The following is a 1,001,455-nucleotide window of genomic DNA, read 5'->3' as shown; positions in this document are numbered from 1 at the left end:
AGTGGCACCAGGCTCATAAATGTGCCCAGTCCCAGCGCTGAAAGCGCCGGGCTCATAATGCTTGGGTGGACTTACCTGCAGCAGACCATGCTGCTTACTTGCCTGCCAGCTGAGCCTCTGATCCTCTTCTGTTTGGAACTACTTTTCCTGTTGGGTGGCGCAGGAGCCACTCCCTAGATTCAGAACACTGGAACTCTTCTGGAAAGCAGGAACTCTTTTCTTACCTAGGCGTGGCTGTGGAAGGAGACACCTAAGCACTACAGGAGGCTATTTAAACCACACCCAGTGGATGAATCTTGCTTTGCGTTATTCTGCATCCTCTGCAGCAGAACGCTCATCGTGTCTTCTGCATCGGATCCTGGGCCTAAGGAAAAAGGCTTACCATCCTGAATCCAGTCTTCAGCAACACCTATAAAGATAAGAAAGAACAGGTTAGCATTCCGGCATCTGAAAGACAAAGGCTTACCTACTCTTCGTGCGCTCCGGAGGTCTTCACACTGCATTCCGGCATCTGAAAGACAAAAGCTTACCGACTCTTCGCACGCTCCGGAGGCCTTCGGCGCTGCATCCTGCATCTGAAAGACAAAACAAGGTGCGTTTAAAGACATTGGGGAACTTTGATACTCACGTGCCATTACTCCTTTCCACATCAACCCCAGTGGGTATTCCGGCACCCTGCAGCCGCTCCGAACTCGTACCTGCAAAATAAAAGACAGTTAGAGCGCATCGTGAAGCAGGCAACAAGCGCTTACTTACGTGCTTCCAAGCGCTTCTATTCATCATACGGACTCCATCTTCAACTCACTTCAGCCCGTCATCCGCCATCGCCGGAACCTGCAAAACAAGAGACATCATTGCTAAAGACTTTAAAGACAATAGAATTACTCGAAACTTACCGTTCGTGCAGTAAACGACGGACAGCAGTCCTCTGAAGTCAAGAGGCCTGCGCTACCGATCCAGTGAAGAAACTGGTTACAGCACCCTGCCCCGAGGCAGATGGAGAGCTCGGCATTCACTTACCTAAGGTGAGAGTGTTAACCTTTGGGGGTCTACAGGAGAGCAAAAAAGGGAAGAGATAGGGACACCCCAATAACCCCAGTTCATTAATCCCATATTTTCTGTCTGCAGACATCTTACTCTTGAAGTCAGGCATACAGTGCACAGAGGTCCAGCCCAAAGAGCCAACCGGGTGCTACACATCACCTTTGAAGATACGGTAGTCGCCCAGTCAAGACCGGCGCCTCTGCGAGAATCAGGTGAGCGTTACAGAACGCAAAGCCTACCGCAAAACTCTCGCCCAGGCGCTATGGAAACCTCGGATACTGACCATCTAGCCCGGTTACTTGGGGAACTAAGGGCAGAAGTGCATGCAGCTCGTCAGGAAACGAATGCTCTAAGAAGGGAACTAATTATTTCCAAGGAGGGAACAGACGGTCTTGCTAGACAATTGCTACAGTCACAAGCCGGACAAACCCCGTTACCCGCATCAGGGGCAAATCTTCCTTCAACATCCTCTATGAATCCAGTGCAGATCAACCTACCTGGGAATGTACCTCTGGCTCCGCCCGAACGATTTTCTGGTGACCCAAAGAGGTTTGCAGTATTTATCAATCAGTGCCGGTTGCACTTCTTATGCCGGCCAGCAGCCTTTCCAACTGATCAAGCTAAAGTAGCTTTTGTACTTTCGTACCTTAGTGGCAATGCGGCAGACTGGTCGATCCCTCTAGTTAATCAAGATGATCCGGTTCTCCATGATTTTCAAGCCTTTCAGCTTAGTATGGAAAAACTGTTCGCAAGACATTCACAGGGGCAGGCCTTGGACAATGAGCTTCTTTCGTTGCGACAGGGTAATCAAGACGTTTTGGCTTATATCGCATCTTTCAATAGACTAATAGTGGAAACTCAATGGCCTGAGGACAAAAGGATTACGCTGTTTTACAGAGGTCTACGTGGAGAGCTCAAAGACGTTTTAGCCCAAGTAGTGAATCCCCCACAAGACTGTTCGGATTATATAGACTTGGTCGTTCAAATAGATCATAGACTGCAGAACAGGAAGGCCGACCGTTCCAAGTTTGATGCTCGAGTATTTTCCAAACCGCCAACTCCTTCCAAAGGAGTAGACTCCGGGGAACCCATGCAAATCGGGGGTCTGAAAGGTCCTCTAACACAAAAGGAGCGGGAAAGGAGAAAACAGTTGCAATTATGCTTATATTGCGGAAACTCAGGGCACTTTCTTCGAGACTGTCCGGTGAAACCTGCCAAGAAGGCAGTAGGAGCTGCAGTTACCAAAGTTACAAACTCTGAGCAGGGAAACGACCTCGCCCAACAAGAATAGAGGTCCTCTTGCCGAGCGTGAAAACCAGTTCCGTGACCTCGCATTTCGTGATACCTATGGTCCTCATTAGCCCTGATAATCCGGATCGATTACATGCAATTGAAGCTTACGTCGACAGCGGTGCCATCGGCAATTATGTGGATCATGAAATGGTTTTGAGGATGAATCTAACTCTTTGTCCCAAGGCTGTAAAGGACGTCATTACTACAGTGGATGGTACGGAGATAGCCTCCGGGCCAGTAACGTATACCACTCAAGAGGTGACGCTAGTAAGTCAAGATGGACACCATGAGAAGATCGTGTTCGATGTGATCAAGGCCCCTCAGTTTCAGATTATTCTAGGAATACCATGGTTAGAGAAACACAATCCTCTGATCGATTGGCGAGCAAGAACGGTCCAGTTTCCAGAATGTGTCTCTACTTGTCACCCTCCACCTGGTGTTGCACTGGCAGCAATTTCTTCAGAGACTCCCCAGTTACCTCCCGAATACCTTGAATACCAAGATGTTTTCTGGAAGGATCAGGCTAACACTCTACCTCCTCATAGGTCTTATGACTGCCAGATAGACCTGATACCTGGATCTACTCCTCCTTGTAGTAGAATTTATGCCCTCACCGAGTCTGAGAACCTTCACCTTCGACAATACCTGGATCAATACCTGGCGAATGGGTTTATTCGTCCTTCCAAGTCCCCTGCATCTTCAGCTTTGTTCTTCGTTCCAAAAAAGGAAGGAGACCTTAGAACTTGTATCGATTATCGCTCCCTGAACCAGATCACCGTTAAGAATAGATATCCGTTACCTTTGATCCCTGAACTCCTGGACCAAGTCAGAAAAGCATGCATATATACAAAGCTGGATCTTAGAGGAGCTTACCACTTGGTACGAGTAAAAGAGGGCGATGAATGGAAGACGGCCTTCCGCACCAAGTATGGGCTATTTGAATATCAGGTCATGCCCTTCGGACTTTGCAATGCCCCGGCCGCCTTTCAATATTTTATGAACGATGTCCTCAGAGAGCTCATAGATGTGTGTGTTGTTGTTTACATTGACGACATCCTCGTTTATTCTTCATCGGAATCTGAACATCGGAAACACGTGAAAATGGTCCTCGAAAGATTGCGTCAACACAAACTTTTCGCTAAGTTGGAAAAATGTGTTTTCAACGTGACTGAAGTTGAATTCTTGGGATTCATATTATCACCTGGCGGAGTACGTATGGATTCAAAGAAGGTCGATGCAGTTCTCAAATGGCCACCACCATCCTCCGTAAAAGGTGTGCAAAGCATGTTAGGCTTCGCTAACTTTTACCGCAGGTTTATCCCCGAATTCTCTCGAATAGTCCAGCCCATCACTGCCTTGTTAAAGAAAAACAAACGTTTTGAATGGTCTACCGAGGCGGAACAAGCTTTCCAGGATTTGAAGACTAAATTTATCTCTGCACCAATCTTAAAACACCCTCGCCCCGAACTCCCCTACATCGTGGAAACTGATGCTTCAAGCCTTGCCATGGGGGCAGTTCTATCACAAAAGGACCCGGTAACCAATCAGTTGCATCCCGTGGCATTTTGGTCCCGCAAATTCTCGCCTCCTGAAATCAATTACACGATTACTGACAAGGAACTTCTGGCTATCAAGTCTGCCTTTAAGGCTTGGCGGCATTATCTGCTGGGGGCCCGACACACCGTTACTGTGATTACGGATCACCGAAACCTGCAATATTTGAAAACCGCAAAAGCCCAATCCTCTAGACAACTCCGTTGGGCATTATTCTTTGCCGAGTTTGACTTCATAATTACCTATCGACCTGGTACAAAGAACGGTAAAGCTGATGCCCTTTCTCGGATGGGAGTGGAAGAACACTTGATCAACCCTAAACCTGTACCAATCATTCCCGAACAAAGAATTCTGGGTGTAATCGCCACAGAATCCATAGAGGAAGTTAAGGATAAAGCCAGGCAACTTGTAACTCCAGCAGACATACAAAATTGGCATCTGCAGGGAAAGGACTTTGCAGTAAAGGACAACTTATTGTATTTCCAAGAACGATTATACCTACCCAGCACAGATTTACAGAAAAAGTAATCTCCTGTTATCACGATTCTTTAATGGAAGGTCATCCCGGTATGGCCAAGACCTCAGAAAAGATCAAGCGCTACTTCTGGTGGCCGTCTTGGAAAAAAGATATTAGAGACTTTATAATGTCTTGTGGAGTATGCGCCCAAAACAAGAGTCAAAAGGAAAGACCAGCAGGCCTCTTACGCCCTATTGACATCCCACCTCGCCCTTGGCATACGCTTTCTATGGACTTCATCACCGATCTACCTCCATGCTCCGGATACAATACGATTCTAGTAATCGTGGACTTATTCTCCAAGATGGCGCATTTCATTCCGCTCAAAGGCTTGCCAATAGCAGCAACTCTGGCCCGAGAATTTCTCGAAAACATCGTCCGACTACACGGTTTTCCTTCGGTTCTAATTTCGGATCGAGGTAGTCAATTTATTTCTCATTTTTGGCGAAGTTGCTGTCGGTCGGCTCAAATTGATGTGAGACTATCGACCAGTCACCACCCTCAGACCGACGGACAAACCGAGAGGACCAATCAAACTCTGGAACAGTATTTACGCTGCATGCTGCAACAAACTGAAAAAACTTGGAAAGACATCCTTTGGATAGCCGAATATGCCTACAATAACTCTGTCCATTCGGGAACTGGGAAAACACGTTTTTTTCTTTTGTACGGCAGTCACCCTCGAACCTCGGAGTTGGATCCCCTCCAAGATCTTGAAACACCAGCAGTAGACTACCTGCATTCTACAATCACCCACGCCTTTAAGGAAGCTGTTTCTCACCTTCAAAGGGCTAAAGAACAATACAAGAAAGGAGCAGATCAACATCGGAAGGAAGCCCCTCAATATCAAGTAGGGGACCAAGTCTGGTTATCCACCAAATATCTACCTCTAAAAGGGCCACGCACATTCAACCCAAGATACCTTGGTCCCTATTCCATCACTACCATAATAAACCCAGTAGCGGTCAAGTTGGACTTGCCCCCTCACATGAAGATACATCCGGTCTTCCACGTCTCTCTATTAAAACCCGTGCAACCTCAAACCCGACTAACTAAATCTCCAAAACCCATCCTAGTTGATGGAGAACTCGAGTTTGAAGTCAAAAGCATTCTGGACTCCAAGATCTCCAAATCTAAACTATTTTACCTAATTGACTGGAAAGGCTACGGCCCCCAAGAGAGATCCTGGGAACCTGCTGAATATGTCCACGCTCCTCGCCTAATCAAAAGATTTCACCGAACATTTCCTGACAAGCCAAAACCCCCGGAGAAGCCCGGTTTGGGAGGGGCCTTGAGGGGAGGTACTGTCATGATCTCTGCTTCCAAAAGGTCAGGGTTTTCCCAACTCCCTTGGAAGCAGATCCATAACCCAGGTTCCGAGGGCCAACCAGTCCCAATTGGGACCTTTTGGACCCAGTCCTGGCGCCAGTGGCACCAGGCTCATAAATGTGCCCAGTCCCAGCGCTGGAAGCGCCGGGCTCATGATGCTTGGGTGGACTTACCTGCAGCAGACCATGCTGCTTACTTGCCTGCCAGCTGAGCCTCTGATCCTCTTCTGTTTGGAACTACTTTTCCTGTTGGGTGGGGCAGGAGCCACTCCCTAGATTCAGAACACTGGAACTCTTCTGGAAAGCAGGAACTCTTTTCTTACCTAGGCGTGGCTGTGGAAGGAGACACCTAAGCACTACAGGAGGCTATTTAAACCACACCCGGTGGATGAATCTTGCTTTGCGTTATTCTGCATCCTCTGCAGCAGAACGCTCATCGTGTCTTCTGCATCGGATCCTGGGCCTAAGGAAAAAGGCTTACCATCCTGAATCCAGTCTTCAGCAACACCTATAAAGACAAGAAAGAACAGGTTAGCATTCCGGCATCTGAAAGACAAAGGCTTACCTACTCCTTGTGCGCTCTGGAGGTCTTCACACTGCATTCCGGCATCTGAAAGACAAAAGCTTACCGACTCTTTGCACGCTCCGGAGGCCTTCGGCGCTGCATCCTGCATCTGAAAGACAAAACAAGGTGCGTTTAAAGACATTGGGGAACTTTGATACTCACGTGCCATTACTCCTTTCCACATCAACCCCAGTGGGTATTCCGGCACCCTGCAGCCGCTCCGAACTCGTACCTGCAAAATAAAAGACAGTTAGAGCGCATCGTGAAGCAGGCAACAAGCGCTTACTTACGTGCTTCCAAGCGCTTCTATTCATCATACGGACTCCATCTTCAACTCACTTCAGCCCGTCATCCGCCATCGCCGGAACCTGCAAAACAAGAGACATCATTGCTAAAGACTTTAAAGACAATAGAATTACTCGAAACTTACCGTTCGTGCAGTAAACGACGGACAGCAGTCCTCTGAAGTCAAGAGGCCTGCGCTACCGATCCAGTGAAGAAACTGGTTACAGCACCCTGCCCCGAGGCAGATGGAGAGCTCGGCATTCACTTACCTAAGGTGAGAGCGTTAACCTTTGGGGGTCTTCAGGAGAGCAAAAAAGGGAAGAGATAGGGACACCCCAATAACCCCAGTTCATTAATCCCATATTTTCTGTCTGCAGACATCTTACTCTTGAAGTCAGGCATACAGTGCACAGAGGTCCAGCCCAAAGAGCCAACCGGGTGCTACACATCACCTTTGAAGATACGGTAGTCGCCCAGTCAAGTCCGGCGCCTCTGCGAGAATCAGGTGAGCGTTACAGAACGCAAAGCCTACCGCAAAACTCTCGCCCAGGCGCTATGGAAACCTCGGATACTGACCATCTAGCCCGGTTACTTGGGGAACTAAGGGCAGAAGTGCATGCAGCTCGTCAGGAAACAAATGCTCTAAGAAGGGAACTAATTATTTCCAAGGAGAGAACAGACGGTCTTGCTAGACAATTGCTACAGTCACAAGCCGGACAAACCCCGTTACCCGCATCAGGGGCAAATCTTCCTTCAACATCCTCTATGAATCCAGTGCAGATCAACCTACCTGGGAATGTACCTCTGGCTCCGCCCGAACGATTTTCTGGTGACCCAAAGAGGTTTGCAGTATTTATCAATCAGTGCCGGTTGCACTTCTTATGCCGGCCAGCAGCCTTTCCAACTGATCAAGCTAAAGTAGCTTTTGTACTTTCGTACCTTAGTGGCAATGCGGCAGACTGGTCGATCCCTCTAGTTAATCAAGATGATCCGGTTCTCCATGATTTTCAAGCCTTTCAGCTTAGTATGGAAAAACTGTTCGCAAGACATTCACAGGGGCAGGCCTTGGACAATGAGCTTCTTTCGTTGCGACAGGGTAATCAAGACGTTTTGGCTTATATCGCATCTTTCAATAGACTAATAGTGGAAACTCAATGGCCTGAGGACAAAAGGATTACGCTGTTTTACAGAGGTCTACGTGGAGAGCTCAAAGACGTTTTAGCCCAAGTAGTGAATCCCCCACAAGACTGTTCGGATTATATAGACTTGGTCGTTCAAATAGATCATAGACTGCAGAACAGGAAGGCCGACCGTTCCAAGTTTGATGCTCGAGTATTTTCCAAACCGCCAACTCCTTCCAAAGGAGTAGACTCCGGGGAACCCATGCAAATCGGGGGTCTGAAAGGTCCTCTAACACAAAAGGAGCGGGAAAGGAGAAAACAGTTGCAATTATGCTTATATTGCGGAAACTCAGGGCACTTTCTTCGAGACTGTCCGGTGAAACCTGCCAAGAAGGCAGTAGGAGCTGCAGTTACCAAAGTTACAAACTCTGAGCAGGGAAACGACCTCGCCCAACAAGAATAGAGGTCCTCTTGCTGAGCGTGAAAACCAGTTCCGTGACCTCGCATTTCGTGATACCTATGGTCCTCATTAGCCCTGATAATCCGGATCGATTACATGCAATTGAAGCTTACGTCGACAGCAGTGCCATCGGCAATTATGTGGATCATGAAATGGTTTTGAGGATGAATCTAACTCTTTGTCCCAAGGCTGTAAAGGACGTCATTACTACAGTGGATGGTACGGAGATAGCCTCCGGGTCAGTAACGCATACCACTCAAGAGGTGACGCTAGTAAGTCAAGATGGACACCATGAGAAGATCGTGTTCGATGTGATCAAGGCCCCTCAGTTTCAGATTATTCTAGGAATACCTTGGTTAGAGAAACACAATCCTCTGATCGATTGGCGAGCAAGAACGGTCCAGTTTCCAGAATGTGTCTCTACTTGTCACCCTCCACCTGGTGTTGCACTGGCAGCAATTTCTTCAGAGACTCCCCAGTTACCTCCCGAATACCTTGAATACCAAGATGTTTTCCGGAAGGATCAGGCTAACACTCTACCTCCTCATAGGTCTTATGACTGCCAGATAGACCTGATACCTGGATCTACTCCTCCTTGTAGTAGAATTTATGCCCTCACCGAGCCTGAGAACCTTCACCTTCGACAATACCTGGATCAATACCTGGCGAATGGGTTTATTCGTCCTTCCAAGTCCCCTGCTTCTTCAGCTTTGTTCTTCGTTCCAAAAAAGGAAGGAGACCTTAGAACTTGTATCGATTATCGCTACCTGAACCAGATCACCGTTAAGAATAGATATCCGTTACCTTTGATCCCTGAACTCCTGGACCAAGTCAGAAAAGCATGCATATATACAAAGCTGGATCTTAGAGGAGCTTACCACTTGGTACGAGTAAAAGAGGGCGATGAATGGAAGACGGCCTTCCGCACCAAGTATGGGCTATTTGAATATCAGGTCATGCCCTTCGGACTTTGCAATGCCCCGGCCGCCTTTCAATATTTTATGAACGATGTCCTCAGAGAGCTCATAGATGTGTGTGTTGTTGTTTACATTGACGACATCCTTGTTTATTCTTCATCGGAATCTGAACATCGGAAACACGTGAAAATGGTCCTCGAAAGATTGCGTCAACACAAACTTTTCGCTAAGTTGGAAAAATGTGTTTTCAACGTGACTGAAGTTGAATTCTTGGGATTCATATTATCACCTGGCGGAGTACGTATGGATTCAAAGAAGGTCGATGCAGTTCTCAAATGGCCATCACCATCCTCCGTAAAAGGTGTGCAAAGCATGTTAGGCTTCGCTAACTTTTACCACAGGTTTATCCCCGAATTCTCTCGAATAGTCCAGCCCATCACTGCCTTGTTAAAGAAAAACAAACGTTTTGAATGGTCTACCGAGGCGGAACAAGCTTTCCAGGATTTGAAGACTAAATTTATCTCTGCACCAATCTTAAAACACCCTCGCCCCAAACTCCCCTACATCGTGGAAACTGATGCTTCAAGCCTTGCCATGGGGGCAGTTCTATCACAAAAGGACCCGGTAACCAATCAGTTGCATCCCGTGGCATTTTGGTCCCGCAAATTCTCGCCTCCTGAAATCAATTACACGATTACTGACAAGGAACTTCTGGCTATCAAGTCTGCCTTTAAGGCTTGGCGGCATTATCTGCTGGGGGCCCGACACACCGTTACTGTGATTACGGATCACCGAAACCTGCAATATTTGAAAACCGCAAAAGCCCAATCCTCTAGACAACTCCGTTGGGCATTATTCTTTGCCGAGTTTGACTTCATAATTACCTATCGACCTGGTACAAAGAACGGTAAAGCTGATGCCCTTTCTCGGATGGGAGTGGAAGAACACTTGATCAACCCTAAACCTGTACCAATCATTCCCGAACAAAGAATTCTGGGTGTAATCGCCACAGAATCCATAGAGGAAGTTAAGGATAAAGCCAGGCAACTTGTAACTCCAGCAGACATACAAAATTGGCATCTGCAGGGAAAGGACTTTGCAGTAAAGGACAACTTATTGTATTTCCAAGAACGATTATACCTACCCAGCACAGATTTACAGAAAAAGTAATCTCCTGTTATCACGATTCTTTAATGGAAGGTCATCCCGGTATGGCCAAGACCTCAGAAAAGATCAAGCACTACTTCTGGTGGCCGTCTTGGAAAAAAGATATTAGAGACTTTATAATGTCTTGTGGAGTATGCGCCCAAAACAAGAGTCAAAAGGAAAGACCAGCAGGCCTCTTACGCCCTATTGACATCCCACCTCGCCCTTGGCATACGCTTTCTATGGACTTCATCACCGATCTACCTCCATGCTCCGGATACAATACGATTCTAGTAATCGTGGACTTATTCTCCAAGATGGCGCATTTCATTCCGCTCAAAGGCTTGCCAACAGCAGCAACTCTGGCCCGAGAATTTCTCGAAAACATCGTCCGACTACACGGTTTTCCTTCGGTTCTAATTTCGGATCGAGGTAGTCAATTTATTTCTCATTTTTGGCGAAGTTGCTGTCGGTCGGCTCAAATTGATGTGAGACTATCGACCAGTCACCACCCTCAGACCGACGGACAAACCGAGAGGACCAATCAAACTCTGGAACAGTATTTACGCTGCATGCTGCAACAAACTGAAAAAACTTGGAAAGACATCCTTTGGATAGCCGAATATGCCTACAATAACTCTGTCCATTCGGGAACTGGGAAAACACGTTTTTTTCTTTTGTACGGCAGTCACCCTCGAACCTCGGAGTTGGATCCCCTCCAAGATCTTGAAACACCAGCAGTAGACTACCTGCATTCTACAATCACCCAAGCCTTTAAGGAAGCTGTTTCTCACCTTCAAAGGGCTAAAGAACAATACAAGAAAGGAGCAGATCAACATCGGAAGGAAGCCCCTCAATATCAAGTAGGGGACCAAGTCTGGTTATCCACCAAATATCTACCTCTAAAAGGGCCACGCACATTCAACCCAAGATACCTTGGTCCCTATTCCATCACTACCATAATAAACCCAGTAGCGGTCAAGTTGGACTTGCCCCCTCACATGAAGATACATCCGGTCTTCCACGTCTCTCTATTAAAACCCGTGCAACCTCAAACCCGACTAACTAAATCTCCAAAACCCATCCTAGTTGATGGAGAACTCGAGTTTGAAGTCAAAAGCATTCTGGACTCCAAGATCTCCAAATCTAAACTATTTTACCTAATTGACTGGAAAGGCTACGGCCCCCAAGAGAGATCCTGGGAACCTGCTGAATATGTCCACGCTCCTCGCCTAATCAAAAGATTTCACCGAACATTTCCTGACAAGCCAAAACCCCCGGAGAAGCCCGGTTTGGGAGGGGCCTTGAGGGGAGGTACTGTCATGATCTCTGCTTCCAAAAGGTCAGGGTTTTCCCAACTCCCTTGGAAGCAGATCCATAACCCAGGTTCCGAGGGCCAACCAGTCCCAATTGGGACCTTTTGGACCGAGTCCTGGCGCCAGTGGCACCAGGCTCATAAATGTGCCCAGTCCCAGCGCTGGAAGCGCCGGGCTCATGATGCTTGGGTGGACTTACCTGCAGCAGACCATGCTGCTTACTTGCCTGCCAGCTGAGCCTCTGATCCTCTTCTGTTTGGAACTACTTTTCCTGTTGGGTGGGGCAGGAGCCACTCCCTAGATTCAGAACACTGAAACTCTTCTGGAAAGCAGGAACTCTTTTCTTACCTAGGCGTGGCTGTGGAAGGAGACACCTAAGCACTACAGGAGGCTATTTAAACCACACCCGGTGGATGAATCTTGCTTTGCGTTATTCTGCATCCTCTGCAGCAGAACGCTCATCGTGTCTTCTGCATCGGATCCTGGGCCTAAGGAAAAAGGCTTACCATCCTGAATCCAGTCTTCAGCAACACCTATAAAGACAAGAAAGAACAGGTTAGCATTCCGGCATCTGAAAGACAAAGGCTTACCTACTCCTTGTGCGCTCCGGAGGTCTTCACACTGCATTCCGGCATCTGAAAGACAAAAGCTTACCGACTCTTTGCACGCTCCGGAGGCCTTCGGCGCTGCATCCTGCATCTGAAAGACAAAACAAGGTGCGTTTAAAGACATTGGGGAACTTTGATACTCACGTGCCATTACTCCTTTCCACATCAACCCCAGTGGGTATTCCGGCACCCTGCAGCCGCTCCGAACTCGTACCTGCAAAATAAAAGACAGTTAGAGCGCATCGTGAAGCAGGCAACAAGCGCTTACTTACGTGCTTCCAAGCGCTTCTATTCATCATACGGACTCCATCTTCAACTCACTTCAGCCCGTCATCCGCCATCGCCGGAACCTGCAAAACAAGAGACATCATTGCTAAAGACTTTAAAGACAATAGAATTACTCGAAACTTACCGTTCGTGCAGTAAACGACGGACAGCAGTCCTCTGAAGTCAAGAGGCCTGCGCTACCGATCCAGTGAAGAAACTGGTTACAGCACCCTGCCCCGAGGCAGATGGAGAGCTCGGCATTCACTTACCTAAGGTGAGAGCGTTAACCTTTGGGGGTCTTCAGGAGAGCAAAAAAGGGAAGAGATAGGGACACCCCAATAACCCCAGTTCATTAATCCCATATTTTCTGTCTGCAGACATCTTACTCTTGAAGTCAGGCATACAGTGCACAGAGGTCCAGCCCAAAGAGCCAACCGGGTGCTACACATCACCTTTGAAGATACGGTAGTCGCCCAGTCAAGACCGGCGCCTCTGCGAGAATCAGGTGAGCGTTACACCTGTGTACCTGCAGCCTATGCACTGTACCCTGGGATACACATGGCCAGATACATATCTATGTACTCTCTGCACCTGTGTACCTGCAGCCTGTATACTGTACCCTGGGATACACATGGCCAGATACATATCTATGTACTCTCTGCATCTGTGTACCTGCAGCCTGCATACTGTACCCTGGGATACACATGGCCAGATACATATCTATGTACTCTCTGCACCTGTGTCCCTGCAGCCTATATACTGTACCCTGGGATACACATGGCCAGATACTTATCTATGTACTCTCTGCACCTGTGTCCCTGCAGCCTATATACTCTACCCTGGGATACTCATGGCCAGATACATATCTATGTACTCTCTGCACCTGTGTCCCTGCACCCTATATGCTGTACTCTGGGATACACATGGCCAGATACATATATATATATATATATATATATATATATATATATATATATATATATATATATATATATATATATATATATATATATACATACATACTCTGCACCTGTGTCCCTGCAGCCTATATACTGTACCCTGGGATACACATGGCCAGATACATATCTATGCCTACTCTGCACCTGTGTACCTTGAGCCATTAGCAGCATGGCCTAGTCGAAACAAAACACTGCTGCATGTTATTTGTTCTTTCCCCCTGGATGAAACCCCTTGTGTGTTCACGGCAGCACGAGAGGTGGTGTCTTAGATCACCTTTATGTGCACTAGTATTGATGATCCAGTCCTCTAATTCAGGACAGCTCAGTATGTGCATAGAGACTATGCTTTAAGTGTGCTGCAACCGGCCATTATAGAGTGGAGTGACAGCCGCATTACAGGGGGTACCCAGAGCTGGAAACCCAGGGGTAACATGCTGCAACCTGCCAGTATACAGTGGAGTGACAGCCGCAGTATATGGGGTACCCAGATAGAGCCAGAAGGCATGGGGTAACATGCTGCAACCTGCCATTATAGAGAGGAGTGACACCTGCCCTATAGGGGGTACCCAGCTAGAGCTGGCAGCCCAGGGGTAACATGCAGCAACCTGCCTGTATAGAGTAGAGTGACAGTGCATTATGGGGGGCACCCAGCTACGACCGGAAGCCTGGGGGTAACAGGCTGTAACCTGCCAGTATAGGGTGGATTGACAGCCGCATTGGGGGTGTGCCCAGCTAGAGCTGGAAGCCTGGGGGTAACATGCTGCAACCTGCCTGTATAGAGTAGAGTGACAGTGCATTATGGGGGGCACCCAGCTAGAACCGGAAGCCTGGGGGTAACAGGCTGTAACCTGCCAGCATAGGGTGGATTGACAGCCGCATTGGGGGTGTGCCCAGCTAGAGCTGGAAGCCTGGGGGTAACAGGCTGCAACCTGCCAGTATAGAGTGGAGTGACAGCCGCATTATAAGGGTACCCAGCTCGAGCCATTCGCCCGGGGGTAACATGCTGCAACCTGCCTGTATAGAGTAGAGTGACAGTGCATTATGGGGGGTACCCAGCTAGAACCGGAAGCCTGGGGGTAACAGGCTGCAACCTGCCAGTATAGAGTGGAGTGACAGCCGCATTTAGGGGTACCCAGCTGGAGCTGGAAGCCTGGGGTAACATGCTGCAACCTGCCAGTATAGAGTGGAGTGACAGCCACAATATGGGGGGTACCCAGCTGGAGCTGGAAGCCTGGGGTAACATGCTGCAACCTGCCAGTATAGAGTGGAGTGACAGCCGTATTTTGGTGGCCAGCTCAAGACGGAAGCCCGGGGGTAAAATGGAAAGCTTAGAGTTCATTGCATTCAGGGGATAATTCATTATTAATTCATCACGCTGGGAATAGGAAGAAGCTGTTGGATTAAATTATATAACAAGGGGGAAAATTAAATGTATTGTTTGCTTGTTTGCCGTGGAGATCAGATCTTTATGTACCAGAATCTACATTAATCTAGCATTTACAGAATCATAGGGCCACAACTCGCATATCACTCTGATGCTTTAGTACACATCATACAGAATCAGTGTGCAACTTCTCGCCTATCACTCTGATGCTTTAGCGTACACCATACAGAATCATATGGCCACAACTCGCGTATCACTCTGATGCTTTAGTACCCATCATATAGAATCAGCGGGCCACTCTCACATATCACTCTGATGCTTCATCATACAATAACATAGGGCCACACCTCATATATCACTCTTATTCTTTAGAGCACATCATACACAATCAAAGAGCTACATCTCACGTATCACTCTGATGCTTTCAAGCACATCATACAGAATCAGTGGGCTACTTCTCACATATCACTCTGATGCTTCATCATACAGCAACATAGGGTGACACCTCATTTATCACTCTAATGCTTATTCATACATCATACGTAATCATATGGCCACAACTCGCATATCACTCTGATGCTTGTGTATACATTATACAGAATCAGTGGGACACTTCTCACATATCACTCTGATGCTTCATCTTACAGAAACATAGGATGACACCTCATGTATCACTCTAATGCTTATTCATACATCATGCAGAATCATAGGGCCACAACTCGCATATCACTCTGATGCTTCTGTGCACATCATACAGAATCATTGAGTTGCATCTCACTCATAACTTTGATGCTTTAGGGTACATAATACAGAATCAGTGGACCACGTCTCGCATATCACTCTGATGCATCTGTGCACATCATACAGAATCATTGAGTTGCATCTCACTCATCACTCTGATGCTTTAGTACACATCATACAGAATCAGTGGACCACGTCTTGCATATCACTCTGATGCTTTAGCATACATCATACAGAATCATAGAGCCACATCTCACTCATCACTCTGATGCGTTATGGTACATAAGGCACAATCAGTGGACCACGTCTTGCATATCACTCTGATGCTTTAGTACACATCATACAGAATCAGTGGACCACATCTTGCATATCACTCTGATGCTTTAGCATACATCATACAGAATCATAGACCCACATCTCGAGGATCACTCTGATGCTTTTGCATACATCACACAGAATCACACAGACACGTCTTGCACATCACTCTGTTGCGTTTGCATCATCATACAGAATCAGAGGTCGGCATCTCGTATATCACTCTGATGTTTGATCATACATCACACAGATTCATTGGGCTGCCACATATTGCATATCACTCTGCTGCTTTACCATACATCATACAGAATCATAGAGCCACATCTCACGTATCACTCTGATCCTTAATCATGCAGAATCATAGTTCTCCATCTCACATCACTCTGATGCTTTAACATACATCGTACAGACTAATAAGGCCACATCTTGTGTATCACTCGATTTAGCATACATCACACTTAATTATAGGGCCACATCTCACACATCACGTATCACGCTGATGCTTTAACATTCATCATGCTGAATAATACAGCCACATCTCACACACCACTCTGATGCTTAATCATACATCATACAGACTCATAGGGCTGCATCTCACGTATCACTCTGATGCTTTAATATACATCGTACAGACTAATAAGGCCACATCTCGAGTATCACTCTGATGCTTGATCATACATCAGACAGAATCATAAGGCCACATCTCACAAATCACTCTGATGCGTTAGCATACATCAGACAAAATCATAGGGCTACATCTCACACATCACTCTGATGCTATAGCATACATCACACGTAATTATAGGGTCACATCTCACACATCACGTATCACGCTGATGCTTTAACATTCATCATGCTGAATAACACAGCCACATATCACACACCACTCTGATGCTTAATCATACATCATACAGACTCATAGGGCTGCATCTCAAGTATCACTCTGATGCTTAATCATACATCATACAGAATCATAGGGCTGCATCTCATGTATCACGCTGATGCTTAATCATACGTCATACAGAATCATAGGGCCACATCTCATGTATCACGCTGATGCTGAATCGTATGTCATACAGAATCATAGGGCAGCATCTCACGCATCACTCTGATGCTTTATCATACATCATAAGGAATCATAGTACCGCCATCCCACATATATTGTAGCTGAACTCATTTGTTTAGGGCAACATGGCAAATACTTTATATGTAATACAACCTTTTTTTAAATGTTTCCTTCAAGGGAACTGTTTTGAATATTAATGAAGTCATATATTGCCTTTATTCATTTTAACCCCATTTTATGTATTGTTATGACCGACCGATGTAATGAAATGGACATGGGTTTCTTGATGTTATATAGACTTTATCCAAATAAACTTGATTGATTGAAATGTTTCCTTTATACTGACTGTTTTTGGCTTGGTTCCATCCTTTACCTATGGCACAAGTAAGGACATTCCTGAGACCCTTAGCTGGCAAGGGGACATCATACCCACCCCCCGACCCGTTGACACACTGCTCTTTACCAGCCTGCAGCTGTCTCACCCTGTCCCCCTTTTTTAGGCCAAGGTGATACATATTTTGCGTGTAATCCACACATACTTATTCTGCTCCCGATTTCTTCATGAAGAATGTATTGCAGTGTTGGAGCATCACTCTGATACCTGCATGCCTGTTGTTGCATCCACCATCAAAACAAGGTGCGTTGTGGCTGTTGGTGATGGGGAGATGTCATTTTGGACTGTGTGAGAAGAGTTGCTGGCTTGTGTGAGTGAGCAGGGTAGACCTCTGGGCCACTTGAGCAGGGATTCTGGCTCCTGCCCTGACCACTGTCTGATGGACATCTGACAAATGCCTTGCCCTGCATCGAGGGGCCAGGCCCTCGAAATGCAAAAATTCCAGCAGGCCACTGAGAAAAGCACCTGAGCGTGTTAGTGATGTTGGAGGTATCGTTCAGCCTAGTAACCAATCTCTCAGCATCTCTCAGCCTGCTAACCAATATACTAAGGAAGATGACATGGGTGACTTTGGTCTTCAAATTTCAAGCTGCACTTCCACTGAACCTTAAATTATTGCCTCCCATAACCCTGTGAAGGTGGCTCATGGTAATGTCTGAGATTTCACACCTCCCCTTTCTCTCATCTGCCAATTCACAGATGCGTATTCTGTTCCTCATGGGGTACCATGTATCTAAGAGAGAGAGGGAGGGAGACAGAGAGTGAGGGAGGTGGAGGCCATTGGGAGCTAGAGAAAAAGGATATTTCAACAAATGGTCATGGAGGTTTACTTTCAAGGCCTCCCCCGACTAACTGACTCACCTCTAAGATCTTCTAGCGCCTTGCACTGCGTACACAAAACCCCCACGGATGCCCACACTAGGCCCAGACATAAGTATATCAACACAAACTGAGCCACGACTAAGCTCTCCCCTTTAGCCCAATCACACTCTCCCACATCAACACTAACTGAGTCACAACTAAGCTATCCTCTTTAGCCCTATCACACTCTCCCACATCAACACAAACTGAGCCACGACTAAGCTGTCCTATTTAGCCCTATCACACTCTCCCACATCAACACTACCTGAGTCACGACTAAGCTGTCCTATTTAGCCCTATCACACTATCCCACATCAACACTAACTGAGTCACGACTAAGCTCTCCCCTTTAGCCCTATCACACTCTCCCACATCAACACTAACTGAGCCATGACTAAGCTGTCCTATTTAGCCCTATCACACTCTCCCATATCAACACTAACTGAGCCACGACTAAGCTGTCCTATTTAGCCCTATCACACTCTCCCACATCAACACTAACTAAGCAACGACTAAGCTTTCCTCTTTAGCCCTATCACACTCTCCCACATCAATACTAACTGAGCCACGACTAAGCTGTCCTATTTAGCCCTATCACACTCTCCACATCAACACTAACTAAGCAACGACTAAGCTGTCCTATTTAGCCCTATCACACTCTCCCACATCAACACTAACTGAGCCACGACTAAGCTGTCCTATTTAGCCCTATCACACTCTCCCACATCAACACTAACTAAGCAACGACTAAGCTTTCCTCTTTAGCCCTATCACACTCTCCCACATAAATACTAACTGAGCCACGACTAAGCTCTCCTCTTTGGCCCTATCACATGCTTGCGCCTAGAAGCACTTGTGTACAGGTGCATTATAAATGACTTATCACATCAGTGGCTAAGTGATGTAAAGCACTGCAGTCTATCAGATATTGGGCCCTTCCCTATGGATAACATACTGCCATGTACACATATTAAGCAGAGTTGTACTCAGGGACAAGTTGCTCAGCCCCCTATTTTCATGCAGTCACGCGCAGCGAGGCCGCCAATAGCGCTGGAATGGCTCTATACAAAACAACTTACATTACATAGAAAAAGCCAATGGCCAGTTGTATCTGCTGCTGCACTGCTGAGGTCAAAGAGACGTGTGAGAAGGGAGAGCATTGGTGGGAACAGGAATACTGGGCCTCATTACGACCCAGGCGGTAAGTTACCGCCTGGGCCGTGACTTTACCACCATGGCGTAAACTACGTTTACGCCATGGTGGTTGGCGGACTTACCGCCCCATTCTGACCTTGGCGGGGCGGTAAGTCCCCAATCCCCATTTACCCTTCCCCATTCCCATTTTTGCCCCATAGGGTATAATGGGAGTGGGGAAGGCGTTAATTACGCCACCGTAAATTACGGTGGCGTAATTAACTCCATGGTCCCTTAGCGCCATGGATTTTAACACCTGCTAAAAGCAGGTGTTAAAAGCCATGGCGCTAAGGGACCTCGTACTCAGGCGGTAAGGGCGGCGCTGTTAACGCTGCCGTTAACCCCTTACCGCCTGGGTCGTAATGAGGGCCACTGTGAGGCCCTTTCCATTGAGTAAGTGCACAGATAATCGGCAATTACTGTGTAATTAAAGCACTGCCATCCTTTTTATTCTTTTTTTAAAATGTTGTTTAATGTTAGCAAACCGTTCACAAAAAGAAAAGAATAAAATACACACGTACCATACCATACCATACCCTACAATAGCATAAATTAATAACAGCATACAGCTTATGGCCCTGATTCAAAGAGCGTTTTCCTATGGGGTTTTGTCATTATAAAACGCTTCTGTGAATTAGGCCCTATATCTAAAATGTAAACAGTCATCAAATTGCAGTAACATGCATTTTGTTTAAAAACCTACAAATATGTACAATCAATGATGCTCTTCCAAAATCAAGCTATTCCATAAACTTTCACCGGCGTCCTCACAACTCATTTAAATGAATTCTGTGAAGTTATCTATTTTTTTATTTTTTTTTATTTTATTGGTTTCAATTCAAACCTTTAAAATATTACACAGAACAAATCAAAATCATCGACCGGATTACAAACCCCAAACACCTCCTCCCTCCCATCATCCATTGTCATAAAGCTCCAGCCTATTCAGCGTCCATAGTTCCACATAGCTTTATTTGGGGTTGATCGGTCTGCTGCTGGCCACTCAAATTGAACCTCTCTTCAATTAAACCCAAAAAAGATGTTAGTGGCATGGTTAGTTTCGAGTCCACCATTCTTCTGCACTCACAAACTGATGCTCATCGTTCCAACGGCCCAGGTGGATTGAACGAGCATCTTTTAGCTCCGGGCAGAACAGCACAAGATGTTTAAGTGATTCCACTTCTTTATCACAAAACCGGCAAGAAAGATTCAGTCCTGCGTTGCAGGCCCAGTGGCTGTACCGCTCTTTGGTTTTAAAGGCGTTTAAGCGGAACAGCATAAAAAGTCTACAGGCTTTTGGACTTTGAAATAAGTGCAGGTATTTTTGTAGCACGTTAAAGCCTCTTGCTTGTGCAGGTGCGTTTGTCATTGTTCCAGCAGCAAGGCACTCACTACACATTGCTTCCCAATCTACACGCCAAATCTTTACTTTTGCTGCCGTGGGATTTGAATGCAGGGTGTACAGGCTGATGTTGTATGCAAGTAGGAGCTCTTCACAATGTTTTATCCATGAGGAGACAATGGGCCTCATTACGACCCTGGCGTTGGACCATGGTGCTATTAGCACCATGGTCCATGCCGGATTCCGCCATGGTGGATGGCGGAATTACCGCCCCATTACAAGGTTGGCGGGGTGGTAATTCCCCATTCACCATGTCCCCTTCCCCATTCCCATTTTTGGCCCATAGGGCACAATGGGAATGGGGAAGGCGCTTAGCGCCTTGGACTTTAACGCCTGCAAAAAGCAGGCGTTAAAGTGTGAAACTGGCGTTAAGGGGTTAACGGCACCTCAGCCTTTTACGGCGCCGTTAACCCCTTAACGCCAGGGTTGTAATGAGGCCCAATGTTAGTTCCACTCGAAGACGCGTTGTGAAATATTAGAAATTGCAGAATTCTTTCCTGAGCTCTTGTTTTCCGATATAAGGCCAATTGGTTCCAGGTAATCCGAGCATGCAACGAAATTAGCGCCAGTTCTTACCTTATACAGGCGGTCGAAATTCCAATTGGCAAGCTTAGGGCTTTTGTCCAGAACATGTGCTCAAGTGATGCCCAATGGTTTGACGAGCAAGGGTCGTATAGAGAATCAGCTGAATTTTCTGTGTAGCAAGAGGCCCTGACATGCTAACTGGCCTCATTTCCTCTTTGATTCACAGGTCCATGGTTCATCGCAGATGCTTGAATTTAATATCATGCCCAAGTACTTCACGCTTTTTGATACACGTAATTTGTCTTGCCCAAGTTTCCACACACATTTTGACTCCATTGAGCTCTGTGTTACCCATAAGTTATGAAACAGTAATATTTCGCTCTTTGCTGCATTGATTTTCAGGTTGTTTAAGTTTACATACCTTTGCACGGCCTCGAGTTTGCAGTGTAGACCAATCGGGGTTACATCCAAAATAACAAGGTCATCAGCATACAACATCCAATTTATTGGAGATGAGTGGAGCTTAGGTGGAAAGGCCCGCACCTCAGCTATCTATTCAATAAAATATGAACAGTAGATGACCAGATGCTCTAAAGATGTTATTGTGCAATAATGACTGCAATGCTGTGTGGCTTCACACCTGAAAGCTAATGGCTTCACATGTAATGTGTGCAGTGCTCATCTGTGTATGCATGACCCAATACATATGGGGCAAGAAAGCCTGAATATTGGTAAGTATGTTGGCCGCATACTTGTATGTCTTCTCCAATGTCTCGCACCTCTCCTCCTCCCCCTCTCCCCTGGCACTTTCCCCTTCCCTCTCCCCTGCACTTGCGCAATCTCAATGTCACTGGGCCTAGTAACATCGTCGTCTTGTCCTCCCTTGTTTCCCCCCTCGCCTTGTCACACCTTGAAACACTTGTGTATAAGCGCGCTATAAATAAAATATCATATCATATCAATTGCTGTGCCATGGTTGGGGGCATCATCTCACCGCCTTACATGCAATCCTAAATGATGTGCCCAGATGTCAATAAAAGTTGTTGGGGTTTTCCACTGACGGTCAAGATGGAGAGGTCACTGTGTTTGGAAGGTGTGAAAGGGGATGTTTGGGAAGTGCACGGGTGCAGCTCTACCAGATTGTCACCATTTCATCACATGAGTACTTGTGACCAAGATGTACCTAATATTAGATTCTTCTGTATGCCAGGTTTGGTAGGTCAGTGTGACAGCATGGGTCTAGATACCCTCTGTGAATATGAGAGGCATCGACAAATGGAGGAAAACCAGGAAGAGTGTTGCCTAAGCTGGGCATCACATACTAAGCCTTTGGAGGAAAACCAGGAAGAGTGTCGCCTAAGCTGGGCGTCACATACTCAGCCTATGGAGGGAAACCAGGAAGAGTGTCGCCTGAACTGGGCATCACACACTCAGCCTATGGACGAAAACCAGGAAGAGTGTCGCCTAAGCTGGGCGTCACATACTCAGCCTATGGAGGAAAACCAGGAACAGTGTCGCCTAAGCGGGGCGTCACATACTCAGCCTATGGAGGGAAACCAGGAAGAGTGTCGCCTAAGCTGGGCATCACATACTCAGCCTATGGAGGGAAACCAGGAAGAGTGTCGCCTAAGCTGGGCATCACATACTCAGCCTATGGAGGGAAACCAGGAAGAGTGTCGCCTAAGCTGGGCATCACATACTCAGCCAATGTAGGGAAACCAGGAAGAGTGTCGCCTAAGCTGGGCATCACATACTCAGCCTAAGCTGGGCATCACATACTCAGCCTATGGAGGAAAACCAGGAAGAGTGTCGCCTAAGCTGGGCATCACATACTCAGCCTATGGAGGAAAACCAGGAAGAGTGTCGCCTAAGCTGGGCGTCACATACTCAGCCTATGGAGGGAACCAGGAAGAATGTCGCCTAAACTGGGCGTCACATACTCAGCCTATGGACGAAAACCAGGAAGAGTGTTGCCTAAGCTGGGCGTCACATACTCAGCCTATGGAGGAAAATCAGGAACAGTGTTGCCTAAGCTGGGCGTCACATACTCAGCCTATGGAGGGAAACCAGGAAGAGTGTCGCCTAAGCTGGGCATCACATACTCAGCCTATGGAGGGAAACCAGGAAGAGTGTCACCTAAGCTGGGCATCACATACTCAGCCTATGGAGGGAAACCAGGAAGAGTGTCGCCTAAGCTGGGCATCACATACTCAGCCTATGGAGGGAAACCAGGAAGAGTGCCGCCTAAGCTGGGCATCACATACTCAGCCTAAGCTGGGCATCACATACTCAGCCTATGGAGGGAAACCAGGAAGAGTGTCGCCTAAGCTGGGCATCACATACTCAGCCTATGGAGGAAAACCAGGAAGAGTGTCGCCTAAGCTGGGCGTCACATACTCAGTCTATGGAGGAAAACCAGGAAGAGTGTCGCCTAAACTGGGCGTCACATACTCAGCCTATGGACGAAAACCAGGAAGAGTGTCGCCTAAGCTGGGCGTCACATACTCAGCCTATCGGAAATGCAACTCTGGAGAAGGGGCCAGGAACCAGTCACATTAGGGTGGATTTTATTTACTTATTGCAATATAAATAAGCATATTTGTAAAACTGACCTTGTGGAAAATCTATTGCTTGACAACCATTCAGTGTGTTACCTGTGCTTTGCATCCATTCTCTGATCTCCTTAGTCTAAGCCTTGCTGCTCTGCCTCACTACCCGTGAGAGCTTGTGTAGCCCATTGTAATCCTTGTAGACCCACTAAATGTGGCTTCCCAGACCCCGACACTGAAACACCTTGTGATCAGCTACTGTGTCCCCACAATATCTCTGTGCATTTAACAGCATACCGTGCACAGAATTGCACAAACATGTCCTTGTAAAACTGGAGCATTTTCATTCAAAATAAGTGTACATTTGCAAAGTGTTCCTGTTACCCACGAACACACCTATTATGCAAAGAATGTGTGCAGTTCAATTCAGGGAGATACTCATCACAGCAAGAGTCTGGGGGTAATTCTGAAGTAAGATGCCAACCTCCTGTGAAGCACCTGGGTATCACAAATTTAGCTGTGCACCCCTTTAGATGGCGACCCAAGGCATTTATTAAACATATTGGAGGAGATAAAACAGACCTTAAAAGGGTGCCTACCCAGAGCAGAGCCAGAACATCACTAGCAAAATGGAACTTCCGGCTGCAAATAGCAAGTCCTTTCTTAATCCTGCAAACCCAATTCCATGGAGCTGCAGAACATGCCATGGCCAATCTATTGTCACTGCAGGTCCTTTTTTAATCCTGCAAACCCAATTCCATTGAGCAGCAGAACGTGCCATGGACAATCTATGGTCTCTGCAAGTCCTTTCTTAACCCTGCACAGCTACACCCTACTGATGAGGTTCAACCAGACCGAAACACGTGTCTGGGGTTGCTGTTGGTACTCTTGTTCAGAGGAGAATTACCTAGCATTTCGGTGCTGGACTGCCCCAGGGCAGGACAAAGACTGATATGTTTGGGATATTTCTTCTCTGTGAAAGATAGTGAGCTAAAGACTCTGGGTAAGGCTCTTGTAACCAGCACTCATGTCTGGCAGAGAGTCTCCCAGAACCCCCCTTGTTATTTGCATATTTCAAGTAACTTTGGGTCTCGCCCTAAGTTACTAGGGGAATCCAGACGTGGACCCCTTGCTCACTATTCTTAGAGAGGCACAGTTATACCCAACCAGACCGAAACACGTGTCTGGGGTTGCTGTTGGTACTCTTGTTCAGAGGAGAATTACCTAGCATTTCGGTGCTGGACTGCCCCAGGGCAGGACAAAGACTGATATGTTTGGGATATTTCTTCTCTGTGAAAGATAGTGAGCTAAAGACTCTGGGTAAGGCTCTTGGAACCAGGACTCATGTCTGGCAGAGAGTCTCCCAGGACCCCCCTTGTTATTTGGATATTTCAAGTAACTTTGGGTCTCACCCTAAGTTACTAGGGGAATCCAGACGTGGACCCCTTGCTCACTATTCTTAGAGAGGCACAGCTACACCCTACTGATGAGGTTCAACCAGACCGAAACACGTGTCTGGGGTTGCTGTTGGTACTCTTGTTCAGAGGAGAATTGCCTAGCATTTCGGAGCTGGACTGCCCCAGGACAAGACAAACACTGATATGTTTGGGATATTTCTTCTCTGTGAAAGATAGTGAGCTAAAGACTCTGGGTAAGGCTCTTGTAACCAGCACTCATGTCTGGCAGAGAGTCTCCCAGGACCCCCTCTTGTTATTTGCATATTTCAAGTAACTTTGGGTCTCGCCCTAAATTACTAGGGGAATCCAGAGGTGGACCCCTTGCTCACTATTCATAGAGAGGCACAGCTACACCTTACTGATGAGGATCTACCAGACCGAAACACGTGTCTGGGGTTGCTGTTGGTACTCTTGTTCAGAGGAGAATTGCCTAGCATTTCGGAGCTGGTCTGCCCCAGGACAAGACAAACACTGATATGTTTGGGATATTTCTTCTCTGTGAAAGATAGTGAGCTAAAAACTCTGGGTAAGGCTCTTGTAACCAGCACTCATGTCTGGCAGAGAGTCTCCCAGGACCCCCCCTTGTTATTTGCATATTTCAAGTAACTTTGGGTCTCGCCCTAAGTTACTAGGGGAATCCAGAGGTGGACCCCTTGCTCACTATTCTTAGAGAGGCACAGCTACACCCTACTGATGAGGTTCAACCAGACCGAAACACGTGTCTGGGGTTGCTGTTGGTACTCTTGTTCAGAGGAGAATTGCCTAGCATTTCGGAGCTGGACTGCCCCAGGACAAGACAAACACTGATATGTTTTGGATATTTCTTCTCTGTGAAAGATAGTGAGCTAAAGACTCTGGGTAAGGCTCTTGTAACCAGCACTCATGTCTGGCAGAGAGTCTCCCAGAACCCCCCTTGTTATTTGCATATTTCAAGTAACTTTGGGTCTCGCCCTAAGTTACTAGGGGAATCCAGACGTGGACCCCTTGCTCACTATTCTTAGAGAGGCACAGCTATACCCTACTGATGAGGTTCAACCAGACCGAAACACGTGTCTGGGGTTGCTGTTAGTACTCTTGTTCAGTGGAGAATTGCCTAGCATTTCGCTGCTGGACTGCCCCAGGGCAGGACAAAGACTGATATGTTTGGAATATTTCTTCTCTGTGAAAGATAGTGAGCTAAAGACTCTGGGTAAGGCTCTTGTAACCAGGACTCATGTCTGGCAGAGAGTCTCCCAGGACCCCCCTTGTTATTTGCATATGTCAAGTAACTTTGGGTCTCACCCTACGTTACTAAGGGAATCCAGACGTGGACCCCTTGCTCACTATTCTTAGAGAGGCACAGCTACACCCTACCGATGAGGTTCAACCAGACCGAAACACGTGTCTGGGGTTGCTGTTGGTACTCTTGTTCAGAGGAGAATTGCCTAGCATTTCGGTGCTGGGCTGCCCCAGGGCATGACAAATACTGATATGTTTGGGATATTTCTTCTTTGTGAAAGATAGTGAGCTAAAGACTCTGGGTAAGGCTCTTGTAACCAGGACTCATGTCTGGCAGAGAGTCTCCCAGGACCCCCCTTGTTGTTTGCCTATTTCAAGTAACTTTGGGTCTCACTCTAAGTTACTAGGGGAATCCAGACGTGGACCCCTGGCTCACTATTCTTAGAGAGGCACAGCTACACCCTACTGATGAGGTTCAACCAGTCCGAAACACGTCTCTGGGGTTGCTGTTGGTACTCTTGTTCAGAGGAGAATTGCCTAGCATTTCGGTGCTGGACTGCCCCAGGGCAGGACAAAGACTGATATGTTTGGGATATTTCTTCTCTGTGAAAGATAGTGAGCTAAAGACTATGGGTAAGGCTCTTGTAACCAGGACTCCTGTCTGGCAGAGAGTCTCCCAGGACTCCCCTGGTTATTTGCATATTTCAAGTAACTTTGGGTCTCACCCTAAATTACTATGGGAATCCAGACGTGGACCCCTTGCTCACTATTCTTAGAGAGGCACAGCTACACCCTACTGATGAGGTTCAACCAGACCGAATCACGTGTCTGGGGTTGCTGTTGGTACTCTTGTTCAGAGGAGAATTGCCTAGCATTTCGGAGCTGGACTGCCCCAGGACAAGACAAACACTGATATGTTTGGGATATTACTTCTCTGTGAAAGATAGTGAGCTAAAGACTCTGGGTAAGGCTCTTGTAACCAGCACTCATGTCTGGCAGAGAGTCTCCCAGGACCCCCCCTTGTTATTTGCATATTTCAAGTAACTTTGGGTCTTGCCCTAAGTTACTAGGGGAATCCAGACGTGGACCCCTTGCTCACTATTCTTAGAGAGGCACAGCTACACCTTACTGATGAGGTTCAACCAGACCAAAACACGTGTCTGGGGTTGCTGTTGGTACTCTTGTTCAGAGAAGAATTGCCTAGCATTTCGGAGCTGGACTGCCCCAGGACAAGACAAACACTGATATGTTTGGGATATTTCTTCTCTGTGAAAGATAGTGAGCTAAAGACTCTGGGTAAGGCTCTTGTAACCAGGATTCATGTCTGGCAGAGAGTCTCCCAGGACCCCCCTGTTGTTTGCATATTTCAAGTAACTTTGGGTCCTACCCTAAGTTACTAGGGGAATCCAGACGTAGACCCCTGGCTCACTATTCTTAGAGAGGCACAGCTACACCCTACTGATGAGGTTCAACCAGTCCGAAACACGGCTCTGGGGTTGCTGTTGGTACTCTTTTTCAGAGGAGAATTGCCTAGCATTTCGGAGCTGGACTGCCCCAGGACAAGACAAACACTGATATGTTTGCGATATTTCTTCTCTGTGAAAGATAGTGAGCTAAAGACTCTGGGTAAGGCTCTTGTAACCAGCACTCATGTCTGGCAGAGAGTCTCCCAGGACCCCCCCTTGTTATTTGCATATTTCAAGTAACTGTGGGTCTCTCCCTAAGTTACTAGGGGAATCCAGAGGTGGACCCCTTGCTCACTATTCTTAGAGAGGCACAGCTACACCCTACTGATGAGGTTCAACCAGACCGAAACACGTGTCTGGGGTTGCTGTTGGTACTCTTGTTCAGAGGAGAATTGCCTAGCATTTCAGAGCTGGACTGCCCCAGGACAAGACACACACTGATATGTTTGGGATATTTCTTCTCTGTGAAAGATAGTAAGCTAAATACTCTGGGTAAGGCTCTTGTAACCAGCACTCATGTCTGGCAGAGAGTCTCCCAGGACCCCCCTTGTTATTTTCAAGTAAGTAATCAGGGCAATCTAGAAAAAGAAACTACAGTGAGGAAATCAAATCAAGAGGCCTGGGCCAAAGTCAATGGATCAGAGTCTTTGCAGAGGATCACACAGTTCAGAGTAGTTTGCGGTTAAGTCTTTGCCAAGAGTTCAGAACGAAGTTGGTCAGACGAAAAGTTACTTTAAAGAATAGAAAAGGACAAGCCCTCGGATTGGCAAAAGATTTCAAGCATGTTTACCGCGGTCGGACGGAACGATCGACCAGATGTGAAAAGTACCTTAAATGGAGAAGAAGGCTGTAGCTGATGCAGACGTTCCTGGCAGGTCCTGCAGGCTCACGGTTCCTCAAGCGACTGTCGGACTGACACGAAGTAGGAAGACTGGAGGGTCCTGCACTGCCCAGGGAAGAAACCAGCAGCAGAGCAAAGCAACGAATAAAAGGTGCGCTCCTTAAAACCCAAGCAGGGTCCGATCCTTCTGGCTATCCGGTTGTGCACATCAAATTCGACTAGAGGAGGGAGGCCTGGGTTGCAGTTTGGTGAACTGGTTGTTCCCACCAGCTCAAGGGGAGAAGATTCCTTGCAGATCTTCCCTGTCGTTGAAGTTTGGACATTCTGACCCGCAGCAGGGCTTCACCGGGAGGTTCAGTCATGTTAGAGGTCCTCTTCTGTCAGCTTCTCTTCGGTTCTCTCAATCCACTGGTGACTCTGCCTGCTCAGTCCCAGAGACCTGCTTTTTATACAGTGTTCCCCCATTCACACAGCCTGGCTGTCAATCACACAGCAGGGTGGCTGTCCCGGCGGGACAGTCACCTCAGCCAATCACACAGAGTGCGACATGGGTCTCCAAGGAGACCCTGTGCAGGGAGTCTCAATCCCCTCCCTCACATCCTATACCCCTCAGACATTCAGGCACCTAAGGAGGGCTTCTGTGCAGAAGCCCGCCGAAGGACGGCGAACAAAGGAACCAAACCTGGTTTGGCACGCAGAGTAAAACACGAGAAAGACTTTTACAAAAAGAAATGGCGAATAAACCCAGCCGGAACTGTATAAAAGTAAATATGGTACAGCGGGTTTAAGTTTGAGGCTACTAAAATAGCCTAAAACAATATCAAGGGTATTTAAAATAACCGCTGTAGGAAAAATAGGGTAGATACCACTGCCACCAGCCAAATCTTAATGAAAAGGGAACTAAATAATGTTCCATGAGAAACAGACAAAAGGGGATAACTATTAAACCTTTCCAGAATTCCTTGTAAGATAGTTTGTACTGGGTCTCTGGATTTAGAAAGACTAATAAAGTCAATTGCAACTTTACATGTTCTGGGAGACAGTAGTCAGTCCCAGAAAATGGAGTTTAAAGTGGGAAGTCTGAAAAAGACAACCCTGTGTCACTGCACTGAAGGCGCTGTGACACACACAGTAAAAAGATGATGCCTATGGAGGCTCCACAGTCTATGAACACAAAAATGTTAAACACACACATCAAAACACATGTAAGAGTGGGAAAAAAGGCTCACACTCTTACCAGGTGAAAAAAAGAAATCCTAGAAATCCAGCAAAGCTGCTGAGGGACTCATTAGGTAAGGGAAATTAGCCATTCTGGAGAATTCTCCCTAGCACCAAGGAAAGGAAGAAGGATCTCTATCAAGAGATCTTGACGAAAGCTCAGATGACGCTGTAACAAATGATCATCGAACGCTGTATTTAAGAAGATTAGATCTTGATGATGTGGCGGAGGACAACAGTCATACGAGTTGAGCTATAATAATGTCAAAGAACTAGAAGAAAACGAGAGAGCGCAAAGGGAGGGCTCATGCGGCGTTTCAAAAGAATCGAGCGTAGATAAAGGGCTAAAAAATGTCAGATTTAGAGGACCACAATGAAAGAACACCAGAATCAGCATCACATGCTGATTGATCACAAGGGCGATTGCGCAGTCTAGAGGTATCCTCGCCGTATGTAAGCATATTAAGGGCATTGCCAGGACAAAGACAAACTGGCGGGACTAGCCCTGCTCGAAAAACACAAAGTGTATGCAGGAATGATTATGGGCCTAGATTTTCACAATTCCCATTATTAGAGAAGGGGGCAGGAATACCTCAATATATACCATGGCCACCAATGGATAAGGATAATTTAAGAAGTTAATTTGTGGAGTTTAACTTCCGGTGCCGGTAGGATTTATGAATTAGAGAATATGACATCAGGAATGACGTTAGCTACAGGTGATGTAAAAGGTTTACTAGCAGCTCTCCTAGGGGAAAGAGCTGACGACATTTGGAAAAGAGAAGGATACCCAAGCGTGACTGTGCAAAACATGACACATGATGGAGCGCCATTTAATAATTGCAGAGCAGATGTATGGCGGGCGCTCAGAGTACAATATCACGATACATTGGATATGGGTGTGATTATGACTAAGAAAATGGAAGAGAATGAACACCCTATTGCCTTTATTCAAGCTATTCAAGAGTTAGGGTGTTTGGAGACGTGTGAACTGTGGGATAAAACAGTGGCATTATTTTGCAACATTTGTAATTGTAATTGTTTATTTGTTGAGGTCTTATACACAGGTGCTTCAAAGCGCTTCAAGGCAGGAAGGCAACAAGGGAATACAGTCATCATTATTTGGCCTTGAAGATTCCGAATGATCTAACAACACTAACTAGCATACTAAACCAGAGGAATATCTACTAGTGAAGTGTATGACAAATGGCGCCGGGAGAAAGAGGGGGGGAGAGGGAAAGGAACGTACAGATCAATAAACAACAGTCCTGGTCTGGCGACATTTAAGTTTGCTTGGTGGCTGATCATCCAGTGTACCTATGCACAACTATTTCAAGCATTACCTGGCAAGGGAGCGGAGACAGAGAGAGGACTGGACGGACAGACCTGCTAGGCCTAGCAAGCAAAGTGATGCTTTTAAATGGAAGTCTTTCTTCAAGAATGCTGGCGTGAAGATTCCGGATGCAGGTAAGAAGTTTGAATAAGTTCTTGGTTTTCACCTTTCTCTTCTCTTCTTTCCTTACAGGTGTTCCAGTTTCGAGGCGGGCATGGCTGGAGTCCAGGTGCAGGAGCAGACAGGGTGAGCGTTCAGCTGCTGGGATGCAGAACAACGCGAAGCACGTGTGGCTGTCCGGGCGTGGCTTAAATAGCCTTGGAAGAAGTCCTAGGTAAGTACAGCCCCACCCAAGTAACAAAATAGTCCCTTCAGTAAAATAGTCCCTCCTAAGCCTCATTTGGCTTGGGTCTTCATGCAGCATGGTGTGCTTCAGGTGAGTATGCAGCATGGTCTGCATCAGGTAAGTGCACCAAACACTTTCCTTTATGAGCCTGGCGCCTATGGCGCCAGGATTGATGTCCAACATGACCCTGGTGCCAAAGGCGCCAGGACAGAGTCCAAAGAGCCCCTATAAGGGGCCGCTGGGCTTTTACCCCGGGACATGATGCCTGCTCCCGGGGGTGCTGGGCCTGGCCTGGTTCTCCGGGGGTAGGCATCATGACAGCACTCCCCCCCAAGGCCCCTCCCAAGGTCGTTCCCTCTGGAGGTTTCGGTTTGTTTGGGAAATTCCGATGGAACCTTTTTACTAGCCGAGGTGCATGTACGTGGTCGCTGGGTTCCCAAGACCTTTCCTGAGGCCCGTACCCCTTCCAATCAATTAGATAGAAAAGTTTTGATTTTGAGATCTTAGAATCCAAAATGTTCTTCACCTCGAATTCAGGCTCCCCATCTATCTGGATTGGTTCTGGTGGCTTTATTAATCTGGTTCCTGGTTGCACTGGTTTCAAAAGTGACACATGAAAAATGGGGTGAATCCGCATGTTAGCTAGCTTGACTCCCACTGGGTTAATTATAGCTTTGATCGAGTAAGGGCCTAAATACCTTGGATTAAAAGTCTGAGGTCCCTTGAGCGATAAATGTTTGGTAGCCAACCATACTTGATCCCCTATTTGGTATGGAGGCGCCTCTCTTCAATGCAGATCCGCATTCATTTTGTATTTCCCTTTCGCATGTTGTAAGTGTGCAGTTGCATCCTTGAAGGCTTGAGTAATCGTAGAATGCAAATGGTCCACTGCAGGCATTTCAAGGCTCAAAGGTGAGTCCAAGTCTGAAGTACGAGGGTGATGTCCATATAGGGTATAAAAGGGGCTCTGACCAGTTCCAGAGTGTATCGAGTTATTGTATGCATATTCAGCCACCCATAAAATATCCTTCCAATTACCCTCCGATTGGTGCAACATACATCGTAGATATTGTTCAAGGGTCTGGTTCGTTCTCTCCGTCTGACCATCGGTCTGTGGGTGGTGGCTGGTTGAGAGTATTACGTCGATTTGTGGCAGTTGACAACACTTTTTCCAAAAATGAGAAATAAACTGGCTTCCCCAATCGGAGACTAGTATGGACGGGAATCCATGGAAACGGATGATATTTTCGAGGAATTCCTTGGCAAGAACAAAAGCTGAAGGTAATCCTTTCAACGGAATAAAATGGGCCATCTTGGAAAATAAATCCACCACAACCAGAATAGTATTGTATCCATTACAAGAGGGCAGGTCTGTGATAAAATCTAGTGACAAGGTGTGCCAAGGTGCTGGTGGAATGTCTAAGGGTTGAAGAAGACCGGCGGGTTTTGTTTTTTGACCTTTGTTTTGGGCGCAAACTCCACAGGACATCACGAAAGATTTAATATCCTTTCGCTAGGAAGGCCACCAGAATTGTCAATGAATTTTTTCCTCTGTTTTGGCAATGCCAGGATGTCCTTCCATCAGAGTATCATGATGATGGGAAGTAACCAGTTCTTGCAATTCCTTTTCTGGCAAAAATAAGCGTCCTTGGAAGTAAGGTAAGCCATCGTTGACTGAAATGTAAGACCCCCTTTTGATCCAATCCTGCAAGACTGAAGAGTCCAGGAATTGTTTTACCCGTGCTTGAATGTCTTCAAGGGTTTGTAAAGTGGTTATCCCCAAAATTCTTTGTTCGGGAATTATCGGCACAGGTTCTGAGTTTGTGTCCATTTCTCCCATTCCAATTCGAGATAGCCCGTCCGCTTTGCCATTCTTACAGCCAGGACGGTATGTGATTACAAAATCAAACTCAGCAAAGAACAAAGCCCATCGGAGCTGTCGTGAAGACTGAGCCTTGGCAGTTTTTAAATATTGGACATTTCGGTGATCAGTGATCACGGTGATGGTATGCCTGGTGCCAAGAAGATAATGCCGCCAAGCCTTAAAGGCGGATTTAATGGCTAATAATTCCTTATCAGTGATTGCATAATTTATCTCCGGCGGCGAGAACTTTCTGGACCAAAATGCTACGGGGTGCAGTTGGTTGGTTTCGGGGTCTCTCTGAGACAGGACAGCTCCCATGGCTAAGCTGGACGCGTCGGTTTCGACTATATATGGGAGATCGGGACGCGGGTGTTTCAAAATAGGTGCGGACGTAAATTTAGCTTTCAATTCCTGAAAGGCCTGTTCAGCTTCCTCGGTCCATTCAAAATGTTTATTTTTCCGCAAGAGTGCAGTGATGGGTTGCACCACACGTGAAAATTCCGGGATAAACCTGCGATAAAAATTGGCAAAACCAAGCATGCTTTGGACACCTTTCACCGAACTAGGTGATGGCCATTTGAGGATGGCATCCACTTTCCGTGAGTCCATTCGGACCCCTTTAGGTGTCAGGATGAATCCAAGAAACTCAACCTCGGTGGTATGGAAAACACATTTTTCCAGCTTTGCAAACAGTTTGTGCTGGCGCAATTTCTCTAGGACGGCCCTGACATGTTTTCTGTGATCTGATTCCGAAGAGGAGTACACCAGAATGTCATCGATATACACGACAACACAGACATCGATGAGTTCCCGAAGGACATCGTTCATGAAGAATTGGAAGGCAGCAGGCGCGTTGCACAACCCGAAAGGCATCACCTGGTATTCAAATAGTCCATATTTTGTACGGAAGGCCGTTTTCCATTCGTCGCCTTCTTTTACTCGTACCAGATGATAAGCCCCCCGGAGATCTAACTTGGTGTATACGCAAGCGTCCTTCACCTGGTCAAGGAGTTCAGGGATCAAAGGCAGAGGGTAACGATTTTTAACAGTTATCTGGTTCAATGCGCGGTAATCGATACAAGTTCTAAGGTCGCCTTCTTTTTTTGGCACGAAGAACAAAGCCAAGGATGCCAGAGACTTTGAAGGGCGAATGAAACCATTGGCTAGGTATTGATCTAAATATTGTCTCAAATGCAGATTCTCCGGTTCAGTAAGGGCATAAATCCTGCTACAAGGGGGTTGTGCACCAGGCACCAGATCGATTTGGCAATCGTACGATCTGTGAGGAGGTAACGTGTTGGCCTGTTCCTTTTGGAAGACATCCTGAAAGTCTTGGTATTCCGGAGGTAGTTGCATGGAGACAGAGGTTACTGATGCTAGACTGATCTTCAGATTTTCTGGGTAGTAGGTTTGTGCACAATCCGGGAAGGTTATTCTCTTCGCTCGCCAATCAATTCGAGGATTATGTGTCTCTAACCAAGGGATTCCGAGAATAACCTGAAACTGTGGAGCCTTGATTACATCAAACACAACTGCCTCCCGATGGCCATCCGGACCTACAAGTGTCACCTCAGCTGTGGAATGTGTTACCCCGTCCATAGGCAATTTCGGTTCCATCAACTGTGGTGATGACATCTTTGCTGGTTTTAGGACGCAGAGGGAGGTTAATCCTGGAGACCAATTCACGATCCACATAGTTTCCTATAGCCCCACTATCGATGTATGCCTTTATTGCATGCAACCGCTTAGGCTGTTCCGGATCTACGAGGACCATTGGCACAATGAAATGCGAGGTCTGAGAGTTAGTTTTCAAGCTCGGCAACCGGACCCCTACGCTTGTCAGGCATGGTCGTTTCCCGATACAGAGTTTTCATGGATTTTATCAGCGGCTCCTACCACCTTCTTGGGCGGCTTTGCCGGGCAATCTCGTAGAAAGTGTCCAGAGGACCCACAATAAAGACATAATTGCATCTGCCGTCTTCTTTCACGTTCCTTTTGAGTTAGAGGTCCTTTAACCCCTCCGATTTGCATTGGCTCAGAGGCTTCAGCCCCCTTGAGGTTAGCGTGGGTCTTGACCAACACCCGGGTCTCAAACTTGGACCGATCTGCTTTTCTGTTTTGCAGTCTGTGATCCAATTGGACCACTAAGTCTATATATTCTGAGAATTCTTGGGGCGGATTTACAACTTGGGCCAGGACATCTTTAAGTTCTCTGCGTAGACCTCGATAAAATAACGTGATTCTTTTATCCTCTGGCCACCCAGTTTCCACAATTAGTCTATTAAAGGTTGCAATGTAGGATAGGAGGTCTTGATTGCCCTGTCGCAGAAATAGAAGTTTGTCATCCAGAGCGTGCCAATGGGAGTGACGAGCAAATAACCTTTCCATGCTTGTTTGAAATCCTTGAAAATCACGAAGAATCGGGTCATCTTGAGATACCAGTGGCACTGACCAATCGGCAGCACTGCTGCTGAGATATGACAATACAAAGGGAACCTTGGTCTGGTCATTAGGGAAGGCCCCATGTCTGCATAGGAAATGCAAACGACACTGATTCATGAATACAGCGAATCGTTTGGGGTCCCCAGCAAAGCGTTCGGGTGGGGCCAGCGGCATGTTTCCAGGTAGATTAATCTGCACCGGGTTACTGGAAAGCACAGGAGCGGGGTTCCCCCCGGAACCAGGTAAAGGAGTTTGTCCAGCTTGACCTTGCAAAAGCTGTCTAGCCAGGTCATCAGCTCTTTCCTTTGTTACAATCACTTCCCTCCTGAGAGCATTAGTCTCTTGACGAGCGGCGTGTACTTCGGCCCGTAATTCCCCCAGTAGTTGGGCGAACTGGTCAGTCTCAGAAGTTTCCATAGCGCCTGGGTGGGAATTTGTAGGAAGGCTTCGCATTCTGTAACGCTCACCTGGCTCCCACGGAGGCGCTGGTCTAGTCTGGGTTGCTGTGGCCTCTTCAAGCGTGATGCGCAGAACTCGGACCACCGATTGAACAGGACCCCCAAATCTTGCTTGTCTGGCCCGTAGGAATATCCTTCTGCAGATGAGAAAGGGGATTAACTGTCTGCAGAATAGTGTGCTTGCTTTCCCCTTTCCCCCTTTGTTCTTCTCTGACTTCCTCCAAAACCCCCGGTTTAAGCTCACCTTATGGTTTGGAAGGATGAACTCTCCATCCTGCTTCTGGTGCAGGGGCGCGTGTTCGTCCAGTTACTTCACTGGTTTTCAGAATGGCGCTGGCAAAAACCACTTGACTTTTCTGTGCGATATGCCGTAAGTATGAAGATTCAAAAGTTCAAGTGTGAGCCTCTTTTTATGTGTCTTCCTAACCTGTGATCTGTCCTTTATTTCAGGTGCAGAACGAAGGCGATGTGTTGAGGGGTTAAATTGCCGATGGTAAAATCAGGTGAGTTAGTGATGAGGGCGACCCCTCTAAATGTCTTTATAATTCCCCAGTAATGTCTTTTGTCCTTTCCCCATAGGGGCCAGGGTGAGGTACCTGCCAACGAAGCGGCACCGACCCGAAATGTGGAATGGTTCACCAAGAAAAGCCGGTAAGTATTATGGCTGAAAATTCGGCTTTCCGCCTCTGTTCCCTCTGCTCACCTTTTGTCTCTTCTTCTCTCCCCTAGGTGCAGAGATGTGGCGACCGGTGCTGACAGCCGCGATGGAGCCGGGAGATGTCTCGAGGACAGGCGAGTGAAGCGCGGCGCTGCAGCAAGCAACGCAATGCTTTTAAATGGAAGTCTTTCTTCAAGAATGCTGGCGGGAAGATTCCGGATGCAGGTAAGAAGTTTGAATAAGTTCTTGGTTTTCACCTTTCTCTTCTCTTCTTTCCTTACAGGTGTTCCAGGTTCGAGGCGGGCATGGCTGGAGTCCAGGTGCAGGAGCAGACACGGTGAGCGTTCAGCTGCTGGGATGCAGAACAACGCGAAGCACGTGTGGCTGTCCGGGCGTGGCTTAAATAGCCTTGGAAGAAGTCCTAGGTAAGTATTCTTCCACAGCCCCACCCAAGTAACAAAATAGTCCCTTCAGTAAAATAGTCCCTCCTAAGCCTCATTTGGCTTGGGTCTTCATGCAGCATGGTCTGCATCAGGTGAGTATGCAGCATGGTCTGCATCAGGTAAGTGCACCAAACACTTTCCTTTATGAGCCTGGCGTCTATGGCACCAGGACTGATGTCCAACATGAGCCTGGTGCCAAAGGCGCCAGGACAGAGTCCAAAGAGCCCCTATAAGGGGCCGCTGGGCTTTTACCAGGGGCATGATGCCTGCTCCCGGGGGTGCTGGGCCTGGCCTGGTGCTCCGGGGGTAGGCATCATGACACACTGCCCTGCACTTGCGTTTAAGGACAGCTACATGACAGTCGTACTAAGAGTTGCACTTTTTGGGAAGCTTCAGTTGGACCCTCATGATACGGGCAATGATGTCGAGAGTATTGGAGATGGAAAGGTAAAAGTTCGAGAGGGCTATGTCAGGGTGGTCAGGGTGAGAGTCAGCCGCAAGAGTAGGAGGAGGGGAGTAGATGGAGGCAAAGGCAGCCACTGACACTTTTTGCATGGGCCGGAAGACTGTGTAGGTGGGAGGCAGTGCAGGGTGTGCCAGTGCTAAAGGAGAAGAGAGCTTCAAGTGAGAGGAGAGAAGAGAGTGATCAGTCCATGAAAGCGGAGTAGTGAGAGGGATAGAGAGAGGGATGTCCATGGAGATGAGAGCATCCAGGGTGTGGCCAGTGTTAGGAAGAATTCTCAGAAATGTGCTAATTACCCTTACCTTTTGAGACCCCCAGCAACTTTGCTGGACTTCTAGGAATTTAATTTTCACCTGAAAAGAGTATGAGCCTTTTTATTCCACTCTTTCATGTATTTTTGTGTTCTTTGGATATGGAGATTTAGACAACTCCATAGGCATCATCTTTTTCCTGTGTGTCACACAGCACCCTCAGTGCAGTGGCACATGGATGTCTTTCGGACTTCCCAAGGTTTAAATACCTTCATTGGGACTGACTACTGTCTCCCAGTGAATGTAAAGTTAAATTGGCTTTGCCAGTCTTTTTAAATTGCTAGACCCAGCGCACACTGCCTTACAGCAGCATGCTGGTGGAAATACCTACTCATGTAGCCCTCAAAAGCTACCCTTTCCTCTTAGAATGGCTGGTGGCAGTGGTATTACCATGATTTTCCCAACTGCGACCTGTTTAAACGCTCCCGTAGCTAAAATCCACTGGAGCCATTTTCTTCAAGATGGCGTCTTAACCCCCTCTGTAAAAACAGGTTCCGATCGACTTTTTTCACCATTTCTTTTTGGAAAGGTCCTTCTAGTGTTTGTATATGCGAGCCAAACCAGGTTTGGTCCCTTTGTGTGTTGGCCTTTGGCGGGCTAGAGTGAACGCTACACTGGAATGAATGGGAGAAAACTGTTTAAAAGCAGGTCTCTGGGACTTTAAGTCAGAGTCGACCACTGGAACTAAAGAACGGAAGATGAGCTGAAGGAAGACGACTGCTGCAACTCCTGGACCGTTGGTTTGCCCAGTGAAGCCCTGCTGTAGGTCTGAATTGCCTGAAACTCCCTCGACAGAGAAGCCCTTCAAGGACGACTTCTTCCCTTGAGCTGGTGAGAACAACCAACTCGCAAGCCACTTGGAAACCATCTCCATACTGGTCGAATTTTCATCAGAGCGCTGTTGTAAACCGGATAGCCAGTGAGAAGGATACCAGATTGTGGACTTTAAGGCACTCACACCTTAAACCGACGTTTTGCCAAGCTGGTGTCTTCATCCCTGTGCAGTGCAGGAACCTCCCGACATCCTCCCTCTTGTCCCCACAACTGAGGCTCAGAAACAGTGAGATCTGCAGGAAGTGCCAGGAATAACTGCCTCTGCTACAGCTTTTCTTCATCCAAAAGGTACTGTGTAAATGCGGTAGAGAAATCTTCTTTGCTGCGGTGAAAGTTTGTGAAACCTTCCCAACTTTGGAGTCTTATTTGCTCCTAATCTGACATATAACTTTTCCTTGCAAACTACTTCCAAGAACATTGGCAAAGACTTAACCGTTTACTACCAGAACTGTGCTATCCTGTCCAAGACACTGAACCATTGACTTTGGCCCAGGCCTATTGAATTGAATTGCCTCTTGTAGTGAACTGAAACTATTTGCCCTGCCTATGAAAGTAACCGTGTTTTGATTCATATAACCTTTGTCTTTCTACCCCTTTTGAAAGTTACTGAAGTGCCATTTTGCTCCCACTTCAGGGGAGCCTAACTTGTTCAGGAACGTATTGGTTTAGTACTGTAGTGTATTGTTGTGTGATATTGAGCTGCTTATTACTAGTGGAATGTTTTCTAACTAAATGTGTAAATAAATGTATATTCTTTTACCAAGAAGCCTTGATTAAGCGTTTGTTTGAACAACTGTGATTGCAAGTCGTTTGTGAGACATCTTGTACTGCTCACATCCCTCTTGAGATACGTCTGGCTGCTCAAGCCACTGCTACCACATAACTGTGTAGTACAGGCTTGTCCCAAAGGTGAGATGTAGCCTTAATTGTGTGTTGTGTTCCCAAAGGGTACTGCATGTAATTCTGCTTAACATCCAGCAGTGTGTGTTGGACCAGAGGGTAGAATGGAGAGAGAGAGAGAGAACGAGGTGCATATGTTGTGGATAGCTCCTGAAGAGGCAGGAGAGTAAAGATGGATGTTGAGATTCCCCAGCAGGAGGAGTTGAGAGTCGGAGGACAGGAGAGAGGATGCCAGGTCAGCCAATTCTGAGAGGAAGAGTGTGGAGTTGCCTGGCTGCTGATAGAAGGTTGCTAGAGTATGATAGGTGATGGGGAGAGAGAGAGAGAAATAGGCCTGAATGGGAATGGTAGAAACAGGGATCGACTCTGGAGAGATCAGGGCAACTCCCCCTCCTGGCCTGTTGATCCTGGGCTCACAGAGAATATTGTAGCCTTTAGGGAGAAGTGTGTCAAACCTCGTGACAGAGCTGTCCTTAAACCAGGTCTCAGTGAGAGCAAGAACATCAAGGTCCAAGAGTTCAAGGAGGTGGTAGATGTCAGAGGAGTGCTTGACTGTAGAGCGAGAGTTAAATGTGGCAATGTGGAGCAGATTGCCATTTTTGAAGGATATATGGGAGGGGCGTGTGGGAGAGGCTGCCAAGGTCAGTGATGAGTGTGTGGGCAAGGGAGACAGGATAGTAGAAGATGTCAAAGGAGCCATAGTTAGAAAGGGGGTGTGGCCAGGTGGAAGCACAGAAGCCAAGGTGTGCCACGCGCAGGCAAGGGAGCCTGGGAGGACAAAGGTGCAGTTGGCAAGGCAGCCAGTGAGGAGGAAGGTGGAAAGTTGATAAGGCGAGAGAGGAGTCTATAAAAAAGAAGGAGGTTGACTTGAATCCCTTGTACCACGATGGTACCATTTCAATGGACATTAATGATGACCCTGGAGGTCGAGGAGGAGGCCAGAAAGACCTCCCAATGGGTGCCACCATTGATGTGTAAGAGCAGGGAGAGAGCAGAGCAACCATATTTAGAACCCATAGGTTGGGGGAAGGAACGACGAAGAGGATGTTGGTGAGAGTCTGTCTGGTGGAAGTACAGACGTAGGTGTCAGTGATAGGAAGGCCAGGGTTGGAGCCAAGAGTGTCCTTCTTAAGTTTCTTTCTGCCAGACTTGGTGAGCGCTGAAGGGTAGGAGATAGAGAAACAGATGGCGAAGATAGGAGATATAGAGCGCCATGAGGGTCAAGGGTGTGCTACACTTAAGGCGGCTGAGCAGCTGAGGCACATGGGAGGGAGTTGACAGGTGTGGGGTACATTTAAAGCCCAAAACAGAGCTCCCCTACAGCCAAAAACTGCATTTTCACATTTAACCCAAAAGCAGCTGTGCTTTCTTTCTCTGGTGCAGGGGTGGCAAGCTTTAAACACTCCACTACAAAGAATGGCTGCATTTGCTTCTTTCATCTAAATCAAGCAGAAAAAGACATATGATCACAACAACATCACATGTTGCTGTTCTGTCATGCTGAATACTAAAGCGGCACACATGAAATCCAAGACGGCTTTGCGATTTACTCTTGACTTCATTTTAAAGCATCACAACCTTGTGCCCTTCATGAAAACCCATCCTGGCATATTTTATTTCTGCTGAGTAGCAAGAAGTGGGGCAAAAGCATTCCCAGAGCAGCTGATGTACTGGGAAATCACTTGAAAGGCAAAGAGTTCAGATTCCACAAACCACATTGGTAAACCCAAAATGAACTGAAATAAACACACGTGAGATTTTGCTCTTCTGAAAGTCATGAGAATGCTGTTTAAACGTAAGATGACAAATGACAGTGTTGCTTGCACAGAAACAGTATTGTATATGTGGGGGGTTTGCATTGACATGGCTACCTAAAATGTACATGATATTTATTTCCAAAAGACTTGGATTCTGTTGAAAGAAAGAAAAAAATAAAAGAAACTTGAACCAACAGAGCAAGCTTGGCTCAGGCACTTACTTCAAAGGCGCCCTGCTTCCCATGAGAACAGAATTACCTCCCCAAGTGGACCAGCACCCATGAACATATGAAAGCGCCAAAGTGTGGAAGTTTGTAACCTTGTGAGACTGACTGACATCCCTATAAAGTGGAACAAAAGAACCCAGGTGAACTAGTATTTCACCAAGAGGTGTGGTTTCCTTTGATGCCCCTCCCCAGCTGCCTGGTTTCAAAGGGTGTCATGAAAACCCTTTGTTCAAGCCAAGACAGGTGGAGGACAAGTTGGCAGGGGGTTTTGAGGACCTCCCACATCTTTGGAAAATCCACCTCATTGACAATAAAGGACATTTGTAATTTAAGACATTTTTCCCCGCAATCTGAATAAGCAGCAATCTGATATTATGACAATTGTCATGGGATTTTTAAACAAGCAAAATGAGACCTGGTGCATGCTGCTAGGATCTGGGGAACTGGAATGGCAGGAAAAATGCATTTCTGGGTGAAGTATAAGTGATATATGCATACAACATGGTGAAGATTTGCGAGATAGTAGGGGCCACTTGTGTAGCTATTTGTATAATCTTAGATATTATAGTTCTCCTAAAAATGGTGAAATTGTGCCCAAAAGTGATGCTACCTCACATAGAATTTGCGTTTGGACTGGCAAATTCCTTGTGGAATATGGGATCTGAATATTTGCTTGTTAAGATGGTGACTAGTATAAATATGAGGTTTTATTTCATAACTCCTTTTTGTGGAAAATTAGGTTTGTGAGACAATGGGAGTCATAAAATACACACTCACAAACTGATGCCACTTCCCCTAAACCAATCAGCCCGGAGGGAGGTGGGGGAATCAGTAGCCTGACCTATGCCATTCGAGGGGTAAGTCCACAGTACTTCCGCCCATATTGTAAAAGTCTCTGATGTCACTCTGGCTATATACGCCGGGGGCAGAGAGACACAAGGGACTGAACTGACTGAATCTACTGACTATTTACTTGCTTCATGACTGACAGACTGCTTGATTTCCTGACCTGCTGACTCATACCCAAATCCAGATCCAGAGATAAACCATTGAATCAGATCCAGAAGCAGAACCACCCATCTAGATCCAGGCAGAACCACCCATCTAGATCCAGGCATAACCACCCATCTAGATCCAGGCAGAACCACCCAACCACCCATCTAGTTCCATGCAGAACCACCCATCTAGAACCAGGCAGAACCACCCATCTAGATCCAGGCATACCCAATAATCCAGGGAGAAAAGGGGAGATGCTGCTGACCCCCTTTAGGAGAATCCAGTAACCAGACCCTTTGCCCAGCTGATTCATCCCTCTGTCCACAGTTACCAGACTTTGCCCATCTGTTGCCATCCAGTAGAGCCCCGCCACTGCCCAGTGATCATATCATTGGCCCCGCTGTCCAGCGACCCAGGTGGCTGTCCAAATTACCCAACTGAAGTGTATTTTGTAAGAATCACGTGACCCAGTACCCAAAAAACAGCATTTTTACCTCACATTCTGTTCAAATCCTATAAAAATCCCATAAAACCCTAGTCACATCCCACATTGTCAGTATCCTCTGTTCACCCTTTCCCTAGAAGAATCTGGGTTAGTCTATATCTGTTAGCATCTTTCTTTTCCATTTTCTTCAGTTACCTGTGTAAGTCCCTAGTATCATTTGGAATAATCAATTAATTCCCCATTGAAAATTCACGTTCATTATTTTTGCCCTTCGAAAGTAACAAATTTGTCGAGTGTTTTTACTAATTATACCCTTAAAATATAGTCTCATAGAACTAATTATTGTGCTAACGAAACCGATTTTTGCCCATGTATTTGCTTTCCTTTAAAAGTCCGACATGCATTCCCATAAAATCCCCATACTATCATCCTATAAAAAGTCATCCTTTCCCTTCACTATCCTATCTATTATATGCTTTTGTTCCTCATCACAAAACCGATTTCCGATTTTGACTGCTAAACCCATTTTCTTAGCTGTTAGCCTGTTTAAAGCCTGTGCGAAATAAGAAATTGCAATTCTGCCGCGTGTGATTTCTGCTGCATTGTTTTTGTTCACAAAATCGAGTTTCTCACCTGTGTTCACGTTGCTTTAGTTTCCTGCTCAGAAGCCTGTAAACCTCCTTGTCTCTTCAGCACAGCCACACACATGTTATCCTAGTTATCATACTGCAAGTGTAAACTGATCTAGAAGTAACCAGTAAATCTGAGTGTGCTATTTTGCTCATTTTGAGCGTTTCCATTTTGCGTTTTAGCCTCCCATTCTGGGGTGGTGAGCTGAATTTAAAAAACAGATTTTTCCCTCTTTTTCAGCCTCTTTGCCACTGCCTTCCATCCACACAGAATTTAGCCAGCAGGTGTTTGGGAATGTGTTGCAGGGGGGAGCGCATAACCTATCTGCGATCTGATTGTGAAGAAAAGTGATTTTGTTTCCATTTCTCTTAAAGGTGTATGTGCATTGTGTTAGAAGTGAATTAACTGTATTATCAGATTTAGCCTTTGTATTGCCACACCATGGTGGCTGCTGCCCTAATTTGTGTTTTGCTAAATATTTTATTTTAATTCTAAAAATAAATAAATATTTCATTGTTACACACCGGCCAGTTCATGGTCCATTGCGACACAGGGTGTTCGTTAATGTGGGTGTGAGACGGGTTGGATGCCTTCTCAAAAAGAATCCAGGGTTCAAACAAAAATAAAAGGGTATGTTTTATTGTGCGCCACCTTCATTGTCAGGGGAAGAAGTCTCTGGCTGGTGTTTGCCGTGTCATAAAATCCGTTACACGTTAGGGGCTCATGCCGTGATAGAACTTAGTGCTTCCACCCATGACAGCTAAACACAGCAGGCTAACCCAGAAAAGGTAGTGATACTTTTTCTGGTTAGAAAACTGTGTTACACTGTAAAAGCACCCTCCCAAAACTTATACCCTAGGTATCAGGGCTGTGTGTAAAAATAAAGTTAAATTAACCCTAAACTAGACAAAAGCAACAGAGTACAGATTTGTCCTTACATAAATAATTAAATAAAGGAAAAACACTGTTCTCAATGAGCACCGTAGAGATTAATATGGCTAGGCAGCACCTTCTGTCGAAACTATTCATCAGAGGGGAATGGGCAGAGCAAGATCAGGAGGCTTGGCTATCACACATGATGCAACAGGTCACCTCCATAAGCTTGGAAGTGTGGCGGGACAGTGGCCTATTGCCTCAAGTCCTGACTGAGTTTTATATGACTCTGAATATCAAAGAGAAGCAGATTAAGTTGGTCCAACTCACTGCATACATATATTTCCACATGATAGTCATAGAAGAAAAGTATCGAGAAAGTGTAACATTTGCACAAAACCAGTCTGAGATCTTAAACCTGATTTAAAACCGGTAGAAGAAAAATTGCAAAAGAGCCAGAATTCTGAGGGAGAATTTGAAAACCACAACATGCAGTTAAAAGAGGAATTAGCAGAGCAGCAACTAATTCAGAACAGGAAGCCCATCTAGCTATATTAAAAGAAGAGCGCCAGGAAAAGGTTGATTCCCTGAAAGAGAGCCAACACAAATTAATTCAACAAGTAAAATACAATAGAATTTGCTTAGAGGGCGTGGACGCTCTCCAAAAACAGATTGAGAAATTGGACGACGAGAATAGTAAGTTAATCATTAAAGAAGTCTATTCCCAAACAGAATTTCAATAGGAACGCCAAAAATGAGGTGCTATAAAACAACAAAGAGATGGACTGACTGAACAGGCATCCTTTATCAGGACAAAGAAGAGTGCACATTAAAAACAGACCTACTGTAACGCTCACCTGATTCCCGCAGAGGCGCCGGTCTTGACTGGGTGAATGCCGTATCTTCAAAGGTGATGTGTAACACACGGTTGGCTCTTTGGGCTGGACCTCTGTGCACTGTATGTCTGACTCGAAGAGTAAGATGTCTGCAGATAGAAAATATGGGATTAATGAACTGGGGTTATTGGGTGCCTCTCTCCTCTTCCCTTTCTCTTCTCCTGTAGAACCCCAAAGGTTAACGCCCTCACCTTAGGTAAGTGAACGCCGAGCTCTCCATCTGCCTCGGGGCAGGGTGCCGTAACCAGTTTCTTCACTGGATAAGGGTGCAGGCCTCTTGACCTCAGAGGACTGCTGTCCGTCGTTAACTGCACGAACGGTAAGTTCTGGGCACTTCAAATGTCTTAAAAGTCTTTTGTAATGATATCTCTTGTTTTGCAGGGTTCCGGCGATGGCGGATGGCGGGCTGATGAGAGTTGAGGATCGAACCCGCGTGAGGAATAGAAGCGCCTGGAAGCACGTAAGTTATCGCTTGTAGTCTGCTTCACGATGCGCACTAACTGTCCCTTTTATCTTGCAGGTACAAGTTCGAAGCTTTAGAGAAGCTGAAGGGTGCTGGAATACCCACTGGATTCGGCGTGGGAAGGAGTAATGGCACGTGAGTAATAAAGTTGCCCAATGTCTTTAAACGCACCTTCTTTTTTCTTTCAGATGCGGGATGCAGCGCCGAAGGCCTCCGGAGCGTGCGAAGAGCTGGTAAGCTTTTGTCTTTCAGATGCCGGAATGCAGTGCGAAGACCTCCGGAGCATGCGAAGAGTAGGTAAGCCTTTGTCTTTCAGATGCCGGAATGCAGCGCGAGGCGTTGGTGACAGCCGATGGACCAGGTAAGAGATGCGCTGCCACTGAAGACCGTAGTGCTAACCTGTTCTTTCTTTGTCTTTACAGGTGCTGCTGAAGACTGGATTCCAGGATGGTAAGCCTTTGTTCCCTTAGGCCCAGGATCAGAAGCAGAAGACACGATGAGCGTTCTGCTGCAGAGAATGCAGAATAACGCAAAGCAAGATTCATCCATCGGGTGTGGTTTAAATAGCCTCCTGTAGTGCTTAGGTGTCTCCTTCCACAGCCACGCCTAGGTAAGAAAAGAGTTCCTGCTTTCCAGAAGATTTCCAGTGTTCTGAACCTAGGGAGTGGTTCCTGCCCCACCCAATAGGAAAAGTATTCCCAAACAGAAGAGGATCAGGGTTCAACTGGCAGGTAAGTAAGCAGCATGGTCTGCTGCAGGTAAGTCCACCCAAGCATTATGAGCCCGGCGCTTCCAGCGCTGGGACTGGGCATCTTTATGAGCCTGGTGCCACTGGCGCCAGGACAGGGTCCAAAAGGTCCCAATTAGGACTGGCTGGCACTCGGAACCGGGGTTATGGGTCTGCTTCCAAGGGAGTCGGGCAAGTCCTGATCTTTTGGAAGCAGAGATCATGACACCTACAGAAAAGAGAGTCAGACATTCTGGAACTGACTGACCTAAAAACTGAACATGAAAACTTAATGGCGCACACAAGACAAGTAGAAGGGGATCTAGAAGAGACCACCCAGGCCAAAAATGTGCAGAGACAGGAGATGCAGCTCCTGTAACAAAAATGGTGTGAGTATATCCCAGATAATGCAAGAGGCCCAGAAAATAAATGAGGCCCTTTGTGATGAGAACAGGGGACTCCAGAACCAGGTAGCAGCACAAGGGAAGGTAGTAGAGGCAAGTCAAGCCCTGATAGCAGAGCAAAAAGCTCAGGCCTTTGCCTACCAACAGGAGATAGGGACTGAGAGGGAGACACTTGAGCTGTTAGAAAAATAGTGTGTTAGGTTGTATCAAAACTTGAGAGGCCCTTCATGTCCACCAGTTCACAATAACCGGGTACCATGAGGCAGTCAGACTCAAGTAGGCCCAGCATGATTGATGTAGGGGCATCACTGTACAGGTTCAAAAATATTATGGCTGGTGTATCTGACCATGAAGAATCCTATTGAAAGGGGCCTCTAGGGGTCCCTCATGTCTATGGAAACAAGGCAAGTCACCACACACGATAGATACGCCAGACACGAGGTTGTATTCCCAAAGCTAGGGTTTATTGCAAAGCAAATAGTCTCAGTTGGCCAACTCAGTCTCACGCCCCGCGACGTGTATCTCTAGACCTCGAGGGACGCAAGAGAGCAAATTACGTACATCAGTTACATATATACAAAATGCATATCATACAATCAGCTGTGACATGTTTAACACACCCCTTTATTGGGTTTCTTTGAACTCGGTTTGATCATGGACACTTTCAACGAATATGACACCTTCAAATATCTATTCTAGTAACAATATGCAACTTTGCAAGTGCGAAGACATCTTTTACTTGTTGAACAGAACACAGTGCTTCTGTTCTTGGAAGCAAGCTACATACGGGGGAAGAGACACATTCCAGACCTTGTTATCTATGAGGTGCTATTTGTGTCCTGGGAGCCGACACGCTCTACAGGGTCTCGGTAAAGGGGGGCCGTAAGAAGAGCATAATTCAAGCCTTTAGCTGCTTTATTCTAACATACTCTACCATATAACGAGACTGGCTGGCAGCTGTGAAATGATTAAATGCCCTGCGGCTCTGCCTCAAGGCTACATTCGGAAGGGAGCCGGGCATTCCTTCCCGGCGCTGCCTACGTTGTGTTTCAACAAACTCTCATTAGCCTCGCGGCCCTGCGGCCTTGTCCTTTCACGTACAGACAACAATATTAACAGTCGAGCAGTGTAAGCAGAAAATGTGCTGCGAAGCAATTTGAACAGAAAGCAATGTGCAATTGTTAGAAAACAAAATGGCGATCCTTGTTACATCATAATGGCCGTTCATTGGTAAACTCAGAAACCTGTATTTCTATCGTTTCGTGCATGAGACGGTTGGCCCACGGCCACCAAAATACGTTTGCCGTTAATCATGAGAGGTATCCATTTTTCTAGACTGACACTATGAGGAGAAAATCAGAGAACTTGATTTAAAGAAACATCATCTACAAAGGGACCATTTGGTTTGCTTTGTAGAGAAAAAAGAGCATGAACTGAGGCCCCAAAAGAGTATTCTAAAAACCTCCACCCAATCAGGGCAGTGGGGGGATTCTCCACCAACCCTGGAAGCAGGGAGGAGACAGAAGACTACTCTCTTGTGCGAAAGAGGGCGTCCAAAGGCAGTGACCCAGAGAACCCAAAGTACAACCGGGGAGAAGAAACAAGGCCCCATTGTTCTGATAGAGACTCCCAAGTTCAAAGAATGAGGCAGCACCTAGAGGATAACGAGGGGACCTCAAATAGCAGCAGCTCTGAGTCTGAGGGTGAATATACTCAGGTGCAGTGGCAAAAGAAGGCTAATAAACAAAAGAGGACTCTGATGAAAGACCCCATTAAACAAATTAAAGTTATCAGACGTTTCATGACTTTGTACCACAAGAATGCCAAATATTCTGTGTGGGAGCATCTGGAGCTATATGAACAGATGATGGCCTCTTGTGACATTGAAAACAACTAGAATGCCATAGAATTATCAAAATGGATGTTCTCTCCAGAGTACTCCAGCTTCTTTGCTGGGCTGGAAGACCAGAACCATTCAAAGTGGTCCACCTACAAGGCAGCCATATTGAAGTACTTCTCCACACACAGAAAACCCCAGGAGGCCCGCAAGGCGACCTACAATCTGCAGTGTGGAGAGGATCAGGCCCGAGAGAATTTGTTCAGGAGCTAAAGCAGCATTTGTGCAAACTACTAGGTGGGTGCGCACGAATAGTAGGGAATGTATAAACACCTATTATCATGCACTCCAAAATATATCATGACCCAGTTGGTAAGGGATTTCCATGATAGCAGAACCCTGGGCTGGGTAATCGAGCAAGCTACCCTGATCTCCGAGATCCAGAAGCCTGTAGATAACAAAAAACCCAAACCAACCAACACCCCTGCTACTGCCAAGGTGACGGAGGTGAAGGTTGCCCCCATTTTGGACCTAGAAATGGGGGGGCCTAAAAATACACCTTCCCAAAACCAACCCAATCAGAGGCAAAGAAGACCCTCTCATCAATCACAAGGAGGTGGTAGTCAGGTAGGGTACCCCACAAATGTGCCACCTAACTCTGCCAATTACATCAGCCCTAGGTACAAGAGCAATAGACCCATCTTGGGGTACGTCTGGACTTCCCTGGCTCAAAGGGGGGATCCAATCAGGTCAGTACGGCCCCAGGGAACTTCCCTCTTAACTTCCCTCAGGAGGACAGTTATCTCCAAAATTCTAGAGTATGTTTTTTTCCTTAGGTACTCTCAAAACCCCAACATCCAGGAAAAACCCTCCTTACTATCTCAGCTTTCAGGAGTCCAGACCACCAAATCTGGGAGAGGGGAGGCCAAGGGTGGAGGGCTAACAGGGGAAACCCCAGTATCCAGGTTACTCCAGTAGAAGGGATAGTTACCCTTCCCGAGAGCAACCCCGAGTTGATTCAAGGCCCCCGTACCAGCCGGAGCGGGTGTCCCAACTGGAGAGAGATGAGTCGCATTTTGAGGGCTCAGCAGAACACTCAGATGAACATGGCGGCTCAGAATAACTCAAACCAAGGATCTGGCACCCCGGAACAATGATGGGGAGGTAACCCCCGACAAACAACCGGTTACAGAAGAGGTGGCACAGGAGGAAGGGGGGTGTAAAGCCCTGGAGGAAGCTTTCTTCCTCACCTGTGAAAAGCCCCAAGACACCCCGGAACCGAAACTTAAATCTCCTGCCCCTGAAAATCTCCAACCCAGAGAACAGAGGGTGGGTAGGAGAAACAAAGAGACCAAAAAGCCCCATTTTGTGGAGGAAATCGGTGTCCTCCAATTAGAAGGGGAAGAATCCTTGGAGGATTCTGGGAAGAAAGTCTTCTCCTTCAAGGACGGGGGAGTTCCCCCCAAAGAAAAATGGGTCCCAAAGGACCAGAACCCCGACTGGGTAGAGGTGGGGACTGATTCAGAATCACTCATCCCTGAATGCCAGAAATGTCATCCTGGGAATATTACAGTAACAGAGGTGTCCTCCCCACAAACCGGTTCTAGTCACTGTCTCCAGGAAGAGGGGGGCAGCACAAAATCAAGGGAAAAAGGGGATTCCAAAATCCCACCTATTTCAGGATGCCAAATTCTTTTTATAGATTCCCGAACTCCTACACAGACAACTGTCGGAGTACCCCACAGTGTCAGAGTCCAAAATAAAGAAACTAACTGCCCAGCTTGCCCAAACTGCCCATTTCCTCTGCCCATTGGAGGAGAACAAAGGTAGATTCTACACCCCCATTCGAGTACAAGGGCAATGTGCATTTTTGACACTTGTAGACACTGGATCCCAAGCCACTCTTCTGTCCAAAAGGGCCTTTGAGCAACTAAATTCATGAAGGGGGGAGAGACACCAGATCCCTCTTCCTGGACAACTCCAGAACTTCGGCGGGAATTAAATTCCCATTGAGGGGACTGCAGATCTGGAGATTGAAATTGGGCGCCATAAGGTGAAACACCCGGTAATAGCCATGACTCCAGAGGGGACCCCCTGTCTATTAGGGAATGACCTCCTTCGGAGGTTGTCGCCCCTGATAGACTGTGTGAACAAGGTACTCTGGACTCAGGCTAACCAGCCAATAAAATTAAAACAAAGCATCAACTATGTCAATATAAATGGCTCATGCCACATGGTTTAACAACAATCTGACCAAATTGAGTTCCATTTTCAAAACAATCAAATACCTGACATTACTGTAATTGCTGTAGGACAACAAATCGGTGATGGGAACTCCTCTCCATTCCTGAAAATCAACCTCTCTTCCAGTTTCAAGTGGCATTGCACACTGGAAGGAAAAACCTTGACATTTTATACCGATCCCCAATTTGAAAATCTAAGTTGTGTAGTCAAAAGTGATGAAAAACCAGCTCAAAGCTTGGCTGAGATTCAGAAGAAGAGTGAACAGCTGTTCCTCCCTATTCAGTTAAATGAGGGGGGGCTGCCAAAGTATGCCTGAATAATGGAAAAAGCTTCATCAGCGAAGTGTTCTTCAGGAAACTCCCAAAAGATCAGACCATTCGCGACATTTAAAAAGATTGATAAGTGGGAAATAGGCATGGAAACTCCCAATTCCAAACATCTCCTGCCTAGCAGGTGTATGCTAAAAATGTCCATTGGTGATAAAAGCATAGAGCATTTTTGTTAGGTTGTGCGAGATGTCCCATCTGCATTCTATTTAGGCAGTGGCATTCTCAATCGGTTCTCAATTAATTTGGACCTCATAAATTACAAGGTCTGGTCCCGACTAGGGGGAAATCCTATGGGCTTTGGTGATTCTGAAAAGGCATTTCAGTCAGCCCAATTGCTCCGGTATGCAGTTGAAATTCTAATTGGAGAGGAGATCACCATTACAGGGCGGACCCAACAATTCCGACTTGACTTATAAGAATATAAAACCCTCAATTCTCATCTCCAACAGCAAGGGTTTGGGGTTAAACCCAACACCATTAGTTAACTTAGAACACAACACCATTCCAATATTGGTGGATAACAGCAACCTCAGGAGTATCACTCTGGGTGCAGGCACCATTATTGGATTGGCGGTTGATGACCAGTATTTTTCCATGGATTTAGGAAATTAAAGCATAGGACCAATCCCCAATGACTACTATGACTGTGACAATGACGTACCACCAGAAAGTATCTTCACCCGGCAAGGGGTGAATTTCCTGGTGTACTCTTCCTGCCCTTACTGGGAGGAAGAGGTGACCTGTGACATCAGGAAGGATGAGGTGATCTTCCAGGAACACAATGACTGCCTTGCCTACCTGAAACCCTCTGTACAGGTCAACACCCTCACTGGAGACCTCTCCACACTGCTGGAGGAGGTTGCTGAGATCACGCAACCTGAGGTCTTCTGAGGCTTCAGACAGATGGTTGAAGAACGGGTACACCTCGCTGATGCCTGTGAGACCGAGGAACAAAAGCAAAAGTTGAAACAAGTGTTTTTAGATGTTCAAGATATCTTTGCTGTGGACTTGTACGACTGCGGTCGCACCGAGATACATTGTACCTCAATTCCCACAGACCCTGGAAAGACTTCTGTATTTGTGAAGCAATATCGCTTGCCTCTCACGTCTATGGAGTACCTTACAGAAATTATAGCAAACCAAGGGGGTAATTCATACAATTCAGCGCAGAACCAGCGCAGAGAGGAATTGTGCACCAGCGTGCGCCAGCGTGTGCGCTAAACAGCATTCTGGCGCATCGCGTGTTGATGGATTTCCCAAGTCATTTGGAGCAGTGGTGCAGCAAACATCCCGCAGCGCAAGTTATGCCCCCAAGAACGCCCCTTGCGCAAGGAAAAGCCATCGAAATCCCCAATACGGTGCAAAGGGCCACGTTAACCCTGGACCAGCTGACAGGCCCGCTACACTGTAATTGCGTGAAAAACTACGCATACCCCACTCGCGGCAGCCAAATTGCGGGAAAATGTACTCACGCACCCCCTTGAACACGGCTACCCCGCTCGCGGCAGACAAAACGCCTGAAAATGTACTCGCGCACCCCCTTGAACATGGCTAACCTGCTTGCGGCAGCCAAAACGCATTAAAATCTCCCTGCGCACCCCCTTCAATATAAGTACCCCGCTCATGGCAGCCAAAACATGTGGAAATCAACTCACACACCCCCTTGAATATGCGTACTCCACCTGCGCCAGGCAAATTGCGTGAAAAAAGTCCCCAGTGTGGTGTGGCTGCCTGCGGGTCAGGGTCAGGGGTAATGGGCTGCATGTGGGGCATGGTCAGGGGTGATGGGCTGCCTGCAGGGCATGGTCAGGGGTGATGGGCTGCCTGTGGGCCATGGCCAGGGGTTTAGGGTGGTCCCCTGTGGTGTGGGCTGCCTGCAGGGCATGGTCAGGGGTGATGGGCTGCCTGTGGGTCATGGTCAGGGGTGAAGGGCTGCCTGCAGGGCATGGTCAGGGGTGATGACCATGCCCCGCAGGCAGGCCACATGGCACCGACCCATGTCCCCCCCACCCCACCCCCATTGACGGCAACCTGCCAGCAGGCCCCCGACTGATGTCCCCCCAGCCGACCCCCATTGACGGCAAACTGCCAGCAGGCCCTGAAACATGTCCCCCCCCACCCTCATTGACAGCAACCTGCCAGCAGCCCCTCCTCCAACTCCCTGCGAGTTGCCTCTAGGCACTCAGCCCGCCTCAAAACCCGGTGCATGGAGTTCTCTGTCCTGACCATTGTGAGCCATGCCCTCTCCGCCCGCCGCCGCTCCGCATCTATCTGCTGGCCCAACCGCTGCCACACGGAAGACTGTCCCAATCCTGGGCCCTCCTACTGGCCGGCCAATGCCTGCCCCTGGGATGCCCAGAGCCATGATTGCTCCCACCCTGAGCCTGCTGCTGCCGTGCACGTGACCTGCTTATTGATGCCCACACGTCCTCAATTTTCTGGGGTGCAGTTGGTGGGGTGGCCACCCCTGCTGGACCTCCGACTCCCGACTGTGGCAGGGATGTGTCCTCTACCAGCCTGGCCGCTGGCTCAGGGGCAGCTCCACAGGGGGCCCATGTGATACTTGGGTGGGAAGATGGCACAGAGAACGACTGGCGCATAGGGGGTTCAGTTGAGGAGGGGTTTGCAAGAAGATCCAGCACACGGTTGAACCCCGTGCCGACAACCTGTCCTAGTAGGTCGGCGCAGCCAAACAGGTATACGAAATGATGTGCATTGTCCAGACGAGAACCCTGCACGTCATCCCGAATACCATGTTGGCGCAACGCCACACCAGCTAGGACAGGCTCAATCCAGTCACGGATTGTCCTGGACCTGAAGTCCTCCCAGCGCTTATGGACGTGTTGGAGGTTGCGTTTTGCCACCCCCTCTGGAATTGATAGCACCCACGATGTCCATCCAGATCCTTTTCCGTCCGTCCTTGTCAGCGCATGCTCGTCCGAAGAGGGCATCATAATGCACCAGGACTTGCTCCACCAGGATGCCAACTTCTCCTGCACTGAAGCTGGCAGCCCTCTACCTCTCTGCCCGGGAGTCGCCAGTTGTCCCAGATGGAGTGTGGTCCGAAATGGCAACCCCTGAGGCAGGTGTGGGTGGGCAACTGGGTCCTGCTGCTGGGCTGTGGAGGGATGGAGCTGCAGACGGGAGTCTTCTGTTCCAGCAGGGGTGGTCGCGGCAACTGGACCCCTGCAGAAGGCTGATGTGTAGGCACCAAATAGCAGGGCATGTGGCCAGCAGGCAGGCAGCAGCAGATGGGTCATGGAAGGTGGCTCAGGGCTCTGGGGGAGCAGGAAAATGGCTTTCTGGGCAGGAGCGTGGTCCTCCGTGTGTTGTTGCATGGCCAGCTCTATGCAGAGTGATTTAGCACGTGAAAAAACAGCACATCAGCGTGTAATCCGTGGAAAGGGCCTTAGCGCGTAAGCACGTAAGTGACGTGACGCGCAGGCCTTTCCCTTGGCACGGGAGCATAGTGAATCCGCATGTGCAAAAACAGCACGTCCGAGTGTGACTGCATGTAATTCGAGGAAAGGCCCTTAGCGCGTAAGGGCGTAAGTGATGTGGCACGCATGGGCGTCTCTGTGGGCAGGGGTTAAAGGTCCATGTAGGACGCCATTTTCTTGTACGTGCTTTTTGTGGAGAGTGAGCGGGTGATTCCTGTACTTCTTGTCGGTACACACGCGATTACTTCACAACGGTTGTAGTGCGTACCCCTTGTTTACTGAGACAAAGCTCAATTCTTCTTTTGGCGGGGGTGTTGCCAACGCGCCCACGCACGTTTTTTTCACATTCTTTTTCCAGTCAGACAGTGAGTCGCGCACGTATTTTTCCACTGTGGTTTCCCCCGTGTGTTGCGTACCCATTCAGAGGTCATTGTAGCCTGCGCTTACCACGAGTCCTTCATTCCACGCATGTGACCTACTAAGGGGTCGCGTGCACGTTTTTTTTTTGGGGTGCCTGAACATTGCGTGACCCGTCATTTTCCCCCAGGGGTCACAGACAGCCTTGCAAGAGCACAGGGGTATGTATTCCATCTAATACCCTGCCACCTTCACCCCAATTGCCCAGGACAATTGTTTTCTGCACCTCCCTTTCGCACAAGAACATCAGTACCATGGTTGGGAGGCAACCAAGTAGTAAGCAAGGCAAAGGTGGCTGACCTCCAAGAGGTGGGCGCGGTAGGGGACATGCCCAGGATGAGCAGGGTGGGCAAGGTGGCAGTGGTGGCCAACATGGGCAGGGTGGCACAAGAGGGCAGTGTGTCCAGGACTATTCAGGAACACCTATTCCCCCCCAGTGGGTCAGGGAGATGCAGCTGACACCGTCCCAGCTCAGGCCCTGCTAACCTGGCCCGGATTCGTCACAGAACTGGTACGGGATGACTCACAGGCCGACTTCCATGTCACAAAGTCCAACCCACGTGTGGCGGTGAAAGTTGCTGTCACCAGGCCACGTGGATCTGGGGCAGCAATGTCATCTGCTGCCCCGAGTAGGTAGGGTGAGGCGGCTGCAGGGGCAGCTGCAGCTCAATCCCCCCCAGCTCTGAGTCACCCAACCGGGACAGTGTTGGTGCCAGACCATCACGCCAAGGCAGTTGTGCCTCTTGGTCCTGGCAACAGCACCCAGCAGCCAATGCCTGCATTGAGACCTTTGGTCATCGTGCCATTGCCTGCTTCCAGTGGCCAGTCCACCTGCGCTTCAGCCCCTACAGACCAGAGTGGCATAAACCACTCAGGGGCCATACCACCTCTCAAGAGGAAGAAGCGTGCTCTTGCGGAACAGGCTGGGACACCAGACACGGCTGGCCCCTCCGGCACATCAAGGAAGCAGAGTTTCAATGATGTGGAACTGGACGCACTTGTGGGCTACGTGTCGGCACATGGCCGCGACATGCTGGTGACGGCAGGGTGCAAGACTATGACTGCTCAGCGTAGTGCCCACTGGCAGTGCATCGCGGACCAGATTAGTTCCTTTGGATTTGTGAAGCGCACAGCTGGTGATTGCTCAAAGCGTTGGAATGACCTCAAACGCCGAGCAAAAAACAAGCTGGCTTCCAATTACGCCTCTACTCTGGTGACTGGCAGTGGGTCTCCACCAGAGGAGGATGAACTCACAGAACATGAGGCAATCGCTGGAGGGTTCCTCGCAGTCAGATCCAAGGCGTGGGAGACCTGCCAGATCTTGAGACAATGTCCAGTGAGTGCCCATGGTGTGTGTCCAGACCATGTGTATGTTGCTTGGGTGATGTGTTCTGATTGAGTGCCAGGTCAGGCTATGTGGTCATGACTGCTATATGTGACCCATGCTGTGCCTCCAAACCATCCTCCCCCTTGGGTTTGGGTATCACAGTATCCCTACTGACCGCTGAGAACACTTTGCACATTATGACGGCACTTGCCCTTAAACAGGCATCGTGCCACAACATTCTTAATACAGTTTTTCTCTTCATTCTGCCTGATTGATGGAATCATTTGCATGATGAACGCACATTTGTGTGCCGTTCTGCCCCAAAATCACCATACTTCAGACAGGGATTTTCCCCCACAAAGCCCCACATATGTTCCCTTTTTAAGCAAATGATTTCATCAATCAGGCTGATTGACTGCTGTGCACCTACACATGCACTGCACCCGATCACTTCTAAGCGCTGTTTGGATGTTCAAAATGACAATTGACTTGTGTCATGTCCAAGTGGCCTACCATTGTTGTATCCATGTGCCTACAATCACTGTATTAGTAAACACTGGCATTGTTGCAGCATGTGAAACATGTGAGTTTTGTCACATTCTTTTGCATGTTCTATTTAATGATGTGCGTCTCACATGGATGGGGGACAGTAGTGATTTAGTACCATATGGGTGTCCTTGTCAGTTCTGGAATGGCTATGGTACGTGCCATTTGTGTGCTGGCATGTGTCATGTTTGTGGATTGTCCATGCCACTCACAGGCTAATATGTGATGCAGGTGCTATGCACCATGCAGCTCATGTGTTGCTTTTCTATTTTGGAGTCATCAGGGTCTGCATTCAGGGTCCCCTTCCACTTCATTGCCACTGCATGCATGCCAAAGTTAGTGTCATGTGTGACATGACTCATTAATGTATTGGATGTGTAGATTGTAATGCCTATGTGTGTTGGCTATGCAGTTCATGCGTGTCTTCATTACTTTTCTTTTCTTTTTATGCAGGTGATGAGGCACTAGATGCTGTGGAGGAGGAGGAGATGGCGCAGGGGCTGGAGTACTCAGAGCCCCGACCAGGCATCAGTGGAGGACGTGGGGTAGAGGTGCATGAAAATACATTAGTCCTACAGACCATCCTGTCCACGGGTGTCTCTGGGTACACCTCTGATGACCTCTATGGCTCAGGTGCTGAATCAGACATTGAGACAAATGTCCCGTCGCAGGTGAGTCTTTCTGTCAGGGATGCTGTTCTGTCCAAAGCACCTGCACTGGGGGTAAACCCCTCAATGTCCCATTGAGTGTTAGAATGTCCGCCTGTGGCGGTTACATATGCAGGGTCACACTCCCCAATATTTGCTCCTGTTCCTGGGGCAGCAGATCAAAGGAGGAATGAAGTCCTGCAGCCTCAGGCAGTGCCAGAACAGCAAGGTGCACATCACCTTGGGGCAAACAGGTGTCGTGTCCAGCAACGCGGTGGCCGTGCGCCCCTGGGCTATACTGTGTGGGAGAACTCCATTTATTCAATTGCAGCACAACAGGGGGCATCGTGTGAGATGATGGCTCAGGCTGTGGATAGGGTGGCCACTTCCATTTCCCCCCCAGAAAGGCAGGTGGAGATCCAGCAGCAGGCAATGGAGTCCACCTGCCGCTCACACAGGGAGGACATGTTGGCCGCCAACAGGGACCGACGGACTGAACTGGAGGCTCTGCGCATAGCCATATCTGCAGAGGCACAGGCCCACAGGGATGCCCTGAGGGTAGAAAACAGCTCCTTCAGAGCTACTCTGGGTGCACTTGAGGTGTCTCAGAGTACCTGGTCAGAACAGCAGCTGGAGCGGCAAAAACGCACAATCTCAGCTGAGCTCTTGGCAACCCATGAAGCGATCTGGGCATCACGTGAGGCCTTGCAGGCAGAAATCCGTGATACCTGTGAGGTGCGGTGCTGCATGGGGATCTCCGTACCATCATCCTGCAGAACCAAACCTTTCAGACCTGCATGCTTACTGCCGTGGAGGAGCATGCCAGGGCTTTGCGTGGTCAGCCTCCCATACCACACACACCTTCTAATGTAGCTAATGTAGCACCAGAGGGTGGCGACAGTGACGGCAGTTCTTCCACTATCGGGTAGCCGTGGAGGCCATGAGCCCATGGATGTTTTTTTTTTCTCAACATCCACGCATTTGTGGGTGTTGAGGTGCACCCTTCACCTCCTCCCTCCTGGGTGGTCCCCCGCCCTCCCCTGGTCGACCCATTGGCATTTTTAATTTTCAATTTATTTTTCTTTTTTTTTTCTTCTATTTTTTATTTTTATTTTTTATTTTTTCATTTTTCATTTTTATTTTAAATTTTTCAATTTCATTTTTCATTTTAATTTTTCATTTTTATTAGTCATTTTTTGTTTTATTTTTAATATTTTTTTAAAATTCTGTTGAACATTTTTTGTTTTCTATTGTACATTAATGTTACAGTGTGTTGCTTTGTGTAGCACCCGTAGGCATCCACTGTGTGTTCCAGCTGGGCCCATGCAGGCTTGTCTTGTGTTTGTGTTTGAAGGTTGGGTTCCAGACACATATGCCACTCCTGCTTCCCTTTTCCATGGGCATGCAAGGGTAGCACCGTGTGGCAGTAACTGACACAACTGATGGAAGCATTCGGCTTCCATCAGTTGTGTGTGGCCAGTCTGTAGTCCAAACTGTGTATACACCCCTAGTGGGGATTGCTGATGATTTCTCCACTGCGTGGTTGATTTGTATATTGTATTCCATACTGCCCATTATGCATATTTGCATTAAGCTTCTTCATGTCTTAACTTGCGTGTCTCCTTTGCAGATGCAGTTCATGTTGTATGCAGTACCCTGCCACATTTACCTACCAACAACACACTGGAGATGGAAGGGATCAATGTGCTACCTTTGTCAGGTTGTGACACTTGCACTATTGTGATTGGTTACTGCCAGACGTTGCCACTGTTGGGTCCTGTATTCATGTTTTGTCTTGCTGATAAGTATTTTTTCATGTGTGCTGTTTCTTTTTCATAGGTGAGAGGGAATTGTCTGTGGCCTGTTTCCATTTGTGACGGTGCACTTTGTGACACTTCTGTCATGTGTTGTGCATTCATTTGGTTGCTTTGACATTTCATGCCATGCCATGGTGTCTTGGGCGGCTGAGATGGGGTTTGGGAGGGGTTGGGTGATATACCTGTATTTCGGTGTGCTGTTTTGCAAGGAGGTAGTCCTTCATGCAGCATGAATGTGTGCCTTTTACTGACACAGCATTGGGTCTGTTTAAGTAGCTAGGGATGCACACAATGAAGCACTTCCAGGAAAACAATCTCAGGGTGGTATGGTTGTGACAGTTGACTGTCCCTTTTGTCATCATCAGTTGGTAGCTGGTATGTGCCAGGCTAGTGTGCACTCCTCAGGGGTGGTATTTTAGGTGAAAAAAGTTGCCACAAGCTGGGTACGGGCTGCCTCACCACGTGCCCGTTCCCCTCCCATGCACAGCGGGTGTGCATTTGTTTGGGGTTGTGGGGGTACCACCATGTCCACCGGCACGCCCCGCCGGCTTGCAACGTTGTGCAGGAGACATGCTGCCACTATGATCCTGCACACTACTGGGGCGCATATAGCAGCTGGCCACCAGAGCGGTCAAGGGAGCGGAAACGTGACTTCAGCACTCCGAATGTGCACTCCACTATGCCCCGGGTTGCAATATGCGCTGCGTTGTATCTTACCTGGGCTGGTGTGGTGGGGTTCCAAATTGGCGTCATTATGTAGGTGCTCAGAGGGTAGGCACTGTCCCCTGGGGAGGTGACAATGGTTGTCATTAGTTGGGTTTTGCCATTTGTCAGTGTCTGACATACATGCATGTGCTGTGGCATTTACACTCTCGAAGCAGCCATGTATCGCCATGCCTCCCAGCTTCCAGGTCCCGGTTTAGGGGTGACATTCTGAATATAAAACTATCATGACTGGACTCCGGATAGTTGGTATATACAGAGGTGATGATTCCCTTGCCATCACATACGACCTGCACGTTGATGGAATGCCAAAGCTTGCGGTTTCGATAGATGTGCTCAGTGGCCCTAGGAGGACGTAGAGCCACATGGGTGCAATCAATGGCACCTAGCACTTTGGGGAAGTGTGCCACCGCGTAAAAGTCCTGGACCGCGGCCTGCCTTTCTGCAGGTGTTCTGGGCATGTATATGTGCCTGCGGGCTGAGGGGCGTGCAGACATGATCGCCAACACCTGTTGTAGGCAGCTTGACTGCTTGGCCTGTGAGACGCCCCCAACTATGGCACTTGTCCACTGAAATGACCCAGTGGCCAAGAAATGCAGTAAATTGAGCACCTTTTCCAAAGGGCTCAGTGCTTGGGAGCACAGGGTGGGTGATGTGAGGTCATCCTCTCAGCAACCAGTTCCAGGATGATATGGGGTGGAAACCTGTACCTGCCACAGACCTGGTCATCAGGCATCCCAAAAAGGCTGGTCCTGGGTAAAAAATTGCAGGGCCTGGCTTTCCTCCTCCTGCGGTGTCCCACGACCACTGCTGCGAGGAACGGTATATTCATCGTAGCGTATGAGCTTGTTTGTTGTTTGTGTGCACTTTTATGCTGCGCTGGGCCACATACGCCTGCTTCTGCTTGGCGTACGTGTTTCCGGATTAGCGCGTCTTTTGTAGCGCACAGGTTTCCCCTGTTCGATTCCATGAATATATGTTGTTAGTAGCGCGTGTGGGCGTTGCGAGGATTTAGCAGCAGTACTTCCCCCGTAATGCCCACATTTTCATGTGTTGTTCCCCATTCCGCGTCTTCTGCCCCCTTTTTAGGTGTGCGTGCTGCCCTGTGTGTGCCTTCACTGACCGTCTCGCGCACAGACTTCGGGATGTCGCAAAGACGTGTGCGCCACACTCGGATTCAGCGCAGTTCTCAGGTAAGCCACACGCAGCCCATTCCATGAATCAAGAAACGGCTGCGTGCAAGGCATTCTCACGCATGCGCTGAAATGTTCACGCTTGCGCCCCCCTTTTGAACGCACATAAATTCCATGAATTACCCTGTAAATGTGTATATTTCACCTTGATATGCTAATTTCTGGCGACCTCGCATCCAATTGTGTTTGTTGAGGAGTCCCCCACTTTAATTTTTATGACTTGACCCCTGTCTATAATTCATATCTCAAAGTATAAACCCACAATATGCATTTGTCGAAGGCACAAAACAATAAAAGCAGGAAATTGTGCGTGCATTTGCTGTGTCTTTTAATTACCTCCGACCCTGTCCATGTTGGCAGCCATGTCTGCTGTGCTGGGACCTTTGTGGCACTGCCCCCCCAGGCCATAGCACTGAAATAGTATGGGATGGAGAGGGCTATTGGTGAGGACAGGAGGCGGGTATGAGGGTTATATCCCTCTTCCATTTGGGGAAAAATGCAAAAAAGAAATTGAGAAAGAAACGGGCACGAAATGGAGGGGCATCATAGGGACTTCGAAATGGATTGCATTTGGGAAAACATCACCTAGAACCGAGGGCAGGGGATTTACCCATGGTCGAGGGGCCAAGCTACATATAAAAATCTCCTGGGGCCTGCATGGTCCACTGCATTTTATTGTGATGTACTAAAAGAAGCTGTTTTTATTTTTTGCATGAGCTGTGGCCAGATTGTTTGGCATTGCCTGTTACACACATACACTGCAATAAGAACATTAACCCCTTGAGCTATCTTCCTGGGATGGGGGACTGCCTGGCGTATCTCTGCAGCAGACACTTGAACACCCTGAGCTATCATACGAGGATTGACACAGGCACTGCCATTCTTAGTTAGCTTTTTTTGTTTAAATGTTTTTTTTTACTACATATTACATTTAGCACACTTTTTTTAAACAACTGCTCTCCCTTCCACGCAAGGTATATTTTGCACATGCACACAAGTCCACGAATCTGATTGCACACCTCTCTTAAAGACGCCTTAGTTACACTTCTTGGCACTCGCTGGACTAGCATTCTCCAAACACTCTAACAACCGAGACTGACGGACAGAATTACTGCTCTAAACCGGAACAGCAGCTGTTAGATGCAAAGGGGGAAGGAGGAAGGAAGTGTTGCATTCCGAATTCTAAGCATTCCGTGGCTGCTGCCCAACAGCCACGGCAGCTTACAGCGCCCCCCCTCCCCCTCTGCTTCCGTCATTCTCGGTTGTTAGAGCGTCAGATTCGTGGATTTCTGTCCCCAAGAGAGAGCGTTTGGTGGGGACTGGCTGGTTATCCGCATGCCAGGACGCTTTGCTTGCTGTGATTTCCAGTCTTGCTTTTTACATCTGGCGATGGGTGTAGCAGGTAAAACCACCAGCAACTCTCCAAGCTCCAGGCTCCGTGGCCTGTACCCGCCCCATGGGCAGGAAAGCCGAGCCATGCCACGTTGCCAGCTCATAAATCAAGCTACCCTTGTGTCCAGAGAGACACGAGATCAGCAACATGTGCGCTATGAAATAAATGAGGCTAAACACGTGTCCATGTCCTTCCGAAAATAGCCCAAAACAAACTAACTCCCATCCAACAAAGCTGAAAAAGAAAGCAGCAGAAATGCTGTGGATGGGTTTCAAAAGAAATAAACATAGCACAATATCATAAACATACAGAAAACACACACATATAATATTAGAATAAAAATGAGTTATTAAAAATGCATTTTATTTTTCTGACACTTGGTATGTTCACAGAATGTCACCATTCACCAAAATAGCTTGCGCTTTTGCGGCCCGTTGGCGTCTTGCCTTGTGTTGTGCCACATTGCCTAACAATGTGCAGCTATTTCATCCAATAACCAGCCATATGATAGTAATGTTAGACACTTGTCAATATAATGCCTATAAACAAGCCAAACACTCTAGGCTTTGCCAATACGTGTTTTAACAGGACTTCAGTGCCAGAACATGCAACCTTCTTATAAATCAAGTGGCTGAAGGCACACTTGGCTAAGACATCTTTGTTACACCAGATTAGATTTTACAACTTCGATTAAGCCATTAAATCTCAGAAGACTGTTTTGAAAATGGACTGGCAGGCATTTACAGTGTGAAGTTTGATGTTATTGCTTGATAGAGACATCACAAAGAAATCCATGGAGGATGTGAGTTTGGATGGGGTGGTGCAAGTGGTGGGAGGGAACTGCCATAGAGAGTATTGAGGGCATGGTGTAGAGACATCGCGAGAGCCTGCGCTCTCGCGAGATCTCGCTGAAGGCTCAAGCTCCGCCCCCGCGCGCTTCGCGCGATTACGGGACGAGAGGAGGACGCGATAAGGAGCGTCCTGCTTAGCCCTCCTGCTACGGGGCCCGCTCCTTACAGATCTTGGACAGAGACCCCAGCAATACATTCTCCCAGCCACCTTAGGCCTGTTGGCCCTTAGCATTAAGGCACACACGTTGTGTGCACACTGCATAAAGCTTGTGAGTTAATAAATACAACGTCACAAGATCAGAGGCTCCTGTCTTCATTGAAAGCATTATACTACACATGGGCAGTCAATAGATGGGTAAATAGCCAACAACACCAACAAGCTGTGTTTCCTGCCTCAAATCTCATCTCTCTTCTATGACCCAGTGCAGTTTTGGATTATAGGTGGTGCTAAAGCCAACACTAAAATGTAGTGCAGCTTTCTGGCAAGGGGAGTGCATTTGAGGGTCATTAAGCATTGAATAATGCGGGGTGCTGATCGTCAAACCAATGGGATGGACAAAAGAAGAGGACTCTTGGATATGTATTTTGTTCTTGTCTGTTAAAAACATATTTCAGTCATGGGCACCAACTTCAGATTTTCACAGGGGGGTGCCCGAAAAAAAGTATGCAGAGGGCCTTTCCTGGGAGCATCCAGGCCCCAGAGGACCCGCGTACTCGGCGCCTCTGATTTAAGTTTAGGTGTAATTGCTATGAGCTCCATGAGCAACACGAGTGATGCAGTGTCCATGGCCAGGGCTGGCAAGAAACACTAGTAGGAGGAGGACCTGTCGCCTAAACCTTCAAAAATTAATGATCTCTCATGAACTTATTTATCCAAATAAAATCCCTGTCAAAGAGTGTCTCAGAATCTTGCTGAAACAATTCATGCATACACCTGAGGTGTAAATTAGCAACTCTCAAATTGTATGTTTTTAAGCAGTGCAAGCTCTGCCACTGTGCCCTTCATAGCCACACACATTCGAGAAAGCAGCACTTAAAGGGCTAACACATCAATGAGAACGTATTCTCTTCAAAGAGCCTTTTAAGTAAAATTAAGAGGATGCTTCAACTGCAGAAGGAAGAGATCTGCTATTGGTAAAAATGGTTGCAAAATGTTGTGAACAGTAGAAGTGTTTGCAGAGTCAGTGCATATGGATGCAGGGTATATATATATGCAGGCTTAAGATTCAAGTAGAAATGGACGCAGTGGGGCAAGTAGAAAGGTCAGGAGGACGAAGATGAAGTGGGAGATTGGAAGAGTAATAAGTGTTTTGATGGTCCAAAGAGGCAGGGTCTGGCAGTAAGTTAGCAGTTAGAGCGTTAATATGTGCTTCCAGATGTCCCTGGGTTCTCAGGCAATGCCATTACATGCAAAGCAGGACATGTGCCCACAGATACGTTCTCGCAGCTCAGAGGATGTGCTGGCGCATGCAGAGTAACTCCAGGTGCCCATTAATGTGTCCTAGCTGCCAAAGGCAGTGCATGGGCATCCCAGGTGGCAAGCGTGCCATCAGATGAGCCATAGGTGCTCACAGAGCTAATGTAGGTGTATGCAAAGTGAGAAAAGGGGTTGCAGAAGTTGCTGAGAGTTACACAGAGCAGTGTCAGTGCACACATTGTGGGTACAAGTACCCACCAATGTGGGCTAGGTGTGTACAGAGGCAAAACCTTTGCACAACTAGTGAGTGCAGGTGCCCATAGAAATGCCCACAGATGGGTTCTCTCGGTTAACAGTGCCAGTAGCGGAGAAAGTACAACGTTGGTCTCAGCCTGCTCTGCATCAAACATAACATACTCAGCACATATTCTTGCTGTTTTCTTCAAATTATGATGTTTTAGTCCCTATTTTAAATGCAGGACTACAAGTACCAGAATGCAAAGAAAACCTGAACTGTATGTAGCATTTACAACTGACCTTAAAATCTCTCGCTCAGTGACTACTGGTAGTCACAAGAGTGCCTGTTGCCCAAAGCTCAGTGAAGGAGCTCTGAGTGAATACAGGGCATTGCAGCTAGCACCATGGACAAGGGCAATAGATGGAGGAGTTCAGGTCTCTGCCCGTATTATTTAGGGAATATTCAATTTGCTGCCCCCTCACTCCAGCCAACCGTTTGAATTTTAGCCTATGGCAAGGAGAAGCCTGGACACCGTGTTCAGTAACCAAGTGCTGCTGCTTAGAAACCTTTCTATTGTAAACTGCTTAATCACAAATAAATGCTTCTGTTGTGCTGAGAGCAGTTATTACGAAATTAAACTGTGGGTTCATGGGTGCCAACTTTCGATTTCCACTACAGGTGCAGAAGTACTTCCACCTCTGCCATGAATATAAGCAAGCGACCAGCAGCCCAACCCAAACACATTTTTATAAATATAGTGGGTCATTACCACCCAGGCGGTAAGTACGCCAACTTTACCACCATGGTGTAAACTACGTTTACATCATGGTGGATGGCGGATTTACCGCCCCATTCCAAGGTGAGTGGGGCGGTAAATCCCCATTTCCCATTTACCCTTCCCCATTCCCATTTTTGCCCCATAGGGCATAATGGGAGTGGGGAAGGCGCTAATTACGCCACCGTAAATTACGATGGCGTAATTAGCACCAAGGCGGTTTAGCACCATGGATTTTAGCGGCTGCTAAAAGCAGCCGTTAAAATCGGAATCAGGCGTTAAGGGTTAACGGCGGTGTTAACCCTTAACGCCTGAGTTGTAATGAGGCCCATAGCACTTTTTTTTATAAGGAATTGCAGAAGGTCATACAATTAACAACCCGTTTTTAATATATAATGCCTCAGCAACGCTCTGCAAGGCAAGGCAGGCTGATAAGGTGGGTCCCGTGTTAGTGTTATTATGACTTTGTACCCAGCCGGGAAATGCTGTCAACTTGACAGAGTTTCCCAGCTGAATACAAACTCAAAACGAACAATAGAACATGTATTTGGTGCCAATAATGAGGCAAGGCCTGTGTTCCGCACTAAAATACTTCCAGTATTTTAGTGCGGAAGACATGCCCTCGTTATTGGTACCAAATGGGAAGATTATGGCTCTGCCTGCCTCTGCAGAGCAATGAGGCAGGGTCTCGCCTGAAATAAAAATACAGTCGGGAGAGAGGGGCGGGTCACTGGTTACAGTGGACTTCATTGACAGTGTTCCGTGAAGTCCACTGAACCGTCCCTCTCTCCCGAGTAGTACACTGGCCTCTGCCTCCACCAACACCATTCCCTACCAGCAATGCAACTCCGACCTCCACTGTCAGGGCTCAGCTGGCAGCTCTGCGGCTGCATCCAGTGAGGTATTGCCAGCAACAGTGTTTAGGCTTGGCCGCCGCCTTGGCCCCCGCTTGCGCATAGTGGGGGCACGTGAGGAAATTACGCAACGTCACTGCTCAATGCGCAGGCGTGGGCCAAAGCTATACGAGTGTGATCCAGTCTGCTGCAGCCTGTATCTCTCAGTCAGAGAGTGCAGTGCTGCTGATTGACTTGTCGTCCTAAAACCCTATACTTTTATTTTAAAAAGAAACGCGCCAGAGCCGTTTCTTTTTAAAATAAAAATATAGGAATGGTAACAGTGGAAAAAAAAAGTAGAGGAGCACCGCTCCCACCCGCTCCCCCTCACTTCGATCACTGGTATACAGAGGGGCACAGAAGAGGGGTACAGCTGAACCGGGTGGCAAGCAGGAGACAGGCGGCCACTTTCCAGTGAGTCAGGTGGCACGATGGGAGATGGGATGGCCAAGGTGTTAGCCATTTCTTCTAGCCATTGCTGCAAATTGGTATACCCAGAATGTTAGCGAGTAGGCATTATTTACTGGAGAATTAGTCAAGTGCAGTTGGACTTGTAATTTGCACCAATACAATGCAAAATGATCAAACCTAAACTCTGTGAAATGTTTAATCAGTTTAAAATTCTAAATAACTGCAACCAACTAGTTTGACATTATTTTCCCAACATTTACAGGCCGATTCATGGAATAAATGTGCGCCGAAAATCCCGGCGCAGAGGGGCCAATACGTGCGCTGCGCCGAAAATAAGCGAAAAGCGCAGGGAAACCAGCGCACGTCGATTCATGGAAGTCCGTGCGCAAGAAAAGCAGAGGACGTGCGCTGAAAAAGCGCGCGGCGCAGGCCGGCGCACAGGTCAACCAACGTCGTGCGCCACGGCCACTGCGCTATCACTCCGAGCGCAGCGCACAGCTCTAAAGTAGGCGGAACACAGGGCGGGACACTCGGAATGGGGAATAAAATGGGGCACAACACTCGGAATGGGGAAGAATGTGGGCGGCACGGGGAAAGTATAGGAGGCAAGTGCGCGGAACGCCCACACGCTCGCATACAACACGTATTCATGGAATAGAATAGGGCAAAAAAGCGCACGCTCAAAGCAGCGCACAGGCACAAACAGGCACAAACACGACCGCCACAAGAAAGCAGGCGGTAGCGTCTCTGCGCCTGCAAGAAATGTGCGCTAAAAGGTGCGCCAACAAATAGCACCTATATACAGACATGATCAATGTCCAATACTGTGGCCCTCCAGGACAAATGACGTACAAAGGGGTACCCACAAACACAGACACGCGCTGAGAGAAAAAATAAACGTGTGCGTGCATACCGGGGTGCGCGGGAAGTTGCACACGCGATATGGCCGGGTACGTGGATTACAGGGGTGCGCGGGAAGTTCCACACGCGATTAGTCAGGGTACGTGGATTGCAGGGGTGCGCGGGAAGTACCACACGCGATATGGCAGGGTACGTGGATTGCAGGGGTGCGCGGGAAGTTCCACACGCGATATGGCCGGGTACGTGGATTGCAGGGGTGCGCGGGAAGTTCCACACGCGATATGGCCGTGTACGTGGATTTCAGGGGTGCGCGGGAAGTTCCACACGCGATATGGCCGTGTACGTGGATTTCAGGGGTGCGCGGGAAGTCCCACACGCGATATGGCAGGGTACGTGGATTTCAGGGGTGCGCGGGAAGCCCCACACGCGATATGGCCGGGTACGTGGATTTCAGGGGTGTGCGGGAAGTTCCACACGCGATATGGCCGGGTACGTGGCTTTCAGGGGTGCGCGGGAAGTTCCACACGCGATATGGCCGGGTACGTGGATTGCAGGGGTGCGCGGGAAGTTCCACACGCGATATGGCCGTGTACGTGGATTTCAGGGGTGCGCGGGAAGTTCCACACGCGATATGGCCGTGTACGTGGATTTCAGGGGTGCGCGGGAAGTCCCACACGCGATATGGCAGGGTACGTGGATTTCAGGGGTGCGCGGGAAGTCCCACACGCGATATGGCCGGGTACGTGGATTTCAGGGGTGCGCGGGAAGTTCCACACGCGATATGGCCGGGTACGTGGATTTCAGGGGTGCGCGGGAAGTTCCACACGCGATATGGCCGGGTACGTGGATTGCAGGGGTGCGCGGGAAGTTCCACACGCGATATGGCCGTGTACGTGGATTTCAGGGGTGCGCGGGAAGTTCCACACGCGATATGGCCGTGTACGTGGATTTCAGGGGTGCGCGGGAAGTCCCACACGCGATATGGCAGGGTACGTGGATTTCAGGGGTGCGTGGGAAGTTCCACACGCGATATGGCCGGGTACGTGGATTTCAGGGGTGCGCGGGAAGTTCCACACGCGATATGGCTGTGTGCTCCCAGGCATTACCTGTACACCCTCCACGGCCCCTGCAGGCAGCACACACCACAGGGAACTACCCTGCACACCTGCTCATGTCTCCCACCACCCCCACCCCCCATCCACCAGGGACACCCTCCACCAGGCCCCCACCCATGTCTCCCACCACCCCCACCCCCCATCCACCAGGGACACCCTCCACCAGGCCCCCACCCATGTCTCCCACCACCCCCAGCACTGTGGGGAACCTGCCAGCAGGCCCCCACCCATGTCCAACCCATGTCTCCCACCACCCCCACCCCCAGCACTGTGGGGAACCTGCCAGCAGGCCCCCACCCATGTCCAACCCATGTCTCCCACCACCCCCACCCCCAGCACTGTGGGGAACCTGCCAGCAGGCCCCCACCCATGTCCAACCCATGTCTCCCACCACCCCCACCCCCCATCCACCAGGGACACCCTCCACCAGGCCCCCACCCATGTCTCCCACCACCCCCAGCACTGTGGGGAACCTGCCAGCAGGCCCCCACCCATGTCCAACCCATGTCTCCCACCACCCCCACCCCCAGCACTGTGGGGAACCTGCCAGCAGGCCCCCACCCATGTCCAACCCATGTCTCCCACCACCCCCACCCCCAGCACTGTGGGGAACCTGCCAGCAGGCCCCCACCCATGTCCAACCCATGTCTCCCACCACCCCCAACCCCCATCCACCAGGGACACCCTCCACCAGGCCCCCACCCATGTCTCCCACCACCCCCAGCACTGTGGGGAACCTGCCAGCAGGCCCCCACCCATGTCCAACCCATGTCTCCCACCAGCCCCACCCCCAGCACTGTGGGGAACCTGCCAGCAGGCCCCCACCCATGTCCAACCCATGTCTCCCACCACCCCCACCCCCAGCACTGTGGGGAACCTGCCAGCAGGCCCCCACCCATGTCCAACCCATGTCTCCCACCACCCCCACCCCCCATCCACCAGGGACACCCTCCACCAGGCCCCCACCCATGTCTCCCACCACCCCCAGCACTGTGGGGAACCTGCCAGCAGGCCCCCACCCATGTCCAACCCATGTCTCCCACCACCCCCACCCCCAGCACTGTGGGGAACCTGCCAGCAGGCCCCCACCCATGTCCAACCCATGTCTCCCACCACCCCCAGCACTGTGGGGAACCTGCCAGCAGGCCCCCACCCATGTCCAACCCATGTCTCCCACCACCCCCACCCCCCATCCACCAGGGACACCCTCCACCAGGCCCCCACCCATGTCTCCCACCACCCCCAGCACTGTGGGGAACCTGCCAGCAGGCCCCCACCCATGTCCAACCCATGTCTCCCACCACCCCCACCCCCCATCCACCAGGGACACCCTCCACCAGGCCCCCACCCATGTCTCCCACCACCCCCAGCACTGTGGGGAACCTGCCAGCAGGCCCCCACCCATGTCCCCCTGGCCCCAGGTCCTGACGATACACAATCATGGCAGTAATGGCCAGCATACCCAGCACAAACACCCAGGCAAGGATTGCATGCACCCACATAGTGAATGCAATCACATGACACAACCCCAAAGGCAAGTATGCAAAAGAACACATGTCTGTCACACACACATACACAATGGGTGCAAGTGAATGTCAAAACCCATATCATGACATGTAAGAAACCAAAGAGAAAATAACACAAGTGTAAGATAATATAAAAATGTATTAAAAACACAAATCAAGTAAACCAATAAAACATACAACTATGTGGCAAAGTAAATAAAAGGTCCATGTCCGAGAACAAAAATGATAAACCAAAAAACAAAGGATTAAAAAATCAATATAATTTGTCCAAAGCAAAACCATGTAGTAGGAAATCAAAGAAAAACCATTACGTCATGGTGTAAACAATAAAAAAATTAAAAAATGTATCTCCCAAAATATAACAATATATACAGGAATGTTCCAGGGTCCATGAGCCCAACAGCACAAATGAAACCTAATACTAACTAATAAAATAAATATGTACAAAAAAGTGGCCATTGTCCGAGCGGTCCAAAATAATAAAAATAAATAAAGGAAACCTAGCACTAACTAACTAAAAAACTATATACAAAGGCAGCGGGCTAGTCCTGCGGCTCACTTGGTGATGCTGGCCAGGGCATCCTCGAACTCCATGTCAATGTCCTGGAGGCGGGACTCTGTCCTGGCCCCGAGGTCTCGCAGGGACAACCCCATGTGCTCACCAAAATCCCTGCGAGCCTCCTCGAGGCACTCAGCCCGCCTCAATGCCCGATGCATGGAGATCTCCGCCCTGGCCATGGCGAGCCGCTCCTCTTCCGCCCGCTGCCGCTCCGCACCTATCCGCTGGCCAAACTCCTCCCACACGGAACACACCGCCATGCCAGGGTTGCCCTGCCCTCCGGCCGATGCCTGCCCCTCTGATCTTGATGGCTCTGAGCCATGATGCCTCCCACGTCGAGCCCGCTGCTGCCTCCGACGCCACTGCCTCTGCCAGCACGACGGCATCCAGGCTGATGGTAACCACCGACGCCGTCGTGCACGTGCCCTGCCCGATGATGCCGGCACATCTTCCATCTGCTGGGGTCCACTTGCTGTGTCGTCCACCCCTGCTGGACCTCCGACTCCCAACTGTGGCAGGGATGGGATCCCCACCGAGCTGGCTGCATTGGTCGGGGCAGGTCCACAGGGGGCCATGGTGGCATCTGGGCCGGAAGACGGCAAGGAGAACGACCGTTGGATAGCCTGCACAGAGGAGGAGAGGGCCGTCAGATTGGCCAACACATGCAGGAACCCCCCGAACATGGCCGATCCCAATTGGGCCACGTCGGCACGGTGCACTTCGTGATGACGTGCGTGCTCCTCCCGGGAAGCACGCACGTCATCACGAATCACAGCCGTGCGCATCGCGACCCCAATCAGGACCTGCTCCACGCGGCCAGGGGTTCCCACGGCCGCAGGTGGAGGGGAGTCAGTTGACATGGACATCCCCACTACCTGCGGACGGGCCTGGGACGGGGCATCCCTGCTGGTGCATGGTGGTGCACTCACAGGGTCAGGGACAGCGACATGCACAGGCACCTCCACGGTGACCTGTGCTGCCTCCTGCCCCTGGCCCTGGACTGCACCACTTGCACCAGCAGGGATGCTCCCACCAGGCCCCATGTGTGCACCAGTGTCGGCCTCCTCCTCCTCTGTGCAAACCACCAACCTGGATGGCTCCTCACCGTCTCCCGCCGTAGCAGGCCCCTGTGGGGGCTCACCCACCCCTTCCGCTGCAGCCGTGGGGGCATCCCCGCCGCCTTGCTCCACAGCGCCGTCTCCGCCCTCTTCTTCACTAGCCGCTGCGTAGAGGGAGACAAAGGACACAAGCATCAGGCTACTGTAAAATGGTCCCCTAGACAGGAAGCAATAGCAGATGAGCACCCCTGTCAAAGTACACTTCCATCATGTCCCTCCACAACACATGGGTCAGTCCAGGCAAAACACACACAGTAACAGGCATGGTGCATGCCATGCACATTTCCATGCATGTCCAATTGACTCTTGAAACATTCAATGATATGTGACTCACATGCATCATGGCTCATGCATATCACATGCACACACTTCACCTCAGTCACATCCATCTGGCCCCAAACACAACGAACACAGGCGAAACAAGGGTTAGTTGGGTGCGTCACAGAATCTGTGCATTGTCACACACATGTGTCATGCATCCATGGCATGCACAAGTCACAGACACGCAGGTCAGGCACACAGACATGGCTACCATATATGTACCTGGCATCAGCACCCATCCTTCACCCCCATCCATGTCCAGGTACAGAGACTGGCATGCTCTCATGTCCTAAATCTGCATAGGGCTCCCCATGCCACATTTCAACACATGCAACAACCATGTGGGTCACACATCACTGGTCGCACATGCATTACCATGATGTCCCTGCACACATACATGCATACATGGCCCATGGCACACATACAGGCAAGTATCATAGAACCAGCACACCGCAACATGCCCTGTCTCACACAGTAATGCTTGCACACTTACCGCTCAACTCCAGACGGGCCTCCCTCTCAAGGACCTGGGCGTGGAGCGCTGGGCGTACGCGTTCCAGGACCCTCTTCTGGATGGAACTCATGCGGCCCCGGCCCCCCTCCACGAGGCGCCGGGCCTTCACAAGGGTCCTGGACCTCAAGTCCTCCCAGCGCTTCTTGATCTTCTGGACGTTGCGGGTTGCCACCCCCTCCGCGTTGATGGCAACCACACAGTCGGCCCAGATCCTCTCCCGTCCTTCCTTGCTGGCGCGGGACGATCCAAAGAGGGCATCATACTGCCCCAGGACATGCTCCACCAGGACACCAACTTCGGTGGCAGTGAAGCTGGTGCCCCTCTGCCCCTCTGGCCTGGGGTTGCCACTGGTGCCAGATGTCGAAGTGCCCGACATGGCAACCCCAGAGGCAGGTGTGGGTGGGCAACTGGGTCCTGGGGCTGGGCTGTGGAGCGATGTAATCCCAGTTGGGAGTCTTCAGTTCCAGCAGGGGTGGACACAGCAACTGGACCCCTGCAGATGGCTGATGTGCAGGCACCAAATGGCAGGGCACGGTGGCAGCAGGCAGGCAGGCAGGCAGGCAGCAGCAGATAGCACGTGGGAGGCTGCTCAGGGCACTGGGGGGGCAGTAACTCGGCCTTCTGGGCAGGAGCGTGGTGTTCCGTGTGTTTTCGGGTGGCCAGCTTGATACGGAGTGATTTGGCACGTGAAATTCCTGCACGTCAGCGTGAAATCCGAGGAAAGGGCCTTAGCGCGTAAGTGCATCAGCACGCATACGCGATTCTATTGGACCAGAGTCCCTCACCGCGTAAGCGCGTCTGACGTGATCCGCACGGGCGTTCCCCACTCAGCACGTGATGACGGAGCACACGTGGAAATACTGCACGTCAGAGTGTCATCGCGTGTAATTGGCCAAAAGTGCGCGTACACGCGATTGGCCAATGTACGTGTATTACATCGCGTGTAATTGGCCAAAAGTGCGCGTACACGCGATTGGCCAATGTACGTGTATTACATCGCGTGTAATTGGCCAAAAGTGCGCGTACACGCGATTGGCCTATGTACGTGTATTACAGGGGTGCGCGGGCACTTACACACGCAAGTACGTCAGCGCACCTGTATGCCTGCTGCGTGGGAATTTCCACACGCTATTGGAGTGGGAACTAGATTCCAGGGGTGCGAGGGTCACACGCTCGCCTAGAACACGCGCAAGGCATTAATTTGCGCACTTATCAATAAACAAGCCAGATGCCAGGATGAACATACCGTTCCTAGCAGCAGTGGCAGTGGGCTACCAAAGGAGGAGGAGGAGGAGAGTCAGGGCCAGAATATTCACACCCAGAACCAGCCTATTCGGGATGCCTGATGACCAGGTGTATGGGAGGTACAGGTTTCCAGCACACATCATACTGGACCTGGTCAGTGAGTGGGAGGATGACCTCACATCACCCACCCTGTGCTCCCAAGCACTCAGCCCCCTGCAGAAGGTCCTGAATGTACTGCACTTCTTGGCCACTGGATCCTTTCAGCGGACAAGTGCCATAGTGGGTGGTGTGTCACAGGCCACGCAGTCACGCTGCCTACACCAGGTCTTGAACATCATCACTGCACGGCCATCAGTCCGCAGGCACATATATCTCCCCAGGACTCATGCAGAAAGGCGGACGTGCATCCAGGAATTCTATGGTGTGGCTCAATTCCCCAAAGTGCTTGGTGCAATTGACTGCACACATGTGGCTCTACGTCCACCCAGGGCAACAGAGCACATCTATAGAAACCGCAAGCACTGGCATTCCATCAACGTGCAAGTTGTATGCAATGCCAAGGGAATAATCACATCAGTATATGCCAACTATCCCGGGTCCACCCACGACAGCTTCATCTACAGAATGTCTACACTATGCCGGGACCTGGAGGCTGGCCAGCATGGAGATACATGGCTGCTTGGTGAGCATGAATGCCACTGCACATGCATGCATGTCAGATACTGGGTCATGACACAACACCACTAATGATACCCATCACCACCTCCGCAGGGGACAGTGCATACCTTATCAGCCCCCACATGATGACCCCAATCCGGAACCCCACCACGCCACCCGAGGTAAGGTACAACACAGCCCACATTGCAACACGGGGCATAGTGGAGCGCACATTCGGAGTGCTGAAGTCACGCTTTCGCTCCCTTGACCGTTCTGGCGGGCAGCTGTTATATGCTCCCCGAATAGTGTGCAGGATCATAGTGGCAGCATGTGTCCTGCACAACGTTGCAACACGCCGGGGCCTGCCCGTGGACATGGTGGTGCCCCCACATCCACAACCACATGCACGCCCGCTGCGCATGGGAGGGGAAAGGGCACGGGGGGTGGCAGCCCGTACGCAACTGGTGGCCAACTTCTTCACCTAGGAATCACAGTGCTGGCTAGTGCACACTGCTCTGGCACATACCATCTGACAATCAATGATGACACTACCTGACAATGTCACAAAATAACTCGACAATAAACTGTCAGATACACATCAGTCTGAGATTGTTAACATGGAAGTGTCACTATGTGTGCACCCCTACCTACACATACACCAGCAATGCATCACAACGAGAAGACACAACTCCATCAATCAAATTTGCATTGCCACAGGCGATTCACTACATGACAACATTGCCATGTCACCCATTCCCTTCACAGTCCCGCCACTGAGGACACCATGTCATGGTATGTGAGAGCAAACAAACTGGCCATCACAACATGACACCGGTGTCACAAATAGCAGTGCCCCAAATGGAACATAGCCGCACTTGAACAGCTAACCGCGCTGGAGCCACTACTACACACCTGTGTAAGAGTAATTTCAATCAAATTACACACCAACCCACCTTGAAGCCCACCCAAACAAGACACAATGCATGTAATCAATGGTAGTCTCATTACCTGATTCTGCTGGTATGTCCTCACCGTCCAGATGTACAGTGATGGCGCCACGCAAAAGTGTCAGTGCACATCTACCGACATGTAGTCTGACTCCAGAGAGTATGCCCGTGTGAAGAACTGTGTGAAATACCTGCAAAACATGAGCAACATATGTAAGTAGAGGCACATATCAAACCATCATGCATAGTTAGGTGCAACAACAATGTACACTATGAATGTCTACACAGTATTGACTATGGACTGGCCAACAGCTCATGGGAGTCCAATGTCACCGTGTAATTTGCTGTCACTTGGGCACACCCTTTGCAAGCCCATGGAAACGGAAGCAGGAGGGGTGTGGATGTCTGCTACCCAAGCATCTAAACCAAACTCAGGACAAGCCTGCATGTGCCCAGCCACAATACAGTGTATGCCCAGGTACCCACACAAGGCAACACTCTTGGAAAAGAAAAAAGAAAATTGAGAAAAAATGGCCATGAAAGGGCCGGCGGGGGGGGGGGGGGCACCTATGAGGTCCGAGGACAGGATGCACGCCACAATCCACCTGTGTGGATCATGGGAAACTAAAACACCCCATAGGCTCGTGGCCCACACGGCTACTCTGTTGTGGGAGATGAGTCGCTATCGCTCTGGCCAGACCCTGCAGCTGACTCAGGAGGTGGGGGAGCTGCCTCAGAAGATGGTGTGACAATGGGAGGCAGCCCACGCAAAGCACGAGTTTGCTCCTCCATGGCTGCAAGCAGGCGGGTCTGGTAGTTCTGGTTCTGGGTTATAATCATGCGGAGGTCCCCATGCAGTAACTCCCGGGATGACCTGACCTCCGCACGAGTTGCCTGCATCTCGGCCGAGAGCGTCCGTGTCAGACGCTCCAGCTGCTCCTCTGTCCTTCTATGGGATGAAGCCTCAAGCTCTAACAGGGTCGACCTGAGGTGACGGAATTCTTCCCTCAGGCCTTCCCTGTGGCGCTGGGACTCCATGGAAAGTGATTCCCGCAGAGTCGCCAGTGCCGCCCGCCTGTCCTTGTTGGACGCCAACATATCCTCCCTGTGTGCCTGGCTGATGGACTCTGTAGCCTGCTCCAGTCGCTCCATCAGCCTTTCTGGGGGGACAATGGAAGTGGCCACCCTATCCATGGCCTGTGCAATCATCTCGGATGATGCTGCCTGTTGGTTGGCCATACCGTAGATGGATTGCTCCCAAGCGGTATTGCCAGGTGGCATACGGCCACCACGTTGACGGGCACCACACCTGCCTGGGGCAAGGCGGACTGCGCCTTGCTGTGCCGGCAAGGCCTCAGGCTGCAGGACTGCATTCCCTCTCTGATCTGCAGCCCCAGGAACAGGATCAGAGATTGTGTGGTGTGGCCCTGCATCCGTAACCACCGGAGGCTGAGCTGCCGACACTGACATCCCCATTGAGGGCAATGGCCCGGCTGCAGGTGGGTCGGACAGAGGAGATTCTCTCCCAAGAACACTCACCTGCGACTGCACATAGGTGTCATCCTCCGAGTCTACACCTGAATACTGCTCGGGGGAGGAACCCCCAGAGACACCCCTCGACAGCACGACCTGCAGCACTTGTGGGTTTTCACCCACAAACACACCACGTCCCTCACTTGTGGAAGGTCGGCCCGGGTTGCCCTCCTGGGACGGCTCAACCACCACATCCCCAGCATCAACAAGTGCTTCGTCCCCTGCAAAGACATGAAAGAGAAAAATGGAAACAGGCATTAGCACCATGGCATGCAACAAGGGCTGATGAACAACAGAGGCAGTAGTTCTACGACACATGTCCCACATGACTGTGAGACCTCCTATGCATTCACCATCACTGGGTCTGTAGGGGAGGCTCAGGGCATACAATGTACAGATTGGAGAGCAACGCCTGCTCACCATGCTGCCTAGCACTGCCATCACACATTGGCCGGTGATTGCCATGTCAAAGGCACATGCCATCACACACATGGCATGTGACATAGCCACCAAGTGAAGAGGGAGAGGAGGGCTACTTTTTTGGATTTCTACCACTCTGGTCCTGACATTGCATCATCACATCAATAAGTTGACATGTTGTACATGGATCTGCTAGTCCAAATCGGCCACGATGCACAGTGCCTTGTCTACATCAACAAAATGCAGTGAACAATGAGATTCCACCTCCCCATCACCTGTAAAGGAATCATATAGCATTCGTGAAGCACCGGTCCAGAAATGTATGAAGGTACAGCGGAGCACTGAGGGGTGGTGGGGCAGTAGGGGATGCCAGTCAACAATCCTACTGGTGCTGGTGTCATTCATGTCACGCAAGTGCAGGGGTGGGTGGCACAATGATGTGCAAGGGGAAGTGGCGGCTGGAAGTGCTGTACAAGGTAAGTAGGACTTAACGTCAAGGGCAGATGGTGTTAGGCGCAGACAAGTGCTGGGGGGGGTGGCCTATAGGGGTACAGAGACAATCATGCAGTGCTGTGGGCTCGGAGGGGACAGGGGAGGTACACACTGCATCTGGCTCGGCAAGGTCCTTGCAGATTTCTATCTGTCCTGCAGAGTTGTCACATGCCGCAGATATGTGCCCTTGGATTGGGGATCTCATCTTGGTGAGAAGGGTGAGGCGCTATTGCCTTTGGAGCATGTGGCAGGCCAGTTTGCCAGAGGATGAGCATGATGCAGGACATTCCCTCTCTGCCACCCGGCACCTGTGGTCTGGGTTCACATGATCCGAGTCATGCCAGGACTCTGCATTGGCATGGGGCTTCAGACAGGTGGTCATGACCGTGGCAAAGACATCCAGTGTACCTGACATAGAGTGGAGCATGGAGTGGGCCCTGTCAGGATGGGAGTGAGCCTAAGGGGGAGCTGGATGGGGGGGATATTTTGGCAGCATGAGCCTCGACTGACACACACTTCATGGGTTGGAATACCAAGAAGGTGTGTGACAGTGGTGAGGGTGGCTTTGCCTGTGGTGTGGTGAGGGTGAGCTGGGAGGAGAGGAGAATGTGATCACTCCAGGAAAGAGGAGTGCAGAGATGGACGGAGAGGGGAAAGTCAGATGAGATCAGAGCATCAAGAGTGTGCCCTGCAGAATGAGTAGGGACAGACGGGAGTCTAGAGGGTGAGAGGGAGTTGCTGAGGTCACAGAAAGGTCACGTGGGGGGGTCAACAAGCATGCAGGTGGATGCGTACAGCAACAAGGAAGAGGATTTCTGTGTCTGGGGACATGAGTGAGGAGGAGAGGTGAGGACACTCAGAAAGGAAGTAGTACATTTGACCAGTTTTCCCAGACACAGTACGCACAGTTTGTGAATGTCAAGGTGTGGTAGAGAGAGACGTCACACAAGCCATTCCAGAGTGGAGTAGGTCTAAGTAGGAGTGACAGTGGCAGGAATACCCTCAGGGAAGCCAAGGGCACACCCCCCCTGCACAGTAGTGGCGGGCAAAGGAGAGGGTCTCCTGAACATCAGGTAGGAGTGTGTGAAGGATGCAGACAGAGCTGGCCGTCAGACATGTTTCCATGAGACCAAGGATGTCAAGGTGCATAACCTCATGTAAGTGACAGATATCGGAGGAATGCCTGATGCAGCCGCAGTGAAAGGAGTGTAATTGTGGAGGAGGTTGACAGCCTTGGAGGACTTACGGGGAGTGCTAGAGATCAGAGGTGCAGCATGTGTAGGAGTTGGAGTGGGAGGCGGAGAAGGATCATGGGAGGGTGCAGGGAGGCAGTGCAGGATTGATGAGGAGAGAGGAGGGGGGACAGCAGGAGAGGTAAGGAAGTTGATGTGATGTGGCTAGCATTTCTCAAGGAGAATGAGGTTGGCCTAAGGGCCTTGGACTGAGATGCTCCCATTACCATGCACATCAATTGTGGCCTCTGAGGGTTGGAAGGAGGCCAGGAGTACACCCCAACGGGTCCCACCATTGATGGTGGAAGAGGAGCAAGGAGAGAGGACAGGGACCATGTGAAGGGTCTATGGGACAGGCAAAGGCATGTATGAGCAGATGTCAGTGAGAGTTGGCTTTGAGTAGGCTCAGATGCACTTGTCAGCAATAGGGTGGGTCGCATTGGAGGGCAGGGTGCCCTCATTTGACTGTTAGCAAGCAGGTGTCGTGAGTAGGGCACGATGGTCTGAACTGTAGAAGTCATGGAAGATAGACCATGAAGAGCAGCATGGAGTGTGAGGGAATGGGGCTCGAAACCAGACGGTACCAAAGCACACAGGTAGGAGGTGGATGTCAAGGCAACATCCACAGTATGACAGCATGTTGGTTGGCATTTATATACAGAGGACGCATTAGCATGTGGTATCATTGCATGTCAGGCATGTGAAGATGAAACTTGATTGGCTGGGGGAAAGTATAGGAATGGTATGTAAGACATCAGATGAATAGACAGGGGAGTATGAGCAACAATGTAGTGACAAAATGACAATTCAAGGGCAACTTCCATGGTGTAGGGCCATATGTGCACTGTTGCCAGTTGGGATAGTGCTGTGGGCAGATGGTGTTGCACTGAACATACTGGATGAGGCACATGGGTGCCACTATCTACTCTGCCACACACCCCCTTGACAGGCACCCAACATGAATGCTTCACACACACACCATGCACATGGATAATACACACATGCATGTGCACTCACCGGATGATGCCTCGTAATCAGGGAGATCTCCCACACCTTGGAGTTGTCCCTCGGTGACGTAGGATCCAGCTACGGACTCGTGTGGTGTGAGTTCTATTTCCTGTGCTGGGGACCCACCTCCAGTCACCAAGGTTGCGGCATGACTTGAGGCCAGCTTATCCTTTGCCCTGCGCTTAAGGTCATTCCAGCGCTTCTGGCAATCACTAGCTGTGCGCCTCACTACTCCAAGGGCACTTATTCTGTCAGCAATGGTCTGCCAGTGTGCCTGGCGTCTGGCATGTGTGGTCTTGGACCCTGCAACGATGACCATTTCCCTATCATGATCTGACACATACTGAACAAGTGCATTCAGTTCGGCGTCTGTGAAGCTTGGCTTCCTTGATGGGCCGGACTGTGCAGCCGTGCCTGGGGAATCAGCCTGTGCCGGACGTGCACTCTTCCTCTTGCGCTTGGAAGGGGGTGGGGATCCAGAGTGTCCTACGCCGCTGTGGACACTAGGGGCAGGAGCCGTGGTGGACTCAGTACTGGGTGTGTGGGATTGCACACTCAGCATGGGAGTAGGTGCAGGCATTGGGGGTAGTGGGATGGGGTCAGGCCTGATCTGAGGTGCATGAACTAGGACCGACACAGTCTTGGCAGGGTGTATGAGAGGTGGGGTGGATGGAGCCACACCCTGGCTACGGGGGCCAGCAGATGACCTATCTGGCATAGATGCGCGTGCCCTGATGACACCAATGTGCACCGGTGCACGTGCAGTGGACCTGCTGACCTGGATGTCAGCGATGGGATCACCCTCGGACAGGTCTGCTGCCACAATGGGCTGGTCCAACAAGGGCTGATCAGGGTTGGTATCAGCCACATGACCCTCAACTGGGGGGGGGGGGCATGGGTGTCCCTGACTGGTCCTCCAGACTGGGGGGGACAGGGGCACCCTGCAAGTCACAACCACGTCCCCTAGTGGATCCTCCACGGCCACCACGTGTGGCTCGGCCACCTTTGCCACCCTTACGGCTTGCACGCCTCCCAACCATGGCACTGATGTTATTGTGCGTATGGGAGTCGGTGTGCACAATTGTCCTGGGCAATTGGGTGTCAAAGGGGTTGGGTACCAGATGGTATTCGTACCCTAGTGCAGTGGCAAGGCTATATGACACCCCTGGGGAAAGATGACGGGTCACGCAACGCACAGGCACCCCAGAAAAGTTAAGGAACGTGCACAATACCCCTCCTAGACCACGTGTGCTGATGGAAAACCCTGCACTACGCTGTGGCATCCAGTAACACAATGAACGTATGCGTGTCACACGCAGCCTAGAATGACCTCTGAAGGGGTAGGCTACACACGGGGCAAGCACAGAAGTTAGATACGTGCGTGACTCACCGTCTGCCAGGTAAAAGAGCGTGAAAAATGAGCGCGTTTGGTTGGCAACACCCCCGCCAAAAGAAGATGTGTACGCTGTCTGAGGAGACAGGACAACAGTAGAAGGGGACACTGTTTGAGGGAACAGGCCCAGGTAAACCAGTACAAGAGGAAAAAGAGAAAAAGCTGTCAGAGGTAACAGGGAGTACGAACTGGAAACGCCGTGAAGTAAATCGCGTGTGAAACGACAAGAAGTACAGAATTCACCCACTCGCTCTCCACGAAAAGCACGTACAAGGAAATGGTGTTCAACACTACCTTATATACAGGCCCACACGTACAGTGTCACTTACGGCGTGTACGTGCTTGGCCCATGTTCACCAATCACACGCTTTGTCACTTCTGCGTGTGGATCCTTTTTCACCAATCACACGCTTTGACACTCCTGCGTGTAGCTCACTTTTCACCAATCACACGCTTTGTCACTCCTGCGTGTAGATCCTTTTTCACCAATCACACGCTTTGTCACTCCTGCGTGTAGATCCATTTTCCCCAATCACACGCTTTGACACTGCACGTGCAGGTAACTATAGACGCACATATGCTGGTGACGGGTTTTCGCGCGATTCGCTGAGTGTGGGGTTTTCACGTGCAGATTCACTCCCTATCAGGCTGTCCACGCGTTCAAACACGAAAGACCACGCTCCTGGCCAGGAGGCAAAATTACAGTCCCCCAGAGCCCTGAGCACGCTCCCACCTGCCATCTGCTGCTGCCTGACTGCCTGCTGGCCACGTGCCCCACAGTGCTGGTGGGTGGGGGGGGTGGGAGACATGGGTGGGGGCCTGGTGGAGGGTGCCCCTGGTGGATGGGGGGTGGGGGTGGTGGGAGACATGGGTGGGGGCCTGGTGGAGGGTGCCCCTGGTGGATGGGGGTGCAGGGGGACATGATCAGGTGTGCAGGGTAGCCCCCTGTTTTGTGGGCTGCCTGCAGGGGCCGTGGAGGGTGTACAGGGTACACCTGTGAGGGCCCACACAGCCTAATCGCGTGTGTAACTTCCCACGCACCCCTGTAATACACGTACCAAGCCAATTCGCGTGTGAGAATTCCCACGCACCCCTGAAATACACGTACCCTGCTGAAGTCGCGTGTAAAACTTCCCGCGCACCCCTGTAATACACGCGCCCAGCCTATTCGCGTGTGGAAATTCCCGCGCACCCCTGAAATACACGTGCACAGGCTATTCGCGTGTGATAATTCCCGCGCACCCCTGAAATACACGCGCCCAGGCTATTCGCGTGTGGAAATTCCCGCGCACCCCTGAAATACACGCGCCCAGGCTATTCGCGTGTGGAACTTCCCGCGCACCCCTGAAATACAAGTACCCTGCTGTAATCGCGTGTGGGACTTCCCGCGCACCCCTGAAATACACGCGGACAGGCTATTCGCGTGTGGAACTTCCCGCGCACCCCTGAAATACACGTACCCTGCTGTAATCGAGTGTGGGACTTCCCGCGCACCCCTGAAATACACGCGCCCAGGCTATTCGCGTGTGGGACTTCCCACGCACCCCTGAAATTCACGCGGCCAGGCTATTCGCGTGTGAAACTTCCCGCGCACCCTTGAAAATCGCATGGGCCGCTTGCCGTGATGGTCCAGTGTTAGCGCAGCCCCTTGCGCTGGTTTGTGATTTTTATGAGATTTCCCAGCGCAAGGGGCGTTCCTGGGGGCGTAACTGGCGCTGCAGCGAGTCGCTGCGCCACTGTGCGCCACGGCTGCCTGGGGAAGCTAAAATCCATGAATACGCTGTGCGCCGGATTCGGTTTTGGCGCACGCGGCTGGCGCAGACTATCGCAGGCGCACGCTGTGCGCCAGCCGCGTGCGCTACTTGTGCGCTGGATTCTATGAATTACCCTGTTAATTGCAGTAGAAATGTGTGCCTATGTTGCTGGATTGGTTTTATTGAGAAACAAGTTGGAAAAAATCCAAAATAGATCCTCCAATTTAAGACCAAACAATCCTTGCTTGTCCAAAAATCCAAAATAAATGCTGTAGAAATGTGTGCCTGCCAATTAGTGTTAGTGGATTGTTTTTACTGAGAAAAAAGTCAGTAAAAATCCAAAATAAATCCTCTTACCCAAGACAAAAAAAATCCTTGCTTGGAGAAATCCCCAAACAATCCAAAATAAATGCAAAAAAAAATCTGCAGCTTGAAAACGAGCCAGAAGCAATCCCCAAACAATCCAAAAAGTGGATTTCTTTTTTACTAGGGCATGCCTCATGAAGGTCAAAACCGTCCTGTGTGCGCATTGCACTGGAAGCAACGCACCTCTGACTGCATCGACATCTCGTGTGGGTGGAGGGGGTTAGGAGGCTATCGGTGTTAGATGGGTGTGGCGGAAAGAAGCACATTTGCAAAACAATGCATGTGGAGTAAACAGCATGCATGGACCATTTTATGCATACTGCATGCATGGATCATTACATGCATGGATGCTGCACAATGTTCTACGTGAAGGCCAGTGAAGTATGTAGCCTAAAGTATTGAGCCGGATGTTTTTTTTATTTTTAAGTTGGAATTTTGCCAAACATTTATTGGAATCCGAAGATTAAAGTCATATATCTCTTGGATCTGGCCTGGTGCTGCATGTGAGCATGTGTTCCAGATCCATGCCTCAGGCAGTGTGCTTATATAGTTTTCTACATGCTGCTCCTAAGCTGCCCCAGAGAGCAGTATCTCCGGCTCTGGGCGTTCATGCCCCCAAGAGCAGTGTCTCAGGGTCTGGGCTTGCATGCCTCCAAGAGCAGTGTCTTTTCTCTGGGCTTGTGCTGCTGTGTACATGCTGCTCCTAAGCTGCCCTGGGGAGCGGTGTCACAGTCTCTGGGCTTGCATGCCCCAGAGCAGTGTCTTGGGCTCTGGGCTTGCAGGCCCTGGAGAGCAGTGTCTCAGGGTTTGGGCTTGTGCTGCTGTGCACATACTGCTCCTAAACTGCCCTGGGGTGCAGTGTCTCAGGCTCTGGGCGTTCATGCCCCCAAGAGCAGTGTCTCAGGCTCGAGGCTTTTGTGCTGCTGTGTGCATTCTGCTCCTAAGCTGCCCTGAGGAGCAGTGTCTCAGTCTCTGGGCTTGCCTGCCCCCAAGAGCAGTGTCTCAGGGTCTGGGCTTGCATGCCTCCAAGAGCAGTGTCTTTTCTCTGGGCTTGTGCTGCTGTGTACATGCTGCTCCTAAGCTGCCCTGGGGAGCGGTGTCACAGTCTCTGGGCTTGCAGGCCCTGGAGAGCAGTGTCTCAGGCTCGAGGCTTTTGTGCTGCTGTGTGCATTCTGCTCCTAAGCTGCCCTGAGGAGCAGTGTCTCAGTCTCTGGGCTTGCCTGCCCCCAAGAGCAGTGTCTCAGGCTCGAGGCTTTTGTGCTGCTGTGTGCATTCTGCTCCTAAACTGCCCCCAAGAGCAGTGTCTCAGGGTCTGGGCTTGCATGCCTCCAAGAGCAGTGTCTTTTCTCTGGGCTTGTGCTGCTGTGTACATGCTGCTCCTAAGCTGCCCTGGGGAGCGGTGTCACAGTCTCTGGGCTTGCATGCTCCAGAGCAGTGTCTTGGGCTCTGGGCTTGCAGGCCCTGGAGAGCAGTGTCTCAGGCTTTGGGCTTGTGCTGCTGTGCACATACTGCTCCTAAACTGCCCTGGAGAGCAGTGTCTCAGGCTCTGGGCTTGTGCAGTGCATCAGAAGATGGTGGCCTTAATATGTAGGTGTCTGAACCTGGAGTCTGATGACTGACCCTCACCTTGTGACCAGTTTACAGCAGCAGTGACATCACATCGGAGAGTGTGAGGCCCCAGCAGCATCTTATGAGGTGAGTGAGGGGTGTGCTGCGGTGTACTTGTTGCTCCTAAGCTGCCCTGGGGAGCAGTGTCTCAGCTCTGGGCCTGCAGGCCCTAGAGAGCCCAGTCTCAGCCTCTGGGCATGCATGCCCTGGGGAGCAGTGCCTCAGGCTCTGGGCTTGTGCTGCTGTGTACTTGTTGCTCCTAAACTGCCCTGGGGATCTGTGTCTCAGTCTCTGTTGCTATGCAGCTGTGTACATACTGTTCCTAAACTGCCCTAGGGAGCAGTGTCTCGGGTGCTGGGCTTGTGCAGTGCATCAGAAGGTGGTGGCTGTCAATATGCGGGGGTCTGAATCTGGAGTCTGATGACTGACCCTCATCTAGTAACAAGTTTCAGCCAGAAACTGATATTACAGCAGCAGTGACATCACATCGGAGAGTCGGTGGCCCCAGCAGCTTCTGGTCAGGTGAGTGAGGGGTGTGCAGGAGTGTGATGTGTCATGTGTGTGATATAGTTATCTCATTTTTTTGGATGTCTGTTTGCCATCAGCAATCACACTTTAGGCATGGCTCTGAACTCACACGCTGTTGGCAGTGCCATCCTCCTGGTACACAGCTGACTCCCCATGCCAGGCCTCCTGCTCGCTGATTCCCTTCAATGCCCCCCCACTCCCCTACTCCCCCAAGCTATGCTTGAGGGGCCCTTGGTGCTGACTAGTTTACGGTAGCAGCATTCACCTGCTGAGCTGTCTGCTGATCTGTGGCACCTGCCATGTATCGTGTTGTGGCTGTTTGGGAATGTCAGGCAGCGCTCACCATATACTGTAGATCAGAAGAGAGCCCTACATCGCCAGCACGTGACTCCTTGGTACGGTTTCATGGAATACCATGAGCAGGCCTCCCACCCACGTGATTTACATCATGTGTGTTTCCCAGATGGACAGAACGTGTAAGATAGCCGTGAACATGCTTAGGGCAGAGATTGACATCACAGGACACATGGGCTAACATGTAACCTCTTATCAGGAACTAAAGCGAGAATCAGAATCACGGGCAGGAGCGCTCAGGACAGAGGTTGTTATGGCGAATTATTGCCCGGAGCTCCTGTAGATGCCGGAAAGCAGGACTAATGGGGAAAGCTTGAGCCCACAATCCCCCACAATCCACGGTAAAGGGCATACAGTCCCTTACATGGAACTCGACAGGATATAGGAGCTTTATGAATAATGATTAAACACGCACACAGCGCCTCTAGACCGGGATGACGACTCCAATAACATGTGACAGGTACGCAATTATCCACCAAGATACAATTCCAATCAAGGGCGGTCGATAGCCATGAGAGGATATTAGTTTGGCATTAGAGGGACCCAAACTATATTGCGAGTCTGAGACCCGCACCCACATGAGCCATGAGAGGATATTAGTTTGGCATTAGAGGGACCCAAACTATATTACGAGTCTGAGACCCGCATCCACATGAGCCATGAGAGGATATTAGTTTGGCATTAGAGGGACCCAAGCTATATTGCGAGTCCGAGACCTGCACCCACATGAGCCATGAGAGGATATTAGTTTGGCATTACAGTGACCCAAGCTATATTGCGAGTCTGAGACCCGCATCCACATGAGCCATGAGAGGATATTAGTTTGGCATTAGAGGGACCCAAGCTATATTGCGAGTCTGAGACCCGCACCCACATGAGCCATGAGAGGATATTAGGCTAGCGGTTTTTTGTGGGATCGCTATTCGATTGCATGCGCTATTTACCACTCTTAAAACCTAAAAGGAAGGTCGGCAGCAAGTAATATTCTTCCCTCAAGCTTCCCACAGAGCTTGTAGCAAGTAAATAGAAACGATCGTAATTCGGGAGGATATCTTGCGCTCACACCATACACTTGATCTAAGTTTTAAATTATTACAAGTCCAACATCATTATTCATAAAGTCACTCCAAATGTTTCTTCAGTATGAATGTTTTTAATTCTTTAAGAGAAAAACACAGCCGACACGTGTTTCGACCACCGGTCGTTCTCAAGTCCCATGTACACTCCCTATATCTCTTAGATTTGAGATCTGAATGTCAAATGATCACATTTGATCTTATATTGAAAATTCAGAGATCCAATCACCATTTACTTGGCTTGATCCCAAACAATGTTCATCTAATTGCTTCAAAAGGGGTTTTGAAGCAATTAGATGAACATTGTTTGGGATCAAGCCCAGTAAATGTTGATTTCTGATTTTTGGAGCCTTGAACTTACAATTATAAGACTACAGGAATTTCCAATATTCATCTTATTTGACCCAATAGACTAATTCGTACAGGATTGGATCTCTGAATTTTCAATATAAGATCAAGTGTGATCATTTGACATTGAGATCTCAAATCTAAGAGATATAGGGAGTGTACATGGGCCTTCAGAATGACCGGAGGTCGAAACACGTGTCGGCTGTGTTTTTCTCTTTAAGAATTAAAAACATTCATACTGAAGAAACAATGAGAGGATATTAGTTTGGCATTAGAGGGACCCAAGCTATATTGCGAGTCTGAGACCTGCACCCACATGAGGCCATGAGAGGATATTAGTTTTCCATTAGAGTGACACAAGCTATATTGCGAGTCTGACACCCACACCCACATGAGCCATGAGAGGATATTAGTTTGGCATTAGAGTAACCCAAGCTATATTGCGAGTCTGAGACCCTCACCCACATGAGCCATGAGAGGTTATTAGTTTGGCATTAGAGTGACCCAAGCTATATTGCGAGTCTGAGACCCGCACCCGCATGAGCCATGGGAGGATATTAGTTTGGCATTAGATTGACCCAAGCTATATTGCGAGTCTGAGACATGCACCCACATGAGCCATGGGAGGATATTAAATTGGCATAATAGTGACCCAAGCTATATTGGGAGTCCTGGACCTGCACCCATATGAGCCATGGGAGGATATTAGTTTGGCATTAGAGTGACCCAAGCTATATTGCGAGTCTGAGACCTGCACCCACATGAGTCCATGAGAGGATATTAGTTTGGCGTTAAAGTGACCCAAGCTATATTGCGAGTCTGAGACCGGCACCCACATGAGCCATGAGAGGATATTAGTTTGGCATTAGAGTGACCCAAGCTATATTGCGAGTCTGAGACCTGCACCCACATGAGGCCATGAGAGGATATTAGTTTGGCGTTAGAGGGACCCAAGCTATATTGTGAGTCCTGGACCTGCACCCACATGAGCCATGGAAGGATATTAGTTCGGCATTAAGTGACCCAAGCTATATTGCAAGTCTGAGGCCCGCACCCACATGAGCCATGAGAGGATATTAGTTTGGCATTAGAGGGACCCAAACTATATTGCGAGTCTGAAACCCGCATCCACATGAGCCATGAGAGGATATTAGTTTGGCATTAGAGGGACCCAAGCTATATTGCGAGTCCGAGACCTGCACCCACATGAGGCCATGAGAGGATATTAGTTTGGCATTACAGTGACCCAAGCTATATTGCGAGTCTGAGACCCGCACCCACATGAGCCATGAGAGGATATTAGTTTTCCATTAGAGTGACACAAGCTATATTGCGAGTCTGACACCCACACCCACATGAGCCATGAGAGGATATTAGTTTGGCATTAGAGTAACCCAAGCTATATTGCGAGTCTGAGACCCTCACCCACATGAGCCATGAGAGGTTATTAGTTTGGCATTAGAGTGACCCAAGCTATATTGCGAGTCTGAGACCCGCACCCGCATGAGCCATGGGAGGATATTAGTTTGGCATTAGATTGACCCAAGCTATATTGCGAGTCTGAGACATGCACCCACATGAGCCATGGGAGGATATTAAATTGGCATAAGAGTGACCCAAGCTATATTGGGAGTCCTGGACCTGCACCCATATGAGCCATGGGAGGATATTAGTTTGGCATTAGAGTGACCCAAGCTATATTGCGAGTCTGAGACCTGCACCCACATGAGTCCATGAGAGGATATTAGTTTGGCGTTAAAGTGACCCAAGCTATATTGCGAGTCTGAGACCGGCACCCACATGAGCCATGAGAGGATATTAGTTTGGCATTAGAGTGACCCAAGCTATATTGCGAGTCTGAGACCTGCACCCACATGAGGCCATGAGAGGATATTAGTTTGGCGTTAGAGGGACCCAAGCTATATTGTGAGTCCTGGACCTGCACCCACATGAGCCATGGAAGGATATTAGTTTGGCATTAAGTGACCCAAGCTATATTGCAAGTCTGAGGCCCGCACCCACATGAGCCATGAGAGGATATTAGTTTGGCATTAGAGGGACCCAAACTATATTGCGAGTCTGAAACCCGCATCCACATGAGCCATGAGAGGATATTAGTTTGGCATTAGAGGGACCCAAGCTATATTGCGAGTCCGAGACCTGCACCCACATGAGGCCATGAGAGGATATTAGTTTGGCATTACAGTGACCCAAGCTATATTGCGAGTCTGAGACCCGCACCCACATGAGCCATGAGAGGATATTAGGCTAGCGGTTTTTTGTGGGATCGCTATTCGATTGCATGCGCTATTTACCACTCTTAAAACCTAAAAGGAAGGTCGGCAGCAAGTAATATTCTTCCCTCAAGCTTCCCACAGAGCTTGTAGCAAGTAAATAGAAACGATCGTAATTCGGGAGGATATCTTGCGCTCACACCATACACTTGATCTAAGTTTTAAATTATTACAAGTCCAACATCATTATTCATAAAGTCACTCCAAATGTTTCTTCAGTATGAATGTTTTTAATTCTTTAAGAGAAAAACACAGCCGACACGTGTTTCGACCACCGGTCGTTCTCAAGTCCCATGTACACTCCCTATATCTCTTAGATTTGAGATCTGAATGTCAAATGATCACATTTGATCTTATATTGAAAATTCAGAGATCCAATCACCATTTACTTGGCTTGATCCCAAACAATGTTCATCTAATTGCTTCAAAAGGGGTTTTGAAGCAATTAGATGAACATTGTTTGGGATCAAGCCCAGTAAATGTTGATTTCTGATTTTTGGAGCCTTGAACTTACAATTATAAGACTACAGGAATTTCCAATATTCATCTTATTTGACCCAATAGACTAATTCGTACAGGATTGGATCTCTGAATTTTCAATATAAGATCAAGTGTGATCATTTGACATTGAGATCTCAAATCTAAGAGATATAGGGAGTGTACATGGGCCTTCAGAATGACCGGAGGTCGAAACACGTGTCGGCTGTGTTTTTCTCTTTAAGAATTAAAAACATTCATACTGAAGAAACAATGAGAGGATATTAGTTTGGCATTAGAGGGACCCAAGCTATATTGCGAGTCTGAGACCTGCACCCACATGAGGCCATGAGAGGATATTAGTTTTCCATTAGAGTGACACAAGCTATATTGCGAGTCTGAGACCCACACCCACATGAGCCATGAGAGGATATCAGTTTGGCATTAGAGTAACCCAAGCTATATTGCGAGTCTGAGACCCTCACCCACATGAGCCATGAGAGGTTATTAGTTTGGCATTAGAGTGACCCAAGCTATATTGCGAGTCTGAGACCCGCACCCGCATGAGCCATGGGAGGATATTAGTTTGGCATTAGATTGACCCAAGCTATATTGCGAGTCTGAGACATGCACCCACATGAGCCATGGGAGGATATTAAATTGGCATAAGAGTGACCCAAGCTATATTGGGAGTCCTGGACCTGCACCCATATGAGCCATGGGAGGATATTAGTTTGGCATTAGAGTGACCCAAGCTATATTGCGAGTCTGAGACCTGCACCCACATGAGTCCATGAGAGGATATTAGTTTGGCGTTAGAGTGACCCAAGCTATATTGCAAGTCTGAGACCGGCACCCACATGAGCCATGAGAGGATATTAGTTTGGTATTAGAGTGACCCAAGCTATATTGCGAGTCTGAGACCTGCACCCACATGAGGCCATGAGAGGATATAAGTTTGGCGTTAGAGGGACCCAAGCTATATTGTGAGTCCTGGACCTGCACCCACATGAGCCATGGAAGGATATTAGTTTGGCATTAAGTGACCCAAGCTATATTGCAAGTCTGAGGCCCGCACCCACATGAGCCATGAGAGGATATTAGTTTGGCATTAGAGGGACCCAAACTATATTGCGAGTCTGAGACCCGCATCCACATGAGCCATGAGAGGATATTAGTTTGGCATTAGAGGGACCCAAGCTATATTGCGAGTCCGAGACCTGCACCCACATGAGGCCATGAGAGGATATTAGTTTGGCATTACAGTGACCCAAGCTATATTGCGAGTCTGAGACCCGCACCCACATGAGCCATGAGAGGATATTAGGCTAGCGGTTTTTTGTGGGATCGCTATTCGATTGCATGCGCTATTTACCACTCTTAAAACCTAAAAGGAAGGTCGGCAGCAAGTAATATTCTTCCCTCAAGCTTCCCACAGAGCTTGTAGCAAGTAAATAGAAACGATCGTAATTCGGGAGGATATCTTGCGCTCACACCATACACTTGATCTAAGTTTTAAATTATTACAAGTCCAACATCATTATTCATAAAGTCACTCCAAATGTTTCTTCAGTATGAATGTTTTTAATTCTTTAAGAGAAAAACACAGCCGACACGTGTTTCGACCACCGGTCGTTCTCAAGTCCCATGTACACTCCCTATATCTCTTAGATTTGAGATCTGAATGTCAAATGATCACATTTGATCTTATATTGAAAATTCAGAGATCCAATCACCATTTACTTGGCTTGATCCCAAACAATGTTCATCTAATTGCTTCAAAAGGGGTTTTGAAGCAATTAGATGAACATTGTTTGGGATCAAGCCCAGTAAATGTTGATTTCTGATTTTTGGAGCCTTGAACTTACAATTATAAGACTACAGGAATTTCCAATATTCATCTTATTTGACCCAATAGACTAATTCGTACAGGATTGGATCTCTGAATTTTCAATATAAGATCAAGTGTGATCATTTGACATTGAGATCTCAAATCTAAGAGATATAGGGAGTGTACATGGGCCTTCAGAATGACCGGAGGTCGAAACACGTGTCGGCTGTGTTTTTCTCTTTAAGAATTAAAAACATTCATACTGAAGAAACAATGAGAGGATATTAGTTTGGCATTAGAGGGACCCAAGCTATATTGCGAGTCTGAGACCTGCACCCACATGAGGCCATGAGAGGATATTAGTTTTCCATTAGAGTGACACAAGCTATATTGCGAGTCTGAGACCCACACCCACATGAGCCATGAGAGGATATTAGTTTGGCATTAGAGTAACCCAAGCTATATTGCGAGTCTGAGACCCTCACCCACATGAGCCATGAGAGGTTATTAGTTTGGCATTAGAGTGACCCAAGCTATATTGCGAGTCTGAGACCCGCATCCACATGAGCCATGGGAGGATATTAGTTTGGCATTAGATTGACCCAAGCTATATTGCGAGTCTGAGACATGCACCCACATGAGCCATGGGAGGATATTAAATTGGCATAAGAGTGACCCAAGCTATATTGTGAGTCCTGGACCTACACCCACATGAGCCATGAGAGGATATTAGTTTGGCATTAAGTGACCCAAGCTATATTGCGAGTCTGAGACCCGCACTAACATGATCCATGAGAGGAAATTAGTTTGGTATTAGAGGACCCAAGCTATATTGCGAGTCTGAGACCTGCACCCACATGAGGCCATGAGAGGATATTAGTTTGGCATTAGAGTGACCCATGCTATATTGCGAGTCTGAGACCCGCACCCACATGAGCCATGAGAGGATATTAGTTTGGCATTAGAGAGACCCAAGCTATATTGCGAGTCCTGGACTTGCACCCACATGAGGCCATGAGAGGATATTAGTTTGGCGTTAGAGTGACCAAAGCTATATTGAGAGTTTGAGACCCGCACCCACATGAGCCATGAGAGGATATTAGTTTGGTATTAGAGTGACCCAAGCTATATTGGGAGTCCTGGACCTGCACCCATATGAGCCATGGGAGGATATTAGTTTGGCATTAGAGTGACCCAAGCTATATTGCGAGTCTGAGACATGCACCCACATTAGCCATGAGAGGATAATAGTTTGGCATTAGAGTGACCCAAGCTATATTGTGAGTCCTGGACCTACACCCACATGAGCCATGAGAGGATATTAGTTTGGCATTAAGTGACCCAAGCTATATTGCGAGTCTGAGACCCGCACCGACATGATCCATGAGAGGAAATTAGTTTGGCATTAGAGGACCCAAGCTATATTGCGAGTCTGAGACCTGCACCCACATGATGCCATGAGAGGATATTAGTTTGGCATTAGAGTGACCCATGCTATATTGCGAGTCTGAGACCCGCACCCACATGAGCCATGAGAGGATATTAGTTTGGCATTAGAGAGACCCAAGCTATATTGCGAGTCCTGGACTTGCACCCACATGAGGCCATGGGAGGATATTAGTTTGGCATTAGAGTGACCCAAGCTATATTGCGAGTCTGAGACATGCACCCACATGAGCCATGAGAGGATATTAGTTTGGCGTTAGAGTGACCCAAGCTATATTGGGAGTCCTGGACCTGCACCTATATGAGCCATGAGAGGATATTAGTTTGGCATTAGAATGACCCAAGCTATATTGCGAGTCTGAGACATGCACCCACATGAGCCATGGGAGGATATTAGTTTGGCATTAGAGTGACCCAAGCTATATTGCATGTCTGAGACATGCACCCTCATGAGCCATGGGAGGATATTAGTTTGGCATTAGAGTGACCCAAGCTATATTGGGAGTCCTGGACCTGCACTCATATGAGCCATGGGAGGATATTAGTTTGGCATTAGAGTGACCCAAGCTATATTGCGAGTCTGAGACATGCACCCACATGAGCCATTAGAGGATATTAGTTTGGCATTAGAGTGACCCAAGCTATATTGCGAGTCTGAGACCTGCACCCACATGAGCCATGAGAGGATATTAGTTTGGCATTAGAGGGACCCAAGCTATATTGCAAGTCTGAGGCCCACACCCACATGAGCCATGAGAGGATATTAGTTTGGCATTAGAGTGACCCAAGCTATATTGCGAGTCTGGGACGCGCATCCACATGAGCCATGAGAGGATATTAGTTTGGCGTTAGAATGACCCTAGCTATATTGCGAGTCTGGGACGCCCATCCACATGAGCCATGGGAGGATATTAGTTTGGCATTAGGGTGACCCAAGCTATATTGCAAGTCTGAGGCCCACACCCACATGAGCCATGAGAGGATATTAATTTGGCATTAGAGGGACCCAAGCTATATTGCAAGTCTGAGGCCCGCACCCACATGAGCCATGAGAGGATATTAGTTTGGCATTAGAGGGACCCAAACTATATTGCGAGTCTGAGACATGCACCCACATGAGCCATGAGAGGATATTAGTTTGGCATTAGAGTGACCTAAGCTATATTGCGAGTCTGAGACATGCACCCACATGAGCCATGGGAGGATATTAGTTTGGCATTAGAGTGACCCAAGCTTTATTGCGAGTCTGAGACATGCACCCACATGAGCCATGGGAGGATATTAGTTTGTCATTAGAGTGACCCAAGCTATATTACGAGTCCAAGACCTGCACCCACATGAGGCCATGAGAGGATATTAGTTTGGCATTAGAGTGACCCAAGCTATATTGCGAGTCTGAGACCCGCACCCACATGAGGCCATGAGAGGATATTTGTCATGATCTCTGCTTCCAAAAGGTCAGGGTTTTCCCAACTCCCTTGGAAGCAGATTCATAACCCAGGTTCCGAGTGCCAACCTGTCCCAATTGGGACCTTTTGGACCCAGTCCTGGCGCCAGTGGCACCAGGCTCATAAATATGCCCAGTCCCTGCGCTGGAAGCGCCGGGCTCATAATGCTTGGGTGGACTTACCTGCAGCAGACCATGCTGCTTACTTGCCTGCCAGTTGAGCCTCTGATCCTCTTCTGTTTGGAACTACTTTTCCTGTTGGGTGGGGCAGGAGCCACTCCCTAGGTTCAGAACACTGGAACTCTTCTGGAAAGCAGGAACTCTTTTCTTACCTAGGCGTGGCTGTGGAAGGAGACACCTAAGCTCTACAGGAGGCTATTTAAACCACACCCGATGGATGAATCTTGCTTTGTGTTATTCTGCATCCTCTGCAGCAGAACGCTCATCGTGTCTTCTGCATCTGATCCTGGGCCTAAGGAAAAAGGCTTACCATCCTGAATCCAGTCTTCAGCAACACCTATAAAGACAAGAAAGAACAGGTTAGCATTACGGTCTTCAGTGACAGCTCTTCACTTACCTGGGCCATCGGCTGTCACCAACGCCTCGCGCTGCATTCTGAAAGACAAAGGCTTACCTACTCTTCGTGCGCTCCGGAGGTCTTCACACTGCATTCCGGCATCTGAAAGACAAAAGCTTGCCAACTCTTCGCACGCTCCGGAGGCCTTCGGCGCTGCATCCCGCATCTGAAAGACAAAACAAGGTGCGTTTAAAGACATTGGGGAACTTTAATACTCACGTGCCATTACTCCTTTCCACATCTAACCCAGTGGGTATTCCGGCACCCTGCAGCCGCTCCGAACTTGTACCTGCAAAATAAAAAGACAGTTAGAGCGCATCGTGAAGCAGGCAACAAGCGCTTACTTACGTGCTTCCAGGCGCTTCTATTCATCACACGGGCTCCATCTTCAACTCACTTCAGCCCGTCATCCACCATCGCCGGAACCCTGCAAAACAAGAGACATCATTACTAAAGACTTTAAAGACATTAGAATTACTCGAAACTTACCGTTCGTGCAGTAAATGACGGACAGCAGTCCTCTGAAGTCAAGAGGCCTGCTCCCCTTATCCAGTGAAGAAACTGGTTACAGCACCCTGCCCCGAGGCAGATGGAGAGCACGGCGTTCACTTACCTAAGACATCTTACCCTTCGAGTCAAACATACAGTGCACAGAGGTCCAGCCCAAAGAGCCAGCCGTGTGTTACACATCACCTTTGAAGATACGGTATACGCCCAGTCAAGACCGGCGCCTCTACGGGAATCAGGTGAGCGTTACAGAACACAAAGCCTACCACAAAACTCCCGTCCAGGCGCTATGGAAACCTCGGATACCGACCAACTAGCCCAGTTACTTGGGGAACTAAGGGCAGAAGTGCATGCAGCCCGTCAGGAAACAAACGCTCTAAGAAGGGAACTGATTATTTCCAAGGAGCGAACAGATGATCTCGCTAGACAATTGCTACAGTCACAAGCCGGACAGACCCCGTTACCCGCATCTGGGGGAAATCTTCCTTCTACATCCTCTATGAATCCAGTGCAGATCAACCTACCTGGGAATGTACCTCTGGCTCCGCCCGAACGATTTTCTGGTGACCCAAAGAGGTTTGCAGTATTTATCAATCAGTGCCGGTTGCATTTCTTATGCCGGCCAGCAGCCTTTCCAACTGATCAAGCTAAAGTAGCTTTCGTGCTTTCGTACCTTAGTGGCAATGTGGCAGACTGATCGATCCCTCTAGTAAATCAAGATGATCCGGTCCTCCATGATTTTCAAGCTTTTCAGCTCAGTATGGAAAAACTGTTCGCAAGACATTCACAGGGGCAGGCCTTGGACAATGAGCTTCTTTCGTTGCGACAAGGTAATCAAGACCTTTTGGCTTATATTGCGTCTTTCAACAGACTGATAGTGGAAACTCAATGGCCTGAGGACAAAAGGATTACGCTGTTTTATAGAGGTCTACCTGGAGAGCTCAAAGATGTGTTAGCCCAAGTAGTGAATCCCCCACAAGATTGTTCGGACTATATAGACTTAGTCGTTCAAATAGATCACAGACTGCAAAACAGGAAGGCCGATCGTTCCAAGTTTGATGCTCGAGTATTTTCCAAACCGCCAACTCCTTCCAAAGGAGTAGACTCCGGGGAACCCATGCAAATAGGGGGTCTGAAAGGTCCTCTTACACAAAAGGAGCGGGAAAGGAGAAAACAGTTGCAATTATGCCTCTATTGCGGAAACTCAGGGCACTTTCTTCGAGACTGTCCGGTGAAACCTGCTAAGAAGGCAGTAGGAGCTGCAGTTACCAAAGTTACAAACTCTGAGCAGGGAAACGACCTCGCCCGACAAGAATAGAGGTCCTCTTGCCTAGCGTGAAAACCAGTTCCGTGACCTCGCATTTCGTGATACCTATGGTCCTCATTAGCCCTGATAATCCGGATCGATTACATGCAATTGAAGCTTACGTCGACAGCGGTGCCATCGGCAATTATGTGGATCATGAAATGGTTTTGAGGATGAATCTAACTCTTTGTCCCAAGGCTGTAAAGGACGTCATTACTACGGTGGATGGTACGGAGATAGCCTCCGGGCCAGTAACGCATACCACTCAAGAAGTGACGCTAATAAGTCAAGATGGACACCATGAGAAGATCGTGTTCGATGTGATCAAGGCCCCTCAGTTTCAGATTATTCTAGGAATACCTTGGTTAGAGAAACACAATCCTCTGATCGATTGGCGAGCAAGAACGGTCCAGTTTCCAGAATGTGTCTCTACTTGTCACCCTCCACCTGGTGTTGCACTGGCAGCAATTTCTTCAGAGACTCCCCAGTTACCTCCCGAATACCTAGAATACCAAGATGTTTTCCGGAAGGATCAGGCTAACTCTCTACCTCCTCATAGGTCTTATGACTGCCAGATAGACCTGATACCTGGATCTACTCCTCCTTGTAGTAGAATTTATGCCCTCACCGAGCCTGAGAACCTTGACCTTCGACAATACCTGGATCAATACCTGGCAAATGGGTTTATTCGTCCTTCCAAGTCCCCTGCTTCTTCAGCTTTGTTCTTCGTTCCAAAAAAGGAAGGAGACCTTAGAACTTGTATAGATTATCGCTCCCTGAACCAGATCACCGTTAAGAATAGATATCCGTTACCTTTGATCCCTGAACTCCTGGACCAAGTCAGAAAAGCATGCATATATACAAAGCTGGATCTTAGAGGAGCTTACCACTTGGTACGAGTAAAAGAGGGCGATGAATGGAAGACAGCCTTCCGCACCAAGTATGGACTATTTGAATATCAGGTTATGCCCTTCGGACTTTGCAATGCCCCGGCCGCCTTTCAATATTTTATGAACGATGTCCTCAGAGAGCTCATAGATGTGTGTGTTGTTGTTTACATTGACGACATCCTCGTTTATTCTTCATCGGAATCTGAACATCGGAAACACGTGAAAATGGTCCTCGAAAGATTGCGTCAACACAAACTTTTCGCTAAGTTGGAAAAATGTGTTTTCAATGTGACTGAAGTTGAATTCTTGGGATTCATATTATCACCTGGCGGAGTGCGTATGGATTCAAAGAAGGTCGATGCAGTTCTCAAATGGCCATCACCATCCTCCGTAAAAGGTGTGCAAAGCATGTTAGGCTTCGCTAACTTTTACCGCAGGTTTATCCCCGAATTCTCTCGAATAGTCCAGCCCATCACTGCCTTGTTAAAGAAAAACAAACGTTTTGAATGGTCTACCGAGGCGGAACAAGCTTTCCAGGATTTGAAGACTAAATTTATCTCTGCACCAATCTTAAAACACCCTCGCCTCGAACTCCCCTACATCGTGGAAACTGATGCTTCAAGCCTTGCCATGGGGGCAGTTCTATCACAAAAGGACCCGGTAACCAATCAGTTGCATCCCGTGGCATTTTGGTCCCGCAAATTCTCGCCTCCTGAAATCAATTACACGATTACTGACAAGGAACTTCTGGCTATCAAGTCTGCCTTTAAGGCTTAGCGGCATTATCTGCTGGGGGCCCGACACACCGTTACTGTGATTACGGATCACCGAAACCTGCAATATTTGAAAACCGCAAAAGCCCAATCCTCTAGACAACTCCGTTGGGCATTATTCTTTGCCGAGTTTGACTTCATAATTACCTATCGACCTGGTACAAAAAACGGTAAAGCTGATGCCCTTTCTCGGATGGGAGTGGAGGAACACTTGATCAACCCTAAACCTGTATCAATCATTCCCGAACAAAGAATTCTGGGTGTAATCGCCACACAATCCATAGAGGAAGTTAAGGATAAAGCCAGGCAACTTGTCACTCCAGCAGACATACAGAATTGGCATCTGCAAGGAAAGGACTTTGCAGTAAAGGACAACTTATTGTATTTCCAAGAACGATTATACCTACCCAGCACAGATTTACAGAAAGAAGTAATCTCTTGTTATCACGATTCTTTAATGGAAGGACATCCCGGTATATCCAAGACCTCAGAAAAGATCAAGCGCTACTTCTGGTGGCCGTCTTGGAAAAAAGATATCAGAGACTTTATAATGTCCTGTGGAGTATGCGCCCAAAACAAGAGTCAAAAGGAAAGACCAGCAGGCCTCTTACGCCCTATTGACATCCCACCTCGCCCTTGGCATACGCTTTCTATGGACTTCATCACCGATCTACCTCCATGCTCCGGATACAATACGATTCTAGTAGTCGTGGACTTATTCTCCAAGATGGCGCATTTCATTCCGCTCAAAGGCTTGCCAACAGCAGCAACTCTGGCCCGAGAATTTCTCAAAAACATCGTCCGACTGCACGGTTTTCCTTCGGTTCTAATTTCGGATCGAGGTAGTCAATTTATTTCTCATTTTTGGCGAAGTTGCTGTCGGTCGGCTCAAATTGATGTGAGACTATCGACCAGTCACCACCCTCAGACCGACGGACAAACCGAGAGGACCAATCAAACTCTGGAACAGTATTTACGCTGCATGCTGCAACAAACTGAAAAAACTTGGAAAGACATCCTTTGGATAGCCGAATATGCCTACAATAACTCTGTCCATTCGGGAACTGGGAAAACCCTGTTTTTTCTTTTGTACGGCAGTCACCCTCGAACCTCGGAGTTGGATCCCCTCCAAGATCTTGAAACACCAGCAGTAGACTACCTGCATTCTACAATCACCCAAGCCTTTAAGGAAGCTGTTTCTCACCTTCAAAGGGCTAAAGAACAATACAAGAAAGGAGCAGATCAACATCGGAAGGAAGCCCCTCAATATCGAGTAGGGGATCAAGTCTGGTTATCCACCAAATATCTACCTCTAAAAGGGCCAGGCACATTCAACCCAAGATACCTTGGTCCCTATTCCATCACTACCATAGTAAACCCAGTAGCGGTCAAGTTGGACTTGCCCCCGCACATGAAGATACATCCGGTCTTCCACGTCTCTCTATTAAAACCCGTGCAACCTCAAACCCGACTAACTAAATCTCCAAAACCTATCCTAGTTGATGGGGAACTCGAGTTTGAAGTCAAAAGCATTCTGGACTCTAAGATCTCCAAATCTAAACTATTTTACCTAATTGACTGGAAAGACTACGGCCCCCAAGAGAGATCCTGGGAACCTGCTGAATGTGTCCACGCTCCTCGCCTAATCAAAAGATTTCACCGAACATTTCCTGAAAAGCCAAAACCCCCGGAGAAGCCCGGTTTGGGAGGGGCCTTGAGGGGGGGTACTATCATGATCTCTGCTTCCAAAAGGTCAGGGTTTTCCCAACTCCCTTGGAAGCAGATTCATAACCCAGGTTCCGAGTGCCAACCAGTCCCAATTGGGACCTTTTGGACCCAGTCCTGGCGCCAGTGGCACCAGGTTCATAAATATGCCCAGTCCCAGCGCTGGAAGCGCCGGGCTCATAATGCTTGGGTGGACTTACCTGCAGCAGACCATGCTGCTTACTTGCCTGCCAGTTGAGCCTCTGATCCTCTTCTGTTTGGAACTACTTTTCCTGTTGGGTGGGGCAGGAGCCACTCCCTAGGTTCAGAACACTGGAACTCTTCTGGAAAGCAGGAACTCTTTTCTTACCTAGGCGTGGCTGTGGAAGGAGACACCTAAGCTCTACAGGAGGCTATTTAAACCACACCCGATGGATGAATCTTGCTTTGTGTTATTCTGCATCCTCTGCAGCAGAACGCTCATCGTGTCTTCTGCATCTGATCATGGGCCTAAGGAAAAAGGCTTACCATCCTGAATCCAGTCTTCAGCAACACCTATAAAGACAAGAAAGAACAGGTTAGCATTACGGTCTTCAGTGACAGCTCTTCACTTACCTGGGCCATCGGCTGTCACCAATGCCTCGCGCTGCATTCTGAAAGACAAAGGCTTACCTACTCTTCGTGCACTCCGGAGGTCTTCACACTGCATTCCGGCATCTGAAAGACAAAAGCTTACCAACTCTTTGCACGCTCCGGAGGCCTTCGGCGCTGCATCCCGCACCTGAAAGACAAAACAAGGTGCGTTTAAAGACATTGGGGAACTTTAATACTCACGTGCCATTACTCCTTTCCACATCTAACCCAGTGGGTATTCCGGCACCCTGCAGCCGCTCCGAACTTGTACCTGCAAAATAAAAAGACAGTTAGAGCGCATCGTGAAGCAGGCAACAAGCGCTTACTTACGTGCTTCCAGGCGCTTCTATTCATCACACGGGCTCCATCTTCAACTCACTTCAGCCCGTCATCCACCATCGCTGGAACCCTGCAAAACAAGAGACATCATTACTAAAGACTTTAAAGACATTAGAATTACTCGAAACTTACCGTTCGTGCAGTAAACGACGGACAGCAGTCCTCTGAAGTCAAGAGGCCTGCTCCCCTTATCCAGTGAAGAAACTGGTTACAGCACCCTGCCACGAGGCAGATGGAGAGCACGGCCTTCACTTACCTAAGACATCTTACCCTTCGAGTCAAACATACAGTGCACAGAGGTCCAGCCCAAAGAGCCAGCCGTGTGTTACACATCACCTTTGAAGATACGGTATACGCCCAGTCAAGACCGGCGCCTCTACGGGAATCAGGTGAGCGTTACAATATTAGTTTGGCATTAGAGTGACCCAAGCTATATTGCGAGTCCTGGACCTCACCCACATGAGCCATGGGAGGATATAAGTTTGGCATTAGAGTGACCCAAGCTATATTGCGAGTCCTGGACCTGCACCCACATGAGCCATGGGAGGATATTAGTTTGGCATTAGAGTGCCCAAGCTATATTGGGAGTCTGAGACCCGCACCCGCATGAGCCATGGGAGGATATTAGTTTGACATTAGAGTGACCCAAACTATATTGCGAGTCTGAGACCCGCACCCGCATGAGGCCATGGGAGGATATTAGTTTGGCATTAGAGTGACCCAAGCTATATTGCGGGTCTGAGACCCGCACCCACATGAGCCATGGGAGGATACTAGTTTAGCATTAGAGTGACCCAAGCTATATTGCGAGTCTTGGACCTGCACCCACATGAGCCATGAGAGGATATTAGTTTGGCATTAAGTGACCCAAGCTATATTGCGAGTCTGAGACATGCACCCACATGAGCCATGAGAGGATATTAGTTTGGCATTAGAGTGACCCAAGCTATATAGCGAGTCTGAGACCCGCACCCACATGAGCCATGGGAGGATATTAGTTTGGCATTAGAGTTACCCAAGCTATATTGCGAGTCTAAGACCTGCACCCACATGAGCCATGGGAGGATATTAGTTTGGCGTTAGAATGACCGAAGCTATATTGCGAGTCTGGGACCCGCACCCACATGAGCCATGGGAGGATATTAGTTTGGCGTTAGAATGACCCAAGCTATATTGCGAGTCTTAGACCCGCACCCACATGAGCCATGTGAGGATATAAGTTTGGCATTAGAGTGACCCAAGCTATATTGCGAGTCCTGGACCTGCACCCACATGAGCCATGGGAGGATATTAGTTTGGCATTAGAGTGACCCAAGCTATATTGGGAGTCTGAGACCCGCACCCACATGAGCCATGTAAGGATATTAGTTTGGCATTAGAGTGACCCAAGCTATATTGCGAGTCTGAGACCCGCACCCGCATGAGCCATGGGAGGATATTAGTTTGGCATTAGAGTGACCCAAGCTATATTGGGAGTCTGAGACCCGCATCCACATGAGCCATGGGAGGATATTAGTTTGGCATTAGAGTGACCCAAGCCATATTGCGAGTCTGAGACACGCACCCACATGAGCCATGGGAGGATATTAGTTTGGCATTAGAGTGATCCAAGCTATATTGCGAGTCCTGGACCTGCACCCACATGAGCCATGGGAGGATATTAGTTTTGCATTAGAGTGACCCAAGCTATATTGCGAGTCTGAGACCCGCACCCACATGAGCCATGTTAGGATATTAGTTTGGCATTAGAGTGACCCAAGCTATATTGCGAGTCTGAGACCCACACCCGCATGAGCCATGGGAGGATATTAGTTTGACATTAGAGTGACCCAAATTATATTGCGATGGAGGGGTTCAGGTCTCTGCCCGTATTATTTAGGGAATATTCAATTTGCTGCCCCCTCACTCCAGCCAACCGTTTGAATTTTAGCCTATGGCAAGGAGAAGCCTGGACACCGTGTTCAGTAACCAAGTGCTGCTGCTTAGAAACCTTTCTATTGTAAACTGCTTAATCACAAATAAATGCTTCTGTTGTGCTGAGAGCAGTTATTACGAAATTAAACTGTGGGTTCATGGGTGCCAACTTTCGATTTCCACTACAGGCCCAGAAGTACTTCCACCTCTGCCCTGAATATAAGCAAGCGACCAGCAGCCCAACCCAAACACATTTTTATAAATATAGAGGGTCATTACGACCCAGGCGGTAAGTATGCCAACTTTACCACCATGGTGTCGGGGGGGAAATTCTGCCTGGGTCGGCCGGGCCGTCCGCAGACCTCCGGGCAGGGAGGCCCCAACTCCTCCCGTATATCCCAGATGAGATACAGTATGAGACACACACAAGAAGCAAGGTGACTCTGCTGTTTATTAAACAAAAACGGCAGGGATGGGTCAAGGAGCGTACGCGTCCGTCCTGACACACACACAATCGTGGGCTCGCAGGCCCTTTTTACTTTAGTATGACGCGCTACTTGCGTCACCTCAAAAAGTTAGCAAAAAACCTTTCAATTCACATTGCTTGTTGTGCGTGGCATGCTCACCAAGTTCTCTTGATGCGGGGCCGCTCGACTGCGTGCACCCCTCCAAGCGGCTCGTCACCTCCCCTCGTCTGGACCACGTCTGGACACTCGCCAACCGCGGGCAGGATACTTCTCAACCGGCTCCCGAGGGCCAATATCCGGATTGCGCTGTCCGGTCTTCTCGCAGCTCCGCGATGGCCCTGTAGTCCTCAGAAGGGGGCGACGGCAGAGGGGGCCGCGCCGCCGGGCCTCCTCGCAACCGGAGTCCCTGGAAAAAGTAAAAGATAAAAAAGGCGGATCTAAAACAGATCTCAGCAGTGCCTCCAACTTGTCGGGGGGGAAATTCTGCCGGGGTCGGCCGGGCCGTCCGCAGACCTCCGGGCAGGGAGGCCCCCAACTCCTCCCGTATATCCCAGATGAGATAGAGTATGAGACACACACAAAAAGCAAGGTGACTCTGCTGTTTATTAAACAAAAACGGCAGGGATGGGTCAAGGAGCGTACGCGTCCGTCCTGACACACACACAATCGTGGGCTCGCAGGCCCTTTTTACTTTAGTATGACGCGCTACTTGCGTCACCTCGAAAAGTTAGCAAAAAACCTATCTGTCAAATATCAATAATTGAGACAAATTATATGCATTAACCAATCAAACATTTGGCAGGTTATCCCAAGGACTCACCGTTACCTCTTCCTCTGACAGACCCCCTTTCGGTAGTGAAAAGCTCTTCTTGTTCCAAATGAAGAGACGATAATGAAAGCCTCCCAAGTACCTCTTCCCCCTCCCGGATAAACCAGGTAGAAGAAGAAGTCCCAGGGAAACCCTCTGGGGAAGAAAACCCTGTACCGAAGGTAGCGGTGTGTTGTCCTCCGTTGCAGTCGGGGATTCCGGCGGAGTCAGGAGGGCGTTCGTCTTTGAGAAGAAGAAAGAGACTGGTAAGTATCAGAGTGAAACTGAGGTATAGAATGTAAGGTAAGAGGAAAGTGGATTACCCTTAAACCGGAACAATGGGGGGAAGAAGGTGGTAGTCAGAATCTTCAGAAAACCTCTGAGAGGCAATAGAGGCGGAGCTAAGAACTGTTTTGATGGTGCAGAGTCTTGCCAGTGTGCTCGAAATGCCGGTGTGTGATGTGCCTGTAACTATACGAAGGAGAGGATAATAGTAAGTTTGTGAATGTTAGAAAACGGGATTGGAGGTTATTGGATATACGGAAGTTGGATGAAGCTTACCACGGTCCGGAATAAGACCGGAAGGCAAACTTGGTTGATGAGGAGGGGGAGTCCGTGAAATCGGAAGACAAAGAGGTAGTGGGAGAGGCACTAGAATTGAAAACAGGAAGTTTAGAATGCTGAAGACAGTATTTCGTAAGTAAAATCCGAATACCTAGGAACGAACTTACGTAGCGTTGTTAAAGAGGAGTAGCAACGCAACTCCGTGCTGATCTCCGGGACTGATATACCCACACTCGGGTAGGGAGGCAGTACTTCCGGGAAATCAAGGTGTGCTGAGGCTAGACCCGCAACTCCAGTTACGGCGGCCATCTTGGTAGTAGAAATGGCTGACACCCGCCGTCCTATGGTCCATCGATGCCACAAAGCCCAGCGTCTCCGAAGGGGCGTGACAGTATGCCCCCTCAAAGGTCCCGGGCCTCCCGGTTTGGACGGATGGGACAAAAAGAATCGGCGGACCAAAGCAGGAGCATGAACAGCCGATGCCGGTTCCCAAGAGCGATCTGCCGGAGAATAACCCTTCCAGTCAATCAAGAACTGTAGACGACCCCGGAAAAGGCATGAATCACAAATTCCCGCCACTTCATACTCGGGACCTGTCGGGGTAATGACAGGAGAGGGTACTCCTTTCCGTGCACGGGAGAAACGATCCGCCACGTCTTTCTTTAACTGCGAGACATGAAAAACAGGATGAATCCTGGACCAGGATGAAGGGAGTTTGAGCTTGAAAGCTGACGACCCTATACGCTTCAAGACGTGAAAAGGGCCGAAATATTTCGGGGACAATTTGGACGGTACCAGATGACGAGGTAGAAATCGAGATGCCAACCAAACCAAGTCTCCTGGTTCCAACCGCGGAGCTGGAGTGCGATGCCTGTCAGCAGAGCGTTTGACTCGGATCTGGGCCTCCCGAAGAGAGGTCTTGGCTGTTCGATGTCCCATCTGGATGGCATCAATGAGAAGATCCACATCGGAAATTTTGAAGTGGAGATCGGACTGCTGGGAAAACACTGAGGATGGTATCCGTAGGAGCAAAAAAAAGGGCTGAACCCCAAGGCTGAATGTCGAGAGTTATTATAAGCGAATTCAGCCAAAGGCAACAAGGAACACCAGTTATCTTGTGAGGAGGAGATGTAACAACGCAAGTATCCCTCAAGGGTCTGATTTAGGCGTTCCGTCTGACCATTTGTCTGCGGATGGAATCCTGAACTCAATGCCCGGGAGATATGCAAACTCTTGCAGACTTGCTGCCAATACCGAGATGTATATTGTGAACCTCGATCAGAAACAATGGTCTCAGGTAATCCGTGAAGGGAAAAAATCCGTGAAAGAAAAACTCTTGCCATCTGAGCTGCGGTGGGAATCCGCGGAAGTGGAACGAAATGTGCCAATTTTGTGAAGTAATCGATTGTGACCATGATTACTGTACAACCGTCTGATGGTGGCAAATCGACTATGAAATCTGTGGAAATCATTTGCCAAGGACGGTCAGGGATTGGCATTACTGAGAGGAGTCCTGAAGGGGCGTTTCGAGGGCATTTTGACTGCAAACAGATGACACAAGCGGACACGTAGTCTATGATGTCTCGAGTCATTTCCGGCCACCAGAAGTTACGTTGGATCAACTCTTTAGTATTAGCCACACCTCTGTGACCCGCTAGGTATGAGTCGTGACAAAGATTTAGAACTGTTTTTTGTAGTTCACTCGAAGGGAGGAAGAGCTTCTTGTCCTTATAAGCACATCCTTGGACCATTTTGAGTTTCCAGGTCGCCAGAAACTGTGGATTCAACTGGATAAATTGCAAAGTGGAGTTAGTCACGTTCTGTAAAAACGTGGTAACTACCTGCACGAATGTGGCTCTGGGAAACAGAGGTTCCGATCGAAAAGGCGTAGAAGAGGTATAATCCTTCCTGGACAATGCATCAGCCTTGAGATTGACTCTCCCAGGAATGAAGGTGAAAACAATCTCATACGGTGAAAAGAAGTGTGCCCAACGTGCCTGCCTGCTATTTCGGGTCTGAGCATACTGTAGGACGCGTAAATTACTGTGATCAGTCCTGACCTCAACAGGGTGTCTTGCCCCCAGGAGAAGATGTCTCCACTCTTCGAATGCCTTCTTTATAGCTAACAGTTCTTTTTCTAGTAATGAATAATTTATTTCAGAGGGAGACAGTGTCTTAGAAAGATAGGCTATAGGACATTCTAGTCCTTGATCATTTTCTTGAAGCAGAACGGCCCCAAGGGCCTGATGAGACGCATCCGATTCCACAATGAACTTCTTGGTTTGATCTGGAGTAATCAGTATGGGTCCTGTGAGAAAATGCTTCTTCAGGTTCTCAAAGGCAATTTGTGCCTCCTCGGACCAAAGGAATTTTACATTCTTCTTAAGAAGTGTCGTCAGCGGAAGTATCTCTTGCGAATAGTGTGGGATGAAACGTCTGTAGAAATTGGAAAATCCCAGAAATCTCTGCAGGTCCTTAATGCAGGATGGTATAGGCCAATCTGTAATAGCTGAAACCTTTTTAGGGTCCATGGATACCCCATTAGCAGAGATTATATACCCTCGGTAGGCAACCTGGTTTCTGTGAAACTCACATTTCTCTAGTTTGCAATAAAGGTGGTTATTTAATAGTCTCCGTAATACCTCTTTCACGTGCTGACAGTGTTCTGATGGTGATGAAGAAAATACCAGAATATCATCTAAATAGACAATAACGGTGTGAAGAAGAATGTCTGAAAAAAGGTGGTCCATAAAGCGTTGGAAGACTGCGGGGGCGTTGGATAGGCCGAAAGGCATTACTTTATATTCATAGTGTCCCAAAGGAGTACGGAAAGCTGTCTTCCATTCATCGCCAGCTCGTATACGAATGAGATGATAAGCCCCACGGAGGTCCAGTTTTGTAAAGATGGTAGCTCCTTTAACGGCTTCTAGTATGTCTGGGATGAGAGGCATAGGATAGCGATCCGGGATGGTGATCTTATTTAAGCCTCGGTAATCTATACACGGTCTGAGTTCCGTAGAGTCTTTCTTCGGGATGAAGAACAAAGAAGCCCCAGCTGGTGAGGTGGATTCTTGAATAAGTCCATTGCAGAGATTCTTTTGAAGATATTCTTTAAGAACCTCACGTTCCCGTCCTGATAGGACATACATGCGACCGAAAGGAATCGGTGCATCTGGAACTAGTTCCAGGGCACAGTCATCTCTCCGATGTGGAGGTAGTTCAGCATATTGAGATTCGGAGAACACTGTCTGATACTGTCTGTATTCAAAGGGCAATTCCTGGATATGGTTCAATACAGAGATGGAACCCGGAATTTCCGACATGGAAATAGTGGGACGAAACCCAACTGCTCCGTCCGAAAGACAGTGCGTCAAACAATGTTCAGATCCCAGAAAAACAGTGCCCGCCTTCCAATTGATATATGGATTATGAGCACGAAGCCAGGGTAGTCCTAGAATAACTGGATAGTGGGCTGTACGGATTACATCAAAGACAATGGATTCTTGATGGGAGGAGATATTCATCCGCAAAGGTATAGTTTGTTCCTTTATGGGACCTGATGTTAACGGACTACCATCCACGGATTCAACTGGGATTGCCAAGGTCTTAACTGAACATGGTATATTGTGAGTGGTCTTCCAGAGGGTATCAACAAAGTTCCCTGCGGCCCCACAATCTATTAAGGCCGTGACCGGAATGGGGTCTGTATCTCTCCATTTAATCTGGACATGTAAGGCCAACATAGTAAGATCGGGGATCTCCGTAACTTGGGATGGTATCATATAAGATGAGGAACCGTTTACCGACTCCCTAGCCGCGGTTCCTCTGGCGGTTGGGAGATGGCGTTTCCCTGTCTTTTGGCTGGGATGAGAGGACAATCTTGAATTGCGTGTTCCTTGGAACCACAATACATACACAGGCCCTTGACTCGACGTTTATGACGCTCCTCTGGAGTAAGGCGACCTCTGGTAGTCCCTATCTGCATAGGTTCTTCTGTTTGTGATCTTCCTAAACTAGGAGGGTATGTCATAGGTGGTCTCACGGAGCGGCCACGACGACGTTCCTTCACTCTTTCTTGCAGTCGGTAATCCATCTGCATAACTATGGTGATCATCTCTGCCAAATTTGGAGGTCTGGGTACTCGGGAGATCTCATCTTTTAGCTCTTCGTTTAATCCCCTGCGGAATATTGTGATTAGAGCATCGTCCGCCCATGACGTACCAGCTGCTAACTGCTTGAAGTTGGAGATATAAGACAATAGATCTTGAGATCCTTGTTTGAAATCTAATAACTGCTCTTGGGCTGAAATCGTGATTTCTTGACGGATGAACATGGCTCGAAGACTATTCAAAAAGGCAGGATAAGAATCTAATAAGACATTATTGGTAGTAACAAGAGGCGTGGCCCATGCTAAAGCGGGACCTGTCAAGTTTGCAATCATGTGTCCTACCTTATCACGGTCGCTTTGAAAAAAGGCTGTCTTGAAAGAGAACTGAACGGTACAAGCCTCGATAAAAGCCTTGAGTTTATGAGGATTACCATCGTATAAACCTCCTGGGATCGGGCCAGGCGGCACTTCGGACCAGCTAGGGACTCTACCTGTCTGTTGTCGGAGGTAAGCATTCTCTTGTTTTAAAGACTGTACTTCAGCTGTCAGAGCCTGTACTGCAGTGACTAATTGCTGTTGTTGTGAGGCGTCCATAATTCTTAGTAACCCTGAATCCCTGAGACAACCTGCACAGATATTAATTATCTTTTTTGGGCGTTGCTAACTGTCAAATATCAATAATTGAGACAAATTATATGCATTAACCAATCAAACATTTGGCAGGTTATCCCAAGGACTCACCGTTACCTCTTCCTCTGACAGACCCCCTTTCGGTAGTGAAAAGCTCTTCTTGTTCCAAATGAAGAGACGATAATGAAAGCCTCCCAAGTACCTCTTCCCCCTCCCGGATAAACCAGGTAGAAGAAGAAGTCCCAGGGAAACCCTCTGGGGAAGAAAACCCTGTACCGAAGGTAGCGGTGTGTTGTCCTCCGTTGCAGTCGGGGATTCCGGCGGAGTCAGGAGGGCGTTCGTCTTTGAGAAGAAGAAAGAGACTGGTAAGTATCAGAGTGAAACTGAGGTATAGAATGTAAGGTAAGAGGAAAGTGGATTACCCTTAAACCGGAACAATGGGGGGAAGAAGGTGGTAGTCAGAATCTTCAGAAAACCTCTGAGAGGCAATAGAGGCGGAGCTAAGAACTGTTTTGATGGTGCAGAGTCTTGCCAGTGTGCTCGAAATGCCGGTGTGTGATGTGCCTGTAACTATACGAAGGAGAGGATAATAGTAAGTTTGTGAATGTTAGAAAACGGGATTGGAGGTTATTGGATATACGGAAGTTGGATGAAGCTTACCACGGTCCGGAATAAGACCGGAAGGCAAACTTGGTTGATGAGGAGGGGGAGTCCGTGAAATCGGAAGACAAAGAGGTAGTGGGAGAGGCACTAGAATTGAAAACAGGAAGTTTAGAATGCTGAAGACAGTATTTCGTAAGTAAAATCCGAATACCTAGGAACGAACTTACGTAGCGTTGTTAAAGAGGAGTAGCAACGCAACTCCGTGCTGATCTCCGGGACTGATATACCCACACTCGGGTAGGGAGGCAGTACTTCCGGGAAATCAAGGTGTGCTGAGGCTAGACCCGCAACTCCAGTTACGGCGGCCATCTTGGTAGTAGAAATGGCTGACACCCGCCGTCCTATGGTCCATCGATGCCACAAAGCCCAGCGTCTCCGAAGGGGCGTGACACTATCTCCACTCTGGATTGGTTGCTCGAGTGGTAGGGTTAGTATAGCATACGTATAGAGAACAAAATTAGTGGGCAAGGGAGAGTCAGGTGATATATCTGGGTTGTCCCTACAATTAGATACATGAGAATTGTTACATGAAGACTACTGATGATTGGTCAATGTTAATGGCGTCAGTGATAAGAGCCCCATGTTCTGATTGGTGCGCTCGCGAGCCTCCCAGTCTGGGACCATCGCTGTTCCCAGCTCGCGGTGCACCTGTCATTTGCAACAATGTTTCACTATGAGTATGTGCAGACAATGTGAGGACTTATTCATGAGCTGGAAGGCCGACTACTCCCACTGTCGCAGATGTCCATTGAGCCTTTTAAGTGTATCTGCCTGTGTCTTGTACTGAGGGATCCAGACGCCTTCTTTCTCCTGGACTTGGCATTCTGTCAGGTTCGGCTTGGTCACGTGAGGTGGGACCATGTTTGAGGCAGACTTTGCACCATTAATATTGTTTTTCTACTGTGCGCCTGGTTTAATTTTGCAGGTGTGACTTTATCGTTGGTGCGCGGCGTGCGAGGTTGCAACATCGTGCCCTTGATGGTCTGCTTTCGGAATGTGGGTTTCCAACATTACAACCTTGGCTGTCTGCTCTCGCCGGGCTCATTCTGCAGGATCAGCAACCTGACTCTTGTTCTTTTAACGTCCATGGGAGCTCTTGCTTGCGGCCTACTTAGTCCTGGTGTATAGGTAGAACCATTTGGTGCACAGGCGCTTTAGGTTATAGTAACATATTGTCTTATGACCATTATCATGTCTTCGTTATATTTCTCATTATGGCACCTGGGTTTAAGAGAAGCGTAAGCAAGCTCTTTAGATGAGTTCATGATGCGTCTTGCGTTTCTGCATTTTGAGAGCCTATGTGGAAAATAATAAAGATGCACGTCCGTGAGTATGTCTGTCGCCTACGTCATAGCACTGAGTATATTCTTTGTGTAGATTGGTGCGGGAGTGTCCAGTGTGTATATTTGCACAGGTGTGCTGATCGTTGGCTAGGTCGTCATGGCATCTCTAACGACGTGTTGGTTTTAGTCTAGTTGATCCGTGCCGCAGGTGTCAGCATGGGCAGGCCGTGCTGTTTGGCAGGCAGATGGACACATCTGTATGTTCCTGTACCAGGGTATTTGGTCGTCTGGTAGATGGGCAAACTCTTCTTGTGGCGGGTGCCTGGGCCGTGATCCTTTAGGCCAGGCGCGAGAGGGTAAGGACGGGAGCCTGTTTTTCCATTCTCCCACTTCAGTCACCCCTCTGTTCGACTTGTCGACCACAAACATATCTTTTTCGTTATCACCTCTTACTCTCCATATTTTAGTTATTCCTCCTAGATGTCCATAGTGGTTAACATGATCTTCAAATGACCAATACATATATTCACTGGTTCCTCCAGGAGTACAGTATACCCATTTCCCTATGTAACTCCTGGGGTTTCTTGGGTTCTCGATCTTCACTGAGGGTGGGTCCAGATGGTTGGTGATGATCTGGTTTCGCAGCTTCTCCCTCTCTTGTATTATTATGCCTGCGTGTTGGCCGTCATCTGCTGGCATCAAGGGGTGCATACCGACCATTTCAAGCAACTCGTCAGTGGTGCGTGCCTTCCGGGCCTTCCAAAATCTTATTATGATCAGTGTAGCTCCAGCCAAAATAGTACAACCAACTATAATTTTTAGTCCATCTGACAGCCAAGATGGCATCCATGACCATAATAGTGAAAACCAGCTCTCATCCTTTTTGACACCTTTGCTTTCATCCATCATTTTGGAGTGCATCTGGGCCAATTGTGAAACTGCTTCTGTCAGTGTGCCGTTGTCAGCATCGTTGGCAGGAATGAACGTGCAGCATGATTGTCCTATCTTTGCGCATACTCCTCCTTCCATGGCTGTGAGGAGGTCCAATACATATCTGTTCTGGAGTGCTACCATCCTTACAGCTCGCAACTCCTCTTTTATTGCGTTGAATCCATTTACTGTAGAATTGATGGTCATCATTAATTCCCATCTAGTTATCTGGAGCCATTTTGCGTTTGCGTAAGCCTGCAGTCCTGGATGGATTATTGAAGAGAAGAACATTGCTGCTCTGCTGAATAGTCTGTGTTCTGGCGGAATTGAAGTGAGGGCCGTTTCCGACCTTCCCCATAGGTAATTTCCAGTCAGAGGTTCTCCTTGTCTTTTCCTTCTATTTAGGACGGTATTGTTACCGTTGGTCCTGTTCCCTTGCTCCTCCTGAGGTGGTGCAGATCTCTTCTTTCCCTTGTCCCCTTCATCCATTTTGGGAAAGCTCGCCACATTCACATGCTTCTTGGGTACCACTAGTGACGGTACATTGACGTGCACCATCGTGCATACACCATTCCACAGCGGGGGCAGTGTGTGGTTTGCCTTTTCTCCGCAGGCCCAGTAATGGTCCATTATTACTGCTGTTCCTGCTCCCCCCTCAGGCAACTCCATCACGCTGGCACAATTGGTGTTGTATCCTACGTCCACTTTTCCTTTATGTTGGTAGCATACCTTAGGCGCAGTCAGCGGCAGTATTGTTATTGGGTCTTCATCCGTCTCTACCCATGTGAGCATTGGTACGTACTTGATCCAAGTCGTCCAACATCTGTGGTTGTGTGCCTCGATAGTTGAGATAGTTTCCTTTGTCACCATGTTGCTTCCAATCACTCCTATCTCCCAATTGTTATCCAAGTACACCTTCCCCGTTATCGTCACCAGTGGCCTCTCCCAGCATCCTAGTTTACCAGGAACTTCAGTTGCATACCAATCACATGGCAAATGCTGCAATGTTACTTTCTTTGTTTCCCCTTTTGCAGGACCACTTGTTATGTATCTGAATGCTTCAGCATGTAAACTGCTCTTGTGGTAACTCAAATAGGTCTTGAGGAAGTTGTTTTCGTATGGGTATGAATCTCGTGTTTTCCACACCATGTGCACCACTGTCCCTTGAAACCTTCCTTTAGTTTGGAACAGTGCCAAGTATATAATGCATCGTGCTGTCTTTTCATCTATTTCTGTGGCAACAAATGTTCGGGAAGCGCTCATGGCGTATGGTATTAATGAGCAAACGTAGCAGCTGTCTTCTGTTGTCTGCTTACCAATGCGGGTCATGTGTTGGTACCATATGTTGTTCGAGACGTGTGCTGAATCTTGGATATAATTATCAATACCTTTATTATCTGAGTATGTACTGCGTTGAACTCTATTTTGCTTGTGTATAATTTTACTAGTATCACCTGACGTAACACCTGTTGCAGCTGGGGATGGGGGTGTATTAGGTTTGGGTACAGCAGTAATATTGATAGCACAGCTGTACTGCCATACAGAGGCAGCCAAGAACCCGGTGATCATCAAAATCCCTATTATTTTTATTACATATGCTAATTTCACCGGCATTTTTGCTCTTACCTTGCTGCGGTCCGGCAGCGTATTCTTGCAACGTTAAAGTTGCCCGCCTGAAAATTCTCAATATGCTGATTATTAAATGTTAGTTGTTGTTGTTTAAGCTCTCCCTATCAGGTAGTCATTCAGTGCCCAGGCGAAGAGCTGTTCCCACGCCAATCTAAGCGACCTATCTCTTAGGGCAGGCAGGTATGGGTGGAGGTGGGGCATTGAGTGTTCTATGGCCAAGAGGAATGCTGTGTAGTACACACATACCCTTCTCTTTTTCAGGTACGTTGGCCTTTTTATTTCATATACAAATTGGTGCGACAATTCTTCTGGGTAGTAATCGTCTGGGGGTACCATCTACTCCTGGGCAATGAATTTGTTAGTTATCTATTTCTTAGCAGTACAATAATACGCAGTTCCTGCATGTGCGAGAGAAAAGAAAAGAAAGCATTCACGTGTTTACATGTGTATTTGTGCAATACAATGTCCTTTAGTACAGTTATTACTCGTAGTGGGGGTAGGGGTCAATGGGCAGGGGGTTTGGGCTCAATTGGCGGAAGTAGTTTTACTCTTTGAGCGTGTGACCATGGGGTGGGCAGTATGGGGATCGCCCTTTTCTTCTTCAGTTATTGTCTCTGGGGAATCTGGGGAGTGACAGGGTATGGGAACACTTGGGTCGTTGGCTGTGATAGAACTCTCTTCTTCCGTTGGCGATGTTGTTGTTGTTCTTCCAACAGACCTGTCGGTGGCACTGGGGCGGGTCTGGGGTTTGTAGATCTTTACATCGTGTAGGTGATTCCAGGCGCGCTTATCCTGTAGCTTTACTGCTCTCGTTGATACCTCCTCTACTAGATGGGGGCCAGTAAATCGTGGACTGTTCCACTTCCTATTGAAATTGCAAAGTAGTACGTGGTCACCTTTAGCAACTTTACACAGTCTTTCTTTTTCCAATTCTTTATCCGCGTCTTCTTGTTGATTGCTGTTAGACCCGCCCCGTGTGCGCTCGAGCTGTTGAGACACAAACACCACATTAGTAATCAAAGAAGACACATATTGGTACATTTCATCACCAAAAACACTTGCTGTGCTTTCGTTGTCGGTAAATGCTCTTGATGTTGGCGTTAGGGGAAGGCGCATTTGACGTCCGGTAACCACCTCGTGTGGGGTGAGGTGGTGGTCGGACCCTGGTCTATTCCTTAGCTCGAATAGGGCTAATGGAAGGCAATATAACCAACTCTTGTTTGTTGCTTGCTGTATCTTTGCGATTGCCTCCTTTAATAGGCCATTCAGGCGTTCACATATACCGTTGGCCTGTGGGTGGTATGCACATGCAAATTTATGCTTTATGTTCAGCAAGGATGTAATGTGCTGGAACATTTAATTTGCGAAATGTGGGCCATTGTCTGACCTTAACACCTTGCACACTCCCCATCTTGGGAAGACCTCCCTCACTAGGAATTTAGCTGCTCTAAATGCATCTGGGTGTGAACAGGGCCCTGCTTCAATCCACCTAGAGAATGGACATACTACTACGTTCATATACCTATTTCCTTGACATATATTGATCATATCAACATAATCAATATGGAGATGCCGGAAAGGTCCCTCTGGCCGGGGTATAGTACCTCTTACCACCTTTAGAGTATGGCCGGCCGTAAACTGTTGACATGTGAGACAATTACTGATAAAGTTTGACACATGAGAATTTAGCTTGGGGCAGAACCAGTCTTCCCTAATTCGTGCTGCAATTACTTCCTTGCCTGTGTGGGCTGGATGATGTACTTGGCTCAGGGCAGTGTCCAAAAGTGCCAATGGTATTACAATTTTTCCAGTGCCACCCTGGCGCCATAGTGCATCAGTTGGTGACATTGTGCATCCTCTTTTTACCCATATTTCTTTTTCGGCCATTGGTGCAGCCGCTTGTAGCTCCATAATCTGCGTGGCTGGGAGATGGGTGTACCCTTCTCTTATCAACATCTCCTTAGCTATTCCCCTCCCTCTCCCTCTCTGTGACTCTGGGGAGTTCCATATCTCACCAAAGTATGCAGCATACTTCGCATGTGCGTCTGCTGCTGCATTCCCCTTTGAGACGTGATGTTCACCATTTGTGTGTGTGGTGCATTTTACTAAAGCTAATTCTTGGGGGTCATTTATTACTTCAATTAGTTCAGCCAATAAGAGAGCATGTTGCACTGGAGTGCCATCAGCTCTCCTAAACCCTCTTCTTCTCCATTTCGACAGCCCTGAGTGGACAGTGGATGTAACATATGCTGTCGGAGTATATGGTCACTCGTTTGTGAAAGCTTTCCTTCAACGCCAGGATCAGTGCAACTAGCTCCGCTGCTTGAGCGGAGAAATGCTGTGGTAATCGTACACATTTTATTGCCACACACACCGGTACCTCCATCATTTTTGCCACTGCTGCCCCAGTTCTCCTTATACCATCCCCTTGATCGATAGTTGATGACCCATCAATAAATAAGAGCTCACCACCCTCCAGTGCATTTTCTTCAACCTTTCTAGTACATGAGTACATTTCAGTTATTTCCGTACAGACATGGGCATAATCTCCCTCCTCAATTACTTCTGCTATGAACCTTGCAGGGTTGACCGTGCTACATCTAACAATTGATAGTTCAGCTCTTGACAAAATGATCTCATAACCTGATGCTCTCTGCGTGGTTAGGGTGGACTTAGGTTTATTCAGTATCGCAAATAGTGCATGCTCCACAAACAAGGTAGTTGGGCACCCCATGGTGATTGCTGATGCCTTTTCCACTGCAAAAGCAGCTGCGGCAAGACCTTGTTCGCAAGGGAAGTGACCTAACATCACAGGATCTAAGTGGCCGCTGTAAAATGCTACTGGTTTGTAGCCCATGCTTGTTTTTTGAGCCAACACTGCTTTCATTACTGCTGAGTCGCAGTGTGAGAATATAAAAAATCGTCTCTCATAGTCTGGGGATGCCAGCACTGGAGCAGTTGATATCGCATCTTTCAATTCACCAAAAGCCTCTTTCATTTCCATTGTCCACCCCAGCTTTTTCTCCCCTTTATTAGCTTCCCTCAACGCCTCAAGCAGGGGTCCTATGTACGAGCTGTAATCAAACACCCATGCTCTACAATAGTTGCACAGCCCCAGGAACTGCTGCAGTTCCCTCACAGTTTGTGGCATTGGAGTGTTTGAAATGGCCTGTGCTCTTTGTGGTGCAATCTTTCTTCCATGTTGGGATATAAGTTGACCAATGTAAAGTACCTGTTCTTGACAGTACTGTATCTTTTCCATGTCTACCTTGTAACCTTTTCAGCCAATATTGTCAACATCTTTAAGGAGTCCTCTCTGCATGTTCTTTCGTTCGTGCTGCAAATTATTATGTCATCCACATACTGCAACACTGTGCTTTCCACTTCAATGTTACCCAAATCCATCTGTATCACTCTATTGAAAATTGAGGGTGATTCGCAATACCCTTGTGGCAATCTAGTGTGTTTCCACTTTGTGTTTCTGTAAGTGAAGCTCGTCAGATCTTGTGAGTCTGGGTGTAATGGTATTGAGAAAAAAGCATTTTTAAGGTTGATCACTGTAAATCGTGATGCCTCTGCTGGAATGCCACACAATATCGTGGCCTGGTTTGCTGCTACGGGATATTCCGCTTCTACTATGTTGTTCAAGGGCCTGAGGTCCTGTATGAAGCGCCAAGACCCCCCTTTAGCCTTGCGCACTGGGTACACAGCCGTGTTGCAAGGTGATTCCGAGGGGACCAATATGCCATTATTTACAAGGGGCGTTATGGTTTCATATATACCCTCATCTGCCTCTTTTGATAGTGGGTACTGTTTTACTCTGGGGAGTATTGCACCTTTTTTCAATTTTATCCTTACTCCCCCTATACTTTTTTTGCACCCCACGTCATAGGGGCCAGTAGTCCACAATGATTTGGGTACCTTTGACATATCCTCCTTAAAGAAGGGGACCGGGGTGCATGCGGGTGCCTCAAGTGCCATTGCAATTTTCTGTGCTACCTGTTTGTACGCCACTCTTAGCCATATTTCCACACTCATCATAAACACCATTTCACCTTCTTCCTTTTCATCTGAGAACAGCTCCTCATCTGACACCTGCATGAGCCTACATCCTTCTGCTAATGCTATCACGGCCCTCCATGCTCTTCCTTCTTTGTCTAGGGCATGTACAGCAATGTAGTCAGCTGTTGCAATAATGCTCTCAATGTCCATTAAGATCACCTTTCCTTCTGGTTCATTAACAGGTGTTTCTGGTCTGAACAGATAGGTTGCTGGCCTCCTCCATATTTTCCCTTCTATCCCTGGCATCATGCAATTGCCATATCTGTTCCATACTGGAATAGTTCGCCATCTACTGGCTCCGCCCTAATCGCTGTCTGTCCGCAGTATGCTTGCATAATCTGTCGTGCTGTGAGCATGTTAATCCCTGGAGTAGAGCAAATTATGCCCTCCTCAGTAAAGGAGATCGTCATATTCAACCTGTTCATTATGTCTCTCCCCAGTATATTTACTGGTGAGGCACTGTAATATAAAAGTGGAACTGACAGATCATAATCTCCAATAGATAAGGGAATGTTATCAGTAAAGGGAACCAACCCTCTAGCCCCAGAGAATCCTTGGGTGTTCATGGCTTCGCCTGACATCTTAAATTTACCTTCCCTTATGCAAGACCGGGTTGCCACGGTGTCAACAAGGAATGATAATTTTTTGTCACCTATCGTTACCTCTATGCGTGGCTCCTCCGCACTATTAGGTGTTACTGACAGGATGGGACACACCCAGGCCGTCTGTGGGCTGTCCTATTGAGGGTACAATGATTGGCCATTTCCTGTGTAAGGGTTGTGTCCCAAGACCGTCACCCTACCCAGTTGTGTTTGTTGTGCTTGGGTTTGCTGTGTCATCGCTACCTGTTGTTGTGGCAGCGAATACGTCTGTGGCTGTTGTTGTGTTAATTGTGGTTGTTGTTCATTTCCCTGTTGCAACGTCTGCTGTTGCTGTATGCCCTGCTGTTCCTGTGAGGGCCTTTGTTGTCCCTGTTCACTCCATGATGGTATACCTGGTCTAACTCTACACGTGCGTGACATGTGTCCTAATAGTCCACAACTCCAACACACCGGCGGTTCCCTACTTTGCCATGGAAAGCTCCCTGTGTTGTCCTGGTATACTGGTTGTCCTGTGGGGTAGGGGTTTCTAAATCCTCCCACCTGTTGTTGGGTGTTATATCCGTATCCTCTCCCTCTCATAAATCCTCCTCTCCCCCTTTTATAATTATAATACCCAGCTCCTGCCATTGTATGTCCACCTCCCATGTTTGTCATGTATGGTGTATTGGCGGCGCCTGTTGTGTTACAGTCTGTGAAGGTGGTATTTGGGCGGAATCTTGTGCAGCCACTACTTGTGTGGGGCTTTGGGTCATTGTTGTGGGCGTAGTTATTAGTGCCCCTTCCATTGTATACTTAGTAAGTTTTTTCTGTACTAGTTTAGCCTCTTCTGTTTTCCTGTCCTCTTCCTTTTGTTTCATTTTACCTTGCCATGTTCTGCAATGATGCACTATAGTAAGTTGTATTTCTGGCCATGGTTTTGCTTCCATTCCCACTACTTTCTTTAGTTGTTTCTGAACTCCTTCTGAGAGCCCTTGTACTAGTATATGATAGAATATTGCTGGTGTTTTATCCCATTGCTCCCTCATTTCCATGCGCCACTTCTCTTGGATCTCCTGGATATAATCAACAGGATCTTCATTCTCACGCATCTTACGAGAGGTAATTGCTCCTATGTCTGATGTGTCTGGGTACTGTACCCTCAGTGCCTGCCATAGTGCATGTATGCAGTTTGCGAATGGTGCCCCATCGTGCGATGTGTTTGTTATTGTTACCCCATGGAATCCCGCTCTCTTCCAAATGTCATCCGCTCTATCCCCTAATATTGATATTAACAGGCCCTTTACATCTCCTACTGCTAGTTTCTGTCCTGCGGTGTGTTTTTCCATTTCATATATCCACTTACCCGCACCTCCACTCAATGATGGGAGCCTGCATTTTATATTTTCTTTATCGGTATGCTTCCAAGGGACATACTGTGGTCTAACCCCTCCTCTCTCTAAAAGTGGCATCAAGTTATGTCTCGTTTCACCCATTGTGTTCCATAATACCGAGTCCTCACACCCTTCCTCCTCTTCCCTTTCTTTTACATCTTCAATTTCGTCCGTATTTCCCCTGCTCGTAACTTTTTCTTCTACATTTTTTCCTGTGTTTAATGTGGGCATGTTTATTCGACTTTCTTGCCTGCGACTAGGGAGGTTTCTAAGCCGATATGCATAGGGTGTCAATTCTTCTGTGAAGGGCGCGAGTTTTATTTTGCGTAACGAGCGTGAGGTGGTTGAGCATGTAGGGTGCAATGGGGGAGTGTGTGATGGTGGTGGGGATGGTGCTCCTTCATGTGTTTGTCTTTCCCCTATTCTTCGCTCTCCCTCCTCACTTCTTCCCAGTTCATCCATTCTCCTACTTATCCATGGTGAGTCTACGTTGGTTCGGGTGATGTATAGTTTATCTAGACTTTCCCTTCCACTGTTACTTCCTTCTTTCTCCACTCCTTCTTCTTCCCCACTGCAAAAGTCAGTCATAAACGGCAACCCCCACTCGGTCTTTTTCCCCTTGATCGTTACTGTTTCTAAATCTATGAGGTCCAGTTCTCTTGTTTCTCCTTTATCAACCACTCCCCTTTGTGCTGATGTTGTGGCTACTTCTGTGTTTCTATATACATTCCCCACTCTCCCTACTCCTATCTTCTCTTTCTCCTTCATCTCTCTCCTCCATCTCCCTACTATTTTCCTCCCTTTTCCTTTTTAACTCCTCCATCACTTCACTTCTCATCTTTTCCAATATTCTTTCATCCTCCTTCTTCCTTTTCCATTTCATCCTTTCTCTTTCTACTATACTCTCTATCACCCTCCCTTCTTTGTATTTCTTAGTTGTTTCTGATAGTACTCTCCTCTTCCACATTGCCATTTCTTTTTCTTTTTTTCTTCTTCCCTTTTCTTTTCTCGCAGTACTACTCTTGATACCCTTTCTGCTGCTGCTTTTACCCTTTCGGCTTCTCTCTGTTGCTCCCCCGTTTGTTCCCGTATTTTTTCCAATTCGTTCTTACCTTCTTTCCTTTTCCTCGCTCTCTCTTTCTCCTCCCTTTCAAGCTGCTTAATCAATTCATTCTGCTCATCCCTTAATTTTGCTAGTCGTTCCTCCAAAATCTCTTCCTGTTGTCGTAACAGCTCTTCTCCCCTCATTTCACTATCCCTGGCATTATCCTCATCTGTTTTCTTTACTACCTCCTTCTCTTCTCCTGTTAATGAACCCCGTAATTTTAATAATATCTGTGCAGCCACCCACTCATCGTTTCCTATTTCCACAGTCTGGTTTTCTCCAGTTCCCCCTTCCCCTGCTGGCATCTTCCTATGAGCCACATATGGTGGAGGGCTGTATGCCGGGTTCGAGTATCCCTCAGCCGCCCTTAACTGTCCTCTTTCTATTTCTCCTAGTTCTCTTAAAGGGTACAACCCCCCTCCCTCTGTTTTTACCCCCTTTGTTATGGGTATCTCGTTGCTCTGTTCCTTTTTTATCTCATCTGTTTTATTATTCTCTTCTCCTCCCTCTCTTCGGTTCCCCGTGTTCTTTGGGTCCTCACTCCCCTTTTTCCCATCCTCTCCTCCCTCCTTAATCTCTTTTTCTTCCGGTATTTCCCCCATAGTGAACATTCCATTTGGTCCTGGTCGGGACCCCTGGAACATCCTCCATAAGTTAAACACCTCCACATGGTTTGCCAACTTCTTCCCTTTATATGTATTGTGCAGATGGTTTAATAATGAATGTTGGACATATCGATCGAAGCTACCATTAGGCGGACACGGTGTTAGCATCTTGTTATCCGTCCCCTGGGTCCATTCTATGCTATATTTAATCAGTTTCTCCCTATGGGGTGGCAGTGTTGTGCAGATGTGTTGTAGTGGGGTAGTGAGTGTGTTCCCCCACCCTCCCGATCCTGCCCCGTATGACATAGTAGCGCTCCACTTGTTACCCTTGCCCTATCTGGTAGCAGTTTATCTCACTAGCAGTTTACAATATACAGCCTTATATCGCTTACCTGGCCCCGTAAGTTTGGGGACTTACGATAGTCCGCTAAGAAAAATTATAGAAAATATGGTATGTTACATTTGTATATTTCCTTCTGTCACCCTTACGGCCCTCTGCGGCCGAGGCGCACATAGCCCCCTGCGGCTGCGTACCCCTTATGACGTTCTTATACAGTCATCCTATTTCCACGTGCTCCTCCCCCTTCTACACTGGCCGTGGCCGGCGTTCTCCGTGCGCCGCCACGTTCCCCCTTTTCGCCTTTCCCCGATCAACTCATTGCCGTTTATCTCCGTTTCCACTTCCTTACCACAATTCTCTTCCCCACCAATCTCAGGATGGAAGATGCCTTGTGCTCGGGATATCCTATGAAAGCCCTACTGGTGACGTCACCGATCTCTTCGAGCTACTGATAAGTTCTTCATATATTCTTTAAGTTCAAAATGCACTTTCAATCTACCCCCGTTAACCCTACAGCTGTCTTCCTGTCACTCCTGGAACAAGGTAATCAAATCAATAATATAATCGGACTGCGCACGCTGCGTTGCCTCGCGTGTGATACGCCCCTCGACAGGAGGGCTTAACCAGCCAATTATCTTCCGTATTAGGCAACTACCTAGCTACCGCCTACAGGGAAATGTCATCTACCTATCGAGTTTCTTGCTCGAACAATAGAGATCCTCATCTACTCATTGATCAATAAATGCCAAATCGTAGGAAACCACGCACACCCACACCCTTACACGTAGTCGCGACCTAGGCCAATCAGTCTTTACGAGCGGCCGCATGTGATGTTTTCGTGCTCCGCCTCCTCCCTTCGCGTAACGTAGCCGACTGCCCTCGCACTTGTTCGGCTGCCATTCATTCCATTTCCAACACTAAATTCTCAAACCTTTGCCGCGCACCTGTGTAACACCTCCCGCCTCCCTTATTTAACTCCTCACCCCTCCCTCACAATTTCACATTGCTTGTTGTGCGTGGCCTGCTCACCAAGTTCTCTTGATGCGGGGCCGCTCGACTGCGTGCACCCCTCCAAGCGGCTCGTCACCTCCCCTCGTCTGGACCACGTCTGGACACTCGCCAACCGCGGGCGGGATACTTCTCAACCGGCTCCCGAGGGCCAATATCCGGATTGCGCTGTCCGGTCTTCTCGCAGCACCGCGATGGTCCTGTAGTCCTCAGAAGGGGGCGACGGCAGAGGGGGCCGCGCCGCCGGGCCTCCTCGCAACCGGAGTCCCTGGAAAAAGTAAAAGATAAAAAAGGCGGATCTAAAGCAGATCTCAGCAGTGCCTCCAACTTGTCGGGGGGGAAATTCTGCCGGGGTCGGCCGGGCAGTCCGCAGACCTCCGGGCAGGGAGGCCCCAACTCCTCCCGTATATCCCAGATGAGATAGAGTATGAGACACACACAAGAAGCAAGGTGACTCTGCTGTTTATTAAACAAAAACGGCAGGGATGGGTCAAGGAGCGTACGCGTCCGTCCTGACACACACACAATCGTGGGCTCGCAGGCCCTTTTTACTTTAGTATGACGCGCTACTTGCGTCACCTCGAAAAGTTAGCAAAAAACCACTCTGGATTGGTTGCTCGAGTGGTAGGGTTAGTATAGCATACATATAGAGAACAATATTAGTGGGCAAGGGAGAGTCAGGTGATATATCTGGGTTGTCCCTACAATTAGATACATGAGAATTGTTACATGAAGACTACTGATGATTGGTCAATGTTAATGGCGTCAGTGATAAGAGCCCCATGTTCTGATTGGTGCGCTCGCGAGCCTCCCAGTCTGGGACCATCGCTGTTCCCAGCTCGCGGTGCACCTGTCATTTGCAACAATGTTTCACTATGAGTACGTGCAGACAATGTGATGACTTATTCATGAGCTGGAAGGCCGACTACTCCCACTGTCGCAGATGTCCATTGAGCCTTTTAAGTGTATCTGCCTGTGTCTTGTACTGAGGGATCCAGACGCCTTCTTTCTCCTGGACTTGGCATTCTGTCAGGTTCGGCTTGGTCACGTGAGGTGGGACCGTGTTTGAGGCAGACTTTGCACCATTAATATTGTTTTTCTACTGTGCGCCTGGTTTAATTTTGCAGGTGTGACTTTATCGTTGGTGCGCGGCGTGCAAGGTTGCAACATCGTGCCCTTGATGGTCTGCTTTCGGTATGTGGGTTTGCAACATTACGACCTTGGCTGTCTGCTCTCGCCGGGCTCATTCTGCAGGATCAGCAACCTGACTCTTGTTCTTTTAACGTCCATGGGAGCTCTTGCTTGTGGCCTACTTAGGCCTGGTGTATAGGTAGAACCATTTGGTGCACAGGCGCTTTAGGTTATAGTAACATATTGTCTTATGACCAGTATCATGTCTTCGTTATATTTCTCATTATGGCACCTGGGTTTAAGAGAAGCGTGAGCAAGCCTTTTTAGATAAGTTCCTGATGCGTCCTGCGTTTCTGCATTTTGAGAGCCTATGTGGAAAATAATAAAGATGCACGTCCGTGAGTATGTCTGTCGCCTACGTCATAGCACTGAGTATATTCTTCGTGTAGATTGGTGCGGGAGTGTCCAGTGTGTATATTTGCACAGGTGTGCTGATCGTTGGCTAGGTCGTCATGGCATCTCTAACGACGTGTTGGTTTTAGTCTAGTTGATCCGTGCCGCAGGTGTCAGCATGGGCAGGCCGTGCTGTTGGGCAGGCAGATGGACACATCCGTATGTTCTGTACCAGAGTATTTGGTCGTCTGGTAGATGGGCAAACTCTTCTCGTGGCGGGTGCCTGGGCCGTGATCCTTTAGGCCAGGCGCAAGAGGGTAAGGACGGGAGCCTGTTTTTCCATTCTCCCACTTCAATGGTGTAAACTACGTTTACACCATGGTGGATGGCGGATTTACCGCCCCATTCCAAGGTGAGTGGGGCGGTAAATCCCCATTTCCCATTTTACCCTTCCCCATTCCCATTTTTGCCCCATAGGGCATAATGGGAGTGGGGAAGGCGCTAATTACGCCACCGTAAATTACGGTGGCATAATTAGCACCAAGGCGGTTTAGTGCCATGGATTTTAACGGCTGCTAAAAGCAGCCGTTAAAATCGGAATCAGGCGTTAAGGGTTAACGACGGCGTTAACCCTTAACGCCTGAGTTGTAATGAGGCACATAGCACTTGTTTTTATAAGGAATTGCAGAAGGTCATGCAATTAACAACCCGTTTTTAATATATAATGCCTCAGCAACGCTCTGCAAGGCAAGGCAGGCTGATAAGGTGGGTCCCGTGTTAGTGTTATTATGACTTTGTATTCAGCCGGGAAATGCTGTCAACTTGACAGAATTTCCCAGCTGAATACAAACTCAAAAGGAACAATAGAACATGTATTTGGTGCCAATAATGAGGCAAGGCCTGTGTTCCGCACTAAAATACTTCCAGTATTTTAGTGCGGAAGACATGCCCTCGTTATTGGTACCAAATGGGAAGATTATGGCTCTGCCTGCCTCTGCAGAGCAATGAGGCAGGCTGAAGGTGTCCCGTCTCGCCTGAAATAAAAATACGGTCGGGAGAGAGGGGCGGGTCACTGGTTACAGTGGACTTCATTGACAGTGTTCCGTGAAGTCCACTGAACCGTCCCTCTCTCCCGAGTAGTACACTGGCCTCTGCCTCCACCAACACCATTCCCTACCAGCAATGCAACTCCGACCTCCACTGTCAGGGCTCAGCTGCGGCTCTGCGGCTGCATCCAGTGAGGTATTGCCAGCAACAGTGTTTAGGCTTGGCTGCCGCCTTGGCCTCCGCTTGCGCATAGTGGGGGCACGTGAGGAAATTACGCAACGTCACTGCTCAATGCGCAGGCGTGGGCCAAAGCTATACGAGTGTGATCCAGTCTGCTGCAGCCTGTATCTCTCAGTCAGAGAGTGCAGTGCTGCTGATTGACTTCTCGTCCTAAAACCCTATACTTTTATTTTAAAAAGAAACGCGCCGGAGCCGTTTCTTTTTAAAATAAAAATATAGAAATGGTATCAGTGGAAAAAAAAAGTAGAGGAGCACCGCTCCCACCCGCTCCCCCTCACTTCGATCACTGGTATACAGAGGGGCACAGAAGAGGGGTACAGCTGAACCCGGTGGTAAGCAGGAGACAGGCGGCCACTTTCCAGTGAGTCAGGTGGCACGATGGGAGATGGGATGGCCAAGGTGTTAGCCATTTCTTCTAGCCATTGCTGCAAATTGGTATACCCAGAATGTTAGCGACTAGGCATTATTTACTGGAGAATTAGTCAAGTGCAGTTGGACTTGTAATTTGCACCAATACAATGCAAAATGATCAAACTTAAACTCTGTGAAATGTTTAATCAGTTTAAAATGCTAAATAACTGCAACCAACTAGTTTGACATTATTTTCCCAACATTTAATTGCAGCAAAAATGTGTGCCTATGTTGCTGGATTGGTTTTATTGAGAAACAAGTTGGAAAAAATCCAAAATAGATCCTCCAATTTAAGATCAAACAATCCTTGCTTGTCCAAAAATCCAAAATAAATGCTGTAGAAATGTGTGCCTGCCAATTAGTGTTAGTGGATTGTTTTTACTGAGAAAAAAGTCAGTAAAAATCCAAAATAAATCCTCTTACCCAAGACAAAAAAAATCCTTGCTTGGAGAAATCCCCAAACAATCCAAAATAAATGCAAAAAAAAATCTGCAGCTTGAAAACGAGCCAGAAGCAATCCCCAAACAATCCAAAAAGTGGATTTCTTTTTTACTAGGGCATGCCTCATGAAGGTCAAAACCGTCCTGCGTGCGCATTGCACTGGAAGCAACGCACCTCTGACTGCATCGACATCTCGTGTGGGTGGAGGGGGTTAGGTGGCTATCAGGTGTTAGATGGGTGTGGCGGAAAGAAGCACATTTGCAAAACAATGCATGTGGAGTAAACAGCATGCATGGACCATTTATGCATACTGCATGCATGGATCATTACATGCATGGATGCTGCACAATGTTCTACGTGAAGGCCAGTGAAGTATGTAGCCTAAAGTATTGAGCCAGATGTTTTTTTATTTTTAAGTTGGAATTTTGCCAAACATTTATTGGAATCCGAAGATTAAAGTCATATATCTCGTGGATCTGGCCTGGTGCTGCATGTGACCATGTGTTCAAGATCCATGCCTTAGGCAGTGTGCTTATATAGTTTTCTACATGCTGCTCCTAAACTGCCCCAGAGAGCAGTATCTCAGTCTCTGGGCGTTCATGCCCCCAAGAGCAGTGTCTCAGGCTCGAGGCTTTTGTGCTGCTGTGTGCATTCTGCTCCTAAGCTGCCCTGAGGAGCAGTGTCTCAGTCTCTGGCCTTGCCTGCCCCCAAGAGCAGTGTCTCAGGCTCGAGGCTTTTGTGCTGCTGTGTGCATTCTGCTCCTAAACTGCCCCCAAGAGCAGTGTCTCAGGGTCTGGGCTTGCATGCCTCCAAGAGCAGTGTCTTTTCTCTGGGCTTGTGCTGCTGTGTACATGCTGCTCCTAAGCTGCCCTGGGGAGCGGTGTCACAGTCTCTGGGCTTGCATGCTCCAGAGCAGTGTCTTGGGCTCTGGGCTTGCAGGCCCTGGAGAGCAGTGTCTCAGGCTTTGGGCTTGTGCTGCTGTGCACATACTGCTCCTAAACTGCCCCGGGGAGCAGTGTCTCAGGCTCTGGGCTTGTGCAGTGCATCAGAAGATGGTGGCCTCAATATGTAGGTGTCTGAATCTGGAGTCTGATGACTGACCCTCACCTTGTGACCAGTTTACAGCAGCAGTGACATCACATCGGAGAGTGTGAGGCCCCAGCAGCATCTTATGAGGTGAGTGAGGGGTGTGCTGCTGTGTACTTGTTGCTCCTAAGCTGCCCTGGGGAGCAGTGTCTCAGCTCTGGGACTGCAGGCCCTAGAGAGCCCAGTCTCAGCCTCTGGGCATGCATGCCCTGGGAAGCAGTGTCTCAGGCTCTGGGCTTGTGCTGCTGTGTACTTGTTGCTCCTAAGCTGCCCTGGGGATCAGTGTCTCAGTCTCTGTTGCTATGCAGCTGTGTACATACTGTTCCTAAACTGCCCTAGGGAGCAGTGTCTCGGGTGCTGGGCTTGTGCAGTGCATCAGAAGGTGGTGGCTGTCAATATGCGGGTGTCTGAATCTGGAGTCTGATGACTGACCCTCATCTAGTAACAAGTTTCAGCCAGAAACTGATATTACAGCAGCAGTGACATCACATCGGAGAGTCGGTGGCCCCAGCAGCTTCTGGTCAGGTGAGTGAGGGGTGTGCAGGAGTGTGATGTGTCATGTGTGTGATATAGTTATCTCATTTTTTTGGATGTCTGTTTGCCATCAGCAATCACACTTTAGGCATGGCTCTGAACTCACACGCTGTTGGCAGTGCCATCCTCCTGGTACACAGCTGACTCCCCATGCCAGGCCTCCTGCTCGCTGATTCCCTTCAATGCCCCCCCACTCCCCTACTCCCCCAAGCTATGCTTGAGGGGCCCTTGGTGCTGACTAGTTTACGGTAGCAGCATTCACCTGCTGAGCTGTCTGCTGATCTGTGGCACCTGCCATGTATCGTGTTGTGGCTGTTTGGGAATGTCAGGCAGCGCTCACCATATACTGTAGATCAAAAGAGAGCCCTACATCGCCAGCACGTGACTCCTTGGTACGGTTTCATGGAATACCATGAGCAGGCCTCCCACCCACGTGATTTACATCATGTGTGTTTCCCAGATGGACAGAACATGTAAGATAGCCGTGAACATGCTTAGGACAGAGATTGACATCACAGGACACATGGGCTAACATGTAACCTCTTGTCAGGAACTAAAGCGAGAATCAGAATCACGGGCAGGAGCGCTCAGGACAGAGGTTGTTATGGCGAATTATTGCCCGGAGCTCCTGTAGATGCCGGAAAGCAGGACTAATGGGGAAAGCTTGAGCCCACAATCCCCCACAATCCACGGTAAAGGGCATACAGTCCTTTACATGGAACTCGAGAGGATACAGGAGCTTTCTGAATAATGATTAAACACGCACACAGCGCCTCTAGACCGGGCCGACGACTCCAATAACATGTGACAGGTCCGCAATTATCCACCAAGATACAATTCCAATCAAGGGCGGTCGATAGCCATGAGAGGATATTAGTTTGGCATTAGAGGGACCCAAGCTATATTGCGAGTCTGAGACCCGCATCCACATGAGCCATGAGAGGATATTAGTTTGGCATTAGAGGGACCCAAGCTATATTGCGAGTCCGAGACCCGCACCCACATGAGCCATGAGAGGATATTAGTTTGGCATTAGAGGGACCCAAGCTATATTGCGAGTCCGAGACCTGCACCCACATGAGCCATGAGAGGATATTAGTTTGGCATTACAGTGACCCAAGCTATATTGCGAGTCTGAGACCCGCACCCACATGAGCCATGAGAGGATATCAGTTTGGCATTAGAGTGACCCAAGCTATGTTGGGAGTCCTGGACCTGCACCCACATGAGCCATGAGAGGATATTAGTTTGGCATTAGAGTGACCCAAGCTATATTGCGAGTCTGAGACCTGCACCCACACGAGGCCATGAGAGGATATTAGTTTGGCATTAGAGTGACCCAAGCTATATTGCGAGTCTGAGACCTGCACCCACATGAGGCCATGAGAGGATATTAGTTTGCCATTAGAGTGACACAAGCTATATTGCGAGTCTGAGACCCGCACCCACATGAGCCATGAGAGGATATCAGTTTGGCATTAGAGGGACCCAAGCTATATTGCGAGTCCGAGACCCGCACCCACATGAGCCATGAGAGGATATTAGTTTGGCATTACAGTGACCCAAGCTATATTGCGAGTCTGAGACCCGCACCCACATGAGCCATGAGAGGATATCAGTTTGGCATTAGAGTTACCCAAGCTATATTGCAAGTCTGATACCCGCACCCACATGAGGCCATGAGAGGATATTAGTTTGGCATTAGAGTGACCCAAGCTATATTGCGAGTCTGAGACCTGGACCCACTTGAGCCATGAGAGGATATTAGTTTGGCATTAGAGGGACCCAAGCTATATTGCGAGTCTGAGACCTGCACCCACATGAGGCCATGAGAGGATATTAGTTTGGCATTAGAGGGACCCAAACTATATTGCGAGTCTGAGACCCGCATCCACATGAGCCATGAGAGGATATTAGTTTGGCATTAGAGGGACCCAAGCTATATTGCGAGTCCGAGACCCGCACCCACATGAGCCATGAGAGGATATTAGTTTGGCATTACAGTGACCCAAGCTATATTGCGAGTCTGAGACCCGCACCCACATGAGCCATGAGAGGATATCAGTTTGGCATTAGAGTGACCCAAGCTATGTTGGGAGTCCTGGACCTGCACCCACATGAGCCATGAGAGGATATTAGTTTGGCATTAGAGTGACCCAAGCTATATTGCAAGTCTGATACCCGCACCCACATGAGGCCATGAGAGGATATTAGTTTGGCATTAGAGTGACCCAAGCTATATTGCGAGTCTGAGACCTGGACCCACTTGAGCCATGAGAGGATATTAGTTTGGCATTAGAGGGACCCAAGCTATATTGCGAGTCTGAGACCTGCACCCACATGAGGCCATGAGAGGATATTAGTTTGGCATTAGAGGGACCCAAGCTATATTGCGTGTCTGAGACCCGCACCCACATGAGCGATGAGAGGATATTAGTTTAGCATTAGAGTGAGCCAAGTTATATTGCGAGTCTGAGACCCGCACCCACATGAGCCATGAGAGGATATCAGTTTGGCATTAGAGTGACCCAAGCTATGTTGGGAGTCCTGGACCTGCACCCACATGAGCCATGAGAGGATATTAGTTTGGCATTAGAGTGACCCAAGCTATATTGGGAGTCTGAGACCCGCATCCACATGAGACATGGGAGGATATTAGTTTGGCATTAGAGTGACCCAAGCTATATTGCGAGTCTGAGACCCGCACCCACATGAGCCATGGGAGGATACTAGTTTGGCATTAGAGTGACCCAAGCTATATTGTGAGTCCTGGACCTGCACCCACATGAGCCATGAGAGGATATCAGTTTGGCATTAGAGTGACCCAAGCTATGTTGGGAGTCCTGGACCTGCACCCATATGAGCCATGGGAGGATATTAGTTTGACATTAGAGTGACCCAAGCTATATTGGGAGTCTGAGACCCGCCTCCACATGAGCCATGGGAGGATATTAGTTTGGCATTAGATTGACCCAAGCTATATTGCGAGTCCTGGACCTGCACCCACATGAGCCATGGGAGGATATTAGTTTGGCATTAGATTGACCCAAGCTATATTGTGAGTCTGAGACATGCACCCACATGAGCCATGGGAGGATATTAGTTTGGCATTAGAGTGACCCAAGCTATATTGGGAGTCCTGGACCTGCACCCATATGAGCCATGGGAGGATATTAGTTTGGTATTAGATTGACGCAAGCTATATTGCGAGTCTGAGACATGCACCCACATGCGCCATGGGAGGATATTAGTTTGGCATTAGAGTGACCCAAGCTATATTGGGAGTCCTGGACCTGCACCCATATGAGCCATGGGAGGATATTAGTTTGGTATTAGATTGACCCAAGCTATATTGTGAGTCTGAGACATGCACCCACATGAGCCATGGGAGGATATTAGTTTGGCATTAGAATGACCGAAACTATATTGCGAGTCTGAGACCTGCACCCACATGAGGCCATGAGAGGATATTAGTTTGGCGTTAGAGTGACCCAAGCTATATTGCGAGTCTGAGACCGGCACCCACATGAGCCATGAGAGGATATTAGTTTGGCATTAGAGTGACCCAAGCTATATTGCGAGTCTGAGACCTGCACCCACATGAGGCCATGAGAGGATATTAGTTTGGCGTTAGAGGGACCCAAGCTATATTGTGAGTCCTGGACCTGCACGCACATGAGCCATGGAAGGATATTAGTTTGGCATTAAGTGACCCAAGCTATATTGCAAGTCTGAGGCCCGCATCCACATGAGCCATGAGAGGATATTAGTTTGGCATTAGAGTGACCCAAGCTATATTGCGAGTCTGAAACCCGCACCCACATGAGCCATGAGTGGATATTAGGCTAGCGGTTTTTTGTGTGATCGCTATTCGATTGCATGCGCTATTTACCACTCTTAAAACCTAAAAGGAAGGTCGGCAGCAAGTAATATTCTTCCCTCAAGCTTCCCACAGAGCTTGTAGCAAGTAAATAGAAACGATCGTAATTCGGGAGGATATCTTGCGCTCACACCATACACTTGATCTAAGTTTTAAATTATTACAAGTCCAACATCATTATTCATAAAGTCACTCCAAATGTTTCTTCAGTATGAATGTTTTTAATTCTTCAAGAGAAAAACACAGCCGACACGTGTTTCGACCACCGGTCGTTCTCAAGTCCCATGTACACTCCCTACATCTCTTAGATTTGAGATCTCAATGTCAAATGATCACACTTGATCTTATATTGAAAATTCAGAGATCCAATCACCATTTACTTGGCTTGATCCCAAACAATGTTCATCTAATTGCTTCAAAAGGAGTTTTGAAGCAATTAGATGAACATTGTTTGGGATCAAGCCCAGTAAATGTTGATTTCTGATTTTTGGAGCCTTGAACTTACAATTATAAGACTACAGGAATTTCCAATATTCATCTTATTTGACCCAATAGACTAATTCGTACAGGATTGGAACTCTGAATTTTCAATATAAGATCAAGTGTGATCATTTGACATTGAGATCTCAAATCTAAGAGATATAGGGAGTGTACATGGTCCTTCAGAACGACCGGTGGTCGAAACACATGTCGGCTGTGTTTTTCTATTTAAGAATTAAAAACATTCATACTGAAGAAACAATGAGAGGATATTAGTTTGGCATTAGAGGGACCCAAGCTATATTGCGAGTCTGAGACCCGCACCCACTTGAGCCATGAGAGGATATTAGTTTGGCGTTAGAGTGACCCAAGCTATATTGCGAGTCTGAGACCCGCACCCACTTGAGCCATGAGAGGATATTAGTTTGGCATTAGAGGGACCCAAGCTATATTGTGAGTCTGAGACCCGCACCCACATGAGCCATGGGAGGATATTGGTTTGACATTAGAGGCACCCAAGCTATATTGCGAGTCTGAGACCCGCATCCACATGAGCCATGAGAGGATATTAGTTTGGCATTAGAGGCACCCAAGCTATATTGCGAGTCTGAGACCCGCACCCACATGAGCCATGAGAGGATATTAGTTTGGCATTAGAGGCACCCAAGCTATATTGCGAGTCTGAGACCCGCACCCACATGAGCCATGTTAGGATATTAGTTTGGCATTAGAGTGAGCCAAGCTATATTGCGAGTCTGAGACCCGCACCCACATGAGCCATGGGAGGATATTAGTTTGGCATTTGAGTGACCCAAGCTATATTGCGAGTCTGAGACCCGCACCCACATGAGCCATGTTAGGATATTAGTTTGGCATTAGAGTGACCCAAGCTATATTGCGAGTCTGAGACCCGCACCCACATGAGCCATGGGAGGATATTAGTTTGGCATTTGAGTGACCCAAGCTATATTGCGAGTCTGAAACCCGCACCCACATGAGCCATGGAAGGATATTAGTTTGGCATTTGAGTGACCCAAGCTATATTGCGAGTCCTGGACCTGCACCCACATGAGCCATGGGAGGATATAAGTTTGGCATTAGAGTGACCCAAGCTATATTGCGAGTCCTGGACCTGCACCCACATGAGCCATGGGAGGATATTAGTTTGGCATTAGAGTGCCCAAGCTATATTGGGAGTCTGAGACCAGCACCCACATGAGCCATGGGAGGATATTAGTTTGACATTAGAGTGACCCAAACTATATTGCGAGTCTGAGACCCGCACCCGCATGAGCCATGGGAGGATATTAGTTTGGCATTAGAGTGACCCAAGCTATATTGGGAGTCTGAGACCCGCATCCACATGAGCCATGGGAGGATATTAATTTGGCATTAGAGTGACCCAAGCTATATTGCGAGTCTGAGACCCGCACCCACATGAGCCATGGGAGGATATTAGTTTCGCATTAGAGTGACCCAAGCTAAATTGCGAGTCCTGGACCCGCACCCACATGAGCCATGGGAGGATATTAGTTTGGCATTAGAGTGACCCAAGCTATATTGCGAGTCTGAGACCCGCACCCACATGAGCCATGTTAGGATATTAGTTTGGCATTAGAGTGACCCAAGGTATATTGCAAGTCTGAGACCCGCACCCACATGAGCCATGGGAGGATATTAGTTTGGCATTTGAGTGACCCAAGCTATATTGCGAGTCTGAGACCCACACCCACATGAGCCATGGAAGGATATTAGTTTGGCATTAGAGTGACCCAATCTATATTGTGAGTCCTGGACCTGCACCCACATGAGCCATGAGAGGATATTAGTTTGGCATTAAGTGACCCAAGCTATATTGCGAGTCTGAGACATGCACCCGCATGAGCCATGAGAGGATATTAGTTTGGCATTAGAGTGACCCAAGCTATATAGCGAGTCTGAGACCCGCACCCACATGAGCCATGGGAGGATATTAGTTTGGCATTAGAGTTACCAAGCTATATTGTGAGTCTAAGACCCGCACCCACATGAGCCATGGGAGGATATTAGTTTGGCGTTAGAATGACCCAAGCTATATTGCGAGTCTGGAACCTGCACCCACATGAGTCATGGGAGGATATTATTTTGGCATTAGGGTGACCCAAGCTATATTGCGAGTCTGGGACCTGCACCCACATGAGTCATGGGAGGATGTTAGTTTGGCATTAGAGTAAACCCAGCTATATTGCGAGTCAGGGACCCGCACCCACATGAGGCCATGGGAGGTTATAAGTTTGGCATTAAGTGACCTAAGCTATATTGCGAGTCTGAGACATGCACCCACATGAGCCATGAGAGGATATTAGTTTGGCATTAGAGTGACCCGAGCTATATAGCAAGTCTGAGACCTGCACCCACATGAGGCATGAGAGGATATTAGTTTGGCATTAGAGTGACCTAAGCTATATTGCGAGTCTGAGACCCACAGCCACATGAGGCCATGAGAGGATATTAGTTTGGCGTTAGAGTGACCCAAACTATATTGCGAGTCTGGGACCTGCACCCGCATGAGTCATGGGAGGATATTAATTTGGCATTAGAGTGACCCAAGCTATATTGCGAGTCTGGGACCTGCACCCGCATGAGCCATGGGAGGCTATTAGTTTGGCATTAGAGGGACCCAAGCTATATTGCGAGTCTGAGACCTGCATCCACATGAGCCATGGGAGGATATTAGTTTGGCATTAGAGTGACCCAAGCTATATTGCGAGTCTGAGACCCGCACCCACATGAGCCATGGGAGGATATTAGTTTGGCATTAGAGTGACCCAAGCTATATTGCGAGTCTGAAACCCGCACCCACATGAGCCATGAGAGGATATTAGGCTAGCGGTTTTATGTGTGATCGCTATTCGATTGCATGCGCTATTTACCACTCTTAAAACCTAAAAGGAAGGTCGGCAGCAAGTAATATTCTTCCCTCAAGCTTCCCACAGAGCTTGTAGCAAGTAAATAGAAACGATCGTAATTCGGGAGGATATCTTGCGCTCACACCATACACTTGATCTAAGTTTTAAATTATTACAAGTCCAACATCATTATTCATAAAGTCACTCCAAATGTTTCTTCAGTATGAATGTTTTTAATTCTTCAAGAGAAAAACACAGCCGACACGTGTTTCGACCACCGGTCGTTCTCAAGTCCCGTGTACACTCCCTACATCTCTTAGATTTGAGATCTCAATGTCAAATGATCACCCTTGATCTTATATTGAAAATTCAGAGATCCAATCACCATTTTCTTGGCTTGATCCCAAACAATGTTCATCTAATTGCTTCAAAAGGAGTTTTGAAGCAATTAGATGAACATTGTTTGGGATCAAGCCCAGTAAATGTTGATTTCTGATTTTTGGAGCCTTGAACTTACAATTATAAGACTACAGGAATTTCCAATATTCATCTTATTTGACCCAATAGACTAATTCGTACAGGATTGCAACTCTGAATTTTCAATATAAGATCAAGTGTGATCATTTGACATTGAGATCTCAAATCTAAGAGATATAGGGAGTGTACATGGTCCTTCAGAACGACCGGTGGTCGAAACACATGTCGGCTGTGTTTTTCTCTTTAAGAATTAAAAACATTCATACTGAAGAAACAATGAGAGGATATTAGTTTGGCATTAGAGGGACCCAAGCTATATTGTGAGTCTGAGACCCGCACCCACATGAGCCATGGGAGGATATTGGTTTGACATTAGAGGCACCCAAGCTATATTGCGAGTCTGAGACCCGCATCCACATGAGCCATGAGAGGATATTAGTTTGGCATTAGAGGCACCCAAGCTATATTGCGAGTCTGAGACCCGCACCCACATGAGCCATGAGAGGATATTAGTTTGGCATTAGAGGCACCCAAGCTATATTGCGAGTCTGAGACCCGCACCCACATGAGCCATGTTAGGATATTAGTTTGGCATTAGAGTGACCCAAGCTATATTGCGAGTCTGAGACCCGCACCCACATGAGCCATGGGAGGATATTAGTTTGGCATTTGAGTGACCCAAGCTATATTGCGAGTCTGAGACCCGCACCCACATGAGCCATGGAAGGATATTAGTTTGGCATTAGAGTGACCCAAGCTATATTGTGAGTCCTGGACCTGCACCCACATGAGCCATGAGAGGATATTAGTTTGGCATTAAGTGACCCAAGCTATAATGCGAGTCTGAGACATGCACCCACATGAGCCATGAGAGGATATTAGTTTGGCATTAGAGTGACCCAAGCTATATTGCGAGTCTGAGACCCGCACCCACATGAGCCATGTTAGGATATTAGTTTGGCATTAGAGTGACCCAAGCTATATTGCGAGTCTGAGACCCGCACCCACATGAGCCATGGGAGGATATTAGTTTGGCATTTGAGTGACCCAAGCTATATTGCGAGTCTGAAACCCGCACCCACATGAGCCATGGAAGGATATTAGTTTGGCATTTGAGTGACCCAAGCTATATTGCGAGTCCTGGACCTGCACCCACATGAGCCATGGGAGGATATAAGTTTGGCATTAGAGTGACCCAAGCTATATTGCGAGTCCTGGACCTGCACCCACATGAGCCATGGGAGGATATTAGTTTGGCATTAGAGTGCCCAAGCTATATTGGGAGTCTTAGACCCGCACCCGCATGAGCCATGGGAGGATATTAGTTTGACATTAGAGTGACCCAAACTATATTGCGAGTCTGAGACCCGCACCCGCATGAGCCATGGGAGGATATTAGTTTGGCATTAGAGTGACCCAAGCTATATTGGGAGTCTGAGACCCGCATCCACATGAGCCATCGGAGGATATTAGTTTGACATTAGAGTGACCCAAGCTATATTGCGAGTCTGAGACCCGCACCCACATGAGCCATGGGAGGATATTAGTTTCGCATTAGAGTGACCCAAGCTAAATTGCGAGTCCTGGACCTGCACCCACATGAGCCATGGGAGGATATTAGTTTGGCATTAGAGTGACCCAAGCTATATTGCGAGTCTGAGACCCGCACCCACATGAGCCATGTTAGGATATTAGTTTGGCATTAGAGTGACCCAAGGTATATTGCAAGTCTGAGACCCGCACCCACATGAGCCATGGGAGGATATTGGTTTGGCATTTGAGTGACCCAAGCTATATTGCGAGTCTGAGACCCGCACCCACATGAGCCATGGAAGGATATTAGTTTGGCATTAGAGTGACCCAAGCTATATTGTGAGTCCTGGACCTGCACCCACATGAGCCATGAGAGAATATTAGTTTGGCATTAAGTGACCCAAGCTATATTGCGAGTCTGAGACATGCACCCGCATGAGCCATGAGAGGATATTAGTTTGGCATTAGAGTGACCCAAGCTATATAGCGAGTCTGAGACCCGCACCCACATGAGCCATGGGAGGATATTAGTTTGGCATTAGAGTTACCCAAGCTATATAGCGAGTCTAAGACCCGCACCCACATGAGCCATGGGAGGATATTAGTTTGGCGTTAGAATGACCCAAGCTATATTGCGAGTCTGGGACCCGCACCCACATGAGCCATGGGAGGATATTAGTTTGGCGTTAGAATGACCCAAGCTATATTGCGAGTCATAGACCCGCACCCACATGAGCCATGGGAGGATATTAGTTTGGCGTTAGAATGACCCAAACTATATTGCAAGTCTGGGACGCGCATCCACATGAGCCATGGAAGGATATTAGTTTGGCATTAGAGTGAACCAAGCTATATTGCGAGACTGGGACCTGCATCCACACGAGGGCATGAGAGGATATCAATTTGGCATTAGAGTGAACCAAGCTATACTGCGAGTCTGGGACCCGCACCCACATGAGCCATGAGAGGATATTAGTTTGCCATTAGAGGGACCCAAGCTAGATTGCGAGTCTGAGACCTGCACCCACATGAGCCATGGAAGCATATTAGTTTGGCATTAAGTGACCCAAGCTATATTGCAAGTCTGAGGCCCGCACCCACATGAGCCATGAGAGGATATTAGTTTGGCATTAGAGGGACCCAAACTTATTGCGAATCTAAGACCCCCACCCACATGAGCCATGAGAGGATATTAGTTTGGCATTAGAGGGACCCATGCTATATTGCGAGTCCGAGACCTGCACCCACATGAGGCTATGAGAGGATATTAGTTTGGCATTAGAGTGACCCAAGCTATATTGTGAGTCTGAGACCCGCACCCACATGAGCCATGAGAGGATATTAGTTTGGCATTAGAGGGACCCATGCTATATTGCGAGTCCGAGACCTGCACCCACATGAGGCTATGAGAGGATATTAGTTTGGCATTAGAGTGACCCAAGCTATATTGTGAGTCTGAGACCCGCACCCACATGAGCCATGAGAGGATATTAGGCTAGCATTTTTTTGTGGAATCGCAATCCATTGCATGCGCTATTTACCACTCTTAAAACCTAAAAGGAAGGTCGGCAGCAATTAATATTCTTCCCTCAAGCTTCCCACAGAGCTTGTAGCAAGTAAATAGAAACAATCGTAATTCGGGAGGATATCTTGCGCTCACACCATACACTTGATCTAAGTTTTAAATTATTACAAGTCCAACACCATTATTCATAAAGTCACTCCAAATGTTTCTTCAGTATGAATGTTTTTAATTCTTCAAGAGAAAAACACAGCCGACACGTGTTTCGACCACCGGTCGTTCTCAAGTCCCATGTACACTCCCTATATCTCTTAGATTTGAGATCTCAATGTCAAATGATCACACTTGATCTTATATTGAAAATTCAGAGATCCAATCACCAGTTACTTGGCTTGATCCCAAACAATGTTCATCTAATTGCTTCAAAAGGGGTTTTGAAGCAATTAGATGAACATTGTTTTGGATCAAGCCCAGTAAATGTTGATTTCTGATTTTTGGAGCCTTGAACTTACAATTATAAGACTACAGGAATTTCCAATATTCATCCTATTTGACCCAATAGACTAATTGGTACAGAATTGGAACTCTGAATTTTCAATATAAGATCAAGTGTGATCATTTGACATTGAGATCTCAAATCTAAGAGATATAGGGAGTGTACATGGGCCTTCAGAACGACCGGTGGTCGAAACACGTGTCGGCTGTGTTTTTCTCTTTAAGAATTAAAAACATTCATACTGAATAAACAATGAGAGGATATTAGTTTGGCATTAGAGGGACCCAAGCTATATTGGAAGTCTGAGACCTGCACCCACATGAGGCCATGAGAGGATATTAGTTTGCCATTAGAGTGACACAAGCTATATGTGAGTCTGAGACCCGCACCCACATGAGCCATGAGAGGATATTAGTTTGGCATTAGAGTGACTCAATCTATATTGCGAGTCTGAGACCCACACCCACATGAGCCATGAGAGGATATTAGTTTGGCATTAGAGTAACCCAAGCTATATTGCAAGTCTGAGACCCGCATCCATATGAGCCATGGGAGGATATTAGTTTGGCATTAGAGTGACCCTAGCTATATTGCGAGTCTGAGACCTGCACCCACATTAGCCATGAGAGGATATTAGTTTGGCATTAGAGTGACCCAAGCTATATTGTGAGCCCTGGACCTGCACCCACATGAGCCATGAGAGGATATTAGTTTGGCATTAAGTGACCTAAGCTATATTGCGAGTCTTAGACCCGCACCCACATGAGCCATGAGAGGATATTAGTTTGGCATTAAGTGACCCAAGCTATATTGCGAGTCTGAGACCCGCACCCACATGATCCATGAGAGGAAATTAGTTTGGCATTAGAGTGACCCAAGCTATATTGCGAGTCTGAGACCCGCACCCTCATGAGCTATGAGAGGATATTAGTTTGGCATTAGATTGACCCAAGCTATATTGCGAGTCTGAGACATGCACCCACATGAGCCATGGGAGGATATTAGTTTGGCATTAGAGTGACCCAAGCTATATTGCGAGTCCTGGACCTGCACCCACATGAGGCCATGAAAGGATATTAGTTTGGCGTTAGAGTGACCCAAGCTATATTGCGAGTCTGGGACCCGCACCCACATGAAGCCATGAGAGGATATTAGTTTGGCATTAGAGTGACCTAAGCTATATTGCGAGTCTGAGACCCACACCCACATGAGGCCATGAGAGGATATTAGTTTGACGTTAGAGTGACCCAAGCTATATTGCGAGTCTGGAACCTGCACCCACATGAGTCATGGGAGGATATTATTTTGGCATTGGGGTGACCCAAGCTATATTGCGAGTCTGGGACCTGCACCCACATGAGTCATGGGAGGATGTTAGTTTGGCATTAGAGTAAACCCAGCTATATTGCGAGTCAGGGACCCGCACCCACATGAGGCCATGGGAGGTTATAAGTTTGGCATTAAGTGACCTAAGCTATATTGCGAGTCTGAGACATGCACCCACATGAGCCATGAGAGGATATTAGTTTGGCATTAGAGTGACCCGAGCTATATAGCACGTCTGAGACCTGCACCCACATGAGGCATGAGAGGATATTAGTTTGGCATTAGTGACCTAAGCTATATTGCGAGTCTGAGACCCACAGCCACATGAGGCCATGAGAGGATATTAGTTTGGCGTTAGAGTGACCCAAACTATATTGCGAGTCTGGGACCTGCACCCGCATGAGTCATGGGAGGATATTAATTTGGCATTAGAGTGACCCAAGCTATATTGCGAGTCTGGGACCCGCACCCGCATGAGCCATGGGAGGATATTAGTTTGGCATTAGAGGGACCCAAGCTATATTGCGAGTCTGAGACCCGCATCCACACGAGCCATGGGAGGATATTAGTTTGGCATTAGAGTGACCCAAGCTATATTGCGAGTCTGAGACCCGCACCCACATGAGCCATGGGAGGATATTAGTTTGGCATTAGAGTGACCCAAGCTATATTGCGAGTCTGAGACCCACAGCCACATGAGGCCATGAGAGGATATTAGTTTGGCGTTAGAGTGACCCAAGCTATATTGCGAGTCTGAGACCCACACCCACATGAGCCATGCTAGGATATTAGTTTGGCATTAGAGTGACCCAAGCTATATTGCGAGTCTGAGACTCGCACCCACATGAGCCATGGGAGGATATTAGTTTGGCATTTGAGTGACCCAAGCTATATTGCGAGTCTGAGACCCGCACCCACATGAGCCATGGAAGTATATTAGTTTGGCATTAGAGTGACCCAAGCTATATTGTGTGTCCTGGTGTAACGCTCACCTGGTTCCCACGGGGGCGCTGGTCTAGTCTGGATTGCTGTGGCCTCTTCTAGCGTGATGCGCAGGACCCGGAACACCGATTGGACAGGACCTCAAAATCGTGCTTGCCTGGCCCGTAGGAATATCCTTCTGCAGATGAGAAAGGGGATTAACAGTCTGCAGAATAGTGTGCTTGCTCCCCCCTTTCCCCCTTCGTTCCTCTCTAACTTCCTCCAAACCCCGGTTTAAGCTCACCTTATGGTTTGGAAGGATGAACTCTCCATCCTGCTTCTGGTGCAGGGGCGCGCGTTCGTCCAATTACTTCACTGGTTTTCAGAATGGCGAAGGCAAAATCCACTTGACTTTCCTGAGCGATGCGCCGTAAGTATGAAAGTTCAAAGTTCAAGTGAGGCCCCCTTTATGTTGTCTTTCTAACCTGTGATCTGTCCTTTATTTCAGGTGCAGAATGAAGGCGATGCGTCGAGGTGTTAAACTGCCGAGGTGAGTAGTGATGAGGGAGATCCCTCTAAATGTCCTTATCATTCCCCAGAAATGTCTCTTGTCCCTTCCCCATAGGGGCCGGGGTACGATACCTGCCAACGGGGCTGCGCCGACCCGAAATGTGGAAGAAAAGCCGGTAAGTATTATGGCTGTTAATCAGGCTTTCCTTCTGTGTTCCTTCTGCTCACCTTTTGTTTCTTCCTCTCTCCCCTAGGTGCAGAGATGTGGCGTCCGATGCTGACAGCCGCGATGGAGCCGGGAGATGTCTCGAGGACAGGTGAGTGAAGCGTGGCGCTGCAGCGAGCAACGCGATGCTTTTAAATGGAAGTCTTTCTTCAGGGATGCTGGCGAGAAGATTCCGGATGCAGGTAAGAAGTTTGAAATAGTCCTTGGTTTTCACCTTTCTCTTCTCTTCCTTCCTTGTAGGTCTTCCAGGTGCGAGGCGGGCGTGGCTGGAGTCCAGGAGCAGGAGCAGACACGGTGAGCGTTAAGCTGCAGGAAGCAGAACAACGCGAAGCATGAGCTGCTGTCTGGGCGTGGCTTAAATAGCTTCCAAAGAAGTCCCAGGTATGTATCCTTCCCCAACTAGGCATGTATCCTTCCCTGGCCACGCCCGAGTGAAAAAATAGTCCCTATGAAAAAATAGTCCCTTTCAGGTCTCAGGGAGGCCTGAAGCGTGCAGCATGGTCTGCATCAGGTAAGTGCACAAAACACCTCCCTTTATGAGCCTGGCGCCTATGGCGCCAGGACTGATGTCCAACATGAGCCTGGCGCCAAAGGCGCCAGGACTGAGTCCAAAGAGCCCCTATAAGGGGCAGCTGGGCTTTTACCCGAGGGCATGATGCCTGCTTCCGGGGGTGCTGGGCCTGGCCTGGTGCTCCGGGGGTAGGCATCATGACAGCACTCCCCCCCAAGGCCCCTCCCAAGGTCGTTCCTTCTGGAGTTTTCGGTTTGTTTGGGAAATTCCGATGGAACCTTTTTACCAGCCGAGGTGCATGTACGTGATCACTGGGTTCCCAAGACCTTTCCTGAGGCCCGTACCCTTTCCAATCAATTAGATAGAAAAGTTTTGATTTTGAGATCTTAGAATCCAAAATGTTCTTCACCTCGGATTCAGGCTCCCCATCTATCTGAATCGGTTCTGGTGGCTTTGTTAATCTGGTTCCTGGGTGCACTGGTTTCAAAAGTGACACATGAAAAACGGGGTGAATCCGCATGTTAGCTGGTAGATCGAGCTTGACTGCCACTGGGTTGATTATAGCTTTGATCGAGTAAGGGCCTAAATACCTTGGATTAAAAGTTCGAGGCCCCTTGAGTGATAGGTGTTTGGTAGCCAACCATACTTGATCCCCTATTTGGTATGGAGGCGCCTCTCTTCGATGCAGATTCGCATTCTTTTTGTATTTCCCTTTCACATGTTGCAAATGTGCAGTTGCATCCTTGAAGGCTTGAGTAATCGTAGAATGCAAATGGTCCATTGCGGGCATTTCAAGGCTCAGAGGTGAGTCCAAGTCTGAAGTACGAGGGTGATGTCCATATAGGGTATAAAAGGGGCTCTGACCAGTTCCAGAGTGTATCGAGTTATTGTATGCATATTCAGCCACCCATAAAATGTCCTTCCAATTACCCTCCGATTGGTGCAACATGCATCATAGATATTGTTCAAGGGTCTGGTTCGTTCTCTCCGTCTGACCATCGGTCTGTGGGTGGTGGCTGGTCGAGAGTCTTACGTCGATTTGTGCCAGTTGACAACACTTTTTCCAAAAATGAGAAATAAACTGGCTTCCCCGATCGGAGACTAGTATGGACGGGAATCCATGCAAACGGATGATATTTTCGAGGAATTCCTTGGCAAGAACAAAGGCTGAAGGTATTCCTTTCAACGGAATAAAGTGGGCCATTTTGGAAAATAAATCCACCACGACCAGAATAGTATTGTAACCATTACAAGAGGGCAGGTCCGTGATAAAATCTAGTGACAGGGTGTGCCAAGGTGCTGGTGGAATGTCTAAGGGCTGAAGAAGACCGGCGGGTCTTGTCTTTTGACCTTTGTTTTGGGCACAAACTCCACAGGACATCATGAAAGATTTAATATCCTTTCGCCAGGAAGGCCACCAGAATTGTCGTTTAACCTTTTCCTCTGTTTTGGCAATGCCAGGATGTCCTTCCATCAGGGTATCATGATGACGGGAAATAACCAGTTCTTGAAATTCCTATTCTGGCAAACATAAGCGTCCTTGGAAGTAAGGTAAGCCACCCTTGACTGAAAAGTTAGACCCCCTTTTGATCCAATCCTGCAAGGCTGAAGAGTCCAGGAATTGTTTCACTCGGGCTTGAATGTCTTCAAGGGTTTGTAAAGTGGTTATCCCCAAAATTCTTTGTTCGGGAATTATCGGCACAGGTTCTGAGTTTGTGTCTATTTCTTCCATTCCAATTCGGGATAGAGTGTCAGCCGTACCATTCTTATAGCCGGGGCGGTAGGTGATTACAAAATCGAACTCAGCAAAGAACAAAGCCCATCGGAGCTGTCGAGACGATTGAGCCTTGGCAGTTTTTAAATATTGTTAATTTCGGTGATCAGTGATCACGGTGATGTAATGCCGGGCGCCGAGGAGATAATGCTGCCAAGCCTTAAAGGCAGACTTAATGGATAATAGTTCCTTATCGGTGATCGCATAATTTATCTCCGGAGGCGAGAACTTTCTGGACCAAAATGCTACGGGGTGCAGTTGGTTGGTTTCAGGGTCTCTCTGAGACAGGACAGCTCCCATGGCTAAGCTGGACGTGTCGGTTTCGACTATATATGGGAGAGCGGGACGCGGGTGCTTCAAAATAGGTGCGGACGTGAACTTAGCTTTCAATTCCTGAAAGGCCTGTTCGGCTTCCTCGGTCCATTCAAAACGTTTATTTTTTCGCAAGAGTGCAGTGATGGGTTGCACCACATGTGAAAACTCCCGGATAAACCTGCGATAAAAGTTGGCAAAACCAAGCATGCTTTGGACACCTTTCACGGAACTAGGTGATGGCCATTTGAGGATGGCATCCACTTTCCGTGAATCCATTCGGACCCCTTTAGGTGTCAGGATGAATCCGAGAAACTCAACCTCGGTGGTATGGAAAACACATTTTTACAGCTTGGCAAACAGTTTGTGCTGGCGCAGTTTCTCTAGGACGGCCCTGACATGCTTTCTGTGATCAGATTCCGAAGGGGAGTACACAAGAATGTCATCGATATACACAACAACACAGACATCGATGAGTTCCCGAAGGACATCGTTCATGAAGAATTGGAAGGCTGCAGGCGCGTTGCACAACCCGAAAGGCATCACCTGGTATTCGAATAGTCCATATTTTGTACGGAAGGCCGTTTTCCATTCGTCGCCTTCTTTTACTCGTACCAGATGATAAGCCCCCCGGAGATCTAACTTGGTGTATACGCAAGCGTCCTTCACCTGGTCAAGGAGTTCAGGGATCAGAGGCAGAGAGTAACGATTTTTAACAGTTATCTGGTTCAATGCGCGGTAATCGATACAAGTTCTAAGGTCGCCTTCTTTTTTAGGCACGAAGAACAAAGCTGAGGATGCCGGGGACTTTGACGGGCGAATGAAACCATTGGCGAGGTATTGATCTAAATATTGTCTCAAATGCAGATTCTCTGGTTCAGTAAGGGCGTAAATCCTGCTACAAGGGGGTTGTGCACCGGGCACCAGATCGATTTGGCAATCGTACGATCTGTGGGGAGATAACGTGTTGGCCTGTTCCTTTTGGAAGACGTCCTGAAAGTCTTGGTACTCTGGAGGTAGTTGCACGGGGACAGAGGTTACTGATGCTAGATTAATCTTTGGATTTTCGGGGTAGCAGGTTTGTGCACAATCCGGGAAGGTTATTCTCTTCGCTCGCCAATCAATTCGAGGATTATGTGTCTCTAAACAAGGGATTCCGAGAATAAGCTGAAACTGTGGAGCCTTGATTACATCAAACACAACACCCTCCCGATGGCTGTCCGGACCTACACGTGTCACCTCAGCTGTGGAATGTGTTACCGGTCCATAGGCAATTTCAGTTCCATCTACTGTGGTGATGACATCTTTGTTGGTTTTAGGATGCAGAGGGAGGTTTATCCTAGAGACCAATTCTCGATCCACATAGTTTCCTATAGCCCCGCTATCGATGTATGCCTTTATAGCATGCAACCGTTTAGGCTGTTCCGGATCTACGAGGACCATTGGCACAATGAAATGCAAGGTCTGAGAGTTAGTTTTCAAGCTCGGCAAGCGGACCCCTGCGCTTGCCGGGCGTGGTCGTTTCCCGATACAGAGTTTCCATGGATTTTATCAGCGGCTCCTACCACCTTCTTGGGCGGCTTAACCGGGCAATCTCGTAGAAAGTGTCCAGAGGACCCACAATAAAGGCATAATTGCATCTGTCGTCTTCTTTCCCGTTCTTTTTGAGTTAGGGGTCCTTTAACCCCTCCGATTTGCATAGGCTCCGAGCCATCAGCCCCCTTGGAGTTAGCTTGGGTCTTGGCCAACACCCGGGTTTCAAACTTGGACCGATCTGCTTTTCTGTTTTGCAGCCTGTGATCCAATTGGACCAGTAAGTCTATATATTCAGTGCATTCTTGGGGCGGATTTACAACTTGTGCCAGGATATCTTTAAGTTCTCCGCGTAGACCTCGATAGAATAACGTGATTCTTTTGTCCTCTGGCCAACCAGTTTCCACAATTAGTCTATTGAAGGTTGCAATGTAGGATAGAAGGTCTTGATTGCCCTGTCACAGAGATAGAAGTTCGTCATCCAGAGCCTGTCCCTGGGAGTGTCGAGCAAATAACCTTTCCATGCTTGTTTGAAATCCTTGAAAATCACGAAGAATCGGGTCATCTTGAGTTACCAGTGGTACTGACCAATCGGCAGCACAGCCGCTGAGATATGACAACACAAAGGCTACCTTGGTCTGATCATTAGGGAAGGCCCCAGGTCTGCATAGGAAGTGCAAACGACACTGATTCATGAATACGGAGAATCGTTGGGGGTCCCCAGCAAAGCGTTCAGGTGGGGCCAGCGGCATGTTTCCAGGTAGATTAATCTGCACCGGGTTACTGGAAACCACAGGAGCGGGGTTCCCCCCGGAACCGGGTAAAGGAGTTTGTCCAGCTTGACCTTGGTAAACCTGTCTAGCCAGGTCATCAGCTCTATCCTTTATTACAATCACTTCCCTCCTGAGGGCACTAGTCTCTTGACGAGCGGCGTGTACCTCGGCCCGTAATTCTCCCAGTAATTGGGCCAACTGGTCAGTTTCAGAAGTTTCCATAGCGCCTGGGTGGGAATTTGTAGGAAGGCTTTGCGTTCTGTAACGCTCACCTGGTTCCCACGGGGGCGCTGGTCTAGTCTGGATTGCTGTGGCCTCTTCTAGCGTGATGCGCAGGACCCGGAACACCGATTGGACAGGACCTCCAAATCGTGCTTGCCTGGCCCGTAGGAATATCCTTCTGCAGATGAGAAAGGGGATTAACAGTCTGCAGAATAGTGTGCTAGCTCCCCCCTTTTCCCTTTCGTTCCTCTCTAACTTCCTCCAAACCCCGGTTTAAGCTCACCTTATGGTTTGGAAGGATGAACTCTCCATCCTGCTTCTGGTGCAGGGGCGCGCGTTCGTCCAGTTACTTCACTGATTTTCAGAATGGCGCTGGCAAAATCCACTTGACTTTCCTGAGCGATGCGCCGTAAGTATGAAAGTTCAAAGTTCAAGTGAGGCCCCCTTTATGTTGTCTTTCTAACCTGTGATCTGTCCTTTATTTCAGGTGCAGAATGAAGGCGATGTGTCGAGGGGTTAAACTGCCGAGGTGAGTAGTGATGAGGGCGATCCCTCTAAATGTCCTTATCATTCCCCAGAAATGTCTCTAGTCCTTTCCCCATAGGGGCCGGGGTACGGTACCTGCCAACGGGGCGGCGCCGACCCAAAATGTGGAAGAAAAGCCGGTAAGTATTATGGCTGTTAATCAGGCTTTCCTTCTGTGTTCCTTCTGCTCACATTTTGTTTCTTCCTTTCTCCCCTAGGTGCAGAGATGTGGCGTCCGATGCTGACAGCCGCAATGGAGCCGGGAGATGACTCGAGGACAGGTGAGTGAAGCGTGGCGCTGCAGCGAGCAACGCAATGCTTTTAAATGGAAGTCTTTCTTCAGGGATGCTGGCGAGAAGATTCCGGATGCAGGTAAGAAGTTTCAAATAGTCCTTGGTTTTCACCTTTCTCTTCTCTTCCTTCCTTGCAGGTCTTCCAGGTTTGCGGCGGGCGTGGCTGGAGTCCAGGAGCAGGAGCAGACACGGTGAGCGTTAAGCTGCAGGAAGCAGAACAACGCGAAGAATGAGCTGCTGTCTGGGCGTGGCTTAAATATCCCCCAAAGAAGTCCCAGGTATGTATCCTTCCCCAACTAGGTATGTATCCTTCCCTGGCCACGCCCGAGTGAAAAAATAGTCCCTATGAAAAAATAGTCCCTTTCAGGTCTCAGGGACACTGAAGCGTGCAGCATGGTCTGCATCAGGTAAGTGCACAAAACACCTCCCTTTATGAGCCTGGCACCTATGGCGCCAGGACTGATGTCCAACATGAGCCTGGCGCCAAAGGCGCCAGGACTGAGTCCAAAGAGCCCCTATAAGGGGCCGCTGGGCTTTTACCCAAGGGCATGATGCCTGCTTCCGGGGGTGCTGGGCCTGGCCTGGTACTCCGGGGGTAGGCATCATGACACCTGGACCTGCACCCACATGAGCCATGAGAGGATATTAGTTTGGCATTAAGTGACCCAAGCTATATTGCGAGTCTGAGACCCGCACCCACATGAGCCATGGGAGGATATTAGTTTCGCATTAGAGTGACCCAAGCTATATTGCGAGTCTGAGACCCGCACCCACATGAGCCATGGAAGGATATTAGTTTGGCATTAGAGTGACCCAAGCTATATTGCAAGTCTGAGACCCGCACCCACATGAGCCATGGGAGGATATTAGTTTGGCATTTGAGTGACCCAAGCTATATTGCGAATCTGAGACCCGCACCCACATGAGCCATGGAAGGATATTAGTTTGGCATTAGAGTGACCCAAGCTATATTGTGAGTCCTGGACCTGCACCCACATGAGCCATGAGAGGATATTAGTTTGGCAATAAGTGATCCAAGCTATATTGCGAGTCTGAGACATGCACCCACATGAGCCATGGGAGGATATTAGTTTGGCATTAGAGTGACCCAAGCTATATAGCGAGTCTGAGACCCGCACCCACATGAGCCATGGGAGGATATTAGTTTGGCATTAGAGTTACCCACGCTATATTGCGAGTCTAAGACCCGCACCCACATGAGCCATGGGAGGATATTAGTTTGGCGTTAGAATGACCCAAGCTATATTGCGAGTCTGGGACCCGCACCCACATGAGCCATGGGAGGATATTAGTTTGGCGTTAGAATGACCCAAGCTATATTGCGAGTCATAGACCCGCACCCACATGAGCCATGGGAGGGTATTAGTTTGGCGTTAGAATGACCCTAGCTATATTGCGAGTCTGGGACGCGCATCCACATGAGCCATGGGAGGATATTAGTTTGGCATTAGAGTGACCCAAGCTATATTGCGAGACTGGGACCTGCATCCACACGAGGGCATGAGAGGATATCAGTTTGGCATTAGAGTGAACCAAGCTATACTGCGAGTCTGGGACCCGCACCCACATGAGCCATGAGAGGATATTAGTTTGGCATTAGAGTGGCCCAAGCTATATTGCGAGTCTGGGACCCGCATCCAGATGAGCCATGAGAGGATATTAGTTTGCCATTAGAGGGACCCAAGCTATATTGCGAGTCTGAGACCTGCACCCACATGAGCCATGGAAGGATATTAGTTTGGCATTAAGTGACCCAAGCTATATTGCAAGTCTGAGGCCCGCACCGACATGAGCCATGAGAGGATATTAGTTTGGCATTAGAGGGACCCAAACTTATTGCGAGTCTGAGACCCGCACCCACATGAGCCATGAGAGGATATTAGTTTGGCATTAGAGGGACCCATGCTATATTGCGAGTCCGAGACCTGCACCCACATGAGGCCATGAGAGGATATTAGTTTGGCATTAGAGTGACCCAAGCTATATTGTGAGTCTGAGACCCGCCCCCACATGAGCCATGAGAGGATATTAGGCTAGCGTTTTTTTGTGGGATCGCAATCCATTGCATGCCCTATTTACCACTCTTAAAAATTCAGAGATCCAATCACCAGTTACTTGGCTTGATCCCAAACAATGTTCATCTAATTGCTTCAAAAGGGGTTTTTAAGCAATTAGATGAACATTGTTTTGGGTCAAACCCAGTAAATGTTGATTTCTGATTTTTGGAGCCTTGAACTTACAATTATAAGACTACAGGAATTTCCAATATTCATCTTATTTGACCCAATAGACTAATTCGTACAGGATTGGAACTCTGAATTTTCAATATAAGATCAAGTGTGATCATTTGACATTGAGATCTCAAATCTAAGAGATATAGGGAGTGTACATGGGCCTTCAGAACGACCGGTGGTCGGAACACGTGTCGGCTGTGTTTTTCTCTTTAAGAATTAAAAACATTCATACTGAATAAAAAATGAGAGGATATTAGTTTGGCATTAGAGGGACCCAAGCTATATTGCGAGTCTGAGACCTGCACCCACATGAGGCCATGAGAGGATATTAGTTTGCCATTAGAGTGACACAAGCTATATGTGAGTCTGAGACCCGCACCCACATGAGCCATGAGAGGATATTAGTTTGGCATTAGAGTGACTCAATCTATATTGCGAGTCTGAGACCCACACCCACATGAGCCAAGAGAGGATATTAGTTTGGCATTAGAGTAACCCAAGCTATATTGCAAGTCTGAGACCTGCATCCATATGAGCCATGGGAGGATATTAGTTTGGCATTAGAGTGACCCTAGCTATATTGCGAGTCTGAGACCTGCACCCACATTAGCCATGAGAGGATATTAGTTTGGCATTAGAGTGACCCAAGCTATATTGTGAGCCCTGGACCTGCACCCACATGAGCCATGAGAGGATATTAGTTTGGCATTAAGTGACCTAAGCTATATTGCGAGTCTGAGACCGGCACCCACATGAGCCATGAGAGGATATTAGTTTGGTATTAAGTGACTCAAGCTATATTGCGAGTCTGAGACCCGCACCCACATGATCCATGAGAGGAAATTAGTTTGGCATTAGAGTGACCCAAGCTATATTGCGAGTCTGAGACCTGCACCCACATGAGCTATGAGAGGATATTAGTTTGGCATTAGATTGACCCAAGCTATATTGCGAGTCTGAGACATGCACCCACATGAGCCATGGGAGGATATTAGTTTGGCATTAGAGTGACCCAAGCTATATTGCGAGTCCTGGACCTGCACCCACATGAGGCCATGAAAGGATATTAGTTTGGCGTTAGAGTGACCCAAGCTATATTGCGAGTCTGAGACCCGCACCCACATGATCCATGAGAGGATATTGGTTTGACATTGGAGTGACCCAAGCTATATTGCGAGTCTGAGACCCGCACCCACATGAGGCCAAGAGAGGATATTAGTTTGGCATTAGAGTGACCCAAGCTATATTGCGAGTCCTGGACCTCACCCACATGAGCCATGGGAGGATATAAGTTTGGCATTAGAGTGACCCAAGCTATATTGCGAGTCCTGGACCTGCACCCACATGAGCCATGGGAGGATATTAGTTTGGCATTAGAGTGCCCAAGCTATATTGGGAGTCTGAGACCCGCACCCGCATGAGCCATGGGAGGAAATTAGTTTGGCATTAGAGTGACCCAAGCTATATTGCGAGTCTGAGACCCGCACCCACATGAGCTATGAGAGGATATTAGTTTGGCATTAGATTGACCCAAGCTATATTGCGAGTCTGAGACATGCACCCACATGAGCCATGGGAGGATATTAGTTTGGCATTAGAGTGACCCAAGCTATATTGCGAGTCCTGGACCTGCACCCACATGAGGCCAAGAAAGGATATTAGTTTGGCGTTAGAGTGACCCAAGCTATATTGCGAGTCTGGGACCCGCACCCACATGAAGCCATGAGAGGATATTAGTTTGGCATTAGAGTGACCTAAGCTACATTGCGAGTCTGAGACCCACACCCACATGAGGCCATGAGAGGATATTAGTTTGACGTTAGAGTGACCCAAGCTATATTGCGAGTCTGGAACCTGCACCCACATGAGTCATGGGAGGATATTATTTTGGCATTAGGGTGACCCAAGCTATATTGCGAGTCTGGGACCTGCACCCACATGAGTCATGGGAGGATGTTAGTTTGGCATTAGAGTAAACCCAGCTATCATGCGAGTCAGGGACCCGCACCCACATGAGGCCATGGGAGGTTATAAGTTTGGCATTAAGTGACCTAAGCTATATTGCGAGTCTGAGACATGCACCCACATGAGCCATGAGAGGATATTAGTTTGGCATTAGAGTGACCCGAGCTATATAGCAAGTCTGAGACCTGCACCCACATGAGGCATGAGAGGATATTAGTTTGGCATTAGAGTGACCTAAGCTATATTGCGAGTCTGAGACCCACAGCCACATGAGGCCATGAGAGGATATTAGTTTGGCGTTAGAGTGACCCAAGCTATATTGCGAGTCTGGGACCCGCACCCGCATGAGCCATGGGAGGATATTAGTTTGGCATTAGAGGGACCCAAGCTATATTGCGAGTCTGAGACCCGCATCCACATGAGCCATGGGAGGATATTAGTTTGGCATTAGAGTGACCCAAGCTATATTGCGAGTCTGAGACCCGCACCCACATGAGCCATGGGAGGATATTAGTTTGGCATTAGAGTGACCCAAGCTATATTGCGAGTCTGAGACCCGCACCCACATGAGCCATGAGAGGATATTAGTTTGGCATTAGAGTGGCCCAAGCTATATTGCGAGTCTGGGACCCGCATCCAGATGAGCCATGAGAGGATATTAGTTTGCCATTAGAGGGACCCAAGCTATATTGCGAGTCTGAGACCTGCACCCACATGAGCCATGGAAGGATATTAGTTTGGCATTAAGTGACCCAAGCTATATTGCAAGTCTGAGGCCCGCACCCACATGAGCCATGAGAGGATATTAGTTTGGCATTAGAGGGACCCAAACTTATTGCGAGTCTGAGACCCGCACCCACATGAGCCATGAGAGGATATTAGTTTGGCATTAGAGGGACCCATGCTATATTGCGAGTCCGAGACCTGCACCCACATGCGGCCATGAGAGGATATTAGTTTGGCATTAGAGTGACCCAAGCTATATTGTGAGTCTGAGACCCGCACCCACATGAGCCATGAGAGGATATTAGGCTAGCGTTTTTTTGTGGGATCGCAATCCATTGCATGCCCTATTTACCACTCTTAAAACCTAAAAGGAAGGTCGGCAGCAAGTAATATTCTTCCCTCAAGCTTCCCACAGAGCTTGTAGCAAGTAAATAGAAACGATCGTAATTCGGGAGGATATCTTGCGCTCACACCATACACTTGATCTAAGTTTTAAATTATTACAAGTCCAACATCATTATTCATAAAGTCACTCCAAATGTTTCTTCAGTATGAATGTTTTTAATTCTTCAAGAGAAAAACACAGCCGACACGTGTTTCGACCACCGGTCGTTCTCAAGTCCCATGTACGCTCCCTATATCTCTTAGATTTCAGATCTCAATGTCAAATGATCACACTTGATCTTATATTGAAAATTCAGGGATCCAGTCACCAGTTACTTGGCTTGATCCCAAACAATGTTCATCTAATTGCTTCAAAAGGGGTTTTGAAGCAATTAGATGAACATTGTTTGGGATCAAGCCCAGTAAATGTTGATTTCTGATTTTTGGAGCCTTGAACTTACAATTATAAGACTACAGGAATTTCCAATATTCATCTTATTTGACCCAATAGACTAATTCGTACAGGATTGGAACTCTGAATTTTCAATATAAGATCAAGTGTGATCATTTGACATTGAGATCTCAAATCTAAGAGATATAGGGAGTGTACATGGGCCTTCAGAGCGACCGGTGGTCGAAACACGTGTCGGCTGTGTTTTTCTCTTTAAGAATTAAAAACATTCATACTGAATAAACAATGAGAGGATATTAGTTTGGCATTAGAGGGACCCAAGCTATATTGCCAGTGTGAGACCTGCACCCACATGAGGCCATGAGAGAATATTAGTTTGCCATTAGAGTGACACAAGCTATATGTGAGTCTGAGACCCGCACCCACATGAGCCATGAGAGGATATTAGTTTGGCATTAGAGTGACTCAATCTATATTGCGAGTCTGAGACCCACACCCACATGAGCCATGAGAGGATATTAGTTTGGCATTAGAGTGACCCAAGCTATATTGCGAGTCTGAGACATGCACCCACATGAGCCATGAGAGGATATTAGTTTGGCATTAAGTGACCTAAGCTATATTGCGAGTCTGAGACCGGCACCCACATGAGCCATGAGAGGATATTAGTTTGGTATTAAGTGACTCAAGCTATATTGCGAGTCTGAGACCCGCACCCACATGATCCATGAGAGGAAATTAGTTTGGCATTAGAGTGACCCAAGCTATATTGCGAGTCTGAGACCCGCACCCACATGAGCTATGAGAGGATATTAGTTTGGCATTAGATTGACCCAAGCTATATTGCGAGTCTGGGACATGCACCCACATGAGCCATGGGAGGATATTAGTTTGGCATTAGAGTGACCCAAGCTATATTGCGAGTCCTGGACCTGCACCCACATGAGGCCATGAAAGGATATTAGTTTGGCGTTAGAGTGACCCGAGCTATATTGCGAGTCTGAGACCCGCACCCACATGATCCATGAGATGATATTGGTTTGACATTAGAGTGACCCAAGCTATATTGCGAGTCTGAGACCCGCACCCACATGAGGCCAAGAGAGGATATTAGTTTGGCATTAGAGTGACCCAAGCTATATTGGGAGTCTGAGACCCGCATCCACATGAGCCATGGGAGGATATTAGTTTGGCATTAGAGTGACCCAAGCTATATTGTGAGTCCTGGACCTGCAGCCACATGAGCCATGAGAGGATATTAGTTTGGCATTAAGTGACCCAAGCTATATTGCGAGTCTGAGACATGCACCCACATGAGCCATGAGAGGATATTAGTTTGGCATTAGAGTGACCCAAGCTATATAGCGAGTCTGAGACCCGCACCCACATGAGCCATGGGAGGATATTAGTTTGGCATTAGAGTTACCCAAGCTATATTGCGAGTCTAAGACCCGCACCCACATGAGCCATGGGAGGATATTAGTTTGGCGTTAGAATGACCCAAGCTATATTGCGAGTCTGGGACCCGCACCCACCTGAGCCATGGGAGGAAATTAGTTTGGCGTTAGAATGACCCAAGCTATATTGCGAGTCTTAGACACGCACCCACATGAGCCATGAGAGGATATTAGTTTGGCGTTAGAATGACCCAAGCTATATTGCGAGTCCTGGACCTGCACCCACATGAGCCATGGGAGGATATAAGTTTGGCATTAGAGTGACCCAAGCTATATTGCGAGTCCTGGACCTGCACCCACATGAGCCATGGGAGGATATTAGTTTGGCATTACAGTGACCCAAGCTATATTGCGAGTCTGAGACCCGCACCCACATGAGCCATGGAAGGATATTAGTTTGGCATTAGAGTGACCCAAGCTATATTGCAAGTCTGAGACCCGCACCCACATGAGCCATGGAAGGATATTAGTTTGGCATTTGAGTGACCCAAGCTATATTGCGAATCTGAGACCCGCACCCACATGAGCCATATAAGGATATTAGTTTGGCATTAGAGTGACCCAAGCTATATTGTGAGTCCTGGACCTGCACCCACATGAGCCATGAGAGGATATTAGTTTGGCATTAAGTGACCCAAGCTATATTGCGAGTCTGAGACATGCACCCACATGAGCCATGAGAGGATATTAGTTTGACATTAGCGTGACCCAAGCTATATAGCAAGTCTGAGACCCGCACCCACATAAACCATGGGAGGATATTAGTTTGGCATTAGAGTTACCCAAGCTATATTGCGAGTCTAAGACCCGCACCCACATGAGCCATGGGAGGATATTAGTTTGGCGTTAGAATGACCCAAGCTATATTGCGAGTCTGGGACCCGCACCCACATGAGCCATGGGAGGATATTAGTTTGGCGTTAGAATGACCCAAGCTATATTGCGAGTCATAGACCCGCACCCACATGAGCCATGGGAGGGTATTAGTTTGGCGTTAGAATGACCCAAGCTATATTGCGAGTCTGGGACGCGCATCCACATGAGCCATGGGAGGATATTAGTTTGGCATTAGAGTGACCCAAGCTATATTGCGAGACTGGGACCTGCATCCACACAAGGGCATGAGAGGATATCAGTTTGGCATTAGAGTGAACCAAGCTATACTGCGAGTCTGGGACCCGCACCCACATGAGCCATGAGAGGATATTAGTTTGGCATTAGAGTGGCCCAAGCTATATTGCGAGTCTGGGACCCGCATCCAGATGAGCCATGAGAGGATATTAGTTTGCCATTAGAGGGACCCAAGCTATATTGCGAGTCTGAGACCTGCACCCACATGAGCCATGGAAGGATATTAGTTTGGCATTAAGTGACCCAAGCTATATTGCAAGTCTGAGGCCCGCACCCACATGAGCCATGAGAGGATATTAGTTTGGCATTAGAGGGACCCAAACTTATTGCGAGTCTGAGACCCGCACCCACATGAGCCATGAGAGGATATTAGTTTGGCATTAGAGGGACCCATGCTATATTGCGAGTCCGAGACCTGCACCCACATGAGGCCATGAGAGGATATTAGTTTGGCATTAGAGTGACCCAAGCTATATTGTGAGTCTGAGACCCGCACCCACATGAGCCATGAGAGGATATTAGGCTAGCGTTTTTTTGTGGGATCGCAATCCATTGCATGCGCTATTTACCACTCTTAAAACCTAAAAGGAAGGTCGGCAGCAAATAATATTCTTCCCTCAAGCTTCCCACAGAGCTTGTAGCAAGTAAATAGAAACGATCGTAATTCGGGAGGATATCTTGCGCTCACACCATACACTTGATCTAAGTTTTAAATTATTACAAGTCCAACATCATTATTCATAAAGTCACTCCAAATGTTTCTTCAGTATGAATGTTTTTAATTCTTCAAGAGAAAAACACAGCCGACACGTGTTTCGACCACCGGTCGTTCTCAAGTCCCATGTACACTCCCTATATCTCTTAGATTTGAGATCTCAATGTCAAATGATCACACTTGATCTTATATTGAAAATTAAGGGATCCAATCACCAGTTACTTGGCTTGATCCCAAACAATGTTCATCTAATTGCTTCAAAAGGGGTTTTGAAGCAATTAGATGAACATTGTTTGGGATCAAGCCCAGTAAATGTTGATTTCTGATTTTTGGAGCCTTGAACTTACAATTATAAGACTACAGGAATTTCCAATATTCATCTTATTTGACCCAATAGACTAATTCGTACAGGATTGGAACTCTGAATTTTCAATATAAGATCAAGTGTGATCATTTGACATTGAGATCTCAAATCTAAGAGATATAGGGAGTGTACATGGGCCTTCAGAACGACCGGTGGTCGAAACACGTGTCGGCTGTGTTTTTCTCTTTAAGAATTAAAAACATTCATACTGAATAAACAATGAGAGGATATAAGTTTGGCATTAGAGGGACCCAAGCTATATTGCGAGTCTGAGACCTGCACCCACATGAGCCATGAGAGGATTTTAGTTTGGCATTAGAGTGACTCAATCTATATTGCGAGTCTGAGACCCACACCCACATGAGCCATGAGAGGATATTAGTTTTGCATTAAGTGACCCAAGCTATATTGTGAGTCTGAGACCCGCACCCACATGATCCATGAGAGGATATTAGTTTGGCATTAGAGTGACCCAAGCTATATTGCGAGTCTGAGACCCGCACCCACATGAGCTATGAGAGGATATTAGTTTGGCATTAGATTGACCCAAGCTATATTGCGAGTCTGAGACATGCACCCACATGAGCCATGGGAGGATATTAGTTTGGCATTAGAGTGACCCAAGCTATATTGCGAGTCCTGGACCTGCACCCACATGAGGCTATGAAAGGATATTAGTTTGGCGTTAGAGTGACCCAAGCTATATTGCGAGTCTGAGACCCGCACCCACATGATCCATGAGAGGATATTGGTTTGACATTAGAGTGACCCAAGCTATATTGCGAGTCTGAGACCTGCACCCACATGAGGCCAAGAGAGGATATTAGTTTGGCATTAGAGTGACCGAAGCTATATTGCGAGTCCTGGACCTCACCCACATGAGCCATGGGAGGATATAAGTTTGGCATTAGAGTGAACCAAGCTATATTGCGAGTCCTGGACCTGCACCCACATGAGCCATGGGAGGATATTAGTTTGGCATTAGAGTGCCCAAGCTATATTGGGAGTCTGAGACCCGCACCCGCATGAGCCATGGGAGGATATTAGTTTGACGTTAGAGTGACCCAAACTATATTGCGAGTCTGAGACCCGCACCCGCATGAGGCCATGGGAGGATATTAGTTTGGCATTAGAGTGACCCAAGCTATATTGCGGGTCTGAGACCCGCACCCACATGAGCCATGGGAGGATACTAGTTTGGCATTAGAGTGACCCAAGCTATATTGCGAGTCCTGGACCTGCACCCACATGAGCCATGAGAGGATATTAGTTTGGCATTAAGTGACCCAAGCTATATTGCGAGTCTGAGACATGCACCCACATGAGCCATGAGAGTATATTAGTTTGGCATTAGAGTGACCCAAGCTATATAGCGAGTCTGAGACCCGCACCCACATGAGCCATGGGAGGATATTAGTTTGGCGTTAGAGTTACCCAAGCTATATTGCGAGTCTAAGACCCGCACCCACATGAGCCATGGGAGGATATTAGTTTGGCGTTAGAATGACCCAAGCTATATTGCGAGTCTGGGACCCGCACCCACATGAGCCATGGGAGGATAGTAGTTTGGCGTTAGAATGACCCAAGCTATATTGCGAGTCTTAGACCCGCACCCACATGAGGCCATGAGAGGATATTAGTTTGGCATTAGAGTGACCCAAGCTATATTGCGAGTCCTGGACCTGCACCCACATAAGCCATGGGAGGATATAAGTTTGGCATTAGAGTGACCCAAGCTATATTGCGAGTCCTGGACCTGCACCCACATGAGCCATGGGAGGATATTAGTTTGGCATTAGAGTGCCCAAGCTATATTGGGAGTCTGAGACCCGCACCCACATGAGCCATGTTAGGATATAAGTTTGGCATTAGAGTGACCCAAGCTATATTGCGAGTCTGAGACCCGCACCCGCATGAGCCATGGGAGGATATTAGTTTGGCATTAGAGTGACCCAAGCTATATTGGGAGTCTGAGACCCGCATCCACATGAGCCATGGGAGGATATTAGTTTGGCATTAGAGTGACCCAAGCCATATTGCGAGTCTGAGACCCGCACCCAGATGAGCCATGGGAGGATATTAGTTTGGCATTAGAGTGACCCAAGCTATATTGCGAGTCCTGGACCTGCACCCACATGAGCCATGGGAGGATATTAGTTTGGCATTAGAGTGACCCAAGCTATATTGCGAGTCTGAGACCCGCACCCACATGAGCCATGTTAGGATATTAGTTTGGCATTAGAGTGACCCAAGCTATATTGCGAGTCTGAAACCCGCACCCACATGAGCCATGGAAGGATATTAGTTTGGCATTTGAGTGACCCAAGCTATATTGCGAGTCCTGGACCTGCACCCACATGAGGCCATGAAAGGATATTAGTTTGGCGTTAGAGTGACCCAAGCTATATTGCGAGTCTGGCACCCGCACCCACATGAAGCCATGAGAGGATATTAGTTTGGCATTAGAGTGTCCTAAGCTATATTGCGAGTCTGAGACCCACACCCACATGAGACCATGAGAGGATATTAGTTTGGCGTTAGAGTGACCCAAGCTATATTGCGAGTCTGGGACATGCACCCACATGAGTCATGGGAGGATATTAGTTTGGCATTAGAGTGACCCAAGCTATATTGGGAGTCTGAGACCCGCATCCACATGAGCCATGGGAGGATATTAGTTTGGCATTAGAGTGACCCAAGCCATATTGCGAGTCTGAGACCCGCACCCACATGAGCCATGGGAGGATATTAGTTTGGCATTAGAGTGACCCAAGCTATATTGCGAGTCCTGGACCTGCACCCACATGAGCCATGGGAGGATATTAGTTTGGCATTAGAGTGACCCAAGCTATATTGCGAGTCTGAGACCCGCACCCACATGAGCCATGTTAGGATATTAGTTTGGCATTAGAGTGACCCAAGCTATATTGCGAGTCTGAGACCCACACCCACATGAGCCATGGGAGGATATTAGTTTGGCATTTGAGTGACCCAAGCTATATTGCGAGTCTGAAACCCGCACCCACATGAGCCATGAAAGGATATTAGATTGGCATTTGTGTGACCCAAGCTATATTGTGAGTCCTGGACCTGCACCCACATGAGCCATGGGAGGATATAAGTTTGGCATTAGAGTGACCCAAGCTATATTGCGAGTCCTGGACCTGCACCCACATGAGCCATGGGAGGATATTAGTTTGGCATTAGAGTGCCCAAGCTATATTGGGAGTCTGAGACCCGCATGAGCCATGTGATGATATTAGTTTGACATTAGAGTGACCCAAACTATATTGCGAGTCTGAGTCCGCACCCGCATGAGCCATGGGAGGATATTAGTTTGGCATTAGAGTGACCCAAGCTATATTGGGAGTCTGAGACCCGCATCCACATGAGCCATGGGAGGATATTAGTTTGGCATTAGAGTGACCCAAGCTATATTGCGAGTCTGGGACCCGCACCCCCATGAGCCATGGGAGGATATTAGTTTGGCGTTAGAATGACCCAAGCTATATTGCGAGTCTTAGACCCGCACCCACATGAGCCATGGGAGGATATTAGTTTGGCGTTAGAATGACCCAAGCTATATTGCGAGTCTGGGACGCGCATCCACATGAGCCATGGGAGGATATTCGTTTGGCATTAGAGTGACCCAAGCTATATTGCGAGACTGGGACCTGCATCCACACGAGGGCATGAGAGGATATCAGTTTGGCATTAGAGTGACCCAAGCTATACTGCGAGTCTGGGACTCGCACCCACATGAGCTATGAGAGGATATTAGTTTGGCATTAGAGTGGCCCAAGCTATATTGCGAGTCTGGGACCCGCATCCAGATGAGCCATGAGAGGATATTAGTTTGCCATTAGAGGGACCCAAGCTATATTGCGAGTCTGAGACCTGCACCCACATGAGCCATGGAAGGATATTAGTTTGGCATTAGAGTGACCCAAGCTATATTGGGAGTCTGAGACCCGCATCCGCATGAGCCATGGGAGGATATTAGTTTGGCATTAGAGTGACCCAAGCCATATTGCGAGTCTGAGACCCGCACCCACATGAGCCATGGGAGGATATTAGTTTGGCATTAGAGTGACCCAAGCTATATTGCGAGTCCTGGACCTGCACCCACATGAGCCATGGGAGGATATTAGTTTGGCATTAGAGTGACCCAAGCTATATTGCGAGTCTGAGACCCGCACCCACATGAGCCATGTTAGGATATTAGTTTGGCATTAGAGTGACCCAAGCTATATTGCGAGTCTGAGACCCACACCCACATGAGCCATGGGAGGATATTAGTTCGGCATTTGAGTGACCCAAGCTATATTGCGAGTCTGAAACCCGCACCCACATGAGCCATGGAAGGATATTAGATTGGCATTTGTGTGACCCAAGCTATATTGCGAGTCCTGGACCTGCACCCACATGAGCCATGGGAGGATATACGTTTGGCATTAGAGTGACCTAAGCTATATTGCGAGTCCTGGACCTGCACCCACATGAGCCATGGGAGGATATTAGTTTGGCATTAGAGTGCCCAAGCTATATTGGGAGTCTGAGACCCGCATGAGCCATGTGATGATATTAGTTTGACATTAGAGTGACCCAAACTATATTGCGAGTCTGAGTCCGCACCCGCATGAGCCATGGGAGGATATTAGTTTGGCATTAGAGTGACCCAAGCTATATTGGGAGTCTGAGACCCGCATCCACATGAGCCATGGGAGGATATTAGTTTGGCATTAGAGTGACCCAAGCTATATTGCGAGTCTGGGACCCGCACCCCCATGAGCCATGGGAGGATATTAGTTTGGCGTTAGAATGACTCAAGCTATATTGCGAGTCTTAGACCCGCACCCACATGAGCCATGGGAGGATATTAGTTTGGCGTTAGAATGACCCAAGCTATATTGCGAGTCTGGGACGCGCATCCACATGAGCCATGGGAGGATATTCGTTTGGCATTAGAGTGACCCAAGCTATATTGCGAGACTGGGACCTGCATCCACACGAGGGCATGAGAGGATATCAGTTTGGCATTAGAGTGACCCAAGCTATACTGCGAGTCTGGGACCCGCACCCACATGAGCTATGAGAGGATATTAGTTTGGCATTAGAGTGGCCCAAGTTATATTGCGAGTCTGGGACCCGCATCCAGATGAGCCATGAGAGGATATTAGTTTGCCATTAGAGGGACCCAAGCTATATTGCGAGTCTGAGACCTGCACCCACATGAGCCATGGAAGGATATTAGTTTGGCATTAAGTGACCCAAGCTATATTGCAAGTCTGAGGCCCGCACCCACATGAGCCATGAGAGGATATTAGTTTGGCATTAGAGGGACCCATGCTATATTGTAAGTCCGAGACCTGCACCCACATGAGGCCATGAGAGGATATTAGTTTGGCATTAGAGTGACCCAAGCTATATTGTGAGACTGAGACCCGCACCCACATGAGCCATGAGAGGATATTAGGCTAGCGTTTTTTTGTGGGATCGCTATTCGATTGCATGCGTTATTTACCACTCTTAAAACCTAAAAGGAAGGTCGGCAGCAAGTAATATTCTTCCCACAAGCTTCCCACAGAGCTTGTAGCAAGTAAATAGAAACAATCGTAATTCGGGAGGATATCTTGCGCTCACACCATACACTTGATCTAAGTTTTAAATTATTACAAGTCCAACATCATTATTCATAAAGTCACTCCAAATGTTTCTTCAGTATGAATGTTTTTAATTCTTCAAGAGAAAAACACAGCCGACACGTGTTTCGACCACCGGTCGTTCTCAAGTCCCATGTACACTCCCTATATCTCTTAGATTTGAGATCTCAATGTCAAATGATCACACTTGATCTTATATTGAAAATTCAGGGATCCAATCACCAGTTACTTGGCTTGATCCCAAACAATGTTCATCTAATTGCTTCAAAAGGGGTTTTGAAGCAATTAGATGAACATTGTTTGGGATCAAGCCCAGTAGATGTTGATTTCTGATTTTTGGAGCCTTGAACTTACAATTATAAGACTACAGGAATTTCCAATATTCATCTTATTTGACCCAATAGACTAATTCGTACAGGATTGGAACTCTGAATTTTCAATATAAGATCAAGTGTGATCATTTGACATTGAGATCTCAAATCTAAGAGATATAGGGAGTGTACATGGGCCTTCAGAACGACTTGTGGTCGAAACACGTGTGGGCTGTGTTTTTCTCTTTAAGAATTAAAAACATTCATACTGAATAAACAATGAGAGGATATAAGTTTGGCATTAGAGGGACCCAAGCTATATTGCGAGTCTGAGACCTGCACCCACATGAGGCCATGAGAGGATATTAGTTTGCCATTAGAGTGACACAAGCTATATTGTGAGTCTGAGACCCGCACCCACATGAGCCATGAGAGGATTTTAGTTTGGCATTAGAGTGACTCAATCTATATTGCGAGTCTGAGACCCACACCCACATGAGCCATGAGAGGATATTAGTTTGGCATTAGAGTAACCCAAGCTATATTGCAAGTCTGAGACCCGCATCCATATGAGCCATGGGAGGATATTAGTTTGGCATTAGAGTGACCCTAGCTATATTGCGAGTCTGAGACCTGCACCCACATTAGCCATGAGAGGATATTAGTTTGGCATTAGAGTGACCCAAGCTATATTGTGAGCCCTGGACCTGCACCCACATGAGCCATGAGAGGATATTAGTTTGGCATTAAGTGACCTAAGCTATATTGCGAGTCTGAGACCCGCACCCACATGAGCCATGAGAGGATATTAGTTTGGCATTAAGTGACCCAAGCTATATTGCGAGTCTGAGACTCGCACCCACATGATCCATGAGAGGATATTGGTTTGGCATTAGAGTGACCCAAGCTATATTGCGAGTCCTGGACCTCACCCACATGAGCCATGGGAGGATATAAGTTTGGCATTAGAGTGACCCAAGCTATATTGCGAGTCCTGGACCTGCACCCACATGAGCCATGGGAGGATATTAGTTTGGCATTAGAGTGCCCAAGCTATATTGGGAGTCTGAGACCCGCACCCACATGAGCCATGGGAGGATATTAGTTTGACATTAGAGTGACCCAAACTATATTGCGAGTCTGAGACCCGCACCCGCATGAGGCCATGGGAGGATATTAGTTTGGCATTAGAGTGACCCAAGCTATATTGCGGGTCTGAGACCCGCACCCACATGAGCCATGGGAGGATATTAGGCTAGCGTTTTTTGTGGGATCGCTATTCGATTGCATGCGTTATTTACCACTCTTAAAACCTAAAAGGAAGGTCGGCAGCAAGTAATATTCTTCCCACAAGCTTCCCACAGAGCTTGTAGCAAGTAAATAGAAACAATCGTAATTCGGGAGGATATCTTGCGCTCACACCATACACTTGATCTAAGTTTTAAATTATTACAAGTCCAACATCATTATTCATAAAGTCACTCCAAATGTTTCTTCAGTATGAATGTTTTTAATTCTTCAAGAGAAAAACACAGCCGACACGTGTTTCGACCACCGGTCGTTCTCAAGTCCCATGTACACTCCCTATATCTCTTAGATTTGAGATCTCAATGTCAAATGATCACACTTGATCTTATATTGAAAATTCAGGGATCCAATCATCAGTTACTTGGCTTGATCCCAAACAATGTTCATCTAATTGCTTCAAAAGGGGTTTTGAAGCAATTAGATGAACATTGTTTGGGATCAAGCCCAGTAAATGTTGATTTCTGATTTTTGGAGCCTTGAACTTACAATTATAAGACTACAGGAATTTCCAATATTCATCTTATTTGACCCAATAGACTAATTCGTACAGGATTGGAACTCTGAATTTTCAATATAAGATCAAGTGTGATCATTTGACATTGAGATCTCAAATCTAAGAGATATAGGGAGTGTACATGGGCCTTCAGAACGACCGGTGGTCGAAACACGTGTCGGCTGTGTTTTTCTCTTTAAGAATTAAAAACATTCATACTGAATAAACAATGAGAGGATATAAGTTTGGCATTAGAGGGACCCAAGCTATATTGCGAGTCTGAGACCTGCACCCACATGAGGCCATGAGAGGATATTAGTTTGCCATTAGAGTGACACAAGCTATATTGTGAGTCTGAGACCCGCACCCACATGAGCCATGAGAGGATTTTAGTTTGGCATTAGAGTGACTCAATCTATATTGCGAGTCTGAGACCCACACCCACATGAGCCATGAGAGGATATTAGTTTGGCATTAGAGTAACCCAAGCTATATTGCAAGTCTGAGACCCGCATCCATATGAGCCATGGGAGGATATTAGTTTGGCATTAGAGTGACCCTAGCTATATTGCGAGTCTGAGACCTGCACCCACATTAGCCATGAGAGGATATTAGTTTGGCATTAGAGTGACCCAAGCTATATTGTGAGCCCTGGACCTGCACCCACATGAGCCATGAGAGGATATTAGTTTGGCATTAAGTGACCTAAGCTATATTGCGAGTCTGAGACCCGCACCCACATGAGCCATGAGAGGATATTAGTTTGGCATTAAGTGACCCAAGCTATATTGCGAGTCTGAGACTCGCACCCACATGATCCATGAGAGGATATTGGTTTGGCATTAGAGTGACCCAAGCTATATTGCGAGTCCTGGACCTCACCCACATGAGCCATGGGAGGATATAAGTTTGGCATTAGAGTGACCCAAGCTATATTGCGAGTCCTGGACCTGCACCCACATGAGCCATGGGAGGATATTAGTTTGGCATTAGAGTGCCCAAGGTATATTGGGAGTCTGAGACCCGCACCCACATGAGCCATGGGAGGATATTAGTTTGACATTAGAGTGACCCAAACTATATTGCGAGTCTGAGACCCGCACCCGCATGAGGCCATGGGAGGATATTAGTTTGGCATTAGAGTGACCCAAGCTATATTGCGGGTCTGAGACCCGCACCCACATGAGCCATGGGAGGATACTAGTTTGGCATTAGAGTGACCCAAGCTATATTGCGAGTCCTGGACCTGCACCCACATGAGCCATGAGAGGATATTAGTTTGGCATTAAGTGACCCAAGCTATATTGCGAGTCTGATACATGCACCCACATGAGCCATGAGAGGATATTAGTTTGGCATTAGAGTGACCCAAGCTATATAGCGAGTCTGAGACCCGCACCCACATGAGCCATGGGAGGATATTAGTTTGGCGTTAGAATGACCCAAGCTATATTGCGAGTCTGGGACCTACACCCACATGAGCCATGGGAGGATCTTAGTTTGGCGTAAGAATGACCCAAGCTATATTGCGAGTCCTGGACCTGCACCCACATGAGCCATGAGAGGATATTAGTTTGGCATTAAGTGACCCAAGCTATATTGCGAGTCTGAGACATGCACCCACATGAGCCATGAGAGGATATTAGTTTGGCATTAGAGTGACCCAAGCTATATAGCGAGTCTGAGGCCCGCACCCACATGAGCCATGAGAGGATATTAGTTTGGCATTAGAGTGACCCAAGCTATAATGCGAGTCTGAGACCCGCACCCACATGAGCCATGGGAGGATATAAGTTTGGCGTTAGAATGACCCAAGCTATATTGCGAGTCTGGGAGGCGCATCCACTTGAGCCATGGGAGGATATTCGTTTGGCATTAGAGTGACCCAAGCTATATTGCGAGTCTTAGACCCGCACCCACATGAGGCCATGAGAGGATATTAGTTTGGCATTAGAGGGACCCATGCTATATTGCAAGTCCGAGACCTGCACCCACATGAGGCCATGAGAGGATATTAGTTTGGCATTAGAGTGACCCAAGCTATATTGTGAGACTGAGACCAGCACCCACATGAGCCATGAGAGGATATTAGGCTAGCGTTTTTTTGTGGGATCGCTATTCGATTGCATGCGTTATTTACCACTCTTAAAACCTAAAAGGAAGGTCGGCAGCAAGTAATATTCTTCCCACAAGCTTCCCACAGAGCTTGTAGCAAGTAAATAGAAACGATCGTAATTCGGGAGGATATCTTGCGCTCACACCATACACTTGATCTAAGTTTTAAATTATTACAAGTCCAACATCATTATTCATAAAGTCACTCCAAAAGTTTCTTCAGTATGAATGTTTTTAATTCTTCAAGAGAAAAACACAGCCGACACGTGTTTCGACCACCGGTCGTTCTCAAGTCCCATGTACACTCCCTATATCTCTTAGATTTGAGATCTCAATGTCAAATGATCACACTTGATCTTATATTGAAAATTCAGGGATCCAATCACCAGTTACTTGGCTTGATCCCAAACAATGTTCATCTAATTGCTTCAAAAGGGGTTTTGAAGCAATTAGATGAACATTGTTTGGGATCAAGCCCAGTAAATGTTGATTTCTGATTTTTGGAGCCTTGAACTTACAATTATAAGACTACAGGAATTTCCAATATTCATCTTATTTGACCCAATAGACTAATTCGTACAGGATTGGAACTCTGAATTTTCAATATAAGATCAAGTGTGATCATTTGACATTGAGATCTCAAATCTAAGAGATATAGGGAGTGTACATGGGCCTTTAGAACGACCGGTGGTCGAAACACGTGTCGGCTGTGTTTTTCTCTTTAAGAATTAAAAACATTCATACTGAATAAACAATGAGAGGATATAAGTTTGGCATTAGAGGGACCCAAGTTATATTGCGAGTCTGAGACCTGCACCCACATGAGGCCATGAGAGGATATTAGTTTGCCATTAGAGTGACACAAGCTATATTGTGAGTCTGAGACCCGCACCCACATGAGCCATGAGAGGATTTTAGTTTGGCATTAGAGTGACTCAATCTATATTGCGAGTCTGAGACCCACACCCACATGAGCCATGAGAGGATATTAGTTTGGCATTAGAGTAACCCAAGCTATATTGCAAGTCTGAGACCCGCATCCATATGAGCCATGGGAGGATATTAGTTTGGCATTAGAGTGACGCTAGCTATATTGCGAGTCTGAGACCTGCACCCACATTAGCCATGAGAGGATATTAGTTTGGCATTAGAGTGACCCAAGCTATATTGTGAGCCCTGGACCTGCACCCACATGAGCCATGAGAGGATATTAGTTTGGCATTAAGTGACCTAAGCTATATTGCGAGTCTGAGACCCGCACCCACATGAGCCATGAGAGGATATTAGTTTGGCATTAAGTGACCCAAGCTATATTGCGAGTCTGAGACTCGCACCCACATGATCCATGAGAGGATATTGGTTTGGCATTAGAGTGACCCAAGCTATATTGCGAGTCCTGGACCTCACCCACATGAGCCATGGGAGGATATAAGTTTGGCATTAGAGTGACCCAAGCTATATTGCGAGTCCTGGACCTGCACCCACATGAGCCATGGGAGGATATTAGTTTGGCATTAGAGTGCCCAAGCTATATTGGGAGTCTGAGACCCGCACCCACATGAGCCATGGGAGGATATTAGTTTGACATTAGAGTGACCCAAACTATATTGCGAGTCTGAGACCCGCACCCGCATGAGGCCATGGGAGGATATTAGTTTGGCATTAGAGTGACCCAAGCTATATTGCGGGTCTGAGACCCGCACCCACATGAGCCATGGGAGGATACTAGTTTGGCATTAGAGTGACCCAAGCTATATTGCGAGTCCTGGACCTGCACCCACATGAGCCATGAGAGGATATTAGTTTGGCATTAAGTGACCCAAGCTATATTGCGAGTCTGATACATGCACCCACATGAGCCATGAGAGGATATTAGTTTGGCATTAGAGTGACCCAAGCTATATAGCGAGTCTGAGACCCGCACCCACATGAGCCATGGGAGGATATTAGTTTGGCGTTAGAATGACCCAAGCTATATTGCGAGTCTGGGGCCCACACCCACATGAGCCATGGGAGGATCTTAGTTTGGCGTAAGAATGACCCAAGCTATATTGCGAGTCTTAGACCCGCACCCACATGAGCCATGGTAGGATATTAGTTTGGCGTTAGAATGACCCAAGCTATATTGCGAGTCCTGGACCTGCACCCACATGAGCCATGAGAGGATATTAGTTTGGCATTAAGTGACCCAAGCTATATTGCGAGTCTGAGACATGCACCCACATGAGCCATGAGAGGATATTAGTTTGGCATTAGAGTGACCCAAGCTATATAGCGAGTCTGAGGCCCGCACCCACATGAGCCATGAGAGGATATTAGTTTGGCATTAGAGTGACCCAAGCTATAATGCGAGTCTGAGACCCGCACCCACATGAGCCATGGGAGGATATTAGTTTGGCGTTAGAATGACCCAAGCTATATTGCGAGTCTGGGACGCGCATCCACATGAGCCATGGGAGGATATTCGTTTGGTATTAGAGTGACCCAAGCTATATTGCGAGACTGGGACCTGCATCCACACGAGGGCATGAGAGGATATCAGTTTGGCATTAGAGTGACCCAAGCTATATTGGGAGTCTGAGACCCGCATCCACATGAGCCATGGAAGGATATTAGTTTGGCATTAGAGTGACCCAAGCTATATTGCGAGTCTGGGACCCGCACCCACATGAGCCATGGGAGGATATTAGTTTGGCGTTAGAATGACCCAAGCTATATTGCGAGTCTTAGACCCGCACCCACATGAGCCATGGGAGGATATTAGTTTGGCGTTAGAATGACCCAAGCTATATTGCGAGTCTGGGACGCGCATCCACATGAGCCATGGGAGGATATTCGTTTGGCATTAGAGTGATCCAAGCTATATTGCGAGACTGGGACCTGCATCCACACGAGGGCATGAGAGGATATCAGTTTGGCATTAGAGTGACCCAAGCTATACTGCGAGTCTGGGACCCGCACCCACATGAGCTATGAGAGGATATTAGTTTGGCATTAGAGTGGCCCAAGCTATATTGCGAGTCTGGGACCCGCATCCAGATGAGCCATGAGAGGATATTAGTTTGCCATTAGAGGGACCCAAGCTATATTGCGAGTCTGAGACCTGCACCCACATGAGCCATGGAAGGATATTAGTTTGGCATTAAGTGACCCAAGCTATATTGCAAGTCTGAGGCCCGCACCCACATGAGCCATGAGAGGATATTAGTTTGGCATTAGAGGGACCCATGCTATATTGCAAGTCCGAGACCTGCACCCACATGAGGCCATGAGAGGATATTAGTTTGGCATTAGAGTGACCCAAGCTATATTGTGAGACTGAGACCCGCACCCACATGAGCCATGAGGGGATATTAGGCTAGCGTTTTTTTGTGGGATCGCTATTCGATTGCATGCGTTATTTACCACTCTTACAACCTAAAAGGATGGTAGGCAGCAAGTAATATTCTTCCCACAAGCTTCCCACAGAGCTTGTAGCAAGTAGATAGAAACGATCGTAATTCGGGAGGATATCTTGCGCTCACACCATACACTTGATCTAAGTTTTAAATTATTACAAGTCCAACATCATTATTCATAAAGTCACTCCAAATGTTTCTTCAGTATGAATGTTTTTAATTCTTCAAGAGAAAAACACAGCCGACACGTGTTTCGACCACCGGTCGTTCTCAAGTCCCATGTACACTCCCTATATCTCTTAGATTTGAGATCTCAATGTCAAATGATCACACTTGATCTTATATTGAAAATTCAGGGATCCAATCACCAGTTACTTGGCTTGATCCCAAACAATGTTCATCTAATTGCTTCAAAAGGGGTTTTGAAGCAATTAGATGAACATTGTTTGGGATCAAGCCCAGCTATATTGCGAGTCAAATGTTGATTTCTGATTTTTGGAGCCTTGAACTTACAATTATAAGACTACAGGAATTTCCAATATTCATCTTATTTGACCCAATAGACTAATTCGTACAGGATTGGAACTCTGAATTTTCAATATAAGATCAAGTGTGATCATTTGACATTGAGATCTCAAATCTAAGAGATATAGGGAGTGTACATGGGCCTTCAGAACGACCGGTGGTCGAAACACGTGTCGGCTGTGTTTTTCTCTTTAAGAATTAAAATCATTCATACTGAATAAACAATGAGAGGATATAAGTTTGGCATTAGAGGGACCCAAGCTATATTGCGAGTCTGAGACCTGCACCCACATGAGGCCATGAGAGGATATTAGTTTGCCATTAGAGTGACACAAGCTATATTGTGAGTCTGAGACCCGCACCCACATGAGCCATGAGAGGATTTTAGTTTGGCATTAGAGTGACTCAATCTATATTGCGAGTCTGAGACCCACACCCACATGAGCCATGAGAGGATATTAGTTTGGCATTAGAGTAACCAAAGCTATATTGCAAGTCTGAGACCCGCAAGTCTGAGACCCGCATCCATATGAGCCATGGGAGGATATTAGTTTGGCATTAGAGTGACCCTAGCTATATTGCGAGTCTGAGACCTGCACCCACATTAGCCATGAGAGGATATTAGTTTGGCATTAGAGTGACCCAAGCTATATTGTGAGCCCTGGACCTGCACCCACATGAGCCATGAGAGGATATTAGTTTGGCATTAAGTGACCTAAGCTATATTGCGAGTCTGAGACCCGCACCCACATGAGCCATGAGAGGATATTAGTTTGGCATTAAGTGACCCAAGCTATATTGCGAGTCTGAGACTCGCACCCACATGATCCATGAGAGGATATTGGTTTGGCATTAGAGTGACCCAAGCTATATTGCGAGTCCTGAACCTCACCCACATGAGCCTTTGGGAGGATATAAGTTTGGCATTAGAGTGACCCAAGCTATATTGCGAGTCCTGGACCTGCACCCACATGAGCCATGGGAGGATATTTGTTTGGCATTAGAGTGCCCAAGCTATATTGGGAGTCTGAGACCCGCACCCACATGAGCCATGGGAGGATATTAGTTTGACATTAGAGTGACCCAAACTATATTGCGAGTCTGAGACCCGCACCCGCATGAGGCCATGGGAGGATATTAGTTTGGCATTAGAGTGACCCAAGCTATATTGCGGGTCTGAGACCCGCACCCACATGAGCCATGGGAGGATACTAGTTTGGCATTAGAGTGACCCAAGCTATATTGCGAGTCCTGGACCTGCACCCACATGAGCCATGAGAGGATATTAGTTTGGCATTAAGTGACCCAAGCTATATTGCGAGTCTGAGACATGCACCCACATGAGCCATGAGAGGATATTAGTTTGGCATTAGAGTGACCCAAGCTATATAGCGAGTCTGAGACCCGCACCCACATGAGCCATGGGAGGATATTAGTTTGGCGTTAGAATGACCCAAGCTATATTGCGAGTCTGGGACCCACACCCACATGAGCCATGGGAGGATCTTAGTTTGGTGTAAGAATGACCCAAGCTATATTGCGAGTCTTAGACCCGCACCCACATGAGCCATGGTAGGATATTAGTTTGGCGTTAGAATGACCCAAGCTATATTGCGAGTCCTGGACCTGCACCCACATGAGCCATGAGAGGATATTAGTTTGGCATTAAGTGACCCAAGCTATATTGCGAGTCTGAGACATGCACCCACATGAGCCATGAGAGGATATTAGTTTGGCATTAGAGTGACCCAAGCTATATAGCGAGTCTGAGGCCCGCACCCACATGAGCCATGAGAGGATATTAGTTTGGCATTAGAGTGACCCAAGCTATATTGCGAGTCTGAGACCCGCACCCACATGAGCCATGTTAGGATATTAGTTTGGCATTAGAGTGACCCAAGCTATAATGCGAGTCTGAGACCCGCACCCACATGAGCCATAGGAGGATATTATTTTGGCATTTGAGTGACCCAAGCTATATTGCGAGTCTGAGACCCGCACCCACATGAGCCATGGAAGGATATTAGTTTGGCATTAGAGTGACCCAAGCTATATTGTGAGTCCTGGACCTGCACCCACATGAGCCATGAGAGGATATTAGTTTGGCATTAAGTGACCCAAGCTATATTGCGAGTCTGAGACATGCACCCACATGAGCCATGAGAGGATATTAGTTTGGCATTAGAGTGACCCAAGCTATATAGCGAGTCTGAGACCCGCACCCGCATGAGCCATGGGGGGATATTAGTTTGGCATTAGAGTTACCCAAGCTATATTGCGAGTCTAAGACCCGCACCCACATGAGCCATGGGAGGATATTAGTTTGGCGTTAGAATGACCCAAGCTATATTGCGAGTCTGGGACCCGCACCCACCTGAGCCATGGGAGGATATTAGTTTGGCGTTAGAATGACCCAAGCTATATTGCGAGTCTTAGACCCGCACCCACATGAGCCATGAGAGGATATTAGTTTGGCGTTAGAATGACCCAAGCTATATTGCGAGTCAGGGCCGCGCATCCACATGAACCATGGGAGGATATTCGTTTGGCATTAGAGTGACCCAAGCTATATTGTGAGACTGGGACCTGCATCCACACGAGGGCATGAGAGGATATCAGTTTGGCATTAGAGTGACCCAAGCTATACTGCGAGTCTGGGACCCGCACCCACATGAGCCATGAGAGGATATTAGTTTGGCATTAGAGTGGCCCAAGCTATATTGCGAGTCTGGGACCCGCATCCAGATGAGCCATGAGAGGATATTAGTTTGCCATTAGAGGGACCTAAGCTATATTGCGAGTCTGAGACCTGCACCCACATGAGCCATGGAAGGATATTAGTTTGGCATTAGAGTAACCCAAGCTATATTGCAAGTCTGAGACCCGCATCCATATGAGCCATGGGAGGATATTAGTTTGGCATTAGAGTGACCCTAGCTATATTGCGAGTCTGAGACCTGCACCCACATTAGCCATGAGAGGATATTAGTTTGGCATTAGAGTGACCCAAGCTATATTGTGAGCCCTGGACCTGCACCCACATGAGCCATGAGAGGATATTAGTTTGCCATTAAGTGACCTAAGCTATATTGCGAGTCTGAGACCCGCACCCACATGAGCCATGAGAGGATATTAGTTTGGCATTAAGTGACCCAAGCTATATTGCGAGTCTGAGACTCGCACCCACATGATCCATGAGAGGATATTGGTTTGGCATTAGAGTGACCCAAGCTATATTGCGAGTCCTGAACCTCACCCACATGAGCCTTGGGAGGATATAAGTTTGGCATTAGAGTGACCCAAGCTATATTGCGAGTCCTGGACCTGCACCCACATGAGCCATGGGAGGATATTAGTTTGGCATTAGAGTGCCCAAGCTATATTGGGAGTCTGAGACCCGCACCCACATTAGCCATGGGAGGATATTAGTTTGACATTAGAGTGACCCAAACTATATTGCGAGTCTGAGACCCGCACCCGCATGAGGCCATGGGAGGATTTTAGTTTGGCATTAGAGTGACCCAAGCTATATTGCGGGTCTGAGACCCGCACCCACATGAGCCATGGGAGGATACTAGTTTGGCATTAGAGTGACCCAAGCTATATTGCGAGTCCTGGACCTGCACCCACATGAGCCATGAGAGGATATTAGTTTGGCATTAAGTGACCCAAGCTATATTGCGAGTCTGAGACATGCACCCACATGAGCCATGAGAGGATATTAGTTTGGCATTAGAGTGACCCAAGCTATATAGCGAGTCTGAGACCCGCACCCACATGAGCCATGGGAGGATATTAGTTTGGCGTTAGAATGACCCAAGCTATATTGCGAGTCTGGGACCCACACCCACATGAGCCATGGGAGGATCTTAGTTTGGTGTAAGAATGACCCAAGCTATATTGCGAGTCTTAGACCCGCACCCACATGAGCCATGGTAGGATATTAGTTTGGCGTTAGAATGACCCAAGCTATATTGCGAGTCCTGGACCTGCACCCACATGAGCCATGAGAGGATATTAGTTTGGCATTAAGTGACCCAAGCTATATTGCGAGTCTGAGACATGCACCCACATGAGCCATGAGGGGATATTAGTTTGGCATTAGAGTGACCCAAGCTATATAGCGAGTCTGAGGCCCGCACCCACATGAGCCATGAGAGGATATTAGTTTGGCATTAAGTGACCCAAGCTATATTGCGAGTCTGAGACATGCACCCACATGAGCCATGAGGGGATATTAGTTTGGCATTAGAGTGACCCAAGCTATATAGCGAGTCTGAGGCCCGCACCCACATGAGCCATGAGAGGATATTAGTTTGGCATTAGAGTGACCCAAGCTATATTGCGAGTCTGAGACCCGCACCCACATGAGCCATGTTAGGATATTAGTTTGGCATTAGAGTGACCCAAGCTATAATGCGAGTCTGAGACCCGCACCCACATGAGCCATAGGAGGATATTATTTTGGCATTTGAGTGACCCAAGCTATATTGCGAGTCTGAGACCCGCACCCACATGAGCCATGGAAGGATATTAGTTTGGCATTAGAGTGACCCAAGCTATATTGTGAGTCCTGGACCTGCACCCACATGAGCCATGAGAGGATATTAGTTTGGCATTAAGTGACCCAAGCTATATTGCGAGTCTGAGACATGCACCCACATGAGCCATGAGAGGATATTAGTTTGGCATTAGAGTGACCCAAGCTATATAGCGAGTCTGAGACCCGCACCCGCATGAGCCATGGGGGGATATTAGTTTGGCATTAGAGTTACCCAAGCTATATTGCGAGTCTAAGACCCGCACCCACATGAGCCATGGGAGGATATTAGTTTGGCGTTAGAATGACCCAAGCTATATTGCGAGTCTGGGACCCGCACCCACCTGAGCCATGGGAGGATATTAGTTTGGCGTTAGAATGACCCAAGCTATATTGCGAGTCTTAGACCCGCACCCACATGAGCCATGAGAGGATATTAGTTTGGCGTTAGAATGACCCAAGCTATATTGCGAGTCAGGGCCGCGCATCCACATGAACCATGGGAGGATATTCGTTTGGCATTAGAGTGACCCAAGCTATATTGTGAGACTGGGACCTGCATCCACACGAGGGCATGAGAGGATATCAGTTTGGCATTAGAGTGACCCAAGCTATACTGCGAGTCTGGGACCCGCACCCACATGAGCCATGAGAGGATATTAGTTTGGCATTAGAGTGGCCCAAGCTATATTGCGAGTCTGGGACCCGCATCCAGATGAGCCATGAGAGGATATTAGTTTGCCATTAGAGGGACCTAAGCTATATTGCGAGTCTGAGACCTGCACCCACATGAGCCATGGAAGGATATTAGTTTGGCATTAAGTGACCCAAGCTATATTGCAAGTCTGAGGCCCACACCCACATGAGCCATGAGAGGATATTAGTTTGGCATTAGAGGGACCCAAACTATATTGCGAGTCTGAGACCCGCACCCACATGAGCCATGAGAGGATATTAGTTTGGCATTAGAGGGACCCATGCTATATTGCGAGTCCGAGACCTGCACCCACATGAGGCCATGAGAGGATATTAGTTTGGCATTAGAGTGACCCAAGCTATATTGTGAGTCTGAGACCCGCACCGACATGAGCCATGAGAGGATATTAGGCTAGCATTTTTTTGTGGGATCGCTATACGATTGCATGCGCTATTTACCACTTTTAAAACCAAAAAGGAAGGTCGGCAGCAAGTAATATTCTTCCCTCAAGTTTCCCACAGAGCTTGTAGCAAGTAAATAGAAACGATCGTAATTCGGGAAGATATCTTGCGCTCACACCTTACACTTGATCTAAGTTTTAAATTATTACAAGTCCAACACCATTATTCATAAAGTCACTCCAAATGTTTCTTCAGTATGAATGTTTTTAATTCTTCAAGAGAAAAACACAGCCGACACGTGTTTCGACCACCGGTCGTTCTCAAGTCCCATGTACACTCCCTATATCTCTTAGATTTGAGATCTCAATGTCAAATGATCACACTTGATCTTATATTGAAAATTCAGAGATCCAATCACCATTTACTTGGCTTGATCCCAAACAATGTTCATCTAATTGCTTCAAAAGGGGTTTTGAAGAAATTAGATGAACATTGTTTGGGATCAAGCCCAGTAGATGTTGATTTCTGATTTTTGGAGCCTTGAACTTACAATTATAAGACTACAGGAATTTCCAATATTCATCTTATTTGACCCAATAGACTAATTCGTACAGGATTGGAACTCTGAGTTTTCAATATAAGATCAAGTGTGATCATTTGACATTGAGATCTCAAATCTAAGAGATATAGGGAGTGTACATGGGCCTTCAGAACGACCGGTGGTCGAAACACGTGTCGGCTGTGTTTTTCTCTTTAAGAATGAAAAACATTCATACTGAATAAACAATGAGAGGATATTAGTTTGGCATTAGAGGGACCCAAGCTATATTGCGAGTCTGAGACCTGCACCCACATGAGGCCATGAGAGGATATTAGTTTGCCATTAGAGTGACACAAGCTATATTGTGAGTCTGAGACCCGCACCCACATGAGCCATGAGAGGATATTAGTTTGGCATTAGAGTGACTCAATCTATATTGCGAGTCTGAGACCCACACCCACATGAGCCATGAGAGGATATTAGTTTGGCATTAGAGTAACCCAAGCTATATTGCAAGTCTGAGACCCGCATCCATATGAGCCATGGGAGGATATTAGTTTGGCATTAGAGTGACCCTAGCTATATTGCGAGTCTGAGACCTGCACCCACATTAGCCATGAAAGGATATTAGTTTGGCATTAGAGTGACCCAAGCTATGTTGTGAGCCCTGGACCTGCTCCCAATTGAGCCATGAGAGGATATTAGTTTGGCATTAAGTGACCTAAGCTATATTGCGAGTCTGAGACCCGCACCCACATGAGCCATGAGAGGATATTAGTTTGGCATTAAGTGACCCAAGCTATATTGCGAGTCTGAGACCCGCACCCACATGATCCATGAGAGGAAATAAGTTTGGCATTAGAGTGACCCAAGCTATATTGCGAGTCTGAGACCCGCACCCACATGAGCTAAGGGAGGATATTAATTTGGCATTAGATTGACCCAAGCTATATTGCGAGTCTGAGACATGCACCCACATGAGCCATGGGAGGATATTAGTTTGGCATTAGAGTGACCCAAGCTATATTGCGAGTCCTGGACCTGCACCCACATGAGGCCATGAAAGGATATTAGTTTGGCGTTAGAGTGACCCAAGCTATATTGCGAGTCTGGGACCCGCACCCACATGAAGCCATGAGAGGATATTAGTTTGGCATTAAGTGACCTAAGCTATATTGCGAGTCTGAGACCCGCACCCACATGAGCCATGAGAGGATATTAGTTTGGCATTAAGTGACCCAAGCTATATTGCGAGTCTGAGACTCGCACCCACATGATCCATGAGAGGATATTGGTTTGGCATTAGAGTGACCCAAGCTATATTGCGAGTCCTGGACCTCACCCACATGAGCCATGGGAGGATATAAGTTTGGCATTAGAGTGACCCAAGCTATATTGCGAGTCCTGGACCTGCACCCACATGAGCCATGGGAGGATATTAGTTTGGCATTAGAGTGCCCAAGCTATATTGGGAGTCTGAGACCCGCACCCACATGAGCCATGGGAGGATATTAGTTTGACATTAGAGTGACCCAAACTATATTGCGAGTCTGAGACCCGCACCCGCATGAGGCCATGGGAGGATATTAGTTTGGCATTAGAGTGACCCAAGCTATATTGCGGGTCTGAGACCCGCACCCACATGAGCCATGGGAGGATACTAGTTTGGCATTAGAGTGACCCAAGCTATATTGCGAGTCCTGGACCTGCACCCACATGAGCCATGAGAGGATATTAGTTTGGCATTAAGTGACCCAAGCTATATTGCGAGTCTGATACATGCACCCACATGAGCCATGAGAGGATATTAGTTTGGCATTAGAGTGACCCAAGCTATATAGCGAGTCTGAGACCCGCACCCACATGAGCCATGGGAGGATATTAGTTTGGCGTTAGAATGACCCAAGCTATATTGCGAGTCTGGGACCCACACCCACATGAGCCATGGGAGGATCTTAGTTTGGCGTAAGAATGACCCAAGCTATATTGCGAGTCTTAGACCCGCACCCACATGAGCCATGGTAGGATATTAGTTTGGCGTTAGAATGACCCAAGCTATATTGCGAGTCCTGGACCTGCACCCACATGAGCCATGAGAGGATATTAGTTTGGCATTAAGTGACCCAAGCTATATTGCGAGTCTGAGACATGCACCCACATGAGCCATGAGAGGATATTAGTTTGGCATTAGAGTGACCCAAGCTATATAGCGAGTCTGAGGCCCGCACCCACATGAGCCATGAGAGGATATTAGTTTGGCATTAGAGTGACCCAAGCTATAATGCGAGTCTGAGACCCGCACCCACATGAGCCATGGGAGGATATTAGTTTGGCGTTAGAATGACCCAAGCTATATTGCGAGTCTGGGACGCGCATCCACATGAGCCATGGGAGGATATTCGTTTGGTATTAGAGTGACCCAAGCTATATTGCGAGACTGGGACCTGCATCCACACGAGGGCATGAGAGGATATCAGTTTGGCATTAGAGTGACCCAAGCTATATTGGGAGTCTGAGACCCGCATCCACATGAGCCATGGAAGGATATTAGTTTGGCATTAGAGTGACCCAAGCTATATTGCGAGTCTGGGACCCGCACCCACATGAGCCATGGGAGGATATTAGTTTGGCGTTAGAATGACCCAAGCTATATTGCGAGTCTTAGACCCGCACCCACATGAGCCATGGGAGGATATTAGTTTGGCGTTAGAATGACCCAAGCTATATTGCGAGTCTGGGACGCGCATCCACATGAGCCATGGGAGGATATTCGTTTGGCATTAGAGTGACCCAAGCTATATTGCGAGACTGGGACCTGCATCCACACGAGGGCATGAGAGGATATCAGTTTGGCATTAGAGTGACCCAAGCTATACTGCGAGTCTGGGACCCGCACCCACATGAGCTATGAGAGGATATTAGTTTGGCATTAGAGTGGCCCAAGCTATATTGCGAGTCTGGGACCCGCATCCAGATGAGCCATGAGAGGATATTAGTTTGCCATTAGAGGGACCCAAGCTATATTGCGAGTCTGAGACCTGCACCCACATGAGCCATGGAAGGATATTAGTTTGGCATTAAGTGACCCAAGCTATATTGCAAGTCTGAGGCCCGCACCCACATGAGCCATGAGAGGATATTAGTTTGGCATTAGAGGGACCCATGCTATATTGCAAGTCCGAGACCTGCACCCACATGAGGCCATGAGAGGATATTAGTTTGGCATTAGAGTGACCCAAGCTATATTGTGAGACTGAGACCCGCACCCACATGAGCCATGAGGGGATATTAGGCTAGCGTTTTTTTGTGGGATCGCTATTCGATTGCATGCGTTATTTACCACTCTTACAACCTAAAAGGATGGTAGGCAGCAAGTAATATTCTTCCCACAAGCTTCCCACAGAGCTTGTAGCAAGTAAATAGAAACGATCGTAATTCGGGAGGATATCTTGCGCTCACACCATACACTTGATCTAAGTTTTAAATTATTACAAGTCCAACATCATTATTCATAAAGTCACTCCAAATGTTTCTTCAGTATGAATGTTTTTAATTCTTCAAGAGAAAAACACAGCCGACACGTGTTTCGACCACCGGTCGTTCTCAAGTCCCATGTACACTCCCTATATCTCTTAGATTTGAGATCTCAATGTCAAATGATCACACTTGATCTTATATTGAAAATTCAGGGATCCAATCACCAGTTACTTGGCTTGATCCCAAACAATGTTCATCTAATTGCTTCAAAAGGGGTTTTGAAGCAATTAGATGAACATTGTTTGGGATCAAGCCCAGCTATATTGCGAGTCAAATGTTGATTTCTGATTTTTGGAGCCTTGAACTTACAATTATAAGACTACAGGAATTTCCAATATTCATCTTATTTGACCCAATAGACTAATTCGTACAGGATTGGAACTCTGAATTTTCAATATAAGATCAAGTGTGATCATTTGACATTGAGATCTCAAATCTAAGAGATATAGGGAGTGTACATGGGCCTTCAGAACGACCGGTGGTCGAAACACGTGTCGGCTGTGTTTTTCTCTTTAAGAATTAAAATCATTCATACTGAATAAACAATGAGAGGATATAAGTTTGGCATTAGAGGGACCCAAGCTATATTGCGAGTCTGAGACCTGCACCCACATGAGGCCATGAGAGGATATTAGTTTGCCATTAGAGTGACACAAGCTATATTGTGAGTCTGAGACCCGCACCCACATGAGCCATGAGAGGATTTTAGTTTGGCATTAGAGTGACTCAATCTATATTGCGAGTCTGAGACCCACACCCACATGAGCCATGAGAGGATATTAGTTTGGCATTAGAGTAACCCAAGCTATATTGCAAGTCTGAGACCCGCAAGTCTGAGACCCGCATCCATATGAGCCATGGGAGGATATTAGTTTGGCATTAGAGTGACCCTAGCTATATTGCGAGTCTGAGACCTGCACCCACATTAGCCATGAGAGGATATTAGTTTGGCATTAGAGTGACCCAAGCTATATTGTGAGCCCTGGACCTGCACCCACATGAGCCATGAGAGGATATTAGTTTGGCATTAAGTGACCTAAGCTATATTGCGAGTCTGAGACCCGCACCCACATGAGCCATGAGAGGATATTAGTTTGGCATTAAGTGACCCAAGCTATATTGCGAGTCTGAGACTCGCACCCACATGATCCATGAGAGGATATTGGTTTGGCATTAGAGTGACCCAAGCTATATTGCGAGTCCTGAACCTCACCCACATGAGCCTTGGGAGGATATAAGTTTGGCATTAGAGTGACCCAAGCTATATTGCGAGTCCTGGACCTGCACCCACATGAGCCATGGGAGGATATTAGTTTGGCATTAGAGTGCCCAAGCTATATTGGGAGTCTGAGACCCGCACCCACATGAGCCATGGGAGGATATTAGTTTGACATTAGAGTGACCCAAACTATATTGCGAGTCTGAGACCCGCACCCGCATGAGGCCATGGGAGGATATTAGTTTGGCATTAGAGTGACCCAAGCTATATTGCGGGTCTGAGACCCGCACCCACATGAGCCATGGGAGGATACTAGTTTGGCATTAGAGTGACCCAAGCTATATTGCGAGTCCTGGACCTGCACCCACATGAGCCATGAGAGGATATTAGTTTGGCATTAAGTGACCCAAGCTATATTGCGAGTCTGAGACATGCACCCACATGAGCCATGAGAGGATATTAGTTTGGCATTATAGTGACCCAAGCTATATAGCGAGTCTGAGACCTGCACCCACATGAGCCATGGGAGGATATTAGTTTGGCATTAGAGTGCCCAAGCTATATTGGGAGTCTGAGACCCGCACCCACATGAGCCATGGGAGGATATTAGTTTGACATTAGAGTGACCCAAACTATATTGCGAGTCTGAGACCCGCACCCGCATGAGGCCATGGGAGGATATTAGTTTGGCATTAGAGTGACCCAAGCTATATTGCGGGTCTGAGACCCGCACCCACATGAGCCATGGGAGGATACTAGTTTGGCATTAGAGTGACCCAAGCTATATTGCGAGTCCTGGACCTGCACCCACATGAGCCATGAGAGGATATTAGTTTGGCATTAAGTGACCCAAGCTATATTGCGAGTCTGATACATGCACCCACATGAGCCATGAGAGGATATTAGTTTGGCATTAGAGTGACCCAAGCTATATAGCGAGTCTGAGACCCGCACCCACATGAGCCATGGGAGGATATTAGTTTGGCGTTAGAATGACCCAAGCTATATTGCGAGTCTGGGACCCACACCCACATGAGCCATGGGAGGATCTTAGTTTGGCGTAAGAATGACCCAAGCTATATTGCGAGTCTTAGACCCGCACCCACATGAGCCATGGTAGGATATTAGTTTGGCGTTAGAATGACCCAAGCTATATTGCGAGTCCTGGACCTGCACCCACATGAGCCATGAGAGGATATTAGTTTGGCATTAAGTGACCCAAGCTATATTGCGAGTCTGAGACATGCACCCACATGAGCCATGAGAGGATATTAGTTTGGCATTAGAGTGACCCAAGCTATATAGCGAGTCTGAGGCCCGCACCCACATGAGCCATGAGAGGATATTAGTTTGGCATTAGAGTGACCCAAGCTATAATGCGAGTCTGAGACCCGCACCCACATGAGCCATGGGAGGATATTAGTTTGGCGTTAGAATGACCCAAGCTATATTGCGAGTCTGGGACGCGCATCCACATGAGCCATGGGAGGATATTCGTTTGGTATTAGTGTGACCCAAGCTATATTGCGAGACTGGGACCTGCATCCACACGAGGGCATGAGAGGATATCAGTTTGGCATTAGAGTGACCCAAGCTATATTGGGAGTCTGAGACCCGCATCCACATGAGCCATGGAAGGATATTAGTTTGGCATTAGAGTGACCCAAGCTATATTGCGAGTCTGGGACCCGCACCCACATGAGCCATGGGAGGATATTAGTTTGGCGTTAGAATGACCCAAGCTATATTGCGAGTCTTAGACCCGCACCCACATGAGCCATGGGAGGATATTAGTTTGGCGTTAGAATGACCCAAGCTATATTGCGAGTCTGGGACGCGCATCCACATGAGCCATGGGAGGATATTCGTTTGGCATTAGAGTGACCCAAGCAATATTGCGAGACTGGGACCTGCATCCACACGAGGGCATGAGAGGATATCAGTTTGGCATTAGAGTGACCCAAGCTATACTGCGAGTCTGGGACCCGCACCCACATGAGCTATGAGAGGATATTAGTTTGGCATTAGAGTGGCCCAAGCTATATTGCGAGTCTGGGACCCGCATCCAGATGAGCCATGAGAGGATATTAGTTTGCCATTAGAGGGACCCAAGCTATATTGCGAGTCTGAGACCTGCACCCACATGAGCCATGGAAGGATATTAGTTTGGCATTAAGTGACCCAAGCTATATTGCAAGTCTGAGGCCCGCACCCACATGAGCCATGAGAGGATATTAGTTTGGCATTAGAGGGACCCATGCTATATTGCAAGTCCGAGACCTGCACCCACATGAGGCCATGAGAGGATATTAGTTTGGCATTAGAGTGACCCAAGCTATATTGTGAGACTGAGACCCGCACCCACATGAGCCATGAGGGGATATTAGGCTAGCGTTTTTTTGTGGGATCGCTATTCGATTGCATGCGTTATTTACCACTCTTACAACCTAAAAGGATGGTAGGCAGCAAGTAATATTCTTCCCACAAGCTTCCCACAGAGCTTGTAGTAAGTAAATAGAAACGATCGTAATTCGGGAGGATATCTTGCGCTCACACCATACACTTGATCTAAGTTTTAAATTATTACAAGTCCAACATCATTATTCATAAAGTCACTCCAAATGTTTCTTCAGTATGAATGTTTTTAATTCTTCAAGAGAAAAACACAGCCGACACGTGTTTCGACCACCGGTCGTTCTCAAGTCCCATGTACACTCCCTATATCTCTTAGATTTGAGATCTCAATGTCAAATGATCACACTTGATCTTATATTGAAAATTCAGGGATCCAATCACCAGTTACTTGGCTTGATCCCAAACAATGTTCATCTAATTGCTTCAAAAGGGGTTTTGAAGCAATTAGATGAACATTGTTTGGGATCAAGCCCAGCTATATTGCGAGTCAAATGTTGATTTCTGATTTTTGGAGCCTTGAACTTACAATTATAAGACTACAGGAATTTCCAATATTCATCTTATTTGACCCAATAGACTAATTCGTACAGGATTGGAACTCTGAATTTTCAATATAAGATCAAGTGTGATCATTTGACATTGAGATCTCAAATCTAAGAGATATAGGGAGTGTACATGGGCCTTCAGAACGACCGGTGGTCGAAACACGTGTCGGCTGTGTTTTTCTCTTTAAGAATTAAAATCATTCATACTGAATAAACAATGAGAGGATATAAGTTTGGCATTAGAGGGACCCAAGCTATATTGCGAGTCTGAGACCTGCACCCACATGAGGCCATGAGAGGATATTAGTTTGCCATTAGAGTGACACAAGCTATATTGTGAGTCTGAGACCCGCACCCACATGAGCCATGAGAGGATTTTAGTTTGGCATTAGAGTGACTCAATCTATATTGCGAGTCTGAGACCCACACCCACATGAGCCATGAGAGGATATTAGTTTGGCATTAGAGTAACCCAAGCTATATTGCAAGTCTGAGACCCGCAAGTCTGAGACCCGCATCCATATGAGCCATGGGAGGATATTAGTTTGGCATTAGAGTGACCCTAGCTATATTGCGAGTCTGAGACCTGCACCCACATTAGCCATGAGAGGATATTAGTTTGGCATTAGAGTGACCCAAGCTATATTGTGAGCCCTGGACCTGCACCCACATGAGCCATGAGAGGATATTAGTTTGGCATTAAGTGACCTAAGCTATATTGCGAGTCTGAGACCCGCACCCACATGAGCCATGAGAGGATATTAGTTTGGCATTAAGTGACCCAAGCTATATTGCGAGTCTGAGACTCGCACCCACATGATCCATGAGAGGATATTGGTTTGGCATTAGAGTGACCCAAGCTATATTGCGAGTCCTGAACCTCACCCACATGAGCCTTGGGAGGATATAAGTTTGGCATTAGAGTGACCCAAGCTATATTGCGAGTCCTGGACCTGCACCCACATGAGCCATGGGAGGATATTAGTTTGGCATTAGAGTGCCCAAGCTATATTGGGAGTCTGAGACCCGCACCCACATGAGCCATGGGAGGATATTAGTTTGACATTAGAGTGACCCAAACTATATTGCGAGTCTGAGACCCGCACCCGCATGAGGCCATGGGAGGATATTAGTTTGGCATTAGAGTGACCCAAGATATATTGCGGGTCTGAGACCCGCACCCACATGAGCCATGGGAGGATACTAGTTTGGCATTAGAGTGACCCAAGCTATATTGCGAGTCCTGGACCTGCACCCACATGAGCCATGAGAGGATATTAGTTTGGCATTAAGTGACCCAAGCTATATTGCGAGTCTGAGACATGCACCCACATGAGCCATGAGAGGATATTAGTTTGGCATTAGAGTGACCCAAGCTATATAGCGAGTCTGAGACCCGCACCCACATGAGCCATGGGAGGATATTAGTTTGGCGTTAGAATGACCCAAGCTATATTGCGAGTCTGGGACCCACACCCACATGAGCCATGGGAGGATCTTAGTTTGGTGTAAGAATGACCCAAGCTATATTGCGAGTCTTAGACCCGCACCCACATGAGCCATGGTAGGATATTAGTTTGGCGTTAGAATGACCCAAGCTATATTGCGAGTCCTGGACCTGCACCCACATGAGCCATGAGAGGATATTAGTTTGGCATTAAGTGACCCAAGCTATATTGCGAGTCTGAGACATGCACCCACATGAGCCATGAGAGGATATTAGTTTGGCATTAGAGTGACCCAAGCTATATAGCGAGTCTGAGGCCCGCACCCACATGAGCCATGAGAGGATATTAGTTTGGCATTAGAGTGACCCAAGCTATATTGCGAGTCTGAGACCCGCACCCACATGAGCCATGTTAGGATATTAGTTTGGCATTAGAGTGACCCAAGCTATAATGCGAGTCTGAGACCCGCACCCACATGAGCCATAGGAGGATATTATTTTGGCATTTGAGTGACCCAAGCTATATTGCGAGTCTGAGACCCGCACCCACATGAGCCATGGAAGGATATTAGTTTGGCATTAGAGTGACCCAAGCTATATTGTGAGTCCTGGACCTGCACCCACATGAGCCATGAGAGGATATTAGTTTGGCATTAAGTGACCCAAGCTATATTGCGAGTCTGAGACATGCACCCACATGAGCCATGAGAGGATATTAGTTTGGCATTAGAGTGACCCAAGCTATATAGCGAGTCTGAGACCCGCACCCGCATGAGCCATGGGGGGATATTAGTTTGGCATTAGAGTTACCCAAGCTATATTGCGAGTCTAAGACCCGCACCCACATGAGCCATGGGAGGATATTAGTTTGGCGTTAGAATGACCCAAGCTATATTGCGAGTCTGGGACCCGCACCCACCTGAGCCATGGGAGGATATTAGTTTGGCGTTAGAATGACCCAAGCTATATTGCGAGTCTTAGACCCGCACCCACATGAGCCATGAGAGGATATTAGTTTGGCGTTAGAATGACCCAAGCTATATTGCGAGTCAGGGCCGCGCATCCACATGAACCATGGGAGAATATTCGTTTGGCATTAGAGTGACCCAAGCTATATTGTGAGACTGGGACCTGCATCCACACGAGGGCATGAGAGGATATCAGTTTGGCATTAGAGTGACCCAAGCTATACTGCGAGTCTGGGACCCGCACCCACATGAGCCATGAGAGGATATTAGTTTGGCATTAGAGTGGCCCAAGCTATATTGCGAGTCTGGGACCCGCATCCAGATGAGCCATGAGAGGATATTAGTTTGCCATTAGAGGGACCTAAGCTATATTGCGAGTCTGAGACCTGCACCCACATGAGCCATGGAAGGATATTAGTTTGGCATTAGAGTAACCCAAGCTATATTGCAAGTCTGAGACCCGCATCCATATGAGCCATGGGAGGATATTAGTTTGGCATTAGAGTGACCCTAGCTATATTGCGAGTCTGAGACCTGCACCCACATTAGCCATGAGAGGATATTAGTTTGGCATTAGAGTGACCCAAGCTATATTGTGAGCCCTGGACCTGCACCCACATGAGCCATGAGAGGATATTAGTTTGCCATTAAGTGACCTAAGCTATATTGCGAGTCTGAGACCCGCACCCACATGAGCCATGAGAGGATATTAGTTTGGCATTAAGTGACCTAAGCTATATTGCGAGTCTGAGACTCGCACCCACATGATCCATGAGAGGATATTGGTTTGGCATTAGAGTGACCCAAGCTATATTGCGAGTCCTGAACCTCACCCACATGAGCCTTGGGAGGATATAAGTTTGGCATTAGAGTGACCCAAGCTATATTGCGAGTCCTGGACCTGCACCCACATGAGCCATGGGAGGATATTAGTTTGGCATTAGAGTGCCCAAGCTATATTGGGAGTCTGAGACCCGCACCCACATGAGCCATGGGAGGATATTAGTTTGACATTAGAGTGACCCAAACTATATTGCGAGTCTGAGACCCGCACCCGCATGAGGCCATGGGAGGATTTTAGTTTGGCATTAGAGTGACCCAAGCTATATTGCGGGTCTCAGACCCGCACCCACATGAGCCATGGGAGGATACTAGTTTGGCATTAGAGTGACCCAAGCTATATTGCGAGTCCTGGACCTGCACCCACATGAGCCATGAGAGGATATTAGTTTGGCATTAAGTGACCCAAGCTATATTGCGAGTCTGAGACATGCACCCACATGAGCCATGAGAGGATATTAGTTTGGCATTAGAGTGACCCAAGCTATATAGCGAGTCTGAGACCCGCACCCACATGAGCCATGGGAGGATATTAGTTTGGCGTTAGAATGACCCAAGCTATATTGCGAGTCTGGGACCCACACCCACATGAGCCATGGGAGGATCTTAGTTTGGTGTAAGAATGACCCAAGCTATATTGCGAGTCTTAGACCCGCACCCACATGAGCCATGGTAGGATATTAGTTTGGCGTTAGAATGACCCAAGCTATATTGCGAGTCCTGGACCTGCACCCACATGAGCCATGAGAGGATATTAGTTTGGCATTAAGTGACCCAAGCTATATTGCGAGTCTGAGACATGCACCCACATGAGCCATGAGAGGATATTAGTTTGGCATTAGAGTGACCCAAGCTATATAGCGAGTCTGAGGCCCGCACCCACATGAGCCATGAGAGGATATTAGTTTGGCATTAGAGTGACCCAAGCTATATTGCGAGTCTGAGACCCGCACCCACATGAGCCATGTTAGGATATTAGTTTGGCATTAGAGTGACCCAAGCTATAATGCGAGTCTGAGACCCGCACCCACATGAGCCATAGGAGGATATTATTTTGGCATTTGAGTGACCCAAGCTATATTGCGAGTCTGAGACCCGCACCCACATGAGCCATGGAAGGATATTAGTTTGGCATTAGAGTGACCCAAGCTATATTGTGAGTCCTGGACCTGCACCCACATGAGCCATGAGAGGATATTAGTTTGGCATTAAGTGACCCAAGCTATATTGCGAGTCTGAGACATGCACCCACATGAGCCATGAGAGGATATTAGTTTGGCATTAGAGTGACCCAAGCTATATAGCGAGTCTGAGACCCGCACCCGCATGAGCCATGGGGGGATATTAGTTTGGCATTAGAGTTACCCAAGCTATATTGCGAGTCTAAGACCCGCACCCACATGAGCCATGGGAGGATATTAGTTTGGCGTTAGAATGACCCAAGCTATATTGCGAGTCTGGGACCCGCACCCACCTGAGCCATGGGAGGATATTAGTTTGGCGTTAGAATGACCCAAGCTATATTGCGAGTCTTAGACCCGCACCCACATGAGCCATGAGAGGATATTAGTTTGGCGTTAGAATGACCCAAGCTATATTGCGAGTCAGGGCCGCGCATCCACATGAACCATGGGAGGATATTCGTTTGGCATTAGAGTGACCCAAGCTATATTGTGAGACTGGGACCTGCATCCACACGAGGGCATGAGAGGATATCAGTTTGGCATTAGAGTGACCCAAGCTATACTGCGAGTCTGGGACCCGCACCCACATGAGCCATGAGAGGATATTAGTTTGGCATTAGAGTGGCCCAAGCTATATTGCGAGTCTGGGACCCGCATCCAGATGAGCCATGAGAGGATATTAGTTTGCCATTAGAGGGACCTAAGCTATATTGCGAGTCTGAGACCTGCACCCACATGAGCCATGGAAGGATATTAGTTTGGCATTAAGTGACCCAAGCTATATTGCAAGTCTGAGGCCCACACCCATATGAGCCATGAGAGGATATTAGTTTGGCATTAGAGGGACCCAAACTATATTGCGAGTCTGAGACCCGCACCCACATGAGCCATGAGAGGATATTAGTTTGGCATTAGAGGGACCCATGCTATATTGCGAGTCCGAGACCTGCACCCACATGAGGCCATGAGAGGATATTAGTTTGGCATTAGAGTGACCCAAGCTATATTGTGAGTCTGAGACCCGCACCGACATGAGCCATGAGAGGATATTAGGCTAGCATTTTTTTGTGGGATCGCTATACGATTGCATGCGCTATTTACCACTTTTAAAACCAAAAAGGAAGGTCGGCAGCAAGTAATATTCTTCCCTCAAGTTTCCCACAGAGCTTGTAGCAAGTAAATAGAAACGATCGTAATTCGGGAAGATATCTTGCGCTCACACCTTACACTTGATCTAAGTTTTAAATTATTACAAGTCCAACACCATTATTCATAAAGTCACTCCAAATGTTTCTTCAGTATGAATGTTTTTAATTCTTCAAGAGAAAAACACAGCCGACACGTGTTTCGACCACCGGTCGTTCTCAAGTCCCATGTACACTCCCTATATCTCTTAGATTTGAGATCTCAATGTCAAATGATCACACTTGATCTTATATTGAAAATTCAGAGATCCAATCACCAGTTACTTGGCTTGATCCCAAACAATGTTCATCTAATTGCTTCAAAAGGGGTTTTGAAGAAATTAGATGAACATTGTTTGGGATCAAGCCCAGTAGATGTTGATTTCTGATTTTTGGAGCCTTGAACTTACAATTATAAGACTACAGGAATTTCCAATATTCATCTTATTTGACCCAATAGACTAATTCGTACAGGATTGGAACTCTGAGTTTTCAATATAAGATCAAGTGTGATCATTTGACATTGAGATCTCAAATCTAAGAGATATAGGGAGTGTACATGGGCCTTCAGAACGACCGGTGGTCGAAACACGTGTCGGCTGTGTTTTTCTCTTTAAGAATGAAAAACATTCATACTGAATAAACAATGAGAGGATATTAGTTTGGCATTAGAGGGACCCAAGCTATATTGCGAGTCTGAGACCTGCACCCACATGAGGCCATGAGAGGATATTAGTTTGCCATTAGAGTGACACAAGCTATATTGTGAGTCTGAGACCCGCACCCACATGAGCCATGAGAGGATATTAGTTTGGCATTAGAGTGACTCAATCTATATTGCGAGTCTGAGACCCACACCCACATGAGCCATGAGAGGATATTAGTTTGGCATTAGAGTAACCCAAGCTATATTGCAAGTCTGAGACCCGCATCCATATGAGCCATGGGAGGATATTAGTTTGGCATTAGAGTGACCCAAGCTATGTTGTGAGCCCTGGACCTGCTCCCACATGAGCCATGAGAGGATATTAGTTTGGCATTAAGTGACCTAAGCTATATTGCGAGTCTGAGACCCGCACCCAGTTGAGCCATGAGAGGATATTAGTTTGGCATTAAGTGACCCAAACTATATTGCGAGTCTGAGACCCGCACCCACATGATCCATGAGAGGAAATAAGTTTGGCATTAGAGTGACCCAAGCTATATTGCGAGTCTGAGACCCGCACCCACATGAGCTATGAGAGGATATTAATTTGGCATTAGATTGAACCAAGCTATATTGCGAGTCTGAGACATGCACCCACATGAGCCATGGGAGGATATTAGTTTGGCATTAGAGTGACCCAAGCTATATTGCGAGTCCTGGACCTGCACCCACATGAGGCCATGAAAGGATATTAGTTTGGCGTTAGAGTGACCCAAGCTATATTGCGAGTCTGGGACCCGCACCCACATGAAGCCATGAGAGGATATTAGTTTGGCATTAGAGTGACCTAAGCTATATTGCGAGTCTGAGACCCACACCCACATGAGACCATGAGAGGATATTAGTTTGGCGTTAGAGTGACCCAAGCTATATTGCGAGTCTGGGACATGCACCCACATGAGTCATGGGAGGATATTAGTTTGGCATTAGAGTGACCCAAGCTATATTGGGAGTCTGAGACCCGCATCCACATGAGCCATGGGAGGATATTAGTTTGGCATTAGAGTGACCCAAGCTATATTGCGAGTCTGAGACCCGCACCCACATGAGCCATGGGAGGATATTAGTTTGGCATTTGAGTGACCCAAGCTATATTGCGAGTCTGAAACCCGCACCCACATGAGCCATGGAAGGATATTAGTTTGGCATTTGAGTGACCCAAGTTATATTGCGAGTCCTGGACCTGCACCCACATGAGCCATGGGAGGATATTAGTTTGGCATTAGAGTGACCCAAGCTATATTGCGAGTCCTGGACCTGCACCCACATGAGCCATGGGAGGATATTAGTTTGGCATTAGAGTGCCCAAGCTATATTGGGAGTCTGAGACCCGCATGAGCCATGTGATGATATTAGTTTGACATTAGAGTGACCCAAACTATATTGCGAGTCTGAGACCCGCACCCGCATGAGCCATGGGAGGATATTAGTTTGGCATTAGAGTGACCCAAGCTATATTGGGAGTCTGAGACCCGCATCCACATGAGCCATGGGAGGATATTAGTTTGGCATTAGAGTGACCCAAGCTATATTGCGAGTCTGGGACCCGCACCCACATGAGCCATGGGAGGATATTAGTTTGGCGTTAGAATGACCCAAGCTATATTGCGGGTCTGGGACGCGCATCCACATGAGCCATGGGAGGATATTTGTTTGGCATTAGAGTGACCCAAGCTATATTGCGAGACTGGGACCTGCATCCACACGAGGGCATGAGAGGATATCAGTTTGGCATTAGAGTGACCCAAGCTATACTGCGAGTCTGGGACCCGCACCCACATGAGCCATGAGAGGATATTAGTTTGGCATTAGAGTGGCCCAAGCTATATTGCAAGTCTGGGACCCGCATCCACATGAGCCATGAGAGGATATTAGTTTGCCATTAGAGGGACCCAAGCTATATTGCGAGTCTGAGACCTGCACCCACATGAGCCATGGAAGGATATTAGTTTGGCATTAAGTGACCCAAGCTATATTGCAAGTCTGAGGCCCGCACCCACATGAGCCATGAGAGGATATTAGTTTGGCATTAGAGGGACCCATGCTATATTGCAAGTCCGAGACCTGCACCCACATGAGGCCATGAGAGGATATTAGTTTGGCATTAGAGTGACCCAAGCTATATTGTGAGACTGAGACCCGCACCCACATGAGCCATGAGAGGATATTAGGCTAGCGTTTTTTTGTGGGATCGCTATTCGATTGCATGCGCTATTTACCACTCTTAAAACCTAAAAGGAAGGTCGGCAGCAAGTAATATTCTTCCCTCAAGCTTCCCACAGAGCTTGTAGCAAGTAAATACAAACAATCGTAATTCGGGAGGATATCTTGCGCTCACACCATACACTTGATCTAAGTTTTAAATTATTACAAGTCCAACATCATTATTCATAAAGTCACTCCAAATGTTTCTTCAGTATGAATGTTTTTAATTCTTCAAGAGAAAAACACAGCCGACACGTGTTTCGACCACCGGTCGTTCTCAAGTCCCATGTACACTCCCTATATCTCTTAGATTTGAGATCTCAATGTCAAATGATCACACTTGAACTTATATTGAAAATTCAGGGATCCAATCACCAGTTACTTGGCTTGATCCCAAACAATGTTCATCTAATTGCTTCAAAAGGGGTTTTGAAGCAATTAGATGAACATTGTTTGGGATCAAGCCCAGTAAATGTTGATTTCTGATTTTTGGAGCCTTGAACTTACAATTATAAGACTACAGGAATTTCCAATATTCATCTTATTTGACCCAATAGACTAATTCGTACAGGATTGGAACTCTGAATTTTCAATATAAGATCAAGTGTGATCATTTGACATTGAGATCTCAAATCTAAGAGATATAGGGAATGTACATGGGACTTCAGAACGACCGGTGGTCGAAACACGTGTCGGCTGTGTTTTTCTCTTTAAGAATTAAAAACATTCATACTGAATAAACAATGAGAGGATATAAGTTTGGCATTAGAGGGACCCAAGCTATATTGCGAGTCTGAGACCTGCACCCACATGAGGCCATGAGAGGATATTAGTTTGCCATTAGAGTGACACAAGCTATATTGCGAGTCTGAGACCCACACCCACATGAGCCATGAGAGGATATTAGTTTGGCATTAGAGTTACACAAGCTATATTGTGAGTCTGAGACCCGCACCCACATGAGCCATGAGAGGATTTTAGTTTGGCATTAGAGTGACTCAATCTATATTGCGAGTCTGAGACCCACACCCACATGAGCCATGAGAGGATATTAGTTTGGCATTAGCGTAACCCAAGCTATATTGCAAGTCTGAGACCCGCATCCATATGAGGCATGGGAGGATATTAGTTTGGCATTAGAGTGACCCTAGCTATATTGCAAGTCTGAGACCTGCACCCACATTAGCCATGAGAGGATATTAGTTTGGCATTAGAGTGACCCAAGCTATATTGTGAGCCCTGGACCTGCATCCACATGAGCCATGAGAGGATATTAGTTTGGCATTAAGTGACCTAAGCTATATTGCGAGTCTGAGACCCGCACCCACATGAGCCATGAGAGGATATTAGTTTGGCATTAAGTGACCCAAGCTATATTGCGAGTCTGAGACCCGCACCCACATGATCCATGAGAGGATATTGGTTTGACATTAGAGTGACCCAAGCTATATTGCGAGTCTGAGACCCGCACCCACATGAGGCCAAGAGAGGATATTAGTTTGGCATTAGAGTGACCCAAGCTATATTGCGAGTCCTGGACCTCACCCACATGAGCCATGGGAGGATATAAGTTTGGCATTAGAGTGACCCAAGCTATATAGCGAGTCTGAGACCCGCACCCACATGAGCCATGGGAGGATATTAGTTTGGCGTTAGAATGACCCAAGCTATATTGCGAGTCTGGGACCCACATGAGCCATGGGAGGATCTTAGTTTGGCGTAAGAATGACCCAAGCTATATTGCGAGTCTTAGACCCGCACCCACATGAGCCATGGTAGGGTATTAGTTTGGCGTTAGAATGACCCAAGCTATATTGCGAGTCCTGGACCTGCACCCACATGAGCCATGAGAGGATATTAGTTTGGCATTAAGTGACCCAAGCTATATTGCGAGTCTGAGACATGCACCCACATGAGCCATGAGAGGATATTAGTTTGGCATTAGAGTGACCCAAGCTATATAGCGAGTCTGAGGCCCGCACCCACATGAGCCATGAGAGGATATTAGTTTGGCATTAGAGTGACCCAAGCTATATTGCGAGTCTGAGACCCGCACCCACATGAGCCATGTTAGGATATTAGTTTGGCATTAGAGTGACCCAAGCTATAATGCGAGTCTGAGACCCGCACCCACATGAGCCATAGGAGGATATTATTTTGGAATTTGAGTGACCCAAGCTATATTGCGAGTCTGAGACCCGCACCCACATGAGCCATGGAAGGATATTAGTTTGGCATTAGAGTGACCCAAGCTATATTGTGAGTCCTGGACCTGCACCCACATGAGCCATGAGAGGATATTAGTTTGGCATTAAGTGACCCAAGCTATATTGCGAGTCTGAGACATGCACCCACATGAGCCATGAGAGGATATTAGTTTGGCATTAGAGTGACCAAAGCTATATAGCGAGTCTGAGACCCGCACCCACATGAGCCATGGGAGGATATTAGTTTGGCATTAGAGTGACCCAAGCTATATAGCGAGTCTGAGACCCGCACCCACATGAGCCATGGGAGGATATTAGTTTGGCGTTAGAGTTACCCAAGCTATATTGCGAGTCTAAGACCCGCACCCACATGAGCCATGGGAGGATATTAGTTTGGCGTTAGAATGACCCAATCTATATTGCGAGTCTGGGACCCGCACCACCCTGAGCCATGGAAGGATATTAGTTTGGCGTTAGAATGACCCAAGCTATATTGCGAGTCTTAGACCCGCACCCACATGAGCCATATGAGGATATTGGTTTGGCGTTACAATGAACCAAGCTATATTGCGAGTCTGGGCCGCGCATCCAGATGAACCATGGGAGGATATTCGTTTGGCATTAGAGTGACCCAAGCTATATTGCGAGACTGGGACCTGCATCCACACGAGGGCATGAGAGGATATCAGTTTGGCATTAGAGTGACCCAAGCTATACTGCGAGTCTGGGACCCGCACCCACATGAGCCATGAGAGGATATTAGTTTGGCATTAGAGTGGCCCAAGCTATATTGCGAGTCTGGGACCCGCATCCAGATGAGCCATGAGAGGATATTAGTTTGCCATTAGAGGAACCTAAGCTATATTGCGAGTCTGAGACCTGCACCCACATGAGCCATGGAAGGATATTAGTTTGGCATTAAGTGACCCAAGCTATATTGCAAGTCTGAGGCCCGCACCCACATGAGCCATGAGAGGATATTAGTTTGGCATTAGAGGGACCCAAACTATATTGCGAGTCTGAGACCCGCACCCACATGAGCCATGAGAGGATATTAGTTTGGCATTAGAGGGACCCATGCTATATTGCGAGTCCGAGACCTGCACCCACATGAGGCCATGAGCGGATATTAGTTTGGCATTAGAGTGACCCAAGCTATATTCTGAGTCTGAGACCCGCACCGACATGAGCCATGAGAGGATATTAGGCTAGCGTTTTTTTGTGGGATCGCTATTCGATTGCATGCGCTATTTACCACTCTTAAAACCAAAAAGGAAGGTCGGCAGCAAGTAATATTCTTCCCTCAAGTTTCCCACAGAGCTTGTAGCAAGTAAATAGAAACGATCGTAATTCGGGAGGATATCTTGCGCTCACACCATACACTTGATCTAAGTTTTAAATTATTACAAGTCCAACACCATTATTCATAAAGTCACTACAAATGTTTCTTCAGTATGAATGTTTTTAATTCTTCAAGAGAAAAACACAGCCGACACGTGTTTCGACCACCGGTCGTTCTCAAGTCCCATGTACACTCCCTATATCTCTTAGATTTGAGATCTCAATGTCAAATGATCACACTTGATCTTATATTGAAAATTCAGAGATCCAATCACCAGTTACTTGGCTTGATCCCAAACAATGTTCATCTAATTGCTTCAAAAGGGGTTTTGAAGCAATTAGATGAACATTGTTTGGGATCAAGCCCAGTAGATGTTGATTTCTGATTTTTGGAGCCTTGAACTTACAATTATAAGACTACAGGAATTTCCAATATTCATCTTATTTGACCCAATAGACTAATTCGTACAGGATTGGAACTCTGAATTTTCAATATAAGATCAAGTGTGATCATTTGACATTGAGATCTCAAATCTAAGAGATATAGGGAGTGTACATGGGCCTTCAGAACGACCGGTGGTCGAAACACGTGTCGGCTGTGTTTTTCTCTTTAAGAATTAAAAACATTCATACTGAATAAACAATGAGAGGATATTAGTTTGGCATTAGAGGGACCCAAGCTATATTGCGAGTCTGAGACCTGCACCCACATGAGGCCATGAGAGGATATTAGTTTGCCTTTAGAGTGACACAAGCTATATTGTGAGTCTGAGACCCGCACCCACATGAGCCATGAGAGGATATTAGTTTGGCATTAGAGTAACCCAAGCTATATTGCAAGTCTGAGACCCGCATCCATATGAGCCTTGGGAGGATATTAGTTTGGCATTAGAGTGACCCAAGCTATATTGCGAGTCTGAGACCTGCACCCACATTAGCCATGAGAGGATATTAGTTTGGCATTAGAGTGACCCAAGCTATATTGTGAGCCCTGGACCTGCACCCACATGAGCCATGAGAGGATATTAGTTTGGCATTAGAGTGACCCAAGCTATAATGCGAGTCTGAGACCCGCACCCACATGAGCCATAGGAGGATATTATTTTGGCATTTGAGTGACCCAAGCTATATTGCGAGTCTGAGACCCGCACCCACATGAGCCATGGAAGGATATTAGTTTGGCATTAGAGTGACCCAAGCTATATTGTGAGTCCTGGACCTGCACCCACATGAGCCATGAGAGGATATTAGTTTGGCATTAAGTGACCCAAGCTATATTGCGAGTCTGAAACATGCACCCACATGAGCCATGAGAGGATATTAGTTTGGCATTAGAGTGACCCAAGCTATATTGCGAGTCTGAGACATGCACCCACATGAGCCATGGGAGGATATTAGTTTGGCATTAGAGTGACCCAAGCTATATTGCGAGTCCTGGACCTGCACCCACATGAGGCCATGAAAGGATATTTGTTTGGCGTTAGAGTGACCCAAGCTATATTGCGAGTCTGGGACCCGCACCCACATGAAGCCATGAGAGGATATTAGTTTGGCATTAGAGTGACCTAAGCTAGATTGCGAGTCTGAGACCCACACCCACATGAGACCATGAGAGGATATTAGTTTGGCGTTAGAGTGACCCAAGCTATATTGCGAGTCTGGGACATGCACCCACATGAGTCATGGGAGGATATTAGTTTGGCATTAGAGTGACCCAAGCTATATTGGGAGTCTGAGTCCCGCATCCACATGAGCCATGGGAGGATATTAGTTTGGCATTAGAGTGACCCAAGCCATATTGCGAGTCTGAGACCCGCACCCACATGAGCCATGGGAGGATATTAGTTTGGCATTAGAGTGACCCAAGCTATATTGCGAGTCTGAGACCCGCACCCACATGAGCCATGTTAGGATATTAGTTTGGCATTAGAGTGACCCAAGCTATATTGCGAGTCTGAGACCCGCACCCACATGAGCCATGGGAGGATATTAGTTTGGCATTTGAGTGACCCAAGCTATATTGCGAGTCTGAAACCCGCACCCACATGAGCCATGGAAGGATATTAGTTTGGCATTTGAGTGACCCAAGCTATATTGCGAGTCCTGGACCTGCACCCACATGAGCCATGGGAGGATATTAGTTTGGCATTAGAGTGACCCAAGCTATATTGCGAGTCCTGGACCTGCACCCACATGAGCCATGGGAGGATATTAGTTTGGCATTAGAGTGCCCAAGCTATATTGGGAGTCTGAGACCCGCATGAGCCATGTGATGATATTAGTTTGACATTAGAGTGACCCAAACTATATTGCGAGTCTGAGACCCGCACCCGCATGAGCCATGGGAGGATATTAGTTTGGCATTAGAGTGACCCAAGCTATATTGGGAGTCTGAGACCCGCATCCACATGAGCCATGGGAGGATATTAGTTTGGCATTAGAGTGACCAAAGCTATATTGCGAGTCTGGGACCCGCACCCACATGAGCCATGGGAGGATATTAGTTTGGCGTTAGAATGACCCAAGCTATATTGCGAGTCTTAGACCCGCACCCACATGAGCCATGGGAGGATATTAGTTTGGCGTTAGAATGACCCAAGCTATATTGCGAGTCTGGGACGCGCATCCACATGAGCCATGGGAGGATATTCGTTTGGCATTAGAGTGACCCAAGCTATATTGCGAGACTGGGACCTGCATCCACACGAGGGCATGAGAGGATATCAGTTTGGCATTAGAGTGACCCAAGCTATACTGCGAGTCTGGGACCCTCACCCACATGAGCCATGAGAGGATATTAGTTTGGCATTAGAGTGGCCCAAGCTATATTGCGAGTCTGGGACCCGCATCCAGATGAGCCATGAGAGGATATTAGTTTGCCATTAGAGGGACCCAAGCTATATTGCGAGTCTGAGACCTGCACCCACATGAGCCATGGAAGGATATTAGTTTGGCATTAAGTGACCCAAGCTATATTGCAAGTCTGAGGCCCGCACCCACATGAGCCATGAGAGGATATTAGTTTGGCATTAGAGGGACCCATGCTATATTGCAAGTCCGAGACCTGCACCCACATGAGGCCATGAGAGGATATTAGTTTGGCATTAGAGTGACCCAAGCTATATTGTGAGACTGAGACCCGCACCCACATGAGCCATGAGAGGATATTAGGCTAGCGTTTTTTTGTGGGATCGCTATTCGATTGCATGCGCTATTTACCACTCTTAAAACCTAAAAGGAAGGTCGGCAGCAAGTAATATTCTTCCCTCAAGCTTCCCACAGAGCTTGTAGCAAGTAAATAGAAACAATCGTAATTCGGGAGGATATCTTGCACTCACACCATACACTTGATCTAAGTTTTAAATTATTACAAGTCCAACATCATTATTCATAAAGTCACTCCAAATGTTTCTTCAGTATGAATGTTTTTAATTCTTTAAGAGAAAAACACAGCCGACACGTGTTTCGACCACCGGTCGTTCTCAAGTCCCATGTACACTCCCTATATCTCTTAGATTTGAGATCTCAATGTCAAATGATCACACTTTAACTTATATTGAAAATTCAGGGATCCAATCACCAGTTACTTGGCTTGATCCCAAATAATGTTCATCTAATTGCTTCAAAAGGGGTTTTGAAGCAATTAAATGAACATTGTTTGGGATCAAGCCCAGTAAATGTTGATTTCTGATTTTTGGAGCCTTGAACTTACAATTATAAGACTACAGGAATTTCCAATATTCATCTTATTTGACCCAATAGACTAATTCGTACAGGATTGGAACTCTGAATTTTCAATATAAGATCAAGTGTGATCATTTGACATTGAGATCTCAAATCTAAGAGATATAGGGAGTGTACATGGGCCTTCAGAACGACCGGTGGTCGAAACACGTGTCGGCTGTGTTTTTCTCTTTAAGAATTAAAAACATTCATACTGAATAAACAATGAGAGGATATAAGTTTGGCATTAGAGGGACCCAAGCTATATTGCGAGTCTGAGACCTGCACCCACATGAGGCCATGAGAGGATATTAGTTTGCCATTAGAGTGACACAAGCTATATTGTGAGTCTGAGACCCGCACCCACATGAGCCATGAGAGGATTTTAGTTTGGCATTAGAGTGACTCAATCTATATTGCGAGTCTGAGACCCACACCCACATGAGCCATGAGAGGATATTAGTTTGGCATTAGAGTAACCCAAGCTATATTGCAAGCCTGAGACCCGCATCCATATGAGCCATGGGAGGATATTAGTTTGGCATTAGAGTGACCCTAGCTATATTGCGAGTCTGAGACTTGCACCCACATTAGCCATGAGAGGATATTAGTTTGGCATTAGAGTGACCCAAGCTATATTGTGAGCCCTGGACCTGCATCCACATGAGCCATGAGAGGATATTAGTTTGGCATTAAGTGACCCAAGCTATATTGCGAGTCTGAGACCCGCACCCACATGATCCATGAGAGGATATTGATTTGACATTAGAGTGACCCAAGCTATATTGCGAGTCTGAGACCCGCACCCACATGAGGCCAAGAGAGGATATTAGTTTGGCATTAGAGTGACCCAAGCTATATTGCGAGTCCTGGACCTCACCCACATGAGCCATGGGAGGATATAAGTTTGGCATTAGAGTGACCCAAGCTATATAGCGAGTCTGAGACCCGCATCCATATGAGCCATGGGAGGATATTAGTTTGGCATTAGAGTGACCCTAGCTATATTGCGAGTCTGAGACCTGCACCCACATTAGCCATGAGAGGATATTAGTTTGGCAATAGAGTGACCCAAGCTATATTGTGAGCCCTGGACCTGCATCCACATGAGCCATGAGAGGATATTAGTTTGGCATTAAGTGACCTAAGCTATATTGCGAGTCTGAGACCCGCACCCACATGAGCCATGAGAGGATATTAGTTTGGCATTAAGTGACCCAAGCTATATTGCGAGTCTGAGACCCGCACCCACATGATCCATGAGAGGATATTGGTTTGACATTAGAGTGACCCAAGCTATATTGCGAGTCTGAGACCCGCACCCACATGAGGCCAAGAGAGGATATTAGTTTGGCATTAGAGTGACCCAAGCTATATAGCGAGTCTGAGACCCGCACCCACATGACCCATGGGAGGATATTAGTTTGGCATTAGAATGACCCAAGCTATATTGCGAGTCTGGGACCCACGCCCACATGAGCCATGGGAGGATCTTAGTTTGGCGTAAGAATGACCCAAGCTATATTGCGAGTCTTAGACCCGCACCCACATGAGCCATGGTAGGATATTAGTTTGGCGTTAGAATGACCCAAGCTATATTGCGAGTCCTGGACCTGCACCCACATGAGCCATGAGAGGATATTAGTTTGGCATTAAGTGACCCAAGCTATATTGCGAGTCTGAGACATGCACCCACATGAGCCATGAGAGGATATTAGTTTGGCATTAGAGTGACCCAAGCTATATAGCGAGTCTGAGGCCCGCACCCATATGAGCCATGAGAGGATATTAGTTTGGCATTAGAGTGACCCAAGCTATATTGCGAGTCTGAGACCCGCACCCACATGAGCCATGTTAGGATATTAGTTTGGCATTAGAGTGACCCAAGCTATAATGCGAGTCTGAGACCCGCACCCACATGAGCCATAGGAGGATATTATTTTGGCATTTGAGTGACCCAAGCTATCTTGCGAGTCTGAGACCCGCACCCACATGAACCATGGAAGGATATTAGTTTGGCATTACAGTGACCCAAGCTATATTGTGAGTCCTGGACCTGCACCCACGTGAGCCATGAGAGGATATTAGTTTGGCATTAAGTGACCCAAGCTATATTGCGAGTCTGAGACATGCACCCACATGAGCCATGAGAGGATATTAGTTTGGCATTAGAGTAACCCAAGCTATATAGCGAGTCTGAGACCCGCACCCACATGAGCCATGGGAGGATATTAGTTTGGCATTAGAGTTACCCAAGCTATATTGCGAATCTAAGACCCGCACCCACATGAGCCATGGGAGGATATTAGTTTGGCGTTAGAATGACCCAAGCTATATTGCGAGTCTGGGACCCGCACCCACCTGAGCCATGGGAGGATATTAGTTTGGCGTTAGAATGACCCAAGCTATATTGCGAGTCTTAGACCCGCACCCACATGAGCCATGAGAGGATATTAGTTTGGTGTTAGAATGACCCAAGCTATATTGCGAGTCTGGGCCGCGCATCCACATGAACCATGGGAGGATATTCGTTTGGCATTAGAGTGACCCAAGCTATATTGCGAGACTGGGACCTGCATCCACACGAGGGCATGAGAGGATATCAGTTTGGCATTAGAGTGACCCAAGCTATACTGCGAGTCTGGGACCCGCACCCACATGAGCCATGAGAGGATATTAGTTTGGCATTAGAGTGGCCCAAGCTATATTGCGAGTCTGGGACCCGCATCCAGATGTGCCATGAGAGGATATTAGTTTGCCATTAGAGAGACCTAAGCTATATTGCGAGTCTGAGACCTGCACCCACATGAGCCATGGAAGGATATTAGTTTGGCATTAAGTGACCCAAGCTATATTGCAAGTCTGAGGCCCGCACCCACATGAGCCATGAGAGGATATTAGTTTGGCATTAGAGGGACCCAAACTATATTGCGAGTCTGAGACCCGCACCCACATGAGCCATGAGAGGATATTAGTTTGGCATTAGAGGGACCCATGCTATATTGCGAGTCGGAGACCTGCACCCACATGAGGCCACGAGAGGTTATTAGTTTGGCATTAGAGTGACCCAAGCTATATTGTGAGTCTGAGACCCGCACCGACATGAGCCATGAGAGGATATTAGGCTAGCGTTTTTTTGTGGGATCGCTATTCGATTGCATGCGCTATTTACCACTCTTAAAACCAAAAAGGAAGGTCGGCAGCAAGTAATATTCTTCCCTCAAGTTTCCCACAGAGCTTGTAGCAAGTAAATAGAAACGATCGTAATTCGGGAGGATATCTTGCGCTCACACGATACACTTGATCTAAGTTTTAAATTATTACAAGTCCAACACCATTATTCATAAAGTCACTCCAAATGTTTATTCAGTATGAATGTTTTTGATTCTTCAAGAGAAAAACACAGCCGACACGTGTTTCGACCACCGGTCATTCTCAAGTCCCATGTACACTACCTATATCTCTTAGATTTGAGATCTCAATGTCAAATGATCACACTTGATCTTATATTGAAAATTCAGAGATCCAATCACCAGTTACTTGGCTTGATCCCAAACAATGTTCATGTAATTGCTTCAAAAGGGGTTTTGAAGCAATTAGATGAACATTGTTTGGGATCAAGCCCAGTAGATTTTGATTTCTGATTTTTGGAGCCTTGAACTTACAATTATAAGACTACAGGAATTTCCAATATTCATCTTATTTGACCCAATAGACTAATTCATACAGGATTGGAACCCTGAGTTTTCAATATAAGATCAAGTGTGATCATTTGACATTGAGATCTCAAATCCAAGAGATATAGGGAGTGTACATGGGCCTTCAGAACGACCGGTGGTCGAAACACGTGTCGGCTGTGTTTTTCTCTTTAAGAATTAAAAACATTCATACTGAATAAACAATGAGAGGATATTAGTTTGGCATTAGAGGGACCCAAGCTATATTGCGAGTCTTAGACCTGCACCCACATGAGGCCATGAGAGGATATTAGTTTGCCATTAGAGTGACACAAGCTATATTGTGAGTCTGAGACCCGCACCCACATGAGCCATGAGAGGATATTAGTTTGGCATTAGAGTGACCCTAGCTATATTGCGAGTCTGAGACCTGCACCCACATTAGCCATGAGAGGATATTAGTTTGGCATTAGAGTGACCCAAGCTATGTTGTGAGCCCTGGACCTGCTCCCACATGAGCCATGAGAGGATATTAGTTTGGCATTAAGTGACCTAAGCTATATTGCGAGTCTGAGACCCGCACCCACATGAGCCATGAGAGGATATTAGTTTGGCATTAAGTGACCCAAGCTATATTGCGAGTCTGAGACCCGCACCCACATGATCCATGAGAGGAAATTAGTTTGGCATTAGAGTGACCCAAGCTATATTGCGAGTCTGAGACCCGCACCCACATGAGCTATGAGAGGATATTAATTTGGCATTAGATTGACCCAAGCTACATTGCGAGTCTGAGACATGCACCCACATGAGCCATGGGAGGATATTAGTTTGGCATTAGAGTGACCCAAGCTATATTGCGAGTCCTGGACCTGCACCCACATGAGGCCATGAAAGGATATTAGTTTGGCGTTAGAGTGACCCAAGCTATATTGCGAGTCTGGGACCCGCACCCACATGAAGCCATGAGAGGATATTAGTTTGGCATTAGAGTGACCTAAGCTATATTGCGAGTCTGAGACCCACACCCACATGAGACCATGAGAGAATATTAGTTTGGCGTTAGAGTGATCCAAGCTATATTGCGAGTCTGGGACATGCACCCACATGAGTCATGGGAGGATATTAGTTTGGCATTAGAGTGACCCAAGCTATATTGGGAGTCTGAGACCCGCATCCACATGAGCCATGGGAGGATATTAGTTTGGCATTAGAGTGACCCAAGCCATATTGCGAGTCTGAGACCCGCACCCACATGAGCCATGGGAGGATATTAGTTTGGCATTAGAGTGACCCAAGCTATATTGCGAGTCCTGGACCTGCACCCACATAAGCCACGGGAGGATATTAGTTTGGCATTAGAGTGACCCAAGCTATATTGCGAATCTGAGACCCGCACCCACATGAGCCATGTTAGGATATTAGTTTGGCATTAGAGTGACCCAAGCTATATTGCGAGTCTGAGACCCGCACCCACATGAGCCATGGGAGGATATTAGTTTGGCATTTGAGTGACCCAAGCTATATTGCGAGTCTGAAACCCGCACCCACATGAGCCATGGAAGGATATTAGTTTGGTATTTGAGTGACCCAAGCTATATTGCGAGCCCTGGACCTGCACCCACATGAGCCATGGGAGGATATTAGTTTGGCATTAGAGTGCCCAAGCTATATTGGGAGTCTGAGACCCGCATGAGCCATGTGATGATATTAGTTTGACATTAGAGTGACCCAAACTATATTGCGAGTCTGAGACCCGCACCCGCATGAGCCATGGGAGGATATTAGTTTGGCATTAGAGTGACCCAAGCTATATTGGGAGTCTGAGACCCGCATCCACATGAGCCATGGGAGGATATTAGTTTGGCATTAGAGTGACCCAAGCTATATTGCGAGTCTAGGACCCGCACCCACATGAGCCATGGGAGGATATTAGTTTGGCGTTAGAATGACCCAAGCTATATTGCGAGTCTGGGACGCGCATCCACATGAGCCATGGGAGGATATTTGTTTGGCATTAGAGTGACCCAAGCTATATTGCGAGACTGGGACCTGCATCCACACGAGGGCATGAGAGGATATCAGTTTGGCATTAGAGTGACCCAAGCTATACTGCGAGTCTGGGACCCGCACCCACATGAGCCATGAGAGGATATTAGTTTGGCATTAGAGTGGCCCAAGCTATATTGCGAGTCTGGGACCCGCATCCACATGAGCCATGATAGGATATTAGTTTGCCATTAGAGTGACCCAAGCTATATTGCGAGTCTGAGACCCGCACCCACATGAGCCATGGGAGGATATTAGTTTGGCATTTGAGTGACCCAAGCTATATTGCGAGTCTGAAACCCGCACCCACATGAGCCATGGAAGGATATTAGTTTGGTATTTGAGTGACCCAAGCTATATTGCGAGTCCTGGACCTGCACCCACATGAGCCATGGGAGGATATTAGTTTGGCATTAGAGTGACCCAAGCTATATTGCGAGTCCCGGACCTGCACCCACATGAGCCATGGGAGGATATTAGTTTGGCATTAGAGTGCCCAAGCTATATTGGGAGTCTGAGACCCGCACCCGCATGAGCCATGGGAGGATATTAGTTTGGCATTAGAGTGACCCAAGCTATATTGGGAGTCTGAGACCCGCATCCACATGAGCCATGGGAGGATATTAGTTTGGCATTAGAGTGACCCAAGCTATATTGCGAGTCTGGGACCCGCACCCACATGAGCCATGGGAGGATATTAGTTTGGCGTTAGAATGACCCAAGCTATATTGCGAGTCTGGGACGCGCATCCACATGAGCCATGGGAGGATATTTGTTTGGCATTAGAGTGACCCAAGCTATATTGCGAGACTGGGACCTGCATCCACACGAGGGCATGAGAGGATATCAGTTTGGCATTAGAGTGACCCAAGCTATACTGCGAGTCTGGGGCCCGCACCCACATGAGCCATGAGAGGATATTAGTTTGGCATTAGAGTGGCCCAAGCTATATTGCGAGTCTGGGACCCGCATCCACATGAGCCATGAGAGGATATTAGTTTGCCATTAGAGGGACCCAAGCTATATTGCGAGTCTGAGACCTGCACCCACATGAGCCATGGAAGGATATTAGTTTGGCATTAAGTGACCCAAGCTATATTGCAAGTCTGAGGCCCGCACCCACATGAGCCATGAGAGGATATTAGTTTGGCATTAGGGGGACCCATGCTATATTGCAAGTCCGAGACCTGCACCCACATGAGGCCATGAGAGGATATTAGTTTGGCATTAGAGTGACCCAAGCTATATTGTGAGACTGAGACCCGCACCCACATGAGCCATGAGAGGATATTAGGCTAGCGTTTTTTTGTGGGATCGCTATTCGATTGCATGCGCTATTTACCACTCTTAAAACCTAAAAGGAAGGTCGGCAGCAAGTAATATTCTTCCCTCAAGCTTCCCACAGAGCTTGTAGCAAGTAAATACAAACAATCGTAATTCGGGAGGATATCTTGCGCTCACACCATACACTTGATCTAAGTTTTAAATTATTACAAGTCCAACATCATTATTCATAAAGTCACTCCAAATGTTTCTTCAGTATGAATGTTTTTAATTCTTCAAGAGAAAAACACAGCCGACACGTGTTTCGACCACCGGTCGTTCTCAAGTCCCATGTACACTCCCTATATCTCTTAGATTTGAGATCTCAATGTCAAATGATCACACTTGAACTTATATTGAAAAATCAGGGATCCAATCACCAGTTACTTGGCTTGATCCCAAACAATGTTCATCTAATTGCTTCAAAAGGGGTTTTGAAGCAATTAGATGAACATTGTTTGGGATCAAGCCCAGTAAATGTTGATTTCTGATTTTTGGAGCCTTGAACTTACAATTATAAGACTACAGGAATTTCCAATATTCATCTTATTTGACCCAATAGACTAATTCGTACAGGATTGGAACTCTGAATTTTCAATATAAGATCAAGTGTGATCATTTGACATTGAGATCTCAAATCTAAGAGATATAGGGAATGTACATGGGACTTCAGAACGACCGGTGGTCGAAACACGTGTCGGCTGTGTTTTTCTCTTTAAGAATTAAAAACATTCATACTGAATAAACAATGAGAGGATATAAGTTTGGCATTAGAGGGACCCAAGCTATATTGCGAGTCTGAGACCTGCACCCACATGAGGCCATGAGAGGATATTAGTTTGCCATTAGAGTGACACAAGCTATATTGTGAGTCTGAGACCCGCACCCACATGAGCCATGAGAGGATTTTAGTTTGGCATTAGAGTGACTCAATCTATATTGCGAGTCTGAGACCCACACCCACATGAGCCATGAGAGGATATTAGTTTGGCATTAGCGTAACCCAAGCTATATTGCAAGTCTGAGACCCGCATCCATATGAGCCATGGGAGGATATTAGTTTGGCATTAGAGTGACCCTAGCTATATTGCGAGTCTGAGACCTGCACCCACATTAGCCATGAGAGGATATTAGTTTGGCATTAGAGTGACCCAAGCTATATTGTGAGCCCTGGACCTGCATCCACATGAGCCATGAGAGGATATTAGTTTGGCATTAAGTAACCTAAGCTATATTGCGAGTCTGAGACCCGCACCCACATGAGCCATGAGAGGATATTAGTTTGGCATTAAGTGACCCAAGCTATATTGCGAGTCTGAGACCCGCACCCACATGATCCATGAGAGGATATTGGTTTGACATTAGAGTGACCCAAGCTATATTGCGAGTCTGAGACCCGCACCCACATGAGTCCAAGAGAGGATATTAGTTTGGCATTAGAGTGACCCAAGCTATATTGCGAGTCCTGGACCTCACCCACATGAGCCATGGGAAGATATAAGTTTGGCATTAGAGTGACCCAAGCTATATAGCGAGTCTGAGACCCGCACCCACATGAGCCATGGGAGGATATTAGTTTGGCGTTAGAATGACCCAAGCTATATTGCGAGTCTGGACCCACATGAGCCATGGGAGGATCTTAGTTTGGCGTAAGAATGACCCAAGCTATATTGCGAGTCTTAGACCCGCACCCACATGAGCCATGGTAGGGTATTAGTTTGGCGTTAGAATGACCCAAGCTATATTGCGAGTCCTGGACCTGCACCCACATGAGCCATGAGAGGATATTAGTTTGGCATTAAGTGACCCAAGCTATATTGCGAGTCTGAGACATGCACCCACATGAGCCATGAGAGGATATTAGTTTGGCATTAGAGTGACCCAAGCTATATAGCGAGTCTGAGGCCCGCACCCACATGAGCCATGAGAGGATATTAGTTTGGCATTAGAGTGACCCAAGCTATATTGCGAGTCTGAGACCCGCACCCACATGAGCCATGTTAGGATATTAGTTTGGCATTAGAGTGACCCAAGCTATAATGCGAGTCTGAGACCCGCACCCACATGAGCCATAGGAGGATATTATTTTGGAATTAGAGTGACCCAAGCTATATTGCGAGTCTGAGACCCGCACCCACATGAGCCATGGAAGGATATTAGTTTGGCATTAGAGTGACCCAAGCTATATTGTGAGTCCTGGACCTGCACCCACATGAGCCATGAGAGGATATTAGTTTGGCATTAAGTGACCCAAGCTATATTGCGAGTCTGAGACATGCACCCACATGAGCCATGAGAGGATATTAGTTTGGCATTAGAGTGACCAAAGCTATATAGCGAGTCTGAGACCCGCACCCACATGAGCCATGGGAGGATATTAGTTTGGCATTAGAGTGACCCAAGCTATATAGCGAGTCTGAGACCCACACCCACATGAGCCATGGGAGGATATTAGTTTGGCGTTAGAGTTACCCAAGCTATATTGCGAGTCTAAGACCCGCACCCACATGAGCCATGGGAGGATATTAGTTTGGCGTTAGAATGACCCAAGCTATATTGCGAGTCTGGGACCTGCACCCACCTGAGCCATGGGAGGATATTAGTTTGGCGTTAGAATGACCCAAGCTATATTGCGAGTCTTAGACCCGCACCCACATGAGCCATGAGAGGATATTAGTTTGGCGTTACAATGACCCAAGCTATATTGCGAGTCTGGGCCGCGCATCCAGATGAACCATGGGAGGATATTCGTTTGGCATTAGAGTGACCCAAGCTATATTGCGAGACTGGGACCTGCATCCACACGAGGGCATGAGAGGATATCAGTTTGGCATTAGAGTGACCCAAGCTATACTGCGAGTCTGGGACCCGCACCCACATGAGCCATGAGAGGATATTAGTTTGGCATTAGAGTGGCCCAAGCTATATTGCGAGTCTGGGGCCCGCATCCAGATGAGCCATGAGAGGATATTAGTTTGCCATTAGAGGGACCTAAGCTATATTGCGAGTCTGAGACCTGCACCCACATGAGCCATGGAAGGATATTAGTTTGGCATTAAGTGACCCAAGCTATATTGCAAGTCTGAGGCCCGCACCCACATGAGCCATGAGAGGATATTAGTTTGGCATTAGAGGGACCCAAACTATATTGCGAGTCTGAGACCCGCACCCACATGAGCCATGAGAGGATATTAGTTTGGCATTAGAGGGACCCATGCTATATTGCGAGTCCGAGACCTGCACCCACATGAGGCCATGAGAGGATATTAGTTTGGCATTAGAGTGACCCAAGCTATATTCTGAGTCTGAGACCCGCACCGACATGAGCCATGAGAGGATATTAGGCTAGCGTTTTTTTGTGGGATCGCTATTCGATTGCATGCGCTATTTACCACTCTTAAAACCAAAAAGGAAGGTCGGCAGCAAGTAATATTCTTCCCTCAAGTTTCCCACAGAGCTTGTAGCAAGTAAATAGAAACAATCGTAATTCGGGAGGATATCTTGCGCTCACACCATACACTTGATCTAAGTTTTAAATTATTACAAGTCCAACACCATTATTCATAAAGTCACTACAAATGTTTCTTCAGTATGAATGTTTTTAATTCTTCAAGAGAAAAACACAGCCTACACGTGTTTCGACCACCGGTCGTTCTCAAGTCCCATGTACACTCCCTATATCTCTTAGATTTGAGATCTCAATGTCAAATGATCACACTTGAACTTATATTGAAAATTCAGAGATCCAATCACCAGTTACTTGGCTTGATCCCAAACAATGTTCATCTAATTGCTTCAAAAGGGGTTTTGAAGCAATTAGATGAACATTGTTTGGGATCAAGCCCAGTAGATGTTGATTTCTGATTTTTGGAGCCTTGAACTTACAATTATAAGACTACAGGAATTTCCAATATTCATCTTATTTGACCCAATAGACTAATTCGTACAGGATTGGAACTCTGAATTTTCAATATAAGATCAAGTGTGATCATTTGACATTGAGATCTCAAATCTAAGAGATATAGGGAGTGTACATGGGCCTTCAGAACGACCGGTGGTCGAAACACGTGTCGGCTGTGTTTTTCTCTTTAAGAATTAAAAACATTCATACTGAATAAACAATGAGAGGATATTAGTTTGGCATTAGAGGGACCCAAGCTATATTGCGAGTCTGAGACCTGCACCCACATGAGGCCATGAGAGGATATTAGTTTGCCATTAGAGTGACACAAGCTATATTGTGAGTCTGAGACCCGCACCCACATGAGCCATGAGAGGATATTAGTTTGGCATTAGAGTAACCCAAGCTATATTGCAAGTCTGAGACCCGCATCCATATGAGCCATGGGAGGATATTAGTTTGGCATTAGAGTGACCCAAGCTATATTGCGAGTCTGAGACCTGCACCCACATTAGCCATGAGAGGATATTAGTTTGGCATTAGAGTGACCCAAGCTATATTGTGAGCCCTGGACCTGCACCCACATGAGCCATGAGAGGATATTAGTTTGGCATTAGAGTGACCCAAGCTATAATGCGAGTCTGAGACCCGCACCCACATGAGCCATAGGAGGATATTATTTTGGCATTTGAGTGACCCAAGCTATATTGCGAGTCTGAGACCCGCACCCACATGAGCCATGGAAGGATATTAGTTTGGCATTAGAGTGACCCAAGCTATATTGTGAGTCCTGGACCTGCACCCACATGAGCCATGAGAGGATATTAGTTTGGCATTAAGTGACCCAAGCTATATTGCGAGTCTGAAACATGCACCCACATGAGCCATGAGAGGATATTAGTTTGGCATTAGAGTGACCCAAGCTATAATGCGAGTCTGAGACATGCACCCACATGAGCCATGGGAGGATATTAGTTTGGCATTAGAGTGACCCAAGCTATATTGCGAGTCCTGGACCTGCACCCACATGAGGCCATGAAAGGATATTTGTTTGGCGTTAGAGTGACCCAAGCTATATTGCGAGTCTGGGACCCGCACCCACATGAAGCCATGAGAGGATATTAGTTTGGCATTAGAGTGACCTAAGCTAGATTGCGAGTCTGAGACCCACACCCACATGAGACCATGAGAGGATATTAGTTTGGCGTTAGAGTGACCCAAGCTATATTGCGAGTCTGGGACATGCACCCACATGAGTCATGGGAGGATATTAGTTTGGCATTAGAGTGACCCAAGCTATATTGGGAGTCTGAGACCCGCATCCACATGAGCCATGGGAGGATATTAGTTTGGCATTAGAGTGACCCAAGCTATATTGGGAGTCTGAGACCCGCACCCACATGAGCCATGGGAGGATATTAGTTTGGCATTAGAGTGACCCAAGCTATATTGCGAGTCCTGGACCTGCACCCACATGAGCCATGGGAGGATATTAGTTTGGCATTAGAGTGACCCAAGCTATATTGCGAGTCTGAGACCCGCACCCACATGAGCCATGTTAGGATATTAGTTTGGCATTAGAGTGACCCAAGCTATATTGCGAGTCTGAGACCCGCACCCACATGAGCCATGGGAGGATATTAGTTTGGCATTTGAGTGACCCAAGCTATATTGCGAGTCTGAAACCCGCACCCACATGAGCCATGGAAGGATATTAGTTTGGCATTTGAGTGACCCAAGCTATATTGCGAGTCCTGGACCTGCACCCACATGAGCCATGGGAGGATATTAGTTTGGCATTAGAGTGACCCAAGCTATATTGCGAGTCCTGGACCTGCACCCACATGAGCCATGGGAGGATATTAGTTTGGCATTAGAGTGCCCAAGCTATATTGGGAGTCTGAGACCCGCATGAGCCATGTGATGATATTAGTTTGACATTAGAGTGACCCAAACTATATTGCGAGTCTGAGACCCGCATCCACATGAGCCATGGGAGGATATTAGTTTGGCGTTAGAATGACCCAAGCTATATTGCGAGTCTTAGACCCGCACCCACATGAGCCATGGGAGGATATTAGTTTGGCGTTAGAATGACCCAAGCTATATTGCGAGTCTGGGACGCGCATCCACATGAGCCATGGGAGGATATTCGTTTGCCATTAGAGTGACCCAAGCTATATTGCGAGACTGGGACCTGCATCCACACGAGGGCATGAGAGGATATCAGTTTGGCATTAGAGTGACCCAAGCTATACTGCGAGTCTGGGACCCGCACCCACATGAGCCATGAGAGGATATTAGTTTGGCATTAGAGTGGCCCAAGCTATATTGCGAGTCTGGGACCCGCATCCAGATGAGCCATGAGAGGATATTAGTTTGCCATTAGAGGGACCCAAGCTATATTGCGAGTCTGAGACCCGCACCCACATGAGCCATGGAAGGATATTAGTTTGGCATTAAGTGACCCAAGCTATATTGCAAGTCTGAGGCCCGCACCCACATGAACCATGAGAGGATATTAGTTTGGCATTAGAGGGACCCATGCTATATTGCAAGTCCGAGACCTGCACCCACATGAGGCCATGAGAGGATATTAGTTTGGCATTAGAGTGACCCAAGCTATATTGTGAGACTGAGACCCGCACCCACATGAGCCATGAGAGGATATTAGGCTAGCGTTTTTTTGTGGGATCGCTATTCGATTGCATGCGCTATTTACCACTCTTAAAACCTAAAAGGAAGGTCGGCAGCAAGTAATATTCTTCCCTCAAGCTTCCCACAGAGCTTGTAGCAAGTAAATAGAAACAATCGTAATTCGGGAGGATATCTTGCGCTCACACCATACACTTGATCTAAGTTTTAAATTATTACAAGTCCAACATCATTATTCATAAAGTCACTCCAAATGTTTCTTCAGTATGAATGTTTTTAATTCTTCAAGAGAAAAACACAGCCGACACGTGTTTCGACCACCGGTCGCTCTCAAGTCCCATGTACACTCCCTATATCTCTTAGATTTGAGATCTCAATGTCAAATGATGACACTTGAACTTATATTGAAAATTCAGGGATCCAATCACCAGTTACTTGGCTTGATCCCAAACAATGGTCATCTAATTGCTTCAAAAGGGGTTTTGAAGCAATTAGATGAACATTGTTTGGGATCAAGCCCAGTAAATGTTGATTTCTGATTTTTGGAGCCTTGAACTTACAATTATAAGACTACAGGAATTTCCAATATTCATCTTATTTGACCCAATAGACTAATTCGTACAGGATTGGAACTCTGAATTTTCAATATAAGATCAAGTGTGATCATTTGACATTGAGATCTCAAATCTAAGAGATATAGGGAGTGTACATGGGCCTTCAGAACGACCGGTGGTCGAAACACGTGTCGGCTGTGTTTTTCTCTTTAAGAATTAAAAACATTCATACTGAATAAACAATGAGAGGATATAAGTTTGGCATTAGAGGGACCCAAGCTATATTGCGAGTCTGAGACCTGCACCCACATGAGGCCATGAGAGGATATTAGTTTGCCATTAGAGTGACACAAGCTATATTGTGAGTCTGAGACCCGCACCCACATGAGCCATGAGAGGATTTTAGTTTGGCATTAGAGTGACTCAATCTATATTGCGAGTCTGAGACCCACACCCACATGAGCCATGAGAGGATATTAGTTTGGCATTAGAGTAACCCAAGCTATATTGCAAGCCTGAGACCCGCATCCATATGAGCCATGGGAGGATATTAGTTTGGCATTAGAGTGACCCTAGCTATATTGCGAGTCTGAGACTTGCACCCACATTAGCCATGAGAGGATATTAGTTTGGCATTAGAGTGACCCAAGCTATATTGTGAGCCCTGGACCTGCATCCACATGAGCCATGAGAGGATATTAGTTTGGCATTAAGTGACCTAAGCTATATTGCGAGTCTGAGACCCGCACCCACATGAGCCATGAGAGGATATTAGTTTGGCATTAAGTGACCCAAGCTATATTGCGAGTCTGAGACCCGCACCCACATGATCCATGAGAGGATATTGATTTGACATTAGAGTGACCCAAGCTATATTGCGAGTCTGAGACCCGCACCCACATGCGGCCAAGAGAGGATATTAGTTTGGCATTAGAGTGACCCAAGCTATATTGCGAGTCCTGGACCTCACCCACATGAGCCATGGGAGGATATAAGTTTGGCATTAGAGTGACCCAAGCTATATAGCGAGTCTGAGACCCGCATCCATATGAGCCATGGGAGGATATTAGTTTGGCATTAGAGTGACCCAAGCTATATTGCGAGTCTGAGACCTGCACCCACATGAGGCCATGAGAGGATATTAGTTTGCCATTAGAGTGACACAAGCTATATTGCGAGTCTGAGACCCGCACCCACATGAGCCATGAGAGGATATTAGTTTGGCATTAGAGGGACCCATGCTATATTGCGAGTCCGAGACCTGCACCCACATGAGGCCACGAGAGGTTATTAGTTTGGCATTAGAGTGACCCAAGCTATATTGTGAGTCTGAGACCCGCACCGACATGAGCCATGAGAGGATATTAGGCTAGCGTTTTTTTGTGGGATCGCTATTCGATTGCATGCGCTATTTACCACTCTTAAAACCAAAAAGGAAGGTCGGCAGCAAGTAATATTCTTCCCTCAAGTTTCCCACAGAGCTTGTAGCAAGTAAATAGAAACGATCGTAATTCGGGAGGATATCTTGCGCTCACACCATACACTTGATCTAAGTTTTAAATTATTACAAGTCCAACACCATTATTCATAAAGTCACTCCAAATGTTTATTCAGTATGAATGTTTTTGATTCTTCAAGAGAAAAACACAGCCGACACGTGTTTCGACCACCGGTCATTCTCAAGTCCCATGTACACTACCTATATCTCTTAGATTTGAGATCTCAATGTCAAATGATCACACTTGATCTTATATTGAAAATTCAGAGATCCAATCACCAGTTACTTGGCTTGATCCCAAACAATGTTCATCTAATTGCTTCAAAAGGGGTTTTGAAGCAATTAGATGAACATTGTTTGGGATCAAGCCCAGTAGATTTTGATTTCTGATTTTTGGAGCCTTGAACTTACAATTATAAGACAACAGGAATTTCCAATATTCATCTTATTTGACCCAATAGACTAATTCAAACAGGATTGGAACTCTGAGTTTTCAATATAAGATCAAGTGTGATCATTTGACATTGAGATCTCAAATCCAAGAGATATAGGGAGTGTACATGGGCCTTCAGAACGACCGGTGGTCGAAACACGTGTGGGCTGTGTTTTTCTCTTTAAGAATTAAAAACATTCATACTGAATAAACAATGAGAGGATATTAGTTTGGCATTAGAGGGACCCAAGCTATATTGCGAGTCTTAGACCTGCACCCACATGAGGCCATGAGAGGATATTAGTTTGCCATTAGAGTGACACAAGCTATATTGTGAGTCTGAGACCCGCACCCACATGAGCCATGAGAGGATATTAGTTTGGCATTAGAGTAACCCAAGCTATATTGCAAGTCTGAGACCCGCATCCATATGAGCCATGGGAGGATATTAGTTTGGCATTAGAGTGACCCTAGCTATATTGCGAGTCTGAGACCTGCACCCACATTAGCCATGAGAGGATATTAGTTTGGCATTAGAGTGACCCAAGCTATGTTGTGAGCCCTGGACCTGCTCCCACATGAGCCATGAGAGGATATTAGTTTGGCATTAAGTGACCTAAGCTATATTGCGAGTCTGAGACCCGCACCCACATGAGCCATGAGAGGATATTAGTTTGGCATTAAGTGACCCAAGCTATATTGCGAGTCTGAGACCCGCACCCACATGATCCATGAGAGGAAATTAGTTTGGCATTAGAGTGACCCAAGCTATATTGCGAGTCTGAGACCCGCACCCACATGAGCTATGAGAGGATATTAATTTGGCATTAGATTGACCCAAGCTATATTGCGAGTCTGAGACATGCACCCACATGAGCCATGGGAGGATATTAGTTTGGCATTAGAGTGACCCAAGCTATATTGCGAGTCCTGGACCTGCACCCACATGAGGCCATGAAAGGATATTAGTTTGGCGTTAGAGTGACCCAAGCTATATTGCGAGTCTGGGACCCGCACCCACATGAAGCCATGAGAGGATATTAGTTTGGCATTAGAGTGACCTAAACTATATTGCGAGTCTGAGACCCACACCCACATGAGACCATGAGAGGATATTAGTTTGGCGTTAGAGTGACCCAAGCTATATTGCGAGTCTGGGACATGCACCCACATGAGTCATGGGAGGATATTAGTTTGGCATTAGAGTGACCCAAGCTATATTGGGAGTCTGAGACCCGCATCCACATGAGCCATGGGAGGATATTAGTTTGGCATTAGAGTGACCCAAGCCATATTGCGAGTCTGAGACCCGCACCCACATGAGAAATGGGAGGATATTAGTTTGGCATTAGAGTGACCCAAGCTATATTGCGAGTCCTGGACCTGCACCCACATGAGCCACGGGAGGATATTAGTTTGGCATTAGAGTGACCCAAGCTATATTGCGAGTCTGAGACCCGCACCCACATGAGCCATGTTAGGATATTAGTTTGGCATTAGAGTGACCCAAGCTATATTGCGAGTCTGAGACCCGCACCCACATGAGCCATGGGAGGATATTAGTTTGGCATTTGAGTGACCCAAGCTATATTGCGAGTCTGAAACCCGCACCCACATGAGCCATGGAAGGATATTAGTTTGGCATTTGAGTGACCCAAGCTATATTGCGAGTCCTGGACCTGCACCCACATGAGCCATGGGAGGATATTAGTTTGGCATTAGAGTGACCCAAGCTATATTGCGAGTCCTGGACCTGCACCCACATGAGCCATGGGAGGATATTAGTTTGGCATTAGAGTGCCCAAGCTATATTGGGAGTCTGAGACCCGCATGAGCCATGTGATGATATTAGTTTGACATTAGAGTGACCCAAACTATATTGCGAGTCTGAGACCCGCACCCGCATGAGCCATGGGAGGATATTAGTTTGGCATTAGAGTGACCCAAGCTATATTGGGAGTCTGAGACCCGCATCCACATGAGCCATGGGAGGATATTAGTTTGGCATTAGAGTGACCCAAGCTATATTGCGAGTCTGGGACCCGCACCCACATGAGCCATGGGAGGATATTAGTTTGGCGTTAGAATGACCCAAGCTATATTGCGAGTCTGGGACGCGCATCCACATGAGCCATGGGAGGATATTTGTTTGGCATTAGAGTGACCCAAGCTATATTGCGAGACTGGGACCTGCATCCACACGAGGGCATGAGAGGATATCAGTTTGGCATTAGAGTGACCCAAGCTATACTGCGAGTCTGGGACCCGCACCCACATGAGCCATGAGAGGATATTAGTTTGGCATTAGAGTGGCCCAAGCTATATTGCGAGTCTGGGACCCGCATCCACATGAGCCATGAGAGGATATTAGTTTGCCATTAGAGGGACCCAAGCTATATTGCGAGTCTGAGACCTGCACCCACATGAGCCATGGAAGGATATTAGTTTGGCATTAAGTGACCCAAGCTATATTGCAAGTCTGAGGCCCGCACCCACATGAGCCATGAGAGGATATTAGTTTGGCATTAGGGGGACCCATGCTATATTGCAAGTCCGAGACCTGCACCCACATGAGGCCATGAGAGGATATTAGTTTGGCATTAGAGTGACCCAAGCTATATTGTGAGACTGAGACCCGCACCCACATGAGCCATGAGAGGATATTAGGCTAGCGTTTTTTTGTGGGATCGCAATTCGATTGCATGCGCTATTTACCACTCTTAAAACCTAAAAGGAAGGTCGGCAGCAAGTAATATTCTTCCCTCAAGCTTCCCACAGAGCTTGTAGCAAGTAAATACAAACAATCGTAATTCGGGAGGATATCTTGCGCTCACACCATACACTTGATCTAAGTTTTAAATTATTACAAGTCCAACATCATTATTCATAAAGTCACTCCAAATGTTTCTTCAGTATGAATGTTTTTAATTCTTCAAGAGAAAAACACAGCCGACACCTGTTTCGACCACCGGTCGTTCTCAAGTCCCATGTACACTCCCTATATCTCTTAGATTTGAGATCTCAATGTCAAATGATCACACTTGAACTTATATTGAAAATTCAGGGATCCAATCACCAGTTACTTGGCTTGATCCCAAACAATGTTCATCTAATTGCTTCAAAAGGGGTTTTGAAGCAATTAGATGAACATTGTTTGGGATCAAGCCCAGTAAATGTTGATTTCTGATTTTTGGAGCCTTGAACTTACAATTATAAGACTACAGGAATTTCCAATATTCATCTTATTTGACCCAATAGACTAATTCGTACAGGATTGGAACTCTGAATTTTCAATATAAGATCAAGTGTGATCATTTGACATTGAGATCTCAAATCTAAGAGATATAGGGAATGTACATGGGACTTCAGAACGACCGGTGGTCGAAACACGTGTCGGCTGTGTTTTTCTCTTTAAGAATTAAAAACATTCATACTGAATAAACAATGAGAGGATATAAGTTTGGCATTAGAGGGACCCAAGCTATATTGCGAGTCTGAGACCTGCACCCACATGAGGCCATGAGAGGATATTAGTTTGCCATTAGAGTGACACAAGCTATATTGCGAGTCTGAGACCCGCACCCACATGAGCCATGAGAGGATATTAGTTTGGCATTAGAGGGACCCATGCTATATTGCGAGTCCGAGACCTGCACCCACATGAGGCCACGAGAGGTTATTAGTTTGGCATTAGAGTGACCCAAGCTATATTGTGAGTCTGAGACCCGCACCGACATGAGCCATGAGAGGATATTAGGCTAGCGTTTTTTTGTGGGATCGCTATTCGATTGCATGCGCTATTTACCACTCTTAAAACCAAAAAGGAAGGTCGGCAGCAAGTAATATTCTTCCCTCAAGTTTCCCACAGAGCTTGTAGCAAGTAAATAGAAACAATCGTAATTCGGGAGGATATCTTGCGCTCACACCATACACTTGATCTAAGTTTTAAATTATTACAAGTCCAACACCATTATTCATAAAGTCACTCCAAATGTTTATTCAGTATGAATGTTTTTGATTCTTCAAGAGAAAAACACAGCCGACACGTGTTTCGACCACCGGTCATTCTCAAGTCCCATGTACACTACCTATATCTCTTAGATTTGAGATCTCAATGTCAAATGATCACACTTGATCTTATATTGAAAATTCAGAGATCCAATCACCAGTTACTTGGCTTGATCCCAAACAATGTTCATCTAATTGCTTCAAAAGAGGTTTTGAAGCAATTAGATGAACATTGTTTGGGATCAAGCCCAGTAGATTTTGATTTCTGATTTTTGGAGCCTTGAACTTACAATTATAAGACTACAGGAATTTCCAATATTCATCTTATTTGACCCAATAGACTAATTCATACAGGATTGGAACTCTGAGTTTTCAATATAAGATCAAGTGTGATCATTTGACATTGAGATCTCAAATCCAAGAGATATAGGGAGTGTACATGGGCCTTCAGAACGACCGGTGGTCGAAACACGTGTCGGCTGTGTTTTTCTCTTTAAGAATTAAAAACATTCATACTGAATAAACAATGAGAGGATATTAGTTTGGCATTAGAGGGACCCAAGCTATATTGCGAGTCTTAGACCTGCACCCACATGAGGCCATGAGAGGATATTAGTTTGCCATTAGAGTGACACAAGCTATATTGTGAGTCTGAGACCCGCACCCACATGAGCCATGAGAGGATATTAGTTTGGCATTAGAGTAACCCAAGCTATATTGCAAGTCTGAGACCCGCATCCATATGAGCCATGGGAGGATATTAGTTTGGCATTAGAGTGACCCTAGCTATATTGCGAGTCTGAGACCTGCACCCACATTAGCCATGAGAGGATATTAGTTTGGCATTAGAGTGACCCAAGCTATGTTGTGAGCCCTGGACCTGCTCCCACATGAGCCATGAGAGGATATTAGTTTGGCATTAAGTGACCTAAGCTATATTGCGAGTCTGAGACCCGCACCCACATGGGCCATGAGAGGATATTAGTTTGGCATTAAGTGACCCAAGCTATATTGCGAGTCTGAGACCCGCACCCACATGATCCATGAGAGGAAATTAGTTTGGCATTAGAGTGACCCAAGCTATATTGCGAGTCTGAGACCCGCACCCACATGAGCTATGAGAGGATATTAATTTGGCATTAGATTGACCCAAGCTACATTGCGAGTCTGAGACATGCACCCACATGAGCCATGGGAGGATATTAGTTTGGCATTAGAGTGACCCAAGCTATATTGCGAGTCCTGGACCTGCACCCACATGAGGCCATGAAAGGATATTAGTTTGGCGTTAGAGTGACCCAAGCTATATTGCGAGTCTGGGACCCGCACCCACATGAAGCCATGAGAGGATATTAGTTTGGCATTAGAGTGACCTAAGCTATATTGCGAGTCTGAGACCCACACCCACATGAGACCATGAGAGAATATTAGTTTGGCGTTAGAGTGACCCAAGCTATATTGCGAGTCTGGGACATGCACCCACATGAGTCATGGGAGGATATTAGTTTGGCATTAGAGTGACCCAAGCTATATTGGAAGTCTGAGACCCGCATCCACATGAGCCATGGGAGGATATTAGTTTGGCATTAGAGTGACCCAAGCCATATTGCGAGTCTGAGACCCGCACCCACATGAGCCATGGGAGGATATTAGTTTGGCATTAGAGTGACCCAAGCTATATTGCGAGTCCTGGACCTGCACCCACATGAGCCACGGGAGGATATTAGTTTGGCATTAGAGTGACCCAAGCTATATTGCGAGTCTGAGACCCGCACCCACATGAGCCATGTTAGGATATTAGTTTGGCATTAGAGTGACCCAAGCTATATTGCGAGTCTGAGACCCGCACCCACATGAGCCATGGGAGGATATTAGTTTGGCATTTGAGTGACCCAAGCTATATTGCGAGTCTGAAACCCGCACCCACATGAGCCATGGAAGGATATTAGTTTGGTATTTGAGTGACCCAAGCTATATTGCGAGTCCTGGACCTGCACCCACATGAGCCATGGGAGGATATTAGTTTGGCATTAGAGTGCCCAAGCTATATTGGGAGTCTGAGACCCGCATGAGCCATGTGATGATATTAGTTTGACATTAGAGTGACCCAAACTATATTGCGAGTCTGAGACCCGCACCCGCATGAGCCATGGGAGGATATTAGTTTGGCATTAGAGTGACCCAAGCTATATTGGGAGTCTGAGACCCGCATCCACATGAGCCATGGGAGGATATTAGTTTGGCATTAGAGTGACCCAAGCTATATTGCGAGTCTGGGACCCGCACCCACATGAGCCATGGGAGGATATTAGTTTGGCGTTAGAATGACCCAAGCTATATTGCGAGTCTGGGACGCGCATCCACATGAGCCATGGGAGGATATTTGTTTGGCATTAGAGTGACCCAAGCTATATTGCGAGACTGGGACCTGCATCCACACGAGGGCATGAGAGGATATCAGTTTGGCATTAGAGTGACCCAAGCTATACTGCGAGTCTGGGACCCGCACCCACATGAGCCATGAGAGGATATTAGTTTGGCATTAGAGTGGCCCAAGCTATATTGCGAGTCTGGGACCCGCATCCACATGAGCCATGAGAGGATATTAGTTTGCCATTAGAGTGACCCAAGCTATATTGCGAGTCTGAGACCCGCACCCACATGAGCCATGGGAGGATATTAGTTTGGCATTTGAGTGACCCAAGCTATATTGCGAGTCTGAAACCCGCACCCACATGAGCCATGGAAGGATATTAGTTTGGTATTTGAGTGACCCAAGCTATATTGCGAGTCCTGGACCTGCACCCACATGAGCCATGGGAGGATATTAGTTTGGCATTAGAGTGACCCAAGCTATATTGCGAGTCCTGGACCTGCACCCACATGAGCCATGGGAGGATATTAGTTTGGCATTAGAGTGCCCAAGCTATATTGGGAGTCTGAGACCCGCATGAGCCATGTGATGATATTAGTTTGACATTAGAGTGACCCAAACTATATTGCGAGTCTGAGACCCGCACCCGCATGAGCCATGGGAGGATATTAGTTTGGCATTAGAGTGACCCAAGCTATATTGGGAGTCTGAGACCCGCATCCACATGAGCCATGGGAGGATATTAGTTTGGCATTAGAGTGACCCAAGCTATATTGCGAGTCTGGGACCCGCACCCACATGAGCCATGGGAGGATATTAGTTTGGCGTTAGAATGACCCAAGCTATATTGCGAGTCTGGGACGCGCATCCACATGAGCCATGGGAGGATATTTGTTTGGCATTAGAGTGACCCAAGCTATATTGCGAGACTGGGACCTGCATCCACACGAGGGCATGAGAGGATATCAGTTTGGCATTAGAGTGACCCAAGCTATACTGCAAGTCTGGGGCCCGCACCCACATGAGCCATGAGAGGATATTAGTTTGGCATTAGAGTGGCCCAAGCTATATTGCGAGTCTAGGACCCGCATCCACATGAGCCATGAGAGGATATTAGTTTGCCATTAGAGGGACCCAAGCTATATTGCGAGTCTGAGACCTGCACCCACATGAGCCATGGAAGGATATTAGTTTGGCATTAAGTGACCCAAGCTATATTGCAAGTCTGAGGCCCGCACCCACATGAGCCATGAGAGGATATTAGTTTGGCATTAGGGGGACCCATGCTATATTGCAAGTCCGAGACCTGCACCCACACGAGGCCATGAGAGGATATTAGTTTGGCATTAAGTGACCCAAGCTATATTGTGAGACTGAGACCCGCACCCACATGAGCCATGAGAGGATATTAGGCTAGCGTTTTTTTGTGGGATCGCTATTCGATTGCATGCGCTATTTACCACTCTTAAAACCTAAAAGGAAGGTCGGCAGCAAGTAATATTCTTCCCTCAAGCTTCCCACAGAGCTTGTAGCAAGTAAATACAAACAATCGTAATTCGGGAGGATATCTTGCGCTCACACCATACACTTGATCTAAGTTTTAAATTATTACAAGTCCAACATCATTATTCATAAAGTCACTCCAAATGTTTCTTCAGTATGAATGTTTTTAATTCTTCAAGAGAAAAACACAGCCGACACGTGTTTCGACCACCGGTCGTTCTCAAGTCCCAAGTACACTCCCTATATCTCTTAGATTTGAGATCTCAATGTCAAATGATCACACTTGAACTTATATTGAAAATTCAGGGATCCAATCACCAGTTACTTGGCTTGATCCCAAACAATGTTCATCTAATTGCTTCAAAAGGGGTTTTGAAGCAATTAGATGAACATTGTTTGGGATCAAGCCCAGTAAATGTTGATTTCTGATTTTTGGAGCCTTGAACTTACAATTATAAGACTACAGGAATTTCCAATATTCATCTTATTTGACCCAATAGACTAATTCGTACAGGATTGGAACTCTGAATATTCAATATAAGATCAAGTGTGATCATTTGACATTGAGATCTCAAATCTAAGAGATATAGGGAATGTACATGGGACTTCAGAACGACCGGTGGTCGAAACACGTGTCGGCTGTGTTTTTCTCTTTAAGAATTAAAAACATTCATACTGAATAAACAATGAGAGGATATAAGTTTGGCATTAGAGGGACCCAAGCTATATTGTGAGTCTGAGACCCGCACCCACATGAGCCATGAGAGGATTTTAGTTTGGCATTAGAGTGACTCAATCTATATTGCGAGTCTGAGACCCACACCCACATGAGCCATGAGAGGATATTAGTTTGGCATTAGCGTAACCCAAGCTATATTGCAAGTCTGAGACCCGCATCCATATGAGCCATGAGAGGATATTAGTTTGGCATTAGAGTGACCCAAGCTATATTGTGAGCCCTGGACCTGCATCCACATGAGCCATGAGAGGATATTAGTTTGGCATTAAGTAACCTAAGCTATATTGCGAGTCTGAGACCCGCACCCACATGAGCCATGAGAGGATATTAGTTTGGCATTAAGTGACCCAAGCTATATTGCGAGTCTGAGACCCGCACCCACATGATCCATGAGAGGATATTGGTTTGACATTAGAGTGACCCAAGCTATATTGCGAGTCTGAGACCTGCACCCACATGAGTCCAAGAGAGGATATTAGTTTGGCATTAGAGTGACCCAAGCTATATTGCGAGTCCTGGACCTCACCCACATGAGCCATGGGAAGATATAAGTTTGGCATTAGAGTGACCCAAGCTATATAGCGAGTCTGAGACCCGCACCCACATGAGCCATGGGAGGATATTAGTTTGGCGTTAGAATGACCCAAGCTATATTGCGAGTCTGGACCCACATGAGCCATGGGAGGATCTTAGTTTGGCGTAAGAATGACCCAAGCTATATTGCGAGTCTTAGACCCGCACCCACATGAGCCATGGTAGGGTATTAGTTTGGCGTTAGAATGACCCAAGCTATATTGCGAGTCCTGGACCTGCACCCACATGAGCCATGAGAGGATATTAGTTTGGCATTAAGTGACCCAAGCTATATTGCGAGTCTGAGACATGCACCCACATGAGCCATGAGAGGATATTAGTTTGGCATTAGAGTGACCCAAGCTATATAGCGAGTCTGAGGCCCGCACCCACATGAGCCATGAGAGGATATTAGTTTGGCATTAGAGTGACCCAAGCTATATTGCGAGTCTGAGACCCGCACCCACATGAGCCATGTTAGGATATTAGTTTGGCATTAGAGTGACCCAAGCTATAATGCGAGTCTGAGACCCGCACCCACATGAGCCATAGGAGGATATTATTTTGGAATTAGAGTGACCCAAGCTATATTGCGAGTCTGAGACCCGCACCCACGTGAGCCATGGAAGGATATTAGTTTGGCATTAGAGTGACCCAAGCTATATTGTGAGTCCGGGACCTGCACCCACATGAGCCATGAGAGGATATTAGTTTGGCATTAAGTGACCCAAGCTATATTGCGAGTCTGAGACATGCACCCACATGAGCCATGAGAGGATATTAGTTTGGCATTAGAGTGACCAAAGCTATATAGCGAGTCTGAGACCCGCACCCACATGAGCCATGGGAGGATATTAGTTTGGCATTAGAGTGACCCAAGCTATATAGCGAGTCTGAGACCCACACCCACATGAGCCATGGGAGGATATTAGTTTGGCGTTAGAGTTACCCAAGCTATATTGCGAGTCTAAGACCCGCACCCACATGAGCCATGGGAGGATATTAGTTTGGCGTTAGAATGACCCAAGCTATATTGCGAGTCTGGGACCTGCACCCACCTGAGCCATGGGAGGATATTAGTTTGGCGTTAGAATGACCCAAGCTATATTGCGAGTCTTAGACCCGCACCCACATGAGCCATGAGAGGATATTAGTTTGGCGTTACAATGACCCAAGCTATATTGCGAGTCTGGGCCGCGCATCCAGATGAACCATGGGAGGATATTCGTTTGGCATTAGAGTGACCCAAGCTATATTGCGAGACTGGGACCTGCATCCACACGAGGGCATGAGAGGATATCAGTTTGGCATTAGAGTGACCCAAGCTATACTGCGAGTCTGGGACCCGCACCCACATGAGCCATGAGAGGATATTAGTTTGGCATTAGAGTGGCCCAAGCTATATTGCGAGTCTGGGGCCCGCATCCAGATGAGCCATGAGAGGATATTAGTTTGCCATTAGAGGGACCTAAGCTATATTGCGAGTCTGAGACCTGCACCCACATGAGCCATGGAAGGATATTAGTTTGGCATTAAGTGACCCAAGCTATATTGCAAGTCTGAGGCCCGCACCCACATGAGCCATGAGAGGATATTAGTTTGGCATTAGAGGGACCCAAACTATATTGCGAGTCTGAGACCCGCACCCACATGAGCCATGAGAGGATATTAGTTTGGCATTAGAGGGACCCATGCTATATTGCGAGTCCGAGACCTGCACCCACATGAGGCCATGAGAGGATATTAATTTGGCATTAGAGTGACCCAAGCTATATTCTGAGTCTGAGACCCGCACCGACATGAGCCATGAGAGGATATTAGGCTAGCGTTTTTTTGTGGGATCGCTATTCGATTGCATGCGCTATTTACCACTCTTAAAACCAAAAAGCAAGGTCGGCAGCAAGTAATATTCTTCCCTCAAGTTTCCCACAGAGCTTGTAGCAAGTAAATAGAAACAATCGTAATTCGGGAGGATATCTTGCGCTCACACCATACACTTGATCTAAGTTTTAAATTATTACAAGTCCAACACCATTATTCATAAAGTCACTACAAATGTTTCTTCAGTATGAATGTTTTTAATTCTTCAAGAGAAAAACACAGCCTACACGTGTTTCGACCACCGGTCGTTCTCAAGTCCCATGTACACTCCCTATATCTCTTAGATTTGAGATCTCAATGTCAAATGATCACACTTGATCTTATATTGAAAATTCAGAGATCCAATCACCAGTTACTTGGCTTGATCCCAAACAATGTTCATCTAATTGCTTCAAAAGGGGTTTTGAAGCAATTAGATGAACATTGTTTGGGATCAAGCCCAGTAGATGTTGATTTCTGATTTTTGGAGCCTTGAACTTACAATTATAAGACTACAGGAATTTCCAATATTCATCTTATTTGACCCAATAGACTAATTCGTACAGGATTGGAACTCTGAATTTTCAATATAAGATCAAGTGTGATCATTTGACATTGAGATCTCAAATCTAAGAGATATAGGGAGTGTACATGGGCCTTCAGAACGACCGGTGGTCGAAACACGTGTCGGCTGTGTTTTTCTCTTTAAGAATTAAAAACATTCATACTGAATAAACAATGAGAGGATATTAGTTTGGCATTAGAGGGACCCAAGCTATATTGCGAGTCTGAGACCTGCACCCACATGAGGCCATGAGAGGATATTAGTTTGCCATTAGAGTGACACAAGCTATATTGTGAGTCTGAGACCCGCACCCACATGAGCCATGAGAGGATATTAGTTTGGCATTAGAGTAACCCAAGCTATATTGCAAGTCTGAGACCCGCATCCATATGAGCCATGGGAGGATATTAGTTTGGCATTAGAGTGACCCAAGCTATATTGCGAGTCTGAGACCTGCACCCACATTAGCCATGAGAGGATATTAGTTTGGCATTAGAGTGACCCAAGCTATATTGTGAGCCCTGGACCTGCACCCACATGAGCCATGAGAGGATATTAGTTTATCATTAGAGTGACCCAAGCTATAATGCGAGTCTGAGACCCGCACCCACATGAGCCATAGGAGGATATTATTTTGGCATTTGAGTGACCCAAGCTATATTGCGAGTCTGAGACCCGCACCCACATGAGCCATGGAAGGATATTAGTTTGGCATTAGAGTGACCCAAGCTATATTGTGAGTCCTGGACCTGCACCCACATGAGCCATGAGAGGATATTAGTTTGGCATTAAGTGACCCAAGCTATATTGCGAGTCTGAAACATGCACCCACATGAGCCATGAGAGGATATTAGTTTGGCATTAGAGTGACCCAAGCTATAATGCGAGTCTGAGACATGCACCCACATGAGCCATGGGAGGATATTAGTTTGGCATTAGAGTGACCCAAGCTATATTGCGAGTCCTGGACCTGCACCCACATGAGGCCATGAAAGGATATTTGTTTGGCGTTAGAGTGACCCAAGCTATATTGCGAGTCTGGGACCCGCACCCACATGAAGCCATGAGAGGATATTAGTTTGGCCTTAGAGTGACCTAAGCTAGATTGCGAGTCTGAGACCCACACCCACATGAGACCATGAGAGGATATTAGTTTGGCGTTAGAGTGACCCAAGCTATATTGCGAGTCTGGGACATGCACCCACATGAGTCATGGGAGGATATTAGTTTGGCATTAGAGTGACCCAAGCTATATTGGGAGTCTGAGACCCGCATCCACATGAGCCATGGGAGGATATTAGTTTGGCATTAGAGTGACCCAAGCTATATTGGGAGTCTGAGACCCGCACCCACATGAGCCATGGGAGGATATTAGTTTGGCATTAGAGTGACCCAAGCTATATTGCGAGTCCTGGACCTGCACCCACATGAGCCATGAGAGGATATTAGTTTGGCATTAAGTGACCCAAGCTATATTGCGAGTCTGAGACATGCACCCACATGAGCCATGAGAGGATATTAGTTTGGCATTAGAGTGACCAAAGCTATATAGCGAGTCTGAGACCCGCACCCACATGAGCCATGGGAGGATATTAGTTTGGCATTAGAGTGACCCAAGCTATATAGCGAGTCTGAGACCCACACCCACATGAGCCATGGGAGGATATTAGTTTGGCGTTAGAGTTACCCAAGCTATATTGCGAGTCTAAGACCCGCACCCACATGAGCCATGGGAGGATATTAGTTTGGCGTTAGAATGACCCAAGCTATATTGCGAGTCTGGGACCTGCACCCACCTGAGCCATGGGAGGATATTAGTTTGGCGTTAGAATGACCCAAGCTATATTGCGAGTCTTAGACCCGCACCCACATGAGCCATGAGAGGATATTAGTTTGGCGTTACAATGACCCAAGCTATATTGCGAGTCTGGGCCGCGCATCCAGATGAACCATGGGAGGATATTCGTTTGGCATTAGAGTGACCCAAGCTATATTGCGAGACTGGGACCTGCATCCACACGAGGGCATGAGAGGATATCAGTTTGGCATTAGAGTGACCCAAGCTATACTGCGAGTCTGGGACCCGCACCCACATGAGCCATGAGAGGATATTAGTTTGGCATTAGAGTGGCCCAAGCTATATTGCGAGTCTGGGGCCCGCATCCAGATGAGCCATGAGAGGATATTAGTTTGCCATTAGAGGGACCTAAGCTATATTGCGAGTCTGAGACCTGCACCCACATGAGCCATGGAAGGATATTAGTTTGGCATTAAGTGACCCAAGCTATATTGCAAGTCTGAGGCCCGCACCCACATGAGCCATGAGAGGATATTAGTTTGGCATTAGAGGGACCCAAACTATATTGCGAGTCTGAGACCCGCACCCACATGAGCCATGAGAGGATATTAGTTTGGCATTAGAGGGACCCATGCTATATTGCGAGTCCGAGACCTGCACCCACATGAGGCCATGAGAGGATATTAATTTGGCATTAGAGTGACCCAAGCTATATTCTGAGTCTGAGACCCGCACCGACATGAGCCATGAGAGGATATTAGGCTAGCGTTTTTTTGTGGGATCGCTATTCGATTGCATGCGCTATATACCACTCTTAAAACCAAAAAGGAAGGTCGGCAGCAAGTAATATTCTTCCCTCAAGTTTCCCACAGAGCTTGTAGCAAGTAAATAGAAACAATCGTAATTCGGGAGGATATCTTGCGCTCACACCATACACTTGATCTAAGTTTTAAATTATTACAAGTCCAACACCATTATTCATAAAGTCACTACAAATGTTTCTTCAGTATGAATGTTTTTAATTCTTCAATAGAAAAACACAGCCTACACGTGTTTCGACCACCGGTCGTTCTCAATTCCCATGTACACTCCCTATATCTCTTAGATTTGAGATCTCAATGTCAAATGATCACACTTGATCTTATATTGAAAATTCAGAGATCCAATCACCAGTTACTTGGCTTGATCCCAAACAATGTTCATCTAATTGCTTCAAAAGGGGTTTTGAAGCAATTAGATGAACATTGTTTGGGATCAAGCCCAGTAGATGTTGATTTCTGATTTTTGGAGCCTTGAACTTACAATTATAAGACTACAGGAATTTCCAATATTCATCTTATTTGACCCAATAGACTAATTCGTACAGGATTGGAACTCTGAATTTTCAATATAAGATCAAGTGTGATCATTTGACATTGAGATCTCAAATCTAAGAGATATAGGGAGTGTACATGGGCCTTCAGAACGACCGGTGGTCGAAACACGTGTCGGCTGTGTTTTTCTCTTTAAGAATTAAAAACATTCATACTGAATAAACAATGAGAGGATATTAGTTTGGCATTAGAGGGACCCAAGCTATATTGCGAGTCTGAGACCTGCACCCACATGAGGCCATGAGAGGATATTAGTTTGCCATTAGAGTGACACAAGCTATATTGTGAGTCTGAGACCTGCACCCACATGAGCCATGAGAGGATATTAGTTTGGCATTAGAGTAACCCAAGCTATATTGCAAGTCTGAGACCCGCATCCATATGAGCCATGGGAGGATATTAGTTTGGCATTAGAGTGACCCAAGCTATATTGCGAGTCTGAGACCTGCACCCACATTAGCCATGAGAGGATATTAGTTTGGCATTAGAGTGACCCAAGCTATATTGTGAGCCCTGGACCTGCACCCACATGAGCCATGAGAGGATATTAGTTTGGCATTAGAGTGACCCAAGCTATAATGCGAGTCTGAGACCCGCACCCACATGAGCCATAGGAGGATATTATTTTGGCATTAAGTGACCCAAGCTATATTGCGAGTCTGAAACATGCACCCACATGAGCCATGAGAGGATATTAGTTTGGCATTAGAGTGACCCAAGCTATAATGCGAGTCTGAGACATGCACCCACATGAGCCATGGGAGGATATTAGTTTGGCATTAGAGTGACCCAAGCTATATTGCGAGTCCTGGACCTGCACCCACATGAGGCCATGAAAGGATATTTGTTTGGCGTTAGAGTGACCCAAGCTATATTGCGAGTCTGGGACCCGCACCCACATGAAGCCATGAGAGGATATTAGTTTGGCATTAGAGTGACCTAAGCTAGATTGCGAGTCTGAGACCCACACCCACATGAGACCATGAGAGGATATTAGTTTGGCGTTAGAGTGACCCAAGCTATATTGCGAGTCTGGGACATGCACCCACATGAGTCATGGGAGGATATTAGTTTGGCATTAGAGTGACCCAAGCTATATTGGGAGTCTGAGACCCGCATCCACATGAGCCATGGGAGGATATTAGTTTGGCATTAGAGTGACCCAAGCTATATTGGGAGTCTGAGACCCGCACCCACATGAGCCATGGGAGGATATTAGTTTGGCATTAGAGTGACCCAAGCTATATTGCGAGTCCTGGACCTGCACCCACATGAGCCATGGGAGGATATTAGTTTGGCATTAGAGTGACCCAAGCTATATTGCGAGTCTGAGACCCGCACCCACATGAGCCATGTTAGGATATTAGTTTGGCATTAGAGTGACCCAAGCTATATTGCGAGTCTGAGACCCGCACCCATATGAGCCATGGGAGGATATTAGTTTGGCATTTGAGTGACCCAAGCTATATTGCGAGTCTGAAACCCGCACCCACATGAGCCATGGAAGGATATTAGTTTGGCATTTGAGTGACCCAAGCTATATTGCGAGTCCTGGACCTGCACCCACATGAGCCATGGGAGGATATTAGTTTGGCATTAGAGTGACCCAAGCTATATTGCGAGTCCTGGACCTGCACCCACATGAGCCATGGGAGGATATTAGTTTGGCATTAGAGTGCCCAAGCTATATTGGGAGTCTGAGACCCGCATGAGCCATGTGATGATATTAGTTTGACATTAGAGTGACCCAAACTATATTGCGAGTCTGAGACCCGCATCCACATGAGCCATGGGAGGATATTAGTTTGGCGTTAGAATGACCCAAGCTATATTGCGAGTCTTAGACCCGCACCCACATGAGCCATGGGAGGATATTAGTTTGGCGTTAGAATGACCCAAGCTATATTGCGAGTCTGGGACGCGCATCCACATGAGCCATGGGAGGATATTCGTTTGCCATTAGAGTGACCCAAGCTATATTGCGAGACTGGGACCTGCATCCACACGAGGGCATGAGAGGATATCAGTTTGGCATTAGAGTGACCCAAGCTATACTGCGAGTCTGGGACCCGCACCCACATGAGCCATGAGAGGATATTAGTTTGGCATTAGAGTGGCCCAAGCTATATTGCGAGTCTGGGACCCGCATCCAGATGAGCCATGAGAGGATATTAGTTTGCCATTAGAGGGACCCAAGCTATATTGCGAGTCTGAGACCCGCACCCACATGAGCCATGGAAGGATATTAGTTTGGCATTAAGTGACCCAAGCTATATTGCAAGTCTGAGGCCCGCACCCACATGAACCATGAGAGGATATTAGTTTGGCATTAGAGGGACCCATGCTATATTGCAAGTCCGAGACCTGCACCCACATGAGGCCATGAGAGGATATTAGTTTGGCATTAGAGTGACCCAAGCTATATTGTGAGACTGAGACCCGCACCCACATGAGCCATGAGAGGATATTAGGCTAGCGTTTTTTTGTGGGATCGCTATTCGATTGCATGCGCTATTTACCACTCTTAAAACCTAAAAGGAAGGTCGGCAGCAAGTAATATTCTTCCCTCAAGCTTCCCACAGAGCTTGTAGCAAGTAAATAGAAACAATCGTAATTCGGGAGGATATCTTGCGCTCACACCATACACTTGATCTAAGTTTTAAATTATTACAAGTCCAACATCATTATTCATAAAGTCACTCCAAATGTTTCTTCAGTATGAATGTTTTTAATTCTTCAAGAGAAAAACACAGCCGACACGTGTTTCGACCACCGGTCGCTCTCAAGTCCCATGTACACTCCCTATATCTCTTAGATTTGAGATCTCAATGTCAAATGATGACACTTGAACTTATATTCACCCACATGAGCCATGGGAGGATATTAGTTTGGTATTAGAGTGACCCAAGCTATATTGCGAGTCTGAGACCCGCCCCCACATGAGCCATGGTAGGATATTAGTTTGGCGTTAGAATGACCCAAGCTATTTTGTGAGTCCTGGACCTGCACCCACATGAGCCATGAGAGGATATTAGTTTGGCATTAAGTGACCCAAGCTATATTGCGAGTCTGAGACATGCACCCACATGAGCCATGAGAGGATATTAGTTTGGCATTAGAGTGGCCCTAGCTATATTGCGAGTCTGAGACCTGCACCCACATTAGCCATGAGAGGATATTAGTTTGGCATTAGAGTGACCCAAGCTATATTGTGAGCTCTGGACCTGCACCCACATGAGCCATGAGAGGATATTAGTTTGGCATTAGAGTGACCCAAGCTATATTGTGAGCCCTGGACCTGCACCCACATGAGCCATGAGAGGATATTAGTTTGGCATTAAGTGACCTAAGCTATATTGCGAGTCTGAGACCCGCACCCACATGAGCCATGAGAGGATATTAGTTTGGCATTAAGTGACCCAAACTATATTGCGAGTCTGAGACCCGCACCCGCATGAGGCCATGGGAGGATATTAGTTTGGCATTAGAGTGACCCAAACTATATTGCGAGTCTGAGACCCGCACCCGCATGAGGCCATGGGAGGATACTAGTTTGGCATTAGAGTGACCCAAGCTATATTGTGAGTCCTGGACCTGCACCCACATGAGCCATGAGAGGATATTAGTTTGGCATTAAGTGACCCAAGCTATATAGCGAGTCTGAGACCCGCACCCACATGAGCCATGAGAGGATATTAGTTTGGCATTAGAGTGACCCAAGCTATATTGCGAGTCTGAGACCCGCACCCACATGAGCCATGTTAGGATGTTAGTTTGGCATTAGAGTCACCCAAGCTATATTGCGAGTCTGAGACCCGCACCCACATGAGCCATGGGAGGATATTAGTTTGGTATTAGAGTGACCCAAGCTATATTGCGAGTCTGAGACCCGCCCCCACATGAGCCATGTTAGGATATTAGTTTGGCATTTGAGTGACCCAAGCTATATTGCGAGTCTGAAACCCGCACCCACATGAGCCATGGAAGGATATTAGTTTGGCATTTGAGTGACCCAAGCTATATTGCGAGTCCTGGACCTGCACCCACATGAGACATGGGAGTATATAAGTTTGGCATTAGAGTGACCCAAGCTATATTGCGAGTCCTGGACCTGCACCCACATGAGCCATGGGAGGATATTAGTTTGGCATTAGAGTGCCCAAGCTATATTGGGAGTCTGAGACCCGCACCCGCATGAGCCATGGGAGGATATTAGTTTGACATTAGAGTGACCCAAACTATATTGCGAGTCTGAGACCCGCACCCGCATGAGCCATGGGAGGATATTAGTTTGGCATTAGAGTGACCCAAGCTATATTGCGAGTCTGAGACCCGCACCCAAATGAGCCATGAGAGGATATTAGTTTCGCATTAGAGTGACCCAAGCTATATTGCGAGTCCTGGACCTGCACCCACATGAGCCATGAGAGGATATTAGTTTGGCATTAAGTGACCCAAGCTATATTGCGAGTCCTGGACCTGCACCCACATGAGCCATGAGAGGATATTAGTTTGGCATTAAGTGACCCAAGCTATATTGCGAGTCTGAGACATGCACCCACATGAGCCATGAGAGGATATTAGTTTGGCATTAGAGTGACCCAAGCTATATAGCGAGTCTGAGACCCGCACCCACATGAGCCATGGGAGGATATTAGTTTGGCATTAGAGTTACCCAAGCTATATTGCGAGTCTAAGACCCGCACCCACATGAGCCATGGAAGGATATTAGTTTGGCATTAGAGTGACCCAAGCTATATTGTGAGTCCTGGACCTGCACCCACATGAGCCATGAGAGGATATTAGTTTGGCTTTAAGTGACCCAAGCTATATTGCGAGTCTGAGACATGCACCCACATGAGCCATGAGAGGATATTAGTTTGGCATTAGAGTGACCCAAGCTATATTGCGAGTCTGAGACCCGCACCCACATGAGCCATGTTAGGATATTAGTTTGGCATTAGAGTGACCCAAGCTATATTGCGAGTCTGAGACCCGCACCCACATGAGCCATGGGAGGATATTAGTTTGGCATTAGAGTGACCCAAGCTATATTGCGAGTCTGAAACCCGCACCCACATGAGCCATGGAAGGATATTAGTTTGGCATTTGAGTGACCCAAGCTATATTGCGAGTCCTGGACCTGCACCCACATGAGACATGGGAGGATATAAGTTTGGCATTAGAGTGACCCAAGCTATATTGCGAGTCCTGGACCTGCACCCACATGAGCCATGGGAGGATATTAGTGTGGCATTAGAGTGCCCAAGCTATATTGGGAGTCTGAGACCCGCACCCGCATGAGCCATGGGAGGATATTAGTTTGACATTAGAGTGACCCAAACTATATTGCGAGTCTGAGACCCGCACCCGCATGAGCCATGGGAGGATATTAGTTTGGCATTAGAGTGACTTAAGCTATATTGGGAGTCTGAGACCCGCATCCACATGAGCCATGGGAGGATATTAGTTTGGCATTAGAGTGACCCAAGCTATATTGCGAGTCTGAGACCCGCACCCACATGAGCCATGGGAGGATATTAGTTTCGCATTAGAGTGACCCAAGCTATATTGCGAGTCCTGGACCTGCACCCACATGAGCCATGGGAGGATATTAGTTTGGCATTAAGTGACCCAAGCTATATTGCGAGTCTGAGACCCGCACCCACATGATCCATGAGAGGATATTGGTTTGACATTAGAGTGACCCAAGCTATATTGCGAGTCTGAGACCCGCACCCACATGAGGCCAAGAGAGGATATTAGTTTGGCATTAGAGTGACCCAAGCTATATTGCGAGTCCTGGACCTCACCCACATGAGCCATGGGAGGATATAAGTTTGGCATTAGAGTGACCCAAGCTATATTGCGAGTCCTGGACCTGCACCCACATGAGCCATGGGAGGATATTAGTGTGGCATTAGAGTGCCCAAGCTATATTGGGAGTCTGAGACCCGCACCCGCATGAGCCATGGGAGGATATTAGTTTGACATTAGAGTGACCCAAACTATATTGCGAGTCTGAGACCCGCACCCGCATGAGGCCATGGGAGGATATTAGTTTGGCATTAGAGTGACCCAAGCTATATTGCGGGTCTGAGACCCGCACCCACATGAGCCATGGGAGGATACTAGTTTGGCATTAGAGTGACCCAAGCTATATTGCGAGTCCTGGACCTGCACCCACATGAGCCATGAGAGGATATTAGTTTGGCATTAAGTGACCCAAGCTATATTGCGAGTCTGAGACATGCACCCACACGAGCCATGAGAGGATATTAGTTTGGCATTAGAGTGACCCAAGCTATATAGCGAGTCTGAGACCCGCACCCACATGAGCCATGGGAGGATATTAGTTTGGCGTTACAATGACCCAAGCTATATTGCAAGTCTGGGACCCGCACCCACATGAACCATGTTAGGATATTAGTTTGGCATTAGAGTGACCCAAGCTATATTGCAAGTCTGAGACCCGCATCCATATGAGCCATGGGAGGATATTAGTTTGGCATTAGAGTGACCCTAGCTATATTGCGAGTCTGAGACCTGCACCCACATTAGCCATGAGAGGATATTAGTTTGGCATTAGAGTGACCCAAGCTATATTGTGAGCCCTGGACCTGCACCCACATGAGCCATGAGAGGATATTAGTTTGGCATTAAGTGACCTAAGCTATATTGCGAGTCTGAGACCCGCACCCACATGAGCCATGAGAGGATATTAGTTTGGCATTAAGTCACCCAAGCTATATTGCGAGTCTGAGACCCGCACCCACATGATCCATGAGAGGAAATTAGTTTGGCATTAGAGTGACCCAAGCTATATTGCGAGTCTGAGACCCGCACCCACATGAGCTATGAGAGGATATTAATTTGGCATTAGATTGACCCAAGCTATATTGCGAGTCTGAGACCCACACCCACATGAGCCATGAGAGGATATTAGTTTGGCGTTAGAATGACCCAAGCTATATTGCGAGTCTTAGACCCGCACCCACATGAGCCATGGCAGGATATTAGTTTGGCATTAGAGTGACCCAAGCTATATTGCGAGTCTGAAACCCGCACCCACATGAGCCATGGAAGGATTTTAGTTTGGCATTTGAGTGACCCAAGCTATATTGCGAGTCCTGGACCTGCACCCACATGAGACATGGGAGGATATAAGTTTGGCATTAGAGTGACCCAAGCTATATTGCGAGTCCTGGACCTGCACCCACATGAGCCATGGGAGGATATTAGTGTGGCATTAGAGTGCCCAAGCTATATTGGGAGTCTGAGACCCGCACCCGCATGAGCCATGGGAGGATATTAGTTTGACATTAGAGTGACCCAAACTATATTGCGAGTCTGAGACCCGCACCCGCATGAGCCATGGGAGGATATTAGTTTGGCATTAGAGTGACTTAAGCTATATTGGGAGTCTGAGACCCGCATCCACATGAGCCATGGGAGGATATTAGTTTGGCATTAGAGTGACCCAAGCTATATTGCGAGTCTGAGACCCGCACCCACATGAGCCATGGGAGGATATTAGTTTCGCATTAGAGTGACCCAAGCTATATTGCGAGTCGTGGACCTGCACCCACATGAGCCATGGGAGGATATTAGTTTGGCATTAAGTGACCCAGGCTATATTGCGAGTCTGAGACCCGCACCCACATGATCCATGAGAGGATATTGGTTTGACATTAGAGTGACCCAAGCTATATTGCGAGTCTGAGACCCGCACCCCCAATGAGGCCAAGAGCGGATATTAGTTTGGCATTAGAGTGACCCAAGCTATATTGCGAGTCCTGGACCTCACCCACATGAGCCATGGGAGGATATAAGTTTGGCATTAGAGTGACCCAAGCTATATTGCGAGTCCTGGACCTGCACCCACACGAGCCATGGGAGGATATTAGTGTGGCATTAGAGTGCCCAAGCTATATTGGGAGTCTGAGACCCGCACCCGCATGAGCCATGGGAGGATATTAGTTTGACATTAGAGTGACCCAAACTATATTGCGAGTCTGAGACCCGCACCCGCATGAGGCCATGGGAGGATATTAGTTTGGCATTAGAGTGACCCAAGCTATATTGCGGGTCTGAGACCCGCACCCACATGAGCCATGGGAGGATACTAGTTTGGCATTAGAGTGACCCAAGCTATATTGCGAGTCCTGGACCTGCACCCACATGAGCCATGAGAGGATATTAGTTTGGCATTAAGTGACCCAAGCTATATTGCGAGTCTGAGACATGCACCCACACGAGCCATGAGAGGATATTAGTTTGGCATTAGAGTGACCCAAGCTATATAGCGAGTCTGAGACCCGCACCCACATGAGCCATGGGAGGATATTAGTTTGGCGTTAGAATGACCCAAGCTATATTGCAAGTCTGGGACCCGCACCCACATGAACCATGTTAGGATATTAGTTTGGCATTAGAGTGACCCAAGCTATATTGCAAGTCTGAGACCCGCATCCATATGAGCCATGGGAGGATATTAGTTTGGCATTAGAGTGACCCTAGCTATATTGCGAGTCTGAGACCTGCACCCACATTAGCCATGAGAGGATATTAGTTTGGCATTAGAGTGACCCAAGCTATATTGTGAGCCCTGGACCTGCACCCACATGAGCCATGAGAGGATATTAGTTTGGCATTAAGTGACCTAAGCTATATTGCGAGTCTGAGACCCGCACCCACATGAGCCATGAGAGGATATTAGTTTGGCATTAAGTGACCCAAGCTATATTGCGAGTCTGAGACCCGCACCCACATGATCCATGAGAGGAAATTAGTTTGGCATTAGAGTGACCCAAGCTATATTGCGAGTCTGAGACCCGCACCCACATGAGCTATGAGAGGATATTAATTTGGCATTAGATTGACCCAAGCTATATTGCGAGTCTGAGACATGCACCCACATGAGCCATGGGAGGATATTAGTTTGGCATCAGAGTGACCCAAGCTATATTGCGAGTCCTGGACCAGCACCCACATGAAGCCATGAAAGGATATTAGTTTGGCGTTAGAGTGACCCAAGCTATATTGCGAGTCTGGGACCCGCACCCACATGAAGCCATGAGAGGATATTAGTTTGGCATTAGAGTGACCTAAGCTATATTGCGAGTCTGAGACCCACACCCACATGAGGCCATGAGAGGATATTAGTTTGGCGTTAGAGTGACCCAAGCTATATTGCGAGTCTGGGACATGCACCCACATGAGTCATGGGAGGATATTAGTTTGGCATTATAGTGACCCAAGCTATATTGGGAGTCTGAGACCCGCATCCACATGAGCCATGGGAGGATATTAGTTTGGCATTAGAGTGACCCAAGCCATATTGCGAGTCTGAGACCCGCACCCACATGAGCCATGGGAGGATATTAGTTTGGCATTAGAGTGACCCAAGCTATTTTGCGAGTCCTGGACCTTCACCCACATGAGCCATGGGAGGATATTAGTTTGGCATTAGAGTGACCCAAGCTATATTGCGAGTCTGAGACCCGCACCCACATGAGCCATGTTAGGATATGAGTTTGGCATTAGAGTGACCCAAGCTATATTGCGAGTCTGAGACCCGCACCCACATGAGCCATGGGAGGATATTAGTTTGGCATTTGAGTGACCCAAGCTATATTGCGAGTCCTGGACCTGCACCCACATGAGCCATGGGAGGATATAAGTTTGGCATTAGAGTGACCCAAGCTATATTGCGAGTCCTGGACCTGCACCCACATGAGCCATGGGAGGATATTAGTTTGGCATTAGAGTGCCCAAGCTATATTGCGAGTCTGAGACCCGCACCCACATGAGCCATAGGAGGATATTATTTTGGAATTAGAGTGACCCAAGCTATATTGCGAGTCTGAGACCCGCACCCACATGAGCCATGGAAGGATATTAGTTTGGCATTAGAGTGACCCAAGCTATATTGTGAGTCCTGGACCTGCACCCACATGAGCCATGAGAGGATATTAGTTTGGCATTAAGTGACCCAAGCTATATTGCGAGTCTGAGACATGCACCCACATGAGCCATGAGAGGATATTAGTTTGGCATTAGAGTGACCAAAGCTATATAGCGAGTCTGAGACCCGCACCCACATGAGCCATGGGAGGATATTAGTTTGGCATTAGAGTGACCCAAGCTATATAGCGAGTCTGAGACCCACACCCACATGAGCCATGGGAGGATATTAGTTTGGCGTTAGAGTTACCCAAGCTATATTGCGAGTCTAAGACCCGCACCCACATGAGCCATGGGAGGATATTAGTTTGGCGTTAGAATGACCCAAGCTATATTGCGAGTCTGGGACCTGCACCCACCTGAGCCATGGGAGGATATTAGTTTGGCGTTAGAATGACCCAAGCTATATTGCGAGTCTTAGACCCGCACCCACATGAGCCATGAGAGGATATTAGTTTGGCGTTACAATGACCCAAGCTATATTGCGAGTCTGGGCCGCGCATCCAGATGAACCATGGGAGGATATTCGTTTGGCATTAGAGTGACCCAAGCTATATTGCGAGACTGGGACCTGCATCCACACGAGGGCATGAGAGGATATCAGTTTGGCATTAGAGTGACCCAAGCTATACTGCGAGTCTGGGACCCGCACCCACATGAGCCATGAGAGGATATTAGTTTGGCATTAGTGTGGCCCAAGCTATATTGCGAGTCTGGGGCCCGCATCCAGATGAGCCATGAGAGGATATTAGTTTGCCATTAGAGGGACCTAAGCTATATTGCGAGTCTGAGACCTGCACCCACATGAGCCATGGAAGGATATTAGTTTGGCATTAAGTGACCCAAGCTATATTGCAAGTCTGAGGCCCGCACCCACATGAGCCATGAGAGGATATTAGTTTGGCATTAGAGGGACCCAAACTATATTGCGAGTCTGAGACCCGCACCCACATGAGCCATGAGAGGATATTAGTTTGGCATTAGAGGGACCCATGCTATATTGCGAGTCCGAGACCTGCACCCACATGAGGCCATGAGAGGATATTAGTTTGGCATTAGAGTGACCCAAGCTATATTCTGAGTCTGAGACCCGCACCGACATGAGCCATGAGAGGATATTAGGCTAGCGTTTTTTTGTGGGATCGCTATTCGATTGCATGCGCTATTTACCACTCTTAAAACCAAAAAGGAAGGTCGGCAGCAAGTAATATTCTTCCCTCAAGTTTCCCACAGAGCTTGTAGCAAGTAAATAGAAACAATCGTAATTCGGGAGGATATCTTGCGCTCACACCATACACTTGATCTAAGTTTTAAATTATTACAAGTCCAACACCATTATTCATAAAGTCACTACAAATGTTTCTTCAGTATGAATGTTTTTAATTCTTCAAGAGAAAAACACAGCCTACACGTGTTTCGACCACCGGTCGTTCTCAAGTCCCATGTACACTCCCTATATCTCTTAGATTTGAGATCTCAATGTCAAATGATCACACTTGATCTTATATTGAAAATTCAGAGATCCAATCACCAGTTACTTGGCTTGATCCCAAACAATGTTCATCTAATTGCTTCAAAAGGGGTTTTGAAGCAATTAGATGAACATTGTTTGGGATCAAGCCCAGTAGATGTTGATTTCTGATTTTTGGAGCCTTGAACTTACAATTATAAGACTACAGGAATTTCCAATATTCATCTTATTTGACCCAATAGACTAATTCGTACAGGATTGGAACTCTGAATTTTCAATATAAGATCAAGTGTGATCATTTGACATTGAGATCTCAAATCTAAGAGATATAGGGAGTGTACATGGGCCTTCAGAACGACCGGTGGTCGAAACACGTGTCGGCTGTGTTTTTCTCTTTAAGAATTAAAAACATTCATACTGAATAAACAATGAGAGGATATTAGTTTGGCATTAGAGGGACCCAAGCTATATTGCGAGTCTGAGACCTGCACCCACATGAGGCCATGAGAGGATATTAGTTTGCCATTAGAGTGACACAAGCTATATTGTGAGTCTGAGACCCGCACCCACATGAGCCATGAGAGGATATTAGTTTGGCATTAGAGTAACCCAAGCTATATTGCAAGTCTGAGACCCGCATCCATATGAGCCATGGGAGGATATTAGTTTGGCATTAGAGTGACCCAAGCTATATTGCGAGTCTGAGACCTGCACCCACATTAGCCATGAGAGGATATTATTTTGGCATTAGAGTGACCCAAGCTATATTGTGAGCCCTGGACCTGCACCCACATGAGCCATGAGAGGATATTAGTTTGGCATTAGAGTGACCCAAGCTATAATGCGAGTCTGAGACCCGCACCCACATGAGCCATAGGAGGATATTATTTTGGCATTTGAGTGACCCAAGCTATATTGCGAGTCTGAGACCCGCACCCACATGAGCCATGGAAGGATATTAGTTTGGCATTAGAGTGACCCAAGCTATATTGTGAGTCCTGGACCTGCACCCACATGAGCCATGAGAGGATATTAGTTTGGCATTAAGTGACCCAAGCTATATTGCGAGTCTGAAACATGCACCCACATGAGCCATGAGAGGATATTAGTTTGGCATTAGAGTGACCCAAGCTATAATGCGAGTCTGAGACATGCACCCACATGAGCCATGGGAGGATATTAGTTTGGCATTAGAGTGACCCAAGCTATATTGCGAGTCCTGGACCTGCACCCACATGAGGCCATGAAAGGATATTTGTTTGGCGTTAGAGTGACCCAAGCTATATTGCGAGTCTGGGACCCGCACCCACATGAAGCCATGAGAGGATATTAGTTTGGCATTAGAGTGACCTAAGCTAGATTGCGAGTCTGAGACCCACACCCACATGAGACCATGAGAGGATATTAGTTTGGCGTTAGAGTGACCCAAGCTATATTGCGAGTCTGGGACATGCACCCACATGAGTCATGGGAGGATATTAGTTTGGCATTAGAGTGACCCAAGCTATATTGGGAGTCTGAGACCCGCATCCACATGAGCCATGGGAGGATATTAGTTTGGCATTAGAGTGACCCAAGCTATATTGGGAGTCTGAGACCCGCACCCACATGAGCCATGGGAGGATATTAGTTTGGCATTAGAGTGACCCAAGCTATATTGCGAGTCCTGGACCTGCACCCACATGAGCCATGGGAGGATATTAGTTTGGCATTAGAGTGACCCAAGCTATATTGCGAGTCTGAGACCCGCACCCACATGAGCCATGTTAGGATATTAGTTTGGCATTAGAGTGACCCAAGCTATATTGCGAGTCTGAGACCCGCACCCACATGAGCCATGGGAGGATATTAGTTTGGCATTTGAGTGACCCAAGCTATATTGCGAGTCTGAAACCCGCACCCACATGAGCCATGGAAGGATATTAGTTTGGCATTTGAGTGACCCAAGCTATATTGCGAGTCCTGGACCTGCACCCACATGAGCCATGGGAGGATATTAGTTTGGCATTAGAGTGACCCAAGCTATATTGCGAGTCCTGGACCTGCACCCACATGAGCCATGGGAGGATATTAGTTTGGCATTAGAGTGCCCAAGCTATATTGGGAGTCTGAGACCCGCATGAGCCATGTGATGATATTAGTTTGACATTAGAGTGACCCAAACTATATTGCGAGTCTGAGACCCGCATCCACATGAGCCATGGGAGGATATTAGTTTGGCGTTAGAATGACCCAAGCTATATTGCGAGTCTTAGACCCGCACCCACATGAGCCATGGGAGGATATTAGTTTGGCGTTAGAATGACCCAAGCTATATTGCGAGTCTGGGACGCGCATCCACATGAGCCATGGGAGGATATTCGTTTGCCATTAGAGTGACCCAAGCTATATTGCGAGACTGGGACCTGCATCCACACGAGGGCATAAGAGGATATCAGTTTGGCATTAGAGTGACCCAAGCTATACTGCGAGTCTGGGACCCGCACCCACATGAGCCATGAGAGGATATTAGTTTGGCATTAGAGTGGCCCAAGCTATATTGCGAGTCTGGGACCCGCATCCAGATGAGCCATGAGAGGATATTAGTTTGCCATTAGAGGGACCCAAGCTATATTGCGAGTCTGAGACCCGCACCCACATGAGCCATGGAAGGATATTAGTTTGGCATTAAGTGACCCAAGCTATATTGCAAGTCTGAGGCCCGCACCCACATGAACCATGAGAGGATATTAGTTTGGCATTAGAGGGACCCATGCTATATTGCAAGTCCGAGACCTGCACCCACATGAGGCCATGAGAGGATATTAGTTTGGCATTAGAGTGACCCAAGCTATATTGTGAGACTGAGACCCGCACCCACATGAGCCATGAGAGGATATTAGGCTAGCGTTTTTTTGTGGGATCGCTATTCGATTGCATGCGCTATTTACCACTCTTAAAACCTAAAAGGAAGGTCGGCAGCAAGTAATATTCTTCCCTCAAGCTTCCCACAGAGCTTGTAGCAAGTAAATAGAAACAATCGTAATTCGGGAGGATATCTTGCGCTCACACCATACACTTGATCTAAGTTTTAAATTATTACAAGTCCAACATCATTATTCATAAAGTCACTCCAAATGTTTCTTCAGTATGAATGTTTTTAATTCTTCAAGAGAAAAACACAGCCGACACGTATTTCGACCACCGGTCGCTCTCAAGTCCCATGTACACTCCCTATATCTCTTAGATTTGAGATCTCAATGTCAAATGATGACACTTGAACTTATATTGAAAATTCAGGGATCCAATCACCAGTTACTTGGCTTGATCCCAAACAATGGTCATCTAATTGCTTCAAAACCCCAAAAGGGGTTTTGAAGCAATTAGATGAACATTGTTTGGGATCAAGCCCAGTAAATGTTGATTTCTGATTTTTGGAGCCTTGAACTTACAATTATAAGACTACAGGAATTTCCAATATTCATCTTATTTGACCCAATAGACTAATTCGTACAGGATTGGAACTCTGAATTTTCAATATAAGATCAAGTGTGATCATTTGACATTGAGATCTCAAATCTAAGAGATATAGGGAGTGTACATGGGCCTTCAGAACGACCGGTGGTCGAAACACGTGTCGGCTGTGTTTTTCTCTTTAAGAATTAAAAACATTCATACTGAATAAACAATGAGAGGATATAAGTTTGGCATTAGAGGGACCCAAGCTATATTGCGAGTCTGAGACCTGCACCCACATGAGGCCATGAGAGGATATTAGTTTGCCATTAGAGTGACACAAGCTATATTGTGAGTCTGAGACCCGCACCCACATGAGCCATGAGAGGATTTTAGTTTGGCATTAGAGTGACTCAATCTATATTGCGAGTCTGAGACCCACACCCACATGAGCCATGAGAGGATATTAGTTTGGCATTAGAGTAACCCAAGCTATATTGCAAGCCTGAGACCCGCATCCATATGAGCCATGGGAGGATATTAGTTTGGCATTAGAGTGACCCTAGCTATATTGCGAGTCTGAGACTTGCACCCACATTAGCCATGAGAGGATATTAGTTTGGCATTAGAGTGACCCAAGCTATATTGTGAGCCCTGGACCTGCATCCACATGAGCCATGAGAGGATATTAGTTTGGCATTAAGTGACCTAAGCTATATTGCGAGTCTGAGACCCGCACCCACATGAGCCATGAGAGGATATTAGTTTGGCATTAAGTGACCCAAGCTATATTGTGAGTCTGAGACCCGCACCCACATGATCCATGAGAGGATATTGATTTGACATTAGAGTGACCCAAGCTATATTGCGAGTCTGAGACCCGCACCCACATGCGGCCAAGAGTGGATATTAGTTTGGCATTAGAGTGACCCAAGCTATATTGCGAGTCCTGGACCTCACCCACATGAGCCATGGGAGGATATAAGTTTGGCATTAGAGTGACCCAAGCTATATAGCGAGTCTGAGACCCGCATCCATATGAGCCATGGGAGGATATTAGTTTGGCATTAGAGTGACCCTAGCTATATTGCGAGTCTGAGACCTGCACCCACATTAGCCATGAGAGGATATTAGTTTGGCATTAGAGTGACCCAAGCTATATTGTGAGCCCTGGACCTGCATCCACATGAGCCATGAGAGGATATTAGTTTGGCATTAAGTGACCTAAGCTATATTGCGAGTCTGAGACCCGCACCCACATGAGCCATGAGAGGATATTAGTTTGGCATTAAGTGACCCAAGCTATATTGCGAGTCTGAGACCTGCACCCACATGATCCATGAGAGGATATTGGTTTGACATTAGAGTGACCCAAGCTATATTGCGAGTCTGAGACCCGCACCCACATGAGGCCAAGAGAGGATATTAGTTTGGCATTAGAGTGACCCAAGCTATATTGCGAGTCCTGGACCTCACCCACATGAGCCATGGGAGGATATAAGTTTGGCATTAGAGTGACCCAAGCTATATAGTGAGTCTGAGACCCGCACCCACATGACCCATGGGAGGATATTAGTTTGGCGTTAGAATGACCCAAGCTATATTGCGAGTCTGGGACCCACACCCACAAGAGCCATGGGAGGATCTTAGTTTGGCGTAAGAATGACCCAAGCTATATTGCGAGTCTTAGACCCGCACCCACATGAGCCATGGTAGGATATTAGTTTGGCGTTAGAATGACCCAAGCTATTTTGTGAGTCCTGGACCTGCACCCACATGAGCCATGAGAGGATATTAGTTTGGCATTAAGTGACCCAAGCTATATTGCGAGTCTGAGACATGCACCCACATGAGCCATGAGAGGATATTAGTTTGGCATTAGAGTGGCCCTAGCTATATTGCGAGTCTGAGACCTGCACCCACATTAGCCATGAGAGGATATTAGTTTGGCATTAGAGTGACCCAAGCTATATTGTGAGCTCTGGACCTGCACCCACATGAGCCATGAGAGGATATTAGTTTGGCATTAGAGTGACCCAAGCTATATTGTGAGCCCTGGACCTGCACCCACATGAGCCATGAGAGGATATTAGTTTGGCATTAAGTGACCTAAGCTATATTGCGAGTCTGAGACCCGCACCCACATGAGCCATGAGAGGATATTAGTTTGGCATTAAGTGACCCAAACTATATTGCGAGTCTGAGACCCGCACCCGCATGAGGCCATGGGAGGATATTAGTTTGGCATTAGAGTGACCCAAACTATATTGCGAGTCTGAGACCCGCACCCGCATGAGGCCATGGGAGGATACTAGTTTGGCATTAGAGTGACCCAAGCTATATTGTGAGTCCTGGACCTGCACCCACATGAGCCATGAGAGGATATTAGTTTGGCATTAAGTGCCCAAGCTATATAGCGAGTCTGAGACCCGCACCCACATGAGCCATGAGAGGATATTAGTTTGGCATTAGAGTGACCCAAGCTATATTGCGAGTCTGAGACCCGCACCCACATGAGCCATGTTAGGATGTTAGTTTGGCATTAGAGTCACCCAAGCTATATTGCGAGTCTGAGACCCGCACCCACATGAGCCATGGGAGGATATTAGTTTGGTATTAGAGTGACCCAAGCTATATTGCGAGTCTGAGACCCGCCCCCACATGAGCCATGTTAGGATATTAGTTTGGCATTAGAGTGACCCAAGCTATATTTCGAGTCTGAGACCCGCACCCACATGAGCCATGGGAGGATATTAGTTTGGCATTTGAGTGACCCAAGCTATATTGCGAGTCTGAAACCCGCACCCACATGAGCCATGGAAGGATATTAGTTTGGCATTTGAGTGACCCAAACTATATTGCGAGTCCTGGACCTGCACCCACATGAGACATGGGAGTATATAAGTTTGGCATTAGAGTGACCCAAGCTATATTGCGAGTCCTGCACCTGCACCCACATGAGCCATGGGAGGATATTAGTTTGGCATTAGAGTGCCCAAGCTATATTGGGAGTCTGAGACCCGCACCCGCATGAGCCATGGGAGGATATTAGTTTGACATTAGAGTGACCCAAACTATATTGCGAGTCTGAGACCCGCACCCGCATGAGCCATGGGAGGATATTAGTTTGGCATTAGAGTGACCCAAGCTATATTGCGAGTCTGAGACCCGCACCCACATGAGCCATGAGAGGATATTAGTTTCGCATTAGAGTGACCCAAGCTATATTGCGAGTCCTGGACCTGCACCCACATGAGCCATGAGAGGATATTAGTTTGGCATTAAGTGACCCAAGCTATATTGCGAGTCCTGGACCTGCACCCACATGAGCCATGAGAGGATATTAGTTTGGCATTAAGTGACCCAAGCTATATTGCGAGTCTGAGACATGCACCCACATGAGCCATGAGAGGATATTAGTTTGGCATTAGAGTGACCCAAGCTATATAGCGAGTCTGAGACCCGCACCCACATGAGCCATGGGAGGATATTAGTTTGGCATTAGAGTTACCCACGCTATATTGCGAGTCTAAGACCCGCACCCACATGAGCCATGGAAGGATATTAGTTTGGCATTAGAGTGACCCAAGCTATATTGTGAGTCCTGGACCTGCACCCACATGAGCCATGAGAGGATATTAGTTTGGCTTTAAGTGACCCAAGCTATATTGCGAGTCTGAGACATGCACCCACATGAGCCATGAGAGGATATTAGTTTGGCATTAGAGTGACCCAAGCTATATTGCGAGTCTGAGACCCGCACCCACATGAGCCATGTTAGGATATTAGTTTGGCATTAGAGTGACCCAAGCTATATTGCGAGTCTGAGACCCGCACCCACATGAGCCATGGGAGGATATTAGTTTGGCATTAGAGTGACCCAAGCTATATTGCGAGTCTGAAACCCGCACCCACATGAGCCATGGAAGGATATTAGTTTGGCATTTGAGTGACCCAAGCTATATTGCGAGTCCTGGACCTGCACCCACATGAGACATGGGAGGATATAAGTTTGGCATTAGAGTGACCCAAGCTATATTGCGAGTCCTGGACCTGCACCCACATGAGCCATGGGAGGATATTAGTGTGGCATTAGAGTGCCCAAGCTATATTGGGAGTCTGAGACCCGCACCCGCATGAGCCATGGGAGGATATTAGTTTGACATTAGAGTGACCCAAACTATATTGCGAGTCTGAGACCCGCACCCGCATGAGCCATGGGAGGATATTAGTTTGGCATTAGAGTGACTTAAGCTATATTGGGAGTCTGAGACCCGCATCCACATGAGCCATGGGAGGATATTAGTTTGGCATTAGAGTGACCCAAGCTATATTGCGAGTCTGAGACCCGCACCCACATGAGCCATGGGAGGATATTAGTTTCGCATTAGAGTGACCCAAGCTATATTGCGAGTCCTGGACCTGCACCCACATGAGCCATGGGAGGATATTAGTTTGGCATTAAGTGACCCAAGCTATATTGCGAGTCTGAGACCCGCACCCACATGATCCATGAGAGGATATTGGTTTGACATTAGAGTGACCCAAGCTATATTGCGAGTCTGAGACCCGCACCCACATGAGGCCAAGAGAGGATATTAGTTTGGCATTAGAGTGACCCAAGCTATATTGCGAGTCCTGGACCTCACCCACATGAGCCATGGGAGGATATAAGTTTGGCATTAGAGTGACCCAAGCTATATTGCGAGTCCTGGACCTGCACCCACATGAGCCATGGGAGGATATTAGTGTGGCATTAGAGTGCCCAAGCTATATTGGGAGTCTGAGACCCGCACCCGCATGAGCCATGGGAGGATATTAGTTTGACATTAGAGTGACCCAAACTATATTGCGAGTCTGAGACCCGCACCCGCATGAGGCCATGGGAGGATATTAGTTTGGCATTAGAGTGACCCAAGCTATATTGCGGGTCTGAGACCCGCACCCACATGAGCCATGGGAGGATACTAGTTTGGCATTAGAGTGACCCAAACTATATTGCGAGTCCTGGACCTGCACCCACATGAGCCATGAGAGGATATTAGTTTGGCATTAAGTGACCCAAGCTATATTGCGAGTCTGAGACATGCACCCACACGAGCCATGAGAGGATATTAGTTTGGCATTAGAGTGACCCAAGCTATATAGCGAGTCTGAGACCCGCACCCACATGAGCCAAGGGAGGATATTAGTTTGGCGTTACAATGACCCAAGCTATATTGCAAGTCTGGGACCCGCACCCACATGAACCATGTTTGGATATTAGTTTGGCATTAGAGTGACCCAAGCTATATTGCAAGTCTGAGACCCGCATCCATATGAGCCATGGGAGGATATTAGTTTGGCATTAGAGTGACCCTAGCTATATTGCGAGTCTGAGACCTGCACCCACATTAGCCATGAGAGGATATTAGTTTGGCATTAGAGTGACCCAAGCTATATTGTGAGCCCTGGACCTGCACCCACATGAGCCATGAGAGGATATTAGTTTGGCATTAAGTGACCTAAGCTATATTGCGAGTCTGAGACCCGCACCCACATGAGCCATGAGAGGATATTAGTTTGGCATTAAGTGACCCAAGCTATATTGCGAGTCTGAGACCCGCACCCACATGATCCATGAGAGGAAATTAGTTTGGCATTAGAGTGACCCAAGCTATATTGCGAGTCTGAGACCCGCACCCACATGAGCTATGAGAGGATATTAATTTGGCATTAGATTGACCCAAGCTATATTGCGAGTCTGAGACCCACACCCACATGAGCCATGGGAGGATATTAGTTTGGCATTAGAGTGACCCAAGCTATATTGCGAGTCTGAAACCCGCACCCACATGAGCCATGGAAGGATATTAGTTTGGCATTTGAGTGACCCAAGCTATATTGCGAGTCCTGGACCTGCACCCACATGAGACATGGGAGGATATAAGTTTGGCATTAGAGTGACCCAAGCTATATTGCGAGTCCTGGACCTGCACCCACATGAGCCATGGGAGGATATTAGTGTGGCATTAGAGTGCCCAAGCTATATTGGGAGTCTGAGACCCGCACCCGCATGAGCCATGGGAGGATATTAGTTTGACATTAGAGTGACCCAAACTATATTGCGAGTCTGAGACCCGCACCCGCATGAGCCATGGGAGGATATTAGTTTGGCATTAGAGTGACTTAAGCTATATTGGGAGTCTGAGACCCGCATCCACATGAGCCATGGGAGGATATTAGTTTGGCATTAGAGTGACCCAAGCTATATTGCGAGTCTGAGACCCGCACCCACATGAGCCATGGGAGGATATTAGTTTCGCATTAGAGTGACCCAAGCTATATTGCGAGTCCTGGACCTGCACCCACATGAGCCATGGGAGGATATTAGTTTGGCATTAAGTGACCCAGGCTATATTGCGAGTCTGAGACCCGCACCCACATGATCCATGAGAGGATATTGGTTTGACATTAGAGTGACCCAAGCTATATTGCGAGTCTGAGACCCGCACCCACATGAGGCCAAGAGCGGATATTAGTTTGGCATTAGAGTGACCCAAGCTATATTGCGAGTCCTGGACCTCACCCACATGAGCCATGGGAGGATATAAGTTTGGCATTAGAGTGACCCAAGCTATATTGCGAGTCCTGGACCTGCACCCACACGAGCCATGGGAGGATATTAGTGTGGCATTAGAGTGCCCAAGCTATATTGGGAGTCTGAGAACCGCACCCGCATGAGCCATGGGAGGATATTAGTTTGACATTAGAGTGACCCAAACTATATTGCGAGTCTGAGACCCGCACCCGCATGAGGCCATGGGAGGATATTAGTTTGGCATTAGAGTGACCCAAGCTATATTGCGGGTCTGAGACCCGCACCCACATGAGCCATGGGAGGATACTAGTTTGGCATTAGAGTGACCCAAGCTATATTGCGAGTCCTGGACCTGCACCCACATGAGCCATGAGAGGATATTAGTTTGGCATTAAGTGACCCAAGCTATATTGCGAGTCTGAGACATGCACCCACACGAGCCATGAGAGGATATTAGTTTGGCATTAGAGTGACCCAAGCTATATAGCGAGTCTGAGACCCGAACCCACATGAGCCATGGGAGGATATTAGTTTGGCGTTAGAATGACCCAAGCTATATTGCAAGTCTGGGACCCGCACCCACATGAACCATGTTAGGATATTAGTTTGGCATTAGAGTGACCCAAGCTATATTGCAAGTCTGAGACCCGCATCCATATGAGCCATGGGAGGATATTAGTTTGGCATTAGAGTGACCCTAGCTATATTGCGAGTCTGAGACCTGCACCCACATTAGCCATGAGAGGATATTAGTTTGGCATTAGAGTGACCCAAGCTATATTGTGAGCCCTGGATCTGCACCCACATGAGCCATGAGAGGATATTAGTTTGGCATTAAGTGACCTAAGCTATATTGCGAGTCTGAGACCCGCACCCACATGAGCCATGAGAGGATATTAGTTTGGCATTAAGTGACCCAAGCTATATTGCGAGTCTGAGACCCGCACCCACATGATCCATGAGAGGAAATTAGTTTGGCATTAGAGTGACCCAAGCTATATTGCGAGTCTGAGACCCGCACCCACATGAGCTATGAGAGGATATTAATTTGGCATTAGATTGACCCAAGCTATATTGCGAGTCTGAGACATGCACCCACATGAGCCATGGGAGGATATTAGTTTGGCATCAGAGTGACCCAAGCTATATTGCGAGTCCTGGACCTGCACCCACATGAAGCCATGAAAGGATATTAGTTTGGCGTTAGAGTGACCCAAGCTATATTGCGAGTCTGGGACCCGCACCCACATGAAGCCATGAGAGGATATTAGTTTGGCATTAGAGTGACCTAAGCTATATTGCGAGTCTGAGACCCACACCCACATGAGGCCATGAGAGGATATTAGTTTGGCGTTAGAGTGACCCAAGCTATATTGCGAGTCTGGGACATGCACCCACATGAGTCATGGGAGGATATTAGTTTGGCATTATAGTGACCCAAGCTATATTGGGAGTCTGAGACCCGCATCCACATGAGCCATGGGAGGATATTAGTTTGGCATTAGAGTGACCCAAGCCATATTGCGAGTCTGAGACCCGCACCCACATGAGCCATGGGAGGATATTAGTTTGGCATTAGAGTGACCCAAGCTATTTTGCGAGTCCTGGACCTTCACCCACATGAGCCATGGGAGGATATTAGTTTGGCATTAGAGTGACCCAAGCTATATTGCGAGTCTGAGACCCGCACCCACATGAGCCATGTTAGGATATGAGTTTGGCATTAGAGTGACCCAAGCTATATTGCGAGTCTGAGACCCGCACCCACATGAGCCATGGGAGGATATTAGTTTGGCATTTGAGTGACCCAAGCTATATTGCGAGTCCTGGACCTGCACCCACATGAGCCATGGGAGGATATAAGTTTGGCATTAGAGTGACCCAAGCTATATTGCGAGTCCTGGACCTGCACCCACATGAGCCATGGGAGGATATTAGTTTGGCATTAGAGTGCCCAAGCTATATTGGGAGTCTGAGACTCGCACCCGCATGAGCCATGGGAGGATATTAGTTTGACATTAGATTGACCCAAACTATATTGCGAGTCTGAGACCCGCACCCGCATGAGCCATGGGAGGATATTAGTTTGGCATTAGAGTGACCCAAGCTATATTGGGAGTCTGAGACCCGCATCCACATGAGCCATGGGAGGATATTAGTTTGGCATTAGAGTGACCCAAGCTATATTGCGAGTCTGAGACCCGCACCCACATGAGCCATGGGAGGATATTAGTTTGGCATTAGAGTGACCCAAGCTATATTGTGAGTCCTGGACCTGCACCCACATGAGCCATGGGAGGATATTAGTTTGGCATTAGAGTGACCCAAGCTATATTGCGAGTCTGAGACCCGCACCCACATGAGCCATGTTAGGATATTAGTTTGGCATTAGAGTGACCCAAGCTATATTGCGAGTCTGAGACCCGCACCCACATGAGCCATGGGAGGATATTAGTTTGGCATTTGAGTGACCCAAGCTATATTGCGAGTCTGAGACCCGCACCCACATGAGCCATGGAAGGATATTAGTTTGGCATTAGAGTGACCCAAGCTATATTGGGAGTCTGAGACCCGCATCCACATGAGCCATGGGAGGATATTATTTGGCATTAGAGTGACCCAAGCCATATTGCGAGTCTGAGACCCGCACCCACATGAGCCATGGGAGGATATTAGTTTGGCATTAGAGTGACCCAAGCTATTTTGCGAGTCCTGGACCTTCACCCACATGAGCCATGGGAGGATATTAGTTTGGCATTAGAGTGACCCAAGCTATATTGCGAGTCTGAGACCCGCACCCACATGAGCCATGTTAGGATATTAGTTTGGCATTAGAGTGACCCAAGCTATATTGCGAGTCTGAGACCCGCACCCACATGAGCCATGGGAGGATATTAGTTTGGCATTTGAGTGACCCAAGCTATATTGCGAGTCTGAAACCCGCACCCACATGAGCCATGGAAGGATATTAGTTTGGCATTTGAGTGACCCAAGCTATATTGCGAGTCCTGGACCTGCACCCACATGAGCCATGGGAGGATATAAGTTTGGCATTAGAGTGACCCAAGCTATATTGCGAGTCCTGGACCTGCACCCACATGAGCCATGGGAGGATATTAGTTTGGCATTAGAGTGCCCAAGCTATATTGGGAGTCTGAGACTCGCACCCGCATGAGCCATGGGAGGATATTAGTTTGGCATTAGAGTGACCCAAGCTATATTGGGAGTCTGAGACCCGCATCCACATGAGCCATGGGAGGATATTAGTTTGACATTAGAGTGACCCAAACTATATTGCGAGTCTGAGACCCGCACCCGCATGAGCCATGGGAGGATATTAGTTTGGCATTAGAGTGACCCAAGCTATATTGGGAGTCTGAGACCCGCATCCACATGAGCCATGGGAGGATATTAGTTTGGCATTAGAGTGACCCAAGCTATATTGCGAGTCTGAGACCCGCACCCACATGAGCCATGGGAGGATATTAGTTTGGCATTAGAGTGACCCAAGCTATATTGTGAGTCCTGGACCTGCACCCACATGAGCCATGGGAGGATATTAGTTTGGCATTAGAGTGACCCAAGCTATATTGCGAGTCTGAGACCCGCACCCACATGAGCCATGTTAGGATATTAGTTTGGCATTAGAGTGACCCAAGCTATATTGCGAGTCTGAGACCCGCACCCACATGAGCCATGGGAGGATATTAGTTTGGCATTTGAGTGACCCAAGCTATATTGCGAGTCTGAGACCCGCACCCACATGAGCCATGGAAGGATATTAGTTTGGCATTAGAGTGACCCAAGCTATATTGCGAGTCTGAGACCCGCACCCACATGAGCCATGGGAGGATATTAGTTTGGCATTTGAGTGACCCAAGCTATATTGCGAGTCTGAGACCTGCACCCACATGAGCCATGGAAGGATATTAGTTTGGCATTAGAGTGACCCAAGCTATATTGTGAGTCTGAGACCCGCACCCACATGAGCCATGTTAGGATGTTAGTTTGGCATTAGAGTGACCCAAGCTATATTGCGAGTCTGAGACCCGCACCCACATGAGCCATGGGAGGATATTAGTTTGGCATTTGAGTGACCCAAGCTATATTGCGAGTCCTGGACCTGCACCCACATGAGACATGGGAGGATATAAGTTTGGCATTAGAGTGACCCAAGCTATATTGCGAGTCCTGGACCTGCACCCACATGAGCCATGGGAGGATATAAGTTTGGCATTAGAGTGACCCAAGCTATATTGCGAGTCCTGGACCTGCACCCACATGAGCCATGGGAGGATATTAGTTTGGCATTAGAGTGCCCAAGCTATATTGGGAGTCTGAGACCCGCACCCGCATGAGCCATGGGAGGATATTAGTTTGACATTAGAGTGACCCAAACTATATTGCGAGTCTGAGACCCGCACCCGCATGAGCCATGGGAGGATATTAGTTTGGCATTAGAGTGACCCAAGCTATATTGGGAGTCTGAGACCCGCATCCACATGAGCCATGGGAGGATATTAGTTTGGCATTAGAGTGACCCAAGCTATATTGCGAGTCTGAGACCCGCACCCACATGAGCCATGGGAGGATATTAGTTTGGCATTAGAGTGACCCAAGCTATATTGTGAGTCCTGGACCTGCACCCACATGAGCCATGGGAGGATATTAGTTTGGCATTAGAGTGACCCAAGCTATATTGCGAGTCTGAGACCCACACCCACATGAGCCATGGGAGGATATTAGTTTGGCATTAGAGTGACCCAAGCTATATTGCGAGTCTGAAACCCGCACCCACATGAGCCATGGAAGGATATTAGTTTGGCATTTGAGTGACCCAAGCTATATTGCGAGTCCTGGACCTGCACCCACATGAGACATGGGAGGATATAAGTTTGGCATTAGAGTGACCCAAGCTATATTGCGAGTCCTGGACCTGCACCCACATGAGCCATGGGAGGATATTAGTGTGGCATTAGAGTGCCCAAGCTATATTGGGAGTCTGAGACCCGCACCCGCATGAGCCATGGGAGGATATTAGTTTGACATTAGAGTGACCCAAACTATATTGCGAGTCTGAGACCCGCACCCGCATGAGCCATGGGAGGATATTAGTTTGGCATTAGAGTGACTTAAGCTATATTGGGAGTCTGAGACCCGCATCCACATGAGCCATGGGAGGATATTAGTTTGGCATTAGAGTGACCCAAGCTATATTGCGAGTCTGAGACCCGCACCCACATGAGCCATGGGAGGATATTAGTTTCGCATTAGAGTGACCCAAGCTATATTGCGAGTCCTGGACCTGCACCCACATGAGCCATGGGAGGATATTAGTTTGGCATTAAGTGACCCAGGCTATATTGCGAGTCTGAGACCCGCACCCACATGATCCATGAGAGGATATTGGTTTGACATTAGAGTGACCCAAGCTATATTGCGAGTCTGAGACCCGCACCCACATGAGGCCAAGAGCGGATATTAGTTTGGCATTAGAGTGACCCAAGCTATATTGCGAGTCCTGGACCTCACCCACATGAGCCATGGGAGGATATAAGTTTGGCATTAGAGTGACCCAAGCTATATTGCGAGTCCTGGACCTGCACCCACACGAGCCATGGGAGGATATTAGTGTGGCATTAGAGTGCCCAAGCTATATTGGGAGTCTGAGAACCGCACCCGCATGAGCCATGGGAGGATATTAGTTTGACATTAGAGTGACCCAAACTATATTGCGAGTCTGAGACCCGCACCCGCATGAGGCCATGGGAGGATATTAGTTTGGCATTAGAGTGACCCAAGCTATATTGCGGGTCTGAGACCCGCACCCACATGAGCCATGGGAGGATACTAGTTTGGCATTAGAGTGACCCAAGCTATATTGCGAGTCCTGGACCTGCACCCACATGAGCCATGAGAGGATATTAGTTTGGCATTAAGTGACCCAAGCTATATTGCGAGTCTGAGACATGCACCCACACGAGCCATGAGAGGATATTAGTTTGGCATTAGAGTGACCCAAGCTATATAGCGAGTCTGAGACCCGAACCCACATGAGCCATGGGAGGATATTAGTTTGGCGTTAGAATGACCCAAGCTATATTGCAAGTCTGGGACCCGCACCCACATGAACCATGTTAGGATATTAGTTTGGCATTAGAGTGACCCAAGCTATATTGCAAGTCTGAGACCCGCATCCATATGAGCCATGGGAGGATATTAGTTTGGCATTAGAGTGACCCTAGCTATATTGCGAGTCTGAGACCTGCACCCACATTAGCCATGAGAGGATATTAGTTTGGCATTAGAGTGACCCAAGCTATATTGTGAGCCCTGGACCTGCACCCACATGAGCCATGAGAGGATATTAGTTTGGCATTAAGTGACCTAAGCTATATTGCGAGTCTGAGACCCGCACCCACATGAGCCATGAGAGGATATTAGTTTGGCATTAAGTGACCCAAGCTATATTGCGAGTCTGAGACCCGCACCCACATGATCCATGAGAGGAAATTAGTTTGGCATTAGAGTGACCCAAGCTATATTGCGAGTCTGAGACCCGCACCCACATGAGCTATGAGAGGATATTAATTTGGCATTAGATTGACCCAAGCTATATTGCGAGTCTGAGACATGCACCCACATGAGCCATGGGAGGATATTAGTTTGGCATCAGAGTGACCCAAGCTATATTGCGAGTCCTGGACCTGCACCCACATGAAGCCATGAAAGGATATTAGTTTGGCGTTAGAGTGACCCAAGCTATATTGCGAGTCTGGGACCCGCACCCACATGAAGCCATGAGAGGATATTAGTTTGGCATTAGAGTGACCTAAGCTATATTGCGAGTCTGAGACCCACACCCACATGAGGCCATGAGAGGATATTAGTTTGGCGTTAGAGTGACCCAAGCTATATTGCGAGTCTGGGACATGCACCCACATGAGTCATGGGAGGATATTAGTTTGGCATTATAGTGACCCAAGCTATATTGGGAGTCTGAGACCCGCATCCACATGAGCCATGGGAGGATATTAGTTTGGCATTAGAGTGACCCAAGCCATATTGCGAGTCTGAGACCCGCACCCACATGAGCCATGGGAGGATATTAGTTTGGCATTAGAGTGACCCAAGCTATTTTGCGAGTCCTGGACCTTCACCCACATGAGCCATGGGAGGATATTAGTTTGGCATTAGAGTGACCCAAGCTATATTGCGAGTCTGAGACCCGCACCCACATGAGCCATGTTAGGATATGAGTTTGGCATTAGAGTGACCCAAGCTATATTGCGAGTCTGAGACCCGCACCCACATGAGCCATGGGAGGATATTAGTTTGGCATTTGAGTGACCCAAGCTATATTGCGAGTCCTGGACCTGCACCCACATGAGCCATGGGAGGATATAAGTTTGGCATTAGAGTGACCCAAGCTATATTGCGAGTCCTGGACCTGCACCCACATGAGCCATGGGAGGATATTAGTTTGGCATTAGAGTGCCCAAGCTATATTGGGAGTCTGAGACTCGCACCCGCATGAGCCATGGGAGGATATTAGTTTGACATTAGATTGACCCAAACTATATTGCGAGTCTGAGACCCGCACCCGCATGAGCCATGGGAGGATATTAGTTTGGCATTAGAGTGACCCAAGCTATATTGGGAGTCTGAGACCCGCATCCACATGAGCCATGGGAGGATATTAGTTTGGCATTAGAGTGACCCAAGCTATATTGCGAGTCTGAGACCCGCACCCACATGAGCCATGGGAGGATATTAGTTTGGCATTAGAGTGACCCAAGCTATATTGTGAGTCCTGGACCTGCACCCACATGAGCCATGGGAGGATATTAGTTTGGCATTAGAGTGACCCAAGCTATATTGCGAGTCTGAGACCCGCACCCACATGAGCCATGTTAGGATATTAGTTTGGCATTAGAGTGACCCAAGCTATATTGCGAGTCTGAGACCCGCACCCACATGAGCCATGGGAGGATATTAGTTTGGCATTTGAGTGACCCAAGCTATATTGCGAGTCTGAGACCCGCACCCACATGAGCCATGGAAGGATATTAGTTTGGCATTAGAGTGACCCAAGCTATATTGGGAGTCTGAGACCCGCATCCACATGAGCCATGGGAGGATATTATTTGGCATTAGAGTGACCCAAGCCATATTGCGAGTCTGAGACCCGCACCCACATGAGCCATGGGAGGATATTAGTTTGGCATTAGAGTGACCCAAGCTATTTTGCGAGTCCTGGACCTTCACCCACATGAGCCATGGGAGGATATTAGTTTGGCATTAGAGTGACCCAAGCTATATTGCGAGTCTGAGACCCGCACCCACATGAGCCATGTTAGGATATTAGTTTGGCATTAGAGTGACCCAAGCTATATTGCGAGTCTGAGACCCGCACCCACATGAGCCATGGGAGGATATTAGTTTGGCATTTGAGTGACCCAAGCTATATTGCGAGTCTGAAACCCGCACCCACATGAGCCATGGAAGGATATTAGTTTGGCATTTGAGTGACCCAAGCTATATTGCGAGTCCTGGACCTGCACCCACATGAGCCATGGGAGGATATAAGTTTGGCATTAGAGTGACCCAAGCTATATTGCGAGTCCTGGACCTGCACCCACATGAGCCATGGGAGGATATTAGTTTGGCATTAGAGTGCCCAAGCTATATTGGGAGTCTGAGACTCGCACCCGCATGAGCCATGGGAGGATATTAGTTTGGCATTAGAGTGACCCAAGCTATATTGGGAGTCTGAGACCCGCATCCACATGAGCCATGGGAGGATATTAGTTTGACATTAGAGTGACCCAAACTATATTGCGAGTCTGAGACCCGCACCCGCATGAGCCATGGGAGGATATTAGTTTGGCATTAGAGTGACCCAAGCTATATTGGGAGTCTGAGACCCGCATCCACATGAGCCATGGGAGGATATTAGTTTGGCATTAGAGTGACCCAAGCTATATTGCGAGTCTGAGACCCGCACCCACATGAGCCATGGGAGGATATTAGTTTGGCATTAGAGTGACCCAAGCTATATTGTGAGTCCTGGACCTGCACCCACATGAGCCATGGGAGGATATTAGTTTGGCATTAGAGTGACCCAAGCTATATTGCGAGTCTGAGACCCGCACCCACATGAGCCATGTTAGGATATTAGTTTGGCATTAGAGTGACCCAAGCTATATTGCGAGTCTGAGACCCGCACCCACATGAGCCATGGGAGGATATTAGTTTGGCATTTGAGTGACCCAAGCTATATTGCGAGTCTGAGACCCGCACCCACATGAGCCATGGAAGGATATTAGTTTGGCATTAGAGTGACCCAAGCTATATTGCGAGTCTGAGACCCGCACCCACATGAGCCATGGGAGGATATTAGTTTGGCATTTGAGTGACCCAAGCTATATTGCGAGTCTGAGACCTGCACCCACATGAGCCATGGAAGGATATTAGTTTGGCATTAGAGTGACCCAAGCTATATTGTGAGTCTGAGACCCGCACCCACATGAGCCATGTTAGGATGTTAGTTTGGCATTAGAGTGACCCAAGCTATATTGCGAGTCTGAGACCCGCACCCACATGAGCCATGGGAGGATATTAGTTTGGCATTTGAGTGACCCAAGCTATATTGCGAGTCCTGGACCTGCACCCACATGAGACATGGGAGGATATAAGTTTGGCATTAGAGTGACCCAAGCTATATTGCGAGTCCTGGACCTGCACCCACATGAGCCATGGGAGGATATAAGTTTGGCATTAGAGTGACCCAAGCTATATTGCGAGTCCTGGACCTGCACCCACATGAGCCATGGGAGGATATTAGTTTGGCATTAGAGTGCCCAAGCTATATTGGGAGTCTGAGACCCGCACCCGCATGAGCCATGGGAGGATATTAGTTTGACATTAGAGTGACCCAAACTATATTGCGAGTCTGAGACCCGCACCCGCATGAGCCATGGGAGGATATTAGTTTGGCATTAGAGTGACCCAAGCTATATTGGGAGTCTGAGACCCGCATCCACATGAGCCATGGGAGGATATTAGTTTGGCATTAGAGTGACCCAAGCTATATTGCGAGTCTGAGACCCGCACCCACATGAGCCATGGAAGGATATTAGTTTGGCATTAGAGTGACCCAAGCTATATTGTGAGTCCTGGACCTGCACCCACATGAGCCATGGGAGGATATTAGTTTGGCATTAGAGTGACCCAAGCTATATTGCGAGTCTGAGACCCGCACCCACATGAGCCATGTTAGGATATTAGTTTGGCATTAGAGTGAACCAAGCTATATTGCGAGTCTGAGACCCGCACCCACATGAGCCATGGGAGGATATTAGATTGGCATTTGAGTGACCCAAGCTATATTGCGAGTCTGAGACCCGCACCCACATGAGCCATGGAAGGATATTAGTTTGGCATTAGAGTGACCCAAGCTATATTGCGAGTCTGAGACCCGCACCCACATGAGCCATGGGAGGATATTAGTTTGGCATTTGAGTGACCCAAGCTATATTGCGAGTCTGAGACCCGCCCCCACATGAGCCATGTTAGGATATTAGTTTGGCATTAGAGTGACCCAAGCTATATTTCGAGTCTGATACCCGCACCCACATGAGCCATGGGAGGATATTAGTTTGGCATTTGAGTGACCCAAGCTATATTGCGAGTCTGAAACCCGCACCCACATGAGCCATGGAAGGATATTAGTTTGGCATTTGAGTGACCCAAGCTATATTGCGAGTCCTGGACCTGCACCCACATGAGACATGGGAGGATATTAGTTTGGCATTTGAGTGACCCAAGCTATATTGCGAGTCTGAGACCTGCACCCACATGAGCCATGGAAGGATATTAGTTTGGCATTAGAGTGACCCAAGCTATATTGTGAGTCTGAGACCCGCACCCACATGAGCCATGTTAGGATGTTAGTTTGGCATTAGAGTGACCCAAGCTATATTGCGAGTCTGAGACCCGCACCCACATGAGCCATGGGAGGATATTAGTTTGGCATTTGAGTGACCCAAGCTATATTGCGAGTCCTGGACCTGCACCCACATGAGACATGGGAGGATATAAGTTTGGCATTAGAGTGACCCAAGCTATATTGCGAGTCCTGGACCTGCACCCACATGAGCCATGGGAGGATATAAGTTTGGCATTAGAGTGACCCAAGCTATATTGCGAGTCCTGGACCTGCACCCACATGAGCCATGGGAGGATATTAGTTTGGCATTAGAGTGCCCAAGCTATATTGGGAGTCTGAGACCCGCACCCGCATGAGCCATGGGAGGATATTAGTTTGACATTAGAGTGACCCAAACTATATTGCGAGTCTGAGACCCGCACCCGCATGAGCCATGGGAGGATATTAGTTTGGCATTAGAGTGACCCAAGCTATATTGTGAGTCTGAGACCCGCATCCACATGAGCCATGGGAGGATATTAGTTTGGCATTAGAGTGACCCAAGCTATATTGCGAGTCTGAGACCCGCACCCACATGAGCCATGGGAGGATATTAGTTTGGCATTAGAGTGACCCAAGCTATATTGTGAGTCCTGGACCTGCACCCACATGAGCCATGGGAGGATATTAGTTTGGCATTAGAGTGACCCAAGCTATATTGCGAGTCTGAGACCCGCACCCACATGAGCCATGTTAGGATATTAGTTTGGCATTAGAGTGAACCAAGCTATATTGCGAGTCTGAGACCCGCACCCACATGAGCCATGGGAGGATATTAGTTTGGCATTTGAGTGACCCAAGCTATATTGCGAGTCTGAGACCCGCACCCACATGAGCCATGGAAGGATATTAGTTTGGCATTAGAGTGACCCAAGCTATATTGCGAGTCTGAGACCCGCACCCACATGAGCCATGGGAGGATATTAGTTTGGCATTTGAGTGACCCAAGCTATATTGCGAGTCTGAGACCTGCACACACATGAGCCATGGAAGGATATTAGTTTGGCATTAGAGTGACCCAAGCTATATTGTGAGTCCTGGACCTGCACCCACATGAGCCATGAGAGGATATTAGTTTGGCATTAAGTGACCCAAGCTATATTGCGAGTCTGAGACATGCACCCACATGAGCCATGAGAGGATATTAGTTTGGCATTAGAGTGACCCAAGCTATATTGCGAGTCTGAGACCCGCACCCACATGAGCCATGTTAGGATGTTAGTTTGGCATTAGAGTGCCCAAGCTATATTGGGAGTCTGAGACCCGCACCCGCATGAGCCATGGGAGGATATTAGTTTGGCATTTGAGTGACCCAAGCTATATTGCGAGTCCTGGACCTGCACCCACATGAGACATGGGAGGATATAAGTTTGGCATTAGAGTGACCCAAGCTATATTGCGAGTCCTGGACCTGCACCCACATGAGCCATGGGAGGATATAAGTTTGGCATTAGAGTGACCCAAGCTATATTGCGAGTCCTGGACCTGCACCCACATGAGCCATGGGAGGATATTAGTTTGGCATTAGAGTGCCCAAGCTATATTGGGAGTCTGAGACCCGCACCCGCGTGAGCCATGGGAGGATATTAGTTTGACATTAGAGTGACCCAAACTATATTGCGAGTCTGAGACCCGCACCTGCATGAGCCATGGGAGGATATTAGTTTGGCATTAGAGTGACCCAAGCTATATTGGGAGTCTGAGACCCGCATCCACATGAGCCATGGGAGGATATTAGTTTGGCATTAGAGTGACCCAAGCTATTTTGCGAGTCTGAGACCTGCACCCACATGAGCCATGGGAGGATATTAGTTTGGCATTAGAGTGACCCAAGCTATATTGTGAGTCCTGGACCTGCACCCACATGAGCCATGGGAGGATATTAGTTTGGCATTAGAGTGACCCAAGCTATATTGCGAGTCTGAGACCCGCACCCACATGAGCCATGTTAGGATATTAGTTTGGCATTAGAGTGAACCAAGCTATACTGCGAGTCTGAGACCCGCACCCACATGAGCCATGGGAGGATATTAGTTTGGCATTTGAGTGACCCAAGCTATATTGCGAGTCTGAGACCCGCACCCACATGAGCCATGGAAGGATATTAGTTTGGCATTAGAGTGACCCAAGCTATATTGCGAGTCTGAGACCCGCACCCACATGAGCCATGGGAGGATATTAGTTTGGCATTTGAGTGACCCAAGCTATATTGCGAGTCTGAGACCTGCACCCACATGAGCCATGGAAGGATATTAGTTTGGCATTAGAGTGACCCAAGCTATATTGTGAGTCCTGGACCTGCACCCACATGAGCCATGAGAGGATATTAGTTTGGCATTAAGTGACCCAAGCTATATTGCGAGTCTGAGACATGCACCCACATGAGCCATGAGAGGATATTAGTTTGGCATTAGAGTGACCCAAGCTATATTGCGAGTCTGAGACCCGCACCCACATGAGCCATGTTAGGATGTTAGTTTGGCATTAGAGTGACCCAAGCTATATTGCGAGTCTGAGACCCGCACCCACATGAGCCATGGGAGGATATTAGTTTGGCATTAGAGTGACCCAAGCTATATTGCGAGTCTGAGACCCGCCCCCACATGAGCCATGTTAGGATATTAGTTTGGCATTAGAGTGACCCAAGCTATATTTCGAGTCTGATACCCGCACCCACATGAGCCATGGGAGGATATTAGTTTGGCATTTGAGTGACCCAAGCTATATTGCGAGTCTGAAACCCGCACCCACATGAGCCATGGAAGGATATTGGTTTGGCATTTGAGTGACCCAAGCTATATTGCGAGTCCTGGACCTGCACCCACATGAGCCATGGGAGGATATTAGTTTGGCATTAGAGTGCCCAAGCTATATTGGGAGTCTGAGACCCGCACCCGCATGAGCCATGGGAGGATATTAGTTTGGCATTAGAGTGCCCAAGCTATATTGGGAGTCTGAGACCCGCACCCGCATGAGCCATGGGAGGATATTAGTTTGACATTAGAGTGACCCAAACTATATTGCGAGTCTGAGACCCGCACCCGCATGAGCCATGGGAGGATATTAGTTTGGCATTAGAGTGACCCAAGCTATATTGTGAGTCTGAGACCCGCATCCACATGAGCCATGGGAGGATATTAGTTTGGCATTAGAGTGACCCAAGCTATATTGCGAGTCTGAGACCCGCACCCACATGAGCCATGGGAGGATATTAGTTTGGCATTAGAGTGACCCAAGCTATATTGTGAGTCCTGGACCTGCACCCACATGAGCCATGGGAGGATATTAGTTTGGCATTAGAGTGACCCAAGCTATATTGCGAGTCTGAGACCCGCACCCACATGAGCCATGTTAGGATATTAGTTTGGCATTAGAGTGAACCAAGCTATATTGCGAGTCTGAGACCCGCACCCACATGAGCCATGGGAGGATATTAGTTTGGCATTTGAGTGACCCAAGCTATATTGCGAGTCTGAGACCTGCACACACATGAGCCATGGAAGGATATTAGTTTGGCATTAGAGTGACCCAAGCTATATTGTGAGTCCTGGACCTGCACCCACATGAGCCATGAGAGGATATTAGTTTGGCATTAAGTGACCCAAGCTATATTGCGAGTCTGAGACATGCACCCACATGAGCCATGAGAGGATATTAGTTTGGCATTAGAGTGACCCAAGCTATATTGCGAGTCTGAGACCCGCACCCACATGAGCCATGTTAGGATGTTAGTTTGGCATTAGAGTGCCCAAGCTATATTGGGAGTCTGAGACCCGCACCCGCATGAGCCATGGGAGGATATTAGTTTGGCATTTGAGTGACCCAAGCTATATTGCGAGTCCTGGACCTGCACCCACATGAGACATGGGAGGATATAAGTTTGGCATTAGAGTGACCCAAGCTATATTGCGAGTCCTGGACCTGCACCCACATGAGCCATGGGAGGATATAAGTTTGGCATTAGAGTGACCCAAGCTATATTGCGAGTCCTGGACCTGCACCCACATGAGCCATGGGAGGATATTAGTTTGGCATTAGAGTGCCCAAGCTATATTGGGAGTCTGAGACCCGCACCCGCGTGAGCCATGGGAGGATATTAGTTTGACATTAGAGTGACCCAAACTATATTGCGAGTCTGAGACCCGCACCTGCATGAGCCATGGGAGGATATTAGTTTGGCATTAGAGTGACCCAAGCTATATTGGGAGTCTGAGACCCGCATCCACATGAGCCATGGGAGGATATTAGTTTGGCATTAGAGTGACCCAAGCTATTTTGCGAGTCTGAGACCTGCACCCACATGAGCCATGGGAGGATATTAGTTTGGCATTAGAGTGACCCAAGCTATATTGTGAGTCCTGGACCTGCACCCACATGAGCCATGGGAGGATATTAGTTTGGCATTAGAGTGACCCAAGCTATATTGCGAGTCTGAGACCCGCACCCACATGAGCCATGTTAGGATATTAGTTTGGCATTAGAGTGAACCAAGCTATACTGCGAGTCTGAGACCCGCACCCACATGAGCCATGGGAGGATATTAGTTTGGCATTTGAGTGACCCAAGCTATATTGCGAGTCTGAGACCCGCACCCACATGAGCCATGGAAGGATATTAGTTTGGCATTAGAGTGACCCAAGCTATATTGCGAGTCTGAGACCCGCACCCACATGAGCCATGGGAGGATATTAGTTTGGCATTTGAGTGACCCAAGCTATATTGCGAGTCTGAGACCTGCACCCACATGAGCCATGGAAGGATATTAGTTTGGCATTAGAGTGACCCAAGCTATATTGTGAGTCCTGGACCTGCACCCACATGAGCCATGAGAGGATATTAGTTTGGCATTAAGTGACCCAAGCTATATTGCGAGTCTGAGACATGCACCCACATGAGCCATGAGAGGATATTAGTTTGGCATTAGAGTGACCCAAGCTATATTGCGAGTCTGAGACCCGCACCCACATGAGCCATGTTAGGATGTTAGTTTGGCATTAGAGTGACCCAAGCTATATTGCGAGTCTGAGACCCGCACCCACATGAGCCATGGGAGGATATTAGTTTGGCATTAGAGTGACCCAAGCTATATTGCGAGTCTGAGACCCGCCCCCACATGAGCCATGTTAGGATATTAGTTTGGCATTAGAGTGACCCAAGCTATATTTCGAGTCTGATACCCGCACCCACATGAGCCATGGGAGGATATTAGTTTGGCATTTGAGTGACCCAAGCTATATTGCGAGTCTGAAACCCGCACCCACATGAGCCATGGAAGGATATTGGTTTGGCATTTGAGTGACCCAAGCTATATTGCGAGTCCTGGACCTGCACCCACATGAGCCATGGGAGGATATTAGTTTGGCATTAGAGTGCCCAAGCTATATTGGGAGTCTGAGACCCGCACCCGCATGAGCCATGGGAGGATATTAGTTTGACATTAGAGTGACCCAAACTATATTGCGAGTCTGAGACCCGCACCCGCATGAGCCATGGAAGGATATTAGTTTGGCATTAGAGTGACCCAAGCTATATTGGGAGTCTGAGACCCGCATCCACATGAGCCATGGGAGGATATTAGTTTGGCATTAGAGTGACCCAAGCTATATTGCGAGTCTGAGACCCGCACCCACATGAGCCATGGGAGGATATTAGTTTCGCATTAGAGTGACCCAAGCTATATTGCGAGTCCTGGACCTGCACCCACATGAGCCACGGGAGGATATTAGTTTGGCATTAGAGTGACCCAAGCTATATTGCGAATCTGAGACCCGCACCCACATGAGCCATGTTAGGATATTAGTTTGGCATTAGAGTGACCCAAGCTATATTGCAAGTCTGAGACCCGCACCCACATGAGCCATGGGAGGATATTAGTTTGGCATTTGAGTGACCCAAGCTATATTGCGAATCTGAGACCCGCACCCACATGAGCCATGGAAGGATATTAGTTTGGCATTAGAGTGACCCAAGCTATATTGTGAGTCCTTCACCTGCACCCACATGAGCCATGAGAGGATATTAGTTTGGCATTAAGTGACCCAAGCTATATTGCGAGTCTGAGACATGCACCCACATGAGCCATGAGAGGATATTAGTTTGGCATTAGAGTGACCCAAGCTATATTGTGAGTCCTGGACCTGCACCCACATGAACCATGAGAGGATATTAGTTTGGCATTAAGTGACCCAAGCTATATTGCGAGTCTGAGACATGCATCCACATGAGCCATGAGAGGATAATAGTTTGGCATTATAGTGACCCAAGCTATATTGGGAGTCTGAGACCCGCATCCACATGAGCCATGGGAGGATATTAGTTTGGCATTAGAGTGACCCAAGCCATATTGCGAGTCTGAGACCCGCACCCACATGAGCCATGGGAGGATATTAGTTTGGCATTAGAGTGACCCAAGCTATTTTGCGAGTCCTGGACCTTCACCCACATGAGCCATGGGAGGATATTAGTTTGGCATTAGAGTGACCCAAGCTATATTGCGAGTCTAAGACCCGCACCCACATGAGCCATGTTAGGATATGAGTTTGGCATTAGAGTGACCCAAGCTATATTGCGAGTCTGAGACCCGCACCCACATGAGCCATGGGAGGATATTAGTTTGGCATTTGAGTGACCCAAGCTATATTGCGAGTCCTGGACCTGCACCCACATGAGCCATGGGAGGATATAAGTTTGGCATTAGAGTGACCCAAGCTATATTGCGAGTCCTGGACCTGCACCCACATGAGCCATGGGAGGATATTAGTTTGGCATTAGAGTGCCCAAGCTATATTGGGAGTCTGAGACTCGCACCCGCATGAGCCATGGGAGGATATTAGTTTGACATTAGATTGACCCAAACTATATTGCGAGTCTGAGACCCGCACCCGCATGAGCCATGGGAGGATATTAGTTTGGCATTAGAGTGACCCAAGCTATATTGGGAGTCTGAGACCCGCATCCACATGAGCCATGGGAGGATATTAGTTTGGCATTAGAGTGACCCAAGCTATATTGCGAGTCTGAGACCCGCACCCACATGAGCCATGGGAGGATATTAGTTTGGCATTAGAGTGACCCAAGCTATATTGTGAGTCCTGGACCTGCACCCACATGAGCCATGGGAGGATATTAGTTTGGCATTAGAGTGACCCAAGCTATATTGCGAGTCTGAGACCCGCACCCACATGAGCCATGTTAGGATATTAGTTTGGCATTAGAGTGACCCAAGCTATATTGCGAGTCTGAGACCCGCACCCACATGAGCCATGGGAGGATATTAGTTTGGCATTTGAGTGACCCAAGCTATATTGCGAGTCTGAAACCCGCACCCACATGAGCCATGGAAGGATATTAGTTTGGCATTTGAGTGACCCAAGCTATATTGCGAGTCCTGGACCTGCACCCACATGAGCCATGGGAGTATATAAGTTTGGCATTAGAGTGACCCAAGCTATATTGCGAGTCCTGGACCTGCACCCACATGAGCCATGGGAGGATATTAGTTTGGCATTAGAGTGCCCAAGCTATATTGGGAGTCTGAGACTCGCACCCGCATGAGCCATGGGAGGATATTAGTTTGGCATTAGAGTGACCCAAGCTATATTGGGAGTCTGAGACCCGCATCCACATGAGCCATGGGAGGATATTAGTTTGACATTAGAGTGACCCAAACTATATTGCGAGTCTGAGACCCGCACCCGCATGAGCCATGGGAGGATATTAGTTTGGCATTAGAGTGACCCAAGCTATATTGGGAGTCTGAGACCCGCATCCACATGAGCCATGGGAGGATATTAGTTTGGCATTAGAGTGACCCAAGCTATATTGTGAGTCCTGGACCTGCACCCACATGAGCCATGGGAGGATATTAGTTTGGCATTAGAGTGACCCAAGCTATATTGCGAGTCTGAGACCCGCACCCACATGAGCCATGTTAGGATATTAGTTTGGCATTAGAGTGACCCAAGCTATATTGCGAGTCTGAGACCCGCACCCACATGAGCCATGGGAGGATATTAGTTTGGCATTTGAGTGACCCAAGCTATATTGCGAGTCTGAGACCCGCACCCACATGAGCCATGGAAGGATATTAGTTTGGCATTAGAGTGACCCAAGCTATATTGCGAGTCTGAGACCCGCACCCACATGAGCCATGGGAGGATATTAGTTTGGCATTTGAGTGACCCAAGCTATATTGCGAGTCTGAGACCTGCACCCACATGAGCCATGGAAGGATATTAGTTTGGCATTAGAGTGACCCAAGCTATATTGTGAGTCTGAGACCCGCACCCACATGAGCCATGTTAGGATGTTAGTTTGGCATTAGAGTGACCCAAGCTATATTGCGAGTCTGAGACCCGCACCCACATGAGCCATGGGAGGATATTAGTTTGGCATTTGAGTGACCCAAGCTATATTGCGAGTCCTGGACCTGCACCCACATGAGACATGGGAGGATATAAGTTTGGCATTAGAGTGACCCAAGCTATATTGCGAGTCCTGGACCTGCACCCACATGAGCCATGGGAGGATATAAGTTTGGCATTAGAGTGACCCAAGCTATATTGCGAGTCCTGGACCTGCACCCACATGAGCCATGGGAGGATATTAGTTTGGCATTAGAGTGCCCAAGCTATATTGGGAGTCTGAGACCCGCACCCGCATGAGCCATGGGAGGATATTAGTTTGACATTAGAGTGACCCAAACTATATTGCGAGTCTGAGACCCGCACCCGCATGAGCCATGGGAGGATATTAGTTTGGCATTAGAGTGACCCAAGCTATATTGGGAGTCTGAGACCCGCATCCACATGAGCCATGGGAGGATATTAGTTTGGCATTAGAGTGACCCAAGCTATATTGCGAGTCTGAGACCCGCACCCACATGAGCCATGGGAGGATATTAGTTTGGCATTAGAGTGACCCAAGCTATATTGTGAGTCCTGGACCTGCACCCACATGAGCCATGGGAGGATATTAGTTTGGCATTAGAGTGACCCAAGCTATATTGCGAGTCTGAGACCCGCACCCACATGAGCCATGTTAGGATATTAGTTTGGCATTAGAGTGAACCAAGCTATATTGCGAGTCTGAGACCCGCACCCACATGAGCCATGGGAGGATATTAGTTTGGCATTTGAGTGACCCAAGCTATATTGCGAGTCTGAGACCCGCACCCACATGAGCCATGGAAGGATATTAGTTTGGCATTAGAGTGACCCAAGCTATATTGCGAGTCTGAGACCCGCACCCACATGAGCCATGGGAGGATATTAGTTTGGCATTTGAGTGACCCAAGCTATATTGCGAGTCTGAGACCCGCCCCCACATGAGCCATGTTAGGATATTAGTTTGGCATTAGAGTGACCCAAGCTATATTTCGAGTCTGATACCCGCACCCACATGAGCCATGGGAGGATATTAGTTTGGCATTTGAGTGACCCAAGCTATATTGCGAGTCTGAAACCCGCACCCACATGAGCCATGGAAGGATATTAGTTTGGCATTTGAGTGACCCAAGCTATATTGCGAGTCCTGGACCTGCACCCACATGAGACATGGGAGGATATTAGTTTGGCATTTGAGTGACCCAAGCTATATTGCGAGTCTGAGACCTGCACCCACATGAGCCATGGAAGGATATTAGTTTGGCATTAGAGTGACCCAAGCTATATTGTGAGTCTGAGACCCGCACCCACATGAGCCATGTTAGGATGTTAGTTTGGCATTAGAGTGACCCAAGCTATATTGCGAGTCTGAGACCCGCACCCACATGAGCCATGGGAGGATATTAGTTTAGCATTTGAGTGACCCAAGCTATATTGCGAGTCCTGGACCTGCACCCACATGAGACATGGGAGGATATAAGTTTGGCATTAGAGTGACCCAAGCTATATTGCGAGTCCTGGACCTGCACCCACATGAGCCATGGGAGGATATAAGTTTGGCATTAGAGTGACCCAAGCTATATTGCGAGTCCTGGACCTGCACCCACATGAGCCATGGGAGGATATTAGTTTGGCATTAGAGTGCCCAAGCTATATTGGGAGTCTGAGACCCGCACCCGCATGAGCCATGGGAGGATATTAGTTTGACATTAGAGTGACCCAAACTATATTGCGAGTCTGAGACCCGCACCCGCATGAGCCATGGGAGGATATTAGTTTGGCATTAGAGTGACCCAAGCTATATTGTGAGTCTGAGACCCGCATCCACATGAGCCATGGGAGGATATTAGTTTGGCATTAGAGTGACCCAAGCTATATTGCGAGTCTGAGACCCGCACCCACATGAGCCATGGGAGGATATTAGTTTGGCATTAGAGTGACCCAAGCTATATTGTGAGTCCTGGACCTGCACCCACATGAGCCATGGGAGGATATTAGTTTGGCATTAGAGTGACCCAAGCTATATTGCGAGTCTGAGACCCGCACCCACATGAGCCATGTTAGGATATTAGTTTGGCATTAGAGTGAACCAAGCTATATTGCGAGTCTGAGACCCGCACCCACATGAGCCATGGGAGGATATTAGTTTGGCATTTGAGTGACCCAAGCTATATTGCGAGTCTGAGACCCGCACCCACATGAGCCATGGAAGGATATTAGTTTGGCATTAGAGTGACCCAAGCTATATTGCGAGTCTGAGACCCGCACCCACATGAGCCATGGGAGGATATTAGTTTGGCATTTGAGTGACCCAAGCTATATTGCGAGTCTGAGACCTGCACACACATGAGCCATGGAAGGATATTAGTTTGGCATTAGAGTGACCCAAGCTATATTGTGAGTCCTGGACCTGCACCCACATGAGCCATGAGAGGATATTAGTTTGGCATTAAGTGACCCAAGCTATATTGCGAGTCTGAGACATGCACCCACATGAGCCATGAGAGGATATTAGTTTGGCATTAGAGTGACCCAAGCTATATTGCGAGTCTGAGACCCGCACCCACATGAGCCATGTTAGGATGTTAGTTTGGCATTAGAGTGCCCAAGCTATATTGGGAGTCTGAGACCCGCACCCGCATGAGCCATGGGAGGATATTAGTTTGGCATTTGAGTGACCCAAGCTATATTGCGAGTCCTGGACCTGCACCCACATGAGACATGGGAGGATATAAGTTTGGCATTAGAGTGACCCAAGCTATATTGCGAGTCCTGGACCTGCACCCACATGAGCCATGGGAGGATATAAGTTTGGCATTAGAGTGACCCAAGCTATATTGCGAGTCCTGGACCTGCACCCACATGAGCCATGGGAGGATATTAGTTTGGCATTAGAGTGCCCAAGCTATATTGGGAGTCTGAGACCCGCACCCGCGTGAGCCATGGGAGGATATTAGTTTGACATTAGAGTGACCCAAACTATATTGCGAGTCTGAGACCCGCACCTGCATGAGCCATGGGAGGATATTAGTTTGGCATTAGAGTGACCCAAGCTATATTGGGAGTCTGAGACCCGCATCCACATGAGCCATGGGAGGATATTAGTTTGGCATTAGAGTGACCCAAGCTATTTTGCGAGTCTGAGACCTGCACCCACATGAGCCATGGGAGGATATTAGTTTGGCATTAGAGTGACCCAAGCTATATTGTGAGTCCTGGACCTGCACCCACATGAGCCATGGGAGGATATTAGTTTGGCATTAGAGTGACCCAAGCTATATTGCGAGTCTGAGACCCGCACCCACATGAGCCATGTTAGGATATTAGTTTGGCATTAGAGTGAACCAAGCTATACTGCGAGTCTGAGACCCGCACCCACATGAGCCATGGGAGGATATTAGTTTGGCATTTGAGTGACCCAAGCTATATTGCGAGTCTGAGACCCGCACCCACATGAGCCATGGAAGGATATTAGTTTGGCATTAGAGTGACCCAAGCTATATTGCGAGTCTGAGACCCGCACCCACATGAGCCATGGGAGGATATTAGTTTGGCATTTGAGTGACCCAAGCTATATTGCGAGTCTGAGACCTGCACCCACATGAGCCATGGAAGGATATTAGTTTGGCATTAGAGTGACCCAAGCTATATTGTGAGTCCTGGACCTGCACCCACATGAGCCATGAGAGGATATTAGTTTGGCATTAAGTGACCCAAGCTATATTGCGAGTCTGAGACATGCACCCACATGAGCCATGAGAGGATATTAGTTTGGCATTAGAGTGACCCAAGCTATATTGCGAGTCTGAGACCCGCACCCACATGAGCCATGTTAGGATGTTAGTTTGGCATTAGAGTGACCCAAGCTATATTGCGAGTCTGAGACCCGCACCCACATGAGCCATGGGAGGATATTAGTTTGGCATTAGAGTGACCCAAGCTATATTGCGAGTCTGAGACCCGCCCCCACATGAGCCATGTTAGGATATTAGTTTGGCATTAGAGTCACCCAAGCTATATTTCGAGTCTGATACCCGCACCCACATGAGCCATGGGAGGATATTAGTTTGGCATTTGAGTGACCCAAGCTATATTGCGAGTCTGAAACCTGCACCCACATGAGCCATGGAAGGATATTGGTTTGGCATTTGAGTGACCCAAGCTATATTGCGAGTCCTGGACCTGCACCCACATGAGCCATGGGAGGATATTAGTTTGGCATTAGAGTGCCCAAGCTATATTGGGAGTCTGAGACCCGCACCCGCATGAGCCATGGGAGGATATTAGTTTGGCATTAGAGTGCCCAAGCTATATTGGGAGTCTGAGACCCGCACCCGCATGAGCCATGGGAGGATATTAGTTTGACATTAGAGTGACCCAAACTATATTGCGAGTCTGAGACCCGCACCCGCATGAGCCATGGGAGGATATTAGTTTGGCATTAGAGTGACCCAAGCTATATTGTGAGTCTGAGACCCGCATCCACATGAGCCATGGGAGGATATTAGTTTGGCATTAGAGTGACCCAAGCTATATTGCGAGTCTGAGACCCGCACCCACATGAGCCATGGGAGGATATTAGTTTGGCATTAGAGTGACCCAAGCTATATTGTGAGTCCTGGACCTGCACCCACATGAGCCATGGGAGGATATTAGTTTGGCATTAGAGTGACCCAAGCTATATTGCGAGTCTGAGACCCGCACCCACATGAGCCATGTTAGGATATTAGTTTGGCATTAGAGTGAACCAAGCTATATTGCGAGTCTGAGACCCGCACCCACATGAGCCATGGGAGGATATTAGTTTGGCATTTGAGTGACCCAAGCTATATTGCGAGTCTGAGACCCGCACCCACATGAGCCATGGAAGGATATTAGTTTGGCATTAGAGTGACCCAAGCTATATTGCGAGTCTGAGACCCGCACCCACATGAGCCATGGGAGGATATTAGTTTGGCATTTGAGTGACCCAAGCTATATTGCGAGTCTGAGACCTGCACACACATGAGCCATGGAAGGATATTAGTTTGGCATTAGAGTGACCCAAGCTATATTGTGAGTCCTGGACCTGCACCCACATGAGCCATGAGAGGATATTAGTTTGGCATTAAGTGACCCAAGCTATATTGCGAGTCTGAGACATGCACCCACATGAGCCATGAGAGGATATTAGTTTGGCATTAGAGTGACCCAAGCTATATTGCGAGTCTGAGACCCGCACCCACATGAGCCATGTTAGGATGTTAGTTTGGCATTAGAGTGCCCAAGCTATATTGGGAGTCTGAGACCCGCACCCGCATGAGCCATGGGAGGATATTAGTTTGGCATTTGAGTGACCCAAGCTATATTGCGAGTCCTGGACCTGCACCCACATGAGACATGGGAGGATATAAGTTTGGCATTAGAGTGACCCAAGCTATATTGCGAGTCCTGGACCTGCACCCACATGAGCCATGGGAGGATATAAGTTTGGCATTAGAGTGACCCAAGCTATATTGCGAGTCCTGGACCTGCACCCACATGAGCCATGGGAGGATATTAGTTTGGCATTAGAGTGCCCAAGCTATATTGGGAGTCTGAGACCCGCACCCGCGTGAGCCATGGGAGGATATTAGTTTGACATTAGAGTGACCCAAACTATATTGCGAGTCTGAGACCCGCACCTGCATGAGCCATGGGAGGATATTAGTTTGGCATTAGAGTGACCCAAGCTATATTGGGAGTCTGAGACCCGCATCCACATGAGCCATGGGAGGATATTAGTTTGGCATTAGAGTGACCCAAGCTATTTTGCGAGTCTGAGACCTGCACCCACATGAGCCATGGGAGGATATTAGTTTGGCATTAGAGTGACCCAAGCTATATTGTGAGTCCTGGACCTGCACCCACATGAGCCATGGGAGGATATTAGTTTGGCATTAGAGTGACCCAAGCTATATTGCGAGTCTGAGACCCGCACCCACATGAGCCATGTTAGGATATTAGTTTGGCATTAGAGTGAACCAAGCTATACTGCGAGTCTGAGACCCGCACCCACATGAGCCATGGGAGGATATTAGTTTGGCATTTGAGTGACCCAAGCTATATTGCGAGTCTGAGACCCGCACCCACATGAGCCATGGAAGGATATTAGTTTGGCATTAGAGTGACCCAAGCTATATTGCGAGTCTGAGACCCGCACCCACATGAGCCATGGGAGGATATTAGTTTGGCATTTGAGTGACCCAAGCTATATTGCGAGTCTGAGACCTGCACCCACATGAGCCATGGAAGGATATTAGTTTGGCATTAGAGTGACCCAAGCTATATTGTGAGTCCTGGACCTGCACCCACATGAGCCATGAGAGGATATTAGTTTGGCATTAAGTGACCCAAGCTATATTGCGAGTCTGAGACATGCACCCACATGAGCCATGAGAGGATATTAGTTTGGCATTAGAGTGACCCAAGCTATATTGCGAGTCTGAGACCCGCACCCACATGAGCCATGTTAGGATGTTAGTTTGGCATTAGAGTGACCCAAGCTATATTGCGAGTCTGAGACCCGCACCCACATGAGCCATGGGAGGATATTAGTTTGGCATTAGAGTGACCCAAGCTATATTGCGAGTCTGAGACCCGCCCCCACATGAGCCATGTTAGGATATTAGTTTGGCATTAGAGTGACCCAAGCTATATTTCGAGTCTGATACCCGCACCCACATGAGCCATGGGAGGATATTAGTTTGGCATTTGAGTGACCCAAGCTATATTGCGAGTCTGAAACCCGCACCCACATGAGCCATGGAAGGATATTGGTTTGGCATTTGAGTGACCCAAGCTATATTGCGAGTCCTGGACCTGCACCCACATGAGCCATGGGAGGATATTAGTTTGGCATTAGAGTGCCCAAGCTATATTGGGAGTCTGAGACCCGCACCCGCATGAGCCATGGGAGGATATTAGTTTGACATTAGAGTGACCCAAACTATATTGCGAGTCTGAGACCCGCACCCGCATGAGCCATGGAAGGATATTAGTTTGGCATTAGAGTGACCCAAGCTATATTGGGAGTCTGAGACCCGCATCCACATGAGCCATGGGAGGATATTAGTTTGGCATTAGAGTGACCCAAGCTATATTGCGAGTCTGAGACCCGCACCCACATGAGCCATGGGAGGATATTAGTTTCGCATTAGAGTGACCCAAGCTATATTGCGAGTCCTGGACCTGCACCCACATGAGCCACGGGAGGATATTAGTTTGGCATTAGAGTGACCCAAGCTATATTGCGAGTCTGAGACCCGCACCCACATGAGCCATGTTAGGATATTAGTTTGGCATTAGAGTGACCCAAGCTATATTGCAAGTCTGAGACCCGCACCCACATGAGCCATGGGAGGATATTAGTTTGGCATTTGAGTGACCCAAGCTATATTGCGAATCTGAGACCCGCACCCACATGAGCCATGGAAGGATATTAGTTTGGCATTAGAGTGACCCAAGCTATATTGTGAGTCCTTCACCTGCACCCACATGAGCCATGAGAGGATATTAGTTTGGCATTAAGTGACCCAAGCTATATTGCGAGTCTGAGACATGCACCCACATGAGCCATGAGAGGATATTAGTTTGGCATTAGAGTGACCCAAGCTATATTGTGAGTCCTGGACCTGCACCCACATGAACCATGAGAGGATATTAGTTTGGCATTAAGTGACCCAAGCTATATTGCGAGTCTGAGACATGCATCCACATGAGCCATGAGAGGATAATAGTTTGGCATTATAGTGACCCAAGCTATATTGGGAGTCTGAGACCCGCATCCACATGAGCCATGGGAGGATATTAGTTTGGCATTAGAGTGACCCAAGCCATATTGCGAGTCTGAGACCCGCACCCACATGAGCCATGGGAGGATATTAGTTTGGCATTAGAGTGACCCAAGCTATTTTGCGAGTCCTGGACCTTCACCCACATGAGCCATGGGAGGATATTAGTTTGGCATTAGAGTGACCCAAGCTATATTGCGAGTCTGAGACCCGCACCCACATGAGCCATGTTAGGATATGAGTTTGGCATTAGAGTGACCCAAGCTATATTGCGAGTCTGAGACCCGCACCCACATGAGCCATGGGAGGATATTAGTTTGGCATTTGAGTGACCCAAGCTATATTGCGAGTCCTGGACCTGCACCCACATGAGCCATGGGAGGATATAAGTTTGGCATTAGAGTGACCCAAGCTATATTGCGAGTCCTGGACCTGCACCCACATGAGCCATGGGAGGATATTAGTTTGGCATTAGAGTGCCCAAGCTATATTGGGAGTCTGAGACTCGCACCCGCATGAGCCATGGGAGGATATTAGTTTGACATTAGATTGACCCAAACTATATTGCGAGTCTGAGACCCGCACCCGCATGAGCCATGGGAGGATATTAGTTTGGCATTAGAGTGACCCAAGCTATATTGGGAGTCTGAGACCCGCATCCACATGAGCCATGGGAGGATATTAGTTTGGCATTAGAGTGACCCAAGCTATATTGCGAGTCTGAGACCCGCACCCACATGAGCCATGGGAGGATATTAGTTTGGCATTAGAGTGACCCAAGCTATATTGTGAGTCCTGGACCTGCACCCACATGAGCCATGGGAGGATATTAGTTTGGCATTAGAGTGACCCAAGCTATATTGCGAGTCTGAGACCCGCACCCACATGAGCCATGTTAGGATATTAGTTTGGCATTAGAGTGACCCAAGCTATATTGCGAGTCTGAGACCCGCACCCACATGAGCCATGGGAGGATATTAGTTTGGCATTTGAGTGACCCAAGCTATATTGCGAGTCTGAAACCCGCACCCACATGAGCCATGGAAGGATATTAGTTTGGCATTTGAGTGACCCAAGCTATATTGCGAGTCCTGGACCTGCACCCACATGAGCCATGGGAGGATATAAGTTTGGCATTAGAGTGACCCAAGCTATATTGCGAGTCCTGGACCTGCACCCACATGAGCCATGGGAGGATATTAGTTTGGCATTAGAGTGCCCAAGCTATATTGGGAGTCTGAGACTCGCACCCGCATGAGCCATGGGAGGATATTAGTTTGGCATTAGAGTGACCCAAGCTATATTGGGAGTCTGAGACCCGCATCCACATGAGCCATGGGAGGATATTAGTTTGACATTAGAGTGACCCAAACTATATTGCGAGTCTGAGACCCGCACCCGCATGAGCCATGGGAGGATATTAGTTTGGCATTAGAGTGACCCAAGCTATATTGGGAGTCTGAGACCCGCATCCACATGAGCCATGGGAGGATATTAGTTTGGCATTAGAGTGACCCAAGCTATATTGCGAGTCTGAGACCCGCACCCACATGAGCCATGGGAGGATATTAGTTTGGCATTAGAGTGACCCAAGCTATATTGTGAGTCCTGGACCTGCACCCACATGAGCCATGGGAGGATATTAGTTTGGCATTAGAGTGACCCAAGCTATATTGCGAGTCTGAGACCCGCACCCACATGAGCCATGTTAGGATATTAGTTTGGCATTAGAGTGACCCAAGCTATATTGCGAGTCTGAGACCCGCACCCACATGAGCCATGGGAGGATATTAGTTTGGCATTTGAGTGACCCAAGCTATATTGCGAGTCTGAGACCCGCACCCACATGAGCCATGGAAGGATATTAGTTTGGCATTAGAGTGACCCAAGCTATATTGCGAGTCTGAGACCCGCACCCACATGAGCCATGGGAGGATATTAGTTTGGCATTTGAGTGACCCAAGCTATATTGCGAGTCTGAGACCTGCACCCACATGAGCCATGGAAGGATATTAGTTTGGCATTAGAGTGACCCAAGCTATATTGTGAGTCTGAGACCCGCACCCACATGAGCCATGTTAGGATGTTAGTTTGGCATTAGAGTGACCCAAGCTATATTGCGAGTCTGAGACCCGCACCCACATGAGCCATGGGAGGATATTAGTTTGGCATTTGAGTGACCCAAGCTATATTGCGAGTCCTGGACCTGCACCCACATGAGACATGGGAGGATATAAGTTTGGCATTAGAGTGACCCAAGCTATATTGCGAGTCCTGGACCTGCACCCACATGAGCCATGGGAGGATATAAGTTTGGCATTAGAGTGACCCAAGCTATATTGCGAGTCCTGGACCTGCACCCACATGAGCCATGGGAGGATATTAGTTTGGCATTAGAGTGCCCAAGCTATATTGGGAGTCTGAGACCCGCACCCGCATGAGCCATGGGAGGATATTAGTTTGACATTAGAGTGACCCAAACTATATTGCGAGTCTGAGACCCGCACCCGCATGAGCCATGGGAGGATATTAGTTTGGCATTAGAGTGACCCAAGCTATATTGGGAGTCTGAGACCCGCATCCACATGAGCCATGGGAGGATATTAGTTTGGCATTAGAGTGACCCAAGCTATATTGCGAGTCTGAGACCCGCACCCACATGAGCCATGGGAGGATATTAGTTTGGCATTAGAGTGACCCAAGCTATATTGTGAGTCCTGGACCTGCACCCACATGAGCCATGGGAGGATATTAGTTTGGCATTAGAGTGACCCAAGCTATATTGCGAGTCTGAGACCCGCACCCACATGAGCCATGTTAGGATATTAGTTTGGCATTAGAGTGAACCAAGCTATATTGCGAGTCTGAGACCCGCACCCACATGAGCCATGGGAGGATATTAGTTTGGCATTTGAGTGACCCAAGCTATATTGCGAGTCTGAGACCCGCACCCACATGAGCCATGGAAGGATATTAGTTTGGCATTAGAGTGACCCAAGCTATATTGCGAGTCTGAGACCCACACCCACATGAGCCATGGGAGGATATTAGTTTGGCATTTGAGTGACCCAAGCTATATTGCGAGTCTGAGACCTGCACCCACATGAGCCATGGAAGGATATTAGTTTGGCATTAGAGTGACCCAAGCTATATTGTGAGTCCTGGACCTGCACCCACATGAGCCATGAGAGGATATTAGTTTGGCATTAAGTGACCCAAGCTATATTGCGAGTCTGAGACATGCACCCACATGAGCCATGAGAGGATATTAGTTTGGCATTAGAGTGACCCAAGCTATATTGCGAGTCTGAGACCCGCACCCACATGAGCCATGTTAGGATGTTAGTTTGGCATTAGAGGGACCCAAGCTATATTGCGAGTCTGAGACCCGCACCCACATGAGCCATGGGAGGATATTAGTTTGGCATTAGAGTGACCCAAGCTATATTGTGAGTCTGAGACCCGCCCCCACATGAGCCATGTTAGGATATTAGTTTGGCATTAGAGTGACCCAAGCTATATTTCGAGTCTGATACCCGCACCCACATGAGCCATGGGAGGATATTAGTTTGGCATTTGAGTGACCCAAGCTATATTGCGAGTCCTGGACCTGCACCCACATGAGACATGGGAGGATATTAGTTTGGCATTTGAGTGACCCAAGCTATATTGCGAGTCTGAGACCTGCACCCACATGAGCCATGGAAGGATATTAGTTTGGCATTAGAGTGACCCAAGCTATATTGTGAGTCTGAGACCCGCACCCACATGAGCCATGTTAGGATGTTAGTTTGGCATTAGAGTGACCCAAGCTATATTGCGAGTCTGAGACCCGCACCCACATGAGCCATGGGAGGATATTAGTTTGGCATTTGAGTGACCCAAGCTATATTGCGAGTCCTGGACCTGCACCCACATGAGACATGGGAGGATATAAGTTTGGCATTAGAGTGACCCAAGCTATATTGCGAGTCCTGGACCTGCACCCACATGAGCCATGGGAGGATATAAGTTTGGCATTAGAGTGACCCAAGCTATATTGCGAGTCCTGGACCTGCACCCACATGAGCCATGGGAGGATATTAGTTTGGCATTAGAGTGCCCAAGCTATATTGGGAGTCTGAGACCCGCACCCGCATGAGCCATGGGAGGATATTAGTTTGACATTAGAGTGACCCAAACTATATTGCGAGTCTGAGACCCGCACCCGCATGAGCCATGGGAGGATATTAGTTTGGCATTAGAGTGACCCAAGCTATATTGTGAGTCTGAGACCCGCATCCACATGAGCCATGGGAGGATATTAGTTTGGCATTAGAGTGACCCAAGCTATATTGCGAGTCTGAGACCCGCACCCACATGAGCCATGGGAGGATATTAGTTTGGCATTAGAGTGACCCAAGCTATATTGTGAGTCCTGGACCTGCACCCACATGAGCCATGGGAGGATATTAGTTTGGCATTAGAGTGACCCAAGCTATATTGCGAGTCTGAGACCCGCACCCACATGAGCCATGTTAGGATATTAGTTTGGCATTAGAGTGAACCAAGCTATATTGCGAGTCTGAGACCCGCACCCACATGAGCCATGGGAGGATATTAGTTTGGCATTTGAGTGACCCAAGCTATATTGCGAGTCTGAGACCCGCACCCACATGAGCCATGGAAGGATATTAGTTTGGCATTAGAGTGACCCAAGCTATATTGCGAGTCTGAGACCCGCACCCACATGAGCCATGGGAGGATATTAGTTTGGCATTTGAGTGACCCAAGCTATATTGCGAGTCTGAGACCTGCACACACATGAGCCATGGAAGGATATTAGTTTGGCATTAGAGTGACCCAAGCTATATTGTGAGTCCTGGACCTGCACCCACATGAGCCATGAGAGGATATTAGTTTGGCATTAAGTGACCCAAGCTATATTGCGAGTCTGAGACATGCACCCACATGAGCCATGAGAGGATATTAGTTTGGCATTAGAGTGACCCAAGCTATATTGCGAGTCTGAGACCCGCACCCACATGAGCCATGTTAGGATGTTAGTTTGGCATTAGAGTGCCCAAGCTATATTGGGAGTCTGAGACCCGCACCCGCATGAGCCATGGGAGGATATTAGTTTGGCATTTGAGTGACCCAAGCTATATTGCGAGTCCTGGACCTGCACCCACATGAGACATGGGAGGATATAAGTTTGGCATTAGAGTGACCCAAGCTATATTGCGAGTCCTGGACCTGCACCCACATGAGCCATGGGAGGATATAAGTTTGGCATTAGAGTGACCCAAGCTATATTGCGAGTCCTGGACCTGCACCCACATGAGCCATGGGAGGATATTAGTTTGGCATTAGAGTGCCCAAGCTATATTGGGAGTCTGAGACCCGCACCCGCGTGAGCCATGGGAGGATATTAGTTTGACATTAGAGTGACCCAAACTATATTGCGAGTCTGAGACCCGCACCTGCATGAGCCATGGGAGGATATTAGTTTGGCATTAGAGTGACCCAAGCTATATTGGGAGTCTGAGACCCGCATCCACATGAGCCATGGGAGGATATTAGTTTGGCATTAGAGTGACCCAAGCTATTTTGCGAGTCTGAGACCTGCACCCACATGAGCCATGGGAGGATATTAGTTTGGCATTAGAGTGACCCAAGCTATATTGTGAGTCCTGGACCTGCACCCACATGAGCCATGGGAGGATATTAGTTTGGCATTAGAGTGACCCAAGCTATATTGCGAGTCTGAGACCCGCACCCACATGAGCCATGTTAGGATATTAGTTTGGCATTAGAGTGAACCAAGCTATACTGCGAGTCTGAGACCCGCACCCACATGAGCCATGGGAGGATATTAGTTTGGCATTTGAGTGACCCAAGCTATATTGCGAGTCTGAGACCCGCACCCACATGAGCCATGGAAGGATATTAGTTTGGCATTAGAGTGACCCAAGCTATATTGCGAGTCTGAGACCCGCACCCACATGAGCCATGGGAGGATATTAGTTTGGCATTTGAGTGACCCAAGCTATATTGCGAGTCTGAGACCTGCACCCACATGAGCCATGGAAGGATATTAGTTTGGCATTAGAGTGACCCAAGCTATATTGTGAGTCCTGGACCTGCACCCACATGAGCCATGAGAGGATATTAGTTTGGCATTAAGTGACCCAAGCTATATTGCGAGTCTGAGACATGCACCCACATGAGCCATGAGAGGATATTAGTTTGGCATTAGAGTGACCCAAGCTATATTGCGAGTCTGAGACCCGCACCCACATGAGCCATGTTAGGATGTTAGTTTGGCATTAGAGTGACCCAAGCTATATTGCGAGTCTGAGACCCGCACCCACATGAGCCATGGGAGGATATTAGTTTGGCATTAGAGTGACCCAAGCTATATTGCGAGTCTGAGACCCGCCCCCACATGAGCCATGTTAGGATATTAGTTTGGCATTAGAGTGACCCAAGCTATATTTCGAGTCTGATACCCGCACCCACATGAGCCATGGGAGGATATTAGTTTGGCATTTGAGTGACCCAAGCTATATTGCGAGTCTGAAACCCGCACCCACATGAGCCATGGAAGGATATTGGTTTGGCATTTGAGTGACCCAAGCTATATTGCGAGTCCTGGACCTGCACCCACATGAGCCATGGGAGGATATTAGTTTGGCATTAGAGTGCCCAAGCTATATTGGGAGTCTGAGACCCGCACCCGCATGAGCCATGGGAGGATATTAGTTTGACATTAGAGTGACCCAAACTATATTGCGAGTCTGAGACCCGCACCCGCATGAGCCATGGAAGGATATTAGTTTGGCATTAGAGTGACCCAAGCTATATTGGGAGTCTGAGACCCGCATCCACATGAGCCATGGGAGGATATTAGTTTGGCATTAGAGTGACCCAAGCTATATTGCGAGTCTGAGACCCGCACCCACATGAGCCATGGGAGGATATTAGTTTCGCATTAGAGTGACCCAAGCTATATTGCGAGTCCTGGACCTGCACCCACATGAGCCACGGGAGGATATTAGTTTGGCATTAGAGTGACCCAAGCTATATTGCGAGTCTGAGACCCGCACCCACATGAGCCATGTTAGGATATTAGTTTGGCATTAGAGTGACCCAAGCTATATTGCAAGTCTGAGACCCGCACCCACATGAGCCATGGGAGGATATTAGTTTGGCATTTGAGTGACCCAAGCTATATTGCGAATCTGAGACCCGCACCCACATGAGCCATGGAAGGATATTAGTTTGGCATTAGAGTGACCCAAGCTATATTGTGAGTCCTTCACCTGCACCCACATGAGCCATGAGAGGATATTAGTTTGGCATTAAGTGACCCAAGCTATATTGCGAGTCTGAGACATGCACCCACATGAGCCATGAGAGGATATTAGTTTGGCATTAGAGTGACCCAAGCTATATTGTGAGTCCTGGACCTGCACCCACATGAACCATGAGAGGATATTAGTTTGGCATTAAGTGACCCAAGCTATATTGCGAGTCTGAGACATGCATCCACATGAGCCATGAGAGGATAATAGTTTGGCATTAGAGTGACCCAAGCTATATTGCGAGTCTGAGACCCGCACCCACATGAGCCATGTTAGGATATTAGTTTGGCATTAGAGTGACCCAAGCTATATTGCGAGTCTGAGACCCGCACCCACATGAGCCATGGGAGGATATTAGTTTGGCATTAGAGTGACCCAAGCTATATTGCGAGTCTGAGACCCGCCCCCACATGAGCCATGTTAGGATATTAGTTTGGCATTGGAGTGACCCAAGCTATATTGCGAGTCTGAGACCCGCACCCACATGAGCCATGGGAGGATATTAGTTTGGCATTTGAGTGACCCAAGCTATATTGCAAGTCTGAAACCCGCACCCACATGAGCCATGGAAGGATATTAGTTTGGCATTTGAGTGACCCAAGCTATATTGCGAGTCCTGGACCTGCACCCACATGAGACATGGGAGGATATAAGTTTGGCATTAGAGTGACCCAAGCTATATTGCGAGTCCTGGACCTGTACCCACATGAGCCATGGGAGGATATTAGTTTGGCATTAGAGTGCCCAAGCTATATTGGGAGTCTGAGACCCGCACCCGCAAGAGCCATGGGAGGATATTAGTTTGACATTAGAGTGACCCAAACTATATTGCGAGTCTGAGACCCGCACCCGCATGAGCCATGGGAGGATATTAGTTTGGCATTAGAGTGACCCAAGCTATATTGGGAGTCTGAGACCCGCATCCACATGAGCCATGGGAGGATATTAGTTTGGCATTAGAGTGACCCAAGCTATATTGCGAGTCTGAGACCCGCACCCACATGAGCCATGGGAGGATATTAGTTTCGCATTAGAGTGACCCAAGCTATATTGCGAGTCCTGGACCTGCACCCACATGAGCCATGGGAGGATATTAGTTTGGCATTAGAGTGAACCAAGCTATATTGCGAGTCTGAGACCCGCACCCACATGAGCCATGTTAGGATATTAGTTTGGCATTAGAGTGACCCAAGCTATATTGTGAATCTGAGACCCGCAACCACATTAGCCATGTAAGGATATTAGTTTGGCATTAGAGTGACCCAAGCTATATTGTGAGTCCTGGACCTGCACCCACATGAGCCATGAGAGGATATTAGTTTGGCATTAAGTGACCCAAGCTATATTGCGAGTCTGAGACATGCACCCACATGAGCCATGAGAGGATATTAGTTTAGCATTAGTGTGACCCAAGCTATATAGCGAGTCTGAGACCCGCACCCACATGAGCCATGGGAGGATATTAGTTTGGCATTAGAGTTACCCAAGCTGTATTGCGAGTCTAAGACCCGCACCCACATGAGCCATGTGAGGATATTAGTTTCGCGTTAGAATGACCCAAGCTATATTGCGAGTCTGGGACCCGCACCCACATGAGCCATGGGAGGATATTAGTTTGGCATTTGAGTGAACCAAGCTATATTGCGAATCTGAGACCCGCAACCACATTAGCCATGTAAGGATATTAGTTTGGCATTAGAGTGACCCAAGCTATATTGTGAGTCCTGGACCTGCACCCACATGAGCCATGAGAGGATATTAGTTTGGCATTAAGTGACCCAAGCTATATTGCGAGTCTGAGACCCGCACCCACATGAGCCATGTTAGGATATTAGTTTGGCATTAGAGTGACCCAAGCTATATTGCGAGTCTGAGACCCGCACCCACATGAGCCATGGGAGGATATTAGTTTGGCATTTGAGTGACCCAAGCTATATTGCGAGTCTGAGACCCGCACCCACATGAGCCATGGAAGGATATTAGTTTGGCATTAGAGTGACCCAAGCTATATTGCGAGTCTGAGACCCGCACCCACATGAGCCATGGGAGGATATTAGTTTGGCATTTGAGTGACCCAAGCTATATTGCGAGTCTGAGACCCGCACCCACATGAGCCATGGAAGGATATTAGTTTGGCATTTGAGTGACCCAAGCTATATTGCGAGTCTGAGACCTGCACCCACATGAGCCATGGAAGGATATTAGTTTGGCATTAGAGTGACCCAAGCTATATTGTGAGTCTGAGACCCGCACCCACATGAGCCATGGGAGGATATTAGTTTGGCATTTGAGTGACCCAAGCTATATTGCGAGTCCTGGACCTGCACCCACATGAGACATGGGAGGATATAAGTTTGGCATTAGAGTGACCCAAGCTATATTGCGAGTCCTGGACCTGCACCCACATGAGCCATGGGAGGATATAAGTTTGGCATTAGAGTGACCCAAGCTATATTGCGAGTCCTGGACCTGCACCCACATGAGCCATGGGAGGATATTAGTTTGGCATTAGAGTGCCCAAGCTATATTGGGAGTCTGAGACCCGCACCCGCATGAGCCATGGGAGGATATTAGTTTGACATTAGAGTGACCCAAACTATATTGCGAGTCTGAGACCCGCACCCGCATGAGCCATGGGAGGATATTAGTTTGGCATTAGAGTGACCCAAGCTATATTGGGAGTCTGAGACCCGCATCCACATGAGCCATGGGAGGATATTAGTTTGGCATTAGAGTGACCCAAGCTATATTGCGAGTCCTGGACCTGCACCCACATGAGCCATGAGAGGATATTAGTTTGGCATTAAGTGACCCAAGCTATATTGCGAGTCTGAGACCCGCACCCACATGAGCCATGTTAGGATATTAGTTTGGCATTAGAGTGACCCAAGCTATATTGCGAGTCTGAGACCCGCACCCACATGAGCCATGGGAGGATATTAGTTTGGCATTTGAGTGACCCAAGCTATATTGCGAGTCTGAGACCCGCACCCAGATGAGCCATGGAAGGATATTAGTTTGGCATTAGAGTGACCCAAGCTATATTGCGAGTCTGAGACCCGCACCCACATGAGCCATGGGAGGATATTAGTTTGGCATTTGAGTGACCCAAGCTATATTGCGAGTCTGAGACCCGCACCCACATGAGCCATGGAAGGATATTAGTTTGGCATTTGAGTGACCCAAGCTATATTGCGAGTCTGAGACCTGCACCCACATGAGCCATGGAAGGATATTAGTTTGGCATTAGAGTGACCCAAGCTATATTGTGAGTCTGAGACCCGCACCCACATGAGCCATGGGAGGATATTAGTTTGGCATTTGAGTGACCCAAGCTATATTGCGAGTCCTGGACCTGCACCCACATGAGACATGGGAGGATATAAGTTTGGCATTAGAGTGACCCAAGCTATATTGCGAGTCCTGGACCTGCACCCACATGAGCCATGGGAGGATATAAGTTTGGCATTAGAGTGACCCAAGCTATATTGCGAGTCCTGGACCTGCACCCACATGAGCCATGGGAGGATATTAGTTTGGCATTAGAGTGCCCAAGCTATATTGGGAGTCTGAGACCCGCACCCGCATGAGCCATGGGAGGATATTAGTTTGACATTAGAGTGACCCAAACTATATTGCGAGTCTGAGACCCGCACCCGCATGAGCCATGGGAGGATATTAGTTTGGCATTAGAGTGACCCAAGCTATATTGGGAGTCTGAGACCCGCATCCACATGAGCCATGGGAGGATATTAGTTTGGCATTAGAGTGACCCAAGCTATATTGCGAGTCTGAGACCCGCACCCACATGAGCCATGGGAGGATATTAGTTTGGCATTAGAGTGACCCAAGCTATATTGTGAGTCCTGGACCTGCACCCACATGAGCCATGGGAGGATATTAGTTTGGCATTAGAGTGACCCAAGCTATATTGCGAGTCTGAGACCCGCACCCACATGAGCCATGTTAGGATATTAGTTTGGCATTAGAGTGAACCAAGCTATATTGCGAGTCTGAGACCCGCACCCACATGAGCCATGGGAGGATATTAGTTTGGCATTTGAGTGACCCAAGCTATATTGCGAGTCTGAAACCCGCACCCACATGAGCCATGGAAGGATATTAGTTTGGCATTAGAGTGACCCAAGCTATATTGCGAGTCTGAGACCCGCACCCACATGAGCCATGGGAGGATATTAGTTTGGCATTTGAGTGACCCAAGCTATATTGCGAGTCTGAGACCTGCACCCACATGAGCCATGGAAGGATATTAGTTTGGCATTAGAGTGACCCAAGCTATATTGTGAGTCCTGGACCTGCACCCACATGAGCCATGAGAGGATATTAGTTTGGCATTAAGTGACCCAAGCTATATTGCGAGTCTGAGACATGCACCCACATGAGCCATGAGAGGATATTAGTTTGGCATTAGAGTGACCCAAGCTATATTGCGAGTCTGAGACCCGCACCCACATGAGCCATGTTAGGATGTTAGTTTGGCATTAGAGTGACCCAAGCTATATTGCGAGTCTGAGACCCGCACCCACATGAGCCATGGGAGGATATTAGTTTGGCATTAGAGTGACCCAAGCTATATTGCGAGTCTGAGACCCGCCCCCACATGAGCCATGTTAGGATATTAGTTTGGCATTAGAGTGACCCAAGCTATATTTCGAGTCTGATACCCGCACCCACATGAGCCATGGGAGGATATTAGTTTGGCATTTGAGTGACCCAAGCTATATTGCGAGTCTGAAACCCGCACCCACATGAGCCATGGAAGGATATTAGTTTGGCATTTGAGTGACCCAAGCTATATTGCGAGTCCTGGACCTGCACCCACATGAGACATGGGAGGATATTAGTTTGGCATTTGAGTGACCCAAGCTATATTGCGAGTCTGAGACCTGCACCCACATGAGCCATGGAAGGATATTAGTTTGGCATTAGAGTGACCCAAGCTATATTGTGAGTCTGAGACCCGCACCCACATGAGCCATGTTAGGATGTTAGTTTGGCATTAGAGTGACCCAAGCTATATTGCGAGTCTTAGACCCGCACCCACATGAGCCATGGGAGGATATTAGTTTGGCATTTGAGTGACCCAAGCTATATTGCGAGTCCTGGACCTGCACCCACATGAGACATGGGAGGATATAAGTTTGGCATTAGAGTGACCCAAGCTATATTGCGAGTCCTGGACCTGCACCCACATGAGCCATGGGAGGATATAAGTTTGGCATTAGAGTGACCCAAGCTATATTGCGAGTCCTGGACCTGCACCCACATGAGCCATGGGAGGATATTAGTTTGGCATTAGAGTGCCCAAGCTATATTGGGAGTCTGAGACCCGCACCCGCATGAGCCATGGGAGGATATTAGTTTGACATTAGAGTGACCCAAACTATATTGCGAGTCTGAGACCCGCACCCGCATGAGCCATGGGAGGATATTAGTTTGGCATTAGAGTGACCCAAGCTATATTGGGAGTCTGAGACCCGCATCCACATGAGCCATGGGAGGATATTAGTTTGGCATTAGAGTGACCCAAGCTATATTGCGAGTCTGAGACCCGCACCCACATGAGCCATGGGAGGATATTAGTTTGGCATTAGAGTGACCCAAGCTATATTGTGAGTCCTGGACCTGCACCCACATGAGCCATGGGAGGATATTAGTTTGGCATTAGAGTGACCCAAGCTATATTGCGAGTCTGAGACCCGCACCCACATGAGCCATGTTAGGATATTAGTTTGGCATTAGAGTGAACCAAGCTATATTGCGAGTCTGAGACCAGCACCCACATGAGCCATGGGAGGATATTAGTTTGGCATTTGAATGACCCAAGCTATATTGCGAGTCTGAGACCCGCACCCACATGAGCCATGGAAGGATATTAGTTTGGCATTAGAGTGACCCAAGCTATATTGCAAGTCTGAGACCCGCACCCACATGAGCCATGGGAGGATATTAGTTTGGCATTTGAGTGACCCAAGCTATATTGCGAGTCTGAGACCTGCACCCACATGAGCCATGGAAGGATATTAGTTTGGCATTAGAGTGACCCAAGCTATATTGTGAGTCCTGGACCTGCACCCACATGAGCCATGAGAGGATATTAGTTTGGCATTAAGTGACCCAAGCTATATTGCGAGTCTGAGACATGCACCCACATGAGCCATGAGAGGATATTAGTTTGGCATTAGAGTGACCCAAGCTATATTGCGAGTCTGAGACCCGCACCCACATGAGCCATGTTAGGATGTTAGTTTGGCATTAGAGTGACCCAAGCTATATTGCGAGTCTGAGACCCGCACCCACATGAGCCATGGGAGGATATTAGTTTGGCATTAGAGTGACCCAAGCTATATTGCGAGTCTGAGACCCGCCCCCACATGAGCCATGTTAGGATATTAGTTTGGCATTAGAGTGACCCAAGCTATATTTCGAGTCTGATACCCGCACCCACATGAGCCATGGGAGGATATTAGTTTGGCATTTGAGTGACCCAAGCTATATTGCGAGTCTGAAACCCGCACCCACATGAGCCATGGAAGGATATTAGTTTGGCATTTGAGTGACCCAAGCTATATTGCGAGTCCTGGACCTGCACCCACATGAGACATGGGAGGATATAAGTTTGGCATTAGAGTGACCCAAGCTATATTGCGAGTCCTGGACCTGCACCCACATGAGCCATGGGAGGATATTAGTTTGGCATTAGAGTGCCCAAGCTATATTGGGAGTCTGAGACCCGCACCCGCATGAGCCATGGGAGGATATTAGTTTGGCATTTGAGTGACCCAAGCTATATTGCGAGTCCTGGACCTGCACCCACATGAGACATGGGAGGATATAAGTTTGGCATTAGAGTGACCCAAGCTATATTGCGAGTCCTGGACCTGCACCCACATGAGCCATGGGAGGATATAAGTTTGGCATTAGAGTGACCCAAGCTATATTGCGAGTCCTGGACCTGCACCCACATGAGCCATGGGAGGATATTAGTTTGGCATTAGAGTGCCCAAGCTATATTGGGAGTCTGAGACCCGCACCCGCCTGAGCCATGGGAGGATATTAGTTTGACATTAGAGTGACCCAAACTATATTGCGAGTCTGAGACCCGCACCCGCATGAGCCATGGGAGGATATTAGTTTGGCATTAGAGTGACCCAAGCTATATTGGGAGTCTGAGACCCGCATCCACATGAGCCATGGGAGGATATTAGTTTGGCATTAGAGTGACCCAAGCTATATTGCGAGTCTGAGACCCGCACCCACATGAGCCATGGGAGGATATTAGTTTGGCATTAGAGTGACCCAAGCTATATTGTGAGTCCTGGACCTGCACCCACATGAGCCATGGGAGGATATTAGTTTGGCATTAGAGTGACCCAAGCTATATTGCGAGTCTGAGACCCGCACCCACATGAGCCATGTTAGGATATTAGTTTGGCATTAGAGTGAACCAAGCTATATTGCGAGTCTGAGACCCGCACCCACATGAGCCATGGGAGGATATTAGTTTGGCATTTGAGTGACCCAAGCTATATTGCGAGTCTGAGACCCGCACCCACATGAGCCATGGAAGGATATTAGTTTGGCATTAGAGTGACCCAAGCTATATTGCGAGTCTGAGACCCGCACCCACATGAGCCATGGGAGGATATTAGTTTGGCATTTGAGTGACCCAAGCTATATTGCGAGTCTGAGACCCGCCCCCACATGAGCCATGTTAGGATATTAGTTTGGCATTAGAGTGACCCAAGCTATATTTCGAGTCTGATACCCGCACCCACATGAGCCATGGGAGGATATTAGTTTGGCATTTGAGTGACCCAAGCTATATTGCGAGTCTGAAACCCGCACCCACATGAGCCATGGAAGGATATTAGTTTGGCATTTGAGTGACCCAAGCTATATTGCGAGTCCTGGACCTGCACCCACATGAGACATGGGAGGATATTAGTTTGGCATTTGAGTGACCCAAGCTATATTGCGAGTCTGAGACCTGCACCCACATGAGCCATGGAAGGATATTAGTTTGGCATTAGAGTGACCCAAGCTATATTGTGAGTCTGAGACCCGCACCCACATGAGCCATGTTAGGATGTTAGTTTGGCATTAGAGTGACCCAAGCTATATTGCGAGTCTGAGACCCGCACCCACATGAGCCATGGGAGGATATTAGTTTGGCATTTGAGTGACCCAAGCTATATTGCGAGTCCTGGACCTGCACCCACATGAGACATGGGAGGATATAAGTTTGGCATTAGAGTGACCCAAGCTATATTGCGAGTCCTGGACCTGCACCCACATGAGCCATGGGAGGATATAAGTTTGGCATTAGAGTGACCCAAGCTATATTGCGAGTCCTGGACCTGCACCCACATGAGCCATGGGAGGATATTAGTTTGGCATTAGAGTGCCCAAGCTATATTGGGAGTCTGAGACCCGCACCCGCATGAGCCATGGGAGGATATTAGTTTGACATTAGAGTGACCCAAACTATATTGCGAGTCTGAGACCCGCACCCGCATGAGCCATGGGAGGATATTAGTTTGGCATTAGAGTGACCCAAGCTATATTGTGAGTCTGAGACCCGCATCCACATGAGCCATGGGAGGATATTAGTTTGGCATTAGAGTGACCCAAGCTATATTGCGAGTCTGAGACCCGCACCCACATGAGCCATGGGAGGATATTAGTTTGGCATTAGAGTGACCCAAGCTATATTGTGAGTCCTGGACCTGCACCCACATGAGCCATGGGAGGATATTAGTTTGGCATTAGAGTGACCCAAGCTATATTGCGAGTCTGAGACCCGCACCCACATGAGCCATGTTAGGATATTAGTTTGGCATTAGAGTGAACCAAGCTATATTGCGAGTCTGAGACCCGCACCCACATGAGCCATGGGAGGATATTAGTTTGGCATTTGAGTGACCCAAGCTATATTGCGAGTCTGAGACCCGCACCCACATGAGCCATGGAAGGATATTAGTTTGGCATTAGAGTGACCCAAGCTATATTGCGAGTCTGAGACCCGCACCCACATGAGCCATGGGAGGATATTAGTTTGGCATTTGAGTGACCCAAGCTATATTGCGAGTCTGAGACCTGCACACACATGAGCCATGGAAGGATATTAGTTTGGCATTAGAGTGACCCAAGCTATATTGTGAGTCCTGGACCTGCACCCACATGAGCCATGAGAGGATATTAGTTTGGCATTAAGTGACCCAAGCTATATTGCGAGTCTGAGACATGCACCCACATGAGCCATGAGAGGATATTAGTTTGGCATTAGAGTGACCCAAGCTATATTGCGAGTCTGAGACCCGCACCCACATGAGCCATGTTAGGATGTTAGTTTGGCATTAGAGTGCCCAAGCTATATTGGGAGTCTGAGACCCGCACCCGCATGAGCCATGGGAGGATATTAGTTTGGCATTTGAGTGACCCAAGCTATATTGCGAGTCCTGGACCTGCACCCACATGAGACATGGGAGGATATAAGTTTGGCATTAGAGTGACCCAAGCTATATTGCGAGTCCTGGACCTGCACCCACATGAGCCATGGGAGGATATAAGTTTGGCATTAGAGTGACCCAAGCTATATTGCGAGTCCTGGACCTGCACCCACATGAGCCATGGGAGGATATTAGTTTGGCATTAGAGTGCCCAAGCTATATTGGGAGTCTGAGACCCGCACCCGCGTGAGCCATGGGAGGATATTAGTTTGACATTAGAGTGACCCAAACTATATTGCGAGTCTGAGACCCGCACCTGCATGAGCCATGGGAGGATATTAGTTTGGCATTAGAGTGACCCAAGCTATATTGGGAGTCTGAGACCCGCATCCACATGAGCCATGGGAGGATATTAGTTTGGCATTAGAGTGACCCAAGCTATTTTGCGAGTCTGAGACCTGCACCCACATGAGCCATGGGAGGATATTAGTTTGGCATTAGAGTGACCCAAGCTATATTGTGAGTCCTGGACCTGCACCCACATGAGCCATGGGAGGATATTAGTTTGGCATTAGAGTGACCCAAGCTATATTGCGAGTCTGAGACCCGCACCCACATGAGCCATGTTAGGATATTAGTTTGGCATTAGAGTGAACCAAGCTATACTGCGAGTCTGAGACCCGCACCCACATGAGCCATGGGAGGATATTAGTTTGGCATTTGAGTGACCCAAGCTATATTGCGAGTCTGAGACCCGCACCCACATGAGCCATGGAAGGATATTAGTTTGGCATTAGAGTGACCCAAGCTATATTGCGAGTCTGAGACCCGCACCCACATGAGCCATGGGAGGATATTAGTTTGGCATTTGAGTGACCCAAGCTATATTGCGAGTCTGAGACCTGCACCCACATGAGCCATGGAAGGATATTAGTTTGGCATTAGAGTGACCCAAGCTATATTGTGAGTCCTGGACCTGCACCCACATGAGCCATGAGAGGATATTAGTTTGGCATTAAGTGACCCAAGCTATATTGCGAGTCTGAGACATGCACCCACATGAGCCATGAGAGGATATTAGTTTGGCATTAGAGTGACCCAAGCTATATTGCGAGTCTGAGACCCGCACCCACATGAGCCATGTTAGGATGTTAGTTTGGCATTAGAGTGACCCAAGCTATATTGCGAGTCTGAGACCCGCACCCACATGAGCCATGGGAGGATATTAGTTTGGCATTAGAGTGACCCAAGCTATATTGCGAGTCTGAGACCCGCCCCCACATGAGCCATGTTAGGATATTAGTTTGGCATTAGAGTGACCCAAGCTATATTTCGAGTCTGATACCCGCACCCACATGAGCCATGGGAGGATATTAGTTTGGCATTTGAGTGACCCAAGCTATATTGCGAGTCTGAAACCCGCACCCACATGAGCCATGGAAGGATATTGGTTTGGCATTTGAGTGACCCAAGCTATATTGCGAGTCCTGGACCTGCACCCACATGAGCCATGGGAGGATATTAGTTTGGCATTAGAGTGACCCAAGCTATATTGGGAGTCTGAGACCCGCATCCACATGAGCCATGGGAGGATATTAGTTTGGCATTAGAGTGACCCAAGCTATATTGCGAGTCTGAGACCCGCACCCACATGAGCCATGGGAGGATATTAGTTTCGCATTAGAGTGACCCAAGCTATATTGCGAGTCCTGGACCTGCACCCACATGAGCCACGGGAGGATATTAGTTTGGCATTAGAGTGACCCAAGCTATATTGCGAGTCTGAGACCCGCACCCACATGAGCCATGTTAGGATATTAGTTTGGCATTAGAGTGACCCAAGCTATATTGCAAGTCTGAGACCCGCACCCACATGAGCCATGGGAGGATATTAGTTTGGCATTTGAGTGACCCAAGCTATATTGCGAATCTGAGACCCGCACCCACATGAGCCATGGAAGGATATTAGTTTGGCATTAGAGTGACCCAAGCTATATTGTGAGTCCTTCACCTGCACCCACATGAGCCATGAGAGGATATTAGTTTGGCATTAAGTGACCCAAGCTATATTGCGAGTCTGAGACATGCACCCACATGAGCCATGAGAGGATATTAGTTTGGCATTAGAGTGACCCAAGCTATATTGTGAGTCCTGGACCTGCACCCACATGAACCATGAGAGGATATTAGTTTGGCATTAAGTGACCCAAGCTATATTGCGAGTCTGAGACATGCATCCACATGAGCCATGAGAGGATAATAGTTTGGCATTATAGTGACCCAAGCTATATTGGGAGTCTGAGACCCGCATCCACATGAGCCATGGGAGGATATTAGTTTGGCATTAGAGTGACCCAAGCCATATTGCGAGTCTGAGACCCGCACCCACATGAGCCATGGGAGGATATTAGTTTGGCATTAGAGTGACCCAAGCTATTTTGCGAGTCCTGGACCTTCACCCACATGAGCCATGGGAGGATATTAGTTTGGCATTAGAGTGACCCAAGCTATATTGCGAGTCTGAGACCCGCACCCACATGAGCCATGTTAGGATATGAGTTTGGCATTAGAGTGACCCAAGCTATATTGCGAGTCTGAGACCCGCACCCACATGAGCCATGGGAGGATATTAGTTTGGCATTTGAGTGACCCAAGCTATATTGCGAGTCCTGGACCTGCACCCACATGAGCCATGGGAGGATATAAGTTTGGCATTAGAGTGACCCAAGCTATATTGCGAGTCCTGGACCTGCACCCACATGAGCCATGGGAGGATATTAGTTTGGCATTAGAGTGCCCAAGCTATATTGGGAGTCTGAGACTCGCACCCGCATGAGCCATGGGAGGATATTAGTTTGACATTAGATTGACCCAAACTATATTGCGAGTCTGAGACCCGCACCCGCATGAGCCATGGGAGGATATTAGTTTGGCATTAGAGTGACCCAAGCTATATTGGGAGTCTGAGACCCGCATCCACATGAGCCATGGGAGGATATTAGTTTGGCATTAGAGTGACCCAAGCTATATTGCGAGTCTGAGACCCGCACCCACATGAGCCATGGGAGGATATTAGTTTGGCATTAGAGTGACCCAAGCTATATTGTGAGTCCTGGACCTGCACCCACATGAGCCATGGGAGGATATTAGTTTGGCATTAGAGTGACCCAAGCTATATTGCGAGTCTGAGACCCGCACCCACATGAGCCATGTTAGGATATTAGTTTGGCATTAGAGTGACCCAAGCTATATTGCGAGTCTGAGACCCGCACCCACATGAGCCATGGGAGGATATTAGTTTGGCATTTGAGTGACCCAAGCTATATTGCGAGTCTGAAACCCGCACCCACATGAGCCATGGAAGGATATTAGTTTGGCATTTGAGTGACCCAAGCTATATTGCGAGTCCTGGACCTGCACCCACATGAGCCATGGGAGGATATAAGTTTGGCATTAGAGTGACCCAAGCTATATTGCGAGTCCTGGACCTGCACCCACATGAGCCATGGGAGGATATTAGTTTGGCATTAGAGTGCCCAAGCTATATTGGGAGTCTGAGACTCGCACCCGCATGAGCCATGGGAGGATATTAGTTTGGCATTAGAGTGACCCAAGCTATATTGGGAGTCTGAGACCCGCATCCACATGAGCCATGGGAGGATATTAGTTTGACATTAGAGTGACCCAAACTATATTGCGAGTCTGAGACCCGCACCCGCATGAGCCATGGGAGGATATTAGTTTGGCATTAGAGTGACCCAAGCTATATTGGGAGTCTGAGACCCGCATCCACATGAGCCATGGGAGGATATTAGTTTGGCATTAGAGTGACCCAAGCTATATTGCGAGTCTGAGACCCGCACCCACATGAGCCATGGGAGGATATTAGTTTGGCATTAGAGTGACCCAAGCTATATTGTGAGTCCTGGACCTGCACCCACATGAGCCATGGGAGGATATTAGTTTGGCATTAGAGTGACCCAAGCTATATTGCGAGTCTGAGACCCGCACCCACATGAGCCATGTTAGGATATTAGTTTGGCATTAGAGTGACCCAAGCTATATTGCGAGTCTGAGACCCGCACCCACATGAGCCATGGGAGGATATTAGTTTGGCATTTGAGTGACCCAAGCTATATTGCGAGTCTGAGACCCGCACCCACATGAGCCATGGAAGGATATTAGTTTGGCATTAGAGTGACCCAAGCTATATTGCGAGTCTGAGACCCGCACCCACATGAGCCATGGGAGGATATTAGTTTGGCATTTGAGTGACCCAAGCTATATTGCGAGTCTGAGACCTGCACCCACATGAGCCATGGAAGGATATTAGTTTGGCATTAGAGTGACCCAAGCTATATTGTGAGTCTGAGACCCGCACCCACATGAGCCATGTTAGGATGTTAGTTTGGCATTAGAGTGACCCAAGCTATATTGCGAGTCTGAGACCCGCACCCACATGAGCCATGGGAGGATATTAGTTTGGCATTTGAGTGACCCAAGCTATATTGCGAGTCCTGGACCTGCACCCACATGAGACATGGGAGGATATAAGTTTGGCATTAGAGTGACCCAAGCTATATTGCGAGTCCTGGACCTGCACCCACATGAGCCATGGGAGGATATAAGTTTGGCATTAGAGTGACCCAAGCTATATTGCGAGTCCTGGACCTGCACCCACATGAGCCATGGGAGGATATTAGTTTGGCATTAGAGTGCCCAAGCTATATTGGGAGTCTGAGACCCGCACCCGCATGAGCCATGGGAGGATATTAGTTTGACATTAGAGTGACCCAAACTATATTGCGAGTCTGAGACCCGCACCCGCATGAGCCATGGGAGGATATTAGTTTGGCATTAGAGTGACCCAAGCTATATTGGGAGTCTGAGACCCGCATCCACATGAGCCATGGGAGGATATTAGTTTGGCATTAGAGTGACCCAAGCTATATTGCGAGTCTGAGACCCGCACCCACATGAGCCATGGGAGGATATTAGTTTGGCATTAGAGTGACCCAAGCTATATTGTGAGTCCTGGACCTGCACCCACATGAGCCATGGGAGGATATTAGTTTGGCATTAGAGTGACCCAAGCTATATTGCGAGTCTGAGACCCGCACCCACATGAGCCATGTTAGGATATTAGTTTGGCATTAGAGTGAACCAAGCTATATTGCGAGTCTGAGACCCGCACCCACATGAGCCATGGGAGGATATTAGTTTGGCATTTGAGTGACCCAAGCTATATTGCGAGTCTGAGACCCGCACCCACATGAGCCATGGAAGGATATTAGTTTGGCATTAGAGTGACCCAAGCTATATTGCGAGTCTGAGACCCGCACCCACATGAGCCATGGGAGGATATTAGTTTGGCATTTGAGTGACCCAAGCTATATTGCGAGTCTGAGACCTGCACCCACATGAGCCATGGAAGGATATTAGTTTGGCATTAGAGTGACCCAAGCTATATTGTGAGTCCTGGACCTGCACCCACATGAGCCATGAGAGGATATTAGTTTGGCATTAAGTGACCCAAGCTATATTGCGAGTCTGAGACATGCACCCACATGAGCCATGAGAGGATATTAGTTTGGCATTAGAGTGACCCAAGCTATATTGCGAGTCTGAGACCCGCACCCACATGAGCCATGTTAGGATGTTAGTTTGGCATTAGAGGGACCCAAGCTATATTGCGAGTCTGAGACCCGCACCCACATGAGCCATGGGAGGATATTAGTTTGGCATTAGAGTGACCCAAGCTATATTGTGAGTCTGAGACCCGCCCCCACATGAGCCATGTTAGGATATTAGTTTGGCATTAGAGTGACCCAAGCTATATTTCGAGTCTGATACCCGCACCCACATGAGCCATGGGAGGATATTAGTTTGGCATTTGAGTGACCCAAGCTATATTGCGAGTCCTGGACCTGCACCCACATGAGACATGGGAGGATATTAGTTTGGCATTTGAGTGACCCAAGCTATATTGCGAGTCTGAGACCTGCACCCACATGAGCCATGGAAGGATATTAGTTTGGCATTAGAGTGACCCAAGCTATATTGTGAGTCTGAGACCCGCACCCACATGAGCCATGTTAGGATGTTAGTTTGGCATTAGAGTGACCCAAGCTATATTGCGAGTCTGAGACCCGCACCCACATGAGCCATGGGAGGATATTAGTTTGGCATTTGAGTGACCCAAGCTATATTGCGAGTCCTGGACCTGCACCCACATGAGACATGGGAGGATATAAGTTTGGCATTAGAGTGACCCAAGCTATATTGCGAGTCCTGGACCTGCACCCACATGAGCCATGGGAGGATATAAGTTTGGCATTAGAGTGACCCAAGCTATATTGCGAGTCCTGGACCTGCACCCACATGAGCCATGGGAGGATATTAGTTTGGCATTAGAGTGCCCAAGCTATATTGGGAGTCTGAGACCCGCACCCGCATGAGCCATGGGAGGATATTAGTTTGACATTAGAGTGACCCAAACTATATTGCGAGTCTGAGACCCGCACCCGCATGAGCCATGGGAGGATATTAGTTTGGCATTAGAGTGACCCAAGCTATATTGTGAGTCTGAGACCCGCATCCACATGAGCCATGGGAGGATATTAGTTTGGCATTAGAGTGACCCAAGCTATATTGCGAGTCTGAGACCCGCACCCACATGAGCCATGGGAGGATATTAGTTTGGCATTAGAGTGACCCAAGCTATATTGTGAGTCCTGGACCTGCACCCACATGAGCCATGGGAGGATATTAGTTTGGCATTAGAGTGACCCAAGCTATATTGCGAGTCTGAGACCCGCACCCACATGAGCCATGTTAGGATATTAGTTTGGCATTAGAGTGAACCAAGCTATATTGCGAGTCTGAGACCCGCACCCACATGAGCCATGGGAGGATATTAGTTTGGCATTTGAGTGACCCAAGCTATATTGCGAGTCTGAGACCCGCACCCACATGAGCCATGGGAGGATATTAGTTTGGCATTAGAGTGCCCAAGCTATATTGGGAGTCTGAGACCCGCACCCGCGTGAGCCATGGGAGGATATTAGTTTGACATTAGAGTGACCCAAACTATATTGCGAGTCTGAGACCCGCACCTGCATGAGCCATGGGAGGATATTAGTTTGGCATTAGAGTGACCCAAGCTATATTGGGAGTCTGAGACCCGCATCCACATGAGCCATGGGAGGATATTAGTTTGGCATTAGAGTGACCCAAGCTATTTTGCGAGTCTGAGACCTGCACCCACATGAGCCATGGGAGGATATTAGTTTGGCATTAGAGTGACCCAAGCTATATTGCGAGTCCTGGACCTGCACCCACATGAGCCATGGGAGGATATTAGTTTGGCATTAGAGTGCCCAAGCTATATTGGGAGTCTGAGACCCGCACCCGCATGAGCCATGGGAGGATATTAGTTTGACATTAGAGTGACCCAAACTATATTGCGAGTCTGAGACCCGCACCCGCATGAGCCATGGGAGGATATTAGTTTGGCATTAGAGTGACCCAAGCTATATTGTGAGTCTGAGACCCGCATCCACATGAGCCATGGGAGGATATTAGTTTGGCATTAGAGTGACCCAAGCTATATTGCGAGTCTGAGACCCGCACCCACATGAGCCATGGGAGGATATTAGTTTGGCATTAGAGTGACCCAAGCTATATTGTGAGTCCTGGACCTGCACCCACATGAGCCATGGGAGGATATTAGTTTGGCATTAGAGTGACCCAAGCTATATTGCGAGTCTGAGACCCGCACCCACATGAGCCATGTTAGGATATTAGTTTGGCATTAGAGTGAACCAAGCTATATTGCGAGTCTGAGACCCGCACCCACATGAGCCATGGGAGGATATTAGTTTGGCATTTGAGTGACCCAAGCTATATTGCGAGTCTGAGACCCGCACCCACATGAGCCATGGGAGGATATTAGTTTGGCATTTGAGTGACCCAAGCTATATTGCGAGTCCTGGACCTGCACCCACATGAGACATGGGAGGATATAAGTTTGGCATTAGAGTGACCCAAGCTATATTGCGAGTCCTGGACCTGCACCCACATGAGCCATGGGAGGATATAAGTTTGGCATTAGAGTGACCCAAGCTATATTGCGAGTCCTGGACCTGCACCCACATGAGCCATGGGAGGATATTAGTTTGGCATTAGAGTGCCCAAGCTATATTGGGAGTCTGAGACCCGCACCCGCCTGAGCCATGGGAGGATATTAGTTTGACATTAGAGTGACCCAAACTATATTGCGAGTCTGAGACCCGCACCCGCATGAGCCATGGGAGGATATTAGTTTGGCATTAGAGTGACCCAAGCTATATTGGGAGTCTGAGACCCGCATCCACATGAGCCATGGGAGGATATTAGTTTGGCATTAGAGTGACCCAAGCTATATTGCGAGTCTGAGACCCGCACCCACATGAGCCATGGGAGGATATTAGTTTGGCATTAGAGTGACCCAAGCTATATTGTGAGTCCTGGACCTGCACCCACATGAGCCATGGGAGGATATTAGTTTGGCATTAGAGTGACCCAAGCTATATTGCGAGTCTGAGACCCGCACCCACATGAGCCATGTTAGGATATTAGTTTGGCATTAGAGTGAACCAAGCTATATTGCGAGTCTGAGACCCGCACCCACATGAGCCATGGGAGGATATTAGTTTGGCATTTGAGTGACCCAAGCTATATTGCGAGTCTGAGACCCGCACCCACATGAGCCATGGAAGGATATTAGTTTGGCATTAGAGTGACCCAAGCTATATTGCGAGTCTGAGACCCGCACCCACATGAGCCATGGGAGGATATTAGTTTGGCATTTGAGTGACCCAAGCTATATTGCGAGTCTGAGACCCGCCCCCACATGAGCCATGTTAGGATATTAGTTTGGCATTAGAGTGACCCAAGCTATATTTCGAGTCTGATACCCGCACCCACATGAGCCATGGGAGGATATTAGTTTGGCATTTGAGTGACCCAAGCTATATTGCGAGTCTGAAACCCGCACCCACATGAGCCATGGAAGGATATTAGTTTGGCATTTGAGTGACCCAAGCTATATTGCGAGTCCTGGACCTGCACCCACATGAGACATGGGAGGATATTAGTTTGGCATTTGAGTGACCCAAGCTATATTGCGAGTCTGAGACCTGCACCCACATGAGCCATGGAAGGATATTAGTTTGGCATTAGAGTGACCCAAGCTATATTGTGAGTCTGAGACCCGCACCCACATGAGCCATGTTAGGATGTTAGTTTGGCATTAGAGTGACCCAAGCTATATTGCGAGTCTGAGACCCGCACCCACATGAGCCATGGGAGGATATTAGTTTGGCATTTGAGTGACCCAAGCTATATTGCGAGTCCTGGACCTGCACCCACATGAGACATGGGAGGATATAAGTTTGGCATTAGAGTGACCCAAGCTATATTGCGAGTCCTGGACCTGCACCCACATGAGCCATGGGAGGATATAAGTTTGGCATTAGAGTGACCCAAGCTATATTGCGAGTCCTGGACCTGCACCCACATGAGCCATGGGAGGATATTAGTTTGGCATTAGAGTGCCCAAGCTATATTGGGAGTCTGAGACCCGCACCCGCATGAGCCATGGGAGGATATTAGTTTGACATTAGAGTGACCCAAACTATATTGCGAGTCTGAGACCCGCACCCGCATGAGCCATGGGAGGATATTAGTTTGGCATTAGAGTGACCCAAGCTATATTGTGAGTCTGAGACCCGCATCCACATGAGCCATGGGAGGATATTAGTTTGGCATTAGAGTGACCCAAGCTATATTGCGAGTCTGAGACCCGCACCCACATGAGCCATGGGAGGATATTAGTTTGGCATTAGAGTGACCCAAGCTATATTGTGAGTCCTGGACCTGCACCCACATGAGCCATGGGAGGATATTAGTTTGGCATTAGAGTGACCCAAGCTATATTGCGAGTCTGAGACCCGCACCCACATGAGCCATGTTAGGATATTAGTTTGGCATTAGAGTGAACCAAGCTATATTGCGAGTCTGAGACCCGCACCCACATGAGCCATGGGAGGATATTAGTTTGGCATTTGAGTGACCCAAGCTATATTGCGAGTCTGAGACCCGCACCCACATGAGCCATGGAAGGATATTAGTTTGGCATTAGAGTGACCCAAGCTATATTGCGAGTCTGAGACCCGCACCCACATGAGCCATGGGAGGATATTAGTTTGGCATTTGAGTGACCCAAGCTATATTGCGAGTCTGAGACCTGCACACACATGAGCCATGGAAGGATATTAGTTTGGCATTAGAGTGACCCAAGCTATATTGTGAGTCCTGGACCTGCACCCACATGAGCCATGAGAGGATATTAGTTTGGCATTAAGTGACCCAAGCTATATTGCGAGTCTGAGACATGCACCCACATGAGCCATGAGAGGATATTAGTTTGGCATTAGAGTGACCCAAGCTATATTGCGAGTCTGAGACCCGCACCCACATGAGCCATGTTAGGATGTTAGTTTGGCATTAGAGTGCCCAAGCTATATTGGGAGTCTGAGACCCGCACCCGCATGAGCCATGGGAGGATATTAGTTTGGCATTTGAGTGACCCAAGCTATATTGCGAGTCCTGGACCTGCACCCACATGAGACATGGGAGGATATAAGTTTGGCATTAGAGTGACCCAAGCTATATTGCGAGTCCTGGACCTGCACCCACATGAGCCATGGGAGGATATAAGTTTGGCATTAGAGTGACCCAAGCTATATTGCGAGTCCTGGACCTGCACCCACATGAGCCATGGGAGGATATTAGTTTGGCATTAGAGTGCCCAAGCTATATTGGGAGTCTGAGACCCGCACCCGCGTGAGCCATGGGAGGATATTAGTTTGACATTAGAGTGACCCAAACTATATTGCGAGTCTGAGACCCGCACCTGCATGAGCCATGGGAGGATATTAGTTTGGCATTAGAGTGACCCAAGCTATATTGGGAGTCTGAGACCCGCATCCACATGAGCCATGGGAGGATATTAGTTTGGCATTAGAGTGACCCAAGCTATTTTGCGAGTCTGAGACCTGCACCCACATGAGCCATGGGAGGATATTAGTTTGGCATTAGAGTGACCCAAGCTATATTGTGAGTCCTGGACCTGCACCCACATGAGCCATGGGAGGATATTAGTTTGGCATTAGAGTGACCCAAGCTATATTGCGAGTCTGAGACCCGCACCCACATGAGCCATGTTAGGATATTAGTTTGGCATTAGAGTGAACCAAGCTATACTGCGAGTCTGAGACCCGCACCCACATGAGCCATGGGAGGATATTAGTTTGGCATTTGAGTGACCCAAGCTATATTGCGAGTCTGAGACCCGCACCCACATGAGCCATGGAAGGATATTAGTTTGGCATTAGAGTGACCCAAGCTATATTGCGAGTCTGAGACCCGCACCCACATGAGCCATGGGAGGATATTAGTTTGGCATTTGAGTGACCCAAGCTATATTGCGAGTCTGAGACCTGCACCCACATGAGCCATGGAAGGATATTAGTTTGGCATTAGAGTGACCCAAGCTATATTGTGAGTCCTGGACCTGCACCCACATGAGCCATGAGAGGATATTAGTTTGGCATTAAGTGACCCAAGCTATATTGCGAGTCTGAGACATGAACCCACATGAGCCATGAGAGGATATTAGTTTGGCATTAGAGTGACCCAAGCTATATTGCGAGTCTGAGACCCGCACCCACATGAGCCATGTTAGGATGTTAGTTTGGCATTAGAGTGACCCAAGCTATATTGCGAGTCTGAGACCCGCACCCACATGAGCCATGGGAGGATATTAGTTTGGCATTAGAGTGACCCAAGCTATATTGCGAGTCTGAGACCCGCCCCCACATGAGCCATGTTAGGATATTAGTTTGGCATTAGAGTGACCCAAGCTATATTTCGAGTCTGATACCCGCACCCACATGAGCCATGGGAGGATATTAGTTTGGCATTTGAGTGACCCAAGCTATATTGCGAGTCTGAAACCCGCACCCACATGAGCCATGGAAGGATATTGGTTTGGCATTTGAGTGACCCAAGCTATATTGCGAGTCCTGGACCTGCACCCACATGAGCCATGGGAGGATATTAGTTTGGCATTAGAGTGCCCAAGCTATATTGGGAGTCTGAGACCCGCACCCGCATGAGCCATGGGAGGATATTAGTTTGACATTAGAGTGACCCAAACTATATTGCGAGTCTGAGACCCGCACCCGCATGAGCCATGGAAGGATATTAGTTTGGCATTAGAGTGACCCAAGCTATATTGGGAGTCTGAGACCCGCATCCACATGAGCCATGGGAGGATATTAGTTTGGCATTAGAGTGACCCAAGCTATATTGCGAGTCTGAGACCCGCACCCACATGAGCCATGGGAGGATATTAGTTTCGCATTAGAGTGACCCAAGCTATATTGCGAGTCCTGGACCTGCACCCACATGAGCCACGGGAGGATATTAGTTTGGCATTAGAGTGACCCAAGCTATATTGCGAGTCTGAGACCCGCACCCACATGAGCCATGTTAGGATATTAGTTTGGCATTAGAGTGACCCAAGCTATATTGCAAGTCTGAGACCCGCACCCACATGAGCCATGGGAGGATATTAGTTTGGCATTTGAGTGACCCAAGCTATATTGCGAATCTGAGACCCGCACCCACATGAGCCATGGAAGGATATTAGTTTGGCATTAGAGTGACCCAAGCTATATTGTGAGTCCTTCACCTGCACCCACATGAGCCATGAGAGGATATTAGTTTGGCATTAAGTGACCCAAGCTATATTGCGAGTCTGAGACATGCACCCACATGAGCCATGAGAGGATATTAGTTTGGCATTAGAGTGACCCAAGCTATATTGTGAGTCCTGGACCTGCACCCACATGAACCATGAGAGGATATTAGTTTGGCATTAAGTGACCCAAGCTATATTGCGAGTCTGAGACATGCATCCACATGAGCCATGAGAGGATAATAGTTTGGCATTATAGTGACCCAAGCTATATTGGGAGTCTGAGACCCGCATCCACATGAGCCATGGGAGGATATTAGTTTGGCATTAGAGTGACCCAAGCCATATTGCGAGTCTGAGACCCGCACCCACATGAGCCATGGGAGGATATTAGTTTGGCATTAGAGTGACCCAAGCTATTTTGCGAGTCCTGGACCTTCACCCACATGAGCCATGGGAGGATATTAGTTTGGCATTAGAGTGACCCAAGCTATATTGCGAGTCTGAGACCCGCACCCACATGAGCCATGTTAGGATATGAGTTTGGCATTAGAGTGACCCAAGCTATATTGCGAGTCTGAGACCCGCACCCACATGAGCCATGGGAGGATATTAGTTTGGCATTTGAGTGACCCAAGCTATATTGCGAGTCCTGGACCTGCACCCACATGAGCCATGGGAGGATATAAGTTTGGCATTAGAGTGACCCAAGCTATATTGCGAGTCCTGGACCTGCACCCACATGAGCCATGGGAGGATATTAGTTTGGCATTAGAGTGCCCAAGCTATATTGGGAGTCTGAGACTCGCACCCGCATGAGCCATGGGAGGATATTAGTTTGACATTAGATTGACCCAAACTATATTGCGAGTCTGAGACCCGCACCCGCATGAGCCATGGGAGGATATTAGTTTGGCATTAGAGTGACCCAAGCTATATTGGGAGTCTGAGACCCGCATCCACATGAGCCATGGGAGGATATTAGTTTCGCATTAGAGTGACCCAAGCTATATTGCGAGTCCTGGACCTGCACCCACATGAGCCACGGGAGGATATTAGTTTGGCATTAGAGTGACCCAAGCTATATTGCGAGTCTGAGACCCGCACCCACATGAGCCATGTTAGGATATTAGTTTGGCATTAGAGTGACCCAAGCTATATTGCAAGTCTGAGACCCGCACCCACATGAGCCATGGGAGGATATTAGTTTGGCATTTGAGTGACCCAAGCTATATTGCGAATCTGAGACCCGCACCCACATGAGCCATGGAAGGATATTAGTTTGGCATTAGAGTGACCCAAGCTATATTGTGAGTCCTTCACCTGCACCCACATGAGCCATGAGAGGATATTAGTTTGGCATTAAGTGACCCAAGCTATATTGCGAGTCTGAGACATGCACCCACATGAGCCATGAGAGGATATTAGTTTGGCATTAGAGTGACCCAAGCTATATTGTGAGTCCTGGACCTGCACCCACATGAACCATGAGAGGATATTAGTTTGGCATTAAGTGACCCAAGCTATATTGCGAGTCTGAGACATGCATCCACATGAGCCATGAGAGGATAATAGTTTGGCATTATAGTGACCCAAGCTATATTGGGAGTCTGAGACCCGCATCCACATGAGCCATGGGAGGATATTAGTTTGGCATTAGAGTGACCCAAGCCATATTGCGAGTCTGAGACCCGCACCCACATGAGCCATGGGAGGATATTAGTTTGGCATTAGAGTGACCCAAGCTATTTTGCGAGTCCTGGACCTTCACCCACATGAGCCATGGGAGGATATTAGTTTGGCATTAGAGTGACCCAAGCTATATTGCGAGTCTGAGACCCGCACCCACATGAGCCATGTTAGGATATGAGTTTGGCATTAGAGTGACCCAAGCTATATTGCGAGTCTGAGACCCGCACCCACATGAGCCATGGGAGGATATTAGTTTGGCATTTGAGTGACCCAAGCTATATTGCGAGTCCTGGACCTGCACCCACATGAGCCATGGGAGGATATAAGTTTGGCATTAGAGTGACCCAAGCTATATTGCGAGTCCTGGACCTGCACCCACATGAGCCATGGGAGGATATTAGTTTGGCATTAGAGTGCCCAAGCTATATTGGGAGTCTGAGACTCGCACCCGCATGAGCCATGGGAGGATATTAGTTTGACATTAGATTGACCCAAACTATATTGCGAGTCTGAGACCCGCACCCGCATGAGCCATGGGAGGATATTAGTTTGGCATTAGAGTGACCCAAGCTATATTGGGAGTCTGAGACCCGCATCCACATGAGCCATGGGAGGATATTAGTTTGGCATTAGAGTGACCCAAGCTATATTGCGAGTCTGAGACCCGCACCCACATGAGCCATGGGAGGATATTAGTTTGGCATTAGAGTGACCCAAGCTATATTGTGAGTCCTGGACCTGCACCCACATGAGCCATGGGAGGATATTAGTTTGGCATTAGAGTGACCCAAGCTATATTGCGAGTCTGAGACCCGCACCCACATGAGCCATGTTAGGATATTAGTTTGGCATTAGAGTGACCCAAGCTATATTGCGAGTCTGAGACCCGCACCCACATGAGCCATGGGAGGATATTAGTTTGGCATTTGAGTGACCCAAGCTATATTGCGAGTCTGAAACCCGCACCCACATGAGCCATGGAAGGATATTAGTTTGGCATTTGAGTGACCCAAGCTATATTGCGAGTCCTGGACCTGCACCCACATGAGCCATGGGAGGATATAAGTTTGGCATTAGAGTGACCCAAGCTATATTGCGAGTCCTGGACCTGCACCCACATGAGCCATGGGAGGATATTAGTTTGGCATTAGAGTGCCCAAGCTATATTGGGAGTCTGAGACTCGCACCCGCATGAGCCATGGGAGGATATTAGTTTGGCATTAGAGTGACCCAAGCTATATTGGGAGTCTGAGACCCGCATCCACATGAGCCATGGGAGGATATTAGTTTGACATTAGAGTGACCCAAACTATATTGCGAGTCTGAGACCCGCACCCGCATGAGCCATGGGAGGATATTAGTTTGGCATTAGAGTGACCCAAGCTATATTGGGAGTCTGAGACCCGCATCCACATGAGCCATGGGAGGATATTAGTTTGGCATTAGAGTGACCCAAGCTATATTGCGAGTCTGAGACCCGCACCCACATGAGCCATGGGAGGATATTAGTTTGGCATTAGAGTGACCCAAGCTATATTGTGAGTCCTGGACCTGCACCCACATGAGCCATGGGAGGATATTAGTTTGGCATTAGAGTGACCCAAGCTATATTGCGAGTCTGAGACCCGCACCCACATGAGCCATGTTAGGATATTAGTTTGGCATTAGAGTGACCCAAGCTATATTGCGAGTCTGAGACCCGCACCCACATGAGCCATGGGAGGATATTAGTTTGGCATTTGAGTGACCCAAACTATATTGCGAGTCTGAGACCCGCACCCACATGAGCCATGGAAGGATATTAGTTTGGCATTAGAGTGACCCAAGCTATATTGCGAGTCTGAGACCCGCACCCACATGAGCCATGGGAGGATATTAGTTTGGCATTTGAGTGACCCAAGCTATATTGCGAGTCTGAGACCTGCACCCACATGAGCCATGGAAGGATATTAGTTTGGCATTAGAGTGACCCAAGCTATATTGTGAGTCTGAGACCCGCACCCACATGAGCCATGTTAGGATGTTAGTTTGGCATTAGAGTGACCCAAGCTATATTGCGAGTCTGAGACCCGCACCCACATGAGCCATGGGAGGATATTAGTTTGGCATTTGAGTGACCCAAGCTATATTGCGAGTCCTGGACCTGCACCCACATGAGACATGGGAGGATATAAGTTTGGCATTAGAGTGACCCAAGCTATATTGCGAGTCCTGGACCTGCACCCACATGAGCCATGGGAGGATATAAGTTTGGCATTAGAGTGACCCAAGCTATATTGCGAGTCCTGGACCTGCACCCACATGAGCCATGGGAGGATATTAGTTTGGCATTAGAGTGCCCAAGCTATATTGGGAGTCTGAGACCCGCACCCGCATGAGCCATGGGAGGATATTAGTTTGACATTAGAGTGACCCAAACTATATTGCGAGTCTGAGACCCGCACCCGCATGAGCCATGGGAGGATATTAGTTTGGCATTAGAGTGACCCAAGCTATATTGGGAGTCTGAGACCCGCATCCACATGAGCCATGGGAGGATATTAGTTTGGCATTAGAGTGACCCAAGCTATATTGCGAGTCTGAGACCCGCACCCACATGAGCCATGGGAGGATATTAGTTTGGCATTAGAGTGACCCAAGCTATATTGTGAGTCCTGGACCTGCACCCACATGAGCCATGGGAGGATATTAGTTTGGCATTAGAGTGACCCAAGCTATATTGCGAGTCTGAGACCCGCACCCACATGAGCCATGTTAGGATATTAGTTTGGCATTAGAGTGAACCAAGCTATATTGCGAGTCTGAGACCCGCACCCACATGAGCCATGGGAGGATATTAGTTTGGCATTTGAGTGACCCAAGCTATATTGCGAGTCTGAGACCCGCACCCACATGAGCCATGGAAGGATATTAGTTTGGCATTAGAGTGACCCAAGCTATATTGCGAGTCTGAGACCCGCACCCACATGAGCCATGGGAGGATATTAGTTTGGCATTTGAGTGACCCAAGCTATATTGCGAGTCTGAGACCTGCACCCACATGAGCCATGGAAGGATATTAGTTTGGCATTAGAGTGACCCAAGCTATATTGTGAGTCCTGGACCTGCACCCACATGAGCCATGAGAGGATATTAGTTTGGCATTAAGTGACCCAAGCTATATTGCGAGTCTGAGACATGCACCCACATGAGCCATGAGAGGATATTAGTTTGGCATTAGAGTGACCCAAGCTATATTGCGAGTCTGAGACCCGCACCCACATGAGCCATGTTAGGATGTTAGTTTGGCATTAGAGGGACCCAAGCTATATTGCGAGTCTGAGACCCGCACCCACATGAGCCATGGGAGGATATTAGTTTGGCATTAGAGTGACCCAAGCTATATTGTGAGTCTGAGACCCGCCCCCACATGAGCCATGTTAGGATATTAGTTTGGCATTAGAGTGACCCAAGCTATATTTCGAGTCTGATACCCGCACCCACATGAGCCATGGGAGGATATTAGTTTGGCATTTGAGTGACCCAAGCTATATTGCGAGTCCTGGACCTGCACCCACATGAGACATGGGAGGATATTAGTTTGGCATTTGAGTGACCCAAGCTATATTGCGAGTCTGAGACCTGCACCCACATGAGCCATGGAAGGATATTAGTTTGGCATTAGAGTGACCCAAGCTATATTGTGAGTCTGAGACCCGCACCCACATGAGCCATGTTAGGATGTTAGTTTGGCATTAGAGTGACCCAAGCTATATTGCGAGTCTGAGACCCGCACCCACATGAGCCATGGGAGGATATTAGTTTGGCATTTGAGTGACCCAAGCTATATTGCGAGTCCTGGACCTGCACCCACATGAGACATGGGAGGATATAAGTTTGGCATTAGAGTGACCCAAGCTATATTGCGAGTCCTGGACCTGCACCCACATGAGCCATGGGAGGATATAAGTTTGGCATTAGAGTGACCCAAGCTATATTGCGAGTCCTGGACCTGCACCCACATGAGCCATGGGAGGATATTAGTTTGGCATTAGAGTGCCCAAGCTATATTGGGAGTCTGAGACCCGCACCCGCATGAGCCATGGGAGGATATTAGTTTGACATTAGAGTGACCCAAACTATATTGCGAGTCTGAGACCCGCACCCGCATGAGCCATGGGAGGATATTAGTTTGGCATTAGAGTGACCCAAGCTATATTGTGAGTCTGAGACCCGCATCCACATGAGCCATGGGAGGATATTAGTTTGGCATTAGAGTGACCCAAGCTATATTGCGAGTCTGAGACCCGCACCCACATGAGCCATGGGAGGATATTAGTTTGGCATTAGAGTGACCCAAGCTATATTGTGAGTCCTGGACCTGCACCCACATGAGCCATGGGAGGATATTAGTTTGGCATTAGAGTGACCCAAGCTATATTGCGAGTCTGAGACCCGCACCCACATGAGCCATGTTAGGATATTAGTTTGGCATTAGAGTGAACCAAGCTATATTGCGAGTCTGAGACCCGCACCCACATGAGCCATGGGAGGATATTAGTTTGGCATTTGAGTGACCCAAGCTATATTGCGAGTCTGAGACCCGCACCCACATGAGCCATGGAAGGATATTAGTTTGGCATTAGAGTGACCCAAGCTATATTGCGAGTCTGAGACCCGCACCCACATGAGCCATGGGAGGATATTAGTTTGGCATTTGAGTGACCCAAGCTATATTGCGAGTCTGAGACCTGCACACACATGAGCCATGGAAGGATATTAGTTTGGCATTAGAGTGACCCAAGCTATATTGTGAGTCCTGGACCTGCACCCACATGAGCCATGAGAGGATATTAGTTTGGCATTAAGTGACCCAAGCTATATTGCGAGTCTGAGACATGCACCCACATGAGCCATGAGAGGATATTAGTTTGGCATTAGAGTGACCCAAGCTATATTGCGAGTCTGAGACCCGCACCCACATGAGCCATGTTAGGATGTTAGTTTGGCATTAGAGTGCCCAAGCTATATTGGGAGTCTGAGACCCGCACCCGCATGAGCCATGGGAGGATATTAGTTTGGCATTTGAGTGACCCAAGCTATATTGCGAGTCCTGGACCTGCACCCACATGAGACATGGGAGGATATAAGTTTGGCATTAGAGTGACCCAAGCTATATTGCGAGTCCTGGACCTGCACCCACATGAGCCATGGGAGGATATAAGTTTGGCATTAGAGTGACCCAAGCTATATTGCGAGTCCTGGACCTGCACCCACATGAGCCATGGGAGGATATTAGTTTGGCATTAGAGTGCCCAAGCTATATTGGGAGTCTGAGACCCGCACCCGCGTGAGCCATGGGAGGATATTAGTTTGACATTAGAGTGACCCAAACTATATTGCGAGTCTGAGACCTGCACCTGCATGAGCCATGGGAGGATATTAGTTTGGCATTAGAGTGACCCAAGCTATATTGGGAGTCTGAGACCCGCATCCACATGAGCCATGGGAGGATATTAGTTTGGCATTAGAGTGACCCAAGCTATTTTGCGAGTCTGAGACCTGCACCCACATGAGCCATGGGAGGATATTAGTTTGGCATTAGAGTGACCCAAGCTATATTGTGAGTCCTGGACCTGCACCCACATGAGCCATGGGAGGATATTAGTTTGGCATTAGAGTGACCCAAGCTATATTGCGAGTCTGAGACCCGCACCCACATGAGCCATGTTAGGATATTAGTTTGGCATTAGAGTGAACCAAGCTATACTGCGAGTCTGAGACCCGCACCCACATGAGCCATGGGAGGATATTAGTTTGGCATTTGAGTGACCCAAGCTATATTGCGAGTCTGAGACCCGCACCCACATGAGCCATGGAAGGATATTAGTTTGGCATTAGAGTGACCCAAGCTATATTGCGAGTCTGAGACCCGCACCCACATGAGCCATGGGAGGATATTAGTTTGGCATTTGAGTGACCCAAGCTATATTGCGAGTCTGAGACCTGCACCCACATGAGCCATGGAAGGATATTAGTTTGGCATTAGAGTGACCCAAGCTATATTGTGAGTCCTGGACCTGCACCCACATGAGCCATGAGAGGATATTAGTTTGGCATTAAGTGACCCAAGCTATATTGCGAGTCTGAGACATGCACCCACATGAGCCATGAGAGGATATTAGTTTGGCATTAGAGTGACCCAAGCTATATTGCGAGTCTGAGACCCGCACCCACATGAGCCATGTTAGGATGTTAGTTTGGCATTAGAGTGACCCAAGCTATATTGCGAGTCTGAGACCCGCACCCACATGAGCCATGGGAGGATATTAGTTTGGCATTAGAGTGACCCAAGCTATATTGCGAGTCTGAGACCCGCCCCCACATGAGCCATGTTAGGATATTAGTTTGGCATTAGAGTGACCCAAGCTATATTTCGAGTCTGATACCCGCACCCACATGAGCCATGGGAGGATATTAGTTTGGCATTTGAGTGACCCAAGCTATATTGCGAGTCTGAAACCCGCACCCACATGAGCCATGGAAGGATATTGGTTTGGCATTTGAGTGACCCAAGCTATATTGCGAGTCCTGGACCTGCACCCACATGAGCCATGGGAGGATATTAGTTTGGCATTAGAGTGCCCAAGCTATATTGGGAGTCTGAGACCCGCACCCGCATGAGCCATGGGAGGATATTAGTTTGACATTAGAGTGACCCAAACTATATTGCGAGTCTGAGACCCGCACCCGCATGAGCCATGGAAGGATATTAGTTTGGCATTAGAGTGACCCAAGCTATATTGGGAGTCTGAGACCCGCATCCACATGAGCCATGGGAGGATATTAGTTTGGCATTAGAGTGACCCAAGCTATATTGCGAGTCTGAGACCCGCACCCACATGAGCCATGGGAGGATATTAGTTTCGCATTAGAGTGACCCAAGCTATATTGCGAGTCCTGGACCTGCACCCACATGAGCCACGGGAGGATATTAGTTTGGCATTAGAGTGACCCAAGCTATATTGCGAGTCTGAGACCCGCACCCACATGAGCCATGTTAGGATATTAGTTTGGCATTAGAGTGACCCAAGCTATATTGCAAGTCTGAGACCCGCACCCACATGAGCCATGGGAGGATATTAGTTTGGCATTTGAGTGACCCAAGCTATATTGCGAATCTGAGACCCGCACCCACATGAGCCATGGAAGGATATTAGTTTGGCATTAGAGTGACCCAAGCTATATTGTGAGTCCTTCACCTGCACCCACATGAGCCATGAGAGGATATTAGTTTGGCATTAAGTGACCCAAGCTATATTGCGAGTCTGAGACATGCACCCACATGAGCCATGAGAGGATATTAGTTTGGCATTAGAGTGACCCAAGCTATATTGTGAGTCCTGGACCTGCACCCACATGAACCATGAGAGGATATTAGTTTGGCATTAAGTGACCCAAGCTATATTGCGAGTCTGAGACATGCATCCACATGAGCCATGAGAGGATAATAGTTTGGCATTAGAGTGACCCAAGCTATATTGCGAGTCTGAGACCCGCACCCACATGAGCCATGTTAGGATATTAGTTTGGCATTAGAGTGACCCAAGCTATATTGCGAGTCTGAGACCCGCACCCACATGAGCCATGGGAGGATATTAGTTTGGCATTAGAGTGACCCAAGCTATATTGCGAGTCTGAGACCCGCCCCCACATGAGCCATGTTAGGATATTAGTTTGGCATTGGAGTGACCCAAGCTATATTGCGAGTCTGAGACCCGCACCCACATGAGCCATGGGAGGATATTAGTTTGGCATTTGAGTGACCCAAGCTATATTGCAAGTCTGAAACCCGCACCCACATGAGCCATGGAAGGATATTAGTTTGGCATTTGAGTGACCCAAGCTATATTGCGAGTCCTGGACCTGCACCCACATGAGACATGGGAGGATATAAGTTTGGCATTAGAGTGACCCAAGCTATATTGCGAGTCCTGGACCTGTACCCACATGAGCCATGGGAGGATATTAGTTTGGCATTAGAGTGCCCAAGCTATATTGGGAGTCTGAGACCCGCACCCGCAAGAGCCATGGGAGGATATTAGTTTGACATTAGAGTGACCCAAACTATATTGCGAGTCTGAGACCCGCACCCGCATGAGCCATGGGAGGATATTAGTTTGGCATTAGAGTGACCCAAGCTATATTGGGAGTCTGAGACCCGCATCCACATGAGCCATGGGAGGATATTAGTTTGGCATTAGAGTGACCCAAGCTATATTGCGAGTCTGAGACCCGCACCCACATGAGCCATGGGAGGATATTAGTTTCGCATTAGAGTGACCCAAGCTATATTGCGAGTCCTGGACCTGCACCCACATGAGCCATGGGAGGATATTAGTTTGGCATTAGAGTGAACCAAGCTATATTGCGAGTCTGAGACCCGCACCCACATGAGCCATGTTAGGATATTAGTTTGGCATTAGAGTGACCCAAGCTATATTGTGAATCTGAGACCCGCAACCACATTAGCCATGTAAGGATATTAGTTTGGCATTAGAGTGACCCAAGCTATATTGTGAGTCCTGGACCTGCACCCACATGAGCCATGAGAGGATATTAGTTTAGCATTAGTGTGACCCAAGCTATATAGCGAGTCTGAGACCCGCACCCACATGAGCCATGGGAGGATATTAGTTTGGCATTAGAGTTACCCAAGCTGTATTGCGAGTCTAAGACCCGCACCCACATGAGCCATGTGAGGATATTAGTTTCGCGTTAGAATGACCCAAGCTATATTGCGAGTCTGGGACCCGCACCCACATGAGCCATGGGAGGATATTAGTTTGGCATTTGAGTGAACCAAGCTATATTGCGAATCTGAGACCCGCAACCACATTAGCCATGTAAGGATATTAGTTTGGCATTAGAGTGACCCAAGCTATATTGTGAGTCCTGGACCTGCACCCACATGAGCCATGAGAGGATATTAGTTTGGCATTAAGTGACCCAAGCTATATTGCGAGTCTGAGACCCGCACCCACATGAGCCATGTTAGGATATTAGTTTGGCATTAGAGTGACCCAAGCTATATTGCGAGTCTGAGACCCGCACCCACATGAGCCATGGGAGGATATTAGTTTGGCATTTGAGTGACCCAAGCTATATTGCGAGTCTGAGACCCGCACCCACATGAGCCATGGAAGGATATTAGTTTGGCATTAGAGTGACCCAAGCTATATTGCGAGTCTGAGACCCGCACCCACATGAGCCATGGGAGGATATTAGTTTGGCATTTGAGTGACCCAAGCTATATTGCGAGTCTGAGACCCGCACCCACATGAGCCATGGAAGGATATTAGTTTGGCATTTGAGTGACCCAAGCTATATTGCGAGTCTGAGACCTGCACCCACATGAGCCATGGAAGGATATTAGTTTGGCATTAGAGTGACCCAAGCTATATTGTGAGTCTGAGACCCGCACCCACATGAGCCATGGGAGGATATTAGTTTGGCATTTGAGTGACCCAAGCTATATTGCGAGTCCTGGACCTGCACCCACATGAGACATGGGAGGATATAAGTTTGGCATTAGAGTGACCCAAGCTATATTGCGAGTCCTGGACCTGCACCCACATGAGCCATGGGAGGATATAAGTTTGGCATTAGAGTGACCCAAGCTATATTGCGAGTCCTGGACCTGCACCCACATGAGCCATGGGAGGATATTAGTTTGGCATTAGAGTGCCCAAGCTATATTGGGAGTCTGAGACCCGCACCCGCATGAGCCATGGGAGGATATTAGTTTGACATTAGAGTGACCCAAACTATATTGCGAGTCTGAGACCCGCACCCGCATGAGCCATGGGAGGATATTAGTTTGGCATTAGAGTGACCCAAGCTATATTGGGAGTCTGAGACCCGCATCCACATGAGCCATGGGAGGATATTAGTTTGGCATTAGAGTGACCCAAGCTATATTGCGAGTCCTGGACCTGCACCCACATGAGCCATGAGAGGATATTAGTTTGGCATTAAGTGACCCAAGCTATATTGCGAGTCTGAGACCCGCACCCACATGAGCCATGTTAGGATATTAGTTTGGCATTAGAGTGACCCAAGCTATATTGCGAGTCTGAGACCCGCACCCACATGAGCCATGGGAGGATATTAGTTTGGCATTTGAGTGACCCAAGCTATATTGCGAGTCTGAGACCCGCACCCAGATGAGCCATGGAAGGATATTAGTTTGGCATTAGAGTGACCCAAGCTATATTGCGAGTCTGAGACCCGCACCCACATGAGCCATGGGAGGATATTAGTTTGGCATTTGAGTGACCCAAGCTATATTGCGAGTCTGAGACCCGCACCCACATGAGCCATGGAAGGATATTAGTTTGGCATTTGAGTGACCCAAGCTATATTGCGAGTCTGAGACCTGCACCCACATGAGCCATGGAAGGATATTAGTTTGGCATTAGAGTGACCCAAGCTATATTGTGAGTCTGAGACCCGCACCCACATGAGCCATGGGAGGATATTAGTTTGGCATTTGAGTGACCCAAGCTATATTGCGAGTCCTGGACCTGCACCCACATGAGACATGGGAGGATATAAGTTTGGCATTAGAGTGACCCAAGCTATATTGCGAGTCCTGGACCTGCACCCACATGAGCCATGGGAGGATATAAGTTTGGCATTAGAGTGACCCAAGCTATATTGCGAGTCCTGGACCTGCACCCACATGAGCCATGGGAGGATATTAGTTTGGCATTAGAGTGCCCAAGCTATATTGGGAGTCTGAGACCCGCACCCGCATGAGCCATGGGAGGATATTAGTTTGACATTAGAGTGACCCAAACTATATTGCGAGTCTGAGACCCGCACCCGCATGAGCCATGGGAGGATATTAGTTTGGCATTAGAGTGACCCAAGCTATATTGGGAGTCTGAGACCCGCATCCACATGAGCCATGGGAGGATATTAGTTTGGCATTAGAGTGACCCAAGCTATATTGCGAGTCTGAGACCCGCACCCACATGAGCCATGGGAGGATATTAGTTTGGCATTAGAGTGACCCAAGCTATATTGTGAGTCCTGGACCTGCACCCACATGAGCCATGGGAGGATATTAGTTTGGCATTAGAGTGACCCAAGCTATATTGCGAGTCTGAGACCCGCACCCACATGAGCCATGTTAGGATATTAGTTTGGCATTAGAGTGAACCAAGCTATATTGCGAGTCTGAGACCCGCACCCACATGAGCCATGGGAGGATATTAGTTTGGCATTTGAGTGACCCAAGCTATATTGCGAGTCTGAAACCCGCACCCACATGAGCCATGGAAGGATATTAGTTTGGCATTAGAGTGACCCAAGCTATATTGCGAGTCTGAGACCCGCACCCACATGAGCCATGGGAGGATATTAGTTTGGCATTTGAGTGACCCAAGCTATATTGCGAGTCTGAGACCTGCACCCACATGAGCCATGGAAGGATATTAGTTTGGCATTAGAGTGACCCAAGCTATATTGTGAGTCCTGGACCTGCACCCACATGAGCCATGAGAGGATATTAGTTTGGCATTAAGTGACCCAAGCTATATTGCGAGTCTGAGACATGCACCCACATGAGCCATGAGAGGATATTAGTTTGGCATTAGAGTGACCCAAGCTATATTGCGAGTCTGAGACCCGCACCCACATGAGCCATGTTAGGATGTTAGTTTGGCATTAGAGTGACCCAAGCTATATTGCGAGTCTGAGACCCGCACCCACATGAGCCATGGGAGGATATTAGTTTGGCATTAGAGTGACCCAAGCTATATTGCGAGTCTGAGACCCGCCCCCACATGAGCCATGTTAGGATATTAGTTTGGCATTAGAGTGACCCAAGCTATATTTCGAGTCTGATACCCGCACCCACATGAGCCATGGGAGGATATTAGTTTGGCATTTGAGTGACCCAAGCTATATTGCGAGTCTGAAACCCGCACCCACATGAGCCATGGAAGGATATTAGTTTGGCATTTGAGTGACCCAAGCTATATTGCGAGTCCTGGACCTGCACCCACATGAGACATGGGAGGATATTAGTTTGGCATTTGAGTGACCCAAGCTATATTGCGAGTCTGAGACCTGCACCCACATGAGCCATGGAAGGATATTAGTTTGGCATTAGAGTGACCCAAGCTATATTGTGAGTCTGAGACCCGCACCCACATGAGCCATGTTAGGATGTTAGTTTGGCATTAGAGTGACCCAAGCTATATTGCGAGTCTTAGACCCGCACCCACATGAGCCATGGGAGGATATCAGTTTGGCATTTGAGTGACCCAAGCTATATTGCGAGTCCTGGACCTGCACCCACATGAGACATGGGAGGATATAAGTTTGGCATTAGAGTGACCCAAGCTATATTGCGAGTCCTGGACCTGCACCCACATGAGCCATGGGAGGATATTAGTTTGGCATTAGAGTGCCCAAGCTATATTGGGAGTCTGAGACCCGCACCCGCATGAGCCATGGGAGGATATTAGTTTGACATTAGAGTGACCCAAACTATATTGCGAGTCTGAGACCCGCACCCGCATGAGCCATGGGAGGATATTAGTTTGGCATTAGAGTGACCCAAGCTATATTGGGAGTCTGAGACCCGCATCCACATGAGCCATGGGAGGATATTAGTTTGGCATTAGAGTGACCCAAGCTATATTGCGAGTCTGAGACCCGCACCCACATGAGCCATGGGAGGATATTAGTTTGGCATTAGAGTGACCCAAGCTATATTGTGAGTCCTGGACCTGCACCCACATGAGCCATGGGAGGATATTAGTTTGGCATTAGAGTGACCCAAGCTATATTGCGAGTCTGAGACCCGCACCCACATGAGCCATGTTAGGATATTAGTTTGGCATTAGAGTGAACCAAGCTATATTGCGAGTCTGAGACCAGCACCCACATGAGCCATGGGAGGATATTAGTTTGGCATTTGAATGACCCAAGCTATATTGCGAGTCTGAGACCCGCACCCACATGAGCCATGGAAGGATATTAGTTTGGCATTAGAGTGACCCAAGCTATATTGCAAGTCTGAGACCCGCACCCACATGAGCCATGGGAGGATATTAGTTTGGCATTTGAGTGACCCAAGCTATATTGCGAGTCTGAGACCTGCACCCACATGAGCCATGGAAGGATATTAGTTTGGCATTAGAGTGACCCAAGCTATATTGTGAGTCCTGGACCTGCACCCACATGAGCCATGAGAGGATATTAGTTTGGCATTAAGTGACCCAAGCTATATTGCGAGTCTGAGACATGCACCCACATGAGCCATGAGAGGATATTAGTTTGGCATTAGAGTGACCCAAGCTATATTGCGAGTCTGAGACCCGCACCCACATGAGCCATGTTAGGATGTTAGTTTGGCATTAGAGTGACCCAAGCTATATTGCGAGTCTGAGACCCGCACCCACATGAGCCATGGGAGGATATTAGTTTGGCATTAGAGTGACCCAAGCTATATTGCGAGTCTGAGACCCGCCCCCACATGAGCCATGTTAGGATATTAGTTTGGCATTAGAGTGACCCAAGCTATATTTCGAGTCTGATACCCGCACCCACATGAGCCATGGGAGGATATTAGTTTGGCATTTGAGTGACCCAAGCTATATTGCGAGTCTGAAACCCGCACCCACATGAGCCATGGAAGGATATTAGTTTGGCATTTGAGTGACCCAAGCTATATTGCGAGTCCTGGACCTGCACCCACATGAGACATGGGAGGATATAAGTTTGGCATTAGAGTGACCCAAGCTATATTGCGAGTCCTGGACCTGCACCCACATGAGCCATGGGAGGATATTAGTTTGGCATTAGAGTGCCCAAGCTATATTGGGAGTCTGAGACCCGCACCCGCATGAGCCATGGGAGGATATTAGTTTGGCATTTGAGTGACCCAAGCTATATTGCGAGTCCTGGACCTGCACCCACATGAGACATGGGAGGATATAAGTTTGGCATTAGAGTGACCCAAGCTATATTGCGAGTCCTGGACCTGCACCCACATGAGCCATGGGAGGATATAAGTTTGGCATTAGAGTGACCCAAGCTATATTGCGAGTCCTGGACCTGCACCCACATGAGCCATGGGAGGATATTAGTTTGGCATTAGAGTGCCCAAGCTATATTGGGAGTCTGAGACCCGCACCCGCCTGAGCCATGGGAGGATATTAGTTTGACATTAGAGTGACCCAAACTATATTGCGAGTCTGAGACCCGCACCTGCATGAGCCATGGGAGGATATTAGTTTGGCATTAGAGTGACCCAAGCTATATTGGGAGTCTGAGACCCGCATCCACATGAGCCATGGGAGGATATTAGTTTGGCATTAGAGTGACCCAAGCTATTTTGCGAGTCTGAGACCTGCACCCACATGAGCCATGGGAGGATATTAGTTTGGCATTAGAGTGACCCAAGCTATATTGTGAGTCCTGGACCTGCACCCACATGAGCCATGGGAGGATATTAGTTTGGCATTAGAGTGACCCAAGCTATATTGCGAGTCTGAGACCCGCACCCACATGAGCCATGTTAGGATATTAGTTTGGCATTAGAGTGAACCAAGCTATACTGCGAGTCTGAGACCCGCACCCACATGAGCCATGGGAGGATATTAGTTTGGCATTTGAGTGACCCAAGCTATATTGCGAGTCTGAGACCCGCACCCACATGAGCCATGGAAGGATATTAGTTTGGCATTAGAGTGACTCAAGCTATATTGCGAGTCTGAGACCCGCACCCACATGAGCCATGGGAGGATATTAGTTTGGCATTTGAGTGACCCAAGCTATATTGCGAGACTGAGACCTGCACCCACATGAGCCATGGGAGGATATTAGTTTGGCATTAGAGTGACCCAAGCTATATTGTGAGTCCTGGACCTGCACCCACATGAGCCATGAGAGGATATTAGTTTGGCATTAAGTGACCCAAGCTATATTGCGAGTCTGAGACATGCACCGACATGAGCCATGAGAGGATATTAGTTTGGCATTAGAGTGACCCAAGCTATATTGCGAGTCTGAGACCCGCACCCACATGAGCCATGTTAGGATGTTAGTTTGGCATTAGAGTGACCCAAGCTATATTGCGAATCTGAGACCCGCACCCACATGAGCCATGGGAGGATATTAGTTTGGCATTAGAGTGACCCAAGCTATATTGCGAGTCTGAGACCCGCCCCCACATGAGCCATGTTAGGATATTAGTTTGGCATTAGAGTGACCCAAGCTATACTTCGAGTCTGATACCCGCACCCACATGAGCCATGGGAGGATATTAGTTTGGCATTTGAGTGACCCAAGCTATATTGCGAGTCTGAAACCCGCACCCACATGAGCCATGGAAGGATATTAGTTTGGCATTTGAGTGACCCAAGCTATATTGCGAGTCCTGGACCTGCACCCACATGAGACATGGGAGGATATAAGTTTGGCATTAGAGTGACCCAAGCTATATTGCGAGTCCTGGACCTGCACCCACATGAGCCATGGGAGGATATTAGTTTGGCATTAGAGTGCCCAAGCTATATTGGGAGTCTGAGACCCGCACCCGCATGAGCCATGGGAGGATATTAGTTTGGCATTTGAGTGACCCAAGCTATATTGCGAGTCCTGGACCTGCACCCACATGAGACATGGGAGGATATAAGTTTGGCATTAGAGTGACCCAAGCTATATTGCGAGTCCTGGACCTGCACCCACATGAGCCATGGGAGGATATAAGTTTGGCATTAGAGTGACCCAAGCTATATTGCGAGTCCTGGACCTGCACCCACATGAGCCATGGGAGGATATTAGTTTGGCATTAGAGTGCCCAAGCTATATTGGGAGTCTGAGACCCGCACCCGCGTGAGCCATGGGAGGATATTAGTTTGACATTAGAGTGACCCAAACTATATTGCGAGTCTGAGACCCGCACCTGCATGAGCCATGGGAGGATATTAGTTTGGCATTAGAGTGACCCAAGCTATATTGGGAGTCTGAGACCCGCATCCACATGAGCCATGGGAGGATATTAGTTTGGCATTAGAGTGACCCAAGCTATTTTGCGAGTCTGAGACCTGCACCCACATGAGCCATGGGAGGATATTAGTTTGGCATTAGAGTGACCCAAGCTATATTGTGAGTCCTGGACCTGCACCCACATGAGCCATGGGAGGATATTAGTTTGGCATTAGAGTGACCCAAGCTATATTGCGAGTCTGAGACCCACACCCACATGAGCCATGTTAGGATATTAGTTTGGCATTAGAGTGAACCAAGCTATACTGCGAGTCTGAGACCCGCACCCACATGAGCCATGGGAGGATATTAGTTTGGCATTTGAGTGACCCAAGCTATATTGCGAGTCTGAGACCCGCACCCACATGAGCCATGGAAGGATATTAGTTTGGCATTAGAGTGACCCAAGCTATATTGCGAGTCTGAGACCCGCACCCACATGAGCCATGGGAGGATATTAGTTTGGCATTTGAGTGACCCAAGCTATATTGCGAGTCTGAGACCTGCACCCACATGAGCCATGGAAGGATATTAGTTTGGCATTAGAGTGACCCAAGCTATATTGTGAGTCCTGGACCTGCACCCACATGAGCCATGAGAGAATATTAGTTTGGCATTAAGTGACCCAAGCTATATTGCGAGTCTGAGACATGCACCCACATGAGCCATGAGAGGATATTAGTTTGGCATTAGAGTGACCCAAGCTATATTGCGAGTCTGAGACCCGCACCCACATGAGCCATGTTAGGATGTTAGTTTGGCATTAGAGTGACCCAAGCTATATTGCGAGTCTGAGACCCGCACCCACATGAGCCATGGGAGGATATTAGTTTGGCATTAGAGTGACCCAAGCTATATTGCGAGTCTGAGACCCGCCCCCACATGAGCCATGTTAGGATATTAGTTTGGCATTAGAGTGACCCAAGCTATATTTCGAGTCTGATACCCGCACCCACATGAGCCATGGGAGGATATTAGTTTGGCATTTGAGTGACCCAAGCTATATTGCGAGTCTGAAACCCGCACCCACATGAGCCATGGAAGGATATTAGTTTGGCATTTGAGTGACCCAAGCTATATTGCGAGTCCTGGACCTGCACCCACATGAGACATGGGAGGATATAAGTTTGGCATTAGAGTGACCCAAGCTATATTGCGAGTCCTGGACCTGCACCCACATGAGCCATGGGAGGATATTAGTTTGGCATTAGAGTGCCCAAGCTATATTGGGAGTCTGAGACCCGCACCCGCATGAGCCATGGGAGGATATTAGTTTGACATTAGAGTGACCCAAACTATATTGCGAGTCTGAGACCCGCACCCGCATGAGCCATGGAAGGATATTAGTTTGGCATTAGAGTGACCCAAGCTATATTGGGAGTCTGAGACCCGCATCCACATGAGCCATGGGAGGATATTAGTTTGGCATTAGAGTGACCCAAGCTATATTGCGAGTCTGAGACCCGCACCCACATGAGCCATGGGAGGATATTAGTTTCGCATTAGAGTGACCCAAGCTATATTGCGAGTCCTGGACCTGCACCCACATGAGCCACGGGAGGATATTAGTTTGGCATTAGAGTGACCCAAGCTATATTGCGAGTCTGAGACCCGCACCCACATGAGCCATGTTAGGATATTAGTTTGGCATTAGAGTGACCCAAGCTATATTGCAAGTCTGAGACCCGCACCCACATGAGCCATGGGAGGATATTAGTTTGGCATTTGAGTGACCCAAGCTATATTGCGAATCTGAGACCCGCACCCACATGAGCCATGGAAGGATATTAGTTTGGCATTAGAGTGACCCAAGCTATATTGTGAGTCCTTCACCTGTACCCACATGAGCCATGAGAGGATATTAGTTTGGCATTAAGTGACCCAAGCTATATTGCGAGTCTGAGACATGCACCCACATGAGCCATGAGAGGATATTAGTTTGGCATTAGAGTGACCCAAGCTATATTGTGAGTCCTGGACCTGCACCTACATGAACCATGAGAGGATATTAGTTTGGCATTAAGTGACCCAAGCTATATTGCGAGTCTGAGACATGCATCCACATGAGCCATGAGAGGATAATAGTTTGGCATTAGAGTGACCCAAGCTATATTGCGAGTCTGAGACCCGCACCCACATGAGCCATGTTAGGATATTAGTTTGGCATTAGAGTGACCCAAGCTATATTGCGAGTCTGAGACCCGCACCCACATGAGCCATGGGAGGATATTAGTTTGGCATTAGAGTGACCCAAGCTATATTGCGAGTCTGAGACCCGCCCCCACATGAGCCATGTTAGGATATTAGTTTGGCATTGGAGTGACCCAAGCTATATTGCGAGTCTGAGACCCGCACCCACATGAGCCATGGGAGGATATTAGTTTGGCATTTGAGTGACCCAAGCTATATTGCAAGTCTGAAACCCGCACCCACATGAGCCATGGAAGGATATTAGTTTGGCATTTGAGTGACCCAAGCTATATTGTGAGTCCTGGACCTGCACCCACATGAGACATGGGAGGATATAAGTTTGGCATTAGAGTGACCCAAGCTATATTGCGAGTCCTGGACCTGCACCCACATGAGCCATGGGAGGATATTAGTTTGGCATTAGAGTGACCCAAGCTATATTGCGAGTCTGAGACCCGCACCCACATGAGCCATGTTAGGATATTAGTTTGGCATTAGAGTGAACCAAGCTATATTGCGAGTCTGAGACCAGCACCCACATGAGCCATGGGAGGATATTAGTTTGGCATTTGAATGACCCAAGCTATATTGCGAGTCTGAGACCCGCACCCACATGAGCCATGGAAGGATATTAGTTTGGCATTAGAGTGACCCAAGCTATATTGCAAGTCTGAGACCCGCACCCACATGAGCCATGGGAGGATATTAGTTTGGCATTTGAGTGACCCAAGCTATATTGCGAGTCTGAGACCTGCACCCACATGAGCCATGGAAGGATATTAGTTTGGCATTAGAGTGACCCAAGCTATATTGTGAGTCCTGGACCTGCACCCACATGAGCCATGAGAGGATATTAGTTTGGCATTAAGTGACCCAAGCTATATTGCGAGTCTGAGACATGCACCCACATGAGCCATGAGAGGATATTAGTTTGGCATTAGAGTGACCCAAGCTATATTGCGAGTCTGAGACCCGCACCCACATGAGCCATGTTAGGATGTTAGTTTGGCATTAGAGTGACCCAAGCTATATTGCGAGTCTGAGACCCGCACCCACATGAGCCATGGGAGGATATTAGTTTGGCATTAGAGTGACCCAAGCTATATTGCGAGTCTGAGACCCGCCCCCACATGAGCCATGTTAGGATATTAGTTTGGCATTAGAGTGACCCAAGCTATATTTCGAGTCTGATACCCGCACCCACATGAGCCATGGGAGGATATTAGTTTGGCATTTGAGTGACCCAAGCTATATTGCGAGTCTGAAACCCGCACCCACATGAGCCATGGAAGGATATTAGTTTGGCATTTGAGTGACCCAAGCTATATTGCGAGTCCTGGACCTGCACCCACATGAGACATGGGAGGATATAAGTTTGGCATTAGAGTGACCCAAGCTATATTGCGAGTCCTGGACCTGCACCCACATGAGCCATGGGAGGATATTAGTTTGGCATTAGAGTGCCCAAGCTATATTGGGAGTCTGAGACCCGCACCCGCATGAGCCATGGGAGGATATTAGTTTGGCATTTGAGTGACCCAAGCTATATTGCGAGTCCTGGACCTGCACCCACATGAGACATGGGAGGATATAAGTTTGGCATTAGAGTGACCCAAGCTATATTGCGAGTCCTGGACCTGCACCCACATGAGCCATGGGAGGATATAAGTTTGGCATTAGAGTGACCCAAGCTATATTGCGAGTCCTGGACCTGCACCCACATGAGCCATGGGAGGATATTAGTTTGGCATTAGAGTGCCCAAGCTATATTGGGAGTCTGAGACCCGCACCCGCCTGAGCCATGGGAGGATATTAGTTTGACATTAGAGTGACCCAAACTATATTGCGAGTCTGAGACCCGCACCTGCATGAGCCATGGGAGGATATTAGTTTGGCATTAGAGTGACCCAAGCTATATTGGGAGTCTGAGACCCGCATCCACATGAGCCATGGGAGGATATTAGTTTGGCATTAGAGTGACCCAAGCTATTTTGCGAGTCTGAGACCTGCACCCACATGAGCCATGGGAGGATATTAGTTTGGCATTAGAGTGACCCAAGCTATATTGTGAGTCCTGGACCTGCACCCACATGAGCCATGGGAGGATATTAGTTTGGCATTAGAGTGACCCAAGCTATATTGCGAGTCTGAGACCCGCACCCACATGAGCCATGTTAGGATATTAGTTTGGCATTAGAGTGAACCAAGCTATACTGCGAGTCTGAGACCCGCACCCACATGAGCCATGGGAGGATATTAGTTTGGCATTTGAGTGACCCAAGCTATATTGCGAGTCTGAGACCCGCACCCACATGAGCCATGGAAGGATATTAGTTTGGCATTAGAGTGACTCAAGCTATATTGCGAGTCTGAGACCCGCACCCACATGAGCCATGGGAGGATATTAGTTTGGCATTTGAGTGACCCAAGCTATATTGCGAGACTGAGACCTGCACCCACATGAGCCATGGAAGGATATTAGTTTGGCATTAGAGTGACCCAAGCTATATTGTGAGTCCTGGACCTGCACCCACATGAGCCATGAGAGGATATTAGTTTGGCATTAAGTGACCCAAGCTATATTGCGAGTCTGAGACATGCACCGACATGAGCCATGAGAGGATATTAGTTTGGCATTAGAGTGACCCAAGCTATATTGCGAGTCTGAGACCCGCACCCACATGAGCCATGTTAGGATGTTAGTTTGGCATTAGAGTGACCCAAGCTATATTGCGAATCTGAGACCCGCACCCACATGAGCCATGGGAGGATATTAGTTTGGCATTAGAGTGACCCAAGCTATATTGCGAGTCTGAGACCCGCCCCCACATGAGCCATGTTAGGATATTAGTTTGGCATTAGAGTGACCCAAGCTATACTTCGAGTCTGATACCCGCACCCACATGAGCCATGGGAGGATATTAGTTTGGCATTTGAGTGACCCAAGCTATATTGCGAGTCTGAAACCCGCACCCACATGAGCCATGGAAGGATATTAGTTTGGCATTTGAGTGACCCAAGCTATATTGCGAGTCCTGGACCTGCACCCACATGAGACATGGGAGGATATAAGTTTGGCATTAGAGTGACCCAAGCTATATTGCGAGTCCTGGACCTGCACCCACATGAGCCATGGGAGGATATTAGTTTGGCATTAGAGTGCCCAAGCTATATTGGGAGTCTGAGACCCGCACCCGCATGAGCCATGGGAGGATATTAGTTTGGCATTTGAGTGACCCAAGCTATATTGCGAGTCCTGGACCTGCACCCACATGAGACATGGGAGGATATAAGTTTGGCATTAGAGTGACCCAAGCTATATTGCGAGTCCTGGACCTGCACCCACATGAGCCATGGGAGGATATAAGTTTGGCATTAGAGTGACCCAAGCTATATTGCGAGTCCTGGACCTGCACCCACATGAGCCATGGGAGGATATTAGTTTGGCATTAGAGTGCCCAAGCTATATTGGGAGTCTGAGACCCGCACCCGCGTGAGCCATGGGAGGATATTAGTTTGACATTAGAGTGACCCAAACTATATTGCGAGTCTGAGACCCGCACCTGCATGAGCCATGGGAGGATATTAGTTTGGCATTAGAGTGACCCAAGCTATATTGGGAGTCTGAGACCCGCATCCACATGAGCCATGGGAGGATATTAGTTTGGCATTAGAGTGACCCAAGCTATTTTGCGAGTCTGAGACCTGCACCCACATGAGCCATGGGAGGATATTAGTTTGGCATTAGAGTGACCCAAGCTATATTGTGAGTCCTGGACCTGCACCCACATGAGCCATGGGAGGATATTAGTTTGGCATTAGAGTGACCCAAGCTATATTGCGAGTCTGAGACCCACACCCACATGAGCCATGTTAGGATATTAGTTTGGCATTAGAGTGAACCAAGCTATACTGCGAGTCTGAGACCCGCACCCACATGAGCCATGGGAGGATATTAGTTTGGCATTTGAGTGACCCAAGCTATATTGCGAGTCTGAGACCCGCACCCACATGAGCCATGGAAGGATATTAGTTTGGCATTAGAGTGACCCAAGCTATATTGCGAGTCTGAGACCCGCACCCACATGAGCCATGGGAGGATATTAGTTTGGCATTTGAGTGACCCAAGCTATATTGCGAGTCTGAGACCTGCACCCACATGAGCCATGGAAGGATATTAGTTTGGCATTAGAGTGACCCAAGCTATATTGTGAGTCCTGGACCTGCACCCACATGAGCCATGAGAGAATATTAGTTTGGCATTAAGTGACCCAAGCTATATTGCGAGTCTGAGACATGCACCCACATGAGCCATGAGAGGATATTAGTTTGGCATTAGAGTGACCCAAGCTATATTGCGAGTCTGAGACCCGCACCCACATGAGCCATGTTAGGATGTTAGTTTGGCATTAGAGTGACCCAAGCTATATTGCGAGTCTGAGACCCGCACCCACATGAGCCATGGGAGGATATTAGTTTGGCATTAGAGTGACCCAAGCTATATTGCGAGTCTGAGACCCGCCCCCACATGAGCCATGTTAGGATATTAGTTTGGCATTAGAGTGACCCAAGCTATATTTCGAGTCTGATACCCGCACCCACATGAGCCATGGGAGGATATTAGTTTGGCATTTGAGTGACCCAAGCTATATTGCGAGTCTGAAACCCGCACCCACATGAGCCATGGAAGGATATTAGTTTGGCATTTGAGTGACCCAAGCTATATTGCGAGTCCTGGACCTGCACCCACATGAGACATGGGAGGATATAAGTTTGGCATTAGAGTGACCCAAGCTATATTGCGAGTCCTGGACCTGCACCCACATGAGCCATGGGAGGATATTAGTTTGGCATTAGAGTGCCCAAGCTATATTGGGAGTCTGAGACCCGCACCCGCATGAGCCATGGGAGGATATTAGTTTGACATTAGAGTGACCCAAACTATATTGCGAGTCTGAGACCCGCACCCGCATGAGCCATGGAAGGATATTAGTTTGGCATTAGAGTGACCCAAGCTATATTGGGAGTCTGAGACCCGCATCCACATGAGCCATGGGAGGATATTAGTTTGGCATTAGAGTGACCCAAGCTATATTGCGAGTCTGAGACCCGCACCCACATGAGCCATGGGAGGATATTAGTTTCGCATTAGAGTGACCCAAGCTATATTGCGAGTCCTGGACCTGCACCCACATGAGCCACGGGAGGATATTAGTTTGGCATTAGAGTGACCCAAGCTATATTGCGAGTCTGAGACCCGCACCCACATGAGCCATGTTAGGATATTAGTTTGGCATTAGAGTGACCCAAGCTATATTGCAAGTCTGAGACCCGCACCCACATGAGCCATGGGAGGATATTAGTTTGGCATTTGAGTGACCCAAGCTATATTGCGAATCTGAGACCCGCACCCACATGAGCCATGGAAGGATATTAGTTTGGCATTAGAGTGACCCAAGCTATATTGTGAGTCCTTCACCTGTACCCACATGAGCCATGAGAGGATATTAGTTTGGCATTAAGTGACCCAAGCTATATTGCGAGTCTGAGACATGCACCCACATGAGCCATGAGAGGATATTAGTTTGGCATTAGAGTGACCCAAGCTATATTGTGAGTCCTGGACCTGCACCTACATGAACCATGAGAGGATATTAGTTTGGCATTAAGTGACCCAAGCTATATTGCGAGTCTGAGACATGCATCCACATGAGCCATGAGAGGATAATAGTTTGGCATTAGAGTGACCCAAGCTATATTGCGAGTCTGAGACCCGCACCCACATGAGCCATGTTAGGATATTAGTTTGGCATTAGAGTGACCCAAGCTATATTGCGAGTCTGAGACCCGCACCCACATGAGCCATGGGAGGATATTAGTTTGGCATTAGAGTGACCCAAGCTATATTGCGAGTCTGAGACCCGCCCCCACATGAGCCATGTTAGGATATTAGTTTGGCATTGGAGTGACCCAAGCTATATTGCGAGTCTGAGACCCGCACCCACATGAGCCATGGGAGGATATTAGTTTGGCATTTGAGTGACCCAAGCTATATTGCAAGTCTGAAACCCGCACCCACATGAGCCATGGAAGGATATTAGTTTGGCATTTGAGTGACCCAAGCTATATTGTGAGTCCTGGACCTGCACCCACATGAGACATGGGAGGATATAAGTTTGGCATTAGAGTGACCCAAGCTATATTGCGAGTCCTGGACCTGCACCCACATGAGCCATGGGAGGATATTAGTTTGGCATTAGAGTGCCCAAGCTATATTGGGAGTCTGAGACCCGCACCCGCATGAGCCATGGGAGGATATTAGTTTGGCATTTGAGTGACCCAAGCTATATTGCGAGTCCTGGACCTGCACCCACATGAGACATGGGAGGATATAAGTTTGGCATTAGAGTGACCCAAGCTATATTGCGAGTCCTGGACCTGCACCCACATGAGCCATGGGAGGATATAAGTTTGGCATTAGAGTGACCCAAGCTATATTGCGAGTCCTGGACCTGCACCCACATGAGCCATGGGAGGATATTAGTTTGGCATTAGAGTGCCCAAGCTATATTGGGAGTCTGAGACCCGCACCCGCCTGAGCCATGGGAGGATATTAGTTTGACATTAGAGTGACCCAAACTATATTGCGAGTCTGAGACCCGCACCTGCATGAGCCATGGGAGGATATTAGTTTGGCATTAGAGTGACCCAAGCTATATTGGGAGTCTGAGACCCGCATCCACATGAGCCATGGGAGGATATTAGTTTGGCATTAGAGTGACCCAAGCTATTTTGCGAGTCTGAGACCTGCACCCACATGAGCCATGGGAGGATATTAGTTTGGCATTAGAGTGACCCAAGCTATATTGTGAGTCCTGGACCTGCACCCACATGAGCCATGGGAGGATATTAGTTTGGCATTAGAGTGACCCAAGCTATATTGCGAGTCTGAGACCCGCACCCACATGAGCCATGTTAGGATATTAGTTTGGCATTAGAGTGAACCAAGCTATACTGCGAGTCTGAGACCCGCACCCACATGAGCCATGGGAGGATATTAGTTTGGCATTTGAGTGACCCAAGCTATATTGCGAGTCTGAGACCCGCACCCACATGAGCCATGGAAGGATATTAGTTTGGCATTAGAGTGACTCAAGCTATATTGCGAGTCTGAGACCCGCACCCACATGAGCCATGGGAGGATATTAGTTTGGCATTTGAGTGACCCAAGCTATATTGCGAGACTGAGACCTGCACCCACATGAGCCATGGAAGGATATTAGTTTGGCATTAGAGTGACCCAAGCTATATTGTGAGTCCTGGACCTGCACCCACATGAGCCATGAGAGGATATTAGTTTGGCATTAAGTGACCCAAGCTATATATCGAGTCTGAGACATGCACCGACATGAGCCATGAGAGGATATTAGTTTGGCATTAGAGTGACCCAAGCTATATTGCGAGTCTGAGACCCGCACCCACATGAGCCATGTTAGGATGTTAGTTTGGCATTAGAGTGACCCAAGCTATATTGCGAATCTGAGACCCGCACCCACATGAGCCATGGGAGGATATTAGTTTGGCATTAGAGTGACCCAAGCTATATTGCGAGTCTGAGACCCGCCCCCACATGAGCCATGTTAGGATATTAGTTTGGCATTAGAGTGACCCAAGCTATACTTCGAGTCTGATACCCGCACCCACATGAGCCATGGGAGGATATTAGTTTGGCATTTGAGTGACCCAAGCTATATTGCGAGTCTGAAACCCGCACCCACATGAGCCATGGAAGGATATTAGTTTGGCATTTGAGTGACCCAAGCTATATTGCGAGTCCTGGACCTGCACCCACATGAGACATGGGAGGATATAAGTTTGGCATTAGAGTGACCCAAGCTATATTGCGAGTCCTGGACCTGCACCCACATGAGCCATGGGAGGATATTAGTTTGGCATTAGAGTGCCCAAGCTATATTGGGAGTCTGAGACCCGCACCCGCATGAGCCATGGGAGGATATTAGTTTGGCATTTGAGTGACCCAAGCTATATTGCGAGTCCTGGACCTGCACCCACATGAGACATGGGAGGATATAAGTTTGGCATTAGAGTGACCCAAGCTATATTGCGAGTCCTGGACCTGCACCCACATGAGCCATGGGAGGATATAAGTTTGGCATTAGAGTGACCCAAGCTATATTGCGAGTCCTGGACCTGCACCCACATGAGCCATGGGAGGATATTAGTTTGGCATTAGAGTGCCCAAGCTATATTGGGAGTCTGAGACCCGCACCCGCGTGAGCCATGGGAGGATATTAGTTTGACATTAGAGTGACCCAAACTATATTGCGAGTCTGAGACCCGCACCTGCATGAGCCATGGGAGGATATTAGTTTGGCATTAGAGTGACCCAAGCTATATTGGGAGTCTGAGACCCGCATCCACATGAGCCATGGGAGGATATTAGTTTGGCATTAGAGTGACCCAAGCTATTTTGCGAGTCTGAGACCTGCACCCACATGAGCCATGGGAGGATATTAGTTTGGCATTAGAGTGACCCAAGCTATATTGTGAGTCCTGGACCTGCACCCACATGAGCCATGGGAGGATATTAGTTTGGCATTAGAGTGACCCAAGCTATATTGCGAGTCTGAGACCCACACCCACATGAGCCATGTTAGGATATTAGTTTGGCATTAGAGTGAACCAAGCTATACTGCGAGTCTGAGACCCGCACCCACATGAGCCATGGGAGGATATTAGTTTGGCATTTGAGTGACCCAAGCTATATTGCGAGTCTGAGACCCGCACCCACATGAGCCATGGAAGGATATTAGTTTGGCATTAGAGTGACCCAAGCTATATTGCGAGTCTGAGACCCGCACCCACATGAGCCATGGGAGGATATTAGTTTGGCATTTGAGTGACCCAAGCTATATTGCGAGTCTGAGACCTGCACCCACATGAGCCATGGAAGGATATTAGTTTGGCATTAGAGTGACCCAAGCTATATTGTGAGTCCTGGACCTGCACCCACATGAGCCATGAGAGAATATTAGTTTGGCATTAAGTGACCCAAGCTATATTGCGAGTCTGAGACATGCACCCACATGAGCCATGAGAGGATATTAGTTTGGCATTAGAGTGACCCAAGCTATATTGCGAGTCTGAGACCCGCACCCACATGAGCCATGTTAGGATGTTAGTTTGGCATTAGAGTGACCCAAGCTATATTGCGAGTCTGAGACCCGCACCCACATGAGCCATGGGAGGATATTAGTTTGGCATTAGAGTGACCCAAGCTATATTGCGAGTCTGAGACCCGCCCCCACATGAGCCATGTTAGGATATTAGTTTGGCATTAGAGTGACCCAAGCTATATTTCGAGTCTGATACCCGCAACCACATGAGCCATGGGAGGATATTAGTTTGGCATTTGAGTGACCCAAGCTATATTGCGAGTCTGAAACCCGCACCCACATGAGCCATGGAAGGATATTAGTTTGGCATTTGAGTGACCCAAGCTATATTGCGAGTCCTGGACCTGCACCCACATGAGACATGGGAGGATATAAGTTTGGCATTAGAGTGACCCAAGCTATATTGCGAGTCCTGGACCTGCACCCACATGAGCCATGGGAGGATATTAGTTTGGCATTAGAGTGCCCAAGCTATATTGGGAGTCTGAGACCCGCACCCGCATGAGCCATGGGAGGATATTAGTTTGACATTAGAGTGACCCAAACTATATTGCGAGTCTGAGACCCGCACCCGCATGAGCCATGGAAGGATATTAGTTTGGCATTAGAGTGACCCAAGCTATATTGGGAGTCTGAGACCCGCATCCACATGAGCCATGGGAGGATATTAGTTTGGCATTAGAGTGACCCAAGCTATATTGCGAGTCTGAGACCCGCACCCACATGAGCCATGGGAGGATATTAGTTTCGCATTAGAGTGACCCAAGCTATATTGCGAGTCCTGGACCTGCACCCACATGAGCCACGGGAGGATATTAGTTTGGCATTAGAGTGACCCAAGCTATATTGCGAGTCTGAGACCCGCACCCACATGAGCCATGTTAGGATATTAGTTTGGCATTAGAGTGACCCAAGCTATATTGCAAGTCTGAGACCCGCACCCACATGAGCCATGGGAGGATATTAGTTTGGCATTTGAGTGACCCAAGCTATATTGCGAATCTGAGACCCGCACCCACATGAGCCATGGAAGGATATTAGTTTGGCATTAGAGTGACCCAAGCTATATTGTGAGTCCTTCACCTGTACCCACATGAGCCATGAGAGGATATTAGTTTGGCATTAAGTGACCCAAGCTATATTGCGAGTCTGAGACATGCACCCACATGAGCCATGAGAGGATATTAGTTTGGCATTAGAGTGACCCAAGCTATATTGTGAGTCCTGGACCTGCACCTACATGAACCATGAGAGGATATTAGTTTGGCATTAAGTGACCCAAGCTATATTGCGAGTCTGAGACATGCATCCACATGAGCCATGAGAGGATAATAGTTTGGCATTAGAGTGACCCAAGCTATATTGCGAGTCTGAGACCCGCACCCACATGAGCCATGTTAGGATATTAGTTTGGCATTAGAGTGACCCAAGCTATATTGCGAGTCTGAGACCCGCACCCACATGAGCCATGGGAGGATATTAGTTTGGCATTAGAGTGACCCAAGCTATATTGCGAGTCTGAGACCCGCCCCCACATGAGCCATGTTAGGATATTAGTTTGGCATTGGAGTGACCCAAGCTATATTGCGAGTCTGAGACCCGCACCCACATGAGCCATGGGAGGATATTAGTTTGGCATTTGAGTGACCCAAGCTATATTGCAAGTCTGAAACCCGCACCCACATGAGCCATGGAAGGATATTAGTTTGGCATTTGAGTGACCCAAGCTATATTGTGAGTCCTGGACCTGCACCCACATGAGACATGGGAGGATATAAGTTTGGCATTAGAGTGACCCAAGCTATATTGCGAGTCCTGGACCTGTACCCACATGAGCCATGGGAGGATATTAGTTTGGCATTAGAGTGCCCAAGCTATATTGGGAGTCTGAGACCCGCACCCGCAAGAGCCATGGGAAGATATTAGTTTGACATTAGAGTGACCCAAACTATATTGCTAGTCTGAGACCCGCACCCGCATGAGCCATGGGAGGATATTAGTTTGGCATTAGAGTGACCCAAGCTATATTGGGAGTCTGAGACCCGCATCCACATGAGCCATGGGAGGATATTAGTTTGGCATTAGAGTGACCCAAGCTATATTGCGAGTCTGAGACCCGCACCCACATGAGCCATTGGAGGATATTAGTTTCGCATTAGAGTGACCCAAGCTATATTGTGAGTCCTGGACCTGCACCCACATGAGCCATGGGAGGATATTAGTTTGGCATTAGAGTGAACCAAGCTATATTGCGAGTCTGAGACCCGCACCCACATGAGCCATGTTAGGATATTAGTTTGGCATTAGAGTGACCCACGCTATATTGCGAATCTGAGACCCGCAACCACATTAGCCATGTAAGGATATTAGTTTGGCATTAGAGTGACCCAAGCTATATTGTGAGTCCTGGACCTGCACCCACATGAGCCATGAGAGGATATTAGTTTGGCATTAAGTGACCCAAGCTATATTGCGAGTCTGAGACATGCACCCACATGAGCCATGAGAGGATATTAGTTTAGCATTAGAGTGACCCAAGCTATATAGCGAGTCTGAGACCCGCACCCACATGAGCCATGGGAGGATATTAGTTTGGCATTAGAGTTACCCAAGCTGTATTGCGAGTCTAAGACCCGCACCCACATGAGCCATGTGAGGATATTAGTTTCGCGTTAGAATGACCCAAGCTATATTGCGAGTCTGGGACCCGCACCCACATGAGCCATGGGAGGATATTAGTTTGGCATTTGAGTGACCCAAGCTATATTGCGAATCTGAGACCCGCAACCACATTAGCCATGTAAGGATATTAGTTTGGCATTAGAGTGACCCAAGCTACATTGTGAGTCCTGGACCTGCACCCACATGAGCCATGAGAGGATATTAGTTTGGCATTAAGTGACCCAAGCTATATTGCGAGTCTGAGACATGCACCCACATGAGCCATGAGAGGATATTAGTTTGGCATTAGAGTGACCCAAGCTATATAGTGAGTCTGAGACCCGCACCCACATGAGCCATGGGAGGATATTAGTTTGGCATTAGAGTTACCCAAGCTATATTGCGAGTCTAAGACCCGCACCCACATGAGCCATGTGAGGATATTAGTTTGGCGTTAGAATGACCCAAGCTATATTGCGAGTCTGGGACCCGCACCCACATGAGCCATGGGAGGATATTAGTTTGGCGTTAGAATGACCCAAGCTATATTGCGAGTCTTAGACCCGCACCCACATGAGCCATGGGAGGATATTAGTATGGCGTTAGTATGACCCAAGCTATATTGCGAGTCTGGGACGCGCATCCACATGAGCCATGAGAGGATATTAGTTTGGCATTAGAGTGACCCAAGCTATATTGCGAGACTGGGACCTGCATCCACACGAGGGCATGAGAGGATATCAGTTTGGCATTAGAGTGAACCAAGCTATACTGCGAGTCTGGGACCCGCACCCACATGAGCCATGAGAGGATATTAGTTTGGCATTAGAGTGGCCCAAGCTATATTGCGAGTCTGGGACCCGCATCCAGATGAGCCATGAGAGGATATTAGTTTGCCATTAGAGGGACCCAAGCTATATTGCGAGTCTGAGACCTGCACCCACATGAGCCATGGAAGGATATTAGTTTGGCATTAAGTGACCCAAGCTATATTGCAAGTCTGAGGCCCGCACCCACATGAGCCATGAGAGGATATTAGTTTGGCATTAGAGGGACCCAAACTTATTGCGAGTCTGAGACCCGCACCCACATGAGCCATGAGAGGATATTAGTTTGGCATTAGAGGGACCCATGCTATATTGCGAGTCCGAGACCTGCACCCACATGAGGCCATGAGAGGATATTAGTTTGGCATTAGAGTGACCCAAGCTATATTGTGAGTCTGAGACCCGCACCCACATGAGCCATGAGAGGATATTAGGCTAGCGTTTTTTTGTGGGATCGCTATTCGATTGCATGCGCTAGTTACCACTCTTAAAACCTAAAAGGAAGGTCGGCAGCAAGTAATATTCTTCCCTCAAGCTTCCCACAGAGCTTTTAGCAAGTAAATAGAAACGATCGTAATTCGGGAGGATATCTTGCGCTCACGCCATATACTTGATCTAAGTTTTAAATTATTACAAGTCCAACATCATTATTCATAAAGTCACTCCAAATGTTTCTTCAGTATGAATGTTTTTAATTCTTCAAGAGAAAAACACAGCCGACACGTGTTTCGACCACCGGTCGTTCTCAAGTCCCATGTACACTCCCTATATCTCTTAGATTTGAGATCTCAATGTCAAATGATCACACTTGATCTTATATTGAAAATTCAGAGATCCAATCACCAGTTACTTGGCTTGATCCCAAACAATGTTCATCTAATTGCTTCAAAAGGGGTTTTGAAGCAATTAGATGAACATTGTTTTGGATCAAGCCCAGTAAATGTTGATTTCTGATTTTTGGAGCCTTGAACTTACAATTATAAGACTACAGGAATTTCCAATATTCATCTTATTTGACCCAATAGACTAATTCGTACAGGATTGGAACTCTGAATTTTCAATATAAGATCAAGTGTGATCATTTGACATTGAGATCTCAAATCTAAGAGATATAGGGAGTGTACATGGGCCTTCAGAACGACCGGTGGTCGAAACACGTGTCGGCTGTGTTTTTCTCTTTAAGAATTAAAAACATTCATACTGAATAAACAATGAGAGGATATTAGTTTGGCATTAGAGGGACCCAAGCTATATTGCGAGTCTGAGACCTGCACCCACATGAGGCCATGAGAGGATATTAGTTTGCCATTAGAGTGACACAATCTATATGTGAGTCTGAGACGCGCACCCACATGAGCCATGAGAGGATATTAGTTTGGCATTAGAGTAACCCAAGCTATATTGCAAGTCTGAGACCCGCATCCATATGAGCCATGGGAGGATATTAGTTTGGCATTAGAGTGACCCTAGCTATATTGCGAGTCTGAGACCTGCACCCACATTAGCCATGAGAGGATATTAGTTTGGCATTAGAGTGACCCAAGCTATATTGTGAGCCCTGGACCTGCACCCACATGAGCCATGAGAGGATATTAGTTTGGCATTAAGTGACCTAAGCTATATTGCGAGTCTGAGACCCGCACCCACATGAGCCATGAGAGGATATTAGTTTGGCATTAAGTGACCCAAGCTATATTGCGAGTCTGAGACCCGCACCCACATGATCCATGAGAGGAAATTAGTTTGGCATTAGAGTGACCCAAGCTATATTGCGAGTCTGAGACCCGGACCCACATGAGCTATGAGAGGATATTACTTTGGCATTAGATTGACCCAAGCTATATTGCGAGTCTGAGAGATGCACCCACATGAGCCATGGGAGGATATTAGTTTGGCATTAGAGTGACCCAAGCTATATTGCGAGTCTGAGACCCGCACCCACATGATCCATGAGAGGATATTGGTTTGACATTAGAGTGACCCAAGCTATATTGCGAGTCTGAGACCCGCACCCACATGAGGCCAAGAGAGGATATTAGTTTGGAATTAGAGTGACCCAAGCTATATTGCGAGTCCTGGACCTCACCCACATGAGCCATGGGAGGATATAAGTTTGGCATTAGAGTGACCCAAGCTATATTGCTAGTCCTGGACCTGCACCCACATGAGCCATGGGAGGATATTAGTTTGGCATTAGAGTGCCCAAGCTATATTGGGAGTCTGAGACCCGCACCCGCATGAGCCATGGGAGGATATTAGTTTGACATTAGAGTGACCCAAACTATATTGCGAGTCTGAGACCCGCACCCGCATGAGGCCATGGGAGGATATTAGTTTGGCATTAGAGTGACCCAAGCTATATTGCGGGTCTGAGACCCGCACCCACATGAGCCATGGGAGGATACTAGTTTGGCATTAGAGTGACCCAAGCTATATTGCGAGTCCTGGACCTGCACCCACATGAGCCATGAGAGGATATTAGTTTGGGATTAAGTGACCCAAGCTATATTGCGAGTCTGAGACATGCACCCACATGAGCCATGAGAGGATATTAGTTTGGCATTAGAGTGACCCAAGCTATATAGCGAGTCTGAGACCCGCACCCACATGAGGCCATGAGAGGATCTTAGTTTGGCATTAGAGTGACCCAAGCTATATTGCGAGTCCTGGACCTGCACCCACATGAGCCATGGGAGGATATAAGTTTGGCATTAGAGTGACCCAAGCTATATTGCGAGTCCTGGACCTGCACCCACATGAGCCATGGGAGGATATTAGGTTGGCATTAGAGTGACCCAAGCTATATTGCGAGTCTGAGACCCGCACCCACATGAGCCATGTTAGGATATTAGTTTGGCATTAGAGTGACCCAAGCTATATTGCGAGTCTGAGACCCGCACCCACATGAGCCATGGGAGGATATTAGTTTGGCATTTGAGTGACCCAAGCTATATTGCGAGTCTGAAACCCGCACCCACATGAGCCAGGGAAGGATATTAGTTTGGCATTTGAGTGACCCAAGCTATATTGCGAGTCCTGGACCTGCACCCACATGAGCCATGGGAGGATATAAGTTTGGCATTAGAGTGCCCAAGCTATATTGGGAGTCTGAGACCCGCACCTGCATGAGCCATGGGAGGATATTAGTTTAACATTAGAGTGACCCAAGCTATATTGGGAGTCTGAGACCCGCATCCACATGAGCCATGGGAGGATATTAGTTTGGCATTAGAGTGACCCAAGCTATATTGCGAGTCTGAGACCCGCACCCACATGAGCCATGGGAGGATATTAGTTTGGCATTAGAGTGACCCAAGCTATATTGCGAGTCCTGGACCTGCACCCACATGAGCCATGAGAGGATATTAGTTTGGCATTAGAGTGACCCAAGCTATATTGCGAGTCTGAGACCCGCACCCACATGAGCCATGTTAGGATATTAGTTTGGCATTAGAGTGACCTAAGCTATAATGCGAGTCTGAGACCCGCACCCACATGAGCCATAGGAGGATATTAGTTTGGCATTTGAGTGACCCAAGCTATATTGCGAGTCTGAGACCCGCACCCACATGAGCCATGGAAGGATATTAGTTTGGCATTAGAGTGACCCAAGCTATATTGTGAGTCCTGGACCTGCACCCACATGAGCCATGAGAGGATATTAGTTTGGCATTAAGTGACCCAAGCTATATTGCAAGTCTGAGACATGCACCCACATGAGCCATGAGATGATATTAGTTTGGCATTAGAGTGACCCAAGCTATATAGCGAGTCTGAGACCCGCAACGACATGAGCCATGGGAGGATATTAGTTTGGCATTAGAGTTACCCAAGCTATATTGCGAGTCTAAGACCCGCACCCACATGAGCCATGGGAGGATATTAGTTTGGCGTTAGAATGACCCAAGCTATATTGCGAGTCTGGGACCCGCACCCACATGAGCCATGGCAGGATATTAGTTTGGCGTTAGAATGACCCAAGCTATATTGCGAGTCTTAGACCCGCACCCACATGAGCCATGGGAGGATATTAGTTTGGCGTTAGAATGACCCAAGCTATATTGCGAGTCTGGGACGCGCATCCACATGAGCCATGGGAGGATATTCGTTTGGCATTAGAGTGACCCAAGCTATATTGCGAGTCTGGGACCCGCATCCAGATGAGCCATGAGAGGATATTAGTTTGCCATTAGAGGGACCCAAGCTATATTGCGAGTCTGAGACCTGCACCCACATGAGCAATGGAAGGATATTAGTTTGGCATTAAGTGACCCAAGCTATATTGCAAGTCTGAGGCCCGCACCCACATGAGCCATGAGAGGATATTAGTTTGGCATTAGAGGGACCCAAACTACATTGCGAGTCTGAGACCCGCACGCACATGAGCCATGAGAGGATATTAGTTTGGCATTAGAGGGACCCATGTTATATTGCGAGTCCGAGACCTGCCCCCACATGAGGCCATGAGAGGATATTAGTTTGGCATTAGAGTGACCCAAGCTATATTGCGAGTCTGAGACCCGCACGCACATGAGCCATGAGAGGATATTAGTTTGGCATTAGAGGGACCCATGTTATATTGCGAGTCCGAGACCTGCCCCCACATGAGGCCATGAGAGGATATTAGTTTGGCATTAGAGTGACCCAAGCTATATTGTGAGTCTGAGACCCGCACCCACATGAGCCATGAGAGGATATTAGGCTAGCGTTTTTTTGTGGGATCGCTATTCGATTGCATGCGCTATTTACCACTCTTAAAACCTAAAAGGAAGGTCGGCAGCAAGTAATATTCTTCCCTCAAGCTTCCCACAGAGCTTGTAGCAAGTAAATAGAAACGATCGTAATTCGGGAGGATATCTTGTGCTCACACCATACACTTGATCTAAGTTTTAAATTATTACAAGTCCAACATCATTATGCATAAAGTCACTCCAAATGTTTCTTCAGTATGAATGTTTTTAATTCTTCAAGAGAAAAACACAGCCGACACGTGTTTCGACCACCGGTCGTTCTCAAGTCCCATGTACACTCCCTATATCTCTTAGATTTCAGATCTCAATGTCAAATGATCACACTTGATCTTATATTGAAAATTCAGAGATCCAATCACCAGTTACTTGGCTTGATCCCAAACAATGTTCATCTAATTGCTTCAAAAGGGGTTTTGAAGCAATTAGATGAACATTGTTTGGGATCAAGCCCAGTAAATGTTGATTTCTGATTTTTGGAGCCTTGAACTTACAATTATAAGACTACAGGAATTTCCAATATTCATCTTATTTGACCCAATAGACTAATTCGTACAGGATTGGAACTCTGAATTTTCAATATAAGATCAAGTGTGATCAGTTGACATTGTGATCTCAAATCTAAGAGATATAGGGAGTGTACATGGGCCTTCAGAACGACCGGTGGTCGAAACACGTGTCGGCTGTGTTTTTCTCTTTAAGAATTAAAAACATTCATACTGAATAAACAATGAGAGGATATTAGTTTGGCATTAGAAGGACCCAAGCTATATTGCGAGTCTGAGACCTGCACCCACATGAGGCCATGAGAGGATATTAGTTTGCCATTAGAGTGACACAAGCTATATTGTGAGTCTGAGACCCCCACCCACATGAGCCATGAGAGGATATTAGTTTGGCATTAGAGTAACTCAATCTATATTGTGAGTCTGAGACCCACACCCACATGAGCCATGAGAGGATATTAGTTTGGCATTAGAGTAACCCAAGCTATATTGCAAGTCTGAGACCCGCATCCATATGAGCCATGGGAGAATATTAGTTTGGCATTAGAGTGACCCTAGCTATATTGCGAGTCTGAGACCTGCACCCACATTAGCCATGAGAGGATATTAGTTTGGCATTAGAGTGACCCAAGCTATATTGTGAGCCCTGGACCTGCAGCCACATGAGCCATGAGAGGATATTAGTTTGGTATTAAGTGACCTAAGCTATATTGCGAGTCTGAGACCCGCACCCACATGAGCCATGAGAGGATATTAGTTTGGCATTAAGTGACCCAAGCTATATTGCGAGTCTGAGACCCGCACCCACATGATCCATGAGAGGATATTGGTTTGACATTAGAGTGAGCCAAGCTATATTGCGAGTCTGAGACCCGCACCCACATGAGGCCAAGAGAGGATATTAGTTTGGCATTAGAGTGACCCAAGCTATATTGCGAGTCCTGGACCTCACCCACATGAGCCATGGGAGGATATAAGTTTGGCATTAGAGTGACCCAAGCTATATTGTGAGTCCTGGACCTGCACCCACATGAGCCATGGGAGGATATTAGGTTGGCATTAGAGTGCCCAAGCTATATTGGGAGTCTGAGACCCGCACCCGCATGAGCCATGGGAGGATATTAGTTTGACATTAGAGTGACCCAAACTATATTGCGAGTCTGAGACCCGCACCCGCATGAGGCCATGGGAGGATATTAGTTTGGCATTAGAGTGACCCAAGCTATATTGCGAGTCTGAGACCCGCACCCACATGAGCCATGGGAGGATACTAGTTTGGCATTAGAGTGACCCAAGCTATATTGCGAGTCCTGGACCTGCACCCACATGAGCCATGAGAGGATATTAGTTTGGCATTAGAGTGGCCCAAGCTATATTGCGAGTCTGGGACCCGCATCCAGATGAGCCATGAGAGGATATTAGTTTGCCATTAGAGGGACCCAAGCTATATTGCGAGTCTGAGACCTGCACCCACATGAGCAATGGAAGGATATTAGTTTGGCATTAAGTGACCCAAGCTATATTGCAAGTCTGAGGCCCGCACCCACATGAGCCATGGGAGGATATTAGTTTGACATTAGAGTGACCCAAACTATATTGCGAGTCTGAGACCCGCACCCGCATGAGCCATGGGAGGATATTAGTTTGGCATTAGAGTGACCCAAGCTATATTGGGAGTCTGAGACCCGCATCCACATGAGCCATGGGAGGATATTAGTTTGGCATTAGAGTGACCCAAGCTATATTGCGAGTCTGAGACCCACACCCACATGAGCCATGGGAGGATATTAGTTTGGCATTAGAGTGACCCAAGCTATATTGCGAGTCCTGGACCTGCACCCACATGAGCCATGAGAGGATATTAGTTTGGCATTAGAGTGACCCAAGCTATATTGCGAGTCTGAGACCCGCACCCACATGAGCCATGTTAGGATATTAGTTTGGCATTAGAGTGACCTAAGCTATAATGCGAGTCTGAGACCCGCACCCACATGAGCCATAGGAGGATATTAGTTTGGCATTTGAGTGACCCAAGCTATATTGCGAGTCTGAGACCCGCACCCACATGAGCCATGGAAGGATATTAGTTTGGCATTAGAGTGACCCAAGCTATATTGTGAGTCCTGGACCTGCACCCACATGAGCCATGAGAGGATATTAGTTTGGCATTAAGTGACCCAAGCTATATTGCGAGTCTGAGACATGCACCCACATGAGCCATGAGAGGATATTAGTTTGGCATTAGAGTGACCCAAGCTATATAGCGAGTCTGAGACCCGCACCCACATGAGCCATGGGAGGATATTAGTTTGGCATTAGAGTTACCCAAGCTATATTGCGAGTCTAAGACCCGCACCCACATGAGCCATGGGAGGATATTAGTTTGGCGTTAGAATGACCCAAGCTATATTGCGAGTCTGGGACCCGCACCCACATGAGCCATGGCAGGATATTAGTTTGGCATTAGAATGACCCAAGCTATATTGCGAGTCTTAGACCCGCACCCACATGAGCCATGGGAGGATATTAGTTTGGCGTTAGAATGACCCAAGCTATATTGCGAGTCTGGGACGCGCATCCACATGAGCCATGGGAGGATATTCGTTTGGCATTAGAGTGACCCAAGCTATATTGCAAGACTGGGACCTGCATCCACACGAGGGCATGAGAGGATATCAGTTTGGCATTAGAGTGACCCAAGCTATACTGCGAGTCTGGGACCCGCACCCACATGAGCCATGAGAGGATATTAGTTTGGCATTAGAGTGGCCCAAGCTATATTGCGAGTCTGGGACCCGCATCCAGATGAGCCATGAGAGGATATTAGTTTGCCATTAGAGGGACCCAAGCTATATTGCGAGTCTGAGACCTGCACCCACATGAGCAATGGAAGGATATTAGTTTGGCATTAAGTGACCCAAGCTATATTGCAAGTCTGAGGCCCGCACCCACATGAGCCATGAGAGGATATTAGTTTGGCATTAGAGGGACCCAAACTACATTGCGAGTCTGAGACCCGCACGCACATGAGCCATGAGAGGATATTAGTTTGGCATTAGAGGGACCCATGTTATATTGCGAGTCCGAGACCTGCCCCCACATGAGGCCATGAGAGGATATTAGTTTGGCATTAGAGTGACCCAAGCTATATTGCGAGTCTGAGACCCGCACGCACATGAGCCATGAGAGGATATTAGTTTGGCATTAGAGGGACCCATGTTATATTGCGAGTCCGAGACCTGCCCCCACATGAGGCCATGAGAGGATATTAGTTTGGCATTAGAGTGACCCAAGCTATATTGTGAGTCTGAGACCCGCACCCACATGAGCCATGAGAGGATATTAGGCTAGCGTTTTTTTGTGGGATCGCTATTCGATTGCATGCGCTATTTACCACTCTTAAAACCTAAAAGGAAGGTCGGCAGCAAGTAATATTCTTCCCTCAAGCTTCCCACATAGCTTGTAGCAAGTAAATAGAAACGATCGTAATTCGGGAGGATATCTTGTGCTCACACCATACACTTGATCTAAGTTTTAAATTATTACAAGTCCAACATCATTATGCATAAAGTCACTTCAAATGTTTCTTCAGTATGAATGTTTTTAATTCTTCAAGAGAAAAACACAGCCGACACGTGTTTCGACCATTTGAGATCTCAATGTCAAATGATCACACTTGATCCTATATTGAAAATTCAGAGATCCAATCACCAGTTACATGGCTTGATCCCAAACAATGTTCATCTAATTGCTTCAAAAGGGGTTTTGAAGCAATTAGATGAACATTGTTTGGGATCAAGCCCAGTAAATGTTGATTTCTGATTTTTGGAGCCTTGAACTTACAATTATAAGACTACAGGAATTTCCAATATTCCTCTTATTTGACCCAATAGACTAATTCGTACAGGATTGGAACTCTGAATTTTCAATATAAGATCACGTGTGATCATTTGACATTGAGATCTCAAATCTAAGAGATATAGGGAGTGTACATGGGCCTTCAGAACGACCGGTGGTCGAAACACGTGTCGGCTGTGTTTTTCTCTTTAAGAATTAAAAACATTCATACTGAATAAACAATGAGAGGATATTAGTTTGGCATTAGAAGGACCCAAGCTATATTGCGAGTCTGAGACCTGCACCCACATGAGGCCATTAGAGGATATTAGTTTGCCATTAGAGTGACACAAGCTATATTGTGAGTCTGAGACCCGCACCCACATGAGCCATGAGAGGATATTAGTTTGGCATTAGAGTAACTCAATCTATATTGTGAGTCTGGGACCCACACCCACATGAGCCATGAGAGGATATTAGTTTGGCAATAGAGTAACCCAAGCTATATTGTAAGTCTGAGACCCGCATCCATATGAGCCATGGGATGATATTAGTTTGGCATTAGAGTGACCCTAGCTATATTGCGAGTCTGAGACCTGCACCCACATTAGCCATGAGAGGATATTAGTTTGGCATTAGAGTGACCCAAGCTATATTGTGAGCCCTGGACCTGCAGCCACATGAGCCATGAGAGGATATTAGTTTGGTATTAAGTGACCTAAGCTATATTGCGAGTCTGAGACCCGCACCCACATGAGCCATGAGAGGATATTAGTTTGGCATTAAGTGACCCAAGCTATATTGCGAGTCTGAGACCCGCACCCACATGATCCATGAGAGGATATTGGTTTGACATTAGAGTGACCCAAGCTATATTGCGAGTCTGAGACCCGCACCCACATGAGGCCAAGAGAGGATATTAGTTTGGCATTAGAGTGACCCAAGCTATATTGCGAGTCCTGGACCTCACCCACATGAGCCATGGGAGGATATAAGTTTGGCATTAGAGTGACCCAAGCTATATTGCGAGTCCTGGACCTGCACCCACATGAGCCATGGGAGGATATTAGGTTGGCATTAGAGTGCCCAAGCTATATTGGGAGTCTGAGACCCGCACCCGCATGAGCCATGGGAGGATATTAGTTTGACATTAGAGTGACCCAAACTATATTGCGAGTCTGAGACCCGCACCCGCATGAGGCCATGGGAGGATATTAGTTTGGCATTAGAGTGACCCAAGCTATATTGCGGGTCTGAGACCCGCACCCACATGAGCCATGGGAGGATACTAGTTTGGCATTAGAGTGACCCAAGCTATATTGTGAGTCCTGGCCCTGCAGCCACATGAGGTCATGAGAGGATATTAGTTTGGCATTAAGTGACCCAAGCTATATTGCGAGTCTGAGACATGCACCCACATGAGCCATGAGAGGATATTAGTTTGGCATTAGAGTGACCCAAGCTATATAGCGAGTCTGAGACCCGCACCCACATGAGCCATGGGAGGATATTAGTTTGGCGTTAGAATGACCCAAGCTATATTGCAAGTCTGGGACCCGCACCCACATGAGCCATGTTAGGATATTAGTTTGGCATTAGAGTGACCCAAGCTACAGTGCAAGTCTGAGACCCGCATCCATATGAGCCATGGGAGGATATTAGTTTGGCATTAGAGTGACCCTAGCTATATTGCGAGTCTGAGACCTGCACCCACATTAGCCATGAGAGGATATTAGTTTGGCATTAAGTGACCTAAGCTATATTGCGAGTCTGAGACCCGCACCCACATGAGCCATGTTAGGATTTTAGTTTGGCATTAGAGTGACCCAAGCTATATTGCAAGTCTGAGACCCGCATCCATATGAAACATGGGAGGATATTAGTTTGGCATTAGAGTGACCCAAGCTATATTGTGAGCCCTGGACCTGCACCCACATGAGCCATGAGAGGATATTAGTTTGGCATTAAGTGACCTAAGCTATATTGCGAGTCTGAGACCCGCACCCACATGAGCCATGAGAGGATATTAGTTTGGCATTAAGTGACCCAAGCTATATTGCGAGTCTGAGACCCGCACCCACATGATCCATGAGAGGAAATTAGTTTGGCATTAGAGTGACCCAAGCTATATTGCGAGTCTGAGACCCGCACCCACATGAGCTATGAGAGGATATTAATTTGGCATTAGATTGACCCAAGCTATATTGCGAGTCTGAGACATGCACCCACATGAGCCATGGGAGGATATTAGTTTGGCGTTAGAATGACCCAAGCTATATTGCGAGTCCTGGAACTGCACCCACATGAGGCCATGAAAGGATATTAGTTTGGCGTTAGAGTGACCCAAGCTATATTGTGAGTCTGGGACCCGCACCCACATGAAGCCATGAGAGGATATTAGTTTGGCATTAGAGTGACCTAAGCTATATTGCGAGTCTGAGACCCACACCCACATGAGGCCATGAGAGGATATTAGTTTGGCGTTAGAGTGACCCAAGCTATATTGCGAGTCTGGGACATGCACCCACATGAGTCATGGGAGGATATTAGTTTGGCATTAGAGTAACTCAAGCTATATTGGGAGTCTGAGACCCGCATCCACATGAGCCATGGGAGGATATTAGTTTGGCATTAGAGTGACCCAAGCCATATTGCGAGTCTGAGACCCGCACCCACATGAGCCATGGGAGGATATTAGTTTGGCATTAGAGTGACCCAAGCTATTTTGCGAGTCCTGGACCTGCACCCACATGAGCCATGGGAGGATATTAGTTTGGCATTAGAGTGACCCAAGCTATATTGCGAGTCTGAGACCCGCACCCACATGAGCCATGTTAGGATATTAGTTTGGCATTAGAGTGACCCAAGCTATATTGCGAGTCTGGGACCCGCACCCTCATGAGCCATGGGAGGATATTAGTTTGGAATTTGAGTGACCCAAGCTATATTGTGAGTCTGAAACCCGCACCCACATGAGCCATGGAAGGATATTAGTTTGGCATTTGAGTGACCCAAGCTATATTGCGAGTCCTGGACCTGCACCCACATGAGCCATGGGAGGATATAAGTTTGGCATTAGAGTGACCCAAGCTATATTGCGAGTCCTGGACCTGCACCCACATGAGCCATGGGAGGATATTAGTTTGGCATTAGAGTGACCCAAGCTATATTGGGAGTCTGAGACCCGCACCCGCATGAGCCATGGGAGGATATTAGTTTGACATTAGAGTGACCCAAACTATATTGCGAGTCTGAGACCCGCACCCGCATGAGCCATGGGAGGATATTAGTTTGGCATTAGAGTGACCCAAGCTATATTGGGAGTCTGAGACCCACATCCACATGAGCCATGGGAGGATATTAGTTTGGCATTAGAGTGACCCAAGCTATATTGTGAGTCCTGGACCTGCACCCACATGAGCCATGGGAGGATATTAGTTTGGCATTAGAGTGACCCAAGCTATATTGCGAGTCTGAGACCCGCACCCACATGAGCCATGTTAGGATATTAGTTTGGCATTAGAGTGACCCAAGCTATATTGCGAGTCTGTGACCCGCACCCACATGAGCCATGGGAGGATATTAGTTAGGCATTTGAGTGACCCAAGCTATATTGCGAGTCTGAGACCCGCACCCACATGAGCCATGGAAGGATATTAGTTTGGCATTAGAGTTACCCAAGCTATATTGTGAGTCCTGGACCTGCACCCACATGAGCCATGAGAGGATATTAGTTTGGCATTAAGTGACCCAAGCTATATTGCGAGTCTGAGACATGCACCCACATGAGCCATGAGAGGATATTAGTTTGGCATTAGAGTGACCCAAGATATATTGCGAGTCTGAGACCCGCACCCACATGAGCCATGTTAGGATATTAGTTTGGCATTAGAGTGACCCAAGCTATATTGCGAGTCTGAGACCCGCACCCACATGAGTCATGGGAGGATATTAGTTTGGCATTAGAGTGACCCAAGCTATATTGCGAGTCTGAGACATGTACCTACATGAGCCATGGGAGTATATTAGTTTGGCATTAGAGTGACCCAAGCTATATTGCGAGTCCTGGACCTGCACCCACATGAGGCCATGAGAGGATATTAGTTTGGCGGTAGAGTGACCCAAGCTATATTGCGAGTCTGGGACCCTCACCCACATGAGGCCATGAGAGGATATTAGTTTGGCATTAGAGTGACCCAAGCTATATTGCGAGACTGAGACATGCACCCACATGAGCCATGGGAGGATATTAGTTTGGCATTAGAGTGACCAAAGCTATATTGAGATTTTGAGACCCACACACACATGAGCCATGAGAGGATATTAGTTTGGCATTAGAGGGACCCAAGCTATATTGCGAGTCTGAGACCCGCACCCACATGAGCCATGAGAAGATATTAGTTTGGCATTAGAGTGACCTAAGCTATATTGCGAGTCTGGGAACTGCACCCATATGAGTCATGGGAGAATATTAGTTTGGTGTTAGAATGACCTAAGCTATATTGCGAGTCTGAGATCTGCACCCACATGAGCCATGAGAGGATATTAGTTTGGCATTAGAGTGACTCAAGCTATATTATGAGTCCTGGACCTGCACCCACATGAGCCATGAGAGGATATTCGTTTGGCATTAAGTGACCCAAGCTATATTGCAAGTCTGATACCCGCACCCACATGAGCCATGGGAGGATATTAGTTTGGCATTAGGGTGACCCAAGCTATATTGCGAATCTGGGACCTGTACCCACATGAGTCATGGGGGGATATTGGTTTGGCATTAGAGTAGACACAGCTATATTGCGAGTCAGGGACCTGCACCCACATGAGGCCATGAGAGGATATTAGTTTGGCATTAGAGTGACCCAAGCTATATTGCGAGTCTGAGACCCGCACCCACATGAGCCATGGGAGGATATTAGTTTGGCATTTGAGTGACCCAAGCTATATTGCGAGTCCTGGACCTGCACCCACATGAGCCATGGGAGGATATAAGTTTGGCATTAGAGTGACCCAAGCTATATTGTGGGTCTGGGACCTGCACCCACATGAGTCATGGGAGGATATTAGTTTGGCATTAGAGTAAACCCAGCTATATTGCGAGTCAGGGACCTGCACCCACATGAGCCATGAGATGATGTTAGTTTGGCATCAGAAGGACCAAAGCTATATTGCAAGTCTGAGACCTACACCCACATGAGGCCATGAGAGGATATTAGTTTGGCATTAGAGTGACCTGAGCTATATTGCGAGTCTGAGACCCACACCCACATGAGGCCATGAGAGGATATTAGTTTGGCGTTAGAGTGACCCAAGCTATATTGCGAGTCTGGGACCTGCACCCACATGAGTCATGGGAGGATATTAGTTTGGTGTTAGAATGACCTAAGCTATATTGCGAGTCTGAGATCTGCACCCACATGAGCCATGAGAGGATATTAGTTTGGCATTAAGTGACCCAAGCTAAATTGCGAGTCTTATACACGCACCCACATGAGCCATGGGAGGATATTAGTTTGGCATTAGGGTGACAAAAGCTATATTGCAAGTCTGAGACCTGCACCCACATGAGGCCATGAGAGGATATTAGTTTGGCATTAGAGTTACCCAAGCTATATTGCGAGTCAGTGACCCGCACCCACATGAGCCATGAGAGGATATTATTTTGGCGTTAGAATGACCCAAGCTATATTGCGAGTCTGAGACACGCACCCACATGAGCCATGGGAGGATATTAGTTAGGCATTAGGGTGACAAAAGCTATATTGCAAGTCTGAGACCTGCACCCACATGAGGCCATGAGAGGATATTAGTTTGGCATTAGAGTTACCCAAGCTATATTGCGAGTCAGTGACCGACACCCACATGAGCCATGAGAGGATATTAGTTTGGCATTAGAGGGACCCAAGCTATATTACGAGTCTGGGACCTGCATCCACATGAGGCCATGATAGGATATTAGTTTGGCCTTAGAATGAGCCAAGCTATATTGCGAGTCTGAGACCCGCACCCACATGAGCCATGAGAGGATATTAGTTTGGCATTAGAGGGATCCAGGCTATATTGCGAGTCTGAGACCTGCACCCACACGAGGCCATGAGAGGATATTAGTTTGGCATTAGAGTGACCCAAGCTATATTGCGAGTCTGAGACCAGCACCCACATGAGCCATGAGAGGATATTAGTTTGGCATTAGAGGGACCCAAGCTATATTGCAAGTCTGAGACCCACACCCACATGAGGCCATTAGAGGATATTAGTTTGGCGTTAGAGTGACTCAAGCTATATTGCGAGTCTGGGACCTGCACCCACATGGATCTTGGGAGGATATTAGTTTGGTGTTAGAATGACTAAAGCTATATTGCGAATCTGAGATCTGCACCCACATGAGCCATGAGAGGATATTAGTTTGGCATTAGAGTGACCCAAGCTATATTGTGAGTCCTGGACCTGCATCCACATGAGCCATGAGAGGTTATTAGTTTGGCATTAAGTGACCCAAGCTATATTGCAAGTCTGATACCCGCATCCACATGAGCCATGGGAGGATATTAGTTTGGCATTAAGGTGACCCAAGCTATATTGCGAGTCTGGGACCCTCATCCACATGAGCCATGAGAGGATATTAATTTAGCATTAGAGTGACCCAAGATATATTACGAGTCTGGGACCCGCATCCAGATGAGCCATGAGAGGATATTAGTTTGCCATTAGAGTGACACAACCTATATTGCGAGTCTGAGACCCGCACCCACATGAGCCATGAGAGGATATTATTTTGGCATTAGAGTGACCCAAGCTATATTGCGAGTCTGAGACCTGCTCCCACTTAAACCATGGGAGGATATTAGTTTGGCATAAGTGACCCAAGCTATATTGCGAGTCTGAGACCCGCACCCACATGAGCGATGAGAGGATATTAGTTTAGCATTAGAGTGACCCAAGTTATATTGCGAGTCTGAGACCTGCACCCACATAAGGCCATGAGAGGATATTAGTTTGGCATTAGAGGGACCCAAGCTATATTGCGAGTCTGAGACCTGCACCCACATGAGGTCATGAGAGGATATTAGTTTGGCATTAGAGTGACCCAAGCTATATTGCGAGCCTGGGACGCGCATCCACATGAGCCATAGGAGGATATTAATTTGGCATTAGAGTGACCCAAGCTATATTGCAATAATGGGACCTGCATCCACACGAGGCCATGAGAGGATATCAGTTTGGCATTAGAGAGACCCAAGCTATACTGCGAGTCTGGGACCTGCATCCACATGAGCCATGAGAGGATATTAGTTTGGCATTAGAGAGACCCAACCTATATTGCGAGTCTGAAACCCGCACCCACATGAGCCATGAGAGGATATTAGTTTGGCATTAGAGGGACCCAAGCTATATTGCCAGTCTGAGACCTGCACCCACATGAGGCCATGAGAGGATATTAGTTTGGCATTAGAGAGACGCAAGCTATATTGTGAGTCTGAGACCTGCACCCACATGAGGCCATGCGAGGATATTAGTTTGGCATTAGAGTGACCCAGGCTATATTGCGAGTCTGAGACCCGCACCCACATGAGCCATGAGAGGATATTAGTTTGGCGTTAGAGTGACTCAAGCTATATTGCGAGTCTGGGACCTGCACCCACATGGATCTTGGGAGGATATTAGTTTGGCATTAGAGACCTGCACCCACATGAGGTCATGAGAGGATATTAGTTTGGCATTAGAGTGACCCAAGCTATATTGCGAGCCTGGGACGCGCATCCACATGAACGACTAAAGCTATATTGCGAATCTGAGATCTGCACCCACATGAGCCATGAGAGGATATTAGTTTGGCATTAGAGTGACCCAAGCTATATTGTGTGTCCTGGACCTGCATCCACATGAGCCATGAGAGGTTATTAGTTTGGCATTAAGTGACCCAAGCTATATTGCGAGTCTGATACCCGCATCCACATGAGCCATGGGAGGATATTAGTTTGGCATTAAGGTGACCCAAGCTATATTGCGAGTCTGGGACCCTCATCCACATGAGCCATGAGAGGATATTAATTTGGCATTAGAGTGACCCAAGATATATTACGAGTCTGGGACCCGCATCCAGATGAGCCATGAGAGGATATTAGTTTGCCATTAGAGTGACACAACCTATATTGCGAGTCTGAGACCCGCACCCACATGAGCCATGAGAGGATATTATTTTGGCATTAGAGTGACCCAAGCTATATTGCGAGTCTGAGACCTGCTCCCACTTAAACCATGGGAGGATATTAGTTTGGCATTAAGTGACCCAAGCTATATTGCGAGTCTGAGACCCGCACCCACATGAGCGATGAGATGATATTAGTTTAGCATTAGAGTGACCCAAGTTATATTGCGAGTCTGAGACCTGCACCCACATAAGGCCATGAGAGGATATTAGTTTGGCATTAGAGGGACCCAAGCTATATTGCGAGTCTGAGACCTGCACCCACATGAGGTCATGAGAGGATATTAGTTTGGCATTAGAGTGACCCAAGCTATATTGCGAGCCTGGGACGCGCATCCACATGAGCCATAGGAGGATATTAATTTGGCATTAGAGTGACCCAAGCTATATTGCAATAATGGGACCTGCATCCACACGAGGCCATGAGAGGATATCAGTTTGGCATTAGAGAGACCCAAGCTATACTGCGAGTCTGGGACCTGCATCCACATGAGCCATGAGAGGATATTAGTTTGGCATTAGAGAGACCCAACATATATTGCGAGTCTGAAACCCGCACCCACATGAGCCATGAGAGGATATTAGTTTGGCATTAGAGGGACCCAAGCTATATTGCCAGTCTGAGACCTGCACCCACATGAGGCCATGAGAGGATATTAGTTTGGCATTAGAGGGACGCAAGCTATATTGTGAGTCTGAGACCTGCACCCACATGAGGCCATGCGAGGATATTAGTTTGGCATTAGAGTGACCCAGGCTATATTGCGAGTCTGAGACCCGCACCCACATGAGCCATGAGAGGATATTAGTTAGGCATTAGAAGGACCCAAGGTATATTGCGAGTCTGAGACCTGCACCCACATGAGGCCATGAGAGGATATCAGTTTGGCATTAGAGTGACACAAGCTATATTACGAGTCTTGGACCCTCCTCCAGATGAGCCATGAGAGGATATTAGTTTGCCATTAGAGTGACACAACCTATATTGCGAGTCTGAGACCCGCACCCACATGAGCCATGAGAGGATATTAGTTTGGCATTAGAGTGACCCAAGCTATATGGCGAGTCTGAGACCTGCACCCACATGAGCCATGGGAGGATATTAGTTTGTCATTAAGTGGCCCAAGCTATATTGCGAATCTGAGACCCGCACCCACATGAGCCATTAGAGGATATTAGTTTGGCATTAGAGGGACCCAAGCTATATTGCGAGTCTGAGACCTGCACCCACATGAGGCCATGAGAGGATATTAGTTTGGCATTAGAGTGACCCAAGCTATACTGCGAGTCTGCGACCCGCATCCACATGAGCCATGAGAGGATATTAGTTTGGCATTAGAGTGACCCAAGCTATATTACGAGTCTGGGACCCTCATCCAGATGAGCCATGAGAGGATATTAGTTTGCCATTAGAGTGACACAACCTATGTTGCGAGTCTGAGACCCGCACCCACATGAGCCATGAGAGGATATTAGTTTGGCATTAGAGTGACGCAAGCTATATTACGAGTCTTGGACCCTCATCCAGATGAGCCATGAGAGGATATTAGTTTGCCATTAGAGTGACACAACCTATATTGCGAGTCTGAGACCTGCACCCACATGAGGCCATGAGAGGATATTAGTTTGGCATTAGAGGGACCCAAGCTATATTGCGAGTCTGAGACCTGCACCCACATGAGGCCATGAGAGGATATTAGTTTGGCATTAGAGGGACACAAGCTATATTGCGAGTCTGAGACCCGCACCCACATGAGCCATGAGAGGATATTAGTTTGGCATTAGAGTGACCTAAGCTATATTGCGAGTCTGAGGCCCACACCCACATGAGGCCATGAGAGGATATTAGTTTGGTGTTAGAGTGACCCAAGCTATATTGCGAGTCTGGGACCTGCACCCATATGAGTCATGGGAGGATATTAGTTTGGTGTTAGAATGACCTAAGCTATATTGCGAGTCTGAGATCTGCACCCACATGAGCCATGAGAGGATATTAGTTTGGCATTAGAGTGACTCAAGCTATATTGTGAGTCCTGGACCTGCACCCACATGAGCTATGAGAGGATATTCGTTTAGCATCAAGTGACCCAAGCTATATTGCAAGTCTGATACCCGCAACTACATGAGCCATGGAAGGATATTAGTTTGGCATTAGGGTGACAAAAGCTATATTGCGAGTCTGAGACCCGCACCCACATGAGCCATGAGAGGATATTAGTTTGGCATTAGAGTTACCCAAGCTATATTGCGAATCTGGGACCTGTACCCACATGAGTCATGGGAGGATATTAGTTTGGCATTAGAGTAAACCCAGCTATATTGCGAGTCAGGGACCCGCACCCACATGAGCCATGAGAGGATATTGGTTTGGCATTAGAGTGACCCAAGCTATATTGCAAGTCTGAGACCTACACGCACATGAGGCCATGAGAGGATATTAGTTTGGCATTAGAGTGACCTAAGCTATATTGCGAGTGTGAGACCCACACTCACATGAGGCCATGAGAGGATATTAGTTTGGCGTTAGAGTGACCCAAGCTATATTGCGAGTCTGGGACCTGCACCCACATGAGTCATGGGAGGATATTAGTTTGGTGTTAGAGTGACCCAAGCTATATGGCGAGTCTGAGACCTGCACCCACATGAGCCATGGGAGGATATTAGTTTGTCATTAAGTGGCCCAAGCTATATTGCGAATCTGAGACCCGCACCCACATGAGCCATTAGAGGATATTAGTTTGGCATTAGAGGGACCCAAGCTATATTGCGAGTCTGAGACCTGCACCCACATGAGGCCATGAGAGGATATTAGTTTGGCATTAGAGTGACCCAAGCTATACTGCGAGTCTGCGACCCGCATCCACATGAGCCATGAGAGGATATTAGTTTGGCATTAGAGTGACCCAAGCTATTTTACGAGTCTGGGACCCTCATCCAGATGAGCCATGAGAGGATATTAGTTTGCCATTAGAGTGACACAACCTATGTTGCGAGTCTGAGACCCGCACCCACATGAGCCATGAGAGGATATTAGTTTGGCATTAGAGTGACGCAAGCTATATTACGAGTCTTGGACCCTCATCCAGATGAGCCATGAGAGGATATTAGTTTGCCATTAGAGTGACACAACCTATATTGCGAGTCTGAGACCTGCACCCACATGAGGCCATGAGAGGATATTAGTTTGGCATTAGAGGGACCCAAGCTATATTGCGAGTCTGAGACCTGCACCCACATGAGGCCATGAGAGGATATTAGTTTGGCATTAGAGGGACACAAGCTATATTGCGAGTCTGAGACCCGCACCCACATGAGCCATGAGAGGATATTAGTTTGGCATTAGAGTGACCTAAGCTATATTGCGAGTCTGAGGCCCACACCCACATGAGGCCATGAGAGGATATTAGTTTGGTGTTAGAGTGACCCAAGCTATATTGCGAGTCTGGGACCTGCACCCATATGAGTCATGGGAGGATATTAGTTTGGTGTTAGAATGACCTAAGCTATATTGCGAGTCTGAGATCTGCACCCACATGAGCCATGAGAGGATATTAGTTTGGCATTAGAGTGACTCAAGCTATATTGTGAGTCCTGGACCTGCACCCACATGAGCTATGAGAGGATATTCGTTTAGCATCAAGTGACCCAAGCTATATTGCAAGTCTGATACCCGCAACTACATGAGCCATGGAAGGATATTAGTTTGGCATTAGGGTGACAAAAGCTATATTGCGAGTCTGAGACCCGCACCCACATGAGCCATGAGAGGATATTAGTTTGGCATTAGAGTTACCCAAGCTATATTGCGAATCTGGGACCTGTACCCACATGAGTCATGGGAGGATATTAGTTTGGCATTAGAGTAAACCCAGCTATATTGCGAGTCAGGGACCCGCACCCACATGAGCCATGAGAGGATATTGGTTTGGCATTAGAGTGACCCAAGCTATATTGCAAGTCTGAGACCTACACGCACATGAGGCCATGAGAGGATATTAGTTTGGCATTAGAGTGACCTAAGCTATATTGCGAGTGTGAGACCCACACTCACATGAGGCCATGAGAGGATATTAGTTTGGCGTTAGAGTGACCCAAGCTATATTGCGAGTCTGGGACCTGCACCCACATGAGTCATGGGAGGATATTAGTTTGGTGTTAGAATGACATAAGCTATATTGCGAGTCTGAGATCTGCACCCACATGAGCCATGAGAAGATATTAGTTTGGCATTAAGTGACCCAAGCTATATTGCGAGTCTGATACACGGACCCACATGAGGCATGGGAGGATATTAGTTTGGCATTAGAGGGACCCAAGCTATATTGCGAGTCTGGGACCTGCATCCACATGAGGCCATGAGAGGATATTAGTAGGGCCTTAGAATGAGCCAAGCTATATTGCGAGTCTGAGACCCGCACCCACATGAGCCATGAGAGGATATTAGTTTGGCATTAGAGTGACCCAAGCTATATTGCGAGTCTGAGACCTGCTCCCACATAAACCATGGGAGGATATTAGTTTGGCATTAAGTGACCCAAGCTATATTGCGAGTCTGAGACCCGCACCCATATGAGCCTTGAGAGGATATTAGTTTGGCATTAGAGTGACCCAAGCTATATTGTGAGTCCTGGACCTGCACCCACATGAGCCATGAGAGGATATTAGTTTGGCATTAAGTGACCCAAGCTATATTGCGAGTCTGAGACCCGCACCCACATGAGCCATGAGAGGATATTAGTTTGGCATTAGAGTGACCCAAGTTATATTGCGAGTCTGAGACCTGCACCCACATGAGGCCATGAGAGGATATTAGTTTCGCATTAGAGGGACCCAAGCTATATTGCGAGTCTGAGACCTGCACCCACATGAGGACATGAGAGGATATTAGTTTGGCATTAGAGTGACCCAAGCTATATTGCGAGCCTGGGACGCGCATCCACATGAGCCATAGGAGGATATTAATTTGGCATTAGAGTGACCCAAGCTATATTGCAATAATGGGACCTGCATCCACACGAGGCCATGAGAGGATATCAGTTTGGCATTAGAGAGACCGAAGCTATACTGCGAGTCTGGGACCTGCATCCACATGAGCCATGAGAGGATATTAGTTTGGTATTAGAGAGACCCAACCTATATTGCGAGTCTGAAACCTGCACCCACATGAGCTATGAGAGGATATTAGTTTGGCATTAGAGGGACCCAAGCTATATTGCCAGTCTGAGACCTGCACCCACATGAGGCCATGAGAGGATATTAGTTTGGCATTAGAGGGACCCAAGCTATATTGTGAGTCTGAGACCTGCACCCACATGAGGCCATGCGAGGATATTAGTTTGGCATTAGAGTGACCCAAGCTATATTGCGAGTCTGAGACCCGCACCCATATGAGCCATGAGAGGATATTAGTTTGGCATTAGAGTGACCCAAGCTATATTGCGAGTCTTAGACCCGCACCACATGAGCCATGGGAGGATATTAGTTTGGCGTTAGAATGACCCAAGCTATATTGCCTGTCTGGGACGCGCATCCACATGAGCCATGGGAGGATATTAGTTTGGCATTAGAGGGACCCAATCTATATTGCGAGTCTGAGGCCATGAGAGGATATTAGTTTGGCATTAGAGTGACCCAAGCTATATTGCGAGTCTGAGACCCGCACCCACATGAGCCATGAGAGGATATTAGTTTGGCATTAGAAGGACCCAAGGTATATTGCGAGTCTGAGACCTGCACCCACATGAGGCCATGAGAGGATATCAGTTTGGCATTAGAGTGACACAAGCTATATTACGATTCTTGGACCCTCCTCCAGATGAGCCATGAGAGGATATTAGTTTGCCATTAGAGTGACACAACCTATATTGCGAGTCTGAGACCCGCACCCACATGAGCCATGAGAGGATATTAGTTTGGCATTAGAGTGACCCAAGCTATATAGCGAGTCTGAGACCGGCACCCACATGAGCCATGAGAGGATATTAGTTTGGCATTAGTGGGACCCAAGCTATATTGCGAGTCTGAGACCTGCACCCACATGAGGCCATGAGAGGATATTAGTTTGGCATTAGAGTGACCCAAGCTATATTGCGAATCTGGGACCTGTACCCACATGAGTCATGGGAGGATATTAGTTTGGCATTAGAGTGACCCAAGCTATATTACGAGTCTGGGACCCTCAACCAGATGAGCCATGAGAGGATATTAGTTTGCCATTAGAGTGACACAACCTATGTTGCGATTCTGAGACCCGCACCCACATGAGCCATGAGAGGATATTAGTTTGGCATTAGGATGACCCAAGCTAAATTGCGAGTCTGGGACCCGCATCCACATGAGCCATGAGAGGATATTAGTTTGGCATTAGAGTGACCCAAGCTATATTACGAGTCTTGGACCCTCATCCAGATGAGCCATGAGAGGATATTAGTTTGCCATTAGAGTGACACAACCTATATTGCGAGTCTGAGACCTGCACCCACATGAGGCCATGAGAGGATATTAGTTTGGCATTAGAGGGACCCAAGTTATATGGCTAGTCTGAGACCTGCACCCACATGAGCCATTAGAGGATATTAGTTTGGCATTAGAGGGACCCAAGCTATATTGCGAGTCTGAGACCTGCACCCACATGAGGCCATGAGAGGATATTAGTTTGGCATTAGAGTGACCCAAGCTATATTGCGAATCTGGGACCTGTACCCACATGAGTCATGGGAGGATATTAGTTTGGCATTAGAGTGACCCAAGCTATATTACGAGTCTGGGACCCTCATCCACATGAGCCATGAGAGGATATTAGTTTGCAATTAGAGTGACACAACCTATGTTGCGAGTCTGAGACCCGCACCCACATGAGCCATGAGAGGATATTAGTTTGGCATTAGGATGACCCAAGCTAAATTGCGAGTCTGGGACCCGCATCCACATGAGCCATGAGAGGATATTAGTTTGCCATTAGAGTGACACAACCTATATTGCGAGTCTGAGACCTGCACCCACATGAGGCCATGAGAGGATATTAGTTTGGCATTAGAGGGACCCAAGCTATATTGCGAGTCTGAGACCTGCACCCACATGAGGCCATGAGAGGATATTAGTTTGGCATTAGAGGGACACAAGCTATATTGCGAGTCTGAGACCCGCACCCACATGAGCCATGAGAGGATATTAGTTTGGCATTAGAGTGACCTAAGCTATATTGCGAGTCTGAGACCCACACCCACATGAGGCCATGAGAGGATATTAGTTTGGTGTTAGAGTGACCCAAGCTATATTGCGAGTCTGGCACCTGCACCCATATGAGTCATGGGAGGATATTAGTTTGGTGTTAGAATGACCTAAGCTATATTGCGAGTCTGAGATCTGCACCCACATGAGCCATGAGAGGATATTAGTTTGGCATTAGAGTGACTCAAGCTATATTGTGAGTCCGGGACCTGCACCCACATGAGCTATGAGAGGATATTCGTTTGGCATTAAGTGACCCAAGCTATATTGCAAGTCTGATACCCGCACCTACATGAGCCATGGGAGGATATTAGTTTGGCATTAGGGTGTCCAAAGCTATATTGCGAATCTGGGACCTGTACCCACATGAGTCATGGGAGGATATTAGTTTGGCATTAGAGTAAACCCAGCCATATTGCGAGTCAAGGACCCGCACCCACATGAGCCATGAGAGGATATTGGTTTGGCATTAGAGGGACCCAAGCTATATTGCGAGTCTGAGACCTGCACCCACATGAGGCCATGAGAGGATATTAGTTTGGCATTAGAGTGACCCAAGCTATATTGCGAATCTGGGACCTGTACCCACATGAGTCATGGGAGGATATTAGTTTGGCATTAGAGTGACCCAAGCTATATTACGAGTCTGGGACCCTCATCCAGATGAGCCATGAGAGGATATTAGTTTGCCATTAGAGTGACACAACCTATGTTGCGAGTCTGAGACCTTCACCCACATGAGCCATGAGAGGATATTAGTTTGGCATTAGGATGACCCAAGCTAAATTGCGAGTCTGGGACCCCCATCCACATGAGCCATGAGAGGATATTAGTTTGGCATTAGAGTGACCCAAGCTATATTACGAGTCTTGGACCCTCATCCAAATGAGCCATGAGAGGATATTAGTTTGCCATTAGAGTGACACAACCTATATTGCGAGTCTGAGACCTGCACCCACATGAGGCCATGAGAGGATATTAGTTTGGCATTAGAGGGACCCAAGCTATATTGCGAGTCTGAGACCTGCACCCACATGAGGCCATGAGAGGATATTAGTTTGGCATTAGAGGGACACAAGCTATATTGCGAGTCTGAGACCCGCACCCACATGAGCCATGAGAGGATATTAGTTTGGCATTAGAGTGACCTAAGCTATATTGCGAGTCTGAGACCCACACCCACATGAGGCCATGAGAGGATATTAGTTTGGTGTTAGAGTGACCCAAGCTATATTGCGAGTCTGGGACCTGCACCCATATGAGTCATGGGAGGATATTAGTATGGTGTTAGAATGACCTAAGCTATATTGCAAATCTGAGATCTGCACCCACATGAGCCATGAGAGGATATTAGTTTGGCATTAGAGTGACTCAAGCTATATTGTGAGTCCGGGACCTGCACCCACATGAGCTATGAGAGGATATTCGTTTGGCATTAAGTGACCCAAGCTATATTGCAAGTCTGATACCCGCACCTACATGAGCCATGGGAGGATATTAGTTTGGCATTAGGGTGTCCAAAGCTATATTGCGAATCTGGGACCTGTACCCACATGAGTCTTGGGAGGATATTAGTTTGGCATTAGAGTAAACCCAGCTATATTGCGAGTCAGGGACCCGCACCCATATGAGCCATGAGAGGATATTGGTTTGGCATTAGAGGGACCCAAGCTATATTGCGAGTCTGAGACCTGCACCCACATGAGCCATGGGAGGATATTAGTTTGGCATTAGAGTGGCCCAAGCTATATTGTGAGTATGGGACCTGCACCCACATGAGTCATGGGAGGATATTAGTTTGGCATTAGAGTAAACCCAGCTATATTGCGAGTCAGGGACCTGCACCCACATGAGCCATGAGAGGATGTTAGTTTGGCATCAGAAGGACCAAAGCTATATTGCAAGTCTGAGACCTACACGCACATGAGGCCATGAGAGGATATTAGTTTGGCATTAGAGTGACCTAAGCTATATTGCGAGTCTGAGACCTGCACCCACATGAGGCCATGAGAGGATATTAGTTTGGCGTTAGAGTGACCCAAGCTATATTGCGAGTCTGGGACCTGCACCCACATGAGTCATGGGAGGATATTAGTTTGGTGTTAGAATGACATAAGCTATATTGCGAGTCTGAGATCTGCACCCACATGAGCCATGAGAGGATATTAGTTTAGAATTGGAGTGACCCAAGCTATATTGTGAGTCCTGGACCTGCACCCACATGAGCCATGAGAGGATATTAGTTTGGCATTAAGTGACCCAAGCTATATTGCGAGTCTGATACACGGACCCACATGAGCCATGGGAGGATATTAGTTTGGCATTAGAGGGACCCAAGCTATATTGCGAGTCTGGGACCTGCATCCACATGAGGCCATGAGAGGATATTAGTATGGCCTTAGAATGAGCTAAGCTATATTGCGAGTCTGAGACCCGCACCCACATGAGCCATGAGAGGATATTAGTTTGGCATTAGAGGGATCCAAGCTATATTGCGAGTCTGAGACCTGCACCCACACGAGGCCATGAGAGGATATTAGTTTGGCATTAGAGTGACCCAAGCTATATTGCGAGTCTGGGACCGGCACCCACATGAGCCATGAGAGGATATTAGTTTGGCATTAGAGTGACCCAAGCTATATTGCGAGTCTGAGACCTGGACCCACTTGAGCCATGAGAGGATATTAGTTTGGCATTAGAGGGACCCAAGCTATATTGCAAGTCTGAGACCCACACCCACATGAGGCCATTAGAGGATATTAGTTTGGCGTTAGAGTGACTCAAGCTATATTGCCGGACTGGGACCTGCACCCACATGAATCCTGGGAGGGTATTAGTTTGGTGTTAGAATGACCTAAGCTATATTGCGAATCTGAGATCTGCACCCACATGAGCCATGAGAGGAAATTAGTTTGGCATTAGAGTGACCCAAGCTATATTGTGAGTCCTGGACCTGCACCCACATGAGCCATGAGAGGTTATTAGTTTGGCATTAAGTGACCCAAGCTATATTGCAAGTCTGATACCCGCACCCACATGTGCCATGGGAGGATATTAGTTTGGCATTAGAGTGACCCAAGCTATATTGCGAGTCTGGGACCCACATCCACATGAGCCATGAGAGGATATCAGTTTGGCATTAGAGTGACCCAAGCTATATTGCGAGTCTGGGACCCACATCCACATGAGCCTTGAGAGGATATTAGTTTGGCATTAGAGTGACCCAAGCTATATTGTGAGTCCTGGACCTGCACCCACATGAGCCATGAGAGGATATTAGTTTGGCATTAAGTGACCCAAGCTATATTACGAGTCTGAGACCTGCACCCACATGAGCCATGGGAGGATATTAGTTTGGCGTTAGGGTGACCGAAGCTATATTGCGAGTCTGGGACCTGCACCCACATGTGTCATGGGAGGATATTAGTTTGGCATTAGAGTGACCCAAGCTATATTGCGAGTCTGGGACCCACATCCACATGAGCCATGAGAGGATATTAATTTGGCATTAGAGTGACCCAAGCTATATTACGAGTCTGAGACCCGCACCCACATGAGCCATGAGAGGATATCAGTTTGGCATTAGAGTGACCCAAGCTATATTGCGAGTCTGGGACCCACATCCACATGAATCTTGGGAGGGTATTAGTTTGGTGTTAGAATGACCTAAGCTATATTGCGAATCTGAGATCTGCACCCACATGAGCCATGAGAGGAAATTAGTTTGGCATTAGAGTGACCCAAGCTATATTGTGAGTCCTGGACCTGCACCCACATGAGCCATGAGAGGTTATTAGTTTGGCATTAAGTGACCCAAGCTATATTGCAAGTCTGATACCCGCACCCACATGTGCCATGGGAGGATATTATTTTGGCGTTAGGGTGACCGAAGCTATATTGCGAGTCTGGGACCTGCACCCACATGTGTCATGGGAGGATATTAGTTTGGCATTAGAGTGACCCAAGCTATATTGCGAGTCTGGGACCCACATCCACATGAGCCATGAGAGGATATTAATTTGGCATTAGAGTGACCCAAGCTATATTACGAGTCTGAGACCCGCACCCACATGAGCCATGAGAGGATATCAGTTTGGCATTAGAGTGACCCAAGCTATATTGCGAGTCTGGGACCCACATCCACATGAGCCTTGAGAGGATATTAGTTTGGCATTAGAGTGACCCAAGCTATATTGTGAGTCCTGGACCTGCACCCACATGAGCCATGAGAGGATATTAGTTTGGCATTAAGTGACCAAGCTATATTACGAGTCTGAGACCTGCACCCACATGAGGCCATGAGAGGATATTAGTTTGGCATTAGAGTGACCCAAGCTATATTGTGAGTCCTGGACCTGCACCCACATGAGCCATGAGAGGATATTAGTTTGGCATTAAGTGACCCTAGCTATATTACGAGTCTGAGACCTGCACCCACATGAGGCCATGAGAGGATATTAGTTTGGCATTAGAGTGACCCAAGCTATATTGCGAGTCTGAGACCCGCACCCACATGAGCCATGAGAGGATATTAGTTTGGCGTTAGAGTGACCCAAGCTATATTGTGAGTCTGGGACCTGCACCCACATGAGTCATGGGACGATATTAGTTTGGTGTTAGAGTGACCCAAGCTATATTGCGAGTCTGGGACCTGCACCCATATGAGTCATGGGAGGATATTAGTATGGTGTTAGAATGACCTAAGCTATATTGCGAGTCTGAGATCTGCACCCACATGAGCCATGAGAGGATATTAGTTTGGCATTAGAGTGACTCAAGCTATATTGTGAGTCCGGGACCTGCACCCACATGAGCTATGAGAGGATATTCGTTTGGCATTAAGTGACCCAAGCTATATTGCAAGTCTGATACCCGCACCTACATGAGCCATGGGAGGATATTAGTTTGGCATTAGGGTGTCCAAAGCTATATTGCGAATCTGGGACCTGTACCCACATGAGTCATGGGAGGATATTAGTTTGGCATTAGAGTAAACCCAGCTATATTGCGAGTCAGGGACCCGCACCCACATGAGCCATGAGAGGATATTGGTTTGGCATTAGAGGGACCCAAGCTATATTGCGAGTCTGAGACCTGCACCCACATGAGCCATGGGAGGATATTAGTTTGGCATTAGAGAGGCCCAAGCTATATTGTGAGTCTGGGACCTGCACCCACATGAGTCATGGGAGGATATTAGTTTGGCATCAGAAGGACCAAAGCTATATTGCAAGTCTGAGACCTACACGCACATGAGGCCATGAGAGGATATTAGTTTGGCATTAGAGTGACCTAAGCTATATTGCGAGTCTGAGACCTGCACCTACATGAGGCCATGAGAGGATATTAGTTTGGCGTTAGAGTGACCCAAGCTATATTGCGAGTCTGGGACCTGCACCCACATGAGTCATGGGAGGATATTAGTTTGGTGTTAGAATGACATAAGCTATATTGCGAGTCTGAGATCTGCACCCACATGAGCCATGAGAGGATATTAGTTTAGCATTGGAGTGACCCAAGCTATATTGTGAGTCCTGGACCTGCACCCACATGAGCCATGAGAGGATATTAGTTTGGCATTAAGTGACCCAAGCTATATTGCGAGTCTGATACACGGACCCACATGAGCCATGGGAGGATATTAGTTTGGCATTAGAGTGACCCAAGCTATATTGCGAGTCTGAGACCTGGACCCACTTGAGCCATGAGAGGATATTAGTTTGGCATTAGAGGGACCCAAGCTATATTGCAAGTCTGAGACCCACACCCACATGAGGCCATTAGAGGATATTAGTTTGGCGTTAGAGTGACTCAAGCTATATTGCGGGACTGGGACCTGCACCCACATGAATCTTGGGAGGGTATTAGTTTGGTGTTAGAATGACCTAAGCTATATTGCGAATCTGAGATCTGCACCCACATGAGCCATGAGAGGAAATTAGTTTGGATTAGAGTGACCCAAGCTATATTGTGAGTCCTGGACCTGCACCCACATGAGCCATGAGAGGTTATTAGTTTGGCATTAAGTGACCCAAGCTATATTGCAAGTCTGATACCCGCACCCACATGAGCCATGGGAGGATATTAGTTTGGCGTCAGGGTGACCGAAGCTATATTGCGAGTCTGGGACCTGCACCCACATGTGTCATGGGAGGATATTAGTTTGGCATTAGAGTGACCCAAGCTATATTGCGAGTCTGGGACCCACATCCACATGAGCCATGAGAGGATATTAATTTGGCATTAGAGTGACCCAAGCTATATTACGAGTCTGAGACCCGCACCCACATGAGCCATGAGAGGATATCAGTTTGGCATTAGAGTGACCCAAGCTATATTGCGAGTCTGGGACCCACATCCACATGAGCCTTGAGAGGATATTAGTTTGGCATTAGAGTGACCCAAGCTATATTGTGAGTCCTGGACCTGCACCCACATGAGCCATGAGAGGATATTAGTTTGGCATTAAGTGACCCAAGCTATATTACGAGTCTGAGACCTGCACCCACATGAGGCCATGAGAGGATATTAGTTTGGCATTAGAGTGACCCAAGCTATATTGTGAGTCCTGGACCTGCACCCACATGAGCCATGAGAGGATATTAGTTTGGCATTAAGTGACCCAAGCTATATTACGAGTCTGAGACCTGCACCCACATGAGGCCATGAGAGGATATTAGTTTGGCATTAGAGTGACCCAAGCTATATTGTGAGTCCTGGACCTGCACCCACATGAGCCATGAGAGGATATTAGTTTGGCATTAAGTGACCCAAGCTATATTACGAGTCTGAGACCTGCACCCACATGAGGCCATGAGAGGATATTAGTTTGGCATTAGAGTGACCCAAGCTATATTGCGAGTCTGAGACCCGCACCCACATGAGCCATGAGAGGATATTAGTTTGGCGTTAGAGTGACCAAAGCTATATTGTGAGTCTGGGACCTGCACCCACATGAGTCATGGGAGGATATTAGTTTGGCATTAGAGTAAACCCAGCTATATTGCGAGTCAGGGACCTGCACCCACATGAGCCATGAGAGGATGTTAGTTTGGCATCAGAAGGACCAAAGCTATATTGCAAGTCTGAGACCTACACACACATGAGGCCATGAGAGGAAATTAGTTTGGCATTAGAGTGACCCAAGCTATATTGCGAATCTGGGACCTGTACCCACATGAGTCATGGGAGGATATTAGTTTGGCATTAGAGTGACCCAAGCTATATTACGAGTCTGGGACCCTCATCCAGATGAGCCATGAGAGGATATTAGTTTGCCATTAGAGTGACACAACCTATGTTGCGAGTCTGAGACCCGCACCCACATGAGCCATGAGAGGATATTAGTTTGGCATTAGGATGACCCAAGCTAAATTGCGAGTCTGGGACCCGCATCCACATGAGCCATGAGAGGATATTAGTTTGGCATTAGAGTGACCCAAGCTATATTACGAGTCTTGGACCCTCATCCAGATGAGCCATGAGAGGATATTAGTTTGCCATTAGAGTGACACAACCTATATTGCGAGTCTGAGACCTGCACCCACATGAGGCCATGAGAGGATATTAGTTTGGCATTAGAGGGACCCAAGCTATATGGCGAGTCTGAGACCTGCACCCACATGAGCCATGGGAGGATATTAGTTTGTCATTAAGTGGCCCAAGCTACATTGCGAGTCTGAGACCCGCACCCACATGAGCCATTAGAGGATATTAGTTTGGCATTAGAGGGACCCAAGCTATATTGCGAGTCTGAGACCTGCACCCACATGAGGCCATGAGAGGATATTAGTTTGGCATTAGAGTGACCCAAGCTATATTGCGAATCTGGGACCTGTACCCACATGAGTCATGGGAGGATATTAGTTTGGCATTAGAGTGACCCAAGCTATATTACGAGTCTGGGACCCTCATCCAGATGAGCCATGAGAGGATATTAGTTTGCCATTAGAGTGACACAACCTATGTTGCGAGTCTGAGACCCGCACCCACATGAGCCATGAGAGGATATTAGTTTGGCATTAGGATGACCCAAGCTAAATTGCGAGTCTGGGACCCGCATCCACATGAGCCATGAGAGGATATTAGTTTGCCATTAGAGTGACACAACCTATATTGCGAGTCTGAGACCCGCACACATATGAGGCCATGAGAGGATATTAGTTTGGTGTTAGAGTGACCCAAGCTATATTGCGAGTCTGAGACCTGCACCCACATGAGGCCATGAGAGGATATTAGTTTGGCATTAGAGGGACACAAGCTATATTGCGAGTCTGAGACCCGCACCCACATGAGCCATGAGAGGATATTAGTTTGGCATTAGAGTGACCTAAGCTATATTGCGAGTCTGAGACCCACACCCACATGAGGCCATGAGAGGATATTAGTTTGGTGTTAGAGTGACCCAAGCTATATTGCGAGTCTGGGACCTGCACCCATATGAGTCATGGGAGTATATTAGTTTGGTGTTAGAATGACCTAAGCTATATTGCGAGTCTGAGATCTGCACCCACATGAGCCATGAGAGGATATTAGTTTGGCATTAGAGTGACTCAAGCTATATTGTGAGTCCGGGACCTGCACCCACATGAGCTATGAGAGGATATTCGTTTGGCATTAAGTGACCCAAGCTATATTGCAAGTCTGATACCCGCACCTACATGAGCCATGGGAGGATATTAGTTTGGCATTAGGGTGTCCAAATCTATATTGCGAATCTGGGACCTGTACCCACCTGAGTCATGGGAGGATATTAGTTTGGCATTAGAGTAAACCCAGCTATATTGCGAGTCAAGGTCCCGCACCCACATGAGCCATGAGAGGATATTGGTTTGGCATTAGAGGGACCTAAGCTATATTGCGAGTCTGAGACCTGCACCCACATGAGGCCATGAGAGGATATTAGTTTGGCATTAGAGTGACCCAAGCTATATTGCGAATCTGGGACCTGTACCCACATGAGTCATGGGAGGATATTAGTTTGGCATTAGAGTGACCCAAGCTATATTACGAGTCTGGGACCCTCATCCAGATGAGCCATGAGAGGATATTAGTTTGCCATTAGAGTGACACAACCTATGTTGCGAGTCTGAGACCCGCACCCACATGAGCCATGAGTGGATATTAGTTTGGCATTAGGATGACCCAAGCTAAATTGCGAGTCTGGGACCCGCATCCACATGAGCCATGAGAGGATATTAGTTTGGCATTAGAGTGACCCAAGCTATATTACGAGTCTTGGACCCTCATCCAGATGAGCCATGAGAGGATATTAGTTTGCCATTAGAGTGACACAACCTATATTGCGAGTCTGAGACCTGCACCCACATGAGGCCATGAGAGGATATTAGTTTGGCATTAGAGGGACCCAAGCTATATTGCGAGTCTGAGACCTGCACCCACATGAGGCCATGAGAGGATATTAGTTTGGCATTAGAGGGACACAAGCTATATTGAGAGTCTGGAACCCGCACCCACATGAGCCATGAGAGGATATTAGTTTGGCATTAGAGTGACCTAAGCTATATTGCGAGTCTGAGACCCACACCCACATGAGGCCATGAGAGGATATTAGTTTGGTGTTAGAGTGACCCAAGCTATATTGCGAGTCTGGGACCTGCACCCATATGAGTCATGGGAGGATATTAGTTTGGTGTTAGAATGACCTAAGCTATATTGCGAGTCTGAGATCTGCACCCACATGAGCCATGAGAGGATATTAGTTTGGCATTAGAGTGACTCAAGCTATATTGTGAGTCCGGGACCTGCACCCACATGAGCTATGAGAGGATATTCGTTTGGCATTAAGTGACCCAAGCTATATTGCAAGTCTGATACCCGCACCTACATGAGCCATGGGAGGATATTAGTTTGGCATTAGGGTGTCCAAAGCTATATTGCGAATCTGGGACCTGTACCCACATGAGTCATGGGAGGATATTAGTTTGGCATTAGAGTAAACCCAGCTATATTGCGAGTCAGGGACCCGCACCCACATGAGCCATGAGAGGATATTGGTTTGGCATTAGAGGGACCCAAGCTATATTGCGAGTCTGAGACCTGCATCCACATGAGCCATGGGAGGATATTAGTTTGGCATTAGAGTGGCCCAAGCTATATTTTGAGTCTGGGACCTGCACCCACACGAGTCATGGGAGGATATTAGTTTGGCATTAGAGTAAACCCAGCTATATTGCGAGTCAGGGACCTGCACCCACATGAGCCATGAGAGGATGTTAGTTTGGCATCAGAAGGAACAAAGCTATATTGCAAGTCTGAGACCTACACGCACATGAGGCCATGAGAGGATATTAGTTTGGCGTTAGAGTGACCCAAGCTATATTGCGAGTCTGGGACCTGCACCCACATGAGTCATGGGAGGATATTAGTTTGGTGTTAGAATGACATAAGCTATATTGCGAGTCTGAGATCTGCACCCACATGAGCCATGAGAGGATATTAGTTTAGCATTGGAGTGACCCAAGCTATATTGTGAGTCCTGGACCTGCACCCACATGAGCCATGAGAGGATATTAGTTTGGCATTAAGTGACCCAAGCTATATTGCGAGTCTGATACACGGACCCACATGAGCCATGGGAGGATATTAGTTTGGCATTAGAGGGACCCAAGCTATATTGCGAGTCTGGGACCTGCATCCACATGAGGCCATGAGAGGATATTAGTATGGCCTTAGAATGAGCCAAGCTATATTGCGAGTCTGAGACCCGCACCCACATGAGCCATGAGAGGATATTAGTTTGGCATTAGAGGGATCCAAGCTATATTGCGAGTCTGAGACCTGCACCCACACGAGGCCATGAGAGGATATTAGTTTGGCATTAGAGTGACCCAAGCTATATTGCGAGTCTGGGACCGGCACCCACATGAGCCATGAGAGGATATTAGTTTGGCATTAGAGTGACCCAAGCTATATTGCAAGTCTGAGACCTGGACCCACTTGAGCCATGAGAGGATATTAGTTTGGCATTAGAGGGACCCAAGCTATATTGCAAGTCTGAGACCCACACCCACATGAGGCCATTAGAGGATATTAGTTTGGCGTTAGAGTGACTCAAGCTATATTGCGGGACTGGGACCTGCACCCACATGAATCTTGGGAGGGTATTAGTTTGGTGTTAGAATGACCTAAGCTATATTGCGAATCTGAGATCTGCACCCACATGAGCCATGAGAGGAAATTAGTTTGGATTAGAGTGACCCAAGCTATATTGTGAGTCCTGGACCTGCACCCACATGAGCCATGAGAGGTTATTAGTTTGGCATTAAGTGACCCAAGCTAAATTGCGAGTCTGGGACCCGCATCCACATGAGCCATGAGAGGATATTAGTTTGGCATTAGAGTGACCCAAGCTATATTACGAGTCTTGGACCCTCATCCAGATGAGCCATGAGAGGATATTAGTTTGCCATTAGAGTGACACAACCTATATTGCGAGTCTGAGACCTGCACCCACATGAGGCCATGAGAGGATATTAGTTTGGCATTAGAGGGACCCAAGCTATATTGCGAGTCTGAGACCTGCACCCACATGAGGCCATGAGAGGATATTAGTTTGGCATTAGAGGGACACAAGCTATATTGAGAGTCTGGAACCCGCACCCACATGAGCCATGAGAGGATATTAGTTTGGCATTAGAGTGACCTAAGCTATATTGCGAGTCTGAGACCCACACCCACATGAGGCCATGAGAGGATATTAGTTTGGTGTTAGAGTGACCCAAGCTATATTGCGAGTCTGGGACCTGCACCCATATGAGTCATGGGAGGATATTAGTTTGGTGTTAGAATGACCTAAGCTATATTGCGAGTCTGAGATCTGCACCCACATGAGCCATGAGAGGATATTAGTTTGGCATTAGAGTGACTCAAGCTATATTGTGAGTCCGGGACCTGCACCCACATGAGCTATGAGAGGATATTCGTTTGGCATTAAGTGACCCAAGCTATATTGCAAGTCTGATACCCGCACCTACATGAGCCATGGGAGGATATTAGTTTGGCATTAGGGTGTCCAAAGCTATATTGCGAATCTGGGACCTGTACCCACATGAGTCATGGGAGGATATTAGTTTGGCATTAGAGTAAACCCAGCTATATTGCGAGTCAGGGACCCGCACCCACATGAGCCATGAGAGGATATTGGTTTGGCATTAGAGGGACCCAAGCTATATTGCGAGTCTGAGACCTGCATCCACATGAGCCATGGGAGGATATTAGTTTGGCATTAGAGTGGCCCAAGCTATATTTTGAGTCTGGGACCTGCACCCACACGAGTCATGGGAGGATATTAGTTTGGCATTAGAGTAAACCCAGCTATATTGCGAGTCAGGGACCTGCACCCACATGAGCCATGAGAGGATGTTAGTTTGGCATCAGAAGGAACAAAGCTATATTGCAAGTCTGAGACCTACACGCACATGAGGCCATGAGAGGATATTAGTTTGGCGTTAGAGTGACCCAAGCTATATTGCGAGTCTGGGACCTGCACCCACATGAGTCATGGGAGGATATTAGTTTGGTGTTAGAATGACATAAGCTATATTGCGAGTCTGAGATCTGCACCCACATGAGCCATGAGAGGATATTAGTTTAGCATTGGAGTGACCCAAGCTATATTGTGAGTCCTGGACCTGCACCCACATGAGCCATGAGAGGATATTAGTTTGGCATTAAGTGACCCAAGCTATATTGCGAGTCTGATACACGGACCCACATGAGCCATGGGAGGATATTAGTTTGGCATTAGAGGGACCCAAGCTATATTGCGAGTCTGGGACCTGCATCCACATGAGGCCATGAGAGGATATTAGTATGGCCTTAGAATGAGCCAAGCTATATTGCGAGTCTGAGACCCGCACCCACATGAGCCATGAGAGGATATTAGTTTGGCATTAGAGGGATCCAAGCTATATTGCGAGTCTGAGACCTGCACCCACACGAGGCCATGAGAGGATATTAGTTTGGCATTAGAGTGACCCAAGCTATATTGCGAGTCTGGGACCGGCACCCACATGAGCCATGAGAGGATATTAGTTTGGCATTAGAGTGACCCAAGCTATATTGCAAGTCTGAGACCTGGACCCACTTGAGCCATGAGAGGATATTAGTTTGGCATTAGAGGGACCCAAGCTATATTGCAAGTCTGAGACCCACACCCACATGAGGCCATTAGAGGATATTAGTTTGGCGTTAGAGTGACTCAAGCTATATTGCGGGACTGGGACCTGCACCCACATGAATCTTGGGAGGGTATTAGTTTGGTGTTAGAATGACCTAAGCTATATTGCGAATCTGAGATCTGCACCCACATGAGCCATGAGAGGAAATTAGTTTGGATTAGAGTGACCCAAGCTATATTGTGAGTCCTGGACCTGCACCCACATGAGCCATGAGAGGTTATTAGTTTGGCATTAAGTGACCCAAGCTATATTGCAAGTCTGATACCCGCACCCACATGAGCCATGGGAGGATATTAGTTTGGCGTTAGGGTGACCGAAGCTATATTGCGAGTCTGGGACCTGCACCCACATGTGTCATGGGAGGATATTAGTTTGGCATTAGAGTGACCCAAGCTATATTGCGAGTCTGGGACCCACATCCACATGAGCCATGAGAGGATATTAATTTGGCATTAGAGTGACCCAAGCTATATTACGAGTCTGAGACCCGCACCCACATGAGCCATGAGAGGATATCAGTTTGGCATTAGAGTGACCCAAGCTATATTGCGAGTCTGGGACCCACATCCACATGAGCCTTGAGAGGATATTAGTTTGGCATTAGAGTGACCCAAGCTATATTGTGAGTCCTGGACCTGCACCCACATGAGCCATGAGAGGATATTAGTTTGGCATTAAGTGACCCAAGCTATATTACGAGTCTGAGACCTGCACCCACATGAGGCCATGAGAGGATATTAGTTTGGCATTAGAGTGACCCAAGCTATATTGTGAGTCCTGGACCTGCACCCACATGAGCCATGAGAGGATATTAGTTTGGCATTAAGTGACCCAAGCTATATTACGAGTCTGAGACCTGCACCCACATGAGGCCATGAGAGGATATTAGTTTGGCATTAGAGTGACCCAAGCTATATTGTGAGTCCTGGACCTGCACCCACATGAGCCATGAGAGGATATTAGTTTGGCATTAAGTGACCCAAGCTATATTACGAGTCTGAGACCTGCACCCACATGAGGCCATGAGAGGATATTAGTTTGGCATTAGAGTGACCCAAGCTATATTGCGAGTCTGAGACCCGCACCCACATGAGCCATGAGAGGATATTAGTTTGGCGTTAGAGTGACCAAAGCTATATTGTGAGTCTGGGACCTGCACCCACATGAGTCATGGGAGGATATTAGTTTGGCATTAGAGTAAACCCAGCTATATTGTGAGTCAGGGACCTGCACCCACATGAGCCATGAGAGGATGTTAGTTTGGCATCAGAAGGACCAAAGCTATATTGCAAGTCTGAGACCTACACACACATGAGGCCATGAGAGGAAATTAGTTTGGCATTAGAGTGACCCAAGCTATATTGCGAATCTGGGACCTGTACCCACATGAGTCATGGGAGGATATTAGTTTGGCATTAGAGTGACCCAAGCTATATTACGAGTCTGGGACCCTCATCCAGATGAGCCATGAGAGGATATTAGTTTGCCATTAGAGTGACACAACCTATGTTGCGAGTCTGAGACCCGCACCCACATGAGCCATGAGAGGATATTAGTTTGGCATTAGGATGACCCAAGCTAAATTGCGAGTCTGGGACCCGCATCCACATGAGCCATGAGAGGATATTAGTTTGGCATTAGAGTGACCCAAGCTATATTACGAGTCTTGGACCCTCATCCAGATGAGCCATGAGAGGATATTAGTTTGCCATTAGAGTGACACAACCTATATTGCGAGTCTGAGACCTGCACCCACATGAGCCATGGGAGGATATTAGTTTGTCATTAAGTGGCCCAAGCTACATTGCGAGTCTGAGACCCGCACCCACATGAGCCATTAGAGGATATTAGTTTGGCATTAGAGGGACCCAAGCTATATTGCGAGTCTGAGACCTGCACCCACATGAGGCCATGAGAGGATATTAGTTTGGCATTAGAGTGACCCAAGCTATATTGCGAATCTGGGACCTGTACCCACATGAGTCATGGGAGGATATTAGTTTGGCATTAGAGTGACCCAAGCTATATTACGAGTCTGGGACCCTCATCCAGATGAGCCATGAGAGGATATTAGTTTGCCATTAGAGTGACACAACCTATGTTGCGAGTCTGAGACCCGCACCCACATGAGCCATGAGAGGATATTAGTTTGGCATTAGGATGACCCAAGCTAAATTGCGAGTCTGGGACCCGCATCCACATGAGCCATGAGAGGATATTAGTTTGCCATTAGAGTGACACAACCTATATTGCGAGTCTGAGACCTGCACCCACATGAGGCCATGAGAGGATATTAGTTTGGCATTAGAGGGACCCAAGCTATATTGCGAGTCTGAGACCTGCACCCACATGAGGCCATGAGAGGATATTAGTTTGGCATTAGAGGGACACAAGCTATATTGCGAGTCTGAGACCCGCACCCACATGAGCCATGAGAGGATATTAGTTTGGCATTAGAGTGACCTAAGCTATATTGCGAGTCTGAGACCCACACCCACATGAGGCCATGAGAGGATATTAGTTTGGTGTTAGAGTGACCCAAGCTATATTGCGAGTCTGGGACCTGCACCCATATGAGTCATGGGAGTATATTAGTTTGGTGTTAGAATGACCTAAGCTATATTGCGAGTCTGAGATCTGCACCCACATGAGCCATGAGAGGATATTAGTTTGGCATTAGAGTGACTCAAGCTATATTGTGAGTCCGGGACCTGCACCCACATGAGCTATGAGAGGATATTCGTTTGGCATTAAGTGACCCAAGCTATATTGCAAGTCTGATACCCGCACCTACATGAGCCATGGGAGGATATTAGTTTGGCATTAGGGTGTCCAAATCTATATTGCGAATCTGGGACCTGTACCCACATGAGTCATGGGAGGATATTAGTTTGGCATTAGAGTAAACCCAGCTATATTGCGAGTCAAGGTCCCGCACCCACATGAGCCATGAGAGGATATTGGTTTGGCATTAGAGGGACCTAAGCTATATTGCGAGTCTGAGACCTGCACCCACATGAGGCCATGAGAGGATATTAGTTTGGCATTAGAGTGACCCAAGCTATATTGCGAATCTGGGACCTGTACCCACATGAGTCATGGGAGGATATTAGTTTGGCATTAGAGTGACCCAAGCTATATTACGAGTCTGGGACCCTCATCCAGATGAGCCATGAGAGGATATTAGTTTGCCATTAGAGTGACACAACCTATGTTGCGAGTCTGAGACCCGCACCCACATGAGCCATGAGTGGATATTAGTTTGGCATTAGGATGACCCAAGCTAAATTGCGAGTCTGGGACCCGCATCCACATGAGCCATGAGAGGATATTAGTTTGGCATTAGAGTGACCCAAGCTATATTACGAGTCTTGGACCCTCATCCAGATGAGCCATGAGAGGATATTAGTTTGCCATTAGAGTGACACAACCTATATTGCGAGTCTGAGACCTGCACCCACATGAGGCCATGAGAGGATATTAGTTTGGCATTAGAGGGACCCAAGCTATATTGCGAGTCTGAGACCTGCACCCACATGAGGCCATGAGAGGATATTAGTTTGGCATTAGAGGGACACAAGCTATATTGCGAGTCTGGAACCCGCACCCACATGAGCCATGAGAGGATATTAGTTTGGCATTAGAGTGACCTAAGCTATATTGCGAGTCTGAGACCCACACCCACATGAGGCCATGAGAGGATATTAGTTTGGTGTTAGAGTGACCCAAGCTATATTGCGAGTCTGGGACCTGCACCCATATGAGTCATGGGAGGATATTAGTTTGGTGTTAGAATGACCTAAGCTATATTGCGAGTCTGAGATCTGCACCCACATGAGCCATGAGAGGATATTAGTTTGGCATTAGAGTGACTCAAGCTATATTGTGAGTCCGGGACCTGCACCCACATGAGCTATGAGAGGATATTCGTTTGGCATTAAGTGACCCAAGCTATATTGCAAGTCTGATACCCGCACCTACATGAGCCATGGGAGGATATTAGTTTGGCATTAGGGTGTCCAAAGCTATATTGCGAATCTGGGACCTGTACCCACATGAGTCATGGGAGGATATTAGTTTGGCATTAGAGTAAACCCAGCTATATTGCGAGTCAGGGACCCGCACCCACATGAGCCATGAGAGGATATTGGTTTGGCATTAGAGGGACCCAAGCTATATTGCGAGTCTGAGACCTGCATCCACATGAGCCATGGGAGGATATTAGTTTGGCATTAGAGTGGCCCAAGCTATATTTTGAGTCTGGGACCTGCACCCACACGAGTCATGGGAGGATATTAGTTTGGCATTAGAGTAAACCCAGCTATATTGCGAGTCAGGGACCTGCACCCACATGAGCCATGAGAGGATGTTAGTTTGGCATCAGAAGGACCAAAGCTATATTGCAAGTCTGAGACCTACACGCACATGAGGCCATGAGAGGATATTAGTTTGGCATTAGAGTGACCTAAGCTATATTGCGAGTCTGAGACCTGCACCCACATGAGGCCATGAGAGGATATTAGTTTGGCGTTAGAGTGACCCAAGCTATATTGCGAGTCTGGGACCTGCACCCACATGAGTCATGGGAGGATATTAGTTTGGTGTTAGAATGACATAAGCTATATTGCGAGTCTGAGATCTGCACCCACGAGCCATGAGAGGATATTAGTTTAGCATTGGAGTGACCCAAGCTATATTGTGAGTCCTGGACCTGCACCCACATGAGCCATGAGAGGATATTAGTTTGGCATTAAGTGACCCAAGCTATATTGCGAGTCTGATACACGGACCCACATGAGCCATGGGAGGATATTAGTTTGGCATTAGAGGGACCCAAGCTATATTGCGAGTCTGGGACCTGCATCCACATGAGGCCATGAGAGGATATTAGTATGGCCTTAGAATGAGCCAAGCTATATTGCGAGTCTGAGACCCGCACCCACATGAGCCATGAGAGGATATTAGTTTGGCATTAGAGGGATCCAAGCTATATTGCGAGTCTGAGACCTGCACCCACACGAGGCCATGAGAGGATATTAGTTTGGCATTAGAGTGACCCAAGCTATATTGCGAGTCTGGGACCGGCACCCACATGAGCCATGAGAGGATATTAGTTTGGCATTAGAGTGACCCAAGCTATATTGCAAGTCTGAGACCTGGACCCACTTGAGCCATGAGAGGATATTAGTTTGGCATTAGAGGGACCCAAGCTATATTGCAAGTCTGAGACCCACACCCACATGAGGCCATTAGAGGATATTAGTTTGGCGTTAGAGTGACTCAAGCTATATTGCGGGACTGGGACCTGCACCCACATGAATCTTGCGAGGGTATTAGTTTGGTGTTAGAATGACCTAAGCTATATTGCGAATCTGAGATCTGCACCCACATGAGCCATGAGAGGAAATTAGTTTGGCATTAGAGTGACCCAAGCTATATTGTGAGTCCTGGACCTGGACCCACATGAGCCATGAGAGGTTATTAGTTTGGCATTAAGTGACCCAAGCTATATTGCAAGTCTGATACCCGCACCCACATGAGCCATGGGAGGATATTAGTTTGGCGTTAGGGTGACCGAAGCTATATTGCGAGTCTGGGACCTGCACCCACATGTGTCATGGGAGGATATTAGTTTGGCATTAGAGTGACCCAAGCTATATTGCGAGTCTGGGACCCACATCCACATGAGCCATGAGAGGATATTAATTTGGCATTAGAGTGACCCAAGCTATATTACGAGTCTGAGACCTGCACCCACATGAGCCATGAGAGGATATCAGTTTGGCATTAGAGTGACCCAAGCTATATTGCGAGTCTGGGACCCACATCCACATGAGCCTTGAGAGGATATTAGTTTGGCATTAGAGTGACCCAAGCTATATTGTGAGTCCTGGACCTGCACCCACATGAGCCATGAGAGGATATTAGTTTGGCATTAAGTGACCCAAGCTATATTACGAGTCTGAGACCTGCACCCACATGAGGCCATGAGAGGATATTAGTTTGGCATTAGAGTGACCCAAGCTATATTGTGAGTCCTGGACCTGCACCCACATGAGCCATGAGAGGATATTAGTTTGGCATTAAGTGACCCAAGCTATATTACGAGTCTGAGACCTGCACCCACATGAGGCCATGAGAGGATATTAGTTTGGCATTAGAGTGACCCAAGCTATATTGTGAGTCCTGGACCTGCACCCACATGAGCCATGAGAGGATATTAGTTTGGCATTAAGTGACCCAAGCTATATTACGAGTCTGAGACCTGCACCCACATGAGGCCATGAGAGGATATTAGTTTGGCATTAGAGTGACCCAAGCTATATTGCGAGTCTGAGACCCGCACCCACATGAGTCATGAGAGGATATTAGTTTGGCGTTAGAGTGACCCAAGCTATATTGTGAGTCTGGGACCTGCACCCACATGAGTCATGGGAGGATATTAGTTTGGCATTAGAGTAAACCCAGCTATATTGCGAGTCAGGGACCTGCACCCACATGAGCCATGAGAGGATGTTAGTTTGGCATCAGAAGGACCAAAGCTATATTGCAAGTCTGAGACCTACACGCACATGAGGCCATGAGAGGATATTAGTTTGGCATTAGAGTGACCTAAGCTATATTGCGAGTCTGAGACCCACACCCACATGAGGCCATGAGAGGATATTAGTTTGGCGTTAGAGTGACCCAAGCTATATTGCGAGTCTGGGACCTGCACCCACATGAGTCATGGGAGGATATTAGTTTGGTGTTAGAATGACATAAGCTTTCTCCAGCATGGGGTCTGGCATGGATTCACATGCTCATGAATATTCCCCGTCGTCAGGCTGGGAATCCTCGGTAAAGAAAAAATCAGTATCAGTTTCGTTTCTGATCTGTCTTTCGTAGTAATAACCAATCACTGGTCTCTGTGTCATACTGACTACAGCCAATGACTGCCCTCTACCTAAGCACCGCCTCTGGCAGCCATCTTCAGATTTTTACCGCACGTTCATGTGTTGGGATCCTCGTGCTATTGCTCTCGAGCGTTAGTGCTATTTTTTCACGTTTTTTCTCAAAAACTTCGTTTTTTCGGTCAAAAGAGCCTCAAGCTCCACCGACTCTCCATCCGATCAACGGGGACCCGTGTCGGATTCGTCTGCGCCCCTCAAGGGTGAAGATTTCGTCGAGCTATGCTTTTGGAGGACTCCAGAAGCTTCTCAGGCCTGGACATGGCCCAGGAGAAGGGAAGCTCGACGCCCGGAAAGCTGTTCAGGATCTGCCCTGGATGCCAGCTGCAGAACGTCTTTAAGGAGGACGAACACTCCTTTTGTCTCTACTGCTTACATGAGGACAAGACGCACGTGGAGAAGGACTGTGCGTTTTGCGGCAATATGTCTGAGCGGACCATGAAGGACCGCCATCAACGTCTCGCCAACTGGCTGGAAGGGAAGAGCCCGTCAGGCGAGAAGAAGAGGAAGAAATCCGAGCGGTCTTCTAAGACCTTTGAGGACGCCCCGGCGACGGGGGTCCAACACAAGGCCAAGCACCGCGAGTCCGCTGGCACCGGGAGCGCCGAACGGTCGGGCTCTACGGGCGCCAGGCAGGGCGCACCCTCCCCAGCACCATCAACCACGAGCCAACGCTCTGGGTCGGGTAAGAGGAAAGGCGAGCACCCGACGAAGCTCCTAGAGAGGCCCCGGTCGAGCTCGAAGGCCCCATCGGAGGGGGAGCGAGGCAGTGTCCCCCCCCTTAAGGATAAGGCGGTGAGCGCACCTAAGGTGGTGAAGGCCTTAATCCATCCGGCCAAGCCCTCTATCGATACTGTCGCAGCGGCCCTGGCTCAGCCTGTGGAGGCTACACCAGTGGTGGCGACCTCGGGGCTCAGAGTCTCCCTGCCACCTCGGAGGGAGTCCTCTTTTGTGCCCATCGATAGGACCCCCGTGAAATCCCCGGCGGGGAAGAAAAACGGGGGGCAGGGCGTCGTCGTAGATTCAGCCTCAACCTCGGAGGAAGAGCTGATCGAGGTCTTAAGCCACGGCCTTGGCGTGGAAGAAGACCGGCCCGTCGGGATGGGTCCCGACGCAGGTGACAACAACATCGTCGAGGGTGCCGACGGGGCCCCTGATCGCCCGTCGGATTCCGCTCTGCCAGCGCCGCAAGACAACTCGGCGGCCATTTTGTTGGCTATACAGTCATTATGCTCAGAGATAAGGACGAGACTACCGTTGCCGACGGAGGAACCTCTCCCGTCGGGGGATCCTGAACCGGGACCTTCTGGTGTTCCCCCGCCCAAGAAAAGAAGGATTCACCCTCCACCTCCTTTTCAGCCGTCGCGCCCCGTCCAGCCCTCCTCCCCGTCCACCCAAGGGGATGATACGGGGACTGACACGGCAGCGACGGCTACGGACGACGAGGTATACGACGAGGATCTACCGTCGTCACCTCCCACCAGGGCTTCTCCGCCCGACGAGATTGGATCGTTCCACTCCATGATCGCCAGGGCATCCGAGCTTTTCCAACTCTGCCCTGAGGAGAAGAAAAAGGAAGAGTTCCTTTATCAACGTCGCAAGGCCAAGAGGAAGACGGTCCTCGTGGTGCCCCTACTGGACGACATTTGGGATGAGGGCCTCGCTAGAAGAGACCGGTACGAGAAGAAGTACCGGGTCCCGGACGCGGCCCCCCTGTGCCTCCGGGCGCAGCCTACCCCGGACTCTGTCGTCTCCGCGGCGGCCAGGAAGAAAGCGGGGGGGGGGGTGCGGCCTCCACATCGACTTCCCCACCGGACGGCGAGGGCAAGAAATTGGACGCTATGGGACGCAGGGTCATCTCGTCTGCAGCAACGACGATTAAAGCGGCCAACGCCTTGGCTATCGTGGCCCGCTACGACAGGGAGCTATGGTACAAACTGGCTCCCCTGCTGGACTTCCTACCGGACAAGAGGGCGGATGCCCTGGAGATCCTACAGGAAGGTGAGGTGGCGTCGGACCACGCCATCACTATTGCGACGGACATCGCCGACACTGGGTTCCGCCAGTTGGGCAACGGCGTGTGCCTTAGGCGGCGTGGATGGCTCAAGGCTACGGACTTCCGTCAAGACGTACAGACCAGAGTCCTGGACATGCAGTTCGATGGGAACAACCTGTTTGGGAAAACAGTGGACGATTCCCTTCAGGCCATTAAAGCGGACACTGAGACGGCCCGGGCCCTTGGGGTTCTGCAGCAACGACGGACGCCCTTTCGGAGCAGCGGAGGCAAGGGCGCCTCCAAAGGTTCCGGCGGCGGTTTCTCCACCTACCGTCAAGCGGCCCGCTCGTCGTCTCAGGAGGCCTACAGAGGACGAGGCAAGTCTGGTGCCATCGTCGCCAAGGAGGTCAAGGCGGCAAAGCCTCGTCGAAACAGGATTGAACCGGCCGTGGGGTCGGGCCCCCACCGAAGCACCCCGGTGGGAGACCGGCTGGCGAGCTTCGTCAGCGTGTGGGAGTCCATCTCCACCGACCGTTGGGTGCTGGGTGCCTTAGCCCGGGGCCACGCGCTTGAGTTTCAAAGAAGGTGCCCGCGCGTCCCCCCCGTGGCCAGGAAAGAGCTTCACGTCCCTCAGCTTCTCCTGGAGGTAAAGGCGATGCTCAGGAAGGGCGCCATCGAACTCGTCCCAAAGAGGCTTCGGGGCTCCGGAGTTTACTCGAGATACTTCCTCGTGAACAAGAAGACGGGAGGATGGCGCCCCATCCTAGACCTGCGACGTCTGAACAAGTTCATCAAGGCGCAGAAGTTCCGGATGGTCACCCTCCAGCACGTCCTGGGGCAGCTGGAGGAAGGAGACTTCCTGTCGTCGTTGGATTTGGAGGATGCCTACTTCCATATTGCCATCCTAAAGGGGCACTGAAAATTCCTCAGGTTTGTGGTCCAAGGGCGTCACTACCAGTTCAAAGCCCTCCCCTTCGGACTACGGTCGGCACCCAGGGTATTCACCAAGTGCCTTGCACCGGTGGCGGCGCAGCTGCGCCGCGAGGGGATCCACGTCTACCCCTACCTGGACGACTGGCTCATCCGAGCCAAGACGAGGGAGCTCACCGTGGAGCACACGGCAAGGACCGTCCAACTTCTCACGGATCTGGGATTCTCCGTGAACTACGCCAAGTCCCACCTGGTACCCGCGCAAAACGCACTGTTTCTGGGAGCGAAGCTCGACACAGTGTCCCTTCTGGCCTCCCCGTCGGAGGAAAGGACCAGGTCCATCCTGGGCAAGGTACAGCGGATGTTGGTTTCCGACGCGGCCAAGGTGAGGTCCATCAAGTCCCTCCTCGGAATGATGTCTTCTTTCATCTACCTCATTCCCATGTGCAGGCTCCGGATGCGCCCGTTGCAGGAGTTCCTGGACGCGCGCTGGATCCAAACGACGGGCGGCTTCGAGGAGAGGATCACACTCGACGAGAGTTTCCGCCGAGCGGTCCAGTGGTGGGGCAACCGCGCGCATCTGACGGCGGGCATGGACTTCCAGACCCCAGACCACCAGGAGACAGTGACCACGGATGCCTCCCTGGAAGGGTGGGGAGCGCACACCGAAAACCTGCACGCGAGAGGCCTTTGGCTCCCGACGGAGAAGTCCCTCCATATCAACGTCCTGGAGCTCCGTGCAGTGTTCTGGGCCCTCAGGTCCTTCCTTCCGTCCCTCAAGGGCAAGGTGGTGAGGATCTTCACCGACAACACCACCACCAAGTTTTACATCAGGAAACAGGGCGGAACCAGGTCCCCAGCGCTGTCCAAGGAGGCGCAGGACCTGTGGCATTGGGCCGTCGCCCAAAGGATGTTTCTGGTGCCATTTCATCTGGCAGGGATAAAAAACACCATCGCCGACTCACTCAGCAGGGAGCTGCGCTCGTGCCACGAGTGGGAACTACGGCAGGATCTAGTGGATCGCCTCTTCCGACGGTGGGGCACACCCCAGATCAACCTGTTCGCGACGGCGACGAACTCCAAGTGCCGGAGGTTCGCCAGCAGGTTTCCCCAGGCGAGGAGCATGGGCGATGCTTTCTCGTTCCCCTGGGAGGACCTGTTCCTCTACGCGTTCCCTCCTTTGCCACTGCTAATCCGGCTCGTCAACCAGCTCAAGAGGTCACGGTGCAGGATGATCCTCGTCGCACCTGCGTGGCCGAGGCAGATATGGTTCCCGGACCTTCTCGACTTGTCAGCGTCCCCGCCAATCAAGCTGCCGGTGGACGCGGATCTACTCTCCAGGGAAGGAGGCGCCATCCTCCACCACGACCCAAAATCGCTGAACTTGCGGGCCTGGCTCCTGCAGCGCTAGAGTTTGGAGGATACGACATACCGGCCGACTGCAGAGAGGTTCTTGCAAAGGCCAGGGCGTCCTCGACTCTTAAATGCTACGGACACAAATGGAAGAGGTTCTCTGTCTGGTGCCACGCACAGAAGATTAACCCTCTACGGATTACGGCTCCCCAGGTACTGCCGTACCTGCTGACGCTGGCCAAAGCTGGACTGGCACACGCGTCCATCAAGATTCATCTTGCTGCGATCTCCCGATACACCAGAACCACGGGCCGGACGTCCTTGTGGTCTCATCGCCTGGTGAAAGAGTTCATGAAGGGACTGTTCAGATCGTTCCCGCTGGTGAAGGCTCCGGCCCCGGCGTGGGAGCTCAACGTGGTGCTGACCAAGCTCATGGGACCTCCGTTCAAGCCTCTGCACTCGGCCCCGTTGAAGTTTCTGTCGTGGAAAACAGCGTTTCTTGTGGCCATCACCTCCGCACGACGGGTGGGAGAGATCCAGGCCCTTTCCTGCAAGGCCCCGTACTTGACTTTTCACGACACGAGGGTAGTGCTCAGGACGCACCCCTCCTTCATGCCCAAGGTACCGTCGGACTTCCATCTCAACGAACCCTTGGTGTTGCCTGTGTTCTTCCCGTCGCCTTCGTCTCCGGCTGAGAGGACTTTGCACTCGCTGGATGTGGCTAGAGCGCTGAAGTTCTACGTGGACCGCACAAAGTGTTTTCGGAAGACGTCACAACTCTTTGTGAACTTTGGACCTGTCAATCAGGGGAAGGCTCTCTCGAAGGCTTCCATTTCCAGATGGCTCTCCGGCTGTATCATGTACTGTCATCGGTTGGCAAACCGACCGCTGCCTGGCCGTCCGAGAGCCCATTCCACCAGAGCGATCGCAGCTACCACGGCGTTCCTTTCTGGTGTGCCCCTGCTGGACATATGCAGGGCTGCTACGTGGAGGTCGACGCACACCTTCACGAAATTCTACTGCGTCGACCGGGATTCCAGGGAGGAGTCCAGGGTCGGCCAAGCAGTGCTGCGCAACCTGTTCGCCTGAGGTGAGCCTGGTGAGGAGGTAAGATGCTTAATGTTGAGTTTGATGTACTGCTTAATGTTGAGCCTTTGCCACCTCCCGTGGTTGTGCATGTGTGTACTGCTATGTATTCTTTATTCATGAGCATGTGAATCCATGCCAGACCCCATGCTGGAGAAGGAACAAGTTTCTTACCTGTAACTGTTGTTCTCCAGCATGGGTCTGGCATGGATTCACATGCGAACCCTCCCGCCTACCCCTCTGCGGCTCTTCACTTGGTCATACTGCCACTTCACGTGCTTCCAAATCTGAAGATGGCTGCCAGAGGCGGTGCTTAGGTAGAGGGCAGTCATTGGCTGTGGTCAGTATGACGCAGAGACCAGTGATTGGTTATTACTACGAAAGACAGATCAGAAACGAAACTGATACTGATTTTTTCTTTACCGAGGATTCCCAGCCTGACGACGGGGAATATTCATGAGCATGTGAATCCATGCCAGACCCATGCTGGAGAACAACAGTTACAGGTAAGTAACTTGTTCCATATTGCGAGTCTGAGATCTGCACCCACATGAGCCATGAGAGGATATTAGTTTAGCATTGGAGTGACCCAAGCTATATTGTGAGTCCTGGACCTGCATCCACATGAGGCCATGAGAGGATATTAGTATGGCCTTAGAATGAGCCAAGCTATATTGCGAGTCTGAGACCCGCACCCACATGAGCCATGAGAGGATATTAGTTTGGCATTAGAGGGATCCAAGCTATATTGCGAGTCTGAGACCTGCACCCACACGAGGCCATGAGAGGATATTAGTTTGGCATTAGAGTGACCCAAGCTATATTGCGAGTCTGGGACCGGCACCCACATGAGCCATGAGAGGATATTAGTTTGGCATTAGAGTGACCCAAGCTATATTGCGAGTCTGAGACCTGGACCCACTTGAGCCATGAGAGGATATTAGTTTGGCATTAGAGGGACCCAAGCTATATTGCAAGTCTGAGACCCACACCCACATGAGGCCATTAGAGGATATTAGTTTGGCGTTAGAGTGACTCAAGCTATATTGCGGGACTGGGACCTGCACCCACATGAATCTTGGGAGGGTATTAGTTTGGTGTTAGAATGACCTAAGCTATATTGCAAATCTGAGATCTGCACCCACATGAGCCATGAGAGGATATTAGTTTGGCATTAGAGTGACCCAAGCTATATTGTGAGTCCTGGACCTGCACCCACATGAGCCATGAGAGGATATTCGTTTGGCATTAAGTGACCCAAGCTATATTGCAAGTCTGATACCCGCACCCACATGAGGCCATGAGAGGATATTAGTTTGGCATTAGAGTGACCCAAGCTATATTGCGAGTCTGAGACCTGGACCCACTTGAGCCATGAGAGGATATTAGTTTGGCATTAGAGGGACCCAAGCTATATTGCGAGTCTGAGACCTGCACCCACATGAGGCCATGAGAGGATATTAGTTTGGCATTAGAGGGACCCAAGCTATATTGCGTGTCTGAGACCCGCACCCACATGAGCGATGAGAGGATATTAGTTTAGCATTAGAGTGACCCAAGTTATATTGCGAGTCTGAGACCTGCACCCACATGAGGCCATGAGAGGATATTAGTTTGGCATTAGAGGGACCCAAGCTATATTACGAGTCTGAGACCTGCACCCACACGAGGCCATGAGAGGATATTAGTTTGGCATTAGAGTGACCCAAGCTATATTGCGAGTCTGAGACCTGGACCCACTTGAGCCATGAGAGGATATTAGTTTGGCATTAGAGGGACCCAAGCTATATTGCAAGTCTGAGACCCACACCCACATGAGGCCATTAGAGGATATTAGTTTGGCGTTAGAGTGACTCAAGCTATATTGCGGGACTGGGACCTGCACCCACATGAATCTTGGGAGGGTATTAGTTTGGTGTTAGAATGACCTAAGCTATATTGCGAATCTGAGATCTGCACCCACATGAGCCATGAGAGGATATTAGTTTGGCATTAGAGGGACCCAAGCTATATTGCGAGTCTGGGACCTGCATCCACATGAGGCCATGAGAGGATATTAGTATGGCCTTAGAATGAGCCAAGCTATATTGCGAGTCTGAGACCCGCACCCACATGAGCCATGAGAGGATATTAGTTTGGCATTAGAGGGATCCAAGCTATATTGCGAGTCTGAGACCTGCACCCACACGAGGCCATGAGAGGATATTAGTTTGGCATTAGAGTGACCCAAGCTATATTGCGAGTCTGGGACCGGCACCTACATGAGCCATGAGAGGATATTAGTTTGGCATTAGAGTGACCCAAGCTATATTGCGAGTCTGAGACCTGGACCCACTTGAGCCATGAGATGATATTAGTTTGGCATTAGAGGGACCCAAGCTATATTGCAAGTCTGAGACCCACACCCACATGAGGCCATTAGAGGATATTAGTTTGGCGTTGGAGTGACTCAAGCTATATTGCGGGACTGGGACCTGCACCCACATGAATCTTGGGAGGGTATTAGTTTGGTGTTAGAATGACCTAAGCTATATTGCGAATCTGAGATCTGCACCCACATGAGCCATGAGAGGATATTAGTTTGGCGTTAGAGTGACCCAAGCTATATTGTGAGTCCTAGACCTGCACCCACATGAGCCATGAGAGGTTATTAGTTTGGCATTAAGTGACCCAAGCTATATTGCAAGTCTGATACCCGCACCCACATGAGCCATGGGAGGATATTAGTTTGGCGTTAGGGTGACCGAAGCTATATTGCGAGTCTGGGACCTGCACCCACATGTGTCATGGGAGGATATTAGTTTGGCATTAGAGTAAACCCAGCTATATTGCGAGTCAGGGACCCACATCCACATGAGCCATGAGAGGATATTAATTTGGCATTAGAGTGACCCAAGCTATAGTACGAGTCTGGGACCCGCATCCAGATGAGCCATGCGAGGATATTAGTTTGCCATTAGAGTGACACAACCTATATTGCGAGTCTGAGACCCGCACCCACATGAGCCATGAGAGGATATTAGTTTGGCATTAGAATGACCCAAGCTATATTGAAAGTCTGAGACCTGCACCCACATGAGCCATGAGAGGACATTAGTTTGGCATTAAGTGACCCAAGCTATATTGCGAGTCTGAGACCCGCACCCACATGAGCCTTGAGAGGATATTAGTTTGGCATTAGAGTGACCCAAGCTATATTGTGAGTCCTGGACCTGCACCCACATGAGCCATGAGACGATATTAGTTTGGCATTAAGTGACCCAAGCTATATTGCGAGTCTGGGACGCGCATCCACATGAGCCATGGGAGGATATTAATTTGGCATTAGAGTGACCCAAGCAATATTGCAAGAATGGGACCTGCATCCACACGAGGCCATGAGAGGATATCAGTTTGGCATTAGAAGGACCAAAGCTATATTGCAAGTCTGATACCCGCACCCACATGAGGCCATGAGAGGATATTAGTTTGGCATTAGAGTGACCCAAGCTATATTGCGAGTCTGAGACCTGGACCCACTTGAGCCATGAGAGGATATTAGTTTGGCATTAGAGGGACCCAAGCTATATTGCAAGTCTGAGACCTGCACCCACATGAGGCCATGAGAGGATATTAGTTTGGCATTAGAGGGACCCAAGCTATATTGCGTGTCTGAGACCCGCACCCACATGAGCGATGAGAGGATATTAGTTTAGCATTAGAGTGACCCAAGTTATATTGCGAGTCTGAGACCTGCACCCACATGAGGCCATGAGAGGATATTAGTTTGGCATTAGAGTGACCCAAGCTATATTGCGAGTCTGAGACCTGGACCCACTTGAGCCATGAGAGGATATTAGTTTGGCATTAGAGGGACCCAAGCTATATTGCAAGTCTGAGACCCACACCCACATGAGGCCATTAGAGGATATTAGTTTGGCGTTAGAGTGACTCAAGCTATATTGCGGAACTGGGACCTGCACCCACATGAATCTTGGGAGGGTATTAGTTTGGTGTTAGAATGACCTAAGCTATATTGCGAATCTGAGATCTGCACCCACATGAGCCATGAGAGGATATTAGTTTGGCATTAGAGGGACCCAAGCTATATTGCGAGTCTGGGACCTGCATCCACATGAGGCCATGAGAGGATATTAGTATGGCCTTAGAATGAGCCAAGCTATATTGCGAGTCTGAGACCCGCACCCACATGAGCCATGAGAGGATATTAGTTTGGCATTAGAGGGATCCAAGCTATATTGCGAGTCTGAGACCTGCACCCACACGAGGCCATGAGAGGATATTAGTTTGGCATTAGAGTGACCCAAGCTATATTGCGAGTCTGGGACCGGCACCTACATGAGCCATGAGAGGATATTAGTTTGGCATTAGAGTGACCCAAGCTATATTGCGAGTCTGAGACCTGGACCCACTTGAGCCATGAGAGGATATTAGTTTGGCATTAGAGTGACCCAAGCTATATTGTGAGTCCTGGACCTGCACCCACATGAGCCATGAGAGGATATTCGTTTGGCATTAAGTGACCCAAGCTATATTGCAAGTCTGATACCCGCACCCACATGAGGCCATGAGAGGATATTAGTTTGGCATTAGAGTGACCCAAGCTATATTGCGAGTCTGAGACCTGGACCCACTTGAGCCATGAGAGGATATTAGTTTGGCATTAGAGGGACCCAAGCTATATTGCGAGTCTGAGACCTGCACCCACATGAGGCCATGAGAGGATATTAGTTTGGCATTAGAGGGACCCAAGCTATATTGCGTGTCTGAGACCCGCACCCACATGAGCGATGAGAGGATATTAGTTTAGCATTAGAGTGACCCAAGTTATATTGCGAGTCTGAGACCTGCACCCACATGAGGCCATGAGAGGATATTAGCTTGGCATTAGAGGGACCCAAGCTATATTACGAGTCTGAGACCTGCACCCACATGAGGCCATGAGAGGATATTAGTTTGGCATTAGAGTGACCCAAGCTATATTGCGAGTCTGAGACCTGGACCCACTTGAGCCATGAGAGGATATTAGTTTGGCATTAGAGGGACCCAAGCTATATTGCAAGTCTGAGACCCACACCCACATGAGGCCATTAGAGGATATTAGTTTGGCGTTAGAGTGACTCAAGCTATATTGCGGGACTGGGACCTGCACCCACATGAATCTTGGGAGGGTATTAGTTTGGTGTTAGAATGACCTAAGCTATATTGCGAATCTGAGATCTGCACCCACATGAGCCATGAGAGGATATTAGTTTGGCATTAGAGGGACCCAAGCTATATTGCGAGTCTGGGACCTGCATCCACATGAGGCCATGAGAGGATATTAGTATGGCCTTAGAATGAGCCAAGCTATATTGCGAGTCTGAGACCCGCACCCACATGAGCCATGAGAGGATATTAGTTTGGCATTAGAGGGATCCAAGCTATATTGCGAGTCTGAGACCTGCACCCACACGAGGCCATGAGAGGATATTAGTTTGGCATTAGAGTGACCCAAGCTATATTGCGAGTCTGGGACCGGCACCTACATGAGCCATGAGAGGATATTAGTTTGGCATTAGAGTGACCCAAGCTATATTGCGAGTCTGAGACCTGGACCCACTTGAGCCATGAGAGGATATTAGTTTGGCATTAGAGGGACCCAAGCTATATTGCAAGTCTGAGACCCACACCCACATGAGGCCATTAGAGGATATTAGTTTGGCGTTAGAGTGACTCAAGCTATATTGCGGGACTGGGACCTGCACCCACATGAATCTTGGGAGGGTATTAGTTTGGTGTTAGAATGACCTAAGCTATATTGCGAATCTGAGATCTGCACCCACATGAGCCATGAGAGGATATTAGTTTGGCGTTAGAGTGACCCAAGCTATATTGTGAGTCCTGGACCTGCACCCACATGAGCCATGAGAGGATATTAGTTTGGCATTAAGTGACCCAAGCTATATTGCGAGTCTGAGACCCGCACCCACATGAGCGATGAGAGGATATTAGTTTAGCATTAGAGTGACCCAAGTTATATTGCGAGTCTGAGACCTGCACCCACATGAGGCCATGAGAGGATATTAGTTTGGCATTAGAGGGACCCAAGCTATATTGCGAGTCTGGGACGCGCACCAACATGAGCCATGAGAGGATATTACTTTGGCATTAGAGTGACCCAAGCTATATTGCGAGTCAGGGACCTGCACCCACATGAGCCATGAGAGGATGTTAGTTTGGCATCAGAAGGACCAAAGCTATATTGCAAGTCTGAGACCTACACGCACATGAGGCCATGAGAGGATATTAGTTTGGCATTAGAGTGACCTAAGCTATATTGCGAGTCTGAGACCCACACCCACATGAGGCCATGAGAGGATATTAGTTTGGCGTTAGAGTGACCCAAGCTATATTGCGAGTCTGGGACCTGCACCCACATGAGTCATGGGAGGATATTAGTTTGGTGTTAGAATGAAATAAGCTATATTGCGAGTCTGAGATCTGCACCCACATGAGCCATGAGAGGATATTAGTTTAGCATTGGAGTGACCCAAGCTATATTGTGAGTCCTGGACCTGCACCCACATGAGCCATGAGAGGATATTAGTTTGGCATTAAGTGACCCAAGCTATATTGCGAGTCTGATACACGGACCCACATGAGCCATGGGAGGATATTAGTTTGGCATTAGAGGGACCCAAGCTATATTGCGAGTCTGGGACCTGCATCCACATGAGGCCATGAGAGGATATTAGTATGGCCTTAGAATGAGCCAAGCTATATTGCGAGTCTGAGACCCGCACCCACATGAGCCATGAGAGGATATTAGTTTGGCATTAGAGTGACCCAAGCTATATTGCGAGTCTGAGACATGGACCCACTTGAGCCATGAGAGGATATTAGTTTGGCATTAGAGGGACCCAAGCTATATTGCAAGTCTGAGACCCACACCCACATGAGGCCATTAGAGGATATTAGTTTGGCGTTAGAGTGACTCAAGCTATATTGCGGGACTGGGACCTGCACCCACATGAATCTTGGGAGGGTATTAGTTTGGTGTAAGAATGACCTAAGCTATATTGCGAATCTGAGATCTGCACCCACATGAGCCATGAGAGGATATTAGTTTGGCATTAGAGTGACCCAAGCTATATTGTGAGTCCTAGACCTGCACCCACATGAGCCATGAGAGGTTATTAGTTTGGCATTAAGTGACCCAAGCTATATTGCAAGTCTGATACCCGCACCCATATGAGCCATGGGAGGATATTAGTTTGGCGTTAGGGTGACCGAAGCTATATTGCGAGTCTGGGACCTGCACCCACATGTGTCATGGGAGGATATTAGTTTGGCATTAGAGTAAACCCAGCTATATTGCGAGTCAGGGACCCACATCCACATGAGCCATGAGAGGATATTAATTTGGCATTAGAGTGACCCAAGCTATATTACGAGTCTGGGACCCGCATCCAGATGAGCCATGCGAGGATATTAGTTTGCCATTAGAATGACCCAAGCTATATTGAAAGTCTGAGACCTGCACCCACATGAGCCATGAGAGGACATTAGTTTGGCATTAAGTGACCCAAGCTATATTGCCTGTCTGGGACGCGCATCCACATGAGCCATGGGAGGATATTAGTTTGGCATTAGAGTGACCAAAGCTATATTGCGAGACTGGGACCTGCATCCACACGAGGCCATGAGAGGATTTCAGTTTGGCATTAGAGTGACCCAAGCTATATTGCGAGTCTGAGACCCGCACCCACATGAGCGATGAGAGGATATTAGTTTGGCATTAGAGTGACCCAAGCTATATTGTGAGTCCTGGACCTGCACCCACATGAGGCCATGAGAGGATATTAGTTTGGCATTAGAAGGACCTAAGCTATATTGCGAGTCTGAGACCTGCACCCACATGAGGCCATGAGAGGATATTAGTTTGGCATTAGAGTGACCCAAGCTATATTGCGAGTTTTAGACCCGCACCCACATGAGCCATGGGAGGATATTAGTTTGGCGTTAGAGGGACCCAAGCTATATTGCGAGTCTGAGACCTGCACCCACATGAGGCCATGAGAGGATATTAGTTTGGCATTAGAAGGACCTAAGCTATATTGCGAGTCTGAGACCTGCACCCACATGAGGCCATGAGAGGATATTAGTTTGGCATTAGAGTGACCCAAGCTATATTGCGAGTTTTAGACCCGCACCCACATGAGCCATGGGAGGATATTAGTTTGGCGTTAGAATGACCCAAGCTAAACTGCGAGTCTGGGACCCGCATCCACATGAGCCATGAGAGGATATTAGTTTGGCATTAGAGTGACCCAAGCTAAACTGCGAGTCTGGGACCCGCATCCACATGAGCCATGAGAGGATATTAGTTTGCCATTAGAGTGACACAATCTATATGGCGAGTCTGAGACCTGCACCCACATGAGCCATGGGAGGATATTAGTTTGTCATTAAGTGGCCCAAGCTATATTACGAGTCTGAGACCCGCACCCACATGAGCCATTAGAGGATATTAGTTTGGCATTAGAGGGACCCAAGCTATATTGCGAGTCTGAGACCTGCACCCACATGAGGCCATGAGAGGATATTAGTTTGGCATTAGAGTGACCCAAGCTATATTGCGAGTCTGAGACCCGCACCCACATGAGCCATGAAAGGATATTAGTTTGGCATTAGAGTGACCCAAGCTATATTACGAGTCTGGGACCCTCATCCAGATGAGCCATGAGAGGATATTAGTTTGGCATTAGAGTGACCCAAGCTAAATTGCGAGTCTGAGACCTGCACCCACATGAGCCATGGGAGGATATTAGTTTGGCATTAAGTGACCCAAGCTATATTGCGAGTCTGAGACCCGCACCCACATGAGCCATGAGAGGATATTAGTTTGGCATTAGAGTGACCCAAGCTATATTGTGAGTCCTGGACATGCACCCATATGAGCCATGAGAGGATATTAGTTTGGCATTAAGTGACACAAGCTATATTGCGAGTCTGAGACCCGCACCCACATGAGGCCATGAGAGGATATTAGTTTGGCATTAGAGTGACCAAAGCTATATTGAGATTTTGAGACCCGCACACACATGAGCCATGAGAGGATATTAGTTTGGCATTAGAGTGACCTAAGCTATATTGCGAGTCTGAGACCCACACCCACATGAGGCCATGAGAGGATATTAGTTTGTCGTTAGAGTGACCCAAGCTATATTGCGAGTCTGAGATCTGCACCCACATGAGCCATGAGAGGATAATAGTTTGGCATTAGAGTGACCCAAGCTATATTGTGAGTCCTTGACCTGCACACACATGAGCCACGAGAGGATATTAGTTTGGCATTAAGTGACCCAAGCTATATTGCGAGTCTGATACCCGCACCCATATGAGCCATGGGAGGATATTCGTTTGGCATTTGGCTGACCCAAGCTATATTGCGAGTCTGATACCCGCACCCACATGAGCCATGAGAGGATATTAGTTTGGCATTAGAGTTACCCAAGCTATATTGCGAGTCTGGGACCTGCACCCACATGAGTCATGGGAGGATATTAGTTTGGCATTAAGTGACCCAAGCTATATTGCGAGTCTGAGACTGCACCCACATGAGCCATGAGAGGATATTAGTTTGGCATTAGAGTGACCAAAGCTATATAGCGAGTCTGAGACACGCACCCACATGAGCCATGGGGGAATATTCGTTTGGCATTAGAGTGACCCAAGCTATATTGCGAGTTTAAGACCTGCACCCACATTAGCCATGGGAGGATATTAGTTTGGCGTTAGAATGACCCAAGCTATATTGCGAGACTGGGACCTTCATTCACACGAGGCCATGAGAGGATATCAGTTTGGCATTAGAGTGACCCAAGCTATATTACGAGACTGGGACCTGCATTCACACGAGGCCATGAGAGGATATCAGTTTGGCATTAGAGTTACCCAAGCTATACAGCGAGTATGGGACCCGCACCCACATGAGCCATGAGAGGATATTAGTTTGGCATTAGAGTGACTCAAGCTATATTGCGAGTCTGAGACCCGCACACACATCAGCCATGAAAGGATATTAGTTTGGCATTAGAGTGACCCAAGCTATATTGCGAGTCTTAGACCCGCACCCACATGAGCCATGGGAGGATATTAGTTTGGCATTAGAGTGACCAAAGCTATATTGCGAGACTGGGACCTGCATCCACACGAGGCCATGAGAGGATTTCAGTTTGGCATTAGAGTGACCCAAGCTATATTGCGAGTCTGGGACCCGCACCCACATGAGCGATGAGAGGATATTAGTTTGGCATTAGAGTGACCCAAGCTATATTGTGAGTCCTGGACCTGCACCCACATGAGCCATGAGAGGATATTAGTTTGGCATTAAGTGACCCAAGCTATATTGCGAGTCTGAGACCTGCACCCACATGAGGCCATGAGAGGATATTAGTTTGGCATTAGAGTGACCCAAGCTATATTGCGAGTCTGAGACCCGCACCCACATGAGCCATGAGAGGATATTAGTTTGGCATTAGAAGGACCTAAGCTATATTGCGAGTCTGAGACCTGCACCCACATGAGGCCATGAGAGGATATTAGTTTGGCATTAGAGTGACCCAAGCTATATTGCGAGTTTTAGACCCGCACCCACATGAGCCATGGGAGGATATTAGTTTGGCGTTAGAATGACCCAAGCTATATTGCGAGTCTGGGACCTGCACCCACATGAGCCATGAGAGGATATTAGTTTGGCATTAGAGTGACCCAAGCTAAACTGCGAGTCTGGGACCCGCATCCACATGAGCCATGAGAGGATATTAGTTTGGCATTAGAGTGACCCAAGCTATATTACGAGTCTTGGACCCTCATCCAGATGAGCCATGAGAGGATATTAGTTTGCCATTAGAGTGACACAACCTATATTGCGAGTCTGAGACCCGCACCCACATGAGCCATGAGAGGATATTAGTTTGGCATTAGAGTGACCCAAGCTATATGGCGAGTCTGAGACCTGCACCCACATGAGCCATGGGAGGATATTAGTTTGTCATTAAGTGGCACAAGCTATATTGCGAGTCTGAGACCCGCACCCACATGAGCCATTAGAGGATATTAGTTTGGCATTAGAGGGACCCAAGCTATATTGCGAGTCTGAGACCTGCACCCACATGAGGCCATGAGAGGATATTAGTTTGGCATTAGAGTGACCCAAGCTATATTGCGAGTCTGAGACCCGCACCCACATGAGCCATGAAAGGATATTAGTTTGGCATTAGAGTGACCCAAGCTATATTACGAGTCTGGGACCCTCATCCAGATGAGCCATGAGAGGATATTAGTTTGGCATTAGAGTGACCCAAGCTAAATTGCGAGTCTGAGACCTGCACCCACATGAGCCATGGGAGGATATTAGTTTGGCATTAAGTGACCCAAGCTATATTGCGAGTCTGAGACCCGCACCCACATGAGCCATGAGAGGATATTAGTTTGGCATTAGAGTGACCCAAGCTATATTGTGAGTCCTGGACATGCACCCACATGAGCCATGAGAGGATATTAGTTTGGCATTAAGTGACCCAAGCTATATTGCGAGTCTGAGACCCGCACCCACATGAGGCCATGAGAGGATATTAGTTTGGCATTAGAGTGACCAAAGCTATATTGAGATTTTGAGACCCACACACACATGAGCCATGAGAGGATATTAGTTTGGCATTAGAGTGACCTAAGCTATATTGCGAGTCTGAGACCCACACCCACATGAGGCCATGAGAGGATATTAGTTTGTCGTTAGAGTGACCCAAGCTATATTGCGAGTCTGGGCCTGTAACCACATGAGTCATGGGAGGATATTAGTTTGGTGTTAGAATGACCTAAGCTATATTGCGAGTCTGAGATCTGCACCCACATGAGCCATGAGAGGATAATAGTTTGGCATTAGAGTGACACAAGCTATATTGTGAGTCCTTGACCTGCACACACATGAGCCACGAGAGGATATTAGTTTGGCATTAAGTGACCCAAGCTATATTGCGAGTCTGATACCCGCACCCATATGAGCCATGGGAGGATATTCGTTTGGCATTAGGGTGACCCAAGCTATATTGCGAGTCTGATACCCGCACCCACATGAGCCATGAGAGGATATTAGTTTGGCATTAGAGTTACCCAAGCTATATTGCGAGTCTGGGACCTGCACCCACATGAGTCATGGGAGGATATTAGTTTGGCATTAAGTGACGCAAGCTATATTACGAGTCTGAGACTGCACCCACATGAGCCATGAGAGGATATTAGTTTGGCATTAGAGTGACCAAAGCTATATAGCGAGTCTGAGACACGCACCCACATGAGCCATGGGGGAATATTCGTTTGGCATTAGAGTGACCCAAGCTATATTGCGAGTTTAAGACCTGCACCCACATTAGCCATGGGAGGATATTAGTTTGGCGTTAGAATGACCCAAGCTATATTGCGAGACTGGGACCTTCATTCACACGAGGCCATGAGAGGATATCAGTTTGGCATTAGAGTGACCCAAGCTATATTGCGAGACTGGGACCTGCATTCACACGAGGCCATGAGAGGATATCAGTTTGGCATTAGAGTTACCCAAGCTATACAGCGAGTATGGGACCCGCACCCACATGAGCCATAAGAGGATATTAGTTTGGCATTAGAGTGACCCAAGCTATATTGCGAGTCTGGGACCCGCATCCAGATGAGCCATGAGAGGATATTAGTTTGCCATTAGAGTGACACAAGCTATATTGCGAGTCTGAGACCCGCACCCATATGAGCCATGAGAGGATAATAGTTTGGCATTAGAGGGACCCCAGCTATATTGCGAGTCTGAGACCTGCACCGACATGAGGCCATGAGAGGATATTAGTTTAGCATTAGAGGGACCCAAGCTATATTGCGAGTCTGAGACATACACCCACATGAGCCATGGGAGGATATTAGTTTGGCATTAGAGTGACCCAAGCTATATTGCGATTCATGGACCTGCTCCCACAAGAGGCCATGAGAGGATATTAGTTTGGCATTAGAGTGACCCAAGCTATATTGCGAGTCTGAGACATGTACCCACATGAGCCATGGGAGGATATAAGTTTGGCATTAGAGTGACCTAAGCTATATTGCGAGTCTGAGACCCACACCCACATGAGGCCATGAGAGGATATTAGTTTGGCGTTAGAGTGACCCAAACTATATTGCGAGTCTGGGACCTGCACCCACATGAGTCATGGGAGGATATTAGTTTGGCATTAGAGTGACCCAAGCTAAATTGCGAGTCGAAGACCCGCATTCACATGAGCCATGAGAGGATATTAGTTTGGCGTTAGAGTGACCCAAGCTATATTGCGAGTCTGGGCATGCACCCACATGAGTCATGGGAGGATATTAGTTTGGTGTTAGAATGACCTAAGCTATATTGCGAGTCTGAGATCTGCACCCACATGAGCCATGAGAGGATAATAGTTTGGCATTAGAGTGACCCAAGCTATATTGTGAATCCTGGACCTGCACCCACATGAGCCATGAGAGGATATTAGTTTGGCATTAAGTGACCCAAGCTATATTGCGAGTCTGATACCCGCACCCACATGAGCCATGGGAGGATATTTGTTTGGCACTAGGGTGACCCAAGCTATATTACGAGTCTGAGACCCGCACCCACATGAGCCATGAGAGGATATTAGTTTGGCATCAGAGTTACCCAAGCTATATTGCGAGTCTGGGACCCGCACCCACATGAGTCATGGGAGGATATTAGTTTGGCATTAGAGTAACCCAAGCTAAATTGCGAGTCTGAGACCTGCATCCACATGAGCTATGAGAGGACATTAGTTTGGCATTAGAGTGACCTAAGCTATATTGCAAGTCTGAGACCCACACCCACATGAGGCCATGAGAGGATATTAGTTTGGCGTTAGAGTGACCCAAGCTATATTGCGAGTCTGGGCCTGCACCCACATGAGTCATGGGAGGATATTAGTTTGGTGTTAGAATGACCTAAACTATATTGCGAGTCTGAGATCTGCACCCACATGAGCCATGAGAGGATAATAGTTTGGCATTAAGTGACCCAAGCTATATTGCGAGTCTGATACCCGCACTCACATGAGCCATGGGAGGATATTCGTTTGGCATTAGGGTGACCCAAGCTATATTGCGAGTCTGAGACATGCACCCACATGAGCCATGGGGGAATATTAGTTTGGCATTAGAGTGACCCAAGCTATATTGCGAGTTTAAGAACCTGCACCCACATGAGCCATGGGAGGATATTAGTTTGGCGTTAGAATGACCCAAGCTATATTGCGAGTCTGGGACGCGCATCCACATGCGCCATGGGAGGATATTAGTTTGGCATTAGAGTGACCCAAGCTATATTGCAAGACTGGGACCTGCATTGACACAAGGCCATGAGAGGATATCAGTTTGGCATTAGAGTGACCCAAGCTATACTGTGGGTATGGGACCCGCACCCACATGAGCCATGAGAGGATATTAGTTTGGCATTAGAGTGACCCAAGCTATATTACGAGTCTGGGACCCGCATCCAGATGAGCCATGAGAGGATATTAGTTTGCCATTAAGTGACCCAAGCTATATTGCGAGTCTGAGACCCGCACCCACATGAGCGATGAGAGGATATTAGTTTAGCATTAGAGGGACCCAAGCTATATTACGAGTCTGAGACCTGCACCCACATGAGGCCATGAGAGGATATTAGTTTGGCATTAAAGTGACCCAAGCTATATTGCGAGTCTGGGACGCGCATCCACATGAGCCATGGGAGGATATTAATTTGGCATTAGAGTGACCCAAGCTATATTGCAAGAATGGGACCTGCATCCACACGAGGCCATGAGAGGATATCAGTTTGGCATTAGAGCGACCCAAGCTATACTGCGAGTCTGGGACCCGCATCCACATGAGCGATGAGAGGATATTAGTTTGGCATTAGAGTGACCCAAGCTATATTGTGAGTCCTGGACCTGCACCCACATGAGCCATGAGAGGATATTAGTTTGGCATTAAGTGACCCAAGCTATATTGCGAGTCTGAGACCTGCACCCACATGAGGCCATGAGAGGATATTAGTTTGGCATTAGAGTGACCCAAGCTATATTGCGAGTCTGGGACCCGCATCCAGATGAGCCATGAGAGGATATTAGTTTGCCATTAAGTGACCCAAGCTATATTGCGAGTCTGGGACGTGCATCCACATGAGCCATGGGAGGATATTAATTTGGCATTAGAGTGACCCAAGCTATATTGCAAGAATGGGACCTGCATCCACACGAGGCCATGAGAGGATTTCAGTTTGGCATTAGAGCGACCCAAGCTATACTGCGAGTCTGGGACCCGCATCCACATGAGCCATGAGAGGATATTAGTTTGGCATTAGAGTGACCCAACCTATATTGCGAGTCTGAAACCCGCACCCACATGAGCCATGCGAGGATATTAGTTTGGCGTTAGAATGACCCAAGCTATATTGCCTGTCTGGGACGCGCATCCACATGAGCCATGGGAGGATATTAGTTTGGCATTAGAGTGACCAAAGCTATATTGCGAGTCTGAGACCCGCACCCACATGAGCGATGAGAGGATATTAGTTTGGCATTCGAGTGACCCAAGCTATGTTGTGAGTCCAGGACCTGCACCCACATGAGCCATGAGAGGATATTAGTTTGGCATTAAGTGACCCAAGCTATATTGCGAGTCTGAGACGCGCAACCACATGAGGCCATGAGAGGATATTAGTTTGGCATTAGAGGGACCCAAGCTATATTGCGAGTCTGAGACCTGCACCCACATGAGGCCATGAGAGGATATTAGTTTGGCATTAGAGTGACCCAAGCTATATTGCGAGTCTGAGACCCGCACCCACATGAGCCATGAGAGGATATTAGTTTGGCATTAGAAGGACCTAAGCTATATTGCGAGTCTGAGACCTGCACCCACATGAGGCCATGAGAGGATATTAGTTTGGCATTAGAGTGACCCAAGCTATATTGCGAGTTTTAGACCCGCACCCACATGAGCCATGGGAGGATATTAGTTTGGCGTTAGAATGACCCAAGCTATATTGCGAGTCTGGGACCCGCACCCACATGAGCCATGAGAGGATATTAGTTTGGCATTAGAGTGACCCAAGCTAAAATGCGAGTCTGAGACCCGCACCCACATGAGCCATTAGAGCATATTAGTTTGGCATTAGAGGGACCCAAGCTATATTGCGAGTCTGAGACCTGCACCCACATGAGGCCATGAGAGGATATTAGTTTGGCATTAGAGTGACCCAAGCTATATTGCGAGTCTGAGACCCGCACCCACATGAGCCATGAAAGGATATTAGTTTGGCATTAGAGTGACCCAAGCTATATTACGAGTCTGGGACCCTCATCCAGATGAGCCATGAGAGGATATTAGTTTGCCATTAGAGTGACACAACCTATGTTGCGAGTCTGAGACCCGCACACATATGAGCCATGAGAGGATATTAGTTTGGCATTAGAGTGACCCAAGCTAAATTGCGAGTCTGAGACCTGCACCCACATGAGCCAAGGGAGGATATTAGTTTGGCATTAAGTGACCCAAGCTATATTGCGAGTCTGAGACCCGCACCCACATGAGCCATGAGAGGATATTAGTTTGGCATTAGACTGACCCAAGCTATATTGTGAGTCCTGGACATGCACCCACATGAGCCATGAGAGGATATTAGTTTGGCATTAAGTGACCCAAGCTATATTGCGAGTCTGAGACCCGCACCCACATGAGGCCATGAGAGAATATTAGTTTGGCATTAGAGTGACCAAAGCTATATTGAGATTTTGAGACCCGCACACACATGAGCCATGAGAGGATATTAGTTTGGCATTAGAGTGACCTAAGCTATATTGCGAGTCTGAGACCCACACCCACATGAGGCCAAAAGAGGATATTAGTTTGTCGTTAGAGTGACCCAAGCTATATTGCGAGTCTGGGCCTGTAACCACATGAGTCATGGGAGGATATTAGTTTGGTGTTAGAATGACCTAAGCTATATTGCGAGTCTGAGATCTGCACCCACATGAGCCATGAGAGGATAATAGTTTGGCATTAGAGTGACCCAAGCTATATTGTGAGTCCTGGACCTGCACACACATGAGCCACGAGAGGATATTAGTTTGGCATTAAGTGACCCAAGCTATATTGCGAGTCTGATACCCGCACCCATATGAGCCATGGGAGGATATTCGTTTGGCATTAGGGTGACCCAAGCTATATTGCGAGTCTGATACCCGCACCCACATGAGCCATGAGAGGATATTAGTTTGGCATTAGAGTGACCCAAGCTATATTGCGAGTCTGGGACCTGCACCCACATGAGTCATGGGAGGATATTAGTTTGGCATTAAGTGACCCAAGCTATATTGCGAGTCTGAGACTGCACCCACATGAGCCATGAGAGGATATTAGTTTGGCATTAGAGTGACCCAAGCTATATAGCGAGTCTGAGACACGCACCCACATGAGCCATGGGGGAATATTCGTTTGGCATTAGAGTGACCCAAGCTATATTGCGAGTTTAAGACCTGCACCCACATTAGCCATGGCAGGATATTAGTTTGGCATTAGAATGACCCAAGCTATATTGCGAGACTGGGACCTGCATTCACACGAGGCCATGAGAGGATATCAGTTTGGCATTAGAGTGACCCAAGCTATACAGCGAGTATGGGACCCGCACCCACATGAGCCATAAGAGGATATTAGTTTGGCATTAGAGTGACCCAAGCTATATTGCGAGTCTGGGACCCGCATCCAGATGAGCCATGAGAGGATATTAGTTTGCCATTAGAGTGACACAAGCTATATTGCGAGTCTGAGACCCGCACCCATATGAGCCATGAGAGGATATTAGTTTGGCATTAGGGGGACCCCAGCTATATTGCGAGTCTGAGACCTGCACCGACATGAGGCCATGAGAGGATATTAGTTTAGCATTAGAGGGACCCAAGCTATATTGCGAGTCTGAGACATGCACCCACATGAGCCATGGGAGGATATTAGTTTGGCATTAGAGTGACCCAAGCTATATTGCGAGTTTAAGACCTGCACCCACATTAGCCATGGCAGGATATTAGTTTGGCATTAGAATGACCCAAGCTATATTGCGAGACTGGGACCTGCATTCACACGAGGCCATGAGAGGATATCAGTTTGGCATTAGAGTGACCCAAGCTATACAGCGAGTATGGGACCCGCACCCACATGAGCCATAAGAGGATATTAGTTTGGCATTAGAGTGACCCAAGCTATATTGCGAGTCTGGGACCCGCATCCAGATGAGCCATGAGAGGATATTAGTTTGCCATTAGAGTGACACAAGCTATATTGCGAGTCTGAGACCCGCACCCATATGAGCCATGAGAGGATATTAGTTTGGCATTAGGGGGACCCCAGCTATATTGCGAGTCTGAGACCTGCACCGACATGAGGCCATGAGAGGATATTAGTTTAGCATTAGAGGGACCCAAGCTATATTGCGAGTCTGAGACATGCACCCACATGAGCCATGGGAGGATATTAGTTTGGCATTAGAGTGACCCAAGCTATATTGCGATTCCTGGACCTGCTCCCACAAGAGGCCATGAGAGGATATTAGTTTGGCATTAGAGTGACCCAAGCTACATTGCGAGTCTGAGACATGTACCCACATGAGCCATGGGAGGATATTAGTTTGGCATTAGAGTGACCTAAGCTATATTGCGAGTCTGAGACCCACACCCACATGAGGCCATGAGAGGATATTAGTTTGGCGTTAGAGTGACCCGAACTATATTGCGAGTCTGGGACCTGCACCCACATGAGTCATGGGAGGATATTAGTTTGGCATTAGAGTGACCCAAGCTAAATTGCGAGTCGGAGACCCGCATTCACATGAGCCATGAGAGGATATTAGTTTGGCGTTAGAGTGACCCAAGCTATATTGCGAGTCTGGGCATGCACCCACATGAGTCATGGGAGGATATTAGTTTGGTGTTAGAATGACCTAAGCTATATTGCGAGTCTGAGATCTGCACCCACATGAGCCAGGAGAGGATAATAGTTTGGCATTAGAGTGACCCAAGCTATATTGTGAGTCCTGGACCTGCACCCACATGAGCCATGAGAGGATATTAGTTTGGCATTAAGTGACCCAAGCTATATTGCGAGTCTGATACCCGCACCCACATGACCCATGGGAGGATATTCGTTTGGCATTAGGGTGACCCAAGCTATATTGCGAGTCTGAGACCCGCACCCACATGAGCCTTGAGAGGATATTAGTTTGGCATCAGAGTTACCCAAGCTATATTGCGAGTCTTGGACCCGCACCCACATGAGTCATGGGAGGATATTAGTTTGGCATTAGAGTAACCCAAGCTAAATTGCGAGTCTGAGACCCGCATCCACATGAGCTATGAGAGGACATTAGTTTGGCATTAGAGTGACCTAAGCTATATTGCGAGTCTGAGACCCACACCCACATGAGGCCATGAGAGGATATTAGTTTGGCGTTAGAGTGACCCAAGCTATATTGCGAGTCTGGGCCTGCACCCACATGAGTCATGTGAGGATATTAGTTTGGTGTTAGAATGACCTAAGCTATATTGCGAGTCTGAGATCTGCACCCACATGAGCCATGAGAGGATAATAGTTTGGCATTAAGTGACCCAAGCTATATTGCGAGTCTGATACCCGCACCCACATGAGCCATGGGAGGATATTCGTTTGGCATTAGGGTGACCCAAGCTATATTGCGAGTCTGAGACATGCACCCACATGAGCCATGGGGGAATATTAGTTTGGCATTAGAGCAACCCAAGCTATATTGCGAGTTTAAGACCTGCACCAACATGAGCTATGGGAGGATATTAGTTTGGCGTTAGAATGACCCAAGCTATATTGCGAGTCTGGGACGCGCATCCACATGAGCCATGGGAGGATATTAGTTTGGCATTAGAGTGACCCAAGCTATATTGCGAGACTGGGACCTGCATTCACACGAGCCCATGAGAGGATATCAGTTTGGCATTAGAGTGACCCAAGCTATACTGTGAGTATGGGACCCGCACCCACATGAGCCTATATAGGATATTAGTTTGGCATTAGAGTGACCCAAGCTATATTGCGAGTCTGGGACCTGCATTCACACGAGGCCATGAGAGGATATCAGTTTGGCATTAGAGTGACCCAACCTATATTGCGAGTCTGAAACCCGCACCCACATGAGCCATGCGAGGATATTAGTTTGGCATTAGAGAGACCCAAGCTATATTGCGAGTCTGAGACCTGCACCAACATGAGGCCATGAGAGGATATTAGTTTGGCATTAGACGGACAAAGGCTATATTGCGAGTCTGAGACATGCACCCACATGAGCCATGGGAGGATATTAGTTTGGCATTAGAGTGACCCAAGCTATATTGCGAGACCTGGACCTGCTCCCACATGAGGCCATTAGAGGATATTAGTTTGGCGTTAGAGTGACACAAGCTATATTGCGAGTCTGGGACCCGCACCCACATGAGGCCATGAGAGGATATTAGTTTGGCATTAGAGTCACCCAACTATATTGCGAGTCTGAGACATGCACCCACATGAGCCATGGGAGGATATTAGTTTGGCATTAGAGTGACCAAAGCTATATTGAGAGTTTGAGACCCGCACCCACATGAGCCATGAGAGGATATTAGTTTGGCATTAGAGTGACCTAAGCTATATTGCAAGTCTGAGACCCACACCAACATGAGGCCATGAGAGGATATTAGTTTGGCGTTAGAGTGACCCAAGCTATATTGCGAGTCTGGGACCTGCACCCACATGAGCCATGAGAGGATATTAATTTGGCATTAGAGTGACCCAAGCTATATTAAGAGTCTGGGACCCGCATCCAGATGAGCCATGGGAGGATATTAGTTTGCCATTAGAGTGACACAACCTATATGGCGAGTCTGAGACCCGCACCCACATGAGCCATGAGAGGATATTAGTTTGGCATTAGAGTGACCCAAGCTATATTGCGAGTCTGAGACCTGCACCCACATAAACCATGGGAGGATATTAGTTTGGCATCAAGTGACCCAAGCTATATTGCGAGTCTGAGACCCGCACCCACATGAGCCTTGAGAGGATATTAGTTTAGCATTAAGTGACCCAAGCTATATTGCGAGTCTGATGTCTGCACCCACATGAGCCATGAGAGGATATTAGTTTGGCATTAGAGTGACCCAAGCTATATTGCGAGTCTGATGTCTGCACCCACATGAGCCATGAGAGGATATTAGTTTGGCATTAGAGTGACCCAAGCTATATTGTGAGTCCTGGACCTGCACCCACATGAGCCATGAGAGGATATTAGTTTGGCATTAGAGTGACCAAAGCTATATTGAGATTTTGAGACCCGCACACACATGAGCCATGAGAGGATATTAGTTTGGCATTAGAGTGACCAAAGCTATATTGAGATTTTGAGACCCGCACACACATGAGCCATGAGAGGATATTAGTTTGGCATTAGAGTGACCTAAGCTATATTGCGAGTCTGAGACCCACACCCACATGAGGCCATGAGAGGATATTAGTTTGGCGTTAGAGTGACCCAAGCTATATTGCGAGTCTGGGCCTGCACCCACATGAGTCATGGGAGGATATTAGTTTGGTGTTAGCATGACCTAAGCTATATTGCGAGTCTGAGATCTGCACCCACATGAGCCATGAGAGGATAATAGTTTGGCATTAAGTGACCCAAGCTATATTGCGAGTCTGATACCCGCACTCACATGAGCCATGGGAGGATATTCGTTTGGCATTAGGGTGACCCAAGCTATATTGCGAGTCTGAGACATGCACCCACATGAGCCATGGGGGAATATTAGTTTGGCATTAGAGTGACCCAAGCTATATTGCGAGTTTAAGACCTGCACCCACATGAGCCATGGGAGGATATTAGTTTGGCGTTAGAATGACCCAAGCTATATTGCGAGTCTGGGACGCGCATCCACATGAGCCATGGGAGGATATTAGTTTAGCATTAGAGTGACCCAAGCTATATTGCGAGACTGGGACCTGCATTCACACGAGGCCATGAGAGGATATCAGTTTGGCATTAGAGTGACCCAAGCTATACTGTGAGTATGGGACCCGCACCCACATGAGCCATGAGAGGATATTAGTTTGGCATTAGAGTGACCCAAGCTATATTGCGAGTCTGGGACCCGCATCCAGATGAGCCATGAGAGGATATTAGTTTGCCATTAAGTGACCCAAGCTATATTGCGAGTCTGAGACCCGCACCCACCTGAGCGATGAGAGGATATTAGTTTAGCATTAGAGTGACCCAAGTTATTTTGCGAGTCTGAGACCTGCACCCATATGAGGCCATGAGAGGATATTAGTTTGGCATTAGAGTGACTCAAGCTATATTGCGAGTGTGAGACCCGCACACACATGAGCCATGAGAGGATATTAGTTTGGCATTAGAGTGACCAAAGCTATATTGCGAGACTGGGACCTGCATCCACACGAGGCCATGAGAGGATATCAGTTTGGCATTAGAGCGACCCAAGCTATACTGCGAGTCTGGGACCCGCATCCACATGAGCCATGAGAGGATATTAGTTTGGCATTAGAGTGACCCAACCTATATTGCGGGTCTGAAACCCGCACCCACATGAGCCATGCGAGGATATTAGTTTGGCATTAGAGTGACTCAAGCTATATTGCGAGGCTGAGACCCGCACACACATGAGCCATGAGAGGATATTAGTTTGGCATTAGAGTGACTCAAGCTATATTGCGAGTCTGAGACCCGCACACACATGAGCTATGAGAGGATATTAGTTTGGCATTAGAGTGACCAAAGCTATATTGCGAGACTGGGACCTGCATCCACACGAGGCCATGAGAGGATTTCAGTTTGGCATTAGAGTGACCCAAGCTATATTGCGAGTCTGGGCCTGTAACCACATGAGTCATGGGAGGATATTAGTTTGGTGTTAGAATGACCTAAGCAATATTGCGAGTCTGAGATCTGCACCCACATGAGCCATGAGAGGATAATAGTTTGGCATTAGAGTGACCCAAGCTATATTGTGAGTCCTGGACCTGCACACACATGAGCCACGAGAGGATATTAGTTTGGCATTAAGTGACCCAAGCTATATTGCGAGTCTGATACCCGCGTCCATATGAGCCATGGGAGGATATTCGTTTGGCATTAGGGTGACCCAAGCTATATTGCGAGTCTGATACCCGCACCCACATGAGCCATGAGAGGATATTAGTTTGGCATTAGAGTTACCCAAGCTATATTGTGAGTCTGGGACCTGCACCCACATGAGCCATGTGAGGATATTAGTTTGGCATTAGAGTGACCCAAGCTATATAGCGAGTCTGAGACACGCACCCACATGAGCCATGGGGGAATATTCGTTTGGCATTAGAGTGACCCAAGCTATATTGCGAGTTTAAGACCTGCACCCACATTAGCCATGGCAGGATATTAGTTTGGCGTTAGAATGACCCAAGCCATATTGCGAGACTGGGACCTGCATTCACACAAGGCCATGAGAGGATATCAATTTGGCATTAGAGTGACCCAAGCTATACAGCGAGTATGGGACCCGCACCCACATGAGCCATAAGAGGATATTAGTTTGGCATTAGAGTGACCCAAGCTATATTGCGAGTCTGGGACCCGCATCCAGATGAGCCATGAGAGGATATTAGTTTGCCATTAGAGTGACACAAGCTATATTGCGAGTCTGAGACCCGAACCCATATGAGCCATGAGAGGATATTAGTTTGGCATTAGAGGGACCCCAGCTATATTGCGAGTCTGAGACCTGCACCAACATGAGGCCATGAGAGGATATTAGTTTAGCATTAGAGGGACCCAAGCTATATTGCGAGTCTGAGACATGCACCCACATGAACCATGGGAGGATATTAGTTTGGCATTAGAGTGACCCAAGCTATATTGCGATTCCGGGACCTGCTCCCACAAGAGGCCATGAGAGGATATTAGTTTGGCATTAGAGTGACCCAAGCTATATTGCGAGTCTGAGACATGTACCCACATGAGCCATGGGAGGATATTAGTTTGGTGTTAGAATGACCTAAGCTATATTGCGAGTCTGAGATCTGCACCCACATGAGCCATGAGAGGATAATAGTTTGGCATTAGAGTGACCCAAGCTATATTGTGAGTCCTGGACCTGCACACACATGAGCCACGAGAGGATATTAGTTTGGCATTAAGTGACCCAAGCTATATTGCGAGTCTGATACCCGCACCCATATGAGCCATGGGAGGATATTCGTTTGGCATTAGGGTGACCCAAGCTATATTGCGAGTCTGATACCCGCACCCACATGAGCCATGAGAGGATATTAGTTTGGCATTAGAGTGACCCAAGCTATATTGCGAGTCTGGGACCTGCACCCACATGAGTCATGGGAGGATATTAGTTTGGCATTAAGTGACCCAAGCTATATTGCGAGTCTGAGACTGCACCCACATGAGCCATGAGAGGATATTAGTTTGGCATTAGAGTGACCCAAGCTATATAGCGAGTCTGAGACACGCACCCACATGAGCCATGGGGGAATATTCGTTTGGCATTAGAGTGACCCAAGCTATATTGCGAGTTTAAGACCTGCACCCACATTAGCCATGGCAGGATATTAGTTTGGCATTAGAATGACCCAAGCTATATTGCGAGACTGGGACCTGCATTCACACGAGGCCATGAGAGGATATCAGTTTGGCATTAGAGTGACCCAAGCTATACAGCGAGTATGGGACCCGCACCCACATGAGCCATAAGAGGATATTAGTTTGGCATTAGAGTGACCCAAGCTATATTGCGAGTCTGGGACCCGCATCCAGATGAGCCATGAGAGGATATTAGTTTGCCATTAGAGTGACACAAGCTATATTGCGAGTCTGAGACCCGCACCCATATGAGCCATGAGAGGATATTAGTTTGGCATTAGGGGGACCCCAGCTATATTGCGAGTCTGAGACCTGCACCGACATGAGGCCATGAGAGGATATTAGTTTAGCATTAGAGGGACCCAAGCTATATTGCGAGTCTGAGACATGCACCCACATGAGCCATGGGAGGATATTAGTTTGGCATTAGAGTGACCCAAGCTATATTGCGAGTTTAAGACCTGCACCCACATTAGCCATGGCAGGATATTAGTTTGGCATTAGAATGACCCAAGCTATATTGCGAGACTGGGACCTGCATTCACACGAGGCCATGAGAGGATATCAGTTTGGCATTAGAGTGACCCAAGCTATACAGCGAGTATGGGACCCGCACCCACATGAGCCATAAGAGGATATTAGTTTGGCATTAGAGTGACCCAAGCTATATTGCGAGTCTCGGACCCGCACCCAGATGAGCCATGAGAGGATATTAGTTTGCCATTAGAGTGACACAAGCTATATTGCGAGTCTGAGACCCGCACCCATATGAGCCATGAGAGGATATTAGTTTGGCATTAGGGGGACCCCAGCTATATTGCGAGTCTGAGACCTGCACCGACATGAGGCCATGAGAGGATATTAGTTTAGCATTAGAGGGACCCAAGCTATATTGCGAGTCTGAGACATGCACCCACATGAGCCATGGGAGGATATTAGTTTGGCATTAGAGTGACCCAAGCTATATTGCGATTCCTGGACCTGCTCCCACAAGAGGCCATGAGAGGATATTAGTTTGGCATTAGAGTGACCCAAGCTACATTGCGAGTCTGAGACATGTACCCACATGAGCCATGGGAGGATATTAGTTTGGCATTAGAGTGACCTAAGCTATATTGCGAGTCTGAGACCCACACCCACATGAGGCCATGAGAGGATATTAGTTTGGCGTTAGAGTGACCCGAACTATATTGCGAGTCTGGGACCTGCACCCACATGAGTCATGGGAGGATATTAGTTTGGCATTAGAGTGACCCAAGCTAAATTGCGAGTCGGAGACCCGCATTCACATGAGCCATGAGAGGATATTAGTTTGGCGTTAGAGTGACCCATGCTATATTGCGAGTCTGGGCATGCACCCACATGAGTCATGGGAGGATATTAGTTTGGTGTTAGAATGACCTAAGCTATATTGCGAGTCTGAGATCTGCACCCACATGAGCCAGGAGAGGATAATAGTTTGGCATTAGAGTGACCCAAGCTATATTGTGAGTCCTGGACCTGCACCCACATGAGCCATGAGAGGATATTAGTTTGGCATTAAGTGACCCAAGCTATATTGCGAGTCTGATACCCGCACCCACATGACCCATGGGAGGATATTCGTTTGGCATTAGGGTGACCCAAGCTATATTGCGAGTCTGAGACCCGCACCCACATGAGCCTTGAGAGGATATTAGTTTGGCATCAGAGTTACCCAAGCTATATTGCGAGTCTTGGACCCGCACCCACATGAGTCATGGGAGGATATTAGTTTGGCATTAGAGTAACCCAAGCTAAATTGCGAGTCTGAGACCCGCATCCACATGAGCTATGAGAGGACATTAGTTTGGCATTAGAGTGACCTAAGCTATATTGCGAGTCTGAGACCCACACCCACATGAGGCCATGAGAGGATATTAGTTTGGCGTTAGAGTGACCCAAGCTATATTGCGAGTCTGGGCCTGCACCCACATGAGTCATGTGAGGATATTAGTTTGGTGTTAGAATGACCTAAGCTATATTGCGAGTCTGAGATCTGCACCCACATGAGCCATGAGAGGATAATAGTTTGGCATTAAGTGACCCAAGCTATATTGCGAGTCTGATACCCGCACCCACATGAGCCATGGGAGGATATTCGTTTGGCATTAGGGTGACCCAAGCTATATTGCGAGTCTGAGACATGCACCCACATGAGCCATGGGGGAATATTAGTTTGGCATTAGAGCAACCCAAGCTATATTGCGAGTTTAAGACCTGCACCAACATGAGCTATGGGAGGATATTAGTTTGGCGTTAGAATGACCCAAGCTATATTGCGAGTCTGGGACGCGCATCCACATGAGCCATGGGAGGATATTAGTTTGGCATTAGAGTGACCCAAGCTATATTGCGAGACTGGGACCTGCATTCACACGAGCCCATGAGAGGATATCAGTTTGGCATTAGAGTGACCCAAGCTATACTGTGAGTATGGGACCCGCACCCACATGAGCCTATATAGGATATTAGTTTGGCATTAGAGTGACCCAAGCTATATTGCGAGTCTGGGACCTGCATTCACACGAGGCCATGAGAGGATATCAGTTTGGCATTAGAGTGACCCAACCTATATTGCGAGTCTGAAACCCGCACCCACATGAGCCATGCGAGGATATTAGTTTGGCATTAGAGAGACCCAAGCTATATTGCGAGTCTGAGACCTGCACCAACATGAGGCCATGAGAGGATATTAGTTTGGCATTAGACGGACAAAGGCTATATTGCGAGTCTGAGACATGCACCCACATGAGCCATGGGAGGATATTAGTTTGGCATTAGAGTGACCCAAGCTATATTGCGAGACCTGGACCTGCTCCCACATGAGGCCATTAGAGGATATTAGTTTGGCGTTAGAGTGACACAAGCTATATTGCGAGTCTGGGACCCGCACCCACATGAGGCCATGAGAGGATATTAGTTTGGCATTAGAGTCACCCAACTATATTGCGAGTCTGAGACATGCACCCACATGAGCCATGGAAGGATATTAGTTTGGCATTAGAGTGACCAAAGCTATATTGAGAGTTTGAGACCCGCACCCACATGAGCCATGAGAGGATATTAGTTTGGCATTAGAGTGACCTAAGCTATATTGCAAGTCTGAGACCCACACCAACATGAGGCCATGAGAGGATATTAGTTTGGCGTTAGAGTGACCCAAGCTATATTGCGAGTCTGGGACCTGCACCCACATGAGCCATGAGAGGATATTAATTTGGCATTAGAGTGACCCAAGCTATATTAAGAGTCTGGGACCCGCATCCAGATGAGCCATGGGAGGATATTAGTTTGCCATTAGAGTGACACAACCTATATTGCGAGTCTGAGACCCGCACCCACATGAGCCATGAGAGGATATTAGTTTGGCATTAGAGTGACCCAAGCTATATTGCGAGTCTGAGACCTGCACCCACATAAACCATGGGAGGATATTAGTTTGGCATCAAGTGACCCAAGCTATATTGCGAGTCTGAGACCCGCACCCACATGAGCCTTGAGAGGATATTAGTTTAGCATTAAGTGACCCAAGCTATATTGCGAGTCTGATGTCTGCACCCACATGAGCCATGAGAGGATATTAGTTTGGCATTAGAGTGACCCAAGCTATATTGCGAGTCTGATGTCTGCACCCACATGAGCCATGAGAGGATATTAGTTTGGCATTAGAGTGACCCAAGCTATATTGTGAGTCCTGGACCTGCACCCACATGAGCCATGAGAGGATATTAGTTTGGCATTAGAGTGACCAAAGCTATATTGAGATTTTGAGACCCGCACACACATGAGCCATGAGAGGATATTAGTTTGGCATTAGAGTGACCAAAGCTATATTGAGATTTTGAGACCCGCACACACATGAGCCATGAGAGGATATTAGTTTGGCATTAGAGTGACCTAAGCTATATTGCGAGTCTGAGACCCACACCCACATGAGGCCATGAGAGGATATTAGTTTGGCGTTAGAGTGACCCAAGCTATATTGCGAGTCTGGGCCTGCACCCACATGAGTCATGGGAGGATATTAGTTTGGTGTTAGCATGACCTAAGCTATATTGCGAGTCTGAGATCTGCACCCACATGAGCCATGAGAGGATAATAGTTTGGCATTAAGTGACCCAAGCTATATTGCGAGTCTGATACCCGCACTCACATGAGCCATGGGAGGATATTCGTTTGGCATTAGGGTGACCCAAGCTATATTGCGAGTCTGAGACATGCACCCACATGAGCCATGGGGGAATATTAGTTTGGCATTAGAGTGACCCAAGCTATATTGCGAGTTTAAGACCTGCACCCACATGAGCCATGGGAGGATATTAGTTTGGCGTTAGAATGACCCAAGCTATATTGCGAGTCTGGGACGCGCATCCACATGAGCCATGGGAGGATATTAGTTTAGCATTAGAGTGACCCAAGCTATATTGCGAGACTGGGACCTGCATTCACACGAGGCCATGAGAGGATATCAGTTTGGCATTAGAGTGACCCAAGCTATACTGTGAGTATGGGACCCGCACCCACATGAGCCATGAGAGGATATTAGTTTGGCATTAGAGTGACCCAAGCTATATTGCGAGTCTGGGACCCGCATCCAGATGAGCCATGAGAGGATATTAGTTTGCCATTAAGTGACCCAAGCTATATTGCGAGTCTGAGACCCGCACCCACCTGAGCGATGAGAGGATATTAGTTTAGCATTAGAGTGACCCAAGTTATTTTGCGAGTCTGAGACCTGCACCCATATGAGGCCATGAGAGGATATTAGTTTGGCATTAGAGGGACCCAAGCTATATTACGAGTCTGAGACCTGCACCCACATGAGGCCATGAGAGGATATTAGTTTGGCATTAGAGTGACTCAAGCTATATTGCGAGTGTGAGACCCGCACACACATGAGCCATGAGAGGATATTAGTTTGGCATTAGAGTGACCAAAGCTATATTGCGAGACTGGGACCTGCATCCACACGAGGCCATGAGAGGATATCAGTTTGGCATTAGAGCGACCCAAGCTATACTGCGAGTCTGGGACCCGCATCCACATGAGCCATGAGAGGATATTAGTTTGGCATTAGAGTGACCCAACCTATATTGCGGGTCTGAAACCCGCACCCACATGAGCCATGCGAGGATATTAGTTTGGCATTAGAGTGACTCAAGCTATATTGCGAGGCTGAGACCCGCACACACATGAGCCATGAGAGGATATTAGTTTGGCATTAGAGTGACTCAAGCTATATTGCGAGTCTGAGACCCGCACACACATGAGCTATGAGAGGATATTAGTTTGGCATTAGAGTGACCAAAGCTATATTGCGAGACTGGGACCTGCATCCACACGAGGCCATGAGAGGATTTCAGTTTGGCATTAGAGTGACCCAAGCTATATTGCGAGTCTGGGCCTGTAACCACATGAGTCATGGGAGGATATTAGTTTGGTGTTAGAATGACCTAAGCAATATTGCGAGTCTGAGATCTGCACCCACATGAGCCATGAGAGGATAATAGTTTGGCATTAGAGTGACCCAAGCTATATTGTGAGTCCTGGACCTGCACACACATGAGCCACGAGAGGATATTAGTTTGGCATTAAGTGACCCAAGCTATATTGCGAGTCTGATACCCGCGCCCATATGAGCCATGGGAGGATATTCGTTTGGCATTAGGGTGACCCAAGCTATATTGCGAGTCTGATACCCGCACCCACATGAGCCATGAGAGGATATTAGTTTGGCATTAGAGTTACCCAAGCTATATTGTGAGTCTGGGACCTGCACCCACATGAGCCATGTGAGGATATTAGTTTGGCATTAGAGTGACCCAAGCTATATAGCGAGTCTGAGACACGCACCCACATGAGCCATGGGGGAATATTCGTTTGGCATTAGAGTGACCCAAGCTATATTGCGAGTTTAAGACCTGCACCCACATTAGCCATGGCAGGATATTAGTTTGGCGTTAGAATGACCCAAGCCATATTGCGAGACTGGGACCTGCATTCACACAAGGCCATGAGAGGATATCAATTTGGCATTAGAGTGACCCAAGCTATACAGCGAGTATGGGACCCGCACCCACATGAGCCATAAGAGGATATTAGTTTGGCATTAGAGTGACCCAAGCTATATTGCGAGTCTGGGACCCGCATCCAGATGAGCCATGAGAGGATATTAGTTTGCCATTAGAGTGACACAAGCTATATTGCGAGTCTGAGACCCGAACCCATATGAGCCATGAGAGGATATTAGTTTGGCATTAGAGGGACCCCAGCTATATTGCGAGTCTGAGACCTGCACCAACATGAGGCCATGAGAGGATATTAGTTTAGCATTAGAGGGACCCAAGCTATATTGCGAGTCTGAGACATGCACCCACATGAACCATGGGAGGATATTAGTTTGGCATTAGAGTGACCCAAGCTATATTGCGATTCCGGGACCTGCTCCCACAAGAGGCCATGAGAGGATATTAGTTTGGCATTAGAGTGACCCAAGCTATATTGCGAGTCTGAGACATGTACCCACATGAGCCATGGGAGGATATTAGTTTGGCATTAGAGTGACCTAAGCTATATTGCAAGTCTGAGACCCACACCCACATGAGGCCATGAGAGGATATTAGTTTGGCGTTAGAGTGACCCAAACTATATTGCGAGTCTGGGACCTGCACCCACATGAGTCATGGGAGGATATTAGTTTGGCATTAGAGTGACCCAAGCTAAATTGCGAGTCGGAGACCCGCATTCACATGAGCCATGAGAGGATATTAGTTTGGCGTTAGAGTGACCCAAGCTATATTGCGAGTCTGGGCATGCACCCACATGAGTCATGGGAGGATATTAGTTTGGTGTTAGAATGACTTAAGCTATATTGCGAGTCTGAGATCTGCACCCACATGAGCCATGAGAGGATAATAGTTTGGCATTAGAGTGACCCAAGCTATATTGTGAGTCCTGGACCTGCACCCACATGAGCCATGAGAGTATATTAGTTTGGCATTAAGTGACCCAAGCTATATTGCGAGTCTGATACCCGCACCCACATGAGCCATGGGAGGATATTCGTTTGGCATTAGGGTGACCCAAGCTATATTGCGAGTCTGAGACCCGCACCCACATGAGCCATGAGAGGATATTAGTTTGGCATCAGAGTTACCCAAGCTATATTGCGAGTCTGGGACCCGCACCCACATGAGTCATGGGAGGATATTAGTTTGGCATTAGAGTAACCCAAGCTAAATTGCGAGTCTGAGACCCGCATCCACATGAGCTATGAGAGGACATTAGTTTGGCATTAGAGTGACCTAAGCTATATTGCGAGTCTGAGACCCACACCCACATGAGGCCATGAGAGGATATTAGTTTGGCGTTAGAGTGACCCAAGCTATATTGCGAGTCTGGGCCTGCACCCACATGAGTCATGTGAGGATATTAGTTTGGTGTTAGAATGACCTAAGCTATATTGCGAGTCTGAGATCTGCACCCACATGAGCCATGAGAGGATAATAGTTTGGCATTAAGTGACCCAAGCTATATTGCGAGTCTGATACTCGCACCCACATGAGCCATGGGAGGATATTCGTTTGGCATTAGGGTGACCCAAGCTATATTGCGAGTCTGAGACATGCACCCGCATGAGCCATGGGGGAATATTAGGTAGGCATTAGAGTGACCCAAGCTATATTGCGAGTTTAAGACCTGCACCCACATGAGCCATGAGAGGATATTAGTTTGGCATTAGAGTGACCTAAGCTATATTGCGAGTCTGAGACCCACACCCATATGAGGCCATGAGAGGATATTAGTTTGGCGTTAGAGTGACCCAAGCTATATTGCGAGTCTGGGCCTGCACCCACATGAGTCATGGCAGCATATTAGTTTGGTGTTAGAATGACCTAAGCTATATTGCGAGTCTGAGATCTGCACCCACGTGAGCCATGAGAGGATAATAGTTTGGCATTAAGTGACCCAAGCTATATTGCGAGTCTGATACCCGCACTCACATGAGCCATGGGAGGATATTCGTTTGGCATTAGGGTGACCCAAGCTATATTGCGAGTCTGAGACATGCACCCACATGAGCCATGGGGGAATATTAGTTTGGCATTAGAGTGACCCAAGCTATATTGCGAGTTTAAGACCTGCACCCACATGAGCCATGGGAGGATATTAGTTTGGCGTTAGAATGACCCAAGATATATTGCGATTCTGGGACGCGCATCCACATGAGCCATGGGAGGATATTAGTTTGGCATTAGAGTGACCCAAGCTATATTGCGAGACTGGGACCTGCATTCACACGAGGCCATGAGAGGATATCAGTTTGGCATTAGAGTGACCCAAGCTATACTGTGAGTATGGGACCCGCACCCACATGAGCCATGAGAGGATATTAGTTTGGCATTAGAGTGACCCAAGCTATATTGCGAGTCTGGGAGCCGCATCCAGATGAGCCATGAGAGGATATTAGTTTGCCATTAAGTGACCCAAGCTATATTGCGAGTCTGAGACCCGCACCCACATGAGCGATGAGAGGATATTAGTTTAGCATTAGAGTGACCCAAGTTATTTTGCGAGTCTGAGACCTGCACCCACATGAGGCCATGAGAGGATATTAGTTTGGCATTAGAGGGACCCAAGCTATATTACGAGTCTGAGACCTGCACCCACATGAGCCATAAGAGGATATTAGTTTGGCATTAGAGTGACCCAAGCTATATTGCGAGTCTGGGACCCGCATCCAGATGAGTCATGAGAGGATATTAGTTTGCCATTAGAGTGACACAAGCTATATTGCGAGTCTGAGACCCGAACCCATATGAGCCATGAGAGGATATTAGTTTGGCATTAGAGGGACCCCAGCTATATTGCGAGTCTGAGACCTGCACCGACATGAGGCCATGAGAGGATATTAGTTTGGCATTAGAGTTACCCAAGCTATATTGTGAGTCTGGGACCTGCACCCACATGAGCCATGTGAGGATATTAGTTTGGCATTAGAGTGACCCAAGCTATATAGCGAGTCTGAGACACGCACCCACATGAGCCATGGGGGAATATTCGTTTGGCATTAGAGTGACCCAAGCTATATTGCGAGTTTAAGACCTGCACCCACATTAGCCATGGCAGGATATTAGTTTGGCGTTAGAATGACCCAAGCCATATTGCGAGACTGGGACCTGCATTCACACAAGGCCATGAGAGGATATCAATTTGGCATTAGAGTGACCCAAGCTATACAGCGAGTATGGGACCCGCACCCACATGAGCCATAAGAGGATATTAGTTTGGCATTAGAGTGACCCAAGCTATATTGCGAGTCTGGGACCCGCATCCAGATGAGCCATGAGAGGATATTAGTTTGCCATTAGAGTGACACAAGCTATATTGCGAGTCTGAGACCCGAACCCATATGAGCCATGAGAGGATATTAGTTTGGCATTAGAGGGACCCCAGCTATATTGCGAGTCTGAGACCTGCACCGACATGAGGCCATGAGAGGATATTAGTTTAGCATTAGAGGGACCCAAGCTATATTGCGAGTCTGAGACATGCACCCACATGAACCATGGGAGGATATTAGTTTGGCATTAGAGTGACCCAAGCTATATTGCGATTCCGGGACCTGCTCCCACAAGAGGCCATGAGAGGATATTAGTTTGGCATTAGAGTGACCCAAGCTATATTGCGAGTCTGAGACATGTACCCACATGAGCCATGGGAGGATATTAGTTTGGCATTAGAGTGACCTAAGCTATATTGCAAGTCTGAGACCCACACCCACATGAGGCCATGAGAGGATATTAGTTTGGCGTTAGAGTGACCCAAACTATATTGCGAGTCTGGGACCTGCACCCACATGAGTCATGGGAGGATATTAGTTTGGCATTAGAGTGACCCAAGCTAAATTGCGAGTCGGAGACCCGCATTCACATGAGCCATGAGAGGATATTAGTTTGGCGTTAGAGTGACCCAAGCTATATTGCGAGTCTGGGCATGCACCCACATGAGTCATGGGAGGATATTAGTTTGGTGTTAGAATGACTTAAGCTATATTGCGAGTCTGAGATCTGCACCCACATGAGCCATGAGAGGATAATAGTTTGGCATTAGAGTGACCCAAGCTATATTGTGAGTCCTGGACCTGCACCCACATGAGCCATGAGAGTATATTAGTTTGGCATTAAGTGACCCAAGCTATATTGCGAGTCTGATACCCGCACCCACATGAGCCATGGGAGGATATTCGTTTGGCATTAGGGTGACCCAAGCTATATTGCGAGTCTGAGACCCGCACCCACATGAGCCATGAGAGGATATTAGTTTGGCATCAGAGTTACCCAAGCTATATTGCGAGTCTGGGACCCGCACCCACATGAGTCATGGGAGGATATTAGTTTGGCATTAGAGTAACCCAAGCTAAATTGCGAGTCTGAGACCCGCATCCACATGAGCTATGAGAGGACATTAGTTTGGCATTAGAGTGACCTAAGCTATATTGCGAGTCTGAGACCCACACCCACATGAGGCCATGAGAGGATATTAGTTTGGCGTTAGAGTGACCCAAGCTATATTGCGAGTCTGGGCCTGCACCCATATGAGTCATGTGAGGATATTAGTTTGGTGTTAGAATGACCTAAGCTATATTGCGAGTCTGAGATCTGCACCCACATGAGCCATGAGAGGATAATAGTTTGGCATTAAGTGACCTAAGCTATATTGCGAGTCTGATACCCGCACCCACATGAGCCATGGGAGGATATTCGTTTGGCATTAGGGTGACCCAAGCTATATTGCGAGTCTGAGACATGCACCCGCATGAGCCATGGGGGAATATTAGGTAGGCATTAGAGTGACCCAAGCTATATTGCGAGTTTAAGACCTGCACCCACATGAGCCATGAGAGGATATTAGTTTGGCATTAGAGTGACCTAAGCTATATTGCGAGTCTGAGACCCACACCCACATGAGGCCATGAGAGGATATTAGTTTGGCGTTAGAGTGACCCAAGCTATATTGCGAGTCTGGGCCTGCACCCACATGAGTCATGGCAGCATATTAGTTTGGTGTTAGAATGACCTAAGCTATATTGCGAGTCTGAGATCTGCACCCACATGAGCCATGAGAGGATAATAGTTTGGCATTAAGTGACCCAAGCTATATTGCGAGTCTGATACCCGCACTCACATGAGCCATGGGAGGATATTCGTTTGGCATTAGGGTGACCCAAGCTATATTGCGAGTCTGAGACATGCACCCACATGAGCCATGGGGGAATATTAGTTTGGCATTAGAGTGACCCAAGCTATATTGCGAGTTTAAGACCTGCACCCACATGAGCCATGGGAGGATATTAGTTTGGCGTTAGAATGACCCAAGATATATTGCGATTCTGGGACGCGCATCCACATGAGCCATGGGAGGATATTAGTTTGGCATTAGAGTGACCCAAGCTATATTGCGAGACTGGGACCTGCATTCACACGAGGCCATGAGAGGATATCAGTTTGGCATTAGAGTGACCCAAGCTATACTGTGAGTATGGGACCCGCACCCACATGAGCCATGAGAGGATATTAGTTTGGCATTAGAGTGACCCAAGCTATATTGCGAGTCTGGGAGCCGCATCCAGATGAGCCATGAGAGGATATTAGTTTGCCATTAAGTGACCCAAGCTATATTGCGAGTCTGAGACCCGCACCCACATGAGCGATGAGAGGATATTAGTTTAGCATTAGAGTGACCCAAGTTATTTTGCGAGTCTGAGACCTGCACCCACATGAGGCCATGAGAGGATATTAGTTTGGCATTAGAGGGACCCAAGCTATATTACGAGTCTGAGACCTGCACCCACATGAGCCATAAGAGGATATTAGTTTGGCATTAGAGTGACCCAAGCTATATTGCGAGTCTGGGACCCGCATCCAGATGAGCCATGAGAGGATATTAGTTTGCCATTAGAGTGACACAAGCTATATTGCGAGTCTGAGACCCGAACCCATATGAGCCATGAGAGGATATTAGTTTGGCATTAGAGGGACCCCAGCTATATTGCGAGTCTGAGACCTGCACCGACATGAGGCCATGAGAGGATATTAGTTTAGCATTAGAGGGACCCAAGCTATATTGCGAGTCTGAGACATGCACCCACATGAACCATGGGAGGATATTAGTTTGGCATTAGAGTGACCCAAGCTATATTGCGATTCCGGGACCTGCTCCCACAAGAGGCCATGAGAGGATATTAGTTTGGCATTAGAGTGACCCAAGCTATATTGCGAGTCTGAGACATGTACCCACATGAGCCATGGGAGGATATTAGTTTGGCATTAGAGTGACCTAAGCTATATTGCAAGTCTGAGACCCACACCCACATGAGGCCATGAGAGGATATTAGTTTGGCGTTAGAGTGACCCAAACTATATTGCGAGTCTGGGACCTGCACCCACATGAGTCATGGGAGGATATTAGTTTGGCATTAGAGTGACCCAAGCTAAATTGCGAGTCGGAGACCCGCATTCACATGAGCCATGAGAGGATATTAGTTTGGCGTTAGAGTGACCCAAGCTATATTGCGAGTCTGGGCATGCACCCACATGAGTCATGGGAGGATATTAGTTTGGTGTTAGAATGACTTAAGCTATATTGCGAGTCTGAGATCTGCACCCACATGAGCCATGAGAGGATAATAGTTTGGCATTAGAGTGACCCAAGCTATATTGTGAGTCCTGGACCTGCACCCACATGAGCCATGAGAGTATATTAGTTTGGCATTAAGTGACCCAAGCTATATTGCGAGTCTGATACCCGCACCCACATGAGCCATGGGAGGATATTCGTTTGGCATTAGGGTGACCCAAGCTATATTGCGAGTCTGAGACCCGCACCCACATGAGCCATGAGAGGATATTAGTTTGGCATCAGAGTTACCCAAGCTATATTGCGAGTCTGGGACCCGCACCCACATGAGTCATGGGAGGATATTAGTTTGGCATTAGAGTAACCCAAGCTAAATTGCGAGTCTGAGACCCGCATCCACATGAGCTATGAGAGGACATTAGTTTGGCATTAGAGTGACCTAAGCTATATTGCGAGTCTGAGACCCACACCCACATGAGGCCATGAGAGGATATTAGTTTGGCGTTAGAGTGACCCAAGCTATATTGCGAGTCTGGGCCTGCACCCATATGAGTCATGTGAGGATATTAGTTTGGTGTTAGAATGACCTAAGCTATATTGCGAGTCTGAGATCTGCACCCACATGAGCCATGAGAGGATAATAGTTTGGCATTAAGTGACCTAAGCTATATTGCGAGTCTGATACCCGCACCCACATGAGCCATGGGAGGATATTCGTTTGGCATTAGGGTGACCCAAGCTATATTGCGAGTCTGAGACATGCACCCGCATGAGCCATGGGGGAATATTAGGTAGGCATTAGAGTGACCCAAGCTATATTGCGAGTTTAAGACCTGCACCCACATGAGCCATGAGAGGATATTAGTTTGGCATTAGAGTGACCTAAGCTATATTGCGAGTCTGAGACCCACACCCACATGAGGCCATGAGAGGATATTAGTTTGGCATTAGAGGGACCCAAGCTATATTACGAGTCTGAGACCTGCACCCACATGAGCCATAAGAGGATATTAGTTTGGCATTAGAGTGACCCAAGCTATATTGCGAGTCTGGGACCCGCATCCAGATGAGTCATGAGAGGATATTAGTTTGCCATTAGAGTGACACAAGCTATATTGCGAGTCTGAGACCCGAACCCATATGAGCCATGAGAGGATATTAGTTTGGCATTAGAGGGACCCCAGCTATATTGCGAGTCTGAGACCTGCACCGACATGAGGCCATGAGAGGATATTAGTTTGGCATTAGAGTTACCCAAGCTATATTGTGAGTCTGGGACCTGCACCCACATGAGCCATGTGAGGATATTAGTTTGGCATTAGAGTGACCCAAGCTATATAGCGAGTCTGAGACACGCACCCACATGAGCCATGGGGGAATATTCGTTTGGCATTAGAGTGACCCAAGCTATATTGCGAGTTTAAGACCTGCACCCACATTAGCCATGGCAGGATATTAGTTTGGCGTTAGAATGACCCAAGCCATATTGCGAGACTGGGACCTGCATTCACACAAGGCCATGAGAGGATATCAATTTGGCATTAGAGTGACCCAAGCTATACAGCGAGTATGGGACCCGCACCCACATGAGCCATAAGAGGATATTAGTTTGGCATTAGAGTGACCCAAGCTATATTGCGAGTCTGGGACCCGCATCCAGATGAGCCATGAGAGGATATTAGTTTGCCATTAGAGTGACACAAGCTATATTGCGAGTCTGAGACCCGAACCCATATGAGCCATGAGAGGATATTAGTTTGGCATTAGAGGGACCCAAGCTATACAGCGAGTATGGGACCCGCACCCACATGAGCCATAAGAGGATATTAGTTTGGCATTAGAGTGACCCAAGCTATATTGCGAGTCTGGGACCCGCATCCAGATGAGCCATGAGAGGATATTAGTTTGCCATTAGAGTGACACAAGCTATATTGCGAGTCTGAGACCCGAACCCATATGAGCCATGAGAGGATATTAGTTTGGCATTAGAGGGACCCAAGCTATATTACGAGTCTGAGACCTGCACCCACATGAGCCATAAGAGGATATTAGTTTGGCATTAGAGTGACCCAAGCTATATTGCGAGTCTGGGACCCGCATCCAGATGAGCCATGAGAGGATATTAGTTTGCCATTAGAGTGACACAAGCTATATTGCGAGTCTGAGACCCGAACCCATATGAGCCATGAGAGGATATTAGTTTGGCATTAGAGGGACCCCAGCTATATTGCGAGTCTGAGACCTGCACCGACATGAGGCCATGAGAGGATATTAGTTTAGCATTAGAGGGACCCAAGCTATATTGCGAGTCTGAGACATGCACCCACATGAACCATGGGAGGATATTAGTTTGGCATTAGAGTGACCCAAGCTATATTGCGATTCCGGGACCTGCTCCCACAAGAGGCCATGAGAGGATATTAGTTTGGCATTAGAGTGACCCAAGCTATATTGCGAGTCTGAGACATGTACCCACATGAGCCATGGGAGGATATTAGTTTGGCATTAGAGTGACCTAAGCTATATTGCAAGTCTGAGACCCACACCCACATGAGGCCATGAGAGGATATTAGTTTGGCGTTAGAGTGACCCAAACTATATTGCGAGTCTGGGACCTGCACCCACATGAGTCATGGGAGGATATTAGTTTGGCATTAGAGTGACCCAAGCTAAATTGCGAGTCGGAGACCCGCATTCACATGAGCCATGAGAGGATATTAGTTTGGCGTTAGAGTGACCCAAGCTATATTGCGAGTCTGGGCATGCACCCACATGAGTCATGGGAGGATATTAGTTTGGTGTTAGAATGACTTAAGCTATATTGCGAGTCTGAGATCTGCACCCACATGAGCCATGAGAGGATAATAGTTTGGCATTAGAGTGACCCAAGCTATATTGTGAGTCCTGGACCTGCACCCACATGAGCCATGAGAGTATATTAGTTTGGCATTAAGTGACCCAAGCTATATTGCGAGTCTGATACCCGCACCCACATGAGCCATGGGAGGATATTCGTTTGGCATTAGGGTGACCCAAGCTATATTGCGAGTCTGAGACCCGCACCCACATGAGCCATGAGAGGATATTAGTTTGGCATCAGAGTTACCCAAGCTATATTGCGAGTCTGGGACCCGCACCCACATGAGTCATGGGAGGATATTAGTTTGGCATTAGAGTAACCCAAGCTAAATTGCGAGTCTGAGACCCGCATCCACATGAGCTATGAGAGGACATTAGTTTGGCATTAGAGTGACCTAAGCTATATTGCGAGTCTGAGACCCACACCCACATGAGGCCATGAGAGGATATTAGTTTGGCGTTAGAGTGACCCAAGCTATATTGCGAGTCTGGGCCTGCACCCATATGAGTCATGTGAGGATATTAGTTTGGTGTTAGAATGACCTAAGCTATATTGCGAGTCTGAGATCTGCACCCACATGAGCCATGAGAGGATAATAGTTTGGCATTAAGTGACCTAAGCTATATTGCGAGTCTGATACCCGCACCCACATGAGCCATGGGAGGATATTCGTTTGGCATTAGGGTGACCCAAGCTATATTGCGAGTCTGAGACATGCACCCGCATGAGCCATGGGGGAATATTAGGTAGGCATTAGAGTGACCCAAGCTATATTGCGAGTTTAAGACCTGCACCCACATGAGCCATGAGAGGATATTAGTTTGGCATTAGAGTGACCTAAGCTATATTGCGAGTCTGAGACCCACACCCACATGAGGCCATGAGAGGATATTAGTTTGGCGTTAGAGTGACCCAAGCTATATTGCGAGTCTGGGCCTGCACCCACATGAGTCATGGCAGCATATTAGTTTGGTGTTAGAATGACCTAAGCTATATTGCGAGTCTGAGATCTGCACCCACATGAGCCATGAGAGGATAATAGTTTGGCATTAAGTGACCCAAGCTATATTGCGAGTCTGATACCCGCACTCACATGAGCCATGGGAGGATATTCGTTTGGCATTAGGGTGACCCAAGCTATATTGCGAGTCTGAGACATGCACCCACATGAGCCATGGGGGAATATTAGTTTGGCATTAGAGTGACCCAAGCTATATTGCGAGTTTAAGACCTGCACCCACATGAGCCATGGGAGGATATTAGTTTGGCGTTAGAATGACCCAAGATATATTGCGATTCTGGGACGCGCATCCACATGAGCCATGGGAGGATATTAGTTTGGCATTAGAGTGACCCAAGCTATATTGCGAGACTGGGACCTGCATTCACACGAGGCCATGAGAGGATATCAGTTTGGCATTAGAGTGACCCAAGCTATACTGTGAGTATGGGACCCGCACCCACATGAGCCATGAGAGGATATTAGTTTGGCATTAGAGTGACCCAAGCTATATTGCGAGTCTGGGAGCCGCATCCAGATGAGCCATGAGAGGATATTAGTTTGCCATTAAGTGACCCAAGCTATATTGCGAGTCTGAGACCCGCACCCACATGAGCGATGAGAGGATATTAGTTTAGCATTAGAGTGACCCAAGTTATTTTGCGAGTCTGAGACCTGCACCCACATGAGGCCATGAGAGGATATTAGTTTGGCATTAGAGGGACCCAAGCTATATTACGAGTCTGAGACCTGCACCCACATGAGCCATAAGAGGATATTAGTTTGGCATTAGAGTGACCCAAGCTATATTGCGAGTCTGGGACCCGCATCCAGATGAGCCATGAGAGGATATTAGTTTGCCATTAGAGTGACACAAGCTATATTGCGAGTCTGAGACCCGAACCCATATGAGCCATGAGAGGATATTAGTTTGGCATTAGAGGGACCCCAGCTATATTGCGAGTCTGAGACCTGCACCGACATGAGGCCATGAGAGGATATTAGTTTAGCATTAGAGGGACCCAAGCTATATTGCGAGTCTGAGACATGCACCCACATGAACCATGGGAGGATATTAGTTTGGCATTAGAGTGACCCAAGCTATATTGCGATTCCGGGACCTGCCCCCAATAGAGGCCATGAGAGGATATTAGTTTGGCATTAGAGTGACCCAAGCTATATTGCGAGTCTGAGACATGTACCCACATGAGCCATGGGAGGATATTAGTTTGGCATTAGAGTGACCTAAGCTATATTGCAAGTCTGAGACCCACACCCACATGAGGCCATGAGAGGATATTAGTTTGGCGTTAGAGTGACCCAAACTATATTGCGAGTCTGGGACCTGCACCCACATGAGTCATGGGAGGATATTAGTTTGGCATTAGAGTGACCCAAGCTAAATTGCGAGTCGGAGACCCGCATTCACATGAGCCATGAGAGGATATTAGTTTGGTGTTAGAATGACTTAAGCTATATTGCGAGTCTGAGATCTGCACCCACATGAGCCATGAGAGGATAATAGTTTGGCATTAGAGTGACCCAAGCTATATTGTGAGTCCTGGACCTGCACCCACATGAGCCATGAGAGTATATTAGTTTGGCATTAAGTGACCCAAGCTATATTGCGAGTCTGATACCCGCACCCACATGAGCCATGGGAGGATATTCGTTTGGCATTAGGGTGACCCAAGCTATATTGCGAGTCTGAGACCCGCACCCACATGAGCCATGAGAGGATATTAGTTTGGCATCAGAGTTACCCAAGCTATATTGCGAGTCTGGGACCCGCACCCACATGAGTCATGGGAGGATATTAGTTTGGCATTAGAGTAACCCAAGCTAAATTGCGAGTCTGAGACCCGCATCCACATGAGCTATGAGAGGACATTAGTTTGGCATTAGAGTGACCTAAGCTATATTGCGAGTCTGAGACCCACACCCACATGAGGCCATGAGAGGATATTAGTTTGGCGTTAGAGTGACCCAAGCTATATTGCGAGTCTGGGCCTGCACCCACATGAGTCATGTGAGGATATTAGTTTGGTGTTAGAATGACCTAAGCTATATTGCGAGTCTGAGATCTGCACCCACATGAGCCATGAGAGGATAATAGTTTGGCATTAAGTGACCCAAGCTATATTGCGAGTCTGATACCCGCACCCACATGAGCCATGGGAGGATATTCGTTTGGCATTAGGGTGACCCAAGCTATATTGCGAGTCTGAGACATGCACCCGCATGAGCCATGGGGGAATATTAGGTAGGCATTAGAGTGACCCAAGCTATATTGCGAGTTTAAGACCTGCACCCACATGAGCCATGAGAGGATATTAGTTTGGCATTAGAGTGACCTAAGCTATATTGCGAGTCTGAGACCCACACCCACATGAGGCCATGAGAGGATATTAGTTTGGCGTTAGAGTGACCCAAGCTATATTGCGAGTCTGGGCCTGCACCCACATGAGTCATGGCAGCATATTAGTTTGGTGTTAGAATGACCTAAGCTATATTGCGAGTCTGAGATCTGCACCCACATGAGCCATGAGAGGATAATAGTTTGGCATTAAGTGACCCAAGCTATATTGCGAGTCTGATACCCGCACTCACATGAGCCATGGGAGGATATTCGTTTGGCATTAGGGTGACCCAAGCTATATTGCGAGTCTGAGACATGCACCCACATGAGCCATGGGGGAATATTAGTTTGGCATTAGAGTGACCCAAGCTATATTGCGAGTTTAAGACCTGCACCCACATGAGCCATGGGAGGATATTAGTTTGGCGTTAGAATGACCCAAGATATATTGCGATTCTGGGACGCGCATCCACATGAGCCATGGGAGGATATTAGTTTGGCATTAGAGTGACCCAAGCTATATTGCGAGACTGGGACCTGCATTCACACGAGGCCATGAGAGGATATCAGTTTGGCATTAGAGTGACCCAAGCTATACTGTGAGTATGGGACCCGCACCCACATGAGCCATGAGAGGATATTAGTTTGGCATTAGAGTGACCCAAGCTATATTGCGAGTCTGGGAGCCGCATCCAGATGAGCCATGAGAGGATATTAGTTTGCCATTAAGTGACCCAAGCTATATTGCGAGTCTGAGACCCGCACCCACATGAGCGATGAGAGGATATTAGTTTAGCATTAGAGTGACCCAAGTTATTTTGCGAGTCTGAGACCTGCACCCACATGAGGCCATGAGAGGATATTAGTTTGGCATTAGAGGGACCCAAGCTATATTACGAGTCTGAGACCTGCACCCACATGAGGCCATGAGAGGATATTAGTTTGGCATTAGAGTGACCCAAGCTATATTGCGAGTCTGGGACGCGCATCCACATGAGCCATGGGAGGATATTAATTTGGAATTAGAGTAACCCAAGCTATATTGCAAGAATGGAACCTGCATCCACACGAGGCCATGAGAGGATATCAGTTTGGCATTAGAGCGACCCAAGCTATACTGCGAGTCTGGGACCCGCATCCACATGAGCCATGAGAGGATATTAGTTTGGCATTAGAGTGACCCAACCTATATTGCGAGTCTGAAACCCGCACCCACATGAGCCATGCAAGGATATTAGTTTGGCATTAGAGTGACTCAAGCTATATTGCGAGTCTGAGACCCGCACACACATGAGCCATGAGAGGATATTAGTTTGGCATTAGAGTGACCCAAGCTATATTGCGAGTCTTAGACCCGCACCCACATGAGCCATGGGAGGATATTAGTTTGGCGTTAGAATGACCCAAGCTATATTGCCTGTCTGGGACGCGCATCCACATGAGCCATGGGAGGATATTAGTTTGGCATTAGAGTGACCAAAGCTATATTGCGAGACTGGGACCTGCATCCACACGAGGCCATGAGAGGATTTCAGTTTGGCATTAGAGTGACCCAAGCTATATTGCGAGTCTGAGACCAGCACCCACATGAGCGATGAGAGGATATTAGTTTGGCATTAGAGTGACCCAAGCTATATTGTGAGTCCTGGACCTGCACCCACATGAGCCATGAGAGGATATTAGTTTGGCATTAGAGGGACCCAAGCTATATTGCGAGTCTGAGACCTGCACCCACATGAGTCCATGAGAGGATATTAGTTTGGCATTAGAGTGACCCAAGCTATATTGCAAGTCTGAGACCCGCACCCACATGAGCCATGAGAGGATAAAAGTTTGGCATTAGAGTGACCCAAGCTATATTGTGAGTCCTGGACCTGCACCCACATGAGCCATGAGAGGATATTAGTTTGGCATTAGAGGGACCCAAGCTATATTGCGAGTCTGAGACCTGCACCCACATGAGTCCATGAGAGGATATTAGTTTGGCATTAAAGTGACCCAAGCTATATTGCGAGTCTGAGATCTGCACCCACATGAGCCATGAGAGGATAAAAGTTTGGCATTAGAGTGACCCAAGCTATATTGTGAGTCCTGGACCTGCACACACATGAGCCACAAGAGGATATTAGTTTGGCATTAAGTGACCCAAGCTATATTGCGAGTCTGATACCCGCACCCATATGAGCCATGGGAGGATATTCGTTTGGCATTAGGGTGACCCAAGCTATATTGCGAGTCTGATACCCGCACCCACATGAGCCATGAGAGGATATTAGTTTGGCATTAGAGTTACCCAAGCTATATTGCGAGTCTGGGACCTGCACCCACATGAGTCATGGGAGGATATTAGTTTGGCATTAAGTGACCCAAGCTATATTGCGAGTCTGAGACTGCACCCACATGAGCCATGAGAGGATATTAGTTTGGCATTAGAGTGACCCAAGCTATATAGCGAGTCTGAGACACGCACCCACATGAGCCATGGGGGAATATTTGTTTGGCATTAGAGTGACCCAAGCTATATTGCGAGTTTAAGACCTGCACCCACATTAGCCATGGCAGGATATTAGTTTGGCGTTAGAATGACCCAAGCTATATTGCAAGACTGGGACCTGCATTCACACGAGGCCATGAGAGGATATCAGTTTGGCATTAGAGTGACCCAAGCTATACAGCGAGTATGGGACCCGCACCCACATGAGCCATAAGAGGATATTAGTTTGGCATTAGATTGACCCAAGCTATATTGCGAGTCTGGGACCCGCATCCAAATGAGCCATGAGAGGATATTAGTTTGCCATTAGAGTGACACAAGCTATATTGCGAGTCTGAGACCCGCACCCATATGAGCCATGAGAGGATATTAGTTTGGCATTAGAGGGACCCCAGCTATATTGCGAGTCTGAGACCTGCACCGACATGAGGCCATGAGAGGATATTAGTTTAGCATTAGAGGGACCCAAGCTATATTGCGAGTCTGAGACATGCACCCACATGAGCCATGGGAGGATATTAGTTTGGCATTAGAGTGACCCAAGCTATATTGCGATTCCTGGACCTGCTCCCACAAGAGGCCATGAGAGGATATTAGTTTGGCATTAGAGTGACCCAAGCTTTATTGCGAGTCTGAGACATGTACCCACATGAGCCATGGGAGGATATTAGTTTGGCATTAGACTGACCTAAGCTATATTGCGAGTCTGAGACCCACACCCACATGAGGCCATGAGAGGATATTAGTTTGGCGTTAGAGTGACCCAAACTATATTGCGAGTCTGGGACCTGCACCCACATGAGTCATGGGAGGATATTAGTTTGGCGTTAGAGTGACCCAAGCTATAATGCGAGTCTGGGCATGCACCCACATGAGTCATGGGAGGATATTAGTTTGGCATTAAGTGACCCAAGCTATATTGCGAGTCTGATACCCGCACCCACATGAGCCATGGGAGGATATTCGTTTGGCATTAGGGTGACCCAAGCTATATTGCGAGTCTGAGACCCGCACCCACATGAGCCATGAGAGGATATTAGTTTGGCATCAGAGTTACCCAAGCTATATTGCGAGTCTGGGACCCGCACCCACATGAGTCATGGGAGGATATTAGTTTGGCATTAGAGTAACCCAAGCTAAATTGCGAGTCTGAGACCCGCATCCACATGAGCTATGAGAGGACATTAGTTTGGCATTAGAGTGACCTAAGCTATATTGCGAGTCTGAGACCCACACCCACATGAGGCCATGAGAGGATATTAGTTTGGCGTTAGAGTGACCCAAGCTATATTGCGAGTCTGGGCCTACACCCACATGAGTCATGTGAGAATATTAGTTTGGTGTTAGAATGACCTAAGCTATATTGCGAGTCTGAGATCTGCACCCACATGAGCCATGAGAGGATAATAGTTTGGCATTAAGTGACCCAAGCTATATTGCGAGTCTGATACCCGCACCCACATGAGCCATGGGAGGATATTAGTTTGGCATTAGAGTGACCCAAGCTATATTGCGAGTCTGGGACGCGCATCCACATGAGCCATGGGAGGATATTAATTTGGAATTAGAGTAACCCAAGCTATATTGCAAGAATGGAACCTGCATCCACACGAGGCCATGAGAGGATATCAGTTTGGCATTAGAGCGACCCAAGCTATATTGCGAGACTGGGACCTGCATCCACACGAGGCCATGAGAGGATTTCAGTTTGGCATTAGAGTGACCCAAGCTATATTGCGAGTCTGAGACCAGCACCCACATGAGCGATGAGAGGATATTAGTTTGGCATTAGAGTGACCCAAGCTATATTGTGAGTCCTGGACCTGCACCCACATGGGCCATGAGAGGATATTAGTTTGGCATTAGAGGGACCCAAGCTATATTGCGAGTCTGAGACCTGCACCCACATGAGTCCATGAGAGGATATTAGTTTGGCATTAGAGTGACCCAAGCTATATTGCAAGTCTGAGACCCGCACCCACATGAGCCATGAGAGGATATTAGTTTGGCATTAGAAGGACCTAAGCTATATTGCGAGTCTGAGACCCACACCCACATGAGGCCATGAGAGGATATTAGTTTGTCGTTAGAGTGACCCATGCTATATTGCGAGTCTGGGCCTGTAACCACATGAGTCATGGGAGGATATTAGTTTGGTGTTAGAATGACCTAAGCTATATTGCGAGTCTGAGATCTGCACCCACATGAGCCATGAGAGGATAAAAGTTTGGCATTAGAGTGACCCAAGCTATATTGTGAGTCCTGGACCTGCACACACATGAGCCACGAGAGGATATTAGTTTGGCATTAAGTGACCCAAGCTATATTGCGAGTCTGATACCCGCACCCATATGAGCCATGGGAGGATATTCGTTTGGCATTAGGGTGACCCAAGCTATATTGCGAGTCTGATACCCGCACCCACATGAGCCATGAGAGGATATTAGTTTGGCATTAGAGTTACCCAAGCTATATTGCGAGTCTGGGACCTGCACCCACATGAGTCATGGGAGGATATTAGTTTGGCATTAAGTGACCCAAGCTATATTGCGAGTCTGAGACTGCACCCACATGAGCCATGAGAGGATATTAGTTTGGCATTAGAGTGAACCAAGCTATATAGCGAGTCTGAGACACGCACCCACATGAGCCATGGGGGAATATTTGTTTGGCATTAGAGTGACCCAAGCTATATTGCGAGTTTAAGACCTGCACCCACATGAGCCATGAGAGGATATTAGTTTGCCATTAGAGTGACCTAAGCTATATTGCGAGTCTGAGACCCACACCCACATGAGGCCATGAGAGGATATTAGTTTGGCGTTAGAGTGACCCAAGCTATATTGCGAGTCTGGGCCTGCACCCACATGAGTCATGGCAGCATATTAGTTTGGTGTTAGAATGACCTAAGCTATATTGCGAGTCTGAGATCTGCACCCACATGAGCCATGAGAGGATAATAGTTTGGCATTAAGTGACCCAAGCTATATTGCGAGTCTGATACCCGCACTCACATGAGCCATGGGAGGATATTCGTTTGGCATTAGGGTGACCCAAGCTATATTGCGAGTCTGAGACATGCACCCACATGAGCCATGGGGGAATATTAGTTTGGCATTAGAGTGACCCAAGCTATATTGCGAGTTTAAGACCTGCACCCACATGAGCCATGGGAGGATATTAGTTTGGCGTTAGAATGACCCAAGATATATTGCGATTCTGGGTCGCGCATCCACATGAGCCATGGGAGGATATTAGTTTGGCATTAGAGTGACCCAAGCTATATTGCGAGACTGGGACCTGCATTCACACGAGGCCATGAGAGGATATCAGTTTGGCATTAGAGTGACCCAAGCTATACTGTGAGTATGGGACCCGCACCCACATGAGCCATGAGAGGATATTAGTTTGGCATTAGAGTGACCCAAGCTATATTGCGAGTCTGGGACCCGCATCCAGATGAGCCATGAGAGGATATTAGTTTGCCATTAAGTGACCCAAGCTATATTGCGAGTCTGAGACCCGCACCCACATGAGCGATGAGAGGATATTAGTTTAGCATTAGAGTGACCCAAGTTATTTTGCGAGTCTGAGACCTGCACCCACATGAGGCCATGAGAGGATATTAGTTTGGCATTAGAGGGACCCAAGCTATATTACGAGTCTGAGACCTGCACCCACATGAGGCCATGAGAGGATATTAGTTTGGCATTAGAGTGACCCAAGCTATATTGCGAGTCTGGGACGCGCATCCACATGAGCCATGGGAGGATATTAATTTGGAATTAGAGTAACCCAAGCTATATTGCAAGAATGGAACCTGCATCCACACGAGGCCATGAGAGGATATCAGTTTGGCATTAGAGCGACCCAAGCTATACTGCGAGTCTGGGACCCGCATCCACATGAGCCATGAGAGGATATTAGTTTGGCATTAGAGTGACCCAACCTATATTGCGAGTCTGAAACCCGCACCCACATGAGCCATGCAAGGATATTAGTTTGGCATTAGAGTGACTCAAGTTATATTGCGAGTCTGAGACCCGCACACACATGAGCCATGAGAGGATATTAGTTTGGCATTAGAGTGACCCAAGCTATATTGCGAGTCTTAGACCCGCACCCACATGAGCCATGGGAGGATATTAGTTTGGCGTTAGAATGACCCAAGCTATATTGCCTGTCTGGGACGCGCATCCACATTAGCCATGGGAGGATATTAGTTTGGCATTAGAGTGACCAAAGCTATATTGCGAGACTGGGACCTGCATCCACACGAGGCCATGAGAGGATTTCAGTTTGGCATTAGAGTGACCCAAGCTATATTGCGAGTCTGAGACCAGCACCCACATGAGCGATGAGAGGATATTAGTTTGGCATTAGAGTGACCCAAGCTATATTGTGAGTCCTGGACCTGCACCCACATGAGCCATGAGAGGATATTAGTTTGGCATTAGAGGGACCCAAGCTATATTGCGAGTCTGAGACCTGCACCCACATGAGTCCATGAGAGGATATTAGTTTGGCATTAGAGTGACCCAAGCTATATTGCAAGTCTGAGACCCGCACCCACATGAGCCATGAGAGGATAAAAGTTTGGCATTAGAGTGACCCAAGCTATATTGTGAGTCCTGGACCTGCACCCACATGAGCCATGAGAGGATATTAGTTTGGCATTAGAGGGACCCAAGCTATATTGCGAGTTTGAGACCTGCACCCACATGAGTCCATGAGAGGATATTAGTTTGGCATTAAAGTGACCCAAGCTATATTGCGAGTCTGAGATCTGCACCCACATGAGCCATGAGAGGATAAAAGTTTGGCATTAGAGTGACCCAAGCTATATTGTGAGTCCTGGACCTGCACACACATGAGCCACAAGAGGATATTAGTTTGGCATTAAGTGACCCAAGCTATATTGCGAGTCTGATACCCGCACCCATATGAGCCATGGGAGGATATTCGTTTGGCATTAGGGTGACCCAAGCTATATTGCGAGTCTGATACCCGCACCCACATGAGCCATGAGAGGATATTAGTTTGGCATTAGAGTTACCCAAGCTATATTGCGAGTCTGGGACCTGCACCCACATGAGTCATGGGAGGATATTAGTTTGGCATTAAGTGACCCAAGCTATATTGCGAGTCTGAGACTGCACCCACATGAGCCATGAGAGGATATTAGTTTGGCATTAGAGTGACCCAAGCTATATAGCGAGTCTGAGACACGCACCCACATGAGCCATGGGGGAATATTTGTTTGGCATTAGAGTGACCCAAGCTATATTGCGAGTTTAAGACCTGCACCCACATTAGCCATGGCAGGATATTAGTTTGGCGTTAGAATGACCCAAGCTATATTGCAAGACTGGGACCTGCATTCACACGAGGCCATGAGAGGATATCAGTTTGGCATTAGAGTGACCCAAGCTATACAGCGAGTATGGGACCCGCACCCACATGAGCCATAAGAGGATATTAGTTTGGCATTAGATTGACCCAAGCTATATTGCGAGTCTGGGACCCGCATCCAGATGAGCCATGAGAGGATATTAGTTTGCCATTAGAGTGACACAAGCTATATTGCGAGTCTGAGACCCGCACCCATATGAGCCATGAGAGGATATTAGTTTGGCATGAGAGGGACCCCAGCTATATTGCGAGTCTGAGACCTGCACCGACATGAGGCCATGAGAGGATATTAGTTTAGCATTAGAGGGACCCAAGCTATATTGCGAGTCTGAGACATGCACCCACATGAGCCATGGGAGGATATTAGTTTGGCATTAGAGTGACCCAAGCTATATTGCGATTCCTGGACCTGCTCCCACAAGAGGCCATGAGAGGATATTAGTTTGGCATTAGAGTGACCCAAGCTTTATTGCGAGTCTGAGACATGTACCCACATGAGCCATGGGAGGATATTAGTTTGGCATTAGACTGACCTAAGCTATATTGCGAGTCTGAGACCCACACCCACATGAGGCCATGAGAGGATATTAGTTTGGCGTTAGAGTGACCCAAACTATATTGCGAGTCTGGGACCTGCACCCACATGAGTCATGGGAGGATATTAGTTTGGCGTTAGAGTGACCCAAGCTATAATGCGAGTCTGGGCATGCACCCACATGAGTCATGGGAGGATATTAGTTTGGCATTAAGTGACCCAAGCTATATTGCGAGTCTGATACCCGCACCCACATGAGCCATGGGAGGATATTCGTTTGGCATTAGGGTGACCCAAGCTATATTGCGAGTCTGAGACCCGCACCCACATGAGCCATGAGAGGATATTAGTTTGGCATCAGAGTTACCCAAGCTATATTGCGAGTCTGGGACCCGCACCCACATGAGTCATGGGAGGATATTAGTTTGGCATTAGAGTAACCCAAGCTAAATTGCGAGTCTGAGACCCGCATCCACATGAGCTATGAGAGGACATTAGTTTGGCATTAGAGTGACCTAAGCTATATTGCGAGTCTGAGACCCACACCCACAAGAGGCCATGAGAGGATATTAGTTTGGCGTTAGAGTGACCCAAGCTATATTGCGAGTCTGGGCCTACACCCACATGAGTCATGTGAGAATATTAGTTTGGTGTTAGAATGACCTAAGCTATATTGCGAGTCTGAGTTCTGCACCCACATGAGCCATGAGAGGATAATAGTTTGGCATTAAGTGACCCAAGCTATATTGCGAGTCTGATACCCGCACCCACATGAGCCATGGGAGGATATTAGTTTGGCATTAGAGTGACCCAAGCTATATTGCGAGTCTGGGACGCGCATCCACATGAGCCATGGGAGGATATTAATTTGGAATTAGAGTAACCCAAGCTATATTGCAAGAATGGAACCTGCATCCACACGAGGCCATGAGAGGATATCAGTTTGGCATTAGAGCGACCCAAGCTATATTGCGAGACTGGGACCTGCATCCACACGAGGCCATGAGAGGATTTCAGTTTGGCATTAGAGTGACCCAAGCTATATTGCGAGTCTGAGACCAGCACCCACATGAGCGATGAGAGGATATTAGTTTGGCATTAGAGTGACCCAAGCTATATTGTGAGTCCTGGACCTGCACCCACATGAGCCATGAGAGGATATTAGTTTGGCATTAGAGGGACCCAAGCTATATTGCGAGTCTGAGACCTGCACCCACATGAGTCCATGAGAGGATATTAGTTTGGCATTAGAGTGACCCAAGCTATATTGCAAGTCTGAGACCCGCACCCACATGAGCCATGAGAGGATATTAGTTTGGCATTAGAAGGACCTAAGCTATATTGCGAGTCTGAGACCCACACCCACATGAGGCCATGAGAGGATATTAGTTTGTCGTTAGAGTGACCCATGCTATATTGCGAGTCTGGGCCTGTAACCACATGAGTCATGGGAGGATATTAGTTTGGTGTTAGAATGACCTAAGCTATATTGCGAGTCTGAGATCTGCACCCACATGATCCATGAGAGGATAAAAGTTTGGCATTAGAGTGACCCAAGCTATATTGTGAGTCCTGGACCTGCACACACATGAGCCACGAGAGGATATTAGTTTGGCATTAAGTGACCCAAGCTATATTGCGAGTCTGATACCCGCACCCATATGAGCCATGGGAGGATATTCGTTTGGCATTAGGGTGACCCAAGCTATATTGCGAGTCTGATACCCGCACCCACATGAGCCATGAGAGGATATTAGTTTGGCATTAGAGTTACCCAAGCTATATTGCGAGTCTAGGACCTGCACCCACATGAGTCATGGGAGGATATTAGTTTGGCATTAAGTGACCCAAGCTATATTGCGAGTCTGAGACTGCACCCACATGAGCCATGAGAGGATATTAGTTTGGCATTAGAGTGACCCAAGCTATATAGCGAGTCTGAGACACGCACCCACATGAGCCATGGGGGAATATTTGTTTGGCATTAGAGTGACCCAAGCTATATTGCGAGTTTAAGACCTGCACCCACATTAGCCATGGCAGGATATTAGTTTGGCGTTAGAATGACCCAAGCTATATTGCAAGACTGGGACCTGCATTCACACGAGGCCATGAGAGGATATCAGTTTGGCATTAGAGTGACCCAAGCTATACAGCGAGTATGGGACCCGCACCCACATGAGCCATAAGAGGATATTAGTTTGGCATTAGATTGACCCAAGCTATATTGCGAGTCTGGGACCCGCATCCAGATGAGCCATGAGAGGATATTAGTTTGCCATTAGAGTGACACAAGCTATATTGCGAGTCTGAGACCCGCACCCATATGAGCCATGAGAGGATATTAGTTTGGCATTAGAGGGACCCCAGCTATATTGCAAGTCTGAGACCTGCACCGACATGAGGCCATGAGAGGATATTAGTTTAGCATCAGAGGGACACGAGCTATATTGCGAGTCTGAGACATGCACCCACATGAGCCATGGGAGGATATTAGTTTGGCATTAGAGTGACCCAAGCTATATTGCGATTCCTGGACCTGCTCCCACAAGAGGCCATGAGAGGATATTAGTTTGGCATTAGAGTGACCCAAGCTATATTGCGAGTCTGAGACATGTACCCACATGAGCCATGGGAGGATATTAGTTTGGCATTAGAGTGACCTAAGCTATATTGCGAGTCTGAGACCCACACCCACATGAGGCCATGAGAGGATATTAGTTTGGCGTTAGAGTGACCCAAGCTATATTGCGAGTCTTAGACACGCACCCACATGAGCCATGGGAGGATATTAGTTTGGCGTTAGAGTGACCCAAACTATATTGCGAGTCTGGGACCTGCACCCACATGAGTCATGGGAGGATATTAGTTTGGCGTTAGAGTGACCCAAGCTATATTGCGAGTCTGGGCATGCACCCACATGAGTCATGGGAGGATATTAGTTTGGTGTTAGAATGACCTAAGCTATATTGCGAGTCTGAGACCCGCACCCACATGAGCCATGAGAGGATATTAGTTTGGCATCAGAGTTACCCAAGCTATATTGCGAGTCTGGGACCCGCACCCACATGAGTCATGGGAGGATATTAGTTTGGCATTAGAGTAACCCAAGCTAAATTGCGAGTCTGAGACCCGCATCCACATTAGCTATGAGAGGACATTAGTTTGGCATTAGAGTGACCTAAGCTATATTGCGAGTCTGAGACCCACACCCACATGAGGCCATGAGAGGATATTAGTTTGGCGTTAGAGTGACCCAAGCTATATTGCGAGTCTGGGCCTACACCCACATGAGTCATGTGAGAATATTAGTTTGGTGTTAGAATGACCTAAGCTATATTGCGAGTCTGAGATCTGCACCCACATGAGCCATGGGAGGATATTAGTTTGGCATTAGAGTGACCCAAGCTATATTGCGAGACTGGGACCTGCATTCACACGAGGCCATGAGAGGATATCAGTTTGGCATTAGAGTGACCCAAGCTATACTGTGAGTATGGGACCCGCACCCACATGAGCCATGAGAGGATATTAGTTTGGCATTAGAGTGACCCAAGCTATATTGCGAGTCTGGGACCCGCATCCAGATGAGCCATGAGAGGATATTAGTTTGCCATTAAGTGACCCAAGCTATATTGCGAGTCTGAGACCCGCACCCACATGAGCGATGAGAGGATATTAGTTTAGCATTAGAGTGACCCAAGTTATTTTGCGAGTCTGAGACCTGCACCCACATGAGGCCATGAGAGGATATTAGTTTGGCATTAGAGGGACCCAAGCTATATTACGAGTCTGAGACCTGCACCCACATGAGGCCATGAGAGGATATTAGTTTGGCATTAGAGTGACCCAAGCTATATTGCGAGTCTGGGACGCGCATCCACATGAGCCATGGGAGGATATTAATTTGGAATTAGAGTAACCCAAGCTATATTGCAAGAATGGAACCTGCATCCACACGAGGCCATGAGAGGATATCAGTTTGGCATTAGAGCGACCCAAGCTATACTGCGAGTCTGGGACCCGCATCCACATGAGCCATGAGAGGATATTAGTTTGGCATTAGAGTGACCCAACCTATATTGCGAGTCTGAAACCCGCACCCACATGAGCCATGCAAGGATATTAGTTTGGCATTAGAGTGACTCAAGCTATATTGCGAGTCTGAGACCCGCACACACATGAGCCATGAGAGGATATTAGTTTGGCATTAGAGTGACCCAAGCTATATTGCGAGTCTTAGACCCGCACCCACATGAGCCATGGGAGGATATTAGTTTGGCGTTAGAATGACCCAAGCTATATTGCCTGTCTGGGACGCGCATCCACATGAGCCATGGGAGGATATTAGTTTGGCATTAGAGTGACCAAAGCTATATTGCGAGACTGGGACCTGCATCCACACGAGGCCATGAGAGGATTTCAGTTTGGCATTAGAGTGACCCAAGCTATATTGCGAGTCTGAGACCAGCACCCACATGAGCGATGAGAGGATATTAGTTTGGCATTAGAGTGACCCAAGCTATATTGTGAGTCCTGGACCTGCACCCACATGAGCCATGAGAGGATATTAGTTTGGCATTAGAGGGACCCAAGCTATATTGCGAGTCTGAGACCTGCACCCACATGAGTCCATGAGAGGATATTAGTTTGGCATTAGAGTGACCCAAGCTATATTGCAAGTCTGAGACCCGCACCCACATGAGCCATGAGAGGATAAAAGTTTGGCATTAGAGTGACCCAAGCTATATTGTGAGTCCTGGACCTGCACCCACATGAGCCATGAGAGGATATTAGTTTGGCATTAGAGGGATCCAAGCTATATTGCGAGTTTGAGACCTGCACCCACATGAGTCCATGAGAGGATATTAGTTTGGCATTAAAGTGACCCAAGCTATATTGCGAGTCTGAGATCTGCACCCACATGAGCCATGAGAGGATATTAGTTTGGCATTAGAGTTACCCAAGCTATATTGCGAGTCTGGGACCTGCACCCACATGAGTCATGGGAGGATATTAGTTTGGCATTAAGTGACCCAAGCTATATTGCGAGTCTGAGACTGCACCCACATGAGCCATGAGAGGATATTAGTTTGGCATTAGAGTGACCCAAGCTATATAGCGAGTCTGAGACACGCACCCACATGAGCCATGGGGGAATATTTGTTTGGCATTAGAGTGACCCAAGCTATATTGCGAGTTTAAGACCTGCACCCACATTAGCCATGGCAGGATATTAGTTTGGCGTTAGAATGACCCAAGCTATATTGCAAGACTGGGACCTGCATTCACACGAGGCCATGAGAGGATATCAGTTTGGCATTAGAGTGACCCAAGCTATACAGCGAGTATGGGACCCGCACCCACATGAGCCATAAGAGGATATTAGTTTGGCATTAGATTGACCCAAGCTATATTGCGAGTCTGGGACCCGCATCCAGATGAGCCATGAGAGGATATTAGTTTGCCATTAGAGTGACACAAGCTATATTGCGAGTCTGAGACCCGCACCCATATGAGCCATGAGAGGATATTAGTTTGGCATTAGAGGGACCCCAGCTATATTGCGAGTCTGAGACCTGCACCGACATGAGGCCATGAGAGGATATTAGTTTAGCATTAGAGGGACCCAAGCTATATTGCGAGTCTGAGACATGCACCCACATGAGCCATGGGAGGATATTAGTTTGGCATTAGAGTGACCCAAGCTATATTGCGATTCCTGGACCTGCACCGACATGAGGCCATGAGAGGATATTAGTTTAGCATTAGAGTGACCCAAGCTTTATTGCGAGTCTGAGACATGTACCCACATGAGCCATGGGAGGATATTAGTTTGGCATTAGACTGACCTAAGCTATATTGCGAGTCTGAGACCCACACCCACATGAGGCCATGAGAGGATATTAGTTTGGCGTTAGAGTGACCCAAACTATATTGCGAGTCTGGGACCTGCACCCACATGAGTCATGGGAGGATATTAGTTTGGCGTTAGAGTGACCCAAGCTATAATGCGAGTCTGGGCATGCACCCACATGAGTCATGGGAGGATATTAGTTTGGCATTAAGTGACCCAAGCTATATTGCGAGTCTGATACCCGCACCCACATGAGCCATGGGTGGATATTCGTTTGGCATTAGGGTGACCCAAGCTATATTGCGAGTCTGAGACCCGCACCCACATGAGCCATGAGAGGATATTAGTTTGGCATCAGAGTTACCCAAGCTATATTGCGAGTCTGGGACCCGCACCCACATGAGTCATGGGAGGATATTAGTTTGGCATTAGAGTAACCCAAGCTAAATTGCGAGTCTGAGACCCGCATCCACATGAGCTATGAGAGGACATTAGTTTGGCATTAGAGTGACCTAAGCTATATTGCGAGTCTGAGACCCACACCCACATGAGGCCATGAGAGGATATTAGTTTGGCGTTAGAGTGACCCAAGCTATATTGCGAGTCTGGGCCTACACCCACATGAGTCATGTGAGAATATTAGTTTGGTGTTAGAATGACCTAAGCTATATTGCGAGTCTGAGATCTGCACCCACATGAGCCATGAGAGGATAATAGTTTGGCATTAAGTGACCCAAGCTATATTGCGAGTCTGATACCCGCACCCACATGAGCCATGGGAGGATATTAGTTTGGCATTAGAGTGACCCAAGCTATATTGCGAGTCTGGGACGCGCATCCACATGAGCCATGGGAGGATATTAATTTGGAATTAGAGTAACCCAAGCTATATTGCAAGAATGGAACCTGCATCCACACTAGGCCATGAGAGGATTTCAGTTTGGCATTAGAGTGACCCAAGCTATATTGCGAGTCTGAGACCAGCACCCACATGAGCGATGAGAGGATATTAGTTTGGCATTAGAGTGACCCAAGCTATATTGTGAGTCCTGGACCTGCACCCACATGAGCCATGAGAGGATATTAGTTTGGCATTAGAGTGACCCAAGCTATATTGCAAGTCTGAGACCCGCACCCACATGAGCCATGAGAGGATATTAGTTTGGCATTAGAAGGACCTAAGCTATATTGCGAGTCTGAGACCCACACCCACATGAGGCCATGAGAGGATATTAGTTTGTCGTTAGAGTGACCCATGCTATATTGCGAGTCTGGGCCTGTAACCACATGAGTCATGGGAGGATATTAGTTTGGTGTTAGAATGACCTAAGCTATATTGCGAGTCTGAGATCTGCACCCACATGAGCCATGAGAGGATAAAAGTTTGGCATTAGAGTGACCCAAGCTATATTGTGAGTCCTGGACCTGCACACACATGAGCCACGAGAGGATATTAGTTTGGCATTAAGTGACCCAAGCTATATTGCGAGTCTGATACCCGCACCCATATGAGCCATGGGAGGATATTCGTTTGGCATTAGGGTGACCCAAGCTATATTGCGAGTCTGATACCCGCACCCACATGAGCCATGAGAGGATATTAGTTTGGCATTAGAGTTACCCAAGCTATATTGCGAGTCTAGGACCTGCACCCACATGAGTCATGGGAGGATATTAGTTTGGCATTAAGTGACCCAAGCTATATTGCGAGTCTGAGACTGCACCCACATGAGCCATGAGAGGATATTAGTTTGGCATTAGAGTGACCCAAGCTATATAGCGAGTCTGAGACACGCACCCACATGAGCCATGGGGGAATATTTGTTTGGCATTAGAGTGACCCAAGCTATATTGCGAGTTTAAGACCTGCACCCACATTAGCCATGGCAGGATATTAGTTTGGCGTTAGAATGACCCAAGCTATATTGCAAGACTGGGACCTGCATTCACACGAGGCCATGAGAGGATATCAGTTTGGCATTAGAGTGACCCAAGCTATACAGCGAGTATGGGACCCGCACCCACATGAGCCATAAGAGGATATTAGTTTGGCATTAGATTGACCCAAGCTATATTGCGAGTCTGGGACCCGCATCCAGATGAGCCATGAGAGGATATTAGTTTGCCATTAGAGTGACACAAGCTATATTGCGAGTCTGAGACCCGCACCCATATGAGCCATGAGAGGATATTAGTTTGGCATTAGAGGGACCCCAGCTATATTGCGAGTCTGAGACCTGCACCGACATGAGGCCATGAGAGGATATTAGTTTAGCATCAGAGGGACCCAAGCTATATTGCGAGTCTGAGACATGCACCCACATGAGCCATGGGAGGATATTAGTTTGGCATTAGAGTGACCCAAGCTATATTGCGATTCCTGGACCTGCTCCCACAAGAGGCCATGAGAGGATATTAGTTTGGCATTAGAGTGACCCAAGCTATATTGCGAGTCTGAGACGGTTTATAGTCATAAAACCGAAAACAAAAATCCCGAATACAATAATCTCGAATCCAAAATCTCGAAAAAAAAAAAGTCGAATTTTTTTTTAATGACGTTTTTTGTTCGAAATGGGGGGGTTCCCCCCCCAACCCCCCTTTTTTCTATTTTTTTTTTATTTTAACCCATTTTTTTTACTTACCTGACCCCAAAAAAGCATATAATTAAATAAATAAAAAATTCGACTTTTTTTTTTTCGGGATTTTGGATTCGAGATTATTGTATTTCGAGATTTTTTTTTCGGTCTTTTGACCGACCACCGTCTGAGACATGTACCCACATGAGCCATGGGAGGATATTAGTTTGGCATTAGAGTGACCTAAGCTATATTGCGAGTCTGAGACCCACACCCACATGAGGCCATGAGAGGATATTAGTTTGGCATTAGAGTGACCCAAGCTATACAGCGAGTATGGGACCCGCACCCACATGAGCCATAAGAGGATATTAGTTTGGCATTAGATTGACCCAAGCTATATTGCGAGTCTGGGACCCGCATCCAGATGAGCCATGAGAGGATATTAGTTTGCCATTAGAGTGACACAAGCTATATTGCGAGTCTGAGACCCGCACCCATATGAGCCATGAGAGGATATTAGTTTGGCATTAGAGGGACCCCAGCTATATTGCGAGTCTGAGACCTGCACCGACATGAGGCCATGAGAGGATATTAGTTTAGCATCAGAGGGACCCAAGCTATATTGCGAGTCTGAGACATGCACCCACATGAGCCATGGGAGGATATTAGTTTGGCATTAGAGTGACCCAAGCTATATTGCGATTCCTGGACCTGCTCCCACAAGAGGCCATGAGAGGATATTAGTTTGGCATTAGAGTGACCCAAGCTATATTGCGAGTCTGAGACATGTACCCACATGAGCCATGGGAGGATATTAGTTTGGCATTAGAGTGACCTAAGCTATATTGCGAGTCTGAGACCCACACCCACATGAGGCCATGAGAGGATATTAGTTTGGCGTTAGAGTGACCCAAGCTATATTGCGAGTCTTAGACCCGCACCCACATGAGCCATGGGAGGATATTAGTTTGGCGTTAGAGTGACCCAAACTATATTGCGAGTCTGGGACCTGCACCCACATGAGTCATGGGAGGATATTAGTTTGGCGTTAGAGTGATCCAAGCTATATTGCGAGTCTGGGCATGCACCCACATGAGTCATGGGAGGATATTAGTTTGGTGTTAGAATGACCTAAGCTATATTGCGAGTCTGAGACCCGCACCCACATGAGCCATGAGAGGATATTAGTTTGGCATCAGAGTTACCCAAGCTATATTGCGAGTCTGGGACCCGCACCCACATGAGTCATGGGAGGATATTAGTTTGGCATTAGAGTAACCCAAGCTAAATTGCGAGTCTGAGACCCGCATCCACATTAGCTATGAGAGGACATTAGTTTGGCATTAGAGTGACCTAAGCTATATTGCGAGTCTGAGACCCACACCCACATGAGGCCATGAGAGGATATTAGTTTGGCGTTAGAGTGACCCAAGCTATATTGCGAGTCTGGGCCTACACCCACATGAGTCATGTGAGAATATTAGTTTGGTGTTAGAATGACCTAAGCTATATTGCGAGTCTGAGATCTGCACCCACATGAGCCATGGGAGGATATTAGTTTGGCATTAGAGTGACCCAAGCTATATTGCGAGACTGGGACCTGCATTCACACGAGGCCATCAGAGGATATCAGTTTGGCATTAGAGTGACCCAAGCTATACTGTGAGTATGGGACCCGCACCCACATGAGCCATGAGAGGATATTAGTTTGGCATTAGAGTGACCCAAGCTATATTGCGAGTCTGGGACCCGCATCCAGATGAGCCATGAGAGGATATTAGTTTGCCATTAAGTGACACAAGCTATATTGCGAGTCTGAGACCCGCACCCACATGAGCGATGAGAGGATATTAGTTTAGCATTAGAGTGACCCAAGTTATTTTGCGAGTCTGAGACCTGCACCCACATGAGGCCATGAGAGGATATTAGTTTGGCATTAGAGGGACCCAAGCTATATTACGAGTCTGAGACCTGCACCCACATGAGGCCATGAGAGGATATTAGTTTGGCATTAGAGTGACCCAAGCTATATTGCGAGTCTGGGACGCGCATCCACATGAGCCATGGGAGGATATTAATTTGGAATTAGAGTAACCCAAGCTATATTGCAAGAATGGAACCTGCATCCACACGAGGCCATGAGAGGATATCAGTTTGGCATTAGAGCGACCCAAGCTATACTGCGAGTCTGGGACCCGCATCCACATGAGCCATGAGAGGATATTAGTTTGGCATTAGAGTGACCCAACCTATATTGCGAGTCTGAAACCCGCACCCACATGAGCCATGCAAGGATATTAGTTTGGCATTAGAGTGACTCAAGCTATATTGCGAGTCTGAGACCCGCACACACATGAGCCATGAGAGGATATTAGTTTGGCATTAGAGTGACCCAAGCTATATTGCGAGTCTTAGACCCGCACCCACATGAGCCATGGGAGGATATTAGTTTGGCGTTAGAATGACCCAAGCTATATTGCCTGTCTGGGACGCGCATCCACATGAGCCATGGGAGGATATTAGTTTGGCATTAGAGTGACCAAAGCTATATTGCGAGACTGGGACCTGCATCCACACGAGGCCATGAGAGGATTTCAGTTTGGCATTAGAGTGACCCAAGCTATATTGCGAGTCTGAGACCAGCACCCACATGAGCGATGAGAGGATATTAGTTTGGCATTAGAGTGACCCAAGCTATATTGTGAGTCCTGGACCTGCACCCACATGAGCCATGAGAGGATATTAGTTTGGCATTAGAGGGACCCAAGCTATATTGCGAGTCTGAGACCTGCACCCACATGAGTCCATGAGAGGATATTAGTTTGGCATTAGAGTGACCCAAGCTATATTGCAAGTCTGAGACCCGCACCCACATGAGCCATGAGAGGATAAAAGTTTGGCATTAGAGTGACCCAAGCTATATTGTGAGTCCTGGACCTGCACCCACATGAGCCATGAGAGGATATTAGTTTGGCATTAGAGGGACCCAAGCTATATTGCGAGTTTGAGAACTGCACCCACATGAGTCCATGAGAGGATATTAGTTTGGCATTAAAGTGACCCAAGCTATATTGCGAGTCTGAGATCTGCACCCACATGAGCCATGAGAGGATAAAAGTTTGGCATTAGAGTGACCCAAGCTATATTGTGAGTCCTGGACCTGCACACACATGAGCCACAAGAGGATATTAGTTTGGCATTAAGTGACCCAAGCTATATTGCGAGTCTGATACCCGCACCCATATGAGCCATGGGAGGATATTCGTTTGGCATTAGGGTGACCCAAGCTATATTGCGAGTCTGATACCCGCACCCACATGAGCCATGAGAGGATATTAGTTTGGCATTAGAGTTACCCAAGCTATATTGCGAGTCTGGGACCTGCACCCACATGAGTCATGGGAGGATATTAGTTTGGCATTAAGTGACCCAAGCTATATTGCGAGTCTGAGACTGCACCCACATGAGCCATGAGAGGATATTAGTTTGGCATTAGAGTGACCCAAGCTATATAGCGAGTCTGAGACACGCACCCACATGAGCCATGGGGGAATATTTGTTTGGCATTAGAGTGACCCAAGCTATATTGCGAGTTTAAGACCTGCACCCACATTAGCCATGGCAGGATATTAGTTTGGCATTAGAATGACCCAAGCTATATTGCAAGACTGGGACCTGCATTCACACGAGGCCATGAGAGGATATCAGTTTGGCATTAGAGTGACCCAAGCTATACAGCGAGTATGGGACCCGCACCCACATGAGCCATAAGAGGATATTAGTTTGGCATTAGATTGACCCAAGCTATATTGCGAGTCTGGGACCCGCATCCAGATGAGCCATGAGAGGATATTAGTTTGCCATTAGAGTGACACAAGCTATATTGCGAGTCTGAGACCCGCACCCATATGAGCCATGAGAGGATATTAGTTTGGCATTAGAGGGACCCCAGCTATATTGCGAGTCTGAGACCTGCACCGACATGAGGCCATGAGAGGATATTAGTTTAGCATTAGAGGGACCCAAGCTATATTGCGAGTCTGAGACATGCACCCACATGAGCCATGGGAGGATATTAGTTTGGCATTAGAGTGACCCAAGCTATATTGCGATTCCTGGACCTGCTCCCACAAGAGGCCATGAGAGGATATTAGTTTGGCATTAGAGTGACCCAAGCTTTATTGCGAGTCTGAGACATGTACCCACATGAGCCATGGGAGGATATTAGTTTGGCATTAGAGTGACCTAAGCTATATTGCGAGTTTGAGACCCACACCCACATGAGGCCATGAGAGGATATTAGTTTGGCGTTAGAGTGACCCAAGCTATATTGCGAGTCTTAGACCCGCACCCACATGAGCCATGGGAGGATATTAGTTTGGCGTTAGAGTGACCCAAACTATATTGCGAGTCTGGGACCTGCACCCACATGAGTCATGGGAGGATATTAGTTTGGCGTTAGAGTGACCCAAGCTATATTGCGAGTCTGGGCATGCACCCACATGAGTCATGGGAGGATATTAGTTTGGTGTTAGAATGACCTAAGCTATATTGCGAGTCTGAGACCCGCACCCACATGAGCCATGAGAGGATATTAGTTTGGCATCAGAGTTACCCAAGCTATATTGCGAGTCTGGGACCCGCACCCACATGAGTCATGGGAGGATATTAGTTTGGCATTAGAGTAACCCAAGCTAAATTGCGAGTCTGAGACCCGCATCCACATTAGCTATGAGAGGACATTAGTTTGGCATTAGAGTGACCTAAGCTATATTGCGAGTCTGAGACCCACACCCACATGAGGCCATGAGAGGATATTAGTTTGGCGTTAGAGTGACCCAAGCTATATTGCGAGTCTGGGCCTACACCCACATGAGTCATGTGAGAATATTAGTTTGGTGTTAGAATGACCTAAGCTATATTGCGAGTCTGAGATCTGCACCCACATGAGCCATGGGAGGATATTAGTTTGGCATTAGAGTGACCCAAGCTATATTGCGAGACTGGGACCTGCATTCACACGAGGCCATGAGAGGATATCAGTTTGGCATTAGAGTGACCCAAGCTATACTGTGAGTATGGGACCCGCACCCACATGAGCCATGAGAGGATATTAGTTTGGCATTAGAGTGACCCAAGCTATATTGCGAGTCTGGGACCCGCATCCAGATGAGCCATGAGAGGATATTAGTTTGCCATTAAGTGACCCAAGCTATATTGCGAGTCTGAGACCCGCACCCACATGAGCGATGAGAGGATATTAGTTTAGCATTAGAGTGACCCAAGTTATTTTGCGAGTCTGAGACCTGCACCCACATGAGGCCATGAGAGGATATTAGTTTGGCATTAGAGGGACCCAAGCTATATTACGAGTCTGAGACCTGCACCCACATGAGGCCATGAGAGGATATTAGTTTGGCATTAGAGTGACCCAAGCTATATTGCGAGTCTGGGACGCGCATCCACATGAGCCATGGGAGGATATTAATTTGGAATTAGAGTAACCCAAACTATATTGCAAGAATGGAACCTGCATCCACACGAGGCCATGAGAGGATATCAGTTTGGCATTAGAGCGACCCAAGCTATACTGCGAGTCTGGGACCCGCATCCACATGAGCCATGAGAGGATATTAGTTTGGCATTAGAGTGACCCAACCTATATTGCGAGTCTGAAACCCGCACCCACATGAGCCATGCAAGGATATTAGTTTGGCATTAGAGTGACTCAAGCTATATTGCGAGTCTGAGACCCGCACACACATGAGCCATGAGAGGATATTAGTTTGGCATTAGAGTGACCCAAGCTATATTGCGAGTCTTAGACCCGCACCCACATGAGACATGGGAGGATATTAGTTTGGCGTTAGAATGACCCAAGCTATATTGCCTGTCTGGGACGCGCATCCACATGAGCCATGGGAGGATATTAGTTTGGCATTAGAGTGACCAAAGCTATATTGCGAGACTGGGACCTGCATCCACACGAGGCCATGAGAGGATTTCAGTTTGGCATTAGAGTGACCCAAGCTATATTGCGAGTCTGAGACCAGCACCCACATGAGCGATGAGAGGATATTAGTTTGGCATTAGAGTGACCCAAGCTATATTGTGAGTCCTGGACCTGCACCCACATGAGCCATGAGAGGATATTAGTTTGGCATTAGAGGGACCCAAGCTATATTGCGAGTCTGAGACCTGCACCCACATGAGTCCATGAGAGGATATTAGTTTGGCATTAGAGTGACCCAAGCTATATTGCAAGTCTGAGACCCGCACCCACATGAGCCATGAGAGGATAAAAGTTTGGCATTAGAGTGACCCAAGCTATATTGTGAGTCCTGGACCTGCACCCACATGAGCCATGAGAGGATATTAGTTTGGCATTAGAGGGACCCAAGCTATATTGCGAGTTTGAGACCTGCACCCACATGAGTCCATGAGAGGATATTAGTTTGGCATTAAAGTGACCCAAGCTATATTGCGAGTCTGAGATCTGCACCCACATGAGCCATGAGAGGATAAACGTTTGGCATTAGAGTGACCCAAGCTATATTGTGAGTCCTGGACCTGCACACACATGAGCCACAAGAGGATATTAGTTTGGCATTAAGTGACCCAAGCTATATTGCGAGTCTGATACCCGCACCCATATGAGCCATGGGAGGATATTCGTTTGGCATTAGGGTGACCCAAGCTATATTGCGAGTCTGATACCCGCACCCACATGAGCCATGAGAGGATATTAGTTTGGCATTAGAGTTACCCAAGCTATATTGCGAGTCTGGGACCTGCACCCACATGAGTCATGGGAGGATATTAGTTTGGCATTAAGTGACCCAAGCTATATTGCGAGTCTGAGACTGCACCCACATGAGCCATGAGAGGATATTAGTTTGGCATTAGAGTGACCCAAGCTATATAGCGAGTCTGAGACACGCACCCACATGAGCCATGGGGGAATATTTGTTTGGCATTAGAGTGACCCAAGCTATATTGCGAGTTTAAGACCTGCACCCACATTAGCCATGGCAGGATATTAGTTTGGCGTTAGAATGACCCAAGCTATATTGCAAGACTGGGACCTGCATTCACACGAGGCCATGAGAGGATATCAGTTTGGCATTAGAGTGACCCAAGCTATACAGCGAGTATGGGACCCGCACCCACATGAGCCATAAGAGGATATTAGTTTGGCATTAGATTGACCCAAGCTATATTGCGAGTCTGGGACCCGCATCCAGATGAGCCATGAGAGGATATTAGTTTGCCATTAGAGTGACACAAGCTATATTGCGAGTCTGAGACCCGCACCCATATGAGCCATGAGAGGATATTAGATTGGCATTAGAGGGACCCCAGCTATATTGCGAGTCTGAGACCTGCACCGACATGAGGCCATGAGAGGATATTAGTTTAGCATTAGAGGGACCCAAGCTATATTGCGAGTCTGAGACATGCACCCACATGAGCCATGGGAGGATATTAGTTTGGCATTAGAGTGACCCAAGCTATATTGCGATTCCTGGACCTGCTCCCACAAGAGGCCATGAGAGGATATTAGTTTGGCATTAGAGTGACCCAAGCTTTATTGCGAGTCTGAGACATGTACCCACATGAGCCATGGGAGGATATTAGTTTGGCATTAGAGTGACCTAAGCTATATTGCGAGTCTGAGACCCACACCCACATGAGGCCATGAGAGGATATTAGTTTGGCGTTAGAGTGACCCAAGCTATATTGCGAGTCTTAGACCCGCACCCACATGAGCCATGGGAGGATATTAGTTTGGCGTTAGAGTGACCCAAACTATATTGCGAGTCTGGGACCTGCACCCACATGAGTCATGGGAGGATATTAGTTTGGCGTTAGAGTGACCCAAGCTATATTGCGAGTCTGGGCATGCACCCACATGAGTCATGGGAGGATATTAGTTTGGTGTTAGAATGACCTAAGCTATATTGCGAGTCTGAGACCCGCACCCACATGAGCCATGAGAGGATATTAGTTTGGCATCAGAGTTACCCAAGCTATATTGCGAGTCTGGGACCCGCACCCACATGAGTCATGGGAGGATATTAGTTTGGCATTAGAGTAACCCAAGCTAAATTGCGAGTCTGAGACCCGCATCCACATTAGCTATGAGAGGACATTAGTTTGGCATTAGAGTGACCTAAGCTATATTGCGAGTCTGAGACCCACACCCACATGAGGCCATGAGAGGATATTAGTTTGGCGTTAGAGTGACCCAAGCTATATTGCGAGTCTGGGCCTACACCCACATGAGTCATGTGAGAATATTAGTTTGGTGTTAGAATGACCTAAGCTATATTGCGAGTCTGAGATCTGCACCCACATGAGCCATGGGAGGATATTAGTTTGGCATTAGAGTGACCCAAGCTATATTGCGAGACTGGGACCTGCATTCACACGAGGCCATGAGAGGATATCAGTTTGGCATTAGAGTGACCCAAGCTATACTGTGAGTATGGGACCCGCACCCACATGAGCCATGAGAGGATATTAGTTTGGCATTAGAGTGACCCAAGCTATATTGCGAGTCTGGGACCCGCATCCAGATGAGCCATGAGAGGATATTAGTTTGCCATTAAGTGACCCAAGCTATATTACGAGTCTGAGACCTGCACCCACATGAGGCCATGAGAGGATATTAGTTTGGCATTAGAGTGACCCAAGCTATATTGCGAGTCTGGGACGCGCATCCACATGAGCCATGGGAGGATATTAATTTGGAATTAGAGTAACCCAAGCTATATTGCAAGAATGGAACCTGCATCCACACGAGGCCATGAGAGGATATCAGTTTGGCATTAGAGTGACCCAAGCTATACTGCGAGTCTGGGACCCGCATCCACATGAGCCATGAGAGGATATTAGTTTGGCATTAGAGTGACCCAACCTATATTGCGAGTCTGAAACCCGCACCCACATGAGCCATGCAAGGATATTAGTTTGGCATTAGAGTGACTCAAGCTATATTGCGAGTCTGAGACCCGCACACACATGAGCCATGAGAGGATATTAGTTTGGCATTAGAGTGACCCAAGCTATATTGCGAGTCTTAGACCCGCACCCACATGAGCCATGGGAGGATATTAGTTTGGCGTTAGAATGACCCAAGCTATATTGCCTGTCTGGGACGCGCATCCACATGAGCCATGGGAGGATATTAGTTTGGCATTAGAGTGACCAAAGCTATATTGCGAGACTGGGACCTGCATCCACACGAGGCCATGAGAGGATTTCAGTTTGGCATTAGAGTGACCCAAGCTATATTGCGAGTCTGAGACCAGCACCCACATGAGCGATGAGAGGATATTAGTTTGGCATTAGAGTGACCCAAGCTATATTGTGAGTCCTGGACCTGCACCCACATGAGCCATGAGAGGATATTAGTTTGGCATTAGAGGGACCCAAGCTATATTGCGAGTCTGAGACCTGCACCCACATGAGTCCATGAGAGGATATTAGTTTGGCATTAGAGTGACCCAAGCTATATTGCAAGTCTGAGACCCGCACCCACATGAGCCATGAGAGGATAAAAGTTTGGCATTAGAGTGACCCAAGCTATATTGTGAGTCCTGGACCTGCACCCACATGAGCCATGAGAGGATATTAGTTTGGCATTAGAGGGACCCAAGCTATATTGCGAGTTTGAGACCTGCACCCACATGAGTCCATGAGAGGATATTAGTTTGGCATTAAAGTGACCCAAGCTATATTGCGAGTCTGAGATCTGCACCCACATGAGCCATGAGAGGATAAAAGTTTGGCATTAGAGTGACCCAAGCTATATTGTGAGTCCTGGACCTGCACACACATGAGCCACAAGAGGATATTAGTTTGGCATTAAGTGACCCAAGCTATATTGCGAGTCTGATACCCGCACCCATATGAGCCATGGGAGGATATTCGTTTGGCATTAGGGTGACCCAAGCTATATTGCGAGTCTGATACCCGCACCCACATGAGCCATGAGAGGATATTAGTTTGGCATTAGAGTTACCCAAGCTATATTGCGAGTCTGGGACCTGCACCCACATGAGTCATGGGAGGATATTAGTTTGGCATTAAGTGACCCAAGCTATATTGCGAGTCTGAGACTGCACCCACATGAGCCATGAGAGGATATTAGTTTGGCATTAGAGTGACCCAAGCTATATAGCGAGTCTGAGACACGCACCCACATGAGCCATGGGGGAATATTTGTTTGGCATTAGAGTGACCCAAGCTATATTGCGAGTTTAAGACCTGCACCCACATTAGCCATGGCAGGATATTAGTTTGGCGTTAGAATGACCCAAGCTATATTGCAAGACTGGGACCTGCATTCACACGAGGCCATGAGAGGATATCAGTTTGGCATTAGAGTGACCCAAGCTATACAGCGAGTATGGGACCCGCACCCACATGAGCCATAAGAGGATATTAGTTTGGCATTAGATTGACCCAAGCTATATTGCGAGTCTGGGATCCGCATCCAGATGAGCCATGAGAGGATATTAGTTTGCCATTAGAGTGACACAAGCTATATTGCGAGTCTGAGACCCGCACCCATATGAGCCATGAGAGGATATTAGTTTGGCATTAGAGGGACCCCAGCTATATTGCGAGTCTGAGACCTGCACCGACATGAGGCCATGAGAGGATATTAGTTTAGCATTAGAGGGACCCAAGCTATATTGCGAGTCTGAGACATGCACCCACATGAGCCATGGGAGGATATTAGTTTGGCATTAGAGTGACCCAAGCTATATTGCGATTCCTGGACCTGCTCCCACAAGAGGCCATGAGAGGATATTAGTTTGGCATTAGAGTGACCCAAGCTTTATTGCGAGTCTGAGACATGTACCCACATGAGCCATGGGAGGATATTAGTTTGGCATTAGACTGACCTAAGCTATATTGCGAGTCTGAGACCCACACCCACATGAGGCCATGAGAGGATATTAGTTTGGCGTTAGAGTGACCCAAACTATATTGCGAGTCTGGGACCTGCACCCACATGAGTCATGGGAGGATATTAGTTTGGCGTTAGAGTGACCCAAGCTATAATGCGAGTCTGGGCATGCACCCACATGAGTCATGGGAGGATATTAGTTTGGCATTAAGTGACCCAAGCTATATTGCGAGTCTGATACCCGCACCCACATGAGCCATGGGAGGATATTCGTTTGGCATTAGGGTGACCCAAGCTATATTGCGAGTCTGAGACCCGCACCCACATGAGCCATGAGAGGATATTAGTTTGGCATCAGAGTTACCCAAGCTATATTGCGAGTCTGGGACCCGCACCCACATGAGTCATGGGAGGATATTAGTTTGGCATTAGAGTAACCCAAGCTAAATTGCGAGTCTGAGACCCGCATCCACATGAGCTATGAGAGGACATTAGTTTGGCATTAGAGTGACCTAAGCTATATTGCGAGTCTGAGACCCACACCCACATGAGGCCATGAGAGGATATTAGTTTGGCATTAGAGTGACCCAAGCTATATTGCGAGTCTGGGCCTACACCCACATGAGTCATGTGAGAATATTAGTTTGGTGTTAGAATGACCTAAGCTATATTGCGAGTCTGAGGTCTGCACCCACATGAGCCATGAGAGGATAATAGTTTGGCATTAAGTGACCCAAGCTATATTGCGAGTCTGATACCCGCACCCACATGAGCCATGGGAGGATATTAGTTTGGCATTAGAGTGACCCAAGCTATATTGCGAGTCTGGGACGCGCATCCACATGAGCCATGGGAGGATATTAATTTGGAATTAGAGTAACCCAAGCTATATTGCAAGAATGGAACCTGCATCCACACGAGGCCATGAGAGGATATCAGTTTGGCATTAGAGCGACCCAAGCTATATTGCGAGACTGGGACCTGCATCCACACGAGGCCATGAGAGGATTTCAGTTTGGCATTAGAGTGACCCAAGCTATATTGCGAGTCTGAGACCAGCACCCACATGAGCGATGAGAGGATATTAGTTTGGCATTAGAGTGACCCAAGCTATATTGTGAGTCCTGGACCTGCACCCACATGAGCCATGAGAGGATATTAGTTTGGCATTAGAGGGACCCAAGCTATATTGCGAGTCTGAGACCTGCACCCACATGAGTCCATGAGAGGATATTAGTTTGGCATTAGAGTGACCCAAGCTATATTGCAAGTCTGAGACCCGCACCCACATGAGCCATGAGAGGATATTAGTTTGGCATTAGAAGGACCTAAGCTATATTGCGAGTCTGAGACCCACACCCACATGAGGCCATGAGAGGATATTAGTTTGTCGTTAGAGTGACCCATGCTATATTGCGAGTCTGGGCCTGTAACCACATGAGTCATGGGAGGATATTAGTTTGGTGTTAGAATGACCTAAGCTATATTGTGAGTCTGAGATCTGCACCCACATGAGCCATGAGAGGATAAAAGTTTGGCATTAGAGTGACCCAAGCTATATTGTGAGTCCTGGACCTGCACACACATGAGCCACGAGAGGATATTAGTTTGGCATTAAGTGACCCAAGCTATATTGCGAGTCTGATACCCGCACCCATATGAGCCATGGGAGGATATTCGTTTGGCATTAGGGTGACCCAAGCTATATTGCGAGTCTGATACCCGCACCCACATGAGCCATGAGAGGATATTAGTTTGGCATTAGAGTTACCCAAGCTATATTGCGAGTCTAGGACCTGCACCCACATGAGTCATGGGAGGATATTAGTTTGGCATTAAGTGACCCAAGCTATATTGCGAGTCTGAGACTGCACCCACATGAGCCATGAGAGGATATTAGTTTGGCATTAGAGTGACCCAAGCTATATAGCGAGTCTGAGACACGCACCCACATGAGCCATGGGGGAATATTTGTTTGGCATTAGAGTGACCCAAGCTATATTGCGAGTTTAAGACCTGCACCCACATTAGCCATGGCAGGATATTAGTTTGGCGTTAGAATGACCCAAGCTATATTGCAAGACTGGGACCTGCATTCACACGAGGCCATGAGAGGATATCAGTTTGGCATTAGAGTGACCCAAGCTATACAGCGAGTATGGGACCCGCACCCACATGAGCCATAAGAGGATATTAGTTTGGCATTAGATTGACCCAAGCTATATTGCGAGTCTGGGACCCGCATCCAGATGAGCCATGAGAGGATATTAGTTTGCCATTAGAGTGACACAAGCTATATTGCGAGTCTGAGACCCGCACCCATATGAGCCATGAGAGGATATTAGTTTGGCATTAGAGGGACCCCAGCTATATTGCGAGTCTGAGACCTGCACCGACATGAGGCCATGAGAGGATATTAGTTTAGCATCAGAGGGACCCAAGCTATATTGCGAGTCTGAGACATGCACCCACATGAGCCATGGGAGGATATTAGTTTGGCATTAGAGTGACCCAAGCTATATTGCGATTCCTGGACCTGCTCCCACAAGAGGCCATGAGAGGATATTAGTTTGGCATTAGAGTGACCCAAGCTATATTGCGAGTCTGAGACATGTACCCACATGAGCCATGGGAGGATATTAGTTTGGCATTAGAGTGACCTAAGCTATATTGCGAGTCTGAGACCCACACCCACATGAGGCCATGAGAGGAAATTAGTTTGGCATTAGAGTGACCCAAGCTATACAGCGAGTATGGGACCCGCACCCACATGAGCCATAAGAGGATATTAGTTTGGCATTAGATTGACCCAAGCTATATTGCGAGTCTGGGACCCGCATCCAGATGAGCCATGAGAGGATATTAGTTTGCCATTAGAGTGACACAAGCTATATTGCGAGTCTGAGACCCGCACCCATATGAGCCATGAGAGGATATTAGTTTGGCATTAGAGGGACCCCAGCTATATTGCGAGTCTGAGACCTGCACCGACATGAGGCCATGAGAGGATATTAGTTTAGCATCAGAGGGACCCAAGCTATATTGCGAGTCTGAGACATGCACCCACATGAGCCATGGGAGGATATTAGTTTGGCATTAGAGTGACCCAAGCTATATTGCGATTCCTGGACCTGCTCCCACAAGAGGCCATGAGAGGATATTAGTTTGGCATTAGAGTGACCCAAGCTATATTGCGAGTCTGAGACATGTACCCACATGAGCCATGGGAGGATATTAGTTTGGCATTAGAGTGACCTAAGCTATATTGCGAGTCTGAGACCCACACCCACATGAGGCCATGAGAGGATATTAGTTTGGCGTTAGAGTGACCCAAGCTATATTGCGAGTCTTAGACCCGCACCCACATGAGCCATGGGAGGATATTAGTTTGGCGTTAGAGTGACCCAAACTATATTGCGAGTCTGGGACCTGCACCCACATGAGTCATGGGAGGATATTAGTTTGGCGTTAGAGTGACCCAAGCTATATTGCGAGTCTGGGCATGCACCCACATGAGTCTTGGGAGGATATTAGTTTGGTGTTAGAATGACCTAAGCTATATTGCGAGTCTGAGACCCGCACCCACATGAGCCATGAGAGGATATTAGTTTGGCATCAGAGTTACCCAAGCTATATTGCGAGTCTGGGACCCGCACCCACATGAGTCATGGGAGGATATTAGTTTGGCATTAGAGTAACCCAAGCTAAATTGCGAGTCTGAGACCCGCATCCACATTAGCTATGAGAGGACATTAGTTTGGCATTAGAGTGACCTAAGCTATATTGCGAGTCTGAGACCCACACCCACATGAGGCCATGAGAGGATATTAGTTTGGCGTTAGAGTGACCCAAGCTATATTGCGAGTCTGGGCCTACACCCACATGAGTCATGTGAGAATATTAGTTTGGTGTTAGAATGACCTAAGCTATATTGCGAGTCTGAGATCTGCACCCACATGAGCCATGGGAGGATATTAGTTTGGCATTAGAGTGACCCAAGCTATATTGCGAGACTGGGACCTGCATTCACACGAGGCCATGAGAGGATATCAGTTTGGCATTAGAGTGACCCAAGCTATACTGTGAGTATGGGACCCGCACCCACATGAGCCATGAGAGGATATTAGTTTGGCATTAGAGTGACCCAAGCTATATTGCGAGTCTGGGACCCGCATCCAGATGAGCCATGAGAGGATATTAGTTTGCCATTAAGTGACCCAAGCTATATTGCGAGTCTGAGACCCGCACCCACATGAGCGATGAGAGGATATTAGTTTAGCATTAGAGTGACCCAAGTTATTTAGCGAGTCTGAGACCTGCACCCACATGAGGCCATGAGAGGATATTAGTTTGGCATTAGAGGGACCCAAGCTATATTACGAGTCTGAGACCTGCACCCACATGAGGCCATGAGAGGATATTAGTTTGGCATTAGAGTGACCCAAGCTATATTGCGAGTCTGGGACGCGCATCCACATGAGCCATGGGAGGATATTAATTTGGAATTAGAGTAACCCAAGCTATATTGCAAGAATGGAACCTGCATCCACACGAGGCCATGAGAGGATATCAGTTTGGCATTAGAGCGACCCAAGCTATACTGCGAGTCTGGGACCCGCATCCACATGAGCCATGAGAGGATATTAGTTTGGCATTAGAGTGACCCAACCTATATTGCGAGTCTGAAACCCGCACCCACATGAGCCATGCAAGGATATTAGTTTGGCATTAGAGTGACTCAAGCTATATTGCGAGTCTGAGACCCGCACACACATGAGCCATGAGAGGATATTAGTTTGGCATTAGAGTGACCCAAGCTATATTGCCTGTCTGGGACGCGCATCCACATGAGCCATGGGAGGATATTAGTTTGGCATTAGAGTGACCAAAGCTATATTGCGAGACTGGGACCTGCATCCACACGAGGCCATGAGAGGATTTCAGTTTGGCATTAGAGTGACCCAAGCTATATTGCGAGTCTGAGACCAGCACCCACACGAGGCCATGAGAGGATTTCAGTTTGGCATTAGAGTGACCCAAGCTATATTGCGAGTCTGAGACCAGCACCCACATGAGCGATGAGAGGATATTAGTTTGGCATTAGAGTGACCCAAGCTATATTGTGAGTCCTGGACCTGCACCCACATGAGCCATGAGAGGATATTAGTTTGGCATTAGAGGGACCCAAGCTATATTGCGAGTCTGAGACCTGCACCCACATGAGTCCATGAGAGGATATTAGTTTGGCATTAGAGTGACCCAAGCTATATTGCAAGTCTGAGACCTGCACCCACATGAGCCATGAGAGGATAAAAGTTTGGCATTAGAGTGACCCAAGCTATATTGTGAGTCCTGGACCTGCACCCACATGAGCCATGAGAGGATATTAGTTTGGCATTAGAGGGACCCAAGCTATATTGCGAGTTTGAGACCTGCACCCACATGAGTCCATGAGAGGATATTAGTTTGGCATTAAAGTGATCCAAGCTATATTGCGAGTCTGAGATCTGCACCCACATGAGCCATGAGAGGATAAAAGTTTGGCATTAGAGTGACCCAAGCTATATTGTGAGTCCTGGACCTGCACACACATGAGCCACAAGAGGATATTAGTTTGGCATTAAGTGACCCAAGCTATATTGCGAGTCTGATACCCGCACCCATATGAGCCATGGGAGGATATTCGTTTGGCATTAGGGTGACCCAAGCTATATTGCGAGTCTGATACCCGCACCCACATGAGCCATGAGAGGATATTAGTTTGGCATTAGAGTTACCCAAGCTATATTGCGAGTCTGGGACCTGCACCCACATGAGTCATGGGAGGATATTAGTTTGGCATTAAGTGACCCAAGCTATATTGCGAGTCTGAGACTGCACCCACATGAGCCATGAGAGGATATTTGTTTGGCATTAGAGTGACCCAAGCTATATAGCGAGTCTGAGACACGCACCCACATGAGCCATGGGGGAATATTTGTTTGGCATTAGAGTGACCCAAGCTATATTGCGAGTTTAAGACCTGCACCCACATTAGCCATGGCAGGATATTAGTTTGGCGTTAGAATGACCCAAGCTATATTGCAAGACTGGGACCTGCATTCACACGAGGCCATGAGAGGATATCAGTTTGGCATTAGAGTGACCCAAGCTATACAGCGAGTATGGGACCCGCACCCACATGAGCCATAAGAGGATATTAGTTTGGCATTAGATTGACCCAAGCTATATTGCGAGTCTGGGACCCGCATCCAGATGAGCCATGAGAGGATATTAGTTTGCCATTAGAGTGACACAAGCTATATTGCGAGTCTGAGACCCGCACCCATATGAGCCATGAGAGGATATTAGTTTGGCATTAGAGGGACCCCAGCTATATTGCGAGTCTGAGACCTGCACCGACATGAGGCCATGAGAGGATATTAGTTTAGCATTAGAGGGACCCAAGCTATATTGCGAGTCTGAGACATGCACCCACATGAGCCATGGGAGGATATTAGTTTGGCATTAGAGTGACCCAAGCTATATTGCGATTCCTGGACCTGCTCCCACAAGAGGCCATGAGAGGATATTAGTTTGGCATTAGAGTGACCCAAGCTTTATTGCGAGTCTGAGACATGTACCCACATGAGCCATGGGAGGATATTAGTTTGGCATTAGACTGACCTAAGCTATATTGCGAGTCTGAGACCCACACCCACATGAGGCCATGAGAGGATATTAGTTTGGCGTTAGAGTGACCCAAACTATATTGCGAGTCTGGGACCTGCACCCACATGAGTCATGGGAGGATATTAGTTTGGCGTTAGAGTGACCCAAGCTATAATGCGAGTCTGGGCATGCACCCACATGAGTCATGGGAGGATATTAGTTTGGCATTAAGTGACCCAAGCTATATTGCGAGTCTGATACCCGCACCCACATGAGCCATGGGAGGATATTCGTTTGGCATTAGGGTGACCCAAGCTATATTGCGAGTCTGAGACCCGCACCCACATGAGCCATGAGAGGATATTAGTTTGGCATCAGAGTTACCCAAGCTATATTGCGAGTCTGGGACCCGCACCCACATGAGTTATGGGAGGATATTAGTTTGGCATTAGAGTAACCCAAGCTAAATTGCGAGTCTGAGACCCGCATCCACATGAGCTATGAGAGGACATTAGTTTGGCATTAGAGTGACCTAAGCTATATTGCGAGTCTGAGACCCACACCCACATGAGGCCATGAGAGGATATTAGTTTGGCGTTAGAGTGACCCAAGCTATATTGCGAGTCTGGGCCTACACCCACATGAGTCATGTGAGAATATTAGTTTGGTGTTAGAATGACCTAAGCTATATTGCGAGTCTGAGATCTGCACCCACATGAGCCATGAGAGGATAATAGTTTGGCATTAAGTGACCCAAGCTATATTGCGAGTCTGATACCCGCACCCACATGAGCCATGGGAGGATATTAGTTTGGCATTAGAGTGACCCAAGCTATATTGCGAGTCTGGGACGCGCATCCACATGAGCCATGGGAGGATATTAATTTGGAATTAGAGTAACCCAAGCTATATTGCAAGAATGGAACCTGCATCCACACGAGGCCATGAGAGGATATCAGTTTGGCATTAGAGCGACCCAAGCTATATTGCGAGACTGGGACCTGCATCCACACGAGGCCATGAGAGGATTTCAGTTTGGCATTAGAGTGACCCAAGCTATATTGCGAGTCTGAGACCAGCACCCACATGAGCGATGAGAGGATATTAGTTTGGCATTAGGGTGACCCAAGCTATATTGTGAGTCCTGGACCTGCACCCACATGAGCCATGAGAGGATATTAGCTTGGCATTAGAGGGACCCAAGCTATATTGCGAGTCTGAGACCTGCACCCACATGAGTCCATGAGAGGATATTAGTTTGGCATTAGAGTGACCCAAGCTATATTGCAAGTCTGAGACCCGCACCCACATGAGCCATGAGAGGATATTAGTTTGGCATTAGAAGGACCTAAGCTATATTGCGAGTCTGAGACCCACACCCACATGAGGCCATGAAAGGATATTAGTTTGTCGTTAGAGTGACCCATGCTATATTGCGAGTCTGGGCCTGTAACCACATGAGTCATGGGAGGATATTAGTTTGGTGTTAGAATGACCTAAGCTATATTGCGAGTCTGAGATCTGCAGCCACATGAGCCATGAGAGGATAAAAGTTTGGCATTAGAGTGACCCAAGCTATATTGTGAGTCCTGGACCTGCACACACATGAGCCACGAGAGGATATTAGTTTGGCATTAAGTGACCCAAGCTATATTGCGAGTCTGATACCCGCACCCATATGAGCCATGGGAGGATATTCGTTTGGCATTAGGGTGACTCAAGCTATATTGCGAGTCTGATACCCGCACCCACATGAGCCATGAGAGGATATTAGTTTGGCATTAGAGTTACCCAAGCTATATTGCGAGTCTAGGACCTGCACCCACATGAGTCATGGGAGGATATTAGTTTGGCATTAAGTGACCCAAGCTATATTGCGAGTCTGAGACTGCACCCACATGAGCCATGAGAGGATATTAGTTTGGCATTAGAGTGACCCAAGCTATATAGCGAGTCTGAGACACGCACCCACATGAGCCATGGGGGAATATTTGTTTGGCATTAGAGTGACCCAAGCTATATTGCGAGTTTAAGACCTGCACCCACATTAGCCATGGCAGGATATTAGTTTGGCGTTAGAATGACCCAAGCTATATTGCAAGACTGGGACCTGCATTCACACGAGGCCATGAGAGGATATCAGTTTGGCATTAGAGTGACCCAAGCTATACAGCGAGTATGGGACCCGCACCCACATGAGCCATAAGAGGATATTAGTTTGGCATTAGATTGACCCAAGCTATATTGCGAGTCTGGGACCCGCATCCAGATGAGCCATGAGAGGATATTAGTTTGCCATTAGAGTGACACAAGCTATATTGCGAGTCTGAGACCCGCACCCATATGAGCCATGAGAGGATATTAGTTTGGCATTAGAGGGACCCCAGCTATATTGCGAGTCTGAGACCTGCACCGACATGAGGCCATGAGAGGATATTAGTTTAGCATCAGAGGGACCCAAGCTATATTGCGAGTCTGAGACATGCACCCACATGAGCCATGGGAGGATATTAGTTTGGCATTAGAGTGACCCAAGCTATATTGCGATTCCTGGACCTGCTCCCACAAGAGGCCATGAGAGGATATTAGTTTGGCATTAGAGTGACCCAAGCTATATTGCGAGTCTGAGACATGTACCCACATGAGCCATGGGAGGATATTAGTTTGGCATTAGAGTGACCGAAGCTATATTGCGAGTCTGAGACCCACACCCACATGAGGCCATGAGAGGATATTAGTTTGGCGTTAGAGTGACCCAAGCTATATTGCGAGTCTTAGACCCGCACCCACATGAGCCATGGGAGGATATTAGTTTGGCGTTAGAGTGACCCAAACTATATTGCGAGTCTGGGACCTGCACCCACATGAGTCATGGGAGGATATTAGTTTGGCGTTATAGTGACCCAAGCTATATTGCGAGTCTGGGCATGCACCCACATGAGTCATGGGAGGATATTAGTTTGGTGTTAGAATGACCTAAGCTATATTGCGAGTCTGAGACCCGCACCCACATGAGCCATGAGAGGATATTAGTTTGGCATCAGAGTTACCCAAGCTATATTGCGAGTCTGGGACCCGCACCCACATGAGTCATGGGAGGATATTAGTTTGGCATTAGAGTAACCCAAGCTAAATTGCGAGTCTGAGACCCGCATCCACTTTAGCTATGAGAGGACATTAGTTTGGCATTAGAGTGACCTAAGCTATATTGCGAGTCTGAGACCCACACCCACATGAGGCCATGAGAGGATATTAGTTTGGCGTTAGAGTGACCCAAGCTATATTGCGAGTCTGGGCCTACACCCACATGAGTCATGTGAGAATATTAGTTTGGTGTTAGAATGACCTAAGCTATATTGCGAGTCTGAGATCTGCACCCACATGAGCCATGAGAGGATAATAGTTTGGCATTAAGTGACCCAAGCTATATTGCGAGTCTGATACCCGCACCCACATGAGCCATGGGAGGATATTCGTTTGGCATTAGGGTGACCCAAGCTATATTGCAAGTCTGAGACATGCACCCACATGAGCCATGGGGGAATATTAGTTTGGCATTAGAGTGACCCAAGCTATATTGCGAGTTTAAGACCTGCACCCACATGAGCCATGGGAGGATATTAGTTTGGCGTTAGAATGACCCAAGCTATATTGCGAGTCTGGGACGCGCATCCACATGAGCCATGGGAGGATATTAGTTTGGCATTAGAGTGACCCAAGCTATATTGCGAGACTGGGACCTGCATTCACACGAGGCCATGAGAGGATATCAGTTTGGCATTAGAGTGACCCAAGCTATACTGTGAGTATGGGACCCGCACCCACACGAGCCTATATAGGATATTAGTTTGGCATTAGAGTGACCCAAGCTATATTGCGAGACTGGGACCTGCATTCACACGAGGCCATGAGAGGATATCAGTTTGGCATTAGAGTGACCCAACCTATATTGCGAGTCTGAAACCCGCACCCACATGAGCCATGCGAGGATATTAGTTTGGCATTAGAGAGACCCAAGCTATATTGCGAGTCTGAGACCTGCACCAACATGAGGCCATGAGAGGATATTAGTTTGGCATTAGACTGACAAAGGCTATATTGCGAGTCTGAGACATGCACCCACATGAGCGATGGGAGGATATTAGTTTGGCATTAGAGTGACCCAAGCTATATTGCGAGTCCTGGACCTGCTCCCACATGAGGCCATTAGAGGATATTAGTTTGGCATTAGAGTCACCCAAACTATATTGCGAGTCTGAGACATGCACCCACATGAGCCATGGGAGGATATTAGTTTGGCATTAGAGTGACCAAAGCTATATTGAGAGTTTGAGACCCGCACCCACATGAGCCATGAGAGGATATTAGTTTGGCATTAGAGTGACCTAAGCTATATTGCGAGTCTGAGACCCACACCAACATGAGGCCATGAGAGGATATTAGTTTGGCGTTAGAGTGACCCAAGCTATATTGCGAGTCTGGGACCTGCACCCACATGAGCCATCAGAGGATATTAATTTGGCATTAGAGTGACCCAAGCAATATTACGAGTCTGGGACCCGCATCCAGATGAGCCATGAGAGGATATTAGTTTGCCATTAGAGTGACACAACCTATATTGCGAGTCTGAGACCCGCACCCGCATGAGCCATGAGAGGATATTAGTTTGGCATTAGAGTGACCCAAGCTATATTGCGAGTCTGAGACCTGCACCCACATAAACCATCGGAGGATATTAGTTTGGCATTAAGTGACCCAAGCTATATTGCAAGTCTGAGACCCGCACCCACATGAGCCTTGAGAGGATATTAGTTTGGCATTAGAGTGACCCAAGCTATATTGTGAGTCCTGGACCTGCACCCACATGAGCCATGAGAGGATATTAGTTTGGCATTAAGTGACCCAAGCTATATTGCAGTCTGAGACCCGCACCCACATGAGCCATGAGAGGATATTAGTTTGGCATTAGAGTGACCAAAGCTATATTGAGATTTTGAGACCCGCACACACATGAGCCATGAGAGGATATTAGTTTGGCATTAGAGTGACCTAAGCTATATTGCGAGTCTGAGACCCACACCCACATGAGGCCATGAGAGGATATTAGTTTGGCATTAAGTGACCCAAGCTATATTGCGAGTCTGGGCCTGTACCCACATGAGTCATGGGAGGATATTAGTTTGGTGTTAGAATGACCTAAGCTATATTGCGAGTCTGAGATCTGCACCCACATGACCCATGAGAGGATAATAGTTTGGCATTAAGTGACCCAAGCTATATTGCGAGTCTGATACCCGCACTCACATGAGCCATGGGAGGATATTCGTTTGGCATTAGGGTGACCCAAGCTATATTGCGAGTCTGAGACATGCACCCACATGAGCCATGGGGGAATATTAGTTTGGCATTAGAGTGACCCAAGCTATATTGCGAGTTTAAGACCTGCACCCGCATGAGCCATGGGAGGATATTAGTTTGGCGTTAGAATGACCCAAGCTATATTGCGAGTCTGGGACGCGCATCCACATGAGCCATGGGAGGATATTAATTTGGCATTAGAGTGACCCAAGCTATATTGCGAGACTGGTACCTGCATTCACAGGAGGCCATGAGAGGATATCAGTTTGGCATTAGAGTGACCCAAGCTATACTGTGAGTAAGGGACCCGCACCCACATGAGCCTATATAGGATATTAGTTTGGCATTAGAGTGACCCAAGCTATATTGCGAGACTGGGACCTGCATTCACACGAGGCCATGAGAGGATATCAGTTTGGCATTAGAGTGACCCAACCTATATTGCGAGTCTGAAACCCGCACCCACATGAGCCATGGGAGGATATTAGTTTGGCATTAGAGAGACCCAAGCTATATTGCGAGTCTGAGACCTGCACCAACATGAGGCCATGAGAGGATATTAGTTTGGCATTAGACGGACAAAGGCTATATTGCTAGTCTGAGACATGCACCCACATGAGCCATGGGAGGATATTAGTTTGGCATTAGAGTGACTCAAGCTATATTGCGAGTCCTGGACCTGCTCCCACATGAGGCCATTAGAGGATATTAGTTTGGCGTTAGAGTGACACAAGCTATATTGCGAGTCTGGGACCCGCACCCACATGAGGCCATGAGAGGATATTAGTTTGGCATTAGAGTCACCCAAACTATATTGCGAGTCTGAGACATGCACCCACATGAGCCATGGGAGGATATTAGTTTGGCATTAGAGTGACCAAAGCTATATTGAGAGTTTGAGACCCGCACCCACATGAGCCATGAGAGGATATTAGTTTGGCATTAGAGTGACCTAAGCTATATTGCGAGTCTGAGACCCACACCAACATGAGGCCATGAGAGGATATTAGTTTGGCGTTAGAGTGACCCAAGCTATATTGCGAGTCTGGGACCTGCACCCACATGAGCCATGAGAGGATATTAATTTGGCATTAGAGTGACCCAAGCTATATTACGAGTCTGGGACCCGCATCCAGATGAGCCATGAGAGGATATTAGTTTGCTATTAGAGTGACACAACCTATATTGCGAGTCTGAGACCCGCACCCACATGAGCCATGAGAGGATATTAGTTTGGCATTAGAGTGACCCAAGCTATATTGCGAGTCTGAGACCTGCACCCACATAAACCATGGGATGATATTAGTTTGGCATTAAGTGACCCAAGCTATATTGCGAGTCTGAGACCCGCACCCACATGAGCCTTGAGAGGATATTAGTTTGGCATTAGAGTGACCCAAGCTATATTGTGAGTCCTGGACCTGCACCCACATGAGCCATGAGAGGATATTAGTTTGGCATTAAGTGACCCAAGCTATATTGCGAGTCTGAGACCCGCACCCACATGAGCCATGAGAGGATATTAGTTTGGCATTAGAGTGACCAAAGCTATATTGAGATTTTGAGACCCGCACACACATGAGCCATGAGAGGATATTAGTTTGGCATTAGAGTGACCTAAGCTATATTGCGAGTCTGAGACCCACACCCACATGAGGCCATGAGAGGATATTAGTTTGGCGTTAGAGTGACCCAAGCTATATTGCGAGTCTGAGCCTGCACCTACATGAGTCATGGGAGGATATTAGTTTGGTGTTAGAATGACCTAAGCTATATTGCGAGTCTGAGATCTGCACCCACATGAGCCATGAGAGGATAATAGTTTGGCATTAAGTGACCCAAGCTATATTGCAAGTCTGATACCCGCACTCACATGAGCCATGGGAGGATATTCGTTTGGCATTAGGGTGACCCAAGCTATATTGCGAGTCTGAGACATGCACCCACATGAGCCATGGGGGAATATTAGTTTGGCATTAGAGTGTCCCAAGCTATATTGCGAGTTTAAGACCTGCACCCATATGAGCCATGTAATGATATTAGTTTGGCGTTAGAATGACCCAAGCTATATTGCGAGTCTGGGACGCGCATCCACATGAGCCATGGGAGGATATTAGTTTGGCATTAGAGTGACCCAAGCTATATTGCGAGATTGGGACCTGCATTCACACGAGGCCATGAGAGGATATCAGTTTGGCATTAGAGTGACCCAAGCTATACTGTGAGTATGGGACCCGCACCCACATGAGCCATGAGAGGATATTAGTTTGGCATTAGAGTGACCCAAGCTATATTGCGAGTCTGGGACCCGCATCCAGATGAGCCATGAGAGGATATTAGTTTGCCATTAAGTGACCCAAGCTATATTGAGAGTCTGAGACCCGCGCCCACATGAGCGATGAGAGGATATTAGTTTAGCATTAGAGTGACCCAAGTTATTTTGCGAGTCTGAGACCTGCACCCACATGAGGCCATGAGAGGATATTAGTTTGGCATTAGAGGGACCCAAGCTACATTACGAGTCTGAGACCTGCACCCACATGAGGCCATGAGAGGATATTAGTTTGGCATTAGAGTGACCCAAGCTATATTGCGAGTCTGGGACGCGCATCCACATGAGCCATGGGAGGATATTAATTTGGCATTAGAGTGACCCAAGCTATATTGCAAGAATGGAACCTGCAGCCACACGAGGCCATGAGAGGATATCAGTTTGGCATTAGAGCGACCCAAGCTATACTGCGAGTCTGGGACCCGCATCCACATGAGCCATGAGAGGATATTAGTTTGGCATTAGAGTGACCCAACCTATATTGCGAGTCTGAAACCCGCACCCACATGAGCCATGCGAGGATATTAGTTTGGCATTAGAGTGACTCAAGCTATATTGCGAGTCTGAGACCCGCACACAAATGAGCCATGAGAGGATATTAGTCTGGCATTAGAGTGACCCAAGCTATATTGCGAGTCTTAGACCCGCACCCACATGAGCCATGGGAGGATATTAGTTTGGCGTTAGAATGACCCAAGCTATATTGCCTGTCTGGGACGCGCATCCACATGAGCCATGGGAGGATATTAGTTTGGCATTAGAGTGACCAAAGCTATATTGCGAGACTGGGACGTGCATCCACACGAGGCCATGAGAGGATTTCAGTTTGGCATTAGAGGGACCCAAGCTATATTGCGAGTCTGAGACCTGCACCCACATGAGGCCATGAGAGGATATTAGTTTGGCATTAGAGTGACTCAAGCTATATTGCGAGTCTGAGACCCGCACCCACATGAGCCATGAGAGGATATTAGTTTGGCATTAGAGTGACCCAAGCTAAACTGCGAGTCTGGGACCCGCATCCACATGAGCCATGAGAGGATATTAGTTTGGCATTAGAGTGACCCAAGCTATATTACGAGTCCTGGACATGCACCCACATGAGCCATGAGAGGATATTAGTTTGGCATTAGAGAGACCCAAGCTATATTGCGAGTCTGAGACCTGCACCAACATGAGGCCATGAGAGGATATTAGTTTGGCATTAGACGGACAAAGGCTATATTGCTAGTCTGAGACATGCACCCACATGAGCCATGGGAGGATATTAGTTTGGCATTAGAGTGACTCAAGCTATATTGCGAGTCCTGGACCTGCTCCCACATGAGGCCATTAGAGGATATTAGTTTGGCGTTAGAGTGACACAAGCTATATTGCGAGTCTGGGACCCGCACCCACATGAGGCCATGAGAGGATATTAGTTTGGCATTAGAGTCACCCAAACTATATTGCGAGTCTGAGACATGCACCCACATGAGCCATGGGAGGATATTAGTTTGGCATTAGAGTGACCTAAGCTATATTGCGAGTCTGAGACCCACACCAACATGAGGCCATGAGAGGATATTAGTTTGGCGTTAGAGTGACCCAAGCTATATTGCGAGTCTGGGACCTGCACCCACATGAGCCATGAGAGGATATTAATTTGGCATTAGAGTGACCCAAGCTATATTACGAGTCTGGGACCCGCATCCAGATGAGCCATGAGAGGATATTAGTTTGCTATTAGAGTGACACAACCTATATTGCGAGTCTGAGACCCGCACCCACATGAGCCATGAGAGGATATTAGTTTGGCATTAGAGTGACCCAAGCTATATTGCGAGTCTGAGACCTGCACCCACATAAACCATGGGAGGATATTAGTTTGGCATTAAGTGACCCAAGCTATATTGCGAGTCTGAGACCCGCACCCACATGAGCCTTGAGAGGATATTAGTTTGGCATTAGAGTGACCCAAGCTATATTGTGAGTCCTGGACCTGCACCCACATGAGCCATGAGAGGATATTAGTTTGGCATTAAGTGACCCAAGCTATATTGCGAGTCTGAGACCCGCACCCACATGAGCCATGAGAGGATATTAGTTTGGCATTAGAGTGACCTAAGCTATATTGCGAGTCTGAAACCCGCACCCACATGAGCCATGCGAGGATATTAGTTTGGCATTAGAGTGACTCAAGCTATATTGCGAGTCTGAGACCCGCACACAAATGAGCCATGAGAGGATATTAGTCTGGCATTAGAGTGACCCAAGCTATATTGCGAGTCTTAGACCCGCACCCACATGAGCCATGGGAGGATATTAGTTTGGCGTTAGAATGACCCAAGCTATATTGCCTGTCTGGGACGCGCATCCACATGAGCCATGGGAGGATATTAGTTTGGCATTAGAGTGACCAAAGCTATATTGCGAGACTGGGACGTGCATCCACACGAGGCCATGAGAGGATTTCAGTTTGGCATTAGAGGGACCCAAGCTATATTGCGAGTCTGAGACCTGCACCCACATGAGGCCATGAGAGGATATTAGTTTGGCATTAGAGTGACTCAAGCTATATTGCGAGTCTGAGACCCGCACCCACATGAGCCATGAGAGGATATTAGTTTGGCATTAGAGTGACCCAAGCTAAACTGCGAGTCTGGGACCCGCATCCACATGAGCCATGAGAGGATATTAGTTTGGCATTAGAGTGACCCAAGCTATATTACGAGTCCTGGACATGCACCCACATGAGCCATGAGAGGATATTAGTTTGGCATTAGAGAGACCCAAGCTATATTGCGAGTCTGAGACCTGCACCAACATGAGGCCATGAGAGGATATTAGTTTGGCATTAGACGGACAAAGGCTATATTGCTAGTCTGAGACATGCACCCACATGAGCCATGGGAGGATATTAGTTTGGCATTAGAGTGACTCAAGCTATATTGCGAGTCCTGGACCTGCTCCCACATGAGGCCATTAGAGGATATTAGTTTGGCGTTAGAGTGACACAAGCTATATTGCGAGTCTGGGACCCGCACCCACATGAGGCCATGAGAGGATATTAGTTTGGCATTAGAGTCACCCAAACTATATTGCGAGTCTGAGACATGCACCCACATGAGCCATGGGAGGATATTAGTTTGGCATTAGAGTGACCTAAGCTATATTGCGAGTCTGAGACCCACACCAACATGAGGCCATGAGAGGATATTAGTTTGGCGTTAGAGTGACCCAAGCTATATTGCGAGTCTGGGACCTGCACCCACATGAGCCATGAGAGGATATTAATTTGGCATTAGAGTGACCCAAGCTATATTACGAGTCTGGGACCCGCATCCAGATGAGCCATGAGAGGATATTAGTTTGCTATTAGAGTGACAGAACCTATATTGCGAGTCTGAGACCCGCACCCACATGAGCCATGAGAGGATATTAGTTTGGCATTAGAGTGACCCAAGCTATATTGCGAGTCTGAGACCTGCACCCACATAAACCATGGGAGGATATTAGTTTGGCATTAAGTGACCCAAGCTATATTGCGAGTCTGAGACCCGCACCCACATGAGCCTTGAGAGGATATTAGTTTGGCATTAGAGTGACCCAAGCTATATTGTGAGTCCTGGACCTGCACCCACATGAGCCATGAGAGGATATTAGTTTGGCATTAAGTGACCCAAGCTATATTGCGAGTCTGAGACCCGCACCCACATGAGCCATGAGAGGATATTAGTTTGGCATTAGAGTGACCTAAGCTATATTGCGAGTCTGAGACCCACACCCACATGAGGCCATGAGATGATATTAGTTTGCCGTTAGAGTGACCCAAGCTATATTGCGAGTCTGAGCCTGCACCTACATGAGTCATGGGAGGATATTAGTTTGGTGTTAGAATGACCTAAGCTATATTGCGAGTCTGAGATCTGCACCCACATGAGCCATGAGAGGATAATAGTTTGGCATTAAGTGACCCAAGCTATATTGCAAGTCTGATACCCGCACTCACATTAGCCATGGCAGGACATTCGTTTGGCATTAGGGTGACCCAAGCTATATTGCGAGTCTGAGACATGCACCCACATGAGCCATGGGGGAATATTAGTTTGGCATTAGAGTGACCCAAGCTATATTGCGAGTTTAAGACCTGCACCCATATGAGCCATGTAAGGATATTAGTTTGGCGTTAGAATGACCCAAGCTATATTGCGAGTCTGGGACGCGCATCCACATGAGCCATGGGAGGATATTAGTTTGGCATTAGAGTGACCCAAGCTATATTGCGAGATTGGGACCTGCATTCACACGAGGCCATGAGAGGATATCAGTTTGGCATTAGAGTGACCCAAGCTATACTGTGAGTATGGGACCCGCACCCACATGAGCCATGAGAGGATATTAGTTTGGCATTAGAGTGACCCAAGCTATATTGCGAGTCTGGGACCCGCATCCAGATGAGCCATGAGAGGATATTAGTTTGCCATTAAGTGACCCAAGCTATATTGAGAGTCTGAGACCCGCACCCACATGAGCGATGAGAGGATATTAGTTTAGCATTAGAGTGACCCAAGTTATTTTGCGAGTCTGAGACCTGCACCCACATGAGGCCATGAGAGGATATTAGTTTGGCATTAGAGGGACCCAAGCTACATTACGAGTCTGAGACCTGCACCCACATGAGGCCATGAGAGGATATTAGTTTGGCATTAGAGTGACCCAAGCTATATTGCGAGTCTGGGACGCGCATCCACATGAGCCATGGGAGGATATTAATTTGGCATTAGAGTGACCCAAGCTATATTGCAAGAATGGAACCTGCATCCACACGAGGCCATGAGAGGATATCAGTTTGGCATTAGAGCGACCCAAGCTATACTGCGAGTCTGGGACCCGCATCCACATGAGCCATGAGAGGATATTAGTTTGGCATTAGAGTGACCCAAGCTATATTGCAAATCTGAGACCCGCACCCACATGAGCCATGAGAGGATAAAAGTTTGGCATTAGAGTGACCCAAGCTATATTGTGAGTCCTGGACCTGCACCCACATGAGCCATGAGAGGATATTAGTTTGGCATTAGAGGGACCCAAGCTATATTGCGAGTCTGAGACCTGCACCCACATGAGTCCATGAGAGGATATTAGTTTGGCATTAGAGTGACCCAAGCTATATTGCGAGTCTGAGATCTGCACCCACATGAGCCATGAGAGGATAAAAGTTTGGCATTAGAGTGACCCAAGCTATATTGTGAGTCCTGGACCTGCACACACATGAGCCACAAGAGGATATTAGTTTGGCATTAAGTGACCCAAGCTATATTGCGAGTCTGATACCCGCACCCATATGAGCCATGGGAGGATATTCGTTTGGCATTAGGGTGACCCAAGCTATATTGCGAGTCTGATACCCGCACCCACATGAGCCATGAGAGGATATTAGTTTGGCATTAGAGTTACCCAAGCTATATTGCGAGTCTGGGACCTGCACCGACATGAGTCATGGGAGAATATTAGTTTGGCATTAAGTGACCCAAGCTATATTGCGAGTCTGAGACTGCACCCACATGAGCCATGAGAGGATATTAGTTTGGCATTAGAGTGACCCAAGCTATATAGCGAGTCTGAGACACGCACCCACATGAGCCATGGGGGAATATTTGTTTGGCATTAGAGTGACCCAAGCTATATTGCGAGTTTAAGACCTGCACCCACATTAGCCATGGCAGGATATTAGTTTGGCGTTAGAATGACCCAAGCTATATTGCAAGACTGGGACCTGCATTCACACGAGGCCATGAGAGGATATCAGTTTGGCATTAGAGTGACCCAAGCTATACAGCGAGTATGGGACCCGCACCCACATGAGCCATAAGAGGATATTAGTTTGGCATTAGATTGACCCAAGCTATATTGCGAGTCTGGGACCCGCATCCAGATGAGCCATGAGAGGATATTAGTTTGCCATTAGAGTGACACAAGCTATATTGCGAGTCTGAGACCCGCACCCATATGAGCCATGAGAGGATATTAGTTTGGCATTAGAGGGACCCCAGCTATATTGCGAGTCTGAGACCTGCACCGACATGAGGCCATGAGAGGATATTAGTTTAGCATTAGAGGGACCCAAGCTATATTGCGAGTCTGAGACATGCACCCACATGAGCCATGGGAGGATATTAGTTTGGCATTAGAGTGACCCAAGCTATATTGCGATTCCTGGACCTGCTCCCACAAGAGGCCATGAGAGGATATTAGTTTGGCATTAGAGTGACCCAAGCTTTATTGCGAGTCTGAGACATGTACCCACATGAGCCATGGGAGGATATTAGTTTGGCATTAGACTGACCTAAGCTATATTGCGAGTCTGAGACCCACACCCACATGAGGCCATGAGAGGATATTAGTTTGGCGTTAGAGTGACCCAAACTATATTGCGAGTCTGGGACCTGTACCCACATGAGTCATGGGAGGATATTAGTTTGGCGTTAGAGTGACCCAAGCTATAATGCAAGTCTGGGCATGCACCCACATGAGTCATGGGAGGATATTAGTTTGGCATTAAGTGACCCAAGCTATATTGCGAGTCTGATACCCGCACCCACATGAGCCATGGGAGGATATTCGTTTGGCATTAGGGTGACCCAAGCTATATTGCGAGTCTGAGACCCGCACCCACATTAGCCATGAGAGGATATTAGTTTGGCATCAGAGTTACCCAAGCTATATTGCGAGTCTGGGACCCGCACCCACATGAGTCATGGGAGGATATTAGTTTGGCATTAGAGTGACCTAAGCTATATTGCGAGTCTGAGACCCACACCCACATGAGGCCATGAGAGGATATTAGTTTGGCGTTAGAGTGACCCAAGCTATATTGCGAGTCTTAGACCCGCACCCACATGAGCCATGGGAGGATATTAGTTTGGCGTTAGAGTGACCCAAACTATATTGCGAGTCTGGGACCTGCACCCACATGAGTCATGGGAGGATATTAGTTTGGCGTTAGAGTGACCCAAGCTATATTGCGAGTCTGGGCATGCACCCACATGAGTCATGGGAGGATATTGGTTTGGTGTTAGAATGACCTAAGCTATATTGCGAGTCTGAGACCCGCACCCACATGAGCCATGAGAGGATATTAGTTTGGCATCAGAGTTACCCAAGCTATATTGCGAGTCTGGGACCCGCACCCACATGAGTCATGGGAGGATATTAGTTTGGCATTAGAGTAACCCAAGCTAAATTGCGAGTCTGAGACCCGCATCCACATTAGCTACGAGAGGACATTAGTTTGGCATTAGAGTGACCTAAGCTATATTGCGAGTCTGAGACCCACACCCACATGAGGCCATGAGAGGATATTAGTTTGGCGTTAGAGTGACCCAAGCTATATTGCGAGTCTGGGCCTACACCCACATGAGTCATGTGAGAATATTAGTTTGGTGTTAGAATGACCTAAGCTATATTGCGAGTCTGAGATCTGCACCCACATGAGCCATGAGAGGATAATAGTTTGGCATTAAGTGACCCAAGCTATATTGCGAGTCTGATACCCGCACCCACATGAGCCATGGGAGGATATTCGTTTGGCATTAGGGTGACCCAAGCTATATTGCAAGTCTGAGACATGCACCCACATGAGCCATGGGGGAATATTAGTTTGGCATTAGAGTGACCCAAGCTATATTGCGAGTTTAAGACCTGCACCCACATGAGCCATGGGAGGATATTAGTTTGGCGTTAGAATGACCCAAGCTATATTGCGAGTCTGGGACGCGCATCCACATGAGCCATGGGAGGATATTAGTTTGGCATTAGAGTGACCCAAGCTATATTGCGAGACTGGGACCTGCATTCACACGAGGCCATGAGAGGATATCAGTTTGGCATTAGAGTGACCCAAGCTATACTGTGAGTATGGGACCCGCACCCACACGAGCCTATGTAGGATATTAGTTTGGCATTAGAGTGACCCAAGCTATATTGCGAGACTGGGACCTGCATTCACACGAGGCCATGAGAGGATATCAGTTTGGCATTAGAGTGACCCAACCTATATTGCGAGTCTGAAACCCGCACCCACATGAGCCATGCGAGGATATTAGTTTGGCATTAGAGAGACCCAAGCTATATTGCGAGTCTGAGACCTGCACCAACATGAGGCCATGAGAGGATATTAGTTTGGCATTAGACGGACAAAGGCTATATTGCGAGTCTGAGACATGCACCCACATGAGCCATGGGAGGATATTAGTTTGGCATTAGAGTGACCCAAGCTATATTGCGAGTCCTGGACCTGCTCCCACATGAGGCCATTAGAGGATATTAGTTTGGCATTAGAGTCACCCAAACTATATTGCGAGTCTGAGACATGCACCCACATGAGCCATGGGAGGATATTAGTTTGGCATTAGAGTGACCAAAGCTATATTGAGAGTTTGAGACCCGCACCCACATGAGCCATGAGAGGATATTAGTTTGGCATTAGAGTGACCTAAGCTATATTGCGAGTCTGAGACCCACACCAACATGAGGCCATGAGAGGATATTAGTTTGGCGTTAGAGTGACCCAAGCTATATTGCGAGTCTGGGACCTGCACCCACATGAGCCATGAGAGGATATTAATTTGGCATTAGAGTGACCCAAGCAATATTACGAGTCTGGGACCCGCATCCAGATGAGCCATGAGAGGATATTAGTTTGCCATTAGAGTGACAAAACCTATATTGCGAGTCTGAGACCCGCACCCACATGAGCCATGAGAGGATATTAGTTTGGCATTAGAGTGACCCAAGCTATATTGCGAGTCTGAGACCTGCACCCACATAAACCATCGGAGGATATTAGTTTGGCATTAAGTGACCCAAGCTATATTGCGAGTCTGAGACCCGCACCCACATGAGCCTTGAGAGGATATTAGTTTGGCATTAGAGTGACCCAAGCTATATTGTGAGTCCTGGACCTGCACCCACATGAGCCATGAGAGGATATTAGTTTGGCATTAAGTGACCCAAGCTATATTGCAGTCTGAGACCCGCACCCACATGAGCCATGAGAGGATATTAGTTTGGCATTAGAGTGACCAAAGCTATATTGAGATTTTGAGACCCGCACACACATGAGCCATGAGAGGATATTAGTTTGGCATTAGAGTGACCTAAGCTATATTGCGAGTCTGAGACCCACACCCACATGAGGCCATGAGAGGATATTAGTTTGGCGTTAGAGTGACCCAAGCTATATTGCGAGTCTGGGCCTGTACCTACATGAGTCATGGGAGGATATTAGTTTGGTGTTAGAATGACCTAAGCTATATTGCGAGTCTGAGATCTGCACCCACATGACCCATGAGAGGATAATAGTTTGGCATTAAGTGACCCAAGCTATATTGCGAGTCTGATACCCACACTCACATGAGCCATGGGAGGATATTCGTTTGGCATTAGGGTGACCCAAGCTATATTGCGAGTCTGAGACATGCACCCACATGAGCCATGGGGGAATATTAGTTTGGCATTAGAGTGACCCAAGCTATATTGCGAGTTTAAGACCTGCACCCACATGAGCCATGGGAGGATATTAGTTTGGCGTTAGAATGACCCAAGCTATATTGCGAGTCTGGGACGCGCATCCACATGAGCCATGGGAGGATATTAGTTTGGCATTAGAGTGACCCAAGCTATATTGCGAGACTGGGACCTTCATTCACAGGAGGCCATGAGAGGATATCAGTTTGGCATTAGAGTGACCCAAGCTATACTGTGAGTAAGGGACCCGCACCCACATGAGCCTATATAGGATATTAGTTTGGCATTAGAGTGACCCAAGCTATATTGCGAGACTGGGACCTGCATTCACACGAGGCCATGAGAGGATATCAGTTTGGCATTAGAGTGACCCAACCTATATTGCGAGTCTGAAACCCGCACCCACATGAGCCATGCGAGGATATTAGTTTGGCATTAGAGAGACCCAAGCTATATTGCGAGTCTGAGACCTGCACCAACATGAGGCCATGAGAGGATATTAGTTTGGCATTAGACGGACAAAGGCTATATTGCTAGTCTGAGACATGCACCCACATGAGCCATGGGAGGATATTAGTTTGGCATTAGAGTGACTCAAGCTATATTGCAAGTCCTGGACCTGCTCCCACATGAGGCCATTAGAGGATATTAGTTTGGCGTTAGAGTGACACAAGCTATATTGCGAGTCTGGGACCCGCACCCACATGAGGCCATGAGAGGATATTAGTTTGGCATTAGAGTCACCCAAACTATATTGCGAGTCTGAGACATGCACCCACATGAGCCATGGGAGGATATTAGTTTGGCATTAGAGTGACCAAAGCTATATTGAGAGTTTGAGACCCGCACCCACATGAGCCATGAGAGGATATTAGTTTGGCATTAGAGTGACCTAAGCTATATTGCGAGTCTGAGACCCACACCAACATGAGGCCATGAGAGGATATTAGTTTGGCGTTAGAGTGACCCAAGCTATATTGCGAGTCTGGGACCTGCACCCACATGAGCCATGAGAGGATATTAATTTGGCATTAGAGTGACCCAAGCTATATTACGAGTCTGGGACCCGCATCCAGATGAGCCATGAGAGGATATTAGTTTGCTATTAGAGTGACACAACCTATATTGCGAGTCTGAGACCCGCACCCACATGAGCCATGAGAGGATATTAGTTTGGCATTAGAGTGACCTAAGCTATATTGCGAGTCTGAGACCTGCACCCACATAAACCATGGGAGGATATTAGTTTGGCATTAAGTGACCCAAGCTATATTGCGAGTCTGAGACCCGCACCCACATGAGCCTTGAGAGGATATTAGTTTGGCATTAGAGTGACCCAAGCTATATTGTGAGTCCTGGACCTTCACCCACATGAGCCATGAGAGGATATTAGTTTGGCATTAAGTGACCCAAGCTATATTGCGAGTCTGAGACCCGCACCCACATGAGCCATGAGAGGATATTAGTTTGGCATTAGAGTGACCAAAGCTATATTGAGATTTTGAGACCCGCACACACATGAGCCATGAGAGGATATTAGTTTGGTATTAGAGTGACCTAAGCTATATTGCGAGTCTGAGACCCACACCCACATGAGGCCATTAGAGGATATTAGTTTGGCGTTAGAGTGACCCAAGCTATATTGCGAGTCTGAGCCTGCACCTACATGAGTCATGGGAGGATATTAGTTTGGTGTTAGAATGACCTAAGCTATATTGCGAGTCTGAGATCTGCACCCACATGAGCCATGAGAGGATAATAGTTTGGCATTAAGTGACCCAAGCTATATTGCAAGTCTGATACCCGCACTCACATGAGCCATGGGAGGATATTCGTTTGGCATTAGGGTGACCCAAGCTATATTGAGAGTCTGAGACATGCACCCACATGAGCCATGGGGGAATATTAGTTTGGCATTAGAGTGACCCAAGCTATATTGCGAGTTTAAGACCTGCACCCATATGAGCCATGTAAGGATATTAGTTTGGCGTTAGAATGACCCAAGCTATATTGCGAGTCTGGGACGCGCATCCACATGAGCCATGGGAGGATATTAGTTTGGCATTAGAGTGACCCAAGCTATATTGCGAGATTGGGACCTGCATTCACACGAGGCCATGAGAGGATATCAGTTTGGCATTAGAGTGACCCAAGCTATACTGTGAGTATGGGACCCGCACCCACATGAGCCATGAGAGGATATTAGTTTGGCATTAGAGTGACCCAAGCTATATTGCGAGTCTGGGACCCGCATCCAGATGAGCCATGAGAGGATATTAGTTTGCCATTAAGTGACCCAAGCTATATTGAGAGTCTGAGACCCGCACCCACATGAGCGATGAGAGGATATTAGTTTAGCATTAGAGTGACCCAAGTTATTTTGCGAGTCTGAGACCTGCACCCACATGAGGCCATGAGAGGATATTAGTTTGGCATTAGAGGGACCCAAGCTACATTACGAGTCTGAGACCTGCACCCACATGAGGCCATGAGAGGATATTAGTTTGGCATTAGAGTGACCCAAGCTATATTGCGAGTCTGGGACGCGCATCCACATGAGCCATGGGAGGATATTCATTTGGCATTAGAGTGACCCAAGCTATATTGCAAGAATGGAACCTGCATCCACACGAGGCCATGAGAGGATATCAGTTTGGCATTAGAGCGACCCAAGCTATACTGCGAGTCTGGGACCCGCATCCACATGAGCCATGAGAGGATATTAGTTTGGCATTAGAGTGACCCAACCTATATTGCGAGTCTGAAACCCGCACCCACATGAGCCATGCGAGGATATTAGTTTGGCATTAGAGTGACTCAAGCTATATTGCGAGTCTGAGACCCGCACACAAATGAGCCATGAGAGGATATTAGTCTGGCATTAGAGTGACCCAAGCTATATTGCGAGTCTTAGACCCGCACCCACATGAGCCATGGGAGGATATTAGTTTGGCGTTAGAATGACCCAAGCTATATTGCCTGTCTGGGACGCGCATCCACATGAGCCATGGGAGGATATTAGTTTGGCATTAGAGTGACCAAAGCTATATTGCGAGACTGGGACCTGCATCCACACGAGGCCATGAGAGGATTTCAGTTTGGCATTAGAGGGACCCAAGCTATATTGCGAGTCTGAGACCTGCACCCACATGAGGCCATGAGAGGATATTAGTTTGGCATTAGAGTGACTCAAGCTATATTGCGAGTCTGTGACCCGCACCCACATGAGCCATGAGAGGATATTAGTTTGGCATTAGAGTGACCCAAGCTAAACTGCGAGTCTGGGACCCGCATCCACATGAGCCATGAGAGGATATTAGTTTGGCATTAGAGTGACCCAAGCTATATTACGAGTCCTGGACATGCACCCACATGAGTCATGAGAGGATATTAGTTTGGCATTAGAGAGACCCAAGCTATATTGCGAGTCTGAGACCTGCACCAACATGAGGCCATGAGAGGATATTAGTTTGGCATTAGACGGACAAAGGCTATATTGCAAGTCTGAGACATGCACCCACATGAGCCATGGGAGGATATTAGTTTGGCATTAGAGTGACTCAAGCTATATTGCGAGTCCTGGACCTGCTCCCACATGAGGCCATTAGAGGATATTAGTTTGGCGTTAGAGTGACACAAGCTATATTGCGAGTCTGGGACCCGCACCCACATGAGGCCATGAGAGGATATTAGTTTGGCATTAGAGTCACCCAAACTATATTTTGCGAGTCTGAGACATGCACCCACATGAGCCATGGGAGGATATTAGTTTGGCATTAGAGTGACCAAAGCTATATTGAGAGTTTGAGACCCGCACCCACATGAGCCATGAGAGGATATTAGTTTGGCATCAGAGTTACCCAAGCTATATTGCGAGTCTGGGACCCGCACCCACATGAGTCATGGGAGGATATTAGTTTGGCATTAGAGTAACCCAAGCTAAATTGCGAGTCTGAGACCCGCATCCACATTAGCTATGAGAGGACATTAGTTTGGCATTAGAGTGACCTAAGCTATATTGCGAGTCTGAGACCCACACCCACATGAGGCCATGAGAGGATATTAGTTTGGCGTTAGAGTGACCCAAGCTATATTGCGAGTCTGGGCCTACACCCACATGAGTCATGTGAGAATATTAGTTTGGTGTTAGAATGACCTAAGCTATATTGCGAGTCTGAGATCTGCACCCACATGAGCCATGAGAGGATAATAGTTTGGCATTAAGTGACCCAAGCTATATTGCGAGTCTGATACCCGCACCCACATGAGCCATGGGAGGATATTCGTTTGGCATTAGGGTGACCCAAGCTATATTGCAAGTCTGAGACATGCACCCACATGAGCCATGGGGGAATATTAGTTTGGCATTAGAGTGACCCAAGCTATATTGCGAGTTTAAGACCTGCACCCACATGAGCCATGGGAGGATATTAGTTTGGCGTTAGAATGACCCAAGCTATATTGCGAGTCTGGGACGCGCATCCACATGAGCCATGGGAGGATATTAGTTTGGCATTAGAGTGACCCAAGCTATATTGCGAGACTGGGACCTGCATTCACACGAGGCCATGAGAGGATATCAATTTGGCATTAGAGTGACCCAAGCTATACTGTGAGTATGGGACCCGCACCCACACGAGCCTATATAGGATATTAGTTTGGCATTAGAGTGACCCAAGCTATATTGCGAGACTGGGACCTGCATTCACACGAGGCCATGAGAGGATATCAGTTTGGCATTAGAGTGACCCAACCTATATTGCGAGTCTGAAACCCGCACCCACATGAGCCATGCGAGGATATTAGTTTGGCATTAAAGAGACCCAAGCTATATTGCGAGTCTGAGACCTGCACCAACATGAGGCCATGAGAGGATATTAGTTTGGCATTAGACGGACAAAGGCTATATTGCGAGTCTGAGACATGCACCCACATGAGCCATGGGAGGATATTAGTTTGGCATTAGAGTGACCCAAGCTATATTGCGAGTCCTGGACCTGCTCCCACATGAGGCCATTAGAGGATATTAGTTTGGCATTAGAGTCACCCAAACTATATTGCGAGTCTGAGACATGCACCCACATGAGCCATGGGAGGATATTAGTTTGGCATTAGAGTGACCAAAGCTATATTGAGAGTTTGAGACCCGCACCCACATGAGCCATGAGAGGATATTAGTTTGGCATTAGAGTGACCTAAGCTATATTGCGAGTCTGAGACCCACACCAACATGAGGCCATGAGAGGATATTAGTTTGGCGTTAGAGTGACCCAAGCTATATTGCGAGTCTGGGACCTGCACCCACATGAGCCATGAGAGGATATTAATTTGGCATTAGAGTGACCCAAGCAATATTACGAGTCTGGGACCCGCATCCAGATGAGCCATGAGAGGATATTAGTTTGCCATTAGAGTGACACAACCTATATTGCGAGTCTGAGACCCGCACCCACATGAGCCATGAGAGGATATTAGTTTGGCATTAGAGTGACCCAAGCTATATTGCGAGTCTGAGACCTGCACCCACATAAACCATCGGAGGATATTAGTTTGGCATTAAGTGACCCAAGCTATATTGCGAGTCTGAGACCCGCACCCACATGAGCCTTGAGAGGATATTAGTTTGGCATTAGAGTGACCCAAGCTATATTGTGAGTCCTGGACCTGCACCCACATGAGCCATGAGAGGATATTAGTTTGGCATTAAGTGACCCAAGCTATATTGCAGTCTGAGACCCGCACCCACATGAGCCATGAGAGGATATTAGTTTGGCATTAGAGTGACCAAAGCTATATTGAGATTTTGAGACCCGCACACACATGAGCCATGAGAGGATATTAGTTTGGCATTAGAGTGACCTAAGCTATATTGCGAGTCTGAGACCCACACCCACATGAGGCCATGAGAGGATATTAGTTTGGCGTTAGAGTGACCCAAGCTATATTGCGAGTCTGGGCCTGTACCCACATGAGTCATGGGAGGATATTAGTTTGGTGTTAGAATGACCTAAGCTATATTGCGAGTCTGAGATCTGCACCCACATGACCCATGAGAGGATAATAGTTTGGCATTAAGTGACCCAAGCTATATTGCGAGTCTGATACCCGCACTCACATGAGCCATGGGAGGATATTCGTTTGGCATTAGGGTGACCCAAGCTATATTGCGAGTCTGAGACATGCACCCACATGAACCATGGGGGAATATTAGTTTGGCATTAGAGTGACCCAAGCTATATTGCGAGTTTAAGACCTGCACCCACATGAGCCATGGGAGGATATTAGTTTGGCGTTAGAATGACCCAAGCTATATTGCGAGTCTGGGACGCGCATCCACATGAGCCATGGGAGGATATTAGTTTGGCATTAGAGTGACCCAAGCTATATTGCGAGACTGGGACCTGCATTCACAGGAGGCCATGAGAGGATATCAGTTTGGCATTAGAGTGACCCAAGCTATACTGTGAGTAAGGGACCCGCACCCACATGAGCCTATATAGGATATTAGTTTGGCATTAGAGTGACCCAAGCTATATTGCGAGACTGGGACCTGCATTCACACGAGGCCATGAGAGGATATCAGTTTGGCATTAGAGTGACCCAACCTATATTGCGAGTCTGAAACCCGCACCCACATGAGCCATGCGAGGATATTAGTTTGGCATTAGAGAGACCCAAGCTATATTGCGAGTCTGAGACCTGCACCAACATGAGGCCATGAGAGGATATTAGTTTGGCATTAGACGGACAAAGGCTATATTGCTAGTCTGAGACATGCACCCACATGAGCCATGGGAGGATATTAGTTTGGCATTAGAGTGACTCAAGCTATATTGCGAGTCCTGGACCTGCTCCCACATGAGGCCATTAGAGGATATTAGTTTGGCGTTAGAGTGACACAAGCTATATTGCGAGTCTGGGACCCGCACCCACATGAGGCCATGAGAGGATATTAGTTTGGCATTAGAGTCACCCAAACTATATTGCTAGTCTGAGACATGCACCCACATGAGCCATGGGAGGATATTAGTTTGGCATTAGAGTGACCAAAGCTATATTGAGAGTTTGAGACCCGCACCCACATGAGCCATGAGAGGATATTAGTTTGGCATTAGAGTGACCTAAGCTATATTGCGAGTCTGAGACCCACACCAACATGAGGCCATGAGAGGATATTAGTTTGGCGTTAGAGTGACCCAAGCTATATTGCGAGTCTGGGACCTGCACCCACATGAGCCATGAGAGGATATTAATTTGGCATTAGAGTGACCCAAGCTATATTACGAGTCTGGGACCCGCATCCAGATGAGCCATGAGAGGATATTAGTTTGCTATTAGAGTGACACAACCTATATTGCGAGTCTGAGACCCGCACCCACATGAGCCATGAGAGGATATTAGTTTGGCATTAGAGTGACCCAAGCTATATTGCGAGTCTGAGACCTGCACCCACATAAACCATGGGAGGATATTAGTTTGGCATTAAGTGACCCAAGCTATATTGCGAGTCTGAGACCCGCACCCACATGAGCCTTGAGAGGATATTAGTTTGGCATTAGAGTGACCCAAGCTATATTGTGAGTCCTGGACCTGCACCCACATGAGCCATGAGAGGATATTAGTTTGGCATTAAGTGACCCAAGCTATATTGCGAGTCTGAGACCCGCACCCACATGAGCCATGAGAGGATATTAGTTTGGCATTAGAGTGACCAAAGCTATATTGAGATTTTGAGACCCGCACACACATGAGCCATGAGAGGATATTAGTTTGGCATTAGAGTGACCTAAGCTATATTGCGAGTCTGAGACCCACACCCACATGAGGCCATGAGAGGATATTAGTTTGGCGTTAGAGTGACCCAAGCTATATTGCGAGTCTGAGCCTGCACCTACATGAGTCATGGGAGGATATTAGTTTGGTGTTAGAATGACCTAAGCTATATTGCGAGTCTGAGATCTGCACCCACATGAGCCATGAGAGGATAATAGTTTGGCATTAAGTGACCCAAGCTATATTGCAAGTCTGATACCCGCACTCACATGAGCCATGGGAGGATATTCGTTTGGCATTAGGGTGACCCAAGCTATATTGCGAGTCTGAGACATGCACCCACATGAGCCATGGGGGAATATTAGTTTGGCATTCGAGTGACCCAAGCTATATTGCGAGTTTAAGACCTGCACCCATATGAGCCATGTAAGGATATTAGTTTGGCGTTAGAATGACCCAAGCTATATTGCGAGTCTGGGACGCGCATCCACATGAGCCATGGGAGGATATTAGTTTGGCATTAGAGTGACCCAAGCTATATTGCGAGATTGGGACCTGCATTCACACGAGGCCATGAGAGGATATCAGTTTGGCATTAGAGTGACCCAAACTATACTGTGAGTATGGGACCCGCACCCACATGAGCCATGAGAGGATATTAGTTTGGCATTAGAGTGACCCAAGCTATATTGCGAGTCTGGGACCCGCATCCAGATGAGCCATGAGAGGATATTAGTTTGCCATTAAGTGACCCAAGCTATATTGAGAGTCTGAGACCCGCACCCACATGAGCGATGAGAGGATATTAGTTTAGCATTAGAGTGACCCAAGTTATTTTGCGAGTCTGAGACCTGCACCCACATGAGGCCATGAGAGGATATTAGTTTGGCATTAGAGGGACCCAAGCTACATTACGAGTCTGAGACCTGCACCCACATGAGGCCATGAGAGGATATAAATTTGGCATTAGAGTGACCCAAGCTATATTGCGAGTCTGGGACGCGCATCCACATGAGCCATGGGAGGATATTCATTTGGCATTAGAGTGACCCAAGCTATATTGCAAGAATGGAACCTGCATCCACACAAGGCCATGAGAGGATATCAGTTTGGCATTAGAGCGACCCAAGCTATACTGCGAGTCTGGGACCCGCATCCACATGAGCCATGAGAGGATATTAGTTTGGCATTAGAGTGACCCAACCTATATTGCGAGTCTGAAACCCGCACCCACATGAGCCATGCGAGGATATTAGTTTGGCATTAGAGTGACTCAAGCTATATTGCGAGTCTGAGACCCGCACACAAATGAGCCATGAGAGGATATTAGTCTGGCATTAGAGTGACCCAAGCTATATTGCGAGTCTTAGACCCGCACCCACATGAGCCATGGGAGGATATTAGTTTGGCGTTAGAATGACCCAAGCTATATTGCCTGTCTGGGACGCGCATCCACATGAGCCATGGGAGGATATTAGTTTGGCATTAGAGTGACCAAAGCTATATTGCGAGACTGGGACCTGCATCCACACGAGGCCATGAGAGGATTTCAGTTTGGCATTAGAGGGACCCAAGCTATATTGCGAGTCTGAGACCTGCACCCACATGAGGCCATGAGAGGATATTAGTTTGGCATTAGAGTGACTCAAGCTATATTGCGAGTCTGAGACCCGCACCCACATGAGCCATGAGAGGATATTAGTTTGGCATTAGAGTGACCCAAGCTAAACTGCGAGTCTGGGACCCGCATCCACATGAGCCATGAGAGGATATTAGTTTGGCATTAGAGTGACCCAAGCTATATTACGAGTCCTGGACATGCACCCACATGATCCATGAGAGGATATTAGTTTGGCATTAGAGAGACCCAAGCTATATTGCGAGTCTGAGACCTGCACCAACATGAGGCCATGAGAGGATATTAGTTTGGCATTAGACGGACAAAGGCTATATTGCTAGTCTGAGACATGCACCCACATGAGCCATGGGAGGATATTAGTTTGGCATTAGAGTGACTCAAGCTATATTGCGAGTCCTGGACCTGCTCCCACATGAGGCCATGAGAGGATATTAGTTTGGCATTAGAGTGACCTAAGCTATATTGCGAGTCTGAGACCCACACCAACATGAGGCCATGAGAGGATATTAGTTTGGCGTTAGAGTGACCCAAGCTATATTGCGAGTCTGGGACCTGCACCCACATGAGCCATGAGAGGATATTAATTTGGCATTAGAGTGACCCAAGCAATATTACGAGTCTGGGACCCGCATCCAGATGAGCCATGAGAGGATATTAGTTTGCCATTAGAGTGACACAACCTATATTGCGAGTCTGAGACCCGCACCCACATGAGCCATGAGAGGATATTAGTTTGGCATTAGAGTGACCCAAGCTATATTGCGAGTCTGAGACCTGCACCCACATAAACCATCAGAGGATATTAGTTTGGCATTAAGTGACCCAAGCTATATTGCGAGTCTGAGACCCGCACCCACATGAGCCTTGAGAGGATATTAGTTTGGCATTAGAGTGACCCAAGCTATATTGTGAGTCCTGGACCTGCACCCACATGAGCCATGAGAGGATATTAGTTTGGCATTAAGTGACCCAAGCTATATTGCAGTCTGAGACCCGCACCCACATGAGCCATGAGAGGATATTAGTTTGGCATTAGAGTGACCAAAGCTATATTGAGATTTTGAGACCCGCACACACATGAGCCATGAGAGGATATTAGTTTGGCATTAGAGTGACCTAAGCTATATTGCGAGTCTGAGACCCACACCCACATGAGGCCATGAGAGGATATTAGTTTGGCGTTAGAGTGACCCAAGCTATATTGCGAGTCTGAGCCTGCACCTACATGAGTCATGGGAGGATATTAGTTTGGTGTTAGAATGACCTAAGCTATATTGCGAGTCTGAGATCTGCACCCACATGAGCCATGAGAGGATAATAGTTTGGCATTAAGTGACCCAAGCTATATTGCAAGTCTGATACCCGCACTCACATGAGCCATGGGAGGATATTCGTTTGGCATTAGGGTGACCCAAGCTATATTGCGAGTCTGAGACATGCACCCACATGAGCCATGGGGGAATATTAGTTTGGCATTAGAGTGACCCAAGCTATATTGCGAGTTTAAGACCTGCACCCATATGAGCCATGTAAGGATATTAGTTTGGCGTTAGAATGACCCAAGCTATATTGCGAGTCTGGGACGCGCATCCACATGAGCCATGGGAGGATATTAGTTTGGCATTAGAGTGACCCAAGCTATATTGCGAGATTGGGACCTGCATTCACACGAGGCCATGAGAGGATATCAGTTTGGCATTAGAGTGACCCAAGCTATACTGTGAGTATGGGACCCGCACCCACATGAGCCATGAGAGGATATTAGTTTGGCATTAGAGTGACCCAAGCTATATTGCGAGTCTGGGACCCGCATCCAGATGAGCCATGAGAGGATATTAGTTTGCCATTAAGTGACCCAAGCTATATTGAGAGTCTGAGACCCGCACCCACATGAGCGATGAGAGGATATTAGTTTAGCATTAGAGTGACCCAAGTTATTTTGCGAGTCTGAGACCTGCACCCACATGAGGCCATGAGAGGATATTAGTTTGGCATTAGACGGACAAAGGCTATATTGCGAGTCTGAGACATGCACCCACATGAGCCATGGGAGGATATTAGTTTGGCATTAGAGTGACCCAAGCTATATTGCGAGTCCTGGACCTGCTCCCACATGAGGCCATTAGAGGATATTAGTTTGGCATTAGAGTCACCCAAACTATATTGCGAGTCTGAGACATGCACCCACATGAGCCATGGGAGGATATTAGTTTGGCATTAGAGTGACCAAAGCTATATTGAGAGTTTGAGACCCGCACCCACATGAGCCATGAGAGGATATTAGTTTGGCATTAGAGTGACCTAAGCTATATTGCGAGTCTGAGACCCACACCAACATGAGGCCATGAGAGGATATTAGTTTGGCTTTAGAGTGACCCAAGCTATATTGCGAGTCTGGGACCTGCACCCACATGAGCCATGAGAGGATATTAATTTGGCATTAGAGTGACCCAAGCAATATTACGAGTCTGGGACCCGCATCCAGATGAGCCATGAGAGGATATTAGTTTGCCATTAGAGTGACACAACCTATATTGCGAGTCTGAGACCCGCACCCACATGAGCCATGAGAGGATATTAGTTTGGCATTAGAGTGACCCAAGCTATATTGCGAGTCTGAGACCTGCACCCACATAAACCATCGGAGGATATTAGTTTGGCATTAAGTGACCCAAGCTATATTGCGAGTCTGAGACCCGCACCCACATGAGCCTTGAGAGGATATTAGTTTGGCATTAGAGTGACCCAAGCTATATTGTGAGTCCTGGACCTGCACCCACATGAGCCATGAGAGGATATTAGTTTGGCATTAAGTGACCCAAGCTATATTGCAGTCTGAGACCCGCACCCACATGAGCCATGAGAGGATATTAGTTTGGCATTAGAGTGACCAAAGCTATATTGAGATTTTGAGACCCGCACACACATGAGCCATGAGAGGATATTAGTTTGGCATTAGAGTGACCTAAGCTATATTGCGAGTCTGAGACCCACACCCACATGAGGCCATGAGAGGATATTAGTTTGGCGTTAGAGTGACCCAAGCTATATTGCGAGTCTGAGCCTGCACCTACATGAGTCATGGGAGGATATTAGTTTGGTGTTAGAATGACCTAAGCTATATTGCGAGTCTGAGATCTGCACCCACATGAGCCATGAGAGGATAATAGTTTGGCATTAAGTGACCCAAGCTATATTGCAAGTCTGATACCCGCACTCACATGAGCCATGGGAGGATATTCGTTTGGCATTAGGGTGACCCAAGCTATATTGCGAGTCTGAGACATGCACCCACATGAGCCATGGGGGAATATTAGTTTGGCATTAGAGTGACCCAAGCTATATTGCGAGTTTAAGACCTGCACCCATATGAGCCATGTAAGGATATTAGTTTGGCGTTAGAATGACCCAAGCTATATTGCGAGTCTGGGACGCGCATCCACATGAGCCATGGGAGGATATTAGTTTGGCATTAGAGTGACCCAAGCTATATTGCGAGATTGGGACCTGCATTCACACGAGGCCATGAGAGGATATCAGTTTGGCATTAGAGTGACCCAAGCTATACTGTGAGTATGGGACCCGCACCCACATGAGCCATGAGAGGATATTAGTTTGGCATTAGAGTGACCCAAGCTATATTGCGAGTCTGGGACCCGCATCCAGATGAGCCATGAGAGGATATTAGTTTGCCATTAAGTGACCCAAGCTATATTGAGAGTCTGAGACCCGCACCCACATGAGCGATGAGAGGATATTAGTTTAGCATTAGAGTGACCCAAGTTATTTTGCGAGTCTGAGACCTGCACCCACATGAGGCCATGAGAGGATATTAGTTTGGCATTAGAGGGACCCAAGCTACATTACGAGTCTGAGACCTGCACCCACATGAGGCCATGAGAGGATATTAGTTTGGCATTAGCGTGACCCAAGCTATATTGCGAGTCTGGGACGCGCATCCACATGAGCCATGGGAGGATATTCATTTGGCATTAGAGTGACCCAAGCTATATTGCAAGAATGGAACCTGCATCCACACGAGGCCATGAGAGGATATCAGTTTGGCATTAGAGCGACCCAAGCTATACTGCGAGTCTGGGACCCGCATCCACATGAGCCATGAGAGGATATTAGTTTGGCATTAGAGTGACCCAACCTATATTGCGAGTCTGAAACCCGCACCCACATGAGCCATGCGAGGATATTAGTTTGGCATTAGAGTGACTCAAGCTATATTGCGAGTCTGAGACCCGCACACAAATGAGCCATGAGAGGATATTAGTCTGGCATTAGAGTGACCCAAGCTATATTGCGAGTCTTAGACCCGCACCCACATGAGCCATGGGAGGATATTAGTTTGGCGTTAGAATGACCCAAGCTATATTGCCTGTCTGGGACGCGCATCCACATGAGCCATGGGAGGATATTAGTTTGGCATTAGAGTGACCAAAGCTATATTGCGAGACTGGGACCTGCATCCACACGAGGCAATGAGAGGATTTCAGTTTGGCATTAGAGGGACCCAAGCTATATTGCGAGTCTGAGACCTGCACCCACATGAGGCCATGAGAGGATATTAGTTTGGCATTAGAGTGACTCAAGCTATATTGCGAGTCTGAGACCCGCACCCACATGAGCCATGAGAGGATATTAGTTTGGCATTAGAGTGACCCAAGCTAAACTGCGAGTCTGGGACCCGCATCCACATGAGCCATGAGAGGATATTAGTTTGGCATTAGAGTGACCCAAGCTATATTACGAGTCCTGGACATGCACCCACATGAGTCATGAGAGGATATTAGTTTGGCATTAGAGAGACCCAAGCTATATTGCGAGTCTGAGACCTGCACCAACATGAGGCCATGAGAGGATATTAGTTTGGCATTAGACGGACAAAGGCTATATTGCAAGTCTGAGACATGCACCCACATGAGCCATGGGAGGATATTAGTTTGGCATTAGAGTGACTCAAGCTATATTGCGAGTCCTGGACCTGCTCCCACATGAGGCCATTAGAGGATATTAGTTTGGCGTTAGAGTGACACAAGCTATATTGCGAGTCTGGGACCCGCACCCACATGAGGCCATGAGAGGATATTAGTTTGGCATTAGAGTCACCCAAACTATATTTTGCGAGTCTGAGACATGCACCCACATGAGCCATGGGAGGATATTAGTTTGGCATTAGAGTGACCAAAGCTATATTGAGAGTTTGAGACCCGCACCCACATGAGCCATGAGAGGATATTAGTTTGGCATCAGAGTTACCCAAGCTATATTGCGAGTCTGGGACCCGCACCCACATGAGTCATGGGAGGATATTAGTTTGGCATTAGAGTAACCCAAGCTAAATTGCGAGTCTGAGACCCGCATCCACATTAGCTATGAGAGGACATTAGTTTGGCATTAGAGTGACCTAAGCTATATTGCGAGTCTGAGACCCACACCCACATGAGGCCATGAGAGGATATTAGTTTGGCGTTAGAGTGACCCAAGCTATATTGCGAGTCTGGGCCTACACCCACATGAGTCATGTGAGAATATTAGTTTGGTGTTAGAATGACCTAAGCTATATTGCGAGTCTGAGATCTGCACCCACATGAGCCATGAGAGGATAATAGTTTGGCATTAAGTGACCCAAGCTATATTGCGAGTCTGATACCCGCACCCACATGAGCCATGGGAGGATATTCGTTTGGCATTAGGGTGACCCAAGCTATATTGCAAGTCTGAGACATGCACCCACATGAGCCATGGGGGAATATTAGTTTGGCATTAGAGTGACCCAAGCTATATTGCGAGTTTAAGACCTGCACCCACATGAGCCATGGGAGGATATTAGTTTGGCGTTAGAATGACCCAAGCTATATTGCGAGTCTGGGACGCGCATCCACATGAGCCATGGGAGGATATTAGTTTGGCATTAGAGTGACCCAAGCTATATTGCGAGACTGGGACCTGCATTCACACGAGGCCATGAGAGGATATCAATTTGGCATTAGAGTGACCCAAGCTATACTGTGAGTATGGGACCCGCACCCACACGAGCCTATATAGGATATTAGTTTGGCATTAGAGTGACCCAAGCTATATTGCGAGACTGGGACCTGCATTCACACGAGGCCATGAGAGGATATCAGTTTGGCATTAGAGTGACCCAACCTATATTGCGAGTCTGAAACCCGCACCCACATGAGCCATGCGAGGATATTAGTTTGGCATTAAAGAGACCCAAGCTATATTGCGAGTCTGAGACCTGCACCAACATGAGGCCATGAGAGGATATTAGTTTGGCATTAGACGGACAAAGGCTATATTGCGAGTCTGAGACATGCACCCACATGAGCCATGGGAGGATATTAGTTTGGCATTAGAGTGACCCAAGCTATATTGCGAGTCCTGGACCTGCTCCCACATGAGGCCATTAGAGGATATTAGTTTGGCATTAGAGTCACCCAAACTATATTGCGAGTCTGAGACATGCACCCACATGAGCCATGGGAGGATATTAGTTTGGCATTAGAGTGACCAAAGCTATATTGAGAGTTTGAGACCCGCACCCACATGAGCCATGAGAGGATATTAGTTTGGCATTAGAGTGACCTAAGCTATATTGCGAGTCTGAGACCCACACCAACATGAGGCCATGAGAGGATATTAGTTTGGCGTTAGAGTGACCCAAGCTATATTGCGAGTCTGGGACCTGCACCCACATGAGCCATGAGAGGATATTAATTTGGCATTAGAGTGACCCAAGCAATATTACGAGTCTGGGACCCGCATCCAGATGAGCCATGAGAGGATATTAGTTTGCCATTAGAGTGACACAACCTATATTGCGAGTCTGAGACCCGCACCCACATGAGCCATGAGAGGATATTAGTTTGGCATTAGAGTGACCCAAGCTATATTGCGAGTCTGAGACCTGCACCCACATAAACCATCGGAGGATATTAGTTTGGCATTAAGTGACCCAAGCTATATTGCGAGTCTGAGACCCGCACCCACATGAGCCTTGAGAGGATATTAGTTTGGCATTAGAGTGACCCAAGCTATATTGTGAGTCCTGGACCTGCACCCACATGAGCCATGAGAGGATATTAGTTTGGCATTAAGTGACCCAAGCTATATTGCAGTCTGAGACCCGCACCCACATGAGCCATGAGAGGATATTAGTTTGGCATTAGAGTGACCAAAGCTATATTGAGATTTTGAGACCCGCACACACATGAGCCATGAGAGGATATTAGTTTGGCATTAGAGTGACCTAAGCTATATTGCGAGTCTGAGACCCACACCCACATGAGGCCATGAGAGGATATTAGTTTGGCGTTAGAGTGACCCAAGCTATATTGCGAGTCTGGGCCTGTACCCACATGAGTCATGGGAGGATATTAGTTTGGTGTTAGAATGACCTAAGCTATATTGCGAGTCTGAGATCTGCACCCACATGACCCATGAGAGGATAATAGTTTGGCATTAAGTGACCCAAGCTATATTGCGAGTCTGATACCCGCACTCACATGAGCCATGGGAGGATATTCGTTTGGCATTAGGGTGACCCAAGCTATATTGCGAGTCTGAGACATGCACCCACATGAGCCATGGGGGAATATTAGTTTGGCATTAGAGTGACCCAAGCTATATTGCGAGTTTAAGACCTGCACCCACATGAGCCATGGGAGGATATTAGTTTGGCGTTAGAATGACCCAAGCTATATTGCGAGTCTGGGACGCGCATCCACATGAGCCATGGGAGGATATTAGTTTGGCATTAGAGTGACCCAAGCTATATTGCGAGACTGGGACCTGCATTCACAGGAGGCCATGAGAGGATATCAGTTTGGCATTAGAGTGACCCAAGCTATACTGTGAGTAAGGGACCCGCACCCACATGAGCCTATATAGGATATTAGTTTGGCATTAGAGTGACCCAAGCTATATTGCGAGACTGGGACCTGCATTCACACGAGGCCATGAGAGGATATCAGTTTGGCATTAGAGTGACCCAACCTATATTGCGAGTCTGAAACCCGCACCCACATGAGCCATGCGAGGATATTAGTTTGGCATTAGAGAGACCCAAGCTATATTGCGAGTCTGAGACCTGCACCAACATGAGGCCATGAGAGGATATTAGTTTGGCATTAGACGGACAAAGGCTATATTGCTAGTCTGAGACATGCACCCACATTAGCCATGGGAGGATATTAGTTTGGCATTAGAGTGACTCAAGCTATATTGCGAGTCCTGGACCTGCTCCCACATGAGGCCATTAGAGGATATTAGTTTGGCGTTAGAGTGACACAAGCTATATTGCGAGTCTGGGACCCGCACCCACATGAGGCCATGAGAGGATATTAGTTTGGCATTAGAGTCACCCAAACTATATTGCGAGTCTGAGACATGCACCCACATGAGCCATGGGAGGATATTAGTTTGGCATTAGAGTGACCAAAGCTATATTGAGAGTTTGAGACCCGCACCCACATGAGCCATGAGAGGATATTAGTTTGGCATTAGAGTGACCTAAGCTATATTGCGAGTCTGAGACCCACACCAACATGAGGCCATGAGAGGATATTAGTTTGGCGTTAGAGTGACCCAAGCTATATTGCGAGTCTGGGACCTGCACCCACATGAGCCATGAGAGGATATTAATTTGGCATTAGAGTGACCCAAGCTATATTACGAGTCTGGGACCCGCATCCAGATGAGCCATGAGAGGATATTAGTTTGCTATTAGAGTGACACAACCTATATTGCGAGTCTGAGACCCGCACCCACATGAGCCATGAGAGGATATTAGTTTGGCATTAGAGTGACCCAAGCTATATTGCGAGTCTGAGACCTGCACCCACATAAACCATGGGAGGATATTAGTTTGGCATTAAGTGACCCAAGCTATATTGCGAGTCTGAGACCCGCACCCACATGAGCCTTGAGAGGATATTAGTTTGGCATTAGAGTGACCCAAGCTATATTGTGAGTCCTGGACCTGCACCCACATGAGCCATGAGAGGATATTAGTTTGGCATTAAGTGACCCAAGCTATATTGCGAGTCTGAGACCCGCACCCACATGAGCCATGAGAGGATATTAGTTTGGCATTAGAGTGACCAAAGCTATATTGAGATTTTGAGACCCGCACACACATGAGCCATGAGAGGATATTAGTTTGGCATTAGAGTGACCTAAGCTATATTGCGAGTCTGAGACCCACACCCACATGAGGCCATGAGAGGATATTAGTTTGGCGTTAGAGTGACCCAAGCTATATTGCGAGTCTGAGCCTGCACCTACATGAGTCATGGGAGGATATTAGTTTGGTGTTAGAATGACCTATGCTATATTGCGAGTCTGAGATCTGCACCCACATGAGCCATGAGAGGATAATAGTTTGGCATTAAGTGACCCAAGCTATATTGCAAGTCTGATACCCGCACTCACATGAGCCATGGGAGGATATTCGTTTGGCATTAGGGTGACCCAAGCTATATTGCGAGTCTGAGACATGCACCCACATGAGCCATGGGGGAATATTAGTTTGGCATTCGAGTGACCCAAGCTATATTGCGAGTTTAAGACCTGCACCCATATGAGCCATGTAAGGATATTAGTTTGGCGTTAGAATGACCCAAGCTATATTGCGAGTCTGGGACGCGCATCCACATGAGCCATGGGAGGATATTAGTTTGGCATTAGAGTGACCCAAGCTATATTGCGAGATTGGGACCTGCATTCACACGAGGCCATGAGAGGATATCAGTTTGGCATTAGAGTGACCCAAGCTATACTGTGAGTATGGGACCCGCACCCACATGAGCCATGAGAGGATATTAGTTTGGCATTAGAGTGACCCAAGCTATATTGCGAGTCTGGGACCCGCATCCAGATGAGCCATGAGAGGATATTAGTTTGCCATTAAGTGACCCAAGCTATATTGAGAGTCTGAGACCCGCACCCACATGAGCGATGAGAGGATATTAGTTTAGCATTAGAGTGACCCAAGTTATTTTGCGAGTCTGAGACCTGCACCCACATGAGGCCATGAGAGGATATTAGTTTGGCATTAGAGGGACCCAAGCTACATTACGAGTCTGAGACCTGCACCCACATGAGGCCATGAGAGGATATAAATTTGGCATTAGAGTGACCCAAGCTATATTGCGAGTCTGGGACGCGCATCCACATGAGCCATGGGAGGATATTCATTTGGCATTAGAGTGACCCAAGCTATATTGCAAGAATGGAACCTGCATCCACACAAGGCCATGAGAGGATATCAGTTTGGCATTAGAGCGACCCAAGCTATACTGCGAGTCTGGGACCCGCATCCACATGAGCCATGAGAGGATATTAGTTTGGCATTAGAGTGACCCAACCTATATTGCGAGTCTGAAACCCGCACCCACATGAGCCATGCGAGGATATTAGTTTGGCATTAGAGTGACTCAAGCTATTTTGCGAGTCTGAGACCCGCACACAAATGAGCCATGAGAGGATATTAGTCTGGCATTAGAGTGACCCAAGCTATATTGCGAGTCTTAGACCCGCACCCACATGAGCCATGGGAGGATATTAGTTTGGCGTTAGAATGACCCAAGCTATATTGCCTGTCTGGGACGCGCATCCACATGAGCCATGGGAGGATATTAGTTTGGCATTAGAGTGACCCAAGCTATATTGCGAGTCTGAGACCTGCACCCACATGAGGCCATGAGAGGATATTAGTTTGGCATTAGAGTGACTCAAGCTATATTGCGAGTCTGAGACCCGCACCCACATGAGCCATGAGAGGATATTAGTTTGGCATTAGAGTGACCCAAGCTAAACTGCGAGTCTGGGACCCGCATCCACATGAGCCATGAGAGGATATTAGTTTGGCATTAGAGTGACCCAAGCTATATTACGAGTCCTGGACATGCACCCACATGAGCCATGAGAGGATATTAGTTTGGCATTAGAGAGACCCAAGCTATATTGCGAGTCTGAGACCTGCACCAACATGAGGCCATGAGAGGATATTAGTTTGGCATTAGACGGACAAAGGCTATATTGCTAGTCTGAGACATGCACCCACATGAGCCATGGGAGGATATTAGTTTGGCATTAGAGTGACTCAAGCTATATTGCGAGTCCTGGACCTGCTCCCACATGAGGCCATGAGAGGATATTAGTTTGGCATTAGAGTGACCTAAGCTATATTGCGAGTCTGAGACCCACACCAACATGAGGCCATGAGAGGATATTAGTTTGGCGTTAGAGTGACCCAAGCTATATTGCGAGTCTGGGACCTGCACCCACATGAGCCATGAGAGGATATTAATTTGGCATTAGAGTGACCCAAGCAATATTACGAGTCTGGGACCCGCATCCAGATGAGCCATGAGAGGATATTAGTTTGCCATTAGAGTGACACAACCTATATTGCGAGTCTGAGACCCGCACCCACATGAGCCATGAGAGGATATTAGTTTGGCATTAGAGTGACCCAAGCTATATTGCGAGTCTGAGACCTGCACCCACATAAACCATCGGAGGATATTAGTTTGGCATTAAGTGACCCAAGCTATATTGCGAGTCTGAGACCCGCACCCACATGAGCCTTGAGAGGATATTAGTTTGGCATTAGAGTGACCCAAGCTATATTGTGAGTCCTGGACCTGCACCCACATGAGCCATGAGAGGATATTAGTTTGGCATTAAGTGACCCAAGCTATATTGCAGTCTGAGACCCGCACCCACATGAGCCATGAGAGGATATTAGTTTGGCATTAGAGTGACCAAAGCTATATTGAGATTTTGAGACCCGCACACACATGAGCCATGAGAGGATATTAGTTTGGCATTAGAGTGACCTAAGCTATATTGCGAGTCTGAGACCCACACCCACATGAGGCCATGAGAGGATATTAGTTTGGCGTTAGAGTGACCCAAGCTATATTGCGAGTCTGAGCCTGCACCTACATGAGTCATGGGAGGATATTAGTTTGGTGTTAGAATGACCTAAGCTATATTGCGAGTCTGAGATCTGCACCCACATGAGCCATGAGAGGATAATAGTTTGGCATTAAGTGACCCAAGCTATATTGCAAGTCTGATACCCGCACTCACATGAGCCATGGGAGGATATTCGTTTGGCATTAGGGTGACCCAAGCTATATTGCGAGTCTGAGACATGCACCCACATGAGCCATGGGGGAATATTAGTTTGGCATTAGAGTGACCCAAGCTATATTGCGAGTTTAAGACCTGCACCCATATGAGCCATGTAAGGATATTAGTTTGGCGTTAGAATGACCCAAGCTATATTGCGAGTCTGGGACGCGCATCCACATGAGCCATGGGAGGATATTAGTTTGGCATTAGAGTGACCCAAGCTATATTGCGAGATTGGGACCTGCATTCACACGAGGCCATGAGAGGATATCAGTTTGGCATTAGAGTGACCCAAGCTATACTGTGAGTATGGGACCCGCACCCACATGAGCCATGAGAGGATATTAGTTTGGCATTAGAGTGACCCAAGCTATATTGCGAGTCTGGGACCCGCATCCAGATGAGCCATGAGAGGATATTAGTTTGCCATTAAGTGACCCAAGCTATATTGAGAGTCTGAGACCCGCACCCACATGAGCGATGAGAGGATATTAGTTTAGCATTAGAGTGACCCAAGTTATTTTGCGAGTCTGAGACCTGCACCCACATGAGGCCATGAGAGGATATTAGTTTGGCATTAGAGGGACCCAAGCTACATTACGAGTCTGAGACCTGCACCCACATGAGGCCATGAGAGGATATTAGTTTGGCATTAGAGTGACCCAAGCTATGTTGCGAGTCTGGGACGCGCATCCACATGAGCCATGGGAGGATATTCATTTGGCATTAGAGTGACCCAAGCTATATTGCAAGAATGGAACCTGCATCCACACGAGGCCATGAGAGGATATCAGTTTGGCATTAGAGCGACCCAAGCTATACTGCGAGTCTGGGACCCGCATCCACATGAGCCATGAGAGGATATTAGTTTGGCATTAGAGTGACCCAACCTATATTGCGAGTCTGAAACCCGCACCCACATGAGCCATGCGAGGATATTAGTTTGGCATTAGAGTGACTCAAGCTATATTGCGAGTCTGAGACCCGCACACAAATGAGCCATGAGAGAATATTAGTCTGGCATTAGAGTGACCCAAGCTATATTGCGAGTCTTAGACCCGCACCCACATGAGCCATGGGAGGATATTAGTTTGGCGTTAGAATGACCCAAGCTATATTGCCTGTCTGGGACGCGCATCCACATGAGCCATGGGAGGATATTAGTTTGGCATTAGAGTGACCAAAGCTATATTGCGAGACTGGGACCTGCATCCACACGAGGCAATGAGAGGATTTCAGTTTGGCATTAGAGGGACCCAAGCTATATTGCGAGTCTGAGACCTGCACCCACATGAGGCCATGAGAGGATATTAGTTTGGCATTAGAGTGACTCAAGCTATATTGCGAGTCTGAGACCCGCACCCACATGAGCCATGAGAGGATATTAGTTTGGCATTAGAGTGACCCAAGCTAAACTGCGAGTCTGGGACCCGCATCCACATGAGCCATGAGAGGATATTAGTTTGGCATTAGAGTGACCCAAGCTATATTACGAGTCCTGGACATGCACCCACATGAGCCATGAGAGGATATTAGTTTGGCATTAGAGAGACCCAAGCTATATTGCGAGTCTGAGACCTGCACCAACATGAGGCCATGAGAGGATATTAGTTTGGCATTAGACGGACAAAGGCTATATTGCTAGTCTGAGACATGCACCCACATGAGCCATGGGAGGATATTAGTTTGGCATTAGAGTGACTCAAGCTATATTGCGAGTCCTGGACCTGCTCCCACATGAGGCCATTAGAGGATATTAGTTTGGCGTTAGAGTGACACAAGCTATATTGCGAGTCTGGGACCCGCACCCACATGAGGCCATGAGAGGATATTAGTTTGGCATTAGAGTCACCCACACTATATTTTGCGAGTCTGAGACATGCACCCACATGAGCCATGGGAGGATATTAGTTTGGCATTAGAGTGACCAAAGCTATATTGAGAGTTTGAGACCCGCACCCACATGAGCCATGAGAGGATATTAGTTTGGCATCAGAGTTACCCAAGCTATATTGCGAGTCTGGGACCCGCACCCACATGAGTCATGGGAGGATATTAGTTTGGCATTAGAGTAACCCAAGCTAAATTGCGAGTCTGAGACCCGCATCCACATTAGCTATGAGAGGACATTAGTTTGGCATTAGAGTGACCTAAGCTATATTGCGAGTCTGAGACCCACACCCACATGAGGCCATGAGAGGATATTAGTTTGGCGTTAGAGTGACCCAAGCTATATTGCGAGTCTGGGCCTACACCCACATGAGTCATGTGAGAATATTAGTTTGGTGTTAGAATGACCTAAGCTATATTGCGAGTCTGAGATCTGCACCCACATGAGCCATGAGAGGATAATAGTTTGGCATTAAGTGACCCAAGCTATATTGCGAGTCTGATACCCGCACCCACATGAGCCATGGGAGGATATTCGTTTGGCATTAGGGTGACCCAAGCTATATTGCAAGTCTGAGACATGCACCCACATGAGCCATGGGGGAATATTAGTTTGGCATTAGAGTGACCCAAGCTATATCGCGAGTTTAAGACCTGCACCCACATGAGCCATGGGAGGATATTAGTTTGGCGTTAGAATGACCCAAGCTATATTGCGAGTCTGGGACGCGCATCCACATGAGCCATGGGAGGATATTAGTTTGGCATTAGAGTGACCCAAGCTATATTGCGAGACTGGGACCTGCATTCACACGAGGCCATGAGAGGATATCAGTTTGGCATTAGAGTGACCCAAGCTATACTGTGAGTATGGGACCCGCACCCACACGAGCCTATATAGGATATTAGTTTGGCATTAGAGTGACCCAAGCTATATTGCGAGACTGGGACCTGCATTCACACGAGGCCATGAGAGGATATCAGTTTGGCATTAGAGTGACCCAACCTATATTGCGAGTCTGAAACCCGCACCCACATGAGCCATGCGAGGATATTAGTTTGGCATTAGAGAGACCCAAGCTATATTGCGAGTCTGAGACCTGCACCAACATGAGGCCATGAGAGGATATTAGTTTGGCATTAGACGGACAAAGGCTATATTGCGAGTCTGAGACATGCACCCACATGAGCCATGGGAGGATATTAGTTTGGCATTAGAGTGACCCAAGCTATATTGCGAGTCCTGGACCTGCTCCCACATGAGGCCATTAGAGGATATTAGTTTGGCATTAGAGTCACCCAAACTATATTGCGAGTCTGAGACATGCACCCACATGAGCCATGGGAGGATATTAGTTTGGCATTAGAGTGACCAAAGCTATATTGAGAGTTTGAGACCCGCACCCACATGAGCCATGAGAGGATATTAGTTTGGCATTAGAGTGAGCTAAGCTATATTGCGAGTCTGAGACCCACACCAACATGAGGCCATGAGAGGATATTAGTTTGGCGTTAGAGTGACCCAAGCTATATTGCGAGTCTGGGACCTGCACCCACATGAGCCATGAGAGGATATTAATTTGGCATTAGAGTGACCCAAGCAATATTACGAGTCTGGGACCCGCATCCAGATGAGCCATGAGAGGATATTAGTTTGCCATTAGAGTGACACAACCTATATTGCGAGTCTGAGACCCGCACCCACATGAGCCATGAGAGGATATTAGTTTGGCATTAGAGTGACCCAAGCTATATTGCGAGTCTGAGACCTGCACCCACATAAACCATCGGAGGATATTAGTTTGGCATTAAGTGACCCAAGCTATATTGCGAGTCTGAGACCCGCACCCACATGAGCCTTGAGAGGATATTAGTTTGGCATTAGAGTGACCCAAGCTATATTGTGAGTCCTGGACCTGCACCCACATGAGCCATGAGAGGATATTAGTTTGGCATTAAGTGACCCAAGCTATATTGCAGTCTGAGACCCGCACCCACATGAGCCATGAGAGGATATTAGTTTGGCATTAGAGTGACCAAAGCTATATTGAGATTTTGAGACCCGCACACACATGAGCCATGAGAGGATATTAGTTTGGCATTAGAGTGACCTAAGCTATATTGCGAGTCTGAGACCCACACCCACATGAGGCCATGAGAGGATATTAGTTTGGCGTTAGAGTGACCCAAGCTATATTGCGAGTCTGGGCCTGTACCCACATGAGTCATGGGAGGATATTAGTTTGGTGTTAGAATGACCTAAGCTATATTGCGAGTCTGAGATCTGCACCCACATGACCCATGAGAGGATAATAGTTTGGCATTAAGTGACCCAAGCTATATTGCGAGTCTGATACCCGCACTCACATGAGCCATGGGAGGATATTCGTTTGGCATTAGGGTGACCCAAGCTATATTGCGAGTCTGAGACATGCACCCACATGAGCCATGGGGGAATATTAGTTTTGCATTAGAGTGACCCAAGCTATATTGCGAGTTTAAGACCTGCACCCACATGAGCCATGGGAGGATATTAGTTTGGCGTTAGAATGACCCAAGCTATATTGCGAGTCTGGGACGCGCATCCACATGAGCCATGGGAGGATATTAGTTTGGCATTAGAGTGACCCAAGCTATATTGCGAGACTGGGACCTGCATTCACAGGAGGCCATGAGAGGATATCAGTTTGGCATTAGAGTGACCCAAGCTATACTGTGAGTAAGGGACCCGCACCCACATGAGCCTATATAGGATATTAGTTTGGCATTAGAGTGACCCAAGCTATATTGCGAGACTGGGACCTGCATTCACACGAGGCCATGAGAGGATATCAGTTTGGCATTAGAGTGACCCAACCTATATTGCGAGTCTGAAACCCGCACCCACATGAGCCATGCGAGGATATTAGTTTGGCATTAGAGAGACCCAAGCTATATTGCGAGTCTGAGACCTGCACCAACATGAGGCCATGAGAGGATATTAGTTTGGCATTAGACGGACAAAGGCTATATTGCTAGTCTGAGACATGCACCCACATGAGCCATGGGAGGATATTAGTTTGGCATTAGAGTGACTCAAGCTATATTGCGAGTCCTGGACCTGCTCCCACATGAGGCCATTAGAGGATATTAGTTTGGCGTTAGAGTGACACAAGCTATATTGCGAGTCTGGGACCCGCACCCACATGAGGCCATGAGAGGATATTAGTTTGGCATTAGAGTCACCCAAACTATATTGCGAGTCTGAGACATGCACCCACATGAGCCATGGGAGGATATTAGTTTGGCATTAGAGTGACCAAAGCTATATTGAGAGTTTGAGACCCGCACCCACATGAGCCATGAGAGGATATTAGTTTGGCATTAGAGTGACCTAAGCTATATTGCGAGTCTGAGACCCACACCAACATGAGGCCATGAGAGGATATTAGTTTGGCGTTAGAGTGACCCAAGCTATATTGCGAGTCTGGGACCTGCACCCACATGAGCCATGAGAGGATATTAATTTGGCATTAGAGTGACCCAAGCTATATTACGAGTCTGGGACCCGCATCCAGATGAGCCATGAGAGGATATTAGTTTGCTATTAGAGTGACACAACCTATATTGCGAGTCTGAGACCCGCACCCACATGAGCCATGAGAGGATATTAGTTTGGCATTAGAGTGACCCAAGCTATATTGCGAGTCTGAGACCTGCACCCACATAAACCATGGGAGGATATTAGTTTGGCATTAAGTGACCCAAGCTATATTGCGAGTCTGAGACCCGCACCCACATGAGCCTTGAGAGGATATTAGTTTGGCATTAGAGTGACCCAAGCTATATTGTGAGTCCTGGACCTGCACCCACATGATCCATGAGAGGATATTAGTTTGGCATTAAGTGACCCAAGCTATATTGCGAGTCTGAGACCCGCACCCACATGAGCCATGAGAGGATATTAGTTTGGCATTAGAGTGACCAAAGCTATATTGAGATTTTGAGACCCGCACACACATGAGCCATGAGAGGATATTAGTTTGGCATTAGAGTGACCTAAGCTATATTGCGAGTCTGAGACCCACACCCACATGAGGCCATGAGAGGATATTAGTTTGGCGTTAGAGTGACCCAAGCTATATTGCGAGTCTGAGCCTGCACCTACATGAGTCATGGGAGGATATTAGTTTGGTGTTAGAATGACCTAAGCTATATTGCGAGTCTGAGATCTGCACCCACATGAGCCATGAGAGGATAATAGTTTGGCATTAAGTGACCCAAGCTATATTGCAAGTCTGATACCCGCACTCACATGAGCCATGGGAGGATATTCGTTTGGCATTAGGGTGACCCAAGCTATATTGCGAGTCTGAGACATGCACCCACATGAGCCATGGGGGAATATTAGTTTGGCATTAGAGTGACCCAAGCTATATTGCGAGTTTAAGACCTGCACCCATATGAGCCATGTAAGGATATTAGTTTGGCGTTAGAATGACCCAAGCTATATTGCGAGTCTGGGACGCGCATCCACATGAGCCATGGGAGGATATTAGTTTGGCATTAGAGTGACCCAAGCTATATTGCGAGATTGGGACCTGCATTCACACGAGGCCATGAGAGGATATCAGTTTGGCATTAGAGTGACCCAAGCTATACTGTGAGTATGGGACCCGCACCCACATGAGCCATGAGAGGATATTAGTTTGGCATTAGAGTGACCCAAGCTATATTGCGAGTCTGGGACCCGCATCCAGATGAGCCATGAGAGGATATTAGTTTGCCATTAAGTGACCCAAGCTATATTGAGAGTCTGAGACCCGCACCCACATGAGCGATGAGAGGATATTAGTTTAGCATTAGAGTGACCCAAGTTATTTTGCGAGTCTGAGACCTGCACCCACATGAGGCCATGAGAGGATATTAGTTTGGCATTAGAGGGACCCAAGCTACATTACGAGTCTGAGACCTGCACCCACATGAGGCCATGAGAGGATATTAGTTTGGCATTAGAGTGACCCAAGCTATATTGCGAGTCTGGGACGCGCATCCACATGAGCCATGGGAGGATATTCATTTGGCATTAGAGTGACCCAAGCTATATTGCAAGAATGGAACCTGCATCCACACAAGGCCATGAGAGGATATCAGTTTGGCATTAGAGCGACCCAAGCTATACTGCGAGTCTGGGACCCGCATCCACATGAGCCATGAGAGGATATTAGTTTGGCATTAGAGTGACCCAACCTATATTGCGAGTCTGAAACCCGCACCCACATGAGCCATGCGAGGATATTAGTTTGGCATTAGAGTGACTCAAGCTATATTGCGAGTCTGAGACCCGCACACAAATGAGCCATGAGAGGATATTAGTCTGGCATTAGAGTGACCCAAGCTATATTGCGAGTCTTAGACCCGCACCCACATGAGCCATGGGAGGATATTAGTTTGGCGTTAGAATGACCCAAGCTATATTGCCTGTCTGGGACGCGCATCCACATGAGCCATGGGAGGATATTAGTTTGGCATTAGAGTGACCAAAGCTATATTGCGAGACTGGGACCTGCATCCACACGAGGCCATGAGAGGATTTCAGTTTGGCATTAGAGGGACCCAAGCTATATTGCGAGTCTGAGACCTGCACCCACATGAGGCCATGAGAGGATATTAGTTTGGCATTAGAGTGACTCAAGCTATATTGCGAGTCTGAGACCCGCACCCACATGAGCCATGAGAGGATATTAGTTTGGCATTAGAGTGACCCAAGCTAAACTGCGAGTCTGGGACCCGCATCCACATGAGCCATGAGAGGATATTAGTTTGGCATTAGAGTGACCCAAGCTATATTACGAGTCCTGGACATGCACCCACATGAGCCATGAGAGGATATTAGTTTGGCATTAGAGAGACCCAAGCTATATTGCGAGTCTGAGACCTGCACCAACATGAGGCCATGAGAGGATATTAGTTTGGCATTAGACGGACAAAGGCTATATTGCTAGTCTGAGACATGCACCCACATGAGCCATGGGAGGATATTAGTTTGGCATTAGAGTGACTCAAGCTATATTGCGAGTCCTGGACCTGCTCCCACATGAGGCCATTAGAGGATATTAGTTTGGCGTTAGAGTGACACAAGCTATATTGCGAGTCTGGGACCCGCACCCACATGAGGCCATGAGAGGATATTAGTTTGGCATTAGAGTCACCCAAACTATATTTTGCGAGTCTGAGACATGCACCCACATGAGCCATGGGAGGATATTAGTTTGGCATTAGAGTGACCAAAGCTATATTGAGAGTTTGAGACCCGCACCCACATGAGCCATGAGAGGATATTAGTTTGGCCTTAGAGTGACCTAAGCTATATTGCGAGTCTGAGACCCACACCAACATGAGGCCATGAGAGGATATTAGTTTGGCGTTAGAGTGACCCAAGCTATATTGCGAGTCTGGGACCTGCACCCACATGAGCCATGAGAGGATATTAATTTGGCATTAGAGTGACCCAAGCTATATTACGAGTCTGGGACCCGCATCCAGATGAGCCATGAGAGGATATTAGTTTGCTATTAGAGTGACACAACCTATATTGCGAGTCTGAGACCCGCACCCACATGAGCCATGATAGGATATTAGTTTGGCATTAGAGTGACCCAAGCTATATTGCGAGTCTGAGACCTGCACCCACATAAACCATGGGAGGATATTAGTTTGGCATTAAGTGACCCAAGCTATATTGCGAGTCTGAGACCCGCACCCACATGAGCCTTGAGAGGATATTAGTTTGGCATTAGAGTGACCCAAGCTATATTGTGAGTCCTGGACCTGCACCCACATGAGCCATGAGAGGATATTAGTTTGGCATTAAGTGACCCAAGCTTTATTGCGAGTCTGAGACCCGCACCCACATGAGCCATGAGAGGATATTAGTTTGGCATTAGAGTGACCAAAGCTATATTGAGATTTTGAGACCCGCACACACATGAGCCATGAGAGGATATTAGTTTGGCATTAGAGTGACCTAAGCTATATTGCGAGTCTGAGACCCACACCCACATGAGGCCATGAGAGGATATTAGTTTGGCGTTAGAGTGACCCAAGCTATATTGCGAGTCTGAGCCTGCACCTACATGAGTCATGGGAGGATATTAGTTTGGTGTTAGAATGACCTAAACTATATTGCGAGTCTGAGATCTGCACCCACATGAGCCATGAGAGGATAATAGTTTGGCATTAAGTGACCCAAGCTATATTGCAAGTCTGATACCCGCACTCACATGAGCCATGGGAGGATATTCGTTTGGCATTAGGGTGACCCAAGCTATATTGCGAGTCTGAGACATGCACCCACATGAGCCATGGGGGAATATTAGTTTGGCATTAGAGTGACCCAAGCTATATTGCGAGTTTAAGACCTGCACCCATATGAGCCATGTAAGGATATTAGTTTGGCGTTAGAATGACCCAAGCTATATTGCGAGTCTGGGACGCGCATCCACATGAGCCATGGGAGGATATTAGTTTGGCATTAGAGTGACCCAAGCTATATTGCGAAATTGGGACCTGCATTCACACGAGGCCATGAGAGGATATCAGTTTGGCATTAGAGTGACCCAAGCTATACTGTGAGTATGTGACCCGCACCCACATGAGCCATGAGAGGATATTAGTTTGCCATTAAGTGACCCAAGCTATATTGAGAGTCTGAGACCCGCACCCACATGAGCGATGAGAGGATATTAGTTTAGCATTAGAGTGACCCAAGTTATTTTGCGAGTCTGAGACCTGCACCCACATGAGGCCATGAGAGGATATTAGTTTGGCATTAGAGGGACCCAAGCTACATTACGAGTCTGAGACCTGCACCCACATGAGGCCATGAGAGGATATTAGTTTGGCATTAGAGTGACCCAAGCTATATTGCGAGTCTGGGACGCGCATCCACATGAGCCATGGGAGGATATTAATTTGGCATTAGAGTGACCCAAGCTATATTGCAAGAATGGAACCTGCATCCACACGAGGCCATGAGAGGATATCAGTTTGGCATTAGAGCGACCCAAGCTATACTGCGAGTCTGGGACCCGCATCCACATGAGCCATGAGAGGATATTAGTTTGGCATTAGAGTGACCCAACCTATATTGCGAGTCTGAAACCCGCACCCACATGAGCCATGCGAGGATATTAGTTTGGCATTAGAGTGACTCAAGCTATATTGCGAGTCTGAGACCCGCACACAAATGAGCCATGAGAGGATATTAGTCTGGCATTAGAGTGACCCAAGCTATATTGCGAGTCTTAGACCCGCACCCACATGAGCCATGGGAGGATATTAGTTTGGCGTTAGAATGACCCAAGCTATATTGCCTGTCTGGGACGCGCATCCACATGAGCCATGGGAGGATATTAGTTTGGCATTAGAGTGACCAAAGCTATATTGCGAGACTGGGACCTGCATCCACACGAGGCCATGAGAGGATTTCAGTTTGGCATTAGAGGGACCCAAGCTATATTGCGAGTCTGAGACCTGCACCCACATGAGGCCATGAGAGGATATTAGTTTGGCATTAGAGTGACTCAAGCTATATTGCGAGTCTGAGACCCGCACCCACATGAGCCATGAGAGGATATTAGTTTGGCATTAGAGTGACCCAAGCTAAACTGCGAGTCTGGGACCCGCATCCACATGAGCCATGAGAGGATATTAGTTTGGCATTAGAGTGACCCAAGCTATATTACGAGTCCTGGACATGCACCCACATGAGCCATGAGAGGATATTAGTTTGGCATTAGAGAGACCCAAGCTATATTGCGAGTCTGAGACCTGCACCAACATGAGGCCATGAGAGGATATTAGTTTGGCATTAGACGGACAAAGGCTATATTGCTAGTCTGAGACATGCACCCACATGAGCCATGGGAGGATATTAGTTTGGCATTAGAGTGACTCAAGCTATATTGCGAGTCCTGGACCTGCTCCCACATGAGGCCATTAGAGGATATTAGTTTGGCGTTAGAGTGACACAAGCTATATTGCGAGTCTGGGACCCGCACCCACATGAGGCCATGAGAGGATATTAGTTTGGCATTAGAGTCACCCAAACTATATTTTGCGAGTCTGAGACATGCACCCACATGAGCCATGGGAGGATATTAGTTTGGCATTAGAGTGACCAAAGCTATATTGAGAGTTTGAGACCCGCACCCACATGAGCCATGAGAGGATATTAGTTTGGCATTAGAGTGACCTAAGCTATATTGCGAGTCTGAGACCCACACCAACATGAGGCCATGAGAGGATATTAGTTTGGCGTTAGAGTGACCCAAGCTATATTGCGAGTCTGGGACCTGCACGCACATGAGCCATGAGAGGATATTAATTTGGCATTAGAGTGACCCAAGCTATATTACGAGTCTGGGACCCGCATCCAGATGAGCCATGAGAGGATATTAGTTTGCTATTAGAGTGACACAACCTATATTGCGAGTCTGAGACCCGCACCCACATGAGCCATGAGAGGATATTAGTTTGGCATTAGAGTGACCCAAGCTATATTGCGAGTCTGAGACCTGCACCCACATAAACCATGGGAGGATATTAGTTTGGCATTAAGTGACCCAAGCTATATTGCGAGTCTGAGACCCGCACCCACATGAGCCTTGAGAGGATATTAGTTTGGCATTAGAGTGACCCAAGCTATATTGTGAGTCCTGGACCTGCACCCACATGAGCCATGAGAGGATATTAGTTTGGCATTAAGTGACCCAAGCTATATTGCGAGTCTGAGACCCGCACCCACATGAGCCATGAGAGGATATTAGTTTGGCATTAGAGTGACCAAAGCTATATTGAGATTTTGAGACCCGCACACACATGAGCCATGAGAGGATATTAGTTTGGCATTAGAGTGACCTAAGCTATATTGCGAGTCTGAGACCCACACCCACATGAGGCCATGAGAGGATATTAGTTTGGCGTTAGAGTGACCCAAGCTATATTGCGAGTCTGAGCCTGCACCTACATGAGTCATGGGAGGATATTAGTTTGGTGTTAGAATGACCTAAGCTATATTGCGAGTCTGAGATCTGCACCCACATGAGCCATGAGAGGATAATAGTTTGGCATTAAGTGACCCAAGCTATATTGCAAGTCTGATACCCGCACTCACATGAGCCATGGGAGGATATTCGTTTGGCATTAGGGTGACCCAAGCTATATTGCGAGTCTGAGACATGCACCCACATGAGCCATGGGGGAATATTAGTTTGGCATTAGAGTGACCCAAGCTATATTGCGAGTTTAAGACCTGCACCCATATGAGCCATGTAAGGATATTAGTTTGGCGTTAGAATGACCCAAGCTATATTGCGAGTCTGGGACGCGCATCCACATGAGCCATGGGAGGATATTAGTTTGGCATTAGAGTGACCCAAGCTATATTGCGAGATTGGGACCTGCATTCACACGAGGCCATGAGAGGATATCAGTTTGGCATTAGAGTGACCCAAGCTATACTGTGAGTATGGGACCCGCACCCACATGAGCCATGAGAGGATATTAGTTTGGCATTAGAGTGACCCAAGCTATATTGCGAGTCTGGGACCCGCATCCAGATGAGCCATGAGAGGATATTAGTTTGCCATTAAGTGACCCAAGCTATATTGAGAGTCTGAGACCCGCACCCACATGAGCGATGAGAGGATATTAGTTTAGCATTAGAGTGACCCAAGTTATTTTGCGAGTCTGAGACCTGCACCCACATGAGGCCATGAGAGGATATTAGTTTGGCATTAGAGGGACCCAAGCTACATTACGAGTCTGAGACCTGCACCCACATGAGGCCATGAGAGGATATTAGTTTGGCATTAGAGTGACCCAAGCTATATTGCGAGTCTGGGACGCGCATCCACATGAGCCATGGGAGGATATTAATTTGGCATTAGAATGACCCAAGCTATATTGCAAGAATGGAACCTGCATCCACACGAGGCCATGAGAGGATATCAGTTTGGCATTAGAGCGACCCAAGCTATACTGCGAGTCTGGGACCCGCATCCACATGAGCCATGAGAGGATATTAGTTTGGCATTAGAGTGACCCAACCTATATTGCGAGTCTGAAACCCGCACCCACATGAGCCATGCGAGGATATTAGTTTGGCATTAGAGTGACTCAAGCTATATTGCGAGTCTGAGACCCGCACACAAATGAGCCATGAGAGGATATTAGTCTGGCATTAGAGTGACCCAAGCTATATTGCGAGTCTTAGACCCGCACCCACATGAGCCATGGGAGGATATTAGTTTGGCGTTAGAATGACCCAAGCTATATTGCCTGTCTGGGACGCGCATCCACATGAGCCATGGGAGGATATTAGTTTGGCATTAGAGTGACCAAAGCTATATTGCGAGACTGGGACCTGCATCCACACGAGACCATGAGAGGATTTCAGTTTGGCATTAGAGGGACCCAAGCTATATTGCGAGTCTGAGACCTGCACCCACATGAGGCCATGAGAGGATATTAGTTTGGCATTAGAGTGACTCAAGCTATATTGCGAGTCTGAGACCCGCACCCACATGAGCCATGAGAGGATATTAGTTTGGCATTAGAGTGACCCAAGCTAAACTGCGAGTCTGGGACCCGCATCCACATGAGCCATGAGAGGATATTAGTTTGGCATTAGAGTGACCCAAGCTATATTACGAGTCCTGGACATGCACCCACATGAGCCATGAGAGGATATTAGTTTGGCATTAAGTGACCCAAGCTATATTGCGAGTCTGAGACCCGCACCCACATGAGCCATTAGAGGATATTAGTTTGGCATTAGAGGGACCCAAGCTATATTGCGAGTCTGAGACCTGCACCCACATGAGGCCATGAGAGGATATTAGTTTGGCATTAGAGTGACCCAAGCTATATTACGAGTCTGGGACCCTCATCCAGATGAGCCATGAGAGGATATTAGTTTGCCATTAGAGTGACACAACCTATGTTGCGAGTCTGAGACCCGCACACACATGAGTCATGAGAGGATATTAGTTTGGCATTAGAGTGACCCAAGCTAAATTGCGAGTCTGAGACCTGCACCCACATGAGCCATGGGAGGATATTAGTTTGGCATTAAGTGACCCAAGCTATATTGCGAGTCTGAGACCCGCACCCACATGAGCCATGAGAGGATATTAGTTTGGCATTAGAGTGACCCAAGCTATATTGTGAGTCCTGGACATGCACCCACATGAGCCATGAGAGGATATTAGTTTGGCATTAAGTGACCCAAGCTATATTGCGAGTCTGAGACCCGCACCCACATGAGGCCATGAGAGGATATTAGTTTGTCGTTAGAGTGACCCAAGCTATATTGCGAGTCTGGGCCTGTAACCACATGAGTCATGGGAGGATATTAGTTTGGTGTTAGAATGACCCAAGCTATATTGCCTGTCTGGGACGCGCATCCACATGAGCCATGGGAGGATATTAGTTTGGCATTAGAGTGACCAAAGCTATATTGCGAGACTGGGACCTGCATCCACACGAGACCATGAGAGGATTTCAGTTTGGCATTAGAGGGACCCAAGCTATATTGCGAGTCTGAGACCTGCACCCACATGAGGCCATGAGAGGATATTAGTTTGGCATTAGAGTGACTCAAGCTATATTGCGAGTCTGAGACCCGCACCCACATGAGCCATGAGAGGATATTAGTTTGGCATTAGAGTGACCCAAGCTAAACTGCGAGTCTGGGACCCGCATCCACATGAGCCATGAGAGGATATTAGTTTGGCATTAGAGTGACCCAAGCTATATTACGAGTCCTGGACATGCACCCACATGAGCCATGAGAGGATATTAGTTTGGCATTAAGTGACCCAAGCTATATTGCGAGTCTGAGACCCGCACCCACATGAGCCATTAGAGGATATTAGTTTGGCATTAGAGGGACCCAAGCTATATTGCGAGTCTGAGACCTGCACCCACATGAGGCCATGAGAGGATATTAGTTTGGCATTAGAGTGACCCAAGCTATATTACGAGTCTGGGACCCTCATCCAGATGAGCCATGAGAGGATATTAGTTTGCCATTAGAGTGACACAACCTATGTTGCGAGTCTGAGACCCGCACACACATGAGTCATGAGAGGATATTAGTTTGGCATTAGAGTGACCCAAGCTAAATTGCGAGTCTGAGACCTGCACCCACATGAGCCATGGGAGGATATTAGTTTGGCATTAAGTGACCCAAGCTATATTGCGAGTCTGAGACCCGCACCCACATGAGCCATGAGAGGATATTAGTTTGGCATTAGAGTGACCCAAGCTATATTGTGAGTCCTGGACATGCACCCACATGAGCCATGAGAGGATATTAGTTTGGCATTAAGTGACCCAAGCTATATTGCGAGTCTGAGACCCGCACCCACATGAGGCCATGAGAGGATATTAGTTTGTCGTTAGAGTGACCCAAGCTATATTGCGAGTCTGGGCCTGTAACCACATGAGTCATGGGAGGATATTAGTTTGGTGTTAGAATGACCTAAGCTATATTGCGAGTCTGAGATCTGCACCCACATGAGCCATGAGAGGATAATAGTTTGGCATTAGAGTGACCCAAGCTATATTGTGAGTCCTGGACCTGCACACGCATGAGCCACGAGAGGGTATTAGTTTGGCATTAAGTGACCCAAGCTATATTGCGAGTCTGATACCCGCACCCATATGAGCCATGGGAGGATATTCGTTTGGCATTAGGGTGACCCAAGCTATATTGCGAGTCTGATACTAGCACCCACATGAGCCATGAGAGGATATTAGTTTGGCATTAGAGTTACCCAAGCTATATTGCGAGTCTGGGACCTGCACCCACATGAGTCATGGGAGGATATTAGTTTGGCATTAAGTGACCCAAGCTATATTGCGAATCTGAGACTGCACCCACATGAGCCATGAGAGGATATTAGTTTGGCATTAGAGTGACCCAAGCTATATAGCGAGTCTGAGACACGCACCCACATGAGCCATGGGGGAATATTCGTTTGGCATTAGAGTGACCCAAGCTATATTGCGAGAATAAGACCTGCACCCACATTAGCCATGGGAGGATATTAGTTTGGCGTTAGAATGACCCAAGCTATATTGCGAGACTGGAACCTGCATTCACACGAGGCCATGAGAGGATATCAGTTTGGCATTAGAGTGACCCAAGCTATATTGCGAGACTGGGACCTGCATTCACACGAGGCCATGAGAGGATATCAGTTTGGCATTAGAGTGACCCAAGCTATACAGCGAGTATGGGACCCGCACCCACATGAGCCATAAGAGGATATTAGTTTGGCATTAGAGTGACCCAAGCTATATTGCGAGTCTGCGACCCGCATCCAGATGAGCCATGAGAGGATATTAGTTTGCCATTAGAGTGACACAAGCTATATTGCGAGTCTGAGACCCGCACCCATATGAGCCATGAGAGGATATTAGTTTGGCATTAGAGGGACCCCAGCTATATTGCGAGTCTGAGACCTGCACCGACATGAGGCCATGAGAGGATATTAGTTTAGCATTAGAGGGACCTAAGCTATATTGCGAGTCTGAGACATGCACCCACATGAGCCATGGGAGGATATTAGTTTGGCATTAGAGTGACCCAAGCTATATTGCGATTCCTGGACCTGCTCCCACAAGAGGCCATGAGAGGATATTAGTTTGGCATTAGAGTGACCCAAGCTATATTGCGAGTCTGAGACATGTACCCACATGAGCCATGGGAGGTTATTAGTTTGGCATTCAAGTGACCTAAGCTATATTGCGAGTCTGAGACCCACACCCACATGAGGCCATGAGAGGATATTAGTTTGGCGTTAGAGTGACCCAAACTATATTGCGAGTCTGGGACCTGCACCCACATGAGTCATGGGAGGATATTAGTTTGGCATTAGAGTGACCCAAGCTAAATTGCGAGTCGGAGACCCGCATTCACATGAGCCATGAGAGGATATTAGTTTGGCGTTAGAGTGACCCAAGCTATATTGCGAGTCTGGGCATGCACCCACATGAGTCATGGGAGGATATTAGTTTGGTGTTAGAATGACCTAAGCTATATTGCGAGTCTGAGATCTGCACCCACATGAGCCATGAGAGGATAATAGTTTGGCATTAGAGTGACCCAAGCTATATTGTGAGTTCTGGACCTGCACCCACATGAGCCATGAGAGGATATTAGTTTGGCATTAAGTGACCCAAGCTATATTGCGAGTCTGATACCCGCACCCACATGAGCCATGGGAGGATATTCGTTTGGCATTAGGGTGACCCAAGCTATATTGCGAGTCTGAGACCCGCACCCACATGAGTCATGAGAGGATATTAGTTTGGCATCAGAGTTACCCAAGCTATATTGCGAGTCTGGGACCCGCACCCACATGAGTCATGAGAGGATATTAGTTTGGCATTAGAGTAACCCAAGCTAAATTGCGAGTATGAGACCCGCATCCACATGAGCTATGAGAGGACATTAGTTTGGCATTAGAGTGACCTAAGCTATATTGCGAGTCTGAGACCCACACCCACATGAGGCCATGAGAGGATATTAGTTTGGCGTTACAGTGACCCAAGCTATATTGCGAGTCTAGGCCTGCACCCACATGAGTCATGGGAGGATATTAGTTTGGTGTTAGAATGACCTAAGCTATATTGCGAGTCTGAGATCTGCACCCACATGAGCCATGAGAGGATAATAGTTTGGCATTAAGTGACCCAAGCTATATTGCGAGTCTGATACCCGCACCCACATGAGCCATGGGAGGATATTCGTTTGGCATTAGGGTGACCTAAGCTATATTGCGAGTCTGAGACATGCACCCACATGAGCCATGGGGGAATGTTAGTTTGGCATTAGAGTGACCCAAGCTATATTGCGAGTTTAAGACCTGCACCCACATGAGCCATGGGAGGATATTAGTTTGGCGTTAGAATGACCCAAGCTATATTGCGAGTCTGGGACACGCATCCACATAAGCCATGGGAGGATATTAGTTTGGCATTAGAGTGACCCAAGCTATATTGCGAGACTGGGACCTGCATTCACACGAGGCCATGAGAGGATATCAGTTTGGCATTAGAGTGACCCAAGCTATACTGTGAGTATGGGACCCGCACCCACATGAGCCTATATAGGATATTAGTTTGGCATTAGAGTGACCCAAGCTATATTGTGAGACTGGGACCTGCATTCACACGAGGCCATGAGAGGATATCAGTTTGGCATTAGAGTGACCCAACCTATATTGCGAGTCTGAAACCCGCACCCACATGAGCCATGCGAGGATATTAGTTTGGCATTAGAGAGACCCAAGCTATATTGCGAGTCTGAGACCTGCACCAACATGAGGCCATGAGAGGATATTAGTTTGGCATTAGAGGGACAAAGGCTATATTGCTAGTCTGAGACATGCACACACATGAGCCATGGGAGGATATTAGTTTGGCATTAGAGTGACCCAAGCTATATTGCGAGTCCTGGACCTGCTCCCACATGAGGCCATTAGAGGATATTAGTTTGGCGTTAGAGTGACACAAGCTATATTGCGCGTCTGGGACCCGCACCCACATGAGGCCATGAGAGGATATTAGTTTGGCATTAGAGTCACCCAAGCTATATTGCGAGTCTGAGACATGCACCCACATGAGCCATGGGAGGATATTAGTTTGGCATTAGAGTGACCAAAGCTATATTGAGAGTTTGAGACCCGCACCCACATGAGCCATGAGAGGATATTAGTTTGGCATTAGAGTGACCTAAGCTATATTGCGAGTCTGAGACCCACACCAACATGAGGCCATGAGAGGATATTAGTTTGCCATTAGAGTGACACAACCTATATTGCGAGTCTGAGACCCGCACCCACATGAGCCATGAGAGGATATTAGTTTGGCATTAGAGTGACCCAAGCTATATTGCGAGTCTGAGACCTGCACCCACATAAACCATGGGAGGATATTAGTTTGGCATTAAGTGACCCAAGCTATATTGCGAGTCTGAGACCCACACCCACATGAGCCTTTAGAGGATATTAGTTTGGCATTAGAGTGACCCAAGCTATATTGTGAGTCCTGGACCTGCACCCACATGAGCCATGAGAGGATATTAGTTTGGCATTAAGTAACCCAAGCTATATTGCGAGTCTGAGACCCGCACCCACATGGGCGATGAGAGGATATTAGTTTAGCATTAGAGTGACCCAAGCTATATTGCGAGTCTGGGACGCGCATCCACATGAGCCATGGGAGGATATTAATTTGGCATTAGAGTGACCCAAGCTATATTGCAAGAATGTTACCTGCATCCACACGAGGCCATGAGAGGATATCAGTTTGGCATTAGAGCGACCCAAGCTATACTGTGAGTCTGGGACCCGCATCCACATGAGCCATGAGAGGATATTAGTTTGGCATTAGAGTGACCCAACCTATATTGCGAGTCTGAAACCCGCACCCACATGAGCCATGCGAGGATATTAGTTTGGCATTAGAGTGACCCAAGCTATATTGCGAGTCTGAGACCCGCACACACATGAGCCATGAGAGGATATTAGTTTGGCATTAGAGTGACCCAAGCTATATTGCGAGTCTTAGACCCGCACCCACATGAGCCATGGGAGGATATTAGTTTGGCGTAAGAATGACCCAAGCTATATTGCCTGTCTGGGACGCGCATCCACATGAGCCATGGGAGGATATTAGTTTGGCATTAGAGTGACCAAAGCTATATTGCGAGACTGTGACCTGCATCCACACGAGGCCATGAGAGGATTTCAGTTTGGCATTAGAGTGACCCAAGCTATATTGCGAGTCTGAGACCCGCACCCACATGAGCGATGAGAGGATATTAGTTTGGCATTAGAGTGACCCAAGCTATATTGTGAGTCCTGGACCTGCACCCACATGAGCCATGAGAGGATATTAGTTTGGCATTAGAGTGACCCAAGCTATATTGCGAGTCTGAGACCCGCACCCACATGAGCCATGAGAGGATATTAGTTTGGCATTAGAAGGACCTAAGCTATATTGCGAGTCTGAGACCTGCACCCACATGAGGCCCTGAGAGGATATTAGTTTGGCATTAGAGTGACCCAAGCTATATTGCGAGTTTTAGACCCGCACCCACATGAGCCATGGGAGGATATTAGTTTGGCGTTAGAATAACCCAAGCTATATTGCGAGTCTGGGACCCGCACCCACATGAGCCATGAGAGGATATTAGTTTGGCATTAGAGTGACCCAAGCTATACTGAGAGTCTGGGACCCGCATCCACATGAGCCATGAGAGGATATTAGTTTGGCATTAGAGTGGCCCAAGCTATATTACGAGTCTTGGACCCTCATCCAGATGAGCCATGAGAGGATATTAGTTTGCCATTAGAGTGACACAACCTATATTGCGAGTCTGAGACCCGCACCCACATGAACCATGAGAGGATACTAGTTTGGCATTAGAGTGACCCAAGCTAAATTGCGAGTCTGAGACCCGCACCCACATGAGCCATTAGAGGATATTAGTTTGGCATTAGAGGGACCCAAGCTATATTGCGAGTCTGAGACCCGCACCCACATGAGCCATGAGAGGATATTAGTTTGGCATTAGAGTGACCCAAGCTATATTACGAATCTGGGACCCTCATCCAGATGAGCCATGAGAGGATATTAGTTTGCCATTAGAGTGACACAACCTATGTTGCGAGTCTGAGACCAGCACCCACATGAGCCATGGGAGGATATTAGTTTGGCATTAAGTGACCCAAGCTATATTGCGAGTCTGAGACCCGCACCCACATGAGCCATTAGAGGACATTAGTTTGGCATTAGAGTGACCCAAGCTATATTGTGAGTCCTGGACACGCACCCACATGAGCCATTAGAGGATGTTAGTTTGGCATTAGAGTGACCCAAGCTATATTGTGAGTCCTGGACATGCACCCACATGAGCCATGAGAGGATATTAGTTTGGCATTAAGTGACCCAAGCTATATTGCGAGTCTGAGACCCGCACCCACATGAGGCCATGAGAGAATATTAGTTTGGCATTAGAGGGACCCATGCTATATTGCGAGTCCGAGACCTGCACCCACATGAAGCTATGAGAGGATATTAGTTTGGCATTAGAGTGACCCAAGCTATATTGTGAGTCTGAGACCCGCACCCACATGAGCCATGAGAGGATATTAGTTTGGCATTAGAGTGACCCAAGCTATATTGCGAGTCCTGGACCTGCACCCACATGAGGCCATGAAAGGATATTAATTTGGCGTTAGAGTGACCAAAGCTATATTGAGATTTTGAGACCCGCACACACATGAGCCATGAGAGGATATTAGTTTGGCATTAGAGTGACCCAAGCTATATTGCGAGTCTGGGCATGCACCCACATGAGTCATGGGAGGATATTAGTTTGGTGTTAGAATGACCTAAGCTATATTGCGAGTCTGAGATCTGCACCCACATGAGCCATGAGAGGATAATAGTTTGGCATTAGAGTGACCCAAGCTATATTGTGAGTCCTGGACCTGCACCCACATGAGCCATGAGAGGATATTAGTTTGGCATTAAGTGACCCAAGCTATATTGCGAGTCTGATACCCGCACCCACATGAGCCATGGGAGGATATTCGTTTGGCATGAGGGTGACCCAAGCTATATTGCGAGTCTGAGACCCGCACCCACATGAGCCATGAGAGGATATTAGTTTGGCATTAGAGTTACCCAAGCTATATTGCGAGTCTGGGACCCGCACCCACATGAGTCATGGGAGGATATTAGTTTGGCATTAGAGTAACCCAAGCTAAATTGCGAGTCTGAGACCCTCATCCACATGAGCTATGAGAGGACATTAGTTTGGCATTAGAGTGAGCTAAGCTATATTGCGAGTCTGAGACCCACACCCACATGAGGCCATGAGAGGATATTAGTTTGGCGTTAGAGTGACCCAAGCTATATTGCGAGTCTAGGCCTGCACCCACATGAGTCATGGGAGGATATTAGTTTGGTGTTAGAATGACCTAAGCTATATTGCGAGTCTGAGATCTGCACCCACATGAGCCATGAGAGGATAATAGTTTGGCATTAAGTGACCCAAGCTATATTGTGAGTCTGATACCCGCACCCACATGAGCCATGGGAGGATATTTGTTTGGCATTAGGGTGACCCAAGCTATATTGCGAGTATGAGACTCGCACCCACATGAGCCATGAGAGGATATTAGTTTGGCATTAGAGTTACCCAAGCTATATTTCGAGTCTGGACCTGCACCCACATGAGTCATGGGAGGATATTAGTTTGGTATTAGAGTAAACCCAGCTATATTGTGAGTCAGGGACCCGCACCCACATGAGGCCATGGGAGGATATTAGTTTGGCATTAAGTGACCCAAGCTATATTGCGAGTCTGAGACATGCACCCACATGAGCCATGGGGGAATATTAGTTTGGCATTAGAGTGACCCAAGCTATATTGCGAGTTTAAGACCTGCACCCATATGAGCCATGGGAGGATATTAGTTTGGCGTTAGAATGACCCAAGCTATATTGCGAGTCTGGGACGCGCATCCACATGAGCCATGGGAGGATATTAGTTTGGCATTACCAAGCCAAGCTATATTGCGAGACTGGGACCTGCATTCACACGAGGCCATGAGAGGATATCAGTTTGGCATTAGAGTGACCCAAGCTATATTGCGAATCTGAGACCTGCACCCACATGAGCCATGAGAGGATATTAGTTTGGCATTAAGTGACCCAAGCTATATTGCGAGTCTGAGACATGCACCCACATGAGCCATGGGGGAATATTAGTTTGGCATTAGATTGACCCAAGCTATATTGCGAGTTTGAGATCTGCACCTACATGAGCCATGGGAGGATATTAGTTTGGCGTTAGAATGACCCAAGCTATATTGCGAGTCTGGGACGCGCATCCACATGAGCCATGGGAGGATATTAGTTTGGCATTAGAGTGACCCAAGCTATATTGCGAGTCTGGGACCCGCATCCAGATGAGCCATGAGAGGATATTAGATTGCCATTAGAGTGACACAAGCTATATTGCGAGTCTGAGACCTGCACCCACATGAACCATGAGAGGATATTAGTTTGGCATTAGAGAGACCCAAGCTATATTGCGAGTCCTGGACCTGCTCCCACTTGAGTCCATTAGAGGATATTAGTTTGGCGTTAGAGTGACACATGCTATATTGCGAGTCTGGGAACCACACCCACATGAGGCCATGAGAGGATATTAGTTTGGCATTAGAGGGACAAAGGCTATATTGCGAGTCTGAGACATGCACCCACATGAGCCATGGGAGGATATTAGTTTGGCATTAGAGTGACCCAAGCTATATTGCGAGTCCTGGACCTGCTCCCACTTGAGGCCATTAGAGGATATTAGTTTGGCGTTAGAGTGACACAAGCTATATTGCGAGTCTGGGACCCGCACCCACATGAGGCCATGAGAGGATATTAGTTTGGCATTAGAGTCACCCAAACTATATTGCGAGTCTGAGACATGCACCCACATGACCCATGGTAGGATATTAGTTTGGCATTAGAGTGACCAAAGCTATATTGAGAGTTTGAGACCCGCACCCACATGAGCCATGAAAGGATATTAGTTTGGCATTAGAGTGATCTAAGCTATATTGAGAGTTTGAGACCCGCACCCACATGAGCCATAAAAAGGATATTAGTTTGGCGTTAGAGTGACCCAAGCTATATTGCAAGTCTGGGACCTGCACCCACATGAGTCATGGGAGGATATTAGTTTGGCATTAGGGTGACCCAAGCTATATTGCGAGTCTTAGACCCGCATCCACATGAGCTATGAGAGGATATTAGTTTGGCGTTAGAGTGACCTAAGCTATATTGCGAGTCTGAGACCCACACCAACATGAGGCCATGAGAGGATATTAGTTTGGCGTTAGAGTGACCCAAGCTATATTGCGAGTCTGGGCCTGTAACCACATGAGTCATGGGAGGATATTAGTTTGGTGTTAGAATGACCTAAGTTATATTGCGAGTCTGAGATCTGCACCCACATGAGCCATGAGAGGATAATAGTTTGGCATTAGAGTGACCCAAGCTATATTGTGAGTCCTGGACCTGCACACACATGAGCCACGAGAGGATATTAGTTTGGCATTAAGTGACCCTAGCTATATTGCGAGTCTGATACCCGCACCGATATGAGCCATGGGAGGATATTTGTTTGGCATTAGGGTGACCCAAGCTATATTGCGAGTCTGATACCCGCACCCACATGAGCCATGAGAGGATATTAGTTTGGCATTAGATTTACTCAAGCTATATTGCGAGTCTGGGACCTGCACCCACATGAGTCATGGGAGGATATTAGTTTGGCATTTAGTGACCCAAGCTATATTGCGAGTCTGAGACTGCACCCACATGAGCCATGAGAGGATATTAATTTGGCATTAGAGTGACCCAAGCTATATAGCGAGTCTGAGACCCGCACCCACATGAGCCATGGGGGAATATTCGTTTGGCATTAGAGTGACCCAAGCTATATTGCGAGTTTAAGACCTGCACCCACATTAGCCATGGGAGGATATTAGTTTGGCGTTAGAATGACCCAAGCTATATTGCGAGACTGGGACCTGCATTCACACGAGGCCATGAGAGGATATCAGTTTGGCATTAGAGTGACCCAAGCTATATTGCGAGACTGGGACCTGCATTCACACGAGGCCATGAGAGGATATTAGTTTGGCATTAGAGTGACCCAAGCTATATTGTGAGTCCTGGACCTGCACCCACATGAGCCATGAGAGGATATTAGTTTGGCATTAGAGTGACCCAAGCTATATAGCGAGTCTGAGACCCGCACCCACATGAGCCATGGGGGAATATTCGTTTGGCATTAGAGTGACCCAAGCTATATTGCGAGACTGGGACCTGCATTCACACGAGGCCATGAGAGGATATTAGTTTGGCATTAGAGTGACCCAAGCTATATTGCGAGACTGGGACCTGCATTCACACGAGGCCATGAGAGGATATTAGTTTGGCATTAGAGCGACCCAAGCTATACTGTGAGTCTGGGACCCGCATCCACATGAGCCATGAGAGGATATTAGTTTGGCATTAGAGTGACCCAACCTATATTGCGAGTCTGAAACCCGCACCCACATGAGCCATGCGAGGATATTAGTTTGGCATTAGAGTGACCCAAGCTATATTGCGAGTCTGAGACCCGCACACACATGAGCCATGAGAGGATATTAGTTTGGCATTAGAGTGACCCAAGCTATATTGCGTGTCTTAGACCCGCACCCACATGAGCCATGGGAGGATATTAGTTTGGCGTAAGAATGACCCAAGCTATATTGCCTGTCTGGGACGCGCATCCACATGAGCCATGGGAGGATATTAGTTTGGCATTAGAGTGACCAAAGCTATATTGCGAGACTGTGACCTGCATCCACACGAGGCCATGAGAGGATTTCAGTTTGGCATTAGAGTGACCCAAGCTATATTGCGAGTCTGAGACCCGCACCCACATGAGCGATGAGAGGATATTAGTTTGGCATTAGAGTGACCCAAGCTATATTGTGAGTCCTGGACCTGCACCCACATGAGCCATGAGAGGATATTAGTTTGGCATTAGAGTGACCCAAGCTATATTGCGAGTCTGAGACCCGCACCCACATGAGCCATGAGAGGATATTAGTTTGGCATTAGAAGGACCTAAGCTATATTGCGAGTCTGAGACCTGCACCCACATGAGGCCCTGAGAGGATATTAGTTTGGCATTAGAGTGACCCAAGCTATATTGCGAGTTTTAGACCCGCACCCACATGAGCCATGGGAGGATATTAGTTTGGCGTTAGAATAACCCAAGCTATATTGCGAGTCTGGGACCCGCACCCACATGAGCCATGAGAGGATATTAGTTTGGCATTAGAGTGACCCAAGCTATACTGAGAGTCTTGGACCCGCATCCACATGAGCCATGAGAGGATATTAGTTTGGCATTAGAGTGGCCCAAGCTATATTACGAGTCTTGGACCCTCATCCAGATGAGCCATGAGAGGATATTAGTTTGCCATTAGAGTGACACAACCTATATTGCGAGTCTGAGACCCGCACCCACATGAACCATGAGAGGATACTAGTTTGGCATTAGAGTGACCCAAGCTAAATTGCGAGTCTGAGACCCGCACCCACATGAGCCATTAGAGGATATTAGTTTGGCATTAGAGGGACCCAAGCTATATTGCGAGTCTGAGACCCGCACCCACATGAGCCATGAGAGGATATTAGTTTGGCATTAGAGTGACCCAAGCTATATTACGAATCTGGGACCCTCATCCAGATGAGCCATGAGAGGATATTAGTTTGCCATTAGAGTGACACAACCTATGTTGCGAGTCTGAGACCAGCACCCACATGAGCCATGGGAGGATATTAGTTTGGCATTAAGTGACCCAAGCTATATTGCGAGTCTGAGACCCGCACCCACATGAGCCATTAGAGGACATTAGTTTGGCATTAGAGTGACCCAAGCTATATTGTGAGTCCTGGACACGCACCCACATGAGCCATTAGAGGATATTAGTTTGGCATTAGAGTGACCCAAGCTATATTGTGAGTCCTGGACATGCACCCACATGAGCCATGAGAGGATATTAGTTTGGCATTAAGTGACCCAAGCTATATTGCGAGTCTGAGACCCGCACCCACATGAGGCCATGAGAGAATATTAGTTTGGCATTAGAGGGACCCATGCTATATTGCGAGTCCGAGACCTGCACCCACATGAAGCTATGAGAGGATATTAGTTTGGCATTAGAGTGACCCAAGCTATATTGTGAGTCTGAGACCCGCACCCACATGAGCCATGAGAGGATATTAGTTTGGCATTAGAGTGACCCAAGCTATATTGCGAGTCCTGGACCTGCACCCACATGAGGCCATGAAAGGATATTAATTTGGCGTTAGAGTGACCAAAGCTATATTGAGATTTTGAGACCCGCACACACATGAGCCATGAGAGGATATTAGTTTGGCATTAGAGTGACCCAAGCTATATTGCGAGTCTGGGCATGCACCCACATGAGTCATGGGAGGATATTAGTTTGGTGTTAGAATGACCTAAGCTATATTGCGAGTCTGAGATCTGCACCCACATGAGCCATGAGAGGATAATAGTTTGGCATTAGAGTGACCCAAGCTATATTGTGAGTCCTGGACCTGCACCCACATGAGCCATGAGAGGATATTAGTTTGGCATTAAGTGACCCAAGCTATATTGCGAGTCTGATACCCGCACCCACATGAGCCATGGGAGGATATTCGTTTGGCATTAGGGTGACCCAAGCTATATTGCGAGTCTGAGACCCGCACCCACATGAGCCATGAGAGGATATTAGTTTGGCATTAGAGTTACCCAAGCTATATTGCGAGTCTGGGACCCGCACCCACATGAGTCATGGGAGGATATTAGTTTGGCATTAGAGTAACCCAAGCTAAATTGCGAGTCTGAGACCCTCATCCACATGAGCTATGAGAGGACATTAGTTTGGCATTAGAGTGAGCTAAGCTATATTGCGAGTCTGAGACCCACACCCACATGAGGCCATGAGAGGATATTAGTTTGGCGTTAGAGTGACCCAAGCTATATTGCGAGTCTAGGCCTGCACCCACATGAGTCATGGGAGGATATTAGTTTGGTGTTAGAATGACCTAAGCTATATTGCGAGTCTGAGATCTGCACCCACATGAGCCATGAGAGGATAATAGTTTGGCATTAAGTGACCCAAGCTATATTGTGAGTCTGATACCCGCACCCACATGAGCCATGGGAGGATATTTGTTTGGCATTAGGGTGACCCAAGCTATATTGCGAGTATGAGACCCGCACCCACATGAGCCATGAGAGGATATTAGTTTGGCATTAGAGTTACCCAAGCTATATTTCGAGTCTGGACCTGCACCCACATGAGTCATGGGAGGATATTAGTTTGGTATTAGAGTAAACCCAGCTATATTGTGAGTCAGGGACCCGCACCCACATGAGGCCATGGGAGGATATTAGTTTGGCATTAAGTGACCCAAGCTATATTGCGAGTCTGAGACATGCACCCACATGAGCCATGGGGGAATATTAGTTTGGCATTAGAGTGACCCAAGCTATATTGCGAGTTTAAGACCTGCACCCATATGAGCCATGGGAGGATATTAGTTTGGCGTTAGAATGACCCAAGCTATATTGCGAGTCTGGGACGCGCATCCACATGAGCCATGGGAGGATATTAGTTTGGCATTAGAGTGACCCAAGCTATATTGCGAGACTGGGACCTGCATTCACACGAGGCCATGAGAGGATATCAGTTTGGCATTAGAGTGACCCAAGCTATATTGCGAGTCTGAGACCTGCACCCACATGAGCCATGAGAGGATATTAGTTTGGCATTAAGTGACCCAAGCTATATTGCGAGTCTGAGACATGCACCCACATGAGCCATGGGGGAATATTAGTTTGGCATTAGATTGACCCAAGCTATATTGCGAGTTTGAGATCTGCACCTACATGAGCCATGGGAGGATATTAGTTTGGCGTTAGAATGACCCAAGCTATATTGCGAGTCTGGGACGCGCATCCACATGAGCCATGGGAGGATATTAGTTTGGCATTAGAGTGACCCAAGCTATATTGCGAGTCTGGGACCCGCATCCAGATGAGCCATGAGAGGATATTAGATTGCCATTAGAGTGACACAAGCTATATTGCGAGTCTGAGACCTGCACCCACATGAACCATGAGAGGATATTAGTTTGGCATTAGAGAGACCCAAGCTATATTGCGAGTCCTGGACCTGCTCCCACTTGAGTCCATTAGAGGATATTAGTTTGGCGTTAGAGTGACACATGCTATATTGCGAGTCTGGGAACCACACCCACATGAGGCCATGAGAGGATATTAGTTTGGCATTAGAGGGACAAAGGCTATATTGCGAGTCTGAGACATGCACCCACATGAGCCATGGGAGGATATTAGTTTGGCATTAGAGTGAGCGAGTCCTGGACCTGCTCCCACTTGAGGCCATTAGAGGATATTAGTTTGGCGTTAGAGTGACACAAGCTATATTGCGAGTCTGGGACCCGCACCCACATGAGGCCATGAGAGGATATTAGTTTGGCATTAGAGTCACCCAAACTATATTGCGAGTCTGAGACATGCACCCACATGACCCATGGGAGGATATTAGTTTGGCATTAGAGTGACCAAAGCTATATTGAGAGTTTGAGACCCGCACCCACATGAGCCATGAAAGGATATTAGTTTGGCATTAGAGTGACCTAAGCTATATTGCGAGTCTGAGACCCACACCAACATGAGGCCATGAGAGGATATTAGTTTGGCGTTAGAGTGACCCAAGCTATATTGCAAGTCTGGGACCTGCACCCACATGAGTCATGGGAGGATATTAGTTTGGCATTAGGGTGACCCAAGCTATATTGCGAGTCTTAGACCCGCATCCACATGAGCTATGAGAGGATATTAGTTTGGCGTTAGAGTGACCTAAGCTATATTGCGAGTCTGAGACCCACACCAACATGAGGCCATGAGAGGATATTAGTTTGGCGTTAGAGTGACCCAAGCTATATTGCGAGTCTGGGCCTGTAACCACATGAGTCATGGGAGGATATTAGTTTGGTGTTAGAATGACCTAAGTTATATTGCGAGTCTGAGATCTGCACCCACATGAGCCATGAGAGGATAATAGTTTGGCATTAGAGTGACCCAAGCTATATTGTGAGTCCTGGACCTGCACACACATGAGCCACGAGAGGATATTAGTTTGGCATTAAGTGACCCTAGCTATATTGCGAGTCTGATACCCGCACCGATATGAGCCATGGGAGGATATTCGTTTGGCATTAGGGTGACCCAAGCTATATTGCGAGTCTGATACCCGCACCCACATGAGCCATGAGAGGATATTAGTTTGGCATTAGATTTACCCAAGCTATATTGCGAGTCTGGGACCTGCACCCACATGAGTCATGGGAGGATATTAGTTTGGCATTTAGTGACCCAAGCTATATTGCGAGTCTGAGACTGCACCCACATGAGCCATGAGAGGATATTAATTTGGCATTAGAGTGACCCAAGCTATATAGCGAGTCTGAGACCCGCACCCACATGAGCCATGGGGGAATATTCGTTTGGCATTAGAGTGACCCAAGCTATATTGCGAGTTTAAGACCTGCACCCACATTAGCCATGGGAGGATATTAGTTTGGCGTTAGAATGACCCAAGCTATATTGCGAGACTGGGACCTGCATTCACACGAGGCCATGAGAGGATATCAGTTTGGCATTAGAGTGACCCAAGCTATATTGCGAGACTGGGACCTGCATTCACACGAGGCCATGAGAGGATATTAGTTTGGCATTAGAGTGACCCAAGCTATATTGTGAGTCCTGGACCTGCACCCACATGAGCCATGAGAGGATATTAGTTTGGCATTAGAGTGACCCAAGCTATATAGCGAGTCTGAGACCCGCACCCACATGAGCCATGGGGGAATATTCGTTTGGCATTAGAGTGACCCAAGCTATATTGCGAGACTGGGACCTGCATTCACACGAGGCCATGAGAGGATATTAGTTTGGCATTAGAGTGACCCAAGCTATATTGCGAGACTGGGACCTGCATTCACACGAGGCCATGAGAGGATATTAGTTTGGCATTAGAGGGACCCAAGCTATATTGGGAGTCCTGGACCTGCACCCACATGAGCCATGGGAGGATATTAGTTTGGCATTAGAGTGACCCAAGCTATATTGCGAGTCTGAGACCTGCACCCACATGAGGCCATGAGAGGATATTAGTTTGGCATTAGAGTGACCCAAGCTATATTGCGAGTCTGAGACCCGCACCCACAGGAGCCATGAGAGGATATTAGTTTGGCATTAGAAGGACCTAAGCTATATTGCGAGTCTGAGACCTGCACCCACATGAGGCCCTGAGAGGATATTAGTTTGGCATTAGAGTGACCCAAGCTATACTGCGAGTCTGGGACCCGCATCCACATGAGCCATGAGAGGATATTAGTTTGGCATTAGAGTGACCCAAGCTATATTACGAGTCTTGGACCCTCATCCAGATGAGCCATGAGAGGATATTAGTTTGCCATTAGAGTGACACAACCTATATTGCGAGTCTGAGACCCGCACCCACATGAACCATGAGAGGATATTAGTTTGGCATTAGAGTGACCCAAGCTCTATGGCGAGTCTGAGACCTGCACCCACATGAGCCATGGGGGAATGTTAGTTTGGCATTAGAGTGACCCAAGCTATATTGCGAGTTTAAGACCTGCACCCACATGAGCCATGGGAGGATATTAGTTTGGCGTTAGAGTGACCCAAGCTATATTGCGAGTCTGGGCCTGTAACCACATGAGTCATGGGAGGATATTAGTTTGGTGTTAGAATGACCTAAGCTATATTGCGAGTCTGAGATCTGCACCCACATGAGCCATGAGAGGATAATAGTTTGGCATTAGAGTGACCCAAGCTATATTGTGAGTCCTGGACCTGCACACGCATGAGCCACGAGAGGGTATTAGTTTGGCATTAAGTGACCCAAGCTATATTGCGAGTCTGATACCCGCACCCATATGAGCCATGGGAGGATATTCGTTTGGCATTAGGGTGACCCAAGCTATATTGCGAGTCTGATACCAGCACCCACATGAGCCATGAGAGGATATTAGTTTGGCATTAGAGTTACCCAAGCTATATTGCGAGTCTGGGACCTGCACCCACATGAGTCATGGGAGGATATTAGTTTGGCATTAAGTGACCCAAGCTATATTGCGAGTCTGAGACTGCACCCACATGAGCCATGAGAGGATATTAGTTTGGCATTAGAGTGACCCAAGCTATATAGCGAGTCTGAGACACGCACCCACATGAGCCATGGGGGAATATTCGTTTGGCATTAGAGTGACCCAAGCTATATTGCGAGTTTAAGACCTGCACCCACATTAGCCATGGGAGGATATTAGTTTGGCGTTAGAATGACCCAAGCTATATTGCGAGACTGGAACCTGCATTCACACGAGGCCATGAGAGGATATCAGTTTGGCATTAGAGTGACCCAAGCTATATTGCGAGACTGGGACCTGCATTCACACGAGGCCATGAGAGGATATCAGTTTGGCATTAGAGTGACCCAAGCTATACAGCGAGTATGGGACCCGCACCCACATGAGCCATAAGAGGATATTAGTTTGGCATTAGAGTGACCCAAGCTATATTGCGAGTCTGAGACCCGCACCCACATGAGCCATGAGAGGATATTAGTTTGGCATTAGAAGGACCTAAGCTATATTGCGAGTCTGAGACCTGCACCCACATGAGGCCCTGAGAGGATATTAGTTTGGCATTAGAGTGACCCAAGCTATACTGCGAGTCTGGGACCCGCATCCACATGAGCCATGAGAGGATATTAGTTTGGCATTAGAGTGACCCAAGCTATATTACGAGTCTTGGACCCTCATCCAGATGAGCCATGAGAGGATATTAGTTTGCCATTAGAGTGACACAACCTATATTGCGAGTCTGAGACCCGCACCCACATGAACCATGAGAGGATATTAGTTTGGCATTAGAGTGACCCAAGCTCTATGGCGAGTCTGAGACCTGCACCCACATGAGCCATGGGGGAATGTTAGTTTGGCATTAGAGTGACCCAAGCTATATTGCGAGTTTAAGACCTGCACCCACATGAGCCATGGGAGGATATTAGTTTGGCGTTAGAGTGACCCAAGCTATATTGCGAGTCTGGGCCTGTAACCACATGAGTCATGGGAGGATATTAGTTTGGTGTTAGAATGACCTAAGCTATATTGCGAGTCTGAGATCTGCACCCACATGAGCCATGAGAGGATAATAGTTTGGCATTAGAGTGACCCAAGCTATATTGTGAGTCCTGGACCTGCACACGCATGAGCCACGAGAGGGTATTAGTTTGGCATTAAGTGACCCAAGCTATATTGCGAGTCTGATACCCGCACCCATATGAGCCATGGGAGGATATTCGTTTGGCATTAGGGTGACCCAAGCTATATTGCGAGTCTGATACCAGCACCCACATGAGCCATGAGAGGATATTAGTTTGGCATTAGAGTTACCCAAGCTATATTGCGAGTCTGGGACCTGCACCCACATGAGTCATGGGAGGATATTAGTTTGGCATTAAGTGACCCAAGCTATATTGCGAGTCTGAGACTGCACCCACATGAGCCATGAGAGGATATTAGTTTGGCATTAGAGTGACCCAAGCTATATAGCGAGTCTGAGACACGCACCCACATGAGCCATGGGGGAATATTCGTTTGGCATTAGAGTGACCCAAGCTATATTGCGAGTTTAAGACCTGCACCCACATTAGCCATGGGAGGATATTAGTTTGGCGTTAGAATGACCCAAGCTATATTGCGAGACTGGAACCTGCATTCACACGAGGCCATGAGAGGATATCAGTTTGGCATTAGAGTGACCCAAGCTATATTGCGAGACTGGGACCTGCATTCACACGAGGCCATGAGAGGATATCAGTTTGGCATTAGAGTGACCCAAGCTATACAGCGAGTATGGGACCCGCACCCACATGAGCCATAAGAGGATATTAGTTTGGCATTAGAGTGACCCAAGCTATATTGCGAGTCTGCGACCCGCATCCAGATGAGCCATGAGAGGATATTAGTTTGCCATTAGAGTGACACAAGCTATATTGCGAGTCTGAGACCCGCACCCATATGAGCCATGAGAGGATATTAGTTTGGCATTAGAGGGACCCCAGCTATATTGCGAGTCTGAGACCTGCACCGACATGAGGCCATGAGAGGATATTAGTTTAGCATTAGAGGGACCCAAGCTATATTGCGAGTCTGAGACATGCACCCACATGAGCCATGGGAGGATATTAGTTTGGCATTAGAGTGACCCAAGCTATATTGCGATTCCTGGACCTGCTCCCACAAGAGGCCATGAGAGGATATTAGTTTGGCATTAGAGTGACCCAAGCTATATTGCGAGTCTGAGACATGTACCCACATGAGCCATGGGAGGATATTAGTTTGGCATTCAAGTGACCTCGCTATATTGCGAGTCTGAGACCCACACCCACATGAGGCCATGAGAGGATATTAGTTTGGCGTTAGAGTGACCCAAACTATATTGCGAGTCTGGGACCTGCACCCACATGAGTCATGGGAGGATATTAGTTTGGCATTAGAGTGACCCAAGCTAAATTGCGAGTCGGAGACCCGCATTCACATGAGCCATGAGAGGATATTAGTTTGGCGTTAGAGTGACCCAAGCTATATTGCGAGTCTGGGCATGCACCCACATGAGTCATGGGAGGATATTAGTTTGGTGTTAGAATGACCTAAGCTATATTGCGAGTCTGAGATCTGCACCCACATGAGCCATGAGAGGATAATAGTTTGGCATTAGAGTGACCCAAGCTATATTGTGAGTTCTGGACCTGCACCCACATGAGCCATGAGAGGATATTAGTTTGGCATTAAGTGACCCAAGCTATATTGCGAGTCTGATACCCGCACCCACATGAGCCATGGGAGGATATTCTTTTGGCATTAGGGTGACCCAAGCTATATTGCGAGTCTGAGACCTGCACCCACATGAGCCATGAGAGGATATTAGTTTGGCATCAGAGTTACCCAAGCTATATTGCGAGTCTGGGACCCGCACCCACATGAGTCATGGGAGGATATTAGTTTGGCATTAGAGTAACCCAAGCTAAATTGCGAGTATGAGACCCGCATCCACATGAGCTATGAGAGGACATTAGTTTGGCATTAGAGTGACCTAAGCTATATTGCGAGTCTGAGACCCACACCCACATGAGGCCATGAGAGGATATTAGTTTGGCGTTACAGTGACCCAAGCTATATTGCGAGTCTGGGCCTGCACCCACATGAGTCATGGGAGGATATTAGTTTGGTGTTAGAATGACCTAAGCTATATTGCGAGTCTGAGATCTGCACCCACATGAGCCATGAGAGGATAATAGTTTGGCATTAAGTGACCCAAGCTATATTGCGAGTCTGATACCCGCACCCACATGAGCCATGGGAGGATATTCGTTTGGCATTAGGGTGACCTAAGCTATATTGCGAGTCTGAGACATGCACCCACATGAGCCATGGGGGAATGTTAGTTTGGCATTAGAGTGACCCAAGCTATATTGCGAGTTTAAGACCTGCACCCACATGAGCCATGGGAGGATATTAGTTTGGCGTTAGAATGACCCAAGCTATATTGCGAGTCTGGGACACGCATCCACATAAGCCATGGGAGGATATTAGTTTGGCATTAGAGTGACCCAAGCTATATTGCGAGACTGGGACCTGCATTCACACGAGGCCATGAGAGGATATCAGTTTGGCATTAGAGTGACCCAAGCTATACTGTGAGTATGGGACCCGCACCCACATGAGCCTATATAGGATATTAGTTTGGCATTAGAGTGACCCAAGCTATATTGTGAGACTGGGACCTGCATTCATACGAGGCCATGAGAGGATATCAGTTTGGCATTAGAGTGACCCAACCTATATTGCGAGTCTGAAACCCGCACCCACATGAGCCATGCGAGGATATTAGTTTGGCATTAGAGAGACCCAAGCTATATTGCGAGTCTGAGACCTGCACCAACATGAGGCCATGAGAGGATATTAGTTTGGCATTAGAGGGACAAAGGCTATATTGCTAGTCTGAGACATGCACCCACATGAGCCATGGGAGGATATTAGTTTGGCATTAGAGTGACCCAAGCTATATTGCGAGTCCTGGACCTGCTCCCACATGAGGCCATTAGAGGATATTAGTTTGGCGTTAGAGTGACACAAGCTATATTGCGCGTCTGGGACCCGCACCCACATGAGGCCATGAGAGGATATTAGTTTGGCATTAGAGTCACCCAAGCTATATTGCGAGTCTGAGACATGCACCCACATGAGCCATGGGAGGATATTAGTTTGGCATTAGAGTGACCAAAGCTATATTGAGAGTTTGAGACCCGCACCCACATGAGCCATGAGAGGATATTAGTTTGGCATTAGAGTGACCTAAGCTATATTGCGAGTCTGAGACCCACACCAACATGAGGCCATGAGAGGATATTAGTTTGCCATTAGAGTGACACAACCTATATTGCGAGTCTGAGACCCGCACCCACATGATGAGAGGATATTAGTTTGGCATTAGAGTGACCCAAGCTATATTGCGAGTCCGAGACCTGCACCCACATAAACCATGGGAGGATATTAGTTTGGCATTAAGTGACCCAAGCTATATTGCGAGTCTGAGACCCACACCCACATGAGCCTTGAGAGGATATTAGTTTGGCATTAGAGTGACCCAAGCTATATTGTGAGTCCTGGACCTGCACCCACATGAGCCATGAGAGGATATTAGTTTGGCATTAAGTAACCCAAGCTATATTGCGAGTCTGAGACCCGCACCCACATGAGCGATGAGAGGATATTAGTTTAGCATTAGAGTGACCCAAGCTATATTGCGAGTCTGGGACGCGCATCCACATGAGCCATGGGAGGATATTAATTTGGCATTAGAGTGACCCAAGCTATATTGCAAGAATGGGACCTGCATCCACACGAGGCCATGAGAGGATATCAGTTTGGCATTAGAGCGACCCAAGCTATACTGTGAGTCTGGGACCCGCATCCACATGAGCCATGAGAGGATATTAGTTTGGCATTAGAGTGACCCAACCTATATTGCGAGTCTGAAACCCGCACCCACATGAGCCATGCGAGGATATTAGTTTGGCATTAGAGTGACCCAAGCTATATTGCGAGTCTGAGACCCGCACACACATGAGCCATGAGAGGATATTAGTTTGGCATTAGAGTGACCCAAGCTATATTGCGAGTCTTAGACCCGCACCCACATGAGCCATGGGAGGATATTAGTTTGGCGTAAGAATGACCCAAGCTATATTGCCTGTCTGGGACGCCCATCCACATGAGCCATGGGAGGATATTAGTTTGGCATTAGAGTAACCAAAGCTATGTTGCGAGACTGTGACCTGCATCCACACGAGGCCATGAGAGGATTTCAGTTTGGCATTAGAGTGACCCAAGCTATATTGCGAGTCTGAGACCCGCAGCCACATGAGCGATGAGAGGATATTAGTTTGGCATTAGAGTGACCCAAGCTATATTGTGAGTCCTGGACCTGCACCCGCATTGGCATTAGAGTGACCCAAGCTATATTGTGAGTCCTGGACCTGCACCCACATGAGCCATGAGAGGATATTAGTTTGGCATTAGAGTGACCCAAGCTATATTGCGAGTCTGAGACCCGCACCCACATGAGCCATGAGAGGATATTAGTTTGGCATTAGAAGGACCTAAGCTATATTGCGAGTCTGAGACCTGCACCCACATGAGGCCCTGAGAGGATATTAGTTTGGCATTAGAGTGACCCAAGCTATATTGCGAGTTTTAGACCCGCACCCACATGAGCCATGGGAGGATATTAGTTTGGCGTTAGAATAACCCAAGCTATATTGCGAGTCTGGGACCCGCACCCACATGAGCCATGAGAGGATATTAGTTTGGCATTAGAGTGACCCAAGCTATACTGAGAGTCTGGGACCCGCATCCACATGAGCCATGAGAGGATATTAGTTTGGCATTAGAGTGACCCAAGCTATATTACGAGTCTTGGACCCTCATCCAGATGAGCCATGAGAGGATATTAGTTTGCCATTAGAGTGACACAACCTATATTGCGAGTCTGAGACCCGCACCCACATGAACCATGAGAGGATACTAGTTTGGCATTAGAGTGACCCAAGCTAAATTGCGAGTCTGAGACCCGCACCCACATGAGCCATTAGAGGATATTAGTTTGGCATTAGAGGGACCCAAGCTATATTGCGAGTCTGAGACCCGCACCCACATGAGCCATGAGAGGATATTAGTTTGGCATTAGAGTGACCCAAGCTATATTACGAATCTGGGACCCTCATCCAGATGAGCCATGAGAGGATATTAGTTTGCCATTAGAGTGACACAACCTATGTTGCAAGTCTGAGACCAGCACCCACATGAGCCATGGGAGGATATTAGTTTGGCATTAAGTGACCCAAGCTATATTGCGAGTCTGAGACCTGCACCCACATGAGCCATTAGAGGACATTAGTTTGGCATTAGAGTGACCCAAGCTATATTGTGAGTCCTGGACACGCACCCACATGAGCCATTAGAGGATATTAGTTTGGCATTAGAGTGACCCAAGCTATATTGTGAGTCCTGGACATGCACCCACATGAGCCATGAGAGGATATTAGTTTGGCATTAAGTGACCCAAGCTATATTGCGAGTCTGAGACCCGCACCCACATGAGGCCATGAGAGAATATTAGTTTGGCATTAGAGGGACCCATGCTATATTGCGAGTCCGAGACCTGCACCCACATGAGGCTATGAGAGGATATTAGTTTGGCATTAGAGTGACCCAAGCTATATTGTGAGTCTGAGACCCGCACCCACATGAGCCATGAGAGGATATTAGTTTGGCATTAGAGTGACCCAAGCTATATTGCGAGTCCTGGACCTGCACCCACATGAGGCCATGAAAGGATATTAATTTGGCGTTAGAGTGACCAAAGCTATATTGAGATTTTGAGACCCGCACACACATGAGCCATGAGAGGATATTAGTTTGGCATTAGAGTGACCCAAGCTATATTGCGAGTCTGGGCATGCACCCACATGAGTCATGGGAGGATATTAGTTTGGTGTTAGAATGACCTAAGCTATATTGCGAGTCTGAGATCTGCACCCACATGAGCCATGAGAGGATAATAGTTTGGCATTAGAGTGACCAAAGCTATATTGCGAGTCTGATACCCGCACTCACATGAGCCATGGGAGGATATTCGTTTGGCATTAGGGTGACCCAAGCTATATTGCGAGTCTGAGACCCTCATCCACATGAGCTATGAGAGGACATTAGTTTGGCATTAGAGTGAGCTAAGCTATATTGCGAGTCTGAGACCCACACCCACATGAGGCCATGAGAGGATATTAGTTTGGCGTTAGAGTGACCCAAGCTATATTGCGAGTCTAGGCCTGCACCCACATGAGTCATGGGAGGATATTAGTTTGGTGTTAGAATGACCTAAGCTATATTGCGAGTCTGAGATCTGCACCCACATGAGCCATGAGAGGATAATAGTTTGGCATTAAGTGACCCAAGCTATATTGTGAGTCTGATACCCGCACCCACATGAGCCATGGGAGGATATTTGTTTGGCATTAGGGTGACCCAAGCTATATTGCGAGTATGAGACCCGCACCCACATGAGCCATGAGAGGATATTAGTTTGGCATTAGAGTTACCCAAGCTATATTTCGAGTCTGGACCTGCACCCGCATGAGTCATGGGAGGATATTAGTTTGGTATTAGAGTAAACCCAGCTATATTGTGAGTCAGGGACCCGCACCCACATGAGGCCATGGGAGGATATTAGTTTGGCATTAAGTGACCCAAGCTATATTGCGAGTCTGAGACATGCACCCACATGAGCCATGGGGGAATATTAGTTTGGCATTAGAGTGACCCAAGCTATATTGCGAGTTTAAGACCTGCACCCATATGAGCCATGGGAGGATATTAGTTTGGCGTTAGAATGACCCAAGCTATATTGCGAGTCTGGGACGCGCATCCACATGAGCCATGGGAGGATATTAGTTTGGCATTAGAGTGACCCAAGCTATATTGCGAGACTGGGACCTGCATTCACACGAGGCCATGAGAGGATATTAGTTTGGCATTAGAGTGACCCAAGCTATATTGCGAGTCTGAGACCTGCACCCACATGAGCCATGAGAGGATATTAGTTTGGCATTAAGTGACCCAAGCTATATTGCGAGTCTGAGACATGCACCCACATGAGCCATGGGGGAATATTAGTTTGGCATTAGATTGACCCAAGCTATATTGCGAGTTTGAGATCTGCACCTACATGAGCCATGGGAGGATATTAGTTTGGCGTTAGAATGACCCAAGCTATATTGCGAGTCTGGGACGCGCATCCACATGAGCCATGGGAGGATATTAGTTTGGCATTAGAGTGACCCAAGCTATATTGCGAGTCTGGGACCCGCATCCAGATGAGCCATGAGAGGATATTAGATTGCCATTAGAGTGACACAAGCTATATTGCGAGTCTGAGACCTGCACCCACATGAACCATGAGAGGATATTAGTTTGGCATTAGAGAGACCCAAGCTATATTGCGAGTCCTGGACCTGCTCCCACTTGAGTCCATTAGAGGATATTAGTTTGGCGTTAGAGTGACACAAGCTATATTGCGAGTCTGGGAACCACACCCACATGAGGCCATGAGAGGATATTAGTTTGGCATTAGAGGGACAAAGGCTATATTGCGAGTCTGAGACATGCACCCACATGAGCCATGGGAGGATATTAGTTTGGCATTAGAGTGACCCAAGCTATATTGCGAGTCCTGGACCTGCTCCCACTTGAGGCCATTAGAGGATATTAGTTTGGCGTTAGAGTGACACAAGCTATATTGCGAGTCTGGGACCCGCATCCACATGAGGCCATGAGAGGATATTAGTTTGGCATTAGAGTCACCCAAACTATATTGCGAGTCTGAGACATGCACCCACATGACCCATGGGAGGATATTAGTTTGGCATTAGAGTGACCAAAGCTATATTGAGAGTTTGAGACCCGCACCCACATGAGCCATGAAAGGATATTAGTTTGGCATTAGAGTGACCTAAGCTATATTGCGAGTCTGAGACCCACACCAACATGAGGCCATGAGAGGATATTAGTTTGGCGTTAGAGTGACCCAAGCTATATTGCGAGTCTGGGACCTGCACCCACATGAGTCATGGGAGGATTTTAGTTTGGCATTAGGGTGACCCAAGCTATATTGCGAGTCTTAGACCCGCATCCACATGAGCTATGAGAGGATATTAGTTTGGCGTTAGAGTGACCTAAGCTATATTGCGAGTCTGGGCCTGTAACCACATGAGTCATGGGAGGATATTAGTTTGGTGTTAGAATGACCTAAGTTATATTGCGAGTCTGAGATCTGCACCCACATGAGCCATGAGAGGATAATAGTTTGGCATTAGAGTGACCCAAGCTATATTGTGAGTCCTGGACCTGCACACACATGAGCCACGAGAGGATATTAGTTTGGCATTAAGTGACCCTAGCTATATTGCGAGTCTGATACCCGCACCGATATGAGCCATGGGAGGATATTCGTTTGGCATTAGGGTGACCCAAGCTATATTGCGAGTCTGATACCCGCACCCACATGAGCCATGAGAGGATATTAGTTTGGCATTAGATTTACCCAAGCTATATTGCGAGTCTGGGACCTGCACCCACATGAGTCATGGGAGGATATTAGTTTGGCATTTAGTGACCCAAGCTATATTGCGAGTCTGAGACTGCACCCACATGAGCCATGAGAGGATATTAATTTGGCATTAGAGTGACCCAAGCTATATAGCGAGTCTGAGACCCGCACCCACATGAGCCATGGGGGAATATTCGTTTGGCATTAGAGTGACCCAAGCTATATTGCGAGTTTAAAACCTGCACCCACATTAGCCATGGGAGGATATTAGTTTGGCGTTAGAATGACCCAAGCTATATTGCGAGACTGGGACCTGCATTCACACGAGGCCATGAGAGGATATCAGTTTGGCATTAGAGTGACCCAAGCTATATTGCGAGACTGGGACCTGCATTCACACGAGGCCATGAGAGGATATTAGTTTGGCATTAGAGTGACCCAAGCTATATTGTGAGTCCTGGACCTGCACCCACATGAGCCATGAGAGGATATTAGTTTGGCATTAGAGTGACCCAAGCTATATAGCGAGTCTGAGACCCGCACCCACATGAGCCATGGGGGAATATTCGTTTGGCATTAGAGTGACCCAAGCTATATTGCGAGACTGGGACCTGCATTCACACGAGGCCATGAGAGGATATTAGTTTGGCATTAGAGTGACCCAAGCTATATTGCGAGACTGGGACCTGCATTCACACGAGGCCATGAGAGGATATTAGTTTGGCATTAGAGGGACCCAAGCTATATTGGGAGTCCTGGACCTGCACCCACATGAGCCATGGGAGGATATTAGTTTGGCATTAGAGTGACCCAAGCTATATTGCGAGTCTGAGACCTGCACCCACATGAGGCCATGAGAGGATATTAGTTTGGCATTAGAGTGACCCAAGCTATATTGCGAGTCTGAGACCCGCACCCACATGAGCCATGAGAGGATATTAGTTTGGCATTAGAAGGACCTAAGCTATATTGCGAGTCTGAGACCTGCACCCACATGAGGCCCTGAGAGGATATTAGTTTGGCATTAGAGTGACCCAAGCTATACTGCGAGTCTGGGACCCGCATCCACATGAGCCATGAGAGGATATTAGTTTGGCATTAGAGTGACCCAAGCTATATTACGAGTCTTGGACCCTCATCCAGATGAGCCATGAGAGGATATTAGTTTGCCATTAGAGTGACACAACCTATATTGCGAGTCTGAGACCCGCACCCACATGAACCATGAGAGGATATTAGTTTGGCATTAGAGTGACCCAAGCTCTATGGCGAGTCTGAGACCTGCACCCACATGAGCCATGGGAGGATATTAGTTTGTCATTAAGTGGCCCAAGCTATATTGCGAGTCTGAGACCCGCACCCACATGAGCCATTAGAGGATATTAGTTTGGCATTAGAGGGACCCAAGCTATATTGCGAGTCTGAGACCCGCACCCACATGAGCCATGAGAGGATATTAGTTTGGCATTAGAGTGACCCAAGCTAAATTGCGAGTCTGAGACCTGCACCCACATGAGCCATGGGAGGATATTAGTTTGGCATTAAGTGACCCAAGCTATATTGCGAGTCTGAGACCCGCACCCACATGAGCCATTAGAGGATATTAGTTTGGCATTAGAGTGACCCAAGCTATATTGTGAGTCCTGGACATGCACCCACATGAGCCATGAGAGGATATTAGTTTGGCATTAACTGACCCAAGCTATATTGCGAGTCTGAGACCCGCACCCACATGAGGCCATGAGAGGATATTAGTTTGGCATTAGAGTGACCAAAGCTATATTGAGATTTTGAGACCCGCACACACATGAGCCATGAGAGGATATTAGTTTGTCGTTAGAGTGACCCAAGCTATATTGCGAGTCTGGGCCTGTAACCGCATGAGCCATGGGAGGATATTCGTTTGCCATTATGGTGACCCAAGCTATATTGCGAGTATGAGACCCGCACCCACATGAGCCATGAGAGGATATTAGTTTGGCATTAGAGTTACCCAAGCTATATTGTGAGTCCTGGACCTGCACCCACATGAGTCATGGGAGGATATTAGTTTGGTATTAGAGTAAACCCAGCTATATTGTGAGTCAGGGACCCGCACCCACATGAGGCCATGGGAGGATATTAGTTTGGCATTAAGTGACCCAAGCTATATTGCGAGTCTGAGACATGCACCCACATGAGCCATGGGGGAATATTAGTTTGGCGTTAGAGTGACCCAAGCTATATTGAGAATTTAAGACCTGCACCCACATGAGCCATGGGAGGATATTAGTTTGGCGTTAGAATGACCCAAGCTATATTGTGAGTCTGGGACGCGCATCCACATGAGCCATGGGAGGATATTAGTTTGGCATTAGAGTGACCCAAGCTATATTGCGAGACTGGGACCTGCATTCACACGAGGCCATGAGAGGATATCAGTTTGGCATTAGAGTGACCCAAGCTATATTGCGAGTCTGAGACCTGCGCCCACATGAGCCATGAGAGGATATTAGTTTGGCATTAAGTGACCCAAGCTATATTGTGAGTCCTGGACCTGCACACACATGAGCCACGAGAGGATATTAGTTTGGCATTAAGTGATCCTAGCTATATTGCGAGTCTGATACCCGCACCGATATGAGCCATGGGAGGATATTAGTTTGGCGTTAGAATGACCCAAGCTATATTGTGAGTCTGGGACGCGCATCCACATGAGCCATGGGAGGATATTAGTTTGGCATTAGAGTGACCTAAGCTATATTGCGAGACTGGGACCTGCATTCACACGAGGCCATGAGAGGATATCAGTTTGGCATTAGAGTGACCCAAGTTATATTGCGAGTCTGAGATCTGCACCCACATGAGCCATGAGAGGATAATAGTTTGGCATTAGAGTGACCCAAGCTATATTGTGAGTCCTGGACCTGCACACACATGAGCCACGAGAGGATATTAGTTTGGCATTAAGTGACCCTAGCTATATTGCGAGTCTGATACCCGCACCGATATGAGCCATGGGAGGATATTCGTTTGGCATTAGGGTGACCCAAGCTATATTGCGAGTCTGATACCCGCACCCACATGAGCCATGAGAGGATATTAGTTTGGCATTAGATTTACCCAAGCTATATTGCGAGTCTGGGACCTGCACCCACATGAGTCATGGGAGGATATTAGTTTGGCATTTAGTGACCCAAGCTATATTGCGAGTCTGAGACTGCACCCACATGAGCCATGAGAGGATATTAATTTGGCATTAGAGTGACCCAAGCTATATAGCGAGTCTGAGACCCGCACCCACATGAGCCATGGGGGAATATTCGTTTGGCATTAGAGTGACCCAAGCTATATTGCGAGTTTAAGACCTGCACCCACATTAGCCATGGGAGGATATTAGTTTGGCGTTAGAATGACCCAAGCTATATTGCGAGACTGGGACCTGCATTCACACGAGGCCATGAGAGGATATCAGTTTGGCATTAGAGTGACCCAAGCTATATTGCGAGACTGGGACCTGCATTCACACGAGGCCATGAGAGGATATTAGTTTGGCATTAGAGTGACCCAAGCTATATTGTGAGTCCTGGACCTGCACCCACATGAGCCATGAGAGGATATTAGTTTGGCATTAGAGTGACCCAAGCTATATAGCGAGTCTGAGACCCGCACCCACATGAGCCATGGGGGAATATTCGTTTGGCATTAGAGTGACCCAAGCTATATTGCGAGACTGGGACCTGCATTCACACGAGGCCATGAGAGGATATTAGTTTGGCATTAGAGTGACCCAAGCTATATTGCGAGACTGGGACCTGCATTCACACGAGGCCATGAGAGGATATTAGTTTGGCATTAGAGGGACCCAAGCTATATTGGGAGTCCTGGACCTGCACCCACATGAGCCATGGGAGGATATTAGTTTGGCATTAGAGTGACCCAAGCTATATTGCGAGTCTGAGACCTGCACCCACATGAGGCCATGAGAGGATATTAGTTTGGCATTAGAGTGACCCAAGCTATATTGCGAGTCTGAGACCCGCACCCACATGAGCCATGAGAGGATATTAGTTTGGCATTAGAAGGACCTAAGATATATTGCGAGTCTGAGACCTGCACCCACATGAGGCCCTGAGAGGATATTAGTTTGGCATTAGAGTGACCCAAGCTATACTGCGAGTCTGGGACCCGCATCCACATGAGCCATGAGAGGATATTAGTTTGGCATTAGAGTGACCCAAGCTATATTACGAGTCTTGGACCCTCATCCAGATGAGCCATGAGAGGATATTAGTTTGCCATTAGAGTGACACAACCTATATTGCGAGTCTGAGACCCGCACCCACATGAACCATGAGAGGATATTAGTTTGGCATTAGAGTGACCCAAGCTCAATGGCGAGTCTGAGACCTGCACCCACATGAGCCATGGGAGGATATTAGTTTGTCATTAAGTGGCCCAAGCTATATTGCGAGTCTGAGACCCGCACCCACATGAGCCATTAGAGGATATTAGTTTGGCATTAGAGGGACCCAAGCTATATTGCGAGTCTGAGACCCGCACCCACATGAGCCATGAGAGGATATTAGTTTGGCATTAGAGTGACCCAAGCTATATTACGAGTCTTGGACCCTCATCCAGATGAGCCATGAGAGGATATTAGTTTGCCATTAGAGTGACACAACCTATATTGCGAGTCTGAGACCCGCACCCACATGAACCATGAGAGGATATTAGTTTGGCATTAGAGTGACCCAAGCTCTATGGCGAGTCTGAGACCTGCACCCACATGAGCCATGGGAGGATATTAGTTTGTCATTAAGTGGCCCAAGCTATATTGCGAGTCTGAGACCCGCACCCACATGAGCCATTAGAGGATATTAGTTTGGCATTAGAGGGACCCAAGCTATATTGCGAGTCTGAGACCCGCACCCACATGAGCCATGAGAGGATATTAGTTTGGCATTAGAGTGACCCAAGCTAAATTGCGAGTCTGAGACCTGCACCCACATGAGCCATGGGAGGATATTAGTTTGGCATTAAGTGACCCAAGCTATATTGCGAGTCTGAGACCCGCACCCACATGAGCCATTAGAGGATATTAGTTTGGCATTAGAGTGACCCAAGCTATATTGTGAGTCCTGGACATGCACCCACATGAGCCATGAGAGGATATTAGTTTGGCATTAACTGACCCAAGCTATATTGCGAGTCTGAGACCCGCACCCACATGAGGCCATGAGAGGATATTAGTTTGGCATTAGAGTGACCAAAGCTATATTGAGATTTTGAGACCCGCACACACATGAGCCATGAGAGGATATTAGTTTGGCATTAGAGTGACCTAAGCTATATTGCGAGTCTGAGACCCACACCCACATGAGGCCATGAGAGGATATTAGTTTGTCGTTAGAGTGACCCAAGCTATATTGCGAGTCTGGGCCTGTAACCGCATGAGCCATGGGAGGATATTCGTTTGCCATTATGGTGACCCAAGCTATATTGCGAGTATGAGACCCGCACCCACATGAGCCATGAGAGGATATTAGTTTGGCATTAGAGTTACCCAAGCTATATTGTGAGTCCTGGACCTGCACCCACATGAGTCATGGGAGGATATTAGTTTGGTATTAGAGTAAACCCAGCTATATTGTGAGTCAGGGACCCGCACCCACATGAGGCCATGGGAGGATATTAGTTTGACATTAAGTGACCCAAGCTATATTGCGAGTCTGAGACATGCACCCACATGAGCCATGGGGGAATATTAGTTTGGCGTTAGAGTGACCCAAGCTATATTGAGAATTTAAGACCTGCACCCACATGAGCCATGGGAGGATATTAGTTTGGCGTTAGAATGACCCAAGCTATATTGTGAGTCTGGGACGCGCATCCACATGAGCCATGGGAGGATATTAGTTTGGCATTAGAGTGACCCAAGCTATATTGCGAGACTGGGACCTGCATTCACACGAGGCCATGAGAGGATATCAGTTTGGCATTAGAGTGACCCAAGCTATATTGCGAGTCTGAGACCTGCGCCCACATGAGCCATGAGAGGATATTAGTTTGGCATTAAGTGACCCAAGCTATATTGCGAGTCTGAGACATGCACCCACATGAGCCATGGGAGGATATTAGTTTGGCATTAAGTGACCCAAGCTATATTGCGAGTCTGAGACATGCACCCACATGAGCCATGGGGGAATATTAGTTTGGCATTAGAGTGACCCAAGCTATATTGCGAGTTTGAGACCTGCACCCACATGAGCCATGAGAGGATATTAGTTTGGCATTAAGTGACCCAAGCTATATTGCGAGTCTGAGACATGCACCCACATGAGCCATGGGGGAATATTAGTTTGGCATTAGAGTGACCCAAGCTATATTGCGAGTTTGAGACATGCACCCACATGAGCCATGGGAGGATATTAGTTTGGCATTAAGTGACCCAAGCTATATTGCGAGTCTGAGACATGCACCCACATGAGCCATGGGGGAATATTAGTTTGGCATTAGAGTGACCCAAGCTATATTGCGAGTTTGAGACCTGCACCCACATGAGCCATGGGAGGATATTAGTTTGGCGTTAGAATGACCCAAGCTATATTGCGAGTCTGAGACATGTACCCACATGAGCCATGAGAGGATATTAGTTTGGCATTAGAGTTACCCAAGCTATATTGCGAGTCTGGGACCCGCACCCACATGAGTCATGGGAGGATATTAGTTTGGCATTAGAGTAACCCAAGCTAAATTGCGAGTCTGAGACCCTCATCCACATGAGCTATGAGAGGACATTAGTTTGGCATTAGAGTGAGCTAAGCTATATTGCGAGTCTGAGACCCACACCCACATGAGGCCATGAGAGGATATTAGTTTGGCGTTAGAGTGACCCAAGCTATATTGCGAGTCTAGGCCTGCACCCACATGAGTCATGGGAGGATATTAGTTTGGTGTTAGAATGACCTAATCTATATTGCGAGTCTGAGATCTGCACCCACATCAGCCATGAGAGGATAATAGTTTGGCATTAAGTGACCCAAGCTATATTGTGAGTCTGATACCCGCACCCACATGAGCCATGGGAGGATATTTGTTTGGCATTAGGGTGAGCCAAGCTATATTGCGAGTATGAGACCCGCACCCACATGAGCCATGAGAGGATATTAGTTTGGCATTAGAGTTACCCAAGCTATATTTCGAGTCTGGACCTGCACCCACATGAGTCATGGGAGGATATTAGTTTGGTATTAGAGTAAACCCAGCTATATTGTGAGTCAGGGACCCGCACCCACATGAGGCCATGGGAGGATATTAGTTTGGCATTAAGTGACCCAAGCTATATTGCGAGTTTGAGACATGCACCCACATGAGCCATGGGGGAATATGAGTTTGGCATTAGAGTGACCCAAGCTATATTACGAGTTTAAGACCTGCACCCATATGAGCCATGGGAGGATATTAGTTTGGCGTTAGAATGACCCAAGCTATATTGCGAGTCTGGGACACGCATCCACATGAGCCATGGGAGGATATTAGTTTGGCATTAGAGTGACCCAAGCTATATTGCGAGACTGGGACCTGCATTCACACGAGGCCATGAGAGGATATCAGTTTGGCATTAGAGTGACCCAAGCTATATTGCGAGTCTGAGACCTGCACCCACATGAGCCATGTGAGGATATTAGTTTGGCATTAAGTGACCCAAGCTATATTGCGAGTCTGAGACATGCACCCACATGAGCCATGGGGGAATATTAGTTTGGCATTAGAGTGACCCAAGCTATATTGCGAGTTTGAGACCTGCACCCACATGAGCCATGGGAGGATATTAGTTTGGCGTTAGAATGACCCAAGCTATATTGCGAGTCTGGGATGCGCATCCACATGAGCCATGGGAGGATATTAGTTTGGCATTAGAGTGACCCAAGCTATATTGCGAGTCTGGGACCCGCATCCAGATGAGCCATGAGAGGATATTAGATTGCCATTAGAGTGACACAAGCTATATTGCGAGTCTGAGACCTGCACCCACATGAACCATGAGAGGATATTAGTTTGGCATTAGAGAGACCCAAGCTATATTGCGAGTCCTGGACCTGCTCCCACTTGAGTCCATTAGAGGATATTAGTTTGGCGTTAGAGTGACACAAGCTATATTGCGAGTCTGGGAACCGCACCCACATGAGGCCATGAGAGGATATTAGTTTGGCATTAGAGGGACAAAGGCTATATTGCGAGTCTGAGACATGCACCCACATGAGCCATGGGAGGATATTAGTTTGGCATTAGAGTGACCCAAGCTATATTGCGAGTCCTGGACCTGCTCCCACTTGAGGCCATTAGAGGATATTAGTTTGGCGTTAGAGTGACACAAGCTATATTGCGAGTCTGGGACCCGCACCCACATGAGGCCATGAGAGGATATTAGTTTGGCATTAGAGTCACCCAAACTATATTGCGAGTCTGAGACATGCACCCACATGACCCATGGGAGGATATTAGTTTGGCATTAGAGTGACCAAAGCTATATTGAGAGTTTGAGACCCGCACCCACATGAGCCATGAAAGGATATTAGTTTGGCATTAGAGTGACCTAAGCTATATTGCGAGTCTGAGACCCACACCAACATGAGGCCATGAGAGGATATTAGTTTGGCGTTAGAGTGACCCAAGCTATATTGCGAGTCTGGGACCTGCACCCACATGAGTCATGGGAGGATATTAGTTTGGCATTAGAGTGACCCAAGCTATATTGCGAGTCTGAGACCCGCATCCACATGAGCTATGAGAGGATATTAGTTTGGCGTTAGAGTGACCCAAGCTATATTGCGAGTCTGGGCCTGTAACCACATGAGTCATGGGAGGATATTAGTTTGGTGTTAGAATGACCTAAGTTATATTGCGAGTCTGAGATCTGCACCCACATAAGCCATGAGAGGATAATAGTTTGGCATTAGAGTGACCCAAGCTATATTGTGAGTCCTGGACCTGCACACACATGAGCCACGAGAGGATATTAGTTTGGCATTAAGTGACCCTAGCTATATTGCGAGTCTGATACCCGCACCGATATGAGCCATGGGAGGATATTCGTTTGGCATTAGGGTGACCCAAGCTATATTGCGAGTCTGATACCCACACCCACATGAGCCATGAGAGGATATTAGTTTGGCATTAGATTTACCCAAGCTATATTGCGAGTCTGGGACCTGCACCCACATGAGTCATGGGAGGATATTAGTTTGGCATTTAGTGACCCAAGCTATATTGCGAGTCTGAGACTGCACCCACATGAGCCATGAGAGGATATTAATTTGGCATTAGAGTGACCCAAGCTATATAGCGAGTCTGAGACCCGCACCCACATGAGCCATGGGGGAATATTCGTTTGGCATTAGAGTGACCCAAGCTATATTGCGAGTTTAAGACCTGCACCCACATTAGCCATGGGAGGATATTAGTTTGGCGTTAGAATGACCCAAGCTATATTGCGAGACTGGGACCTGCATTCACACGAGGCCATGAGAGGATATCAGTTTGGCATTAGAGTGACCCAAGCTATATTGCGAGACTGGGACCTGCATTCACACGAGACCATGAGAGGATATTAGTTTGGCATTAGAGTGACCCAAGCTATATTGTGAGTCCTGGACCTGCACCCACATGAGCCATGAGAGGATATTAGTTTGGCATTAGAGTGACCCAAGCTATATATCGAGTCTGAGACCCGCACCCACATGAGCCATGGGGGAATATTCGTTTGGCATTAGAGTGACCCAAGCTATATTGCGAGTTTAAGACCTGCACCCACATTAGCCATGGGAGGATATTAGTTTGGCGTTAGAATGACGCAAGCTATATTGCGAGACTGGGACCTGCATTCACACGAGGCCATGAGAGGATATTAGTTTGGCATTAGAGTGACCCAAGCTATATTGCGAGACTGGGACCTGCATTCACACGAGGCCATGAGAGGATATTAGTTTGGCATTAGAGTGACCCAAGCTATATTGTGAGTCCTGGACCTGCACCCACATGAGCCATGAGAGGATATTAGTTTGGCATTAGAGGGACCCAAGCTATATTGGGAGTCCTGGACCTGCACCCATATGAGCCATGGGAGGATATTAGTTTGGCATTAGAGTGACCCAAGCTATATTGCGAGTCTGAGACCTGCACCCACATGAGGCCATGAGAGATATTAGTTTGGCATTAGAGTGACCCAAGCAATATTGCGAGTCTGAGACCCGCACCCACATGAGCCATGAGAGGATATTAGTTTGGCATTAGAAGGACCTAAGCTATATTGCGAGTCTGAGACCTGCACCCACATGAGGCCCTGAGAGGATATTAGTTTGGCATTAGAGTGACCCAAGCTATACTGCGAGTCTGGGACCCGCATCCACATGAGCCATGAGAGGATATTAGTTTGGCATTAGAGTGACCCAAGCTATATTACGAGTCTTGGACCCTCATCCAGATGAGCCATGAGAGGATATTAGTTTGCCATTAGAGTGACACAACCTATATTGCGAGTCTGAGACCCGCACCCACATGAACCATGAGAGGATATTAGTTTGGCATTAGAGTGACCCAAGCTCTATGGCGAGTCTGAGACCTGCACCCACATGAGCCATGGGAGGATATTAGTTTGGCATTAGAGTGACCCAAGCTATATTGCGAGTCTGAGACCCGCACCCACATGAGCCATTAGAGGATATTAGTTTGGCATTAGAGGGACCCAAGCTATATTGCGAGTCTGAGACCCGCACCCACATGAGCCATGAGAGGATATTAGTTTGGCATTAGAGTGACCCAAGCTAAATTGCGAGTCTGAGACCTGCACCCACATGAGCCATGGGAGGATATTAGTTTGGCATTAAGTGACCCAAGCTATATTGCGAGTCTGAGACCCGCACCCACATGACCCATTAGAGGATATTAGTTTGGCATTAGAGTGACCCAAGCTATATTGTGAGTCCTGGACATGCACCCACATGAGCCATGAGAGGATATTAGTTTGGCATTAACTGACCCAAGCTATATTGCGAGTCTGAGACCCGCACCCACATGAGGCCATGAGAGGATATTAGTTTGGCATTAGAGTGACCAAAGCTATATTGAGATTTTGAGACCCGCACACACATGAGCCATGAGAGGATATTAGTTTGGCATTAGAGTGACCTAAGCTATATTGCGAGTCTGAGACCCACACCCACATGAGGCCATGAGAGGATATTAGTTTGTCGTTAGAGTGACCCAAGCTATATTGCGAGTCTGGGCCTGTAACCGCATGAGCCGTGGGAGGATATTTGTTTGGCATTAGGGTGACCCAAGCTATATTGCGAGTATGAGACCCGCACCCACATGAGCCATGAGAGGATATTAGTTTGGCATTAGAGTTACCCAAGCTATATTGTGAGTCCTGGACCTGCACCCACATGAGTCATGGGAGGATATTAGTTTGGTATTAGAGTAAACCCAGCTATATTGTGAGTCAGGGACCCGCACCCACATGAGGCCATGGGAGGATATTAGTTTGGCATTAAGTGACCCAAGCTATATTGCGAGTCTGAGACATGCACCCACATGAGCCATGGGGGAATATTAGTTTGGCGTTAGAGTGACCCAAGCTATATTGAGAATTTAAGACCTGCACCCACATGAGCCATGGGAGGATATTAGTTTGGCGTTAGAATGACCCAAGCTATATTGTGAGTCTGGGACGCGCATCCACATGAGCCATGGGAGGATATTAGTTTGGCATTAGAGTGACCCAAGCTATATTGCGAGTCTGAGACCTGCGCCCACATGAGCCATGAGAGGATATTAGTTTGGCATTAAGTGACCCAAGCTATATTGCGAGTCTGAGACATGCACCCACATGAGCCATGGGGGAATATTAGTTTGGCATTAGAGTGACCCAAGCTATATTGCGAGTTTGAGACCTGCACCCACATGAGCCATGGGAGGATATTAGTTTGGCATTAAGTGACCCAAGCTATATTGCGAGTCTGAGACATGCACCCACATGAGCCATGGGGGAATATTAGTTTGGCATTAGAGTGACCCAAGCTATATTGCGAGTTTGAGACCTGCACCCACATGAGCCATGAGAGGATATTAGTTTGGCATTAAGTGACCCAAGCTATATTGCGAGTCTGAGACATGCACCCACATGAGCCATGGGGGAATATTAGTTTGGCATTAGAGTGACCCAAGCTATATTGCGAGTTTGAGACCTGCACCCACATGAGCCATGGGAGGATATTAGTTTGGCGTTAGAATGACCCAAGCTATATTGCGAGTCTGAGACATGTACCCACATGAGCCATGGGAGGATATTAGTTTGGCATTAGAGTGACCTAAGCTATATTGCCAGTCTGAGACCCACACCCACATGAGTCATGGGAGGATATTAGTTTGGCATTAGAATGACCCAAGCTAAATTGCGAGTCGGAGACCCGCATTCACATGAGCCATGAGAGGATATTAGTTTGGCGTTAGAATGACCCAAGCTATATTGCGAGTCTGGGCATGCACCCACATGAGTCATGGGAGGATATTAGTTTGGTGTTAGAATGACCTAAGCTATATTGCGAGTCTGAGATCTGCACCCACATGAGCCATGAGAGGATAATAGTTTGGCATTAGAGTGACCCAAGCTATATTGTGAGTCCTGGACCTGCACCCACATGATCCATGAGAGGATATTAGTTTGGCATTAAGTGACCCAAGCTATATTGTGAGTCTGATACCCGCACCCACATGAGCCATGGGAGGATATTCGTTTGGCCTTAGGGTGACCCAAGCTATATTGCAAGTCTGAGACCCGCACCCACATGAGCCATGAGAGGATATTAGTTTGGCATTAGAGTTACCCAAGCTATATTGCAAGTCTGGGACCCGCACCCACATGAGTCATGGGAGGATATTAGTTTGGCATTAGAGTAACCCAAGCTAAATTGCGAGTCTGAGACCCTCATCCACATGAGCTATGAGAGGACATTAGTTTGGCATTAGAGTGAGCTAAGCTATATTGCGAGTCTGAGACCCACACCCACATGAGGCCATGAGAGGATATTAGTTTGGCGTTAGAGTGACCCAAGCTATATTGCGAGTCTGAGACCCACACCCACATGAGGCCATGAGAGGATATTAGTTTGGCGTTAGAGTGACCTAAGTTATATTGCGAGTCTAGGCCTGCACCCACATGAGTCATGGGAGGATATTAGTTTGGTGTTAGAATGACCTAAGCTATATTGCGAGTCTGAGATCTGCACCCACATGAGCCATGAGAGGATAATAGTTTGGCATTAAGTGACCCAAGCTATATTGTGAGTCTGATACCCGCACTGACATGAGCCATGGGAGGATATTTGTTTGGCATTAGGGTGACCCAAGCTATATTGCGAGTATGAGACCCGCACCCACATGAGCCATGAGAGGATATTAGTTTGGCATTAGAGTTACCCAAGCTATATTTCGAGTCTGGACCTGCACCCACATGAGTCATAGGAGGATATTAGTTTGGTATTAGAGTAAACCCAGCTATATTGTGAGTCAGGGACCCGCACCCACATGAGGCCATGGGAGGATATTAGTTTGGCATTAAGTGACCCAAGCTATATTGCGAGTCTGAGACATGCACCCACATGAGCCATGGGGGAATATTAGTTTGGCATTAGAGTGACCCAAGCTATATTGCGAGGTTAAGACCTGCACCCACATGAGCCATGGGAGGATATTAGTTTGGCGTAAGAATGACCCAAGCTATATTGCGAGTCTGGGACGCGCATCCACATGAGCCATGGGAGGATATTAGTTTGGCATTAGAGTGACCCAAGCTATATTGCGAGACTGGGACCTGCATTCACACGAGGCCATGAGAGGATATCAGTTTGGCATTAGAGTGACCCAAGCTATATTGCGAGTCTGAGACCTGCACCCACATGAGCCATGAGAGGATATTAGTTTGGCATTAAGTGACCCAAGCTATATTGCGAGTCTGAGACATGCACCCACATGAGCCATGGGGGAATATTAGTTTGGCATTAGAGTGACCCAAGCTATATTGCGAGTTTGAGACCTGCACCCACATGAGCCATGGGAGGATATTAGTTTGGCATTAGAGTTACCCAAGCTATATTTCGAGTCTGGACCTGCACCCACATGAGTCATGGGAGGATATAAGTTTGGTATTAGAGTAAACCCAGCTATATTGTGAGTCAGGGACCCGCACCCACATGAGGCCATGGGAGGATATTAGTTTGGCATTAAGTGACCCAAGCTATATTGCGAGTCTGAGACATGCACCCACATGAGCCATGGGGGAATATTAGTTTGGCGTTAGAGTGACCCAAGCTATATTGAGAATTTAAGACCTGCACCCACATGAGCCATGGGAGGATATTAGTTTGGCGTTAGAATGACCCAAGCTATATTGTGAGTCTGGGACGCGCATCCACATGAGCCATGGGAGGATATTAGTTTGGCATTAGAGTGACCCAAGCTATATTGCGAGACTGGGACCTGCATTCACACGAGGCCATGAGAGGATATCAGTTTGGCATTAGAGTGACCCAAGCTATATTGCGAGTCTGAGACCTGCGCCCACATGAGCCATGAGAGGATATTAGTTTGGCATTAAGTGACCCAAGCTATATTGCGAGTCTGAGACATGCACCCACATGAGCCATGGGGGAATATTAGTTTGGCATTAGAGTGACCCAAGCTATATTGCGAGTTTGAGACCTGCACCCACATGAGCCATGGGAGGATATTAGTTTGGCATTAAGTGACCCAAGCTATATTGCGAGTCTGAGACATGCACCCACATGAGCCCTGGGGGAATATTAGTTTGGCATTAGAGTGACCCAAGCTATATTGCGAGTTTGAGACCTGCACCCACATGAGCCATGAGAGGATATTAGTTTGGCATTAAGTGACCCAAGCTATATTGCGAGACTGAGACATGCACCCACATGAGCCATGGGGGAATATTAGTTTGGCATTAGAGTGACCCAAGCTATATTGCGAGTTTGAGACCTGCACCCACATGAGCCATGGGAGGATATTAGTTTGGCGTTAGAATGACCCAAGCTATATTGCGAGTCTGAGACATGTACCCACATGAGCCATGGGAGGATATTAGTTTGGCATTAGAGTGACCTAAGCTATATTGCCAGTCTGAGACCCACACCCACATGAGTCATGGGAGGATATTAGTTTGGCATTAGAGTGACACAAGCTAAATTGCTAGTCGGAGACCCGCATTCACATGAGCCATGAGAGGATATTAGTTTGGCGTTAGAGTGACCCAAGCTATATTGCGAGTCTGGGCATGCACCCACATGAGTCATGGGAGGATATTAGTTTGGTGTTAGAATGACCTAAGCTATATTGCGAGTCTGAGATCTGCACCCACATGAGCCACGAGAGGATAATAGTTTGGCATTAGAGTGACCCAAGCTATATTGTGAGTCCTGGACCTGCACCCACATGATCCATGAGAGGATATTAGTTTGGCATTAAGTGACCCAAGCTATATTGTGAGTCTGATACCCGCACCCACATGAGCCATGGGAGGATATTCGTTTGGCATTAGGGTGACCCAAGCTATATTGCAAGTCTGAGACCCGCACCCACATGAGCCATGAGAGGATATTAGTTTGGCATTAGAGTTACCCAAGCTATATTGCAAGTCTGGGACCCGCACCCACATGAGTCATGGGAGGATATTAGTTTGGCATTAGAGTAACCCAAGCTAAATTGCGAGTCTGAGACCCTCATCCACATGAGCTATGAGAGGACATTAGTTTGGCATTAGAGTGAGCTAAGCTATATTGCGAGTCTGAGACCCACACCCACATATGGCCATGAGAGGATATTAGTTTGGCGTTAGAGTGACCCAAGCTATATTGCGAGTCTGAGACCCACACCCACATGAGGCCATGAGAGGATATTAGTTTGGCGTTAGAGTGACCTAAGTTATATTGCGAGTCTAGGCCTGCACCCACATGAGTCATGGGAGGATATTAGTTTGGTGTTAGAATGACCTAAGCTATATTGCGAGTCTGAGATCTGCACCCACATGAGCCATGAGAGGATAATAGTTTGGCATTAAGTGACCCAAGCTATATTGTGAGTCTGATACCCGCACTGACATGAGCCATGGGAGGATATTTGTTTGGCATTAGGGTGACCCAAGCTATATTGCGAGTATGAGACCCGCACCCACATGAGCCATGAGAGGATATTAGTTTGGCATTAGAGTTACCCAAGCTATATTTCGAGTCTGGACCTGCACCCACATGAGTCATGGGAGGATATTAGTTTGGTATTAGAGTAAACCCAGCTATATTGTGAGTCAGGGACCCGCACCCACATGAGGCCATGGGAGGATATTAGTTTGGCATTAAGTGACCCAAGCTATATTGCGAGTCTGAGACATGCACCCACATGAGCCATGGGGGAATATTAGTTTGGCATTAGAGTGACCCAAGCTATATTGCGAGGTTAAGACCTGCACCCACATGAGCCATGGGAGGATATTAGTTTGGCGTTAGAATGACCCAAGCTATATTGCGAGTCTGGGACGCGCATCCACATGAGCCATGGGAGGATATTAGTTTGGCATTAGAGTGACCCAAGCTATATTGCGAGACTGGGACCTGCATTCACACGAGGCCATGAGAGGATATCAGTTTGGCATTAAGTGACCCAAGCTATATTGCGAGTCTGAGACATGCACCCACATGAGCCATGGGGGAATATTAGTTTGGCATTAGAGTGACCCAAGCTATATTGCGAGTTTGAGACCTGCACCCACATGAGCCATGGGAGGATATTAGTTTGGCATTAAGTGACCCAAGCTATATTGCGAGTCTGAGACATGCACCCACATGAGCCATGGGGGAATATTAGTTTGGCATTAGAGTGACCCAAGCTATATTGCGAGTTTGAGACCTGCACCCACATGAGCCATGAGAGGATATTAGTTTGCCATTAGAGTGACACAAGCTATATTGCGAGTCTGAGACCTGCACCCACATGAACCATGAGAGGATATTAGTTTGGCATTAGAGAGACCCAAGCTATATTGCGAGTCCTGGACCTGCTCCCACTTGAGGCCATTAGAGGATATTAGTTTGGCGTTAGAGTGACACAAGCTATATTGCGAGTCTGGGAACCGCACCCACATGAGGCCATGAGAAGATATCAGTTTGGCATTAGAGTGACCCAAGCTATATTGCGAGTCTGAGACCTGTGCCCACATGAGCCATGAGAGGATATTAGTTTGGCATTAAGTGACCCAAGCTATAGTGCGAGTCTGAGACATGCACCCACATGAGCCATGGGGGAATATTAGTTTGGCATTAGAGTGATCCAAGCTATATTGCGAGTTTGAGACCTGCACCCACATGAGCCATGGGAGGATATTAGTTTGGCATTAAGTGACCCAAGCTATATTGCGAGTCTGAGACATGCACCCACATGAGCCATGGGGGAATATTAGTTTGGCATTAGAGTGACCCAAGCTATATTGCGAGTTTGAGACCTGCACCCACATGAGCCATGGGAGGATATTAGTTTGGCGTTAGAATGACCCAAGCTATATTGCGAGTCTGAGACATGTACCCACATGAGCCATGGGAGGATATTAGTTTGGCATTAGAGTGACCTAAGCTATATTGCCAGTCTGAGACCCACACCCACATGAGTCATGGGAGGATATTAGTTTGGCATTAGAGTGACCCAAGCTAAATTGCGAGTCGGAGACCCGCATTCACATGAGCCATGAGAGGATATTAGTTTGGCGTTAGAGTGACCCAAGCTATATTGCGAGTCTGGGCATGCACCCACATGAGTCATGGGAGGATATTAGTTTGGTGTTAGAATGACCTAAGCTATATTGCGAGTCTGAGATCTGCACCCACATGAGCCATGAGAGGATAATAGTTTGGCATTAGAGTGACCCAAGCTATATTGTGAGTCCTGGACCTGCACCCACATGATCCATGAGAGGATATTAGTTTGGCATTAAGTGACCCAAGCTATATTGTGAGTCTGATACCCGCACCCACATGAGCCATGGGAGGATATTCGTTTGGCATTAGGGTGACCCAAGCTATATTGCAAGTCTGAGACCTGCACCCACATGAGCCATGGGAGGATATTAGTTTGGCGTTAGAATGACCCAAGCTATATTGCGAGTCTGATACTAGCACCCACATGAGCCATGAGAGGATATTAGTTTGGCATTAGAGTTACCCAAGCTATATTGCGAGTCTGGGACCCACACCCACATGAGCCATGAGAGGATAATAGTTTGGCATTAGAGTGACCCAAACTATATTGCGAGTCTGAGACCCGCACCCACATGAGCCATGGGAGGATATTAGTTTGGTGTTAGAGTGACCCAAGCTATATTGCGAGTCTGGGCATGCACCCACATGAGTCATGGGAGGATATTAGTTTGGTGTTAGAATGACCTAAGCTATATTGTGAGTCTGAGATCTGCACCCACATGAGCCATGAGAGGATATTAGTTTGGCGTTAGAGTGACCCAAGCTATATTGCGAGTCTGGGCATGCACCCACATGGGTCATGGGAGGATATTAGTTTGGTGTTAGAATGACCTAAGCTATATTGCGAGTCTGAGATCTGCACCCACATGAGCCATGAGAGGATAATAGTTTGGCATTAGAGTGACCCAAGCTATATTGTGAGTCCTGGACCTGCACCCACATGATCCATGAGAGGATATTAGTTTGGCATTAAGTGACCCAAGCTATATTGTGAGTCTGATACCCGCACCCACATGAGCCATGGGAGGATATTCGTTTGGCATTAGGGTGACCCAAGCTATATTGCAAGTCTGAGACCCGCACCCACATGAGCCATGAGAGGATATTAATTTGGCATTAGAGTTACCCAAGCTATATTGCAAGTCTGGGACCCGCACCCACATGAGTCATGGGAGGATATTAGTTTGGCATTAGAGTAACCCAAGCTAAATTGCGAGTCTGAGACCCTCATCCACATGAGCTATGAGAGGACATTAGTTTGGCATTAGAGTAAGCTAAGCTATATTGCGAGTCTGAGACCCACACCCACATGAGGCCATGAGAGGATATTAGTTTGGCGTTAGAGTGACCCAAGCTATATTGCGAGTCTGAGACCCACACCCACATGAGGCCATGAGAGGATATTAGTTTGGCGTTAGAGTGACCTAAGTTATATTGCGAGTCTAGGCCTGCACCCACATGAGTCATGGGAGGATATTAGTTTGGTGTTAGAATGACCTAAACTATATTGCGAGTCTGAGATCTGCACCCACATGAGCCATGAGAGGATAATAGTTTGGCATTAAGTGACCCAAGCTATATTGTGAGTCTGATACCCGCACTGACATGAGCCATGGGAGGATATTTGTTTGGCATTAGGGTGACCCAAGCTATATTGCGAGTATGAGACCCGCACCCACATGAGCCATGAGAGGATATTAGTTTGGCATTAGAGTTACCCAAGCTATATTTCGAGTCTGGACCTGCACCCACATGAGTCATGGGAGGATATTAGTTTGGTATTAGAGTAAACCCAGCTATATTGTGAGTCAGGGACCCGCACCCACATGAGGCCATGGGAGGATATTAGTTTAGCATTAAGTGACCCAAGCTATATTGCGAGTCTGAGATATGCACCCACATGAGCCATGGGGGAATATTAGTTTGGCATTAGAGTGACCCAAGCTATATTGCGAGGTTAAGACCTGCACCCACATGAGCCATGGGAGGATATTAGTTTGGCGTTAGAATGACCCAAGCTATATTGCGAGTCTGGGACGCGCATCCACATGAGCCATGGGAGGATATTAGTTTGGCATTAGAGTGACCCAAGCTATATTGCGAGACTGGGACCTGCATTCACACGAGGCCATGAGAGGATATCAGTTTGGCATTAGAGTGACCCAAGCTATATTGCGAGTCTGAGACCTGCACCCACATGAGCCATGAGAGGATATTAGTTTGGCATTAAGTGACCCAAGCTATATTGCGAGTCTGAGACATGCACCCACATGAGCCATGGGGGAATATTAGTTTGGCATTAGAGTGACCCAAGCTATATTGCGAGTTTGAGACCTGCACCCACATGAGCCATGGGAGGATATTAGTTTGGCATTAAGTGACCCAAGCTATATTGCGAGTCTGAGACATGCACCCACATGAGCCATGGGGGAATATTAGTTTGGCATTAGAGTGACCCAAGCTATATTGCGAGTTTGAGACCTGCACCCACATGAGCCATGAGAGGATATTAGTTTGCCATTAGAGTGACACAAGCTATATTGCGAGTCTGAGACCTGCACCCACATGAACCATGAGAGGATATTAGTTTGGCATTAGAGAGACCCAAGCTATATTGCGAGTCCTGGACCTGCTCCCACTTGAGGCCATTAGAGGATATTAGTTTGGCGTTAGAGTGACACAAACTATATTGCGAGTCTGGGAACCGCACCCACATGAGGCCATGAGAGGATATTAGTTTGGCATTAGAGGGACAAAGGCTATATTGCGAGTCTGAGACATGCACCCACATGAGCCATGGGAGGATATTACTTTGGCATTAGAGCGACCCAAGCTATATTGTGAGTCCTGGACCTGCTCCCACTTGAGGCCATTAGAGGATATTAGTTTGGCGTTAGAGTGACACAAGCTATATTGCGAGTCTGGGACCCGCACCCACATGAGGCCATGAGAGGATATTAGTTTGGCATTAGAGTCACCCAAACTATATTGCGAGTCTGAGACATGCACCCACATGAGCCATGGGAGGATATTAGTTTGGCATTAGAGTGACCAAAGCTATATTGAGAGTTTGAGACCCACACCAACATGAGGCCATGAGAGGATATTAGTTTGGCGTTAGAGTGACCCAAGCTATATTGCGAGTCTGGGACCTGCACCCACATGAGTCATGGGAGGATATTAGTTTGGCATTAGAGTGACCCAAGCTATATTGCGGGTCTGAGACCCGCATCCACATGAGCTATGAGAGGATATTAGTTTGGCGTTAGAGTGACCTAAGCTATATTGCGAGTCTGAGACCCACACCAACATGAGGCCATGAGAGGATATTAGTTTGGCGTTAGAGTGACCCAAGCTATATTGCGAGTCTGGGCCTGTAACCACATGAGTCATGGGAGGATATTAGTTTGGTGTTAGAATGACCTAAGTTATATTGCGAGTCTGAGATCTGCACCCACATGAGCCATGAGAGGATAATAGTTTGGCATTAGAGTGACCCAAGCTATATTGTGAGTCCTGGACCTGCACACACATGAGCCACGAGAGGATATTAGTTTGGCATTAAGTGACCCTAGCTATATTGCGAGTCTGATACCCGCACCCATATGAGCCATGGGAGGATATTCGTTTGGCATTAGGGTGACCCAAGCTATATTGCGAGTCTGATACCCGCACCCACATGAGCCATGAGAGGATATTAGTTTGGCATTAGATTTACCCAAGCTATATTGCGAGTCTGGGACCCGCACCCACATGAGTCATGGGAGGATATTAGTTTGGCATTTAGTGACCCAAGCTATATTGCGAGTCTGAGACTGCACCCACATGAGCCATGAGAGGATATTAGTTTGGCATTAGAGTGACCCAAGCTATATAGCGAGTCTGAGACCCGCACCCACATGAGCCATGGGGGAATATTAGTTTGGCATTAGAGTGACCCAAGCTATATTGCGAGTTTGAGACCTGCACCCACATGAGCCATGGGAGGATATTAGTTTGGCGTTAGAATGACCCAAGCTATATTGCGAGACTGGGACCTGCATTCACACAAGGCCATGAGAGGATATCAGTTTGGCATTAGAGTGACCCAAGCTATATTGCGAGACTGGGACCTGCATTCACACGAGGCCATGAGAGGATATCAGTTTGGCATTAGAGTGACCCAAGCTATACAGCGAGTATGGGACCCGCACCCACATGAGCCATAAGAGGATATTAGTTTGGCATTAGAGTGACCCAAGCTATATTGCGAGTCTGGGACCCGCATCCAGATGAGCCATGGGAGGATATTAGTTTACCATTAGAGTGACACAAGCTATATTGCGAGTCTGAGACCCGCACCCATATGAGCCATGAGAGGATATTAGTTTGGCATTAGAGGGACCCCAGCTATATTGCGAGTCTGAGACCTGCACCGACATGAGGCCATGAGAGGATATTAGTTTGGCATTAGAGGGACCCAAGCTATATTGCGAGTCTGAGACATGCACCCACATGAGCCATGGGAGGATATTAGTTTGGCATTAGAGTAACCCAAGCTAAATTGCGAGTCTGAGACCCTCATCCACATGAGCTATGAGAGGACATTAGTTTGGCATTAGAGTGAGCTAAGCTATATTGCGAGTCTGAGACCCACACCCACATGAGGCCATGAGAGGATATTAGTTTGGCGTTAGAGTGACCCAAGCTATATTGCGAGTCTAGGCCTGCACCCACATGAGTCATGGGAGGATATTAGTTTGGTGTTAGAATGACCTAAGCTATATTGCGAGTCTGAGATCTGCACCCACATCAGCCATGAGAGGATAATAGTTTGGCATTAAGTGACCCAAGCTATATTGTGAGTCTGATACCCGCACCCACATGAGCCATGGGAGGATATTTGTTTGGCATTAGGGTGAGCCAAGCTATATTGCGAGTATGAGACCCGCACCCACATGAGCCATGAGAGGATATTAGTTTGGCATTAGAGTTACCCAAGCTATATTTCGAGTCTGGACCTGCACCCACATGAGTCATGGGAGGATATTAGTTTGGTATTAGAGTAAACCCAGCTATATTGTGAGTCAGGGACCCGCACCCACATGAGGCCATGGGAGGATATTAGTTTGGCATTAAGTGACCCAAGCTATATTGCGAGTTTGAGACATGCACCCACATGAGCCATGGGGGAATATGAGTTTGGCATTAGAGTGACCCAAGCTATATTACGAGTTTAAGACCTGCACCCATATGAGCCATGGGAGGATATTAGTTTGGCGTTAGAATGACCCAAGCTATATTGCGAGTCTGGGACACGCATCCACATGAGCCATGGGAGGATATTAGTTTGGCATTAGAGTGACCCAAGCTATATTGCGAGACTGGGACCTGCATTCACACGAGGCCATGAGAGGATATCAGTTTGGCATTAGAGTGACCCAAGCTATATTGCGAGTCTGAGACCTGCACCCACATGAGCCATGTGAGGATATTAGTTTGGCATTAAGTGACCCAAGCTATATTGCGAGTCTGAGACATGCACCCACATGAGCCATGGGGGAATATTAGTTTGGCATTAGAGTGACCCAAGCTATATTGCGAGTTTGAGACCTGCACCCACATGAGCCATGGGAGGATATTAGTTTGGCGTTAGAATGACCCAAGCTATATTGCGAGTCTGGGATGCGCATCCACATGAGCCATGGGAGGATATTAGTTTGGCATTAGAGTGACCCAAGCTATATTGCGAGTCTGGGACCCGCATCCAGATGAGCCATGAGAGGATATTAGATTGCCATTAGAGTGACACAAGCTATATTGCGAGTCTGAGACCTGCACCCACATGAACCATGAGAGGATATTAGTTTGGCATTAGAGAGACCCAAGCTATATTGCGAGTCCTGGACCTGCTCCCACTTGAGTCCATTAGAGGATATTAGTTTGGCGTTAGAGTGACACAAGCTATATTGCGAGTCTGGGAACCGCACCCACATGAGGCCATGAGAGGATATTAGTTTGGCATTAGAGGGACAAAGGCTATATTGCGAGTCTGAGACATGCACCCACATGAGCCATGGGAGGATATTAGTTTGGCATTAGAGTGACCCAAGCTATATTGCGAGTCCTGGACCTGCTCCCACTTGAGGCCATTAGAGGATATTAGTTTGGCGTTAGAGTGACACAAGCTATATTGCGAGTCTGGGACCCGCACCCACATGAGGCCATGAGAGGATATTAGTTTGGCATTAGAGTCACCCAAACTATATTGCGAGTCTGAGACATGCACCCACATGACCCATGGGAGGATATTAGTTTGGCATTAGAGTGACCAAAGCTATATTGAGAGTTTGAGACCCGCACCCACATGAGCCATGAAAGGATATTAGTTTGGCATTAGAGTGACCTAAGCTATATTGCGAGTCTGAGACCCACACCAACATGAGGCCATGAGAGGATATTAGTTTGGCGTTAGAGTGACCCAAGCTATATTGCGAGTCTGGGACCTGCACCCACATGAGTCATGGGAGGATATTAGTTTGGCATTAGAGTGACCCAAGCTATATTGCGAGTCTGAGACCCGCATCCACATGAGCTATGAGAGGATATTAGTTTGGCGTTAGAGTGACCCAAGCTATATTGCGAGTCTGGGCCTGTAACCACATGAGTCATGGGAGGATATTAGTTTGGTGTTAGAATGACCTAAGTTATATTGCGAGTCTGAGATCTGCACCCACATAAGCCATGAGAGGATAATAGTTTGGCATTAGAGTGACCCAAGCTATATTGTGAGTCCTGGACCTGCACACACATGAGCCACGAGAGGATATTAGTTTGGCATTAAGTGACCCTAGCTATATTGCGAGTCTGATACCCGCACCGATATGAGCCATGGGAGGATATTCGTTTGGCATTAGGGTGACCCAAGCTATATTGCGAGTCTGATACCCACACCCACATGAGCCATGAGAGGATATTAGTTTGGCATTAGATTTACCCAAGCTATATTGCGAGTCTGGGACCTGCACCCACATGAGTCATGGGAGGATATTAGTTTGGCATTTAGTGACCCAAGCTATATTGCGAGTCTGAGACTGCACCCACATGAGCCATGAGAGGATATTAATTTGGCATTAGAGTGACCCAAGCTATATAGCGAGTCTGAGACCCGCACCCACATGAGCCATGGGGGAATATTCGTTTGGCATTAGAGTGACCCAAGCTATATTGCGAGTTTAAGACCTGCACCCACATTAGCCATGGGAGGATATTAGTTTGGCGTTAGAATGACCCAAGCTATATTGCGAGACTGGGACCTGCATTCACACGAGGCCATGAGAGGATATCAGTTTGGCATTAGAGTGACCCAAGCTATATTGCGAGACTGGGACCTGCATTCACACGAGACCATGAGAGGATATTAGTTTGGCATTAGAGTGACCCAAGCTATATTGTGAGTCCTGGACCTGCACCCACATGAGCCATGAGAGGATATTAGTTTGGCATTAGAGTGACCCAAGCTATATATCGAGTCTGAGACCCGCACCCACATGAGCCATGGGGGAATATTCGTTTGGCATTAGAGTGACCCAAGCTATATTGCGAGTTTAAGACCTGCACCCACATTAGCCATGGGAGGATATTAGTTTGGCGTTAGAATGACCCAAGCTATATTGCGAGACTGGGACCTGCATTCACACGAGGCCATGAGAGGATATTAGTTTGGCATTAGAGTGACCCAAGCTATATTGCGAGACTGGGACCTGCATTCACACGAGGCCATGAGAGGATATTAGTTTGGCATTAGAGTGACCCAAGCTATATTGTGAGTCCTGGACCTGCACCCACATGAGCCATGAGAGGATATTAGTTTGGCATTAGAGGGACCCAAGCTATATTGGGAGTCCTGGACCTGCACCCATATGAGCCATGGGAGGATATTAGTTTGGCATTAGAGTGACCCAAGCTATATTGCGAGTCTGAGACCTGCACCCACATGAGGCCATGAGAGATATTAGTTTGGCATTAGAGTGACCCAAGCAATATTGCGAGTCTGAGACCCGCACCCACATGAGCCATGAGAGGATATTAGTTTGGCATTAGAAGGACCTAAGCTATATTGCGAGTCTGAGACCTGCACCCACATGAGGCCCTGAGAGGATATTAGTTTGGCATTAGAGTGACCCAAGCTATACTGCGAGTCTGGGACCCGCATCCACATGAGCCATGAGAGGATATTAGTTTGGCATTAGAGTGACCCAAGCTATATTACGAGTCTTGGACCCTCATCCAGATGAGCCATGAGAGGATATTAGTTTGCCATTAGAGTGACACAACCTATATTGCGAGTCTGAGACCCGCACCCACATGAACCATGAGAGGATATTAGTTTGGCATTAGAGTGACCCAAGCTCTATGGCGAGTCTGAGACCTGCACCCACATGAGCCATGGGAGGATATTAGTTTGGCATTAGAGTGACCCAAGCTATATTGCGAGTCTGAGACCCGCACCCACATGAGCCATTAGAGGATATTAGTTTGGCATTAGAGGGACCCAAGCTATATTGCGAGTCTGAGACCCGCACCCACATGAGCCATGAGAGGATATTAGTTTGGCATTAGAGTGACCCAAGCTAAATTGCGAGTCTGAGACCTGCACCCACATGAGCCATGGGAGGATATTAGTTTGGCATTAAGTGACCCAAGCTATATTGCGAGTCTGAGACCCGCACCCACATGACCCATTAGAGGATATTAGTTTGGCATTAGAGTGACCCAAGCTATATTGTGAGTCCTGGACATGCACCCACATGAGCCATGAGAGGATATTAGTTTGGCATTAACTGACCCAAGCTATATTGCGAGTCTGAGACCCGCACCCACATGAGGCCATGAGAGGATATTAGTTTGGCATTAGAGTGACCAAAGCTATATTGAGATTTTGAGACCCGCACACACATGAGCCATGAGAGGATATTAGTTTGGCATTAGAGTGACCTAAGCTATATTGCGAGTCTGAGACCCACACCCACATGAGGCCATGAGAGGATATTAGTTTGTCGTTAGAGTGACCCAAGCTATATTGCGAGTCTGGGCCTGTAACCGCATGAGCCGTGGGAGGATATTTGTTTGGCATTAGGGTGACCCAAGCTATATTGCGAGTATGAGACCCGCACCCACATGAGCCATGAGAGGATATTAGTTTGGCATTAGAGTTACCCAAGCTATATTGTGAGTCCTGGACCTGCACCCACATGAGTCATGGGAGGATATTAGTTTGGTATTAGAGTAAACCCAGCTATATTGTGAGTCAGGGACCCGCACCCACATGAGGCCATGGGAGGATATTAGTTTGGCATTAAGTGACCCAAGCTATATTGCGAGTCTGAGACATGCACCCACATGAGCCATGGGGGAATATTAGTTTGGCGTTAGAGTGACCCAAGCTATATTGAGAATTTAAGACCTGCACCCACATGAGCCATGGGAGGATATTAGTTTGGCGTTAGAATGACCCAAGCTATATTGTGAGTCTGGGACGCGCATCCACATGAGCCATGGGAGGATATTAGTTTGGCATTAGAGTGACCCAAGCTATATTGCGAGTCTGAGACCTGCGCCCACATGAGCCATGAGAGGATATTAGTTTGGCATTAAGTGACCCAAGCTATATTGCGAGTCTGAGACATGCACCCACATGAGCCATGGGGGAATATTAGTTTGGCATTAGAGTGACCCAAGCTATATTGCGAGTTTGAGACCTGCACCCACATGAGCCATGGGAGGATATTAGTTTGGCATTAAGTGACCCAAGCTATATTGCGAGTCTGAGACATGCACCCACATGAGCCATGGGGGAATATTAGTTTGGCATTAGAGTGACCCAAGCTATATTGCGAGTTTGAGACCTGCACCCACATGAGCCATGAGAGGATATTAGTTTGGCATTAAGTGACCCAAGCTATATTGCGAGTCTGAGACATGCACCCACATGAGCCATGGGGGAATATTAGTTTGGCATTAGAGTGACCCAAGCTATATTGCGAGTTTGAGACCTGCACCCACATGAGCCATGGGAGGATATTAGTTTGGCGTTAGAATGACCCAAGCTATATTGCGAGTCTGAGACATGTACCCACATGAGCCATGGGAGGATATTAGTTTGGCATTAGAGTGACCTAAGCTATATTGCCAGTCTGAGACCCACACCCACATGAGTCATGGGAGGATATTAGTTTGGCATTAGAATGACCCAAGCTAAATTGCGAGTCGGAGACCCGCATTCACATGAGCCATGAGAGGATATTAGTTTGGCGTTAGAATGACCCAAGCTATATTGCGAGTCTGGGCATGCACCCACATGAGTCATGGGAGGATATTAGTTTGGTGTTAGAATGACCTAAGCTATATTGCGAGTCTGAGATCTGCACCCACATGAGCCATGAGAGGATAATAGTTTGGCATTAGAGTGACCCAAGCTATATTGTGAGTCCTGGACCTGCACCCACATGATCCATGAGAGGATATTAGTTTGGCATTAAGTGACCCAAGCTATATTGTGAGTCTGATACCCGCACCCACATGAGCCATGGGAGGATATTCGTTTGGCATTAGGGTGACCCAAGCTATATTGCAAGTCTGAGACCCGCACCCACATGAGCCATGAGAGGATATTAGTTTGGCATTAGAGTTACCCAAGCTATATTGCAAGTCTGGGACCCGCACCCACATGAGTCATGGGAGGATATTAGTTTGGCATTAGAGTAACCCAAGCTAAATTGCGAGTCTGAGACCCTCATCCACATGAGCTATGAGAGGACATTAGTTTGGCATTAGAGTGAGCTAAGCTATATTGCGAGTCTGAGACCCACACCCACATGAGGCCATGAGAGGATATTAGTTTGGCGTTAGAGTGACCCAAGCTATATTGCGAGTCTGAGACCCACACCCACATGAGGCCATGAGAGGATATTAGTTTGGCGTTAGAGTGACCTAAGTTATATTGCGAGTCTAGGCCTGCACCCACATGAGTCATGGGAGGATATTAGTTTGGTGTTAGAATGACCTAAGCTATATTGCGAGTCTGAGATCTGCACCCACATGAGCCATGAGAGGATAATAGTTTGGCATTAAGTGACCCAAGCTATATTGTGAGTCTGATACCCGCACTGACATGAGCCATGGGAGGATATTTGTTTGGCATTAGGGTGACCCAAGCTATATTGCGAGTATGAGACCCGCACCCACATGAGCCATGAGAGGATATTAGTTTGGCATTAGAGTTACCCAAGCTATATTTCGAGTCTGGACCTGCACCCACATGAGTCATAGGAGGATATTAGTTTGGTATTAGAGTAAACCCAGCTATATTGTGAGTCAGGGACCCGCACCCACATGAGGCCATGGGAGGATATTAGTTTGGCATTAAGTGACCCAAGCTATATTGCGAGTCTGAGACATGCACCCACATGAGCCATGGGGGAATATTAGTTTGGCATTAGAGTGACCCAAGCTATATTGCGAGGTTAAGACCTGCACCCACATGAGCCATGGGAGGATATTAGTTTGGCGTAAGAATGACCCAAGCTATATTGCGAGTCTGGGACGCGCATCCACATGAGCCATGGGAGGATATTAGTTTGGCATTAGAGTGACCCAAGCTATATTGCGAGACTGGGACCTGCATTCACACGAGGCCATGAGAGGATATCAGTTTGGCATTAGAGTGACCCAAGCTATATTGCGAGTCTGAGACCTGCACCCACATGAGCCATGAGAGGATATTAGTTTGGCATTAAGTGACCCAAGCTATATTGCGAGTCTGAGACATGCACCCACATGAGCCATGGGGGAATATTAGTTTGGCATTAGAGTGACCCAAGCTATATTGCGAGTTTGAGACCTGCACCCACATGAGCCATGGGAGGATATTAGTTTGGCATTAGAGTTACCCAAGCTATATTTCGAGTCTGGACCTGCACCCACATGAGTCATGGGAGGATATTAGTTTGGTATTAGAGTAAACCCAGCTATATTGTGAGTCAGGGACCCGCACCCACATGAGGCCATGGGAGGATATTAGTTTGGCATTAAGTGACCCAAGCTATATTGCGAGTCTGAGACATGCACCCACATGAGCCATGGGGGAATATTAGTTTGGCGTTAGAGTGACCCAAGCTATATTGAGAATTTAAGACCTGCACCCACATGAGCCATGGGAGGATATTAGTTTGGCGTTAGAATGACCCAAGCTATATTGTGAGTCTGGGACGCGCATCCACATGAGCCATGGGAGGATATTAGTTTGGCATTAGAGTGACCCAAGCTATATTGCGAGACTGGGACCTGCATTCACACGAGGCCATGAGAGGATATCAGTTTGGCATTAGAGTGACCCAAGCTATATTGCGAGTCTGAGACCTGCGCCCACATGAGCCATGAGAGGATATTAGTTTGGCATTAAGTGACCCAAGCTATATTGCGAGTCTGAGACATGCACCCACATGAGCCATGGGGGAATATTAGTTTGGCATTAGAGTGACCCAAGCTATATTGCGAGTTTGAGACCTGCACCCACATGAGCCATGGGAGGATATTAGTTTGGCATTAAGTGACCCAAGCTATATTGCGAGTCTGAGACATGCACCCACATGAGCCATGGGGGAATATTAGTTTGGCATTAGAGTGACCCAAGCTATATTGCGAGTTTGAGACCTGCACCCACATGAGCCATGAGAGGATATTAGTTTGGCATTAAGTGACCCAAGCTATATTGCGAGACTGAGACATGCACCCACATGAGCCATGGGGGAATATTAGTTTGGCATTAGAGTGACCCAAGCTATATTGCGAGTTTGAGACCTGCACCCACATGAGCCATGGGAGGATATTAGTTTGGCGTTAGAATGACCCAAGCTATATTGCGAGTCTGAGACATGTACCCACATGAGCCATGGGAGGATATTAGTTTGGCATTAGAGTGACCTAAGCTATATTGCCAGTCTGAGACCCACACCCACATGAGTCATGGGAGGATATTAGTTTGGCATTAGAGTGACACAAGCTAAATTGCGAGTCGGAGACCCGCATTCACATGAGCCATGAGAGGATATTAGTTTGGCGTTAGAGTGACCCAAGCTATATTGCGAGTCTGGGCATGCACCCACATGAGTCATGGGAGGATATTAGTTTGGTGTTAGAATGACCTAAGCTATATTGCGAGTCTGAGATCTGCACCCACATGAGCCACGAGAGGATAATAGTTTGGCATTAGAGTGACCCAAGCTATATTGTGAGTCCTGGACCTGCACCCACATGATCCATGAGAGGATATTAGTTTGGCATTAAGTGACCCAAGCTATATTGTGAGTCTGATACCCGCACCCACATGAGCCATGGGAGGATATTCGTTTGGCATTAGGGTGACCCAAGCTATATTGCAAGTCTGAGACCCGCACCCACATGAGCCATGAGAGGATATTAGTTTGGCATTAGAGTTACCCAAGCTATATTGCAAGTCTGGGACCCGCACCCACATGAGTCATGGGAGGATATTAGTTTGGCATTAGAGTAACCCAAGCTAAATTGCGAGTCTGAGACCCTCATCCACATGAGCTATGAGAGGACATTAGTTTGGCATTAGAGTGAGCTAAGCTATATTGCGAGTCTGAGACCCACACCCACATATGGCCATGAGAGGATATTAGTTTGGCGTTAGAGTGACCCAAGCTATATTGCGAGTCTGAGACCCACACCCACATGAGGCCATGAGAGGATATTAGTTTGGCGTTAGAGTGACCTAAGTTATATTGCGAGTCTAGGCCTGCACCCACATGAGTCATGGGAGGATATTAGTTTGGTGTTAGAATGACCTAAGCTATATTGCGAGTCTGAGATCTGCACCCACATGAGCCATGAGAGGATAATAGTTTGGCATTAAGTGACCCAAGCTATATTGTGAGTCTGATACCCGCACTGACATGAGCCATGGGAGGATATTTGTTTGGCATTAGGGTGACCCAAGCTATATTGCGAGTATGAGACCCGCACCCACATGAGCCATGAGAGGATATTAGTTTGGCATTAGAGTTACCCAAGCTATATTTCGAGTCTGGACCTGCACCCACATGAGTCATGGGAGGATATTAGTTTGGTATTAGAGTAAACCCAGCTATATTGTGAGTCAGGGACCCGCACCCACATGAGGCCATGGGAGGATATTAGTTTGGCATTAAGTGACCCAAGCTATATTGCGAGTCTGAGACATGCACCCACATGAGCCATGGGGGAATATTAGTTTGGCATTAGAGTGACCCAAGCTATATTGCGAGGTTAAGACCTGCACCCACATGAGCCATGGGAGGATATTAGTTTGGCGTTAGAATGACCCAAGCTATATTGCGAGTCTGGGACGCGCATCCACATGAGCCATGGGAGGATATTAGTTTGGCATTAGAGTGACCCAAGCTATATTGCGAGACTGGGACCTGCATTCACACGAGGCCATGAGAGGATATCAGTTTGGCATTAAGTGACCCAAGCTATATTGCGAGTCTGAGACATGCACCCACATGAGCCATGGGGGAATATTAGTTTGGCATTAGAGTGACCCAAGCTATATTGCGAGTTTGAGACCTGCACCCACATGAGCCATGGGAGGATATTAGTTTGGCATTAAGTGACCCAAGCTATATTGCGAGTCTGAGACATGCACCCACATGAGCCATGGGGGAATATTAGTTTGGCATTAGAGTGACCCAAGCTATATTGCGAGTTTGAGACCTGCACCCACATGAGCCATGAGAGGATATTAGTTTGCCATTAGAGTGACACAAGCTATATTGCGAGTCTGAGACCTGCACCCACATGAACCATGAGAGGATATTAGTTTGGCATTAGAGAGACCCAAGCTATATTGCGAGTCCTGGACCTGCTCCCACTTGAGGCCATTAGAGGATATTAGTTTGGCGTTAGAGTGACACAAGCTATATTGCGAGTCTGGGAACCGCACCCACATGAGGCCATGAGAGGATATCAGTTTGGCATTAGAGTGACCCAAGCTATATTGCGAGTCTGAGACCTGTGCCCACATGAGCCATGAGAGGATATTAGTTTGGCATTAAGTGACCCAAGCTATAGTGCGAGTCTGAGACATGCACCCACATGAGCCATGGGGGAATATTAGTTTGGCATTAGAGTGACCCAAGCTATATTGCGAGTTTGAGACCTGCACCCACATGAGCCATGGGAGGATATTAGTTTGGCATTAAGTGACCCAAGCTATATTGCGAGTCTGAGACATGCACCCACATGAGCCATGGGGGAATATTAGTTTGGCATTAGAGTGACCCAAGCTATATTGCGAGTTTGAGACCTGCACCCACATGAGCCATGGGAGGATATTAGTTTGGCGTTAGAATGACCCAAGCTATATTGCGAGTCTGAGACATGTACCCACATGAGCCATGGGAGGATATTAGTTTGGCATTAGAGTGACCTAAGCTATATTGCCAGTCTGAGACCCACACCCACATGAGTCATGGGAGGATATTAGTTTGGCATTAGAGTGACCCAAGCTAAATTGCGAGTCGGAGACCCGCATTCACATGAGCCATGAGAGGATATTAGTTTGGCGTTAGAGTGACCCAAGCTATATTGCGAGTCTGGGCATGCACCCACATGAGTCATGGGAGGATATTAGTTTGGTGTTAGAATGACCTAAGCTATATTGCGAGTCTGAGATCTGCACCCACATGAGCCATGAGAGGATAATAGTTTGGCATTAGAGTGACCCAAGCTATATTGTGAGTCCTGGACCTGCACCCACATGATCCATGAGAGGATATTAGTTTGGCATTAAGTGACCCAAGCTATATTGTGAGTCTGATACCCGCACCCACATGAGCCATGGGAGGATATTCGTTTGGCATTAGGGTGACCCAAGCTATATTGCAAGTCTGAGACCTGCACCCACATGAGCCATGGGAGGATATTAGTTTGGCGTTAGAATGACCCAAGCTATATTGCGAGTCTGATACTAGCACCCACATGAGCCATGAGAGGATATTAGTTTGGCATTAGAGTTACCCAAGCTATATTGCGAGTCTGGGACCCACACCCACATGAGCCATGAGAGGATAATAGTTTGGCATTAGAGTGACCCAAACTATATTGCGAGTCTGAGACCCGCACCCACATGAGCCATGGGAGGATATTAGTTTGGTGTTAGAGTGACCCAAGCTATATTGCGAGTCTGGGCATGCACCCACATGAGTCATGGGAGGATATTAGTTTGGTGTTAGAATGACCTAAGCTATATTGTGAGTCTGAGATCTGCACCCACATGAGCCATGAGAGGATATTAGTTTGGCGTTAGAGTGACCCAAGCTATATTGCGAGTCTGGGCATGCACCCACATGAGTCATGGGAGGATATTAGTTTGGTGTTAGAATGACCTAAGCTATATTGCGAGTCTGAGATCTGCACCCACATGAGCCATGAGAGGATAATAGTTTGGCATTAGAGTGACCCAAGCTATATTGTGAGTCCTGGACCTGCACCCACATGATCCATGAGAGGATATTAGTTTGGCATTAAGTGACCCAAGCTATATTGTGAGTCTGATACCCGCACCCACATGAGCCATGGGAGGATATTCGTTTGGCATTAGGGTGACCCAAGCTATATTGCAAGTCTGAGACCCGCACCCACATGAGCCATGAGAGGATATTAATTTGGCATTAGAGTTACCCAAGCTATATTGCAAGTCTGGGACCCGCACCCACATGAGTCATGGGAGGATATTAGTTTGGCATTAGAGTAACCCAAGCTAAATTGCGAGTCTGAGACCCTCATCCACATGAGCTATGAGAGGACATTAGTTTGGCATTAGAGTAAGCTAAGCTATATTGCGAGTCTGAGACCCACACCCACATGAGGCCATGAGAGGATATTAGTTTGGCGTTAGAGTGACCCAAGCTATATTGCGAGTCTGAGACCCACACCCACATGAGGCCATGAGAGGATATTAGTTTGGCGTTAGAGTGACCTAAGTTATATTGCGAGTCTAGGCCTGCACCCACATGAGTCATGGGAGGATATTAGTTTGGTGTTAGAATGACCTAAACTATATTGCGAGTCTGAGATCTGCACCCACATGAGCCATGAGAGGATAATAGTTTGGCATTAAGTGACCCAAGCTATATTGTGAGTCTGATACCCGCACTGACATGAGCCATGGGAGGATATTTGTTTGGCATTAGGGTGACCCAAGCTATATTGCGAGTATGAGACCCGCACCCACATGAGCCATGAGAGGATATTAGTTTGGCATTAGAGTTACCCAAGCTATATTTCGAGTCTGGACCTGCACCCACATGAGTCATGGGAGGATATTAGTTTGGTATTAGAGTAAACCCAGCTATATTGTGAGTCAGGGACCCGCACCCACATGAGGCCATGGGAGGATATTAGTTTAGCATTAAGTGACCCAAGCTATATTGCGAGTCTGAGACATGCACCCACATGAGCCATGGGGGAATATTAGTTTGGCATTAGAGTGACCCAAGCTATATTGCGAGGTTAAGACCTGCACCCACATGAGCCATGGGAGGATATTAGTTTGGCGTTAGAATGACCCAAGCTATATTGCGAGTCTGGGACGCGCATCCACATGAGCCATGGGAGGATATTAGTTTGGCATTAGAGTGACCCAAGCTATATTGCGAGACTGGGACCTGCATTCACACGAGGCCATGAGAGGATATCAGTTTGGCATTAGAGTGACCCAAGCTATATTGCGAGTCTGAGACCTGCACCCACATGAGCCATGAGAGGATATTAGTTTGGCATTAAGTGACCCAAGCTATATTGCGAGTCTGAGACATGCACCCACATGAGCCATGGGGGAATATTAGTTTGGCATTAGAGTGACCCAAGCTATATTGCGAGTTTGAGACCTGCACCCACATGAGCCATGGGAGGATATTAGTTTGGCATTAAGTGACCCAAGCTATATTGCGAGTCTGAGACATGCACCCACATGAGCCATGGGGGAATATTAGTTTGGCATTAGAGTGACCCAAGCTATATTGCGAGTTTGAGACCTGCACCCACATGAGCCATGAGAGGATATTAGTTTGCCATTAGAGTGACACAAGCTATATTGCGAGTCTGAGACCTGCACCCACATGAACCATGAGAGGATATTAGTTTGGCATTAGAGAGACCCAAGCTATATTGCGAGTCCTGGACCTGCTCCCACTTGAGGCCATTAGAGGATATTAGTTTGGCGTTAGAGTGACACAAACTATATTGCGAGTCTGGGAACCGCACCCACATGAGGCCATGAGAGGATATTAGTTTGGCATTAGAGGGACAAAGGCTATATTGCGAGTCTGAGACATGCACCCACATGAGCCATGGGAGGATATTACTTTGGCATTAGAGCGACCCAAGCTATATTGTGAGTCCTGGACCTGCTCCCACTTGAGGCCATTAGAGGATATTAGTTTGGCGTTAGAGTGACACAAGCTATATTGCGAGTCTGGGACCCGCACCCACATGAGGCCATGAGAGGATATTAGTTTGGCATTAGAGTCACCCAAACTATATTGCGAGTCTGAGACATGCACCCACATGAGCCATGGGAGGATATTAGTTTGGCATTAGAGTGACCAAAGCTATATTGAGAGTTTGAGACCCACACCAACATGAGGCCATGAGAGGATATTAGTTTGGCGTTAGAGTGACCCAAGCTATATTGCGAGTCTGGGACCTGCACCCACATGAGTCATGGGAGGATATTAGTTTGGCATTAGAGTGACCCAAGCTATATTGCGGGTCTGAGACCCGCATCCACATGAGCTATGAGAGGATATTAGTTTGGCGTTAGAGTGACCTAAGCTATATTGCGAGTCTGAGACCCACACCAACATGAGGCCATGAGAGGATATTAGTTTGGCGTTAGAGTGACCCAAGCTATATTGCGAGTCTGGGCCTGTAACCACATGAGTCATGGGAGGATATTAGTTTGGTGTTAGAATGACCTAAGTTATATTGCGAGTCTGAGATCTGCACCCACATGAGCCATGAGAGGATAATAGTTTGGCATTAGAGTGACCCAAGCTATATTGTGAGTCCTGGACCTGCACACACATGAGCCACGAGAGGATATTAGTTTGGCATTAAGTGACCCTAGCTATATTGCGAGTCTGATACCCGCACCCATATGAGCCATGGGAGGATATTCGTTTGGCATTAGGGTGACCCAAGCTATATTGCGAGTCTGATACCCGCACCCACATGAGCCATGAGAGGATATTAGTTTGGCATTAGATTTACCCAAGCTATATTGCGAGTCTGGGACCCGCACCCACATGAGTCATGGGAGGATATTAGTTTGGCATTTAGTGACCCAAGCTATATTGCGAGTCTGAGACTGCACCCACATGCCATGAGAGGATATTAGTTTGGCATTAGAGTGACCCAAGCTATATAGCGAGTCTGAGACCCGCACCCACATGAGCCATGGGGGAATATTCGTTTGGCATTAGAGTGACCCAAGCTATATTGCGAGTTTAAGACCTGCACCCACATTAGCCATGGGAGGATATTAGTTTGGCGTTAGAATGACCCAAGCTATATTGCGAGACTGGGACCTGCATTCACACAAGGCCATGAGAGGATATCAGTTTGGCATTAGAGTGACCCAAGCTATATTGCGAGACTGGGACCTGCATTCACACGAGGCCATGAGAGGATATCAGTTTGGCATTAGAGTGACCCAAGCTATACAGCGAGTATGGGACCCGCACCCACATGAGCCATAAGAGGATATTAGTTTGGCATTAGAGTGACCCAAGCTATATTGCGAGTCTGGGACCCGCATCCAGATGAGCCATGGGAGGATATTAGTTTACCATTAGAGTGACACAAGCTATATTGCGAGTCTGAGACCCGCACCCATATGAGCCATGAGAGGATATTAGTTTGGCATTAGAGGGACCCCAGCTATATTGCGAGTCTGAGACCTGCACCGACATGAGGCCATGAGAGGATATTAGTTTGGCATTAGAGGGACCCAAGCTATATTGCGAGTCTGAGACATGCACCCACATGAGCCATGGGAGGATATTAGTTTGGCATTAGAGTGACCCAAGCTATATTGCGATTCCTGGACCTGCTCCCACAAGAGGCCATGAGAGGATATTAGTTTGGCATTAGAGTGACCCAAGCTATATTGCGAGTCTGAGACATGTACCCACATGAGCCATGGGAGGATATTAGTTTGGCATTAGAGTGACCTAAGCTATATTGCGAGTCTGAGACCCACACCCACATGAGGCCATGAGAGGATATTAGTTTGGCGTTAGAGTGACCCAAGCTATATTGCGAGTCTGGGACCTGCACCCACATGAGTCATGGGAGGATATTAGTTTGGCATTAGAGTGACCCAAGCTAAATTGCGAGTCGGAGACCCGCATTCACATGAGCCATGAGAGGATATTAGTTTGGCGTTAGAGTGACCCAAGCTATATTGCGAGTCTGGGCATGCACCCACATGAGTCATGGGAGGATATTAGTTTGGTGTTAGAATGACCTAAGCTATATTGCGAGTCTGAGATCTGCACCCACCTGAGCCATGAGAGAATAATAGTTTGGCATTAGAGTGACCCAAGCTATATTGTGAGTCCCGGACCTGCACCCACATGAGCCATGATAGGATATTAGTTTGGCATTAAGTGACCCAAGCTATATTGCGAGTCTGATACCCGCACCCACATGAGCCATGGGAGGATATTCGTTTGGCATTAGGGTGACTCAAGCTATATTGCGAGTCTGAGACCCGCACCCACATGAGCCATGAGAGGATATTAGTTTGGCATTAGAGTTACCCAAGCTATATTGCGAGTCTGGGACCCGCACCCACATGAGTCATGGGAGGATATTAGTTTGGCATTAGAGTAACCCAAGCTAAATTGCGAGTCTGAGACCCTCATCCACATGAGCTATGAGAGGACATTAGTTTGGCATTAGAGTGACCTAAGCTATATTGCGAGTCTGAGACCCACACCCACATGAGGCCATGAGAGGATATTAGTTTGGCGTTAGAGTGACCCAAGCTATATTGCGAGTCTAGGCCTGCACACACATGAGTCATGGGAGGATATTAGTTTGGTGTTAGAATGACCTAAGCTATATTGCGAGTCTGAGATCTGCACCCACATGAGCCATTAGAGGATAATAGTTTGGCATTAAGTGACCCAAGCTATATTGTGAGTCTGATACCCGCACCCACATGAGCCATGGGAGGATATTTGTTTGGCATTAGGGTGACCCAAGCTATACTGCGAGTATGAGACCCGCACCCACATGAGCCATGAGAGGATATTAGTTTGGCATTAGAGTTACCCAAGCTATATTTCGAGTCTGGACCTGCACCCACATGAGTCATGGGAGGATATTAGTTTGGTATTAGAGTAAACCCAGCTATATTGTGAGTCAGGGACCCGCACCCATATGAGGCCATGGGAGGATATTAGTTTGGCATTAAGTGACCCAAGCTATATTGCGAGTCTGAGACATGCACCCACATGAGCCATGGGGGAATATTAGTTTGGCATTAGAGTGACCCAAGCTATATTGCGAGTTTAAGACCTGCACCCACATGAGCCATGGGAGGATATTAGTTTGGCATTAGAGTGACCCAAGCTATATTGCGAGACTGGGACCTGCATTCACACGAGGCCATGAGAGGATATCAGTTTGGCATAAGAGTGACCCAAGCTATATTGCGAGTATGAGACCTGCACCCACATGAGCCATGAGAGGATATTAGTTTGGCATTAAGTGACCCAAGCTATATTGCGAGTCTGAGACATGCACCCACATGAGCCATGGGGGAATATTAGTTTGGCATTAGAGTGACCCAAGCTATATTGCGAGTTTGAGACCTGCACCCACATGAGCCATGGAAGGATATTAGTTTGGTGTTAGAATGACCCAAGCTATATTGCGAGTCTGGGACGCGCATCCACATGAGCCATGGGAGGATATTAGTTTGGCATTAGAGTGACCCAAGCTATATTGCGAGTCTGGGACCCGCATCCAGATGAGCCATGAGAGGATATTAGTTTGGCATTAGAGAGACAAAGGCTATATTGCGAGTCTGAGACATGCACCCACATGAGCCATGGGAGGATATTAGTTTGGCATTAGAGTGACCCAAGCTATATTGCGAGTCCTGGACCTGCTCCCACTTGAGGCCATTAGAGGATATTAGTTTGGCGTTAGAGTGACACAAGCTATATTGCGAGTCTGGGACCCGCACCCACATGAGGCAATGAGAGGATATTAGTTTGGCATTAGAGTCACCCAAACTATATTGCGAGTCTGAGACATGCACCCACATGAGCCATGGGAGGATATTAGTTTGGCATTAGAGTGACCAAAGCTATATTGAGAGTTTGAGACCCGCACCCACATGAGCCATGAAAGGATATTAGTTTGGCATTAGAGTGACCTAAGCTATATTGCGAGTCTGAGACCCACACCAACATGAGGCCATGAGAGGATATTAGTTTGGCGTTAGAGTGACCCAAGCTATATTGCGAGTCTGGGACCTGCACCCACATGAGTCATGGGAGGATATTAGTTTGGCATTAGAGTGACCCAAGCTATATTGCGAGTCTGAGACCCGCATCCACATGAGCTTTGAGAGGATATTAGTTTGGCGTTAGAGTGACCCAAGCTATCTTGTGAGTCTGGGACCTGCACCCACATGAGTCATGGGAGGATATTAGTTTGGTGGTAGAATGATCTAAGCTATATTGCGAGTCTGATGTCTGCACCCACATGAGCCATGAGAGGATATTAGTTTGGCATTAAGTGACCCAAGCTATATTGCGAGTCTGAGACCCTCACCCACATGAGCCATGGGAGGATATTAGTTTGGCATTAGGGTGACCCAAGCTATATTGCGAGTCTGAGACCCGCACCCACATGAGCCATGAGAGGATATTAGTTTGGCATTAGAGTTACCCAAGCTATATTGCGAGTCTGGGATCTGCACCCACATGAGTCATGGGAAGATGTTAGTTTGGCATTAGAGTGACCCAGCTATATTGCGAGTCAGGGACCCGCACCCACATGAGGCCATGGGAGGATATTAGTTTGGCATTAAGTGACCCAAGCTATATTGCGAGTGTGAGACATGCACCCACATGAGCCATGAGAGGATATTAGTTTGGCATTAGAGTGACCCAAGCTATATAGTGAGTATGAGACCTGCACCCACATGAGCCATGGGAGGATATTAGTTTGGCATTAGAGTGGCCCAAGCTATATTGCGAGTCTTAGACCCGCACCCACATGAGCCATGGGAGGATATTAGTTTGGCATTAGAGTCACCCAAGCTATATTGCGAGACTGGGACCTGCATCCACACGAGTCCATGAGAGGATATCAGTTTGGCATTAGGGTGACCCAAGCTATATTGCGAGTCTGGGACCCGCATCCACATGAGCCATGAGAGGATATTGATTTGGCATTAGAGTGACCCAAGCTATATTACGAGTCTGGGACCCGCATCCAGATGAGCCATGAAAGGATATTACTGTGGCATTAGAGTTACCCAAGCTATATTGCGAGTCTGAGACCTGTACCCACATGAGCCATGGGAGGGTTTTAGTTTGGCATTAAGTGACCCAAGATATATTGCGTGTCTGAGACCCGCACCCACATGAGCCATGAGAGGATATTAGTTTGGCATTAGAGTGACCAAAGCTATATTGCGAGTCTGAGACATGCACCCACATGAGCCATGGGAGGATATTAGTTTGGCATTAAGTGACCCAAGCTGTATTGCAAGTCTGAGGCCCGCACCCACATGAGCCATGAGAGGATATTAGTTTGGCATTAGAGTGACCCAAGCTATATTGCGAGTCTGAGACATGCACCCACATGAGCCATGGGAGGATATTAGTTTGGCATTAGATTGCCCTGTGCGTTATGCACATTGTTTTGAAGATGATACGTTGTTTTACTGGGAGCCAGTCTAGTGTTTTTAGGGCCGGGGTGATGTGGTCTCTTCTGGATAGTTTGAGGAGTAGTCTGGCTGCTGTGTTTTGGATCCGTTGTAGCTTCTTCAGTAGGTATTCCGGTATACCGAGGTAGAGGCTGTTTGCATAGTAGATACTTGACATGATGAGGCCGACGATAGTGAGTGTTTTGTGTGTGAAGGAGAGGAAAGGTAGTATTTTCCTTGCCGTGTGGAGGAGGAAGAAGCATTTCTTGACTGTTGCATTTATTTGCGGTTCTAAGGTTAGGGTGTTGTCCATCAGGACTCCCAGATTTTTTACAACCTTAGATGGTGATGGCGCGGATCCCATTTCCGTTGGCCACGGGATGGCGGTTTCCTTCTCTTGGTCTTTGGATATGATCATGATTTCTGTTTTTCCTGGGTTGATTTTCAGGTTGTTGGCATTCATCCAGTTGAAGACTTCTTTTAGATAGTCGGTTAAGTTTGAATGATCTGCTTGGGTGTCTTCGATCTTGTAGATGATTTGAGTGTCATCTGCGTAGTTGTAGCATTTGATGTTGTGTTTCTTGAAGATTCTGATTACTGGGGTTTGGTAGATGTTGAAGTACAGTGGTGATAGAGAGGATCCTTGTGATACTCCACAGTCGTTGACTCGTGGGGTGGATTTGAAGGGTTTGATCCAAACGGTTTCAGTTCTGTCTGCTAGGAATGATTTAGTCCGGCATAGCGCTGTGTCTGTTATGCCTATGTCTTCTAGTCTTTTGGTTAGGGTGTCATGGCTAACTGTGTCGAAGGCTGCGGAGAGGTTGAGCAGAATAAGGGCAGATGTTGAGTTGGAGTCTGTGTTTTTTTTTAGGTCATCACAGATGGATAGTAGTGATGTTTCTGTACCTCTAGTGGGTCTGAAGCCGACTTGAGCTTGGTCTAGGAGGTGGTGTTCTTCAAAGTATTCTTGGGTTAGTTTGTATACGTAGGTTTCAAGGAGTTTGGCCGGGTAGGGGATGTTGGAGATTGGTCTGTAGTTGGAGAGATCATCTACGTCCCCGCTTGTGTTTTTCAGAAGTGGTTTGATGTAAGCCGATTTGAAGATCCTTGGAACGGTTCCTGTTGCCAGTGATAGATTTAGAAGTATTCTGCTGGTGTTCCTTGTGCGAGGATTGATTTGTAGATGTCCAGGGGACAGGGATCCATCGGTGAGCCCGCATTTCTGCTGTGTTTTACCAGCATTGCGAATGCCTCTGCTGATATTTCAGGGTAGTTATTGAGTTTGTGCTGCGGTTCTGATTTAGGTTCGTTTGGTTGTATGTCGCTGCTGGTTGGCCTCTGTTGGATGGTTTGTCGGATGTCATTGATTTTCTTTTTGAAGTGGTCTGCAAGGTTGTTGCATAGTTTCTCCGAGGGGTTTGGGGTGTTGTCACAGCCTGGTGGGTTTCTCATTTCTTTAATGATAAGGAACATTTCTTTTTGTGTGTTGGTGGCATTTGTGATTCTGTCATCATAATGCCTTCTCTTTGCCTTTTGAATTTCCTTCTTGTAGGCGCCAATTTGCTTCTGGAACATTGTTTTTTTGTCTGGGTTGTAATCTTTCCTCCATTCCATTTCCATTGTTTTGTTTTCTTTTTTCATGGTGCTTAGTAGTGGGGTAAACCATTTTGCCATTGCTCTCTTTTTTGATGGTGTGAATGGTTTTTCTGGGGCCATCTTGTCAATTGTATCTGCAATCCATTTGTGTAATATCTCCGCTTTCCCGTCTAGGTCAGCTAGGTCTAGTTCTGTTGTTGAGGGCTTGGTTAACTCCAGTTGTTCGAATAGTTTGCCTTTTTTGACGTCTTTCCAGTTTCTTTTTGTGGTGGCTGTGAGTTTAGGAGGTTGGATGTAGACTTGAGTAGGCAGAGTGATTACGAATGGGGTGATGAGATGGTCGCTCCACAGTATTTGTATTGGCGGTGGCGTGGTGATGAGTTTTTGCTCTTCGAATATTGCGTCCAGGGTGTGTCCTGCCGAGTGAGTTGCCCCTTTTACTAGTTGTCGTAGTTTCATGGTGGCGACTTGTTCAATCAGTGAATTTTGGGAGTTGGCATGACTGTCTTTGAACCAGATGTTGAAGTCCCCCAGTATGATTAGGTGTTCGTGGTTGATGGCTATGTTGGTTATGGCTTCTATGAAGTTGTCGACAAAGGATGCATCATACGTTGGGGGTCTGTACACCAGGATGAATGTGACGTTGGTTTTTGGGCTAGCTGTTAGGTGTATGACCATGGATTCGCAGTTGGGGATGTTGAGTGATTCGTCTGTTCTTTTTTTCAGCTGGTCTTTAAATGCTATTGCGATGCCTCCTCCTTTTTTGTTTTTCCTGTTTATTTGAAGGCATTTATAGTTTGCTGGAAAGCAGCTTTGGAGTGTGATTTTGTAGTTGTCGTCCTGCCAAGTTTCTGTGATGAAGAGGATGTCGATGCCGTTGTCGTCGAGTAGATCGAAGATCTCTGTAGAGTGTTTTGACATGGATCTTGCATTTATTAGATTGCAGTGGAGTTTAGAGGTGTAGCTTGGTTTGCCTTTTTTTATTAGGCTCGTTTTTTGATCTTGTTGAGGAGCAGATTTCAGGTTGTCGGCGTCCTCGAGTAGTTCTTCTAGGTTTAGTCTAGGCTTTTTGTTTTCATCTGGTTCGTCTTCCAGGGGACGTGGTTGTGGGTTGGGGGTTCTTCTTGCTTTGGTGATGTATGGTGCTATTGCTTCAGTTGTGTGCTTGTTGTATCTGGTGTGGTTCGTCCTTCTTCGTGATGTTGTTAGGTTGTTCAATGTAGTTGGTTTTGGCGTTGCGTTGGTTCGATCTGGTGAGAAGGTCTCAGAGAGGTATGGAGTTAGGTAAAGGGATTTGTCTCTTCTTTCAGTGTTGGTCTGATCTTTGAGCCTATCTGGGGGGGGCGTGTTCTGTTGTTGCGGTTCTTAGTTGAAGTTTCGGAGTGTTATTTCTTTCTTCTCTTCTTTCCCTCTGGGTGGGTCGTTTGCACGGCATTGTACGATTCCGATTTGTTTTAGTCTTGTTGTTGTCTCGGTCGGGGTATAAGGGTGGAGTTAAGGGTTGTATAGTTATATAGTTGGGTTTTAACAGTGGCTTTCTTTAGTCTTCGTCTCCCTGAGCATGGTTCACTGTGGTGAGCTAACCATGTATGTTATAGGGGCTGGACACGTGCTGGCCCTGGACTGACTTTGAGGGGCGTAGCTAGGGCTTACCTTCTTGATGTAGTTAGGGCATCGGAGCCCTGCTGGGTTTGAGAGACAGGTCTATTAATGCAGTCTGAATATGATACAATGTAATACGGAGACGGAACCCCGCCACAGGAGAGACCTGTATAGTGGGAGAGAGGCCTATCGATGCAATCTAAATATTGTACTATGCAGTCTAATATCACAGGTGCAATTGGGGACAGAACCCCAGCTAGATTTGAGAGACCTGTATAGTGGGAGAGAAGCCTATTAGTGCAGTTTGGAGGACAGACAATGCAGTTTGGGTATGGTGGTCCTGCTATCAATGTAGTTTGGAGAACAAACAATGCAATTTGGGCGTGGCAGCTCTGCTAGGTATGAGACACCTGTATAGTGGGAGAGAGGCCTATCAATGCAGTTTGGAGAACATACAATGCAATTTGGGTGCGGCAGCCCTGCTAGGTTTGAGACACCTGTATAGTGGGAGAGAGGCCTATCAATGCAGTTTGGGTATGGCGGCCTTGCTAAGTTTGAGGCACCTGTGAAGTGGGAGAGAAGCCTATCTGTGCAGTTTGGAGAACAGACAATGCAATTTGGGCGTGGCGGCCCTGCTAGCAATACATTTTGGAGAACCGACAATGCAATTTGGGTGCGGCGGCCCTGCTATCAATGCAGTTTGGAGAACAGGCAGTGTAATTTGGGCACGGCGGCCCTGCTAAATTTGAGACAACTGTATAGTGGGACGGAGGCCTATCAATGCAGTTTGGAGAACAGACAATGCAATTTGGACACGGCGGCCCTGCTATCAATGCAATTTGGAGAACAGACAATGCAGTTTGGGCACGGTGGCCCTGCTATCAATGCAATTTGGAGAACAGACAATGGGCCTCATTACGACCCAGGTGGTAAGTTACCGCCTGGGTCGTACCTTTACCACAATGGCGTAAACTACGTTTACGCCATGGTGGTTGGCGGACTTACCGCCCCATTCCGAGGTTGGCGGGGTGGTAAGTCCCCAATCCCCATTTACCCTTCCCCATTCCCATTTTTGCCCCATAGGGCATAATGGGAGTGGGGAAGGCGTTAATTACGCCACCGTAAATTACGGTGGCGTAATTAACAACAAGGTCCCTTAGTGCCATGGAGTTTAACACCTGCTAAAAGCAGGTGTTAAATCCTCCATGGCGCTAAGGGACCTCGGAATCAGGCTGTAAGGGTCGGCGCTGTTTACGCCGCCGTAAACCCCTTACCGCCTGGGTCCTAATGAGGCCCAATGCGATTTGGGCACGGCGGCCCTGCTATCAATGCAATTTGGAGAACAGACAATGCAATTTGGGCACGGCGGCCCTGCTAGTTTTGAGACACCTGTATAGTGGGAGAGAAGCCTATCAGTGCAGTTTGGAGAACAGACAATGCAATTTGGGCACGGCGGCCCTGCTATCAATGCAATTTGGAGAACAGACAATGCAATTTGGGCACGGCGGCCCTGCTATCAATGCAATTTGGAGAACAGACAATGCAATTTGGGCACGGCGGCCCTGCTATCAATGCAATTTGGAGAACAGACAATGCAATTTGGGCACGGCGGCCCTGCTAGGTTTGAGACACCTGTATAGTGGGAAAGAAGCCTATCAGTGCAGTTTGGAGAACAGACAATGCAATTTGGGCACGGTGGCCCTGCTATCAATGTAATTTGGAGAACAGACAATGCAATTTGGGCACGGCGGCCCTGCTATCAATGCAATTTGGAGAACAGACAATGCAATCTGGGCACGGCGGCCCTGCTATCAATGCAATATGGAGAACAGACAATGCAATTTGGGCACGGCGGCCCTGCTATCAATGCAGTTTGGGGCGACGAGGTTAGGTATTTAGTGTAAAGCTGTACTTCTCCCAACCCCGGCCCCCCTACCTTACTGGTCCTTGTAGTTGCTGGTTGACGGCTGGCCACTGGGTTGGCTTCCCCTGCGGACACCTGCTGACACTTCCTGGAGTCGCCTCTGTTGGAGTCGCCCTTGGCCTCGGGGCCCTTAGCCGTTGGGGGCTGCTGGGCAGAGGGCTGCCGTGGGGGGACCGGTGATGAAGTGTGGATGCACCAATGGGAGGGAGGGAGGGCGGGTCGAGAGGCGGGCAGGCGGGCGGGTGGACTGGGGAACCAGGAAGGGGTGCGGGAAGGGAGGGATGCAAGGGCCTACTTCTGGGCATGGGCCCACCTGTTACAGGGCTGAACAAACACCAGGTGGGTGTTGTTTCTAGGGGCACACACTCATCGCGCTCCGAGGGTCTTGCAACGGAGCCGGCGGGGGCCTCGCGAGTCGATAGACTCAATGGAAAAGTGGATGCACCAATGGGAGGGAGGGAGGGAGGGTGGGTCGGGAGGCGGGCATGTGGGCGGGTGGACTGGGGAACCAGGAAGGGGTGCGGGGAGGGAGGGATGCAAGGGCCTACCTCTGGGCACGGGCCCACCTGTTACAGGGCTGAACAAACACCAGGTGGGTGTTGTTTCTGGGGCACACACTCACCGCGCTTCGAGGGTCTTGCAAAGGAGCCGGCGGGGGCCTCGCGAGTCGATAGACTCGATGGAAAAGTGGATGCACCAATGGGAGGGAGGGAGGGCGGATCGGGAGGCGGGCAGGCGGGCGGGTGGATTGGGGAACCAGGAAGGGGTGCGGGGAGGGGGGATGCAAGGGCCTACTTCTGGGCACGGGCCCACCTGTTACAGGGCTGAACAAACACCAGGTGGGTGTTGTTTCTGGGGCACACACTCACCGCGCTCCGAGGGTCTTGCAAAGGAGCCGGCGGGGGCCTCGCGAGTCGATAGACTCGATGGAAAAGTGGATGCACCAATGGGAGGGAGGGAGGGCGGGTCGGGATGCGGGTGGACTGGGGAACCAGGAGGGGGTGCGGGGAGGGAGGGATGCAAGGGCCTACTTCTGGGCACGGGCCCACCTGTTACAGGGCTGAACAAACACCAGGTGGGTGTTGTTTCTGGGGCACACACTCACCGCGCTCCGAGGGTCTTGCAAAGGAGCCGGCGGGGGCCTCGCGAGTCGATAGACTCGATGGAAAAGTGAATGCACCAATGGGAGGGAGGGAGGTCAGGTCAGGAGGCGGGCAGACGGGCGGATGGACTGGGGAACCAGGAAGGGGTGCGGGGATGGAGGGATGCAAGGGCCTACTTCTGGGCACGGGCCCACCTGTTACAGGGCTGAACAAACACCAGGTGGGTGTTGTTTCTGGGGCACACACTCACCGCGCTCCGAGGGTCTTGCAAATTTGTTTAAATTAAATCATAAGGGTTGCACATGTTCTCTGAATAAAATATGCATACCTGTACTTTGTACTCATGCATGTGCGTATGCATGGAGCTGTAAGTAGAAATCTGTGACACTTGCACAGTACTTTTTGAGACAGTCAGGGCGTTGGTGCAAGGAGATATTTTTGTCCATGGTTTACAGCAGTATTCCGAAAGTAGGCATGTGGCACACAATTTCGATGTCAGAGGAGTGGAGGTGGTGTGGAGCGCTGTGACTTATTGCAATGTTGCGGCAATTCTACAAGTTTGCAGAGATATGCGTAGGATGACCAGTCCCCATCTGGTAGTTTTGCACTACGGTGCTTGCCATTTGGGCTACGTGATTTCACCTACTTTGTTGGAAGATTTGGAACAGTCATTAACATCTTTCCAACTGCAAAAGTAATTTTTTCTGGCTTACTCCCTAGAGGAAAATGGGACAACAGTTCAGTTTTTTGTCCTGATCAAAGTATTGGGAAGTGTACCATCAATCGCGGCATGCGTGCTTTCATGTTACGCGCTGGTATGTTTTTCTACAGCCACGAGAACATTGTTTCCAGTAATGCGGCTTATTTTGAAGCAGATGGTGTTTCGTTATCTTTTTTGGGAAATGCCATGTTCTTTTGGAATGTAAGGCTTGCTTTGGTGAAGGTTCTGTAATGATTGTAGGAGTAAAGTAAGAAGAAAAAAAATCCAAAAAATACAGAATAACAGGTGTCTGTCAGAGCCCACCTTAAAGGGGAAAAGGGGAATACTATTTAAATGTACAGTCGTCACACTCAGATCCTCTACGTGTCCGCGGACATGGCGGTAGTCTGCAGGCAGCGCGTATTACCAACAGGGTTTCTAGGGTGGAGATGCATGCAAATCAGAATGAGCGAAGCTAGGGATTGGTCAGTAAAGTTCAGTGGGTGTGCTCTGAAATGAGAGATTTAGTGAGAACGTCTTTTTCCTGACAGGAGACCAGACAGCTATGGCTCTGTGTGCTCGAAAACAGATTATCTGGTTTTTGGGAGACTCATGGATACATTGGTTGAAGGTGCATGCAGAAAGTCGTGGTATATCTGCAGATCTTGGATTCCCTCATGTGGAAGTGCACTGGCATGGAGTGCGTGGAATGAAGTGGCTGGACTTGGTACCTCTCTGTGCTACTTTACAGACAGAGCATCATCCAGACATAGGACCTCATTACACGGACGGCGGTAAGGGTTTACCGGTAAGGGCACCGGTACCGGTAAACCCTTACCGCCTTACTACGAGGTCACTTTGCGGGTTGGTACTTTTACGCCTGCTGTTTAGCAGGCATTAAAAACCAACCCGAAAAGGGACCAGGGTGCTAATTACGGTACCGCAATTTGCGGCACCGTAATTAGCGCCTTCCGCATTCCCATTATGCCCTATGAGGCAAAAATGGGAATGGGGAAGGGCAATGGGGGAAGGGGGAATTACCGCCCCCCCAACCTTGGAATAGGGCGGTAATTCCCCTTTCCTCCAAGGCGGTGCCGGTATTTTACCGGCATGGACCAAGGTGCTAATAGCACATTGGTCCTCCGCCTACCATGTAATGAGAAACAAAGTAGATGTGGATTATCGCATTCGAGGTCTGTGCGCTAGTATTCACTGTTGGTGTTGATACTGGAGAAATTGAAGTGTGAGCTGCACTACCACCTACGCCAGCCAGTCCACCCTGGCTGGTACCAGAAAATATGTACAAGAGGGGAGTTGAGGTGGAGATGCGCTGAACACCATATGAATAAGGAGCACTAATTATAAAATTGATGCTTTAATTGTTGTAGAAACAGCCGACACGTGTTTCGACACGCAGGTCGTTTTCAAGGCTGAGTAGTCACATACAACATTTGATTTATCATATTATTCATGACAGAAAAGAGGATACAAAAAATTGTAACAATCACATTGAATTTGAAAAAAGTAAATACAGACCATATCACATAAAGTTAAAAAATAGTAGTGACATATAGCAAAAAAGATAGTGACATATAGCAAATATCATAATATTATATGAATAAGAATCATTGGCATACCGTAAACCATGGTTGGAGGGTGGAGTAAACAGAAGCAAACGGTAGTTGAAAATAATGAAACAAAAACAGAAAATATACAGTAAGAAACAAGCTTAAACATTTGAGGAATACATCCTTCCTTAAATGGAAGAACAAAAGAAACACATAAAAAGGGGGATTTCCCAAGGGCATTGGTTACAATTACCACATTTATGAAAACCCCCCGGTTGTTTTAACCACATAGAAGAACTTGGTTGGTTATCAAAAAATGAAGGACTCACAATACTTTTGATCGTAGGTGATCTTGTAAAGGTAAATTTGGGCTTTGGAGTCAAGAATGGTTGTAAATCTTTGTCAAGTCTTAGAATATGCCAATGCTTTGCAACCATTTTATATAGCAATGAAGAATCATTCGTGAATGGAGTGATTAGTGAGATATGTGAGGGATGCTCTTTTGACCTAGTCACATTAGTCAGGAGGTCACGTTGATGAGTTTGGGTGAATTTGGAGTAAGCCTTGTAAATAACTGAACTCTTATACCCTCGATTGAGGAAGCGTTGATTAAGGATATTGCATTCTCTTTTATAGTCACTGGATAGAGTACAATTACGTCTGGCTCTATGAAATTCTCCCGTTGGGATGTTATCAATGATAGCACGTTGGTGATTGCTCTGTGCAGCCAAAATTGAATTCACTTCAGTAGGTTTTCTAAAAGTATTGGTAAGTACAGTGTTTCCTACAACAAAGATATGTAAATCCAAGAAGTCAATTTCACATGAGTTCAAAAGACCAATAAGGCGAATTCCAAACCTATTGGTGTTGGCATGACCTAGAAAAGTAGTGAAAGAGTCTTCAGACCCTTTCCAAATTAGAAAAATATCGTCAATGTAACGACGCCACATCACAATATTTGACACAAATTGCACTTGATTGAGGATATGCGTTTCTTCATAGAAAGACATAAAAAGGTTAGCCAAGGAGGGTGCAAACTTGGCCCCCATGGCAACCCCCCTCACCTGCAGATAGAATTGGTCATTGAAAATAAACATATTGTTCCCGAGTACAAATTGTAAGAATTGCTTCAACATAGATACATGGTCAGAATAGGATGCTGAGGTGTTCCTAAACACATAGTCAATTGTCTGTAGTGCTAAATCATGATTGATATTAGTATAGAGTGCAACTACATCAATTGTTGCCAACAGATAATCTGGTTCCCAAATAATATCTTGCAAGGACTGTAAAATGTGGGCACTATCACGTATGTAGGATGGCATTTGTATAACAAAAGGTTTAAGTGCCTCATCCAGATATTTCGAGAGGCCTTCAGTGGCCCAATTGATACCACTCATGATGGGCCGGACCTCAGGTAAGGTCTCAAAAGGTTTATGTATCTTCGGCAGAAAGTACATGGTCGGTATGGTAGGATTAGTGTTGGACAAAAAATGTTTCTCATCATCAGTAAGAAAACCTCTTTGATACCAGATGTCAATTAATTCTAGGAGACCAGTTATCACACGTTTGACAGGGTTGGAGTCAAGAGTTTCATAGCAACCAGGGGTATGCAAATGTTTGCAACCCATAGTTATGTAGTCAAAAGTATTAAGTATAACAATATTGCCCCCTTTATCGGCCTCCTTGATAACAATTGAAGGGTCTTTGGCCAAGTTTTGCAGTTTTGCCAAGTTAAAGGGGGCAATATTGTTATACTTAATACTTTTGACTACATAACTATGGGTTGCAAACATTTGCATACCCCTGGTTGCTATGAAACTCTTGACTCCAACCCTGTCAAACGTGTGATAACTGGTCTCCTAGAATTAATTGACATCTGGTATCAAAGAGGTTTTCTTACTGATGATGAGAAACATTTTTTGTCCAACACTAATCCTACCATACCGACCATGTACTTTCTGCCGAAGATACATAAACCTTTTGAGACCTTACCTGAGGTCCGGCCCATCATGAGTGGTATCAATTGGGCCACTGAAGGCCTCTCGAAATATCTGGATGAGGCACTTAAACCTTTTGTTATACAAATGCCATCCTACATACGTGATAGTGCCCACATTTTACAGTCCTTGCAAGATATTATTTGGGAACCAGATTATCTGTTGGCAACAATTGATGTAGTTGCACTCTATACTAATATCAATCATGATTTAGCACTACAGACAATTGACTATGTGTTTAGGAACACCTCAGCATCCTATTCTGACCATGTATCTATGTTGAAGCAATTCTTACAATTTGTACTCGGGAACAATATGTTTATTTTCAATGACCAATTCTATCTGCAGGTGAGGGGGGTTGCCATGGGGGCCAAGTTTGCACCCTCCTTGGCTAACCTTTTTATGTCTTTCTATGAAGAAACGCATATCCTCAATCAAGTGCAATTTGTGTCAAATATTGTGATGTGGCGTCGTTACATTGACGATATTTTTCTAATTTGGAAAGGGTCTGAAGACTCTTTCACTACTTTTCTAGGTCATGCCAACACCAATAGGTTTGGAATTCGCCTTATTGGTCTTTTGAACTCATGTGAAATTGACTTCTTGGATTTACATATCTTTGTTGTAGGAAACACTGTACTTACCAATACTTTTAGAAAACCTACTGAAGTGAATTCAATTTTGGCTGCACAGAGCAATCACCAACGTGCTATCATTGATAACATCCCAACGGGAGAATTTCATAGAGCCAGACGTAATTGTACTCTATCCAGTGACTATAAAAGAGAATGCAATATCCTTAATCAACGCTTCCTCAATCGAGGGTATAAGAGTTCAGTTATTTACAAGGCTTACTCCAAATTCACCCAAACTCATCAACGTGACCTCCTGACTAATGTGACTAGGTCAAAAGAGCATCCCTCACATATCTCACTAATCACTCCATTCACGAATGATTCTTCATTGCTATATAAAATGGTTGCAAAGCATTGGCATATTCTAAGACTTGACAAAGATTTACAACCATTCTTGACTCCAAAGCCCAAATTTACCTTTACAAGATCACCTACGATCAAAAGTATTGTGAGTCCTTCATTTTTTGATAACCAACCAAGTTCTTCTATGTGGTTAAAACAACCGGGGGGTTTTCATAAATGTGGTAATTGTAACCAATGCCCTTGGGAAATCCCCCTTTTTATGTGTTTCTTTTGTTCTTCCATTTAAGGAAGGATGTATTCCTCAAATGTTTAAGCTTGTTTCTTACTGTATATTTTCTGTTTTTGTTTCATTATTTTCAACTACCGTTTGCTTCTGTTTACTCCACCCTCCAACCATGGTTTACGGTATGCCAATGATTCTTATTCATATAATATTATGATATTTGCTATATGTCACTATCTTTTTTGCTATATGTCACTACTATTTTTTAACTTTATGTGATATGGTCTGTATTTACTTTTTTCAAATTCAATGTGATTGTTACAATTTTTTGTATCCTCTTTTCTGTCATGAATAATATGATAAATCAAATGTTGTATGTGACTACTCAGCCTTGAAAACGACCTGCGTGTCGAAACACGTGTCGGCTGTTTCTACAACAATTAAAGCATCAATTTTATAATTAGTGCTCCTTATTCATATGGTGTTCAGCGCATCTCCACCTCAACTCCCCTCTTGTACATACCATGTAATGAGACCCATAATTATCATTCATTGTGGAGGAAACAGTTTAGGGGATCTCTGTGGAATTTCTTTGCAATTTGCAATGAAGGAAGGAGTTGCGAAGGTCATGGACATGTTTCCAAATTGCCAAGTAGTTTTTTCCCGTATTGCACAAAGACAAATGTGGCTGCGTTCTTCTGCATTTGGTCCACAACTGGAGAAAATGAGGCGCAATGTCAATAAGGCTGTTTGTGCCTTTCTAAGAGATGTTGGCATGTCCTCTTTCCACAATGAATCATTTTGTTTTGCAGCACTTTCATTTTTCGCAGAGATGGAGTCCATCTCACATATGCTGGCAATCAGATTTTTCTTTGAAATTTACAAAATGCATTGCAACCTTTTTTGGATTCATAGCCACCTATTTTGCATTCCGTTTTTTCGAATCCCCAGCTTTTCAAACACACAAAACACCACCAAAAGGCTCTTTTCAGAGCCACCACTTACTCCCAGCGAAAAGTGCATTGGTTTTTCTCCCCTGCACCCTCCATTTTTGTGCGTCCTACGACTGTCCGCGGACTTTTTGAAAAATGCGCGGGGGCCTACACCGGTCACTTGATAGTTCCATTGTTAAACTGAAAAAGGCAGCTCTGAAAAGAGCCTTTTTGGTAATTTTTGTTGTTTTCCATTTTTTTATTTTTTTACACATGACACACTAGGAGAGGAGGGTAAAGGCGGGTAAGGAAGGGACACCAACCATGGGGATAAGAAAGGGCAGGTGGAGAGAGAAAGATGTAGGGTGGGCTTTACTTAGGTAGAGAACAGTTCTTCTGGTGCTCTGTGACCGTAGTCTCAAAAGCACTTCGAGGACTCTCCCCCCTGCAGAGTACTGCGTCGCAGTACATACACAATATTGTGACCCTCGCAAGGTAAGGGTCAACAGCATCGTGAATGGCCTGTGAGGCAGCTGGAGGGATGCGCTCTCCCAAAGGAGTGTCTCTTGTGATGAGAGGATCGGACACAGAGGATGCTGCGAGGAACTCAACTTATTAAGTTCCTCACATGGTACCACCTTGCGAATGTCCGCACTGTGGAACGAAGTTAGGTGTCGCTTCATGGTTGTCGTACTAAAGCTGTACACACCAGGTCTCCCGCGACTCAGCACCAACTTGCACTGGTTACACCTGACCTGGTTCCGACGTGCTTTTGGTACGTTTCCAAAAACGGTAAACAACCGCCACACCCACGAGTCCCGCCGAGTGCTTGTAGTGCGGAGTTCCTCCACCTCATTCTTTTCTTCCTCTTCTTCCTCGCTCTCTACATCCTCACACGTATTTCCCTCTGCAGGCCCTTGGGGAGGTGGTGGCGGTGGAGGGTTTGGGGGTTGTGCTGAGGCTAATGAAGCAACAGCAGCCATGGATGCCATTAGGGTTGGTCGGCTAATCTTCGCTACAGCAGTAAAGGCAGCAAAACTCAATCTGCTATAGCCAGAAGTACAATGAAGATGAGCTCAGGGTGTGGCATTTTATAGGGTTGGAGGGGTGCACCTCGTGACCATATCGATCACTCAAAAGCATTACAAAAATTCTAAACAATACATTGAAATGTAGGGCCATTATATGGGACATGTGAAATGGTGATTTTATTCATGTAAAATAATTTCCCATGTCTGTATAAGTTCTTTTGAAATGTTGTGGAAGCAGACAAACTGCGCAAATTAGGCCACACGCTCAGCGTGGGTGCGGTCACATGATGACACCGTGAAAACATCCGCGAAGGAAATGGATGCCCGCTGGACACCAAATGCAGAGTAACGGACGTGCTCGGGTGTTCTACGGACAGTGTTCAGGTCCTGAAACTAATTAAAAGTGCGACACAAGTGAGACGGACAGTTACGGACAGGCGCGATGTTCACAGTACTTATGGGTGTGATGCACATGTGCGTAGATGTTCTGCTGACTGTACGGCCAGGTACAGTGTCCTTAGGACACCTCCATTTTGTTTCACTACGGACATGCCGGCCAACGCGCCTGTTCTACAGACAGTTCAATCTTGGCTGCGGACGGTACGGACAGGTATAGTGTCCTTAGGACACTCCCATTTTGTTCATTTACAGACATCCTGGACACCTGGTGTGTTCTAAGAACATGTTTTATCTTGGTTGTGACCAGTACGGAGAGGTATAATGTCCTTAGGATGCCCCCATTCTGTTAAGTTACGGACAACTTGGACAGCTGGTGCGTTCTAAGATAAGTTCTATCTTGGTTGCGAATGGTACGGGTAGGTGTATTGCCCATAGAACATCCATATTATATTGATTACGGCCAGCCCGAACAGGCGCGCTGTCCGCTGACATTTTAACTCTTTTAAAAAAAATGTTTTTGATCCAAACCATTCCACTACAACTAACATAAAAAAATGTAATACACACACCTACATCGATCAAGAGAAAGAGGGGGAAGCAGATACTGAAACGCCTTAACCCGTTAAAATTCTCATTTAGTATGTCCATATTCTCTTCTATCCGTTTCAGGCTGTCTTGCTCTGTGTCCTTTGGTGGAGTTTCTTCTTTTTTTACCTGGTCTGTTAAAAATAAATATATATATGTTAAATGCCCATAAAATGCAGAGAAGTGTGTACCATTATTATCGCTATCTTCCGACATTTCCCCATGCGGAGAATTCTCCTCCAGCCACTCCAAAGTACTGCACATTTCTGTGTCAAAACAACAGAAATACATTATTTTTTCTCCCCCTCATACAAAAAAGTACACACACATATAAGAAAAATGAAGTTCACTTACTATTTTCTTGTAATGTGTCTTCGTTGTGCTGTGTGCGTCTACTGTCGCTCCTGGCTGCACAGTTTCTGTGAGGTAATTACGTTGGAGGCATATCTTTTTTTGTTATGGTATAATCCATTTCATTCTACATGGTAATTAAATGCATGGGTAATGTGTGAGACGTGTAGGTTCAATTGGTTACTTATTAGTACTTATAATGTGTTATGTGTTCTTTTTTAACTTGTGCATTTTTCATATGGCACAATAGTACATTTTCAGATACCCCCTGACTGTTTGGGTAGTGTTGACCTCGTCCGCGCCCATCCACAGACAGGTGCTCAGTCTGTGCCTTTCAAATATCATTAGCGAGGGGGTTCAGTATGTTTTATGTTACATGTATATAAAGTAAGGGAATTATAGTACATATCTCCCAAATTCACATGATGAAAGTGTACATTCAGTAAAAAAAACGTTGTTAACGGGCTGTTATGATTAAGCTGCCCTACTAAAAAACTATGAAATTCAGTAAAAAAAACTTTGTTAAAGGGACGTTATGGTTAAGTTGCCCTACTAAAAACCAGTAAAATTCACAAAAAGAACTTTGTTAAGGGGACATTATGGTTAAGTTTCGCTACTAAAAACCTGTGAAATTCACAAAAATAAACTTTACAAACATGCCATTATGGTTCGAAGTAAAACCGAAAAAACCCTGAAATTCGCCAGTTATGGTAGTCTAAGCAACCATAACTGCCCGCACCACTGTGCACTGCTAACACTAACACCCAGGACATCAAAGATGACATCACAAATGTCATTGATGACATCACTGATGTAAACCCACCGCCAGCATTGTTTCTGGACGGCAAAGTAAAAGTCTGCAGCCGTGTGGCGTTACACCCACCAGGTCTGACCTAGCAGGCGTAACAGCACCCGTCCGCAGACGGACGCACAAGCATTGGCACTGTTAATAACGGTGCAGGTGTTTCCGCGGTCCCCATTCCCATGGAATCCTGTCAGACTCCATGGGAATGGGGATTAACAGAATGCCGGCGCCGGATTTACCGGACCACCGAGGCTGTAATGCACTGGTGATTCCAGCAAGTCTGGCGTTGGTAATTCACTACGGGTCCAGCAGCAGCCTGCCAGTTTTACCCTCATGACAGGGGCAAGAGTGTCAAGAGTGTTGGAGATAGAGAGATTGAAGTTAGCGAGGGCTGTGTCAGGGTGAGAGTCCGCCGCAGGCATGTGAGGAGGAGAGTAGGTGGAGACAAAGGCAGCCACTATCACTTTTTTCCTGGGTATGGTGACTTTCAAGCTGAGTGGCCGTGCCAGGTGTGTTGCTGCAAGAGGAGAGGAGAGCTTCAGGTGTGTTGAGAGAAGAGAGTGGTCAGTCCAAGAGAGAGAGGAAGTGAGAGGGATAGAGAGAGGGATGTCAGTAGAGATGAGAGCATCCAAAGTGTGGCCCACGATGCACGTGGAGCCAGAGGGTAGGATAGAGAGGGAGAGAGAGTCACATAGGTTGTGGAAATGTCTTGAGGAGTCAGGAGAGTCCAGATGGATGTTGAGATCACCCATCAGGAGGAGATGAGAGGAGGAGGAGTCAATTGGCAAAGTCAATTGGTTTTGGCTGCCATTATATCAAGTGCAGCCTGTGACGAGGCTGAGGGTTTGGGACTAAGGTGAGCTTGGGAACTGAGTGTCATCGCAATCCCTGTGTTGTAGGAACCAGAGAAGACAGCAACGTGGATTTGGCAGGTTACCAAGTCCATCATCAAGAAAGCGGTGTGGAGCTCTTAAACGGCCAAACACTAAACCCCCAAACACTAAGGCCCTCATTACGACCCTGGCGGAGGACCATGGTGCAATTTGTACCATGGTCCATGGCGCAGAGCTGCCAACTCGGCCATGGGGGTTGGCGGACTTACCGCCCCATTCCGACCTTGGCGGGGCGGTAAGTCCCCAATCCCCATTTACCCTTCCCCATTCCCATTTTTGCCCCATAGGGTATAATGGGAGTGGGGAAGGCGTTAATTACGCCACCGTAAATTACGGTGGCGTAATTAACAACAGGTCCCGTAGCGCCATGGATTTTTCCGCCCGGAAAAACCAGGCGAAAAAACCACCATGGCGCTACGGGAACTCGTAGTAAGGCGGAAAGGTACGCCATGCATTACGCTGGCGTAAAACCCTTTCCGCCAGGGTCGTAATGAGGGCCTAACTAACTTGTTTCCCATCTTTTTTTATTTTTTATTTTTATTGTGTTATAATCAAAAATTAAGACTTTTCACAAAAAAGAAATTACAGTTTAAAATAGTACAAAAATACAATTGAGCTCTTTCGACTATCGCACATTTTCATTATTAACAGTTTAGCCTAACCTAAAAATCATCTCTCCCAAGATTAGGACATTAGACATAAACACAATCTAAACAAGAATGTTTAGATTGTTAACATTAAACAGTTTAACTCTTTCAGCAATGTCACAGGTAAGCAGCAGTAAGATTTAGCTCTTTCAGCAGTTTTACAGTTTCCATTGTTAGGAGTGTTTCGTGACCTGTAACCAGTCTCTCCCAGACTTTATCAGCAAATCTTGAAAATGTCTTTACTCTCCTTTATAATGTCCCAGCAAACACACTCATGAGATGTTTTAGAGTCTGTGCACTCGTTCCATTACATAGTGGGCAAAGACTGATGTTTGTGTTCTGTTGAACCCCTATTTAAGAACCTCAGTTAAACCTATTCTCCTTATTTGTTCTTATAAATGTACCTGGACCTACCTTAGTAGCTGCTCCAAGTCACTGTTCATCCCTCTGTATTGCAAGACTGGAGTGCTCTAATAATGCACTTTAAACATTTCCACATATGGTGTGTCAGGAAGACATCATAGGATGCACGAAACACTGGAGATGGACGTTCTACATAAATAGTTTATTCACAATCACAATAAAAGAAAGGGTGGTTCAAGCAGCACACGCAAATAATACCAGTGTCTCCCATTGGGAGTGATAGCTACTCACCCCCAGTGTCTCCCATGAGGAGTGATAGCTACTCACCCCCAGTGTCTCCCATGGGGAGTGATAGCTACTCACCCCCAGTATCTCCCATGGGGAGTGATAACTACTCACCCCCAGTATCTCCCATGGGGAGTGATAGATACTCACGCCCAGTGTCTCCCATGGGGAGTGATAGCTACTCACCCCCAGTGTCTCCCATGGGGAGTGAAAGCTACTCACCCCCAGTGTCTCCCATGGGGAGTGATAGCTATTCACCCCCAGTGTCTCCTATGGGGAGTGATAGCTATTCACCCCTAGTGTCTCCCATGGGGAGTGATAGCTACTCACCCCCCAGTGTTGTCACTGAGCTTTTAGGGTTCTCACACTATTTTCCCATGGGCTAACTAGAGGGGCCAATGCGTGATCCTCTACTGCAAGACTCTCTGTGACTCACTCAAATGTCTGCAGGCCCAGCTTGCCAAGTCTTCAAATTGTCCACGAGAGGGGAGTTATGACCTCCTTTCCTCAGTTTCAAATCTCCACCCACCTCAATAACTTGTCTTAAACCAGACAGGGCTTCCTTGTTCCCTCCTGACCTGAGTGGTTCCCTCCCGACCTGAGTGGCTGACGGATGAACTGTCTCCTCCCCCTCGTTATTACCTCTGCATGACAACCACCTCGTTCTGATGTTGCCACGTCCACCTGACAAACACCACTTCATCACCTCATTCTGTCTTCTCCTGACAGCTGCCACCTGCTGATATTACCACCTATTCCTGACAATTAGCTCCTTCTGCATCCCCCTGACAGCTGCCACCTCCCGATGTTACCACCTATTCTTGACAATGACCTCCTGCCTCCTCCTGACAACCGCCTGATTGAACCACCTATTCCTCATGTGTCCTGCTGACACCTGTCACCTGCTGATGTTACCACCTCTTCCTGACAACAACCTCCTGCCTCCTCCTGAGAGTTGCCACCTGCTGATGTTACCACCTCTTCCTGACAACAACCTCCTGCCTCCTCCTGACAGGTGCCACCTCATGATGTTACCATCTATGCCTGACAATGACCTCCTCCTGACAGCTGCCACCTCCTAATGTTACCACCTATTCCTGAGAATCACCTCCACCCCCTCCTCCTGACAGCTGCCTTCTCAGAGTTTACCACCTATTTCTGACAATGGCCTCCTTCTGACAGCTGCCACCTCCTGATGTTACCACCTATTCCTGTTAATTACCTCCTTCTGACAGCTGCCACCTCCTGATGTTACCACCTATTCCTGTTAATTACCTCCTTCTGACAGCTGCCACCTCCTGGTGTTACCACCTATTCCTGATAATGACCTCATGCCGCCTCCTCACAGCTGCAAACTCCTGATGTTAGCACGTGTTCCTGACAATGGCCTCCTCCTGTGTCCTCCTGACAGCTGCCACCTCCTGATGTTAACACCTATTCCTGACAACAACCTCCTGCTTCCTGACAGCTGCCACCTCCTGATTTTACCACCTATGCTTGACAATGACCTCCTCCTGCGTCCTCCTGACAGCTGTCAACTCCTAATGTTACCACCTATTCCTGACAATGACCTCCTCCCCCCTCCTCCTGACAGCTGCCTACTCATGAGTTTACCACCTATTAGTGACAATGGCCTCCTCCTGCTTCCTCCAGACAACTGCCACCTCCTGATGTTATCTCCTATTCCTGATGATGACCTCTTCTTGGCAGCTGCCACTTCCTGATCTTATCACTGTTTCCTAACAATGGGCCTCATTATGAGTTTGGAGGCACCCATGGTGCTATTAGCACCATGGCTGCCTCCAAACCGGGCTCCAATACCGGGTTCCTGCAATGAGGACTTACCAGGTCATTCCGACATAGGAGGACCCAGTAATACCTCCTTGCAGGAACCCATCCCCATTCCCATTTGAGCCACCATAGGGCTCAATGGGAATGGGGAGGGAGGTAATAACGGGCACATTACAAATGGCCCATTATTAGCTCCCTCTTCCCCTCACGGGACCCAGAAAGGGAACCTCGTAATTGTGCATCCAGTAATGAAGGGTGCCGGTCCCGTCATGTCATCTTTGATATCCTGGGTGTTAGTCTTAGTAGTGCACAGTGGTGGTGCGAGTTATGGTTGCTTGGCTGACGTAAAAGAAAGGGGCTAAAGATGGGATGGCGTCAGTGATGGCATCAATGACATGTCTGGTGGCATCATTTATGTTCGGGTTGGTAGTGGTAGCAGTGGAGAGAGCTGAGGGAAAGAATTGGTGATTAGCCTACCATAACTCCCGAATTCCAGGTTTTTTTTTTACAAAGTTTTTGTACAGAATGGCATAGGTTTTTAATATGGCAACTTAACCATAACGTCCCTTTAACAAAGTTTTTTTTGTAGTGAATTTTGGACTTTTTTAGTAGGGCAACGTAACCATAATGTCCTTTGAGAAACGTTTTTTAAATGCTTTGCATAGGTTGGCAGTACTGTAAGTGATTCATAACATAAGTTGACCAACATTTTTATTGAGCATTTAGAAGGATTCCAATAGTAACACATAAGCATACTGTAAAGCAACATTTGACTTCACTGCCCATCTTTCTACGAATTGCACAGTTGCACAGCATGGCCACATGAGTCGTTGGTAGTGCAGAAGGACATTGTGTATTGTTGTACGAACTTGTAACTGCAACACTTCCCGTTCACAACTCAACAGGGCAAGTTTGCACCACAATAGAAGCAAGAGTGCATACCGAGGTCTTTGAATCAGTAAACCCCATTCCACCCTAAGAAAAGGGGGCTGAATCCCATTACCAATACAGATTTTACGACACTAACCCATTGCACCAACAAAAATGATAGCCACCATGGAAAGGGAAGGCGGCCGTTGCATAGAAAGTCTTTTTCCGCTTTCCATTACAGCTGGCAGAAAGGAAAAAAAGAAAATGTGTGACCGTAGTGGGCGAAGAAGATTAGTATTTGTTCTAAAATGTGTGGTTATCAGCAACACCTTTAACAGAAAGGTCTGATGGACATGGCGACTGCAATGCAATGTTTTGTCCCAACCAGTAAATGGCAGTATTTACCTCTCCGACACTGTGGTCAGTAAGCATACCTACAGCGTACCCTTCAGGGACGAAAGGCGTCCCGTTGATTGCTTATGTACATGACGAAACTTGTGAAGTATGAAAACACTACGACATGTAAAACACAAAGGTGTTTGTTCGAGCGCAATGACCTTTTACATAAATGTGTGGAACATACAGGGAATATGTTTGACAAAAATGTGCGTGCAGAACGCAAAGAAGTAATCTTCTAATATGTGGTCAAAATCACAACAAACCCTGTGAACTGAAATGCACTAATGGCAGAAATATTGCAAGCAACACCATTACCACTGACCTGTGCACACATTTTTGTGTACGTGCCACAAGGTGAAAAGGGTGAAGAAATGTGTAATGAGAAGGTAAAAGGAACGTTTCTGTGCAGAAAACACTTTCACTGCACCTGATCTCATTTTTCCACTTTTAGAAAGATACCAAATCTGAAAACATAGCGTCTTCATGCAGAACTAATCTGTAATTGGGGCATCTGGGTAACAGAAAGTACCCTAACGGCACGAAAGAATAATAAATTGGCCTGAGCCTTACGTTGCCAAAGCAAGTGATGTGCAATAGCGTTCTGGATAACGTACCTAGGCAGCGGCAACAAATGATTTCATAAAAACGTACGTACTGTGATACGGCATCTATTAAAGAACACACTACAACCTGCAACGTAGCATGGCAAATTGTGAAGGGGAACAAGAAATGATAAAAAAACACACTAACATGTAAAAAGTAGTAATGTACTTTCATTTCACAATGTACAGCACTAAATCATCGGCCATTTCTCAGTTGCAAAGAAATGTCAAGTTTGTGTCTCTGCTGCACAATGAAAATGTTAATTTTGACGGTCACGTTGATGTTTTCCCACACAGTCACCATGCATTGGCGCCACAGTTTTTATCACACACACAGTATGCAGTGGCGACACAGTAGTCGGTTTCCTCTCACATTCATTGCCAAGACTGCGTCAAACGCTGTGATGTAGTCCATCAGAAAGTATAATGTTAGTGGCAATGGTGACGTTGTTGTTTAACCACACATAAATTATGCGTTGTTGGCACAGTAGGCGTATTCCTGTCACAGTGATTTACAAGGCGACATGAAAGGCGACATGAATTACAAGGCGTCAAGAATGGTATGTTGCGCTTTACTGCTACAACTGCGTACGGACATAGAGGTCCGATGCGGTCATCCCATTCAATGATGACGCACATACAACCGGTGATGAATAGCTGCACTTGACGATTAAAGAAACCGTTACTCGGATGCTGCAATCCATGACATTCGCAATACGGAAGGAAGTAGCTGAGGGGAAAATGACCAAAAAATCTATGAATGCGAAGCCTTTGCGGAAATGTAAGGTGTACTACATAACATTTCTATAAACAAATCATGTTTTATGGGGAAATGTACTGACTCCCTACAAATGGCGACAATGTGCAATCTACATAATAGGTAAAAAAATATCAGTGCCACATACATTTCGTAGGTAATAGTGGAAATTGTAGTGACATCGTGCAGACGGCGGTAATGTGAAATCTGAAATTTCAACGGCACACAAACTTCCAAATGCACTACTAGTAAAGGTAATGTGCAATCTGACATTTCAACGGCACACAAATTTCCAAATGCATTTCTAGTAATAATTTTTTTTTTTTCGACTAAGTAAATAATGGCAGTTTGGTGTACAGGCCTGAAAAATAAGCTTACATGATATGCACCGCCTCCATTTCGACCTCCGCAGTCACACAGCAGTTGTTTGCAGTAAGACATCCTCGGGAACTGATATTTCATGTGCTTCACAAACTTATCAAAGGGAATGTTTCATAAACTGTGACTCCCTACATTCTTTCTGTCTCCGTTCCCTGTACGTCAAGGTCGAAAAACAATTGACCTTTATGAGGTTTGGTACATGTGTGTGCGACCATACTGAGCGCCTACTGAAAAAATGCAATTAAATGAACTGACCTTCACTCCGAACGCAAATACATTCTCATTTTGCAACAACATATCAGTAGTCAATAATGAGAACCGTTACTCCCGACCACGTGCAGACGCGCTGTGTTGACGAAACCGTGCAGGTGGCTGCCCCAGATTCCAAAATATAGGACTCCAGTCTAACCGCAGTACTTTTGGTGGTGGCTTCTTACATAGACGCAGTAAGGACTTGTTGTACATTGCCTACCAAGTTTCACTGTACGGTACGATAATGGTAACAAGAATAAAGCACTCTTTCACTTTCTACTGCCACATATAAGTAATGCTTACCTTTCGACACAGTGTTTCATAAGGGTTTCTTTGCGGGAATATCGACGCACAACACAAAAACTACATGAGCGTGGCGGCTGTATGGAAAGAATGATACGCACTTGATGCTACTGCAGAACCAATTGGTGAAAGCGCAACATCTTGACGTACAGCATGCCATAGATTAGGCAATAGAAATCTTCTCCACAGAGCGAACAGGGAAGTGGGACCGCGGAGCGGACATAGATATCACTAATTCTTAGAGTGCTACTTTTCGATCGTTTTAAAGGAAAGTACAGTACGATTTCTCACAAAATTTACAAAAGCACACTTTGGAGAACAAGCCCCTGCCCCTGCCGCAAAATTGATGACAATCCGTCCAGTGGTTTGACATGTAGCCGTGCACAAAGTTTTTGCCCCATTCAATCTATTGGAAAAAAGACGAAAAAATTCAGAGTGGCCCATATACTTTTTTTGCAAACTTTGGTAAGGATTTGTCCAGGGGGAGCCGAGTTATAAGCCGCCCAAAAAGTGCTCTTCATATGGAAACAGCAACTTAACTATAACTACATGGCCACTACTGTGGCCATGTAATATATATTGTATTGCAAAGAATTATAATGTCATGATGCAGTTCTTACCATCTACATTTCAGAGCTCCCTGTAACAAAATGAGAAGAGAAAAACAAAACCACATATACGATGCAAATAAATCTTTTCAAAAACAGGCATTACATTTTATGAATCAACACATGGCACATGAAAATGCAGGATATTTCTTTTGCTTTGCTACTCTGACTGCCTAGTACTTTGAAACACATTTGCCAATCAATCGCATAAAAACAGAAAACTCACTTCGAACTGGGCTGCTTACCAAAATATTTGTGGTTTTCTCCCCCAGGCGATTTCCCTCTGAAGAGCGGCCCGGTCAACAGGGGTGGCCTTCGTAATCTCAGTGTCTAAAGTGTGGGTGGCGAGAACATAAGGTTCTCAAGCCAATGTTAAGACACCGAGATCATCCGTCTCTGTAGCCCAGCAAAAGCGATCTGAACTTTTTCTGTCAGACTTTCTCCAGCAGAACTCTGTACCGTCCCATTCTGCTTACGTGACATATCTGCAGATACTTTGCAACAATCATATTAACAAAAATGTGTTCAGCTTCCACCCTCATGTCCTAAACAATGAGAGCTTCACATTATAACTGTATCTTTTTTCGATGTACTGCTGCCTTCCTGCCTTCTGCATTCAGCACAGCAAGAGAAATGAAGAGAGAAAAATGCACGTTTAAAAACGAATTTCAAAACATCTCCTTCCACCTCACTATGTATATGGGAGTACATTATAATGTTAACGAGTTAGCACTAGTGATTAGTACTTGCTAATTGAGTCTGTCAGTTAGATAAATAATGTCGTCTCCTGTGTAGGAGGGAATCCAGAGAAAAAACGTGATGCACATTTACTCTCTGTAGCTTCACATTGGGCTTTGGCTGCATTATGAATCCCTTGCCTGCCCCGAGCCACACATTCACCTGTTATACTGGCAACATATGACTGGTTCTATGTGTATGCCACATTATTGCTGTCAATAGAATGCTATCACATTCAGTGAGGCGCTAGAAACATCAAGGCGCTATACTTCAAAGCACTATAAATTATACCACACACCTCCTGATGTTACCACCTATTCCTGATGATTACCTCCTCCTGCCTCTTCCTGACAGCTGCCACCTCCTGATGTTATCACGTATTCCTGACAATGACCTACTCCCACCTCCACTTGACAGCTGCCGCCTCCTGATTTTACTACCTATTCCTGATAATGACCGCCTCATGTCTCTTTATGACAGCTGTCACCTCCTGATGTTACCACCTATTGTTGATAATTACCTCCTTGTGCCTCCTCCTGGCAGATGCCAACTCCTGATGTTATCACGTATTCATGACAATGACCTACTGCCACCTCCACTTGACAGCTGCCACCTCCTGATGTTACCACCTATTGTTGATAATTACCTCCTTGTGCCTCCTCCTGACAGCTGCCACCTCCTGATGTTACCACCTATTACTGACAACAACAACCTCCTGCCTCTCCCTGACAGGTGCCACCTCCTGATGTTACCACCTATGCCTGACAATGACCTCCCCCGCCTCCTCCTGACTGCCACCTCCTGATGTTAACTCCTCCTGACAACCGCATCATCCTGCTGTTATCACCTCCTCTCGTGCATCGCCCCTCCTGATATTATCACCTCCTCCTGATAACTGCCTTGTCTTGGTACCACTTCTTTCTGTTAAACACTTGCTCCTGATGATACCACCTATTCCTTCTCTCACACTTGCCTCAAGTTCCTGCAACGCCATCCCTTTCTCGCCTTCCACCACTTTCCAGCCACATCCACAGCTGCCTCTAATCACCCACACTGATCAAATGGAGTTGTGTGTATTTTATGCTGTCTTCTTCTGCTCCTGGCTGCCCTTTCTCATCTGATTCATCTGCTTGAGGTGTATCACACAATAACACATGTGGCAACCTGTTTAAAGACTCTGGCCCTCATGACGAGTGGTGTATTACAAGCAGGTGGCAATTCAGATACATCGACTTTATTACCGCACCACCGCACTGTGCGTTATTGCGGCAACTGTGGTGATTTACACCCAACAAAAGATGGAGGTAAATCGTCCACCTGAACTCTCAAAATCCACAGATTGACTGTGCAGAATTACTGCTCATGGTAAACATGCCAAAAAAATCTCATGGAGACCTTTGAACCCCAGAAATGGGTGATTAGAGAGTCCCTCCCCACCATGGTGGCATCCATAACCAGGCAGAGCGACTTCACCACGATGCATTATTACATGTTTACTCAAGCAGGGAATCCTTGCGGAAGTTACAAGCCATGCAAGCTCCCTACTCTCAGAAAGTCTGGAGTCACATTTTTGCCCCACAATTGTCTGCAACCAATGAAGCTGCTCACATTTAAATTTTCTTGTTCAGAAATTGTTGTTGGTTATTGGAATTTCGGCATGTTTGCAATGTCAAACAGCATCCCCACCAAGGAAGCAGCAGATCTCCACTATAAGAAACGAGGAGTGGTGTCAGAGAGTAGTAGGGAAAAGTGGGACAAGGAAGAGCGAGAACAGGTAAAGGAGAGGGGACACAGAGCAGCCCCACCAAGGAAGCAGCAGATCTCCACTATAAGAAACGAGGAGTGGTGTCAGACAGTAGCAGGGACTAGTGGGGCAAGGAAGAGCGAGAACAGGTAAAGGAGAGGGGACACAGAGCAGCCCCACCAAGGAAGCAGCACATCTCCACTATAAGAAACGAGGAGTGGTGACAGAGAGTAGCAGGGAAAAGTGGGGCAAGGAAGAGCGAGAAAAGTGGGGCAAGGAAGAGCGAGAATAGGTAAAGGAGAGGGGACACAGAGCAGCTCCACCAAGGAAGCAGCAGATCTCCACTATAAGAAATGAGGAGTGTGTCAGAGAGTAGCAGGGACAAGTGGGGCAAGGAAGAGCGAGAACAAGTAAAGGAGAGGGGACACAGAGCAGCCCCACCAAGGAAGCAGCAGATCTCCACTATAAGAAACAAGGAGTGGTGTCAGAGAGTAGCAGGGACAAGTGGGGCAAGGAAGAGCGAGAACAAGTAAAGGAGAGGGGACACAGAGCATCCCCACCAATGAAGCAGCAGATCTCCACTATAAGAAATGAGGAGTGTGTCAGAGAGTAGCAGGGACAAGTGGGGCAAGGAAGAGCGAGAACAAGTAAAGGAGAGGGGACACAGAGCAGCCCCACCAAGGAAGCAGCAGATCTCCACTATAAGAAATGAGGAGTGTGTCAGAGAGTAGCAGGGACAAGTGGGGCAAGGAAGAGCGAGAACAAGTAAAGGAGAGGGGACACAGAGCATCCCCACCAATGAAGCAGCAGATCTCCACTATAAGAAATGAGGAGTGTGTCAGAGAGTAGCAGGGACAAGTGGGGCAAGGAAGAGCGAGAACAAGTAAAGGAGAGGGGACACAGAGCAGCCCCACCAAGGAAGCAGCAGATCTCCACTATAAGAAACAAGGAGTGGTGTCAGAGAGTAGCAGGGACAAGTGGGGCAAGGAAGAGCGAGAACAAGTAAAGGAGAGGGGACACAGAGCATCCCCACCAATGAAGCAGCAGATCTCCACTATAAGAAATGAGGAGTGTGTCAGAGAGTAGCAGGGACAAGTGGGGCAAGGAAGAGCGAGAACAAGTAAAGGAGAGGGGACACAGAGCATCCCCACCAATGAAGCAGCAGATCTCCACTATAAGAAATGAGGAGTGTGTCAGAGAGTAGCAGGGACAAGTGGGGCAAGGAAGAGCGAGAACAAGTAAAGGAGAGGGGACACAGAGCAGCCCCACCAAGGAAGCAGCAGATCTCCACTATAAGAAATGAGGAGTGTGTCAGAGAGTAGCAGGGACAAGTTGGGCAAGGAAGAGCGAGAACAAGTAAAGGAGAGGGGACACAGAGCATCCCCACCAATGAAGCAGCAGATCTCCACTATAAGAAATGAGGAGTGTGTCAGAGAGTAGCAGGGAAAAGTGGGGCAAGGAAGAGTGAGAACAGGTAATGGAGATGGGACACAGAGCAGCTCCACCAAGGAAGCAGCCGATCTCCACTATAAGAAATGAGGAGTGTGTCAGAGAGTAGCAGGGACTAGTGGGGCAAGGAAGAGCGAGAATAGGTAAAGGAGAGGGGACACAGAGCAGCCCCACCAAGGAAGCAGCAGATCTCCACTATAAGAAACAAGGAGTGGTGTCAGAGAGTAGCAGGGAAAAGTGGGGCAAGGAAGAGTGAGAACAGGTAATGGAGATGGGACACAGAGCAGCTCCACCAAGGAAGCAGCCGATCTCCACTATAAGAAACGAGGAGTGGTGTCAGAGAGTAGCAGGGAAAAGTGGGGCAAGGAAGAGCGAGAACAGGTAAAGGAGAGGGGACACAGAGCAGCCCCACCAAGGAAGCAGCACATCTCCACTATAAGAAACGAGGAGTGGTGTCAGAGAGTAGCAGGGAAAAGTGGGGCAAGGAAGAGCGAGAACAGGTAAAGGAGAGGGGACACAGAGCATCCCCACCAATGAAGCAGCAGATCTCCACTATAAGAAACGAGGAGTGGTGTCAGAGAGTAGCAGGGAAAAGTGGGGCAAGGAAGAGCGAGAACAGGTAAAGGAGAGGGGACACAGAGCAGCCCCACCAAGGAAGCAGCACATCTCCACTATAAGAAACGAGGAGTGGTGTCAGAAAGTAGCAGGGAAAAGTGGGGCAAGGAAGAGCAAGAAAAGTGGGGCAAGGAAGAGCGAGAACAGGTAAAGGAGAGGGGACACAGAGCAGCTCCACCAAGGAAGCAGCAGATCTCCACTATAAGAAATGAGGAGTGGTGTCAGAGAGTAGCAGGGAAAAGTGGGGCAAGGAAGAGCGAGAACAGGTAAAGGAGAGGGGACACAGAGCATCCCCACCAATGAAGCAGCAGATCTCCACTATAAGAAACGAGGAGTGGTGTCAGAGAGTAGCAGGGAAAAGTGGGGCAAGGAAGAGCGAGAACAGGTAAAGGAGAGGGGACACAGAGCAGCCCCACCAAGGAAGCAGCAGATCTCCACTATAAGAAATGAGGAGTGGTGTCAGAGAGTAGCAGGGACTAGTGGGACAAGGAAGAGCGAGAATAGGTAAAGGAGAGGGGACACAGAACAGCCCCACCAAGGAAGCAGTAGATCTCCACTATAAGAAATGAGGAGTGGTGTCAGAGAGTAGCAGGGAAAAGTGGGGCAAGGAAGAGTGAGAATAGGTAAAGGAGAGGGGACACAGAGCAGCCCCACCAAGGAAGCAGCAGATCTCCACTGTAAGAAACGAGTGGTGTCAGAGAGTAGCAGGGAAAAGTGGGACAAGGAAGAGTGAGAACAGGTAATGGAGATGGGACACAGAGCAGCCCCACCAAGGAAGCAGCAGATCTCCACTATAAGAAACGAGGAGTGTTGTCAGAGAGTAGCAGGGAAAAGTGGGGCAAGGAAGAGCGAGAACAGGTAAAGGAGAGGGGACACAGGGCAGCCCCACCATGGAAGCAGCAGATCTCCACTATAAGAAACGAGAAGTGGTGTCAAATAGTAGCAGGGAAAAGTGGGGCAAGGAAGAGCGAGAACAGGTAAAGGAGAGGGGACACAGAGCAGCCCCACCAAGGAAGCAGCAGATCTCCACTATAAGAAATGAGGAGTGTGTCAGAGAGTAGCAGGGACAAGTGGGGCAAGGAAGAGCGAGAACAAGTAAAGGAGAGGGGACACAGAGCAGCCCCACCAAGGAAGCAGCAGATCTCCACTATAAGAAATGAGGAGTGGTGTCAGAGAGTAGCAGGGAAAAGTGGGACAAGGAAGAGTGAGAACAGGTAATGGAGATGGGACACAGAGCAGCCCCACCAAGGAAGCAGCAGATCTCCACTATAAGAAACGAGGAGTGGTGTCAGAGAGTAGCAGGGAAAAGTGGGGCAAGGAAGAGCGAGAACAGGTAAAGGAGAGGGGACACAGAGCAGCCCCACCAAGGAAGCAGCAGATCTCCACTATAAGAAACGAGAAGTGGTGTCAGAGAGTAGCAGGGTAAAGTGGGGCGAGGAAGAGCGAGAACAGGTAAAGGAGAGGGGACACAGAGGAGCCCCACCAAGGAAGCAGCAGATCTCCACTATAAGAAATGAGGAGTGGTGTCAGAGAGTAGCAGGGACTAGTGGGGCAAGGAAGAGCGAGAATAGGTAAAGGAGAGGGGACACAGAACGAAATGAGGAGTGGTGTCAGAGAGTAGCAGGGAAATGTGGGGCAAGGAAGAGCGAGAACAGGTAAAGGAGAGAGGACACAGAGCAGCCCCACCAAGGAAGCAGCAGATCTCCACTATAAGAAACGAGGAGTGGTGTCAGAGAGTAGCAGGGAAAAGTGGGGCAAGGAAGAGCGATAACAGGTGAAGGAGAGGGGACACAGAGCAGCCCCACCAAGGAAGCAGCAGATCTCCACTATAAGAAATGAGGAGTGGTGTCAGAGAGTAGCAGGGAAAAGTGGGGCAAGGAAGAGCGAGAACAGGTAAAGGAGAGGGGACACAGAGCAGCCCCACCAAGGAAGCAGCAGATCTCCACTATAAGAAACGAGGAGTGGTGTCAGAGAGTAGCAGGGAAAAGTGGGGTGAGGAAGAGCGAGAACAGGTAAAGGAGAGGGGACACAGATCAGCCCCACCAAGGAAGCAGAAGATCTCCACTATAAGAAACAAGGAGTGGTGTCAGAGAGTAGCAGGGAAAAGTGGGGCAAGGAAGAGCGAGAACAGGTAAAGGAGAGGGGACACAGAGCAGCCCCACCAAGGAAGCAGCAGATCTCCACTATAAGAAACGAGGAGTGGTGTCAGAGAGTAGCAGGGACTAGTGGGGCAAGGAAGAGCGAGAACAGGTAAAGGAGAGGGGACACAGAACAGCCCCACCAAGGAAGCAGCAGATCTCCACTATAAGAAACGAGGAGTGGTGTCAGAGAGTAGCAGGGAAAAGTGGGGTGAGGAAGAGCGAGAACAGGTAAAGGAGAGGGGACACAGATCAGCCCCACCAAGGAAGCAGAAGATCTCCACTATAAGAAACAAGGAGTGGTGTCAGAGAGTAGCAGGGAAAAGTGGGGCAAGGAAGAGCGAGAACAGGTAAAGGAGAGGGGACACAGAGCAGCCCCACCAAGGAAGCAGCAGATCTCCACTATAAGAAACGAGGAGTGGTGTCAGAGAGTAGCAGGGAAAAGTGGGGTGAGGAAGAGCGAGAACAGGTAAAGGAGAGGGGACACAGATCAGCCCCACCAAGGAAGCAGAAGATCTCCACTATAAGAAACAAGGAGTGGTGTCAGAGAGTAGCAGGGAAAGGTGGGGCGAGGACGGAGTGAAAGAGTGGACTTGCAAGTCACTGTCTGCAGATGCACAGTGAGGAACACAATCACTCCTGAAACCTGCTGTACAGCAATTCAGGAGAGGCACAAAAACACACATCAGTAACTATACATAGTAAAAACAATTGGACATGGGGCTTTGTGATTGTATGCTCTCGTCTTCCTGCCGCTGGTTTCTATTCTTAATGAGGGTCTATTCTTGTGTCTTGTGAATAGGGAAAGGCTGGGATGCGGTTGCTGTCCCTGAGTGCTCCTGGTACTACTTTGGGAATAGTGGATTAGACCAAGCATTTAACTTGACTCTCCATCATCTTGGAATGTATTTTCCCATCTGCACTTCTGTGCAGATGGAATTATTTATATACCCATCATCATTTCTATTTTTAGATTGTGCTTAGGTTTCAAGCTGATGGTTTTCATTCTTACATACATGACTATTTTCTAAAAAAAATGTTTAAAATACTAAATAATGACATATAAAGGCAGGAGATATGTTGTGCCATTGTATTGCATATTAGACAAATCTACAAACACAGTAAATTAAATGTAAAAGTATCACACAATTTGAAACTCGCTTACGGAGAAGCGAGAATAGGTAAAGGAGAGGGGACCTACCTCGGGCAGGATTGTGCTGGATTGTACATATTGGGAGTTGAATACAACAAAAATACAAGTCAAGAACATAAGAGAATCAACTGCTGTACAGCGTCCTCCATTTACACACAGGGTTTTATTTCAGTGTTTTTTTTTACTTTCTCTGAAGTCCTATATATTTTTATGGACAGATAGACAGATACAATCAATCAGTATCACACAGTGTGCTGGAGTGGGATGGGGCAGTCTGTACACTAGCCAATTCTGTGTCGATCAGTACAATGCCATGAAATAATAGCTGAAATCGTTGTTTCTTTCAGCCAAGACTAGAGCCATTTCTGCAACCAAGAATTTGCACATGAAGACGAGACGAGGGAATATAGAGTGGACTGAGAGAAGCTTTACAGAGTGCAGTGTCATTCCACTGAACCTTTAGATAACATATCATCCTCCTCTGGGAGTCCAATGCCCGGCACCCCTATGAAGATCAAAACAAAGGAGAAGGCGGCTGCCTTCAGAGTCTGTGGGGTGTGCTTCCCTCACAGATCCAGTCTAATCACACACATGAAATCCCACGCAGGTGAGAAACAGTACACGTGCACAGAGTGCAAGAAAAGCTTCAGTTCATCCTTATCTCTGAAAAGGCATCAGAGGATCCATACTGGCGAGAAGCCCTACACGTGCACAGAGTGCAAAAAAAGCTTCAATCACTCTTCAGCTCTGCGCATCCATCAGAGGATCCATACTGGTGAGAAACCCTACACATGCACAGAGTGCAAAAAAAGCTTCAATCAATCATCAAATCTAAAAAGGCATCAGAGGATCCATACTGGAGTGAAGCCCTACCTGTGCACAGAGTGTAAGAAAAGCTTCAGTTACTCTTCAGCTCTGCACAACCATCAGAGGATCCATACAGGAGTGAAGCCCCACAATTGCACAGAGTGCAGGAAAAGCTTCAGTTTATCCTCATCTCTGAAAAGGCATCAGATGATCCATACTGGAGTGAAGCACTACACGTGCACAGAGTCTAAGAAAAGCTTCAGTTCATCCTTCTATCTGAAAAAGCATCAGAGCATCCATACCGGGGAAAAGCCCTACACGTGCACAGAGTGCAAACATTGCTTCATAAATTCCTCAACTCTTAAAAACCATCAGAGGATCCATACTGGTGAAAAGCCCTATAAATGCACACTGTGCAAGAAGAGGTTCAGTTGGTCCTCAAATCTGATAAGACATCAGAGGATCCATACTGGAGTGAAGCCCTACATGTGCACAGAGTGTAAGAAAAGCTTTGGTGACTCTTCAGCTCTGCGCAACCATCAGTGGATCCATACAGGAGTGAAGCCCCTCAATTGCACAGAGTGCAGGAAAAGCTTCAATCAATCGTCAGGTCTGAAAAGGCATCAGAGGATCCATACTGGTGTGAAGCACTACACGTGCACAGAATGCAGGCAAAGCTTCAATCAATCGTCAGGTCTGAAAAGGCATCAGATGATCCATACTGGCGAGAAGCCCTACACGTGCACAGAGTGCAAGAAAAGCTTCAATCGCTCTTCATCTCTGAAAATCCATCAGAGGATCCATACTGGCGAGAGGCCCTACACGTGCACAGAATGCAAGAAAAGCTTCAATCAATCATCTGATCTAAAAAAGCATGAGTGGGTCCATACTGGTGTGAAGCCCTATAAATGCACACAGTGCAGGAAGAGCTTCATTCGGTCCTCATCTCTGATAATCCATCAGAGGATCCATACTGGCGATAAGCCCTACACATGTACAGAGTGCAAGAAAAGCTTCAATCAATCATCAGTTCTAAAAAAGCATCAGAGGATCCATACTGGCAAGAAGCCCTACACGTGCACAGAGTGCAAGAAAAGCTTCAATCAATCATCAGTTCTAAAAAAGCATCAGAGGATCCATACTGGCGAGAAGCCCTACACGTGCACAGAGTGCAAGAAAAGCTTCAATCAATCATCAGCTCTAAAAAAGCATCAGAGGATCCATACTGGGGTGAAGCCCTACAAGTGCACAGAGTGCAGGAAAAGCTTCAATCAATCATCAAATCTGAAACAGCATCAGAGGATCCATACTGGGGTGAAGCCCTACACATGCACAGAGTGCAGGAAAAGCTTCAATAAATCATCAAATCTGAAACAGCATCAGAGGATCCATACTGGGTAAAGCCCTACACCTGGACAGAGTGCAAGAAAAGCTTCAATCAATCAGCAGATCTAAAAAAGCATCAGAGGCTCCATACAGGAGGGAAGCCGACAATTGCACAGAGTGCAGGAAAAGCTTCAATTAATCGTCAGATCTGATAATCCATCAGAGGATCCATACTGGTGTAAACCCTACAGGTGCACAGAGTGCAATAAAAGCTTCAATCAGACCTCAGCTCTGTAAAGCCACCATCAGACAAGCCATTTGAGGATTCATACGGGGGTAAAGCCTTACACGTGCACATAGTTCAAGACAAGCTTCAGTTGCTTCTCAGCTCTGAACATCCATCAGAAGATTCTTACTGGGGTAGAGCCCTACAAGTGCTCAGAGTGCAAGAAAAGCTTCATTCTGCCTTCATATCTGATACATCATCAGAGGAGCCATAAAGGGGTAAGCTCTACGAGTGCACAGATTGCAGTAAACGTTTCAGTCAATACTCAAGTGTGACCAGGCATCGCAGAAGTTATTCTTTTAAATACACTGGAGGGTCTCCAAGCCTTTAAGAGGTCTTTGAAGATTGACTCTTTTCCTAGTAGACAAGGAGAGAGATGGTGTGAATGTATTCTTTTCAGTGTTTAGCGCCCAGAAGCACCTTATGAATTCACCTTATGAATTTATGAATATTATAACATTATGGGGAAAATGCACAAGCCATGTTCACTGAGATACAGAAAAGATCTAGTATACGATAAATAGCATCACAACAGTAATAAGGATTCATCAATCAGGCAATGCAACTCATGAGCAGGTATTTACACGACAGAGGATAACATGCCTCAACACGGCTCAACAATATGATACATTAATCAGGACATGAAATCCCGGCTGAACAGTTAAACGAGAAATAAAATATACCACCTCACTGCCTTACAGCACAGAATATACATAAAGAATGACCACATGAAGAGCGGATGTGAATATTTCTAATACTCAGGAACCTATGGCTTCCTCTACACATTATCCCACTCCAAATAACCTGTGCACCTGCAGCCTATATACTGTAGCCCGGGATACACATGGCCAGGTACATATATATACATATATATACATACTCTGCACCTGTGTCCCTGCAGCCTATGCGCTGTACCCTGGGATACACATGGCCAGATACATATCTATGTACTCTCTGCACCTGTGCACATGCAGCCTATATACTGTACCCTGGGATACACATGGCCAGATACATATCTATGTACTCTCTGCACCTGTGTACATGCAGCCTATATACTGTACCCTGGGATACACATGGCCAGATACATATCTATGGATACTCTGCACCTGTGTACCTTGAGCCATTAGCAGCATGGCCTAGTGGAAACAAAACACTGCTGCATTTTATTTGTTCTTTCCCCCTGGATGAAACCCCTTGTGTGTTCACGGCAGCACGAGAGGTGGTGTCTTAGATCACCTTTATGTGCACTAGTATTGATGATCCAGTCCTCTAATTCAGGACAGCTCAGTATGTGCATAGAGACTATGCTTTAAGTGTGCTAGCAGCCGGCCTGTATAGAGTGGAGTAACAGCCGCATTACAGGGGGTACCCAGAGCTGGAAACCCAGGGGTAACATGCTGCAACCTGCCTGTATACAGTGGAGTGACAGCCGCAGTATATGGGGTACCCAGATAGAGCCAGAAGGCATGGGGTAACATGCTGCACCCTGCCAGTATAGATTAGAGTGACAGCTGCATTACAGGGGGGGACCCAGCTGGAGGGGGAAGCCCGGGCTAACATGTTACAACCTGCCAGTATAGAGTGGAGTGACAGCCACAATATGGGGGTACCCAGCTACAGCTGGAAGCCCAGGGGTAACCTGCCAGTGTAGAGTGAGTGACAGCCGCATTATATGGGGTACTCAGAGCTGGAAGCCCAGGGGTAACATGCTGCAACCTGCCAGTATAGAGTGGAGTGACAGCCGCATTGTGGGGGGTACCAAGCTACAGCTGGAAGCCCGGGGGTAACCTGCCAGTGTAGAGTGAGTGACAGCCGCATTATATGGGGTACTCAGAGCTGGAAGCCCGGGGGTAACATGCTGCAACCTGCCTGTATAGAGTGGAGTGACAGCCACATTGTGGGGGTACCAAGCTAGAGCCTGAAGCCCGGGGTAACATGCTGCACCCTGCCAGTATAGAGTGGAGTGCCAGCCTCATTGCGGGGGGTACCCAGCTAGAACCGGAAGCCTGGGGGTACCAGGCTGCAACCTACCAGTATTGGGTGGAGTGACAGCTGCATTGTGGGGGGTGCCCAGCTAGGGCTGGAAGCCCGTGGATAACAGGCTGCAACCTTCCAGTATAGAGTGGAGGGACAGCCGCATTGTGAGGGGTACCCAGCTAGAGCCTGAAGCCCGGTGTAATATTCTGCAACCTGCCTGTATAGAGTGGAGTGACAGCCACATTTAGGGGTACCCAGCTAGAGCCTGAAGCCCGGTGTACTATTCTGCAACCTGCCTGTATAGAGTGGAGTGACAGCCACATTTAGGGGTACCCAGCTGGAGCTGGAAGCCTGGGGTAACATGCTGCAACCTGCCAGTATAGAGTGGAGTGACAGGCGTATTTTGAGGGCCAGCTCAAGACGGAAGCCCGGGGGTAAAATGGAAAGCTTAGAGTTCCATGCATTCAGGGGATAATTCATTATTAATTCATCACGCTGGGACTAGGAAGAAGCTGTTGGATTAAATTATGTAACAGAAAAGGGACAGTAAAACGCCCACACGGCCCATGCCAATTTCGCTTGTTGGAGACACCAAGAATGTTGTATTTAAAAGAGACCTGGACTGAGTAGTGAACAGGACTTTCGTGGTTTCATCTCTTCTTCTTATTTTCCAAAGAAACTCATCTTGTAAACATTGTTTTAAACAATTAAATCAGGCAAATAAAAAAAAACAATTATATAACAAGGAGGAAAATTAAATGTATTGTTTGCTTGTTTGCCGTGGAATCAGAATCTACCTTAATCTAGCATTTACAGAATCATAGGGCCACACCTCGCATATCACTTTGATGCTTCATCATACAATAACATAGGGCCACACCTCATATATCACTCTAATGCTTATTCATACATCATACGTAATCATAGGGCCACACCTCGCATATCACTTTGATGCTTTAGTACCCATCATACAGAATCAGCGGGCCACTTCTCACATATCACTCTGATGCTTCATCATACAATAACATAGGGCCACACCTCATATATCACTCTAATGCTTATTCATACATCATACGTAATCATAGGGCCACAACTCGCGTATCACTCTGATGCTTTAGTACACATCATACAGAATCAGCGGGCCACTTCTCACATATCACTCTGATGCTTCATCATACAATAACATAGGGCCACACCTCATATATCACTCTAATGCTTATTCATACATCATACGTAATCATAGGGCCACAACTCGCGTATCACTCTGATGCTTTAGCGTACACCATACGTAATCATAGGGCCACAACTCGCGTATCACTCTGATGCTTTAGTGCCCATCATACAGAATCAGCGGGCCACTTCTCACATATCACTCTGATGCTTCATCATACAATAACATAGGGCCACACCTAATATATCACTCTTATTCTTTAGATCACATCATGCACAATCAAAGAGCTACATCTCACGTATCACTCTGATGCTTTCAAGTACATTATACAGAATCAGTGGGCTACTTCTCACATATCATTCTGATGCTTCATCATACAGAAACATAAGGTGACACCTCATGTATCACTCTAATGCTTAGTCATAAATCATACGTAATCATAGGACCACAACTCACATATCACTCTGATGCTTCTGTGCACATCATACAGAATCATTGAGTTGCATCTCACTCATCACTCTGATGCCTTAGGGTACATAATACAGAATCAGTGGACCACGTCTCACATATCACTCTGATGCTTTAGCACACATCATACAGAATTAGTGGACCACGTCTCACATATCACTCTGATGCTTTAGCACACATCATACAGAATTAGTGGACCACATCTCGCGTATCACTCTGATGCTTTAGCATACATCATACAGAATCATAGAGCCACATCTCACTCATCACTCTGATGCTTTATGGTACATAAAGCACAATCAGTGGACCACGTCTTGCATATTACTCTGATGCTTTAGTACACATCATACAGAATCAGTGGGCCACATCTTGCGTATCACTCTGATGCTTAGCATACATCATACAGAATCATAGAGCCACATCTCGAGTATCACTCTGATACTTTCGCATACATCACACAGAATCATAGAGACACATCTTGCACATCACTCTGATACTTTCACATCATCATGCAGAATCAGAGGTCCATATCTTCTATATCACTCTGATGTTTAATCATACATCACACAGATTCATTGGGCTGCCACATATTGCATATCACTCTGCTGCTTTACCATACATCATACTGAATCATAGAACCACATCTCACGTATCACTCTGATCCTTAATCATGCAGAATCAAAGGTCTCCTTCTCACATATCACTCTGATGTTTTATTATACATCGTACAGACTAATAAGGCCACATCTCACGTATCACTCTGATGCTTGATCATACATCAAACAGAATCATAAGGCCACATCTCACAAATCATTCTGATGCTTTAGCATACATCAGACAAAATCATAAGGCCACATCTCACACATCACTCTGATGCTTTAGCATACATCACATATAATTATAGGGCCACATCTCACACATCATGTATCACGCTGATGCTTTAACATTCATCATGCTGAATAACACAGCCACATCTCACACACCACTCTGATGTTTAATCATACATCATACAGAATCATAGGGCTGCATCTCACGTATCACGCTGATGCTTAATCTTACATCATACAGAATCATAGGGCTGAATCTCATGTATCACGTTGATGCTTAATCGTATGTCATACAGAATCATAGGGCCGCATCTCATGTATCACGCTGATGCTTAATCGTATGTCATACAGAATCATAGGGCCGCATCTCATGTATCACGCTGATGCTTAATCGTATGTCATACAGAATCATAGGGCCGCATCTCATGTATCACGCTGATGCTTAATCATACGTCATACAGAATCATGGGGCCGCATCTCATGTATCACGCTGATGCTGAATCGTATGTCATACAGAATCATAGGGCTGCATTTTATGTATCACGCTGATGCTGAATCGTATGTCATACAGTCTCATAGGGCCACATCTCACGCATCACTCTGATGCTTTATCATACATCATAAGGAATCATAGTACTACCATCCCATATATTGTAGCTGAACTCATTTGTTTAGGGCAACATGGCAAATACTTTATATGTAATAAAACTTTTTTTTTAATGTTTCCTTCAAGGGAACTGTTTTGAATATTAATGAAGCCATATATTGCCTTTATTCATTGTAACCCCATTTTATGTATTGTTATGACCGACCGATGTAATGAACTGGATATGGGTTTCTTGATGTTCTAGAGACTTTATCCAAATAAACTTGATTGATTGAAATGTTTCCTTTATACTGACTGTTTTTGGCTTGGTTCCAACCTTTACCTATGGCACAAGTAAGGACATTCCTGAGACCCTTAGCTGGCAAGGGGACATCATACCCACCCCTGACCCGCTGACACGCTGCTCTTTACCAGCCTGCAGCTGTCACACCCGGTTCCCTTTTTTAGGCCAAGGTGATGGATATTTTTTGTGTAATCCACACATACTTATTCTGCTCCCGATTTCTTCATGAAGAATGTATTGCAGTGTTGGAGCATCACTCTGATACCTGCATGCCTGGTGTTGCATCCACCATCAAGACAAGGTGCTTGTGGCTGTTGGTGATGGTGAGATGTCATGTTGGACTGTGTGAGAAGAGTTTGTGGCTTGTCTGAGTGAGCAGGTTAGACCTGTGGGCCACTTGAGCAGGGTTTCTGGCTCCTGCCCTGACCACTGTCTGATGGACATCTGACAAATGCCTTGCCCTGCCTCGAGGGGACCGGCCCTCGAAATGCAAACATTCCAGCAGGCCACTGAGAAAAGCACCTGAGCGTGTTAGTGATGTTGGAGGTATCGTTCAGCCTAGTAACCAATCTCTCAGCATCTCTCAGCCTGCTAACCAATATACTAAGGAAGATGACATGGGTGACTTCCACTGAACCTTAAATTGTTGCCTCCCATAACCCTGTGAAGGTGGCTCATGGTAATGTATGAGATTTCACACCTCCCTTTTCTCTTATCTGCCAATTCACAGATGCGTGTTCTGTTCCTCATGGGGTACCATGTATCTAAGAGAGAGAGGGAGAGAGACAGAGAGTGAGGGAGGGGGAGGCCATTGGGAGCTAGAGAAATAGGATATTTCGACTAATGGTCATGGAGGTTTACTTTCAAGGCCTCCCCCAACTAACTGACTCACCTCTAAGATCTTCTAGCGCCTTGCACTGCGTACACAAAACCCCCACGGATGCCCACCCTAGGCCCAGACATAAGTATATCAACACTACCTGGGTCACGACTAAGCTCTCCCCTTTAGCCCTATCACACTCTCCCACATCACCACTAACTGAGCCATGACTAATCTGTCCTATTTAGCCCTATCACACTCTCCCACATCAACACTAACTGAGCCACGACTAATCTGTCCTATTTAGCCCTATCACACTCTCCCACATCAACACTAACTGAGCCACGACTAAGCTCTCCCCTTTAGCCCTATCACACTCTCCCACATCAACACTAAGCAATGTATAAACTCTCCTCTTTAGCCCTATCACACTCTCCCACATCAACACTGACTGAGCCACTACTATGCTCTGCTCTTTAGCCCTATCACACTCTCCCACATCAACACCAACTGAGCCACGACTAAGCTGTCCTCTTTAGTCCTTTCACACTCTCCCACGTCAACAGTAAGCAATGTCTAAACTCTCCTCTTTAGCCCTATCACACTCTCCCACATCAACACTAACTGAGCCACGACTAATCTGTCCTATTTAGCCCTATCACACTCTCCCACATCAACACTAACTGAGTCACGACTAAGCTCTCCTATTTAGCCCTATCACACTCTCCCACATCAACACTAACTGAGCCACGACTAAGCTGTCCTATTTAGCCCTATCACACTCTCCCACATCAACACTAACTGAACCACAACTAAGCTCTCCTCTTTTGCCCTATCATATGCTCGCGCCTAGAAGCACTTGTGTACCGAGGCGTTACAAATGACTTATCACATGAGTGGCTAAGTGACGTAAAGCAGTGCTGTCTATCAGATATTGGGCCCTTCCCTATGGATAACATACTGCCATGCACATATATTAAGCAGAGTTGCACTCAGGAACCTGTAGCCCATCCCCCTTTATTCGTGCAGAGTCATGCGCAGCGAGGCCACCAATAGCGTTGGGATGGCTCTATACAAAACAACGTACATTACATAGAGCGAGCCAATGGCCAGTTGTATCTGCTGCTGGACTGCTGAGATCAAAGAGACGTCCTGGGAACAGGAATACTGCATGGCCCTTTCCATTGAGTAAGGGCACAGATACTCAGGAGTTACTGTGTAATAAAAGCACTGCCAACGATTTTTTTAACATTTTTTATTTTGTTTAATGTGTGTTGGTTTAATTAGCAAACCTTTCACTAAAAGAAAAGAATAAAATACACATGTACCATACCATACCATACCATACAATAGCAGAAATGAATAACAGCATACAGCTTATGGCCCTGATTCAAAGAGCGTTTTCCTATGGGGTTTTGTCATTATAAAACGCTTCTGTGAATTAGGCACTTTATCTTCATTGTGAGCAGTCATCAAATTGCAGTGACATGCATTGTGTTTAAAAACCTACGAAGATTTCAAATCAATGAGGCACAATCTTCCAAAATAAAGCTATTCCATAAACTTTCACCGGCGTCCTCACAACTCATGTAAATGAATTCCGTGAAGTTATCGATTCAGGGAAATATGAACAGTAGATGACCAGATGCTCTAAAGATGTTATTGTGCAATAATGACTGCAATGCTGTGGGGCTTCACACCTGCCAGCTAATGGCTTCACATGTAATGTGTACAGTGCTCACCTGTGTATGCATGACCCAATACATATGGGGCAAGAAAGCCTGAATATTGGTAAGAATGTTGGCCGCACTACTTGTATGTCTACTCCAATGTCTTGCACTTCTCCTCCTCCCCCTCTCCCCTGGCACTTTCCCCTTCCCTCTCCCCTGCACTTGCACAATCTCAAGGTCACTGGGCCTAGTAAGATCAGTGTCTTGTCCTCCCTTGTTTCCCCCCTTGCCTGGTCGCACATTGAAACACTTGTGTATAGTCGTGCTATAAATACCATATCATATCAATTGCTGTGCCATGGTTGGGGGCATCATCTCACCGCCTTACATGCAATCCTAAATGCTGTGCCCAGATGTCAATGAAAGTTGTTTGGGTTTTCCACTGACAGTCACGCTGGAGGGGTCACTGTGTGTGGGGGGTGTGAAAGGGGATGTTTGGGAAGTGCACGGTTGCAGCTCTACCAGATGGCCACCATTCCCTCACATGAGTACTTGTGACCATGATGTACCTAATATTAGATTCTTCTGTATGTCAGGTTTGGTAGGTCAGTGTGACAGCATGGGTCTAGATACCCTCTGTGACTATGAGAGGCATCGACAAATGGAGGAAAACCAGGAAGAGTGTCGCCTAAGCTGGGCATCACATACTCAGCCTATGGAGGAAAACCAGGAAGAGTGTCGCCTAAGCTGGACATCACATACTCAGCCTATGGAGGAAAGCCAGGAAGAGTGGTCGCCTAAGCTGGACATCACATACTCAGCCTATGGAGGAAAACCAGGAAGAGTGGTCGCCTAAGCTAGTCATCACGTACTCAGCCTATGGAGGAAAACCAGGAAGAGTGTCGCCTAAGCTGGTAATCACATACTCAGCCTATGGAGGAAAACCAGGAAGAGTGTCGCCTAAGCTGGGCATCAAATACTCAGCCTATGGAGGAAAACCAGGAAGTGTGTCGCCTAAGCTGGGCATCACATACTCAGCCTATGGAGGAAAACCAGGAAGAGTGGTCGCCTAAGCTGGACATCACATACTCAGCCTATGGAGGAAAACCAGGAAGAGTGGTCGCCTAAGCTGGGCATCACATACTCAGCCTATGGAGGAAAACCAGGAAGAGTGTCGCCTAAGCTGGTAATCACATACTCAGCCTATGGAGGAAAACCAGGAAGAGTGTCGCCTAAGCTGGGCATCAAATACTCAGCCTATGGAGGAAAACCAGGAAGTGTGTCGCCTAAGCTGGGCATCACATACTCAGCCTATGGAGGAAAACCAGGAAGAGTGTCGCCTAAGCTGGACATCACATACTCAGCCTATGGAGGAAAACCAGGAAGAGTGGTCGCCTAAGCTAGTCATCACGTACTCAGCCTATGGAGGAAAACCAGGAAGAGTGTCGCCTAAGCTGGGCATCACATACTCAGCCTATGGAGGAAAACCAGGAAGAGTGTCGCCTAAGCTGGTAATCACATACTCAGCCTATGGAGGAAAACCAGGAAGAGTGTCGCCTAAGCTGGGCATCACATACTCAGCCTACGGAGGAAAACCAGGAAGAGTGTCGCCTAAGCTGGGCATCACATACTCAGCCTACGGAGGAAAACCAGGAAGAGTGTCGCCTAAGCTGGGCATCACATACTCAGACTATGGAGGAAAACCAGAAAGAGTGTCGCCTAAGCTGGGCATCACATACTCAGCCTATGGAGGAAAAACAGGAAGAGTGTCGCCTAAACTGGGCATCACATACTCAGCCTATGGAGGAAAACCAGGAAGAGTGTTGACTAAGCTGAGCATCACATACTCAGCCTATCGGTGATGCAACTCTGGAGAAGGGGCCAGTAGCCAGTCACATTCAGGTGGGTTTTATTTACTTAATGCAAAAAAAATAGGTATATTTGTAAAACTGACCTTGTGAAAAATCTATTGCTTGACAACCATTCAGTGTGTTACCTGTGCTTTGCACCCATTCTCTGATCTCCTTAGTCTAAGCCTTGCTGCTCTGCCCCGCTACCCGTGAGAGCTTTTGTAGCCCATTGTAATCCTTGTAGAGCCACTAAATGTGTCTTCCCAGACCCCGACACTGAAACACCTTGTGATCAGCTACTGTGTCCCCACAATCTGTGCATTTAACAGCCTGCCTTGCACAGAATTGCATGGACATGTCCTTGTAAAACTGGAGCATTTTCATTCAAAATAAGTGTACATTTGCAAAGTGTTCCTGTTACCCAGGAACACGCCTATTATGCAAAGAGTGTGTGCAGTTCAATTCAAGGAAATACTCCTCACACCAAGAGTCTGGGGGTAATTCTAATGTAGGATGCCAACCTCCTGTGAAGTGAACCTGGGTATCACAAACTTAGCTGTGCACCCCTTTAGATGGCGACCCAAGGCATTTATTAAACATATTGGAGGAGATAAAACAGACCTTAAAAGGGTGTCTACCCAGAGCAGAGCCAGAACATCACTAGCAAAATGGAACTTCCGGCTGCAAATAGCAAGTCCTTTCTTAATCCTGCAAACCCAATACCATGGAGCAGCAGAACATGCCATGGCCAATCTATTGTCATTGCAAGTCCTTTCTTAATCCTGCAAACACAATTCCATGGAGCAGCAGAATGTGCCATGGCCAATCTATTGTCACTGCAAGCCCTTTCTTAATCCTGCAAACGCAATTCCATGGAGAAGCAGAACGTGCTATGGCAATCTATTGTCACTGCAAGTCCTTTCTTAATCCTGCAAACCCAATACCATGGAGCAGCAGAACATTCCCTGGCTAGTCTATGGTCACTTCTATTCCTTTCTTAATCCTGTAAACCCGATTCGATGGGCGAACATAACTTCATGTAACCAATCTATCTTCATAGCAAGTTCTTGCTTAACTATGTAAGGCCAATTGCCTGGACCAGCAGAACGTTCCATAGACAATCTTGCATTACTGCAAGTCTTTTCCTAACAATGCAACCCCATGCCTTGGCCCAACAGAACTTCCCGTTGCCAATCTATCTTCATAGCATGTCCTTTCTTCCTTGCTTAACGCTGCAAGCACAATTCCATGGGTCAGCAGAACTTCATGTCGCCAAACTATCTTCATAGCAGGTCCTTGCTTCCTTGCTTAGCCCTGCAAGCCCAAGTCCATGGGCCAGAAGGATTTCTATTTGCCAATCTATCTTCATAGCATGTCCTTTCTTCCTTGCTTGCTTAGCCCTGCAAGCACAATTCCATGGGTCAGCAGGACTTCCTGACGCCAATCTATCTTCATAGCAAGTCCTTGCTTCCTTGCTTAGCCCTGCAAGCCCAAGTCCATGGGTCAGCAACACTTCCTGTAGCCAATCTATCTTCATAGCAAGTGCTTGCTCCTTGTTTAGCCCTGAAAACACAATTCGATGGGTCAGCAGAACTTCCCGTTGCCAATCTATCTTCATAGCATGTCCTTTCTTCCTTGCTTAACGCTGCAAGCACAATTCCATGGGTCAGCAGAACTTCATGTCGCCAAACTATCTTCATAGCAGGTCCTTGCTTCCTTGCTTAGCCCTGCAAGCCCAAGTCCATGGGCCAGAAGGATTTCTATTTGCCAATCTATCTTCATAGCATGTCCTTTCTTCCTTGCTTGCTTAGCCCTGCAAGCACAATTCCATGGGTCAGCAGGACTTCCTGACGCCAATCTATCTTCATAGCAAGTCCTTGCTTCCTTGCTTAGCCCTGCAAGCCCAAGTCCATGGGTCAGCAACACTTCCTGTAGCCAATCTATCTTCATAGCAAGTGCTTGCTCCTTGTTTAGCCCTGAAAACACAATTCGATGGGTCAGCAGAACTTCCATTTGCCAATCTATCTTCATAGCATGTCATTTCTTCCTTGCTTAGCCCTGCAAGCACAATTCCATGGATCAGCAGGACTTCCATTTGCCAATCTATCTTCATAGCATGTCCTTTCTTCCTTGCTTAGCCCTGCAAGCACAATTCCATGGGCCAGAAGGATTTCTATTTGCCAATCTATCTTCATAGCATGTCCTTTCTTCCTTGCTTGCTTAGCCCTGCAAGCACAATTCCATGGGTCAGCAGGACTTCCTGACGCCAATCTATCTTCATAGCAAGTCCTTGCTTCCTTGCTTAGCCCTGCAAGCCCAAGTCCATGGGTCAGCAACACTTCCTGTAGCCAATCTATCTTCATAGCAAGTGCTTGCTCCTTGTTTAGCCCTGAAAACACAATTCGATGGGTCAGCAGAACTTCCATTTGCCAATCTATCTTCATAGCATGTCATTTCTTCCTTGCTTAGCCCTGCAAGCACAATTCCATGGATCAGCAGGACTTCCATTTGCCAATCTATCTTCATAGCATGTCCTTGCTTCCTTGCTTAGCCCTGCAAGCCCAAGTCCATGGGCCAGAAGGATTTCTATTTGCCAATCTATCTTCATAGCATGTCCTTTCTTCCTTGCTTGCTTAGCCCTGCAAGCACAATTCCATGGGTCAGCAGGACTTCCTGACGCCAATCTATCTGCATAGCAAGTCCTTGCTTCCTTGCTTAGCCCTGCAAGCCCAAGTCCATGGGTCAGCAACACTTCCTGTAGCCAATCTATCTTCATAGCAAGTGCTTGCTCCTTGTTTAGCCCTGAAAACACAATTCGATGGGTCAGCAGAACTTCCATTTGCCAATCTATCTTCATAGCATGTCATTTCTTCCTTGCTTAGCCCTGCAAGCACAATTCCATGGATCAGCAGGACTTCCATTTGCCAATCTATCTTCATAGCATGTCCTTTCTTCCTTGCTTAGCCCTGCAAGCACAATTCCATGGATCAGCAGGACTTCCATTTGCCAATCTATCTTCATAGCATGTCCTTTCTTCCTTGCTTAGCCCTGCAAGCACAATTCCATGGGTCAGCAGAACTTCCATGTGCCAATCTGTTTTCATAGCATGTCCTTTCTTCCTTGCTGCAGTGCATGATGGGAAGCAAAGGGCAGATAGAGCGAGTAGTGAAGGCAAGAAGATTGAAGTCCCTTGGTAAGAGAAACACAAAAGGTGTGCGGAGAGAGAGTAGAGATTGCCAATCTCTGTAGAGTGTAGAAAGTGCAGAGGGCCGGATGGGTGATGGAGTATGAGAAATGCAATAGAGTGAGTTTTAGAAAAGAGAATAGAGTGATATCCAAAGGTGAGAAAGAGAGATGGTGAAAGTGACCTACAGTAAGGGGTCCGGAATTTCTGTGACACCCCCCATTGCCCTATAAGCGAGGGGGATGGGACAGAGCAGCAGGTGTATTGGCATTAACAAGGATAACCAGGTTCCAGGGAGACGAAGGAACTAGGAAAGTCTAAAGAATAGATGAAGAATAGAGGAGGTTTCATCACAGACAGAACTTTCCGGTCTCCTTAAAGCAACAGGACGGGATTGAGAGAGGCATGAGCAATAGATTGTGGATATTGCTAGAGTAAGAAGAAAGCACAATGAATGACACCGTGATCTCTGAGAAGAAAAGCAGAAATACTAGGGACATGGAATGTCTTGGCTTGTCTCTAGGTCAGACCCTGAGCAGTGAAATGTCAGACTCAGCTATAGAGGAGCGGGTAAATGCTTTCTCACTGGTTGCTGCCCCCTCACCACTGTCACATCTGAACATCAGGAGAGGAGCAGTAAATGGGACCTCCTGCGTCGTTCCAATACCACATCGAGTGTATGAGAGACATTATGCACTGTGACAACCGCTCAGAATGTGCCCTCGCCCTTAAGTCTATAAGGATGGCACATAGAAGGTTGTCAGCATGTGCCTATGCACATCATGGAACGTCAAGTAAAGTCTGATGACAGCACAGTCATGTCCCAAAGAAAATATAGGAACCCATCTTGAAATGATATGAAAACACTCAAGAATAACAATGTAACTGAAGCACCAGGAGGAACATGTACTTAAGGCTAAAGTCATCATGAATATAAAGAACATGAAGTAACTTACTGGCCAATAACTGTAAATACGCAGTAACGCAAGGTAGAAAGGAAGCATATAGAAGCTTGCTATAGAGGGATGTATAATGTGACAGGGACGACTATGATGGGACAATGAACGCCGACTCATGTCAGATTCAACCAAGCTCAGAAACAGATCGAGGCTGTGTGATCAGGAGACACGGGAAAACAGCGGTGTGTGCAGAACGAACGATGAGTCAAGGCTGGCCCAGGATGAAGGATGCAATTAAGTAAAGTACAAGAGTAATACAGATAAACCCTGAATGTGAGACATTCATTTTAGATCAAAGAAGGAGAAAACCTCAGCAAGAACCAAACAGTTGGTCAATTAAAAATATATAAAGCTCATAGGAGATGGAGTGAGCAAGTCTCTAGAGGCCAAGAAGAGCAAGTGCGCCTAGTGTTGCAACGGATGTTGAGGCGTTGAATAATGACTCAGGAACCTTAGTTAGGTTATGTAACTTTAGTGGGTTTGAGATACACGGACAGTTAATTAAGGTTACAAGTAAGACAAGTTCATTGGGGAAAGACATATCCACTGGTCCCCCTGTGCCCAGTTCAGTTTCCAACTGACACAGAGAGAACCTTGGCACTCACACCAAAACATTCTAGATGGAACACTCTGATCCAAGCATTCCAGACACCGGCTCACACATACTTAGGAAACAGCTACCAAACCAAGATAGGTAAAACATAACACCCAGCATGATTAAATCTAATAGCAGTAAATGGAAGGACGAATTGGATACATTCCTGGTCCCATCACATGTGATCTCGAAGTAAAAAACAAGGGCTATTCATTAGGCCACAGACAAAGATAGTGGTGTGCTTACTCTCCCTTGAATGTTCCAGGACAGTGAGCAGATTACGGGGTCAACTACCAACAGAAGACATTGGCTCAAGGCCTACCAATAAGAGATGATGGCTAATTGGGAGAACGGGGAGTAGGTTTCATTTTGCTTATGTGCTACTAACGAGTTGAAAGTCCAAGGTTGGGATAGTATGCCAACCAATAAGTGGGGTTTGGGAGACAACCTAACATACAATGTTGCACCAGCCAATCCACAGTTAGTATGTCCATTATAATCAGTACTGCATATGTTTAGAGGTAGTTTGAGGCGTACCCTACAGATAAGGGGTAGCAAATGAAATATGAATCCTTATATGTTCCCTTAACCAATCCCTTCCCACAATAGGTTTTGCGTTTTGCTACATAGGATGACTTTATAGATGGTGTACATGAGGTTATAAGACCCCCGAGCAGACAAACTTGGTTGTAAGTGTGCATGCATCATTTCGATGTTTGTCAGGTCTCCCTGCTTTATTGAATAAAGAGATGTTTTGTCATATTCCTTGAGTATGTCCGGTTCTTTGGTCTGTGATATTTATTTGTAATTCCATCTAGCAAAAGAAACGCTTCAAGGTGCTAGAGCTCATTTTGGTAGCAGTGCAGATGGTTACGGTCTAATCGAGCTAGGCACAGATCCAGACTTCCAGACAATCAGAAGCTCCTGCCATTAACTAGACGATCGTGGAGCTTCCTGCAGAGAGCGGAGTGCATAGAACACATGTTAGAAGAGACAGTCGGCAGGTGCCCCTTTGACGAATTTCCTGTCCGGTTCACGCAGGTGCCCCCTGGACAAAAGGTGAACTGGTAGATTGAGGGAGAGTACTTGAACTGAGCCACAGACGTAAGTAGACCATCAACAGTGGAAAAAATCGGGGGGAGGGATTGTTTTGTAAATAAATATGTATAAAAGTAAGAGGGTTCGCTGTTTACAACAGTATTGCAGCACATGACGACATATTTGCAAACCACGTACAAGGGAATAAGTTGCAGAAAATATTGGCGGTTTTAGGGCTATAGAAAATGTACCAGCGTGAGAAAGAAAATTCAGCCGAGAAGGAGTGGATGCTTAATCAGCATTAAGGGGAGGATGCAACGCCCTCCGCTCTCCTTACCCCTCCTGAACACAAAAGTGTAGACACTGAAGAGAAGGGATTGTTTCCTTAAGAGGAATTGAAAGCAGTAGCAGGGTACGTTACTCCAGCATATGCGCCACCTGCTTATAACAGCAAGGACAATATGGAAGAGAACAGAAGTATTTATTTTTTGTTAGCTTGTTTGGCACATAGGCAGCAAGTAAATACAGTTTCAAAGAGTCCACAGGGCAAAGGGAGGGAACAAGGGAGTAAAACACATTAAAAAGCACAAAAATATTACAAACAGTGCAGAGAAAAGGAGAAAGGACAAACCTACTATGCCTTGTGAGTATTCTTGTGTGTCAAGAAAGCGGGCAGAGTGGGGAAGTGCTGGAATGTTCGTGCATGTGGGTGAGCCACATATAAGTGCATGGTAGACGTGCATGGTATGGAGAGTGCTACACAGACTGGGTATAAGTGCGAGCCTCCAAGGCGGAGGGAGTGCCAGGGCAAGTGCTGAGGGTAGACTGGAGGTGGACAATTGGCTGTGGGAGGTCAGGGGTCCCAAGGATGCATGAGGACCCAGGACTGCAATCACAGAAACTGTGCAATAAGCAGAGGAGAGAAGAAGGGAAGGAGGAGTAAAGAGGAAAGTCTTGAGGAGCTTCCAGAATTTAAGAAAGTCCTGCTCAAGGTGCAGGGGCAGGGGGAGGTTGTTCCACAGGAGGGAGCCAGTGGAGGAAAGTGATCGACCATCTACCCTCTGTTTAGCTAAATGATTTACACTGAAAGAGTTGGTGCCAGAGGAACGTAAAGGTCTAGAGGGAGAGTATTTAGTGAGATAAAGTTAAATATAGTGTGGTCCCCGGACCCAGAAAGACTTGTGGATGTTATCTGAAATGTCGTCAGGGCTAGTATGATAGTTAATTTCACATTCTTAATGTCTCAAGGCCTTGTAAGAATGTAATTGTATTTTCCCTTGCTCCCTCTCTTGCTTTAAAGCGCTTTGAAGCACATGTGTGCATAGGCACTAAACAAATAAACTATCAATGTCACTGTCAATATGCAGAGGGATTTGAATTTAATCTGTGCAGCAACCGAGAGCCAGTGAAGACTTTTTAGGTCAGAAGAGATGCGGTCCTTGGGCTTAAGGTCAAGGATGTCTTGCTGCCCTATTCTGTATTATCACAAAGGGTCACAGAGTGGAAGAAGGTAGATTCAAGAGGAGGCCATTGCAATAGTCAAGCCTAGAGAGATGCAGGGCTTGGGTAACATTGAAGGAAAGTGAGAAAGGGAGAATTCCTTTGAGAAGGAAGAGCTGAAAGTGGGACTTCTTGGCAATGTCCTAAGTGTGAGGGAGGAAGGAGAGAGGTGAGTTAAAGATTACTCCAAGGTTTCTGGCTTCAGAGGAAGGAGCAGGGGGGAGCCCATGGAGGAAGGCCAAAGTAAGGGGAAGAAGGAGGAAATAGGGGTCCCCATGGGAAGGTTCTCAGTTTTACAGGCGTTGAGAGAGAGATTGTTGGAGGCCCACCAGGACTGGATGGCAGATAGGCAGTCAGGGATGCTGGACGGTGCAAGAGAGTCAGCAGGAAGTTTGAAAAAGAGTTGTGCTTCATCTGCATAACACTGGAAGTCGGGGGAAAGAGGCGTGCAAGGTAGATGTTAAAGAGCCAAGGGGAGAGGATAGAGCAGTGGTCGATACCATAGCTGGAGAGGGAAGTGGGAGAGGAGAAAAAGCCCAAGATGACTTGGGATGAGCAGTCAGTTAGGAAGGTTGTTAGCCAGTCCAGTGCCAGATACAAGATACTCAGGGTTCGTGGAGCCTTTGTATGAGGATGGAATGGTTGACCGTGTCAAAGGCAGAGGAGAGATTCAGTAGGATGAGTACAGCTGGTGAGTTGGAGTCAAGAGATGAAAGCAGTTCCTCACAGATGTTCAGAAGAGCAGTTTCCGTGCCTCCCTATGCTCGGAATCCAGATTGATGGTCGTGGAGACCACCAACACGTTCAGTGTGTGAGTTGAGCTCGGGCGAGGCCAGCTTCTCCAGCAGTTTCCCCAGGAAGGGGATGATGGGAATAGGGCAGTAGTTGTCTGAACAGGTAGGGTCTGCTAAAGGTTTTTTCAGGAGGGGTCGTTCAAGGGACTGCTTGAGGGAGGAGGGGACAGATCCAGTGGCAAAATAATGATTACAGAAATCAGCAACTATGATATGATATGATATGATATGATATGATATGATATGGCATTTGTAACGCGCCTATACACAAGTGTTTCAAGGCGCGACGAGGCAGGGGGGAAACAAGGGGAGACAGACAACGATCCTACTAGGCCAGGTGTCATTCAGATCGCGCAAGTGCATGGGTAGAGGCTACGGGAAAAGTGCAGGGGGGAAAGGAAGAGGGGAAAGTGCAGTACAGGGTTAGTAAAATACAAGATAAATAATAAGGGCCAGCTGGTGGCAAGTGCAAGATAAGTGCAGACAAGTGCTGGGAGGGGGGGCTGTAGGGATACAGAGACAGTCCCGCAGTGCAGGAGTTGCCAGGGAGGCAGTGCAGGGGAGAGTGGCTGGGCCAAGGACCGAGATTGGTGAGTGGCCCAGTTGCTGATTCAGTACAGTTTCAGTGATTTAGCAGTGGAGAGGGGGAGAGAAAGCAGAAGCAAAGAGGAAGGTTTTGAGGTGCTTCCGGAACCGGAGATGGTTCTCCTCAAGTTTCAGGGAGGCAGGAAGGCTGTTCCAGAGGAAGGCACCTGCTGCGGAGAGAGATCTCCCCCCAACTCGTTGCTTGAAGAAGCGGCTGACCCTGAGGGAGTTGGAGGCGGATGAGCGAAGAGCTCGAGAAGGAAGATATTTAGGAAGAGAGATTTGAAGGTATTTTGGCCCCAGGCCCCAGAAGGCCTTGTGGACAATGCAGAGGGTTTTGAACTTAATCCTCGCAGCCACAGGGAGCCAGTGTAGTGATTTCAGTCCTGGAGAGATACGGTCCCTGGGCTTGAGGCCAATGACAAGTCTCGCAGTCCTGTTCTGGATGAGTTGCAGAGGGCGGAGAGTAGAGGCAGGCAGATATAGATAGAGGCTGTTACAGTAGTCCAGCTTCGAGACAACCAGGGCTCTGGAGACAGTGAGCTTCTGGGGGAAGGAGAGGAAAGGAAGGATACCTCTGAGGAGGTGCAGCTGGTAGTGTGACTTCTTAGAAACGTCAGAAATGTGAGGAGAGAAGGAGAGTGTGGAGTCAAAGATGACCCTGAGGGTTTTTGCCTTGCAGGTAGGAGCAGGAAGAGGGCCAAGAGAAGCCGGCCAGAGAGCTGCAGGGAAGGAGGGAGTGGGTGTGCCGATGAGTAGAATCTCAGTCTTACTGGCATTAAGGCAGAGGTCGTTGGCGGCACACCATTCCTGGATAGCAGAAAGACAGTCAGAGATGAGGGAAGGGGAAGAGGAGGCCGAGGGTAGCCTGAAAATGAGCTGGGTATCATCCGCGTAGCACTGAAAGGAGGGGCAGAGAGCGGCGATTTGGTGGGCGAGAAGTGCCAGATACTGGTTGAACAGCCAGGGAGAGAGGTTAGAACCCTGGGGGACACCACAGGTAGAGAAAAAGATGTCAGAGAGGAAAGACCCCAGTTGGACCTGGGAGGGTCGATTTGAGAGGAAAGAGGTCAGCCAAGCCAGAGCCTGACCGGTGATACCCAGGTTATCACGGAGACAGTTGAGCAGGATCGTATGGTTGACAGTATCAAAGGCAGAAGAGAGATCAAGCAAAATGAGAACACATGGAATGTTAGAGTCAAGGTTCGAGAGCAGGTCCTCACGGATGTTCAGGAGAACAGTTTCAGTGCTTTTGGCAGCTCTGAAGCCAGACTGATGGTCATGAAGGCTACGAACAGATTCAGCATGGAAATTAAGCTGGGAGATGGCCAGTTTCTCCAGGAGCTTGCCCAGGAAGGGAGTGATAGAGATTGGGCGATAGTTAGCTGTGCAGGAAGGGTCGGAAGAGGGTTTCTTAAGAAGGGGGTGCACAATGGAGTGCTTGAGAGGGGATGGGAAGACTCCAGAGGCGAAGGAGTGATTACAGAAGTCAGCAAGGGCAGGAGCCAAGGAGTCGATTTGGTCCTTGATAGTTTTGGAGGAACAGGGGTGGACCTGATTTGACGAGACTTTCATAGATCGGACTTGTCTCGAAACCTCGTCAGCAGAAAAAAGGGGAAAGGCAGAGAAGGAGAGAGGAGGGGTGGCTGCAGAAGGGCCAGAGGATGGGCAGGAAATAGAGGGGGGAGGTGATAGGAGGAGAGTGCGGACAGGATGTCCTGAGTTTTTGAAATGAAGTGAGAGGCCAGTGGCGTACAGAGGGCCTGGGAGGGGAAAGGAGAGGTAGAGACTACAGCAGGGTTGGCCAGCTCCTTGCTATGGGGCAAGAGAGTCAATGTTGTCCTTGATGGTTCTGGAGGAGCAAGGAGAAACCTGTTTAGACGAGACATTCATGGAGCGGACAATTCTGGTAACTTCTTCAGCTGTGACAGGGGAGAAGGAGTAGAGGGGGAAGGATGAGGGTGAATGGCCAAGGGAGGAAAAGGGGTGTGGGAAGGGTTGGGAGGGTGAGCAGCAAGGGGGCTCAGAAGGTCTTGAGTTTTGGTGGAGAAGTGAGTGACCAGTGCATTGCAGAGCCTGGAAAGGGGAAGGGGAGGAGGAGACTGCGGAAGGGTTGGCTAGTTCCCTGCAGTTTGTGAAAACTTCAGTCGTGTTGTTGGATGCACTGGAAATAAATAAATGAAAGGGAGAACAAATATAACTCAAGTTCTACGATAATGGCATTGATGGGGTTTGCGAAAAAGGAAAGAGAGAAGCGAGAGAAGGAGAAGGAAGAAGAGGGAATATATAAAATAGACTGAGACAGAGAATGCAAATGAAGGGAAGAACGGAGAAGGCATGAGGCAATAAAAGAAAAGGAAAGGTTAGAAGAAAAGAAACGAGAGGAAATAGAAACACAAAGAATGAAAGTATGTAGGTTGCAACGAAGGCAAGAGGAAGAGGAACCAAGGGAAATAAGGAAAAGGGAAGAAGAAATGAATAGAAGCACAGGAATAAAAGATGATGAAATAGAATGTTTATGCCATAGAGCATAGTGCCGATCGATGCACAAGAACGACTGGAGGAAGAGAGAGGATCACTACAACCTTCAGGCAATTGCAAGGGATGCCACAATCAGCATGAGCTTATGAGCGGGATACAGAGCCATAGTACAGAAACTGAGAAAGTTGTATGGACAAATAAGGGATACAAGTGGGCATAAAACCCAAGAAAAGGAAGACGGATCTCCATCAAGGGAACTTGACGAAAGCTCAGATGACGGTGTAACAGATGAGCATCGAACGCTGTCTTTAAGTAGATTAGATCTTGATGATGTGGCAGAGGACAACAGTCATACGAGTTGGGGTATAATTCTGTCAGACGAAGAGAGAGAAGAAAATGAGAGAGGGCAAAGGGAGGACTCATGCAGCTTTTCAAAAGTATCGAGCATAGACAAAGGGCTAAAAAATGGCAGATTTAGAGGACCCCAATGAAAGAACACCAGAATCAGCATTATATGCCGATCGCTCACTAGGGCGATTGCGCAGTCTAGAGGAGGTATCCTCGCTGTATGTAAGCATATTAAGGGCATTACCAGTACAAAGACAAACTGACGGGTCTAGCCCTGCTCGAAAAACACAAAGTATATGCAGAAATGATTTTGGGCCTAGATTTTCACAATTCCCATTATTAGAGAAGTGGCAGGACGACCTCAATATACACCATGGCCATCAACGGATAAGGATAATTTAAGAAGTTAATTTGCGGAGTTTAACTTCCGGTGCCGGTAGCATTTATGAATGAGAGAATATGACATCAGGAATGACGTTAGCTACAGGTGATGTAAAAGGTTTACTAGCAGCTCTTCTAAGGGAAAGAGCTGACGACATTTGGAAAAGAGAAGGATACCCAAGCGTGACTGTGCAAAACATGACACATGATGGAGCGCCATTTAATAATTGCAGAGCAGATGTATGGCGGGCGCTCAGAGTACAATATCACGATACATTGGATAAAGATGTGATTATAACTAGGAAAATGTGAGCGAATGAAGACCCTATTGCCTTTATTCAAGCTATTCAAGATTTAGGGTCTTTGGAGACACGTGAACTGTTGGATAAAACAGTGCCATTATTTTAAAACATTTGTAATTGTAATTGTTTATTTGTAGAGCGCTTATACACAGGTGCTTCAAAGCGCTTCAAGGCAGGAAGGGAACAATGAGGATTAAGTTCAAAACCCTACGCATTGTCCACAAGGCCTTCTGGGGCCTTGGGCCAAAATACCTTCAACTCTCTCTTCCTAAATATCTTCCTTCTCGAGCTCTTCGCTCATCCGCCTCCAACTACCTCAGGGTCAGCCGCTTCTCCAAGCAACGAGCCGGGGGTAGATCTCTCTCCGCAGCAGGGGCCTCCTTCTGGAAAAGCCTTCCTGCATCCCTGAAACTTGAGGAGAACCATCTCCGGTTTCATAAGCACCTCAAAACCTTCCTCTTTGCCTCCGCTTTCTCTCCCTCTCTCCCCTGCTAAAACCACTGAACCTGCATTGAATCTGCAACTGGGCCACTCACCGATCTCGGTCCTTGGCCCAGCCACTCTTCCCTGCACTGCCTATCTACACTACGGGACTGTCTCTGTATCCTACAGCCCCTTCTCCCGGCACTTACCTTGCACTTGCCACCAGCTGGCCCTATTACTTATCTTGTATTCTACTAACCATGTAGTGCACTTTCCTTGCACTTGCCACCAGCTGGCCCTATTATTTATCTTGTATTCTACTAACCATGTACTGCACTTTCCCCTCTCCCCTTCCCCTTGCACTTTTCCCAGTCCCCTCTACCATTCCACTTGCGCGATCTCAATGACACCTGGCCTAGTAGGATCGTTGTCTGTCTCCCCTTGTTTCCCCCCCCTGCCTCGTCGCGCCTTGAAACACTTGTGTATAGGCGTGTTACAAATGCCATATCATATCATATCATAACATGGGAACACAGTCGTCATTCTAAGGTCTTGATGATTCCGAATGATCTTACAACACTAACTAGCATACTAAACCAGTGGAATATCTACTAGTGAAGTGCTTTTAAACCAGAGGAATATCTACTAGTGAAGTGCTTGACAAATGGGGTGGGGAGAAAGAGTGGGGTAAGGGAAGAGAGAAAGGAACGTACAGATCAATAAACAACAGTCCTGGTCGGGCGACATTTCAGTTTGCTTGGTGGTTGATCATCCAGTGTACCTATGCACGAGTATTTCAAGCATGACCAGGCTAGGGAGCGGAGACAGAGAGAGGACTGGACGGACGGACTTGCTAGGCCTAGAACATTCACTAGTGAAAGTGCGCAGAACAAATCAGGAAGTGCAAGGGAGTGGGAGTGGGAGTTGGACAAGTGCGCCCGGTCCAGTACGGGCCTGGGTTAAGTGCAGAGTGGTTGCTCCTATCATGGAGCATATTGCAGTAGTGCCAGGCAGAGTGCAGAGGCCCGGAAGCAAGTGCAGGACTGGTGGGGGAGCCTAGGACCTGTGAGGCTCTGGAGGTGCACCAGGTGACCAGTCAGGTGACTGAGCAGGTTGGGGAAGAAAAAGAAGCAGAGAAAGAAGTGAAGAGAAAGGAGGTTAGCAGGGGAGAGGGAGAGAGAAAGAGGAAGAGAAGAGGGAAGGTCTTGAGGAGTTTCTGGAACTTGAGGAGGTCCGGCTCAAGATGTAGAGAGGTAGAAAGGCTGTTCCAGAGGGAGGCACCAGCAGAGGATAGAGATCTACCCACAAATCTCTGTTTGGAGAAACGGCTCACCCACAGAGAGTTGGAGGAGGCCAAGCGGAGGGCTCTAGAAGGAGAGTATTTGGAAAGAGAGCATTGTAGATAGTGAGTGCCCCGGCCCCAGAAAGCCTTGTGGACTATACAGAGGGTCTTGAACTTGATCCCTGCAGCCATAGGGAGCCAGTGGAGAGATTTCAGTGCCAGAGAGATGCGGTCCCTGGGCTTGAGGCCAAGGATACGTCTCGTGGTTCTGTTCTGGATAAGCTGAAGAGGTAGGAAGATTGAGAAAGAAACTGTTGCAATATTGAAGTCTCTAGAGAACCAGGGCCCTGGAGACAATGAGCCTCTGCGGGGAGGTGAGAAAAGGTAGAATACCCCTGAGGAGGTGCAGCTGGTAGGGGCACTTTTTGGACATGTCCAAGATGTGAGGGGAGAAGGAGAGAGTAGAGTCGAAGATGACACCCAGATTTATTGCCTCACTGGTGGGTGGGAGCGCAGTACCAAGGGAGGCCGGCCAGAGTGAGAGTGGAAAATGGGAGCCGGGGTCCCGATGAGGACGATCTCTGTCTTGCTGGCATTAAGGCAGAGGTTGCTAGCAGCACACCAGGACAGAATTACGGGCAGACTGTCAGCAATGAGCGAGGATGAGGAAGAGGCTGAGGGTATACTGAAAGAGAGCTGTGTGTCATCCACATTGGAGATTTTGTGGGCCAACGGGGCCATGTAGACATTGAAGAACCAGGGGGATAGATTAGATCCCTTGAAGACACCACAAGTAGAGACAGTAAAAGCAGAGAGAAAGGACCCAATTTCCACCTGGGAAGGCGGTTTGTCAGAGAGAAAGGACACAAGCCATGCCAGGGCCTGATCGGTGATGCCCAGGGTATCAGAGACGGGAGATCAGGATGTTGTGGTTTACTGTATCAAAAGCAAAGGAGCTGTCAAGGACGATGAGGACAGAGAGAGAGTTGGAGTCAAGGTTTTAGAGCAGGTCTTTACAGGTGTTAAGTAGAGCAGTTTCCGTGCCTCTGGCCGCTCTACAGCCAGACTGCTGATCATGGAGACAACCAACGGATTCAGTGTGGAGGGTAAGCTGCGAGATAGCCAACTTCTCTAGGAGTTTGCCCAGGAAAGGTGTAATGGAGATTGGGCGATAGTAAGCCAGAATGGAAGGGTTGGCAGAGGGTTTTATGATCCAAGGGTGCACAAGAGAATGCTTGAGAGAAGTGTGGAAGACTCCAGTGGCGAAGGAGAGGTTGCAGAGGTCTGCCAATGCTGGAGCTAGAGAGTCAATGTTGTTCTTGATGGTTTTGGAAGGACAAGGGCCCACCTGTTTCGAAGAGACTTTCATAGACCGGGCTTGTCTACCAACCTCCTCAGCTGTGAGAGGGAGAAGAGAAGGGAGAGTGGTTGGGGAGGACGAGGGGGGCCCAGAAGATGATGGTGCACTAGTGGGTGTGGTGGAGAGAGAGGAAAGGATGTCCTGTGTTTTGGAGGTGAAGTGTGCAGCCATGAACCCACAAAGGGTGGCCAGCTTCTTACAGACTTTAAAAAGTCTGGCCGTATTGTTGGAGGCCGCAGAGATGCAGGCTTTTCATATTGACTCTTTTTTTGTGCTGGATGCAGAGTCTATATTACCTTTCCAGAAGGGGGTAGGCGCTCCAATGCCCTGCACTTGCGTTTAAGGACAGCTAGATCAGAGTCATACCAAGAGTTGCACTTTTTGGTAGGCTTCAGCTCATACATGCCAACATTTCAACCCACCTGTGCGGGGGATTACGTCAAAAAAATCGGGAGCCAAAGATTTTCCCATAGCAATGCATTGGGCAAAGATTCATTTTAGGCGGGAGAGCGTGAAAAATAGCACTATTTTTCACAGAAAAATCGGGAGTCTCCCGCCTAAATCGGGAGGGTTGGCATTTATGTTCAGCTGGCCCCTCATGATAGGGGCAAGGATGTCAAGAGTACTGGAGATGGAAAGGTAAAAGTTAGAGAGGGCTGTGTCAGGTAGGAGTCAGCCGCAAGAGTAGGAGGAGGGGAGTATGTGGAGGCAAAGGCAGCCACTGACACTTTTTTCATGGGTCGGAAGACTTTGTAGGTGGGAGTCAGTGCAGGGTGTGCCAGTGCTAAAGGCGAAGAGAGCTTTAAGTGAGAGCAGAGAAGAGAGTGATCAGTCCATGAGAGTGGAGTAGTGAGAGGGATAGAGAGAGGGATGTCCGTGGAGATGAGAGCATCCAGGGCGTAGTCAGCCATTTGTGTTGGACCAGAGGGTAGAATGGAGAGAGAGAGCGAGTCGCATGGGTTGCGGAAAGCTCATGAAGAGTCAGGAGTGTCAAGATGGCTGTTGAGATCCCCCAGCAGGAGATGTTGAGAGTCGGAGGACAGGAGAGAGGATGCCAGGAGGTCAGCTCATTCTGAGAGGAAGATGGTGGAGTGGCCCGGCGGCTGATAGAAGGTGGCCAGAGTAAGATAGGTGACAGGGGAGAGAGAGAGCCTGCAGACCAGGCATTCGGAAGAGGAATAGGGCTGAATGGTGATGCTAGAAACAGGGATCCACTCAGGAAAGATCAGGGCAACTCCCCCTCCTGGCCTGTTGAGCCTGGCCTCAGAGAGGATCTTGTAGCCTTTAGGGAGAAGTGTCTCAAAACACATGACAGAGCTGTCCTTAAACCAGGTCTCAGTTAGAGCGAAAACATCAAGGTCCAGGTGTTCAAGGAGCTGGTAAATGTCAGAGGAGTGCTTGACTGCGGAGCGAGTGTTAAGTGTGGCAACGTGGAGCAGACTTACGTGAATGTGTGGGCAAGGGAGCCAGGATATAAGAAGACGTCAAAGGAGCCATAGTAAGAAAGGCAGTGGAGCCAGGTGGAGGCACAGAAGCCAAGGTGTGCCCCGCGCAGGCCATAGAGCCAGGGAAGACAAAGGTGCATTTGGCAAGGCAGCCAGTAAGGAGGAAGATGGAAAGTTGTTAAGGCAAGGGAGGAGCCTATTAAAAAGGAGGCTGACTTGAAACCCTTGTACCAAGACAGTACCATTTCAATAGATATTAATGATGACCCTGAAGGTCGAGGAGGAGGACAGAAAGACCTCCCAATGGGTGCAACCATTGATGTGTGAGGAAGAGTAGGGAGAGAGCAGAGCAACCATATGAAGAGCCCATAGGTTGGGGAAAGGAACGACAAAGAGGATGTTGCTGAGAGTCTGTCTGGCAGAAGTACTGACGTAGGTGTCAGCGATGGGATGGGCAGGGCTGGAGACGAGGGTGTCCTTCTTAAGCTTCTTTCTGCCAGACTTGGTGAGCGGTGAAGGGTAGGAGATAGAGAAACAGTTGGTGAAATAGGCGAGATAGAGAGCGCCATGAGGGGACAAGGGTGTGCTACACTTAACCCGGCTGAGCAGCTGAGGCACCCAGGAGGAAGTGTACAGGAAGGCGAACATGAACAGGGAAACACAATAGGAATGGGGAGAAACAGTGGGAGCTACAAGGTGAGGGGAGATCAGGGGACAGAGACAAGACAGAGAGCAAGGGAGTATGTAGGGTGTTTACTAGAACAAAACCATTGAAGGATTGTAGTACCCCTAAAATCGATTTTTAAACAAACAGTCACAATCAATGCACCAGAAAATGAATATTCTGATACAGGTATTACAGCACAGCAGTGCAGTTGCTTGGGCAGTGTGGTGGGGGTTTCCGAAGAGGAAGGAATCAAATTAAGAGGTAGATCTTGCGTGTAGGATACATAAGTAACATAGAAAGTGCAATGAGAATTGCCTGGAAGGCAGAGGGTAAGAGTCAAGGAAAGATGAGGAAGGCTATTGAACAAAAGTCAGTACTCACGTAATGGAAGGAGGGATGCCAAAGTCCCAGGAAGCTAGGGTGCAGTGCCAAGCATAGTCCATATCTTGACCAGCAGTACCAAAATATGGGGACACATACCCAGCCAGGCTCAGACAGGAACAGACAAGGGCCTAGAAGTGGGCCTTCGTAGCAGGTGCCGGCTCCCGCCTCTCTCGGCCATCTCTTGTTGCTTCCTGTTTATGACATGGTAACCCTGACTTACCAACCAGAACACTCTGATCTCAGGATGGCCATCTCTTGTTCCTTCCTGTTTATCACACGATACCCCTCACTCACCATCCCGAACACTCCGATGTCAGGACGGCCATCTCTTGCTCCTTCCTGTTTATCACATGATACCCCTCACTTGCCAACCTGAACACTTTGATCTCAGGACGGCCATCTCTTGCTCATCGTTTTTTTGAAGTGTAAATGGTGATCAGTGGTTTTTGGTCTGTGGTCCTGATTTCTGGACTACATCACCACTTTCTCTAAGGACCTTTACAGCCCTTTCTATGTTCCTTGGAGATTTTACATTTGAAATAATGTGTGTTATTTACAGAGGCTGTTTTTCGCTTCGCCATTTTGACTACCGAGTCCAGCTGTGTCTAGATGCAGTTTATTACCTGGGAGCGCACTCCACATTCAGCACGTGTTTTCCCCACTCACACATATGCTCTTTAATCTGATAGTCAATCACAGAAGAGGTTGAGTCCCCTTCACAAGGGCCATCCACACTGTATCTTTGCCTCTGTGAGTGATTGCATTGCCTTCTAACGAGAAGAGAAAGGCTCATTTTAACTGAACCTGTGAATAGCCTGCAGGGAACTGCTCATAATTGCCATAGCCCTCAACTCACCTGCTTTTGGTAGATGTCACCTGCCTTGAAAGCAGCTGAATCACCCGCCAAGTCCCTCACACGCCCATTCACTTCTATGGGCTCTCAAATGGTTGGGACCTGTGAACTGCACTTAAGTGCATGCACTGCTCACCATGCAAATGTCATTCATTTTGTCACAGGGTGTAAATGCAACACAGGAACCCTGGTGAAGCCGTTTTTTTTTTGTTAGATTTACGCTTCCGATTAAATGAATTGCAAATGCTGCATGCATTATCGTGCCAGAGGGCATATGCATGGGATGCAGGAATGCACTGCTTCATGCAGGTCAAAACCGTGCTGCGCATTGCACTGGAAGCAACGCAAAAAAATGCATGTGGAGTAAACAGCATGCATGGACCATTTTATGCATACTGCATGCATGGATCATTACATGCAGGCATGGATCATTACATGCATGCGTGCTGCACAATGTTCTACGTGAATGCCAGTGAAATATGTAGCCTAAAGTATTGAGCCGGATCGTTTTTTTTTTTGTTTGTTTTTTGTTTAAGTTGGAATTTGGCCGAACACTTCTTGGAATCCGAAGCTTGAAGTCATATATCTCATGGGTCTGGACTGTTGCTGCATGTGAGCATGTGCTGCAGAGCCATGTGTCAGGCAGTGTGCTTATATAGTTGGCTACATGTTGCTTCTAAACATGCCTCAGAGAGCAGTGTCTCAGGCTCCAGGCTTATGCTACTGTGTACATGCTGCTCCTAAACTGCCCTGGGGAGCAGTGTCTCAGGCTCTGGGTTTATATGGCTGTGTACATGCTGCTCCTAAACTGCCCTGGAGAGCAGTGTCTCAGGCTCTGGGCTTATGCTACTGTGTACATGCTGCTCCTAAGATGCCCTGGAGAGCAGTGTCTCAGGCTCTGGGTTTATATGGCTGCGTACATGCTGCTCCTAAACTGCCCTGGAGAGCAGTGTCTCAGGCTCTGGGTTTATATGGCTGTGAACATGCTGCTCCTAAACTGCCCTGGATAGCAGTGTCTCAGGCTCTGGGTTTATATGGCTGCGTACATGCTGCTCCTAAACTGCCCTGGAGAGCAGTGTCTCAGGCTCTGGGCTTATGCTACTGTGTACATGCTGCTCCTAAACTGCCCTGGGGAGCAGTGTCTCAGGCTCTAGGTTTATATGGCTGTGTACATGCTGCTCCTAAACTGCCCTGGAGAGCAGTGTCTCAGGCTCTGGGCTTGCATGCCCTGGAGAGCAGTGTCTCGGGCTCTGGGCTTGTGCTGCTGTGAACATGCTGTTTGTAATATGCCCTAGGGAGCAGTGTCTCGGGTGCTGGGCTTGTGCAGTGCATCAGAATGTGGTGGCCGTGAATATGCAGGTGTCTGAATCTGGAGTCTGATAACTGACCCTCACATGGGACCAGTTTCAGCCAGAAACTGATATTACAGCAGCAGTGACATCACATCTGAGAGTGGGGGGGCTCAGCAGCTTCTGGTCAGGTGAGTGAGGGGTGTGCAGGAGTGTGCTGTGTCATGTGTGTGATATAGTTATCTCATTTTTTTGGATGTCAGTTTGCCATCAGCAATCACACTTTAGGCATGGCTCTGAACTCACACGCTGTTGGCAGTGCCATCCTCCTGGTACACAGCTGACTCACCTGCCAGGCCTCCTGCACGCCGATTCTCTTCAATGCCCCCCCACTCCCCTACTCCCCAAGCTATGCTTGAGGGGCCCTTGGTGCTGACTAGTTTACGGTAGCAGCATTCACCTGCTGAGCTGTCTGCTGATCTGTGGCACCTGCCATGTATCATGTTGTGGCTGTTTGGGAATGTCAGGCAGCGCTCACCATATACTGTAGATCAAAAGAGAGCCCTACTTCGCCAGCACGTGACTCCTTGGACTGGTTCATGGAATCCCACGAGCAGGCTCCCCCACACCCCCTGATTTACATCATGTGTGTTTCCCAGACGGACAGAACATGTAAGAAAGCCACAGACATGCTTATGGCAGAAATTGACATCACAGGACACATGGGCTAACATGTAACCTCTTGTCAGGAACTAAAGCGAGAATCAGAATCAGGGGCAGGAGCGCTCGGGACAGAGGCTGTTATGGCGAATTATTGCCCGGAGCTCCTGTAGATGCCGGAAAGCAGGACTAATGGGGAAAGCTTGAGCCCACAATCCCCCACAATCCACGGTAAAGGGCATACAGTCCCTTACATGGAACTCGAGAGGATACAGGAGCTTTATGAATAATGATTAAACGCGCACACAGCGCCTCTAGACCGGGCCGACGACTCCAATAACATGTGACAGGCACGCAATTATCCACCACGATGCAATTCCACCCAAGGGCGGTCGATAGGATGGCCAACCTTCTGAGATCCATTTGGACGACTCTTGCCCACAAGGCAGTGATGACGCCACGTCGTCATTCACGTTTGCCCTGTCCCTTTTTTAATTAAAATAATTTGTTAATGGCTCTTAATTCCTGGTTTTATTGCAATGCAAATGGTTTGTCCTTGGGAGGTCATGGTCACGCATTTTAAATGGAAACATGACCATCACGACGACCCCAGGAACAAAGCTTTAGCATTAGAATGAAGACAGGTGTTAACAGCGTTAACAGCTCGACCTGCAGACACAAAAAAGGAGCGCGGGGCCACCCAGAGAAAGAAAGCAGCAGGCGGCAGCAGGCGGCAGCAGGCGGCAGCGCCGTGGTGTGTTAATGGCCACTTCAGTTTGCAGAGTGGCTGTGCTGGATGCAGGTTGTCCCGACTTGCTGTCTCCCGAGAGTCACACTCCAGGGAACTGAGCAAGCTGGGACAACCTGCGTCCTGCACAGCCACTCTGCAAACTGCGGGACAGAGTCCCAAATACAGGACGATCCCACAAAATACGGGACAGTTGGCCACCCTAGTGGTCGACCATCGGGAAGGCTTATTATTCATATATTCATTTATTCAGCGCGCCAAACTCTGAGGCAACAAAGCGCGAGTTACAGAAAGTGCATACTACAGATCATAAACCGTAAGATGTTACAGCATAATGGTGCGTGGTAAGGCACGCTTAGTCAAGCCTCACCTCATGGTACAGGGCTACTATAGACGTGCACAAACATATGAGACAAAGTAGGTATGTGTACACGGTACAGGCTACATGGACAGCACATGGCTGTCAGGTCAAATCGGTATGTTGCAGCAAACCGGCATAAAAGGTAAACACAATGAGTGTCCACAGCCTGGCAAAGCCTCACCACATGGTACAGGGCTACTATAGGCGTGCACAAACATATGAGACAAAGTAGGTATGTGTACACGGTACAGGCTACATGGACAGCACATGGCTGTCAGGTCAAATCGGTATGTTGCAGCAAACCGGCATAAAAGGTAAACACAATGAGTGTCCACAGTCTGGCCAAGCCTCACCTCATGGTGCGGGAGAAACATTCAGGAGTGCAAACAGGCATAATAGGTCAACACAATGAGTGTCCACAGTCTGGCCAAGCCTCACCTCATGGTGCGGGAGAAACATTCAGGAGTGCAAACAGGCATAATAGGTCAACACAACGAGTGTCCAAGGTCTGGCAAAGCGTCGCCTTATGGTGCGGGGGACACATCCATGTTAGGCAGAATCCTGTGCAGTTCCATTAGGGAGCACTGCAAAAAGATTAAGACTACAGGAGTAAGCAGTAAATCCAATTGGTAGCAGTCTGCACCACCCAGATTTACCTGGTAGCTGTGGCTGAGCAGTCAAACTTCTCTCAAGAAGAGTTAAACAGTATATAGAGTATACACAATAGGGCTAAAGTACAGTAGAGCAAACAAACACTGACCAGTGTAGAGTCCTTTATTTAAAACACACTTTAAGCAATACACTAGCACTCTTAATAAAACAATAAGGTAAAACATGTTCAGGTAAAGTATACACACCTCCCTTGATAACTATCAGACAAGTCAGGGTTAAAGCACTACTATTTGTTAAGACAGAAGTGAGCGCTTAACCTAGATGGCACTCCAATAGTTTAGGTTAAAAAGGGAGAGAAAAGGCAGAGCATAGAATAAAACAGTCCTCAACACTTTTAAGAGTTCAGAGCAAGGGAAGAAAGGCAGATTATACTGTAGAGCCAAAGTTCATAGGCCAGGCCTAATTTAAAGGGAGCAAAGCGAAATGTGCCCAGGATCACATGGTTTAAAGTGCATTAAAAGTGTTGGCAGAATGTTCAAAAGAGGTTGGGGGGAATCAAAAGATATAGTTAGAGGTCTGGAGCCAACCCAGTATAGAAGCCAAGGATTAACCCTCCCGCCCTCGAGATCTGCTCTTTTGATGCATTCTGAGACCCCGAGACACTTAGTGGGGCTTCTGGCATGCTAACTGGCCTCCTGCTTGCACAAAGATGTCTATCGTCCTGAGGGACCAGTCCTCTCTCCATGATCAGGTCCATGAGATGTTGCGTGATGGTGCGTTTCCAGGCAAGAAGGCCATCTCACGCGTACCTCCGGTCACACCCTCCTCAGGCGAGGGGCGCAGGGCTGTTGCAGCCATGACGATGTCTGGCATTGATGTGAAGTCCATTGTCTGGGACGGTTCAGAGCGGCGTCTTCCAATGGCTCGAGTTCAGCGACCTTCCACCAGTCACATGAGGCAGGCCTAATGTCTATTCACAGCAATGTAGGTTCACATGTGGAGTCCATGTTATAGCTTCAGCAAGACCAATAGCAAATAGGGGCGGAGGGGCGCCTTGACCAAAGTCCACTAACATGATAAACACTAGGGTAAGGGGTACGGGGACGATGTCATGATGGGGCTGTAAACCTTCCCCAGTCCCGCCCCCTCATTCTATGGTTTTGCCCGTCCCTGATCAGGGACACATTATTTTGTGTTCTTGACTGGGGCTGCGCACTTTCACACTATGGAGGGCTGCATCCCTCCCCAATTAGTACAATAGCTTTCCATGTGAAGCTCAGCCGAGCAGGAACACTCCAGGCCACGTCCTGGGTCTTTAGGGGATAATGAGCACGGATGTGTGCCCCTAATCTAATTAAAAGTCCTGACCCTCAGTCATCAATCTTGTCACTTCATTGTTACTCAAGGTGCACACATATGCTTTAGGCATTGTATGCCAGGTCGCATGCACTTTGCCAGAGCATCAATATATGAGTGTGGAGGTAAATACTGTGTTCTTCTGTCATAACACCATTCTTACTGCAAGCGCATAATTCAAAATGGAGGCCAATCACCAGCTGCATGAGGTCTGAGACAGATCATAAAGGACTAGTCTTCTGTCCAATCAGCGCGCCTTTTACATTTTCATTCAGTTTCACTCGCAATTACATTTCCCATCAACTTGCTTTAAGTTTCCATTCAGGGATATTGACATGTGTCTTCTACATGTCTAACTTGATGAGAAACAAACTTCATGTCAAAATAATGGCTGCTTCACTCTACCAATCCTTTAGCAACTGCACATGCAGTTTGCCCATCACATCCTGTGATTCAGTGCATGTGCTGTAAATGCAGTCGCCAACTCTTCTGGCGATGTGACTGTAGGGCCATGCAGCTGCCATACGACCGGCTTGAGTCGCTCAGCGAGTCCAGATATGTCTCTGCATTCTGAGAATACGTCGCTCAGTGAGTCCAGATGTTTCTCTGCATTCTGAGAATACACCCGGCTTGAGTCTCTCAGTGAGTCCAGATATGTCTATGCATTCTGAGAGCTCAGTGAGTCCAGATATTGCTCTGCATTCTGAGAATACACCCGGCTTGAGTCGCTCAGTGAGTCCAGATGTTTCTCTGCATTCTGAGAATACACCCGGCTTGAGTCGCTCAGTGAGTCCAGATGTTTCTCTGCATTCTGAGAATACACCCGGCTTGAGTCGCTCAGTGAGTCCGGATATGTCTCTGCATTCTGAGAATGCACCCGGCTTGAGTCGCTCAGTGAGTCCAGATATGTCTCTGCATTCTGAGAATGCACCCGGCTTGAGTCGCTCAGCGAGTCCAGATATGTCTCTGCATTCTGAGAATGCACCCGGCTTGAGTCGCTCAGCGAGTCCAGATATGTCTCTGCATTCTGAGAATGCACCCGGCTTGAGACGCTCAGCGAGTCCAGATATGTCTGTGCATTCTGAGAATACGTCGCTCAGTGAGTCCAGATGTTTCTCTGCATTCTGAGAATACACCCGTCTTGAGTCACTCAGTGAGTCCAGATATGTCTCTGCATTCTGAGAATACACCCGGCTTGAGTCGCTCAGTGAGTCCGGATATGTCTCTGCATTCTGAGAATGCACCCGGCTTGAGTCGCTCAGTGAGTCCAGATATGTCTCTGCATTCTGAGAATGCACCCGGCTTGAGTCGCTCAGCGAGTCCAGATATGTCTGTGCATTCTGAGAATGCACCCGGCTTGAGTCGCTCAGTGAGTCCAGATATGTCTCTGCATTCTGAGAATGCACCCGGCTTGAGTCGCTCAGCGAGTCCAGATATGTCTGTGCATTCTGAGAATACGTCGCTCAGTGAGTCCAGATGTTTCTCTGCATTCTGAGAATACACCCGTCTTGAGTCACTCAGTGAGTCCAGATATGTCTCTGCATTCTGAGAATACACCCGGCTTGAGTCGCTCAGTGAGTCCAGATATGTCTCTGCATTCTGAGAATACACCCGGCTTGAGTCGCTCAGTGAGTCCAGATATGTCTCTGCATTCTGAGAATACACCCGGCTTGAGTCGCTCAGTGAGTCCAGATATGTCTCTGCATTCTGAGAATACGTCGCTCAGTGAGTCCAGCACTCGGCTTGAGTCGCTCAGTGAGTCCAGATATGTCTCTGCATTCTGAGAATACGTCGCTCAGTGAGTCCAGCACCCGGCTTGAGTCGCTCAGTGAGTCCAAATATTTCTCTGCATTCTGAGAATACACCCGGCTTGAGTCGCTCAGTGAGTCCAGATGTGTCTCTGCATTCTGAGAATACACCCGGCTTAAGTCGCTCAGTGAGTCCAGATATGTCTCTGCATTCTGAGAATACACCCGGCTTGAGTCGCTCAGCGAGTCCAGATATGTCTCTGCATTCTGAGAATACACCCGGCTTGAGTCGCTCAGTGAGTCCAGATATGTCTCTGCATTCTGAGAATACACCCGGCTTGAGTCGCTCAGCGAGTCCAGATATGTCTCTGCATTCTGAGAATACACCCGGCTTGAGTCGCTCAGTGAGTCCAGATATGTCTCTGCATTCTGAGAATACGTCGCTCAGTGAGTCCAGCACCCGGCTTGAGTCGCTCAGTGAGTCCAGATATGTCTCTGCATTCTGAGAATACGTCGCTCAGTGAGTCCAGCACCCAGCTTGAGTCGCTCAGTGAGTCCAAATATTTCTCTGCATTCTGAGAATACACCCGGCTTGAGTCGCTCAGTGAGTCCAGATGTGTCTCTGCATTCTGAGAATACACCCGGCTTGAGTCGCTCAGTGAGTCCAGATGTTTCTCTGCATTCTGAGAATACACCCGGCTTGAGTCGCTCAGTGAGTCCAGATATTTCTCTGCATTCTGAGAATACACCCGGCTTGAGTCGCTCAGTGAGTCCAGATATGTCTCTGCATTCTGAGAATACACCCGGCTTGAGTCGCTCAGTGAGTCCAGATATGTCTCTGCATTCTGAGAATACACACGGCTTGAGTCGCTCAGTGAGTCCAGATATTTCTATGCATTCTGAGAATACACCCGGCTTGAATTTTCCACCAGACTTTATGGCCCAGAGTGAAATATTAGTAAAGAAAGAACCACAGCACCGTACATTCTCAAAATGAAAAGAAAGCAAGGAACACCTTAGTCTTCAGTGGCTGAAGGAACAATCTGCATGGAACGTGGGTCTGGAATGTCTGCCTTATCTACAAGACCATACAAACCCCCAGAAGCAGGGGTCACACAACATGTAGAAAGCAGTACACATTTCCCACTGAGCATGCCATATAAAAACTCATGTTCACATGTACCTGTAGTTAGACCCAGGCACTCTTAAAGTGGGCCTCTGTGAGTTCATAAAATGACTGGTCTTGATTTAAAAGTCATATTGAAGGAAAGGGCGTAATCACACCTAATTGAAAAATAGGTTTGCCCTGCATTATCCTCACACACTGTTTAAATATGTGTGTCGCAGCCTCTATGAAGTGTAAGGACATTGCAAAGGTTTCATAGACAAGTACAAGAATCGTCTCCGCGTAAAACTGTTCAATTATGCGCAGGCGATCTTAAAGTGGGCCTTTGTAGTTTGTGTACATTTAGTAAGCTAGCCCATACCCCTTAAGGGGCGTCCGGAGTGTGGTGGTGGTTTGTTGAACATTGTGGAAAAATGGGATCAAAACTGCAATCTCGTGCACAATTTCCCAGAAACATTAGCATTAGCACACACAGCTGGGTCCGACCCACCTGGACCAGGATATGTCTCTTGAATGTCTCTGGCCTAACCCATTGCAGATTTCACCCAGAACCGTATTATTCTTATTTTCTGCCTGTCACTATGCAGTGCACACAGAGCTGGGTCCGACCCACCTGGACCATGATCTGTCTATTGAATGTCTCTGGCCTAACCCATTGCAGACTTCACCCAGAACCTTATTATTCTTATTTTCTGCCTGTCACTATGCAGTGCACACAGAGCTGGGTCCGACCCACCTGGACCATGATCTGTCTATTGAATGTCTCTGGCCTAACCCATTGCAGACTTCACCCAGAACCTTATTATTCTTATTTTCTGCCTGTCACTATGCAGTGCACACAGAGGTGGGTCAGACCCACCTGGAACATGATATGTCTCTTGAATGTCTCTGGCCTAACCCATTGCAGACTTCGCCCAGAACCTTATTATTCTTATTTTCTGCCTGTCACTATGCAGTGCACACAGAGCTGGGTCCGACCCACCTGGACCATGATCTGTCTCTTGAATGTCTCTGGCCTAACCCATTGCAGACTTCACCAAGAACCTTATTATTCTTATTTTCTGCCTGTCACTATGCAGTGCACACAGAGCTGGGTCAGACCCACCTGGACCATGATCTGTCTCTTGAATGTCTCTGGCCTAACCCATTGCAGACTTCACCCAGAACCTTATTATTCTTATTTTCTGCCTGTCACTATGCAGTGCACACAGAGGTGGGTCCGACCCACCTGGACCATGATCTGTCTCTTGAATGTCTCTGGCCTAACCCATTGCAGACTTCACCCAGAACCTTATTATTCTTATTTTCTGCCTGTCACTATGCAGTGCACACAGAGCTGGGTCCGACCCACCTGGACCATGATCTGTCTCTTGAATGTCTCTGGCCTAACCCATTGCAGACTTCACCCAGAACCTTATTATTCTTATTTTCTGCCTGTCACTATGCAGTGCACACAGAGGTGGGTCAGACCCACCTGGACCATGATCTGTCTCTTGAATGTCTCTGGCCTAACCCATTGCAGACTTCACCCAGAACCTTATTATTCTTATTTTCTGCCTGTCACTATGCAGTGCACACGGAGCTGGGTCAGACCCACCTGGACCATGATCTGTCTCTTGAATGTCTCTGGCCTAACCCATTGCAGACTTCACCCAGAACCTTATTATTCTTATTTTCTGCCTGTCACTATGCAGTGCACACGGAGCTGGGTCAGACCCACCTGGACCAGGATATGTCTCTTGAATGTCTCTGGCCTAACCCATTGCAGACTTCACCCAGAACCTTATTATTCTTATTTTATGCCTGTCACTATACAGTGCACACAGAGGTGGGTCCGACCCACCTGGACCATGATCTGTCTCTTGAATGTCTCTGGCCTAACCCATTGCAGACTTCACCCAGAACCTTATTATTCTTATTTTCTGCCTGTCACTATGCAGTGCACACGGAGTTGGGTCAGACCCACCTGGACCATGATATGTCTCTTGAATGTCTCTGGCCTAACCCATTGCAGCCTTCACCCAGAACCTTATTATTCTTATTTTCTGCCTGTCACTATGCAGTGCACACAGAGCTGGGTCCGACCCACCTGGACCATGATCTGTCTATTGAATGTCTCTGGCCTAACCCATTGCAGACTTCGCCCAGAACCTTATTATTCTTATTTTCTGCCTGTCACTATGCAGTGCACACAGAGGTGGGTCCGACCCACCTGGACCATGATCTGTCTCTTGAATGTCTCTGGCCTAACCCATTGCAGACTTCACCCAGAACCTTATTATTCTTATTTTATGCCTGTCACTATACAGTGCACACAGAGGTGGGTCAGACCCACCTGGACCATGATCTGTCTCTTGAATGTCTCTGGCCTAACCCATTGCAGACTTCACCCAGAACCTTATTATTCTTATTTTCTGCCTGTCACTATGCAGTGCACACAGAGCTGGGTCAGACCCACCTGGACCAGGATATGTCTATTGAATGTCTCTGGCCTAACCCATTGCAGACTTCACCCAGAACCTTATTATTCTTATTTTCTGCCTGTCACTATGCAGTGCACACAGAGCTGGGTCCGACCCACCTGGAACATGATATGTCTCTTGAATGTCTCTGGCCTAACCCATTGCAGACTTCACCCAGAACCTTATTATTCTTATTTTCTGCCTGTCACTATGCAGTGCACACGGAGCTGGGTCAGACCCACCTGGACCAGGATATGTCTCTTGAATGTCTCTGGCCTAACCCATTGCAGTCTTCACCCAGAACCTTATTATTCTTATTTTCTGCCTGTCACTATGCAGTGCACACAGAGCTGGGTCCGACCCACCTGGACCATGATCTGTCTATTGAATGTCTCTGGCCTAACCCATTGCAGACTTCACCCAGAACCTTATTATTCTTATTTTCTGCCTGTCACTATGCAGTGCACACAGAGGTGGGTCAAACCCACTTGGACCATGATATGTCTCTTCAATGTCTCTGGCCTAACCCATTGCAGTCTTCACCCAGAACCTTATTATTCTTATTTTCTGCCTGTCACTATGCAGTGCACACAGAGGTGGGTCAGACCCACCTGGACCATGATCTGTCTATTGAATGTCTCTGGCCTAACCCATTGCAGACTTCACCCAGTACCTTATTATTCTTATTTTCTGCCTGTCACTATGCAGTGCACACGGAGTTGGGTCAGACCCACCTGGACCATTGTATGTCTCTTGAATGTCTCTGGCCTAACCCATTCCAGCCTTCATCCAGAACCTTATTATTCTTATTTTCTGCCTGTCACTATGCAGTGCACACAGAGCTGGGTCTGACCCACCTGGACCATGATCTGTCTATTGAATGTCTCTGGCCTAACCCATTGCAGACTTCACCCAGAACCTTATTATTCTTATTTTCTGCCTGTCACTATGCAGTGCACACAGAGCTGGGTCCGACCCACCTGGACCATGATCTGTCTCTTGAATGTCTCTGGCCTAACCCATTGCAGACTTCACCCAGAACCTTATTATTCTTATTTTCTGCCTGTCACTATGCAGTGCACACAGAGCTGGGTCCGACCCACCTGGACCATGATCTGTCTATTGAATGTCTCTGGCCTAACCCATTGCAGACTTCACCCAGAACCTTATTATTCTTATTTTCTGCCTGTCACTATGCAGTGCACACAGAGCTGGGTCCGACCCACCTGGACCATGATCTGTCTCTTGAATGTCTCTGGCCTAACCCATTGCAGTCTTCACCCAGAACCTTATTATTCTTATTTTCTGCCTGTCACTATGCAGTGCACACAGAGGTGGGTCCGACCCACCTGGACCATGATCTGTCTCTTGAATGTCTCTGGCCTAACCCATTGCAGACTTCACCAAGAACCTTATTATTCTTATTTTCTGCCTGTCACTATGCAGTGCACACAGAGGTGGGTCAGACCCACCTGGACCATGATATGTCTCTTGAATGTCTCTGGCCTAACCCATTGCAGACTTCACCCAGAACCGTATTATTCTTATTTTCTGCCTGTCACTATGCAGTGCACACAGAGGTGGGTCCGACCCACCTGGACCATGATCTGTCTCTTGAATGTCTCTGGCCTAACCCATTGCAGACTTCGCCCAGAACCTTATTATTCTTATTTTCTGCCTGTCACTATGCAGTGCACACAGAGGTGGGTCAGACCCACCTGGAACATGATATGTCTCTTGAATGTCTCTGGCCTAACCCATTGCAGTCTTCACCCAGAACCTTATTATTCTTATTTTCTGCCTGTCACTATGCAGTGCACACAGAGGTGGGTCAGACCCACCTGGACCATGATCTGTCTCTTGAATGTCTCTGGCCTAACCCATTGCAGTCTTCACCCAGAACCTTATTATTCTTATTTTCTGCCTGTCACTATGCAGTGCACACAGAGGTGGGTCAGACCCACCTGGAACATGATATGTCTCTTGAATGTCTCTGGCCTAACCCATTGCAGTCTTCACCCAGAACCTTATTATTCTTATTTTCTGCCTGTCACTATGCAGTGCACACAGAGGTGGGTCAGACCCACCTGGACCATGATCTGTCTCTTGAATGTCTCTGGCCTAACCCATTGCAGTCTTCACCCAGAACCTTATTATTCTTATTTTCTGCCTGTCACTATGCAGTGCACACAGAGCTGGGTCAGACCCACCTGGACCAGGATATGTCTCTTGAATGTCTCTGGCCTAACCCATTGCAGACTTCACCCAGAACCTTATTATTCTTATTTTCTGCCTGTCACTATGCAGTGCACACAGAGGTGGGTCAGACCCACCTGGAACATGATATGTCTCTTGAATGTCTCTGGCCTAACCCATTGCAGTCTTCACCCAGAACCTTATTATTCTTATTTTCTGCCTGTCACTATGCAGTGCACACAGAGGTGGGTCAGACCCACCTGGACCATGATCTGTCTCTTGAATGTCTCTGGCCTAACCCATTGCAGTCTTCACCCAGAACCTTATTATTCTTATTTTCTGCCTGTCACTATGCAGTGCACACAGAGCTGGGTCAGACCCACCTGGACCAGGATATGTCTCTTGAATGTCTCTGGCCTAACCCATTGCAGACTTCACCCAGAACCTTATTATTCTAATGTTCTGCCTGTCACTATGCAGTGCACACAGAGCTGGGTCCGACCCACCTGGACCATGATATGTCTCTTGAATGTCTCTGGCCTAACCCATTGCAGCCTTCACCCAGAACCTTATTATTCTTATTTTCTGCCTGTCACTATGCAGTGCACAGGGAGGTGGGTCTGACCCACCTGGACCATTGTATGTCTCTTGAATGTCTCTGGCCTAACCCATTGCAGACTTCACCCAGAACCTTATTATTCTTATTTTCTGCCTGTCACTATGCAGTGCACAGGGAGGTGGGTCTGACCCACCTGGACCATGATCTGTCTATTGAATGTCTCTGGCCTAACCCATTGCAGATTTCACCCAGAACCTTATTATTCTTATTTTCTGCCTGTCACTATGCAGTGCACACAGAGGTGGGTCCGACCCACCTGGACCATGATCTGTCTCTTGAATGTCTCTGGCCTAACCCATTGCAGTCTTCGCCCAGAACCTTATTATTCTTATTTTCTGCCTGTCACTATGCAGTGCACACAGAGCTGGGTCCGACCCACCTGGACCAGGATATGTCTCTTGAATGTCTCTGGCCTAACCCATTGCAGACTTCACCCAGAACCTTATTATTATGGCTTTCACACCCCGCCGCCGGGGCAGCCATGCCGATGAATGACCCGCCAGCCTGACCTTTGTAGGGCCGAGCAAAGCTCGGGCTTCAGCTCGGGCTGCGGGCTGTTAAACGCATGTCCGCCCTGGTGGCGGGGCTTGAAAGCCATTTTCACCCTGTGATTTCCCCCCAGGGTTCTGATAGTTTTTATTTATTTTTTATCTAATGGGAGACGCGCTCTGAGCGAGTGATTTTAATGGCAGCTATTTTTTCTTGTTATTTCTGCAACCGCCGCGACCGTTGCTTGCAGAATCGCTCCCAGGAATGGCGGATTCTGATTGGTCTTACCGCCTTTGCCGGTTGTGAATCATATTTTCTGTCTGTCACTATACAGTGTGCACAGAGCTGGGACAGAACGACCTGGAAGATAATTTGCCCCTTGAATGTCCATGCTCTAACCCTTAGCAGTCTTCACCCAGTTCATTATTATTCATATTTTAACTAAATGATGTGCTTTAATGATCCCATGGTTTAAACATGTTAACCCCTTTTAATGACAATTAATGCTCTGTCTACATGTGTGTAAACCCAGACTATGCAAAAAGCCCTTCAATCACATTTAAAGTAAATTGCTTTAGGTAATAGACTAAGTAACTTTTAAACCTTTTAATCACTGATTTATTTTATTTGTACCCAATACGATTCATGAATCTCTTTTATGGAGGGACATGTTATATGGTAGGTGTTTACTCATGAGGGCGCATTTTGATTGCATTCCATTGAGAGCTTTAACTGCAGTAGAATGGCCCAGGTCTGCTTCCGAGGAAAGGTGTCTGCTCTGCTCTGCACCATGTGAGGATCTGCTGCATTTCCTATTCTTTTGTCCGGCTTATTCGCCTGTCAGAATCCTAAGGGCACTAAGAGGGACTGGATGTTCATAGGGTGGCCCCGGTGACCCTAAGGGCACTAAGAGGGACTGGATGTTCATAGTGTGGCCCCGGTGATCCTAAGGGCACTAAGAGGGACTGGATGTTCATAGTATCGCCCGGTGATCCTAAGGGCACTAAGAGGGACTGGATGTTCATAGCATGGCCCCGGTGATCCTAAGGGCAGTAAGAGGGACTGGATGTTCATAGCGTGGCCCCGGTGATCCTAAGGGCACTAAGAGGGACTGGATGTTCATAGCGTGGCCCCGGTGATCCTAAGGGCACTAAGAGGGACTGGATGTTCATAGCGTGGCCCCGGTGATCCTAAGGGCACTAAGAGGGACTGGATGTTCATAGCATCGCCCCGGTGATCCTAAGGGCACTAAGAGGGACTGGATGTTCATAGCGTGGCCCCGGTGATCCTAAGGGCACTAAGAGGGAGTGGATGTTCATAGCGTGGCCCCGGTGATCCTAAGGGCACTAAGAGGGACTGGATGCTCATAGCGTGGCCCCGGTAATCCTAAGGGCAGTAAGAGGGACTGGATGTTCATAGCGTGGACCCGGTGATCCTAAGGGCACTAAGAGGGACTGGATGCTCATAGCGTGGCCCCGGTGATCCTAAGGGCACTAAGAGGGACTGGATGTTCATAGCGTGGCCCGGTGATCCTAAGGGCACTAAGAGGGACTGGATGTTCATAGTGTCGCCCCAGTGACCCTAAGGGCACTAAGAGGGACTGGATGTTCATAGTGTGGCCCCGGTGATCCTAAGGGCACTAAGAGGGACTGGATGTTCACAGTGTCGCCCCGGTGATCCTAAGGGCACTAAGAGGGACTGGATGTTCACAGTGTCGCCCCGGTGATCCTAAGGGCACTAAGAGGGACTGGATGTTCACAGTGTCGCCCCGGTGATCCTAAGGGCACAAAGAGGGACTGGATGTTCACAGTGTCGCCTGGTGATCCTAGGGCACTAAGAGGGACTGGATGGTCATAGTGTGGCCCCGGTGATCCTAAGGGCACTAAGAGGGACTGGATGTTCATAGTGTGGCCCCAGTGACCCTAATGGCAGTAAGAGGGACTGGATGTTCATAGTGTGGCCCCGGTGACCCTAAGGGCAGTAAGAGGGACTGGATGTTCATAGTGTGGCCCCGGTGATCCTAAGGGCACTAGGAGGGACTGGATGTTCATAGTGTGGCCCCGGTGATCCTAAGGGCATTAAGAGGGACTGGATGTTCATACTGTGGCCCCGGTGATCCTAAGGGCACTAAGAGGGACTGGATGTTCATAGTGTTGCCCCGGTGATCCTAAGGGCACTAAGAGGGACTGGATGTTCATAGTGTGGCCCCGTGATCCTAAGGGCAGTAAGAGGGACTGGATGTTCATAGTGTGGCCCCGGTGATCCTAAGGGCACTAAGAGGGACTGGATGTTCATGTTGTCACCCCGGTGATCCTAAGGGCACTAAGAGGGACTGGATGTTCATGTTGGCACCCCGGTGATCCTAAGGGCACTAAGAGGGACTGGATGTTCATAGTGTGGCCCCGGTGATCCTAAGGGCACTTAGAGGGACTGGATGTTCATAGTGTCGCCCCGGTGATCCTAAGGGCACTAAGAGGGACTGGATGTTCATAGCATCGCCCCGGTGATCCTAAGGGCACTAAGAGGGACTGGATGTTCATAGCGTGGCCCCGGTGATCCTAAGGGCACTAAGAGGGAGTGGATGTTCATAGCGTGGCCCCGGTGATCCTAAGGGCACTAAGAGGGACTGGATGCTCATAGCGTGGCCCCGGTGATCCTAAGGGCAGTAAGAGGGACTGGATGTTCATAGTGTGGACCCGGTGATCCTAAGGGCACTAAGAGGGACTGGATGCTCATAGTGTGGCCCCGGTGATCCTAAGGGCACTAAGAGGGACTGGATGTTCATAGTTTGGCCCGGTGATCCTAAGGGCACTAAGAGGGACTGGATGTTCATAGTGTCGCCCCGGTGACCCTAAGGGCACTAAGAGGGACTGGATGTTCATAGTGTGGCCCCGGTGATCCTAAGGGCACTAAGAGGGACTGGATGTTCACAGTGTGGCCCCGGTGATCCTAAGGGCACTAAGAGGGACTGGATGTTCACAGTGTCGCCCCGGTGATCCTAAGGGCACTAAGAGGGACTGGATGTTCATAGCGTGGCCCCGGTGATCCTAAGGGCACTAAGAGGGACTGGATGTTCATAGCGTGGCCCCGGTGATCCTAAGGGCACTAAGAGGGACTGGATGTTCATAGCATCGCCCCGGTGATCCTAAGGGCACTAAGAGGGACTGGATGTTCATAGCATGGCCCCGGTGATCCTAAGGGCACTAAGAGGGAGTGGATGTTCATAGCGTGGCCCCGGTGATCCTAAGGGCACTAAGAGGGACTGGATGCTCATAGCGTGGCCCCGGTAATCCTAAGGGCAGTAAGAGGGACTGGATGTTCATAGCGTGGACCCGGTGATCCTAAGGGCACTAAGAGGGACTGGATGCTCATAGCGTGGCCCCGGTGATCCTAAGGGCACTAAGAGGGACTGGATGTTCATAGCGTGGCCCGGTGATCCTAAGGGCACTAAGAGGGACTGGATGTTCATAGTGTCGCCCCAGTGACCCTAAGGGCACTAAGAGGGACTGGATGTTCATAGTGTGGCCCCGGTGATCCTAAGGGCACTAAGAGGGACTGGATGTTCACAGTGTCGCCCCGGTGATCCTAAGGGCACTAAGAGGGACTGGATGTTCACAGTGTCGCCCCGGTGATCCTAAGGGCACTAAGAGGGACTGGATGTTCACAGTGTCGCCCCGGTGATCCTAAGGGCACAAAGAGGGACTGGATGTTCATAGTGTCGCCTGGTGATCCTAAGGGCACTAAGAGGGACTGGATGGTCATAGTGTGGCCCCGGTGATCCTAAGGGCACTAAGAGGGACTGGATGTTCATAGTGTGGCCCCAGTGACCCTAATGGCAGTAAGAGGGACTGGATGTTCATAGTGTGGCCCCGGTGACCCTAAGGGCAGTAAGAGGGACTGGATGTTCATAGTGTGGCCCCGGTGATCCTAAGGGCACTAGGAGGGACTGGATGTTCATAGTGTGGCCCCGGTGATCCTAAGGGCATTAAGAGGGACTGGATGTTCATACTGTGGCCCCGGTGATCCTAAGGGCACTAAGAGGGACTGGATGTTCATAGTGTTGCCCCGGTGATCCTAAGGGCACTAAGAGGGACTGGATGTTCATAGTGTGGCCCCGTGATCCTAAGGGCAGTAAGAGGGACTGGATGTTCATAGTGTGGCCCCGGTGATCCTAAGGGCACTAAGAGGGACTGGATGTTCATGTTGTCACCCCGGTGATCCTAAGGGCACTAAGAGGGACTGGATGTTCATGTTGGCACCCCGGTGATCCTAAGGGCACTAAGAGGGACTGGATGTTCATAGTGTGGCCCCGGTGATCCTAAGGGCACTTAGAGGGACTGGATGTTCATAGTGTCGCCCCGGTGATCCTAAGGGCACTAAGAGGGACTGGATGTTCATAGCATCGCCCCGGTGATCCTAAGGGCACTAAGAGGGACTGGATGTTCATAGCGTGGCCCCGGTGATCCTAAGGGCACTAAGAGGGAGTGGATGTTCATAGCGTGGCCCCGGTGATCCTAAGGGCACTAAGAGGGACTGGATGCTCATAGCGTGGCCCCGGTGATCCTAAGGGCAGTAAGAGGGACTGGATGTTCATAGTGTGGACCCGGTGATCCTAAGGGCACTAAGAGGGACTGGATGCTCATAGTGTGGCCCCGGTGATCCTAAGGGCACTAAGAGGGACTGGATGTTCATAGTTTGGCCCGGTGATCCTAAGGGCACTAAGAGGGACTGGATGTTCCTAGTGTCGCCCCGGTGACCCTAAGGGCACTAAGAGGGACTGGATGTTCATAGTGTGGCCCCGGTGATCCTAAGGGCACTAAGAGGGACTGGATGTTCACAGTGTGGCCCCGGTGATCCTAAGGGCACTAAGAGGGACTGGATGTTCACAGTGTCGCCCCGGTGATCCTAAGGGCACAAAGAGGGACTGGATGTTCATAGTGTCGCCTGGTGATCCTAAGGGCACTAAGAGGGACTGGATGGTCATAGTGTGGCCCCGGTGATCCTAAGGGCACTAAGAGGGACTGGATGTTCATAGTGTGGCCCTGGTGACCCTAAGGGCAGTAAGAGGGACTGGATGTTCATAGTGTGGCCCCGGTGATCCTAAGGGCACTAGGAGGGACTGGATGTTCATAGTGTGGCCCCGGTGATCCTAAGGGCATTAAGAGGGACTGGATGTTCATACTGTGGCCTCGGTGATCCTAAGGGCACAAAGAGGGACTGGATGTTCATAGTGTGGCCCCGGTGATCCTAAGGGCACTAAGAGGGACTGGATGTTCATAGTGTGGCCCCGTGATCCTAAGGAAAGTAAGAGGGACTGGATGTTCATAGTGTGGCCCCGGTGATCCTAAGGGCACTAAGAGGGACTGGATGTTCATGTTGTCACCCCGGTGATCCTAAGGGCACTAAGAGGGACTGGATGTTCATGTTGTCACCCCGGTGATCCTAAGGGCACTAAGAGGGACTGGATGTTCATAGTGTGGCCCGGGTGATCCTAAGGGCACTAAGAGGGACTGGATGTTCATAGTGTCTCCCCGGTGATCCTAAGGGCACTAAGAGGGACTGGATGTTCATAGTGTCGCCCCGGTGATCCTAAGGGCACTAAGAGGGACTGGATGTTCATAGTGTCGCCCCGGTGATCCTAAGGGCACTAAGAGGGTCTGGACTGTCTCCCCAGTGATCCTAAGGGCACTAAGAGGGACTGGATGTTCATAGTGTCGCCCCGGTGATCCTAAGGGCACTAAGAGGGACTGGATGTTCATAGTGTCGCCCCGGTGATCCTAAGGGCACTAAGAGGGACTGGATGTTCATAGTGTCGCCCCGGTGATCCTAAGGGCACTAAGAGGCACTGGATGTTCATAGTGTCGCCCCGGTGATCCTAAGGGCACTAAGAGGCACTGGATGTTCATAGTGTCGCTCCGGTGATCCTAAGGGCACTAAGAGGGACTGGATGTTCATAGCGTCTCCCCGGTGATCCTAAGGGCAGTAAGAGGGACTGGATGTTCATAGCGTGGATCCGGTGATCCTAAGGGCACTAAGAGGGACTGGATGTTCATAGCGTGGACCCGGTGATCCTAAGGGCACTAAGAGGGACTGGATGCTCATAGCGTCGCCCCGGTGATCCTAATGGCACTAAGAGGGACTGGATGTTCATAGTGTGGCCCCGGTGATCCTAAGGGCAGTAAGAGGGACTGGATGCTCATAGTGTGGCCCCGGTGATCCTAAGGGCAGTAAGAGGGACTGGATGTTCATAGTGTGGACACGGTGATCCTAAGGGCAGTAAGAGGGACTGGATGCTCATAGTGTGGCCCCGGTGATCCTAAGGGCACTAAGAGGGACTGGATGCTCATAGTGTGGCCCGGTGATCCTAAGGGCACTAAGAGGGACTGGATGTTCATAGTGTGGCCCCGGTGATCCTAAGGGCACTAAGAGGGACTGGATGCTCATAGTGTGGCCCGGTGATCCTAAGGGCACTAAGAGGGACTGGATGTTCATAGTGTGGCCCCGGTGATCCAAAGGGCACTAAGAGTGACTGGATGTTCATAGTGTGGCCCCGGTGATCCTAAGGGCACTAAGAGGGACTGGATGTTCATAGTGTGGACCCGGTGATCCTAAGAGCACTAAGAGGGACTGGATGGTCATAGTGTCGCCCCGGTGATCCTAAGGGCAGTAAGAGGGACTGGATGTCCATAGTGTGGCCCCGGTGATCCTAAGGGCACAAAGAGGGACTGGATGTTCATAGTGTGGCCCCGGTGATCCTAAGGGCACTAAGAGGGACTGGATGTTCACAGTGTGGCCCCGGTGATCCTAAGGGCACTAAGAGGGACTGGATGTTCACAGTGTGGCCCCGGTGATCCTAAGGGCACTAAGAGGGACTGGATGTTCACAGTGTGGCCCCGGTGATCCTAAGGGCACTAAGAGGGACTGGATGTTCACAGTGTGGCCCCGGTGATCCTAAGGGCACTAAGAATGACTGGATGTTCACAGTGCCGCCCCTGTGATCCTAAGGGCACTAAGAAGGACTGGATGTTCACAGTGTGGACCCGGTGATCCTAAGGGCACTAAGAGGGACTGGATGTTCACAGTTTGGCCCCGGTGATCCTAAGGGCACTAAGAGGGACTGGATGTTCATAGTGTCGCCCCGGTGATCCTAAGGGCACTAAGAGGGACTGGATGTTCATAGTGTGGCCCCAGTGATCCTAAGGGCACTAAGAGGGACTGGATGCTCATAGTGTGGCCCCGGTGATCCTAGGGGCAGTAAGAGGGACTGGATGCTCATAGTGTCGCCCCGGTGATCCTAATGGCACTAAGAGGGACTGGATGTTCATAGTGTGGCCCCGGTGATCCTAAGGGCAGTAAGAGGGACTGGATGCTCATAGTGTGGCCCCGGTGATCCTAAGGGCAGTAAGAGGGACTGGATGTTCATAGTGTGGACCCGGTGATCCTAAGGGCACTAAGAGGGACTGGATGTTCACAGTGTGGCCCCGGTGATCCTAAGGGCACTAAGAATGACTGGATGTTCACAGTGCCGCCCCTGTGATCCTAAGGGCACTAAGAAGGACTGGATGTTCACAGTGTGGACCCGGTGATCCTAAGGGCACTAAGAGGGACTGGATGTTCACAGTGTGGCCCCGGTGATCCTAAGGGCACTAAGAGGGACTGGATGTTCACAGTGTCGCCCCGGTGATCCTAAGGGCACTAAGAGGGACTGGATGTTCATAGTGTGGCCCCGGTGATCCTAAGGGCACTAAGAGGGACTGGATGCTCATAGTGTGGCCCCGGTGATCCTACGGGCAGTAAGAGGGACTGGATGCTCATAGTGTCGCCCCGGTGATCCTACGGGCACTAAGAGGGACTGGATGTTCATAGTGTCGCCCCGGTGACCCTAAGGGCACTAAGAGGGACTGGATGTTCATAGTGTCGCCCCGGTGACCCTAAGGGCACTAAGAGGGACTGGATGTTCATAGTGTGGCCCCGGTGACCCTAAGGGCACTAAGAGAGACTGGATGTTCATAGTGTCGCCCCGGTGATCCTAAGGGCACTAAGAGGGACTGGATGTTCATAGTGTCTCCCCGGTGATCCTAAGGGCATTAAGAGGGAGTGGATGTTCATAGTGACGCCCCGGTGATCCTAAAGGCACTAAGAGGGACTGGATGTTCATAGTGTGGCCCCGGTGATCCTAAGGGCAGTAAGAGGGACTGGATGTTCATAGTGTGGACCCGGTGATCCTAAGGGCACTAAGAGGGACTGGATGCTCATAGTGTGGCCCCGGTGATCCTAAGGGCACTAAGAGGGACTGGATGCTCATAGTGTGGCCCGGTGATCCTAAGGGCACTAAGAGGGACTGGATGTTCATAGTGTGGCCCCGGTGATCCTAAGGGCACTAAGAGGGACTGGATGCTCATAGTGTGGCCCGGTGATCCTAAGGGCACTAAGAGGGACTGGATGTTCATAGTGTGGCCCCGGTGATCCTAAGGGCACTACGAGGGACTGGATGTTCATAGTGTGGCCCCGGTGATCCTAAGGGCACTAAGAGGGACTGGATGTTCATAGTGTGGACCCGGTGATCCTAAGGGCACTAAGAGGGACTGGATGTTCATAGTGTGGCCCCGGTGATCCTAAGGGCACTAAGAAGGACTGGATGTTCACAGTGCGGACCCGGTGATCCTAAGGGCACTAAGAGGGACTGGATGTTCACAGTGCGGCCCCGGTGATCCTAAGGGCACTAAGAGGGACTGGATGTTCACAGTGCCGCCCCGGTGATCCTAAGGGCACTAAGAGGGACTGGATGTTCATAGTGTGGCCCCGGTGATCCTAAGGGCACTAAGAGGGACTGGATGCTCATAGTGTGGCCCCGGTGATCCTACGGGCAGTAAGAGGGACTGGATGCTCATAGTGTGGCCCCGGTGATCCTACGGGCACTAAGAGGGACTGGATGTTCATAGTGTCGCCCCGGTGACCCTAAGGGCACTAAGAGGGACTGGATGTTCATAGTGTGGCCCCAGTGACCCTAAGGGCACTAAGAGGGACTGGATGTTCATAGTGTGGCCCCGGTGACCCTAAAGGGACTAAGCGGGACTGGATGTTCATAGTGTCGCCCCGGTGATCCTAAGGGCACTAAGAGGGACTGGATGTTCATAGTGTCTCCCCGGTGATCCTAAGGGCATTAAGAGGGAGTGGATGTTCATAGTGACGCCCGGTGATCCTAAAGGCACTAAGAGGGACTGGATGTTCATAGCGTGGCCCCGGTGATCCTAAGGGCACTAAGAGGGACTGGATGTTCATAGCGTGGCCCCGGTGAGCATAAGGGCAGTAAGAGGGACTGGATGTTCATAGCGTGGCCCCGGTGATCCTAAGGGCACTAAGAGGGACTGGATGCTCATAGCGTGGCCCCGGTGATCCTAAGGGCAGTAAGAGGGACTGGATGTTCATAGTGTGGCCCCGGTGATCCTAAGGGCACTAAGAGTGACTGGATGCTCATAGTGTGGCCCCGGTGATCCTAAGGGCACTAAGAGGGACTGAATGTTCATAGCGTAACCCCAGTGATCCTAAGGGCACTAAGAGGGACTGGATGTTCATAGTGTCCCCCGGTGATCCTAAGGGCACTAAGAGGGACTGGCTGTTCATAGTGTCGCCCCGGTGATCCTAAGGGCACTAAGAGGGACTGGATGTTCATACCGTGGCCCCGGTGATCGTAAGGGCACTAAGAGGGACTGGATGTTCATAGTGTCGCCCGGTGATCCTAAGGGCACTACGAGGGACTGGCTGTTCATAGTGTCGCCCCGGTGATCCTAAGGGCACTAAGAGGGACTGGATGCTCATAGTGTCGCCCCGGTGATCCTAAGGGCAGTAAGAGGGACTGGATGTTCATAGTGTGGCCCCGGTGATCCTAAGGGCACTAAGAGGGACTGCATGTTCATAGTGTGGCCCCGGTGATTCTAAGGGCACTAAGAGGGACTGGATGTTCATAGTGTCGCCCGGTGATCCTAAGGGCACTAAGAGGGACTGGCTGTTCATCGTGTGGTCCCGGTGATCCTAAGGGCACTAAGAGGGACTGGCTTTTTATAGTGTCGCCCCGGTGATCCTAAGGGCACTAAGAGGGACTTGATGTTCATAGTGTCGCCCCGCTGATCCTAAGGGCAGTAAGAGGGACTGGATGTTCATAGTGTCGCCCCGGTGACCCTAAGGGCACTAAGAGGGACTGGATGTTCATAGTGTTGCCCCGTTGACCCTAAGGGCACTAAGAGGGACTGGATGTTCATAGTGTGGCCCCGGTGACCCTAAGGGCACTAAGAGGGACTGGATGTTCATAGTGTGGCCCCGATGATCCTAAGGGGACTAAGAGGGACTGGATGTTCATAGTGTCACCCCGGATGTTCATAGTGTCTCCCCGGTGATCCTAAGGGCACTAAGAGGGAGTTGATGCTCATAGTGTAGCCCCGGTGATCCTAAGGGCAGTAAGAGGGACTGGCTGTTCATAGTGTGGCCCCGGTTATCCTAAGGGCACTAAGAGGGACTGGATGTTCATAGCGTGGCCCTGGTGATCCTAAGGGCACTAAGAGGGACTGGATGTTCATAGTGTCGCCCGGTGATCCTAAGGGCACTACGAGGGACTGGCTGTTCATAGTGTCACCCCGGTGATCCTAAGGGCACTAAGATGGACTGGATGCTCATAGTGTCGCCCCGGTGATCCTAAGGGCAGTAAGAGGGACTGGATGTTTCATAGTGTGGCCCCGGTGATCCTAAGGGTACTAAGAGGGACTGGATGTTCATAGCGTGGCCCCAGTGATTCTAAGGGCACTAAGAGGGACTGGATGTTCATAGTGTCGCCCGGTGATCCTAAGGGCACTAAGACGACTGGCTGTTCATAGTGTGGCCCCGGTGATCCTAAGGGCACTAAGAGGGACTGGCTTTTTATAGTGTCGCCCCGGTGATCCTAAGGGCACTAAGAGGGACTGGATGTTCATAGTGTCGCCCCGGTGATCCTAAGGGCAGTAAGAGGGACTGGATGTTCATAGTGTGGCCCTGGTGATCCTAAGGGCACTAAGAGGGACTGGATGTTCATAGTGTCTCCCTGGTGATCCTAAGGGCACTAAGAGGGAGTGGATGTTCATAGTGTCGTCCCGGTGATCCTAAGGGCACTAAGAGGGACTGGATGCTCATAGTGTCGCCCGGTGATCCTAAGGGCACTACGAGGGACTGGATGTTCATAGTGTGGCCCCGGTGATCCTAAGGGCACTAAGAGGGACTGGATGTTCATAGTGTGGACCCGGTGATCCTAAGGGCACTAAGAGGTACTGGATGCTCATAGTGTCGCCCCGGTGATCCTAAGGGCAGTAAGAGGGACTGGATGTTCATAGTGTGGCCCCGGTGATCCTAAGGTCACTAAGAGGGACTGGATGTTCATAGTGTGGCCCCGGTGATCCTAAGGGCACTAAGAGGGACTGGATGTTCACAGTGTGGCCCCGGTGATCCTAAGGGCACTAAGAGGGACTGCATGTTCACAGTGTGGCCCCGGTGATCCTAAGGGCACAAAGAGGGACTGGATGTTCACAGTGTGGCCCCGGTGATCCTAAGGGCACTAAGAAGGACTGGATGTTCACAGTGCCGCCCCTGTGATCCTAAGGGCACTAAGAAGGACTGGATGTTCACAGTGCGGACCCGGTGATCCTAAGGGCACTAAGAGGGACTGGATGTTCACAGTGTGGCCCCGGTGATCCTAAGGGCACTAAGAGGGACTGGATGTTCATAGTGTCGCCCCGGTGATCCTAAGGGCACTAAGAGGGACTGGATGTTCATAGTGTGGCCCCGGTGATCCTAAGGGCACTAAGAGGGACTGGATGCTCATAGTGTGGCCCCGGTGATCCTACGGGCAGTAAGAGGGACTGGATGCTCATAGTGTCGCCCCGGTGATCCTACGGGCACTAAGAGGGACTGGATGTTCATAGTGTCGCCCCGGTGACCCTAAGGGCACTAAGAGGGACTGGATGTTCATAGTGTGGCCCCAGTGACCCTAAGGGCACTAAGAGGGACTGGATGTTCATAGTGTGGCCCCGGTGACCCTAAAGGGACTAAGAGGGACTGGATGTTCATAGTGTCGCCCCGGTGATCCTAAGGGCACTAAGAGGGACTGGATGTTCATAGTGTCTCCCCGGTGATCCTAAGGGCATTAAGAGGGAGTGGATGTTCATAGTGACGCCCGGTGATCCTAAAGGCACTAAGAGGGACTGGATGTTCATAGCGTGGCCCCAGTGATCCTAAGGGCACTAAGAGGGACTGGATGTTCATAGCGTGGCCCCGGTGAGCATAAGGGCAGTAAGAGGGACTGGATGTTCATAGCGTGGCCCCGGTGATCCTAAGGGCACTAAGAGGGACTGGATGCTCATAGCGTCGCCCCGGTGATCCTAAGGGCAGTAAGAGGGACTGGATGTTCATAGTGTGGCCCCGGTGATCCTAAGGGCACTAAGAGGGACTGGATGCTCATAGTGTGGCCCCGGTGATCCTAAGGGCACTAAGAGGGACTGAATGTTCATAGCGTAACCCCAGTGATCCTAAGGGCACTAAGAGGGACTGGATGTTCATAGTGTCCCCCGGTGATCCTAAGGGCACTAAGAGGGACTGGCTGTTCATAGTGTCGCCCCGGTGATCCTAAGGGCACTAAGAGGGACTGGATGTTCATACCGTGGCCCCGGTGATCGTAAGGGCACTAAGAGGGACTGGATGTTCATAGTGTCGCCCGGTGATCCTAAGGGCACTACGAGGGACTGGCTGTTCATAGTGTCGCCCCGGTGATCCTAAGGGCACTAAGAGGGACTGGATGCTCATAGTGTCGCCCCGGTGATCCTAAGGGCAGTAAGAGGGACTGGATGTTCATAGTGTGGCCCCGGTGATCCTAAGGGCACTAAGAGGGACTGCATGTTCATAGTGTGGCCCCGGTGATTCTAAGGGCACTAAGAGGGACTGGATGTTCATAGTGTCGCCCGGTGATCCTAAGGGCACTAAGAGGGACTGGCTGTTCATCGTGTGGTCCCGGTGATCCTAAGGGCACTAAGAGGGACTGGCTTTTTATAGTGTCGCCCCGGTGATCCTAAGGGCACTAAGAGGGACTTGATGTTCATAGTGTCGCCCCGCTGATCCTAAGGGCAGTAAGAGGGACTGGATGTTCATAGTGTGGCCCCGGTGATCCTAAGGGCACTAAGAGGGACTGGATGTTCATAGTGTGGCCCCGGTGATCCTAAGGGCACTAAGAGGGACTGGATGTTCACAGTGTGGCCCCGGTGATCCTAAGGGCACTAAGAGGGACTGGATGTTCACAGTGTGGCCCTGGTGATCCTAAAGGCACTAAGAGGGACTGGATGTTCACAGTGTCGCCCCGGTGATCCTAAGGGCACTAAGAGGGACTGGATGTTCATAGTGTCGCCCCGGTGATCCTAAGGGCACTAAGAGGGACTGGATGTTCACAGTGTGGACCCGGTGATCCTAAGGGCACTAAGAGGGACTGGATGCTCATAGTGTCGCCCCGGTGATCCTAAGGGCACTAAGAGGGCCTGGATGTTCATAGTGTGGCCCCGGTGATCCTAAGGGCACTAAGAGGGACTGGATGCTCATAGTGTCAACCCGGTGATCCTATGGGCAGTAAGAGGGACTGGATGTTCATAGTGTCGCCCCGGTGATCCTAAGGGCACTAAGAGGGACTGGATGTTCATAGTGTCGCCCCGGTGACCCTAAGGGCACTAAGAGGGACTGGATGTTCATAGTGTTGCCCCGTTGACCCTAAGGGCACTAAGACGGACTGGATGTTCATAGTGTGGCCCCGGTGACCCTAAGGGCACTAAGAGGGACTGGATGTTCATAGTGTGGCCCCGATGATCCTAAGGGGACTAAGAGGGACTGGATGTTCATAGTGTCACCCCGGATGTTCATAGTGTCTCCCCGGTGATCCTAAGGGCACTAAGAGGGAGTTGATGCTCATAGTGTAGCCCCGGTGATCCTAAGGGCAGTAAGAGGGACTGGCTGTTCATAGTGTGGCCCCGGTTATCCTAAGGGCACTAAGAGGGACTGGATGTTCATAGCGTGGCCCTGGTGATCCTAAGGGCACTAAGAGGGACTCGATGTTCATAGTGTCGCCCGGTGATCCTAAGGGCACTACGAGGGACTGGCTGTTCATAGTGTCACCCCGGTGATCCTAAGGGCACTAAGATGGACTGGATGCTCATAGTGTCGCCCCGGTGATCCTAAGGGCAGTAAGAGGGACTGGATGTTTCATAGTGTGGCCCCGGTGATCCTAAGGGTACTAAGAGGGACTGGATGTTCATAGCGTGGCCCCAGTGATTCTAAGGGCACTAAGAGGGACTGGATGTTCATAGTGTCGCCCGGTGATCCTAAGGGCACTAAGACGACTGGCTGTTCATAGTGTGGCCCCGGTGATCCTAAGGGCACTAAGAGGGACTGGCTTTTTATAGTGTCGCCCCGGTGATCCTAAGGGCACTAAGAGGGACTGGATGTTCATAGTGTCGCCCCGGTGATCCTAAGGGCAGTAAGAGGGACTGGATTTTCATAGTGTGGCCCTGGTGATCCTAAGGGCACTAAGAGGGACTGGATGTTCATAGTGTCTCCCTGGTGATCCTAAGGGCACTAAGAGGGAGTGGATGTTCATAGTGTCGTCCCGGTGATCCTAAGGGCACTAAGAGGGACTGGATGCTCATAGTGTCGCCCGGTGATCCTAAGGGCACTACGAGGGACTGGATGTTCATAGTGTCGCCCGGTGATCCTAAGGGCACTACGAGGGACTGGATGTTCATAGTGTCGCCCGGTGATCCTAAGGGCACTAAGAGGGACTGGATGTTCATAGTGTGGCCCCGGTGATCCTAAGGGCACTAAGAGGGACTGGATGTTCATAGTGTCGCCCCGGTGATCCTAAGGGCACTAAGAGGGACTGGATGTTCACAGTGTGGCCCCGGTGATCCTAAGGGCACTAAGAGGGACTGGATGTTCATAGTGTCGCCCCGGTGATCCTAAGGGCACTAAGAGGGACTGGATGTTCATAGTGTGGCCCCGGTGATCCTAAGGGCACTAAGAGGGACTGGATGTTCCTAGTGTTGCCCCGGTGATCCTAAGGGCACTAAGAGGGACTGGATGTTCATAGTGTCGCCCCGGTGATCCTAAGGGCACTAAGAGGGACTGGATGTTCATAGTGTGGCCCCGGTGATCCTAAGGGCACTAAGAGGGACTGGATGTTCATAGCGTGGCCCCGGTGATTCTACGGGCTCTAAGAGAGACTGGATGTTCATAGTGTCGCCCGGTGATCCTAAGGGCACTAAGAGGGACTGGATGTTCATAGCGTGGCCCCGGTGATTCTAAGGGCACTAAGAGGGACTGGATGTTCATAGTGTGGCCCCGGTGATCCTAAGGGCACTAAGAGGGACTGGCTTTTTATAGTGTCGCCCCGGTGATCCTAAGGGCACTAAGAGGGACTGGATGTTCACAGTGTGGACCCGGTGATCCTAAGGGCACTAAGAGGGACTGGATGCTCATAGTGTCGCCCCGGTGATCCTAAGGGCACTAAGAGGGCCTGGATGTTCATAGTGTGGCCCGGTGATCCTAAGGGCACTAAGAGGGACTGGATGCTCATAGTGTCAACCCGGTGATCCTATGGGCAGTAAGAGGGACTGGATGTTCATAGTGTCGCCCCGGTGATCCTAAGGGCACTAAGAGGGACTGGATGTTCATAGTGTCGCCCCGGTGATCCTAAGGGCACTAAGAGGGACTGGATGCTCATAGTGTGGCCCCAGTGATCCTACGGGCAGTAAGAGGGACTGGATGCTCATAGTGTCGCCCCGGTGATCCTACGGGCACTAAGAGGGACTGGATGTTCATAGTGTGGCCCCGGTGATCCTAAGGGCACTAAGAGGGACTGGATGTTCATAGTGTCGCCCCGGTGATCCTAAGGGCACTAAGAGGGACTGGATGTTCATAGTGTGGCCCCGGTGATCCTAAGGGCACTATGAGGGACTGGATGTTCCTAGTGTTGCCCCGGTGATCCTAAGGGCACTAAGAGGGACTGGATGTTCATAGTGTCGCCCCGGTGATCCTAAGGGCACTAAGAGGGACTGGATGTTCATAGTGTGGCCCCGGTGATCCTAAGGGCACTAAGAGGGACTGGATGTTCATAGCGTGGCCCCGGTGATTCTACGGGCTCTAAGAGAGACTGGATGTTCATAGTGTCGCCCGGTGATCCTAAGGGCACTAAGAGGGACTGGATGTTCATAGCGTGGCCCCGGTGATTCTAAGGGCACTAAGAGGGACTGGATGTTCATAGTGTGGCCCCGGTGATCCTAAGGGCACTAAGAGGGACTGGCTTTTTATAGTGTCGCCCCGGTGATCCTAAGGGCACTAAGAGGGACTGGATGTTCACAGTGTGGACCCGGTGATCCTAAGGGCACTAAGAGGGACTGGATGCTCATAGTGTCGCCCCGGTGATCCTAAGGGCACTAAGAGGGCCTGGATGTTCATAGTGTGGCCCGGTGATCCTAAGGGAACTAAGAGGGACTGGATGCTCATAGTGTCAACCCGGTGATCCTATGGGCAGTAAGAGGGACTGGATGTTCATAGTGTCGCCCCGGTGATCCTAAGGGCACTAAGAGGGACTGGATGTTCATAGTGTCGCCCCGGTGATCCTAAGGGCACTAAGAGGGACTGGATGCTCATAGTGTGGCCCCAGTGATCCTACGGGCAGTAAGAGGGACTGGATGCTCATAGTGTCGCCCCGGTGATCCTACGGGCACTAAGAGGGACTGGATGTTCATAGTGTCGCCCCGGTGACCCTAAGGGCACTAAGAGGGACTGGATGTTCATAGTGTGGCCCCGGTGACCCTAAGGGCACTAAGAGGGACTGGATGTTCATAGTGTCGCCCCGGTGACCCTAAAGGGACTAAGAGGGACTGGATGTTCATAGTGTCGCCCCGGTGATCCTAAGGGCACTAAGAGGGACTGGATGTTCATAGTGTCTCCCCGGTGATCCTAAGGGCATTAAGAGGGAGTGGATGTTCATAGTGACGCCCCGGTGATCCTAAAGGCACTAAGAGGGACTGGATGTTCATAGCGTGGCCCCGGTGATCCTAAGGGCACTAAGAGGGACTGGATGTTCATAGCGTGGCCCCGGTGAGCATAAGGGCAGTAAGAGGGACTGGATGTTCATAGCGTGGCCCCGGTGATCCTAAGGGCACTAAGAGGGACTGGATGCTCATAGCGTCGCCCCGGTGATCCTAAGGGCAGTAAGAGGGACTGGATGTTCATAGTGTGGCCCCGGTGATCCTAAGGGCACTAAGAGGGACTGGATGCTCATAGTGTGGCCCCGGTGATCCTAAGGGCACTAAGAGGGACTGAATGTTCATAGCGTAACCCCAGTGATCCTAAGGGCACTAAGAGGGACTGGATGTTCATAGTGTCTCCCGGTGATCCTAAGGGCACTAAGAGGGACTGGCTGTTCATAGTGTCGCCCCGGTGATCCTAAGGGCACTAAGAGGGACTGGATGTTCATACCGTGGCCCCGGTGATCGTAAGGGCACTAAGAGGGACTGGATGTTCATAGTGTCGCCCGGTGATCCTAAGAGCACTACGAGGGACTGGCTGTTCATAGTGTCGCCCCAGTGATCCTAAGGGCACTAAGAGGGACTGGATGCTCATAGTGTCGCCCCGGTGATCCTAAGGGCAGTAAGAGGGACTGGATGTTCATAGTGTGGCCCCGGTGATCCTAAGGGCACTAAGAGGGACTGCATGTTCATAGTGTGGCCCCGGTGATTCTAAGGGCACTAAGAGGGACTGGATGTTCATAGTGTCGCCCGGTGATCCTAAGGGCACTAAGAGGGACTGGCTGTTCATCGTGTGGTCCCGGTGATCCTAAGGGCACTAAGAGGGACTGGCTTTTTATAGTGTCGCCCCGGTGATCCTAAGGGCACTTAAAGGGACTTGATGTTCATAGTGTCGCCCCGCTGATCCTAAGGGCAGTAAGAGGGACTGGATGTTCATAGTGTGGCCCCGGTGATCCTAAGGGCACTAAGAGGGACTGGATGTTCATAGTGTGGCCCGGTGATCCTAAGGGCACTAAGAGGGACTGGATGTTCACAGTGTGGCCCCGGTGATCCTAAGGGCACTAAGAGGGACTGGATGTTCACAGTGTGGCCCTGGTGATCCTAAAGGCACTAAGAGGGACTGGATGTTCACAGTGTCGCCCCGGTGATCCTAAGGGCACTAAGAGGGACTGGATGTTCATAGTGTCGCCCCGGTGATCCTAAGGGCACTAAGAGGGACTGGATGTTCACAGTGTGGACCCGGTGATCCTAAGGGCACTAAGAGGGACTGGATGCTCATAGTGTCGCCCCGGTGATCCTAAGGGCACTAAGAGGGCCTGGATGTTCATAGTGTGGCCCCGGTGATCCTAAGGGCACTAAGAGGGACTGGATGCTCATAGTGTCAACCCGGTGATCCTATGGGCAGTAAGAGGGACTGGATGTTCATAGTGTCGCCCCGGTGATCCTAAGGGCACTAAGAGGGACTGGATGTTCATAGTGTCGCCCCGGTGACCCTAAGGGCACCAAGAGGGACTGGATGTTCATAGTGTTGCCCCGTTGACCCTAAGGGCACTAAGAGGGACTGGATGTTCATAGTGTGGCCCCGGTGACCCTAAGGGCACTAAGAGGGACTGGATGTTCATAGTGTGGCCCCGATGATCCTAAGGGGACTAAGAGGGACTGGATGTTCATAGTGTCACCCCGGATGTTCATAGTGTCTCCCCGGTGATCCTAAGGGCACTAAGAGGGAGTTGATGCTCATAGTGTAGCCCCGGTGATCCTAAGGGCAGTAAGAGGGACTGGCTGTTCATAGTGTGGCCCCGGTTATCCTAAGGGCACTAAGAGGGACTGGATGTTCATAGCGTGGCCCTGGTGATCCTAAGGGCACTAAGAGGGACTGGATGTTCATAGTGTCGCCCGGTGATCCTAAGGGCACTACGAGGGACTGGCTGTTCATAGTGTCACCCCGGTGATCCTAAGGGCACTAAGAGGGACTGGATGCTCATAGTGTCGCCCCGGTGATCCTAAGGGCAGTAAGAGGGACTGGATGTTTCATAGTGTGGCCCCGGTGATCCTAAGGGTACTAAGAGGGACTGGATGTTCATAGCGTGGCCCCAGTGATTCTAAGGGCACTAAGAGGGACTGGATGTTCATAGTGTCGCCCGGTGATCCTAAGGGCACTAAGACGACTGGCTGTTCATAGTGTGGCCCCGGTGATCCTAAGGGCACTAAGAGGGACTGGCTTTTTATAGTGTCGCCCCGGTGATCCTAAGGGCACTAAGAGGGACTGGATGTTCATAGTGTCGCCCCGGTGATCCTAAGGGCAGTAAGAGGGACTGGATGTTCATAGTGTGGCCCTGGTGATCCTAAGGGCACTAAGAGGGACTGGATGTTCATAGTGTCTCCCTGGTGATCCTAAGGGCACTAAGAGGGAGTGGATGTTCATAGTGTCGTCCCGGTGATCCTAAGGGCACTAAGAGGGACTGGATGCTCATAGTGTCGCCCGGTGATCCTAAGGGCACTACGAGGGACTGGATGTTCATAGTGTCGCCCGGTGATCCTAAGGGCACTACGAGGGACTGGATGTTCATAGTGTCGCCCGGTGATCCTAAGGGCACTAAGAGGGACTGGATGTTCATAGTGTGGCCCCGGTGATCCTAAGGGCACTAAGAGGGACTGGATGTTCATAGTGTCGCCCCGGTGATCCTAAGGGTACTAAGAGGGACTGGATGTTCACAGTGTGGCCCCGGTGATCCTAAGGGCACTAAGAGGGACTGGATGTTCATAGTGTGGCCCCGGTGATCCTAAGGGCACTAAGAGGGACTGGATGTTCATAGTGTGGCCCCGGTGATCCTAAGGGCACTAAGAGGGACTGGATGTTCCTAGTGTTGCCCCGGTGATCCTAGGGGCACTAAGAGGGACTGGATGTTCATAGTGTCGCCCCGGTGATCCTAAGGGCACTAAGAGGGACTGGATGTTCATAGCGTGGCCCCGGTGATTCTACGGGCTCTAAGAGAGACTGGATGTTCATAGTGTCGCCCGGTGATCCTAAGGGCACTAAGAGGGACTGGATGTTCATAGCGTGGCCCCGGTGATTCTAAGGGCACTAAGAGGAACTGGATGTTCATAGTGTGGCCCCGGTGATCCTAAGGGCACTAAGAGGGACTGGCTTTTTATAGTGTCGCCCCGGTGATCCTAAGGGCACTAAGAGGGACTGGATGTTCACAGTGTGGACCCGGTGATCCTAAGGGCACTAAGAGGGACTGGATGCTCATAGTGTCGCCCCGGTGATCCTAAGGGCACTAAGAGGGCCTGGATGTTCATAGTGTGGCCCGGTGATCCTAAGGGCACTAAGAGGGACTGGATGCTCATAGTGTCAACCCGGTGATCCTATGGGCAGTAAGAGGGACTGGATGTTCATAGTGTCGCCCCGGTGATCCTAAGGGCACTAAGAGGGACTGGATGTTCATAGTGTCGCCCCGGTGACCCTAAGGGCACTAAGAGGGACTGGATGTTCATAGTGTTGCCCCGTTGACCCTAAGGGCACTAAGAGGGACTGGATGTTCATAGTGTGGCCCCGGTGACCCTAAGGGCACTAAGAGGGACTGGATGTTCATAGTGTGGCCCCGATGATCCTAAGCGGACTAAGAGGGACTGGATGTTCATAGTGTCACCCCGGATGTTCATAGTGTCTCCCCGGTGATCCTAAGGGCACTAAGAGGGAGTTGATGCTCATAGTGTAGCCCCGGTGATCCTAAGGGCAGTAAGAGGGACTGGCTGTTCATAGTGTGGCCCCGGTTATCCTAAGGGCACTAAGAGGGACTGGATGTTCATAGCGTGGCCCTGGTGATCCTAAGGGCACTAAGAGGGACTGGATGTTCATAGTGTCGCCCGGTGATCCTAAGGGCACTACGAGGGACTGGCTGTTCATAGTGTCACCCCGGTGATCCTAAGGGCACTAAGAGGGACTGGATGCTCATAGTGTCGCCCCGGTGATCCTAAGGGCAGTAAGAGGGACTGGATGTTCATAGTGTGGCCCCGGTGATCCTAAGGGTACTAAGAGGGACTGGATGTTCATAGCGTGGCCCCAGTGATTCTAAGGGCACTAAGAGGGACTGGATGTTCATAGTGTCGCCCGGTGATCCTAAGGGCACTAAGACGACTGGCTGTTCATAGTGTGGCCCCGGTGATCCTAAGGGCACTAAGAGGGACTGGCTTTTTATAGTGTCGCCCCGGTGATCCTAAGGGCACTAAGAGGGACTGGATGTTCATAGTGTCGCCCCGGTGATCCTAAGGGCAGTAAGAGGGACTGGATGTTCATAGTGTGGCCCTGGTGATCCTAAGGGCACAAAGAGGGACTGGATGTTCATAGTGTGGCCCCGGTGATCCTAAGGGCACTAATAGGGACTGGATGTTCATAGTGTCTCCCTGGTGATCCTAAGGGCACTAAGAGGGAGTGGATGTTCATAGTGTCGTCCCGGTGATCCTAAGGGCACTAAGAGGGACTGGATGCTCATAGTGTCGCCCGGTGATCCTAAGGGCACTGCGAGGGACTGGATGTTCATAGTGTCACCCGGTGATCCTAAGGGCACTACGAGGGACTGGATGTTCATAGTATCGCCCGGTGATCCTAAGGGCACTAAGAGGGACTGGATGTTCATAGTGTGGCCCCGGTGATCCTAAGGGCACTAAGAGGGACTGGATGTTCATAGTGTGGCCCCGGTGATCCTAAGGGCACTAAGAAGGACTGGATGTTCACAGTGCCGCCCCTGTGATCCTAAGGGCACTAAGAAGGACTGGATGTTCACAGTGTGGACCCGGTGATCCTAAGGGCACTAAGAGGGACTGGATGTTCACAGTGTGGCCCCGGTGATCCTAAGGGCACTAAGAGGGACTGGATGTTCATAGTGTCGCCCCGGTGATCCTAAGGGCACTAAGAGGGACTGGATGTTCATAGTGTGGCCCCGGTGATCCTAAGGGCACTAAGAGGGACTGGATGCTCATAGTGTGGCCCCAGTGATCCTACGGGCAGTAAGAGGGACTGGATGCTCATAGTGTCGCCCCGGTGATCCTACGGGCACTAAGAGGGACTGGATGTTCATAGTGTCGCCCCGGTGACCCTAATTGCACTAAGAGGGACTGGATGTTCATAGTGTGGCCCCGGTGACCCTAAGGGCACTAAGAGGGACTGGATGTTCATAGTGTCGCCCCGGTGACCCTAAAGGGACTAAGAGGGACTGGATGTTCATAGTGTCGCTCCGGTGATCCTAAGGGCACTAAGAGGGACTGGATGTTCATAGTGTCTCCCCGGTGATCCTAAGGGCATTAAGAGGGAGTGGATGTTCATAGTGACGCCCCGGTGATCCTAAAGGCACTAAGAGGGACTGGATGTTCATAGCGTGGCCCCGGTGATCCTAAGGGCACTAAGAGGGACTGGATGTTCATAGCGTGGCCCCGGTGAGCATAAGGGCAGTAAGAGGGACTGGATGTTCATAGCGTGGCCCCGGTGATCCTAAGGGCACTAAGAGGGACTGGATGCTCATAGCGTCGCCCCGGTGATCCTAAGGGCAGTAAGAGGGACTGGATGTTCATAGTGTGGCCCCGGTGATCCTAAGGGCACTAAGAGGGACTGGATGCTCATAGTGTGGCCCCGGTGATCCTAAGGGCACTAAGAGGGACTGAATGTTCATAGCGTAACCCCAGTGATCCTAAGGGCACTAAGAGGGACTGGATGTTCATAGTGTCTCCCGGTGATCCTAAGGGCACTAAGAGGGACTGGCTGTTCATAGTGTCGCCCCGGTGATCCTAAGGGCACTAAGAGGGACTGGATGTTCATACCGTGGCCCCGGTGATCGTAAGGGTACTAAGAGGGACTGGATGTTCATAGTGTCGCCCGGTGATCCTAAGGGCACTACGAGGGACTGGCTGTTCATAGTGTCGCCCCGGTGATCCTAAGGGCACTAAGAGGGACTGGATGTTCATAGTGTCACCCCGGTGATCCTAAGGGCAGTAAGAGGGACTGGATGTTCATAGTGTGGCCCCGGTGATCCTAAGGGCACTAAGAGGGACTGCATGTTCATAGTGTGGCCCCGGTGATTCTAAGGGCACTAAGAGGGACTGGATGTTCATAGTGTCGCCCGGTGATCCTAAGGGCACTAAGAGGGACTGGCTGTTCATCGTGTGGTCCCGGTGATCCTAAGGGCACTAAGAGGGACTGGCTTTTTATAGTGTCGCCCCGGTGATCCTAAGGGCACTAAGAGGGACTTGATGTTCATAGTGTCGCCCCGCTGATCCTAAGGGCAGTAAGAGGGACTGGATGTTCATAGTGTGGCCCCGGTGATCCTAAGGGCACCAAGAGGGACTGGATGTTCATAGTGTGGCCCCGGTGATCCTAAGGGCACTAAGAGGGACTGGATGTTCACAGTGTGGCCCCGGTGATCCTAAGGGCACTAAGAGGGACTGGATGTTCACAGTGTGGCCCTGGTGATCCTAAAGGCACTAAGAGGGACTGGATGTTCACAGTGTCGCCCCGGTGATCCTAAGGGCACTAAGAGGGACTGGATGTTCATAGTGTCGCCCCGGTGATCCTAAGGGCACTAAGAGGGACTGGATGTTCACAGTGTGGACCCGGTGATCCTAAGGGCACTAAGAGGGACTGGATGCTCATAGTGTCGCCCCGGTGATCCTAAGGGCACTAAGAGGGCCTGGATGTTCATAGTGTGGCCCCGGTGATCCTAAGGGCACTAAGAGGGACTGGATGCTCATAGTGTCAACCCGGTGATCCTATGGGCAGTAAGAGGGACTGGATGTTCATAGTGTCGCCCCGGTGATCCTAAGGGCACTAAGAGGGACTGGATGTTCATAGTGTCGCCCAAGGTGACCCTAAGGGCACTAAGAGGGACTGGATGTTCATAGTGTTGCCCCGTTGACCCTAAGGGCACTAAGAGGGACTGGATGTTCATAGTGTGGCCCCGGTGACCCTAAGGGCACTAAGAGGGACTGGATGTTCATAGTGTGGCCCCGATGATCCTAAGGGGACTAAGAGGGACTGGATGTTCATAGTGTCACCCCGGATGTTCATAGTGTCTCCCCGGTGATCCTAAGGGCACTAAGAGGGAGTTGATGCTCATAGTGTAGCCCCGGTGATCCTAAGGGCAGTAAGAGGGACTGGCTGTTCATAGTGTGGCCCCGGTTATCCTAAGGGCACTAAAAGGGACTGGATGTTCATAGCGTGGCCCTGGTGATCCTAAGGGCACTAAGAGGGACTGGATGCTCATAGTGTCGCCCCGGTGATCCTAAGGGCACTAAGAGGGCCTGGATGTTCATAGTGTGGCCCCGGTGATCCTAAGGGCACTAAGAGGGACTGGATGCTCATAGTGTCAACCCGGTGATCCTATGGGCAGTAAGAGGGACTGGATGTTCATAGTGTCGCCCCGGTGATCCTAAGGGCACTAAGAGGGACTCGATGTTCATAGTGTCGCCCCGGTGACCCTAAGGGCACTAAGAGGGACTGGATGTTCATAGTGTTGCCCCGTTGACCCTAAGGGCACTAAGAGGGACTGGATGTTCATAGTGTGGCCCCGGTGACCCTAAGGGCACTAAGAGGGACTGGATGTTCATAGTGTGGCCCCGATGATCCTAAGGGGACTAAGAGGGACTGGATGTTCATAGTGTCACCCCGGATGTTCATAGTGTCTCCCCGGTGATCCTAAGGGCACTAAGAGGGAGTTGATGCTCATAGTGTAGCCCCGGTGATCCTAAGGGCAGTAAGAGGGACTGGCTGTTCATAGTGTGGCCCCGGTTATCCTAAGGGCACTAAGAGGGACTGGATGTTCATAGCGTGGCCCTGGTGATCCTAAGGGCACTAAGAGGGACTGGATGTTCATAGTGTCGCCCGGTGATCCTAAGGGCACTACGAGGGACTGGCTGTTCATAGTGTCACCCCGGTGATCCTAAGGGCACTAAGAGGGACTGGATGCTCATAGTGTCGCCCCGGTGATCCTAAGGGCAGTAAGAGGGACTGGATGTTCATAGTGTGGCCCCGGTGATCCTAAGGGTACTAAGAGGGACTGGATGTTCATAGCGTGGCCCCAGTGATTCTAAGGGCACTAAGAGGGACTGGATGTTCATAGTGTCGCCCGGTGATCCTAAGGGCACTAAGACGACTGGCTGTTCATAGTGTGGCCCCGGTGATCCTAAGGGCACTAAGAGGGACTGGCTTTTTATAGTGTCGCCCCGGTGATCCTAAGGGCACTAAGAGGGACTGGATGTTCATAGTGTCGCCCCGGTGATCCTAAGGGCAGTAAGAGGGACTGGATGTTCATAGTGTGGCCCTGGTGATCCTAAGGGCACTAAGAGGGACTGGATGTTCATAGTGTCTCCCTGGTGATCCTAAGGGCACTAAGAGGGAGTGGATGTTCATAGTGTCGTCCCGGTGATCCTAAGGGCACTAAGAGGGACTGGATGCTCATAGTGTCGCCCGGTGATCCTAAGGGCACTACGAGGGACTGGATGTTCATAGTGTCGCCCGGTGATCCTAAGGGCACTACGAGGGACTGGATGTTCATAGTGTCGCCCGGTGATCCTAAGGGCACTAAGAGGGACTGGATGTTCATAGTGTGGCCCCGGTGATCCTAAGGGCACTAAGAGGGACTGGATGTTCATAGTGTCGCCCCGGTGATCCTAAGGGCACTAAGAGGGACTGGATGTTCACAGTGTGGCCCCGGTGATCCTAAGGGCACTAAGAGGGACTGGATGTTCATAGTGTGGCCCCGGTGATCCTAAGGGCACTAAGAGGGACTGGATGTTCATAGTGTGGCCCCGGTGATCCTAAGGGCACTAAGAGGGACTGGATGTTCATAGTGTTGCCCCGGTGATCCTAAGGGCACTAAGAGGGACTGGATGTTCATAGTGTCGCCCCTGTGATCCTAAGGGCACTAAGAGGGACTGGATGTTCATAGTGTGGCCCCGGTGATCCTAAGGGCACTAAGAGGGACTGGATGTTCATAGCGTGGCCCCGGTGATTCTACGGGCTCTAAGAGAGACTGGATGTTCATAGTGTCGCCCGGTGATCCTAAGGGCACTAAGAGGGACTGGATGTTCATAGCGTGGCCCTGGTGATTCTAAGGGCACTAAGAGGGACTGGATGTTCATAGTGTGGCCCCGGTGATCCTAAGGGCACTAAGAGGGACTGGCTTTTTATAGTGTCGCCCCGGTGATCCTAAGGGCACTAAGAGGGACTGGATGTTCACAGTGTGGACCCGGTGATCCTAAGGGCACTAAGAGGGACTGGATGCTCATAGTGTCGCCCCGGTGATCCTAAGGGCACTAAGAGGGCCTGGATGTTCATAGTGTGGCCCGGTGATCCTAAGGGCACTAAGAGGGACTGGATGCTCATAGTGTCAACCCGGTGATCCTATGGGCAGTAAGAGGGACTGGATGTTCATAGTGTCGCCCCGGTGATCCTAAGGGCACTAAGAGGGACTGGATGTTCATAGTGTCGCCCCGGTGACCCTAAGGGCACTAAGAGGGACTGGATGTTCATAGTGTTGCCCCGTTGACCCTAAGGGCACTAAGAGGGACTGGATGTTCATAGTGTGGCCCCGGTGACCCTAAGGGCACTAAGAGGGACTGGATGTTCATAGTGTGGCCCCGATGATCCTAAGGGGACTAAGAGGGACTGGATGTTCATAGTGTCACCCCGGATGTTCATAGTGTCTCCCCGGTGATCCTAAGGGCACTAAGAGGGAGTTGATGCTCATAGTGTAGCCCCGGTGATCCTAAGGGCAGTAAGAGGGACTGGCTGTTCATAGTGTGGCCCCGGTTATCCTAAGGGCACTAAGAGGGACTGGATGTTCATAGCGTGGCCCTGGTGATCCTAAGGGCACTAAGAGGGACTGGATGTTCATAGTGTCGCCCGGTGATCCTAAGGGCACTACGAGGGACTGGCTGTTCATAGTGTCACCCCGGTGATCCTAAGGGCACTAAGAGGGACTGGATGCTCATAGTGTCGCCCCGGTGATCCTAAGGGCAGTAAGAGGGACTGGATGTTCATAGTGTGGCCCCGGTGATCCTAAGGGTACTAAGAGGGACTGGATGTTCATAGCGTGGCCCCAGTGATTCTAAGGGCACTAAGAGGGACTGGATGTTCATAGTGTCGCCCGGTGATCCTAAGGGCACTAAGACGACTGGCTGTTCATAGTGTGGCCCCGGTGATCCTAAGGGCACTAAGAGGGACTGGCTTTTTATAGTGTCGCCCCGGTGATCCTAAGGGCACTAAGAGGGACTGGATGTTCATAGCGTGGCCCCGGTGATCCTAAGGGCACTAAGAGGGACTGGATGTTCATAGCGTGGCCCCGGTGAGCATAAGGGCAGTAAGAGGGACTGGATGTTCATAGCGTGGCCCCGGTGATCCTAAGGGCACTAAGAGGGACTGGATGCTCATAGCGTCGCCCCGGTGATCCTAAGGGCAGTAAGAGGGACTGGATGTTCATAGTGTGGCCCCGGTGATCCTAAGGGCACTAAGAGGGACTGGATGCTCATAGTGTGGCCCCGGTGATCCTAAGGGCACTAAGAGGGACTGAATGTTCATAGCGTAACCCCAGTGATCCTAAGGGCACTAAGAGGGACTGGATGTTCATAGTGTCTCCCGGTGATCCTAAGGGCACTAAGAGGGACTGGCTGTTCATAGTGTCGCCCCGGTGATCCTAAGGGCACTAAGAGGGACTGGATGTTCATACCGTGGCCCCGGTGATCGTAAGGGTACTAAGAGGGACTGGATGTTCATAGTGTCGCCCGGTGATCCTAAGGGCACTACGAGGGACTGGCTGTTCATAGTGTCGCCCCGGTGATCCTAAGGGCACTAAGAGGGACTGGATGCTCATAGTGTCACCCCGGTGATCCTAAGGGCAGTAAGAGGGACTGGATGTTCATAGTGTGGCCCCGGTGATCCTAAGGGCACTAAGAGGGACTGCATGTTCATAGTGTGGCCCCGGTGATTCTAAGGGCACTAAGAGGGACTGGATGTTCATAGTGTCGCCCGGTGATCCTAAGGGCACTAAGAGGGACTGGCTTTTTATAGTGTCGCCCCGGTGATCCTAAGGGCACTAAGAGGGACTGGATGTTCATAGTGTGGCCCTGGTGATCCTAAGGGCACAAAGAGGGACTGGATGTTCATAGTGTGGCCCCGGTGATCCTAAGGGCACTAATAGGGACTGGATGTTCATAGTGTCTCCCTGGTGATCCTAAGGGCACTAAGAGGGAGTGGATGTTCATAGTGTCGTCCCGGTGATCCTAAGGGCACTAAGAGGGACTGGATGCTCATAGTGTCGCCCGGTGATCCTAAGGGCACTGCGAGGGACTGGATGTTCATAGTGTCGCCCGGTGATCCTAAGGGCACTACGAGGGACTGGATGTTCATAGTATCGCCCGGTGATCCTAAGGGCACTAAGAGGGACTGGATGTTCATAGTGTGGCCCCGGTGATCCTAAGGGCACTAAGAGGGACTGGATGTTCATAGTGTGGCCCCGGTGATCCTAAGGGCACTAAGAAGGACTGGATGTTCACAGTGCCGCCCCTGTGATCCTAAGGGCACTAAGAAGGACTGGATGTTCACAGTGTGGACCCGGTGATCCTAAGGGCACTAAGAGGGACTGGATGTTCACAGTGTGGCCCCGGTGATCCTAAGGGCACTAAGAGGGACTGGATGTTCATAGTGTCGCCCCGGTGATCCTAAGGGCACTAAGAGGGACTGGATGTTCATAGTGTGGCCCCGGTGATCCTAAGGGCACTAAGAGGGACTGGATGCTCATAGTGTGGCCCCAGTGATCCTACGGGCAGTAAGAGGGACTGGATGCTCATAGTGTCGCCCCGGTGATCCTACGGGCACTAAGAGGGACTGGATGTTCATAGTGTCGCCCCGGTGACCCTAATTGCACTAAGAGGGACTGGATGTTCATAGTGTGGCCCCGGTGACCCTAAGGGCACTAAGAGGTACTGGATGTTCATAGTGTCGCCCCGGTGACCCTAAAGGGACTAAGAGGGACTGGATGTTCATAGTGTCGCCCCGGTGATCCTAAGGGCACTAAGAGGGACTGGATGTTCATAGTGTCTCCCCGGTGATCCTAAGGGCATTAAGAGGGAGTGGATGTTCATAGTGACGCCCCGGTGATCCTAAAGGCACTAAGAGGGACTGGATGTTCATAGCGTGGCCCCGGTGATCCTAAGGGCACTAAGAGGGACTGGATGTTCATAGCGTGGCCCCGGTGAGCATAAGGGCAGTAAGAGGGACTGGATGTTCATAGCGTGGCCCCGGTGATCCTAAGGGCACTAAGAGGGACTGGATGCTCATAGCGTCGCCCCGGTGATCCTAAGGGCAGTAAGAGGGACTGGATGTTCATAGTGTGGCCCCGGTGATCCTAAGGGCACTAAGAGGGACTGGATGCTCATAGTGTGGCCCCGGTGATCCTAAGGGCTCTAAGAGGGACTGAATGTTCATAGTGTAACCCCAGTGATCCTAAGGGCACTAAGAGGGACTGGATGTTCATAGTGTCTCCCGGTGATCCTAAGGGCACTAAGAGGGACTGGCTGTTCATAGTGTCGCCCCGGTGATCCTAAGGGCACTAAGAGGGACTGGATGTTCATACCGTGGCCCCGGTGATCGTAAGGGTACTAAGAGGGACTGGATGTTCATAGTGTCGCCCGGTGATCCTAAGGGCACTACGAGGGACTGGCTGTTCATAGTGTCGCCCCGGTGATCCTAAGGGCACTAAGAGGGACTGGATGCTCATAGTGTCACCCCGGTGATCCTAAGGGCAGTAAGAGGGACTGGATGTTCATAGTGTGGCCCCGGTGATCCTAAGGGCACTAAGAGGGACTGCATGTTCATAGTGTGGCCCCGGTGATTCTAAGGGCACTAAGAGGGACTGGATGTTCATAGTGTCGCCCGGTGATCCTAAGGGCACTAAGAGGGACTGGCTGTTCATCGTGTGGTCCCGGTGATCCTAAGGGCACTAAGAGGGCCTGGCTTTTTATAGTGTCGCCCCGGTGATCCTAAGGGCACTAAGAGGGACTTGATGTTCATAGTGTCGCCCCGCTGATCCTAAGGGCAGTAAGAGGGACTGGATGTTCATAGTGTGGCCCCGGTGATCCTAAGGGCACCAAGAGGGACTGGATGTTCATAGTGTGGCCCCGGTGATCCTAAGGGCACTAAGAGGGACTGGATGTTCACAGTGTGGCCCCGGTGATCCTAAGGGCACTAAGAGGGACTGGATGTTCACAGTGTGGCCCTGGTGATCCTAAAGGCACTAAGAGGGACTGGATGTTCACAGTGTCGCCCCGGTGATCCTAAGGGCACTAAGAGGGACTGGATGTTCATAGTGTCGCCCCGGTGATCCTAAGGGCACTAAGAGGGACTGGATGTTCACAGTGTGGACCCGGTGATCCTAAGGGCACTAAGAGGGACTGGATGCTCATAGTGTCGCCCCGGTGATCCTAAGGGCACTAAGAGGGCCTGGATGTTCATAGTGTGGCCCCGGTGATCCTAAGGGCACTAAGAGGGACTGGATGCTCATAGTGTCAACCCGGTGATCCTATGGGCAGTAAGAGGGACTGGATGTTCATAGTGTCGCCCCGGTGATCCTAAGGGCACTAAGAGGGACTGGATGTTCATAGTGTCGCCCCGGTGACCCTAAGGGCACTAAGAGGGACTGGATGTTCATAGTGTTGCCCCGTTGACCCTAAGGGCACTAAGAGGGACTGGATGTTCATAGTGTGGCCCCGGTGACCCTAAGGGCACTAAGAGGGACTGGATGTTCATAGTGTGGCCCCGATGATCCTAAGGGGACTAAGAGGGACTGGATGTTCATAGTGTCACCCCGGATGTTCATAGTGTCTCCCCGGTGATCCTAAGGGCACTAAGAGGGAGTTGATGCTCATAGTGTAGCCCCGGTGATCCTAAGGGCAGTAAGAGGGACTGGCTGTTCATAGTGTGGCCCCGGTTATCCTAAGGGCACTAAAAGGGACTGGATGTTCATAGCGTGGCCCTGGTGATCCTAAGGGCACTAAGAGGGACTGGATGCTCATAGTGTCGCCCCGGTGATCCTAAGGGCACTAAGAGGGCCTGGATGTTCATAGTGTGGCCCCGGTGATCCTAAGGGCACTAAGAGGGACTGGATGCTCATAGTGTCAACCCGGTGATCCTATGGGCAGTAAGAGGGACTGGATGTTCATAGTGTCGCCCCGGTGATCCTAAGGGCACTAAGAGGGACTCGATGTTCATAGTGTCGCCCCGGTGACCCTAAGGGCACTAAGAGGGACTGGATGTTCATAGTGTTGCCCCGTTGACCCTAAGGGCACTAAGAGGGACTGGATGTTCATAGTGTGGCCCCGGTGACCCTAAGGGCACTAAGAGGGACTGGATGTTCATAGTGTGGCCCCGATGATCCTAAGGGGACTAAGAGGGACTGGATGTTCATAGTGTCACCCCGGATGTTCATAGTGTCTCCCCGGTGATCCTAAGGGCACTAAGAGGGAGTTGATGCTCATAGTGTAGCCCCGGTGATCCTAAGGGCAGTAAGAGGGACTGGCTGTTCATAGTGTGGCCCCGGTTATCCTAAGGGCACTAAGAGGGACTGGATGTTCATAGCGTGGCCCTGGTGATCCTAAGGGCACTAAGAGGGACTGGATGTTCATAGTGTCGCCCGGTGATCCTAAGGGCACTACGAGGGACTGGCTGTTCATAGTGTCACCCCGGTGATCCTAAGGGCACTAAGAGGGACTGGATGCTCATAGTGTCGCCCCGGTGATCCTAAGGGCAGTAAGAGGGACTGGATGTTCATAGTGTGGCCCCGGTGATCCTAAGGGTACTAAGAGGGACTGGATGTTCATAGCGTGGCCCCAGTGATTCTAAGGGCACTAAGAGGGACTGGATGTTCATAGTGTCGCCCGGTGATCCTAAGGGCACTAAGACGACTGGCTGTTCATAGTGTGGCCCCGGTGATCCTAAGGGCACTAAGAGGGACTGGCTTTTTATAGTGTCGCCCCGGTGATCCTAAGGGCACTAAGAGGGACTGGATGTTCATAGTGTCGCCCCGGTGATCCTAAGGGCAGTAAGAGGGACTGGATGTTCATAGTGTGGCCCTGGTGATCCTAAGGGCACTAAGAGGGACTGGATGTTCATAGTGTCTCCCTGGTGATCCTAAGGGCACTAAGAGGGAGTGGATGTTCATAGTGTCGTCCCGGTGATCCTAAGGGCACTAAGAGGGACTGGATGCTCATAGTGTCGCCCGGTGATCCTAAGGGCACTACGAGGGACTGGATGTTCATAGTGTCGCCCGGTGATCCTAAGGGCACTACGAGGGACTGGATGTTCATAGTGTCGCCCGGTGATCCTAAGGGCACTAAGAGGGACTGGATGTTCATAGTGTGGCCCCGGTGATCCTAAGGGCACTAAGAGGGACTGGATGTTCATAGTGTCGCCCCGGTGATCCTAAGGGCACTAAGAGGGACTGGATGTTCACAGTGTGGCCCCGGTGATCCTAAGGGCACTAAGAGGGACTGGATGTTCATAGTGTCGCCCCGGTGATCCTAAGGGCACTAAGAGGGACTGGATGTTCATAGTGTGGCCCCGGTGATCCTAAGGGCACTAAGAGGGACTGGATGTTCATAGTGTTGCCCCGGTGATCCTAAGGGCACTAAGAGGGACTGGATGTTCATAGTGTCGCCCCGGTGATCCTAAGGGCACTAAGAGGGACTGGATGTTCATAGTGTGGCCCCGGTGATCCTAAGGGCACTAAGAGGGACTGGATGTTCATAGCGTGGCCCCGGTGATTCTACGGGCTCTAAGAGAGACTGGATGTTCATAGTGTCGCCCGGTGATCCTAAGGGCACTAAGAGGGACTGGATGTTCATAGCGTGGCCCTGGTGATTCTAAGGGCACTAAGAGGGACTGGATGTTCATAGTGTGGCCCCGGTGATCCTAAGGGCACTAAGAGGGACTGGCTTTTTATAGTGTCGCCCCGGTGATCCTAAGGGCACTAAGAGGGACTGGATGTTCACAGTGTGGACCCGGTGATCCTAAGGGCACTAAGAGGGACTGGATGCTCATAGTGTCGCCCCGGTGATCCTAAGGGCACTAAGAGGGCCTGGATGTTCATAGTGTGGCCCGGTGATCCTAAGGGCACTAAGAGGGACTGGATGCTCATAGTGTCAACCCGGTGATCCTATAGGCAGTAAGAGGGACTGGATGTTCATAGTGTCGCCCCGGTGATCCTAAGGGCACTAAGAGGGACTGGATGTTCATAGTGTCGCCCCGGTGACCCTAAGGGCACTAAGAGGGACTGGATGTTCATAGTGTTGCCCCGTTGACCCTAAGGGCACTAAGAGGGACTGGATGTTCATAGTGTGGCCCTGGTGACCCTAAGGGCACTAAGAGGGACTGGATGTTCATAGTGTGGCCCCGATGATCCTAAGGGGACTAAGAGGGACTGGATGTTCATAGTGTCACCCCGGATGTTCATAGTGTCTCCCCGGTGATCCTAAGGGCACTAAGAGGGAGTTGATGCTCATAGTGTAGCCCCGGTGATCCTAAGGGCAGTAAGAGGGACTGGCTGTTCATAGTGTGGCCCCGGTTATCCTAAGGGCACTAAGAGGGACTGGATGTTCATAGCGTGGCCCTGGTGATCCTAAGGGCACTAAGAGGGACTGGATGTTCATAGTGTCGCCCGGTGATCCTAAGGGCACTACGAGGGACTGGCTGTTCATAGTGTCACCCCGGTGATCCTAAGGGCACTAAGAGGGACTGGATGCTCATAGTGTCGCCCCGGTGATCCTAAGGGCAGTAAGAGGGACTGGATGTTCATAGTGTGGCCCCGGTGATCCTAAGGGTACTAAGAGGGACTGGATGTTCATAGCGTGGCCCTAGTGATTCTAAGGGCACTAAGAGGGACTGGATGTTCATAGTGTCGCCCGGTGATCCTAAGGGCACTAAGACGACTGGCTGTTCATAGTGTGGCCCCGGTGATCCTAAGGGCACTAAGAGGGACTGGCTTTTTATAGTGTCGCCCCGGTGATCCTAAGGGCACTAAGAGGGACTGGATGTTCATAGCGTGGCCCCGGTGATCCTAAGGGCACTAAGAGGGACTGGATGTTCATAGCGTGGCCCCGGTGAGCATAAGGGCAGTAAGAGGGACTGGATGTTCATAGCGTGGCCCCGGTGATCCTAAGGGCACTAAGAGGGACTGGATGCTCATAGCGTCGCCCCGGTGATCCTAAGGGCAGTAAGAGGGACTGGATGTTCATAGTGTGGCCCCGGTGATCCTAAGGGCACTAAGAGGGACTGGATGCTCATAGTGTGGCCCCGGTGATCCTAAGGGCACTAAGAGGGACTGAATGTTCATAGCGTAACCCCAGTGATCCTAAGGGCACTAAGAGGGACTGGATGTTCATAGTGTCTCCCGGTGATCCTAAGGGCACTAAGAGGGACTGGCTGTTCATAGTGTCGCCCCGGTGATCCTAAGGGCACTAAGAGGGACTGGATGTTCATACCGTGGCCCCGGTGATCGTAAGGGTACTAAGAGGGACTGGATGTTCATAGTGTCGCCCGGTGATCCTAAGGGCACTACGAGGGACTGGCTGTTCATAGTGTCGCCCCGGTGATCCTAAGGGCACTAAGAGGGACTGGATGCTCATAGTGTCACCCCGGTGATCCTAAGGGCAGTAAGAGGGACTGGATGTTCATAGTGTGGCCCCGGTGATCCTAAGGGCACTAAGAGGGACTGCATGTTCATAGTGTGGCCCCGGTGATTCTAAGGGCACTAAGAGGGACTGGATGTTCATAGTGTCGCCCGGTGATCCTAAGGGCACTAAGAGGGACTGGCTGTTCATCGTGTGGTCCCGGTGATCCTAAGGGCACTAAGAGGGACTGGCTTTTTATAGTGTCGCCCCGGTGATCCTAAGGGCACTAAGAGGGACTTGATGTTCATAGTGTCGCCCCGCTGATCCTAAGGGCAGTAAGAGGGACTGGATTTTCATAGTGTGGCCCCGGTGATCCTAAGGGCACCAAGAGGGACTGGATGTTCATAGTGTGGCCCCGGTGATCCTAAGGGCACTAAGAGGGACTGGATGTTCACAGTGTGGCCCCGGTGATCCTAAGGGCACTAAGAGGGACTGGATGTTCACAGTGTGGCCCTGGTGATCCTAAAGGCACTAAGAGGGACTGGATGTTCACAGTGTCGCCCCGGTGATCCTAAGGGCACTAAGAGGGACTGGATGTTCATAGTGTCGCCCCGGTGATCCTAAGGGCACTAAGAGGGACTGGATGTTCACAGTGTGGACCCGGTGATCCTAAGGGCACTAAGAGGGACTGGATGCTCATAGTGTCGCCCCGGTGATCCTAAGGGCACTAAGAGGGCCTGGATGTTCATAGTGTGGCCCCGGTGATCCTAAGGGCACTAAGAGGGACTGGATGCTCATAGTGTCAACCCGGTGATCCTATGGGCAGTAAGAGGGACTGGATGTTCATAGTGTCGCCCCGGTGATCCTAAGGGCACTAAGAGGGACTGGATGTTCATAGTGTCGCCCCGGTGACCCTAAGGGCACTAAGAGGGACTGGATGTTCATAGTGTTGCCCCGTTGACCCTAAGGGCACTAAGAGGGACTGGATGTTCATAGTGTGGCCCCGGTGACCCTAAGGGCACTAAAAGGGACTGGATGTTCATAGTGTGGCCCCGATGATCCTAAGGGGACTAAGAGGGACTGGATGTTCATAGTGTCACCCCGGATGTTCATAGTGTCTCCCCGGTGATCCTAAGGGCACTAAGAGGGAGTTGATGCTCATAGTGTAGCCCCGGTGATCCTAAGGGCAGTAAGAGGGACTGGCTGTTCATAGTGTGGCCCCGGTTATCCTAAGGGCACTAAAAGGGACTGGATGTTCACAGCGTGGCCCTGGTGATCCTAAGGGCACTAAGAGGGACTGGATGCTCATAGTGTCGCCCCGGTGATCCTAAGGGCACTAAGAGGGCCTGGATGTTCATAGTGTGGCCCCGGTGATCCTAAGGGCACTAAGAGGAACTGGATGCTCATAGTGTCAACCCGGTGATCCTATGGGCAGTAAGAGGGACTGGATGTTCATAGTGTCGCCCCGGTGATCCTAAGGGCACTAAGAGGGACTCGATGTTCATAGTGTCGCCCCGGTGACCCTAAGGGCACTAAGAGGGACTGGATGTTCATAGTGTTGCCCCGTTGACCCTAAGGGCACTAAGAGGGACTGGATGTTCATAGTGTGGCCCCGGTGACCCTAAGGGCACTAAGAGGGACTGGATGTTCATAGTGTGGCCCCGATGATCCTAAGGGGACTAAGAGGGACTGGATGTTCATAGTGTCACCCCGGATGTTCATAGTGTCTCCCCGGTGATCCTAAGGGCACTAAGAGGGAGTTGATGCTCATAGTGTAGCCCCGGTGATCCTAAGGGCAGCAAGAGGGACTGGCTGTTCATAGTGTGGCCCCGGTTATCCTAAGGGCACTAAGAGGGACTGGATGTTCATAGCGTGGCCCTGGTGATCCTAAGGGCACTAAGAGGGACTGGATGTTCATAGTGTCGCCCCGGTGATCCTAAGGGCACTAAGAGGGACTGGATGTTCATAGTGTCGCCCCGGTGACCCTAAGGGCACTAAGAGGGACTGGATGTTCATAGTGTTGCCCCGTTGACCCTAAGGGCACTAAGAGGGACTGGATGTTCATAGTGTGGCCCCGGTGACCCTAAGGGCACTAAGAGGGACTGGATGTTCATAGTGTGGCCCCGATGATCCTAAGGGGACTAAGAGGGACTGGATGTTCATAGTGTCACCCCGGATGTTCATAGTGTCTCCCCGGTGATCCTAAGGGCACTAAGAGGGAGTTGATGCTCATAGTGTAGCCCCGGTGATCCTAAGGGCAGTAAGAGGGACTGGCTGTTCATAGTGTGGCCCCGGTTATCCTAAGGGCACTAAAAGGGACTGGATGTTCATAGCGTGGCCCTGGTGATCCTAAGGGCACTAAGAGGGACTGGATGCTCATAGTGTCGCCCCGGTGATCCTAAGGGCACTAAGAGGGCCTGGATGTTCATAGTGTGGCCCCGGTGATCCTAAGGGCACTAAGAGGGACTGGATGCTCATAGTGTCAACCCGGTGATCCTATGGGCAGTAAGAGGGACTGGATGTTCATAGTGTCGCCCCGGTGATCCTAAGGGCACTAAGAGGGACTCGATGTTCATAGTGTCGCCCCGGTGACCCTAAGGGCACTAAGAGGGACTGGATGTTCATAGTGTTGCCCCGTTGACCCTAAGGGCACTAAGAGGGACTGGATGTTCATAGTGTGGCCCCGGTGACCCTAAGGGCACTAAGAGGGACTGGATGTTCATAGTGTGGCCCCGATGATCCTAAGGGGACTAAGAGGGACTGGATGTTCATAGTGTCACCCCGGATGTTCATAGTGTCTCCCCGGTGATCCTAAGGGCACTAAGAGGGAGTTGATGCTCATAGTGTAGCCCCGGTGATCCTAAGGGCAGTAAGAGGGACTGGCTGTTCATAGTGTGGCCCCGGTTATCCTAAGGGCACTAAGAGGGACTGGATGTTCATAGCGTGGCCCTGGTGATCCTAAGGGCACTAAGAGGGACTGGATGTTCATAGTGTCGCCCGGTGATCCTAAGGGCACTACGAGGGACTGGCTGTTCATAGTGTCACCCCGGTGATCCTAAGGGCACTAAGAGGGACTGGATGCTCATAGTGTCGCCCCGGTGATCCTAAGGGCAGTAAGAGGGACTGGATGTTCATAGTGTGGCCCCGGTGATCCTAAGGGTACTAAGAGGGACTGGATGTTCATAGCGTGGCCCCAGTGATTCTAAGGGCACTAAGAGGGACTGGATGTTCATAGTGTCGCCCGGTGATCCTAAGGGCACTAAGACGACTGGCTGTTCATAGTGTGGCCCCGGTGATCCTAAGGGCACTAAGAGGGACTGGCTTTTTATAGTGTCGCCCCGGTGATCCTAAGGGCACTAAGAGGGACTGGATGTTCATAGTGTCGCCCCGGTGATCCTAAGGGCAGTAAGAGGGACTGGATGTTCATAGTGTGGCCCTGGTGATCCTAAGGGCACTAAGAGGGACTGGATGTTCATAGTGTCTCCCTGGTGATCCTAAGGGCACTAAGAGGGAGTGGATGTTCATAGTGTCGTCCCGGTGATCCTAAGGGCACTAAGAGGGACTGGATGCTCATAGTGTCGCCCGGTGATCCTAAGGGCACTACGAGGGACTGGATGTTCATAGTGTCGCCCGGTGATCCTAAGGGCACTACGAGGGACTGGATGTTCATAGTGTCGCCCGGTGATCCTAAGGGCACTAAGAGGGACTGGATGTTCATAGTGTGGCCCCGGTGATCCTAAGGGCACTAAGAGGGACTGGATGTTCATAGTGTCGCCCCGGTGATCCTAAGGGCACTAAGAGGGACTGGATGTTCACAGTGTGGCCCCGGTGATCCTAAGGGCACTAAGAGGGACTGGATGTTCATAGTGTCGCCCCGGTGATCCTAAGGGCACTAAGAGGGACTGGATGTTCATAGTGTGGCCCCGGTGATCCTAAGGGCACTAAGAGGGACTGGATGTTCATAGTGTTGCCCCGGTGATCCTAAGGGCACTAAGAGGGACTGGATGTTCATAGTGTCGCCCCGGTGATCCTAAGGGCACTAAGAGGGACTGGATGTTCATAGTGTGGCCCCGGTGATCCTAAGGGCACTAAGAGGGACTGGATGTTCATAGCGTGGCCCCGGTGATTCTACGGGCTCTAAGAGAGACTGGATGTTCATAGTGTCGCCCGGTGATCCTAAGGGCACTAAGAGGGACTGGATGTTCATAGCGTGGCCCTGGTGATTCTAAGGGCACTAAGAGGGACTGGATGTTCATAGTGTGGCCCCGGTGATCCTAAGGGCACTAAGAGGGACTGGCTTTTTATAGTGTCGCCCCGGTGATCCTAAGGGCACTAAGAGGGACTGGATGTTCACAGTGTGGACCCGGTGATCCTAAGGGCACTAAGAGGGACTGGATGCTCATAGTGTCGCCCCGGTGATCCTAAGGGCACTAAGAGGGCCTGGATGTTCATAGTGTGGCCCGGTGATCCTAAGGGCACTAAGAGGGACTGGATGCTCATAGTGTCAACCCGGTGATCCTATAGGCAGTAAGAGGGACTGGATGTTCATAGTGTCGCCCCGGTGATCCTAAGGGCACTAAGAGGGACTGGATGTTCATAGTGTCGCCCCGGTGACCCTAAGGGCACTAAGAGGGACTGGATGTTCATAGTGTTGCCCCGTTGACCCTAAGGGCACTAAGAGGGACTGGATGTTCATAGTGTGGCCCTGGTGACCCTAAGGGCACTAAGAGGGACTGGATGTTCATAGTGTGGCCCCGATGATCCTAAGGGGACTAAGAGGGACTGGATGTTCATAGTGTCACCCCGGATGTTCATAGTGTCTCCCCGGTGATCCTAAGGGCACTAAGAGGGAGTTGATGCTCATAGTGTAGCCCCGGTGATCCTAAGGGCAGTAAGAGGGACTGGCTGTTCATAGTGTGGCCCCGGTTATCCTAAGGGCACTAAGAGGGACTGGATGTTCATAGCGTGGCCCTGGTGATCCTAAGGGCACTAAGAGGGACTGGATGTTCATAGTGTCGCCCGGTGATCCTAAGGGCACTACGAGGGACTGGCTGTTCATAGTGTCACCCCGGTGATCCTAAGGGCACTAAGAGGGACTGGATGCTCATAGTGTCGCCCCGGTGATCCTAAGGGCAGTAAGAGGGACTGGATGTTCATAGTGTGGCCCCGGTGATCCTAAGGGTACTAAGAGGGACTGGATGTTCATAGCGTGGCCCTAGTGATTCTAAGGGCACTAAGAGGGACTGGATGTTCATAGTGTCGCCCGGTGATCCTAAGGGCACTAAGACGACTGGCTGTTCATAGTGTGGCCCCGGTGATCCTAAGGGCACTAAGAGGGACTGGCTTTTTATAGTGTCGCCCCGGTGATCCTAAGGGCACTAAGAGGGACTGGATGTTCATAGCGTGGCCCCGGTGATCCTAAGGGCACTAAGAGGGACTGGATGTTCATAGCGTGGCCCCGGTGAGCATAAGGGCAGTAAGAGGGACTGGATGTTCATAGCGTGGCCCCGGTGATCCTAAGGGCACTAAGAGGGACTGGATGCTCATAGCGTCGCCCCGGTGATCCTAAGGGCAGTAAGAGGGACTGGATGTTCATAGTGTGGCCCCGGTGATCCTAAGGGCACTAAGAGGGACTGGATGCTCATAGTGTGGCCCCGGTGATCCTAAGGGCACTAAGAGGGACTGAATGTTCATAGCGTAACCCCAGTGATCCTAAGGGCACTAAGAGGGACTGGATGTTCATAGTGTCTCCCGGTGATCCTAAGGGCACTAAGAGGGACTGGCTGTTCATAGTGTCGCCCCGGTGATCCTAAGGGCACTAAGAGGGACTGGATGTTCATACCGTGGCCCCGGTGATCGTAAGGGTACTAAGAGGGACTGGATGTTCATAGTGTCGCCCGGTGATCCTAAGGGCACTACGAGGGACTGGCTGTTCATAGTGTCGCCCCGGTGATCCTAAGGGCACTAAGAGGGACTGGATGCTCATAGTGTCACCCCGGTGATCCTAAGGGCAGTAAGAGGGACTGGATGTTCATAGTGTGGCCCCGGTGATCCTAAGGGCACTAAGAGGGACTGCATGTTCATAGTGTGGCCCCGGTGATTCTAAGGGCACTAAGAGGGACTGGATGTTCATAGTGTCGCCCGGTGATCCTAAGGGCACTAAGAGGGACTGGCTGTTCATCGTGTGGTCCCGGTGATCCTAAGGGCACTAAGAGGGACTGGCTTTTTATAGTGTCGCCCCGGTGATCCTAAGGGCACTAAGAGGGACTTGATGTTCATAGTGTCGCCCCGCTGATCCTAAGGGCAGTAAGAGGGACTGGATTTTCATAGTGTGGCCCCGGTGATCCTAAGGGCACCAAGAGGGACTGGATGTTCATAGTGTGGCCCCGGTGATCCTAAGGGCACTAAGAGGGACTGGATGTTCACAGTGTGGCCCCGGTGATCCTAAGGGCACTAAGAGGGACTGGATGTTCACAGTGTGGCCCTGGTGATCCTAAAGGCACTAAGAGGGACTGGATGTTCACAGTGTCGCCCCGGTGATCCTAAGGGCACTAAGAGGGACTGGATGTTCATAGTGTCGCCCCGGTGATCCTAAGGGCACTAAGAGGGACTGGATGTTCACAGTGTGGACCCGGTGATCCTAAGGGCACTAAGAGGGACTGGATGCTCATAGTGTCGCCCCGGTGATCCTAAGGGCACTAAGAGGGCCTGGATGTTCATAGTGTGGCCCCGGTGATCCTAAGGGCACTAAGAGGGACTGGATGCTCATAGTGTCAACCCGGTGATCCTATGGGCAGTAAGAGGGACTGGATGTTCATAGTGTCGCCCCGGTGATCCTAAGGGCACTAAGAGGGACTGGATGTTCATAGTGTCGCCCCGGTGACCCTAAGGGCACTAAGAGGGACTGGATGTTCATAGTGTTGCCCCGTTGACCCTAAGGGCACTAAGAGGGACTGGATGTTCATAGTGTGGCCCCGGTGACCCTAAGGGCACTAAAAGGGACTGGATGTTCATAGTGTGGCCCCGATGATCCTAAGGGGACTAAGAGGGACTGGATGTTCATAGTGTCACCCCGGATGTTCATAGTGTCTCCCCGGTGATCCTAAGGGCACTAAGAGGGAGTTGATGCTCATAGTGTAGCCCCGGTGATCCTAAGGGCAGTAAGAGGGACTGGCTGTTCATAGTGTGGCCCCGGTTATCCTAAGGGCACTAAAAGGGACTGGATGTTCATAGCGTGGCCCTGGTGATCCTAAGGGCACTAAGAGGGACTGGATGCTCATAGTGTCGCCCCGGTGATCCTAAGGGCACTAAGAGGGCCTGGATGTTCATAGTGTGGCCCCGGTGATCCTAAGGGCACTAAGAGGAACTGGATGCTCATAGTGTCAACCCGGTGATCCTATGGGCAGTAAGAGGGACTGGATGTTCATAGTGTCGCCCCGGTGATCCTAAGGGCACTAAGAGGGACTCGATGTTCATAGTGTCGCCCCGGTGACCCTAAGGGCACTAAGAGGGACTGGATGTTCATAGTGTTGCCCCGTTGACCCTAAGGGCACTAAGAGGGACTGGATGTTCATAGTGTGGCCCCGGTGACCCTAAGGGCACTAAGAGGGACTGGATGTTCATAGTGTGGCCCCGATGATCCTAAGGGGACTAAGAGGGACTGGATGTTCATAGTGTCACCCCGGATGTTCATAGTGTCTCCCCGGTGATCCTAAGGGCACTAAGAGGGAGTTGATGCTCATAGTGTAGCCCCGGTGATCCTAAGGGCAGTAAGAGGGACTGGCTGTTCATAGTGTGGCCCCGGTTATCCTAAGGGCACTAAGAGGGACTGGATGTTCATAGCGTGGCCCTGGTGATCCTAAGGGCACTAAGAGGGACTGGATGTTCATAGTGTCGCCCGGTGATCCTAAGGGCACTACGAGGGACTGGCTGTTCATAGTGTCACCCCGGTGATCCTAAGGGCACTAAGAGGGACTGGATGCTCATAGTGTCGCCCCGGTGATCCTAAGGGCAGTAAGAGGGACTGGATGTTCATAGTGTGGCCCCGGTGATCCTAAGGGTACTAAGAGGGACTGGATGTTCATAGCGTGGCCCCAGTGATTCTAAGGGCACTAAGAGGGACTGGATGTTCATAGTGTCGCCCGGTGATCCTAAGGGCACTAAGACGACTGGCTGTTCATAGTGTGGCCCCGGTGATCCTAAGGGCACTAAGAGGGACTGGCTTTTTATAGTGTCGCCCCGGTGATCCTAAGGGCACTAAGAGGGACTGGATGTTCATAGTGTCGCCCCGGTGATCCTAAGGGCAGTAAGAGGGACTGGATGTTCATAGTGTGGCCCTGGTGATCCTAAGGGCACTAAGAGGGACTGGATGTTCATAGTGTCTCCCTGGTGATCCTAAGGGCACTAAGAGGGAGTGGATGTTCATAGTGTCGTCCCGGTGATCCTAAGGGCACTAAGAGGGACTGGATGCTCATAGTGTCGCCCGGTGATCCTAAGGGCACTACGAGGGACTGGATGTTCATAGTGTCGCCCGGTGATCCTAAGGGCACTACGAGGGACTGGATGTTCATAGTGTCGCCCGGTGATCCTAAGGGCACTAAGAGGGACTGGATGTTCATAGTGTGGCCCCGGTGATCCTAAGGGCACTAAGAGGGACTGGATGTTCATAGTGTCGCCCCGGTGATCCTAAGGGCACTAAGAGGGACTGGATGTTCACAGTGTGGCCCCGGTGATCCTAAGGGCACTAAGAGGGACTGGATGTTCATAGTGTCGCCCCGGTGATCCTAAGGGCACTAAGAGGGACTGGATGTTCATAGTGTGGCCCCGGTGATCCTAAGGGCACTAAGAGGGACTGGATGTTCATAGTGTTGCCCCGGTGATCCTAAGGGCACTAAGAGGGACTGGATGTTCATAGTGTCGCCCCGGTGATCCTAAGGGCACTAAGAGGGACTGGATGTTCATAGTGTGGCCCCGGTGATCCTAAGGGCACTAAGAGGGACTGGATGTTCATAGCGTGGCCCCGGTGATTCTACGGGCTCTAAGAGAGACTGGATGTTCATAGTGTCGCCCGGTGATCCTAAGGGCACTAAGAGGGACTGGATGTTCATAGCGTGGCCCTGGTGATTCTAAGGGCACTAAGAGGGACTGGATGTTCATAGTGTGGCCCCGGTGATCCTAAGGGCACTAAGAGGGACTGGCTTTTTATAGTGTCGCCCCGGTGATCCTAAGGGCACTAAGAGGGACTGGATGTTCACAGTGTGGACCCGGTGATCCTAAGGGCACTAAGAGGGACTGGATGCTCATAGTGTCGCCCCGGTGATCCTAAGGGCACTAAGAGGGCCTGGATGTTCATAGTGTGGCCCGGTGATCCTAAGGGCACTAAGAGGGACTGGATGCTCATAGTGTCAACCCGGTGATCCTATGGGCAGTAAGAGGGACTGGATGTTCATAGTGTCGCCCCGGTGATCCTAAGGGCACTAAGAGGGACTGGATGTTCATAGTGTCGCCCCGGTGACCCTAAGGGCACTAAGAGGGACTGGATGTTCATAGTGTTGCCCCGTTGACCCTAAGGGCACTAAGAGGGACTGGATGTTCATAGTGTGGCCCCGGTGACCCTAAGGGCACTAAGAGGGACTGGATGTTCATAGTGTGGCCCCGATGATCCTAAGGGGACTAAGAGGGACTGGATGTTCATAGTGTCACCCCGGATGTTTATAGTGTCTCCCCGGTGATCCTAAGGGCACTAAGAGGGAGTTGATGCTCATAGTGTAGCCCCGGTGATCCTAAGGGCAGTAAGAGGGACTGGCTGTTCATAGTGTGGCCCCGGTTATCCTAAGGGCACTAAGAGGGACTGGATGTTCATAGCGTGGCCCTGGTGATCCTAAGGGCACTAAGAGGGACTGGATGTTCATAGTGTCGCCCGGTGATCCTAAGGGCACTACGAGGGACTGGCTGTTCATAGTGTCACCCCGGTGATCCTAAGGGCACTAAGAGGGACTGGATGCTCATAGTGTCGCCCCGGTGATCCTAAGGGCAGTAAGAGGGACTGGATGTTCATAGTGTGGCCCCGGTGATCCTAAGGGTACTAAGAGGGACTGGATGTTCATAGCGTGGCCCCAGTGATTCTAAGGTCACTAAGAGGGACTGGATGTTCATAGTGTCGCCCGGTGATCCTAAGGGCACTAAGACGACTGGCTGTTCATAGTGTGGCCCCGGTGATCCTAAGGGCACTAAGAGGGACTGGCTTTTTATAGTGTCGCCCCGGTGATCCTAAGGGCACTAAGAGGGACTGGATGTTCATAGTGTCGCCCCGGTGATCCTAAGGGCAGTAAGAGGGACTGGATGTTCATAGTGTGGCCCTGGTGATCCTAAGGGCACAAAGAGGGACTGGATGTTCATAGTGTGGCCCCGGTGATCCTAAGGGCACTAATAGGGAATGGATGTTCATAGTGTCTCCCTGGTGATCCTAAGGGCACTAAGAGGGACTGGATGTTCATAGTGTCGTCCCGGTGATCCTAAGGGCACTAAGAGGGACTGGATGCTCATAGTGTCGCCCGGTGATCCTAAGGGCACTGCGAGGGACTGGATGTTCATAGTGTCGCCCGGTGATCCTAAGGGCACTATGAGGGACTGGATGTTCATAGTATCGCCCGGTGATCCTAAGGGCACTAAGAGGGACTGGATGTTCATAGTGTGGCCCCGGTGATCCTAAGGGCACTAAGAGGGACTGGATGTTCATAGTGTGGCCCCGGTGATCCTAAGGGCACTAAGAGGGACTGGATGTTCACAGTGTGGCCCCGGTGATCCTAAGGGCACTAAGAGGGACTGGATGTTCACAGTGTGGCCCCGGTGATCCTAAGGGCACTAAGAGGGACTGGATGTTCATAGTGTGGCCCCGGTGATCCTAAGGGCACTAAGAGGGACTGGATGTTCATAGTGTTGCCCCGGTGATCCTAAGGGCACTAAGAGGGACTGGATGTTCATAGTGTCGCCCCGGTGATCCTAAGGGCACTAAGAGGGACTGGATGTTCATAGTGTTGCCCCGGTGATCCTAAGGGCACTAAGAGGGACTGGATGTTCATAGTGTCGCCCCGGTGATCCTAAGGGCACTAAGAGGGACTGGATGTTCATAGTGTGGCCCCGGTGATCCTAAGGGCACTAAGAGGGACTGGATGTTCATAGCGTGGCCCCGGTGATTCTACGGGCTCTAAGAGAGACTGGATGTTCATAGTGTCGCCCGGTGATCCTAAGGGCACTAAGAGGGACTGGATGTTCATAGCGTGGCCCCGGTGATTCTAAGGGCACTAAGAGGGACTGGATGTTCATAGTGTGGCCCCGGTGATCCTAAGGGCACTAAGAGGGACTGGCTTTTTATAGTGTCGCCCCGGTGATCCTAAGGGCACTAAGAGGGACTGGATGTTCATAGTGTGGCCCCGGTGATCCTAAGGGCACTAAGAGGGACTGGATGTTCATAGTGTGGCCCCGGTGATCCTAAGGGCACTAAGAGGGACTGGATGTTCATAGTGTTGCCCCGGTGATCCTAAGGGCACTAAGAGGGACTGGATGTTCATAGTGTCGCCCCGGTGATCCTAAGGGCACTAAGAGGGACTGGATGTTCATTGTGTGGCCCCTGTGATCCTAAGGGCACTAAGAGGGACTGGATGTTCATAGCGTGGCCCCGGTGATTCTACGGGCTCTAAGAGAGACTGGATGTTCATAGTGTCGCCCAGTGATCCTAAGGGCACTAAGAGGGACTGAATGTTCATAGCGTGGCCCCGGTGATTCTAAGGGCACTAAGAGGGACTGGATGTTCATAGTGTGGCCCCGGTGATACTAAGGGCACTAAGAGGGACTGGCTTTTTATAGTGTCGCCCCGGTGATCCTAAGGGCACTAAGAGGGACTGGATGTTCATAGTGTGGCCCCGGTGATCCTAAGGGCACTAAGAGGGACTGGATGTTCATAGTGTGGCCCCGGTGATCCTAAGGGCACTAAGAGGGACTGGCTTTTTATAGTGTCGCCCCGGTGATCCTAAGGGCACTAAGAGGGACTGGATGTTCATAGTGTCGCCCGGTGATCCTAAGGGCACTAAGAGGGACTGGGTGTTCATAGTGTCGCCCCGGTGATCCTAAGGGCACTAAGAGGGACTGGATGTTCATAGTGTGGCCCCGGTGATCCTAAGGGCACTAAGAGGGACTGGGTGTTCATAGTGTGGTCCCGGTGATCCTAAGGGCACTAAGAGGGACTGGATGTTCATAGTGTGGCCCCGGTGATCCTAAGGGCACTAAGAGGGACTGGATGTTCATAGTGTGGCCCCGGTGATCCTAAGGGCACTAAGAGGGACTGGATGTTCATAGTGTTGCCCCGGTGATCCTAAGGACACTAAGAGGGACTGGATGTTCATAGTGTGGCCCCGGTGATCCTAAGGGCACTAAGAGGGACTGGATGTTCATAGCATGGCCCCGGTGATCCTAAGGGCACTAAGAGGGACTGGATGTTCATAGTGTCGCCCGGTGTTCCTAAGGGCACTAAGAGGGACTGGCTTTGTATAGTGTCGCCTCCGTGATCCTAAGGGCACTAAGAGAGACTGGATGTTCATAGTGTGGCCCCGGTGATCCTAAGGGCATTAAGAGGGACTGGATGTTTATAGTGTCGCCCGGTGATCCTAAGGGCACTAAGAGGGACTGGATGTTCATAGTGTCGCCCCGGTGATCCTAAGGGCACTAAGAGGGACTGGATGTTCATAGTGTCGCCCCGGTGATCCTAAGGGCACTAAGAGGGACTGGATGTTCATAGTGTTTCCCGGTGATCCTAAGGGCACTAAGAGGGACTGGATGTTCATAGCGTGGCCCCGGTGATTCTACGGGCACTAAGAGGGACTGGATGTTCATAGTGTGGCCCTGGTGATCCTAAGGGCACCAAGTGGGACTGGATGTTCATAGTGTTGCCCCGGTGATCCTAAGGGCACTAAGAGGGACTGGATGTTCATAGTGTGGCCCCGGTGATCCTAAGGGCACTAAGAGGGACTGGATGTTCATAGCATGGCCCCGGTGATCCTAAGGGCACTAAGAGGGACTGGATGTTCATAGTGTCGCCCGGTGATCCTAAGGGCACTAAGATGGACTGGATGTTCATAGTGTTGCCCCGGTGATCCTAAGGGCACTAAGAGGGAATGGATGTTCATAGTGTTGCCCCGGTGACCCTAAGTGCACTAAGAGGGACTGGATGTTCATAGTGTCTCCCCGGTGATCCTAAGGGCACTAAGAGGGAGTGGATGTTCATAGTGTCGCCCCGGTGATCCTAAGGGCACTAAGAGGGACTGGATGTTCATAGTGTCGCCCGGTGATCCTAAGGGCACTAAGAGGGACTGGATGTTCATAGTGTGGCCCCGGTGATCCTAAGGGCACTAAGAAGGACTGGATGTTCATAGTGTGGCCCCGGTGATCCTAAGGGCACTAAGAGGGACTGGATGTTCACAGTGTGGCCCCGGTGATCCTAAGGGCACTAAGAGGGACTGGATGTTCATAGTGTCGCCCCAGTGATCCTAAGGGCACTAAGAGGGACTGGATGTTCATAGTGTGGCCCCGGTGATCCTAAGGGCACTAAGAGGGACTGGATGTTCATAGTGTGGCCCCGGTGATCCTAAGGGCACTAAGAGGGACTGAATGTTCATAGTGTCGCCCCAGTGATCCTAAGGGCACTAAGAGGGACTGGATGTTCATAGTGTGGCCCCGGTGATCCTAAGGGCACTAAGAGGGACTGGATGTTCATAGCGTGGCCCCGGTGATTCTACGGGCACTAAGAGGGACTGGATGTTCATAGTGTTGCCCGGTGATCCTAAGGGCACTAAGAGGGACTGGCTTTGTATAGTGTCGCCTCCGTGATCCTAAGGGCACTAAGAGGGACTGGATGTTCATAGTGTGGCCCCGGTGATCCTAAGGGCACTAAGAGGGACTGGATGTTCATAGTGTCGCCCGGTGATCCTAAGGGCACTAAGAGGGACTGGATGTTCATAGTGTTGCCCCGGTGATCCTAAGGGCACTAAGAGGGACTGGCTTTGTATAGTGTCGCCTCCGTGATCCTAAGGGCACTAAGAGGGACTGGATGTTCATAGTGTGGCCCCGGTGATCCTAAGGGCACTAAGAGGGACTGGATGTTCATAGTGTCGCCCGGTGATCCTAAGGGCACTAAGAGGGACTGGATGTTCATAGTGTTGCCCCGGTGATCCTAAGGGCACTAAGAGGGACTGGATGTTCATAGTGTCGCCCCGGTGATCCTAAGGGCACTAAGAGGGACTGGATGTTCATAGTGTCGCCCGGTGATCCTAAGGGCACTAAGAGGGACTGGATGTTCATAGCGTGGCCCCGGTGATTCTACGGGCACTAAGAGGGACTGGATGTTCATAGTGTGGCCCTGGTGATCCTAAGGGCACTAAGAGGGACTGGGTGTTCATAGTGTGGCCCCGGTGATCCTAAGGGCACTAAGAGGGACTGGATGTTCAAAGCGTCGCCCCGGTGATCCTAAGGGCACTAAGAGGGACTGGATGTTCATAGTGTGGCCCCGGTGATCCTAAGGGCACTAAGAGGGACTGGATGTTCATAGTGTGGCCCCGGTGATCCTAAGGGCACTAAGAGGGACTGGATGTTCATAGCATGGCCCCGGTGTTCCTAAGGGCACTAAGAGGGACTGGATGTTCATAGTGTCGCCCGGTGATCCTAAGGGCACTAAGAGGGACTGGATGTTCATAGTGTTGCCCCGGTGATCCTAAGGGCACTAAGAGGGACTGGATGTTCATAGTGTTGCCCCGGTGACCCTAAGGGCACTAAGAGGGACTGGATGTTCATAGTGTCGCCCCGGTGATCCTAAGGGCCCTAAGAGGAACTGAATGTTCATAGTGTCGCCCCGGTGATCCTAAGGGCAGTAAGAGGGACTGGATGGTCATAGTGTGGCCCCGGTGATCCTAAGGGCACTAAGAGGGAATGGATGTTCATAGTGTCGCCCCGGTGATCCTAAGGGCACTAAGAGGGACTGGATGTTCATAGTGTCGCCCCGGTGATCCTAAGGGCACTAAGAGGGACTGGATGTTCATAGCGTGGCCCCGGTGATCCTAAGGGCACTAAGAGGGACTGGATGTTCATAGTTTGGACCTGGTGATCCTAAGGGCACTAAGAGGGACTGGATGTTCATAGCGTGGCCCCGGTGACCCTAAGGGCACTAAGAGGGACTGGATGTTCATAGTGTCGCCCCGGTGATCCTAAGGGCAGTAAGAGGGACTGGATGTTCATAGTGTGGACCTGGTGATCCTAAGGGCACTAAGAGGGACTGGATGTTCATAGTGTCGCCCCGGTGACCCTAAGGGCACTAAGAGGGACTGGATGTTCATAGTGTGGCCCCAGTGATCCTAAGGGTACTAAGAGGGACTGGATGTTCATAGTGTCGCCCCGGTGATCCTAAGGGCACTAAGAGGGACTGGATGTTCATAGCGTGGCCCCGGTGATCCTAAGGGCACTAAGAGGGACTGGATGTTCATAGCGTGGCCCCGGTGATCCTAAGGGCACTAAGAGGGACTGGATGTTCATAGTGTGGACCTGGTGATCCTAAGGGCACTAAGAGGGACTGGATGTTCATAGCGTGGCCCCGGTGACCCTAAGGGCACTAAGAGGGACTGGATGTTCATAGTGTCGCCCCGGTGATCCTAAGGGCAGTAAGAGGGACTGGATGTTCATAGTGTGGACCTGGTGATCCTAAGGGCACTAAGAGGGACTGGATGTTCATAGTGTCGCCCCGGTGACCCTAAGGGCACTAAGAGGGACTGGATGTTCATAGTGTGGCCCCAGTGATCCTAAGGGTACTAAGAGGGACTGGATGTTCATAGTGTGGCCCCGGTGACCCTAAGGGCAGTAAGAGGGACTGGTTGTTCATAGTGTGGCCCGGTGATCCTAAGGGCACTAAGAGGGACTGGATGTTCATAGTGTGGCAGCGGTGATCCTAAGGGCACTAAGAAGGACTGGATGTTCATAGTGTGGCCCCGGTGATCCTAAGGGCACTAAGAGGGATTGGATGTTCATAGCATGGCCCCGGTGATCCTAAGGGCACTAAGAGGGACTGGATGTTCATAGTGTCGCCCGGTGATCCTAAGGGCACTAAGAGGGACTGGATGTTCATAGTGTTGCCCCGGTGATCCTAAGGGCACTAAGAGGGACTGGATGTTCATAGTGTTGCCCCGGTGATCCTAAGGGCACTAAGAGGGACTGGATGTTCATAGTGTCGCCCCGGTGATCCTAAGGGCACTAAGAGGGACTGGATGTTCATAGTGTCGCCCCGGTGATCCTAAGGGCAGTAAGAGGGACTGGATGGTCATAGTGTGGCCCCGGTGATCCTAAGGGCACTAAGAGGGAGTGGATGTTCATAGCGACGCCCCGGTGATCCTAAGGGCACTAAGAGGGACTGGATGTTCATAGTGTCGCCCCGGTGATCCTAAGGGCACTAAGAGGGCCTGGATGTTCATAGCGTGGCCCCGGTGATCCTAAGGGCACTAAGAGGGACTGGATGTTCATAGTGTGGACCTGGTGATCCTAAGCGCACTAAGAGGGACTGGATGTTCATAGTGTGGCCCCGGTGACCCTAAGGGCACTAAGAGGGACTGGATGTTCATAGTGTCGCCCCGGTGATCCTAAGGGCACTAAGAGGGACTGGATGTTCATAGTGTGGACCTGGTGATCCTAAGGGCACTAAGAGGGACTGGATGTTCATAGTGTCGCCCCGGAGACCCTAAGGGCACTAAGAGGGACTGGATGTTCATAGTGTGGACCCGGTGATCCTAAGGGCACTAAGAGGGACTGGATGTTCATAGTGTTGCCCCGGTGACCCTAAGGGCACTAAGAGGGACTGGATGTTCACAGTGTGGCCCCGGTGATCCTAAGGGCACTAAGAGGGACTGGATGTTCACAGTGTCGCCCCGGTGATCCTAAGGGCACTAAGAAGGACTGGATGTTCACAGTGCCGCCCCTGTGATCCTAAGGGCACTAAGAAGGACTGGATGTTCATAGTGTGGACCCGGTGATCCTAACGGCACTAAGAGGGACTGGATGTTCATAGTGTGGCTCTGGTGATCCTAAGGGCAGTAAAAGGGACTGGATGTTCATAGTGTGGCCCCGGTGATCCTAAGGGCACTAAGAGGGACTGGCTTTTTATAGTGTTGCCCCGGTGATCCTAAGGGCACTAAGAGGGACTGGCTTTTTATAGTGTTGCCCCGGTGATCCTAAGGGCACTAAGAGGGACTGGATGTTCATAGTGTGGCTCCGGTGATCCTAAGGGCACTAAGAGGGACTGGCTTTTCATAGTGTGGCCCCGGTGACCCTAAGGGCACTAAAAGGGACTGGATGTTCATAGTGTGGCCCCGGTGATCCTAAGGGCACTAAGAGGGACTGGCTTTTTATAGTGTTGCCCCGGTGATCCTAAGGGCACTAAGAGGGACTGGCTTTTTATAGTGTTGCCCCGGTGATCCTAAGGGCACTTAGAGGGACTGGCTGTTCATAGTGTCGCCCGGTGGTCCTAAGGGCACTAAGAGGGACTGGATGTTCATAGTGTCGCCCCGGTGTAATGCTTTTTATCCAGAGGGGACCCTTTTCTTATTGGCTGGGCTTTCCCCTCATATCTTTGACAGGCCCCAAACATTAGGAAGCAGCATATTGTAGCAAAACTGTCTATATGTTATAATTATGGCTCTTTCTGCTTGTTTCTTTGAAATATATCGCCTACGTTTATGAACGTATGTCTTTTTAGAATTCTATTTCTGCAGTAAGCAAAGTATGAGAGAAAATAGTATTAGCTTTACCTTCTAATGCTGGTGAGATATTCTGACATGTGCAAGACACTTGTATTCACCACACCTGCTAGGTGGGGGCCCGTCTGCATGTGTGCACTACACAAGTGCATTCTTCTGGTGCAGTTTAGGGTTGTGTATTCTCTGTCTGGAATGTTCATGTGATCGATCTATGCTACTCTATGGTTTTGTGTGAACGCTTTTATGGCCTTGCGGCGAATAAAGCTATATTTGATTTGAATTAGGAAAGGGCAGTGGAACGATGGTAAACATGTTTTTGGGAGCCGGGCAGTATCCCAGGAGCACAAATTGTATTCTTATCACACAATCATTCTATAGTACAGGGAATGCAGCACAGAAAAGGGGCATCTGATGGGGGGGGGCAGCTGTGTGTGCAAGGGCTGGGGAGGATACATGATAATGGAGAAACCTTCCTAGTGCACATTCCAAAGGCTGATTTCCCAGGTATGGGGGAGGGTGTCATTATTACTCCTAAACATGTGGATAAGTATTTAGACAAGTGGTAGATAAGGCCTCTGACCGCGCGCCCGGGCCCTTGGATGCGCCGTGTGACAGGCAGCGGCCGCTGAACGTTCCAAGTGTCTGAGGGGCATCTGGTGTACCCCTAGTAGTCAAGTTTGGAAGTTGAATGAAGAGGTGTTGTGTTGTGACACGTTTGGTGTGGTTTGAGGGTTTTGTAGAGCTATCTGTTGTGAGTTAGTGAAAATGTAGTGAGTGAGGTTGTTATTGGATTACGTAGTTCGCAAGCGTTTTGGTAAAGCACAGTTATTTTATTTTAATTTATTTTAATTTGTGTTCCACTCTAGCTCTAACCAGAGTGCACTGGACCGCTTTACAAGGTTCAAAAGTTCAAAAGGTGAGAGGTGAAACAGAAATGTCAAAATGTTTTTGGGATCAGATAGGACGATTGGGATAGAGCAGGCGCACCTGCCCCTGGGGGGCGGGAGGGGCAGAGCCCCACCAACTATTCCACTCCCCACCATGTCCACAAGTAACAACACAATCCTGTAACTGCGGACACGGCGGGACTGCCCTGAATGTGCAGCAGGAGCGCTGTGATCCGCCATCCCCGCTGCACATGCGCACTGCAGGCCAGCCGCGGTGGCACTGCAAAGGCAGAGAAACCCGGCTGAAAAGGAAGCCTGGGGGTGGTCAGAAAGAAACACGCCCACTCATCCTATTCTCCACCCAGCCCCCTGTCCTGTCCCTCAAATAGACTTTCCAGACCCCACCCCAGTCTGTGCAAGACATAGGACAGGGGGTGGGGGGGTTAGTCAGCCTCTGAGCAGGAGGATGGTCAGAAAGAAACAAAACCAAACTGGTTTTCTTTCGTGCACGTAGGACAGGCTCTCCAGAAGAGACTGCGCCGGAATAGACACCAGGAGCTGCCTGCGCCAGAAGGACGGAGCCGACTAATGATATGATATGATATGGCATTTATAACGCGCCTGTACACGAGTGTTTCAAGGCGCGACGAGGCAAGGGAGGGGGAACAGAGGGAAGACAGACGGTGACATTGAGATTGCACAAGTGCAGGTCGTGCAAGTGCTGGGAGTCGTCCTGAAATGGTAAGTATTTCTTTTTTTCTCCAATGCCTCTTCTAATTAGTTTGGAGCCTGTCCTGAGCAGGTAGGTCACTGTCTGTCACTTTGACCCCGTCCTCCTCTCTCCTGTGACCCCCCCGGCAGGAGAGAGGAGGACTGAGTCCAAATTTAAAATGAAAATCACCATCATTATGAACGCTCCGCCGCGCAGAGTATTCATAATTGCCATGATTTTCATTTTAAGTTTCCTCCTGGGCTCTCCTGGGATGGGGTTGCCCAGGAAACGTAAGTGTTTAGCTGGGCCCACCACAGCCAGGCCTGCCCTGCTAGAGTCAGCCTGAGTTTAGTTTTCTTTCCCTGGGTCCATGGAACGAAAACAAATCGTCTGAAAATGCTGATGGCGCATGGCAAGCCGAGGCCACGCCACGTGCCACACATCATGTGTGCCACATCCCGGGTCACTAAGCGAATGTTTTCAACATCATGAACATCGACGAGCTGGAGGTTCGTCACAGACTTCCAACTCGTCCGTTGTTATTCATGATGGTGAAAACATTTGAGTAGTGACTTAAAGCAACTTTATTGGTTCGCATGTCAAGATAGTAGAAATCACGGATACAAACACATCTTTGGAAGGGCCCTTTGGGTGGCTCCCTTTAACTATCACAGATGATTTACCAGGCAACTGGTGCACTGCTTTGCGACCTCTTTGAGGTGGAAATGTTTTTCATCCTTCATATGAAAGGCTCTGCCACGGATAAAAGAAATGGTTTGCAACCTGAGCACCTTACCTACCCGGAGAGCCATTGGGAGGGGTGTGTGCGTGTGTGTGTCTGCCTAGCGGGATGGGGACTGCATACGGTAGGAATCTTTTCAAACATACCCCGAGGGAAGTGACGGCCGTATTGGCTCCTGCAAATGCAGCTTTAAGGCAAGTCCCAGAGCAAAGGTAATATTGAGAGAAATATATTGCTGTGTTATAAGACTGCTAACTGGCAACATGGGGCAGTTGGTGAGGGTCGACCTTGAGACTCATGGCCCCTTTCGACTGAACAGGTTGAAAGGCTGTGATGCCATGTCTTTATGGTGCCACAGACACAAGTATTCAAGGCCTGCTCTTTTGAAAACACTTTAACGTGCCGCGCATCCAGGCCTATCATCTGCTTTGACTATATAATGGGGAAACAAAAGCACTCCACTGCGTACCAAACTAGGAGTAAAGCACGGTTTGCATAGGTGCTTAGATATGATTTGTGAATTCAGTTTAGCCGATGTTTACAATACCCCAATATAAGCTCAGGACTCCAAAAGAAAGCATGTGAGAAAAGTGTGTGTCAGAGCAGGCAGAGGACCAGAAGGAGCGGGCCTGGATTATCCAGCACAAGCCACAGGGCTCCATCAATAGTCATAGGTAGCAAGCAACCCCAGGGGGCAGCGCGGCATGTGCCACCGCGTGCCAGCGTTCTTCCCTTTGCATTATGCTCAGGACACTTATTCTTTGGGGAGAGCTCACTGCTGGGTCTGTTATCAGCGAGTGCAGATCCCACTCGCTTTGGCTTTTGTGTAATTTGCCGAGCTCAGCGCTTACATGTAATTTCCTTTTATCTCGTAAGGTGCTCTAATGCCAGGGTCAGAGTTCTCTCCAGCCTGTGCGTAGTGACCTATCTAAATAGAAGTGTGTGTGTTTACGTCACGTGTATAGGGGGTCAGCCCTGAGGAGGAGTCCCACCTAGGAGTTTATTTGTGGGTGTGATATTAGGATGGGTCTTATCTAGCGGCAGTGTGTGATTGGATGCACTCTCAAGGTCACATGTCCAGCAGTGGTGAGTGGATGTGTGCGTTCTCATGAGTCCTTTCTAAAAGCAGAGAGTGAGGGAGAGAGTATGTGTGTACGCTGTCTCCCAGCGGGGGGAGGGGCTTGGGGGGTGTGTGTGTGTGTATGTTTGCACATTGAAGGGCCTTATCTAGCAGTGTGCTCGAGAGGGAATGAGTGTACTCTAAGGAGTCCAGAGCAGCAGGTGCCTGGGTATGAAAAAGGTGAGTTGGGCTATTGGGGTCAGAGGGACAATGCAGCAAGATAGCTCTGCTGTTTGGTAGGTGCATTCAGATCAGAAGTGGAGACAGGGTAGTGGGGAGAGTCACTATTATGCTAATAGTAAGTCTGCCTTAGTATTTAAGGCTGCAGCTGACAGGGACACACAAGAGTAGTGTGCCCAGGCCGCACCCTGTCCTCAGCATTTTCATTCATTTTATTTTAGTTACCTCGACTCTGTAGCCCCCAAGAAACGTAACGAAACAAACACATTGTGTTCGTTCGTTTGTTTCGTTTAAGATTCCTGGGCTCCAGAGAATGAAAACAAAATGAATGAAAATGCTGGTGTGTCCCCCAGCAGAGAGCCAACACCAGACAGCTCACTGGCCCTTGTGGTGTACATGGCCTCTAAGCAGGGCTCATGCCTAAGGAAGAGGACATTCTCCCTGGGGGCTCCAGCAGGGAGCTGTCATCACACAGCTCACTGGCCCTTTTGGGGTGCAGAGGCTGTGAGCAGGGCTCATGAGCAAGGAAGAGGACATCCTCCCATGGACTCCAGAAGGAAGCCATCATCAGACAGCTCACTGGCCTTTGTGGGGTGCAGGGGCTGTGAGCAGGGCTCATGAGCAAGGAAGAGGACATTCTCCCCGTGGGCTCAAGCTGGGAGCCATCATCAGTCAGCTCACTGGCCCTTGTGGGATGCAGGGGCTGTGAGCAGGGCTCATGAGCAAGGAAGAGGGCATTCCCCCAGTGGGTTCCAGCAGGAGCCGTCATCAGACAGCTCCCTGGCCCTCGTGGGGTGCAGAGGCTGTGGGCACGGCTCATGAGCAAGGAAGAGGACATTATCCCCGTGGGCTCGAGCAGGGAGCCATCATCAGACAGCACACTGGCCCTTGTGGGGTGCAGGGGCTGTGAGCAGGGCTCATGAGCAAGGAAGAGGACATTCTCCCCTTGGTCTCCAGCAGGGAGCCGTCATCAGACAGCTCACTGGCCCTTGTGGTGTGCAGGGATTGTGAGCAGGGCTCATGAGCAAGGAAGAGGACATTCTCTCCATAGGCCACAGCTGGGAGCCGTCATCAGACAGCTCACTGGCCCTTGTGCTGTGCAGAGGCTGTGAGCAGGGCCCATGAGCAAGGAAGAGGACATTCTCCCCGTGGGCTCCAGCAGGGAGCAATCATCAGACAGCTCACTGGCCCTTGTGCTGTGCAGAGGCTGTGAGCAGGGCTCATGAGCAAGAAAGAGGACATTCCCCCTGTGGCTCCAGCAGGGAGCCGTCATCAGACAGCTCACTGGCCCTTGTGGTGTGCAGGGGCTGTGAGCAGGACTCATGAGGAAGGAAGAGGACATTATCCCTGTGGGCTCCAGCAAAGAGCCATCATCAGACAGCGGACTGGCCCTTGTGGGGTGCAGGGGCTGTGAGCAGGGCTCATGAGCAAGGAAGAGGACATTCTTTCAGTAGGTTCCAGCAGGGAGCCGTCATCAGACAGCTTACTTGCCCTTGTGCTGTGCAGGGGCTGTGAGCAGGGCTCATGAGCAAGAAAGAGGACATTCCCCCTGTGGCTCCAGCAGGGAGCCGTCATCAGACAGCTCACTGGCCCTTGTGGTGTGCAGGGGCTGTGAGCAGGGCTCATGAGCAAGGAAGAGGACATTATCCCCATGGGCTCCAGCAGGGAGTCGTCATCAGACAGCTGACTGGCCCTTGTGGGGTGCAGAGGCTGTGAGCAAGGCTCATGAGCAAGGAAGAGGACATTCCCCCAGTGGGTTCCAGCAGGGAGCCATGTTAGGCAGAAACCTGTGCAGTTCCCTCTGGGACCACTGCAAAAGATTTAGGACTACAGGTGTTTGGCAGTAAACCCACTTGGTAGCAGTCTGTACCACACAGATTCACTTGGTAGCTGTGGCTGAGCAGTCAGACTTCCCTCAAGAAGAGTTAGGCAGTGTGCAGAGTATTCACAATAGGTCAAGAGAACACAGTCGAACAAACACGGGCTTGGTGTAAAAGAGATATAATTATTTATTTAAAACCACATCTAGAAAAACACACAGGCACTAATATTTGATTGCTGCATTTAGCCCATTATTTGAATACTGCATTTAGCCCAGTATTTGACTGCTACATTTAGCCCATTATTTGACTGCTGCATTTAGCCCAGTATTTGACTGCTGCATTTAGCCCATTATTTGATTGCTGCATTTAGCCCATTATTTGATTGCTGCATTTAGCCCATTATTTGACTGCTACATTTAGCCCATTATTTGACTGCTGCATTTAGCCCATTATTTGATTGCTGCATTTAGCCCATTATTTGATTGCTGCATTTAGCCCATTATTTGACTGCTGCATTTAGCCCATTATTTGATTGCTGCATTTAGCCCATTATTTGACTGCTGCATTTAGCCCATTATTTGACTGCTGCATTTAGCCCATTATTTGATTGCTGCATTTAGCCCAGCACTTGACTGTTGCTTTTAACCCAATGTTGATTACTGCATTCACCCTGCCTAGTATTTGATGACCGTACTTAGCCTACTCTGCCCAGTATCCAACCACAGCTTTTAAGTCTAGTCCCCTTAGCTTAACTAGAAGTAACACTATGTACTCTTACCTGTCTAACCTAGTCCACCAAGCATTACTCACCAATCTGATAGCTATACTTACTATCGTCTATATGACCATGCCTACATTTCTGCCCATAGAGGGCTCAGGAGCCCACAATCAACCTACCTCCAAACCTTGTAACCTAGCACAGAGGAACCTTAGACTCCGGGCTCGACTACCCAAAATATTCGAACCCATCATCAAATACAACATCAACCTGGAACACCTCCGACCCAAATTACTCCCACCATTGGAAACCACCGCCCCTCTGAGGTGTAAACTCCACCATAAAATTAATAAACATAGAGCTAACCTCCCTCTCACAGTGCAGCCAGAACCAGAATTAAAAGCTGCATTGATCAATGCCAGATCTTTAGTCGCTCATGCTACTGACATAGCAGATGTCATACGCCAAAACGACCTTGATTTCATCGCCATTACTGAATCATGGCTCCATGAGGCAGCAGGTCCTGCACTCACTCTAGCAGTCCCAGAAAAGTATAAGATCCTTAGAGCTGACAGACCAGACGCACGAGGTGGAGGAACAGCAATTATCGCCAAATCCAACCTCTCTATGAGAATCACCTCCACACCCTCCCTTAAATCCTGTGAGCTTCTTTCTATCAAACTACCCACCGCCAATTCCCAAACACTTAATATTTACCTCCTCTATAGACCCCCAGGCCCAACCAATACCTTCAATGAAGATATCACCTCTGTTATCTATGAGAAGCTAAAAAATTCCTCTCAAACCTTAGTGTTAGGAGACTTTAACCTAGGGTACAACAATATCAATGACCTCCAGGCTACTGCCACAGATAATACCTTGTCAGAACTAGGCTTCACGCAGATTGTGAATATTCCCACACATACCAAAGGGAGAAATCTAGACTGGATTGCCATTCATAACTGTAACCCCTCTATAACAGCCATTGCCCCCCAAATATGGTCAGACCATCACCTTATCTCCTTTACCCTCAACACTAAAAGAACCACAGTTCTAACACCCACTCCCGCCATACCCACTTTAACCAGAAATAAGAATAAATATCACAGCGGATAATATTCTGCCTCACATCCTACCCAAACTTAATTCTCTACCCGACCATACCGACCCAGGCATCCTAGTGGAGGAATTCAATAACGCGATGTCCACTGCCCTTGACAGAGTTGCTCCACTTAAACTTAGAAACAGTAAACCAAAAAAGCATCTAAACTCCTGGTTTACACCCCATTTAAAAAACTTAAGACTACAGAAGAGAAAATGTGAAACAGCATGGAACCGGCATCCTACCGCTGAAAATAAAACCAACCTAATAAACATCTCCTCGCAATACAAAAAAGATATCATCCTGACCAAACAAGAAACCTATAATAACAGGATCACCCAAGCCAACTCCAGTATGAAGGAGCTATTCTCCATCCTAAAAGAACTGGAAACTCCTATCGCAGCACAGGACGATTCCATCAAATTAAAACCTGGTGTACTGACATACAACTGGCACTAACCAACAAAGTGGCCAACCTCCAAACTAAAATTGCCCTAAAGAAAGCCTCATTACCAACCCAACCTCCTGTGGACAAAACCCCCACACCCAAACCCAAAGAATCTACCCAATTCCGCTTCTCCAAGGTCTCAGTAATTGAGGTAGAAAAGACCATTCTGACTCTTAAACCGTCTAATTGCAAAGGTGACCAATGCCCCGCACAACTGATAAAGGACGCGGCTAGAGATCTAGCCCCCTTCATCACAAAACTTATTAATGCCTCCTTCACTACGGGCACCATCCCTCACAACCTAAAAGAATCTTGGGTACTCCCCCTCCTGAAAAAACAAACTTTGGACCCCAACATTCCCACAAATTATAGACCCATCACCACGGTGCCTTTCTTACTAAAAAATTTAGACAAGGTAGCGTACACCCAAATCCAGAACTTCCTTGAGATAAACCATCTCCTTGGAACACGCCAATCCGGTTTCCGTCCGCAACACGGCACAGAAACAGCCCTTATTGACCTAAAGGCCCAAATAGACTCACTCAGAGACAAGGGCAAACTAGCTCTCCTTCTCCTTCTGGACCTCTCAGCCGCCTTTGATTTGGTGGACCACAGAGTCCTATGCAATCACTTGGACTCGGCGGCCCACTTCTCAGGGGAGGCTATAGTCTGGATACAGTCATTCCTTAGTGACAGGACCATGAGGGTGTTCTCCCCCGCAGCGGCAGCAGACCCGATTCCTATCACCTGCGGAGTGCCACAGGGATCCTGTGTCTCGCCAACACTCTATAACATCTTCACCAAGCCACTCTTTGACAATCTCGATAATCTGGGTATCACCTATACCAACTACGCAGACGATACCCAGATTCTCCTACCACTTACTGGGGATTATGTTGAAGACCTGGCTCTGGTGAACAGAGTCTAAAGCATCGTTCAAGCATGGATGGCCAACCATGGCCTATGCTTGAACGATGACAAAACAGAGCTTATCATCCTGGGCACTGCAGCCCGCATCTCCAAACTCAACCAAAACTACTCAGCCTTCATCATCGATGGCAACACTATCAAGGTCGCCAGAGAAGTAAAAACCTTAGGTTTCTACCTTGATGCAACACTATTGTAAAGACCGGTGGGGGGGTCTGTACTTCTGCTCTCTATATGGTAGAGGAGAGGCACAGAGGACCCCAGCCAAGATTCTCTAATACGGTAGCAATGGACGAGCAATCAAGGCCTAGCTTCTCAGGAGGTGATGCAGGCTGGTTCTTAAGTACAGTGTATCCCCAAGCCCCCACAAAGGAATGTCCACACACTGTATTACTGAAAACACAGTCTTTATATAATTAATATTCAAGGGTTATGTACACTTATCACAATAACGCACTTTGTGCTCAGGAAAATCAGCAATGGTAATTATCTACAATTCTAAAGTGGTACCACTAATATTAGACCTCATTAAAGTGCATTCACAATACTGTTAAAATGGCACACAGATCAATAAGAAGGAAGCCAGCAATAGAGAGAGGTGAGATAACAGAGGGTTGAAACAATAGGCAGAATACTGGTCCCTACCACTGGACACAGTTCTGTGTGGAGATCCCCCCACCTGGGCAACCTGCAAAATAAAGAGATATAACACCAGCCCAGTCCATATATTGTTCAGTAGTCTATTTCTCTCCTATAATGTTTTTACCCCCCCAATGTACCTGGTGGAGTCGAGTTCTTCGAGGAGGCGTCGACAGATCCTTCTTGAATGACCCCCCTTTCAAGCGGGAGTCACGGATCGTCGAGAGGCGTCGAGAAACGTCGAAGACCTCGGGGTTCGGCGACGGGGAATCGACGGCCCTTCTTGAATGCCTTCCCTTTCAAGCGGGAGGCACGGGGCGTCGAACGTCCGTCGACAAACGAGGTAGAACGATGTCAGAGAGGCGGCAGCTTCGTCCGAGCGGTGCTCGTCGGCGTCGGGGCGTCGGCGTCCTGCAAGGCGGAGGTGTGCGGGGCACCTCGATGACAATAGTTCTGGACCGCAAAGATTGTAGAGACGGAAGCCCAGCAAGGGCGTCGAGTCGCTCGAGTCTTTGGGGTCGTGAGGTGGCGGGAAACCCACCGGCGGATTCTCCTCGGCGCGTTGGTCGTCCTCGACTTTCTCCGGCGGGACAAAGCGGTCGACGATGCGGACGAGGGAGTCCTTCAAGGCAAATGTTCTTAGGCAAGGAGCGGACGGCTCCGGTCGTCGGCGGCACGGCGTCAAGTGGTTCCCACGGCTGGGCAACACAACTTCGACGGGCCTCCAGCGGTTACACAGACCTGCGAACCCTGGTCGACGGCAATGGACTTCGACAGCGTCGATGTCCGGGTGCTTCACTTCGATCTCCTCGGCGGTCCCGTCTCGGGTCGGCAGCCTTTCGAGGGTCTGACTTCCAGGGCGCTTCGGCGAAGATTCAGCGGTGCTCGATGGTCCCTCGGAGCACGGGAAGAGGGCGCCTAGCCAGGTCCTCTCTCGGGTCAGTCCTCGACGATTTCGACAACCTTCAGTTTCTGTCGAAGCAAATGCCACAGCAAGTCTTCTTCTTCCAGCTGGACGTCGAGGATCAGCAAATCCAGTTACTCTTGAGTGGAGACTCAGCTTCTGAATGCTTCTGAACGTTCCTGAACGTTCCTGAACAATCTCCAGTGGTGAGAGGTCCCCAGATATACTATTCTGTCTCTCATCCACACTGCTGGCACACACACAGCAGCCAATCACACAGAAGGGCATTCATGCAGTCAGTCAGCCAATCAGGCACACAGTGCATTCAGGCCACACTCCTCCCTTTCAGACACTCACAACAAGGAATGTGGATTGGGACAAGTACCCAGCCATTCAACACTACACACTGCATTCAGGCCAGTTTCGGGCAGGGCTGTCTCAGTCTTTGTCTCACATGCCAGACACCAGACAACCACAACAAGAAGTGTATATTGGTCACACACTCCATTCACCCAGGTCCCACCCACAGGAGGTACCCACAACATACAGTCAAAGGGAAGGCTCCAGTCAGTCTAGCTGGGCCTTCACAACAACACCATATATGGAACTTCCACCCAACAGCCAGTCAGGGGGAAGGTACAGAGTCGGGGCTTCCCAGGACTTTGGGAAAAACAAGACAACAGGCCATAGAAAGCAAGAGGCCACAGGGGCCATCTTGTTTTCTATCAGGAATCAACTGATCCCAATGGCAGGGCCTGGGTATCCCAAAATGGAGGACACCCAGAGCACCTGTCCAATTCAGCATGGAGCTGCCACCAGCCCATACCCTGCTCTGTGGGCCACCCACAGGTGCCCAAAAACATACACTAGGGGCACAGGGTTGTACCCCTACCCAGGGGTGCCATAAGGGTATCCCATGGGTCTGTTCACCAAACCAAAAGAGAGAGCTGCACTGCCAGGAGTCCCAAATGGACTCCTGGGCAGAAAACATAACAGAACACACGATAAAAGGCAGAAAAGGACAAGGATTCAGAGGCCCTGTCCCTCTGATGCATTTCCAGCATCACAGTCGCCCCCCCCAGACTGAGGTGGAGGGTGCCTAATCTCCCACGGGATAGACACCCTCATCCAGACGGTCAGCATACCTTCTGGAAAGGCCATCTGCATTATCGTGACTCTTCCCTGGTCTGTGCTCTATGGTGAAGTCTAGCCCTTGCAGGCTAATGGACCACCTGAGCAATTTCGGATTCTCACCCTTCATCTGCATAAGCCACTTCAGGGGCTTATGATCTGTTTGGACCTTGAAGGTAGACCCCGTAAGGTAGGGCCTAAAACGCCTAAGGCTCCAAACTATGCTAAAACACTCCTTTTCAACAGTAGCCCACCTAAGTTCTCTACCCTTGAGTTGTCTACTGATGAATATGATAGGATGTTCTCTCCCTTTGTCATCTAACTGGGACAAGACAGCTCCAATTCCGGTGTCGCAGGCATCCGTCTGGACGATAAAGGGTCGGCTGTAGTCAGGCGAACACAACACAGGTGCCCTACACAGACTTTCTTTCAAGCCATCAAAGGCCCTCTGACAGTCTTCGGTCCAATTAACCTTCCTAGGCTGTTTGGGCGAAGTTAGCGCTGTCAGGGGTGCAGCTATGGTTCCATAGTCTGCCATGAAATTGCGATAGTACCCAGTGAGGCCCAAAAAGGCTCTCACCTGGGTTTGAGTAGTGGGAGTCTCCCAGTTCTGTACATCCTGTACTTTACTGGAGAGAGGTTGGATTTGACCCCCTCCTACCTCATGACCAAGATAGGTAACTTTCCCCTGAGCTATCTGGCACTTGGTGGCCTTGATAGTGAGGTTAGCCCTTTTCAAGGCCTGCAACACCTTATCCAGATGTGTCAAATGCTCTTCCCAGGTGGAACTGTAGACGGCAATGTCGTCTAAGTAAGCCACACAAAAGGCTTCCAGCCCACTGAGCGCATGGTTGACCAATCTCTGGAAGGTGGCAGGGGCATTCTTCAACCCAAAAGGCATGACCCTAAACTGGTAGAGTCCCTCAGGTGTTGAGAAAGCCGTCTTTTCCTTGGCATGGTCCGTCAGAGCTATTTGCCAATAGCCTGAGGTAAGGTCAAAGGTGCTCACAAACTTGGCAGCACCTATGGTGTCCACGAGCTCATCAGCCCTGGGCAATGGGTGCGCGTCAGTTTTGGTGACGGCATTGACTCCTCGGTAGTCCACACAGAACCTCCAATCCTTGGTACCCGCCTGGGAACTTGCCTTGGGGACAAGGACCACTGGACTGGACCAGGGACTGGTTGAGGGCTCAATAACACCCAGATCCAACATCTTGGCGACCTCAGCCTGGATGTGGTTTTTGACGGTATCTGACATACGGTAGCACCTGCTTTTGACAGGCACACTGTCACCAGTGTCAATTTCGTGCTTACACCACGGTGTAAGGCCCGGTGTCAGTGAAAACAGAGAGGCATACTGCTGGAGCAAAGCCCTGCAGGCCCTCTGCTGCTCTGTTGTCAAATCTGGAGAGAGTTGTACTCCCTCCACTGAGCCATCCTGAGGGTTGCTATGCAGCAAATCAGGAAGGGGCTCACTCTCATCCTCCTCTTGCCCTGAAGCTAGCAAGAGACATGAGACCTCCGCTCGCCTGTGGAAAGGCTTGAGCCTGTTGACATGGAATACCTGGGGGGCTACCCCAGAGGCTCCCATGTCAACCAGATAATTGACTTCGCCCATCTTGGAGATGATCCTGAAGGGTCCAGTCCACTTGTCTGCCAAAGCTCTAGGCTTGGTAGGCTCCATCACAAGGATTTCCTGTCCCGGAGTCCAATCCACTTGCGAAGCTTTCAGGTCATGCCAGTACTTATTCAATTCCTGGCTGGCCTTGAGATTTGCTGTTGCCTGACCCATCATTTGTGTCATCCTCCGCCTGAGGCCTAACACATAGTCCCCCACTTGCTTGGCGGGACCTGGAGGGGTGGCTTCCAAGCCTTCTCGGATCAAGGCGAGGGGCCCCCTCACGGGATGTCCAAAGAGTAACTCAAAGGGGCTGAAACCAACACCCTCTTGAGGTACCTCTCTGTAAGCAAACAGCAGGCATGGCAGGAGGAGATCCCATTTCCTCCTTAGGGGCTCTTCCAAAGCACCTAGCATGCCCTTGAGAGTTTTATTAAATCTCTCAACCAGACCATTGGTCTGGGGGTGGTAAGAGGTGGAGAACTTGTAGGTTACCCCGCACTCTTTCCACATGGTTTTCATGTAACTAGACATGAAGTTGGACCCTCTGTCAGAGACAACCTCCTTGGGGAATCCAACACGGGTGAAAATGCCCAGGAGAGCCCTGGCAACCACCTTGGCAGTAACAGTCCGAAGGGGTATTGCCTCAGGGTACCTGGTGGCATGATCTACCAAGACCAGGATGAACCGATGTCCACCTGAAGTGGGAGGGTCAAGGGGACCGACGATGTCGATGCCCACCCTCTCAAATGGTGTGCCAACCACTGGTAATGGCTGCAGTGGGGCAATGACCCTGCCTCCAGTCTTGCCAGACAACTGACAAGTGGGGCAGGTCCTGCAGTGGGACTCCACCTCTACTCCCATCCGTGGCCAGTAGAAATGGGCAGAGAGCCTCTGCTTAGTCTTCTTAGTCCCAAGATGACCAGCCAAGGGCACCTCATGCGCCAACTGCAGTAGGAAGGGCCTGTAAACCTGGGGTACCACCAACCTCTTGCGGGCACCAGGTTCAGGCTTAGTGGGCTCACTAACAAGGAGCTCACCCTCCCAATAAATCCGGAATGTCTTAGGCACTTCTCCTTGTGCCTGGGACAGGGCCTGTTTCCTCAGTCCCTCGAGAGAGTGGCACTCTCTCTGTCCCTTACAGAAGTCTGCCCGGGAGGGTCCCCCTTCAGCTAACAAGCATTGAAGGTCGGGATGATCCTCCGGGTTAAGAACCTCTCCCACAGGAGAGTCTTCTGTCTCTTCTCCCACAGGAGTTGAGTTTGGGTTTTCCACTGGACCCAGCCCGTCCTGAGCATGGATCCCAATGGGTGCAGCAGGAAGAGCAGGAAGAGAAGGTGTTCCCTCCACAGAGGTGGCCTTCTTGGTCTTCCTTCTTCTTGCCTTAGGCCTCGCCTTTGGCTCGGGTACCTGACTCACAGCCAGACCCGGTGTCACCTGTGACCTAGTGACCGCAGCAGCAGTCAGGGGAAGACCATCCGAGATCAACCCCAACTCCACTAGATCATTACCTAACAGAATGTTAGCAGGGACATTGTCCTGAACCAGGACAGGAAGCTTTGCTGTCTTGTCTCCAATCATGAGTGTGACTAAGGCTACAGGTGATAATTTGGGAGGCCCACCAGCTAATCTGGTGGTTTGCAGAGGAGCACCTTCATAGTCCTCTGGCTTGAGCAGGGTCCTGTCCACCACTGTCATGCTTGCCCCAGTGTCTCTCAAACCAGTAGAAGGCTGGCCATTCAAGAGGACACTTCTCAAAAACCTACGGGTGTTCTGCGGGATAGTTGCCAGTACTTCTGCGTACTGGTCCCAGGCCCCAAGGGACACTAAGGAAATCTCTACCGGAGCACCAAATGTGATTCCTGTAGAGGAGGGGAGGACAGTGGCCTCCACCTCAGACACGGGGTAAGGGTAGGTCAGGCTGACAGCCTGTACTCCAAGTGCCTTACCTTTACACTTGGGGTCACCCCTTTTGTGATCCAGAGCCCCACAATCCCAACAAGTGCCAGGAGTGCGGGGTACGGTACTGGAACCACTGGGAACCTGCTTTGCAGCAGGTGGACCACTACTCTTATTCCCACCCACAGAGGACTTATCCCCACTAGATTTTTGGGTCTTAGGAGAGGAAGGTTTTGGTTTACCCGACTGTGACTGCTTTTGGGACTCCTCAGCTTTCTGAGAGGCCCCCTTTTCTTTGTCCTTGTCCTTCCCACTGGAGTCCTTAGGGGACACCCGGTGGGAGACCCACTTGTCAGCCAACCTAGCCAGCTTAAAGGGGTCCAAAATGTTCTGGTCAGCCACATACTGACGCAGCTCTGGTGAACAGGCTTCAGAAAAATGCTCAAAAAACAAGAGGTGGGACAACTCAACAAAAGTTTTCACTTTGTATCCATCAATCCACCCCATCATGTTCATGTGCGCAGTACTCACCCAGTCAACCCAAGACACATTCTCTCTTTTCTTAAATTCCCTGAACCTTTTAAGGTATTGGGTAGGTGTCTTGCCAAACTTGGCAATCAAAGCAGACTTCATACACTCATACTGACCCCTTTCTTCCACACTCAGCTTCAGAATACAGTCATATCCAGTTTGAGGCACTCTGCTTAACAAACACTTAGCCCAATCTCTTTTATCTACATCATGAATTGCACAAGCCATTTCAAACGCTTCAATCCATTGGAGGATATCTGAACCCTCCACAAACACACCAACCAAATCTTTCATAAACTTGGTGGCTGGGGACCTGACACTCTCACTGGATCTAGCTGAAGTCTCCACTCTAGCTTTCTCTAGCTGGATTCTCTGACATTCAGTGTCCTGGCTTTTGAGTTCAAGGTCCTTATTTCTGAGTTCAAGATCCCTATTCTTGAGTTCCACTTGCTGTGCCAGCTCCTCTTTCTTAAGCTCAGCTTCTATTTCCAACTTGCGATATTCAAAGGCTAACTTCATCCTCAATAACTCAAGTTCCATGGAATTGCTGGGGTTTGGAACAGAGGCAGCAGGAATGGTGGCATTCCCAGAAACAGATTCAGCGACAACCCCAGGGGCAGAGTCCTCACTGGTTGCATCCCCCCCTTCATCAAGGGTTTCACCATCAGTCTGGTAGTCCACCAGGGCAGCTATCAGCTCAGCCCTAGACTTATCCACAAAGTCTAACTCCCTGGCTTCACAAGCACTCTGGAGAGCCTCTAAGCTCATCCGAGTCAATTTACCATTTGCAATGGGCTCCATTGCTTGTAATGCAGTTATTTGGAACACACCCGAACCTTAATCTAATAAAGTGCGGATATTTTGTAAGTGGCACGGTTATACACTGAGTCTTAAAACCATAAGCATCCCACCGCTGGCCACCAGCTTGTAAAGACCGGTGGGGGGGTCTGTACTTCTGCTCTCTATATGGTAGAGGAGAGGCACAGAGGACCCCAGCCAAGATTCTCTAATACGGTAGCAATGGACGAGCAATCAAGGCCTAGCTTCTCAGGAGGTGATGCAGGCTGGTTCTTAAGTACAGTGTATCCCCAAGCCCCCACAAAGGAATGTCCACACACTGTATTACTGAAAACACAGTCTTTATATAATTAATATTCAAGGGTTATGTACACTTATCACAATAACGCACTTTGTGCTCAGGAAAATCAGCAATGGTAATTATCTACAATTCTAAAGTGGTACCACTAATATTAGACCTCATTAAAGTGCATTCACAATACTGTTAAAATGGCACACAGATCAATAAGAAGGAAGCCAGCAATAGAGAGAGGAGAGATAACAGAGGGTTGAAACAATAGGCAGAATACTGGTCCCTACCACTGGACACAGTTCTGTGTGGAGATCCCCCCACCTGGGCAACCTGCAAAATAAAGAGATATAACACCAGCCCAGTCCATATATTGTTCAGTAGTCTATTTCTCTCCTATAATGTTTTTACCCCCCCAATGTACCTGGTGGAGTCGAGTTCTTCGAGGAGGCGTCGACAGATCCTTCTTGAATGACCCCCCTTTCAAGCGGGAGTCACGGATCGTCGAGAGGCGTCGAGAAACGTCGAAGACCTCGGGGTTCGGCGACGGGGAATCGACGGCCCTTCTTGAATGCCTTCCCTTCCAAGCGGGAGGCACGGGGCGTCGAACGTCCGTCGACAAACGAGGTAGAACGATGTCAGAGAGGCGGCAGCTTCGTCCGAGCGGTGCTCGTCGGCGTCGGGGCGTCGGCGTCCTGCAAGGCGGAGGTGTGCGGGGCACCTCGATGACAATAGTTCTGGACCGCAAAGATTGTAGAGACGGAAGCCCAGCAAGGGCGTCGAGTCGCTCGAGTCTTTGGGGTCGTGAGGTGGCGGGAAACCCACCGGCGGATTCTCCTCGGCGCGTTGGTCGTCCTCGACTTTCTCCGGCGGGACAAAGCGGTCGACGATGCGGACGAGGGAGTCCTTCAAGGCAAATGTTCTTAGGCAAGGAGCGGACGGCTCCGGTCGTCGGCGGCACGGCGTCAAGTGGTTCCCACGGCTGGGCAACACAACTTCGATGGGCCTCCAGCGGTTACACAGACCTGCGAACCCTGGTCGACGGCAATGGACTTCGACAGCGTCGATGTCCGGGTGCTTCACTTCGATCTCCTCGGCGGTCCCGTCTCGGGTCGGCAGCCTTTCGAGGGTCTGACTTCCAGGGCGCTTCGGCGAAGATTCAGCGGTGCTCGATGGTCCCTCGGAGCACGGGAAGAGGGCGCCTAGCCAGGTCCTCTCTCGGGTCAGTCCTCGACGATTTCGACAACCTTCAGTTTCTGTCGAAGCAAATGCCACAGCAAGTCTTCTTCTTCCAGCTGGACGTCGAGGATCAGCAAATCCAGTTACTCTTGAGTGGAGACTCAGCTTCTGAATGCTTCTGAACGTTCCTGAACGTTCCTGAACAATCTCCAGTGGTGAGAGGTCCCCAGATATACTATTCTGTCTCTCATCCACACTGCTGGCACACACACAGCAGCCAATCACACAGAAGGGCATTCATGCAGTCAGTCAGCCAATCAGGCACACAGTGCATTCAGGCCACACTCCTCCCTTTCAGACACTCACAACAAGGAATGTGGATTGGGACAAGTACCCAGCCATTCAACACTACACACTGCATTCAGGCCAGTTTCGGGCAGGGCTGTCTCAGTCTTTGTCTCACATGCCAGAAACCAGACAACCACAACAAGAAGTGTATATTGGTCACACACTCCATTCACCCAGGTCCCACCCACAGGAGGTACCCACAACATACAGTCAAAGGGAAGGCTCCAGTCAGTCTAGCTGGGCCTTCACAACAACACCATATATGGAACTTCCACCCAACAGCCAGTCAGGGGGAAGGTACAGAGTCAGGGCTTCCCAGGACTTTGGGAAAAACAAGACAACAGGCCATAGAAAGCAAGAGGCCACAGGGGCCATCTTGTTTTCTTTCAGGAATCAACTGATCCCAATGGCAGGGCCTGGGTATCCCAAAATGGAGGACACCCAGAGCACCTGTCCAATTCAGCATGGAGCTGCCACCAGCCCATACCCTGCTCTGTGGGCCACCCACAGGTGCCCAAAAACATACACTAGGGGCACAGGGTTGTACCCCTACCCAGGGGTGCCATAAGGGTATCCCATGGGTCTGTTCACCAAACCAAAAGAGAGAGCTGCACTGCCAGGAGTCCCAAATGGACTCCTGGGCAGAAAACATAACAGAACACACGATAAAAGGCAGAAAAGGACAAGGATTCAGAGGCCCTGTCCCTCTGATGCATTTCCAGCATCACAACTATCCTTTACCAAACAGGTGAACTCACTGTCCTCATCCACGGCCTATACATGTAAATTAATACGAGCTGGGAAACATTTCTTATCAGATGACAGTTGTTTTATCCTAGCCAGAGCCCTCATCTTATCAAAATTAGATTATTGTAACGCCCTTTACATAGGGACAACCAAACAAATCATCAATAGAATTCAAGTGCTCCAAAATAATGCACTTAGAGCGGCCTTAAGCATCCCTAGAAGAGCACATATCTCAGAAATAAGACGTAAACACAATTGGCTTTCTACTCAAGAAAAAATTAACCTTAAATCTGCCTCCATCATCCACAAATGTTTAAATTACAAAGCCCCCAGCTACCTTTCAGAATGCTTCAAAAGGAAAAATCCCTCCAGACCTACAAGGACAGTCAGCCCTAACTGCCTCCTAGTGCCCAGATTTAAACTTACCACTATTGGAGGATCCAGCTTCCCAGTCAAGGCAGCTCAGTTATGGAACGCCCTACCTCTTGCACTTAGATCCGACCAAACGTTCAACAACTTCAGAAAGAATACCAAAAAATGGCTCACCGAGAATGCACCATAAATAACACTCTACCTCTCGCACCTCCACTTGTACTCTACCTGACTTGCTATTTTGTTCGCCATTGATTTGACTGTTTGGTGGCGCTCTATCTGCACTTGTACTTGTCTCACCTGTAGAGCCAAAAAACTGTCTACTCTGTAACTTGCTTGTTCTGTAACTTGTAACTTCTGTAACCAAGCTGTAAACTTCCTTGTCTCTTGCGCCCTGCTACCTCAGGGTCCGGTGCGCATAACAAATAAACAAACAAACAAACAAACAAACAATAGTAAGCAATTCAAAAACACGGTCACTAAAAGATATACACTCCCTTAAAAGAATATTAGACAAGTCTTAAGTAAAGCCCCACTTATTTTCAGACAGCGGTGAGTGCTTAACGTAGATGGCACTCTAATAATTCGTTTTAAAAAAGGGAGAGAAGAGCAGAGAACAAGTTGAAACAGATCCCAACACTTTTATCAGAACATAACAAGAGAGGAAGGCAAAGTAAAACCGTGAAGTTAGAGTTCAAGTGGCCGGATCCACTTTCAGAGGATCCAAACGAAATGTGTCCAAGGTCACAGGGTTGCAGTGCACAAAAGTCTTGTAAAGGTTCAAAAAGGAGTTGGACTAAAGAAAGGGACCAGTTAGAGGATCAAGGCGGCCAGCCCAGTCCAGAAGGTTAAGGGGTTATTATTACCTTGTAGCAATCTTTAGAAAGGGAGGCCTGGTGGACACGGTTCCTTAAAGTGGTGAGAACGCTCCAGCGGGGGCAGTTGTTCCTGGCAGCGGGTGCAAGTCCATGCTTCGTCCAGGGAAAGAGGGGATCTCGTCGTGGAGGAAGACAGGAGTCCGTTGCACTGCCAGGGAAGAAACCAGCCGCAGAGTTTCTCAGGTACAAGGAGCGGTCCGGTGATTCGCGGTTCAGTGGTGAGTGGCTATCCGGCTGCCGGGGTGCTTGGCACAGGCAGTTTGACCACAAACCGGGCTGGGGTGCGAAGAAAGAAAGGAAAACTGGTTGTGCCCACCAGTCAGGCGAAGAAGCCTCTCCAGCCGGGAGATCTTCTCTGTCGTCGGGAAGTGGTGAGTCGGTTCTGCAGGGCTCCACCGGTGGTGTCGTCGTGGTAGGTCGGCTCAGCTTCTCCCTCGTCGGATTCTCAGGTCTTGTGGCAACTTCTGAAGTTCCAGTCCCCAAATCCCTGCTTTAATGCAAAAAACCCCCATTCACTCAGCCTAGCTGACACTCAAACATGCTAAGTGGTGAGCCGGCCGGCTCACCACTTGGGCCAATCACACAAGAGTGCGACTTGAGTTACCAAGGTAACTCAGTCCAGGGTGCCTAGACCCCCTCCCACACCCCCTGTGGTACCCAGACAGAGTGGCACCACTTTTGGAGGCTTCTGTGGAGAAGCCCGCCAAAAAGTGGAACAAAGGGCTCGACTTGGGTTGGAGTCACAGAAGAGAACACAAACGCCATTTTAGAATCGAGTCTTGGCAAAAAATAGCAACCGGAGAATTAATATTAATTAAATAAACCGGCGGTATGTTCGAGGCTATGAGAATTAAATAATTAAAGTTGGTAGCCTCGAACAATGGGAAAATCCCATAGGAAAATATTTGCGGTCGAATATAAAAAGTAGTTTCCACTGCCACCAGCCAAAATTCGATCAGGGGGGATGGAGACGTGCCCCCTCGACTAACAGACCCCGGGGCAATCAAATTGCCCCGACCAGTACGTCCACAATATGATGGTTTGTACTGGTTTTCTGTTAATAATTTGGGACTAGTAAAGCCAATGGTGACTTTACATGCCCTGGGAGACAGTAGTCAGTCCCAGGGTATGGAGTCTATGGTGGGGTATCACTATGACACCCCTGTGTTACTGCACGGAGGGTGCTGTGTAACACACATAGGAAAAACACATGAGACCCTATGGAGCAAAGGACCCCATAGCTCATAAAACTCATTACCAGTCAAAGGAATACCATACATCATGTCCAAGAGTGGGAGAAAAAGAGTCTCACTCTTGGCAGGAGGAAAAAAAACAAACTCCAGAAATTCAGCAAAGCTGCTGGGGGACTCACTAGGTTAGGAAATTCAGCCTAAAGAGAGAATTCTCCCTAACAAGCCATCATCAGACAGCTCACTGGCCCTTGTGCTGTGCAGGGGCTGTGAGCAGGACTAGTGAGCAAGGAAGAGGACATCCTCCCATGGGCTCCAGCAGGAAGCCATCATCAGACAGCTCACTGGCCCTTGTGGGGTGCGACGGCTGTGAGCAGGGCTCATGAGCAAGAAAGAGGACATTCCCCCCGTGGGCTCCAGCAGGGAGCCGTCATCAGACAACTCTCTGGCCCTTGTGCTGTGCAGGGGCTGTGAGCAGGACTCGTGAGCAAGAAAGAGCACATTCCCCCCGTGGGTTCCAGCAGGGAGCCGTCATCAGACAACTCTCTGGCCCTTGTGCTGTGCAGGGGCTGTGAGCAGGACTCGTGAGCAAGGAAGAGGACATTCCCCCTGTGGGTTCCAGCAGGGAGCCGTCATCAGACAGCTCACTGGCCCTTGTACTGTGCAGATGCTGTGAGCAGGGCCCATGAGCAAGGAAGAGGACATTCTCCCAGTATTCTTCAGCAGGGAGCTGCCATCAGACAGTTCACTGGCCCGATGTTGTGCAGGGGCAGTAGGCAGGGCTCATGAGGACTGGCAGACGACATTCTCTCCATGGGCTTCAGCAGGGAGCTGTCATCGGACAGCTCACTGGCCCTTGTGGTATGCAGGGGCTGTGAGCAGGGCTCGTGAGCAGGGAAGAGGACATTCTCTGTGTGGGCCCCAGCAGGGAGCCGTCATCCGTCAGCTCGCTGGCCCTTGTGCTGTGCAGGGGCTGTGAGCAGGGCTCGTCAGCAAGGAAGAGGTCATTCCCCTGTGGGTTCCAGCAGGGAGCCGTCATCAGACAGCTCACTGGCCCTCGTGGTGTACAGGGGCTGTGACCAGGGCCCATGAGCAAGAAAGAGGACATTCTCCACGTGGGCTCCAGCAGGGAGCTGTCATCAGACAGCTCTCTGGCCCTTGTGCTGTGCAGGGGCTGTGAGCACGGCTCATTAGCAAAGAAGAGGTCATTCCCCCCGTGGGTTCCAGCAGGGAGGCATCATCAGACAGCTCACTGGCCCTTGTGCTGTGCAGGGACTTTGAGCAGGACTCATGAGCAAGGAAGAGGACATTCCCCCCATGGGTTCCAGCAAGGAGCCATCATCAGAGAGCTCACAGGCCCTTGTGGCGTGCAGGGGCTTTGAGCCGGGCTCATGAGCAAGGAAGAGGACATTCTCCACGTGGACTCCAGCAGGGAGCTGTCTGACAGCTCACTGGCCCTTATGCTGTGCAGAGGCTGTGAGCAGGGCTCGTGAACAAGGAAGAGGACATTTCCCCGTGGGATCCAGCAGGGAGACATCATCAGATAGCACACTGCCCCTTGTGGTGTGCAGGGGCTGTGAGCAGCCAGAGCTCATGAGCAAGGAAGAGGACATTCTCTACGTGGGCTCCAGCAGGGAGCCGTCATCAGACAGCTCACTGGCCCTTGTGGTGTGCAGAGGCTGTGAGCAGGGCTCATGAGCAAGGAAGAGGACATTTCCCTGTGGTCTCCAGCAGGGAGCCATCATCAGACAGCTCACTGGACCTTGTGGTGTGCAGGGGCTGTGAGCAGGGCTCATGAGCAAGGAAGAGAAAATTCTCCCCGTGGACTCCAGCAGGGAGCTGCCATCAGACAGCTCACTGGCCCTTGTGGTGTGCAGGGGCTGTGAGCAGCCAGGGGTCATGAGCAAGGACGAGGACATTCTCTACGTGGGCTCCAGCAGGGAGCCATCATCAGACATCTCACTGGCCCTTGTGGGGTGCAGGGGTTGTGAGCAGGGCTTGTGAGCAAGGAAGAGGACATTCTCCCCGTGGGTTCCAGCAGGGAGCCGTCATCAGACATCTCACTGGCCCTTGTGGGGTGCAGGGGCTGTGAGCCTGGCTAATGAGCAAGGCAGAGGACATTCTCCCAGTGGGCTCCAGCAGGGAGCCGTTATCAGACAGCTCCCTGGCCCCCGTGGGGTGTAGCGCATGTGAGCAGGGCTCATGAGCAAGGAAGAGGACATTCTCCCAGTGGGCTCCAGCAGGGAGCCGTCATTCGTCAGCTCGCTGGCCCTTGTGCTGTGCGGCGGCTGTGAGCAGGACTTGTGAGCAAGGAAGAGGACATTCCCCCCGTGGGCTCCAATAGGGAGCCGTTATCAGACAGCTCCCTGGCCCCTGTGGGGTGTAGCGCATGTGAGCAGGGCTCATAAGGAAGGAAGAGGACATTCTCCCTATGGGCTCCAGCAGGGAGCCGTCATTCGTCAGCTCGCTGGCCCTTGTGCTGTGCTGGGGATGTGAGCAGGGCTTGTGAGCAAGGAAGAGGACATTCCCCCTGTGGGTTAAAGCAGGGAGCCGTCATCAGACAGCTCACTGGTACTCTCCTCGTGGGGTGCAGGGGATGTGAGCAGGGAGCATGAGCAAGGAAGTGGACATTTTCCCTGTGGGCTCCAGCAGGGTGCCGTCATCAGACAGGTCATTGGCCATTGTGGTGTGCAGATGCTGTGAGCATGGCTTGTGAGCAAGGAAGAGGACATTCCTCCTGTGGGTTAAAGCAGGGAGACCTCATCAGACAGCTCACTGGTCCTCTCCTCGTGGGGTGCAGGGGATGTGAGCAGGGAGCATGAGCAAGGAAGTGGACATTTTCCCCGTGGCCTCCAGCAGGGAGCTGTCATCCGTCAGCTCGCTGGCCCTTGTGCTGTGCAGGGGCTGTGAGCAGGACTCGTGAGCAAGGAAGAGGATATTCCCCCCATGGGTTCCAGCAGGGAGCCGTTATCAGACAGCTCCCTGGCCCTCGTGGGGTTTAGGGGATGTGAGCAGGGCTCATGAGGAAGGAAGAGGACATTCTCCCCATGGGATCCAGCAGGGATCTGTCACCAGACAGCTCACTGGCCCTTGTGGTGTGCAGAGAAGCTGTGAGCAGGGCTTGTGAGCAAGGAAGAGGACATTCCCCCTGGGGGTTAAAGCAGAGAGCCGTCATCAGACAGCTCACTGGCCCTCGTGGGGTGCAGGGGATGTGAGCAGGGCTCGTGAGCAGATAATAGGACATTCTCCCCGTGGGCTCAAGCAGTGAGCCGTCATCAGACAGCTCACTGGTCCTTGTGCTGTGCAGGGCTTGTGATCAGGGCTCGTGAACAAAGAAAAGGACATTCTCCCCGTGGGCTCCATCAGGGAGCCATCATCACACAGCTCACTTGCCCTTGTCCTGTGCAGGGGCTGTGAGCAGGGCTCATGAGCAGGGAAGAGAACATTCTCCCCGTAGGCCCCCGCAGGGAGGCATCATCAGACAGCTCACTGGCCCTTGTGGTGTGCAGAGGCTGTGAGCAGGGCTTGTGAGCAAGGAAGAGGACATTCCCCCTGTGGGTTAAAGTAGAGAGCCGTCATCAGACAGCTCACTGGTCCTCTCCTCGTGGGGTGCAGGGGAGCATGAGCAAGGAAGTGGACATTCTCCCTGTGGGCTCCAGCAGGGTGCCGTCTTCAGACAGGTCACTGGCCATTGTGGTGTGCAGGGGCTGTGAGTAGGGCTCATGAGCAAGGAAGAGGACATTTTCCCCATGGGCTCCAGCAGTGAGCTGCCATCAGACAGCTCACTGGCCCTTGTGGTGTGCTGGGGCTGTAAGCCGGTCTCATGAGCAAGGAAGAGGACATTCTCCCCGTAGGCTCCAGCAGGGAGCCGTCATCAGACAGCTCACTGGCCCTTGTGGTGTGGAGAGGCTGTGAACAGGGCTCATGAGCAAGGAAGAGGAGATTCTCCCCATGGGCTCCAGCAGTGAGCCATCATCAGACAGCTCACTGGCCCTTGTGGGGTGCAGGGGCTGTAAGCCGGTCTCATGAGCAAGGAAGAGGACATTCTCCCCGTAGGCTCCAGCAGGGAGCCGTCATCAGACAGCTCACTGGCCCTTGTGGTGTGGAGAGGCTGTGAACAGGGCTCATGAGCAAGGAAGAGGAGATTCTCCCCATGGGCTCCAGCAGTGAGCCATCATCAGACAGCTCACTGGCCCTTGTGGGGTGCAGGGGCTGTGAGCAGGGCTCATGAGCAAGGAAGAGGACATTCCCCCCCAAGGGCTCCAGCAGGGAGCCATCATCAGACAGCTCCCTGGCCCTTCTGCTGTGCAGGGGCCGTGAGCAGGGCTCATGAGGACAGGCATAGGACATTCTCCCCGTGGGCTCCAGCAGGGAGCCTTCATCAGACAGCTTACTGGCCTTTGTGGGGTGCAAGGGTTGTGAGCAGGACTCATGAGCAAGGAAGAGGACATTCGCCCCATGGGCTCCAGCTGGGAGCCGTCATCAGACAGCTCACGTGCCCTTATGGTGTGGAGGGGCTGTGAGCAGTGCTCATGAGCAAGGGAGAGGACAGTCTTGTGGTGGGCTCCAGCAGGGAGCCGTCATCAGACAGCTCACTGGCCCTTGTGGTGTGCAGAGGCTGTGAGCAGGGCTCATGAGCAAGGAAGAGGACATGCTCCCAGTGTGCTCCAGCAGGGAGCCGTCATCCGTCAGCTCGCTGGCCCTTGTGCTGTGCAGGGGCTGTGAGCAGGACCCGTGAGCAAGGAAGAGGACATTCCCTGCATGGGTTCCAGCAGGGAGCCGTCATGAGACAGCTCCCTAGCCCTCGTGGGGTGTAGAGGATGTGAGCAGGGCTCATGAGGAAGGAAGAGGACATTCTCCCTATGGGCTCCAGCAGGGAGCCATCATCAGACAGCTCACTGGTCCTTGTGGTGTGCAGATGCTGTGAGCAGGGCTTGTGAGCAAGGAAGAGGACATTCCCCCTGTGGGTTAAAGCAGGGAGCCATCATCAGACAGCTCACTGGTCCTTGTGGTGTGCAGATGCTGTGAGCAGGGCTTGTGAGCAAGGAAGAGGACATTCCCCCTGTGGGTTAAAGCAGGGAGCCGTCATCAGACAGCTCACTGGTCCTCTCCTCGTGGGGTGCAGGGGATGTGAGCAGGGAGCATGAGCAAGGAAGTGGACATTCTCCCTGTGGGCTCCAGCAGGGTGCCGTCATCAGACAGGTCACTGGCCCGTGTGGTGTTCAGGGGCTGTGAGCCCGGCTCAAGAGCAAGGAAGAGGACATTCTCCCAGTGGGTTCCAGCAGGGAGTCGTCATCAGACAGCTCACTGGCCCTTGTGGTGTGCAGGGGCTGTGAACAGGGCCCATGTGCAGGGAAAAAAACATTCTTCCCTGTGGGGTCCAGCAGGGAGCCGTCATCAGACAGCTCACTGGCCCTTGTGCTGTGCAGAGGTTGTGAGCAGGGCCCATGAGCAAGGAAGTGGACATTTTCCCCGTAGTCTCCAGCAGGTAGCTGTCATCAGACAGCTCACTGGCCCTTGTGGTGTGCAGGGGCTGTGAGCTTGGCCATGAGCAAGGAAGAGGACATTCTCCCAGTCGGCTCCAGCAGGGAGCCGTCATCAGACAGCTCCCTGGCCCTCGTGGGGTGTAGGGGATGTGAGCAGGGCTCATGAGCAAGGAAGAGGACATTCCCTGCATGGGTTCCAGCAGGGAGCCGTCATGAGACAGCTCCCTAGCCCTCGTGGGGTGTAGAGGATGTGAGCAGGGCTCATGAGGAAGGAAGAGGACATTCTCCCTATGGGCTCCAGCAGGGAGCCATCATCAGACAGCTCACTGGTCCTTGTGGTGTGCAGATGCTGTGAGCAGGGCTTGTGAGCAAGGAAGAGGACATTCCCCCTGTGGGTTAAAGCAGGGAGCCATCATCAGACAGCTCACTGGTCCTTGTGGTGTGCAGATGCTGTGAGCAGGGCTTGTGAGCAAGGAAGAGGACATTCCCCCTGGGGGTTAAAGCAGAGAGCCGTCATCAGACAGCTCACTGGTCCTCTCCTCATGGGGTGCAGGGGATGTGAGCAGGGAGCATGAGCAAGGAACTGGACATTCTCCCTGTGGGCTCCAGCAGGGAGCTGTCATCAGACAGCTCACTGGTCCTTGTGGGGTGCAGGGGATGTGAGCAGGGCTCGTGAGCAGATAATAGGACATTCTCCCCGTGGGCTCAAGCAGTGAGCCGTCATCAGACAGCTCACTGGTCCTTGTGCTGTGCAGGGCTTGTGATCAGGGCTCGTGAACAAAGAAAAGGACATTCTCCCCGTGGGCTCCATCAGGGAGCCATCATCACACAGCTCACTTGCCCTTGTGGTGTGCAGGGGCTGTGAGCAGGGCTCATGAGCAAGGGAGAGGACAGTCTTGTGGTGGGCTCCAGCAGTGAGCCGTCATCAGACAGCTCACTTGCCCTTGTGCTGTGCAGAGGTTGTGAGCAGGGCTAATGAGCAAGGAAGTGGACATTTTTTCCCGTGGACTCCAGCAGGGAGCTGTCATCAGACAGTTCACTGGCCCTTGTGGTATGCAGGGGCTGTGAGCCCGGCTCATGAGCAAGGAAGAGGACATTCTCCCAGTGGGCTCCAGCAGGGAGCTGTCATCCGTCAGCTCGATGGCCCTTGTCCTGTGCAGGGGCTGTGAGCCGGGCTCATGAGCAAGGAAGAGGACATTCTCCCCGTAGGCCCCAGCAGGGAGCCGTCATCACACAGCTCACTGGCTCTTGTTGTGTGCAGGGGCTGTGAGCAGGGCTCATGAGCAAGGTAGAGGACAGTCTTGTGGTGGGCTCCAGCAGGGAGCCGTCATCAGACAGCTCACTGGCCCTTGTGCTGTGCAGAGGTTGTGAGCAGGTCGGGCCCATGAGCAAGGAAGTGGACATTTTCCTCGTGGGCTCCAGCAGGGAGCTGTCATCAGACAGTTCACTGGCCCTTGTGGTGTGCAGGGGCTGTGAGCCTGGCTCATGAGCAAGGAAGAGGACATTCTCCCAGTGAGCTCCAGCAGGGAGCCGTCATCCGTCAGCTCGCTGGCCCTTGTGCTGTGCAGGGGTTGTGAGCAGGACTCGTGAGCAAGGAAGAGGTCTTTCCCCCTATAGGCCCCAACTGGGAGCCGTCATCAGACAGCTCCCTGGCCCTCGTGGGGTGTAGGGGATGTGAGCAGGGCTCATGAGGAAGGAAGAGGACATTCTCCCCATGGGCTCCAGCAGGGAGCCGTCATCAGACAGCTCACTGGCCATTGTGGTGTGCAGAGGCTGTGAGCAGGGCTTTTGAGCTAGGAAGAGGACATTCCCCCTGTGGGTTAAAGCAGGGAGCCGTCCTCTTACAGCTCACTGGTCCTCTTGGGCTGCAGGGGATGTGAGCAGGGCTCATGAGCAAGGAAGTGGACATTCTCCCTGTGGGCTCCAGCAGGGTGCCGTCATCAGACAGGTCACTGGCCATTGTGGTGTGCAGGGGCTGTGAGTAGGGCTCATGAGCAAGGAAGAGGACATTTTCCCCGTGGGCTCCAGAAGGGAGCTGTCATCAGACAGCTCACTGGCCCTCGTGGTGTGCAGGGGCTGTGAGCCCGGATCATGAGCAAGGAAGAGGACATTCTCTCAGTGGGCTCCAGCAGGGAGCCGTCATCCGTCAGCTCGCTGGCCCTTGTGGTGTGCAGGGGCTGTGAGCAGGGCCCATGTGCAGGGAAACGGACATTCTTCCCTGTGGGCTCCAGCAGGGAGCCGTCATCAGACAGCTCACTGGCCCTTGTGGGGTGCAGGGGCTGTGAGCAGGGCTCATGAGCAAGGGAGAGGACATTCTCCCCGTGGGCTCCAGCAGGGAGCCGTCATCACACAGCTCACTGGCCCTCTTGCTGTGTAGGGGCTGTGAGCAGGGCTCATTAGCAAGGAAGAGGACATTCTCCCCATGGGCTTCAGCAGGGAGCAATCATCAGACAGCTCACTGGCCCTTGTGGTGTGCAGAGGCTGTGAGAAGGGCTCATGAGCAAGGGAGAGGACAGTCTTGTGGTGGGCTCCAGCAGGGAGCCGTCATCAGACAGCTCACTGGCCCTTGTGCTGTGCAGGGGATGTGAGCAGGGCTCATGAGCAAGGAAGAGGACATTACCCCCGTGGGCTCCTGCAGGGAGCCGTCATCGGACAGCTCAATGTCCCTTGTGCTGTGCAGGGGCTGTGACCAGGACCCGTGAGCAAGGAAGAGGACATTCCCCCCGTGGGTTCCAGCAGGGAGGCATCATCAGACAGCTCACTGGCCCGTGTGGTGTGCAGGGGCTGTGAGTTGGGCTCATGAGCAAGGAAGAGGACATTCTCTCAGTGGGCTCCAGGAGGGAGCCGTCATCCGTCAGCTCGCTGACCATTGTGGTGTGCAGGGGCTGTGAGTTGGGCCCATGAGCAAGGAAGAGGACATTCTCTACGTGGGCTCCAGCAGGGACCCATCATCAGACAGCTCACTGGCCCTTGTGGTGTGCAGGGGCTGTGAGCAGGGCTCATGAGCAAGGAAGAGGACATTCTCCCCGTGGACTCCAGCAGGGAGCTGCCATCAGACAGCTTCTTGTCCCTTGTGGTGTGCAGGGGCTGTGAGCAGCCAGGGCTCATGAGCAAGGAAGAGGACATTTTCCCCGTGGGCTCCAGCAGGGAGCTGTCATCAGACAGCTCACTGGCCCTTGTGGTGTGCAGGGGCTGTGAGCAGGGCTCATGAGCAAGGAAGAGGACATTCTCCCCGTGGACTCCAGCAGGGAGCTGCCATCAGACAGCTTCTTGTCCCTTGTGGTGTGCAGGGGCTGTGAGCAGCCAGGGCTCATGAGCAAGGAAGAGGACATTTTCCCCGTGGGCTCCAGCAGGGAGTCGTCATCAGACAGCTCACTGGCCCTTGTGCTGTGCAGGGGCTGTGAGCAGGACTTGTGAGCAAGGAAGAGGTCATTCTCCACGTGGGCTGCAGCAGGGAGCCGTCATCAGACAGCTCACTGGCCCTTGTGGGTGCAGGGGCTGTGAGCAAGGAAGAGGGCATTCTACCATTTGGTTGCTACTTCTGAGTTTGGCATTTTTCTGCACTTGTGACCTAGGTCTGTGCAGGTGGGCACATTTTGAGAGGGGGGATCTAATGTTGGGAGAGGGCTAACTTCGGAGACTGTGGTGGCAAACCTACTTGTGTGGGGACATCTCACTACTTTTACCCATTCTAATGAGAGCATTCTGCTGCTGCATCAATGTTACTAGCAGGTACAGCTCATCCTCACAGTATGCCTTATGTGTCTGGTTTCAGACGTGAAGGGGGTATTTAATGGTTAACTATCTCCTTGATGTCTGAAACCAGACACCTATGGACTCCTGTGTGGATGAGCTGTACCTCCTATACACTTCCAATCACCCCACTGGCTTGTAAGTGCTAACACCTCTTTACGATTTCAATTGCCTAAACATGAATGCATTAGAATGCAGGTGTTAACAATGAACCGCTTTACATTAGTAATGCCCACACAATGATCTCATTGGCATTTTTATTTGAATTGTGGGTGTGTCCTGTTTTGGGCTGCAGCTCCTGGCATTCAGATAGTTAATGTCTTCCTTTCTCTCGTCTTGCAGTAACACCACTTTAGTGGATTGTAAAATGGACACCTGTTGACACAGAAAAGAGCCAGACTTACTTTACAGGTAAGAAAGCAATTTGGTTGTGGTTCCTCGTGCGACATAAAGGCCTGTTTGTGATTGCTTGCGACATTTTACAAAGTAAGACATTTTGTTTGGTTGTGCAAATTGTGTGAATTGTACCAGAACCTGGAGTATTGGAATACTTCCTTCTTCTTCATAAGGACTGCCTGCAAATCAAATACATTTTTAGTCTTTTCGTTTGAAAACGGTACTGTAAAATTCACCCTTTTAACCCTTTAAATGTTTCTTATGGGGAGAATTCCCCCAAGCCCTCTTTGAGTGGTTTGGGCTGCCTTGCTGCGCTCGGTCGGTATGGCATATCTGGGAGAAATATTTATGCCCCTCCAGTTTAAAAATTCACCAGCGCCACTGGGATAGACAAGTGGAGGGGCTGGATTATGTGTGGGGAAACCGGTGTGTTTTGAGGCTCTCTCGGAAAGTGGTGAGGTGCAGTGCAGATGTCAAGAGGTAGGGTGTTCCATGCTTTGGGTGCCCTGTGGGTAAATGCTGTTTTTGTGCCATGTTAGTTTCAAGAGTGGAATGTGTAGGGAATGATGGCCTGCTTATCTGGCCTTTCTGTGCGCCAGGATGCAATATTGCCCCTCGCCACTCGTGATCGGTGAGTGATAATTTAAAATGAGCAAGTAAGGATTTGTGTTTTGCGACTAGTTGATTTATATCAGATTTAGAGTACCATACTTACCATTTGGAGTTCTTACCCAGAGAGAGACAATAGGAAAGGGAGGGAGCAACTACTGTAGGAATAAGTGTGCAGGATTGTTTGTTTTTGTTTGGTTGTTTATTTATTTATAATGCACACCAGACCCAAGGGTATTAGGGCGCAGAAAAAAATGGAAAAGAGGATTGTTCAGCTTAGGTTACATTGCTGTACGTTACAATACAATATATTAATAAACAGTGCAGGCATATATCATACAAATGGACAAATGATAGCGGAGAACATATAGCAACAATTATATACAATAGTGGTGGAGAGTAATGTGGCAGCGTGGAAAAGGTCAGATGTCATGCTCCTGGATCCATTGGATGAGGTGGAATCTGAAGCGTGGGTAGGGCATGTCTTCTCTTAAAGAAGGTGGGAGTGAGTTCCAGTTTTGTGCGGCTTTGACCGGGAAGCTACTAGCACCAGTTTTCATACGTTTGTATCTGGGCACTTGAAGTAGGTTAGCAGTGGCTGTTCTGGAGGGGCAGTTAGTAGATTGTCTCTGGAATCTGGAAGTGAGGTACTGGGGGCAGCCATATGTAAGCATTTATGAGTTAGGGAGGCTGATTTGAGGAGAATTTTATCTTTGGTGGAGAGCCAATTGTTGGATCTTCTAAAGTCAGATATGTGGGCTTTTTTGGGAATGTTGAAGGTTCCTCTGTTAGGCAGAAACCTGTGCAGTTCCCTTAGGGACCACTGCAAAAGATTTAGGACTACAGGTGTTTGCCAGTAAACCCAATTGGTAGCAGTCTGCACCTCCCAGATTTACCTGGTAGCTGTGGCTGAGCAGTCAGACTTCCCCCAAGAAGAGTTAGGCATTATATAGAGTATACACAATAGTCGCTCAGACACAGTAGCACAAGCAAACACTGACCAGAGCTTTGGTATCAAGGTATATAATTATTTATTTAAAAACACGCTTATTGAAACACTCCAGCACTATTATTGTAAGTAAGTTCAAATCACAGTCACTATTAATATATATACATCCCTTATTCCTTGTTAGACAAGTCTTAGTTAACACCACTTATTTCCAGACAGAGGTGAGCGCTTAACTGGAGATGGCACTCCAATAAGTTATCAAAAAAGGGAGGGAAAAGGCAGAAATTAGAAAAGCACACAACACTAATACTATAGAAGAACCCAAGCAAGGCAGGAAAGTCAAAGTCTACTGTTGAGTAAAAAGTTCAGAGGCCAGACTCCCTCTTGGAGAGAGCAGCACACCAATGCGCCCAAGATCACACAGTTGAATAGGCTTGCAAAGTCTTGCAGAGAGTTCAAAAAGGATTTAGTTAAGCTCAGAAAAGTTTAGTTAGCCAGCCGTGGGACTACCCAGATGGTAAAGGAGGATTTACTCGTCACCCCACACAAACCGTTGTAAGGGAGGCCAGGCGGACACAGTACCTTAAAAGTGGAGAGGATCCTCCAGCGGGGGCAGTTGTTCCTGGCAGCGGGTGCAAGTCGCGGCGTCGTCCAGAGGAAGAGAGGATCTCGACGTGGAGGAAAGCTGAAGGTCGTTGCAGTACCAGGGAAGAAACCAGCCGCGGAGTTCTCCGGTTAAAAGGGTACTACGCCTTTATTCGCGATAGTGGTAAATCGTGGTATCCCGGTTGCCGGGGTGCTTGGCACAGGCAAGGCGGCCACGAGATGATCCGGGAAGGCGAAAAAGAAGGCAAACTGGTTATCCCAACCAGTCAAACGAAGAAGACTCTCCGGACCGGAGATCTCCTCTGTCGTCAAGAAGTGGTGAGACGGTTCAGCAGGGCTCCACCGGTGGTGTCGTGTTAGGCAGAAACCTGTGCAGTTCCCTTAGGGACCACTGAAAAAGATTTAAGACTACAGGTGGTTGGCAGTAAACCCAATTGGTAGCAGCCTGTACCACCCAGATTTACCTGGTAGCTGTGGCTGAGCAGTTAGACTTCTCGCAAGAAGAGTTAGGCAGTATATAGAGCATACACAATAGGTACAGAGACACAGTAGCACAAGCAAACACTGACCAGAGCTTTGGTGTAAAAGTATATAATTATTTATTAGAAAGACACACTTGTAAATTACACTAGCACAAAAGGTAAGTAAATTCAACACACAGTCACTATTATATATACACAACCTTGATTACTTGTTAGACAAGTCTTAGTGAGAAACACCACTTATTTTCAGACAGAGGTGAGCGCTTAAACTAAGATGGCACTCTAACAAGTTATGTAAAAAGGGAGGGAAAAAGGCAGAGTTTATGAAAGCACACAATTTCAATACTTTTAAATGAACCACGGTCAGGCAGGTTAGGCAGAGTCTACTGGAGAGCAAGGAAGTTCAAAGGTTATGCCCAAAGAGTCTTTATAGATTAAAAAGAAATGAGATCAAGTCAGAAAAGTTTAGTTAACGTGTCCCAGGCTAACCCAGGTTAGAAAGTCGAGGCTTTACTGTCACCCCGAGCAATCTGTCGCAAGGGAAGCCAGGCGGGACTCACTACCTGAAATGGGAAGAATGATCCAGCGGGGGCAGTTGTTCCTGGCAGCGGGTGCAAGTCGGTTTTTCGTCCAGAGGAAGAGGAGGTCTCGTCGTGGAGGAAAGATGAAGGTCATTGCACTGCCAGGGAAGAAACCAGCCGCGGAGTTCTTCGGTTAAAAGGTACTACCCTTTTATTCGTGGTAGTGGTAAACCGTGGTATTCTGGTTGCCAGGGTACTTGGCACAGGCAAGGCGGCCAAGAGATGATCCGGGAAGGCAAACAAGAAGGCAAAACTGGTTATCACCACCAGTCAAAGGAAGAAGACTCTCCGGACTGGAGATCTCCTCTGTTGTCGGGAAGTGGTGAGACGGTTCAGCAGGGCTCCAGCGATGGTGTTGTCGTAGCAGGTTGGCTCAGCTTCTCCCTCTTCGGATTCTTTAGGTCCTGTGGTGACTTCTAACGTTCCAGTCCCAAAAGCCCTGCTTTTATGCAGAAAACCCCCATTCACTCAGCCTAGCTATCACTCAAACATGCTAAGTGGTGAGCCGGCCGGCTCACTACTGGGCCAATCAGGACAGAGTGTGACTTGAGTTGCCAAGGCAACTCAGTCCAGGGTGCCTAAACCCCCGTCCACCCCTCCTAAGTACCCCAGACAGAGTGGCACCACTTGGAGGGCTTCTGTGGAGAAGCCCACCAAAAAGGTGGAACAAAGTGCTCGACTTGGGTTGGAGTCACAGAAGCGAACACAAACGCCATTTTGGAACCAAGTTTCGGCAAAATATACCAACCAGCAATTTTATATTAATTTAATAAACCGCCGGTATGTTCGAGGCTATATTAAAAAGTGGTAGCCTCGAACAATGGGAAAATCCCATAGGGATATATTTGCGGTCGAATATATAAAGTAGTATCCACTGCCACCAGCCAAAACTCGATCAGGGGGGACTGGACCGTGCCCCCTCGACCAACAGACCCAGGGGCAATCGAATTGCCCCGACCAGTACGTCCACAATATGATGGTTTCTAACTGGTTCTGTTCGCAATTTAAGACTAGTAAAGCAAATGGTGACTTTACATGCCCTGGGAGACAGTAGTCGGTCCCAGGGTATGGAGTCTATAATTGGGGGTCACTATGACACCCCTGGGTTACGGCACGGAGGGTGCTGTGTAACCCAAATCTCAAAAACACATGAAACCCTATGGAGTAAAAGACCACATAGCCCATAAAACACATACAAAGTCAAAGGAACACCTCAAATCATGTCTAAGAGTGGGAGTAAAAGAGTCTCACTCTTAGCAGGAGAAAAAAATAAACCCCAAAAATCCAGCAAAGCTTCTGGGGGACTCACTAGGTTTGGGAAATTAGCCTTTACAGAGAATTCTCCCTAACATGCTCTCAAAGCATTATTTTGTAAGATCTGGATTTTGTTAGTAATGTATTTGTTGCAACCTACATATAGGGCATTGCAATAATGCAGTTTAGATAATACCAGGGCTCTTGCTAGAGTAATGCAGTTGTTGGGTGTAAGAAATGGCTTGGCTGCTCTCATTAGCTTACACGTGTAAGCGGTAGCCGAGGCCATGGGGTTTTACTTGTTTTTTGAAGGTGAGAGTGGAGTCTAGGTAGAAGCCAAGACTTTTCACTTCCTTGGCTACTGGGATGTTACTATTGTCTATGATGAAGTTAGAGTATAGATGGCCTAATTTATTGAGATTTGCCGTGTTGCCCAGAATGACGAGTTCCGTTTTGTCATCATTCAGGCATAGTCCATGAGAGGCCATCCATGCCTGGATGATGAGGTATACTCTGTTCACAAAGGCCAAATCCTTATCGTAATCTCCCGTCAACTGGATGAGGATCTGTGTATCATCTGCGTAATTAGTGTAGGTGATACCCAGGCCATCTAGATCATCGAAAAGGGGCTTCGTAAAGATGTTGTACAGAGTGGGCGAAACACATGAACCCTGAGGCACTCCACAAGTGATAGGAATAGGGTCCGCGGCTGCTGAAGGTGCGAAGACCCGCATGGTTCTATTATCTAAGAAGGATTGGATCCAGGCTATGGCTTCTTGTGAGAAGTTGGTGGCCGAGTCCAGGTGGTGGCAGAGAGTCTTATGATCAACCAAGCGAAACGCTGCTGAGAGGTCGAGCAGCAGTAGTAATGCTGTGTTACCATTGTCTCTCAGGGTGTCTATTTGTGCTTTAAGGTCGATCAGTGCAGTTTCCGTTCCGTGTTTTTGTCTAAAACCTGACTGAAGTACTCCTAAGAGGTGGTTGCATTCCAGATATTGTTGAATTTGGAGGTACGCTACCTTATCCAGAATTTGAAGCAGGAATGGTACTGTCGTAATAGGACGATAGTTAGTGGGAATGGCCGGGTCAAATGTTTTTTTTTTTTAGAAGTGGGAGGACCCATGACTGTTTCAAATTGTTGGGAATGGTGCCGGTAGAGAATGAAGCATTTATAAGTTTGGTTATGAATGGGGAGAGGTCCAGTGCGGCATCTTTTATGATTTGTGCAGGACAAGGGTCGCCTTGTCAATTGGAGGGTTTAGGGTGACTTTTTCAACTTCTAGAATAGATACTTTCTTAAAGTAGAAAAGGGGTTAAGGCAGTTCAGAAGGGGTGAGAGGTGAGGTATTTAAAGGCACAGGGGCCGTAATGTTGTTAACGTTGGAGGTGAGGAGGAGGGATTCTTTTTTGTTGTTAATTTTGGCCTGCAGGGTCGTTATTTTATTAGCTAGGGCTCTCTGCATGCTAGTGCACCAGGTTTTGTCCTTGAGGCAAGTGTCAGGGGCTTGGATAGGTGTTTCCGATTCTTTAAGGATTATCAATAGGTCTTTTGTATTGGAATTAGCTTGGGTGATACGCAGATTGTAGGATTCTTGTTTGGCAAGGATTATTTCTTTTTTGTACAGGGAGGCTAGTTTTGTGAGGTTGTTTTTGTTAGTATCAGAAGGGTTTAATCTCCATGTCTGTTCACATTTATGTTTCTCAAATCTAAAGGCTTTTAGGTGGAGAGAGAACCATGAATTAACATGGTTTTTCTGTTTGCACTTTCTGATTATCAAGGGTTCTATGGTGTCCAGAGCAGATAACATTACTTTATTGTATCGACCAAGGTGAGTGGGTCTGCAGAGTCAGGGAGTGAATTCAAAGTAGGGATGATCAGAGGAATTAGTTTGTCAGCTGTAATGTTCTTTTTGTTCCTATTAAGAATAGCGGGGGGTATACTGGTGGCATGATAGGGGGCTGTGACTTCAAGGGAGAAAGAGATCAGGTGATGGTCAGACCAGGGCAAAGGTGTTATGGCAGTGATGGACGTTTGACAATGGTGTTCCGCTATCCAATCAAGGGTTCTGCCTTTAGTGTGAGTGACGCCTGTTACCTTTTGGGTGAAACCTAGTTCCTCGATGGAATCGTTGATCTGTGTGGCATTAGGATATAAGGGGTCTTTGTAGCCAAGATTGAAGTCTCCTAGGAGAAGACTCAGTGAGGTATTTTTAAGGTTATCCGAAAGGATGTTAGTGAGATCTTCTTTAAAGGATCCTAGAGGGCCTAGAGGTCTGTAGATTAGGTGGATAGATATAGTTTGAGTAGTTGAGATGGTTAGTTTGGTGGTCAAGAGTTCACACAAGTCTACCTTTAATGGAGGAGCAAGTCTCAGTGCTAGGCTGGTTTTGCCGATTATGGCTAGGCTGCCGCCTCGAGAGGTGGTGCAGTCTATTCTTAGAAGAGTGTGGTCATCAGGGGTGGCTAACATAATTGCTGGGCCAGCTGCTGAATGAAGCCAGGATTCCGCAATAGCGAGGAAGTCAATTCTTTCAGTTGTGATAAGGTTGGCTATTTCAGTGGCGTGTGCCACCAGAGACCGGGCATTTATTAAGGCCCCTCTTATACCAGGCAGTATGGTCTCAGCAGGTAGTGTCGCAGTGTTGTGGGGGGGGGGCTTGGGTAGGTGGTGGAATCTCGAAGAGAGGCGGCTGTTGAGCTGGAGTGGGTGTTTCTAGACAGGTTGTTGGAAAGGAGGTGTAGAGATGGCTGTGGGTTCGTAAATTTCGGGGAGTCTGGCACTAAGTTTAAGGTTTCTTTGGGAAAGATTGCATGGTCTAGTGATCATGTCATTTAAGTTTTTGGGATCGTTTGGGGGTGTCACAGACGCCAAGGAGGGCGGAGTATGAGGCATGTTAACATCTATTGTGGTAAGTAAGTGTAGGATATTCCTCAGTAGGACTGTATAAGTGGCTGGCAAATACATAATTTATGTGGAGGTGGGCTAGCTAATGGTAGGGGTACCATATATAAGGAGTAAGCTCAGAATGGGCACTGATGACAGTTTAGGTGGGCAAGCAGATAGTGGCTTGATAGTCACAGCGCTGTAAGGCAAGGCAGAGAGTGGCAGTGTTAGATGGCTGTGTTAGCACACATAGGCTAAGCAGGTGGGCATTGGAATGGCAGGCTGGGCAGGGTATAGGCTGCGCTAGCAAAGTGCTCACAAAAGTCGCTAGTTGACCATAATATGGGCAATGCAATCAAAAATGGTTAATAAATTCACATACTAGGTGTGTTATTGGCGAAGCTGGCAATGTGTGCAGTTTGCTCACATGGATCACAGATAACACTGAGTGAAAGGTCGCAGAACTGTGGGGCTGTGCGTAAATAGACAATGTTAGCACAATAGTGACATGGACGTTAGGGTCACAACCTAAATATAAAGCAGGCAGTGCTGCCACTGAACTATGAGGCTAGGCATACATAAACAATGCTGGCATAATAGTGACATGGGCATTAGGGTCACAGACTGAGTATAAGGCAGGCAGAATTGTCACAGTAGTCCAAAGAATAACGTAAAGGGCATGATATGAGCAGAGCTAGTCATACAGTCATAATGATCATAGGCTAACGTAATCTGATCGCTATTGGCAGGGTAGTCGCAGAAGCTACAGAGTAAGTTCAGTGTAGGTATGATAATTGCAGAGTAGGCATAGGTGACATGTGTAACGTTCAACGAGTGCACAGGTGGTTAAGATCTGCGGTGCAGGCGCATGACACTAAAACATGCTGCACGCAGCCTGATCATAGCAGCAGGGGTGCACTGCAGGCCGCATGAATACGAGATAGTTGGTGTAGGCAGGTAGTGGTACAGGTGTTGCGGGCAGGGAAAAGGGTGCCCGGCACTATACGGCTAGGTAGAATGGTTGGGGAAATATTTATAAGAGGTTACAGGCAAACCTTGGATCCTGAGGCGGGGTGCAGTGCAGCGAATGGGGCACATGTGACAAAATGCGCAAATAATCGAGTTGCGATTACCGGTTGAAGTCTGCAAGTAGATTTAGGGAGCTATAAAGTTTCAGTCATTTCGAACAGTTGAGGGCAGAGTTTTTCTTACCAGTGTGATTGGATACTGGCTTCAGCCGATAGCAGATAGAAAGCCAGATAGTTGCGGCAGCAGGAGAGCAGAGTTCTTAGTCCTGGCCTCTGGCAACTCTGGACAGGCTCAGGACAGGAAGCCTTGTTGGGAGGCGTTAGTGGGAGGGCCGGCGTTCGCCTGCCGGCAATGTGATTGGCTCAAATAGGCACAGAGCTCCAATCACAGCAGACGCAGGATTGTACATGCTGTGAGTAAAATGCAAACAAGAACACAAGTAAGCAGCAGATTAACATCAGTTGCTGTTCCTCCATTTACACCCATCCTTTTTTCAGGTTACTTTGCCTTTCTCTGAATTCCTTTATTTAATTTGATGGACAGACTGACCGACAGGATCTCTCAGTATCGCCATGTTTGTTAGTGTGGGGGTGGGTCAATCTGTACTACACTTGCCAATGTTCTTCATTGTTGTACAATTGCATGAAATAATATCTGAAATCTTTGCTTCTTTCAACAGAGACTGGAGTCATTTCCAAAACCAAAAATCTGGACATGAAGACGAGACGATGGGATATACCAAGGAATAAGAGAAGCTCTACAGACGATGGGCAGTGCCATTCCAATGAACCTGCAAATAATGTACCATCCTCCTCGGGGAGTCCAATGCCCAGCACACCTATGAAGATCAAAACAAAGGAGAAGGCAGCTGCCTGCAGAGTCTGTGGGATGTGCTTCACTCACAGGTCCATTCTAATCTCACACATGACATCCCATGGGGGCGAGAAGCTGTACAAGTGCACTGAGTGTGAAAAAAGCTTCAATCATCTCTCAAGACTCTATGAGCATCAGAGAACCCATACTGGGGGGAAGCCCTACAAGTGCACAGAGTGCAAGAAAAGCTTCAGGCACTCCTCAGCATTGACAAGCCATCAGAGGATCCATACTGGAGAGAAGCCCTACATGTGCACAGAGTGTAAGAAATGTTACAGAAAATCCTCAGATCTGAAAAGGCATCATTGGACCCATACAGGGGAGAAGGCCTTCAAATGCCCTGAGTGCACAAAATGTTTCATACAGTCCTCGGCTCTGAAAATCCATCAAAGAATGCATACAGGGGAGAAGCCCTACAAGTGCACAGAGTGCAAGAAATGCTTCAGCTCATCCTTACTCCTGAAAAGGCATCAGAGCATCCATACTGGGGTGAAGCCCTACAAGTGCACTGAGTGTGAGAAAAGCTTCAATCAGATCTCAAGACTCTATGAGCATCATAGAACCCATACTGGGGTGAAGCCCTACACGTGCACAGAGTGCAAGAAATGCTTCAGTTCATCCTTACTCCTGAAAAGGCATCAGAGGATCCATACTGGGGTGAAGCCTTATGAGTGCACAGAGTGTAAGAACAGTTATTGTACATCCTCAGATCTGAAAAGGCATCTTATGACCCATACTGGGGAGAAGCCCTACACATGCACAGAGTGTGATAAAAGCTTCAATCTGATCTCAAGACTAAATGAGCATCATAGGATTCATACTGGCGAGAAGCCCTACAAGTGCACTGAGTGCAAGAAAAGCTTCAGTCGTCCGTCATCTCTAAAAATCCATCAGAGGATCCATACAGGTGAGAAGCCATATGAGTGCACAGATTGTAAGAACAGTTACTGTAGATCATCAGATCTGAAAAGGCATCTTATGAACCATACAGGGGAAAAGCCCTTCAAGTGCACGGAGTGCACACAATGCTTCAGTCACTCCTCAGCTCTGATAGTCCATCAGAGGATCCATACTGGGGTGAAACCATATGAGTGCACAGAGTGCAAGCAATGCTTCAGGCGCTCCTCAGCTCTGATAGTCCATCAGAGGATCCATACTGGGGTGAAGCCATATGCGTGCAAAGAGTGTAAGGAAAGTTACAGTAGCTCCTCAAATCTGAAAAGGCATCTTATGAACCATACAGTGAAGAAGCCCTTCTAGTGCCTCGAGTGCACACAATGTTTGTGTCAATCCTCAGCTCTGATAATCCACCATAGAACCAATACTGGGGGGAAGCCCTACAAGTGCACAGAGTGCAAGAAATGCTTCATTTCATCCTTACTCCTGAAAACGCATCAGAGCATCCATACTGTTGAGAAGCCCTACAAGTGCACAGAGTGCAAGAAATGCTTCATTCAGTTCTCAGCTCTGAGCAGCCATCAGAGCATCCATACTGGAGTGAGGCCCCGCAAGTGCTCAGAGCGCATGAAAAGCTTCAGTGCCTCTCAACCCTAAGCACCCATCAGAGGACCCAAATATGTATGAAAGCTCAATCACTGCTCAAGTCTGAGCAAACATCAGAAGAATCATTGTTTTAAGAACACCAGAGGACCACCAAATGTTTAGGAGATCTTTGACTATAGAGATGTCAAGTAGGGAATCGGTTTGGATGTATTTTCATCAGTGTTTAACCCTTAGGCAGTTGTCAGCACTCTGAAATGAATGAATATCATAACACTATGTAAAGAATGCACAAGTCATATACACCGAAATACACAAAAAAACTACAATAAAAGAAATACCATCACAGCAACAATCAGGACTCAGTAGCACGAGGGCAGGCAGACAATTAAACTCATTATTTGGAATTTAAATGACAGAGATTAACATGCTTCAACAATGCTCAGCAATATTACAATTGTTTTTATTTTTGTTATTATGTTGCAGCCCAAAGGCTTTTTATAACAGCTATACAAAACATGAACTTAATTGGCCTTATTACGAGTATGGAGGTAGCCATGCCCTTAGTAAGGGCATGGCTGCCTCCATACCGGGTCCCAGTACCGGGTTCCTTCAATGAGGAATAACCGGGTCATTCCGACTTTGGAAGACCCGGTAATTCCTCCTTGAAGGAACCCATCCCAATTCCCATTTGAGCCCCCATAGGGAACCGCTATGGACGTCTGGTCTGACCAGACGTTCATAGCGCGTCCTGCAAGGGAACCTCGTAATAAGGCATCCCGTAATGAACGGTTCCAGTCCCGTACCGGCCCCCTTCATTACGGGAGCGCCTATGTTATAATAAGGCCCAATGTCTTTGATAAGCTCCTCCCCCGCCTTATCAACCTCCCTCCTCCTTCTGCACCAGATCCTTCGGCATCCCTGGCTCTCTTGCCTGCTATGCCCACCTTGGCTCCCTTGCCACCTCCTAACCATCCTTCATACCTCGACACGGCCTCCTTGCCACCACCTTGCACACTGACAAACCCTTCAGCCTCCTCCCCTTTGGTGAACATGCCACCCACTAACACCGTATCTGGCCCTCCCTTGCCCCCTCCGGCCCAGCCCGCACTGGCTCCTTTCTCAACCACTAGGGTCCCAGCTCCCTTGCTGGCCTTGGCTCCTCTGCCGTCTTCGACCTCTGCCCCTCAGACACTCTCGTCACTTATGGGGGGACCTCGGTCCCCTCCTCCCCCCATAGGTCTTTCACTGATGGCAATCTTCACCACATTGGTTGCAGGGGAATAGGCCGGCACCACAAACGTTAATTAGGTTCAAATTGATTCCATTTATAGTAATTCTAATCGAGGTTCTGTAGGAGCTATCTTGAATGAACAGATCCTATGACACAAGGATCCAGAAATACAGACAGGAAAAAAACCTGCGTGAAACTACCCAGTTAAAGCCGGATGCTCACAAACGGCTCTTCAAACCAAAAGCTGCATTGCATGTTCCAAAAACAGTTCAAGATTGTATTGTATTGTTTATTTATTTATAGAGCGCGACTGGCCGTTAAGCAACTGGGCGCTTGCAGTGAAATAAATCTTGGGTTACAGGTACATGAATACGTTACAATTCTTAGGTTACAGGATCATATATTACAGTTGCATTACATTTCTTAGGTTACAGGATCATATATTACAGGCTCATATGTCGAGCATTACTTACAAGGCATTTTTACTTACAAGAGAGATATGTTACATTTTATCAGAATCTTTTGTGTAGCACTGTCGGATGACTTACGGTATCGATAAGTAAGATGTTTGCAATGCATATACAGAGTATTTGGTACAGTTGGGGCATTTAGCGGTCGTTATTTTTAAGCCAGAGTTTAGCGTTGGCTTTGAACACATGGAAGGAGGGGGTGGCTCTAAGTGCATCTGGGATGGAGTTCCAGAGCTGCGCTGCTTGAACCGGGAAGCTGGATCCACCAGTTTTTTTCAGTTTAAAGTTAGGGACTTTGATGCTATCTGAGAGGGCTTTTCTGATGGGACGTTCAGAAGTATGCTTTGTGAATTTTTCTGACAGGTATGCAGGAGCTTTGTTGTTCAGACAGTTATGTGTAATGTTCAGGATTTTGAGTTTGATACGGTCATTGATGGCCAGCCAGTTGGCGGCTCTTCTGTGGGTAGAAATGTGTTGTCCTTTGGGTATGCCTAGGGCTGTTCTGAGAGCATTGTTCTGCAGGGTTTGGAGTTTGTTAGTGTTATGTTTACTGGTGCCTAGGTACAGTGCATTGCAGTAATCTAATTTGGTGAGGATGAGGGCTCGCGCAATAGTGGTGCAGCTATCTGTGGAAAGGTATGGTTTGCAGGCATGGATGAGTTTGCAAGTGTAGCTGGTAGCTGAGGCTGTAGCATTTACTTGCTTGTCGAGGGTGAGAGCTGAGTCTAGGTAGAAGCCTAAGGTTTTTACTTCTTTAGCTACCTTTATTTTGATGTCATCGATCGTGATGGAATTGTAACGCTGGGGTAGTTTGTTCAGTTTATTGGTAGAACCAATGATTAAGAGCTCGGTCTTATTGTCGTTAAGACATAGGCCATGAGTGGCTATCTAGGTTTGGATGATTTGGTAAATTTTGTTTATGAGTCTGGTGTCTTTTTCGTAGTCACCTTGGATTGGGATAAGGATTTGGGTGTCATCGGCGTAATTGGTATATGAGACCCCAAGCTTGTCCAATATATCAAAGAGAGGCTTTGTAAAAATATTGTATAGCGTGGGGGAAACACATGACCCTTGAGGGACTCTGCAGGTGATGGGGACTGGATCCGTTGCTGATGAAGGAGAGAAGACTCTTATGGTTCTCTGGTCAAGGAATGAATTTATCCATGCCGTGGCTTTTGTGGAGAAGTTGGCTGCCGATTTGAGGTGATTGCACAGTACCTTGTGATCTACCAGGTTGAAAGCAGCTGATAGGTCTAGGAGTAGGAGAATAGACACATCTCCTCTGTCTTTACGCTCGTCTAGCTGGTTTTTAAGATCAAGGAGAGCCGTTTCGGTTCCATGTCTTGGCCTAAATCCAGATTGTCTTGACCCTAGTAGATTGTTGCTCTCCAGATAATCTCGGATCTGAAGGTATGCGGCTTTATCTAGGATTTTAAGGAGGAACGGGACAGTTGTTATTGGCCTGTAGTTTGTTGGGACGTTGGGGTCCAGGTTAACGTTTTTTAGTAGAGGTAGTAGCCATGCGTCTTTAAGGTTTGTTGGCACAGAGCATGATTAAATGAGGAGTTAATGAATGATGTGACGAAGGGGGCTAGTTCACGTGCAGCCTCTTTAATAATTGGGGCTGGACAGGTATCCCTGAGGCATCGGGACGGTTTCAAGGACCAGATGATGTTCTTAGTTTCTGCAGTAGAGATGGCTCTAAAGCTAAATTGGTTAGGGGGTTTAGTGTGGTTAGTGGCAAGTTCCTGGATGACGGTTTCTTGCGTAGAGATGATCTTTTCAATTAGTCTTGAATAGCCTAGGCAGGTTATAGAGATATTAAAGCATCCTCCACGTAGTGATGCAAATGATTATTTAATCAAATTAGTTGAATCAGAAATGTAAGGACAGACAGCTTCCTTAACGGTATACGGCTCATAGCCAATGCATTTCAGAGCCTTGCTCCATCGTCAGGACTGAGCAATGAATTGTACACATATAGTAATACAAGGGTTACATACAAAGTCGTAATTCAGCAATAAATCAATACATACCAATTGTGTTCATGTGGCGTATACACAAAAAGTGGAGAAAGAAAGCACAACGTAAAACATGAATGACTAATAAAACTTAAAGTCAACAATGACATGAATAGGTATTACAAAAGGTGTGCTCCATACCTTACTAGCAGAGCATTTAGTCTCTGTGAATAGTAATGAGGTGCTTGTTAGCTGGAACCCAACCCAATGTGAGGTAATGGGAACATATTTAAAGAGTATAGTATGTGCCGCGATCGTGGGAAGCTTGAGTGATAAGATCTGTAAAAGATCCAAAGATAACGATCAGACACTCCTGTGCGAGTGTCGCGTTGACATGGCTAACTGCCAACAGCGGGAAGCTTACCTGCTTGTGCGGGAGTACTGCTCGCAATGACTTCGTGCATGGGGGCGCGTATACGTAAGTTTGTATATGTGTATCTATGGAGGCGCTGACGTCTCATGCGCCGTATGGCGGCATGACATCATTGACACCTCACACCCCAGATGCCCGGCGCGAACAGGGAGTCTGGTAAGAAGAAGTGCTAGGCAGAAACCTGTGCAGTTCCCTTAGGGACCACTGCAAAAGATTTAAGACTACAGGTGGTTGGCAGTAAACCCAATTGGTAGCAGTCTGTACCACCCAGATTTACCTGGTAGCTGTGGCTGAGCAGTCAGACTTCTCTCAAGAAGAGTCAGGCAGTATATAGAGCATACACAATAGATATGAGACACAGTAGCACAAGCAAACACTGACCAGAGCTTTGGTGTAAAAGTATATAATTATTTATTTAAAAGACACACTTGTAAATTACACTAGCACAAAAAGGTAAGTAAATTCAACACACAGTCACTATTATATATACACAACCCTGATTACTTGTTAGACAAGTGTTAGTGAGAAACACCACTTATTTTCAGACAGAGGTGAGCGCTTAACCTAAGATGGCACTCTAACAAGTTATGTAAAAAGGGAGGGGGGAAAGGCAGAGTTATGAAAGCACAAGATTTCAATACTTTTAAATGAACCACAGTCAGGCAGGATAGGCAGAGTCTACTGGAGAGCAAGGAAGTTCAAATGCCAGGCCCACTCTTAGAGAGAGCAAGCGAAATGTGTCCAGGATCACACAGTGGGGTTATGCCCAAAGAGTCTTTGTAGATAGTTCAAAAAGAATGAGATCAAGTCAGAAAAGTTTAGTTAACGTGTCCCAGGCTTACCCAGGTTAGAAAGCCGAGGCTTTACTGTCACCCCGAGCAATCTGTCGCAAGGGAAGCCAGGCGGGACACAGTACCTGAAATGGGAAGAATGATCCAGCGGGGGCAGTTGTTCCTGGCAGCGAGTGCAAGTCAGTGTTCCGTCCAGAGGAAGAGGAGGTCTCGATGTGGAGGAAAGATGAAGGTCGTTGCACTGCCAGGGAAGAAACCAGCCGCGGAGTTCTCCGGTTAAAAGGTACTACCCTTTTATTTGCGGTAGTGGTAAACCATGGTATTCCGGTTGCCGGGGTGCTTGGCACAGACAAGGTGGCCATGAAATGATCCGGGAAGGCGAAGAAGAAGGCAAAACTGGTTATCCCACCAGTCAAAGGAAGAAGACTCTCTGGACTGGAGATCTCCTCTGTCGTCGGGAAGTGGTGAGACGGTTCAGCAGGGCTCCACCGGTGGTGTCGTCGTAGCAGGTCGGCTCAGCTTCTCCCTCTTCAGATTCTTTAGGTCCTGTGGCGACTTCTAAAGTTCCAGTCCCCACAGCCCTGCTTTTATGCAGCAAACCCCAATTCACTCAGCCTAGCTGTCACTCAAACATGCTAAGTGGTGAGCCGGCTGGCTCACCACTGGGCCAATCAGGACAGAGTGCGACTTGAGTTGCCAACGCAACTCAGTCCAGGGTGCCTAAACCCCCGTCCACCCCTCCTATGTACCCCAGACAGAGTGGCACCACTTGGAGGGCTTCTGTGGAGAAGCCTGCCAAAAAGGTGGAACAAAGGGCTTGACTTGGGTTGGAGTCACAGAAGCGAACACTAACGCCATTTTGGAACCGAGTTTCGGCAAAATATACCAACCGGCGATTTTATATTAATTTAATAAACCGGCGGTATGTTCGAGGCTATATTAAAAAGTGGTAGCCTCGAACAATGGAAAAATCCCATAGGAATATATTCGCGGTCGAATATAAAAAGTAGTATCCACTGCCACCAGCCAAAACTCAGTCTGAGGGACTGGACAGTGCCCCCTCAAACAACAGACCCTGGGGCAATCGAATTGCCCCGACCAGTACGTCCACAATATGATGGTTTGTACTGGTTCTGTTCACAATCTAAGACTAGTAGTCGGTCCCAGGGTATGGAGTCTATAATTGGGGGTCACTATGACACCCCTGGGTTACGGCACGGAGGGTGCTGTGTAACCCAAATCTCAAAAACACATGAAACCCTATGGAGTAAAAGACCACATAGCCCATAAAACACATACAAAGTCAAAGGAACACCTCAAATCATGTCTAAGAGTGGGAGTAAAAGAGTCTCACTCTTACCAGGAGAAAAAAAATAAACCCCAAAAAACCAGCAAAGCTTCTGGGGGACTCACTAGGTTTGGGAAATTAGCCTTTTCAGAGAATTCTCCCTAACACTCTCCCCCCCAGACTAAGGGACAGGAGGATTTATTCCACTCCTGGATGAATCTCATACCCCTAGTCGATGACATACATCCTAGAGAGACCATCAGCATTTTGGTGGTGACACCCTGACCTGTGCTCAATGGTGAAATCAAACCCTTGCAAGCAGATTGACCATCTCAATAGTTTTGGATTTTCTCCCTTCATTTGCATTAACCATCTCAAGGGTTGGTGGTCAGTCTGAATGACAAAAGTAGAACCATACAAGTATGGCCTAAACTTCTTCAGTGCCCACACAATAGCAAAGCATTCTCTTTCGATTGTTGCCCACCTTGTCTCAGGATCCTTCAGTTTTCTACTGATGAAGCAAATGGGGTGCTCCCTACCCTTCGCATCCAGTTGGCTAAGAACTGCACCTATACCTACATTGGAAGCATCAGTTTGTACAATGAAAGTTTGGTGGTAGTCAGGAGCTCTCAGTACTGGAGCTTGACAAAGAGCTTTCTTCAGGTTTTCGAAGGCCTAATTGCATTCCTCATTCCATTTGACCTTTTTAGGGAATTTTGGAGAGGAGATCACATTCCGTGGAGAAGCTATGGTCCCATAGTTCTCAATGAAATTCCTGTAATACCCAGTAAGGCCTAAGAAGGCCCTCACCTGGGTTTGAGTAGTAGGTGTTGTCCATTTTTGCACAGCTTCAATCTTGCTGAGCAAAGGCCTTATTTCTCCACCTCCTACCTCATGCCCAAGGTAGACCATTTTACTCTGTCCAATCTGGCATTTACTTTCCTTGATGGTCAGATTGGCCTGCTCAAGAGGCTGCAAAACATGTCCTAGGTGGTTCACATGTTCCTCCCAGGAATGGCTGAAGACGGCAATGTCATCCAAGTATGCCATGCAGAAGTCCTCCATCCCAGCTAGAACTTGGTTCACCATCCTTTGGAATGTAGCAGGTGCATTTTTCAGCCCAAAAGGCAAGCAGTTTTCTCCTTGGCATGGTCTGTCAGGGCTATTTGCCAATAGTATGACATGAGATCAAATGTGCTGAGGAACTTGGCTGAACCAAGTCTATCCACCAGCTCATCTGTCCTGGGCAAAGGGTGGGGATCAGTCATTGTGACTGCATTAAGAACTCTATAGTCCACACATAATCTCAGTTCCTTGGATCCTGCCTTTGGTACTAACACAACTGGTCTAGACCATGGACTAGTAGAGGGCTCTATTACCCCGAGATCAAGCGTCTTCTTGACCTCCCCTTTGATGTGGGTTCTTACATTTTCTGACATTCTGTACCCTCTGCCTTTGACTGGCAGACAGTCACCAATGAGAATATCATGCTGTCCCCAAGGGGTCAAGCCTGGTGAAAGTGAGAACAGAGAGGCAAACTGATTTAACATATATTTGCACTCTTCTTGTTGCTCAGGTGTCAGATCTGAAGAGAGGTTAACTCCTTCAATCTTTTCATCTAAATGTAAGCCTCTGAGGAGATCAGGGAGAGCATCACTCTCTTCTTCCTCTTCTGATGAAGCTAGAAGCAAGGCTCCTACTTCAGGCCTAGAGACATACGCTTTGAGTCTGTTGGTGTGGAAGACTCTGGGAGCTTCCCTGGGTCTGCCCAGATCCACCAGATAGTCCACCTCTCCAGGTTTTCCCACAACCTTGAAGGGTCCCATCCATTTATCTTGCAAGGCCCTCTGCCTTGTTGGAAGCATAACTAGAACTAGCTGGTCTTGAGTGAACTCAACCATGTTAGCCTTTTGATCATGCCAATGCTTGACCAGAGCTTGTCCAGCTTTCAGGTTATCACTAGCTTCTGTCATCATGTGTGGCATTCTCCTCCGGAGACCTATCACATAGTCAGTCACTCTGACTGGCTTGAGGGAAGGAGCACTCTCCAACCCTTCCTTAATCAGGGCCAACGGACCTCTGACTGGATGGCCATAGAGAAGTTCAAAGGGAGAATAACCTACTCTCTCCTGAGGGACTTCTCTATAAGCAAAGAGAAGGTATGGCAGTAGAAGATCCCACTTTCTCTTAAGGGGTTCCTCTAAAGCACCTATCATGCACTTCATGGTTCTGTTGAACCTTTCTACCAACCCATTTGTCTGTGGGTGATAGGCAGTTGAGAACTTGTAAGTAACTCTGCAGGTTTTCCACATGGCTTTCATGTAGTTGGACATAAAATTTGACCCTCTGTCAGAGATTACTTCCTTAGGAAACCCAACCCTGGTAGAAATACCAAGGAGGGCCTTAGCCACAGCCGGAGCTGTAACAGTCCTCATAGGAATTGCCTCAGGGTATCTAGTAGCATGGTCTACTACAACAAGGATAAACATGTTGCCTGAGGAGGTTGGGGGATCAAGGGGACCAACAATGTCAATCCCTACCCTCTCAAATGAGACTCCCACTACTGGAAGAGGCACTAAAGGTGCCACATTCTTGGAACCAATCTTACCAGACGTTTGGCAGGTATGGCACCTCTTGCAAAACTTATCTACTTCAGCCCCCATCTTTGGCCAATAAAAGTAGAGTGAGAGCCTTTCCTTAGTCTTCTTGAAGCTCAAGTGACCAGCCAAAGGAATCTCATGGACTAAGTGCAAGAACTGGTGTCTGTTTTCTTTTGGTACAACAAGGCGCTTGTTGAATCCAGGTTCAGACTCAGTTGGTTCACTGTAGAAGAGGCCATCTTCCCAGTGTAACCTGTACTTCCCAGGCTCTTGCCCATCAGCCTGAGAAGCTGCCTGGTGGCAGAGACCTTCCAGAGTTGGACATTCTCTTTGCCCCTTACGAAAAGCTGACCTGCTGGGCCCACCTTCTGCCAGTAAAGACTGCAGCTCAGGATGGTCAGCAGGATCCAGATCTCCAATAAGTTCTTGGCCTCCTACTAGCTCTTCCTCAGAGTCTAGTTCTACCACACAGGGTAGTACCTCCCTCTCAGCCTCAGCTAGAGGTGGAGTTACAGGTGTAACTTTGGACAACCTTGGGGAAGTCCTTGTTGGAAGCACTGGAGTGCTTGCTGCTGGCTTTTTTCTGGGAGTTTTGGGTTGCCCCTTTGCTCCTCATCTGGTAGAGACTGCAGTAGTTTGCTCCAGTGGGGAAGGAGTGATATTTGTCATCATCTCCTGAGAAAAACCTCTCCTGGTTTTCTCTCTTGCAGGACTAGTGAGCTCCTGTAAACTTTTTACTAGGAGATCTGGGGGTATGTGACACAACTCCAAGAGCTTTCAGGTCATTTCCCAACAGAACCCTACCTGGTACTTCACATGCTGACAGGTATCTTCACAGCCATATCATTACACTGGATGAGAACTGGTAACTGGGGACACATCTGCACAGACCCTCCAGCTAACTTGGTGAGGCATTTGGGTGCCTTAGCAACATCCTCTGCCTTGAAAAATGATTCATCCACCACAGTTATGCTGGCCCCAGTGTCCCTAATGGCCGGAGTCTCCTGACCATTCACCTGGACACTGTCCTTATAATACTCTTTAGTATTATCTGCGATAGAATTATAGACATCGAAATTCTGCTGTTCCCACAACCCCAGAGACACTAAAGAAACACTAGCTGAGACTGCAAGGGGTTCATCAGCTAATAACAGAAAGTTTCTACTGGCCATCTGTACTTCCTCCTTTGGAGCAAAGGCTAAGGAGACAGTGTGGACCCCGGAAGGTTTACCCTTACATCTGGGATCCCCTTTCACATGGTCAGTAGCCTTACAAACATAGCATGATCCAAATACTCTCTGGAATGGAGGCTTGTTCTGGCCTCCTTCTGGTTTGGCACCAGAAGGTACACTAGCCTGATTCAGTTTCCCTTGTGGCTTACCCTTATGGTTTTGTTTGTGGCCCTCTTTGGAATTGGAATTATTAGAATTCTCTTTGGAGTCCTTTTTAGGCTGTTTCCCCTCATCCTTTTTCTGAGTTACCCCAGAATCCTTGTGAGTGGCCCTGTTGGCAACCCACAAGTCTGAAGCCTTAGCTAGTTTCCTGGAATCCAATTCCTTTGAATCAGCCAAGTGCTGTCTGAGCTCAGGAGAGCAGGCATCAAAAAATTGACTCCAACATTACAAGATTCTTCATTCCTTCATAAGTGTTAACTTTGTAACCCTTAATCCATCCCTCTAAGTTTTTCAACCCTTCATTCACCCAGGTAGCCCAAGGGGTACCATCATGCTTTTTGAGGGTTCTAAACCTCTTAAGATACTGGGAAGGGGTCTTCCCAAATCTAGCTATCAAAGCAAGTTTCACACTTTCATACTCCTTCTTATCCTCCTCCCCAAACTCCATTACCACATCAGTTGCAACAGGGGGAAGCATAGAGAACAACCATGTAAGTAACTAATTTCCTGTGATGTTCTGGAGCCCATGATTATACTCAAACATAGACAACCAATCCAACACATCCAACTTAGGCTCATACATACCAATTAATTCCTTAGGCTTCCGGGGTCTTTTGGGACTGGCGCTTCTAGAGGAGCCAGAGAGAGAAGCATTTTCAACAGACAATTTCTTCATTTCTAGCTCATGCTTGAGCTCCCTTTCTCGTAGCCTTAGTTCTTGGTGCTTTTGTTCTGTTTGAGCACTAATTCTTTTATACTCTAAGTCCAGTTTCATTTTCTCTAGTTCAAAGTATTGAGGACTAAGTGTGGGACCTGGCAAATGTCCAGTAGGTACAGCTGGTAGAGCAGACAGAGGCCTAGAGGGAACATCTACAACAATTTCACTCTCCTCTTCTGGTTCTGACCCAAGATTATCAATACTTTGCTCAATAACAATATCATTACTGTTATCCACGTTTGCTGGAGTGATAGGTTCCTCTGAACCAACATCCAGACTTTGGTTTGCTAACAACCTTTCTATTAGCTCCATTTTCTTGCCTTTAGTCAGGAGATTCTTATGCTTACAGAGAACTCTTAAACAATCAGCAGTTTTTGTAGCAAGGGACTCTTGACTATAACTTTCCATAGTAGACAGGTTAGAAAATTACTTTTTCAGTGCTAAGATTTGTGGTTAGTTGCACTAAGGTATCCCAAATACACACTACATTGTATACTCAATACAAATCCCACTGCTGCCACCAGTGTTAGGCAGAAACCTATGCAGTTCCCTTAGGGACCACTGCAAAAGATGTAAGACTACAGGTGGTTGGAAGTAAGCCCAATTGGTAGCAGACTGTACCACCCAGATTTGCCTGGTAGCTGTGGCTGAGCAGTCAGACTTCTCACAAGAAGAGTCAGGCAGTATATAGAGCATACACAATAGGTACAGAGACACAGTAGCACAAGCAAACACTGACCAGAGCTTTGGTGTAAAAGTATATAATTATTTATTTAAAAGACACACTTGTAAATTACACTAGCACAAAAAGGTAAGCAAATTCAACACACAGTCACTATTATATATGCACAACCCTGATTACCTGTTAGACAAGTCTTAGTGAGAAACACCACTTATTTTCAGACAGAGGTGAGCGCTTAACCTAAGATGGCACTCTAACAAGTTATATAAAAAGGGGAGGGAAAAAGGCAGAGTTATGTAAGCACACATTTTCAATACTTTTAAATGAACCACAATCATCAAGGATAGGCAGAGCCTACTGGCGAGCAAGGAAGTTCAAATGCCAGGCCCACTCTTAGAGAGAGCAAGCAAAATGTGTCCAGGATCACACAGTGGGGTTATGCCCAAAGAATCTTTGTAGATAGTTCAAAAAGAATGAGATCAAGTCAGAAAAGTTTAGTTAACCTGTCCCAGGCTAACCCAGGTTAGAAAGTTGAGGCTTTACTGTCACACCAAGCAATCTGTCGCAAGGGAAGCCAGGCGGGACACAGTACCTGAAAAGGGAAGAACGATCCAGCGGGGGCAATTGTTCCTGGCAGTGAGTGCAAGTCAGTGTTTCGTCCAGAGGAAGAGGAGGTCTCGACGTGGAGGAAAGATGAAGGTCGTTGCACTGCCAGGGAAGAAACCAGCAGCGGAGTTCTCCAGTTAATAGGTACTACACTTTTATTCGCGGTAGTGGTAAACTGTGGTATTCCGGTTGCCGGGGTGCTTGGCACAGGCAAGGCGGCCACGAGATGATCCGGGAAGGCGAAGAAGAAGGCAAAACTGGTTATCCCCACCAGTCAAAGGAAGAAGACTCTCCGGATTGGAGATCTCCTCTGTCATCGGGAAGTGGTGAGACGGTTCAGCAGGGCTCCACCGGTGGTGTCGTCGTAGCAGGTCGGCTCAGCTTCTCCCTCTTCGGATTCTTTAGGTCCTGTGGTGACTTCTAAAGTTCCAGTCCCCAAAGCCCTGCTTTTATGCAACAAACCCCCATTCACTCAGCCAGCTGTCACTCAAACATGCTAAGTGGTGAGCCGGCCGGCTCACCACTGGGCCAATCAGGACAGAGTGTGACTTGAGTTGCCAAGGCAACTCAGTCCAGGGTGCCTAAACCCCCGTTTACCCCTCCTAAGTACCCCAGACAGAGTGGCACCACTTGGAGGGCTTCTGTGGAGAAGCCCACCAAAAAGGTGGAACAAAGGGCTCGACTTGGGTTGGAGTCACAGAAGCGAACAGAAACGCCATTTTGGAACCGAGTTTCGGCAAAATATACCAACCAGCGATTTTATATTAATTTAATAAACCGGCGGTATGTTCGAGGCTATATTAAAAAGTGGTAGCCTCGAACAATGGGAAAATCCCACAGGGATATATTCGCGGTCGAATATAAAAAGTAGTATCCACTGCCACCAGCCAAAACTCAGTCAGGGGGGACTGAACAGTGCCCCCCCCGAACAACAGACCCCGGGGCAATCGAATTGCACCGACCAGTACATCCACAATATGATGGTTTGTCCTGGTTCTGTTCACAATTTAAGACTAGTAAAGCCAATGGTGACTTTACATGCCCTGGGAGACAGCAGTCAGTCCCAGGGTAAGGAGTCTATAATGGGGAGTCACTATGACACCCCAGTGTTACGGCACGGAGGGTGCTGTGTAACACACATACCAAAAACATATGAAACCCTATGGGGAAAAAGACCCCATAGCCCATATAACAGATACAGAGTCAAAGGAACACCTCAAATCATGTCTAAGGGTGGGAGTAACAGAGTCTCACCTTAGCAGGAGAGAAAAATAAACCCCAAAAATCCAGCAAAGCTGCTGGGGGACTCACTAGGTTTGGAAAATTAGCCTTTTCAGAGAATTCTCCCTAACAAGAAGTATAAGCCTTGTCGTGTATAAATAAATGCGTGGTGAAACAGAGGCTGGAGAAGTTCCAACGTGGGCTTGATGCTCGAAATAATAATAAGGCAATAAAATAAATCCTTCTATTAGTGCAAAGGAGCATATATAAACTGTGCTGTCAATACAGGCGGTGCCTTATGTATGTATGATACAAATACATTAAATGAAATTCAGAATGCACAATCAAGCACAAATCAAAACAGATAAAAACATGCAAACGGGACGTTTACACGAGGGACATTGTATATAAGACTGATGTAAATAAATGACAGTCAATCAAGAATCACATATAACTCGCAAACACCAAATAGAGTCAAGTTGAAAACATCCATTCTGAAAACAGCATTGAGTATCAAATGAAGCACAAATAATTAATCTCCTCATTCATTCCGTTTGGTGCAAGAGTGCCAAGGCGATCAATCCAAAGGGTTTCCCTTTGATGGAGTCTCTTGTGAATATTTTCATGTATGTTGTATCTTGTCCCCACTTCAACAATGTGAGACCTTATCTGGGACAGGTTATGATGATTCTCCTGCCAGTAACTGGCCGCAGCGGAATTCCGGTTTCCATTCTTTATACATGACCTGTGCTCATTCCCTCTGAGCTTCGCTGACCTCTTGGATTGGCATATATAGTACAAGCCACATGGGGCATTTGATAGAGTAAATGATACGTGGGGTATCATGCGTCACATAATCCTTCACTTTGATCTTTTCTCCTGTACGTGGATGGTTGATTATGTTCCCTTTTTGGACATATCCACAGTTGCTGCAATGAATAATTTGAAATATCTATTTCAAAACAAATTAGTATAACAGCAATTGGAAAAAGTAGAATTGGGGAACGTTTACATGTGACCTGAGAGTGGAATATCTCTTTAAGGAACTTCCTGTATTTACCTACCAGAGAAGTAACACTTTTAGGGATCACCTTGTCACGACCAGACCTCCAACACACAGTGTCAGCACCTCTCGCAAAGGAACATTCCCGTGCCTTCATTGCAGGATCCCAGGCCCTTTCCTCGGTCCTGGCTGCACACTTCACCTCAAAAACACTGGATAGCTTATCCTCCCTCTCTTCTTCACCACCTCATGCACCAACATCTCGTGTACCACCCTTGGCCACCTCCACCCCTCACCATCTTCTCTCTCCCCGGTCACACCTGAGGAGGTCACTAGACAAATCAGGTCTATGGAAGCCTCCTCCAAACAGGTTGACCCTTGTCCCTCCAAAACCATCAAGGACATCATTGACTCTCTCGCCCAGCCTTGGCCGACCTCTGCAACCTCTCCTTCACCACTGGACTTTTCCCTGCTGCTCTTAAGCACTCCCTTGTGCATCTCCTCCTGAAAAAATCTACTGCTGACCCTTCCATTCCTGCAAGCTATAGGCTGATCTCTATCACTCCTTTCCTGGGCAAACTCCTGTAGAAGTTGCCTACTTCCCAGCTTACCCTCCACATTGAATCTGTTGGCTGCTTCCATGACCACCAGCCTGGCTTTAGAGCATCCAGAAGCATGGTACCTCCTCTTTTGAACACCCATGAAGATCTGCTCTCAAATCTTGATTCTAACTCCCACTCTGTCCTCCTTCTACTCGACCTCCCCTCTGCCTTTGATACAGTGAACCACAACACCTTGATCAAACGTCTCCAGGATACCTTGGGCCTCACTGATCAGGCCCTGGCGTGGCTAACCTCCTTTCTCTCTGACCTCCCATCCGAGGTGGAACTGGGGTCTTTCCTCTCCCCTATCACTATCTCTACTTGCTATGTCCCCCAGGGATATACCCTATCCCCCTGGGTTTTCAATGGCTACATGGCCCCCCTGGCCCGGATGTTAGCCACCTTCACCTCCAACTTTCAGTGTTACGCGGATGACAGGCAGCTCTCCTTCAGGCTACCCTCAGCCTCTTCCTCACTCATACCTGACTGTCTGTCTGTAGTTCAGTCATGGTGTGCTGCAAACAACCTCTGCCTCAATGCGAGTAAGACGTAGATTGTCCCAATCGGGACCCCTGCTCCCTCCTTCCCTCTTTCTCTCTGGCCGGCCTCCCTTGGCACTTCGCCTCCACCTAACAACGAGGCAAAAAACCTGGTGGTCACCTTTGACTCCACTTTCTCCTTCTCATCTCACATCACGGACATCTCGAACAAGTCTCACTACCAATTGCACCTTCTCAGAGGTATTCTATCTTTTCTCACCTTCCCCCGGGGGTTCACCATCTCCAGAGCCCTGATCCTCTCTAGGCTGGACTACTGCAACAGCCTCTTTCTCAACCCGCCTTCATCTACCCTCCGGCCTCTTCAACGCATCCAGAACAGAACTGCAAGACTTATCCTTAGCCCCAAGCCCAGGGACTGTATCTCTCTGGTGCTGAAATCCCTTCACTGGCTCCCCCTGGCTGCACGGATTAAGTTTAAGACCCTTTGCATTGTTCACAAGGCGTTCTGGGGCTTGGGCCCACTCTATCTGCAACACACCCTCCCCAAATACTTGCCTTTCCGAGCCCTCCACTCATCCTCCTGCAACTCTCTGCAGGTGAGCCACTTCTCCAAGCAGAGACTTGGGAGGGGGATCTTTATCCTCTGCAGGTGCCTCCCTCTGGAACAGCCTCCCTGCCTCTCTCCGCCTTGAGCCGGATCTCCTTAAATTCCATAAACTCCTCAAGACTTTCCTCTTCACCTCCCCCTCTCCCTCCCCCTCCCTTGCTAACCTCCTGCTCTGCTCTCTCGCTGTCTCCCCTCTACATCTGCTCTGTTTCACTGACTGGCTGCCTGGTGTACCTCAGAACTTCACAGGTCCCAGGTTTTCCTCGCCAGTCTCCTGCACTTGCCCCCGGGCCTTGCACTTGCCGCATCACTACTGCACTTCTCTCTGTGCATTTAACTCATGTTCTGACGGGACTGGACGCACTTGTTCCTATTGCCCCCCACACACTTCCTGTTTCTTTTTACCTGCACAATCTGAATGCACCATGCCTAGTAAGATCATTTGTCTCGTCTTCCCCATGTCTCCCCCTCATATGCATGGTTGCGCTTTGAAACACTTGTGTAAAAGCACATAATAAGTAAACGATCAATCAATCAATGTCATTTCGATAGAATATATACAAACATATTCAATCAATCAGTATAAAAAAGTAAAAACTGCAAATGTCAATCTCAGATTAGCTATTAAGAAGCCTTCCCTCCCCATCCCCTACTTCCCCAAGACTCCTTTGGGCTCCCCAAGCCAGCCCACAATTTGGTAAGTTGATAGACAAGGGGTACGGTATTTACGTCTAGCGACATTCTGCACGGTTGCGCGGGCTCTCTGTGAAGGGCCATTCCCGCAGCTCATAGTGTTCTCATTCGATGTATATGGAATGATTTGCCAGAGCATGAGAGGTGCACACAGACTACACACTCGAAGCAATCTATCTACATTCCATCTGGGTCCCGGAATCCCCACTGTATCCCCCAGATGTCATTGTATTTGCATCTATTCTATTCGGAGATGTGAGTTGCGAAAAGTGTGCATGTGTTAGCCAGGGTGTATCGGGTCGCCAGTAATATAGTCTCTACTCCTGGTTTTAGTGGAGGGATTACCTCAACGTTGAGCTTGTCCAGGTGCTTTTAGGTGCCCCTTTATTCTGTTCCCAGCCGTTACCTTCCTCCCTTTTCTCTGTACACGTTGTCTGCTTTCCATATGCTAACATTGTTTCTAGTTCAGCATGTGGAGCAGTCTGCCATAATGTATCAATCTCCAATGGTACATAGCAGTCTGTACGCCTACCAGCGCCTTGATCGTGTCTAACTAGCTATTGCACTGGAAGCTCAGAAGGGATTTAATACATCGACTCTCCAAGCATAGAAGTGCTTCTACCCCCACACTGATGCCCCATATGTAAGTTTATGCATGATTCTAATAACAATTTAATCTGGGAATGACAGCAAGTCTAAAACATTGAAACAGAAATAACAAATACTACCTCACTGCTTTACAACACAGAATATAAATATACAAATATTGCATTAAGACAAGATGTGGAGAATTGTCATGAACATGCCACTAGAATATGTCTACTTCTTAAGAACAAAGAGTCCTCTACACACACCTCACCCTGATAACCTGTCTACCTGGAGCTTATAAAATGTACCCTGGCATATACAAGGCCCAGATGCATATCCATATAGACTCCACACATGTCTACCTGCAGCCTATGCGCTGTACACTGGCATAGACATGACCAGATGCATATCCATATAGAGTCCACACTTGTATGCCTGCAGCCTATGCACTATGCCCTTGCATAATACTGACCAGATGCATATTCATATAGACTCCACACCTGTCTACCTGCAGCCTATTCACTATACCCTGGCATAGACATGAGCAGATGCATATCCATATAGAATCCACACCTGTCTATCTGCAGCCTATATGATGTACCCTGGCATAGACATAACCAGATGCATATCCATATAGACTCCACACCTGTCTACCTGCAGCCTATGTGCTGCACCCTGGCATAGACTTGACCAGATGCATATCCAGATGCATATCCATACAGACTCCACACTTGTATGCCTGCAGCCTATGCACTATGCCCTTGCATTCACCTGCCCAGATGCATATTCCTATAGACTCAACACCTGTCTACCTGCAGCCTATACACTATACCCTGGCATATGGGTGGCATATAGCCTATGAAGTATACCCTGGCATAGCCATGACCAGATGCACATCCATATATACTCCACACCTGTCTACCTGCAGCATATACTTTGTACCCTGCCACAGCTATGACAAGACCATATGGACTCCACAGCTGTCTACCTGCAGCCTGTACACGGGAACCTGGCACAGCCATGACCAAGCCATATGGACTCCACACCTGTCGATCTGCATCCTGTACACTGTACCCTGGCATAGATATGACCAGATGCATATCCATATAGACTCCACACCTGTCTATCTGCAGCCTGTATACTGTACCCTGGCATAGACATGACAAAATGCATATCCATATAGACTTCACACTTATCTAGGCCCAGACTATACACTGTAACCTTGCATAGACATGATCAGATGCATATCCATATAGACTCCACACCTGTCTATCTGCAACCTATGCACTGTACCCTGGCATAGACATGACCAGATGCATATCCATATAGACTCCACACCTGTCTATCTGCAACCTATGCACTGTACCCTGGCATAGACATGACCAGATGCATATCCATATAGACTCCACACCTGTCTACCTGCAGCCTATGCACTGTACCCTGGCATAGACATCACCAGATGCATATCCATATAGACTCCACACCTGTCTATCTGCAACCTATGCACTGTACCCTGGCATAGACATGACCAGATGCATATCCATATAGACTCCACCCCTGTCTACCTGCAGCCTACGTGCCGTACCCAGGCATAGACATCACCAGATGCATATCCTATATAGACTCCATGCCAGTCTACCTGCAGCATATGCACTGTACCCTGGCAAAGACATCACCAGATGCATATCCATATAGACTCAGCACCTGTCTATCTGTAGCCTGTGCTATGTAACCTGGCATAGACATGACCAGATTAGCATGATGTTATAGGCTGTATGTTGTTATTCTATTCTGTGTTTGTATTATACAAAACCTGCTTGTGGTTATATGTATAAATAGATTAAAACCAAAATAAGAAAATAAAACAATAGGATGCTGTACGAATACTTAGGTAACATCCAGGTGCTGTGGGAAACCTGAAGGTGGCTCCCTTTTTAGTCCCCGGGGATCTGTCATCCATGTGGCAAAAACATGGCCATCGCCACTGGATCCAGTTCCTGGGCGTTGACCAGTGAGTGAGGAACACCTGGATGGGGGTCCTGGGGAGTGGGAGTGGGACACCATGGGGTGAGAGGTGGTATCCCCCTCCTGTCAACACCTTTTCCCCATCCTACCACGCAGGATATTCCAAAATACTGCCCCCCCTTTTCCCAACACAAACACTTTCACACAACACGAAAGAAAACGTACTAACACCACAGCTGTTTACCTGACATGTCCCAATACAAGGATCTGGCAAAGTCCGCAATTGACCAGAACCACAAATACCTAAAGGCCCTTTCTCTTCCCTCCCCACAGGGATAAAAGGTGGAGCATGAGAGTACAGGATGAGCAAGGCAGACCGCACAGCGTGAGGGCTAACTTATGAAGGCGAGCGTCCCCCAGATAGCACGATCCTCCCCACAATGAGAGACAATAATGGACTCTCCCAGGATGGTAATAAGGCCAGGACAAAGTGCGGGTGAGCTTAAATGGGAGTTTATCAATCAGAATAGGGCATGCAAAGAACTCTGCAAACTCCGAGAGCACTCTGTCTGACAATAGCAAAGACAGGCGTATATATTTACAAAAAGCGTCATAAGAACCTACACGCTATAGGGGGCACAAGTTCGTGGGGATTGGGTGGCGATGACTAACTATAGGTGCTGCTGTGATGTGGTTCGCCGTGGTTGGTGGACGTCACTGGTTACCCTCGTGGGTTGGGCTGGACCGGGCAGGTCAGCTGGGGTCATCCGGGCGGTGTTGTTGTGCCAGCTGCGACCAGTGTCAGTGATGAACATCTTTCCTGACTTTCTGCCCTAAGGCCGCGCACACCGCAGTCATTCAACATTGCAATATTATCTTCCCCGGTAAATCTTCCAATAGGTTATTCTTCAGGTTAATGCAACACAGGAGGAATGCACCTAGAGTGGGGTCTGTTGGCGATACATCAATACATGGTTACCATCGTCCTGTTGACCGGGTATCATAGGTCGCGAGGTTGGGTCTCAGGGCATGGGACAGGATGTCCGCGTTATCATGTCTCATTAGAAGTCATTATGGATGTGTTCCTGTGGTGTTGCCATAATATTGGGTGTCCTAATTTTACTGGGGCCATTAACCTAAGGTGAGCCAGTGGGTCATGGAGCCTAAGAAAGGGCGCCTTTGGATCTGTGTTTCAAGGCCGGGGTTTACTGCTGGGCTGTAAATAATTCAGGTGGCAGGCCGTGGCCTTGAGTGCTGCGGGGGAATGTGAATGTTTGAAGCGGCTCCAGCCGAATTGGGGGAGGTGAAGCAGAGCAGCACAGGCCTCTGCTTTTCCGTCTGGCAGGCTTCACTGGGAGGAAGGGGGAATGGCCTTGCATGTGCTCACAAAGGTATTTTCCTCGTGTGTTGCAGATTTAGGTAGAAGAGACATAAACCTTCACCTAATGTACAATACTCATTGAGTCTTTTCAAAGCTCACATTTTTGACATTGTTAGTGCCTTTCATACGGCCATTTCGAACACGTTACTTATACGCTAAGTATTTAACAACCACAACATTTTGTTACATGTCTATACAGGTGCGGTAAGTGAGGTAGTAGTAAGGTTGGTGGAGCGCGCAGGAACAACCCACCAATAAGACTGACGCCAGTGACACATGGTGAGCTTGGACATACATATGGTGCATTTTCATGCACTCCTTACGTGAGCTCCCAATAGGGTTGCATTTGTCTTCCCTTGCACTCTAGCAGCATTAGTTCAATTATAGCATGGGATCTTGGGGTGCAGTCTTCTTGGTGAAACACAAAACATGAAAACCCCCCGGGACACTTTTACTATTTGCGCTCAGCTACAGGGATGTGGGTGCTTCATCCCGAATGTCATATAAGCACACATTCTACCATCTTCATGGAGGTTACAGGTTTTTAGTCAGAGAGGTCGTGGAGAGAAAAGTTTCATCACAGGTGGTTTGCTCATTAGTATTTGGGGACTCTGCTTTTGTCAGGGGACCATTTTACAGTTCTTTTCCACCCCGGCCCTGCTGGCCGGGTCATACTGGAAACAGCGATACACTGCGGAAGGTGAAATGTTACAGTGTTGGTATCTAACACTAGCTCATGTCCGTCTGTTCATGGGAACGGGCTCTCAGCGGATCTGCCAGAGAGCTGCGGCCACAGGGATAATTGAAACTCTCCAAGGGTGGGGGACGCGCTGCGGTGCACAGGGCTCAAACCATCTTTATTTCACAAAATGGTTTCCAGGGACTAGCTAAATTCAGCATGTTTGGTCAATGTCTTCAGCCAGTGGCCTACCCACCACCTGAGCCCTGGTGGCAGGGGGAACCCCTGACGAGCCATGGACTTCACCGGGGGGAGAGGATGCAGAGGAGGGGGGTCTCTTGGACCAATCCTCCCCTACATTTCCCCCCTTTCGTTACTAAAGTAACAAATACTTTAATTCCTCCAACCACCTGCATTCTTCCTCTTCAACTATAGCGTCATCCCATGCAGGGGTGCCTTTTATGGGCATCCATGCCCTGCACACCCCTCGCAGGCTTTCACCTCTCCTAGCATAGTCATCTGGGGTGCAGGTCAGATATATACAGCCGCTCTCCCCTTTTAAGTCCACCCACACCTCCTCGTACCATTCAAGTATACGGGGCTCTTTAATTGTAGTGTGCCATAGCTTATCTACTATATCCTTGTCGTGGTACATGGGCACCATCTGGAATCTTGACGTGTTATCTGTTCCTGTTTGTACCTGTACTTCCTGCATAGTTTGTATCGTACCGCGGGCGTTGCCCATTGTCACCATCATCATTGCACCATTCGGTACTGCGTTAGCACAAGATCGAAGACCCACCTGGCACAGGCAAAAAATAAAAAGGAGGAACACTACAGCCGGCATCAAACATTTAACAGTCATTCCCAGCCACGATGCGACCCAGGAGAAGATGTTGTCGAACCATGTACTTTCTTCTGCTCCACCTTCAATTTTCATTCTTTCTCCTAGGTTATGTACTGCTTCGATCACATGGGATAAGGAACCGTTATCTGCATCTTCGGAAGGTACGAAAGTGCAGCAGGCACTTCCAATTTTTCGGCAAACACCTCCGTCCATTGCTGTCAATAGGTCCAAGACCTACCTATTTTGCATGGTCATTAGCCGCAGTGCTCGCAGCTCCACTTTTATTACGTTAAACCCTTCTTCAGTGTCATTTGCCAGCTGGATCAGCTCCCAACGTGTGATTTGGAGCCACTTTGCATTTGCTCGTGCCTGGATGCTTGGGATGAGTGAGGCAAAGAAAGTTTCTGCAGAGCTGAATAATCGATATCTATCCGGGATCTGTGCCAGTAGCTCTGATGATGCTCTTGATATGTAGTTCGATGATCGTTTGTTTCGGGACAGCACCTCCTCCTTGTTCCCGGAAGACAGGACATATACTTGTGATTCTGCAGTTGGCTGGGCCTCATTCTGTTGAGGTTTTTCTCGCGTTTTCTTGTTCCCATCAATGTGGCTTTCCGGAATCACCATTAGTGCGGAGTGTAGGGTGGCCAATGAGCAGCTGCCACCCCAGGATTGTGGGAGGTGTAGGTATGCCTGGTTGCCACATACCCAATAAGTGTCCATGAGAGCCGCTGTCCCCTTTCTCATATCTGGGATGGTGAGGGTCTTGTTGCAATTTTTGTTTACCCCCATGATGGTTTTCCCGTCTCCCTTGAAGCACAGTTCATAGTTTATTTCTTTCTGTAGCTTGAAGGGTTTTTCAATGGGCGTTACCCAAGTCAGTTTTGAGATGTGTTCCTTCCATACTGGTGTGCATGTCTCTTCTATCCACTGCAGTTTCTCTGGTGCCACACCTCGCAGTGCTTCGGCCTTGCACATTATCTCTTAGTCTTTCCACTTATGTTCTGAGAAAAGTGTCCCTTGTATTACGAAGAATGGCTCCTCCAAACATACCACTCCTACCGCCTTCGGATAACAGGTCTTCTCATTCTGCAGCATTTTAAAAGTCACCTCATGTGCCTGGAAGGTGTTCTTAATTCTGCACAACGTGAGATGAAGGAGACATTGGGCATCGACAATAGGCAACTCTTTGGGTAACAATACTTTGGGTGTACCTGAAGCATGGGGAATGAGGGAGCAGACATAACAGCTCTCATTTGTAGTTTGCTTAGCCGTTGCACTCATGTCCGCATACCACTTATTTGTCTGGTGGGGGTGTCGTGGGTCTTCCATTTTAACCAGCCCAACCCGTAATATTCGTCGTATCTTCTCCTTCCCGCCTCCCTTTTCCTTCTGTTATTTCTAAGGTATTTCCTAGCTTCATGGGCGATGGACAGTGTGGGCCCCCCCTTTCTCCCTCTCGCCCCCCTTTGCCCAATCATCATATAATACTTCATATCTCGCTGTCATTTTTTCATTCTCTTTCTTCATGCTATCTAGCAGTGTGTTTTCTGTTGCGGGAGCGGGCACGCTGGTGGGGGTGTTGTATAACCATGATATAACAGAGGGGTTACGGTCATTTAAACTATGGGCATTGTAATTAGATACTTTTGGTGGGGAGGTTGTGCTGTTTTGCATTTTTTCCTGCAAACTTTCATTTGGCGAGATAGCAACATTAGATGGTGTCGTGTAATATCCCCATACCAGTTTAGTTCCATCTCATACCAAAAAATCACCTTCTTTAGTGTTTACAATTGCTGTTTCATTTGTCACATTAATTCCGTTGTTCCCTCCCCCCTCGTTCATCTCGATAGAGATGAACGCTTTAAACCAATACGTAACCAGGCCAAACAGTATTGTAAAAAATAATGTAATACATACAGACAATCCACACTCATACGAATATCTACATCTCTCAGCTAAAAATTCTCTATATCTAATAAATCTATCCTTTGCAGGCTGCCCGTTAGTTGCCATGGTAGTTCCTGTTAGAGATATAAAAGTGCATTAAGTGCATGCATGTAAACATTTTTGTTGGCACTACTAGTGCCAAGAGGTCATAGAAGGGAGATGGGTTTGGGTAGGGGAGGGGATTGGGATGTACAGAGAAGGGAGCAGACAATATACATATTTTTAACATTATTATTTATACTTAAATCGTTTTTTTTTGTTTTTTTTTGTTTTTGAGCTTAAATCATTTATCTTCATCGATAACCTGTAATATAATATTTTTCGTTAACGTTTTTATTTTTCAGTTACACTCCTCCATTCACATGTTCACGTTCACTCATCATTTTCATTAGTTTTGTTTGCTGTTGTCTGTGCCTCCTCATCACCTCTTCCTGCACACTATTATATGACTTTCGCACATCCGTCAAATGTATCCAGTATTTGAGCCCCTTTACTTTTACAGCTGTAGGGGTACAAAATACCACTTCGTACGGCCCATGGAACCTTGGGGCATTCCACCGGCGCACAAAGCTCCGGACATAGATGAACTCTCCTGGCATTAATTGTACCTGTGTTTCAGGTTCCGCAAGGCACTCCGTTGTGTTCCCTTCTTCCCTTGTGAATGGTGGTGAGAGCTGCCTTGATATTGCACGTGCTGCCCTAGTTAGCTTTTTCAGGTATTCTGTGAACTCATCTCCCAATATCGTGGCGCTTCTGTGTGCGTCTGATTGTTGGCGTAGTGGGGAATGTGCAGTGTGCATCCGTCTCCCTGTCACTATTTCGTGCGGGGACAAATGGTGGTCCTTGCTCGGCTGATTCCTCAGCTCAAACAGCGCAAGGGGCAAACAGTAGATCCAGTTTTTCTTTAATGAAAAACACAATTTGGACAGTCTCCCTTTTAACAGTCCGTTCATCTTTTCTACAACGCCATTACTTTGAGGATGATAAATCGAGCACAATTTATGTTTTATTCCCAATAATGTGGTCACTTCTTTGAAGAGCTCGTTCACAAAGTGAGTGCCATTGTCTGAGCGAATTATGTCGCAAATTCCCCAACGCAGGAACACTTCCCTTACTAGGAATTTTGCAGCGCTTTTAGCATCAGGTCGTGCACATGGGCCTGCTTCCACCCACCTCGAAAATGGCCATACAACCACTATCATGTAGCGTGCCCCATTACACCTTTCCCCCATATCCGCGTAGTCAATGTGCAGTTCTCTGAAGGGCCCTATCGGTTTTGGAATTGTTCCCATGAGTGTTCGTAGCGTCATTCCAGAGTTATATATCTGGCACGTTGTGCACTCCATTGTCAATCGGGATATGTGCTCCTGGAGACAGGGCACAAACCAGTCTTCTTGTTTCTCTGCTGCAATGTGTTGTTTTGTGTTGTGTGCTGGAAAGTGTAATTGCTGAAATGCTATCTCCAACAGTTTGACGGGCATTACTACTTTTCCTGAGTTGTTTTGGCGCCATAATAGGTCTGTTGCCGATTGGCTGCACCCTCTTTTTTCCCACACCATCTTTTCATCACCGCTTGCCCCTTCCTGTAGCTCTAGTATTTGTGATATGGGCATGGCATTGTATCCTTCTGGGAGCTCTTCGCTTGTCTTGTGCTGCAATATATACTCACCTGTTTCATGTTTTTCAAAGTACGAGGCTTCCTTGGCAGCAGCATCCGCTGCTGCGTTCCCCAAAGACACAACGTCTGTGTTGGACGTATGTGCTTGGCACTTTACTATTGCTACCACTGTTGGATCTTTTAGGGCCTCAATCAATTCTTTCAGTAGTTCTGCATGTTGCACTGGGGTCCCATCTGCTCTTCGAAACCCTCTCTGCCCCCATCTTGCTAGAACTCCATGTACTGTTGTTGTCATGTAAGCTGAGTCTGTATATATTGTTACTGCACAACCTTTAGCTGCATGTAATGCTTCTATTAGGGCAATAAGTTCAGCTGTTTGTGCTGAGAAATGTGATGGAAGGCGATACTGTACTAGTACCTCATACTCACCTTCTTCTAACCTCACTACTGCCAGTCCCACATGTTTCTCTCCTGTGTCCATGTCAATCGATGCTGACCCACCCACAAAGTACACCTCCCCCTCGCTCAGGGCATTCTTGCACACCACCGTCTCCTCCCCTGTTTCCCCTGTGTAAGTTGCACAATTGTGTTCTTGCATGTCCTCTAGTGTGCATGGTTCTGTGATGAACGTTGCCGGGTTTACTGTCCTGCACCGTACCACGTGGATATTGGCGCTGGACAATATTATTTCATAGGCAGTTGCTCGCTGTGTGGTCAGTGTACTTTTTGATCTTTCAAGTATCGCAAATAATGAGTGTTCCACGAACAACGTGACAGGGCACCCCATTACTATTGTGGCACTTTTCTCAATGGCGAACGCGGCGGCGGCGAGAGATTGCTCGCACGCAAAATGTCCTTGCATCACCGCATCCAATGTGCCACTATAGTAAGCCAATGGTTTGTGTCCTAGGGAAGTCTTTTGTGTCAGTACAGCTGTCATAGGGTTCCCTTACAATGTGAGAACAGGTACAATTTGCACGCATAATCAGAATTGGCGAGTACTGGAGCACTCGAAATCAGTTCTTTTAGTGACTTAAACGAGTCATTCATCTCTTCTGACCACTCTACTTTCGTGTTCTTTTGTTGGGCCTCTTTGAGTGCTTGCAGTAATGGCCTGGTGTAAGCTGCATAATCTAATATCCATGCTCTGCAATAGTTACACATTCCCAAGAATTTCTGCATTTCCTTCACTGTTGTGGGTTCTCTCACTGACCTTATTGCTTCCACTCTGTCAGGGATAATTCTTTTCCCGTCTCTTGCTATCAGCTGCCCCAGGTACAACACCTCTGTCTGACAGTATTGTAGGTTTCTCTTGTCCACCTTGTACCCTTTATTCGCCAGCAGCGTCAGAAGTGTTACTGAGTCTTTTCTGCACGTCTCTTCACTCTGTGCGCAGACGAGAAAATCGTCTATGTACTGAATGATCGTGCTTTCAACTGATAAATTACCCAGGTCTTCGTGTAGTATGCGGTTGAATATGCTTGGGCTTTCACAGTATCCCTGGGGCAACCTGCAATGTTCGTATCTCTTTCCCCCTAATGTGAATGCTGTCAGGTATCTGCTCTCCTCTGCTAAGGGGATGGAGAAGAATGCATTTTTCAAATCAACCACTGTGAAATGTGATGCCGTTTTTGGGATGCTGCACAATATTGACGTAGGGTTCGGAACTAAAGGGAACTCTTTCTGTATGACATCATTTAGGGGGCGTAAATCCTGGATCATCCTCCAAGCCCCTCCCTTTGCTTTTTTGATCGGGTAGATACAGGTGTTACATGGGGAATTTGAAGGCACTATTATCCCCTGTGCTAATAATGCATTTATTGTCTCTTTTATCCCTTCCTCAGCTTCACGGGACAATGGATATTGTTTCACTCGGGGCAAAATTGCCCCTTGTTTGAGCTTTATTACCACTGGTGTCACTCCATGCAACAACCCCACATCATGGGGGCCTGTCGTCCACAAATTGTTTGGCACCAGTCGCATGTCATCGTCAAAAAAGGACGGTGGCGTTCCCACCACTGCCATCAATTGGACGGGAATTTGTCTCGTCTGAATCAAAATGTCACAGCGCATTGCTATTTCCATTATTATTTCGCCATCAGTTTCTGCATCAGAAAAGTGGTCCTCATCAGATAAGTCTCGTAGGGCAATGTTAGCATTGATGCACAGTACAGTGCGCCATTCACACCCATCTATGTCCATCCCAATTACTGCAATCCTTTTTGCAGATACCTGTACCGCATGCAAATCTAAGGATACCACTGACCCTGGTGCTATGTCTGGGCGCACTATTGGGCGGAAGACAAACTCTGCGGGTATTCTCCACTCTAACTTTTTTAGCTCAGGAACTACTTGGGCCAGTGTTTTTAAACCTTCAATGAACATTCTTTCATCCACTGGCAGGCCACGTACTTCCGGTGCAGTTGTCCGAGCCTGTACCACTAGCATTACGCGTAACGGGAATATTCCTGGTGTCGAACACACTATCCCTCTTTCTGTGAATGATATTGTCATGTTAAGCTTGCTAAGAAGGTCCCTTCCAAGCAGGTTTATTGGCGATTGTTCATAATATAGTAAGGGTGTCTTTACCGTTTTACCCCCCACTGTCACATCCAAAGCTTCTGTGTAAGGAACTTCAATTACAGCCCCAGAGAACCCCTGCGTCTCTAACTTCCGGTTAGATAACGGAAACCGGCCCACCCGAATACATGATTTCTCCGCTCCCGAATCCACCATGAATATGAACTGCTTGTCTCCTATCTGTGCCCCTACCAATGGTTCCTCTGCTGCATCGTAGGTTGTAGATAGAACAGGACATGCAAGTGTTCTCTGTGGGCTGTCCTATGCTGGGTGTCTCATTGCCCCCCCTTGTTGAACACACTCCCTGAAACTACTGATACACCACTATAGGGGGCTGGTGCTGGGGCTCCATTTGCTGTCGTTGCGAAAGGGTTGCCTGGGGTGTAGTGCATAGTGTTGTTGTTTTGTGGGTGACTCTGTGTTCTGTAGTGATGCACCTGCCTTTGCTCTGGGTACCCCTGCTCTGGTTCTCTTTGTTGTTGCCCCATTGGGAGACCATATGGGCTTCCCGGGTGGGGGTGGCCGTAGTGTTCTGTCTCTGGAAATCCGTTGTTTGTTCTACTCCTACATTCTCTGGAAAAGTGCCCCCACCTCCCGCAGTTCCAACAACTTCCCTGCGCGCCTCTGGGACCTTACCATCCCTTTCCTCCCGGTCCCCCGTACCCTTGTCCACCCCCTCTTCGACCCCTGTACCCACCTCGTCCCCCTCGAGGGGCCCACTCTTGCCACTGCGGACCTCCACTCTGCTCCTGCTCGTTCCACTCCCGTTGCCCTGCTCCTGCCCAATTCGTTGCCATCCTCCCCTGTATTGCAACCAGCCCCTCCTCCTCCTCATCTCCTTCCCTGCTGTGTGGGAGTGCGGCTACTGCTGCAGCGACCTTCACCAGCTTTGTTTGTACTAGTTTTGCCTCGTCTGCCAATCTCCTCTGCGCTATCTCCTTTTCCCTCTCCTTTATTCGTTTACAGTGGTGAACTATTATGCTCTGTATTTCGGGCCATCCTTTTGCTTCAATACCTGCTATTTTGTCAAGTGCTTTTTGCACCTCTTTTGGGAGCCCCCTCTTTATTATGAAGTAGAATAATGATGTTGATTGATACCAGGGCATGCCCGTTTCTGCTCTCCACATCTCCTGGACCCGAAAAATGTAATCCATAGCATCTTCCCCGTCATTCATTGTACATTGCATTACTGACTGCAAATCTGGGGTGTCTGGAAACGTCTCTCGTAAGGCGTCCCATACCCTGGCACGTACTGCGTTAAAAGAGGCGCCATCATGGCGATCGCAATCTAAAGTTACTACCGGGAAGCCAGCCTTTACCCATACTATGTCAGCTTGATCCCCAACTGCTGATACTAGCAAACTCTTCACATCACCTATTGCTAGAGGTACCCTGGCTGCGTGTTTCTCAAATGCATATATCCACTTGCTTGCCCCTCCTGATAGCGGGGGCAATAACAAATTGGCCTTATCCATCTGAGCCCAGGGTATGTAATTCGGCCTCCCTCCTCCCCTGTGTATTAGTGGGAGTTGTAGCCTCCCCTTTGTTGTTGTATCTGCATTCACCTTCGTTCCGTTTTTTCCTAATGGTGCCATTTTCCCCACCCTATTCCTTAGTCGTCCTGCCCACTCTTCTTCCATTGTCCTCCCTGAACATGCGCCATCCAACCCCTCGCTTCCCCCTCCCATTGCCATGTTTAGCCTTTCACTTTCCTCTAAATCTTCTCCTATATCACACAGTAGCTCCTCTCTACCTCCTGTAGTCCTTATCTCATCACCAGTGCACCCCTCCCTTCCCTCTAGTTCTATTATTCGGGCCGGTTCTTCTTGTATCCTAAAAAATATTTCCCCTTTTTTCAACCCGTCTTCAATACTTTTGTTCTCACTCAGCGCTCTTGATATAGGATCTGACCTAGCAGCATTGGGCGTAGTCTGTTCACATATACCTTTTATCCTCGAGAGCTCATCTTTTGCTATAGAGAGCCTGGACTCTAAGTCTTCTGTTAGTTTCTCTATGTTCACTATTGGCGTGCTTACCTGGTCTCGCTCTCTATGACTCTCATATGGTGGGGGTGCTGTTGGCCCTTGGGTGGTAGTGATTGTTGTTGGGGGTACATATGTTGGGTCACTGTATCCTTCTGCGGGCACTGGCTTATTTAGTATTGGTACAACCTGGTTATCTCTATTGGTGGCTCCCCTTCTGGCAACACCTTGTCATCTTTTGGTATCAGTAATGGATTGTCAGTGGTAGATGGCAGATCAGTACCTAATTCCCTTTTCTTAGGCGGGGGTATTTCTTCAAACAACCTCCATAGGTCTAATATTTCTCTCCTATTATGTAGCTGCTTCCCCTTGTATTTCAAACGAATGCATGTAGCTACCATATCTAGGACACTCTTGTCAAGCGATCCCCCTTCGGGCCATATCCGAGGTAATTCTTCTCCCTTCAGCTCTGTGATCCACTGATCATGATATTTCTTAATACGTTCAGCGTACCCAGGTAGACTCTTACAAATATGTGATAAGGGTGTTTCTGCCCCCATACTTCATGGTTGCTCGATACCGATGTATGTCTATATATATATTCTAATATAGATATATCACCGTATGTGTCTACGTATTTGTGTCTTACTGTGCGTGGGGACTTGCGTGTTTTTCCGCCATCTGTGCAATATGAGAATGGCTGTGCGCAGCCTCTATTCTATACACTTTAGGGGGTACATACAAGAGCAAACCACCCTTCGTACACCATCAATAACTTCAGCAATTTTACCCACCAAATCAAAAAATAAACACTCATTTTACCACATTACACTCTTCTTCGTGAGATTTCTTCTGGTCACACTTACCATAACCACACCATACTTATGCATTTCTGACCACCTTTACACACTCATTATAACAAATATGTTCTGACACATACAATGCTTACACACCCATAGGCAACACTCTATTCATAGCCCAGTTTGTCCTCCCTTTCCTCCCTTGCCAGTTGTCCCTTTCCGTCTTACTCTGATATGATTTGTCTCCCAGTTTTGTTATAAACTTGTCTTTCTACTTAGATTATCTTTTCGTTTGTCCCAACCCTGTTTTTTCCCCGTAAACCCAGAGAGAAGAATAGAAAAAATAGCAGTCACTAATGTATTCTCCGTGTCTTCCTTTACCAGACACATTTATCTCATTTTCCACTTCTTCATATATTCCCAGTACTAGTCAAGATAGCACTATGCGGCGCCGCCTTCTACCCCCTCGTGGAGCTAGGTTCCCGTCTCTTTATCTCTGTTCACCTCTTAATCCTAATGGCCATATGCTAAGAAAAAGCAAAGAAAGTCTAGAGTGGTCCTTAGTAGACCCAAAGTGTCCACTTTCAACCAACCTCGTTCCCTGTCCTATATTTCCTTCCTTACTCCCTTTAAGGTCGCTCGCGCTCAATACTCACGTGCCCGTCTTGAACCGAGAGTCTCCGAAACTGGGTCCGTCCAGGCAGTGTTGCCGTACGCTCAACGGTCAGCCCTGGCTCCGGCGAGCGGTACTCAAAGGGGATTTTTCAACCGGGATCCCGTACCCTCTCTCTGTTGAGTGCGCACTTCTGAGCGTACCGGTCGCCGTTGGCGGGCAGCCTTCCGGAGCCAGCGCTCCGTGCGTATCCCTTTTCGACCGGAGATTTTCGTGCCAAAGGGGACGGTAGGGATATATATATATATGTTAGCAGGAAATAATAATCACGCTTTCGGGGTCACCACTGAAGGCGAGCGTCCCCCAGATAGCACGATCCTCCCCACAATGAGAGACAATAATGGACTCTCCCAGGATGGGAATAAGGCCAGGACAAAGTGCGGGTGAGCTTAAATGGGAGTTTATCAATCAGAATAGGGCATGCAAAGAACTCTGCAAACTCCGAGAGCGCTCTGTCTGACAATAGCAAAGACAGGCGTATATATTTACAAAAAGCGTCATAAGAACATAGATGCTATAGGGGGCACAAGTTCGTGGGGATTGGGTGGCGATGACTAACTATAGGTGCTGCTGTGATGTGGTTCGCTGTGGTTGGTGGACGTCACTGGTTACTGGGCTGGGCCTGGCAGGTCAGCTGGGCTCATCCGGACGGTGTTGTTGTGCCAGCCGTGACCAGTGTCAGTGATAAATGTCTTTCCTGGCTTTCTGCCCTAGGGCCACGCACACCGCAGTCATTCAACATTGCAATATTATCTTCCCTGGTAAATCTTCCAATAGGTTATTCTACAGGTTAATGCAACACAGGAGGAATGCACCTAGAGTGGGGTCTTTTGGCGATACATCAATACATGGTTGCCATCGTCCTGTTGACCGGGTATCATAGGTCGCAAGGTTGGGTCTCAGGGCATGGGACAGGCTGTCCGCGTTATCATGTCTCGTTAGAAGTCATTATGGATGTGTTCCTGTAGTGTTGCTATAATATTGGGTGTCCTAATTTTACAGGGGCCATTAACCTAAGGTGAGCCGGTGGGTCGTGGAGCCTAAGAAAGGGCGCCTTTGGATCTGTGTTTCAAGGCCGGGGTTTACTGCTGGGTTGTAAATAATTCAGGTGGCAGGCCGTGGCCTTGAGTGCTGCGGGAGAATGTGAATGTTTGAAGCGGCTCCAGCCAAATTGGGGGAGGTGAAGCAGAGCAGCACAGGCCTCTGCTTTTCCATCTGGCAGGCTTCACTGGGAGGAAGGGGGAATGGCCTTGCATGTGCTCACAAAGGTATTTTCCTCGTGTGTTGCAGATTTAGGTGGAAGAGACATAAACATTCACATAATGTACAATACTCATTGAGTCTTTTCAAAGCTCACGTTTTTGACATTGTTAGTGCCTTTCATATGGCCATTTCGAACACGTTACTTATACGCTAACAGGGTAATTCATAGAATTTCGCAGAAAAGTGTCGCAAGCGGCTGGCGCAGAGTGTCCGCGTGCGATTGTCTGCGCCAGGCACGTGCGCTAAAACCGATTTCCGCGCACAGCGTATTCATGGATTTTAGGCTCCCAAACCAGCCGTGGCGCAGAGTATCGCAGCGACCCTGCAGCAGCGCCAGTAACGCCCCCAAGAACGCCCTTGCGCAAGGAAAAGCCATCAAAATCGCTAAATCATCGCAAAGGGCTGCGCTAACCCTGGACCAGTTTACAGGGCTGCCAAACAAGGAACGCAAAGCGGGTAACGTGCATATCAGGGGTACGCGTGAAGTCATACACGCGATTAGGCAGGGTACGTGTATTACAGGAGTACACGGGAAGTTTTACACGCGATTTGGCTGTGTACGTGTATTACAGGGGTAGGCGTGAAGTTTTACACGCGATTAGCCGGGGCACGTGTATCACAGGGGTACGCGGGAATGATTACACGGGATTTGGCTGGGTACGTGTATTACAGGGGTACACGGGAAGTGTTACACGCGATTTGGCTGTGTACGTGTATTACAGGGGTGCGTGGGAATCATCACACGCGATATGGCTGGGTACGTGTATTACAGGGGTGCGTGGGAATTATCACACGCGATTTGGCTGGGTATGTGTATTACAGGGGTGCGCAGGAATTATCACACGCGATTTGGCTGGGTACGTGTATTACAGGGGTGCGTGGGAATAATCACACGAGATATGGCTGGGTACGTGTATTACAGGGGTGCGTGGGAAGTCACACACGCGATTTGGCTGGGTGGGTCCTCACAGGTGTTCCCTGTACACCCTCCACGGCCCCTGCAGGCAGCCTACAAAACAGGGGACTACCCTGCACACCTGCTCATGTCCCCCTGCATCCCCACCCCCCAGCAGTGCAGGGGCAGCCTCCACCAGGCCCCCACTCATGTCTCCCACCACCCCCACCCCCCCGCCACCAGGGGCAGCCTCCACCAGGCCCCCACCCATGTCTCCCACCACCCCCACCCTCCCGCCACCAGGGGCAGCCTCCACCAGGCCTCCACCCATGTCTCCCACCACCCCCATCCTCCCGCCACCAGGGGCAGCCTCCACCAGGCCCCCACTCATGTCCCCTATCACCCCCACCCCCCAGCAGTGCAGGGGCAGCCTCCACCAGGCCCCCACTCATGTCTCCCACCACCCCCACCCTCCCGCCACCAGGGGCAGCCTCCACCATGCCCCCACCCATGTCTCCCACCACCCCACCCCCCCGCCACCAGGGGCAGCCTCCACCAGGCCCCCACCCATGTCTCCCACCACCCCCACCCTCCCGCCACCAGGGGCAGCCTCCACCAGGCCCCCACCCATGTCTCCCACCACCCCCACCCTCCCGCAACCAGGGGCAGCCTCCACCAGGCCCCCACTCATGTCCCCTATCACCCCCACCCCCCAGCAGTGCAGGGGCAGCCTCCACCAGGCCCCCACTCATGTGTCCCACCACCCCCACCCTCCCGCCACCAGGGGCAGCCTCCACCATGCCCCCACCCATGTCTCCCACCACCCCACCCCCCCGCCACCAGGGGCAGCCTCCACCAGGCCCCCACCCATGTCTCCCACCACCCCCACCCTCCCGCCACCAGGGGCAGCCTCCACCAGGCTCCCACCCATGTCTCCCACCACCCCCACCCTCCCGCCACCAGGGGCAGCCTCCACCAGGCCCCCACTCATGTCCCCTATCACCCCCACCCCCCAGCAGTGCAGGGGCAGCCTCCACCAGGCCCCCACCCATGTCTCCCACCACCCCCACCCTCCCGCCACCAGGGGCAGCCTCCACCAGGCTCCCACCCATGTCTCCCACCACCCCCACCCCCCCGCCACCAGGGGCAGCCTCCACCAGGCCCCCACCCATGTCTCCCACCACCCCCACCCCCCTCCGCCACCAGGGGCAGTCTCCACCAGGCCCCCACCCATGTCTCCCACCACCCCCACCCTCCCGCCACCAGGGGCAGCCTCCACCAGGCCCCCACCCATGTCTCCCACCACCCCCACCCTCCCGCCACCAGGGGCAGCCTCCACCAGGCCCCCACTCATGTCCCCTATCACCCCCACCCCCCAGCAGTGCAGGGGCAGCCTCCACCAGGCCCCCACTCATGTCTCCCACCACCCCCACCCTCCCGCCACCAGGGGCAGCCTCCACCAGGCCCCCACCCATGTCTCCCACCACCCCCACCCTCCTGCCACCAGGGGCAGCCTCCACCAGGCCCCCACTCATGTCCCCTATCACCCCCACCCCCCAGCAGTGCAGGGGCAGCCTCCACCAGGCCCCCACTCATGTCTCCCACCACCCACCCATGTCTCCAACCACCCCCACCCCCCCCGCCACCAGGGGCAGCCTCCACCAGGCCCCCACTCATGTCTCCCACCACCCCCACCCTCCCGCCACCAGGGGCAGCCTCCACCAGGCCCCCACCCATGTCTCCCACCACCCCCACCCCCCCCGCCACCAGGGGCAGCCTCCACCAGGCCCCCACCCATGTCTCCCACCACCCCCACCCTCCCGCCACCAGGGGCAGCCTCCACCAGGCCCCCACCCATGTCTCCCACCACCCCCACCATCCCGCCACCAGGGGCAGCCTCCACCAGGCCCCCACTCATGTCCCCTATCACCCCCACCCCCCAGCAGTGCAGGGGCAGCCTCCACCAGGCCCCCAGTCATGTCCCCTATCACCCCCACCCCCCAGCAGTGCAGGGGCAGCCTCCACCAGGCCCCCACTCATGTCTCCCACCACCCCCACCCTCCCGCCACCAGGGGCAGCCTCCACCAGGCCCCCACCCATGTCTCCCACCACCCCCACCCTCCCGCCACCAGGGGCAGCCTCCACCAGGCCCCCACTCATGTCCCCTATCACCCCCACCCCCCAGCAGTGCAGGGGCAGCCTCCACCAGGCCCCCACTCATGTCTCCCACCACCCCCACCCTCCCGCCACCAGGGGCAGCCTCCACCAGGCCCCCACCCATGTCTCCCACCACCCCCACCCCCCCCGCCACCAGGGGCAGCCTCCACCAGGCCCCCACCCATGTCTCCCACCACCCCCACCCTCCCGCCACCAGGGGCAGCCTCCACCAGGCCCCCACCCATGTCTCCCACCACCCCCACCCTCCCGCCACCAGGGGCAGCCTCCACCAGGCCCCCACTCATGTCCCCTATCACCCCCACCCCCCAGCAGTGCAGGGGCAGCCTCCACCAGGCCCCCACCCATGTCTCCCACCACCCCCACCCTCCCGCCACCAGGGGCAGCCTCCACCAGGCCCCCACCCATGTCTCCCACCACCCCCACCCCCTCGCCACCAGGGGCAGCCTCCACCAGGCCCCCACCCATGTCTCCCACCACCCCACCCCCCCCGCCACCAGGGGCAGCCTCCACCAGGCCCCCACCCATGTCTCCCACCACCCCCACCCTTCCGCCACCAGGGGCAGCCTCCACCAGGCCCCCACCCATGTCTCCCACCACCCCCACCCTCCCGCCACCAGGGGCAGCCTCCACCAGGCCCCCACTCATGTCCCCTATCACCCCCACCCCCCAGCAGTGCAGGGGCAGCCTCCACCAGGCCCCCACTCATGTCTCCCACCACCCCCACCCTCCCGCCACCAGGGGCAGCCTCCACCAGGCCCCCACCCATGTCTCCCACCACCCCCAGCCCCCCGCCACCAGGGGCAGCCTCCACCAGGCCCCCACTCATGTCTCCCACCACCCCCACCCTCCCGCCACCAGGGGCAGCCTCCACCAGGCCCCCACCCATGTCTCCCACCAACCCCACCCCCCCGCCACCAGGGGCAGCCTCCACCAGGCCCCCACCCATGTCTCCCACCACCCCCACCCTCCCGCCACCAGGAGCAGCCTCCACCAGGCCCCCACCCATGTCTCCCACCACCCCCACCCCCCAGCAGTGCAGGGGCAGCCTCCACCAGGCCCCCACTCATGTCCCCCACCCCCCCCCACCAGGGGCAGCCTCCACCAGGCCCCCACCCATGTCTCCCAACACCCCCACCCACCAGCACTGTGGGGCACGTGGCCAGCAGGCAGTCATGCAGCAGCAGATGGCAGGTGGGAGCGTGCTCAGGGCTCTGGGGGGCAGTAATTTGGCCTCCTGTCCAGGAGCGTGGTCTTTCCTGTGTGAACGCTAGCGCGTAAACCCGTCAGCATATGCGCGCCTATAGTCACCTGCACGTGCAGGAAAATGTTGCGTGACACGTCCCAGTGTCAAAGCGTGTGATTGGTGAAAATGGATCTACACGCAGAAGTGACAAAGCGTGTGATTGGAGAAAATGGATCTACACGCAGAAGTGACAAAGCGTGTGATTGGTGAAAATGGATGTACACGCAGAAGTGACAAAGCGTGTGATTGGTGAAAATGGATGTACACGCAGAAGTGACAAAGCGTGTGATTGGTGAAAATGGATCTACACGCAGGAGTGACAAAGCGTGTGATTGGTGAACGTACACACCGCGTAAGTGACGCTGTACGTGTGGGCCTGTATATAAGGTACGTGTAGAACACCATTTCCTTGTACGTGCTTTTCGTGGAGAGCGAGTGGGTGAATACTGTACTTCTTGTCGTTTCACACGCGATTTACTTCACGGCGTTTCCAGTTCGTACTCCCTGTTACCTCTGACAGTTTTTTCTCTTTTTTCTCTTGTACTGGTTTACCTGGGCCTGTTCCCTCAAACAGTGTCCCCTTCTACTGTTGTCCTGTCTTCTCAGACAGCGTACACATCTTCTTTTGGCGGGGGTATTGCCAACCAAACGCGCTCATTTTTCACGCTCTTTTACCTGGCAGACGGTGAGTCACGCACGTATCTAACTTCTGTGCTTGCCCCGTGTGTAGCCTACCCCTTCAGAGGTCATTCTAGGCTGCGTGTGACACGCATACGTTCATTCTTGTGTTACTGGGTGCCACAGCGTAGTGCAGGTTTTTATTTCTGCACACGGGGTCTAGGAAGGGTTGCGTGCACGTCATCTCCCTTTTTTGGGCCTCCTGTGCGTTGCGTGACCCGTCATCTTTCCCCAGGGGTTACAATCAGCCGTGCTAGAGCACTAGGGTACAATTACCATCTGGTACCCAACCCCTTTGACCCCCAATTGCCCAGGACAATTGTCTACAGCCACTCCCATACGCACATTAATATCAGTGCCATGGCTGGGAGGCGAGGATTCCGTAAGGGTGGCAAAGGTGGAAGAGCCACAAGTGGTGGCCGTGGTGGATCCGGTAGGGGACGTGGTCGTAACTTGCAGGGTGAGCCTGTCCCCCCATGTGTGGAGGACCAGTCAAGGGCACCCATCATCCCCCCCTCCCCACCCTCCCCCCCTCCCGTTGAGGCTGAAGTGGCTGACACCATCCATGCTCAGCCCTTGTTGGACCAGCCCATTGTGGCACCAGACCTGGCTGACTCCATGGCTGACTTCCAGGTCAGCAGGGCTACGACACGTGCGCTGGTGCACGTTGATGCTATCATGCCACGTGGATCTGGGGCAGCAAGGTCATCTGCTGCCCCAAGTAGGCAGGGCGGAGAGGCTGCAGGGTCAGCTGCGGCTCCATCCACCCCAGCTCTCACACACCCAGCCAGGACAGTGTCCGTCCTAGTCCATTCTGCTGACATTCCCCATGACACCATTACACTTGAGCCAATGCCTGCACCAACTCCCATGCTGAGTGTGCAATCCCACACACCTGATACAGAGCCCACCAGGGCTCCTGCCCCTAGTGTCCAGAGCGGCGCAGGACACTCAGGATCACCACCACCTTCCAAGCGGAAGAGGAAGAGTGCTCGTCCGGCACAGGCTGATGCCCCAGACACGGCTACACAGTCCGGTCCGTCGAGGAAGCCCAGCTTCACGGATGACGAACTGAATGCACTTGTCCAGTATGTGTCCGGACATGATAACGAGATGGTCATTGTTGCAGGATCCAAGACCACACCTGCACAACGCCAGGCACACTGGCAAACCGTTGCGGACATCGTAAGTGCCCTTGGAATCGTGAGGCGCACAGCCAATGATTGCTACAAGCGCTGGAATGACCTAAAGCGCAGGGCAAAGAAGAAGCTGGCCTCAAGTCATGCCGCAACTCTAGTGACTGGAGGTGGGTCTCCAGTAGAAGACATGGAACTCACTCCACATGAGTCAGTCGCTGGGACCTACGTCACGGAGGAACAGATCCAAGGCGTGGGAGATCTGCCTGATTATGAGGCATTGTCCGGTGAGTGCACATGCATGTGTGTGTCATCCATGTGCATGGTGTGTGTGTGAGGGCATCTGTTTGTGTGCCAGGTGAGAGTGTGTGCGCCTGAGTCGAATGGGTCAGCCATGTGCTTCATGCAATACATCCTGCGCAGCTGCATTTTGCCATTGCAGTATCCCTTCTGCCAACAGTAGACATCTAGCCCAACAGCACCCAAGTTGGCCTTGAAGTGTCACCTTGCCACAACATTGTTGCTTATTTTCCTATGTTCAATTAGACAGATTGTATGCATTCCACCACTTATACTAGGCATTCCTCAGTCCTCTAGTCACATGTATGGCATGGCCATGGTAAAGTGGAGTGACTTTGTTACCTGGATATCATATGTTCACACATGTCCCTGTGCAATTGGACCATATTGGACTGGCAGCTCCAGGTGATAAAGCAGACCTGTTTGAATTAGAAAAGCTATTGCATGTGGGAACTGGACAGAATGAATAAGTGCTGCCCTCCTCTCCATCTACACTCAATAGCAATGGCACATGCCATCTGTGTGATGGCATGTGTGTGTCACCTGGCAATCACAGGGCAATGTGTGATGCCACTGCCAGGCAGCATGCATGAAATGTGTTCAACTTCCATCTTTGTGTAATGAGTGTGTGCCATTTGCCTGCCCTTCATACGCAGTGAGGGTGCATGCATGGGAGGGTCTTAGTCATGTGGGACATGTGTCAATCAAGTACTGGTTCTCTTGCTTCTCAGCCCTCATTGTGTGCCATGGTGCTAATGCGGGTTTCCATTTCTTTGTCATTATGTCATTGCAGGGGAAGACGCACCTGATACTGCTGGGGTTGTGGAGATGGTGCAGAGCCAGGAGGGGTCCGAGGGCCGACCAACCACCAGTGAGGGACGTGGTGTGCTGGTGGGTGAAAACCCACAAGTGCTGCAGGTCGTGCTCTCAAGGGGTGTCTCTGGCTGCACCTCCCCCGAGCTGTACTCAGCTGTTGACTCGGATGATGAGACCTACGTGCCGTCGCAGGTGAGTGTTCCAGGGAGGGAATCTGTTCTGTCCCACCCACCTGCACCAGGGTCAGAACCCTCAATGGGGATGTCAGTGTTGGCAGCTAGGCCTTTGGTGGTTACGGATGCAGGGTCACACTCCGCGACATCTGATCCTGTTCCTGGGCCAGCAGATCAGAGGGGGAATGCAGTCCTGCAGCCTCAGGCAGTGCCGGCACAGCAAGGCGCAGTCCGCCTTGCCCCAGACAGGTGTGGTGCCCGCCGACGTGGTGGCCGTACGCCACCTGGCAATACCGCATGGGAGCAATCCATTTACGGTATGGCTACCCAACAGGCAGCATCATCCGAGATGATGGCTCAGGCCATGGATAGGGTGGCCACTTCCATTGTCCCCCCTGAAAGGCTGATGGAGCGACTAGAGCAGGCAACCGACTCCATCTGCCAGTCACACAGGGAGGACATGTTGGCGTCCAACAGGGACAGGCGGGCGGCACTGGCGACTCTGCAGGAGGCCATCTCCATAGAGTCCCAGGGCCACAGGGAAGCCCTGAGGCAGGAGCTACATCAACTCAGGACGACTCTTGTTGAGCTAGAGGCTTCAACACACCAAAGGACAGAACAGCAGCTGGAGCGTCTCACCCGTACGCTCTCAGCTGAGATGCAAGCAACGAGGGCGGAGGTCCGGGCATCCCGTGAGTTGTTGCATGGGGACCTCCGCACACTCATCCTCCAGAACGAGACCTACCACACCCGCATGCTTGCAGCCATGGAGGAACAGAGTAGGGCCTTGCGTGGGCTGCCTCCCATAGTGCAACCACCTCCGGATGCAGCTGCACAGGGTGATAATAGCGACAGCAGTGATACTCCCACAATAGGGTAGCCGTGTGGGCCATGAGCCCATGGAGGTGTTTTTTTTTCCCAGGATCCACACAGGTGGTTTCTGGTGTGCACCCTGACCTCGGACCTCCTGGGTGGCCTCCCCAACCCCCCCGGGCCCTTTAATGGCCATTTTTGATTTTTTTTTATTTTTATTTTTATTTTTATATTTATATTTTTCCCAATTTTTTTGGGACAATTTGTTGGCTTCCGTGGTTCCTGTGGGCATACGCTGCATTGTTGCTGGGCACATGCAGGCTTGTCATGTATTAGGTTCAGATGCCTGGGTTTGAGTCACACACACCCCTCCTGCTTCCCGTTTCCATGGGCTTGCAAAGGGTGTGCCCAAGTGACATTGAAGTACATGGTGACATTGGACTCCCACTACATGTGTGGGTGGTCTAGTCAATACTGTGTATACATTCCTAGTGCATATTGCTGTTGTGTTGTACACTGCATGTTGCATTGATGTGTAACTCATCATCTGTGTCTGCCTCCCAATTTGCAGGTCCCTTCCTCATGTCTACACAAGGCCCTCTAGTCTGGAGATGGGGTCCTTGTTGGCAGCAGTGCACCTACAACTCTACATGGCACCAACACTGTTCAGTTGGAAGTAGTGGGAGTGCAGGCATATCCAGGTGGTGAGACAACTGATCTATTACATTACTGAAGTCATGTTAATGGTAGTACGTGCTCAAGTTTGTTGTTTGTCCTGCATTACAGTGAGCACTTCAGGTGTAGGAAGTTTCAATTGGGGACACTGTACATCGCAACACTTGTCATGTTGTGGGGATTACTTTGTTTACCTGCACATAGCATGACATGGCACGGTGTGTTGTGTGGCGGTGCTGGGGATGGGTTGGGTGACATGGCACTGTCCTCTTGTTGCATTTAGCCAGTGGGTATTCATTTTGGCTGCTTGAATGTGTTTCTTCACAAAACTGCATTGGTGTTGTGTGTGGGTAGGGATGCACACATTGTAACACTTCCAGGTGAACAATCTCAGGCTGATATGCTTTTCACGGTTGAATCTCCAGACATCCAGGATCAGTGTCAGGTTGAGTCATCATTGATTGTCAGATGGAATGTGCCAGGCCAGTGTGCACTCCACAGGGGAGTGAATACTATGTGAAGTAATTAGCCACTAGCTGTGTACGGGTTGCCTCCCCCGTGCCCTTTCCCCTCCCATGCGCAGCGGCTGTGCATGTGGTTGGGGATGTGGGGCCACCACCATGTCCACGGGCAGGCCCCGGCGTGTTGCAACGTTGTGCAGGACACATGCTGCCACTATGATCCTGCACACTACTGGGGGAGCGTATAACAGCTGCCCGCCAGAACGGTCAAGGGAGCGAAAGCGTGACTTTAGCACTCCGAATGTGCGCTCCACTATGCCCCGGGTTGTAATGTGGGCTGTGTTATATCTTACCTCGGGTGGCGTGGTGGGGCCCGAATTGGCGTCATCATGTGGGGGCTGAGAGGGTAGGCACTGTCCCCTGTGGAGGTGGTGATTGGTATCATTGGTGGGGTTGTGACCTTGCTCAGTATCCAACATGCATGCATGTGCAGTGGCATACATACTCACCGAGAAGCCATGTATCGCCATGCCGCCCAGCATCTATGTCCCGGCATAGGGTGGACATTCGGTAAATGAAGCTGTCGTGGGTGGACCCGGGATAGTTGGCATATACTGAGGTGATGATTCCCTTGGCATTACATACTACCTGCACGTTGATGGAATGCCAGTGCTTGCGGTTCCTATAGATGTGCTCAGATGCCCTGGGGGGACGTAGAGCCACATGGGTGCAGTCGATGGCACCTAGCACTTTGGGGAATCGTGCCACACCGTAAAAATCCAGGGCGGCAGCATGCCTTTCAGCAGGTGTTCTGGGCAGGTATATGTGCCTGCGGACTGATGGGCGTGCAGTGATGATGTCCAAGACCTGGTGTAGGCAGCGTGACTGGGTGGCCTGTGACACCCCACCCACTATGGCACTTGTCCGCTGAAATGATCCAGTGGCTAAGAAGTGCAGTACATTGAGGACCTTCTCCAGGGGGCTGAGTGCTTGGGAGCACAGGGTGGGTGATGTGAGGTCATCCTCCCACTCACTCACCAGGTCCAGTATTATGTGTGGTGGAAACCTGTACCTTCCATACACCTGGTCATCAGGCATCCCGAAAAGGCTGGTTCTGGGTGTGAATATTCTGGCCCTGACTCTCCTCCTCCTCCTCCTTTGGTAGCCCACTGCCACTGCTGCTAGGAACGGTATGTTCATCCTGGCATCTGGCTTGTTATTTGAAAAGTGCGCAAATTAATGCTTTGCGCGTGTTCTAGGCGAGCGTGTGACCCGCGCACCCCTGGAATCTAGTTCCCAGTCCAATAGCGTGTGGAAATTCCCACGCAGCACGGGATCAAGTGCGCTGACGTACTTGTGTGTGTAAGTGCCCGCGCACCCCTGGAATACACGTACATAGGCCAATCGCGTGTACGTGCACTTTTGTCCGATTACACGCGATGACGCACCCCTGAAATACACGTACATAGGCCAATCGCGTGTACGCGCACTTTTGTCCAATTACACGCGATGACACTCTGACGTGCAGTATTTCCACCTGTGCTCCGTCATCACGTGCTGAGTGGGGAACACCCGTGCGGGTCACGTCAGACGCGCTTACGCGCTGAGGGACTCTGGTCCAATAGAATCGCGTATGCGTGCTGACGCGCTTACGCGCTAAGGGCCTTTCCTCGGATTTCACGCTGACGTGCAGGAATTTCACGTGCCAAATCACTCCGTATCAAGCTGGCCACCCGAAAACACACGGAAGACCACGCTCCTGCCCAGAAGGCCGAGTTACTGCCCCCCAGTGCCCCGAGCAGCCTCCCACGTGCTATCTGCTGCTGCCTGCCTGCCTGCCTGCTGCCACCGTGCCCTGCCATTTGGTGCCTGCACATCAGCCATCTGCAGGGGTCCAGTTGCGGTGTCCACCCCTGCTGGAACTGAAGACTCCCGACTGGGATTACATTGCTCCACAGCCCAGCCCCAGGACCCAGTTGCCCACCCACACCTGCCTCTGGGGTTGCCATGTCGGGCACTTCCACATCTGGCACCAGTGGCAACCCCAGGCCAGAGGGGCAGAGGGGCACCAGCTTCACTGCCACCGAAGTTGGTGTCCTGGTGGAGCATGTCCTGGGGCAGTATGATGCCCTCTTTGGATCGTCCCGCGCCAGCAAGGAAGGACGGGAGAGGATCTGGGCCGACTGTGTGGTTGCCATCAACGCGGAGGGGGTGGCAACCCGCAACGTCCAGAAGATCAAGAAGCGCTGGGAGGACTTGAGGTCCAGGACCCTTGTGAAGGCCCGGCGCCTCGTGGAGGGGGGCCGGGGCCGCATGAGTTCCATCCAGAAGAGGGTCCGGGAACGCGTACGCCCAGCGCTCCACGCCCAGGTCCTTGAGAGGGAGGCCCGTCTGGAGTTGTGCGGTAAGTGTCCAAGCATTACTGTGTGAGACAGGGCATGTTGCGGTGTGCTGGTTCTATGATACTTGCCTGTATGTGTGCCATGGGCCATGTATGCATGTATGTGTGCAGGGACATCATGGTAATGCATGTGCGACCAGTGATGTGTGACCCACATGGTTGTTGCATGTGTTGAAATGTGGCATGGGGAGCCCTATGCAGATTTTGGACATGAGAGCATGCCAGTCTCTGTACCTGGACATGGATGGGGGTGAAGGATGGGTGCTGATGCCAGGTACATATATGGTAGCCATGTCTGTGTGCCTGACCTGTGTGTCTGTGACTTGTGCATGCCATGGATGCATGACACATGTGTGTGACAATGCACAGATTCAGTGACGCACCCAACTTACCCTTGTTTCCCCTGTGTTTGGTGTGTTTGGGGCCAGATGGATGTGACTGAGGTGAAGTGTGTGCATGTGATATGCATGAGCCATGATGCATGTGAGTTACATATCATTGAATGTTTCAATAGTCCATTGGACATGCATGGAAATGTCCATGGCATGCACCATGCCTGTTACTGTGTGTGTTTTGCCTGGACTGACCCATGTGTTGTGGAGGGACATGATGGAAGTGTACTTTGACAGTGGTGCTCATCTGCTATTGCTTCCTATCTAGGGGACCATTGTACAGTAGCCTGATGCTTGTGTCCTTTGTCTCCCTCTACGCAGCGGCTAGTGAAGAAGAGGGCGGAGACGGCGCTGTGGAGCAAGGCGGCGGGGATGCCCCCACGGCTGCAGCGGAAGGGGTGGGTGAGCCCCCACAGGGGCCTGCTACGGCGGGAGACGGTGAGGAGCCATCCAGGTTGGTGGTTTGCACAGAGGAGGAGGAGGCCGACACTGGTGCACACATGGGGCCTGGTGGGAGCATTCCTGCTGGTGCAAGTGTTGCAGTCCAGGGCCAGGGCCAGGAGGCAGCACAGGTCACCGTGGAGGGGCCTGTGCATGTCGCTGTCCCTGACCCTGTGAGTGCACCACCATGCACCAGCAGGGATGCCCCGTCCCAGGCCCGTCCGCAGGTAGAGGGGATGTCCATGTCACCTGACTCCCCTCCACCTGCGGACGTGGGAACCCCTGGCCGCGTGGAGAAGGTCCTGATTGGGGTCGCGATGCGCACGGCTGTGATTCGTGATGCCGTGCGTGCTTCCCGGGAGGAGCACGCACGTCATCACGAAGTGCACCGTGCCGACGTGGCCCAATTGGGATCGGCCATGTTCGGGGGTTTCCTGCATGTGTTGGCCAATCTGACGGCCCTCTCCTCCTCTGTGCAGGCTATCCACCGGTCGTTCTCCTTGCCGTCTTCCGGCCCAGATGCCACCAGGGCCCCCTGTGGACCTGCCCCGACCAATGCAGCCAGCTCGGTGGGGATCCCATCCCTGCCACAGTTGGGAGTCGGAGGTCCAGCAGGGGTGGACAACACAGCAAGTGGACCCCAGCAGATGGAAGATGTGACGGCATCATCGGGCAGGGCACGTGCACGACGGCGTCGGTGGTTTCCATCAGCCTGGATGCCGTTGTGCTGGCAGAGGCAGTGGCGTCGGAGGCAGCAGCGGGCTCGACGTGGGAGGCATCATGGCTCAGGGCCATCAAGAGCAGAGGGGCAGGCATCGGCCGGAGGGCAGGGCAACCCTGGGATGGTGGTGTCTTCCGTGTGGGAGGAGTTTGGCCAGCGGATAGGTGCGGAGCGGCAGCGGGCGGAAGAGGAGCGGCTCGCCATGGTCAGGGCGGAGTTCTCCATGCGTCGGGCATTGAGGCGGGCTGAGTGCCTCGAGGAAGCTCGCAGGGAGTTTGAGGTGGACATGGGGTTGTCCCTGCGAGACCTCGGGGCCAGGGCAGAGTCCCGCCTCCAGGACATCGACATGGAGTTCGATGATGCCCTGGCCAGCAACATCACCAAGTGAGCCGCAGGACTTGCCCGTTGCCTTTGTATATAGTTATTTATTTAGTTAGTGCTAGGTTTCCTTTATTTATTTTTATTATTTTGGACCGCTCGGACTATGGCCACTTTTTTGTACATATATTTTTCATTAGTTAGTAGTAGGTTTCATTTATGGTGTTGGGCTCATGGACCCTGGTACATTCCTGTATATAGTTTGTTTTTTTGGGAGATACATTTTTTTAATTTCTTATTGTTTTCACCATGACGTAATGGTTTTTCATTAATTTCCTACTACACGATATTGCTTTGGACAAATTCATTTTTTTTTCATTCCTTTGTTTTCTTGTTTATCACTTTTGTTCTCGGACATGGGCCATTTCTTTACTTAGCCACATCGTTGTATGTTTGAAAAGTTCACTTATTTTTGGTATTTAATACATTTTTTATATTTTCTTACACTTGTGTTATTTTCTCATTGGTTTCTTACATGTCATGATATGGGTTTTGACATTCACTTGCACCCATTGGGCCTCATTCCGAGTATGGCGGTAAGGGATAGCGGCCACCGCTAACGAGAGCGGTGGCGGTAATCCCTTACCGCCATACTCCGAGTTCCCTTAGCGCCATGGTGCTTTTAACACCTGCTTTTAGCAGGCGTTAAATACCATGGCGCTAAGGGACCTTGATGTTAATTACGCCACCGTAATTTACGGTGGCGTAATTGACGCCTTCCCCACTCCCATTATGCCCTATGGGGCAAGAATGGGAATGGGGAAGGGTAAATGGGGATTGGGGAATTACCGCCCCGCCAACCTTGGAATGGGGCGGTAATTCCGCCAACCACCAAGGCGCTGCCGGTCCGGGTACGGCGTCAACCAAGGCGTTAATAGCGCCATTGGTTAGCGCCGTACTCGGAATGAGGCCCATTGTGTATGTGTGTGTGACGGACATGTGTTCTTTTGCATACTTGCCATTGTGGTTGTGTCATGTGATTGCATTCACTATGTGGGTGGATGCAATCCTTGCCTGGGTGTTTGTGCTGGGTATGCTGGCCATTACTGCCATGATTGTGTATCGTCAGGACCTGGGGCCAGGGGGACATGTGTGGGGGCCTGCTGGCAGGTTCCCCACAGTGCTGGGGGGTGGGGGTGGTGGGAGACATGGGTGGGGGCCTGGTGGAGGGTGCCCCTGCACTGCTGGGGGGTGGGGGTGGTGGGAGACATGGGTTGGACATGGGTGGGGGCCTGGTGGAGGGTGCCCCTGGTGGCGGGAGGGTGGGGGTGGTGGGAGACATGGGTGTGGGCCTGGTGGAGGGTGCCCCTGGTGGCGGGAGGGTGGGGGTGGTGGGAGACATGGGTGTGGGCCTGGTGGAGGGTGCCCCTGCACTGCTGGGGGGTGGGGGTGGTGGGAGACATGGGTTGGACATGGGTGTGGGCCTGGTAGTGGGTGCCCCTGCACTGCTGGGGGGTGGGGGTGGTGGGAGACATGGGTGGGGGCCTGGTGGAGGGTGCCCCTGGTGGCGGGAGGGTGGGGGTGGTGGGAGACATGGGTGTGGGCCTGGTGGAGGGTGCCCCTGCACTGCTGGGGGGTGGGGGTGGTGGGAGACATGGGTTGGACATGGGTGGGGGCCTGGTGGAGGGTGCCCCTGGTGGCGGGAGGGTGGGGGTGGTGGGAGACATGGGTGTGGGCCTGGTGGAGGGTGCCCCTGGTGGCGGGAGGGTGGGGGTGGTGGGAGACATGGGTGTGGGCCTGGTGGAGGGTGCCCCTGCACTGCTGGGGGGTGGGGGTGGTGGGAGACATGGGTTGGACATGGGTGTGGGCCTGGTAGTGGGTGCCCCTGCACTGCTGGGGGGTGGGGGTGGTGGGAGACATGGGTTGGACATGGGTGGGGGCCTGCTGGCAGGTTCCCCACAGTGCTGGGGGGTGGGGGTGGTGGGAGACATGGGTGGAGGCCTGGTAGTGGGTGCCCCTGCACTGCTGGGGGGTGGGGGTGGTGGGAGACATGGGTTGGACATGGGTGGGGGCCTGGTGGAGGGTGCCCCTGGTGGCGGGAGGGTGGGGGTGGTGGGAGACATGGGTGTGGGCCTGGTGGAGGGTGCCCCTGCACTGCTGGGGGGTGGGGGTGGTGGGAGACATGGGTGGGGGCCTGGTAGTGGGTGCCCCTGCACTGCTGGGGGGTGGGGGTGGTGGGAGACATGGGTTGGACATGGGTGGGGGCCTGGTGGAGGGTGCCCCTGGTGGCGGGAGGGTGGGGGTGGTGGGAGACATGGGTGTGGGCCTGGTGGAGGGTGCCCCTGCACTGCTGGGGGGTGGGGTGGTGGGAGACATGGGTGGGGGCCTGGTAGTGGGTGCCCCTGCACTGCTGGGGGGTGGGGGTGGTGGGAGACATGGGTTGGACATGGGTGGGGGCCTGGTGGAGGGTGCCCCTGGTGGCGGGAGGGTGGGGGTGGTGGGAGACATGGGTGTGGGCCTGGTGGAGGGTGCCCCTGCACTGCTGGGGGGTGGGGGTGGTGGGAGACATGGGTGGGGGCCTGGTGGAGGGTGCCCCTGGTGGCGGGAGGGTGGGGGTGGTGGGAGACATGGGTGTGGGCCTGGTGGAGGGTGCCCCTGCACTGCTGGGGGGTGGGGGTGGTGGGAGACATGGGTTGGACATGGGTGGGGGCCTGGTGGAGGGTGCCCCTGGTGGCGGGAGGGTGGGGGTGGTGGGAGACATGGGTGTGGGCCTGGTGGAGGGTGCCCCTGGTGGCGGGAGGGTGGGGGTGGTGGGAGACATGGGTGTGGGCCTGGTGGAGGGTGCCCCTGCACTGCTGGGGGGTGGGGGTGGTGGGAGACATGGGTTGGACATGGGTGTGGGCCTGGTAGTGGGTGCCCCTGCACTGCTGGGGGGTGGGGGTGGTGGGAGACATGGGTTGGACATGGGTGGGGGCCTGCTGGCAGGTTCCCCACAGTGCTGGGGGGTGGGGGTGGTGGGAGACATGGGTGGGGGCCTGGTAGTGGGTGCCCCTGCACTGCTGGGGGGTGGGGGTGGTGGGAGACATGGGTTGGACATGGGTGGGGGCCTGGTGGAGGGTGCCCCTAGTGGCGGGAGGGTGGGGGTGGTGGGAGACATGGGTGTGGGCCTGGTGGAGGGTGCCCCTGCACTGCTGTGGGGTGGGGGTGGTGGGAGACATGGGTGGGGGCCTGGTAGTGGGTGCCCCTGCACTGCTGGGGGGTGGGGGTGATGGGAGACATGGGTGGGGGCCTGGTAGTGGGTGCCCCTGCACTGCTGGGGGGTGGGGGTGGTGGGAGACATGGGTGGGGGCCTGGTGGAGGGTGCCCCTGGTGGCGGGAGGGTGGGGGTGGTGGGAGACATGGGTGTGGGCCTGGTGGAGGGTGCCCCTGCACTGCTGGGGGGTGGGGGTGGTGGGAGACATGGGTTGGACATGGGTGGGGGCCTGGTGGAGGGTGCCCCTGGTGGCGGGAGGGTGGGGGTGGTGGGAGACATGGGTGTGGGCCTGGTGGAGGGTGCCCCTGGTGGCGGGAGGGTGGGGGTGGTGGGAGACATGGGTGTGGGCCTGGTGGAGGGTGCCCCTGCACTGCTGGGGGGTGGGGGTGGTGGGAGACATGGGTTGGACATGGGTGTGGGCCTGGTAGTGGGTGCCCCTGCACTGCTGGGGGGTGGGGGTGGTGGGAGACATGGGTTGGACATGGGTGGGGGCCTGCTGGCAGGTTCCCCACAGTGCTGGGGGGTGGGGGTGGTGGGAGACATGGGTGGAGGCCTGGTAGTGGGTGCCCCTGCACTGCTGGGGGGTGGGGGTGGTGGGAGACATGGGTTGGACATGGGTGGGGGCCTGGTGGAGGGTGCCCCTGGTGGCGGGAGGGTGGGGGTGGTGGGAGACATGGGTGTGGGCCTGGTGGAGGGTGCCCCTGCACTGCTGGGGGGTGGGGGTGGTGGGAGACATGGGTGGGGGCCTGGTAGTGGGTGCCCCTGCACTGCTGGGGGGTGGGGGTGGTGGGAGACATGGGTTGGACATGGGTGGGGGCCTGGTGGAGGGTGCCCCTGGTGGCGGGAGGGTGGGGGTGGTGGGAGACATGGGTGTGGGCCTGGTGGAGGGTGCCCCTGCACTGCTGGGGGGTGGGGTGGTGGGAGACATGGGTGGGGGCCTGGTAGTGGGTGCCCCTGCACTGCTGGGGGGTGGGGGTGGTGGGAGACATGGGTTGGACATGGGTGGGGGCCTGGTGGAGGGTGCCCCTGGTGGCGGGAGGGTGGGGGTGGTGGGAGACATGGGTGTGGGCCTGGTGGAGGGTGCCCCTGCACTGCTGGGGGGTGGGGGTGGTGGGAGACATGGGTGGGGGCCTGGTGGAGGGTGCCCCTGGTGGCGGGAGGGTGGGGGTGGTGGGAGACATGGGTGTGGGCCTGGTGGAGGGTGCCCCTGCACTGCTGGGGGGTGGGGGTGGTGGGAGACATGGGTTGGACATGGGTGGGGGCCTGGTGGAGGGTGCCCCTGGTGGCGGGAGGGTGGGGGTGGTGGGAGACATGGGTGTGGGCCTGGTGGAGGGTGCCCCTGGTGGCGGGAGGGTGGGGGTGGTGGGAGACATGGGTGTGGGCCTGGTGGAGGGTGCCCCTGCACTGCTGGGGGGTGGGGGTGGTGGGAGACATGGGTTGGACATGGGTGTGGGCCTGGTAGTGGGTGCCCCTGCACTGCTGGGGGGTGGGGGTGGTGGGAGACATGGGTTGGACATGGGTGGGGGCCTGCTGGCAGGTTCCCCACAGTGCTGGGGGGTGGGGGTGGTGGGAGACATGGGTGGGGGCCTGGTAGTGGGTGCCCCTGCACTGCTGGGGGGTGGGGGTGGTGGGAGACATGGGTTGGACATGGGTGGGGGCCTGGTGGAGGGTGCCCCTAGTGGCGGGAGGGTGGGGGTGGTGGGAGACATGGGTGTGGGCCTGGTGGAGGGTGCCCCTGCACTGCTGTGGGGTGGGGGTGGTGGGAGACATGGGTGGGGGCCTGGTAGTGGGTGCCCCTGCACTGCTGGGGGGTGGGGGTGATGGGAGACATGGGTGGGGGCCTGGTAGTGGGTGCCCCTGCACTGCTGGGGGGTGGGGGTGTTGGGAGACATGGGTGGGGGCCTGGTGGAGGGTGCCCCTGGTGGCGGGAGGGTGGGGGTGGTGGGAGACATGGATGTGGGCCTGGTGGAGGGTGCCCCTGCACTGCTGGGGGGTGGGGGTGGTGGGAGACATGGGTTGGACATGGGTGGGGGCCTGGTGGAGGGTGCCCCTGGTGGCGGGAGGGTGGGGGTGGTGGGAGACATGGGTGTGGGCCTGGTGGAGGGTGCCCCTGCACTGCTGGGGGGTGGGGGTGGTGGGAGACATGGGTGGGGGCCTGGTAGTGGGTGCCCCTGCACTGCTGGGGGGTGGGGGTGGTGGGAGACATGGGTTGGACATGGGTGGGGGCCTGGTGGAGGGTGCCCCTGGTGGCGGGAGGGTGGGGGTGGTGGGAGACATGGGTGTGGGCCTGGTGGAGGGTGCCCCTGGTGGCAGGAGGGTGGGGGTGGTGGGAGACATGGGTGTGGGCCTGGTGGAGGGTGCCCCTGCACTGCTGGGGGGTGGGGGTGGTGGGAGACATGGGTTGGACATGGGTGGGGGCCTGGTGGAGGGTGCCCCTGGAGGCGGGAGGGTGGGGGTGGTGGGAGACATGGGTGTGGGCCTGGTGGAGGGTGCCCCTGCACTGCTGGGGGGTGGGGGTGGTGGGAGACATGGGTGGGGGCCTGGTAGTGGGTGCCCCTGCACTGCTGGGGGGTGGGGGTGGTGGGAGACATGGGTTGGACATGGGTGGGGGCCTGATGGAGGGTGCCCCTGGTGGCGGGAGGGTGGGGGTGGTGGGAGACATGGGTGTGGGCCTGGTGGAGGGTGCCCCTGCACTGCTGGGGGGTGGGGGTGGTGGGAGACATGGGTGGGGGCCTGGTGGAGGGTGCCCCTGGTGGCTGGGGGGTGGGGGTGGTGGGTGACATGAGCAGGTGTGCAGGGTAGTCCCCTGTGGTGTGTGCTGCCTGCAGGGGCCGTGGAGGGTGTACAGGTAATGCCTGGGAGCACACGGCCATATCGCGTGTGGAACTTCCCGCGCACCCCTGAAATCCACGCACCCGGCCATATCGCGTGTGGAACTTCCCGCGCACCCCTGAAATCCACGTACCCGGCCATATCGCGTGTGGAACTTCCCGCGCACCCCTGCAATCCACGTACCCTGACTAATCGCGTGTGGAACTTCCCGCGCACCCCTGATATCCACGTACCCGGCCATATCGCGTGTGGAACTTCCCGCGCACCCCTGAAATCCACGTACCCTGACTAATCGCGTGTGGTACTTCCCGCGCACCCCTGAAATCCACGTACTCGGCCATATTGCGTGTGGAACCCGGTATACACGCACACGTTTATTTTTTCTCTCAGCGCGTGTCTGTGTTTGTGGGTATCCCTTTGTACGTCATTTGTCCTGGAGGGCCACAGTATTGGACATTCATCATGGCTGTGTATAGGTGCTATTTGTTGGCGCACCTTTTAGCGCACATTTCTTCCAGGCGCAGAGACGCTACCGCCTGCTTTCTTGTGGCGGTCGTGTTTGTGCCTGTGCGCTGGTTTGAGCGTGCGCTTTTTTGCCCTATTCTATTCCATGAATACGTGTTGTAGGCGAGCGTGTGGGCGTTCCGCGCACTTTTACCCTGTGCTTCCCCCGTGACGCCCATATTTTGGCAAGTTGTTCCCCATTCCGAGTGTTACGCCCCGTGTTCCGCCTACTTTTGTTGCGTGCGCCGCGCTATGTGCGATTTTCGCTGTGGACTGTGCGATTTTCGCTGTGACCTGGCGCACGCCGTTAGATGGCCTGTGCGCCAACGTGCGCCGCGCACTTTCTTATCGCACGTCCGATGGTTTTCTCGCGCACGGCCTTCCATGAATCGATGTGCGCTGCTTTTCGTGCGATTTTTGCTATTCCACTGCGATTTTCGCTATTCCACTGCGATTCGCACGTTTTTGGCCACTTGCGCCGCGCTAATTATTCCATGAATCGGCCTGTAAGTATTTAACAACCACAACATTTTGTTACATGTCTATACATGTGCGGTAAGTGAGGTAGTAGTAAGGTTGGTGGAGCGCGCAGGAACAACCCGCCAATAAGACTGACGGCAGTGACACATGGTGAGCTTGGACATACATATGGTGCATTTTCATGCACTCGTTACGTGAGCTCCCAATAGGGTTGCATTTGTCTTCCCTTGCACTCTAGCAGCATTAGTTCAATTATGGCATGGGACCTTGGGGTGCAGTCTTCTTGGTGAAACACAAAACATGAAAAACCCCCGGGACACTTTTACTATTTGCCCACAGCTACAGGGATGTGGGTGCTTCATCCCGAATGTCATATAAGCACACATTCTACCATCTTCATGGAGGTTACAGGTTTTTAGCCAGAGAGGACGTGGAGAGAAAAGTTTCATCACAGGTGGTTTGCTCATTAGTATTTGGGGACTCTGCTTTTGTCAGGGGACCATTTTACAGTTCTTTTCCACCCCGGCCCTGCTGGCCGGGTCATACTGGAAACAGCGATACACTGCGGAAAGGTGAAATGTTACAGTGTTGGTATCTAACACTAGCTCATGTCCGTCTGTTCGTGGGAACGGGCTCTCAGCGGATCTGCCAGAGAGCTGCGGCCACAGGGATAATTGAAACTCTCCAAGGGTGGGGGCCGTGCTGCGGTGCACAGGGCTCAAACCATCTTTATTTCACAAAATGGTTTCCAGGGCCTAGCTAAATTCAGCATGTTTGGTCAATGTCTTCAGCCAGTGGCCCACCCACCACCTGAGCCCTGGTGGCAGGGGGGACCCCTGACGAGCCATGGACTTCACCGGGGGGATAGGATGCAGGGGAGGGGGGTCTCTTGGACCAATCCTCCCCTACACTTAGCACGGCAGTTCAAGAGGAGACGAAAGACGGTGAAGACCGTGAGGATGACAAGGAGAGACGTGACCTTGCCCTTTCCGATCTACGTCCGTAAAACCTCTCCCATCGTAAACATAAGTCTGCAAACAAAGGCCAGCGTGTGTTGCAGCAGAGTTCAACAGTACGTGAGACCCTCCTCTGCTGATAACCAAGCCAGGCAGAGGCACATGTCTCAGTGGTATCAACCTTGATTCCAAGGATAAAGAAAGCCAAGTGGTTCATCACAGCCAGTGAGTCGAGGGGAGAGTCGATAAGAAACCAAACTGTGTTGAACGAAAATTAACAAGAGCTGATTTGAACTTTGAAAGGAACTATTGAGAAAAGAGGGGGAAAACCCGTAACAGAGGTGACTGGCACAACATGGGTGCTCACGCCGGAAATTCTGGGTAATTGCCTGATGATAAGAGACTACCATAACCAGAAGGCCTTGGGAAGAGGTGAAGAGAGGTTAAAGTGGTCATACAGGGGTCTTGTACAATCCTCTGTACCATTGAAAGTCTTTGACCGACCGATGAATGTGCAAGAAAGGGAAATGAGTCCTGCATGTTGAAAACAAGTATTAGAACTGTTTGTGTAAAATGTGTTGAGAGTGAACCTGGCAGAGGGAAGCTCAGAATCATAGGTGAAGCCTGACAAACTGGTTAAAAAGACATTATGACCAGTGAATGTAAGAATTATTGGACGACCAGGGGAAGTGAATGGTCCCCCTTTTCAAGTGGGTCTGAGCCCGGTCGAAAGAGATCCGGGGGTGAAGAGTCGTCTCCCAAAGTCTATTGAGAAAGGAACTTTTGGTTTGTTTGTTTGTTGTTGACTACTTCAGTGCCTTGAAGGCAAGAGACTTTTTTATTGAAAAGAGATGTATCCATCAAAGAACCTGATAACTGGATTGCTACTGTTATCTCGTGCTGAGAAATCTCGAGCATGTGCTGTGCTCCAGGGTCCCACCTTGTCCTGTGCTGAAAACTTGGGGAAGGGAGACCCCTGGCAATCACATCCTGACTTATTATCTGTGAACACTTCTTTCTTTATTGAACCCTTATCGCACACTCTTTATGTAATTAGTTGGAAGGAATTGTCAATAGGTTTTTGTTAGTATAGGCCCTTTTATTTTGACATGACGCCACAAGGAATGCCTTATTTTTCATTTGGTGGTCAACGCTTGCTTCCATTTTAGATTTAGGTTTAGATATAGCATTTTTCCACCCTGCATTTACAGTTTAATAAACACCCTTGAACTATGATCACTTGTGTCTGTGTTTGCTGTTGCCACCCTGAGTTCCGTACAGTACCGAGCATGATAATTCAATGCGTAGATGATTTACTGGTATGCAGTGACAGTGAGCAGAAATGCTGAAGAGACTCCATTGCCCTATTGCAACTGTTAATACATAAGGGGTACAAGGTAGACAAGGCAAAACTCCAGTACTGCCAACTGGAAGTACTCTACCTAGGGCAGTTTATCTCTGCAGACAGAAAAACAATCCTTCACATGGGAGCAGCAGTGCGTTCCACTCCCAAACCACTTACAGTGAAAGACATTCAGAGGTTTTTAGGATTGTGCAATTACTGCAGGGCATGATTCTCGACTATGCAGCTTACACAAGGCCACTCATACAGGGCCTCAAGGAAGCACATAAAGAGAACAGCAAGATAGACTGGACCGCAGATATGATCAAGCGTTTCAATGATTTAAAGGAAGTCATTTATACATCCCCGGCCCTTACCACCCCAGAATACATGCAGGAGTTTTACATCTTCTTGTTCTTCAATGGCACCCTCATGACAGCGGTACTCACACAAAGGAGCACAATGGGCAGCAAGCCACTGGCCTATTACAGCGGCACACTAGACTCAGCGATGCAGGGTCAGTACGAGTGGGAAGAAGTTCTCGCCACTGTGGCCTTTGCTATCGAAAAAAGCTACACGATTGTGATGGGGTTCTCAGTAACTCTGTATGTGGAACACTCTGGGCCTCATTACGACCCAGGCGCTAAGTGGTTAACGGCGCTGTAAAAGGCTGCGGCGCTGTTAACCACTTAGCGCCTATCTACGAGGTCCCTTTGCGGGACCCGACCTGAACGGCTGGTGTAGACCAGCCGTTAAAGTAGGATCCCGCAAAGGGACCTTGATGGCAATTACGGTACTGCAATTTGCGGTACCGTAATTGCCCCCTTCCCCATTTCCATTATGCCCTATGGGGCAAAAATGGGAATGGGGAAGGGCCAATGTTCAATGGGGAATTACCGTCCCGTCAACCTTGGAATGGGGTGGTAATTCCACATTGAACATTGGCAGACATGTTACGATACCGGCACCAACCATGGTGCTAATAGCGCCATGGTTTAGCGCCGGTATCGTAATGAGGGCCTCAATATTTTCCATCCTAGACCACTCAATATCCACCCTTACCACACAATGGCCCTCATTACAACACCGGCGCTAAACCATGGCGCTATTAGCACCATGGTTGGTGCCGGTGTTGTAACGGGTCCGCCATGGTTCAATGGGGAATTACCATACCATTCCAAGGTTGGCGGGTGGTAATTCCCCATTGAACCATGGCCCTTCCCCATTCCCATTTTTGCCCCATAGGGCTCTATGGGAATGAGGAAGGCGGTAAGTACGGTACCGCAAATTGCGGTACCGTACTTACCACCAAGGTCCCTTTGCGGGTGACTACTTTAACAGCTAGTCTATACCAGCCGTTAAGGTCGGGTCCCGCAAAGGGACCTTGTAATAAGGCGCTAAGGGGTTAATGGCGCCGCAGCCTTTTACGGCGCCGTTAACCCTTTAGCGCCTGGGTCGTAATGAGGCCCAATGGGCGTCAGCATACCAGATCATTCTGTGAAGCCCACACATCCACTTTGTGAGATGTAAAACAGTGAGCCATGCCAGGTTCCTCACTAAGCCATGCACTGATGAGGATTTACAACTGCATGACTGTGCAACTTATGAGGGTGAGGAAGACAATGGGCCTCATTACGATACCGGCGCTAAACCATGGCGCTATTAGCACCATGGTTGGTGCCGGTATCGTAACATGTCTGCCAATGTTCAATGGGGAATTACCACCCCATTCCAAGGTTGCGGTGGCGGTAATTCCCCATTGAACATTGGCCCTTCCCCATTCCCGTTTTTGCCCATAGGGCTCAATGGGAATGGGGAAGGCGATAAGTATGGTACCGCAAATTGCGGTACCGTACTTAGCACCAAGGTCCCTTTGCGGGTCCCTACTTTAACAGTTGGTGTAGACCAGCCGTTAAGGTCGGGTCCCGCAAAGGGACCTCGTAATCAGGCGCTAATGGGTTAACGGCGCCGCAGCCTTTTACGGCGCCATAACCCATTAGCGCCAAGGTCGTAATGAGGCCCAATATCCCTAAAGCCAAAGACAGCCCTTTAGAGGAAGGGGATGTACATTTTATTGATGGGTCAGTGACAATTGACCAGGACACAGGGCAGAGATGTTGGGGCAGCAGTGGTGCGATTAGGGGGTGATGATTATGAGACACTATTGATGAAAAGGTTGCTGATGCATTACTCAGCACAAGCAGCTGAACTCGTAGCAGTTATTGAGGCCCTTCGGGCATCCAAGGGGTGTTATGCCACCATTTACTCAGACTCTGCATATATCACCACCACAGTGCACACAGGTCTTTCATTCTGTAGAAGGTGGGGCTTCAGGCAGGCAGACAGCTCGCCAGTACAGCATGATGCCCTGCTCAATTCACTGATTTACGCTCTCTGAGAACCCTCTGTAGTGGCAGTCATTAAATGCACAGCACACACCAACAACAATGACGAAATCTTGTTAGGGAACGCAGCTGTCAATGCGGCAGCCAATGCTGCAGCATACCTCCCGGTGCCCATGCCTGCTGAATACGTAATTGCAGCAGTGGCTGCAAGACTAGAGACAGATTCATACACAGCCATGCCCATAACCCAAGTGATAGAGCCTCAAGGTAAGGCACCCCAGGAAGAGCAAGAAATATGGCTTAAACGTGGATGTACACAGTCTCCAACTGACCTCTTACGGAGACAGCAATGCACTGGGAAAGTAGTGATGCCCGTACATGGCATTTGAACGGTTGCTCTACCCTTCTCACAGCTCCAAGCAACATATCGCAGCAGACATCCAAGAGGACTGGTTTCTCAGCGATGATAGTCCAATGCACCACCTGCCAAGTGTTTAGTATGGGGTGACACTTAGAACATTGCAAGGTACTCTTCCCTGGCCCATTGGGCCATTTGTGAGCTGCTTATTGACTAAGCAGACATGGGGGAAAGATGCAATGTAGCTCGATATCTGATTGTGGATGGTGTGGTCATTCTCGAGGTGGGTTTAAGCTGGTCAATGTGCCAACCCAGATGCCAAGTGTGCTGCATAATCCCTTGTACGTCAGGTTTTCCCCTAAAGGGGTGTGTGTGATGTTTTGAGGTCCAACAGCAGCACTAATTTTTTCAATCAACTCTTCAAAGAGATCACAGCACTATTGGGCATAAAGGACAGCATGTGTTCAATTTACCACCCACCATCAAATGGGGTGGTGGAGCATATCATCAAACTCCTCAAAAGTAGGTTCTCCAAATTATGCAACACCTTGAAAAAGAATTGGGTATACTGCCTACCCCTGGCCCTGTTTCATTTGCTCAGTAAGGACCAGCACCTCTCCCCCCACAAAATAGTGACTGGCAGACACATGCAAACTCCCATCTCCACTGTGAGGAGGGCATCAGATGCCCAAAGGGCAGCAGCAATTCTGGGAGAAGAATTCAAGCAATACTTAACACACCTAACACTTGCGATCAAGTGCGTTTTGCGACAAATGGCACCGCTGCACACAGAGGATGCACAACACGTGGCAGATGCAGCAACGGACCCGGCACCCACTCAACCATCGTTACCTGGGGGGGGGGGGCTAGTATATGTCAGAAGTTTTGTTAGACAATTGAACAATCCCATGTTCCATGGGCCCTACGAGGTTTTGTTTTCCACCCCTCTCGCAGTGAAAGTGAAAGGACTCTGATACCGGATGCAGCTCTCAGACATTCGCAGGGCCCCACCAAATTCTGAATCAGCAGCCCAAAACTAAAGCAACATACCTACCTCATTCAGTGTGGCTCAATGCTGACTATAAATGCATGTACAAGAGATAAACAACCATGCATTGCTGCCAAAAGCATCAGCTACTGAAGAATTCAAACTCTCTCTCTCTCTCTCTCTCTCTCTCTCTCTCTCTCTTCTTCCTCCATACCCCCGCCCAGTTTTTACTCTTACCCTAAATCCCCATACCCTCCCATCCCTTCATCTTGCCCATATTGTCCACTACAGGTGTTGCAGAGATGAAGACATCAACGTCAAAGTGTTCATTGTCTAGAAATAGAACTATAGTTAGTAGCAGCAGAATGTATTCATATGAGGGTGGCCTGCATTTTACGTCCATTGGGCCTCATTACGACTTAGGCGGTAAGGGGTTTACGGCGGCGTAAACAGCGCCGACCCTTACCGCCTGATTCCGAGGTCCCTTAGCGCCATGGAGGTTTTAACACCTGCTTTTAGCAGGTGTTAAAATCCATGGCGCTAAGGGACCTTGATGTTAATTACGCCACCGTAATTTACGGTGGCGTAATTAACGCCTTCCCCACTCCCATTATGCCCTATGGGGCAAAAATGGGAATGGGGAAGGGTAAATGGGGATTGGGGACTTACCGCCCTGCCAACCTCGGAATGGGGCGGTAAGTCCGCCAACCACCATGGCGTAAACGTAGTTTACGCCATGGTGGTAAAGGTACGACCCAGGCGGTAATTTACCGCCTGGGTCGTAATGAGGCCCAATTACTTTTCTAATGTTCCTATTAGGCATATATTGGGGGGCATCTTTTATCTGGGCTTGCCATCTAAAAGAAGGGGGGAGGAGCACGGGGAACTGGAAGTCAAATTGAAGTACATCCTTTAATGCAACTAAATTGTCCCCAAGCCTGAATTTGAATGAAAGAATGAATGAAAACACACTGTTTAATTTAACTCAACAAGAAAACATGACCAGAGCTATGCATGATATGACCCCCCACAAATTGCAGTAACGTCCCCTCAACTGTATGCACAAGCAAAATGGTTGAAATATTACTCCCACATGTCAAAAACCTTTTGTGTAATATAAACAATGTTGTAAACTCGATGAACAGTAGAAGCGGGATATCAAAAAGACACATATTTCACCATAGCAGAGTGAAAAGACAAGTACATAAACCCAAATACGACGCATACCATGGTCTAGGCCTGGATGCGGTTGAAGATGTCCCTCATCCTGAGCACTCCAACAGTTGGTATTCTGACAGAGCCTTGAAACACTTGTGTATAGGCGCATTATAAATGCCATATCATATCATATCATGAGGCAAGTGGGAAGGCGAACAACTAATAGCAGTTGCTACGTGTGCACCTTAATACCGCACGCATCATGGGCACCCAAGGTTTTAGTACAACAAGAAGTACCAATGATAGAGGCACAATGCCTAGTTCATCTTGCGCTATGTAGGATCAGAGGCACTTTCCAGGCACGCAATGTCCATTTGGAACTGATCGATTCAAACACCCAGAAATATAATACGAGTGAGAACAACACCAACTGCCTAAAACAGCACTACCTGGTGATATAAGGAGCAAAATACTTTAACAACAAGTGGACAGAAACAACACTCACCTGTAAAGCTGAAGGACTTTTAGGGTTTCAAGAAAAACTGTGGCACTTGTTGAACAGACTTGCGCACAAACATGGACAGTGCATGTCACAAAACTGGCTTGGATTGCAGCCATAGAGAAACCAGTAAAAGGGCACCAGGAAAAGACTTATGAACTGTGATTTTTCAGCGAAGGAACTATTTTGGTCAGCTCAAACAAATGATGCAACCGAACTGTGCTAATTCCAGACCTCAAGAAGGGGACCGCAGCGCTGATGGACTACTACTGGGTGTGTGGCCAACAAGTGTATTTGCACCTCCCACCTTCCTGAAGGGGCTATTGTTCACTAGCTACGCTACACTCAGCCCTGTTAGTAGTCCCAGAAGAACACCTAAAAGGAGTTAACCTGCTTGATAATAGCGCAAACCAGTAATGGCCCATTTTATAGCCAGTGCTTCCAATTACACAGTTGCATAGCTTTTCACGAGCAAACAACTTTCAGCTTGTGTATACGACTGGATGTTCTTGGTCATCCTGCCACTGGGACAGGACAGCCCCCAGGTCCACTCCCGGTTGAAGTCAGGCATTTTCAAAACTGACTCATCACAAAGAATCTTTTTTAGACCCTTGAAGATGTTTTGGTCTTGATGAGTCCAAACACGTTTGCTAGGCTAGTTGTTTTTTTAATTTATTTGTCTGTCAGGCTTGCATAAGGTTGGAAAAAATGGGAATGAATCTATGATAATATCCAGCCAGACCTAGAAAGGCTTGAAGTTCTCGCTTGGTTTCGGGTCGAGGTGTCAGGGCCACTGCCTTTACTTTTTCCATCTGGGGCTGGATAAGACCTTGCCCTACAAAATAGCCTAAGTACTTGACAACATTTTGGGCTAGATTACACATTTTGGGATTAGCCTGGAGCCCAGCTCTTCTTAAAGCTGTAGTAACTTAGTAAAGGTGCTTATGATGTTCCCCACCTATGTATATAGACCGTGATGTCATTTATGGATCATGATGTCATTGAGAGAAGCCTCATTGAATAAGGCATAGGGTCTTAAGGCCTTGTGTTTATGGACCGTGATGTCATTTATGGATCATGATGTCATTGAGAGAAGCCTCATTGAATAAGGCATAGGGTCTTAAGGCCTTGTGTTTATGGACCGTGATGTCATTTATGGATCATGATGTCATTGAGAGAAGCCTCATTGAATAAGGCATAGGGTTTTAAGGCCTTGTGTTTATGGACCGTGATGTCATTTATGGATCATGATGTCATTGAGAGAAGCCTCATTGAATAAGGCATAGGGTCTTAAGGCCTTGTGTTTATGGACCGTCATGTCATTTATGGATCATGATGTCATTGAGAGAAGCCTCATTGAATAAGGCATAGGGTCTTAAGGCCTTGTGTTTATGGACCGTGATGTCATTTATGGATCATGATGTCATTGAGAGAAGCCTCATTGAATAAGGCATAGGGTCTTAAGGCCATGTGTTTATGGACCATGATGTCATTTATGGATCATGATGTCATTGAGAGAAGCCTCAGTGAATAAGGCATTGGGTCTTAAGGCCTTGTATTTATGGACCGTGATGTCATTTATGGATCATAATGTCATTGAGAGAAGCCTCAGTGAATAAGGCATAGTTTCTTAAGGCCTTGTGTTTATGGACCGTGATGTCATTTATGGCTCATGATGTCATTGAGAGAAGCCTCAGTGAATAAGGCATAGGGTCTTTAGGCCTTGCGTTTATGGACCGTGATGTCATTTATGGATCATGATGTCACTGAGAGAAGCCTCAGTGAATAAGGCATAGGGTCTTAGGCCTTATGTTTATGGACCGTGATGTCATTTATGGATCCTGATGTCATTGAGAGACGCCTCAGTTAATAAGGCATAGGGTCTTAAGGCCTTGTGTTTATGGACCGTGATGTCATTTATGGATCATGATGTCATTGAGAGAAGCCTCAATGAATCAGGCATAGGGTCTTAGGCCTTATGTTTATGGACCGTGATGTCATTTATGGATCCTGATGTCATTGAGAGACGCCTCAGTTAATAAGACATAGGGTCTTAAGGCCTTGTGTTTATGGACCGTGATGTCATTTATGGATCATGATGTCATTGAGAGAAGCCTCAGTGAATAAGGCATAGGGTCTTAAGGCATTGTCCATAAGTCGTTGGAAGGTGGCAGGGCCTCTTAATAGGCTGAAGCTAAGGACTATAAATGGATATAAACCCTGGGTGGTCTTATCTTTATCAGTGGGATTTAAGGCTGCCTGCCAATGGCCCTTCATCAAGTCCAAGGCAAGGCGGAAATTAACTTAGTTTTCCTCAGTCTGTTGATTAATTTGTCGATTCTGGGCATTGGGTATTTATCGAAGAGTGAGGTGGAAATTAGCCTTCTGAGTAAAATGCAGTATCTCCTTAAATCTGGCGGTAATCGACACAATTAGTGCAGAGCGGAAATAGCGTTACTGTGGGGTCGTGCAGCAGAATTAGCACTGCATCACAACCTGGCGGGAATTTGCCCCCGACTCTGGCAGTAATGCTATTAGTGCCCGGCGGTAACTACGTGGAAATAAGGGCTACCACTGAGAAAGTGGCACTAATTGTGCTACCGCTGAAACAGGGTGATTGCCCACTGTGAGGAACTTTATGGCAGTCACCAACGAAAGACCACTGGGCAGCGCAGGACAGCCATCTGGAATAACATCTGCCAGAAGGTGACAGCAGTTTCAAAGCTTACCCTGTGATGGAGAGGACTGCCGCAAGCGGTGGAATGACCTGACGGTCCGGGTGTGGGGACTGCTTTCCCAACACCACCGGAAGTTCCAGGCGACTGGAAATGCAGCACGGTTCTGCACCTCAAAGGGTTAGACAGAGTTGGCAGTGTGGAGGCAGGTTCCACTAGCCAGGAGGAATGAGGTGAGTGAACCCCACGCCCAAACACACATCCATGCACAAATGAAAGCTCAACGTAAGATGCCCCAGTGTACAGTGACACAAGTCAGCAGACCCTGAAGCAGGGCATGCCAACAGGGCAGAGTGACAGGGTGGCACATCAGCCACCCTACACAGCATCCATGGAGTAGGGCACCAAGGGAAACCCTGATGATCACAGCAGTGGGAAGGGCAGGCAAGTGCACCAAACAAATGCCATGCACGCCACACCCCTACTGACACACCCTGAGGTGCATGAGCATGTATTTTGCAGGTGGAAGGGTGTCCCTAATTACACTCACACCGGATGAAATGCACCCCTCTAGGGGAATAAGGCCAAGAGTCTATCATGTAAGGATAACAAGTTTTAATCTTACAAAAATGAGGATGGTAGCAAAGGACTCGGCTGCCTGAACGGTCTTCTCCTGTCCCTCTTCCGTTCCTTCCTGCCAAAGTAATGCCAGACAGGGGTTTATATAGTCCTTTCTTGATGTAGTGGCGTCACTGGATATGGACCATAGCTTCATCCCAAACTGTCCTTCTTCCATAAAAGGGATGCCCCAAGCCTTATTTTCTTCATTGTCAGTGTTTTTTGTCAGGACATGCTGCTCTACATTTTGCTACCTTATTCAGAAACACACTGCAGCCCTGGAGACTTTTACAAACCTTGAGGCCTAGCCCCAGGAAAACTAAACATTGTAATAAACACTTTTCATCCATTCTGTCCATATTTCACTCCTCCTGCTAATGGTAAAAGAGGTCTTGCCTAATTCTAAAGCGCTTGGGGGTGCGGGAAGACCCTAGTTCCTTCCCAATATTCCCCCTTTCGTTACTTCTAAACTAATTAACTCATCGTAACCCGACACATTAACAACCCCAAACATATCAGTTTGAGTTTCACTGTTTATTGTATACAAGGTGTTTTAGAACCCCCAATTGATACCATCATCTTTGCACTACTAGGAACTACATTGACACAGCATTGGAGACCCAATTGGCCCGTGCAGAAGAGGACTAAGAAGAGCATGATAATAGGCACCAGTATTTCTATTGCTGCCCCGAGCCATGACGGGACCCGATCAAAGGCAAGCGATAACCAATCCGTGCTCTGAACTCCACCTACCTTCTTCATTTTAACACCTAGATTGTGCACTGCCTCGATGATGTGGGATAGTGACCCATTCTCAACATCCTCCTGGTGTACAGAAGTGCAGCAGCTGCTTCCCAACTTTTTACACACTTCTCCTTCTATTGCTGTTAACAGATCCAACATGTAGCGGTTTTGCATTGTCATGAGTCTTAACGGACAGAGATCTACTTTGATGGTGTTAAACCCATTCTCTGTATCATTAGCGAGCTGGACTAGCTCCCATCCGACAATCTGCACCCTCTTTGCATTAGCAGCTGCGTGTACTCCAGGAGCCAAAAAAGATGAAAAGAAAGTCTCTACTGAGCTAAAAAGTCGATGCTCATCAGGTATTTCTCTGAGCAGTGCGGAAGAGTCTTTTGGTAACAGGCCGATTCATGGAATAATTAGCGCGGCGCAAGTGGGCAAAAACGTGCGAATCGCAGTGGAATAGCGAAAATCGCAGTGCAAGTGCGAAAATTGCACGAAAAGCAGCGCACATCGATTCATGGAAGGCCGTGAGCGAGAAAACCTGCGGATGTGCGAAAAAAATGTGCGCGGCGCACGTTGGCGCACAGGCCATCTAACTGCGTGCGCCAGGTCACAGCGAAAATCGCACAGGCCACAGCGAAAATCGCACATAGCGCGGCGCACGCAACAAAAGTAGGCGGAACACGGGCGTAACACTCGGAATGGGGAACAACTTGCCAAAACGTGGGCGTCACGGGGGAAGTACAGGGCACAAGTGCGCGGAACGCCCACACGCTCGCCTACAACACGTATTCATGGAATAGAATAGGGCAAAAAAGCGCACGCTCAAACCAGCGCACAGGCACAAACACGACCGCCACAAGAAAGCAGGCGGTAGCGTCTCTGCGGCTGTAAGAAATGTGCGCCAAAAGGTGCGCCAACAAATAGCACCTATATACTGTCATGATGAATGTCCTATACTGTGGCCCTCCAGGACAAATGACGTGCAAAGGGGTACCCACAAACACGGACACCCGCTGACCAAAAATACCTGTTTGTGTATACCGGGGTGCGCGGGAAGTCTCACACGCGATTTGGCCGGGTACGTGGATTTCAGGGGTGCGCGGGAAGTTCCAGACGCGATTACATCAGGGTACATGTATTTCAGGGGTGCACGGGAAGTTCCACACGCGATTTCAGCAGGGTACGTCTATTTCAGGGGTGCGCGGGAAGTTCCACACACGATTTCAGCAGGGTATGTGTATTTCAGGGGTTCTGGGGAGTACCACACGTGAATTGGCCGTATGGGTCCTCCCAGGTGTACGCTCCACAACCTCCACGGACCCTGCAGGCAGCCCACACCACGGGGGACTACCCTGCACCCCTGCTCATGTCCCGCAGGCAGCCCATCCACCATGGGCATGCCCCCCAGCCAACCCACATGTCACCTTGCACTACTGATCAACAATGCATGTCTCCCACCACCCAAACCCCCCAGCAGTGCAGGGGCAGCCTCCACCAGGCCCCCACTCATGTCTCCCACCACCCCCACCCCCCAGCAGTGCAGGGGCAGCCTCCACCAGGCCCCCACTCATGTCTCCCACCACCCCCACCCCTCAGCAGTGCAGGGGCACCCTCCACCGGGCCCCCACTCATGTCTCCCACCACCCCCACCCCCCAGCCACCAGGGGCAGCCTCCACCAGGCCCCCACTCATGTCTCCCACCACCCCACCCCCCTGCCACCATGGGCAGCCTCCACCAGGCCCCCACTCATGTCTCCCACCACCCCCACCCCCCTGCCACCATGGGCAGCCCCCACCAGGCCCCCACCCATGTCTCCCACCACCCCCACCCCCCTGCCACCATGGGCAGCCTCCACCAGGCCCCCACTCATGTCTCCTACCACCCCACCCCCCTGCCACCATGGGCAGCCTCCACCAGGCCCCCACCCATGTCTCCCACCACCCCCACCCCCCAGCAGTGCAGGGGCAGCCTCCACCAGGCCCCCACTCATGTCTCCCACCACCCCAACCCCCTGCCACCATGGGCAGCCCCCACCAGGCCCCCACTCATGTCTCCCACCACCCCCACCCCCCAGCAGTGCAGGGGCATCCTCCACCAGGCCCCCACCCATGTCTCCCACCACCCCCACCCCCCAGCCACCAGGGGCAGCCTCCACCAGGCCCCCACTCATGTCTCCCACCACCCCCACCCCCTGCCACCATGGGCATCCCCCACCAGGCCCCCACTCATGTCTCCCACCACCCCCACCCCCCAGCAGTGCAGGGGCACCCTCCACCAGGCCCCCACCCATGTCTCCCACCACCCCCACCCCCCAGCAGTGCAGGGGCACCCTCCACCAGGCCCCTACCCATGTCTCCCACCACCCCCACCCCCCAGCAGTGCAGGGGCAGCCTCCACCAGGCCCCCACTCATGTCTCCCACCACCCCAACCCCCTGCCACCATGGGCAGCCCACCAGGCCCCCACTCATGTCTCCCACCACCCCCACCCCCCAGCAGTGCAGGGGCATCCTCCACCAGGCCCCCACCCATGTCTCCCACCACCCCCACCCCCCAGCCACCAGGGGTAGCCTCCACCAGGCCCCCACTCATGTCTCCCACCACCCCCACCCCCCTGCCACCATGGGCAGCTCCCACCAGGCCCCCACTCATGTCTCCCACCACCCCACCCCCCAGCAGTGCAGGGGCACCCTCCACCAGGCCCCCACCCATGTCTCCCACCACCCCCACCCCCCAGCAGTGCAGGGGCAGCCTCCACCAGGCACCCACTCATGTCTCCCACCACCCCACCCCCCTGCCACCATGGGCAGCCTCCACCAGGCCCCCACTCATGTCTCCCACCACCCCCACCCCCAGCAGTGCAGGGGCACCCTCCACCAGGCCCACACTCATGTCTCCCACCACCCCCACCCCCCAGCAGTGCAGGGGCAGCCTCCAACAGGCCCCCACTCATGTCTCCCACCACCCCCACCACCCAGCAGTGCAGGGGCATCCTCCACCAGGCCCCCACTCATGTCTCCCACCACCCCACCCCCCTGCCACCATGGGCAGCCTCCACCAGGCCCCCACTCATGTCTCCCACCACCCCCACCACCCAGCAGTGCAGGGGCATCCTCCACCAGGCCCCCACCAATGTCTCCCACCACCACCACCCCCCAGCCACCAGGGGCAGCCTCCGCCAGGCCCCCACTCATGTCTCCCACCACCCCCACCACCCAGCAGTGCAGGGGCATCCTCCACCAGGCCCCCACCAATGTCTCCCACCACCACCACCCCCCAGCCACCAGGGGCAGCCTCCGCCAGGCCCCCACTCATGTCTCCCACCACCCCACCCCCCTGCCACCATGGGCAGCCTCCACCAGGCCCCCACTCATGTCTCCCACCACCCCCACCCCCCTGCCACCATGGGCAGCCCCCACCAGGCCCCCACTCATGTCTCCCACCACCCCCACCCCCGTGCCACCATGGGCAGCCCCCACCAGGCCCCCACTCATGTCTCCCACCACCCCCACCACCCAGCAGTGCAGGGGCATCCTCCACCAGGCCCCCACCAATGTCTCCCACCACCACCACCCCCCAGCCACCAGGGGCAGCCTCCGCCAGGCCCCCACTCATGTCTCCCACCACCCCACCCCCCTGCCACCATGGGCAGCCTCCACCAGGCCCCCACTCATGTCTCCCACCACCCCCACCCCCCAGCAGTGCAGGGGCACCCTCCACCAGGCCCCCACTCATGTCTCCCACCACCCCCACCCCCCTGCCACCATGGGCAGCCTCCACCAGGCCCCCACTCATGTCTCCCACCACCCCCACCCCCCAGCAGTGCAGGGGCACCCTCCACCAGGCCCCCACTCATGTCTCCCACCACCCCCACCCCCCAGCAGTACAGGGGCAGCCTCCACCAGGCCCCCACTCACGTCTCCCACCACCCCACCCCCCTGCCACCATGGGCAGCCCCCACCAGGCCCCCACTCATGTCTCCCACCACCCCCACCCCCCTGCCACCATAGGCAGCCCCCACCAGGCCCCCACTCATGTCTCCCACCACCCCCACCCCCCAGCAGTGCAGGGGCATCCTCCACCAGGCCCCCACCCATGTCTCCCACCACCCCGACCCCCCAGCCACCAGGGGCAGCCTCCACCAGGCCCCCACTCATGTCTCCCACCACCCCACCCCCCTGCTACCATGGGCAGCCTCCACCAGGCCCCCACTCATGTCTCCCACCACCCCCACCCCCCAGCAGTGCAGGGGCACCCTCCACCAGACCCCCACTCATGTCTCCCACCACCCCCACCCCCCTGCCACCATGGGCAGCCTCCACCAGGCCCCCACCCATGTCTCCCACCACCCCCACCCCCTGCCACCATGGGCACCCTCCACCAGGCCCCCACTCATGTCTCCCACCACCCCCACCGCCCTGCCACCATGGGCAGCCTCCACCAGGCCCCCACTCATGTCTCCCACCACCCCCACCCCCTAGCAGTGCAGGGGCAGCTTCCACCAGGCCCCCACTCATGTCTCCCTGCACCCCCACCCCCGAGGAGTGCAGGGGCAGCCTCCACCATGCCCCCACCCATGTCTCCCACCACCCCACCCCCCTGCCACCATGGGCAGCCTCCACCAGGCCCCCACCCATGTCTCCCACCACCCCCACCCCCCTGCCACCATGGGCAGCCTCCACCAGGCCCCCACTCATGTCTCCCGCCACCCCACACCCCTGCCACCATGGGCAGCCTCCACCAGGCCCCCACTCATGTCTCCCACCACCCCCACCCCCCAGCAGTGCAGGGGCACCCTCCACCAGGCCCACACTCATGTCTCCCACCACCCCCACCCCCCAGCAGTGCAGGGGCAGCCTCCACCAGGCCCCCACTCATGTCTCCCACCACCCCCACCCCCCTGCCACCATGGGCAGCCCCCACCAGGCCCCCACTCATGTCTCCCACCACCCCCACCCCCCTGCCACCATGGGCAGCCCCCACCAGGCCCCCACTCATGTCTTCCACCACCCCCACCCCCCAGCAGTGCAGGGGCATCCTCCACCAGGCCCCCACCCATGTCTCCCACCACCCCCACCCCCCAGCCACCAGGGGCAGCCTCCACCAGGCCCCCACTCATGTCTCCTACCACCCCACCCCCCTGCCACCATGGGCAGCCTCCACCAGGCCCCCACTCATGTCTCCCACCACCCCCACCCCCCAGCAGTGCAGGGGCACCCTCCACCAGGCCCCCACTCATGTCTCCCACCACCCCCACCCCCCGCCACCATGGGCAGCCTCCACCAGGCCCCCACTCATGTCTCCCACCACCCCCACCTCCCAGCAGTGCAGGGGCACCCTCCACCAGGCCCCCACTCATGTCTCCCACCACCCCCACCCCCCCAGCAGTGCAGGGGCAGCCTCCACCAGGCCCCCACTCATGTCTCCCACCACCCCCACCCCCCTGCCACCATGGGCAGCCTCCACCAGGCCCCCACTCATGTCTCCCACCACCCCCACCCCCCAGCAGTGCAGGGGCACCCTCCACCAGGCCCCCACTCATGTCTCCCACCACCCCCATCCCCCGGCAGTGCAGGGGCACCCTCCACCAGGCCCCCACTCATGTCTCCCACCACCCCCACCCACCAGCAGTGCAGGGGCAGCCTCCACCAGGCCCCCACTCATGTCTCCCACCACCCCCACCCCCCTGCCACCATGGGCAGCCTCCACCAGGCCCCCACTCATGTCTCCCACCACCCCCACCCCCCAGCAGTGCAGGGGCACCCTCCACCAGGCCCCCACTCATGTCTCCCACCACCCCCACCCCCATGCAGTGCAGGGGCAGCCTCCACCAGGCCCCCACTCATGTCTCCCACCACCCCCACCCCCCAGCAGTGCAGGGGTAGCCTCCCCAGGCCCCCACTCATGTCTCCCACCACCCCCACCTCCCAGCAGTGCAGGGGCAGCCTCCACCAGGCCCCCACTCATGTCTCCCACCACCCCCACCCCCCAGCAGTGCAGGGGCAGCCTCCACCAGGCCCCCACTCATGTCTCCCACCACCCCCACCCCCCAGCAGTGCAGGGGCACCCTCCACCAGGTCCTCACAATCCCCAATCATGTGCGTAATGGTCAGCCTCCACAGCCAAAAAGCCCTACCAAGTAACCCATTCACCCACATGGAAATGGAAATTACATGTTATACCCCCAATGTTCATGAAGCTAATGAACCCATGTCCGTCACACACAATGGTTGCAATTGAATGGGAAAACACCCAACATGACATGCATGAAACCAATGAGATGATACCACACAGTGAAGTATGGAAACAAAATTGTATTGAAAAAAAAAAAATGCAAAAGAAAGGAAACAAGCTACAATGTGAATGACAAAAAATAAGCTTGCTGTCCGTATAAAAACCAAAAAATGCAAATCAGAATCCAAAAAAAATTTGTCCAAAGTCAAATGTAAAAAAATCTCCATGCAACAAAGAACTATGTAAAAAAATACCAAGGGTCCATGAGCCCAACTGAACAAAGGAAACCTACTAAAAAACCTACCTAAAAATCAACTATATACAAAAAGTGGAGCAGTGTCCGTCGACTCCAAATCATAATAAGAAACAAAGGAAACCTAAAACTAAAGAACTATATACAAAGGCGGCGGGCAAGTCCAGCGGCTCACTCCGTTGTGTCCCGGGCCAGGGCATCATCGAACTCCTGTTTGATGTCCCGGAGGCAGTCCAGTTCCGTGGCCCCGAGGGTCCGCAGGGACAACGCCGTGTCCTCCTCCAACCCCCTGCGGATTGCCTCGAGGCACTTGGCCCGCCTCAGGGCCCTCCGCATGGAGTTCTCCGCCCTGACCATTGTGAGCCGCGCCTCTTCCGCCCGCCGCCGCTCCGCACCTATGGCGTGGCCCAACCGCTGCCACACGGAAGACACTCTCTGTCCTGGGTCCCCCTGCCCTCCGGCCGATGCCTGCCCCTCCGATGTCGAAAGCCCCGAGCCTTCATGTCTCCCACCATGTTGCTGCTGCTGCTGCTCTGCCTCTGCCCGTGCACTGCCTCCTGCTGCCTGCACATCCTCCGCCGGCTGGGGTGCAGTTGTTGATGTGGCCACCCCTGCTGGACCTCCGACTCCCGACTGTGGCAGGGATGCCTCCTCCACCAGCCTGGCCGCACCGTCAGAGGCAGCTCCACAGGGCACCCAGGTGACTGATGGGTGGGAAGATGGCACAGAGGACGACTGGCGCGTAGGGGGTCCAGTTGAGGAGGGGGTCGGAGCAAGCCCCATCAGACGGCGGAATCCGGCCTGGGTGACCTGTCCCAGCAGGCTGACGTGGTCAATGAGCCATTCGAGATGACGTGCAGTCTCTCCATGAAAAGACTGCAGGTCACCTCGCATGGCCCGTTGACGCAACGCCACACCAGCCAGGACAGGCTCAACCCGGACCTGGATGGCCACTTCCGCAGGCAGAGGAAGGCCAGTTGACGTCAGCTCATCCCCTGCTGAAAACGGGTCTGGACGTAGGCATCCCTGCTGGTGCAAGATGATGCAGGGACAGGATCGGGGACAGGATTGCACACAGGCACCTCCACGGCGGCCTGTGCTGCCTCCTGTCCCTGGTCCTGCACTGCACCACTAGCACCAGTGGGATCCCCACCTCCTTACCCCGTCTCTGGTGCTTGCACGGCCTCCTCCTCCACCAAACCCCCCACCAACCTGGATGACTCCCTGCCATCTTCCACTGTTGGGCCCTGTGGGGTCCCAGCTGCCCCTTCTGCTGCCGAGGAGTCCAACTGCAACCTCCGCCTCTTGGACCTCCCCCCGGCAGCTGCGGCCTGGGACACGGCACCGGACTCCTCACTCCCCGAAGAGATGACAGCACGGGAGGGGAGCCGGGCCTTGCGTCTCCGGCTGGCGGTGGGATCCCCGCCGCTGTGCTCCACAGCACCTTCTCCGCCCTCTTCATCAGTTGACGCTGCTGTAACGCTCACCTGGTTCCCTCGGAGGCGCAGGCCTTGATCTGGTGGGGATACCGTCTTCAGTGTTAGGCGCAGGGTTTGTTTTGCTCCCGGACAGGGCCCCCTTCTCACCGAAAGTTTAAGCTGAAGAGTGAGGTGTCTGCAAGGGTAAACCAAGGTATTAGTGATTGGAAGGTTGGGAAAGTTCCTAGCCCCTCTCGCCCTTTCTTTCCCCGTGGAACTGGGTTGATAATTGCGCTTACCTTAGATAGGTAAATGCCGGGCTCTCCATCCTGCGTCTTGTGCAGGGGCGCTGGGTCCAGTTGCTTCACTGGATGCGAGCTCTGCCTCTTGATAGCAGAGGGTTAGCTGAGAGCGAAGACGCCGTTATTGCACAAGCGTGCCTTGTAAGTATTTAAGTTCCTTTTAGATTGTTCTCTTCTCTTTCAAAAGTCTTAAGTCTTTAAAGTCTATGTCTTTTCCTTTTCAGATGCTGTGGCGGTGAAGATTATTCTTCTAATGGCACGTAAGTAGAAAAACTGCACTAGCGCTGTAGAATGCACCGTAATGTCTCTTTTGTCTTTGCAGGTGCCGAGGTGCAGCGCGAACAGATGGGAAGCGAACGTAACACAGGTAAGCAGTCTTGAAACTAAGCGTTACTAACCGATGTATCTTGTCTTGCAGGTGCCGGAATGCAGCGCGAGCTGAGTTGGAACGGGCGTAACACAGGTAAGCAGACTTTGTAGTTAAATATTACTGACCGATGTTCTTTCTCTTTGCAGATGTCGGATGCCGGAAGAGAAAGGCTGAAAAAGGCGCCTTGGATGCTGCCGTTGGATTAGGTAAGTAGATGCGCTGCCTTTGCTTTAGCCTAACCTGTGCCTTTGTTTTGCAGGAGCTGCTGAAGACTGAAGGTTGGATCCCAGCAGGTGATTTCGTGTTCACAGGATCTGGAGCTGGAGGTTTCCTGGAGCTGACACGGTGAGCGTCCTGCTGCAGATGCAGAATAACGCGAAGCACGTGAAACCAATCGGGTGTGGTTTAAATAGCCTTCTGTAGTGCTTAGGCGTCTTCTTCCACGGCCTCACCCAGGTAAGAAAAAGAGTTCCAGATTTCTAGAAGAGTTCCTGTGTTCTGCTTCCAGGGAGTGGCTCCTGCTCCACCCAGACAGAAAAAGTAGTCCCAGGCAGAGAAGGATCAGGAGACCAGCTAGCTGGTAAGTAAGCAGCATGGTCTGCTACAGGTAGGTCCACCAAGCACTCTTATCTAATATGAGCCCGGCGCTTCCTGTGCCGGGACCAGTCACCTTCATGAGCCTGGCGCCACTGGCGCCAGGACAAGGTTCAAAAGGTCCCAATAGGGACTGGCTGGTTCCTGGGATCAGAGTTATGGGCCTGCTTCCAAGGTCGTGGGGCAAGTCCTGACCCCTTGGAAGCAGGGATCATGACAGCACCCCCCCTTAAGGCCCCTCCCAAGGTTGACTTCTCCGGAGGTCTTGGTTTGTTAGGAAATGTCCGATGAAATTTCTTGATTAGTCGAGGTGCATGTACATGTTCTGCAGGTTCCCAAGATCTTTCTTGGGGGCCGTAGCCTTTCCAGTCAATCAGGTAGTGTAGTTTTGATTTGGAGATCTTGGAATCCAGGATATTTTTGATTTCAAACTCGAGTTCTCCGTCAACTAGGATAGGTTCAGGAGGTTTAGTCAATCGGGTTTCTGGTTGAACAGGTTTTAGTAGTGAAACATGAAAGACTGGGTGCATTTTCATACGAGGGGGTAAATCCAACTTGACCGCTTCTGGATTTATTATGGCAGTGATAGAGTAGGGTCCCAGGTATCTTGGGTTAAAGGTGCGTGGTCCCTTTAGGGGTAAATGTTTGGTGGATAACCAGACTTGATCTCCTATTTGGTATTAAGGGGCTTCCTTCCGATGTTGATCTGCTCCTTTCTTGTATTGTTCCTTGGCCCTTTGAAGGTGGGTAGTAGCTTCCTTGAAGGCTTGGGTGATGGTTGAATGTAGGTGGTCAACTGCTGGTGTTCCAAGATCCTGAGGTGGATCCAGGTTAGAGGTTTGAGGATGGTTACCATACAAAAGAAAAAACGGGGTCTTTCCGGTTCCAGAGTGGACTGAGTTATTGTAAGCGTACTCGGCTATCCAAAGGATGTCCTTCCAAGTTCCTTCTGTCTGTTGCAGCATGCAGCGTAGGTACTGTTCCAAAGTCTGATTGGTCCTTTCGGTCTGACCGTAGGTTTGTGGGTGGTGACTGGTTGAAAGTCTCACATCAATTTGAGCCAACCGACAGCAACTCCGCCAGAAGTGGGAGATGAATTAACTTCCTCTGTCCGAGATTAAAATTGAAGGAAAGCCGTGCAACCGAACGATGTTTTCAAGAAATTCTCGAGCCAGGATTGCTGCTGACGGTAAACCCTTTAGTGGGATGAAATGTGCCATTTTTGAGAATAAGTCTACGATTACCAGGATTGTATTGTATCCGGAACAAGGAGGTAAGTCGGTGATAAAGTCCATGGAGAGGGTATGCCAGGGACGAGGTGGGATGTCAATTGGTTGTAAGAGGCCTGCTGGTTTCTCCTTAGGACTCTTGTTTTGGGAGCACATTCCACAGGACATGACAAAGTTTCTGATGTCCTTTCTCCAAGATGGCCACCAGAAGTGACGCTTGACCTTTTCCGAGGTCTTGGCCATACCCGGGTGTCCTTCCATTAAGGAGTCGTGATAACAAGAGATGACTTGATTTTGTAAGCTAGTACAGGGTAGATAAAGTCGTTCCTTGAAGTACAATAAGTCGTTCTTTACTGTGAAGTCTTCCCCCTGAAGATGCCATTTTTGTATGTCTGCTGGAGTTACAAGTTGTTTAACCTGGGCTTCAATTTCTTCAATGGATTGCATGCCGATCAGACCCAGGATTCTTTGTTCAGGAATAATAGGAACGGGCTCAGGGTTAACCATGTGTTCATCTACTCCAATTCGAGAGAGGGCATCCGCTTTACCATTCTTATTGCCTGGTCGGTAGGTGATTATAAAATCAAATTCGGCAAAAAATAATGCCCAGCGAAGTTGTCTGGAGGATTGGGCTTTGGCTGATTTAAGATACTGTAGGTTACGATGGTCAGTAATGACGGTGACTGTGTGTCGGGCTCCTAGGAGATAATGCCGCCAGGCCTTAAAGGCGGACTTAATAGCCAAAGGTTCCTTATCAGTAATGGTGTAGTTGATTTCTGGGGCCGAGAATTTGCGAGACCAAAACGCCACGGGGTGTAACTGGTTGGTTTCTGGATCTCTTTGTGAAAGCACTGCTCCCATAGCGAGGCTGGAGGCATCGGTCTCGACGATGTAAGGTAGTTCCGGGCGGGGATGTTTTAAATTCGGGGCTGAGGTAAATTTAGTCTTTAGCTCCTGAAAGGCTTGTTCTGCCTCGGTAGACCATTCAAAACGTTTGTTTTTTCTGAGGAGAGCTGTACTGGGTTGGACTACCCGAGAGAAGTCTGGAATAAACCTACGATAGAAGTTGGCGAAGCCCAACATACTTTGAACCCCTTTTACAGATGTTGGTGAGGGCCACTTGATGATTGCGTCTACTTTCCTCGAGTCCATGTGAACTCCGTCAGGCGACAAAATAAATCCCAAAAATTCGACCTCAGTGACATGAAAGACGCACTTCTCTAATTTTGCAAAAAGTTTGTGTTTTCGGAGCCTCTCCAGTACCGCGGTGACGTTTTTTCGGTGTTCTGCCTCAGAGGACGAATAAACCAGAATATCGTCAATGTAAACAACTACACACACATCAATGAGTTCACGGAGCACGTCATTCATAAAGAACTGGAACGCGGCCGGTGCGTTACACAACCCGAAGGGCATCACTTGATACTCGAACAGTCCATACTTGGTACGAAAGGCCGTCTTCCATTCATCGCCCTCCTTTATTCGCACCAAATGGTAGGCTCCTCTGAGGTCCAACTTAGTGTATATACAGGTGTTTTTGACTTGGTCAAGTAGTTCTGGGATCAATGGCAATGGATACCTGTTCTTAATTGTAATCTGGTTCAGGGCACGGTAGTCTATACACGTTCTTAAGTCTCCCTCCTTTTTTGGCACGAAGAACAGAGCTGAGGAGGCCGGGGACTTCGAAGGACGGATGAATCCATTAGCCAGGTACTGGTCCAAATATTGCCTTAGGTGGAGATTTTCAGGTTCAGTGAGGGCATAAATCCGACTGCACGGAGGAGTGGATTCAGGAATCAGGTCTATCTGACAGTCGTATGATCTGTGGGGAGGCAAAGAATTAGCTTGGTCTTTCCGAAAGACATCTTGGAATTCCTGGTATTCAGGAGGCAGTTGTGGACTCTCAGAAACAGTTGCAGCTAGTTTGGTGGAGGGCTGAGGGTAACAGGTAGAAGCGCATTCTGGAAACCGGATTGTCTTTGCTCGCCAATCAATTTGAGGATTGTGTTTCTCCAACCAAGGGACTCCCAAGATGACTTGAAACTGCGGGGCCTTGATCACATCAAACACGATCTTCTCTTGATGCCCATCTTGGCTTACTAACGTTACTTCCATGGTGGTGTGAGTTACGGGTCCGGAAGCTATTTCCGTCCCATCCACGGTGGTGATGACGTCTTTCACCGTCTTTGGACAAAGAGATAGATTCATCCTGGCTGCCAGTTCACAGTCCAAGTAATTCCCGATTGCGCCACTATCAATGTATGCTTTAATGGCATGCATACAATTAGGTTGCTCTGGACTCACGAGGACCATGGGCATGATGAAATGCGAGGTCAAAGAACTGGTTTTAACGCTCGGCAAGCGGACCTCTACACTTGCCGGGTGAGGTCGTTTCCCGGCTCAGAATTCTCGGTACCTTTATCAGACGCCCCTACTATCTTCTTCTTGGGCTTCACTGGACAATCTCGAAGAAAGTGCCCTGAGTTTCCGCAATAGAGGCATAATTGCAGTTGTCTCCTCCTTTCCCTCTCCTTTTGGGTTAAAGGTCCTTTAACAACCCCTATTTGCATGGGTTCCACAGAATCAGTTCCTTTCGTGGAACTTTGTGGCCTTGGAAAAAGTCGGGTTTCAACTCTGGATCGATCGGCTTTCCGATCCTGTAGTCGATGATCCAATTGCACTACCAGATCTATATATTCGGAACAGTCTTGTGGAGGATTTACCACTTGAGCCAGAACGTCTTTTAATTCCCCACGCAGACCTCTGTAAAACAGTGTGATCCTCTTATCCTCCGGCCATCCGGTTTCCACCACTAGTCTGTTAAATGATGCAATATAAGTCAGAAGATCTTGATTGCCCTGTCGTAGTGAAAGAAGTTCATTGTCCAAGGCCTGTCCCTGATAGTGCCTTGCGAACAGTTTCTCCATACTGGCTTGGAAGTCCTGGAAGTTATGGAGAATGGGGTCATCTTGAGACACTAAAGGAACAGACCAATCTGCGGCACTGCCACTGAGATAAGAGAGCACGAAGGCCACTTTAGCCTGGTCCGTTGGAAAAGCGGCGGGTCTGCACAAAAAGTGCAAGCGGCATTGATTGATGAACACAGCAAACCTTTTCGGATCACCTGAAAAGCGTTCGGGCGGAGCCAAAGGTATATTTCCTGGTAGATTGATTTGCACCGGATTTGAGAAAGCTGTAGGAGCGTGGCCCCCACTAGGGGTGGGTAGAGGAGTTTGTCCGGCTTGGGCTTGCAGCAATTGCCTAGCCAAATCGTCTGTTCGCTCCTTGGAGACCACTAACTCCCTCCTTAGGGCATTTGTTTCCTGACGTGCGGCGTGTACTTCCGCCCTCAACTCCCCGAGTAAATGGGCCAATTGGTCTGTGTCTGAGGTTTCCATTGCGCCTGGGCGGGAATTATGTGGTAAGGCTTCGCATTCTGTAACGCTCACCTGGTTCCCTCGGAGGCGCAGACCTTGATCTGGTGGGGATACCGTCTTCAGTGTTAGGCGCAGGGTTTGTTTTGCTCCCGGACAGGGCCCCCTTCTCACCGAAAGTTTAAGCTAAAGAGTGAGGTGTCTGCAAGGGTAAACCAAGGTATTAGTGATTGGAAGGTTGGGAAAGTTCCTAGCCCCTCTCGCCCTTTCTTTCCCCGTGGAACTGGGTTGATAATTGCGCTTACCTTAGATAGGTAAATGCCGGGCTCTCCATCCTGCGTCTTGTGCAGGGGCGCTGGGTCCAGTTGCTTCACTGGATGCGAGCTCTGCCTCTTGATAGCAGAGGGTTAGCTGAGAGCGAAGACGCCGTTATTGCACAAGCATGCCTTGTAAGTATTTAAGTTCCTTTTAGATTGTTCTCTTCTCTTTCAAAAGTCTTAAGTCTTTAAAGTCTATGGGCCTCATTACACGGTAGGCGGTGAGCCATGGCGCTATTAGCGCCATGGCTCATGCCGGTAAAATACCGGCACCGCCTTGGCGGAAAGGGGATTTACCGCCCCATTCCAAGGTTGGAGGGGCGGTAAATCCCCTTTCCGCCATTGCCCTTCCCCATTCCCATTTCTGCCCATAGGGCTCTATGGGACTGGGGAAGGCGCTAATTACGGCACTGCAATTTTGCGGTTCCGTAATTAGCTCCGAGGTCCCTTAGCGGGTTGGATTTTAACGCCTGCAAGAAGCAGGCGTTAAATCCTCCAACCCGCAAAGGGACCTCGTAGTACGGCGGTAAGGGTTAACGGTCACTGTTGCCATTAACGGTGACCGTTAACCCTTACCGCCGTCCGTGTAATGAGGCCCTATGTCTTTTCCTTTTCAGATGCTGTGGCGGTGAAGATTATTCTTCTAATGGCACGTAAGTAGAAAAACTGCACTAGCGCTGTAGAATGCACCGTAATGTCTCTTTTGTCTTTGCAGGTGCCGAGGTGAAGCGCGAACAGATTAGAAGCGAACGTAACACAGGTAAGCAGTCTTGTAACTAAGCGTTACTAACCGATGTACCTTGTCTTGCAGGTGCCGGAATGCAGCGCGAGCTGAGTTGGAACGGGCGTAACACAGGTAAGCAGACTTTGTAGTTAAATATTACTGACCGATGTTCTTTCTCTTTGCAGATGTCGGATGCCGGAAGAGAAAGGCTGAAAAAGGCGCCTTGGATGCTGCCGTTGGATTAGGTAAGTAGATGCGCTGCCTTTGCTTTAGCCTAACCTGTGCCTTTGTTTTGCAGGAGCTGCTGAAGACTGAAGGTTGGATCCCAGCAGGTGATTTCGTGTTCACAGGATCTGGAGCTGGAGGTTTCCTGGAGCTGACACGGTGAGCGTCCTGCTGCAGATGCAGAATAACGCAAAGCACGTGAAACCAATCGGGTGTGGTTTAAATAGCCTTCTGTAGTGCTTAGGCGTCTTCTTCCACGGCCTCACCCAGGTAAGAAAAAGAGTTCCAGATTTCTAGAAGAGTTCCTGTGTTCTGCTTCCAGGGAGTGGCTCCTGCTCCACCCAGACAGAAAAAGTAGTCCCAGGCAGAGAAGGATCAGGAGACCAGCTAGCTGGTAAGTAAGCAGCATGGGCTGCTACAGGTAGGTCCACCAAGCACTCTTATCTAATATGAGCCCGGCGCTTCCTGTGCTGGGACCAGTCACCTTCATGAGCCTGGCGCCACTGGCGCCAGGACAAGGTCCAAAAGGTCCCAATAGGGACTGGCTGGTTCCTGGGATCAGAGTTATGGGCCTGCTTCCAAGGTCGTGGGGCAAGTCCTGACCCCTTGGAGGCAGGGATCATGACAGCTGCAGACAGGGAGAAACAAAACACAGGCATCAGGGCACTGTACAATGGACACATACACACATGACAGTTGCACATGAGTGGCATTGGCAAACCTCAGACATGTCATCACAATCCCCAACACACATGTCATTACAACTCGCACACATGAGCCATACCACAGCCATATCGCAACTGCCACCACCATCCCTACACATACAACAGCATCAGCAGCCAAAGGGGAGCCAGACATCACATGCAACACAGGAAGTGCACCACACATGTACACACACCACCACACTTGCATGCATGTCTACACCTCTGCTAAGTGTTGCACTGTTCAGACGGGCATCCATGTCACATCTGCCAATCAGGCTTCCACATACCGCTGTCACATGCATCCATGTTGCATCACTGTTGCACCCTTGTCAAATACACACACATGCACATGTACACAGTGCTCGTACATGCAGCCGAAAACAACATACATGCCTGACATGACGGACATGTCTACTTACATACACATTCATCCAAACATGTGTGCACGCACAACTGCATTTGGCATGCAAGCCTACACACACAAGCACCATCCATGTCTCACACATTACAGCCCTCGCGTGTGTCATCCCCACGGCCCTGTACACCCCCACCCATACTCGACCCCATACAAACAGATGTGCAACCTGCACAATACCGAATAATCACCACACGCACTGCTCATAATCAGGATGCATGTACACTCACCGCTCGACTCCAGACGGGTCTGCTTCTCTAGGACCTGGACGTGGAGCGCTGGGGATATGCGTTCCAGGACCCCCATCTGTTCTTCCGACAAGTGGCCCCGGCGCCCCTTGGCATCCGCTGCCTTCAAGAGGCGCCGGGCCTTGTTCAGGGTCCTGGACCTGAAGTCCTCCCAGCGCTTCCTGACATGTTGTAAGTCCCGGACTGCCATCCCCTCCGCTTTGATGGCAGTCACGATGTCAGTCCAGATCCGAGTCCGTCCTTCCTTGTCGGCGCGGGAACTTCCGAAGAGGGCATCATACTGCCCCAGGACTTGCTCCACCAGGACACCAACTTCGGTGGCACTGAAGCTGGTGCCCCTCTGCCTCTCTGGCCGGGGGTTGTCAGTGGTCACAGATGGTGTTTGCCCCGACATGACAACCCCAGAGGCAGGAGTGGGTGGGCAACTGGGTCCTGGGGCTGGGCTGTGGAGCGATGGAATTCCAGTCGGGAGTCTTCGGTTCCAGCAGGGGTGGTCACAGCAACAGCACCCCTGGCTGATGTGCAGGCAGCAAATGGCAGTGCACGTGGGCAGCAGGCAGTCAGGCAGCAGCAGATGGCAGGTGGGAGCGTGCTCGGGGCTCTGGGGGGCAGTAGTTCGGCCTTCTGGGCAGGAGCGTGGTCTTCTGTGTGCTTACGCGTGGCCAGCTTGGTACGGAGTGATTTGGCCCGTGAAAATCCTGCATGTCAGCATGAAAATCGAGGAAAGGCCCTCAACGCGTAAGCGCGTCTGTGACGTGACCCGCACGGGTGTTTCCCACACAGCACGTGATGACAGAGCACACGTGGAAAGACTGCACGTCAGAGTGTCATCGCGTGTGATTGGTGGAAATGGCCCTACACGCAGAAGTGACAAAGCGTGTAATTGGTGGAAATGGCCCTACACGCATAAGTGACAAAGCGTGTAATTGGTGGAAATGGCCCTAGCGCATACACGCCGCGTAAGTGACGCTGGACGTGTGGGCCTGTATAAAAGGTACGCGTAGAACACCATTTCCTTTTACGTGCTTTTCGTGGAGAGCGAGTGGGTGAATTCTGTACTTCTTGTCGTTTCACACGCGATTTACTTCACGGCGTTTCAAGTTCGTATTCCCTGTTACCTCTGACAGCTTTTTCTCTTTTTTCTCTTTTACTGGTTTACCTGGGCCTGTTCCCTCAAACAGTGTTCCCTTCTACTGTTGTCCTGTCTCCTCAGACAGCGTACAAATCTTCTTTTGGCGGGGGTGTTGCCAACCAAACGCGCTCCTTTTTCACGCTCTTTTACCTGGCAGACGGTGAGTCACGCACGTATCGAACATCTGTGCTTGCCCCGTGTGTAGCCTACCCCTTCAGAGGTCATTCTAGGCTGCGTGTGACACGCATATGTTCATTCTTGTGTTACTGGGTGCCACAGCGTAGTGCAGGTTTTTCTTTCTGCACACGTGGTCTAGGAGGGGTTGCGTGCACGTCATCTCCCTTTTTTGGGGCTCCTGTGCGTAGCGTGACCCGTCATCTTTCCCCAGGGGTTACAATCAGCCTTGCAAGAGCACTAGGGTACAATTACCATCTGGTACCCAACCCCTTTGACCCCCAATTGCCCAGGACAATATTTTACAGCCACTCCCATAAGCACATTAACATCAGTGCCATGGCTGGGAGGCGAGGATTCCGTAAGGGTGGCAAAGGTGGAAGAGCCACAAGTGGTGGCCGTGGTGGATCCGGTAGGGGACGTGGTCGTTACTTGCAGGGAGAGCCTGTCCCCCCATGTGTGGAGGACCAGTCAAGGGCACCCATAATCCCCCCCTCCCATTGAGGCTGATGTGGCTGAGACCATCCATGCTCAGCCCTTGTTGGACCAGCCCATTGTGGCACCAGACCTGGCTGACTCCATGGCTGACTTCCAGGTCAGCAGGCCTATGACACGTGCGCTGGTGCACGTTGATGTCACCATGCCACGTGCATCTGGGGCAGCAAGGTCATCTTCTGCACCAAGTAGGCAGGGCGGAGAGGCTGCAGGGGCAGCTGCGGCTCCATCCACCCCAGCACTCACACACCCAGCCCGGACAGTGTCGGTCCTAGTCCCTGCTGCTGACATTCCCCCTGACACCATCACACTAGAGCCAATGCCTGCACCAACTCCCATGCTGAGTGTGCAATCCCACACTCCTGATACAGAGTCCACCAGGGCTCCTGCCCCTAGTGTCCAGAGCGGCGCAGGATACTCAGGATCACCACCACCTTCCAAGCGGAAGAGGAAGAGTGCTCGTCCGGCACAGGCTGATGCCCCAGACACGGCTACACAGTCCGGCCTGTCCAGGAAGCCCAGCTTCACGGATGACGAACTGAATGCACTTGTCGAGTATGTGTCCGCACATGACAACGAGATGGTCATTGTTGCAGGATCCAAGACCACACCTGCACAACGCCAGGCACACTGGCAGACCGTTGCGGACATCGTAAGTGCCCTTGGAATCGTGAGGCGCACAGCCAATGATTGCTATAAGCGCTGGAATGACCTAAAGCGCAGGGCAAAGAGTAAGCTGGCCTCAAGTCATGCCGCAACTCTAGTGACTGGAGGTGGGTCTCCAGTAGTAGACATGGAACTCACTCCACATGAGTCAGTCGCTGGGACCTACGTCACGGAGGAACAGATCCAAGGCGTGGGAGATTTGGCTGATTACGAGGCATTGTCCGGTGCGTGCACATGCATGTGTGTGTCATCCAGTGCTTTAAGTGGGCCGGGCCCTGCCGGGGCCGGGCCCCGGCAGTCTCCAAAAAGTGAGGCTGAGCCGGGGCCCTGCCGGGGCCCCCCAGCCCCACCACGCCATGGCAGGACGCATTATCCCGCCGCGGCCGCAGCCGCAACGGGAGATGCGCCCGCCAGTTAAACGTCAGGCAAGCTGACAGAAGTGCCAGCCAGCCACAGCGTCGCTGTGACTGGCTGGCACTTCCGTCAGTCTCTGTAACTTTCTCTGATGACCCCTCATCTGAGGGGCCATCAGAGGAAGCTACAGTCCCTTAGTTCCCCTCGCCAGGTCACTGACCCTCAGAGAACCCGCGGGCTCCATGATCTAATATGTAGATTAGATCACGGAGCCCGCGGGTTCGCAGAGAGTGAAAGACGCCTCGGGGTCAGTGCTCTGAGCAGAGATCACTGAGCCCGAGGCGCCTTTCTCCTTTGGCAAGGCTTTATAAAAGATGCCTTCAACTGTGTACGTTTAAGCCATCTTTTATACACGTAGAAATATTTATATGTTTATAACAGATGGCTTGAATCGTACACAATTCAAAGCAACTTTTATAAAGCTTTGTCGACGGACAAAGCCACCTTGGGTTTTGTCCGTCCTCAACGCTTTATAAAAGATGCCTACGTTTCAAGACGTCTTTTATAAACATAGACATATGTTACAAATGTCTATGTTTATAAAAGGCAGCTTGAATAGTACACAAACCATAGTAAGGTAAGCACACAAGTGTGCGTAACTTACTATGGTGTGTGCACTTTCAAGCCACCTTTTATAAACATAGAAATATGTAACATTGCTATGAATATAAAAGAAGGCTTGAAAAATACACAAACCATAGTAGTACGCAAACAAATATATAAATGCTCAAATACATTTATATATTTGTTTGCGCACCTTACTATGATTTGTGCACGTTTAGGCCACGCCCACAATGGAGGCCACGCCTCCAAACGAGGCCCCCCCCTCAATTTCTTACCCCACTTAAAGCACTGGTGTCATCCATGTGCATGGTGTGTGTGAGGGCTTCTGTTTGTGTGCCAGGTGAGAGTGTGTGCGCCTGAGTCGTATGGGTCAGCCATGTGCTTCATGCAATACATCCTGCGCAGCTGCATTTGGCCATAGCAGTATCCCTTCTGCCAACAGTAGACATCTAGCCCAACTGCACGCCAGTTGCCCTTGAAGTGTCACCTTGCCACAACATTTTTGCTTAATTTTTCACTGCTCATTTAGTCAGATTGTTTGCATTCCACCACTTTTACTAGGCATGTCGCAGTCCTCTAGTCACATGTCTGACATGGCTATGTTAAAGTGGAGTGACTTTGTTACCTGGATATCATTTGTTCAAACATGTCCCTGTGCAATTGGACCATTTCGGACTGGCAGCTCCAGGTGAAGAATCTGACCTGTTTGAATTAGAAAAGCTATTACATGCGGGAACTGGACTGAATGAATAGGTGCTGCCCTCCTCTCCATCTTCACTCAATAGCAATGGTACATGCCATCTGTGTGATGGCATGTGTGTTTCACCTGGCAATCACAGGCCAATGTGTGATGCCACTGCCAGGCAGCATGCAGGAAATGTGTTCATCTTCCATCTTGGTGTCATCAGTGTGTGCCATTTGCCTGCCCTTCATACGCAGTGACGGTGCATGCATGGGAGGGTTTTAGTCATGTGGGACATGTGTCAATCAAGTACTGGTTTTCTTGCTTCTCAGCCCTCATTGTGTGCCAGGGTGCTAATGCCTGTTTCCATTTCTTTGTTTTTATGTCTTTGCAGGGGAAGACGCACCTGATACTGCTGGGGTTGTGGAGATGGTGCAGACCCAGGAGGGGTCCGAGGGCCGACCAGCCACCAGTGAGGGACGTGGTGTGGTGGTGGGTGAGAACCCACAAGTGCTGCAGGTCGTGCTCTCAAGGGGTGTCTCTGGCTGCACCTCCCCCGAGCTGTACTCAGGTGTTGATTCGGATGAGACCTACGTGCCGTCGCAGGTGAGTGTTCCAGGGAGGGATTCTGTTCTGTCCCACCCACCTGCACCAGGGTGAGAACCCTCAATGGGGATGTCAGTGTTGGCAGCTACGCCTTTGGTGGTTACGGATGCAGGGTCACACTCCGCGACATCTGATCCTGTTCCTGGGCCAGCAGATCAGAGGGGGAATGCAGTCCTGTAGCCTCAGGCAGTGCCGGCACAGCAAGGCGTAGTTCGCCTTGCCCCAGACAGGTGTGGTGCCCGCCGACATGGTGGCCGTACGCCACCTGGCAATACCGCATGGGAGCAATCCATTTACGGTATGGCAACCCAACAGGCAGCATCATCCGAGATGATGGCTCAGGCCATGGATAGGGTGGCCACTTCCATTGTCCCCCCTGAAAGGCTGATGGAGCGCCTAGAGCAGGCAACCGACTCCATCTGCCAGTCACACAGGGAGGACATGTTGGGGTCCAACAGGGACAGGCGGGCGGCACTGGCGACTCTGCAGGAGGCCATCTCCATTGAGTCCCAGGGCCACAGGGAAGCCCTGAGGCAGGAGCTCCTTCACCTCAGGGCGACTCTTGTTGAGCTTGAGGCTTCAACACACCAAAGGACAGAACAGCAGCTGGAGTGTCTCACCCGTACGCTCTCAGCTGAGATGCAGGCAACGAGGGCGGAGGTCCGGGCATCCCGTGAGTTGTTGCATGGGGACCTCCGCACACTCATCCTCCAGAACCAGACCTACCACACCCGCATGCTTGCAGCCATGGAGGAGCAGACTAGGGCCTTGCGTGGGCTGCCTCCCATAGTGCAACCACCTCCGGATGCAGCTGCACAGGGTGATAATAGCGACAGCAGAGATACTCCCACAATAGGGTAGCCGTGTGGGCCATGAGCCCATGGAGGTGTTTTCTTTTCCCAGGATCCACGCAGGTGGGTTCTGGTGTGCATCCTGTCCTCGGACCTCCTGGGTGGCCTCCCCAACCCCCCCGGGCCCCTCAATGGCCATTTTTGATTTTTTTTAATTTTTATTTTTATTTTTATTTATTTTATTCCCAATTTTTTTGGGACGATTTGTTGGCTTCCGTGGTTCCTGTGGGCATACGCTGCATTGTGGCTGGGCACATGCAGGCTTGTAATGTATTTGGTTCAGATGCTTGGGTTTGAGTCACACACACCCCTCCTGCTTCCCGTTTCCATGGGCTCGCAAAGGGTGTGCCCAAGTGACAGTGAATTACACAGTGACGTTGGACTCCCATGAGCTGTGTGGGCAGTCTGTAGTCAATACTGTGTATACATTCCTAGTGCATATTGCTGTTGTGTTGTACACTGCATGTTGCATTGATGTGTAACTCATCTTCTGTGTCTACCTCCCAATTTGCAGGTCCCTTCCTCATGTCTACACAAGGACATCTAGTCTGGAGATGGGGTCCATGTTGGCAGCAGTGCACCTACAACTCTACATGGCGCCAACACTGCACAGTTGGTAGTGGTGGGAGTGCAGGCATTTCCAGGTGGTGAGACTACTAATATTTAACATTTGTGATGTCATGTTAATGGTAGTACGTGCCCAAGTTTGTTGTTGGTCCGGCATTACTGTGAGCATTTCAGGTGTTGCAAGTTTCTAATAGGTACACTGTACATTGTGACACTAGTGTCATGTTGTGGGGATTACTTTGTTTACCTGCAAATAGCATGACATGGCAGGTGTGTCATGTGGTGGTGCTGGGATTGGGTTGGCTGGCATGGCACTGTCCTCTTGTTGCATTTTGCAAGTGGGTATTCATTTTAGCTGCTTGAATGTGTAACTTCACAAAACTGCATTGGTGGTGTCTGTGTGGGTAGGGATGCACACATTGTGACACTTCCAGGTGAACAATCTCAGGCTGATATGGTTTTCACGGTTGATTCTCCAGACATTCAGGATCAGTGTCAGGTTGAGTCATCATTGATTGTCAGATGGAATGTGCCAGGGCAGTGTGCACTCCACAGGGGTGTGATTTCTATGTGAAGTAATTAGCCACTAGCTGTGTACGGGCTGCCTCCCCCCGTGCCCTTTCCCCTCCCATGCGCAGCGGCTGTGCATGTGGTTGGGGATGTGGTGCCACCACCATGTCCACGGCCAGGCCCCGGCGTGTTGCAACGTTGTGCAGGACACATGCTGCCACTATGATCCTGCACACTACTGGGGGAGCGTACAACAGCTAGCCGCCAGAACGGTCAAGGGAGCGAAAGCGTGACTTTAGCACTCCGAATGTGCGCTCCACTATGCCCCGGGTTGTAATGTGGGCTGTGTTATATCTTACCTGGGGTGGCGTGGTGGGGTTCCGAATTGGCGTCATCATGTGGGGGCTGAGAGGGTAGGCACTGTCCCCTGTGGAGGTGGTGATTGGTATCATTGGGGGGGTTGTGGCCTTGCTCAGTATCTGACATGCATGCATGTGCAGTGGCATTCATACTCACCAAGCAGCCATCTATCGCCATGCCGCCCAGCTTCTAGGTCCCGGCTTAGGGTGGACATTCGGTAAATGAAGCTGTCGTGGGTTGACCCGGGATAGTTGGCATATACTGAGGTGATGATTCCCTCGGCATTACATACTACCTGCACGTTGATGGAATGCCAGTGCTTGCGGTTCCTATAGATGTGCTCTGATGCCCTGGGGGGACGTAGAGCCTCATGGGTGCAGTCGATGGCACCTAGCACTTTGGGGAATCGTGCCACACCGTAAAAATCCAGGGCGGCAGCATGCCTTTCTGCAGGTGTTCTGGGCAGGTATATGTGCCTGCGGACTGATGGCCGTGCAGTGAAGATGTTCAAGACCTGGTGTAGGCAGCGTGACTGGGTGGCCTGTGATACACCACCCACAATGGCACTTGTCCGCTGAAATGATCCAGTGGCTAAGAAGTGCAGTACATTGAGGACCTTCTCCAGGGGGCTGAGTGCTTGGGAGCACAGGGTGGGTGATGTGAGGTCATCCTCCCACTCACTCACCAGGTCCAGTATAATGTGTGGTGGAAACCTGTACCTCCCATGCACCTGGTCATCAGGCATCCCGAAAAGGCTGGTTCTGGGTGTGAATATTCTGGCCCTGACTATCCTCCTCCTCCTCCTTTGGTAGCCCACGCCCACTGCTGCTAGGAACGGTATGTTCATCCTGGGTCTGAGCTTGTTATTTTGTTAGCGCGCAAATTTATGCGTTGCGCGTGTTGTAGGCAAGCGTGTAACCCGCGCACCCCTGAAATCCAGTACCCATTCCAATAGCGTGTGGAAATTCCCGCGCACCCCGGGATACAGGTGCGCTGACGTACTTGCGTGTGTAAGTGTCCGCGCACCCCTGATATACACGTACATAGGCCAATCGCGTGTACGCGCACTTTTGTCCAATTACACGCGATGACACTCTGACGTGCTGTCCAATTACACGCGATGACACTCTGACGTGCAGTCTTTCCACGTGTGCTCTGTCATCACGTGCTGTGTGGGAAACACCCGTGCGGGGCACGTCACAGACGCGTTTACGCGCTGAGGGCCTTTGGTCCAATAGAATCGCGTATGCGTGCTGACGCGTTTACGCGCTGCGGGCCTTTGGTCCAATAGAATCGCGTATGCGTGCTGACGCGCTTACGCGCTAAGGGCCTTTCCTCGATTTTCACGCTGACGTGCAGGATTTTCACATGCCAAATCACTCCGTAACAAGCTGGCCACGCGTAAGCACACGGAAGACCACGCTCCTGCCCAGAAGGCCGAACTACTGCCCCCCAGAGCCCCGAGCACGCTCCCACCTGCCATCTGCTGCTGCCTGACTGCCTGCTGCCCACGTGCACTGCCATTTGCTGCCTGCACATCAGCCAGGGGTGCTGTTGCTGTGACCACCCCTGCTGGAACCGAAGACTCCCGACTGGAATTCCATCGCTCCACAGCGCAGCCCCAGGACCCAGTTGCCCACCCACTCCTGCCTCTGGGGTTGTCATGTCGGGGCAAACACCATCTGTGACCACTGACAACCCCCGGCCAGAGAGGCAGAGGGGCACCAGCTTCAGTGCCACCGAAGTTGGTGTCCTGGTGGAGCAAGTCCTGGGGCAGTATGATGCCCTCTTCGGAAGTTCCCGCGCCGACAAGGAAGGACGGACTCGGATCTGGACTGACATCGTGACTGCCATCAACGCGGAGGGGGTGGCAGTCCAGGACTTAAAACATGTCAGGAAGCGCTGGGAGGACTTCAGGTCCAGGACCCTGAACAAGGCCCGGCGCCTCTTGAAGGCAGCGGATGCCAAGGGGCGCCGGGGCCACTTGTCGGAAGAACAGATGGGGGTCCTGGAACGCATATCCCCAGCGCTCCACGTCCAGGTCCTAGAGAAGCAGACCCGTCTGGAGTCGAGCGGTGAGTGTACATGCATCCTGATTGTGAGCAGTGCGTGTGGTGATTATTCGGTATTGTGCAGGTTGCACATCTGTTTGTATGGGGTCGAGTATGGGTGGGGGTGTACAGGGCCGTGGGGCTGACACATGCGAGGGCTGTAATGTGTGAGACATGGATGATGCTTGTGTGTGTAGGCTTGCATGCCAAATGCAGTTGTGCGTGCACACATGTTTGGATGAATGTGTATGTAAGTAGACATGTCCGTCATGTCAGGCATGTATGTTGTTTTCGGCTGCATGTACGAGCACTGTGTACATGTGCATGTGTGTGTATTTGACAAGGGTGCAACAGTGATGAAACATGGATGCATGTGACAGCGGTATGTGGAAGCCTGATTGGCAGATGTGACATGGATGCCCGTCTGAACAGTGCGACACTTGGCAGAGGTGTAGACATGCATGCAAGTGTGGTGGTGTGTGTACATGTGTGGTGCACTTCCTGTGTTGCATGTGATGTCTGGCTCCCCTTTGGCTGCTGATGCTGTTGTATGTGTAGGGATGGTGGTGGCAGTTGCGATATGGCTGTGGTATGGCTCATGTGTGCGAGTTGCAATGACATGTGTGTTGGGGATTGTGATGACATGTCTGAGGTTTGCCAATGCCATCATGTGCAACTGTCATGTGTGTATGTGTCCATTGTACAGTGCCCTGATGCCTGTGTTTTGTTTCTCCCTGTCTGCAGCGCCAACTGATGAAGAGGGCAGAGAAGGTGCTGTGGAGCACAGCGGCGGGGATCCCACCGCCAGCCGGAGACGCAAGGCCCGGCTCCCCTCCCGTGTTGTCATCTCGTCGGGGAGTGAGGAGTCCGGTGCCGCGTCCCAGGCCGCAGCTGCCTAGGGGAGGTCCAAGAGGCGGAGGTTGCAGTTGGACTCCTCGGCAGCAGAAGGGGCAGCTGGGACCCCACAGGGCCCAACAGGGGAAGATGGCAGGGAGTCATCCAGGTTGGTGGGGGGTTTGGTGGAGGAGGAGGTCGTGCAAGCACCAGAGACGGGGTCTGGAGGTGGGGATCCCACTGGTGCTAGTGGTGCAGTGCAGGACCAGGGACAGGAGGCAGCACAGGCCGCCGCGGAGGTGCCTGTGTGCAATCCTGTCCCCGATCCTGTCCCTGCATCATCTTGCACCAGCAGGGATGCCTACGTCCAGACCCGTTTTCAGGCAGGGGATGAGCTGACATCAACTGGCCTTCCTCTGCCTGCGGACGTGGCCATCCAGGTCTGGGTTGAGCCTGTCCTGGCTGGTGTGGCGTTGCGTCAACGGGCCATGCGAGGTGACCTGCAGTCTTTTCATGGAGAGACTGCACGTCATCTCGAATGGCTCGTTGACCACGTCAGCCTGCTGGGACAGGTCACCCAGGCCGGATTCCTCCGTCTGATGGGGCTTGCTCCGACCCCCTCCTCAACTGGACCCCCTACGCGCCAGTCGTCCTCTGTGCCATCTTCCCACCCATCAGTCACCTGGGTGCCCTGTGGAGCTGCCTCTGACGGTGCGGCCAGGCTGGTGGAGGAGGCATCCCTGCCACAGTCGGGAGTCGGAGGTCCAGCAGGGGGGGCCACATCAACAACTGCACCCCAGCCGGCGGAGGATGTGCAGGCAGCAGGAGGCAGTGCACGGGCAGAGGCAGAGCAGCAGCAGCAACATGGTGGGGGACATGAAGGCTCGGGGCCTTCCACATCGGAGGGGCAGGCATCGGCCGGAGGGCAGGAGGACCCAGGACAGAGAGTATCTTCCGTGTGGCAATGGTCAGGGCGGAGAACTCCATGCGGAGGTCCCTGAGGCGGGCCGAGTGCCTCGAGGCAATCCGCAGGGGGTTGGAGGAGGACACAGCGTTGTCCCTGCGGACCCTCAGGGCCACGGAACTGGACCGCCTCCGGGACATCGAACAGGAGTTCGATGATGCCCTGGCCCGGGACACCACGGAGTGAGCCGCTGGACTTGCCCACCGCCTTTGTATATAGTTCTTTAGTTTTAGGTTTCCTTTGTTTCTTATTATGATTTGGAGTCGACGGACACTGCTCCACTTTTTGTATATAGTTGATTTTTAGGTAGGTTTTTTAGTAGGTTTCCATTGTTCAGTTGGGCTCATGGACCCTTGGAATTTTTTTACATAGTTCTTTATTGCATGGAATTTTTTTACATTTGACTTTGGACGACATTTTTTTGGATTCTGATTTGCAGTTATTTTTTTTTAATACGGACATGCAGCTTTTTTTTTCTCATTCCGATTGTAGTTTGTTTCCTTTCTTTAGCATTCTTTATTTTTTTCAATACAACTTTGTTTTCATACTTCACTGTGTGGTATCATCTCATTGGTTTCATGCATGTCATGTTGGGTGTTTTCCCATTCAATTGCAACCATTGTGTGTGACGGACATGGGTTCCTTAGCTTCATGAACATTGGGGGTGTAACATGTAATTTCCATTTCCATCTGGGTGAATGGGTTACTTGGTAGGGCTTTTTGGCTGTGGAGGCTGACCATTACGCACATGATTGGGGATTGTGAGGACCTGGTGGAGGCTGCACCTGCACTGCTGGGGGGTGGGGGTGGTGGGAGACATGAGTGGGGGCCTGGTGGAGGCTGCCCCTGCACTGCTGGGGGGTGGGGGTGTTGGGAGACATGAGTGGGGGCCTGGTGGGGGCTGCCCATGGTGGCAGGGGGGTGGGGGTGGTGGGAGACATGAGTGGGGGCCTGGTGAAGGCTGCCCCTGCACTGCTGGGGGGTGGTGGGAGACATGAGTGGGGGCCTGGTGGAGGCTGCCCATGGTGGCAGGGGGGTGGGGTGCTGGGAGACATGAGTGGGGGCCTGGTGGAGGCTACCCCTGCACTGCTGGGCGGTGGGGGTGGTGGGTGACATGAGTGGGGGCCTGGTGGAGGGTGCCCCTGGTGGCTGGGGGGTTGGGGTGGTGGGAGACATGAGTGGGGGCCTGGTGAAGGCTGCCCCTGCACTGCTGGGGGGTGGGGGTGGTGGGAGACATGAGTGGGGGCCTGGTGGGGGCTGCCCATGGTGGCAGGGGGGTGGGGGTGGTGGGAGACATGAGTGGGGGCCTGGTGGAGGATGCCCCTGCACTGCTGGGGGGTGGGGGTGGTGGGAGACATGAGTGGGGGCCTGGTGGGGGCTCCCCATGGTGGCAGGGGGATGGGGGTGGTGGGAGACATGAGTGGGGGCCTGGTGGAGGCTGCCCCTGCACTGCTGGGGGTGGGGGTGGTGGGAGACATGGGTGGGGGCCTGGTGGAGGCTGCCCCTGCACTGCTGGGGGTGGGGGTGGTGGGAGACATGAGTGGGGGCCTGGTGGATGCTGCCCCTGCACTGCTGGGGGGTGGGGGTGGTGGGAGACATGAGTGGGGGCCTGGTGGGGGCTGCCCATGGTGGCAGGGGGTTGGGGGTGGGGGGAGACATGAGTGGGGGCCTGGTGGAGGCTGCCCCTGCACTGCTGGGGGGTGGGGGTGGTGAGAGACATGAGTGGGGGCCTGGTGGAGGCTGCCCATGGTGGCAGGGGGGTGGGGTGGTGGGAGACATGAGTGGGGGCCTGGTGGAGGCTGCCCCTGCACTGCTGGGGGGTGGGGGTGGTGGGAGACATGAGTGGGGGCCTGGTGGGGGCTGCCCATGGTGGCAGGGGGGTGGGGTGGTGGGAGACATGAGTGGGGGCCTGGTGGAGGCTGCCCCTGCACTGCTGGGGGGTGGGGGTGGTGGGAGACATGAGTGGGGGCCTGGTGGAGGGTGCCCCTGGTGGCTGGGGGGTGGGGGTGGTGGGAGACATGAGTGGGGGCCTGGTGGAGGCTGCCCCTGCACTGCTGGGGGGTGGGGGTGGTGGGAGACATGAGTGGGGGCCTGGTGGGGGCTGCCCCTGGTGGCAGGGGGGTGGGGGTGGTGGGAGACATGAGTGGGGGCCTGGTGGAGGCTGCCCCTGCACTGCTGGGGGGTGGGGGTGGTGGGAGACATGAGTGGGGGCCTGGTGGAGGCTGCCCCTGCACTGCTGTGGGGTGGGGGTGGTGGGAGACATGAGTGGGGGCCTGGTGGAGGCTGCCCCTGCACTGCTGGGGGGTGGGGGTGGTGGGAGACATGAGTGGGGGCCTGGTGGGGGCTGCCCATGGTGGCAGGGGGGTGGGGTGGTGGGAGACATGAGTGGGGGCCTGGTGGAGGCTGCCCCTGCACTGCTGGGGGGTGGGGGGTGGGAGACATGAGTGGGGGCCTGGTGGAGGGTGCCCCTGGTGGCTGGGGGGTGGGGGTGGTGGGAGCCATGAGTGGGGGCCTGGTGGAGGCTGACCCTGCACTGCTGGGGGGTGGGGGTGGTGGGAGACATGAGTGGGGGCCTGGTGGGGGCTGCCCATGGTGGCAGGGGGGTCGGGGTGGTGGGAGACATGAGTGGGGGCCTGGTGGAGGCTGCCCCTGCACTGCTGGGGGGTGGGGGTGGTGGGAGACATGAGTGGGGGCCTGGTGGAGTCTGCCCCTGCACTGCTGGGGGGTGGGGGTGGTGGGAGACATGAGTGGGGGCCAGGTGGAGGCTGCCCCTGCACTGCTGGGGGGTGGGGGTGGTGGGAGACATGAGTGGGGGCCTGGTGGAGGCTGCCCCTGCACTGCTGGGGGGTGGGGGTGGTGGGAGACATGAGTGGGGGCCTGGTGGAGGGTGCCCCTGGTGGCTGGGGGGTGGGGGTGGTGGGAGACATGAGTGGGGGCCTGGTGGAGGCTGCCCCTGCACTGCTGGGGGGTGGGGGTGGTGGGAGACATGAGTGGGGGCCTGGTGGGGGCTGCCCCTGGTGGCTGGGGGGTGGGGGTGGTGGGAGACATGAGTGGGGGCCTGGTGGAGGCTGCCCCTGCACTGCTGGGGGGTGGGGGTGGTGGGAGACATGAGTGGGGGCCTGGTGGGGGCTGCCCCTGGTGGCTGGGGGGTGGGGGTGGTGGGAGACATGAGTGGGGGCCTGGTGGGGGCTGCCCATGGTGGCAGGGGGGTCGGGGTGGTGGGAGACATGGGTGGGGGCCTGGTGGAGGCTGCCCCTGCACTGCTGGGGGTGGGGGTGGTGGGAGACATGAGTGGGGGCCTGGTGGATGCTGCCCCTGCACTGCTGGGGGGTGGGGGTGGTGGGAGACATGAGTGGGGGCCTGGTGGGGGCTGCCCATGGTGGCAGGGGGTTGGGGGTGGGGGGAGACATGAGTGGGGGCCTGGTGGAGGCTGCCCCTGCACTGCTGGGGGGTGGGGGTGGTGAGAGACATGAGTGGGGGCCTGGTGGAGGCTGCCCATGGTGGCAGGGGGGTGGGGTGGTGGGAGACATGAGTGGGGGCCTGGTGGAGGCTGCCCCTGCACTGCTGGGGGGTGGGGGTGGTGGGAGACATGAGTGGGGGCCTGGTGGGGGCTGCCCATGGTGGCAGGGGGGTGGGGTGGTGGGAGACATGAGTGGGGGCCTGGTGGAGGCTGCCCCTGCACTGCTGGGGGGTGGGGGTGGTGGGAGACATGAGTGGGGGCCTGGTGGAGGGTGCCCCTGGTGGCTGGGGGGTGGGGGTGGTGGGAGACATGAGTGGGGGCCTGGTGGAGGCTGCCCCTGCACTGCTGGGGGGTGGGGGTGGTGGGAGACATGAGTGGGGGCCTGGTGGGGGCTGCCCCTGGTGGCAGGGGGGTGGGGGTGGTGGGAGACATGAGTGGGGGCCTGGTGGAGGCTGCCCCTGCACTGCTGGGGGGTGGGGGTGGTGGGAGACATGAGTGGGGGCCTGGTGGAGGCTGCCCCTGCACTGCTGTGGGGTGGGGGTGGTGGGAGACATGAGTGGGGGCCTGGTGGAGGCTGCCCCTGCACTGCTGGGGGGTGGGGGTGGTGGGAGACATGAGTGGGGGCCTGGTGGGGGCTGCCCATGGTGGCAGGGGGGTGGGGTGGTGGGAGACATGAGTGGGGGCCTGGTGGAGGCTGCCCCTGCACTGCTGGGGGGTGGGGGGTGGGAGACATGAGTGGGGGCCTGGTGGAGGGTGCCCCTGGTGGCTGGGGGGTGGGGGTGGTGGGAGCCATGAGTGGGGGCCTGGTGGAGGCTGACCCTGCACTGCTGGGGGGTGGGGGTGGTGGGAGACATGAGTGGGGGCCTGGTGGGGGCTGCCCATGGTGGCAGGGGGGTCGGGGTGGTGGGAGACATGAGTGGGGGCCTGGTGGAGGCTGCCCCTGCACTGCTGGGGGGTGGGGGTGGTGGGAGACATGAGTGGGGGCCTGGTGGAGTCTGCCCCTGCACTGCTGGGGGGTGGGGGTGGTGGGAGACATGAGTGGGGGCCAGGTGGAGGCTGCCCCTGCACTGCTGGGGGGTGGGGGTGGTGGGAGACATGAGTGGGGGCCTGGTGGAGGCTGCCCCTGCACTGCTGGGGGGTGGGGGTGGTGGGAGACATGAGTGGGGGCCTGGTGGAGGGTGCCCCTGGTGGCTGGGGGGTGGGGGTGGTGGGAGACATGAGTGGGGGCCTGGTGGAGGCTGCCCCTGCACTGCTGGGGGGTGGGGGTGGTGGGAGACATGAGTGGGGGCCTGGTGGGGGCTGCCCCTGGTGGCTGGGGGGTGGGGGTGGTGGGAGACATGAGTGGGGGCCTGGTGGAGGCTGCCCCTGCACTGCTGGGGGGTGGGGGTGGTGGGAGACATGAGTGGGGGCCTGGTGGGGGCTGCCCCTGGTGGCAGGGGGGTGGGGGTGGTGGGAGACATGAGTGGGGGCCTGGTGGAGGCTGCCCCTGCACTGCTGGGGGGTGGGGGTGGTGGGAGACATGAGTGGGGGCCTGGTGGAGGCTGCCCCTGCACTGCTGGGGGGTGGGGGTGGTGGGAGACATGAGTGGGGGCCTGGTGGAGGCTGCCCCTGCACTGCTGGGGGGTGGGGGTGGTGGGAGACATGAGTGGGGGCCTGGTGGGGGCTGCCCATGGTGGCAGGGGGGTGGGGTGGTGGGAGACATGAGTGGGGGCCTGGTGGAGGCTGCCCCTGCACTGCTGGGGGGTGGGGGGGTGGGAGACATGAGTGGGGGCCTGGTGGAGGGTGCCCCTGGTGGCTGGGGTGTGGGGGTGGTGGGAGCCATGAGTGGGGGCCTGGTGGAGGCTGACCCTGCACTGCTGGGGGGTGGGGGTGGTGGGAGACATGAGTGGGGGCCTGGTGGGGGCTGCCCATGGTGGCAGGGGGGTCGGGGTGGTGGGAGACATGAGTGGGGGCCTGGTGGAGGCTGCCCCTGCACTGCTGGGGGGTGGGGGTGGTGGGAGACATGAGTGGGGGCCTGGTGGAGTCTGCCCCTGCACTGCTGGGGGGTGGGGGTGGTGGGAGACATGAGTGGGGGCCAGGTGGAGGCTGCCCCTGCACTGCTGGGGGGTGGGGGTGGTGGGAGACATGAGTGGGGGCCTGGTGGAGGCTGCCCATGGTGGCAGGGGGGTGGGGGTGGTGGGAGACATGTGTGAGGGCCTGGTGGAGGCTGCACCTGGTGGCTGGGGGGTGGGGGTGGTGGGAGACATGGGTGGGGGCCTGGTGGAGGATGCCCCTGCACTGCTGGGGGGTGGGGGTGGTGGGAGACATGAGTGGGGGCCTGGTGGGGGCTGCCCATAGTGGCAGGGGGGTGGGGGTGGTGGGAGACATGAGTGGGGGCCTGGTGGAGGCTGCCCCTGCACTGCTGGGGGGTGGGGGTGGTGGGAGACATGAGTGGGGGCCTGGTGGAGGCTGCCCCTGCACTGCTGGGGGGTGGGGGTGGTGGGAGACATGAGTGGGGGCCTGGTGGAGGCTGCCCCTGCACTGCTGGGGGGTGGGGGTGGTGGGAGACATGCGTGGGGGCCTGGTGGAGGCTGCCCATGGTGGCAGGGGGTGGGGGTGGTGGGAGACATGAGTGGGGGCCTGGTGGAGGCTGCCCCTGGTGGCTGGGGGGTGGGGGTGGTGGGAGACATGGGTGGGGGCCTGGTGGAGGATGCCCCTGCACTGCTGGGGGGTGGGGGTGGTGGGAGACATGAGTGGGGGCCTGGTAGAGGCTGCCCATGGTGGCAGGGGGTGGGGGTGGTGGGAGACATGAGTGGGGGCCTGGTGGAGGCTGCCCCTGGTGGCTGGGGGGTGGGGGTGGTGGGAGACATGGGTGGGGGCCTGGTGGAGGATGCCCCTGCACTGCTGGGGGGTGGGGGTGGTGGGAGACATGAGTGGGGGCCTGGTGGGGGCTGCCCATGGTGGCAGGGGGGTGGGGGTGGTGGGAGACATGAGTGGGGCCTGGTGGAGGCTGCCCCTGCACTGCTGGGGGGTGGGAGTGGTGGGAGACATGGGTGGGGGCCTGGTGGAGGATGCCCCTGCACTGCTGGGGGGTGGGGGTGGTGGGAGACATGAGTGGGGGCCTGGTGGGGGCTGCCCATGGTGGCAGGGTGGTGGGGTGGTGGGAGACATGAGTGGGGGCCTGGTGGAGGCTGCCCCTGCACTGCTGGGGGGTGGGGGTGGTGGGAGACATGAGTGGGGGCCTGGTGGAGGCTGTCCCTGCACTGCTGGGGGGTGGGGGTGGTGGGAGACATGAGTGGGGGCCTGGTGGAGGCTGCCCATGGTGGCAGGGGGGTGTGGGTGGTGGGAGACATGAGTGGGGGCCTGGTGGAGGCTTCCCCTGGTGGCTGGGGGGTGGGGGTGGTGGGAGACAATGGTGGGGGCCTGGTGGAGGATGCCCCTGCACTGCTGGGGGGTGGGGGTGGTGGGAGACATGAGTGGGGGCCTGGTGGAGGCTGCCCATGGTGGCAGGGGGGTGGGGGTGGTGGGAGACATGAGTGGGGGCCTGGTGGAGGGTGCCCCTGGTGGCTGGGGGGTGGGGGTGGTGGGAGACATGGGTGGGGGCCTGGTGGAGGATGCCCCGCACTGCTGGGGGGTGGGGGTGGTGGGAGACATGAGTGGGGGCCTGGTGGAGGCTGCCCATGGTGGCAGGGGGGTGGGGGTGGTGGGAGACATGAGTGGGGGCTTGGTAGAGGGTGCCCCTGGTGGCTGGGGGGTGGTGGGAGACATGAGTGGGGGCCTGGTGGAGGCTGCCCCTGGTGGCTGGGGGGTGGGGGTGGTGGGAGACATGGGTGGGGGCCTGGTGGAGGGTGCCCCTGCACTGCTGGGGGGTGGGGGTGGTGGGAGACATGAGTGGGGGCCTGGTGGAGGCTGCCCATGGTGGCAGGGGGGTGGGGGTGGTGGGAGACATGAGTGGGGGCCTGGTGGAGGGTGCCCCTGGTGGCTGGGGGGTGGGGGTGGTGGGAGACATGAGTGGGGGCCTGGTGGAGGGTGCCCCTGGTGGCTGGGGGGTGGGGGTGGTGGGAGACATGAGTGGGGGCCTGGTGGAGGCTGCCCCTGCACTGCTGGGGGGTGGGGGTGGTGGGAGACATGGGTGGGGGCCTGGTGGAGGCTGCCCCTGCACTACTGGGGGGTGGGGGTGGTGGGAAACATGAGTGGGGGCCTGGTGGAGGCTGCCCCTGCACTGCTGGGGGGTGGGGGTGGTGGGAGACATGAGTGGGGGCCTGGTGGGGGCTGCCCATGGTGGCAGGGGGGTGGGGGTGGTGGGAGACATGAGTGGGGGCCTGGTGGAGGCTGCCCCTGCACTGCTGGGGGGTGGGGGTGGTGGGAGACATGAGTGGGGGCCTGGTGGAGGCTACCCTTGGTGGCAGGGGGGTGGGGTGGTAGGAGACATGAGTGGGGGCCTGGTGGAGGCTGCCCCTGCACTGCTGGGGGTTGGGGGTGGTGGGAGACATGAATGGGGGCCTGGTGGAGGGTGCCCCTGGTGGCTGGGGGGTGGGGGTGGTGGGAGACATGAGTGGGGGCCTGGTGGAGGCTGCCCCTGGTGGCTGGGGGGTGGGGGTGGTGGGAGACATGGGTGGGGGCCTGGTGGAGGATGCCCCTGCACTGCTGGGGGGTGGGGGTGGTGGGAGACATGAGTGGGGGCCTGGTGGGGGCTGCCCATGGTGGCAGGGAGGGTGGGGGTGGTGGGAGACATGAGTGGGGGCCTGTTGGAGGCTGCCCCTGCACTGCTGGGGGGTGGGGATGGTGGGAGACATGGGTGGGGGCCTGGTGGAGGATGCCCCTGCACTGCTGGGGGGTGGGGTGGTGGGAGACATGAGTGGGGGCCTGGTGGGGGCTGCCCATGGTGGCAGGGGGGTGGGGGTGGTGGGAGACATGAGTGGGGGCCTGGTGGAGGCTGCCCCTGCACTGCTGGGGGGTGGGGGTGGTGGGAGACATGAGTGGGGGCCTGGTGGAGGCTGCCCCTGCACTGCTGGGGTTGGGGGTGGTGGGAGACATGTGTGGGGGCCTGGTGGAGGCTGCCCCTGCACTGCTGGGGGGTGGGGGTGGTGGGAGACATGAGTGGGGGCCTGGTGGAGGGTGGCCATGGTGGCAGGGGGGTGGGGGTGGTGGGAGACATGAGTGGGGGCCTGCTGGAGGCTGCCCCTGGTGGCTGGGGGGTGGGGGTGGTGGGAGACATGAGTGGGGGCCTGGTGGAGGCTGCCCCTGCACTGCTGGGGGGTGGGGGTGGTGGGAGACATGAGTGGGGGCCTGGTGGAGGGTGGCCATGGTGGCTGGGGGGTGGGGGTGGTGGAAGACATGGGTGGGGGCCTGGTGGAGGCTGCCCCTGCACTGCTGGGGGGTTGGGGTGGTGGGAGACATGAGTGGGGGCCTGGTGGAGGCTGCCCCTGCACTGCTGGGGGGTGGGGGTGGTGGGAGACATGAGTGGGGGCCTGGTGGAGGGTGGCCATGGTGGCAGGGGGGTGGGGGTGGTGGCAGACATTAGTGGGGGCCTGCTGGAGGCTGCCCCTGGTGGCTGGGGGGTGGGGGTGGTGGGAGACATGAGTGGGGGCCTGGTGGGGGCTGCCCATGGTGGCAGGGGGGTGGGGGTGGTGGGAGACATGAGTGGGGGCCTGGTGGAGGCTGCCCCTGCACTGCTGGGGGGTGGGGGTGGTGGGAGACATGAGTGGAGGCCTGGTGGAGGCTGCCCCTGGTGGCTGGGGGTGGGGGTGGTGGGAGACATGGGTGGGGGCCTGCTGGCAGGTGCCCCACAGTGCTGGGGGGTGGGGGTGGTGGGAGACATGCATTGTTGATCAGTAGTGCAAGGTGACATGTGGGTTGGCTGGGGGGCATGCCCATGGTGGATGGGCTGCCTGCGGGACATGAGCAGGGGTGCAGGGTAGTCCCCCGTGGTGTGGGCTGCCTGCAGGGGCCGTGGAGGTTGTGGAGCGTACACCTGGGAGGACCCACACGGCCAATTCACGTGTAGTACTCCCCAGAACCCCTGAAATACACATTCCCTGCTGAAATCGCGTGTGCAACTTCCCGCGCACCTCTGAAATACACGTACCCTGCTCGCACTGGGACAATCGCGTGTGGAACTTCCCGCGCACCCCTGAAATACACGTACCCTGCTCGCACTGGGACTATCGCGTGTGGAACTTCCCGCGCACCCCTGAAATACACGTACCCTGCTCGCACTGGGCCAATCGCGTGTGGAACTTCCCGCGCACCCCTGAAATACACGTACCCTGATGAAATCGCGTGTGGAACTTCCCGCGCACCCATGGAATACACGTACCCTGCTCGCACTGGCCCATTCGCGTGTGTAACTTCCCGCGCACCCCTGAAATACACGTACCCTGATGGAATCGCGTGTGGAACTTCCCGCGCACCCATGTAATACACGTACCCTGCTCGCACTGGCCCATTCGCGTGTGGAACTTCCAGCGCACCCCTGAAATGCACGTACCCTGCAGAAATCGCGTGTGGAACTTCCCGCGCACCCCTGAAATACACGTACCCTGCTTGCACGGGGCCAGTCGCGTGTGGAACTTCCCGCGCACCCCTGCAATACACGTTCCCCGCTTGGCGTTTGCTGTTTGCCAGCCCGGTGAACTGGTCCAGGGTTAGCGCAGCCCTTTGCGATGATTTAGCGATTTTGATGGCTTTTCCTTGCGCGAGGGCGTTCTTGGGGGCGTTACTGGCGCTGCTGCAGGGTCGCTGCGATTCTCTGCGCCACGGCTGGTTTGGAAGCCTAAAATCCATGAATACGCTGTGCGCGGAAATCGGTTTTAGCGCACGTGCCTGGGCAGTCAATCGCACGCGGACACTCTGCGCCAGCCGCTTGCGACACTTTTCTGCGAAATTCTATGAATTACCCTCATAGTTTGATCTCTTCTTTCTTCTCAGCTGTTGAAATTGTTCTTTTTCTGGCATTATACGAAATTCGTGTGTGGTCTGCAAGTCTCTTTCTGCTTCTTTAGGTGCTGGAGTCCAAATTCAAAATATATTACTGCTATAGGTGTGCTAAACGGTAATGTCAACATTGTCTTCCAATATAAGGACTCAAGTATGTCCCATTTTGGTGGATTACCCGGAGCTTTTGACTGGGCTCCATAAGTGATTACAGGAATTTCTTTCAGTTTATAAAACATAATAGAGGGTTTTAGTGAGAATTTTCCAAATTTCCTTTGAAGCGCTTTCCCTTTGACAGCAAGTAGTTGTCATTCTAGCTCTTAATTCTGATTTGTATGGATTGTCTGATCGATGTGTATTTAGACTAACACCAAGATATTTATATGTTAAAACTTGTATTAAAGATGTTCCAGCTAGGATCCAATTACATTTAAAGCCCTTTGGTGGCAGATGGGGATGAAAGACTTGTATATTAGATTTCTCTGTGTTGATTGATAGATGATTAGCTTGGGCATAGATCTCTAGAGCCAGTAGCTTTCTTTGGAGCCCTATCACTGCCATATCTAAAAACACTAAATCATCTGAATACAGCAGCCAAGCAATCTCTTCCACTCCTAGTCATGGTGGAAAGTGCCACACACGTTTTAAAGCTTCTTCTAAATCATTAATATAACAACTCAATAAGACAGATGCAAAAATACAGCCCTGCTTCAAGCCTTTGTTTGTTAAAATCGGTTGTGATAAAACACCGTCAGTTGTAAGTTTTACTTGGGCAGTTGTTTCAGAGTAAAATTGATGAATAAAATGTGTGATGTAAGCAGGACAGTTTGCATTGTCTAATTTAGTCCGTACATTTTCACAGGAGACTGTGTCAAAGGCCTGTCTAAAATCTATCATAGCTAAAAACACTGGCTTTTTCGTTGTGAATGCTTGCTTTTTGATCGCTTCTAAAATAGTTAAATTTAAAACAGTGCCCACTCCCTTTATAAAACCAGATTGATGCTTATCTAAATGATTCATATCGTTCATCCAATTTATCCGTTCTTTGAGGATCAGTCTAGCAAATATTTTTCCCGGCGCATCAAGGAGCGCAATGGGTCGATAGTTAACTGGTTTGCTTCTATTCCCTTTTTTAAAAATTGGAATTAAAATCGCTTAACGCCAAGAATCCGGAATCTTCACAGAGTATACAACTTGACGAAAGATAATATTTAGGATGTCAGCCCACTCAGAAGGATCAGCATTTAAGGTGAAATTTGACAGTGAGTCGGGCCCAGGCGCTCTGGATGAACTGAGGTTCTTCAAAATCATTATTATATCATCTTTGTCAAATTTGATTTGTCGTGGGATATTTATTGGTACGATGATAACAGTAGAGGTGCGTATTGTCGAATCATATAAAAGAGCCGTAAAATGCAATATCCATGCCTGTTCATCAATGACATTTAAGAGTAGTGACCAGGGAGTGCTGGTTTTGGTGTCATTAAGGAGCTTCCAAATTATATAATTGTGGTTTATTAATTTGGTGAGGGAGCGATTGCCATTTTGTGCACAGCACATTATGATCACTTGCTGGGTTGGGTATTATTTCAAAGGAGACGATTCTCATATTTGCGTTAGATGAGATACATATATACATAGTCTATAATAGACGATTGTGCTCCTCTCGTCCAGGTAGGTTTGGGAGGATCATCTCCCGTGCAGGAACCATTTAGCATAGTAAATTGTCTAACTTGCATAGACAAGGTCCAGTTTGCTATTCTAGAGTTGTTGTTTTTTGGATTCGCAATAATACATTTCATATTTAAGTCCCCTGCTACCACAGTGGTTTGTATTTTAGAGTCAAGCAATAGAGATTCTAGAACTGATTCAAAGGATTGCATAGATTTGGCATTAGTTATTGATAAGGGGTTCCAATAAACATTCACTAGTGCTATTTTGGGAGAAAAAAAGGATGATTGGATTTAGTAGTTGATAGAATTACTAGGCGAATGCTTAGACATGGGGGAAAAAGATAGTTGCGTGTGCAGGTTTGATTTTAATGATATAGCAGTAATTAAACCGGCAGCACATCTACCTCTAGCTGCCTTTGTTGACCCAAGCTATATTATAGGTAGGCCACGTGGGCGTAGACGTCATCCATGTTTCCTGCAACATCACTATATCAAATTCAGTTAGAGAGTTTGCCTTTTTAGTTAGGAAATGTGAAAATCCCCTTGTATTCCATACTGCTAAGGATATTGGTCTGAGTCATAGTCTGATGGGCTTTAGAATTGAGCTCAGATGATGGTTTGGTCTTATTTCAAGCATCCAGCCACACTCCAGTAGCTCGCCTTGCATCTGCCATATTAGATTTTTAATGATGGAAGAAGACACATACATTTCTACTCGATCTGGATTAAGTGGTTCTAAGTATGTTACTCTTTAGATGTCCTTAGATCTGATGTGTTGTAGTTTGCTGGTGGATTGAAATATAGTCAGTAAAGTGGATCTGTGAGGGTAGGGGTCCAAATTAGTGCTGTCCAGCATGGTCAAAATGAACCAATCTTCATCTGAGATGTTATTAAATCTTTCTGCAGTAGAAGGTTGAGTAACATCTTTTTCAAGTGAGGGTGGCATGGATTGATGTGATGAATGAGTTGGATTATTATTCAGGATTACAGGTGTTGCTGTTTTAGGGTGACCTAGATCTTTCAAAGTGTCACTTTGGCATATTTCACGTCTTTGTGCTAACTTTCTGAAATAAGCTGGGTCAACATTTAAGTTAACACACAAGGCCTGCTTTGGTTTAGCAGAGGGAATAGGTATAGAGTGCAAGCTTTTATGTACAATTCCTATGATTGGTGGAGAGGGTGCACTGCAGACCGATAGATTCATCAGCACTTCATCAAGAACTTCGTCCTCGGCGGGGATACTGCTTCTAGGGATGTCGTGAGCTTCCTCAGGTCCGGGTAATTTAACGATGGTCGCACAGTCTATGATGGCCGAGGGCGATCTGCACCGCCTGACTTAGAATTGTTAGGTTCACTCGATGGTAAGGAGGTGGGTCTCTGCTCAGTAATGAGGAGTCATGTAATGATGATACATGTGTAAGAAATGTCCTTGTTTTTTGTTTCACATTCTTCTTAACAGGCATTAGTACATTTTTAGTTTTTTTTTAATTTTGTTAGTTCTTGGTCTTTTGTCTTTCTTATTTTTTCTTTTGTTCGTTTTTTGCCTTGGTCGAAACATGTCAAATAAGGGAATTTCAGAATCACCAGGCTTGCTATCTCCCTGTTCTTCGATATGTAAGGACTGGAGAGATGTACATAACAGATTCTTTTTCTTCTGTCCGAGGTGAAGTGCTGATCGCTTCACCGCCATCATCAGCATTTGGCATAGACATGTCCAGTATTGGTTCCATTGGATTCGAGCTTGGATTGAAATCTTCAATTCTGAGAGCATGATATGCAATCCAGTCAATCTTGCTAGTCAGAGTTTGTAAGAGAACTGTATGATGAGCCGCTTTTTGTTCCAAAGGTTCATAAAGTTTAGTTAGACTGTATATGCTTGAGTTTACTGCAATAAGAGCAGTCTCAACCGAGGTGTTCAGTGGAAATCCGAAAGACGGGCGAGCTGTTGGTCTTGTAAAAGAAGGAACAGCCGATTACTCAGAGTTCATTGGTGATTTACTTTTAACAGAATCATCGTTAGGAAACATTTCTGGTGATAGAGAAATTCTATCTATTTGTAGTTTTTCTCCAGGAAGCTGAACTGAGTCGAGAAACTAAGTGCTTGTATTTGGGAAGAAAAAGCATCTGAGTGTCTGGCAGTGGTGGATTAAAAGAAGGGGGGCGGGCATGTGGCTAGGTGTTTGGCCCCTAGAACCTGAGAGTAAAGGGCTGGGATAGAGGCCGAGTCTACAGTGTGCACATTTGCCTGTACTTCTCGGGAGGAGGGTAGGGCGATGGCTGCACTCGGGGTGCGTCAACATTGTGATCATCAGTAGTGCAATGAACCAGTGGTGCCTCCGTAATTGTGCTCGAGGGGAACGCCGTGTCTTTTACGACAGGCGAAAGAAAAGTGAAAGCTGCAATACCTGTGTGGATGGTGTTTTGCCGTCATTGCCGCGGGATGACTGACATTCCTGGTTCTTCCGGTCTGCAGGGAGGTTCCTTGCGGCACAGTGTTGGGTAGTTTTCGTCGTCCATTGCAGCTGTTTGGCAAGTTAGATGCTTGTGTGACTATATGGGCCGTGCCTATAGGAGGCAAGCCCGGAGTCAAACGAAAAGTCATCATTGGACGTGGCGATTTTATTAAGGAGTAGGCTGCTAAATGCTGCTAAAGGGAATTGTGATATTTGTCACAATTTAGCAAGAGAAAGCGAACGAAAAAGTGAAACTAATGAAACAGGGGGGCGCAGCAACCGGCGCGTGGCACTGCGGTCTGCAGGCTGCACTCAACAGGCACTGCGTGAGTGCGCGCGGCCTCCCGTATTTGAAGAGAATCATGGGTAATGAGCGGGGCTAGGGAGAGATAAGGAAAATTGTTACTTTTGGTTACTTTAATGAGGTGAAATAGTGTGGATATCAAAGTACACAAGTCACTTGAAATGGTGGGAAGAGAAGAAGAATTCCAAATATGTCTCCTAGGAAAATCCAGCGGGGCGTAGCGCAGAGTACCAGCGTGGCTTGCAGTCGCAGTCTGCACTCAACAGGCACTCCGCAGCGCTCCACAGATCTCTATCTTCGGCTGGGGCCTCCCTCTGGAACAGCCTCCCTGCCTCCCTGAAACTGGAGGAGAACCATCTCCAGTTCCGGAAGCACCTCAAGAGCTTCCTCTTTGCTTCTGCTTTCTCTCCTCCTCTCCTCTGCTGAACTCCTGACTGAAACTGCACTGGTCACCTGGCTACCCTCTGATCACCGGCCCAGGTCCCCTCCCCCGCCAGCTACACTCCTGCACTGTCTCCAGGGCGTCCCCTGCTCATGAGGGCTGTTTCTGTATCACTACAGCCCCCTACCAGCTCTTGACACTTCATGTCTGCACTTACCCCTGCAATTGCCACAAGTTGGCCACACTTTTTACCTATTGTTCTTATTTATTCTATTTATTTTACTGTTGATCCTATGTATTGCACTGCCCCTTTCTCCCTTTACCTCCCGTACTTTTCCCTTTCCCCCTCCCCTGCACTTGCGCAATCTCAATGTCACCTGGCCTAGTAAGATCGTTGTGTCTGTCTTCCCTCTGTTCCCCACCCTTGCCTCATCGCACCTTGAAACACTTGTGTATAGGCCCATTATTAATGCCATATCATATCATACACGTAGGGCCTCATTAGGACCCAGGCGGTAAGGGGTTTACGGCGGCGTAAACAGCGCCAACCCTTACCGCCTGATTCCGCGGTCCCTTAGCGCCATGGAGGATTTAAAACCTGCTTTTAGCAGGTGTTAAAATCCATGGCGCTAAGGGACCTTGGGCCTCATTACACGGAAGGCGGTAATGGTTAACGGCCACCGTTAATGGTAACGGTAACCGTTAACCATTACCGCCTTACTACGAGGTCCCTTAGCGGGTTGGTGCTTTAACGCCTGCTTTTTGCAGGCGTTAAAAACCAACCCGCTAAGGGACCTCGGAGCTAATTACGGCACCGCAAAATTGCGGTGCCGTAATTAGCGCCTTCCCCATTCCCATAGAGCCCTATGGGGCAGAAATGGGAATGGGGAAGGGCAATGGCGGAAGGGGGATTTACCGCCCCTCCAACCTTGGAATGGGGCGGTAAATCCCCTTTCCGCCAAGGCAGTGCCGGTAATTTACCGGCATGGTCCAGGGTGCTAATAGCACCCTGGATTACCGCCTTCCGTGTAATGAGGCCACTTGTTGTTAATTACGCCACCGTAATTTACGGTGGCGTAATTAGCGCCTTCCCCATTCCCATAGAGCCCTATGGGGCAAAAATGGGAATGGGGAAGGGTAAATGGGGATTGGGGACTTACCGCCCCGCCAACGTCGGAATGGGGCGGTAAGTCCGCCAACCACCATGGCGTAAATGTAGTTTACGCCATGGTGGTAAAGGTACGACCCAGGCGGTAACTTACCGCCTGGGTCGTAATGAGGCCCGTAGTCTTAAACAATATTTTAAAAGTCTTAAACAGTATCCTGATGAAAGTAAGCGTCCCCCAACAATACATTTAAAACTCCCCAGTGTGAGTCAGTAAAGGACACACCCCAGGAGGGAATGAGACCGAGACCAAGTGCGGGTGAAGGTAAAAGGTACGTTTATCCAAAATGCAAAATAGGGCAAGCAGAGAACTCTGCAAACTCCGAGAGTGCTCTGCCAAACATCATAAAACATCTACCTTTTGTAACAAAACCACGTCCTCTATGACGTGGGAACTATTGGTTCCATGAATCGATGAGATTGGGCAATGGGGAGTATGCAGTATGGAATATGCAGGGTCGAAGCTTCAGGAAAGGCGAGGCTCCACGTGGTGTCACGGTGATGCTTGTAGGTCAGCTGGACTCGTCGGGGTGGAGCGCTGGGTCAGGCGATGTCCAATTGATGCATCTGGGCTGTACTAACATTTGCCCTCGTGGCCACAAACACTCATTCAGTGTTGACTATAATTCAGAATGCCCTGTAAATCCTACACATCGTTATTCTAACATCACAAGAAAAATAGCACATAACACTGGGTGTTTGTGTTTCATCATCATAAAAATACAATAAATGGACTGCTCCACGGGGTCAGGTGGCTTATCAGGGGGCTCATTTCAGGGATATCGCCATCCTACGTTGTCATTGGCCGGGACGTGGATGCCCTTGTGGTGGGATCCTGGCTGCCATCTTCTCCATCAGTGCCTGGGGGGGTAGAAGAGATGCAGGGCATCAGTGATGGTGTTACATCCTAGATGCATTATAGGGTGCTGTGGAGTATTTCATTTATCATGCATTCATTTCTTACAGGTGTGTCGCACAGGGTAGTATGAAGGGGCATTTTGGCATTTGCTGCATGGCAGGTGGCATGCCGTTGCATTGGGGTTTGTGTGATGTATTACATGGGCACGGTCCATGTGTGTTGGCTGTGTGTTGGTAATGGGATTGCCACTCAGCATGCATTTCAGTGTGACAGGGTTTGGCCCTCCATCTGGACAAGAATATGTTAATGTGTGTGTTGGGACATGAATTGCCTTGCCTAGACTCTCTTCCACATCACTTGTGCTACGTCATGGTTTCCCCTACAGGGATCTGCAGGGTCACTCACCTCCATCTGCAAATTTTGCTGCACCCGTCTCCATCTCCCCAAATCCCTCAATGGACTCCATATTGATGAACGTGCTTGCCGTCTCCTCCCAGGTGGTCAGGTTGGCAGGAGAGTGGGGACCCCCGCCTGTAGCCATGGCCTCCCTCCTGTTGCTTGACAGGATATTACGAACCCTGAGCCGGAGGTCATACCACCTCTTCTTGCAATCCTTCACTGTCCGTGGGGTGGTTCCAACAGTGGAGACCTTGCAGGCTACCTCCTGCCAGATCTCCTTCTTGCGCTGCTGCACCTCATGCTTCAGGTTCTGCTCATTTATCACATCAGCATGTGTGGCAAAGGTGTCTGCCAGCATGTTCAGTTCTGCATCAGAAAATCGCTTTTTGCGCAGGCGGGGGGTACTTTTCCGGGTTGCTTTCGACATGCTGTAAGGATTGTCACTGGACTCTTCTGTAGAGCACTGTTGGTTTGTGAGGATTGCAATGGATTGTGTTTTTAAAGATGGCCGCTGGCGCATTTCCCGTTCTGACGCAATGACGTTACTTCCGGGTCCGGTATTACGAGCCTGGTATTAGCATGTTGTTATTACCGGGTCAGTATTAAAGGGTTCCTCCTAGGCGGAGACGGTATCGGTGGGTCCCGTGATGGCGCTATCCGGGGGTTGGAAGGCCTTTAGCGGCATGCCGGTATGGCCATTACCGGCATGGGGGTTTGCGCGTGCTCGCGCACTCGTTATCACCCGCTGTTAGCGGCTTCATACGTATACGGCCTGCTCGTACCTCCATGCCAGTAATGACCCCGTTTTTATCGCACTCCTCGTAATGAGGCCCAAACAGTTTGGTTTTTCAGATTTGGACAAATGCATATGACAATAATGATTTAACCCACTTTTGGTTTAAAATAAACACTGGGTGATTTATCAGTTCGTTTTTAGACCCCCCCCCACTTTGGTCTGGGTTGGGGAAGTTTGACAGACAAATTAGGTTGATCGAATAATTTTGGATTTCAGATTCTCCTCCACTTAAAAGCCTGTGTTGGTGAAGCAGGATAGCAACAATTGGGATCGTTAGAGAATTTGGGATTTTCAGCCCCCTGTCCCACCTAAAGGCCTGTGTTAGGGGAAAGTTGGACAAACGATTGGATTGATGATATAAGAACAAGGACACCCCTCTTCCTTAATGAAGTCAGGGTCAACAGTAAAAAAAGGATTACCCAATTAAATGATAGGCTATATTTTTTCAGTGCACGCTTAGAAGTGAGGTTTGTTAATTTTAAATTTTAACAAACATCACCCCTTTGTGTTCTGCCATTACAGTGAGTTATCCAAACTCATTGTAATGGCAGTCACCATCCCTGCTCTCCACACGCTATGTGGCACACTAGGTGCTGGGCAGTTAATGTTAACAAATTGGCCTTTTTATGTATGCATCAGGAAAGCACTCCAACCCTTGTGGGTACCTCCAGGCTTACCTCATGTGGTGGCCAACGCCAGAGTCCGTGGAAGGAGCCTTCGTGTAATGTGGACAGCAGAGTGCTGCCAAAGAGGGAAACTACACTGACCGGCTAGTGTGTCGGGGAGCCCGCGGCAACAGGCAGCGATTGGTGAATGGTCCAGCCCTGTCGACTGGTGGAGGAATTGGCATGCCAGAATTGAGTAGCATTGGCTAATGCGAGCACATCGTCACCATTGTGTTGTGGGGCGTGTTCACACGGGGCCCACACATACCAATAACCACATGGATACAGATGACTGTGGTCTTCATTCCACTGCCATACAGTCGCAGTTATTGTGAAAGGGGGCCCCTTGCTATGAGGCCTCCCGTTGTACTGCGAGCCCCCCCGGCCAACAGAAGACACAGAAAACTGCATCCTGTCTGGGCTCTATGCGTGCTCTGCAGAACATACATGATGCGTTCCATTTCTTCAAATCCACACGCGATGGAGTTATGTCACTCCGCCGTGTGTGCCTTTCAAAGGGAAACCACACTCCTCCTTTTTCATAACGACAAGATCATCACAAAATCACCACCCACACAAAACATGTGGCAAATCACACCCTTCAACTAAACAAGGTGAAAGAGTCTCCAGCAACTCCCAACTACTTCACTTAGGTACATAGGGCCTCATTAGGACCTTGGCGGAGGACCATGGTGCTATTAGCACCATGGTCCATGGCGCTAAGCTGCCAACTCCGCCATGGTGGTTGGCGGATTTACCGCCCCATTCCGACCCAGGCGGGGCGGTAAATCCCCAATCCCCATTTTACCCTTCCCCATTCCCATTCTTGCCCCATAGGGTATAATGGGAGTGGGGAAGGCGTTAATTACGCCACCGTAAATTACGGTGGCGTAATTAACAACAAGGTCCCTTAGCGCCATGGATTTTAACGCCTGCAAAAAGAAGGCGTTAAAATCACCATGGCGCTAAGGGAACTCGTAGTATGGCGGAAGGGGTCGGCGTTTTTAACGCCGGCGTAAACCCCTTTCCGCCAGGGTCCTAATGAGGCCCATAGTCATTCAAGTGGGCAGGTCTCCCCCTCCCTGCTCGCTGGGGATACCCGCTGCCCCCTTCCTAGCTCAGCCTCTACTCAGCTGCATCCCATCGGTCCAGGGGAATCTGAGAGCAGTCAATCCTACCACCTTCATCAGGTTCCTCAGCACAATCTAGGCGCAGGGATGCTGTGCGCCATCTCCCGGCCTCTTGAAGAAACTGGCATTCAAGGTAACGGTGGTGTTTCCACCTGAGGCTGTCACCATCAATCCCTTCATCATAATCACGTCCATGGGGCTTGGTTCGAATGTCGATGACAGTTTCCCTTGGGGGTGCCTATTTCTTACTATCACCTCGTCTCCCAGAGTTAACTTGTGCTGTTGAAGCCCCCTTCTCATATTCTCACCCTCATTTCGGTATCTCCTCTCCTCGTCCACCTGTGCATCATCAATCACAGCCAGTTCCCGGTCACCTGCGTCCAGTAAGAGGCCCCTCAGGCATCTCTTAACATTGCTTCCGCTGGGGCTGCTCCCATCGAGCAATGGGGAGTTGCTCGATATTCCATGAGGAACTGGTATAAGGCCCTTCGAAGGCACTGACCCTACCCATGGGCGATCCTAAACACCTTGTTGAGGGTCCTCAAGAACCGTTCTGCTATGTTGTTGGCTCGTGGCCAAACAGGAGTATTCTTCTTATGGTGTACACCATACACCTTCAAAAACTGGCCGAAGCTTTCCCCTTGGAAGGGCGGTATATTGCCCGAGCAGAGGCTCTAGGGCAGACAATTGGCTGTGAAGATCTTTTCCAGCGCCAACACCAGATTGTCGAATGACACTGGGACTCATTCCAACTTGGGCGGTAAGGGTTTATGGTCACCGGTAATGATGCCGGTGCCGGAAAACCCTTACCGCCCAATTCCAAGGTCCCTTAGCAGGAACCGCAAAGGATGTGTGGGCTGACCACACGTTCTCTGTGGTTCCCGTTAAGGGACCCTGGAGCTAATAACGGTACCGCAATTTGCAGTACCGTTATTAGCACCTTCCCCATTCCCATTGAGCACTATGGGGGCTCAAATGGGAATGGGGAATGGTTTACTGAATGGGGACTTACCGGGTCGGAATGACCCGGTAAGCCCCCATTCAGCCAGACAGGACCCAGACCCGGTATTGGAGGCAGCCATGGTGCTAATAGCACCATGGCTACCTCCAAACTCGGAATGACCCCCACTGAGTCCAAGAATTCAACCTCGGGGTACCCCGACCACTGGTCCACCACCACCAGGAAATGGACGTCTCTCCCAATGGACCTGAAGTCTGTGTGTACGTCCTCCCATGGCCATGTTCCTCGAGTCATGGGGCCTCATTAGGACCCAGGCGGTAAGGGGTTTACGGCGGCGTAAACAGCGCCGACCCTTACTGCCTGATTCCGAGGTCCCTTAGCGCCATGGAAGTTTTAACACCTGCTTTTAGCAGGTGTTAAAATCCATGGCGCTAAGGGACATTGTTGTTAATTACGCCACCGTAATTTACGGTGGCGTAATTAACGCCTTCCCCACTCCCATTATCCCCTATGGGGCAAAAATGGGAATGGGGAAGGGTAAATGGGTTAATGGGGACTTACCGCCCCACTCACCTCGGAATGGGGCGGTAAGTCCGCCAACCACCATGGCGTAAACATAGTTTACGCCATGGTGGTAAAGGTACGACCCAGGCGGTAACTTACCGCCTGGGTCGTAATGAGGCCCATGGACTCGATCATGAGGGTCCCTTTGCACTGGGGATGCCATCTGGCATCACACACAGGCCGCAACAAACCCCTCTACTCTTCTTTCCAAGTCCGGGAATTGCACCTTCAGCCATAGTCAGACTTTGGTCTTGGCCATTCCTTGGTGTCCATGATGCGCTAGATCAATCACCTGCTGTATCTTGTTGGAGGGCACAACCATCCTGTCCCCCCGCAGCAGTAGCACTGAGTCTGTGAATGTAACCTCATCTCAAACCCTTCATAGCTGTTCCAGAATCAATCGAGCCTGCTGAGTTCTCTTCCCCAGGCCCTCCAGGACTGACTTCCATTTCCCTCTCTGCAGTGTGTCCCTGAGGATCCGGATGCACTTGTCACTTTCTGGCGCACCTCTCCAGTTCCTGGATGGGCACTGAGTACAGGGTAGCCGACTCCACAATGAGTTGCATGTGCTCCTTGACACTGGTTGCGTCCTCCCCTTCCCTTTCGTCCTGGGGTGGCATGACAAACAGTCAGTCACATTGTTTGTCCCTGGCGGTACACCATAGATACGCTATACTCCAACAGCGCCAGCATCCACCTTTCAATCCAGGCTGGCAGCTTTGATGATGAGCCTGCCATGATGGGCAACAAGGGCCTGTGATCCGTCATCACCGTCACCGGTCTGACCTGCACATATAGCCAAAAATGCCGGCACCCCAACAGCACCGCAAGGGCCTTGTGCGCTTGTTAGGGAGAATTCTCTGTAAAGGCTAATTTCCCAAACCTAGTGAGTCCCCCAGCAGCTTTGCTGGATTTTTGGGCTTTGTTTTTGTTTCTCCTGCTAAGAGTGAGACTCTTTTACTCCCACTCTTAGATATGATTTGAGGTGTTCCTTTGTCTTTCCATGTGTTTTATGGGCTATGGGGTCTTTTACTCCATAGGGTCTCATGTGTTTTTGATGTGGGTTACACAGCACCCTCCGTGCCATAACCCAGGGGGTGTCGTAGCGACCCCCCAACATAGACTCCATACCCTGGGACTGACTACTGTCTCCCAGGGCATGTAAAGTCACCATTGGCTTTGCTAGTCCCAAATTATGAACAGAAACCAGTACAAACCATCATATTGTGGATGTACTGGTCGGGGAAATTCGATTGACCCAAGGTCTGTTGTACGAGGGGGCACATCTCCGCCCCCCTGATCGAGTTTTGGCTGGTGGCAGTGGATACTACTTTTTATATTCGACCGTAAATATATCTCTATGGGATTTTCCCATTGTTCGAGGCTACCACCTTTAATTATTTAATTCCTATAGCCTCGAACATACCGCCGGGTTATTTATTTAATATATATTCACCGGTTGGTATTTTTTGCCAGAACTCGAATTCTAAAATGGCGTTTGTGTTCTCTTCTGTGACTCCAACCCAAGTTGAGCCCTTTGTTCCACTTTTTGGCGGGCTTCTCCACAGAAGCCTCCAAAAGGGGACCACTCTGTCTGGATACCACAGGGGGAGTGGGAGGGGGTTTAGGCACCCTGGACTGAGTTGCCTTGGCAACTCAAGTCGCACTCTTGTGTGATTGGCCCAAGTGGTGAGCCGGCCGGCTCACCACATAGCATGTTTGATTGACAGCTAGGCTGAATGAATGGGGGTTTGCTGCATAAAAGCAGGGCTTTGGGGACTGGAACTTCAGAAGTCGCCACAGGACTTAAGAATCCGAGGAGGGAGAATCTGAGCCGACCTGCAATGACGACACCACCGGTGGAGCCCTGCTGAACCATCTCACCACTTTTCCCGATGACAGAGGAGATCTCCAGTCCGGAGAGTCTTCTTCCTTTGACTGGTGGGGATAACCAGTTTTGCCTTCTTTTCACCTTCCTGGAGCATCTCGTGGCCGCCTTGCCCGTGCCAAGCACCCCGGCAACCGGAATACCACAGTTTACCACTACCGCGAATAGAAGCGTAGTACCTTTTAACCGAAGAACTCCGCGGCTGGTTCCTTCCCTGGCAGTGCAACGACCTTCATCTTTTCTCCACGGCGAGACCTCCTCTTCCTCTGGATGAAACACCAACTTGCACCCACTGCCAGGAACAACTGCCCTCGCTGGAGCTTCCTTCCCACTTAAGGTACTGTGTCCCGCCTGGCTTCCCTTGCGACACATCGTTCGGGGTGACAGTAAAGCCTCGACTTTCTAACCTGGGCTGGCCTGGGACAACCTAGCTAACTTTTCCTGACTTTAAGTTCATTCTTTGTGTGCGAACTATCTACAAGACTTTTTGGGCATAACCCCACTGTGTGAACCTGGACCCCTTCTGCTTGCTCTCTCCAAGAGTGGGCCTTGCAATTGACTTCCTTGCTCTCCAGTAGAACTCTGCCTATCCTACCTTACTGTGTTTCTTTTAAAAGTATTGAAATGTGTGTGCTTCCATAACTCTGCCTTTTTCCCTCCCTTTTTAATAACTTATTAGAATGCCATCTTATGTTAAGCGCTCACCTCTGTCTGAAAATAAGTGGTGTTTCTCATTAAGACTTGTCTAATAAGTAATTAGGGTTGTATATATAATAGTGACTGTGTGCTGAATGTACTCACCTCTTTGTGCTAGTGTAAGTTACAAGTGTGTCTTTAAATAAATAATTATATACTTTTACACCAAAGCTCTGGTCAGTGTTTGCTTGTGCTACTGTATCCCTGTACCTATTGTGTATACTCTATATACTGCCTAACTCTTCTTGAGGGAAGTCTGACTGCTCAGCCACAGCTACCAAATGAATCTGTGTGGTACAGACTGCTACCAAGTGGGTTTACTGCCAAACACCTGTAGTCTTAAATCTTTTGCAGTGGTCCCTAAGGGAACTGCACAAGTTTCTGCCTAACAGCGCTCAATTTGAGAGTAACTCTGTTCGGTCTCTGACAAAGCATGGCTGGCATAAGCAATGGGCCTTACTTCTCCTTTGGTGTCCATCTTCGTTAGAACCGCTCCCAGTCCAAACGGACTGGCGTCTACCTCCACCTCAGACGCAAGAGATGGGTCGAAGAACGCCATTGTATCTTCAGCCGTGAGGGCTCTTTTTACATCCTTGAATGCTGCCTGCTCAAGAGGTCCCCACTTCTAGGTGGAATCCTTCCTTGTGAGGCTCCTCAGGGCTCTGACCGCGTGGCTATGTTCCATATGAACCGCCTGCAGTAAGTCACCATGCACAGGAAGCTGCAAACCTCTGTCACATTCTCCGGGGGCTTAGCCTCCATTATGTCCTTGACACCCCTCCTTCTTTAAACACAAAGCCAAAGAACTCAATGCTTGTCAGCAGGAACTCACACTTCTCCTGATGCAGCGGCAAGCCCAGTGCTTGCATGCATTCGAGGGTCTTCAACGGGCATACCATGTGCTCTATCTCTGACTTGGCAAACACTAGGATGTCGTTACTGAAATTCAAGCCACCTTCCAAGTCCACCAGAGCCACTTGTATCAAGTTCTGGAACAGCTCAGCAGCTGACGATACACGGAAGCTGAGGCATTTGTACTGGTACAGTCCCTGGTGTGTTGTAAATGTCATGATGTACCTGGACTCTGGGTGCATCACGACCTGGTGGTAGCCAGCCCTCAAGTCCAGCTTGGAGAGAAACCTTGCACCCTGCAGCTCTGCGTTGATGTCAATCATCGGGGTAAGGTGTCTCTCCCTCTTAATCACCTTATTGGCCAATTGTATGTCTATGCAGATTCTGATAGAGTAAAGCTGTTTGGGTTTCCGAGCAATCAGGATGGGTGACAGCCAGGGTGTCGGACCTTCTACCTTTTTGATTATGTCCCAAGTTCACAAGACTCTTCATTTCCTTGTCCACTAGCTCCTGTAAGTGAAACAGGACTCTTTGGTGCTTTAGGGCCACTGGTTGGATGGACTCATCAATGTCCAATCTCACTGTCTCACCGACCACCTGGCCGATCCCCACGAGCAGCCCATCAAATCCCTCGAGGACCGTTTGCACATTCTCCACATACATAATATATGTGAAGCTGACGATGCCCAGTGCTTCCACTGCAGCACTGCTCAGTAGAATGTTGGCACTCACATCCGTCACAAAGAAACGTGCCTTGATCAAACTGCTGCCATGCTCCACCGTTGACGCGAACGCCCCCACCAACAGGATGGGCTGCTCTCCTCTGAAAGTGAAAATGCGTACCTTTGGACGTTGCAGGGTCAGGGGTTCTCTCATGGCTTCGTAATGCACCCTGGACATGACATTAACCAAAGCACCTGTGTCCCTCCACACCAACAATGTCGACCTATCCACCTGCACCATGTATTTTGGCTGCCTCCTGGCCTTCGACCTCAGGATGCTCAAACTCGAGATGAAGAAAATGTTCTTGTCATCTTCCTCCAGGTCCTGGGCAGCCCCATCCTCCTTCTGATCCACAAGGGCCACATTTGATGAGCGCTGCTGTCTGAATACCTTGCAGACACACATCCTTGGATCATCTGGTTGCGAATCATGGCCTGCTCGTTGTCCCAGGCGCACAATATCGCCATGTGCCGGAGGCGGCCATAAAGAGCGTCCAATGACTCATCATCCTTCTGCCTCGCACTACCCATAGTGAACCTCTCATAGTCCATGTTTGCGAGAGGCATAAAATGTACACTAAGCACATTCTTCACCTCGACATAGGACTCATCCACTGGTTGCAACGACTGGAAAATCTGAGGCACTGCCGGGCCAGCCGAGTACAAAAGTGTAGCCACCTTACTTTCCTCATTAGTCTCTCCAGTGGCCTTGAAATATATGTCCATGCGGTCGATCCACGATTTCCACCGCAGACCCAGGCTTGATGGCGCCCCTGAAATATCAAACTCAGTCATCAGGGCTTGCGCACCCTGTTGGCGTGGAATTGGGGCCCCCCCCAGCACAGCCAGCGCAGCTCCAGCAGGGGCGCCTCCTGCATTCTGGTCCTTCGCAATGTTGGTGAACATACAAGCTCCCTACCTTGCTAGGGGCCGCAACCCATACCAGAACCAGAGTGGAAAAAGCCAACAGGGGATCCTGCACCCACAAACTGTGCTGTAGTTCCCAAGGTGTTTACGTAAATGTTTCGAGACAATATTCGCGCTTGGTACACATTTTTTCTGATATAGATAGTAGTCTATTCAAGTCACAGATAGTTGAACAAATAATAGTTGAAATAACCAAGCATAGTCTTGAAATGAGCAGTATCTTGAATATTGGGCCTCATTACACGGATGGTGGTAAGGGTTTACCGGTACCGGTATTTTACCGGTACCGGTAAATCCTTACCGCCTTACTACGAGGTCCCTTTGCGGGTTGGGGAATTTAACGCCTGCTTTTTGCAGGCGTTAAAAACCAACCCGCAAAGGGACCCAGGGAGCTAATTACGGTACCGCAATTTGCGGTACCGTCATTAGCGCCTTCCCCATTCCCATTATGCCCTATGGGGCAAAAATGGGAATGAGGAAGGGCAATGGTGGAAGGGGGAATTACCGCCCCGCCAACCTTGGAATGGGGCGGTAATTCCCCTTTCCGCCAAGGTGGTGCCGGTATTTTACCGGCATGAACCATGGCGCTAATGGCGCCATGGTTCTCCACCATCCGTGTAATGAGGCCCATTGTATTTCATTTCTTATTGTTCAGCAGAACAGCCGACACATGTTTCGACCAGCTTGGTCATTATTCCGGTTTATTGTCATTATTCCAAAATTAAGGCAGACAGATTAATCAAGGCAAATAAGCCGAAAGCAAAAGGCAAAAAGCACAAAGCATTGACAATAAAAAATTTAAATTTGAATTTAAAATAACACATACCACACAGGATGTTGGCATTGGGGAAAGCAAAGCGCGTAGACATGATTCAACAGAAAGAAAGAAAATACAATTTCAGGTCAGCATTGATTTCTGTGTGTCACCATCAATCACTTGTGTACCAAATTTGATCATTATAGTTGTCTGAATACAATTAAAAGTAAAAGCAAAATATACGTAAAAATCACCAAAGCAGCTGTAAAGGCAACACATATTTAGATGTTATTTGTTCTGATTTAGGGGTTAATCCCAGGCATTTGGAAATCAAGGAACTCAAACCTTCTTCCAAATTTACGCCTCAAACCACATCTGAAAATGTTATTGATATTTTTCAGAAAGCAATGATTAAAGATATTCATGCCATAATGGATAGACCTATCGAAAAAAACAAGAATCCAAGATTTAATTTGACTAGTGATGAATTCAAAGCTTTGAATTCTTTGGCAGAAGATCATTTGATCACTATAAAGGAAGCTGATAAAGGAGGAAATGTAGTTAACCTTAACATAACCGACTACATTCAAATGGGCATGGCTCATTTAACTACTCCACATTGCTACAAACCACTCAAATCTAATCTCACTGAGAGGATAGTCACACAATTGCAGAATCTAATTACTAAATGGCACAGCATGGGTCTTCTAACTGACGAAGAAAAGATGTTTCTTCTTATCACAAATCCTACAATGCCTACGGTATATGTTTTACCCAAAATACACAAAGCATACCAACAGCTACCTGAGGTGAGACCCCAATAATGAGAGGTATTGGGTGGCCCACGGAGGGCCTTTCAAAGTACCTGGATGAAGCTTTAAAACCATTTATTGTGAAAATGCAATCATATATCAGGGACAGCACTCATGTACTTCAGTTCCTGAAATCTGTGGAATGGAAGTCTGATTATTTACTGGCCACTTTAGATGTATCAGCATTATATACTAGTATTGGACATGACCTTGCAGTTAGTGACTTGGAATTTACTTTTCGAAATTGTTCAGCATCATATTGGAAACATGTTGAGATGTTAAAAGAATTTTTGGTATTCACTTTGCAAAATAATGTCTATTTAATGACCAATATTTCTTACAAGAAAGGGGAGTTGCCATTGGAGCCAGGTTTGCAACTTCCCTAGCTAACTTATTCATGTCTCAATATGAGGAAGAACACATTTATCATCATAACATCTTTTCAGATAACATCATACAATGGAAAAGATTTATAGATGACATTATCATTGTTTGGAAATGAACAATGGAATCTTCCAACAAATTTGTAGACCATGCCAATACCAATATTTTTGGGATTGCACTCACTGGACATGTCAGTGCCTCACAGATAGATTTTTTGGATCTGCATATTTTTGTTCAAAATGATTCTATCCATACTAGAACGTATCGCAACCCCACTGAGGTCAATTCTGTGCTACATGCTAATAGTAATCACCAACGTGGCACTATTAATAATATTCCTGGAGGAGAATTCTACAGAGCTAGAAGGAGCTGTAGTCTGGATACGGATTACAATCAAGAGTGTAATTTACTCACACATAGGTTTTTAGATAGGGGCTACCGACCCAATATCATCAATAAGGCAGCGGGCAAATATGCTCACATTAAACAAACAGAACTGCTTCAGAATAGCCAAAAGGATAAAACTCAGCTACAGCATATTACCATTATCACACAGTTCTCTAGTGATAGTGGCTTAATTTACAAATTGGTAGCAAAACATTGGCATATTCTTAAATTGGATAAAGATTTGGCACCCTTTTTGACCGATTACCCCAAACTTACATTCACTAGAGCACCTACCATTAAGCAGAAACTTTGCCCATCCTTTTTCGATCCAACACCACCTATCCAAAAGGTTAATTGGTTACAAACAGGACGAGGCTTCTACAAATGTGCCAAATGTAATCAATGTAAATATACATTTGATAAGTGTCAAACATACAATGATCATCTCGGAAATTAAATTGTGAATTCAGTTTTCATAATTGTAAAACGTGTTATGTGGTATATGCAATCATATGTCTATGTGGCAAGCACTATATAGGCAGCAACATCATTCAGCTGCGGGACGCATACGTGAGCATCTTCTAAATTTAAGGAATTCAGATCCCAAATTGCCTTTGGCCATACATTGGCAACAGGAGCACCAAATGGCTAATCTAGATGATTTGCAGATCATTGGTCTGATGAAACCCAAAAAAGGAAAAGGGGGGGGGGAATTTACAGTTAAAATTACGCAAAATGGAATCAAAACTTATATGTCTCTTGAAATCTACAGAATGCAGGTTAAATTCAGACCATGAAATGTATGTGTTTCAGTAATCTGGCATTTTAATTACTAAATTGAAATCATTATAATTCAAAAATGTAATTGTTAACATCTGTTAATTTTGACCAGTAACAAGTGATCCTGCTCCTTGCTTCATTGATCTCCTAGGTGTATTCTTTCAATACCAAATTTGTTCATTGTACTCGGACAACATTTAATTTGACATCCTTACTACCAGTAAAACATATACAGTATATTATTGTTAATTGGTATAATATTAATATACCAGAATTGGCTAAGTAACCGTCATTGAATATCACAATATGTGGCTAACTTCATTAGTCATCAATTAAGCATTAAGCTAAATGCAATTTTCCACCGGTTTATTTTTCAATCCAACCCGCGATATTGTTTACGGGCAAGAGATGTTTTTTGTTTACTGAATGACGTCACACGCACATCTACGCGTAACATCATCATGCCGCTGTGGCATTTTTTGCAAAAAGGCCTTTTCATTATAGTAACATGAGGAACATTACCCTCGCAGACGCCAACAGGCATGGATTGTGTATTTTGGGATTAAACACTTTTGTAGACCAAAATGCTAGTCGCTTAGTAAACGTATGAAGTTTGAGGGGATTCTCTTCTTTAGGAGAATCTCCCATTTAAACAACTTAGACTTAGACTGTGTTGCATACATAGTTTTAGGGATGTATAACATAAGAGGATTTGGTCGATTTGCATGTATCTCTTGTCTCCATTCTCTTTTTCTCCTAAGAATACAAAAGATTTATCAAACAGAGACAATAACGCTTCAAAGTTCCCTTGTGCATACACCTATTGGGATTTATTACCTGCCATTATATGGTGATGAAGACTTTCCCCATATCGGAATACTTAAATTCAAAGTGACAACATAATATTCTAGAAGCGGGACAGACTGGTCCCTGAGATAGGCCTTGATCTATTATTGATTTAATTAGACAAATACTCATGTTGGATTCTTAAACTATAAAAAAAAACAGGGAATAAAACCCCACATATTTGTTATTGGTTTTCAGATTTGAGATCTCATAATTCGTTTCGCGGTAAGCCAAGCTTTGGTTACTCATGGAAAAGCCTTGTAGTATTTTCCTGGGTGGAGAACTCACATATGGGAGCAATACTAATACTCATGTGTTCAATGAGTTCCAACTGCAATGACTCACCTATCACTAAATGCTGATTCATCATTGTTTCTGGGCACTGGATTCTGCACTGGCCTTTACAACTGCTTTGGGGATTTTTACATATATATTGCTTTTACCTTTAATTGTATTCAGACAACTATAATGATCAAATTTGGTACACAAGTGATTGATGGCGACACACAAAAATGTTCTTTCTTTCTGTTGAATTATGTCTACGCGCTTTGCTTTCCCCAATGCCAACATCCTGGGTCTCATCACGAGTTTGGCGGTAACCCTTAAATCCGGCGGTAGCGCTGTTACGGCCAGATTTAAGGGTCCGCCGAATCAGGACTTTGGCAGATTTCTCCCCAGCTCTGAGCTGGGGTGAAATCCGCCGAAGATTTGCGCTCATACCGCCACGGGAAGTCCGCCGGCAGAATGAGCGCAAAATTTCCCCATTGAGCCCAATGGGGAAAGGGGCATTCCCGAATGGGCTCAATGGGGAATGGGGATTTCCAAATCCGCCAAACCCATGATCCGGCACTAATAGCGCCGGTGGGTTTGGCAGTAGAGCAGATAGCGCCAGCGCTATTAGCGCCGGTGTTACTACCCAAATCGTGATGAGGCCCCCTGTGTGGTATGTGTTATATTAATTTCAAATTTTAATTTTTATTGTCAATGCTTTGTGCTTTTTGCCTTTTGCTTTCGGCTATTTTGCCTTGATTAATCTGTCTGCCTTAATTTTGGAATAATGACAATACACAGCCTTGATAACGACCAAGCTGGTCGAAACACGTGTCGGTTTTTCTGCTGAACAATAAGAAATTAAATACAATACTTTTTGCAATTCAAGATACTGCTCATTTCAAGACTGCTTGGTTATTTCAACTATTATTTGTTTAACTATCTGTGACTTGAATAGACTACTATCTATATGAGAAGAAATGTGTACCAAGCGCGAATATTGTCTCGAAACATTCACATAAACATATTCAACTATTTTGAACCTTTGTGGGTGGTTCACAGTTATTGAGATGTTCGCTGCTGGTCTTTTTGGCCTCAGGGCCAACAAAGTTTGGGGAATATCACGCAGTCATTGGTATCCAACCCACTGTCACATGTATTCTTAGTTCCCAAGGTGTCCTGCTCCTCCACACTACGCAGAGGAGCTGTAGTAAAATTGAGCGTGCTGAAAAGTGTTGTAATGTCCCCCAAAACATCCACTCTCATTATCCTTGCCAGCTGCACTCATCACCAAAAACAAAGTCCCTGATGTAACCTCCACCCCAACAGAGAGGGGAGAAGAAAAATAAATAAAAAACTCTCACCCCACTCATCCTGCAAAGTCTTACATTCCCCTTCCCTTCTTTCTTGCAGATGGGGAAATGACTTCCAAACTGCAGCTGTCTACCTCCACTACAGTGGGTGTGTCCAAACATGTGGTGTAGGAGGGGCACAAGCACTCCCACAGGAGGCTGCAACCTCCCCCACCAGTACAGCTTAAAATGGCGGCTGCAAATGTTGCACGCGCCGGCTCTGTGGCCTGAGAGAAAGTTCTTTCATTGAGCCGTAGCTCTTATCTCACAGCTGCCTTAGCCCAGCAGGTCTGTGCAAGCATGGGCAACTACCTCATCGCTAATTTATAAGGGGCCCCTGCTAGGAGGCCTCCCGTTGCACTATGAGCACCCACCCCTCCCCGGTCAAAGAAGAAACAGGAGACTCTGCTTCCCGTCCGTTTCCACGCGTGCTCTGGAGAGTGCACGTGATGCGCCCCATTTATTGAAATCCACACACGCGACGAAGTTATGTCACTCAGCCGCGAGTGCCTGTTAAAGGGATATCACAGTAATTGGGACACCATCATGACATTGATTCTTAAAGGGGACAGCACCACATGCCCCAGAGAGCAGTGTCTCACACGCTTGCACAGCAACTGTAGCTGAATCGCTTTTCTGTGTACATGCTGCTGTTGAGAATACCTTGCACAGTGGTGTCTCAGGCACTATGGGCCTCATTACACGGTAGGCGGTAAACCATGGCGCTATTAGCGCCATGGTTCATGCCGGTAATTTACCGGTACCGCCTTGGAGGAAAGGGGAATTACCGCCCTATTCCAAGGTTGGGAAGGCGGTAATTCCTCCTTCCTCCATTGCCCTTCCCCATTCCCATTTTTTCCCCATAGGGCATAATGGGAATGGGGAAGGTACTAATTACGGTGCCGCAAATTGCGGTACTGTAATTAGCACCCCGGTCCCTTTGCGGGTTCATTTTTTAACGCCTGCTAAAAGCAGGCGTTAATGTACCAACCCGCAAAGGGACCTCGTAGTAAGGCGGTAAGGGTTTACCGGTACCGGTAAAATACCGGTACCGGTAAACCCTTACCGCCTACCGTGTAATGAGGCCCTATATGTTTGCAGCTCTGTACATGTTGCTGTGCTGCTTTATCATGCCTCCGAGAGCAGTGTCTCTTGCTCCAGGCTTATGTAGCTGTGTGCATGCTGTCATTGATCATATCCTGGAGAGCAGTGGCTCAGGCTCTCTGGGCTTAAGTAGCTGTGTGCATGCTGTCCCTTAGCAGGCCATGGAGGGCAGGGTTGAAGGCTCTGGGCTGTGTAACTTTGTGCATACATCTTCTAAGCAGCCCCTGGGGAGCAGTGTCTCGGGCTCTGGGCTGTGTAGCTGTGTGCATGCAGCTTCTAAGCAGGCCCTGGAGAGCAGTGTCTCGGCTCTGTTGCCGTGTAGCTGTGTGAATGCAGCTTCTAAGCACGCCCTGGAGAGCAGTGTCTGAGGGCCTGGGATATGCCACTGTGTACATGGTACCACTGATCAGGCCATGGAGAGCACTGTTTCGTGCTCTGGGCTGTGTAGCTGTGTGTAGTCAGCTTCTAAGCATGACCTGGAGAGCAGTGTGTGGTGGCCGTAATGAAGACAGGACACCTAATGTAGTAACTGTGGTATTTATTGAACACAGTGAGAGGGGATCAACTTGGGATTGAAGTGTCCAGGGGCAGAGGGTATAACTGTACTCACAGACCTGTAGTCTTTACTGCACCATCTCTGGTGCATATGTGGTTGGGCCCTTTGGCAATGACTTTCATGGGTCTGCTGTATTTGGAACCGGTCATGGTGTCTTTATGGTGAAGGTGTATTTTTACCTGGTCGCCTTCGCTGACTGCTGTGCGTCGAAAAGCCCTCCGTTTGTCCCCTTGAGCCATCATGACTTCCTTGTTTCTTTTGCATGCGCCAGCCTTAGCGCTCCTTTGATGAAGAGGTTTGCTCTCTTGACAAGCCCGTTGGCTTGAGGGTGGTACAGACTCGCTCTCAACTGTCGAATCTTGTGTCTTTGGAAGAAATATTTCCATTTCGCAGGGGACTAGTTGCACCCCATTGTCGGTCTCTTCTGGGAGGCCTTCACGCTGGAAAACGGCGGTGAGCGCCTCAATGACTGTGCTGGTGGTGATGTCTGAGGTGAATTTGACCTCCACCCATTTGGAAAAGTAGTCCACCGTGACGATTCCATACTTGTGCTCTGAGGACATGCTGTCCAATGGGCCCATGAAGTCCAGGCCTATTTTGTGCCACACTTCTTTGGGAACCTTGGTGGGCATTATGGGGGCTTGCCTCACGGACAAGTGTTTGTCGCTGTTGGTGCATTTGTGGCACCTGTCTATCATGGTCCTTATGTCCTGGTCCATGCCTGGCCACCAGTAGGCGTTGCGTACTCTACGCCTCGTCATGTTGCTGCCTAGTTGGCCCGAATGTGCTCTGCACAGGATGACTTTCCGGATGCCTCTGGGGGGAATCACGTGGTCGCCTCGCAGAATGAGGTCGTTCATGGTCATTATTTCGTCGCTCACTGTCCTGTAGGGGCATAGCCCTTCTGGGACTGCTCTTTCATTTGGCCATCCTTCACAGGCCCACTCTGCTACTCGACGGAGGGCTTCGTCCTGCTCGTATTCATCCTGCCAGTGGACCTCACTTAATTCCATAAAGTCACTGTACTTTAGGCCACGTATGGAGTCCACTACGCATTCGTCCTCGAGGAATGTGGCTCCTGGGGCATTGTGCTTCAGGAGCCTAGACATGCAATCTGCTTGGGCGTTCTTCCAGCCTGCTATGTGGGCTATCTCATAGGTGTATTCTTGGAGTTTGGCAGCGATTCTGGCCAGTCTCGGTGTGGCATTCTTTATGCCTCCTGGGCTTAACATGTGTATGAGGGGTTTGTGGTCGGTGACCAATCGCAATTTTGTACCCCAGACGTACGACCGGAAGTATTCTACGGCCCAGGCACACGCTAACATCTCCTTTTCTTTTTCTTTTTTTTTTTTTTACCTTTTATTTATTAAAAGAGCAGCTTCATAGCAATACCAATTACATAAACATTGTAATATGGTTTAAACATCATTCTGTTACTCGTTTGCATATAACGAACAGGCAAATATCGCAAATCAGGGCGAAGATGTAGGCGTTGCATCTACGTCAGGCATCAAATTACACAAGTATAGGCACAACAGTGTCCATATGTCCTTGGGATGACAGGGTGTCGGGACCGATAGTACAAAGAGTACCTCATCATCATTTACCATACATAGGTCTTTCAGGAAATTAGCTCGGGTTGGTCCAGCTGCGGATTTCCAACATTTCAGGATGCATCGTTTGGCAACAATACATGAAATATTAAATAGTCGTTTAGTGGTTTCCTTCACTTTACCGATGTCCCCAAATAAATACTTCAAAGGGGACAGAGTCACTGGGATCAACGTTATTTCCTCAAGGAGTCCCGCCACCTCCCGTCAGAATTCCACAATCAAGTGGCATGACCAATACATATGATACGTTCCAGCATTGGAAGCATTACATTTTGGACAAGACCCTGTACAGTTTTCTACAAATTTGACTAGTTTAGCAGGGGTGTAGTGCAATTGATTTAGGATTTTGAATTGAATCAATCGGAGCCCAGAATTCATTGAAACAGATTTGGTGAGTTGACAGTAACGGGCCCATCTGATGTCGTCGATCTGGGTGCCCATGTCACGCTCCCAGGTCTCTTTAATTGTGTTACGTGAAGTGGTGTGAGTCTGCACCAAGGAGTATAGCATCAAGACCCCCTTGCCATGACCATCAGTAGATACTACCGCTCTAATACATTTGTGTGTCTGGGGTTCCAGTGGGAATGTTGGCCATCTAGCAGCAAAAGCGTCTCTCATCCAATGGAACTGGAAGCGTTTAAGCTGGCCCCCTCCCACCACATCAATAAAGTCTGTGAGTTCGCAGAACGTGCCATTTGAGAACATGTCCCGCATCATGAAGAACTTATTGGGGTCCCAAGATTGCTGGAGGGCCTTGTCAAAGGTTGGGGAAATGCTAGAGAAGTTCCACAGGAGGACTTCTGGGTCATAAGGGGTCTCCAGGCCGATCCTTTTGTAGATCTTGGACCAAGCGTGTGTGGTGGTATATACCGGGTCAAATGGACAGGTGTCCCTGTAAGTGGAATTGAAGATGACGGAAAGTATGTCATTGGGACGGGCAGCGTGTTTTTCAAGGGGTATATGTGGGGCTGTGTCGTCGGGGTCGAACAAATGCTTTGCAAATTGTGCCTGTGCATTTAAATAATACAGTTTGAAATCAGGAGCAGCAATACCGCCCTGTGAATATGGTTCCACCATCTTAGCCCACCCTAGCCTAGCCGTCTTCCCATTCCAAATAAAGGAGGAGGTGAGTGACTTGAGTTTCGTAAAGAAGGACTTACCGGGCCATATCGGGATGTTGTTGAAGTAGTATAGAAGCTTGGGCAGAACCACCATTTTAAGTAGTGCCACTCGGCCGTAGAGGAACAGTGGTAGATTAACCCAAAGCTGGAGCTTGGTCGTCAGGTTTAGCAATAGTTCACTGTGATTTTGTGTGTATAACGTTTGTTTGTCTCTGGTTACCATGATTCCCAAATAGCGTACCTGAGTAGGAGCGGGCTTAAACACCCTTATCTCAGATAGGTCTCCCGTATTAGGGGTCAAAGGAAATATTTCGGACTTCAGGACATTGATTTTGTATCCCGAGTGTTCTGAGAACTCATGTATGTCTGACATTATGTGTTGCACATTCTCCTGTGGGTTTCGGACATACAGTAGGGTGTCATCCGCGTATACTGATATGATCTGTGGGGGACCAGTCATCCTGAGACCTCTATGTGAGTGGTTCTTACGGATATATTCAGCCATTGGTTCTATGGTAAGTGCAAAAAGGATGGGTGAAAAGGGACAGCCCTGTCTGGTTCCCCTCTGTAGCAGAAATGTGGAGGATAAGGTGTTATTGGTTAGGATTTTGGCAGACGGCTGGGTATACAATAGCCGCACACATTTAATAAAATATTGACCGAGACCAAACCGCTCGAGCACCAGAAAGAGATATGTCCAGGAGACGGAGTCAAAGGCCTTTTTGGCGTCCAGAGTCACTACCGCCGCTTTTGCCTTTGGATCTATCTGTGCCATCACGCCAAACAGACGTCTTAAGTTTAGGACTGTGGATCTCATTGGTATAAAGCCAGCCTGGTCCGGGTGGACCAGGATAGGCATGAACGGCAGGAGTCTGGTGGCTAGTACTTTAGCGAACATCTTCGCATCAGTGTTTATCAAGGAAAGGGGTCAGTAGGAGGCCATGTCTTGTGCTGGTCTACGGGGTTTCAAAAGGACCGTGATGATTGCTTTGCGCATCGACTCCGGGAGGACACCCCGGTCCATAGCCTCCTCCCACACCTCCCCACACCAGGACTTTTTGGCGTCCAGACCCACTAACGCTGCTTTTGCCTTCGGATCTATCTGTGCCATCACGCCAAACAGACGCCTTACGTTTAGGGCTGTGGATCTCATTGGTACAAAGCCAGCCTGGTCCGGGTGGACCAGGATTGGCATGTACGGCAGGAGTCTGGTGGCTAGTACTTTAGCGAAAATCTTCGCAACAGTGTTTATCAAGGAAAGGGGTCTGTAGGAGGCCATGTCTTGTGCTGGTCTACGGGGCTTCAAAAGGACCGTGATGATTGCTTCGTGCATCGAATCCGGGAGGACACCCCGGTCCATAGCCTCCTCCCACACCTTAAATAGTAGCGGGGCTAATTTGCTCTGAAATTCTTTATATAATTCCACGCTCAGGCCGTCTGAACCGGGGGCCCAGCCATCGGACAAGGATTTAATAGCTGCTACAATCTCCTCGACTGTGATAGGTTTCGTGTCTCAGGGGTTAATGTTTGGAGGTCTAGGTCATCCACGTACTTGAATGTGTCTTCTTTGGTTTTTACATCATGATTAGAGTATAAAGAGGAGTAGAAGTCGGCAAAGGTGGAGTTGATGTCTTGTTCTTTATTAACAGTTACCCCAACTGGTGTCTGTATGCTGGTAATTGGGTTGTGGTGTCTATCGGCTTAAGCATGTTGGGCAAAAATGTGCCCGCCTTATTACTTTCCCCGTATCTATGGGCTTTGGCCGGGGAAGCCATGTACAGGACTTCCCTATTGGCCAGTTCATTACATTCCTTTAGTGTGATGTGGATTTTCGACAGGGTTTGCTTATCCAGTGTGGCGCTATATTCTGTTTGTAACAAATCTATTTTGTCTTCGGCTATACCCAGTTCACTTCGCACAGATTTCAGCATACCCGTGGACTTGCCCAGGACGGTTCCCCGAATCCAGACCTTGAATGCCTCTCACAGGGTGGCATAGGTGCTCACCAAACCCTCATTTAGTTCCAGAAATTCCCTGATTTCAGTATGTAGGGCTTCACAGACGTGGGGGTCTCTAAGGTTCGTGCAGGGCATCCTCCATCTTCTAGCCCGAGGTGGAGTATCACCTAGGTTGATGTCGAGTGTTATCGGTGAATGATCTGACAGAGTGCGGGGGCGTATTTCGCAGCTAGAGACCATTCCAACTAGGGACGAACTGATAAGCTAGTAATCTATGCGCGAGTGGGAATCGTGGATGGACGAATAGAAGGTAAATTTCCTCTCATATGGGTGTAATGTACGCCATGAATCTATCATGTCAGTCTGTTCTATCAATTGTTTCACGACCAGTGCAGCTTTGGATGGGGCCCTAGGGGTGGCTGAAGATCGATCTAGGGATTGGTCAAGTATTGCGTTAAAATCTCCACCCCAGTACCCGGGAATGTGGGAAACAATGCTACGAGCGGGCAGGGTAGCCCTTGCCCAAAAGTGGAAGAGCCCAGAAACTCCCTCCAAGGTGGAATGGCCACAGAAGGTCAAAAACATGTTCTTGATGGATAAACTGACGGCAATGGTGAACAATGACTCGGCCTCCTTTCAAGCGAACTGGTACGGGGTGAAACAGATCTGGGGATGGGATGTCCATTGATCTGCAGCAGGGAACTGGGAATGGCGTGGGGGCCCAGGGCCCGGGAACCGGCAGACGGAACACAGCCAAACTAGAAGTCAACGCTCAAGCTCGCTTCCAAGCTCCAGACTAAGACAGCTCGTGTTTCAAAGCCCCGACGTGGGGTTTTTTCCTTCTTTTTTCCTTTTTTGGGGGGTGGGAGGGCGGTGGCCCTTGGGCCTGTTTCTTGATTTCATGTGAATGCGTATGGTGCCCCAATGTTTGTTTATGAAAATGTTAATAAAACCAAAGTTCAAAAAAAAAAATCTCCACCCCAGATTATTTGTTCCTCCCCCGATGTGGACAGCATATCCAATATTGTACAGTAAAATTGTGGGTCATCTACATTGGGTCCATATGTGTTACTCAGTATTATCTGGTGCCCCGCTATCTCCCCCCATTCCAGTGCATATCTACCCTGCGGGTCTATCTTACTAAAGTGATGTTTGAAGCAGAGCTTGGGAGGTATGAGTGTCAGTACTCCCCTAGATTGCGCTGAGCATTCCGTATAATATCTGTGTGCGCCCACCATGGCAGGAATTTGGTGTTAACACTCCCCAATGCATGTGTCTCTTGTATGAGAAGGATATGGGGGTTATGGCATGCAATATATGCTGCAATATTCCTCGCTTTAACTGGGTTTTTAAGCCCTTGAATATTCCAGGAGAGTAGTTTAATGTTTAAGCCTTTGTTAGCCTGTGTCATAGTCATATCTCAGAATTTCTGTTTGCTTGTTGCATTGCCACTTTTCCAAGTAGTGTGGGTGCCCCGCTACAAAACAGCTCTCTGATTTTAACGTTATAACTTCCCCAAACAGTCCTGGCACATTATCAGGATTAACCCTTCCTTGATTTCCCCACCAACCCCCACCCGCATCATCAACCCCAACCCTATGATGCATCCCTTGAACCATAACTTGGGAAGTCTCATGGGGTGAAAGCTGTACTCACGTGGCCGCCTACCATGGGGGCTCACTGCCCTACTTCAAACATGTAGCGGTCAGGGCCACCTCTCCGCTCATGGGTTTTAACTTTGTGACAGTGCGGTGTGAACAGAGGCCTGTCAGCCGACAGGGTCCTCCGGTTCCTCAGCTGGCTGGGGTGGCAAATTCTGGTTCATTGCCCGGCCTCAGAGGTGAAGGGGGATGGAGGCTTCAACATATGACATGGCTTCTGTAGGATTTTCAAAGAAATGCACTCTGCCCCCATGTTGGATCCTCATTTTAGCCGGGGAGACGAGCGCATAGGGAATCTGGCGTAGTCCCAGCTGTTTCTTAACTGGCTCGTAGGACCTTCTTAGTGTTTGCACATTTGTCAAAAAATCCGGGTATATATGCATTCTGTTGTTCTCGTAGAATAAAGAGCCTTTTTCCCTGGAAATTCTCAGGATAGCGTCTCTGTCCTTATAATTAAGAAGACGGGCAATTATCGTACAGGGTGGTGCTCCAGGTTTGGGAGGAGGTGCTAGGGTACGGTGAGCACGTTCCACAAGAAAATGGTCTGAGAAGGAGTCAGGGCCTAGAAAGGATTTTAGAAGGGTTTCCACTTGGCATTCCATGGATCCCCTGCCAAAGGTTTCGGCTACCCCGACCAAACGGATGTTATTCCTTCTGGACTGAGATTCAAGGTCCTCGCATTTATTCAGGGTTTTTTGGAGGTCATCTTGCAGCTGGGCAATGTTGCGGTTGTGTTGTATTATCAAATCCTCATTGGTACTGATCCTATTTTCGGCTTCAGTGATGCGTGTGCTTTCCTTATCGACCCTTGCCTTCAAGGAGCTGATTGTCACCCCAATATTGTCCAATTTACTACTGACCGCAAGAAAGCCACTCTGGACCATTGACATCAACCTGTCCACTCTTGGATCCATCAGGGTTTCTGGTTGACTGTCCGTTGGCTTAAGTGGTGGTGTGGTGGACTCGTCCAGCTGGGAGCTGGCAATAGAGTCCTTGGGGCCTGTTTTCTTGGAGCCTGTCCCCTTTTTTTCATGACGGCCCATATGGTGGGTCGAGTGGCTTGTGTTCTCCCACGTCCCTCTGTTCTCTTTCGAGATGTTATCAGTTGTCTTGAATGGGGCGTATTATGTCCGTGCACTGTAATGGCGATCACTCCTGCCACCTAGATTGGACTTGCAATGTTTAGCCGTCAAGAAATGGGAGTGCCAGGGTTATGTTGGAGCTCGTATTGTAGAGCTTTGATGCAGGTCAAGCTTTTGATGCTTATGTGGCCTACGTCGGTTTCTATGGTTTAGTGCTTCCAGTGTTTTACCGTGGGTGCCACTCTGCAGTCCATTGTAGTGGACAGGGTTTGGTGTATGACAATGGGCCTCATTACACGGACGGCGGTAAGGGTTAACGGTCACCGTTAATGGCAACGGTGACCGTTAACCCTTACCGCCTTACTACGAGGTCCCTTCGCGGGTTGGAGGATTTAACACCTGCTTCTTGCAGGCGTTAAAATCCAACCCGCTAAGGGACCTCTGAGCTAATTACGGCACCGCAAAATTGCGGTGCCGTAATTAGCGCCTTCCCCAGTCCCATAGAGCCCTATGGGGCAGAAATGGGAATGGGGAAGGGCAATGGCGGAAAGGGGATTTACCGCCCCTCCAACCTTGGAATGGGGCGGTAAATCCCCTTTCCGCCAAGGCGGTGCCGGTATTTTACTGGCATGAGCCATGGCGCTTATAGCGCCATGGCTCACCGCCTACCGTGTAATGAGGCCCATGCGGCTTCTAAGCAGAAGCATGCGGCTTCTAAGCAGACTCTGGAGAGCAGTGTCTCGGCTCTATTGTTGTGTAGCAGTGTGCATGCAGCTTCTAAGCAGGCCCTGGAGAGCAGTGTCTCGGCTCTGTTGCTGTGTAGATGTGTGCATGCAGCTTCTAAGCAGGTCCTGCCAGTGTCTCTGCTCTGGGCTTGTGCTGCTGTGTACATACTGCTCCTAAGCTGCCCTGGGGAGCAGTGTCTAAGGCTCTGGGCTTGCATGCCCCCAAGAGCAGTGTTTCAGACTCTGGGTTGCTAGCTATGTACATGCTATCACTGAGTTTGCCCCGGAGAACAGTGCCTCAGGCTCTGGGCTTATATAGTTGTCTACATGCTGCTTCTAAGCTGCCCTGAGGAGCAGTGTCTCAGGCTTTGGGCTTGTGCAGTGCATCAGAAGGTGGTGGCCGTGAATATGCGGGTATCTGAATCTCGAGTCTGATGACTGACCCTCACATTTTGATCAGTTAAAGCCGGAAATTGATATTATATTACTGCAGCAGTGACATCAGCTCTGAGAGTTGGGGGCCCCGCATCCTCTGATCAGGTGAGTGAGGGGTGTGCAGGACTGTGCTGTGTGCGATGAGGGGATGTTGCCCTTCCTGAATGTGTGTTTCGTGTCAGGGGGCACATTTGGGGGGCTCTGGGTGCAGAACAGTTCGTAGGATTAGAAAGGAAGCCCAGTGCTCAGAAATAGCGCCCACACTAGCAGTCATAGGTCGAGCGCCTGGAAGTGGTAGTGGGTGAACCCCAATTCCTACTGCATGTGTCCCTTTCTCAGGACATGGGTCACATTCAGAGGCTGCCCAAGTCACGTGTGATGTTCCAGTATCACTCCAGCAAGACATGTGCTCCACCACTAGCACCGTTAACACAAGGGGCAGAAGGGGCCAGCAGGACCTGGGTGCTCTCCCATTACTGCCCCAGTGGCTGCCCTATCGTCTGGGCTTTAAGTGGGCCGGTCCTACCCAGGCCTCAGTACCTGCACTTCTTATTTTTGAGCATGGGAGTACCCGCACTTCTCAACGCCTGAAAGAGAGTACCGGTACTCTACTATCCTGCCAGGTGAAAATGAAAGCCCTTCATTTCACTTTATCACAACTTAAAGGACTGAGGTTCTGCAGCCTTTGCTGGGGAAATCAGTACCCTCTGCCGCCTCCTCTCTCCAAAACCCGCAGTACCCATAATGTCTCCCACCCTGCGGAACAAAAGGAGAGTCAAGCATGCATTCACTGTGCTCTCAGCACACTAGGAGCAGGGCGCTGCGCCCTTAATGCCTCCTTCAGAACCCACCCTGCGGAACAAAAGCAGAGTCAAGCATGCATCCACTGTGCTCTCAGCACACTAGGCGCGGGCCAGTGATTCCCTAAGTGGGTTTCACCTGTTACCATTGGTGTCCTTTCATGGAGCAGGGATTGAATCCACCCCATGGAGAACACTACCCCTTTTTTTCACAAAATCAATGAAAAACCCATTTATTTTATTCATGTTCACTGGCCCACTGGTTAATCTACCCCCAGCGCCTAGATGCCTCCAGGTCATTTATTTATTTATTTAATGAATGTATAGAGCGCCTTTCGCCAAAGGCGCTGAACAGAATACATAAAAAACAGTACAATCTCAAGCACATGTAAACATGGGCAAAACCAGAAGAGAGAAAGCAGACAGAATTTACCAGCAACCAAAGATAAAAGGTGAGCTTTTGGATTTGGTTGAAATATACAAGGAGACGTAGCAGAGCGAAGTGAGAGGGGAAGAGATTTCCAATGTTTAGGATCTAGAAGAGCAAAGGAACAGAAACAAGCGGAGGCATGGGGGGGTTGGGGACAGTTGAGAGAAATTAATTCTGAGATCTGAGAGAGCGATAAGGAACATAGAACGAGACTAATGAAGAAAGAGAAGGGGGTATATATCAAGACAATTGAGAGGAAGTGGCAAAGAAGGAAGCAGTGAAATAGAAAGTAAAGAAGATGTAATTGAAGACCGAGCAGATAAAGAACAAAGGAGACAAATAACATCGAAGGGGAAGGAGATGTGAGGCGCGGAGTCCAAGCAACGGAGATGAGCGAGAAAAGACAAGAGAAAAAAGAAGACGTTTCGTAGCATAAAAAGAGAGGGGCATAACGGCAAGAATGAGCACTAGAAGAGATGTGGAGTGAGAACAAAAGAGAAGGATTAAAAGTAATGCCCAAAGTACTCACTAATGGTGAAAAAGGAAGAGAAGGTGGAGGAAAAGTGTAAGTGAGGCATGGTATCACAAGCATGACACTGGGCCTCATTAGCAGTTTGGAGGTAGACATGCCGTTTTTAGCGGCATGGCTACCCCCAAACCGGGTACCGGGTACCGGGTCCCAAAAATAGGGAATTACCGGGCCAAGCCAACTTTAACGGGCCTGGTAATTCCCATTCGCGAGACCCAGACCCGGTACGTCCCCATTCCCATTTGAGCCCCCATAGGGCTCAATGGGAAGGGGGAGGATGCTAACTACAGGCCTGTTAATGCCGGGCCCGTTGTTAGCATCCTGGACTGCTAGCGGGACCCGCTAAGGACGACTGGTCTGACCAGGCGTTCCTTAGCGGGACCCGCTGCAGACCTCGTAATAGGGCGGCCGGAATGAACGGTGCCGGTCCCTTATCGGCACTGTTCATTCCGTGGCCGCCAGACTCCTAATGAGGCTCACTGACACAAGAGTTACAAGTTTCAAAACCTTTATTCAATTCTCGGGGTTTGGAAAAACTCCTGCTTTGCCCCATAGCTACGATGGGAGTAGTCTCCATCATCAAATAATAAAGAAAACAGTCCTAGTCAGTCTTTGTCAAATTAAAATGGCCTATACTAACAAAACCTGATGCCTGCCCTATCTCATATCCAAAAAGTGTGTAATGGGGAATGTGTATGCAAAGGAAAGTCAGTGTTATAACATAAAAGATCACAGTGGCTGTGTCAGCTCTCCTCCCCACGTTGGACAGCACAGAGCCAGGCGACCCTACAGACAGGATGACTTGGGTTATCAAAACAAAGGCAGTTCAAAACGTGGGTAGAGGCCCCCCTGGCCTTCCACGTTAAAGTCTCTTATTCCAGTTTTCCCAAAGCTCTTCCACAATTCAACAAAAGTTCAAGTAGGTCTCCATCAGTCGGGCTCAGACATCATAATCAGAGAACTTGCAGGGGTTTGCTTCCCCAACCTGTATTCACATTCATTAGGGGTTCCGTTCCCCTAACTTATTTCATATTCCAGGTCCCCCTCGCTCAGGCTCGGACCTCTCACTGATGTCGAAGACTTTCAAATGTGCAAGGCTTTTTTCATAGACCTCCGCAGGACCACTTAAATTTTCACTTTATCTCTCCCTTATGATATTTGTCCCAGTGTTTCTTGGTCTCGGTATTTCCCTAACACAATCAGAAAAGTTTGAAGAAATCTGTCTCTCAAACTATTCACCTTTTAACTTCCCCAACAGGGTTAATCTCTATCCTGCAGATTTCAGAGTTTTTTTTACACAGAAAGCAGGCTTCTTCTTGTCTGGGATTTGGCTTTCTCTGCGTATCAGTCATGGTTTCCTGGAGGCAACAACCTCCTGCAGCGATCTTCCGGGTCTCTCTATCCCTCGCTCTAGTCCCTCGATCGGTAGTCCTGCTCCATTGGGTTTGCCTTTGCCCTAGAAGATCTTCTCCTTCCAGTGTCTCACCATGCTCAGTGTGTTCTATGTTCCGCTTCTTATCTGTGTGGGGGGAGCTAATGGGAATCCAATTTATGTGATTACGGTCTAGTGCCTGACTTTGCCTGACCTGATTAACGAGACATGTCCAATGAGATATGTAAGGGTTAGCCTCTTTACTCTCAGTCCTTCTCTTCCTCAGCCCAGTGTTTGTGTAGAAAGGGGGGGTGTTGGAACATTGGAGAATCCTAAAAAATAGGATGGGGTATCAGCAGGGGAAAGAGGGAATACCGCCTCTCACCATCAGTTGTCTCACCCCCACTCCCTAAAGTACCCTCATTCAGGTGACCTCCCGCACTGGTCCACACCCAGGATCTGGATCCAATGGCGATGTCCGTGCCCTGGCCACCTGAGAAAGAGATCCCTGGGGACTAGCAAGTGAGACACCCTTTGGTTTCTCACAAAAGAGAGAGATGGAGGAGCAACAATAGGGGAAATAGTTTTTATTGTTTTCATTTATTGGGTATTTATAATGCACCTATATATAATGAGCCTCATTACGAGTTTGGCAGGCTGCCCCCAAACTCATGAAAATACCGGCACCCAGCAATGGGGAATTACCGGGGTATTCCCACTGTGCCGGACCCAGTAATTCCCCATTGCCGGGTGCTGGTAAGTGTCAGTCAGGAGGGCAGTTTCTGTACCGTGCCTGGGTCTGAAACCAGATCGACGCAGGCCTAGAGGATTGTTGTCCTCCAAGTGTCTTTGAATTTGGAGACAGGCTGCTCTATCTAGAATTTTTAGGAGAAATGGGACTGTTATAGGTCTGTGATTAGTGGGTATGTTTGGATCTAAATTAAGTTTTTTGAGGCGAGGCATAACCCAGGCCTCTTTTAGGGACTGAGCAGATTTTGAAGGAAGAGTTAATCAAAGCAGCGATGAAAGGAGCTAGATCTTTTGATCCTTCCTTAATGACTGAGGCCAGAGAGTCATTGTGCCATTTACGTCCCTGCGTGATACAGCAATATACCCTGTAAAAAATTCGATGGGAAGCAATTGGAGAATGATGCAGGACTTGCGCCCACTAAACCAGGCGTTAAGGGAGGACCCACAAAGGGAACTCGTAGTAGGGCGGTAATGAGGCCCATTGTTTTCTCGATTCCACTCCATCCAGAGTCGAAGTGCCTCACAGCATTTGCACAGGGTCAGATGCGGTTCGAACAGACGAGGTTACCTCATGGGTACTGTGAAAGCCTGAGTATATTTAACAGAATACTGCATCCCGATCTAGGGAATATTCAGGTGCCTAGCACGATTATTTAGTACGTGGACGATCTGCTAGTGTGTAGTGACAGTGAACAGCACTGCCGAAGGGACTTCATTGTACTCTTATAATTGTTGGCCTGTAAGGGGTACAAGGTTGACATGCCCAAATTACAATATTGCCAACAGGATGGGCCTCATTACACGGAAGGCGGTAAGGGTTAACAGTCACCGGTAATGGTACCGGTGACCGTTAACCCTTACCGCCTTACTACGAGATCCCTTTGCGGGTAGGTACTTTAACGCCTGCTGTTTAGCAGGCGTTAAAAACCAACCCGCAAAGGGACCAGGGTGCTAATTACGGTACCGCAATTTGCGGCACCGTAATTAGCGCCTTCCCCATTCCCATAGAGCCCTATGGGGCAAAAATGGGAATGGGGAAAGGCAATGGGGGAAGGGTGAATTACCGCTCCGCAAACCTTGGAATAGGGCGGTAATTCCTCTTTCCACCAAGGCGGTGCCAGTATTTTACCGGCATGGACCAAGGTGCTAATAGCACCTTGGTCCTCCGCCTACCGTGTAATGAGGCCCAAAGTGCTTTATTTGGGGCAGTTCATATCAGCAAATGGTAAAAGAATACTACCAGAGCAGTGTCAGTATGCGCCACCCCCAGACCCGTCTCAGTTAGTGAGATGCAGACATTTCTGGGCCTGTGTAACTACTGTAGTGCCTGGATCCTAGATTACATGGGGTGCACAAGACCACTTCTAGAGGCCTTAGGGAAGCACAAAAGACAAAGGGCCTCATTAGGACCCAGGCGGTAAGGGGTTTACGGCGGCGTAAACAGCGCCGACCCTTACCGCCTGATTCCGAGGTCCCTTAGCGCCATGAAGGTTTTAACACCTGCTTTTAGCAGGTGTTAAAATCCATGGCGCTAAGGGACCTTGTTGTTAATTACGCCACCGTAATTTACGGTGGCGTAATTAACGCCTTCCCCACTCCCATTATGCCCTATGGGGCAAAAATGGGAATGGGGAAGGGTAAATGGGTTAATGGGGACTTACAGCCCCACTCACCTCGGAATGGGGCGGTAAGTCCACCAACCACCATGGCGTAAACGTAGTTTACGCCATGGTGGTAAAGGTACGACCCAGGCGGTAACTTACCGCCTGGGTCGTAATGAGGCCCAAAGGGCCTCATTACGATCCTGGCGCTAAGGGATTACCGGTACCGGTAAGGGTACCCGTACCGGTAATCCCTTAGCGCCTGATTACGAGGTCCCTTTGCGGGTTCCCACATTAACGGCTGGTTTTACCAGCCGTTAAGGAATGGACCCGCAAAGGGACCTTGGTGCTAATTACGGTACCGCAATTTGCGGTACCGTAATTAGCACCTTCCCCATTCCCATTATGCCCTATGGGGCAAAAATGGGAATGGGGAAGGGCCATGGAGGAAGGGGGAATTACCGCCCCGCCAACCTTGTAATGGGGTGGTAATTCCCCATTTCTCCATGGCGGAGTCGGTAAGTTACCGGCATGGACCATGGTGCTATTAGCACCATGGTTTTCCGCCTGGGTCGTAATGAGGCCCAAAGAACCATAAGTTACAGTGGACGGCTGAAATGGTCAGACTTTTTTATTATATATGTTTTTATTGGCATTTCTTTAAACATGAACTTTGGGATTTCAACATTATCCCTTCTCCCCCCAGTCCCTCCCTCCTCCCCCCTCACCAGCTGTGTTGTCCATAATGTTCCTTCTGCATCCACTCTCAGTTTTCTGTCTTATCCTGTAAACAGGTCCAGAATGCGGATTTTGTGTGGGCACCACTGAATCATATAGTCACTTTGAATGTAGTCTATCGCCTCTCCTCAGTCTGTTGCACATTTTTGATGGTCCCCTTGTATATTATATTTGATTCTTTCCATCATCACAAATGCCCATATTCTCTGTAACCACTCCTGGTTGGATGGGGGTGTCTTCTGTTTCCATTTTTGTGCTATTGCTAGCAACACAGACGTGAGGAGTCTCATGCAGTTTCTCTTCGGTGTCTTTGTTAATGTCCTGTCTCGGGGGTTCCACAAACCACACATACATACCTCTTTTTCTAGCGTCTCTGCGCCCTTGAACATTTCTTGAATTTGGGACTTTACCTCTGTCCATAAGTTCCGTAGTTCCGGGCAGTCCCACCAAATGTGTCTCCATGTGCCCGCTGCGTTGCATCCTCTCCAGCATCTATTTTGTGCTGTATTGAACATTCTATGGAGTTTTTCTGGGGTGTAGTGCCATTGTATCATCATTTTAGTCCACGCTTCTCTTGTTTGGATCGCCCTAGTCCACTTGGGGATTATTTGCCAGATGTAGTGCTCGTTGTTCCCTCGTGATTTCCTTTCGTAGCGTTGTTTCCCATTTCTTCATATATTGCCATTTTATTTCCTCTGTCTGGGCGTTTATACATTTGTATAGGGTGGAGACGATTTCTTTCCCCCTGTCTGTGCCATGATGTATGTTTCGAATGGGGTGAGGTCCCTTGTTAATGCTTGTGTTATTCTTGGGGTGGTGAGCCAGTGGTGTAGTTGTTCATATTGATATCTGTCCTTATCCGTGAGGCCCAGTAGGTCCTGGCATTCTGCGTATGTTCTGATTTGCTGACCATCGAACATGTCTCACACTTTCGTACAGTCTGCTTCCCACCATTTCTGAAATGATCCTTTCTCCATGCCGGGGCGGAATTTCGGGTTGTTATGTATTGGTATTAAGGGGGCAGGATCCATAGTCAGTGTTCCTTTCTTGGTTGCTCTGTCCCATATTTCCAAGGTTGTGCTCATGATCTCGCTTATTCTGACCTTCTGGTGCCTGTGCTCTGGTCTGCTCCATAGTTGGTGATGCATATCTGATCTCGCTACCGCTCTGTCCTGTGTCTCCCATATTGTTTTCTGATATGTTTGGGATCCATTCCTTTAGGACCCACATTTTGACAACTTAAAAGAAGTCATTAGTTCAGCACAGCTACTGGCCACTCCAGATTACAAGCAGGAATTTTATTTGTTTTCACACTTTGATGGTCAGATTATGACAGCAGTGGTGACGCAGAAAAGCACTGTGGGCCATAAGCCATTGGCCTATTATAGCAGTGTTTTGGATGCAGTGATGCAAGGGCAGTTTGCGTGCGAACAAACTTTGGCAGATGCTGCTTTTGAAATAGAGAACATTTCTAAAATTGTAATGGGATGATCAGATACATTGTATGTGGAACATTCTTTGTTTGCCATTCAAGAAAGGTCAAAGTCTACACAGACTATGCAAAGGTCATCGGCATATGAGATCATTATTTCTAAACCCCATATTCATGTGGTTAGGTGTAGAACAGTGAACCTTGCCACCATTTGACAGACATGCCTACTACAGAAGATTTGGCGATGCCCGACTGTGCCACATACAAAGAAGAGGAGGATGACACTCCCAAAGGAAGGACTGCATTGAGAGTGAAGTACTTTTTGTTGACAGGTCTTCTACAATTGATCAGGAGGATGGGCAGAGATGGACGGGGCAGCAGTGTATGACCTGAGTAACATCGTACTGAGTACAAGACGATGGACATGAAAAGGTTGGCTATGCGTTATTCTGCACAGGCGGCAAAACTTGTGGTGCTTATCGAAGCACTGAGAGTATCTCAAGGGTGCAATGTCACAATATATTATGATTCTGTGTAGGTTACAACAATGGTACACACAGGTCTATTCCACTGGAAGAGGAGGAGGTTTCAGAGGGTGGATGGATCCCCAGTGCAGCATGTGGCATTGTTAGAAATGGTGATAGAAGCGTTATGACAGCCATCTGTTGTTGGGGTCATCAAGTGTGCTGCCCACACTAACGGGACAGACGAAATATCAATGGGGAATGCAGCTGCCAATGAATCAGCCAAAAGTACCTTGTGACTGCCCCACCCACAAGCGAGCATCAAGTACCTTACACAGCTTGCCCATCTCCCAGATTATTTAACTACAAGGAAGGGCACCTGAAAGGGAGAAAGAGTTGTGGCTGCGGAGAGGATGTAAGCAATCTCTGACAGATCTGTTATGGAGGTAAGACAGCTCTGGGAAGGCAGTGATGCCCCAGGAACTGCTAGCAGTAGCCTTTGACAGTTACATTAGCCATCTCACAGCTCGAAGCAGCCTATAGTAACAGATATACAAGAGGACTGGTTTATACTGAACATCCTGGAAAGCATTATAGAAATGGTCATACATTGCACCACATGTCAATGTTTCTGTACAGGGATGACACTACGGATGTTATGGGTCACCTTTCCCCGCCCTACTGGGCCATTCCCTGAATTACACATAGATTACGCTGATATGGTTGAGCGTTGTAATGGATCTAAGTACCTCATTGTAGTGGTCTCTCCTTTCTCAAGGTAGGTGAAAGCAGGGTCGTGTGCGCACCTGGATGTCAAATGTGCTGCAAGGTTTTTATTGCAGGAATACTTCCCGCAATGGGGTGCGTGCAAGGTTTTAAGGTCAGACAACGGCACACATTTCTTCAATGCGTTATTTCAACATGTCACAGCATTACTTGGCATCAAGTATCAGATGTGTTTGATTTATCACCCACAGGCCGGTGGCATTGTGGAGAGAATAAATGGGCTCCTGAAGAGTGAGTTATCCAAATTGTGTACCATGTTGAAGTAAAGTGGGTGCACTGTTTGCCCCTGGCCCTCTTTAATTTACACATGCAGGCCAGCAAAGACCACCATTTGTCACCTAATGAAGTGGTCACTGGTCAGCATATGCATACTCCCATATCCCCTCTAATCAGGGCTTCAGATGCCCATAGGGCTGCAGCGGTGCTAGGCGAGGAGTTCAAGGAGTATTTGAGTACACTGACTAGGGCCATTGAATATGTCTCCCGACAGATTGCACCTCCCAGGATTGTGATGACAGAGATCTAGAAGCTGAGATCACTAGGGTGACAGACCCTGAGCATATGACCACAGAACCACTGCTCCCTGGGGACTTCATTTATGTCCGCAATTTCATATGCACATGGAATATCCTTTGGTTCTAAGGGCCCTACGAGGTGGTGTTCTGTCCCCTCACTGTGTAGGTCAAGGAATTGCACTGTTGGGTCCACCTCTGACGTTTGTATGGCACCTCCAGAGAACACATGCATCAGTTGTCTTCAGAAAAGAGGGGTAGCAGTACTTGTACCCCGTCTACCTCACCTGCCTGTACAGGGGCTATATATGTGCAGTACCACACTCCAGTGGAAGGCCAAAACCTAGCTGCCAGCTGTGTATCTTCCCTTTTTCAGGCAGTGAATATCTCTATTTTCTCTTTCTTCTCTCTCTCTCTCCCTCTCTCTTTTTTCCCACGTTTCTCTCTCTCTTATTCCTCCTTATTTTGTGTACAAAGTACATTTTGTACGTTTCTCCCTTTTCGTTGTCTTGTGTGTCTGTGCTTCTATTTCAGGAAAGAAGAAAATGGATGCCACTAATATAAATAATTTGTTAAGTAGGGACGCGAGGAGCAGATGCACAAATGAGAGAATGTGGACCTTTGGGCCTCATTACGACCCAGGCGGTAAGTTACCGCCTGGGCCGTGACTTTACCACCATGGCGTAAACTACGTTTACGCCATGGTGGTTGGCGGACTTACCGCCCCATTCCGACCTTGGCGGGGCGGTAAGTCCCCAATCCCCATTTACCCTTCCCCATTCCCATTTTTGCCCCATAGGGCATAATGGGAGTGGGGAAGGCGTTAATTACGCCACCGTAAATTACGGTGGCGTAATTAACTCCATGGTCCCTTAGCGCCATGGATTTTAACACCTGCTAAAAGCAGGTGTTAAAAGCGCCATGGCGCTAAGGGACCTCGTAATTGGCGGTAAGGGGTCGGCGCAGCTAACGCTGGCGTAAACCCCTTACCGCCAGGGTCGTAATGAGGCCCTTTATTTATTATTGTGGATCAGTGTGATATTGCTATTACTTTTGGGAGTGTATTGGGGAGGGTGTTAGAGGGAGAGGTCATATAAAGGGTAGAATTGGGGAAATAGGATTGTATATTATTCAAATGTGACAATACACATAAATGTTAATAATACGAGTGGATTTACATATATTGGCACTAATGTGAACACTAACAATAATAATGGGAATGCGTTTAATGGGCCTCATTAGGACTGTTGCGGTAAGGCAACAACGGCGCTGATAGTGCTCCCGGCTCTGTTGTTGCCATACCGCAACATTACGAGTTTGCTCGCGGGTGCCGCTCTGCACTCCTGGCCAGACTGTGCGTGCAGAGCAGCACCTGCGAACAGAGCAGGATGGTAGCAACGGTACCGTTATGAACGGTACCGCTGCTACCAACCTCCCCATTCCCATTGAGCCCTATGGGGGCTCAAATGGAAATGGGGACGTACCGGCCTCGGGTCCCACGCAGGGGGAATTTCCGGGCCCTGCAAGGTTGGAATGGCCCAGTAATTCCCCAAACGCAGGACACTGAGCCGGACACGAATTTGGGGGTAGCCATGCCCTTATTAAGGGCATGGCTACCTCCAACCTCGTAATGAGGCCCAATGACTCTAATATGCAGGATACGCTGGTGAGGGAAGCAGAGAATAGGTTTTTTGCAGCAAGTAGGGGATTGTCTACCACTATGAAATGGTATAGTGTTATTTCTGATAGAACTGCTAAAGCGGCCATCCCTGAGAATGTTTACACCAGAATAAAAAGAGAAGTATGACCAAAGTATGACACGTATCAAGGGCTGGGTTTTGATGTGGTTGAGGATAATCATCACCCCGAGTTCACTAACTCATGGTACTCTGATACGAGTGGTGTAGGGGGCAACACTGTGAATGGGAGCTGTTATGTGTGTTCACTCATTCCACATGCACCAGGGGCCCCCAAGGTGTTGGTACCACAAGCAGTCCCCATTATAGAGGCACAATGCCTAGTTCATCTTGCACTATGCAGAATAAAAGGAAGGTTCCAGACACATAGGGCCTCATTATAAGGGTGGCGCTCCCGGAATAAAGGGGGCCGGTACAAATGGTGGACCCAGATTTTGTAAAGTGCAATGAAGACCCAAAAAACATCAAGGGTGCGGAGCTACCCTTTCTGATGGTGAAAGGGCGGAAACATGTCAATAACAACTGGCAGGACATCACACTACCTTGCTTGGCAAAAGGACTTGTGACATATAGCAAGGAAAGGATAGCACAAGTGGACACTTTCTGTGAGCAATTCTGGACAGAGCATATCACAAAGCTGACGTAGACTGCAACGATGGAAAAGCTGGTGCGAGTGCATAAGGAGAACTATATAGACTCTGTTTCCACTGCAAAGGTACAGTCTTTGTCGGCACACATGAACATTGCAATAAAACTCTCTTGATCACAGACATGAAGAAAGGAACAGCAGTGCTGATAGATTACTACTGGGTCTGTGGCCGAAAAGCTAGTTGCACCTCCCACCATCATGGAGGGGCTGTTGTTCGCAGGCCACATTGCACTCAGCGCTATTAGTAATCTCAGAAGAACACCTGAAGGGGGGAGCACTGCCTGCAGAGGGACCAACACATTTTTCCACAGTCAAAAATGAAGATAAGAGCTTGGGGCCCACACAAGAGCCCCATATTCGGTAGGAAAAGGACCGTTCCAACAACTGCAGAGGACAAAAAGATTGAATTACATATTTATTTATTTATTTATTTATTTTAATTCTTGAAAACGCGCCGAATTGCCCAAAGGCCTCACGGCGCACACAAAACAAAAAAGACAATACTAAACAGACAGTTGAAAAGTGGACATCTTAGGGGGAACTATGAAATGAAGATTTAAGGAGCATTGAAGGGATGGAACTTGAGATTTTTCTTGAACTGAGTCAGTGAGGAGGAGCTCTTAAGATGGAGAGGAAGAGTGTTCCAGAGAGTAGGGGCTGAGACACTGAATATAGTTTTGCCGAACTTGGCAGTTCGAAAACGGGGCTGAGTGAGCATGGCTTCCTCAGTGGACCTAAGTGAACGGCCGGGGGCGTAGCGATGAATACACTGGGTCAGGTAGAAGGGTGCAGAACCAATCAGACATTTGAAGGTAAGAGTGAGTATCGTAAAGGATACTCTATGCTTGATGGGCAGCCAGTGCAATTTCTTCCTGGCATCAGTAATAGAAGATTGCCTGGCCAGACCTAGCATGGCTCGGACTGCGCCGTTTTGGGTTGTCTATATCCAAAGATGCTTAGACATTGCTTGCCGAAATACCAGAAGAATAAAGGCTTTTCAGCTCAGCAGAATCATTTTTTGAATCTTTACTCTTGCCAAGAGTGCAGGCTGTAGCGAATGCCAAATGTTTGCAAATAGTGAGATGGGAATTGGTACAGCTCGCTAACAACACAGAGGTTCAACGTGATCAAGGTTGAGTTGCGGGCATTGAGACTTATGACAATGCAAAATCATTACGTGCTGGCCATGTTAACAGCAGTGGAAGGAGGGGTTTGCAAAAAATTTGTCGACTCCTGCTGTACATTTTTGCCTCCAGAGGATGCAGAGAATGCATCATTATCCCACTTGATCGCAGCTGTCCATGGCCTGAGTGTTTGCATGAAGGAGGGAAATACAGGACAGTGATTGGCTTAATATGGCATTTATCTGAGCCCCGTCGTGGTTTAGAGCGATTGTGAAGAAGTTAATGGCCATCATTGTGGTCATCCAGGTCATTTTCCCGTCATTTTCTTCGATGCTGTGCCACTTTGGCACCTGATAGCGCAAGAATGATGGTATCAAGTGGGGTTCCAAAAGCACCTCACAAAACAGAACATATTGAAGTACAAACTGATATTCCACAGGGTGGCCCTAGGTATGAAATGTTTCCTATCCTGTATGAAGATAAAGTTGATCCTCTATACCACACCATCCTTTCTCTGTCCCCTGACCTAGACGGGAGGCGGGATGCATTTATATGACTTGCTCACCTTAAGAGTAAGCACATAGAGGGGAGAGTTTGCAGTCAGTGTGTAGGGTCTGGATGCCAATAAAAGGAACTCAGCCACATGTGGAAGCAGAGAGTGGGGGTGGGAGCGCAAAGCAATCCCAGATTTTCTTTCTGTAGAAGTAACCAAAGGGGGGAATGTTGGGAAGGGGACAGCTCTGCCCCACTCCCGTAGGCACTTTAAAGTGAGGCAAGATGTATTTGAGGCACTATGATGGGCCAGATGGGACGGGGATAGTGAGAGGGACGCCTTCCCATCTAACAGGACCTCATTTTAATGTAACTAAATATAGTCAAATTGCATAATATGTGGCAATGCATGCACTAGGCCCAAATTTGCGAGACCTCAGAATTCCCCAGCCATGCCCGACGTTCCATGAGGACAGCCCACACCCCCAGCAGCTACAGTGCCTATTTATTGTTCTAACAGTGTTGCAAAGATGTGTTTTTTACCCAAGAGGATCGTGATCAAAGACCGTTGCCTGGCTATCTCGTATTGGCCAAAGCATGACATGGCCCATTTGCGGGTAACCATGAGTTATAGCCCATATAACTGACTAAACCCTAAGATCCCCGAATTCCATGGCACCAGGTGCCCTTTGACCACCAACCCCAAAGTAACAAGTCCTGAAATGTTCAAAGAGCATGGACAGGGCATATCGTTGAAGCAACAATCATGTGATTTGTATTATGAGGTGCTGGGAGGGATACATTATAGTTGAAACCGAGGGTGGAGACCTTGGAGCCGGATGGCGTGGAGGGAAGTGAGTGCAATGTGTGTGTGAAGGATAGAGTGCCCCAGCACCTCATTTGTGTCTGTCTTAAGGCCTTACAAGTGTGCAAAATATGAATGATAAAATAGTTGTATAGTAGGACTATAATTAATTTGTTTTCTGACCTTCGATGTGAGATGAAGATGACCCCCCAGCGTGTTGGAAGACAGACAGACTCGGCTGAGACCAATAGACCGGCATCCCTTATGGGTAAAGGTGGAACATGTATAGGGTCTGTCCAATCAGCCGGGTCAGTTTTTACTGAATGGTGTTGCGTCATTATGACCCTGTGATAATGACGCAACATTATCACAGGGTCATAGAGACTGGATGTTCATAGTGTGGCCCCGGTGATCCTAAGGGCACTAAGAGGGACTGGATGTTGATAGTGTGGTCCCGGTGATCCTAAGGGCACTAAGAGGGACTGGATGTTCATAGTGTGGCCCCGGTGATCCTAAGGGCACTAAGAGGGACTGGATGTTCAAAGTGTGGCCCCGGTGATCCTAAGGGGACTAAGAGGGACTGGATGTTAATAGTGTGGCTCCAGTGATCCTATATCAGGATTAGTCAGGCGAGTACAAAGGCAGCGAATATGGCAAGGGAAATGTGCACAAAATCACACAGTGAATGCCTTGAATTAAACTACGTGCACACAGGAACCAAGACTCATGTATGCTAAAACCCAGGATTGCAAATAGAGTGTGACAACAAAACCAATATATGAAAAGGGATGTGGGGTAAGCACCTGACAGCGAGGAAAGTCGGCAAGTGCCTTACCCCCAATCGCTGTTACAGGTACTGACAGCGCTAAACCCACGTAGAGGGCAAGCAATGACAGGATCTGTGAACTAACACTCTTGATGGTATTAAATAAGGAAACTAAAAAACAGTACTCACGAGGACGAGAAAACCCTTTTGAATGTCAGCAAGCCCACGAACCCTGTTGATCAAACTGGGACCCAGAAAGGCTATAACAGCAATGGGAGGATAACTAAATACCTAAGTTGGAATAGTGATTACAAAATAGTGAGGAAAACATAGGCATTCACACAGGAGCTAGCTACAACAGCACACCACACCTAATAATCAAATGGGAAATAAATGCAGAAGTGCAATGGAAAACATGGAATGGATCCCAATAGAAAGTAAGCATCAGGAGCAGGGAAAAACGAAATTACCAAGGCAAACTTCCCCCACTCCTCCAAGTAAAAGACAGAAAGCTAATCTAAGAGGAAGGCTAAGGCATTAAGGTTTACAGCAGCAAAGAACAAAGTCAAAGAAATATAGAACACAGACAAACTGGGCTGCTTCTAAAAGGGGAAAGCACTGAGAAATGCTGCCTGCAAACAGAGGAAGACAAAAAGGGAATCTAGGGAGCAGAAATCAATTTAGCACATGAATCCGAAAATCCAGGGCGGAGGAACAAGAAACAGGAACTAGGAACTAGGCACAAAAGCTAGGAACAAGGAACAAGGGACAAGGGACTAGTCACAACAGGAACACTGCAACGATGACCAGCGCTGGACTGAAGTAGACGGAGGCTTTTAAAGCTGCTTAACGAGCACACCCAGCAGGTGTGCCGCCTGCTGCACCTGCAGCCACAGGTGTTGCCTATCCTCCACCCAACCTTGTCCTGCAAGGGAGGAGGTGAAGCAGTGAGCGAGGCATTCTGGGAAGCATAGTCATTTGATCAAAGTAGCATGCTGGCTGCCAAAAACCTGGAATGGATCCGGAAGGGAAGTAACTTGGAAAATAAGGTTTTAGCGCTCCCAATTCATCACAGCACTGTAGCATAAGGTTCGGAGGAAAAATCCAGTAGGGAATAAACCCCAAATAATGCCCCCAAGTGGTGGGAACGGGAGCGAAGGGAGCGAGTCGTGACATCCTAAGGGCACTAAGAGGGACTGGATGTTCATAGTGTGGCCCCGGTGATCCAAAGGGCACTAAGAGGGACTGGATGTTCATAGTGTGGTCCCGGTGATCCTAAGGGCACTAAGAGGGACTGGATGTTCATAGTGTCGCCCGGTGATCCTAATGGCACTAAGAGGGACTGGATGTTCATAGTGTGGCCCCGGTGATCCTAAGGGCACTAAGAGGGACTGGATGTTCATAGTGTCGCCCCGGTGATCCTAAAGGCACTAAGAGGGACTGGATGATCATAGTGTGGCCCCGGTGATCCTAAGGGCACTAAGAGGGACTGGATGTTCATACTGTCGCCCCGGTGATCCTAAGGGCACTAAGAGGGAGTGGATGGTCATAGTGTCGCCCCTGTGATCCTAAGGGCACTAAGAGGGACTGGATGTTCATAGTGTGGCCCCGGTGATCCTAAGGGCACTAAGAGGGACTGGATGTTCATAGTGACGCCCCAGTGATCCTAAGGGCACTAAGAGGGACTGGATATTCATAGTGTGACCCCGGTGATCCTAAGGGCACTAAGAGGGACTGGATGTTCATAGTGTCGCGCGGTGATGTTAAGGGCACTAAAAGGGACTGGATGTTCATAGTGTGGCCCCGGTGATCCTAAGGGCACAAAGAGGGACTGGATGTTCATAGTGTCGCCCGGTGATCCTAAGGGCACTAAGAGGGACTGGATGTTCATAGTGTCGCTCGGTGATCCTAAGGGCACTAAGAGGGACTGGATGTTCATAGTGTCGCCCCGGTGACCCTAAGGGCACTAAAAGGGACTGGATGTTCATAGTGTCGCCCCGGTGATCCTAAGGGCACTAAGAGGGACTGGATGTTCATAGTGTCGCCCCGGTGTAATGCTTTTTATTCAGAGGGGACCCTTTTTTTATTGGCTGGGCTTTCCCCTCATATCTTTGACAGGCCCCAAACATTAGGAAGCAGCATATTGTAGCAAAACTGTCTATATGTTATAATTATGGCTCTTTCTGCTTGTTTCTTTGAAATATATCGCCTACGTTTATGAACGTATGTCTTTTTAGAATTCTATTTCTGCAGTAAGCAAAGTATGAGAGAAAATAGTATTAGTTTTATGTACTAATGCTGGTGAGTTATTCTGACATGTGCAAGACACTTGTATTCACCATACCTGCTATGTGGGGGCCCGTCTGCATGTGTGTACTACAAATAGAACAAAAGGAATATCGATTTGTGAATTCAACTTGGCCGAACTGACAGTGCCCCAATTGTGCTAGTGTCCCCAATACAAGCAGAGGACAAAAGAAAGCATGTGAGAAAAGTGTGTATCAGAGCAGGCAGAGGACCAGATGGAGCGGGCGTGGATTATCCAGCACAAGCCACAAGGCTACATCATTGATCATAGGTAGCAAGCAACCCATACCTGCCAACATTCTGTGGCCAAAAAGATGTAGGATTTTTCAAGTTGGAAAAATAATAATTCCCTTAACAATGACATCACAGGAAAGTACAAAACATACAAACGCACAACACAGAAAGCCTGAAGGCTGACACCAAATTGTCGGCAGATGCTGTGTGCTGGTGTTACACTCTGTCACTTGCTTTCACTGCTGGTTCATCTAAGGGTTGTACTGGCAAGAGTGCAGGAGAGAGTCACGCAGCTGTCACGACAGTGGATTGGTCTGAGCACAAAGTAATCACTTACTAGCCCACTGTATAGACAGACTAATTAATGCGTTGCATGCTTTGTCCTAGGCTGGTCTCAAGCAGCCTGCCTTAGAATTACACAAATTACTTGCCACTGTAAAATGCAGTAGGATCTGTCACTGAAATCTGTAGGCGGTAGGGCTGCTTCAAAAGCAGTAGTCTACTGCCTAAATCTGTAGGGTTGGAAAGTATGGCAACCCCACGTGGGGAGCGCGGTATGTGCCACTGCGTTACAGCTTTCTTTCCTTTGCATTATGCTCAGGACACTTATTCTTTGGGGAGAGCTCACTGCTGGGTCTGTTATCAGCGAGTGCAGATCCCACTCGGTTTAGCGTTTTGTTTAATTTGCTGAGCTCAGAGTTTACATGTAATTTCATTTTATTTAGGCCCAGTGACTCTAGTAAGGTGGTCTAATGCCAGGGTCAGTGTTCTATCCAGCCTGTGTGTAGTGACCTATCTAAAAAGAAGTGTCTGTGTACGTCACGTGTATAGGGGGTCAGCCCTGAGGAGGAGTCCCACCTAGGAGTTTGTTTGTGGGTGTGATATTAGAATGGGTCTTATCTAGCGGCAGTGTGTGATTGGATGCACTCTCAAGGTCACATTTGTCCAGCAGTGGTGAGCGGATGTGTGCGTTCTCAAGATTCCTTTCTAAAAGTAGAGAGTGAAGGGGAGAGTATGGGCCTTATTACGAGAATGGAGGTAGCCATGTAGCTATTAGCTCCATGGCTGCCTCCATTCCAGGCTCCTTTACCGGGTTACTGCAGTGGTGACTTACCGGGTTACTCCGACATAGGAGGACCCAGTAATTCCTCCTTGCAGGAACCCATCCCCATTCCCATTTGAGCCCCCATAGGGATCAATGGGAATGGGGAGGGAGGTAATAACGGGCAGATTACATCAGGCCCGTTATTGCCTCCCTCTTCCCCTCGCAGGACCGGGAAAGCACGCCTGGTTTTAGCAGGCGTGCGATCCGGGTCCCGCGATGGTAATCTCGTAATCGCCACTCCTGTAATGAAGGGGTCGGTCCCGTACTGGCCCCCTTCATTACGGGAGCGCCAGCCTTATAATGAGGCCCTATGTGTTGTGTGTGTGTGTGTGTACGTTGGCTGTGTCCCAACGATGTGTGTTCTTGCACATTGAAGGGCCTTATCCAGCAGTGTGTGATTGCATGCACTCTCAAGGGGCCTCATTACGAGTCCGGCGTTAACCGAGGCGGTAAAACCGCCTGGTTAACGCCGGACTCGTATTACCATTCCGCCTCCGTGATTCCCGGAATTACCGGGGCATCACAACCCCGGTTTTCCGGGAATCACGGAGGCGGAATGGTGTAAATCCCCATTCCCATTGAGTCCTATGGGACTCAATGGGAATCGGGATCATGGAACACCGGCAGCATCTCGTAATGCTGCCGGTGTTTCCTCGTCCGCCTGCTGGCGGGCGGTGTTAAACCCGCCAGGTCGGACCTGGCGGGAACATCACCTCCCGCCTGCAGGGGTCGGGATCAGGCGGTCCGGAAACAACGGTGGCGGCGGGTTTACCGCCACCGTTATTTCCGGACCGCCACGGTCGTAATGAGGCCCGAGGTCACTTTTGCCCAGCAATGGTGAGTGGATGTGTGCGTTCTCATGAGTCCTTTCTAAAAGTAGAGAGTGAGGGAGAGAGTATGGGCCTCATTACGAGCTTGGAGGTAGCCATGGAGCTATTAGCATAGGAGGACCCGGTAAGTCCTCCTTGCAGGAACCATTCCCCATTCCCATTTGAGCCCCCATAGGGCTCAATTGGAATGGGGAGGGAGGTAACAACGGGCACATTACAAGTGTCCCGTTGTTACCTCCCTCTTCCCTTCGCAGGACCCGGAAAAGACGCCTGGTTTTACCAGACATCTGATCCGGGTCCTGCAAAGGGAAACTCGTAATAGGCACTCCCGTAATGAAGGGGGCCGGTCCCATACCAGCCCCCTTCATTACAAGGGTGCCAGGGTCGTAATGAGGCCCTATGTGTTGTGTGTGTACGCTGTCTCCCAGCGGTGTGTGTGTGTGCTTGCACATTGAAGGGCCTTATCTAGCAGTGTGTTCGAGAGGGAATGAGTGTACTCTAAGGAGTCCAGAGCAGCAGGTGCCTGGGTATGAAAAAGGTGCATTAGGGTAGTGGGGTGAGAGGGACAATGCAGCAAGATAGCTTTGCTGTTTTGTAGGTGCATTCAGATCAGAAGCAGAGACAGGGTAGTGGGGAGAATCACTATTATGCTAATAGTAAGTCTGCCTTAGTATTCAAGGCTGCAGCTGACAGGGACACACAAGAGTACTGTACCCAGGCCGCACCCTGTCCTCAGCGTTTTCATTCATTTTATTTTTGTTACCTGGACTGTGGAGCCCCCAAGAAATGTAACGCTTGTGTTTGTTTGTTGTGTTTAAGTTTCCTGAGCTCCAGAGAATGAAAACAAAATGAATGAAAATGCTGGTGTGTCCCTGTGGACTCCAGCAGGGACCCGTCATCAGGCAGCTCACTGGCCCTTGTGCTGTGCAGGGGCTGTGAGCAGGACTCAGGGGCAGGGAAGAGGACATTCTGCCTCTGGGCCCTAGCAGGGAGCTGTGATCAGACAGCTCACTGGCCCTTGTGGTGTGCAGGGGCTGTGAGCAGGGCTCATGCCTAAGGAAGAGGACATTCTCCCCGGGAGCTCCAGCAGGGAGCCGTCTTCAGACAGCTCACTGTCCCTTTTGGGGTGCAGAGGCTGTGAGCAGGGCTCATGAGCATGGAATAGGACATTCTCTGTGTGGGCTCCAGCAGGGAGCCGTCATCAGACAGCTCACTGTCCCTTGTGGTGTACATGGCCTCTAAGCAGGGCTCATGCCTAAGGAAGAGGACATTCTCCCCGGGGGCTCCAGCAGGGAGCCGTCATCACACAGCTCACTGGCCCTCGTAGTGTGCAGGGATTGTGAGCAGGACTCATGGGCAGGGAAGAGGACATTCTGCCTTTGGGCCCTAGCAGGGAGCTGTGATCAGACAGCTCACTGGCCCTTGTGCTGTGCAGGGGCTGTGAGCAGGACTCATGGGCAGGGAAGAGGACATTCTCCCCGTAGGCTCCAGCAGGGAGCCGTTATCAGACAGCTCACTGGCCCTTGTGCTGTGCATTGGCTGTGAGCAGGACTCATGGGCAGGGAAGAGCACATTCTCCCCGTAGGCTCCAGCAGGGAGTTGTCATCAGACAGCTCACTGGCCCTTGTGGTTTGCTGGGGCTGTGAGCCGGCCTCATGAGCAAGGAAAAGGACATTTTCCCCCCGTGGGCTCCAGCAGGGAGCCGTCATCAGACAGGTCACTTGCCCATGTGGTGGGCAGGGGCTGTGAGCAGGGTCCATGAGCAAGGAATAGGACATTCTCCCCGTGGTCTCCAGCAGGGAGCCGTCATCAGACAGCTCACTGGCCCTTGTGGTGTGCAGGGATTGTGAGCAGGGAAGAGGACATTCTGCCTCTGGGCTCTAGCAGGGAGCTGTGATCAGACAGCTCACTGGCCCTTGTGGTGTGCTGGGGCTGTGAGCAGGACTCATGAGCAGGGAAGAGGACATTCTCCCTGTGAGTTCCCGCAGGGAGCTGTCATCACACAGCTCACTGGCCCTTGTGCTGTGAGCAGGGCTCATGAGCAAGGAAGAGGACATTCTCCCCGTGGGCTCCAGCAGGGAGCCATCATCAAACAGCTCACTGGCCCTTGTGGTGTTCTGGGGCTGTGAACAGGGCCCATGAGCAAGGAATCGGACATTCTCCCCGTGGTCTCCAGCAGGGAGCCGTCATCAGACAGCTCACTGGCCCTTGTGGTTTGCAGGGGTTGTGAGCAGGGCCCATGAGCAAGGAATCGGACATTCTCCCCGTGGTCTCCAGCAGGGAGCCGTCATCAGACAGCTCACTGGCCCTTGTGGTTTGCAGGGGTTGTGAGCAGGGCCCATGAGCAAGGAATCGGACATTCTCCCCGTGGTCTCCAGCAGGGAGCCGTCATCAGACAGCTCACTGGCCCTTGTGGTTTGCAGGGGTTGTGAGCAAGGAATCGGACATTCTCCCCGTGGTCTCCAGCAGGGAGCCGTCATCAGACAGCTCACTGGCCCTTGTGGTTTGCAGGGGTTGTGAGCAAGGAATCGGAAGTTCTCCCCGTGGTCTCCAGCAGGGAGCCATCATCAGACAGCTCCCTGGCCCTTGTGCTGTGCAGGGGCTGTGAGCAGCCAGGGCTCATGAGCAAGGAAGAGGACATTCTCCCCGTGGTCTCCAGCAGGGAGCCGTCATCAGACAGCTCACTGGCCCTTGTGCTGTGCAGGGGCTGTGAGCAGGGCTCATGAGCAAGGAAGAGGACATTCTCCCCGTGGGCTCCAGCAGGGAGCCATCATCAGACAGGTCACTGGCCCTTGTGGGGTGCAGGGGTTGTGAGCAGGGCTCATGAGCAGGGAAGAGGACATTCTCCCCATGGGCTCCAGCAGGGAGCCGTTATCAGACAGCTCACTGGCCCTTGTGCTGTGCATTGGCTGTGAGCAGGACTCATGGGCAGGGAAGAGCACATTCTCCCCGTAGGCTCCAGCAGGGAGTTGTCATCAGACAGCTCACTGGCCCTTGTGGTTTGCTGGGGCTGTGAGCCGGCCTCATGAGCAAGGAAAAGGACATTTTCCCCCGTGGGCTCCAGCAGGGAGCCGTCATCAGACAGGTCACTTGCCCATGTGGTGTGCAGGGGCTGTGAGCAGGGTCCATGAGCAAGGAATAGGACATTCTCCCCGTGGTCTCCAGCAGGGAGCCGTCATCAGACAGCTCACTGGCCCTTGTGGTGTGCAGGGATTGTGAGCAGGGAAGAGGACATTCTGCCTCTGGGCTCTAGCAGGGAGCTGTGATCAGACAGCTCACTGGCCCTTGTGGTGTGCTGGGGCTGTGAGCAGGACTCATGAGCAGGGAAGAGGACATTCTCCCTGTGAGTTCCCGCAGGGAGCTGTCATCACACAGCTCACTGGCCCTTGTGCTGTGAGCAGGGCTCATGAGCAAGGAAGAGGACATTCTCCCCGTGGGCTCCAGCAGGGAGCCATCATCAAACAGCTCACTGGCCCTTGTGGTGTTCTGGGGCTGTGAACAGGGCCCATGAGCAAGGAATCGGACATTCTCCCCGTGGTCTCCAGCAGGGAGCCGTCATCAGACAGCTCACTGGCCCTTGTGGTTTGCAGGGGTTGTGAGCAGGGCCCATGAGCAAGGAATCGGACATTCTCCCCGTGGTCTCCAGCAGGGAGCCGTCATCAGACAGCTCACTGGGCCTTGTGGTTTGCAGGGGTTGTGAGCAGGGCCCATGAGCAAGGAATCGGACATTCTCCCCGTGGTCTCCAGCAGGGAGCCGTCATCAGACAGCTCACTGGCCCTTGTGGTTTGCAGGGGTTGTGAGCAAGGAATCGGACATTCTCCCCGTGGTCTCCAGCAGGGAGCCGTCATCAGACAGCTCACTGGCCCTTGTGGTTTGCAGGGGTTGTGAGCAAGGAATCGGACATTCTCCCCGTGGTCTCCAGCAGGGAGCCGTCATCAGACAGCTCACTGGCCCTTGTGGTTTGCAGGGGTTGTGAGCAGGGCCCATGAGCAAGGAATCGGACATTCTCCCCGTGGTCTCCAGCAGGGAGCCGTCATCAGACAGCTCACTGGCCCTTGTGGTTTGCAGGGGTTGTGAGCAAGGAATCGGACATTCTCCCCGTGGTCTCCAGCAGGGAGCCGTCATCAGACAGCTCACTGGCCCTTGTGGTTTGCAGGGGTTGTGAGCAAGGAATCGGACATTCTCCCCGTGGTCTCCAGCAGGGAGCCATCATCAGACAGCTCCCTGGCCCTTGTGCTGTGCAGGGGCTGTGAGCAGCCAGGGCTCATGAGCAAGGAAGAGGACATTCTCCCCGTGGTCTCCAGCAGGGAGCCGTCATCAGACAGCTCACTGGCCCTTGTGCTGTGCAGGGGCTGTGAGCAGGGCTCATGAGCAAGAAAGAGGACATTCTCCCCGTGGTCTCCAGCAGGGAGCCGTCATCAGACAGCTCACTGGCCCTTGTGCTGTGCAGGGGCTGTGAGCAGGGCTCATGAGCAAGGAAGAGGACTTTCTCCCCGTGGTCTCCAGCAGGGAGCCGTCATCAGACAGGTCACTGGCCCTTGTGGTTTGCAGGGCTTGTGAGCAGGGCTCATGAGCAAGGAAGAGGACATTCTCCCCGTGGTCTCCAGCAGGGAGCCGTCATCAGACAGCTCACTGGCCCTTGTGCTGTGCAGGGGCTGTGAGCAGGGCTCATGAGCAAGGAAGAGGACATTCTCCCCGTGGTCTCCAGCAGGGTGCCGTCATCAGACAGGTCACTGGCCCTTGTGGTGTGCAGGGGCTGTGAGCAGGGCCCATGAGCAAGGAATAAGACATTCTACCCGTGGTCTCCAGCAGGGAGCCATCATCAGACAGCTCAATGGCCCTTTTGGTGTGCAGGGGCTGTGAGCAGGGTCCATGCGCAAGGAAGAGGACATTCTGCCTGTGGCCCCAGCAGGGAGCCATCATCAGACAGCTCACTGGCGCTTGTGCTGTGCTGGGGCTGTGAGCAGGACTCATGGGCAGGGAAGAGGACATTCTCTTTGTAGGCTCCAGCAGGGAGCCGTCATCAGACAGCTCACTGGCCCTTGTGCTGTGCAGGGGCTGTGAGCAGGGCAGGGAAGAGGACATTCTCTTTGTAGGCTCCAGCAGGGAGCCGTCATCAGACAGCTCACTGGCCCTTGTGCTGTGCAGGGGCTGTGAGCAGGGCTCATGGGCAAGGAAGAGGACATTCTCCCCGTAGGCTCCAGCAGGGAGCCATTATCAGACAGCTCACTGGCCCTTGTACTGTGCAGGGGCTGTGAGCAGGACTCATGGGCAGGGAAGAGGACATTCTCGGCGTAGGCTCCAACAGGGAGCCGTCATCAGACATCTCACTGGCCCTTGTGGGGTGCAGGGGCTGTGAGCGGGGCTCATGAGCAAGGAAGAGGACATTCTTCCCGTAGGCTCCAGCAGGGAGCCGTCATCAGACAGCTCACTGGCCCTTGTTCTGTGCAGGTGTTGTGAGCAGGACTCATGGGAAGGGAAGAGGACATTCTCCCTGTGGGATACAGCAGGGAGCCGTCATCAGACAGCTCACTGGCCCTTGTGCTGTGCAGGGGCTGTGAGCGGGACTTGTGAGCAGGGAAGAGGGCATTCTTCCTTTGGTCTTAAGCAGGGAGCCGTCATTAGACATCTCACTGGCCCTTGTGGGTGCAGGGGCTGTGAGCGGGGCTCAGGTGCAAGGAAGAGAACATTCTCCCTGTGGGCCCCAGCAGGGAGCCGTCATCAGACAGCTCACTGGCCCTTGTGCTGTGCAGGTCTGGATACAACGGTACTGGTAAGTTTACTGGTAAAGTTGTCTCCGGACCGGCAAACTCGTAATGAGGCCGAACATTCCCAATCTATCCCGGCAGTCCACCATTGCTTCCCGTATGGTCATTCCATGGAGCTGCTGTCCTGAGGATGGCAACTAAAGACTCTGGTTGAGACTCTTACCCGGGATATAGTCCGGTGGAGAGACACTCGCAGGACCCCCCTTGTTTGTCCTAAGGATGGTGTTGCCAATCTTTACTGAAGTGCATTTCTCCTGATAGTCCTGCTATGAGCTTTCCCATAATCAGGCTTGGGGTCAGAGGTAAAGGTCCCCCTCCTCGTGGGGTCCCCCACTATCCTCTTGACATCTGGTGCTTTGGAACATAAAGGAAGGGTCCCATATTGCGCAAACTGGGAAGACTATTTCCAAAGCATTCGCATGTTTCCGTGTCTATTTTATTTTAGCTGGAAACAGTAGATGGGTGGGGGGCATGTGGCTGACTGAAGAGAGATTACCCACAGATCACAGGAGGCAGAGTAATTCTAAAGTAAAAACCATGAGCTTTATCTTTAATAGGAGCACCAGTGCCTGGATAATAGGTCAACCCTAGACATGTTGCACCCTGGTGTGGGTGATGGGTTTCAGTTTGTCGTGAAGGTTAGATGGGGTTTTGTGGTGGATGGCTTTGAAAACAATGCAGAGTCCTTTAAAGGAATTTCTCTGCTGGGGTATGGGGAGCCAGCGGAGCTGGGGTGAAGTCTGGCTGTCTCATTTTGTATGGTGTTCATGGGGGGGGGCTGCTGTTGGGGAGTCTAGTGAGGAGAGCATTACTGTAGTTTAGCCTGGTGAGAACCAGTGCTTGGACTGTGGTGTAGACGTCAGGGGGAAGCCTGTGGCTGCTCTTCTGTAGCAGGTATAGACGTAGATTGCATGTTTTGGAGACTGCACCCATGTAGTGTGTGAAGGGTTGGTGGTGAAGCCTACAGATTAAACAGGTGTGGAGAGGGACGTGTGTGGGTTGTCCCTGGTGAGTTCTTTGATCCAGAGGGTGAGGTGAGGTCAGGTTTGTGCAGGGAGCGACTGGGGAAAGATGAGGAGGTATTTCATTTTTCTGAAGGGTTGAGATTGAGTAAGTGGGTGACCATGCAGGTGGTTATGGTGGAGCGACAGCCTTTGAGGCTGTAGAGTTGTGCAGGGGATGAGATTTGGAAGTATATTTTCCTGTTGTCTACGTATTGGTGTAAATGAACGTTGTGTATGTTAAGAGTCTGTCCAAGGCATTGTTTGGAAGGGAACAGCCCCGTCCCACCCCCCTAGGCACTGCGTGGTGAATGCGGCAGTGCATGCACTAGGCCCAAATTCACGAGACCACAGAAATCCTCAGCCATGCCCGAGCTCCCATGAGGACAGCCCACACCCCCATCCACTACGATGCCTATTTATTGTTCTAACACTGTTTGCAAAGATGTATTTTTTACCCAAGAGGATTGTGCCCTACAAGGCCTCGATCAAAGACCGGCCCCTGGTGTGCATGATATTTCACACTGGCCAAAGCATGACCCGGCTCATTCCCGGGTGACCACAAGCTATAGCCCATATAACTGACTAAACCATAAGACCCCTGAATTCCATGGTGCCAGGTGCCCTTTGACCACCAACCCCAAAGTAACAAGTCCTGAGATGTTCAAAGAGGACGGACAGGGCATGTCGTTGAAGCGACAGTCGTGTGATTTGTATAGCGAGGTGCTAGGAGGTATACATCATAGTTCAAAATGAGGGTGGAGACCTTGGAGCCGGATGGCACGGAGAGGAGGGAGTGAAATGTGTGTGTGAAGGTTAGAGTTCCCCAGAACCCTGCGTGTCCGTTTTAAGGCCTGCCAAGTGCACAGTATGAGTGATAAAAGAAGCTGTATAGTAAGAGCATAATTAATTGATTTTCTGACCTTCGATGTGAGAAGAACATGAGACCTGCAGCACCCACGTGATGGAAGACGGACGGACTGGGCTGGGACCAATAGACCGGCACACCTTATGGGTAAAGGTGGAACTTGTATAGGGTCTGTCCAATCAGCCGCGTGGGTTTTTACTGTATGTTGTTGCGTTATTATGACCCTATGTATCTTTAAAAGTTTTGCTTGTACCTCTTTTTGGCAGAAAGTTTTTAGCAGCAGGATTCTTTGCTGTTGCTCTCATCCACGTGTGAGATTAAAACGTGTTATCCTTACAAGATCGACTTGGGCCTGTCTTCCCTAGCGGGATGTATTCTCTCTGGTGTGAGCGTTCAGGGACTTGCCTTCAGGATTTTAGATACAGGTTGAATCGGAGTACACATATGGAGGGACGTTGTTAAGAGGGATTTCTGAACTCTGACCTGCAGGGGCAGAGGTTCAGAAGGCCAACCTAGTTTCTTGGAACAGGGTCACCTCTGGACAAGCCAGACCAATCAGGGTAGCTATGGCAGGCGGTCATGACTAAATCTCAAGCGGGGTGAGGGTGACTGAAAGACCTCAATGAGCACACAAAGCAAGGACACACATTACTCCAAACAGGTGTTATATTAAAAATATAGACACTTTTATTACTAGGCCTTTGTAACATAGACCATAGCAAAGAATCACAGTAACACTAAAGTAAACCAATACATCATCATCAACACAATATATATGCAAGACCAATGGGGACAAAGGGGTTAAAAGCACAAAATATGTAGACCACCTAGATGGGGAGGAAAACAGGCAGTGCAAGTAATCTTTAGACCCAGTTCAACATCAAGAATACACCTAACAAGGAGGCCGTCCAAGCCCTACGAAGAGAGGAGCGTTATGCTCAATAGTACATGCATGCCCCTGTGCCAATGGATAAAATAGGGTCCCTTCAAGGGTCTCTAGCAGCTCAGGAAGGTGGATAAGGTGATGAAGAACAATTTCCCACTATTCAAGCAGGACCTCCACTTGAGGGCAGAAGCAGTTTGAGAGTGCGGGATGGAGTCGCTATTTCACAATAGCTGTGTAAAGGAAAGGGGCCCTCAGGGGCTACTTCTTGCGTACAAATGGGCTCCTGTGCTAGGGGCCACCGGTTGGGGTAAGGACTACTCACCAGTCCCTGACGCAGGCAGACCCAAACTTCGCCAGTACAGTCCACTTCGCTGGCAGGTTCGAATGCAACAATCAGGACGTCTCGACACAGTGTAGTTCCCGAGATACAGCGAGGATTCCCAAACGGTACAGTGGCGATTTCTCCGCTCCGGGTGGAGGAATCAGCCCAGTTCCACTGCAGCAGGCTTCAGGGGCAAGGGGGTCACAAATGCAGCAAACGTGCACAGGTCGTTGCCACAACAGGGCAACACGGTAACCGTGTTTACTCTGGTCCGGGCACACTCGTCTCACTTCAGGCCTGGGAACGCCAAGTGTACAAAATTCGGTGTGAGGATGCTGTGGACACAGAGCTAGCAGTATACCAAGTTTCGAGGGCCTCCTCAAAACAGCAGCGGTAACAGAGCAAACGTCCCGGGTAAGCTGGTCAGCCCACTGGTTGGCTCAGGGACACTTCCGAAGAGGCTTACTTGCAGGGTTTGGTGAAGGTGCCGAGAATAGTTGATCCCACTATTCCAATGGGTCGAAGCGTCTTCGCAGACCTTCCAGGACGATCAGATGCAGAGGGGTCCCACGTGACGACAGCGGGCTCAGGGTGCCAAACCTTCCAGCGGGTCACCAGCAGTTTCTCGACTCGGCTTCTTGTTGCAGGATACTTGGCTCCTTATCCCTTGTTTGGTGTGAACTCAGGAGATCGACCTGGTAGTGGTGTTTTCAGCTTCCTCTTATTCAAAGTTCCCTTCGCGCCAATACAGAGAGGACCCAATGGGAGATCTGCTCACAAACACTCGCTCCATACGTGGACCAATCATGGACCAGGGTGGTCCCAGGCATTCAGGACACTCCAGACTCTCTGGCACCCAGGATGTGTATTGCAACAGACATCCCAGCCCACATCCTGGAGGCACCGCACAAGGCATGCAGAAGCCCGCGAAAGCATTGGGATTCGTGGGAAAGTGCATGACCAAATAAGGACTGACCCGGCTGGACTCAACCCGGGGAAGGTGAAGGGGCAAGATGGCCAAAGGACAGGACAAAGAACCTCATGGCATGGCCATTTTGGAGCCAGGCCACCTATTCTTGCCAATCGCGGTAAACACAGTTAACATGGCAAGAACGGGTTAAAAATATATGAAAACGATAGCTGCCACCAGTCATGCCCCTGACACATCTGCACAGTTCATAAAAAGTCCAGCAAGAGTTTCTAGGGCTTTTGGACATGACTAGAGACCCAAGTGAACTGTTATGAAATCTTTCCTAACAGTACACATATGGAGAAACCATGTGGAACCCCCTACTTCACTAGGGTAAGGTCGAAACAGTATGGTGACATGTAGTATCCAGCATCTGGCCTGCACAGTGTTAATTATAATTATAACGTATTATTAGTTATTTATAACATGCTTAATATCCAGCAGTTTCCAAGTGCACACCCCAGGATCGAACCTTTGTTGCTCCATATCATCTTGCTTCCAAGCTGAGCGCGTTGCCCCTGAGCTTTCCTCCCAAGACATGATATACAGTAGGGAATGTCAGGGGCTGAAGGCTCTAGAATGGAAGGCAGGGGAGTTGTAGAGAGAGAGCCTACTAAATTGAAGGACGTGTGCTGCTGGTGGGGTATAGATATTACGTTGAAGAATAAACAAGATTTCAGAAAGTATTCTGGCTCCTCGTCATTTCAATTTGCTGTTGAGGCGCCCACCAGCCACCCACGTGTGTCAATAGCAACAAGTATCCAGTGGATCGCTCCATGAATTACAGAAAGTAAGAGCGCAGCGCCCCCTTATCTAAATAATTTGTTTTATGTTCCATATGCCATCAGCGCTTCAAAACACTGAAACGCTACCTCTGAATCAGAAAATAAATCGTTGCAGCGTTAATCTGTGCCGGCGTCCTTGAGCAACGCCGCTAGCATAGGCTCTGTGCCTGGGGCTAGAGCAACAACATGCCAGCATAGGCTCTGTGCCTGGGGCTAGAGCAACAACATGCCAGCATAGGCTCTGTGCCTGGGGCTAGAGCAACAACATGCCAGCATAGGCTCTGTGCCTGGGGCTAGAGCAACAACATGCCAGCATAGGCTCTGTGCCTGGGGCTAGAGCAACAACATGCCAGCATAGGCTCTGTGCCTGGGGCTAGAGCAACAACATGCCAGCATAGGCTCTGTGCCTGGGGCTAGAGCAACAACATGCCAGCATAGGCTCTGTGCCTGGGGCTAGAGCAACAACATGCCAGCATAGGCTCTGTGCCTGGGGCTAGAGCAACAACATGCCAGCATAGGCTCTGGGCCTGGGGCTTGAACACCAACATGCCAGCACAGGCTCTGTGCCTGGGGCTAGAGCAACAACATGCCAGCATAGGCTCTGGGCCTGGGGCTTGAACACCAACATGCCAGCATAGGCTCTGTGCCTGGGGCTAGAGCAACAACATGCCAGCATAGGCTCTGTGCCTGGGGCTAGAGCAACAACATGCCAGCATAGGCTCTGTGCCTGGGGCTAGAGCAACAACATGCCAGCATAGGCTCTGTGCCTGGGCCTAGAGCAACAACATGCCACGCTGTGGTCCAGGTCAGAGAAGACAGCGGAAGGAAAAACTGCCTGACAACGGGTGACGCGCCCTCCACAAAGGAGCATTCTGCCTAGCAACTGGTGATACTTAGCCCAAAGTGCATTCTACCCAGCAACAGTGACTCTTCATAAAGGAAACAGAACGTTCCCTTTCCTACACCAAGAAACACACTGTAATTTCACCTCTGTGCCGTGCGCCTTCAAGGACAACACATCCAGCGTTAGTTGGAATCTACATTAGGATGACACATCTCTGCACTAATAGAGCTATATCCAAAGCAGTCAAACAGGAAGAGGAAAAGTGCGGAAAGAAATTGCTTTGGGTGTTTGGCACTCCGCACTTCTCAATATGCAGAACATTGCCCCTCCAATGACTTTCCTGCCTACACAGGGTGATCCACAGATACTGTGGAAATTCTGGAAACAATCCTTTGAACACTGCGCATTGGCAGTGTGTAGGAACAGTTATGGCTTCGGATGAGAACAGTCATTACGGATGCATTGTTTAGGTCCTCCCGGGACAGGAAAAATCTGATGATCTACCTACCTACCAGCTGATGAAGCACACAACCTTCACGAACATGAAAAGTGCAAAGCCAAACTTGACAAGCACTCTGAGTGTTAAGTGAGTATTATTTTGGAGAGATATCAATTTGGCAACAGATCTCGAATTGAAGGGGAGAAAGTAGAAGCGTTCCTCACGGCGTTGAGAGGATTAGCGAGAACATGTAACTTTGGGCAAACGACTGATGAACGCTTGCGAGAAGAATTTATGTTAGAGAGCAATGATGGAAAAATAAGAGAGCAACTATGGTCCAAGGGTGATCCACCACTTGAGGAGGTTTTACGCATAGCAAAGGAAGTAGAGCAAACAAATAAGTGTGTGAAAGCACTTGAAACCAAGGTTCAACAAATCAAATTGCCTGAAGAGAAGAGAAAAATTAATAGTTCTGAGACGACAGCTGCCATCTGTGGAAACAAAGTTACCCCTTCAACTGAACCCCAACCTGGCAACGTGAACAAGAGACAATATTTCAGATGGGGATCAGTCGGTCATCTTGCCAGTAGTGCTGCATGCCCAGCTCGCGATGTGAGATGCCAGAAATGCAAAAGAAGAGGGCATTGCACAAAATGCTGCTGCTCTGGCGATGTCAATATGGTGGATGGTTGGTACTGTGATATGATATGAGGTGGCATTTATAACGCGCCTGTTGCAAGGGTTTCTAGGCGCGACAAGACAAGGAGGGGGAATAAAAGGTGAACAAAATGACGATCTTACTAGGCCTTGTGACATTCAGATTGTGCAAGTGCAGGGGAAGGGGGAGGGGAGAAGTGCCAAGAAGGAGGGGAAGTTGAAGTGCAGTTAACTCACAAGTGCAGCCAGTGGGTTGCTCAGAAGTGCACAGAGAAGGGACTGCAGGGTTGCACATACAGACCCTTGAGTGCTGAGGAGCCCAGAGGCAGTGCAATGGCAACTGGACATGCAGGAGCCTGGGCCCGAGTGCAGAGGGTGACCAGGGGTCCAGTGCGCAGAGCAGTCAGGTGCATCAGCAGGGGAGAGGAAGAGAGAAAGCGGAAGCAAAATGGAAGGTCTTGAGTTGCCTCTGGAACCGGAGGTGGCTCTGCTCAAGTTTGAGAGACGCAGGGAGGCTGTTCCAGAGGGAGGCCCCAGCCGAGGAGATAGATCCACCTCCAAGTCTCTGCTTGGAGAAGCGTCTGACCCTCAGAGAGTTGGAGGTGGGTGAGCGGAGAGCTCGAGAAGGAAAATGTTGTGATAGAGAGAAGGTTGGAGGTAGAGCAATCTCTGGCCCCAGAAAGCTTTGTGGGTGATGCAGATGGTCTTGAAGTTGATCCTTGCAGCCACAGGGAGCCAGTGAATAGATTTCAGTGCTGACGAGATACGATCCCTAGGCATGAGCCAGCCAGAGAGAGAGGAAAGGAGGGAGCGGGTGTCCCAGTGAGGAGGATCTCAGTCCTAATGGCATTAAGGTGGAGATCATTGGCGGCACACCATTCCTGAATTTCAGCCAGACAGTCTGGTATGAGAGGAGAAGCAGAGCTGGCTGAGGGCAGCGTGAAAGAGAGCTGCGTGTCATCTGCATAATATTGAAAATTGGAGCAGAAAGTAGCGATGCATTGGGCAAGAGGTGCCAGGTTGTGGCTGAAGAGCTAGGGAGAGAGGTTAGACCCCTGGGGAAAACAACAAATAGAGAGCAAAGACCCCAGTTGGACCTGCGAGTGTCGGTCGGTGAGAAATGAGGTCAACCAGGCCAGGGCCTGATCAGTAATACCAAGGTTGTCACAGAGACGATTGAGCAGGATGGCATGGTTGACCATTTTAAAAGCAGAGGATATATCGAGGAGAATGAGTTCTGAAGAAGCTGTCTTAGCTGTTGGTGATGAAGAGGAGGACTTGGATGGTCCTAGAGATTGGTTGACCATTGATGGTGAGAGGGTAGAGACGATGATAGACTTGGGGGCAAATTGGATGCTTGGAGGCCTTGTTAGAGTTTAAAGGAAGACCTGCCACAGGGAAAGTGTCCATTACAGTAAAGGGGTCAAAGCCCTTACTTAGCTAGTTACAGCAGAAAAGATTAAAAATCGGACTTAATCCCAGTGAGGAGGAGAGTGTACTACAAGTTGACAAAGCAGACATACAGAACCAAATATTCAATGATGAAACCGGGTTGCCTGAAATGATTTGTCCATAAAATTTGCCTTGTACCAAATGCTGAACTGGTTGTTCAAAGAGTAAGGACAATCCCTACGAGAAGAAGTGAAAAATTAATTGAAGAAGTCAGAGGAAAGTGCCATTATAGAAATAATTGAATCATCAAGATGGGTTTCACCTTTGGTAATTGCTGCCAAACCCAACAGAAAATTGAGGTTATGTGTAGACCTTTGTGCACTACATAAGTGCATAATACCAGATTGCCCTCCTCTTCCCAACATCTTAGAGAACTTATCAACCATGAATGGTGCAAGAATATTTACTTCATTAGATCTAACAGCAGCTGATCATCAAGTCAAGTTACACCATGAATCGAAACACACAGCGTTCATAACACAAAATGGATTATTTCAGTTTGTGAGAAGGCCCTTTGGTCTTGTTTCAGCCACCTCCGTATTCCAAAGGATCATGTTTGAAATCTTTAAGGATGTAGGACGAGTAATATGTTTTCAGGATGACATCTTCATATTCAGACCAGATCAACAAACACATAATCAGAGGCTGGACAGGTTGATGAAAATGCTTATCAAAAGAGGGCTAACGTTGAGCAAAGAAAAGTGCAAATCAATCAAACCAAGCTTGAGTAGTTGGGGCACATTCTGTCGGCGGATGGAGTTAATGTGAAGAGGAAACTTGGCAGCAGCATAAAGAATGCAATGGAACCAACAAATAAAGATTCAGTGTGTACATTCTTAGGCATCGCGGAATACTACTCAAGAGTCCTTCCCACCTTTGCAAGCATGACAGTCAATATGAGGATGCTCCTGAAAAAGACCTCTCAATTCATAAGGAGCTCGGGGTGTGCCCAAGAATGTGTTGCTATCGAAGCTGCATTAGAATGCATGCCTTCTCTTAAAGACTTCAAACTAACCAGGAAATCGATCATTACAACGGATGCCAGCAACACAGGACTGGGGGCTGTGTTCAGGCAGATCGAAAGCAACAAGGAGTTTCTCATTGAATTTGCATCAGGTTTGTTAAAGGCAGCTAAAGTAAATTACTCTACCATTGAAACATGGCTCCTCGCTGTCAAATGAGCAATTGAGAAATTTAGATTTCTTGGGGGAACTGAATTCGTCATATGCACAGATCTCAAGCCATTGAGAGAAACACTTCACAAGGGTCTGGTTGGTGTATCCTCGCGCATAAGAAGATGGGTTGATGCACTGCCAGAATATCGATGACGTGGAATATGTACCAGGAAAGAAGAATACCCCAGCGGGCTGTTTCTCTCGCATTGGTGTGGATGGAGAAGATGCAAAGGAGTGCATGGAAGAGGATGAATGTGTGCTCTGTATTGACCCCAAGATGATAACGAGTGATGAGTAGGAGAGGAGTGTAGGAGGAGATCGCATTCTCAAAGAGATTTTCCAAAACGGTGAAGAAGTGAGGAAAGAGATAGTTGGGGGAACCAACTTAGAAGGAATGTGTAAGGTAAGTGAGGAACTGCATGTGGAGAGAGGTATTGTCATGAGAGGGGATAGAGTGATCCCACCCACTGACCTGAGGAAAAGAATAATTGAAACAGCTCATGAGGGACACCAAAGCATCACAAAAGGAAACAGACGTTGAGAGCAGAATTATGGTGGCCCGGTTGTGACTTGGAATTGGAGAGGATTGAAAGCGACTGTGGTCCATGCTGTTTGAGTGGGTGAAATCCTGTGCCAAGAGAAAGTCCCATGCCACTTGTTAGAGTTCCCTGCATGCCGTGGGAAAGAGTAGGCATGGACATTGTTGGACCCATTCATGGCAAGGGTGTAGACAAATATTGTATTGTGTTGATAAATATACATTGAACAGAAGAGGCGCAGCCCCACCGCAACCCGACCTGGCTCACTATAGGAGCCACAGATTGCCATTATTTTAGTATTTAGAGTTGAAGTAATGCATGAGGGAGTTGCATACTGAAGTGGATGGGTGTGGAAGGTGTTGATTGTGGTTTAGAAAGTGTTTGTTTATGATTGCTGACAGATTGGAGGTAGTGGGTGAATTTGGCATGGCATGTGGCTGTTTTGAATGTGTAGCTGCAGGATTTGAGGGGTTTCCTGGTGGCAGGGCATGGGTTATTTAGTCATTAGACTTACCATTGCTTGCTGTGACTTGGAAGTGGAGAGGATTGTAAGGGACTGTGTTCCATGCAGTTTAAGTGAGAGAAATCCTGTGCCAAGAGAAAGTCCTGTGCCACTTGTTAGAGTTCCCTGCATGCCGTGGGAAAGAGTAGGCATGGACATTGTTGGACCCATTCATGGCAAAGGTGTGGACAGATATTGCATTGTGTTGATTGACATAGTATCCAAATGGGTAGAGGTGAACATTACAAGGTCCATTACTACTAGAGATGTTAAAATGTTCATGAAAAATGTGTTTAAGAGAGAAGGTAACCCTGTGGAACTTTTAACAGACAATGGCGTTCAAATTAAATCAAGAGAGATGGGTGAATATTTAATGAGAAATGGTATTCAACATACGGTGACTGCAGTTTATCATCCCCAAATCAACGGAGCAGCTGAACGCTTTAATAAAGTAATGAAACATTGCATCAGATGGGTCGGGAAGAATGCAGAGGATTGGGAGGCTTTTGTGATGAGCAGGATGGTAGTGCACAGATGTTATCCCCACTCAATTACTGGAGTGTCACCATTTGAGTTGTGTTGGGGGGGAAAGCCAAACTATAAATGATATACCCCGTGGCTGGAGCAAGCAAGATGGATGTGGGAGAGTGCGCAGCAGGTGAGAGAGAGAATGAGAGAAAGACAAATGATGACCAAGTGGAGGGACGATGAAAGGAAATCAGTAAAAGAGAATGCGATAAAGCAGAGGGACTGTCAGGATTAGACCGACTGCTCCGTTGGGGTGGGGTCCCAGGAAATAGTCCTCGCCATGTAAGGTAGTGAAAGGTTTGCATTATTCAGTGAGAACGGATGATGGAAGGTTTTGGAACATAAATAGAGTTGTAAAAGGGACAAGAGGGAGGTATGAAACTGTGGATGAGCGGGTGGAGGAGAAAGAAATGTTCACAGGTAGCAAAGGGCTGAGGCGTGGTGCAGACAGACCCCACAGGTCAATACGTAAGCCTGAAAGATTCAAACATTCTGTGTTGTATTAATGTTGTGTTAATAGGAGAGAGGTGTGTAGTATCCAGCACAGCATTAATGATATACAGTAGGGGATGTCAAGGGCTGAAGGCTCTAGAATGGAAGGCGGGGAAGTTGCAGAGAGAGAGAGCCTACTGAATTGATGAACACTGTGCTGCTGGTGGACGCATAGATATTACCTTGAAGAATAAACAAGATCTCAGAAAGTATTCTGGCTCCTCATTACTTCATGTCTGTCCAAGGGATTCTAGCTATAGGTTGAATCGGGGTAGACACTGGGGGAAACCATGTGGGACCCCCTACTTCACTGCGGTAGGGTCGAAACGGTAAGGTGAAATGGAGACAAAGGGCCTCATTACGAGTTTGGAGGTAGCCATTGGGAAATACCGGGCCATTCCAACCTTGGAGGGCCCGGTATTTCCCCATTCAGGGAACCCGGACCCGGTACATCCCCATTCCCATTTGAGCCCCCATAGGGCTCAATGGGAATGGGAGGATGCTAACAACGGGCCCGTTAATGATGTGCCCGTTGTTAGCATGCTGTGCTGCTCACGGGACTCGTGAGCAGACTCTTAATAGGGCGGTAAGGGGTTAATGGCTCCAGGAACCTTTACCAGCGCCGTTAACCCCTTACCGCCCTCCTTGTAATGAGGCCCAAAGTATGTCCAGTTAGTGAGGAAAAAGGTGAAACAGTTGAGCAAATGTACCTTAGAGTATCATCTTGTGGGATAGAATGTTCAGAAGAATAGTGCCATTGTTGGTGTTCTAGGCTGCAGAGAGGCTGAGCAGTACAAGCGGTGCTGTGTCCCATGTCTATGTTTTTATGAGGTCATTGAGGCTATGAAGTGTAGCGGTCACAGCAGTATGTTAAGGCCAGAGGCCTGATTGGAAGGGGTTGAGTAGGTTGTTTGTAGTGATATTTTGCTGAAGTTGGGTTGTGATGATGTACCATGATTTTGGAGAGGTATGGTGGGACATTAATGAGGCAGTGGTTTTTGGGAAGTGTGGGGTTGAGAGGGAGGGGGAGATTTGTCCATTTTTGACGGCACAAGAGATAGTACCATATGAGAAACGGGAGTTGTTGATGTTGAGTCAGTGTGGAGCGAGGGTGGTGATGTAACTGGCTGTAGCGTGAGGTGGTAAGACATCATCCAGGAAGTGTGCAGGCTTTGTTTTGGCAGTAAGGGCTATGAGGGTGTCTTTGTTGATAGCGTGAAGGTGTCCTAGGTGTTGGGAAGTTTGGTAGCAGGGAGCGGTAGTGGGAGTGCTTGGCTGATGTGTATTTAGAGTTACTATTGTGTATTTATTGTGTTTATAGTTTAAAATAAACGTTAACACAGTTTTTGTACACTTCTATAATATATGTTTACAAAACACACCTTATATTATTTACTTATATAACATCTTCAATCTATTTTATTAAATGAAAATGGCCCTGGGCATGCCCAACTATAAAAAAAGAAAATCCACAGTCTTCATTCAATTACAATTGGCATACAAAATCAAAAATGTACTTTTTCACCCAGAACATTGTGGATAGATATTAAAATGTGAATTATGACAATTGACCGAGAGATCGAGTGACCACCCATTTCTCTCACCCAAAGGTTCTCTTTACCCAAGTCATCTTCCCTAATCACCAGTCCAGTTTTTCTCAAGTCAAATGCTCCTTTGTTCGGAATGATCCAATGTTGTATAGTTTCGGGGATCTCTTTCTCTTTGCACTCCCGCCAATAGACATCATTTTTGTTGCTCCCTTTCATTGGGCCCCATCTCTGTAATGAACCCAATAAACGTAAACGGAACCTGATAAAGATGTACCGATATTTCGGGATATGGAATCTTGTGACATGAAATTGGGTAGACCCATATTGTCTCAGTATATTACTAACTCCTTACATAGTGTATATCTTGCCAGGCAGTCATCACTCTCTGCCCAGTCTACCAGCTTCACTTTGCCCGTGACACGTGTTCGATTTCTCTTTAGTAACTGGCTCTCTGAATCGATGCTCTCCAACGTTTTTACACATTCCTCCGCAGCCTATGTTTAGTTTGCTTTCCACTGCTGACATTCCCACATCTTCAAACAGAGGACCTGATGATGCGATATATTATTAGTTTAGCGTCTTCGCGTACATTTCCCATCATAAGGTCCTGAATTCATATCTAAGGGCTAACATTGGGAGAGAGCCAGAAGGCCAAGCAGATGTTTCCAAAATGTCCCCTCTAATCTGCCCAGCGCCTCACAGTCCACCCTATGCAGTTCTAGGCCATACAATATCGCCAGCATTATCTTGCCCACATACCATCGAATAATGGGCAGCAACGTCGTTTTGCTGAAGTAGATTTTCCATGCCTGCGTGTATAATTTAGTATTTAGTATTTATTTATTTGTATAGCGCATCAAGACCCTGAAGCAACTAAGCGCTTTTCTTACATGTTAAACGGTACACAATTTACAGAAAGATATGTGCAATAAAAGAGAATTTACAATAGTATACAAATGAAAATACAGCAGAGCCCCTCTTTACTAAAAGCTCAAGTCAGTCTTATCCTGAACTACCTTCATTTATCCCCATCTACATACCAATTTGGTTTTCCTTTTCAACGGGTAACTGAACTAATTCAAATGGCTGATTTAATAGTATTTGTTTTAAGATTATTCTCTCTTAGATAAATCTGAGTAGCCCCAAGGTGGCGCTGTAGCTCTATCAGAGTTTTATCCAACAATATTATATCATCAGCATACACTAGTATTGGCCACTCAACTGCCTTATTCTTGGGGGGAGACCCCTACTGGCAGAGCTGCTTTCCATATATACATTGAACAGAAGAGGCGCAGCACAACCGCAACCCGACCTGGCTCACTATAGGAGCCCCAGATTGCCATTATATTGGTATTTAGAGTTGAAGTAATGCATGAGGGAGTTGCATACTGAAGTGGATGGGGTGTGGAAGGTGTTGATTGTGGTTTGGAAAGTGTTTGTGTATGATTACTGACTGATCTTGGTGGTAGTGGGTGAATTTGGCATGGCATATGGCTGTTTTGAATGTGTGGCTGCAGTATTTGAGGGGTTTCCTGGTGGCAGGTCATGGGTTATTTAGTCATTAGACTTACCATTGCTTGCTGTGTAACTACTGTAACATATACCTAGCAAGCACATATTGTCAATGTTTACTCTATGGGCCTCATTACACGGAATGCGGTAAGGGTTTACCGGTACCGGTAAGGGCACCGGTACCGGTAAACCCATACCGCCTTACTACAAGGTCCCTTTGCGGGACCCGACCTCAAGGGCTCGTTCTACCAGCCTTTAAGGAACGGGCCCACAAAGGCACCTTGGTGCTAATTACGGGTACCGCAATCTGCGGTACCGTAATTAGCTCCTTCCCCATTCCCATTGAGCCCTATGGGGGCAGAAATGGGAATGGGGAAGTGCCTTGGTGAATGGAGAATTACTGCCCCCACTCACCTTGGAGTAGGGCGGTAATTTCGCCATCCACCAAGGCGGACACAGTAAAATACCGGCGGCACCCATGGCGCTAATAGCACCATGGTTACCGCATACCGTGTAATGAGGCCCTATGTGTTTTGCGACTAATTGATTTATATCAGATTTAGAGTATCATACTTACCATTTGAAGCTCTTACCCAGAGAGAGACAATAGGAAAAGGAGGGAGCAACTACTGTAGGAATAAGTGTGCAGGATTGTACATGCTGGGAGTAAAATGCAAACAAGAACGCGAGTAAGCAGCAGATTAACATCAGTTGCTGTTCCTCCATTTACACCCATCCTTTTTCCAGGTTATTTTGCCTTTCTCTGAATTCCTATATTTAATTTGATGGACAGACTGACCGACAGCAACTCTCAGTATCACCAAGTGTGTTAGTGTGGGGGTGGGGCAATCTGTACTACACTTGCCAATGTTCTTCATTGTTGTACAATTGCATGAAATAATATCTGAAATCTTTGCTTCTTTCAACAGAGACTGGAGTCGTTTCCAAAACCAAGAGTCTGGACATGAAGACGAGAAGATGGAATATACCAAGGACCAAGAGAAGCTCTACAGACGATGGGCATTGCCATTCAAATGAACCTGCAAATAATGTACGATCCTCCTTGGGGAATTCATTGCCTGGCACCCCTATGAAGATCAAAACAAAGGAGAAGGCAGCTGCCTGCAGAGTCTGTGGGATGTGGTTCACTCACAGGTCCATTCTAATCTCACACATGACATCCCATGGAGGCGAGAAACTGTACAAGTGTACTGAGTGTGAGAAAAGCTTCAATCGGATCTCAAGACTCTATGAGCATCATAGAACCCATACTGGGGAGAAGCCCTACAAGTGCACAGAGTGCAAGAAATGCTTCAGCTCAGCCTTACTCCTGAAAAGGCATCAGAGTATCCATACTGGGGTGAAGCCCTACAAGTGCACTGAGTGTGAGAAAAGTTTCAATCTGCTCTCCAGACTATATGTGCATCATAGAACCCATACTGGGGTGAAGCCATACACGTGCCCAGAGTGCAAGAAATTCTTCAGTCACTCCTCAACTCTGAAAATCCATCAGAGAATCCATAATGGAGAGAAGCCCTACAAGTGCACAGAGTGCAAGAAATGCTTCAGTTCATCCTTATATCTGAAATGTCATCATAGCATCCATACCGGGGAGAAGCCCTACATGTGCACAGAGTGCAAGAAAAGCTTCAGTCGTTCCTCATCTCTGATAATCCATCAGAGGATCCATACTGGGGTGAATCCATATGAGTGCACAGAGTGCAAGGAAAGTTACAGTAGATCCTCTGATCTGAAAAGACATCAGAGCATCCATACTGGGGAAATGCCCTACACGTGCACAGAGTGTGATAAAAGCTTCAATCTGATCTCAAGACTATATGAGCATCATAGGATCCATACTGGTGAGAAGCCGTACAAGTGCACAGAGTGCAAGCAATGCTTCAGTCACTCCTCAGCTCTGATAGTCCATCAGAGGATCCATACTGGGGTGAAACCATATGAGTGCACAGAGTGCAAGCAATGCTTCGGGCGCTCCTCAGCTCTGATAGTCCATCAGAGGACCCATACTGGAGGGAAGCCATATGCATGCACAGAGTGTAAGGAAAGTTACAGTAGCTCCTCAAATCTAAAAAGGCATCTTATGACCCATACAGGGGGGAAGCCCTTCACGTGCCCCGAGTGCACACAATCCTTCTGTCAATCCTCAGCTCTGATAATCCATCAGAGGATCCATACTGGGGTGAAGCCATATGAGTGCACAGAGTGCAAGCAATGCTTCAGTCGCTCCTCAGCTCTTATAATCCATCATAGAACCCATACTGGGGAGAAGCCCTACAAGTGCACAGAGTGCAAGAAATGCTTCATTTCATCCTCACTCCTGAAAAGGCATCAGAGCATCCATACTGGCAGAAAAGCCGTATGAGTGCATAGAGTGCTAGAAAAGCTTCAGCTACTCCTCAGCATTGACAAACCATCAGAGGATTCATAATGTCCAGAATCCCTACAAGTGCGCAGCTTGCAAGAAATGCTTGAGATCACCTTTTGATCTGAAAAGGCATCAGAGCATCAATACTGGCGAGAAGCCCTAAAAGTGCACTGAGTGCAAGAAAAGCTTCATTCAGTCCTCAGCTCTGAGAAGCCATCCGAGGATCCAAACTGGAGTGATGTCCCACAAGTGCTCAGAGCGCATGAAAAGCTTCAGTGACCTCTCAACCCTAAGCGCCCATCAGAGGAGCCAAGTATGTATGAAAGCTCAATCACTGCTCAAGTCTGAGCAAACATCAGAGGAATCATTGTTTTAAGAACACTGGACGACCACCAAGTGTTTAGGAGATCTTTGACTATGGACTCTTTCCGTAGATGTCAAGTAGGGAATCGGTTTGGATGTATTTTCATCAGGCAGTTGTCAGCACTCTGAAATAAATGAATGTCATAACAATATGTAAAGAATGCACAAGTCATATACACCGAAATACACAAAAGAACTACAATAAAAGAAATACCATCACAGCAACAATCAGGACTCAGTAGCACGAGGGCAGGCAGACAATTAAACTCATTATTAGGAATTTAAATGACAGAGATTAACATGCTTCAACAATGCTCAGCAATATTACAATTGTTTTTATTTTTGTTATTATATTGCAGCCAAAAGGTTTTTTATAACAGCTGTACAAAACATGAACATAATGTCATGGATAGGCTCCTCCCCTGCCTTATCCACTTCCCTCCTTCTTCTGCACCAGATCCTTCGGCATTCCTGGCTCCCTTGCCTGTTGTGCCCACCTTGGGTCCCTTGCCACCTTCTAACCACCCTTCTACCCTCGACACAGCCTCCTTGCCACTACCTTGCACACGGACAAACCCTTCAGCCTCCTCCCCTTTGGTGAACTTACCACCCACTAACACCGTATCTGGCTCTCCCTTGCCCCCTGCGGCCCAGCCCGCACTGGCTCCTTTCTCAACCACTATGGTCCCAGCTCCCTTGCTGGCCTTGGCTCCTCTGCCGTCTTCGACCTCTGCCCCTCAGGCACTCTCGTCACTTATGGGGGGACCTCTGTCCCCTCCTCCCCCATAGGTCTTTCACTGATGGCAATCTTCACCACATTGGTTGCAGGGGAATAGGCGGGCACCACAAAGGTTAATTAGGTTCAGATTAATTCCAATTATAGTAATTCTAATCGAAGTTTTGTAGGAGCTATCTTGAATGAACAGATCCTATGACACAACGATCCAGAAATGCAGACAGGAAAAAAAACCTGGGTGAAACTACCCAATTAAAGCCGGATGCTCACAAACTGTTCTTCAAACCAAAAGCTGCATTGCATGTTCCAAAAACAGTCCAAGATGATATTTTCATGTAGTCTTGAATATCTTTGGCAGGTTATAGAGAAATTAAAGCATCCTCCACGTAGTGATGCAAATGATTATTTAATCAAATGAGTTGAATCACAAATGTAAGGACAGACAGCTTCCTTAACGGTATACGGCTCATAGCCAATGCATTTCAGAGCCTTGCTCCATCGTCAGGACTGAGCAATGAATTGTACACATATAGTAATACAAGGGTTACATACAAAGTCGTAATTCAGCAATAAATCAATGCATACATACCAATTGTGTTCATGTGGCGTATATACAAAAAAAGTGGAGAAAGAAAGCAAAACGTAAAACATGAATGACTAATAAAACTTAAAGTCAACAATGACTATTACAAAAGGTGCACTCCATACCTTACTAGCAGAGCAATTAGTCTCTGTGAATATTAATGAGGTGCTTGTTAGCTGGAACCCAACCCAATGTGAGGTAATGGAACATATTTAAAGAGTATAGTATGTGCCGCGATCGTGGGAAGCTTGAGTGATAAGATCTGTAAAAGATCCAAAGATAGTGTTTACACGAGGGACATTGGGCCTCATTACGACCCAGGCGGTAAGTTACCGCCTGGGCCGTGACTTTACCACCATGGCGTAAACGTAGTTTACGCCATGGTGGTTGGCGGACTTACCGCCCCATTCCGAGGTTGGCGGGGGCGGTAATTCCCCAATCCCCATTTACCCTTCCCCATTCCCATTTTTGCCCCATAGGGCATAATGGGAGTGGGGAAGGCGTTAATTACGCCACCGTAAATTACGGTGGCGTAATTAACTCCATGGTCCCTTAGCGCCATGGATTTTAACACCTGCTAAAAGCAGGTGTTAAAAGCGCCATGGCGCTAAGGGACCTCGTAATTGGCGGTAAGGGGTCGGCGCAGCTAACGCTGGCGTATACCCCTTACCGCCAGGGTCGTAATGAGGCCCATTGTATATAAGACTGGTGTAAATAAATGACAGTCAATCAAGAATCACATATAATACGGAAACACCAAATAGAGTCAAGTTGAAAACATCCATTCTGAAAACAGCATCGAGTATCAAATGAAGCACAAATAATTAATCTCCTCATTCATTCCGTTCGGTGCAAGAGTGCCAAGGCGATCAATCCAAAGGGTTTTCCTTTGATGGAGTCTCTTGTGAATATTTTCATGTATGTTGTATCTTGTCACCACTTCAATAATTTGAGACCTTATCTGGGACAGGTTATGATGATTCTCCTGCCAGTATCTGGCCACAGCGGAATTCTGGTTTCCATTCTTTATACATGACCTGTGCTCATTCCCTCTGAGCTTCGCTGACCTCTTGGATTGGCCTATATAGTACAAGCCACATGGGGCATTTGATAGAGTAAATGATACGTGGGGTATCATGCGTCACATAATCCTTCACTTTGATCTTTTCTCCTGTACGTGGATGGTTGATTATGTTCCCTTTTTGGACATGTCCACAGTTGCTGCAATGAATAATTTGAAATATCTATTGAAAAACAAATGAGTATAATAGCAATTGGAAAAATTAGAATTGGGGAAGGTTAACATGTGACCTGAGAGTGGAATATCTCTTTAAGGAACTTCCAGTATTTACCTACCAGAGAAGTAACACTTTTAGGGATCACCTCGTCACGACCAGACCTCCAACACACAGTGTCAGCACCTCTCACAAAGGAACATTCCCGTACCTTCATTGCAGCATCCCAGGCCCTTTCCTTGGTCCTGGCTGCACACCTCACCTAAAAAACACTGGATATTCTATCCTCCCTCTCTTCTTCACCACCTCATGCACCAACATCTCCTGTACCACCCTTGGCCACCTCCACCCCTCACATCTTCTCTCTCCCCGGTCACACCTGAGGAGGTCACTAGACAAGTCAGGTCCATGGAAGCCTCCTCCAAACAGATGGGCCCCTGTCCCTCCAAAACCATCAAAGACAACATTGACTCTCTTGCCTAGCCTTGGCCGACCTCTGCAACCTCTCCTTCACCACTGGACTTTTCCCTGCTGCTCTTAAGCACTCCCTTGTGACCCCCTCCTGCAAAAACCTTCTGCTTACCGTTCCATTCCTGCAAACTATCGCCCAATCTCTATCACTCCTTTCCTGGGCAGACTCCTGGAGAAGTTGGCTATTTCCCAGTAACTGCTCTTTTGAACACCCGTGAAGATCTGCTCTCAAATCTTGATTCTAACTGCCACTCTGTCCTCATTCTACTCAACCTCTCCTCTGCCTTTGAGACGGTGAACCACAACACCTTGATCAAACGTCTCCATGATACCCTGGGCCTCACTGATCAGGCCCTTGCGTGGCTAACCTCCTTTCTCTCTGTCCGCTCATCCGAGGTGGAACTGGGGTCTTTCCTCTCCCCTATCACTACCTCTACTTGCTATGTCCCCCAGGGATCTATCCTATCCCCCTGGTTTTTCAATGGCTACATGCCCCCCCTGGCCCGGATGATAGCCACTTTCACCTCCAACTTTCAGTGTTATGCGGATGACATGCAGCTCTCCCTCAGGCTACCCTCAGCCTCTTCCTCACTCATACCTGACTGTCTGTCTGCAGTTCAGTCGTGGTGTTTTGCAAACAACCTCTGCCTCAATGCCAGTAAGACATAGATTGTCCCAATCGGGACCCCTGCTCCCACCTTCCCTCTTTCTCTCTGGTCGGCCTCCCTGGGACCTTCGCCTCCACCTACCATCGAGGCAAAAAACCTGGGGGTCATCTTCGACTCCGTTCTCTCAATTCACATCACAGACATCTCTAAAAGTCTCACTACCAATTGCACCTTCTCAGAGGTATTCTTTCTTTTCTCCAGAGCCCTGGTCCTCTCTAGGCTGGAATACTGCAACAGCCTCTTTCTCAACCTGCCCTCTTCTACCCTCTGTCCTCTTCAACTCATCCAGGACAGAACTGCAAGACTTATCTCTTGCCTCAAGCACAAGGACAGCATCTCTATGGCACTGACATCCCTTCACTTGTTCCCTGTGGCTTCAAGGATTAAGTTCAAGACCCTTTGCATTTATAAGGCTTTCTGGGGCCTGGCTTTCTGGGTCCTCGGCCTACGCTATCTGGAACACTCCCTCCCCAAATACTTGCCTTCCCGATCCCTCCACTTGTCTTCCTTCAACTGTCTGCGGGTCAGCCATTTCTCCAAGCAGATACTTGGGTGGGGGGGTGAAGATCTTTATCCTCTGCAGGTGCCTCCCTCTGGAACAGCCTCCCTGCCTCTCTCCGCCTTGAGCCGGATCTCCTTAAATTCCATAATCTCCTGAAACCAGATGCATATCCATATAGACTCCACACATGTCTACCTGCAGCATATACACTGTACCCTGGCACAGCCATGACAAGACCATATGGAATCCACACCTGTCTACCTGTAGCCTGTACACTCTACTCAGGCATAGACATGACCAGACCATATGAACTCCACACCTGTCTACAGTCAGCATATATATTGTACCGTGGCATAGACATGACCAGATGAACATCCATAGAGACTTCACACCTGTCTACCTGCAGCCTGTACACTGTACCCTGCAACAACCATGACCAGACCATATGAACTCCACACATGTCTACCTGCAGCCTGTACACTGTACCCTGGCACAACCATGACCAGACCGCATGGACTCCACACCTGTCGACCTGCAGCCTGTACATTGTACTCTGGCATAGACATGACCAGATGCACAGCCATATAGACTCCACACCTGTCTACCTGCAGCCTGTGCACTGTACCCTGGCACAGCCATGACAAGACCATAGGGACTCCATACCTGTAAACTGTGCCCTGGCATAGACATGACCAGATGCACATCCATATAGACTCCACACATGTACACCAGCAGCATATACACTGTACCCTGGCACAGCCATGACAAGACCACATGGACTCCACACCTGTCTACCTGCAGCCTGTACACGGGAACCTGGCACAGCCACGACCAGACCATATGCAATCCACACACTGTCTACCTGTAGCCTGTACACTGTACCCAGGCATAGACATTACCAGACCATATGGACTCCACACCTGTCGACCTGCAGCCTGTGCACTGTACCCTGGCATAGACATGACCAGGTGCATATCCATATAGACTCCACATCTGTCTATCTCCAAGCTATGTGTTGTACCCTGGCATAGGCATGACCAGATTCATATCCATATAGACTCCACACCTTTCAACCTGCAGCCTGTACACTGTACCCAGGTATAGACATGACCAGAGGGATATCCATATAGACTCAACACCTGTCTACCTGCAGCCTATGCACTGTACCCTGGCATAGACATGACCCGATGCATATCTATATAGACTCCACACCTGTCTACCTGCAGCCTATGCACTGTACCCTGGCATAGACATGACCAGATGCATATCCATATAGACTCCACACCTGTCTATCTCCAGGCTATGTGCTGTACCCTGGCATAGACATGACCAGAGGGATATCCATATAGAGTCAACACCTGTCTACCTGCAGTCTGTGCACTGTACCCTGGCATAGACATGACCCGATGCATATCCATATAGACTCCACACTTGTCTACCTGCAGCCTATGCACTGTACCCTGGCATAGACATGACCTGATACATATCCATGTAGACTCCACCCATGTCTACCTGCAGCCTATGCACTGTACCCTGGCATAGACATGACCCAATGCATATATATATAGACTCCACACCTGTCTACCTGCAGCCTATGCACTGTACCCTGGCACAGACATAACCAGATGCATATCCATATAGACTCCACGCCTGTCTACCTGCGACCTATGAACTGAACCCTGGCATAGACATGACCATATGCATATTCATATAGACTCCACACCTGTCTACCTGCAGCCTGTGCACTGTACCCTGGCATAGACATAACCATATGCATATCTATATCGACTCGATGCCTGTCTACCTGCATCCTGTACACTGTACCCTGGCACAACCATGACCAGACCATATGGACTTCACACCTGTCTACATGCAGCCTGTACACTGTACCCTGGCACAACCATGACCAGACCATATGGACTGCACACCTGTCGACCTGCAGCCTGTACACTGTACCCTGGCATGGACATGACCAGATGTGTAACGCTCACCTGATTCCCGTAGAGGCGCCGGTCTTGACTGGGCGTATACCGTATCTTCAAAGGTGATGTGTAACACACGGCTGGCTCTTTGGGCTGGACCTCTGTGCACTGTATGTCTGACTCGAAGGGGAAGATGTCTTAGGTAAGTGAACGCCGTGCTCTCCATCTGCCTCGGGGCAGGGTGCTGTAACCAGTTTCTTCACTGGATAAGGGGAGCAGGCCTCTTGACTTCAGAGGACTGCTGTCCGTCGTTTACTGCACGAACGGTAAGTTTCGAGTAATTCTAATGTCTTTAAAGTCTTTAGTAATGATGTTTCTTGTTTTGCAGGGTTCCGGCGATGGCGGATGACGGGCTGAAGTGAGTTGAAGATGGAGCCCGTGTGATGAATAGAAGCGCCTGGAAGCACGTAAGTAAGCGCTTGTTGCCTGCTTCACGATGCGCTCTAACTGTCTTTTTATTTTGCAGGTACAAGTTCGGAGCGGCTGCAGGGTGCCGGAATACCCACTGGGTTAGATGTGGAAAGGAGTAATGGCACGTGAGTATTAAAGTTCCCCAATGTCTTTAAACGCACCTTGTTTTGTCTTTCAGATGCGGGATGCAGCGCCGAAGGCCTCCGGAGCGTGCGAAGAGTTGGTAAGCTTTTGTCTTTCAGATGCCGGAATGCAGTGTGAAGACCTCCGGAGCGCACGAAGAGTAGGTAAGCCTTTGTCTTTCAGATGCCGGAATGCAGCGCGAGGCATTGGTGACAGCCGATGGACCAGGTAAGTGAAGAGCTGTCACTGAAGACCGTAATGCTAACCTGTTTTTTCTTGTCTTTATAGGTGTTGCTGAAGACTGGATTCAGGATGGTAAGCCTTTTTCCTTAGGCCCAGGATCAGATGCAGAAGACACGATGAGCGTTCTGCTGCAGAGGATGCAGAATAACGCAAAGCAAGATTCATCCATCGGGTGTGGTTTAAATAGCCTCCTGTAGTGCTTAGGTGTCTCCTTCCACAGCCACGCCTTGGTAAGAAAAGAGTTCCTGCTTTCCAGAAGAGTTCCAGTGTTCTGAATCTAGGGAGTGGCTCCTGCCCCACCCAACAGGAAAAGTAGTTCCAAACAGAAGAGGATCAGAGGCTCAACTGACAGGCAAGTAAGCAGCATGGTCTGCTGCAGGTAAGTCCACCCAAGCATTATGAGCCCGGCGCTTTCAGCGCTGGGACTGGGCATATTTATGAGCCTGGTGCCACTGGCGCCAGGACTGGGTCCAAAAGGTCCCAATTGGGACTGGTTGGCACTCGGAACCTGGGTTATGGATCTGCTTCCAAGGGAGTTGGGAAAACCCTGACCTTTTGGAAGCAGAGATCATGACAAGATGCATATCCATATAGACTCCACACCTGTCTATCTCCAGGCTATGTGCTGTACCCTGGCATAGACATGACCAGAGGGATATCCATATAGACTCAACACCTGTCTACCTGCAGCCTATGAATTGTACCCTGGCATAGACATGACCCGATGCATATCCATATAGACTCCACACCTGTCTACCTGCAGCATATACACTGTACCCAGGCACAGCCATGACAAGACCATATGGACTCCACACCTGTCTCCTGCAGCCTATATATTGTACCGTGGCATAGACATGACCCGATGCATATCCATATAGACTCCACACCTGTCTACCTGCAGCATATACACTGTACCCTGGCACAGCCATGCCAAGACCACATGGACTCCACACCCGTCTACCTGCAGCCTATAAATTTTAACCTGACATAGCCATGGCCAGACAATATGGACTCCACATCTGTCTACCTGCAGTCTATATATTGTACCCTGGCATAGACATGACCAGATGCATATCCTTATAGACTTCATACCTGTCTACCTGCAGCTTATACACTGTACCCTGGCATAGACATGACCAGACCATATGGACTCCACACATGTCTACCTGCAGCCTGTACACTGTTCCCTGGCACAACCATGACCAGACCGCATGGACTCCACACCTGTCGACCTGCAGCCTGTACATTGTACCCTGGCATAGACATGACCAGAAGCACATCCATATAGACTCCACACCTGTCTACCTGCAGCCTGTGCACTGTACCCTGGCACAACCATGACCAGATGCATATCCATATAGACTCCACACCTGTCTACCTGCAGCCTGTACACTGTACCCTTGCATAGCCATGACCAGTTGCATATCCATATAGACTCCACACCTGTCATACCTGCAGCCTATGCACTGTACCCTTGCATAGCCATGACAAGATGCATATCCATATAGACTCCACACCTGTCTACCTCCAGCCTATGCACTGTATCCTGGCACAACCATGACCAGACAATATGGACTCCACACCTGTCTACATGCAGCCTGTACACTGTACCCTGGCACAACCATGACCAGACAATATGGACTCCACACCTGACGACCTGCAGCCTGTACACTGTACCTAGGCATAGACATGACCAGAGGGATATCGATATAGAGTCAACACCTGTCTACCTGCAGCCTATGCACTATACCTTGACATAGACATGACCCGATGCATATCTATATAGACTCCACACCTGTCTACCTGCAGCCTATGCACTGTACCCTGGCATAGACATGACCAGATGCATATCCATATAGACTCCACACCTGTCTATCTCCAGGCTATGTGCTGTACCCTGGCATAGACATGACCAGAGGGATATCCATATAGACTCAACACCTGTCTACCTGAAGTCTATGCACTGTACCCTGGCATAGACATGACCCGATGCATATCCATATAGACTCCACACTTGTCTACCTGCAGCCTATGCACTGTACCCTGGCATAGACATGACCTGATACATATACATGTAGACTGCACACCTGTCTACCTGCAGCCTACGTGCCGTACCCTGGCACAACCATGACCAGACCATATGGACTCCACACCTGTCGACCTGCAGCCTGTACACTGTACCCTGGCATGGACATGACCAGATGCATATCCATATAGACTCCACATCTGTCTACCTGCAGCATATACACTGTACCCTGGCACAGCCATGACAAGACCACATGGACTCCACACCTGTCTACCTGCAGTCTATATATTGTACCCTGTCATAGACATGACCAGACCATATGGACTCCACACATGTCTACCTGCAGCCTGTACACTGTACCCTGGCACAACCATGACCAGACCGCATGGACTCCACACCTGTCAACCTGCAGCCTGTACATTGTACCCTGGCATGGACATGACCAGATGCACAGCCATATAGACTCCACGCCTGTCTACCTGCAGCCTGTGCACTGTACCCTGGCACAGCCATGACAAGACCATAGGTACTCCACACCTGTCTACCTGCAGCCTGTACATTGTACCCTTGCATAGCCATGACCAGATGCATATCCATATAGACTCCACACCTGTCTACCTGCAGCTTATATACTGTACCCTGGCATAGCCATGACAAGACCATATGGACTCCACACCTGTCTACTTGCAGCCTGTACACGGGAACCTGGCACATCCACACCTGTCTGCCTGCAGCACGTACACGGGAACCTGGCACAGCCATGACAAGACCATATAGACTCCACACCTGTCATACCTGCAGCCTATGCACTGTACCCTTGCAAAGCCATGACCAGATGCATATCCATATAGACTCCACACCTGTCTACATCCAGCCTATGAACTGTAATCTGGCATAGACATCACCAGATGTATATACATATAGGTTCCACACCTGTCTACCTGCAGCATACACACTGTACCCTGGCACAAACATAACCAGATGCATATCCATATAGACTCCACACCTGTCTACCTGCAGCCTGTACACTGTACCCTGGCACAACCATGACCAGACTATATGGACTCCACACCTGTCGACCTGCAGCCTGTATACTGTACCCTTGCATAGCCATGACCAGTTGCATATCCATATAGACTCCACACCTGTCTACCTGCAGCATATACACTGTACCCTGGCACAGCCATGACAAGACCCTATGGACTCCACTCCTGTGTACCTGCAGCCTGTACACGGGAACCTGGCACAGCCATGACCAGACCATATGGAATCCACACCTGTCTACCTGTAGCCTGTACCCTCTACCCAGGCATAGACATTACCAGACCATATGGACTCCACACCTGTCTACCTGCAGTCTATTTATTGTACTCTGACATAGACATGACTAGATGCATATCCATATAGACTCCACGCCTGTCTACCTGCAGCCGATACACTGTACCCTGGCATAGACATGAAAAGACCATAATGACTCCACACCTGTCCACATGCAGCCTGTATACTGTACCCTGGCACAGCCATGGCCAGACCATATGGACTCCACACCTGTCGACCTGCAGCCTGTGCACTGTACCCTGGCATAGACATGACCAGATGCATATCCATATAGACTCCACACCTGTCTCTCTCCAAGCTATGTGCTGTACCCTGGCATAGGCAGACCAGAGTCATATCCATATAGACTCAACACCTGTCTACCTGCAGTCTATGCACTGTACCCTGGCATAGACATGACCCGATGCATATCCATATAGACTCCACACCTGTCTATCTCCAGGCTATGGGCTGTACCCTGGCGTAGACATGACCAGAGGGATATCCATATAGACTCAACACCTGTTTACCTGCAGCCTATGAATTGTACCCTGGCATAGACATGACCCGATGCACATCCATATAGACTCCACACCTGTCTACCTGCAGCGTATACACTGTACCCTGACACAGTCATGACAAGACCACATGGACTTCACACCTGTCTACCTGCAGCCTGTACACGGGAACCTGGCACAGCCATGAGCAGACCATATGGAATCCACACCTGTCCACCTGTAGCCTGTACACTCTACCCAGGCATAGACATTACCAGACCATATGGACTCCACACCTGTCCACCTGTAGCCTGTACACTCTACCCAGGCATAGACATTACCAGACCATATGGACTCCACACCTGTCTACCTGCAGTCTATATATTGAACTCTGACATAGACATGACCAGATGCATATCCATATAGACTACACACCTGTCTGCCTGCAGCCACTGTACCCTTGCAAAGCATGACCAGGTGCATATCCATATAGACTCAACACCTGTCTACCTGCAGCCTATGCACTGTACACGGGCATAGACATGACCAGATGCATATCCATATAGACTACACACCTGTCTGCCTGCAGCCACTGTACCCTTGCAAAGCCATGACCAGGTGCATATCCATATAGACTCAACACCTGTCTACCTGCAGCCTATGCACTGTACACGGGCATAGACATGACCAGATGCATATCCATATAGACTACACACCTGTCTACCTGCAGGCTATGCACTGTACCCTGGCATAGACATGACCATATGCATATCCATATAGACTCCACAGCTGTCTGCCTGCAGCCACTGTACCCTTGCAAAGCATGACCAGGTGCATATCCATATAGACTCAACACCTGTCTACCTGCAGCCTATGCACTGTACACGGGCATAGACATGACCAGATGCATATCCATATAGACTACATACCTGTCTGCCTGCAGCCACTGTACCCTTGCAAAGCCATGACCAGGTGCATATCCATATAGACTCAACACCTGTCTACCTGCAGCCTATGCACTGTACACGGGCATAGACATGACCAGATGCATATCCATATAGACTACACACCTGTCTACCTGCAGGCTATGCACTGTACCCTGGCATAGACATGACCAGATGCATATCCCAGCATGAACCCAGTCGCATGGAAGACATTTCCACCTGGTGTACCTGCCATAATTGTGGTTTATGCCAAGTGTGTTGGAAAACTTCTGCTCCTGAGAAAACTCTGGCTGCTCGGCCTACATTGTTGAAGGTGACACACCGCTGCTATGCGTTACTGAGCTGCATGACTTCAGGGCCGCCTGCCTTACACGATCCCTGCTGCGAATGACGATGCTCCTTATGCAAGAACTTGATCTGCAGTACATCCACATCATCCAAGTAACAAGTAAATTCACTGTATATATGTTGTGTGTTTGACAACTGGGACAGCTAACATTTCAACGTCCAAACAATTAGCTTTCTTTCAGTCGGATGTAAAAAAAAACTTTTTTAAACCGTCACCCAAACTGTTTTTGATCGAATGGGTGTTTACATTTTCAATTGATCCCGACTTGATATCCCAAGCACTGTTAGTACTTTCCACCTAAATGTACTTTTTAAAGCAACACAATTGGCCTCATTACAAGTTTGCCGGTACAGTAAAAACGGTACTGGTAAGTTTGCCGGTAGCGTTGTTACCGTGCCAGCAAACTACGAGTTCTGCTCACTGGTGCCTTTTTGCCCGCCAGGTCTGACCTGGCGGGCATACCGGCACCAGCGAGCAGACACTGACGGTAGCACTGGCAGCATTCGGAATGGAGACAGTGCTACCATCCTCCCCATTCCCATTGAGTCCTATGCGACTCAAATGGGAATGGGTAGTTTTAAATTAACGGTGCCTGGCAATGGGGAAATACAGGGTCCGCCAACGCTGTAATGCCCCTGTATTTCCCCATTGCCATTTGCCGGAGAAATCCGCACATTCGACGGCAGCCTGCCGGTTTTACCGGCAAGGCAACTGCAGAACTTGTAATGAGGCCCAATGTCTTACATTTAAAAAGGTATTTCAAACATAATACATGCAATGATTGGGTTCATTTACATAATTAAACCATTTCTGCATCTCTTTCACAGGTGGGACAGGCTTGTGGCATATCGTGCATTTGCATGGTGGATTCATGGAAGACTGGGATTCTGTGTTTGACGAGTGATACCTGCCTGTGTGGCTCGTGCCATTGGTGACAAATTCCCAAGTGACTCTGGACAATACAGCCTTTGTTCTTATGACTGTTCTTGCCCGTGTCACACTCTCTAACGTACATCAAGTACAGTAGGGACACACGCACAATGCGATCTACCGTAGTACGTCCTTGCTACCATTTGTTTTGCATTGTGTTTCGCCAAAGTACTGTGAGGTCTACTTTTGTATTGGATGTGTTACTTGTGTTACCTGTATTGCTTTATGAACCTGCCTTTACCTCAATCCATATTAAGCACCTTAACTGCCTCCTTTGCTAGTACCATCCTTTGGCCTGCCCGACACGCTGCATTACCATGTGCCTATTATTACCTTTCAGTTCACCCTGTTAGACTGTGTTAGATGAATCTGCTATGATGTTTCAACAGCAGCTCACGCAATTTACGCCTTAACTTGAAGCTGTTCCACCTATCGGAGCCTGGTGTCCTGTTTAGCCTTGACTGTGATCTCCTCTTCCTTCCCACTCTCCTCACCTGTTTTGTAGTCTCCCAACTCCTTGGGGTGAAGGTTGCGGCGTGTGCAGAAATCTCTCCGCTTTGCGCAAGACACTTGCCTACCACGAGAGGAAGCCACAGTGAATGCTTGAAAACAAGCAGTCCTGGGGCCCCTCACCCGTGGACAGGCGGCAAGGGAAAAAGCTTCAAAGGCAGAAAAAACCCTTGCAGGGAAGTATGAGTAGCAGGAGTCTTCCAAGATTGTTGGTAGGAGGTAGTCCACGGTTATGGATGTGAGAACTTGGAGTCGCAGACTGCGGAAAGGAGGAGGGTGACTGAAGCCGTGAAAGGTGGCGGCCAAGAAACCCTAATTCAGCGTGGAGGAGAAGAGAGAGAGGCTCGTTCCGGAAACCCGGGGCGAGCAGCGAAACAGAGGGATATCAGGAAGAACGAAAGCGAGAAATAGAGAGCGGGAGAGCTGGCTCGCGGGAAGCAAACCGAAGGGAAAGGCAGAGCGGCAGAGCCGTGAAAGTACGAAAAACTAGCGTTCTCACCCAAAGGTAGCAAGCTAAAGCTAAGGGGTTGCAACGCGGCGATCGCTTGGAGAGAGGCGATGAAGTACCTCCGAGCCACCGCCATCTTGGAGAAACACTAGACCGAGACCGCACGTAGGGCGGAACAACCTGCTGGAACTACGGCCTACGCCGGAGCCTCCAACGCGAAAGTATCCGCCAATCGGCCCGGCGGCGTATGACAGTATGCCCCCTTCCAGTGCGAAGCACCCCAGGCTTACCCGGAAAAAGTCGATGGAAACGACTCAACAACCGGGGGGCATGAATGTGGGAGACAGGTTCCCAAGAGTCCTCCGACTCAGGGTAACCCTTCTACGAGACCAAGTATTCCAAACGTCCCCTGTAATATCTGGAATCACGGATGGCCGAAACCTCGTATTCCTTCGCACCACCGGAATCCAGGACAGGTAGACGGGGAAGGGATCGTTGGTAAGGGTCCTGAACAAAAGGTTTGAGAAGAGAGGAGTGAAAGACAGGGTGTATGCGTCTGAGCGCGGGAGGCAATCTCAATCTGAAAGAGACAGGGTTGATCTTGGACAGGATAGAAAAGGGTCCCAAAAAGCGAGGAGAAAGTTTGGAGGGGTGAACCCATCGAGGTAGGAATTTAGTAGAAAGCCACACTTTGTCTCCCTCCTTCCAATCAGGACAGTCTCGCCGACGTTTGTCCGCCTGCTCCTCATTTCGGCTCCTACTCCTCTCCAGACTGAGTTAGGCAGTCGTATGTTCTTCAGCAATGGACTGGAGCACCGTTTCCGTTGTGGGAGAATTGGTAAGAATGGGAAACATGGGAAAAAGAGATCGAGGATGTACTCCATAAGTGCAAAAAAAAGGAGTTATACCTATAGCAGTGTGTGTGGAATTGTTGTACGTAAACTCTGCGGTAGGTAATAATGATACCCAGTTATCTTGACATTGGTTGGTGTAGCATCGCAGATACTGCTCCAAGGTGGCATTTAATCGTTCCGTTTGGCCATCTGACCATCAAAATGGAAGACCCACTAAACATCGACAAATGCAAATCCCTAATACTACGACTTTCAGTAAACCACAAAACCAACCTGAAATTCATACTGATATACAGACCACCAACCTACGATGCGACTTTCATAGACGCCTTCACGGAAGCAATCACTACCCTAGCCATCAAGCACGACCATCTGATCATCCTTGGAGATTTCAACATTTGGTTCGACGAAGAAACCACAACCACACAAAAATCATTAACCGCCCAACTAGCAACCATGAACCTGCAACAACTAGTCAAAGGAGCAACCCACTCAGCAGGGCACACACTTGACGCAATCTTCGCCAACAAGGATCTCATCACCAGGGCACCCCCAATTCAAATACTTTGGAGCGACCACCTCATTATTCCGTTCATAATCACAACAGCCGCTCCGACAAAAAAGCAACAAGAAAAACAACCCATCGTGATGGAAAGAAACTGGAGAACCATAAAAAACTCCAACCTAACCGAGCTCCTAGAACTAAGCAAACCACAAGCATCAACAATGGAAGAAGCAGACCTATACAAAAAAGTTGCCCTACGTCATACCTGTATCACAACAACCCTTGACGACATCGCCAAAGAAAAGCCTTTCACCCCATCACGCAAGAAAACATCAGCAAAATGGTTCACCCCACTACTCAGCGCCATGAAAAGGAAAAACCAAAAACTAGAAGCTGAATGGAGGACCAACAACACCACTGCAAACAAAATGAAATTCCTACAACAGATCCGCGCATATAAAAAGGAAATACAAAAAGCGAAGAGGAAACATTACGACAACCGAATCACCAGAGCACCAAACGCTCAAAAAGAACTATTCAAAATCATAAACGAAATAAAAAACCCGCCGGCCTGCAACAACACGCCAATCCCATCGACGAAACTCTGCGAGGACCTCGGAGACCACTTCAAAAACAAAATAACCTCCATCCAACACACCATATGAAACAATCCGAGCGTCCACAACTCAAACCCCACCGACACAGACGAGGAACACACAAACAAGCTACGAAACTTCCCAGAAATATCAGTTGAGGCTTTCGTCAAACTGGTAAACCGAAGCAACAAATCAGGCTCTCCTGAAGACCCTTGCCCTCCGGACATATACAAAACAATTCTCAAACAAGGAACCCCCATGGAATACCACAGGAATCTCCTCAACCGCTCAATCTCAACAGGCAAAGTATTGCAGGCTTTCAAAACGGCTTACATCAAGCCACTACTTAAAGACACAACAGGAAACGTGGAGGACCCATCTAACTACAGACCCATCTCCAACATACCCTACACAGCCAAACTGCTAGAAACGTACGTCTACCAAATAATCCAAGAATTCATAGAAGAGCACTGCCTACTAAACCAGGCACAAGTTGGCTTTAGACCCATGAGAGGAACAGAATCGGCTCTCCTCTCAATATGGGACGACCTAAAAACAAACGCAGACTCAAACAACAGCACCGCCCTGATTCTCCTTGATCTGTCTGCAGCCTTCGACACCGTCAACCACGCCATCCTCATAAAGAGATTAGAAGGACTAGGGATAACGGACACTGCCCTTTTATGGATCAAATCCTTCCTAACAAACAGAACAGAAACAATATGGATGAAACCTTGTAAATCCAAACCCAGAGTCTCCACGTGCGGAGTACCACAAGGATCATCCTTCTCCCCACTTCTATTCAACATCTACATGTACCTATTAATCAAACTCATCAAAAAACACGGCCTCACATGCTACAACTACGCCGATGATACGCAAATAATCTTCAACATACAAGACACCCGAGAAGAAAGCACCCCACTAGAGAATTGCCTTCGAGACATATTCAACTGGATGAACCTCAACCATCTCAAAATCAACCCAGGTAAACAGAGATAATGATTGTTTAAAAAAAGGGAGGAGACATCAACTACATCCCATGGCCAAGAGAGCTCGGCACCACACCAGAACCTTCATCTACGGTAAAAAACCTGGGGGTCCTGATGGATAACAACCTCACCCTGGAGCCACAAGTAAACTCAGTAATCAAAAAATGTTTCTTCCTCCTGCGAGCAGCAAAAAGGATCCTACCGTTCCTGTCGTTCGCCAACAAAACACTTACCATCATCGCTCTGATCATGTCCAGAGTAGACTATGCCAATAGCTTATACATGGGCATGCCCGAACGACTTCTAATAAAACTGCAACGCATACAAAATGCAGCAGCCAGACTTCTCCTCAAGCTACCCAGAAGAGAACACATCACACCCGCGCTAAAAATACTACACTGGCTACCGCTGAAACAGCGAATAAAGTTCAAAGCCATGTGCATCACGCACAGAGCAATACACAAACAAGGCGCAGAATTCCTAAGCGCAAAACTGCGCCTACATCAACCGACAAGAACACTAAGATCAAGCACAGACATACGCCTGGAACCAAAACCCTACAACAGGAAAAAATTTGGAGGATCGTCTTTCTCTCACCAGGCACCAAAAAACCTGGAACGACCTACTTAAGAATATACGGAATACAACAAACCACCTAGCATTCAGGAAATTCTTCAAATCATGGCTCTTCAAAGCGTAACCACCACGGAGACGCACCGGAATGCCCATACACTAAAACAATGATGAAAATAACCCCAACTTCGGCCACTCTCAAATTGAACAAACGCTCAAGCCAAAGAACCAACCACTCGACAGAGCATAAGACATCATGGAAGACAGCCGCAAAGGAAGGCTACAGAGACTGACCACCTAACTAGACCCAGACGAAACCTAGACCTACACTCTCCCGCTCTTACGCACCGGACGAACACAGCCAGACTGGCAGACGCATCTAGATAGACGCTGGGCTGCATCGCATGTGGATAGGACTGTTCGAAGGATAACACGCCCGCGCCTAGGAAACGTGAATGCTAGCTTATGCCACAATCAAAGCCGTGAACACCAACCTGCGTTCGGATGGAGTTGTGAACGCTAGCTTGCCCATTCCTAGACCGATCTCTAAACACTAGCCTGCGCCGCGACCAGACAAAAGTGTGAATGTTGGCATGATCACACCAGTATGGAGCCCCAATCATTGGCCTGCGCCGCGCCTAGATGGGAATGCGAGGGCCAACAAGTGCCACTCTCCCCAGAACCGCGAGTACTAGCATTGGTAAAGGTCAGGACACCCACTAACCAATAAGCTCAAACTCTGCATACTTATCTCACTCAAAAACTCACACAACCATCTCTCGCACAACAAACCGCACGCACTTCACAACACTGCAACAACACATAAACCGGAACAACAGCACACGTGGACTGACTCCAATCCGATACCTGCACCAAAGCTCAGCACCCGGTGTATACTGAGTTGAAGCTGCCAACAGCACACCACTTCTCTCACTATCCTACTCCCTTCTTCAACCTACTAACCCATCCCACCTTTATCGTTTGCAGATCCGCCTGAGCGCCTGGGGACCAATTCCGTTGGTGACGGTGCGCGGTACAATTACCTTTAACATTTAACATTTAACATTAGACTGAGGGTGGAACCCAGAAGAGAGAGCTCTTTCGATACCGACTCGGGAACATAAATCTTTCCAGAAGTTTGAGACGTACTCACTGCCTCGGTCCGAGATGATTTTGTCTGGTAAGCCATGTAGTCGAAAGACATCTCGTGCAAAGTCTCTGGCATCTTGGTAGTGGTAGGTAAGCCCGGTAACGGAGAAAAATCTGCCAATTTGGTGAAAGTGTCTATCGTCACCATGATGCAAGTACAGGAATCAGACTCTGGTAAATCTACTATGAAATCAGTAGAAATGAGTCACCATGGGCGTGTAGGCATCTCCGGTTGAGTCAGCAATCCTAAGGGCTTGCCAGACGAGTATTTAGCTCCAGCACAAATCGGGCAGGCATTAATGTACTCCTTAACGTCTCCTTTCAATTTGGGCCAGTAAAACATTCTTGTAATAAGGTCAACAGTGTTGTGTAGTCCTCTATGGCCTGCTGTACGTAGATCGTGACACCAATGAATGATCTTTCCACGCCAAGGACCGGCCAGAACGTAAAGTCGGGTTCCGTGAAACACTAAGCCGTTCCTCTCGGTATAATTCCTTCCTCATTGGCTCAAAAGTTTCGGCATTTCAGACGCCAAAGCGGTCTTTACTTCTTGGAAGAAGACATTAACAAGTCCCAAGATCTTGTTCCTCATGAATATGCTCTCCCGGGGAGGGGGGATACTGTCTCCAGAAACATCCCTCCGTGACAATGCATCCGCTACCCTATTGGAGGTACCAGGTAGGTAGGTGATATGAAAGTCGTATTGGGCAAAAAAGTAAGCCCATCGAGCTTGCCTAGAATTGACGCACTCCATTTTTTGCAAAACCTTCAGATTCTTATGGTCCGTTCTAATGAGAAAAGGATGTCGTGAACCCATAAGCAGATGTCGCCAATCTTCACAAGCCTGTTTTATAGCGAGCAATTCTTTTTCCAGAACCGAATAGTTCAGTTGGCTGGAAGACAGAGTCTTTGAGAGATAGGCGACTGGATGTTCAACTCCCTCGCAGGATTGTAAAAGGACCGCCCCTATGGCCATGGCTGAGGCGTCGGTTTCAATGATGACCTGTCGATTTTGATCAGGATGACTGAGGATGGGAGCGGAACAGAACAATCTCTTTAAGTCCCTGAAACCTTGTTCTGCTTCGGGTGACCACACGAAAGGACCTGGATTCTTCCTCAGGAGTTTTGTGATGGGAGAACGATTTCCGAGAAATTGGGAATGAACCTCCTGTAGAAATTCGAGAGGCCGAGAAACCTTTGCACTTCCTTGATGTTGTCTGGGGAGGACCAACTGAGTATGGCAGAGACTTTGCCTGAATCCATGGAAATACCTTCTCTAGAGAGGATGTATCCGAGATAAGGAACAGAAGAGACTGCGAAAATGAATTTCTCGGGTTTGACCAAAAGCTTATACCGTTGAAGACGCTCCAGGCCCTGTTTGACACGAAGGATATGAGTTTCCAAATTAGGTGAATAGATTAGAATGTCGTCCAGATAGATGATGACTGTCACCAGTGGTAGATCGGAGAATAATCGGTCCATAAATCGCTGAAATATGGCTGGCGCATTCACCAAACCGAATGGCATTACTTTGTATTCGTATAATCCGAACGGGGTGCGGAACGCAGTCTTCCACTCATCCCCTTTGGCTATGCGAAGCAAGTGGTAGGCGTTCCGGAGATCAAGTTTGGTGAATATGCGCGCCCCTGTACTGCCTCTATGATCTCTGATATGAGCGGCATGGGGTAGCGGTCTCTGAAAGTAACCTTATTTAGGCCCCTGTAGTCTAGGCATGGCCGCAATTCTGTGGAATCCTTTTTCTTGATGAAAAACAGGGAAGCGCCCGCAGGAGACTTGGAGGGCTGGATTAGACCATTTTGCAAGTTGGTGTCCAAGTAATTCCTTAATGCTTGCCTCTCAGTTTGAGTTAAGGAAAACATTCTGCTGAAGGGAACCAATGCATTAGGTTCCAAATCCAGTGTGCAATCCTCAGGCCTGTGTGGAGTACAGCAGGTTTTGTTTCCTTGAAGACCTCCTGATAAGGTAAACAATATTGTGGCAGTGCGTGGACTCCCACATGATCACTTGTTAACACCGTCATGGTTTGGTGTTCATCCTGCCTTGCTCCTGGGAAACAATGTTGTCTGCAAAACGAAGAAACAAAGCTCAACTGATTACTGGTCCAGTCAACCTGAGGATTGTGTTTGCGGAGCCAGGTGATTCCTAGTATGATGGGAAAATGAGCCGCTCGTATTATATTGAATTTGAGAACTTCCCTATGTTGGAAAATGGTGACTCTTAGTTCTTCCGAGGTATGGGTTATAAGCCCTGAAGAGAGGGGAGAACCGTCCACTCCTTCTACCTTTTTATCTTCTTTGCGGACTAACCTATGAAGGCCCACCTTTTCCGCCCATAGAGTGTCCACAAAGTTCCCAGCTGCTCCACAATCCAGGAGAGCTAAAGCCTCTATGGATCTGTCGCGGGTGTCAATAAGTACAGGAATAACCATAAGCCTGGAATCCTCCAAAGTGTTGGGAGCTGATATGGAGAGAGAAACGTAGGGACTAATTAGGTTGCAGGTAGCCCCTCGGAACCAAGTCCCTACTGGTGCCAAGGAAGTTTGTTTCCCTGTTGCCTGGTTGGAACTTCAGAGCAGTCTTTAAGAAGGTGCTGATCAGACCCACAATAGGCACAAAGTCCCTTTTCTTTTCTTCGCCTTCGTTCAGCAAAAGGAAGAGGACCCCTGGTAGCCCCGATCTGCATAGGTTCTTCGTGGGAGTGGGAGGAGTAATGTGAGGACGACGTAGAAGCCGTGGGTTCAGGAAGGCTTACTGCAGGTAGATGCCTGCGGCGTTCTGCTCGGCGTTCCTGAAGACAATACTCTATCTGTAATGCAGATGATAGAAGGTCTGTGAAGGTCGGTGGTCGAGAGGACCTGGCAAGCTCGTCCTTGATCTCCTCCCTTAAGCCCCTTCTGAATATTGCGTACTGTGCTTGCTCAGGCCAACCTGCTTCTGCTGCCAAAGCCTTGAAACGAGAAATGTAGGTCAGAACATCCGAGGCCTCTTGCCGTACATCCAACAAGTCCTCGCAAGCAGTGAAAGTTAGTTCAGGTCTCTCAAAGGTCTGTTTCAGTAGGGCCTGAAAGCCGGCAAAATCGTGCAATATGGGATTTGCGCTGGTCACCAATGGGGTGGCCCATGTAAGAGCATTGCCCGTCATGTTCGAGATCAAAAATCCTACCCTGGATTGATCGGTAGAAAAGGTGCGAGGTCTAAATGTAAAGTACACAACACAAGCCTCCAAAAATTCTTTAATCTTCTTTGGTGAACCGTCGAATTTCCCTGAAGAGAGAGACATAATCGGCAATTCAGCAGGCGGAGATTCGCGAGCAGTGGCTAGTTGCCTTAGTACTACATTTTCTGCCTTAACTGTCTGCAACTCTTGTGACAAGCCCTGAACCGCCTTCCAGAGCTCTTGGATCTGTTCTTCTGCAGACATCTTGTCCTTTTGGCATTGCAATCTGTCCTGTTTAGCCTTGACTGTGATCTCCTCTTCCTTCCCACTCTCCTCACCTGTTTCGTAGTCTTCCAACTCCTCGGGGTGAAGGTTGCGGCGTGTGCAGAAATCTCTCCTCTTTGCGGAAGACACTTGCCTACCACGAGAGGAAGCCACAGTGAATGCTTGAAAACAAGCAGTCCTGGGGCCCCTCTCCCGTGGACAGGCGGCAAGGGAAAAAGCTTCAAAGGCAGAAAAAGCCCTTGCAGGTAAGTATGAGTAGCAGGAGTCTTCCGGGATTGTTGGTAGGAGGTAGTCCACGATTATAGATGTGAGAACTTGGAGTCAGAGACTGCGGAAAGGAGGAGGGTGACTGAAGCCGTGAAAGGTGGTGGCCAAGAAACCCTAATTCAGCGTGGAGGAGAAGAGAGACTCGTTCCGGAAACCCGGGGCGAGCAGCGAAGCAGAGGGATATCAGGAAGAATGAAAGCGAGAAATAGAGAGAGGGAGAGCTGGCTCGCAGGAAGCGAACGGAAGGGAAAGGCAGAGCGGCGGAGACGTGAAAGTACGAAAAACTAGCGTTCTCACCCAAAGGTAGCAAGATAAAGCTAAGGGGTTGCAATGTGGCAATCGCTGGGAGAGAGGCGATGAAGTACCTCCCAGCGACCGCCATCTTGGAGAAACACTAGACCGAGACCGCACGTAGGGCGGAAAAACGTGCTGGATCTACGGCCTACGCCGAAGCCTCCAACGCGGAAGTATCCGCCAATCGGCCCGGCGGCGTATGACACCTGGCTGCACGTTGTGCGGTATTGTAAGTTCTACCTTTCAGATACCCATACGTGCTCCATCCTGTCACAAATGTGAGAGTCTAAATAGTCACTGCTTTGTGCCCAGCTTCCCACGTGCCATGTCTGTCTTATTTGGATGCAGTTTAGTATGCTGTTACTACAATGCCACGTAGTACTATACTTGTTATGTTTGAACTACTGTTGCTTTTTATCAAAGTTCCCCTACTGATGCCACATACTTAGTTTGTAAGTACTTAGTCTGTTATTATCACCGCACTGCATGTTTGAACTATTGTGATGCTTCTCGTTATGTTCTCTTAGCAATACCCTGTACATAGCTTGTAAGTACTTAGCTCGCTATTACCCTTGCCCGGTACTAACTGACTCTGATACTCAGTGTGACCTACTTGTACTATGCTACCCCCTGTGTTGTCCTATAAACTTTGGCAACCTGTAGCCATCACCACAGCCATGAAGGCACAACACTTAGCTCTTATCACCATTGCTTGCGGCCTGGTCTATCTGAGCCTACTACTCACAGTCCTCACCTTATCTAGGGTAGTCTCCACACCCATGAAATCTTCCACCTACCACAATGCGCCTACCATTAGCCTATCTCTGTCACCCAATCTACCACCATCTCCCTTCATAACTCCATCACGCTCCTTACCATCTGCTCTTCATAGTACACCTGTGCAGCCACAAAAGATAACACTATTAGGATCTAACATAAAACCGATAGCCTGGTTCTGGACCAAAGCCTCACTCCCCAACAGCACAATTCCCACATACACCACCTCTGACCCCTCAGGTACCACTAACGCCACTAACCCCCTTGGCTCCTCTTACAATCCACCTCATCAAGCATGTACACCTACTATATTTCCCACCCAGCCTTTGCACCACACACCACAGAAACCATAGACTCACAGAATACTATCACAGCAACTATTACAGCCAAGTCCCTGGCCTCACCTGCCTCTGAACCTAGTCTCAAGTTACCGAACGGCAAACACAACATTAGCCTTCCACCTATACAAGCAGCCCTTATTAATGCTAGATCACTTCAGGCACATGCCTTAGACATTGCTGATCTTATGATGTCACATGACCTTGACTTCATCGCCATCACAGAGACCTGGCTTCACACAGCATCTGGCCCCTCACTTGCCCACGCTATTCCAGATAATTACTCAATCATCCGCGAAGACAGAGATGCCAACATCTCTAAAGGAGGAGGCATTGCATTTATTCATAAAACCTCTATTGCCCTTGGCAGAACCTTTATCTGTCAAACTACCCACATCACCCACCGCGACTACCACCATCCATCTTGTGTATCGCCCACCAAGTCTTGCCACCAACTTTGATAACGATATGTCACACTTGCTTCCCACCAACACTACGAATAAGTCCCAAGTCATTATCCTCGGTGATTTCAACTTAGGCTTACATGACCCAAATCACCAGAAAGCAGCTGCCTTTAAGGATACCATGACGGAACTAGGATTCTCTCAGCGCATTTCTGAACCTATCCATAATAAAGCTAGAATCCTTGACATAGCTGAGCTGAACTGCAATATCGACACCCTTTCCAATACCCCATGCGTTTGGACCGGCCATCACCTCCTTCTATTCAATATCAAAGAAACCGCCTCACCTACCACCAACACACAAGCACCAGCTACTATGACCAGGAATAAATGTAACTTAACATTAGATAACCTCATCCCTTTGCTACAGCCTATTACCAACCTGACCACGACCACCTCAGACCCCACAGTTTTAGTCGACATTTACAATTACACCATTCTTAAAGCAATCAACACACTAGCACCCATGAAACTAAGTAAATCTAAACCACGCACTCACATAAACACTTGGTTCACCCCGCACCTTAAGTTTCTCAGGAAAATCAAAAGATCAACAGAGTCTTCTTGGAAAAATACCCCATCCTTATCTCTTTCGACTACAAAATAGCCATATTACAAGCAAAAAAAACAACTATAATGACCATATCTCCAAAGATGAGTCCAACACGAAGGAACTCTTCAACATCCTTAAGGAGTTAGAATCTCCAGTCCCACCTCCTGACACTTGCATTAAAGACACGCAATGGTGTATTAATATACATAATGCACTCCAGGACAAAATTACTAGCAGCCTCATTACGACCCTGGCGGTAAGGGGTTTACGCCAGCGTTAGCTGCGCCGACCCCTTACCGCCAATTACGAGGTCCCCTAGCGCCATGGTGCTTTTAACACCTGCTTTTAGCAGGTGTTAAAATCCATGGCGCTAAGGGACCATGGAGTTAATTACGCCACCGTAATTTACGGTGGCGTAATTAACACCTTCCCCACTCCCATTATGCCCTATGGGGCAAAAATGGGAATGGGGAAGGGTAAATGGGGATTGGGGACTTACCGCCCCGCCAAGGTCGGAATGGGGCGGTAAGTCCGCCAACCACCATGGCGTAAACGTAGTTTACACCATGGTGGTAAAGTCACGGCCCAGGCGGTAACTTACCGCCTGGGTCGTAATGAGGCCCTAGGCTCCAAAATAAAATAGAAATGAAGAAATCGCTCATTTCTAATGCGGACCCTATCATGAACTCACACCCTACTAGCAATAACATACAACCTCAATTTAATTTCTCACCATTATCCATTAAAGAGGTCGAAACCATTATACTGAAACTCAAACCATCCAATTGCAAAGGAGACGCTTGTCCTGCTCAAGGAACTAGCCCCTTTTATCACCAGAGTTATCAACGCCTCTTTCGAAATCAGCATAGTGCACAACAATCTGTATGATGTGTGGGTACGCCTGCTACTAAAAAAACTCTTACTAGACCCTAACAATCCATCTAACTATAGACCGATCACAACGCTCCCTTTTCTGTTAAAAATACTTCACCGTGCTGCATATTTGCAAATACAACATCACTTAGAATCCAATACGTACTAGGACTGAGGCAATCAGGATTTAGACCAAGACATGGAACCGAAACCGCCCTTATCGACGTCAAAACCCAAATCCAGTCGCTGAAAGACAAAGGCAACTTGGCTTTGCTTCTTTTACTTGACTTATCTGCGGCCTTCGATTTGGTGAATCGTAAACTTCTATGTAAACAACTGCCCACTTTTCAGAGCAAGCCAACGCTTGGATTGAATCCTTCCTCAATAACAGATCTATGAGGGTCTGTGCACCTTCTGTCTCTGCTTCACCTACTCCCGTCACTTGCGGGGTGCCCCAAGGTTCATGTGCGTCTCCTACTCTTTACAATGTATTCACCAAATCACTCTTTGATGAGCTTGACTATCTGGGTGTCACTTACACCAACTACCTATCACTGGTGATTATATTGTGGATATTGGGACACTCAACATCATTTACGTCATCATACACGCTTGGATGGCAAAGCATGGGCTCTGTTTTAACTATGATAAGACAGAGCTGCTCCTCCTAGGCTCTCCCGCTAAACTGAACAATTTGGATGCACTATTTTCCTCATTCAACATTGACGGCAACACAATTAAAGTAGCCAATGTGGAGAAAACTTTTGGAATTTACCTAGATTCAACACTAACACTAATGAGACAAACCAACGCTGTGGCCTCCTCGTCCGTCTATACTTGTAAGCTTATCACAGCCTGCCCCCCGTACCTATCCGCAGCAAACTGCATTACAATAGCTAGAACCCTAGTCCTCTCTAGGGTGGATTATTGTAATGCACTATACTTGGGTACTTCTCAACAGAACCTTAATAAAATGCAAGTTCTGCAAATAACGCCAATCGGGCAGCTCTAAATATCCCAAGGAATTCTCACATCTCGGAAACTAGACGCTCACTAAAATGGCTCAACATTAACCAAAGAATAACCTACAAAACACTGTCTCTCACTCACAAATGCCTCTCCAACCATGCCCCTACCTACCTGTCTGACACCTTTTCCCGCCACACATCCACACGCCCCACCAGATCTACTATGAGGCAGTGCGTTAATATTCCTCGCTTCAGGCAACAACGAGCAGGTGGGGCTAGCTTCCCTGTCCTTGCTGCCAAAACATGGAATGCCCTCGCTTTGTCCTTAATAGATGAACCATCCAACCACCTATTATGAAAAAAGACTAAAGTATGGCTTCACGAGCAAGCATCCAGACCTACCGCTTAACCATGTACTAAACTCGCTGTATATTCTTATGTATAGATTTACACCCTGCATCACAGGTTGGTCTTGTTATGTATATCTGGAAATTGCACAAGCTTTGTTGCATTGCTGTATATCTGTAAATCTTGTAAAAAAAATGTTATTTTTTCTTTATAAACTGCCTGTATTTTAGCAACATGTAAGATTAGCGCCCAGCTGCCTAAGGGCTCGGAGCGCTGTATAAATAAATAAACTAAAGTAAACTAAACTTGTAGTTTGTCATTGCCACCCACTTTACAAAACGTAGTAAAAAATAAATACAAAACTGATTGGGCCCCATTACGAGGTTGCCGGTCCTGAAACAACAGTACCGGTAAGCTGACCGGTACCATTGTTTCCAGACCGGCAAACTAGGAGTCTGCTAGCGGGTGCCTTTCCGCCCGCTCGCAGACCTTGACTGATGCACTGGCACCATTCATGAAGGGTGCCGGTGCTAGCGCCCTCCCCATTTCATTGAGTCCAATGGGACTCAAATGGGAATGGAGGCGCACGGCTACCACCAGAGTCGTAATGAGGCCTGTGTATAAATCATTTTTGCATATTATCTGTAACTACACACCACATTCAGAAATATACGAGGATTGTGAAAGATTGGTGTGCTTCAACAGGTTTACTGGCCTATTGCGATCCACTCATCCACATCCATCCCCCCTGCAGGATCAGTGGCAGTTCTCACCTGTGGCTGCGCACTCACAAGGGGCCTGGGAGAGTGGGAAGGCTCAAGGTGCTGAACACTGTGTACACCTCAAAGGGCTCTTTGGCACAGGGACCAGAACCTGTGTCTCCAAACTCCCTTTTGAAGACCCCGTCCCGGCAATCCACATACCTCTATGTCCTTTTAATGTGTTCCGGGCCTAATGCACTCCCCTCATCCACAGCTATCCCCCCTGTGGCATCAATGGCAGTTCTCACCAGTGCCCCTGCGCTGGGAAGGGGCATGGGTGGGTGGGAAGGCTCAAGGTGCCGAACAAAAAAACAGAACTTGGAGAGATATTTTCAGAGAGATAATACTCATATCTAATGCACAAAACACACATTCAGACTCTCCCTACTGGGAAGAACACCCTGACCCTATCGGGCGAAGCTCTCCGTAGGGGGCCAGTGGTGCGTCGCCTATCTAATAGGGATAGCCAGAAGACTATGATATGATATGATATGGCATTTGTAACGCGCCTATACACAAGTGTTTCAAGGCACGATGAGGCGGGGGGGGGGGAACAAGGGGAGACAGACAACGATCCTACTAGGCCAGGTGTCATTCAGATCATGCAAGTGCAAGGGTAGAGGGGAAAGGGAGAAGTGCAAGGGGAAGGAAGAGGGGAAGTGCAGTACAGGGTCAATAGCATACAGGAAAATAACAAGGGCCAGCTCGTGGCAAGTGCGAGTAAGTGCAGACAAGTGCTGGGAAGGGGGGCTCTAGGGATACAGACACAGTCCCGTAGTGCAGGGGGTGCCAGGTAGGCAGTGCAGGGGAGAGTGGCTGAGCCAAGGACCGAGAACAGTGAGTGGCCCAGTTGCAGATTCAGTGCAGTTTCAGTAACTTTAGCATGGGAGAGGGGGAGAGAAAGTGGAGGCGAAGAGGAAGGTTTTGAGGTGCTTCCGGAACCGGAGATGGTTATCCTCAAGTTTCAGAGAGGCAGGAAGGCTGTTCCAGAGGGAGACCCCTGCAGCGGAGAGAGATCTCCCACCAACTTGTTGCTTGGAAAAACGACTGACCCTGAGGGAGTTGGAGGCGGATGAGCGAAGAGCTCGAGAAGGAAGATATTTAGGAAGAGAGAGTTGAAGGTATTTTGACCCAAGGCCCCAGAAGGCCTTGTGGACAATGCAGAGGGTTTTGAACTTGATCCTCGCAATCACTGGGAGCCAGTGTAGTGATTTCAGTCCTGGAGAGATACGGTCCCTGGGCTTGAGGCCAAGGACACGTCTCACAGTCCTGTTCTGGATGAGTTGCAAAGGGCGTAGAGTAGAGGCAGGCAGATTTAGATAGAGGCTGTTACACTAGTCCAGCTTCGAGAGAACCAGGGCTCTAGAGACAGTGAGTTTCTGGGGGAAGGAAAGGAAAGGAAGGATACCTCTGAGGAGGTGTAGCTGGTAGTGTGCCTTCTTAGAGACGTTGGATATGTGAGGAGAGAAGGAGAGTGTGGAGTCGAAGATGACCCCGAGGATTTTTGCCTTGCAGGTAGGAGCAGGAAGAGGGCCCAGAGAGGCCGGCCAGAGAGCAGCAGGGAAGGAGGGAGTGGGAGTGCTGATGAGTAGAATCTCAGTCTTACTGGCATTAAGCAAGAGGTCATTGGCGGCACACCAGTCCTGGATAGCAGAAAGACAGTCAGAGATGAGGGAAGGAGAAGAGGAGGCCGAGGGTAGCCTGAAAATGAGCTGGGTATCATCCGCATAGCACTGAAAGTTGGGGCAGAGAGCGGCGATGCGGTGGGCGAGAAGTGCCAGATACTGGTTGAATAGCCAGGGGGAGAGGTTAGATCCCTGGGGGACACCACAGGTAGAGAAAAAGATGTCAGAGAGGAAAGACCCCAGTTGGACCTGGGAGGGTCGATTGTAGAGGAAAGGGGTCAGCCACGCCAGAGCCTGACCAGTGATACCCAGGCTATCACAGAGACAAGGCAGAAGAGAGATCAAGCAGAATGAGAACACATGGAATTTTAGAGTCAAGGTTCGAGAGCAGGTCCTCACGGATGTTCAGGAGAGTAGTTTCCGTGCTTCTGGCAGCTCTGAAGCCAGACTGATGGTCATGAAGACAACCAACAGATTCAGCATGGAGATTTAGCTGGGAGATGGCCAGTTTCTCCAGGAGCTTGCCCAGGAAGGGAGTGATAGAGATTGGGCGATAGTTAGCTGGGCAGGAGTCGTCGGAAGAGGGTTTCTTAAGAAGGGGGTGTACAAGGGAGTGCTTGAGAGGGGATGGGAAGACTCCAGAGGCGAAAGAGTGATTGCAGAAGTCAGCAAGGGCAGGGGCCAAGGCTTCAATGTGGTCCTTGATAGTTTTGGAGGAACAGGGGTGGACCTGTTTTGGCAAGACTTTCATAGATCGGACTTGTCTCGAAACCTCGTCAGCAGAAAAACGGGGAAAGGCAGAGAAGGGGAGAGGAGGGGTAGCTGCAGAAGGGCCAGAGGGAGAGCAGGGAATAGAGGGGGGGGGGTGAGAGGAGGAGAGTGAGTACAGGATGTCCTGAGTTTTTGAAATGAAGTGAGAGGCCAATGCTGTGCAGAGGGCCTGGGAGGGGACAGGAGAGGTAGAGACTGCAGCAGGGTTGGCCAGCTCCTTGCAGATTTTAAAGAGTTCGGCCGAATTGTTAGATGCCGCAGAGATGCAATCTTGGATGAGGGCTCTCTTCTTGGAGAGAACGGCGAGCCGTTATTGCCTTTGGAGCAGGCGACAGGCCAGTTTGTCAGAGGATGAACATGAAGCCCGCCATTTCCTCTCTGCCACCCTGCACTTGCGTTTAAGGGTGACGAGATCCGAGTCATACCAGGAGTTGCATTTGGCTTTGGACTTCAGGCGTATTCTCATGACAGGGGCAAGGATATCAAGAGTATCAGATATAGCAGAGTGGAGAGTGGAGAGGGCTGTGTCAGGGTGGGAGTCAGCCGAAGGGAGGGGAGGGGGCGAGAAGGTGGCAGCGAAAGCCTCAACTGACACGCGCTTCATGGGTCGGATGACCGAGAAGGTAGGTGGCAGTGGAGATTGTGGCTTTGCCTGTGGGGTAGGGCGGGTGAGGGGGGAGGATAGGAGAAAGTGATCACTCCAAGAGAGAGGAGTGGAGAGAGGGACAAAAAGTGGAAGGTCAGAGGAAATCAGAGCACCAAGAGTGTGCCCTGCAGAATGAGTCGGCCCAGATGGGAGGATAGAAAGTGAGAGAGAGTCACAGAGGTCGCGAAAGAGTCCAGAGGGGGGACAGGAGGCATCCAGGTGGATGTTGAAGTCTCCAAGAAGGAGGAGTTGAGTGGTTGAGGACAGAAGTGAGGAGGAGAGGTCCGCCCACTCAGAGAGGAAGGAGGAGATTTGACCAGGTGGCCGATAGATAGTAGCCACAGTAAGGGAATGGCTAGGAGAGAGAGAGAGTTGGCAGACAAGACATTCAAAAGAGGAGTAGATCTGCGTGGGAGTAACAGTGGCAGGAATCCACTCGGGGAAGATAAGGGCCACATCCCCCACAACACGGTTGGGCCTGGTCACGGAGAGGATCTTGTAACCGTCAGGTAAGAGTGTGTCAAAGCTGGTGACAGAGCTGGTTGTGAACCATGTCTCTGTGAGACCGAGCACGTCAAGGTCCAGTTCCTCAAGAAGGCGGTAGATATCAGAGGAATGTTTGACAGCAGAGCGAGAATTAAGTGTGGCAATGTGGAGAAGGTTGCCATCTTTGAAGGACTTCTGGGGAGGGGTACAGATCAGAGGTACGCCCTGCGGAGGTGAAGAGTGAGAGAGAGAGGGGGCAGGGAGGGAGATTGAAGGCAAGGTAGCCGAGGATAGAGGAGGGGGGACAGCAGGAGAGGAAAGGACTATCCCTCATCAGCATGTATACACATATACCTTTTATATTTACTAGAAAGACCCTAAACAAGAATAGGTAGAGACAGTGAACACTAGATCTTTCTCATCCATGTGTGACGAGAGGCTCCTACTACCTGGAATTTCTGTGCTCGTTTTAATCACCAACTAGGTAGTGGCCCTTCACACATCGGACCTTGTTCTGGAGTAGTAGGATGAGGAGGCATGCATCATCCTTATCTATTATTTCGAGGGCATTATGTGGTGGCTGTGTTGATGCTGCACTTGGGGCTGAACCCTGACTTATTTAGGAGGTAGCGCAATCGATTCTGGCGAGTAGTTGTGAAGCAAGTACTTTCTCCATGATTTTGCCAATAAACGGAAGGTGTGTAATAGGCCTGTAGTTGGCCATGTCATTTGGATTTAGGGTTGTTCTTTTCAAAAGAGGTCACATGAGGCCAGTCTTGAGGGTGTCCGGGAATTACCCTTCTGTGAGGGAGGCATTGATGATGCTGAGAAGCGCATTGAGCGCTGGGCCCATCCATTGTTTAATGATGGAGGACAGGATTATATCGTCAGAGTAAGAAGTAGGTTTGAGGGAGGCAATACTTCTGGGCTGTATTTGTATTCACAATTACTCTCAGCATGGAGCGGCTTGCCGGTGCAAGCTGGTTTCCTGCTGCAGGGAGGGGGAGGAGGAGGAAGGTGGAACCCATACCCTCCGCCTGCAGCAGTTTCTTTTAACTCCACTCAACTCACACCATCCTGCTGTTGCCTCAGTTGTGCCTGTAGGAGGACGGGGATGGAGTCTGAAAATGTGAACTTTAATAACACTTTGTAATTTGATGCCGTAATTAGCGCCTTCCCCATTCCCATAGAGCCCTATGGGGCAGAAATGGGAATGGGGAAGGGCAATGGCGGAAGGGGGATTTACCGCCCCTCCAACCTTGGAATGGGGCAGTAAATCCCCTTTCCTCCAAGGCGGTGCCGGTATTTTACCGGCATGAGCCATGGCGCTAACAGCGCCATGGCTCACCGCCTTCCGTGTAATGAGGCCCTAAGTGCCTCATTACACGGACGGCGGTGAACCAAGGTGCTATTAGCACCTTGGTCCATGCCGGTAAAATACCGGCACCGCCTTGGAGGAAAGGGGAATTACTGCCCTATTCCAAGGTTGGTGGGGTGGTAATTCCCCCTTCCCCATTGCCCTTCCCCATTCCCATTTTTGCCCCATAGGGCATAATGGGAATGGGGAAGGTGCTAATTACGGCAAAGGGACCTCGTAATCAGGCGGTAAGGGTTAACGGTCACCGGTATCATTAACGGTGACCATTAACCCTTACCGCCGTCCGTGTAATGAGGCCCTAAGTTTCCTAACGCCTTACCCTCCCTTTAGGCCTCTGGTTATGGAAATAGCACCAGTGACTGTGACAGTAGTGCAATACTTTTTGGAACTGACTCACATTGTAAATATCCTTCTTTTGTCACTCCTTTAGTCTTTAGTCCTGGGATGCAAATTGGCACCTCATTCTTAAAGCCCTTAAGCCTTCTCCTACTTACTTTCGTTTAGTGCAGTTTTGCTGTTTTGCTGATTTCTTTGGGCTGCAAGGGGGTGTAAGAAAGGCTGGTCATTTTCCTGGCTCCTAATTCATCCTCTCACTGCACTTGAAGTGATCTTGGCCTTTTGGTCTCTTTGGATGCTTTGAATGTACGAATGCATGCCCCTTGGATTCCTCACCCCTGAGCTACCAATGAACTAAGAACCCGGCCGGTGTAGGGGAAATATATTGGTATTTATTTAAATTAAAAGTAATAGAAATCACACAAACTACACACACCACCTACTTTGTGGCCCCCCATTAACTTTTTTTTATACAAATCAATTACACAATTTAGTTTTAAAAAAAACACAAATCACAATTCTTGATCTCAGTTTGGTTTGGTTTTTCAGATTTGGACAAATGCATATGGCAATAATGAATTCACCCACACTTTTGGTTTAAAATTCGACCCCACTCCCTACTTTGGACTGGGTTTGGAAAGTCTGACAGAAAAATGTGGTGATCGAAGAACTTTGGATTTCAGATCCCCCTCCTCTTAAAGGGCTTATTGGGGAAGCTGGATAGCAACAATTGGGATGATTAGAGAATTTGGGACTTTCAGCCCCCCTCCTGACCGCCCAAAGGCCTGGGGGAAAGTTGGACAAACGATTGGACTGATAAAAGAAAAAGGACAGCCATTTTCCTTAAAGAAGTCGAGGTCAACAGTACAAAGTGTATTACCCAATTAAATTATAGGATTTCGTTTTCAGCGTATGCTGAAAAGTGAGCTTTGTTGATGTCTAATTTTAACAAAAATCACCCCTTTGTGTTCTGCTATTACAGTGAGTTATTCAGACTCACTGTAATGGCAGTCATCAATTCCTGCTCTCCACACACTACGTGGCACACTAGGTGCTGGGCAGTTAATGCTAACAAGCTGGCCCTTTTATGTGGGCATCAAGAAAGCACCCTAACCCTTGTGGGTACCGCCAGGCTTACCTCATGTGGTTGCCGATGCCAGAGTCGGTAGAAGGAGCCGGCGCCTGCCGACTACAGTGCACTGTCCGCACTGCCGGCGTGTGATGCGGACAGCAGAGTGCTGCCAAACAGGCACGCAAGACTGCACTGACCGGCTAGTGCATCAGGGAGCCTACGGCAACATGCAGCGAGTGGTGAATGGTCCAGCCCTGTCGACTGGTGGAGGAATTGGCCTACCAGTATTGAGTAGCATCGGCTACTGCGAGCACATCATCGTCATTGTGTTGTGGGACGTGTTCGCTGGGGCCCACACGTACCATTAACCAGACGGACACAGATGACTGTGGTCTTCAGTCCACTGCCATACAGTCGCAGTTATTGTGGAAGGGGGCTACCTGCTATGAGGCCTCCCATTGCACTGTGAGCCCACCGCCCTGGCCAACAAAAGACACAGGAGACTCTGCTTCATGTCTGTGCTCCACGGGTGCTCTGGAGAGCGCACATGATGTGCTCCATTAATCAAATCCACACGCGACAGAGTTACGTCACTCCGCCGCATGTGCCTGTTAAAGGGACACCACACTCTTCCTTTTTCATAACAACAACATCACAAAACCACCACCCACACCAAAACATGTGGAAAATCACACCTTTAAAGTAAAACAGGTTAAACAGTCTCCAGTAACTCCCGACTGCTTGACTTAGGGACCCAGTACATAGTCATTCACGTGAGCAGGCCTCCCCCCTCCCAGCTCGCTGGGGATACCGTCTGCCCCCTGCCCAGCTCTGCCTCTACTCAGCTGCGTCCCCTCGGTCCAGGGGAATCTGAGAGCAGTCAGTCCCACCACCTTCATCAGGTTCCTTGCCACACTCTTTTCCCTGGAATGCCCCCTGCCGTGCGCCATCTCCCAGCCTCTTGAAGAAACTGCCATTCCTGGTAACGGTGGCATTTCCATCTGAGACTGTGACCATCGACCCCTTCATCGCAATCACGTCCATGGGGCTCGGTTGACTATTTACCTTGGGGGTGCCTATTTCTTACTATCACCTCGTCTCCCAGGGCTAACTGGTGCTGTTGGAGCCCCCTTCTCATATTCTTGCGCTCATTTCGGTATCTCCTTTCCTCCTCCACTTGGGCGCCATCAATCAAAGCCAGTTCCCAGTCACCTGCATCCGTCAAGAGGCCTCTCAAGCATCTCTTAAACATTGCTTCTGCTGGGGCTACTTCCATCAAGAAATGGGGAGTTGCTCGATATTTCCTGAGGAACCGCTATGAGACCCTTTGAAGGCACTGGCCCTGCCCATGGGTGATCCTAAACACCTTGTTGAGGGTCCTCAAGAACCGTTCCACTACGCTGTTGGCCCATGGCCAAACAGGAGTGATATTCCCATAGTGTACACCATACTCCTTCAAAAACTGTCCGAAGCTTTCCCCTTGGAAGGGCGGTCCATTGTCCGAGGACATGGTCTGGGGCAGTCCATTGGTTGCGAAGATCTTTTCCAGCACCAACGCCACGTTGTCGAATGACACAGAGTCCAAGAATTAAACCTTGGGGTAAATCGACCACTGGTCCACCACCACAAGGAAATGGACGTCTCTTCCTGTGGACCCGAAGTCTGCGTGTAACGCCTCCCATGGCCGTGTTCCTTGAGGCATGGCCTCAATCGTGGGGTCCCTCTGCACTGGAGATGCCACCTGGCACCACACACAGGCCGCTACAAGCTCCTCTACTCTCCTTTCCAAGTACGGGAACCACATCGTCAGCCGTAGGCGGACCTTAGTCTTGGCCATTCGTTGGTGGCTTTGATGCGCCAGATCAATCACCTGCTGTATCTTGTTGGCAATCACAACCATCCTGCCCCTCCACAGCAGTAGCCCTCAGTCCAAGAATGTCAGCTCATCTCAGACCCTCCATAGGTGTTACAGAGTCACTCGAGCCTGCTGAGTTCTCTTCCTCCAGGATTGACTTCACTTCCCCTCTCTGCAGTGTGTCCCTGAGGATCCGGAGACACTCGTCACTTTCTGGCGCACTCTCCAGTTCTTGGATGGGCATTGAGTTCAGGGTCGCCGACTCCACGATGAGCTGCACTTGCTCGTCGGCCTCCTCGACGCTGGTTGCGTCCTCCCCTTTCCTTTGGTCCAGGGGGTGTTTGCCCCTGGCTGGTACACCAGTGATACACCATACACAATCTGGGCTGGCGGCTTTTATGATGAGCCTGCCATGATGGGCAGCAAGGGCTTGTGATCCATCACCACCATCACCGGTCTGCCCAGCACATATAGCCGAAATTGCTGGCACCCCCACATCACCGCAAGGGTCACACGCTCAATCTGAGAGAACCTCTGTTCGTTCTCCGACAAATCGTGGCTGGCATAAGCAATGGGCCTCACTTCTCCTTTAGTGTCCATCTGTATTAAAACCAATCCCAGACCAATCTCTACCGTCAACCTCAGACGGTAGAGAGGGGTCAAAGAATACCATTGGATCTTCAGCCGTGAGGACTCTTTTTACATCTTTGAACGCTGCCTGCTCAAGAGGGCTCCACTGCCAGGTGGTATCCTTCCTCGTTAGGCTCATCAGGGCCCCAAACGCGTGGCCAAGTTCCCTGTGAACCGCCTGCAGTAAGTCACCATGCCCAGGTACCTGCGAACTTCTGTCACATTCTCCAGGGACCTAGCCTCCATAATGTCCTTGACCTTACGGGGGTCAGGGGACACCCCTCCTTCTTTAAACACAAAGCCAAAGAACACAGTGCTTGTCTGTAGGAACTCACACTTCTCCTGATGCAGCGGCAATTCCAGTGCTTGCATGCGTTCCAGGGTCCTCACTAGGCGTGCCATGTGCTCTATCTCCAACTTGGCAAACTCTAGGATGTCGTCACTGATATTCAAGCCACCTTCGAAATCCTGCAAGAGCCTCTTGTATCAAGTTCTGGTACATCTCAGCAGCTGACGACACACCGAAGCAGCGGCATATGTACCGGTACAGTCCCCGGTGTGTCGTGAATGTCGTGATGTACCTGGACTCAGGGTATGACATGACCTGGTGGTATCCAGCCCTCAGGTCCAGCTTGGAGAAAACCCTTGCACCCTGCAGCTCTGCGATGACGTCATCAATCGTTGAGGTAAGGTGTCTCTCCCTCTTAATCACGTTGTTGGGTAATCGCATGTCTACGCAGATTCTGACAGAGTCAGGCTGTTTGGGTTTTCGAGCAATCATGATGGGCGGCACCCAGGGCGAAGGACCTTCCACCTTTTGATTATGTCCAAGATCCCAAGATTCTCCAGTTCCTTTTCCACTAGCTCACATAAGTGAAAAGGTACTCTTTGGTGCTTCAGGGCCACTGGTTGGATGTACTCATCAATGTGCAATCTCACTGGCTCACCAACCATATGGCCGATCCCCTTGAACAGCCCATCAAATCCTCCACATACACACTATATGATATGATATGGCATTTATAACGTGCCTGTTAGGGAGAATTCTCATAAATGTGCCAATTCCTCCCACCTTAGAGCCCTCCAGCTCTTTTGACAAACGTTGGGACTTTGAACTTTTAATTCTGTGTGTTTTACTCTTGGGTTCTTTGATTATGGTGTTTTAAGACAACTACTTAGGCATCATATTTTCATGACTGTTACACAGCACCCTCAGTGTAGTGACACAGGGAAGCCTTTTAGGCTGTCCCAAGGTGTAAATACTTCCTCTGGGATAAACTACTGTTTCCCAGAGAATGTAAAGTTACATTGGGCCTCATTACGACCCAGGCGGTAAGGGGTTAACGGCAGCGTTAACAGCGCCGACCCTTACCGCCTGAGTACGAGGTCCCTTAGCGCCATGGCGCTTTTAACACCTGCTTTTAGCAGGTGTTAAAATCCATGGCGCTAAGGGACCATGGAGTTAATTACGCCACCGTAATTTACGGTGGCGTAATTAACGCCTTCCCCACTCCCATTATACCCTATGGGGCAAAAATGGGAATGGGGAAGGGTAAATGGGGATTGGGGACTTACCGCTCCGCCAAGGTCGGAATGGGGCGGTAAGTCCGCCAACCACCATGGCGTAAACATAGTTTACGCCATGGTGGTAAAGTCACGGCCCAGGCGGTAACTTACCGCCTGGGTCGTAATGAGGCCCATTGACTTTACTAGTCTTTTTAAATTCTTAGACCCAGCACACACTATCTTACAATAGAGTGCTGGCGGGGTTACCTAGTATCCCCTATGTCTAGAAACTCATGTAGCAGTCAAATGCTACCCTTTCCTATCGAAATGGCTGGTGGCAGTGGTATTACACCAAACTACCATGTTTTTTTTACGACCACGAATACCGGTAGCTAAAAATCGCGGGAACCATGTTTTTCAAGATGGTGCCTGAGCCCCCTTTGTTTTAACAGGTCTGGGTCTTCTTTTTTCGCCATTTCTTTTTGGAAAGGTCCTTTTAGAGTTTGTCTCTGCGCGCCAAACCAGGTTTGGTCCCTTTGTTTCTATGCCTTTGGTGGGCTTCAGGACTGAAGACCGCCTTTGGAGCCTGAGTGTCTGGGGTGGGCAGGAATTGAGGGGGTGCCCAAAACTCCCTGTGCTTAGTCTTCTAGGAGACCCAAATGCACTCTGGCGTGATTGCTGGCTGACTGGCCGGCAAGGACAGACACCATGCTGGGTGAGTGGCAGCTAGGCTGGAATGAATGGGAGAAAACAGTTTAAAAGCGAGTCTCTGGGACTGAAAGGCAGAGTCGACCACTGGAACGAAAGAACCGAAGACGAGTTGGAAGAGGACGGCTGCTGCAACTACTGGACCGTTGGGTTGCCTGGTGGAATCCTGCAGTAGGTCCGAATCATCAAGTTCACCTTAACACAGAAGCCCCTTCCAGGACGACTTCTTCCTTTGAGTTGGTGGGACCAATCAACTCGTAAGCCACCTGGATACTATTCTCGGAGTTGGTTAGGATTAACCAGGGAGAAGGATACCAGGTTGTGAACAGCAACCGGAATAGAAGATTTGCCAATTTGCCAGCTTTGTGATCCATCCCGTGCAGTGCAGAACTCCCCCGACAGCCTCCCTCTTGTCTCCTCAACTGAGGCTCAGGAACAGCGAGATCTGCAGGAACTGCCAGAAACAGAGTCTTCAGCTGAATCTTTTTCTTCAGTATAAGGTACTGTGAAAACCCGACCGAGAGAACTTATCTCTCACCGCGAAAGTTTGTGGAACTTTGGCAACTTGCAGGCCTTGTCAGCTTGTGTCCCGACATACAAACCTTTCTTCCGTGAACTACTTCTAAGTACCGTGGCAAAGACTTTTCCGTTTTAAATACCAGAACCTTTTTCACTTAAGTTATACAAGACACTACTAGCCCATTGACCTTGGCCTACCTATTGCATTGAATCAACTCCTCTGGTGAACTCAAACTATTTGCACTGTTTTGATGTAACTGCAATATTCGTCCTATCAACGTATGTCTTTTTGCTCCTACTTCAATGCTATTTTGCTCCGACTTCAAGGGAGTTCAACTGCTAGTAATCAGTATAGTAGTATACTTTTTGTGTGATATTGGTTGCCTCATTTAGTGAATGGTTTATAAATGATTGTGTAATAAATTAAGAAGTATTTTACCAAGAAACCTCGAGTACAAGTGTCTATCTGAATACTTGTTATTGTAGACCTTTGTGTAACACCCTTACAAGCTCACATTCCCTCTTGAGATAAGCCTGGCTGCTCAGCTCGCTACCAAAAACTGTGTCATACAGACTTATACCAAAGGTTGGTTTTGCTTACACCTGTAGTCCTAGTTGTGTGCAGTGGTCTCAGAGGGTACTGCATACAAACTTTGCCTAACAGTGCCTATACACAACTGTTTCAAGGCATGGCGAGTCATGGGAGGGGCAACAGAGGGAAGACAAAGATAACAATCTTACTAGGCCAGGTAACATTGAGTAAAGAATAAATAAAACAGTAGGTAAAAGTGCAGCCAGCTTGTGGCAAGTGCAGGGGTAAGTGCAGACATTAAGTGTTAAGTGCTGGGGGGAGTAGGGATACAGAAACAGCCCCCAAGTGCAGGGGTTGTACAAGAGGCAGTGCAGGTGTGCAGCTGGCGGGAGAGGGGCCTGGGCCCGAGATCAGAGGGTAGCGAGGTGACCAGTGCAGTATCAGTCAGGAGTTCAGCAGGGAAGAGGAGGAGAGAAAGCAGTAGCAAAGAGGAAGGTCTTGAGGTGCTTCCCGAACCGGAGATGGTTTTCCTCAAGTTTCAGGGAGGCAGGGAGGCTGTTCCAGAGGGAAGCCCTAGCCAAAGAAAGAGATCTACCGCCAACTTGTTGCTTGGAGAAGCGACTGACCCTAAGGGAGTTGGAGGCGGATGAGCGAAGAGCACGAGAAGGAAGGTATTTAGGAAGAGAGAGTTGGAGGTATTGAGGACCCAGACCCCAGAAGGCCTTGTGGACAATGCAGAGGGATTTTAACTTAATCTTCGCAGGGACCAGTGCAGAGATTTTAGTCCTGGAGTGATATTATATGGCTTGAGGCCAAGGACAAGTCTTGCAGTCCTGTTCTGGATGAGTTGCAGAGGGCGGAGAGTAGAAGCAGGCAGATTTAGAAAGAGGCTGTTGCAATAGTCCAGCCTAGAGAGAAGGAGAGCTCTGGAGACAGTGAGCTTCTTGGGGAAGGAGAGGAAAGGAAGAATACCTCTGAGGAGGTACAGCTGGCAGTGTGACTTCTTAGAGACATCAAAGATGTGAGGAGAGGAGGAGAGAGTGGAGTCGAAGATGACCCCAAGGTTTTTGGCCTCACAGGTGGGAGCAGGAAGAGGGCGGCCAGAGAGTGACAGGAAAGGTGGGAGTAGGCGGGGCGATGAGGAGAATCTCAGTATTACTGGCATTAAAGCAGAGATCAGTCTCTCTAGTGGCCTTCAAATATATGTCCATACGGTCGATCCACGATTTCCACCACACACCCAGGCTTGATAGTGCCCCTGAGATATCAAACTCAGTCATTGGGGATGTTGGCGCAGAATTTGGGCAACCCCCGGCACCCCGGGCACAGTTAGCGCAGCTCCAGCAGGTGCGCCTCCTGCATTCTGGTCTTCCGCCATGTTGGTGCGTGCAAAAGCACACCTACCTTGCTAGAGGCCGCAACCCACGCCTGAACCAGAGTGGAAAAACCCAACAGGGGCTCCTGCACCCACAAACTGTGCTGTAGTCCCCAATGTGTCCTGCTCCTCCACATTACGCAGAGGAGCCATAGTAAAATTGAGCATGCTGAAAAGTGTGGGGATGTCCCCAAAAACAACCCCTCTCACTGTCCTTCCCAGCTGCACTCAGCACCAAAAACAAAGTCACTGATGTAACCTCCACCCCAACAGAGAGGAGAGAAGAAAAAGAAAGAAAAAAACGTTCTCCTCACTCGTCCTGCAAATACATACGTTCCCCACAACTTCTTTCTTGCAGATGGGGGATTCTACTTCCAAACTGCAGATGTCCACACACATTACAGTAAGTGTGTCAACATATTTTATGTGGGAGGCGCACAACCACTCCCCCAAGGGAGCCGCAACCTCCTCCACCACTACGGCTTAAAGTGGCAGCCGAAAAATGTTTTCACGCGCCGGCTCCGTGGCATGATAGATAGTTCTTTTTATCGAGCTGCAGCTCTTAACTCACTGCCACTCTTATCTCACTGCCGCCTTAGCCCAGTAGGTCTGTGCAAGCATGGACGACCACTTCGTCCCCAATGTGAAAAGGGGTCCCCTGCTATGAGGCCTCCCGTTGCACTGTGAGCCCCTCCCCGGGTCAACAGAAGACACAGGAGACTCTGCTTCCCATCCAGGCTCCACGCGTGCTCTGGAGAGTCCACATGACGTGCCCCATTTATTGAAATCCACAGGCGACAGAGTTTCGTCACTCAGCCACGTGTGTCTATTAAAGGGACACCGCAGTTATTGGGACACCGTCATGACATTGATTCTTAAAGGAGACAGCACCACATGACCCAGAGAGCAGTGTCTCACATGCTTGCACAGCAACTGTAGCTGAATCGCTTTTCTGTGTACATGCTGCTGTTGACAATACCTTGTACAGTGGGGTCTCAGGCACTGTATGTGTGCAGCTGTGTACATGTTGCTGTGCAGCTTAGCATGCCTCCGAGAGCAGTGTCTCCTGCTCCGGACTTATGTAGCTGAATGCATGCTGTCCCTTAGCATGCCCTGGAGAGCAGTGGTACAGGCTTTTTAGTGTCGGCCCCTTTAAGGGCGCACACACAAGGTGTAGTGACGCAACTCTGCCGCATGTGGCTTTAAATAAAGTGGTGTTCCCGGCCGCTGCAGAGTGACCGTGGTGCCTGAACTGATTACATGCATGCCATGTGTGTCTGCAGTGAGTGGCTCATGAGGGTCCCGGATGCACTCAGGACTCCGCAACAGTGGCGACGAGGTGGGTTACCGACCCAGGCACAGGCGGTGAAGTAAGGAGAGATTTATTTTTTCTTTTGTCATCATCTCCGTTCTCTCATGCCGCGGGGCAGGCGATAACCACACGGTTCCATCTAGGAGTGCTTTTGCGCCCCCCTCATGTAATCTTTGGGATTCCGTGTATAGGGGAAAACACAGTGTTGCAGTTTTTTCGTTTTTGAAGTGTTTTTGACATTTCTTTCACATCGAGTGTGAGGTGAGGAGCTGCAAGCCTACCTTACTTTGTCCTTTGTACCCTGGGCCCACCCCACTCACTTTTTGGAGCATCCATTTATGGAAAGGAGTTTCCTTCTTTAATATTCCACGCTGTTTGGACATTGGTGGAGAGGGGCTACTATAGTTGTGCCCTAGGGTATTGGAGTGCCAAGTGGCTCTACGCCTGCATTTTTGGACAGTTCAAGAATGTGCCTGGCTGGTTGTGTGGTGGTGGAGGAAGATCATCAGAAGGTGCGACAAAGGGTGTGTCTGACCAACATTATCACACTCAACATCTGTGTGCAGCTGTGCCCAGAGCAGCAAGTCAATGAGTTGCGGCCCCAGTCCTCTTTGGGGTGCCTGTGCGCTCGCTACCATGAATGCAGCTGCTGCTGCTGCAGCCGATGCCACCCAAGCACCACCTTCGCTGAGACAGCAAGGGGCACTCACACCAATGCCCGAGTTTGACATCTCGGGGGTCCCATCTAGCCCCATCCAGCCTAGGACCGAGATGTAGATTGTGGATTGACAGGCTTGATATGTATTTCCGGGCCACTGGGGAGAGGGATGATGTCAGCAAGGTGGCTACGCTCCTGTACTCGACAGGTCAAGCGGTACATGAGGTATTCCAGTCCCTGCAACCTGCAAATGCGAACTATGCTGCAGTCAAAGATGCGCTGCGGGAGCATTTCATGCCGCTTTCCAATGCGGACTACGAGTAGTTTGTAAAGTGCAGCGCTAGGCAAAAGGATGATGAGTCCCTGGACAATTTCTACGGACGGCTGCGCCGAATGTTTCTGCCATGTGCCTGGGATAATGCGGATACAATGATAAGGAACAAGCTCATTCAGGGATGATCATCTGGCAAACTGCATAGGCAAGTGCTGTGAGAGCCGGGAATCACACTGCCTCGCATACTGGAACTTGGACACTGCCAAGAGGTGTCGGAGGTGAGGTGTCAAAGATGGAGGCGGCTGTGCGCCTAGGGAAAGTGGAAAATGTGTGTGCTGTGTGCCACGGTTAAGGTGGCAGGGAAGCCCGGCGTCCAAGTGGTGGTCAGCGGGACAGGCGTGCAAGGGCACTTGATTTGTGTACAAAGTGTGGATACGACCTCCCACGCCCTGCTGAATGCCCAGCACAAGGGAAATCTTGTGGACATTGCGGGGCACTGGATCACTATGCCCGAATGTACAGGGCTCCAGTGCCAGTTGCGATACCAAGGGGACCAGTGAGAGCAGGGTTCTTTAGGTCACAGCGCCCGCCCAATGTCACTCAGATAGACCAAGGGGACGATGGTGCCCCTCACGAGGAGGTGGACGAAGAAAAGGAAGATAACATATTATTCATCTCAAGCATCAGCACGATGCGCACCACCAACAGGAGACAACCACAGTGTCTGGTGAAGGTGAATGAGTCAGCGGTGCCGGTGCTGGTGGACACAGGCGCATCTGTGAATGTGATGGCGAGGGTGCACTAAGACGCCATGGTGGTGCTGCCCAAAGTACAGAAGCCAAGGGCCCGCATTTTTACATTTGACGGCGAACAAAACCGATCCCGCTGGCTGGGGCATTTGTAGCCAAGGTGGAGCACGGAGGGTCATCCATCAAGGCACAGTTCTCCATCACAACCGTCAGCAGCAACACCCTCCTGAGTTGTGCAGCTGCGGAGGCATTCGGCATTGTGAGCTTCACATATGCAATGAACGTTGAGGATGTGCAAAGGCTGCTGGCAAGATACAGCAAGCTCTTTGCAGGAATAGGCCGCATGGCGGGCGACCCGGTGAGGCTCCACATCGATGAGTCGAACCCATTGACCTGAAACACTGCTGAGCCCCATTTCATCTGCGGGACTTGGTGGACAAGGAGCTCGACAGTCTGATAGAGTTGGAAATAATCGAGAAAGTGGATGGCCCAACCCCCTGGGTGTCGTCGATCGTCATTGCCAGTGAAACAAAACAACTGGACTCGGTACGGATCTGTGTGGACATGAGGCTCCCAAACAAGGCGATTAGGTACGAACATCATACCACCCCCACGATTGATCACATCATCGCAGAACTGCAGGGGTGCGCTTCTTCTCCAAACTCGACCTGCGGGCGGGGTACCATCAGGTGGTGTTACACCCGGACCCCCGATAGATAACAACTTTAACCACGCACTGCGGCCTCTACTGGTACAAGCGCCTGAGTTTTGGTGTGTTGTCTGCAGCAGAGGTCTTTTAGAATATCATCCGTGGGGCCCTTTCTGACTTGGATGGCGTCCTAAACATCAGTGACGACATCCTGGTGTTTGAAAGAATGGAGGCAAAGCACCTGGCCAGGCTCGTGAAGACTTTGGAACTGCTCCAGACACTCGGTTTAATGCTGCATAGGGACAAGTGCGAGTTCACCAGATTCTCGGAAGGTGAAGGACATACTGGAGGCACGGCCCCCGGAGTACATATCAGAGGTCTGAAGCTTCTTGGGATGGTCACGTACTGTGGCCAGTTCATCAGGGATCTCACGTCCCGATCAGAACCTCTGCGGGCGTTAACCAAGGATGCTACGTGGCAGTGTGGACCCCTTGTGAAGGCTGCATTTGAGGATGTGAAGGGGGCACTGACTGCAGAGGATACAGTGGCTTTTTTAACCCAGCCTCGTCATCAGAAATTGTGGTGGATGCCATTACGTTTGGTCTGGGGGCAGTACTTCCCAGACGGATGCCGACGGTGAGGTCCGGCTGTTAGGCAGAAACCTGTGCAGTTCCCTTAGGGACCACTGCAAAAGATTTAAGACTACAGGTGTTGGCAGTAAACCCACTTGGTAGCAGTCTGCACCACCCAGATTTACTTGGTAGCTGTGGCTGAGCAGTCAGACTTCCCTCAAGAAGAGTTAGGCAGTATGCAAAGTATACACAATAGGCACTCAGATACAATAATACAAGCAAACACTGACCAGAGCTTTGGTATCAAAGTATATAATTATTTATTTAAAAACACACAGTTGAAACACTCCAGCACTCTTATTGTAAAATATTCTAAACACAGTTACTATTGTAATATATACACCCCTTTTTTCCTTATCAGATAAGTCCCAGTAAAACACCACTTATTTTCATACAGAGGTGAGCGCTTAACTAGATTGCACTCCAATAAGTTTGTGAGAAAGGGAGGGAAAAAGACAGAATATGGAAAGGTACACCACTCTAAGATTCAGGAACACTGTTAGCAAGGCAGAAAAGCAAAAGTCACTGGTGAGCCAAAATCAAAAGGCTGGGCCCACTCTTAGAGAGAGCAGAGCACAAATGTGCCCAAGATCACACAGTTACACTAGGCGTAGAAAGTCTTGCAGAGGGTTCAAAAAGAGTTTAGAGAGGCTTTAGGAAAGTTTAGCTAGGGTGTCCCAGACTAACCCAGGTTCGAAAGCCGGGGGCTAAATCTACCCCGTACAGTCGGTAGCAAGGGAAGCCAGGTGGGACACGGTACCTTAAGTGGGAAGGAGCCTCCAGCGGTGGCAGTTGTTCCTGGTAGTGGGTGCAAGTTGTGTCGTCGTCCAGGGGAAGAGAAGATCTCGGCTTGGAGGAAAGATGAAGGTCGTTGCACTACCAGGGAAGAAACCAGCCGCGGAATTTTCCGGTTAAAGGTGGTAAAACGTGAAATCCCGGTTGCCGGGGTGCTTGGCACGGGCAAGGCGGCCACGAGGTATGTCGGGAAAGCGAAAAGACGGTGAAACTGGTTATCCCCACCAGTCAAAGGAAGAACACTCTCCGGCGGGAGATCTCCTCTGTCGTTGGGAAAAGTGGTGAGGCAGTCCAGCAGGGCTCTATCAGTGGTGGTGTCATGGCAGGTCAGCTCAGCTTCTCCCTCGTCGGATTCTTAGGTCCTGTGGCGACTTCTGAAGTTCCAGTCCCCAAAGCCCTGCTTTTATGCAGCAAACCCCCATTCACTCAGCCTAGCTGTCACTCAAACATGCTAAGTGGTGAGCCGGCCAGCTCACCACTTGGGCCAATCAGGATGGAGTGCGACTTGAGTTGCCTAGGCAACTCAGTCCAGGGTGCCTACATTTCCCTCCACCCCTCCTAAGTACCCCAGACAGAGTGGCACCACTTTGGAGGGCTTCTGTGGAGAAGCCTGCCAAAAAGTGGAACAAAGGGCTCGACTTGGGTTGGAGTCACAGAAGAGAACACAAACGCCATTTTAGAATCAAGTTTTGGCAAAAAATACCAACCGGAGAATTAATATTAATTAAATAAACCGGCGGTATGTTCGAGGCTACCGTAAATAATTAAATAAAGATAGCAGCCTAAAACAATGGGAAATCCCATAGGAAAATATTTGCGGTTGAATATAAAAAGTAGTATCCACTGCCACCACTGCCACCAGCCAAAACTCGATCAGGGGGGACGGAGACGTGCCCCCTCGACTAACAGACCCCTGGGCAATTGAATTGCCCCAGCCAGTACCTCCACAATATGATGGTTTGTACTGGTTCTGTTCAGAATTTAAGATTAGTAAAGTCAATGGTGAGTTTACATGCACGGGGAGACAGTAGTCATTCCCAGGGTATGGAGTCTATACTGGGGGGTCACTATGACACCCCTGTGTCACTGCACTGAGGGTGCTGTGTAACACACATCACAAAAACACATGAAGCCCTATGGATCAAAAGACCCCATAGCCCATTAAACACAACTAGATTCAAAGAAACACACTCAAATCATGCCCAAGAGTGAGGGTAAAAGAGTCTCACTCTTGGCAGGAGAAAAAAATAAACCCCAGAAATCCAGCAAAACTGCTGGGGGACTCACTAGGTTAGGAAATTCAGCCTAAACAGAGAATTCTCCCTAACACTCGCCCCCCCCAGACTAAGGGACAGGAGGATTTAATCTACTCCTGGATGAACCTCATACCTCTAGTTGATGACATACATCCTAGAGAGTCCATCAGCATTTTGATGGTGACACCCTGACCTGTGCTCAATGGTGAAATCAAACCCTTGCAGGCAGATTGACCATCTCAATAGTTTGGGAATTCCCCCTTCATTTGCATTAACCATCTCAAGGGTTGGTGGTCAGTCTGAATGACAAAAGTAGAACCATACAAGTATGGCCTAAACTTCCTCAGTGCCCACACAATAGCAAAGCATTCTCTTTCTATTGTTGCCCACCTTGTCTCAGGATACTTCAGCTTGCGGCTGATGAAGCAAATGGGGTGCTCCCTACCCTTCTCATCCAGTTGGCTTAGAACTGCACCTATACCTACATTGGAAGCATCAGTTTGTACAATGAAAGTTTGGTGGTAGTCAGGAGCTCTCAATACTGGAGCTTGGCAAAGAGCTTTCTTCAGTTTTTCAAAAGCCTGATTGCACTCCTCATTCCATTTGACCTTTTTAGGGAATTTTGGAGAGGAGATTACATTCAGTGGAGAAGCTATGGTCCCATAGCTCTCAATGAAATTCCTGTAGTACCCAGTGAGGCCTAGGAAGGCTCTCACTCGGGTTTGAGTAGTAGGTGTTGTCCAATTTTGCACAGCTTCAATCTTGCTGAGCAAAGGCCTTATTTCTCCACCTCCTACCTCATGCCCAAGGTAGACCACCTTACTTGGACCTATCTGGCATTTACTTGCCTTGATAGTCAAATTGGCCTGTCCAGGAGCCTGCAAAACATGTCCTAGGTGGTTCACATGATCCTCCCAGGAGTGGCTGAAGACTGCAATGTCATCCAAGTATGCCATGCAGAAGTCCTCCATCCCAGCTAGAACTTGGTTCACCATCCTTTGGAATGTAGCAGGTGCATTTTTTAATCCAAAAGGCATGACCTTAAACTGGTACAAGCCAACTGGGGTGGAAAATGCAGTTTTCTCCTTGGCATGGTCTTTCAAGGCTATTTGCCAATAGCCTGAAGTAAGGTCAAATGTGCTGAGGTACTTGGCTGCACCAAGTTTATCCACCAACTCATCTGTCCTTGGTAAAGGGTGGGCATCAGTCTTGGTGACTGCATTAAGAGCTCTATAGTCCACACAGAATCTCAAGTCTTTGGACCCTGCCTTTGGTACTAACACAACTGGGCTAGACCATGGACTAGTAGAGGGTTCTACTACCCCGAGATCAAGCATCTTCTTGACCTCCCCCTTGATATGGGTTCTCACATTTTCTGACATTCGGTATCCTCTGCTTTTGACTGGCAGACAGTCACCAGTGAGTATGTCATGCTGGCCCCAAGGGGTCAAGCCTGGTGAAAGTAAGAACAAAGAGGCAAACTGATTCAACATAGATTTGCACTCCTCTTGTTGCTCAGGTGTCAGATCTGAAGAGAGATTGACTCCTTCAATGTTTTCATCTAAAGGTACACCTCTGAGGAGATCAGGGAGAGACTCTCTCTCTTCTTCCTCTGCTGCTGAAGCTAGAAGCAAGGCTCCAACTTCAGGTCTGGAGATGTACGCTTTCAGTCGGTTGGTGTGGAAGACTCTAGGAACCTCCGTGGGTCTGCCCAGATCCACCAGATAGTTGACCTCTCCAAGTTTTCCCACAACTTTGAAGGGTCCCATCCATTTGTCTTGCAAGGCCACCTGCCTTGTTGGGAGCATAACGAGAACTAGGTGGTCTTGAGTGAACTCAACCATTTTAGCCTTTTGATCATGCCAATGCTTGACCAAAGCTTGTCCAGCTTTCAGGTTATCACTAGCTTCTGCCATCATGTGTGACATTCTCCTTCGGAGACCTATCACATAGTCAGTCACTCTGACTGGCTTGAGGGGAGGAGCGCCTTCCAACCCCTCCTTAATCAGGGCCAATGGACCTCTGACCGGATGGCCATAGAGAAGTTCAAAGGGAGAATAACCTACTCCCTCTTGAGGGACTTCTCTATAAGCAAAGAGAAGACATGGCAGTAGAAGGTCCCACTTTCTTTTCAGAGGTTCCTCTAAAGCACCTATCATGCTCTTCATGGTTCTGTTAAATCTTTCTACCAGTCCATTGGTTTGGGGGTGGTAGGTGGTTGAGAACTTGTAAGTAACTCCACAGGTTTTTCACATGGCTTTCAGGTAGTGGGACATAATGTTTGACCCCCTGTCGGATATTACTTCCTTAGGAAACCCAACCCTGGTAAAAATACCAAGGAGGGCCTTAGCCACAGCCGGAGCTGTAACAGTTCTCATAGGAATTGCCTCAGGGTATCTAGTAGCATGGTCTACTACAACAAGGATAAACCTGTTGCCTGAGGAGGTAGGGGGATCAAGGGGACCAACAATGTCAATCCCTACCCTCTCAAATGGGACTCCCACAACTGGGAGAGGCACTAAGAGTGCCACATTCTTGGCGCCAACCTTACCAGAATTTTGGCAGGTATGGCAGCTCTTGCAAAACTTATCTACTTCGGCCCCCATTTTTGGCCTATAGAAGTAGAGGGAGAGCCTTTCCTTTGTCTTCTTGAAGCTCAAGTGACCAGCTAAAGGAATCTCGTGGGCTAAGTGCAAGAACTGTTGTCTGTTTTCTTGAGGCACTACAAGGCGTTTGTAGTCTCCAGGTTCAGACTCGGTTGGTTCACTGTAGATGAGGCCATCTTCCCAGTGCAACCTATACTTCCCAGGCTCTTGCCCATCAGCCTGAGCAGCTGCCTGTTGGCGGAGACCCTCCAGAGTTGGACATTCTCTTTGTCCCTTACGGAAAGCTGCCCTGCTGGGTCCACCTACTGCTAGTAAAGACTGCAGCTCAGGATGGTCCTCAGGGTCTAGATCTCCAATAAGTTCTTGGCCTCCCACTAGCTCTTCTTCAGAGTCTAGTTCAACCATACAGGGTTGTACCTCCCTCTCAGCCTCAGCTAGAGGTGGAGTTACAGGTGTAACTGGTGGAAGCACTGGAGTGCTTGCTGCTGACTTTTTCCTAGGAGTCTTGGGTTGCCCCTTTGCTCCTGATCTGGTAGTTACTGCAGTGAGTTGCTCCAGTGGTAAAGGAGTGATCTCTGTCATCATCTCCTGAGATAACTTTCGCAGGGTTTTCTCTCTTGCAGGTTTTGTGAGCTACTGTAACCTTTTACTAGGTGGTCTGGGTGTGTGTGACACAACTCCAAGAGCTTTTAGGTCATTACCCAACAGAACCCTACCTGGCAATTCACATTGTTCACTGACAGGTATTTTTACAGCCATGTCATTACACTGGATGAGAACTGGTAACTGGGGACACATCTGCACAGGCCCTCCAGCTAACTTGGTGAGGTATTTGGGTGCCTTAGCAACATCCTCTGCCTTGAAAAATGATTCATCCACCACAGTTATGCTGGCCCCAGTGTCTCTAATGGCAGGAGTCTCCTGACCATTTACCTGGACACTGTCTTTATAATACTCTTTAGTATTATCTGGGATAGAATTATACACATCTAAATTCTGTTGTTCCCACAACCCCAGAGAGACTAAAGAAACACTGGGGGTCATTACGACCCAGGCGGTAAGTACGCTAACTTTACCACCATGGTGTAAACTATGTTTACACCATGGTGGATGGTGGATTTACCGCCCCATTCCAAGGTGAGTGGGGCGGTAAATCCCCATTTCCCATTTACCCTTCCCCATTCCCATTTTTGCCCCATAGGGCATAATGGGAGTGGGGAAGGGGCTAATTACGGCACCGTAAATTACGGTGCCGTAATTAGCACCAAGGCGGGTTAGCGCCATGGGTTTTAACGGCTGCTAAAAGCAGCCGTTAAAATTGGAATCAGGCTTTAAGGGTTAACGACGGCGTTAACCCTTAACTCCTGGGTCGTAATGAGGCCCACAGGCTGAGACTCCAATGGGTTCATCAGCCAGCAGTAGAAAGGTTCCACTTGCCATGCGGACTTCCTCTTCTGGAGCGAAGGCTAAGGAGGCAAGTTGGATCCCTGAAGGTTTACCCTTGCATCTGGGATCTCCTTTCACATGGTCAGTAGAGCCACAAACAAAGCATTTACCAAATGCCTTCTGGAATGGAGGCTTGTTCTGACCTCCCTCTGGTTTGGCACCAGAGGAGACACTATTCCGCTGTGGTTTCCCCGGTGGTTTACCCTTCTGGTTTTGTTTGGGGCCCTCTTTGGAATTTGCAGTATTAGAATTCTCTTTGGAGTCCTTTTTAGGCTGGTTCCCCTCATACTTTTTCTGAGTTACCCCAGAATCCTTGTGAGTGGCCCTGTTGGCAACCCACAAGTCAGCAGCCTTAGCTAGCTTTCGGGAATGTAATTCCTTTGAATCAGCCAAGTGCTGTCTGAGCTCAGGAGAGCAGGCATCATAAATTGACTCCAACATAAAAAGATTCTTCATATCTTCATAAGTGTTCACTTTGTAACCCTTAATCCATCCCTCTAAGTTTTTCAACCCTTCACTCACCCAGGTAGCCCAAGGGGTACCATCATGCTTTTTGAGGGTTCTAAACCTCTTAAGACACTGGGAATGTGTCTTCCCAAATCTAGCTATCAGAGCTAGTTTCATACATTCATACTCTTTCCTATCCTCCTCCCCCAACTCCATTACCACATCAGTTGCAACAGGGGGAAGCCTAGAGAACAACCAGGTGAGTAAGTAATTTCCTGTGATGTTCTGGAGCCCATGATTATATTCAAACAGAGACAACCAATCCAACACATCCAACTTAGGCTCATACATACCAACCAATTCTTTAGGCATCCGGTGTCTTTTAGGACTGGAACTTCTAGAGGAGCCAGAGAGAGAAGCATTTTCGACAGATAATTTCTTCATTTCTAGCTCATGCTTGAGCTCCATTTCCCTTATCCTTAGTTCTTGATTCATTTCCTGATGTCTCTGTTCAGCCAGAGTATTCAGTCTCTTGAGCTCTAGTTCAAGTTTCATTTTCTCTAATTCGAGATATTGAGGACTTAGTGTGGGACTTGGCAAAGGCCCAGTAGGTACAGCAGGTAGGGCAGACAGAGGCCTAGGGGGAACAGTCACAGCAGCCTCACTCTCCTCTTCTGACTCTTCCTCAAGATTATCAACATTTTGATCAATATAAATTTCTATACTGGTATCTACATTTTCTGGCATGGTAGGTTCCTCAGACCCATCATCCAGACTTTGGTTAGCTAACAACCTTTCTATTAATTCCATTTTCTTGCCTTTAGTCAGGAGGTTCTTATGGTTACATAATTCTCTTAAACAATCAGCAGTTTTTGTAGCAAGGGACTCTTGACTATGGGCCTCATTACGACCCAGGCGGTAAGTTACCGCCTGGGCCGTGACTTTACCACCATGGCGTAAACTATGTTTACGCCATGGTGGTTGGCGGACTTACCGCCCCATTCCGAGGTTGGCGGGGGCGGTAAGTCCCCAATCCCCATTTACCCTTCCCCATTCCCATTTTTGCCCCATAGGGCATAATGGGAGTGGGGAAGGCGTTAATTACGCCACCGTAAATTACGGTGGCGTAATTAACTCCATGGTCCCTTAGCGCCATGGATTTTAACACCTGCTAAAAGCAGGTGTTAAAAGCGCCATGGCGCTAAGGGACCTCGTAATTGGCGGTAAGGGGTCGGCGCAGCTAACGCTGGCGTAAACCCCTTACCGCCAGGGTCGTAATGAGGCCCTATAAGTTTCCATAGTTGACATGTTAGAAAGATTACTTTTTCAGTGCTAAGCTTTGTGGTTAATTGTACTAAGGTATCCTAAAGCACTCTAAAGTGTATACTCAATACAAATCCCACCGCTGTACACCAGTGTTAGGCAGAAACCTGTGCAGTTCCCTTAGGGACCACTGCAAACGATTTAAGACTACAGGTGTTGGCAGTAAACCCACTTGGTAGCAGTCTGCACCACCCAGATTTACCTGGTAGCTGTGGCTGAGCAGTCAGACTTCCCTCAAGAAGAGTTAGGCAGTATGCAAAGTATACACAATAGGCACTCAGATACAATAATACAAGCAACCACTGACCAGAGATTTGGTATCAAAGTATATAATTATGTATTTAAACACACACAGTTGAAACACTCCAGCACTCTTATTGTACAATATTCTAAACACAGTTACTATTGTAATATATACACCCCTTTTTCCTTATCAGATAAGTCCCAGTAAAACACCACTTATTTTCATACAGAGGTGAGCGCTTAACTAGATTGCACTCCAATAAGTTTGTGAGAAAGGGAGGGAAAAAGACAGAATATGGAAAGGTACACCACTCTAAGATTCAGGAACGCTGTTAGCAAGGCAGAAAAGCAAAAGTCACTGGTGAGCCAAAGTCCAAAGGCTGGGTCCACTCTTAGAGAGAGCAGAGCACAAATGCGCCCAAGATCACACAGTTACACTAGGGTTAGAGAGTCTTGCAGAGGGTTTAAAAAGAGTTTAGAGAGGCTTTAGGAAAGTTTAGCCAGGGTGTCCCAGACTAACCCAGGTTCGAAAGCCGGGGGCTAAATCTACCCCGTACAGTCGGTAGCAAGGTAAGCCAGGCGGGACACGGTACCTTAAGTGGGAAGGAGCCTCCAGCGGTGGCAGTTGTTCCTGGTAGTGGGTGCAAGTTGCGTCGTCGTCCAGGGGAAGAGAAGATCTCGACTTGGAGGAAAGATGAAGGTCGTTGTACTACCAGGGAAGAAACCAGCCGTGGAGTTTTCCGGTTAAAGGTGGTACCTTGGTTTCGCGGTCGTGGTAAAACGTGGTATCCCGGTTGCCGGGGTGCTTGGCACGGGCAAGGCGGCCACGAGGTACGTCAGGAAAGCGAAAAGACAGTGAAACTGGTTATCTCCACCAGTCAAAGGAAGAAGACTCTCCGGCAGGAGATCTCCTCTGTCGTTGGGAAAAGTGGTGAGGCAGTCCAGCAGGGCTCCACCGGTGGTGGTGTCGTGGCAGGTCGGCTCAGCTTCTCCCTCGTTGGATTCTTAGGTCCTGTGGTGACTTCTGAAGTTCCAGTCCCCAAAGCCCTGCTTTTATGCAGCAAACCCCCATTCACTCAGCCTAGCTGTCACTCAAACATGCTAAGTGGTGAGCCGGCCGCTCACCACTTGGGCCAATCAGGATGGAGTGCGACTTGAGTTGCCTAGGCAACTCAGTCCAGGGTGCCTAAATTTCCCTCCACCCCTCCTAAGTACCCCAGACAGAGTGGCACCACTTTGGAGGGCTTCTGTGGAGAAGCCCACCAAAAAGTGGAAGAAAGGGCTCGACTTGGGTTGGAATCACAGAAGAGAACACAAACGCCATTTTAGAATCAAGTTTTGGCAAAAAATACCAACCGGAGATTTAATATTAATTAAATAAACCAGCGGTATGTTCGAGGCTACCGTAAATAATTAAATAAAGATAGCAGCCTAAAACAATGGGAAATCCCATAGGAAAATATTTGCGGTTGAATATAAAAAGTACAAAAAAGAAGGTGGGTGAGGCGCGCACTCCCGGTCCTGGTCAATTAAACCTGTTGTAAAAAATAAGTAGCTGGGTCAAATCCCAAAATGGACAAAAATTCACAGGGTTAGATCCCTTCTGCTGCAAATCAGGTACTTAGTAATAACAGGGTTAGATCCCTCGGCTGCATTTCTGTGGTCTGTAGTTGTTCTCCTCCTAGCGCTTTCTTATCTCAAATAATCATCAGGGAGGCTGTTGAGCAGGTGTGTCTAATTAGACTCAAAGGATTCTGGTAGCTGTAGTGAAAACGTTTTTTTCTCTGTTCAGGTGACCAGCAACCGACACCCCTCCAAAGCACAAGTCCTTCCCAAATTTGGGGGAGGGGAGAGAACCATCTTTATGATTCTCCAAAGTGGGGCACAGTCACCCCGTGGCGCTGCCTCTGGAGCCCGGGACTCCCATAGCATTCAGTACAAAAAAGAAGGTGGGTGAGGCGCGCACTCCCGGTCCTGGTCAATTAAACCTGTTGTAAAAAATAAGTAGCTGGGTCAAATCCCAAAATGGACAAAAATTCACAGGGTTAGATCCCTTCTGCTGCAAATCAGGTACTTAGTAATAACAGGGTTAGATCCCTTGCTGCAAATCAAGTACTCAGTAATAACCTCTCCCCTCCCCCAAATTTGGGCAGGTTTAATTGACCAGGACCGGGAGTGCGCGCCTCACCCACCTTCTTTTTTGTACTGAATGCTATGGGAGTCCCGGGCTCCAGAGGCAGCGCCACGGGGTGACTGTGCCCCACTTTGGAGAATCATAAAGATGGTTCTCTCCCCTCCCCCAAATTTGGGCAGGTTTAATTGACCAGGACCGGGAGTGCGCGCCTCACCCACCTTCTTTTTTGTACTGAATGCTATGGGAGTCCCGGGCTCCAGAGGCAGCGCCACGGGGTGACTGTGCCCCACTTTGGAGAATCATAAAGATGGTTCTCTCCCCTCCCCCAAATTTGGGCAGGTTTAATTGACCAGGACCGGGAGTGCGCGCCTCACCCACCTTCTTTTTTGTACTGAATGCTATGGGAGTCCCGGGCTCCAGAGGCAGCACCACGGGGTGACTGTGCCCCACTTTGGAGAATCATAAAGATGGTTCTCTCCCCTCCCCCAAATTTGGGCAGGTTTAATTGACCAGGACCGGGAGTGCGCGCCTCACCCACCTTCTTTTTGTACTGAATATAAAAAGTAGTATCCACTGCCACCAGCCAAAACTCGATCAGGGCGGACGGAGACATGCCCCCTCGACTAACATACCCCGGGGCAATTGAATTGCTCCAGCCAGTACGTCCACAATATGATGGTTTGTACTGGTTCTGTTCAGAATTTAAGACTAGTAAAGTCAATGGTGACTTTACATGCCCGGGGAGCCAGTAGTCAGTTCCAGGGTATGGAGTCTATACTGGGGGGTCACTATGACACCCCTGTGTCACTGCACTGAGGGTGCTGTGTAACACAGATCACAAAAACACATGAAGCCCTATGGAGTAAAAGACCCCATAGCCCATTAAACAACTCTAGATTCAAAGAAACACACTCAAATCATGCCCAAGAGTGAGGGTAAAAGAGTCTCACTCTTGGCAGGAGAAAAAAAGAAACCCCAAAAATCCAGCAAAGCTGCTGGGGGACTTGGTAGGTTAGGAAATTCAGCCTAAACAGAGAATTCTCCCTAACACCGGCCGATCGCATATGCAAGCAAGGCACTATCTGAAATGGAACAGCGATATTCCCAGATTGAGAGAGATGCCATGGCGGTCCTGTGGGGATGTAACCATTTTCGCCTATATGTGCTGGGACGGCCGGTGACCATGGTAATGGACCACAAGCCCCTGCTGCCTATCATGGCTGGTTCATCGTCCAAGCCTCCCGTTTGCATCGAGAGGTGGATGCTGGCGCTGCTGGAATATGGGGTTTCTTTGGTGTACCGGCCCGGCAGCAATAATGCGGCCGACTACTTTTCCAGACACCCCAGGTTGTTAGTCTAGAAATACGGATACCTCAACTTTGAGACCGCAAACGCATTTTGGTGGCCGTGGGCCAACCGTCTCATGCACGATACGACAGAATATAGGTTTTCGAGTTTGCCAATGAACGGCCATTTTGATATAACAAGAATCGCCATTTTGTTTTCTAACCATTGCTCATTGCTTTCTGTTCCTATTGCTTCGCAGTATATTTTCCGCTTACACTGCTCGACTGTGAAACATTGTTGTCTGTATGTGAAGAGGACAAGGCTGCAGGGCCGTGAGGATAACAAGAGTTCGCTGAAACACAAACGTGGGCAGTGCCAGGAAGAATCCCCGGCTCCCTCCCGAATGTAGCCTTGAAGCAGAGCTGCAGGGCATCTAATCATTTCACAGCTGCCAGCCAGTCTCGTTATATGGTAGAATATGTTAGAATAATACCGCTAAAGGCTTGAATTATGCTTTTCTTACGGCCCCCCTTTGCTGAGCCCGCTAGAGCATGTCGGCTCCCAGGACGCGAATAGCACCTGATAGATAGCAAGGTCCGGAATGCAACTCTTCCCCCCGTATGTAGCTCGCTTCCAAGAACAGAAGTGCTGTGTTCTATTCAACAACTGAAAGATGCCTTCGCACTCACAAATTGCAAATTGTTACTAGAATAGATGTTTGAAGGTGTCATAATGGTCGGAGATGTCCATCATCACACCAAGTTCAAAGAAACCCAATAAAGGGGGGTGTTAAACATGTCATAGCTGATTGTTTGATATGCATTTTGTATAT

General features: G+C 48.9%; 2 protein-coding genes and 1 pseudogene across 2 annotated transcripts; all 3 read left to right on the top strand.

Annotated features, from left to right (window-relative positions):
• The first annotated feature begins 129,989 nt into the window (after positions 1-129,989).
• Positions 129,990-634,998, top strand: LOC138514440 (zinc finger protein 271-like). The gene is made up of 2 exons (XM_069629951.1): positions 129,990-130,105; positions 627,606-634,998. The coding sequence occupies exon 2, from the start codon at positions 627,751-627,753 to the stop codon at positions 629,464-629,466; it is 1,716 nt and encodes a 571-aa protein (XP_069486052.1). The 5' UTR covers positions 129,990-130,105; positions 627,606-627,750; the 3' UTR covers positions 629,467-634,998.
• A 24,263-nt stretch (positions 634,999-659,261) lies between these two features.
• On the top strand, positions 659,262-767,351 carry LOC138514439 (zinc finger protein 271-like). The gene is made up of 3 exons (XM_069629950.1): positions 659,262-659,411; positions 754,883-754,951; positions 764,010-767,351. The coding sequence occupies exon 3, from the start codon at positions 764,045-764,047 to the stop codon at positions 765,461-765,463; it is 1,419 nt and encodes a 472-aa protein (XP_069486051.1). The 5' UTR covers positions 659,262-659,411; positions 754,883-754,951; positions 764,010-764,044; the 3' UTR covers positions 765,464-767,351.
• Positions 767,352-941,806: 174,455 nt separating this feature from the next.
• On the top strand, positions 941,807-944,150 carry LOC138514437 (zinc finger protein 271-like; annotated as a pseudogene).
• Positions 944,151-1,001,455: the final 57,305 nt, after the last annotated feature.

This window comes from Ambystoma mexicanum, chromosome 12, assembly GCF_040938575.1.
Source record: "Ambystoma mexicanum isolate Mex_15411 chromosome 12, UKY_AmexF1_1, whole genome shotgun sequence".
In the NCBI taxonomy this organism is placed as follows: Eukaryota; Metazoa; Chordata; class Amphibia; order Caudata; family Ambystomatidae; genus Ambystoma; species Ambystoma mexicanum.
Note: the sequence above shows the minus strand (reverse complement) of the source record. Positions and strands in the feature narration are given on the sequence as shown.

Excerpts from the sequence above, each read along its gene's own strand:
- LOC138514440 (XM_069629951.1), top strand. The coding sequence starts at position 627,751 with ATGCCCGGCACCCCTATGAAGATCAAAACAAAGGAGAAGGCGGCTGCC.
- LOC138514439 (XM_069629950.1), top strand. The coding sequence starts at position 764,045 with ATGAAGACGAGACGATGGGATATACCAAGGAATAAGAGAAGCTCTACA.